The 1,054,737-nt window shown below is 41.3% G+C and overlaps 10 protein-coding genes, 5 long non-coding RNA genes, 2 other non-coding genes and 2 pseudogenes across 51 annotated transcripts; 12 read left to right on the top strand and 7 right to left on the bottom strand.

The window, feature by feature from the left end:
- Positions 1-9,437: 9,437 nt before the first annotated feature.
- On the top strand, positions 9,438-10,188 carry LOC129619995 (transcription factor BTF3-like; annotated as a pseudogene).
- A 96,064-nt stretch (positions 10,189-106,252) lies between these two features.
- On the bottom strand, positions 106,253-113,400 carry LOC129619999 (uncharacterized). Its single transcript, XR_008698337.1, has 3 exons — positions 113,171-113,400; positions 111,086-111,264; positions 106,253-106,956 (listed from the first exon to the last, which is right to left on the bottom strand). It is a non-coding gene; the product is annotated as an uncharacterized LOC129619999 (long non-coding RNA).
- PLA2G12B (phospholipase A2 group XIIB) lies at positions 111,097-130,127 on the top strand. Of its 3 annotated transcripts, none has more exons than XM_055535556.1 (4): positions 111,097-111,307; positions 120,968-121,056; positions 124,606-124,771; positions 129,589-130,127. In XM_055535556.1, exons 1-4 carry the CDS (start codon positions 111,097-111,099, stop codon positions 129,705-129,707), a joined length of 585 nt encoding a protein of 194 aa, XP_055391531.1. In that variant the 3' UTR covers positions 129,708-130,127. The 3 variants fall into 3 exon arrangements, with proteins under 3 accessions (XP_055391531.1, XP_055391521.1, XP_055391538.1); XM_055535546.1 differs by having other exon boundaries at positions 129,586-130,127; XM_055535563.1 differs by lacking the exons at positions 111,097-111,307; positions 120,968-121,056 and adding an exon at positions 122,819-123,090 and having other exon boundaries at positions 129,586-130,127.
- Positions 130,128-130,261: 134 nt separating this feature from the next.
- Positions 130,262-158,037, bottom strand: OIT3 (oncoprotein induced transcript 3). 3 transcript variants are annotated; one of them, XM_055535509.1, is made up of 9 exons: positions 157,883-158,037; positions 153,161-153,535; positions 152,294-152,401; positions 147,314-147,436; positions 143,308-143,430; positions 141,675-141,835; positions 139,653-140,068; positions 133,452-133,551; positions 130,262-132,007 (listed from the first exon to the last, which is right to left on the bottom strand). In XM_055535509.1, exons 1-9 carry the CDS (start codon positions 157,986-157,988, stop codon positions 131,837-131,839), a joined length of 1,683 nt encoding a protein of 560 aa, XP_055391484.1. In that variant the 5' UTR covers positions 157,989-158,037; the 3' UTR covers positions 130,262-131,836. The 3 variants fall into 3 exon arrangements, with proteins under 3 accessions (XP_055391484.1, XP_055391476.1, XP_055391466.1); XM_055535501.1 differs by lacking the exon at positions 157,883-158,037 and adding an exon at positions 156,002-156,487; XM_055535491.1 differs by lacking the exon at positions 157,883-158,037 and adding an exon at positions 154,630-154,964.
- Positions 158,038-170,289: 12,252 nt separating this feature from the next.
- On the bottom strand, positions 170,290-608,725 carry MCU (mitochondrial calcium uniporter). Of its 2 annotated transcripts, none has more exons than XM_055535454.1 (9): positions 608,716-608,725; positions 367,023-367,181; positions 218,035-218,104; positions 198,612-198,782; positions 197,412-197,516; positions 184,194-184,354; positions 182,358-182,561; positions 172,952-173,068; positions 170,290-171,604 (listed from the first exon to the last, which is right to left on the bottom strand). In XM_055535454.1, the coding sequence occupies exons 2-9, from the start codon at positions 367,170-367,172 to the stop codon at positions 171,527-171,529; spliced, it is 1,056 nt and encodes a 351-aa protein (XP_055391429.1). In that variant the 5' UTR covers positions 367,173-367,181; positions 608,716-608,725; the 3' UTR covers positions 170,290-171,526. The 2 variants fall into 2 exon arrangements, with proteins under 2 accessions (XP_055391429.1, XP_055391430.1); XM_055535455.1 differs by having other exon boundaries at positions 170,290-171,600.
- Positions 193,690-193,796, top strand: LOC129642474 (U6 spliceosomal RNA). The gene has a single exon (XR_008709744.1). It is a non-coding gene; the product is annotated as a U6 spliceosomal RNA (small nuclear RNA).
- On the top strand, positions 424,266-430,065 carry LOC129619955 (uncharacterized). The gene is made up of 3 exons (XR_008698321.1): positions 424,266-424,348; positions 427,022-427,097; positions 429,516-430,065. It is a non-coding gene; the product is annotated as an uncharacterized LOC129619955 (long non-coding RNA).
- On the top strand, positions 462,362-686,366 carry MICU1 (mitochondrial calcium uptake 1). Of its 3 annotated transcripts, none has more exons than XM_055535436.1 (13): positions 462,362-462,519; positions 499,525-499,686; positions 500,290-500,464; positions 509,034-509,196; positions 526,884-526,927; positions 538,955-538,966; positions 556,817-556,931; positions 589,479-589,561; positions 593,944-594,141; positions 642,819-642,956; positions 658,512-658,620; positions 684,323-684,412; positions 685,364-686,366. In XM_055535436.1, the coding sequence occupies exons 2-13, from the start codon at positions 499,526-499,528 to the stop codon at positions 685,522-685,524; spliced, it is 1,449 nt and encodes a 482-aa protein (XP_055391411.1). In that variant the 5' UTR covers positions 462,362-462,519; position 499,525; the 3' UTR covers positions 685,525-686,366. The 3 variants fall into 3 exon arrangements, with proteins under 3 accessions (XP_055391411.1, XP_055391428.1, XP_055391418.1); XM_055535453.1 differs by lacking the exon at positions 685,364-686,366 and adding an exon at positions 684,647-685,109; XM_055535443.1 differs by lacking the exon at positions 538,955-538,966.
- Positions 672,734-672,806, top strand: TRNAR-CCU (transfer RNA arginine (anticodon CCU)). The gene has a single exon. It is a non-coding gene; the product is annotated as a tRNA-Arg (tRNA).
- Positions 686,367-704,406: 18,040 nt separating the features above from the next.
- On the top strand, positions 704,407-721,624 carry DNAJB12 (DnaJ heat shock protein family (Hsp40) member B12). 4 transcript variants are annotated; one of them, XM_055535404.1, is made up of 9 exons: positions 704,407-704,635; positions 712,063-712,243; positions 713,626-713,771; positions 715,609-715,794; positions 715,916-715,995; positions 717,069-717,178; positions 718,865-719,037; positions 719,587-719,684; positions 721,158-721,624. In XM_055535404.1, the coding sequence occupies exons 1-9, from the start codon at positions 704,503-704,505 to the stop codon at positions 721,209-721,211; spliced, it is 1,161 nt and encodes a 386-aa protein (XP_055391379.1). In that variant the 5' UTR covers positions 704,407-704,502; the 3' UTR covers positions 721,212-721,624. The 4 variants fall into 4 exon arrangements, with proteins under 4 accessions (XP_055391379.1, XP_055391389.1, XP_055391404.1 ...); XM_055535414.1 differs by lacking the exon at positions 721,158-721,624 and adding an exon at positions 720,802-721,150 and having other exon boundaries at positions 704,408-704,635; XM_055535429.1 differs by lacking the exon at positions 721,158-721,624 and adding an exon at positions 720,802-721,150 and having other exon boundaries at positions 704,408-704,635; positions 719,587-719,732.
- Positions 721,625-763,400: 41,776 nt separating this feature from the next.
- DDIT4 (DNA damage inducible transcript 4) lies at positions 763,401-765,525 on the bottom strand. Its single transcript, XM_055535372.1, has 3 exons — positions 765,388-765,525; positions 765,012-765,265; positions 763,401-764,738 (listed from the first exon to the last, which is right to left on the bottom strand). Exons 2-3 carry the CDS (start codon positions 765,205-765,207, stop codon positions 764,245-764,247), a joined length of 690 nt encoding a protein of 229 aa, XP_055391347.1. The 5' UTR covers positions 765,208-765,265; positions 765,388-765,525; the 3' UTR covers positions 763,401-764,244.
- A 4,756-nt stretch (positions 765,526-770,281) lies between these two features.
- On the top strand, positions 770,282-798,566 carry LOC129619901 (uncharacterized). 4 transcript variants are annotated; one of them, XR_008698272.1, is made up of 3 exons: positions 770,282-770,415; positions 782,614-782,691; positions 798,182-798,566. It is a non-coding gene; the product is annotated as an uncharacterized LOC129619901 (long non-coding RNA). The 4 variants fall into 4 exon arrangements; XR_008698280.1 differs by lacking the exon at positions 770,282-770,415 and adding an exon at positions 773,477-773,585; XR_008698277.1 differs by lacking the exon at positions 770,282-770,415 and adding an exon at positions 779,912-780,765.
- ANAPC16 (anaphase promoting complex subunit 16) lies at positions 791,096-798,364 on the bottom strand. Its single transcript, XM_055535382.1, has 3 exons — positions 798,223-798,364; positions 792,836-792,910; positions 791,096-791,914 (listed from the first exon to the last, which is right to left on the bottom strand). Exons 1-3 carry the CDS (start codon positions 798,362-798,364, stop codon positions 791,799-791,801), a joined length of 333 nt encoding a protein of 110 aa, XP_055391357.1. The 3' UTR covers positions 791,096-791,798.
- A 2,422-nt stretch (positions 798,567-800,988) lies between the features above and the next one.
- ASCC1 (activating signal cointegrator 1 complex subunit 1) lies at positions 800,989-913,652 on the top strand. Of its 9 annotated transcripts, none has more exons than XM_055535336.1 (11): positions 800,989-801,119; positions 802,930-803,064; positions 803,960-804,059; positions 807,852-807,949; positions 813,016-813,194; positions 848,659-848,795; positions 860,586-860,705; positions 879,364-879,488; positions 883,968-884,053; positions 911,676-911,833; positions 913,253-913,652. In XM_055535336.1, the coding sequence occupies exons 2-10, from the start codon at positions 802,953-802,955 to the stop codon at positions 911,790-911,792; spliced, it is 1,074 nt and encodes a 357-aa protein (XP_055391311.1). In that variant the 5' UTR covers positions 800,989-801,119; positions 802,930-802,952; the 3' UTR covers positions 911,793-911,833; positions 913,253-913,652. The 9 variants fall into 9 exon arrangements, 8 of the variants coding, with proteins under 8 accessions (XP_055391311.1, XP_055391310.1, XP_055391304.1 ...); XM_055535335.1 differs by lacking the exon at positions 800,989-801,119 and adding an exon at positions 801,308-801,446; XM_055535329.1 differs by lacking the exon at positions 800,989-801,119 and adding an exon at positions 801,593-802,482.
- LOC129641231 (voltage-dependent anion-selective channel protein 3-like) lies at positions 814,328-815,183 on the bottom strand (annotated as a pseudogene).
- Positions 913,653-921,216: 7,564 nt separating the features above from the next.
- SPOCK2 (SPARC (osteonectin), cwcv and kazal like domains proteoglycan 2) lies at positions 921,217-946,375 on the top strand. The gene is made up of 10 exons (XM_055535319.1): positions 921,217-921,606; positions 934,952-934,997; positions 935,257-935,371; positions 936,266-936,380; positions 938,002-938,116; positions 938,537-938,656; positions 939,160-939,378; positions 940,802-940,864; positions 942,354-942,491; positions 942,587-946,375. The coding sequence occupies exons 1-10, from the start codon at positions 921,418-921,420 to the stop codon at positions 942,730-942,732; spliced, it is 1,266 nt and encodes a 421-aa protein (XP_055391294.1). The 5' UTR covers positions 921,217-921,417; the 3' UTR covers positions 942,733-946,375.
- Positions 946,376-987,785: 41,410 nt separating this feature from the next.
- On the bottom strand, positions 987,786-1,026,286 carry CHST3 (carbohydrate sulfotransferase 3). 14 transcript variants are annotated; one of them, XM_055535217.1, is made up of 7 exons: positions 1,025,700-1,026,286; positions 1,007,508-1,007,661; positions 1,006,398-1,006,652; positions 1,006,039-1,006,110; positions 1,005,746-1,005,912; positions 995,432-995,653; positions 987,786-993,950 (listed from the first exon to the last, which is right to left on the bottom strand). In XM_055535217.1, exons 6-7 carry the CDS (start codon positions 995,569-995,571, stop codon positions 992,651-992,653), a joined length of 1,440 nt encoding a protein of 479 aa, XP_055391192.1. In that variant the 5' UTR covers positions 995,572-995,653; positions 1,005,746-1,005,912; positions 1,006,039-1,006,110; positions 1,006,398-1,006,652; positions 1,007,508-1,007,661; positions 1,025,700-1,026,286; the 3' UTR covers positions 987,786-992,650. The 14 variants fall into 14 exon arrangements, with proteins under 14 accessions (XP_055391192.1, XP_055391182.1, XP_055391168.1 ...); XM_055535207.1 differs by having other exon boundaries at positions 1,006,440-1,006,652; XM_055535193.1 differs by having other exon boundaries at positions 1,006,461-1,006,652.
- Positions 993,931-1,034,486, top strand: LOC129619861 (uncharacterized). The gene is made up of 4 exons (XR_008698190.1): positions 993,931-994,067; positions 998,643-998,717; positions 1,000,025-1,000,131; positions 1,033,954-1,034,486. It is a non-coding gene; the product is annotated as an uncharacterized LOC129619861 (long non-coding RNA).
- A 147-nt stretch (positions 1,034,487-1,034,633) lies between these two features.
- LOC129619867 (uncharacterized) lies at positions 1,034,634-1,040,404 on the top strand. Its single transcript, XR_008698193.1, has 2 exons — positions 1,034,634-1,034,700; positions 1,040,080-1,040,404. It is a non-coding gene; the product is annotated as an uncharacterized LOC129619867 (long non-coding RNA).
- The last annotated feature ends 14,333 nt before the right edge of the window (positions 1,040,405-1,054,737 follow it).

Genomic DNA, 1,054,737 nt, shown 5'->3' with positions numbered 1-1,054,737 from the left:
AACCCCCAAACCCCACACAGGAATTGGTAAACTCTTTTCAGTGTTAGTTAGGTCTTACAGAAACCTCCCAAGTTTTATAATTACCAACTATTTTTCTTTATAAATGCAAAGAAGAAAAAAAAAATTCCAGTGTAAAACTTTGCAGTTTTTTTAATGGTGAACTTTAAAATAAATGAGAGCTAGAGCTATGATGGAAAATGTAGTTTCCTCACCAACCCTAAGTGTCCATCCTTTAAGATTGGAAGTTTCATCGTTCATTAACTTTAACCATAGAATTATCACCAGTATCATCAAGTTGACAGGAGTGAACGGGAGAGTTCACCAGAACACTCAATCGGGGTAAGTCATAACTAGTAGGATTGTTTTAAAAGACAATGAAGTGACTTTAGGATTCCTCAGAAAGCTAGATGGTAAATGCAGTAGTGAAAGAAGCAACCAACCATGTACTTTGGTGAATTTATAATAAAATGGTTACTACAGCATAAAAAGGGTTCCATTGTAAGCAGTAAACACACACATATATAAAAATAATACCTTATATGTGTATGTGTGTTTACGTCATTGTAGCTGAGGAGAATCTGAATATCCTTATGTAGTCATAGGATTGGTTATATGTAAATTCTATGCCAGGTAAAAAATGAACAAATGTGTAGGGCCCCATGAGCTAAACAACTGAATGACTAAGTGCTTGCCATTAAGAATCTTAGTTTAATACCAAAATAGCACAACCACCACCACAGTCATTAAATACCTAAGTCACTTGAAAAGGAATGAACAGAATTATGAAATGGAGATTTACAGAGAAAACGGAGAAAAATAGTATCTTAGTCTGGATGGCCAGCAACACAAGAACCAGTCCCTTCTCTTGGTGCACTTATTTCACTCTGGTTCAGTTCAGCTCAGTCATGTCTGACTCTCTGCAACCCCATGAATTGCAGCACTCCAGGCTTCCCTGTCCATCACCAACTCCCGGAGTTTACTCAAACTCCTGTGCATTGAGTCGGTGATGCCATCCAACCATCTCATCCTCTGTCATCCCCTTCTCCTCCCGCCTTCAATCCTTCCCAGCATCAGGGTCTTTTCTCACAAGTCAGTTCTTCACATCAGGTGGCCAAAGTATTGGAGTTTCAGCTTCAGCATCAGTCCTTCCAAAGAACACTCAGGACTGATCTCCTTTAGGATGGACTAGTTGGATCTCCTTGTGGTCCAAGGGCCTCTCAAGAGTCTGCTCCAACACCGCAGTTCAAAAGCATCAATTCTTTGGCACTCAGCTTTCTTTATAGTCCAGCTCTCACATCCATACATGACTACTGGAAAAACCATAGCCTGGACTAGATGGACCTTTGTTGGCAAAGTAATGTCTTTGCTTTTTAATATGCTGTCTAGGTTGGTCATAAATTTTCTTCCAAGGAGCAAGTGTCTTTTAATTTCATGGCTGCAGTCATCATCTGCAGTGATTTTGGAGCCCAAAAAAATAAAGTCTGACACTGTTTCCCCATCTATTTCCCATCAAGTGATGGGACCAGATGTCATGATCTTCGTTTTCTGAATGTTGAGCTTTAAGCCAACTTTTTCACTGTCCTCTTTCACTTTCATCAAGAGGCTTTTGAGTTCCTCTTCACTTTCTTCCATAAGGGTGGTGTCATCTGCATATCTGAGGTTATTGATATTTCTCCCAGCAATCTTGATTCCAGCTTGTCCTTCCTCCAGCCCAGCGTTTCTCATGATGTACTCTGCATATAAGTTAAGTAAGCAGGGTGATAATATACAGCCTTGACGGTACTCCTTTTCCTGTTTGGAACCAGTCTGTTGTTCATGTCCAGTCCTGACTGTTGTTTCCTGACCTGCATACAGGTTTCTCAAGAGGCAGGTCAGGTGGTCTCTTTCAGAATTTTCCACAGTTTATTGTGATCCACACAGTCAAAGGCTTTGCCATAGTCAATAAAGCAGAAATGGATGTTTTTCTGGAGCTCTCTTGCTTTTTCCATGATCCAGCAGATGTTGGCAATTGATCTCTGGTTCCTCTGCCTTTTCTAAAACCAGCTTGAACATCTGGAAGTTCACGGTTCTCATATTGCTGAAGCCCAGCTTAGAGAATTTTGTCATCCCCATTAGCATTACTTTACTAGTGTGTGAGATGAGTGCAATTGTGCTGTAGTTTGAGCATTCTTTGGCATTGCCTTTCTGTGGGATTGGAATGAAAACTGACCTTTTTCCAGTCCTGTGGCCACTGCTGAGTTTTCCAAATTTGCTGGCCTATTGAGGGCAGCACTTTCACAGAATCATCTCTCAGGATTTGAAATAGCTCTACTGGAATTCCATAACCACTACTGGCTTTGTTCGTAGTGATGCTTCCTTGACTTCGCATTCCAGGATGTGTGGCTCTAGGTGAGTGATCACACCGTTGTGATCATCTGGGTCATGAAGATCTTTTTTGTACAGTTGTTTTTATTCTTGGCACCTCTTGTTAATATCTTCTGCTTCTGTTAGGTCCATACCATTTTTGTCCTTTATTGAGCCCATCTTTGCATGAAATGTTCCCTTGGTATCGCTGATTTTCTTGAAGAGATCTCTAGTCTTTCCCATTCTATTGTTTTCCTCTATTTCTTTGCACTGATCATTGAGGAAGGCTTTCTTATCTCTCCTTGCAATTTTTTGGAACTCTGCATTCAAATGGGTATATCTTTCCTTTTCTCCTTTGCTTTTCACTTCTCCTCTTTTACAGCTATTTGTAAGGCCTCCTCAGACAGCCATTTTGCTTTTTTGCATTTCTTTTTCTTGGTGATGGTCTTGATCCCCATCTCCTGTACAATGTCACAAACCTCCATCCATCATTCATTAGGCACTCTATCAGATCTAGTCCCTTAAATCTGTTTCCCACTTCCACTGTATAATTGTAAGGGATTTAAGTTATACCTGAATGGTCTAGTGGTTTTCCCTACTTTATTCAATTTCAGTCTGAATTTGGCAATAAGGAGTTCATGATCTGAGCCACAGTCAGCTCCTGGTGTTGTTTTTGCTGACTGTATAGAGCTGCTCCATCTTTAGCTGCAAAGAATATAATCAATCTGATTTTGGTGTTGGCCATCTCGTGATGTCCATGTGTAGAGTCTTCTCTTGTGTTGTTCTCTTGTGTTTGCTATGACCAGTGTGTTCTCTTGGCAAAATTCTATTAGCCTTTGCCCTGCTTCATTCCATACTCCAAGGCCAAATTTGCCTGTTACTCCAGGTGTTTCTTGACTTCCTACTTTTGCATTCCAGTCCCCTATAATGAAAAGGACATCTTTTGGGGGTGTTAGTTCTAAAAGGACTTGTAGGTCTTCATCAGTTCAGTCACTCAGTCGTGTCCGATTCTTTGCGACCCCATGAATCGCAGCACACCAGGCCTCCCTGTCCATCACCAGTTCCTGGAGTTCACTCAGACTCACATCATTCGAGTCAGTGATGCCATCAAGCCATCTCATCCTCTGTCGTCCCCTTCTGCCCCCAATCCCTCCCAGCATCAGAGTCTTTTCCAGTGAGTCAATTCTTCACATGAGGTGGCCAAAGTACTGGAGTTTCAGCTTGAGCATCATTCCTTCCAAAGAAATCCCAGGGCTGATCTCCTTCAGAATGGACTGGTTGGATCTCCTTGCAGTCCAAGGGACTCTCAAGAGTCTTCTCCAACACCACAGTTCAAAAGCATCAATTCCTTGGTGCTCAGCCTTCTTCACAGTCCAACTCTCACAACCATACGTGACCACAGGAAAAACCATAGCCTTGACTAGACGGACCTTTGTTGGCAAAGTGATGTCTCTGCTTTTGAATATGCTGTCTAGGTTGGTCATAACGTTCCTTCCAAGGAGTAAGCATCTTTTAATTTCATGGCTGCAGTCACCATCTGCACTGATTTTGGAGCCCAGAAAAATAAAGTCTGACACTGTTTCCCCATCTATTTCCCATGAAGTGATGGGACCAGATGCCATGATCTTCGTTTTCTGAATGTTGAGCTTTAAGCCAACTTTTTCACTCTCCTCTTTCACTTTCATCAAGAGGCTTTTGAGTTCCTCTTCACTTTCTTCCATAAGGGTGGTGTCATCTGCATACCTGAGGTTATTGATATTTCTCCCGGCAATCTTGATTCCAGCTTGTGTTTCTTCCAGTCCAGCGTTTCTCATGATGTACTCTGCATATAGAACCATTCAATTTCAGCTTCTTCAGCATTACTGGTCAGGATATAGACTTGAATTACCGTGATATTGAATGACTTGCCTTGGAAATGAAGAGAGATCCTTCTATTGTTTTTGAGATTGTATCCAAGTACTGCATTTTGGACTCTCTTGTTGACTATGATGGCTACTCCATTTCTTCTAAGGGATTTTTGCCCACAGTAGTCAATATGATGGTCATCTGAGTCAAATGCACCCATTCCAGTCCATTTTAGTTCTCTGATTCATTAAATGTCAACGTTCACTCTTGCCATCTCCTGTTTGACCACTTCCAATTTGCCTTGATTCGTGGACCTAACATTCCAGGTTCCTATTCAGTATTGCTCTTTACAGCATCAGACCTTGCTTCTGTCACCAGTCACATCCACAACTGGGTGGTGTTTTTGCTTTGGCTCCATCCCTTCATTCTTTCTTGAGTTTTTTCTCCACTGAGCTCCAGTAGCATATTGGGCACCTACCAACCTGGGGAGTTCATCTTTCAGTGTCCTATCTTTTTGCCTTTTCATACTGTTTTTGGGGTTCTCAAGGCAAGAATACTGAAGTGGTTTGCCATTCCTTTCTCCAGTGGACCACATTTCACTCTGGTAGAAGTGTATTATTTAGCAGGAACGGTACTGGATAACTTAGAGAAATAAGAATGAATTATCAGTACTAGAGAGTACCATTTGTTTAGTTACAAGATTTATCAGAATGAAATAGATTTCATAGTCCAATTTTCTGATGTCCTTGGATATTATTCTACCACACTCATGAGTTTTGCAAAAGTAACTGTAGTGGAACAGTAAAGTTCTTGGGTGCCTGTTTTATTAACTTGTTTTTGAGGACTTCGAAGTTTCCTTTGTGTGTGAATGTAGCCTTCAGTTAAATATATATTTTGATGCAGGAAGACTAAGTTATAAAAAATTAATAGTCTTATCAAATGTAAAAGTTTATATTCTGCTTTTTGAAGCCTTGTTGAGTTCCTATTGCAGCACTATTCACCTGAGATTAGTTGTACAAAAAAAGATAATCACAGGTAAAATGAGCTCTAAAATCTGAAAAGAAAACCCTTAGATTTTTGTCATTTGGTTGTTCCAATTCCTACCGGATTTATTTGTAATACAGATCTGTTTTAGTCTAAGCACTTTAAAAGATTCAGAACAGACCATCTTAAAGAGAATATGTAGAGTGATGTGCACATTTCATGACTTTTTAGAGAGATGAATTTTATCTGTAGTCACTTGTAGAAAAGGCATTCACTTAAGTCTACAAAGAGCCAAAATTATTATTTTAATATCTTCCTTAAAACCATAAATGCAATTAAGCTCCATAGCAATTTAGGTTTTATATGAGTTTGGATATATCAGGGGTTAAATCATACTATGTATAATAACTCTGTAGTTGGTAACTCATAGATGAAGAAATACTTAAATTTACCTATGTATTCTATTTTTTACTTTACATTTAAAAGGCAGAAAAGTTTAAGGCTCTGTAACATGAAACACTTTCAGTCCTTATTAAAAATAATGTGTTATCTTTCCCACATTCCCTTGCAACTACGTGAATCAGCCATAAGTATACATATATCTCTTCCCTTTCAAGCCTCCCTCCTGCCCAAAAACACCTGTTCCCGATATGCTCAAGGAGCTGAAGGAGAGCATGGATAAAGAACTAAGTCAGCAGGTGATTACACATGATTACACACAGCAGGTGAACAACATGAAAATCAGTTTAAAAGAACCAATTCTGGAACTGAAAAATACACTAGAGGGATTCAACAGCAGGTTCAAGTAGGCAGAGGAATAAATCAGGCAACTTGGGGACAAGTCATTACAAATTATCAAGTCCGAGGAGCAGAAAGAGTATAGAAAAGTGAACAGAGCCAAAGGGACTTTACATGACACCATCAAACAGCCTAGTGCATAAAAGTATATGAATTCTTGAGGAAGAAGATTTCTGGGAGGTAATTTGAAAAAATAATGGTCAGTAACTTTGCAAATTTGTAGTCATGTCAGTCAATAGTCTGACAAATTCCAGAAGCTTAAAGAATCCCAAGTAGGATAAACTCAAGAGAATGACCCTGAGATATACTATAATCAAACTCTTGAAAGACGAGCAGCAAGAGAGGACTGAATTACTGTCCAAGGAATCCTGAATAAGATTATCAGTGGGTTTATTGGCAGAAACCTAGGACGTCAGAAGGCAGTGCTTTACATTTAAAGCACTGACAGTCAAGAACTTTATACACAGAAAATCTGTTCTACAAAAATAAGGGAGAAATTAAGACATTTGCAGATAGACAAAAGCTGAAGGAGTTCATTACCACTAGACCTGCCCTATAAGAAATGCTTCTAGTTGAAAGGGCTCTAGACATTGACTTGAAGCCATAAGAAGACATAGAAATCTATAATAAAGGTAAATGTATGGACAATAGAAAAATCAACATGGTGATGTTGGTTTATAGCTCTTTTCCTAGAGAATTTAGAAGACAAATGGATAAAAATAAATCTGTTAATGGGTACAATATATAAAGTTATAATTTGTGACTTCACTAACAAATGGGAGTGGATCTATACAGGGGTAGAGTTTTCATTTGTGGTTACAGAAACTTATTAATTCATATTATAACTTTAGGATGTTATATGTAGTCCACATGGTAACCACCAAGAAAATATCTAAACATATGCAAATAGAAATGAAAAGTAATCAAAATGTGTCATTACAAAGAAAAGGCAGTAATAGAGGAAAGGAGAGGGGAAAGCTCTTAAGATACAAAGAAAAGAATAGCAAAAGTAGTTTTGCCATCCCTAGCAAAGAATGTTCACACATTGCTGGTGGGAATGTAAAATCATTCAATCACTATACATTCCTCTTTTGAGTATGTTTCCAAAAGTAATGAAAGTAGATGCTCAGAGATATTTATTTGTGCAGTCACTTTAATAGCAGCTATATTTACAATAGCCAAAATAGAACCAATCCAAGGGTCCATCAATAGACAGATGGATAAGTAAAAGATAAAGAGGACAGTTTTTAAAATAAAAATAAGTAAAAAGAAAATGACACTGAAATAAGCAAAGAAAATCTAACAGAGATAATGAGAATCCCTAAATAACAAAACCAAGAGAATCATGCTTAAAAATATTTCAAGAAAACTTTCTGTAGTGTAAAGCTGTTAATTGCTGACACATCCATTTCAAAGGCATCATCGTAAACATACTGCCAGCTGTATGACACAGCTACAAGCAAAACAAACAGACAAGCAATCAGGCTGTCTCACCCCTGGAATTCCCCTTTTATTAATAGAAAAGTCCCATGTCCTAGATCAGCTGTCCCCAACCTTTTTGGCATCATAGACTGGTTTTGTAGTAGATTATTTTCCCATAGACCCGGGGGTGGTTTGGGGAGCATTTCATTTCAGCTTTCAAGAGCATTACATTTATTGTGTACTTTATTATTATTACACTGTGATGTATAATGAAATAATTCTACAACTCACCATAATGCAGAATCAGTGGGAACCCTGAGCTTGTTTTCCTGCAACTAGATGACCCTATCTAAGGGTCCCATGCATGATGGGAGTGGCAGATGAAGCTTCACTCTCATTCACCTCTCACCTCCTATAGTGCAGCCTAGGTCCTAACAGGTGGCTGGGGACCTCTTTCCTAGATAAATGACAGTTCTACCATATCTGTTTTCCCTTCCCATGCTCTGGTCCCACTTATACTTGAAATTTGCCAATACTGAGGCAGGCACAAAATCTCAGGCACCCTATCCTGGGAACTTAATAAAGGCAGAATCCTCCAGATTTGTGCTCCCCCTACTCTACCCATGACCAACTCTGTGGCCCTGGATAGTGCTGTACCCTGTAGGATCTTTGAGTACTCTTGTTCTTTAAAGTTCCCTGATGGTTTTTGCTGATGTGCTCCCTGCAGTCATAGTTAAGAACCACAGGGCTGTTCCAGCCACAACATTGGCTCTGGTCCAGGAAATGTCTGTGGGGGCTCTCCACAAGTAACAGGGACCCAGGCAAGTGTCTCAGGCATTCCTATCCAACATTATCACTATGAGTAGGCTGAGATGGACACAACACTTTCCTAAAAATGTTTAAAACTATATATTGAAAGAGCAGGGACTTGTGCGCCAGAGGATAACAACTCAGAATAACCAACATCAATACCTACTTGTAAAATTACCAGATTTTAAAGAGGGAAAAAATTCCTTTGAGCATTTTGGCAAAAAGACCATATTACTTATAAAGGAAAGATAATTATATCATTATTAGATGCTGACAGCAACACCTTATCCTAGAAGAAAAGAGCGGATATAAAATATATTTAAGATAGTCAAGGAAAGAAAATGTGAACAAAAGGTTTTATATATAGCATAATGAACCTTTAAGAATAAAGGCACAGACAAATCTATCAACATGCAGGAACTCAGAAAATATTGTTCCTATGACACCTTCCCAAGAAATCTAGAGAATGAACTTCTGATACCAGAATGGAAAGTATGAAATAGATATGAAAGATGATGAAAATACTAATTATCAAATCCATAGGATAGAGCAGCAGCTACAGAAAAAGTTAACTTTTATAGTATAAAATAAAGATTTAAAATTAGTGTACTTATGGTGTAGCTACTCTGGAAAACAGTGTAAAGTTTCTTCAAAATGTTAAAAACAGAACTATGATCCAGCAGTTCCACTTCTGGCTTTTTATCAGCAGAAGTGAAAGCACTAACTTGGAAATATACATGCACCCCCATGTTCTTTGCAGCACTGGACATGGAAGCAACCTAAGTGTCCATCAATGGATGAATGGATAAAGAAAATGTGATATATACACACAATAGAATATTAATCATCCATAAAAAAGTTTTGTCATTTGTGACACCATGAATGGACCTTGAAGATTATCATGCCAAGTGAAATAAGTTGGACAGAGAAAGATAACTATTGAGTACGATATGATCTTACTTGTAAGTGGACTCTAAAAAGACAAAATGGTAATAAAAACCTAAACATATAGATACAGAGAAAAGATTTAGTGGTTTCCACAGGTAAAGGGTTAGGGTAAAAAGGGTGAAGGTGATCAAGAAGCACAAACTTCCAGTTATAAAATACATAAGTCACATCTAGCTGCCATCTTGCATCCCTACATGCATGTGCCTAATCTCAGCTGGTATGCCCAAGACCACCTGAGCACCAAACCTAGTCCCCAGCGCAGCCCCATTTCCGCTCCAGCAAGATGAAAAGAAACCATCATGAACCAGGAGAAAGTTGCCCATACAAGTGTGCACTGGTGGGAAAGGAACTGCTTGCAGAAAGAAGAAGGTGGTTCATAGAACCACCATGGCAGATGACAAAAAACTTCAGTTCTCTTTAAAGAAGTTAGGGTTAGACAATATCCCTGGTATTGAAGAGGCGAGTAGGTTCACAAATCAAGAACGTTGATCCACTTTAACAACGCTAAAGTTCAGGCATCTCTGGCAGCAAACACTTCCACCATTACAGGCAATGCTGAGACATAGCAGCTGACAGAAATGTTACCCAGCATCTTAAACCAACTTGGTGCAGATAGTATGACTGGTTTGAGGAGACTCGTCAAGCTCTGCCCAAACAATCTGTGTACGGAGGAGCACCACTTGCCAGAGAAGAAAATGATGAAGGTACAGATCTAGTGGATAATTTTGATGAGGCTTCCAAGAATGCAGCAAACTGAATTGTCAACTTCTGAAGAAGATAAAGAAGTTACTGGGAGCTGCTATTTCATATTATGACTGCTTTTAAAATGTTGTTTATGGATCTGATAACATCTAGATCTCTAGTGTCTTTAAGCCAGCCACTGGACACTGCAGCTCTTTTCAGTTTTTGCTTATATACAGTTCATTCTTTGCAGCTAATTAAGATGAAAAGCCTAAGAATAAAGTTTGAAATAAAGATTAATAAAGTTCTTTGCTTAATAAAAAAAAATCACAAGGAAAAAATGTAGCTGTGTGTGGTGATGGATGTTAATGATTATTGTGATGATCATTCTGTAATATAAATACTGAAGCATTCTGATATACACCTGAAACTAACACAATGTTATGTGAAGTATAACTCAAAAAAAACTGAACATTCCCAAATGTCAGTGGTGCAAAGGTTGAGAAACCCTGATTTCAGTCATTTGATTAAAAATAGCTGAAAGAAATAAACTAATTGTGGTGAAGTGCTTGTTTGAAGAAGCACTGCCTTTAAAGTTTTCAGCTTGTACTATAGTTGAGCCTGATAGATATATTGATCAGATATGTTCTTCATCTTATTCATTTTTTCTTGGAACAATAAAGGGCATTATAAAAACCATAATAATCTGGTTTCCACCTTAAGAAGCTGGAAAACTATACAATAGAGAATATTAGCAATAAAAATAAATGAAGTAGTAATACAGGCTACAAGGTAGATGAACCTTAAAATATACTAAGCAAAAGAAATTAATCACCAGGGGCTGTATATTGGTAATACAATGCCATGTATTTGAAATGCCTAGAATCAGTCAGTCAGTTCAGTCACTCAGTTCAGCTCAGTTCAGTTGCTCAGTCATGTCTGACTCTTCAAGACCCCATGAATCGCAGCACGCCAGGCGTCCCCATCCATCACCAACTCCCGGAGTTCACTCAGACTCACGTCCATCGAGTCAGTGATGCCATCCAGCCATCTCATCCTCTGTTGTCCCCTTCTCCTCCTGCCCCCAATCCCTCCCAGCATCAGAGTCTTTTCCAATGAGTCAACTCTTCACATGAGGTGGCCAAAGTACTGGAGTTTCAGCTTGAGCATCATTCCTTCCAAAGAAATCCCAGGGCTGATCTCCTTCAGAATGGACTGGTTGGATCTCCTTGCAGTCCAAGGGACTCTCAAGAGTCTTCTCCAACACCACAGTTCAAAAGCATCAATTCTTCGGCGCTCAGCCTTCTTCACAGTCCAACTCTCACATCCATACATGACCACTGGAAAAACCATAGCCTTGACTAGACAGACCTTTGTTGGCAAAGTAATGTCTCTGCTTTTGAATATACTCTCTAAGTTGGTCATAACTTTCCTTCCAAGGAGTAAGGGTCTTATAATTTCATGGCTGCAGTCACCATCTGCAGTGATTTTGGAGCCCCCAAAAATAAAGTCTGACACTGTTTCCACTGTTTCCCCATTTATTTCCCATGAAGTGATGGGACTGGATGCCATGATCTTTGTTTTCTGAATGTTGAGCTTTAAGCCAACTTTTTCACTCTCCTCTTTCACCTTCATCAAGAGGCTTTTCAGTCCCTCAGTTGCGTCCAACTCTTTGCAACCCCATGGACTGCAGCACTCCAAGCTTCCCTGTCCATCACCAACTCCTGGAGTTTACTCAAACTCATCTTCATCGAGTTGGTGATGCCATCCAACCATCTCATCCTCTGTCATCCCCTTCACCTCCCGCCTTCAATTGTTCCCAGCATCAGGGTCTTTTCCAATGAGTCAGTTCTTTGCATCAGGTGGCCAAAGTATTGGAGTTTCAGCTTCAGCATCAGTCCTTCCAATTAATATTCAGGACTGATTTTGTTTAGGATTTGACTGGTTGGATCTCCTTGCAGTTCAAGGGACTCTCAAGAGTTTTCTCTACCACCACAGTTCAAAAGCATCAGAATAGACAAATCGAAACAGAAAGAGGATTAATGGTTTCCTGGGGATGGGGGTATTAGAGAGTGATGGTATTAGATTTCTTTTTGGATTAATGAAAGTATTCCCAAGTTGATTGTGATGATGAATACACAATTCTTTGAATATATTAAGTCATCATGTAGTACATTTTAAGCTATTGAATTGTATGATATGTGAATTTTGTTTTAGTAGAAGTGGTGTGTTTTTTTTTTTTTTCCTTCTGTTTAAGGCAAGAAAGGAAGAACAAACCAAAAGGAAGCAGAAGAAAACTAAGAGCAGAAATAAATGATATAAAAACAGGCAAATCATAGAGAAATTCAGTAAAGCCAAAAAATATTTTCTTGAATTGATAAATCCTTAGCTAGACTGATAGAGTCAAGAGAAAAGAAACAAATTACCGATATCAAGCATCAAAAAAGGGATATTACAACAGTTTTTACAAGTATGATAAGGATAATGGAATATTATGAACATTTTTATGTCAATAAATTAGACAATTCATGTGAAATTGACAAATTTCTTAGAGACAAATTATCAAAATTTCCTCAAGAAGAAATATCCTGGACAACCCCATATCAAGTTAAGAAACTGAATTAATAATTAAAACCATTACCACACTATCCCAAGAAATAAAAATGGTTCAATATTTTAAAAATCTGATGGCCAAAAAGCAGATGGAAAGATGTTCAACATCACTAATTATCAGAGAAATGCAAATCAAAACTACAATGAGGTATCACCTCACACTGGTCAGAATGGCCATCATCAAAAGATCTACAAACAATAAATGCTGGCGAGGACATGGAGGAAAGAGAACTCTCCTACACTGTAGAGGGAATGTAAATTGGTATAAGCATTACAGAGAACAGTATGGGTGTTCCTTAAAAAGTTAAAAACATAACTACCATATGATCCAGCTATCCCACTCTAGGACATAGATCCAGAGAAACCATAGCTAAAAGATACACACACCCCGATAATCGCTGTAGCACTGTTTACAGTAGTCAAGACAAGGAAGCAACCTAAATGTCCACTGACAGAGGAATGAATGAAGAAGATGCGGAACATATATACAACGGAATATTACCAACCTATTAAAAAGAATGAAGTAAGGCCATTTGCAAAAATATGGATAAACAGAGATTATCATATTAAGTCAAGTCAGGCAGATAAAGATGATTTCACTCAAATGTGGCATCTAGTTCTTTAAAAATGGTATAAATGAACTTATTTATAAAATAAAAGCAGGCTCACAGATTAAAAAAAACTTAGGAACTCCTTATTGCAAAATTCAGACTTAAATTGAAGAAAGTAGGAAAACCACTTGGCCATTCAGGTATGACCTAAATCAAATCCCTTATGATTATACAGTGTAATGGATGAATAGATGCAAGGGATTAGATCTAATAGAATCCCTGAAGAACAATGGATAGAGTTTCATAACATTGTACAGGAGGCAGTGACCAAAACCATACCCAAGAAAAAGAAATGCAAGAAGACAAAATGGTTGTCTGAGAAGGCCTTACAAATAGCTGAGAAAAGAAGGGAAGTGAAAGGCAAAGAAGGAAAGGAAAGGTATACCCATCTGAATGCAGAGTTCCAAAGAACAGCAAGGAGAGATAAGAAAGCCTTCTTAAGTGAACAATGAAAAGAAATAGAGGAAAACAACAGAATGGGAAAGACTAGACATCTCTTCAAAAAAATTAGATATACCAAGGGAACATTTATGCAAAGATGGGCACAATAAAGGACAGAAATGGTATGGACCTCACAGAAGCATATGAGATTAAGAAGATACAGATGAACAGTACAAAAAAAGGTCTTAATAACCCAAATAACCATGATGGTGTGGTCACTATAGATATCCTGGGGTGCAAAGTCAAGTCGGCCTGAGGAAGCATCACTACAAACAAAGCTAGTGGAGGTGATGGAATTCCAGCTGAGCTATTTCAAATCCTAAAAGATGATGCTGTGAAAGTGCTGCACTCAGTATGCCAGCAAATTTGGAAAGCTCAGCAGTGGCCACGGGACTGGAAAAGGTCAGTTTTCATTCCAATCCCAAAGAAAGGCAATGCCAAAGAACATTCAAACTATAGCACAATTGCGCTCATTTCACATGCTAGCAAGGTAATACTCAAAATCCTTCAAGCTAGGCCTCAACAGTACATGAACCAAGAACTTCCAGATGTACAAGCTGAATTTAGAAAAGGCAGAGGCACCAGAGATCAAATTGCCAACATCCACTGAATCATAGAAAAAGCAAGAGATTCCAGAAAAACATCTGCTTCATTGACTATGTTAAAGTCTTTGACTGTGTGGATCACAACAAACTGTGGGAACATTTTCAAGAGATGGGAATACCAGACCACCTTACCTGCCTCCTAAGAAACCTGTATGCAGGTCAAGAAGCAACAGTTAAGTGGACATAGAACAACAGAATGGTTCATAATTGGGACAGGAGTACCTCAAGGCTGTATATAGTCACCCTGCTTATTTAACTTATATGCAGAGTACATCATACAAAATGCTGGGCTGGATGAATCCCAAGTTGGAATCAAGATTGCAGGGAGAAATATCAACAACTTCAGATATGCAGATGATACCACTTTAATGGCAGAAAGCGAAGAGGAACTGAAGAACATCTTGATGAAGGTGAAAGAGGACAGTGAAAAAGTTGGCTTAAAACTCAACATTCAAAAAACTAAGATCACGGCATCCACTCCCATCACTTCATGGCAAATAGATGGGGGGAAAATGGAAACAGTGACAGACTTTTATTTTCTTGGGCTCCAAAGTCACTGCAGATAGTGACTGCAGCCATGAAATTAAAAACTTTCCTTCCAAGGAGCAAGCATCTGTGACAAACCTAGACAGTGTATCAAAAAGCAGAAACACCACTTTCCCAACAAAGGTCCATATAGTCAAAGCTATGGTTTTTACAGTAGTCATGTATGGATGTGAGAGTTGGACCACAGAGAAGGCTGAGCGCCAGAGAATTGATGCCTTCCAATGGTAGTGCTGGAGAACTCTTGTGAGTCCCTTGGACAGCAAGGAGATCAAGCCAGTCAATCCTAAAGGAAATCAACCCTGAATCTTCACTGGAAGGACTGATGCTGAAGCTGAAGCTCCAGTAATTCTGCCACCTGGTGCGAAGAGCCAACTCATTGGAAAAGACCATGATGCTGGAGAAGGTTGAGGGCAGGAGGAGAAGGGGATGACAGAGGATGAGATGGTTGGATGGCATCACCAACTCGATGGACATGAGTTAGAGCAAAATTGGGGAGATAGTGAAGGGCAGGGAAGCCTGGCATGCTGCAGTCCAGGGGATCATAAAGAGTTGGATATGACTTAGCAACTGAACAACAACAACAAAAAATTTAACAAAGGGCAAATGGGGTGGGGGAGGATAAATTAGGAGCTTGGGATATATACACACTGCTGCTAAGTCGCTTCAGTCGTGTCCGACCCTGTGCAACCCCATAGATGGCACACTACTATACGTAAAACAGATAACCTACCAGGACTTGCTATACAGCACAGGGAACTCTACTGAATATTCCTTTCCTTGTATGGAAAAAGAATCTAAAAAAGTGTGAATATATGTATATGCATAACTCAGTCACTTTGCTGTACATCTGAAACTAACATAAATCAACTATACTCGAGTAAAATTTAAAAATACAGAATAAAATCGACTAATCAAATCCACAGCTTTAATAAATATAATATTAATTGCTTGAGAAGGTGTTTGACATCCACACGATTAAAAACAAATTGGAAACTTAAAGTAGTAGGGAACCTCCTTAATCTGTAACAGGTAGCTACTATAAACTTCTAGTAAATATCACACTTGATTGTGAAATTTGTTTTTAAGAATTTCAGTTAACACCAGAAGAAAGGTCAAATGCTTGCTAGTACTTCTTCCATTCAAAACAGTGTCAAGCATAAATCACAGCAAGATCTTTTTTTTATCCACCTCCTTCAGTAATGAAAATAAAAACAAATGAGACCTAAGGAAACTTAAAAACATTTGCACAACGAAGGAAACCACAATGAAAAGGCAACACTCACAATGGGAGAAAATGTTTGAAGCAAAGTAACTGACAAAGGATTCATCTCAAAACTCTCTAAGCAGCTAATGCAGCTCAACATCAAACAAATAATTCCATCAGATAATGGACAGAATTCCTAGACAGAAATTTCTCCAAAGACGACCTGCAGATGGGCAACAAGCAATGAAAAGATGCTCAATGTCTTAATTATCAGAGAAATGCAAATCAAAACTACAATGAAGTGTCACCTCACACCCGTCAGAATGAATGACCATCAAAAAGTGTACAAACAGCCTGTGTGCCACAACTATCGAGCCTGTGCCCTAGAGCCCAGGAACCACAGCTGAGCCCTCCTGTTGCAGCTACTGAAGCCGCACGCCCTGGAGCCTGTGCTTAGCAACAAGAGAAGCCACAGCAATGAGAAGCCTGCACACCATAGTAGACAGTGGCCCCTGCTTGCCACAACTAGAGAAAAGTCCACTCAGAAAGGAAGATTCAGCACAGTCAAAAATAAATGAATAATGTTTAAAACTGTGCAAAAAATAAACGCTAGGGAGGGCATGGAGAAAAGGGAACCCTCCTACACTGTTGATGGGAATGTGAATTGGTACAGCCACTATGGAGTTTTTGTAAAAAACTAAAAACAGAACCATCTGACCCAGCAATCCCACTCCTGGGCATATACCTAGAGAAAACCATAATTCAAAAAGGTATATGCAGCCCAAATGTTCATTGCAGCACTATTTACAATAGTCAAGACATAAAAACAACCTAAATGTCAATCAACAGAGGAATGAATAAAGAAGATGTACATATATACAATAGAATATTACTCACCCATAAAAGGAACAAAATTGTGCCATTTGTAAAGACATGGATGAACTGTCATACAGAGTGAATAAGTCAGAAAGAGACAAATACCATATATTAATGTACATATGTGGAATCTAAGAAAATGGTATTGATGAACTTATCTGCAAGGCAGAAATAGACACATAGAGAATAAATGTATGGATACCAAGTGGGGGAGAGGGCAGAATGGGTTGGAAGATTGGGATTGGCATATATACACTGTTCTGTATAAAATACATAACTAATGAGAACAGACTATATAGCACAGGAGACTCTACTCAATGTTCTGTGGTGACCTAAATGGGAAGGAAATCCAAGGAAGAGGGGATACGTGTATACGTGTGGCTGATTCACTTTGCTGTACAACAGAAACTAACACAACATGGTAAAGCAACTATACGACACTTTTGAGAAAATGGTATCAAGGTCCTGGTAAACATAACAGGAAAAATAAGAGGTGCATGGCAGACAGTTTAGAAAGACTCACTCTACCCATTCCAATTCTTATTTTGCTACACCAAGTAGACTGAAAGCTACAATTTTAAGATTTCCTGTCTGTAGGAATCCACTTAGGTTTTACCACACAAACACACTTGAGAGCAATGTGTGGCATCATTTGTACGTTTGAAGACTGGATCTTTCTGCAAGCCTCATTATGGTGGCAACCAGATTTTCTGGGCCCTCTATGGCAGAGTTTCTGGCATCTATTCACATATATTGAGTGGCAGCATTTTTCCTTGCTTTGTTACATCCAAGCTCAGCATCTCCTACCCCTGTAGTTTTAGTAATCTAATTCACATAATTTAAAACCATCTACTTTTGCTTAAATTAGACACATTGCTATGTTATAAGCAGCTACAAGTCTTGGCCAAGGAAAGAAATTATGATTAAATACAGAGGAAGATCTGAGAAACATGCTATATACAAATAACTATAATACCAGGTTAAAATGATATTATGAAAGTAGAGATAAAGTGCTACTTAGGTTCAAAAGGGAAGTTGAAGTTCTAGCTTTGAGAGCCCAGTGGTGGTGGAATGATGCTAGGAGGAGGCCTGCGCATGGTTATGGTGTATCATTCCTTAAAATGCTGATCAATGCAGTTGGCCACTATTTTGATGGAAACATTTACATCGATATTCATAAGGGATATTTGCCTGTAGTTTTCTGTTCTGGTAGTATCACCATCTTGCACTGGTATCAGTGTGGATACCATCGCGTTGCTATACTGGACTTCTGAAATGAGTTAAAAATGTCCTTTCCTCTCCAGTCTTTTGGGAAGGATTTGAGAAGCACTGGCGCTGGTTCTTTGTGCATGATTTGTAGAATCAACAGGAAAACACCTGGTCCAGGGCTCTCCTTGGTTGAGAGGTCTTTGATTATAGATTCAATCCCACACTAGTTGTAGGTTTATTCAGATTTTCCACTCTTTATTATCCAGTCTTCTTGACTGTGTATTTTTAGGAATTTGTCCATTTCATCTAGGTCATCCAATTATTGGTGTACAATTGTTCCTAGTGCTCTTACAACGCTTTTCATTTCTATAAAATTGGTAGTGATGTCCCCACTTTCATTTCTGATTCAGTAGTTGAATCCTGTCTTTTTTCTTAGTCACTGACGAAAGATTTATCCATTTTATTGTTCTTTTCAAGTGGGGTTTGTTCTTGAAATGCAAGGATGGTACAATGTATGAAATATAATACACCACGTTAATAATAGAATGGAAGAAAAGCCCACGTGATAATTTCAGTTGCCACAGAAAATCCATTTGACAAATTTTAACACTCTTTAATGGTAAAACCTCTTAACAAACTAGGAATAAAAGGGGATTTTCTCACCATGATTTTTAAAAATCCCATCGTTAACATATTCAAAGGTGAAAGGCTTTTCCTAAGACCAAGACAATTTTATCACTTCTATTTGCCATGGTATTGGAAGTTCTGGCCAGAACAATTGAGCAAGAGCAAGCAAAAAGGCATCCAAATTGAAAGAGAAGTTAAATGATCTCTATTCACATGCTATGACTTTATATGTAGAAAAGCCTAAGAATTACAAGCAAAACCCCCACTAAACCCAGTATGGAGTAAGAAAAGTTGCATAATATAAAATCAATTTTTTAAAATAATTGCAATTATATACAATAATAACTGACAATTGAGAAAGGAAAGTAAGAAAAAAAGTCTATTTCCAAAACTGAGACAGGCTGGGACCTGGGACCCTTTCCTGCCGTGCCACACTGCTCACACCTGAATACACCTCTTCTCCAGCAACAAAATACAAACAGACTATATGGGACGGAAAATAACTGCATGCATGCACACTTGGGGCAAATTCTGGACCCCAAAATAGAGACCAAAACCCCACTTGCCACTTGATAGGAGCCTAGAGCAAAAACAGGGTACTGCGCATGCCCCCTGCACATGTAAGAGACATGCCCTACCCTCTGAGGGTAGAGACACCTCTACCCTCACCCCATTAAGGAACAAGCTTAGCCCCTTGCTTTCGGAGTTGATTGTTCTCATTTTCCCATGCTACAGCAGAGGCCCCAATAAAGCCTTGTCTGGATTTTTTTTTCCAGGCTCTGATTAATTTCTGTTGACTGGGAAAGGATAAGAACTGTGGTCAGTAACAAACTTTGTGGTGCCCAACACAGGGCAGTTGTCTCTATCGGGGGAGAGGATATGGGTGCCTCCACGATCACCATGCACACCTTCCCAGTGGGTGACAAATGTCCACCTCAACCTCTTGATACTTCAGCATCACCATGTTTGCTAAGTCTGCCTTCCAGCCCCCGGGGGCCTCCGTCCCCTCACTACGGCAATGGTTTCCCTCTCTCCCCTTGTCTTTTTTCCTTCATCATTTTCCCTCTGTCCTTTTGGGGCTTCCCTGGTGGCTCAGATGGTAAAGAATCAGCCTGAAATCACCCTGAAATCAAATCAGGGTTTGATCCCTGGGGGGGGAAGATCCCCTGGAGAAGGAAATGGCAAGCCACTGCAGTGTTCTTGCCTGGAGAATGCCATGGACAGAGGAGCCTGGTGGGCTACAATCCCTGAGGTCACAAAGAGTCAAACACAACTGAGCGACTAACATTCTAACTTTGTCCTTTTTCACTCATCACTTTTCCCTTTGTCCCTTTCCCTCTCCTGAAATCTCCTTCTCTCTCTGTCCTTTCCATCTGAGTGTGGACGTTGGTTAGCTACAGCATCACTCCTCTCAGCTTGCGGGACCTGCTCCCTCTGGCTGGCAATGGCTCACCTTGATGGGTGACAAGCAGAGGGGAGAGATATTCACCTCATACCTGGCAGACCTTCATCCAAGGGGCTCCCCACTGACCAGAGATTTAGGAGACAGATTGAGGTGAAACCTCATATCATGTAGTGGCTAGAAGTCTGATCATCACAACGTTCTCACCTTTATTTTCTTGCCTCCAGGAGAAGTCCCATGGGGGTAGGCTGAAGTGACAGATTTCTAAATACTGGTGTACATGTGGGTGCGAGTTCCACCTGTGGGTTGCAGTCCCACACATGATGTACAACAAACTGTTTCCCAGGCTTGATCACCCTGGTGGACAGTGGGCAGGGTGCTCTCTCCTTAACGGGCCCTTTCTGGAAGCGTACAGGTTGGGATCTGAATAGACACCCACAGTGGTGGGTGGAAATGGCAATCTCTCTGTCTCATTTTCGGTCCTTTCTGTCCCTCCTCCTTTTACCTCTCCCTTGGTCCTTGTCTCTATATTCCAGTCCTCTTTATCCTGAAAACTCTTGTTCGTGTCTTTAGGTTTTGTAATTGGTATCTTTGTATGTGATGTAGTTTTGGTGTCCTACTGCTCCTGCGAGTCTCTACAGATATTGTGGACACAGTGGAGCACTGAAGCCTTGAACAACAAACAAGTCCCCATTGCCCGAGATTCCAGCTTTGGGTTACTAAGTGGGATTTTAAGAGCAGAAAGAAAAAACAAGAGCTTGCATTTCCCCCTCTGTTCTTGCAATGTAACTAGCCTGCGGGGCTCTTAGGAACTACTTGATTCATCTGTAGTCTACCAGACTGTGGGGGAAAAGGGCCCTTTTTAATACAAGTGGGCAAAATATGAGATTTCTGGTTCTATCTTTGTGTAAAAATTAACTTCTAAATTTCTGGTTCTGCCTTTGTGTAAAAATTAATTTTTTCAGTAGTCATGTATGGACGTAAGAGGTGAACCATAAGAAAGGTTGAGCACTGAATAATTGATGCTTTTGAACTGTGGTATTAAAGAAGATTCTTGAGAGTCCTTTGGACTGCAAAGAGATCAAATGAGTCAATCCTAAAGGAAATAAGTCCTGAATATTCATTGGAAGGACTGATCCTGAAGCTGAAGCTCCAATACTTTGGCTACTTGACACAAAGAGCTGACTCATTAGAAAAGACTCTGATGCTGGGAAAGACTGAAGGCAGGAGGAGAAGGGAATGAGAGAGCATGAGATGGTTGGATGGCATCACCGACTCAATGGACATGAGTTTGAGCAAGCTCTGGGAGATGGTGAAGCCTGGAGTGCTGCAGTCCATGGGGTCACAAAGAGTTGGACACAACTGAGCAACTGAATAACCACAACAAACTTGTAAATGAGCTGCATTTAATTGGCTTAAAGGAAATCGAGTGCTTATACACATTCTCAGAAATTTAGAAGAGGTTCACCAAACCTGAGAAAAGAAGTGAAGTGAAGTTAAAGTCGCTTTGTGACTATATAGTCCATGGAATTCTCCAGGTCACAACACCGGAGTGGGTAGCCTTTCCCTTCTCCAGGGGATAGTCCCAATCCAGGGATCAAACCCAGGTCCTCCTGCAAGTGAAAGGCAAAGGAGACAGGGAAAGATATACCCAACTAAATTCAGAGCTCCAGAGAACAGCAAGGAGAGATAAGACCTTCTTAAATAAACAGTGCAAAGAAGTAGAGGAAAAGAGTAGAATGGGAAACATGAGATCTTGTCAAGAAAATTGGAGATATCAAGGGAACATTTCATGCAAGGATGGGCGCAATAAAGGACAAAAAACGGTAAGGACTTAACAGAAACAGACAAGATTTAAAAGAGGTAGCAATAATACACAGAACTATACAAAAAAGGTTTTAATGACTGAGGTAGGCACAATGGTGTGATTGACATCACCTAGGGCCTGACATCCTGGAGTGTGAAGTCAAGTGGGCCTTAGGAAGCATTACTACCAACAAGGCTAGTAGAGGTGATGGAATTCCAGTTGAGCTATTTAAAATCATACAAGATGATGCTGTTAAAGTGCTGCATTCGATATGTCAGCAAATTTGGGAACTCAGCAAAACTCAGCAGTGGCTAAAGGACTGGAAGAGGCCAGTTTTCATTCCAATCTCAAAGAAGGGCAGAGCCAAAGAATGTAAAAACTACTTCATAGTTGTGCTCATTTCAAATGCTAGTAAGATTATGTTCAAAATCCTTCAAGCTAGGCTTCAGCAGAATGTGAACCGTGAACTTCCAGATGCACAAGCTGGGTTTAAAAAGGCAGAGGAACCAGAGATCACATTGCCAACATTCCCTGGATCATAGAGAAAGCAATGGAATTGCAGAAAACATCTACTTCTGCTTCACTGACTACACGAAATCCTTTGTGTGGATCCCAACAAAATGTGGAAAATTATTAAAGAGATGGGAATACCAGATCACCTTACCTATCTCTTGAGAAATCTGTATGTGGGTAAAGAAGCAACAGTTAGAACCTTACATGGAACAACTGACTGGTTCAAAATTGGGGAAAAGAGTCTGAACAGGCTGTATGTTATCACTGTTTACTTAATGGATATGCAGACTACAGCATGTGAGATGCCGGGCTGGATGAATCACAAGCTGGAATCAAGATTGCCAGGAGAAATATCAACAACCTCAGATATGCAGATGATACCACTCTAATGGCAGAAAGCTGAGAGGAACTAAAGGGCCTCTTAATGAGGGTGAAAGAGGAGAGTGGAAAAAGCTGGCTTAAAGCTCAACATTTCAAAAACTAAGATCACGGCATCCAACCCCATCACTTCATGGCAAATAGAAGGGGAAAAGTTGAAGCAGTGACAGATTTTATATTCTTGGGCTCCAAAATCACTGCAGACAGTGACTACAGCCTTGAAATTAACTTGCTCCTTGGAAGGAAAGCTATGACAAACCTAGACAGTGCATTATAAAGCAGATATCACTTTGCTGACAAAGGTCTATATAGTCAAAACTGTGGTTTTTCCAGTTGTTGTGTATGGATGTGAGAGTGAGACCATAAAGAAGGCTGAGTGCCAAAGAATTCATATTTTTGAACTGTGGTGCTGGAGAAGACTCTTGAGAGTCCCTTGGACTGCAAGGGGTTCAAACGAGTCAATCCCTAAAGGAAATCAACCCTGAATAATCACTGGAAGGACTGATGCTAAAATTCCAGTCCTTTGGCCACCTGATGTGAAGAGCCGACTAAATGGAAAAGACCCTGATGATGGGAAAGATCGAGGGCAAGAGAAGAAAGGGGTGGCACAGGATGAGATGGTCAGATGGCATCACCCATTCAGTGCACATGAATCTGAGCAAAGTCCAGGAGATGGTGAACGACAGGGAAGCCTGGTGTCTTACAGTCCCTGGGGTTGGTTGCAAAGAGTCAGACATGACTTGGTGACTGAACAACAATGGTTGCTTTACAGTGTGTTGCTGCTGCTGCTGCTGCTGCTGCGTCTCTTCAGTCGTGTCTGACTCTTAGCGACCCCATGGACGGCAGCCTACCAGGCTCCTCCGTCCATGGGATTTTCCAGGCAAGAGTACTGGAGTGGGGTGCCATTGCCTTCTCCGTTACAGTGTGTTAGGGAAGTTATATAAATAGCCTTGTTTAGGCTTCAGAGACAAAGCAGAGCAGGCCTCTGTCTTTGCCTGGACACCGGCCTGTCTCTGAGTGCCCCGACTGCCTGCTGTGAGGGCAAGACTTGCGGCACCATAGATAAGATAGGGGAATATCTTGAGATTGTTGAGCCCTTGGAGGGGCCCTGGCCAACCAAGCTCCAGGCTTAACAACAGTCCAAGTTTTATCAGACAAAACAAACAGCATTAACATGAAACCAGAGCTTCAGTTTGCTCAAAGATAGATGATGATATCAGTTTGCTTCCTGGGATTATAAGCAGGAACCCAAAGTGAAATTTTTGAAGTCTTGCCCACAGAGCAGATGCACTGCCTGGGACTTTTTCCCAATTGGGATTCCAGATGTGCTGTGACACAGGACTTCCCAGCACTGTTTGAGTTTGGATATTGGTCAAAAACCCAATTTTGTGATGTATCCTCGGCTGTTTCTATTTCTCTTTTCTTTCAATGTTAGTATACTGAAAGGAAGCTAGATAATTCTCTAATAAATATAGGTATTATTTATTTGTATATAACAAGTGGCTTATTTTGTTAACAAATCCTTTAAACCTGAGATGAAAGTGAAAACTTTCTGCAAAACACAGGTTGTGTTGGTTTCTGCTGTACAACAGTGTGAATCAGCCACGAGTATACATTCCCTGATGGTTTTTGCTGAGGTGCTCCCTGCAGTCGTATTAAGAACCACAGGACTGGGTCAGCCACAACACTGATTCTGGTCTGGAAATGTCTGTGGGGGCCTCTCCACAATAACAGGGATCCAGGTAACTGTCTCAGGCATTCCTATCCAACAGCATCACCATGAGTAGGCTGAGACGGACACCACACTTTCCTAAAAATGCTTAAAACTATATATTGAAAGAGCAGAGACTTGTGTGTCAGAGAATAACTCAGAATGACCAACATCAATACATACTTATAAAATTACTAGATTTGAAGGGAGAAAAGAATCCCTTTGAGCATTTTGGCAAAAAGACCACATTACTTATAAAGGAGAGAGAATTAGATCATTATTAGATGTTGACAGCAACACTTCCTCCTGAAAGAAGATGGATATAAAATCTATTTAAGATAGTCAAGGAAATTGTGTATCCTCTGGAAGGAAATTGTGAACCAAAGGTTTTATATCCAGCATAATTTAACTTTTAAGTACAAAGGGCACAGACAAATCTATCAATATGCAGGAACTCAGAAAATATTGTTCCTATGATACCTTCCCAAGATATCTAGAGAATGTACTTCTGATACCAGAATGGAAAGTACAAAATAGTTCGATATGAAAGATGATGAAAATACTGATTATCAAACCCATAGGACTGAGTAGCAGCTACAGAAAAAAAATTTAACTTTTAACATTTATAGTATAAAATCAAAAAAAGATTTAAAATTAGTGCATTTATGGTGTAGCTACTCTGGAAAACAGTATGAAGTTTCTTCAAAATGTTAAAAAGAGAACTACCATATGATCCAGCAGTTCCACCTCTGGCTTTTTATCTACAGAAATGAAAACACTAACTTGAAAATATACATGCACCCCCATGTTCTTTGCCACCCTGAACATGGAAGCAACCTAAGTGTCTATTGATGGATGAATGGATAAAGAAAATGTGATATATACACACAATAGAATATTAATCATCTGTAAAAAGAAGTAAGTCCTGCTATTTGTGACACCATGAGTGGATCTTGAGGATATCATGCCAAGTGAAATAAGTGGGACAGAGAGAGAGAGAACTATTGAATACTATATGATCTTACTTGTATGTGGAATCTAAAGAGACAAAACGACAAAAAAAACCTACTCATGGATACACAGAGAAGAGTTGGTGGTTTCCAAAGGTGAAGGGTGGCAAAATGGTGGGGCGGGGCAGGGGGCAAAATGGGTGAAGGTGGTCAAGATGTACAAACTTCCAGTTATAAATTAAGTCACTAGGAAAAAAATGTAACTATGTGTAGTGATGGATGTTAATGATTATTGTGATGATCATTTTATGTAAGTATTGAATCATTATGTTGTACACCTAAAACTAATATGTCACAAGAATTATAACTCAAGAAAAATGATCACTCCCAAATGTCAGTAGATCCAAGTTGAGAAACCCTGATCTCAGTCGGTTGATGGCATTGAAATATGTATAATATCATATATGAAACGAGTCGCCAGTCCAGGTTAGATGCATGATACTGGATGCTTGGGGCTGGTGCACTGGGATGACCCAGAGAGATGGTATGGAGAGGAAGGAGGGAGGAGGGTTCAGGATGGGGAACACATGTATACCTGTGGCAGATTCATTTTGATATTTGGCAAAACCAATACAATATTGTAAAGTTTAAAAATAAAATAAAATTAAAAAAAATTAAATTAAATTAAATTAAAAAATAATAATAAAAATAAATAAATAAACAAATAAAAGTTACTAAATGGTACTTGCAGAAAAGACGCTTTTATTAATCTGAAGTCAATGGTATGTGTTACCAGTCATGTTCTGCCAGCCATTTCTCACAAAAGTCAATAAGCTTCTGTATATGAAACTCCAACTTATTCAGTTATTCAGTACTCAAAGACTGTGATACCTTGTTCAATGGATTGCTCTTACCTTGTAACACAAAGTTCAGCTGCTGCACCCATTCTTCGGCATCTTTGGGAGAAGCTGCTGTGAACTAAGGAAAAACAAACAATAGCAATAAAAAAAATCACCACCGTAATGAAAAAAAAAAAAGAACAGCTGAAAGAAATGTACTAATTGTGGTGAAGTGCTGTTTTGAAGAAGTTGCCTTTAAAATCTTCAGGTTATATTACAGATGAGCCTGAAAAATATGTTCATCAGATACTATGTTCTTCATCCTATTCATTTTTCTTGGCACATTAAAGGGCATTATAAAAACCAAATAATATAATAATAAAATAAATGTATTCAATTAGGAAAATAGAGAAAAACTTTAGTAAGTATAATGAAAACAATTAGTGCTTAGATGCAAGTTTACAGCACTAATGTCTACATTAGAAAGACGAAAGGTCCAGAATTAATCTGGTTTGCACCTTAAAAAGCTGGAAAAGCTATACAATGGGGAATATTACTCAGCAATAAAAAGAAATGAAGTAGTGATACATGCTACAAGATGGACGAACCCAAAATATATGCTAAGTGAAAGAAATTAATCACCAGGGGCTGTATATTGTAATATGATTCTATATGTATGAATGTCCAGAGTAGACAAACCTAGAAAATAAAGGTCAGTGGTGGCCTGGGGTGGGGGAGTTAGGGAGGGCTGGCATTAGGTTTCTTTTTGGGTTAGTGAATGTATTTCCAAGTTGGTTGTGATGATGAATACACAATTCGTTGGCTATACTAAAAGTCATCAAATAGCACATTTTATGTTGTTCAGTTGTATGGTATGTGAATTGTTTCAATAAAAGTATTGTCTTTTTTAAAGCTAGAAAGGAAGAATACATTAAACCAAAAGTAAGCAGGAGAAAACTAAGAGCAGAAATAAGTGAAAATAGATGTCATGGAGAAATTCAATGAAATAAAAAACTATTTTCTTGATTACATTGATAAAAATTGATAAATCTTTATCTATCATGCATCAAACCTGGACTGGTAATTCATTTCATATATGATATTTTACATGTTTCAATGCCATTCTCCCAAATCATCCCCCGCTCCCTCTCCCACAGAGTCCAAAAGACTGTTCTATACATCTGTGTCTCTTTTGCTGTCTCGCATACAGAGTTATCACTACCATCTTTCTAAATTCCATATATATGCGGTAGTATACTGTATTGGTGTTTTTCTTTCTGGCTTACTTCACTCTGTATAATAGGCTCCAGTTTCATCCACCTCATTAGAACTGGTTCAAATGTATTCTTTTTAATGGCTGAGTAATACGCTCTTGTGTATATGTACCACAGCTTTCTTATCCATTCATCTGCTGATGGACATCTAGGTTGCTTCCATGTCCTGGCTATTATAAAAACAGTGCTGCGATGAACACTGGGGTACACATGTCTCTTTCAATCCTGGTTTCCTCGGTGTGTATGCCCAGTAGTGGGATTGCTGGGTCGTATGGCAGTTTTATTTCCAGTTTTTTAAGGAATCTCCACACTGTTCTCCATAATGGCTGTACTAGTTTGCTTGGGGCTGGTGCACTGGGATGACCCAGAGGGATAGTATGGGGAGGGAGGTGGGAGCAGGGTTCAGGATGGGGAACACGTGTACACCCGTGGCAGATTCATACTGATGTATGGCAAAACCAATACAATATTGTAAAGTAATTAGCCTCCAATTAGAATAAATAAATTTATATTAAAAAAAAAAACTTTACCTAGACTGACAAAAAACCATGAAAAAAGAAACAAATTACCAATGTTAGGCATCAAAAAAGGGACATTACTACAGCTTTTACAGCCATTAAAAGGATAATGGGGACTTCCCTGGTGACTCAGTGGTAAAGAATCCGCCTGCCGATGCAGGAGACTGGGTTCCCTGATCCAGGGTCTCCCATGCTGCAGAGCAACTAAGCCCATGAGACCCAACTGTTGAGCTTCTGCTCTGAAGCCTGGGAGCCACAAATACTGAGCCCATGTGCTGCAACTGCTAAAGCCCCGCATCCTGAGCCTGTGCTCTGCAGCAAGAGGGGCCACTGCAGTGAGAAGTCAAGACACCGCAACGAAGAGAGCCCCCACTCACCGTGACCAAAGAAGAGCCCACACAGCAACAAATACCCGGCCAAAACTAAATTTTAAAAATGGATAATGGAATAATATACACATCTTTATATCAATAAAGTACACAATTTATACATAATTAACAAATTCCTTGAGAGAAACAAATTAACAAAATTTACTCAAGAAGAAAGAGTCTGGATAGCCCTGTATCAAGTAAAGAAATTGAATAATTAAAAACATCACCACTTTATCCCCAGAATGTAAAGATGGTTCAATATTTTTTAAATCTGATGGTCATATGAATAGATGCTCAACATCACTAATTATCAGAAAAATGTAAATCAAAACTACAATGAGGCATCATCTCACACTAGTCAGAATGGCCATCACCAGAAAACCTACAAGGCTTCCCTGTTGGCTCAGTGGTAAAGAATCCACCTGCTAACGCAGCAGCAGCATCTCACAGGCTACGGAATAACTAAGCCTGTGTACTCCAACAGTTGAGCCTCTGCTCCGAAGCCTGAGAGCCACAGCTATGAGCCCGTGTGTCGAAACTACTGAAGCCCCTGTGCCATAAAGCCCATGCTCCCCAACATGAGAAACCACCACAATGAGAAGCCTGAGCACCAAAACTGGAGAATAGCCCCCACTCACCACAACTAGAGAAAAGTCCGTGCTACCACAAAGATCCAACACAACCAGAAATTAAATAAATAAATGAAACCCCTACAAACAGGGGGACGTCCCTGGTGGTCCAGGGGTTAAGAATCTGCCTGTCAATGCAGGGGATACCGGTTTGATCCCTGGTTGCAGAACTAAGATCCCACATGTCAAGGGGCAACTAAGGTGGTGTGCTATAACTGCTGAGCCCACATACAGCCCATGAGCTGTGATTGCTGAAGCCTGCGCACTCTACAGCCTGTGCTCTGCAACAAAGAGAGGCCACCGTGATGAGAAGCCCACTCACTGCAACTAGAGAGTAGCCTCTGCTCACCACTAGAGAAAGCTAGCTCACAGCAACGAAGAGCCCATGAGCCCCAGTGAAGACCCGGTGCAACCAAAATAAATTAATTCTTTAAAAACCTACAAACAATAAAGAGAAGAAGAAAAGGGAACCCTCCTACACTGTTGGTGGGAATGTAAACTGGTACAGCCACTACGGAAAACAGTATGGGGAGGTTACTTAAAAAACTAAAAATTGAATTACCATATGATCCAGCATTCCCACTTCTGGACATACATCTAGAGAAAAGCATAATTCAAAAAGACACCTGTACCCCAATGTTCATTGCAACACTATGTACAACAGCCAAAACACAGGAGCAACCTGAATGCCCACTGACAAAGGAATGGATGAAGAAGTGGTGCCTATATACAATGGAATGTTAGTAGTTAGTTCAGTCGCTCAGTCGTGTCCGACTCTTTGCAACCCCATGAATCGCAGCACGCCAGGCCTCCCTGTCCATCACCAACTCCCGGAGTTCACTCAGACTCACGTCCATTTAATATGGAATATTACTCAACTATAAAAAGAGTGGAATAATGCCATTTGCAGCAAGATTGATAGATGTAGAGATTATCATACTAAGTGGAGTAAGCCAGACAGAGAAACAGAAGTATATGATATTGCTTGTATGTGGAATCTAAATAAATGATACAAATAAACTTATGTACAAAATAGAAATAGATTCACAGATTTTGAAAACAAACCTATGGTTACCAAAGGAAAAATGTGTGGGAGGGATAAATTAGGAACTTGAGACACACACTACTATATATGAAATAGATAACCAACAAGGACCTACCATAAACCACAGGGAACCCTACTTAATATTCTGTAGTAACCTATATGAGAAAAGAATCTGAAAAAGAATATTATGTATATGTATGGGCTTCCCTGGTGGCTCAGATGGCAAAGAGTCTGCATGCAGTATGAGAGACCCGGTTCCATTCCTGGGTCGGGAAAATCCCCCAGAGTAGGAAATGGCAGCCCACTCCAGTATTCTTGCCTGGAAAATTGCATGGACAGAGGAGCCTGGAGGGCTATAGTCATGGAGTTGCAAAGGGACAGACACGATTGAGCAGCTAACACACATGTATATGCATAACTAAATCAATTTGCTGTACAAACTAACAACACTGTAAAACAACTGTACTCCAATTAAAAGTAAAATAAAATCTGTTAATTGAATCCACAGCCTTAATAAATGTAATGTTAATTGTTGGGGAAGGTGTTTGACATCCATAAATGATTTTTAAAAAAACTTGGAAACTAGAAGTAGAAGGGAACATCCTTAATAAGATTGTGGGTATCTACTATAACTTCTAGTAGATACCACAGTTGATTGTGAAACTTGTTTTTGAGGATTCCAGCTCATGCTCATGCTCAGTTCATGTCTGACTCTTTGTGACCCCATCAACTGTAGCCCACCAGTAGCTCTTCTGTCCATGGAATTTTCCAGACAAGAATATTGGAGTGGGTTGCCATTTCCTACTGCAGGGGATCTTCCCATCTCAGGAATTGAACCCATGTCTCTTGCATTGGCAGGTGGATTCTTTACCACTGAGCCACCTGGGAAACCCTAGGAAGTAAGGTCAAATGCGTGCTAATACTTCTTCCATTCAAAATAATGTCAAGCATAAATCATGGAAAGATCTTTATTGACCTACTTCCTAGAGTAATGGGGGGAAAAAAAGGGCCCTAATGAATATTAAAAGCTTTTGTGCAGCAGAGGAAACTACAAAACAAGACAAAAAGACAATCCTCAGAACAGGAGAAAATATTTGCAAATGAAGCAACTGACAAGGGATTCATCTCTAAAATATAAATAGCTCATGCAGCTCAATACCAAAAAAAATAAACAACACAGTCAAAAAATAGGCAAAAAACCTAAATAAAATTTCCCCAAATAAGACATGCAAATGGCCAACAAACATGAAAAGATGCTCAACATCTCTAATTATTAGAGAAATTAATCAAAACTACAGAGGTATCACCTCACACCAGTCAGAATGGCCATCATAAAAAATCTACAAAAATAAATGCCAGAGAGGGTGTGGAGAAAAGGGAACCCTCCTACACTGTTGGTGGGAGTGTTAATTAGTAGAGTCACTATGGAAATTGCTTAGAGCGTCCTTGGGGGAAAAAAAAAAAAAACTGAAAGGAGAACTACCATATGATCCAGCAACCCCACTCCTGGGCATATACTTGGAGAAAACCTATAATTCAAAAAGACATATGCACTCCAGTGTTCACTGTAGCGTTATTTACAATAGCCAGGATATGGAAGCAACCTAAATGTCCATCAACAGAGGAATGGATAAAGAAGATGTGGTACCTATATAAAATGGAATACTATTCGGCCATAAAAAAGAATGAAACGGTGCCAGCTGTAGAGACGTGGATGGATCTCGAGACCATCATACACAGTAAAGTGAGTGAGAAAGAAAAACAAATACCGTATAATAATGCATATATGCAGAATCTAGAAAAATGAACTTATTTGCAAAGCAGAAATAGAGACACAGACATAGAGAATAAATGTATATATACTGAGGGGGTTGAGGAGGGGTGGGATGGAATGAGAGATTGGGATTGGCATGTATACGCTGCTGCTGCTAAGGCGCTTCAGTCGTGTCCGACTCTGTGCGACCCCATGGACTGCAGCCCACCAGGCTCCTCCATCCATGGGGTTTTCCAGGCAAGAGTACTGGAGTGGGGTGCCATTGCCTTCTCCATATACGCTACTATGTATAAAAAGACAACTAATGAGAACCGACTGTATAGCACAGAGTTCAATGCTCTGTAGTGAGCTGAATGAGAAGGAAATTCAAAGAGGAGATACGTGTATATGTGTGGCTGATTCATTTTGCTGTACAACAGAAAGCAATACAACATTGTAAAGCAACTATATGACAATTTTTAAAAAATGGTGTCAAGGTCCTGGTAAATATAACAAGAAAAAGAAAAGAGGTACATGGCAGACAGTTTAGAAAGACTCGATCTACCCATTCCAATTCTTATTTTGCTATACCAAGTAGATTGAAAGCTACAACAATTTTAAGACTTCCTGTCTGTAGGAATCCACTTAGGTTTTACCACACAAACACAGTTAAGAGCAATGTGTGGCATTATTTGCACATGGATCTTTCTGCAAACCTCACGATGGTGGCAACTAGCTTCTCTGGGCCCTCTATGGCGAGTTTCTGGCATCTATTCACAAATATTGAGTGGCAGCATTTTTCCTTGCTGTGTTACATCCAAGCTCAGCATCTCCTACCCCTGTAGTTTTAGCAATCTAATTCACATAATTTAAAACCATCTACTTTTTGCTTAGACACCTTGCTATGTTATAAGCAGCTACAAGTCTTGGCCAAGGAAAGAAATTATGATTACAAAGGAAAACATTTCTTGTTATTTATAGGTTACATGATTAAATACAGAGGAAAATCTGAGAAACATGCTATATACAATAACTGTAATACCAGGTTAAAATGATATTATGAAAGTAGAGATAAAGTGCTACTTAGGTTCAAAAGGAAAGTTGAAGTTCTAGCTTTGAGAGCCCAGTGGTGGTGGAATGATGCTAGGAGGAGGCCTGCGCATGGTTATGGTGTATCATTCCTTAAAATGCTGATCAATGCAGTTGGCCACTATTTTGATGGAAACATTTACATCGATATTCATAAGGGATATTTGCCTGTAGTTTTCTGTTCTGGTAGTATCACCATCTTGCACTGGTATCAGTGTGGATACCATCGCGTTGCTATACTGGACTTCTGAAATGAGTTAAAAATGTCCTTTCCTCTCCAGTCTTTTGGGAAGAATTTGAGAAGAACTGGTGCCAGTTCTTTGTACATGATTTATAGAATCAACAGGGAACACCTGGTCCAGGGCTCTCCTTGGTTGAGAGGGTTTTGATTATAGATTCAATTCCACACTAGTTGTACATTTATTCAGATTTTCCATTCTTTATTATCCAGCCTTCTTGATTGTGTATTTTTAGGAATTTGTCCATTTCATCTAGGTCATCCAATTATTGGTGTACAATTGTTCCTAGTGCTCTTACAATGCTTTTCATTTCTATAAAATTGGTAGTGATGTCCCCACTTTCATTTCTGATTCAGTAGTTGAATCCTGTCTTTTTTCTTAGTCACTGGCAAAAGATTTATCCATTTTATTGTTCTTTTCAAGTGGGGTTTGTTCTTGAAATGAAAGGATGGTACAGTGTATGAAACGCAATATACCACATTAATGGAATGGAAGAAAACCCCATGTGATATTTTCAATTGCTACAGAAAATCCATTTGACAAATTTTAATATCCTTTCATTGTGAAAAACTCTTTAACAAACTAGGAATAAAAGAGAAATGTCGCAACATGTTTTTTAAAAGCCCCACAGTTAATGTCATATTCAAAGGTGAAAGATAAAAGGTTTTTCCTAAGGCCAAGATATGTTTTACCACTTCTATTAACCATGGTATTGGAAGTCATGGCCAGAGTAATTCAGCAAGAACAAGCAAAAGGGCATCCAAATTGAAAGAGAAGTTAAATGATCTCTATTCACATGTGCTATGACTTTATATATAGAAAAGCCTAAGAATTACAAGCAAAACCCCCACTAAAGCCAGTATGCAGTAAAAAAAGTTGCAGAATATAAAATCAATTTTTAAAAACAGTTGCAATTATATACAATAATAACTGACAATTGAGAGAGGAAAGTACGAAAAAAAAGTCCATTTCCAAAACTGAGACAGGCTGGGACCTGGGACCCTTTCCTGCTGTGCCACACTGCTCGCACCTGAATACACCTCTTCTCCAGCAACAAAATGCAAACAGACTATATGGGGCAGAAGATAACAGCATGCATGCACACTTGGGGCAAATTCTGGACCCCAAAATACAGAGACCAAAACCCCACTTGCCACTTGATAGGAGCCTAGAGCGAAAACAGGGTGTTGAGAGCAAAAGCAGGGTACTGCGCATGCCCCCTGCACATGTAACCGCGACCCCTGGAGATACCCCTACCCTCATCCCATTAAGGAACAAGCTTGCCCCCCTCACTTGCAGAGTTGATCTCATTTTCCTATGCTACAGCAGAGGCCCCAGTAAAGCCTTGCCTGGATTCCTTGTCTGGCCTCTGATCAATTTCTCTTGACTGGGAAAGGACAAGAACCGTGGTCAGTAACAAACTGTGGTGCCCAACACAGGGCAGTTGTCCCTCTCTGGGGAGAGGATCTGAGTACCTCCGTGAACACCATATGCAGCTTCCCCATGCGTGACAAGTGTCCACCTCAGCCTCTTGTTTCAGCATCACCAAGGCTGTCCGCCTTTCAGCCCCCTCGGGCCTCAGTTTCCTCACTTGGGCAATGCTTTCCCCTCTCCCCTTGTCCTTTTTCCTTCATCGTTTTCCCTTTGTCCCTTTCCCTCTCCTGAAATCTCTCTGCTTCTTCACTCTGTCCTCTCCTTCTGAAAGAGCGGATGTGGGGCAGCTAGAGCATCGCTCTTCTCAGCTCGGCCCGCTCACCATGAAGGACGACAAGCCGAGGTGGGAAGGGCTCACCTCACACCGTGCAAATCTTGGGCCAGGGGCTCCACTGACCAGAGACTTGAGAGGGGGATGCAGGTTCAAACCTCATCTGTGTAGCGGCTCAAAGTCCGAGCATCCTAATAGTCTCACCTTTATTTCCTGGGCTGAAGCAGCAGATTTCTGTACACTGGTATACATGTGAGAGGCCCACTTGTGGGTGAGGGTCCCACATGTGATGGGCAATGGGCTGGTTTTCTGGACTTGTTCATCTGGGTGGGCAGTGGACAGTGCGCTCCCTCCTTCACTGGCCCTTTCTGGAAGCATGCAGTTGGTGCCTGAATAAACACCCCCAGGGGGTGGGTTGCGATGATAATCTCTCTTTCTTTCTCATTCTCATTTTCAGTCTTTTCTGTCCCTCCTCCGTTCACCTCTCCCTTGGTCCTCACCCCTATACACCACTCCTCTTTATCCTGAAAACTTCTCATTTGTGTCTTTAAGTTGTCATTGGTACCGTATATGATGTAGTTCTGTCTGTCCAGCTGCTCCTGCAAATCTCTGCAGTCATTGTGGGCATGGCAGAGCACTGAAACCTTGAAATACACTGAAACCTTGAAATACAAACAGCCCACATTGCCTTGGACTCAGCCTTGTTGGGTTACTCATGGGATTTTGAAGAACAAAAAGAAAAGACAAGAGGTTGCATTTTCCCCTCCTTTGCTCTTGCAATGTAACTATTCTGCCTGGGCTCTCAGGAACTATCTGAGTCATCTGTAGTCCCTCAGACTGAGGGGGAAGAGGGCCATTTAAATAGTGGGAAAACTATGAGATCTCTGATTCTGTAGAAATTAACTTGTCTAGCTTAAACCTGTGGCTTTAATGAATACAGATCTTTTAGAGTTATCAATATTAAGGATGATGTTTTCACTTTACATAGAGTTATAAGAAGTCATAAGTGCATTTTTTTCTGTTATAAAACTTGTCAACAGGGAAACATAACTTGATACAATTAAATTTTTAAGGAAATGTAACTTGGATAAGAAGTTTTTGGTGAACTATAGGAATAATTATGTTTAGGAAGCATCCATCTAAAACAGTATCTCCAAATTTTGAGAACTTTGAAACTGTGTGTGCTTAGTCTCTCAGTCGTGTCCAACCCAAGGACTATAGCCCTCCAGGGTCCTCTGTCCATGGTGATTCTCCAGACAAGAATCCTGGAGTGGGTTGCCATGCCCTTCTCCAGGGGATCTTCTCAATCCAGGGATCGAACCCAAGTCTCCCTCATTGTAGGTGGATTTTTTATCATCTAAGTTACCAGGGAAGCCAGATTTGAAACTAAATTAAGTTAAATGGGAGGAATTAATTGGATATTCAGGCCATTTCAAGTAAGATAAAATATTGGAACATTAATTGCTAAACAGGTCTTAGTTCACCTGCTTTGATCTTCTTGTGAGACAGAAACTAAAGATGTTTGGTGCCACCTGGACATGTTCTCTACCAACGAATGGAAATGGTTGCTTAAGTAGGATGTGTTTTCAGAGCAGAAGGTATGAGGAGTGGAAATATATTTTGTTGAAAGGAAAACGGGTGATTTTGTTCTGCGGCTGCTGCTGCGTCACTTCAGTCGTGTCTGACTCTGTGCGACCCCGTAGATGGCAGCCCATGGGGCTCCTCTGTCTCTGGGATTCTCCAGGCAAGAATACTGGAGTGGGTTGCCATTTCCTTCCCCATATTTTGTTCTAGAGCTGGTGATTTCTGAGTGGGGAAAGAACAAGGGAGAAAGTTTGGCTACAGAAAGTTATAGAAGGTTTGCAGAAGAGAAACATTGAGAAAAGAGTTTGTATATGGTCAGGATTTCTAAGTTTGGATTAAATTTAATGAGGCAAATGGATTTTATTAAAGAATGGGCTGATGCAGGACTGGATTTGGTTCCTGTCTCTGAGAGAACAATGTTGAGTCCTGGATGCTGCTTTTGAGAACAGATCATGTGAATTCCTGTGTCTTTAACTGATCTACATTTACTTTTGATTTTTTCCCCCAACTTAGAGCAAGGAATAAGTATTATTTCACAGAAACCCATGATCCTATCTGGCAGGAAGTTTTAAAACTTTTACAAATTTTTGACAGACTTTTCAAATATCAAATTCTAATTGAACTTCTCTTGACTTCCATTTAACTTTGTGGTGCTTCAAGGGCCTCCTGTGTGTGTGTGCGTGCGTGCGTGCTCAGTAGAGTCTGACTATTTGCAACCACACAGACTCTAGCCCGCTATAATTGTTGTTTTCTCACTAAGTTGTGTCCAACTCTGCGATACCATGGATTGCAGCATGCCAGGCTTCCTTGTCCTTCACTATCTCTTGGAGTTTGCTCAAATGCCTGGCACATCCCAAAGAGAGATTCTAAATTAATTGGGTTAATCTGCAAGGAGAAGTTAGGCAGGTTCTCAGAGAACCCTGACAAATTTAGGGATGAATTTGTCAGGCTGCAGTTGGCAGTCTCTTTCATGTGGCAGGATATCATGGTTATTCTGGCCCACCTAGGATGAAAAGGAGCATATACTGAGAAAGGCTGGGGGACATGCAGATGGCCTGCTGGCCACCAGTCCACATTAAATTTATCAGGTGGGTGGGGATTCAATCCCAGAACATGACCCACACAGGGACTATGAAGATCGTGTTGGCCAGGCTAGGATGAGACATTGTATTACTTGTCTAGCAGAAGGAATAAAAAGGTATATGGTGAAGCCTGTAAATTATAAGATCCAAGAGTTTACATTGGAAAAAGATAAAAACCAGGCAGTCTTCTTGAGCTGAGTGACAGAGGCTTTCAGGAAGGACACCAATACAGACCCAGAGTCCACAGAAGGGAGGACATACTGGCCATGCATTTTATCACTCAGGCTACTCCTGACATCCAGAGAAAATTACAAAAGCTTCAGGCTGGGCCCCAAACCCATTGTCCACCTTGATAGCAGAGGCCTTTAAGGTCTATAACAACCGAGACTTAACAGAGGAGGCCAATAAGGATGAGGCTAATAAAGAAAACGCAACTTTTGTCTGCTTTGGTTCCTCTACCACCTGAGGGGTGGTGAGGAGGAGTGAGAAGGTCCAAAAGACAGTCAAGAGGCCACCTGGGCTGAAAGAGATGTGCCTTCGTCTGAAAGAGGGGCCTTGGAAGGGGGAATGTCCTGAGCACCCTCTGGTGGGATGCCCAAGGGGTACCCCTGACCAGCCCCAGTTTCGTGATAATTTCTCAAATGAGATTCCTGTATGCTGTATGGTGGACCCAAGTGCCTGCCTGTCTCCAGATCCTACTTGATTATCCTCTTGACTCCAGCAGAGCCTCAGGTCACTCTAGACGTGGCAGGTAGGAAAACTGAATTTCTTCAGACACCTGAGCCACTTGCTCTGTTCAGACTTGACCAGCCGGCCCCCTCTCCAGCCTTGACTGTAATGTGATGGGAGATGATGGACAGCCAAAGGGAAGGTGGTTTATGTCTCTCCTTGCCTATGGACTTGGGTCCATTATCACTATTCACTCCTTTCTGTATATGCCAGAATGTCCTGTCCCTCTCCTCGGGAGAGATTTGCTAAATAAATTAGGAGCTATAGAGTCTTAAGTGAAATCCAAGGTGGTAAAGAATTTAAACAGAAAATGCTTCTGTTGGTAGCGGTAGCCCCAGTTGATCCACCTCATGGTCATCAAGATATAGCCTAGGACATCCTCTAAGAAATGAGAGAACAGGTGGATTGTGTAGTTTGGGATCACTTGGGGCCAGGAAGGACAAAATTCCTTCCCCTGATAAAAACAAGATTAAGGCCTGGGGCATGGCAATCACACTACAGGGCATATATCCTGAGAAGACCGTAATTCAAAAAGACACATAGACCCCAATATTCATTGCAGCACTATTTACAATAGCCAGGATAGGGAGGAAAACTAAATGCCCGTTGACAGATGAATGGGTAAAGAAGCTGTGGTACATCCGATGGAATATTACTCAGCCATTAAAAAACAAAATTGGGTCATTTGTAGTGATGTGGATGGACCTAGAGTCTGTGTGAAGTAGGTTGTACAGAGTGAAATAGGTCAGAGAGAGAGAAACAAATATCATGTTAACGCATATATATGGAATCTGGGAAATGGTACTGATGAGCTATTTGCAGGTCAGGAATAGAGATGCAATTGTAGAGAATGGACATACGGACAGCGTAGGGGTGGGGGAAGGACAAACTGGAACGTATTGGAGAGTAGCGCTGACATATACACTACCATGTGTAAGACAGCTAGCTAGCGGGAAGCCGCTAGCACAGGGAGCTCAACTAGTGCTCTGTGATGACGTAGATGGGTAGAATGGGGACCGGGGTGGAAGGAGTCTCAAGAGGGAGGGGATATATGTATGCTTGTGTGCTAAATCAAGTCAGTCATGTACAACTCTTTGCAACGCTATGGACTGTAGCCTGCCAGGCCCCTCGATCCACGGGATTCTCCAGGCCAGAATGCTGGAGTGGGTTACCATGCCCTCCTCCAGAGGATCTTCCCAACTGAGGGATTGAACCTGCATCTCTTACATCTCCTGCATTGACAGGCAGGTTGACAAGCACCACCTGGGAAGCTGGATTATTGTTATTGTTCAGTCACTAAGTTGAGATTCTTTGCAACCCCATGGACTGCAGCGTGCCAGGCTTCCCTGTCCTTCACTATCTCTCAGAGTCCGCTCAAACTCATGTCAAACTCATATCCATTGATGGTGATGCCATCCAATCACCTCATACTCTGTTGCCCCCTCTCCTCCTGCCCTCAATCTTTCCCAGCATCAGGGTCTTTTCAAATGAGTCAGCTCTTCACATCAGGTGGCCAAAGTATTGGAGCTTCAGCATCAGTCCTTCCAATGAATATTCAGGATTGATTTCCTTTAGGATTGATTGGTTTGAAAGCCCAGACATGTATACATTTAGCTGATTCATGTTGTTGTACAGCAGAAACAATAATATAAAGCAATTATATGCCAATAAATAAACTGCAAGGATATACTGTTAGTTCAGGGAATATAGCCAATAATTTATAATAACTTTAAATGGAGTATAATCTATAAAAATTTTGAATTACTATGGGATACACATGAAACTAATATTATAAATCACCTATGCTTCAATTTTTAAAAAGGAAAGAAATATTTTAGATGTATGAAAAGATATAAAGAAAAATGAGCGCCCACACACCAAGAATATTGCTGAACCCCTCCCTGTTTCATTCCATTCCTTCTGACTTCATTCCCTGCTGCTGCTGCTGCTGCTAAGTCACTTCAGTCATGTCCGACTCTGTGCGATGCCATAGACGGCAGCCCACCAGGCTCCCCCGTCCCTGGGATTCTCCAGGCAAGAACACTGGAGTGGGTTGCCATTTCCTTCTCCAATGCATGAAAGTGAAAAGTGAAAGTACAGTCACTCAGTCGTGTCCGACTCTGTGCGATCCCATAGACGGCAGCCCACCAGGCTCCCCCGTCCCTGGGATTCTCCAGGCAAGAGTACTGGAGTGGGGTGCCAGTGCCTTTTCCAGACTTCATTCCCTAGAGGTTCTATATTTGGTGTTTGTGCATACTATGTAATATATTAGTTAGAAGTTACATATTCAGGGGCCTTTCCTCACAGTCCAGCGGTTAGGACTCCACTCTGCCAATGCATGGGCTGCAAATTTGATCCCTGGTTGCAGAACTAAGATCTCACATGCCATGCAGCATGGCTAAAGGATAATTAAATTATTTTACAGAATAAAGATTAAGGCCTGGGGCATATACATGGACAAAATTATAATTCAAAAAGATACATGCAGACTTCCCTGATGGTCTAGTGGTTAAGAATCCACCTGCCAATGCAGGGGACATGGGATGGATCCCTGGTCCAGTAAGAGTCCACATGACCTGGGAAGCTAAGCCCGTGTGCCACAACGATTGAGCCTGCCCTCTAGCATGAGCTCTGCCACAAGGGAAGCCACTGCAGTGAGAAGCCTGAGCACCGCGATGAAGAGCAGCCCCCAGTAGCCAAAACTCGAGAAAGCATGTGTGCAGCAGGGAAGACCAAGCACAGCCAAAAATATAAAAATAAAAAAGGTACATGCACACCTATGTTCATAGTGGCACTATTCACAAGAGCCAAAACGTGGAAACAGCCTAAACGTCCATCCATAGATGAATGGATAAAGAAGGTGTGGTACATATATAAATGGCATTCTACTCAGCCATAAAAAAGAACAAAATAATGCCATTTGCAGAACATGGATGCAACTAGAGATTATTATACTAAGTGAAGTACAAAAAGAGAAAGAAATATCTCTTATATGTGGAATTTAAAATATGACACAAATGAACATGTCTACGAAACAGACTCACAGATGAGAAAACAAACTTGTGGTTCACAGGTGGAGCAGGGAGGAGAGGGATAGACTAGGCTTGGGGTGGGTAGATGCAAGCTATTGCATTTAGAATGCATAAACAATAAGGGTCTACTGTATACCACAAGGAACTATATCCAATCTCCTGAGATAAACTATAATGGAAAAGAATATTTTAAAAAAGGAAAATATGTATGTGTAAAACTGAGTCACTTTGCTGTACAGTAGACACTGACACACACTGTAAAAGAATATTGTAAGGTAAAAAAATAATAATAAAAAAATAAGAGAACTATAATTTTAAAAAGGAAATAAAAAGAATATCAATACATGAAACAAGAACAAAAACATTTAGGTCCTGCCAGTCCCTTTGCAACACCCCCATCCTCCCCATTCAGAAGTCTAGCAGGGAGTACCAGTTTGTGCAAGACTTAGGAGCAGTGAGTGAGGCAGTCATCCCTGTTCATCCACTGGTGTCAAACCCATTCACCCTCCTCACCCAGTGCCAGGAGCACCCAGTGTTTCTCTGTTTTGAACCTCAAAGATGCATTTTTTCCTGTAATCACCTCCATCCCGACTCTCAATGACATTTTGCCTTTGAGTGGAAGAGCCCTGACACCCTGAAGGATACCCAGTACACATGACAGTATTTCTGCAGGGTTTGGGGGGCAGCCCCCATCTGTTTGGAAATGCATTGGCAAGGGAATGGAGCCTTGAGAAGGGAACTTGCTACAATATGTTGATAATCTATTGATAAATAGTGAGGCCAAGCAAGATTGAGATCAAAATACTGTTAGGTCCTAAATTTTCCAGCAAAAAGGGGATATAAAGACTCTCTAACCAAGGCACAGATCTTATAGCAGTGGATTCAATATTTAGGATTTGTTTTGACTCCAGGGGCATGAGCCTTAGTCATAGATGGAAGAACAACAATTAGTGCATTATCATCTCCAACCAGAACGAGGCAACTCCTAGGATTTCCCAGAATGGCTGGGTTCTGGGTTCTGTCTTATCTGGATTCCAAATTATGGACTTATAGCAAAACCCCTACATGAGGCACTAAAGGAAGGAGAAAAGGAACTCCTTCCATGGCACAAGGACAGCCAGCAGGGCTTTGAGACTCTAAAGACTGAGTCGAGTAGAGCACCAGCACTGGGGCTTTCAAAGTTGTACAAGCCCTTTATTCTGTGTTCATGGGAGGTCAAGGATAGCACTAGGAGTCCTGACCCAAAAACTGGGAACAGATCAGAGACAAGTGCCTTACTTTTCAAAACAACTGGACTCAGTGGTCCTGAGACAGCCAAGCTGCCTGCAGGCAGTAGCAGCCACAGTCCTGTTATGAGGCTTCCAAGTTCAAGGCTGTATATTGTCACCCTGCTTATTTAACTTATATGCAGAGTACATCATGAGAAATGCTGGGCTGGATGAAGCACAAGCTGGAATAAAGATTGCTGGGAGAAATATCAATAACCTCAGATATGCAGATGACACCACCCTTATGGCAGAAAGTGAAGAGGAACTTAAGAGCCTCTTGATGAAAGTGAGAGAGGAGAGGGAAAAAGTTGGCTTAAAACTCAACATTCAGAAAATAAAGATCATGGCATCTGGTCCCATCACTTCATGGGAAATAGATGGGGAAACAGTGGAAACAGTGGCTGACTTTATTTTTTTGGGCTCCAAAATCACTGCAGATGGTGATTGCAGCCATGGAATTAAAAGACTCTTACTCCTTGGAAGGAAAGTTATGACCAACCTAGATAGCATATTCAAAAGCAGAGACATTACTTTGCCAACAAAGGTCCGTCTAGTCAAGGCTATGGTTTTTCCAGTGGTCATGTATGGACATGAGAGTTGGACTGTGAAGAAAGCTGAGCACTGAAGAATTGATGCTTTTGAACTGTGGTGTTGGAGAAGACTCTTGAGAGTCCCTTGGACTGCAAGGAGATCCAAACAGTCCATCCTAAAGGAGATCAGTCCTGAGTGTTCATTGGAAGGACTGATGTTAAAGCTGAAACTCCAATACTTTGGCCACCCATTGAGCTGAAGAGTGAAGAGTGAAAAGAGCTGACTCATTTGAAAAGACCCTGATGCTGGGAAAGATTGAAGGCAGGAGGAGAAGGGGACTACAGAGGATGAGATGATTGGATGGCATCACCTACCCAATGGAGATGAGTTTGGGTAAACTCCAGGAGTTGGTGATGGACAGAGGCCTGGCGTGCTGCAGTTCTTGGGGTCACAAAGAGTTGGACACGACTGAGTGACTGAACTGAGCTGAACTGAACTGAAGCTGGGTGAGCTAGCTTCTGTTAGCTGGGACATTACTTAGATGTCCTGACCCCTCATCAGGTACAATCTGTGCTGGAAGTCAAAGGACATCATTGGTGGACTGAAGGAAGTTTAACAAGATATTAAGCCCTTCTAATGGACACACTGGACATGACCTTGGAGGTGTGCCATTCCCTGACCCCAGCAACTCTGCCCAGTGTTTGAGAATGGAGACTTACTGCATCAGTGTATAGAGACCCTAGAACAAATTTAGTCCAGTAGGTCTGATCGTCTAGATGAGCTTGTTTACAGCCCTGAACTTGAATGATTCACTGATGGGACAAATTTTGTAGAAATAAGAACCTGACAGGCAAGTCACAGTCAGTCTAGATGAAGTTACAGAAACCAAAGCCGTGCCACACCCCAGACATTAGCCCAGAAGGCTGAACTAATTGCATTAATGTGAACTTTGCAATTCGGGAAGATAAAGAAATTTTTTTATTGACTCTTAATATGGGTTCCACATACTACACAATCATACTGCCATTTGGAAAGAAAGAGAAATATTAACTGCTAGAAATTCCCCCAGAAAACATAAAGATTTGGTTTTGGATCTTTCAGAAGCAGTGAAGGTCCCAAATGACCAGCAGTCACTGTAGGGGCCATCAGAGGAATGGAAATTGTGTGAGCCAAGAGAACAGCAAAACTAATCAAATTGCAAAACAGGCAACTAGAACCTGATAAGGTATGGCTGTAGTGAATGGCCCCCCTGAACTCCCTAGCCTTCCCCAGTATTCCCCACAGGAACAAGACAATGCTAAGAAATGGGGCTATTAGAAGTGAAGCACAGACCAACATGAAAAGGAGGTTACGGTTCTAATCCTTGAGTCCAACAGTGGAAACTGTAAGAACAGATGCCACACACTCTGGGAGGGATGCACTATGGAGGGGTTTAAGAGAAAAGTAAAATAAGTAACGCTTCCCTGTGATCGATATGCCCTTAATGACCCACAGTCCCATCCAACACCCTCTTCCTTAGTTAGACCAATCCAGCACTGAGGGACATCCAGGGAAAGACTGGAGGTTAGATTTCACCCCAATTCCGCCATGATCAGGATGTAAATATCTTCTGGTATTTGTTGATACATTCCCAGGATGGGTTGAGGCCTTCTCAGCAGATCTAAAAAGGCTATGGACGTCTGTAAGTCCCTTTTAAAAGAAATAATTCCTCGGTTTGAACTTCCAAAGTCCCTCAAGAGTGATTGATAACAGGCCCTCTCTTATAGCCAGAATCACATAGGACCTCACAATGGTCCTAGGACTAGACCACAAGCTACACACCCCCTGGCACTCCCAGCCTTCAGGGAAGGTAGAGAGAATGAACCATACTTTAAAAAAAACCTTAGCAAAGCTCTGCCAAGAAACTCATGAACCCTGGACCAACTTGCTTCCTAATGTAGTCCTCAGGGTCCATGTAGCACCCAGGAGTGGTCAGAGACTTAGCCCATTTGAAATGACTTAAAGGAGACCTTTTCTTACTACTGACATCAACTGATGAGAAAGTGAATCAGGCTCTGAGATATATTACTAATCTAGGACAAGTTCAGAAGGTGACTCAGGATTAGGCCCACAAGGCACTGCCAGCTCGCACTGAAAACTATAGTAACGGAGCAGTTCCTTCACAAAGAAACCAAATCTTTTTTAAAACCTGGAAAGAAAGGTCCCCCCTAGATCAACTATTGCCAAAATTGGAGGAGGATGCCTATGAATTAATTGTAACCACTCCCACTGCTGTCAAATGCGAGGGATATCTAGTTGGGTACATTTGTTAAGATTAAACATTTTACCCCACAGGTCATGAGAGGAACAGTACACTCATGAGCCATTGGAATATCTGAGATACCTATTCAAAAGACAGGCACCAGGCTTCCTTGATGGTCAAGTGGTTACGAATGTTCCATTCAATGCAGGGGACACTGGTTCAATCCCTGGTCTGGAAAGACCCCACATGCTGCAGAGCGACTAAGCCCATGTGCCGCAGCTACTGATCCCAAGAGCCTCGAGTCTGTGCTCCGCAACAGGACCAGCCACTGCAGCAAGAAGCTTGCACTCCGCAACCAACTAGAGAGCAGCTCCTGCTTGCCACAACTACAGAAAAGCCCAAGTACAGCAAAAAATAAAAATAAATAAATAATTTCTAAATGCTTTAAGAAAAAAAAGACTGGGACCATCAACAGATAAGTAAAATGTTGTAGTGGGTTGGCTCCTGCCTGAAGCCTTCATGGGACTTGGGACCTCTCATTTCCTTGGCTGATGTGGTTCTTGACAATCGTCTGGCTCCTCAGTAAACCTTCTGGCAGCACTAGATAGAGTTTGTGCAATAACTAATACTTAATGCTGCACTTGGATCAATGGGACAGGGCATGTAAAACTTAATATTAAGGAAATATAAGCCCAGGCAGAGTGGCTTCATAATTTTGGCAGGGGCAATATTGCCTCCCTTGTCTGGTCACCAGCTAAGCAAGCCCAGAGTTAACCTGGTTCTTTCTCTTTCTAGGCCCTAATTGCCCACTGATGCTTGTCTCCATTTTAGCCCTTGTTTGTTGAAACTTTTGGTTAAGTTTGTGTCTTTTATCCTCCAACAGTTTGAAGTAAGGCTCATGATGGCTCAAGGAATCCAGCCAATTCCAGTGGAGAGTGGCCCAGGTCCCTATAGGTCCTTGGAACAGTCACAAGAGAGTTCTACAGTACCTCTTGGGTGGGCTAGGGTCTGCAGCCCTGGTCCAGGAGGAAGAAGTTTCAGAGGAGAACTTCGGCTCCCTTATCCCTTTAGAAAAAGGGTGTAGACTCTTTTGGGGGGAATGACACAGGCTGGGGCCTGGGAGCCTTTGCTGCAGTGCACGATGCTTGCACCTGAACTCACTTTTCCTAGAGCAACCAAATACAAAGATACTGTATAGGACTAAAATTGCCTGCATGCACAGTTAGGGCAAATTATGGACAAAAGATACATACAGATGAAAAAACCCAAATGCCACTTTTGAAGAGCAAGGAGCAGAAGCAGAGTGCTGGGAGCAAAAGCAGGGTACTGCATTTGCCCCATGCACACACCACCACCTAAGGAACAGGCAAAACACCCAAGCCACCCTAGCCCTGACCACTGGACACTCCCTTACCTTCACACCATACGAGCAACAAGTTGGCCTCCCTTAGGGAGTAAGTTAGGGAGTTCTCATGACAAAGAAAATGAATTTTTTGCTTTTATTTTGTATCTTTATGAGATGCTAGATGTTTATTAAACTCACTGTGGTCATTTCATGACATATGTAAGTCAAATCATTGTCCTGTACAATTTAAATTTATATAGTGCTGTATGCCAGTCATGTTTCAGTAAAACTGGAAGAAAAAAGATCTCAAAAAAATCTTGCTAGATTTTGGCAACTAAGAGGCTAAAGGCAACATTCCTTTTTTTATTCACTTATTCATCAAGTGAAGCTACTATTAGAAGACTGCATTTTACCTGTCAATTCTGAGGAGTTATCTGAGGAAAACATTGAAATTTGACTATGAATTTTAGCATCTTTCAGATGGTATACACTATCTTTGGGGGGGAGAAAACTGGTTATTAAAGACAGGTCGCCAGTCCAGGTTCGATGCATGAGGCAGGGCGCTCAGGGCTGGTGCACCGGGATGACCCTGAGGGATGGGAGGGGGAGGGAGGTGGGAGGGAGGGTCAGGATGGGGGACACGTGAACACCCATGGCTGATTCATGTCAAGGTATGGCAAAAACCACCACAGTATTGTCAAGTAATTAGCCTCCAATTAAAATTTTTAAAAAAGTGAGAACACGCACACACAAATAAAGGCAGGTTTGTTTACACGCTATTCTCATCCTTTTGCTGTTATTCTCTGGGGCCTACACTGGGTGTAGACTTTTCTTCTCCCCTCACAGCTGCCTTGGGGAAAGTTGTTGCGGTTGTCTGCAGTTCAGTGGGGAGAAGGAAATGGCACGGGGGAGCCTGGTGGGCCGCCATCTCTGGGGTCGCACAGAGTCGGACAGGACTGAAGCGACTTGGCGGCGGCAGCAGTTCAGTGGCGTTCTCTGGGCTATCTTCATCTTGCTCATCTCTCTTCCTCACATCAGTCTGAGCCAGCGCTATTAGTTTCTCCCCAAATCACGTGCGAGGAAGGGCTGCAGAGATTTTGTCTTTTCCTTTTTCATTTTTGACTAGAAAATAGTTATATCCACATTTCAAATCTTACTTTTGCTTTGACAATTAAATTTCTTCTCCTTGTATTGGAGGTCAGCAAATTCTTTGTCAAGGCCCAGTGGTAAAAATTTTAGACTTTTAGGCCATGCAGTCTATTGCAGGTCTTCAATTCTGCTGTGAAAAACGATACATAAATGAAGGAATGTGGCTGTGTTACAACAAAAATTTACTTGTGACAGTAGGTGGCAGGCTGGATTTGGCCTGGGTACATGGTTTACCAACTCTTGCTTTTACTGGTTGACTTTTGGAATTCCTTTATACCTTATGTATAAAATGTATTCATAAAAACTAATGTTATTGAGCACTACTTAGTCTATTCCAGGTACTCTGCTAGGCACTTTATATGCATCATTTCATATAATTGTTTCAAATTTGGACATGGATCCTGACATCCTGTCTTTTACAGAATATGCATCTGAGGCTTAGAGAGCTTCAGTGACTTGCTCAAGGTCACACAAGTGGGACGTGACAGTTGAACCAAGGTCAATATGAATATATTTTTGCCGGGAGAAATATCAATAACCTCAGATATGCAGATGACACCACCCTTATGGCAGAAAGTGAAGAAGAACTATAGAGCCTCTTGATGAAAGTGAAGGAGGAGAGTGAAAAAGTTGGCTTAAAGCTCAACATTCAGAAAACGAAGATCATGGCATCTGGTCCCATCACTTCATGGCAAATAGATGGGGAAACAGTGGAAACAGTGTCAGACTTTATTTTTCTGGGCTCCAAAATCACTGCAGATGGTGATTGCAGCCATGAAATTAAAAGACACTTACTCCTTGAAAGGAAAGTTATGACCAACCTAGATAGCATATTAAAAAGTAGAGACATTGCTTTGTCAACAAAGGTCCATCTATTCAAGGTTATGGTTTTTCCAATGGTCATGTATGGATGTGAGAATTGGACTATAAAGAAAGCTGAGTGCTGAAGAATTGATGCTTTTGAACTGTGGTGTTGGAGAAGACTCTGGAGAGTCCCTTGAACTACAAGGAGATCCAACCAGTCCATCCTAAAGGAGATCAGTCCTGGGTGTTCATTGGAAGGATCGATGTTGAAGCTGAAACTCCAATACCTTGGCCACCTGATGCGAAGAGTTGACTCAATGGAAAAGACCCTGATGCTCGGAAAGATTGAGGGCAGGAGGAGAAGGGGACGACAGAGGATGAAATGGTTGGATGGCATCACCGACTCAATGGACATGGGTTTGGGTGGACTCTAGGAGTTGGTGATGGACAGGGAGGCCTGGTGTACTGCAGTTCATGGGGTCACAAAGAGTCGGACACGACTGAGCGACTGAAGTAAACTGAACTATGTGATCTATATTTGATTTTTTTCCCCACTTATCTCAAGGGAAGTATTGTTTCACAGAAATCTATGATTCCCATCTGACTGGGTGTTTAAAAACTTTAAAAATTTGATAGACTCACCAAATCCCAAATCACAATTGAAATTCTCTTGACTTTCAGTTAACTTTGGGCTGTCTCAAGGGGCCCCTGGAGCATCCCAAAGAGAGATTCTAAACTAACTGAGTTAACCTGTAAGGAGAGGTTTGGCAGACTCTCAGAGAACCCTGACAAGTTTAGGGATTAATTTGTCAGGCTGGGGTTGGCAGTCTCACCTGGCAAGACGTCATCTTTATTCTGGCCCCCTGTTGCACCTGGGATGAAAAAGGAGGGTATGCTGAGAAAGTTGGGGAATACACAGATGGCTTCCTGGCCACCCATCCACACCAAATGTATCAGGTAGGTGGGCATGCAGTCCCAGCACATGACCCACACAGGTACTATGAAAACTGTGTAGGCCAGGCTAGGATAAGACATTATATAACTTATCCATCAAAAGGAATGAAAACATGTATGGTGAAACTTATATATTATGATAAGTTCTAAGAGGTTACATAGGAAAAAGATGAAAACTCAGCAGTCTTCCTGAGCATGGGGACAGAGGCATTTAGTCCACAGAAAGGAGGTTGATATCGGCCATGAATTTTATCATCCAGGCTACGCCCGGTATCAAGAGAAAACTACCTTTTGAGCCTGGGTCCAAATCCTATCATCAGCCTTGATAGAGGAGGCCTTCAAGGTCTGTAACAACTAAGGCTTATCAAAGGAGGCCAATAAGGATAGGAGGCTAATAAAGAAAATGCACCTTTTGTCTGCTCTGATTCATCTGCTACATAGAGGAGACCCTGGAGGGGTGAGAAGATCCAACAAATAGCCAGGAAGCCACCTGGGTTGAAACCAGTGCCTTTTGCCTGAAGGAGGGACACTGGAAGGGGGATTGTCCTGAGCATACTACTGTGGGTGATACCCGAACAGCAACCCTGATCCGCCCCAGTTTCTGGATAATCTCTCCAATGAGATTCCTGCTCACTGGGTGATGGGGCCAAGTGCCTGCCTGGCTCCAGATCCCACTTGATCTATCCTCATAGCTCCAGCAGAGCCTCAGGTCACCCTGGACGTAGCAGGTAGGAAAAGTGAATTAACTTTCGACTCCTGAGCCACCTGCTCTGTTCTGACTTGACCAGCTGGGCCCCTCTCCATCCATGACTGCAGTGTGATAGGAGTTGATGGACAGCCAAAGGGAAGGTGGTTTATGTCTCCCTTTGCCTATGGACTCGGGACCATTATCACTACTCACTCCTTTCTGTATATTCCAGAATTCCCTGTCCCCCTTCTCTGAAGAGATTTGCTAAATAAATTAGGAGCTAAGTAATCTTAGGATAGGTGAAATCCAAAAGGTAAAGAATTCAAACAGAAAATGCATCTATTTTTATTTATCCTTTCAAAGAACCAGCTTTTGGTTTTGTTGATTTTTGCTACGGTCTCTTTTGTTTCTTTTGCATTTATTTCTGCTCTAATTTTTAAGATTTCTTTCCTTCTACTAACCCTGGGGTTCTTCATTTCTTCCTTTTCTAGTTGCTTTAGGTGTAGAGTTAGGTTATTTATTTGACTTTTTTCTTGTTTCTTGAGGTGTGCCTGTATTGCTATGAACTTTCCCCTTAGGACTGCTTTTACCGTGTCCCACGGGTTTTGGGTTGTTGTGTTTTCATTTTCATTCATTTCTATGCAAATTTTGATTTCTTTTTTGATTTTTTCTGTGATTTGTTGGTTATTCAGCAGCGTGTTGTTCAGCCTCTATATGTTGGAATTTTTAATAGTTTTTCTCCTGTAATTGAGATCTAATCTTACTGCATTGTGGTCAGAAAAGATGCTTGGAATGATTTCTATTTTTTTGAATTTACCAAGGCTAGCTTTATGGCCCAGGATGTGATCTATCCTGGAGAAGGTTCCATGTGCGCTTGAGAAAAAGGTGAAATTCATTGTTTTGGGATGAAATGTCCTATAGATATCAATTAGGTCTAACTGGTCTATTGTATCATTTAAAGTTTGTGTTTCCTTGTTAATTTTCTGTTTAGTTGATCTATCCATAGGTGTGAGTGGGGTATTAAAGTCTCCCACTATTATTGTGTTATTGTTAATTTCTCCTTTCATACTTGTTAGCATTTGTCTTACATACTGCGGTGCTCCCGTGTTGGGTGCATATATATTTATAATTGTTATATCTTCTTCTTGGATTGATCCTTTGATCATTATGTAGTGACCATCTTTGTCTCTTTTCACAGCCTTTGTTTTAAAGTCTATTTTATCTGATATGAGTATTGCTACTCCTGCTTTCTTTTGGTCCCTATTTGCATGGAAAATCTTTTTCCAGCCCTTCACTTTCAGTCTGTATGTGTCCCCTGTTTTGAGGTGAGTCTCTTGTAGACAACATATGTAGGGGTCTTGTTTTTGTATCCATTCAGCCAGTCTTTGTCTTTTGGTTGGGGCATTCAACCCATTTATGTTTAAGGTAATTACTGATAAGTATGATCCCGTTGCCATTTACTTTATTATTTTGGGTTCAAATTTATACACCATTTTTGTGTTTCCTGTCTAGAGAATATCCTTTAGTATTTGTTGGAGAGCTGGTTTGGTGGTGCAGAATTCTCTCAGCTTTTGCTTGTCTGAAAAGCTTTTGATTTCTCCTTCATACTTGAATGAGATCCTTGCTGGGTACAATAATCTGGGCTGTAGGTTATTTTCTCTCATCATAATAAAATTGACAAACCATTAGCCAGACTCATCAAGAAACAAAGGGAGAAAAATCAAATCAATAAAATTAGAAACAAAAATGGAGAGATCACAACAGACAACACAGAAATACAAAGGATCATAAGAGACTACTATCAACAATTATATGCCAATAAAATGGACAACGTGGAAGAAATGGACAAATTCTTAGAAAAGTACAACTTTCCAAAACTGGACCAGGAAGAAATAGAAAATCTTAACAGACCCATCACAAGCACGGAAATTGAAACTGTAATCAAAAATCTTCCAGCAAACAAAAGCCCAGGTCCAGACGGCTTCACAGCTGAATTCTACCAAAAATTTAGAGAAGAGCTAACACCTATCCTGCTCAAACTCTTCCAGAAAATTGCAGAGGAAGGTAAACTTCCAAACTCATTCTATGAGGCCACCATCACCAAAGCCTGACAAAGCCTTACCAAAACCTGACAAAGATCCCACAAAAAAAGAAAACTACAGGCCAATATCACTGATGAACATAGATGCAAAAATCCTTAACAAAATTCTAGCAATCAGAATCCAACAACACATTAAAAAGATCATACACCATGACCAAGTGGGCTTTATCCCAGGGATGCAAGGATTCTTCAATATCCGCAAATCAATCAATGTAATACACCACATTAACAAATTGAAAAATAAAAACCATATGATTATCTCAATAGATGCAGAGAAAGCCTTTGACAAAATTCAACATCCATTTATGATCAAAACTCTCCAGAAAGCAGGAATAGAAGGAACATACCTCAACATAATCAAAGCTATATATGACAAACCCACAGCAAACATTATCCTCAATGGTGAAAAATTGAAAGCATTTCCTCTAAAGTCAGGAACAAGACAAGGGTGCCCACTCTCACCATTACTATTCAACATAGTTTTGGAAGTTTTGGCCACAGCAATCAGAGCAGAAAAAGAAATAAAAGGAATCCAAATTGGAAAATAAGAAGTAAAACTCACTATTTGCAGATGACATGATCCTCTACATAGAAAACCCTAAAGACTCCACCAGAAAATTACTAGAACTAATCAATGACTATAGTCAAGTTGCAGGATATAAAATCAACACACAGAAATCCCTTGCATTCCTATACACTAATAATGAGAAAACAGAAAGAGAAATTAAGGAAACAATTCCATTCACCATTGCAACGGAAAGAATAAAATACTTAGGAATATATCTACCTAAAGAAACTAAAGACCTGTATATAGAAAACTATAAAACACTGGTGAAAGAAATCAAAGAGGACACTAATAGATGGAGAAATATACCATGTTCTTGGATTGGAAGAATCAATATAGTGAAAATGAGTATACTACCCAAAGCAATTTATAGATTCAATGCAATCCCTATCAAGCTACCAACGGTATTCTTCACAGAGCTAGAACAAATAATCTCACAATTTGTATGGAAATACAAAAAACCTCAAATAGCCAAAGCGTTCTTGAGAAAGAAGAATGGAACTGGAGGAATCAACCTTCCTGACTTCAGGCTCTACTACAAAGCCACAGTTATCAAGACAGTATGGTACTGGCACAAAGACAGAAATATAGATCAATGGAACAAAATAGAAAGCCTAGAGATAAATCCACGCACCTATGGACACCTTATCTTTGACAAAGGAGGCAAGAATATACAATGGATTAAAGACAATCTCTTTAACAAGTGGTGCTGGGAAATCTGGTCAACCACTTGTAAAAGAATGAAACTAGAACACTTTCTAACACCATACACAAAAATAAACTCAAAATGGATTAAAGATCTAAACGTAAGACCAGAAACTATAAAACTCCTAGAGGAGAACATAGGCAAAACACTCTCTGACATACATCACAGCAGGATCCTCTATGACCCACCTCCCAGAATATTGGAAATAAAAGCAAAAATAAACAAATGGGACCTAATTAACCTTAAAAGCTTCTGCACATCAAAGGAAACTATTAGCAAGGTGAAAATACAGCCTTCAGAATGGGAGAAAATAATAGCAAATGAAGCAACTGACAAACAACTAATCTCAAAAATATACAAGCAACTCCTACAGCTCAACTCCAGAAAAATAAATGACCCGATCAAAAAATGGGCCAAAGAACTAAAGAGACATTTCTCCAAAGAAGACATACAGATGGCTAACAAACACATGAAAAGATGCTCAACATCACTCATTATCAGAGAAATGCAAATCAAAACCACGATGAGGTACCATTTCACACCAGTCAGAATGGCTGCGATCCAAAAGTCTACAAGTAATAAATGCTGGAGAGGGTGTGGAGAAAAGGGAACCCTCTTACACTGTTGGTGGGAATGCAAACTAGTACAGCCACTATGGAGAACAGTGTGGAGATTCCTTAAAAAACTGGAAATAGAACCGCCTTATGATCCAGCAATCCCACTGCTGGGCATAAACACTGAGGAAACCAGAAGGGAAAGAGACACGTGTACCCCAGTGTTCATCGCAGCACTGTTTATAATAGCCAGGACATGGAAGCAACCTAGATGTCCATCAGCAGATGAATGGATAAGAAAGCCATGGTACATATACACAATGGAGTACTACTCAGCCATTAAAAAGAATACATTTGAATCAGTTCTAATGAGGTGGATGAAACTGGAGCCTATTATACAGAGTGAAGTAAGCCAGAAGGAAAAATACCAATACAGTATACTAACACATATATATGGAATTTAGAAAGACGGTAACAATAACCCTGTGTACGAGACAGCAAAAGAGACACTGATGTATAGAACAGTCTTATGGACTCTGTGGGAGAGGGAGAGGGTGGGAAGATTTGGGAGAATGGCATTGAAACATGTAAAATATCATGTATGAAACGAGTTGCCAGTCCAGGTTCGATGCACGATACTGGATGCTTGGGGCTAGTGCACTGGGATGACGCAGAGGGATGGTACGGGGAGGGAGGAGGGTTCAGGATGGGGAACACATGTATACCTGTGGCGGATTCATTTTGATATTTGGCAAAACTAATACAATTATGTAAAGTTTGAAAATAAAATAAAATAAAAAATAACATAAATAACATAAGAAAAAAAAAAAAGAAAATGCATCTATTGGTAGTAATGACCTTCCTGCTGGTCATCAAAATATATCCCAGGACATCCTCTAAAAAATTAGAGAGGTGGATCCTGTAGTTTGGGATAACTTGGTGCCAGGAAGAACAAAATTCCTTCTCCTGATAAAAATAAAGTTAAGCCCTGGGGCATAGTAACCCCACAACTGGGCATATACCCTGAGAAGACCATAATTCAAAAAGACACATGGACCCCAATGTTCATTGCAGCACTATTAACAATGGCCAGGACATGGAAAGAACCTAAATGTCCACTGACAGATGAATGGATAAAGAAGATTTGGTGCATTTATACAATGGAATAGTACTCAGGCATAAAAAATGGGTCACTTGTAGTGAAGTGGATGGACCTAGAGTCTGTCATACACAGTGAAGTGCCTCAGAGAAAGAGAAACAAATATTGTGTATTAACAAATATATAAAGAATAAAGGTGGCTTCCCTTGTGGCTCAGCTGGTAAAGAATCCACCAGCAATGCAGGAGACCTGGGTTCAATCCCTGGATTGGGAAGGTCCCCTGGAGAAGGAAAAGGCTACCCACTCCAGTATTCTGGCCTGGAGAATTCCATGGACTGTATAGTCCATGGGGTCTCAAAAGAGTCAGACACCCACATATGAACACCCACATACCAGAACACTGATTAACCCTTGTTTCATTTCCCTCCTTCCTACTTCATCCTGCAGAGGTCCTAAATTCAGTGTTTAATACTATATATTAGTTAGAAGTTACATATTCAGGGGACTTCCCTGGCAGTCCAGTGGTTAGGACTTTGCTCTACCAATGCATGGGCCGTGAATTTGATCCCTGGTTGGGAACTAAGATCTTACATGCCATTCAGCATGGCCAAAAGATAAACAAATTAAAGAATAAAACTAAGGCCTGGGGCATACACTGGGACAAAACTATAATTCAAAAAGATACATGCAGACTTCCTTGGTGGTCTAGTGGTTAAGAATCCACTTGCCAATGCAGGGGACACGGGTTCGATCCCTGGTCCAGGAAGATTCCACATGCTGTGAGAAACTAAATTCTAGCGCCACAACTATGGAGCTTCTACTCTAAAGCCCAAGCTCCACAACAGGAGAAGCCACTGCAATGAGAAGCCTGAGCACTGCAATGAAGAGCAGCCCCCAATAGCCAAAACTAGAGAAAGCACGCGTGCAACAAGGAAGACCAAGCACAGCCAAAAATAAAAGAATAAAAATAAAAAAGATACACGCACACCTATGTTCATAGCAAATTCACAAGAGCCAAAACATGGAAACAGCCTAAATGTTCACCAATAGATGAATAGATAAAGAAGATATAGTGCATATATAAATGGCATTCTACTCAGCCATAAAAAAGAGCAAAATAATGCCATTTGCAGAACATGGATGCAACTGGAGATGATCATACTAAGTGAAGTACAAAAAGAGAAAGAAGAATATCATGTGATATCCCTTATATGTGGAGTTTAAAATATGATACAAATGAATATGTCTACGAAATAGACTCACAGACTATAGAACAGACTTGTGGTTCACAAGGTTGGGGCGGACAGGAGAGGGATAGACTAGGAATTTAGAGGGGATAGATGCAAACTATTATGTTTAGAATGCATAAGCAACATTATTCTGCTATATGCCACAAGGAGCTATATCCAATCTCCTGGGATAAACTATAACGGAAAAGAATATTAAAAAATAAAGAATGTATGTATGTGTAAAACTGAGTTGCTTTGCTGTACAGCAGAGATCGACACACTGTAAAAGAGCTACATTTCAATTTAAAAAATCAATACATGAAACAAGAACAAAAATATCAAATACTGCCAAATTTTTTCTGATAGAGTTGAAAAAGATTAAGACCTGGGGAAAGATACCAATGAAAAGACAATATATTTTACAGCCTGAGGCCCTGAGAAGATCCAACCACTGGTCAGAAAACTCCTAAAACATGGATTATTTGGGCCCTGCTGATCCCCTTGTACCAGCCCTGTTCTCACAGTTCATAAGTCTGGGCTTCCCTGATAGCTCAGTAGGTAAAGAATCTGCGAGCAATGCAGGAGACCCTGGTTCGATTCCTGGGTCAGGACGATCCCCTGGAGAAGGGATAGGCTACCAACTCCAGACTTTTTGGGCTTTCCTTGTGGCTCAGCTGGTAAAGAAGCCATCCGCAATGTGGGAGACCTGGGTTCAATCCCTGGGTTGGCAAGATCCCCTGGAGAAGGGAAAGGCTACCCATTCCAGTATTCTGGCCTGGGGAATCCTGGGTTGCAAAGAGTTGGACAGACTGAGCCACTTTCACTTGCACTTTTTAGAAGTCTAGTGGGGAGTGGCGGTTTGTGCAGACTTAGGAGCAGTGAATGAGGTGGTCATCCCTTTTCACCCACTGGTGCCAAACCCATACACCCTCCTCAACCTAGTGCCAGGGAGCACCCAGTATTTCTCTGGTTTGGACCTGAAAGACACACTTTTCTGTATTCTCCTCTGTCCAGACTCTCAATACCATTTTGCCTTTGAATGGAGGAACCCTGACACCCTGAAGGATATCCAGTACACACAACAGTATTTCTGCAGGGTTTTTGGGACAGCCTCCATCTTTTTGGAAATGCATTAGCAAGGGAACTGAGCCTTGAGATGGGATCTCTGCCTCAATATTTTGAAGATCATTGATTAAGTAGTGAGACCAAACAAGATTCAGATCAAAATACTGTTAAGTCCTAAACTTTCTAACAAAAAGGGGATATAAAGCCTCTTTAAACAAGGCACATAGCAATGGATTCAATATTTAGGATTTGTTTTGACTCCAGGGACATAAGCCCCAACCATGGATCAAAAAACAATAATTAGTGCATTACCATCTCCAGCTAGAAAGAGGCAAGTCTGTGGCTTTCTCAGAATGGCTGGGTTCTGTATGATCTGGATCCAAATTATGCCCTTACAGCAAAACCCCTACATGTGGCACTAATGGGAGGGGAAATGGAACCCTTTCAATCCAATAAGAACCACCAGCAGGACTTTGAGACTCTAAGACTGAGTTGAGTACAGCCAGTACTGAGCTTCCAAAGTTGGACAAGCCTTTTACCTTAAACATTCATGGGAGGTCAGGGATAGCACTAGGAGTCCTGAGCCAAAAGCTGGGACTGGCTCAGACAGCAGTAGGTTACTTTTCAAAACAACTGGACCCAGTGGCTCTGGGGTGGCCAAGCTGCCTGTGGGCAGTAACAGCCACAGCCCTATTGGTCAATGAGGCTTCCAAGCTCACCCTGGGACACACTTAGTTGAATTGACCTCTTATCATGTATCATCTGTGCTTGAATTCAAGGACATGATTGGTTGGCTGAAGGAATGTTCACAAGATATCAGGCCCTCCTAGTGGACACCCTGGACATTACCTTAAAGGTGTGCCAGACCCTACACCCACTGACTCTGTTTCCAGTGGCCAAGAGTGGAGACTTATTGCATCAGTGTGAGATGCTGTGGAGGAGGAAATGGCAACCCACTCCAGTATTCTTGCCTGGAGAATCCCATGGCCAGAGGAGCCTGGTGGGCTACAGTCCATGGGGTTGCAGAGTCAGACACGACTGAGCACACAAACATAGAGACCGTAGAACAAATTTACTCCAGCAGGTCTGATCTTCTAGGTGAGCCTCTTGACAGCCCTGAGATGAATGATTTGCTGGGAAGAGCAATTTTGTAGAAATGAGAACTTGACAGGCAAAGTATGCTGTAGTTCGTCTAGACGGAGTCATAGAAGCCAAGGCTCTGCCACCCCGGATATCGGCCAAGAAGGCTGAACTAACTGCATTAATGAGTTTTGCAACTGCTTTGCAACTGGGGAAGAAAAGAAAATTAAATATTTTTATTGACTCAATACAGGTTCCACGTGCTACACTCTCATACTGCCATTTAGAAAGAGAAATACTAACTGCTAGAAATTCCCCCATGAAACATAAAGATTTGGTTCTGGCTCATTTACAAACAGTGCAGCTCCTGACCCGGTAACAGTAACCACTGTAGGGGCCAGCTGAGGGATGGACCTTCTGTGAGCCAAGGGAACAGCAAAGCTGATCCAGTTGCAAAACAGGAGCTCAACTGCAGGAACCTGAACAGGTTATGGCTTTAGTGATTGGCCACCTGAACTCCCTAGCCTTCCCCAGTATACCCCACAGGATCAAGAAAATACTGAGAAATGGGGCTATTAGAAGGGAAGCACAAACTTGTATGAAAAGGAGGCTAAAGATCTAATCCCTGAAGCCCAGCAGTGGAAACTCACTGATAGCTTGCTGGAGCTTACAGGATGCCTGTAAGCATGTGGGAGGGATGTAGTATGGGACTTGATGCCATAGGCCAGTTCAGGGAGGGATTAAAAGAACAGGAAAACAAGTCATGCTTGCCTGTGACTTTTGTGCCCATAATAAGCTGCAGTCCCATCCAACACCTTCTCCCTTAGTCAGACCAATCCAACATGGAGGAACATTCAGGGGAAGACTGGAAGTTAGTTTTCACCCACATGCTTCCAGGATCAGGAATAGAAATATTTTCTGGTGTTTGTTTTTCCTTTACAGGATGGGTTAAAACTTTCCACACCCAATCTAAAAAGGCTACGGACGTCTGTTAGGCCCTTTTAAAAGAAATAATCACTTACTTTGGACATCCTAAGTCCCTCGAAAATGTTAGCAAGCCCTCCCTTACAGCCAAAATCACATAGGGGCTCACAATGGCCCTTGGGATAGACTAGAAGCAACTATAAGATAGACTATAAGCACCTCCACATCTCTTAGCACCCAAAGTCTTCAAATAAGGTATAGAAAATGAACCATACTTTAAAGAAAACCTAAGCAAAGCACTGCCAAGAAACTCAGGAACCCCGGCCCAACTCACTTCCTACTGCAGTCCTGAGGGTCCGTGTAGACCCCAGGAGTGGTCTGAGACTTAGCCTATTGAAATGACATATAGGAGGCCTTTTCTTATTACTGATATTTTCCTGTTGAGAAGTAAAGCAGGCTCTGAGATGCACTAGTCATCTAGGACAAGTTCAGAAGGCGATCCAGGATTATGCCCGCAAGGCACTGCCAGCTCCCACTGGAAACCACAGGAATGGAGCAGCTCCTTCATAAAGAAACCAAATCCTTCTTAAAAACTAGAAAGAGGGGTCCCCCAAAGACCAACTATTACCAAAATGGGAGGGTACCTATACCACCTATAGGTATAGATATAGGGAGGATACCTATACCACCCAACTTCTGTCAAACTGCAAGGGATATCGAGTTGGGTACATCTGTCCAGATTAAAGCTTTTACCCTCCAGGAACCTGTCAGGCCACACAGGAGGGATAGTACACCTGTGAGCCAGTGGAAGATCTGAGATACCTATTCAAAAGACAGGCACCAGGCTTCCTTGGTGGTCAAGTGGTTAAGGATTCTCCTTTCAATGCAAGGGAACACTGGCTCCATCCCTGGTCTGGGAAGACCCCGCGTGCCGCAGAACCACTAAGCCCATGTGCCTCAACTACTGAGCCCGTGAGCCTAGAGCCTATGCTCTGCAACAAGAGAAGCCACAGCAACAAGAAGCTTGCACACTGCAACTAGAGACTTGCCGCAACTAGAGAAGAGCCCACATGCAGCAGAAAGACCCAGCACAGACAGTGCAGGCTATGTTTGGGGGAGAAAACTGGTTATTAAGGAAGGTTTGTTTACATGTTAGTCTCATCTTTGCTGTTATCCTTAGGGGCCAACACTGGGAGGAGAGACTTTTCTTCTCCCCTTAAAATTGCCTTGGGGGAAGTTCTTGCAGTTGCCTGTAGTTCAGTGGAGTTTTCTGGATTATCTACATCTTGCTCATCTCTGCTCTTCAAGTCAGTTTGAGTCAGTGCTCTTGGTTTCTCCCCAAATCATGTGAGAGGAAGGGCTTGATAGATCTTGTATTTTCTTTTTTTTTTTTTTTTTTGTCTCTGACTAGAAAATAGTCTGGAGAAGGAAATGGTAACCCACTCCAGTATTCTTGCCTGGAGAATCCCGGGGACAGAGGTGCCTAGTGGGCTGCCATCTATGGGGCCGCACAGAGTGGGACACAATTGAAGCGACTTAGCAGCAGCAGAAAATAGTCACATCCATATTTCAAATGCGGTTTGAAATTTTGTTTTGGCCAATTAAGTTTCTTTTCCTTGTATTTGGGGGTTGGCAAACTCTGTGTAAAAGGCCAGATGGTAAAAAATTTTAGACTTTTCAGGCTGTGCACTCTATTGCAGCTATTTCATTCTGCTGTGAAAAACAATACATAAAGGAAGGAACGTGGTTGTGTCACAATAAAAATTTATGTGTGACAATAGGAAGCACGCTGGATTTGGCCTGGTAGCATGGTTTACCAACTCTTGCTTTTCATATAATTTTCTCAAATAATACATATAAAGTGCTTAGCAGAGTACCTGGAATAGACTAGGTAGTGCTTAATAACATTAGCTTTTATAGGTATAGTTTATACATAAGGTATAAAGAAATTCCAAAAGTAAACCAGTAAAAGCAAGAGTTGGTAAACCCTAGTCTATTCCAGGTACTCTGCTAAGCACTTTATATGCATTATTTCATAAAATTGTCTCAAACTTTGACATGGATACTGTCATCCTCCTTTTACAGAATGTGCAACTGAGGTTTAGAGAGCTTCAGTGATGTGCTCAAGTTCACAGAGATAGGAAGTAGCAGACCTATTATTTGAACCAAGGTCAATATTTTACCAAGTTAACAAGCCACTAGTTCTATTAATTTTAGTTTAAATGGACTATATGAAGAGACAACCACCCACTGATGAATGGATAAAGAAGATGTGGTACATATATACACAAAACAATACTCCTCAGCCATAAGAAAAGGATGAAATCTTGGCACTTGCAACAACATGGATGGACCCAGAGGGTATTATGCTAAGTGAAGTAAGTCAGATAGAGGAAGACAATACACCATGATTTCACTAACATGGAATCTAAAAAATAAATGAACACAAACAAAAAAGAAACAGACTCAAGGTTACAGAGAACAAACTGGGGTTGGCAGATGAGAGGATGGGGTGAAACGCTGGACAAAATAGGTAAAGGAGACCAGGAGGTACAGACTTACTAAGTCACAGGGATATAATGTACAGAATAGTCAACAATGGATGTAATACATAGTCAATAATATTACTCATGGACTTAATATTACCATATAGTAAATTTGTATGTTGGCAGATGATTACTAGACTTATCAAGGCGATATTATATATAAATGTCAAATCATCTTGTACACTTGAAACTAATATTGTATATCAGCAATACATCAATTTAAAAAATGTTAAAGGGACAGTACAACTGAAATAAAATTGATGACAAGGCATTGAATCAAGCCAACATTATGATAAGGAAAATTAACCTAAAATCATATATTGTCCAAATTATAATTATAGCTATACCTACATATATATATGTATATATGGATAGATAGATAGATACAAGATGTAAAAATTATCCATTTTGTAGCTAAGTACTCTTGCAGTATCTAAACCACCCGTGTATGTAGATGCATTAAAAGGGGAGGTGTCAGGACATAGCTGGGACTTTTATCATTTTGTACTTCAGGAGATGTGATCTCTCAAGGGAAAAAAATGAGGGTCACAATATCCATTCAAATTGTTTTTATTATTTATCATTTGGGGTCTTTGAAAAAAACCTAAAATATGAAAAAAATTTCAGGAAAGCAAACAGGAACTTGTGACAAGGAGAAATCCCAGAGAAAGTAGAGCTCTCATAGAAAGTCTTACCCTACAACCCAATCAAACTCTTTAAGCCAGAAACTTCGAGGTGATCAAGTACTGATGGAGAGAAGTGGATAAATTTAGTATGTGCTTTGGAAGTAGAATCACAGGACATGCCAGAGAATTAGATGGAAGGCCTGAGGGGGAAATGAGTCAAGAACCATATTACATTGAATTGTGCAGAAGCACATTTCCATGAGTAAGACATGGGGTTAGAATGAAAACTTCTGCTTAGGTCATAGTGAGTCTAGGATATTAAGATGCTTGAGATGGAATGATTGCTAACAGCCTCCTCTAATCAGACTTTAAAGGAAAGTGAAGGAATCAAGAGGAGGCAAAGAGAGGAGAGAGGTTTACTGGGGATGTGAGATGGCTCTGTATCTCAGTTCCTCTCATTTCTTCAACCCTCTTGAGAACTGACTCTAGAACAAGTCCCCCCTGTTATAAGCCTTTCTTGATATGGCCAATTTGTTCTCCACCTTATTGAACCTCATAACTTCATTTTATAATCAGTCTTGTGTTTGCTTAACATATGCTTACTGAGCTCTTTCTGTGTGCTAGTCTCTGTGCTAAATTCTAGAACATGATCTGTAAGGCGCAGCCTCTTAAATTCTGATAGCTTTTCCTCCTCTCAACTGTGTTATTCATCTTGAGTTTAAAAGATACAATTCAAGTGTAACAGGCCCTGGTTTTAAAACCAGTCTTTATTCTCATAACTATCAACATACTTTGCTATTTACCATTTGGTATCTACAGTGACTTTTCATATTTCAAGACTTTGTCTTTGGTTATCGGCAGAAAATCTCACTGGCGGCTTGCTTCGTGGCCTGTGCTCTGTTCACAGAGTCTGTTCTACAAACTTTCCCCTGAGCACAGCTGTTCTCTGGGACTTTGGATTAGTAAAGTTCTCAAACTTCTTGGTCTCAAGGCCCCTTTGTACTGAAAATGGAGGATGCCAGAGAACTTTTGCTTTATGTAGGTATATCTTTCTATGTTTACCCTATTTGAAATTCAATTTTTGGAAACTTTAATAATTTAATGTTAATGAACCCATTGGAATTTTCTCCTGGCTGTACCTTGTGGCATAAGGATCTTAGTTCACTGACCACAGATTGAACCCACAACCTCTGCGGTGGAAGCACAGAGTCTTAATCACTGGACCACCAGGGAAGTCCTTGGATTAACAGACTGGTTCCAAATAGGAAAAGGAGTTCGTCAAGGCTGTATATTGTCACCCTGTTTATTTAACTTATATGCAGAGTACATCATGAGAAACGCTGGACTGGAAGAAACACAAGCTGGAATCAAGATTGCCGGGAGAAATATCAATAACCTCAGATATGCAGATGACACCACCCTTATGGCAGAAAGTGAAGAGGAACTCAAAAGCCTCTTGATGAAAGTGAAAGTGGAGAGTGAAAAAGTTGGCTTAAAGCTCAACATTCAGAAAATGAAGATCATGGCATCCGGTCCCACCACTTCATAGGAAATAGATGGGGAAACAGTGGAAACAGTGGCTGACTTTATTTTTCTGGGCTCCAAAATCACTGCAGATGGTGACTGCAGCCATAAAATTAAAAGACGCTTACTCCTTGGAAGGAAAGTTATGACCAACCTAGATAGCATATTCAAAAGCAGAGACATTACCTTGCCAACAAAGGTTCGTCTAGTCAAGGCTATGGCTTTTCCTGTGGTCATGTACGGATGTGAAAGTTGGACTGTGAAGAAGGCTGAGCGCCGAAGAATTGATGCTTTTGAACTGTGGTGTTGGAGAAGACTCTTGAGAGTCCCTTGGACTGCAAGGAGATCCACCCAGTGCACTCTGAAGGAGATCAGCCCTGGGATTTCTTTGGAAGGAATGATGCTAAAGCTGAAACTCCAGTACTTTGGCCACCTCATGCGAAGAGTTGACTCATTGGAAAAGACTCTGATGCTGGGAGGGACTGGGGGCAAGAGGAGAAGGGGACGACAGAGGATGAGATGGCTGGATGGCATCACTGACTCGATGGACGTGAGTCTCAGTGAACTCTGGGAGTTGGTGATGGACAGGGAGGCCTGGCGTGCTGCGATTCATGGGGTCGCAAAGAGTCAGACATGACTGAGCGACTGATCTGATCTGATCTGATGAAAAAGTTATCTTCCAGAAAAAGTGACATCCTTTACATTTTCGAAACATCTTTAATGTCTGATGTAAGAGGAAACAGGCTGAGTTTCGTAACTAGTGTGATGCAACATGTCATGCAGACTTTGAAAAACTCCACATTTGTGAGAGTGTTAGTGAACAAAGTAATGTCTTAGTATTATGAAAATAGTTCCCTGGACCCCACCTTAAGAACTTAATCTCCAAAATATACAAACAACTCATACAACTCAACACAACAAAAAACAACCCAATCAAAAAATGGGCAGAAGACCTAAAGACATTTCTCAAAGATGACATACAGTTGACCACAGGCACATGAAAAGATGCTTCAATGTCACTAATTATTAGAGAAATGCAAATCAAAACTACCATGATGTACAACCTCACACCAGTCAGAATGGTCATCACTGAAAAATCTACAATAACAAATGCTGAAGAGCTTATGGAGAAAAGGGAATCCTCCTACACTGTAGGTGGGAATAAATATAAGTTGTCACCCTGGGGAATAGGGGCTTCCCTGGTGGCTCAGATGGTAAAGCATCTGCCTGCAATGCGGGAGACCTGGGTTCAATCCATGGGTTGGGAAGATCCCCTGGAGAAGGAAATGGCAACCCACTCCAGTACTCTTGCCTGGAAAATTCCATGGACTGAGGATCCTGGTAGGCTACAGTCCATGGGGTTGCAGAGTCAGACACGACTGAGTGACTTCACTTTCACTATGGGGAATAGTAGGAAGGTACTCAGAAAACTAAAAATAGGATTGTCATACGATCCAACAATCCTACTCCTAAGCATGTATCTGTACGAACTATAATTCAAAAGATCCATGCACTGCTATGCTCATAGTAGCACTGTTCACAATAGCCAGAACATGGAAACAACCTAAATGTCCATCAGCAGAAGAGTGGACACAGAAGGTGTGGCACATACATACAATGGAATACTGCTGCTGCTGCTAAGTCACTTCAGTCGTGTCCGACTCTGTGTCAACCCATAGACGGCAGCCCACCAGGCTCCCCCGTCCCTGGGATTCTCCAGGCAAGAACACTGGAGTGGGTTGCCATTTCCTTCTCCAATGCATGAAAGTGAAAAGTGAAAGTGAAGTCACTCAGTCATGTCCGACTCTTTGGGACCCCATGGACTGCAGCCTACCAGGCTCCTCCGTCCATGGGATTTTCCAGGCAAGAGTCCTGGAGTGGGGTGCCATTGCCTTCTCCACAATGGAATACTATTCAGCCATAAAAAGGAATGAAACAATACCATTAGCAATACCATGGAAGCAACTAGATACGATCATATTAAGTGAAATAAGTCAGAAAAAAAAGACATACCAGATGATACCACTTATATGTAGAATTAAAACATGGCTCATGAACCTATTGATAAAATAGAAATAGACTCACAAGTAGAACAGACTTATGGTTGCCACTGTAGGAGAGGGAGGGAGGGACTGGGAGTTTGGGGTGAGTAGGTGCAAACTATTACATCGAGAATGAACAAACAACAAGGTCCAACTGTACAGCACAGGAAACTATGTCTAATCTCCTGGGATAAACCGTAATGGAAAAAATATGAAAAAGAATATATTTGTGTGTATAACGAAGTCACTTTTCAGTACAGCAGAAATTAACATAACATTGTAAATCAACAATATTCAATTAAAAAAGAACTGCTTCCCTAGCCTGCTCTGTGTTGGGCAAGGTACAGAGTGGTTTTTGAGACTTAGTTTAGGAAATTAATGTGGCTTCAGTGGCAGGTCTAATTCTCCCATGCAAAGAAAAAATAGTCTCTACTTTTATTCATTCCACATTGGTTTTGGCTGAGTGTAGAATCATGGCGATCTCATGTATTTTATTATTTTATCAAATGTATTGGGTGTCTTGACAGTGCTGGGTTCTTTCATGCTGTTTTATCTGCTTCAACTCTGTCAAAGCTATTCCATTGTTGTTTTCATCTCTATTATTGCAGAGTCCACTGAAGGTAAGTCCCCCTTACCTAGACATTTGGTTCATGGTTCTGTGATAGTTTTACCAAATCTTCCATAAAATAAATATCTGCCCAGAACCCTTAGATGTGTTGGCAGCATGATAGAATTTGGCCCAGAGCCAATGACCAATCAGAGCCATAGCATTACTTCAAATAGCCTTGTACTCTTTCCCTCACTCCTACAAGTTATGACTGGGGTAAAGACTATATACCAAGGTAATTAAAAGTGGGCTTTTTTCAGGGAGCAAGCAAGGGAAACTGTTGTTTGTCCTTGCTTCCCTCTGCTGCAGCAGGGGCCCCAATAAGGCCTTTCCTGAATTTCCAGTCAGGCCTCTGATCTATTTTTATTGATGGAGGAGGCCAGCAAGACTGGTTGGTAACATTTTGTGGTGCCCAACATGGGGCATGTCCCCTACTAAGGGAAAAGATCTGGGCACCTCTGGGACACCTAACATGGTTTCCTTGTGTGTGACAAGCGGCTGCCTCAACCTCTTGTTCAGAGTCACCCACGTCTGTTCGCTCTGCCTCCCTGGCCTCTGGGGGCCTCAGTTCCCTCATTCAGACAACGCTGTCCCCCTTACCATTTTCCCTTTCCCTCTCCTGAAATCTCTCTACTTCTCTGTCCTCTCTTATTTCTGTCCTGTCATTCTGAGGGTGTGGTCATCAGGGAGCTCACATCTGAGCTTGTGAGACCTGCTCCCTCTGGCCGGCAATGGCTCACCTTGACGGGTGACGAGAAAGGTGGGAGAGGCTCTCCTCATACCGTGCAGACCTTGGCCCAGTGGACTCCCAGCTGACCAGAGATTTATGAGAGTGATAGAGGTCAAAGCTCATTATGTGTGGTGGTTGGAAGTCTGATCCTCCCTATATTCTCACCTTCATTTCCTGCTGCCAAGAGGAGTCCTTGAGGTGATGGGCTGAAGCGGCAGATTTCTGTACACTGGTGTCCAAGTGGGTGAGAGGCCCACCTGTGGGTTTCAGTCCCACACAGGATGGACAACTGTCTGTTTTCCAGGCTTGATCACCCTGGTGGGCAGTGGACAGGGTGCTCTGTCCTTCACTTGTCCTTTCTGGAAGCCTGCAGGTTGGTGCCTGAATAGACACCTGCAGGTGGTGGGTTGAAATGCTAGTCTCTCTCTGTCTCTTTCTCATTTTCAGTCTTTTCTGTCTCTCCTCCCTTTATCTCTCCCTTGGTCCTCACCCCTATACTCTTGTCCTCTTTATCCTGAAAACCCTTGTTTATGTTTTCAAGTTTTGTCATTGGTATCTTTGTGATGCAGTTTTGTCTGGCCAACTGCTCCTGCAAGTCTCTGCCAATATTATGGACACAGTGGAGCACTTAAACCTTGAAATACAAACAAGCCCACATTGCCTGAGAGTTGAGCACTGGGTTACTTACTGGGATTTTCAAAAGCAAAAAGAGAAAACAAGAGCTTACGTCTCTCCTCTGCCTTTGCAATGTAACTAGCCTGCTGGGCTCTTGGGAACTACCTGATTCACCTGTAGTCTTGCAGACTGAGGCGGGGAAAGGCCATTTTAAGTTTAAGCAGGGAAACTATGAGATTTCTGGTTTTGTCTTTGTGTAAAAACTAACTTTTAAATGAGCTGTATTTCATTGACTTAAAGGAAATTGAGTGCTTATGCACATTCTCAGAAATATAAGAGGTTTACCATAGCTGAGAAAAGAGAAATGAAAGGCAAAGGAGACATGGAAAGACAACTCAACTGAATGCAGAGTTTCAGAGAATAGCAAAGAAAGATAAGAAAGCCTGAAGTGAGTATTGCAAAGAAATAGAGGAAAATAGAATGGAAAAGACTATTTTTTAAAAATCTCTTAAAAAAATTGGAGATACCAAGGGAATATTTCATGCAAAGATGGGCACAATAAAGGACAAAAAAGGCAAAGACCTAATGGAAGCAGAAGATATTAAGAAAAGGTGGCAAGATTATGCAAAAGAACAATACCTAAAAGTTCTTAATGAACTGGATAACGACGATGATGTGGTTACTCACCTAGAGACAGACATTCTGGAGTGTGAAGTCAAGTAGTCCTCAGGAAGCATTACTACGAACAAAGTTAGGGGGGGTAATGTAATTCCAGCTGAGCTACTTAAAATCCTAAAAGATGGTGCTGTGAAAGTGCTGTACTCAGTATGCTAGCAAATTCTGAAAACTCAGCAATGGCCACAGGACTGGAAAAGGTCAGTTTTCATTCCAATCCCAAAGAAGGGCAATGCCAAAGAATGTTCAAACTACAGCAAAATTGCGCTCATTTCACATGCTAGCAAGGTAATGCTCGAAGTCCTTCAAGCTAGGCTTCAACAGTATGTGAACCGAGAACTTCCATATGTACAAGTTGGATTTAGAAAAGGCAGAGGAACCAGAGATCAAATTGCCAACATCTGTTAGATTACAGAGAAAGCAAGAGAATTCTAGAAAAACATCTACATCTGCTTCATTGACTATGATAAAGCCTTTGACTGTGTGGATCACAATAAACTGTGAAAAATTCTTTTTTAAAAAATATTAATTTATTTATTTTAATTGGAGGCTAATTACTTTACAATATTGTATTGGTTTTGCCATGCATCAACATGAATCTGCCACGGGTGTACACGTGTTCCCCATCCTGAACCCCACTCCCACCTCCCTCCCCATACCATCCCTCTGGGTCATCCCAGTGAACCAGCCCTGAACATCCTGTATCATGCTTCAAACCTGGACTGGTGATTCATTTCACATATGCTATTATACATATTTCAATGCCATTCTCCCAAATCATCCCACCCTCACCCTCTCCCAGAGAGTCCAAAAGACTGTTCTATACATCTGTGTCTCTTTTTTTTTTTTTTTTAATTTTATTTTATTTTTAAACTTTACATAACTGTATTAGATTTGCCAAATATCAAAATGAATCCACCACAGGTATACATGTGTTCCCCATCCTGAACCCTCCTCCCTCCTCCCTCCCCATTCCATCCCTCTGGGTCGTCCCAGTGCACCAGCCCCAAGCATCCAGTATCGTGCATCGAACCTGGACTGGCATCTCATTTCATACATGATATTTTACATGTTTCAATGCCATTCTCCCAAATCTTCCCACCCTCTCCCTCTCCCACAGAGTCCATAAGACTGTTCTATACATCAGTGTCTCTTTTGCTGTCTCGTACACAGGGTTATTGTTACCATCTTTCTAAATTCCATATATATGCGTTAGTATACTGTATTGGTGTTTTTCTTTCTGGCTTACTTCACCCTGTATAATAGGCTCCAGTTTCATCCACCTCATTAGAACTGATTCAAATGTATTCTTTTTAATGGCTGAATAATACTCCATTGTGTATATGTACCACAGCTTTCTTATCCATTCATCTGCTGATGGACATCTAGGTTGCTTCCATGTCCTGGCTATTATAAACAGTGCTGCGATGAACATTGGGGTACTCGTGTCTCTTTCCCTTCTGGTTTTCTCAGTGTGTATGCCCAGCAGTGGGATTGCTGGATCATAAGGCATGTCTATTTCCAGTTTTTAAAGGAATCTCCACACTGTTCTCCATAGTGGCTGTACTAGTTTGCATTCCCACCAACAGTGTAAGAGGGTTCCCTTTTCTCCACACCCTCTCCAGCATTTATTACTTGTAGACTTTTGGATCGCAGCCATTCTGACTGGTGTGAAATGGTACCTCATAGTGGTTTTGATTTGCATTTCTCTGATAATGAGTGATGTTGAGCATCTTTTCATGTGTTTGTTAGCCATCTGTATGTCTTCTTTGGAGAAATGTCTATTTAGTTCTTTGGCCCATTTTTTGATTGGGTCATTTATTTTTCTGGAGTTGAGCTGTAGGAGTTGCTTGTATATTCTCGAGATTAGTTGTTCGTCAGTTGCTTCATTTGCTATTATCTTCTCCCATTCTGAAGGCTGTCTTTTCACCTTGCTAATAGTTTCCTTTGATGTGCAGAAGCTTTTAAGGTTAATTAGGTCCCATTTGTTTATTTTTGCTTTTATTTCCAATATTCTGGGAGGTGGGTCATAGAGGATCCTGCTGTGATGTATGTCAGAGAGTGTTTTGCCTATGTTCTCCTCTAGGAGTTTTATAGTTTCTGGTCTTACGTTTAGATCTTTAATCCATTTTGAGTTTATTTTTGTGTATGGTGTTAGAAAGTGTTCTAGTTTCATTCTTTTACAAGTGGTTGACCAGAGTTCCCAGCACCACTTGTTAAAGAGATTGTCTTTAATCCATTGTATATTCTTGCCTCCTTTGTCAAAGATAAGGTGTCCATATGTGCGTGGATTTATCTCTGGGCTTTCTATTTTGTTCCATTGATCTATATTTCTGTCTTTGTGCCAGTACCATACTGTCTTGATAACTGTGGCTTTGCAGTAGAGCCTGAAGTCAGGTAGGTTGATTCCTCCAGTTCCATTCTTCTTTCTCAAGATCGCTTTGGCTATTCGAGGTTTTTTGTTTTTCCATACAAATTGTGAAATTATTTGTTCTAGCTCTGTGAAGAATGCTGTTGGTAGCTTGATAGGGATTGCATTGAATCTATAAATTGCTTTGGGTAGTATACTCATTTTCACTACATTGATTCTTCCAATCCATGAACATGGTATATTTCTCCATCTGTTAGTGTCCTCTTTGATTTCTTTCACCAGTGTTTTATAGTTTTCTATATATAGGTCTTTAGATTCTTTAGGTAGATATATTCCTAAGTATTTTATTCTTTCCGTTGCAATGGTGAATGGAATTGTTTCCTTAATTTCTCTTTCTGTTTTCTCATTATTAGTGTATAGGAATGCAAGGGATTTCTGTGTGTTGATTTTATATCCTGCAACTTTACTATAGTCATTGATTAGTTCTAGTAATTTTCTGGTGGAGTCTTTAGGTTTTTCTATGTAGAGGATCATGTCATCTGAAAACAGTGAGAGCTTTACTTCTTCTTTTCCAATTTGGATTCCTTTTATTTCTTTTTCTGCTCTGATTGCTGTGGCCAAAACTTCCAAAACTATGTTGAATAGTAATGGTGAGAGTGGGCACCCTTGTCTTGTTCCTGACTTTAGAGGAAATGCTTTCAATTTTTCACCATTGAGGATAATGTTTGCTGTGGGTTTGTCATATATAGCTTTGATTATGTTGAGGTATGTTCCTTCTATTCCTGCTTTCTGGAGAGTTTTGATCAAAAATGGATGTTGAATTTTGTCAAAGGCTTTCTCTGCATCTATGGAGATAATCATATGGTTTTTATTTTTCAATTTGTTAATGTGGTGTATTACATTGATTGATTTGCGGATATTGAAGAATCCTTGCATCCCTGGGATAAAGCCCACTTGGTCATGGTGTATGATCTTTTTAATGTGTTGTTGGATTCTGATTGCTAGAATTTTGTTAAGGATTTTTGCATCTATGTTCATCAGTGATATTGGCCTGTAGTTTTCTTTTTTTGTGGGATCTTTGTCAGGTTTTGGTATTAGGGTGATGGTGGCCTCATAGAATGAGTTTGGAAGTTTACCATCCTCTGCAATTTTCTGGAAGAGTTTGAGCAGGATAGGTGTTAGCTCTTCTCTAAATTTTTGGTAGAATTCAGGTGTGAAGCCGTCTGGACTGGGCTTTTGTTTGCTGGAAGATTTTTGATTACAGTTTCAATTTCCGTGCTTGTGATGGGTCTGTTAAGATTTTCTATTTCTTCCTGATCGAGTTTTGGAAAGTTGTACTTTTCTAAGAATTTGTCCATTTCTTCCTCGTTGTCCATTTTATTGGCATATAATTGTTGATAGTAGTCTCTTATGATCCTTTGTATTTCTGTGTTGTCTGTTGTGATCTCTCCATTTTCATTTCTAATTTTATTGATTTGATTTTTCTCCCTTTGTTTCTTGATGAGTCTGGCTAATGGTTTGTCAATTTTATTTATCCTTTCAAAGAACCAGCTTTTGGTTTTGTTGATTTTTGCTATGGTCTCTTTTGTTTCTTTTGCATTTATTTCTGCTCTAATTTTTAAGATTTCTTTCCTTCTACTAACCCTGGGGTTCTTCATTTCTTCCTTTTCTAGTTGCTTTAGGTGTAGAGTTAGGTTATTTATTTGACTTTTTTCTTGTTTCTTGAGGTGTGCCTGTATTGCTATGAACTTTCCCCTTAGGACTGCTTTTACCGTGTCCCACAGGTTTTGGGTTGTTGTGTTTTCATTTTCATTCGTTTCTATGCAAATTTTGATTTCTTTTTTGATTTCTTCTGTGATTTGTTGGTTATTCAGCAGTGTGTTGTTCAGCCTCCATATGTTGGATTTTTTAATAGTTTTTCTCCTGTAATTGAGATCTAATCTTACTGCATTGTGGTCAGAAAAGATGCTTGGAATGATTTCTATTTTTTTGAATTTACCAAGGCTAGCTTTATGGCCCAGGATGTGATCTATCCTGGAGAAGGTTCCATGTGCACTTGAGAAGAAGGTGAAATTCATTGTTTTGGGATGAAATGTCCTATAGATATCAATTAGGTCTAACTGGTCTATTGTATCATTTAAAGTTTGTGTTTCCTTGTTAATTTTCTGTTTAGTTGATCTATCCATAGGTGTGAGTGGGGTATTAAAGTCTCCCACTATTATTGTGTTATTGTTAATTTCTTCTTTCATACTTGTTAGCATTTGTCTTACATACTGCAGTGCTCCCGTGTTGGGTGCATATATATTTATAATTGTTATATCTTCTTCTTGGATTGATCCTTTGATCATTATGTAGTGACCATCTTTGTCTCTTTTCACAGTCTTTGTTTTAAAGTCTATTTTATCTGATATGAGTATTGCTACTCCTGCTTTCTTTTGGTCCCTATTCGCATGGAAAATCTTTTTCCAGCCCTTCACTTTCAGTCTGTATGTGTCCCCTGTTTTGAGGTGGGTCTCTTGTAGACAACATATGCAGGGGTCTTGTTTTTGTATCCATTCAGCCAGTCTTTGTCTTTTGGTTGGGGCATTCAACCCATTTACGTTTAAGGTAATTACTGATAAGTATGACCCCGTTGCCATTTACTTTATTGTTTTGGGTTCGAATTTATACACAATTTTTGTGTTTCCTGTCTAGAGAATATCCTTTAGTATTTGTTGGAGAGCTGGTTTGGTGGTGCAGAATTCTCTCAGCTTTTGCTTGTCTGAAAAGCTTTTGATTTCTCCTTCATACTTGAATGAGATCCTTGCTGGGTACAATAATCTGGGCTGTAGGTTATTTTCTTTCATCATTTTAAGTATGTCTTGCCATTCCCTCCTGGCTTGAAGAGTTTCTATTGAAAGATCAGCTGTTATCCTTATGGGAATTCCCTTGTGTGTTATTTGTTGTTTTTCCCTTGCTGCTTTTAATATTTGTTCTTTATGTTTGATCTTTGTTAATTTGATTACTATGTGTCTTGGAGTGTTTCGCCTTGGGTTTATCCTGTTTGGGACTCTCTGGGTTTCTTGGACTTGGGTGATTATTTCCTTCCCCATTTTAGGGAAGTTTTCAACTATTATCTCCTCAAGTTTTTTCTCATGGTCTTTCTTTTTGTCTTCTTCTTCTGGGATCCCTATGATTCGAATGTTGTAGCGTTTAATATTGTCCTGGAGGTCTCTGAGATTGTCCTCATTTCTTTTAATTCGTTTTTCTTTTATCCTCTCTGATTCATTTATTTCTACCATTCTATCTTCTAATTCACTAATCCTATCTTCTGCCTCTGTTATTCTACTATTTGTTGCCTCCAGAGTGTTTTTAATTTCACTTATTGCATTATTCATTATATATTGACTCTTTTTTATTTCTTCTAAGTCCTTGTTAAACCTTTCTTGCATCTTCTCAATCCTTGCCTCCAGGCTATTTATCTGTGATTCCATTTTAATTTCAAGATTTTGGATCAATTTCACTATCATTATTCGGAATTCTTTATCAGGTAGATTCCCTATCTCTTCCTCTTTTGTTTGGTTTGGTGGGCATTTATCCTGTTCCTTTATCTGCTGGCTATTCCTCTGTCTCTTCATCTTGTTTAAATTGCTGAGTTTGGGGTGTCCTTTCTGTATTCTGGCAGTTTGTGGAGTTCTCTTTATTGTGGCGTTTCCTCGCTGTGTGTGGGTTTGTACAGGTGGCTTGTCAAGGTTTCCTGGTTAGGGAAGCTTGTGTCGATGTTCTGGTGGATGGAACTGTATTTCTTCTCTCTGGAGTGTAATGAAATGTCCAGTAATGAGTTATGAGATGTCTATGGTTTTGGGGTGACTTTGGGCAGCCTGTATCTTGAAGCTCAGGGCTGTGTTCCTTTGTTGCTGGAGAATTTGCTTGTTATGTCTTTCCCTGGAACTTGTTGGCCCTTGTGTGGTGCTTGGTTTCAGTGTCGGTATGGAGGCGTTTGATGAGCTCCTGTCAATTAATGTTCCTTGGAGTCAGGAGTTCCCTGGAGTCAGGGTTTGGACTTAAGCCTCCTACTTCCAGTTATCGGTCTTAATTTTACAGTAGTTTCAAAACTTCTCCTTCTATACAGCACCACTGATAAAACATCTACGTTAAAGATGAAAAGTTTCTCTACTGTGAGGGTCACTCAGAGAGGTTCACAGCGTTACATGGAGAAGAGAAGTGGGAGGAGGGAGTTAGAGGTGACCCAAATGAGATGAGGTGGAATCAATAGTGGAGAGAGTGGGCTATCCAGTAGTCACTTCCTTATGTGCACTCCACAACTGGACCACTCAGAACATCTGTGTCTCTTTTGCTGTCTCGCATACAGGGTTATCACTACCATTTTTCTAAATTCCATATATATGTGTTAGTATACTGTATTGCTGTTTTTCTTCCTGGCTTACTTCACTCTGTATAATAGGCTCCAGATTCATCCACCTCATTAGAACTGATTCAACTGTATTCTTTTTAATGGCTGTGTAATATTCCTCTGTGTGTATGTACTACAGCTTTCTTATCCATTTATCTGCTGATGGACATCTAGGTTGCTTCCATGTCCTGGCTATTGTAAATGGTGCTTTGATGAACACTGGGGTACACATGTCTCTTTCAATTCTGGTTTCCTCGGTGTGTATGCCCAGCAGTGGGATTGCTGGGTCGTATGGCAGTTCTATTTCCGGTTTTTTAAGGACTCTCCACACTGTTCTCCATTGACTGTACTAGTTTGCATTCCCACCAACAGTGTAAGAGGGTTCCCTTTTCTCTATATCCTCTCCAGCATTTATTGCTTGTAGACTTTTGGATAGCAGTCATTCTGAATGGCGTGAAATGGTACCTCATCGTGGTTTTGATTTGCATTTCTCTGATCATGAGTGATGTTGAGCATCTTTTCATGTGTTTGTTAGCCATCTGTATGTCTTCTTTGGAGAAATGTCTTTTTAATTCTTTGGCCCATTTTTTGATTGGGTCATTTATTTTTCTGGAATTGAGCTGCAGGAGTTGCTTGTATATTTTTGAGATTAATTTTTTGTCAGTTGCTTCATTTGCTATTATTTTCTCCCATTCTGAAGGCTGTCTTTTCACCTTGCTTATAGTTTCCTAGATCCATTCAGATATGATCTAAATCAAATTCCTTAGGATTATGCAGTGGAAGTGAGAAATAGATTTAAGGGCCTAGCTCTGATAGATAGAGTTCCTGATGAACTATGGATGGAAGTTCGTGACATTGTACAGGAGACAGGGATCAAGACCATCCCCGTGGAAAAGAAATGCAAAAAAGCAAAACGGCTGTCTGGGGAGGCCTTACAAATAGCTGTGAAAAGAAAAGAAGTGAAAAGCAAAGGAGAAAAGGAAAGATATAAGCACCTGAATACAGAGTTCCAAAGAATAGCAAGGAGAGATAAGAAAGCCTTCTTAAGTGAGCAATGCAAAGAAATAGAGGAAAACTACAGAATGGGAAAGACTAGAGATCTCTTCAAGAAAATCAGAGATACCAAGGGAACATTTCATGCAAAGATGGGCTTGATAAAGGACAGATGGTATGGACCTAACAGAAGCAGAAGATATTAAGAAGAGGTGGCAAGAATACACAGAAGAACTGTACAAAAAAGAGCTTCATGACCAAGATCATCACGATGGTGTGATTACTCAGCTAGAGCCAGACATCTTGGAATTTGAAGTCAAGTGGGCCTTAGAAAGCAACACTACCAACAAAGCTAGTGGAGGTGATGGAATTCCAGTTGAGCTATTTCAAATCCTGAAAGATGATGCTGTGAAAGTGCTGCCCTCAGTATGCCAGCAAATTTGGAAAACTCAGCAGTGGCCACAAGACTGGAAAAGGTCAGTTTTCATTCCAATCCCAAAGAAAGGTAATGCCAAAGACTGCTCAGACTACCGCACAATTGCACTCATCTCACATGCTAGTAAAGTAATGCTCAAAATTCTCCAAGCCAGGCTTCAGCTATACGTGAACCGTGAACTTCCAGATGTTCAAGCTGGTTTTAGAAAAGGCTGAGGAACCAGAGATCAAATTGCCAACATCTGCTGGATCATCGAAAAAGCAAGAGAGTTCCAGAAAAACATCTAGTTCTGCTTTATTGACTATGCCAAAGCCTTTGACTGTGTGGATCACAATAAACTGTGTAAAATTCTTCAAGAGATGGGAATACCAGACCACCTGACCTGCCTCTTGAGAAACCTATATGCAGGTCAGGAAGCAACAGTTAGAACTGGACATGGAACAACAGACTGATTCCAAATAGGAAAATGAGTACATCAAGGCTGTATATTGTCACCCTGCTTATTTAACTTGTATGCAGAGTACATCATGAGAAATGCTGGGCTGGAAGAAGCACAAGCTGGAATCAAGATTGCCGGGAGAAATATCAATAACCTCAAGATATGCAGATGATACCACCCGTATGGCAGAAAAGTGAAAAGGAACTAAAAAACCTCTTGATGAAAGTGAAAGTGGAGAGTGAAAAAGTTGGCTTAAAGCTCAACATTCAGAAAATGAAGATCATGGCATCTGGTCCCATCACTTCGTGGGAAATAGATGGGGAAACTGTGGAAAGAGTGTCAGACTTTATTTTTTTGGGCTCCAAAATCACTGCAGATGGTGACTGCAGCCATGAAATTAAAAGACTCTTACTCTTTGGAAGGAAAGTTATGACCAACCTAGATAGCATATTCAAAAGCAGAGACATTACATTGCCAGCAAAGGTCTGTCTAGTCAAGGCTATGGTTTTTCCAGTGGTCATGTATGGATGTGAGAGTTGGACTGTGAAGAAAGGTGAGCGCCGAAGAATTGATGCTTTTGAACTGTGGTATTGGAGAAGACTCTTGAGAGTCCCTTGGACTGCAAGGAGATCCAACCAGTCCATTCTAAAGGAGATCAGCCCTGGGATTTCTTTAGAAGGAATGATGCTAAAGCTGAAACTCCAATACTTTGGCCACCTCATGCAAAGAGTTGACTCATTGGAAAAGACTCTGATGCTGGGAGGGATTGGGGGCAGGAGGAGAAGGGGACGACAGAGGATGAGATGGCTGGATGGCATCATTGACTCGATGGATGTAAGTTTGAGTGAACTCTGAGAGCTGGTGATGGACAGGGAGGCCTGGCATGCTGTGATTCAGGGGGTCGCAAAGAGTCAGACACGACTGAGTGACTGAACTGAACTGATAGTTTCCTTTGTTGTGCAGAAGCTTTTAATTTTAATTAGGTCCCATTTGTTTATTTTTGCTTTTATTTCCAATATTATGGAAGGTGGGTCATAGAGGATCCTGCTGTGATTTATGTCAGAGAGTGTTTTGCCTATGTTCTCCTCTAGGAGTTTTATAGTTTCTGGTCTTACATTTAGATCTGTGATCCATTTTGAGTTTATTTTTGGGTATGGTGTTAGAAAGTGTCTAGTTTCATTCTTTTACAAGTGGTTGACCAGTTTTCCCAGCACCACTTGTTAAAGAGATTGTCTTTTCTCTGTTGTATATTCTTGCCTCCTTTGTCAAAGATAAGGTGTCCATAGGTGTGTGGATTTATCTCTGGGCTTTCTATTTTGTTCCATTGATCTATATTTCTGTCTTTGTGCCAGTACCATACTGTCTTGATGACTGTAGCTTTGTAGTAGAGCCTGAAGTCAGGAAGGTTGATTACTCCAGTTCCATTCTTCTTTCTCAAGGTTGCTTTGGCTATTCAAGGTTTTTTGTATTTCCATACAAATTGTAAAATTATTTGTTCTAGCTCTATGAAAAATACAGTTGGTAGCTTGATAGGGATTGCATTGAATCTACAGATTGCTTTGGGTAGTATACTCATTTTCACTATATTGATTATTCCGATCCACGAACACAGTATGTTTCTCCATCTATTAGTGTCCTCTTTGATTTCTTTCACCAGTTGGAAAAGACCCTGATGATGGGAAAGATTGAGGGCAGGAGAAGAAGAGGACGACAGAGGATGAGATGGTTGGATGGCATCACCAACTCAGTGGACATGGGTTTGAGCAAACTCCAGGAGACAGTGAAGGACAGGGCAGCTCCATGTGCTATAGTTCATGGGGTCAGAAGGAGTAAGACATGACTTACCGACTGAACAACACTATCAGATTACATTTAATGTTCATGTGATCTGGGAGATATTCAATATTTAATCAGTATCTGGTATTAGAGCTAGCTTAAGCTTGTGGGTTTAATTAATACAGATCTGTCTTTAAAGTTATCAATGTTAAGTACAGGATTCCCTAGTGGTCCAGTGGTTAAGAATCCCCTGGCCAATGCAGGGGACACTGGTTTCGACCCTGGTTCAGGAAGATCCCACATGCTGCTGGGCAATGAAGCCTGTGTGCCACAACCACTGAGCTGGCATGGTGCAGTTATGAAGCCTTCATGCCTAGAGCCTGTGCTCTGCAACAAAATAAGTCATTGCAACCAGAAGCCTACACACTGCAATGAAGAGTAGCCCCTGCTTGCCACAACTAAAGAATGCCCACATGCAGCAATGAAGACTCAGTGCAGCCAAGGAAAAAAAACCAAAACATTAAGTACAATACTTTCATTGTTCTTAGGGTTACTGAGAGTCAGTAAGTGCATATTGCTTTTGTTATGAAATCTGTCAACAGGGAAGACAACCTGATACAATTAAAATTTTAAGTAAATGTAACTGGGATAGGAACTTTTTGGTAAATTCAATAGGAATAATTCTCTTTTGGAAATGTCCATCTAATACAGTCTCTCCAAATTTTGGTAAACTGAAATTAAATTAAGTGATAGGAATTCACTGAATATACAGGCCATTTCAAATAAGATAAAGTATTGAAACATTGATTACAAAACAGATCTAAATTTACCTACTTTTGTCTTCTTATGAAAGTGAAAAAGAAAGAAGTGAGAATGTAGTCACTCGGTTGTGTCTAACTCTTTGCAACCCCTTGGACTGTAGCCTGCCAGGCTTCTCTGTCCATGGAATTCTCCCAGCAAGAATACTGGAGTGGATTGCCATTCCCTTCTCCAGGGGATCTTCCCAACTCAGGGATCGAACCTGGGTCTCTCACACTGCAGCCAGATTCTTTACTATCTGAGCCACAAGGGAATCCTTGTGTTTCATGAGAGAAAAACTAAAAGTGTTAGGTGCCAACTTGAGATGTTCTTTACCAATCTATAGAATGTTAATATAGAAGACAGTTCATGATCACTTAAGGAAAGTAGAATTTGTTTTCAGAAAATAAAGTATGAGGAATGGAAATACATTTTGTTGAAAGAAAAAAAAAAGGTGAGTCTGGCCTCAGTTCAGTTCAGTCGCTCAGTCGTGTCCGACTCTTTGCAACCCCCTGAATAGCAGCACGCCAGGCCTCCCTGTTCATCACCATCTCCCAGAGTTCACTCAAACTCACGTCCATTGAGTCGGTGATGCTATACAGCCATCTCATCCTCTGTCATCCCTGTCTCCTCCTGACCGCAATCCCTCCCAGCATCAGAGTCTTTTCCAATGAGTCAACTCTTTGCATGAGGTGGACAAAGTATTGGAGTTTCAGCTTTAGCATCATTCCTTCCAAAGAACACCCAGGACTGATCTTCAGAATGGACTGGTTGGATCTCCTTGCAGTCCAAGGGACTCTCAAGAGTCTTCTCCAACACCACAGTTCAAAAGCATCAATTCTTCGGCACTCAGCCTTCTTCGCAGTCCAACTCTCACATCCATACATGACCACAGGAAAAACCATAGCCTTGACTAGACGAACCTTTGTTGGCAAAGTAATGTCTCTGCTTTTGAATATGCTATCTAGGTTGGTCATAACTTTCCTTCCAAGGAGTAAGCGTCTTTTAATTTCATGGCTGCAGTCACCATCTGCAGTGATTTTGGAGCCCAAAAAAATAAAGCCTGACACTCTTTCCACAGTTTCCCCATCTATTTCCCATGAAGTGATGGGACCAGATGCCATGATCTTCATTTTCTGAATGTTGAGCTTTAAGCCAACTTTTTCACTCTCCACTTTCACTTTTATCAAGAGGCTTTTTAGTTCCTCTTTACTTTCTGCCATAAGGGTGGTGTCATCTGCATATCTGAGGTTATTGATATTTCTCCCGGAAATCTTGATTCCAGCTTGTGCTTCTTCCAACCCAGCGTTTCTCATGATGTACTCTACAGTTGGCTATTTTTGAATGAGGAAAGAAGGGGCAAGATATAACTACAGAAAGTTTTGTGGAAAAGGAACACTGAGAAAAGAATTTTGTATGTGATCCAAGTCTTCTAAAGTTGGATTAAATTTAATTAGGTAAATGGATTTTTAATAAGAGTAGGCTGATATATGCCTGGATTTGGTTTCTGTCTGTCACAAGATAACAAAGTTGTCCTGGAATGCTACTTTCGATGTTGGACTATGTGAGTTTCCATGCCTTTGAGTGATCTATATTTATTTTGGATTTTTTCCCCACCTTAGTTCAAGGAGTATTTTTTCACAGAAACCTATGATCCGATCTGATTGGGTATTTTAAAACTCAGTTTTTGACTAACTTCCCAAATATCAAATTCTAATTAAAATTCTCTTGACTTCCAGTTAACTTTGGGGGTGTTTCAAGGGGCCCCTGGAAGATCCCAAAGAGAGGTCCTAAACTAATTGGGTTAACCTGTGACAAGAGGTTTGGCAGGATCTCAGAGAACCCTGGCAAGTTTAGGGATTATTTGTCAGTCTGGGGTTGGCAGTCTCTCTCACCTGGCAGGACAGCATGGTTATTCTGGCCCACTGCTGCACCCAGGATGAAATGAAGCGTATACTGAGAAAGGCCAGGGAACATGTAGATGGCCTACTGGCCACCAATTCACACAACGAAATTTGCCAGGTGGATGGGGATGCAATCCCAGAAGATGACCCACAAGGGGACTATGAAGATCATGTAGGCCAAGCTAGGATAAGACAATATATTACTTGTCTATCAGAAGGAATGAAAAGGTGTATGGTGAAGCTCATAAATTCTGATAAAGTCTGAGGGGTTAAACAGGAAAAAGATGAAAACCAGTCTTCCTGGGCCAGGTGAGAGAAGCATTCAAGAAGGACACCAATACAGACCCAGAGTCCACAGACAGGAAGAACATACTGGCCATGAATTTTATCACCTAGGCTACTCCTGACATCCAGATACAATTACAAAAGCTTCAGCCTGGGCCCCAAATCCCACTGTCAGCCTTGGTAGAAGCAGTCTTCAAGGTCTGCAACAACAGAGGTATAACAAAGGAGGCCAGTAAGGATAAAAGGCTAATGAAGAAAATACAGCTTTTGGCTGCTCTGATTAACCCATCAGAGGGGACCCTAGAAGGCCAAGGAGGCTGAAGAGATGACCAAGAAATCAGCCTGAGCCCGAACCAATGCACCTTTTGTCAGAAAGAGGGGCACTGCAAGGGGGAATGTCCTGAGCAGTCTCCTGTAGACACCTGGGGACAACCCCAACTGGCCCCAGTACCTTGTGAATCTCTTGGATGAGAGATTCCCACACACCAACTGATGGGGCCTGAGTGCCTGCCTGACTCCAGGTCCTGCTTGATTCACCTTCATTACTTCAGTGGACACTTGGGCCACTCTTCATGTGGCAACCCAGTCATGACTGCATTGTGATGGAGGTTGATGGACAGCCAAAGGTAAGGTGGTTTATGTCTCCCCTGCCTGCAGAGTCGGGTCCTTTATTATTTAACTCACTCTTTTTGTACATGCTAGCATACTCTGTTCCCCTCCTTGGGAGAGATTTGCTAACTAAGCTAGGAGCTAGAGTATTCTCATGTGTGTGTTAGTTGCTCAGTCATGTCCTATGTGACCCCATGGATTGTAGCTCACCAGTCATCTATGTAGCCCCATCGACTGTAGCCCACCAGGCTTCTCTGTCCATGGGATTCTCCAGGCAAGAATACTGGAGTGGATTCCCACGCCCTTCTCCAGGGGATCTTCCTGACCCAGGGGTTGAACCCAGGTCTCCTGCATTGCAGGCGACTCTTTACCATGAGTCACAAGGGAAGCCTACCGTATATTCTTAGGACAGGGTGAAGTCCAAGCATGTAAAGAATCTGAACAGAGAATGTATCTATCAGTAGCCTCAGATGATCTCCCTGTTGGGTGTCAAAATATTCTCCAAGACCTCCCCCAAGAAATTTGAGAACAAGTGGATCTTGCAGTTTGGCTTCTCTCAATGCCAGGAAGTATAAAAACATGTTCCCCCAATAAAAACAAGGCTAAGGCCTGGGGAGAAATACCCATAGAAGAGACAATATCCTTTAAAGCCTGAGGCCCTGAGGGGAATCCAATCACTACTCAGCAAATTCCTAAAACACAGACTCATTAGGCTCTGCCGATCCCCTTGCAACACCCCCATTCTCCCCATTCAGAAGCCTAGTGGGGAGTATTCGTTTGTGCAAGACTTAGGAACACTGAATGAGGCCGTCATCCCTGTTTACCCACCGGTCCAAAAGCATACACGCTCCTCACCCAACTGCGAGGGTGTGCTTGTGCTTAGTCGCTTAGTTGTGTCCTGCTCTTTGCGACCCCAGGGACTGTCAACTGCCAGGGCATGCTCAGTATTTCTCTGTTTCGATCCAGAATAAAAGAGATGCACTTCTCTTTATTCCCCTCCATCCAGACTCTCAATACCTTTTTGCTTTTGAATAGAGAGGCCCTGACACCCTGGAGGCTACCCAATATACAAGGACAGTGCTTCTGCAGGTTTGGGGGGACAGCCCCCATCTTTTTGGAAATGCATTAGCAAGGGAAATGAGGGACCTGAGCCTTGAGAAGGGAGCTCTGCTTACAATATGTTGATAATCATTGATAAGTAGTGAGACAAGATTCAGATCAAAATACTGTTTAGGGCCCTAAATTTTCTAGCAAAAAGAGGATATAAAGCCTCTCCAACCAAGGTTCAGATCTCACAGCAACGGTTTTGATATTTGGGATTTTTTTTTTTTTTACCCTAGAGGCATGACCTCTGGCCATAGAAGCTTGAAGCTTTCTCAGGATAACTGGGTTTTGTTGTATCTGGATTCCAAATTATAGCAAAATCCTATATGAGGCTCTAAAGGGAGGAGAAAGGGAACCTCTTCAATGACACTATGACCACCAGTGGGCTTTTGAGACTCTGAAGACTGAGTTGAGTAGAGCACAAGCACTGGGGCTTCCAAAGTAAGACAAGCCCTTTATCCTATGTGTACACGGGAGGTCAGGGATAGCACTAGGAGTCCTGACCCCAAAGCTGGGACCAGATCAGAGGCCAGTGCCTTATCTTTCAAAGCAACTGGACTCAGCGGTCCTGGGACAGCCAAGCTGCCTGTGGGCAGTAGCAGCCACAGCCCTGTTGATAAATGAGGTTTCTAAGCTCACCCTGGACAACTTAGATGGTTAACCCCTCGTCAGGTACAATCTGTGCTGGAAATCAGAGGACATCATTCGTTGACTGGAGGAGGTTCACAAGATATTGGTTCCTTCTAGCGGACACCACAGACATCACTGTAAAGTGTGCAAAATCCTGAACCTGGCAACTGTTTTCAGTGGTTGAGGGTGGAGACTTATTGCATCAGTGTAAGATGCTGTGGAGGAGGAAATGGCAACCCACTCCAGTATTCCTGCTTGGAAAATTCCATAGACAGAGGAGCCTGGCAGGCTACAGTCCATGGGGTTGCAAAGAGTCAGACACGACTGAGACCACAGAACAAATTTGCTCCAGTGGGTCTGATCTTCTAGATGAGCCTTTTGACAACCCTGAGGTCAAAAGATTTACTGGTGGGAGCAGTTTTGTAGAAATGGGAACCTGAAAGGTGGGGTATGTCATAGTTAGGCAAGATGAAGTCACAGAAGCCAAGGCCATGCCACCCAAAAGGATGAACTAATTGTATCACTGAGAGCTTTGCAATTAGTGAAGGATAAGAAAGTGCACTCATTTCACATGTTAGCAAGATTAAGGTCAAAATCCTTGAAGCTGGGCTTCAGCAGTACATGAATTGAGAACTTCCAGATATACAAACTGGATTTAGAAAAGACAGAGGAACCAGAGATCAGATTGCTAATATCTGTTGGATCATAGAGAAAGCAAGGGAATTCCAAAACACATCTACGTCTGCTTCATTGACTATGATAAAGCCTTTGACTGTGTAGATCACAACAAACTGTGGAAAATTCTTAAAGAGATGGGACTACCAGACCACCTTACCTGTCTCCTGAGAAACCTGTATACAGGTCAAGAAGCAACAGTTAGTACTGGACATAGAACAGTGGACTAGTTCAAAATTGGGAAAGGAGTATGTCAAGGCTGTATATTATTAGCTCTGTTTATTTAACTTCTATGCAGAGTACATCATGAGAAATGCCAGGCTGGATGAATCTCAAGCTGGAATCAAGATTGCCAGGAGAAATATCAACAACTTCAGATATACAGATAATATTACTTTAATGGCAGAAAGTGAAGAGGAACTAAAGAACCTCTTGAGGAAGGTGAAAGAGGAGAGTGAAAAATCTTGCTTAAAATTCAACATTCAAAAAACTAAGATCATAGCATCTGGTTCCATCACTTCAGGGTAAATAGATGGGGAAAAAGTGGAAACTGACAGATTTTATTTTCTTGGGCTCCAAAATCACTGAGGACAGTGACTGCAGCCATGAAACTAAAAGACGCTTGCTTCTTGGAAGAACAGCTATGACAAACCTAGACAGTGTATTAAAAAGCAGACACATCACTTTACTGACACAGTTTCCTATAGTCAAAGCTATAGTTTTTCCAGTACTCATGTATGCATGTGAGAGCCGGACCATAAAAAAGGCTGAGTGCCGAAGAATTGATGTTTTTGAATTGTGGTGCTGGAGAAGACTCTTGAGAGTCCCTTGGACTGCAAGGAGATCAAACCAGTCAATCGTAAAGGAAATCAGTCCTGAATATTCATTGGAAGGACTGATGCTGAAGCTAAAGTTTCAATACTTTGGCCACATGATCCAAAGAGCTGGTTCACTGGAAAAGACCCTTATGCTGGAAAGATTGAGGGCAAGAGGAGAAGGGGCAAAGGAGAATGAGATGGTTAGATGGCATCACTGACTCAACGGACATGAGTTTGAGCAAACTGACAGGGAAGACTGGTGTGCTGCAGTTCATGGGGTCGTAGAGAGTCAGACACAACTTGGCGACTGAACAAGAAACTAAATATTTTACTGATTCTAAAAATGGGTTCCAGGTGCTACATGCTCCTGTTGCCATTTGGAAAGAAAGAGGACTGTTAACTGCTATTAATACCCCCATGAGACAAAAAGATTTGGTTCTGGCTCTTTTAGAAGCAGTGCAGCTCCCTACCCGGTGGCAGTAATCCACTGTAGGGACCACCAGAGGGATGCACCTTCTGTGAGCCAAGGAAACAGTAAAGCTGATCAAACTGCAAAACAGGCAACTGGAACCTGAACAAATTTGGCTCTAGTGACTGGCCTCCCTGAACTCCCTAGCCTCCCCCCAACCCCCACCCCAGTATTCCCCAGGGGAATAAATGCTGAGAAATTGGGATGTGAGAACTGAAGCACAGACTGATATAAGAAGGAGGCGAAGTTTCTAATCCCTGAAGCCCAACAGTGGAAACTCACTAAGAGCCTACATGATGCCACCCACTATGGGATGATGCACTATGGGACTTGATGCCACAGGCTTTTTCAGGGAGGTGGCAAAAAGAACAGTAAAACAAATAATGCTTGTCTGATTTATATGCCTGCAACAACCCACAGATCCATCCAATACCTACTTTATTCTTCAGGTCAATTCGTGCTGAGAGACATATCTAGGGGAAGACTGGCAGTTAGATCTCACCCAAATGTCTGCATGATCAGGACATAAATATCTTCCGGTGTTTTTTTAATACTTTCACAGGCTGGGGTGAAGACTTTCACAGGCTGGGGTGAAGTCTTTCCCACCTTATCTGAAAAGGCTATGGATGTCTGTAAGCCCCTTTTTAAAGAAATAATTCCTTGGTTTGGACTTCCAACGTCCCTCCAGGGTGATAAGGGGCCCTCTCCTATAGCCAGAATCACACAGGGGCTCACAATGGCCCTGGACTACAAGTTACATACTGCTTGACACCTCCAGTCTTCAGGGAAGGTAGAGAAAATGAACCATACTTTAAAGAAAACCTTAGCAAAGCTCTGCCAAGAAACTCAGGCAGTCTGGACCAACTTGCTTCCTATTGCAGTCTTCAGGGTCCTTGTAGCCCCTGGGAGTGACCTGAGACTTAGCACATTGAAACGACCTGTGGGAGGCCTTTTCTTACTGACATTCACTGATGAGAAAGTGAACCAGGCCCTAAGATATATATTAATCTAGGACAAATTCAGAAAGTAATTTAGGACATTTCCCACAAGCACTCCCTGCTTCCACTAAAACTACAGAGAAAGGAGCCTTGTTTTGCAAATAAACCCTGGAGGGACTTCTCTGGTGATCCAGTGGTTAAGAATCCACCTGCTAATACATGGGACACAGGTTCAATCCCTGGTCTGAAAGATTCCACGTGCCATGAGGCAACTAAGCCCATGTGCCACAACTGCTGAAGTCCACACTCCCCAGAGCCCATGCTCTGCAGTGAGAGAACACATTGCAATGAGAAGCCTGCACACTGCAACTAGAGAATAGCACCCACTCACCACAATCAGAGGAAGCCCATGCACAGTAATGAAGACCCAGCATAGCCAAAAAAAAATCTGCCTGCTAGTCCAGGGGACATGGGCTTGATCCCTGATCTGGGGAGGTCCCACATGCCACAGAGCAACTAAGCCTATGTGCCACAACTACTGAGCCCATGCTCTATAGCTCATAGCCTCAACTACCGAGGCCCTGCTGGCCACAAGTAGAGAAAGCCCTTGTGAAGCAACCAAGACTCAGCACAGCCAAAAAAGAAAGAAACAAAACAAAACAAATAAATAAACCCTGGGGACCAAGTTCTTCTTAAAACCTGGAAAGAGGGTTCCCCCGAAGACAATTATTGCTGAAATGAAAGAGTCACTATAAAGTCATTTTAGCCATCCCCTCTGCTGTCAAATTGCAAGGGATATCTAGTTGGGTACATTTGTCCAGACTAAAGCTTTACTACCAGAAACCCTGCAGGTCACAACAGAACAATGCACCTGTGAGCCAGTGGAAGATCTGAGATACCTAGTCAAAGACAGGTACCATCTAGGACTTCCCTGATGGCTCAGTGGTTAAGAATCAGCCTGCTAATGCAGGGGACGTAGGTTCGATCCCTGGTCTGGGAATTAAGATCTCACATTCCACATGCCACTGGGCAACTAGGCCCACCCACCATAACGAGTCCATGTCCTCGAGGACATGCTCCACAATTAAGAGAAGCCGCTGCAATGAGAAGCCCTTGCACCACAACTGAAGAAAGCCTACTTGCAGCAACAAAGAGCCCGTGTGTCTCAATGCGACCCAGCACAGTCAAAAAGTAATTCATTTAAAGAACAGACAGATACCAATAACAGATAAGTAAAATGATGGAGTGGGTGGGCTCCTATTTGAAGCCTTAACAGGATTTCGGATCTCTCTCAAAGATCCCCATTTCCTTGGCTGGTGTGGTTCTTGACAACTGTCTGGCCCTTCTGGGAGAACAGAGTTTGTGCAATAACTATTCTAATACTTCGTGCTGCACTTGGATCAATGCAACCGGATATGTAAAAGTTAACATTAAGGAAATATACGCCCCAGGCAAAGTGGCTTCATAATTTTGGTAGGGGCAATATCACCTCCCTTGTCTGGCTGACAGCTAAGAAACCCAAAGTTAACCTGATTCCTTCCCTTTCTAGGCCCTTTAATGGCTTTGTTGTTCTCCTTTTTAGCCCTTGTTTGTTTAAGTTTTTGGTTAAGTTTGTGTCTTTATAGGCTCCAGCAACTTGAAGTAAGACTCATGATGGCTCAAAGAATTCAGCCCCTTTCAGTAGAGAGTGGCCCAGGTCCTTACAGGTCCTTGGAACAGTCAGTGAGGGACTTGTACCCAGCTCTATAGTAGGCAAGGGTCTGTGGCCCCTGTCCAGCAGGAAGAGGTTTCAGAAGAAGAGACTTTCAGTCCCCACCCCTCATGAATAAGGGTGTAGAGTTTCTCAGCACCAGGGTCCCAGGGTCCCAAATTCTCAGACAGGCTGGAATCTGGGACCCTTTACTGAAATGCATAGGGCTTGCACCTGGACACTCCTTTACTCCAGGAACAAAATACAGACAGACTGTATGGGGATAAAAATAACTGCATGCACGTGTACTTGGGGCAAATTCTGGACCCAAAAATATACAAAGAGACCAAACAACCCAGTTGCCACTTTTGAGGAGCCTGGAGCAAAAACAGGGTGTTGGGAGCGAAAGCAGGGCACTGCACATGCCCCCTGCACACACCACCGCCTAAGGGGTGGGCAAAACACCCAAGCTGCCCCTCCAGCCGGACCCCCAGACACACCGCTACCCTCCCCGCAAGTAAAGAAGTTCGCCTTTGCTTGGGGAGCAAGCAAGCAAGGGAAAGTGTTGTTTGTTCTGGTTCTCCCTTCTGCTGCAGCAGGGGCCCTTGCCTGAATTTCCTGTCTGGTCTCTAGCCAATTCTATTGATTGGGGAATGCCAATAACCCTGTTATTGTTGTTTAGTTGCTAAGTTGTGTCCAACTCTTTTGTGACCCCATGGACTACAGAAGCCCTCCAGGCTCCTCTGTCCATGCAATTTCCCAGGCAAGAATACTGGAGTGGGTTGCCATTTCCTTCTCCAGGGGATCTTCCCGACACAGGGATCAAACCCTTGTCTCCTGCATTGGCAAGGGGATTCTTAATGTCTGAGTCACCAAGGAAGTTCACCAAGAACCCTAGTCAGTAACAAAAGCATCAAAGAGAATAAAATTCTTAGGAATAGATTTACCCAAGGAGGTAAAAGACTGTCAACTAAAAATTATAAAACATTGCTAAAATAAAGAAACACAACTAGAAAAGGCCGATGCACAGCAACGAAGACCCAGCACAGCCAAAAATAAGTAAATTAATAAAAAATCTTTTAAAAAATATATTATCACTAAAAAAAAAAATGCTAACCATCATCTGATGGTGCAAGATTGCCACAAACTTTCAATTTTTTAAAAAAAAATGCAGTATCTGCAAAACACAACACAATAAAGCACAATAAAGTGAGATGTGCCTGTATACAAAATGGGATTAACACTGCCTACTTCACATTTTTAAAGAAACAGAGATGATAATATTTTTATAGCATTTAGCACAGTGTTTGGCCCATAGTTAGAACTTAATAAATAGCATTGTGGTCATTATTTTCATCATTATTGATGTGAGGCTATCCTTGAGACAGAAATACAATGAAAAGGTAGGAAAAGAGTGTGATTATGATATAAGAGTTAGAGAGATGGGGCATATCTGAGAGAATCTGCGAAGCTAAAATCATCTGATAGAGGAAGGAAAGACCTGAGAAGCCGCCCCTGACCTTCCAGATCTCTTTCCATCCTTTGCCCAAACATTTGGCTTACAACTTGTAGCCATGGAATCATCTAGAAAATATCTCTGATTGGCATGAGTATTTTTGGAAAATAGTGTTTTGTATGTAAGCTGAAGGTGAGCCTTCTCAGTTCTGCTACCACCATCTCCAATTTCTCTCACTTTGTAGGTACCTCAATCAACAGTTATTGATTAAACTCCCCTCAATTACAAAAAAGATAGTAAAGACAAATGAATGGAAAGACATTCTTTAATCATGGCCTGAAAGACTTATTATTGTTGAGATGATAGTATTACATAAATTGATACATAGGTAATTTCCACTAAAACCCCAATGACATTTTTTGCAGAAATAAAAAACCCCTTCTAAAATTCATGTGGAATGTTAATGGGCCCCAAATAGCTTAAATAATTTTTAAAGGGCAAAGCTAAAGACTTATACTTCCTGATTTCAAAGTTTACTACAAAGCTGAAGCAATCAAAATATTGTGTCTTGGCTTATGGGAAGAAATATAAATAACAGTGACTAGAATAAAAAATCCACAATAAACCCCTTAATATATAGTTAAATGATTTTGACAAAGGTTCTGGAGCCATTGAGTGGTAGAAAGGACTCTTTTCAACAAATGGTCCTGGAAAAACTGGATGTCTACATGCAAAAGAATGAAATTGGTCCTTTATCATATACCACATTTAAAAAATTAATGCAAAATGGATCCAAAACCTAAATGTAAATTATAAAAGTACTGAGGGAAAGGATATGGCAATGCTTTCTTGTATATGAAACAAAAAGCATAGGCAACAAAAGAAACAAATATATCATTTGGACACTACCAAAATTTAAGCTTTTGTGTAAAATTCCAAACTAACAAGAGAGAGAAAAGGCAATCTACAGAGTGGGATAAAGTATTTGCAAATCCTATAAGAGATTAATATCCAGAATACACAAAGAACTCCTAAAACTCAGCAACCACCACTGCAATTAAAACCTGGGCAAAGTAGCTTCCCCAACTGTATCGGACACAGCCAATGAGACCCATTTACTTATCTTATCCAAAGTACTGAGTCATAAGCTACATCACTGTAGAGGCTGGGGGAGTGGCAGATAGAACTCCTGGATAGCATTAAAGAGACACAAATCCTAACCACATCAGAGACTGCATCAAGAAGCCCACCCATGAGTACTGGCGATACCTCACCCACTGATCCCAACTCCCAAGCACTCTGCTTGCTTTACTCATATACTACCACACCCTGTGTCTGGTTCCTGGTGCACATTCCTGATGGGACTAGAGTGAGCTCTGGCAGATGGCTAGTGGGGACTCACAGAAAACCAGACTGACTCTGCAGACCAGGGAGAGACCAGAAACTTTAAGTTTTAAGTCTGTCCTAGGTTAACCAAAGAGGTGGCTGTCAGCACCTGTGAGTATATTGCAGCACTGAGAGAAAGCCTATGAGCTTAAGAATTCAGCCAAAAGAGGGAGCAGGAAGCTTGGAGCAGATGTAGTCAAAGAATCTGATAAACCCTGAGAATTCCTAGCAGGATGATGGAAGGTATTTCTCTCCTAAAAGTGAAAGTGAAAGATGCTTAGTCGACTCGGACTTTTTGTGACCCCTGGACTATACAGTCCATGGACTTCAAGTCAGTTATAAAAGACAAGAGGAGGTAACTACTACTTTAAATGTAAAGACAACAATGCAAGACTTTAAGGGACATAAAAAAATCAAGGAAACATAACAACACTAAAGGATCACAATAATTTTCTAGTAGCTGAACTCAAGGAGAGGGAGATCCCCAGTTCATCAAATAAAAGAATTCAAAAGAATTGTCTTAAGGAAGCCCAATCACACACAAGAAAACAATTCAATGAAATCAGGAGACAGTACATGAAAAAAATGAGAAGCTTAACAAAGAGGTAGAAATCATAAAATAGAGCCAAACAGAAAATCTGGAGCTGAACAATTCAGTAAGTAAAAGAAAAATACAGTAGAGAGCACTAACAGCAGGATGAATCAAGCAGAAGAAAAGTATGTATGAATTAGAAGATAGGATCTTTGAAATTATACAATAAGAGAAGAGAAAAGAATAAAAAGAAAAGAAAAAGCTAACTTGTCTATAGGACAACATCAAAAGAAAGTTTGTTAATTATTGCAATCCTAGAAAAGACAAGAGAAGCAGGAAGAAAGCTTATTTAAAAAAATAATAGTTGAGAACTTCCCAAATCTAAAGAGAGATTTGGATATCCCAGTTAATGAAGCTCACAGATCACCAAACTATTTCATATGAACATATCTGTACCTTTAAATGATATATTAAAGGAACTCAAGGCTATGGTTTTTCCTGTGGTCATGTATGGTTGTGAGAGTTGGACTGTGAAGAAGGCTGAGCACCGAAGAATTGATGCTTTTGAACTGTGGTGTTGGAGAAGACTCTTGAGAGTCCCTTGGACTGCAAGGATATCCAACTAGCCCATTCTGAAGGAGACCAACCCTGGGATTTCTTTGGAAGGAAAGATACTAAAGCTGAAACTCCAGTACTTTGGCCACCTCATGTGAAGCGTTGACTCATTGGAAAAGACTCTGATGCTGGGAGGGATTGGGGGCAGGAGGAGAAGGGGACGCCAGAGGATGAGATGGCTGGATGGCATCACTGACTCGATGGACATGAGTCTGAGTGAACTCCGGGAGTTGGTGATGGACAGGGAAGCCTGGCATGCTGCGATTCATGGGGTTGCAAAGAGTCGGACACGACTGAGCGACTGAACTGAACTGAATAGATACATACAGAATATTCCATCCAAAAATAACAATGCATATTTTTCCTCAAAGTGCACATGGCCAAAATATATGTCTTAATAATTTTAACAATACTGAAATCGGATCAAGCATTTTTAAATTTATTTATTTATTTATTGGCTACGCCATGCAGCATGTGGGATCTTAGTTCTCTATCCAGGGATTGAATCTGTGGCCCCTTAATTGCAAGTGAGGAGTTTTAACCACTGGACCACCAGGGAAGTTACAGATTAAGCATCTTTGCTGACATGAATGGTATAACTAGAAATCAATTGTAAGAGCAAAACAGAAAAATTCATAAACATGTGAGGATTAAACATGCTACTGAATAACCAATGGGTCAAGGAATAAGTCAAAAGAGAAATAAAAAAATACATTGAGACAAATGAAAATATAACATACAAAAATTATGTAATGCAGTAAAAGTAGTTCTATTAATATGAGGGAAGTTCATAGTGGTAAATGATTACACTAAGAAATAAGAAAGATCTCAAATAAACAACCTAACTTTAGTTTCTTTTAAGAAACTAGAAAAAGAACAGTCGACAGTTAGTACACTAGAAGGAAGGAAATAAAGATCAAGATGAAAATGAATTAAATAAAGACTAGAAAGACTACAGAAAAGATCCCTAAAATTAAGGGCGTTTTTTAAGATTACAAAATTGGCAAATATTTTGCTGAATTCACCTAGGAAAAAAGAGAAAATTCAAATAAAATTAGAAATGAAAAGGGAGGGGTTTCCCTGGTGGCTCAGTGGTAAGGAATTCCCCTGCTAATGCAGGAGACACAAGTTCGATCCCTGGTCTGAGATGATCCCACATGCTTTGGAGCAACTAAGCCTATGAGTCACAACCATTGAGCCCATGCTCTAGAGCCCGGGAACCACAACTACTGAGCCCACATGCCCTACAGCCCCTGCTCTGCAATAAGAGAAACCACCACAATGAGGCACCCGAGCACCGCAACTAGAGGGTGGTCCCCGCTTGCTGCAACTAGAGGAAAGCCCGCACAGCAGTGAAGACCCAGCACAGCCAAAAGAAATCAATAAAAAATTAAATTATTTTTAAAATAAATTATTAAAAAACAGAAAGAAATGAAAGAGATGTTACAACTGATACTATAGAAATGTGAAGGGCCACAAGAGACGACTATGAACAATTAGTAACCAACAAATTGGACAACCTAGAAGAAACTGATACATTCTTAAACATACACTCTACCAAAACTGAGTCTGAAAGAAGTATAAAATATGAAGGGGGAGAAAAAGTTATGAGTTTGAAATTGAATAATTAATCGGAAGCCTCCCAACAACAAAGTCCAGGACTAGACAATTCATTGGTGGATTCTACCAAATCCTTCTCAAACTCTACCAAATCCTTCTCAAACTCTTCCAAAAAATCAAAGAGGAGGAAACACTTTCAAACTCATTTTATGAGGCCAGCATTACCATGATACCAAAACCAGACAAGGGCAGTACCAGAAAATAACAGTACTGGTCAATATCCCTGATGAATACAGAAGCAGAAATCCTCAACAAAATATCAACAAACAGAATTCAACATACATTTGGGCTTCCCCGCTGGCTCAGTGACAGAGAATCTGCCTGCCAGTGCAGGACACATGAGTTTGATTCCTGGTCCAGAAGGATCCCTCATGCCACAGGGTAGCTAAGGCTGGGTACCACAACTACAGAACCTGTGTAACTGCAACTGCTGAAGCCTGAACGCTCTCGAGCCTGTGCTCTGCAACAAAAGAGGCCACTGCCATGACAAGCCTGCATACTGCAGCTAGACAGTGGTCATCGCTCCCCGCAACTAGAGAGAAGTCCGCACAGCAACAGAGACTCAGTATAGCCAAATAAATAAAATTATATTTAAAAATCCCAATACATTAAAAAGATCATATACCAGGGAGATGTGGCCACGATGGCAGAGTAGGAAGACCCTGAGCACACCTCTTCCCACAGGCACAGAAAAAGCTCATCTACAGAGCAACTGTCTATAAGAACAACCTGAGGCCTAGCAGAAAAGATTTTCCATAACTAAAGATATAAAGAAGGAATTATGAGGTGATACAGTACAGTCAAGATACACATCACCTGAGTAGGTGACAAATGAGAAGAAAATCACAACTGCAGAAATTCTCGCCAGTGATCAAGGAGACTGAGCCTCATGTCACGCTCCCTATCCTGGGGTTCCTGCACCAAGACAAGCCCCAGGAACGTCTGGCTTTGAAGGCCAATGGGGCTTGTGTATGGGAAAGCCAGAAAGCTGTACAAAGCACAGACTGTTCTTAAAGGGCATGCGTAAAATCTCACACACTCTGAGTCGCAGTAGAAAGAAGCCTGAGTCAGACCCACTTGCCGATCTTAGCACCCTTGAAAAGCAGGAGAAAACTGGAACTCCCTTTGGGAACACAGATGCTGACAGCACTCTTCTGTGGGGAGCTCATTCTACTATGAGGATGTTTATGCTGGCAAGCACCATTCTGGAGTTCTCCCTCTAGCCTATTAGTGCCAGAGGTTTACACATCCACCAGTAAGCTGGCACCAGCACTGTGACTCCTTGGACTGCACAACTAGCCAAGTTGGGACATGGGCCTACCCGCCAAGAGGCTGAAACCAGCGCTATGACTATACATACTGCAAAGCCACTATGGTGGGACCTGCCCACCAGCAGGCCACGACAAACCCCAGGACCCTCCAAGCTACACAAGCAGCTGAACTAGGACTCACCCACCAGTGAGCCGGCAGTCACTGCATGAGCCAGGGCCTGGCCGTCAACTAAGCCTGGGGCCAGCATGCCTAACAGCCCTCCCATATTAGCTGGCCCCAATACAATAGAAGGACCCATGCAGCAGTCCATATAGGGGGCACCCTAGAGGGTATAGCTCTGGAAACAAGAGGGGAGTGTGCTGCTGGGCCCCACAGGACATCTCCTATATAAGGTCACTTCTCTAAGATCAGGAAAAGTTACTGACCTATATAATACATAGAAATAAACAGAGAATTAAGCAAAATGAGGAGACAGAGGAATATGAAGGAACAAGGCAAAACCCCAGAAGAACTAAGTAGAAATAAGGAATCTATCCAATAAAGAGTTCAAGATGATAATCATAAAGATATTCAATAAACCCAGGTGAAGCATGAACACAGTGAGAAGTTTAACAAAGAGCTTAAAAAACCTCCAATAGCCAAAGCAATCTTGAGAAAGAAGAATGGAACTAGAGGAATCAACCTGCCTGACTTCAGGCTCTACTACAAAGCCACAGTCATCAAGACAGTATGGTACTGGCACAAAGACAGACGTATAGATCAATGGAACAAAATAGAAAGCCCAGAGATAAATCCACGCACCTATGGACACCTTATCTTTGACAAAGGAGGCAAGAATACACAATGGAGAAAAGACAATCTCTTTAACAAGTGGTGCTGGGGAAACTGGTCAACCACTTGTAAAAGAATGAAACTAAAAAAAAAAAAAAAAAAAAGAATGAAACTAGAACACTTTCTAACACCATACACAAAAATAAACTCAAAATGGATTACAGATCTAAATGTAAGACCAGAAACTATAAAACTCCTAGAGGAGAACATAGGCAAAACACTCTCCGACATAAATCACAGCAGGATCCTCCCTGACCCACCTCCCAGAATATTGGAAATAAAAGCAAAAATAAACAAATGGGACCTAATTAAAATTAAAAGCTTCTGCACAACAAAGGAAACTATAAGCAAGGTGAAAAGACAGACTTCAGAATGGGAGAAAATAATAGCAAATGAAGCAACTGACAAAGAAGTAATCTCAAAAATATACAAGCAACTCCTGCAGCTCAATTCCAGTCAAAAAATGGGCCAAAGAACTAAACAGACATTTCTCCAAAGAAGACATACAGATGGCTAACAAACACATGAAAAGATGCTCAACATCACTCATGATCAGAGAAATGCAAATCAAAACCACAATGAGGTACCATTTCATGCCGGTCAGAATGACTGCTATCCAAAAGTCTACAAGCAATAAAAGCTGGCGAGGGTGTGGAGAAAAGGGAACCCTCTTACACTCTTGGTGGGAATGCAAACTAGTACAGCCACTATGGAGAACAGTGTGGAGATTCCTTAAAAAACTGGAAATAGAACTGCCATACGACCCAGCAATCCCACTGCTGGGCATACACACCGAGGACACCAGAATGAAAGAGACACGTGTACCCCAATGTTCATCGCAGCACTGTTTATAATAGCCAGGACATAGAAGCAACCTAGCTGTCCATCAGCAGACAAATGGATAAGAAAGCTGTGGTACATATACACAATGGAGTATTACTCAGCCATTAAAAAGAATACATTTGAATCAGTTCTAATGAGGTGGATGAACTGGAGCCGATTATACAGAGTGAAGTAAACCAGAAAGAAAAACACCAATACAGTATACTAATGCATATATATGGAATTTAGAAAGATGGTAATGATAACCCTGTATATGAGACAGCAAAAGAGACACAGATGTATAGAACAGTCTTTTGGACTCTGTGGTAGAGGGTGAGGGTGGGATGATTTGGGAGAATGGCATTGAAACATGTAAATTATCACATGTGAAACGAATCACCAGTCCAGGTTTGATGCATGATACAGGATGCTCAAGGCTGGTGCACTGGGATGACCCAGAGGGATGGTATGGGGAGGGAGGTGAGAGGTGGTTTCAGGATGGGGAACATATGTACACCCGTGGTGGATTCATGTCAATGTATGGCAAAACCAATACAATATTGTAAAGTAATTAGCCTCCAATTAAAATAAATAAATTTAAAAAATAGAAATATGAAGAATAAACAAACAGAACTGAAAGATACAATAACTGTCATAAAAAATACACTAGAAGACACCAACAATAGATTAGATGGAAGGAAGAGATCTGCAAATTACAAGACAGAATAAGAGAAATCATCCAACCTGAAGAGACCAAAAAAATTTCTTTCTAAATGAGGATAGTTTAAGAAACCTCTGAGACAACATCAGTCAAACTAACATTCACATTGTAGGGGGTCCCTATAATGAAGGAGAAGAGAGAAAAAAAGAGGCAGAGAACTTATCTGAAGATAAAAACTTTCCTAACCTGGGACAGGATCCAAACATCCCGGTCCAGGAAGCACAATGCCTCAAACAAGATGAACCCAAAGAGTTCCACACCGAGATACGTTGTAATTAAAATGACAGAAATTGAAGATAAACAGAGAAATCCTGGGACTTCCCTAGTGGTCCAGTTAAGAATCTGCCTGCCAATGCAGGGGACGCAGGTTTGATCCCTGGTCTTGGAAGATCCCACATGCAACAGAGCAACTAAGCCCATGTGCCACAACTACTGAGCCTGTGAGCCGCAACTGCTGAAGCCCATGTGCCTAGAGCCTGTGCTCTACAAGAGAAGCCAGTGCCATGAGAAGCCTGCGCACTGCAATGAAGAGTAGCCCCCACCCTCTACAACTACAGAAAGCCCACGTATAGCAATGAAGATCCAGTGCAGCCAAAAAAGATAAATAAATAAAATTTTTAAAAAGAGTGAATCTTAACAGAAGCAACATAAAAGCAACTAGGTATATATAAGGGAATCCCCACAAAAGTATGGGCTGATGTTTTAGCAGAAACTTTGCAGGCCAGAAGACAGTGGCATTATATATTTAAAGTGATAAAAGGGAAAAACGTACAACCTACAAGAATACTCTACTCAACACGGGTATCATTCAGATTTTTAGGAGAAATAGTTTTATAGAAAAGCTAAAGCTAAGAGTTCAGCACTATTAAGCCAGTGATTATAAAAGGAAAAATCTCATTCATAAACACAAACAGTAAAGTTAGTGGATCAACCAGTTATAAAGCCAAAGTAGTAAAATCTTCTATATCCACAAATTAGTAGTTAAGGGTTACACAAAACAACTAGATATTAAATACTATGCCAAAAACTTTGAATGCGTGTGTATGTTGGGGGAAGGAGTAAAAATGCAGGGTTATTAGAATGTGAATTTAAGATAACCATATATATATATATATAAATTTACATATATAGGTATACTTCTATATTTGAACCTCATGGTAACCACAAACCAAAAACTTGTAATAGATACAGAAAAGAAAAAAAAAAACAAACCAGGAAGGAATCTAAACATAACATAAAGATAGTCAAATTACAAAGAGCAACAAAAGAACAAAAGAGAAATACAAAAGATCCAGAAAATAATAACAAAATAGAAGTATACACCCAGAAATAATTATTTTAAATGTAAATGGACTAAACTCTTGATCAAAATCAGAGTGGCTTAATGGATGCAAAATAAGACCCATATATATGCTGCCTAGAGACTCACTTCAGAGTTGAAGGCACACACAGAAAGTGAGGGGATGGAAAAAGGTACTCCATATAAAAGGAAATAAAAAGAAGTATGGCGTGTCAGTGAGAAAAAATAGACTTTAAAACAAAGACTGTAACAGGAGACAGAGGATATTACATAATGATAAAGGGTAACTCCTATAAGAAAACATAATAAATGTAAATTTATATGTACTTAACATAAGAACATCTAAATACATAAAGCAAATATTAACAAAAGGGAGAAAATCAATAGTAATACAATAAATAAGACCCCACTCTAACACCCCACTTACATCAATGGAAAGATCATCCAGACAGAAAATCAGTAAGGAAACGCAGGCCTTAAACATCACCTTAGATCAGAGGAACTTAATAGATACATACAGAGAACATTCATTTAAGAAGCAGAAAACATATTCTTTTCAAATGGTCATGGAACATTCTCCAGGATAGTTCACATACTTGGCCCCAAAAAGGTCTCAGTGAATTAAAGAAAGTTGAAATCAAATCAAGCATCTTTTCCAAACACAACACTATGAGACTAGAAATAAACTACAAGAAAAAATTTGCAAACAAACAAACATGTGGAGGCTAAAAAAATATCCCACTAAACAACCAATGCGGAGAAGGCGATGGCATCCCACTCCAGCACTCTTGCCTGGAAAATCCCGTGGATGGAGGAGCCTGGTGGGCTGCAGTCCATGAGGTCGCCAAGAGTCGGACACGACTGAGTGACTTCACTTTCACTTTTCACTTAAATGCATTGGAGAAGGAAATGGCAACCCACTCCAGTGTTCTTGCCTGGAGAATCCCAGGGACGGGGGAGCCTGGTGGGCTGCCGTCTACGGGGTCGCACAGAGTCGGACACGACTGAAGCAACTTAGCAGCAGCAAACAACCAATGTGTCATTGAAGAAGTCAAAGAGAAAATTTTAAAAATACTTGGAAACAAGTGAAAATGTAAGCATTGATCCAAAAATCTATGAGAAACGGCAAAAACAGTTCTAAAAAGGCAGTTTATAGCAGTACAAGCCTACCGCAGGAAACAAGAAAAATTTCTAATAAACAATCTAACCTTGCACCTAGAACTAGGAAAAGAAAAAAAATAGAAAGTTAGTAGCCAGGGAAGACATAATAAAGAGCAGAGCAGAAACAAATGAAAGAGAGACTAAGAAATAATAATAATACAGATTAAGGAAATTAAGAACTGCTTATTTGAAAATATAAATGAAACTGGTAAACCTTTAGCTAAACTCAAGAAAAAAAAAAAGAGAGGCCTCAAATAAAATCAGAAATTAAGAGAAGTTATAACCAAACCATAGAAATACAGAGTGTCATAAAAGAGTACCACAATTACATGCCAACAAAATGGACAATCTAGGAGAAATAGATCAATTCCTAGGAACACACAATGTCCTAAGACTGAGTCAGGATGCAACAAAATATGAAGATACTGACTACCAGTAGTGAAAATGAGCCAGTAATAAAGTGTTAGTCACTCAGTCGTGTCCAACTCTTTGCAACCCTGTGGAGTGTAGCCCGCCAGGCTCCTCTGTCCATGGAATTTTCCAGACAAGAATCTTGCCATTTCCTTCTCCACCAGTAATAAAAACAAACAAGCAAACAAAAAAAAAAAAACCTCCTAACAAAAGTCCTAGACCAGACAGCTTCACAGGTAAATTCTGCCAAATATTTAAAGAAGAGTTAACATCCATCCTTCTCAAACTATTTCAAAAAAATGAAAGAGGAAGGAATACTTCCAAACTCATCCTATGCAGTCAGCAGCACCCTGATACCAAAACCAGAAAAAGACAACCCTCAAAGAGAAAATTACAGGCTAGTATCACTCCTGACACTCAAAGATGAACTCCCAAGGTCAGTAGGATGCTGGGAAAGATTGAAGGCAGGAGAAGGGAACGACAGGAACGAGATGGTTGGATGGCATCACTGACTCAATGGACATGAGTTTGAGCAAGCCCTAGGAGATGGTGAAGGATGAGAAGCCTGGCGTCCTGCCATCCATGGGGTCATAGAGAGCCAGACATGACTGAACAACAACAATCACTCCTGAACATAGATGTCAAAATCCTCAACAAAATATTAGAAAACCAAATTCAGCAACACACTAAAAGTATCATACACCATGATCAAGTAGCATTTATTCCAAAAATACAAGGATGGTCCCATGTCCACACACACAAATCAATCAGTGTGATAACACCATATTAACAAAATGAGTAATAGAAATCACATGATCATCTCAATAGATGTGACTAAAAGTTTCTGATAAAATTGAACATTCATTTATGATTTAAAAAAAGCTTACAGTGAATGTAGACGGAACATACTTCAACATAATAAAGGCTAGATGTGACAAACATATAACCAACCTAATACTCAAGGGTGGAAAGCTGAAAGCATTTCCTCTAAGATCTGGACCAAGACGACGATGCCCAGTATGACCATTTGATTCAACATGGTATTGGAAATTCTAGCCATAGCAATCAGAAAAAGAAATAAAATAAATCCTAACTGGAAAGGAAGAAGTAAAACTGTCACTCTTTGCAGATGACATGGTAAATATATATTTAAAACATCTTAAAGACACCACCAAAATATTAGAATAAATTAATTCAGTAATGTTGCAAAATATTAATATACAGAAATCTGTTGCATTTCTATACACTAACTAAAACTATCACGGGAGCTAAGAAACAATCCCATTTACAATTGTCTAGAAAACAATAAAATACCAAGGAATAAATCTAACCAAGAAAGTATAAGGCTTGTATTTAGAAAACTATTGTACGATGATGAAAGAAATTGAAAATGACACAAGCAAATGCACATGGAGTGGAAGAATTAATATTGTTAAATAACCATATTCCTCAAGGCAATCTCCAGGGTCAATGCAATTCCTGTCAAAATACCAATGGCATTTTTCATGGAACTAGAGCAAGTAATTCTAAAACTTTTATGAAAACAGAAAAGATCTTAAACAGGCAAAAGAATCTTAAGAACAAAGTTGGAAACATTTCAGTCCCTCATTTCAAACTATGCCACATTGCTACAGTAACCAAAAAAATGTGGTACAAAAAATAGACACATAGATCAGTGGAACAAAATTGAAAGCCTAGAAATAAACCCAGATTACATGGTCAGTTAATCCCAACAAAAGAGACAAGAATATACAAAGGGGAAAATACAACTTCTTTAATAAGCGGTGCTGGGAAAATTGGACAGCTACATGTGAAGAATCAAATTGGACTACTTTATCACACTGTATACAAAAATAAACTCAAAATGAGCTAGATTCAAATGTAAGACCTGAAACCATCCACTTCTTAGAAGAAACCATAGACTGTATGCTCTTTGACAATAGTCTTAGCAATTTTTTTTTTTTTGATATGTCTCCTCAGGCATGGGAAACAAAAGCAAAATAAACAAATGGGACTATATCAAACTCAAAAGTTTTGCATAGCGAAGGGAACTATCAGTGAAACCAAAGAGGTAGCCTACTAACTGGGAGAAGATATGTGCAAATGATTTATCTGATAAGCAGTTAATAACCAAAATACACAAAGATGTCATATAAATCAACAAAAAATAAACAACCTGATTCAAAAATGGGCAGAGAAAAAAGAAAAATGAGCAGAGAACCTGAATAGACACTTCTCCAAAGACGACATACAGATGGTCAACAGACACGGAAAAGATGCTCAGCATCACGACCCATCAGGAAATGCAAACCAAAACCATAGTGAGAGTAACATCTCCTACTTGTCAGAACGGCCATTACCAAAAAGACAACAAATAACAAGTGTTGGCAAGGATGTGAAGAAAAGAGAACTCTTGTGCACTGTTGGTGGGAATGTAAATTGGTACAATCACTATAGAAAAGAGTACAGTTCCTAAAAGTTGAAAGTAGAACTCCTGTATAATCCAGCAATTCTACTTTTGGGGATTTTTCTAAAGAGAAGAAAAATACTAATTTGAAAAGATATATGCACCCTCACATTCATCACAGCATTATTTGCATTAACTAAGATGTGGAAGCAACCTAAATATCAATCAATAGATGAACAGATAAAGAAGAGGTAGTATATGTGTATATATATGTACACACACACACAATGGCATATTAGTCATAAAAAAGAATGAGACTTTGCTATTTGGAACAAGATAGATAGACCTAAAGGGTACTTATGCAAAGTGAAATTTAAATCAGGCATAAAAAGACAAATATTATATGATTTCACTTAGAATCTTAAAAAACAAATGAGCAAACATAACAAAATGGGAACAGTCATGGATACAGAGAACAAACAGGTGGTTCGGGGGGAGCAGAAGGGGAGGTTGGGTGGGGATGAGTGAAAAAGGTAAGGGAGATTAAGAGACACAAATATCCAGTTACAAAAACAAATGAGTCACAGGGATGAAATGCACAGCATGGGAGTGGAGTCAATAATATTGTAATAACTTTGTATAGTGACAGATGATAACCAGAGTTATCACAGTGATCATTTTGTAATGTATAAAAATATCAAATCACTGTTTTGTACATCTGAAACTAATATTATAAATCAATTATATTTCAATTAAAAAAAACTACTCAGAAGCTATAATCAAATCTTTTTTTTTTTTTTTTTTAAACTTTACATAATTGTATTAGTTTTGCCAAATATCAAAATGAATCCACCACAGGTATACATGTGTTCCCCATCCTGAACCCTCCTCCCTCCTCCCTCCCCATACCATCCCTCTGGGTCCTCCCAGTGCACCAGCCCCAAGCATCCAGTATCGTGCTATAATCAAATCTTTAAATTGTTGACAAAAACTGATTCTCTGGTACCATTTAATGACAACAGTAGCCATGCCATTTAAAAATTTCATGTGTAGTATAGAAATGTTTTGTGTATGGTTCAGAAACCATCTAAGCAGAGGGTAGGGGCAGGAGCTGAGAGAGGCGGCCAGCAAGCCTTGGCCTGCAGCAGAAACGTAGGGTGGGTGCTGAAGCTCCCCATCCTCTGCTGGTCCCAGGGAGAGGCTGGGGCTGGCGGCCGTGAGGATACGCTAAGAAGGCGACTTTGACATAGCCGTGGAATTATATGCAACTGCCGCTCCCAAAGCAAGAGAAGGTGCCTGAGGCAGCGGACAAGACACCGCAGGTGCTGTCCTAGCCTCAGAGGCGGCAGTTTTCACAAGGCTGTGAGCAGGCACAGGTTACTGCTCATACCTTGCTGGAGGCTTAAACAGCGTGACCTCTCCTAGGCACCCACAAACTGGAGTCTTCTCCTCTAGGAGAAATGGCAAAATGTCTTTATTTCTCACACCTTCTCTCTTAAGTTCCTGAAATATCTCTTGGAAATACTGAGAAAGGATGATGTGGAGAAAAACGCCATCAAGGCCATTTTTAAGGACAGGGAACCCTGGAGTGCTCTAGCCCACACGGTCGTGGAGAGTCAGACATGACTTAGTGACTGAACAACAAAAACAAAACCTTTTAAAAGTGAATTAAAATAAAACAATGAAAAAATTTCATATGCAAGGAGAAATAGGTGGCTAATCAGGTGTAAATGAAGAATTGTAAAAAAAAAAAAAAAAAAAGCTTTGAATTTGCTGAGGTTTTTCTTTTTTTTTTTTTTTGGCTTATAAAAACTGAATTTTGATTAATCAGAAAAATGTTTCTTTTATCTGTTGATATATCTTACATCTGACATTGATTTGTAATGTGGTAATGCCGTCTCTTTCAGTAACTGAAATAATGAAGGAACTGCCTTCATATTTCTTTATTTCAGCAGAAATAAGTGTGGAATCTAGCTTCCTTCTAAACCTCAAAAAAAGGGGGGCTTACCCTAGTAGTCCAGTGGTTAAGAATCCACCTTCCAATGCAAGGGACGTTGGTTTGATCCCTGACCAGGAAACCAAGACCCCACATGTCATGGGGCAATTAAGCCCATGCACACCAACTAGAGAGCCTATACACCTCAATGACTGAGCCCCTGTGCTGCAACAAAGACCTGAGCACAGCCAAGAAAAGAAAAAGGATCATACACCATGATCAAGTGGGATTTATTTGGGAGATGCAAGGATGGTTTAGTATCTGCAAATCTAGCAATGTGATACACCACATTGACAAAATGAAGGATGAATATCATGTAATCATCTCAAGAGACACAGAAAAGTAGTTGACAAAATCCAACATCCATTTATGATTAACAACTCTCAAAAAAGTGGGTACAGAGGGAATGTACCTCAACATAATAAAGGCCACATATGACAAATCCACAGCCAACATCATACTCAATGGAGAAAATCTGAAACTTTCATCTAAGATTAAGAACAAGACAAAGATGCCCATGCATACCACTTTTATTAACATAGTATTGGAAGTCCTAGCAGAGCAATTAGGCAAGAAAATGAAATAAACAGCACCCAAATTGGAAAGGGGCAAGTAAAACTGTCACTATTTGCAGATGACATGTTATTATATATAGAAACTTCTAGAGACTCCACTCACACACAAAAATATTAGAATTAAAAAGCAATTCAGTACATTTGTAGGATACAAAAATGAATATATGAAAATGTTGCCTTTCTATACACTAAAAACTATCAGAGAAATTAACAAACTAATATACAATTGCATAAAAAGAATAAAATATCTAGGAATAAATTTAACCAAAGCAATGAAAGCAACTCTCAACATGGGAGAAAATAATAGCAAATGAAACAATTGACAAAGGATTAATCTCAAAAATACACAAGCAGCTCATGCAGCTCAATATCGGGAAAACAAACAACCCAATCAAAAAGTGGGTAGAAAACCCAAACACACATTTTTTTCACAGAAGACATATAGATGGCTAAAAAATACATGAAAAGATACTCAACATCACTCATTAGTGAGATGCAAATCAAAATTACAATGAGGTATCACCTCTCATCAATCAGAATGGCCATCAAAGTCAAAAATTCTACAAACAATAAATCCTGGAGAGGATGTGGAGAAAAAGAATCCTCTTGCACTGTTGGTGGGAAGATAAGTTGATGCAGCACTATGGAGAACAGAATGGAGATTCCTTAAGAAACTAGGAATAAAACTACTTTATGACCCAACAATCCCTGGGCATGCACCCTGAGAAAACCATAATTTGAAAAGACACATATACCCCAAGGTTCACTGCAGCTCTATTACAGTAGCCAGGACATGGAAGTAACTTAGACGTCCATCGACAAATGAATGGATAAAGTTGTGGTACATACAAACAATGGAATATTACTCAGCCATAAAAAGGAACAAAATTGGGTGATTTGTAGTGATGTGGATGGACCTAGGCACTGTCAGACAGAATGAAGTTAAGTCAGAAAAAGTATCATATAGTAACATATATATGGAATCTAGAAAAACAATACTGATGTAACTATTTGCAGGGCAGAAATAGAGACACAGATATAGAAAACAGACTTGTGGACCATGGAGGAAAGAGAAGGTGTGATGAATTGAGAGAACAGCGTTGACAGGTATACACTACCATGTGTAAAACAGATAGCTAGTGGGAAGCTCCTGGGTAACACAGGGAGCCCTCAGCTTGGTGCTCTGTGACGACCTAGAGGGGTAGGATGGGAGTGGGCTGGGAGGGAGGTTCAAAGGAGGGACTATATATATACTTATAGCTGATTCATGTTGTAATACAGCAAAAACTAATACAATATTGTAAAGCAATTATCCTCCAATTAAAAAAAATTTTTAACTATAATGAGGTATCACTTCATCAGCCAGAATGGCTATCATCAAAAAATCTACAAACAATAAATACTGGACAGGGTTTGGAGAAGAGAGAATCCTCTTACACTATTGGTGAGAATGTAAATTAGTACAACCATTATGGAGAATAGTATGAAGTTTCCTTAAAAAACTAAATATAGAACTGCCAAATGATCCAGCAATCCCATTCTTGGACCTATATCCTGAGAAAACCATAATTTGAAAAGATACACGCCCTCCAGTGTTCATTGCAGCACTATTTACAACAGCCAAGACATGGAAACAAACTAAATGTCCAATGACAAGAATAAAAATGTGGTACATATATACAATAGAACATTACCAAGCCATTAAAAAAAGACAAAATAATGCCATTTGCAGAGACATGGATGGATTTAGAGATTAACACACTAAGTGAAGTAAGTCAGAGAAAGACAAATATATGATATCACTTAAATGTGGAATCTAATAAAAAAAGTCTAACAAACTTATTTACAAAACAGACTCACAGATCTTGAAACTTACAGTTGCCAAATGGGAAACATTGGATGAAATGATAAATTAGGACCTTGCGGTTAACATACACACACTACTATACATAAAATAGATAACTACTAAGGACCTCCCACATAGCACAGGGAACTCTACTCAATATTCTGTAATTACCTATATGGGAAAAGAATCTGAAAAAGAATACATGTGTGTGAGTGTGTGTGTATATATACACACACATACACACACATACATATGTGTGTGTGCAAGATGATAGAGGTATTAACTAACCCCTCTATGGTAATCCTTGTACAATATAGATAGGTATCAAATCATCATGAAGTATACCTTAAATTTACATATGTTATACTCCAATTATATCTCAATGAAGCTGAGGGAAAAAAATTAGGTAAAGAAGGACTTGAATAGACACTTCTCCAAAGATGACATATAAATGACCAAAAAGCTCAAGAAAAGGTACTTAATACCACTAACCATTAGAGAATACAAGTCAAAACTGCCATGAGATACTCCTTCATATTCTTTAGGATGACTACTGCCAAAAAAACAAAATGGAAAATAACAAGCATTGGTTAGGATATGGAGAAATCGGAACCCTTCTGCATTGCTGGGGGCAATGTAACTGGTGCAGCCATGGTAGAAAACAGTACGATGATTTCTCAAAAAGTTAAATGGAGAATTACCATTTGATCTGGCAAAACCCATTTTAGCTATGTACTCAAAAGAAGTGAAAGCAGGCACTCGAACAGCGATTTGTATACTAATTTCACAGCAGCATCATATACACAACATAAGTACTGACACATGCTTCAACACGGATGAACCTTGAAAACATTATGCTCCACAAAACCAACCAGACACAAAAGGACAAATGTTGTATCAGTCCATTTCTATGAGGTACCTTCTGTAGACAGATTCATATGGACAGAAAGGATAATAGTGGTTGCCAGAAGTTGAAGGAAAAGAATAGTTAATTATTATTTAACATACACAGTTTCCATTGGGGATGATGAAAAAGTTCTGGAGATGGAGAGTGATGATAGCTGAACAACACTGTGAATGTCTTTAATGTACTTAAGGACACTGCATTATCCATTTAAAAATAGTTAAAATGGTAAATATGAATAAATAATATTTACCATAATAATAATAAATTTTAAGGTATCAAAAAATGGGGAAGAGATACTTTTAATAACTCCAGTAACAATTGGATCAGCAGAGCCTTCTCAAAATTAAAAATTATCAAAAAGTATCTGAGACCTTGCATTTGCCAAGAGCAACTGGCAATGCTTTCAACTGTATGAACTGAAAATGTAGTTACTAAAAGTATAAATTTTAATGACTTAATAAATGAATTTGCAGAAAAGTCAGAAAAATGATCAAGGTATCATACATTAATAAATTATTACATATTATATAAAACTATGACATCAAAAATATTTTTGCAATTTATACGTTTATATTGTTTCTCAGGTATCACTATTACCCGGTATTTATAACACAATAAAACTTTTTTTTAAAGGAAAAAGCTTTCTATTTTAGGTCCTTTAATGGCAATTTCCCCCTGCGTTTTGAAAAGGAGCTCCACTTTTCATTTTAACTGGTCATGTAGCTGGTTCTGTCTCTCAGCTTTTAGCCTGGATAGCCTGCTTATCTTTGACTGAGTCATTTGGATCTCAGTTTTCTCACCTCTTAAATGGGTATGGTATTTACCTTTCTTTGTAGAATTGATGTGAAATTAAAATACACACACATACATACAATGGCTTTAAAAAATTATGGGTACTTTAAAATATTGGTGATATTGCTGCTGTTCATACGAAATATTTTATAATGAGTACCATTACTGGAGTCTTTAGACAAATACATTTCTTATCTAAAATGAAGAAATTTAATTCACTATTTTCTGTGGAGATTTCCAGACTTTTGACAGAGAAGCAAAATGACTCATTTGATCCATAGTTATTATTTTTTAGCCTAGTGATTTCATGGATAAAATGTATTTCTTCACAGGACTAAAAGCAAAGTATAAACTGAAGACGACACCAAAACACTAGACTTTGGTCAACATTTTTAAAGCCTAAAATTTCAAATAGTGTTTCTGATAAACTCTCTTTTAAGCAACTCAATGGAAGAATAACACTAAGCGTGCTGAGTTCCCTAAGTTCCATCTCAATCTGTATACACCAGATGCAGCTGAGTGTAAATAAAAATACTGCTGTAAATAAAGAGGCAAAAATGCCCCAGCAGTAGGTTGGCTATGAGGAGGAGCTCTGTCAGATTAGAGCACAGAGTCTGAGAGCAAAGCAGGCACTGACACAGAAGGTGGGGTGCTGAATCTGAGCCCGCATTCACAGACAGAGCAAACTCTGACCGTACCCAGACCACCGGTACAGGTGACATTGTTGACTCAGCATCATTGGGGTTTCCTGAGTCTTTTATCCCTCGTCCCGTATCTCGCTAAACACCAACTGTAGGTGACTGGCTTAGGGGTGTGGCCAGGTCCTTTGTGTCAAGAGGCTGGTCCTGGGGGACCAAACTTGCAACTGATCTGTAGGTTAACCAGCCTGTTTGGGGTAGAATTCCAATTGCTCCACAACTTACGCCTCCAGAAGCCAGCTAACTTCCCTGCTCCAGGGCCGGGGAATCCGCTGTGAAGTGTTCGCTCTCTCACTAGCCGTCCCCCAGATAGGCCCTCCTACTGCCTAACCTTTACCCTTTCTAATTGCCCTGATCTCATCCTAACCTCCATAGCTGTGTTTAAAGTCCACCTCTGGGGAACACACAGATTGAGCGTTCCAGGTAATCCCTTTTCCAGTCCTGCCTGGCATCTGGCCGGTGGGCTGTGTACCTGGACTTCCTGGGACACTGGCTGGGGGAGTTTGAGGAGGGACCTCAGCACCCACCTGGCTACAGGATGATGCGGGCCATCAGCTTCTTGATTTTGTGGCTCAGCCTGGCTGGTGGCCTGGCTCAGAGTGACACCAGCCCTGACGCAGAGGAGTCCTATTCAGACTGGGGCCTTCGGCACATCCGGGGCAGCTTTGAATCTGTCAACAGCTACTTCGATTCCTTTCTGGAACTGCTGGGAGGGAAAAATGGAGTCTGTCAGTACAGGTGCCGATACGGTGAGTGCACGGTTTCTCTTCCTGTGAAACTGTCTCTGGTGGACCTGTGAACAGCCTGAGCAGGGCCACAATCTGTCATGCACTTTTTCTCTGTTACCCACTTCTTTTTTTTTTTTTTTTTGTTACCGACTTCTTAGAGGGTAGTTGCCAGATTCAGAAAATTAAAATGTAGAATGCCCAGTGAACTCTGAATTTCAAATAAACAACCAATATTTGTTAAAATATTTGGGATATTTGGAACATGCTTATAATGACAAATTACTGATTGTTTATTTGAAGTGTATATTTCACTGCATTTCCTGTGTTTTATCTGGCAAACCTACTCCAAGGAGTTTTGCAATACTTGTTCCCTGGGTCCATTTTAATGGGTTTGTTTTGAGGCAGATAGATACTTAGGAAAAGGTGGCAAGGGCAAGGAGGAAAATGAATAGGGGATGTCTTTGTGAGATGTTCCTAGGGCTGAAAAACTGAAGCTGATCATTCAGGGAAAATTCTGCCAGAAAATTCTGAGCTTCCTCAGTCACTCTGTGCCTAGCTTGGAAAGGGATTCTCCTCTCCCCCTAATCCAGTTCACACCTTCCTCCCAACTGTCTCAGTCTCTGATCACTTTGCCTAACCCATCCCGCTCCCCATCCCACCCCGCACCAAGAGAGCTGTCCCTGCCTCAGTCAGCAATGGCAGGCCTTCTGTGAGTAGGATGGGCATCTGCCAGCCACCTCTGCCCACCAGGGATCAGTCCCTGAGTGACCACACTGTCGCTCAGGCCTGGTCTTGGATGTGGAACTGAATGGGTAGGAGCACTACCTCATCTGAGTTGTAAAGAGGGTACATGGGAAGCTGGGTGCAGGCCTAGCTGCAAAACAGCAGACCCTGAGGCCCGTTCTTGCTTTCCCCTTACACTGGAATTCAGTGTAATGGGAACAGAAAGTGGGGCCCTGGACCTTACAGCTGGGAGGCAAGGGGTAACTTCCAAAGAATGTTTTTGAAACCACACACAGTCTCCTAACAGCATCCATTTCATTGTTTAGTTTATCAAATGTTTCAGCGTGGGATTAAGAGATGAAAATGGAGATTGACCCTAGCAGGAAAACACTTGAGAAATATTCTCTCTAGACACAACAGACAAAACTCAGCTTGGAGAGAGACTCAAAAAAGCCACACACTTGCTGGACTCAGCCAATGTCTCACACTCCTTTCTTAACCCTGAGCAGGGGCAATCTCTTCTTACAAACTGAAAGTGACTAAGAGACTGTGGTTAACACTCCAGAACCAAAATTTTTACAGAATAGAAGCTTTAACCTCAGAGGGAGACAGTGAAAAAAGGAAGCTGCAGCATCTCTGTGAAGATTCCATAGAGTAAACCTGTGCTAGCTAGGGCCCACCTGGACGGCTAGCCACGTCTTTATCCAAGGTGTGTTGGACAAATGCAGAGGTGCCTTGTCACAGGGACCATGCTCACAGAGTTTGCATGGATGGGGCAGGAAAGGGTTAACTCCAGGTATTTAATAAACATAAGTGCTCCTTTCCTTCCTAGAGGCAACACAAGACTTATTAAGTCTATGGTTTAGCAAATAGATAACAGCAGGATTTTTTTCTTCTTCTTTTCTCTTTCTTTAGGGAAACAAGACCCAAACCCTCTTGTCTAGTAAAATGGCATTAAAAGATTTCAGCAAAGTTTGGTTTCAAGTTTCCACCTGGGTCAGTCGATGCAGCAATCACTGGCGGGGGTGGGGTGGGGTGGGGTGGGAACAGACAACAGAGAGATTACAGGGTCGCAGGTAACTCCAGTTACTCTGCAAAACGGAACCTGTCCAAAGAGGGACCTGAAAACCACATAGGAAAGAGGGGGTTACGCCTTATTACCTTTGGAATGCAGAGAGCCAAGAACCTGAAGGCTGCACCCAAACAGTACAGTCCATCTTCTCAAGTTGACTGAGAACCAAGCAGGCCTTTGAACAGACAGCATCTAATAACTAACTGTTCTTCTACAGTTTGCTTTGTGACACATTTCTTGTGCAAAAACACTTTCGTCAAAGCACTGGCTCCCAAACTTGCCTGTGCTGCAAATCCCCTTAAGGGCTTGTTTAAAAAGACTGCTTCACCCCCACCCCTCATATACTGGTTGGGTAGGTCTGGGGCGGGGCCAGAAAATCTGCATTTCTAAGAGTTCCCAGGTGATCCTGCTGCTGCTAGGGTCCTGGGATCACACTTCGAGGGAGGAAAAAAAAAAAAAAAAACTGCTTTAAAAACTGCATTTTTTCCCTCTTTTTCCAGAAGGAACAATTTAGCAACAGTTAGTCTACAAGAAAAATTGCCGTTTCGTAGGTGCTTATCACTACTTAAAACAGTGGTTCCTACCTCACTCAGCACTTAGAATCACCTGGGTGGCTTTAAAAAACACTTGCTGCCCAAATCAATTAAAAGGGAACCTCCTTAGGTTGGACCCAGACATCATTATTTTTAATGTTTCCCAGGTGATTACAAATTGTGGCTACAGTAGACAACACTATTTAAGGGATCATTCTGGGAGGACTTCAGCTCATAGTTGTTCAGACAGGCGATTTGTGCTTGTATCCTGCTAGCTGTCAACACTATTTGCCACACTTCTTCCACCTACAGTTTGTTTTCATGTTAACACACAAAATCTGAATTGACCAAAGGATTGGGCTAAAATATAGAGATTCATCACGAATCAAGAGCATACATGGTACATACACCTGGTTTAAGGAGTCTGCACTAATGGGAACACCCTCTCCCACCTCAGGGATTCTGATTCAGTGGGGCTGTGCTAGGGACAGCACAAATGGTCCTTGAACCAGGCTTTGATGGAAAAATCAAAGGTTTGATCTGGGGGTGGGGGTGCAGGACATCTCATTGCTAGTGACCTTGGACAAGTTACCTAACTTTCTCAACCTTTGTTTCCTCATGTTTCTATCTAATGTTAATCATATCTATCTTGCAAGATGGTTATAAGAATTAAAGACACTGTATATAAAGAAGTAGTGCTGTTAGAAAGTGAAAGTCACTCAGTTGCATCCAACTCTTTGTGACCCCATGGACTGTAACAACCCACCGGGCTCCTCTATCCATGGGATTCTCCAGGCCAGAATACTGGAGTGGGTAGCCATTCCCTTCACCAGGGGATCTTCCTGACCCAGGGACTGTACCCCCGTCTCCTGCATTGCAGGCAGATTCTTTACATCTGAACCAAGCTACCAAATGGAGCATGGCAGGTACCAAACAAATTTTATAAATGTTTGAGAAAGATAGTCAACAAGTTAACTATGCAATCAGATTCTTCCGATTCTTTTTCAATACAAAATTGAAAAACACAGAAATCCCAGTGGCTGGAAAACACCCTCTCAGCTCCTGGAAGAAATCATCAAATGATGATTTAGATGTTCTGTGTCTTTATGAAGGTCTCTGGGGCAGAGTTTCTGTGTCTTGTATATCATGATTTAAGATATTTATGCACACTGTCAAACTTGGATAAAAGGATAATTTTCTTCTTGGGTTAAGTTCTAGGAAAGCATGTAGCCTTAAACATCAGCGTTCTTATTTTCTAGAGAACTTTTCACCTGTTTGAAATTTTAGAGCAGAATTTTATGAAGCTGTGAGTTTGTGTATTTTTCCAGGCAAAGAATTCACAGCCTTCATCAGATTCTTAGAAGATGTATAGCCCGAAAAAAGGAAAGAGCTACTGACTTAGAGGGCAAAGGTTGTTCTCAGGAAAGGTGATGAACTGTCGAGGTTTGCCAGGATGGGGGGCCGGCGGTTCCTGGGACAAAGGACTTTAAATACTGAAACAGGGATTGTCCCAGACAAATCTCTGGGACAAGTCGCTCACTTGACCTCATACAGTAACTGAATCTGTTTTAGTGACTGGAATAGAGTTTACTGCTAATAGAGTTTACTGCTTCAGTTAAATTGCCACAGTTCTGTTTTGCCCCCTTGCTGTGTTCCTCATGCTGTGTTTGAGGATTTCTGGTAGGAAGCAAAATGTGCACTTCAAATTCGGCACTCTGACCACTAGGTCGACCCCTAGTGGAGCACAGAGCTGCCTCCGCTGGAACCAGCTGCATGGGGAGAAAGTACATACCCTCCCGTGTGGCTTAACCCTTGACCTGGGTGATAAAACCCAGACATTTTTACTGTGACAGGGGGAAAAACTGGTTGGGCCCAGAAGATAGTGGACCTGTCTGCTGGTAGAACTCTCATTTCACGCCTAACTCCCTTGTTTGTCTTTTCAGTGTTCTGTGGTGTTTCACTTTAGTCAGATGTTTTAAATTTCCACAAGTCTATCGGTACTTCCTTTATATCTTCTGCATTTTTTGTCTTGCTTAAAGGACCATCCTCACATCAAGATCGAAACAGTTTTTGGCTCGTTTTTCTGTGAAAGCATCTGTGGCTAATATACATAATGAATGAGTGTTGCTGTGTTCTGAAAATAATTTTTATGAGCACTAAAATTTTAATTTCAAGTTTAATATGTCACAAAATATTATCCTTGTTTTGACTTTTCCCCCAACCATTTAAAAATATAAAAATTATTTTTATCTGGCAGGTTATACAAGAACAGGCTGGACTTGGACCAGTGTTTGCTAAGCTGACCCAGATCAGGTGGTCAGCCTCTCACTCCTATAAGTAGCCAAAACCCAAAAATAAAACTAGTTTGTGACATCGTGCATAACTGATGCCTAGACTCAAACCATCAAAGTGAAAAGACACAACACAACTCAAATCTGCTCCAACTGTAACATGAGGATCTGGTACATAATCTCTGTCTGGACTCAAACCATCACCTTTTTTCTTAGAATTTTTATTTCAAGCTTCATTCCTCAATAGACTTTCTGCAACTATCATGAAACATTAAATACAGTAAAAGTAACTGTCACCAATAGCAGGCCAGATAGGACGTGTCTATAATTGGTGACCCATTATCTTTCAAACTGGGAGTTTTATCTTCTGTGAGTTATTAAGTCCAAAAAAGGCAGAGGGTAACTCAGGAAACTGGACTGAGTCTACTGCAAAAACCCTTGATCAGAAAAAGAGTTAAGTTTCACCATCAAATTTAGACATTTGTTTGTTTACTGAAAATTTCCCCCTGATTTCTATAAACCTAGTATAAGTAGAACATTTGTAAAATAACAACCCAAAGAAGAAATAAAATCACCATAGTCTCACTTCCGAGAGATAATACACCTTTCATTGTGTGATTATTTCCATATGTATAATTTGATTACTAGTATTACTTAACACACTTTACCCATTCCCCTCCTCCCAGAACACACACACACAAGTTGTTAGAGTATCAATACTAAGTTATATTTCTCAAGGCCTTTGAAAAGTAATGGAGGAATCACTGGTGGGCTGGCAGACTCCATCAACGAGTACAGGACACTTCCATTACAAATAATAAGAAAGGCTGAGTGGAAATTAAATATTAAAACAAATACATATACACTCAAGCTAGAATGAAATAAAGGGAAACCTTCAAGTTCCTGAAATGAAGAGGAAACACAAAACCAAAGTGGTAGCAGAAGCTTATGCTGCTGTGGTCCTTGGAGGCGTCAGTCTGGAACATTATATACAGACTCCATGGGCTGAGGAATGTGCTTTAATGCTCATACAGAGAGAGGAGAAGAACTGTAAGATTGGGAAGTTGGAATTGAGCAGTTTGCAGAAAGTTTAGAGCCTGGGAAACTGTCTAGTTTGTTTAAAAGGGATTTGAAGTAGCAAGGAAGCTTTCTATCCACCTGGGAGTGGGGCCTGGAGGAGGAATAAATACCCACTAAAAAATCACTACCTGAAGCATATTCTATGTACAGTTGAGGAATCTGAATCTCTTCAGTTGGCCTGGTGCGAGTATCCCAAGCTGAGGCATTAACAAATACCTGTGTGTCTCAATTATCCTCAGTCTCCTGGAGCCACAGCAAAAGCAACTAGGGACTACTCTACCGTATGTGACTCAGGGCACAGGAATTCTTTTAGAAAAACAAACCCTTCTGAAAACAACTACATACCATTTGAAAAGATAATCCACCATGAGGGAGAGTCAGTAGACATTAAAAAATGAAAGGGCATCCCAAGGATTGGAGATAAAAAATCATAACATTTGAAATTATTAAAGATATAAAAGAAAGATAGAAAATGTAATTAGAAAATAAAACAATGAAAATGAATATGTAGATTTGAAAGATTTAAATAGAACTCACAGAAATAAAAATTATAGTCATTGGAAGAAAACTATTCAGTGGATGGGTTACATATCAGATAATCTAACAGCTAGTCAACCTACAGATAATTAGTAAAGTAGAAAGTAAATTTGATGAAGCTAATAAAAATTCAGTACAGAGAGAAAAATAGGGAAAATATAAAAGAGAGATTAAGATACAAGAAGGACAGGATCAAAAAGATTCACCATTCAGTAGAAAGAGTCCCAGAAGGAGAAATTATAGAGAATGAAGAAACTTAAAAATTCAGACAAGGGCTGTTAATTCTCCAGAGGTGAAAGACCCAAAGCCTTCAGATTGTTCCAGATACATAGACCACTTATAGCTACACTCTAGTAAATTGTGAGGATTGAAGAAATTGGAACTTTTGTATATTTCTGGCGGAAATACAAAACAGTACAGCTGCTGAAAAAAGCAGGCTGATTGTTCCTCAAAAAGTTAAACAGAATTACTATATGACCCAGAAATTCCACTCCTTAGGTATACATACACAAAAGAACTGAAAACAGATATTCAAACCAACACTTGCATACAGTTGATCATAGCAGCTCTATTCACAAATAGCCAAAAAAATGGAAACAAACACCATGTCTATTAATGGTGGATGAATAAACAAACTGTAGTAGATCCAGAGAATGGAATATTATTCATACATAGAAAGAAATAAGTACTGGTACATGCTACAACATGGATGAACATGAAAGATGGAGATTTTTCTAAAAATGGGTATTGGGTTTCTTTCTGGGATAATAAAAATGTTCTAAAATTAGATTATGGTAATGGTCTAACAGATAAAACCCACTGAATTACATTAAATGAGTGAATGTATAATATGTGAATTTTATTTCAATAAAGCTGTTGTAGAAAAAGATGTGATGAAAAGAGATTCAAATCATAATGGCAACTGCAATAGTTAAGTATTGCTGAGAAACAAGTGACCCCCAAACTTAGCAGCTAAAATTAACAAACATTTATTGTATCACACAGGGTGAGGGATCTAGACGCTCTTCTGGGTTCTGGCTCTGAGTTTCTAATAAGGGTTCTACTCACACTGCCTATTGATACTACAGTCTCTGAAGATATGACTGAAGCTGGAGATCTCCTTCCAAACTCATGTGGCTGTTAGCAGGAGGCTTTAGTTCTTTGCCACATGGACCTTTCCATGACAGAAGTTGTAGTCTTTTATAATGTAATTTTGGAAGCCACATACCTCCATTTCTGCCGTATTCTGTTGGTCACACAGACCAACCATAGGACAGTACACACGGGTATAAACACACCAGGACAGGGATCACTGAGGACTATCTTGAACCCTGTCTTATAAACATGTAGTACAGTAACAGATACCCAAACAGACTATGGCAGAAACTGCTTATTGTCCCCATTTTTTCTATATTTATAAGCCCTCCTTCCAACTTCAAGCTGGGCTCATGGCTGCCTCCACTGAAAAAAAAACTTCATTTCCTAGCCCACTTTTGCAAGTAGGTGTTGCCATATGATAACTCTTTGTGACCCCACAGACTGTAGCCTACCAGTCTTCTCAATCCATGGGATTTTCCAGGCAAGAGTACTGGATTGGGTTGCCATTTTCTTCTCCAGGGGATCTTCCCGACCCAGGGATCGAACCTGGGTCTCCCTCATTGTAGGCAGATGCTTTTACCATCTGAGCCAGGGAACTCCAAAGGGAAGTAAGAGGAAGTGATGTGTGTAACATTCTGGAATGGATTTATTAAAGAGAGGGGCTCTGACCTTTTTACCTCCTTTTTCCATTCTGCTATTTGTAATATGGATGTACTGGCTGAAGCACCATCTTGGATCATGAGACCCAGGGCTACATTCCAGGGCTGGTAGAGCAGAAGGTTAGAAGTAGCCTCGGTTCCAGAAAAGGGCAGACATCATTCCAGCCTTCTGAGGCTTAATTTTTACATCCTGATATTCTTAAAATATTCTATCTTGTTTAAGCATCTGAATAATATAGTTTGTAGGAGATATAATAAACATATGGAGTAAATTATAACACTCTATTGAAAGATATAAAGAAAGATCTAAGTAAATGGAAAGCTATATTAGGCTCATGTCTGGAAATTTAGACTATTCTAAGAAATTCAGTTGTCTCCAAATTAATCTGTAAGTTCAATGTATTTTCAATAAAAATCCGGATGATGTCTCTTGTAGAATGTAATAAGTGGACTCTCAAATTCGTATGCAAGAGTAAATGTCCAAGAGTAATCAGACAATTTTTAAGAATAAAAGGAGGGAGAGCTTTAAAGCATAGACTTAGCATCTAAAACTTAAAACAGAAAGGGTATAAAGAGACTTCAACTATAACATTTAATTAAGCATAAAAAATATTTATAGCAAGTTTGGCAACATTGACATGCATTTTCTCTGTGTAGTGGGTACATAGGTATTTGTTTCTCTGACTTTAGTTTTGAAATAGTTCATAATACAAAATAGTTAAGAATAAAATACCTGATAGGAGAAAGTTATAGAAGAGAAAGAAGAAATTCCCTGTGTCTCACTTGGAGGATTAATTCTTGGCTTATTTCCTCGGTCTTTTGCTATGTCTTGCATCTCCTATAGGATGCAGAGGAATGAGGGGAAAGAGCATGGGTTTTGGAGATAAACAGGAAAGCTGGATTTATATCCCAATTCCTCCCACTTTCTATATGACTCAGGCAAGTCACTAAATCTCTTAGTCCCATATTTCTTGTCTGGATAATGGCATAGAAATACTCACTGCAGAAGACTGTTCTGAGGTCATCTAAGGTCAAGGTTATCTTTATCTATAATGACTACTCTTGATACACTGACAAGGTTTCTCTGTATTTGCAAGACTGTAAAATAACCCAAAAGCCATGGAGGAGAAACCAAGAAATCCAAAGCTTTTCAGATAGTTTCGCCTTAGTTCTATGACACAAACAACTACCATATTGTATAGGCATGTTTTCTTTGTATTTTGGTAAATAATGCTTTGCCTACATTTATGAATCTTGCAAAATTTCCTTCAAGTTATTCTAAAAATGTTTGTGGTATTATTTTAATTCTGATCCCTTAAGTGTATGATCAGACGGTGGTCTTTGTGTATAGTATGTGGTCTTACAGTGGATAGAAGAATGAGAGGCCTCAAGTTTTAGTTTGGTTTTGCCATGGACCTTGTCTTCAAGAAATGTTAGAATTGTTAGTAAATAAATGCTCATAAAACTCTTCAAGATTGGGAGAAAAATGCCAGTCTAGTCTGGAGATGATTTTTTTTTTTTTATGATATCATCACTTTCATCATCACCACCAAATTTAAGTCAGTGATGAGCAGTGACTTTTAAAGGAAAAGTTGAATATACTTTTAGACAATTTTTATTTGATGAATGTTTCCAAATGCTTCATTTCTAAACACTTCTTCCTGCTTCTTTCCTCTTTCCCCTGCTAGGAAAGGCACCAATGCCCAGACCTGGCTACAAGCCTCAGGAGCCCAATGGCTGCAGCTCCTATTTCCTGGGTCTCAAGGTACCAGAAAGAGTATGTACACCACCATTGTTTTCTTAGTTGACTGATTTTGACTAAGACTAATCTAAGAGGTCCCTCTGATGGAATTCATCACTTATGGAATATGGTTGAGCAATATAATTAGTATTTTAAACTGGATACAGAGAAAAGGAGATAGTTTTCAAAGAAAGCATCTGATGTCCTTTTCTCAGATGCACCTGTCCCTCAGATTAGCCATTGGGTAGTGAACTTTGAAGTCACCAGTGCAAACATCAGCTGAGCCTTAGCGAACCAAGCATGACTTAATTTGAAATAGATCAAACAAGTGTGACTTCTTCAAATTGGTGAGACTTTCTAGAGATGTACTGGAGCAAGCTGGTACTGACCAGTGAGGGCTGACTGCTGTATCCTCAGGACTTTTGCAAGTGGCTGACTTCATGTCTGAACTGTTAAATCAATTATGTTTGGAGTATTAGCATCATAGAAATCTGTAGACACACACACATATCGTCCCCTGCCAACCAGCTGCTGGCTAAAACATTTTTCATTTTGCAACTGACTATTTCTCAAACTATCACACACACACACACACACACACACAGAAGTGGCTCAGTCGTGTCCGACTCTTTGCGACCCCATGGATTGTAGCCCACCAGGCTCCTCGGTCCATGGGATTTTCCAGGCATGAATACTGGAGTGGGTTGCCGTTTCCTTCTCCTCTCAAACTATCAGCTTCCTCTAAAATCAAGTAATAATTATTTAAAGACCTCTCAGAAACCCTTTTACATTTTTCACTTTAGAAAAGAAGTTTCATGTAAAAATTGGTAGAAGGATTTCATATCTTGTTTTGGATTCTAAGCTGGTCCTACTCTTGTGTGTTCTTGCCCCGAGTGTTCACAGTTATCAGAACTAGTGTGTTTTCTTTTGTGGAAGCTCTCAATGACCTTTTATATATTCCACAGACACAGAGTCTGCCTGGTTGATCGTGTGGATTTAATCTGCAGCTTGTACAGCTGGTGGGAAGGTTTTGGGTCTTCTTCCTTAGCCACACTGCCCCTGGATTTCAACTGTGGTTTGATTTCCACCTCTACATGTGGGTCATCCACTGGGGTTTGCTTCTGAGGCTGCCCTGGAGGACTTGGGTCTGCCCCTGTGAGGGCCAGGTGTGGAGGTGGTGCAGCTGCTTGGGTTGCAGAGGTTCTGGCAGCTCCAGGTCCTCAGGGGAGTTGGAGGCTAGGGCAGCAGGAAATATAGTGCTCCAGAAGGGTATGGCAACCAATATTCTTGGCTGGAGACCTCCCTCCTTGACAGAGAAGTCTGGCAGGCCACAGTCTACAGGGTCGCAAAGAGTCAGACACAACCAAAGTGACCCTGTGCGCACAGATGCAAGACTCTTTTGCCTGTGGCAGCTCCGCCCCACTGACAGTTGAGGGTGAAAGTGGCACAAATGCTTGGCTTGTGGGGACGCTGGCGGCGCCAAGTGTGCAGGGACACGGACTGCCTCTGCTGCAGGAGTTACGGCCCTATCAGAGTCTTTTCTCGAGCCTCTTGTAGCTGGCATCAGAAGGCCTCTTTGGCCAGTCTTTCTCTGTAGCACTGCCTGTTCAGGGACTTAGAGGGCTCCCTTGCCTGGGGTCTTTCTCTGTTGTTCGGTGCATCAGGCACATAGAGGGGCGTCCCTGGCTGGGGTCCTACTCTGTAGTTTCACGCATCAGTCACTTAAAGGAGCACCCTGGGTGGGGTCCTACTCTGTTGTTCAGTGCATCAAGCGTTTGATGGGCCAGCCTCTATTGTTCAGCTACCGATGCTGGTGTGTGGGGAGAAGCTATGGTGATGGCGCCACCCCCTCCGCATGACCCAGCAGTATCGCCTTGCTTCCATGGCTGCCTGGCTTTCCTCCACCGGCATTTCCCAGCACAGTCTCCTTCCTTACATCCGCCCCCCACCCGCTACCCTCATCTGTCTCTCCAAGGTCAACAGCGGCCTTCGCCCTGGTATTGCTCCACAATCTCTAAACTCCAGCTCCCAGCTGTTACGCCTTCCAGGGTACCAGCGTCCCTGTCTGTGGTATGTACGGCTGCCGCAAGGACTGTCTGATTCTCATCCCCTTTAGGCTGCCACAGATCAGCGGTTTCACTCTCAGCCTTAAATGTTTCTCCTATGACTCAGGCAATTGCCCTGATGTGGGGATCGGATACCTGCTTCAGTTCCCCCATTGGCCAAGGGCAGGTCCAGTGCTATTAACTTTTCCCCCTAGTTCCTTCGTCCTACGGAGTTTTGCGTGGTTCTATATATTCTTTTCCACTGGTCAAGTACTCCTGTCTGCTCTCAGCTGGTGTTCTGCATGCATCTCTGTGTCTGAAGGTGTATTCCTGATGTAATCGTGGAGAGAGATGTACTCCACGTCCACCTACTCCTTCACCATCTCGTTCTCCTCTGATTACTTCTCTTTAATCACTTACTGTACCATGTCCCTTCCCTCTTCAAGTGCATGCAAGCTAAGTTGCTTCCGTCATGTCTGATTCTTTGTGACACTATGGACTGTAGCCCACCAGGCTTCTCTGTTTATGGGATTCTCTAGGCAAGAATACACGAATGGGTTGCCATGACCTCTTCCAAGGGATCTTCCCAACCCAGGGATGGAACCTACATCTCTTATGTCTCTGGCATTGGCGGGCAGGTTCTTTACCATTATGCCATTTGGGAAGCCCAATCAAATCTAACTTGTTACTTTGGAAGTCAAGGCCAGCTATCAACTTGTCTTTCTCCCTAATTAAAAAGTACATATAATAAAAAATACGTATCACACTGATAAGACCCTTGAATGACTAAACTAACTGGTTGACTTGCTTATGTATGATTTGCTTATTACTTCCTTTCTTTACTTGTTATATCTTAAGTATACCATCATCTAATAATCCTCTACAAAAACTCCCATTTGATATCTCTGTGTGTGGAAGTCTATGAACTTAGTTTATGACAGATTTATAATTGCTTATAGGACACTTTATAAATGTGTATGTGTATATATATGTTAGATGTTGTTTGATCATAGTCCCCTTGTGGTCAGGAACTATGTTCTATACCCTACTCTGTCCCCAACACATTACAAACAGATACACACACTTAAAACAGCGCTGCATGGAATGGGTCCCCGCAAAATCCTGGTGACCTCTTTGTAAACTAAGGCTTAACTTTTCATACTTCTGAGCCTTGGAATCTTTGGTTAAAAAAAAAAAATCTCACAAAGTAAAGGTTTTAGTTGAATTTGAAAGTATTGACTGCTCTGCCCTCTTGCACTCACTTTCTGATTTTCTATTTTTAGCTCCCTAATGGCCTGTGAATTTGAAAACTACTAAAATCTAAAAGAAAAGGTAGAAAAAGGGGCCATTCAAAGTTATTAAACTAATGACTAGATCATGATCAAAACTTAGCATGCCGTGACTGTCCACTTGATGTATTCTTTCCAGGCATCTGGCGCTTGTGATCTGAATGTGTAACAGGAATTTGAGAATAAGGCAGGGAAGGTTGCCTGAGGTCCTTGGTCTAAACGTGGCGTTTCCTTCCTTCTCTTTTCTGCAGATGGACTTGGGCATCCCAGCAATGACCAAGTGCTGCAACCAGCTGGACGTCTGCTATGAGACTTGTGGCGCCAACAAGTATCGCTGTGACGCGAAGTTCCGGTGGTGCCTCCATTCGATCTGCTCCGACCTTAAACGGAGTCTGGGCTTTGTCTCCAATGTGGAAGGTAGGTATCTTAAGTGCATTGACCCGTGAGCGGAGAGTTTGGTGCCTATTTTCACACAGAAATGGAATCAGAGCCCCTTTACTCAAAGAGATCATCAGAGTTCACTGATCTTTCTTTATAGAACTCTGTGACCAATGAAGCAAGGGGGAAGGGAGACTCTGGGCAATCCTTCACTCGAGTTCTTGCTGTCCTGCCCAGGAGCTGCTGGCACCACTCCTGATGGACGGGGCCACACCAAAGCCTTCCCAGAGGATAAAAATCTATCCTCTAAGACCAGAGCAAGAGTAGCCCAACTGGCTTTCATTATCCATTCCACTGTTGAATAATTTTCCATATCAGGAATTATTCTGTATAGGTCTATGGGGTTGGGTTGAAGCTTTTTTGTTGTTGTTGTTCTCAGTAAGAGAAAGAATTTTTAAAAACCTATCTTCTTCTTGTGTAAAGTTCTCTATATCCTTGAGGATAATTATTTTAAAATGACTGCTTAGCTGCCTAACTTCTAGCAGTGATTCTATAATTTCTTTTTCCTAATTTATCTTAGGAAAATTGTAATTCTTTAGTTTCTGAAGCCCGAACAATATATCCAAGTTATTACTGTTACATACTTTTAGATGGTAAAGTTTGAAATTCAGGCTTATGAAGAGCTGGCTTTATGCTACTGGGAAAGTCAGCCACAGGAAGAAGCTTGGCTCCTGTTATAGACCAATGTCTAGAGTGTTGTTCTAATGTGCATAGACTTGAAAATATGAATAATTAATGAGGCTCTGTAAATGGGAGTATCCTTCTATCTGTATGTATAAAAGGTGAAAAATGCCTGCTGCTAATCTAGGGTCAGGTCAAGTTACTCCCCACAATAAATTTTAGAGCAATTTCCTCACTCCACAAAGAAATCCCAGAGCCATTAGCAGTCTCACCACAATGTTCCCCTGTCTAGTTCTAGGCAACCATTCGTCTTCTGTCTCTATAAATTTGCTATTCTAGACAATTCATATAAATGGAATTACAAATATGTGGTCTTCTGTGACTGGATTCTTTCATTCAGTAAGGTTTATCCATATTGTAGTGTGCATCAGTATTTCATTCCTTTTTAATTGCTGAATAATATTCCATCACATGCATAAAACAAGTTTTCTTTCATCAATTGATGGACATTTGGGTTGTCTCCACTTTGGACTATTATGAATAATTCTGGTATGAACATTTATTTACAAGTATTTGTGGCGACATGTTTTTAATTGTCTTGGATATATATCTAGGAGGGGAATTTCTAGGTTATTTGGTAAGTTTGTGACAAATTGATTTCCAAAATAGCTACCCCATTTCACATTCCCACCAGCAATGTATTAAGGCTCCAATTTCTCCACATCCTTGCCAACACCTGTTATTACCTATCTATTTTATTATAGACCCTATTGGGTGTGAAGTTATATCTCATTGTGGTTTTGATTTACATTTCCCTGTGGGCTAATGATATTGAACATCTTTTCATGTGCTTATTAGCCATTAAATAATTGCTTTGGAGAAATGTCTATTCATTTGCCCCCCCCTTAAAATTGGGCTCTCTTTTTATTATTGAGTCATAAGACTTTTTTATATATTCTGGATGTAAATCTTTTAACAGATGTATGACTTGCAAATGCTTTCTCTCATTTTATGGGTTGACTTTTAACTTCCCTGATGATATAATTTGTAGTGCAGAAGTTTTACATTTTGCTTAAGTCCATTTTTATCTTTTAAATTTCTTGATGTCTTTTGATGTCATATGTAAAAGGGCTTTGCTGAACTCAAAGTCACTATGTTTTCTTCTAAAAGTTTTGTTTTAGCTCATATATTTAGATCTATGATCCATTTTAGTTAATTTTTCTGTATGGTGTAAGACAGAGATCCAGCTTCCTTCTTTTGTATATAGATATACACCATTTGTTAAATAAAAGACTATTCTTTCCCACCACTTGTTCCTGCAGCATTTGTTGAAAGAGACTATTCTCTCCCACATGAAATTGTTTTGTATCCTTGTCAAAGACATCAGTTTGTCATAATTGCAGTGTTTATTTCGAGACTTCAATTCAATTCCATTCTATTGGTCTATGCCAGTACCACACTGTTTTTATTACTGTAATTTTGTAGTAAAATCTGAAATCAAGAAGTGTCCTTCAACCTTGTCTTTTTCAAGATTTTTTCAGATATTCTGTATCTCTTTCATTTCCACATGAATTTTAGGTTCAATTTGTCAGTTAGGTGAAATTTTGATAAGACTTTTCTTGGCTCTGTAGATCCATTTGAGGAATATTGCCATCTTAAAATTATGTTTTCTGACCACTGAACATGGATGTATTTCCACTTATTTGGGTCTATTTTAATTTTTTTAAAAACTTTTTATTTTATTTTGGAGTATTATTAACAATGTTGTGCTAGTTTCAAGTGTACAACAAAGTGATTCAGTTATACATATACATTTATCTTTCTTTTCAAATTATTTTCCCAATCAGGTTGTTACAAAATATTGAGCAGAGTTCCCTGTTGGTACCTGAGTAACAGGAGGTCCTTGTTGGTTATCCATTTTAAATATGGCAGAGTGTACATGTCAATCCCAAACTCCCTAACTATCCCTCCTAGCAGTTCTATTAATAAGAGGAAAGTTCATAGCAATAAACTTCAACATCAAGTAATAAGAAAGATCTCATATCAACAACCTAACTTTACACCACAAAGAACTCGTAAGAGAAAAGCAAATGAAGTCCAAAGATTGTAGAAGGAAGGAAGGAAGAAAGATCAGAGTGGAAATAAATGAAATGAAGACTAAAAGGACAATAGAAAAGATCAATTAAATTAGGAGGTTTTCTTTAAAAAGACAAAATAGACAAAACTTTAGCTACATTTGCCAAGAAAAAAAAGAGGATGAAAATAAAATCAGAAATAAAAGAGAAAACATTAAAACTAATATCACAGAAATATAAAGGTCCATGAGAATCTACTATGAAAAATTATACACCAACAAGTTAGACAACCTAGAATAAACAGATGAATTCCTCAAAACAAACAATCTATCAAGAATGAATCATGGGGAAATAGAAAAATTTGAACAGAACTGTTACTAGTAAGGAGAATGAATCAGTAATCAAAAATCTCCCAACAAACAAAAAATTTAGGATCAGATGGTTTCACTTTTTTTTAAAAGGTGGAAAATTTCTATACATGTTAATTTAATTAGAGATAAATTTTACATGAAGTTAACAAAAACATCAAATTTCAAAAAAATTAATAAGCATTATTTCTTGAGAAGTCATTGAAATTTATAAAAAATATTATTAAAAGACATGAAAAAACTTGCATAGTTATTTTGAAATTGATGCTTCAAATTTAGCCAAGAACATTATTCTCTACCATTTCCTTTCTCATCTCTGATTTCTGTTGTTGTATCTGTTCCATGTCATACAGAAAGTGTCTAACCCAAAAGATCTGGGTTTTTATAACTCTGCACATTCCCAAGAAATGGCTATTTTCTAGCCATGCGAGCTGATGACTAGCCCTTCATCAGCTCTGGGGAAGTGAACGCTTGGAAACTTCTGACTGATGAGCTGTTTTGGATGCCCAAGATCTGGAGCCACACTATACCAGTTGGTCTAGATGGCTTATACAATCGTGTATTTTATGGTGAATACCTGCCTTCCTTCTGGGGGTCTGGGAGTACCAGTGACTGAAATCAGTCACATAAGCACCATATGCCTATGTAATTGATGCCCAATAAAATCCCTGGACTCTAGATTCAGGTGAGGTTCCTGTTTGGTAACCAGATAGCTTCACTTTTAAAGTGGCTTCAACATTCAAAGAAAAATTAATCAGCTATTTAAGCGACTTCAACATTTACAGAAGAATTAATACCAATCCTTCTCTCCTCTGTCTATGGGATACTCCAGGCAAGAATACTAGAGTGGGTAGCCATTCACTTCTCCAGGGAATCTTTCCAACCCAACGATTGAACCTGGGTCTCTCTCATTGCAGGCAGATTCTTTACCATCTGAGCCATCAGGGAAGCCCCCTCAGTCTTTCCAAAAGTTGAAGACAGGACTTCCCTGGTGGTTCAGTGGTTAAGACTCTGTGCTCCCAATGCAGGGAGCCCAGGTTTGATCCCTGGTCAAGGGAACTAGACTCCACATGCTCCAACTAAGAGCCCATAAGCTCCAACTAAAGATCCTGGATGTGGCAGTGAAGACTCTGCAAGCTGCAACTAAGACTGGGCACAAACTGAAAAAAAAAAAAAAAAGGATTGAAGTGGAGGGAAAACTTCCAAACAAGTCTTATGAGACCAGCCTTACCTATGCCAAAACCAGATAAGAACACCATACACACACACACAGAAATTTACAGGCTGATATCCCTGATGAATACAGATGTACAGATCTTTCACAAAATATTAGTAACCTAGTTATTTATCCCACACTTGAATAGGGAAAGCTATAGGAAACATAGCAATGTTATTTGAGCCCTCTGGAAAAAAAAACTTAATTTTCCATGGAGTGAGCATAGTGATGTGGGAGATTCTGATTGCTACTCATGGTTTTGACCTGGAGGCCCCATAAAAGGAAAGCATCTCAAAGTGTGTTCTGCTTTATTAGATTGGATAGAAGCTTCTCTGAAAAACTTCTCATAAATCTTGTTTTTTCCCTTTTAATTCTGTATTTGGGTCACTGCTTCTAACTTTCCTCTGGGTATCATGTTATCCTTGGAAATACACTGCCTCTTCAAAATTACTCAAACTACTACTTGCAGTAGTCTGTATATTAACCCTTATATTTCTCTCAATCTTTTTCAAGTAGCCTGTGATTCCCTGGCTGATACTGTGTTCAACACTGTATGGACTCTGGGCTGCCGGCCCTTTATGAACAGTCAGCGGGCAGCCTGCGTCTGTGCAGAAGAGGAGAAAGAAGAGTTGTGAGGAAGAGGTGATTCCTTCCCCATTTTGAGTGACGCCACTCAAAGCTGTCAGTCTGGGAGATGGTAGTTTGGCGGATGTACCTCATCCTTTTTCCCAAAAGTTTGGATACCAAAAAGCACAGAAAGGAACACTATTTTACAGCTGAAAGTGAGTCTTGACCTTTGAAAAGGAGGATTGGAAAAAAGACACAGAGTGATTTGAAAACTACTCTTCACTTTAACACCAATCTCCCCAACCAGGATATATTTGCCTGGAAATTCAGTGCTTACTTTGAAGACTAAAATAAAGACTAAAATACTGGAATTCTTGGAATTGATAATTATATTAATAAGTGAAATTTTGGAGAGTCCAACCATTCGAGAGGCAATGACTTTCCTCTGGTCCATGTTTCAGTTGCTAATAAGCATCTCACATATTATATAGATTTTAGAAAATTTGAAAAGAGATGAATGAATTCCACTATCACCAACGTGCTTCCATTTCACTTAGAAGAGAACAGAACCCAACCTGGTAAGTTCCTCCAGCAACAACAATTATAATCACTGGTGCTGACGAGTTAAGAACAAGACAAGGTCAGAGACTTAACTTGATTAAAGCCTGTGGAGGTGCAGGTCAGACAGAGTGAGGTCTCTGGGGTTCCATTTTTTTCCTTCATTGAACTAGTCCTGTTGAAATTCCCAATTACTAAGCGATGTTAGTGTCATGTTAAGATCTGAGAAGCATTTGGTAAAAACCGCTACTGAAGACAGCTAGGAAAAGTCGGTGGAAACTGAAGGGAGCGAGAGACAGTCCTGATTGCAGATTAGAATCACTTGATGTGTATTAAAAACACTGGTTCTCAGCACTGATTGTAGATTAGAATCACCTGAGGAGTATTAAAACCTTAAAGAACGTCTGGGGGCTGGTGCCTACATATTGGTATTTTAGAAACACTCCCCAATGATTCTGATGCACTGTGAGGCCTGAGGACCACTGAAGTCAGGGACTGACAAAGGCCTGGGCCATATCAGGCTTAGCGCCTGTTTGGCTAAAGTTCCAGCTGTTCCTGTGCTAGGACAGCCGAGCTGAGTAGTTGTGGCAGGGCCTGTATGAGCCAGGAAGCCTAAACTAGTTACCTTCAGCCCTTTACAGAAAAAGTTTGCCAACCCCTGATTTAGATTGTTTTCTCCTTTTTCTTCCTTTTGTTAATGTTACTGGTTCCAATACAAATTGTTGGTTGCAGCCTTTTCTAAAAGGAAAAGTAGAAAAACTGCTTTCTGATCTTCTGTAAAGCCATAAAATGAATGGGCATATTTAGCAAGTGGATTTAACTGCAGATAACATTTATCTCTGTGGTTTAGGATATTTACTTCAATAAAACTTATTAAGTACCTACAAAATAGAGTATGGTGTAGCTTTATAGCTTTTTCTGTTGTCAGTCTGAGGGCACAGAATGCCAAATAACAGGGCATATGTTACCATATTTTAATTTTGTCTACTGTTCAGTCACTGAACCACTTAAATACATGTTAATGAATTTATTAACATTTATTAATTGAAAATAGTTTACTTAAGACAACATAAAAACCCCAGAGGAAAATATTATGCAGGAGAAAATCCAAATAGTTTATTTTTAGTACATACTTACAGTGATAGACTTCCAAATCCCCTATAACTATTCTGTATTTGAATGGAAATTTTAGGGTACAATTATTATTTACATATTTAAGGAGTCAGTGGGTATTTAAGCCATAATTTCAAGCCACTATTTCATTTTTTAAATTCCTAATTTGGAATAATATACCCAACTTCTGGTTTTAGTGGTGGTGCTACTGTGCCCTACTCTAGGTGTTTTATTGCAGGAAAGAAATGGGGGAGCATGGGGGTGAGCTGTTTTGGGGATGCATGGCACAGCTTTCCACTTTAGGAGGATGAAGCTCCATCTGGAACAGGCTGGTCAGCAGTGAGGTGACTTTTCCTGACCCAGTGGGCTGGAGTCAGAGTGAGTCGGTTCTGGGGGTTTGTCTAAACCCAAAGTGTAAGGTTTAAAGCAGCATGGTGTTCTAGAGTGTCAACTGATGTTCTCAGAAGACAAGGGGAGAATTCCAGAGAGACAGGCAGCTGCAGGAGGACGTGGGTGGTGGGCTGTCCTAGTCCTCCCAGTCGATGCTGATTGGCCCGCCTGTCAGCATCTGGCTCTGTGGACCACTGGCGTCCTCTTCTCCTGCCTCCCGACGCACACGCCGGTGGCAGCCCTGAGCGCAGCGAGAACGCTCCTCTAGCATCCCGCAGACCAGGACCCGGCAGTGCAGGAACACTTCCTGGAAAGATCACAATGATAAAGAACAAAAACAGTGAAGACAGCTGCCAGCTGGGGGGTGCCTACTAGAAGCCAGACAGTACCAAATACTTCATATGTTTTATCTCATTTCATCTAAACAACCGCCCTTTGAGACAGATGTCATCCCAATTTTACAGATAAGGAAATTAAGAAGGTTAAGGATCTTGTCCAGATTCACACATTTAGTAATGTGGCAAACATACTCAATCACATGGGTGATTTAAACCTGACATCCACAACTTCTGCCTCCGTGCCTGGACACAAGAGACCCTTGTGAGGACAACGTCTAATAACATTAACATCTTGATTCGTCACATCAAGGTCTGGGCATAACATGGGGTCCCACCCACTTCTGTGTAAAGTAACAAGTTCTTTCTCCAAGCTTCTTCCTATAAGTAACTTCCCAAATGCATGCTGCCGAGTTGAAGAGGAAGGTCAGGGTTAGCCATCATGGTTAGCAGTTATTTCCGAACAGTGATGAAGCTGGACAGCACATGAAACACTTAGATGTGATATGGAAAAAACTGTTGGCCTCAAACTTTCCTTTAAGTTGTTTCAACAATTCTACTAAAATAAAAAACCTTCCACCTTAACACAGTATATCAATATATGGCCTCTTATAACCTCTATTTACTTATATACATTAAAAAACTGTTTCATATTCAATTTGCATTTCAATTTTTTATGACAAGAGTTTTTTCATATCTCCTTTTTCTATATTTCATTGTACATTAACTGCTTAATATTGCATCAATTTATGCACTGGCTTAATGCCTCTCTCATAACAGTACTCTATAAGCACATTCAACAAACCATGTTTTTATTTTTGTTTCTGAGAAGCTGTCAGAATTGAAAATTTTAGACTGATAATTTTATGGTTATTACACATTGTCAGATTATTAATTAATTGTCAGGTTATTACACAACTTTCTAGAAGGTATATCAACTTATATTGCTACTATACACATCTCCCTATAGCCTTGAAAGTTAGGAGTTATAATTTTTTAAAATTTCATATGTATAAAATAGTCTTATAATTATTTGAATTGGCATGTAAAACAGTGAAATACTGTTTTCACTGAACATTTCACTATTTGTCTTTTTTGCAAATATTCTCTCCATATAGTTTGCCATGTGACCACTACACAGGCTTTTTCAATCACACCTGCTCACAAGGATTTTGTATTGTAATCACATCATATTTTCTTTGAACAAGCCTAGTTAATTTATTGGGAGGGGGCAGATGATTCTGACATTCACGGAGGTGTTAAGATTCTAGATGGCCAGTTTTATAGTACTTTTTATAAGGTCATGCAGATCCCAATGGTAGGCTTTAGAATGTGAACCAATTGGGACAGTAGGAAGGCTCGGGTTCATGGGGGGAGAGGGCAGGCAGCTCTGCAAGGTACAGGTGCTCGGCTCACCTTGTGGTCTTTGCCCACAAACTTGAAGACGGGGACCTGAAAGTGCTTTGCGAGATGATCCCGGGATGTGTACTGCTTCACTGAGTCATCTGAAACACAGCTGGAAGCAGGGCAGGACAGCACGTAAGACTTGATTTCTTTAACAGGGGTGGAAAAACAATCCAGTCCAACGGGTTTGGTCCAAGGAGAGGCAAACGGGGTGGAGGAGGTTGGGCTGCACTCAAGATTTTTGAGAATGAAGGAAAAATGAAATCCCTTCCCTGTGAAGGCATCTCAGACACAGCTCTGCTCATTAACGCTCTCTGTCCCATCTCTCATTCACTGTACCCACAAACTGTGCACCAGGACCTCCTGTTAAGTCAATATATATAAGTATTAGTAACAGCAACAACATTTATTATAAAGATATCTTTTGATATTGGGGTATCTTTTTAAGGCTTTAATGGCACCCCACTCCAGTAATTTTGCCTAGAAAATCCCATGGACGGAGGAGCCTGGTAGGCTGCAGTCCATGGGGTCCCTAAGAGTCGGACACAACTGAGTGACTTCACTTTCACTTTTCACTTTCATGCAATGGAGAAGGAAATGGCAACCCACTCCAGTGTTCTTGCCTGGAGAATCCCAGGGACGGGAAGCCTGGTGGGCTTCGGTCTATGGGGTCGCACAGAGTCGGACACGACTGAAGTGACGCAGCAGCAGGAATTCTGCATTCATGTACTTTATTACTGATTTGAGAAGGCTTTTGTTTAATGAAATTTCACTATATTTATCAGACACCTAACAGATACTCACCCCTGAAGGGGATCCAAAGGTGAGCAAACCCCAATTTGTACAACAAGGAGCTGCATAAAGATGTCAGTTTCTTAGATAATAACTAGACCTAATGGGGGAAAATAATTTACTTCCAACATGTTTTAATACCTCTTTTCACAGATTTAATGCCAAATTTTAATTTGATAGGCTTTGAGATTTTAATCTCAGGTCTACCACTTGAAGTGAAACTCCTAGGCTCACCTCAGGGTTAGCTGGGGGGAAAAGAGGGGTTCTTGATTCTCCACTTTGAGCCCAAGGATTAGAATAGATGAACCGTTTTTCCTAAAGGTTAGGGCTCATACATATATTGTGGAGGGAGGTGGGAGGGGGGTTCAGGATTGGGAACACGTGTACACCCATGGCGGATTCAGGTTGACGTATGGCAAATCCATTCTGAATTCAAAAGGAACTTTTACCTATTTTCCTTTTCGTGGATGTGGATGCTTCATAGTTTCTGTCTACCAGGCAGTAAAAAAGTGGGATCAGATATAAACACCTATAAAACTGGATACTTACTCCACATATTTACAGAACACTTTCTAGTTTATTGCTAATTGCTGTTTCAGGGCAGTCAAAAAATCCAATAAAATTATTTAAAAATAAGACACCTTGACTTGTATTACCACTGGTACCTTATTCCCCTAAACTGAAGAGGATCTAGAAATATAATGTGGTTTCTGTTATTTATTATATTTATGTACACATTGTCATTTTCCTGTGGTTAAATGAATCTATGCCATTTCTGATTATGTTCTCAAATACCTATTGCATATCTAATCTGTGTGACATACTCTGCTGGGTGCTGCAGAGGAGTTAGAGATGAACAGTATGGTCTGTGATGTCGGGGAACTTAAAAGTCCAGTAACTGCCTCAGCATTTTCAATTTATCTTTACCTAAAATACTATTTTAAAAAAATTGAAGTATAGGTGATTTACAATGTTAATTTCTGATGGACAGCAAAGTGATTTAGGTATACACATATATGTTTTTTTTCATATTCTTTTCCACTACAGGTTATTACAAGATATTTACTGTAATTCCCTGTGCTATAGTGTTTGTGTATGCTCAGTCGTGTCTGACTCTGCAACCCCATGGACTGTAGCCCACCAGGCTCCTCTGTCCCTGGAATTTTCCAGGCAAGAATACTAGGGTGGGTTGCCATTTCCTCCTCCAAGGGATCTTCCCAACCCAGGGATCAAACCCACATGTCCTGAGTCTGCTGCATTGGCAGGTGGATTCTTTACCACAAGTGCCCCCTGGGAGGCCCTATGCTATACAGTAGGCCCTTGTTGTTTGTTTTATATACAGTAGTGTGTATCTGTTCATCCCAAACTCCTGCTTTATCCCTTCCCCAAATCCCAACTTCCCCTTCAGTTTGTTTTCTATGTGAGTCTCTTTCTGTTTTGTAAATAAGTTCATTTGTGTCATATTTTAGATTCTACATATAAGTGATAGCATATGGTGTTTGTTTTTCTCTGTCTGACTTACTTCACTTAGTGTGATAATCTTTAGGTCCATCCATGTTGCTGCAAATGGCATTATTTCATTCTTTTCTGTGGCTGAATAGTAAAAAAAATACTATTTTTTAAAGAGGGAGAGTTGTTGTAGGGTAACACATTACAGAATAGAACCCAAGACAAACTCTGGCTCTTAATTTGGTGTTTGCTGGGATTAGACAATTCTAGTTCATCAACTCCAAGTTCATGTGCTAAAAGAAAGAAACAGCAAACAGTACGGGGAAGTTCAAATACCTGATTACCCAAAAGCTGTCCAATAGCAGGCTTTGGAATTCAATGTTTCTTTTTCTGGAGATAAACTTTCTAATTCTACTTTGCTTAGGCTTGCATTAAATTTTTTTGCATTCTCAGACCATATGCCAACTAAAACTAGAGGGAAGCAAATCAGATGTGTTAAATATCAGGGAAAACCAGCCTGATTTAAATTCAAGCTGAGGACAATGAATAATCAACCAATTTACAAATATAAGTAAACAGCATTATGTTTATTTTAGGACTCTGAACTAGCCCCAAATTAGTATTATGAAAACATTCATTCAATAATTCATTAGACAAATAGTTAATGAGCTTTACTGTATGTAGGCAAGGCATTGAGGACGATGAAGATTTCTAGTTCTGGTTAGAACAATCAGGGAAGGCTTCATGGAGGGAAAAAAAAAAATCCCAATGTGTCTCAAAGGACCAGTAAGAATCAGACAGGAAGAAAAAGGAAAGAAAATTTCAGGCAGTGGAAATGGCAGCTGCAGAATCAAGAGAGTGTAAGGAGCAACAGAAACTGTGAAATGCCCATAGTTCTCTTTGGCAGGAGCAGAAACCGGAGAAGGTAGAGGTCAGAGGGTGAGGCATAGCGAGCCAAACTGAGAGCTATGTTTTTTCTTGAGGGAGTATCTCAAATGCATCATTACTGCTCTTAGCTAATACTGTACTATCCAATATTGCACTAGAGATGAAACTATTTGCCCATGTATAGTGGAAACAAGTCCACATAGCTGTGTTTTCGAGTTCTGCTTATGCTCTTGAACAATTTTATTATCTTCCATAGCATTGTTTTTGTGTGTGCTAAAGGCTGGAAAATTAAATAGCACATCTTCTTAGAACTGTATAAAATATAAGCATAGAATCCTAACTGAGGGTCTGGGTTACATGTTTTCCCAGTAACTTTCCCAGTTAAGACTATATGTTTGCAAAAGTAAATGCAAGGGGCAGGAGAAAACTTGTGGTAAGAGAAATATTCACTGCCTTGATGTAGTGATAGCGTCACCAGTATGTAGACATCAGAACTTACCAAATCGTACACTTAATCTTTTGGCCACACTGGGTGGCTTAGTTCCCTGACCAGGAATCGAACCCAGCTCCCTGAAGTGGAAGCATAGAGTCCTAACTACTGGACCTTAAGGGAATTCCCCAAGCTGTATACTTTGAATAGCATATTTATTGTATACAAACAGCACTGCAATAAACCTGTAACAAATTTAAAAGTAATCACCCCCTACAAAGTAAATCCATCCCCAAATCTACTTAGCACTAATTATGTGACTGAAAAAGAAAAGAAATAAAAATTGATGCTTCTATGTTTCATTTTAAAACACTGTGGGGATCACTTTAAGACAGCAAGAAACCCAAAGGCCTGCCGTCTCCTATGAGACCTGCCTCTAGCCATCCAAAGCAGCTCAGATGCCTTTTCCAGATTGTGAAAACAAGCTAAGGAGGCTACAGGAATCCGAAGCTAGAGGTACTCCTGCTAGTAAACAGCTAAATTTACCAACCAAAGAAGTCAAGAGCCATCAGTATGTTTTCAACAGGAATCTGACTATATATATAATTTGTTTTTCTTTTGACTGGATACCCAGGGCTCTGTGGAGATGAGACTTGAGAGCTGGGATGTAGGAGGCTGTGTTTGGAAGCTTTCATCTGTCCAGGTGAAAGATAATGAGGGCTGGAAATAAGGCAGTGAGAGTGGAGAACTGGGTTGGGATATTGCTACTTTTAGAAAGGCTTTGCAGTTGATCCTAATGTGTATCAAAAGTTTAAAATCACTGTGCAGGAAATGGATAGCCGCAGGGAAAGGTCGCCTGTGGTGAGAGATCCAGGGGGTTAAAAGCAAAGGAGAAATTTCAGAGTCTATCAGGGTAATTAGCAAAGGGCATGAACCAGGGCACATCTGTGGTGCTCTGCACTAGGCCATTTCCCTTTTCTTAAGCGGCAGGTCCTGACCTGCTAGAGATATGTCCCATCTGACATTGAGGATGAGGAAGGAACTGATGAGATACAGCTATGAATTTGGGATGTGAGTGTAATTTTCCTGGGAATGTAAGCAGTAGATGTGGTAACTGTTTGGCTTTTAATGATACATGGACACATGCAAACTTCAACAAATACGGAACTCTCCTTTGTATAAAACAAGCAAACAGAAACAAAGTTCATTTGATCGCTCCTCTCCTAAAACCAACCAATTATTTCATCTCTCTCCTTCACGACCAAACTTCTTAAAAGAGGGGTCTGCATTTGCTGCTTCCACATCCTTATCCTCTTGCATTTCTCATTCCCCATCTGCCACCCTTATGCGAAGAGCCTGCTCATTGGAAAAGACCCTGATGCTGGGAAAGATTGAGGGCAAGAGAAGGGGGCGACAGAGGATGAGATGGTTGGATGGCATCATTGACTCAATGGACATGAGTTTGAGCAAACAGGGAAGCCTGGAGTGCTGCAGTTCATGGGGTCGCAAAGAATCAGACACAGCTTAAAGACTGAACAACAACCATGCCACCCATGCTCTACAATCTCTCTGACCAGGTTAATCAATCCTATGTACGTATATTAAGTTGCTTCAGTTGTGTCCAACTGTGTGACCCAATGGACTGTAGCCTGCCAGGTTCCATGGGATTCTCCAGGCAAGAATACTGGAGTGTGTTGCCATGCCCTTTTCTAGGGGATCTTCCTGACCCAGGAATTGAACCCGAGCCTCCTATGCTGCTGGAGAAGGAAATGGCAAGGGACCAGGGATCCAATCTATGTTCCCTGCATTGGCAGGCAGACTCTTTACCATTGAGCCACCAGGGAAGCCCAGGCGTTTACATTAGAATATTATTTGGAATTATCATATTCAGTATTTTTATAGCAAATCTGCTTTTCAACCTACATCCTTTCATCTTGGTTAAGGACATCTAGTCAGTCATAACAAGTTAGACCCCTTGGAGTCATTCTGGACTCTGCTCTTCCTCACCGGTTTTTACCACGAAAATGTGCACAAGTGGTTTCTGAACTAATTAAGAGCAGGCAAGAGTGCTGCTTGGTTTTATGAAATGATTGAAGTTGCTATTGTGTCCAGAGATCAAATGTGAAAGTGTTAGTCCCTCAGTCTGTCCAACTCTTTTCAATCCCATGGACTGTAGGCTACCAGATTCCTCTGTCCGTGGAATTCTCCAGGCAAGAACACTGGAGAGGGTTGCCATTTCCTTCTCCAGGGGATCTTCCTGACCCAGGAATTGAACCCGAGCCTCCTATGCTGCTGGAGAAGGAAATGGCAACCCACTGCAGTGTTCTTGCCTGGAGAATCCCAGGGACAGGGGAGCCTGGTGGGCTGCCGTCTATGGGGTCGCACAGAGTCAGACACGACTTCACTTTCACTTTTCACTTTCCTGCATTGGAGAAGGCAATGGCAACCCACTCCAGTGTTCTTGCCTGGAGAATCCCAGGGACGGGGGAGCCTGGTGGGCTGCCATCTATGGGGTTGCACAGAGTCGGACATGACTGAAGTGACTTAGCAGCTTAGCAGCTCCTATGCTGCAGGCAGATTCTTTACCATCTGAGCCACCAGGGAAGACCCGGATGAGAACTAAGGCTAATCCATCATTCAAGAAGCCTACTTACCCATCCTGGATGAGGTAGTACTTCATGATCTCGTCGATCTTGGATGTGGGGGTGGCAAAGCAGCTCTCCACCAGGCTTTCTAAGCCATTCACGTGCACCAAGGGCTCAATACCAAAGTAGAGGGAATCTCGCAGCTTGAGAGTAGGCAGGGCTTCCCGGTAAGGCTCTTCGAACTCATGGTCCTTGAAGATCTCCAGAGTGAATGGGAAGATTCCTTGACTGCGGCTCATGATTTCCAGCGGGGTGTTGCGAAGGTTGGGAACATAGCCTTCGGAAATGGTGTACAGGCGTGGAAACTCACAGGTCACAGGAATCAGCAGTTTGCTGGTTCGAATGATGATGTCGCCACTGCTCCCTGGGGTCTGCTTGGGTAGACCTGTCACCAGGTTGCTAGCCACGATCTTGTCGTTTACCACCTGAGCCAGGCCAGAGCCAGGAGATGAAAGAGTCTCTGTTTATTTCTACAGAGCACCCTACCTGCTGCCCACCATAACATTCTCCAAATTTCTCTTTATGTCAAAACACATGAGAGATTCAGTTGCTAAAACCTGAAATTAAAAAAAAAAATTGCTTCTCCTCTTTACTAACATGTTTTGACTGTTAAGAGTTTTATATACCACTTCATGGTCAACCCACACATTCCTTTGGAGTTATTAATCATAAAAACCTGAGCTATGCAGAATCAGCAAATTCAAAGCTCTGCTAGTTTAGAAAAGAACAGCCTCTGTATATTATATTTTTTCTGGAATCCTAGACTTGGTGATTGTGCAGCAGCATGACCTTGGGCTGAGCTCACCTGCATGTGGGCTTCAGCTGTCACATTTACTGAGATGATTTTCAGTTCTTCATCTCTAGCCTTGTCTGCTCTCCTGTGTTCCAAGAACCCCTGGCTCATTGCAGGGCATTTCTATTTGATTATCCACAGATATGACAAAACACAATTTGCCTAAAGTGGGTCCTTCTCAAATATCTCCCCAACATCTCATCCCAAGTCTAATTAGCTCTCTGATTTTTCTCTGTTTCCATAAATAAATACTTGTTTATTTGATTGCAAGGGCCTCTACACCAATCTCCTGGGTCTAGGTCCTCTTTTTTCTATTCATTTTGTCCACTTCTGATTTCATCATAACAGTGCCCGATTCATCCCATTCCTATGGGGAAAAGCCAAACATCTCACCCCAGCACACAAAGCAGATCTTTGAAAGCACAGTCTCCCTCCACCCAGTTTTCCAGTTTCCTTTCCATTATTCATTCCTTGCCAGTCAGGTTATGTAGCCCATTCGCTCAGCATAAGCCTCAAGAATTCGCATCGCTGAGACTTGATCACTTGTTTCTCATCTGAAATGCCCTTTCTCCACCTCTCTGCCTGTATAAACCAGGCATATGCTTCCACCCCAAATCAAGTCTCACTTGTCCTGACTACTCCAGGGTTTGTCCCTTTCTGGCCTCCTATACCACCGTCAACTGTATCCCTGACTCATATTTTATGTGTGTTGTCTTTTAGGAACCATGTATGTTCCTAAGTCAGGAATCTTATTTTGCATATATTTCACATATCCCTCAGCCTCCCCAGCACAGGGCTGTGCACAGATTCTTGGAAGGAAGAACAAATCTTTTACCTCTACCTGGTTCAATCCTTGGATTCACTTGTTATCTCATGAATTAATCATTTTTTCTTCAAGTAAAATAATTGGTCAGAGGAGACACAGTAGGCTCCCCGTACTGGGGCTGACGCACTCAGGAAAGTGTCTGTGCATGTTGGAGAGATGGTATTCAATAGTATTTGAGAACTGAAAGAGCAGAATTCTTTTTAACTTGCTGTCTTCCCAGTGTCAGGACCACAGCACAGCACAGATGCTCAATAACACGTTTGTTAAATGAACAGCATATGAATTTTTGAGCGCCAGTCTTTTATGCGGAAATATGTCATCTATGACACAAGCCACAACGCACACCTTCATCAACCAATTCCCAAATAACTAGATTTGGTCATTCCCCAAGAGTTCTCCAGGAAGAACCTACATCAACCACTGTGCCACACGTCTTGAGGGAGAAGAGGATGTTCACATGGGTGCCATTGGACACGCCTCGGCAGGAGGTGTTGGTCAGGAAGAGCTCCAGACCGCCAACCAGGTCCCTGGGGATGCTCACTTCAATGGTGTTCGACTTGCAGAATACAGGAACTGTGGGGACAGGGGATGCTGTTAGAACCAGGAAAGCGGAACTGGGAGAAGGGGACGGAGACTACTAGGAGAAACAACTTCTCCCTCTTGCACTTTGAGCTTTTTTGTGGTCAAATAATGCTCATCAAATACTGTATTATTTCCCAAATGAAGAAATAGTGTTCTGAAGTTTCCATTTAACAAACATTTGAAAGAGTGTCTAGCATAACTCCATGTATCAAAACACTTAAAAATGAACTTTTAGCAGAAACACAATTTATTGGCAATACAGGAAAAATACTGCTTTGATATGGGCTTAAATTACATAATGTTACTGCTTTGACTTCACCATTAATTATTGCCCCATAAAACAGTGGTAATAAAAACAGCATTAGTGCACTTGGGGAAGAGCTCCAAATCATCCTTGCATGGCTCAGTAAACCATAAACTGTGACTATAAATCCCACTTTAATTTAATATAAAAAGATTGCTTTTCTTAAGCATTCTCGTCTCAAGACTGTACAAATGTCCTAAAATAAGTACTTCTGAGTACTGTCAGACAAAACACGAGGGCAATATCAGTGTATGAGGGCACATAATAGCAATGACTTAGTATTAAGAAATCACAGATAGGTGCTTATTAAATATTTGCTGGATGAATAAATTAATATTCTGGACATAAATAACTAGGTTTCCAGAAAAACAACGATCTGTTAGAAAAGAGGAACTCCATCTAAATTAAGTATTGAATATTAGTTATTCAACTAATAATAGAAATCAGGGTAAATGAAATCAAAAGTAAGAAGCAAAGGAAACCATATGTTCCAGCAATCCATTTCTGAGTATAGATCCCAAAGAACTGAAAACAGGATCTCAAGGAGATATTTGCATACACATATTCATAGCAGCATTATCAACAATAGCCAGGAGGAGGAAGCAATCCAAGTGTCCATCAATGGATGAATGGATAAATAAAATGTGGTGTACACACGCAGTGGAATAGCTTTACAAAGGAAAGAAATCCTGTCATACGCTACATGCGTGAAACTTGTGGACAATTTACTAAGTGAAATTAAGTCAATCACAAAATGACAACTTGTAGGAATCCATGTATATCACACACCTAAAATAGCTGGCTTCCTGGAAACTGAAAGTAGGATGGTGGTTGCCAGGGGCTGCAGGGAGGAAGGAGGGAGGGGTAGCTGTTTTTAACGGGTACAGAGTTTTAGATGTGCAAGATGAAAAAGTTCTGAAGATTTGCTGCACAAAAATGTGAATATACTTAACACTACTGAACTATGCACTTAACACTGGTTTAGATGGTAAATTTTATGTTACATTTTTTTAACTGCAATTTTTGAATGATTCCAGAGTGAACACACACTGCTGAAAGAGCTGGTATTGTAAAAGATGAGAATCTTGACACACTTGGGTGAGGAAGACAGGGAAATTTGGGGCAGAAGAAGTCAGAGCAGAGGCTAAGCATGTAGTACCTTGGCAAGTGTGGTTATCCTCAGACAGCACCAAGCCCCGGGGACATTCACACCGATAGCCTCTCTCAGATGTAACGCAAGAATGGCTGCAGCCACCATTGTTATTGTGGCATCCTTCAATGTCTGCAATAAAAACCGAAAGAAAAAGGAAGGATCTTGTAGCCCTCTTCCCCAAGAATTCTGGTTCTTGGACTCATGGTTTGCATCAGGCATTATACTTGACTTACCATAGTATCACTGGGGCCCAGCTCAGTCACTGAGACATGCCGGAATGTCCACAAAGAAGTTTTGATTAAATGTTAGAGCTACAAAGAGCCATCTTACAACACAAACACAGCTCTCACCATTTAAGCTGGTCATTTTGTAGAATGCCCTTCAACCCGGATTTGTCTGTTTTTCTCACGATTAAAGTATAATTTGGGGAGGAAGACGGAAAGTCATTTCTTAATTGCTGTAACATTTAGTCCACCCAATTTTGAAATGTTTATTACTGATATAAAAGGAACTGACAAAATATAAATTCAAGCAGAGCAGCTAAATGGATCAGAGTTACTCAGAGTTATTGCCAATGGTTGGATCACCAGCCCCTCTCCTCGAATCTCTAGGAATAACAGCACTGTAGATATTTTTCTTGGGTTGACAGCACATTATAAAAATGAGACCTGGACAGCACACAGAGATTCCACTCTACTGAGCTCTCTCATTCTTCTCTTATGAAGCAGCTTTTTAAAGTTTTCTTTTTAAAAGTTTTGCATTTTCAAAAAGCATACTCAATCAAATGGGCAAAAAAGGAAAAATATTCAGTTGAAAAATGAAGAAACTACCACATAATGTCATAGTTAGCAGAGGAAAAATAATGACCTTTGTGGGTTCTGGATGCTATCTTCTAGATCATGGATCATCAAACTCTGGCTGCTATATGCTGTTGTATATAAAGTTTTACTAGCACACTCAGTCATGCTCATTTATTTCCCTCTTATCTATGGGGTGCCTTCTCACTACGAGGGTAGACTTGAGTAGTTTCAACAAATTCCATATTAAATATCCACTGTTCAGTCTATGCAGAAAAAGTTTGCTGCTCCCTGTTTTAGGGGTAAGGTAATATTTAAAAGTCCCTGGTGGCTCAGACAGTAAAGCGTCTATCAATGCGAGAGACCTGGGTTCAATCCCTGGGTCGGGAAGATTCCCTGGAGAAGGAAATAGCAACCCACTCCAGTACTCTTGCCTAGAAAATCCCATGGACGGAGGAGCCTGGTGCAGGCAACTGCCCATGGGGTCGCAAAGAGTCGGACACGATTTCCAAGGGAAACCTATTTAAAAGGGAATGCCTTCAGGAATCCTCTGGTGGTCTAGTGGTTAGGACTCTGAGCTCTCAATCTCAACAGTCCAGGTTTGATCCCTGGTCAGAACTAAGATCCTTCATGGCATGGTCAAAAAAAAAAAAAGTGGGGGAGAATGCTTTCAGTTCATTTAAGATGTTCAGGGAAAGATATTAGCCAATTTCCAGTTATAGCTATAAGTCTCAGTTCAATAATGATAAAAATATTAGTTCTTTGGAACATCAGTTAATTAAGTTGGAATGAATCAATTTTTGTGAAATAGGGAGAGAGAATAAATTTGCAGTGAATTAATCTTCACAAAATTTAAGAGAAATTAGCTTATGACCTATTTATAAATCTGTAGTTAAAAAAGATAAAAGTATTCTTACAGGTTTTTTAAATAGCTGCAAATGATATATAATGATATAGAAGAAAGCATAAAATATGCTATAAAATGTTAAAATCAACATTAATAGGAAATTTTTTTCTTAAAAGTGATGTTCCTTAAGTCATTTAATTTTCCTGGGTGTCAGTTTCAATAAATGTAAAATGAAAGTGTTAGATTAAATGTTCATTAAGAATATTTCCAGATCTAAGACTGCAACGCACAAAATAAGCTGAAATTCTTACTTGGATTGAAGAATTTTAAGTCTCTTACAAGGATACACCAAAATGTTTAGACTGGATATATCTAGCAAATGGGATTCTGGGTCCATATCTTTCTTTTACTTCTCTGTATTTTCTTCTATGAACATAACTCTTTCATAATAAAACAAACAATAAAAATTACTTAAAAATTAAAAAGAGCCTTTTATTTTAAAAAAGAAAATATGCTAATCTAACAGACTAGCTAAAGAAACAAATATGTTTGGACTATCAATAAAATATAAGGATTTCCATAAAAACAAAAAACCCAAAAACTCCAAAAAGGGCTTCAAATATGAATCTTAATCCTAAAGTGTAATTCATAGTCAAACTTTATCTTCTGCTAAAATACTTTTCAGTTATGATTATTAGGTTTTAAAATTATATTAGGATTAACTGTAATATTTCCAATAAAATACTCATGGATAATTACAAATGTTCCTTATGGAACATTTCATTAATATACAAATATGCAAAGATGGCTGTATAACATAAGATTTAAGGAGGATTCAGGATATTACCCTTATCCAATAAAGCTTAAAGTACATTTAGCCTTTTTATAAGAGACAGCAGTTTGATATCCTGGTTAATGGACCCTGAGTTAATGCAAACTTTGTGACATGAAATAAATTGTGACCACTAGCCATAATTTTTCCTTTTCGGGTAGAAGTTTATTATTTTGAATATAGATAGAATAAAGTGAACTCACAAGCAGTGTTATAATGTATTATGCCACACATTCAGTTACCCTCTGGGACATATCATTTGTCCTCTGTAAATAATGATAAGCAGCAGCAGCATTTATCTCTTCCTATAATCTGCAGAGTTTTTTTTCTTTCTTTGGTCTCTCAATTCTCAATGTCATAAGATTCAGATTTATTAAAATAGAAATTATGAAATTTCAGCTCAGATAATTTGCAAGGGCAAATGTGCCTGAGAGAAAGGATACTGTCAAAGCTTCATGTCATAATAGTAGACAATTTCCATTTCAGTTATTCAACATACATTTCAAATTATTTTTTATTACTTAATTATACAAAATGTATACAGAATCTCTGGACTTCCCTGGTGACTCTGTTGGTAAAGAATCTGCCTGAAATGCAGCAAACCCCTGCAATGCAGGAGACCCAGGTTCCATCCCTGGGTTGGGAAAATCCCCTGGAGGAGGAAATAACAACCTGCTCCAGTGCTCCTGCCTGGGAAATCCCATGGACAGAGGAACCTGGTGGGCTACAGTCCATGTCCAACTCTACAGTCCAAGAGTCATACATGACTTAGTGACTAAAACTGCCACCATACAGCATTTCTACTATCAAATCAGGTAAGTTTACTTATCTCCAGACATGTGTTAATCTCTAATAAATGCAAAGCATATAAGTAAAATAAATGACTTCATAAAAACCAGTTTCCCAAACTTCCAAGATGGTAAGACTCAGGTAGGAAACTTGGTAAAAACACAAACTGTAAGGCCCCTCCCACCTCACTGAACCGGAGTCTCCAGGAGAGAGACCTGGGAAGGGCCGGCTTTAAAAGCAGGCAGGTGATTCTCAGCAAGGAAGTCTGAGAAACTGCTATAAACCATTTGTTCTGCCACCTGCCTCCATTATCTTGCTACTTCAGATGTGCTCCCTGGGTCTGCAGCATAGCCAGAACCTAAAAGTTATTTAAAAATGCAGGATCTTCACCTGACCCCAGACCTACTGAATCAGAACCTGCATTTTAACAAGATGTCAGGTGATTTGTGGGTGTATTAAAGTTTGAGAAACATGGAATACCCAGTTTTTATATCCCAAACTAAAAATGCAGCTCTCTGTCTCTTGCAACATGCAACAGCTCCCTTCTGCCAAAGCTTGGAGATAAAATCAGCACTGCATTCTGTCTGCAACAAGCATCCTGCAGTGATACTCAGTGCTGATGAGTGGTTTCTTTACACAGCCGAATTGTTACTCTCTTCTAACCCTGGACAGTTTCATAAATGTCCAAAAAATCAGCCAGTGGATTAGTGGGGGCTCTTGATGTGAATCCCTTCTTGCCCATCTCACCTTCACATGTCTTGCCATCACTTCTTAGCACACGGCCAACCCCACACTCACAGCGATAGGAATTTTTGAGGTTTACACATATCTCACTGCAGCCACCATTGTTTTGCTCACATTCATTTTCATCTGTAGAAGAGAAACCACACCATTTACACAGTGCTGAGCCATGCAGTCTTTTCCCAAGCCGCTTAGCAGAATCACTACATCTTTTCAGATCCTGTTCACAGACTTTCCACAAACCATCTCCAATATAATATTAACCTGGTCTCCTCAACCAAATTATTTGTCCCTCTGCCCTCTGCTGGAGTGAAAGGCAGCTGGTTGTTTGCCAGTTCCTTCCTCAGGGCAAAACTGTTGGGGAAATGAAATTCCCTTTGTTACCTGGTTTCACTTATTTGCTTGTATGGGCGAGTCCCATTTTCTCCAATTCCTGAAACTTACAAATCAAACTGTGTTTTAAATGCATTAAATAAATTTACATTGCGAAAGGATAGGTCTGATGAAATTTTTTGTGAAGCAGTCTTCCTTAATATATATATAGATATATTTTATTCAAGTATAGTTGACATACAACGTTTCAGGTGCACAACAAGGTGATTTAGTCATACATATACGCATATATTAGTTTTGAGATTATTTTCCATTAGGGGTTATTACAAGATATAGACTACAGTTCCCTGTGCTATACAGTAAAACTTTGTTGATTGTTGCATATCTATTTTTTTAAAAAATAAAAATCTAGCAGTCCATTCATACTAAATCAAACAAGTGGAATCAAAATGTTATGAACTGTTTAGCTATGCAAAATTCATGTTTTCTAAAATATATGTATTATGCATACTATTAGTGAGGCAGTCTTCTGTTGGGTTGGCCAAAAATTTTGTTCAGTTTTAAGTAAAAAAATCATTTTTCATTTTCATGAAGAACTCTATTGACTCTATTTACTAACCAAACTCTATTTACTAACTGAACTAACTTTTTGACCAACCCAACGTTATAAACAACTGCCTTTAAAATCTGTTTTAACTATTGGAAGGGCCTTCCCTGGTGGTCCAGTGGTTAAGACTTTGCAGGCAGTGAGGATTCAATCTCTGGTCGGGGAACTAAGATCTTATGTGCCTCGTGGCCATAAAAACAAAATATAAAACAGAAGCAATATTGTAACAGGGCTTCCCTGGTGACTTAGATGGTAAAGAATCTGCCTGCAATGCAGGAGACCTGGGGTCAATCCCTGGGTTGGGAAGAGCCCCTGGAGAAGGGAATGGCAACCCACTCCAATATTCTTCCCTGGAGAATTCCATGGACGGAGGAACCTGGCAAACTACAGTTGATGGGGTTGCAAAGAGTCAGACACGACTGGGCAACTAACACAATGTTGTAACAAATTCAGTAAAGACTTCAAAATACTAAAAACCACCTTTAAAAAAATAAACATTGGAATATTCCCATATTGTACTTAAGTAATGATTGTTATCCTTTTTAAGAATCTGATAAAGGATAATGATTCTTGTTATAAAAAATGTACAGTTGGCAACAAATGTCAATCCACTTCCTCCTACAAACAAAAAATGGGGAGCTTGAAGAGCTAAATTTGTCATGGGTTGGATATAAGCTATAAACTAGGGACTGGGATTTAAATACCCACTAAATGACAGAAGGCACGGCCGTGGGTCCCTGAAAGAAGATGAGCAGGAACTGAAACCTGCTCAAGCCCGGGACCTTGGAAAAGGCATCCCTGTAGTGAAAGGGGCAGAAGAAGGGCTCTGCTCTGAGGCTCGGGTAAGCAGTAAGGAGCTCTCTGCCTGAGGTTCTGAGAGAGAAAAAAGCCTTCATAAAAGCCAAGTCTGGCTCTGCCATGGTTGAAGTACGAAGTCACAATTCCCACATCTCGTGGGGATCTTGAAGCTGAGAAACTGATGTAAACTTTGACCTGGATTGGTGAAACTTCTGTGACAAAAGCATCTGAAACACTGCTGTGTAGTAAAAAAAAAAAACAAACACACACACACACACAAAAAACAACTTCTTCAAACCAGGTGATAAGAGTGGAGTGCCACAGAAAAAATTACAATAGAAGATGGTTTACCATAAAACACTACACAGGTGGAGATGATCTGCTATGAGAAACCTGATAAGGTAACAACTGGTAATCTCTGAACTATAGAGAACAGAATAACCCAAGAAAATACATAATACAAGGATTTAAAAAATTACTAAACAGATACGAGGCCAGTAACCAAATAAAAGAATGTGTAGGAAGACAAAGCAGAATTGAAACCAAACACACAGAACCTGTAGAAATGAAAAATACAGTTGAGAAGATTAGGCCCTACTGCCTGGACAGTGGATGAATAGGGGTGCTGGCAGCCTTCCTGGGTATGGCCACACTGGTGCTTGGGTCCAGTCTCTGTCCAAAGCCTGGACTGCTTACCTTGAGACTGATTCTTTTTATCAGAGAGAGAAATACACTTCTACTTATTTAAGCCATTGTTATTTGGGAGTTAATTGTCCGTTACAGCCTAACTCAGATACTCAAGGCCCCAGCAATTCCAATTTTATAGGTATAAAATGAAAAAAGTGTGGAGAAAATCTCACAGAAGAGTTAAGGTTCTTAAAACTATGTTAATTTTTAAGAACACACAAAACACTGCTATATAGTTACTTATATATGTTGTTGTTATTTATTACATAAATAATAAAAGCATAAAAACAGGGACCAGAAGGACATACCCTTACTTCAAAATACTAATTCCCCTGGAGGGTGAGGAGAAGTAAAAGAGATGACATGAGCTGGCTTTATCTGTGTCTGTAAAATTTTATTTAAAAAAAAAAGAAGAAAAATTTAGCTATAAATCTGGGTACATGAGGGTCTGTTATATTATTTTCTTTACTCTTCTCTCTGCCTCCCCCAAATACATAATTTATAATAAATAATTAAAATTGTTGTATATTTTTTTAAAAACTAAAGTAACATTGACACATACGCATAAACACAAAGCTTTGCCTCTAATTTCAGGGAATTCATGATCTCCCTGAAACCAGTAGACAGACCCCAGGTAGAAACTGGCAGCTTCTCCCTGTATCCTGATAGGCAGAAACATCCAAGGTAAGTTGCTAAGCAAGAGATATGTATGGTGTGAATAACAGGTGACCTTTGATTTAAACAACAGCAGTAATTAAATGTGTATATTTTTATTTTTATATCTGCCTGAATAAATCCTGGAAGCATACATAAGTAAATAATATAGTTTACTTGGGGTGGAGTTGGAGGAGGGGGAAATGGAACAAATGGAGGACAGAGAGCTAGACGTTTCACTGTATACCTGTCATGCTGTTTAATTTGGGAGCTATTTAAATACATTACCTATTCAAAATTTATATTAAAATAAAGGCAGAGAAATGAATGAAAAACCCCTGCCTTAAAAGGAAGCCAAATATTTTCCAACAGATGTGTGTGTGTGTGTGTGTGCCTGTGCAGTGTGAGAGGTTGGGGGGGATTGTAGGAACCATCATCTCCCACACCCCAAATCTGTTTGCAATAAATCACATAGTCAAAATCGACCATGCAAGAGCGGTAACAACTGTTATGGGAGGGCCTAACCATGCTCCATAGAACAGTCGGAGGGGGTGGGGGGAAGCTGAGAAACAAAAGCTTTTCTAAAATAAGAACCCTTTGATGGCCCTTTCATCCTGATCCCTATCCCACTCTGATCTTGTTACTGCTTTTCTGGAGGAGGCAGGTGTGGGGCAGTGCTTCCCTTTCTCTCTAGACTTGTTTTAAATCTCTTTTGAGTCTGAATACAAAAAGCTTCATAACATTAAACAGAAAAGAGATGACCTCAGTCCTGGGTTTTTCAACTCTATTTTCTCCCAACTGTGGACAACAAAACATATATACAATTAGAAACATGTAAAATATCATGTATGAAACGAGTTGCCAGTCCAGGTTCGATGCACGATACTGGATGCTTGGGGCTGGTGCACTGGGACGACCCAGAGGGATGGAATGGGGAGGGAGGAGGGAGGAGGGCTCAGGATGGGGAACACATGTATACCTGTGGCGGATTCATTTTGATATTTGGCAAATCTAATACAGTTATGTAAAGTTTAAAAATAAAATAAAATTTAAAAAAAAAATGTAAAATAAATAAATAAATAAATAAATAAATTAATTAATTAAAAAAAAAAAAACAAAAAACAAAAAACATATATACAATTAGACAACTCTGCATTTCCAACGAATAACCTGACTCCCCTTACTTGCCACTCAGACAAACCAAAATTATATCACTGAAGCTAGGAGTATACCTGTAGGTAATTCTAGACCAAAGCTATCCAATAGAAATACAAAGCAAGCCACACATATAAAATTTCCTATTAGCCACATTAAAAATTTTGTTAAAAGGCATTGGTAAAATTAATTTTAATAACATATTTCATTTACTCTAGCATTTCCAAAATGTTCCATTGTAATATATAATCAGTATTAAAATCCTTGAGATATGTTCTTTTAAGTAGTCTTCAAAATCCAGTGTATATTTCACACTTACAGCATGTCTCAATTTGGATGATAAATTTTCATCAGAAATATGTGATTTGTACTTCAGAGTCATGAAATTTACAGTTCACTCAAGTTGTTCCACATATTTTTAGTTTTCCAATGACAATGAAGTATTAGCTTTTAAATTAAAATTATGTAAAATTACAGTTCAGTTTTCCAGTCACAGAAGCCATATTTCAAGAGCTTCATAGTCACATATGGCTAGTGGCTACTAGATTGGACAGCATAATCCTAGGCTGTCCCAGTACATGATATAAATTTGACTTGAGGCTTTAGTTATGAACTAAAAAGGCAAACCCCATTCCGAGCGTTCAGAGACGCAAAGTGGAAAGATGGTGGTGCTGCGAGGCAAGAAGAGTTTTTGATTTGATTTGTCCTTTTGCCCCTAATAGCCTGTTTCTACTGCAAGATGAGTTTCTTACCAAAGCATGTCTGTCTGTCGGGGCCGAGCACAGTTCCTGGAGCACATGTGCACTCACTGGTACCCAGGCAGCTGCCATGGCAGTCGTCATCACAGATGTCATAAAAATCTATGGAAGGATAAAGATGACCTTTCATGAGGGGTGAGGGTCAGAGGACACTCTCATCCATGAGAAAGCCTCATGAGTTCAATCATGGGGTATGAATTCCTAATCAACATCAAGAGAATTCTCACTGTTCTGGGTTTATATAAGCCACTGGCAAGAGGTCCTGTCCAGGGGCATGGGCATGTTCTGTCATTGAGATCCGTGAGTCCTAACTTCAGATCCACAGACCCCTGGGTGACCCTGGTGTTTTCTGCAAAACCTCACCAGACATGAGCTATAGATTAAATAGTATTATGTTCTACTCTTCTATGCAGTCTATTTTTAAAATGTATACAGATTTTGATGGGATTAATAACATGAAAATTCATTTGAAAGTATTACTGATCTCAAGTAGCTTCTTCCCATTATACATCATTTCTAAAAAATATCAATGGATACTAAGCACAATGCTACCATATGGATGTCTGAAATATGTCTAAAGAAGGGGTCTTCCGTGCTCAGAAAGGTTGGAAATCCACACTAAATTACATAAAAGACAACACTGATCAAAGTCATAGCTCCCTTCCCTTTCTATTCTTAGGAATTTTTCAGAAATCTTAAGAGCAGACCCCAGAAATCATGAGCTAGAGATATCTGTGCTCCTAAATCAATGTTCTTCAGGTCTGAGATACTACCACCACAGAATTTCCTATGGCATGCTTCTCTTTGATGCCATTTCTGTGGCCTTTGAGGGGAGGGGAAAGAGCCCAGGGAAGTACTCACGACCACAGTAGACATGAAAGCAGACGCTGGGCTTGCTCAGACGATACACATAGTAGCCTCCAGGGCAGGACTTGACCTCCACAGTGGTGTTCCACAGGCAGCAGTTGCCGCTGAAGCTCGCGCAGGCCTGGCGTTGCACAATGCCATCACCTTCCAGAGGGTGGCTGCCATTGAGCCAGACAGGTGCATGGGTTCCGCAGTGGTTTTCCGGTATGCAGAAGGTGGGCATAGCATCCCCTGCCATGCCTGTGAAGCGGTACCACTCCCCGTCCACACTGTTGTCACATAGAGGGGAACCTCGAGACTCATCGAATTGGTGCTCAGTATTCCTCCATGGCTCGTTCAGACTGATGTAAGCAGAACAAGGGTCTAGGGCTGGGAATGAAAAGGACACCTCAGAGGCACCTTGATGATTTGGATCACAGTGGCAATAGCCTGCGGAGAAGGCAATGGCACCCCACTCCAGCACTTTGGCCTAGAAAATCCCATGGATGGGGGAGTCTGATAGGCTGCAGTCCATGGGGTCGCTAGAGTCGGACACGACTGAGCGACTTCACTTTCACTTTTCACTTTTCATGCATTGGAGGAGGAAATGGCAACCCACTCCAGTATTCTTGCCTGGAGAATCCCAGGGACGGGAAGCCTGGTGGGCTGCCGTCTATAGGTCGCACAGAGTCGGACACAACTGAAGCGACTTAGCAGCAGTAGCAGCAGCAGCAGCAATAGCTTGAGTTTACTTTCTTGATCTTAGATTTCAAGAAAGAAGTAATCTAAAGTCCCTAAAAGCAGTTGTTTAAGATTCTTCAAGTTGATGTAAACATATTTCATAAATGCCTTTTACATTTGAAAAGTTATTTCAAATCTACTTAAGGCTCTGTGTTTGCATTGGACTAAACCTTTTATCCACAGTATTCCTCTGATAGGATTGTTGTTCAGACCAAAGGAAGTTATAGTCTTACTGAACACTGCACTGGTCAGAGTGGATTTTGACTACTGTGTTCATACCTGGAGGCTATACTTTATGAAAGTAATGGACAAACCTGATGTTCAGAGGATGGTGACCAGATTTAGAAGGGAGCCTAACAATTATTTACTGGGGAAGAAGCTGAGAACTATCATTTGGAGAGAAAAAACAAAACAAAACCCTGCATATTATGTATTACTTTTCAAAAAATATGGAAAAGGCTTGTGAAAGAGGAATTAGGTATTCTGTTACAATGACAAAACAAATTGTTATGGGGAAGTGCATTTCAGTTCACCTATCCAGTAATGGTGGTTTGATTGCTAAGTCGTGTCCGACTCTTGTGACCCCGTGGACTGTAGACTGCAAGGCTCCTCTGTCCATGGGATTCTCCAGGCAAGAATACATGGAGTAGATTTCCATGCCCTTCTGCAGGGGATCTTCCCAACCCAGGGATTGAACAGGCGTTTCTCATTATGTTTTCTGCATTGGCAGGTGGGTTCTTTACCATGAGTGCCACCTGGGAAGCCCAGTATTGGAGAAGCTGTATCACAGTGTGGTAAGCTCTTCATCTTTGGATATTCTGAAAAAGACTGGATGGTCCAACTAGATGGTCGTTTATAAGCACGATTATGGGTGGAATTTTGTACTAGTAGGTAGTTTGGCTTGATAATAAATATGTAAACTTATTCCACTGAGAAGTAAAAGGCCTCTGGCACATGCTTTGAAATATACAGTATAGTGGCAAGGGCAGTCTCCATGTGAATGTGGGTACATGTTCCACCAGCTTATTGAAAATATCATGAACTTCGTGTCTTCACAATTAGCCATGGCATCACTGTCTAGAATACAGCAACATTTCAAGCATGCATTTTTAAGGCATAAATAACATAGACAAGTATCTTATCAAAACCATTTTAATGACTGAAGACAGCAATATCTCCAGTATTCTCACTGCTTCTCTCAATTTCAGGAAAATGCTGAATTAACATAGGCAAATTTTGCTTATAAAGAATCTTACAATAAAATCAAGATATTCTAGAAAGGAGACCTAGCCAGAGGATACTATCCTTCTTAATGCATGTGAAGCTGATTTAATTGACATTGTAGGCAGGGAATTCATATTAAGGCTAGTAAACTTTGTGGACAAGAAATTCAGCTTTAGTAAATACTGCACAATAATTAAATGTGATGGGCCTTGTTGATAAGTTGTCAAGAAAATATGTTGAATTTTCCCAGTCTACATTTCCAATTCAAGTTCACTCTCAAAACTTCAGTCACATGTAGAGGAGGGCGTAGCCTAGTGCCCCGCTGAGAATATAACAAGGACAAGAAATAAGTAGAACATTGCATATTCTAAAAAAAAACTTTTGCAGAGTTACACATGGGAGGCACAACCCTCCTTAAAATGTCCCTGAAGTACCCCAGCTGTAGACCATGGTTTGATGTCTCTCGAGGGGAAGAAATGTCCACATACGGACTCTCTACCCTCTGAAAAGGGAGACGTTCCCTCATCTGCTCTCCCAGCTGTGGTTTTCTCTTATGAAGAAAGGTTTCCAGGGCAATTTCACAGGTGATTATATATTCATAGAAATATTTGGTTCATCTCCTTGGCTCTAATTTTACAAGAAATGGTTAGGCACTCAACTTGTAATGGCTTTTACAGAAATTCCTAAACCTCCCTCAGTAACTATTTCATGATTTATAAAGTTTTTCCTTAAATATAACTATCATTTCTTGTGCTATTTGTTAAAAGTTTATTTCTTCTCTTGTAGGGATATATGGCACAAATAGAAATTTACTATCTTCTGTAAAATAAACATATATTAAAAGTTACTCATGCAATATTTTCTAACATTAAATAAACCCATTCCACTCACCCCCCTTTTAAGGGAGTACTTCAATCCTTTAATAATATGGCCACTGGTGTTAATTCCTGCTTTCAGACTCTCAGTGTGGAGGCCAGAATTCGGTATTGTACATGCTGCGTCCTGAACTGCTGATATATGTACACACACCCATATATACACTCCTCAAATGAAAACAGCCGGGTGGATTGCTCTCGAAGTTCAAGCCAGGGGGCCTGGCTGGCAGAGAGCCGGGCAGCCTTTGCCGGGATTCTCGCCCATCAGCCCCCTGGCCAGCTGCCCCTCCCGTATCCCCTGAGCCGGGAAGCGGCGCGGATGTCCGTGCGACCCGGGGCCATCACCTCTCAGCGGCCCAAAGCAGACAGCAAAGGTCAGCATCGCGCGCTGTTATCCCCGAGGACCAGGAGTCCTCGACGGTCCTGGTCCGCACCCCCGGCCCCGCCCCTCGGAGGGTCGCCCGATTCTTCGCCCTCTCTTAGGCCGGAAACCCACCTTCTCTTCTTTCCCTCTCCCCCTTCACTTCCTTCCCTCCCACCTCCCCCCTTCTCTGGCCCTTCTTTAACTTTTTTCTCACTTCTCTCCTCTCAGGCAACCTCACCCCCACCTCAAAAAGTCCCCAGCCTCTAAAGTTTTCCCATTTTATGGCTTGGAGTCAAACGTCCTAGAAGTGCTGGGGGCGGGGTAATTAAAATAAAAAAGATCTAAGAAGGGAGAACGGGTCTGATGGAAGGGTACAGGAGGTAATGGGCAGTTAAGCCAGGGAAGAGAGTGGGGAGAAAGCAGAGAGGAAGGTGAGGGAAGGACGACTTTGGCTCAAGCGACTCTTGGTTACTTACTGGCAGCAGATACTGGGTGATTAAACTTGGCTCAGACCTATCTTTAGGACTATTTTTTAGACTAGTTTTAGATGCAGAGAATAGTTGAGAAGCCTGTATAACGAGTTCACATCTTCTGGCACCCAGCATCCCCTCATGAGATAATCATACACTAGTATGGTTATCTTTGCCACAATTAATGAACCACTGTTGATACCTTAACTCAAGTCCACAATTTCGATTTCTTTAGTTTTTGCCTATACCCTTCTCGGTCCCAGGATCCCATCCTGGATACCACATGACATTTAATTTTCCATGTCTCCTTACTGTCTCAAGCCTAGTTTTAATGTTTATTCTTAAAACTACTAGAGCAAGGCCTTAGTTACCCCAAAGAAATAGGGGCAGTTAAACACTGAGCTTCCCCAAAATGCCAAGGAGTATGGTTCTCTTCATCTCAGCCTCTTCTCACTCTGTCTTCTAGTTAGAACTTACATTCTAATGGGAAAAGGAGAGAGAAAATTGTTACTAACTGTAATGAAAACTTTGCTTTGTTGGCCTGTTTTGTACCAAAGCTGAGTGGGGAGAGAGTTTAAGTTTCACTCAGTCAGTGCAAAAGTCATATTTTAAGATGTCAAACCTAAGAAGTCTGATTTATCCAGATCTGTGCCTTTATGGGCACAGTTAGTCCCCTGTATTTGTTAAAGGAAAAACTCTATCCTCCACTCTGAAAATCTTTTTTTTTTTTTTTTTTTTGCTCTTAAAGTTAGGACTATAAAAGTGCCTAGAAAATAAAGACGTTAAAATTCCTTTTACACATACTCCAAGAAATATTTAGCTCGTGGAAAGTTGTTTGGATTTGGCAGATCCATGGAAATTTTGGATGCCAGGTGAGAGGCTAAATGGAACATGAAATGAAATTCTCTGAAAACATATCTCCATAGGTTATCAATGACTTTTCTTATACTATTCTAGAACCAGTATTTAAGATACTGGAATCTTGCTCTTAACAACCTGTACATAACAGCAAATTCCTCCAACAAAAAACAATATTGTGCCAAGTACTTGACACAAGACTTACCCCTTGGTGCCACTGATGTTACTATGATGAAGAGACAAGCGAAGAGCAGGAACCGAGGCATCCTTCTGGACCAGCCACCAGAGACGGACTGGAAAATCCTCTTCATTTCAGTTTTCCTTTGTCTACTTCTTTCTCAAGCACTTAAAAAAAAGGCCTCTAGGCTCTTATGAAAAAGACTTTTTAGCACTGGTTGGGGCTTTATCAGAGGAAGAGGATGAGTGGGATAAGGTGTCCATTGCTCTGGCCTTGACCCCAGATAGAGGCACTGTTTTACATTGTCAAGAGTTATTTTATTGATATTTTTCTTTAGGGGGAAAAAAAAAAACCCTCACAATCCCTCATCCTCCTATTGTTTTGTTTTTTTTTCAAGACTTCCCCGCAATGAGGCCTCCAGTATCTTATCCAGAAGGGAACTCTAAAAGAGGGATACCCCCTCACGTCAAAATCTTGTTTTGTGACTTTAAGAAATTGATTTCACGATATTGAAGCCATAGCATAGCATACTAAATGAGAATGCGATAAAGTCTAATTCTGGAAAATGATCTTTAGAAAATGTCTTTGTCAGGTGGTCAAGGAGTTGATAATAGCACACAAAAAAGCAATAGGGATCAGTATGGAATGAGGACAATATTCTTTTAAAGCAGGCTTCCAAGTCTGGTTTATTATGGTCTTTGGTATCAAAACTCACTAAAGAAACAAAGTTTAAGCTGTGTTTGAGGAGCAGTATCTCATGTTTTCACAGAGCCTTTCCTCTCTGAATTTAAAATGGCTTAATGTTATTTATTTTACTAATTCTCCCTAAGATAGGGGTTGTTGTTGTTCAGTTGCTCAGTCCTGTCTGACTCTTTGTGACCCCATGGACTGCAGCATGCCAGGTTTCCTGTCCTTCACTAATTCCCGGAGCTTGCTCAAACTCATGTCCATTGAGTTGATGATGCCATCCAACCATCTCGTCCTCTGTCACCTCCTTCTCCTCCTACCCTCAGTCTTTCCCAGCATCAGGGTCTTTTCCAATGAGTCAGCTCTTCGCATCAGATGGCCAAAGTGTTGGAGCTTCAGCTTCAACATCAATCCTTCCAATCAATATTCAGAGTTGATTTCCTTTAGGATTGCTTGGTTTGATCTCCTTGCTATTCAAGGGGCTCGCAAGAGTCTTCTCCAGCACCACAGTTTGAAAGCATCATTTCTTTGGTGCTCAGCCTTCTTTATGATCCAACTCTCATATCCATACATGACTACTAGAAAAGCTATTGCTTTGATATATGGACCTTTATTGGCAAAGTGATATCTCTGCTTTTTATTACGCTGTCTAGGTTTGTCATAGCTTTTCTTCCAAGGAGCAAGCGTCTTTTAATTTCATGGTTGCAGTCACCGTCTGCAGTGATTTTGGAGCCCAAGAAAATAAAGTCTGTCCCAGCTTCCATCTTTTTCCCTATTTTCCATCAAGTGATGGGACTAGATGCCATGATCTTAGTTTTCTGAATGTTGAGTTTTAAGCCAACTTTTTCACTTTTCTCTTTCACTTTCATCAAGAGGCTCTTTAGTTCTTCTTTGCTTTCTGCCATTAGGGTGTTGTTATCTACATATCTGAAGTTATTGATATTTCTCCCACCAATCTTGATTCCAGTTTGTGCCTCTTCCAGCCCAGCGTTTCTCATGATGTACTCTGCATATAAGTTAAATAAGCAGGGTGACAAATACAGCCTTAACATACTCCTTTCCCAATTTGGAACTAGTCTGTTGTTCCACGTCCGATTCTAACTGTTGCTTCTTGATCTGCACACAGGTTTCTCAGGAGGCAGATAAGGTGGTCTGGTATTCCCAACTCTTGAAGAATTTTCCACAGTTTGTTGTGATCCACACAGTCAAAGGCTTTAGTGTAGTAAATGAAGCAGAAGTTTTTCTGGAATTCCCTTGCTTTTTCTATGATCCAGCAGATAATTGGCAGCTTAATCTCTGATTCCTCTCCCTTTTCTAAATCCAGCTTGTATATGTGGAAGCTCTCGGTTCACATACTGTTAAAGCCTAGCTTGAAGGATTTTGAGCATAATCATGCTAGCATGTAAAATTAGCATAATTGTGCAGTAGTTTGAACATTCTTTGGCATTTCCCTTCTTGGGATTGGAATGAAAACTGACCTTTTCCAGTCCTGTGGCCACTGCTGAGTTTTCCAAATTTCTGGCATATTGAGTGTAGCACTTTAACAGCATTCTTTTAGGATTTGAAATAGCTCAGTTGGAAATTTATCCCCTCCACTAGCTTTATCTGTAGTAATGCTTCCTAAGGCCCACTTCACTTCATACTCTAGGATGTCTGGCCTAGGTGAGTGACCACATCATCATTGTTACCCACATCATTAAGATCTTTTTGTGCAGTTCTTCTGTGTATTCTTGCTACCTCTTCTTAATATCTTCTGTTTCTGTTAGGTCCATACTGTTTCTGTCCTTTATTGAGCCCATCTTTGCATGAAATGTTCCCTTGGTATCTAATTCTCTTGAAGAGATCTCATCTTTCCCATTCTATTGTTTTCCTCTATTTCTTTGCACAGATCACTGAGGAAGGCTTTCTTATCTCTTCTTGCTTTTCTTTGCACCCTGCATTCAGATGGGTATATCTTTCCTATTCTCCTTTGCCTTTTGCTTTGCTTCTTTTCTCAGCTATCTGAAAGGCCTCCTCAGACAACCATTTTGCCTTTCTTTTTCTTGGGGATGGTTTTGGTCAGTGCCTCCTGTATGTTATGAACCTCCATCCATAGTTCTTCGGACTCTCTGTCTTGTCTACCAGATCTAATCCATTGAACCTATTTTTCACTTCCACTGTATAATCATAAGGGATTTGATTTAGGTCATACCTGAATGGCCTAGTGGTTTTCCCTACTTCCTTCTATTTAAGTCTGAATTTGGCAATACAGAGCTCATGATTTGAGCCACAGTCAGCTCTTATTTTTGCTGACTGTATAGAGCTTCTCTATCTTTGGCTGCAAAGAATATAATCAGTCTGATTTTTGTATTGACCATCTGGTCATGTCCATGTGTAGAGTTGTTTTTTGTGTTGTTGGCAGAGGGTGTTTGCTATAACCAGTGCATTCTCTTGGCAAAACTCTGTTAGCCTTGACCTGCTTCATTTTGTACTTCAAGGCCAAACTTGCCTGTTACTCCAGGTATTTCTTGACTTCCTACTTTTGCATTCCAGTCCCCTATGATGAAAAGGACATCTTTGTTGTTGTTGTTGTTAGTTCTACAATATCTTGTAGGTCTTCACAGAACCATTGAACTTCATCTTCTTCAGCATTAGTGGTTGAGGCATAGACTTGAATTACTGTGATGTTGAATGGTGCCTTGGAAACAGAGATCATTCTGTCGTTTTTGAGACAGCATCAAAGTACTGCATTTTGGACTCTGTTGACAATGAAGACTACTCCATCTCTTCCAAGGGATTTTTGTCCAGTAGTAGATATAATGGTCGGAGAAGGCAATGGCACCCCACTCCAGTGCTCTTGGCTGGAAAATCCCATGGACGGAGGAGCCTGGTGGGCTCCAGTCCATGGGGTCGCTAAGAGTCGGGCACGACTGAGCGACTTCACTTTCATGCATCGGAGAAGGAAATGGCAACCTACTCCAATATTCTTGCCTGGAGAATCCTGGGGATGGAGAAGCCTCGTGGGCTGCCGTCTATGGGGTCGCATAGAGTTGGACATGACTGAAGCAACTTAGCAGCAGCAGCAGCAGCAGATATAATGGTCATCTGAATAATTTTGCCCATTCCCGTCCATTTTAGTTCACTAGGAGAAGGCGATGGCACCCCACTCCAGTACTCTTGCCTGGAAAATCCCATGGATGGCGGAGCCTGGTGGGCTGCAGTCCATGGGGTTGCTAAGAGTCGGACACGACTGAGCGACTTCACTTTCACTTTTCACTTTTATGCATTGGAGAAGGAAATGGCAACCCACTCCAGTGTTCTTGCCTGGAGAATCCCAGGGACGGGGAAGCCTGGTGGGCTGCCATCTATGGGGTCGCACAGAGTCGGACCCGACTGAAGCGACTTAGCCGCAGGAGTTTCAAATTAGGAACTACTCTCCAATTGCTGACACTTAAAAGTAAGTGACAAAGTTTACTAGAGTTTCATTTTTAGACAAAAGAGGGAAAATGTAGGGTCCTGTATATTACATGTCACTAGAAATAACCTTAGTGATTACAGGTTTGGAGTTTGCCAGCCCCCTGACATCCTACAGTGTGTAGAATGAGAACTTGTAATCACTGAAGATAATGTGAAGGGGAAGGATACAAAGAAGCATAGAGAAAAGGCTTTTGTTTGTTGTTTGTTTTTTTAAATACTACATTAAACAAGAGGCCAAGTGAAACCAAATTTTCACTCTCCTAATCTTACCTTGACCTGATGCTTTGGGCTTCTAAAATTTTTATTTTTCCTCATCAATGTTCCTTTTCTAATACCTGAATTTCTAATGCCTGGCAAAGGAATATTATCTTTAGGTAGTAGTCCCTAAACTTATCTCCATAATCTTTCAGCACATTATCTTAGTAAGTAGCATTCAAATTACTGTGGTCTCTTTCCTCTGGGGTTTCAGTTCAATTAAACATTAGTGCTTAATAGGGGTCAGCTAACATGCTGGTCACAGGTATTTGACAGTCATTAAGGTAAAAGTGGTCCCCACAAGCAGAGTTTACAGTCTGGCAAGGGGTTTCTATTGATTTAACTTGTAGTTAGCTACTTCATCCCTAATGCTAGCAGGACACAGGCAATTTGATCATTAGCTTATTAACTTGCAATCTCATGGCAGCAATGGATGACTCTGAGACTGAGGAATTGTTTTATTGCGGAGTAGTGCTGCTAAGAGGCAATAGTCTTAACAGAAAAACAAAATCCAGCAATTTCCTGCCCCTGAGAACCCATCTGACTACTTCATATGGGGCTGCCCAGAAACAGAGGATGTGTGCATGAGATAAGCGCAGATTTGCTGCCAGGATTGATTGCCATAGTCAAGGACTTTTACCAGATATCCCTTTGGTTCTGTAAACAAGCCTTCCCTGGATGGTAGGATTTTTTTTTTTTTCCTTATTCCTATTTTTTCCTTTTTAGTTGACTTGCCCTATCAGTTTAATTTTTTATGATGAAAAATTTCAAATATATACAAAGTAGAAAAAAACAATGACTGCCCTGCTACAATAATAGTTAACATTTCATCAGTCTTATTGCACTTAGACAGCAATATGCATTTCTAACAAATGGTCTTTCTCTTTTACATAACCATAACCATATTATTATTACAACTATGGGAACTAGCAGTAATTCCTTAATATCATCTAATGCTCATTCCATAGTTAAATTTCCCCAGTTGTTTCAAAAACACAAATTTCTTTGTATTACTGATTTGAGTCAGGATTCAAACAAGAGCCATACTTTGCTTGTGGTTCAGTTCAGTTCAGTCACTCAGTTGTGTCCGACTCTTTGTGACCCCATGGACTGCAGCACTCCAGGCCTCCCTGTCCATCAGCAACTCCCAGAATTTATTCAAACTCATGTCCATCGAGTTGGTGACGCCATCCAACTATCTTATCTTATGTCATCTCCTTCTTCTCCCACCTTCAATCTTTCCCAGCATCAGGGTCTTTTCCAGTGAGTCAGTTCTTTGCATCAGGTGGCCAAAGTATTGGAGTTTCAGCTTCCATCTCTTTCAGAGTTTTCCACAGTTTATTGTGATCCACACAGTCAGAGGCTTTGGCATAGTCAATAAAGCAGAAATAGATATTTTTCTGGAACTCTCTTGCTTTTTCAATGATCTAGCAGATGTTGCCAATTTGGTCTCTGGTTCCTCTGCCTTTTCTAAAACCAGCTTGAACATCTGGAAGTTCATGTTCATGTATTGTTGAAGCCTGGCCTGGAGAATTTTGAGCAGTACTTTACTAGCGTGTGAGATGAGTGCAATTGTGCGGTAGTTTGAGCATTCTTTGGTATTGCCTTTCTTTGGGATTGGAATGAAAACTGACCTTTTCCAGCCTTGTGGCCACTGCTGAGTTTTCCAAATTTGCTGGCATATTGAGGGCAGCACTTTCACAGCATCATCTTTTAGGATTTGAATGGAATTCCATCACCTCCACTAGCTTTGTTCATAGTGATGCTTCCTAAGGCTCACTTGACTTCACATTCCAGGATGTCTGGCTCTAGGTCAGTGATGATTATCTGGGTTGTGAAGATCTTTTTTGTACAGTTCTGTGTATTCTTGCCACCTCTTCTTAATATCTTCTGTTTCTGTTAGGTCCATACTGTTTCTGTCTTTTATTGAGCCCATCTTTGCATGAAATGTTCCCTTGGTATCTTTAATTTTCTTGAAGAGATCTTTAGTCTTTCCCATTCTATTGTTTTCCTCTATTTCTTTGCACTGATCACTGAGGAAGGCTTTTTTCTCTCTCTTTGCTATTCTTTGGAACTCTGTATTCAAATGGGTATATCTTTCCTTTTCTCCTTTGCTTTTCGCTTCTCTTTTCACAGCTATTTGTAAGGCCTCCTCAGACAGCCATTTTGCTCTTTTGCATTTCTTTTTCTTAGGGATCATCTTGATCCCTGTCTCCTGTACAATGTCTAGAACCTCCGTCCATAATTCATTAGGCACTCTATCAGATCTAGCCCTTTAGATCTATTTCTCACTTCCACTGTATAATCATAAGGGAACTGATTTAGGTCATACCTGAATGGTCTAGTGGTTTTCCCTACTTTCTTCAATTTAAGTCTGAATTTGGCAATAAGGAGTTCATGATCTGAGCCACAGTCAGCTCCCGGTCTTGTTTTTGCTGACTGTATAGAGCTTCTCCATCTTTGGCTGCAAAGAATATAATCAATCTGATTTCGGTGTTGACCATCTGATGATGTCCATGTGTAGAGTCTTCTCTTGTGTTGCTTGTGGTTGGGACTCTTAAATTCTTTTAATTCATAAGGGTCCCTCCAACCCCCTATGTTATTTGTTGAAGAAACCCAGTCCTTTGTCCTATAGAATGTCTCACATCCTGGGTTTGGCTGACCACTTCGTGCGGTGTGTTTTAGCTTCCCTTCTCCCACATTTAATGTTAAGTCTTCGTATTTTCTTATTTTTCTGACAACGCATGTGCTGTTAGAAGTTAAAAATACTCTGGTGACACTGAACCAATTCAATGCTCAGGCAGGAGTGCTGAAAATAGGTCACTTAGGAGGTGGATTAACACATCTGCTCTTCAGGAGAAATCTGAACTAGAATAACAATTTGAGAGCTACCAGCCTATGAAGGTAACTGCAACTGGGCTTGGGGAGAATGGATGAGACCATCCATGGAAAATGGGGTCCAACATGGGGCCTTGGAGAAACCCAATATAAAAATGTGGGCAGAGAATATTGCAAAATGACTGAAAAGCAGTCAAGAGATGTGGGTTATAGTCCACGGGGTTGCAAACAATCAGATATGACTGAGTGACTGGGCATATAGTCGCTGTAGCCGCTGAAGGCGGCTTCAAGGTGGGTGGATTGTTCAGTGGATGATGCATTTATAAAACGTACATAAATGAAAATTTATAAAGTGGGTCATTTTATATTCAGTAGCACATGTTAAAGTTAACCTATGTATTTATCCTAAGGAAATGACCACATAGTGCATTTTGGAAAATAAGGAGTTTGGACTTATTTGGGAAAGCAATGAATTAAAGGTTATTGGTAGTGATAAAAATGAATTACAATCCTTAATAATTTTGGTGAACTTGATTTCTGAAGTCAAAGAAGTTTCACTTTTCTGTGAAATCCAGATAGATTTTAAATATTCAACTTATTTGTTTTTGTTTTTTTTATGTGCTTACCACTACGCCTTCCCAAGCAAGATACCATAGTAAGTACATGTGACACGATCGTTGCCCCTTCCACTTACCACTGTCACCGCGCTCACCAATCCTCACTTGTTCTGGTTGTCTGATCACAGGATTCACTGAAGAGTTGTGACACAGTTGCCCTCCTGACGTCTCAGTCTCCTTCCCTTTAGAGCAATGGTTTGATGAGGTCAACTGTTTGCATCAGAGTCACTATGAGCACTTTTTAAACACAGATTGCTGGTCTAACTCCTTGTCTGGTTCAGCAGGAAGCAGAGAACTTGCATTTCTGGAGAGGTAAGTTGCTGTTCCAGCCACCATATTCTGAGAATCATTTTATTACTTTTTTCAGCTCTAAGTTTATGATCCCTTTGCAAAACTGCATTACCTACACCCACGAATGAATTTAATATTCTCCGTTATTCTACAAAGCATAACAGGATATTGTGGAATATGTAGTTATTGTCTTTTAAAAATTTATTTTTATTGGAATATAGTTGACTTACAATGGTGCCAGTTTCAGGTGTACAGCAAAGTGAATTAGTCACACACATATATATTCTTTTCCAGATTCTCTCATGTAAGTTATTACAGAATATTGTGCTATACAGTTGCTGCTGCTAAGTCGATTCAGTCGTGTCTGACTCTGTGCGACCCCAGAGACAGCAGCCCACCAGGCTCCCCCAACCCTGGGATTCTCCAGGCAAGAACACAGGAGTGGGTTGCCATTTCTTTCTCCAATGCATGCAAGTGATAAGTGAAAGTGAAGTCGCTCAGTCGTGTCTGACTCTTAGCGACCCCATGGACTGCAGCCTACCAGGCTCCTCCATCCATGGGATTTTCCAGGCAAGAGTACTGGAGTGGGGTGCCATTGCCTTCTCCGGTGCTATACAGTAGGTCCTTACTATTAATAGTTACCTGTTTTATATATTATAGTGTATATATGTTAATCCGCTGGGCTGGAAGAAGCACAAGCTGGAATCAAGATTGCTGGGAGAAATATCAATAACCTCAGATATGCAGATGACACCACCCTTATGGCAGAAAGTGAAGAGGAACTAAAAAGCCTCTTGATGAAAGTGAATGAGGAGAGTGAAAAAGTTGGCTTAAAGCTCAACATTCAGAAAACTTAAGATCATGGCATCTGGTCCCATCACTTCATGGCAAATAGATGGGGAAACAGTGGAAATAGTGTCAGACTTTATTTTTTTGGGCTCCAAAATCACTGCAGATGGTGACTGCAGCCATGAAATTAAAAGACGCTTACTCCTTGGAGGGAAAGTTATGACCAACCTAGACAGCATATTGAAAAGCAGAGACATTACTTTTCCAACAAAGGTCGGTCTAGTCAACGCTATGGTTTTTCCAATGGTCATGTATGAATGTGAGAGTTGGACTGTGAAGAAAGCTGAGTGCTGAAGAGTTGATGCTTTTGAACTGTGGTGCTGGAGAAGACTCTTGAGAGTCCCTTGGACTGCAAAGAGATCCAACTAGTCCATTCTAAAGGAGATCAGCCCTGGGATTTCTTTGGAAGCAATGATGCTAAAGCTGAAACTCCAATACTTTGGCCACCTCATGCGAAGAGTTAACTCATTGGAAAAGACTCTGATGCTGGGAGGGATTGGGGGCAGGAGGAGAAGGGGACGACAGAGGATGAGATGGCTGGATGGCATCACCGACTCGATGGACGTGAGCTTGAGTGAACTCCGTGAGCTGGTGATGGACAGGGAGGCCTGGCGTGCTGCGATTTATGGGGTCGCAAAGAGTTGGACACGACTGAGCAACTGAACTGAACTGAACTGAATGTTAATCTTAAGTTCCGAATTTATCACCTCCCCCAACATATCCCCTTTGGCAACCATAAGTCTGATTTCAAGATCTGTGAGTCTATTTCTGTTTTATAAATAAGTTCATTTTTATCACTTTTTAAAAATCAGATCTGGCATATAAGTAATATCATACAATTTTTCTCTTACTTCATTTAATATGATAATCTCTAGGTCCATCCATATTGCTGCAAATAGCATTATTTCATTCTTTTTATGGCCGAGTAATAGTCCACTGTATATATGAACCATTATCTTCTTTATCTATTCCTCTACTGATGGACATTTACGTTGCTTCCGTGTCTTGGCTATTTTAAGCAGTGCTGCAATGAACACTGGGGTGCATGTATCTTTTCGAATTAGTTTTCTCCAGATACACGCCCAAGAATAGGTTGGCTTGATCATATGGTAGTTCATATTTAGCTTTTAAAGGAACCTCTATACTGTCCTCCATTATGGTTGTATCAATTTACATTTCTACCAACAGTGTACGAGGATTTCCTTTTTTTTTTTTTTTTTTTTTTTTTAATTTTATTTTATTTTTAAACTTTACATAACTGTATTAGATTTGCCAAATATCAAAATGAATCCGCCACAGGTATACATGTGTTCCCCATCCTGAACCCTCCTCCCTCCTCCCTCCCCATTCCATCCCTCTGGGTCGTCCCAGTGCACCAGCCCCAAGCATCCAGTATCGTGCATCGAACCTGGACTGGCAACTCATTTCATACATGATATTTACATGTTTCAATGCCATTCTCCCAAAGAGGATTTCCTTTTCTCCACACCCTCTCCAACACTTATTGTTTATAGGTTTTTTGATGGCCATTCTGACTGGTGGGAGGTGATTCCTCATTGTAGTTTTGATTTGCATTTCTCTAATAATTAGTGATGTTGAACATCTTTTAATCTTTTTGGTCATTGCCTATCTTCTTTGGAGAATGTGTATTTAAATCTTTTGCCTATTTTTTGATACGGTTGTTTGTTGTTTTGATATTGAGATATTGAGCTGCATGATCCATTTATATATTTTGGAGATTAATCCCTTGTCAATTGCTTAGTTTGCAAATGGCTTTTTGTTTTGTTAATGGTTTCCTTTGTTGTACAAAATTTAAGTTTAGTAAGATCCCATTTGTTTTTGTTTTTATTACTCTAGGAGGTGGATCAAAAGATACATTGCTGCAATTTATGTCAGAGAGTAGTCTGTTTTCCTCTAAGAGTTTTATGCTAGCTGTCCTTACATTTAGGTCTGTAATCCATTTCAAGTTTATTTTTGTGTGTGGTGTTAGCGAGTATTCTAATTTTATTCTTTTACTTGTAGCTGTCCAGTTTTTCCAGCACCACTTACTGAAGAGACTACATTTTCTCCATTGTATATTCTTGCCTACTTTGTCTTAGATTAGTTGACCATAGGGGCTTGAGTGTAGTTGTTATTTGTTGAATGCAAACAACAGCTTAACATTTTCAATCTTATCTTCTTAAGCCTTATGTATCTTAGGAATGTCTGTGTCAGTGGCTGTGAGCTGACTGGAGGCAGGACGGTGGCTGTGGAGGCTCTTAGTATATCTCACACTGCACTTAATGCAGAGATTTAACACATGCTTTTCGATAGGCCTTCAATGGACTAAGCAGCATGTGGTATCTTCCCATTGGGTAAACATTATAAACTTGATACAAACTCTTAAAATGATGAGAATTTGATCTTAGTTCTTTCTTGAACAAGTTTCTGGAGTCTAGGAGACCACACTGGTGTTCAGATACAATGGAGATAGCGCCTGTTAACCAGGAGATAAGGATATTAGTCTCAGGGTGCTCTCTGGGTTGTTGATAACTGAACTTCTGGTAGCTTTGAAAAACTAGGAAAATATCAACCATCTTAAGTTTAGGAAGACTTCGTGAAATACCTTTTAAAAATACAGGCTCTGGGTACAAAACAGTTTCCAAATTGTATTTTTATAAAGATTAATTTTAAAGGTAAAAACCTTCCCACTTTGAATCAGAAGAAAACAAGCTTGTTTTTACTTTTGATTTTGGTTGCTTTGCTTTAAAGAATGAGATGCTATAGTTCAAAAATTGAATAAGTATTTATTGTTCCAGAGGTACATTGCTTTTTATACATATTTCATAAATGATACAGGATTTTACACATGTTCAATATTTTGCTATTTGTTTAAAGGACTTTTCTTCACGTTCTCCCCTCCCTAGCCTCCCACACAACCTGAAAGGATTTGCTCATTGCACTGTGCTGTTTCTTCTTAAAAACCCTGCAGTACAAACAGGATAAATGGTTTAAAAATAATTCACAGAGCTTAACAGAAATAAATGAGGGAAGGGGGTTGAACAACTTGGGGGCGGATGAGGAAGGAAGTGGGAGGAGGGACGGGAAGTGGAGACATGCATCCTTTCATTCCGTCATGCCAGTGGAAGGGAGGGGTGGTGGCAGGAGCAGCAGCAGCAATCCTGGCTGGCCTTCAACCTCTGCAAGGCACCTGGAGTCTGGGTTTGTCACTTAAAGTGTTTCTCTTCATACACAATGATCCCAAAGAAGGAAGAAAAAGAGAAAGAAAACCCTTGCCACAAGGAGGAGGGATGGATCATGTGAAAGAACAAAGTGAATCAGCTAGCTGTGTGGCAAGCCCCATCATCCTTTCATCCTGCCCCCACAAGTCATTATTAATAAAAACAGATCAGACACAGATTCCTTTGACTCTCCAAGTGCAGATGTCATCTGGAAATACGATAGAAAATATTTTGATAGAGTATAAGATTATTTCCTCTTTCTCTCAATTTAAGATAAGAAAAAATAGGGTGAAGAGGGTAGGTTGAAAGAAACCATAGAAATGTATTCCTATATAAAGATAAATTGCACCCTTTGAGATCCACTCACTTGATTTACAACTGCTTAAGTGGTGGAGGTGGGAGGGTTCACAAGCAGCATGGAAGTGTGTATCCTTTGAGACTAACAAAGCCTCCAACAAGGCAAGGCCATCTGGGTGGCCTGGAATGCCGTCACACAAGCAGAGGAACAGCACTGAAACTACTCGGGTTCTGAAATGGCTACAGAGCCATGATTTTTAGCCAATTTGTAAACCTTACATCTTCCTGATTCAGTAATATAGTTAAACATTCCCCCTCTGGCTTGAGTTGTGGAGGGAGAGAGGAATATCAATGGGATAGTTAAATAAAGGAGGGAAATTTGTCTTCCTCTTAAAGATTAATTAGTAAAAAACAAAACAAAAGAAACCTCATGCAGTGTTGCCAATGATTTCTAGATAGTGATTCAGAGCACTGAAATATATAGACATTTAAGAAGGTATGAAGGGATAATCCAAAGAGTCAATTATCAAACAGTCATAAATTGGTTCCAATTATCATATGGATAAAACTAGCATACCAACAGGTGTGGGTGGTCAGAAATGTGCACAAATGGGAGAGATTCCTGGTAACTTTGCAGAGACTGGGTCCAGTCTAAAATAAAAGCTAATGACATGGGCTCAGACTCTGTTTGCCACCCACATATCTTGAGGTTTTCCTTTTCTGGTGGATTTATTTACTCCTATGTCAAAATTAAGAAAAGTTAAATTAAAAAAAGAAAATTAGAGCTGAGTGGGGTGCTGGTGTGTTACTGTTTTGCTGACCCTGCAAAGAAGATGCAAGAGACAAACACCCCCAGCATCAATTTTTCTTTGTGAATCTAATCTCCCAACTATATAGTGTATCCTTTTCATCCAGAAACTGAGATGCTTTGATTAAGACAGTATTTCACGAAGCCCTTTGAGCTTATATTCCACAAAGCGTGATCTTCAGATTTTAACACTCCTTTTTTCCCTAAGATCTTTTTGTTTTTGTTTTTTAATTAAAGGTAAAAACCCTCTACCCCAACATGGCTCCCAGCTTCCACCTGCAATGCTTTAATTAAAAAGGCCATAGTTATAAACAGGTGTTCTTTCTGCCGGGACTCAGAGGCTCCTTGCAGATCAATCTTTTTCACCAATTTGTCGGAGGGGCAGATGTACTTGTAATGGGTCTCTCAGTCTCTTAAGGTCCATTTCTGCCTAAAATAGAAACAAAAGGTGAGAAAAACTGGCTAGTCAAGCTTTCAATGATATTACTGCCTCCTGAGAAAAGGAACTTGTCTTTCCTCCATCATTATGAGTCAAAGAAACTATCTGAATCACTCTCAAAGTACGAGTGCCTCAGTGGCGAAGGGTGTTAAAGGCTCAGGACGGTAAAGGCGCATGGAAACAGAGGCTGGTCCCGGTAGCTTCAGCTGTCAGCAGAGCTTCCAGAAAGGCTGTGCAGTCAGCAGGGCAGGACTCGGGGCTCAAGAATGCGAGAGCATCGGAGGTACCTTGATGGCGTTGCTTCAGAGAAGCCCTTTGGAGCCAGAATTTAAATTATGCTGCTCAAGACTTTAGTTATTTGTCTAGTTGCTGTTTAAGCTTTTCATTTATCACTAATTTTAAAAATAGGGGTGTGAAGTCAACTGCAGCACTTTCAAAATTCACACATGCTTGGGCCTCACCCCCAGTGTGGGGATGGGGCTGAAGCACCTATTTTTTTAATAGCTCCAGAGACCACTCTGCTACATTCCCTCCAGTTGACAACTACCACACACAGCAACAGAAGGTAAGAATTCACTTAGGCCGAGGCAGGAAGACAAATTAAACCTATTCAGAGTGCAACCCCATCACCACAAAGGGACAGAGAAGGTGGAGAAGGTCCAGAGAAGATAATTAAACTTTGAAGAGAAGGGAATGGTTTCCTGAGGTTTTAAAAAACCTCTAAAGTAATGAAAGACTGCAAAGAAAAGGAATGAGTATTTCTTAACCAAAATCAAAGATATCAGAGTGAGGGGAAGGCATAATCAGAAATGTGCAAGAGGTAACTGTTATAAGAAATAAAATATCAATCTTTTAAAAAAGCGTCTAGTAGCTCAATAAACTCTGACTGGCACCTGGCAAAGATTTCTAGTAGTCTCTCTTTTACCTGGATTTTATTTTTGCCCCACTGCTACCACACATTTTAGGTGAGAGATCTTGGGGGTCAATTGTAGAAAGATTAAAAAAAGAGAGAAAGATAAAAGCAGACAGAAAGGTAAAGATACAAAAACTTTACTAAAAATAGGTCTAAAAATTTCAACATGCTCGTGTTAACAGGATAGATGGGACACATGATCTTTTCTTGTGTTACATAACACCTGCTTGTGTTATATAAAACTTCCTGGAGAGCTGTGTATGTTAAAACAGTCATTTCTACTGGTTGAGGAATCATTTGCATAGGAAGAAGAGGACTGGATCATTCTTTCAGAGTTTACCCATTTAAGTAGTGTGATTACAGATGATGACGCCGCCACTGCACAAGATGGGGCTGGGGTTTACTTTCATTTTTGGAAAACTTACCTGAGCAATTGCATCCTTGAGTTGATTGTATTTCTCTAGGTCAAAACGTGACTTTTTGGCTCCTTTATGGAAAAATAATAAGTACTGTCTGTCTCTGGCTTCTGGATAAACATATTCCTACAAAAATAAAAGAAAAATTAAATTATTAGTCCTTAGTACACTATCGTCACAAAATAAGCCCTTACTATTGATTAGATTCAGTACACATGATTGCATATAAAGATATACTACTGACATGTGCTATGTTAAATATTTCTTAAAATTTTTTTATTGTGAAAACACAGAAGAGAACACAAAACAAAAATGTACTTCCTAAAGAATCATCATCACATAATAAATGTTAATCATCACCAGGTAAAGAAAATAGAATACTGCCAATCACTCAGAAGCCTCCTTCGTGCCCCTGTCCAATTACTCACCCTTTCTTCCCCTACAAAATAATCACTATCAGGACTTTTATGGTATCTGTTTTCTTGCTCTCTTTGTAGCTTTCTTACTTAAAATGCATCTTCCTGAGCTCTACAGATCAGTTTCACCTGGTTTTTAAAATTTTGTATTAATAAAAATGAAGTCAGAGAGTACGCAATGTGTATGACTACTTTCACTCAGTATCATGTCTGTGATACTCATCTTTTGCGTGCACCAGTTCCAGGCGTATTGCACGGTGATTCAGATACAGGTAATTACAAAATACTGAGCATCATTCCATGTGCTATACAGTGGGTCCCTGTTGCTTATCTGTTTTATATATAGTAGTGTGTGTATGTTAATCAAACTCCTAAATTATATTATTTACATGACTACCTCATATTTTATTTTATAAAATTTTATTTATCTATTTATCTTTGGCTGTGCTGGGTCTTGTTGCTGCAAAGGCTTTTTTCTAACTGCAGAGAGCAGGGGCTACTCTCCAGTTGCCGTGTGCAGACTTCTCACTGCGGAGGCTTCTCCTGCTGTGAATCACGGACTCGAGGGCACTTGGGGGCTCAGTAGTTGTGGCTCGGGGGCTCTAGAGCACAGGCTCAATAGTTGTGGTGCACAGGCTTACTTGCTTCACAGCATGTGGGATCTTCCCGAACCAGGGATTGAAGTTATGTCTCCTGTACCGGCAGGCAGATTCATAAGTCACCAGGGAAGCCCTACCTAACATTTTAAAAACAACTTTACTTAAGATACCATACAATTTACCTATTTAAGGTATAACAGTGCTTTTTAGCACAGCCACAGAATTGTACAATCATTACTACAGTAAATTTTAGAATATTTTCATCATCCCCCAAAGAAACCCCATACCCTTTAATATCACTTCTGATCTCCCTCCATACTTCCAGTTCTAGGTTAACTACCTGTCTACTTTCTGTCTCCATAGATTTGCCTATTCTGGATATTTCATAAGTGGAATCATACAACATATAGCCTTTTGTGTCTGGCTTCTTTCAAGGCTCATCTGTTTGTTTCATGGATCAGTACATTATTTCTTTTTATTGCCAAATAAGATTCCATTGAATGGATATGCTACACTTTGTTTACCTATTTGTCAATTGATAGACATTCATGTTTTCCCACTTTTTGGCTATTATGAATAATCTTGCTATGAACATTTGTGTACAAATTTTTATGTAGACACATGTTTTTACTTCTCTTGATGATATACAGCATTTTCATGATGACTCGTGAGGCTGAGGCTTTTTCATATCCTCTTTTATGTTACTGACCGTTTACGCATCCTCTTAGAAGTGCCTGTGTGTATCTGCGTTGTCTGTCTTTTTCTTATTGGCTTGTAGGATTTGTTAATATATATGGATCCTTTGTTGGATATACATACTGCAAACATCTCCTCTCAGCTCATTCTCTCTCCTAATGGTGTTCTTCAGTAAAAAGATGTTCTTAATTGTTAATACAGCCTAATTTATTATTCCTATTTTTTATGGCTAGCACTTTTTATTGTGTAAACAGCTATTTTCTGTTCCACAGTAATGAAGATGTTCTTCTATATTATTATTTCCCAGGAGCTTCATTGTGCTACCTTTCACGTTTAGATCAACAATCCATCTGGAATTAATTTTGTTTATAGTATAAGGATGAGGTCATTTCTTTTTTTCATATGGACAGTCAATTGTCCTAGCACCATTTACCAAAAGACTTTTTCTCTGCAGCGCCATTTTTTAACATCATCAGTTCATTTACACTAGGGCTGTTCCTACTTTGCTCTTCTATTCCACTGGGGACTACTGTCCATGCCTGCATCACTGTCTCAGTCACTGTAGTTCCGCAGTGTCCTCTGTACTGGAGCGCTGTAGACTACTCAAGGTGCAGTCTTCATACCTGACCATGGTGTCCTCTGTACCTATCGCTGTAGACTACTCAAGGTGCAGTCTTCATACCTGACCGTGGTGTCCTCTGTACCTATCGCTGTAGACTACTCAAGGTGCAGTCTTCATATCTGACCGTAGTGTCCTCTGTACCTATCACTGTAGACTACTCAAGGTGCAGTCTTCATATCTGACACAGTCAATCCTTTTATGTAGTTTTTCTTCAAGAGTTTATTGACTTTTCTTAGTGTTTTTATTTCCATATAAATTTTAGAAGTAGCTTAATCAAATCTCTTCCCCCAATCCCAAATTTATTGGGATTCTAAATGGGGTTGCAATGAATCTAACAGATCAATGTGGATAGAACCAACATTTTTACAGCATTTACTTTTCTGGTCCATGAACATGTGGTATCATTACATTTATTAAATCTCCTTTAATTTTATGCTTTTCTACATAGACATCTTGTACATCTTTTGCATGATTTATTTTTAAAAGTCATTTTAAGTTGCATCTTTTAAAAAGTTTCATTTTCTAACCATTTGTGGTTGGCATATAGATATGTAACTCATTTATGTGCACTGACCTTGTATCCAGTAACCTTAATGAAACTCACTTATGAATTCTAACCAATTATCTATATATGTTTTTAAAAATTTTCTATGTGCAAAATCTATGTATCATGCTAGTTGTTTTTCTTTCCAATATTTTCATCCACTGTATCTTTTTCATGCCTTCTGCATTGGCTAGGACCAAAAATAAAAGTGGAATGGAAGTGGTACTCTTACCCTTTTTCTAGGCAACAAAGGGACATTACAACACTTCACGTTCACTTACCCCTCCAGATACATATGCTATTTTTGTATGTTTTCATTTTTTCTGTGTTTTACACATTTACTGTTCATTTGTCGTTATTTTTTGGCTGTGCTGTGTCTTTGTTGCAGCACGCAGGCTTTCTAGTTGTGGCGCGTGGACTTCTCATTGTGGTGGCTTCTCCTGCTGCACAGGCTCTGGGTGTGCGGGCTTCGGTAGTTGTGGCACAGGGGCTCAGTAGCTGTGGTGCATGGGCTTGGTTGCCTTGTGGCATGTGGAATCTTCCTGGACCAGAGATCAAACCTGTGTTCTCTGCATTGGCAGGTGGATTCTTAACCACTGGACCACCAGGGAAGTCCATTTAATATTCATTTAGATTCACTCACAAATTTACCATTTTCATTGCTCTTCATTCCTTCCTGCTCTTTTTGACTTTCCATCTGTGATAACCTTCCTCTGCCCAAAGAACAACCTCTAGTATTTCCTTTGTACAGATCTACAGGTGACAAGTTCTCTATTCCTTTTGTCTGGAAACATCTTTATTTAACCTTTATTTTGGAAGGATATTTTTGCTGAGTATAGCATCCTAAGTTGACAGTTATTTTCTTTCAACACATTGTAGCTACCATTCTATTACCTTCTGGTGGTTGAGATTACCTTCATTTCTGTGGTTGACATGCTATCTAACAGTGACTCCTCTGAAGGCAATCCTTTCTTTTTCTCCTTTTGCTTCTCTTAAGATTTCTTCTTTGTCTTTGTCTTTTGCAATTTTACTTCTGATGTGTCTAGATGTGGGCTTCTCTTCCTTTACATTGTTTGGTATTTGACAGAAGTTTTAAATCTATAAATTAATGTCTTACATTATTTTGGAAAACTCTCAGTCATCAGCTCTTTAAATATTGTTTGTTCCCATTCTTTTTCTCCTCTCCTTCTGAGACACTAAGAAAATTAAAAATGTATTAGGCCTTTTCACTTTATCCTCTATACCTCTTACCTTCTCCTGTATTTTACTTCTTTATGTCTTTCCATATTTATTTCTTCTGATTTATTTCCAGGTCACTATATCCTGCTTATGTCTACTCTGCAGTTAAATCAATCCATTAAATTTGTTCTCTAGAATTTTCTTTTTTTTTTTTTTTTAATCAAGTTATCTGTTAATATTCTCAACCTTACCTTTTATCTCCCCGAATATAGTAAGCATAATCATTTTAAAGGCTTTGTCTGATAAATCCAGTTACTAGATCTCCTATTTGTGTTTCAAACGTCTATTGTTTTTATAGGTATTTTCTTGTGTTATCTGTTTATTTTTTATTGTATGTTTAACTCTGTATTTAGGCTTAGGATAATGTTATCTCCTCCCAGGGAGATTAATATTTTCTTCCGCCTGGAACCTGTGAGATTAGCACTATGGGACTTCCAGTATTCTAGGACTACTTCAATCCAATTTACAACACTGGGATGATTGAAAGAACAGGTTCTTCTATTCTACAATAGTGGCCTTTAAAATTCCAAACCAAAGCAAACGTGTTTCAACCTATTTTAGCAATCCCTGGACATGAATGTCTATGGCTGTGGTCCTTCTGGGTTATCCAGTATGGCTTAGCTTCTTGGCCACTCGGCCTTTACTCAGTGTAAATCCCCAGAGGAAAAAGGACACCTAAACACCAGACTCACCTTACTCAGACTTCTCTTCTTCTGGTCCTTGCCCGGTAATTTTTGTTATCCTGTGTGTTCTCTAGAATCTACAGGCAGATGTGTTTTATGTTTTGTTTAACTATTTTAACATTTCCTAATGAGAGCATTGTTCTGATTACCTAGTATGCCACAAGTGGAAACAGAAGTAAATATTTAAATACTGAGGATGACAGATAACAACTGAACAGTAGTTGAGGGGTTTGTGGAAGCTTTTTAAAAAGATAGAATCATGATCTGGATCAAATAATATTGACCTAAGGGACAAATGCTGGTTTAAAAACTTGTGAGAAAGCCCTCTACTTTCATCTAAGTTGCTGTGACTAGGCTACTTACTTACCTTTGGTAAGGATATAAATGGATACACTAATTCAATTTATTCAGATCTAGTCTATGTATCCTCTCTTGGGCAACAAGCATTTACTAAGCAACTGCATGCTAGACTCTATTCTAGAAACTTGGTTATTTGATAATAACTGAGAAGAAAGACATGGAGAGCTTTATTATAAAGGAAAGAGAATCAGAGAGGGTTTGGTAACATAGAGAACATACAAAAAATACATACTGGGGTAAGATTCTGGAAGGAGGTAATAAGATTAAGAAGAGGAAGAAGAGCTAGCCCTGATTAGGAAAATGCCACCTCTTATTTGAATTTAAGGAAATAGTATGAAAGTCAGTAAGGATACTATTAAACTCACAGAGTTTAGGAATTAGAAAGCTTCTATCTGTTAAGCTCAATTTTCTAGGAGAAGTAGAAGGCAAAGTTAAAGGTGGGATGAGGAGCTTGATGTGAAGTCTTGAAATAACTTTATCGGGGAAGAAAATCTAATTAGAAATATAAGCAGTTGCCCATTCCATACTATTACATGATTTTTCTCTAGCAATGTTCAGTAGCCTGGATATAGGGTAAATGGCTAGAATTATCCAAGATTAGGAGTTTACAGAGTACATATAATGGAAAGACAATGGAGCAGTGACTGAACAGAATGGCAATATGGTCTAATTGGGACAGAAAAGGAAGCAACACATGAGGAAGGTGACAAAACACGTTAAGAGAGACGTCAGGAGCCTACAGGTTTAGGCATACTAGTTTTTATTATAAGTAGGTTCTGAATGGTCACTGAAGTAGTTTGCTGGAGTATAACAGAACATAAAGCATGAATGTTGGAACTGAGATGACAAAGGGTATTAAAGGCTAGGTCAGTGTTTCTTAGTCTTTTTTCATCATTACCTTAAGATGCCTTTTTAGATATTTTCCCCTTAGCTGCCTCTTCTCCCCAAAGAGGTTTTAATACCACAGATAGACTGTATATCCATTTATCTGTTGTAATTTCCAAGATGTTTTACTCCTCAAGAACCAATTTTTGCCTCCTTGAGGGTGACATCCTCTTTGTTGAAAATACTTGGGCTAGGGTATTGAATAGTGGTTCACATGCCTGCTGAAGTAACTTTTTCAACTGGCATTTTCTTATTGTCAGGCTCCTTTTTCATATGATAGAAAGTGGTACTCAGGTCTCACTGAAATATTAGTAAAATTCATTATGCTACTTGATTTTATGATCTCAAGGAACTTGTCATCTTATAAAAATTCTTTGGAACTTTATACACTTTGGAATCTATTTAGGTTGCTAATAAAAGCTTATTCAACAGTTTAAATGCTACTGAATAGGCTTTTGCTTCATGGGTGTTAATTATGGCTATTGATATGGGGAAGAATATTTTACATTCAATTTGGTCAATGTTTTCCTACTCACAAGACTAAATTGTTTACTACTGCTATTTTGCAACCAGTCACTTGGGGGCAGCAAAAATGTTGAGGAATCACAGCAGTTCAGCATTTAAACAGTAGGACAGATAGGCACTGTATTCAGTTCAGTTCAGTTCACTCGTGTCTGACTCTTTGCGACCCCATGAATCACAGCACGCCAGGCCTCCCTCAGTTCAGTTCAGTTCAGTCGCTCAGTCGTGTCCGACTCTTTGCAACCCCATGAATCGCAGCACGCCAGGCCTCCCTGTCCATCACCAACTCCCGGAGTTCACTAAAGACTCACGTCCATGGAGTCAGTGATGCATCCAGCCATCTCATCCTCTGTCGTCCCCTTCTGCTCCTGCCCCCAATCCTTCTCAGCATCAGAGTCTTTTCCAATGAGTCAACTCTTCGCATGAGGTGGCCAAAGTACTGGAGTTTCAGCTTTAGCATCATTCCTTCCAAAGAAATCCCAGGGCTGATCTCCTGCAGAATGGACTGGTTGGATCTCTTTGCAGTCCAAGGGACTCTCAAGAGTCTTCTCCAACGCCACAGTTCAAAAGCATCAATTCTTCGGCGCTCAGCTTTCTTCACAGTCCAACTCTCACATTCATACATGCCCACTGGAAAAACCATAGCCTTGACTAGACAGACCTTTGTAATGTCTCTGCTTTTCAATATGCTATCTAGGTTGGTCATAACTTTCCTTCCAAGGAGTAATCGTCTTTTAATTTCATGGCTGCAGTCACTATCTGTAGTGATTTTGGAGCCCCCAAAAATAAAGTCTGACACTGTTTCCACTGTTTCCCCATCTATTTCCCATGAAGTGATGGGACCGGATGCCATGATCTTAGTTTTCTGAATGTTGAGCTTTAAGCCAACTTTTTCACTCTCCTCTTTCACTTTCAACAAGAGGCTCTTTAGTGCTTCTTTGCTTTCTGCCATAAGGGTGGTGTCATCTGCACATCTGAGGTTATGGATATTTCTCCCAGCAATCTTGATAGTCTAGAGGGCCACAGTCCTTGGAGTGTCACAAAGAGTCCAACGTGACTGAGCGACTAACACATTCAAACACTATACAGTTAACCCTTGAACAACATGGGTTTGAACCAAACAGGTCCACTTATATGTGGATTTTTTTCAATGGTAAATACTACAGCACTACACGATCCACAGTCAGGTGAATCCCCAGATGGGGAACCTTGGATATGGAGAAACTGTGGATATGGAGGAACCATGGATTCGGAGGGATGACTGTAAATTATATGTGGATTTTTTTTTTCACTTCACAGAGGGTTGATGCCCCTAAACCCTGATGTCCAAGGGACAACTGTAATTTAATGTGTTTAAAATACCTAGTACATACACAGATGAGTTGAGAGACATTTGGAAAGGACACCAACCAGTTATGAACTTCGGCTAAGGAGTCTAGATTTCAACTGATAAAAAGAACCCATTAAAGAGGTGTCTCGGTGGTAAAAAATCCACCTGCCAATGCAGGAGACATGGGTTCAATCCCCGGGTTGGGAAGATCCTCTGGAGAAGGAAATGGCAACCCACTGCAGTTTTCTTGCCTGGGAAATCCCATGGACAGAGGAGCCTGGCGGGCTACGGTTCAGATCACAACAGACACGACTTGGAAACTAAACAACAACAAAGAGATATATGATGGAGAGGGACAGGACAGACAAAGAGGGAAAGACATGCAGACAGACATATAGACATATGCAAGCCATGCCCAGAGGTGTGATTAGATAAGACTGATCTGGTTTCCAGTTCTGTTCATATAGAGTGACGAATATGAGCTAGACATGGGATTAAGTGCTAGAGATGCTGGGCAAACAATAGCAGAACATGAGCAATGTACTTCCTCTCTTCTGCCCACTAGACAAATTTGGGAGGCCCAGAAAGGTTAAATAACACCCTTGAGCCTTCATTTTCCCTCACAAAAATAGGCCTATGACCACTGGTCTAATGACAACAGAAACAAAACATCTATGTTCATTCAACAGAGGCCATGTAAAAACATAAGAAGCAACTCTCAGAATTCTTTTGACACTTAAGAAAATAGAAAAAGTTCCTCATCTGTCTCAACTATTTCAAATGATTTTTATTCAAGGGAGCCTGGATCTGTGGTTGTATCACATAAAGCAATAACAAATCCCTCATACATCCCATGGATTTCCAAGCTACTAAAAAAATAGCACTAACAATAACAATTAGTTCTAGATACTGATATTTAATACATGAGCCTTAGTTGTTAAAGAACAGAATAGTGATTAGATATCTAACTTTCACTTCCCTTCCTTGATGTTAAAATAACAACAACAAATACCTATACTACTGATATATTTAGAAGTAACCCAGAGTTTTATTTGATTAGTTTTCACCAATTCTCCATTCCAAATATTTGATAAAAACAAAAAACTACCCCATCTGACTGCTACATTAATTACACAGTACATAAAAAGCCAAGCCAACTGAGCTGAACAAGTTATCCTACAGCTGACCTCTCTTCTCCTTTGCCTTCTTATTCTCTATCTTACCATAATATTGTTATGAATTTAGCAGTTTATATGGTTCTCTTAATAGTCTGTTTGCTCCATGGGGGCCAAAGCCACATCTTATATCTCTCTATCTCTAGCACCCAGGCTAGCCTGATACGTGATTGGCATGCATGAGCATGTGCACGTACGTGTGTATATGTGAGTGACTGTGTATAAAAGATAAGTGATTTACTTAAAGGGAACTGGTCTTATAAAGAATATGAGAGAAACGAGAACTACTTTGACAACCAAAATTTCACTATGTCACGAAAAGTTACTTGAAGAGGAATTCTTACCTGGCGTGTCATTACAAAATATGCATACATCGCCATGGCACTTCCATAAGTGATGAAGTAGGTGACTGGCTCCATTATGTCCCAAGAATATTCCCACCAGGTAAGCCGGGCCAAAATGCCAAACTGTGTGGCCATGTAGGCAAGTCCACCCCATAGCACCAAAGTGGTCCTCTTCTCAGCTTTTCTGCTGATTTCAATTCGTACCTATAGGTCACACATGATCAGTCAACTCTAAAGCATTTTGACATAGAACCAATTTTAAACTCCTATTTAAACTGTTCTATGTTCACTTAAGAATAGGGCTTGCAATCAAGATACAAGTTAGTCTCAATTCTAGAAAATATAGTTTGCCTTCCTAAATAGTATCTGCAGTTTTTACTGAATAATATTTTATAGGAATAACATTTTTAGTACACTAGTAGCTGAAAACATGGTGAAATAAGTTAGTTTCATAGGTCTTTATCCAACCACAAGATTATTTTCTTTGAAAGAGGGAAACAAAAACAGGCTAATGTTCTCTCACTGTAGCATTTAAGATTTAATCCATCATTAATTTTTTACTCAAGAGGTCTACTGGGGCAAAACAGCATAGTGAGTCAGAGCATGGACTCTGGATTCAGGTCCTGATCTGAGAATTACCGTAACTTCATTAATGAGTTGTTCTGTTAAATAAGAGAATACAGGTAAAATACGTAGGACAATTCCTAGCACAAAGTAAATATTCAGTAAAGGATGATAATTATTTTGTTATAGCTAATACATTAAAAAATGCTTTACATTTTGAAAGTACAAAGTTTAAATTTCATCTCCCTTTACAATAGTTCCTCAAACATTTCTAAAGGTCTTAAATTTAATGAGAACAACCTTGAGATATATGTTCATTACTTTTAAGGAAATAAGAAAAAAGTACAATATTAAGAGTATTTATTCTCCTCCTTAATCTCTAATATAGTCTAGTTTCTTAAAGTGGAAATACTTGTATTATTATTAAAAAATAAGGAGGACACATCTTCAGTGTAAAACATTCAGCAAAGCATAAAGAAGAAAAATTATCCATAATCCTATTATTCTATTAGCATTTGGGAATATGTCCCTTCTATTTTCTTCTTTGTGTGTGTGTGTCTGTGTGTGTCTGTGTATGTGTAACATATATTTCAATGAAAAATGGAATCATAGTATGCACTACCACGGGCTTCCCGGGTGCCTCAGTGGTAAAGAATCTATCTGCCAATACAGGAGATGCGGGGTTGATCCCAGGGTTGGAAAGATTCCCTGGAGAAGGAAATGGCAACCCACTCCAGCATTCTTGTCTGGGAAATCCCATGGACAGAGAGCCTGGTGGGCTATAGTCCTTGGGATCACAAAAGGGTTAGACGACTTAGTGACTAAACAATAACAAAATGCACTAAAGTGTACATTATCTTATAATTTACTTTTCATAAAATATGAACTTTCTATAGCATATTAGATTACAGAATTGTTTTTTAACAGTTGCATGATATTCCATATAATATTAATTCTTAAGTTGGCTAAAATGATTATCCACCTCACTTAGAACCCTTCTTGATCAGCAATTATTCCAATCTTTGCCATAAAGGTAGTATGTCTGGTTAATGAGAATATATTCAGGCCTCAAAGCTCTAGGTCCATTATTAAGGCCCAAACTATTTCTTTTAAAGTTCTTTCATAGTTTTAGTTGAAGATTTTTGATTCAGTTCCCCAACTCATCAGGTTAACATAATTCAATCACATACAACTTGGGGGCGGGGGGAAGCAAACATATATCCTCTGGAAAAAATACTAGTGAAGAGAAAAGTGTGAAATTTGAATTTTCACCTTTTCCAGGGGCGCCAGCTGTTCTTTGAGATCTTCTAATCTTTCAATAAGCTCCCTTTCCTTGTTTAACTGGTGCTGCTCAATGCACAGCGTTGTGTACAGCTGCTGGACCAGTGTCTTTACATCATTCAGTGTTGCTGCATTTTCATGGCTTAAGAGGTCTGAAAGAAAAAGATTGTTTTTAAAAATTTAAGCCTTAATTCAAGGGCCCCCAATCTCTGGGGCCATAGACCAGTACCTCCTGTCAGATCAGCGGCAGCATTAGAGTATAAATAAAGTGCACAATAAATTAAACGGGCTTGAATCATCCTGAACTGTCCCCTTCAACCTCCCACTGCCCTGGTTGTAGAAAAAATGTCTTCCACGAAATTGGTCCCTGGTTCCAAAAAGGTTGGGGACTGCCGCCTTAAATAAAGAGTTGCTATTCTGAGGGCTATTAGTGATAAGAACAAAGAAGATTCATTCACTATAGGGAATCTACCTGCAGTGCTAAACTGAAGGAAAGGGATAGTTTCTTTCTAAAAAGGAAGAATCTATAAATCCTAGAAAGTAAGTTCCAAATTTGGGCAACTTGAAAATTTTGAAGCCAACATCCACCATTATACTGTTGGAAGTGTAAATGCTACAAGTAATAATAATCTTCATTAGATAAAGACAAAAAATTTAAAATAATAAAAAACTGGGAATAGAACTGCTTTATGATCCAGCAATCCCACTGCTAGGCATACACACTGAGGAAACCAGAATTGAAAGAGACACGTGTACCCCAATGTTCATCTCAGCACTGTTTATAATAGCCAGGACATGGAAGCGATCTAGATGTCCATCAGCAGATGAATGGATAAGAAAGCTGGGGTACATATACACAATGGAGTATTACTCAGCCATTAAAAAGAATACATTTGAATCAGTTCTAATGAGGTGGATGAAACTGGAGCCTATTATACAGAGTGAAGTAAGCCAGAAAGAAAAACACCAATACAGTATACTAACGCATATATATGGAATTTAGAAAGATGGTAACAATAACCCTGTATACGAGACAGCAAAAGAGACACTGATGTATAGAACAGTCTTATGGACTCTGTGGGAGAGGGAGAGGGTGGGATGATTTGGGAGAATGGCATTGAAACATGTATAATATCATATATGAAACGAGTCGCCAGTCCAGGTTCTATGCACGATACTGGATGCTTGGGGCTGGTGCACTGGGACGACCCAGAGGGATGGTATGGGGAGGGAGGTGGGAGGAGGGTTCAGGATGGGGAACACATGTATACCTGTGGCGGATTTATTTTGATATATGGCAAAACCAATACAATATAGTAAAGTTAAAAAATAAAATAAAATTAAATATATAAAAAAAGAAATGTTAAAAACTAGTAGAGAAATTTAGAATTAATCTGATTATTATCATGCTTATTAAAATTTTGATCTGTAATTTATCCGTGGTCTTGCCATTTTAACTGGTCATTTTTTCCCTTTAGTAACTAACACTTGAGGGAAAAGCATACAGTATTTCAAATTTGCAAATACAAGGTATAAATAAAAATATCATCATCCTAATAATCTTAGCCTCTATATACCTTCCCCCTAACATATCAATTTTTATTTATTCCTGTTGGGCAAAGACATGGACTAGCTCTTTGGGTCTCAATATCAAGCTTGAAAGAGCATGAAGTCATGAGAATGACTGAAAAGGTAAATGATTAAATAATTCTTTGATTCAATATCCTCTTCTGTGAGTAGCATGTGTTTCCAGAACTCTAAAAATTATGTTTTGAAAATTTAATAAAAAGCCAGCTAATTTTAGCTGTCAAAGAATTTTTTTAAAAAGCACCCAAGTAAAGCTTTTGTTTTAGAATCTTATTAGCCTTGAATGTGACATTCTGTTAACTGGAGCAGGAGGTCAGCCTTCTTCTAAATCAAAATAAGCCATGGTCAGAATTAGTCATGCGTTATATATGGAATTAAGAAAGATGGTAACAATAACCCTATATGCAAGACAGCAAAAGAGACACAGATGTATAGAACAGTCTTTTGGACTCTGTGGGAGAAGGCGAGGGTGGGATGATCTGAGAGAATAGCACTGAAACATGTATATTATCATATGTGAAACAGATCGCCAGTCCAGGTTCGATGCATGAGACAGGGTGCTCAGGGCTGGTGCACTGGGATGACCCAGAGGGATGGGATGGGGAGGGAGGTGGGAGGGGGATTCAGGATGGGGAACATATGTAAACCCATGGCCTATTCATGTCAATGTATGGCAAAAACCACTACAATATTGTAAAGTAATTAGCCTCCAATTAAAATAAATTTTAAAAATTAATTAATTAATTAAAAAAAAAGAAAATTAGGTATAAATGGAGCTGTTTAGGTGAAACTCATTTTAGATTCCAGTATAATTTCTCTAAAAATTTGCTTCCATATCTTCAGAAAAATGTGTACATTTTAAGTACAATGCAGTGAAAAGAGCTCTGAACTAAAACCAGGAGTCCTATCTAATACGGTAGCCTCTAACTACACGTGGCCGTTGAACACTTAAAAGGTGACTATACTTTACTGAGATGTACTCTAAAGAAAATCTACACCACAAAAAGAGTCTTCATATAAGTTAAAGAATATAAAATATCTCATTAATAAAGTTTTATATTGATGATACATAAAATGAAATAATCATAGTTTGGATACATGAAACTAGTTTAAAAGTTATTAAAATTAATTTTACCATGTCATACCATGACATGGATGAAACTTAAAAAAATCATATGAAATGAAAGAAATCAGACACAAAAGGCTACATATTGTATGATTCCATGTTTATGAAATGCCCATAAGAATTGATGCTTTCAAACTGTGGTGCAGGTGAAGACTCCTGAAAGTCCCTTGGGCAGCAAGGAAATCAAACCAGTCAATCTTAAAGGAAATCAACCCTGAATATTTGCTGGAAGGACTGATGCTGAAGCTCCAAGACTTTGCCACCTGATTTGAAGAGCCAACTCAGATTTTGATGCTGGAAAAAATTGAGGGCAAGAGGAAAAGGGGGTGACAGAGGATAAGATAGTTGGATGGCATCACTGTCTCAATGGACATGAGTTTGAGCAAACTCAGGGAGATAGTGAAAGAGGGAGAGAAGCCTGGCGCTTCAGTTCATGGGGGTCACAAAGAGTCAGACACGACTGAGCGACTGAACAAGAGCAACAACAAGAAGCAGCTGTTGAGAGCTGACAATGGGAGTTGACTGCTATTGGGCACGCAGTTTCTTTTGTGATAATACAAACGGTCTAAAAGTAAAAAAAGGAATTAGTCATGCGTGTATTTCAAATGTTCTTCAAGGTGTCCTTCACTAGATTTATCACAGAATTCCAATCAATAAAAAATTCAAAAAAGAGTAGCAAATTGGATTAAAGAAGAGCTGATACAGTAATATGGGCTATAGCACCTAGCACAGTTATCTTCATACTTCAATGAATGTGTGCTGCATTAATGGGAAAACATTAAAGCAAGAACACCCTGAGCTCGAGAAGTCATCTGTGTCAACAGGGTCTGTTTTGCACTAAAGTTGCAACTCACATTCACAAATGATTCTACACTTTCCAAAGCTCCAAAAAGAGAAAACTGCACTCTGGAATGTCACAGTAAAGTGGTAAAGTCCACGCCTCCTGATCCCCAGGCCTGGAACTGAGTTATAAGGCTTTTACTATGCCTGGAAAATCCCGTGGACGGAGGAGCCTGGCAGGATGCAGTCCATGACGTCGCTAAGAGTCAGACACGACTGAGCAACTTCACTTTCACTTTTATGCATTGGAGAAGGAAATGGCAACCCACTCCAGTGTTCTTGCCTGGAGAATCCCAGGGATGGGGGAGCCTGGTCTATGGGGTGGCAGAGTCGGACATGACTGAAGTGACTTAGCAGCAGCATATCAATATTAATATTTTCCTGCAAGCTCAGTCCTCTTTCAAAAAGATAATTGTTTAGGTAGGTAAAATTATCTATGGTTAACAAAATCCTCTCACACATATTACTCCATATTTATTCTCATAAATATAATCCATAATTTACAAGTGAGGAATTTGAGTTCTTCAATGGGCTTCCCTGGTGGATCAGTGGTAAAGAACCCGTCTGCCAATGCAGGAGACGTGGGTTCAATCCCTGGCTCAGGAAGATCCCTGCAGAAGGAAATGGCAACCCATTCCAGTATTTCTCCCTGGGAAATCCCATGGAGAGAGGAACCTGGTGGGCTACAGTCTATGGGGTTGCACAAGAGTTGGATACAACTTAAGAGACTAAACAAAAACAGCAACAACAATTTGAGTTCTAGAGAGATAAGATTAACAAACATTTTTGTATTAGGTACCAATAACCTCAGATATGCAAATGACACCACCCTTATGGCAGAAAGTGAAGAAGAACTAAAGAGCCTCTTGATGAAGGTGAAAGAGGAGAGTGAAAATGTTGGCTCAAAGCTCAACATTCAGAAAACTAAGATCATGGCATCCGGTCCCATTACTTCATGGCAAATAGATGGGGAAACAGTGGAAACAGTGGCTGACTTTATTTTTCTGGGCTCCAAAATCACTGCAGATGGTGACTGCAGCCATGAAATTAAAAGATCCTTGCTCCCTGGAAGACAAGCTATGACCAACCTAGACAGCATATTAAAAAGCAGAGACATTATTTTGCAAACAAAGGTCCATCTAGTCAAGGCTATGGTTTTTCCAGTAGTCATGTATGGATGTGAGAGTTGGACTATAAAGAAAGCTGAGCGCCAAAGAACTGATGCTTTTGAACTGTGGTACTGAAGAGTCTCTTTGAGAGTCCCTTGCACTGCAAGGAGATCCAACCAGTCAATCCTAAAGGAAATCACTCCTGACTATTCATTGGAAGGACTGATGTTGAAACTCCAATACTTTACCCATCTGATATGAAGAACTGACTCTTTGGAAAAGATCCTGATGCTGGGAAAGATTGAAGGCAGGAGGAGAAGGAGATGACAGAGGATGAGATGGTTGGACAGCATCACTGACTTGATGGACATGAGTTTGAGCAAACTTCAGGAGTTGGTGATGGACAGGGAAGCCTGATGTGTTGCAGTCCATAGGGTCACAGAGAGTCGGACACAACTGTACGACTGAACCGAAATGAACTGAGCTATTCACTACAGAGGCACATGCTCAATCAGTTCAGTCATGTCCAATTCTTTGCAACCCCATGGACTGTAGATGGGCAAGCTCCTCTGTTCATGGGATTTCCCAGGCAAGAACACTGGAGTGGTTGCCATTTCCTTCTCCAGGGAATCTTCCCAAACAAGGGATCAAACCCACATCTTCTGCAGCTCCTTCACTGGCAAGTGGATTCTTTACCACTGAGCCACCTAGGAAGCCTCACTGTGGTGGGGAAAAATCAAATATAAGCTAGTTCCTTCCCTTAGTGAAACCTAATAATGATATTCACAAAATTGCAGAGCTAGCAGGGAGTGGCAAAAGATCTGACTGGTTGTCCAATGACTTTTATTTCATGCTCTTTCCTTTTCTATTTCCACTTTCAAATCATAATTACACTTAAAAGTGCTTAGGAATCCAGGGAGGGAGGAAGGGAGGAAAGAAGAAAGGAAGCAAACATGCAAACTAAATAGACCCTCCATCTTCCTTTTCCTAATGAAGCACAGACGTTAATGATCAAATATGTGTGGTCAATCATAACCTGAAAATCTATAAAATCCGAAATCAGGCTTGGTATTTGTTTTATAAAAAAGTCAGTGTCTATTAAAATATCCTTCACTGAAGACATATTTTAAAACTAATATTCATATTCTGAGTTCTGCTGTGTAGAAAATTTATTTTTTATTTCAATATTTTCTTACATGGCTTCTTCTGTATTTTATGGTATAGTCAGAAACATCTCTCAATCCAAGTTTGTTTCTCCATTGATTTTTTTTTGCTACAATAAATTATAAAATAAGTAGTTAAGTGAATGGGTACATACATTTATACATTCATACAGTAGGTAGCAGCTATGAAAAAGAATAAGGAATTCTTTATGCTCTGGTATTTTAAGATTTTCAGAATATACTGTTAGGTAAGAAAAGCAGTCTGGTCGTTTAATACCCTGACATTTAGTTTCACTGGAATGATGTTTCCCTAAATATCCCCAATTCCCCAAAATTCCCTGTATAGTTTTGAATTAGAGTTAGCCACAAGAGAGACTTAAGTGAGATTCTGGAAAGCAGAAGAGCAGCAGAAGCCCTGAAGAAGCTCTGAAGGTAGTAAGACAGATGCAGAGGTGCCTGGAGATGCCAGCGTGAGCCTGCTCTCCCTGGCTCTGCATCCAGCTCTTCATCCTCAGCGGCCACCTCTGAAGATTAACAGCAAAGTCACACCTTCAGTCAGGTGCACCTGCTAGAGCTGTGCTGTCCAAAACAGCAAGTGCTTGCCATGTGTGGCTACTTATATTAATTAAAGTGAAATAACATGTAAAATTCAGTTTCTTGGTCATACTAGCCACATTTCAAGTGCTCAGTAGGCACACAGGACTGATGGCTACCATACTAAACAGTGCAGAAATGTAACATTTTCATCATCACAGAAGTTCTATTTGATAACCCTGTCTCAGGGATTTCTCCATCAGCCCTTCTTTGCTAATTCTCCTTAACCTAAGAGTTAAGGAGAATTTCCAGGTTCCCTGGCAAGCTTTCATTTGTCCACATTTGCCACCACTTCAAAATCAGTACCTTTTCTCTGATCTTCCAAGCTCCCCTTTACAGACTTTTACTTCTTTACTTTCATCTACAACTGTACAAAGTCTCATGCCTATAATAAATCTTTTATTCCACATCATTCAGAGCTCTGCTTCCCCAATTGAATCCTGACTGACATATGCAATATGTATGCTATGCTATTATTTGCATAAAAAGGGGAAAATTATGCATTCACACCTGCTTATGAATGAACTATCTCTGACAGGAAACCTAAAAAACTAAGAACAATGCTTGCTGGTAAGAGGAGAAAAGGGTGGCTGGTAAAACAGGAATGAGAAATTTTTTCCTATATATTCTTAGAGTTTGGGATTTGAACATTGTGAATGTATTACCTATTCAAAACAAATAAGATTTTATGTGCTCCAACATACCTTCAAATGGCAATGAAAAGATTATAAAATGATAATTCATAGGAGATCAGTCTTAGAGATTTCCAGTTCTAGACCTGGCTGAACAAAGAGCTGTTATCTTTCTGACCAGGTATCAGAAAAGCCCTGGCAACTCAGGGGACTTAGCTTTATTTTGTTAAGATTTTCCTGACAGGCACAATATGTTTCCAGGGTACTGTCATGGTAGAGGAAAACAATAATCTCAAACCCCTCAACCCTGAAAAATCTGCTCATATATTTGGAGATGAAATTATAGGAAGAGAGAAGATAAGTCTGCTAATGGCTTAACAGAAACATTTCTGGATGATTTAAGTATGCTTCACTAAAAATTAATTAAGATGTTTATTAATGTTTCTGCACATGCTATCAATGCCAGGATAATTAAGGTACACAAAGATAGAGAGATGTACAAAAATAATAGGTTAAACACTCTTCAGCTAGTATAATGGTTTGGAAAAGACTCTGGCTATTTGAGTCACTGGTATTTGGTTTGCCTGTTCAACTGTCTCTCAATTATTCACATTATTAGGACAGAAGCAAGGTCTCCAGTATCCTCTGGATGGGTAAAAGGGACAAAGGGCTCAATGGTGCCAATCAAAATGATTCTTCTTATTACAAAAACTTTCAGACTCTTTGCAACCCCCATGGACTGTAGCCCACCAGGTTCCTAACTCCATGGAATTCTCCAGGCAAGAATACTAGAGTGGGTTGCGATTTCCTTTTCCAGGGGATCTTCTCAACCCAGGGATTGAACCCAGGTCTCCTGCATTGGAGGTGGATGCTTTATTGTCTGAGCTACTAGGGAAGCCCCAAGATCAGATATGAAACCATTTAATTGCTAAAGTAACTACTTCTCTCATCCTGCAGAGGTCAGAGGAGAATCCAGCCATACATAGCTATGGTAACCAAGAGAATGCAATGGAACTTGCAACTAGCCTTGCTACTATGACCTGCCCCTTTGTTCCATTTCAGCTTTTTCCTGGCTCTTCCCTCCAATTTTGGTGTTAGGTACAAGAGCTGTTAGTACTTAGGAATCTATGTACTATGTAGTACTTGTGATCTAATAACTATATTAGGATCTAATAACTATATTGGATCCTACGTGAATAAGTTCTCTATCCTCAGTACCTGGTGAAGTGTGTGAAGTTAAAGTTTACCCGTGTACAATGTTCATAGAGCATTTTTTAGTTCTAAAGTGCTACCCAAACACAGGGAAAAGAAAAACAGGAGAGAAAAGTGAAAATTAAAGGAGGGTAAGGAATGAGTTCTGAAAGAGATGGGAATACCAAAGCACCTGACCTGCCTCTTGAGAAACCTGTATGCAGATCAGGAAGCAACAGTTAGAACTGGACATGGAACAACAGACTGGTTCCAAATAGGAAAAGGAGTACGTCAAGGCTGTATATTGTCACCCTGCTTATTTAACTTCTATGCAGAGTACATCATGAGAAACGCTGGGCTGGAAGAAACACAAGCTGGAATCAAGATTGCTGGGAGAAATATCAATAACCTCAGATATGCAGATGACACCACCCTTATGGCAGAAAGTGAAGAGGAACTCAAAAGCCTCTTGATGGAACTGAAAGAGGAGAGTGAAAAAGTTGGCTTAAAGCTCAACATTCAGAAAACGAAGATCATGGCATCTGGTCCCACCCACTTCATGGGAAATAGATGGGGAAACAGTGGAAACAGTGTCAGACTTTATTTTTTTGGGCTCCAAAATCAGTGTAGATGGTGATTGCAGCCATGAAATTAAAAGACGCTTACTCCTTGTAAGAAAAGTTATGACCAACCTAGATAGCATATTCAAAAGCAGAGACATTACTTTGCCAACAGAGGTCCATCTAGTCAAAGCTATGGTTTTTCCAGTGGTCATGTATGGATGTGAGAGTTGGACTGTGAAGAAAGCTGAGCATCAGAGAATTAATGCTTTTGAACTGTGGTGTTGGAGAAGACTCTTGAGAGTCCCCTGGACTGCAAGGAGATCCAACAAGTCCATTCTAAAGGAGATCAGTCCTGGGTGTTCTTTGGAAGGAATGATGCTAAAGCTGAAACTCCAGTACTTTGGCCACCTCATGCGAAGAGTTGACTCATCGGAAAAGACTCTGATGCTGGGAGGGATTGGGGGCAGGAGCAGAAGGGGACGACAGAGGATGAGATGGCTGGATGGCATCACCGACTCAATGGACGTGAGTTTGAGTGAACTCCGGGAGTTGGTGATGGACAGGGAGGCCTGGCGTGCTGCAATTCAAGGGGTCGCAAAGAGTCGGACATGACTGAGCGACTGAACTGAACTGAAGGAATGAGTAGAAAAAACTGTGCGTCAAGACTTTAAAAATTATTCTGGTGCTCACTTTGGCAGCACATATAGTAAAACTGGAATGATACAGAGAAGATTAGCATGGCCCCTGTGCAAGGATGGCATGCCAATTCATGAAACGTTTCACATTTTTCTGTATCAACCTAGAGGGGTGGGATGGGGAGGGAGATGGGAGGGAGGTTCAAGAGGGAGGGGACACATGTACACCTATGGCTGATTCATGCTGATGTCTGACAGAAAACAACAAAATTCTGTAAAGCAATTATCCTTCAATTAAAAAATTAATTAATTGAAAAAAAGAAATCGGAAAAAAAAACTATTCTGGGAAAGTTTTCCTTCATTAACTATTTTAACTTTTATTAGATAAATTATATTTGTTCATCTGTGCGATGTATATACAAAACCCTAGTGTTCTTGTTATCTAACACCCAAACCTAGTGCTCTCAATTTATTTTCTCCATTTGTGAGTGAAAGTTGCTCAGTTGTGTCTGACTCTTTTCCACCCCATGGACTATTCAGTCCATGGAATTCTCCAGGCCAGAATACTGGAGTGGATAGCCTTTCCCTTCTCTAGGGGATCTTCCCAACCTAGGGATTGAACCCAGGTCTCCCACATTGCAGGCGGATTCTTTACCAGCTGAGCCACAAGGGAAGCCCGACAATACCAGAGCGGGTAGCCTATCTTCCTGACCTAGGAATTAAACTGGGGTCTCCTGCATTGCAGGTGGATTCTTTACCAACTGTGCTTTCACTAAAAACAGTTACAATGTTGAGACCAATAGGCTTACTCTTCTGGATGAGCAGCCTCCCTCTCAATACAGAAATTCAACTGTTTTCTTCCTGAATGCAACTGGAAAAGAATGGTAACTTGGATGCCCGCATTATCTTCCTCAGACAGGAAGAGGAAGATAATATGATGGAAACACTACCTGTGTGTGTGTGCCGAGTCACTGAGTCATGTCTGACTCTTCGCGACCCTATGGACTGTAAGTAACACACCAGGTTCCTCTGTCCATGGGATTCGCCAGGCACAAATACTGGAGTGGGTTGCCATGCCCTCCTCCAGGGTATCTTTCTGACCCAGGGATCAAACCTGCGTCTCCTGCATTGGCAGGCAGATTCTTTACCACTGAGCCACATGGGGAGCCCTAAAACTTACATTTTTTCAAAAGAAAAAAATACTTAGTTTTACTATGTTTTAAAAGTTAAGGGGAAAAGTGTTTATAAACTTAAAGGAGTATTATTTAAGCTTCTGTGAAAAATGGTATATTAATGACTGAATCTCGCATTGGCTAAGAAAGCAGAGCTGAAAGAGCTTTGATGTCTAGATTTAAATATTAAAATTATCTTTTTAAGTTCTATAATAATGCTGCTAATGAGCTTACCAAATTTCACATTTCAATTTACAATTATCCCATGAATTAGAGACTTCTGACCCTTGCAAACTTCATGTCTGTCTTCTAGCGAAGGTGGACAGATATTCTACAGCTCTGAGGTATAGATAAGTCAAAGAGTTATATATGGCTACCACGTTGATTACCAAAGAATCAAATATAATTTCTCCCCTTTTCGGTTTCTACCTTTATTTTCCTTATTCAACTTGAGAATAGTCTTATTAAAAAAACTAAAACATATTCATTTCTATTTAAAAAACAGTATTAGGACAAGATGGTTGGAAATATTCATTGATTAAAATACCTCTAGTTTTTGAAAACATAATAGATGGAAGCTTGTATCATTACTTTCCTGATTGTTATACCTTACATAAGACTACATTAGTCAACTTTTAATATTTTAGTGAGATTCTATTTCCTTTGGACATATACCCCAAAGTGGGATGCTGAATCATATGGCAGTTCCATGTTGGTAAAAGGGTATTAATTTTATTATTATAAGATGAATAAGTTCTGGGGATCTAATGTACAGCATAATGACTATGGTTAAAACTGCAACATATACTTGAAAGTGGCTAAGAAAGTAGACGTCAAGTATTCTCATCAAAAAGAAATGGTAACTGTGAAATAGCTCCTCTAAGGCCCTCGTGCGCCCGCACAGCCACGGCTCCTTGGACATGGGGTAGCTCCTCCCGGCTGCTGCCCCTGACCTCGTGAAATGATGGAGGTATTAACTAATCTTACTGTGATAATCATTTCTCAACACCTAAGTGAATCAAATTATCATACTGTATATCTTAAATGTACATAATATTATGTGTCAATTATATATCCATAAATCTATGGAAAAAAAACAAAAACTAAGTAAAATAAGGCCTGTACTTCTGCTATTTTAGAGAACTTTTCTAGTTCAAGAATCAGAGAATAAAGAAGAAAAACATATTAGCATAGCTAATATACATAGCTAACAATTCTTGGTTTACATGTTTAGTTATTCTAACTTAACTATTTAAAGGACACTTTAACTCACGTAATTCACTCAATATAGAATGATTACCTAAGTCAACAGGTATGTAAAAATCACAGGACCTTCCCTCTGAGTACTTGAAAAAGGATTACGAAGGATTCAGAGAAGACAGTGATCACTTCTGGTTGGCTGGGAGTCAGAGAAAGAATAGGATCATGAAAGGCTTCATGGAAGAGCTGACATTGATGATTTTGACATGAGGAAATGGTAAAAAAGGAAAAAGGCATCTCAGGAAAGGTGAGCAAACACTAACACGGCAAAGAATGAGGACACACATAGTTCAGGAAAGCAGAAAGGAGCACACAGTGGAGGGAACGTAGCATCATTTAAAAGGAAAAGAGAAAAAATTTAAAGGTAGAGGCAAACCAGATTTTGAGGAAGGCATTCAATACTTAGGCTTTTACCTTTTCTACATTAGGGACAATTCACAAAAGAAGAATGGAGGGGACTTCCCTAGCGGACCAGTGGTTAGGAATCTGTGATTCCACTGCAGGGGGCACAGGTTTGATTCCTTGTCAGGGAACTAGGATTCTGTGCAGCAAAAAAACAAAACAAAACAAAAAGCAGAATGGAAAAAAACAAATGTCTTAGGAAGCTGATGGATGCGGTGGTGGTAATAAGAGGGGAATTAACAACATCAGCAAGCGACTATCAAGGCAAAGAGAGAAAAATGACCAAAAAGACACACTTCAAAGTGCTATTTTCAGAGGGTTATTTAATACCACCAGTACTGTGCAGAGTCACATTGGAGAGCAGGGTGAAAAGAAATATCAGTAATACTGATTGTCTTTATTTAAATTTTTGATGTTTTATCAGGAATTTTTTGCATTAACTTTGGTTTTTAACAGTAATTCTTTAAAATATTTGATTACTGAGTTTCTTGGCGTGTTCTTAGAATCTGCACCTAAGACAAACATCCTAACTTTTTCACACAAAAGCGTATACATGTCAGAAATTCCCAAGAACAATTATTGTACAATAATTGACTTTCAGAATGCTAACCCCTAGCCATCAAAAAAAAGTGGGGTTAATTCCTGTTACATACATTTAAGAGGACAGGGAGTTCCATAATTTGTTTACAAAAGGTTCCTCAAATAACATTAAAATAATGTTACTTTTAGCTTGAATGGAGCGAAGGAGTTTAAGTTATGTAGAACACTTCTGGTTTCTATGTTTTAGTCAGTATACTAGCCAAGTGCTACCTATATGTAAAACTTAGGGTATTCTTTGAATACTGTCTGTTTCTCAAGTTTATCCAGGGAAAAACAAAGTTCTTTCCAAAAGCCCTTCTCATGTTTCTCTGACCTTATCAAGGTTACTTTTTTACCTCTCTTTGGTGGTCGTACATGATACGTTAAGTCATTAATGACCAGCTTAAAGTCGTCAAGGAGGAGGAGGTCTATTCCTGTTGAGGCAGCAACTCGAACGCCATCTGTGAAAAATTTAAATGTGAAAAATTTAATTTGTCATATGTCCATAATTATTCAAGAGTGGTCAGGAAAGAAAGCAATCCTCAAAATAGATTTTAAAATTATGTCTTTTAAATTTCAGTTAGCTTTTTGCCTTATCCCCAAACTCTATGCGAAATAAAGCTTATATTACCTGAGGCTTTTTGTTTTCGTGGTCTCAAGTCTGTGAAGATTTAACAATGTACTTTTCTGGCAGAACTTTATGAACAAATGAAATAATTACACAGATGCACAGGTGTCATCTGGAAACCTAGGGTCACTGGGAGAGCTGCATGGATGTCTATTTGTCTGTGATGGAAACTGGTTGTTAAAAAACCATCTTCTAGTGTATGGAACTTTGCAGTATAGTTACTGATTAGTTGCCAATAATTCAGTAGGGGCAGAGGCTAGGGTGAGCAAAGTACACCAAGTTCATCTATTAATTATGAGTTGAGAATTAAGCATATTTAAACTACAGGGACTTACTGTACTAGGCTTTTATGTTTTCTGTACATTTAAAATTTTTCAAAGTGAAAGTGGTAAAAATGTAAGGCACTTAAAAAATAAATAAATGAAATGGATGTCATGTCAAGTGGGAATTTTAGTGCCTTATTTTCTATTACTTTCAAATCCCATGTCTTTATTTTATAAACGTTTATGTGAAAGACATAAAAAGATCTAAAAAGAAGTCCTAATATTTCATATCTTCAGAGATGATGGCTCAACTACTGGATAAGTTTATTCTATGCCTAAGGTAATGACAGAAGGTCTCAAAAGTATAAAATGTGACTGATGGCTCATCTTTGCCCATGGCATTATATGTGAGGTGCTCTTGAATGAGATCCCTGTGTATTAATATATACCCTTACTAAAACTGAACAAACATATTCTAAAAACTGGGAGAGAAACCACTGTCTCTCCTGACATTTGCTAAGCAAAAAATTATGTCCCAAAGTTAAAAGCATGGGATTCATTTGCAGCACCTGTGTGTGTGTGTGTGTGTGTGTGTGTGTGTGTGTAGAATCAGTTTAGGGGGGGAACAAGGGGTGGTTGGAAATGAATAATGAAGGTGACTATACCTGGTGAATAGATTGCAACTCTGTCAATGCCCCGATCCTCTTCTTGTAGTTGTCGTAAAAACACACCAACAGAGTCTGAGATAGGTTTGAGTGTGAACTGACAGCGCTCACGCCGGGATGGTAGCCTCACAGATATCACAGGTAACCCATTTTGATACACCACTGTCACATCTGAATGAAAAAGACCCATAATCATATGATAATCAGATTTCATTATAAGTTAAAGTGATATTATTAATCTGCTTAAATGGGGGTTTACTACCATTAGTGTGGTTTAAAATGTTTCCAAAGGTTCAAGAATATGCCCTTTAGCTTTAATTGAAGATTATTCTGGGAATTGGCTTATGGAAGATTATATCTGTCACATAAATCACTTTTCAGGAAAAATAAAATATGCAGAGGATTATCTTTCAAGTGGGTTAAGAAGAGGCTTTCCCAGAAACTTGAGGTAAAGTTCTTGGTATTGGTGAATACAAACCCTGATTCCATTTACTAAAATTTTATTAAGTAGCCAGAGATTGCTGGGCCAAATTCTATATCCTGTAGGAGATGGCTCTTGGGAGCCAGAGCTTTCAAGGATTCATGGGGGAAAAACATGTGAAAGTACACCAATAAGTAAGACTTACTCAAGGACAGCAATTCATATTTATAGTACATATAATATTATATCCAAGGTGCTTGATAAGTAAGCATTCTCTTATACAATGTGGACATACTATGATACAATAAAAAATAATTTCTTTTAAGTTCTCTTGAACATTTTCCTGAGGTTAGCAAGAAGTCAAAGCTCAACATTTTGGGACTTACTAACAGAAAGTTATTAAGGGAAACATTAACATAAGCTACACAAATGACAGGATTTTCTACAACAGTTTGGCACAGAATTCCTTATTTTCTTGTTTTATTCCTTAATTCTTAATTTATAGAACCTTAGTCTCTAAAACAAGTGTCAGAATAACTCTTTCAGATCATTTTCAAATGAATTTTCAAATAAATTTTGAACAAGAATTTTTTACACAAGCAACCAAGCATTTAAAGGTGGTAGGTAATTTAGCATTAGCCTGTAAAAGGAAAACAGGGTATGGAGTCAAATCTGGCATGGAATCCTGACTTTAACTTTGGACATATTATATAACTTCTGTGAGCCTCACCTTTTCATATATCAAATGGATTTAATCCCTAACTGAGACAGTTGTTGTGAGGAATAAATAAAATTTATAACATACTGCTTTTAGATGAGTGGTTTATTTATTAGCTTTAAAAAAAAATAATTAAAAGATACATTCTATAAAGTTTGTAAGGATTCATACTCCTTAAAACTGAAGAGAAGAAATTACATAGAACAGTGTTCTGAATTTTCTAAACGCATTAAACTTTCATAATTGTAGTCATTTACATCTTTTTTCCTCGCCTGGTCTAGTAAATGACAACGCCTATAATGAACACAGAAGCCTCACACTAGTGTTCATGACTTAAATAACGCTTATTGAAACACAGTTTATCAATAACAAAATACATTCTTATTTGAAATGAGTATTTGATGAATTCTGATGTAACAGGATAAAGAACATTTCTATTAGCCCCTCAAATTCTCTTGACCTCATTCCAGTTAACCCCTGGGCAACTACTGATTGGATTTTTGTCACCATGGATTACGTTTAGTGTTTAGACTTCTATACTGCTGGAACAGCACAGCATGTGCTCTTTTGTACCTGGGTGACTTTGAGATTCATCCATGTTGTCACATGCATTGGTATTGATTTGTTTTTACTGCTGAGCAGCATCTAACTATACATGGACACACTGTAATTTTGTTCATCCAGTTACCATGACTGACATGTCAATTGTTTCCAGGTTTTAACTACTATGAATAAGCTCTTTAATCATTATTTACTTACAAGTCTCTGAGTAGACATTTGTTTTAGTGGTATACCTTTTCTCATCCTTTTACTTTTAACCTACCCATGTCTTTATATTTTAAGTGGGTTTCCTACAGTCTTGCTATTTTATCCAATCTGACAATCTCTGTCTTTTAAAGTATGTATATCTTTTGCATTTAATAAATTATAAATATGGTTATGTATAAGTCTGCCATCTTGCTACTTTTCTTGACTCAATTCTTTCTTCTACTTTCCATCTATTCTTGCCCTCTTTTAGATTAACTGAGTATTTTTATGATTACATTTAATCTCTACTATGGGCTTCCCTGGTACCTCAGCGGTAAATAATCTGCCTGCCAATGCAGGAGACCCAGGTTAGATCCCTGGGTCGGAAAATACCGTGGAAAAGGAAACGGCAACCTACTCCAGTATTCTTGCTTGGGAAATCCCTTGGACAGAGGAGCCTGGTGGGTTACAGTCCATGGGATTACAAAGGAGTTGGACATAACTTAGCAACTAAACAACAATACCAACAACAAACTGGCTTATTAACTGTACCTCTTCATGGTTTTCGGTTACTCTACAGCAAGTAATGGCAGTGTTTTTCTGTAAAGGGTAGATATTAAATACTTTAGGTTTTTGGCAGTCATAAAATCTCTGTTGCAACTTAAGACTCTGCATTGCAGTACAAAAGCAGTCCCAGGCACTATGTAAACAAATATGCATGGCCGTGTTTCAACAAACTTTATTTACAAAATTAAGGAGTGCACTGGACTTGGCCTATTGGGTTTGCAGAACCCACCTCAAGGGTTTGCAATATACATCTTTAATTTTCACAGTTAACCTTCAGGGCGTATTATACCACTTTAGATATAGTGTAAGAACCTTCTAACAATATGCTTCCATTTCCCCTGCACTGTGCTACTGTTCTGCATTTTATTTCTATATGTTATAAACCACAAACTATTTTTACTTTGACAATGAATTATATTTTAAAAATTTCAAAATGAGAAAAATGTCTTTTATATTTATGTACATATTTATCCTCTGGTGTTCATCTTTTTTTTTTTTTTTTTGGTATAATCCACATTTCCATTTGGTATCATTTTCCTTTTGTCTCATGAGATTCCTTACACATTTCTTGTTGGGCAGATATGTTGGCAATAAATTCTCTCAGTTTTGGTTAAGTCCAAAAAAGTCTTTATTTCATCTTCATTTTTGAAAGACAATTCTGCTGTCTAAAAATCTAGTTTTTTTTCCCTTCCAGTACCCTAAAGAACTTCTAGTTTGTACAGTATGTTATACATTTGTGTACATTCTTATCTTTGTTCCTTTGTATATAGTATGTCTTTTTCCCTCTGGCTGCTTTTAATATTTTATCTTTATCATTGGTTTTCAGCAATCTGATTACAATGTTCTTTTCTATGGTTTTCTTTATGATTGTGCTGTTTGGGAATTGTTAAATTTCTTAGGTCTGTGGGCTCATCATTTTCATCAAATTTATAAAAACTCTGGCCATTATTCAAATATTTTTCATGTCTTCCACACCTCTCCTTCTGGATTCCAATTACACTCATATTATACTATGTGGTACTGTCACACAGGGCACTGAAGCTCTTTTCATATATTTCAGTTTTCTCAGATTCATTTTGGATAGTTTTAATTGCTATGTACTTCAATGTCACTGATCTTTTCCTCTGTAGTATTTAATCTGCTATTAATTCCATCCATACTGGTTTTCATTTCATATATATTTTCATCTCTAGAAGTTCCATTTGTTTATTGTTCTATTTTCTATTGTATTATGCTTATGTTTTTTCTTTTCTTTCCATGAATATAAGTGAAAGTGAAGTCGCTCAGTCGTGTCCGACTCTTTGCGACCCCATGGACTGTAGCCTATCAGGCTCCTCCGTCCATGGGATTTTGCAGGCCAAGAGTGCTGGAGTGGATTGCCATTTCCTTCTCCAGGGGATCTTCCCAGCCCAGGAATCGAACCCGGGTCTCCGCATTGCGGGCAGACAGGCAGAAGCTTTACCGTCTGAGCCACCAGGGAAGCCTCCATGAATATAAGAATCATATTTATAATAACTATTTTAAAATCTTTGTCTGTTAATTCCATCATTCCTAGGTCTGGTTCTATTGACTAATTCCTGCCCCCACCCACAACCCTGCAGCTTCTTCATATGCCTAGTAGTTTTTGACTGGAGATTAGATATTGTGACTTTGACATTGCTGAATGCTGGATTTTGTTGTATAGTTACTGCATATTAGCTTGATCCTCTAGAGTCTTTTAAGACAAATCTAGAGAATCCTTGGCCCCCCTTCCAAGTTATGCTTCTTCTGGGAGTCTCTACTGAATGTTCATGTAGTCAGTGATGCCTCTCCTCTCTAGCTGGAGAGAAGTCAAATGATTTCTGGCCCTGAGTGAGCACTAAGAGTTATTCATTTCACAGCTGCTGCTGCTGCTGCTAAGTCGTTTCAGTCGTGTCCGATTCTGTGCAACCCCACAGACGGCAGCCCACCAGGCTCCCCTGTCCACAGGATTCTCTAGGCGAAAAACTGGAGTGGGTTGCCACTTTCTTCTGCTTTACAGCTTCTGGTAATTGCTATCTCCTGGGAAGTTGTTATAGCCTGGCTTTGTGGCTTAGAATTTAACCAAAGCCTCAGGCTGTGAGCTGAAGCAATGTAAGGTTAATTTCGTTTGCTTCTCTTTCCTCAGATCAAAGTCCTGTCTAGCCTATTGTCCAGTGTTAAAAACAGTATTTTCATGTGTTTTTATCTGGTGTTCTAGCTGTTGACAGCAGGATAGCAATTCCCACAGCAGTTAATGCTTTGTGGATACATGATTTGAATTTTTACATAAAAAATAAAAAGCAGAGTCATAAATCTCTATTTATTCTTTCCAAAAGGACAGTCTGAGTTTTCTAAGGAAAATGAGGCCAAAATAGTAATATAAAGTTAATACATAGTATGTACCATCTAAAGTTTTCAATATCTAAAACAACTTGGAATTTTTGTCATTTTCTCTCTCGTTTTTAAAAGAATTCTTAGCCATCCATTGCTTCTTTAAAGCCAGAGCCAGTAATGTTAGGGGAAGCACACTGACTGAAAACGCCCACCCTGGCCAGGCGCCACATCAACCATGTGCATGCGTGTTTTACGACAGGAGGTCCTGGTAAGGAACAGGGAACTAATAAGCCTCCACCAACCAGAAGAGTTCGGGAAAGGTCAAAAGGAGACGCCACACGTCCAACCACCTCCCAGAATCCTTCTCTCTGGCATCCATCTTGGCTGAACAAGGCGTGTACCACCAGGAAGGACTCTGAGTCAGAATGATTGGCTAAAGACAACCCGGAAACTAATCCCATCACCATAACCATGTGACAGAGCAGTTCTCCTGGGTTCCCTTACCCTACTGCTCTCCACCGGGTGCCCTTTCCCAATAAAATCTCTTGCTTTGTCAGCACATGTGTCTCCTCGGACAATTCATTTCCGAGTGTTAGACAAGAACCCAATTTTGGGCCCTGGAAGGGGTCCCCCTTCCTGCAACAGTAACATAAATATCCATATTTGTTCTATAAGCAGTAATGATGATGGGGGTCATAAAATTAGGTGATTAACTTGTCTACCTGGTGTTCCCTCTCACCATCATCCAGTCTTCTTTCTACATGTGAAAATATTCAACCACAGATTTCAAGAAGTAGTCAGAGTTGAATTAAAAGATAGGAATCTGTGAATCTTAAACATATAAACTATGGGAGATTTCACTAATATATCAGTTTCACAGGTAAGTGCTTAGGGATTACTGTTTCAAAATAACTGAGACAAAGTAAACAGGCAAAATTAAGGTTTTTATCACTCAGTTTAACTTTTTTAAGATTATGAAGTTGTTAAAAGGAGTTAAATATGAAAGCTTTGAAAAACTTGGCAAAGATAGCACATTTCAGAACTAACAAATCTTTAATATAACAGCTTTTGAAATAAATCCCCAGGTCTCATTCTTCCCCACACACTCAATTGTAATGCAAATATTAGATTTCTTGTTTTGCAACCAAAGAATAACAATTACCAAAGTTCCTCAAGTTTAATAATATACAAAATGGCTGTAGGTTGTAGTGAAGTCACAATGGGAATTTACAAGCTAATGACAGCTGTCAGCTACTATTCTCTAGAGTCAAATATTCTTTTCAAATGCAAATTACACTAAGTAGCTTTTTGGTTGGTTAAAAAAAAATCTTTTGCTCTGATTTCCATTGCAATAAATAAGAAATAATCTAAAGTATGTTCTGGAGCAGTGTACTTCAAAGAAACCTAGAAATTATGGGGCATCCAAAATAAATACTGAGAGACAGAATATGACAACTGAAGTAGGAATAAAAATTAAAAGGCAAGGAATTTTCCAGAGTAAAAAGAGAACTGCAAGGACAACAGACATCGGGTTAAAGAAGTAATATATTAAATAAATTTTTTAAAAATGCTTGGGAGAATTATAGAAAAAGTCCTATAGTAAAAATGCTTGTTATTTAACCAATTGTTAAAATTCATAGGAGGAAAATTAATTGGTGTTAAAAATAATTAGCAAAATCTCCTCTAAAATATATAATTTTATCAACACTGTGACTGAACACAAGTTTGTGTGCCTGATGCACAGAGAGGTCAAACAAACTGAAATGTCAAAGTCTGATACAGAGAAAGGTTTACTGCAGGGCCAATCAAGGAAAATGGGTGGCTAAAAAATCCCAAACTCCCCAACAGTTTAGGGGGAGAAGTTGTTTTTTTTTTTTAATACTATTAATTAATTTATTTTTTAATTGAAGGATAATTGCTTTATAGAATTTTGTTGTTTTCTGTCAAACCTCAATATGAATCAGCCATAGGTATATATATGTCCCCTCCCTCTTGAACCTCCCTCCATCTCCCTCCCATCCCACCCCTCTAGGTTGATACAGAGCCCCTGTTTGAGTTCCCTGAGATGTACAGCAAATTCTCACTGGCTATCTATTTTACATATGGTAATGTAAGTGTCCATGTTACTCTCTCCATACATCTCACCCTCTCCTCCCCTCCCCCCATGTCCATAAATCTGTTCTCTATGCTTGTTTCTCCACTGCTGCCCTGCAATTACATTCTTTGGTACCATCTTTCTAGATTCCATATATATGCGTTAGTATATCTTTCTCTTTCTGACTTAGCTTTACTCTGTATAATAGGTTCTAGGTTCATCCACCTCATCAGAATTGACTCAAATGCATTCCTTTTTATGGCTGAGTAATATTCCATTGTGTATATGTACCACAACTTCTTTATCCATTCATCTGTCAATGGACAGCTAGGTTGCTTCCATGTTGTAGCTATTATAAATAGTGCTGCAATGAACATTGGGGTATATGTGTCTTCAATTTTGACTTACTCAGGGTATATGCCTAGGAGTGGGATTACTGGGTCATATGGTGGTTTTATTCCTAGTTTTTTAAGGAATCTAGGGGAGAAGTTTTTATAGGCAAAGTCTGGGGTGAGGGCTGCAGGGTTTGTGACTTTTTTTTGATTAGTTGATGGTGAGGTAACTGGGTGCCCCAGGAATCATGTGCTCAGTCTGAAGTTATCATCTTTCACCTGGGTGAGGGCCTCAGTTCCTGCAGAAGAGCTCAAAAATATATGGATATACATTTAATTCATATTATATGTATATACTGCCCCAAGGCTGCCCTATTGTTTCTTGATTGCTCCTCCCTTGTTTCTGCATTCCCTCTGCTCCCTGATTAGCAATTGTTTGAATCAGCCCTTTGGAACCTAGAAGGCTGAATGAAGCCTATTTTCTATAAACAAGAAATGGGGACCCAGAAAGGATTTGTACACAGGAGACCCACAGGGTCTTGCTTGGTTTCAACAAAACTGTATACCTCTTAAAGATTTATTATAAAAAAGGAAAAGGTATAATAAGGAAGCACATTTAGGGTGTTCTCTGCAGAGATACTTAGAACTGAACTTTATATGATAGATGATTCCAGTGGCTTATGACTTTGCTATCATCTATTTCTTTTCTTTCTCTTTTTCTCTACTATTCTGCATTAAGAATATGAAATACAATATAATTTTAGTGTTGGAAGGGTTAAACAAAATCATACAGACAATAAGGGCTGTTCTTCTATGCTGCTGTTGCTTAGTCATGAAGTCGTGTCCAACTTTTTTGCAACCCCATTTCCTTTACCATGGAAAATGGTGCCATTTCCTTCACCAGGGGATCTTCCTGACCAGGGATCAAACCTGTGTCTCCTGCACTGGCAGGCAGATCCACCACTGAGCTAGCTGGAAAGCCTGCCCTTCTATAGCTAAGAACAATAAAGTGCAACAAGGTTAGATGATATTCCTAAGGTCCCAAATGGCAAGATGTCATTCTTTTTTATGGAATATGCTATTGTACATATACACCACTTCTTTATCCATTCATCTATCTGTGGACACGTAGGTTACTCTGGTATCTTGGTTATTGTAAATAATGCTACAGTTAACATAAGGGTGCATATATCTTCTCAAATTAGTGTTTTTATTTTCTTCAAAAAAAATTCCTGGAAGTAGGACTGCTTAATCATATTATAGTAGTTCTATTTTTTATTTTTTTGAGGAACCTCCATACTGGTTTCCATAGTTGCTATGCCAATTTACATTCCCACCTTTTCTTCACATTCTCCACAACACTGTTATTTCCTTTTTGGTAATAGCCATTCTGACAGGTATAAGTGATATCTCATTGTAGTGTGATTTGCATTTTCCTGATGATCAGTGATACTGAGCATCTTTTCATATGTCCGTTGGCTATCTATGTCTTCTTTGGGGAAACATCTATTCAGGTCTTTTGCCCAATTTTTAATCAGGTTGCTTGTTTCTTTGATGTTGAGTCGTATGAGTTCTTTATATAATTTGGATATTAACCTCTTATCAGATAAATCATTTGCAAATATCTTCTCCTACTCAATAGGGTGCCTTTTCATTTTGTTGATAGTTTCCTTTGTTGTGCAAAAGCTTTTTAGTTTGAAGCGGTCCCACCGTTTATTTTGCTTTTGTTTACCTTCTCTGAGGATATATATCCAAAAAACATTTGTAAGACCTATGTCAAAAGTGTACTGCCAATGTTTTCTTTTGGTTATTTGGGGTCTTTTATGTTTCCATAGGAAGTTTAGAATTACTTGTTCTAGTTCTGTAAAAAAAAAAAAAAAAAAAAGCCACTGGTATTTTGATAGGGATTGCACTGAATTTATAGATTACCTTGGGGGGTATGATCATTTTAACAAGATTAATTCTTCCAATCCATGAGCATGGTATATCATTCCATTTGTTCATGTCATCTTGAATTTATCAAAGTCTTATAGTTTTCTAAGTATTTACCTCCTTGGTTAGATTTATTTTTAGGTACTTTAATATTTTTGATGCAATTATAAATGAGATTATTTTTTTAATTTCTCTTCTTGATAGTTCATTGTTAGTTTATAGAGACACAATAGTGTTTGCTTTTTTTTTTTTGGCTGCACTATGTGACTCCTGGAATCTTAGTTCCCCACCAGGGATCAAACCCACCCCCACCCCCTCTACCCCCACTGCAGTGGAAGTGCAGGGTCCTGACCATTAGGCTGCTAAGGAATTTCTAGATATTAATTTAATACCCTGAAACTTTACTGAATTCATTTATTAGTTCTTTTTAAAAAGTTATTTATTTTTGGCTGTGCTGTATGCAGGTTTTCTCTAGTTGTGTCCAATGAGGGCTACTTCTCATTGTGGTGGCTTCTCTTGCTGTGGGGCACAGGCTCTAGAGTCTGAGGGCTTCAGAAGTTGTGCTTCCTGGGCTCTAGAGAGCTGGCAGCACAGGGGTTGCAGCACAGGGGCTTAGTTGCCCCATGGCATGTGGAGTCTTCCCAGACCAGAGATCGAAGCTGTGTCCCCTGCACTGGTAGGCAGACTCTCAACCACTGGAACACCTGGGAAGTCCAGAATCATAAATTTAGTAGTTTGATAAATCCAGCTGTTGGGTTCTTCCAAGTAGCAATATAAATTAACTTAGTGAAATCAACTATATATTTCACTGTGAACCTAAGGTGAATTAAGTGTTTGTACAACTGAACCTCTCTCTGTAGAAATATGTAAAAAACAGTTATGTGAAGTTACTATAAGGCTTAAATGATAAAATTTGTGAAAACAGTTAGAATTATAAACTTTTTAAAAAATATATAGTATTATTGGTTTTGGGCTTCCCTGGTGGCTCAGAAGGTAAAAAATCTGCCTGCAATGTGGGAGACCCAGATTTGAACCCTGGATCAGGAAAATCCCCTGGAGAAGGAAATGGCAACCCTCTCTAGTATTCTTGCTTGGAAAATATCATGGAGAGAGAAGCCTGATGGGCTACAGTTCATGGGCGTCACAAAGAGTCAGACATGGCTGAGCACCTGACACACATTATTGGTCTTATGTTAAATATGTCAACTACAAATTGGCACTCGCCAAGAGGCCTGGCATGCTGCAGTCCATGGGGCTGCAAAAGAGTCAGACATGACTTAGCCATGATTGAAGAACAATAACAAGACAACAAAGAGCATCGATAGTGACGAACAACAACAAGGGCTTCTGCCATAGTCTCTGCTGAGTTTGAAGCCTATGAGGCTGCAGCTGTTGACCTTCAACACCCGCTGAGGGAGTTCAGGGTGGAGTGAGGCTCTCTGTGCCAGAGAATATGGTGGAACAGGGCTTTAGATAGATATTTTCAGAACTGATTTCATCATTCCAATCCTTGCATCTCTTCATATCTAGAAAAGCACTAAATCATTAAAGGACGATATCTGCTCCTTGTGACTAGTAGAATCTTTTTTTTTTTTTTAATATTTATTTTTTTAATTTAAATTTATTTCTTTTAATTAGAGGCTAATTACTTTACAATATTGTATTGGTTTTGCCATACATCAACATGAATCCACCTCCCTCCCCATACCATCCCTCTGGGTCATCCCAGTACACCAGCCCCAAGCATCCTGTATCCTGCATCAAACCTGGACTGGTGATTCGTTTCTTATATGGTATCATTTTGACTCAAATAAAACTTAATTTGCAACTCTCAAGTTGTGCATCTTTTTTTGTCTACAAATAGTAGAACAACCTATATAACTTTTGTTGAATCTGGTTCTTTTAAAATCTGTTTATGAAGATAATTAAACTCTCATAAATGTTAAAAGCATTTGAGCTAAATAAAAGGTCATCCACATCCTTTATCTATTCATTCTGAGAATTAAATATTTTATATTGTTTTGTAAAAATAAAATCCTGTCCTAATGTAGTGCCCTAATATTTTTTTCTTTTTTAAGAATAATTCTTTTCATGATGCTGCTTTGAAAGGAACTTCATTAATCCTTGACTTTTGGGCCACTTTAATTTCTGGACGGTGTAAAGTGGAATACAATCCTAAAGTACAGAGAGTAATGTGCAGTAGAAGAATGATAGATGTTGGAATCTCAGACTTGAAAACAGTTCCTGAAAATCTCAAATTCTACCACAGGAGACACCTTGAATGTATGGGCACATTACTGAATACACCCTTACCTCTTTCACCTTTAATACAGAGATTCTAATAACTCACAAGGAGGCTGAGAAGATTCAGTGAGGATATAGAAAAATGCTTTCCTTGGTAGTTTTACTTGCTTTTTCTAAAATCTACAGTCTTGGTCTAAAGTCATACAAATTTCCATAAGAAAATTTCCAGTCAAGGCTTTAACCCCCAAGAGAACAAAAATTACTTGTTCCACCGAGGGCAACAAGGAGAAAAAGAGCATAAATTATATAAACCAATTCCTGTTTCTGGGTATTTCTGGATAACAGACCTCCTTGATAACCTGAAGAAGGTATGGATTCATTCCCCCCTTAGACCTATTTCCTGAAAAAATTCAAACAATTCATACATAAAAATTTTAGATACAATACATTTGTTGCATTGAAAAATTATTTCCTTCATATTAACTGTTATGGACTGAACTGTGATCTCCCAAAATTTGTATTTTTGAAACTCTAATTCCCCATGTGCCTATCTGGAGATAGGGTCACTCAAAGGTAATTAAGGTTAAAGGAAAAGATAAAAGTAATCTGATAATCTGTGGTGCTAATCTGATAGCACAACAGCTGTATATGAAGAGTAAGAGCTTTCCCCACACCGTCACTAGGTGGGAGCACAGTGAGAAGGTGCCAGCTAGGAACAGAGTTCCGATCAGATCTTAACCACGCTGACACCCTGACCTGGGAATTCTAGCCTCCAAAACTGTGAGAAAACAAATTTCTGTTGTTTAAGTTACTCAGTCTACAGTATTTTGTTATGGCAGACTACTAGAGAGCAGAATAGTACACTGCCATATTTTTAAAATAAATGTTAACAGAAATGGAAGCATTTTCCCTCATTTTAAACAAATAACAGTCGTTTTGTTTTTTTAAAGAAATAAAAATTTACAAATTAAAACAGAAAATAAACTTTAATTCTATATAAAAGGACATTTCAATTATAAGACTGGTATTGTTTGGCTTGAATAGAAAGTCACATAATGGCTTGGTTTTGGAACAGGCTAACTTGAAAATTACCTTTGATATCTAAAAAGGTTGTGTGCCTTTCTGTTTTGATGACAAGAAGCTGTAAAAACTCAGAGATTCTGGGAAAGGTATGTGGTAACACAGCTCTCATAGTTCACTTCGCCAGATGATGCTTGGCTAAGCATGTGTAAGGAACCTAAGGTTTCTTCTAAGACTCTTTCTGTTTTGATGCAGTATCAATAATGAAACGACTGGAAATCCAAGTTCCAATTTTAAGGTTTATGAGTGGAAGTAATCTTCAAGAGCTCTAAGTTTTTTCTAATTTTTACAGAGAAACTGACAAACCTTTCCATTCATGACTAGCCTAGAGAGAAACTTTCTCCAGCAGCTGAAAAATTCACAAGGTTGTCTACTTCTTTCTAGTTCAGAGCTACAGCTTAATTAAAAGGGTTCATGAGTTTTCTATCAAGTCCAAAATAATGACTGTAAGGTCTTGAACTGGAAGATTATGCTCATTCATAAAGGCCCAAATACCCCCCAAGTTAATCAAGACATAACTAAAAACACTCCCTTGTAATAAACTTTCTCTTCTCTTAAAAAGCAAAACTCCTATCCAAAGTTTAATCTAGCAAAGGAGAATTTATATTTTTATTCTTTTTCTCACAAATTCTCGTTCTCATAATACTAACTACTTCTGTGGTAGCAGGCAAGGCCTCTTTTAGGGATGGTGGAAGTCTTCAATGCCAATGAAAAAAACCAATGCATTATTGCAACGGATAGAGCTCCTTTCTTCTCTGAGGTCATAAAAGCATACATGTTGCTAAGTTTGGAAGATGTGCCATCTGTTCACAGAGTACCAAGATCTTTCTTAGAGAAAAAAAAAAAATCCTGGTAGTTATTTTGGAAAAGAAATTTAACACTATTTCAAAGATGGACATAGCCATTAACGTTAACTGCTTTTCTAATTTCCGTAAGAGATCACATATAAGGGACTTTTCTTTGTATCAACATGTATATTAACAGACAAAAATTGGAAAGTAACTCCTTAAAACAGTATCAGTAGTTTAACCAAGTCACACTCTGGAGTGAAATGGCATAGTCTCCAATTTCCTCAAAACTTACTTCAAAATATTGAAATAAATGATAGCAATCCTAGAATGGATGACATCATCTGAATTGTGATATAAATTTACTTCTGCTCCACATTAACACAGTTTAAATACTGTCAGCACAAAAAGTTTAAACATCTTTCCAAGTTCACATGGTTGTTTTTCTTAGCAATGTGCAAGTCAATTTTATAAAAGCCTTCAAAAAGACTTTTGTGATGCAACAAGTTCAACCATATTTTGGTACTTCAAACTGAAACTCCTACTTACCAAAAAAAAGTTCAAACTGTAGGATATATTTTTAAAATGGCAAAATAAGGTGTTTCAGCTTTCCCAACCTCACATCTAGGTTGGTGAGAAACATGCCCACATTAAAACACTGAGGTTTTCTGTTTCTATCATTTTTTGTGATTTTATTACTTGTGTTTCCTTTTTGTTGTTAGGTTTTTAAAAGCTAGAAGGAAAGACAGTGGTGGGGTATGTTTATGCCCTCAATATAAGTGATGACAATAAATACAGAATTTCCTTCCAACTGTATATGAATAGCCATTAATAATAAAACATGATTTTAAAAAATCCACCCTTTCCCACAAAATTATTTTAAAAGTAACGTGAAAATTTCTGGAATATACAAAGAATGCATACAAATCGATACTAAGACAGTCAATTTTTTTAAACAGGCAAGAAGTTTGGCACTTCACTGAAGAACATATTTGAATGGTTAATGAGTACATTAAAAGATGCCCAACATCTTGATCATCAGTGAAATGCAAATTAAAACCTCAATGAAATAATACTACAAATCCACTAGAATGTCTATTATCAAGAAGTGTGATGCAGGATACAGGATGCTTGGGGTTGGTGCACTGGGATGACCCAGAGGGATGGTACAGGGAGGGAGGTGGGAGGAGGGTTCAGGATGGGGAACACCTGTACACCCGTGGTGGACTCATGTTGATGTATGGCAAAACCAATACAATATTGTAAAGTAATTAGCCTCCAATTAAATAAATTTTTTTAAAAAGTGTGACTATACCAAGTGTTGGGGAGGATATAGGGAGACTGGAAAAGTTAAATACCGCTGGTAGGAATGCAAAGTGGGACAGCCACTTTGGAAAACAGTTTTGCAGTTTCTTAAAAAGTTCAGTACATGATGAAAGAAACTGAAGACCACACAAGCAGTTGTACTGATAAGCTGTGTTCTTAGACTGGAAGAATCAACATTGTTAAAATGACCATATTACCCAAAGCAATGTACAAATTCAATGCAATCCCTGTCAAATCACCAGTGACATTTTTCACGGAACTGGAAAAAAAAAGTCTTTAATTTGTAGGGAAATACAAAAGACTCTGAATAGCCAAAAACAATCTTGAGAAAGAAGAATGGAGCTAGAAGAATCATGCTCCCTGACTTCAGACTATACTACAAAGTCACAGTCATCAAAACAGTATGTACTGGCACAAAAAGAGACATATAGATCAATGGAACAGGACAGCAGGTACAGAAATAAACCCACACACTTACGGTCAATTTATCTATGACAAAGGAGGCAAGAATACGATGGAGAAAAGACAGTCTCTTCAATAAGTGGTGCTGGGAAAACTGAGCAAATATATGTAAAAGGGTAAAATTAGAACATTCTCTAACACGATATACAAAATTAAACTCAAAATGGATGAAAGACCCAAAGATCAGATACTATAAAACTCCTAGAGGAAAATTTAGGCAGAACACTCTTTGACATAAATCACAGCAATATTTTTTTGTATCCACCTCCTGGGGTACTAAAAACAAAAATAAACAAATGGGATCTAATTAAACTTAAAATTTTGCACAGCAAAGGAAATCATAAACAAAACAAAAAGGACAATGTACAAAATGGGAGAAAATATCTGCAAACAAATTGACCAAAATGGGTTCAATTTCCATAATATGCAAACAGCTTGTATACCTCAATACCAAAAAAACCCCAACCCAATAAAAAAAAATGGACAGAAGACCTAAATAGGCATTTCTCCAAAGAAGACATACAGATGGCCAAGAAGCACATGGAGAGATGCTCAACATCACTAATTATTAGAGAAATGCAAATGAAAACTACAACGAGGTACCACCTCACACTGGTGAGAATGGCCATCATCAAAAAATCTATAAATAATAAATGCTGGATCGGGTATAGCGAAAAGAGAACCTCCTATACTGTTAGTGCAAATGTAAATTGGTGCATCGGCTATGGAGAACATTAAGGTGGTTCCTTAAAAAAGTAAAATAGAGTTTCCATAAGTTCCAGCAACCCTACCACTGAGCATATATATGGAAACAATGAAAACTCTAATTTGAAAAGATACATGCACCCCAGTGTTCACTGCAGCACTGTTCACAATAGCCAAGACGTGGAACCAACCTAAATATTCACCAACAGATGAGTGGATAAAGAAGATGTGGTGTATATGTATATATGCACATACATAAATAATGGAGTATTACTCAGCCATAAAAAGTTTAAACAATGCCATTTGCAGTAACATGGATGGATCTAGAGATTATTGTACTAAGTGAAGTAAGTCAGACAAAGACAAATATTGTATGATATCATTTATATGTGGAGTCTAAAAAATGCAAATGAACTTATTTATGCAATAGAAATGAACTCAGACATAGAAAACACACTTGCATCCAAGGGGAAAGAGGGGGAAGGATAAATTGGGAATTTGCAATTAAGAGATACAAACTACCATATATAAAGTACATAAAAAAACCAAGGACCTATTGAACAGCACAGGGAGCTATATTCAATATCTATAATAACATATAATAGGAAAAATCTGAAAATAATATATATATGTATGCATAACTGAATCACTTTGCTGTACACATGGAACAGTGTAAATCAACGATACTTCAATAAAGAAATTATGGATATACTTACCATATGACCCAGACATCCCACTCCTAATATCTACTCAAGAGATATAAAAACATATATCCATATAAAGACTTATAAGCAAATGTTGATAACAGTATTACTCTTAATAGTCCAAAATGGAAAACAATCCAAACGTTTTTCATGTGGTGAATGAAAAAACAAAATGTGTATTTTGTTTATTTCCATATATTAGAATTCTACTCAGCAGTAAAAACAAAGAACTTCAAACCATGCTATAATATGCATGAACCGCAAAAGCATTAGGATATGTAAAAGAGGCTAGATGCAAAAGACTACATACAATGAGTCCATTTATATGACATTTAAAAAAAGGTTTAACTACAGAGAGAGAAAGCAGATTACTGTTTGCCTAAGGCTCAGGGTAGGAGCAGGGACTGGTTGCAAAACAGGAACAGGAGAACTTTTAGGGGTAAGGAAATAGTCTAAAGCTGGATTGTTATTATGCTTGCATGATGATAGGTGAATTTTATGGTACATAAAATATACGTAAATAAAGCTTTTTAAAAAGTAATGGGACAAAAAACAAAGAAAAAAAACTAGGGCATATATCTAGTTACTTAGGTTAAGAATTTATATATATTATCTATATTTGGGCTAAACAGATTAATGTTTATTATTAAACAGGAATTTTTATAACTGTTCATTGCTAAAATTAATTGTCCTCAAACAATTTTTTTAAGGAAATTTTATATTTTTTTTAACTACAAAATAACATTTCTTTTTATCACAGCTCTCAATACAAGGCTGATTAAGTAGCCTATTTCTGGATAGAGAAATGAAGGCAGCTAGGGAGACTATTGTTCTTGTTCTTACTCGACTTACCTACAGTGAAGACATGTCCTGGCTTACTGCATTTAAAACTGTCAGGACAACTCTGGTTGTCCTCGATGTATTCTAAAAAGTGTCCTGGGTTGGGTGATAAATTATATACACAACCTGTCTATAGCAGAATTATTCTCATCCTTAATCCTTAATTTTCATCATTACTATGAAGGGGAACCCCTGAAAGTTTTGAAAGCCTTTAAATAGGCTATAAACCATACAGTCATAAAAATTTCAGATAGTCATTTTACAAAGGAGGATCTGGGGCATAGAAAAATTAAAATGAGAAGCCTAAATCACATTGTTTTGATTAAGGTTTTTAACACTACCACACACACCACTCTTTATACAATAAGAGTTTTTGTTGGATAAGTACATTTTTCTCTTGGAGGTAGTCATTATTACTATCTCCATTTCACATATAAGGCAGGAGGTTTTAAGAAGGCAATTACTTTGTCTAAGATTAAACCATGGCTTAAAAGTGAAAACTGGGATGCAAATCTTGATTATAAAGCTAAACACAACCTCTAAGCATATTGCCTCTCATGAAAGGGACTGTGGGCCTGGGTACAGGGATGTGCGTGCACATGTGAGCACAATGTGGCCAAAGCAGTTCTTGAGTTGAGGTTCATGAGACCAGGGATTCCATGAGTTGGGCTGAGAGAGCCTGTATCACTAAGAAATTATATGTAACACTGCCTATGTGTATGTAAAATTTTCTTCTAGAGAGAGAATGTCAAGCTTTTACCAGATCCTCAAAAGTATTTATGACACAGGAAAATGGAGAACCTTTTAGATTGCTTTGGTAGGGAGGTTAAACATTTAAGGCAACTCTATATTTTACAACAGCTATCATAGTCATAACTAGAACATTTTGTCAAACAACAGAATTAATAGGCAATTACTGAGAGGCAGTATATATTTTATATATACATATAATATTGTTTGTGTGTGTGTGTGCTCAGTCTTGTCTGACTCTTTGCGACCCCCTGGACTATAGTCCACCAGGTCTATGATGTAGTATTTTGCATTTTGCACTTGTTTTTAAGAGAGAGGATCAAGCCCTCTTTTGGTATATTAATGGAGCATGACCCAGCAGTGCTCACACTAGTGAAGAACGAGTGATGGGAGAGATGTTTACTGTTGGTGGCTAAATTCTAATGAAGTAGCTATGTGTTAAGCAGAGTTTTCTTATATGCTATACCAGCCTAAAGTAAGATTAATTTAGAAGTACTAAATAAGAAAGGTACATAAATTGAAAGCAGAAAGGACAACAAATTTCATTAAATCAAATAATTTTCTGCTTCTGTTTCTTGATAAGTAATACAAGTTGATTTTCTTAAGAAGGACAATAGTATTCATAGGAATTTTGGGAGCAACTCTTTTTTTCAAAAGTATGTATCATTTTACCTTTGTAAAAATATTGTCTTCAACCCCTCATACAACATAGAGTCAACATACTAGCATTTATGTCCTGGGATAACATTCAGCCAGACACACCAGAACAACTTTACTATTGTTAAATTATTGAAAGACATGGAAACTGACCCCAGTATTCTTGCCTGGAGAATCTCCATGGATAGAGGAGCCTGGTGGGCTACAGTCCAGGGATTGCAGAGTCGGACATGACTGAGCGACTAAGCACAGCATGTAGCACATACAGATTGGTACATAGGATAATAGTAACTGTATTACATGATAGAATTAATAATAAAAATGTCAATATAAAATCACTAGTTCAAATTATTCGCCACTGAATACCATAATAAAACTGGTACAAGAGTCCTGTTGGAATGTGACTTAGTTATCACTGAATATATATAACTTAATGAATATATATTTATTGATACTGACACCAAATATTTAACAATTTTAGACAATATTATAAAAACAAGAAGTTTCTAAGTGAAACGCTTCAGCAAAAGCTGAGAGGATTCATCACTATGAACAATATGTTTATACTGGAGAAACTCTCTCTTTATTGAAACTCTCCAATTGTTTTGATTCTGGCCTATTTTTTAAGAAAAATAAATTTGTATGTCAATCTGAGAATGGGAAACAGTGAGAAAGGAAAAAAAAAAAGCACTGGACATTAAAACAATTTGCCATAACTCACCATCAGAGGGCACAACAGTACTGCAATAAACAACTCCCAAATTAGGCCAAGAAGAGAGCCTCTGGTGTACCTAGAAAATACAAAAAGACACATCCATCGTCAGGGCACACAAAAAATGTTATATGCATATGTGTATGAATATAATAAATAATAGCTTTTAAATCATTTACATAATATGTATTCTTTAGTGGAAAAGTTTAAAACTCCAGATAAAGGAAAAGTCTCTCAAACTCTTTTCATCCTAAGATGTTAGTGATGCATTTTGGTTTATTTCAAGATTTCATACAAACACATTTACACACACACACACCCCCATACAAACTGTTTTTTCATCTAGTTTTTTAAACACTTAATACTGGTTTTAAGCACTGTCAAGTCTAAACAAAACTTTGTTTCTTGTTCCTCTTACTAGTTTTTAGACCTGGATTTCCTTTATGTCTTTTACTAGGTATAAGACAGTTATTAAATAGCTATATCACTACTCTACTGTTATTGGGTAGACATCTAGTCTTCCTGTTTACTCTCCTTTTTTCGTTTTAATTTGGTCAGGCAACTTCACTCCTGGAGTCTTTAATTGTTACCATCTTCTGAATATTAGAAGGAACTCACACTAATATCCACCTTTACTACTTCCTCAAAGAGTAGTGTCATTGTGGATTTAGGTTTAGAATTTAGGCTCTCACAATTAAACTAAGTTTCAGAAAGATTACTGAATACATTTCTGACTTGCTAAATGCTTAATTTATTCCCTTGTACCTTTTAATTTCCTAGCTTCAAAAAGTATTAAAGGAGGAAGAAAAGAACACTTTAATGGACTAAAAACCAACATATTAGCCTCAGAGCCAGATATTATATTCCACTCTAAGAATCCAAACAAAAGTCATTTAGGACTCTAAGCCAATGGATACCTAACAAGACTATGATGTATAACAGACATCTTTCAAGTTAGTATCATAAATTCCTACTTTTTACCAGCTTAAGAAAACATGCTGAATGCAAGACTGTTTTCTAAAAATGAAAAAACCACTTAAATCACTTGAGACTTCACAGCTGATCATTACACATTCATGTTTTGATGCCATCATTGAGAATCTTTAAGTTAATATACGTAACAACTTTAGTGTAGACTGCCACTTTCAGATATTTTTTGTTTCAAAATATTCAGTTAAACTCAATTTTACTCAGAGATCCAAGAAGGCGCTGGTTAAATACAGGTGTGCTGGGAAATCCTACAATCCTAATCCTTTGCTTCAACATTTTTAATGGGGACCACAGAATCCTTAGCTCCATAAAGATGTTTTGAAAAAGATGAGTCCAAACTCATTCTACAAATGAGAAAACTGAGACTCAGAGAGGGAAAGTGACTTACAAAGAGCCATATATCAGAATCAGGATTAGAACCCAGGCCTCAATACTGCTAACCATCTTTTATACAAAATACACAGGGCCTGGATCTCCTCCTCTGTAGGTCTCAACTGGCTTAACTATAACTTTAGGATGCTTTGTTGCTGTGCAGTATCTAAGTTGTATCAAACTCTTTGTGACCCTGTGGACTGCAGCACACCAGGCTTCCCTGTCCTTCACTATCTCCTGGAGTTTGCTCAAGTTCATGTCCATTGAGTCGGTGATCCATTTCATCCTCTGCTGCAGCTCTTCTCTCCTCCTGCCCTCAATCTTTCCTAGCATCAGGGTCTTTTCCAATGAGTTAGGGGAGCTCTTTGCATCAGGTGGCCAAAGTATTGGAGCTTTGGCTTCAGCATCAGTCCTTCCAATGAATATTCAGGATTGATTTCCTTTAGGATTGACAGATTTGATCTCCTTGCTGTACAAGGGACTCAAGAGTCTTCTCCAGCACCACAATTCGGAAGTATCAATTCTTTTTTTTTTTTTTTAATAAATTTTATTTTATTTTTAAACTTTACAATATTGTATTAGTTTTGCCAAATATCGAAAGGAATCCGCCACAGGTATACATGTGTTCCCCATCCTGAACCCTTCTCCCTCCTCCCTCCCGTATCATACCATCCCTCTGGGTCGTCCCAGTGCACCAGCCCCAAGCATCCAGTATCATGCATTGAACCTGGACTGGCGACTCGTTTCATACATGATATTATACGTTTCAATGCCATTCTCCCAAATCTTCCCACCCTCTCCCTCTCCCACAGAGTCCATAAGACTGATCTATACATCAGTGTCTCTTTTGCTGTCTCGTACACAGGGTTATTGTTACCATCTTTCTAAATTCCATATATATGCCTTAGTATACTGTATTGGTGTTTTTCTTTCTGGCTTACTTCACTCTGTATAATAGGCTCCAGTTTCATCCACCTCATTAGAACTGATTCAAATGTATTCTTTTTAATGGCTGAGTAATACTCCATTGTGTATATGTACCAATTCTTACAATGTTTAGCTATGGTTTAACAAGATGCTTTTATTTAAAATGTTTAAGTTATCTTATTTAGTTAGACCAGAAAAAGCAAGTCTATGATATAAAATTCAAAAGAAGAAAAATAAGTAAAAAAATTAATTATTTTACATAAAATATTGGTCTTCCTCCCATCCTTGTGGCTCAGCTGCTCAGTTCTCCTCTCCAGAGGTAACTGGTTAAATCCAGATAGTCTATCAGACACTATTTATATATATATAAGTGTGTGCATATATGTCTAAGCATTTGTGGAGATTTTTAAAAATGCAAATGGTAGCATGCTACAGCCCCATTAGTCATTTGTCTCTTTAATACATTGTAATAATAAAAGCTTGTCTGTCAATAGACACATGATACTTGATTCTCCCTGATGACTGAGATGGGAAAGAACCTGACTGCAATGCAGGAGACCTGGGTTCAATCCCTGGGTCAGGAAGATCCCCTGGAGGAGGCATGGCAACCCACTCTAGTATTCTTGCCTGGAGAATCCCATGGAGTCAGACACAACTGAAGCAACTAAACATGAGCATGATACTTGAATGAATATCCTTACATGTGGGCACAGATATCCGAGAACAAAATACTTCAAGAGAAAGTGCTAGGTTAAAGATATGTGCTCTTCAACTTTTGAAAGCTATTACCAAATTGTTTTTCATGGAGGTTATATGAATTCACATACCTATCAAATATACTCTAATTCACTAAATGAGTATGTGGTCTCTATGCCCTCCTAAACAATGGGCTATTATTAAACTTTGTTATGTTGCCAATATTGCAGGTGAACAGTATTTCACCACAACTGTAATTTACGTTTTTTTTTGTATTGAGTGATAATTTATGCGTATTTTAATCTAAGAGTTAAGTTGTATTTGTTTTCCTATGCACAAAGTATTTACATATTTTGCCATTTTTTGAATCTCGATCTTGGTCTCAAATATTATTTTGTAGAAAGTCTTTAAATATTAAGAAAATTACCCCTTGGTTATAAAAATTTCCTTGTTTTTATTTTTACTTTGTTAATGGTGTTTTTGTAAGAATACAATTTTCATGTTTTAAGAGTCAAACTTTTCAATCTTTTCTGTGTGGTTTAAGGGGCCTGTGTCATGTATCTTAGTGGGTTTCCCTACTTTGAGAATATTATAAAATTCTTCCATGGCCTCTATTTTCTCAGGTTTAAATCTTTGATTCATTAGGAACTAATTTTAGTCAGTTAAGAAGTAGCAATCCAACTTACCTCTGATAACATAGCTATCCCTTATATTTAATAATTCATTTTCCCTCTTATTTTAAATGCTACCTTTATAATTCCCCAAATACGTACATCAATTTGGCTCTTCTGTCCAATGATCTGTATGTTCATGCTCTAGTGGCGGTTTAGTCACTAAGTCATGCCCGACTTCTGCAACCCCATGGACTACAGGCTCATCTGTCCACACAATTTTCCAGGCGAGAATACTGGAGTGGGTGGCCATTTCCTTCTCCAGGGGATCTGCCAGACCCAGGAATAGAATGCAGGTCTCCTGCACTGCAGGCAGATTCTTTACCGAGTGAGCTGCCGTTTTAACATTCTACCTTTATATTTTTACATCTAGCAGGGTGGGGTATTTTCCCTTATTACTTTCCTTTAAGAATTTTCCTTGCTATTTTTGCTTATTTGTATCTCCATATTTACTTCAGAGTCAGTATTTTTAGTTACACACATATGCACAAAGACACACACACACTCATGACACCAATCAGCTTCAAAAGTAACACTGCATTGGGATTAAGAGCATAGAATTTATAATTAGCCCTGAGTTAAGATTCTGTAATGTACTCTAACTGCAGCCTTTGCAAGTTCATTAGCTTCTTTGTGCTTCAGTTTTCACTGAAAAATGGACAAAGTGTAATACTAGTAGTTACCACATAAAGTTGCCATGAAGACAAAATGATAAATACACATAAAGCATTTAGAAAGAGGCTGGCATAGAGTAAGCGCTCAATAAAATGTTAGGGATTTTTGCTTGTTTGTTTCAAAGTTGAGATCTTATTAACTCCATGGATTAACAAAAGGAAACTGACATCTATTTTTGATTTTGACATCTATTTTGATTTTTGAGTCTTTTCACTCAAGAAACTTGTCTTTCTATTTTAGTCTGTTTTTCTCAGAATATCTTAAGGTTTTCTTCATTCAGATTTTTCCTGAGTTTCTTTGTTTTAGGAATGACTCTAGTTTTCTTTGTGATCTAATCTGGGATTTTTTTAATAAGAGAAGTTTAGCCTATGTATATTTATTAATATAACATATATTTAATCTTTCAGTCATCAAACTTTATGTCATAAAATTTTTGTTTCTTGTCTTTGTTGTTGGTCTTTCTTCTTAAAAAGTTTACTAAACAATTTGTGTTTGCTTTGTTTTAGTTACATGTGTACTTCTATTAGTAATATTAATATGGGAAGTTTTTTTGTACTAGTAGTTATTTTAGAGTAAGATCTAAGTTCTTTTAACTACCTTTAAGGCCCAATATTATCTAATACTCTGTTATCTCTCTGGGCTTCCCTGGTGGCTCAGAGGTAAAGAATCTACCTGCAGAGCAGGAGACTACCTGCACAGCAGGAGACTGCCTGCAATGTAGGAGACATGGATTCTATCTCTGGGTCGGGAAGACCCATGGAGATGGAAATGGCAACCTACACCAGTATTCTTGCCTAGGAAATCTCATGGACAGAGGAGCCTGGTGGGTTACAGTCTTGGGTGTTGCAAGAGCTGCACCCAAATTAGTGACTAAACCACCACCATTATTTCTGACTTCACTTCCTACCATTCTGCCTCTCAATCATTCTGCTTTAGCCCTTAGGCTCTTTTCTATGCACACTACCAATACTTTAACTGTCATTTTCCCTTTCATTTCTTGATTGGCTGAACTTCATCTTACAGAGGTAGGACTCATAAGAGCTAAATTCCCTAAATGTTGGCATGTTAAAAAGTTTGTCTTTGCCTTTATACTAAATGACTATTGTACCAGCTATACTTTGTATGTACCAGCTATACTTTTGTTCTAGGACCTTTGTAATAACTATTCCTCTACTTAGAATACTGTTTCTCCAGATAACTCCCCTCAACTCCACGTTTTTCTTTTATTGATTTTTTTTTATTGGAGTGCAACTGCTTTACAATGTTGTGTTAGTTTCTGTTGTACAATGAAGTGAATCAGCTGTACGTATTCTGTCTTGAACCTCCCTCCCACCCCACTATTTCACACCTCCAGGACATCACAAAGTACCAAGCTGAGTTCCCTGTGCTATACAGCAGGTTCCCAATAGCTATCTAATTTACACACGGTAGTGTATATATGTCAATCTTACTCTCTCAATTCTTCTTGGATTTGTTGATTTTAAATGACTTATTTTCACAGCTTGTTAAAAAACTGGAGTTTCACTACTTTACATCATTTCTGTCCTGCACCCTTCCAGCTTTTGTTAGTTATATCATTACTACATTGTCAAAGTTTCAAATATTCATACTCTGCTCTGCAAAATCTAATCTTCACATTTGTTTTAGTCTTAATTTTATAGATCAGTGGACTCTATGTATACTACCAATACTTTAAATGTTATTTTCCCTTTCATTTCTTGGTTGGCTGAACTTCATCTTATAGAGGCAGGACTCATGACAGCTAAACTCTCTAAATGTTGGCATGTTAAAAAATGTTTGTCTTTGCGTTTATACTGAATGATTATTTGGACTGGCATAAGATTCCTAAATTAATCTTTCTTTGAGGACTTCATTGGTAAAGTGTGAGTGTTCACTACTACTTTGGAGAAGTCTGAGGGCAGCCATTATTTTGAAGAATCAAGCTCTTTCAGCTTTGTGGGAGATCTGCAACCATGCCACAGGCATCCTCTCTTGAAGTCTTCTCACACATTTATTTGACCTTCACTAGATCTGCAGTCAGAGAAGGCAATGGTACCCCACTCCAGTACTCTTGCTTGAAAATCCCATGGACGGAGGAGCCTGGTAAGCTGCAGTCCATGGGGTCGCTAAGGGTCAGACATGACTGAGCGACTTCACTTTCACGCACTGGAGAAGGAAATGGCAACCCACTCTAGTGTTCTTGCCTGTAGAATCCCAGGGACGGGGGAGCCTGGTGGGCTGCCGTCTATGGGGTTGCAGAGTCGGACATGACTGAAGTGGCTTAGCAGCAGCAGCAGATCTGCAGTCATTCTTCATATATTGTGCTTTGGGATTGCAGAGATCTCTCTGTTTGTACTGAAGATGGAGCTTATATTTCTGTTTCTTATTCTCCTTCCCCCAAGAGAGGGAGAAACTGCTGCCCTTTATTGGGCCATCATTTATTCAAGTGGTAACTTTTTAATATGAACTTTTTCAAACTTACACAGAAGTAGAAAACATAGCATGGTGAATTTCTTCCATTCACCCATCACCTGCTTCTGTATTTACCAAAATTTTGTCAAACCTGGTTCATCTATACCACCCAGTTTTTTCAACAGAGTATCTTAAAGGAAATTCCAAACATCATACTGCTTTACCTGAAAATATTTCAGTATACATCTTCTAGGCCATTTTAAAACAGGAAGTCCTCTATTTTAAAGATTATCAACAATAATAAATGATGTGTTTGTGAGGCAGAGAACTAAATAAAAACATGGCTGTTTATCCACCTGCTTTTGTAAATGAAGTTTTACTAGAACACAACCAAACTCATTTATTTACTTACTATCTAGAGCTCATGCACCCACTTTGACACTACGACAGAAGAATTGAGTAGCCGTGCAGTTGCCGGAGAGTTGGGTAGTTGCAACAGAGACCATATGGCCCACAAAGCCCCAAATATTTATCATATGGCCCTTTAAGAAAATGTTTGCTGACCTTTGCTGTAGAAGCCTACCTGCACTGTTTTGAGAGAGTTCACTTTCCCAAAGTCCTTCCAAATCACTTCTATAATGACATTGACAATTACACAATATTACTTCTTAAGTGTTCACGCACACATATGGGCCCTTTTTTTTCTTTAAACCTTTTGATAGCCTATAGTCTAATAAGGACACTGGGAACAAAACAGATTTTGTTGTTGCCCTTTTTCTTTGAAATATGGCAACAATAACAACAACAAACAAAAGCAAAACAAAGACAAAAACAAAAACAAAAAGGATTCAAGACCAAAGAGGCATTGGTATTCTAAACTGTATTTCATGTCTCTCCTAGATTGAATATATGTTGCTGTTTAAACTGTATATTCTTAATAAATCACAAGAAAATAGGAAGAGTTTAATAAATACTTGATTTGTGCTGAATGTTTTAAAAATATGTCAAAAAGTTAAAAAAGAAAAACACTCAGGTAAATAGCATGCATTATTCACATATTTAAATTTCATAGGCAGAGAACAAGATTAAGGTTAAGAAAGTAAATATTCAGAATGAGCAGAAATCATTAGAGAAAAAGTAAACCTCTAGGCAATCGATGCCAGATAAACAGTGATGTGGTGCCAACACGGTCCCTTGAAAAGAAACACAAGTTTACATCTTTGGTATGAAACAGTCTGTACCTTTGATAAGTATTTGAGAACCTTTAGGAAAAACAGGGGCTTCTAGTGAAACTAAAGGAAGGTGTAACATCTGCCCTGGTATTATAACCATCACCCTTAAATCCTAACCCCAGGAAAAGAAAAATGCTAGCATTATTAAGTTAGAGTCTGACTACAAAATACTATCACTTTATTTTCCCAAGTCATAAGACTTAAGATAATTTTAAAAATGAAACTTTAGAATTATAAAAATATATTCCATGACCCTAGAGCAAATTACTAAATTCATGTCAAAACTAAGTTTCAGATCCTTTAGTTCTATCATGAGTTATGCGATTCTCCTACATGTACCATTCATTGTTCAGAAGAGCAAACTTAGCAACATATTCCTGCCAGCAACTTAGGAAGACTGTCAAGTCTAAATATCCTGTCAATAACCGATAAATATTCAGTCAGTTGGACATTAAAGCAGAAGCTGGGAAACAGAAGAATAAAGAGAGGAAAAAAGAAAGAGGAAAAAGGTACTTCCATATTAACACAGTTCCCTTTATTTATTAAAATCTTGGGACCTAATTTCATTAGGAAGCAAATATTTGTTACCTGTGTCAAACTATATAACAAATACTATATTAGTTATGTCAAAAAGCTTAAGATGGAATAACTATACACACACACACACACACACACACACACACACTTATCCATGGCTAAAACCAAGTTAGAAATAGCCTCACTATTATCATGAGTTTAGATATGTCAAATAAAGTCTCTTTTCTTTAAGATCAGAGTACCCAGGTTTCAACAACTTTTCCATACCTCTAAAATCCAGTGCCTACAAGTATACTAGGATTAACAGTGTAAAAGTATTTTAGTTGTTCTAAAGCAAGACACCCCTGGGTTGGGAAGATCCCCTGGAGAAGGAAATGGCAACCCACTCCAATATTCTTGCCTGGGAAATCCCATGGACAGAGGAGCCTGGTGGGCCATAGTCCAGGGGTCACAAAAAGTCAGACACGACTCAGGGACTAAACAACAACAAAGCAAGGCACACCTATAACAGTGTCTACAATTTGGCATCAGTTTTTATCCATATCCTTGATATAATAAAACCGTTGAAGCACTGCATCGCCAATAATTTCTCACTATTTTAGTATATATAGTAAAATGAGACTTCAAATCCTCAAGATCTGATACAGGAGGAAATGCTGCAGTTAAAAGAGTTGGGGCCAGCTGAAATCTTGATTTGACCCTCAAGTCTCAGTTTCCCCAGTTGTTAAATAAAAACAGCAATGACAACAAAACTATTTCACAAGGCTGATTTCACTTAAGGATAAATAAAAGTATAACTATGACAATGTTTGAATGACCAACATTCTACGAAAATTTTAAGACATTCAGAAATATAAATTCTGAACAGGGACCTCCTTGGAGGCCCAACAGTTAAGATTCTGTGCTTCTAGTGTGGGGGGTTGGGTTCGATCCCTTGTCTGGGAACTAAGATTCAACATGCCATGTGGTGTGGCCAAAAGAAACTCCTCAACCCCCCGCCCCCCTGCCCCCCACACAAAAAAATCTCAAATCAATCTCTTTAAATGCCTCTTATTTACAAAAATTTAATAAATTTAACACATTTCAAAAGTCACAACTATCTCTAAACAAAGAGATTGTTGTTATTCAACCGCTAAGTCATGTCTGACTCTTCTGCAACCCCACAGACTGTAGCCCACCAGGCTCCTCTGTCCATGGGATTTCCTAGGCAACAATACTGGAGTGGGCTGCCATTTCCTTTTCCAGGAGATCATACCATACAATATAACACCTTGTGATGTTAAAGCTAGAAATCTGAAGGTTTAAAGAAAACCTCTTCAGAAAGCACTATTAAAAACATTTAATGGGTTACAGGGCATATTTTATTCTTCTCTCAATAACTCACCAAGGAAGCAAAGTTTCTGATACAGTTTAAGTGAAAGTGGTAATTATATTCTGTAAGCTAAATTACAGAATACAGTTTAATATTAGAAAATTATTTGTCGTTGAATATGGTATTTTAAATGGTTCCTACATTTTATTATAACGTTGACAACATTTCCCCATTACAATATATTGTTCTTCATATTGAAAGTCATGATTCAATTTATATACCTTTGACCTTCAAGAGAATTTCACATCTACAAAACAAGGCAATATGAAAGGCTTTCATTGTATCTTTCAACATCAGTTTTCTAATTAGGAAATCAAATCTAGCTTCCAAATTATCAATAAGGTATTCAAAAAGTAATACTTGTTCAACAGTTCATAGTGCTTTGAGGATCAAATGTATATAAAGATACATTTAAAGAATAACGTGTGCATGTGTGCTAAGTTGCCTCAGCTGTGTCCAGCTCTTTGCGATCCTGTGGACTGTAGCCTGCCGGGGTCTTCAGTCCATGGGAGTATCCAGGCAAGAATATTGAAGTGGGTTGCCATGCCCTCCTCTAGGAGATCTTTCTGACCCAGGGATCGAACCTGTATCTCTTACATCTCCTGCACTGCAGGCGGGTTCTTTACACTAACGCCACCTTGGAAGCCCATATAATAGCATACATGTATATAAAGGCACTTAGTCACAAAATCTTCATTGCTGATCCAACAATAGACTAAAATAATCAGAGCATTCAAACCTTAAACATAACTAGTTGTATATCATATCATTCAACATAATATGAATTGACATAAAGGTCATTTTTAAATCCAAGTAAATACAAATATCAACCCACTCCAGTATTCTTGCCTGGAGAACTCCATGGACAGAGGAGCCGGGCAGGCTACAGTCCATGTGGTCACAAAGAGATGGAAATGACTGAGTGACTAACACACACCACATTTTTTAATGGTGTCAAAAAATGCTCAGTCTTCCCTGGTGGTCCAGTGGTTAAGACTCCACATTTCCAATGCAGGGGCCGTGGGTTTGATTCCTGGTTGGGGAACTAATATCCCACCTGCCTCACAGCACAAGCAAAAAAAAAAAAAAAAAAAAGTTTTAAAGAAATTCAATTAAAAAACGCTCATTGTATTATCTTAGGTTAGCTTTTGAAATATATATCTAGGTTCTAAACTTGAAAATATTACCAGAATTTCTAGTATATCACTACTTATTAAGTTAATTTAGTATGAATTAAATTAATTGATAAACAATGTTTCTATTTAAGATTTTGGTATCACCCCAAAATTACAACCTACAGTTTATACTGGTTAAGAACTAGACTCTAATATCTGCTAAAATTTCACTGTGTACTCAAAACCCCTAGTATCGGAGGCAATTCTACACCTACACTCAGAATGTGCTTACACCCTGATGGTTGCTACATTTTCCTTAATGGATGCAGTTTTACTCCCTTGGATCTCAAGACAGACACGTTAATAATATGAAGGCATTTCTGCTTTTCTTAAGTGACAATCTCCCTTCCCCACAGAGAACTGGGAAGTTCTTTTCTATTTTGTTCCTTTCCTTCTATTTATTAAGAACCTACACTCATAAGAAAAGTAAAAACTGTGGCTCCACTATATCATACTGTTTTTACAATTATTATTTTATCTAATATTTTATGATGAATCTTCAAAGAGCAAAGTTGAATTTTATAGTGAACACTTTTATACCTTTCACCTGGATTCTATATTATCATGTTATCTATCCATTTTCTTTTACAGAAATTCTGAATTGTTTCTTTAATCATTTAAAAAATATATTACATTCTCTAATTCTATTTCCTCTGCAACTTTCCTGCACTGCTCCTAGATTTTGTCCATATCTGTTTTCATTTGTCACATTGTATTCTAATTACCTGTTTAGCTGCCTGCCTCCCTTTCAGAGTAATGATCGCCCTGAAGACTGCCTTCCTTTCTTTATATGTTGGTACTCTACCCCTCTACATGAGGAGAAAGCAGAAGCTTAATAAATATTTATCTAACTGAGTTGTCTTCTTCCTTATATTTGAGTTTCCTTAACATTTTTTATGACTTTGCCTTGTTATATTACTGCTAAACTAATCCAAGTAATAAGTAATTATAAGTTCTATAAGAATTCGGGGAGATACTCAGAGTGCCCATTTCTTCATATATATGAAATGTCTATTTTATTTTTAGCTGCTGTGAGTACAAATGTATTCCACGTTGTATTGAGATGGCCACTAAGTATTTTTTAAACAACAACAAAAAATCCAAATGCAAAACCCTTAAAGAACTCACTGTCCCATAAAATCTAGCATTTGTACCTCTTGATAATCATTTAGATAATTCAAAGCAGCATACATTTAGATATAAAGGAATGAAATCAGCATGTAAACTACATGGGAGTGTGAACTCTCAATAAGTATTTGTTAAATGAATAAACATAGATGATTTAAAAGATCTTTGAATTGAGAGTAAAAATAGAACTTCACTGGTTGTGTTTTTTGATTCACAGTTCAATTTGGCTATGGTTCTTTTCATCCCCTGAATTAATATCTCCTTCTAAAATACCATTAAAGTCTGTAGAGTCTCAGTATAAACCAATGTTAGGGAAATAGGTAGATGCATCTATAAATTAATGTATTGGGATAAAACTCCCTTCTCTAATGTGGCATAGAAGTTAGGAAAACAGAAACTTTTTTTAATAAGTATTTTATTTTGGCTTGATGATAAGGAAAAAGGTGTTAGTTATATTATTCTTTATGCTTTATATAACAGAAGTATTTTTTAGTTTTTTGTACTTTGCTGATGCCCAGGGGCTATGATATTTCTGAGCTGGTTCTAGACAACTGCTACTCAACATGTAGTTCACGAATCTGCAGCATCAGCATCAGAGGAATATGTTAGAAACGTACATTCTCAAGCCCCATCTCAGACTTACTGAATCATAATTTGCATTATAACAAGATGCAAGAGAAGCACTGCTGGAATCATTCAGACGAGATTCAAGGGATACATTAGTTAGGACACTTTACCTTTCTTATTTATCAAAACCCCAGCATAAGCATCAAGGGAGGCAACATGACATAAAAGAAAGAATATTAAGAGTTTGAAAAGTCAGATTCTAATCTCTAGTATATGACCTTAAACTTTAGCTCTTCTTATCTATAAAATGAATGAGTTATACAACATATACTGCAGGGCTCTTTCAACTCTAAAATTCTATGAATATCTGAAAATAAATACTAATAGGTATTTGGGGAAATGACTCAACTGCATGTACTATCTTAAGAAATTTGGCTTACTTTAATGCTACAGGAGTCTTGTCCATCAATTACTTTGTTTAGGTTTGAAAATCAATCTCTATTTTTCATTTTGACACTTGGTTTCTGAAAGATGCACAGTGGTGAATAACTTGGGAAGTGGATGGCTACTATTAATAATTCCCCTTACTGCTTCCCTTGTTCTTAAATGCCGATAAAACACAGGTAATAGACAGGAGTCATGAAAAAGTAAAATCAGATTCTGTATTTTGAACCAGAGCAGGAGAATAATATCATTCTTAGGAAAAACATGGTTGAAACATTTAGAGGTGAAGGATTATGATGCCTGACACTGTCAAATAAATCAGAAAATAATAAATAATAGTGAGTGTGTGTACATATATCCACATGTGTGTGTAAAGAGAGAGAGATAAAGCAAAAGTGGCAAAATAATAATTGATGAATCTAGGTAAAGGATGTAAGATTGAATATTGTAATCTCTACAAGTTTTCTGTAGATTTGAAAATTTTCCAAATAAAAGTGGAAAAAGAAAAATAATTAACATAAATGTAATATGTACTGACCCCCAAATATCTTGTTGTTATCATCTCTCTTTTTTAAAGTAAAGTATAGCAGATTTATTTTTCTGAAACCTTTAAAATGCAAGAGAAAAGCTAGGATAGAAAGGGGATAAATATCATTATATACAAAATTTCAGCAACTTATACTCCTATATTGATTCTATACTTTGCCTTTTAGTTAACAGATTTGCTTTATTCTTTTCTTAGCTTAGGATAAAACAAATGGGAGAAAAGAAGTAGTAGTGAGAAGTTGTGTCATGTCTTTCTTGTATTAATGAAGTAAATGATTTCAAACCAGAAGTAAGCCTTCTGTGACTTTCATTTTCATTCTAGTTTCAGCTAATAATGAAAAAGAATGTAGCTACCACTCACAAATATAAATAACTACAGACCCTTTTTATTCCTCTGCAATGAGAGGGACATAACAGCTGCTATAAAAATCACTCTCTACCCTCCCATGTGTTATGTAAGTATAATACACTTAAGAAGACCAAAACATAAAATGAAAAAGTAAGAGGAAAACAGCTATTTTGTTTAAGAATTCCTTTTTCATTTATAATAAGTTATTGTACCAAATTAAAAACAAAATAAACATGCTGCCTGCATTCCCAATGTAGTTGTCCTGCTTAATAGTCAATCTCAATCTGGAATATGAGCAAAAGAATCATGTACTAGCTGACTAGTTTTTCCCTTCATTCCTTCCAGACTTTATCCAACAAGAGTATTACAAGAACAACAAATCCAGCTTCAACTAATTGGAAATTTTAAAACACTCATAAGTCTTATTTGTTCTTAGCACTCTGGCCTCATATAGATACACAGATTTGGATAAACTTTCCCCCTTTTATTATCTTTAGTGAAGGAGATTTATTTTAATTTTCTTGATTTTTAAAAATATTCTTACGAAACTGTCCCAGAGTATAGCTTCAAATAATAAATACATTTCTTAAAATTAATACAAAAGAATAGTAGTCATTAAAGGTATTCGGGCAGTACAAAGGGTAATAAGACCTAATATGAAAGTGAAGATGATTTTCATATATAATTCAAACTGAAAACACTCAACTCAGAATAGTCTTCAGCCCACTCTGACTCCAGCTGATCTCTCCATCTGTTTAGGGATCACATGGGGGCCAATCTCTTAGCTAACAATACTTTTAAAACATTTTTTTTTATTGAAGTATAGTTGATTTTTGGAGAAGGCAATGGCACCCCACTCCAGTACTCTTGCCTGGAAAATCCCATGGACGGAGGAGCCTGGTAGGCTGCAGTCCATGGGGTCACTGGGAGTCGGACACGACTGAGCAACTTCCCTTTCACTTTTCACTTTCATGCATTGGAGAAGGAAATGGCAACCCACTCCAGTGTTCTTGCCTGGAGAATCTCAGGGACAGGGGAGCCTGATGGGCTGCCATCTATGGGGTCACACCGAGTCGGACACGACTGAAGTGACTTAGCATAGCATAGCATAGTTGATTTACAATGTTCTGTTTAATTTCTGCTGTATAGCAAAGTGACTCAGTCATATATATATAATTTTTTTCATATTCATTTTCCATTATGGTTTATTACAGGATATTGAATACAGTTGCCTCTGCTATACAGTCGGACTTTGTTATTTACCCATCCTATGCATAATAGTTTGGATCTCCTAATCTCAAACTCCCAATCCTTCCCTCTCCCACACCCCTCCCGCTTGCAACCACAAGTCTGTTCTCTATGTCTGTGAATCTGTTTTGTTTCTCAGATGTTCCTATATGTCATATTTTAGATTCCATATATAAGTGATATCATCTGATATTTGTCTTTATCTTTCTCACTTATTTTGCTTAGTATGATAATCTCTAGGTCTATCCATGTTGCTGCAAATGGAATTTGCATTCCTTTTAATGCCTGTACACATGTTCTTTATCCATTCATCTGTTGATAGACATTTAAGTTGTTTTCATGTCTCGGCTATTGTAAACAGTGCTATCTTAATTAACAGTTCTGATCACAACTTTACACAGTTAAGACTGAGATTGAGAGACTGGCAGATCCTTACCTATATACAAGATAGGCCCTTACCACTGCCCACTAGCATCCTCTCCATCTTCTAAACATATACAAGGTCTAAGTTTTCAAAATACTTTATTTATTCTTCATCTGTTCTACAAAGAATATGAGGCAACAACAGCACAATCACTCCATAAAATGGTGGCAATTTTTTTTTTAATCTGAAGTTGAAATTAAAAAACCAAGACCAAAAAAAATAAAAATATCAGAAAACAAAAACTGAGATTAAAAGAAGTTTTTATGTGGTTCATCAAACAGATGCTAAATTAAGTTCCATATTTAGCTTTAAGTCTCTGTGGCAACCAGAATATCAACATCCTCATGCACAATGTCTATGTCCCAATCTCTGGATTTTGTGGGCATATTACTGGCAAAGGGAAATTACGGTTCCCGATGGAATTAAGGTTGCCAATAAACTGAGTTTAGAATAGGAGATTATCCTGGAGAGAACTAATGGTATCAAAGGGACTTTCAAATAGAAGATGTGGCTATAGAGAACCAGAGAGATGCCAGTTTGACAAAGACCAAGAAGGACTCTCCCCAGTGTCACTAGAGAAAAGAGAGTCATGGCAAGCAGGTAGCTTCTGAAGCTGGAAAAGGCAAGGAAACGGGTTCTCCCCTGGAGCCTCCATAAAGAAATGCAGACTTGCTGACGCCTTGGTTTTAGCCCATTGAGACTTATACTGGACTTCTAACCTACTTACCTATATAAGATAATAAATTTCTGTTGTTTTAAGCCACGAAGTTTGTTGTAACTTCTTGCTGCTGCTGCTAAGTCACATCAGTCGTATCTGACTCTGTATGACCCCACAGACAGCAGCCTACCAGGCTCCCCCGTCCCTGGGATTCTCCAGGCAAGAACACTGGAGTGGGTTGCCATTTCCTTCTCCAGTGCATGAAAGTGAAAAGTGAAAGTGAAGTCGCTCAGTCATGTTCGACTCTTCGCGACCCCATGGACTGCAGCCTACCAGGCTCCTCCGTCCATGGGATTTCCCAGGCAAGAGTATTGGAGTGGGGTGTCATTGGGCAACAATAAAAAACTATTATGGCTTCTTAGCCTCCAAGACAAAAAGACAGCACAATCAGTGATAATTCTCAATAATAGTAGAGAGAAATCATAACAACTTGTCAGGAAAGGCAAAATATTTTCTAGCACAAAGTTCTAAAAGAAATTTCCGATGCAACGATTTATGTAGGAGGCTCTGAGTAATAACAGTGGATACAGGATCCCCCCAAATTCTGGATATTAGATTAAATAAAACATTTCACAAGATTGTTTCTTACTTTTCTTATTGTTTTAAACAATGTTGAATCTTCCAAAACTTGTTTTATGGTCTAGTTTACAGTCAATTTTGGAAACTGTTCAATGTGCATTTGAAAATGGCCAAGTATCTACAGTTGTTGGATATGGTGTTGCCAGAGGCTTTTAATATCACTGAGTTAGAGCTGACAATTTTGGGTGACAATTAAAGGGCTTAACTTTGTTTCTTGTTTGACTGGAAAGAAGCAAAGAAAATGCATCTACTCCTCCAAAGAAATATGTTGATTCAAGAAACTGTTGTGAGGAACTTTCCAAACAGAATAAACTGCTTCCATAAACACTGTGGAGTTAAAGTCAAACAGAAAAGCGTGCTTGTTTCCTTTTGATAAAAAGACAGATTTCATGTTCAGAACCCAGACATGAAAGGAAACTATAAACAAGGTGAAAAAACAACCTTCAGAATTGTAGAAAATAATAGCAAATGAAACAACCTACAAACAATTAATTTCCAAAATATACAAGCAGCTCATACAACTCAATATTAGAAAAGCAAACAATCCAATGAAAAAGTGAGCAAAAGACCTAAACAGACATTTCTCCAAAGAAGACATACAGATGACTAATAAACACCTGAAATGATACTCAACACTGTTCATTATCAGAGAAATACAAATCAAAACTACTGTGAGATATCACCTTACACCAGTCAGAATGGCTATCATTTTAAAAAATCTACAAACAATAAATGCTGAAGAGGGTGTGGAGTAAAGGGAACCCTCCTTACACTATTGGTGGAAATGTAAATCAAGCCAAGCCTGGGGTGCTGCAGTCCATGGGGTCACAAAGAGTCAGACATGACTGAGCAACTGAACTGAATTGAACTGATAGCCACTTTGGAAGATAGTATGGAGATTCCTTAAAAAACTAGGAATAAAACTACCATATGATCCAGCAATCCCACTACTAGGCATACACCCTGAGGAAACCAAAATTGAAGACGACACATACCCTAATGTTTACTGCAGCACTATTTACAAATAGCTTGGACACGGAAGCAACCTAGATGATCATCAAGAGATGAATAGATAAAGAAGCTGTAATACACATATACAATGGAATATTTAGTTTAGTTTAGTTTAGTTCAGTTGCTCAGTCGTGTCCAACTCTTTGCGACCCCATGAACCGCAGCACACCAGGCCTCCCTGTACAACACCAACTCCTGGAGTTCACCCAGACTCACGTCCATCGAGTCAGTGATGCCATCCAGCCATCTCATCCTCCGCCGTCCCCTTCTCCTCCTGCCCCCAATCCCTCCCAGCATCAGAGTCTTTCCCAAGAGTCAACTCTTCGCATGAGGTGGCCAAAGTACTGGAGTTTCAGCTTTAGCATCATTCCTTCCAAAGAAATCCCAGGGCTGATCGCCTTCAGAATGGACTGGTTGGATCTCTTTGCAGTCCAAGGGACTCTCAAGAGTCTTCTCCAACACCACAGTTCAAAAGCATAATGGTCATCTGAGCTAAATTCACCCATTCCAGTCCATTTTAGTTCACTGATTCCTAGAATGTCAATGTTCACTCTTGCCATCTCCTGTTTGACCACTTCCAATTTGCCTTGATTCATGGACCTGACATTCCAGGTTCCTATGCAATATTGCTCTTTACAGCATTGGACCTTGCTTCTATCACCAATCACATCCACAGCTGAGTATTCTTTTTGCTTTGGCTCCATCCCTTCATTCTTTCTGGAGTTATTTCTCTTCTGATCTCCAGTAGCATATTGGGCACCTACTGACCTGGGGAGTTCCTCTTTCATAATGTTTGCCTTTTCATAATGTTCATGGAATATTACTCAGCCATAAAAAGGAACACATTTGAGTCAGTGCTAATGAGGTGGATGAACCTGGAGCCTATTACAGAGTGAAGTCAGTCAGAAAGAGAAAAACAAATATCATACAGTAACGCATACACATGGAATCTAGAAAGACGGTACTGATGAACCTACTTACAGAGTAGCAATGGAGATGCAGACATAGAGGACAGACTTAGGGACACGGGGGTGGGGGAGGAAGGACAGGGTGAGATAAATGGAGAGAATAACATGGAAACATATATACTCCCATATGTAAAGTAGACAGTCAATGAGATTTACCACAGGACTCAGGAAACTCAAACCAGAGCTCTGTAACAACCTAAAGGGGTGGGATGGGTGGGATGTGGGAGGGAGGCTCAAGAGGGAGGGGCATATGTATACCTATGGCTGATTCATGTTGATATATGCAGAAACCAACACAATATTGTAAAGCAATTATCCTTTAACTAAAAATAAACTAAAAAATAATTTTAATTAAAAAAAAAAAAAAGAACCCAGGCATGCATATTAATCTTATTAAGGCTGGACTCAAAGGCTGGACTGGGTTGTTTTACTCTCTGGAGCTACATGACTAATTGATAGTTAAACCAGTTTTCTAGAATGAATATACATTTTTCAAAAAGCTTATCATATACAACTGGTAACTCTTAGACATCAGATAAAGTTTAAAACTAGCTGATTAGTTCACTATATTTTCAACGAAAGGGACATTTTATTAGGAAATATCTATCTTGTATTTCACTGCACTGTAGGCTTTGAGGACCAAATGTTTTGATTTAAAAAATATTTTAAGCCCTTATAAACCTTCGTTCTTTGACTTGTATCACAGATCATTGTTCACTTTCTAGTCTGTTTCTTGCAATATAAAAACCTATCGCTTCTCCTAGACAGGAGCAATAGTCACAAGGGAATTAGAAAGTTAAAAATGGGACAACACTTTAAAGATAAAGCAAAAATCAATTTCAATTGGCAGAATGGGCACTGAATCAAGGAACAGAATTTGATGTACAAAGTTGAAGTCCTGGTCTCAATACTGAGTTGAAAGCAGATGACTGTGTGGAATCTAGCATCAGGGTCACGATTTGGGGAAGAAAAAAGAAAACAAAATAAAAAACAGAAGACAAACGGGATGAGGTAGGGAATAACTATTGACTGAAACACTGTGAAACTTCATATTATTATCCCATTTAAAAAACCCTAGCCAAATGGATGAATAAGAAGTCCAAAAAGAGATATCTACTGGACCACTTGCCAGTGAAATATCAAATAATCCCTTGTTATGCCTATCAAAGCAAAGCATGGGTAATTGTGAAAACCACCTAAATGTTTGCCCTCCAGCTAATATAAACATGAAGTCAAAAGTAACACTGAAATACCAAAAATATTTATTTCCTTCCAACAATGAAGCTGGGCAGTTTATGAGTATAGCTTGTCTAAGAGGAGGATGAGAAAAATTATTAAGAATCAAATCTAACAGTTCTTATGATACATGGCACACAACATCTTATTTCTTACTGATAAAATTCTCTACAAATGTTAGCAAGCATTAGAACAAAAACATGAGGTATATAAACACATATTACACACATGCACAGATGAAATATTCTTTGAAGCACCAATAAGGTAAACAGACCATGTCTTTCAACAGATTTTCATTGATGAAAGCTGCCCACCTCAAGCACATTATTACTTCCTGCACTGTAACATATATATACCACTCAACTGCATAGAATAAATGGCACACACTTTCCCTTCAAACTTATCTTCAAGAGGGAAAAATGTATTTATCTTTAAAGTGGGCAGAAAAATTTTTTCTTGAGTCAACAATCCCATCTAACTATGATATGTTTCAATGCACTGTGTATTCGTTATTAGCACTGGATCAATGTTAAACTTCTTGAGTAATAAACATATTATGGTTATACAGAAAAATGTTTTTATTCTTGGAAGACATATGCTGCACTTTTTATGGATAAAGTGTCAATGATATCTCAAAAGGTTCCGTGGGGGAAAAAAAGCATACTTTGGCAAAATGTTAATCAGTGAATCTATATAAAGGAAATTTCAATGTCCACTAGTACTATTCTTTCAACTTTTCTGTAAATCTGAAATTTTTCTACAAAAAAGGAAAGCATTTACTAAAGATCCAGAAGTGCTAAGGTTGATAGACTACTACAGACTAGGGAACTGCAAGTACTAAATATAATACTTAGAATATTCTAAGCTCCCTGAATGAAAAAGCTTTCCTTTCTGATTGCCTTTTATATTTATCTTGATATTTTACTTACTGTGCTGATATCTAAATCTCCTGATGAGTATTTAGCATGTTGGGGTGAAGCAAACAGTGGGCAACAGGAGTAGCAACAACTGATTAAAGGACTAACAACTTGTCTTAACACTGTGTTTGTGCACACATGTGCACGTGTCTTAGTTTTTCCCTAAAATCCTTGCCTAAAAAAGTATTCTTAATTTTAGGACACACTAAGATCTTCAATACCCCAAACCCAATCTAAGCAGAAGAGAGGGAAGGTAATAAATTCCCTTACTATAAAATTCAAATAGGAGCTGCCACAGTCGTGGTGGGCTCTTTTGTTCATCAGGAACAATATCCAAAGGCCTAACAGTGACAGACTGGCAGTGACTCAGGTTTACTCCTGTCCCCACTACACTCCAATGGGCGGGTCTCACTAATACCCCCTTTAGCGCTTCTATATGAAATGCAATGCCAATCCCCAAAGCCTATCTTTAGTTAAATAAATACGCAAACAGATATCAGAGGTTTCAAATATACAGAGACAGAAGTGTTTCTATGCCTCAAAGAAAAGCTTTTCTCCCCTCCTTTCTTTCCATTTCTTACCATTCTCCCTTCTCACCAAAATGTCAGACTTACACCGAAAACGATTTCCTCAAAGCAGCTTTTCAGTTGAACTATGCAAGTTACAAGGCCTATCTTGACTCACTCCAATTTGTCAAAATAATAAAAATTGACCTAAATCCCTCTCTGCTGTTGATTTTTAGAAATGCCGTTTAGGATCCAGATACCAATCTCCATAAGGTCCCCCCACCAAATTTTCAAATGTCATCCAAAGAAGTATCTCAAATCTTTTCCTATCCTGCCCAGCAGAAAAGTATTTGAGAGATATAACAGTCAAACTGGCAGCTGTTTATATACTGAATTAATGTTCTTATAAAAGAAGGAGAAAGAGCATTTAGAATTGAGTTACTTTTATTTCCAGTGTGTAAGAACACTCAATGCCAGTCAGGATGTTTAATGTCACTGAACAGCATCATTAAACACTGCTCTGAGTCAATGCTGTCTTTACATACTTTAACAACACACGCTCTTTGAGAATGGCCACAATACTACATTCTTCCTCTTCTGATTCAACACTACTAAATAATTCAATAATTGGTCTTCAGTAACAATTGAAATAAATAGAAGCTAGTCTATTCTATAATTAGGATGTGTTAAAGGAGTTCAGCAGGACAAGAAGAAGCAACAGTTAGAACTAGACATGGAACAAGAGACGGGTTCAAAATTGGGAAAGGGGTACTTCAAAGCTGTATATTGTCACCCTGCTTATTTAACTTCTATGCAAAGTACATCATGAGAAATGCCGGGCTGGATGAACACAGGCTGGAATCAAGATTGCTGGGAGAAATATCAATAGCCTCAGATATGCAGATGATACCACTCTAATGGCAGAAAGTGAAGAAGAATTAAGAGTCTCTTGATGAGTGTGAAAGAGGAGAGTGAAAAAGCTGGCTTAAAACTCAACATTCAAAACACTAAGATCATGGCATCCAGTCCCATCACATGGCAAATAGATGGGGAAACAATGGAAACAGTGACAGACTTTATTTTCTTGGGCTCCAAAATCACTGAAGATGGTGACTGAAGCCATGAAATTAAAAGACACTTGCTTCTTGGAAGAAAAGCTATGACCAACCTAGACAGCATATTAAAAAGCAGAGACATCACTCTGCTGGACAAAGGTCCGTCTGGTCAAAGTTATGGTTTTTCCAGTAGTCATGTACGGATGTTAGAGTTGGACCATAAAGAAGGGTGAGTGACAAAGAACTGATGATTTTGAACTGTGGTGTTGGAGAAGACTCTTCAGAGTCCCTTGGACTGCAAGGAGATCAAACCAGTCAATCCTGAATATTCACTGGAAGGACTGATGCTGAAGCTGAAGCTCCGATACTTTGACCACCTGATGCGAAGCGCTGACTCACTGGAAAAAACCCTAATGCTGGGAAAGACTGAAGGCAGGAGAAGAAGCGGGTGACAGAGGTTGAGATGGTTGGATGATTTCACTGACTCAATGGACATGAGTTTGAGCAAACTCTGGGAGATAATGAAGCACAGAGGAGCCTGGTGTACTACTGCAGGTTCATGGGGTTGCAGAGTCAAACACGACTTAGCAACTAAACAACAAAAAGGAGTTTAAGGTGCTAAAAGTAGAAATTATCGCAGAAGTCAAAAAGGCCAAAGGAAAACTTAAGTGGCTTCTCAGAACACTACTTCTGTTTTATTTTCACAGAGTAAGCAGTACGGAGTCCAACTCACAAAGAGTCAGACACAACTGAGTGACCAACACTTTCAACTTTGAAAAGTTAGCAAAACACTGTATTATTATTACCATAATAAGACAATCATGGTTTACTTAAACTTAGTCCACCTGTCCCATTAATCATTCTACATTTGAAAAAAAATCAAATTTTCAGAAAATCTGAAAAGTCACAGAAGAGGACAGTGACCTAGATTACTGAGTGGAATTTTATTTTCAAAATCACATTTTTTCAGTCTTGTAATATAGCCAGAACAGTTACTCAATTATAAGCTGTTTAAGTCTTTTATATTTTCTACTCTATTATTGTCCTATCATCTAATTCCTTTCCAAAAGGGAAGCTGAACACTCATGGTTTTGCTATTTTCACACAGCTATTTTCCATTTTACAAAATTCTAAAGGAGTAAGACAAGTCAAAATATTATCCACATTTTAGTGATTAGAGTTAGTACCTGATTGAATTTTTAAAGTACTTAGTACATCGGAGAAGGCAATGGCACCCCGCTCTAGTACTCTTGCCTGGAGAATCCCATGGATGGAGGAGCCTGGTAGGATGTAGCCCATGGGGTCGCTAAGAGTCGGACCCGGCTGAGCGACTTCACTTTCACTTTTCACTTTCATGCACTGGAGAAGGAAATGGCAACCCACTCCAGTGTTCTTGCCTGGAGACTCCCAGGGATGGGGGAGCCTGGTGGGCTGCCGTCTATGGGGTCGCACAGAGTCGGACACGACTGAAGTGACTTAGCAGCAGCAGTACATGCAGGCACTCAAGAAATGTTAATTTCCTTTGGGATAAAATTTCAGAGCCCTCTGGGTCACTCAAGTCCACTGAGGTCTCTACTACTCTCCTCTATCAATGACTAATACAAAGTAATATACTTATTGCTTTTACTGGCATTTATATTACTTTTCCCAAATAAACTGTAAGCCCTTTAAAAACAAAGTATCGTGTACTTCTCTTAACACTAATTTATAATAACCACTTAGTAACTTTTATGTTAAAGACAATAATAATTCTAATACTGAGGCCAGTAGCCACTGCAAACAATACCTAAAGAACAGATTCAAATGCTTACCCAAAATAATATTAGGTTTCCTTATAAAGTATTAGCAAGCCAGCATATCTCAGGCTACTTTTAAGAAGGTGGTATAGTCAATAACCAAATAATACTGGCACTCCACAGAGAAAGGATATGTGATGAGACAGAACTAGCCAGGATGAAAGGGTTCTATTACTGTATTATGCAAATAGTGCTAGGTAGAAGGATAAAAACAAACATATCTGAGGAGAGTCTACCCTCAAAAGTAAAAGCTTACTTACATAATTACTTTATTTGAAATCTGTATATACAAGGCAACAGATTTAACAGAAGTTGTAAGGCGAGAACTATCCACAAACTATATTCTGAATCCTTCTGAATTAAATTGATTTTAGAGTGTATGCCAGGGGAGCGGTATGATAAAAACCAACTCCAATAAGTAAATTATAAATTCACAGCAATGAAAAGAAGTAGGAAAAAAAGATTGGCAAAAAGATTGCTGTATAACACTTTTGTTAATCAAATTATTAAATTCAACTATTTAAATTATGACATTATGCCACCAACTCCTCATGGATTTGCTTATTTGCCTGGTTTCTCAGAAGACATTTTATAATGAAGCTCAATAACTTCACCAGGTCATGCCTTAGTTTAGGATATTACAGCCTGTATTAGCTACTTGGAACCACATACCAACTGGAATACTTTTTAGGTACTGAAGTGCAGGAAGTGACAGAAAATTCCCTTTTATTTAAATGACTACTAGAAACTATTATACAACCAAATAAATTCTTATTTTTTGTCCCTTCCAACACATTGTTATATATTATTCTTAGAATACTTGAAAGTTTTCATTGAATTATCTGAAGAAAAAGGATCTCATGTAAAGCTAAAGAATTGCTAATGAGTGCTACATCACATGACATTCCTAAAAGATTCCTCTAGAATTAAGAAAAAAATTACGAAAAACATTAAGAGCCCAGAGCAATTTTTAAGCTATGTTCAACTTTAAGGAGTATTTATTGATTCCATGCTATGAAAATCAGTCCTGAATATTCATTAGAAGGACTGATGCTGAAGCTGAAACTCCACATTTGGCCACCTGATGTGAAGAATTGACTCATCTGAAAAGACCCTGATGCTGGGAAAGATTGAAGGCGGAAGAAGGGGACAACAGAGGATGAGACGGTTGGATGGCATCACCAACTCAATGGACATGAGTTTGAATAAACTCTGAGAGCTGGTGATGGACAGGGAGGCCTGGCGTGCTGCAGTCCATGGGGTCGCAAAGAGTCAGACATGACTGAGTGACTGAACTGAACTGATGTTATGAAAGATGAAGAAAGGAGCACATTTATACTTCCTGTTATGCCCCTTGCCCACCTCATTGTTATTTTTATAATATTAAATTTTATAAATTTATAATCTATTCTAAAAGTGTAACTTGTACTGAGGTATATAAGTTCTTTAATGAAATTAATTTAATTTTTCATTACACTAATTTTTTCATGGTTTATTCCTGAATTCTTTATACTGATTCACCTTTTAATTAGGTATATTATGCTATAATTTGATTTAAAAAGCTCTCATGGGTATACGTTTGTTGAGCTTTTCCATGCTCAAGTACATTTATGTGTTGTACTCATGCTTAAAGTATTTGGCTGCTGCTGCTAAGTTGCTTCAGTCGTGTCCAACTCTGTGTGACCCCATAGACGGCAGCCCACCAGGCTCCCCCGTCCCTGGGATTCTCCAGGCAAGAACACTGGAGTGGGTTGCCATTTCCTTCTCCAATACATGAAAGTGGAAAGTGAAAGTGAAGTCGCTCAGCCGTGTCCGACTCTTGGAGACCCCATGGACTGCAGCCTACCAGGCTCCTCCTTCCATGGGATTTTCTAGGCAAGAGTACTGGAGTGGGGTGCCATCGCCTTCTCTGAAGTATTTGGCTGGTATGAGGTAAACCTCAGGACATGGTAGACATTCCCCTGTTGTTTTCTGACATTGCTTCTTATTGAGGAAAAAGCTAAAGCAAGCCCAAGTTCTGTCCCCCACCTCACTATCTAGATGTCTATAGAATTCTGTCTTTATTCTTCAAGTTCAGTAATTTGACCAAGACACGCCTTGATATCAGTTCATCTATATTATTTATTTCCAGGCCAAAGGGTAGTCATTTTCATTCAAGGTTTTAATTATTTCAGGAAGAGTTTTTTTTTTTTTCTATTATACCTCTAAATATTTTTTCAGTCATTTGTTGTTTTTATTTAGAGGCTGACAAACAGAACAGGCAAGATACAGCCCACCACTTGTTTTTGAATATAACTTTTTACTGGAACAAAGCCATAGGCAGCATATTCTTTTGCACCGAAGACACAGGGCTGAATGGCTGTAACAGAAACGGTACTGACCGACCACAAAGGACTAAAATATTTACTGTCTGTCCCTTTACAGAAAAAAATGTGTTGATCCCATATAGATATTAGATCTCCTTTATTTTCCTGTATCACCTATAATTTTTATATCTTATATTTTCTTATTTAATGTTATTAAATTTCTTCAAGCCTTTGAGCCACGTCTTTGATTACATTTACTGTCTCTTAAAATTTCTAATATGATTTTTGTAATTCTAATGCTTTTCTCTTAGACTTCTTTCCCAAAGTTCACCCATGGATAGTTCATCTCCTTTTATTGTCCTAGTATCTCTTAACACTTGTGTTGGTGAGGTTTTATAAAAATTGTTACTGTATTTTCCGTAACAAGTCATGTCAATAATTTCTTTGAGGCTATGAACAACAACATGTCACAACTCCAAAAAAGGGTCACTGGTTAGACCTTTAAAGTATTATAACACTTACTTTTGAGAGAAATCATATATTGGTTGGAATTCCCAGGAGGGGTTCAGCATCCTCCTGCATGTGGTCTAGATTTTACAGTATGTAGCAAATTGTTTCACTGTCTGTATTTTGGGGCTTAGCCTTATGCCTCATTTTTCTTCTTTTCTATTTTCCTGTCTTCTTATTTTTAGTGAGTTTCAAAGGAGAAGGGAAGGGTAAAACTTTCTTCACTCTACTACCTTTAACTGAAGTCTCCTCCTCACACATTATACTTTAAGATGAGCTAATCTTCTAAAGCAATACATTATGGGCTTGATAGGTTTTAATGCATAGGGGAATGGAAGATAAAAATCCAACATCAGCAGTGTGAAAGAACTGCTTAGAAGAAGACTGTGCCAGGAACAACATTTGTTTGGAGATCTGTTCAAGCAACTGTGCCAAATCAGTTGTATCACTTGGATTAAAAGTAGTTGCAGAATGCTGTCTGTACTATAAAAGACTTCCATAGGATGCTTACAACTAGGTTTAGGGTTAGTATCAGCAGTTTCACCTGACCACCACTGATCCCTTATTGTAGTCTTATTTGATTCAGCTCTCATTTGTTGACATATATGTATGTAAATGCTTTTACTTTTCAATCACCTGCCACTCTGGTTCAAATATCTCCTCCAATTTTCGGAGGTTAAAATGATTTTTAATGCTTGAAATTTGTTAGGATTAGGCATTAAAATATGCTGTTAGTTATAAAACACATTGTGCAGTATGAAACTGAGTTATGTTTTAAAAATATCTATGTATTGACTAGAAGGACATGTGCCAAACAGATGTTAGGTGATTATGTCTGTATAGTTTCCAAATTATTTACAGTAATCACATATTATTTTACAATCAGAAAAAAAAATCACAAAAATATGCTATCCATAGTGCAGATATCAAAAGATAAGGTATTTACATTAACAAAACCCTCTTATATTCTTTCCCAAATTTGCCTGATTTTTTATCACCTTCTATAATTAAAGGTTTTGGTTTCTGCAGTCTTCAGTGCGGCTTACAGCTCTGGGTCTTACAGCACATTGCTGGCTGATGCCATTGCTCATAAAAAGATCCTCTGTGTCTAAGTGTTAATTTCCAAATTGGCTGGTCAGTAGCTCTCAATAGAGGTCTATGGATAGCTATCTCATTTGAATTTGTGTTCCAATGGGTTCTATTCATCTTACTAAAAGCTTGTCTCATTTCAGTTTCCTTGCGGGAATCTGTTTGGATGACATGAGTCATCCTCAATATATGAAAATCCAGAACACTGGGCTGGGCTACTGGACTAACAGCTAGGCTGTGTTCCAAGTGCTGGCAGCACTATTTAATGTTTAGTACAGCTTAGAAATGACACTGATGAAAGTGATCCAGGAATAAGATGTGTTAAAACACATTTTTAATCTTCAAGCCACAGAGATGACTAAATTGTCAAGGTGTAGATCTTACGTTTATTCAAAGGCTGGATGTCCCGCTGCACCAATCTCCAACAGGACACTAATAAACAGACAACATAAAACCTAAGTATTTGATAAAACATTATTCAAGGCAGTATTGGGAAGAAAGGTTACTTCCTCTTTATATTGCTTTGCAAAAATTCCCTTCATATTGCAACAATATGTTTATGTTAGGTACTGTCAGAAAACAGTCCTTTACTTCAAATGCTATTTTAGAGCATATCCTCAATAATGAATGCTAACATCAAACTGCCAACATCTGCTGGATCACAGAAAAAGCAAGAGAGTTCCAGAAAAACATCTACTTCTGCTTCATTGACTATGCTAAAGCCTTTGACTGTGTGGATTACAACAAACCAGAAAATTCTTAAAGAGACGGGAATACCAGACCACCTGACTTGCCTCCTGAGAAACATGTATGTAGGTCAAGAAGCAATAATTAGAATCAGACATGGAATAACAGACTGGTTCAAAATTGGGACAAGAGTACATCAAGGGTATATACTGTCATCCTGCTTATTTAAATTATATGCAGAGTATATCATGAGAAATGCTGGGCTGGATGAAAGACAAGCTGGAATCAAGACTGCTGGGAGAAATATCAATAACCTCAGATATCCAGATGACACCAACTTTATGGAAGAAAGCGAAGAGAAACTACAGAGCCTCTTGATGAAGGTGAAAGAGGAGAGTGAAAAAGCTGGCATGAAATTCAACATTCAAAAAACAAAGATCATGGCATCTGGTCCCATCCCTTCATGGCAAATATATGGGGAAACAATGGAAACAGTGACAGACTTTATTTTCTTGGGCTCCAAAATCACTGCAGATGGTGACTGCAGGCATAAAATTAAAAGATGCTTGCTCCTTGGAAGAAAAACTATAACCAACCTAGACAAAGAGACATTACTTTGCCAACAAAGGTCCGTCTAATCAAAGCTATGGTTTTTCCAGTAGTCAAGTATGGATGTGAGAGTTGAGCAATAAAGAAGGCTGAGCACGAAAAATCGATTCTTTTGAACTGTGGTGTTGGAGAAGACTCTTGAGAGTCCCTTGGACTGCCAAGAGACCAAACCGGTCAATCCTAAAGGAAATCAATCTTGAATATTCATTGGAAGGACTGATGCTGAAGCGCCTACACTTTGGTCACCTGATGAGAAGAGCCAACTCATTGGAAAAGGCCCCGATGCTGGGAAAGATTGAAGGCGGGAGGAGAAGGGGACAACAGAGGACAATATGGTTGGATGGCATCATCAACTCAATGGACATGAGTTTGAGCAAGCTCTAGAAGATGGTGACGGACGGGGAAGCCTGGCATGCTGCACTCCATGGGGTTGCAAAGAGTCAGACACAACTGAGCAACTGACCAACAACAACAAAAAACTATTCACTAGAGTCTATCCCCGAAATTCCTTTCCCCCTTCACAACCTGTATTAACCTTTAAATCTCTTTATAGAATTCTGTTCTCTCTGGTCACTGGATCAGAGGTTCCTTTTCTTTCTTTTGTTTCTTGCTCTGCCCACTGTCCCCACCTCACATTGATAATGAAGTATAAGAAATCCTGAAATTACAAATTAAAAACATTATACTTTCCAGATTAAAAAAACACTATACATATCTAAAGTGAAGAGATAATATAATTTCCTGATATATATATATACACATTGCCTTCAAGTGTATCTAGAACATAAATGATAAGGAACACTGGCTTGGCGGAGTAAAATTTGTTTTTCTCCTGAAATGTAGGAAGACATAGAAGAATGTTTCAGGTTATATCTGTAATGAAGGCAAAGACATATTCCAGAATTCTATAGGTACCGAAACTAGACTGAAAAAGCAAGTAAGGTCTAGTGGTAACATTCTTTCTCCCAAAAAAATCATGCTATCTTGAGAAATTATCATTTGTCTTCCAAGACAAGTTGGTTAATGTGGAATTTATTTTTCAAATATTTAAACAGTCTCATTACTCAGTCTCTGAATACAGATAAAAGGAAATCATTAAACGATAAACTCAAAGACAACTTATGCATTTTTATTAACAGTATGCCTTTTCTATAGAACTAAACTGAATTTGAAAGATAACTTTCCTCCTGCTCTAAAATGCATTAGTTGAAAGAAAAGCAATCCAGAATTGGATGGCTGCCTAGTCAGGAAAAGAAAATCCAATTGTAAAAATAATCTGAGTAAGCTCCACTGATCTTTTGGTATAAATCTTATTTAATAGATTTTCAGAAGATCAAATCTATTGGTTATTACCCAAAGGGTTAATACAGGTTGTGAAGGGGAAAAGGAACTTCGGGGATGGACTCTAGTGAATAGTTTTTTGTTGTTGGTCAGTCGCTCAGTCGTGTCCAACTCTTTGCAACCCCATGGATTGCAGAACGCCAGGCTTCCCTGTCGTTCACCATCTCCTACATAACTACAAAGGCACAAGAAAATGCTTATCTCATAACAATGCCAATTTAGTTCAACAAAAATCATACATGAACACATCAACAAGATATTAACAAATGTTATTTTGGCTCATCGATGCTACAGTGGAAGCTTCCTTTAACATCAACAATCTTTTTCTAGAAACAACCAGCACCACCACAAAACTGAAAGGCAGCATTATAAATTACACATTTTCGTTTAAGTAAACTGGCAGTAAAAGATTTGAGTTTAAACTATCTTGGTTCATTCAAAGTGTGACTTCACAAAGGAGACCAATACAGTGTACATTAAATCCGTTACTAAAAGCATGTGCTGAACAGCTTTGAGATCTCTTAATGAGTGAGTGTAACCAAAAGAAGTTACAGTCTTTTTCAATATTCTCCCTTGGCATATTCAGGCCTATCCTCCTCGCTTTTTTCCCTTCTTAGGATAAGCCTTGTTTTAATTATGTTCTCTAGTGTCTCAGGTTCCTTGACCTCCTAGATCCACTTTGTGAACCCCTGCTACTGATAAATCCACTTCATCAACTTCTATCATAGGAGGAGGCGAGGACTATTTAAAAAGGTAATACAACTGTCTTAACTGACACTGATACAAATTCATATTATCCAACGTCAGATGGATGAAGTTTGCTCAGTAAATAAATATTTTCACATGTTTCTAGTAGATACTCAGACTTTTCCCCTACAGACCTTTTCAGGATTGCTTCCTATACCTCTCAGTGACTTAACCAAGGTCAAGATCTTATGAAATTCATTTCCATGATTTCTCTTGTTACCACAGAAAAGCTTCTCAATTTATTTTTCCTTCCTTTCTTTCTCCCTCCCTATCTCCTTCCCACCCCTCTTTCCTCCCCCTCTATCTATCTATCTATTGTATAGTTGAATTACAATGTTGTATTAGTTTTTTTTTTATTCTGTATCCAGAGAAGCATCTGTATTTCTTTTCGAGGTTAATCTCTTTACTGCTTCAGTTTTGGCTCCTTCCCCAAAACTGAAACATGTCTTCTTCTGAACTACATTCATTCACCCACCCCACAAACTCTTACCTTCACTGATTCTATTAATACTTTCTACCCAAACTAGTTTTATCACTGCCAAATTTTCCATTGCCTTTTTCTCAGTTCTCATATATTAATACCTTTTGGAAACATTTGACACTGCTGACTACCTCGTCCCTCTTGAAATTCTTTTCTTTGAATTTTAAGAATTCCTGAATTTACTTCTTGCCCTGCTGTGTCTTCGATTATTTCTATCTCCTTCATTGACTATTCGGAGAAGGCAATGACACCCCACTCCAGTACTCTTGCCAGGAAAATCCCATGGACGGAGGAGCCTGGTAGGCTGTAGTCCATAGGGTTGCGAAGAGTCTGACATGACTGAGCGACTTCACTTTCACTTTTCACTTAAATGCATTGGAGAAAGAAATGGCAACCCACTCCAGTGTTCTTGCCTGGAGAATCCCAGGGACGGGGGAGCCTGGTGGGCTACTGTCTGTGGGGTCACACAGAGTCGGACACGACTGAAGTGACTTAGCAGTAGCATTGACTATTGCTCTTTCAGCTGTTCCCCAAATACTCATTAAGGCCTGTTCTTTGCCTTTGTCTTGTCACACTTCACTACGCATGAGGAGCTCAACCTTTGTTTTTAGAACTTCCAAGTTATTATCACAGTGAACATAATAATTTGAGTCCTTTCTATATTGGTTTTCAGATCCAAATTTCCAACTGCTAGATATCTCTGTCAAATATACCTACAGTTTCTTAAACTATATGTTCCCAAACTTGTTCCACTCCAGTGTTTCCTATTTTGATTAATTAACTCCAATCTTCTGGTTATTCTCTCAGGCTTAAAACCTCACAGTCATCTTAGAATCTGCACTTCCTACTCCCAGTCAATTCCATGTATCGTCAAGACTACCACCACCCTTTTCACTCCTTTTTAGTTTTTTTTTTTTTTTTTAACCAACAGTGGTATATAATCCAGAGGTTAAGTACACAGGTCCTGAAGTCAGAAATGAATTTGAATCTCAGCTCCCCAATTTACTAGCTTTGTGATTTTGAAGTTTTGACTTTGTTTTTAACTACCTAAAACCTTAGTTTCTGCATCTATAAATCCAGATGTAAGTAGCAAAGGCCTAATGTATAAAAGCACTGACACTCAAAAAACACTAAAATTATTTTTTGCTATTGTTAACTACTCCTGCAATAGAACCTATCCTTCTAATATATTCATCAGAGTGTACTAGTCACTCCCCCCTAAATAAAGATTGGATGACATTAGTATCATCACTTCTTCAACACACTTTCATTCACTTCTCTTTGCTCAAAGGATAAAGCCAAAACTTTCTATAATTTTCAACGTTTTCCACAAAATAAATGGATCCCAACTCTTCCTCAAAGTACTAGAAGGATACTTCCTTCTAAAAAATTACCTTAAAAATGTGTGTTATTAGATTCTTATTATTTCCTTTATCTAACAGTTGTCTATCCCATGAACATGAAGAATATACCTGAAAATTTAACAAATTTGGGGGGAAACTTTCTTCTTGTGTAAAACTGTAAAATATTTTCTTGGTATTCTATAAGCCTTTTGAGGTTATTATTTCAGATGTCCATGACTTCCTATCTCACAAAAAATTTCTACAGTAGACTTATCTAATTTCAGGGCTAACATTACTTGAATCCTTTCTTACTTGGCTGGTAATGAGCTCTGCATAGGAATCAAAGAAGAGAATCTGGCTGAGTTTCAGAGATAACAGGAGGAAGAAAAGGTTGGCCAACTGCTAAATATAATGACAAAAGAAACCTAATATCCATTAGTGATAATAATATGTTGTTGTAAAATGTATCTATTCTTTAAATGTTATTCTCTTCCTAAGCATTTCTTACAGAAATCATTTATCATTAAGTAAAATAAAATAAGTGTCTAAAAAGGACTACAAAATTTCCTGTTTCATGTTGCTCATTGACTAGTTTGTATCTAAGTGACTGTTTCTATTTGGAAAAGTAATTAGATGTTTAAATAAGTAAACAGAATCTGGATAGAAGTCAATGATTGACTGCTTTTTAAGTTTTCTTCTATTTCATTAATTTATCTTACCAATAATGTATAAATACACATTAACAGAATAGTAATTTATATGTTCAGTTCAGTTCAGTCGCTCAGTCATATCCGACTCTTTGTGAGCCCGTGAATCGCAGTACGCCAGGCCTCCCTGTCCATCACCAACTCCCGGAGTTCACTCAAACTCACGTCCATTGAGTCCGTGATGCCATCCACCCATCTCATCCTCTGTTGTTCCCTTCTCCTCCTGCCTCCAATCCCTCCCAGCATCAGGGTCTTTTCCAATGAGTCAGCTCTTCGCGTGAGGTGGCCAAAGTACTGGAGTTTCAGCTTTGGCATCATTCCTTCCAAAGAACAATCAGGACTGATCTCCTTTAGAATGGACTGGTTGGATCTCCTTGTTATTTCATGACTAATACATGTTCCTGGGTGAGAAAAGGGAGAAGACTCCCCGTATCCTATCTTCTGTTGGCCATCCCTTAGGACAGCCAGTCAATACTTACATTAAAAATCCAGTACCAGGTCAATTCTCTAAGGAAAGTTTGTGTGTGGGATGGGGGTGGGTGGAGGGTAAAGATGGGGAGGAGAAAGATAGTATAAATATGGAGAAGGAAAAGGAAGCAGAAAAATCAAAGCATTAGATTCACTGTTCCAATAAACAATTTAGAATTTAGTTAAAATTTGGGCTTTGTTTCATGATGACTAGCCTCCCTTTCTAATAAAAAATAACCCCCCCCCCCCAAAAAATACTCATTTAATTTGACCAAATTTTATTAGTTTTCTTGACTTACGCTACATTAACAGTTATTGGCTCCAAGGACAAGCACCAAGAGTATATATAAAAATTTTTTTTCAGTAAAAGCACATTTGGCCTAAATGCACTGGTCATAACAAACACCCTCTTCCAACAACACAAGAGAAGACTCTATACATGGACATCACCAGATGGTCAACACCAAAATCAGATTGATTATATTCTTTGCAGCCAAAGATGGAGAAGCTCTATACAGTCAGCAAAAACAAGACCGGGAGCTGACTGTGGCTCAGACCATGAACTCCTTATTGCCAAATTCAGACTTAAGTTGAAGAAAGTAGGGAAAACCATTAGGCCATTCAGGTATGACCTAAATCAAATCCCTTATGATTATACAGTGGAAGTGAGAAATAGATTTAAGGGCCTAGATTTGATAGATAGAGTGCCTGATGAACTATGGAATGAGGTTCGTGACATTGTACAGGAGACAGGGATCAAGACCATTCCCATGGAAAAGAAATGCAAAAAAGCAAAATGGCGGTCTGGGGAGGCCTTACAAATAGCTGTGAAAAGAAGAGAAGCAAAAAGCAAAGGAGAAAAGGAAAGATATAAACATCTGAATGCAGAGTTCCAAAGAATAGCAAGAAGAGATAAGAAAGCCTTCCTCAGTGATCAATGCAAAGAAATAGAGGAAAACAACAGAATGGGAAAGACTAGGGATCTCTTCAAGAAAATCAGAGCTACCAAAGGAACATTTCATGCAAAGATGAGCTAGATAAAGGACAAAAATGGTATGGACCTAACAGAAGCAGAATATATTAAGAAGAGATGGTAAGAATACACAGAAGAACTATACAAAAAAGATCTTCACGACCCAGATAATCACGATGGTGTGATCACTGACCTACAGCCAGACATCCTGGAATGTGAAGTCAAGTGGGCCTTAGAAAGCATCACTATGAACAAAGCTAGTGGAGGTGATGGAATTCCAGTTGAGCTATTCCAAATCCTGAAAAGATGATGCTGTGAAAGTGCTGCACTCAAGATGCCAGCAAATTTGGAAAACTCAGCAGTGGCCACAGGACTGGAAAAGGTCAGTTTTCATTCCAATCCAAAAGAAAGGGAATGCCAAAAAATGCTCAAACTACCACACAATTGCACTCATCTCACACACTAGTAAAGTAATGCTCAAAATTCTCCAAGCCAGGCTTCAGCAATATGTGAACCGTGAACTTCCTGATGTTCAAGCTGGTTTTAGAAAAGGCAGAGGAACCAGAGATCAAATTGCCAACATCCGCTGGATCATGGAAAAAGAGAGTTCCAGAATAATATCTATTTCTGCTTTATTGACTATGCCAAAGCCTTTGACTGTGTGGATCACAATAAACTGTGGAAAATTCTGAAAGAGATGGGAATACCAGACCACCTGACCTGCCTCTTGAGAAACCTGTATGCAGGTCAGGAAGCAACAGTTAGAACTGGACATGGAACAACAGACTGGTTCCAAATAGGAAAAGGAGTACGTCAAGGCTGTATATTGTCGCCCTGTTTATTTAACTTATATGCAGAGTACATCATGAGAAACGCTGGACTGGAAGAAACACAAGCTGGAATCAAGCTTGCTGGGAGAAATCTCAATAACCTCAGATATGCAGATGACACCACCCTTATGGCAGAAAGTGAAGAGGAACTAAAAAGCCTCTTGATGAAAATGAAAGAGGAGAGTGAAAAAGTTGGCTTAAAGCTCAACATTCAGAAAACAAAGATCATGGCATCTGGTCCCACCACTTCATGGGAAATAGATGGGGAAACAGTGGAAACAGTGTCAGACTTTATTTTTTTTGGGCTCCAAAATCACTGCAGATGGTGACTGCAGCCATGAAATTAAAAGACGCTTACTCCTTGGAAGGAAAGTTATGACCAACCTAGATAGCATATTGAAAAGCAGAGACATTACTTTGCCAACAAAGGTCCGTCTAGTCAAGGCTATGGTTTTTCCTGTGGTCATGTATGGATGTGAGAGTTGGACTGTGAAGAAAGCTGAGCGCCGAAGAATTGATGCTTTTGAACTGTGGTGTTGGAGAAGACCCTTGAGAGTCCCTTGGACTGCAAGGAGATCCAACCAGTCCATTCTGAAGGAGATCAGTCCTGGGTGTTCTTTGGAAGGAATGATGCTAAAGCTGAAACTCCAGTACTTTGGCCACCTCATGCGAAGAGTTGACTCATTGGAAAAGACTCTGATGCTGGGAGGGATTGGGGGCAGGAGGAGAAGGGGACAACAGAGGATGAGATAGCTGGATGGCATCACTGACTCGATGGATGTGGGTCTGGGTGAACTCCGGGAGTTGGTGATGGACAGGAAGGCCTGGCGTGCTGCGATTCATGGGGTCGCAAAGAGTCGGACACGACTGAGCGACTGATCTGATCTGATCTAATACCTTCCTCAAGATTGTCTTTAAGGTTTTACTTCAGCTGACTGTGTTGTGAATGAGGAATTATTAAATTCTGTCAGAGTCTCCCCTCTACCCCATGCTGACTCCAAGATTAATCACCTTGTAATGATATTTATTTATGGCTAAAGTCAGGTTTTTAAACTTACCTAGGCATCCAAATAATGTATGAAAATGCTGCTTCTATGTGTGAAAAGCAGTACAATAACTATTGTCTCTCAAGGACTTAAGAAACCACATGAATTACTAAGGAAATGTCACTCGCTAGAGCTGTGCTATGCAGACTAGATAAACTAGAATGATGCTATGAAATTCACTTCTGCATTTGTGTTTTACACTGTGTTAGTGAAAAGTTCTATGCAGGTAAGTGAGACTATAATAGATTATACAAAGCTCCTGTAAAATTTCGAAAAGAAGGAAAAAACGGTAGGAGAATTGAGACATCACAGCACACATAGTAGTGTATGTATGACATACTCAGAAGAATCCAAGCAGTGAACATGAGTACCATAATCATCTTTTATGTTGGTCATTTAAATTTTTTTTTACTTTTTATTTTGCATTGGGACAAAGCCAATCAATAATGTTGTGATAGTTTCGGGTGAACAGCAAAGGGATTCAGCTCTACATATATAGATATCCATTCTCCCCAAAACTCCCCTCTCGCACAGGTTGTGTTGGCCATTTAATTTAATGTTAGCAAAACATTATCACATAAAACTAAGGCCACTTGAATTTTACTAGTTTGGTAATATGGCTTTACAGCTATATAGACTTCCCTGGTGGCTCAGAGGGTAAAACGTCTGCCTACAATGCAGGAGACTTGGGTTCAATCCCTGGGTCGGGAAGATTCCCTGGAGAAGGAAATGGCAACCCACTCCAATACTCTTGCCTGAAAAATCCCATGGACAGAGAAGCCTGGTAGGCTACAGTCCATGGGGTCGCAAAGAGTCGGACACGACTGAGCAACTTCACTTCACTTCAGGAGCTCTATGCCTCTTTGATCTTATTTTGTACCTCTGTCATCTTTATTCCATAGATCCCAGCCCAATGATTTCTTACAGTTCCCTGAACTCGCCAACCATGTTCTGCTCTTACGGCCTTACACAATTTCTTTTCTCTGCCTAGAATGTTCCTTCCACAGATTTCCATGGATTGGTTCCTTTTTGTCATTCAGGTTTCATTAAAATCCCCTACTCAGATGGGTCCTCTCTTTCTATTCAGTTTAAAGTAGCTCAATAGTTACCATGAACACAGAGTTGGATTTATTTTATTCTTGGTGCTTCTCACTATATGATCTTATTGATTTATTTTTGTCCCCTTCCCTTCTGCCTACACCACTACTGGAGCACAAGCTTCACGACTGGTTCAACTATATGTTCCTGGCAATAAGAGAAATGTACCTAATACATAACAGACATGCTCATTCAAATAATATCTGCAAATATGAATGAATTAAGGATCTCAAGACCTCCACACAGCTGTCTGCAAAGCCCTTCATGATGTATTGCCGACCTATATCTCTGGCTTGATTTCATACCAGACTTCTCCTCGTTTTCTATAAGTCAGTATACACTGCTTTTGCACTTACTTAAATTCTACATTCTCCTCTTTGGGCAAAGGGTCTTTCCTCATTCAGTCCATTTACAGAAAGACCCCAGTTTATTCTGTTTAAAGAAAGATCCCAATGTATTCCTTCAGCTGATCATTTCTGCAGATCTCCTTCAGTCACTACCTCCTTGAAAACCAGACTAGATCAAATCCCCTTAATAAATTCTCTTAGAGTTCTTCATATCTCTATTCTAAGCACTGAAAAATTATAATTTATATTTAATTGTGAAATTATTTGATTACTATCTGTTCCTTTATTACTCTGTAAACTCCATGGAATCAGGAACCATGCCACCTTTATAGTGCCTGGCACATTACAGGGTCTCGGTATTTATTATATATATAAATATATGTGGAATGAAGAAGCAAAACCAAACTTAAGAGAATTTTCATCTAATTAAGTAGCTTTTTTACCCTATAGTTCTCATTTAAGGAAGTCTATTCCAGGAATAAATTGAGCAGAATCCTTTTTCAAAAGAAAACATTACATATCTAAAATTACAAAAGAAAAACAATTTGTTTTGTGATGTTTAAAAGTTCCAAATTGATTTATTTAAAGCAAGGTTTCAACATCAAGCTTTTAGACTGCTTAAAAATACTGAACTGAAAACTGGGGGTTGTGGTACTATATCTGAACAAAAGGAAAGGTAAATAAATATTGTACCCTCTGATGTAATGCAACAGGAAGTATACAGAATCACTTGTAATGTATTCTTGCCAAAAAAACTGAACTAGAATCTGCTTAAACTTCTACACTTAATTAACAATATGCAGAAATACAGGAGAGAGTAAAATATGTTAAAAGACATTAAAATATGTCACAAGGATTAGTAAATTTTATAGGGAATTTCTATAGCACAAATGATCTGATTCATCTCAACAAATAATTGACAAGGGGAAAAATTTAAGTGAAAGATTCTAGTTCTCATTCACACCTAGCCAAAATGAAACTCTCATTTGTCAGAAATATATTTGATAACACATGCATACAATTATAATGCACCACACCTTTTTATCATTTTTGCTGAAAACAGCACAAAACAGAATTAACTGTACTCTTATTTGTAGTAGTACTACAAACAAGAGTGCATCTGTTTGTCAATTTGTTCTTTTTTGGCACCCAAACTTTCAACAATAAAAAACAAATTTTAATTAACCATACTAGAGAAAAGCCTGAGTTAACTATTGCCTTCTACAGAAAATTACCTTAAAAATCTTTTATTATATGAAGAAATGATCAAAGAGTATGAAGACAAAAAAATATAAGAATAAAGTACCACAGTGCCAAAAGTACCAAAGAAGTGTTTCAGGTAGTTAATAAAAATTTTTGTTACTATCCTGGAATATGTGTTTGTTGGCTTTTGAAATGTATAAGTAGTAAGAGCTTTTTTCACATTCTAAATAAATATTCATTTTCATTCCTTAAAAAAAAAAAAAGGTGAGAGAATAGGACCCTACAGATTAAAAGAGAATATAATGTATGGCCCTGGTTTGGATTCTGCTTTGAATGAACCAACTATAATAAAACATGTATGGGACAATTAGGAAAATTTGAATAATTACTAGTTACTTGATATTAAGGGCTTCCCTGGTGGCTCAGACAGTAAAGAATCTGCCTCCAATGCAGGAGACCTGGGTTTGATCCCTGGGTTAGGAAGATCCCCTGGAAAAAGAAATGGCAACCCACTCCAGTATTCTTGCCTGGAAAATCCCATGGACAGATGAGTCTGGCAGGCTACAGTCCATGGGGTCACAAAGAGTCAGACACAACTGAGTGACTAACACTTCCATTTTCACGCTGATGATATTAAGGAAATATGTTGATATTTTTAGATGTGATCATGGTATCGTGGCTATACTTACATCTCAGAGAACTATATTAAAGTATTTTTGAAAAAATGATATGGTAGATGATTTGCATAAAACAATCCAATATTCATGTGTGTGTGCAAGGGAACAAAGTGACAGTAAAGATGAAATATTGGCCATATGGCTTATAACTGATGACGTTAGGTAATGCATACATGGGATTCATAAAGCTATTCTGCCAACTTTTGTAAAAGTTCAAAATTTTCATAATAAAATACTAAGTATACAAAATGGAGGTTTGAAGTTATTTATTATAAAAATTTAGGAGGATAGGAATTGAATATATATTAAGATTCTCCAAAAAAAAGTCTTCAAACACAAGCCCCCTTTACAGTTTCCAGTAAGCACAGATAAATGAATAGTAGAGGATGCTACTCAGGAACAAATTGAACAATTCTGATTCATGGGTTTGGATTTTTGTTTCTCTGAGGTAAGTACTTGCTCATATTTGCTCATTCTTTCCACTACTGCATTATTAAATGAAAGTTCTGCAGTTTCCTTAGGCTCACTGAGTATTACAATAGGCAAGCAGAAGGGGAAAATGAGAGCCAAATGGATGAAAAAAAAACACAGGAAAAACTAGAACTGCTGCTGATTCTGTGAAGAAATGGTTTCTAAAACAAACACACGAGGGGAAAAAAAATAACCAACCATCTACTTTATGAGCTATAGTCTCCTCCACAATAACACAAAACAGTTTATCCAGATGGAAAAACCCACCTAATTTTGCTTCTGAAAAGTATTCTATTTTGAGTCTATCTTCTCTGACAATAAAACTCACAAAGAAGAATGGGGGGAAGATATTATTATAAGAGAATACAGAAACAGTGAGTCATGAATAATACAAGTGAAATAAGACATATTTCTTTTGGTACATCAACTGAAGGGTGTACAGGGATTAAACCATGTTGATTAAGCTGTACTGAAAAGGTACTCAACGCAATTACACGAGAGGTATAAATACTGCAAAGTAAGTTTGAGTGGTGATGTTTCTACAAAGTACTGTACAGATTTACCAGCTCACTTCTAATAGGTATTTATAGAATTAGACGAAACATATAAACAAATACTATTTTAATGTTCAAATAAAGGCATAAAACACAAAACAGAAAGTAAAGCTTTAAAGATTATGCAAAGAAATCAATGTTCTGTTTGCTTTTAAAAACAAAGGCTGAATATTTTGAAGATATATACAGACTGAATACAGAGGAGGAGGGCAGACTCTGAGAGCACTGACTATCCAACAGCGTAGAGTAGTTATTAATAAGTATTTGCCTTTACCATAATTTTCCTTCTTCACTCAGTTTCTGATGAAACTACAAATTTGTAGGACTCATTTACACGTACCTGACAGTTTCACTAAAGGACTTTTAAAAACATCATTCGGAAGCCCTGACCAGCTTTGAGTCACTCATAAAACCTTTCTTTTTGAAGAAAACTCAAGCTTGATTTGTATTCCAATTACCACAAAAATATTTTTAAATGGAAATGGGGTTAACAAGATGCCTTTGTCTTGTTTATCCTGTATGTTTGCCAGACTCACTGAAAATGCTGAAGTTACTAACACAAGGATAGATGGTTGTCTCAAAGGAGGCAAAGAAAATCTTCAGGATACACTACGAGCCTGACTCTAGAACTATTTGTATCAGTAAATGCTTTATGGCCCTCAGGATAGAACGGGCTGACCTCTTCTCAAATGTGGAAGTTTCCATTTTTGAGCTGAACATTTCCTCAAAGGCCACATATGTATTCTTAAAGGAAACCTTTTATGAATGTGGAAAACATGCATAACCAAGGTTTTGAACTAACTACCTAGAGTGCTCACAAAACAAGGTATGTTTTCTATTTTCTTTTAGAGTAAAGTAGCCATTTTTAAGAAAACAAACTGGCAAAGAATTACCAAAGATAATCTTCTAAGAAATCGGTGGGTCAGAGTCAGTCCCAAGCCTCTCAAAAGGAAGTTGAGCCTGTGGGAAGAACAAGTCAGAAGGCCAGAGTTCTAACGTTAGCTCCAGTGCTAAGATTGTGACCTCTCTCAAGTCGCTCACCTCTCTGAACTTCAGTTTCTCCATCTGTGACATGAGGACTGGATGAGATGAGTTTTAAGGTCCTAACTATAAAATTCCATGAAATCGTTTTGATCCTACAGCTTCTATAACATAATCCTAGAAGATGAAAAATAAATGTACATCAAAGTGTCACTAAAGTTACCTGGCATTAAATCATTCAAGAAGAGTCATCTTAACACATTATTTACCTATAAAATCAACAACATAGATCTTTTGAAAACACTTTCAACAAAAACTAAAAGTACTGAGTTAATATTAACTATCTATAAAATTATTTAATTAATTTGAACCCCTCATCACCTATATTTTTAAAGCATTTTAAATTTCTATCACACATTAATAGTTATCTAGTTTAACAGATGATACTGTATTATAACACTAAAAGTACTATAAATTTTGTGAAGGATAGTTTTCAAAGTGAAAGTGAAAGGGTTAGTCAATCAGTTGTGTCTGACTCTTTGTGACCCCATGGACTGTAGCCTGCCAGGCTCCTCTGTTTACGGAATTCTCCAGGCAAGAATACTGGGAGTGGGTAGCCATTCCCTTCTCCAGGGGATCTGCACAACTCAGGTATGAAACCTGGGTCTCCTGCACTGCAGGTGAATTTTTCACCATCTGGCCACCAGGGAAGCCCTATAGATATGGTCCCTACCTACTCCTACCTCCCAGGTTAAGGATAACATGCTAAACTTTGGCTTCTCCCCTTACTGAAACAGTTTTAAATGTAATCCAACACCTAAAATTTGTATACAAAGATATGAGTGTTCTCTGGAGAACAGATTCCTGAAGGCTCCTAAGTTAGTTTTGTTTACCACAATGTTTTTAAAACCATTCATCAGAATCTGTGATCAGACTGAGGGGTGAATGAGTAACAGTGTGCCCAGGTATTACTTAGTATTAGAGGAAAATTTGGCACAACTACCTGGAGCTTATTTCTGTTGGAGTTATGATAGAAAACATTTTTATATTCCCCTACTTTTTGCAAGTTCACTTTATTCACTTCACTTTTATGAAAAACCTACATTAGTACCTGCTTTCACTAACTAAAAGAAACCTGGAAAAAAAAAAAAAGAAACCTGAAGATGATTTTTCTTTTTATGAAAAAAGGCAAAAAATGAAAATAGTGTTCACTGTTTGTTTTGCCATGTTAGGGGCAGTGCAGAACCTGAGCGATGAAAGTAGTACCATCAAACTCCTTCTGGGAACCACACTCAGCATCTCAGCATCAAGCCACCAGGGCTTTGAATTGTGTCTGTGAGCATCTGCACTTTATCTCATTTATTTTATGCATCCATTACCATGAGCTGTCCTAAGGTAATGCTTCTTCATTTTATGCCATTTCTGCTTACAAAGTTTCATAGGAATGCTCTACTTCTGGATACCAAAGAACCTTATATACAAAAAGATATACATACTTAGTACGTAAGTGCTAAGTGTGCTAAGTCGCTTCAGTCGTGTCCAACTCTGTGAGACCCTATGGACTGCAGCCTGCTAGTCTCCTCTCTTCATGGGATTCTTCAGGCAAGAATACTGGAGTAGGTTGCCATGCCCTCCTCCAGGGGATCTTCCTGACCCAGGGATCAAACCCGTGTTTGTTACGCCTGCATTGGCAGCGGATTCTTTACCACTAGCGCAAATGGGAAGCCCTATTTAGTACACAATAGAATAAAAAAATGTATGTAAGCTTCAAATGGGAATTTGGAAATGGGATTTCAAAGAAACTTTGTATTTGCCAAAGATACCCCTAGGATCCTGAGGGGGCGTATTTCTCTCTCTGTAGTGAGGGCTACTTTAGGAAAAAAGCTTGAAAATCACCTAGCATAGTAACTTTTTTGGTTATAAAGCCAGGCAAGATCCAGTTAGTAGATCATGAGGTAGCTTTTGTGGATAAACAATGCAATCATAAAATTTTTTTAAAAAGAAAAGAATTGAGAACAAAAATTTTAGCGCACAATTGTAGGTGACCAAAAGTATGAGATAATAATGTCTCATTTGCTTGGCACTATCAGAAAACTGAGTATTTCATACAAGTGAGTTTTCCATGAAACTACAACCTATCTTTTTAAGAATAAAATCTTCTTAAGTTTTAACTTACCTCTGAAGAACTCCCCAAATATTTTTATTTTAAGGTTTAATTATGGGAAATTTTAAATATATGCAACTATATTGTATAATGAATCCCCATGTATTTGCTATGCAGATTCAACAATTGCCAACTTATGGTTGATTTTATTTCATCTGCCCCACACCTCAATTCCCCTACTTATCATTTTCAATTTTTAAGCAGTTTTAGCGAAAATTTTTCCTAAATTTACTCATTTTACTAGGGATTATGAAACAACTTCTATTTGACAATCTAAAGTCAGTATTCCTGGAGGTGGGGTGCTATTACATCAAAAATCTAAAACAGGTGGCACTAACTCTGAAACAGGGTGGCAGATTGGGTTCAAGGAGACTGCTGATGAAAGCCTAAAGGAAAATGAAGAAAATTTTATCCGAAGCTAGAGGAAATACATGTAATAGTGGAAATTTTGACAGTATTGTTACCTGCAATAATGTAGAAAAAAGGCAATATACCTAATGAACTCAATGTTCTAGCTAAGGAGATTTTAGGGCAGAGTTCTAAAATCCTACCGACCTTCTTGCAGCTATCTATAGTAAAATACAAGTGGAAAAGAGAAACTATTTTTTAATTTATCTTTTTTCTCCCCCCAAAATTTAGCAGAAATACAAATAACCCAGGATTTGCTGGGTTTGAAAATAAAATTTTCTCTCATTTCAAAACTACAGAAGGCAAACTATTCTCAAATTAAAAAATAGATTCTAGTCAAACACAAAATTGAGAATGAACCTTTAAGATCCTTCATTAAGACACTGGTAAGACTCAAGGTGATGCAAAGGCAGGAGATAGATGGGCCCTAGGCTGAACAGTTTCTCCCCTATGGACAGAAACTCTAATAGCAGTGTTGTGCTGTGCTTAGTCACTCAGTTGTGTCCGACTCTCTGCGACCCCCATGGGCTGCAGCCCACCAGGCTCCTCTGTCCATGGGGATTCTTCAGGCAAGAATACTGGAGTGGGCTGCCATGCTCTCCTCCAGGGAATCTTCCCAACCCAGGGATTGAACCCAGGTCTCCCTGCATTGCAGGCAAATGGTAATAGTAGGAACTCCATTAAAGCAGGATGATGGAAGAGGCTGGGCCCTGCCTAGCTAAGAGATAAAAGACCACATGTTTCTCATTCTTGAAGGCAAAAAGACATCCCCAACTACACATGCACAGAAAGGCTCCCTGGAATCACAAAGGTAGGGGGTGCCACCTAATAATAAGTGATATCAACTACCCATAAGCCTCTTCACTAGAATCCATCTTGACTGAGATGAGCATGCACACATGGGAGAATACTGAGGTATACCAAATAGGGACTCCGAACAAGGCAAATAAAAATGATTGGCCAAAGGAAACCCAGAAAAAATGCCCCATAAAAGTGATTCAAATCACCCTGAGGGTGCGACTCTCTCTCTGAGTCTGCCCATGTGTCTATCCACATGTACTGTACTCTTTCTTTTCCCAATAAACACTTTACTTGATTACTTTCTATCTTTGTGGGAATTCTTCTCTGCTAAGCTGAAGAGCCTGGGCCTTGTCACTGACCACTGGTGTAGTGGTTAGGATTCGGTTCTCTCACCACCGAAACCCGACCTCAATTTCTGGTCCGGAACCAAAGTCCCACTTCAGTGCCTTAGAGATCCTTTGAAACAGAAACAAAAAGGCTATCAATAAGGGCATACCTCTTGGATACTATCCTTTAAACAACAAGGTTTCTAAGAATCTTAAGGGTCTTGTCTCACAGGGAGCTCAAGGTTGAAAAGGGTTTATCTTGAAGAAATTTTTGGTGAGAGTTTGAGGACTTCCCTGGTGGCTCAGGCGGTAAAGTGTCTGTCTACAATGCGGGAGACCCAGGTTCAATCCCTGGTTTGGGAAGATCCCCTGGAGAAGGAAATGGCAATCCACTCCAGTACTATTGCCTGGAAAATCCCATGGACAGAGGAGCCTGGTAGGCTACAGTCCATGGGGTCGCAAAGAGTCGGACACGACTGAGCGACTTCACTTTCACTGACTAATGAACTGAGTTTATAAACTGATTTAATGAGAAGCCCACAAACTGGCTTGGAGAAACTATCAACTTGGATAGAAAAGGTTACAAACTAAATGAAGGAAGGCTTTGGATCTCCCAAACTTCTATAAGGCAACTCAACAGCAAACAAAAAAGAAAGAGAGAGACTAATTTTTATGCAAAGGCAAGGATGACTCAGCAGAATCAAGAGCCCAGAGGGCAGAGCCAAGAATTTTAGCGAACAATCCCACAGACAGAAAAATTGAGCCTAATCAAGGAATTGGCAATACGTGTTTGGCCAGACTCCAGAACTGCTACAAATCAGTAACTGCGATGTATGGCTTGTTTTTCCCTCTTTTCCAATGGGAGGATCTATCATGGTTATCCTATACTTGTCCTGCCATTATATGTTGCAATGTATTGGGTGGGCCAGACAACCTATCTCTTTAGTCACAGGTCTTCAAATCAAGAAGGAATGGTTCTCAAGGAGATGAATATAGGGAATTGTACCTGAGGCACTTCATTCACACCTGGACTTGATAAGATCCCAGACTTGGAATTTCTGCTATAATAAAATCTGAATTGAGATCTTGATAGAGGAGTTGAATGTATTTTGCATGTGGGATATGAATTCTTACAGACAGAGGGCAGACCGGCAAATTGTGTTTATTAAAGATGACCACCACAATATACCCTATCCTGCAGGTTTTTCTCATAAAATGATGAAGCCATCATTCTTTTCACCAAGAGGAGGGTCTATGATTCTTCCAATCTGGGTGGACCAGTGAGTATGGGAGAAGTAATGATATATGACTTCTGAAACTAAGTCATAAAAGGCAACAGAGCTTCCACCTGGCCCTTTGAGATATTCACTCTCAGAAGCCAGCCACCATGTGCTGAGGAATTCTAGGCCATATAAAGAGAGAGCCCATATGTAAATATTCCATATCACAGCCCCAGTTGAGGTACAACCTAACAGCCAGCCTCAGCCAGACATGTGCGAAGAAGACCCCATCATCATTTGACTATAGCCACGGGACACCTCAAGCAAGTTATCATCTTGCTACATCCAATCAACTCACCAAACCATGAGCAATAATAATACAATAACTGTTGTTGTCTTAGGTCACTAAATTTTAAGTGACTTTTTACAAAGCAATAGATAACAGTATATCTCTCTTTGATAAATTAAACCCTCATGGCCACAAAAGGATGTAGGACTGTATACCTATATAACATGTGGCCTAAGACTACTGAGCTTCTATAAAAATTTTCTTATAGGTGTTCCTTTTGCTGGTTATTTTCTTTTTGAGTGGTTTCAAAATCTGTTGTTCCTAGCCATATAATTGCAGTAAGCCATAAAAGCAGCAGAATCATCATTGCCACCAGCGTCTGTTGGGCTCTAACCATGTTATACATTATATCTTACACGCATTGATGTCATTTAATCTTCAAAAGAAACTCCTGAGGTGGTACTATCATTATTTCCATATTTACATGGAAACACTGAATGACTTTATCCAAGGTCACACAGCTAGGAAGTGACAGAATCAGGATTCAAACTTGATTTCAAAGGCTTCATTCTTTACTACACAATATGGTTCCTTTTGATAAAAGGAACTGAGGTAGCAATCTCTTCTGGATAAAGTCATTTAAAAATGATTGTCGCTTTTCAGCATAGAAAAAAATTTCCCACATAGAAGAGAACATGTTCAGAAGGGGAAATTTTTAAATAAATTAATATAATCTCATATTCTTACATAAATGTGCAGAGATCATCTGCACTCAAACAGTAATTATTCAGATTAGTTGTACTTGGTGATTCATGGCACTTCAATAACTATAGGAAAGCAAATTGGCTGAAAGGCTTCCTGATGAAAACAAAAGTAATTTTCCCCCTATCTTAATAGGCAATATAGTTAGGCAGAAACTTCAAACAGAGAGAGAAAGAAAAGAAAAGGTATAGTTTTTAGCATTGTTTTAAATAGAAAGACATCCTCTAAAGAGAATCCATCTAAAGATTAGCATAAAAAACTTTTGATACCTTTTCTGCTAGACTAGGCATATAGATGATATGGTGAACAGAATAATAAAACAAAAGGGAGTGAAAATAATAAATACCAATGATTACAGTTTGCAGTCCATATATGACATTAAAGGGAAATTCTCTTTTTGCACCGCTTTCAAAAATAGCTAGCCAGCAGCTGAGCTGTACAGACTGAAATTTGACTTTAAAACATTATAGTCATTTAATAACATAAAGAAATTTAAGACCTAAGACCCATCACTAATTTTAAATTGTTGGGAATAACCAGGGTGACAGACAAAAAAGTGCCACCCCCATCACTCCTTACCCCTCAACAACGAAAAGATTATTTTTCTTAAAATATTATTTCAACCCCCTCCTCCAATTTACAAAGACTACCAGTAGTATATCATATGAACTCGATTCCTTCTGGAGAGAATCAATCATTCTGAAGAATATCTACTAAGTACATACCAATCAGGAAGGCTCTCATGATTTTGAAATGCTTCCAAAAATTCTGATGTATCTTTGTCAAACCACAATATATTTCTTTGTTTCTTATTTCTCTATAATCAAAATGAAAGCACTATTATGATTTAAATTATATACTGGATATGAGATCTCAAGAGATTACATTTCAATTGAAGTATCATTATTCACAAAAGTACTTCTGCAATCAAAGCTTTCTGAGCACAATAGCTTTTATTGTATAGCCACAGCCTTCCTTAGATACAAACTTATAAATAATAAGGACCAAGGAATTCCAGGAATAGCCAGGGTTATTATTTTATTAAGCAAAAAGAGATTCAATTTAACAGGAGATATTTCAACTCCACACTTCATCTCCATTCACTTATAAAATAACAGGATTCAAAAATAAAACATATCAGAATCATCTTGCAGAGCTTTCTTTTCAATATTACAATTTCTAAGAAGAGTACATACGAGTTACCTCAGATGTCATTCAGTTAACAATCTTTATATGTTTGTTTTGGGCTGCTGGGAAGTATATAACACATACAACTTCCTGTGTTTCTTACTCCCACTCTCACCCCAAATGAGGGTGAAGAAGGTGGATAGAAAGTAATGAAAACAGGAAAGTCTAAAATTAGCCTAAAAATTATTGCCCATCTCATTCTATTGATACAGATTCAGGGAACGTCTTTTCCTCTTTCTCCTTCGCTGAATTTTGCAACATGGAAGACGTACACCAGAACCAGACCAAAACGCTGAACTGCAATGCTATAAAGGGTAAGAAAGATCTACAGAACTCAGAATTCTGATGTACATGTCTACAGTTTAAGTGGTCTATGACAATGCATGGTACAGAACATGTTCCTAAAGTCTCCTGAATGGTGCTACTGTTCAAACCAGAACCAAAGACAGTAATTATATCAGAAGTAGCTGGTGGGTCATGTGGTGAGAAGAGGAACCAACATCCTTTTGAGGATCTCTGATCAGGAATGCTCACTGGTCTTCAAATTTCTTTTCAAGTACTCCATACTTGTGTGAGTTAGATGGCTTAATGAAGTCTGAAATGCTCTTAAAAGAGGGTAACTGCTTTAGTGCCATGATTTGAAATATGAATATAATTTCCAAAGTTCAGGAGGGTCATAAAGATTAATGTATTGATGGTCTATCTTTTTCTTAGATGCAAATTTGATGGAGAATTTTGAAAGAACAGGACTCAACAGGGGTTAAGGGGAAGAGACAGGGAAAGCTGGAAGCCCTGGAGATGAACTGTACCAATCTTATATCTGAATGAAGGGATGAGGGGAAGAGCTAATCTTGTGTGTCAAACATGGTTTAATCTCATTTTATCTGGATGTAGTATGGAAATGGAATTCCCCCATAAAACAAAATCAGAGAGAGATGCTCAATAAGATGATTAGACTATAATATAAAACTAGCACTATAAATTCTTATAGCTCCAACACTTACTTGACATCAAGCTAAAATTAATGCAGTTCAAACACCACAGAAGTTATAGACATTTGAGAAAGGTCATATTATAACAAACTGTACCAGCAATCACTCAAATTCCAGCCATCTGACTTTGCTACATATTAACTGGTATTCATACTACCAACAACAGAATGTGAATTACATAGTATCACTTAAATCTAAAACATCTTACTACCTATTGTGCTAAGATTATACTCTTAAGTACCCTGTTCCCAAAATTTCCAGCCATTCAATCTCATTTTTGGAAATGGTCAAGTTACTCTGTGTGTCAGTTCTGCTCACTCTACGGTGGTAGGTTTCAAGGTCCCTAAAGTGTATCTGACCATTAGTGAACACAGAGATAATCAGTGGGAGGACCCAAAGAAAGATGTGCGAAGTTACAAGCCTGACTTCTAATTTTTACTGATTTAATACCCCAAACTCACTCACTATATGCCTCAAGGAGTAGACACAGTCATCATTCTAGACAGGCACAAATGAATCAGTTACAACACTCAAGGACTCTAAGCACGGTCTTATTTTCCCACTTAAGAAGACAGATAGATAACAAGACAGAAAAGATTCAGGAAAACAGCAAACTGGCTTCAAGACATCAAACCCCATTCTAGACTGTAGTCAGAGGAAGAAATTCAGACATACCCAATGCTTACTCTCTTGAATCATCCTTACTTAATAAATGTGAGGTTCATTCCAACAAAGCACATGGTCCACTGTTGCAGCTTTTGAAACAGGGGATGTTATAGACTAGCAGGCAAACACTCTGCTGAGTCTATTACTCATGATGTACAACTAGGTGACAATGCAAAATTAAAAAAATGATTTTTTTAAACACACTTCTTTACCTATCCTTTAGCAATATGGTATGGTGTAACATTTCTAAATAGATTGGACAGGGGAGCCTGGTGGGCTGTCATCTATGGGGTCGTCAGAGTCAGACACGACTGAAGCGACTCAGCAGCAGCAGATGAAATTTACTCATCAGTAGTTTGTATGTGCAACTATTTATACAGCCTACTACCTTTGTGTTTTCACTATAATCCCATGATTTTGATACTACATTATCACTGAGCTGTTTAACCAGCTGGAGTCATATACTCAGAGTCAACAACTATTTGTTTAGGTAATGGCTTTGATATCTACTAAATGAACAGGCCAGAATTCCTTCCACAGACTAAAATACAGAAGAGACTATGTCCTTGTTTCCTGACAACTGTTATCATTTTCCTTCAGTAAAAGGTATCAGTTCAGTACCTATTACATAGACATACTGTGAAGAAAATAAACAATAAGAAGAGGTCTGTGATGTCTAAGAGGTAACAATCTAACTACCAAGGCTCGATACAATCATGAAACAGACTGGTTTATAACAATGCTTAGGTGCCAAATGAGAGGAAACTCAATGGAATTTAAATAACCGAGAGAAGTTGAATTTTCCATGCATCAAGATTATTGTAGGCAGTAATTATTTTATCAATTATTATTGATCAAAGAAGGCTTCTTGGAGGTGGGACTTCAGCTGGATCCAGCAAGATATATTATTTTACAAGGTGCCAGGGGCAGCAGGTTTGTCCTTCAAATAATGCTTTGTTTGGCTTAATATTAAAATCATTTTATATTACATTATTAAGCTGATAGAAAGATTATCCTTCTAAGTTTGAGGTTAAAATGTGGTCCTTGAAAAATCTTTTCCTCTCTCTATGTAAATTTCCTTAGTTATTTTGATATTTGAAGTTCAGAATGTACAGACGTAGAAGGTAGGAGATCACTGATTCGATGGTCTGGACAGGGACAAGTGCCTAAAACCTCAAACTCACATTTTCTGCCAATGTTCGCATGTTTCCAGGAGGACTGAATTTAGCGAGAAAACTGGAGAAACAATGTTAATGTGTTTCAAAATAATTTAATCCCAACAAATCTGTGAATCAGTAACCATTATCCTAATTCTTCGGATGAGAAAACGGAGGTGTACGTAAGTTATACAGCAAGCAGCACAGCTAGGATTTGAAATCAGGTGCATCTGATTCTAAAAACTCCTCTCTTTCTACTATATGTGACTTGTTTAAAGGTAGCAAAAAGAATGACTGCTCACTCAATGCTGGAATGTTCAAACACAACATAAAATGGATATATATATGTATGTGTGTAAACCTAGCCAGAATTCCACCAACAGCTATCCTGAACTATATTAACTACTAGGAAATGGCAACCGACTCCAGTGTTCTTGCCTGGAGAATCCCAGGGATGGGGAAGCCTGGTGGGCTGCCGTCTATGGGGTCACACACAGTCAGACACGACTAAAGTGACTTAGCAATAGCAATAGCAATATTAACTATTTAGGCACATCTCTGAACACTAATCTCATGTCTAATGAAAATATTTCTATGGCCAATCAGTTCATTATGTACCATTCTATTCTGAACTTCGACTGCATAGCTTAATATCTTATTTAAAAGAGTCTTGTTCACCTACTGTTCCATGGACAACTTTCATCGCCTCGAGTTGGTAAGAAACACCTTGCAGCCAAGGACATATTATTCTTCCTTAGAATCTATAAAGTGCTCAATATGTTCCCATAGTATATATTCAATAAACATCTATTAATTAAGAGTTGCTGAGCAACAACCCTTCGTGCTTTGTGTGTGATTATACGCTCAGTTGTGTCTGATTCTTTGCGACCCCATGGACTGCAGCCCACCAGGCTCTTCTATCCATGGGGATTCTCCAGGCAAGAAGACTGGAGTGGGTTGCCATTTCCTTCTCCAGGGGATCTTTCCAACTCAGGGACTGAACCCAGGTCTCCCACATTGCAGGTGGATTCTTTACTGTCTGAGTGACCGAGAAGCCCAACAATCCTTTAATTTCTATCCAAAAAGAAAAAAAAAATCTCCTTTCCAAAAAGATTCCTTCAATCACTTCTACTATTAGATAACTAACACTAAAATTAAAATAAGTGGCTAGGCAAATAATTTTTTTTTAAAAACAAATTAAACTAAGGTAAAAAGTGCTGCCTTTGTAGGAGCTTACTTGTAATCAGACAAGGGTCAGAGATAAAATGAGAACTTATTTCCATGAAACGAGCCAAAAGAATATCACATAAACATTAAAACATGAAAATCATTGCAATTCTGGAATATATGCCAATACACAGAGGAAGCTCATTTCGTCAGACAAATGCCTACTCAACAAGTGTAACTTCTTAGAATATAACCTATTTTATATTCTGTTTCCTTAACCTTCCACTAATTGTCACAATCAGAGAATGTTTTTGGACACTGGTATATATTTCTGTAATGCACTGTTTTAAAAACTCAAAAATGTATTTGTAAAATACATATCTGGTCCTTGCAAACCATGCAAATTTATGAACCTAAGCGGCAGGGGGTGGCAGGAGGTAGGGAGATGGGTGGAAGCAGAGAAAGAGAAAAAGAAAGCTGTCGCTTCAGTAAAGACACAGCCACTAACCTTGCTGCAGAGACACCAAGGTACAGGACAGCGCTGGCAGCAGCACTGCCGGGCTTGTGTGGAGCAGCCACCATCACCATTGGCTTCAGTGACTGAGTGTACACATGGAAACTGGGGAGACTCTCCTGCTGGATCAATAAACTACATCTGCGCGCTGAATATCCACAGGCAGGAGGAGCCCAGGGGAAAGGAAAGGAAGGGCAATCCCTGAACTGTGTGGAATCCCAACTCCCTTGACAATAGCAAGACTGTCAGCTTGAAGAGCTCTTTCAAGCAAGTGAAAGCCATACACCAGGAACTGGCTGATTCATGTTTTAAAATCAATTCCTACGTGCTTTTTGCTCCTCACTCTGGCAAGGCCATTATCACTTTAGAGCTGAAAATATATCAGAGTTTAGGAATTTCCCCAAATCCAGTGGGTAGCAGGAATTCCCCACACCAGTACTCGGGAAAGGCAAAGCCTCTCTGCAGTCTACTTCAGCCAGAGACAGACTGCCCAGCAGCCCTCTCATATACACCCACGCCTACTCAGACACAGGCTTCCCCAGCACTGGTTCCTTGCACAGCGCCACATTAACATTTATGGGAGCTGTTGGGTGTGCAGAGGCTTTTCCTGACAGCCAAAGACATCCAGAGATCTAACCCCCTCGATAATTGCTTTGTAGGACTTTCTGCCCTTCTCAGACCTGCCAACAGGCAGCCAGCTTATTTAAATCTATTCTTTAACCTCTCCTAAAATTATATGTAGCCAGTTAAAAAGTGCACTTACCTTCAATAAATTGCTCAGGAAAATTATGCTACAAGACAGCCTGATTTTAAGTAAATAAATTACACATTAGCTTTTAAAAACCACAATTATTATCTGCATAAGACACCTGCTTCTAAGAGATCGATTAAGAAAACAGAGCCACATTTTTTCAAATTTGACAGTATTAATTTGATAAGATCTGAAAAAATGAAAATGAACAAAAGCCTACGTATTTTCCTTTTAGTCATATTCAGAGCAAGCAATCCCCTTTCCTCCCCACCCTGCACCCCCACCCTACTCCTGAATTAGGCGTGCTCTTTTCATTTTCATTCTTAAGAGGGAGTAGAAAAAAATACCTTACAAAATGTAAACCCCCTCACAGATCCAACTAAACGGGTTCTTGAGTCCTGTAGCACAACATGAAGGGTTAAACACGGACCTAACATCATCCAGCAGTGCCTGGTCTTCCCCCGCTTCCCTTAGATCAAGCAGCAGAGTTAATTATGTGGAACAGCCAAAAATGTAGAGTAATTAGCTATTGACTCTTGGGGGCTGGTAAATTTCAACAATGCCTATGGTTCTAGACTTTATAATAAACTTCTATTTAACCTGCTTTTAAAACCAAAAAGGCAAAGTATTTTTTTTTTAAGAAAGAAGCAATATTACTTAAAAAAAAAAAATTTGCAGTTCTTCATGAAGAAGGTCCTTCCCATATGCATCTGATTTTAGGTACTTACATTGTGTTCTCCACCTCACTCCACTCTTGTGTTTTCTTGGTATGATCTCTGCTCTCTCCTTTACTTTGAGAAAGCAGAGTAACACTTTGGATACAATAGCTCCCCACAATGTCCTGCCCCTCAAAGCCTCCATTTATCCTGCAGTGTTTAACTTGACATATTTTTCCCTCAGCAGAAAATAAGCTAGAAATCCCAACACTGTTCCAACTGACCAAACTCTCCTAGGAAGAGAGTGTTCACACAGTATGTGGAAAAGCCTCTCAGATGCCAAAGACCGACCCAAACAAGTGGCATGTGGCAACTTCATATCTGAGTCCAAAGCACACTCCTTCAAGGAGCCACTAGGTTTTGGTTTTATTATTTGTGTCTCAAATAATATTCTAAAATAAATAGCAAATCACACTTGTCCTGGACATGAGGGTAGGAGTGAAGGAAGGGGAGGGAATTAAAGACCATAACTTGATCCTTCAAAATATCTGGAAGTTCCACAGAACATGCACCCAGATGGTGTACCTCTGTCAGGTAATAAAATCCAACTTGAAAACAACCTACACATTGACATCCTCTAGCCAAGGCGGAATACGTGCAATGCATTGGTTTCATTTAAACTATTCAATGAAGTACTTAGGGTGGATATTGATTATGCTTAAAGTGCATTCAGCAAAAAAACCAAACCAATTGAATTACTGTTTCTTTTTTTATGACTGGGAATTCCCTTCACACTTTTCTGTAGAACTATAGGCTACAAACTACTCAGGTTTGCCTTAGTGGAAGGAAGGTCCATGAGAGACACCCCCAGTCACAAACATTTCTAAGTTCACTGGATTTTTGATTATTTATCTTTTTCTCTTTAAAGTTCAAGGACTAGTCCCATATGTGCTACCAAAGGATGTTGGCTCATGGTTAGACAGCTACAATAGAATAATAATCTCTGGTGTTCCTGGTCTTGCTAACCACCAGTCAAGATACAAATAAAGCATGAGTCCTACATATAAGGGACTTAAAAACTAATAAGGGAAACTACACACACATCCTTGCAAAGTTAAATAAGAAAACAAAAGTAAAACTGGGTTCCTCAGAAGAGGTAGAAATTCAGTTAAGACTTTTACAAATAGGTAGAAGTTTTTTTTATAAAAAAAAGGAACATCTGGGAGTACACGAATAAAGGAACAAGTATGATATGACTGCTACTATTAATAGAATGGCATTTATTTGGCTTCCCAGGTGGCTCAGTGATAAAGAATCTGCCTGCCAATGCAGAAGACACAAGAGTGGTGGTTTGAATCCTGGGTCAGGAAGATCCCCTAGAGGGGGAAATGGCAATCCACTACAGTATTCTTGCCAGGATAACGCTATGGACAGAGGAGCCTGGTGGATTACAGTCCACGGCATTGCTAAGAGTCGGACACAACTGAGCACTACTATGTTATGGTATGAAGGTGACAATGTACCAGGCACTCTACAAATGGAAACTACTTCAAGTACTGCTACGCCTCTACAAGCACTTCACAGTGGACTTTTTTGGGGGAACTGAGAAGGGATATGGCATTCTTTCATATTGCCAATTTTTGAGTTTCTCCCAGTGAATGTGTGGTTACGGTATATTCTGTGGTGAAGAAGGGTTCCAGGACACAGTACAGAGAATCATGATCCAAGGACTACAGAAAGGAGTCTGCAGTCCTGGTAACATTCACCAGTTCCCCTCATGGAAGTGACTCCCAAAATCTGATGAGAGTTAAAAGGAGTTTTCCCTTTTTGCGGCCTATTTGCTATTCACTCGCTAAGTCGTGTCCAACCCTTTGCAACCCCATGGACTGTAGCATGCCAGGCTTCCATATCCTTTACTATCTCCCAGAGTTTGCTCAAACTCATGTCCATTGAGTTGATGATGCCATCCAACCATCTCATCCTCTGTCGCCCTCTTTTCCTCCCACCCTCAATCTTTCCCAGCATCAGGGTCTTTTCCAATGAGTTGGCTCTTTCCATCAGGTGCCAGTATTGGAGCTTCAGCTTCAGCATCAGTCCTTTCAATGAATATTCGGATTGATTTCCTTTAGAATTGACTGGTTTGATTTCCTTGCTGTCCGAGAGACTTCCAAGAGTCTTCTCCAACACCACAGTTCAAAAGCATCAATTCTTTGGCACTCAGCCTTCTGTATAGTCCAGCTCTCACATCTGGAAAAACCATAGCTTGATTATATGGACCTGTGTCAGCAAATGATGTCTCTGCTTTTTAACACGCTGTCTATGTTTGTCATAGCTTTTCTTCCAAGGAGCAAGCGTCTTTTAATTTCATGGCTGCAGTCACCTTCTGCAGTGATTTTGGAGCCCAAGACTTTCCAATAAGCAAACTGTCACTGTTTCCATTTTTTCCTCATCTATGATGGGTCTGGATGCCATGAACTTCATTTTTTGAATACTGAGTTTTAAGCCAGCTTTTTCACTCTCTTCTTTTACCCTCATCAAGAGGCTCTTTAGGTCCTCTTCACTTTTTGCCATAAGGGTGGCATCATCTGCATATCTAAGGTAACTGATATTTTTCCTGGCCATCTTGGTTCCACCTTGTTCTTCATCCACCCTGCATTTTGCATGATGTACTCTGTATATAAATTAAATAAGCAGGGTGACAATATACAGCCTTGACGTACTCCTTTCCCTATTTGGAACCAGTTTGTTGTTCCATGTCCAGTTCTAACTGTTGCTTCCTGACCTGCATACAGATTTCTCAGAAGGCAGGTAAGGTGGTCTGGTATTTCCATCTCTTTAAGAACTTTCCACAGTTTGTTGTGATACACACAGTTAAAGGTTTTTCTGGAATTCTCTTGCTTTTTCTATGATCCAACAGATGTTGGCAATTTGATCTCTGGTTCCTCTGCCTTTTCTAATAGCAGCTTGAACATCTAAAAGTTCTCAGTTCACGTACTATTAAAGCCTAGCTTGGAGAATTTTGAGCATTACTTTGCTGGCGTGTAAAATGACTGCAATTGTGCGGTAGGTTGGATATTCTTTGGTATTGTCTTTCTTTGGGACTGGACTGAAAACTGACCTTTTCCAGTCCTGTGGCCACTGCTTAGTTTTCCAAATTTGATGGCATACTGAGTACAGCATGTTCATAGCATCATCTTTTAGGATTTGAAGTAGCTCAGCTGGAATTCCATCACCTCTACTAGCTTTGTTCGTAGTGATGCTTCTAAGGCCCACTTGACTTCACACGCCAGGATGTCTGGCTCTAGGTGAGTGATCACACCATCATGGTTATCTGGGTCATGAAGATCTTTTTTATATAGTTCTTCTGTGTATTCTTTCCACCTCTTCTTAATATCTTCTGCTTCTGTTAGGTCCATACTGTTTCTGTCCTTTATTGTGCCCATCTTTGCCTGAAATGTTCCCTGGTATCTCTAATTTTCTTGAAGAGATCTCTAGTCTTTCCCATTATATTGTTTTCCTCATTTCTTTGCATTGACCACTTAGGAAGGCTATCTTTGCACTGATCACTTAAGAAAATTCTACAATGGAACAGTATTGTTTCTAAGAAAGTAAGCTTAGAGGTACATGGAACAAGGGTAATCTGGAGTCACTTTTCCTCAGGACTTGGGCTCTATCACCAAATTAAACCAAACATCTAGTGGCCTCTAAGTTATAACAGACCACAGTAAAGGATGAGTTGGGGGTTGAAGGACTCCCTTATATCTTGTGCTTTGATTGTTATTTCCCTTGTCTACCACGTCTGGTCTGTGACTGTCAGATAACAAATGCTGGTCTAGATAATGACTATACAAAACTTGTATATCATGAAGAAATGGGAGTACAAGCAGCCCAATGGATTTTCTTCTCATAAACTAGTTTAAAACTATGAATGAAATCACAGCACTGCTCAAGTAAAACATTTCTTGTTTCACTGGAACACCATACTGAGAGTCAAGAGAAGATTCTTCCCCCGCCCCACTCATCAAACTAGGAAATCACACAGAAGAATGTTTTCCCCATGAGTCTGCTCTCTCCCTGAGCTTCTCTCAGAAAATGGTACTATCATTAGCTGTTGAAATTAAAAACTTGGCCATCGTTTTTAACTCCTTCCTCCCACCTTCCTTCCTTCAATCACCAAAGACTGTGGGTTCCAGCTCTTAAATAGCTGTTAAATCCATCTGTCTCTTTATTTCCAAGGATGAAACGCACCAATCAAGTTCTCCCTGCCTCCTATCTACCCTCCACAACATAATCAAAATTATCTTTCGAAAGTGCTAATCTTTTCATGTTACTCTCTTGCTTAAAACACATTTCACTAGCTTTAAGAAATTTTAAAAGTCCAAATATTAAAGGGAGGAACAAAAGCAGTAACTGATTTCCAAGAGTTCAGTGTCATGAGTATATACTTAAGAAAGGGCCAAAAGAAAAGATATGGATTAGTAAAACACCAAGAGGAAAGAGAGGGGCAGCAATGGGAGCCAGGCTAAAGTTAAAAAGTGGCATAAAAACTATTTTAAAAGATGAGTAAATTGTCTTTGTGGCATGTTAAAATTACAATATTACTTCATATAACAATAGATTTTTCAATTCAACAAATATTTAATAGAGCTTCTACTATCTAGAAGGCTTTGGATTATCCACTTAATTGTAACAAGCCTCCATTTCAAAGACTTGCTATAATCCCACATCCCCCATGGCCTACCCACAAGATAATACCTTCTCTGACTTCATTTAAAAACAGAACTAACAAAGTATTTATAGGTGGAATAATATATAAATCAAGCTTGTGACTTGATTTAAAATAATTCTGAGAAAGGAGCGAGTAGAGGGAGGGAAAGATATAACAAGACTGGCAAGATGTTCATACGCTGAAGCTGAATAATGGGTACACTGAGGTTCATGGGTTAATTATATTGTTTTCCTCACCTTGTGTAGTTCTGTAATTTTTCTATGATAAGAAGTAAAACAAAACCCCGCCAAAAAATTATAAGAAAGAGTGACTCTAGTGCTAAAATACAACGCTTTTTTCATTCAACAAGCCTTCCTACAGAACAGGTAGATTTTCCTATTTCAGTCATCATGTTGATACAATTTTGAACCACAACTAGAAAGATTATTCTTTCAAATTCAACTATGTAACATAAAGATTGATACCAAAAGTTAAAGAGAAACAGCACGAGAAATCAAAGTTGATTTTCTTAGTTAATAGCTTCTGCAACTGAAATACAGAAACCACATTTGTTTTAAGAAAACCTGAGTAGAACCATATTTCCATTCTTTTGTTCCTAGATATATTACTGGAAAAAAAGTATATCTTAAAGTTAGAATCTATTTCACCAATACTTGATTTTAAGTAGTCCTGGTTGATACAGGATAGGCTACAGGGCATTTTGTACTTCCAAAAATGAAGTTTTTATGAATATGATCATGTTGTTCTCTTTCTCTCTAAAACTACCCTTGGTGTTGGTTATAACGCCCTACAGGAGGATTTCTTAACTTCAGCACTACTGACTTCTGGGCTAGATAACTCTCTGCTGTAGGGGCTGTTCTGTGCATTGTAGTATGTTTATTAAGAGAAGCGTCTTTGGCCTCCACTCACTGATGCTAGTATCACTGTTGCCCCCAACCAGTATCTGACAACTGAAAATAGCACCAAACGTTGCCAAGTATCTCCTGGGGTGGGAAAAGATGGGACAAAAGTACCTCCTATTGAGAACCACTGCCCTATAGCAATGAGACAATATGATTTCTTTTAGTTGCTTATTTTAAAAATATATTCTCTTCTTCATAAATACATGTTCCTAATCTAAGACTGTGAGACACCCAGGAATGTGTGTATATATTGCTATCGTTACTTACAGGAACAGCTTCCTAGTCACAAAATCACAGAAGCATCTTAATGATCTAGTTTGATGTTCTCATATGGACCACAGCCCAGATCTGTGGCTGTATATTCAAGAATTCAGGAGTTACCTATAAAAGGTTTTAAATCTTCCACCTTTACTACTGGTAATCTTTTTAAAAATATTTATTTGTTTGGCTGCACCAGGTCTTAGGTGCAGCACACAGGATCTTCATGGTGACGTGTAAGATCTTTAATACAGTGTGTGGGATCTAGTTCCCTGACCAGGGATTAAACCCTGGCCCCCTGCATTGGGAACACAGAGTTTTTGCCACTGGACCATCAGGGAAGTCTCTGCCACTGATAATCTTGGAAAATTTGGTTCATCAGAATGAATATTTCATAATTAAGTGTTGCCAGGTATACAATAACAATTGGTGCATGAGATGACCTATATTACAATGCTCTCTTTGCCAGTGGTTAGGTGTGTGATTTTTGGACAAGTTACTAACACCACTGAACTAGTTTCTTCTGAGTAAAATAAAGGCATTGGACTAGATTAGCAAATTTTCAAATTTGAGTTACGTACAAATTATGACTTATGCTCTAAACAGCTTAAAAATAAAAACCCTTCCTTTCCCTGTTTCTTATATTAGGTAGTCTCAGTGAGGATTTACCTATAAATAAGAAAAAAGCATAAGTCTTTTTATAATTTTTTTCTCATATCAATGTTGAATATCTTTCAATTTCTCAATGACATAATTTGAGAATTAAGCAGGAAATAAAAAAAACTGCATTAAACATTAATCAGTTTAAAAAATATTGTATTTGTGAAACTTACTAGCTAATCATTTAAAGGGAACATTCCTTTCATTGTGCTTTTAAAATCCATTTACTTCTGAAAGAAGCCTGTATTTGCTTAAAAATGGAAGAGCCTTAGATAAGCCTGTGATGGTAGAAATTATTAGCCTTTAACAGTTAATTTTAAGTCTTGTTTTTGAGGAGACAATGCAGGCAATCATATTCGTAACACAGAACAAAAGGAAAGCACTGATGTGGTAATGTATAATAATGAGCTATAGGATTATTTGTATGAATTTAAACTTTTCTGCTCTGATCTACTTCTCATTTCACTTTTAGAAAAGAAGAAAGGTGGCATTAGATAATCTCAGTGCAGTCTAACTGCTAGGATATAGTTCTATGAAGATGCCTAAAACTTAAAAAAAGTCAGTCAGCTTGTTCCTGAAACAAAAATCAAAGAACTCAGGGAATACAAAGATTTCCTTAGCATTAGACTACCTTCACCACACAGTCACGGTAAGTCGCTTCTTCCTTGTTTTATTAGTTTCCTATTGTCTCTGTAATAAATTACCATAAAATTAGTATTTTTAAACAACACATACTTATTCTCCTACAGTTCTGGAGGTCAGAAATTTAAAATGAGTCTCACTGGGCTAAATAAACTCAAGGTTTTGGTCTTCTAGAGGCTCTGAGACAAGAATCCTTCCTTACACTGTTCCGCTGCTAGACCCCTCCTCCATTCCTTGGCTCATGACCTCTTTCCCACATCACATTTGCCACTAACTTTCACTTCCTGCTCCCTTATTATAAAGACCCTTGTGGTTATAGCAAACCCATATATATAATCCAAAATAATCTTCCCCAAAGTTTAAGAGTAACAGGTTTAAGAGTAGCAAGGATTTGTGACTCAGCAGTGAGGTGTGCAACTATTATACACTGTAATCAAGTCTCTGGAACTAATGAAACTACATGTTTCACCTTCTGCTAGTTCATGCCTAAAGGCTTTTTCTACTTGATAACATGTAACAGCAATAAAAGGCAACCTTCTGGTTTAATGCTATTATGAACCAATCACAGACACTGGATTCAAAAAATACTTCACTGCATTCCACATCCAATAAGGCCCAAGGACAAATGGTTACATATTTTCAGTATTTTCAGCTGTATAGGCATAATGAAAAACAATGAACAATATATCTGCTCAATGTTTGCTGCATGTTCTATACTAGCCTATAACATATATAACCTATAAAAACCCTATTTTAAAAAATTATTGCAACTCTTGCCATTTTACAGTATCCTGATATTACTACAGTTTTGTATAAGTTTTAGTAATTAATAAGTATAAGTATTAGAAATTACTGGATTAACATTATACAGATTACGAATAGGTATTGTTTCCTCAATTTGTAAATAAGTTGTAAGAAGCTTTAGATACTATCAAGCCACAGTCGCAGTAGTGTTCAGCATGACAGAAAGTCTATTCCAGATGAGAGCAATCAAGAATGTAGGGCTTCCTCTATTCCCAAATCCCAACTGAGGATTATGCTAATAGGTGGGACAGTCCACCTGCATTTCTCCTACTTCCACTTCTGTGATGCAGAAGCTCTGTAAGAAGAAAGAGCAGCTGAGAGCTCTGGGCTTCACGTCTTCCAGCCAGCCCCAACTCCCACTCATAGGATGAAGTTCTACCACAGCAGGCAAGCCAAGAATGCTGGGATCCCAACTACCCTTGCTCCAGCTTGCTCACAGATTTAAAGTTTCCACAACAGAAGAAGCCCAGAAGACCAAGTAATAGTATCATTACAAGAAAAGGGACCGCTATCTTCACTCTCTGCTCCAGGGCAGTGACAGAGGTTTAGCCTGGGGTAAAGGCAGGACACAAGAAGACAGAAAGCTCCAAAGTGCTCCCCAAGGGAAGTGACTTTATTTGGAACACAGTGTGGGAAAGTTAATAGTGAGGGAACTACAGAGGTTAATAGAGATTTTGGTAGTAAGCAATTAAGGCACTGGTAAATCTTTGAGAGTAACAAGCTAACCCATAGAACAGCTAGAATTTTACAAGGGAGAACCAGGGGGAAAAGCAGCTAAGAAGAGTCCTGGGTTTAGAAACCAACCTCAAAGACTGCTGCAAAATTACCCCTGCAGTGAGACCCAAATTTAATCATATCGGCCTGTGGAAGAATTTATGCTACAGACATTACTGATAACAGAGCAAATAGCAGAAGCTAACACATGATATCTATAGAGGGAGACAGTTTGACAGAACAGAGAAAAAAAGAGCCAAAGAGAGCCTTGCTAAAACCACCATCATCCTAGGATGATTCTGTGCATGTCAAAGACTGACTTCTGAGGAACAGTATCAATAGCTATACACTACAGGGAAAATTGTTTTTGTTGTTGTTTAGTCTCCAAGTCATGTCCAACTCTTTTGTGACTCCATGGATTGTAGTCCACCAGGCTCCTCTTCCTGTCCATGGGATTTCCTAGGCAAGAATACTGGAGTAGGTTGCCATTTTCTTCTCCAGGGAATCCTCCGACCCAGGGACTGAACCTGGTCTCCTGCACTGCAGAAGGATTCTTTACTGCTGAGCCACCACAGAAGCCCACAGGGAAAAAAGACTTCACTACAATGGTCTAATCAAGCCACTAAACAAATAAACAAGCAAATAACAACAGCCAATTCAGTGAATGTGTCAAAATTAGGGGTGGACTTATATCCTCAGTTGCTACAATGTGTTATCTAAAATGTCCAATATTTACTACATATAAAATAGATAACTGACAAGGACTTGAGCACAGGGAACTCTATTCAGTACTCTGTAATGATCTATATGGGAAAATCTAAAAAAGAGTAAATATATGTATATGTAAAATTGATTCACTTTGCTATTCAGCAGAAACACAACACTGTAAATCAACTATACTCCAAAAAAATTAATTTCAAAAATGTGCAGTTTTTGGCAAAAAATTATATAAGACATGCAAAGAAACAGAAAAGTATGCTCCCTACACAGGAAAAAAGAGCAAGCAACAGAAACTGCCTTTGAATAATGTTCAGATGTTGGACTTAACAGGTAAAGACTTTGAAACAACTATTATAAATACGTCTACAGAGTTAAAGGAAAAAGTGCTTTAAAACGTAAAGGAAGCTGGGCTTCCCTGGTGGCTCAGTGGTAAAAATCCACCTGCCGGAGCAGGAGACATGGGTTTGATTCCTGATCTGGAAAGATCCCACACGGCACAGAGGAGCAACTGAGCCCATGCACTGTAATGACCGAGCCTATGCATGAGAGCTGGGAGGTAACTACTGAGCCCAAGCACCCCAGAGCCCGTGCTCCACAACACAGAGAAGCGCACTGCAGCAAAGAGGAGCTCCTGTGTGCCAAACCAGAGAAAAGCCCACGAAGCAACGCAGACCAGGCTCAGCCAAAAACAATTATTTTTTAAGTAAACAATGAGAATATCCTGTCAAATATACAATATCAATAAGATATAAAAATTATTTTAAATAGTGGAAATTTAGGAGTTGAGAAGTAAGATGACCAAGAAGAAAAATTCATCCCGGAGACTCACTAGTAAATATAATATAAATTAGAATAAATATCGGAAACTTGGATATAGATGGATAGAGACTGTACAACCTGAAGAACACAGAGAAAAAATAATGAATACATATCAACAGTCTCCGAGAAAATGGAAAAGCATAAAAAACAGCAACATGAGAAGAAAGAAGAAAACTTTTTTCACAGAAGTAGAGAAACGAAGAGAAAATATAATCAAAGAAATAATGGCTAAAAACTCCCCAAATTGGGCTACAACAATCTACATTTCCAAGAAGCTCAACATATTCCATGCAGGAAAGCACTAAGAGATATCATACATATACAAGACATATCAACAGTAAATAGCTTGAAAACAGCAAGAGAAAAACAACTTCTCACTCACAAGGAAATACCAAAAAGGTTAACAGCAGATTTTCCTCAGAAATAATGAAGGCTAAAAGAAAGTGGAATGACATATTCAAAGTGCTGAAACCAAAAATATATGTCAACCAAGAATCTGACAGTCTGAGGACTTCCCTGGTAGTTCAATGGTTGGGACACTGAGCTTTCACTCTGGGGGCACAGGTTAATTTCTTGGTCAGGGAACTAAGATTCCACATGCCATGCAGCACAGCCAAATAAAAAAGAATCTTATATTCAGTAAAATCATCTTTCAAAATGAAGACAAATAAATACATTCCCAGATAAACAAAAATTGAAAGAATTCACTGCTGGCAGACCTGCCTTACAAGAAATAAAAAAGGAAACTATTCAGGTTGAAAGTATATGACCCCAAAAGTAATTCAAATCCACATTGAAGAATCAAAGGACTTCAGCAAAGGTAATTATGTGGCTATAAAATATAGTATAAATGCATACGTCTTCACTTAACTATTTAAAAAGCAGTTATATAATATGTACATAGTTGTATTATTGAGCCTTTAACATTTAGGAAAGTAGTATATTCAACAATAACAGCATAAAATAAGTAAGTAGGAGCAAAGTTGCATTGGAGTAAGGAAATGATAACAAAAATTACTTGAATTTAAATAAAGGAAGACAGCAAGTGGTAAGAAAGAAGATTCAATATAAGAAATTCTATAAAAAATATACTTGCTTCCATTCTTCTCTTTGCATAAAATTACAGAAAATAATCATTACCACACTACTAGGTTTTTAACATATATAGCTATAATACAAATAACAATACCACAGAAGGGGAGGAGGAAATAAAGCTAAATTTGAGAATACTTTGATGTTTCACTGAAATTTAGTGTAAATCTTAACTACTTAACTACTTTTGGCAAGTTACCTATGGTAACCCCTAGAGCACCCAGTAAGAAAATAATTAAAAAAAAAAAAATAGTGAAAATAATCATCAGAGGAATTGAAAGGTTACACTAGAAAATATTCACATAATGCAAAAGGAAGCAGCAGAGAGTAAACAGAAGAAAAGAAACATAGGATATCACAAACTAGGCCATAAAACTAGTATCAATAAATGTAGAAGGATTGAAACCACAGAAAATATATTCTCTGGACTTGTGGACACAGCAGGGGAAGGACTGCTACTGCTAAATCACCTCAGTCGTGTCCGACTCTGTGCGACCCTATAGATGGCAGTCCACCAGGCTCCCCCGTCCCTGGGACTCTCAAGGCAAGAACACTGGAGTGGGTTGCCATTTCCTTCTCCAATGCATGAAAGTGAAAAGTGAAAGTGAAGTCACTCAGTCGTGTCTGATTCTTAGTGACCCCATGGACTACAGCCTACCAGGCCCCTCCATCCATGGGATTTTCCAGGCAAAAGTACTGGAGTGGGGTGCCACTGCCTTCTCCAGGGGAAGGACAGGGTGAGGCAAATTGAGAAAGTAGGATTGACATTATTCACTATCATGTGTAAAACAGAGAGCTAGTGGGAAGCTGCTATATAACACAGAGAGTTCAGCTTGGTGACGACCTAAAGGGGTGAGATTGGGGTGGGGGTGGGCATATATGTACATTTATAGCTGATTCATGTTGTTGTACAGCAGAAACTAACGTAACATTGTAAAGCAATTATCCTTCAATTAAAAAAAATAAAGTGTGTTTTCTGACCATAAAAAATAAAATATGGAATAAGAAACAGAAGGAAATCTGGGGATTCACAACTTTATGGAAATTAAATAAACTTCTAAATAATCAATGGAACAAAGAAGAAATCACAAGGGAAATGAGAAGATATTTTGAGATGAATGAAAATGAAGATGCAACATAACAAACTTATAGAATGTAGCTAAAGTGATGCTCTGATGGAAACTCTCAAATCAATAACCTAACCTTTCCCCTTAAGATTACACAGTATATGATTCTATTAGAGAAATGTCCAGAGTAGGTAAATCCATTCAGGAAGTATACTATTGGTTACCTAGAAGTGGAAAGATTGAGGGGGAAATGGTTATGGGGTGTGATGGTTGTGGTGATGACTAGGGTGACGGCTGTACAGCTCTCTGGGTAGACTAAAAATAACTATACACTCTAAGCGAGCGGACTGTATGTTTTTAATTATAATTCAATAAGCTGTTAGAAACACTCAAATAAATAAATACAGATAGTACATTTCATCAGTACTAAGGCTTTTCTCACACGCTAACAGCTGTGCAATGAAAACGGGCCGCCTTCAATGGGTCACACAGCAAGGCAACAACTGTGACACCGCTGGCATCGCCCAAGCAAGAGCCTGACTTGCTCCTCATGGGCTGTCTGCCGCTTCAACCTCTCTATTTCCCTAAACAAATCACTGAATGTTCACTGTAAGAAGAAATATGAGTACTTCTGTTGTATGGACATTCCACTGACACTAAACTCAAGAAAGCGCCAACCTAGAGAGTATCATACTGAGTGAAGTAAGTCAGAGAAAGACAAAATACTGTATGATATCATTTACATGCAGAATCTAAAAAAAGGTACAAATGAAATTGTTTACAAAACAGAAACAGACTCACAGACATAGAAAACAAACTTTACCAAAGCAGAATGGGGGAGGGATAAATTAGGAGTATGAGATTAACAGATATACACTACCATATGTCAAGAAGATAAACAACAAGGATTTATTCAACTGCAGTATAGAAATCTATATTTGGTATCCTGTAATAACCTATAATAGAAAAGAATAAAAAAAATTGCATGTATAACTGAATCAATTCGCTTTATACGTGAAACTAATACAGTACTGTAAATCAACAATATTTCAATAAAAAAAGAAAAGAAAGTGCCAGCATCAAAAGGTATAGAACATGTGTCAAGAACGTGAAAGAAAACTCCAGAGACAATAGTGGAAAATTTTCTAAAAACACAGGATGACACTGTATAGAAAAACATGGATTCCATAACTCTAGGTACAAAAAATGATTCACAGGAATTGGGCTCTGAATATTAAGAAGTTTAAGGTTACCTTAAGAAATTCATTTCACTTATGTATTCCTCTTTATGTATGAGATATAATTTTTAAACATCTAAAGAAAATTTTCAATGAGGATAAAATAAAATTTTGTTTGATAAAGCATTATATCATAGTTTAATCATTTTTTAAAATGCTATGTAAAATAATGGTGTATAACTAATGGCATCTTAGAGGTGATGAAATATGGCATATTAGTAACAACAATCAGTGTGAGTGGACTAAACTCATCACTTAAGAGGCTGAAATCATCATCTTGATAACTTAGTTCCTATAATGCATAGAGTTCAAGGTTAATTTGCCTAATTCTAAAATTAATATTAAATCCTAGATTTACTGAAAGGTTTTTAAATCAAGAAATGAATTACCAAAATCCTTAGTAGGGAAATTCTTCAGAACCTATTATTACTGACAATAAACCAAATTTTTTAAGAGGACACGTCTATCCTGAAACCTGAACAAGAGGGGCAAATTTTTATAATACCAAAATGACTTCATTTAAAAGGATTCTAGGATGGAGAGATTCTGTATGAAAGATTCTATGGTAGTTTTATTTTGTGCAGAAATAAATGCAATTTTAAAAAACAAATTATAAGTCATTTTTTCCTTTGTTTTCTTCTCAGGATCAAAGATTGATTACTCTTTATTTCAATCTTCTTTTACCCCTTTGAAAATTTTCACTCTAATAGATAGTACGTGTCATTTTAAGAGTCTTAACATTTTCTGCGTTCCCTTAAGAGGTTTATTTAAAAGTTGACCTGATCATCTAGCGTGTGCTTCAATTAAAACTTAAGAACCTAGCGAGATAAGACAAAACAACCAGTGCAATCGCTCCCCAAATTAGACAGATTTCTGTTCATTCATAAATTCTCTTAATTCCTATGACAACTCTCAATTTAAATTTTCATTTTTCAGATAAGAAAGCTGAACTTCAGAAACCTTGTGACTAAATTAGTCACTTAAAAAGTGTGTGTAGGGGGAGACTCAGCACTCAAACAAATCCTAAACCCTTATTTTCATTCTTCATAAATTCATCAACTTAATGTGCTAGAAAAGAACTGATTTGATACAAAAATGCACAGATACAGTCAAATCAAAGTAGATATTTTCATTCCCTTCATAAAATTTTCAACTGAGCTCCTTTTTCAATAAGCAGGAATCCATACTGTCCTATACTATCTCTGGGTCTCTGTATCTGTGTCTCAGTCTTCTTATCTGTAAATTTCTTAGGAAACCTCAGAGCTGACAGGACAAATATACATAGCAGAAGGAAAACTATTTTAATTTGGAAACCCCTGAAATCCTAGACCAAAGTAATCCACACAAATAGTTTTTAAAAACATAAAATAATCAGAATTTTTTTAAAAATACTTTTTAATACAGAATTTAAAACAAATCTGTAATGTCAGAAGCAGATTAATGACAGTCTGTGGCTAGAAGCAGAAAAGAGCGTAACTGCAAAGAAGCACAAGGGAACTTTTGGAGCAATGAAAATATTCTATGTGACTGTGATGGTGATTACAAAGATTTATATGCTTTTCAAAACTCAGTAATTGTACACTTAGGCTTAATTCATCACGTGGTAAATTTTATTTCAATAAAATTGATTTAAGAAGGAACGGAGAAGACAGAATCAAGGCCAGCTGCTTTAGAAGAGTTCTCCACAAAGGAACAATCTCTTGAGTACCACTCTAACATCTACTGGTTTTTGGAAGTGTTTGACAAGCATATTTAAATCATAAGAAATAAGGATTTATTAATTCATAGAAGTTCATTTGAAAAACCACAGAATGTTCGACAACTCTGTTTCAATCATAATTGATTAATAAGTATCAGAAATACAGGATGAGAAGGCCATGAAGTAGTGTCTTACCAATTTTACAGAGAGAATTGGAAGTACTTGGAGATGGACTATAATCCTGAACATTCAGTTTTAATACCCTAGCTATAAGACTCTGCAGTTTTCTAAAAGCACATTTGAAAAGAAAATTATTTTAAAAATTATTTAAGGGTAAGATTGAAAAGTACTCAAGGGTTTTAGACTTAAAATACCTAAACATAATGATTAATGCAGATCTTGTGCTTCTTGCATATTTTGGACCTAGCAATACAGAGAGGTCATCCAAAAAAAGAAAAAGCTCATATTTCAACTTCAGAGACTGTGGCAAGCCTTGATTTTGCCATTAATTAGTAATGTCCAAAATCACTGCAGATGGTGACCACGGCCATGAAATTAAAAGACGCTCCTTAGAAGAAAAGTTATGACCAACCTAGACAACATATTAAAAAGCAGAGACATTACTTTGCCAACAAAGGTCTGTCTAGTCAAAGCTATGATTTTCCAGTAGTCATGTATGGATGTGAGAATTGGACTATAAAGAAAGCTGAGTGCCAAAGAATTGATGCTTTTGAACTGTGGTACTGGAGAAGACTCTTGAGAGTCCCTTGGACAGCAAGGAGATCCAATCAGTCAATCCTATAGGAAATCAGTTCTGAACATTCATTTTTAAGGACTGATGCTAAAGCTGAAGCTCCAATAGGCTGGCCACTTGATGTGAAGAACTGACTCATTTGAAAAGACCCTGATGCTGGGAAAGATTGAAGGCAGGAGAAGGGGACGACAGAGGATGAGATGGTTGGATGGCATCACTGACTCAATGGACATGAGTTTGAGTAAACTCCGGGAGTTGGTGATGGACAGGGAGGCCTGGCATGCTGCAGTCCATGGGGTTGCAAAGAGTTGGGCATAACTGAGCGACTGAACTGAACTAACAGCTGAGACTATGTTTAATCTGGATGAAATGCAGAAAGTCTAGTCTTGTTGGACTTTTCCTATTAAATATCAGTGTTTTTTAAAGGGAAAAGAGCTACAAAAAAAAAAAAAAAAGGTACTTTTAATTTCAAACCCTCTCCTAATTTTATTCTAGTTGATATAAACTACAAGAAATGAAAGACATCAGTCTGGACTGTTTCTATGCTGGGAAGTTTTAGAGTTTCTAAATAACTCATTGGTAAGAAAAAAGATTACTTATTTTTGATGACGATATTTGCCTCTGATACCTGCAATAGGCTATTAAAATAATAATTTTTGAAACATAAGACATGTTCCAGGAAACAACTTTCCAGAAGGAGCAGGCATACAACAGAACAAAAAGCTAATAAATTTCTCCTTTCCTTTTCCTCTTACTCATTACACTGTTCCATTATCTCTCATCTTTCGTAAGTAGCTCTAATGAAACCATTTCTAGATTTTGCAACATTTTACAGACAAAACTTTTAACTAACACCTTTCTAAACTATGAGACAACTTAACTCATTAACTATAGTATGCTATCAACAACAGAAATTTTTATAGACCGATTTTATTTGGGCAAAGCACAGTATTTTCATTAACACCTTTGTTCTCTGTGCCCTAATATCTAATTGTTCCTAAAGACAAAAATCACATCTACATAACTCAATTTTAATGCCATCCTACAACTTTGTGGTCATCAATGAATCCATAGTGTGACTACTAGTCAAAGTAAGTATTTACAATGAACTTGTGCTATACAGAAACTCAGACTACCCTGATAAACACCATTCTCTCCATGTAGCCAAAAAGTAATACAAATCAACTTTGAACTTTATAGCAACTATGCTTCTTAGTTACTCTAGATAGACTATGCCCCATTTTTTCAATTACAAATATTAAAACTATAACTCAAAATCTATTTAAGGAAAGGCAAATTATTTAAATTCAGATTACAATGATTCCCTACTGCATACTTCCTTCATGAAAAGATATAATTTACTTCTTAAACAGTTTACAGCTTAAGCAGTGCATGTAAGAACTATTAGTCCAGTTGGTGAAGAGAAAATATTTGAATACATGTGCATGTTAGGCTACCTTTCAGCTACCAGACCAAGAATATACACAGCTTCCAAAATAACTAGAATTCCTAGCTATCTAAAACATCAAGTTGCTACATTATAACAAGGAAAAAAAAAAATACTACATCTACAAGTAATTCCACTCTTAATCAGCAACCATCTCCCCTGAAGTTTTTTGATATCTTGAAGTAACCAGCTCCTTCCGTGGTCACGATTATATACTATCCATTAAAGTGAATAATGGACTACCTGGCAAGGCAGAAACTGGCTCAATTATGACAACATAACAAAGAAAAGAGAAAGTAAACTGGAACAGATTTCTACAATGCCCTGACTCCTTAAATCATTCAATGGAAGAGAAAGCCACAGGGCAGGGAAAGGCAAAACATATGGGGAGTCAACATTATGCACCAAGGGGAAACAAGATTGCTCTTAAGAACAGAAAAATCTAACAATTCAACCTCAACTATTTTGCTTACTTACGGATGGTAAACGGCTAATTTCAGAGAAGGAAATTAAGAATTTAGGTTCTCTACAAGGTTTTTCTTTTACTTTGTTTATGAAGGGGTGCTTGTGTGCTTAGTTGCTCAGTCGTGTCTGACTCTTTGCAACCTCATGGTCTGTAGCCCACCAGGCTCCTCTGTCCATGGGATTTTCCAGGCAAGAATACTGTAGTGGGTGGCCATTTCCTTCTCCAGGGGATCTTCCCAGCCCAGGATTGAACCTGGCTCTCCTGCAATTATTATCTTAGATCTCTCAAGCCTTTCTTTCTGTTGTCTTCTCTCTCAGATGGTATTAAAGTGAAAATGAAGTCACTCAGTTGTGTCTAACTCTTTGCGACCCCATGGACTGTAGCCCACCAGGCTCCTCCATCCTTGGGATTCTCCAGGCAAGAATACTGGAGTGGGTTGCCACTTCCTTCTTCAGGGGTTCTTCCCGACCCAGGGATCGAACCCAGGTCTCCCACATTGCAGGTAGATGCTTTAACCTCTGAGCCACCAGGGAAGCCCAGATGGTATGACTCAGTCATAGAAGCCAAAAACTTAATTGAACTATATATGAAGATACCTGAACAAAAGTAATAGCCTTTTGACTGTCTCTTTACCTCCAGTCTTATTCTCTCTCAGGACAGCTGGGCTGGATGAAGCACAATCTGGAATCAAGATTGCTAGGAGAAATATCAATAACCTCAGATACGCAGATGACACCACCCTTATGGCAGAAAGCGAAGAAGAACTAAAGAGCCTCTTGATGAAAGTGACAGAGGAGAGTGAAAAAGTTGGCTTAAAGCTCAACATTCAGAAAACGAAGATCATGTCATCTGGTCCCATCACTTCATGGGATATAGATGGGAAATGGTGCCAGACTCTATTTTGAGGCGCTCCAAAATCATTGCAGATGGTGACTGCAGCCATGAAATTAAAAGACGCTTACTCCTTGGAAGAAAAGTTATGACCAACCTAGATAGCATATTCAAAAGCAGAGACATTACTTTGCCAACAAAGGTCCGTCTAGTCAAGGCTATGCTTTTTCCAGTGGTCATGTATGGATATGAGAGTTGGACTGTGAAGAAAGCTGAGTGCCAAAGAATTGATGCTTTTGAACTGTAGTGTTGGAGAAGAGTCTTGAGAGTCCCTTGGACTGCAAGGAGATCCAACCAGTTCATCCTAAAGGAGATCAGTCCTGAGTGTTCATTGGAAGGACTGATGCTGAAGCTGAAACTCCAATACTTGGGCCACCTCATGCGAAGAGTTGACTCATTGGAAAAGACCCTGATGCTGGGAGGGATTGGGGGCAAGAGGAGAAGGGGACGACAGAGGATGAGATGGCTGGATGGCATCACTGACTCAATGGACATGAGTTTGAGTGAACTCCGGGAGATGGTGATAAACAGGGAGGCCTGGCGTGCTGCGATTCATGGGGTCACAAAGAGTCCGACACGACTGAGCAACTGAACTGAACGGAGGACTTCTTAGATAAGGATTTAAAATAACCATCCAGGATTATTCAGGTGGGCCCAATCCAAACACATGAGTCCTTAAAATCAGAAAACTGTTTCCAGCTATGCAGCCTCAGAGATGTCGGTATGAAAAGAACTGGACCCCCATTGCTGCTGGCTTTGAAGATGGAGGAAAAGGATTATGAGCCAAGGAATGTGGATGGCTTGAAAGGAACACAGCATTATTGACACCTTGATTTTAACCCAGTAAGATCCATCAGATTTCTGACCTATAGAACTGAAGCTAATACATTTATGCACTTTTAAGCCACTAAATTTATGGAAATTTGTTAACTGCAGCAATAAAAAAAATAACACACATAGGGATTTTTTCTATTGTTGTCCGTGTCTGGTTGAGGGTAGGAACTCTATCTTACTTAAAATTGCATTCACAGTAACCTAGCACACTTCATGTCTACAGAGATGCTCAATAGTATTTTAGAACTGTACATGTTCATTATTTAATTCCAAAAATCCTACTACTATATTTAAAACTTTTTTTTTCAATTCAGAATCTTAATTGGGAACATGAACTGCTTTCATTCCTCATTAGTCATTTCAGGCACAGAGATCTATTAATACTTGTTTATTTCTTCTGACTTGTCTCCTTTTATTAATAGGATAAGTACTCACTATGACACAGTCTTCTCACGGAACTTCATGCATGCAGTCAGATACATCAATATTTTTAAAATCATATATACTGTCATTAGAAACATTTTTAGTTCTATCAATCCCAATAACTATTAAGAACTACAACTGATGCTTAATTTCAACAACATGAGTTTGAATTGCACTTACACATGGTTTTTTTAACAGTAAAGACTACAGTACAACACTATCCAAGGATTCAGAACTATAGATACAGAGGAACTACATACACGGAGGGCTGACTACTAGATAATAAGGGGATTTTTCACTGCATAGAGGATCAGTACCCCTAACCCCTGCATATTCAAGGGTCAACTGTATTTTATTTATCTGCAGGGTTTTAAATTTAGGTCTCCTGAGTATATGAAAAAATAAATTAGTACTAGAAGCTCATTTCTTGAATCAAGGTTTTAGAAATATTCAGAAAGTAAAAGTACCATTTTATAATCCTCTAAAATTGATGTTATTTTCCCCATATCAGAGGCATGGTCAATACCATAGTTCACAATGATATCAGCTAACATTTTTTAGGCCATTATATGTGCCTGTCTTTGTGATAATTAAGTGTTTCACAAGCATTCTTAATCTTTACAATGACTCTGAACGTAATTCTATTACTCCCAATGGGATGGAGTGGGAGCTCAGAAGGATTAAGTACCTTGCACAAGATTAGCTATACAGCTCAAAGGTAAGGAGCTGGGAATTCAATCCAAAGTCAATAAGAGAGAGAGGAAAAAAAAAAAGGCAAACTTTTTAGATTAACACCTATATATACAAGCTTATTCTACTAATCAAAAATGGAATTTGGGAAAAGTCAACCGTCACACCTGACAAAGAGTTTTCAAAGTGACAGGTACCCACAAAGGTATGGCAGTGGCTATCATAAAATACCAAAAAGTACCATCATTTGACAGTGAGAAAAAGTAACTGGCCATAAGATAACTTCATTTTCTTTGTACCTTAGAATTTGTTTTCTGGAATGGATAGGTCAGTAAATCATATGTCAGTACTGTTCATCTTTCTTATCAGCTGTTACTTCCATTCTGTGAGAGACAAAAAGAGAGATTCTAAATATCAGGCTCATTTTGTGGCTTAAGGTTGGTTCCATATGAAACTCATTTCGTTCAACACCTGATGTTTCTCATTACTAATGGTTAGTTGAAAAGGGAAAGTCACTCAGTCGTGTCAGACTCTTTGTGACCCCATAGACTGTAGCCTGCCAGGCTCCTCTGTTCATGGAATTCTCCAGGCAAGAATACTGGAGTGGATTGCCATGCCCTTCTCCAGGGGATCTTCCCAACCCAGGGATCAACCCAAGTCTCCCATATTGCAGGTGGATTCTTTACTGTCTAGGCTACCAGGGAAGCCAGTGGTTAACATTTACACAGGATTATAAATGGACTGCAAAATGTTAGCAATATTGATCTTCACTTCTCTAATTATTCAATAGTGCTACAATCTTAAGTCACTTCACTAACTTTCTGGTCTTTGCACTCTGCCTGGCATTCTACTGAGCTCAGTACAGTAGTAGAAACAAAGAAGGAATTAGAGCATGATTTAAAAGCTTTAGAAGGACTATGTTTGAATCTCATTCCCATCACTTAACTAATTATACAACCTTCTGTAAGTCTTAGTTGCCTTATCTGTAAAATAAGGATAAAAATAACTACCACCTACAGTTCTTGGGAGGATAAAATTATTAAATACATTTTTCAAAATGCACCCAAAACAATGCCTGGTCCTAAGTACTCCTTTCTTTTTTTTAAAATATATTTTATTGAACTATAGTTGATTTACAATGCTGCATTAATACCCTTCAAGTGTAACTCTTAAGTATTAAAACCAGGTTTTTTAAGGAGTCATTTCTTGAATTAAGATTTAAAAGTTTTGTAGGATTTAAAGATATCACAGTGTCAGGGGTATCTTAATTTATGTGGGCTGCCATACAAAAATACCACAGATGAAGTAACTTAAACAAAAGACTTATTTTTCAACAGTTCCAGAGGCTAAACATCCCAGATAAAGGTCTGATGGGGTTGGTTTCGGGTGGGAATATTCTCCCTGTAGACAGCCATCCTTGTGCTGTGCAGTGTTCTTCCCACTCCTTATAAGGGTGCCAACTCTGTTGGACTGAGGCCTGACTCTTACGACTTCATCTTAATCGCCTCCCCACAGACTCCAAACACAGCCACACTGAAGATTAGAGCTCAAATACACGAATTTTTGGAGGACACAAACATTCAGACCATAACAAAGAGTATTACTGCATTTTGGGGCTGAGAGGCTTTTATGTTAAAGCAAATTTTACAGAAATCATTCAAACCTCACGCCAAGTTTCTTCAACAAACAGAAATACTACAATCCTACATGGAGACTGGAGGAACAGACATGGAAAGGTTAAGGAATATATCCTTAATGATACACATGAATAGAGGCAGAATTACAAATAGAATTTTAGCCTTTTAAGTTTGAAGCTCATCCTATTAAATAATATTGCATTTTTCAAACTTCTATTTCTAAATGTTTTATCACTGTCCTCTTTGACATTACTTCTTAAATCTGCCTTTAAATTCTTTCAACCGAAATTTTAAGTGATATTAAAGAAAGGGAAGAGTTTTTAAAAATGACTGAAGTTCTCAAAGTCAAGGAAATAAACAGAGACTTGATAATCAGTTTAACCTTATGGTTTTGTGATTTCTTCTTTTAGAAAAATCCAAATACTGGTAAATTCAGCAAAGTCATTAGCTTGTTTCTTGACCAACACTCATCAATGAGGCTAATCCACCCACGGGCAAGTTGGAGTTAGATAATCATTTCCAGAAGCAGAAAGCTGCCTATTCATGCTTGCAGAAAAGAGGAATATTGCTTTAATAACTATATTTCACTTTCTCTGAGTGGCAGAGATTTTATACACCATCTCTTTGAGAATCAAATATTAGCCTATATCTTTGGGCAAGATATAGCATTAAAAAAATAAGTGAAAATTGCTCAGTCGTGTCCAACTCTTTGCAATCCCATAGACTGTAGCCTGCCAGGCTCCTCTTTGGACAGGATATAGCACAAAGGTTCCTTCAAAGAACATTCTCCTGGAGTGGGAGGTCAGAATTCTTCCGCAGGGAAAAACACTAGCATATATTTGATTGGTATTACTCCTTAGACCACTTTGGCTACACCTTAAGTTCTTCCCCTCTTTTTAAAGACTAAGAAAAATGTAAAACTAGGTGATGTTATTCCAATTTTTATGGCTTTTTAAAAATACTTTTATCCTTTAGCACTGACGTGCAGGCTGACACCTCCGAGAAAACGTGAGAAGCTTCCTTTCAAAAACAGCAATTTTTACAGGGCTTTCTGTGCTTTTAAGGGGGGGTGGGGGGGAGAAAAAAGAAGAAACAGAACTGAATCATATTGTACTTGTTTTTAACTAACCAAAAGAAACACTTTCCCCACCCTCCCCCCAACCCTGAAAACAATGTTTGTAACTCTGTGCAATAATGTTGCACCTCCCTGTTTCTTCAGCTGCAAGGGGTGGTAGTAATGACTTCCTGTTGCCAATCTTCCTATTATTTCACCATCTCTTATTTGGTTCTCTGCTCCTCCATTACCTGTGTTACAATTTTCCCATATAAAATTCCTTCTGTTGTAAACACCAGAGAATATGTGAGATGCTTTCTGTCTTCCTTGGGAGATTGTGACTGATAAAACCGCTTATTGGCAATTTTTATCATTCATTGCTTTTTGAAATGCTCATTAGCTTTTTCATATACTCTGTGCTTTAATATAGTTCAAGCACAAATCTTAAGCTTAAATTTATGGATCCTGAGATTAGAACTCTGATCAAAACTTCTCAGGACACATGCTGAAATAAGGACGGAGAGTAGAGAGAGGAGAAAAGGCAGACAGGGAAGGTCAGTGAACAAAACATATGGCAAAAGCTATGCAGGTAATATGCTAGATGTGCCAAAGTAATGTCAACAAGGGAGTCTCTATGATTGAGCTTTTCTTTGAATACAGAAAAAGTCCCATTAAAAACAAGTATACTGACAATGAATACAACAGGCAATGATAATGCTATTATAATCTCTAAGAACTTCCACTGAATTACAAAGTTTCTTTAGAGAGGCTCCCAAATTGTCTAATGATCCAAAAGAAATGTTTTACATATGACTAATTGTTGATGGTTATAACCTGCTGCTGCTGCTAAGTCGCTTCAGTCGTGTCCGACTCTATGCGACCCCATAGACGGCAGCCCACCAGGCTCCCCCGTCCCTGGGATTCATTTCCTTCTCCAATGCATGAAAGAGAAAAGTGAAAGTGAAGTCGCTCAGTCATGTCTGACCCTTAGCGACCCCATGGACTACAGCCCACCAGGCTCCTCCGTCCATGGGATTTTCCAGGCAAGAGTACTGGAGTGGGGTGCCACTGCCTTCTCCGGCTATAACCTAGAGCAATCTATTTAAAATGTAATTTTTAAACGGTAACAATCCAAACAGATTTCTACCACAGCAGTACAGGCATCATTTTTTCAGGAAAAAAAAAAGAAAAAATGGGAGTATGCTGTATGGCTGTGCAAGCTTCTTTTATGAATTGCAGTAGTAACCCTAAAGCAAGTACTTTGACACAATCTTTGAAAACCCCTGTCTGGCAGGAAAAAGTCCCATGACCATATTTATTTGAGGATATTTTCCTTCTTTTTTTTTGGCTTCACTGCACAGCATGTGGGAACTTAGTTCCCCGACCAGAGACTGAAACTGGGATCGACTCAGTGGAAGCACAGAGTCCTAACCACTGGACTGCCAGGGAATCTTCCCAAGAGATCATATTTAGATGATCACTGATGTTTCAGCAAATCAAACTGCTTTGACTTACAGGGACAAACTCATAATGATGGAATACTAATAACAACAACAAAAGATAAGCTAGCACTTAAATAATACTTATGTGCCGGACACTGTTCTAAGTACAGTTCAGCTCAGCTGGCTCAGTCGTGTCCAGCTCTTTGCGACCCCATGGAAGGCAGCACGCCAGGCCTCCCTGTCCATCACCAACTCCCAGACTTTACTCAAACTAACGTCCATTGAGTCGGTGATGCCATCCAACCATCTCATCCTCTGTCATCCCCTTCTTCTCCCACCTTCAATCTTTCCCAGCATCAGGGTCTTTTCAAATGAGTCAGTTCTTTGCATCAGGTGGCCAAAGTATTGGAGCTTCAGCTTCAGCATGAGTCCTTCCAATGAACACCCAGGACTGATCTCCTTTAGGATGGACTGGTTTGATCTTGCAGTCCAAGGGACTCTCAAGACTCTTCTCCAACACCACAGTTCAAAAGCATCAATTCTTTGGCGCTCACCTTTCTTTACAGTCCAACTCTCACATTCATACATGACTACTGGAAAAACCACAACTTTGACTAGACAGACCTTTGTTGGCAAAGTAATGTCTCTGCTTTTGAATATGCTAGGTTGCTGTCTAAGTACTTTATATATTTAACTCATATAGTAATTCTCACAACTGAATGGGATAAGAACTACTGTTTCCCACTCTACCTCTAAAATTACAGGCATGGCCTAAAAACATAAACTAAATTTCCCAAGTTCACACAGTAAGTAACATCTAGAATCTGATCCCAGGGAGTCAGCCCAAAGTCTATGCTCTTACACATTATACTACATTCTTTCCCTAACATAATCAAAATCATACAGCTAACTAGGTGATGAGGTCAGGAATTTAACACAAGTCTTGAGCTACATTTAACCAAAAACATTTATGAGACATGTGAGTTACAACTCTTTAGCTCTTCCCTGCTAAACCCTCCCAAGTCTTTCCCATCACCAACAAACAATGCCAGTGAAACTGGGCAATGGGCATAACATAGCATGGAAACTCCAGTGTCATCTGTACGTCAGCCAACCTGCATGGTACACAACAGAAAAAGTAAAGTGTTTGTGGTCAGAAAAAAAATGGGCTGAAAGTAACTTTGCAATTAATTGGCAGTGGGCTTCCCTGGTGGCTCCACCTGTGAGGTAGGAGACACCAAGTTTGATCCCTGGGCTGGGAAGATTCCCCTGGAGCAGGAAATGGCAACCCACTCCAGTATTCTTGCCTGGGGAATCCAATGGACAGAGAAGCCTGGTGGTCTACAGTCCAGGGGGTTACAGAGTCAGACATGAGTTAGCAACTAAAACAACAAAAAATGCTACTAAGTAGACTACAGGTTCTGAAGTCAGACAGAAATAGACTGTACCTGGCTTAGAGACTATTGTGTAAGGTGATAAAGTTTATGCATATAATAAAGGCACCTTTTTCTCTTTGTCAAAAAAGCAAAATGGGAATGAACTTTTGCCCATGTTCAGCTCACCAAGCCATCCACCCAGGGGCTCCATTTTCTCTAAGAAGTGGCACCTAACCCAGCCCCAAGCTACTGATTAGAGTGATGTGGCCACCAGGAAGAAGTTTCAGTAACCTAATTTTCACCACAAGGGGGTGCCTTGTTATATCTCAAAGGCGTCTATACACTAGTGGAGACTTCCTACTCTAGCACTTATCACTGCTGCTGCTGCTAAGTCGCTTCAGCCATGTCCGACTCTGTGCGACCCCGCAGACGGCAGCCCACCAGACTCCTCCGTCCATGGGATTCTCCAGGCAGGAGTACTGGAGAGGGGTGCCATTGCCTTCTCCGGTACTTACTACTACTAGTCATGTAATCTTAGGGCAAGTTACTCAAACACTCTAAACCTCAATTTCCTTGTACGGAAAAAGGGTTTGAAATAGTACTTCCCTCACAGTGTGGTTTCGAGGATTACACAAAATGATGCAAGTAAAGTGTTTAATACAGGGCCAGGCACTGAGTAAGTACTCAATAAACTGCAACCAATAAATAAAAACAACCATGTGCAGTATCACATTTCTCCGAGCCTCAGATTCTACCCCTGTTAAAATGAATATCATATAGTTCATAAGCCATTTCCAAGAATGTTGAATTTTGACAATACGAAAGCATTTCCATATTCATATTTGAAATATGAAAAGTTATTTCATATTTATTTAATAACTTTCATCTAAAGAATTAGGAACTACAAAAAGTTCTTGGTACTTAGCACTTAATAAATACACAATGAGTATTAAACAGTATTGTTGCAAGAATTAACAATTTATTTAACATTTTTATACCAAACATTCATGTTCTGGGTATTACTTATTTTAGGGAGGATATTTATGCTCATGGATCATTTTAAATTTTGAGAGGAAAATTATCTCATTAGAGATATCTCTAATTAGATATCTATATCTATTAATTAGATAAATATCTCTGATTAGAGATATCTTTCTCTAAATATCTCTAATTAGAGATATTTGTTATCTCTAAACAAAACAAATTTAAGGAGTCTAAGACTGAGTTATACAGTCTCTAAAAAAAAAAAAAAAATCTTACAATCCATCAGGTTTGAACTAACTTTAAAAAAAAAACAAGGAAAATTCATCTCAGAGAACACTAAATTTTCTTGCTTAAGATTTGTTGTTGTTTAGTCGTCCAACTCTTTTGTGAACCCAGGGACTGTAGCCCACAACGTTTCTCTGTCCAGAGAATTCTCCAGGCAGGAATATGGAAGTGAGTTGCCATTTCCTTCTCCAGGGGATCTTCCTAACACAGGGATCAAACTCACATCTCCTACACTGGCAGCAGACTTCTTACCACTGAGCCACCAGGGCAGCCCTGCTTAAGATTAGAGCCTCTCTATAGAAAAGACTGTGTTTTATATCCATGTGACACACATAAATCACCAGATTTTCACATAGTGGCAAAGCTGCCTGTTGATTCATTTCAACTTCAAAATAGATACTTGATCCTGCTCCCTTAAGAAAAGAGCTCCTTCCACGCATATTGCAATGTTTGAGATATTTAAAGCTTCACTTCCCATAAATTCCAAGCGTATAGTCTCACAGCAGCCATAATTGAGCTACAAGGAAAATACACCAGAGGTCTACAGACTAGAGGATTTAACAGGACTTCAAATCTGCAATGGATGATGTTTACTGTGATCCATACAGTTGGAAAAAACAACATAAAACAAAGACCTAAGGCTGCCATCAGATCTTACCCTTCTTCCATGTCTCTCTATCTTCCAAATGTGCTTACAAGTTTTGCTGTCATTTTGTTGCTATTCAAGGTTGATAATACCACCAGAATGCTAGCTACACATTTGCTGGTATAGTACTAAAGGAAGAAAAGAATGTTTTCTCATCTTTATGCTTGTATCTTCTTGACACTCTAACAAAAAACACATCCAATATTTACTGTGGATTATTTTCTCCATCAAGACACATTTTGATAGGATAGACACCAAAAAGCTCTGTATTCAAATCTGAATCTGTCACTGAATAGTGTTATGTCCTCAGTTTATCATTTAACCTCTGTGAGTTTCCTCCAAGATAATCTATGAAAAAGATTTTTTCTTTCATAAAGTGATATACATATGGAAATAATTATTTCTGCCACCACTATGTCATGCAAATAGATATAAAAATCCATTTTAGTTATTTCAATGTACAATAAAGGAAAAGTTGTGAAAGTGCTTTTCAAGAATAGAAGCATTCTATAAATGCAAGCCTTATAAATTACATCATCTTTCAATTCTTTGGAATTTTATTGTAGTGCTTGCTAAAGTACTACACACAAACAGCTCTATCAAAAGGTAATCATAATGGGAACTTCTGGAAGCGTTAAGTTTTGACAGTTGGGACAATCGGTTTCATCAGCAATACAATCTGTTTGCCAATACTTGCTATATTCTTTTGGCTTGTTTAGTAGCATTTCACATAGCCCATGCTATCCCACAAGGGCAGTAAAAGTAGAGCTTCAAGTCTGCCTGTCCTCACATCTCTCAGGGTTACTCAGAGCATGTGATATTGCCTCTATTTAAAAAATGTCCCATAAGACATTTTTGGGCAATCACCTAAACACATGAAATAAAAGATAAAGCCAGAAGTGGAGCAATAAATAGGCTAGATTCACTGTTAGATTCACTGTTATTTTTCCTAGATATACTGCATTCCTTGGGGCAGGACAAACCTCCACACTGAAAACAACAAAAAATCTCCCTGTTCTTTCTCCCAGGCTTCTTTACTACCTGAGAATTATGAACAACAGAGCAGAAGAAACAAAAAAGTTTGTCCCATAAGACATTTCAAGGAATTAACTTCATGAAATCTTTGTTTGCTACTTGGCAGCTCTACAAACTATGGATACATACAAACTGATCTCCATTAAGATCAAGGCCAGACTCATGTGACTCAAGATTCTCTATCTGGGAAGGAAACACTGGGCATCTGGCAAAATAATCTGTCAAAGGACAAGTCTCCTTGTATCATGAGCAGGCAGATGAACATGGCTATCAAACATCAAGTATAATACTAAACTGCTATTGCTAATGTACTTTACCACATTTAAAAAGGAATTATCTTTTTTAATGTGCATTAATTATTATTAAAGCACAACATCTCTAACCTCAACATAAAACATGCCACTAAGAAATAAAACAGGGAGATTCAAGAGGGAGGGGACATATGCACACCTCTGGTAATTCATGCTGATGTATGACAGAAACCAAACCAATATTGTACAGCAATCATCAAGCAATCAAAAATAAATATAATATTTTAAAAAAGAAACGCAACTACTTCAAATGGCTTTAAAAGACAGCTTAGAAGCCAGACACATAAGAGTTCAAAAATTATATTCCAAAATTAAATACTCGTTTGGTAATTAGTGTACAAACACGCTGTCAGTTCAGTTCAGTTGCTCAGTCGTGTCCAACTCTTTGCGATCCCATGGACTGCAGCACGCCAGGCCTTCCTGTCCATCACCAACTCCCAGAGTTTACTCAAACTCATGTCCATTGAGTCAGTGATACCATCCAACCATCTCATCCTCTGTCGTCCCCTTCTCCTCCTGCCCTCAATCTTTCCCAACATCAGAGTTGTTTCAAATGAGTCAGCTCTTCGCATCAGGTGCCCAAAATATTGGAGCTTCAGCTTCAGCATCAGTCCTTCCAATGAACACCCAGGACTGATTTCCTTTAGGATGGACTGGTTGGATCTCCTTGCAGTCCAAGGGACTCTCAAGAGTCTTCTCCAACACCACAGTTCAAAAGCATCAATTCTCTGGCATTCAGCTTTCTTTATAGTCCAACTCTCACATTCATAAAAGCATCAATTCTTCGGCATTCAGCTTTCTTTATAGTCCAACTCTCACATTCGTACATGACTCCTGGGAAAACCCTTGACTAGATGGACCTCTGCTGGCAAAGTGATGTCTCTGCTTTTTAATATGTTATCTGCTACTGCTGCTAAGTCGATTCAGTCATGTCTGACTCTGTGCGACCCCATAGATGACAGCCCACCAGGCTTCCCCATCCCTGGGATTCTCCAGGCAAGAGCACTGGAGTGGGTTGCCATTTCCTTCTCCAATGCATGAAAGTGAAAAGTGAAAGTGAAGTCCCTCAGTCCTGTCTGACTCTTAGCGACCCCATGGACTGCAGCCTACCAGGCTCCTCCGTCCATGGGATTTTCCAGGCAAGACTACTGGAGTGGGGTGCCATTGCCTTCTCCAAATATGTTGTCTAGGTTGGTCATAATTTCTCTTCCAAGGAGTAAGTGTCTTTTAATTTCATGGCTGCAGTCACCATCTGCCGTGATTTTGGAGCCCCAAAAAATAAAGTCTAACACTGTTTCCACTGTTTCCCCATCTATTTCCCATGAAGTGATGGGACCAGATGCCATGATCTTCGTTTTCTGAATGTTGAGCTTTAAGCCAACTTTTTCACTCTCCTCTTTCACTTTCATCAAGAGGCTCTTCAGTTCTTCTTTGCTTTCTGCCTTAAGGGTGGTGTCATCTGCATATCTGAGTTTATTGATATTTCTCCCGGCAATCTTGATCCCAGCTTGTGCTTCATCCAGCTCAGCATTTCTCATGATGTACTCTGCATATAAGTTAAATAAGCAGGGTGACAATATACAGCCTTGATGTACTCCTTTTTCTATTTGGAACCAGTCTGTCACTGGTACAATATTTTGCTAACAATGTAGGGCAATATTGATTAGGTATACCACAAGTTTAAAACAGCTGCTCATCTAGACTTGAGGTCTACAGATGAAGTTAATGCTGATTTGGTTTTAATACACTAAATACGTTTCAGCTGCTGAAATATATTACCTATTTGAATTTATACAGAGAACACAGTCCATAAAATATAACAAAGCAGTATGCAAATTTTCAGAAGGCAGAAAATGAGCAATAATTTTTTTCTTTAGCTGTGTTTCAAGTTGATACACAGTGGTTTCTTTTTAATAATTTATTTTTATTATTTATTTTAGGTTGCAATGGGTTTTCGTTGCTGAACATGGGTTTTCTCTAGTCGTGGCAAGCAGGGGCTACTCTAGCTGCAGCGTGCGGGCTTCTCACTGTGACGGCTCCTCTTGATGCAGAGCACAGGCCTTATACACACGGGCTTCAACAGCTGCAGCGTGCAGGCGTCAGTAGTCGTGGCTCTCGGGCTCTAGAGTGTGGGCTCAGTAGTTGTGGTACACAGGTTTAGGTGTTCCACAGAATGTGGAATCTTCCTGGCCCAGGGATAGAACCCATGTACCCTGCACTGAAAGGCAGATTCTTATCCACCGTATCACCAGGGAAGTCCAAGATACAGTAGTTTTGACACAGAGGTTGTTATTGAAGATTTGCATCTGACAGAAGATCTGTGCTTCTGTGGCCATAATTTATATAAAATGTATCTAAAAGCAATTTAAAGTCAAATTTAAATTTTTAACTTTTCGAGGTGTAGTCTATTCACTTGAATTTTTCTCTTTCATGAAAACTGTGCTTGGGTTTCTGAGGTGCTGGCCGGCTGACACGGATGGTCCACAGATAATCACTGCTCCAAATCCTATCTGGGATTGGTCTCCTGTGCCATCTGCCCTTTCCTACCACGTAACAATTTGGGTTCCTGTACTCAATTCGAACATGGAGAGTTTTCCAACACCATCAATAAGCTATTCTTGAACACCAGCAGGGTGTCCAAGAAGTCAACTTAATTCTGATCTGACACCATCCACCTGGAGAGAGAGTGAGAAATTCAGGAACAATTAGATGGAAGAGAAGTATAGGGCAAGGCATATGAGAAGGAGGGCTTCTCCAGGTAGACCATTTTCCCTGCATCTCCACATGTTCCAACCTGAAGCTTCAAGCAATGATTTCTGAAGCAGAAGATCTGAAAAGACCAACTAAGGACCACTGATTTCCTACTGGAGGCCATTAAAAAAGGGGTTTTCTGATGTAATGGCATTTAAAACAGTGCAATTACATAGAAAACATTTAAAATTTATCCTGAGAGCTGGTTTTAAATAGAAAATGGATTATAGGTATAAATGAGCAATTCACAGTAGGAGAACCATGAATAGTTAACAAATACTTTAAAGTACTCAACTTCACCCATAATCAGGAAGATGATTTAAAAGACTTTGAGATTCCATTTCATATCCATCATATAGGTTAAAAATATAATAAAAAAAACTGTCAACAACAAGTGTTGAAAAGGATATGAAACAATCTAAACTCATATACACTACTGGCAGAAAAATAAATTGGTGTGACCACTTTGGGGAGCATCTGTAAAGGAAAACATGTAAACCCTATATCCCAATAATCCTAATCATAGGCAAACCACAGAGAAAGCCTGGCACATGTACCCAAGGAGACTTGCACAACAATGTTTGTTCACAGCTATATTCTTATTAGGGAAAAAAATGGAATAGCTGCATGACTATCAATAGGAGAATAGATAACAATGTTCAAAAACTTCTTGCTGAATGAATGACACTGAGGGATGAATAACAATTTTCTCAAAGGAGGTCAGAGCCTCAGGAATATGTGGGACAATACCAAAAAGTATAAAGAAAAAAAGTATGGTACACAAAAACGGAAGACAAACTGTGGTACATTAAACAATGGAATACTATTCAGCAGTAAAAAAAAGGAACAAACCATTGAACAACATGGAACATATCATTGGAGCCACTGGAACAATATGGATGAATCTCAAAGGCATTATGCTGAGTAAAAGAAGCCACTTCCAAACATTACACACTATTTGATTCCATTTATATGAAAATCTGCAAAAGGCAAAAGTATAGGAACAGAAAACAGATCAAAGGCTGCCAGGGGTTAGGGGTGAGAGGAGGGTTTGAGTACAACAGAAAGCACAAGAGAATTTTAGAGGTGATGAAACTGGTATTCTGATTACTGAGGTGGTTACACAAATCTACATGTGTGTAAAATTCAAATAAATATACACTTCAAAAACCCAATTTTATTATACATAATCTTTAAACTTCTGATAAAAAAATCAAGATCTCCTCCAGAGAGATATATATCTGAGATTTATGACATCATTTACCATGTATCTTTTATACATAAAAGGCCACCAGATCATGCAGTTAGATGGCCATCCACATAAATACTATGACGTCTTCCTCAAAATTCGTTAACAAGAGCCTAAATAAGAGCACTGAAGAATAAAAATCAAATATATAATCAATGTCTTATAACGAAATTTGCTTAGAAAGTACCCATTTTTTGTACTTGCTTTATGAAGTTAATTTATAGAATTTAAAGGCAATAACTTGCACAATTAAAAGAAATTTTTTCTGTCACAACGGTTTCATGCTTGCAAAACTTTCTTGCAGGGATAGGAGATATTGCCAGAATTAAAGAATTAAATTAAAATTCTTTATCTTTTTCTTCTCATTCATCTTCTCAATTTCAGTGTTCTCTGAATAAAAAATTATCTAAATCCTGGGATGGAGACTCTACCAACAGATGAGGACATTAACAGTAAAAACTGCCATGAATTCACTTTCCACAGCCTACTAGGGTTGCCTAAAGAGCAGGTGGCAAAGCTATAACACTGCCCTTTAACTCCGGTGACTGTGTGTCCCAATCTGCCTGGGACAGCCCTGGTTTAATACCTGCTGTCCTGAGATAAGTATTAACACCACCTACTTTCAGGCTAAAGGTGCTGAGTTTAGACAATGAATTATATGGCCATTCTACCCTTAACCCATTTTCCTTTAGGAATCTAATTCACAATTCCTACCTATTACCAAGAAACAGAAAGGAGACCTACAAAGAGAAGCCCTTATACCAGGTTGGGTTTTTTTTTTAAAGATAGGAAAAATGAATTTAATTAATCTAATGTGTTGTAGTTACTTATTTGGTCAATTATAGCTAATAAAATCCTCTTCTTAGGATTCTATAAATACCCTAAAATTCTAGTGAATCCATACCCTCAGATTTAATATCACAGGAAAAACTTCTAGTTATGCTTAAAAAAACTAAATTACCTATTTAAAATCTCTATCCATGTCTCTATTCTCATTTTAAAGGTATTTAATAGTGTAGAGAGGCCAGTTGGTTTTTTTTTAAAAAATTGAAGTATAGTTGACTCACACTTTTATGCTAGTTTCATGTGTACAATATAGTAATTTGATATTTTTATAGATAATATTCCCCAAAGTTATTATAAAATATTGGCCATATTCCTTGTTCTGTACATTACATCCTTGTAATTTACTCATTTTATTCTTAGTAGTTTTCAACCTCTTATTCCCCTTCACCTATTTTGAAAGTGAAAATCACTCAGTCATGTCCGACTCTTCACAACCCCATGGAATACACAGTCCATGGAATTCTCCAGGCCAGAATACTGGAGTGGGTAGCCTATCCCTTCTCTAGGGGATCTTCCTGACCCAGGAATTGAACTGGGGTCTCCTGCATTGCTTCCCTGGTGGCTCAGAGGGTAAAACATCTTCCTGCAATGCAGGAGACCCAGGTTCAATCCCTGGGTTGGAAAGATCCCCTGGAGAAAGAAATGGCAATCCACTCCAGCACTCTTGCCTGGAAAATCCATGGATGGAGGAGCCTGGTAGACTACAGTCCATGTGGTCACAAAGAGTCGGACATCGACTGAGCGACTTCACTTTCCCTTTTCTCCTGCATTGCAGGCAGATTCTTCACCAATTGAGCTATGAGGGAAACACCTATTTCACCCCTGCCCCATCCCTCTTTCCTCTGGTAACCACTAGTTTGGTCTTTGTATCTATGAGTCTGTTTTGTTTTGCTTAGTTTTTAGATACCACATGTATGTAAAAACATACAGTATTTGTTTTTCTCTTATTTTTCTAAACATAATATCCCCCAGGTCCATCCATGAGGTTCCAAATGGCAAAATTTCATTTTTTTGTATGGTTGAGTAACATTCCATTGCATACATATGTAGTATGCATCCATACTACAAATTCTTTATTAAAGGCCAGTTCTTTTTATTACAGTTGAGGATACTATTTGCCAAACTCTAAGGAAGCTAAATGGCTCCAATATGTTGTATCTCCAGATGGTAGTTTACCTCTGTTTCTTTGACATGATATCATTCATTATCAAAGAAAAACCAGGTTTCAAATTACAATTATTTCTTGAGACTATAACAAACATGGACTAGTAAGTGTATCTTTCTTTTAAAATCTTCCTAAAGCAATGAACCTACTTCCTCAGGGAATGAACTATCCAGACTCCTTATATCTCCTTGTCATCCGCCCTTTGGACAGGTCACTGGATAGGAAAAGGTTAATATTTGCTATCATTCCTTGGTAACAAATCCTATGGGATAAAGAGAATAAGATAACAGACCTACACTGTGTTACAACCGCTATTAGTCACATGATTATTGAGCTGTGTGGTAAGATTTTGAGGACTGAGTACCCCCAATAACTCAATTTTTTCACCTGCTTCTTTTTACCTTTTCTAATGTGGCTACTAAAAAGTTTTAAATTACATACATGCTGCATCATATTTCTATTGAACAGACCTATAATAGACTGTTTTGATGTGTTTCCATAATAGTTTTCATAATAACAATAGCAGGTATATTACCGAGATAGTTTTAAAGTCTTTGCAATGGCACAAAAAGTTCCTAAGCAACAAAATTATCTGTAACAAGAACAGTCCTTGTTACTCTACATTAACAAGCAGTACACTCTTCTTAAAAGATTTCTAAAAGAGAAGAAAATGAAAACCAAAGCAAAACCTGTAATATTTCTTAATGTAATAGTCCTCACTTTTTTCTTTTGGTTTTTCTTTCCCTCTTTTTAAAAACTGCCGGTTCAAGGAATATTCTTAACTATTTGTCAAGGCACTGTGCAATCTCTGAAATATATCAAAGCAATCAACCATAGATTTAAGTCCACAATAACAGCTTGGGAAATCTACCTCCATAGCAGAGTGCAATGCCAGATGAGGAAGCAAAACCTGGGCCAGGTACATAGACTAAATACAGCATATAGGAGGCAACCTGAGTTCAAACAAAAATAAGCTCAAACTATTACCCCGTAACACTTTGCCATATCTGCTCCCCAACTTTTCTTTTTTTTTTAGTTTATGCTGCTGCTGCTGCTGCTAAGTCACTTCAGTCGTGTCCGACTCTGTGCGACTCCATGGACTGCACCCCACCAGGCTCCTCTGTCTCTGGGATTCTCCAGGCAAGAACACTGGAGTGGACTGCCATTTCCTTCCCTGATGCAGGAAAGTGAAAAGTGAAAGTGAAGTCGCTCAGTCGTGTCTGACTCTTAGTGACCCCGTGGACTGCAGCCCACCAGGCTCCTCCATCCATGGGATTTTCCAGGCAAGAGTACTGGAGTGGGGTGCCATTGCCTTCTTCTTTTAGTTTATAGTGAAGTTGCTCAGTCGTGTCCGACTCTTTGCGACCCCATGGACTGTAGCCTACCAGGCTTCTCCGTCCATGGGATTTTTCAGGCAAGAATACTGGAGTGGGTTGCCTTTTCCTTCTCCAGGGGATCTTCCCAACCCAGGGATCAAACCCAGGTCTCCTGCATTGCAGGCAGATGCTTTACCCTCTGAGCCACCAGGGAAGCTAATTTTGGTCACAGATGTAGGCTGAAAAGCCCTAAACAGTTTCATTGTTGGGTTCAGAATTCCCTTTAGAGTTCCAAATTTCAAATAGAGTAATTTCATGCTTCATAACCTACCATGAGGTGTTTACCAAACTTCGAAATAAATGATAAAAAAAAATCAGGCCCCGCCCAATCCCCTATACACTGACAAGTCTTGATATCTCAGAGTTGGTATTAGAAGAACAAAATAAATTCCTTCTCCTCTATCCTGGCTTACCTTACATGGTAGCAATGATAACAAACTGGCATTAATTTCAGATGGCTCCTGAAATTACAATTACAAATATAGCATAAAAATCTCCAAAGTTACCAGTATAATCTCTGTTTGGAAGCAATTTCAGATACTTCAAACACTGAATCTTATTCCAATCCTAGAATAAATAGGAGACCTAAAAATAATGGACTTTAGACTTATAGGACAGAGCTTCAATAAATATAATTTAAAATGATACATCTCTCTAGAGGAAGATTTATCCAATTTAAAAGGGAAGTAATATTTATACAGATAACAGGACATTTATGCCTCTGACACTTAAATTTAACTAAAAATCTACTGTACAAAAGTTTTGTTTTTTTTAAACAACCACATAAAATTGGATTCTCCAGATATGTGATGTAACTTGGAGCTTCTGCTCAAGTGTTTTTTCCTTTAAAGTCTGGCCATATTCAAGCATTTTATGGAGGCTTCTGATTTTTGGAAAACTATAGCTATGCCAGTGTGTAGTTGGTATCAGTCCTGTATTTGACTATTATAGCCAACGGTTACACCACTAGGTTCCATGCCCTACTAGCACACAGAAGGTGCTCGATAAATATTTGCTGAGAAAATAACTGAGAAGATGGAAATACAACTGCACACTAGTATCAGATGCAAAGAAAAACCGGATGCAAGGAAACAAAATACAGGCAGAACTAGGTGGGATGCCCTTCCACTAAAAACATTAAAAATAGCCATCAGCACGGGATGATCAAAGAATTTTGTAGATAGACAGTGGTGATAGTTCACGACAATGTCAATGTATTTAATGTCACCGAATTGTACACTTAAATATTATTTAAATGGTAAATTTTATATGTATATTGTGCATGTGTACGTGCTTAGTCATGTTCAACTCTTTGCAACCCCCAAGGACTGCAGCCTGCCAGGCTCTTCTGTCCATGGAATTTTCCAGGCAAAAATACTAGAGAGGGTTGCCATTTCTTCCTCCAGGGGATCTTCTCTACAAGGAACGAGGGACAGAACCCGAGTCATGCAGCTCCTGCATTGGAAGACAGATTCTTTACCACTGGGTCACCTGGGAATTATGTACATTGTACCACAGCTTAAAAAAAAATTTAATAGCTACTCAGCCAAGGATGACTACAGACTTTCACAGGAAAATACTGAGACTATGGTGAGAAATTCTGGGCATGTAAAACATTATGGTATATGGTACAGTTTAAAAAAAAAAAAAAAAAACCCTTTAAAATAAGAAAAAAGACTCTCACTGTGAGGATACTATTTTACAAAATATCTGTGTTTGCTAAATTCTTGTGACAAAAAGTAACATACTATGGTAACTGTTTATGTATAAAATACTAAATAACATTTGTTCTATGGGAAGAAAAACTTAAGTATACCTCTGCTGCTGCTGCTAAGTCACTTTAGTCATGTCCGACTCTGTTGACCCCATAGACGGCAGCCCACCAGGCTCCCCCGTCCCTGGAATTATCCAGGCAAGAACACTGGAGTAGGTTGCCATTTCCTTCTCCAGTGCATGAAAGTGAAAAGTGAAAGTGAACTCGCTCAGTCGTGTCCAACTCTTAGCAACCCCATGGACTGCAGCCTACCAGGCTCCTCCGTTAATGGGATTTTCCAGGCAAGAGTACTGGAGTGGGGTGCCATTGCCTTCTCCGAAGTATACCTCTAGGTAAATGGAATTTGAGTCTTTAGATATAAACCCGCTTGCTTAAAAAACTGAATTAAACTGTTTTAAGTTGTCCATAAGCTCTTCAATTTTATATATTTTTAACTCATGTAGACTAACCACATAAATGATTTTATAATATTAATATGAAATACTTATTTGCAGATCTTACTGTTTAGTCACTATGTGGTATCCAACTCTTTTGAGACCCCATAGACTACAGCCCACCAGGCTCCTCTGTCCATGGGATTACCTAGACAAGAGTACTGGAGTGGGTTCCCATTTCCTTCTCCAGGGAATGATCTTCCCCACCCAGGAAATGAGCCTGTATCTCCTGCTTGGCAGGTGGATTCTTTTCCGTTGAGCCACCAGGGAAGCATGCAGATCTTATTACGCAAATCCAAAAGAGGGGCAAGTCACTTTAAGGAAAGAAAACTGATAAACCAAATGCCCAGTGGCTAAAAAATAGCGTGAAATCTCAACTAGTGACCTGGGGACTATCTGTTGACCCAGAGGTCTATCTGAACATTCTTCCAACACTTTCCAATAAAACTCAGGAACAGGCCTTGCAGAAAGAAATCTGCCCTGTAGCTCAAAGAAATCTGATATGAATGAGATGTTTTTAAGAAAAAGAGGGGGCCTGTGATTTTTGAACAACCACCAGCCTTGCAGTTTCATTTCACTTTCTGTCTCAAAGTTGTGACCAGTCAGCCAAAAATTCTAGTATCTTCTCCTCCTCACCAACCCTTCTGGATTTAAGTTGGCAAAATGAAATCAGTTCACTGATCAAGTCTGCACTTGGTCTGTCACTAAGTAGGAACATCATGTTAATGCTAACGTTAACCATACAAAAATAAAGACAGACAAAACAACAACAGCAAAAAAACGCTTCTTTAGATCTAGAATGGGAGGAATAAAGTCATAAGATAGTCATTATATAATACAAAGAAAATTTATATAGAAATACTTTCTATATTAAGGATGGGTTTATTAATAAAAGAAATTGGGCTAAAACAAATTTTGAATGGGCTTCCCTGGTGGCTCAGTGGTAAAGAATCCTCCTGCCAATGCAGGAGATACAGGTTCGATTCCTGGATCAGTAAGATCCCCTGGAGAAGAAATGGAAACTCACTCCAGTTATTCTTGCCTGGAATATCCAATGGACATAGAAGCCTTGGCTACAAGCCATGGGGTCACAAAAAGTCAAACATGACTTAGTGGCTAAACAACAACAATTTTCAAATGACAAAACAACAAAAACAAAGAAACAAAAAATACATATATAAGACTGTCAAAGGAAAGATGAGAAAAAGGTGAGTTACAGCATTACCAACAAAAAACAAATGACTGGAGAGAGCCACCGAGTTTAGTTATACTACAGAACAGCACGTTGGCTTAGCTTCTCAGATTCAGCTTCCATCACGCAACAAGAGAACGTCAAGTATAGGTAAAGCTACTATATAGAATAAGGGTTATTTTCAGTATAATCAGTTGTCTCAAGTTCTGTCATGGATATTCCAAATCTTTCATGGTTTCTTCACAGCTACTCTTCCAATAAGAGCATCCTCCTTTCTAGGTGATAATGCAAAATCAATCTTTTTTGTTTTAAGTTTCTTTCATTTGCTTCTAAATTCATAAACCAATATACAACTTATACTGCAAGCTTCTAGAAGCAGAATTATGACTTATATAGCACCTTAAAGGAACAAGTGAACCAAGAACTTCCAGACGTTCAAGCTGGATTTAGAAAAGGCAGAGGAACCATAGATCAAATTGCCAACATCCGTTGGATCATCAAAAAAGCCAGAGAACTCCAGAAAAACATCTACTTCCGTTTCACTGACTATGCTAAAGCCTTTGACTGGGCGGATCACAACAAACTGTGGGAAATTCTTCAAGAGATGGGAATACCAGACCACCTGACCTGCCTCCTGAGATAACTTTATGCAGGTCAAAAAGCAACAATTAGAACCAGATATGGAACAACAGACTGGTTCCAAATTGGGAAAGGAGTACATCAAGCCTGTATATTGTCACCCGGCTTATTTAACTTATATGGGGAGTACATCATGCAAAATGCTGGACTGGATGAAGCACAAACTAGAATCAAGATTGCTGGAAGAAATACCAATAACCTCAGATATGCAGATGACACCACCTTAAGGGAGAAAGCAAAGAAGAACTAAAGAGCCTCTTTTTTTTTTTTTTTTTTAATTTTATTTTATTTTTAAACTTTACATAACTGTATTAGTTTTGCCAAATATCCAAATGAATCCGCCACAGGTATACATGTGTTCCCCATCCTGAACCCTCCTCCCTCCTCCCTCCCCATTCCATCCCTCTGGGTCGTCCCAGTGCACCAGCCCCAAGCATCCAGTATCGTGCATCAAACCTGGACTGGCAACTCGTTTCATACATGATATTTTACATGTTTCAATGCCATTCTCCCAAATCTTCCCACCCTCTCCCTCTCTCTCAGAGTCCATAAGACTGTTCTATACATCAGTGTCTCTTTTGCTGTCTCATACACAGGGTTATTGCTACCATCTTTCTAAATTCCATATATATGCGTTAGTATACTAAAGAGCCTCTTGATGAAAGTGAAAGAGGAGACTGAAAAAGCTGGCTTAAACTCAACATTCAAAAAATGAAGCTCATGGCATCCGGTTCCATCACTTCATGGCAAATAGATGGGGAAACAACAGAAACAGTGGCAGACTTTACTTTCCCTTGGGCTCCAAAATCACTGCAGATAGTGACTGCAGCCATGAAATTAAAAGACGCTTGCTCCTTGGAAGAAAAGCTAGGACAAACCTAGACAGAGTATTAAAAAGCAGAGGCATTACTTTGCTGACAAAGGTCCATATAGTCAGAGCTTTGGTTTTTCCAGTAGTTATGTATGAATGTGAGAGTTGGACCATAAATAAGGCTGAGCACTGAAGAACTGATGCTTTTGAACTGTGGTGTAGGAGAAGACTCTTGAGGGCCCCTGGGACAGCAAGGAGATCAATCAATCCTAAAAGAAATCAACCCTGAATATTCAATGGAAGGACTGATGCTGAAGCTGAAACTCCAATACTCTGACCACCTGATGCCAAGAGCTAACTCATTAGAAAAGACCCTGATGCTGGGAAAGATTGAAGACAAGAGGAGAAGGGGACGACACAGGATGAGATGGTTGGATGGCATCACTGACTCAATGGACATGAGTTTGAGCAAGCTCTGGGAGATGGTGGAGGACAGCGAAGCCTGGGGTGCTGCAGTCCATGGGGTCACAAAGAGTCGGAGACAACTGAACAACAGCATCAAAGGAACAAGTACAGAAAAAGAAAAGCTTCCAATGATGAAACAGTGCCTGATATACAGAAGGTACCAAGTATAAATATTTTTGAGTGAATAAAGGAATGCACTGTAGCAAAGTTTACCATCTTCCCCTCATAAAGATGTTTATATTAAAGGGGATTAAGAAATGTTTCTCCAGACAGCTAATCTCCAGGCAAGACAATGAAACATAATGTGGTGACCAAGTGGCTCATTCTCACACTCACACTCTTTCCTACCACCAGGATTCCCCACCCTCAACACACTCCAGCCACTCAAACACACTCATACATACATATACATCTAATACCAAAGCCAAATATAAAGAATTTGTTTCTTCCCTTTCTCTGATTTCCTGCCTTGAATAAAATCTCCAGTAATATTTACAGTTTTGTATCCCTTAAAAATCAGCTCAGGAATTGTCCAAATGAGCAAGCAGCCATTCTAACCCTGTCTTCAAGAGAACGACCTTTCCTAACCCAGGTTCTCTGGTGCTTTCTATCTGCTCCAATAAGTAAAGTCACTCCCTAAAACTTATTCACAGTCATGGCATGGCCAACAGATTCTTTATAATTAATGGCTCTTTGTTATTAGGCATACCCATATATGTGGAAGTTGTTGGGCAAGACATTTGTATGTCCAATATGAACCCTGTGTCCATATGAACCACTGTGTCCTATATGAACCCTACTAGCTAGAGTTTTCACTCAGTGACTTCAGTCAATGAATAGGCAAGCACTCAATGTACACATGAAAATTATAGCTATTAATTTATAAATAAAACAGTGACCAGTGGTGACCAGTAGGTTGTGACTGTAAGAGTTTCATTTCTTATAAAAGTTTTCATTTCTGAGCATTATTTACTTATTAAAAGGCCTAGAAGTCTAAAAGGTGGCTGAAATGTATAAAAAACATGCTGAAAACAACCTCTAAGGAAAAATGGTAAAGCAACAGAGTATAAATTAAATTGCCAGTCTGAAGAAACCCCTATGACAACAAAGATGGACAGAGTACACAGAAAAAAACAGAAACAAGTAGAAACAAGAAGATTAATCAAACAGAAGTCTTAGATACAAATAATCTACAAACCACAGTCAATTTGGAAGCATGACACAGGAAATGTCAACAGTGGTGACCACTGACCACAGGGAACATGGACAATCTTCTCGCAGTACAGATGCCTTTCATTCCATCTGGTGCAAAAATACCCTCCACTTTCAAAAGACTATTTCTAGATGTTTATCTTTTGCAGTGAACGGCTATAAATTACAGGGACATTTTTTATGTAATTTGCTTATGCCTACTGAAACTATAGGGCTTCCCCAGTGGCTCAGCAGTAAATAATCTGCCGGCAATGCAGGAGACACAAGTTCAATCCCTGGGTCGAGAAGATCACCTAGAGGAGGAAATGGCAACCAGTTTTATTGCCTGGGAAATCCCATGGACAGAGTCTGGAGTTGCAAAAGAGTCAGACAAAACTTAGCAGTTAATCAACAACACAACACTGAAACCTATATTCAGTTACGACCAGTTACATGCTTGATTATTAAACTCATTAACTGTTGTATTTGAGGTGGGGGGAAAGGTAGTTAATTGTGTATATAATTAAACACATGAATACTTGCATTAATATTTTATTAACAACTACTGAAATATGCTGGAACAGTCCACATTATGCCAAACATAACCAGAAACTATTTTACACATCTCCTAAGTCTTTGCCTGATTTAAAAACTCTTCCCTCTCAGAACCATGCTCTCATCTCCCCACTGCCACAACCAGATTAAAGTATCTGTCCTGACAGATAGTTCATGAAGAGAGATGACCTCACCTAAGAGCAACACACTGGCTGTCCAGGCAAAGGAGCAAATGACTCACAGGACCTGCTGGCTTGGACTCACTCTTGTACTACATCAGCTTTTATGACCTCCCTGCAATCAAAGTCAGAAATCAAGAAAACAAATAACATACAGGATATGCATACAGAAAGGAGTCAGGGGTCAGAAAAAAATGCAGAACTAAAAAATCATAATTCTGAAGCTTGGTAGTTTCAGAAATTCTAAGACAACCAATGAATAAGAAGCTTTATTTGGGGAAAATCATTCCTAAAAGTTATTTCAATACATTTCACTGTTATGATTAGCCATGAACTATGGAATTTGCTATTTTGAGGTAACAGAAGAAAAAGCTTCACACCAGAAGGGAAGAAATCATGAGAGAGAGCACACTTTTCCAACTGGCTATAGAATAGTAAGCAAGAGAGCTATTATTAATTAAAATACAACAAGGAGAAAAAAACACTGACAGATTCAAAGCAAAATAACAATAAAAAAATCTTTTTCCACTTGGTTAACTTCGTATACTAAGCCTAGCCTACTAAGAAGAAAGAGGCTAAATAAACAACCACACACTGCTGCCTCCCCCACCCCACCCCCCACCAAGCTCTACATTGCAAAACATCAGACTACAGGAGCATAAGAAGTCAGCTTTCTTTAAAATGGAAAATTTTCCTCTATTTCATAAACAGAGCAGCCTGAAGGAACTGCTGCAAGGAAGGCTATTAAGATGCTAAATTTGCCTACAACTGAAATTAACACTTTTTAGCTAGAATTCAAAGAAAACAGGCATATATATAGTCTGACTTTATCACCTTTCCAATTCCCAACACTACAGATTTTTTTAAAACCCTACTTGGAAAAAAAAAAAAAAAAAACCCTACTTGACACAATAAATTTAACAAGATTCAAATTATGCTAAGTATAATTTCAAGTGTTATTTTTAAAGTATATAAAATGGAACAGTCTATCTCAAATCTGAGTATGGACTTCAATGTATACTCATTCCAGCCTTTTCTTTTACAGCAACAAGTCACTAGTAGTCAAAAAAATTTTAAGGAAAGTTACTCCTAGACACTCCAATTTACAGTTCCAACTTCAGTAACTAAAAAAATTTCCTGTGCCTCAACTATGAGCAGCGTATCACTGTGGCATGACATTCAAGCCTAAGTATTTACACTAAGAGTATAAGTATTTACACTAAGTATTTACATATTACCTGTCTTCCAATACATATCCAAAAATACTTTCGGCTCCAGCTGAACATAATAATGAGGGGGTATTCTATCTAACAACAGTATAAATTACTGGGGCCTTGAATAAAGAGCTGGAGCCTTGAAGAACGAACATTTTGACAGGTAGAAACATTCAGGTAGAAACCTTCAGAAGGACAATCAACATAAAAAGAGGCCATGAACAAAGACAGAACCATGAGGCATGTCTCAGGAATCTAGCACAGCAAAAGTCTAGGTTCCTAAAGGGAGAGAAGACAAAAGATGAACCTGGAAGATCAGACTTGGTTCAAACCATGAAAAGACTTTTAATACCAACATTCACAAATTTTAAGCTTTATTCTCCAGGAAACAGGCAAAAGAGTTTAAGCAGAAGGGTGACTATTAAAAACTGTGTACCAAATACAGAACTTCCACAGATAAGAAATTACAAGTTTCATATAACATTTCCTTATGTTCTGTTATTTATAACCCTGAACTACTGAAATATGAAGCTAGGATGTCCACACTCTGGCTATCAGTACTCAACGTTTCCTTTTTCAACACAAATTAAAAATCCACATTTCCTTGCTTAGGATAAACTTTCTAGAAAGGCTTTGTCTTTTTGTCCCATTTCACCTAAAACAAACAGCACAAACCAGAGGAAAAAGTAGAGTCTTTTCTAAAGTCTGCTCAGTCTGAAAGCTAAATCTGGCACATAGGGTACACACTACTTTGTTACTATATATGACTGGTGCTATTCCCTACTCCATGAGGCTATTTTTGATTCGTTGTATATACAACTAAAGGAGGGATGAATGAGAAGAATTTCTCAGTGCCCCAGGGTACTTACTCATAAAACTTTACTCCTTTCCTTCCCTCTATCTTCCTCAGAAAAACTTTTTGATTACTATAATTATAAGCTTTATTCCATTAACAGAGCCGGAAAGCTTTCCAGTGGTTTTACTTATAACAGACTATAACTCTGTACCCAGTTCTAGCCTAAAGCTTTCTCATTCTTTTAAATTATTATAGGATTTCTCCAGCTGCACTAACTCCCAGAAGGCTGCAAATCCTCACAATTACTAAAGCAGGAAGCAGTAGATTATAGGTACTACTGTACTTACAGATAACCCCCATCTATACCACTGCTTTGGAGAAGGCAATGGCACCCCACTCCAGTACTCTCGCCTGGAAAATCCCATGGATGGAGGAGCCTGGTAGGCTTCAGTCCACGGGGTCACGAAGAGTCTGACACGACTGAGTGACTTCACTTTCACTTTTCTCTTTCATGCATTGGAGAAGGAAATGGCAACCCACTCCAGTGTTCTTGCCTGGAGAATCCCAGGGACGGGGGAGCCTGGTGGGCTGCCGTATATGGGGTCACACAGAGTCGGACACGACTGAAGCGACTTAGCAGCAGCAGCAGCAGCAGCAGCATATCACTGCTTATCCCTACTCCCATGCCAACTTACAAGTAGGAGAACGGTAAGGAATTGTTAGGGATATAATCAACAGCTTGCTGTACCTGAAGCTTATGTCCAGGGACTGCCCACTTTTAAAATTCAGGTAAAGAGACAAGAACCAGAAAAGAGGAAAACACCGACAACTTTCCTCCATGGAATTCACAAAGGGCTGCTTCCCTTATCCTCTCAAGTTTTAAATTATAAAATCTTTTACAACTAGATTATGTGCTGTATGAGGTCTGGGGCCAAGGCTTAGCAATGTGGGTCTTTTACATGGAAGGTAGAGAATAAGTTGGTTTTTTCTTAAATAAGTATTTTTCTTGAATAAGTATTTCTCGCATTGAGGTTTCTACTCACCCATTTTACCACTTTTGTTTCTATCCTGCTCTAACAGAAAGTTCCTACTGTTTCATTAGTGATCAGCCTTCTTTGTTTTCTTACTTCTAAGACAGTTACTCTTTAACATCTCTGAGAATCAAATCATGACTGGAAAGTTGGACTTTTCACTACCGTGGGTAATAATGGAAGAATTCCTGAAGTTTGGAAAAAGCAAGTTATTTTCAAGAAAAATGTTTGTGGCCATTTAGAGTTTAAGCCACAAATCAAACATCCTGTATGCTTCAATAACAAGACTAAGAAGCTTTACATAACACCACAGTGAATAATAAGCAAATTCTTATAGAAACTTTTCATAAACATTGAAAGCATAAACCCAGTCTGTGAAAGCACTATGATCAAACGCTAACAGAACCATTTCTTTGATACTATGGTTTCTAACACCAAACAACATGTTGACATCATTCAACAATGTCCAAGATAATCTACCACTTAATTGCTAAATTCTTGGCCTAAAAATCATCAAAAAGGTACTGTTAAGCTAAGGCAAAGGAAGTATGATAATAAATCTCTTTCCTGACAAATGTTACAGACTTTTTAAAGTACTTGAGAGAACAGCAGCATTTAAAACATTAAAATCCAAAGCTAAAATTTATTAAGATAATAATGGGGGGGGGGGTGCAGCTCAGAGTTTTTGTTTACAACTTATTTATTAAGGCAGCTTAGCAACATTTCTCCCAAACATCTCCAGGAGGCAAATATTGGTCATAATCCCTCTCTCCCAACAAGCAAAAAGGGTTGGTTGGTCCTTGGTCTCCAGGGGATTAAAACAGAACCATCTGAGGGAAAACAAAACACGTCTGGATTACAAGGAAATATTTTCCTAAGAGAATGCAACAATTTTTTCCTCTCGCGCTTCCTTTTAGAACTAACATTCTTTACAAGTACAGGGGTACTAGGCAGCAGAGTCAATGGGGGAGAAAATGAATCACAGAAATTAGTCCGAATCTTATTATTTAGTTATCTAATAATCCAGACCTGAGGCTGGAGGTAAATCTGAGCATGCAGAATGATCTGCCAAAGCCCAACCAACTTCCACTGTCACCATAGAGAACCGCTGAAAGGAACAAAGGCAAGCATTAAGCAAAGCGCCCTCCCAAAGGTATAAAAAACCATGTACCTAACCTCCATGAGTACACACACCTCTCAATACAAGCAAAGAATTTTAAACACTAAAAATGCTTATATTAATTTACTATATTTTTTATTTCAAAAATTAAAGCATTAAGTTGTGCTGATTTGCAAAACAAGAACATTTATGACTTTTCCTGCTTTTTAAAAAATGGAGTAATACATACTACTTGTAAAAACTAAAATTAAATACAGAAATACATAACATGGAAAGTGACAGTCCCCTGCAACTCATCCCCCACAGACAACAATTATTAAAAGTTTAAACTACAGGATCTTACAATGTTCTATAATTACGAAATCTCAAGGTTGAGGATCCACAAAGGTAGTATGTACGATGGAGCACCTTCTTCACTCCTAACTAGAGATACTGAAATATTTTACAATGTCCCTGGCCAGTATTCAGTCAGCCTCTGCTTGAACAAATCTTTTGACAAGGACCTGACTACCTCCCAAAGCATTTCATACTGGCTTTCATTCTAATACTGAGTGACTACTACCTTTCTGTCAGATCATTCTGGCTTCTCCCTTGAATACATTCTCTGTTGTTAAAAACTCATCCATAAAATAAGGTACCCAGAAATGAACACAATACTCTGGAACAATCATATTCCTTATTCTGGACTTTGCTTCTATTCACTTCAGTTCAGTTGCTCAGTTGTGTCCGACTCTTTGAGACCCCATGAATTACAGCACACCAGGCCTCCCTGTCCATCACCAACTCCCGGAGTTCACTCAGATTCACGTCCATCGAGTCAGTGATGCCATCCCGCCATCTCATCCTCTGTTGCCCCTTTCTCCTCCTATCCCCAATCCCTCCCAGCATCAGAGTCTTTTCCAATGAGTCAACTCTTCGCATGAGGTGGCCAAAGTACTGGAGTTTCAGCTTTAGCATCATTCCTTCCAAAGAAATCCCAGGGCTGATCTCCTTCAGAATGGACTGGTTGGATCTCCTTGCAGTCCAAGGGGCTCTCAAGAGTCTTCTCCAACACCATAGTTCAAAAGCATCAATTCTTCAGCGCTCAGCTTTCTTCACAGTCCAACTCTCACATCCATACATGACCACTGGAAAAACCATAGCCTTGACTAGACGGACCTTTGCTGGCAAAGTAATGTCTCTGCTTTTCAATATGCTATCTATTAACAGAGCTCAAATCACACTATGGACTCACACTGAACATTCTGTCAAATGAAACCCCCTCGGGTATTTTTCATGTTATCTGCTGTTAAACCACATCACATCTAGCTAAAATAACACTTATTTTTAGAATCATATGTGAATTTTACACTTCAGTTCAGTTGCTCAGTCGTGTCTGACTCTTTGCAAACCCATGAATCGCAGCACGCCAGGCCTCCCTTTTACACTTACTGATGTTTAATGCATCTTGATCATTTAGTCTATCCTTTCAGTCTAATTATTTTCAATCTCTGTTTTGAAAAACAACACATTTTCTATACAACTTATTGCCAGCTATATGGATTTGCAAAGCAAGTCATCAACAGTTTATCCATGTTATTAATAAAAATGCTGAAGACTAAAATACTATTCAGCTGTAAAAAAGGACCAAAATCCTGATACATGCTACAACATGGATGGACCCTGAGAACATTATGCTTAATGAAATAAGCCAGAAACAGAAAAACATTTTATGTTACCTTTATATGAGGTACCTAGAATGGGCAAATTCATATAGACAGAAAGAAAAGTAGAGATTACTAGGGACCTAGGGGAAGGGAACAGAGAAGGCAATGGCAACCCACTCCAGTACTGTTGCCTGGAAAATTCCATGGACAGAGGAGCCTAGTAGGCTGCAGTCCATGGGGTCACTAGAGTCGGACATGACTGAGCAACTTCACTTTCACCTTTCACTTTCATGCACTGGAGAAGGAAATGGCAACCCACTCCACTGTTCTTGCCTGGAGAATCCCAGGGACGGGGGAGCCTGGTGGGCTGCCGTCTCCGGGGTCGCACAGAGTCGGATGCGACTGAAGTGACTTAGCAGCAGCAGCAGCAGCAGGGGAAGGGAAAATTATCATTTCATTGATAGAGTATTTGGAGGGATGATGAAAAAGTTTTACGTATAGTGATAAATGTATTTAATGTTTCTGAATTGTACACTTAGTGATTAAAATAGATACTATGTTACATATATTTTACCAGATAAAGAAAAAAGGAATGAACTATTGATAAGTGCTGAGTGGGGAAAAAAAAAACCATTTCAAAAGGTTACATACTGCATGAGTCCACTTATATAATATTCCTGAAATGACCAAATTAGAGAAAAGGATTACAGAATATTTGTTGCCAGGTGTTAGGGAATGGGGAGAGACAGATGGGTAGGATTTTAAAAGGAGAGAAAGGATCCTTATGGTGATGGAATTGTTTTGTATCTTGACTGTAATGGTGGATACAGAAGTCTACACATGTAATAAAATTCCATAGAACTAATGCACACACACACACACACACACACAGATGAGTAAACCTAAAACAGAAAATCTAATAAAATCTTAGGACTGTATTGATGTTACCATCCTGGTTGGGACACAGTACTACATTTTTTGCAAAATGTTATCACTGGGGGGAACTGGCTAAACAGCAAGCTGGCTCTCACTGCAATATTTTTTACAATTGCATGTGAACCTATAATTACCTCAAAATTAAAAGTTTAATTTGAAAAAATAAGTAAAGTTTAAAATGCTGAACAGAAGATGACAAGGTATAGTGTCTGCCTCTACAACCATGTTCCTGCTGTCTGCTGTTATCCTGGTCAGACCATCCCACCATTAGAGATAAGCATTTATAATTTTTAAAATTCATTTTTTAATCATCTATTCTAGAATCCTGCCTGTGTCACTAATTTCTCTTTGGTCTGCAAATCTACTTCCTTCTCTTTTTCAGAAGACCCATCTTCAATTTTCCAGTATATCTCTCGTTTTCTAAGATTTCTGGAAGACCACAGATAATTTCATGCATAAGTTCTGACTACCATGAGCTCTTCCCCCCACCCCGCCCCGGCCCTGGGATAACTCTATGCTCTCCTTTTACGATCTTCACTATTCCCAGACTTGGGCTCTCCTTTATTAGTTTCATTTTCATCCTTCAAGTCAAAAGAGGTTCTTTATCTGAAATGTAAATAAGGATAAGAAATTGTGCTTTCACTGTCATTTGTTTAACATTATTAAATATAAACAGTGATTCTATTCTTACTTTTTCCTATTATTCCACAGTTTAAAAAATGTTTTTGTTGTTTTCATTTCTTTAGAAGTATCATGTTATTTGAGCTCATTCTGTAATACTCTCAAGTCACTCTTGACTGTATATCCTCCCAACTGGTCTTTTGTAAAGGTCTGTTTTAATCTGAGTTAAGCAAGAAATTTTTCTCTTGTAGTATGCATGAATCTTTAAAGAAGCCTCTTCTAGTTCTACTTATCATTTCCAATTAGCATTGCTACTACTTACTTTTTCAAGATTTTTCTTTCCTTCTACCATATTCCCATTTTTAAGCCTCTGTCCAGATTCCTATTTTTGAGTTTTGTAAATGTAACTTTCAAAATAATTTTCCAAGTTTTCTTCAACAAGCATATTTTACCATTAAAAAGTTAATTTTTAAAATTAATTAACTTTAATTGGAGGTTAATTACTTTATAATATTGTGGTCGTTTTTGCCATAAACTGACATGAATCAGCCACAGGTCTACATGTGTCCCCCATTCCGAACCCCCTCCCACATCCCTCCCAATCCCATCCCTCCAGATTGTCCCAGTGCACCAGCTCTGAGTGCCCTGTTTGATGCATCGAACTTGGACTGGTCATCTATTTCACATATGGTAATAATATACATGTTTCAATACTATTCTCTCAAATCCCACCCTTGCCTTCTCCCACAGAGTCCAAAAGTCTGTTCTTTATATCTGTGTCTCTTTTGCTGTCTCGCATATAGGGTCGTCATTACCATCTTTCTAAATTCCATATATATGCGTCAATATACTGTATTGGTGTTTTTCTTTCTGGCTTACTTCACCCTGTATAATAGGCTCCAGTTTCATCCACTTCATTAGAATTGATTCCATTGTATTCTTTTTAATGGCTGAGTAATACTCCGTTGTGTATATGTACCACAGCTTTCTTCTCCATTCATCTGCTGATGGACATCTAGGTTGCTTCCATGTCCTGGCTATTGTAAACAGTGCTGTGATGAACATTGGGGTACACGTGTCTCTTTCAATTCTGGTTTCCTCGGTGTATACGCCCAGCAGTGGGATTGCTGGGTCATATGGCAGTTCTATTCCCAGTTTTTTAAGTAATCTGCGCACTGTTCTCCATAGTGGCTGTACTAGTTTGCATCCCCACCAACAGTGTAAGAGGGTTCCCTTTTCTCCATACCCTCTCCAGCATTTATTGTTTGTAGACTTTTTGATAGCAGCCATTCTGACCAGCATGAAATGGTACCTCATTGTGGTTTTTATTTGCATTTCTCTGATAATGAGTGATGGTGAACATCTAAAAAGTTAATTTTTAAAAAATAAAAGTACATCCAGATTTGCTTTGTCTACCTTCTGTGAAATTAAATCATCAGAAAGTCTTGTCAAGATTGAGCTAAATAAGACTAAGACTATCTAAATAGAAACATAAAATATAGCAGGTACCATCAATTGAGCACTAGCTTATACACTTGTATATTTGTTGCCTCACTTTATCTTACAACAATCTTACCAGATAGACTTTATCCATCACATTTAATAGATGAGAAGACCAGCGTTTAGAGAGATTACTGTGGCTTGTCCAAAGTCAACCAAGGAGAAAATGGTAGATTTTTGAAACCTAGTCTGGCACCAAAGCCTGTGTGAGCTCTCTCCACCTTTCTCTCAGCAGTCCTTACAAATATTCTATTTGTTTATTTTTTCTCTTTTAATATTAATCAGGCATAAGAGCTCTTACTCAAAGATTACACTCATTAAACCCACTAAATGCAGAGGGAAAAAAAAATTACAAGGGCCGTTTTGTTCTCATGTTCTCATTACAGGAGATGCTCTCTCCTATAATTTAATCAAGCTAAGAATGTACTTAATAAGCCTCCATTTGCCACTACAAAAGATGACACATATGATAGCTATGTAAATCATTCTCATGGTCCAGTTAAACCAGTTATGAATTTTTTAATACCCAAATTCTTTTTGGGGGCGAGTTAAAAAAACTAAATATAAAATCTAAATTTTACATACAAAACCGTGCAATACCAGGTACAAGTGTTTTTTATATGCTTGATGAGTGAATGTGCTGGAGGAGTATGCCAAAAACCCAACAGCATTTGTTTGACACATGTAGCAGTCATGACTTCCTTGCTCAAGGAGATTCCCAAAGGAATTAATTGGATTTAATTCAGTTCACCAGATCCTATCACATTTGATCAAAATTAATAGTGCTTTTATAAATTCTTCCATTCTCTTCCATTCATCTATCTGTACATCAACAATCTCCATTTCACTTTTTTAAAAACATGACTTGCTCTCTTTATGACCAACTCTTTAAAGAACTGAAAGACACTGAAAAGGACACATGACTGTCTTCTTTGAAAAAAGATCCTCTGAGTTGTCAGTTTGAAAAATGAATGGATGATGGATTCATAATGAAGTAAAGTTTTAAAAATGCATCCCTACTCTTAAAACTCAACAAAAGAAAGACAACCCAAAGCTGTCAGTTTGAAAAATGAATGGATGATAGATTCATAATGAAGTAAAGTTTTAAAAATGCATCCCTACTCTTAAAACTCAACAAAAGAAAGACAATCCAATGTAAAACTGTGCTAAGGACTGAATAGGCATTTCTCCAAAGAAGATATACAAATGGTTAAGCACCCGAACGTATATTGATCATTAGTTATTAGGGAAATGCAGATCAAAACCACAAAGAGATACCACTTCACACCCACTAACACGGTTAAAATAAAAAAGACAATAACGAGTGTCAGTAAAGATGCAGAGAAACTGGAGCATTCATAAACTGCTGATGGGTGTGTATAATGGTGCAGCCTCTTTAAAAACAGTTTGGCAGTTCCTCAAGAAGTTAAACATAAAATTATCCTATGACCCTGCAATTTTACCACTAGATATATACTGAAGGGAAATGAAAACATACATCCACAAAAAACCTGTATGAGAATGGTCATAGCAGCATTATTCATACTAGTAAAAAATGGAAAACCCAAATATCATTCAACTGATGAATGGATAAATAAAATATGTATTTATGTATAAATATACCCACACTATGAAACATTATGAATTATAATATGCAATAAAAAGTATTGAAGTATGCTTTAACAGGGATGAATTTTAAAAACATTGTGTTGGGGCTCCCTTGATAATTCAGTGGCAAGGGATTCGCGTGCCAACGCAGGAGACATGGGTTTGATCCCTAGCCTGGGGAGATCCCATATTCCCTGGAGCAAGTAAGCCCATGAGTCACTACTGAGCCTGTGCTCCACAGCCCGGAGCTGCAACTGCTGAGCCCATGTGCCACAACTACTGAAGCTGGAGTGCCCTAGAGCCCAGGCCCAACAGGAGAAGCCACCACAAATAGAAGCCCTTGAACTGCAACTAGAGTAGACCCTGCTTGCTGTAACTAGAGAAAAGCCTGCAGCGCAACGAAGACTCAGCATGAAAGTGAATGTGAAGTCTCTCAGTCATGTCTGACTCCTAGCGACCCCATGGACTGCAAGCCCACCAGGCTCCTCCCTCCATGGGATTCTCCAGGCAAGAGTACTGGAGTGGGGTGACATTTCCTTCTCCAATGCATGAAAGTGAAAAGTGAAAGTGAAGTCACTCAGTCGTATCTGACTCTTAGTGACCCCATGGACTGCAGCCCACCAGGCTCCTCCCTCCATGGGATTCTCCAGGCAAGAGTACTGGAGTGGGTTGCCATTTCCTTCTCCAGGGGATCTTCCCGACCCAGGGATCAAACCCAGGTCTCCTGCATTCCAGGCAGACGCTCTAACCTCTGAGCCACCAGGGAAGCCTACCACAATGAAGACTCAGCATAGCCAACAATTAATTAATTTTTTAAAAAACAGTGTTAAGTGAAAGAAATCAGTTACAAAAGCCCATGCATTGTATGACTTCATTTAAGGGAAATGTTCAAGTTAGGAAAATCCATAGAAATAATAAAGTAAATTAGTGATTACCAGGGATGGATATAGAAGGGAATGGTGAGTGACTGCAAATGAGTACAGGGTTTCTTTCCGTGGTGATGAGCATGTTCTGGATTGGATAGTGCAGAACTCTGAATATCCTTAAAACCATGGAGCTGTATACTTTAAAAGGGTGAATGCTATGGTATGGAAGTTATATCTCAATAAAGCTGTTTTTTTAAAAACAGAAAGCTTTCTATCATTTGACACTGAAGTTGAAGACAGCCATGGCCTTCCATCATCCATTCCATTGGTGCTCACTGACAAGACTACCTAGAATAAAAGACTCGAAGTCTGAATGAGGTAGTAATTTTTATTTTCTCACAGGTTTTTTCTCTGCAAATCTTTAATTATTAACATTTTGGGCCATTTAAAAATGATTTTTCTTTCCCTTTGAAAAATTCTGAGGAAAAATAAGTATAACCAAACATACCAGTAAGAGAAAATCAGAGCTGTTTTTTGAGCTCAGAAAAAAACGTCTTTAGACATTGCCAAATATCACTCCTGGTTAAAAACCACTGTTCTAACTATACCTTTTTCACCTTTTTAAAAAAAATGCATTCTTCTAATGGCCATTTCTAAAAATATCTGCTGGTCATATCCTGTAGGTGCTTTCCAGAGAACGCATATGTTTCTGAATACGACCTCCTCATCTTAAACATGCAGAAGATTTTAACACAGTTTCAATATGAGATGACAGACTCTCTTTTCCTTGTATGTATATCCCTTGGATTTTTCCAATACTATAATAATAATGCCTGTGAAAGAGCACTGTGGGCAATGATAACTGATGTAAAGGCTGATGCCTCAATTGGGGGCTTCCTAGGTGGCTCACCGGAGAAGGCAATGGCACCCCACTCCAGTACTCTTGCCTGGAGAGTCCCATGGACGGAGGAGCCTGGTAGGCTGCAGTCCATGGGGTCGCTAGAGTCGGACACGACTGAGCGACTTCACTTTCACTTTCCACTTGCATGCATTGGAGAAGGAAATGGCAACCCACTCCAGTGTTCTTGCCTGGAGAATCCCAGGGACGGGGGAGCCTGGTGGGCTGCCGTCTATGGGGTCGCACAGAGTTGGACATGACTGAAGCGACTTAGCTTAGCAGTAGGTGGCTCACTGGTAAAGAATCCACCTGCCGATGCAGGAGATGTGGGTTCCATCCCCGGGTTGGGAAGATGCCCTGGAGAAGGAAATGGCAACCCACTGCAGTATTCTTGCCTGGGAAATCCCATGGACATAAGAGTCTGGCAGACTACAGTCCATGGAGTCACAAAGAGTCAAACACAACTGAGCTACTGAGCATGCACACATGCTAAATACTAAATATTTCACCTTTTCCCCATTGTACAGTAGCAGAACAGTTTCTGAATTTGATCCTTGTCTCACTTGTGAGCTTTGATTAGCCTAAGCTAGTAGTTTCGAAACTTCCAGACATGACCTATCAAACTGTCATAAAGTCAGTCTAGTAGAGGGACAACAAACTTACATAAGTGTAATACAAAAAGGAACAGTGCATGGTGTGTAGTAAGGATAAATATTATTTCACAGAATGATTGTTAACTTTGTGTATATGTGCATGAACTGAATCTTGATATAAAGTATACTTCTTATTGGGGCTTGTAGTTGATTTCTCTTTAAAAAGGAGTCTAAAAAGCAATTTTCTCTCACTTCATTATATAATGCAATTCTTTAACAGGAAAGACCCATCAGTGTTATCTGGGGCTGGGGACTTCTGCTATTCTGAAGCAGTTACTAGAGCTAGAGCATTATCAGGGTAACTGTAACCACAAGCACCATTCCCATGCATCAAGGTTAGAGGGATAGAGAAGCAATTTCTTTCAAGGCCCACTAGGCTGTGGCACTGAAAAGAAAACAGGTTTAATCCCAATACTCACTGGCACATAGTCTTACTAGTATTTATCTTTGCTAGAAACATCATGCTGTTCTCCTCCTAAACAGTATATAAATAACTGTGGTCACTCTATGACATCCAACAGCTCATGGGGTTTAATAACACAGAAATATCTTTCTTTTCTCCACATCTATAATTACATCCCTACTCTCAACAGGACATCTCAGGGGAAGAAAAGGGAAGTAAGATGAGCATCTTCAAACTTCCATTAAAACAAAACCAAACAAGACCATCTTTTGTAATTTCACACTATACTCCCTCTCACTCAACACACTCCAGCAATATCTTTGTTCCTCTGGTTGGCTAAGCTCACCCACCATCTTGTGACCCAACCCCTCATCCTGATCCCAAACCACTGCCTTTTCACTGTTCCCTCTACTTAAATATTCTTCACCTTATCATTACATGGATTTCTTCTTGTCATTAGGTCTCAGCTTAAGTACCTTGACCCTAGAAAGGCCTTCACTTTCAAATCTAAATTAACCCTGCAACCACTCTCCACCATGTCAGAGTTTCCATGGTTTTAACTACCACACCTTTAAACAGCCTTCAATGTTTAGAGAATTCCTCGTTAAGTCCTGCCTATCCAAGTCAGAAGTCAGAAATTCACTTTCTCAGCCTTTCCTGCAAATATGAAGCAGGTTTGTGACCTATCTAGTATTTAGAATAGTGCTGCAGATACAAGAGGTATTCAATTAAAAAAAAAAAAAAAAAAAAACCTCTTTGCTGCTACATAAATGCATACATAGTACTTGGGAACCAGTATGAAGAAATTCAAAGTATCACTGCTGTAGAAGTTAAGAGCTAAAAAGGATCAATGTAGATTGCATAGGTCAGAGGCTTCATAAAGGAGATGGCACTTGAGTACTGAAAAGATGGACTGTAATCCATCTTTCTATAGGATACAGAAGAGGAGATACATGACTTCTAAAGGATGCAAACTAATGAATAGCACTGGGAATGTGTGGCAAACACAAAATACAGAATTAAGGAGACGTGTGTTGAGCTGGGTGGAAAATATCTTAGATATGCAAGACATGCAATATTATGAATGGCTCTGAATGCCAGGCTTGGGGAATGGTGTATTTGATGTTTCAAGAACACTAATCCTCAATGAGCATTTTCATCTATTCTTTATTCTAGATGTTATCTGCTATGTAAACCTACAACAGCTACCCACACATTTTCTACAGCACTCCCTCTCTGAACACTGATGCTCTATATTTATCTGTTCAAGCTGAGAGACTACCAAAGAAAAAGATTCTTTAATTAATCCTCCTGTTACCAAGTGAATACCCAATTTAAAGATAAAAAATCTATTACCAAAATGACCTTTATTTCCCAAACTCATCCCCAAAGTCAGATTCTAAAATTTGTCACAATTCCCTTTATTCTCTGATGTATTAGATTACGTTGGTACTAGGCACATGAACTGAAGGTTTTTTTGGTTGCTCTTCATTTGGCTGCACCACGTAGCATGCGGGATCTTTGCTCCTAGACTGGGATCAAACCTACACCCTATGTAATGGAAGGAGGGAGTCTTAACCACTCGACTGCCAGGAAGTCCCTGAACTAGGGCTTCAAGGAGAGAATTTTGTTTTATTTTGTATTAAGGTAACACAGTCACCCAGAACACAGAAAGAAAAGCCATTTTATAAAGATAACTCTTCAAATAAAGTCTTATTAAGAATCCAGCAAATCCTGTAACTAACAACTATTAAAAAGTTACATAATTATATTTTATGGTCTTCCATGAATCAGAGGGACCTTAGAAGACTCTCTTATGTTGTTGGTTTTGGAAAACAATCTGAGAGTAATCATCAAATATTACTAAATATAGGGCTTCCCTAGTGGTTCAGTGGTTAAGAATCTGCCTTGCAATGCAGGGGACACCAGTTTGATCCCTGGTCCAGGAAGATCCCACATGCCTCGAGGCGACTAAGTCCATGTAGCACAAAAATCGAAGCCCACATGTGTCTAGAGCCTATGCTCCACAACAAAAGAAGTCACTGCAACAAGAAGTTCACATGTTGCAAGTAGAGTAGCCCCTGCTTGCCACAACTAGAGAAATGCCCATGCACAGCAATGAAGATCCAAAGTAGACAAAATAAAAAATTTAAATATTACTAAATATACATGTATATGTACACATCATGTGATTCACTCCTGATTCTTTATCTCATAGAATAAATGTGCTTCAACAGATTACTATCAATACAATGTTCACATAAACAAAAAATGGGGATCAAAGTAAATGCTCATCAACAAGGAATTATCTAAATAAACAATGGTTCCAGCTGCACCAGGGAATAATCTCATATATAATGCCATATTTTACATAACCATTAAATGAATGACTTAGAGCTATACTAGTTGACTTAAAAGAAGTTTTATTAATTATTATTGAGTGAGAAAAACAAGATACAGAAAAGAAAGTATAATATGATCTAATTTTATAAAACAAAGTAAAATAAAAAACACTGCATATATGCGCATAGGAGTGTGGGTTATATTGATACCTAGGAAGACATAAGATGATGATTCAAGTATGGAGACAAATAAGGAAGGATAAATACTAAAGGTTACCTTGGAGCACAATGAGACAAAAGAAAGAAAAGAAATTAGGCAAGAAAGGAGGAAAGAAGTAAACTCACAATTATATAAAAACACACACAGACAGTTGTTTAGTTGCTAAGTTGTGGTCGACTCTTTGTGACTCCATGCGCTGCAATACGCCAGACGTCCCTGACCTTCACTGTCTCTCAGAATTTGCTGAAACTCGTGTTCATCGAGTCGGTGATGCCCTCCAACCATCTCCTCCTCTGTGCGCCCTTCTCCCACCCTCAATCCTTCCCAGCATTAGGGTCTTTTCCAATGAGTCCAGTCTTCGCATCAGGTGGCCAAAGTATTGGAGAGTCATCATCAGTTCTTCTAATGAATATTCAGGGTTGATTTCCTTTAGGATTGACTGGTTTTATCTCCTTGCAGTTCAATGGGCTTTCAAGAGTCTTCTCCAGCACCACAATTCAAAAGCATCAAGTCTTTGGTGCTCAGCCATCTTTATGGTCCAACTCTCACACCCATACACGACTACTGATAAAACCATAGCTTTGTCTATAAGGAGGTCCAAAAAGTGATGTCTCTGCTTTTTAATATGCAATCTAGGTTTGAAACAGCTTTCCTTCCAAGGAGCAAGTATCTTTCAATTTCACGGCTGCAGTCACTGTCCACAGTGATTTTGGAGCCCACAAAAATAAACTCCATCACTCCTTCCATTTCTTCCCCATCTATTTGCCATGAAGTGATGGGACTGGATGCTATGATCTTAGTTTTTTGAATGTTGAGTGTTAAGCCAGCTTTTCCACTTTCATCTTTCACCTTCATCAAGAGGCTCTTTAGTTTCTCTTCACTTTCTGCCATTAGAGTGGTATCATCTGCATATCTAAGGTTATTGATATGTCTCCCAGCAATCCTGATTCCAGCTGATGATTCATCCAGCCTGGCATTTCATACACATACTCTGCATATAAGTTAAATAAGCAGGATGATACTATGCAGCCCTGATGTACTTTTCCATTTGGAACCAGTCAGTTGTTCCATGTCCAGTTCTAACTGTTGCTTCTTGACCTGCATACACGTTTCTCACAAGACAGGTAAGGTGGTCTGGTATGCCCATCTCTGCTTGGGGCTGGTGCACTGGGACGACCTAGAGGGATGGAATGGGGAGGGAGGAGGGAGGAGGGTTCAGGATGGGGAACACATGTACACCTGTGGCGGATTCATTTTGATATTTGGCAAAACTAATACAATTATGTAAAGTTTAAAAATAAAATAAAATTAAAATTAAAAAAAAAAAAAGAATTTTCCACAGTTTGTTGTGATATGGAAATTTAAAAGAAGGGTTTTTAGAAACCAACTAATATAACCTTTCTAATCATCCAAAGATTCATTTATTCAATAACAATTGCCTACTTTGTACATTCAACAGGGACAAGGATTGGTGTCTCCTTTCTAATAATAGATCTAGTAACAAAGAATTCATCTAGTCCCAAAGATGCCCAGTGCATATTAAAGCTGATATCATCAAAGAAAATGTCTTCCATGTGTTTAGCTGAAATTTGCTTCTCCATAAGGAGAAGGAATTAATCTATTATAACTTCCATGCACATAACTGCCTTCACATATTTTCAGAACTGATATTTTATTCACTCAGCAACTACAGATAGCTCTCTACCTTCATATATAATACAGCCCTTAAAATTTGCCTAAAAGTTGAATGTATAGACTCAGACCTAAGGGATTTAAATATTAACAAAATAACAACTGGGGGGAAAAATGCAACTCAGATTGCAAAGAGTTAAGTTTCCTAATATATAAAGAGCTCCTATTAAATCACAGAGAAAAAGACCAATATCTTTATAAGAGTTAAGAAAAGGAGATCTGGTGCACAGAAAAAAAAAAAAGGATAAAAACAATTCTTTAAAAAGATGTTCAACTTCACTCACTGAATACAAATTAAATATGCATTGAGTACCATTTATTCACCACAATTTGGTGTTACTACTGAAAGTTGGTAACACCTTTTGATAGCAAAGATGTAAGCAGACAGTAATTCTCATACCTTCTGCTTTTAGGAATGCTTTTATAAACTCATACAGGAGCAATGATGAATGCACAAAGTTATTTACTATAGCAATACAATTATTTTGAATGTGGTAGGGGAGAAGACTTTTGAGAGTCCCTTGGACAGCAAGAAGACCAAACCAGTCAATCCTAAAGGAAATCAACCCTGAATATTCATTGGAAGAACTGATGCTGAAGCTCCAATGCTTTGGCCACCTGATTCAAAGAGCCAACTTATTGAAAAAGACCCTGATGCTGGAAAAGATTGAGGACAGGAGGAGAAGGGGGCAACAGAAGATGAGATGGCTGGATGGCATCAGCGACTCAATGAACATGAGTTTGAGTAAACTCCAGGAGATAGTGAAGGACTGGGAAGCCTGGCATGCTCCTGTCCATGGGGTTACAAGAAGTCAGACACAACTTAGCAAATAAACAACAACAATGCAAATAATAGCAAAAAAAAAAAAAAAAAAACCCAAAAAAACTCTAAACAAACATGTAACAGAGGGAATTAACATTTTTCAGTAAAAGTACACACCTATATGAAAGGGTTTCATGATATAAAAATGTCAGATAGCAATTCTTTTTTATTTTTTTAAACTTTTTCTTTTGTATTGGGGCACAGCTGATTAACAATGTTGTGACAGTTTCAGGTGAACAGTGAAGTGATTCAGCCACACATATACACGTATCCATTCTCCCCCAAACTCCCCTCCCATAAAGGCTGCCACATAATACTGAGCAGAGTTCCATGTGCTCCAGACAGCAATTCCAAAAGAAGAGTTTACAGGACAATCACCTCTTAATATTCTTTTTTTTAAAATATAGTTGATTTACAACATTGTGTCACTTTTAAATGTACAGGAGAGTGACTTTTTGTAGTTTTTATTCCATTATAGGTTATTACAAGATATTGAGTATAATTCCCTGTGCAATACAGTAAATCCTCATTGCTTATCTGTTTTATTATAGTAGTTAATATCTGTGAATCTCATACTCCTAACTTGTCCCTTCCTGCCCCTTCCATTTGGTAACCATAAATTTGTTTTCTGTCTGTGGGTCTATTTTTGTTTTGTAAATAAGTTCCTTTGTATCATATTTTTAGATTTCTCATCTAAATGGTATCATATGACATTTGTCTTTCTGTCTGACTTACTTCCTCAGTATGATAATCTCTAGGTCCATCTATGTTGCTGCAAATGGCATTATTTCATTCTTTTTATGGTAGAGTAATACTCCATCCTGTGTGTGTATCATATCTTAAACATTCGCGTGTCAATGGACACTTAGGTTGTTTCTGTGTCTTGGCTATTGTAAACAGTGGTCTTGCCTGGAGAATCCCAGGGACAGGGGAGCCTGGTGAGCTGCCTTCTATGGGGTCGCACAGAGTCGGACACGACTGAAGCGACTTAGCAGCAGCAGCAGCAGCTATGAACACTGGGATACATATACCTCTTCAAGGGTTTTCATTTCTTCCGGATATATACCGAAATGTGGAATTACTGGATCATATGGTAGTCCTAGTTTCAGTTTAAGGTGCCTCCCTACTGTTTTTCATAGTGGCCACACCAGTTTACATTCCTACCAACAGTGTTATGAGGGTTCCCCTTTCTCCACATCTTCTCCAACATTTATTATCTGTAGCCTTTTTGATAACAGCCATCCTGACCAGTGTGAGGTGATACCTCATTGTAGTTTTGGTTCACATTTTTCTAATGTTGCATTTCTTGAATTAGCACCGTTGAGCATCTTTTCCTACTGGCCATCCGTATGTCTTCTTTGGAAAATGTCTATTCTGGGCTTCTCTTTCCATTTGCCTCCTGATATTGAGTTGTTTAAGTTGTCTGTATATTTTGGATATTAATCTCTTGCTGGTTGCATCATTTGCAAACATTTTCTTCCATCCCATAGGTCGTCTTTCCCTTTTGTCAATGGTCTCCTTTGCTGTGCAAAAGCTTTTAAATTTAATTCGGTTCCATTTGTTTATTTTTGCTTTTATTTCTTTTACCTTGGAGCCTGATCTAAAAAAAAACTGCTATGATTTATGTTAAAGACTGTTTTGCCTAAGCTCTCTTCCAAGAGTTTTATGATGAAATGTCTTACATTTAGGTCTTTAAACAACTTTCAGTTTATTTTTATATATGGTGTGAGGGAATGCTATTTCATTGTTTTACATGTAACTGTCCAGCTTTCCCAACATCACTTGTTGAAGACACTGTCTTTTCTCCATTGTATACTCTTACCTCCTTTGTGTCATGGATTAACTGACCATAGGTGTGTGCGTTTATTTCTGGAATGTCTATTCTATCCCATTGATCAACATGCCTACCTTTGTGCCTGCTTTTGCATCGATATCAATTGTTTTGATTATTGTAGCTTTGTAGTATAGTCTGAAGTCTGCAAGGGTATTTAGGTTTTTCAAGTTTGGCAGTTCTGGGTCTTTTGTAGTTCCAGATAAATTTCAGGATTATTTCTTTTAGTTCTGTGAAAAATGCTATGGGAAATTTGATAGCGACTGCATTAAAACTGTAGATTGCTTTGGATAGTAAGGCCATTTTAACAGTATTAATTATTCTAATCCAAGAGCACTGGATACCTTTCCATTTCTTTGAATCATCTTCAATTTCCTTTATCAGTGTTTTATAGTTTTCAGTATATAGGTCTTTCACCTTCTTGGTTAAGTTTATTCCTAAGTTTTTTGTTTTGTTTTTTGGCTGTGCTGGGTCTTCATTGTTATCTGTGGGCTTTCTTTCTCTAGTTGTGAGTTGCATGTGGAATCTTCCTGGACCAGGGATTGAACCCATGTCCCCTACACTGGACCACCAGGGAAACCCCTGTGTTTTTTTTTTTAATGCAATTTTAAATGGGATTGTTTTTTTACATTCTCTTTCTGATATTTCATTATTAGTATATAGAAATGCAGATGATTTCTTTATATTAATCTTGTATCCTGCTACCATGCTGAAATCATTTATTAATTCTAATAGTTTTTGTGTAGAGACTTTAAGGTTCTCTATATTGAGTGTCATGTCATCTGCAAATAGTGACAGCTTTACCTCTTCTCCCTTAATTTGGATACATTTTCTCTCTTCTTCTGGTCTAACTACTGAGGCTAGGAGTTCCAATACCATGTTAAATAGAAGCAGTGAGAGTGGGCATCCTTGTTTTGCTTCTGAATTTAGTTGGAAGGCTTTCAGCTTTCTACCACTGAGCATGATAAACTGCTTGTGGGTTTTTCAAAAATGGCCTTTATTATGTTGAGATATATTCTCTCTATACCCACTTTGAGTTTACTTCTTAATATTCTTCATTACCAAATCTACAGACAGAAGAATGAGCTTTCCAACAGCCACAGAAAAACCTAACAGTCTTCACTAAAATAGTAAAACGTTTTTAGAAGACAGCATCTCAAACAGATGGACTTTTAAAGATGCTTTAAATAACTTTATTGTAATTTGTGCCTGTTACTTTTGAGTGTATAAGAATGTGATCAGGGCAGTAACTGATTCTGTTTACACAGTAACATACAACAGAAGGATCCTCTCAGAGGGGTTTTGTTGTTATTTTCAATTTTCCCTTAAAACTTGTTTCAAGGGGAAAGAATGTTTATGCTTTAAAATTCTCAAATATGCCACCAACAGAATCTATTTTGAAAATTATATCATAAACACAAGCAATAATACGGCCACTCTTTGGAGTATTATGCTGTCATTAAATGTTCATGACACAGTTGTTAAATATTTGGCAAAATGCCAAGCAAAAGAAGCAAAATATAGTTATATACTTTTATGTTGTACATAAAGATCAATGATTCTTTCATCAGAGGAAAGATGAACTCCATAAAAAATGTCTGGAAGGGAGTGGTTATCTGTCAGTAGTCTTTTCTTCTTCCTTTCATTTTTCTGTGTATCTCAGTTTTTCAATGATAATATTTATTACCTTTATAATAGAAGCTTTTTAAAAGAATAATAATTCTGACTGTGTTAGAAAAAATAAGAATCACAGCATCAGACATGTGAACAGAAAACTAAGGTTATCTCTGTTCTCTGAAAAATTTAGTAATCATAAAAATGTTGTTATAAAAAATCTGTACCTTCATTGCAATTTTGCTCTGAATCTTAAACTGTTCTAAAAAGTCTTAATTAAAAAAAAAAAAAAACTCCAGAGGATAAACATTTTCTGAAACCAAAAGTGACACAAGAAAGGAAGCTTCTATAAAAGAAAGAGGGCTTTCCCTTCAATGTTTAAGTCTGTAGGAGAAAAATATTGTAAATTTTAGTTAGTGTCACTCAATAAAATACCATATACACTCATAAAGAAAATCAGACTTTTTCTCCATTTCTTAATTATCTGCCAAGAAGAAGTGACAGCTTTTAGTTCAAATTATCTCTGACCTCTGTGAATCAAACCCCCCCAAAAAATGTGTTAATATGGTTATACCCGAAAGATTAATTTGAAAAAAAGTAACTCTGGCTATCATGTTTACAATTCTTATTGTGCTATAATTTTACTTGTAAAAATACTTAAGTGTAGAAGAAAGAAAACCCTGGTTAGTAAGTACAGCTCAATCTTGCCACCTCAGTGTAATATTTGTCTATGCACAAACTTAACTTTCAAGGAACAAAGATCATGGTGTTTGGTCCCATCACTCCACGGCAAACAGATGCGGAAACAACGGAAACAGTGACAGACTTTATTTTCTTGGGCTCCAAAATCACTGCAGCCATGAAATTAAATTAAAAGACACTTGTTCTTGCAAGAAAAGCTATGACAAACCTAGACAGCATATTAAAAAACAGAGACATTACTTTGCTGACAAAGGTCCATTTAGTCAAAACTACAGTTTTTCCAGTTGTCATATATGGATGTGAGAGCAGGAAAATACAAAAGGCTTGAGTGCCAAAGAATTGATGCCTTCAAACTGTGGTGCTGGAGAAGACTCTTCAGAGTCCCTTGGATTGCAAGGAGATCAAACAGTCAATCCGAAAAGAAATCAACCCTGAATAATCATTGGAAAGACTGATGCTGAAGCTCCAATACTTTGACCACCTGATGTAAAGAGCTGACCTATTGGAAAAGACACTGATGTTGGGAAAGATTGAAGGCAGGAGGAGAAGGGGACAATAAGAGTATGAGATGGCTGGATGACATCACCAACTCAATGGACCTAAGTTTGAGCCAGGGAAGCCTGGCATGCTGCAGTTCATGGGGTCACAAAAAGTTGGACATGACTGAACAACTGAACAACAGCAAGACTAAGTGAAGCAGAGGAGTGAATTCCACCTCAAGGGGAAAAAAGGCAGCAATTGAGATCAAGAGGAAAAGGTAGCATCATAAAGGAGAAGGCAATGGCATCCCACTCCAGTACTCTTGCCTGGAAAATCCCATGGACAGAGGAGCCTGGTAGGCTGCAGTCCATGGGGTCCCTAAGAGTCGGACACAACTGAGCGACTTCACTTTCACTTTTCTCTTTCATGCATTGGAGAAGGAAATGGCAACCCACTCCAGTGTTCTTGCCTGGAGAATCCCAGGGACAGGGGAGCCTGGTGGGCTGCTGTCTATGGGTTTGCACAGAGTCGGACACGACTGAAGCGACGCAGCAGCAGCAGCAGCAGCAGTTTATAAAAAGTCATACACCTTTTAAATTCTAATAAACTAGTGTGCTAAACTCGTCTATAAATTTTAATATTTATACATAAAAAAGTCCCTATAAACCTATTTGAATCTTCAAAGTATACAAATTACATTTTCTCATTAATTATCACAGATATTCAAACTCACAATGATGTTTTTATGGGATTAACACACTACCAAACATATACTTTACCATAAATACTGTTGAATTCCTCATAAAAAACTGAAGTAAACAATAATATCAAGTTTCAAGTACCAGTGACAGGCCCAAACTGATTTGTTTATATGTATTTCAGATAGTTTCCTTTCAACCAAGTGAAATGCTACTTTTTCAGTCTCAACAGCAAATATAACCATTATCCCCACCTACAGAAAACACTGCCTAGAAACAGCAGTAATATATCACTACAGTTTGGCATCAGACAGGTATAGAAACACTGCAGTATATTTTGGAAATCATCTCAGGACAACTAAAAAAATAAAAATTAAAAATTCCTTCCATACAAAGGATGTTCCCAGATGGGAAATACACACACTCAATTTATATATTTAGAAGAAGTACATATAAGTGCATTCAACAACTTTTGAGTGCTTATGTGTTAGGCTTTGGGTGCTAAGGATTCTGTCATGAAGAAATTACTTCTGTTATAGATAGGAAAGGAAGGCAAGTAATATTGATATATAAACATGTTATATGTTGGAAGTACTAGGAAAAAATAAAGCAGAGAAATGAAGAAAGAGTGTGATGAGAAAATGCTGAGGAAAGACTACAAATTTATATAGTGAAATCACAGAAAATATTTGAGCAGTCTTGAGAGAAGAAAGAAATAAGCAAACCCGCATGTAATTCAGAAGAGCATTCTAACTATGCCTGCAAGCTCAGTCATGTCCAACTCTCTGTGACCCCAGTGATCAAACCCACATCTCCTGTGTCTTCTGCACTGCAGGCAGATTCCTTACCTCTGAGCTACCAGAGAAGCCCAACTCTAACTATACAAAGCTACGAATGCAAAGATCCTGTGAGGTGAGTGCATGTCACCCATCATGGAACAGTAAGGACAGTATCATAAGAATAGAGCGGGCAAGGGGGAAAGTAGCAATAATTTTGGGTGTGAGTCAAAGAGCTAAATGTTCAGCAGTGGTAAGACAGAACTGGTTAGAACCATCTTAAGAGCAGACTATTATACTTTCTAGAACTTTGAATCCCACAGCAGGAATAATAATAGCACAAAAATAGGCATATGCTATAAATCAGAAGCTTTTCCTTTTCCAGAGATCATTTTATCAGCACATTGCTGCTTGGAGGCCACTTAACATACTTTGTCTTTTACTCTAAGTGAGATCTGAAGCTGTCAGAATGCTTGTCTTCTTGCCTGACATCATCACTTCCATTGCCTGAGTTCTCATCATAAAAAAAAAGCAAAAGCAAGGAGGCTACTTTGGAGGCTGTTGTTATATTCTAGGCGAGATACTTTGGTGGTCTAAAACAAAGTGCCAGTGGTGAGACAATGAGAAAAAGTTAAGTGTCTATCAACAAATGAATGGATAAAGAAAATATGGCATATACATACAATGGAATATTGGTGGTGTTTCTGACTCTAATGTGACCCCATGGACTGTAGCCCACCAGGCCCCTCTGTCCATGCAATTTCCCAGGCAAGAATACTGCAATGGGTTGCCATTTTCTTCTCCAAGAGATCTTCCCAACCCAGGGATCAAACCCACATCTCCTGCATTGCAGGCAGATTTTTTAAAGATGAGCCACAAGGGAAGCCCACAATGGAGTACTATTCAGTCACAAAGATTTTAACAAATCAAACGTTCCCATTTTTAACAACATGAATAGACCTAGAGGCTATTATTGCAGAAGGCAATGGCACCCCACTCTAGTACTCTTGCCTGGAAAATCCCATGGACAGAGAAGCCTGGTACTGCAGTCCATGGGGTCGCTCAGAGTCAGAAACGACTGAGTGACTTCATTTTCACTTTTCACTTTCATGCATTGGAGAAGGAAATGGCAACCCATTCCAGTGTTCTTGCCTGGAGAATCCCAGGGACAGGGGAGCCTGGTGGGCTGCCATCTATGAGGTCTTGCATAGAGTTGGACACGACTGAAGTGACTTAGCAGCAGCAGAGGCTATTATGCTTAGTGAAATGAGTCAGTCCAGTTCAGTCACTCATTTATGTCTGACTCTTTGCCACCCCAAGGACTGCAGCATGCCAGACTTCCTTGTTCATCACCAACTCCCGGAGCTTGCTCGAACTCATGTCCATCGAGTTGGCAATGCCATCCAACCATCTCATCCTCTATTGTCCCCTTCTCCTCCTGCCTTCAATCTTTCCCAGCATCAGGGTCTTTTCAAATGAGTCAGTTCTTTGCATCAGGTGGCCAAAGTATTGGAGTTTCAGTTCAGCATCAGTCCTTCTAATGAATATTCAGGACCAGTTTTCTGAAGGATTGACTGGTTGGATCTCCCTGCAGTCCAAGGGACTCTCAAGAGTCTTCCCCAACACCATAGTTCAAAAGCAGAAATGAGTCAGATAAAAAAAAGTGAAATGAGTCAGATATAAACAAATACTGTCAGTTTTCACTTTTATATGGAATCCAAAAAATAAAACAAATGAACAAGTATAGCAAAACAGAAATGAACTAACAAATACAGAGAACAAACTTGTGATTACCCATGAAGAGTGCCTTGGGGGGAGGGGCAGAAAAGGGGAAGGGATTAAGATGTACAAATTACTAAGAATAAAATAAAAAAGATATAAGGATATATAATTTACAGGACAGGGAACATAGTCCATATTTTAAAATAACTTGAAATGGACTTTAATATATAAAAATACTGAATCACTATGTTGTATACCTGAAAGTAATATCATAAGTCAACCATACTTCAATTAAAAACTGAGAAGTCAAACTCTTGATATAAAGAGCTATTCTGATGTGAATCAGTACATGATAACAGTTATTAAGCTTCCTGCTTACAAATCCATGATATGTAGTTCTAAGCTAAATATATCATTCCTGGTTCTGAATTAAGAAGCACAAAGAATTAAGAGTCTTATATGCACATTATGTATCCTCAGCTAGTAACAGTTCTATTATCATTTCAAATGATCAACACATATATTTATTGTTATATACATATAAGGCACTGCAGGGGATATAAAAAATCCTATAATCTAAGCCCTCAACCTCAAGGAGGTTAAAATTCTAAAAACTAAACTAAATCATCCATATACTAAAACTACAGACTCAAGGCAATAAAAGTATAAAATATATGGTCAGGCAAGTAAGTCATCTATAAACTGCCAGGAGGAAGGGAGAGGAAAAAAAAAATATCACTGAACAGATAGAACTTGAGCTAGGCCTTAAAGGATAAATACAATGAGACTGTGAGAGAGGGATGAAAGGAACAAGCAAGGGCCTTCCAGGCTGTGGATCTGCAAAGTGAAAGAGCTAGGATAAAGGTGAGCGTGTGCCTGGTGGTTAGGGATGGGTCTATTCAAGGCATGCAGGAGACAGAAAGTTACAACTATAACTTGTACTAGCTTGGGCACATTATTTAGAACCCTCCAGCCTCTATTTCCTCAACAGTGGTAATAACAGTATGTACTTTACAGGAATAAATTACATAAAACCATGCATGTACGGTGCTTCACACAACCTGAAAGTTAATAAGCAATCAGTTCAGTTCAGTCGCTCAGTCATGTCCAACTCTTTGCGACCCATGAATCGCAGCACACCAGGCCTCCCTGTCCATCACCAACTCCCGGAGTTCACTCAGATTCACGTCCATCGAGTCGGTGATGCCATCCAGCCATCTCATCCTCTGTTGTCCCCTTCTCCTCCTGCCCCCAATCCCTCCCAGCATCAGAGTCTTTTCCAATAAGTCAACTCTTCCTATGAGGTGGCCAAAGTATTGGAGTTTCAGCTTTAGCATCATTGCTTCCAAAGAAATCCCAGGGCTGATCTCCTTCAGAATGGACTGGTTGGATCTCTTTGCAGTCCAAGGGACTCTCAAGAGTCTTCTCCAACACCACAATTCAAAAGCATTAATTCTTCGGCGCTCAGCTTTCTTCCCAGTCCAACTCTCTATCAAAACATTATCATTAACAGTGGAAAGATAGACTGGAATTCAATTTTAGAAGGTCCTGAATATCAGACAGTGGCCAAAGGACTGGAAAAGGTCAGTTTTCATGCCAATCTCAAAGAAAGGCAATGCTAAAGAATGCTCAAACTACTGCACAATTGCACTCATCTCACATGCTAGTAAAGTAATGCTCAAAAATTCTCCCAAGCCAGGCTTCAATAGTACGCAAACCATGACCTTCCAGATGTCCAAGCTGCTTTTAGAAAAGCCAGAGAAACCAGAGATCAAATTGCCAACATCCTTTGGATTATTGAAAAAGCAAGAGAGTTCCAGAAAAACATCTACTTCTGCTTTATTGACTATGCCAAAGCCTTTGACTATGTGGATCACAACAAACTGTGGAAAATTCTGAGAAATGGGAATACCAGACCACCTGACCTGCCTCCTGAGAAATCTGTATGCAGGTCAGGAAGCAACAGTTAGAACTGGACATGGAACAACAGTCTAGTTCCAAATAAGGAAAGGAGTACGTCAAGGCTGTATATTGTCACCCTGCTTATTTAACTTACATGCAGAGTACATCATGCGAAATGCTGGGCTGGATGAAGAACAAGCTGGAATCAAGACTGCTGGGAGAAACATCAATAACATCAGATATGCAGATGACACCACCCTTATGGCAGAAAGTGAAGAACTAAAGAACCTCTTGATGAAAGTGAAAGAAGAGAGTGAAAGTTGGCTTAAAGTTCAACATTCAGAAAACTAAGATCATGGCATCTGGCCCCTTCACTTCATGGCAAATAGATGGGGAAACAGTGAAAACAGTGACAGACTTTATTTTGGGGGGCTCCAAAATCACTGCAGATGGTGACTGCACCCATGAAATTAAAACTGCACCCATGAAATTAAAAGATGCTTACTCCTTGGAAGAAAAGTTATGACCAACCTAGATGGCATATTAAAAAGCAGAGACATTACTTTGCCAACAAAGGTCCGTTTAGTCAAAGCTATGGTTTTTCCAGGAGTCATGCATGGATGTGAGAATTGGACTATAAACAAAGCTGAGTGCCAAAGAATTGATGCTTTTGAACTGTGGTGTTGAGAGAAGACTCTTGAGAGTCCCTTGGACTGCAAGGAAATCCAACCAGTCAATCCTAAAAGAAATCAGTCCCAAATATTCATTGGAAGGACTAATGTTGAAGCTGAAACTCCAACATTTCGGCCACTTGATGAGAAGAGCTGACTCATTAGAAAAGACCGTGATGCTGGGAAAGATTGAAGGTGGGAGGAGAAGGGGACGACAGAGGATGAGATGGTTGGATGGCATCACCAACTCAATGGACGTGAATTTGAGTAAACTCTGGGAGCTGGTGATGGACAGGAGGCCTGGCGTGCTGCAGTCCATGGGGTCACAAAGAGTCAGACATGACTGAGCCGAACTGAACTGAATATCAGACTAAGGTATTTATATTAAATCCTAAAGGTAGAGGCATGTAAAAGTTTTTTGAGAGGACATGCTTTGGTGAGATTTTTAAAAGATAAATTTGGCAAGAAGATAAAGAATGGACTGATTGCAGAGGAAACACTGAAAAGTTGAGATGCTATTTAGACAAATGTCCAGACACATGGTAAGAGTTCTACTATAAGTAAGGATGGTGATAAAGGGAACATAAAGTATAAGATAAGTGAGATGAGAAAGTGAGATGAGAAAGATAGGCTCCAACTAGGATTTAGTTACGAGATAAAAGGATGGGATATAGGTATACCTCATAGATTATTACGGGTTTGGTTCTAGACCACCACAATAAAGCAAATACTGCAATAAAGTGAGTCACATGAATTTCCTGGTTCTCTAGTGCATCTGAAAGTTCTGCCTGTTTATTGTAGTGTTAAGTGTGCAATAGCATTGTGTCTGAAAAAAAAGTACACACCTGTGGAAATGCTTTATTGCTAAAAACGCTAACCATCTTCTTAGCCTTCAGCCAGTCACAGTAGTAACATCAAAGACCACTGATCGCACATCACCATAACAAATAATGAAAAAGTTTGAAATATCGCAAGAACTGCCAAAATGTGACACAGAGACCTGAAGCGAGCAAATGCTGTCAGAAAAACAGTGCTGATACACTTGCTCAACACAGGGTTGTCAGGAACCTTCAATTTGTAAAAAATTCAATGCCTGTGAAACACAATAGAGAATCAAAGGTATCAATAAAAAAAAAGTGAAGTCACAAAAAGGGGTGCCATTTGGGAAAAAAACTCTACATTCTGGTTACATTTGAAAGCTCACTCACTGATTTAACGACAATCAGAGGGAAGGAGAAAATCCAGCATATATAAATACACCAGCATATCCAAGTGGCAACTACTTCGCTTGTAAGTCTTTTCCATAGTAAAGAATGGATGAAGTATTTTCTGAGGCATTCCCCAAACCCGGTTACAATAAAGAGCAGTCATTAACACCTACTTTAGTCATCTCACTCAGCTCCAGTAACACAACGGCACTTTGATAATTCTATAATTCAGACACCACATATTCTAAGATATGAGGTTAATTTGTTCAGTTTTCTCCACATAACCTTCAAATGTTGACAATGAATTTTCTGTGTTTTTCAGAGCTGCTAATACTTTTGTACACTTTTTTCTTTGAAGAATAACATAAATAGAGAGAAATATATGTTTGGTGAATTTTCACAAAATGAACACATCCATGTAACCAGTACTCAAAAGAAGAAACAGAACATCACTGGCACCTCAGGAAACTCCTTCATGCCCCAATCCCAACACTTTCCCCACCCCCAACAAGGATAATCAGTCTCCTGGCACACAGACAGTTCTATCTGTTTTTGAGATATATGTAAGTGAATACTGTTCAGTGCCTGGCTTCTTTTGCCAGACACTATTATATTTGTAAAATTCACATATTATTATAAATAGCTATTCTCTGTTCACCGTGATCAATGTTTAACATTCACTGTGTGATCATGCCAGAAAACTATCTGCCCATTTTATTGTTGATAGGCATTAGGAAAATTCCAGCTTGAACTATTACAAGTAGTCCTGCTATGAACGTTTTTGCTCATGTCTTCTGGTGACTACATGCACACAATTCTGTTGTATATAAATCTAGGAGTGGAACTGATGAGTCACAGAGCATACATGTGTTTAACTTTAGTAAATAACCTACACTTTTAAGGAAGAAATAGTTTAAGGTCTTTTTGAAGAAATTTGAATGATTAATGATTCATCAGAAGGTGCTGACTTAAAAAAATACTTTTAGGAGGGTAAACATATTGAAGTAGGATGGCTGATCTGCACTGCTTCCAAAGAAAGCAATTTATTTTAGAGTATTTTCACCAGAAATTTTGCATATGACAATAACAGAAGTAACCAAGTCTGTCTTGTCCTTTCTGGAATTGATGATACTAAAAATTTAGGAACAAACTGAAGAGCCATTGCTATTAAAAGTAAGTACTTTCTTGACAAGTTACAGAATATAAATGTTACAAGTCAGAAGTCTGCAATAGTTAAGCCTGTACTCATTTAATCATACTCCTGGAAACTGAAAGATTTCAAAACTAGTTTAATATTCAGGTGGTCATATAAATGCCTTCTACATCAGTGAACATGCTAATAAAATTCATTTAATCCTAGAACAGGAAAAGAATATTATGCAAAGACTATGGGAATCTGAATAAAGCACAGATTAGTTAATAATAATGTATCAATATTGGTTCATTACTATATATTTATATATATATATATATTCATTGATTATAACAAATGTACCATACTAATGTAAGATGTTAATAATAGGGAAAATGGGGAAGGGGTATCTATGAGAATTCTATATACAATCTTAGTCATTTTCCTGTAAATCCAAAACTGTTTTAAAATAAAATTTATCTTTAAAACTTCATTTAAAACTCGTAACATAATCTGCAGATTGTAATACACCTTCTAAACTCTTCTTAGGACACAATCCAAATGCACTTTGAGCTGTTAGATACTCATACACACATACATACACATACAATCCTGCTATCTGTGAGCTTAGACACACAAATACATGAAGGAAGCTTTCTATCTGTGCCAGTTTTGGTTTTGCTCCTAGCTATAAATTATCCAGGCTTAGACTTCTTTTCATTCCAACTAACCTAACCTTTTTTGAGTATACACTATAAGCACTTAGTGATTCATTAAGAAGCAATTCCCCAGTTACCTTCAAATGATAAAAGCATCCAAACTCCAAGTAAGGTCAATTCTCCAATAAATCATATCTTTGTGGTTTAAATCATTGAATTTTTGCTTTTACTTCACAGAAAACAAAGGACAAAAGATTGTGCCTTACAGCTAGTAGGGAAAACAAGTAGCTCTAATGTGGTTTAAGACCTAGCAGAAGGAACCCTGAGCAAGGAGGCAGGAGACCTAGCTTCTAGCTTCAATTTTATCACTTTTCAGCTAACCTAATGAATTCAACTGTGGTCACACCATGTCTATCTCTAAGTATAACTTGAAGTTTGGTTCTTTTGTAGGAGAAATCAGCAAACTTTTTCTTAAAAGAGTCAATCATTTTAGGCTTTGTGGGTCATGTGGGTTCTGTCACAACTCAACTGTTATTAATACAAAAGCAGTCATAGACAACATGTAAATGACAAATGTGCCTGTGTTCCAATAAAACTTTATTTATAAAAAACAAGCAATGGTCTTGGTTATAGTTTGCCAGTTCCTATTCTATATATCAGGGGCAAGAAAATCAACTGACAAGTTCAATTTTGTAAAACTACTCCACTGAAATAAACTGTGTTTTGTTTGCAGGGAGAAAATGCTTATGAATCAGGATCTTCACATACCTGAGAATGTTCAAGTTTCCCCTGCGTGAACAGGTCACATCACCAATACCTAAGACAGAGCAGGAAAACACTCTCCCTTACATGGTTGTTATGACATAACAGGGGGTGTGTTAATTTATATAGGCAAAATTTACAAGGTGACCTGCAAAAGTAAAATACCAAATTTTAGCAACTTTAGCAATAAATACAGAAACCCAAATCTCATTAACACCAATAATCACTTCTTCCTTATAGTAAGCTAAATTAATTCAGAAAACTGCCAAGGTTACTGGCTTTGCTGGGAGAGCTCTTTTGTTTCCATGTAACTCAGCTGGTTTAGAACAACAGACCCTTAGTCATCCATAACCTATTAAATTTCCAGGAGGCCAGAGTAACAAACTGTTTGAACTAATTTAGAAGTTTGATTCATTCTGGGATGGGACAGGGGTTTTTCATCAGTATAAATGGTCTAATCAAGCCAAGATCGTATCTATCATCCTTATAGGGTATATCCTAGTAAAAATGTTCCTTTCTGTGTTAGTCACCTTGCTAAATTCAGCTTCATGTTAGCTACCAGATATTCAACAGCAGGCTGGAGCAAAGAGCCGGCCCACAAGGATCAAGCAAGTGCCTTTTTAAAAACTAATCTTAAGGAGTTCCTCTCCATGGCTTTGCAAAGTAAGCAAAAACCATGCCAAATAGTAAAAAAGGCACTTACTTGACTCCCACAGACCAGCTCCACACTCTAGCAGCTGTCACTGGCATGGTACATGGAGACTGAGGTGGAAACGATTATCTTGCCAACCACTGTAGGAATGGTAGCGAAAGACCTAAAAGAATAGAAAAATGTAAAGTCAATGTCAAAGGCAGAGGCCCTCCTGAGCCTGCTGACATGGGTACCTCAGCTTTTAATGCCGAAAAAGTAAAGGAAGTCTGAAAAGTTCAAGTCATTCTTAGCTGCTGGTTATTACAAGCAACCCTTTAGGACAAGAGAGCACTTTTAAAAGAAAATGAGTTATAACCTAGAATAAATTCGGACTGGTTATGAGAAACTCTGAAATACACTTTTTTTCCCAGAGAAAGTATTGAATCATACAGAAATAAAATTGAATCATAGAGAAATAATAATAAAATAAAAACAGAATCATAAGAGAAATAAAAATAGCGAGAATCTGAAGCAACAACTCTTAAATTAATACTTTTAGAAATAGTATTAAGGGGAAATTTTTTTCACATACCCCTACCATTCTAGCATTTGAAAAACAGAGAACCCTGATAAACTATACAGAAATAAGAAATATTTGTAAAAACTTAGGAGTTTCCCAGAAATAGAGGTGTCAGCCTATCGAAGTTCACTCAGGAACTTTCGCCAGTTTCAGAAACAAGTTTATAAAACTTAAGAAATTTTGGCAGTTAAAAAAAAAAATTCAACTCATCTGCATATCCATACAACTCTCTGGTTTAGAAAGTATGTTTTAAAATGCTTTACTCTTGGCCATTTAATTAGAGATCATCGAAAAACAAGAAGAGTAATTTTTATTTTTATTTATTTTTAATATAACCTTATCTTATTTTTTGGCCGTGCTGTGTGGCATCCTAGTTCCCTGATCAGGGGTCGAACCCATGCCCCCTGCGATGGAAATGCATAGTCTTAACCACTGGGCCACCAGGTAAGTTCCAAGAACAATTTTTAAAAGCCTGTTTACATACCTATCTCCTCTCTCCATCCTACACTATTTATGGGTGAAATAATTTGTGGGGAAAAAAAAGTGTGATGTGCAAGAAAAACAGCAACAGTGAAAAAACAACAATCATTCTGAATTCGCAATCCCCTCTTCTCCTCCCATCTAATCATTCCTACCAAAACAAAACTAGCAAAAAATAAAAAAACCTCTTTTACTTGCAGGTCCATTCAGCACGCTTTTCCTCAGAACCACAATCCAAAGAAACAGGCAGTTGAGTTTACTCATTCTTGAGGCATCAGAATCCACCCAATAAAAACAAGCAAATAATTTAAGCTTTCAATCTAAATAAAGTATAGCCAAAAAAGTATTCTTGCACTAGCCCTTAATTCTAATATGTTTAAATTTGGGTCACTTTTTTAATGGACAGTCTGGTGATTCAAACTACCCAGGCCTCAATTAATTTAATTAGAATGGAATATTCACTGTTAATAGCAACTCTGGCCAGACTACATCTTGGGTGCTTAACTAATGTTTTCTTCTTAATTTTGGCTTGTGTTTGCTTTGCCTTAGCTACAGGCCCTGGAAAGCATCCCGTTTATTGGTGTTTCCCTCACTGCATCAGCATTTCTGGTTAATGCACTACAGCAAATCATCTGGAGGGACAGCCTGAATGGAGTTCTGTACTATGTATTCTGCAAAACTGTTCAGCCCGCCATATGAAAGATACTGCAAATGACAGACTACAGGAGACTGGGAAGAAAACATATTGCTCAGAGATTGGTTTTTTAAATTAATGACTACAAAGAAAGAATACACACTGACATACATACATAACACGTATATATGTAAACACATATATTATTAATACAAATATTTATTTCACACCACCTGCCTGCCTCAGAAAGAAGTACCTCCCCTCAGTTTCACACTTTGTTTTTCCTTTACTGCATCAAAACCATGACACAATCCAAGAATCGTTTTTTGGTTTATTTTTTACCACATAACGGACATATCTTTTTACAAAACAAAGCAGATAGCTTTAAAATACAAATTACTCCAAACACACAGAAAAGAAGTAATGACTAAATACCAACAAGTTTCTATCCACAGCTTGCCTGCACTTGAAAAATCTGAGAATTTTAATAGAATTAACCAAGCTTTTGCTGCATCTCAGTCCCTTATGAGTTCACTATAATACAGCAGATGCTGTTCTGCATTTTGTATAAGACACGCTCATCTGTGTAATGAAACATTACTCGTCTCTGCCTTCTCTTGGAAAGTATAAAGGGCTTTCCCAGAAAAATGATAAATGAGGACATTCCACACCAAAAAAGGAATTGGCCTTTTTGAAAGTCAAAACAACATTCCTAATCTAACTTTTAAAATGAAAAAATAAAATAAAATGACATATTTCTCTTTCCTATCCCCCTAAAATGTTCAGCTAAAAAGGTTTTCAGTCAACAGGAAAATGGATAAATATGTGCAACAGAGAATGAAACACCACCCAGCTAAAAATGAATGAGTCAGAACCAAAGGTATCAGCTACATAATTTAAGTATTAAGCAAAAAAGAACAAATTACATAAGGATATATACAGTGTAATATCTTCTAAATAAGACTTAAAACATGTTTACAATATTGTATGAGCTATATGGCATAAACATATACAAGGGAAACATCAAATTGGAGAGTGTTTGGCAAAGAGGAGAGGAAATAGGCCTGAGGAAAGCAACCTGGGGTAGCAATTATAATTGTATTATTTCTTAAGCTAAAAGAAATACATTATTCTACTTGTTTTTATAGACATTACATACTTCATAATTAAAAAAAAGACTTTTCCCTTTATATGTTTGACGAACAACAAAATTCCTTATGAAGGACATCCACCTCCCCACCCCCAGCACCAGAAAACCACCACCCTCAGCTGTCGGTATGGCCTTTCCAAGCGGGCTTCTTTGAGAGCCTGATCCTCAGTAGTTATCTTTTTTCTTCTACTAGCGCTGCTCCTTTCTGATGCTGGCTGTGATGTAACCTTCCAGATCCATATCTCAGAGCCTCAGCCTGTCTCTACTTTTAATCTTACCAAGAGTATTCGTTTTAGGCAAGAAATCTATTACACATAGTTTCCTTTCATTTCCCCCCTTTAACTGCTGAAAGCTCTAGTAATCAAGAGAGCCATTATGTATCTAAAGCTCACCCGACTTTGTAGCAGTTGGCCAAGCTATGAACTCTATTTCCTTCTGAATCAACTACTAACACAGGATGAGATATTAAAATTAAAGAAAGTACTGACTGGAGTTCAAGTCTCCATTTAATAAATGAACATTCCAAAATTTTGTAACATGGTATATACCACAATTCTGTTCTACTATCTCAATTGTGCTTGGATAACATTTTGTTTTGATGCTTAAGTCAGAGCTAGAAATGGAAAAAATAAATTGCATATTTTGGGGGGTTAACGAGAACAAAATAAGAAAACAAACCCAATTACTAACATGCATATAGATGAGACATTCAGACAGAGTATACCCTTAGGAATCCCCTCAAACACAAAAACAACAACAAAATCACTACTACCTCTTTGTGATCAGAAAACTCATTTTTTCCTGTCTACTCAGCAGCTTCTATCTTTAGCATTCAAAGATCACGGAAAGAGAGGTAGTAAGAAAAGAGACAGAGACAAACATTAGCTGGTATTCTTCTGTTTATGAAAGAAATGTAATTCCATCAAAACCAAACCAAAAACTTTACATTTTCTCACTTGCTTTTTACTACTTCTTCCACTTCATTCCATCTTTAAACACTTCTTTAAAGTATTCTGACAGCTATAATCTGTTTTAAAGTGAAAAATAGGTTTTTATCACACTTGGCCACTTGCCACAGCCCTGCTTCATGGCAGCTAGCAGAATCCTGGCAGTACAAGATACAGGATACAGTGGGGGTAGATGGAAATACAGAAGATTTGTTCCAAAATAAACACTTCCAAAAACCTGTCATCTTTGGAAATATGTATCAGTAGGGAATCTAGAGTTGGCAGCACCTCGTTCAAACAGTTCCTTTCTCTTTTCAGCAGTGCCCAGCCCTTCACTCTTCTCTATTCTCCTTCACTTGCTCCAAATACCCCAGGTAGATGTCACTGTGTCAATTTCTTAAATTAACTATAGCGTAACAACTCTACATGCTTTTCCCATTACTGTTTTTACTTAACATTGTACATAGCCATGCTTGTTTCAGCACAACCTGTGAAGTCTTTTAAGATTATCAGCTGCTGTCTGAAGCAAAGTCATTCCTTCTTGATAGCTCTATGATTTCCATCTGTAGAATCAAGGCACAGGGAACAAGATGATATACCAGGTTGAAGGAGTCGGACAATGGTCCCTAGGACTTTTTAACTCACTGACTCATTTGTCCAACACTAACTGAATGTCTACATTCACGACACTGTAGTAGAACCAGTTCACAGGGTTTGGAAGACCAGACTACTATGAACAACTAACCACTTGTTAAGATTTTCACACTGGGGATTCCTGTAGTATAAAATCAAAGAAACATTTTCTGTTCCAGGCTGGCAGGTCACAACTCAGAATTAATGAATGATTAGCACAGTCCTGTCTCACAACACACCATCATTAACTGCTTTTTTCCTCCTCCCTTCTCTCCAACTCTGAATTTCCCACCATATCTTTACCTCTTTTCCAACTCCCTCAGCAGTTTGAATTAGAAGAAGAAGAAAAAAGAAAGATGGAAATAAAGGCTTAATGAATTAAGAGGAACGTAGGGTAAATTGTTCATCAAGATGTCAGAAGTAATTATGCAAACTGTCCTGAAAAGGAATTGGAAGGCTCTTTTTTGTCACTTCAAGCCCTTTGCTCTTGTGAAAATAAGTAAACATATAACCATCAGTTAATGATTTTATACAAGCTACCCAATGAAATAACATAAAAATTACTTGTCGTGTTACATAAAAATGATAAATTAGAATTAAAGAACTTTTTAGGTTCACCTGACCAAGCATCCTTATTGAACTGACAAAAATAATAGGATCAAAGAGGTTATGCCACTCACTCAAAGTCAAACAGCAAGTTATGGAAGAGAAAGCAGCAGAGCCCAGACCCCTAACTCCATTATACCACATGGCACATAATTCTCTTCAATTACTTCTTATTTTGGTGACTGGGAAACACACACACACAAATACATACACACTCTTAGCACTTCCATCTTTTCATTTGTTTAACCATCTGAGAGAACTATCAATAATAAATTCTGTGATGGTACAACTATTATTTGCTCCCATAAGATTTCAAAAGGTTCATCAACTACACCGCAAATACAATCTTTTCTGGTAGAGCAGATACACTAATGCCTCTAAAAAATTGTCATAATTGTAAAGTAAATACTTACCTTTGTATTATAATAAAACCTAGAAGACCAAAGAATATGTGCTCTCCAGTAAGAAAGCCAGTAAGGTCCTAGTCAATTAAAATGTTAGAGAAATCATTTCAAATAACTTGTTCTCAACCCTATATAAAGGCTCAGCGCCAAAGAATTGATGCTTTTGAACTGTGGAAAGCATCTTTGGAGAAGAATCTGCAAAGTCCCTTGGACAGCAAGAAGATCAAACGAATCAATCTTAAAGGAAATCAACTCTGAATATTCATTGGAAGGACTGATGTTGAAGCTCCAATATTTTGGCCATCTAATGTGAAGAGCTGACTCATTTGAAAAGACCCTGATGCTGGGAAAGATAGAAGGCAAAAGGAGAAGGGCCAACAGAGGATGAGATGGCTGGATGGCATCACTGACTCAGTGGACATGGGTTTGAGTAAACTCCGGGAGATGGTGAAGGACACGGAAGTCTGGCGTGCTGCAATCCATGGGGTCGCAAAGAGTCGGACACGACTTAGCAACTGAACAACAACAACATATATGTGTGTGTGTGTGAGTGTGTGTGTGTATATATCACTACACTTGCAACACTGAGGGATAATACATATATATTCCTACTGCTTCTGCCACTCCAATTTCTCTGCCACTCCAATTTCTCATATTATGAAATTCATAATATGAGAAAGAAGACTACATTCATAATATGAGAAAGAAGACTGCTAAAATTTCACTAAGAAAAGATTTCATGCTTAGGAATAGCTAGTTTTGTTTGCTTATTTGTTTTTTAAAAGATAAGATCCTCATACTTAAAATTTGTACTTAATGCTTAATCATACTTAATGCTTAATATTTCCTAAAGGAAATCAAATATTACAGAAATGGAAAGTTAAAGGGAACAAAGCCCATTAAAATTACTCAAAAGTATTCATCTAGTTAATGAACATGTTAAGCGTTTCTGCTTTGGCAGAGTATAATACACAGAACATATTCTTTCAACAAGATTTGCTGAATGCTTATCATGCTGTGTGAACTTTTTCATACTGCTATGCAAATCTTCCAGATTCTGATATTATGTGGTACAGGTGGGGAGGCAGGAATAGGGATAGCGTGGATATCTGATTTTATATATAAATTTTTTATCATTTAAAAATAATTAAACCAGTTTTTTTAATACAAAAGCAGAGGTGTAGAAAAAACAACAAAGAAACATACTCAACATGACAATAAAAAGAAACTCACAGAAAAGGTCAAAAAATAAAATTTCTGTACCTGAGTAATACAGTCAGAAAGGCCTTGAACTGAACTGCCTTTCTACCTAGTACTTACTAGCTGAGTAACAGGCCACAGCCAAGTCCTATCAGCAGTCCACAGCCAGTCAAGTCTTATCAACTCTACTTCCTAAATCTCCCTTCTCTCTGTTCTCTTGTTCTCTATCCTCAACGCTACTGTCCTAGTTCAGACACCTTTCGCCTGGTCAATTAAGATGTTCTACTGGTGTCTGTCTTTCCAGCCCCAGCCTCTCCAACGAAGTCCTCACACTGATGCCGGTGCGACCTACCTAAAAGCAGAACCTAACCATGATTCAACTGCTTGAAATTCTTCCCTTGCTCACCTATTCGACAAGTAGCATTTTTGCAAACTGTAGCTTAAACTGCACAATCAGTTTAAATGGGTCCCCAACCAGAATTTCCTTAAGAAAACAGAATAGAAACTGTACATGCCTCATACATAGTAAAAATATTGTTGCATGAGACCTTTCCCAGTTTTATGCACACATGCACATACTCAATCAAAATACAAAATGTATTTCTACTGTGGGTTGAGTTTTTAAAAAAAACGCTGACTTAATAAAATTTCAGCTCCTTCGCAGGTTCTTTCACAATCTGATCCTTTATCATAGCAAGCGGTTAAGAGACAGGCTCTGGAGCCAGACTACGTGGGTTTACACACTAGGTATGCCACTCACTAGCTGTGTTATCCTGGGCAAGTCATTTACTAGCTGTGTGTCACTGACTGACTGTGATTCTGGGCAAATCACTCAATCAGCCTGATGGAACTCAGTTTCACTATCAGTAAAACAAGGATAATAGCAGTACCTACTCATAGGGTGTCACAAGAATTAAGTGAGACTGTATAGTGCTTGGGACATGGTGCACTTGATAAATTTTATTATTGGTATCACTACTACTGTCCAACTTAATCTCCAGCTATTCTTACCCAAACTCCAATTATAACAAATTACTGGCTGTTTCTCAAGTACATTGTACCCCCTCATACTGTCATGTTAGATACTACTGCTGCCTTAAATATGAATCAACCTTTTCAGTCCCCCACACATTATATTTCCTCATATTTCAGCTCAAGCAAGGTTTCCCCACTTAAAGGCTTTCCCAACATCCTTTGGTAGTTCTCAGTGTTCCCACTGAGTCTCTACAGGAGAAAAAAGAAAGAGCACAGCCAGTTGCAGTCTTGTTTATGAAGGTCTCCTGGCCAGCCTGTGAACCCTTAGAACCACAGTAGAAACATGTCTCTTTACCAGCAGTGTCTCACAGAGAGTAGGTGTTCCAAAGATATTCTCTGAATGACTCTAGGTTATTAACCTTTCTAGGTCTTTATTTTCTCATTTGTACAATGGGGATAGTATTTTGCCTGAAGGGTTGTTATGGAGTACACTACAAAATGTTGTAAAAGTGTTTGATAAGGAAGCAATGCTCAGCTATTACCAGGTTTACTGGGTGGCACTGTTTAGAATCTCAAACTAAATTTCAAAGATCTCGGGCAGGGGGCATGGGGGTGGGGGGGGGCGCGAGGAGCAAAACCTTAGACCCTTATCAGCTAACATCTGGTGGCGAGAGTAAAAAAAAAAAAGATTTAAGAAATGTAGCCAATGGGAGGGATAAGATCTCTTGGAAGAAACTGCAGCAGATGCTTGAGAAACAAAACTGAAGGAGCAGACCCTGAAAAGGAAGGAAGACCCACACTGACAACCAGCATGCTACAGCTTTAATTTTAGCCAGACTCAGGCTTACATCTCAGCTCCAAAACATTTGTTCATCTTTGCATCCCTATCATTAAAACAGTTTATGAAACGAAAAGAAGAAATGAATCTATTTCATCCTCAATTTCCTTATCTATAAAACTAGCACAATAATACCTTTCATAGGGTTATGGTAAGAATTAAACATGGAAACACAATGCCTTTAACTCTGAAATGCTTTCTTCTATACCTACCCCTCTATCTTTAAAGGCCAGGTAGTTCAGCTAACCTATTTGCTCTCCTGTTATTTTATAAACTATCAGTTGCATTAATACTCTTAAACATCCTGTAACATCATTTACTATAGGTAAGAAGTACAAAGTGGGCCAGTCTTAGAAGGCAAAAAAAGACATTTTAAACATCTTGCAACCTGTAAGATAGTAAACTCAGGACTGAACATTTGAGACTACCCTCTGGATAGCATCATACACCCAACGGGTTCTGCTCAGCAGTTTTCTGGTGATTATTACAAGTGCTCTCACCAAAATAAAGTGGACAATAATAAGAAAAAATATGTAAAAACTGAAAACTTTAGTAACAAAGCATAAAAGGTAAACATTTCACCCTTTTGGATTAATAAGTATTATTAACATCATTAAAGGACTTGTAGAAAGACTCTTATTTTTAACAGATGTCAAAATGCAATGTCATATTAACCAATTATTCCAGAACTGAATTAGAAAAAGTTCAGTTTTACTATGCTAGTAGAGCCAGTTAGTGATGTAATTTACCAAGTTATGCTTTTACCAATAAAAAAATTCGAGCCTGTACATGGTTTATGGGTCAAGAATTCACTAAGCTTATTAAAACTACTTTGCTTAAAGTCAACTTTGATTTTTACACAGGCTGTCTCACTGCAAGCATTTAACAAAGTGCAGTGAAATAAATGGATTATTTTCCATTTGTGTTCAGCTGCAGAGGACAGGTTTTTTTAACCAGATGTCATCAAGCTTAATCTAAATCAGGGAGTAACCAAGATTCAGTTTGACTTTAGGGTCCTGCTGGAAGAATTTGACCCCAATTCACTTTTAAAAACCAGTCTCAGCTTAATCATTTTTAGAATGAAACAGAATTATATAATTTCAAAGGGAAAAAAACTGAATGGGAAAATTAGCAGATGTGTGAGCCATTATCAGCTCTGTAGTACCTTGTTAGGTACCAAGGAAATAAAAGTTCCTTTCCTTTACCTACAGTCTTGTCAAGCTCTAAATTCTAGGACTCTTTTAAGTACATGTCCTCCACAGTAACATCTTCCTGTAACACGTTGTTCCTGTACTGTATCAATCAGTCAAATAAAGATTAGAAGTTTCCTCTATACTGAGTGGGCTTCCCTGGTGGCTCAGAGGTTAAAGCGTCTGCCTCCAATGCGGAAGACCCGGGTTTGATACCTGGGTCGGGAAGATCCCCTGGAGAAGGAAATGGTAACCCACTCCAGTATCCTTGCCTGGAGAATCCCATGGACGGAGAAGCCCGGTAGGCTATAGTCCATGGGATCGCAAAGAGTCGGACACGACTGAGCGACTTCTCTTCACTTCTATACTGAGTGGTTATCTTGAGATCTTAAAAGGTAATCATCTCCTTACTTACAGGAAAACAAACAGTAATTATTTAAGAAAACCCACAAAGCACAAGGCCAGAATATAAAAAGAAATAAAAACCTACATCTCAGTAGTTATTGAGAAAATGGTATCAGCAAAGTGCTACTATGGAAGACCATAACCACTCCTTGATTGCACTTTCAAACAGGAGGAAGCCCCAAAACCAAACGAAGTCACATTCAAGTTGTTGTCTTTGTCATACGCCATTCTTGATGCTGCATTTCTCTTTAGATTCCCTCTTGGAGCAGAATTCCATAAAGCATAAAATAGAACCCCTTGAGACTTAGAAAAGTTCAATTAATCAGAGTTTGTTGACTAAATCCAAATTTACTCATCCAACTATCTTTGGGGCTCAAAATAAACAAGATTTTAAAATAAAGTTTCCTTAATAAGTCTGCTCTAAGCATATTTATCCAGAACCCTCAAAATCTTAATATCTTAGTCATCTAAAACAACAATAAATCTAGACTCTGATTCAAACATATATTTCTAATAATCTGGGTATTTCTTTTACTTCGGATAGAAAGTTTGTACCCCCACCACCACCCCCCAGTAGACCTAATACAATGTTACCAACTCTCCTTTACTAGTCCACCATCAGTGCAGTTCAGTTCAGTTGCTCAGTCCTTTCCTACTCTTTGCGACCCCATGAATCGCAGCACGCCAGGCCTCCCTGTCCATCACCAACTCCCGGAGTTCACTCAGACTCACGTCCATCGCGTCAGTGATGCCATCCAGCCATCTCATCCTCTGTCGTCCCCTTCTCCTCCTGCCCCCAATCCATCCCAGCATCAGAGTCCTTTCCAATGAGTCAACTCTTCGCATAAGGTGGCCAAAGTACTGGAGTTTCAGCTTTAGCATCATTCCTTCCAAAGAAATCCCAGGGCTGATCTCCTTCAGAATGGACTGGTTGGATCTTCTTGCAGTCCAAGGGACTCTCAAGAGTCTTCTCCAACACCACAGTTCAAAAGCATCAATTCTTCGGCGCTCAGCCTTCTTTACAGTCCAACTCTCCATAAACAAGTGTAATATACAACCAAGGACAGCATTGGCAATAACAAACTTAAAGCAATTACCCAAATTAACCAAATATGGTTACCTAAGCAATAAGTCATTAAACAAGTCAAGGTTGGGGGAGGCGTGGCATAGCACACCTTTTCATTGGCAAGCAGACAAAAGGGTGTGCATTCAATGAACGCTTGCTGAGTGTTATCTATGTATCTAGCACTGCTCTGGAGTCCATGAGGGACTAAAAGGTAACAAGGAGGGACTAAAAGGTAACAAGATACACAATCTTTGCCCAGAAAGATAAGACATCCACAAATGAAACATTTAGAGAACAAGCCAGAGTCAATCTGTATCCTGAAAATAATAAATCCTATCAGCATTCAGAGAAGACAGAACAGAACAATGGGAAGGGGTTAAAAGCTAGGAAACACACAAGATTCAGACTAGGATTGCTCCTTGAATCCACCTCTATTTAAAAGCATTTTTATCCCATGGACATGTATGCTGCTGCTGCTGCTAAATCGCTTCAGTTGTGTCCGACTCTGTGCGACCCCATAGACGGCAGCCCACCAGGCTCCCCTGTCCCTGGGATTCTCCAGGCAAGAACACTGGAGTGGGTTGCCGTTTCATGAAAGTGAAAAGTCAAAGTGAAGTCGCTCGGTCGTGTCTGACTCTTAGCTACCCCATGGACTACAGCCCACCAGGCTCCTGTGTCCATGGGATTTTCCAGGCAAGAGTACTGGAGTGGGGTGCCATTGGCTTCTGCATGGACATGTATACACTCCTACATTTAAAACAGGTAACCAACAGGGACCTACTATATAGCACATGGAACTCTGCTCAACGTTATGTGACAGGTTGGATAGGAGGGGAGTTTGGGGGAGAAGGGATGCATGTACATGTATGGCTGAGTCTCTTCACTATTCACCTGAAACTATCACAACATTGTTTGTTAATCGACTATACCCCAATACAAAATAAAAACTTCAAAAAAAAAATGTTTTTAAAGAATTTTTATCCCAGATGTCATTAACCACAAACGGAACAAGTCACTTCCCTTGGTTCCCATTAGGTCTGTTTTCTCATCTGTAAAGTGAGGAAGTTAGGTTCAAAGAGGAGTCACAGGTCCCAGTCTCTCACCTAAAATGGACCTTAGAAGATAGAGGAGTGATTAAGACTAAAATTCCACTACAAAAACTGCATAAACATTTAGTATGGATATATGAGACGCTGGTTTAAGTACAGTGGAGTCTTTGTGCTGAGTGGATCTGGCAAGGTAAGACTCAGCCAGTTCATGAGGATCCCAATTAAAGAACTGGGACTTGTCTCCGTGTCAGGCAATGTAACCTCTCTTAAGGTTACATTACTCTCTTAAAACTTCTAGGTTAAAAGAAAACAAAATAAAAAGCTTTCTCAGGTTAAACTGAAATGATATCACTGCCAAAGAACTACAATGTGTAAAGCAGAAAGGGACAGCCATGATCCGTAACAGAATAACGACAGACTTAAGAGATTTAGTAATTCAGCATAGCTGTTGACCACTAGGAAATGCCAGCATTCAGGTTATCATAATCAGAGATGAGACATATTGAGCAAAGAAATTACACAACCCACAGTGAAAGGCAGTTCCCTTCAAAGAATCATCCTTGAAAAACAGCCACCTTCACTAACTGCACAGAAAGACGTGCAACAAATATTTAAGATCAGTCTTCATTACAGCCACAGTCTGGAAAGCAATAACAGGCTCTTCACACAGAAAAGGAAAAAATTACACTAGATGGTGCTACAGCTACTGACTAAGCCCCTGCAGCTTTTCTCCCATTTACTCAGTTGAACAATGTTTTAATGGGGCGGGGATTTCGGGGGAGGAGGCCAAGTTCGGTTTCATAACTTCACAACCACTTTTACCTATATTAGCTGAACTGCATTGCTCTGGGCTTGTTCTTCAAATCTGGAAAAGATTCAAAAACATGCCTCTCAAGCAAAAACTTAACCAGTACTATAACTGGTTATTTATACTGATTAATTAAATTGACTCTAATTTATCAGACTTACTACAGCAGAACAAAAGTGGCACAAGCAGGACTTGTGATCTGTCCAATGCAGAGTGCCATCTGCTGTACACGCACAGGGTGTCACCCACACAAGATTCAACCTCAGCTGCTTCTCAGGGACCTTTATAAGAGCAAGTTGTTTGTTCTATATTGCCTAACACACGTGCCTCAAACCAACAGAGGAGAATTCTCATTCATGGGGTTTTAAATACCAGTACTTTCATAACAAGCAGTAGTAAGTTTTAAAAGGAAGGAGAAAGATGTGAAGGAGCAACTGCACTTTATAACCAAAAGAGTACAATAAGAGGGACAGAAATATCTGGAGTGGATCAGAGTCCTAAAACTGTTGTATATTCCCCATATAATCTTGGCCACGTCTCTCCCCTTTCTGGATCTCAATTTCAGGCATAAAATGTCAAGAATTAAATAGGTCTCTAAGAGATATCTTTCAAATTTTGAGCCTTGTGAGGAATCAAAAAATAACAGATGGAGACAGCGGTACACATGATAGCTTTGGAGTAATCATAGAAAAAGAAAAAAAATAAATTTACATATTTTAAATAATCAGGCACAACTTTTTTCAAAATCTTACAATGCTAAGTTCATTTTCAAGTCACCATTCTTACAACACTTCTGCCCTTCAGAAATAACACTTCATTTAGTTGTGCTTTCAGCTCAAATTTGGCACATCACTTTTACCCACCCCAGAAGAGCACAGAAAAACACTTTCATGAAGTACCTGCACAAGGAAGGCACCCACAGCCTGACAGACTCGCATAGTGGAAAATACACAAGGCACAAATTTCAAAACGCTAAATGAACACCACACCCAAATAGTCTTCAAAACAACTGCAAAGTCGAATATATTACCAAAATACAGAGACAAAGACAACTTGGTAAGTCTTTAAATAGTTTGAGGGGGAGGGGAATGCAATCAGATTTTTGGGTGGCCTTATGTTTTTAAACGAACAAAACATATAACTGGAGGCTATGAAACATGCAAATCTAAATTGAACTGTGGAAAGCTCGGCTCTCACCCAAAAGCTTCAGCAAAGCAATATGTCAGTATGCCAAAATGAAGTACAATTTTCTCACAAGGAGGAGGATAGGGTCCATATCTGTGACTAATAATAACAATACCATCTTGCATTTAAAGAGCATTAGTTCTTTTCACTACTCTTTCAGACACCTAATTTTATGCTGTCAACAGTCTTAGGGTATCCTCTAAAAAGCGCCAGTTCAGTTTCCTCTCAAGAGCCATGTGATCAGAACAAGAAGACAGGTGGGTGTATTTGTTGAGGGCTGAAGGTACTAGTTTCTGCTATCAGGCAGTCTGCAGTGATTTCTTATTACCACACTATACAACTTAGCCCTAGGAAATAAAACCTACACTCTTTCTTTTGGAGTTGGCCAGAGATCAAAAGTATGGATCTAGAAAGTCCAAAGAAAGATAATCTGCTGACTTGTTAGATCAAGAATTCCAAGTCAACTTGATCTCTTGCAACTTAAAAAGAAATATACACACACCCCAAAGCTGTTCTAACAGAAACTCCCGTGCGTTGCCAGCCAATGAAAGCCAGCAATAACGGGTTAATACAACCACCAAAACCCTGCCTCTGGGAACAACTTGTCATATTCGCTTCCCCTCTGCCTGCTGCCCACCCTTCCTTCTTCAGGCAAGCACAAGCTTATAAACCAGCCCTCCAAAAGGGCCACCGAGGACCTTTAAGGACCTGAGAGGATGGAGCTTGCCTCCTGAAGCAATGCAGCATCCATCGCAAGGGTGCTGTGCCCCATGCCCACAAGCAGGAAGTCACAGAAAGGGATAAAGTTTGATTTTCCGCCTTGCCGGTTCACACAGGGCCGAGAAGAGAACGAGGGAGCAGCCCCGCTGGGGTTCAGGGTTGCCCTCCGGGGGACAGTTCCCGGCAGCATGGCACTGCCACTCCTGACACAGACACAAGGCAGCCGCGGCAACTCAGGACACCCCAACCCGCCCGGAGGAGGAGGGAAAGGGGACAACTTGAACAGTGCTCAGTTAGGGAGCAATGGAGCAGAGCTGTTAAGGAAAAAGGAGGGAGGGACCGAGATTGGGGCGGGTCGGGGAGAGGTTCAAGTCCCTTCCCTTCCCCGCCCTGGTGTCCCCGGTCCTGCGGGGACATCCCAGCCGTCGCCCCTCCTCCTCCTCCTCCCGGCTTCCTCCGCCCTTCCTTTATTCCTGGTTGCCGCCGCAGGCGCCTGAAGGGCACGGCGGCTCCTCGGTGCCCGGCAACCTCGGGAGCGGCCGCGAGTTGAGGTAACTCGCCCGCTGCCCCGGCGGCCTGCCTGCCGGCGGCTCCCACACGCCAGCACCGCCCCGCCCTCCCCGGAGCCGCCGGGCGCGCTCGCTCACCGTCCGGTGGTGCTGCTGCTGCCGGTGGCGGCTGACGCCCAGAGCAGGGAAGCAGCCCGCAGTCAGCGCTCCGCAGCCGCCGGCGCCCCCGCCGCCGCCACCCCGGGAGGAGAGGAGCAGCAGGAGCGATCTACCTGCGGCGGCCGCCATCTCTCAACTGGAAACGGCGCCGACCCAGGCAGCGCAGCGGACGGCCGGGGCGGAGCTAAGGCCGCCACTCACCGGCGCCGGCCCAACTGCCGCCCTGGACTGAGTTGATGAGGCGGGGCTTCGTGCAAGGTCCAATCGACAGGCGGCAGAACCAAACTAGAGACTGCCTGTCACTTCCAGAGTTACCTATTGTGGGGCATAGTCAATCACGGGCAAATTCTAGGGAACGGGTAATTGGCATCCGAACCCCACAGGATAGCAGCAGTAGAGATAGAGTATTCGATTCGGCTAATCTTCATCAAGGATACAGCTATATAATAAGTGTAACTGGGGAAATGGATATTTGTGCAAAGCTCTGTAGTTCGTGAGTGTTTTAAGTTGGCAAAATAGACTCCAAATTAGTAATCATTAGCTAGGTACGCTGGAACTCCCAACGACACGCCCAGAGTTATCATTCATAACTGATGGTCTTTGGATATGCTGAAATTATCCCCACATCCTGAGGTTATCTAACAACTATAATATGCAGCATAGTACAGGAGGGGTAGGATGGTTATGATACCAAAGTCCCAGAATGAGTACATGTTATCAGTGAATTAACAGACCTGTATACACTTCAAATACTCAGTTCACTTTTACAGCACCTTTATACTGATATTCTTACACTCTCCATAAGCAGCACTCTTATTTTCATAGCACTTTTGACCTTATGTGTGCTTATTAAACTATAGAAACAGAACATGCCCATAAGTAATAAAAAATCACTTGAAGTTTACCTTAATGAATTTTCATAATTTAGCTAAGTTAGCCACTAGAATACACTTTGGAATAACTCTTTCTCTTGAAAATACTTCTTTCCACAGAAACAAGCTCATAATAGTTCATTTAAGACTATGAAAGATTTGAGGTTTCTTAATCTTCTCAGAAGACAATTTCCTTGCTGTCTGTTTATTATTAGCTAGTTAATTCTAACTCCTTTTACAATCTGGAGCAGGAAAACAGTTTGGTAAGCAAATAAAAGTATTATCCTAAGTTTTAGGGTGATAAAGTTAAAGCTAAATGACACAATACACACACATAATTTTATTCTATCACTTATTCTAATAATATTTTTTAAAGCTTGACTGAAATGGTACTTTTTTGATCAAGAATAGCTGAATAATAAAGGGAGATTTTGGTTTGTTTAATCCTTCCACCCCACCCCATGACTGTAAGATGATTGGCTTTTCCAGATGAGACACTCATACCACTCACCCAAAAGACATTTGTTGCTCAACAGTGGAACATGAGAGCTCAGGAATGAGACAAGCCCCCCATTCAACAGCTGCATACACTAATCCCCCTAGCTGGAAATCTGTGACATTCCTGGGGCAACTTCACTTACAATCATTTTCCACTCATCTATATTTATCCCATCTGCACTTTATGTATTTCCCCATGCTTTCTTTATGTATTTCCCCTTGTCACTTCACAACTTCTTACTAGGATTACCATGGATTTTAGTTTTGTTTTTATTTTCTGTGTATTTGCAAATCTGGCTACTAATCAGTATTATGCCTTCCACTCCATGTTATACTTTGAAAAGTTCTACTGGAATTGCCTTTCCTCTGTTTCTCAAACTATGAAAATAAAACATGGATCCTGCATTACTGAGATTTAGTCCTATGGACTTGCAAAAGAACAATAAATAGTTTTTCAACTGCATAAACCTGAAACTGAAGGGATTATCAAAAGCTTTCTCTTTATCTATTAATATTTACCAATCTGTGTCATCTTTCATCTACCAAGATGATACCATTGATGAACTACATGTAGCTTGCGTATTTTGAGGATCCACCGACTAAACTGAATTTTAATAATCCCCGGCTAAAAATTAATCTAAACAAATCTCAATTATCTCTTCACAGAGAAAACCTTTCCACAGCCGCAAAGGACATATCTCACACAAGCTGATTGGCAAGGCCAAATAAGAAGAAAGTGTAGACAGCTCAATAGAAAGTTGTTCTCTAAACAAATAGTAATTTCTGGAAGAATAAACAAAAACACATGTTACTTCTGGGAAATTTTAAGGGGTAGTTATCTATTTGAATGGTTTAACTTTTTCCCATCTGCATGTTATTTTTATAGTTACAAAAATATGGTCACTGAAACCTACATGGCTGCAGAATTGTTTTCTGTGCCAATCCTTAAAACAGGTTGATCTTTTCTTTTAGCTAAAACTAATCAGAACAGATTTCCTGGAGCATGAAACCCTAACTAGGTTCTCTACTAAAATGTACACTAAAGTCAGCTCCAAAGTATGACTCAACTCAGTGGAGTATTTGCCTAAGCATTCCAGAATAGCCAGGGTAGGTGATGCACACAGTTTGTTGACGTGAGCCAGGAAACATGAAAGAGATCTGCTTAGAGATCTGGGAACTATGTTTCATGGTTTGCTAATATGAGTTATTATTAGCAATCAGCAATTCCTAAAGATCAAAAAAAAGTATAAAAAGGAGAGAGAGAGGAAAGTGTGTTTAGCTTTTTAAATATGTATCATAAATCACAACTTAGATCTGTTTTCTGGTGATTTGGCTCCATTATTTTTCCAGATGTCATTATTCCTATTTTTTAAAACTACCCATCTGCAGAAGGGCTCAAATATTCAAACCCTACCACACAGCTTTTCCTGTCTATACATCTGATCTGACTTCATCAAACACACACACATTTTTTTTTCCTTCCTTTTGTTTTTCTCCTTTTCTTCCCCCTTACTTTAATGGAGACTGCAATTTCATATTGGATCATTTACATGCTTTATATACATAATTTACATAAGTATAGTTACATATCTCCTCTTAAAATTTTTGTTTGACAAGAGTTTCATGCCCTGGCCTCCAAAGGATGACTGACTCTATATTCATTTTATAACTTAGTGACATTAATCTAACATTTTTTTAGGTCAGAAACATCCAGTTTGCAAGCTGGGGTGGGGGGGGGGGGTTTGTTGTTCTTTTTTGTTTTTCTGTCAAGTACCTAACAGGGAAACACTGAGTTCAGAAGGCAGGGCTTGTTCAACTAGGACTGTCTTCGTTCATGTTTCTCAGGATCTGAGAGGTTGGCAGCTAACTTGCACGCCATCTTTATCATATTGGATTGGCTTGTGGCCACCTACAGCCTTTGCTCTTTAGTAGACCTTTGGAATCAGGAAGTCTTTTGTCTAATCTGAAGTGATTCAAAGAGGCAAGACACTAATTCTGCACTCAAACCACTTATTCCTTAGACAGTGCACAGGAATTCAGCACACATTTTAGTGGGACGCAACAATATCCACTCCAAAGTATTCACAAGTGCCCCCTCACCCAATCCTAAAAACATTTTCCGACAAGGCTGAATTATAACAAAATTCCAAATCGGTAAAGGGCTCTCCTCTCTCAGCATTCTCCAGGTATTTACTACCCATACCCTGAACATGCCCTGACATTCCAACCTCCAACTCTTTGCTCCTGCTGTACCTATACGTCACCTGTTCTACTCTGTTAAGACCAGCTTGGCTTCCTCTGAGAGGAAATGCCCAGGTAAAATTAAACTCTCAGATTTGTTCTTTGACTTTCTATCATGCTGCTGCTGCTGCTAAGTCGCTTCAGTCGTGTCCGACTCTGTGCGACCCCGTAAACGGGAGCCCACCAGGCTCCCCCGTCCCTGGGATTCTCCAGGCAAGAACACTGGAGTGGGTTGCCATTGCCTTCTCCAATGCAGGAAAGTGAAAAGTGAAAGTGAAGTTGCACAGTCGTGTCCGACTCTTAGCGACCCCATGGACTGCAGCCTACCAGGCTCCTCCGTCCATGGGATTCTCCGGGCAAGAGTACTGGAGTGGGTTGCCATTGCCTTCTTCATTCTATCATAGTACTATGGTACTTGATATGAGCTGGTCTCATATCAAGTATGACAGTGAGGTCTGCCACACCCTTGAGTATCTGACCTATTTGGTTAGACTAATTTGCCTGGCTAGGCCACAGTACCCTTCTCCCCTCACTTTTGTATGTATTTTATATCAGAATGATTTGTTACTATCTTTCTCCTACACAGCTCTTCCATTTTAGAGTTGCCAAGCTGGTAAATTAATTTAAGCTGACTTTAGATGATAACAAGTTCTTCCTGGATTGCCTCTTTTGTACGACATTTACACTTAGAGGACTCAAATGCTAATAGGCAAAATAATTTCACAGAGTATGGCAGGTCTAAGAAATTTTTTTTCAGGTGAGATCGTCCATTAATAGTCTTCAAATTTTCATCAAATACCTAGTCACTTCCCTCTGCCTATTTCAAGGTCAAATACATCTTTATATTATGCTGGTTGTTGCCCAAATTTCAGCTTCTCTGAAACTGAGCTAATTTAGTGTCGAATGCTGTATTCATTCCCTACTTCAATGTGATATATATAATCTTCACCAGTACTTTTAAACATGAACACAAAGTCTGGACTGTGGGATGCACTTGGGAGGCAAAGGGTGGAGGAAACTGTGGGTATGAGACTGGTCATTGCCAGTTAACAACAGGTGCGAATACTGCTCTTTAAATTTAGCCACTGTACTTGGCATCTTGTCTCTCGGCCGTCACTTATAGCAACCACTGATGATTTGGAAAGGATCAAGGAAATGATGACAGAAAGGGTCACGTTTATTAAAAGGCAGAGAGAAACGGTTTTGTTCTTTTTTAATAAAAACTAGCCTAAGGAATAAAAAGCAGCATAAGACTTGCAAAGTGCAAAGACAGCTTAGAGTGAAACGCGAGAGATAATAATCATTAGCAAATTGTTCTTAATTAGGCAATTTAAAAGTCACTGCAGCACCAAAAACTTTGGAGACAGAGTATCTAAAATTTGGATGGAGACTCAGAAGATTGTTACTATTAATTGAGGGTAGGCCCTCACCAAACCCCCAGGACCAGGGGCCAAACAAGGGAATCACCCTCAAACCTCTTCTTTCCTTTAACCCCAGTTCATCATTCACATATTTAATTTGTCTCCCTCTCCTTCTCCATTGTTGCTTCCCTGGTCGAGTTTTTTCTTCTTTTTCTTTTTTAATAGACTCTATTTTTTAGAGTAATTTTAGGTTCACAGCAAAACTGAGACACCCAGGCAGGGGTATCCAACATGCATTTAAGTTTGTAGCTCTGAATACAACAAGGTCCTACTGTATAGCAAAGAGAACTATATTCAGTATCCTATGATAAACCATAATGGAAAAGAATATTTTTTAGAAAAAATGATATATATATATGAAACTGAATCACTTTGCTGTATAGCAGAAATTAACATCACTTTGCTGTATAGCAGAAATTAACACATTGTAAATAAACTTTAATTAAAAAAAATTTTTTTAAAAAGAAGACATTGCATTCCTATCTTCATGCCTTGCTTTGCTAATATGTATATATTAGGTTGAAATAGGGCCCTCTGGCTTATCCACCATCAGAGAGAATAACTCATTTAATAGACTTGTTAAGTTTTAAGAAAGGTTTATAGCATCTATAGATGCTACAACTTTAAAGCCCTGAAGCAATTGGACCTATTACCTATTAAATCAAAATCATGATTACTATAAAGAAGAGGAAAATTTCACAGATACCTCTAGATTATAAACCCAGCAGAACATGTGAAAGAATCCTAACTCAGAATCCCAAGTTAATTGGGAAATGCCATTTTTATTAATTCCCATGATGTAGAACTCACTTATGAGGATTTGGGAAAGACTGTACGTATTTGATGATTCTTTTAAAATGGACATTGCTGCTTTCTTATCAGTTTTGTATTTTGGAAAGTAAAAAAATACATAGACAAATAACTTCCTGTTTACCAATATAGGTGCTTCTCCCAAAAATAATCCTGAGAAATGAATGGACTTTATTGAATTAAATTTTACATATAGGCCAGTTTTGAAAAGTACAACCCTAACTAGTCATTTCTGGAATGCGTCTTTTAGGATGGTAATTCTCAATCTTTGTTCCATTTTGGAAAGTAAGTTTTTCACACATTCTCATCAAAAATAATTGCTCACTAACAGCATCTAAACAAATAAAACAAACTTTGGCTTATACAGATTCCAAGTATGTTAGTTATAACTATACAGTGCCCAGATGTCTCCTTGTATTGAAGGATCTGAAATATTTCTTAAATATAATGAAATGGGCAGACACTGGGTCAGCCGGGCCAGGAGTGATTCCGCTCAGAGCCACCTTCAGGCCTGATGGTTCTAGGCCCTGGGAAGGAGGCCAGGCACCCCTTATACCTCCAACCAAGAGGCACCTCTCACTGCCCAGTAGAAAGAAGAAAACTTCTCTGCACCAGGACAGCCCAGCTAGTGAGAAGCCTCCATATTTTGGATGTCCAGATCCTCCAATGGACTCCCCAGTTATTATAGCCCCTCCAGACTACTATTCCCTATAAAAGACTTCATGGTCCTTAAGGATATGGCACGGACCTCATCCCAGCAGAGTGGGCTTTACTCAATCCTATTCAAAGGAACTTTACAGAGATACAATGCTTCTAACCTTTTGGAACTTGGCCTCAGCAGAAAACTGAGAATTTCATAGAATAAGGTAGGTACAAAAATCTGGAGATGTTTTTGAGCACAAAGGAGGTGGGAGCAAAGCTGTCTGTGGTCGAGGAAAGAAAACGACTAGAGATAGAGACACTTTGCTTGCACCTGCCCTGAGCCCCAGGACCAACTAGATGGAGTTGTGCTTGCAACTGACGTCAGGGAATGGGGAACGGGAACCACGACAACCACCACCTACAGTGCCAGCAGGAAATGCAACATGTGACCATACTGTATCCGTATCAGCTGGAGCAACCAGCATCAGACAGGGGACAGGGGCTTGACAGCAGGTCATCAGCCCATCTCCCTGTGACAACCCTCTCTGCCAGTGCTGAAACTTGCTACCAACGATGGAAATGAACAACCGGCTGTCAAAACTTAGTCTCTCAGCTCATGACATGAAAGCCACCATCCTGCATATTATAGAGATGATGGTGGTGGTGGTGGTGGTTTAGTCGCTAAGTCACATCCGATTCTTGCAACCCCATTGACTGTAGCCTTGCAGATTCCTCTGTCCATGGGATTCTCCAGGCAAGAATACTGGAGTGGGTTTCCATTTCCTTCTCCAGGGGATCTTCCTGACACAGGGATTGAACCTGGATCTCCTGCATTGCAGGCAGATTCTTTACCAACTGAGCTTCAGGGGAAGCCCCTAAAGGTGGATTCTTACCATCTGAGCCACAAGGGAAGCTCAAGAATATTGGATTGGGTAGCCTATCCCTTCTCTAGGAGATCTACCCAACCCAGGAATCAAACCGGAGTCTCCTGCATTGCAGATTCTTTACCAGCTAAGCTACCAGGGAAGGCCACCTAGAAATGATACTGACATCTAAAAGGCTCAAGGTCCCTACTTTGCTGTCCAATATCTGGCCAACATCTTTTACTTGATCCCAATAATTGAAGACTCACAACTTCAACTTGCTTCCACTTTTTTTTAAAATTAGTTTTGTTGAAGTGTGGTTGCTTTGCAATCTTGTGTTGGTTTCTGCTGGGCAACAAAGTGAATTGGCTATATGTATACATATATCCGCTCTTTTAGATTTCCTTCCCATTTAGGGAAGAGCAGAGTGGGGTTCCCTGTGCTGTGCAGTAGGTTCTCATTAGTTGTCTGTTTTGTATACGATAGTGTGTGTATGCCAGTCTCTAATCTTTCAGTTCATCCCACACACACACACCTTCCCTGCTTGGTAACTGTAAGTGATTCCACTTTCAAGGGCACCTAATATGGCTTTCCGGAGAAGGCAATGGCACCCCACTCCAGTACTCTTGCCTGGAAAATCCCATGGATGGAGGAGCCTGGCAGGCTGCAGTCCATGGGGTCGCTAGGAGTCGGACACGACTGAACGACTTCACTTTCACTTTTCACTTTCATGCATTGGAGAAGGAAATGGCAACCCACTCCAGTGTTCTTGCCTGGAGAATCCCAGGGGCGGGGGAGCCTGGTGGGCTGCCGTCTATGGGGTCGCACAGAGTCGGACACGACTGAAGCGACTTAGCAGCAGCAGCAGCAGCAATATGGCTTTCCTCGGCTGCCCACAATTGTCTAACAAGCCCGCCATTGCACATAACCTACACTGACAAGATACAAATTCACTCAACTAGCCCACTGCTGCATCATACAGATGATACTCTGTTTATGGGGACCGTCTGAGAATGCCATTGGGAAGGCACACGTTGCCAGTACAGTCAGCGGGCCAGTACCCTGCATGACATCCCAACTGGCCACTTCCACCAAGTCTCTGGGCACAGCATGGCCAGTTGAGGACTGTGAACTTCCTTTCACTGTGAACATCCACTCCACACAATCTGGCCTGTATTAGGTCTCTTCATCTTTGGGAGAGAACATGTTCCACACATAGCTATCCTACTCAGGCCTCTTTATGCCATTTCGTGCAAATAGGCTTCTTTCAATGGGGAAGAACCTCCACAAATTGCCCTCAAGCTCCTGGCCCAGCAAGCCACACAGTGACCTACCCTTCATCTCTCCAGACTCAGACTTCTGAGTTGACTGGCTGGTGATGTGTGATAATGCCCCATGGAGTCTCTAGGCCAAGTGTACTCTACCTGGCTACCCATGGAGTTCTGGACCAAATGTCTGCCCCAGCAGCAGCCTGACTGATCCTTACCACTATAGTTCCAAATCTTGGAAGCCTACTGGCCCTTTCAGAGTCAAGGCATTAACAAGCTCAAAGCCAGTACTGCTTCACAAACAGGTCCCCATCTTGCCTTGGGTCATCAGGGATTCAAACCAGCAGAGGCTTGACATGGCCACTGAAACCTGAAGAGGAAAATGGTAAATATTCTATGGCATGACAATCAAGTTAAGACAAAAAGAAAACAAATGGCATGCCCCCTTTGTGGCAAGCTTTCCCGGGGTGCAGTGTGCATCTACATGATACATTAACAGACCACCACAAAGCAGAAGGAAAAAATCAACCTTTGAGAAAAAGTTGACCCTTTTTTCCAACATAATCATTGTGTCATTGTAATTCTATGATTAATATATTTCTAATTCTATGATTAATATATTTTTTTCATCTCGTACAAGGGATTGCATTGACCAAAGGCTTGTCTGTACATGCATAATCGAGGAAAAAAAAACAGCTTTGTTGATTGAACTATGTACACAATGCTAACTCATCAATGATACATAATTTCTTTGTCTCAAAAATGTGTAAAACTGCACCTCGGACTCCTGATCAGTGGAGCAGTTCTCAGAGCTTCTGAGAATCTGTTTCCCAGATTATAATCCTGTTTCATTAGAATAAAATTCTATTTTCTTTCTTCTTAAAAAAAATATGTATAATATAAGATAAATGGGCTTTGCCCATGGCTCAGCAGTAAAGAATCTGCCTGTGCTGCAGGAAATGTGGGTTCGATCCCTGGGTCGAGAAGATCCCATGGAGGAGTCATGGCAACCTACTCCAGTGCTACAGCCCATAGTGTCACAAAGAGCTGGACACGACTGAAGTGACTTAGCACATAGCACAGCACATAAGATAGATATAATAAAACAGTTTCTACTGTAATTTCAGTAGCACCTTTCCTGAGTTTCAAAAAATTCATTGTTTTTATTTTTTTTATTTTTTTTTTGATTTAATAATCTATTTATTAAATACATTAAAAAAATTGGTAAATTGAACACTTGCCTCAGAGCAAGCAATTAGGGCTATTTTCATTCCATATTTATTTTCCTGATTTTTTTTTTAATTTTATTTTATTTTTAAACTTTACATAACTGTATTAGTTTTGCCAAATATCAAAAATGTCTATTTATTTGGCTGCACCAGATCTTAGCTACAGCTCTCAGGATCTTCAATCTCCATTGCAGCTTATGGGATCTTTAGTTGTGGCATGGGAACTCCTAGTTGTGGCATGTGGGATCTATTAATAGTTCCCTGACCAGGGATGGAACCTGGGCTCCTGGCATTGGGAGTTGGAGTCTTAGTCACTGAAACACCAGGTAAGTCCCTCAAGAAATTTATTTCAATAAATAATATGATTTGTTGATTGAGTTGCCACCACTAACAAAATAAAGGCTCTGGTCTCACAGAACTTACTGTTTAATGATAAGAAATAAAAGAATCAGCAGAGTGTTGTAGAAGGGAATTGAACCTATTTTTTAGGATCTGGGAAGACATCTCAGGGGAAGTAATGTTTGGTGAGACCTGAAAGCTTAGGAGGAGTAAATGCCAGAGAGTTTTGAGCTGGAATACCAGAGAGAAAGCAGGAGCAGTTTACATAGGATTTTATAAATTCTATTAAGGAGTTTTGATTTTACCCAAAGAGCACAGAGAAGTCTTGAGGGATTATAGAAATGGGAGACATTAGAAAATAGACTGGAGACTAGAAAAACTAAAGGCAGGGAAAGAAATTAGGAGATCTGGGCAAGAAATGCCAGTAGCATGGTTTATAGTATTGGCCATAGAGGAAAAGAGATTAATTTTGAGAGAGATTCTATGTAAGAAGTTGAATCAAGAGGTATTGGTAATTAGTAGGATGTTAGTGGGTAGAAAGGAAGAGGACTCAGGTGTCAAGGGAGACTTCTAGGTGTCTCACTTGGGCAACTGGGTAAATGCCAATGCCATACACTGAACGAGGGAACACAGAAAGAAAAGATTTGTTGGTGGAAGATGATAAGTTCAGTTTTGAAAATGTTGTATGTCAGGTGCCTTGAGCCATCCCAGCAATAATATTCATCAGAATTTCGTTTTCTGAGCCTAAGACTCATGAAGCACATCTATATGAAAATAGATGTAGGGGCCTTCAGCATATAGATAGTTGGTAGGAGTGGATAACACTACTCAGGATAAGTATGCAGGAGAAAAGAAGATCTAAGAAATTAGTTTCAATGTAATATGTTTCCATAATATGTACTTAACAAGTACTTGATTTCAGTAAATGAATAAATGAGTAAAATCATATATCTAGAAGGCATTTTTAATATTTGCACAGGACTTTTTCAGGTAATTGACACTCACTGGCCTCAGTAGTTATGAGTTGTTTGGTTTCTAAAAATGTTCTGGGCCCCTGAAGAATTTTTAAAATCTAATGTAAGATTCTTATTTTATTACAATGACAATATGTATAAAGTTCCCAAGTTGAATTCTAGTACTTCAGAAAGGAGCAAATTTACATACTTGGCATAGTTCCTTGCACCCAATTCATGCTTAATAAACATGTATTCAAAGAGATTTGTGGGATGAATGAATAAATGCATGAATAATTTCTAGATCTCACGATAGAGAAAGTTATAGTATTTCCACTATACTGCTCTTATGTTTGTTGAGGTACTACAATAAAACAATGTAGTAATTCGGGGCCCAGGGGTATTAAATGCCATGAGGGCATTTAATCAAAACAAGCACATCTGAACTAGTAAGACTACTTAGGCATATTGAGAGAGACCTGGGGTGATATATCCAATAAAGAATCCATGTGCAAAACATATAAAAAGCTTTCACAAATCAATAAGAAAAGGCAGCAACTCACAAATAAAAATGGGCAAAAGATGTGAACAGATAATTCACAAAAGAGGAGATCAAAATAATCAGTAAACAAATGAAAATGTGCCTGACTTCAATCCCCATGAAGGAAATGCAAATTAAAAACCACAATGCAACCACCAATGTGATAGTACTTCAACCTCACCAGAATAGTTAAAATGAAAAAGATGGAAAATATCAAGTTCTGGTAAGACTATGACACAATCTCAACTTCCATATGTTGCTGCTGCTGCTGCTAAGTCACTTCAGTCGTGTCCGACTCTGTGCGACCCCATAGACGGCAGCCCACTAGGCTCCCCATCCCTGGGATTCTCCCGGCAAGAACACTGGAGTGGGTTGCCATTCCCTTCTCCAATGCATGAAAGTGAAAAGTGAAAATGAAGTCTCTCAGTCGTCCCCGACTCTTAGCAACACCAAGGACTGCAGCCCACCAGGCTCCTCCGTCCCTGGGATCCTCCAGGCAAGGGTACTGGAGTGGGGGCCGTATGTTGCTGCAGAGAGCTGCAAATTAGTATAACCACTGTAGTAGTCATAGTGCAATGTATGGCACATAAAATGTATTCGGGAGACAGTTAGTTCAGTTCAGTCACTCAGTCATGTCCGACTCTTTGCAACCCCATGAATCACAGCACGGCAGGCCTCCCTGTCCATCACCAATTCCCAGAGTCCACCAAAACTCAAGTCCATCGAGTCAGTGATGCCATCCAGCCATCTCATCCTCTGTCGTCCCCTTCTCCTCCTGCCCCCAATTCCTCCCAGTGTCAGGGTCTTTTCCAAGAGTCAACTCTTTGCATGAGGTGGCCAAAGTATTGGCAAAGTTTCAGCCTCAGCATCAGTCCTTCCAATGAACACCCTGGACTAATCTCCTTTAGGATGGACTGTTTGGATCTCCTTGCAGTCCAAGGACCTCTCAAGAGTCTTCTCCAACACCACAGCTCAAAAGCATCAATTCTTCGGCACTCAGCTTTCTTCACAATCCAACTCTCATATCCATACATGACCACTGGAAAAACCATACCCTTGACTAGACAGACCTTTGTTGGCAAAGTAAGGTCTCTGCTTTTGAATATGCTGTCTAGGTTGGTCATAACTTTCCTTCCAAGGAGTAAGCGTCTTTTAATTTCATGGCTGCAATCACCATCTGCAGTGATTTTGGAGCCCCCAAAAATAAAGTCTGACACTGTTTCCACTGTTTCCCCATCTATTTCCCATGAAGTGATGGGACCAGATGCCATGATCTTCATTTTCTGAATGTTGAGCTTTAAGCCAACTTTTTCACTCTCCACTTTCACTTTCATCAATAGGTTTTTGAGTTCTTCACTTTCTGCCATAAGGGTGGTGTCATCTGCATATCTGAGGTTATTGATATTTCTCCCAGCAATCTTGATTCCAGCTTGTGCTTCTTCCAGCCCAGCATTTCTCATGATGTACTCTGCATAGAAGTTAAATAAGCAGGGTGACAATATACAGCCTTGACGAACTCCTTTTCCTATTTGGAACCAGTCTGTTGTTCCATGTCCAGTTCTAACTGTTGCTTCCTGACCTGCATACAGGTTTCTCAAGAGGCAGGTCAGGTTGTCTGGTATTCCCACCTCTTTCAGAATTTTCCACAGTTTATTGTGATCCACACAGTCAAAGAGACAGAAACCACACCAATTACTTGAAAAGAGACAAGTAATAAAAGCCTCTTCTCTAAGTTTTAATAATTCTATTTTCCTTCATGACTCAGCCCTAGAGATTGCAGCTACTTCTTGCAGTTGTTACCTAATGATTTATTCAAGTTTTCTTATTTTTATTGTCAACATCATTTTATCTGTTGTTTGTTGTTCTGTTGCTAAGTTATGTCTGACTATTTACAACCCCATGAACAGACAGCAGGCTCCTTTGACCTCCACTATTTCCTGAGTTTGCTCAAATTCATGTCAGTGATGCTACCTAACTATTTCATCCTCTGCTGCCCACCCCCCATTTCCTTTTGCCTTCAATCTTTCCCAGCATCAGGGTCTTTTCCAATGAATCAGCTCTTTACGTTAGATGGCAAATGTATTGGAGCTTCAGCTTCAACATCAGTCCTTCCGATGAATATTCATGGTTGGTTTCCTTTAGGATTGACTGGTTTGACTTGCAGTTCAAGGGCTTCTGAAGAGTCTTCTCCAGCATCAAAGTTCAAAAGTGTCAGTTCTTTGGCACTCAACCTTCTTTATGGTCCAACTTTCACATCTGTTCATGACTACTAGAAAAACCATAGCTTTGACTATACAAACCTATGTTGGCAAGGTGATGTCTCTGCTTTTTAATATGCTGTCTAGTTTTGTCATAGCTTCCCTTCCAAGGAGCAAGCATCTTTTAACTTCATGGCTGCAGCCACCATCCACAGAGATTTTGGAGCCCAAGAAAATAAATTCCGTCACTGATTCCAATTTTTACCCTTCATTTAGCCATGACGTGATGGGACTGGATGCCATGATCTTAGCTTTTTGAATGTTGAGTTTTAAGCCAACTTTTTCACTCTCTTCTTTCACCCTCATCAAGAGGCTCTTTAGTTTCTCTTCCCTTTCTGCCATTAGAGTGGTATATCATCTGCATATCTGAGGTTGTTGTTATTTCTCCCAGCAATCTTGATTCCAGCTTGTGCTTCATCCAGCCCAACATTTTGCATGATGTACTCTGCATTTAAGTTAAATAAGCAGGATGATAATACAGTCTTGTCATACTCCTTTCCCAATTTTGAAACAGTTCGTTGTTCCATGTAAGGTACTAACAGTTGCTTCTTGACCTACATACACATTTCTTGGAAGAAAGCTAAGGTGGTCTGATATTCCCATCTCTTTAAGAATTTTCCAGTTTGTTGTGATCTACACAGTCAAAGGCTTTAGCATAGTAGATGAAGCAGAAGTACATGTTTTTCTGGAACTCCCTTGCTTTCCCATGATCCAACAAATGTTGGCAATTTGATCTCTAGTTCCTCTTGCCTTTTCTAAACCCAGCATGTACATCTGGAAGTTCTTGGTTCATGTACTGATAAAGCCTAGCTTGATGGAGTTTGAGCATAACCTTGCATGTGAAATAAGAGCAATAGTAATGTAGTTTGAACATTCTTTGGCATTGCCCTTCTTTGGGATTGAAATGAAAACTGACCTTTTCCAGTCCTGTGGCCACTGCTGAGTTTTCCAAGTTTGCTGACATATTGAGTGCCGCACTTTAACAGCATCATCTTTTATGAATTAAAGTAGCTCAGCTGGAATTCCGTCATCTCTGCTAGCTTTGTTTGTAGTAATGCTTCCTAAGGCCTACTTGACTTCACATTCCAGGATGTCTGGCTCTAGGTGAGTGACCACATCATCATGGTTATCCGCATCATTAAGACTTTTTTGTATAGTTCTTCTGTGTATTCTTGCTACCTGTTCTTAATCTCTTCTGCTTCTGTTAAGTCCTTACCATTACTGTACTTTATTGTGCCCATCCTTGCACATCCTTGGAAGAAAAGTTATGACCAACCTAGACAGCATATTAAAAAGCAGAGACATTACTTTGTCAACAAAGGTCTGTCTAGTCAAAGCTATGGTTTTTCCAGTAGTCATGTATGGATGTGAGAGTTGGACTATAAAGAAAGCTGTGCCAAAGAATTGATGCTTTTGAACTGTGGTGTTGGAGAAGACTCTTTAAGAATCCCCTGGACTGCAAGGAGATCCAACCAGTCCATCCTAAAGGAAATCAGTCCTGAATATTTATTGGAATGATTGATGCTGAGGCTGAAACTCCAATAATTGGGCCACCTGATGCGAAGAGCTGCCTCATTTGAAAAGACCCTGATGCTGGGAAAGATTGAGGGCAGGAGGAGAAGGGGATGACAGAGGATGAGATGGTTGGATGGCATCACTGACTCAATGGACATGAATTTGAGTAAACTCCGGGAAGTGGTGATGGACAGGGAGGCCTAGCATGCTGCAGTCCATGGGGTCACAAGGAGTTGGACATGACTGAGTGACTGAACTGAACTTGCATGAAATGTTCCTTTGATATCTCCAATTTTCTTGAAGAGGTCGCTAGTCTTTCCAACTCTACAATTTTCCTCTATTTCTATATACCCTGTCAAAAGAAATGCATACAGCCTCGTTTGTCGATCAGCTGTCCAAAAATGTCTCCGTAGCTCTTACTACACAGGAAATTATAGATAAGAAAATAGAAAATAAAGTCAATGCTTTAGAAGAAGCAGTTCTGCTTACGGAGCAAGAAATTACAAATTTAAAAATTAAATTGTCTTTAAGGTGCCATGCTGAATTTAAATGGATGTATGTTACCCCTCTACAAGTGAATGAGTCCATGCACTCTTGGGAAAGCATTAGGAATCATATTTTAGGAGTCTGGAATCATTCAGATTTTAGTATGGTTATCTGCTTTAATGGTTATCTGAATTAAATTTGCCCATTCCAGTTCATTTTAGTTCACTGATTCCTAGGATGTCAATGGTTACTCTCGTCATCTCCTGTTTGAGCACTTCCAATTTACCTTGATTCATGGACCTAAAATTCCAGGTTCCTATGTAATATTGTTTTTCACAGCATCAGACTTTATTTTCACCATTAGACACATCTACAACTGAGCATTGTTTCCACATTGGCTTGGCCACTTCATTCTTTCTGGAACTATTAGTAATTGACCTCCATTCTTCCCCAGTAGCATATTTGGCACCTTCTGACCTGGGGGACTCATATTCTGGTGTCATATCTTTGTACTTTTTCATACTTTTCATGGGGTTCTTGCAGCAAGAATACTGAAATGAGTTGCCATTTCCTCCTCCTGTGGACCACAATTTGTCAGAACTCTTCGCTATGACCTGTCTGTCTTGGGGTAGCCCTGCATAGCATGGCTCACAGCTTCATTGAGTTATGCATCTTTATATCTAGTTAGCAATTATTTATACTAAATTATCTCTGTTCGGGTAACTGGTATTTTTTTTCTCTTGACTTGTGCAGAATTGGTACCAGGAGAAATCCAGGAAACAGACCCTTAAATATGGGATTTAGGATTGTTGTGATCAAGTCATTGGGCTTGATTGCAGTGCTGAGCTCCCTCCCAAAAAGAAACATCATGTTAGTAATCAGTGGCATGGGTATATTCAAGCAATCAAATTATCACCTGTGAGTGAAAATGATTATTTGCCTACTGAGACAAATGTCTTGGATGTTCCAAGTGGCTGCTGCACTTTTGCAATGTGGCAATAATAATGACCCCAAGGACTGTGCTATGGCCTGTGACCCTGACATCTAAAGATGTAGGTTCTCGTGTTACTAGGAGTGGAGGTGCAGCAGCAATGGTTTTAGCATTAAAACTACACAACTCATATCCTGGTAGCCAGCAGTGATCCACCTGCACACAATGGGAGTAGTTCAGACTCAGTGATTTTTCTGGGAAACTGTTCTGTGAACATGGGAGGGATAATTGAGCTGCTGCTGCTGCTACTAAGTTGCTTCAGTCGTGTCCGACTCTGTGTGACCCCCTAGACGGCAGCCCACCAGGCTCCTCTGTCCCTGGGATTCTCCAGGCAAGAACACTGGAGTGGGTTGCCATTTCCTTCTCCAATGCATTAAAGTGAAAAGTGAAAGTGAAGTCTCTCAGTCGTGCCCGACTTTTAGCTACCCCATGGACTGCAGCCTACCAGGCTCCTCCATCCATGGGATTTTCCAGGCAAGAGTACTGGAGTGGCAAGATTACCATTGCCTTCTCTGATAACTGAGCTACTAAATTCAAAACTGGTCAAATTTCTAAAACAAAATTTTCTATTACAAATATAAAAGAAATAAAGATGGAAATAGAAAACATCTTAGAAATAATATACTCTGATTGGACCAAAAAAAAAAAAAACTTTAAGGCGACTCAGAGAAGTGAATGACTTAGCCAAGCAAGAATTAATTTACGGACTTCTCTCATGGTCAAGAATCCGGCTGCCAATGCAGGGGACACGGGTTCAATCCCTGGTCCACACGACACAAAGCAGCTAAGCCTGTGCACTGTGAATACTGAGCCCACGCTCTAGAGCCCACATGCTGCAACTAGTGAAGCCTAGCTGCCGTCTATGGGGTCGCACAGAGTTGGACACGACTGAAACGACTGAAACGACTTAGCAGCAGCAGCATGCAATTAGAGCTCGTGCTCTGCAGCAAGAGAAGCCACTGCAACAAGAAGCCTAAGCACTACAACAAAGAGTAGACCCTGCTCACCGCAACTAGAGAAAGCCTGCAGAAAGCAACGAAGACCCAGTGCAGCCAAAAATAAAAAATAAGTAAGATTTTTTAAAAAAGAATTAATTTAGTAGCAAAGTTAGGATGAAACATGCCATTGTGTACTGGGGATTTACCAGATATCAGGCACTGTGCTGAGTGCTTTTATATGCTCTAGCTTATTTAGTCTTCTCACTCACATTATGACATAGGTATTAGCATTCTTCTTTTAGAGATAAAGAAGTTGAGATTAAATGATTTGTTCAAATTCGGTACTAAAACCCAGAAATGAAGGATTCCAGCCCCTACACTCTTAACCATCAATGTAATCTGCCCCTCCGGAATCCAGTACTCTTTATTGGAAGTTCAGTATGATATTCTTTGCACGTGTGCTATCACTTTGGTTGTGTCCGACTCTTTGAGACCCTATGGACCATAGCTCACCAGGCTCTGTCCACGGAATTCTCCAGGCAAGAACACTGGAGTGGGTTGCCATTCCCTTCTCCAGGGGATCTTCCCAACCCAGGGCTTGAACCTGCCCTTCCTACCTCTCCTGCATTGACAGGCAGGTTCTCTACCACTCCCTGGTGGCTCAGATGGCACAGCATCTGCTCACAGTGCGGAAGACCTGGGTTCAGTTCCTGGGTTGGGAAGATCTCCTGGAGAAGGGAATAGCAACCTACTTCAGTATTCTTGCCTGGAGAATTCCATGGACGGAGGAGCCTACCGAGCTACAGTCCATGGGGTCTCAAAGAGTCAGACACAACTGATTACACACACACACACATACATAATGTTCTTTAAGCTACAATTCAGCATTGCTTCCCCAACTCACATACCACCAGGCTAATCAGTTTGCTATGAGGAAAAAAACCAACATAGAAGGTTAGGCCTAAAAAAGGGTTCCCTGATTCAGTCTGTTAGTCCACAGTGAAGTCATTGAAGTCTAAGGACAAAACTGACTTTCTCAAGGCCAAAAGCTGTTTAGTGGTGAAGGCAGAATTATGATCTAAGTTTCCCAACTCCCAAGGCAGTTCTCTTCCCCTCCCACATTCTCTTGTTGCAGAAGTTGGTATTAGTATAGGGTCCAAAGTTCTTGTTGACTCTTTAAACGGACTGGCTGATGTGGAACAGGCAGAGCTGTTCATTAAATACATTCAGTTTCTACTTCCTGGGTCATATTCAATGCCTTCTCCAGATGGACAGCTACTCTGTGCTGTGCTGAAAAGTCCCCTTCATTTTTAAACTGCTTCTCTACATTCACTTTACCTTGATATCTCAAACCCTCACATTGTTTGCTCCCTTGGCTTTAAACACTGGAAAAATACTTTATTAAAATAATACACCAATGGATAGTATAAGTAAAGAAAGGCCTTTCTCAGCTGGAATTCATTTGTGCAATTAGTACTCCTCTCTTAGAAGAGTACTGGAGGAGTGGGGTTCTGGAAGGAATAGAATTTTCACGGTAGGATCCAGTTATTTAGGACCCGAGAGACGTGAGGCAGGTTATAATGGGAATGGCAGTGATAGGTCGTGGCTCTCTGAGGCCACTGAGCACCTGGAGAAGGTGGAAAGGAACTGAAGGTCAGGAAGTGGCTTAGAAAACAGGTGGAGAACAGACAAATATACAAATATATAAAGAGGCCCCTGGCACATCTTGGAGAATAGAGCCCTACTTGATTTCTACCCACACTGGCCTCCTTGTACACTGGCTGACCATTTATGACAGACTTGTATAAATCACATCCATCATAATGTTGCTGAGCAACTGCCCTGCCTGCCACCTCTGCTGTTGCTTCTCTTTCCTCCAAGACAGCTCCACAAAAAGGGAAGAGAATTAATGTTCACAGTGCTGGCCACAGCTCTGTCCGTTTACTGGGACCCTACTCTCACTACCTGCACAAAAAGCTCAGTGAATTAAATATTATTTTCCCAACTTTAGAGATGAGAAGAATAATAGCCCAAAGAGTTTAAGTAATTTTCCAAAGGCACAAAACTAAGAAACCATTCAAAGAAGCTAAGTACTGTGTGCAGAGTTGAATTAAACTGAGGTCTGACTCATGCTGATCTTTGTCTCACTCTCACTATACCACACACCGACACAGAAAACTGCTTTCCTAGAGTTTGTGTAGTTGTACACAACTTGTACAACTTTGTAGTTTTCAGTTATGCTAACCCTATTATCTACTATGAAGAACTGAGCTTTGATGGTCTAATTTACCACAGGTAAGCACATAGGCTTCTCATTTGTGAGTAGACCATCTGGCAGGCAACAAATGGAAGCAGACCTTTGGCAAGGTCATAAGGTCAGTTAAGTCTAGATTTTTTTAAATATTTTTTAATCTGAAAGAAAATAATATTATTAGTGATAATTTGAATACCAGCTATTAGCAAGGTATTGGGCTGTGTTCTCCATAAATATTATAACTTCTTGTTTTATCCTCACAATATCCCCATGAGAAAAATACTATACTAGCCCTTGTTTTTCAGATGAGAAAATTGTGACATTGAGGAAACTTGCTCAAGATTTCCTGGCTGGTAAGTACTGGGGCCAAGATATGAATCAAGGTATCTGACACTAGAGTCCACACACTTAACTTATTCCTCTGTACTTTCCTGGTATGGAATAGTTCAGGACATAGTCTCAGAGTAAATCCTATAGAAGCTTAGACAATTAGCTCAAAAGTAATCCCTGTGAGCCTACAAAGAGTAGCATCATGATAAAAATACAAATGAAAGAGAAATTAGGTGTTCTTAAAATAACTTCTTTGCCACATTAATTTCTTTGATATATCAAAGAGATGGGAATACCAGACTACCTTACCTGCCTCCTGAGAAACCTGTATGCAGGTCAAGAAGCAACAGTTAGAACCAGACATGGAACAACAGACTGGTTCCAAATTGGAAAAGGAGTATGACAAGGCTGTATACTGTCACCCTGCTTATTTAACTCATATGCAGAGTACATCAAGTGAAATGCCAGGCTGGATGAAGCACAAGCTGGAATCAAGATTGCTGGGAAAATATCAATAACCTCAGATTTGCACATGACACGATCTTTATGGCAGAAAGTGAAGAGGAACTAAAGAGTCTCTTGATGAAAGTGAGAGAGAAGAGTGAAAAAGTTGGCTTAAAACTCAGCGTTTAAAAACTAAGATCGTGGCATCAGGTCCCATCACTTTCATGGCAAATAGATGGGGGAACAATGGAAACAGTGACAGATTTTATTTTAGGGGGCTCCAAAATCACTGCAGATGGTGACTATAGCATGGAATTAAGACGCTTGTTCCTTAGAAGTAAAGCTATGACAAACCTAGACAGCATATTAAAAAGTAGAGACATTACTTTGCCAACAAAGGTCCATCTAGTCAAAGCTATGGTTTTCCCAGTAGTCATGTATGGATGTGAAAGGAAAGGAAAGTTAAGTCGCTCAGTCGTGTCCAACTCTTTGCGACCCCATGGACGGTGTAGCCTACCAGGCTCCTCTGTCCATGGGATTTTCCAGGCAATAATACTGGAGTGGATTGCCATTTCCTTCTCCAGCGGATCTTCCCGACCCAGGGATGGAACCCAGGTCTCCCGCATTGTAGACAGACACTTTACCATCTGAGGCACCAGGGAAGTCCATATGATGTGAGAGTTGGATCATAAAGAAACCTGAGCGCTGAAGAATTGATGTTTTTGAACTGTGGTATTGGAGAAGACTCTTGAGAGTCCCTTGGACTGCAAGGAGATCCAACCAGTCCATCCTAAAGGAAATCAGTCCTGAATATTCATTAGAAGGACTGATGCTGAAGCTGAAGCTCCAATATGTTGGCCACCTGACATGAAGAACTGACTCATTTGAAAAGACCCTGATGCTGGGAAAGATTGAAGGTGGGAGGAGAAGGGGACGACAGAGGATGAGATGGTTGGATGACAACACAGACTCGATGAACATGAGTTTGAGCAAGCTCAGGGAGTTGGTGATGGACAGTGAAGCCTGGCATGCTGTAGTCCATAGGGTTGAAAAGAGTTGGACACGACTGAGCGACTGAACTGATATTTCAGTCATATCGTCACCTTTGTAGCAAATGTCATGTCTTTGATTATTTCTGTTTCCTTCACTCACTTAATCACTACTGAAAGATATTAAGCTTTTATTATAGAGTAGGCACTACAATGCCTAACACTGAGTTTAGTGTGTAATGGAGAATATTCAAATATTTATTTGGTTTAATGATTGGCTAGAGAAGGCAGAAGCTTTAACCTCATGTTTTCTAGATGCAGCCCCAAAGGAATGAATAATTAATGATTTTGTTAATTTTATCAACAAATCACTGAGACAATATTTCACTGGGTAGGGGTTGAGTTAGAATCTATGATTAGTGAAACAACTTGTGAATTGATGGCAGTCAGCAAATGCTCAATAAAATTTATAACCTTTCTCCTGAGTAAGTAAGTTGAAAATAATACTTGCTTGTCTTTTCCTCTAAAATTTAAAAGCTCTCTAATGTCTCATGTTAGGCTGCAGTAGTATCAAGTTTGTAGCTCAGTTTATCCACTAAGGTCCTCTAATTTGTTTTAGAAAGTATAGAAAATCGTTTACTTATAGCAAACCAACTCATGGTTCTTAGTTCAGGACTCTGCCTGCAACCATCAAGTTTGATTTACAGTACCCTTGGTGAACCCAAAACAAACAGGCTTTCAGTGCCCAGTCCTTTTAAGGAAATGCATTTCTACCTTATTGCAACAAAAAGACCCACAATCTGATATGTAATGTCTATACTTTCCTGAAGAAATTTACAACAAGAAAAATGGGGATGCAAAACAAACATTCCTGAATCTATTTCTCAAAAAGCTATCGAGTAGTCTAAAGTTTATTTAGAAACTGTTTTAAAGGTAAAAATTAAAGTATTGCCATAACCTTCTGTGACATAGTAGAAAGGGTATTAGAAGTTATTTTGGAGACTAGACTCTAAACACAGGTCTAACTACTAAGCAATCTGTGTGACCTTGGGCAAAATACTTAATATCTGCTTCCTCATCTGTAAAACAATATTCTCTTCTCAGGGCTGTAAAGGTTAAAAATAATAATAATGTACATAAAGCTATGTGGCACCTTAAAAAAGTCAGTTTAATAAAAATCAGAAATATTATGTTAAAGATATTTCTTTTTTTTTTTAACAGTAGAAAAACCAATGCAAATTTAATAACATGTACATACTGAATATATGAGAGATATCCAGGACAATTATTAATAAGTAACCCCAAAGATGTTTCTTCATCTACTAATTTGTTGTAAAAACTAGGAACAGAGTTGTGAAGATGATAAAATCTTCATTCATTTGGCCACTACCTTTCTGGAGTTCTGATTTATATGAGGAGTTTCACCACTGAGGAAGCCTATCTGAGCTTTATATCTCCTCATGCAGGGCAAAATGCCCATGCCCTTGAAAATATATGGGAAGAGTACCATGTATCAGCTTATATAATGAAACTCATCACACTATTGTGCATCTCTTAGAACCTTTTTCATGCGTTTTGTTTTTGTATTGTAGTTGATTTACAATATTAGTTTCAAGTATGTAACATTCTACTTCATTAAAGTTATTATAAGCTATTGGCTATAGTCCCTGTTCTATACAATGTATTCTTGTAGCTTGTTTCTTTTATCCATAAAAGTTTGTGCATTATACCCCATCTAGCTCCTTCCCCTTCCCTCTCCCCACTGGCAACCACTAGTGTGTTCTCTGTATCTGTGAGTCTGGTTCTGTTTTGTTATATTCACTTGTTTCATTTTTTAGATTACACACATAAGTAATGACATACAATATTTATCTTTCTCTGACTTATTTCACTTAATATATTACCCTCTAGGTCCATCCATGTTGCTGCAAATGGCAAAATTTCATTGTTTTTGTGGCTGAGTAGTATTCCGTTGTATGTATTGAATTGACCAAAAAGTTCATTTGAGTTTTTCCATACAATATGTCAAACCTTCTTTATTGATTCTTCTGTTGATGGGCACTTAGGTCACCACCACATCTTTTTTAAAATTTCTGTTTGCTTATTTACTTTTGGCTGTGCTGGGTCTTTGTTGCTTCACACGAGCTTTCTCTAGGTGCAGCAAGCGGGAGCTACCGTCCAGTTGCAGGGCCTGGGTTTCTCATTGAAGTAATTTCTCTTGTTGTGGAGTATGGGTTCTAGAGCATGTGGGCTTCAATAATTGTGGCACTTGGGTTCAGGTGGCACAGGGGCTTAGTTGCCCTGTAGCACATGGAATCTTCCAGGACCAAGAATCAAACCTGTGTTCCCTAGACAGGCAGGCAGATTTCTAACCACTGGACCACCAGGAAGTCTGGCCATTTCTTGACTGTTGTTAATAAATAATGTTGCCATGAACATTAGGGTGCATGTATCTTTTTGAATGAGTGTTTTTCTTTTCTTTGGATATATACCCAGGAATGGAATTGCTGGATCATGTGGTAGTTCTATTTTAGATTTTTGAGGAAACTCCATACTATTTTCTACCAATTTATATTCCCACCAACAGTATACAGGTATTCTCTTTTCTCTACATCCTCACATTTGTTACTTACAACATTTGTGGCCTTTTTGATAAGAGCCATTCTGACAGGTATGAGGTGATACCTCATTTTGTTTTAATTTGTATTTCTCTAATAATTAGCAATGTTGAGCATTTTTTCATGTGCCTGTTGGTCATCTGTATGTATTCTTTGGAAAAATGTCTGTTTGGGTCTTCTCATTTTCTAAATAGTTTTTCTTTATAGAGAGTTATATAAGTTGTTTACATATTTTGGATATTAACTCCTTTTCACTTGAAAATATATTCACACATTCTGTAGTTTTTGTCAATGCTTTCCTTTGCTGTGCAAAAGCTTTTAAGTTTAATTAGGTCCCATTTATTTATTTTTGCCTCTGCCTTAGGAGACAGATACAAAAAATGTTGCTATGATTTATGTCAAAGAGTATTCTGCCTATGTTTTCTTGTAGGAGTTTTATGGTTTCCAGTTTTACATTTAGATCTTTAATTAATTTTGAGTTTATTTTTACATATGGTATAAGAAAATATTATAAATTCATTCTTTCATGTAGCTGTTCAGCTTTCCCACCACCGCTTATTGAAGAGCCTGTTTTTTCTCCATTGTATATTCTTGCCTTCTTTGTCACAGATTAGTTGACCTTAAGTGCCTGGGTTTATTTCTGGGCTGTCTATTCTGTTCCTTTCATTTATGTGTCTGTTTTTATGCCAGTACCATACTGTTTTGATTACTGTAGCTTTGTAATATAGTCTGAAATCAGAGGATGTGATACCTCCAGCTCTGTACTTTCTCAAGATTGCTTTTGTTAGTCAGAGTCTAGTGAAAAGTTTCTTGATTTCTGAATTATGACTTGTCTCATTCATCTGAATCTACCAAATTAAGCAATATATTTCTTAAATGTAGGACAAAAGATGCCCCCCTCCCTCCTATTCTTCTATATTTTCTTCTCCTTTGGCCTATTCTCAGAGGTTGGAGTGGACCACATTACCCCTCAGACTAACACAATTGACTAGTCAACCCATTGAAAACCTGAATTCTCTAGCTTGCTGATTCATACCTTCTTTAAGCAAAGAGATAATTATTTTTAACTTTCAATATCTTTTTTTTTTCTGGTTCCTTTATGAGCTTCATTCATCCAAGATCCTTTTCACATCACACAAGTAAACACTTAAGTAATAGAATAAAAATGACATGTCCCAAAAGAATTTCTATTTGAGACTGTTTTCCTTTAGAAATTGTCAAAATATAAATTATTCTGTCCGCTTACAATGAAAAGTTAACTGAACTGACACTGGTTAATCTCTACTAGCATCAGGCTGCCTCTTTTTGATGAAGTCCAGTAATTAAGTCCTGCAGCTTAATGGCAAGATCAGTAGGCAGGAAGTTAGAAGACTTAGACTCTATTTTTATTTCTAGCTCTGGCTCATTACCATTACTTTGCCCTGACCAACTTCTGTTATTACTCAGAATCTCAATCATAATAGCAGTGCAGAGTGATCTGGAAAAACCACCCTGTAAACTGTAAACTAAGAGGATGCAGCAGTCCTATTCCTGCAAATTGATGTACCATTGTGGTCTCAGGCAAGAAATTGTCTAATTCGTTGCCTCAGCTTCATTATCTGTAAAAACATGATAAATTATTTGCTCCTCTTTCCCCCAAGATTCCTCACAGAAATACAGTGATAGAAATGGTATCAATGCTGTAAAAGACTTTTGATCACTCCAATCTGTTGCTACATAAAGAGAAATCCTTTTTATTATTTCTACTGGTATTTCTAGGTTCTTAGTGCTCCTTGAATTATAGTGCTCTATGAATCATAGAATCATAATAATTCTACTTAGGAAAGGTTACTATTTATACTGCCATTCTTTGCAGAAATAAAATAATCTATGGAGAATATGCTTTAAAGAAAACAAAATTATTCCAAAATATTTGTAATTGTTGGTAGTTAAAAATTCTGACTCACATTATCATCCCTCATCATCTTGACTTGAGGGGGACTGCTTATTAATTCAGAGCTGTCTATAGCCATGTTGTCTAGCTAACAAATGAGGATATTACTCAGTTGATCCCAGTTATTCCAGGATTTTCGTAAAGTGCCTGAAAAGAGTGTGGAGGTAGTGAGGGATCTTAAAATCTAACTATTGTTGACAGCTTCTACTCTACTTAGTTCTGTGTATGTCAAACCTAAGAATTTTGTAGGGATATTCACCTATCATGTGTAGATAATAGGAGGGTTGATAGATAACAATTATATCTTACCTAATTGCTAAAAGAAGTATTATCCTTACAATGCTCATTTTAATTTTTAAAGATTGTGATGATCATGTACTTTGTTACACCATCTCTTTGTCAGCTTAGAGTACTATCAGATCTAAAACTCAGACAGTGAAGGAAAAAATTCTCAGACTGAGTCAGAAAATCATATTAATTAAAAAACAAGTCTGAAGCGGAAAGATAAATTTATAGGTTAGAGGAACATACGTACAAACAACAACAACAAAAATCAGCCAAGGAAAAACCAAGATGTAGAGCTGGCCTAGTAACTGACAGAGATCCTTTCATGCAGGTCAGAACTGTAGATGCCTGGTAACAAGTCCTGAGGGTTAATCGCTAGGAAATTGGAGCACAAAGGCAGGAAATCCAGTTACTTTGGTTACAAAAAATACACATAGAAAACCTATAAACCTCCTTGAGGAAGATCTTCATTTAATAAATATATATTAAGTGCCAGTATATGCCAGACACTATTATAGACACTGAGGGATCAGCAGTGAATAGAACAAAGTTCACTGACCTTGTGCAGCTTATATTTTAGTTAATTGGGGAGAACAGAAAATAAACAATTAAGTAAAATATATTGTATGTCAATAGAAATGAGTCTATGGAGAAAATTTAAGTGGTAAGTTCTGGAAGCAGGAAGTGGGGTTGCAATTTTAAATAGGGTTGGTACAAAAGGTCTCACTGAGAAGATGGCATATAAGCAAAGACTTGGATAAGACAGAAGGAGAGATTCATGAAGCCAAGAAAGAGTGTACGAGGCAGTGTATACAGCAAATGCAAATACCTTAGGTAGGATCCTGCCCAGCACATCTAAGGAAAAGTAAGAAGGCCATCATAGTTGGGGAAGAGCAAGGAAGGGGGAAGAATAGGAAGTGATGTCAGAGAAGTAGAGACAGACACACTGATTATGTTGGGTCCTGAAGATCATCGTGAGGATTCTGGCTTTTACTTTGAGTGACATGGATTACTGAGCAGAGGAAAGGCACAATATGACTGACCAGTTTAAAAGGATCAGGCTGGGGCTTCCCAGTCCAGTGGCTAAGACTCTGCGCTCCCAATGCAGGGGGCCCAGGTTTGATCCCTGGTCAGAGATCTAGATCCCACATGCCACAACAAAGATCAAAGATTCTGCATGCCACAGGGAAGACCCGGCACAGCCAAATGAACAAATAAATATTAAAAATAAATGAATAAGAGGATGAGGCTGACCATTGTTTTGAGACTAGATCACAAGGGAGCAAGATGGAAGCAAGACCATTTAGGATACTATTCTAATAATCCAGGTAAGAAAGAATGGTAGCTCAGAGAGGCTGTGGTAGAGGGGTGAGAAGTGATTGGAATGTCATTATAGTCTGAAAGTAAAGCCATTAGGATGTGCTAAGGGACTTGAAATAAGATGGAAGAGAAAGAAAGGAATCAAAGATGACGCTAAGACTTATAGTCTGAAAAACTTGAAAATGGAGTGGCTCTCTATTGATGCAGGGAAGATTGTAGGAGGGGTCTGTTTCTAAAATTAATTTTTATTGGAGTATAGTTGCTTTACAACATTGTGCTAGTTTCTGCTTTACAGCAAAGTGAATCAGCCACACATACATATATGTCCCCTCTTTTACAAATTTCCTTCCTATTTAGGTTACCACAGAGCCTTGAGTTCCCTATGCTATACAGTAGGTTCTTATTAGTTATCTATTTTACACAAAGTAATGTATATATGTCAGTGCCATTCTCCCAATTCACCCCACCCCCCTTTCCTTCTTGGCATCCATACATTTATTCTCTACCTCTGTATCTCTGTTTCAACTTTGCAAATAAGTTCATTTGTATCATTTTTCTAGATTCCACATATAAGCAGTATTATACAAGATTTGTTTTTTCTCTTTCTGATTTACTCTGCTCTGTATGATAGTCTCTAGGTCCATCCACAGCTCTGCAAATGGCACAATTTTGCTCCTTATTATGGCTAAGTAATATTCCATCGCATATATGTATCACATCTTCTTTATTCATTCTTCTGTCAGAGGACATCTAGGTTGCTTCCCTGTACCGGCTATTGTAAATAGTGCTGTGATGAACACTGGGGTGCACGTATCTTTTGCAACTATGATTTTCTCCAGGTATATGCCCAGGAGTGGGAGCGCTGGATCACATGGAAGTTTTGGTTTTTTAAGGAAGCTCCATACTGTTCTTCACAGTGGCTCTATCAATTTATATTCCCACCAACAGTGTAAGAGTGTTCCCTTTTCTCCACACCCTCTCCAGCATTTATTGCTTGTGGATTTTTTGATGACAGTCATTCTGACCAGTGTGAGGTGATCCCTCATTGTAGTTTTGACTTGCATTTCTCTGATAATTAATGATGTTGAGCATATGTTCATGTGCTTTTTGGCCAACCGTATGTCTTCTTTGACATCGTTTTGGTCTTTGGCCCATTTCTTAATTAGGTTGTTGTTTGTTTTGTGTTGTTTTTAATATTGAGCTACTTGAGCTGTTAGTATATTTTGGAGATCAATCCCTTGTCTGTTGCTTCATTTGCAAATATATTCTCCCATTCTGAGAGTTGTCTTTTTGTCTTGTTTATGGTTTCCTTTGCTGTGCAAAAGCTTTTAAGTTTAATTAGGTTCCATTTGTTTATTTTTGCTTTTATTTTCATTACTCTAGGAGGTGGGTCAAAAAAGATCTTGCTGGGGATTTATGTCAAAGCATATTCTGCCTATGGTTTCCTCTAGGAGTTTTATAGCATCTGGTCTTAAATTTAGGTTTTTAATCCATTTTGAATTTATTTTTGTGCATGGTGTTAGAGAGTATTCTACCTTCATTCTTTTACATGCAGCTGTCTGGGTTTCCCAGCATGTGGGAGGGGTTTTAACCTTCTTTGTGTCCTCACAGTCTAGCACAATGGGAGACTCGTGGGAATATTCAGTCCTTTTGTTGTTGCTTAGTCACTAAGTTGTGTCTGACTCTTTTGAGACCCCATGGACTGTAGCCTGCCAGGCTCCTCCGTTCATGGGATTTTCCAGGCAAGAATACTGGAGGGGGTTGCCATTTCCTTCTCCAGGGGATCTTCCTGATCCAGGGATTGAACCCTTGTTTCCTGCATTGGCAGGCAGATTCTTTACCACTGAGCCACCAGGAAAGCCCAATACATACCAGCGATCCAATCTGAATCTAGTTTCTGTATATTTAAGATGAGTTGTTCTAGATAGAAGACTGATTCATTTGAGTTGCTAAACTAGGTCTTGGTTCTAGAAACTGGGGCAAGGTTAAAACCATTGCTATGTTAAAGCTAGCGAGCAAGAGCCAATATTTTCAGGATATTATTGCAAGCCAGGAGTTAAACACAGCAATATTTTAAACTTAAGGTATTTACACTTACAGGTAGAAGGCTGTATTAAAAACAGAGGTAAAAATACTGAGACTCATTACTTCCTAATTATTTTACTACATTTTACTATTATCTAATCTCTTGAGGTTATGTATGTTTGTTGTGTCTGTATGATAGAAATACTGTATAATGGTGTGTTACTGTACGTCGGTTCCCAGTTCTGTTTTCAGTGATATCATGTCAGTAGCTTCAAATTGTCCATGACATGAGTATTTACAATACAGAAATTGGCAAATGCTACAAATCAGGGATCCCTGCTCCTTCCCTGTCCCCAGAGCTGGTTAAATCTATAAATGAGTAGTGGGATCAGCTTTGAAAGCAATGATAGGGAATGAAAAAAACTCATATATTTTGTGAATATACACATGTTTAGGCTCTGCCCATGGAGTATTATAGTATGGTTTTACAGGGAGTCTTCCCTTTGGGGGTGAGGGATGGTTGAGGACTGAGGAAATTGTCGTAGAAGACAAATATACAAATAATTCCACATGGTGAAAGAAAGGCATTAATTACTGACCAAACTAGGAGTTGCTACAAGAGATTAGCTTCTATATTCAATCAATGCCTTAATAGAATTAAACCTAGATACAAATTACAAACTGTTAACAGGGGAGTTTAACAACTTTGGACTCTTTGTATATCTGATATTGTGAGGAGAAAATGAGATGAGCCAATGCCATGTGTAGTGAGTACATATTTGTGAGACTTTCCCATATCTTAAGTTGTTAGACCTTATAAAACAGAATCATCAAGGACACTAAAGACACTATCTAATTATTCCTATGAGACATGTAGAAAAACAATGCAGTTTAGTTTTACTGTATGTATGTATACATGTGTATGTGTATGTATACATACTGTGTGCATGTATACATACATACACACATACAAAGGAAGCCTGGAGTCCTAACCACTGGATCACCAGGAAATTCCCAAGTAAAGCCTTGACAATCTCATTAGCCATCAGAATGTTACTATCCTTTGACTCAGTAATTCCACATTCCCATATCCATAAATATGTCTGGATGTTCAGACCAGGTGATTCTGCTAAAGATGAAGTTTTGCCGAGCTATGGCAAACAATTTATTAAAACATTTTAAATTTAAAAAAAGATTAAAGCTTTGAACCAAAAGCCAGTAGGGGAGAATGGGAAATGGAGAATGAATATATTTAAGGAGAAAGAAAAAAATAACATTTGGAAACACTTAAAATCAGTGAAGTGAAAAGATACGGGGAAAATGGGGATCAAACATGTATTTTTTTCATAGTATCTTTTGTCATTTTTAAGTTTTTATTTTTATAATTTCCATATTTGTAATTAATATTGATACTTTTATTCCTGCTTCTCTTGAAAAATGAATCACTTAAATACTGTGCTTTTTCATTATTGTCCAGCTTAACATTTTATATATACTCTTTAATTTATATGGAATTTATTTGAATGTATAGTATGAGAGGACAACCTAATTTTTTTTCTAAATTGATAACCATTCCAAAATGGTCCTTCCGTACTCTACTGATTTATGAAATCTCCTGTATCAAACAGTAAGTTCCTATACGTAATGGGACTGTTTCTGCACTAGGCTATTTTTTTTTTACTTGTACTTCCCTGTTTTAGTATACTGAAAAAGTGAATGTGAAAGTGTTAGTCTTTCAGTCATTTCTGACTCTTTGCAACCCCATGGACTGTAGCCTGCTAGGCTCCTCTGTCCATGGAATTCTCCAGGCAAGAATACTGGAGTGGGTTGCCATTTCCTTCTCTAGGAGATCTTCCCAACCCAGGGATCAAACACAGGTCTCCTGCATTGGGGGCTTCTGAGCCACCAGAGAAGCCTGTTTTAGTATAGTAGTTTGGGTGTATTATTATATTCAATTGGTTTAGTTCTTTTCATAGTTAAAATGAAAACACATGTTACCCCTGGTGATTCATGTTGATGTATGGCAAAACCAATACAATACTGTAAAGTAATTAGCCTCCAATTAAAATAAATAAATTTAAAAAATAAATAAAATGTTTTTATCTTCTATTATTTGCATTCTTATTCTCCCATATAAAGTTTTAGAATCATTGTACCTATTACAAAAATTTTGATAGTTACAACAGTCTTTTTTCTTAATAGAGCAATGTTATTTCCTCAATATTACTAATTATACTAACAATGACTAATTAGGTTAACCACAAGGAAAGAAGGATGCAAAGTTAACTCAAGCTATTGAATTCTACAATATTGTCTGAAAAAGACTTTTTAGGACTCAGTTCAGTTCAGTTCAGTTCAGTCGCTCAGTCCTGTCTGACTCTTTGCGACCCCATGAACCACAGCACGCCAGGCCTCCTGCCCATCACCAACTCCCGGAGTTCACTCAGACTCATGTCCATCGAGTCAGTGATGCCATCCAGCCATCTCATCCTCTGTCGTCCCCTTCTCCTCCTGCCCCCAATCCCTCCCAGCATCAGAGTCTTTTCCAATGAGTCAACTCTTCACATGAGGTGGCCAAAGTGGCAAAAAAGTGACAAAAACATCTATGCAAATTTTTCCCTGGAAAGCTGTTTTATGATTTGGAAGTAGTATTTCTCTTTGAAGCAAATAAAGAAAATATGAAACTCAGTGATTGAAGTATAAATTTACATGCCTTAGAGAATGTTATATATCTTTCAATAAACTTTTCAAATGTTCCTGAAACATAAGCCTAAGCATAGAGACCAAACTGAACAGTAGAGCTACTTGCACTAATTGTCCTAATTCGAGTTATTTTCCACGTATGTTAAATTTGCCTAAGACTCACTTAGAGCCTTCTAGAAGTTAACAAAAGAAGGCTTTTCTTTCTCAATTTTATTTTCTTCAAAAATAATAAAATTATGTGATACCATATAGAAATTGAGAGATATTGAGAATCTCTAATTATGGCACATATTTCTTGGTACTTAAAATAAGATGAAACTTGCACTCCCATATTCATTTCAATATTATTCACAATAGCCAAAGAAACAACCTAAATATACATTGATGATGAATAGATAAAGAAAATGTGATATATAAACATATATATATATCAGTTCAGTTCAGTTCAGTTCAGTCGCTCAGTCGTGTCCGACTCTTTATGTGATATATAAACATATATATATACACACATAATGAAATATTTTCAGCCTTTAAAAGAGGGAAATCTCGTCGTTTATAACAATGTAGATCAATCTCAAGGACATCATCCTCTGTAAAATAAGCAAGATGCAGAAAGACAAAAACTGCATGATCTCACTTCAATATGAAATCTAAAATAGTCAAATTCAAAGAAATAGAAAGTAGAGCAGTGGTTGCTGGGGGTTGAGAGTAGCAAGAAGAAATGGGAAATGTTGGTCAAGGGATACAAAATTCCGGTGATGCAAGATATAAATATAACTGTAATTAAAATACTATGTTGTATATTTTAAATTTGCTGAGTGTAGGTCTTAAGTGTTGTCAACATACACACAAAGTAATTAGGTAAGGTGATGGATATGTTAGTTGTAATTAGGATGATTATTTCACAATATGTATGTATATCAAAACATGAGGTCGTAAATTTAAATATATGGAATTTTTAAATTGTCAATTATATGTCTGTAAAGCTGGGGGTGGGAAGCGAAAATTAAATTCCATTGTTCTAACATGAACTATTAATACTTACTAAGCTTTCATGATTTTAGATGGGTCTCTACAGAGCTCCACTATGTCATCTTTTCTTTAATATATCACTCAGGTGAAAGGTAATAGAAACAGTTTGAAGTATTTTCCTGGGAGTTGATGGTAATGCTTTAGAGTCTTTATCCACAGTTCTTAACAATGTTGAAGTTTCTTAATTATGTGACAAAGGCATTAGTTCTCCAAAAATAACCAGGAAAATGGACTTGCCCAATAGCAACAGAACTCTTCCTTGTAAAAGGAACGCATAAGGTATGAGTGGGCATTCACATAAAGCAGCTTCATGTGCCCTGCATCTCTTTTTCAAAATGATACTGTCAAAGATATTTCACTATATTATGGTTTCTGTTATAATTGGCTCCCATTTAAAAAGAAGTTGGCCACACTGGAAAAGAGTGTCTAAGACTTATTAACTTATGTGATCCCTTTGGTCATGTTAAAAGTCTTTGAGATGTGATTTCCTTTTCTCATCTTGATTTCATAAGCTCCTGCTTATGAAACATATATATTCTGCTTTTGATTTATCAAGTTTCTTTACACTGAATACTTAAACATTTTTCTCAGTTCAGTTCAGTTCAATCACTCAGGCAGGTCTGACTCTTTGCGACCCCATGGACTGCAGCATGCCAGGCTTCCCTGTCCATCACCAACTCCCGGAGCTTACTCAAATTTGTGTCCATCGAGCTGGTAATGCCATCCAAACATCTCATTCTCTGTTGTCCCCTTCTTCTCCTACTTTCAATCTTTCCCAACAACAGGATCTTTTCTAGCGAGTCAGTTCTTCACATCAGGTGACCAAAGTATTGGAGTTTCAGCTTCAGCATCAGTTCTTCCAATGAATATTCAGGACTGATTTCCTTTAGGGTATACTAGTTGGATCTCCTTGAAGTCCAAGGGACTCTTAAGAGTCTTCTCCAACACCACAGTTCAAAGCATCAATTCTTTGGTGCTAGCTTCCTTATACTCCAACTCTCACATCCATACATGACTACTGGAAAAACCATAGCTTTGACAAGATGGACCTTTGTTGGCAAAGTAATGTCTGCTTTTTAATATGCTGTCTAGGTTGATCATACTTTCCTTCCAAGGAGCAAGTGTCTTTTAATTTCATGGCTGCAGTCACCATCTGCAATGATGTTGGAACCCCCAAAAATAAAGTATTTCACTGTTTCCATTGTTTCCCCATCTATTTCCCATGAAATGATGGGACCGGATGCCATGATCTTAGTTTTCTGAATGTTGAGTTTTAAGCCAACTTTTTCACTCTCCTCTTTCACTTTCATCAAGAGGCTCTTTAGTTCTTCTTCACTTTCTGCCATAAGGTTGGTGTCATCAGCGTATCTGAGGTTATTGATATTTCTCCCAGCAATTTTGATTCCAGCTTGTGCTTCTTCCAGCCCAGCATTTTGCATGATATACTCTGCATGTAAGTAAATAAGCAGGGTGACAATATACAGCCTTGATGTACTCCTTTCCCGATTTGGAACCGGTCTGTTGTTCCATGTCCAGTTCTAACTGTTGCTTCTTGACCTCCATACAGATTTCTCAGGAGGCAGGTAAGGTGGTCTGGTATCCCCATCTTAAAGAATTTTCCACTGTTTGTTGTGATCCACATAGTCAAAGACTTTGGCGTAGTCAATAAAGCAGAAATAGATGTTTTGCTGGAACTCTTGCCTTTTTGATGAGCCAGCAGATGCTGGCAATTTGATCTCTGGTTCCTCTGCTTTTTCTAAATCCAGCTTGAACATCTGAAAGTTCACAGTTCATGTGCTGTTGAAGCCTGGCTTGGAGAATTTTGAACATTACCTTGCTAGCGTGTGAGATGAGTGCAATTGTACAATAGTTTGAACATTCTTTGGTATTGCCTTGCTTTGGGATTGGAATGAAACCTGTCCTTTTCCAGTCCTGTGGCCACTGCTGAGGTTTCCAGATTTGCTGGCATATTGAGTGCAGCACTTTCACAGCATCATCTTTTAGGCTTTGAAATAGCTCAACTGGAATTCCATCACATCCACTAGCTTTGTTTGTAGTGATGTTTCCTAAGGACTACTTCACTTTGCATTCCAGGCTGTCTGGCTCTAGGGGAGTGATCACATCATTGTGATTATCTGGGTCATTAAGATCTTTTTTGTATAGTTTTTCTGTGTATTCTCGCCACCTCGTCTTAATATCTTTCTCTTCTGTTAGGTGTATACCATTTCTGTCCTTTATTGTGCCCATCTTTGCATGAAATATTCCCTTGGTATCTCTAATTTTCTTGAAGAGATCGCTAGTCTTTCCCATTCTATAGTTTTCCTCTATTTCTTTGCACTGATCACTGAGGAAGGCTTTCTTATTTCTCCTTGCTGCCGGGGTCCAGCCCCGGCTGATCCAGGGTATTCGAAGGAGAGACGGCTTCGGCGACCTATTTATATGTTAATTAGAGATATAAACAGTAATAGAATGAGGATAGCTCAGTAGGAAAATTCAGTGGAGAAAAGAAGCTGAGTAGCTTGGTTTACGTGGAAAATCAATATAACCTGTGACACCAGGTTAGCTTTGACCACGGAGGCCGCAGGCGCCCTCTCGAATAGCGGAAGGTGCCCCACCTTAGACACCTTCTCGAGTGGGTCTTAGAAGCCCAGGCAAATAAATGGTCGCAGAGGATTTCCGCGCTCCAGATGGAGACTCAGCTGGAAGTTAAGGAGAAAAATGACATGGGGAGACCAAGCTTTGGTGAGCAAGGCCCGTAGCTTTATTTTCAACAGGGGCTTATATACCCTAAGTTACACATAGAGGATAATAGGGGATGCAAAGTCAGCAGTCTTTGATCCTTATCAAAAACCAGGGTTTCTTTCCTGCAAATTTATCATATACAAATGGTTTAGGTGATTTACATCATCTTCTGGCCAGAATGCCTATTACCATTTTATGACTCTTGACAAAGACTTATCAACAAAGACTTATTTTCTCTAAGAGTAATTATTTTAAGGTTTGGCGCCATCTTTCCAAGGTGTTAGATAAAATTGCATTCCTATAGGGCGGATGTGTAATGGGTTTACAACAAAGGAAAGAATTTATTACCTTAAGGGTCTAAAGTTACTAACACCAAGGCCACTACTTATTTTTTCTACATACCAACTATATTAATTAATACATATTCAAGGATACAATACAGGAGATGTGGAAACTTGGCAACAAGCATTGGCTCATCAATGAAATCTTTTACTAGTTTTATTCTGACAGTTTCTAACTCTCTGAGAGGCTCTAAGCTATTTGAATAGCTTAAGCTTTCCGTACTGTAAACAATCGTATGCATAGCTGTAGGAGTCCGGGTAAACTTGTCAGGCGAGTTAGAGAGCTATCTGAGGGGTTTGGATTTAAACACTCCTAATTGCCCAGGAACTTTATTAATTGGAGCTGTAAGTTAACTCTTTGACAGAGAGAGCGAGATGGTGGTGGGGGACAGCCTCCAGTAAAGTCAGAGGTGAGAGCACAAAGCAATAAAGTAGGCAGACTCTGGTTTTTTAGGGGTAGATGCTCGAGAATATCCAGGGGGACTCCTGAGGCTCGATCCCGCCTTTGCGTATGCCGAGCCTCCTTCCTCATGACCTTTGTCACGAGTGGAATGTCTCTCGCCAGCTCCCGGCACCTTGCTATACTTTGGAACTCTGTATTCAAATGGGTATATCTTTCCTTTTCTCCTTTGCCTTTAGCTTCTCTTCTTCTCTCAGCTATTTGTAAGGCCTCCTCAGACAACCATTTTGCCTTTTTGCATTTCTTTTTCTTGGGGATGGTCTTGATCTCTGCCTTCCGTACAATGTCATGAATCTCCATCCATAGTTCTTCAGGCACTCTATCAGATCTAATCTCTTGAATCTATTTGTCACTTCCACTGTATAATCGTAAGGGATTTGATTTAGGTCATACCTGAATGGTCTGGTGGTTTTCCCTACTTTCTTCTAAATTTAAGCCTGAATTTGGCAATAAGGAGCCACAGTGATCTAAGCCACAGTAGCTCCTGTTCTTGTTTTTGCTGACAGTATAGAGCTTCTGCAAAAAATATACTCAATCTGATTTTGCTATTGATCATCTGGTAATGACCATGTGTGGAGTCCTGTCTTATGTTTTCGGAAGAGGGTGTTTGCTGTGACCAGTCTGTTCTCTTGGCAAAACTCTGTTAGCCTTTGCCCTGCTTTTTTTTACACTCCAAGGCGAAATTTCCCTGGAGTCCAGGTATCTCTTGACTTCCCACTTCTGCATTAAAGTCCCCTGTAATGAAAATCTTTTTTGTTGTTAGTTCTAGAAGGTCTTATAGGTCTTCATAGAACCATTCAACTTCAGCTTCTTCAGCATTACTGGTCAGGGCATAGATTTGGATTACTGTGATATTGAATGGCTTGCCTTGGAAATGAACAGAGATCTTTCTGTTGTTTTTGAGATTGCATCCAAGTACTGCATTTCAGACTCTTTTGTTGACTATGATGGCTACTCCATTTCTTCTAAGGGATTCTTGCCCACAGTAGTAGATATAATGGTCATCTGAGTTAAATTCACCCCTTCCAGTCCATCTTAGTTCGCTGTTTCCTAGAATGTCAATGTTTACTCTTGCCACCTCCTGTTTGACCACTTCCAATTTACCTTGATTCATGGGCCTAACATCCAGGTTCTTATGCAATATTGCTCTTTACAGCATCGGACCTTGCTTCTATCACCAATCCCATCCACAACTGGATGTTGTTTTTGCTTTGGCTCCGTCTCTTCATTCATCCTGGAGTTATTTCTCCACTCTTCTCCAGTAGTATATTGGGCACCTACCAACCTGGGAGTTCATCTTTCAGTGTCCTATTTTTTTGCCTTTTCATACTGTTCATGTGGTTCTCAAGGCAGGAATACTGAAGTGGTTTGCCATTCCCTTTCCCAGGGCATCACATTTTGTCAGAACTCTCCACCATGACCCATTCTTCTTTGGTGGCCCTACACAGCATGGCTCATAGTTTCATTGAGTTAGACAAGGCTGTGGTCCATGTGATTAGTTTGGTTAGTTTTCTGTGACTGTAGTTTTCATTCTGTCTGCCCTCTGATGGATAAAGATAAGAGGCTTAAGGAAGCTTCCTGGTGACTAAGGGGGAAACTGCTCTTGTTCTGATGGGCAGGGCCATGCTCAGTATCTTTAACCCAGTTTTCTGTTAATGGGTGGGACTGTGTTCCCTCCCTGTTGTTTGATCTGAGGCCAAACTATTGTGGAAGTAATGAAGATAATGGCGACCTCCTTCAAAAGGTTCCATGCACACACTGCCACACACAGTGCCTCCAACCCTGCAGTAGGCCACTGCCAACCCACGCCTCCACTGGAGACTCCTAGACACTCACGGGCAAGTCTGGGTCAGTCTCTTCTGGGGTCACTGCTCCCTCTCCTGGGTCCTGGTGTGCCCAAGGTTTTGTTTATGCCCTCCAAGAGTCTGTTTCCCCAATCCTGTGCAAGTTCTGGCAGCTCTATGGTGGGGTTAATGGTGACTTCTTCCAAGAGGTCTTATGCCATAGCCAGGTCTGCTGCACCCAGAGCCCCTGCCCCTGCGGCAGGCCACTGCTGACCCATACCTCCGCAGGAGACACTCAAACACAGTTCTGGCTCAGTCTCTGCGGGGTGTCTGGGTCCTGATGTGCACAAGGTTTGTTTGGGCCCTCCAAGTGTCTCTGGCCCATATGGGGTTTGATTCTAAATGCAATATTGCCCCTTCTAACATCTTGCTGGGGCTTCTCCTTTCCCCTGGATGTAGGATATCTTTTTTTTGGTGGGATCCAACAGTCTCCTGTCAATGGTTGTTCAGCAGCGAGTTGTAATTTTGGAGTTCTTGCAGGAGAAGATGAGTGCATGTCCTTCTTCTCTGCCATCTTAATTCCATTTTATTTTATTTTTATTGATTGCCCTAAGTGAAGTGAAGTGAAAGTTGCTCAGTCGTGTCTGACTCTGCGACCCTGTGGAATTCTCCAGGCCCAAATATGGGAGTGGGTAGCCTTTCCCTTCTCCAGGGGATCTTCCCAACCCAGGGTTGAACCCAGGTCTCGTGCGTTGCAGGCTGATTCTTTACCAGCTGAGCTACAAGGGAAGCCCAAACATTTTTTCTACATCTCTGTAATTACTTAATTTCTGATTGCTTAGCCTTGCTTTGTTATCTTAATAAAGCATAAATGGTATCTGCTGTGGAATTGGGTTTACTCATGCTATTAAATAACCACACCCTTATAATTAGAGATGTGGTAGTCATCTGAGTGGCACAGTCAGTACCAAAATATTACACAACGGGCATTATGTAAACTTTTTTGCATAAATCTGGAAACGAGCCAAGAGATGCACTAAACACTAGGGACATAATGGTTATGTTACCGACCCAAACTTGGGTCCTTTTGCTGGAATGCAGGAAAGCCAATCTACTGACACTAGGCTGTGGTGAAGGAAATTGCAATGTAAGGCACTAAGAAAGGAGACCAGGTAGCTAGTACTCAAAGCACCCCAACTCCCAGGTGGGTTTAAGGAAAGCCTTTTTAAAGGAAAGGTGAGGGAGGGGTGTCCCAGGGTATGTGATCAGCTTGTGCACAATTCTCTGGTTGATGGTGAGGTAACACAGCAGTGTCACTGGGTTAATATTATCAGCCTATAACATTATTCCTATCATTATCATCCCAGTGAGACAGACTGCCATGCACACAGTAGATATCTGATTAATATTCTGTGTTGAATGAATAAGTATTGCACTTTAGGTGCTGAATGGTGATTTCCAATTCCCAAACACTGAAAACTCTGGGAACTCGGGCTCATCAAGTAGTTGATTTCTTCCATTTAGAAGAAATGGGGGCTTAGTATCTGTAAAACAACTCAGGAAATGTGCATCAACTACTTCAGAGAGGAGCTAAGGCAGAGAGGAGCCACTTCAGAGTGATGCTAAAGCAGAGAAACTAAAGCTGAAGGTGTCCTTGGGGAGGGGGTGGTCTTGGGAAGACCCCATAGGCTTCTGCTCAGTTTAGCTTACTCTTCATTTTTATGAAATTAGTAAGCTTAAAATTTGGTAAGAAAGATCGCATGGTTACAAAAGTACTACTTACTGTGTTTTCTATAGCTCAAAAAATCTGTTTCCACCTCACCTACCCCAACCAATACCTGCAACAGTTTGAATTACGCTACAAAAATTTAGAATAAGGGGCAAGTGATGAGGAATCAATCAGTGTAAGATTTAGTGCTTTTTCAGAAAATAACCAAAAGGTTTTAAGAGTTATCTGCAACAACAGAGGTGGCTAAATAAATTATAATTAATTTACACAATGGAATATTATATGAATGTGAACGTGAAGTTGCTCAGTCATGTCCGGCTCTTTGCGACCCCATGGACTGTAGCCTACCAGGCTCCTCTGTCCATGGGATTTTCCAGGCAATAGTACTGGAGTGGATTGCCATTTCCTTCTCCAAGGGATCTTCCCAACCCAGGGATCAAACCCGGGTCTCCCACATTGTAGACAGATGCTTTACCGTCTGAGCCACCAGGAATATTATATAGTCTTTAAAAATAATGGTATAAATATGTCTATTGACATGAAGAGATATTTATGCTACATAAGTTGATGAAATGAGCTTATAAAAAACAGGATCTCACTTTTGTTTAAAATAAGAAAAAATAATATTTGTATATATGCATGGAGAGAATATAAAAAAGATAGTTTGTGGATGTTGAACTCAATGTAACTTTACTTTTGTTCACATTTTCTGACTTTTTTGCAATAAGCATTTATTACTTTCATGATCAGAAAAAACAAAGATATTTCTACTTAAAAATAGTATGTATGAGTTTTTGGTGATGAGAACACAAGTTCTCTCACTCCATCTTTCAATTCTGCTTGCTTCTAATTGGCTTACTACTATACTCAGGTATACTATTACATACAGGTTCTAGTACCAAAGTGGGAAAAATGACGGTCCCTGGCTCCAGACTCAAAAACTGTAGCTACAATCAACTCCAGCAGACAGAAACAATATTCATGATTAGTGCCAGCAGCAAGTCAGGGTAGGCTGAGTGTCTTGACTTGAATTAGGAACCAAAATGTGGAAGGAAGTGAGTGGAAATGAATAAGGGATGTGATCATTTTCTGATGGGACAGGTCTTGGTCATAGTACACCCCTATGACCAGTGAGGAGAAGGAGCCTACAATGTTTTGGTCCCCAAAGGGAAACAGGAGTTATAACATCTCAAGAAGGGAGGAGGAAGTGATGCTAAAAGGACTAAAATAACACAATACCCATTATAACATTTATTCTAGACTCCCATAGTAATAGTGACGATAATGAAGTTCTTAAAGGAGTTTCCAGAGTTTTTCAGTGTTTGGGAATTGGAAACCATCATTCAATACCCAAACTATAATACTTATTCATTCAACAAAATATTCATCAACTATGTACCATATGCATAGTAATCTATCTCATTGGGATGAGCAGTAAACAAAAAGTAAAATATTTCTGCCTTCATGAATCTTATATTTTAAGACATAATTAACAACTCTAAAACATGAGTCTGAAACTGGCCTCTGACTGGACATGTTATTGCAGTAGTTGGGATAAAAGAAAATGCAATTTGACTTTCATATTATTGATTTCTTTTGCTTGTCTGTGAACACCATGGTAAGATCCTATTCTTAAAAGAAATCAAGTTGAGACGAGTCATGAGATGTATAAGCAAGTAGGAAGAGTACACAAAGGCTTTTGTGCCTTGGTGTTAATAGAATATTGCATTGTCTAGACACACCCCAAGGTGTTCTATAGCACCCTTGGGCTTTAACTTTTATCTTACTTAACCTGCCCTTATAGTGACTCTGAGTAAACCAATCTTGCAGTGCATATTTAATTTCAAGCAAAAAATCTTTACAGTTGACTACAGTTGCTGCTGCTGCTGCTGCTGCTAAGTCGCTTCAGTCGTGTCCGACTCTGTGTGACCCCATAGACGGGCAGCCCAGCAGGCTCCCCCGTCCCTGGGATTCTCCAGGCAAGAATACTGGAGTGGGTTGCCATTTCCTTCTCCAATGCATGAAAGTGAAAAGTGAAAGTGAAGTCTAAACAAACTTCCCTTTGCAGGTCAATAGGTTAAGGTACATGGTCAGAACAAGAATATCTTGTTCTGTTTTGTGTCTTGTTAGTGTCTGTCTGCTATGAACTGAATGTTTCTGTCCCCCGACCCCCAACTCATATGTTGAACCCTAATCCCCAATATGATGGTATTTCAAGGTGAGAGGCCTTTGGGAAGTGATTAGGTCATGAGGGTGGAATCCTCATGAACTGGATTCGTTTCTATATAAACGAAACCCCAGAGAGCTCCCTTGCCCCTTCTGCCATGTAAGGACACAGCAAAAAGATAGCCACTGATAAACCAGGAAGTGGCTCTTACCAGATACCTAATGTGCTGATACCTTGATCTTGGTCTCCAAAACTGTGAAAAATAAAGTTTTGATGTTTAAGCCACCCAGTCTGTGGTATTCTGTTACAGGAGACCAAACAGACTAAGACTTTATTTTTGGTAGCACAAACACACCTAACAGTGATTTTTAAAAGCTTTGGAAGGAAAATGAAAACAAGTTTTGGCAAATGTATCTTTTCACTTCTTTTTTTAAAAGCTTGAAGAACATAACAATTATAGTTTCCTAACACAGTGATTCTCAGCTTTAACTACACATTAGAATCACCTTTTAAAAATACTGGGATGGGGTGGAGGGTGGGGACTGGGTATTGATGTCTTTTTAAAAGACATAACGAGAGAGGGGAAGAAGGTGAATATTTTTAGTCTGTAACTCTTTGATATATTTATTTTATTGCCAATCTGACTTTCATCAGTGAATTACTTTAACTCATCATTTATCTACCTTCAAAAGAGGGATAAATAATCCTACATCCATTCATTCATCCATCTTCCTTTCTTTCTTCCTTTTTCTCCTCTTCAATTTCTCTTTCTCATTCACTCAACAATTCATCAAACCAGCATTAACAGTGTAAGTATGTGCTAGGTGCTAAGGATACAGAAATCAAATTCATACTTTCATTCGATTTGTACTTTCATTAATAAGGCTAATATAACTTAGTCATCCTGAGATTCTCAACTAAAGTTCAATTTTTAAAAACAGTTGCAAAAAAATACATACTAATGTTGATTTACTTTGCAAAAGCTCATGTTGAAACTTGAGTTGTTGTATTAGACAAATGTAAACATTTCTGACCTATTGTGCTTCAGTGAGTCATAGTAAGCTCTCCATCTGTGACTGTGTAATTTTCAATCTTTCATACATTGAATGAAAGGAGGTAAATGCTTATAATTCATTAGATTCTAAATAAGACATCATTTATTTTATTCTATTTAGCTGTTCTCTGTGGACTGTGGGAATCTTAGTTCCCTGATCAGGAACTAAACACTGGTGCCTGCAGTGAAGGCACAGAGACATAACCCCTGGACCACCAGGGAATTCCCATAAGAAAAGGTTTAGAGATGCTATCAACTTTAATTAGGAATTATTCTAATTTAAGAGTCTGAAGATGTTTTGGGCATATTTGGTGAAGTCCCGTTACTGCTGATATACCAAATCACACCTGAAATCCAGCCATGTATCTTGATCTTCAGCTCCTAACCAATTCCAAAGTCAGGCTACTTTGTAGATGAAGGTGGATCCATGAATACTTAAAAGGTAAGCAGGCACTTTTCTCTGGACTTTTCCTGCTACTTTCTTCATTTTAAAGCTCCGAGTTGCAGCATAGTAGCAGGTCAAAAACCCACTTCCGTGGTCAACTCTGAGACTAGGACTGCAGATCCCTCCTAAGAAGCTGGACACTATCATAATATTGAAGTAGTTGCTGATACATATTTAAAACGAAGAACACATGCAGACTCACCTCTCCAACAGACGCACCACAACCATATCTGTTGCGATAGTGCATCCACTCAACATCAAAAGATAAAAGGTAAATATTTTGAATTAACCAACATCAGTAAGAAAACAGCACAGGCTGTAGAGAGAGAACATTCTTCTTGCCAAGAACAGGTTCAAAGCCAATGGGTTCCAAGAGAGCAAGCCTTATTCATAGCATGAGTTTCCCTGTAACCTGATACTTGATTTAGGTACTACCATATAATATATAATTATATTATATTAGGACTTCCCTGGTGGCTCAGATGGTAAAGCATCTGCCTACAATGTGGGATACCTGGGTTTGATCCCTGGGTCAGGAAGATCCTCTGGAGAAGGAAATGGTACTTTCCATTCCAGTACTCTTGCCTGGAAAATCCCATGGACAGAGGAGCCTGGTAGGCTATAGTCTATGGGGCGGCAAAGAGTTAGACATGACTGAGCAACTAAACTATATACTTATATAGCCATTATGAAGTTTGCTCACAAGAATAAAAATACAATCAAAAGAGAAAAAGGGAAATCAACCTGAAGAGAATAAAGTAATTCTATAACTAGGGGAAGATGGATTTACATTTTTGAGGTATATAACCATTTGCTACTCATCATGAATAAATAATTGTGGCCTAAGAAATAATAACAGTTACTAATAATAGTAATTGTTGTTGTTACTCGCTAAGCCCTGTCTGACTATTTTGTGACCCCCATGGACTGTAGCCTGCCAAACTCCTCTGTCTATGGGATTTCCCAGGCAAAAAATACTGGAGTGGTTTGCCATTTCCTCCTCCAGGGTATCTTCCCCACTCAGTGATCGAACATGCATCTCCTGCTTGGCAGGTGATTCTTTACCACTGAGCTACCTGGGAGGCCAATAATAGTGATAACTAACAATTACTGAGCACTTATTTTATGCCAGGCATTGTTAGTGCTTGACATGCATTATCTTGTTTAATCCTCACAACAATACTATTATTCCTATTTTCCAGATAAGAACAATGAAGCTTGGAGAATTTATCTAACTTACTTAAGGTAACACAGCTTGTAAATACTCAAGCTTTGGTTTGAAACCTAGACCTGTCTGACTCCAAAACCCATGCTCTTAACTATTATATAGCTCATTGTACTAATTTACAACTAGAGATTAGATACCTAAGCCTTCTGGCTCAGAGGGACTTATAGGACTTTAAAGACTTCTGTACTTTTTGTAATGACTCCGGGCCTTTTGTATCTGTCATCAACAGTAGACAAATTTCTAATGGTGATATAGTACCTTGGTAGGTAGTTGCAAATTGAAGCAATTTGCAGCTGCTGAGTACACAGTGTACAAAGTTAGGGGCTGCAACAAATCAGGTACAAATGTGAAGCAGAAAGCAAAACTCATCAATATATATTTTGGTAACTAATTACTAAAAAAAATATTGCTGAGACTAATTGCTCCTCTTTAAAATAAAAAAAGGAATGTAAGGTTATAGGTTTAAAAAAAATTTGTTCTCATTTTGTATTAAAATTATCAATAGTAAATATAGCACACACACCATCTCCAGATTATCTTGGACATTAACTTAATGGGGATAATAGGTATGTTGTGCTGAAGTAACAACTTCAGCCTCTATTTGGGGAAATTATACTAGCAATGTGATAAGGAAGTAATTAATTTTCAAGGAATTTTTAAAAAATGAAGATCCTCTGACAATGCCAACTCTATTATATTGCGTAAAATGAAATGAACTGACTTCATTAGGAATTGATCATGAGTTGCTAAGGATAGGTTTTGGCCCACAATTTATATTTCCATATGCTTGAATAGCTTACATACATACAATGTAGGTTTTTATTCAACCTCTGAATTTTAAAGCTTTTCTTCTATTTTAAAATCCACCACCCATAACCTTTAGTTCAACATAATTCCGTGATACTTAAGAACTTCCCTGGTGGCTCAGTGGTAAAGAATCTACCTGCTAATGCAGGAGATGCAGATTCGATCCCTGGGTGGGGAAGATCCCCTGGAGGAGGAAATGGCAACCCACTCCAGTATTCTTACCTGAAAAATCCCATGGACAAAGGAGCCTGGCAGGCGACAGTCCATGGGGTTTCAGAGTCAGACATGACTGAGCACACACGCGTGAAGGTTAGTGCCAAAATAACAGCAACACGATGCTTAACTTCCATGTACATAGTGGGAAGGTTAAGAAAAATCACTGTATCAGGAAAGGAGGAAAAGAATTTCTGATAATAAACTTCAGGAGACATAAACGTGTAACTTACTTTGGTAACCTCTTGAAGTATATACACATGAACATTTCCAGTAAATATAGGAAACTTTTAATTAATAGTTATAAGCTGTATACCCTGTGTTGGCTGTGGTCAGAGAATTCAAAGTCATATCCTCAAAGTTTATATTGCTTCTGGGTACCCCAGTAACGTAGTTGAATCTAAATATGGTGATACAGAGATATTACAGTTTAAGAGGAGCCTCTAGCAACTGTAAGAGACCTAACACAGTGCTTCTCCCACTTTATGGGGCATAAGGACAGCCTGCAAAACTTGTCAAAGCAAATTATTAGTCCCCACCCCAGAGATTCAGACTCAGGAGGTCTAGGGCTGCATGGAAAAATTTACATTTCTGATGTGCATTTAGGTGAGAGGAGAGCTGCCTATCCAAGGACCATGCATTGAGTAGTACTGATATAAAGGAATCTGTGAATTAAAAAGTTCACAAATTCTTTACATTAATCACATTCCTGTCTGAGTGCCAATCTGATGACTGTAGAAGGTACATTCCAGATAAAGGAGAAACTGGCAAAAGGTATGAATTTCTTAGATAGAACCAAGATTCTTAGAATAGTAAAAAACTGTAAATATTCAATAGAGATCCTTCTTGAAACAATAAAGTAAAGGTCTTTTGCTATATGGTGATACTAGGGTGATGTATAAAGAAATTAATGGGAGGGTTTAGCCACCTATTAGAGAAATAACTCAGCTTAAAGCAAATATCCTGATTCTAAGCCCTTCACAGTTGTATTTCGATGTTTCTGGACCTGTGTCTAGACCACCACTAGCAGCAGCTTCACCTGGAAATTTGTTAGAATAGAAATCTTTGGGCCACGCTCCAGATTTACTCAATTAGAAAGTCTGGAGGTAAGGCCCAGAAACTTGTGTTTTACAGTGCCAGACTAGTGGTTTTCAAATTTATTGTGCATCACAATCAGATAGCCTGGAATATTTATTTAAAATACAAATTCCTATTCCTTCTTCAGTAGGGGCCTAAAACTTTACAATAGGGAATTCCCATGTAGACAATACTTTGAGAAACAGTGCCCTAAACCAGAGGCTTTTAAACTTTTTTGACCAGGACCCACACATTACATCAGAACCCAGTTAATATAAAAATTCTATAAGTAAAACAAAAGTTTCTCAAAATAGACTAGCACAACATTGTATATCAACTCTATTTCAATAAATTTTTAAAAACTGAAAAAAAGTCACTCATAAATGCAATGCACTCTAATATTTTTCATTTCATTTAAAAAATGCTGGTGACAGAACCATTAAATTGATTTCTCGGCCTGCTAATGAGCTATAACTGCAGTTTGAAAAACATATCCTTCTCAAACTTTACAGTACATTTGAATCACCTAGAGATCTTGTTATAATGCAATTTCTAACTCAGTAAGACTGGGATGGATCTTTAGAGTCTGCATTTCTAACAAGTTTCCAAGTTCTGCTAATGCTGCTGGTTCATGTATTACCTTTCATAGGGCAAACCCTGACCTATAATGAGTACAAGAAGGTAACAGCAAACTTGATGCCTCTTCCTGTCACAAACCTATCTATCTTTATGATAGTGAGCTTTAGAAAGAAAATGTAACGAGACTAGGGGTATTATCTCACACTCAGATGTAGTGGACAGTGAGATGTCCTTAATATCATTGCCAGTAGCAATGAGGTTCAAACTCTCAGTTTGTGTGGGTGTATGTAGGCACTGATTCTCAAAAGATGTCAAACTGGTGCATTCATGAGAACCTAACAGGAGATTTTTGTCTTTCATCATCTATCTGGCTTAATACCAGAACTGGAAGTGTTCTAGAATGATCATTATTCTAGAACAATGCTATGTGCATCTTGTGTCACTTTATTAAATACCCTTTGATACATAAGTGAGGATGTGCAGAGGAGATGGTTGTACATAGAGAAGTCAGGGTATTGCCAAAGCAAGGCTGGCTGACTGATCCCTACGGGGGGGGGGTGGGGAGGTGGGGGGAGGCGGTCCACCTGAGTGAATTCACAGGCTAAGGTATAGCCTTCAGTTTTGAAGGCTCAGAAGCCTCGTATGTCAGCTACCAAAAGGTGTCAAGACGCTCAGAGGGAAGTCTGATATTAACCTAGCTCATTGAAAATAACATATAAAATAAGAACATTGGATTATTTCACAATGAAAAGTATAGTTGTCAAGAGAACTAACCCTTGTAATCCTTTCTCTTCCTTTAGAGAAGTTTATATGGGAAGGCAAATTATAATTACAAAGTTGCTGGGTGAGCATGGAGTCAGAGAAGAAGTTTGTTAAATGTTCCAATATTTATGCATCATCTCCAGAATACAATACTTGCTACAGGGTACTTTTTCGCTTGATCAGGCTTTAGACAGGCCATTGTCTGTCTCTGTATTTTCTAGATTCCTGTGGCTGGCTGATCCACATTTTAATTGAATCTTTCTTTAACTACATTAGTACATTTAGTCAGTACATCAAGTGTTCTGTGATATGTATCTATCTACATTTTATTTCTCTAGTCTCTCAGAAGGCATTTTAATATCCATTTTTTTGAAGGACATCTCATCTGCTTCCTTTTATTGGCTACAATAGGCTTAATGATTAGACTATTAGCATTAAGGAAATCTCACTCTCTCCCCATTTTAGTCTAAACAATTAAAAAAAATTTTATTTTTATCAAATTATTATAAAATGTAACATAGATTTAAAGATCAGTAATGCTAGAATGATGGAGAAGGAAATGGCAACTCAATCCAGTACTCTTGCCTGGAAAATCCCATGGATGGAGGAGCCTGGTAGGCTGTAGTCCATGGGGTCGCTGAGGGTTGGACACAACTGAGCGACTTCCCTTTCACTTTTCACTTTCATACATTGGAGAAGGAAATGGCAACCCACTCCAGTGTTCTTGCCTGGAGAATCCCAGGGGCAGGAGAGCCTGGTGGGTTGATGTCTACGGGGTCACACAGAGTCGGACACAACTGAACTGACTTAGCAGCAGCAATGCTAGAATGATTATAGCAAAAAATGGTAGAACACTACCCTTCTTCTCCCAACACTTTCCCTGTAACTAGCTACCCAGAGACAGCCATTTTCAACCTTTAAAAACTATTTCTACTGGCACTTACTTCCATCCATGTTTCTAAATAATATATTTTTCCTTATATTTCTTGAGTTTTCTAACTTAGACATTATTTACTAATTTCCCTCTATGGAAGATGAGAATTTGGCAATCTTATACCTACACTCATACACTTTCTTCTCCTCTTTCTAAACTCAGTTTAATTATGTTTCATGAAGTCAAAAATTAGTGTTTACTTTATTAGTATTATATAAATACCATCAACTGCTAAGCCATCAGATATACTATGAGAGCAGTTCCTCATATAATTTCTTGACTTTCTGAATGTAATGATGTCTCTCACTTCTCCAAATTAGTTCTTCAGAAAACAAACTTAGAACAATTATAGATCTACAGAAAAGTTCTAAAATTAGTACAAGGGGTCTCCTAAGTTGTATCTCATTTCTCTTATAAAATCTTACTTTAGTATGATACACTATTATTACAATTGTTGCCATAATATATGAACCAATATTGATGGGTTAACTAAAGTTAATAATTTATTCAGATTTCCCTAGTTTTTCCCTACTCTTCTTTTTCTGTTCCAGGGTACCATTTTTCTTTGCAATTATGTTTCCTTAGGTTCCTCTTGGACCTATATCTGACAGTTTTTCAGACTTCCCTGTTTTTGATGACCCTGATAGTTTGTTTTTTTTTTTTTAATTATTTTAATTGGAGGTTAATTACTTTAGGATATTGTAGTGGCTTTTGCCATACATTGACATGAATCAGTCATGGGTGTACATGTGTCCCCCATCCTGAACTCCCCCTCCACCTCCCTCCCCACCCCCTACCTCAGGGTTGTCCCAGAGCACCAGCTTTGAGTGCCCTGTTTCATGCTAAGGAGTACTGCTCAAATATTTTGTAGAATGTCTCTGAATTGGGATTTGCTTGATATTCTTCTCATGGTTAGATCAGGGTGATATGTTTTCTGGGAGAAAGATCAAAATTGTAAACTGACATTTTCATCTTTTGAATATGCTTGCTGTATCTGGTTGTTGTATTATTGTTTTCCCCTGTTGGCACCCTAACACTAGTACTTACTATGTACCAGGCACTGAAGATACAACAGTAAACAAAATGATTAAAATTCCCATTTTCTGGAAATTACATTCTAACCAGTTTCAAAATGCCCTATAGTTAGGGCTACATAAATTACAGCCTTGCCTGTCTGAAATTTATATGCTTGTCTTGTCATTAGTCACAATTAAGGAAGTGCACACATGTGCCCGCGAGTATATTTTTGTGTAAACCCTTATAATTAGGACCTCGGGAAACCCTAAGGGTAGGAACTGTCAGACTTCTTCAAATCTCAAATGCATTGCTGTTGTTTATTAAAAAAAATTTTTTATTGAGAGCCCAAATGCTCAATACATGTAAGTTGTCTGTTACTGTGTTCTAGGCATGCTCCAAGTTGATAAGTGGATGATGGGTAGGGAAAAGGAGGGTACAAAGGTGAGAAATAAACTCATAAACAATCATTACACAGTGTAAAAAGGCTATAATAGAGGTTTGTGAGAAGTGCTATGAGAGTAAGAGGAGAGAATGACTTAATTGATTTGGGAAATTGGGAAAGTCTTCTTGGAGGTAATGTTTGATCTGAGATTAGATGGATGGGTAATACTCTGCCAGAAAGAGGAAAAGGGAAGAATGTATAGGAAGAGGACAGGAGTTGAAAGGTATTGAAAGTTTGTTAGAAAATGTGAAATAGTTTGCTTTGCAGTGTAGACTACCACATTGGGGATGGTGGTAAGTAATGAGAATGGAAAAGGAATGCAGGGTCCAGATTTTGAAGGAAAATTGCATATAAAGAATTTGGAATTTATTCTACTAAGTAATGGGAAAGTTTTTTTTAAAAAGGAGTAAATTAGATTTATATTTTAGAAAGAAAATTTGGGGAATAGGGAATATGGAAAACACATTAGACATAGATTTTTGTTGCAACAATGTAAGAGAGAAAAAGAGTCGGACACGACTGAATGACTGAACGACAACAACAAAGACAGTAATAATGAAGGCCTAAACGAAAACGATGGCAATGGGATGGAGCCATGAGGGGTAGTGAATTTCACTGATATCTAGAACATAGAATCAAAAAGCTCCAATGTGAGAGAACAAAATGGTGGAGTAGGTGGCTGTGGAGTACATTTCTCTCCACGGATACATCAGGAATACACCTTCAGACACAAAAGTGCATGCAGAACACCAGCTGAGTGGACAGGAGTACCTGACCAGAGGAAAAGAATATATACAACCACCCATCCGCAGCTTAACAGTAGAGAGGCTGGGCCATCAAACACCTGACGCACTGAGCTACAGAGTAGGACCCCACTCAGGGTGCCCCTTTAAGTGCCTGATGCGCTGATCTATAGTTAGGACCCCAGCCAGGGCGGCCCCTCTATGTGTCTGATGCGCTGAACAACAGAGAAGGACCCCAACAAGGAAGCCCTCTAAGTGCCTGAACGGAACTTAGAGAAACTACAGAGAAACACTGGCCAAAGAGGCCTTCTGATCGCCAGCTACAAGAGGCTCGAAAAAAGACTCTGATAGGGCCGTAACTTCTGCAGCAGGTCTGTGCCCCTGCACATTTGGCGCCACCAGGGTCCCCACAAGTCAAGCAGCTGCACCACCTTCATGCTCAACTCTCACTGGGGCAGAGCTGCCACAGGCAAAAAAAAAGTCTTGTGTCTATGCACACAGGGTCTCTTCAGGCAGGTCCAACTCTTTGCAACCCTGTAGACTGTGTCCTGCCAGGCTTCTCTGTCAGGGAGGGGGGTTCTCCAGACAGGAATACTGGAGCATATTGGCCAATACTGATAGCCATACCCTTCTCAGTTCAGTTCAATTGCTCAGTCGTGTCCGACTCTTTGTGACCCCATGAACCACAGCACGCCAGGCCTCCCTGTCCATCACCAACTCCCGGAGTCCACCCAAACCCATGTCCATTGAGTTGGTGATGCCATCCAACCATCTCATCCTCTGTCATCCCCTCTAGAGCACTATATTTCCTGCTGCCCTATACGCCAACCCCCCTGAGTACCTGGTGCTGCCAGAACCCCTGAGACCCATGCAACTGCACCACCTCCACATCTGGCCCTCACAGGGGCAAAGCCAAATCCTCCGGGGCAGCCTCAGGAGCAAACCCCAGTGGACGACCCACATGCAGAGGTGAAAATAAAACCACAATTGAAATGCAGGGGCAGTGTGGCTAAGGAAGAAGACCCCAAAGCTTCCTACCAACTGTATAAGCTGCAGATTAAATCCACACAATCAACTAGGCAGACTCTGTGTCTATGGAATATATAAAAGGCCACCGAGAGCTCCCACAAGAGAAAACACACTCGTTCTGATAGCTGTGGACATTATAGGCAAGAACACAGAGGCGCAGGACCAGATTAGAATCTGAGCTGCCCCACAGCAGGTCCAGAGATCAGCACAGTGTTGGAGGGCATCCTAGGGAGTTGAGGTGGACTGTGACTCCCAGTGAGGGAAAGGACTCTGACAGCAGTGACTCAAGAAAAACATTTAATATTCTTTTTTTTTTTTACTTTTTCTGTATATTCTTTTGGATTTTTTTCCCTCCCCCCCCCCCCCGTTGTAGTTGTCGATTTTATTGGCACTGCTGCTGCTGCTGCTGCTAAGTTACTTCAGTCATGTCCAACTCTGTGTGACCCCATAGACGGCAGCCCACAGGCTCCCCCATCCCTGGGATTCTCCAGGCAAGAACACTGGAGTGGGTTGCCATTTCCTTCTCCAATGCATGAAAGTGAAAAGTGAAAGTGAAGTCGCTCAGTTGTGTCCGACTCTTTGTGACCCCATGGACTGTAGCCCACCAGGCTCCCCCATCCATGGGATTCTCCAGGCAAGAGTACTGGAGTGGGTTGCCATTTCCTTCTCTAGGGGATCTTCCTGACCCAGGGATCAAACCCGTGTCTCCCACATTGTAGGCAGACGCTTTACTGTCTGAGCCACCAGGGAAGTCCGGGAATGTAAATTTATACAGCCACTATGAAAGAAAGACGGTATGGAGATTCCTTAAAAAAAAAAAAACTAGGAATAAAGCCACCATATGACTCAGCAATCCCCCTCCTAGGCATATACCCTGAGGAAACCAAAATTGAAAAAGACACGTGTATCCCATTATTCATTGCAGCACTGTTTACAATAGCTAAAACATGGAAGCAACCTAGATGTCCATCAACAGATAAATGGATAAAGAAGTTGTGGTACATATACACAGTGGAATGTTACTCAGCAATAGAAAGGAATGCATTTGAGTCAGTTTTGATGAGGTGGCTGAACCTAGAAGCTATTATACAGTGTGAAGTGAGTCAGAAAGAGAAAGATAAATGTCGTAGTCTAATGCATATATATGGAATCTAGAAAAATGGTACTGAAGAATTTATAGGGCAGCAATGGAGAAACAGACTTAGAGAATAGACTTATGGACATGGGGAGAGGGCGGAGAGGGTGAGATGTATTGAAAGAGTAACATGGAAACTTACATTGCCATATGTAAAATAGATGGCCATGGGAATTTGCTGTATGGCTCAGGAAACTCAAACAGGGTCTCTGAATCAAACTAGAGGGGTGAGATGGGCCGGGAGATGGGAAGGAGGTTCAAAAGGAAGGGGTTATATGTATACCTATGGCTGATTCATGTTGAGGTTTGACAGAAAACAGCAAAATTCTGTAAAGCAATTATCCTTCAATAAAAAATAAATACAATTAAAAATTGTATTTCCAATGCAAAGTTCCAATGTGGATGTGGATGAAGATAGAAATAGAGGAGTCCACCATGATGCTAAATAGATGGAAGACCAGTTACTAATTTGGTAGAACAGAGAAAGAGAAAGTGAAATCTATCTTGCCGAAAGAGAAGCCAACAAGAAGCAAACTGAAAAAGTTTAGGGATTGGAGATATCACGTATATCAGAAGCTGAGAGGTGAGCTGAAAACAGGTGAATAGGCAGATAGTTCTAATGTACAATGTTAGACCCACAGATCCTCTTTGTCCTCCTGGGTTAGTCAACAAATATCCCTTCTCCACTCTAGCAATATTCTCTTAAACTGACCTGGAAAGACTGTGAGGTCAGGGATAATGAGGTCAGGTAGAGGGCCTGGATGAAGCACAGAAAGGATTAAGTGAGTCTCTCAAATCCTGAGACCACCCCCTTCCCACTCAGCTTCTGGGATGTTGGTACCCAGTCAGAGACCCCAAGCAGAAGCCTCTGACCAACATTTCCTGTTATGGGAATGTCCAGTGGGCACAAGCCTTGCTCATTCTAAGTAAACTTACAATCAAGTCTTTCAGTCCCTCATTCTTAAATATGAGTGGACACTCAAGAATCACCAGAAAAGTGAAGAAACACTGTTAACAAGAAAGCCAGAGATAGATGCAGACAAAAGTATCTTGCAGTAAACAGAGAGAGAGTTTAGGGAGCTGAAGAAAATATTTTTAAAACTCTGTTCTCTTGGATAAAAGAAGACATTTTTTTCATGAAAACATGCAAAGAACAATAAATAACTCTGGTAAGTTTGACATATGATGTAATCAAAGATTTAAAGGAATTTCCTAGAAGGTAACACAAGAAGTCAGAGATGAAGAATAGGAGAGAAGAGAAACAGGCTAGCCAGTGTGTGTCACCACTGACCTTTCCCTTCTGTGGTCTCCAACCTGGCCCCCAGGGCAGACTTTCTTTGTCAGTTACAGTTCTTTTTCCTACCAGAGAGAGCCCTCTACTACTCTACACAGTACTCCGGGTAGTGATTACCAGGAAATTGTCATGACCTGGTATGGAACCTATTTGCTAAACTGTATGTGGTGTGTGTGTGCTCATTCGCTTCAGTTGTGTCCGACTCTTTGCAACCACGTAGAATGTAGCTTCGGAGAAGGCAATGGCACCCCACTCCAGTACTCTTGCCTGGAAAATCCCATGGACGGAGGAGCCTGGTAGGCTGCAGTCCATGGGGTCGCTAAGAGTCAGATAGGACTGAGTGACTTCACTTTCACTTTTCACTTTCATGCATTGGAGAAGGAAATGGCAACCCACTCCAGTGTTCTTGCCTGGAGAATCCCAGGGACAAGGGAGCCTAGTGGGCTGCCGTCTATGGGGTCACACAGAGTCGGATATGACTGAAGTGACTTAGCAGTAGCAGAATGTAGCTTGCCAGGCTTCTCTGTCCATAGGATTCTCCCGGCAAGACTACTGGAGTGGGTTGCCATGCCCTCCTCCAGAGGATCTTTCCAACTCAGGAATCAAACCCACGTCTCTGGCATTTCCTGCATTGCAGGTGGATTCTCTACCACTGAGCTACCGGGTAAGGCGTTTGCCAAACTGGCTCTGGTCAAATAAAGATACAAGTAGAGTTAATAGATACTTTCTAATTTGAAGAAGGTCCCTAACCATCAGCTAGGGATACAGAAGTTGGGTGAGCTCCAGGGAGAAGTGATTGCCAAACACTAGACTAAGCAGATTTTTTTCCTGAGCCCCAGACAGCTAGGTCAGGGTTCAAGTTAGGATACTGATCCTAAGGGAGGAAATAATGCAAATCAGCAATCAAAATAAAAATTCTACAGACTGTCAAAACAATGAGATTTGAGGAAAAGACATAGTAGGTATATATGGTATGTTTTCAAAGCAAGATTGGTTTCAGGCTCATCTGCTGGTAGAAATGGTATTTTCCATATACTGTTAGGCATGATATGGATTGACTGAAATTTGGTGTGGCTAAACTCACAAAGTTAGAAGACCTTAAGTACCTGCAGCTAAGTAGGGAAAGATAGGGAAAGGAGTAACAAACTGCTTCCTTTTTCTTCTCCCATCATTTAAAATTTTTTTTCTAAATTAAGCCAAAAGCTTTTGCCGTGAACAATTAAAACAAGTATATCAGTTTATGAGAACTACCATTTTACTGTGTATCAACTACATTTTATGCTTTAGATAAGCTCTCATTAATCTGCATAACAACTCTATAAGGTAGATATATGTATATTTAATTTACAATGAGGAAATGGGAGTTTAGAGTAATAAAACAAATAGCAGCTTTAGGAGTTTGATCCAAACTTATTTGGTTTTAAAGCCTGTACTATTTTTGATATTTCAGCTGCCTATGCTACCTTGTCAGGACTGTGATTTCAATAAACCTCAAGTCTTGGATTCCTCAAGGTCATCATAAATGGTGAGAACAAGCAAGCTTAATGTGATAAGGCCATAAGAGAATGGATATTAGTAGATTACCAAATATTAGCATGGTTAAGAATAACCAGAATATTTTATTTATCCTTAATTTTTTCCATGTCAGTCATTATACTTTCCATACTCAAAGTACTTCCTAAGAGTGAGAAATCATCTCACTTATGGTTTCTGATGACAGAGCAGTCTGTACTTTGATATTTTTTTCTTTCCTATTTTTCCCTCCCCAGGTGTGTAGCCCAAGGATGAGCATCTGTCGCCAGCCCTCACACTAGCCTGTGTCCTCCCACACAGCCTGGCATGAAAAGAAAAAACAAATTGAGTGAATTGCCTCAGATTTTTTCACTCAAATTTTGGAATTGGCAAGATTTAGAAATGCCAGAGATCAAATTGCCAACATCTGTTGAATCATAGAAAAAGCGAGAGAATTCCAGAAAAACATCTACTTCTGCTTCACTGACTACGCTAAAGCCTTTGTTTTCAGTTCAGTTCAGTCACCCAGTCGTGTCCGACTCTTTGCGACCCCATGAACCGCAGCACGCCAGGCCTCCCTGTCCATCACCAACTCCTGGAGTCCACCCAAACCCATGTCCATTGAGTCAGTGATGCCATCCAACCATCTCATCCTCTCTCGTCCCCTTCTCCTCCTGCCCTCAATCTTTCCCAGCATCAGGGTCTTTTCCAGTGAGTCAGCTCTTCGCATCAGGTGGCCAAAGTATTGGAGTTTGACTGTGTGGATCACAACAAACTGAGGAAAATTCTTCAAGAGATGGGAATATCAGACCACCTTACCTGCCTCCTGAGAAATCTGTATGCAGGTCAAAAAGCAACAATTAGAACCAGATATGGAAAAACAGACCGGTTCCAAATTGGGAAAGGAGTACATCAAGGCTGTATATTGTCCCCCTGCTTATTTAATTTATATGCAGAGTACATCATGAGAAATGCTGGACTGGATGAAGCGCAAGCTGGAATCAAGATTGCCGGGAGATGTATCAATAACTTCAGATATGCAGATGACACCACCCTATGGCAGAAAGCAAAGAGGAACTAAAGAGCCTCTTGAGTGAAAGAGGAGAGTGAAAAAGTTGGCTTACAACTCAACGTTCAAAAAACTAAGATCATGACATCTGGTCCCATCACTTCATGGCAAATAGATGGGGAAACAATGGAAACAGTGTTAGACTTTATTTTTTTGGGCTCCAAAATCACTGCAGATGGTGACTATAGCCATGAAATTGAAAGATGCTTTCTCCTTGGGAGAAAAGCTATGACAAATCTAGATAGCATATTAAAAAGCAAAGACAACACTTTGCCAACAAAGGTCCATATAGTCAAAGCTATGGCTTTTCCAGTAGTCATGTATGGATGTGAGAGTTGGACCATAAAGGAAGTCAAGCACTGAAGAATTAATACTTCTGAACTCTGGTGTTGGAGAAGACTCTTGAGAGTCCCTTGGACTGCAAGGAAATCAAACTAGTCAATCCTAAAGGAAATCAGTCCAGAATATTCACTGGAAGGACTGATGCTGAAGCTCCAATGCTTTGGCCACCTGATGGGAAGAACTGACTCATTTGAAAAGACCCTGATGCTGGAAAAGATTGAAGCCTAGAGGAGAAGGGGACAACAGAGGATGAGATGGTTAGATGGTATCACTGACTTGATGGACATGAGTTTGAGCAAGCTCCAGGAGATGGTGATGGACAGGGAAGCTTGGTGTGCTGCAGTCCAAGAGGTCGCAAAGAGTTGGACACGACTGAACGACTGAACTGAACTGAACTGATAGAGAATGTGGGCTTTCCAGGTGGTGCTAGTGGTAAAGAACCTGCCTACCAAAACAAGAGACAAAGGAGACGTGGGTTCAATCCCTGGATTGGGAAGATCCCCTGGAGTAGGAAATGGCAACCACTCCAGTATTCCTGCCTGGAGAATCCCATGGACAGAGGAGTCTGGCAGGCTGTAGTCCATATGGTTGCTGAGTCGGACACGACTGATACAACTTTGCACTCAGAGAATGTCAAGTAACAGGTGGTTCAGATGGTAAAGAATCTGCTCACAATGCAGGAGACTCGGGTTCAGTCCTTGAGTAGGGAACATCTTCTGGAGAAGGGAATGGCAACGCACTCCAGTATTCTTGCCTGGAGAAATCCATGGGCAGAAGAGCCTGGTGAGCTATAGTCCATGGAATCACAAAGAGTCAGACATGACTGAACAACCAGAAAAAAATGAAAATGTCATTAGAAGTAGAGCCATGGTAGAACATGGTGAAATGAAGCAGAAGCTGTGAGATAAAAAAGAAAATAACAGAGAAACATGTAACTCAGGCTCCTAATTAAAAAAACAGATAACATGTGTGGATAAGGATAAGTTGAGGAGAGTTTATCTACCAAGGAACCAATAACAAATGTGTGGGCAGTGAGTGGGGAAGCCACAATGATAGCAGAGGAACCCAATCTTAGTAGCAAGGGAGCTGTTACCACCCCTAGACCTGAAGAGGCAAAGGAAAGAAGCAGGTGGAAAGGGAGAGTTGTTTAGAGTGAGTCATCTTCAGAGGAGCAGTGATTTGCAATTGAGAGATACAGTCTGCCTAAAGTGACCTTGCAGAGGGAGCCGGGAGAATAAATACACTGACCTCATTCTGTTGGTATAATCTGTACAGGCCAGATTTACTGGAAAAGAGAACACTGGAGAAGGTGAAGAGTGGATCCAGAGGAGGCAAACAGAAGATATTTTAGGTACGGAAGGATAAAAAGCGAATAAAGAAATGAGTAGAAGGAAGAAAATAGAGTAGATATGTAGAGAGAAAAAAGTGCTATAAAAGAGAAAGAAGAAGAGAAAGAGAGAGAGCAGACTGCCCACAAGAAAGACTGAAAGGACATCTAATTCCTAGAGTTGCTTCACTTCCTGATGACTTTCCAGTTTTGAAGTCCAGTTCCAATTTTAGTCTAAGTGTAGCTTTACAATAGCCTTTCTTTCTTTAGAAGTCTATGAGTAATTCCCCATTTCTTGCAACTCCAAAGCTTAATACTGAATACAAGGAGACAAGTTTATTCACCTTAGAAATTCTACAGACAAAGATATTGGAGACAGGCAGGCCACCTGCTAAGAAAGAATTCTAACACTCTCCTTAGCTTTCTGTAAAGTGTCCAGATTTTAAAATAAAGGTGTCAGTGTTGTAAAAACCACTTATCAAAACAGTCAAATTATTAAACCTACCTAATTAAATGAACTCTCTTGAATTATGGAAAATATAGACTGCTCTTTGAAAGAATCACAGGTCATTCTACAGAAAATTAAAACAATAAATGTTTCTTTAATAGCCTCCTCTATCTTTATTGATTTATTGATATATTAATATTAACTTGCTCACATTTAAAGTGTACAGTTTAACCAGTTTTGATACATGTATTCATCAGAAATGTTAAAATAACATTTCCATCTACTCTCAGAATTTCTTTGTACCTCCTTGTAATCCTGCCCTCCCTCTACTCATATCCCCAAGCAACCACAAATCTACTTTCTGTTACTAAAGATTAGTTTGCATTTTCTACAATTAATACATAAATGGATCAAACCATATATATTCTTTTTTCCTGCTTGTTTTTCACGCTGCATAATTATTCTGAGATTCAATAATGTTGTGCAAATCAATGAGTTTTTCTTTTTCAGAAAAGCTTTTTTCAGAAAGCTAAATAGTTTTCCTTGTATGGCTATATGTCAATTTGCCTGTTCATGTATTTTTTTTTAATTGAGATATACTTGACATACAATATTATATTAGTTTCAGGTGTACAACATAATGATTTGATATTTGTACATATTGTGAAATTGTTACCACAGTAAGTTTAGTTAACATCTATTACCATACACAGTTACAGAATTTTTTTCTTGTAATGAGGTCTTTAAGATTTACTCTGTTAGCAACTTTCAACTATATAATATAGTATTATTAACTATAGTCATAGTGCTGTCTGTATATTACATCCCCATGACTTACTTTATAACTGGAAATTTGTAACTTTTGACTTCTTTCACCCATTTCTTCCCCATACCCACTACTCCTGGCATCCTCCAATTATTCTCTGTATGGATGAAATTATATGGTATTTGTCTTTCTCTGCCTGACTTCTGCTTCCCTCAAGGCCCAAGTTGTCTGACTTTTAAATCTCAAGCCCCATGTTGTTGAAAATGGCAAGATTTCACTTTTCTATGACTGAATAATATATATGCTGTATTTTCTTTACCCATCCATCCACTGATAAACATTTAGGTTGTTTCCATATCTTAGGTATCGTAAATAATGTTGCAATGAACATGGGGTTGCAAACATCTTTTCAAATTAATGCTTTTACTTTCTTAATATACAGAACTGGAATTGCTGGACTGTATTTAACTGTTTGGGGAGACTCCACACTGTTTTCCATAGTGGTTTCACCAATTTATATTACTATAAATGCACAAGCTTTCTTCTTTCTCCATATCCTGGCCAACACTTGTTATTCTTTTTAATAAGTCATTCTAACAAGTATGAGATGATACTTCACTGTGGTTTTAATTTGAATTCTCATAATGATTAGTGATGGGCATCTTTTAATGTGTCTGTTGACCATTTATATGTCTTCTTTGGAAAAAAGTCTGTTCAGATCTTCTACTGTTTTTTTAATTAGTTTTTTTTTTTTTTTTTTTACTACTGAGCTGTATGAGTTATTTATGTATTTTGGATATTAACCCCTTAGATAAATGATTTGCAAATATTTTCTCCCATTCAATAGATTGCCTTTGCATTTTGTTGATAGCTTCCTTCGCTGTGTAGTTTTTTAGTTTGATAGTCAGCTTTTATTTTTACTTTTGTTACCTTTGCTTTTCATGTCAAATCTATAAAAACCATCATCTAGACTAATGTCAAGGGGCCTATCTCTTGTTTTCTTCTAGTATTTTTATGGTTTTGGATCTTATATTCAAGCCTCTAATCCATTTTGAATTAATTTTTGTGGTATAAGCTAGTGGTCTAGTTTTATTCTTTGTGTGTGACTGTCCAGTTTTCCCAGCACCATTTATTGAATAGACAATCCTATAAATTAATATATGTGCTTATTTCTGGGCTCTCTATTCTTTGTTTTAATGCTAATACCATACTGTTTTGATTACTACAGCTTTGTGAGATAGTTTAAACTATCAGTCTATCTGAAAGGAACTCAACCCTGAATATTCATTAAAAGGACTGATGCTGAAGCTGAAGCTCCAATACTTTGGCCACCTGATGGGAAGAGCTGACTCACTGGACATGAAAAGAGCATGTTAGACATGATTGAGTGACTGAAGAACAATAACAATATAGTTTGAAATCAGGAAGCATGATGCCTCCAGCTTTGTTTTTCTTTCTCAAGATAGTTTTGGCTATTCAGGGTGTTTCATCCTTGTCCATTCATGCAGAGGTGAACAACTGACTTGTTTTCAGTTCTGACTATTACACGACTGTCAATGTTCAGGCAGGATTAGAAATAATATTTTTCTGGAAGACCCAGGGATGAAGAAATTAGAAGAAATTGCTTCAGTAAACAGAAACCCAAAGCACTGGACCTGAAGTCAGAAGATCTGGGACAGTTATTTACTGGATGTGGGTCTTCAAACCAATAACTTTAAACTTTTTGAGCTTTGATTTCCTCATTTGTAAAAGATGAATAATATCTGCCTTGTAGTGTTTTGTGAAGATTAAATAAAATCATTCATATATTTAACCTTTCTTTAAAATAATAATTTTGGTCACTATGAAAGTAGAGGGAAGAACATTGAGAAGTTAGAGCATACCTTCTTTACTTTTCCATGACCCCTGTACTGAAGACCAAAAGACACTATCAAATATGACCGAGCAAAACAATAAAATATGTTAGCCAATGTCTCTTTCTCTTTGTCCTTCCCCCTCCCCCCCTTTCCTCTTCCCTTCTTCCTCCTCTTAGCTGTTTGTTATTGTTGAAGGAATCTCTTTCTTTTTGAGGATAAGATTAATTTCTTTTCCTCGGCTTTCATATTACTTAATACATTATTCTTACATTAGACTGTCCATGAATATCTATTGAGGTAATAATAAGTACTTACATAGTGTTTTATAGATGATAATGCATTTTCAGATATAGTATCTCATTCCGATCCTCAAAATTCATCAGGGAAATAGGATGGCAGATAATATTATATCCTCACTATCAGAGGAGGAAACAAAAGCTCAGAGAGGTTAACTAAAGTAAGAATCTAGCTCTACTTCAAATGCCAATTCAGAGTGTCTTTCCCCATGGCACACTGCCGACCAACATTCTTGACAGAATTCAGGTGGATACTTTAGTCTTTAGTTAATACTAATATATAAAATCCTTGCAGGATAAAAGACAACTTTATTTTTAGAAAGCTAACGGTGGCATTTTGATGCTTGCACTGCAAAATATGCTTTTACAGGAACCGAAATTTTCAGGATATAGTATTAGGGCTGTATCTGTTTACAGAATTTGAGATAGATATAACTGTTATTCTCCTTCATCCTAAATACAATTCTGAGCAAAATAAGAATTTATACTATAAAGTACTCGGTGACAGTTAAAAGTAATTTATTTCTAGAGTATTGTTTCTGACTTAACCAGTATATAAACATTGCCTAAGGATCACTTCCCACTTTTTCTTCTCTCTTTTTTCTAATCTTACTTGGAATAGTTTTTTTAAACTTTTTGCAAAGATATAATCATTGATAACACATAGTACATCTATTTTGCATCTTTGTGTAGAAATTTCAGGGTTTTCATTTTCTTTGGGGCTAGTCTTCCCCTAACTTTCTCTCATCCCGTTTTTTTTGTTTTTTTGTTTTTTTTTCCTGTAGATAGAAGAAGTGGTTGGGGAACCTTCTTAGATAACCACTTGTATTTCTGTTGCTTCATCTTAAATTAGATGTTATCTCAGAGTCTAAATCGGTACTTTTTATGGTTATCACATGACAAAGAGCTTAGCAAATGCACCCTGATATGGGATAAACTGGACTGTGTACTATTCATAATTAAAGCTGTTGATGTTCTTATTTTGAAAATTTAATTAGAACTATTTATTTATTAAGAGGGATTTGTGTGTGTGTGCTTAGTCCCTCAGTCATGTCCGGCTAGCTGAATTACAATGATTCTAACTCCTTCTCTAAGAAAAGTGAATTGTTGAGGAGATATAAAAATCATGATAAATTTTTAAAATTCATTTTCATATAAATAAGATTTCATATTTCATAAAGTCTGAGTTTTTTTAGAAATTCTATAACCCTATTGTTTTTTTATTAGTTTTATACTGAATGCTCCATTACTTAAAGGATGATAATAGTTTTCAACTCCATGGAATTATTGGCTACATTTTAAATGCACTAGATAAAGCATCTGTCTTGTTCTAGACATTGATAACAATCCCACAATACATTAGTCTGGTGAAATTAGAAAGTTTTCAAACTAAAATTGAGAGATTAAGACCTAATTTAGAGTTATGAAGTCAACCACTAGAAAAAAAAAAAACAACAAAAAGTAAAAAATAAAGAATAAAGAAAAGTGAGAAGTAAAAATAAAGGAAAGAAGAAATTTAAGAGTGTTAAATTTTTTATTTTTCATAAATCAGCAATTAATATATACTATTGAAAGTTGATAAATCAAGAAATAGAAATACCTTTATTTTAAAATATTTTGTACCTTAGAGTACTGGTTAAAAAATTTAAGTCACGTGCATACATCACTTTTATAATTAAAACACACCAAAGTACTATTTTTTAAATCTGACTTAACTAGAGCAAGTATTTTGTGTTCCAATTTCCCACTCCTAAATTAATTCAGGAAGGCAGCTTCCTAAGGGATGTGGCTGTACTTTAATTGCTACTCAGAATAAAGCCTTATCTAGGCTATGGAGTTGTGTTCATTACACCTCATTGAAAGACTAAACCAGACTCTACCTACCTAGGGCATAATGATGGTAAGCCAGAGGGGAAAAAGAGGTGATTTGCTAGACAACAGTCAAGAAGTAGTCCCTTGGAAGAGAAATAATTAATGTGCTTGTGGAGAAATAGGACAAGCAAGGGTTGGATTCACAATCTGTATATAGTTAGTGTTACTAACTAAATGCTTTAGCTTAGAAAGTAAGTTTTGAAGAGGCTGGAACACTAGCAAATTAGTTTGTGCATAGTAAGCATTAGTAATTTTCTACTAGATTGAGAGAGAAATGTATAATGAAATATAATATACTAATACTGGGCCCATCCCCATGAATTCAAAGATTGAGAAGCCAACCTAGGGGAAAAAAAAACATTGGAAGAGAGCCACACCATTCATTGGATTGGGAGGAGAACCCTCTATTATGTAAGGTGTGCAGAGTTCCTAATGTGTGTTATTTCTTTTATTTTTATGAAATTCTCTTCTGATATGTTCTGACTGGTATCCTGGCTGTCCAGTAAATAGATTTCCTGAGCATTTAGATGGAAGCTCAAGCCTAGTGAAGTATGATACACCCATAAGATGTATCATAATTCCATGACTACCTGTGACCCATGAATCAGTACTGGAACATCTTGTTGGTGTATGTTATGACATGCATTTATACAATGTGCATTCTTGAAAACATGTCATTAAAATGTCAGTACAATTAATTGCCGGTAAAGGAAGCTTACTATGCTGAAAAATAGGTTAGTTGAGTTCGTCGTTATTAAATAACTCTTACATTTATGAACAAAGAGGTTGAGGTGAGGTAGGGATGCCCTAATGCTTAATTGCCTCTGTTTGGGTTCCTCCAAACATACCAAAGAAGATTCAAATGTAATGAGTTTATTTAGGAGAGTAAGGCAATGGGGAAGTAAGATAGGAGAATGAAGACAGTAAATAAGAAGTGAATTATCAAGGTGGTTATTGAGATAATATTAGGTTGGTGCAAACGTAATTACGGTTTTAGATAATGAATTTTTAAATCATAACTAGGCTCAAACACATCTTTAATAATCATAATAGGAACCATTATAAGCAACACATTTTTGCCAATGAGAAATAAGTTTGTTTATTCTTGTACTTCGGGACTCGCCAACTCTAGGAAAGCGTTTGCAGCATCCTGCTGGTTGTGGAAGCATCTTCCCTGCAAAAAGTTGTCAAGATGCTTGAAGAAGTGGTAATCAGTTGGTGAGAGGTCAAGTGAATATGGTGGATAACACAAAACTTCGTAGCCCAATTCATTCAACTTTTGAAGCACTGGTTGTGAGATGTACAGTTGGGCATTATCATGGAGAAGAATTGGGCCCTTTCTGTTGACCAATGTCAGCTACAGGCACTGCAGTTTTCCATGCTTCTCATAGATTTGCTGAACATCCTTCTCAGATGAAATGGTTTCACTGGGATTCAGAAAGCTGTAGTGGATCAAATGGGCAGCAGACCACCAAACAGTGACCCTGACCTTCTTTTGGGTGCAAGTTTGGCTTTGGAGAGTGCTTTGGGGCTTCTTCAAGGTCTAACCATTGAACTGGTCATTGCTAGTTGTTGTCTAAAATCCACTTTTCATTGCACATCACAATCTGATTGAAAAATGGCTTGTTGTGTAGAATAAGAGAAGATGACACTTCAAAACGACATTTCTTTTGATTTGTGGTCATCTCACAAGGCATCCCCTTATTGAGCTTTTTTCACCTTTTCAATCTGCTTCAAATGCCTAACAACCATAGAATGGTCAATGTCGAGTTCTTCCGCGACTTCTTGTGTAGTTGTAAGAGGATCAGCTTTGATGATGGCTCTCAATTGGTCATTGTCAACTTCCAAAGGCCAGCCACTGTGCTCCTCCCCTTCAAGGCTCCCATCTCCTTTGCAAAACTTCTTGAACCATCACTGCACTGTACATGCGTTAGCAGTCGCTGGGCCAAATGCATTGTTGATGTTGCAAATTGTCTCCACTGCTTTACCACTCATTTTGAACTCAAATTTAAAAATTACTCAAATTTCCTTTGTGTCTAACATCATTTCTCTAGTCTAAAATAAATATAAAATTAACAGCAAGAAATGTCATTAGAAAAAACATAAAGCAAAAAATGAGCATTAAAATGCTATATAACATAACCACGTTTAATTAGAAAGTATTTTAATATCAAAGAGCAAATTTCAACAATGCAAAAACCGCAATTACATTTGCACCAACCTAGTATAACCAGGGCACCAAAAGAAAATAAGACTAAATTTCCTATCAGCTTTCACATGGGGCTATATATTTAATTTTTAAAAACTAATGTTTTATATCTTGTGCATCCAAGTTTGTAGAGTAAGATTCACACCCATTTAGTTCACCATCTAGAGTCAATACTGGTTGCTATCATTTAGCTTGGAAAGAAATTAGGTTTTGAAGAGGCTGGAAGCTTAGTATAGTATTTCGGACCAAGTGAGCATTTAGTAATATTGAATTGAGAAAGGAATGCATAATAACACATCATGATTCTAATACTAGGCCCATCCCCATGAATCCAAAGTCATTTGACTTGAGAAGCCATCCTGGAAAAAAAAGATAGGTGGGGAACTCCATTCCATAAGAATTATTCTAGACACTTTATGATTCTGGATCATATTTCAGAGTCACCTGGTTAAGGATGTCAATCAAGTTTATGGCAAAATATTTGACTATGTGTCCTTTCATTTTTACTTCAGCCATTTCTCCCAACTTTCTCCATTACGAAATATGGCAAACATACACAAAATAGTGTAACTAACACCTGTATGTGCACCAGGCAGATTTCACTTTATTTGCTTCTGTTTTTCTCTTAAATCATCAAAAAGCTCAAGATAAGTTAAAACCCAGCCTTTTCATCTCTTTCTCTTTTTTCTCATGATAATGATCATCTTTGAGGTGGTATGTATTCTTTCCATGTTTGTTTTTATACTTCTGCCTTATGTGTGTCCATTAATAACATAGTGTTATGTGTTTTTAAACTTTAAACAATACTGGCATAATATTTCATCTTACCTTTTGAAATTTAATCTTTTTACACATCATATTTTAGAGATTTATCTATGTTGTTATATTTATGTGGCATAGATTTCTATCAGTTCAGTTCAGTCGCTCAGTCGTGTCCGACTCTTTGCGACCCCATGAATCACAGCACGCCAGGCCTCCCTGTCCATCACCAACTCCCGGAGTTCACCCAGACTCACGTCCATCGAGTCAGTGATGCCATCCAGCCATCTCATCCTCTGCCGTCCCCTTCTCCTCCTGCCCCCAATCCCTCCCAGCATCAGAGTCTTTTCCAATGAGTCAACGCTTCTCATGAGGTGGCCAAAGTACTGGAGTTTCAGCTTTAGCATCATTCCTTCCAAAGAAATCCCAGGGCTGATCTCCTTCAGAATGGACTGGTTGGATCTCCTTGCAGTCCAAGGGACTCTCAAGAGTCTTCTCCAACACCACAGTTCAAAAGCATCAATTCTTCAGCGCTCAGCCTTCTTCACAGTCCAACTCTCACATCCATACATAACCACAGGAAAAACCATAGCCTTGACTAGACGAACTATAGAATGAATAAATCATACTGATTGTATTCTTCTATTAGTAGATATTAGATTTTTTCAAATCTTGCTATTATAAAAAATGCTGCAATACTCATGCTCAGTTTTTTATAGGGTATCTGCACAGAAATGGCTTGTCTTTTCATGTGGTTTATAATAACTTTTGCAATATGCAAGTTTTAACTTAAAAGTTAATCTAATTGGGTCTTTAATTAGGGTTTATTTTTGTATATACTGTAAAGTAGGGATCTAATTTTATACTTTTCCGTTTTGGAAAACATGAAAAATTTCCACTTTTTCATATTAAATTGAAATATTTCAGCTGTTTATCTCTCAGATAAAAACTTCAAAAAACCCACAATGTCATTATCACACCTAACAAATCAAAAGTAATTTCTCGATATTATTTAATCCCTCATCCATGTCCAAATTTCACCAAATAACTTTTCACAGTTGATTTCATCAAAACAGGATTCAAAACCAACACATTGCATTTGGTTGACACATCTCTTAAAGTCTATAGTGTATTACAGTTTCTTCTCTTCCATTTTTTTATACCACTTATTTATTTATGAAACAATGTCTCTTGTAAAAATCCCACATTTTGGATTTGGTTTATTGCATCCTTGTGGTACTATTGCGATTCATGGGGTCGCAAAGTGTCAGACACGACTGAACTGAACTGAACTGTGGTACTATTTAATATAGTCATCTATCCATCACATTTCCAATAAACTAGTAATCTGATCTAGATGCTTGATTAGATTCTAGATCCAATCCTTTTGTCAGAAATACTTTGTAGGTGGTTCTTTGTACTTCCTATTTCCTTACAACAGGAGGAACATAATATCTGCTTGTCTAATTGTTTATATTACTTTATTTTTAGAAAAATTTTAGATTTACTGAAAAACTGAGCAAATAGTAGAGTTCCTGTATTTATCTTATCTCCATTCCCACAGCTTTCCCATTACTAACATCTTGTGCTAGTATGGTACATTTGTTACAATTAATAAACTAATATTGATACCTTATTTTAACTAAAGTTCATAGTATCTCCCAGGTACTGAAGCCCCTCCATGTCCCTGTTTCTTGTTTGTCAACAAAGGTTTTAGTCTCCTAGGCCTTCCCTGAGTTTCAAAGACTCAAACAGTTACTAGGGAAAGGATGAAGGAAAAGCGGTTAAGAAAGATGGCTTCAGCAATAAAACAGAGTCCTAGCTCTTCCTCAAGAGATACACATAACAATCTATGCATATCTTTGAGTTGTTCTGCAGGAACTAAGACTTCCATGCAGGTGGAGGGTGATGACTGCATGCTGACCACAAGCACATAGACCCCACACTGGCTGGAAACAGAAGGATGATGATTAAGATTCCCAGAACATCACCCTGTTACGTCACACCAACCAATCAGAAGAAAGTCCACCAACTGCAACCTTCGCCTCAAATGTTGCTTTTAAAAACTCTTCTCTGAAAGCCATTTGGGAATTTAGGTCTACTGCACATTAGCAGCTCCTTCTCCTTGCTTGGCACCCTGCAAATAACCCTGTATTTTCCTTCACCACAACCTGATGTCAGTAAGTTGACTTTGCTGCATGGTAGGCCAGCAGATCCAAGTTTGTTCAGTAACTGAAATTTCATAGTTTTCACCAAATGCCCTTTTTCTGTTCTAGGATCCCAACCTGATACCAAGGCTGTCTTAATTTATTTTTTCAAGAACTTTTAAAACATTCTATTTATTTGGCTGTGCTGGGTCTCAACTGCAGCATGTGTGATCCAGCTTCTTGACCAAGGATTGAACCCATGCTTCCTGCACTGGGAACACAGACTCATAGCCACTATACCTCCAGGGCAGTTTCTGTCTTACTTTTAATGGTGTTTAGTTTTGACTAGTAGACAAGTGTTTTCAGGTAGATGGATCCATCATAAAGTTCTCCACTCAACCTTCCTTTTAGTGGTTTTAGCATCTATTGGTTATCATTGCCTAGGTCCATTATTTCATTAGGAGTTGCATACTTTTTTTGCATACTAATACTTTTTTCTGTAAGTATTAGTTAGAATTTAGTAGTTATTAGTTAGTATTTATTAGTTAGAATCTAGTAGTTAGTTAGAATTCTCCTATAACGAAGAAGTTCCCCTTCTCAGGTATTTGGTTACTTCTGAAATACTGAACAATTTATCTTGCATCGTCTATAATGGTTCTAAATGTTAATGATTCTAATATACCCATGTGATATGTGGGAGAAATTCCAATTACTTTTAACTTTTAAATTGTTTGCACAAAAGTCCAAAGAAAATGTTTTATACTGCTAGTCAAAATCTGTGGCTTTCATCTTCCTCTAATTTCTGCCATTTATGAAGACTGCCCAAAAACATGCTGAAAGGATAATAGTTGTATTGCATAAAATGAAAATGATTATGTTTGTTTTGAGCCAAAAAATTCCTGGAACTTAATAGGTATTAACAATTAGTCCTCATAGATATTTTAAAACTTAGTTATAATAAATGCTGCTGCTGCTACTGCTGCTAAGTCACTTCAGTCGTGTCCGACTCTGTGCGACCCCATGGACGGCAGCCCACCAGGCTGCCCTGTCCCTGGGATCCTCCAAGCAAGAACACTGGAGTGGGTTGCCATTTCCTTCTCCAATGCATGAAAGTGAAAAGTGAAAGTGAAGTCTCTCAGTCGTGTCGGACTCTTAGCGACCCCATGGACTGCAGCCTACCAGGCTCCCCCACCCATGGGATTTTCCAGGCAAGAGTACTGGAGTGGGGTGCCATTGCCTTCTCTGAGTTATAATAAATACTATTCCTAATTAATTTTCATGACGTAGTGACAAATTCCATAATAGATTATAGCTGAGGAACTGAAACCCAGAGAATTAAAGAAAGCGGGCTAAGGGAATTCAGTAATTTAAATATACAGGCTTATAAAAGAGAATCAATAATAAAAATATAAAAGAATATAACCCCTCTAAATACAAAGGTATGGCATGTCATCTGTTTCACTTCTATCAAATATAATCTATCTGTGTAGAGAAATTTTCTAATAGTAAAATATGTTACATAATATTAGAGCCATTGAAAAAAATACCTAATAATGAGCCAAAAAGTATTTCCAATAAAACAATGGCCTCTTCACATGCTCCATGATTCACTATCTACTTTATTTTGTTCACAAATATCAGTACCACAATTGTTTAGAAATTAAGAGGACATGATTCAAATTTTTAAAGTCATGTAAGACAGGGTCCTTGGCTAGTTAATTAAAGGAACTTTTCACATTTTCCACCTCATGAACATATTACTAGAAAATATGTTCCTAAAACTAAGACAGATACTCAGTTGAATACAATACACTCACACGATTAATGATAATGACCTGAGGAGGTAGTAGTTGAGGGCACAAGAAACTTAGAATGGATAGTTAAGGAGCGAAATGACAGCCTGAGACTAATTGCAGTTTTGGGAGACTGTAGCTTAGTCCTACTAATATTCCATTTCTATGTTTCCCCATAGGAAAAGAAGCCCATAGGAACCATGGCAAATCTATTTCCCAAACATACACAAAGAAATGGGTTTGTGCAGAATAAGAGGTAGACTGTAGTAGTCATGGAAGTGCCCACTCAGATTTCCTTTAAGAGATACTGCTGCAGGGAGCATAGCTGATTGACCATTGATACATTTTTTACTCTGATGCTTTTGGGTCAGGCCATGCTTCCCCACTTAGGCTGTGCTGTGTGTGCTTAGTCGCTCAGTCGTGTCCAACCATTTGCAACCCCATGGACTGTAGCCCACCAGGCTTCTCTATCCATGGGGATTCTCCAGGCAAGAATACTGGAGTGGATTGGCATTTCCTTCTCCAGGGGATCTTCCCAACCCAGGGATCAAACCCAGGTCTCCCACATTGCAGGCAGATTCTTTACCATCTGAGCCACCAGGGAAACCCTTAGGCTATTCCCAGTCAATGGCAGCAAGATGTAAGAACATTCCATTCCATTCCTCCACAAAGCAGGATTCCTTTAACTGGCAACTTCAGCTCAGGGATTCCCCATTGGCCTGGGTGAGATTTTCTCAAAATTGCTCTATGGTCTGAGGTTCTTTCCATACAATCCTTCCTTCTCTCTCTCCTGTCACAGGTGTTAGACCTCCCTCATTCTCCCTGTATGCCCCTTCTCCTTTCCTCTTTGTCTTTCATAAGCATTCCCTCCAATAAATCCCTTACACATCAGATCTCATCTTGGTGTCCGCTTCTTCAAGGATTCAAATTGATACACTTTACCCAAGAATTTAGCCTCCTGGGTTAACCTTACAACTGTTTATAGCAAGTACAAACAATTTCTTGGAAAACTATGTAGATCAATAGATGACTTAAGATTAGAATACATACTTTAACTTAATGTTAATAATTTACATGTAAAACCATTGAATGTTTTTTAAGGTCTTAATTAGCAATCTCCTGGATTTGACCTCAAAAGGTCTATCCACTATTTAAGAGCTAGTCTCTAGTTTTGGGATGGTGTGATTATGTACAACAGAATTCTTCTCAATTCTGAATTCAAATTCTGCTCTTTCACTTCTTCTTAGCTCTTATGGGTGGGTATGAGATATTAAGGACCTGTGTTTCTACATGCTGTTGAGTAAGGCATATCAGCAGAAGGAAAAATAAAAGGTAAACAAGGAAAAGATCAACCATACTTCCTGGTTTATTCATGTTTTTTCCACCTACCACCAGTAATACTATATAGCTTTGGTGTGCTTTTTTCATAGTGCAAAGCAAACAAAACTGTAAACAGCAAATGCTGAGCATCCTCAAAGCCAACTGATACTGGACCGAATTCACCTACCTAGTGTCTCAAATACCATTCTATGCCATGCTGGGCAAGAAGTAGAGTCATTGAGTGTATTTGTCTCGATTTCCTAAAAGAATAAATAAAGTCAAAGTCACTTGGCCTGGGAAAAAAATCATATGATATTCATTAAGAAAAATGAAAGGAAGTTTGATTTGGGAAAAAAGAAACTATCATATTTTGTTGGCTTTCTTTTAAGCCCCTCACCTTGGAATATATCCAGCACTTAATAAAAAAACTTTAAATTGTTGACAGTCAATGTCAAACATCAAAATGATAATAAAATTTTGAAATGTCAAAATTGATACTTATTATAGCAAAATAGCTCCCTTTACTCCAGAGTGAATATGAATCGTGACTCCAGGTTGATAGAGAAGTAGATGTGACAAAAAATATAAATACCAGATCATCATTATTTTAAATGTTTTAAGAGATAAAAATTAGGAACTCCCCAGAATATGCTGCTTGAGGTGTGTGTGCAAGTGTTTATTTTCTATTATCTAATGAATGTGCTACTGCTAAGTCACTTCAGTCGTGTCCCACTCTGTGCAACCCCATAGACAGCAGCCCACCAGGCTCCGCCGTCCCTGGGATTCTCCAGGCAAGAACACAAGGGTTGCCATTTCCTTCTCCAATGCATGAAAGTGAAAAGTGAAAGTGAAGTCACTCAGTTGTGCCCAACCCTCAGCGACCCCATGGACTGCAGCCTTCCGGGCTCCTCCATCCATGGGATTTTCCAGGCAAGAGTACTGGAGTGGGGTGCCATTGCCTTCTCCGTCTAATGAATGTACTTAAGTGCAAATACTTGTGAAGGACATCTATTCATTCAGTAAATATTCACCAATTTCCCACAATGTGCTAGGTACTGTTGGAGGTTTCAGGATATCTGGAGAGCCTTAAAAGTGGTGATCACTCCCTGTTTGATACAAGAGACAACCTTAGCTCAGCTATCTTTAGAAAGTGATAACCCACTGATTTTGTCTCTTGATGAGGATTTCGTGTATTATTAAACCTTGGATTCTGTTGTGTCTTTCATTTCCCTTTCTGTACTATCATGCAAATTATGTCTAGTAAATAGCAATCTAGACACCACCTACTGAGTGTTTTTTGAAAAGAGATACCACCTCTGAAGAAATTCTAGAGAGAACAGGGAAGCCAGACAGGAGGAAATTATCAAAGAAGCAAATCAAGGTCCTAAAACTAAAGGACACAAGTCCCCTGATATAGGACCTACTGAGTGGCAAGCAGATTAAATATGAAAAATACCCACAACATGATACATCATGCCCTGGGGAAAAAAGAGAAGACCTAAGAACTTTCAGAGAGAAAACATGTATAAAAGATCAAGAATTAAAATTTCACTACACTTCTTGAGACCAACACTGGAAGCTGGAAGAGAGTGGTGAAATGTCTCAAAACTTCTCAAGAAAAATTGTTCCTAATCTAGAGTTCTATACCTGGTCATACTATCAGTTAAGCCTACAGCCAGATGAAAGACAATTTCTGACCTATTTCTCAGAAACTTTGCATTTTTTCTTAGAAAGCTATCATCAAAAAGAAAGAATAAACTAAGCAAGAGGAAATGCTCATGAAAAAGAGGGAGAAAAACAAGAAAGACAACAAGGATAGTGGTACAAGGAGATTTACCATAGGAGAGAGGTGAAGGGGATTCTCTAATTGATAATGAAGGGAAGTTCATGAATGACAGATATACAGGTGGCAAACAAAACAAAAGGTTGAGAGGGGGATCCACGATGCACAAAAATAGCTTTTCTGATGAGTTGAAACATACAAAGGAAAAAGATACTAATTTACAATAAATATTTATTGAATGTTCACTTTGAGCCACAAACACTATTCTCATGGTGCTTTAATTCTAGCACAGACAGTAAGATAATAAACATAATATTCTTCTATATTAAAAGGTGGTGCTGTGCTTAGTCGCTCAGTCGTGTCTGACTCTTTGCGACCCCATGGACTGTAGCCCGCCAGGCTCCTCTGTCCATGGGGATCCTCCAGGAAAGAATATTGGAGTGGGTTGTCATGCCCTCCTCCAGCAAATCTTCCCAACCCAGGGATTGAACCCAGGTCTCCCGCATTGCAGGCAGATTCTTTACCATCTGAGCCCACCAGGAAGCCCAATTAGAAGGCAGTAAATGTTATTTTAAAAAGAAAATGTAAAGCAGGGTAAGGAAGATTAAAATTATTCTAGTTGGGGAGGGGTGTAGGGTGTGTATAACAATTTAAAATAGGATTATGAGGATAAACATCACTTTGAAGTGATACTTCAGGTAAGACCCAAGAATTTAATCCTGAAAAGAATTGGAATCAGGGAATTCGTCATGTAGCTTTCTCGTAGAAGAACTTTGTAGGCAGAGAGAACTTCTAGTGAGGGTTGAGAAAGTTGAGAGGGAGAGATGCTGGAGCAGCAGTAGGAAATGAAGTCAGAGAGGTACAAGAAGGGAGATGTGTCTTGCACAGCCCTGCTGATCACTGTAATAACTGTTTTCTCTCTGAGGTGTTAGGTAGGTAGAATAGGGAAAAGGAGTCCAAAATGGCAGTGGCTAAAAGACAAGGAAGGTCCGAGGACCAGAGTGAAGACTTCAGGCAGAACAAACAGAACGAACAGCACTCCTGGCTAAGCCCAATTTGCATAGGGCAGGCCCAGGTGGAGGAAAAAACATATAAAAGGAGGAGCCAAAGCGCTTTCTCTGGGACTCTCTCTCCCACGTGCATGCACGCTCTCTCTCTCTCTCTCTCTCTGCCCCCCACCCCCACCCCTAGCAACTCCTCCACTCTCTTCTCTTTGAGTCTTGGATTCTCCTGCTATCTTTTAAATAAAATGAAGCCGTAACACTGATTTGCCTAAGAGCTGTAGCACTGTTTGTCCAAGACCCAAGAGCTGTGACGCGCCGAGGGCTTTAATGTCCATCGCTCCAAATCTTTGTTGTGACGAGACAAAGAACCGAGAAACATACACTTGCGTGACATCTATGGTGCTGTGACTCGGATATAACCTGGCTGAAACAACCTCTGCGTGGAAGAGGCCAAGCACAGCAGGAGCCCAACTCAGCGAAGCTCCTGCGCTAGAAGCGGAAGGCGAAGAAACCCAGCTCAGGGGAAGGCCCATCTTGTTGGAAACCGGGACAGCGAAAAATGAACTCAGCAGAAAGCTCACGCGGCTCAGTCTCAGATTCCGGAAGACCTCCGGTTAAAGTAAGAGGTCCTCGCTCCTATGGCTGGAGGGACCTTTACAATCTCTCGTTTCTTGTTTCCTCGAACCTCCCGTGAACAGGCAGGCAGCAGGGGCACAATTGAGGGACTCTGGAGAGGCTACTCCTCAGTATGTCCCAAAGGCGCTATCTGCTGAGCCCCAGTAGCTGTTACACAAGTCGGTGGGGGTTCTTCTGTCCTTTCTCTTCTCTGTGCCAAGGATCAGACCAATGAAACTGTGAGCACCGGTCAGATATTTAGCAAATTTTCCAGTGGGCTATGAAGGGGATTCCTTGGCACGTTTTTCCCACTGCTTTTTCCTCCTGTCCTTCAGCTCTCTCCCAAGACTCAAGCCCGGCCAAAACTAATGAAGCTCAGGCTCTGATGCCTCATTGCAAAAATTCATTGAGAGACAAAGCGATAAGAGGTAGATTTGTTAGGATCCAGAGAGAAGCCACCCTTCAGGGTGTAAGGGCAAGGGCTGCAGCCATGGATTTAGGCCTGGCTAGGTTTTGTGAGGGGATGGAATTCATATGCTAATGAATGAGAGGATCATCCCAGCCATTGGGGAACAATCCACTCCTCCCTCTTTTGACCTTGTGCCTTGGAGCTGTCTTGCCACTTCTGGGTGTGTCTGTTGGCTTATAGATTGGGGATTAAGGTTTACTTGAATTTGACTTGTCATCTTGGACCCAATTGATTTTAATTGGTTTACATTATACCCTTTTGCTATGTCATTCTTTCAAAGGTTGAGCTCTGCCCCCTTCCCTCCTGTTTCATGCTCTTTTCCTGAGCCCCATCCAGACCCACAAGGTTGCCTCTACAATCTTCTGGAGAGACAACCAGAAAATAGCTGGCCTTGGGAGGGAAATACTCTATAATATCCAACTCCCTAATCCTAGCCAATACTGGTCACACTGGAGATCTTGGGGATGCCCAAACTCCAGTCCGGGGGTCCCAGGAGGTCATCACGCCTTGACCTGCCTATGGATCGGTCTTCGAAAGGTTGTCACGCCTCAACCTGTTCGGGGATCCTCTAGTCCCAGGGGTCCCAGGAGGTCGTCATGCCTCGACCTGCCCAGGGACCCAATCCTTGGGAGGCCGTCATGCCTCGACCTGCCCGGGGATTCGATCTCTAGGAGGCTGTCACGCCTCAGCCTGCTTGGGGATCTGCACCCTGACCCGGGGACGCCTGGCTCTCAGGTTGCAACAGTTCTGGGTAGGATGAACTTACATCATATCTATTCCTGTCCACGGTGGGCAAACTAGCAATGAGTTACGAACATCTTAATTCTACCCAGCACTGGTCACACTGGAGATCTTGGGGACGCCCAAACACCAGTCCGGGGGGGTCCCAGGAGGTCATCATGCCTTGACCTGCCTAGGGATCAGTCTTCAAAAGGTTGTCACGCCTCAACCTGTTCAGGGATCCTTAGTCCCAGGGGTCCCAGGAGGTCGTCACGCCTCGACCTGCCCGGGGATTCGATCTCTAGGAGGCTGTCACGCCTCAGTCTGCCTGGGGATCTGCACCCTGACCCAGGGACGCCTGGATCTCAGGTTGCAACAGTTCTGGGTAAGATGAACTATTCCCGTCCACGGTGGGCAAACTAGCAATGAGTTACAAATCTCTTAATTCTACCCAGCACTGGTCACACTGGAGATCTTGGGGATGCCCAAACTCCAGTCCGGGGGTCCCAGGAGGTCATCACGCCTTGACCTGCCTATGGATCGGTCTTCGAAAGGTTGTCACGCCTCAACCTGTTCGGGGATCCTCTAGTCCCAGGGGTCCCAGGAGGTCGTCATGCCTCGACCTGCCCAGGGACCCAATCCTCAGGAGGCCGTCACGCCTCGACCTTCCTGAGGATTTGATCTCTAGGAGGCTGTCACGCCTCAGCCTGCCTGGGGATCTGCACCCTGACCCGGGGACGCCTGGCTCTCAGGTTGCAACAGTTCTGGGTAGGATAAGCTTCAGAAAGACTCACCCCTAAGGAAGTCCACCTATGGAAACATAAAGAAACCTATTACTTGTGGGACTGTGCCCAGTCTCAGCAATAACTCAGGAGCCCAATGAGAACCCCATTGCCTTTCTGGAGAGGCTAAAAGAGGCACTCCAAAAGTTTACCAACCTGGACTTAGACTCTTACGAGGGACGGGTGATTTTAAAGGACAAATTCCTGTCCCAATGTACATCAGATATCAGAATTAAGTTACAGCAGCTACAACAGCAGGACCCTGCTGCTCTTTAGATGAAATGGTCCAGACAGCCACCAATACCTTTTATAACAGAGAACAGGAGAAGGAGGCCAAGGCCCAGGAGAAGGAGAGAAAGAAAGAGACAAGGCATGCCCAGATTCTGGCCGCCCTCCAGAGAAGCCCTATGGCAAACCCCGAGTCCTTGAGGGACAAGGCACGAGACAGATGCCTGATCTGTAGACAGGCGGGGCATTGGGCCAAAGAGTGTCCAAACCATGACAAGTCTCCCAGAACGGCTTGCCACAAATGCCATCAACTGGGACATTGGGCGACACTCTGCCCTTGGGACCCAAGAGCCTCAAGGTCAAATGCCAAGCCTACCCTCACGATGGTTCAAGAGGACTGAAGCAGCCCGCTCCAGCCAGCCTACCTGTCACAGATAACCATCACGGGGCTGGAGCCAAGGGTGCAACTGGATGTGGCAGGTAGGTCCGAGAATTTCTTTGTTGACACAGGGGCTACCTACTCTGTCTTGATCTCCTACTCCGGAGCCTTCTCCTCCCAAACCTGTACCATTTTGGGTGCTACAGGAAAAGCAACTACTAAAAGATTCACCCAAGCACTTCTTTGTTGCTGGGATGGACAAATATTTTACCACCAGTTTCTGGTGGTCCCTGAGTGCCCTACCCCCTTATTGGGAAGATATATACTCACTAAACTGGGGACCACCCTTGTAATGGGAAGTTTTTCAGCCCCTAGAGCTCTACAGCTCCTGGTTACTACTGACGAACCCATTACACCTTCAATAGAGAGGGACCAAAAACTGTGGGAAGACAAAATTAACCCCCAGGTGTGGGACCAGGGGATTCCTGGACGAGCCCACCAAGCTGAACCAGTCATCATTGGCCTCCGAGATCCTACTCGGTTTCCTAACCGGAAACAATATCCTCTCAAAAGAGAGGCTCGGGAGGGACTACAGCCTTTAATAAATAAATTCCTTGCTTGTGGGCTATTGGTCCCTACCAGTTCGCCATGTAACACCCCAATCCTCTCAGTAAAGAAAAAAGATGGAAGCTGGTGAATGGTTCAAGATCTCTGGATCATAAATGAAGCTGTAGTCCCCCTCCATCCCATAGTACCCAATCCCTATGTAATCTTGGGAGAAATCCCACACAGTGCCAAATGGTTTAGTCTTGGATCTCAAAGATGCATTTGTTTTGCATACCACTAGCTAAAGAATCCCAATACCTTTTTGCCTTTGAGTGGGAGGCCCCAGGAGAAAAACACCAGCAGATGACTTGGACAGTATTACCTCAGGGGTTCAGAGATAGCCCCCACCTGTTTGGACAGGCCCTTAGCCAGGATATCCTAGATCAGGACCTGGGACCTAATGGGAAAATATTACAATATGTAGATGACCTACTAATCTGCTCTCCAGATGAGAAAAGTGCCCAACAACATGCAATTCAGGTTCTAAACTTCTTGGCAGAAAGGGGATATAAAGTCTCCAGTGCTAAGGCACAGATGGTCGAGACAAAGGTCACTTACCTGGGAGTTCAGATTACACACAGGTCCAGAAGGCTGTCCTCTGATCAGGTACAAGGAATCCTCCAGTTGCCCTCCCCCATGACTCAAAAACAATTGTGAGCTTTCCTGGGGCTAACTGGTTATTGTAGAATCTGGATACCCAACTATGGTCTAATTGCCCAGCCCTTATATGAAAGCTTAAAGGGACGAGATGATTCAATCCCACTGATATGGGGAACTCCTCAAAAGGAGGCAGAGGCTACACTAAAACAGGCCTTAACTCAGGCACCTGCTTTGAGGTTGCCAGACCCAGAAAAAGCATTCCAAATTTATGTCCATGAAAGAGAGGGAATAGCCTTGGGAGTGTTAACTCAAAGGTTGGGATCTGAGCCCCAGCCTGTAGCTTACTTATCCAAGAGGCTCGATCCAACTTCCCGAGGTTGGCCCCCTGCCTTCGAAATCTTGCAGCTATTGCAATCATGATAGAAGATGCTTTAAAACTCTCCTTTGGGGGCAAACTAACTATTTTTACCAGCCACCAAGTAAAACAACTCCTAAATGGGAGAGGCCATTTAGGGATGTCTGATCAAAGAATCTTCAGATATCAAGTAATGCTGATGGAAAATCCAGGCCTCACTGTATCCCCTTGTGAGGTTCTTAACCCAGCCACCCTCCTACCTACCCCCGAGGGCTCTCTCCCGTTTCACTCTTGTCTAGAAACCTTGGACCACTGGACAAAACCCCGAGAGGGATTGTCAGAAGATCCTCTGACCAATCCTGAGGAAATCTGGTACACTGATAGAAGCAGCTTTGTCTTGGATGGAAAAAGAAGAGCCGGATATGCAGTAGTGTCCAATTTTGAGACCATAGAGGCTAAGCCTCTGCCACCAGGTACTTCAGCCCAATTAGCTGAGCTCATAGCCCTGACTCGAGCTTTAGAGCTGGGAAAAGGAAAAAGAATAGCCATTTACACTGACTCCAAGTATGCCTTTCTGGTGCTACATGCACATGCGGCTGTTTGGAAAGAAAAGGGCCACTTGACCACCCGAGGGTCCCCAATCAAATATGGTGATCAGATTCTTCGACTCTTGGAGGCGGTCCATCTGCCTACTGAGGTTTCAGTCTCCCACTGTAAAGGACACCAAAAAGGGAACACGGAAGTGGCACAAGGGAACCAAGCAGCTGATCAGGCAGCTAGGAGAGCAGCATTACAGAACCATGACCTAATAGGGATTGCCACCTTAGTTCCACAGACTAATTTGCCAGAAACTCCTTCATATACTGAAGGTGAGACTCTTAAAGCTAAGAGCGAGGGCTTTCAAGAAGATCATATGAGGTGGTTCCAAAAGGAGGGACTCCTTTTTCTGCCTGAAAACCTCCGGAAGTTGGTTAACTCCTTACATGCCACTACTCATTTAGGAGAAAAGGCCCTCCAAAGATTACTAGAAAGGTCCTTCAGAGGAACAGGCCTCCAAACAATTATAAGACAGGTGGTCTCCTCTTGTCCCATTTGCCAATTAAACAACCCTCAAGGAGCTCGAAGACCCCAGCTGGCCCAGCCCAGCCAACGACGTGGGGCCTACCCAGGAGAGGACTGGCAGATGGACTTCACCCAGATGCCAGTTTCTCAAGGGTATAAATACCTATTAGTCATGATAGATACATTCACAGGATGGATTGAAGGCTTTCTCACCCGGACTGAGAAAGCTGAGGAGGTGGTAAAAAAAACTGCTCTATGAAATCATTCCAAGATTTGGTCTGCCCAGGTCATTACAAAGTGACAATGGGACATCATTTACTTCTAAGGTCACCCAAGGAGTCTCGAAAGCATTGGGCATTACTTATTATCTCCATTGTGCCTAGAGGCCTCAATCTTCAGGAAAAGTAGAAAGAGCCAATCAATTCTTAAAATCAGTGATAAAAAAGATAACCCAGGAGACCTCCCTGGGATGGAAGGAGGCTTTACCAATAGCTCTCCTCTGCACCCACATTGCCCCTAAGGAACAGGTTTGTCTTAGTCCTTATGAGATGCTATATGGGAGACCTTTTGTTTATGTCAGTAACCTCTTCCTAGATCCAGAGGTTCAGACCCTCCAGTCTTATACCATAGCCATTGGGCAATTCCAACAGGATATACGCTTGTGGGGTATGAACCAGGACCCAAAAGATTCTAAAGAGTCACCACTGTATGCTCCAGGAACTCAAGTCCTAATTAAAGTCTGGAAAGATGGGTCCCCAAAGGCTCAACTCCAGCCCCCATGGAAGGGCCCCTACCCTGTAATACTTTCTACCCCCACAGCAGTCAAGGTACCAGGACATGACTCCTGGATTCGCTACTCACGAGTCAAGCCATGGAAGAAAACAGAAGAGGACATTCAATACACCTGTGAGCCCCTGGGAGATCTCAGATACCTATTCAGAACTACCAATGAGTGCCATTCTAATGAACACCCCCAAAATCAGGTTTCTGGGGGTAAGATTTCTCAGGATAACTCTAAGTAGCCAACACAGCTTGACAGAGGCTGTACTCCAAAACAGACAGGAGATAGATCTTCTGATCCCTGAACAAGGAGGGACTTGAGCCACCCTGGCCATGTGAATTTAAAATTGACCAATGTCCCTACTAGTCTTTGTTATGCTATATTGATGATGCTTATGATTATTCTATGTACTGTCAATTGTCTAACCTGTTTTGTCTCTGCCCAGGTCAACCAGCTACAACATGTAGTGCCAGTTCAACAAAGATATAAAACTACAGCTGACCATGGAAAATATCACACACCCTTGGACAGTGCTATAAGGACTCTGAGGATTGAGACTAGCAAGAGGGGGAGGCCCAATACCCCTCGCCGCCCCAGTTCAGCAGGAAGTAGCCAGAAAGACCTCGATGCCCCTATTCCCAAAGAATTGGGCCTCCCATCTCTTGAGGGGGGAATGTTAGGTAGGTAGAATAGGGAAAAGGAGTCCAAAATTGCAGTGGCTAAAAGACAAGGAAGGTCCGAGGACCAGAGTGAAGACTTCAGGCAGAACAAACAGAATAAACAGCACTCCTGGCTAAGCCCAATTTGCATAGGGCAGGCCCAGGTGGAGGAAAAAACATATAAAAGGAGGAGCCAAAGCGCTTTCTCTGGGACTCTCTCTCCCACGTGCGTGCACGCTCTCTCTCTCTCTCTCTCTCTGCCCCCCACCCCCACCCCTAGCAACTCCTCCACTCTCTTCTCTTTGAGTCTTGGATTCTCCTGCTATCTTCTAAATAAAATGGAGCTGTAACACTGATTTGCCTAAGAGCTGTAGCACTGTTTGTCCAAGACCCAAGAGCTGTGACGCGCCGAGGGCTTTAATGTCCATCGCTCCAAATCTTTGTTGTGACGAGACAAAGAACCGAGAAACATACACTTGCTTGACAGAGGGAAATGGAGATACATTGAGGAAGTGAAATGACTGGCTTACATTTTAAAAGGATCAAGTCTGCTTCCATGGTGACTCAGACAGTAAAGAATCCGCCTGCAATGTCAAATGTTAATCTTTAACATTAAGAGTTCCTACAAATTACTTTAAAAAAATTAGCCCAGTAGGAAAAGTGCAAAGGATAGAAATAGACACTTCAAAGAAAAAAAAAAAGGACAAAAAGAAGTTTGACTTCCTTCAAAAAAAAAAGATAGGAAAATTAAAACTATACCAGGACATCACTGGGCTCCCCAAGTGGCGCTAATGGTAAAGAACTCGCCTGCCAAGGAGGAGACATAATGAGACATGTGTTCAATCTCTGGGTCAGGAAGATCCCTGGAGAAGGGCAACCCACTCCAGCGTTCTTGCCTGGAGAATCCCATGGACAGAGGAGCCTGGTGGGCTAGATTTCATGGGATTACAAAGAGCTGGACATGATTGAAGTGATTTAGCAAGCAGGCAAGCAAGACATCACATTTCACCTAATCGGACTGGCAAAGATTCAGAAGCTTGATAAAATTCTGAGTTGGGGAGGATATGAGTAAACAGACATTCTCATACGTTGTGAGGTGGGAGTATAAATTGGTATGGCAATTTGGCAAAATCCACCAAAGTCACATACCCTTTGGGGTTGAACATGGAGATGGGACACCTAGATACGCTCTTTCAAGGAAGGTTTTATTGCTCCAGCTTCTGGAAGATCTGTCTGTAGACAATCTTCAACTGTGAGCCCCTGAAAGTTTTGCCTTGCTGCAAAGAATTGCCCCACCAAAAGTCGATGCCTTCCTGGGACAGCCCACAACCAATGACTAACGGAGAAGGCGGTATAAAGGCCTTTTTCACTTATTGTGTAAGGGCTTCCCAGGTGCCCAGTGGTGAAGAATCTGCCTGCCATATGCTGGAGACGTGGGTTAGAGCCCTGGGTCAGGAAGATCCCCTGTACGAGGAAATGGCAACCCACTACAAAATTCCCGCCTGGAAAATCCCATGGGGTCGCAAAGAGTTAGACACGATTGAGCAACTAAAACAACAGGCACCCAGTGCGGGCCAATTCTGATGGGTCATCTCAGGTCCATGGCTTCCCTATGGAGTTGGCTGAGGCTTCACGCGGCATCTTCAAAATTTAGCTTCTTTTGCTCAATCCCGCTTCCTCCTTCTCCCTTGCACAGCTGTTAAACCCAAGGGCACTCCCTAAAAACACCCTGAACTCTAAATTTCTGTCCCAGAATCTGCTTCTTAGAAGCCCTAATCTGTGAAAAATTTGACTCACAGCTCCACTTTTAGGAATCTATCTATACCATACATTACCCACATATTGGCAAAATGATGTATATTCAAGGTTATTCATAGTAGATTATTTTTAAGAGCAAGAATTAGAAACAGTCTGACTAAACAACCAGGTGACTAATGAAATAAAGCCATGTCTATACAATGTAATATGACAGTTATATACAATTGAGGAACCCCTTTATGTAATGATATAAAAAGATCTTCTGTGTGTGGGTGTGTATGTGTGTGGGTGTGTGTGTGTGTGTGTGTGTGTGTGCATGTATCTGTATATGAATGAAGGATGTATAAAAACCAACGTCATTTGTTGCCCATGAGTAGATTTGGGTATCTCAGGGACAGGTAGAAGGGAGATTATTCATGTTGTATACCATTGTACTTTCTGAATTTTAAGCCATGTGAATGTGTTACATAATGATTAGAAGCAATTTTTGCTAGTTGAATTATTTGACTGTTATACTACTTGTAAAAAAAAAACTATACATGCATAGCTTTGATAAAATAACAATTAAATTAAAAAAAACTTTTGTAGCCCTGATGTTTGGCATGTGGAATCCTAATACCCTGACTAGGGTTGAACCTGCACCCTCTGAAGAGGAAGGGTGGAGACTTAACCACCAGACTGCCAGGGAAGTCCCTAAAAATTAAGGTTAAAAAAGATTTATGTGTTAAATAAGAAATAAAAGAACTGTGCAAAATGATTACCATTTCTTAAAACATTGTATACACATACAGATAGATACAGTGACAGAAGCAAAGAAAAAAGTCTAGAAGGATATAAAATCATAAGAGTCGTTATCTTTGTGGGTAACATTAGAGAGAATCCACTGTGTATTGAGAACCCACTTCTCAATTCAAACAATTGAATTGAGAACACTTTCAAACTGAGAACAATTCAAACAATTGAGAAGTGTATGGCATGCATTTTATCTCATACACTGTTCAACTGTTTGAATTTAAAGGCATGCATACATTTGTAATTAGAAAGTAATGTTTAAGAATTATGAGACAAATTAAAATTAGAAAAAAAGGAAAAAACCCTCCGACTTGACAATTATTTACGGGAAACTTGATGAATGCTTATAGGAAGTAGAAAAATTAATTTTCTAAAATAATTTTAGGAAGACTGGAATGTGTGCTAATTTCCCTGCCTTGTTTAACCTTAATTCATCTAAACAGTTGTCTCAGTTAATTTCTTAAAATATCTAGAATCAAATTTTAGTTGCAAATATAAAAAGTTCCTGCAACTGGGATTAGGAATTGTTTGAGAGGGGCTGGGATGTGGCCATGCCAGAAGATGTATCTAGATCTGAACTTCCAGGGACCCCCTGACTTGCTCTTAACATTAGAGATTGTTGAGTTGTTTAGTTGCTAAACCAGGGGTCGAAAAGAGTTGGACACGACTGAGCAACTGAACTGAACTAAACTTGGTCGCTAAGATGTGTCCAGTTCTGTGACCCCATAGACTGCAGCCCGCCAGGCCCCTCCTATTCATGGGATTTCTCAGGCAAGAATACTGGAGTGGGTTCTCACTGCCTTCTCCAGGGGATCTTGCTGACCCTGGGACTGAACCCACATTTCCTGTACTGCCAGGTGAATTCTTTACCACTAAGCCACCAGGGAAGCCCAGCATTAGAAATTATTTGGTCCTTAAAGGTACTCGTTGAGAAATCATATTGTCTTGAGCTTAGGGAAAGCAAAGGTCATGCCGTTCAGTCTATTTTTCTGTATTCCCTGTCTTAAAATGGAATGATACAGAGATTACCATGGCTCTCCAAAAAGATGCCATGAAATTCATGAAGAGGTTCATATATTTAAGGAAATTTTTCTCTTTTTGGCTTTTTACTCATCTGTATCAACCATTATGCTGTACACCTTAAACTTATACAATGAGGTATGTCAATTATATCTCAATAAAATTGGGAGGGGAATTCTTATAGTAACTCCTGTGAGAGATAAAAGTGGCCTGAACAAGCTCAGTCAGTTGGGGTGGAGAAGAAGGTGCATTTTTTGATAAGCATTTAGATTTTAAATTATCTTCTAGATAAGTGCTCATTTGCCCAAAGAGATAATGAAGATGACTTGAGAGAGCAGGAGAAGGTATTTGAAATAAGAGGATGAACTTTGTTTTGGATATATTGAGTTTGGTTGGCTGAGGCCAGCCATGGGGCCATTGTTTGAAGTGGACAAAGTCTCTCATGTGTGAACAGGTCTGGGGTTGGAAGGTTGCTGGAGGCTCAAGTATAAACTTTGGTGGTTGAGTGATCCTGAACATAATCTCGGTCACTGCATTTACTATGGCATTTTGAAAGTCCCCTTGATTACATTTGTCTTTTTCCCTAGCATTGTGCTGTCAAATACTGTCATTTAACCACATGTGGCTATTTAACTCCTGAAATGCGGCCAATCCAAATTGAGATGTGTGGGGAATGGGGGAGGGATAAATTAGGGGTTTGGGATTAACATACACACACTACTATATACAAAATAGATAAACAAGAAGAACCAACTATATAGCATGGGAAGCTATACTCAATATTTTTTAATAACCTATAATGGATAAAAATCTGAAAAAAGAATATATATATGTATGTATATGCATAACTGGAGAAGGCAATGGCACACCACTCCAGTACTCTTGCCTGGAAAATCCCATGGACAGAGGAGCCTGGTGGGCTGCAGTCCATGGGGTCGCTAAGAGTCAGATATGACTGAGCAACTTTACTTACACTTTTCACTTTCATGCATTGGAGAAGGAAATGGCAACCCACTCCAGTGTTCTTGTCTGGAGAATCCCAGGGACGGCGGAGCCTGGTGGGCTGCCATCCATGGGGTCACACAGAGTCGGACACGACTGAAGTGACTTAGCAGTAGCAGTAGCAGCAGTATATGCATAACTGAATCATTTTGCTGTACACCTGAAACTAAAACAACATTGTAAACCAACTATACTTCAACTTTTTAAAAAATCCATGGGGAATTCCCTAGCAGTCTATTGGTTAGAACTTGGCACTTTTAGTGCTGTGGCCTGGGGTTCAGTCTTTGGTCAGGGAACTAAGATTCCCACAAGCCAAGCAGTGAGGCAAAAAATTGAGATATGCTGTAAATATAAAATACACATTGATTTTGAAGATATGTTATCAACATAAAAACCTAAGATATCTCATTAATAATATTTTATGTCGGTTAATTGAAGTGATATTTTGGATTTGTTGGGCTCAATAAAAATATATCATTCAAAAAAAAATTTTAAAGGGTATTGCTTTTTGCCTTTCATAAAGTCAGTTGCTTTCCTTCTTTTGATAGTATATAATTAACTAAAATGATAAAAGATAATTACCATCTGACTAGTAATAATAGTAGAAATAAAATAACTAAACAAAGGTTCATGATGAATGAACCCATTCTAGCCCATTTTGGGATGAAGCCTAAGAGAGACAAAGTGGAGAACCCTTAAAGTTTTTTTTTTTTTAACGTATAGAAAAATTGCAAGAATAGGACAGAGAATTTCTGAATATTATTTATTCCAGTTCAACAACTTTTTTTTGCCACATTTGCATTCTCTGTCTCTATTCTGATTTATTTTTTGAACCATTTGAGAATAGATTGCATGCATTATGCCTCCTTATCTCTTCATACCTCAGTGTGTTTTTACTATGAAAAATAACTTACTTTATATAATCACCACACAATTATCAAATGTGGGAGCTACTTTTTTCTAACCTGTGGTCCATATTCCAACTTTGTCAACTGTTTCAATTAATCTTTAATATATTTCCCCTGCTCTGGTACAAGTTCCGGTTTAGATCATGCGTCGACTTTAGTTATTAAGTCTCCTTGTGTTTGCATGCTAAGTCACTTCAACTGTGTCTGACTCTTCTCAACACTAAGGACTGTAGCCCACCAGGCACTTCTGTCCAAGGGATTCTCTAGGCAAGAATATTGGAGTTGGTTGCCATGCCCTCCTCCAGAAGATCTTCCTGACCCAGAGATTGAACCCACATCTCTTTACATCTCCTGCATTCGCAGGGGAGTTCTTAACCAGGGAAGTCCCATCAAGTCTCTTTAGTCCCTTTCACTAAATAGTTCCTCGACATTTTTTTCTGGGACAGGGTTCTTTCATGACAGTTATTTAAGAGAATGTTCTTTAATATGGGTTTGGTTGACATTTCCTCACAATTAGATTCAAGTGACATTATGTGCTTCTCAGAGTATCTCATCTGGAGGCGTGTGGTCACTGATCAAAGTGTTGCCTAGTTTTTCCACTGTATAGTTACTTTCCCCTCTTCTGTTACCTAAACACAAGTCAATATGCCTGGTGCACAGTGAGGCCACACAATACCAAAATGTCAGCGTTTGGAACACAGAAAGGTTTATTGAAGGCCATGCAAGGAGATGAGTGGCTCATACCTTAAAAACCGCAAACTCCCCCAAAACTCTCAGCAAAGCCCTTTTCTAGGAAAGATGGGGAAAGGGCATGGTTAGCTGTTGCAAACTTCTTGGTGTCAGATCCCTCGGTTGTTGGTGTCCAGTCATGGTCAGGTACTGATGCTTCTGTAAACCTGCACCAAACAGGTGGCGCTAGTGGTAAAGAACCTGCCTGCCAATGCAGGAGACATAAGAGATACAGGCTTGATCTCTGGGTTGGGAAGATCCCCTGGAGGAAGGCATAGGAACCCACTCCAGTATTCTTGCCCGGGAAATCCTATGGAAAGAGGAGCCTGGCGGGCTACAGTTCATGGGGTCGCAAAGAGCTGGACACAACTGAAGCGACTTAGCATGCATCACCCAACAAATGTTATTCTCTGTTCTGACAAGAAAGGGCCAGATTCCAAGGCACAAACTGTCATCCTCTGAGGTCAGGTCCCAGCTAAGAAGGGGCAGCTCAAAGTTGATGGCTGTTATCACTGGGGGAGCCAGGCATCTAGGACTCAGCTGGCCCTCAGCCTCCTCAGGCTGCCCACATGGCAGAGGCAGAACCCACAGACTACCCCCCAGGCAGACAGATGATGCTGTTACTTCACAGAGGCAGGACTGGGGAGAGGGTCACTGCTGCCCCAAGGCCTGGGCCCAGCCCAGTGGGCAGCCTTGGCAAGGGCTGTGGAGCTCTGCAGGACACATCCCCTTAGCCTGTTCCCTGGGCCCTGCAGCTTACCCACTGGCCCGAGGCCAGGTGAGCCTGAGAGTCCCATTGAGAAGGCCAGGGTCCACTCTTACCTCATTCTTTGCCTGATGACCACCATTCCACCGACCATTAGCTGAATGGACCACTAACGGTCACTTACTGACAGTTGGTCCTTGGGGGAGGGACTCTCTTTAGTGGCAACCAATGGCTGAGCAGACTACTAACAGTTGCTCATTGACAGTTGCTCGCTTGAGGGAGCGGTCCCCTGTGGTGCTGACCAATGATTGAATAGGACCTCTAACTACCACTCTAACCATCCTGTGTCAGCGGTTTTGGGGTAACCACTGCCTGGTAATGGGTTGTGTGGTAATGGTGCCCAGCAATGGCCATATGTTAAGGGTTGGGCCTGCCCCACTCTATTATACTTCTAAAAAAATAGAAAATCCATGAAGAGATACTTTGAAGATTTGAAAAATATACTGCTTCTCATCAAACTTTCCCCCTAGGTTTAGAATCCATTGATGATGTTTTCCAAACCAATCTTTTCTATGATAGTTGCAAAATGGTGATTTTCCAACTGCACCACTCTCTACATCTATCAGTGGGCAAGCTCTATAGAGAACAGCTTTTCCTTTTCCCCATCTCTCTCTCTTGTTAGAATACATGAATAAATTCTTATTTTATTCAATGGATCATAATTCATTACTGTTCTTATTTTGATACTCTAGTTATCCCACATTTGCCCGATGAGAGGCCCTTCAAGCAGGCTGCTATTGACATGCCCCCATTTTATTTTTTGAGCACTTATTTCTGACACAACAGGATGTTCCAGATCATCTTGTACCTTCCTGTGCTAGCCCTGAAATCAGCCATTTGTTCAAGAAGCTTTGATTCCTTTTCATGGGATAAAATATTTAGAAATCAAGATGTGTGCAGGGAGTCTTTAATTTTGAAGTTATTATCAATCATATGATTAAGAGAAATATATATATATATCAACTTTTATTAATCATATTTATGGCTGAGTTAGCTATTTCTTTTTTTCCCCTCTTTGTGGTAAGAGAGAAGGAAATATTAAGCTTGTTTTTTAAAATTTTGTCTTATTTACTCGAATATAATTCTGGCTACAATATTGGCAAAGAACACTGACAGCAACAGAAACTATGGATCATAAGTCTCTCAACAGCTCCTCAAACATAACATATCCTCAAAAGAAAACTATGAAGAAAAACTGTGTACGTTTTGATATACTATAATCTGTGGAATCCTAAAGATAAGCATAATGGAACATGGGGCATTTCATTGAATTCATTTTAAAAGAATTTAATCAAAGCTCTATAAAACAACACTTTGTCATCAGATTCTTGTTGCAAAAGATGTTTTGCTTCTTACAGTGGTGTCATGTGATGCAAACTGCTGTGGTAATATCTCACATTATTTTTATGTGATAAAGGCAGATGAACTATACAATGTTTGAAATAAGTATGTCAATTTCTATTTTAACTGAATGAAATTAAATATTTACTCTGTCTCTTGATAACAAGGTCTTCAAACAATAATACACTTTTGAAATACTGAAGATGAAATAAAGAGATATTTTATGTGTCACACTACTAGCGACAGGCTTTCCAGGTGGCCCAGTGGTAAAGAATCCACCTGCCAAGGCAGGAGACATAAGAGACACGGGTTCCATACTTGGATAGGGAAGATCCCCTGGAGGAGGGCCTGGCAACCCGCTCCAGTATTCTTGCCTGGAAAATCCTGTGGACAGAGGAGCCTGGCGGGCTACAGTCCAGAGGGTTGCAAAAGAGTCAAACACGACTGAGCACAGTACTAGGGATAAAGACCAAGTCCATTTTTTGTTGCATGTACTTCGTATTCATTTCCAGACCCATTATTATATGGAAACACTTGGGTCACTTAAAAAAAAATCCAAATTGTTAAGCACCATCCTGATTCACTTTAACATCATATCTCTTAAGCTAGGAATATGTATTTTTAAAATTTCCCCAGATAATTCTGAGACAGTTGATCATGAAACTCATTTGGGAGCCACTGAATGTGGCAAAAATACATTTATACCAGGGTTTAAGTCTTATTATATATACATAAGTTGCCCAAGGGCAGGAACTGTGCTTATAAAATTTTATAAGCCCAGCACCTATTTAGGAACCTTGCATGTTGTAGACATTCAATATATGTTTACGAAAAGAATTTTAACTTCAAACTTTGAGTCTTAATTTGTGCAGGGAATATAAACCTACTTTAGTGGTATTATATACATGTGACAGGAACCACCTTGGACAGCAGGCAGGTAGAAAGACAATATTGGATTGGTGTACCGGTTTCCAATGCAGAATACAGTTGTGTTCAGTTATGACCCTGAATTTCGATAACTTAATCTGTGCTCCTGAAAATGGAGAAAGAGTACTCATGTTTACCAGGTTGGTCTAGTTTGTAAATTGTTTGTATTGTCTCTTCTGCATTGTCCCTCTTTCCCCTAAATGTTCTGCTTGATGATAGCTTTTGTTTGTTTGTTTGTTTGTTTGTTTTTTAAAGTAGCTGACATTTGTATGGTTTAAAACAGACTTCTCAAAGTATGGTTCATGGACTCCTGGGGGTTTCTTGAATCCTTTCTGGTGATCTGTAAGGGCAAGAGTTTTTTCCTAATAATAATAAGCTGTAATTTGCCTTTATCACTTTCATTCTCTCAGTGTACAGTGGAGCTTTCCAGTGGCTATTTGATGACTGATACGGAAACAGATTAGGCTTTGCTGGTAGCTCAGCGGGTAAAAAATCCACCTGCAATGCAGGAGACCCGGGTTCAATTCCTGGGTTGGGAAGATCCCCTGGAAGAGGGCATGGCAACCCACTCCAGTATTCTTGTCTGGAGAATCCCCATGGACAGAGGAGTCTGGCAGGCTACAGCTCATGGGGTTGCAAAGAGTCAGACATGACTGATCAACTAAGTGTGCACAGACACACTCATGGAAACAGATTAAAGAAGAAGAGATATGAGAATCATCTTATTTCTACAAACCACACATTAAAAAAATAACAAAAATGTAAAACCATGATGCACTAAAAATATAGTTATTATTTTACAATATCTATTTATGTCAACATACAATGTGCTCTTTTCAATGACTAAAAAAATTAAAATTTTCAAGTTTTAATTTCTAAAACATGACAAGTATTGATAGTTATAACACATAAAAGTTGTTGGAGTTCTCAATAATTTTTAAGAGTGTAAAGGGGTCCTGAAACTAAAAAGTTTAAGATTAGTGACTTATGTTTTTACATGACATTTAATAATTAGCTGAATAGGTTATTTAGTTTTATATAGACAAATTTAGACTTTTTTTTTTTTCCTGGCTGGGCCACATGGCACGTGAAATCCTAGTTCCCCCACTAGGGATCAACCCCTGCTCCTGCAGGAAGACTGGAAGCTGTGAGTCTTAACCACTGGACAGCCAAGGAAGTCCCTAGACAAATTTTGACTAAAACCAGGATTGAATTTTACCAATTCTTAATAACTTATCTTTGTCCAAAATTTATGTATTGATAACTTTCTTTTTCTTATTCTGAGAAACACTCGACCGAGCTACCAGTTAAGATTCCATGAGCCCCAAAGTATTTTTTGATAGTAACCTATGACACAACTTGAAATGCCCATCATCAGCGTGAATGGATGGGCTGCCTGAGAAGGATACCATGCTAAGTGCCTTCTAGTAAACGGGGAAGGATGTCTTTATTAGATTTTTCATTTAACAGATAACAGGCTCTAAATAGAAATACAAAAAAGGCACATTTTGATAGCTAAGAAGCAAATCAGCCAAGATTCCTAACTCCTGAGGCAAGCGGATCCAGAGGACAGCAGATTGAAGAAAACTGCTTAAGACATCCTTGGTGATCTTTAGATTAGGTCTGTGCCAGCTCTAGCATTTGCTCATTACCTCGGGGTCTTAGCCTGCAACTGAATAAAAAGTTTTCATCAGCAGGATGGTTGTAAACAAACATTGGGTTGCTTGTAAAGTGCGAGCACAGTGCCCTGAACACAATAATGTGTCGTTCTTAGGGTAGCACGGAGGGACAGTCCTCTGAGAAGAAATGCAGAAAATAGCTGTTCTACTTACTTCACCGAATCCAATGATATTAATAGTTCTATTTGTTGTAGCTTTTTCTACAGCTTTAAGGAAATTTTTGAAGAAACTTTTCTTTAAAACTTCTCTCACATCATAATCAAAATACTGTCATTCTGTTTCCACAGCAGAAGAGGGGACCCCTCTCCATCCTCAGTTCTGATAGGAACATCAGAGAAAAACATGCTACTAGTAGGTTAGTGGCGAAACTCTTCAACAACATTAGTTTGCAAAGAGAACACTTAAAAAAAAAAAACAACTAAGAGTAAAAGAAACGGTGAGGAGGTTTTTTAAGTTGAAAAAAAACCTTCAAAATCAGGAAATAGGCAAATTTTATCAGATGCCTAAATCTAAATGCAGCTCGAAAATAATTTCCAACTCACTGTGGTCCAATTCTCTTTTCACTGACTCCTTTTTGCTTAGCCAGCACGAAAAAAGGTATCAACGAGGTGGCAACAGACACAATAAATCTCTTTTTTAACAGATTCCTATACTTGTGTGTCGGGGAGTGAGGGCGATAGAGGTAGAATGCGCAGAGAAAAAGCCAGAAAGCGTCTCGGGGACAGCCTGCCTCCGCTCCTAAATACTGCGGGGGGCGGAGCCGAGGCTAGGGCGGGGCCCGAGGCCGGGGCGGGGTCCGGGCGGGGCGGGCTGCTTCCGGGCCTCTGCCCACCCCTTTTCCTCCGTGCTCCTCCCACAAGTATTTCACCACGATCCCGAAAGGCCCAGCGACTAGGAGAGTCACGTGAGGGTGGGTGGTGGAAGTGGAGGCTTGTCTTGGCTGTTTCTTCGTCTCCATGGTGTTCAGAGGTGGGCGGCTTTGACGGAGAAGCAACTGCAGCTCAGGCGTGGACGGGTGAGTCCCGGGACTGTGAAGGTTTGAGGAGACAGTCTTTTAGGGAAGACGAAAGGAAGGCGGATGCGAAACAGCTTTAGAGACCAGACCTCTGGGGCCAGCCGTTTGTCTGCTCTGGGGTCAGGCGACTTCTCTGGTTGAGCGGGACAGCTGTCTCCCCCTGATGTGTCCAGACTGGGGCTTGAGACCAGTCCTTAGTCCTGCCTGCTTCGCTTCCTCAGCTTTCCTTCACTTCACCCAGTCCCTTCTGCCTGTCCCGGGAGAACTTGTACTTCCGAGTTCTCAGCGGCAGGGTTCAGTTGAGCGCCGACGTCCCTCTTCTCACAGACGACCACGGACCATCCGTGGCATCTGGGGATGTGGTTGGAAGTGGGTGGGGAGTTTATAGTTAGGTCTCTGATGAGGGGAAGTTTTAATCACTGAAATGAAAAAAGTGGAAAAATAAATGGGGACCTGAAGGGACAAAACAAAGTACAGGTTTCCTGGACCGTTCAGTTTTTAATCTTTCCCAGTGTCTTACCCATTGTCTCTCAAGTTTCCTTCTCACTATCCTATCCTGGTCCACAATACGATGTTTTGAGAATGAGCCAGGCGTTATTGACTCAGTGTAAAAATGTTGGAAGAAGAGTTTAAACCGAACTATTTTTTGAGTTCCTCCCTGTGTAGTATTATGGTTTCTTTATCTTCTCTTTCAGATGCCTAAAAAGTATTGTAGATACTTGCACGTATATGGAGAATAACCAGTTTATAGTTAGGACTAGAGTAAAATACTTTCTTCTCTTTGTGGTACTTGGAAAGACATATTTACTTGCTGTTTTATAAGTAGATGTGTCTGAATTTGGGGGCAGTTTCTCAGGTATACCTTTGTTTATGGTAAAATATTCCTTTGAGTCACAGGTGCACATGATATATCTAGCAGGAGAAAGGAATGAAACAGTTTGGGGTTGATAGCTGTTGGAGAGTTTAGGTTTCATTAAACGATATGACAAATTAATAAAATGTCAGCATCTTGAGACTTAGGTATTGGCCACGTTGACCGTCCCATTATCCTCTTGGCATTGCCTAAGGTGTTGAGCTTCTTAAATATTGTCTCATCCTAAAACCTTTTTAGAACTCACTCCCTTGTTTGTGAAAACGTGGCTCTGGCTTCCAGTTGCTCTCAGTGTCCTTTTAGTAGCTCAGATGTGTGGGACTCTTTGAGACCCCATGGACTGTAGCTCACCAGGCTCTTATGTCCATAGGATTTTCCAGGCGAGATTACTGGAGGGAGTTGCCATTTCCTTCTCCAGGGGATCTTACAGACCCAGGTATCTAACCTGTGTCTCCCGCATTGCTGGCGGATTCTTTACCACTGAACCATATAGGAAGCCCTCAGTGACCTTACTGAAGGTTATAAGACACAAAGTAATGCTAACAAAAAGTAAAGATTCAGGGGTTGGTTGTGTACCTGGGGAGAAAAGGAAAATGACAGAAACTAATATGAGCAAGAGAACAAAAGAGTGTATTGCTATGTTCGTTTATAATCTAGAGAACATTTACTCTAGTAGCATAGACTTTGCATTCCCAAGAGGTGACTCTTGAGACTGACTTTCCTGTGTTTAACAATGGTATGTAATTTATCCTATAAGGCGGTATTATGTAAAATAATAACTGAAAGACTTAATTGACCCTTCAGATTTTATATTATTGAGAAATATACGACTGAGTAATTGACAAAGTTATCACACCTAATTTGGCCACTTTTTCCATCTTGACCAATTTTTACAATGACTGCAACACTTGCTAAATGTTTACCAATTTTTTTCCACATGGAGTAGAGTTTTATGTTTGGCCACGTCGTGTGGCATGTGGGATCTTAGGTCCCCAGCCAGGGATGGAACCTGCACCCTTTACGTTGGAAGCATGGAGTCTTAACCACTGGACTGCCCTTGAGTATAATTTTTTTTTAAATATTTCCTTTAAAAGAGAACTAACTTTTTAAAAAGTTTACTCACAACTTTTTTTCCCCCACCAGAAAGGAAAATGGCTTGATTTTATGCTAAGGGAAAAAGTCTATTCTTTTTAAGTAGATTTTTACTCACTTAAGTAAATTCTGAGAAAATTACTAATGCTTTTTAAGACATTAAATATTGCTATCTCAGAATAGTTGAGAAGAAAATACAGGGGTAGTATTTTTAAATATTTTATATTTCCTATTACAAAAGTAATATGTGTTTATTTTTTAAAAACAGAAACATTATAAGAAATACAACACTGAAACTTGAAATCCTAATTTATCTTTTCCCATGCCAACAGGTAACCACTACTTCCTCTTGCTTTGGGTTGGGCATCAGTGTGGAGAAGTTGAGTTTGGGGTCAGACTCCCTGGGAAAGATGGCATTGATAGCACTGGGCTTACATCCTACAACCTCAGAAACTCCAGAATGGAGAAAACTTCCCTTTTTCTGATTCTATTATAATAGAATTCTGTTACAATAGCAAACTACTCTGTGGCCTTACTTGGGTCATCGCCCATCCTAGAGACAATCTCTGTGACCAGACAGATGGAATGCCGTGGGTGGTCAGAATTGGATCTTCTTCCCACTGTGGAGTAGGATGGAGGGAGATACAGTTTAAAAGCGCATGAATTAAGGGTAGGTGACATATAGTTCCCAAAGGAAAACTGAAGTGTCATTTCCTGGAGAAGGGAGAAAGATTGCTGGGCAGGTAGTAATAGCAGATGTTCACTAAAATAATTTTACATGTATTTAAAAAAATTAACTGCTTTCCTTTCCCAATATAAATTATTTTTTACAGTTTGCATGTTGATTTTTCCTTTTTAAAATGTCTACTATTAATTTATAGAACTTGAAATTTGAACTCTTTGAGTGCACCTATTTGTATTGTTATTACATGTATAAGTACCCATGCTCTGGAGTACTCAGATTTTCCAACTTTAAATATATTGTATATTTGGCCAGTTTGTTAAAATTGATTATTGGTAAGCATTTTTTGTTGTGTGTGAACTTGATTATATAAACTGCAGTTTATAAATAGTAAATAAATGTTTTAAGTATTTAAGTATATGTAGTAAATATGACTACATACTTGATTCTTTAATTATTTCATATTCAAAAATCTGTATAGAAACTACTTAATTTTGAGCATTGTTTAAGAAATAAATAATTGTCACTAATTGCTGTTATTGAGTGTTAACTTTAAAACTAGAGTTAACATTAGTATCTTGTTTTGTATCTTCATGGATTATTCTGATGATTCATTATATTTTAAGAGCACATATAATTGATGCAACGTATTGTTTACTCCGCTTTCTTGTTTTCATTTAGAAGATGTTAGTAGCTCAATTCAGTGGTCGTTTGAACTTTACTTGCTAACACTGGTGGCACAGGCTTTAGTTTAGGCAGACAGGTCTCTATTCTAAAACTCAACTCCATCACTTCTTGATGTTGAGCAAGTTACTTAATCTCTCAGAATTTGAGTTTATTTGCAATGAAAATAGTAATATCTCATAGGGATTTTTTAAGGATTAATTAATATATGCCAAGTGCCTGGAATTTAGCAGATTCTCATAAATGTGATTGTTGTGTTTTAAATTATTTATGTATTTATTTGGCCACGCCAGGTCTCAGCTGTGGCACACGGGACCTTTTTTAGTTGTGGCACATGGAATTTTAGTTGCACCATGTGGGAACCAGTTCCCTGATCAGGGACCAAACCCAGGCCCCCTGCATCGGGATCACAGAGTCTAGGCTGCTGAACCACCAGGGAAGGCCCTAAATGTGATTGTTAACAGTGACAATAACAAAACATAATGTCTAAAAAGAATTTATTTTCCCAACTTGAGAATGTTTAGCCCAGAGAGTTTAAAATATATAGATGTTGGGGGAATTAAGTTCTTTATTCAGTTTGTCTAGATTTTAGCGGGTTTTAAATTCCATGTTGCATATATAGCAATAAACTAGAAAACTTTGTTTAAGCTACACAATTATTAGCAGACTGCCCAGTTTGTAAAGATTGCTTAGGCTTATACAGCTTCATATAAAAAAAAACCCCAAAAACAACCCAGTTGAAAAATGAGCATACTTAAATAGACATTTCTCTGAAGAATACGCACAGATGACCAACAGGCACATGAAAAAATGCTCAATATCACAAAGTATTAGAGAAATGCAGATCAAAACTACAGTGAGGTATCACCTCACACCAGTCAGAATGGCCATCGTTAAAAAGTTTAGGGAATTCCCTGGTGGTCCAGTGATTAGGACTCAGCTCTTTTACTGTTATGGGCCCAAGTTCAATCCCTGGTCGGGGAACTAAGATCCTGCACACTGTAGGGCATGGCCAAAAAAGTAAAAATCTACAAATAATAGATGCTGGAGAGGGTGTGGAGAAAGGGGAGCCCTCCTACACTATCGTTGGGGATGTAAATTGATACAGCCACTGAAGAGAACAACATGGAGTTTCCTTAAATAACAAAGTAGAACTACCATATGATTCAGCAGTCCCACTCCTGAATGCACGTCCGGAGAACACTCTTAATTCAAAAAGATGCATGCACCCCAGTGTTCGTAGCAGCACTGTTGATAATAGCCAAGACATGGAAGCAACCTAAATGTTCACTGATGGATGACGATAGATGAATGGATAGGAAGATGTGGGGTGTGTGTGTATTGTGGAATATTTCTCAGCCATAAGAAAGAATGAAATAATGCCATTGCAGCAACATGGATGGGCCTAGAGTTTATTGTATTAAGTGAAGTAGGACAGGGAAAGACAAGTATCATATGATACCATTTGTATGTGGAATCTAAAAAAAATGATACAGATGAACTTATTTAGAAAACAGAAATAGACTCACAGACATAAATAACAAACTTAGGGTTACCAAAGGGGATAGTGAGGTGGTGGGGGGAGATAAATTAGGAGTTTGGGATTAACAGATACATCAGATCAGATCAGATCAATCGCTCAGTCGTGTCCGACTCTTTGCGACCCCATGAATCGCAGCACGCCAGGCCTCCCTGTCCATCACCAACTCCCGGAGTTCACCCAGACTCACGTCCATCGAGTCAGTGATGCCAGCCAGCCATCTCATCCTCTGTCGTCCCCTTCTCCTCTTGCCCCCAATCCCTCCCAGCATCAGCGTCTTTTCCAATGAGTCAACTCTTCGCATGAGGTGGCCAAAGTACTGGAGTTTCAGCTTTAGCATCATTCCTTCCAAAGAAATCCCAGGGCTGATCTCCTTCAGAATGGACTGGTTGGATCTCCGTGCAGTCCAAGGGACTCTCAGGAGTCTTCTCCAACACCACAGTTCAAAAGCATCAATTCTTCGGCGCTCAGCCTTCTTCACAGTCCAACTCTCACATCCATACATGACCACAGGAAAAACAGATACATACTAATATATAAAATAGATAAATATCAAGGACCTATATTCAGTATCTTGTAATAACCTATAGTGGGAAAGAATCTTAAAAAAATATATCTATGTATAGCTGAATCACTTTGCTGTACACTTGAAACTAACCCAACATTGTAAATCAACTATACTTAAATAAAAAAACACACAAAAATAAAAATTGCTTAATTCAAGTATAAATGTCAGGATGGGGGAATGTATTGAGTAAATTTTACACAAACTCTGAGCTCAGTAAAGGTCAGTAAGAGGAAGATAGCTTGTTCCTTCACTATAGAAGGGGAGCTAGGCGTTGAGCACCTTTGGAAGTTCAGAGCAGAATTTATGGTTACTTTAAATAATAGGTACAAATGATAAAAATGGATTTGTTTTTATTTTAAAGGATAAGTTTGGGATAATACTCCTGCAAAAAAGTAATACTTTGTGAACGTGATATACTGGACACCTGCAGGTGGAAGAGATAGCAGTTTAGAATGTTACTTGAAAAACCAGAAGAGGCAACTGTGGAACTGAACAACTGTGAGAAGTGATTGACATCAAATATCATTAATGATCTGGGGTTGGGAGTTTAAATACTGCTACATTGGGCGGAGAGGGGTTGGCCCTATTAATGAGAAAATAATCAGCTAGCGCCGGATGAATTTTTTCCCCCTAAACTAACAGAGTAATCAGTTTTGTTTTTTGCAAATTGTAAGGATTCCTCGCCAACAATAATAAATTTAAGATAGGGTTACTGAATATGAGAAAAAGGAAACTTCATGGAAATCTTTAAGAGATAAATCCTTATCATTCATGTGAGGCATACAAGTAAGGTTTGCATTTTCCTTCAAAATGATTTTGTTTTAAATTGGTCGTTTAAAACTTAAAATGCCTATCTTAATAATCTTGCTTGTTCGGAGTCAGACAGTTATTGATGTCTATTTATAAGCTCTACTTACAGTTCAGATTTTTCATTTTAAAGTTTGTTCATTGGAGTTATTGGACTTAAACCAGCAAGCTAAAGTTTACCTTTTTAAAAACTAAACATGTGAAATTTGTCCACTATCCTAGTAGGATTAAATGAGCATCCTGTAACATGGCACATGAAGGGCATTAGAATCTAGCTGTAATATAACTTCATCTCTCTACCTTCTCTTCCTGTTCCTTCTCCCATGTTCTAGTCATAGTGAACTACTTTTTGTTCCCCATACGATCTGTGCCTTTTTGTATCATTCTGCCTTTACTTGGGCTGTTTGTTGTACTTAGAACGCCTCTTCACCATCCTACCATCTTCCAACTGGTGAGTTATTATTCATCTTCAGATTAGATTAATGAGTTGTTCTTCAATTTGTGTATTTCCCTCCACTCTCAGGTGGTTATTTGCCTTGGTGGTTCCCATAATATTTATTTTTTAAAAATACTCTTCTTATTTTGTGGAGCAGTTGTATGTATTTTCCTAGAGAATGAGTGATTCTTGATGCCATAAACAAGGCTTATTCGCCATCATCTCCTGAACACTCAACAGAGTACCTGTCTTATATATAAGCTCAGAACATGTTTGGTGAATAAATGAGTAATTACGATATTTTATCTGCCTTAAAAATCAGAGTAGAAATAAGATATAATTTAATAGATTAAGTCTGCACTCTGTAACCTTTATCAGACTGATGCATTTAGAGAATTTACTTGGACATTCCTAGAAAATTCTATCCACACGTTCTGCCACACATCAATTATTTTTTCTTCCTAATATGTGCCTAAGCACTAGAAAGAGAGAAATAAAACATATTCCACTCATTAAGGAGCTCACAGTCTAGTGGTGGAGACAAACAGATGACTTATAATTAAATTTTATGATAATTAAAAATCAGTTTATTAGTTTTACTACAGATGCTTCAGATGCTCAGTAGCTACAGATAACTAGCGGCTACTGTATTGAACAGTGCAGATACGAAACCTTTCTTTCATCCTGACATATTCTATTTGACAGAACTGTTGTGAATACTATAAATACACTTAAATCTATATTTTCTAGTTTCAGGTGATAGTTCATTTTCATTTCAATCATGTTCTTTCCTTGTTCACATAAAACTTCCTTTAAGATTTGAAAATTGTGTTTTTAAAAATGATCAAGTAGATTCTATTGTAATGTATTTCAAATAAAGCAGCATTACTAATATTCTCAGGCCTGTGATCTGTGATAGCATTTGAATTAAGTAGTTTCATAATTTGATTTTCAACTTAAGGTTGATATCATTTGACTTTCTATCCTAATAATTCCTGAAATGGTAAGGAAGCATAATGGTTAAGAGCAATGGCTTTGGGATCAGAGAAACCTCAGAGTTATTGAGGATCAAATAAGGCAATCCAAAGGATGATTCACATGGGGAGCTGGCAGGACAGTGAATGGGGCATGGAACATGACAGTGATATTTTTAATCAGGCTGCTCAGAAGAGCACACAATTTAAAACTTTTGAATTGTTTATTTCTGGAATTTTGCATTTAATATTCTTGGATCAGTGTTGACCACGGGTAACGGAAACCACAAAGAGCCAAACTGCAAGTAAATGGGGACTTGTGTACTCCGAACAGTTTTGCCTCAGTAGTGAGGTAAATTAGCTTTAAACTAAATACTGCTCTGGCCTAGCCTAAAAAATTTAAAAGCAAGACTTGAAACAGTCAAACTCTTTCCAAGTAATTTATTCGTGTCCCAGAACCAAGCTCAAGAATAGGTTCAGGAATACAAAAATATCCAGCACCCAAAAATGTAAAATTCACAGTGTCTGGCATCCAATCAGAAATTACTAGGCATGCAAAGGAGCAGGAAAATATGACTCATAATGAAAAAGAAAAATAAAAACTGAAACAAGTGACATGGGTGATAGAATTAGTGGAGAGGGATGGTAAAACAGTTTTTTATAACTGTATTCCATATGCTTAAAAAACTAGAAGAAAGATTGAATGTGTTAATTAGAAACATGGAAGATACAGATAACATCACCAACTTAATGGATATGAATTTGAGCAAACTCCAAGAGATAAAGGAGGGTAGAGGAACCTGGCATGCTTCAGTCCATGGGGTCACAGTCAGACACGACTTAGCAACCGAACAACAACAGAAGCAAAGCTATAGGTGGAAACTACGATGGCCGAGATGAAAGGCAGACTTGATGTTATCAATGGCAGGTTAGACCTGGAAGAAGAAAACTTAAGCCAAGGCTTATGAAATATACAAAATTATCTATGAAGAGTTCTTGCTAAAAGTACTTAACTTTACTCTGATCAAACTTTTAGATGTAACTTCTAGTTTACAGGAAATAAAAGGACTAGAGAAATATTTAAACCATGCTACAAGGCAGCCATTAGATAAATCCAGAGTTTGAAAAATACAATTCAGGTGTCCTGTTAAAAAATTAGGATTGTGCTATGATTGCATAATGTGGTGTATATATTTAATATAACCTTAAAATGGTAAATTTTGTGTCTATTTTACCACTGTTTTTAAAAATTTATTGTTTAAAAAGACATTTAAAAGTATACAATTGAGAGGCATAAGGTGTATCTGCACTGTTGTGCAGTTAACACCACCATTCATTTCTGGAGTTTTTTTCTTCTTCTCAAGCAGAAAACTTTTATACTCATTAAAAAATAACTCTCTACTTCCTTCTCCCCACCGATCTCTGGCCTCAGCTTATTACTGTCTGTTTCTGCTATAGGTTCATCGTGTATGTGGAATCATATAGTATTTGCCTTTTTGTGATTGACGTGTTTCACTTAATGTAAGACTTAAAGGTTATGCAGGTCAGGAAGCAGCAGTTAGAACTGGACATGGAACAATAGACTGGTTCCAAATAGGAAAAGGAGTACATCAAGGCTGTATATTGTCACCCTGCATATTTAACTTATATGCAGAGTACATCATGAGAAACGCTGGGCTGGAAGAAGCACAAGCTGGAATCAACATTGCCAGGAGAAATATCAATAACCTAAGGTATGCAGATGACACCACCTTATGGCAGAAAATGAAGAGGAACTCAAAAGCCTCTTGATGAAAGTGAAAGAGGAGAGTGAAAAAGGTGGCTTAAAGCTCAAACATTCAGAAAACGAAGATCATGGCATCTGGTCCCATCACTTCATGGGAAATAGATGGGGAAACAGTGGAAAGAGTGTCAGACTTTATTTTGGGGGGGCTCCAAAATCATTGCAGATGGTGATTGCAGCCATGAAATTAAAAGACGCTACTCCTCGGAAGGAAAGTTATGACCAACCTAGATAGCATATTCAAAAGCAGAGACATTACTTTGCCAACAAAAGTCCATCTAGTCAAGGCTATGGTTTTTCTAGTAGTCATGTATGGATGTGAGAGTTGGACTGTGAAGAAAGCTGAGCGCCGAAGACTTGATGCTTTTGAACTGTGGTGTTGGAGAAGACTCTTGAGAGTCCCTTGGACTGCAAGGAGATCCAACCAGTCCATTCTAAAGGAGATCAGCCCTGGGTGTTGTTTGGAAGGAATGATGCTAAATCTGAAACTCCAGCACTTTGGCCACCTCGTGCGAAGAGTTGACTCACTGGAAAAGACTCTGATGCTGGGAGGGATTGGGGGCAGGAGGAAAAGGGGACGACAGAGGATGAGATGGCTGGATGGCATCACCGACTTGATGGACGTGAGTTTGAGTGAAGTCCGGGAGTTGGTGATGGACAGGGAGGCCTGGTGTGCTGCAATTCATGGGGTCACAAAGAGTCGGACATGACTGAGCGACTGAACTGAACTAAAGGTTCTTATGCCTGTTGTAGGCTGTATCAGAGTTTTTTTTCTTTTTCCAATTTTTAGAATTGTGGTGGAATACACACACACACAAATTACCATATTAACCAGTTTTAAGTGTACAGTTTGCGCTTCCCTTGTGGCTCGGCTGGTAGAGAATCCGCCTGCAATGCAGACCTGGGTTTGATCCCTGGGTTGGGAAGATCCCCTGGAGAAGGGAAAAGCTACCCACTCCAGTATTCTGGCCTGAAGAACTCCATGGACTGTATAGTCCATAGGGTCACAAAGAGTCAGACATGACTGAGCAACTTTCACTTTCACTTAGTGGTATTAAGTACATTCAGGTTATTGTGAAACTGTCATCCCTTTCAGGAACTATTTTCATCTTGCAGAAGTGAAATGCTGCATCCACTAAATAACAACTCCAGTGCCTCATCCATCTAACTCCTGGCAACCACAATTCTTTCAGTCCGTGAGTTTGACTACTCTGTGTGCCTTAGGTGGCCTCCCAGGTCGCTCACTGGTAAAGAATCCACTTGCCAATGCAGAAGAGGCAAGAGACACAAGTTTGATCCCTAGGTTGGGAAGATCCCCTGGAGTAGGAAATGGTAACCCACTTCTGTATTCTTGCCTGAAAAGTCCCATGGGAAGAGAAGCCTGGTGGGCTATGTAGTCCATAGGGTCGCAAAGTTGGACATGACTGAGCAACTGGGTGTGCTCGCACGCATGCACGCACACACACACACACACACACTCAGATCTTCTTCTGACTGATTTATTTCAGTTAGCATAATGTCGTCAAAATTCATACATGTTGTAGCATGTTTCAGGATTTCGTTCCTTTTAAGGCTGAGTAATATTCCATTGTACTTACACACCACATTTTGTTTACCTATTCATGTTCATGAACACTTGGGTTGCTTCTGCCTTTTGACTGTTGTGAAAAATGCTGTCACGAGCATGGATGTACAAAGACCTATTCAAGTCCCTGTTTTCAGTTATTTTGGATATATACACCAGAGTGGGATTGCTGAATCATATAGTAATTCTGTTTAATTTTTTGAAGAATTGCCATACTGTTTTTTGTAGTGGCTGCACCATCTTACATTCCCGTTAGTAGTGCACAAGGATAATAAATAAATGCCATTCTACTGGATGTGGATAAATTTTATTTTGTTGCTAAATCACTTCAGTAGTGTCCGACTCTGTGTGACCCCACAGACGGCAGGCCACCAGGCTCCCCCGTCCCTGGGATTCTCCAGGCAAGAACACTGGAGTGGGTTGCCATTTCCTTTTCCAATGCATGAAAGCAAAAAGTGAAAGTGAAGTCACTCAGTCGTGTCCGACTTAGCAACCCCATGGACTGTAGCCTACCAGGCTCCTCCATCCGTGGGATTTTCCAGGCAAGAGTACTGAAGTGGGGTGCCATTGCCTTCTCCAAATTTTGTTATGTATAGCTAATAAGGTTAGGGTTGTGAGGGGAGAAAAAGGTCATGTGTGAAGAAACCATTTTAGAGAGACTTCAGAAAAATACCAAAGATACATCATTTTTGTGTGGATCCTTGTTTGAAAAACCAGCTATATGTTTTATGGAAGTTTGAATATGTACTATTAATAGTATTGGAAGATATTAGGAAATTGCTATTAAGTATGACAATGGTATTGTAGCTATATAGGAAAATATTATTGAAATATTTAGGGATAGAGTTTTAATGTCTGTAACTTTGAAGTGGTGAGTTTAAAAATTAACTTGTTAGACATAGATAGATAGATGAAGAAAATAGATGAAATGTTAATTGTTCAGTTTAGGTATGATGTTCATAATAGTATTCTTTGAAATTTTCCGAGTGAAAGTTTTTAAATGAACTGCAAAGGTTTGATGTTATATTTTATTTTCTGGAAAAGAAGCCATTTTAAATTTGCTTTTACTTTTATAAGTAATTTACTTTAATCCTCAATACTTTTATTTTCTCTCTCCTTTTTTTAAATTAGTTTCTCTTTATAATTGATTTTATGGGCTTTGTCTTCCAGATACTGCATTCTTATTTTGTTAGTTTCCTAAGTATGCAATTAGTGTGCATCTTAAGAAGTGATTTTTGTGTTCATCCTGATCAATGGAATATGCATTCTTCCTGTATACCCCAGATTTTGAAGGAGCAATTCAACTGTCAAAGCATTGGATGACTCCTATTACACATTTAACCCGGAGGTTTTAAATTCATGCTTTATAGGAAAATGACTGTTAATTCACTGATAATTTCTTTCCTAACTGTATATTTTCTTTAAGCTCAGATTAAGGTCTCTGTTCAGCTTCTAGGTTCTGTATGTACTATATGTATTAGGATTCATGAAGTGTAATTTTTTGGTTAAGAGGATAGAGGGCAGAATATTGTTATTGTGGGAAACCTAGGGTTCTACTGTAAAAAACATTCTAACCTATGAGTCTGGGTGGTGATTATTTAATTTGTTTACTAGTCAGTTTGCTGAATATGAAGCATTTCCAGCTTTATTTCTATAGTGTATGGTGGGAAGAGAATGAGACAGAGAGTTACAGGATCTGGTTTGTTTCCAACTTTGCTGCTAAGTATCTTTGTCATCTTGATGAAGTTGCTTGAAGTATCATCCTCTCTGGCTTGTTTCCTCTCATACTGAAAATTTGAAAATTTCTGAGGTCTCTTTTAGCACTTAATATTCTGTTATATTGATCTTTTTTTCTTTCTTCATATTTTATCTCAGTGTTTGCAAGAGTATTGTGGCAGACTGTATACTGAATGCTCTTGATTGTGGCAGCCTGTGTACTGAATCTTTTTGTCAAAATGTGTGAGTTTCCTTTTGTTTTTAAATAACAACAAAAGCCTTTGTCTTTTTAACCCATCAATTGCCCTACTTTTTATGGCAACAGGAACTTCTTATTTATACTGAAAAATACATTTACTTGAATTCTTCCTTTTGTATAGTAAAATAGACATGTGAAGTAAAGTAGAAGGTTATGTTGTACAAGATAGTCTTTATTTGCCCCCACAATTACTTTACCCTTCTCCATCCTACTTTGTGCTCCAGGAAGCTGACCTTTATGGACTACACACTATGCTCCATTCGCTCTGGTATCCAGTAGGGTTTGGCTAATGACAGAGGGTGGAGAATGAGTCTGGGTATGTACGTTTTTTGGTGCCCTCTTTGTAGGTTGGTAATTATGATTGGCCCCTGAACAATGTGAGGTTAGGGACACCAATACCCACCCAACCCTAAACAGTTGAAAATCCACGTATAACTATTGAATCCCCCAAAACTTAATTACTAGAAGCCTACTGTTGACCCATGTTAGAAGGCAGAGATACTGAATAGTATCTTCTGGACTAAGAAGAAACTTTGAGACCAAAAACAAAACAGGCAGCTCCATAAAGTACATTGATGAAGTTTCTTTATAGCTGCCTGACATACTGCCATAAGGGGTACAGGGGAATTCAAAGGACCCAAAGCTAAAAATAGAATCTGACTACTATGTTGTAATATGTATCAGACTTTCATTTCTGTTTAAGGCCAGATAATCCATTATATGTACACAACATACTTTGGTTTTCTGTTGATGGACATTTGGGCTCTTGCCACCTTTTGGCTCTTGTGAATAGTGCTGCTATATATTCTTTTAGAGATAAGCTTACGGTTGCAGCTGTTAGATTACATGGTAATTCTACATTTGACTTTTCCATAGTGGCTACACTATTTTACATTCGTACCAAATGTGTACAAGCATCCAATTTCTTCATATTTTCTCCAACACTTGTCAATTTTTGCTTTTTGTTTGTTTGCTTTTGATTTTTTGGTAATACCCATTTCCCTAATGACTAATAATGTTGAGCATCTTTTCATGTGCTTATTGACCATTTGTATATCTTCCTTGGAAACATATCTGTTGAAATCCTTTGTCTGTTTTTGAATTTAGTTGTTCATTTTTTTCTTGTTGTAATAGATAGTTTCGAGTCAAAATACAAGGTTTCTTAGAAATGGTGAAGTGATTCCATGGATTTGAAATGGTTTTTAGACTAGAAAAAAAACAAGTGTCCATTTCCTTGATTAGATAGCAAGGATAGATAATAGATAAATTTATGATTAGAGTCTTACTTTGCATAAATGTTTGCTTTAAAAGGAATATATTTAGGTGTTATGTGTTTATGTAACATTTTAGTGAAATTTATGTTGCAAAATGTAGTTTTTATTTGAATTATCATTGTCAGCAGCATTCTGTTACCTTCCAAACAAACATTTTTTCATCACTCACTGCATGTTAGGTATTGTGCTCAGAATTTTATAAGCATTTTCTCATGTAATTCTCCTTAAAGTTCTTTGCAGTAAGTGTTACTATCCCTGTTTTATGGAAGCACAAAGTTGCCAAAGTCAGAAACACAGGTCTTACTGACTTCAAAATTAATGGCCAGTAAGAGGTTGAGTTAGTAAGGTCTGGTATCTAAAATTAATTAATTAACTAGATAACCCTGAGTTAGACACAGCTGTCTAGGCCTCAGTTTACTAAAACAAAGCAGAACAAAACAAAATATATAATGCAGATTTATATACATGTTTAGTAGAACTTTGTGATGTTCTAATTTTGCTTTAATTAAATTCTTAATTTTAAACAACATTTTCAAGTAAATAAGTGAAAGTCCAAAATCACTGCAGATGGTGACTGCAGCCAAGAAATTAAAAGATGCTTGCTCCTTGGAAAAAAAGCTATGACAAACCTAGACAGCAGGATATTAAAAAGCAGGATCATCACTTTGCTGACAAAGGTATAGTCAAGGCTGTGGTTTTTCCAGTAGTTATGTACAGATGTGAGAGTTGGACCACAAAGAAAGCTGAGTACCATAGAATTGAGGCTTTCGAACTGTAATGCTGGAGAAGACTCCTGAGAATCCCTTGAACAGCAAGGAGATCAAACCAGTCCGTCCTAAAGGTAATCAACCCTGAATTTTCATTGGAGGGACTGATGCTGAAGCTGAAGCTGAAGCTCCAATACTTTGGCCATATAATTCAAAGAACCAACTCATTGGTTAAGACTCATCATGCTGGGAAAGATTGAGGACAGGAGGAGAAGAGGCTGAGAAAGGATGAGATGGTTGGATAGTATCACTGACTCAATGGGCATGAGTTTGAGCAAACTCAAGGAGATAGTAAAGGACAGGGAAGCCTGGTATGCTGCAGTCCATAGGGTCGCAAAGAGTGGGACCTGACTGAACAACAGCAATAGTTTTATTTTAATGAAATCCCAAAGTTTAAAACAACATCTTCAAGTAAATAAGTGAAAGTCTTAAAAAAACAGTGTACCTGGGTAAATAGAAATTGAAGTAAAGGTTAAAAAAAAGAAAAGCAGGCTGTGAAATATCTAATATTACTGTCAGCCTAGCAGGTTTGTTTCTAGAGAGAACATAAATATAGACAGATTGTTATAAAAGAGTATCAATAAAGATGTCTGTTGCTGTGAATGCTGAAAAATTCCACTGAAATTGTTATTTATGTAGAAAGAGACTTCCTTTGGCAGAAATATATCTTATTCTTACAGATTGGCCTGTACTGCTGACCAATCCTTTGCTGTTCTGTTGAATGAGACTCTGAGAAACATGTCATGGACTCACAGTTGAGTTCTGACATGGAATTATTATGACATTTTAATCATGTACCCCATTTTCCATTTCTGGAAATTGAGTATAATGCAAATGGGAGAGTATTCATTGGAACATTTTAAAATATAAAGTTCTCTGAAAATGCAAGGTGATATTCTTTTAAAATATTGATTCCTTCATTCTGTCTTCACATATCATTTCTATATCACAGTAGGATTTTTTTTCTTTTTTTTTTAATTAGATTTTTAAAAATTTTATTATTATTATTTTTTACTTTACAATATTGTATTGGTTTTGCCATACATCAACATGCATCTGCCACGGGTGTACACGTGTTCCCCATCCTGAACCCCCCTCCCACCTCCCTCCCCATACCATCCCTCTGGGTCATCCCAGTGCACTAGCCCCAAGCTTCCTGTATCCTGCATCGAACCTGGACCGGTGATTCGTTCTTATATGATATTATACATGTTTTAATGCTGTTCTCCCAAATTATCCCTCCTCTCCCTCTCCCACAGAGTCCAAAAGACTGTTCTATACATCTGTGTCTCTTTTGCTGTCTCGCATACAGGGTTGTTGTTACCACCTTTCTAAATTCCAGAGCTTTTAATTTAATAGTGGAAGTGAAAGTGTTAGTTGCTCAGCCCTGTCCGACTCTACAGTTTACAGCAACCCTGTGAACTATAGCCCATCAGGCTCCTCTGTTCATGGAATTCTCCAGGCAAGAATGCTGGAATGGGTTTCCATTCCCTTCTCCAGAGGATCTTCCCAATCCAGCCTGGATTATGGGCTCTTATACTGTTTGAGCCACTGAGAAGCCCATAAAATATTCTTTTTTCTATGGTATATATTGTTGTTGATTGAAAATTTGTTTTCCTTATTTTAAAAAAAATGTACTCTTTGTGGAATCAATCTCAGCTTTTTGTAAAGTTAGATTTAATCAACTACTATTTTTGCTATACATTCCCATGTTACACTTTATGGGCAAAGCAAACAGACTTAACAATGAATGAATTCAATGATTAGCAAATTGTGAATGAGGTTATGGTTGTAGGTTTATATAGGCCATTTAGGTTTGTTCTGTTGTATGAGTAGATTAACTCAATCTAATATTAGCTTTTGAATAGTTGAGTATCATTAACAAAGAAATTTATATTGTATACTTCACATATAGCTATGGCATATAGCATATATAAAGAAAAGTACATGAAACAGATATGTACACTTTAAATAATAATTTTAGAAAGTGAATCATGTAGGTAGCATCACTCAGGCCAAAAGAATATTTCCATCACCCCAGGAGTCCCCGATATGCCCTTCCTTGATCACACAGCCTGTGTGTGTTGGCTTGTTATGATTTCATATACTTGTTTATGGCTTAACTGAAGTTGTTTTGATCTAAGGGTGTATTTGTTTACATCGGGGAGGCTGTGTCAAGATGATAGCATAAAAATTTTTGTGCTGCTGAGTGCTTGTTGATGTGAACATATGGAGGAGTGACTATGTCGTAATGAACATTTAAACTTTAAATACCAAGAACTTGAGAGGACTTACTGAGAATGTTCAATCTGGGCAAGGCTACTCTTTTCTGATCTAAAATAGCTCTCCAAAGACGTGCTGTAGCGAGGCTGCTCTTTGCCAGCAGTGATGAAAACTGTGCAGTCATCCTGTGAAGGAGATCGTCCTGTCCGCCAACACTGGTGCCTTCCGTCCACTAACATCCAGCTCTAGCAACAAGGGATTTCACTTTGCACTGGCAGCTCTTGGTTGGCTAAGCTGACTCTTCTGAAAACCAACGCATAAAAAGGTTCCCCTTGGCTAAATTTGGACTTATTTCTTCATCTCCTCTTTGTCTGGAAAAATAGTGTATTCATTTGAATCAACAATCCAAAGCAGTCTACCATTGATTTGGAGTATGTTATTTCTTTATTTACTTATAAAGAGACTATCCTGTATGGTGTTGGCTTGTGACATATTATCATGTAATTCCTGCAGTGAACCTGGGTTAAATAAGTTATTGGCAAAGACAGTCTCAGTCTCTGAACATAATTTGCTAAAACAATTTTATCTCTCCAGGAGATAAATTATCCTCCAGAATTTTGATGATAATCATGATTATGTGTATCCTTAAACACTTAGTTTTGTCTGGTTTTGAACTTTATATAGATGAAGTCTAACCATTTATATTCTTTTATGGTATGCTTCTCCAATGAACATTATGAGGCTTATCCTGTGTTACTTGTAAAGCATTTTGAGGGGGATGTAAATTTTCCAAAGTTAATTTAGTAATTCCTTTTAAAAAATGTTTTATTTTGAAGTAAAAGTGTGTAAAAAATTAAGGTACACATAAGTGACTATGACATGAATCCCTGTTTATTCTTTTATCTGCATTAGGAATTAGGACATGTTTATTATCCCTTTAACTGTTGATGAATATTTGAGTTGTTGCTAGTTTTGATTATTATAAACACCATTGCTGTGAACATTTTGTTCATATCTCAGAATATGTTTGAACTTTTCTACAGTACAATTTCAGGGTTAGGAACTTCCCCGGTGGTCCAGTGATTAAGAATCTGCCTTCCAGTGCAGGGGACATGGGTTCAAGTGCTGGTCAGGGAACTAAAAACCCACATGCCGCAGGGCGACTATACCTGTGTGCCGCAACTAGAGAAGCTCAAAGTGCTACAACTAAAGAAAACCCACAGACCGCAACGAAGACTCAGCAGAGCGAAAAAAAAAATTTGCAGGGTTAAAGGTGTTCGTATTTTCTGTTTATCAAGATAATGTCAAAATTTTCTAAAGTGATTAAGCCAATGTACAGTTCCAACATCAAGTGTGAAAGTTCCTATTGCTCCACATCTTCCCAGGTGACGCTAGTGGTAAAGAACCTGCCTGCCAATGCAGGAGATGGAGGAGACACAGGTTCAGTCCCTGGGCCAGGAAGATCCCCTGGAGAAGGGCGTGTCAACCCACTCCAGTATTCTTGCCTGGAGAATCCCATGGATAAAGGAACCTGGCAGGCTACAGTCCCTGGGGTCGCACAGAGTTGGACACTACTGAAGCGATTTAGCATGCAAAGCTTCATGTTGTTGGACTTATTTTATATCTCACCTCAGAACATAGTTACTATCCATTAAGTCTAGAGGAGAGGAAAAGAAAAAAATCTCACCCCCTGGGAGAGGGGCCGGAAACTGTCAGAAGCTGAGATCTTGATAAGTCTCCATCTGAGGAAGAAGAGACAGAGTCACTGAGAAAGCCCTATGCACAAGATCCAGAGGCACAAGGTAACTGCTGAAAATTGTAGTTATCCTGGGACAACGGGAAACCCGTTGCTACCAGGCTAACATGCACCAAGTAACAAGAACTCAGAGGGAAAATGACATATTACATACAAAGGAACAAAGGTAAAAGTTACAGCACACTTCTCAGAAACGATGAAAGACAATTTCTGTTTTTTTTTCTTCACTCCTGAATTTTCAGGTTTCTCTCCAATATTATATAGTTTTTCTATTTAAAGAACTTTTTGTAGTTTTTTAGAGCAGGTCTATGGGCAAAGAATTCTCCTAGAATATCATATTTTGACTCTACAGATCTTATTTAAATCCTGTAAAGAATGTTGGATTTTTTCCTTTAGTGAGCAGTTGGCCTAGTTAGGTTCAGGCTGCAAATTCCACCCCACCTTTTACGGGTTGTAGCTGCAATGTCAGATCAGCTTTCCTCGCCTTTGCAGTGCTATCCGTCCCTTGTGTGCCCTACACAGTGGCCAATCTTGAACCTTAGTGTGATCTACCTTGCACCTTAGTTCATAGATCCTTTGCTGTGCTTCTTAAGATAAAATCAACGTGTACCTTGGAGGTGAGCTCAGGAGATCATACGGAACCTATGGTTTTACTTTATTGAGCGCCCCCTTTCTGTGATATCCTCAACACTCACTTGCTCCCAAGGACTGCTTTTCTTTTAATTCAAGCCTAGAATTTTCCTTTCCCTACCCTGTTACATAATTCAACTATATCAGCCTCCTAGGTCTAGTGACCAGAGGACAGAAAAGTAGAAGAGATGCCCCAGAGCTCCTGGGACACAGTTCCTTTGGTTAGAAATTTTTTTTCCTTTTTTCTGATTTTAGATGACTTACCAACTGCTGGTTCCTCGGCACTACTGTAGGAATGGTTTGTTGCTTGAGTGGGAGAAAACAAACAAAGGCAAACACACACACACACACACACACACACACGCAAACCCAGGGGATTTCTCCCACTCTTTCTTACTCATAGAAGTTCCTTTTCCTGCTCATCAAACCAGAAATAAATGGCTCTTGGAGACCTCTCTGTCTGCATCCAGTGCACATGCTTGGTGTCAGGCTAAGTTGGAATTCTTGCATGGAGAGACCAGAGGGAAGAATTGGGAAACTCATTGCAATTTCAGCATTACCTTAGAATCTATTTCCTTTTCCATTCTGCCTGCTGGCGTTTACTGTTCAGAGTCCTCAGGTAGATACTCCTTCAGGGCTTTTAGCTGCGTTCAGTGAGACAGACAGGAAGGAGTGAGTGTGCCCACTTCATGTTAACTGGAGCCAGAACTTCTATAATCAAGTTTTAAACACTTTTTGTTATGAAAATTTTGAAATCTATACAGTATTTTGAAAAACATCTTAATATACAGAACCCCTATGCATCCATTACCCAGCTTTGTTATTTATCAACATTTGGTCAACCTTCATCTGTAACTTTCCACTTCCACTGTCACTTGACTTTTAAATGTAAAACTCAGATGTTACTTCATGTGGTTCATTTCTATAATATTTGTTTGTATTTGAAATTAATGTGTAATATGCAACTGTTCAGTATTCTGTGTTCGTTACATTAAGTTGTTGATCGTGTTGATAAAAATATTTTATATCCATACTGGTTTTTAAAATATTCCTTCTGATGTGTTTTTTCTTATCCTGCACAATCCTTTTTGTAAGGTAATAATGTGTAGTTGTGTTATTCGAGTCTAATATATTGTGTTGCAGGACATTGAACGTAGCTTTTTTTTTCAGCTTTAAATTTTTGGTTCAAAGTAATATTTTAAGCTGTTTTAGAAATTAACAGTTAGAAGCGTTAAGACTATATATGATAAAGATATTATTCCTGTGATGTATTGTTATCATGCTAGTACATTACATATTTCAGTTCTAGCTTAAAAATCTTAAAGGTCTGAGAAATACATTTTTAAATTTGACAATAGCCATCCTAATAGGTGTGAAATAGTATATCATTGTGGTGTTGATTTACATTTTCCTAATGACTAGTGATGTTGAGCATTTTTTCATGTACTTATTGGCCATCTGTGTGTCTTCTTTGGAAAAATGTCTGTTCAAGTTCTTTGCCCATTTTTGAGTTGGATTACTCTTATTTTTTTTAATTTCATGGCTGCAGTCACCATCTGCAGTGATTTTGGAGCCCCCAAAAATAAAGTCTGACACTGTTTCCCCATCTATTTCCCATGAAGTGATGGGACCAGATGCCATGATCTTCGTTTTCTGAATGTTGAGCTTTAAGCCAACTTTTTCACTCTCCTCTTTCACTTTCATCAAGAGGCTTTTTAGTTCATCTTCACTTTCTGCCATAAGGGTAGTGTCATCTGCATATCTGAGGTTATTGATATTTCTCCTGGCAGTCTTGATTCCAGCTTGTGCTTCTTCCAGCCCTGCGTTTCTCATGATGTACTCTGCATATAAGTTAAATAAGCAGGGTGACAATATACAGCCTTGACGTACTCCTTTTTCTATTTGGAACCAGTCTGTTGTTCCATGTTCAGTTCTAACTGTTGCCTCCTGACATGCGTATAGGTTTCTCAAGAGGCAGGTCAGGTGGTCTGGTATTCCCATCTCTTTCAGAATTTTCCACAGTTTATTGTGATCCACACAGTCAAAGGCTTTGGCATAGTCAATAAAGCAGAAATCCATGTTTTTCAGGAACTCTCTTGCTTTTTCAGTAATCCAGTGGATGCTGGCAATTTGATCTCTGGTTCCTCTGCCTTTTCTAAAACCAGCTTGAACATTTGGAAGTTCACGGTTCACCAGTTGTTGAAGCCTGGCTTGGAGAATTTTGAGCATTCCGGATGTGAGAGTTGGACTGTGAAGAAAGCTGAGTGCTGAAGAATTGATGCTTTTGAACTGTGGTGTTGGGGAAGACTCTTGAGAGTCCCTTGGACTGCAAGGAGATCCAACCAGTCCATTCTGAAGGAGATCAGCCCTGGATGTTCTTTGGAAGGAATGATGATAAAGCTGAAACTCCAATACTTTGGTCATCTCATGTGAAGAGTTGACTCATTGGAAAAGATTCTGAGGCTGGGAGGGATTGAGGGCAGGAGGAAAAGGGGACGACAGAGGATGAGATGGCTGGATGGCATCACCGACTCGATGGATGTTGAGTTTGAATGAACTCCGTGAGTTGGTGATGGACAGGGAGGCCTGGTGTGCTGCAGTTCATGGGGTCGCAAAGAGTTGGACACGATTGAGCGACTGAACTGAACTGAACTCTTAATTTGTTGTTCAGATGTAGGAGTTCTTTATATATTCTGGATATTAATCCTTATTTGAAAATATTTTTTCTCTCTGTGTGGGTTGTGTTTTCATTCTCTTGGTATTCTAATTTCATGCACAAAAGTTTTTATTTTGATGAAATCAATATATTTTTTCTTTTGTTACCTGTGTTTTTGATGTTCAATCCAAGAAGCCATTGCCAAACTCAGTATTATAAAGATGTTTTCCCTGTGTTTTCTTCTAAGGGTTTTACAGCTTTAGCTCTTATGCTTAAATGTATGGTGAATTTTAATTTCTGCATGTGGTGTAAGCTAAGAGTTCATCTTCATTCTTTGGCATGTGGACATGTAGTTTTTCCACACTGTTTGTTGAAAAGAGGTCCTCTCTTTGTTGAATGGTCTTGGCACCCTTGCTGAAAATCAGTTGACCATATATATGAAGGTTTATTTTTGGGCTATTTTATGCCATTTATGTCTGTCTTTATGCCATATCATACTGTTTTGATAGCTATAGCTTTGTAGTAGGTTTTGAAATCAGGAAGTAAGGGTTCACCAACTTTGTTCATCTTGTTTTCCAAGATTGTTTAGGCTATTTGGGGTCCCTTGAGATTCCATATGAATTTTTTAAAAAGAGTTTACTTTTTTTTTTTTTTAAGAGCTCTTTTATGTTTAAAGCAAAATCCAGAAGAAGGTACAGAGATTTCCCATATGCCCTCTGCCCTTATGCATATTTTTCATGGTTTTCATGTGACTGTTTTCCCCTTTTTGTTGTTCTGCATTGCTTTTGGGGAAAATATTGGGAGATAGAAATGTAAGCATTCTCTTATGACTTCAGCAACTCCTCTGTTTGTTATCTTAAAATCGTATATATGCAAACCTTAACCTAACACTTTATACTTTGGTTTGTTGATAAAGATTACATTTTATATTCTGAGAGTTGACAGAAAATTCCAAGTGAATAATCAAATATTGGTTAACAGCACATTATTGGATTATCCTATAATAAGAATTGTTTAAACAGAAATATTTTAAGTGAAATTTTTTGTTATATAGGAGGATTTTGTGACTGCTGGTGTTGCCAAAAATATAGCTAAGTCACCATAAAAATTTTGAGGCTTAGGGCTTGAAATTGAAATGTATCTTAATTTTTGATAAACCAAAGGTGTTTAGAGGAGGTGGAGAGTTAAAAATGGTTCTCCACAGTGTATCTTCTAGACTACTTCTGTTCCTCTTCACTTCTACAGACTCTGGCCTTTGCTTGTACAAGTCAGTACTTTCTTGACACTAATTTCTTTAGAGCAGTGCTTAGCTTTCCTTACTGATAAGTGATTTTTTTTTCATTCAATAGTTTTTTGTAATGGTTCTTCAGTTCATTAAAACTATTTGTTTACCATTATAACTCTATAGGTACCTAATTTCCAAGACTTGAATCAAAAGTTGGAGACATTCTTTTATGGAAATTCTAAGTATTGGAAGAAGCTTATTCACCTCAATACATTAGCACATACTAGTGGTTTTAGAAAATTTATATTGATTACCATTATTTGTGTGGTTTCCTGGATGGTGTTTTTTTGTTTTAAATAGACTTCCTTTGTTCTTTTGTGCAGTTGTTCGAGGAAGGGAAATTGCTATTCATTTCTTCTTCCCTCCCTCACCAGATGTGAGTTTCAGATTTTATAATTGCAGTAATAAAAACTATGTGTGTGTGTGTGTGTGTGTGTGCAGTGCAGGTGTGTGTGTATGTGTAGGGCAGATATGTGTGTGTGTTTTGACAAAGTGAACTTTGGAGGTTCTTAGATGATTGAAGGAATGTTTCAGAGAGTTGCATACTATGAGATATTGACTTGTTTTTCTGTAGCAGGCATATAACAAAAGTTCTGTGTAAAACCTAACATTTCTGTAACATGATTCTTGTGCATAGTTTTTTTTTTTTTTTTTTACTATTAGTGACTTCTATGACTTAAATTAACTTTACATTACCAACATCATTAAAATAGTTCTCTCTCTGCTATTGAAAAATACTCACTTCTCAGAACAGAATGAGCTGAAGTGTGAGGTTTCCTTATTTATACTGTCAGTAATGTCACTTTGAGGTATGAAAATGCATCTTTTCTAGACATGAATGTTAATCTCTGCTGTGTTTTGGCAGTCATCCTGGTGTCTTCATTGCAGAACTTTCAATCTGATTCATTTCATCTAAAGGAAATGTATGCAGATGTTTTAAAAAATTATTTGGCATAATTAAAATCTGACATTTTACTGCATTTTTAGAAGTGTCATAGTTGTACAGCAAAGATTATATTTCTGGTAGCTTATCCCATTCCTCAGATAAAATGACAAAGGCTTCTAAGACAGTGTATTCAGCCAAGATCTTTTGTAAAGAATGCTTAGCTTTTTCCCACTCTCAGTAAGTCTTCCTTGAATTTTTTCTTGAGCCCTTTCGGCTTTTCCACCTAGTGTAAGTTTTTCTTTCTTTGAATCTGTTTCTGTGTTGTAGTAACACCTTTTTCCCTGTTTTGCATTATGGTTATTTGAATAGTTGTTTTAGGTTCACTACCAAGTTAGAAGTTGTTTGTGGGCACACTATGTCTCGCTCATCTTTGTGTCTCCTGCAGTGCCTTCACAGTACCTTGTTCAATAAATAACTAAAGACTTAAATGAAATAATGGCAATTGGACATTTTAGATTATATGAAATTTTCTTAAGCCAATGAGGCTAATGTAGTTTGTTATGTCATTAATAGCCAATCAGGATGACTTTCTTCTTCCAAACAGTACAAAATACCTTTACATTTTGTTTTTCTGAAAAAACTCTTAAAGCCAGAAAGGGCTTAGAAATAACCACCTGTGTGCTGTGCATCTCCCTGCATTATTAGACAGGATAAGACTTTTACTGGTCACATAGCAGGGTAGTAGTAGAGGTAGAAAGAGACCCTAAGTTTTCTGTATGTACTCAAGTGTAATTGAACATTAACACTTGTTATTACTGTTAGTAATAACTTCAGATTCATTAACTGGCACTTGGGATACTTAGAAGCTAAAATATGCTTCATATCTTTAGATTTGTAGTCTCTGGCAAGTTTGCAGGCATACATTAAGATGATTTAATAAACAAAGTACTATAATAGTGGTACAAACTGTTAATTATATAGGAATTCAGAGGAAGGAATTGAGAGTAGCAATGATTATTTTACACAACTTTTGTAAGTTATGTAAATAAATCCCACTTGGATGAGGTGGGATTTCATTCGGGTCTAAAGAAATGCTGGTCAGAGAGGTAGTACAGAAATAGTTTGTCATGTGAAGGCATTTAGAAACAACCAAGCTAGAAACTTGATTCTTCTCACTGCAGTCCAGTAGCCTATTAAGTCAGTATTTTTATAAGTGTTTGGCATTATCCAAAATACTGTATTTCTGTTTAAATCAACAAACATTTGAATGTGTCTAAGCCCAAAGTATTATATTAGGCTTTATATATTGTATTAGTTGCAGTCCTTTGTTTCTGCTTTCATGAAGACACATAAGCCCAGGTTAGTGAACTCTCAGTTCAGTTCAGTTCAGTCCAGTCGCTCAGTCATGTCTGACTCTTTGCGACCCCATGAACTGCAGCACTCCAGGCCTCCCTGTCCATCACCAACTCCTGGAGTCCACCCAGACCCATGTCCATTGAGTCGGTGATGCCATCCAGCCATCTCATCCTCTGTCTTCCCCTTCTCCTGCCCTCAGTCTTTCCCAGCATCAGGGTCTTTTCCAATGAGTCAGCTCTTCGCATCAGGGGGCCAAAGTATTGGAGTTGCAGCTTCAACATCAGTCCTTCCAATGAATACCCAGGACTGATCTCCTTTAGGGTGGACTGGTTGGATCTCCTTGCAGTCCAAGGGACTTCAAGAGTCTTCTCCAACACCACAGTTCAAAAGCATCAATTCTTCAGCGCTCAGCTTTCTTTATAGTTCAAATCTTACATCCATACATGACCACTGAAAAAGCCATAGCCTTGACTAGACGGACCTTTGTTGGCAAAGTAATGTCTCTGTTTTTTAATATGCTGTCTAGGTTGGTCATAACTTTCCTTCCAAGGAGTAAGCATCTTTTAATTTCATGGCTGCAGCCACCATCTGCAGTGATTTTGGAGCCCCCAAAAATAAAGTCAGCCACTGTTTCCACTGTTTCCCCATCTATTTGCCATGCTATGGATATGAAATCAATTATGAAAATATTAATTACAGTAATTCTTAAAGTTTGCCCAAGGAATATTTTCACCGGCAACCTGAAATCTGCTTAAATCTGCTCTCAGAAGTCAGTGAATCTTAAATATAGCAATAGCAATGCTCATTTTTTCCCTATTGTTTATTCTCCTGTGTTCATGGCAACTGTTGCTTTCATAGATTGCATGTACTTTGGGGATAACACACACCCTAGGCAAAGAATAAGTGTTGCAAATATCAGTGAAATCAATATACTTGTTGATGTTTGCTCTACTGCCTAGTGTGTATTTAATGAGTGTTCTAGGTTGTAGCTTTAGTAAAATAAATTTTAAAAATTGTATCCATCTGTGTTGTGAAACACTGAAGTAGCTGTGTCCCTGTACTGCAGTTGAATTGAGTACACTGTAATTTTCGTATATGTGAAGTGTAAATTTTAGCTAGTGTGAAGATGAAACACTTGAGGGGTATTTTTGAGAACTTCATTGCTGTTTAGATTAAATCATCTTTTCTTTTCAGTAATGTGATGAATGACTAATCACTTCAAGTGTTTTGAAAGTGTAACCAGTCATTAGAAAGCATAACATTAGGTAGAACAAATCTTCCCAGGCAGCTCTGGTGGAGCTCAGTTGGATTGAATTTAAAAAGTATTGAAATGGTTCAGATTAAGGAAGTTATAACCTTTTGTTGTTGTTTAATAAAAATAACATTCTACTTTAAAGTAACATTGAATGAAAGGATTAATATTACATCTAACCTAAATATATTATTTTATACCTAAAAAAAAAATCTAGATGAAACAAATGCCCCTTTTTGCAAGTAAGGAAAGGTAAAGCACGTAGATTGGGAATATGGAACAAAAGAAAATAAATGCAGCTTAATATTCTAATGGTCCTCAGAAGACCAACAATGAACTCTTGAAAAATAAACAAATACTGTCAAACTCATTAACTGTAGGGTATCAGTTCAGTTCAGTCACTTGGGACATGTCCGACTCTTTGTGACCCCATGGACTACAGCACACCAGGCCTCCCTGTCCATCACCAACTCCTGGAGCTTACTCAGACTCATGTCCATTGAGTCAGTGATGCCATCCAACCATCTCATCCTCTGTCGTCCACGTCTCCTCCCGCCTTCAACCTTTCCCAATATTAGGGTCTTTTCCAGTGAGTCAGTTCTTCGCATCAGGTGGCCAAAGTATTGGCGCTTCAGCTTTAGCATCAGTCCTTCCAATGAATATTCAGGACTAATTTCCTTTAGGATTGACTGGTTTGATCTCCTTGCAGTCCAAGGGACTCTCAAGAGTCTTCTCCAAAACCACAGTTCAAAAGCATCAATTCTTCGGCACTCAGCTTACTTTATCGTCCTATTTACCTATAGTCCTATATACCTATAGGGTATATATGAATTAAATTAGATTTTTTACCTATCATATTAATATAAATGGAAAAGATTGAGACTAGAAAATATAGGAGAAGGAATACCCTCATACACTGCTGGTGGGTATGTAAATTGAAGTGTCAGTGTTGAAGGATAATTTGTCAGTATCAAAGTTAAAAATGGGGTTAGAGAAGGGGAGGATGGGAGTTTAAGGTTAACAGAGGCAAATTATTATATATAGGATGGATAAACAGCAAGGCCCTACTATATAGCACAGGGAACTATATTCAATATCCTGTGACAAGCCATAGTGGAAAGATGTGAAGAATATATATATGTGCATGTATGCATAGTTTTTTTATATATTTCTCTACAACAACATTTTCAACACAAATGTATTCCTATATTACTATTGTAGAAAAAGTACAAGTAGTCTTGCTTACTTCATACAACAATCTGTATCATGTCCAGCAAAATAATATTCCCATCATTTCCCTTTCTTTAGACTCTTCATTTATTGCCTTCCACTTATTCAGTTACATCCTGGGCAGAAGGAAAAGTAAATGTGGTTCCCTAGGTTCAGTGACTCTGGCCATGCAAAACTTCTGGGAAATTCTCTCTGGGGTATAAGTTTGAATGAAATGGCAAGTCAGAGGGGCAAGATGTCACCATGGACCAAGGCCTCAAACTGAATCTTATTATTGCCATGTAATTTATCTGCTTCGGTGAAGCTTCATTAGACTGACTAATATGGAAGATTAAAATTATAAACCAGTTTGCAGATTGCCAGTTTAATTTACCATGAGAACTAGAAACACCCATCTTCAGATCAACATGCTCTCTCTTTGAAGGCAGTCTAAACAGGAAGCAGAATTATGATCACAATTACTAAGTGAACTTTGGTTCGGTTCAGTTCAGTTGCTCAGTCGTGTCTGCCTCTCTGCGACCCCATGGACCGCAGCATGCCAGGCCTCCCTGTCTATCACCAGATCCAGGAGTTTACTCAAACTCATATCCATTGAGTCGGTGATGCCATCCAACCGTCTCATCCTCTGTCATCCCCTTCACTTTCATCAAGAGGTTCTTTAATTCTTCTTCATTTTCTGCCAGAAGGGTGATGTATCTGCATATCTGAAGTTATTGATATTTCTCTCGGCAATCTTGGTTCCAGCTTGTGCTTCATCCAGTCCAGCATTTCTCATGATGTGCTCTGCATATAAGATAAATAAGCAGGATTACAATATACAGCTTTGAGTACTCCTTTCCTAATTTGGAACCAGTCTAATGTCCAATTCTAGCTGTTGCTTCTTACCTGCGTACAGATTTCTCAGGAGGCAGGTCAAGTTGTCTGGTACTCCCATCTCTTGAATAATTTTCCTCAGTTTGTTGTGATCCACGTAGTCAAAGGCTTTAGCATATTCATTGAAGGAGAAATAGATGTTTTTCTAGAACTCTCGTGCTTTTTCAATGATCCAGTGGATGTTGGTAATTTGATCTCCAGTTCCTCTGCCTTTTCTAAATCCAGCTTGAACATCTGGAAGTTCACAGTTCACGTACTGCTGAAGCCTGGCTTGGAGAATTTTGAGCATTACTTTGCTAGCATGTGAGATGAGTGCAATTGTGTAGTAGTTTGAGCATTCTTTGGCATTGCCTTTCTTTGGGATTATAATGAAAACTGACCTTTTCCCGTCCTGTGGCCACTGCTGAGTTTTCCACATTTGCTGGCATATTGAGTGTAGCACTTTCACAACATTATCTTTTAGGATTTGAAATAGCCAACTGGAATTCCATCACCTCCACTAGCTTTGTTTGTAGTGATGCTTCCTAAGACCCACTTGACTTCTCATTGCAGGATGTTTGGCTCTAGGTGGTTAACCATCGTGGTTATCTGGGTCTTGAAGATCTTTTTTGTATAGTTCTGTGTATTGTTTCCACCTCTTCTTAATGTCTTTTGCTTCTGTTAGGTTCATACCATTTCTGTCCTTTTTTGTGCCCATCCTTGCATGAAATGTTCCCTTGGTGTATCTAATTTTCTTGAAGAGGTCTCTAGTCTTTTTCATTCTGTTGTTTTCCTCTATTTCTTTGCATTGATCACTGAGAAAGGCTTTCTTATCTCTCCTTGCTGTTCTTTGGAACTCTGCATTCTTTTCTTTTCTCTGGTTTTCAGTTCTGTTCTTTTCATAGTTATTTATAAGGCCTCCTCAAAGAACCATTTTGCCTTTTTGCATTTCTTTTTCTTGGAGATGGTTTGATCACTGCCTCCTGTACAATGTCACGAACCTCCATCCATAGTTCTTCAGGCACTGTCTTGTCAAATCTAATCCCTTGAATCTATTTGTCACTTCCACTGTATAATTGTAAGGGATTTGATTTAGGTTGTACCTGAATGGTCTAGTGGTTTTCCTGACTTTCTTCAATTTAAGTGAGCATAGAAATAGAATAAAGGAGAGTTAAGTGTATAATTAAGATACTTAATGATTAAGGCTCTGATGGCCTACTGAATCCAATTCAGTGGTTAGTATACAGCTGCCATTCAGATGACTATAAAGTTGTGAGTACTCGAGATATTACTGATTTTACAATGTAGTTCTCAGAGAGCAGCTGTATTTCCAGGTTCATGGAGTTCGCTGGACCATCACCTGTATAAACTAGTCGTGACAGATACTGTATTAAAGTCTAGAAATACAGATATAAAGAACACTTAGTCCTTGTTTTCTCAGAATCTTAGTTCATGTAAACTAAACACTTTGAAAGCTGAGGTTTTAGTTGAGGTCTGAGTTTTATTGATTGCCAAATATAGATAGATCTTATTTTTTTAATATAAATTTATTTATTTTAATTGGAGGTTAATTACTTTGCAATATTGTATTTGTTTTGCCATACATCAACATGAATCCGCCACAGGTATAGATAAATCTTAGAAATACATCTTGGCCTTAGTATTATCAGATATTGCTTTTAACAGTAGTGCTGAGTAACAAACAGAAATAGTACAAAAGAGGTGTAGGCCAGTGTCTGGAGTGCAAGAGCCAAGCAGTTGTTCTTTAAATGTGCAGTTGTCAGAGGTCATAAATACCAGGGGTATAACATAGAGTGTAAGCAGATATTTTAAGTCAGGCTCAGGATAAAGTCTGGAGCATAGTTTTAAAAATGAAATGCTATGTCATAAAAATCTCCATCTGATATCTTACCCATTTCCCAACCCTGACAGCACTGTTGGTATTACTTGCTTTTATTCATATTGGTATAGGACACACACTATTGGTGTGTCCTTCCAGAGTTACTTAATAAGAATATACAAATATGCATTCTTATTTCCCCTCTTTTTACATGAAGGGTAGTGTACTACATATGCTGTCCCACACCTTGCTTTAGTAAGATAACAGTATGTTTTGAAAATCTTTACAAATATATACCTAGTTTTTTCTTTTTCTTTTAATCTCTATGTGTTATTGCCTTGTGTGTATTATCATAGTTTCAGCAGTTCTCTCTTGATTCTCTTTGGGGTGATTTTTAGTCTTTTGCTGTTTGTTTCATGGTGAAAGGTTGTTGTTGAATCACGCGAATACACCGGGATTCTTGGCCCCCGGAGGAGAAGAATTCAATCCGGGGCCAGAGACGAGGCTTGATAGCTCAGAGCTTTTGTGTAATAAAGTTTTATTAAAGCATAAAGGAGATAGAGAAAGCTTCTGACATAGGCATCAGAAGGGGGCAGAAAGAGCACCCCCTTGCTAGTCTTTAGCTGGATGTTATATAGTCACTAGCAGTCTGTTAATGAAAGAAAGGAATGTCTTGTAATTCAGAATAGCACCAGGCCCCTGGCCCATAAGATGCATTTTGGGATAATCTTGGCACCAAATGGTTTATCTTGGGCCATAAAATAATTAACTTGAATCTTAAAGAAGGGCAGACCATCATACAAATAGTTTCATTTACATAGATTAGGGGAACAGTATCTGAGTATAACATACTGGTTTGTCAAGTAGGTTTTGGGCCAAGAGGCGGAACCGACTTGGAGACAGAGTTTGGGGTAAAGGCGTAGTACATTAGCATAGCTTAAGACAAACATTTCCATAAGAAAAAGGCATTGGTTATCTCTAGGCTCAAGAATAGCTAACTTCTGGTGAAACCAGGTGTCATTATGGCAACACAGTATTTTAAGAGAAACCTCTCTTTAAATTTGTATAGAGAAGGAAAAAAATATTGCTAGTTTGTTTCCTCCTGCCGCTTAAGAGAGAGAAAAATGTCTGACACTTGCAGGCTATTTCCTCCATTTGGAGACCCCTGGCCTTCCTGCCTGTTACCCTCTCAATGGGCTTCTCTGGTGGCTCAGATGGTAAGGAATCTGCCTTCAATGTAGGAGACACAGGTTCAATTCCTGGGTTGGAAAGATCCCCTGGAGAAGGAAGTGGTTCCCCACTCCAGTATTCTTGCCTGGGGAGTTACATGGACAGAGGAGCCTGGCAGGCTATAGTCCATGAGGTCGCAAAGAGGCGGGTTTGTTACAGTTATGATGCAATGAATAACTGTCTATATGTGTAATTTCAGAGGTGTTCAAGTGTATCAGTAGTGTATTAAATCAGAAGTGTAATTGCTGCGTCTTTGTATGCAACTTATTTGGGTGATTTTGATGGATATTACCAAATTGCCCTCCATAGATTGTACCAATTTACACATTCCTCAGCAGTGCCATTTCTACAGCACTGCTAACAAGTATGTTTTCAAACTTCTGGGTTTTGCCAGCATAATGAGTGAATGTCAGTATAGTTTTTTTTTTGGACTTACTTATTTTATTTTTGGCTGTGCTGGTTCGTCGTTGCTGCATGCAGGCTTTCTCTAGTTGCAAATGAGGGTCACTCTCTGTTGTGATGCATGGGCTTCTTATTGAGGGCAAAGCACAGGCCCTATCACCCAGGCTCCAGTAGTTGCAGTGCATGGGCTTAGTTGTTGTGATACACTGGCTTAATTGCTCCGTGGCATGTGGGATCTTCCTGGACTAGGGATCGAACCCATGTCCCCTGCATGGCAGATGGATTCTAAACCACTAGACCACCAGGGAAGCCCCTCAATATATTTTTAATTTGCATTCTTTTATTATGCGTGATATTAAGTATCTTTTCATAGCTTACAGAGCCACGTTTATTTCTTTTTCCATCTGTCTTTTTATATCTTTAGCACAGCTTTCTGTTGGCTTGTGAAATAATATTTAATACTTTCTAATAATTATAATTTTAATGTTTATATTACATTGTAGTCTATTATTATAAAATTGTTTATCTTTCTATGGTTGGACACTTGATCCCCTTTTGAAGTGTGGCTGTTATATTTATTTTGCTGCAAACAGTTAATTAAGGAGAAGGCAATGGCACCCCACTCCAGTACTCTTGGCTGGAAAATCCCATGGACGGAGGAGCCTGGTGGGCTGCAGTCCATGGGGTCGCGAAGAGTCAAACACGACTGAGCGACTTCACTTTCACTTTTCACTTTCATGCATTGGAGAAGGAAATGGCAACCCACTCCAGTGTTCTTGCCTGGAGAATCCCAGGGATGGGGAGCCTGGTGGGCTGCTGTCTATGGGGTTGCACAGAGTCAGACGCGACTGAAGCAACTTAGCAGCAGCAGCAGCAGCATGGGTTATAATGTTAATATTTGTATTACGTTGTAGTCTGTTAAAAAATTGTTTATCTTTCTGTGGTTGGACCCTTGATCTCCTTTTGAAGTGTGGCTGTTATATTTATTTTGCTGCAAACAGTTAATTAAAGTGATTCCCCTTCCTTGGGTTGCTTTTTTGGAGTCAAGAATTTTAGGATCTACTGTAGGTTTTTTTACTAATTAGCTATGAGTAAACTGCATTACTTATCTGGATCTTTGTTCCTTCACCTGTAAAATAGGGATGTTTAATTAAGTGATTTTCTGGTTCTGTGCCCCTTTGAAATTTACCAAAAGCGATACCTTAAGCATAATAGATTAATAATAATAGGTATGGAAACACAGTAATGTTATACTGTTACAAGTTTTTATTTGTTTGTTTTTAACTAACTTGTTCTGTTTCTTGTTGCAAGGATAATGCTTTTCTTCCTAACAGAATTGTCTTTTACTTGCTTCCCTTGGCATTTCTTGATTAGAAATACCTCTTCATCTTTTTTCAGTTAACATAAAAGCAATTTTTTAGAGGCATGCTTTTTTTAGGAGAAGGATGGGGACTCTTAGGGAAGAGAAAAATGCACTGGTTTTGATTTTATTTAATCCATGTCATAAATGTACATGTTAATTTTCTTTTTCTTTTTTTAATTTTTTAAATTTATTTTTTTTCTCTTTTATTTATTTATTTTTAATTTTATTTTTTTAAACTTTACATAATTGTATTAGTTTTGCCAAACATCAAAATGAATCCACCACAGGTATACTACATAACTGCTGCCAATTGGCCTATTCAGTTTTCCAGACTCAGTTGGAAAGTGGAGCTCCTTAAATCTGTTTAAATGGTCTCTCATCAAAAATTAGCACATTCAACTAGTTACACCATTTCTTCAGTACAAAGCTGGGAATTAAATTGTAATAGTCTGTGCTCAGTGAGATAGTTTTTTCCCTCAGTTTACTTGGCATCTTTGGAAATTACACTAGAGACGATGAATAGATATATATTTTGATGTGTACTTTGGGGAATGAGATTAAAATCAGTGGTGAAATGAGAGGTAGACAGTAACAACTGAATTACAATGCCAAATGTAAGTGGAATGTTCCTATAACTCAGGACCTCCAAAGTTTAAAATCCTCCGAAGCCATACCATACAGAAATGGGTTCTCAAGGCTAGTAAGTTTTGTTTTTTTTTTTTCGTTTTCTTTTTTTTTTTTTTTTTTTATTTTTAAACTTTACAAAATTGTATTAATTTTGCCAAATATCAAAATGAATCCACCACAGGTATACATGTGTTCCCCATCCTGAACCCTCCTCCCTCCTCCCTCCCCATACCATCCCTTTGGGTCGTCCCAGTGCACTAGCCCCAAGCATCCAGTATCGTGCATCGAACCTGGACTGGCAACTCATTTCGTACATAATATTATACATGTTTCAATGCCATTCTCCCAAATCTTCCCACCCTCTCCCTCTCCAACAGAGTCCATAAGACTGTTCTATACATCAGTGTCTCTTTGGCTGTCTCGTACACAGGGTTATTGTTACCATCTTTCTAAATTCCATATATATGCGTTAGTATACTGTATTGGTGTTTTTCTTTCTGGCTTACTTCACTCTGTTTTAGTCTCTCCTCCTAACTGAAATAGATTAAATTTTGCTTTATCTTTTTTCACCAGTGGTATGAGAATATGAAAGAGAGAAAACAAACCCTAAAACTCCTGGAGGCAGTTGTCTCATCAGTAGATAAACTCTTCTCTGGGGAGGAGAGATGAGCTTACTTTGTGCACAGCTGTTTAGTAGTAGAGTTGAGACTAGATCTTGAGTCATTGGATTCCTATCCCATTTTACCTTCTATATTACTTAATGTTGTTATTATTTTAGTTTTTTTCCTGTTTGTCTTCCACATCTCCTATGCAGTTAGATTTTTTTTCAGCCATGCTACCCAGCTTGCATGACCTTAGTTCCCCAATCAGAGATTGAACCCAGGCCTTCAGAAGTGAGAGCACAGAATCTTAACCACCGGACTGCCAGGGAAATCCCTGGTCCAGCTTTTGAATTGGTTGTTATTTGTCTTTCACATTGAAAACTTTCAAGTGCCCTTTTCTTTCTGTTGTCAGTGAGGAATAATGTTTTCACCAGATACGAGTATTTTAGTTATGCTTGTTTTCGTTATAGACCAAAGCAATGCTGTGTGTGAATGCACTTGTGGGTTTGGAAAATGTTAATTTAAAAATGAATTGGAAGTTGACTGACAGGAAGAAAACAAAAGGACAATTTTCTTGGTGCTGGAATTTGCTAGATTATGTGCAATAAAATGAGGTGACTTCTAGGATAGGAAGGGATGTAAGAATTGTGTTGCTGAAGCTTAGGTTATATGACATAGAAAAAACTAATTATTCCCCACTTTATCTGTAAGGGCAAGATTTAGCTCCAACTTTGATGTTGGAGCTAGGTTGAATGAAGGAAGCTAGGAGAAAGATACACTTGAGATTATAAGTATTGATCTCAGAGAAGAGTCAGTAAGCAGCTCAGGGAGACAGCGAAAGAGTCTAACTTGACTTGGACCCAAACAACAAAAGACATAGTATATTGGGGCCGAGAAACACACTTAAATGCACAGGGCCAGTACCTGTGTAATTTGTAACTTGACAGTTTTCATATTAAAGTAAAATTGTTAAATATTTTAAGCAGTTATAATGTAACAACCACTGTTTTAGACTGTTTTCAGAAAGGTAAAGAATAATTTTGACCTTAAAGGAAACTCAGAACCACGTGTGTATGTTGAAGGTGGGGCAAACTTATGTATGTTACAAATATGTGAATATGTGAGTATATGTACAAAGTACAAGATAATTTAAATCAGGAAGAAGTAAACTGTGCTTTGAGAAAATAAAAAAGGAGAAGCATGGTTACTTTTTGTGATTTAAATGAATTGCCACTACAAAAAGTCATGTAATCTAGAAGAAATGCCCGTTTCTCCTTCAGTCACTTGTGGATGGCTTTACGGTGAGTTCTTTTGGTATAGCACTTTAGCAAATTTCTCAGACATCCATAGCTGCATCCTCACCACAGTGTCTGATCTCAGCCCAGTTGGGAGTGGCCCCTTTACAGATACATTCCTTTTTCGTTGCTCTGAAATAGCCCTGTAAGTAGTGACTGCTCCCTATATCTTAAGTCTCTACCCCTTAGTACTTCTTTGCTTATTGTAATTAATAATGCTTTATATTAAACTTTCCCTGTTCAAATTACCATGTGGTTTCTTCTGATTGTACCTTGACTGATATATCAGGTTTATGGGTCGTAGTACTTGTCTCATTTGATTGTTCTGAGGATTTAATGGGATAATACATGGTATTGTCAAGTGTTTAGAATATTGTCTGCCATTAAATATCTAGTGTTTATTGGCTTTAATACTGTTGTCATCATCATCATCACTGTCACTGCCATTTGCTAGGAATAACATTTCTACTTTTTGTCCATAGGATGTTTCGTCTTAACTCACTTTCTGCGTTGGCAGAGCTGGCAGTGGGCTCTCGATGGTACCATGGAGGATCACAGCCCACCCAGATCAGGCGACGGCTAATGATGGTGGCTTTTCTTGGAGCATCTGCAGTAACTGCAAGTACTGGTCTGTTGTGGAAAAGGTGAGTGTTAACTGACCATCCTATTCCTGCGTGTACTTTTATTCTTCCAGTTGTCTCTTTTATGGAAAAGGAGTTGATTTCTGGCTTAATATTATTCTATGAGTATACCATATTTCTTTTATCAGTTTTATCTATCAGTATATATTTGGTTGTTGCCACATTTTAGCTATTATGAGTAATGCTGCTATTAACATGAGTGCAAAAATCTCCTCATGACCCCGCTTTCAGTTCTTTTGGATATATAACCATAAGTGGAATTGCTGGATTTTATGTTAGTTCTATTTTTAATTTTTTTTTTTTTAACTTTTATTTTTTTTTATTTTTTTTAATATTCAAAGTATTTATTAATAATTATCAGTATAGTAATATTAATCAAAACATGTGTCAATATACAAATAAAAGGGGTTCAGGATGGGGAACACGTGTACATCTGTGGCAGATTCATGTTATTTTTAATTTTTTGAGCAATCTTTTCTTGTAGAACTTTTAATGAATTTCATTGCTGTTACTCCTGCTAAGCTCCAGCTGAGATCTTTGTTTGTTTAATGTGATGGACTTTAATTGATTGATAGATTTTTTAATTTTTATTTTTTGCATATCCAGGGCCCTTGCAGAATCTCCACCATCTGCAAACAACATCAAGAGTGAACTTGGTGATAAAGGGAAGAGTAAAGAGGAAGGGGAAGATTGTAATGCTGAAAAAAAGGCTGCAGGTGTTTGTCTTGAGCCTTATCCAGAAGAGAAAAAGAAGAAACGTTCTGGATTCAGAGATAGAAAAGTATGGAACACAATCTTATAAATTAATTAGAACTATAGTTAATTATATTTTATAATAATGCTGTTGAGTCTTTTATCAGATATTTCAAATGATTTATATTCTCTTTGAAGTGATTCACTTCTTTGCAATTTTCCATCATGTTCTAAGGCAAATGTATTCTTTGAATGTGAAGTTAATTGGGGTAGTGAGAAGAATATAGGATTTGTAATCAAGATTAATATATCTTTTCTTTGTTCTTCAGTTCAACTACGTAAGGTGATCATTGCTTTTTGGATCTTTCTCATGCTGAATGTTCTCATATATGTGAAGTTGAGTCTGTGATATACTGATCTATGATGCCAAATTATAAAGGCAGAAGAAGATCTCTTTGGAAGTCTACAAATCAACTACTTTTTGAGGACAGCATAAACTTTACATAACTCTAGCATTTAAAATCTTTAACAAAGTATGTTGTTGTATATAGCTTTACCTGTGAAAAGTTTTAGCTTTAGTTTTAGTAATCCCTGTGATGGTGGGCATTTGAATTCAGCAGACATATGATGAAAAGTCAAAAGGCTGAATTTCTTAGACATTTTGCATGTTGACATTGAAATTCAGAAAATTACCTTTACTTGCTAAAAAATATAACTAATCAATACAAGATAATTTGAGTTACTTTATGTGTGCTGGGGAGCATGTATAATTGCAAGCAAGAATAGTTCCTTTGAGAATTTGGATCTTCTGTTTACTTGGAGGAAGCTCTTAAATATGTCATTCCCCTAATCCACTTCTGATTAAAGTGAATTTGAACAGAATTTATGCATTACAAGTTAATTATCCATCATGCCATTGTTTCCAAAATGATACATCTATTTAATCTTTTGCCCTGAGTGAACTTAAGGGAAGTTCAAATTTATCTTGCCATCAGCAGTTTCATTTATAGTCAAATGTTACATTTTATAATATAGGGCCACTGCTGCTGCTGCTAAGTCACTTCAGTCGTGTCCGACTCTGTGCGACCCCATAGACGGCAGCCCACCAGGCTCCCCCGTCCCTGGGATTCTCTAGGCAAGAACACTGGAGTGGGTTGCCATTTCCTTCTCCAATGCAGGAAAGTGAAACGTGAAAGTGAAGTAGCTCAGTCATGTCCAACTGCTAGCGACCCCATGGACTGCAGCCCACCAGGCTCCTCTGTCCATGGGATTTTCCAGGCAAGAGTACTGGAGTGGGGTGCCATTGCCTTCTCTGTATAAAATGACCCAAGTAAACATTTGTTTTTGAATCTTCCGTTTTCTGCTTCTACTTTCTACCTAGCAATTGAGTTGACTATATCCTATGCTTCACAGAAAAAATAAAAGCTATCAGTGTAGTTTACTTAACTGGTAACTCCCAAAGCTATAAACTCTTTTTAATATAAATCTGAAACATAGTTTTTCTTTCACTAAAGTCTCAGTGAGTAGGCAGTCATCCCATTTGTCATTTTGTCCCCCCAAACCTATTTAAACACTTATTCTTTCTCTATCCTTTTATTTAGTTACTCTTTTTTATTCATTCTTTTACATAGTTTATATATAAACATGTTGAAGATTCTTCTTTCATTAATTAAATTATAAGCTTCATTTTTAGCTGTAGTACATATATACAATGGAATATTACTCAGCCATTAAAAGGAATGCATTTGAGTCAGTTCTAATAAGCTCGGTGAACCTAAAACCTATTATACAGAATGAAATAAGTCAGAAAAAAAACAGATATCATATATTAATGCATATATTTGGAATCTAGAACAGTGGTATTGATTAACATATTTGCAGGGCAGCAATGAAGACTTCTGTTGGTGGCTTCCCTCATGGCTCAGATGGTAAAGAATCTGCCCACATTGTGGGAAACCTGGGTTCGATCCCTGGGTAGGGAAGATCCCCTGGAGAAGGGAATGGCAACCCACTCCAGTATTCTCGCCTGAAAAATTCCATGGACAGAGGAGCCCGGAGGGCTACAGTCCATGGGGTTGCAAAGAATTGGACATGACGGAGTGACTAACACTTTCAGTTTCAATCGAGGCATAGACATAGAGAACAGACTGTGGATATAGGGAGAGGGAAAGTAGAGAGTGGGACGAATGGAGAGAGTAGCATGGAAACATATACATTGTAAAATAGGTAGCCAGTGGGAATTTGCTGTATTTCTCAGGAAACTCAGACTGGGACTCTGTGACAACCTTTCATCAAGGTGTGATGGGGTGGGAGGTGGGATGGAGGCTCAAGAGGAAGAGGACATAGGTATACCTGTGGCTGATTCATGTTGATATATGGCAGAAACCAACATAATATTGTTAAGCAATTATCTTTCAATTAAAAAATAATAAGCTTCATTTTTGATCTTGCACTTTTTTCTAGATACTATCCTATTCAGGTTTTTACCCTGTAATACCAAACTGCTACCATCTTTACATGCTGCCTTTGATATCATCATGCCTGCATGCTTAGTAGCTCAGTCATGTCCATGGCTCAGTCTTTGTGACCCCGTGGCCTGTAGCCCACCAAGCTCCTCTGTCCATGGGATTTTCCAGGCAGGAATACTGGAGTGGGTTGCATTTCCACTTCTGGGGATCTTCCCACCTCTCGCGTCTCCTACATTGCAGGCCAGTTCTTTACCTCTGAGCCATCATTTTCATGTAAACCTTTTGCTTTTGTTCTTTTATGTTCTCTTGATTTTTCTGTAATATTTTAAATATCCAATGAGAAAAATAGAGACTACTATAATAAATATACATGTGCCCACACTCATTTTTATCAGGTTTTAACATTTGGCTACATTTGCTTCATTTTTTGGTGTTTTCCTCTTTTTGTAAGAAGAAGCAGTGAATATAAAAAATACATTGTTGTATACTCTCCTGACCTCATTTTTCTCTCCTCCTCTTCAGATGTAAACAAGTGTCCTGAGTTTGTTTTTATTCCTGTGCATGGCCTGGTTGTCTTGTGTGTTTTATGTTAATTTAAACAGATTCTCAAGTACAAAGATCTAGGACTGTCCTATCACTTAGTTCATGGCACACTATTGTTGTTAGTTTGTGCATGCTTCTCTCTTTTATTTTATTTAGCTTTGTTTTATTTTTTTGGTTTTAATTTTACTGTCCGTTTTGAAACCTCAAGTTCTGAAGTCTGAAAAATTCTTACACATTGCTTCAGTACTGATTCACTGTCATTTCTTTTCTTTTGGAATTCTTTTTAAATGTCCTTTCTTTTCTCTTGAATCCTTACAATGTATCCTGTATATCTGTTAAATATTTTTCATATTTTTTTCTCGTTAGTTCTTCCAGTACTCCCCCAAGGTCTCTTTTCTTTTTCTTCCAATATTTTTTGTGCTAAACACATATACTGTAACATTTACCATCTTAACCAGTTTTGAGTGTACAGTTTAGTGGTAATAAAAACATTCATAATATTATGCAACCATCACCATCATCCATCTTCATAACTGTTTCATCTTATAACACTGAAAATCTATACCCATTAAACATAACTCCCTACTATCCCCTCCCCCTGATCCCCCTAGCAACCACCATTCCACTTTCTATGGTTTTTGAATATCTAAGAAAGAAAAACCTCATGCAAGTGGGTTTGTATAGTATTTGTATTTTTGTAATTGGCTTATTGCACCTGGTTCTCAAGGCTTATCACGGTGTAGCATGTGTCAGAATTTCTTAGGGCTGAGTAGTATTCCACTGTATGTATATACCATGTTTTGCTTATCCATTCATCTGTTTATGGATATTTAGGTTGCTTCCACATTTTAGCTATCATAAATAATGATGCTCTGAACATGGGTATACACATATCTCTTTGAGACCTTGCTTTTCATTCTTTGGGGTATATACCCAGAAGTGAAATTGCTTTCAGTTCAGTTCAGTCGCTCAGTCGTGTTTGACTCTTTGTGACCCCATGAATCGCAGCACGCCAGGCCACCCTGTCCATCACCATCTCCCGGAGTTCATTCAGACTCACGTCCATAGAGTCGGTGATGCCATCCAGCCATCTCATCCTCTGTTGTCCCCTTCTCCTCCTGCCCCCAATCCCTCCCAGCATCAGAGTCTTTTCCAATGAGTCAACTCTTCGCATGAGGTGGCCAAAGTACTATCATATGGTAATTCTATTTTCAGTTGTTTTTTTTTTTAAATGGAAGTGCTTGTTTTTATGGAAGCACTGTTTTAGGCAGTGCTGCACCATTTGACGTTCCCACCTGCAAGGGTTCCTCTTTTACCACATCTTTGCTAACACTTGTTATTTTTTTGTTTTTTTGATATTAGCCATCCTAATGGATCTGAGGTAGTATCTTGGTGTAGTTTTCATTTGCATTGCCCTGATGATCAATGATGTTGAGCATTTTTTCAAGTGCTTTTTGGCCATTTGTATATCTTCTTTGGAGAAATGTCTGTCCACATCCTTTGCCCATTTTAAAATTTTCTTTAATGGAATTTTAGTAGTTTTCTATATGATCTGGTTGCTAATTCCTGCAGATTACCTTTTTACTCTATTGATATTATTGTTTGATGTACAGCAGGTTTTTTTTTAACTCATATATGGTACCTTTTTTTTTTTGGCCACTTTATTTTTTTAATTGAAGGATAATTGCTTTACAGAATTTTGTGGTTTTCTGCCAAACATCAACAATAATCAGCCATAGGTACACCCATGAAGTTTTTCTTTTTTTTCTATTGTTGCATATGCTTTTGGCATCACATCCAGGAAAGTGCTGCTAAATCTAGTATCTTGAAGCTTTGTTCTGCGTTTTCTTCGAAGAGTTTTCTAGTTTTAGATCTTTCATTTTGGTCTTTGACTCACTGTGTGTTAATTTTTGATTATGGAGTTAGATAAGGGTGCAACTTCATCTTTTTAAAAAGTTTTCTTGTTTTTTTCTTTTTTGGCTGCATCTCACAGCATACAGAACTTCCCTGACTAGGGATCAAACCTGTGCCCACTGCAGTGGAATTGGAAGTCTTAACCGTTGGACCACCAGGGACGCCCCCAACTTCATTTTTTTGTATGTTTTTTGTTTTGTATGTAGATATCTTGTTTTCCCAACACTATTTGTCAAAAAGACTGTCCTTTCTCCACTGAATGATTTTGGCACCCTTGTCAAAAATCATTTGATGATATATATGAGGGTTTATTTCTGGGCTTTCTTTTCTGTTTGTTTGGTGTATATGCCTATCTTTATGCCAATACCACATTCTTCTTATGAGTGTAGTAAGTTTTGAAATCAGAAAGTTAAGAGTCCTCCAACTTTTTTTTTCTTTCAAAATTATGTTGGTTCTTTGGAGTCCCTTGAGAGTCCATGATGAACACGTAGATTTTTTCTATACCTTGGCTATTGTGAACAAAGCTGCAATGAACATGGAATACAGATACCACTTTGAAATGCTGATTTCATTTCCTTTGGCTGTATACCCAAAAGCTGGATTATTGGGTCATATGGTAGTTCTATTTTTAATTTCTTGAGAAACCTCCATACTGTTTTCCATAATGATTGAATAAATTTAACATTTCCACCAGCAGTGCAGAAGTGTCCGCTTTTCTCGATACCCTCACCAATACTTGTTATCTATCTTCTTTAAAAAAACAAACTTTTTATTTTACATTGGAGTATAGTTGATTAGCAATATTATGTTAATTTCAGGTGTACAGCACTGTGATTCAGTTTACACATGCCAAGTATCTATTTCAAAATCTTTTTTCATTTAGGTTATTATAGGATATTGAGCAGAATTCCCTGTGCTATACAGTATTCCTTGTTCATTATCTGTTTTAAATATAGCAGTGTATACATGTCAGTCCCAAACTCTGAGTCTGTCCCTCCCCTCACCATGAGTTTGTTCTCTTAAGTCTATGAGTCTTTTTCTATTTTGCAAATAAATTCATTTATATCATTTACATAGATTCATACATAAGCCAATATCATATGATATTTGTTCTTCTGACTTACTTCATATGATAAACTCCAGGTCTATCTGTGTTGCTATAAATGGCATTATTTCATTCTTTTTAATGGCTGAGTAATATTCCCTTGAGTATATGTACCTCATCTTCTTTATCCATTCATCTGTCAATAGATGTTTAGTTTGCTTCTACCTCTTGGCTGTTGTAAATAGTACTGCATTGAACACTGGGATACATGGATTTTTTTTTCAAACAATGCTTTTCTCCAGATATATGCTCAGGACTGGGATTGCTGGATCTTGTGGCAGCTCTATTTTTAGTTTTTTAAGGGACCTTCATAGTGTTCTCCGTAGTAGCTGTACCAATTTACATTCCCATCAACAGTGTGGGAGGATTCCCTTTTTACCACACCCTCTCCAGCATTTATTGTTTGTGGACTTTTTGATGATGACCATTCTGACCGGTGTCAGGCCCTCATTATAGTTTTAGTTTGCATTTCTCTGATACTTAGTGGTGTTGAGCATCTTTTCACATGCCTTTTGGAGAAGAAACTATATTGTAACAAATTCAATAAAGACTTAAAAAAAAGCTAGATTGCTAAGTGAAAACAAAAATATACAGTAGATCTATATTGAACTCTAAAAATGTGGAAATGCAGGAAGTCTGTTACTTTACCTATTATTTCAAACTAAAACTAATTAATAATATTCAGCAGTGTATTTTTTGGGTAACAATGAAGGATCTGATTTTCAGTCTGTAAATCATTGACTTTTAAGTTGTTCTTTTTCTACCTTTATCTTACATATGATTGACTTAACATTTTAGTTGACAAAGACATCTTTGGAAGTAGCTGTAGCTTATACCCTAAATATTGCAAACTGATTATTTTTGTTTTCTAGCTGGTATGACGCAGCAGATGTAGTAAAATATAAAATGCCTTTGGTTTAAGACTTGTAGCTAAGTTTCAGGGCTGCTAAGGGGTTGAAAGGCTGCTAAGGGAATGCTTAGTGTGTCTGCCATGTACCAAATCTATTGAAAAATTTTCTGAAATCAGTATTCAGACTTTAATGCAAATTAGCTTTAGAAAGATCCCTGTCACGTATAGTTACAAATTAGCATTCCTTTCTTGGTGACTGAAAGCACATCTGGTAATGGAATGGAGCCCATTGTTAACCAGCTGCTCTTGGTGACCTCAAAGCGACCATCTAGCCAGAAATGACAGTTACAGTAATAGCTGTGTTAATAAAGCAAATTAAAACATTAATAACTTTTTTAAAAAATAGAGACATTGAATAATGTTTTTTACAGACATTGAATTCACTGATAGATTTTTTTAAATTTTTATTTGAAGGATAATTGCCTTACAATATGGATTTTTAGATCATATTTTCTTGACATATTTTCTAGCCAGTTATTTATAAGATACTATTTAGCATTGGTTATCTCAACATATAAAATTCAGGTATGAGAGAAATCTTTTCACCAAAGTACGATATAGGTTGTACAAGAATATTATGCAAAATATGACAGTATTTTTGTATGTTTCATGTACAGATGGGGTCTTGGGTGCTAGGTAAGGAAATGGAATTTAATATTAACATTATATTAACTTTTATATTAGCTTTTATGTTAATGTTATACTCTTTAGTTAAATGTATGCCAGATATAATTTTGTTCCTATTCGAATATTTTCTTGTGTTCTTCCCACATCTACTCTTTTCTAAATATGCTATATTTAAATGTTCTCTGGAAGTCTAATGTTTCAGTCCAAAATAAAAGTCTTTGCTTCAGATGTGTTAATAATTGAGTTTCCGTGATATGTAATTTTATTTTGTATGCTGTTGTTTAATGTACTTTGTATTTGAGAAAGTTGTTCAGATCTGTGAAAGTCCCGTGTCTGTTTTGTTTTAGAATTCAGGAAATTGCATGAAAGTAAAACTGTGAAACCAATCCCTTCCAGAAAACTTGGTATTTGAAAAATGATAGGCTCTCATGTGTATGGAGCTTTTGACTGAGACTTTTTGAATTCTTGTACGGCATTTTTCTTATGCTTGCTTTCAATTATTTAGGAAATTAGGAAACTATTCAAAAACTTCTAAGGCTTCCCTGGTGGCCCATTGGTTAAGAATCCACCTTGGACTGCAGGGGATGCCGGTCAATCCCTGGTCCAGGAATATTCCACATACCTTAGGGCAACTAAGCCTGTGGGCTTACAGCTGCTGAGCCTGCACACCTTAGAGCTGAGATTACCTTCACTGGCAGCAACTAGAGAAAGCTCTCATGCAGTAGTGAAGACCCAATACAGCCAAAATTTAAATAAAATAAAATTGTTTAAAAAGGGAGGGGACTTACTATATATATGGAGAGAGTTATGACTGATTTGTGATGCTGTACAGCAGAAACCAACCAACATTGTAAAGCAATCATCTTCCAACTAAAAAAAACACCTTAAAAAACATTCTAAACAAAACTTATACAATCATTGCTTCAACTGAAGTATGAGTAGTATGTCATAGGTTTTTGAGACACAAGTAATTTCTAATATTAAAAAAAAAGTTATAGGAAAAATGGTATAAAATTTCTCCCAATAAGAGAAAATACATGAAAATGAGAATTGCTTAATACAGTAACACTTTCTGATTTTCTAATTTTAGGTGATGGAATATGAGAATAGGATTCGTGCATATTCCACACCAGATAAAATCTTCCGCTATTTTGCCACCTTGAAAGTAATCAGTGAGCATGGTGAATCTGAAGTGTTTATGACACCACAGGATTTTGTGCGATCCATAACACCCAATGAAAAACAACCAGAACGTAAGTTGCTACAGTGAAAAATAAGAGTGTGGTATTTATTTCATTATATGCTACCTTGTTTCTCTGTATCGCCTAAACTATGTAAGTCCATGCAATAATTATATTCACTGTGTAGCTGCTGGATGTTAGGCTTTATGCTAGGCTTTAGGAGTAGAAAAGAGGAGCCTGTAATCTAAAATGTTGAGGCGATTGTACCTCTGGTTGAGATTCATTGCTTGTTATAAAACTATTCCTGAAGGCACGGCATTACAGACGTGACTGCTGTCAAGTTGCTCTTTGGTGGGATAGACAGAGACAGTAACAGGTAATTTCAGGAATGTGATGATTTGTTAAAGAGCAGGTGCTATAGCAGTGTAAGTAAGGGGCACTTAGCCTGGAAGTTTAGAGAATGGTTTCTAGAGAATACGCTTAAGTTCGAATAAAAGTTTTAAAGAACAGAGGAAAGGATGTCTCATCTAGATGAACCAGCCTGAAGAAATGAGATGTGAGGAAAGAAAATAAAGGGCTTAATATTATAAGTTAAAGGTAATAATTTGCAAATGCTTTTGGGAGACATGGTGGAAAAAATGACTCTTGTCATTTTCTTCAGTAAAAAAAATCAGTTCTTTGACTGAAGCAAATCATTATGCTGCCCAAAATGGACAGAATCAACTTTTTGGATCACTGAAATCTAATAAAAAACAGCAGGGTAATATTTAATGAAGAAAGAAGCCAATAAATTTTGGAAAGAAAGTGTTGTGACCTTCTGCTTACCTGCCTACCATGCCCTATTTCCCAGCTTAGCAGCAGTCATGGGGATGGCAGCCTACATTCCTATTGTGGCTTACCTAGTGATGGGGAATTCAGTGAGGGGCAACATATAGAGTTTTGTTTTTTAAAAAGTGGGTGTGCCTTTTAATTCATCTGATAGTTTACTGAGCTACCAGCACAAAGATTTGCCTTTTGTTTCACCCACCTCAAGATGTCATCTATTTTAAAAATTTAAAGACATGTATACCACCTATAACCCATCAGGCCAAGAGACGGCAGATAGGACCAGTGGTAGACAGACTAAAAAGCTTAGGAAGGAGGAGGATGAAAATAAAGACATTTCAGGGAATAAGAGCTTTGAAAGGCTACTGCCTAATGAATCCAAAGTGATGCTCAGGGCCTGATGCATACTTGGAAAAGACTTGAGTGGCCTTGTATTTCTTGTTGATAGTTGTACTCCGTGGAAGTGGAGGTAAGTTAAGACGGAGTTAGAGGAGAGTCTAGCTAAATATCAAAAGAGCACCCTAGCTCAGAGCCAGTCTACAAACACTAAAATAGCTGGGATGTGTTTTGTTTGTTGGTTTGTTATTTTTTGCATCTAACATTTAAGGAAATTTCTGTGAGAGCACTTGATGACTGCTTAAGTAATAGAGCAGAAACTTCACTGATGACACATGAGGAAGAATACATACAGTCTTTGCAAGAATAGTTTGGAAAAATCACTAAACAAAGTGATGACTATAGTCCTCAGCAAGTTACAATGTCAAACTCTGTGAAAAAGAGAGAATCTGATTTCCAGAATTACCACATTGCAATATTAAAAATGTCTAATTTTCAGTTTGAAGAATTGCATGGCTTATCAACAATTATCAGAATAGGAGGGGGGAAAAAAAGAAATAGAAGCCATCCCCAAGGAAATCCAGGCATTGCGCTTACTAGACAAAGACTTTAAATCAGCTATCCTAAATATGCTCAAAGAGCTAAAGGAAACCATAGGCAAGGGGCTGTAGGAAATAGGAAGTATTATGTATTAATAAATAGAGAATATTCATAAAGAATTAAAATTATAAAAAGGAATTGAGTAGGAATTATTGCGCTGAGGGCTTCTCTGATGGTGAAGTGGTTAAGAATCCACCTGCCAGTTCAGGAGCCACAAGTTCAGTCCTGATCTGGGAAGATCCCACATACCATGGGGCAGCTAAGCCCATGCGTCACAGCTACTGAGCCTGCACACCTAGAGCCTGTGCTCCACAACAGAAGCCACTGCCGTGGAGAGGCCTGTGCACTATAACTAAGAGTAGCCCTTGCTTGCTGCAGCTAGAGAAAGCCTGTGCTCAGCAGCAAAGACCCAGTGCAGCCAAATAAATTACAAAACTTTAAAAAGTATTGCACTGAAAAGTAGATAAAAAACTTACTGAAAGAGTTCAATATAGATTTGAGCAGCTACATTGAATAATCAGAATCTTGGTGATAAGTCAGTTGATGTCCAGTCTGAGGAGCAGAGCAAGAAGAATGAATACAAATGAATAGAGCCTAAGGTACTTGTGGGACAATAGCAAGTATACCAACATATGCATAATAGGAGTCCCAGAAGGAGAAATTAAGACAATTTCTAGATAGTAAAAGCAGAGGAAGTTTGTTGCTAGTAGACATTCCCTATGAGAAATGCTAACTGGAATCCTTTAGGCTGAAATCAAAGTATATTGACTAGTAACCAAAATCATACAAAGAAAATTTTTTAATGATAAAGACCTGTAAAGGTATATAGGAAAATAGAAAAGTCAGTATTGTTTTTGGGGTTTTAACTCCTATTTTGTTTTCTATATGATTTAAAGGAAATTTGTAAAATAACAATTATAGATATGTTAATATTGATTCAAAGTAGATTATTAATTTAAGATGTTAATTGTAATCCTCAGGTTAACCACTAAGAAAATCACTAAAAAATATACAGAAAAGGCAGTGAGGAGTGAATTGAAATAGTACACTAGGAAAAAAAAAATCAAACACAAAAGAAGGAAAGATCAGAGAAATGAAGGGATAAAAAAGACATGACATATAGCATACAAATAACAAGATGGAAGAAGCAAGTCCTTCCATATTAATAATCAATTTAAATCTAAAACAAACTCACCAGTTAAAAGACAGAGATTGACAGGAGATAAAAAAATATGATCTACCTATATAATGTCCACAGGAAACTCACTTTAGAAGAATGTTGCATGCCTGCTCAGTCCCTCAGTTGTGTCTGACTCTTTGCAACCCATCGACTGTAGCCCACCAGGCTCCTCTGTCCTTGGAATTTTCCAGGCAAGAATCCTGGAGTGGGTTGCCATTTCATACTTCAGGGCAGCTTCCCAACCCAGGTATCAAACACGTGTGTCTTGCATCTCCTGCATTGGCAGGCAGATTCTTTACCAAAGGACATTATATAAAAAAGCATTTTTATATATAAAAGGGTTAGTTCATCAATCAGGTATAACAGTGATAAATATATATGTATACACCCACCAAATAACAGACTCCAAAATATGTGAGAGAAAGATTGACAGAACTGAAGGGAGAAATCGTTGTACAATAATGGTTAGAGACTTCATAACCCTGTTTCAGTGGTGAAAAGAACATCTAGACAGAAGGTCATTAAAGAAACAGAGGACTTAACTCTATGAACCGACTAAACCTAATAGACGTATGTAGAACACTTCACTCAAGAGTATCAGGATACATTTCTTCTCAAGCATACATCAGACATTCTCCAGAACAGACCAGATAGACCATATGTTAGGATACAAAACAAATCTTAATAAATTAAAAAAAAAAAATCGTCAACAAACCAGACACAAAAGGCCACTTATCATATCATTGCTTTTTTTAATTTTTATTTTATATTGGCATATTATTTCATTTGTATAAAATATCTAGGTAAATCTAGAGATAGAAAGCAGGTTGTCAATTGCCAGCAGCTGGGTTGGGGGAATGAGCCCTGACTGCTTAATGGGCACAAGGTGTTTTTTGTTTATTTTTGTTTTGGAGTGATGAAAGTATTTGGAATTAGATAGATGTACTAAATGCCACTAAACCAGACAGTTTCTATTGATTGCACTGACTTTTAGATTTTTAATCTTTCGAATTAGTTTTAACACCTTATTTTGTGACATGTGGAAGGAGAGATTAAAGATGATGTGTGTAAGACAGAGAAAAAGGATTGCGAGATATATTCCTGGGTTTTATGATGGCAAAATATTTTGTACTGTCAAATTACTTCTAATACCCCGATGAAACCTAATATGTAGCAGTAACTTTAAATAAAACTGTACTTTGCTTCCAGTGTGACAGGGAAAATGAAGCAACACTTTAGGTAAGTTAGTAAAAATTATCTGGTCATTTAAGGAATTTTTCCCCCTTTGGAAATCATTATATATTCTAATTGCTTACCTACATTTTGGCATTTAACTATGTAATTTTGTTTTTTAATTATTGAAAGACCTGTTATATGGCAAGAATAGTTACTAAATGTCTCGTATGCCAAGCATATTTCTGATTTTGATAAAAAGTCAGAATAATCAATAATTGCTTTTCTTTTAAAACAATAATCATGAGGGAAAATTTTAATATATTAAAATGAGATTCAGGAGAAAATTTGGCTTCATTTTTGTTTGCTCATGAACACAAATTTCCACAAATGTTGATGTAGCAGAAGTAAAATATATATTATTCCAGTGTGGGTTGAAACAAAGAAAAGAATGAGGCTGTTTTTTTGTAGTTTGAATTTCTGTCATCAGATGGTTGGACTGTAGCCAGTAGCTTATATTTCAAGTTTGTTTTGTCATGGCTTTCACACATACTGTATCCCAGGATACCTAACAGATTTAAACTTGTAAGTTTTAGTTTTAGAATAGTTCAAAAATAATCACAAAGCATACACAGCCCTAAAATTAAACAGTTTTTAAGTGAGTAGAGTGCTAATGAATTTCAGTAGCAAGCTGATTAAGAATATTTTTGTACTGAATACCAAGAAAGTTTAGAGTAGCCATAGGTAAGCAGGAAGGACATTAAAAGGACTAAAAATATGTAGTGTATGACTTGAATATGTCTCATCTCCTTTCTGTGCAGCCTTAATATCATCAGCATCTCTGTGTACAATGGATAAGACAGTTGCTTGCTGCTTGTAGTAACCAATTTTGCATAGCTAGCCAATGACTTGGAGAAGCAGCAGCATGGATAGAGTTTTTAAAGTACTTTATAGAAAAACTTGAGCTTTGATCAGAGCAAAAAGGATCTCTGTTTCCTTTCCACTGTGTCCCACTGACTGATCTATTCATCTTTATGTGATTTTATCTACATGGAAGACAAAAGGGATGTGAAAACAGAAAAGAGAGATCATGCTATGAATTACTTGTTCAGGACTCCATATTCTCCTTAGAATAAGAGTCATGCCCTTAGTGATACTCTTACTAAGAGCGCTTTTTGATCTTACATAGAGCACTTTTAGTCTGAGACACATAATTTTACCCTCGATTATATTCAGTGATTTTGGGTCAAGTTGGTTATGTAGGAGGATCCTGACCTCACCTCCTCCCATGGACACTCCAAATCTACAACTGTATAAGGAAGAATAAGAAACTCGAGAACTAGATGAACCACTCCTATACTCCTACACATCAGGCAAATGAGAAAAAACCCACACCGAAATGGGTAGAAAAGGCTGAGACACAGTCTCACCCTAAACTCCACTCCTGGCACAGTAACCACTGGTTGGGAGGGAACTCGCAGATCTGAGCTTCTAACTGAGGAGTGGGAGGTTTAAATCTCACACCTGGCACCCCAGCTTTTGAGACCTACACCTGCGAGGTAAGCCCCAGAATATCCAGATTTGAAAGCCAACGGGACTTGCATCTGAAAGACCCACAAGGCTATAGTGAACTAAAGAGCAGCTCTTTAAGTGCTCATGCCTGGCTACCCTGAAGGGTCCAGTGCAAAGGTAGTTGAGTGAAAAGTGTCCAGTCTTTCTGTGAAAGAGGCCTATTTGCTTATCTTACAGCACTGCCTCAGAGATAGACATCTAATTTAACACATATCTAGGAGCCTACTGAAATATTCTCCAAAGACAGAGGCTTGCACTCTCCCTCTGCCTTGTTCCAGGTCTCCAGTATCTCCTTGAGAAGAGCTTGTGCACATCCAGTGCCCTGTTCTTTGCAGCAGCTGCCCAAGAGACACCCCTTGATCACCTGCCTGTGGTGGGCAGCAGGGTTTATGTTCACAGGTTCCATAGGACTGTAACAAATAAAGAAACCATTCTTAACTGGCTACCACCCTCAGGGCACAGCACGGATGTAGCAGACTGAAACACCGCCAGTATTTCTGTGAAACAGGTACCTTTGCTTATCTTGGAACTTTGGCTTGGGGAGAAGGCTTCTGGTTTAATACACATCCAGAGACATGCTGAAATACTTTCTAAAGATTGTAGAGGCCAGTGGGAGCCATCTTTGCCTACCTTTCTGCCTTGCTCTAGGTCACTGGTATCTCCCAGAGGGGGATTTGTGTGCATGTCTAGCATCCTGGTTTTACAACTGGCACCCAGGACACATCCTTTGATCACCTGCCTCTAGTGGCCACTGGGGCTTACATTCTCAGGTCCCATAGGACTGTAACAAATGGAGAAACAGTTGTTAACTGGTTAGCCCATTCCAGAGCATAGCACAGATCAGTTCAGTTCATTTCAGTCGCTCAGTCGTGTCCGACTCTTTGCGACCTGATGAATCGCAGCATGCCAGGCCTCCCTGTCCATTACCAACTCCCGGAGTTCACTCAGACTCACGTCCATCGAGTCAGTGATGCCATCCAGCCATCTCGTCCCCTTCTCCTCCTGCCCCCAATCCCTCCCAGCATCAGAGTCTTTTCCAATGAGTCAACTCTTCGCATGAGGTGGCCAAAGTACTGGAGTTTCAGCTTTAGCATCATTCCTTCCAAAGAAATCCCAGGGTTGATCTCCTTTAGAATGGACTGGTTGGATCTCCTTGCAGTCCAAGGGACTCTCAAGAGTCTTCTCCAACACTACAGTTCAAAAGCATCAATTCTTCGGCGCTCAGCCTTCTTCACCGTCCAACTCTCACATCCATACATGACCACAGGAAAAACCATAGCCTTGACTAGACGAACCTTTGTTGGCAAAGTAATGTCTCTGCTTTTTAATATGCTGTCTAGGTTGGTCATAACCTTCCTTCCAAGGAGTAAGCGTCTTTTAATTTCATGGCTGCAGTCACCATCTGCAGTGATTTTGGAGCCCCAAAAAATAAAGTCTGACACTGTTTCCACTGTTTCCCCATCTATTTGCCATGACGTGATGGGGCCAGATGCCATGATCTTCGTTTTCTGAATGTTGAGCTTTAAGCCAACTTTTTCACTCTCCTCTTTCACTTTCATCAAGAGGCTTTTTAGTTCCTTTCACTTTCTGCCATAAGGGTAGTGTCATCTGCATATCTGAGGTTATTGATATTTCTCCCGGCAATCTTGATTCCAGCTTGTGTTTCTTCCAGTCCAGCGTTTCTCATGATGTACTCTGCATATAAGTTAAATAAGCAGGGTGACAATATACAGCCTTGATGTACTCCTTTTCCTATTTGGAACCAGTCTGTTGTTCCATGTTCAGTTCTAACTGTTGCTTCCTGACCTGCATACAGATTTCTCAAGAGGCAGATCAGGTGGTCTGGTATTCCCATCTCTTTCAGAATGTTCCACAGTTTATTGTGATCCACACAGTCAAAGGCTTTGGCATAGTCAATAAAGCAGAAATAGATGTTTTTCTGGAACTCTCTTGCTTTTTTGATGATCCAGCGGATGTTGGCAATTTGATCTCTGGTTCCTCTACCTTTTCTAAAACCAGCTTGAACATCAGGAAGTTCATGGTTCACATACTGCTGAAGCCTGGCTTGGAGAATTTTGAGCATTACTTTACTAGTGTGTGAGATGAGTGCAATTCTGTGGTAGTTTGAGCATTCTTTGGCATTGTCTTTCTTTGGGATTGGAATGAAAACTGACCTTTTCCAGTCCTGTGGCCACTGCTGAGTTTTCCAAATTTGCTGGCATATTGAGTGCAGCACTTTCACAGCATCATCTTTTAGGATTTGAATTAGCTCAACTGGAATTCCATCACCTCCACTAGCTTTGTTTGTAGTGATGCTTTCTAAGGCCCACTTGACTTCACATTCCAGGATGTCTGGCTCTAGGTCAGTGATCACACCATCGTGATTATCTGGGTCGTGAAGATCTTTTTTGTACAGTTCTTCTGTGTATTCGTGCCACCTCTTCTTAATATCTTCTGCTTCTGTTAGGTCCATACCATTTCTGTCCTTTATTGAGCCCATCTTTGCATGCATGTTCCCTTGGTATCTCTGATTTTCTTGAAGAGATCCCTAGTCTTTCCCATTCTGTTGTTTTCCTCTATTTCTTTGCATTGATTGCTGAGGAAGGCTTTCTTATCTCTTCTTGCTATTCTTTGGAACTCTGCATTCAGATGCTTATATCTTTTCTTTTCTCCTTTGCTTTTTGCTTCTCTTCTTTTCACAGCTATTTGTAAGGCCTCCCCAGACAGCCATTTTGCTTTCTTGTATTTCTTTTCCATGGGGGATGGTCTTGATCCCTGTCTCCTGTACAGTGTCACGAACCTCATTCCATAGTTCATCAGGCACTCTATCTATCAGATCTAGGCCCTTAAATCTATTTCTCACCTCCACTGTATAATCATAAGGGATTTGATTTAGGTCATACCTGAATGGTTTAGTTGTTTTCCCTACTTTCTTCAATTTAAGTCTGAATTTGGCAATAAGGAGTTCATGATCTGAGCCACAGTCAGCTCCTGGTCTTGTTTTTGTTGACTGTATAGGGCTTCTCCATCTTTGGCTGCAAAGAATATAATCAATCTGATTTCGGTGTTGACCATCTGTTGATGTCTAAGTGTAGAGTCTTCTCTTGTGTTGTTGGAAGAGGGTGTTTGTTATGACCAGTGCATTTTCTTGGCAAAACTCTATTAGTCTTTGCCCTGCTTCATTCCATATTCCAAGGCCAAATTTGCCTGTTACTCCAGGTGTTTCTTGACTTCCTACTTTTGCATTCCAGTCCCCTGTAATGAAAAGGACATCTTTTTTGGGTGTTAGTTCTAGAAGGTCTTGTAAGTTTTCATAAAACTGTTCAGCTTCAGCTTCTTCAGCGTTACTGGTTGGGGCATAGACCTGTATTACTGTGATATTGAATGGTTTGCCTTGGAAATGAACAGAGATCATTCTGTCGTTTTTGAGATTGCATCCAAGTACTGCATTTTGGACTCTTTTGTTGACCATAAATGCTACTCCATTTCTTCTGAGGGATTCCTGCCCGCAGTAGTAGATATAATGGTCATCTGAGTTAAATTCACCCATTCCAGTCCATTTTAGTTCACTGATTCCTGGAATGTCAACATTCACTCTTGCCATTTCTTGTTTGACCACTTCCAATTTGCCTTGATTAATGGACCTGACATTCCAGGTTCCTATGCAATATTGCTCTTTACAGCATCGGACCTTGCTTCTATCACCAGTCACATCCACAGCTGGGTATTGTTTTTGCTTTGGCTCCATCCCTTCATTCTTTCTGGAGTTATTTCTCCACGGATCTCCAGTAGCATATTGGGCACCTACTGACTTGGGGAGTTCCTCTTTCAGTATCCTATCATTTTGCCTTTTCATACTGTTCATGGGGTTCTCAAGGCAAGAATACTGAAGTGGTTTGCCATTCCCTTAGATCTCTTCACCATGACCCGCCCGTCTTGGGTTGTCCCACGGGCATGGCTTAGTTTCATTGAGTTAGACAAGGCTGTGGTCCTAGTGTGATTAGATTGACTAGTTTTCTGTGAGTATGGTTTCAGTGTGTCTGCCCTCTGATGCCCTCTTGAAACTCTTACCGTCTTACTTGGGTTTCTCTTACCTTGGGCGTGGGGTATCTCTTCACGGCTGCTCCAGCAAAGCGCAGCCGCTGCTCCTTACCTTGGACGAGGGGTATCTCCTCACCGCCGCCCTTCCTGACCTTCAACATGGGATAGCTCCTCTAGGCCCTCCTGCGCCTGCGCAGCCATGGCTCCTTGGACATGGGGTTGGTCCTCCCGGCCACTGCCCCTGGCCTCGGGCGTGGGGTAGCTCCTCCCGGCCGCTGCCCCTGGCCTCCAGGCTTGGGGGCCTGGGGTAACTCTTCTCGTCGCCGCCCTTGACCTCGGACGCGGGGTAGCTCCTCTCGGCCGTTCCTGCGCCGTCGCAGTCTGGCACTCTCGGCCATTGCCCCTGACCACGGACATGGGTTGACTCCTCTTGGCCGCCGCTCTTCGGGCATGGGGTCCTCCCGGCTTCTGCCCCTGACCTCAGACCTGGGGTAGCTCCTCTCGGCCGCGCTTAGTGCCCCAGTTGCAGCCGCCTGCGCTTAGTGCGCCGGTCGCATAGCACAGATAACCAGCATGAAATACACCCCAATCTTTGTGTAAAGAGGCTTACTAACTTATCTTCATGGCTGTTGCCTGAGGGGAGGCTTCTAATTAAACTTTACACATCTATGGTCTGACTATAAACTTCTTCAGAGACTGGGCAGGCCAGTGGGCATCATTTTTGTGCTCTCCCTGTACCCTGTCCCAGATTGCTGGTATCTCTAAACAGTGTATATGTCTGACTTTCCAGCTTTTGTGACTGCCACCGGGAGGACACATCCTTAATAGCTTGACTCTGGTGACCAGTGGGGCTTGTGGTAGCAAACGAAGTAGCAATTCTTAATTGTCTATCAAGTCTAGGCTTAGTGTCCAGTTGAGCAACTGAACAACAAACAAAAACAAAAGAAGCAGCACATATTTAAATGTTTGATGAGGTTTTGGTATACTAATTGGATGTATACAGTGGTGAAACCATCAGCATAATCAAAATAATGAATATATTCATCACCCCCTAGGATGTCTTTGTGCCCATTTGTAATCCTGCCTTCCCACTTTTTCCCTGGCAAGTCCCAGGCAACCACTGATCTTTCCATCTTCCATATCCTTACTGGTTATCTATTCCTGTCTCTGTCAATTATTGAGAGAAGGGAGTTGATCTCTGACTTTATTTGTGAATTTGTCTGTTTGTATCTCTTCAGTTCTATCAGTTTTGCTTTAGATGTTTTGAAACTCTCTTACTAGGTACATGCACGCTTAGGATTATTCTGTCTTCCTGGTGAATTGACCCTCTTTCATTATATAATTGACCGTCTTTATCCTTGCTAATATTTCTTTTGCTCTAAAGTCCACATAGTCTGATATTTATGTAGCTACTCTGTCTTTATTTTAATTCTTCATGATACCTCTTTTTCCATCATGTTACTTTTAACCTACCTATATGATTATATTTAAAATAGGTTTTTTATGGACCACATGTAGTTGGATTGTGTTTTTTATCCAATATGACAGTTTCTACCTCTTAATTAATGTATTTAGATGATTTATATTTAATGCAATTTTTGATATGTTTAGATTAAGGTCTACCATTTTATTGTTTGTTTTCCCCTTTTATGTTACTCTTACCTCTTTCCTGCATTCTTTTCAGATTATTTGGAGATTTTTTAAAAAATTTAGTTTACTTATTTGTTTTTGGCTGTGCTGAGTCCTCCTTGCTGCACAGGCATTTCTCTAGTTGCAGCGAGCAGGGGCTGCTCGCCAGTTGAGATGCATGGACTTCTTATTGCAGTGGCCTCCCCCACTGAGGAGCACAGGCTCTAGGGTGCACAGGCTTCAGTAACTGTGGCACGTGGGCTCCACAATTGCAGTTCCCAGGCTCTAGAGCACAGGCTCAGTAGTTGTGGCATGTGGACTCAGTTGCTCAGCATATGGGAGATCCTCCTGGACCACAGATCGAACCTGTGTCTCCTGCATTTAGGTCGATTCTTCATCACTGAGCCACCAGGGAATCCCTGAAGGTTTTTTCATATTTTGTTTTAATTGATTTTGGCAGAGGAATTGAAGTATATTTTGTTGTGTATCTTTAATGGTTGCTACTGGGATTATAATATATCAATACATAGTTAATTTTTCACAGTTTACTAAGAATTTATAGTTTACTGCTTCAAGTGGAGTATTCTCCCCATTTTATGGTATAGTATCATATGTATTTGGCTTCCCTGGTAGCTCAGCTGGTAAAAGAATTTGCCTGTAATGCAGGAGACCCCAGTTTGATTCCTGGGTTGGGACTCCCTTCCTGGAGAAGGGATAGGCTACCCACACCAATATTCTTGGGCTTCCCTGCTGGTTCAGACGATAAAGAATCCACCTACAATGCGGGAGATCTGGCTTCGATCCCTGGGTTGGGAAGAGCCCCTGGAGGAGGGCATGGCAACCCACTCCAGTATTCTTTCTTGGAGAATCCCCACGGACAGAGGAGCCTGGCAGGCTATAGTCCATGCAGGAGTTGGACACAACTGAGCAACTAAGCACACATCATATGTATTACGTCTACATAAGCTGAAAACTCTTCCAGATACTGTTTTAAGGTTTTATTTCGACTGCCAAAATAGTCTGTTAAATTTATCTGTAATAGGTATTAGGTATTTCTGTTGTTCTTTATTCCTTAAGTTCCATATTTTCTTCTGGTATCACTTTCTTCACACTTGAAGGATAACATTTTTAAACAGTTCTGCTGGTGATGAATTCTCTTGGTTTTCCTTCATTTGAGAACATTTTTATTTTGTCTTCATTCTTTTTTTTTTAAGGTCGTTTTTTTTTTTTCCCCCAAATATTTATTTATTTATTTATGACTGGGTCTTTGTTGCTGCCCACAATCTTTCTCTAGTTGTGGGCAAGCAGGTTCAGGAATTGTTATGCATGGGCTCAGTTGCCCCCAGGCATGTAAGATCTTCCTGGACCAGGGATTGAACCTATGTCCTTTGCATTATTGCAAGGCAGATTTTTAATCACTGGATCACCAGGGAAGCCCTGTCTTCATTCTTGAAAAATATTTTCACTAAATAAAAAAATCTGGGTTGAAACTCTTTTCTTTCAGCACTTTTAGAATTTAAGCAAAAGTTTATCTCTTGTATCTGATGAACTTGAACTATGTTTTGTTGACTTACATAAGCTGAAAATACAATCATTTATATAAAAATTTAGGATAATTTTCTGCATTCATTTTTTTAGGATAAATTCTAGTATTAAACTGAAAAATGAGTCTCTAAATATTAAAGGATAGCTGGGACTTCTTATGTAAAATTATATCGTTTCCATTTACTTAAGCTCTAAAATTTAGATTTTATATATGTGATTATATCAAAATTATATATATGATTCAGTTTCATTTATGTCTTTTGACAGAATGAGTAGCTATCATCTTTAAAACAAACCAGTTAAATGTTCACTCAAGAGCTTCAACTGAGACTATTCTTATATGCACATTTACATTATTTTTAGTGTGTATTCAAGATGGGCAACTGCCATTATTTAAAAAGATTGTTACACTTAAAATCAAAAACAGTCATTTAATCCTTTTGAGGGTCATCTTTCTCATGAATGAAAAGGAGGAGATAGTGTTTAGGTCACTCTGTTAACATTAAATGACTGTGGGAGTTATTTGAAGGGAAGTTTGAGATCCATAGAAAACACCCTAGGCATAGCAGCGTAACATCCAATGTTTCTAAGTTAAGACCCAAAGAATGAGGGTGGAGAAATGGAAGAGGAGTCATCTGATTACATTTTCAAATTATACATGCTGTGTTTTCACTTTTCAGCATACTCTCCCTTCCCCACTGTAATTGAGGCTATTAGAATTTTAAGAGAAGTAGGGAGTAAGGACAGAATGAAGTAGTCCATCCACATTTCCCATACTTCACCCCGCAACCATGTTAAGAACTGATCTAATCCAACCATCTCCTTCATTTGACAGGTAAAGAAATCTAAATATAACAGGATGAACCAATCATGTATTTCAACTAAGTACTTTGTCTTTATTTGCTTTTAAATGACAGGAATTCTCAGTACATGCCAGGCTGTCCACACATGCCCCATTCTTTTTTTGGATAGATGCCCATGGTAAAATATGTTCCCAACTATAGTAAAGAGCATTCAATGAAAAACATAAATCCGTTCAAGTTAACTTTTGAATTCTTTTGGATATTATGGTAATAACTTGAAATGTAGCTAGTCTAAATTGAGATGTGCTATAATTGTAAAATACATACTAGATTTTAAAAACTCAGTATAAATGTAATGCAAAATATCTCAATAAGTTTTGTATTGATTATATGTTGAAATCATGCTATTTTGGATATATTCAGTTAAGTTAAATATATTATTAAAATTAATTTTACCTGTTTCTATTTACTTTCTTAAAGGCAGTTGTTAGGAAATATTATATTATGCATGTGGCTCACATGTATTTGTGTTGAACAGTGATGCTCTAATTAGTAAGCATATATTTCCCTTACTTATGAGATATCTGATCCTAGACTGATTCTCATTCCTTTGTAAAGGACTAGGAAGGGCTTTTTTTTCCTGGGAACTCGGAGGATTTTCCTGTTCTTGGTTTTCTGAGATTTCATAAGCATACACTGAATTACAAGTAAGTTTTGTTCATTTTACTTAAATGAGAAATTTTCTGCTAATATTTTCTGAATTATTTTGTCCGTATTTCTGAATGAGAAAAGATCTTGCATGACAGAAGACCTTGTATTGAGTCTCTGTTTTTCTGTAATTCACTCTTCTATTTTCTCTTTTCCATTCTGTTGTCTTTTTGGCAGCAGTCCAGGGAGATAACTTTTCGTAATTTCTTGACAGTGTATTAAGAAATATGAGGAAACGGGCAATCACAGTTTTGTTGTGGGTCAGTCGCCAAGTTGTGTCGACTCTTGCAACCCCATAGAATGCAGCATCACAGTCTTCCCTGTTCTTCACCATCACCCAGAGTTTGCTCATATTCATGTCCATTGAGCCAGTGCTGCCCTCCAACCATATCGTCCTCTGTACTCCCCTGTTCTCCTCCTGCCTTCAGTCTCTCCCAGCATCAGGGTCTTTTCCAATGAGTCAGCTCTTTGCATCAGGTGGACAAAGTATTGGAGCTTTAGCTTCAGTATGAGTCCTTCCAATGAATATTCAGGACTGATTTCCTTTAGGATTGACTGACTTGATCTCCTTGCAGTCCCAAGGGACTCTCAAGAGACTTCTCTAACACCACAGTTCGAAAGCATCAATTCTTTGGCGCTCAGCCTTCTTTATGGTCCAACTCTCATATCCATACATGACTATTGGAAAAACCATAGCTTTGACTAGACAGACCTTTGATGGCCAAGTAATGTCTCTTCTTTTTAATACACTGTCTAGGTTTGTCATAGCTTTTCTTCCAAGGAGCAAGCGTCTTTTAATTTCATGGCTACAGTCATCATTCTCAGTGATTTTGGAGCCCAAGAAAATAAAGTCTGTCACTGTTTCCATTGTTTCCTCATCTATTTGCCATGAAGTGATGGGACTGGATGCCATGATCTTAGATTTTTGAATGTTGAATTTTAAGCCAGCTTTTTAGCTTTCCTCTTTCACCTACATCAAGAGACTCCAGTTCCTCTTTGCTTTCTGCCACAAGAGTGGTGTCATCTGCATATCTGAGGTTATTGATATTTCTCCCAGCAATCTTGATTCCAGCTTGTGCTTCATTCCCCCAACCATTTCACATGATGTTCTGTTCTCTGCATATAAGTTAAATACTCAGGGTGACAATATACAGCCTTGATGTACTCCTTTCCCAGTTTTGAATCAGTCTGTTGTTCCATGTCCTGTTCTAACTGTTGCTTCTTCTTCTTTTTTTTTTTTTTACTTTTTACTTTTTTTTTTTAATTTTATTTTATTTTTAAACTTTACAAAATTGTATTAGTTTTGCCAAATATCTTGAACTGCATACAGGTTTCTCAGGAGGCAGGTAAGGTGTTGTGGTATTCCCATTTCTTGAAGAATTTTCTTCAGGTTTTTGTGATCCACACAGTCAAAGCCTTTAGCATAGTTGACTAAGCGGAAGTAGATGTTTTCTGAATTCTCTTGCTTTTTTGATGACCCAGTGGATGTTGGCAATTTGATCTCTGGTTCCTCTGCATTTTCTAAATCCAGCTTGTACATCTAGAAGTGCTCAGTTCACATACTGTTAAAGCCTAGCTTGAAGGATTTTGAGCATGACCTTGCTAACATGTGAAATGAATGCAGCTGTGTGGTAGTTTGAATATATTCTTTGGCATTGCCTTTTTATGGAATTAGAATGAAAACTGATCTTTTCCAGTCCTGTGGTCACTGCTGAGTTTCCAAATTTGCTGGAATACTGAGTGCAGCACTTTAACAGCATCATCTTCTAGGCTTTGAAATAGTTCAGCTGGAATTCCGTTATCTCCACTAGCTTTGTCCGTAATGATGCTATTAAGGCCCACTTGACTTCGCACTCCAAGATATCTGGCTCTAGATCAGTGATCACACCATTGTGGTTATCTGAGTCATTAAGATCTTTTTTGTATGATTCTTCTGTGTATTCTTGCCACCTCTTCTTAATTTTTTTGGCTTCTGTTAGGTTCATACTGTTTCTGTCCTTTATTGTGCCCATCTTTCTTCATGAAATGTTCCCTTGGTATCTCTAATTTTCTTGATGAGTTCTCTGTTCTTTCCCATTCTATTGTTTCCCTCTATTTCTTTGCACTGTTCACTTAGGAATGCTTTCTTATCTCTCCTCCTAGTTTTAATTGTCTACAACTCTTTCTTGTTCTCTATTTTTTTTTTTATCATAGAGGCATGTTCTGCCTTTATAACTGATATTTTCTTGAGTACATGTGAAGTTTCAAATTAGATTTGTTTTTAAATTTTCTTTTTTTCTGACTTATCTTCTTCTTTTGCAGTCAGTGGTTCATTTTATTCTGGATAGACTTCTAGAAGGTGAAGCACATTTTAGATGAGCATGTGTAACCAAATGTGTAGAAGCAGAAATGCAAAAAGCTTCCTTTGGGACAGTGATATTCTGATCATTGTATTACTGTAAGCATAATGAAATAAGGGCCTGAACTGGCATGAAGAAAGTGAGAACTGAAAGAAAACAGCTGAGTAATTATGCAAGAAAAATAAGTATAATTGGGAACTGATTTCTCCACTCTAAAAATTCCCACAGCATCCTCTTACTGAACTCATTGTATCTCCCCTTGCAACATTATTGCATATGTCTTTCTTACAAAACTGTAACTCTTCAAGGCAAGGGCTGTATCTTACTCATTCAGTTTTGTGTTTTTTTTAAGTCTTTAGTGATCAAGCACTACTCCAAATACTGGGATAAAGCAATCATCAAAAACAGAAAATCCCAGCCCTCAAGAACACTTAATATATTTCCTTTTATCTTTCATGGTGCTTAGTATTTCACAATGCTAGGAATTCCCAAGGCTAAATTTATTATTTAGCCCACCTTTAAAAGGTCATATTAAGATGGCCGATTTGAATTTGTTAGGTGTGTTGCAAAATGTCTCCTGGTATTAAACTCATATCTCTTTATACATTTTTATACAAAAAATGATTATGCTTTCAGATAAAACTAATATCCCCTCACCTTATTTAGAGGTAATATATCATTTTGATGTAATGAAAAAGTATCATCCTGGGAAGAGTCCAGGGTTCTAGTTTGGCTTTACCGTTGAATAGGTTTGCACATGACTAGGTCTGTAAATGGACCCTTTTTATCTCTTAAGAGTTTCATATTCTCATATATAAAATAAAGGATTGGTATTTTTTAGTACCAACACTTTAAGTCTGAAAGTGGGACAGAATTTTCATTTCTGTTCAAATAATGTTGTAGCTAAACCATCTCAATGGGATTGGAAACAAAACTGAGAGCTAGCATTTCATGTATTTCACCGGAGTTATAATCAGTGACTAAGCATTATTTTTTTCTGTTTTACAGATTTGGGTCTAGATCAATATACAATAAAACGCTTTGATGGAAAGGTGAGTGAAATACGACACAACATGTATATCCTGTTGTTTATTAAAGTTCCTCTAAAGTTATTTGTGAGAAATTTCTGAATACCTGTTTATCTTATTGAAAAAGCTTGGTGCTTACATTGGGAGGCCTTGTAAGTGCCTTCAAATGGTTCTACAGAAAAAAATCAAGCAGAAGGTTCTTCTGTGTTTTTGCATATAAAGTAATACTGTTGGGTTGTCTGCTGTGTTTAATGAGGGCTAATTGAGTGTGTTTTGACATTTGAATTTTAATTTAGAAACCATTATAAAGGTTAACAACTCCCCAATATTATATTTATATTTCTTATAAAAACACCTATCTGATTTGACTTTCCTTAGACATTGATAGTATATAGTCATAACCCTAACAAGAAAATTGCAGAAGTCCTTACTAGTAGTTTTAAAACAGTTATGAAGGGACTTCCCTGCTGGTCCAGTGGTTAACTCTCTCAGCTCCCAAAGCAGGGGGCCCAGGTTCGATCCCTGGTCAGGGAACTAGATCCCACATGCTGCAACTAAGACCTGGTGCAACCAAATAAATGAATAAATATTTAAAAAAATAAAAATAAAACAGTTATGAAGAGCACCCCAATATGCATATAAATTTTGCATTATACTTACTTTCAATTTATTTTATGCCTGAATAAATCATATAATAAATCATTAAGTATAGAAAATGAAACTTTCAATTTTATTATCTCAAAACAGTCAGTTAAACATGTTTTTCCCTTTCAGGCTGAATTCTCCAAAAAGAAAAAGAAAATATTACACAGAGTCAGAGAGAAAAGTAAAAGTTCTATTTTCAAGAGGAGGAAGAAAGCAGAGCAGGAAAAAGATCAAGCCAGGGATGGCTTTACAAAGCTTAACAAGAAGGAAGTCAGAAGGAAAATCATGAAGTGGCTGAAAAAGGCAGGATTACAAACTAGGCTCTAGACAGGTAGAAGTCAGGGTTAATAGAAGCTGATGTTGCATAAATGTGTCAATCCTGCATCCTTATATAAAATACATGTATTGGTAAGGTGAAGATATAAGTGCTCAGATTCTTGCACAAGTGGAAAGAATGAGTGGCTGTTTTAAAAGTTGAGAGATCTGAGAGATCTTGGAAGCCAAGGCTTCCAGCCTAAAATTTACTTTTTCTATTCAGGTGGCACAATGCCTCCATCTGTGGTTATCCTCTTTTTAAAATTACATGTTCTAAAAGAAAGAATGATAAAAAAAGAAAGGGCATTTAGATGCTAGGAGACCCAGATTCAGAGTTCTAGCTTTGCTTTGGGACAACCCCATCTTCTCTCTGATCCTTGGTGTCTCTACTATCCATATAAAGGGTTACTGCAGACACTGGTTCCAGGGTCTGATTTCAAGTCTCTGGCAGGTTAGGCCCCTATCTTATTTATCTTTATGTCACTCAGAGTCCAGAGTATGCTTGGCACATAGGAAGGAGGTAACCAATAAAATGTTTGACTGACCTGAGAAAAAAATCAACTAGTCAGTTGCATATTCCTTGGAGGTATGACTCATGATGTCACTAATATCTTACAACAAAATCAGTTTTGTAGATCACTTGTTTTTTTTTTTTTTTGCTACTGAAGGAATCCAGAGTAACATGAGAATTCAGTCCTTTTTTGTAAACCCAAAAATATGTAAAGTTGGATATATGTGCAAGTCAAACAGCAGCTTTACATGTTAAAAGGGGAATTTCATTCCTAGAGAACTCCCAAATATAGAAGCCCTAATAGTAACTCATGTTTTATATGTGCTCTTTACTTTTTCCTGTTTTGGCCAGTACTTGTCAACTTGATGCTAGAAATTTGCAACTTTTGGGTTGACTGATGAGCTCCACTTTTGTTTCAATTGATTTAAATCTTTGACCTCTACATTTCTTTTCATTTGTGTTGTTTGCATTTTTTTTCAATTTCCACTCATCTTTATAAAATAGCAAGAGTAAAATGCAATAAAAATATAAGTATTTGAGTTTCCTGAGCCATACAGCAGATTCATGTTGAGGTTTGACAGAAAACAGCAAAATTCTATAAAGCAATTATCCTTCAATAAAAGGCAAATAAATTTAAAAAATAATTTAAAGTATTTGTGTACTCCTCTTGCTACAGAGACAAAAATGGCAGTGCTTCTATGTTTGGAAGGCACTCTTAACAGATTATAGTTGCAAATGTTTATGCACTGAAGTGCAAAATCTGAAATCAGAGTAGGAAAGGCAAGATTTAAGGATATCAATGTTCTAATGTTTGAAAGTATGATTTATATGAAAGTCAGGCATATAAAAGTTGACTTCATCCAGGGGAACAGATTCTGAAAGAAAATAAAAGAATGGGACGCTTACATAAGGAGATATAAAATTGAGCCAGTGACCCTGAGCCAGCTAGCCTGTCCCCAGAAAGAGTGCACAAATTCCCCTTTCATCCGCATAATGATACGCATGTTTAATTCCTTTGCTAATTTCTTCATTTAAGTCCTATATTCTATCAAATATATTATTAAGGTTTTATTTTAAGGAGTAAAGGTTATGCTTTCTAAATGGGATACTTAAACTTAGTTCACGTCTAGTTTATGTCTTTATGAATTGTCTTTGTTTCATATGAAGTCTAAGAAAGTAGTTTCTATACTGTTTTTAAATCTTAAATAATGAAGAGTGCAAGTTTCATTCAGTGCTTAATTAACTTAGTAGTTTTTTCAGGGATTTTTGCAGTGTATCAAGTTTTTTTCTCAATAATTTTAAGAATCAATGCTTATTCTGTTGTAGCCACGCGTTCCGGGAAACAAACTCACTCAGTTTATTCCACTGGCGGGCCCAAGGCAGAGTCTCCTCTTAGCCAAGGACCCTGACCAGTTTTTCTGAAGTATACGTGCCCAAACCCACCTCCCCAAATCCCCTGAAACTAGTCTGAACAAAGGAAAAGAAAGATACAATCAAAGTTAATCCCTGATTCATATGCCTTAAGCCTAGGTAGTTAACAGTGGACAATTATCAATAGGCCTGTGGTCATACCCCAATAAGCATAATAGAATTTATGATTCTATTCGGTTACACAGATAATTAGGGTATTCTTTTAGGCAACAGAGAGTCTAGGTATGAGCACTGGGGCCCTTCCATCCAGGGGACCTGGTTTTCCAGTTGGTATGTCGTTTCCATAGATACTGGGCATATAGCTTAAAGTCCACAGTCTGGCCCAAGATGGAGTCCAACTTTTAAGATGGAACCTGTTCTGTCTATTTCCTCCTTCAATTCAAGTGTTGATCTTAATTCTTTTCCTTTGGATCTTCATGACTCTTGTTCTCCCAATCAGAAAATCTCAGTTGTTGAGTAGCAGTTTCCAGAGTACATAACTCCTAAAATAATTTCCTGTTGAAAAAACAGATGTATGTGGTAATTATAGTAAATTTCATGCATGATGGTTAGAAACTTAGTAGTCATTACTACTAAGAAAACACTTGCGTTTCCTTTCAAATTTATTTTGATTTTTAAACAGATAATTTTCTTTCTCCCTCTCTCCATTTTTTAACTTGAAAGATGAACTAGTTATAAATTACTTAGAGAAATATTTGTTCTCATCCTCTTTATTTCTCCATTGTTTTAACATTCAGCACACCATTTAATGAAGTCTATCATTTGACCACTAAGAAATTGTCTTATTTTATTGCCTTCATGTTGAATTGTAGTTTAGTGTTTTTGGTCATTAAAAGCAAGAAGAAATGTAGAAGTAGTATCATTTTCCTGGAGTGTTTTCTCATTTGTACTTGAATTTCATACAAACTCCAGCAAAGTAGAAAAGAATGGCCCAATGATATGGACAAATAATTGCAGTTATTCCTTACTTATCTTTTCTTCTTTTTGACTAGAGAGTTTTCAAGAAGTAAATGAAACTGCTGTTTCAACTGATAGTTCGTGAAATTGAATTTGATTAAGCAGCTTTTGAATTTGGGGGGGAAGATCTTTTTTCCAGAGCTCATCGCTACTTTATGTTAATGTATGCTAAGGATGCTTAGCATACCCTTACTCTAAGGATGCTTAGCAATTTCCTTTGTAGAAAAGTCATGCAATACATTATTATTGAAACTTGCAGCGTTTATGCATTTCAAAACTATCTGCTAACACAGGCCTTGTATAAAGAAACTACAGCCAGTGGCCTTTTGTTTTAAGAATATATTTTGTAGGGACTTCCCTGGTGGCGCAGTGGATAAGAATCCACCTGCCAGTTCAGGTTCAATCCCTGATCGGGGAGGATCCCATATGCCTTGGAGCACCTAGGAGGGTGCTCCACAATAAGACAAACCACCACAACAAGAGGCAGGCACACCACAACCAGAGAGCAGCCCCTGTTCACTGCAGCTAGGGAAAGCCTGCACAAAGCGACAAACACCCAGCACAGCAAAAAAAATAATTAATTTTTAAAAAATATAAATTGTAGGTAAATGATATTTTAAAAAATATTCAGACTAGTTTAAAAACCTCAACACTTAAAGAGTTCAGATTTTCTATTTGAGGATATTTGAAAATCATTATAATTAGAGTGTTGGCACTAGTATACAGATGGTAACACAGAGTATGGTCTGGCTTTTCTTTTAGTGTAATATATCATAGATTTTTTTAAAAAATGCATTCTTTCCCCACAGTGTCTGTACATTCTCGTTATGATTTGTTAATACCATTATTTCATGAATTATTTCTTTAATGAAAGCTGTACTTTTTCCTGAGTTTAACTTTTTATCATCCAATAATTGGTCTGTAAGACAAAGCACCCTTCTAAATAGAGCCTTTATTTTACATAGTTGTCAAATATTTGTTCATGTAATTGCTGTCCTGAAACCCTTCATTTTCCTGTTTCTCTTACTTCTCCTTTTTTCCTTAACATACCACCAGTTAGAAATTATGTTTTATATTTTCTGTTATTATTGTCTGTAATAGACAATTTTCTCTATCTCAAACCCTACCATGAGTTTTTCTTTTTTTCAAGTTACAGTAGAAAACTGCATCATCTAGGTAAAATTGTTTCTTCAAAGAATACCAGTATTCCAGAGCCTTGAAGTAGTCAAAGTTCATGCTGTCTTTGAAGTAGTTAATACTCTATTTTTAAGTAATGATGAATTGCCCATTGAAACTAGTTGTCCATTATTATCATTCCAAAATATATTTCTTTTTTTGAAAATAGATTAAAAAAAAAAGAAAATAGATTTTTTATTCTTTCCTTTCTATCAAGTTCCCTTTTCCCCTAACCTCTCCCTGAACTTTTCAAAAATCATGCCTCTGGAATGAGTCTTTTCATTATTTGTAATTTCAGTCCCCTTAGAATCTCTCCTAATTTGGAAAAAGAATTAACATGTGTTTTATTTCCATCTCCTTTATGATGCTGACAAGAATATTTGTTTACATGGAAAAGGAAAACATTTTAAATCAAATTGAAACATTGTCCACATTGAGGTGAAAGAGAGGAAAGTACAGTCAAAGTCTAGAAAAGAAAATACCAATTATAGTGTTTATAATAAAAAGATGATATGCAAGAATAAAAAAGATAGAGCTGTAGTTAGAAGTCAAAGCTTTAATATAACCAAATGCTTTTAATTACTCACTTAGGTAAAAGTTCTTTTTAAAAGTATTGGTGAAGTTTAAAATTCCGTTCCTTTTAGGGAAAAGTCTTGTTTCCCCAAGTGGAGTATGGGCACATTTTTTTCCTGTACTGTAATGGTCTGAATGCTTTGAGTTGTGATTATTCATATCACAGGTAAAATAGGAGTCTGCCAATAAGGTCAAGTATAGTATTACTCCTTGATGCATATAGTAAGTTATGTAAGATATTTCCTGTCTTTTAAGAGTAAATTGTATTGCAGATCAAAGATGTTAGTTAGCAGGGGGACTGAAATTCTTATGGTGTAGAATTTGGTGGTCCCCTGGAAAAGGAAGTGGCAAACAACTTCAATATTGTCTTGAGAACCCCATGAACAGTATGAAAAGGTCAAAAGATAGGACATAAAGATGAACTCCCCAGGTCGGTAGGTGCCCAATATGCTACTGAAGATTGGTGGAGACATAACTCCCAAAAGAATGAAGAGATGGAGACAAAGCAAAAACAACACCCACTTGTGGATGGGACTGGTGATGGAGGTAAACTCCAATGCTGTAAAGATCAATGTTGCATAGGAACCTGGAGTGTTAGGTCCATGAATCAAGGCAAATTGGAAGTGGTCAAACAGGAGATGGCAAGAGTAAACATCGATATTTTAGGAATCAGTGAAGTATAATGGACTGGAATGGGTGAATTTAATTCAGATGACCATTATATCTACTACTGTGGGCAAGAATCCTTTAGAAGAAATGGAGTAGCCATCATGATCAATAAAAGAGTCTGAAATGCAGTTCTTGGATGCAATCTCAAAAGCGACAGAATGATCTCTGTTTGTTTCCAAGGCAAACCATTCATTGTCACAGTAATCCAAGTCTACGCCTTAGCCAGTAATGCTGAAAAAGTTGAAGTTGAAGTTGAATGGTTCTATGAAGACCTACAAGACCTTCTAGAACTAAACCCAAAAAAGATGTCCTTTTCATTATAGGGAATTGGAATGCAAAAGTAGGAAGTCAAAAGATACCTGGAGTATCAGGCAAATTTGGCCTTGAAGTACAAAACGAAACAGGGCAAAGGCTAACAAGAGTTTTGCCAAGAGAATGCACTGGTCATAGGAAACACCCTCTTCCAGCAACACAAGGGAAGACTCTATGGTCAATACTGAAATCAGATTGATTATATTCTTTGCAGCCAAAGATGGAGAAGCTCTCTAGAGTCAGCAAAAACAAGACCGGGAGCTGACTGTGGCTCAGATCATGACCTCCTTATTGCCAAATTCAGGCTTAAATTGAAGAAAGTAGGGAAAACCACCAGACCATTCATGTATGCCCTAAATCAAATCCCTTATGATTGTACAGTGGAAGTGAGAAACAGATTCAAGGGATTAGATCTGATAGAGTGCCTGAAGAACTGTGGAAAGTAGTTCATGACATTGTATGGGGGGCAGTGATCAAGACCATCGCCAAGAAAAAGAAATCCAAAAAGGCAAAATGGTTGTCTGAGTAGGCCTTACAAATAGCTATGAAAAGAAGAGAAGCGAAAGGCAAAGGAGAAAAGGAAAGATCTACTCATTTGAATGCAGAGTTCCAAAGAACAGCAAGGAGAGATAAGAAAGCCTTCCTTAGTGATCAATGTGAAGAAATAGAGGAAAACAATAGAATGGGAAAGACTAGAGATCTCTTCAAGAAAATTAGAGATACCAACGGAACATTTCATGAAAAAGATGGGCACAATAAAGGACGGAAATGGTATGGACCTAACAGAAGCTGAAGATATTATGAAGAGATGGCAGGAATACACAGAAGAACTATACAGAAAAGATCTTCATGACCCTGATAACCACGATGGTGTGATCACTCACCTAGAGCCAGACATCCTGGAAGGCAAAGTCAAGTGGGCCTTAGGAAGCATCACTACGAACAAAGCTAGTGGAAGTGATGGAATTCCAGTTGAGCTATTTCAAATCCTAAAAGATGATGCTGTGAAAGTGCTGCACTCAATATGCCAGCAATTTTGGAAAACTCAGCAGTGGCCACAGGACTGAAAGAGGTCAGTTTTCATTCCAGTCCCAAAGAAGGGCAATGCCAAAGAATGTTCCAACTACCACACAATTGCATCATCTCGCACACTAGCAAAGTAATGCTCAAAGTTCTCCAAGCCAGGTTTCAATAGTATGTGAACTGTGACTTCCAGGTGTTCAAGCTGGATTTAGAAAAGGCAGAGGAACCAGAGATCAAATTGCCAACATCCGTTGGATCATCAAAAAAGCAAGAGAGTTCCAGAAAAACATCTTACTTCAGCATATTAAAAAGCAGAGACATTACTTTGCCAACAAAGGTACCTCTAGTCAAAGCTATAGTTTTTCCAGTAGTCGTGTATGGATGTGAGAGTTGGACTATAAAGAAAGCTGAGTGCTGAATAATTGATGCTTTTGAAATATGGTGTTGGAGAACACTTATTGAAAGTCCCTTTGACTGCAAGGAGATCCAGTCCATCCTAAAGGAAACCAGTCCATCCTAAAGGAAATCAGTCCTGAATATTCATTGGAAAGACTGATGCTGAAGCTGAAACTCCAATACTTTGTCCACCTGATGCAAAGAACTGACTCATTTGAAAATTTGACTCATTTGAAAATTCTGAAAGAAGTGGGAATACCATACCACCTGACCAGCCTCCTGAGAAATCTTTATGCAGGTCAAGAAGCAACAGTTAAAACTGGATATGGAACAACAGAATGGTTTCAAATCGGGAAAGGAGTACGTCAAGGCTGCATATTGTCACCCTACTTTAACTTATATGCAGAGTATATCATACAAAACGGTGGAGTGGATGAAAAACAAGGTGGAATCAAGATTGCTGGGAGAAATATCAATAATCTCAGACATGCAGATGACACCACCTTTATGGCAGAAAGCAAAGAAGAACTAAAGAACCTCTTGATGAAAGTGAAAGAGGAGAGTGAAAAAGTTGGCTTAAAGCTCAACATTCAGAAAACTAGGATCATGGCATCCAGTCCTATCACTTCATGGCAAATAGATGGGGAAACAATGGAAACAGTGAGAGACTATTTTTTGGGCTCCCCAGTCACTTCAGATGGTGACTGCAGCCATGTGGTGTTGGAGAAGACTCTTGAGAGTCCCTTGGACTGCAAGGAGATCAACCAGTCCATTCTAAGGAGATCAGTCCTGGGTGTTCGTTGGAAGGACTGATGCTGAAGCTTAAACTCCAATACTTTGGCCACCTCATGTGAAGAGTTGACTCATTGGAAAAGCCCCGGATGCTGGGAGGGATTGGGGGCAGGAGGAGAAGGGGACGACAGAGGATAAGATGGCTGGATGGCATCACTGACTCAATGGACATGAGTTTGAGTGAACTCTGGGAATTGGTGATGGGCAGGGATGCCTGGCATGCTGTGATTCATGGGGTCGCAAAGAGTCACACACAACTGAGCAACTGAACTGAACTGAAGAATTTGATGACTCTTCATATTTATTTGAATTACTTTAATTTTGCTCAAGTTTTAATAGCAGGATTGATTTTCTTATGATTTCTACAATTAGATACTTCCTCCTCTCCTTTCTTTTGCTTTTCACAGACTCAAAACCAGTCAGTTGTAAATTCCTGGTGAATTGGTATATTTATTCAGGTCTTTCTATAGATAAATAGGGCTTCCCAGTTCGTGTCAATGCAGGAGACATAATGAGACAGCGGTTCAGTCCCTGGGTTGCAAAGATTCCCTGGAGAAGGCCGTGGCAACCCACTCCAGTATTCTTGCCTGGAGAATCTCATGGACAGAGAAGCCTGGCAGGGTATAGTCCATCGGGTCACAAAGAGTTGGACACAGTTGAAGTAACTTAGCACACGTGCATTGATGAATAAGAATATATAGACAGAATTTTTTTGATCCATGTTTGTATTTGTCCTAAAAATTGTAAGACATTCGAAGAGGATACATAAAGTATTTCAATTATTTGAAGCCTGAAGTTCTCCACAAATATTTCATAATTACATATTATTTTAGGGATGATAATTTAGCCCTTTAAAAAAAAACTCCATTGACACATTCATTCATTGGTTGTCAGTGGTTTTAGTTGAAAGTAAAATTTCTTTTTTTTTTTTTTTTTTTTTTTTTTCTCTTCTCTATCAAAAGTAAAATTTCTAAATGAAAAATGCTTGACTCTATTTGTCTCTTGAGGGAGCTATTACTGTCAGTACTACTAATAATATGAAAAAGAACAATAGTTGAAGTTTTTGAGTATTTATTATCCACCAAGCACTGTTGCAAGTGTTTATACATAATAATTCTAATGCACACAAACACTCTTTCAGATAGCTTGCTGTTTTTATCATTTTACAAATAAGATATTAAAATACATATAAGTTAAGTAGCTTAGCCTTTTTTTTTTAACCTGAGATCATACAGTTGGTAATTGGTGGAGCCAAGAGTCCAAATTGGAACTCTGGCTCCTGCATCCACTGTCTTAAGCACTATGCTATTATCTATCTCCTTTCATGTATCTAAGCTGTTTGTCGATATGATCTAGTTGTAAATAGAAACTTCTCTTGTCAAATATTTCTTATATTTTATTAACAATGTTATTTGTGCAAAAAAGAACTTGGTGTTTTCACTTTGTTAAAGAGTGTTAATTTTTTCTTCTTGGATTAAAAGCCTATGTTAACCTGAAAAACCACAGTGTTTAATTTTAAAGAAAGAAAACAAGAGATACACAAATTTCAATACCTGAATTTAGAAGAATTTCAACTTCACTGTCATTTCCTCCATTGTTTTCTCAAATGCCATGAATATCAATTGGCATTTTGAAAAATCCTGTGTCTTTTTTTTCCTTTTTCTTTTTTAATCGAAACCATCACTCTTAAAGTGAAGACTGTTATCTATATTTGAAAATTGGATCTTGGCTCATTAAAATGAAGATTACTTTCTATTGAGAAAATAATATTCCTGTTAGAAACTGAACTATTTAGTCTTTCAAATGTTGATTGGTTTTGTGTTAAATGTTGCATCATTTGATTCAAGCTACTCTATAGCCTTTAGATAAGCAAAAGTTTACAGTGTAATACATTACCAAAATGAAATCAAGTACTGGTTCAGCATTTCAGAAAATCCTTTTACACCTGTTGTACTTTTCTGTTTTATTTTTAGTCTCAGATTTTTTCATCTTTCTTTCTCATCTGAAGTTCTTTAAATAATTTTAAAAACTATTTTCTCACTTTTCTCTCTTCTTACCAATTAGCAATTTTAGTTCTTTGTAGACACTACAGCCCTCAGAAAATCTGGTTTTGGTGTTTAAAATATTTTACAAGGGATGTACAATTTGAGCATCTCATAGCTACATATAAATGATTGGTAGATATTGTAGGTATGCTGAACTGAATTTGAAAAATACAGAATTATGGATTATTATATTTATTAGTGTGTAAAAGCATAGGATGAGATTAATGTGGTTTTGGGTATAGACAATCTTGTATTCATATATGAATTCTGCCACATACAACTTTGGGCAAGAGACTACTTAACCTCTGAGTATCAATTATCTTCTGTAACTATAAAAACAAGACAAAAGGCAAAGTATCTGACTCTACAGATTATAGCTATTTTGCATTACTTGGAGCCCTTTACTCAGTTTATGAAAGGAGTTAGCTGCTATTGTGTGTGTTATCTTCTTCATCTGTATGAAATGCTAGAGAAAAGCATGCTGCTGCTGCTAAGTCACTTCAGTCGTGTCCGACTCTGTGTGACCCCATAAACGGCAGCCCACCAGGCTCCCCCGTCCCTGGGATTCTCCAGGCAAGAACACTGGAGTGGGTTGCCATTGCCTTCTCCAATGCATGAAAGTGAAAAATGAAAGTGAAGTCGCTCAGTCGTATCCGACTCTTAGCGACCCCATAGATGGCAACCTACCAGGCTCCTCTGCCCGTGGGATTTTCCAGGCTGAGTTGGTTGTCTATATCGTAAATATGGTTAGTAAACCAACAAATTTGCTGTGAAGTTAAAAAATATGTCATGAAATGACAATAAGATACCCTTAAAGGAAACCTTAATTAAAGAAATGGCTTGACTACCTATGAAAAAAAGTTAAATATTTGCTTTCCCTTTTCTTTAATAAATTAATTATTCATGTATTCTCTTTTTATAGTGTTGTCAAGTTTTTCTGAAATTGTGTGTTTTTTAGGGGAAGGTTAAGAATTGAATTACTTGGGTTTTTGTTTTGTTTTGTCCTACTGTACCTACTAGATAATATATAAAATATTTCTATGTATTTCTCATTTCCTGTTTACAGATTTTCAGTCCTTTTATTACAAATCTCATTTGGTCCTTATATGTTATAATTGTTTGTGATACATGTATGTTTAATTTAGGAGTTTTTGTTCATATAATCAAACAATGTCAATTTTTTTCTTTTTCTCATCTTCTGATCAGGATTTCTGGCAGGTACCGACTCAGCAGCATGTGCTTTAAATTAATTAATGTTTCAAAACCCATAGTAATGGTGCAGGGATAAAGGTTCAGTGCATGCTTATGTCCTTTCCCTGCTCCCTTCAGAATGATTCAGTTCCTGTCACTTTAAATTAACGTACTTTATCTCTAATATGACAGGTCAAATACTTCACAAGTCCTTGAGAATATAGAACCTAGCATAATTTAAAAGGAAGTTTTAACATTATGTGTCACACAAAAGTTAAAGAAACTATTTTAAACATTGTATAGTAGATACTCAGTTGGGCCATTTAAATTGTCTTAGTAGGGAAGCCATGTTCCTGGCTGAACTGTAACAGGGATGGTGAGACAACTCCAAGTGAAAAATTAGTCCTTTTTTTTTCTTTTGAAATTTCTTAAGTAATAAATACAGATAAGCAGTTACTTAGTTGTACTTAAGTCAGTAAAATGACTTGAGTAAACAGATGAAGCATTTAGAAACACTTCATTATTTTGCTTTTTTGAGCTAAACAACAGCTTTAACTTGGAAAAGCAACAAATACATAGAGAAAATGATGAAAAAGAATATATAGATTTGTAGGCTGACAAAGGAGAATTTCAAGGACACACGTAAGAAGTACTTTTCAAATTGATCTTTGAAGGTTTAGACTTCTTATAGTTTATAAACTACTAAAATGTATTCAAAAATATTCACTAAAAACATTATTCTTGCATTTCTTAATAAAAATATAAAACTTAATTAGAACATCTTTTGGCTTAAAATAATCAATTAGTGAATATTACAGGGTGTTCTTTATTTTTATACAACATTTTCCCTGTGCTTCCTTGTTCTTAAAATGGTATATATATTTGTAGTAGTTTCCTTACCAACCCCCCAAACCATTCATCCGGTTAGTGGTTCTGTAGATTATCTTAATTTTCCTTTAACTACATTCTGAAACAAATCAACAAATACTTAAATTATTATATCCAAATAATTGATTGATAACCTCATTATCAATGTTCCTTAAGTCCAGAGATTTTGTTTTAGAATAGCTATGGCTCAACCATCATGCAAAGTGCTAAGCAGCATAAATCAAATGAGATGTTAACACCTGCGATTGAGGAAAGCCACTTCCAGTTCTCTTATTTATGGCAGGACAGTTTGTAGGAAGCAGCTAAAAATTCTTATTAATAAGCTTTTTGTATTAAAAATAATAAGCTCTTTTTCTTAGAATAGATAGTGGGGAATTGTTGACTTACGTTGGGTTCTATAAATATTGCTCATTTTGGTGACACTAGTAAAAATTGTTTAAGCTTCCAAAGGTCAATGAGCAGTTACTTTATAGGAGAGGGCTTTCTTGCTTGCTTCCTTACAGGGATTTGTCCTTTGCATGCTAAGTTCCTGTTGCCTGTGGAAAGGCTGGAATCATTTTGTTGTTTTTTTTCCTGGTAGTACAGTATGAGTGCTATTCTTTAGATGCAGCTAATGAATGGTGTCAGTACTTATTATATTTCTGTAGGGAGTGACTGTAATGTCTCTTTCCAGTCCCTGAGTTCCACCACTGCTAAAGTCTGTTGATTTAACCCATGTCCTTGATTATTCATCTTGAACGAAGAAACAATAATATAATCATTAAGTGCTCCCAAGGAGGGTATAGTTTACATGGTTACCCCAAATATTAAGACTTATATTAAGATGTCTTTAAATACATTTTTATTTTAGATTTTGTTGTGTTTGAATTTGGGATCAACTGTGAACCCATTTGATTTATCATTGTTGATTTGAAAGCATGAACATGACTAACCATTACATTTCCAGTGCCTTTTTGTTTAGCATTTCCATCATGAAACAAAATTTGAAATTCACTTCAATCTGAAAGGACTTTGTTCCAAACTAACTTAATTTTAAAAATCATTTTAGCACAAACATGCTAGCATCTTTGAAAGTTACACAAATAGATTTCTATGAAAGTCACTCAAAACATTTTTTTTCTTCTAATGATGGCTAAAAATGATTTCTCAACTCATATGTGTTGACGACCTTTGACTGCAGAGGATAGTTCTTGGTTTGCATATTTATCTTTGCCATGGTGCATTTTTTTTAAAAATTTCTAAACTTAAAAATCTTCTCCAATTATAAATCAACCTAATATCTGCTAGTTAAGAAGATTATAGAGAATCATTACATTCTTTTAGTGAGACTTATTTTGCAAATTATTAAAATACATGTTTGAACAAATCAAGGCATAAAAATATCATGTGCACCTACATCATATACTAGATTTTCATCTTCAAGATAAATAAGCTAATACAAGCTAAACCTCAAGATTAGTATTTTACAATAACTAACTGTTTTGTTCCAACAGTATTTGATCTGCATTATCAGTTTTAGAAATTGCAAATAGTTGGGCTTCCCTCATAGCTCAGTTGATAAAGAATCTGCATGCAATGCAGGAAACCCAGGTTCAATCCTTGAGTCGGTAGATCCCCCTAGAGAAGGAAATGGCAACCCACTGCAGTATTCTTGCCTGGAGAATCCCATGGACAGAGGAGCCTAGCAGCCTACAGTCCATGGGGTTGCAAGAGTTGGACACGACTTAACAACTAAACCACCATATAGACACCTGATGTATTTTTGTGCATTTGATATAATACAACATACTATAGTTTGTGCATGGGTTCTGGAGTCAGATCATGACCTGTCCTGCCACTTTATAGCATTGTCACCTTGGGCTTCTTCTCTAACCCTCAGTTTTATATCTGTTAAGTGTAGGTAATAGTATCACCTATCTCATAGAATTGCAGTAAGAACTTAAAAGAGATAATAGAAGTGTTTAACAGAATACCTAGCATAGAATGGACTTCCCCAATGGCTCAGAGGGTAAAGAATCTGCCTGCTATGCAGGAGACACAGGTTCGATCCCTGTGTTCGATAGATTCCCTGGAGAAGAGAATGGCAACCTACTCCATTATTGTTGTCTGGAGAATTCCATGGACAGAGGAGCCTGGTGGGCTACAGTCCATAACATGCAAAGAGTCAGATACGACTGAGTGACTAAGCATGCACACAGAGAACATGCAAACTATAATTCTTAATATGTCTTTAATCATTGGTGGTGTTCAAGGAATACCTAAAACTGTTTGACTTTGAAATGATTTAAAAGTTCTTCATCCAAAGGATTTCCTGGGAAATGGTAGTTTCTAGAACAGTGTAAATCAAGGGTATGAACGGTGATCCTCAGAGTGAAGCTCTTTTTCTTTTTTCCTATGGTGTATTTTTTCTTGAAAGTGATTTTCCAAATAGAAGAAGGCACAACAGTATTAACTTATTTTTCAAAATTTGTATGTGAGGTTTTTTTCCCACGAAGTGATAGGGAAGCCTTTTCTAACCCATGGGACTGAAACCAGTATTGCTGCTGAGCTCAGGACAGTTCTTTTCAGCATTGATTGATTTGAGTGGCCAACATTCAAAATTAAATTCTTAGATTTGGATAGCAGATAATCAATAATGACAAAATATAGATTCTCCCACCCAGAGCTGCCTTGGAGCAAGTTTGCAGGCATAATGTGGTAGAAACTAACACGGTTGATGATTTTCCACATCTAGGGTTTTGATAACACCTCATCAAATACTAAGAACTGAAATAGATCATTTCAATAAAGTTATATCATTTCTTTGAAATGAATTCTATTGCATTACACTTTTGAATTTTTATCATTGCTTTAATCAAATCTTCTGCCACTGTTTTATTTTTTTTAAAGCATCCTCATTTATTATCCTTATTCTCTCTAGCCATCTAGTTAATGAAGTAGGAAAGCATTTGTATTCTAGGAGTTTGGAGTTGTTCTTAGAGCTAAAGTGGCTAGAATTGGGACTGAAAAGAGAACGGCTTTCTGCAAGAGTGAAGTTTCCAGGATCTTAAGCATTCACGTTCTGTAGTTTGTTGCACAGAAATTTTTGTTTGTTGCCTCAAATTCAATAATACTTTTAAAAAGTTTGAAACTGAGTTAGGAATAGAAGAAACCATGAACTATAAATTAGAAACATCTCAATTTAATTTTCATCTGACATATCCCCAAATTCTTTCTTTCTGCAAGTTCAGGTATGGGATAAAAGAAGAATAACAAGTATTTTAACTGTGCAACATTTTCTGTTTGATTGAGAATAGTGTGATTGTTTAAGATTGATATCTTACAAGGCTTTGGCACCTATCTATGCACCAACTAAACAATGAAGAGTAAGCATTAATTGCATGAGGAAATTGCTGACTTTTCTCTTTCTTTCTAACATCCTTCTTTCCTGGCCTTAACCCAGCCTTAGGTAGGAATACTATTATCATTTGGAAATGATATGCCAACATCGCATCTTTTGGAAGAAGCATATTATTATCATTGTTTCTGAAATACAACCTCAAGTACTTTTTGAGGGATTTGGGCAGGCTTTGAAATGTATTTCAGCAACATAGAGAAATGTTAGTATTAAAACAATCCAGTTATTTCCATCTCATAAAAGATGACATCTTAATGTAAATAGTAAAGCTGTGTTTTTTTATCAGATTTTCTATATACCAGAGATGTTTTGAAGTTTTAGATGATGTGTTAGCATCTATTTTGCTGGCACAGTCTATCAACTTTTATTCAACAGAAAAAAGTTTACCTTAAACTATAGAACTTGAAAAGTAGATCTTAACTAGAATAAATAATTGAGGTTAAGCTCCTAGATACGATTTTTTTTCTTTGGCTTTATCTAGTTGAGTCCTAGAAGGCAAAATTGTTGGCCTTATTTTGTTCAAACCTATTATAATACTCACTGTGTTTGAGCACAGTGAGTATTAACAAGTTTGTTTGAATCATGTCTGGAAATCCCAGTCCCAGGTCTCCTGATGGTTTCCTGCAATTTTAACCAGATATTTTATAAGTTTTTGTGATGGGTAAGAAACCAGAGTGTGAATCTTTCAGCATAAAGCCATCCTGGTGAAACAATTTGAGGTTTTAGACTAACTGAGAAGTATATTACACATGTAATTGCTGATTTGTTCTAAGTTTACTCAAGTCTTTCAGCTTATCTGAAAAATTAAAAGATTTAGATATGGTGCAGTTGAGATCAATACCAGGACTCCTATGAGGTTATTAATTTCTTTGTACTTGAGGTCAGTAATTTGAATGTCCTAGTGATATTGAGTCTATTGCTATGTTTTAAAATTTAAAACATAGAAGATCTAAGACTAGGTCATGTAAATGAATGGTAAAACAGTGAAATTTCATTTTAAGTCAGTGAGCTCACTGCTTTGAAATATTGTGCATAGTTTTGTTCTCCAAAAGGGGAATAACATTTGTCAGTAACTTGAATAGAAATTCTGTTGTGATCAGTTTATCTGCATTCTTTCAGAGAGTCAGGTGATTGGAGTAGTGTTTGATATGCAGCTTCTAAGGTACATAAAATAGTATAGTGATCTGTAAGGTATCTGCAAGTACTGCTTCTTTTTAAAATACCCAATTCTGTTTAATTGTCAGCATATATACTGAAGTAGTTGCTAGAATCTTAACCTCAGGAACTTTAATATGAAATAAGTTTCTATAAATTTTTTTACTGAATAATATGTTAATATGTTGCTTAATCTTATATTGTATGGTCTTACAATAGAATTAGAATATATTCTATTTCTTTTAACTTTTATATAGATATCTTCCTTTTAGTTTGTCTTGTTATGTTCATTATGTATATTGAATTTATAACATATTGAATTAAGTATAAATCATTATGATAGGTTTTCCTAGTAAAAATGCATATTAATACTAAATGTTCATTAGTAACAAAAAATATAAATAACCATCTCTGAAACAGTGAGAGTAAATGAGCATTACCATCAGTCTGCTAAGGAAGACTATGTTTTACTTGCTCTATGCCTCCTGAAGCGTATAAATGGTATTTGCTTAGAACAAAAGTGAGTTAAAATTTAGTCAAAGATAAAGCTTTATCCAAAAGATTAAGTGAAGAAACAGTTTACTTGACATTCTCAATTTGCAAAATGAAACATTGAGAAGACTTTAGAAATAAGAAAAAATAGCCAAAAACCTTCCTTCCACTGTCCTTTAAATCTTGATTTTCCATTTTCATCATACTTTGGTACTTTTAAAGATTCATTCATTGTTAAACTCAAATATATCTATTTTCACAGATTCTCCTCTGGCTTTGTTGTTTGACTTGAGGATATCATTTTATGGTAGAATCAGGCATTTGACTTGAAAAGATCAGCTAAGAAACATTCATGCAACACAAAATAGTCTAAAAATTTATTTTCTTCTTTCCAAATCTTGACATATTTATTTGATTCTCCTCCTAACTAATTTGATGGATCAGTTATGATGGTGTTATGATAGTTTTGGTGTTTGTGATTAATATATATTATGAATTTTATAAGAATTGTCTGAGTCTTTGAAACTTGAAAACCCACTTGTAAGTTCTTAAGAGTTAATAGATAGTTGTATATTCATAAATGTACCTGAACTACTCTTTGGTATGTGGATGCCTCAGAAAACATAATGTAACTTCTCTCCCTCTCTCCTTCTGCCCCCACCCCAACTCCAGAAGTATGGAAAAACAGTGCAGACCTTTACTAAAGAGACAGAAGACTGTTGCACAGGGCACATCACAAAGCATGACTAATTTAAAAGTCCTCTTTAAACATCTTTGTTTCTTGTTTTTAAAGAGCTACTGCAAAATACGTGTTCTCTGTCCATCCTCACACACATGTGTGCCCATATGTGCTCACCTGCCTTCTTTTCTCCGTTTTCCCAGCTTTGATGCTTTCTATTCCTCTCTGGTCACGTCTCCTTATCCTTTTTGGCTCACTTTTCAAGAGTCCATTTTCCTTTTATATTTATTCTCCCAGATGTCTTCTTCAACTTTTTCTTATGTAGAGCAGTTTGACCTTCTTTTGGCCTCTCCTGGTCCATATAGCTGTACTCAGTACAGCAGAGGTCTTGTATGTAGCCCTGCAAACAGAAATATTGTCTCATTTAGAGGGGTTTTCTCTAGGAGAAAAATCACACTAACTAAACTAGCACTGTGAAGTGTCAATGTAAAATAGCCCCTATGGTCTGATAGTAATTCTCAATCAGTATACAATTTAAGGTCTGTTCAGTGACATCTTTATTATCTCTGCAAATGTTATAATTGCCCCAATGGTGGGGGTGATTAGACCTAAACTATAACCCTAAATGCATCTCATGCAGGGTCTCTCAATCTACATTATTTATATTTTGGAAAACAATCATATGCTTTGCTAGTAATCAAAAGACCTTCAAAAGAAAATAGGCTGCTCAAGTCAGAAGCTATTAAAGAAGAGTGGATGCACACTTATATGTAAATTGATTTTTAACAAAGGTACCAAAATAATTAAATGGAGAAAGGAAGATGTTTTCAGCAAATGGCTTAGAAACAACTATGTATCTGTGGCGGATTCATTTTGATATTTGGCAAAACTAATACAATTTTGTAAAGTTTAAAAATAAAATTAAAAAAAAAGATAAACATTACTAAATTTCAAAAAAAAAAAATAATAAAATAAACCTTACACCCTTACTTCACTATACACAAAATTCTTTTGAAACGGATCATAGACCTAAGAATAAAATCTAAAACTATAAGGCTTCTAAAAAAAACCAGAGAATATTTTTATGGACCGGAGATAGGCAGAAATTTATTAGATAGAATACAGAAAGCAATAACCATAAGGGGAAAATTGAGAAATTAGATTCCATGAAGGTTTAAAACTTCTGATTATTGATACACAATAGAAATTATAAGCCACAGACTAATAGAATGTACTTTTAGTACATATTTGATTGTATTTGTTATCTGTTACCCAGTAACAAATCCAAACCTTAGTGGCTTAAGACAATTATTATTTCTTGTCTCATGCTTTCTGTGAATAAGAAATTGGGGACCAGTTTGCCTACATGATTTTGGCTCAGTCTTTTCCATTAAGTTGCAGTAAGGTGTTGGCTAGGACCTTAGTCATCTAGCTTGACCAGGGGTATAAGATTCATTTCTAATGTAGCTCACTCAGATGATTGATAAGATAGTACTGTTACTGAGAGGCCTCAGATCCTCTCTCTCTAGGCTCTCCATAAGCCTGCTTCTTAACTGTTCTGTTCTGATGACAGCTGGCTTCCCTCCAGCAGAGCAAGGTGCCTTTTATGCATTAGCATCAGAAGTCATACATTATCACTTGAACTGTATCCTATTAGTTACACCGACCAGCCCTGATTCAATGTGGGAAGAGACTAGATCTACATAAGGACATGGATACCAGAAGGCAAAAAACACTGGGGTCATTTTGGAGACACTGAAAAGAGTCTCACGTCTAGAACATACCATGATCAGTAATAAAAAGACAAACAACCCAATTAAAAATGGGCAGAAGACTTGAACAGATACTTCCTAAAGAAAGATATATTAATTGCCAATAAACTGAGTGCATAAAGTGCATAAAACATTAGTCATCAGAGAAATGCTCAATAAAACCATGATGAGAGAACCACTAAAATGGCTAAATTAAAGAAAGTGGCAACATAAATTTTGACAAAGATGTGTTGCAACTAGAACTTATACTCAACTTTCAGTTCAGTTCAGTTCAGTTGCTCAGTTGTGTCCGACTCTTTTCGACCCCATGAATCGCAGTACACCAGGCCTCCCTGTCCATCACCATCTCCCGGAGTTCACTCAGACTCATGTCCATCGAATCAGTGATGCCATCCAGCCATCTCATCCTCTGTCGTCCTCTTCTCCTCCTGCCCCCAATCCCTCCCAGCATCAGAGTCTTTTCCAATGAGTCAACTCTTTGCATGGAGTTTCAACATTAGTATCATTCCTTCCAAAGAAATCCCAGGGCTGATCTCCTTCAGAATGGACTGGTTGGATCTCCTTGCAGTCCAAGGGACTCTCAAGAGTCTTCTCCAACACCACAGTTCAAAAGCATCAATTCTTTGGCGCTCAGCTTTCTTCACAGTCCAACCCTCACATCCATACATGACCACAGGACAAACCATAGCCTTGGCTAGACGGACCTTTGTTGGCAAAGTAATGTCTCTGCTTTTCAATATGCTATCTAGGTTGGTCATAACTTTTCTTCCAAGGAGTAAGCGTCTTTTAATTTCATGGCTGCAGTCACCATCTGCAGTGATTTTGGAGCCCCAAAAAATAAAGTCTGACACTGTTTCCACTGTTGCCCCATCTATTTCCCATGAAGTGATGAGACCAGATGCCATGATCTTAGTTTTCTGAATGTTGAGCTTTAAGCCAACTTTTTCACTCTCAACTTTACTTGCAAGTAAAATAGCAAGTAAAAAAGTTACAACTTGGAGGAAAGTCAAAATAGCCAAAATCTGAAACATGCCTGTGTTTAATCAATAAAGGAATGAATAAGTTTTGATATTACTGTGTGTATTAGTATTGGATGCACAATATAATTAATGCACAAAATAAACTGCATAAATTACTTATTTTTATTTTGTCGAGTTATCATACTACTCTGCAATCAAAATTAATGAGTTGCTAGTTAATAGAGTGTGGATGAATCTCCCCAGCACTATGCTAAGCCATAGAAGCTGCACACTGAAGCATATATGTTGATGATACCATTTGTAGGCAGTTCTAGAATAGGCAAAACTAATCCATGGTGCAATAATATGGTGGGAATTAACTGTGAAGGGGCATAAAAGAACATCAGGGGTGGTTGAAATGTCCTGCAACCCAAATATAGTATGTACCTGGGTTAGTCAGATATGTGTTTATAGAACTCATTGAATTGTATATTGGATTTGTGCATTTCACCATAAGTGGACTTTACTTAAAACTGCAACAAATATTGAACTCTACATTTGTTTTTTGCAGAGATAATTAACAACTGTGAAACTATCTTTCTTGTATTCTAAGCCTGAGCAAATGAGTAAATGTATTGCAGATAATGGGAATCAGTTTTCTCCTCTTTGGAGAAGGGAGTAACATGTATAAAGGGCAAGACTAAATTGTACTCTGTGATATTAAAATGGAATTAGAGATATTATGAATTCATAGTTTATAATAGACAGATATGATTGTAATCATGAGGAAATACCAGTCTAATTCAAATTGAGGAATATTTTGCAATATAATTCACCTGTACTTTTCAAATTGTTCAAGGTCAAAAACTGTAAAGAAACCAAATATAGTCATGAATCTGGTAGGGGATGTACATGCTAGGGCTGAATGACTACTAAGAGGAAAACCTCAACAGACCCTAAACTTTCATCTCTGGCTGATGTGTAGCTTCCATGAAAACAAGAAGTCAAAGGTAGAATGGTAAACAATGGCTAAGCATTGAAAGAATACCCACCACAGAGCCAATCTGCAAGCATCTAGAGAGTTTGTCTTTCCCACCCTTTGGATCCAGGAACTTAAGGAAATCTCTGTCAGATCATCAGCTGGTAATGAAACAGAGATTTGAGTGACTATGCTTGACAAAGTGTTTACAGAAGAATTTAGAAAAATTATTAGAGAAATGACTACACCCCACACAAGCACCAACAACAAACCCTGAGCAGGTGGGAGAACCCTATTTCCAGAATTACCACATTATAATATAGAAAATGTTCAATTTTCAGTAAGAAATTATGCTTGAAAAGAAAGTATGACTCAGGAAAAGAAAGGAATAGGAACTATCCTTGAGAAAGCTCAGATATTGATCCTACTATAAACAGACTTTAAATCAACTGTCCTAAGTATCCTCACAGAGCTAAAGGAAAGTACACTAATGAAGCTAAGGGAATCAAGGAGAATGAGTTTTGCTGCTGCTGCTGCTGCTGCTGCTGCTGAGTCGCTGCAGTCGTGTCTGACTCTGTGAGACCCCATAGACAGCAGCCCACCAGGCTCCCCTGTACCTGGGATTCTCCAGGCAAGAACACTGGAGTGGGTTGGCATTTCCTTCTCCAATGCATGAAAGTGAAAAAAGAAAGTGAAGTCACTCAGTCATGTCCGACTCTTAGTGACCCCATGGACCGCAGCCTACCAGGCTTCTCTGTCCATGGGATTTTCCATGCAAGAGTACTGGAGTGGGGTGCCATTTCCTTCTCCAGTGCATGAAAGTGAAAAGTGAAAGTGAAGTTGCTCAGTCATGTCTGACTCTGAAGTAATAGCAATAAAGAGATACAAATTGTAAAAAAAAAAAAAAAAAAAAGTATCAAATAGAAATTCTGGAACTAAACATTTCCTATAGCTGAAAGGAAAATTTTAGTGACAGGGTTCAACAGCAGATTTGAATACACAGGAAAAATCTTCAGTGAACGTGAAGGTAGGTCAATTAATACTATCCAGTCTGAAAAAACAGAAGAAAAAAAAATGAAGAGAAATGAACACAGCTTAAGAGACTATGTGACACTACCAAGTATACCAACATATGTATAATAGGAATTTCAAAGGGCAAGGAGAGAAGAAAAGGGGCAGAAAGAATATTTGAAGATATAATGGCTGAAAACATTCCAAATTCAATGAAATATATGAATCTACACATCCAAGAAGCTGAATAACTCCCAACAGGAAAAAATCCCAGACCCACACTGAGACACATAATTACTGTCAAAAGCTGAAGTTGCTGAATCTTGAAAACAGCAAGAAAGAAGCAACTTACAACATACAACCTATACACAATAAGATTAACAACCGGTTTCTCTTCAGATACTATGAAGGACAGAGGGCTGACATATTTAGAGTACTGAAAGAAAAAATTGTCAACCAAGAATTCTATACCTACAAAATTATTCTTCAAAAATGAAGGAGATAGATATTAAACCATTCACAGATTAAGAAAAACTGAGGGAGTTTGTTGGTAGTAGCTCTACTCTACCCCAAATACTAAAATGAGTACTTTAAGGCTGAAATGAAAGGACACTAGATAATAACTTGAAGCTATATTAAGAAATAACACTAGCAAAGATAACATAGGTAAATTAAAAAGGCAATATTTTATTTGTAGTGTATAACTCCTGTTCATCCCTCTGTGATTTAAAAGACAAATGTGTAAGACAGTAATTAAAAAATCTATGTTAATGGTCACACTGTATAAAAATGTAATTTGTGAAAATACTATAAAGGAAAATGGAACTCTACAAGAGTAGAATTTTTCAAAATACTGTTCAAGTTGGTATTTATTCAAACTAGATTGCTGTAAATTTAAGATGTTAATTGTAATCCACAGAGTGGCCACTAAGAAAATAACTAGGTATGGTTCCATTTACATGAAATATCCAGAAAAAGTAAAGACAGAAAGTACATTAGTGGTTTCCAGGGGCTAGAGGGAGGAGCAGTGGAATGTGACTAAATGGATAAGGGGTTTCCAAATGGGGTGATGAGAACATTCCGGAACCAGGTAGTGGTGGTGGTTATATAATGTTTTTATTGTACTTAATACCACCAAATTGTACATTTTAAAATGGTTAACATGGTAAATTTTATGGTAAGTACATTTTACCACAGGTTTAAAAAATTATGAAAAAAAAAAAAAGAGCATGGTACTGGCATAAAAATAGACACATAAATCAGTGGAGTGAAATGAGGAATCCAGAAATAAATGCACATATATATGGTCAATTTGTTTTCAACAAGAGTACCAGATGGTAAAAGAATAATCATTTCAATAAATGGTATGGGCTCAACTGGATATCACATGCAAAAGAATAAATTTAGTCCCTACCTCTCATTAATACAAAGTTAACTCAAAATAGATCAGTGACCTAAATATAAAAGCTAAAACTGCAGAACTGTTAGAGAAACAGGTAAATCTTCATGATCCTGGATTTTGTGATGAAGTCTTTGATATGACATTAAAAGCACAAGCAATAAGAAAAAAATAGACAAGTTGAGCTTCATCAATATTTAAAATTTCTATGCACCAAAGAACATAATCAGGAGAGTGAAAGGCAATGAGCAGAATGAAAGAATTTATTTGCAAACCTTGTATCAGATACATGTTTAGTATATAGAATATATAGAGAAACTTACAACTCAACAACAGAAAACAAATAACCCAATTCAAAAAAATGGGCAAAGGATTTGAATAGATATTTCTCCAAAGAAATACAAATCGCCAACAGACACATGAAAAGATGCTCAACATCATTAGACACTAGGGAAATGTAAATCAAACCACAATAAAATACAAGTTGGCACTCACTAAGATGGATATAATTTAAAAAATGAAAAAAAAACTCAGGATGTGGAGAAATTGGAACCATTTTACATTGCTGGTAGTAATGCAAAATGGTATAGCTGCTGTGGAAAACAGTTTGGCCACTCTGCAAAAATGTGAACATAGATGTGTGATATGACTCAGCAGTTCCATTCCCAGATATATACCCAAAAGAATTGAAAGCAGATACTCAAACAAATACTTGTACGTGAATGTACATAGTAGCATTATTCACAACAGCCGAAAGGTGGAAACAACTCAAATACCCTTTAATGGATGAATGGATAAACAATTTATGGTATATATACAATGGAATATTATTTGGCAATAAAAAGGAATGAAATACTGATTGCTGCTACAACACAGATGGACCAACAAAAACCATGATCTGCAAAAGAAACCAAATTTTAAAAGCCCACACATTTTATGGTTAAATGGTTAGAATGCTGAATTGTATGTAATGTGAATTTTACCACAATGGAAAATAATAATAAACCTCCAAAGGAAAAAACAAAGATGGACAAAGAAAGCTATTTTGGATTAGTGGAGATTAAAATGACATGACAACTAAAGGCCATTTATGTTTGTGGACTACACCCTGGACTAGAAGGAAAGTTCAGTTAGTTCAGTCGTGTCCTACTCTTTGCAACCCCATGGACTGCAGCATGCCAGGCCTCCCTGTCCATCACCAACTCCTGGAGTCTACTCAAACTCAAGTCCATTGAGTTGGTGATGCCATCCAACCATCTCATCCTCTGTCATCCCCTTCTCCTGCCTTCAATCTTTCCCAGCATCAGGGTCTTTTCAAATGAGTCTGTTCTTTGCATCAGGTGGCCAAAGTATTGGAGTTTCAACTTCAATATCAGTCCTTCCAGTGAATATTCAGGACTGATTCCCTTTAGGATGGACTGGTTGGATCTCCTTGCAGTCCAAGGGACTCTTCAAGTGTCTTCTCCAACATCACAGTTCAAAGGCATCAATTTTTTGGCACCCAGCTTTCTTTATAGTCCAACTCTCACATCCTTACATGATTACTGGAAAAACCGCAGCTTTGACTAGACAGACCTTTGTTGGCAAAGTAATGTCTCTGCTTTTTAACATGCTGTCTAGGTTGGTCACAACTTTTCTTCCAAGGAGTAAACATCTTTTAATTTCATGGCTGCAGCCACCATCTGCAGTGATTTTGGAGCCCCAAAAAATAAAGTCAGCCACTGTTTCCACTGTTTCCCCATCTATTTGCCATGAAGTGATGGGACCAGATGCCATGATCTTCGTTTTCTGAATGTTGAGCTTTAAGCCAACTTTTTTACTCTGCTCTTTGACTTTCGTCAAGAGGCTCTTTAGCTGTTCTTCGCTTTCTGCCATAAGGGTTGTGTCATCGGCATATTTGAGGTTATTGATATTTCTCCCAGCAATCTTGATTCCAGCTTGTGCTTCATCCAGCTCAGAATTTCTCATGATGTACTCTGCATATAAGTTAAATAAGCAGGGGACAATATGCAGCCTTGACGTACTCCTTTTCCTATTTGGAACCAGTCTGTTGTTCCATGTCCACTTCTAACTTACTTCCTGACCTGCATACAGATTTCTCAGAACGCAGGTCAGGTGGTCTGGTATTCCCATCTCTTGAAGAATTTTCCGCAGTTTGTGGTGATCCACACAGTCAAAGGCTTTGGCATAGTCAATAAGGCAGAAATAGGTGTTTTTCTGAAACTCTCTTGCTTTTTCAGTGATCCAGCAGATGTTGGCAATTTGATCTATTTTCAATTTGATCTCTTATTCCTCTACCTTTTCTAAAACCAGCTTGAACATCTGGAAGTTCACGGTTTACGTATTGCTGAGGCCTGGCTTGAAGAATTTTGAGCATTACTTTACTAGCGTGTGAGATGAGTGCAATTGTGTGGTAGTTTGAGCATTCTTTGACATTGTCTTTCTTTGGGATTGGAATGAGGAATGACCTTATCCAGTCCTGTGGCCACTGCTGAGTTTTCCAAATTTGCTGGCATTTTGAGGGCAGCACTTTAGCTCAACTGGAATTCCATCACCTCCACTAACTTTGTTCGTAGTGATGCTTCCTAAGGTCCAGTTGACTTCACATTCCAGGATGTCTGGCTCTAGGTGAGTGATCACACCATTGTGATTATCTGGATCGTGAAGATCTTTTTTGTATAGTTCTGTGTATTCTTGCCACCTCTTCTTAATATGTTCTGCTTCTGTTAGGTCCATAGAAGGAAAGTATTAATAGCTAAAAAGTAAATTACTGAGATAGTTTGCTAAATTTGATAATAGGCTGTGGATTACAAGTAATAATATGTATCAGTGTTAAATATCCTGATTTTATCAAATTTTTACTGTAGTATATGAGAGAATGTCTTTGTTCATAGGAGGTATTTATTGAAGTCTAAAGGGTCATGGCTCCAAGTTTTGATACAATGTAAAAGAAGATATGTAAAATGATAAAGCAAATAAGGAGATATGTAAACTGTTGGTGAATGTGAGTAAAAAGCATATGGGAGTTCCTTATACAGTTCTCTCCACTTTTCTGAGTTTGAAATTACCTCAAAATTAAAAGTTATAAACTTAAGATTTGTCTTTTTATTTTCTGAGCAGCAGCATGGTCCAGATGATTCTTAGAAAAATAATATTGGATATGTTTTTTTGGCCTGGTTTCCTCCTTTCAGTTTGTCCTTAGATTTTTGTCTAAGATTTTGTCTAAGATTTTTGTTTCTCAACTTCTGGATCCCAATGTACTATTTATTTTCTTTTATTATAGCAGTCTCTCTATAAGATTATTACATAATTAATATGGGTTACTCAGCTTCTATTCATATTTATTCTCATAAGTAAGATTGTATGCCATTGACAGCCTATTCTCATTTTGTGTATTTTTTTCTAGTTCACATGCTTTTCCTTTGCAGTATCTTGGATAATGTTAAAAAATGTACAATTTTCTTTTGAGAAATTAAAATATTAACTTCCCAGTGAACAACTTTGCTTCTCTTTTCATCCAGTAGCCTTTTTTTGTCTGAAATTTGTGTTTAATCTGTTGGTAGAAGATCAAGTGTGATATGAGGTCTAACCTTAATTGGACTGTGGGCTCATTTTTGGTTTTGGCTCAAGCAAGTAATCTCTAAATGCTGTTAGGCCAGACCAGGCTTTCTGCCCATCACAAATGAGTCAGAGAAGCCCTTTCCTTAGTAGAAACTGCCATCAAAACCTCTTACTGCTTTATTGGCATTCAACTTTGGATTTTTGCCTTTTCCACCGTTGCTGTTTCATATTATAAGCAAATATCCAGGAGAGGCTATTTTGAGGGGGTTTACTAAGAAGATCATGATGATTCATTTGGTCCTCATGTCTTCCATTGGTTAACCACTTTTCTTTCCTTTGTGTGTATGATGGGATCTTCACTAGACAGAGGTAACCTATTGGGTGGCTGTGTACCTGGATGGTGGTGTGGTGGTGCTTGTTGGTTTAGTTTCCATGACGCTCCTCCCAAGGTTATGCTTGCAGTGCTGCTGCTTACTTTGTGCTTGCATGATATTACTTTGACTGCGCTTTGTTGGTTTGGATTTTTAAAACCTCCTCTCTCTTTTTTTGGTACCTAGAATAATTCCTGAAATTTCTTTGGTTGGTCCAAAGTGAGTCAAACTTATAAAAATGAGTTTCAAGTCTAACTCTTTGATGGATCCTTTTCAGTTTTTGAAAGTATCATCAATGTCACCTCTTAAGTTTCTGGTCTGGTAGGGAATCAGAAAAAAAAAGGGGGGAGGGGTAGGTTTCCCTTAAACACCCAGGAATAGACTGCTTCCCGGATAGACCATTTCTGAACCTGAGAATGGTTCTCAGAGAGAGCTGACAGAGCTCTCTCTCAGAGAGGGACCTGAGAGAGCTAACAAACTCTCTTTGTTAGCATATAGATTAAAGAAAATAAATACATACACAGAGTTAAAACTAAGTTATAGGAGAGTTTCTTCAAATAGCTAAAATTTAGGAGCCTCCACCAAAGTAACAGTAAATATGACTAAATTATATCATGCCTAAAGCTTGATGTGTATGTCTGATTTGACATATTTCAGAGGTGCTATTTACTCTGTAAACTGTTCTACATTTCAAAAACTAAGATTCTTGGGGTTCATAAGATATAAGTTAAAATTAATATTTCAGAAATTAATTTTCTGAGCATTTGGGTGGGTGTTGACAATAGTTGCTAACTTCTTCATTTCTGATCACTAGTTCTAATCATTAGTTGTTTTTCTTGGGTATTTAGAACTGATTTTTTTCCCCTACCTTATATACCTCTATAGAAAAAGGTGGATTGTTTTTCAAACTCAGAAACAAATTCAGACCTGAAGCGGGCCTGTTATATATTAAATGGCAGGAGTTCATAAAACTGAAAACTTTGCATTGCTCACATTAAGCCAGTGTTGGAGCAAATAAACAAAATCATCTTTTGCTTATAATTTTAATCATCTTAAAAACTGTAAAGGATTCATTAATTTGGAATGGCCATCAGAGAAATGCTTACAATAAATAGCATAAAACTGTCAGATAAATGGTCATTCATCTCTAACTATTTATATTCTTATTCTGTTATATCTTCTTTTTATCTTTTGGTTGGACCCATACTCAATAGAAAATTGCCCAGGAACGAGAAAAATTTGCTGATGAAGGCAGTATATTTTACACCCTTGGAGAATGTGGACTCATATCCTTTTCAGACTACATTTTCCTTACAACTGTTCTTTCGAGTAAGTATGAACTTTTTATTCACTTACAGGTAGCATACAGGATTATAAAAAGAGTTAAGTTGATTGGAAGAGGAAACAAAACATGTTTGCAAAGTTAATGAATGATAAGTTACATCAAATTTCATTTGTTTTGGAGTCTCTATAACTTGTATATAGAACCACCTGAAAAACAGGGAGGAAAATAAAGTATCCAGGTAAAGTTAGAAGAAAACAAAAAAGCAACTGTGAAGTTACCTTTTAACTGTTTGAAGCTCAAGATAATTTATACATTGCCTGCTCCTTTAGCCCTCATTAATGTTTATACTTCCTCAGTAAAACACATATTAATCTAGTATTTCCTTTACTAAAGATGATTGGCTCGGTTGTTCTAATTGTGTTGAACATTCATTTTTGAACCTTGGAAGATTACTTCTTAAAACACAAAACTCAGCTTTTACTCCTTTAGAGCACTGATGAATTTCTGATTATTCTAGGCTAAACAGTTTTGTTGATTAGTATGCTACTGTAAGTGTTCTTAGCATTATTTCCCTTTAGTATGACTTTGTTTTAACCATTCAGAAAAAAAAGTGTATGTCTCTAGCTCTCTGTGTGCATTCCATTGAAATCTACCTAACTTGATCCAAAGAGATCTGATACTTGAAAGAAGTGATTCTCAATTTTTTTCCCATGGAGGATAGAACCAAATAAAAATAAGCACCTCTTCCTACCCTTCTCCAGAGTAGGCATCTATAAAGATAAAACTGTAAACAGTTTTCCAAACTTATGGTTTCCAGTGGGGAAGGGATGAGGAGGGATAAATTGGGAGATTGGGATTGACATATGTACTACTGTATATAAGTGTGTTAGTCGCTCAATCGTGTCCAACTCTTTGCGACCTTATGGACTATAGCCCACCAGGCTCCTCTGTCCATGAAATTCTCCAGGCAAGGATACTGGGGTGGTTTGCCATTTCCTCCTCCAACTGTATATAAAATAGATAATTAATAAGGACCTACTGTATAGCACAGGGAACTCTTCTCAATACTCCATAATGACCTATATGGGAAAAATATCTAGAAAAGAGTGAACATATGTGTAATTGATTTACTTTGCTGTGTAGCAGAAACCAACACAACATTGTATATCAACTGTATTCCATAAAAAAGATTAAAAAAAAATTTTTTTAAACTATAAACAATTTTCAGTAAATGATATACACAGTTCCTGCCATAGCTGTGACCACTGTTACTCTTCTTTCCTCCAATTGACAGAAAAAATGAACAAACATAGACTGATATGCTTTACCACAGCTGTCCCTGAGTACCAAAGTAATTGAATAAATTTGTAGTGGACCAGTGCTCTAGCAGCATAGATATATATTAACTTGTTATGAAGACCCAAAATAGTAAACTCAAAGCACATTTGTGATCTTATATTTTGTATTATTAATATTATTTTGATGCATTTTCAAAACAGACTTCAGTTCAAATCCTGGCCCCACCACTTCTTACCTATGATTAAGTGTCAGGAAGACCACAGAGCAGAATCTTCAGTTTCTGTTGAAGATAGAAACTGTACATTGTGTAGCTCCCTAAATTCAGATTTTTTTTTAAAAGTCACATTGACTTGTGAGTACTGGGAACCCCTCCAAGTAGCTCTACAGGTCTGGGCACCTTTACTTCTTCGTACTCAGCTCCTGGCTTAACCTTGGTGTGTGGTTTACAAAAAATGCTTAAAATTACAATCGCATATACTTTCTGTATTTGTCAGGATGAGAAAATATGATAAGGATATGATTTTTAAGATTTTCTCTTTTCACTAGTTTTAAGCATTTTGATTATTATATGCTTTTAGTATTTCTCTTCCCTCATTGCAGGCAGACTCTCTACCAGCTGAGCCATCAGGGAAGCCCTGTATTTCTCAGCCTTAGCACTGTTGATGTTGTAGGCAGGGTAACTGATTTTTGTGAGGGCTGTCCTTTCCATTATAGGCTGTTTAGCAGCGTTCCTGGCCTCTGCACATTAGATGCCAGGCATGCACACTTTCCCCCACCCTGTTGTTACAAACAAAAATGTCATTGTCAAATGTCCCCAGAGGAGTAGGAATGGGGAGGAATAATCCCTGGTTGAGAACCACTGACGTAGTTTTTAGCAGGGCTGTTTGGTTTTCGTTTCATATGTACCTCTCTAGTGTTCTTGTGTTTCTTGTCTTGGGATTCTTTGAGTTTTGGGGTCTGTGGGTTTATAGTTTTCATCAAATTTGGAAAAATTTCAGCTCTTATTTCACCAAATACTTTTCTTTGAGGACTTCAATTGCACCTACATTTTCCTTATATCAACTGTGTAATGTTTGTAGTTTACTATCTTCATTTTACAGATGAGGAAATTGAGGCATACAAAACAATTAAAAACTTGCAATAAATGTTGGAGAGGGTGTGGAGAAAAGGGAACTCTCTTACACTGTTGGTGGGAATCCAAACTAGTACAGCCACTATGGAGAACAGTGTGGAGATTTCTTAAAAACTGGAAACAACTGCCGTACAACCCAGCAATCCCACTGCTGGGCATACACACCGAGGAAACCAGAATTGAAAGAGACACGTGTACCCCAGTGTTCATCACAGCACTGTTTATAATAGCCAGGACACGGAAGCAACCTAGATGTCCATCAGCAGATGAATGGATAAGAAAGCTGTGGTACATATATACAATGGAGTATTACTCAGCCATTAAAAAGAATACATTTGAATCATTTCTAATGAGGTGGATGAATCTGGAGCCTATTATACAGAGTGAAGTAAGCCAGAAAGAAAAACACCAATACAGTATACTAACATATATATATGGAATTTAGAAAGATGGTAACGATAACCCTGTATGCGAGACAGGATAAGAGACACAGATGTATATAACAGTCTTTTAGACTCTGTTGGAGAGGGTAAGGGTGGGATGATTTGGGAGAATGGCATTGAAACATGTATATTATCATATGTGAAACGAATCACCAGTTCAGATTCGATTCATGACCCAGGGTGCTCGGGGCTGGTACACTGGGATGACCCAGAGGGATGGTACGGGGAGGGAGGTGGGAGGGGGGTTCAGGATGGGGAACACGTGTACACCCGTGGCGGATTCATGTCAATGTATGGCAAAACCAATACAATATTGTAAAGTAATTAGCCTCCAATTAAATACATTTATATTAAAAAAAAAAACAAACTTGCCTCAAGTCCCACAGTAAGTAGATGATTTAGGGCTTGAACCCAGGCCACTCCAGCACATGGGCTTCTGTCACTTGGCTTTACTGCAGTGGTCACGTTTTCAGCAGTGATAAGCCATAGCTTACCATAGTGCCTCTTCTTTCTCTAAAATGGAACTGTGGAAAGGCTGGTCATAAACTCTCCTGTAGATAATGGGCAGTTCAGGCATTCTTAAAATCCGTATGTTGTGCACTGCATTGTTTACTTTATTTAACACATCATGGAGGGAAATATGCCACAGAAATGACATTGAGATCAGTTATTTCCCACATCCTAATTGCTGCTAGAACGATAAGTGAGGCATTCAGTGAATCCACCTTTTTGTGAATAACAAGGAATCATTACATCTAAATAACACTTCTTGCCAGGTCGTCAGGCAAGAAGAAATGCAATCCTTTAAACACCAAAAGCTTTGCTAGGGAGTGGCTTGGGCCTTGGAGAATACATTAGCATATTTATTCATGTGTTACTCTAATGAACAACATGGACCATTCTTCAGATTTCTAATGGAAAACCAGCTAGAGCAATGTGAACAGCATAACCCATATGATACAAGACTGTTGTATTTCTAATTATCTCGGGTTTTTTTTTTTTTTTTGCAAATTAATAGAATCAGTGGTGTTCAAGAATTTGCTATCAATTTTATAAGTTTCATTTTTTAGCTAAACAAGAATTTTTTTGACTCACACCCAGAATAACAACCAATTTGGCAGCAATATCTTGTGCTTATAATAAGCAGTGACATAAATTTCTCGCTCTTCTCTGTATGTACTTTGGATAATGGGTGCCTTCTCTGGCCAGCCTGAAATTTTAAATACCTTTTATCCTGTCACACACACACTTACACATACACATCTCCTAAATCCCTCTTTTGCTCTCTTTTTTCTCCTTGGCATTTGTCATGATTTCACATTCTATATCAGTTCAGTTTTTTTCAGTCACTCAGTCGTGTCCAACTCTTTGTGACCCCATGGACTGCAGCACGCCAGGCTTCTCTGTCCATCACCAACTCCCAGAGCTTACTCAAACTCATGTCCATTGAGTCAGTGATGCCATCCAACCATCTTGTCTTCTGTTGTCCCCTTCTCGTGCCTTCAGTCTTTCCCAGCATCAAGGTCTTTTCCAGTGAGTCAGTTCTTCTCATCAGGTGCCAGAATATTGGAGTTTCAGCTTCAGCATCAGTCCTTCCAATGAATATTCAGGACAGATTTCCTTTAGGACTGACTGGTTGGATCTCCTTGCAGTCCAAGGGAGTCTCTTTGCAGTCCAAGGCACTCTCAAGAGTCTTCTCCAACAACACAGTTCAAAAGCATCAGTTCTTGGATGCTCAGCTTTCTTTATAGTCCAACTTTCACATCCATACATGACTACTGGAAAAACCGTAGCTTTGACTAGACAGACCTTTGTTGGCAAAGTAACATCTCTGCTTTTTAATATGCTGTTTAGTTTGGTCATAGTTTTTCTTCTAAGGAGCAAGTGTCTTTTAATTTCACATTCTATATAATTGATTTATTTTCTTTCCTAAAAAATTATATGAGTTTCAGGTGTTCAGCATTATAATTCAATATCTTATATACGCTATAAAGTGATCACTATTACAAGTCTAGTTACCATCCGTCACCATATATAATTAACCCCCTTTACCTATTTCACCTACCCTTCAACCCCTTTCCCCTCTGGTAACCTCTAGTATGTTCTCTCTGAGTTTCGTTTTGCTTTATGTTGTTTATTTGTTTTTTTTTAGATTCCACATGTGAATGAAATCATTTGGTATTTGTCTTACTCCATCTGAATTACTTCACTTAGCATAATATCCTCAAGGTCCAAGGTTGTCACAAGTGGCAAGATTTTACCTTCCTTTATGACTGAGTTATGTTCCATTTTATACGTGTCTGTGTGTGTGTGTGTGTGCGCGCGCACGCGCGCATGTATGTGTGTATATCACATCTTCTTTATCCATTCATCCATCAGTGAACACATAGGTTGTTTCTGTGGCATGGCCATTGTAAATAATGCTGCATTGAACATAGGGATACCCTTATCTTTTAAAATTGGTATTTTTGTGTTCTCCAGATAAATACCCAGAAGTGGATAATTGATATATCTTCTTTATTGTCCATCCTCCTACCTAGAATGTAACTGCTTGACAGTGAGCATAGGTTTGTAATGATTATTTGTTACAGTTTGTAGTGGTATTAATTACAAACTTATCTACTATATATAAAGCATTGTGGCAAAGTAACAAAGCAAGGATTGTGTTTTTTTCAGTCTTCTCTGAAATGAAGTTTGTAAAACAGAAGACTCTACTGTTTATATCCTGAGTTGAGAACAGTTCTTTTAGCTGTTGATGTCCTCAGTTCACATCCAGTACCAGTGGAGTGAGGAAAATATGTTTTTAAGCTAACCTACTTCTAAATGAAGAAATATAATTATATGAGAAATATAATTATAAGCTTTCTTATAATTCGGAATTAAATTATTTGTATCCCCCTCTTACCCTAATTCATAGATTTTATTGTTTATTACTTTATCTGTCTGATGAGGTTTGATGGATTAACTTGAACAATTGTCAAACATGAGCCATAACATCTGTATTAAGTGGAATACTAAGTATTTACTAAATAACTGCTCACTGATAAAATAAATTTAGATTCATTCCAGGCACAATAAAGGCTTAATAATTATTATTATTAAATAATTTCCAAAGAGGCTTTGATCCTTAAACTAGGTTAATTGAAATTGAATGAGAATGCCAAAGCATGGTTTATTAATGGCTTAGTACTCTGGACTCACCACCTACATTAGCTGGTGGTCTTAAACCTTGTAATTGAAGTCAGAGACTTATAACTTGATACTTGATATAAAGAAAAGTCATCTAGATTTATCTAGAATGCTATATATTATTTATTGATTTGGATCATTCATAGCTAATACTAAGATTCACTACATTATCATAACATAACTTAGAATCTGGATCTTGGCCATTGACAGGTTGAAATATTTATATATGTTCTTTGTGTTCATATATTTTCTAAATAAAGTTATTGACCCTGTGGGCTATCTAGACCCAAGTTTTAGGTAGCTTGTGGAGGCAATAATAAAATGATCAAAAGTGGATTATTTGTAAGCAATCTTACTATGCACTATTAATCTTTGAAAAGCCACCAGAAAAATCAAAAGCAAGAACTGGTACAATGTGTTCAGTACCTAAGAGGAGACATAATGAAAATCAGGCATAAGTCAATATGTTCTGCTTTTGATTCCTTCTTTAGATTTGGAGGAATTAGTGGAGAAATTTAATTAAGTGGGGTTTCACTATAGGAGAATTTGACTTACTGACAGTTATCCCCATTGTGATGCATCTTTCTCACAAATATGTAAACCTTTTGGGAAATTACAGCATCATTCAAGTGAAAGCTTATAATATTTTATTTCTCTTGCCATATTGAAGTCAAGAACTGATCACAAAGTGTATGTGACTTGGAGGTAGTAGTATTGATCAGTGCCATTCTGGCTAATGAAAATGTTATAGAAGTTATATCTCAAAATAAGTTTTTCAAGTTGAGTGATCTGTTGGAAAATATGGGCACAGCAACATACTGAAATCTATTAAATCGTTTTTATTGCCATATTATAGTTAGAGAAGTTATAGAGAAAATTTGGTTTAACTATTTTCTGTGCTTCTCAATCAGCAAAAACAAAATGGGGAGCTGACTGTGGCTCAGATCATGAACTCCTTATTGCCAAATTCAGATGTAAATTGAAGAAAATAGGGAAAACCACTAGACCATTCAGGTATGACCTAAATCAAATCCCTTACAATTGATTATACAGTGGAAGTGACAAACAGATTCAAGGGATTAGATCTGAAAGACAGAGTGCCTGAAGAACTATGGGCAGAGGCTTGTGACATATACAGGAGGCAGTGATCGAGACCATCCCCAAGAAAAAGAAATGGAAAAAGGCAAAATGGTTGTCTGAGGAGGCCTTACAAATAGCTATGAAAAGAAGAGAAGCTAAAGGCAAAGGAGAAAAGGAAAGATATACTCATTTGAATGCAGAGTTCCAAAGAATAGCAAGGAAAGATAAAGAAAGCCTTCCAAAGTGATCAGTGCAAAGAAATAGAGGAAAACAGTAGAATGGGAAAGACTAGAGATCTCTTCAAGAAAATTCAAGATACCAGGGAACATTTCATGCAAAGATGGGCACAATAAAGGACAGAAATGGTATGGACTTAACAGAAGCTAAAGATATTAAGAAGAGGTGGCAAGAATACATGGAAGACCTATACAAAAAAGATCTTCATGACCCAGATAACCACGATGGTGTGATCACTCACCTACAGCCAGACATCCTGGAATCCAAAGTCAAGTGGGCCTTAGGAAGCATCACTGTGAACAAAGCTAATGGAGGTGATGGAATTCCAGTTGAGCTATTTCAAATCCTAAAAGATGATGCTGTGAAAGTGCTGCCCTCAGTATGTCAGCAATTTTGGAAAACTCAGCAGTGGCCACAGGACTGGGAAAGGTGTTTTCATTCCAGTCCCAAAGAAGGGCAATGCCAAAGAATGTTCAAACTACCGAACGACTACACTTATCTCACATGCCAGCAAAGTAATGCTCAAAGTTCTTCAAGCCAGGCTTCAACAGTACATGAACCGTGAACTTCCAGATGTTCAACCTGGGTTTAGAAAAGGCAGAGGAACCAGAGATCAAATTGCCAACATCTGTTGGATCATAGAAAAAGCAAGAGAGTTCCATAAAAATATCTACTTCTACTTTATTGATTATGCCAAAGCCTTTGTGTAGATCACAACAAACTGTGGAAAATTCTTCAAGAGATGGGAATACCAGACCACCTGACTTGCCTTCTGAGAAATCTGTATACAGGTCAAGAAGTAACAGTTAGAACTGGACATGGAACAACAGACTGGTTCCACATTGGGAAAGGCTGTATATTGTCACCCTGCTTATTTTAACTTAATAGAAGAGTACATCATGCGAAATGCCAGGCTGGATGAAGTGCAAGCTGGAATCAAGATTGCTGGGAGAAATATCAATAACCTCAAATATGCAGATGACACCACCCTTATGGCAGAAAGTGAAAAGGAACTAAAAAGCCTCTTGATGAAAGTGAAAGAGGAGAGTGAAAAAGTTGGCTTAAAACTCAACGTTCAAAAAATTAAGTTCATGGCATCTGATCCCATCACTTCATGGCAAATAGATGGTAAAACAATGGAAATACTGACAGACTTTATTTTCTTGAGCTCCAAAATCACAGCAAATGGTGACTGTAGCCATGAAATTAAAAGACGCTTGTTCCTTGGAAGAAAAGCTATGATCAACCTAGACAGCATATTAAAGAGCAGAGATATTACTTTGCCAACAAAGGTCTGTCTAGTCAAAGCTATGGTTTTTCCAGTGGTCATGTATGGATGTGAGAGTTGAACTATAAAGAAAGCTGAGCCCCAAATAATTGATGCTTTAGAACTGTGGTGTTGGAGAAGACTTTTGAGAGTCCCTTGGACTGCAGAGGAGATCCAACCAGTCAAATCCTAAAGGAACTCAGTCCTGAATATTCATTGGAAGGACTGATGCTGAAACTGAAACTCCAATACTTTGGCCACCTAATGTGAAGAACTGACTCATTGGGAATGACCCTGATGCTGGGAGAGATTGAAGGTGGGAAGAAAAGGGGACGACAGAGGATGAGATGGTTGGATGGCATCACTGACTTGATGGACATGAGTTTGAGCAAGCTCCAGGGGTTGGTGATGAACAGACAAGCCTGGCGTGATGTAGGGTCACAAAGAGTCACACACGACTGCCGACTGAACTGAACTGACTGATGCTTCTCAGGTGGCTCAGTGGTAAAGAATCTGCCTGCCAGTGCAGGTGACATGGGTTCAATCCCTGGATCAGGAAGATCCCCTGGAGAAGGAAATGGTAACCCATTCCAGTATTCTTGCCTGGAAAATCCGATGTACCTGGTGAGCAAAAGAGTCGTACATGACTTAGCAACTGGGTATGAGCACATGTAATTTTTATGTCTCAAGATTTTCTGCTGTTGCCTAATTGTCCTTATGAAGGGTAAAACAAAGAAGAAAATGGTTGATCTTATTCAGTGTTGTTTTACCCTATAAAAAGTGCTTAGAACTTCAGAAATATTCATTAGCATGCTGTTAAGGCCAAAGTGTCTCACTGTGTTGTTTACCAGTAACTTCTTTCTCTAGCATAGCCCTTCTTATGGTTAATTCATTGATTTTATAATAATACAGCTTCTGTCAAAACAATAAAATAATGCATTTAAGTATATCAAATATTTATGATGTTAAGTTCATTTTGAGCCAGATATACTTGAAAATATTATGTCATTTCAGTAGGCCCTGTTGTTACAGAAAGTTGAAGCATTTACATCTTTGTATCAACAACCACAAAACAATTTTAATTCACATTAGCAAAAAATAAGTGGTGTTTGTATTTAGCTCTCTCAAGTCTCCTTGTGACTTTACTAGATTAAATTTTTTCATTTGCAAAAGCAAAGTTTATCCCTTGAGAACAATGCTTGAGATTTGTTCTGAGGGTTCATAAAGCCAAGGGGAGAACAGAGACTAAAGTAGTAAATTGTGACTTACAATAAAGATAAGATCTACATGTGTTTTGACTGTGTCTTGAGAAAGATTTTATAATTTTATACCCATGAGGAAATCGGTTATTAGCCTTTTCATATTTGTGTTTTATTTAAATTGATCCATTTTCATGTTTTGAAAATTCTATTCTAAAAATTCTAATATTAACTGGAAATCTGATGGAGATCGCAGGATTCCTAGAGCTCTACCCTTTCAGTACAGATAGTCAAATGGGCCTGTTTTCTAAAAAGAATATTGAGTCAGGTAATCAGGAGTATTTTCTGTATGCTCTATGAGCTGGTGCTGTCACTAAAATTATTATATTCGCATATACTTTGTTCTGTCTTGAATGGCTTATGTTGGCCTGTAAAGCTTTCTGCCACTTTTCCGTGGAGCCGCTTCTTATGATATATGAGATTCATATAAAGGAGCTCTGAAAGAGAGAAAAGAAAGAGGTCTGCCCTTATTTTTCCATTTCTGCTCCTTAGGGCCTTGGAAGCAAGGCCTAACAAGGGAAGGCTTCCTTCTGTTTTAGATCTCATTTATCAATGGGAGAAAATTCCTGGAGCAAGAAAAATAAAACTCCAGTATAGCTAAATTCTCTGCCTTCTAGAAAGTACCCTAACCTGTCACATTATTTCTTCTTCTCCCTTCACTCTTCAAATCAGAACTTTCTCCTATATCTCAGCTAAGATTCTACTTGTTTTAAAAATCAGAATTAAAAAAAAATTTTTACATTGAATTGTGAATGAATTATGATACCTTGTAACAGCTCCAGAGGCATTTGTTAATTTGAAAAACTCTCTAATTAATGAAAGTTTAGACAGTGGTTATGGTTATCACTGAATAATATCTTGAAATTAGGAACTCTGCTATGTGGCTTTGTATCCCCAAAGTACCTAACACAGCATCCTACTAATAGTAATCATTCCAAAAATATTTCAATGAAAGAATAGTTGGGATGTGACTTCTCTGGGTCTCTTCTAGGAAGAAAGGAGACAAAACCACCTATCCATCTCTATACCTTTGATTACAGTGTCAAATAGACCTCAATTAACCCTCCTGCCAGAGTCTTTCCTTCATTTCCCAAGAACAGATTATAGAAACTTCCCCTCTTGTACTTCACCTACCTTCTGTTCTGTCTTCCTCCACCTCTGCTGTGTCTTGTTTTTGTTCTGTTGATGATTGAGGTGGTGCTATAAAATTCAACCCTCAGCAGTTTATGTTGTGTAAAATATTTACTGTGGCCTGTGAGCCCCACTTTTTCATATTTTTGCGTCTTAGAAGCTGGACTGGAATCAAGTGTATCTGTCCTTTCTGTATATCTGACTTTTCCCTAAAACCCACAACTTAATAGTGTTTGGTTATGGTTAGGCTTCATGATGTGTTGCTTACCTATTTCTGGAACAGCTTTGGAAAATGCTCATTTGTTTTGCTGAAGAATTTGAGGGTGCAAAAATGAAATCAGGGCAAGAAATAGTGGTTGTCATGGACTGATTTGCCTAATCACTATCCCTTTTGGAGAAGGTATCCAGCCCAGTATCTGGCTCATAACAAGTACTCCATGTGTATTTGTTGGCTAAGTATCTAAGAATTTTTCTGAGTAGTTACTTTAGTATACATACTAAAATTTTATATTGCTCCAAGTACCCTTAGCCTCCTGCCTAGTATTTAAAACTAGTTTAAAATAATAGTTAATCTCTATACACAGTGAAAGCTGGAAAATTAATTAGAATAGCAAATTTTTTTCTATTTGGACACTAAACCAAAAAAATAGCTTTTTATGTGACACCAAACTAAGTCACATGTACAGAGGATCCTTCAGAATGAGCATAGATTAAGTATTAAATATCTAATCTCTTTATTAAAGCAGCTAATTATAAGCACATATGCATTAAGTTGTATCTTGGCATAAATTGTCACTTTGGCTATTGAGCACAAGGAATGGAATGAAACCACATAGAATGAAATAAATGTCAAGCAGATGATTATATTTTTTAGATCTAAGAAGGTGGGGTGGGGAATCTATCACCCAGGTGTATATAATTTGGCCATAAAAATAGCAACATGCATTTGAAGAAAATATATTTCTGAAGAAGGATGTGACCTTAATAAAAAGGTAAAGCACTGGCATGCCTTAGAATCTACTTCCCAGAAACTCTTGGGGAATCAAAGATTTTTGACATCTCTGGCATTTAATACTCTTCCTGTAGCACAACTGTCAAATAACAGTGTTAAGGAAGATCTATTTAAATGCAAGACTGTTTCTGGCAGCCCTCTGAAGGTCATCTAGCAACTGAGGCAGAGATATAGTATAAAAACGGGTTATATACCTTGAAGTAGGAACATTTGCTATTTCTTTTCTTCAGGTGTGAAATTTTATTTAAAGAGTTATGTAGATAGATAATCTAGATAGATAGATATATAGAATCAGGGCTGAAATGTGTTTTCAAGAAAAGATGTAAATGGAAGAAGAGCAATAGTTAGACGGAAGAAGTGTCTGCACAGCTAAAGCCTTGCTGAACAAATTCAGAAACATTTCACAGTCTTATGAAGTTTTTAATCTCAGGTTTTTGACAGGTAGGGCTTCATATTATTTAGAAAACCTTGCCATTTGATATAAAATAAATCACACCGAGACACAATAAAGAATAAAGAACTCTGTTTGTAGCCATTGCAGAGTCTATGTGTAAGGGTGGTAAGCTCATAGTAACATCTCTTGTAGTTTCTTTCATTATTTTAGGATTTTCACATAAAAGCAATATAAATTTTAAGTTTTAAGAATATACATTAAATTTCTAAGTGTTTTTTTTCCTTGTCAGAATCTGTTAAAGTAGAAGCCAGGGTTTTCCAATTAGTACTGCTAAAAAGAGCGTCGTAACTCCCTTCCTCCTACCCCATGTTCTTGGGGTCCTGTGGCCGATTATAGACTTGTAAATGAAGGGTTATGGGTTTGTCTAGGAGATGTACAAACTGTAGGCATCGAAGCTGTACCTTGCATACCGGGCAGCTTTACCACCCAATCTATGCTACAGTTAAACTAGCTTAGACTTGGGCTTAGTCCTCCAAACTACATGAGGTGAATGAAATCTTTCCTAAACTAAGATCACTCTCAAAAGTCTAAAGAAATCCAAGAAACTGGGATAAAGATTAATGTTGATTACCTCTTATGAAGGGGCAATTAGTTGTTCTTCCTCTCATTGACAAACAAATCCATAGTGTACCCAAAGCTATCTGTGCGTCAGAGTTAACTATTGGAATAACACTTAGATTTAATTGACTAGATAGTGTTAGTGAAAATATAAAATATTAACATGCCTTTTTAGAATCTTGGCAGTGTTTCTCAGACATTTTCATAAGTGCTTACCCTCTGGCCCTGCAGTTACATTTCTGCAAGTTTAGGTTAATAGAATGACACATGTGTAATGATACTGATAGTCAGAAAATAAATTGGGAAGAATTCAAATATCAAACAGATGGCTGAACAAATTATAATAAATCTATGCAATAAAATTCAATACAGCACTTTGTATATGTAACACAGAGATTTATTAGCATAGAAAACTGTTCACAATATACTGATGAGTCAGAACATACATACTTCATGATTCCATTTTGGGAAAAGAAAGAGTGTGTGTGTCTGTGTTTTGAGTTCTGTGTGTATTTTTAAAAATAGTCTGAATATTTACATTTCTGATGTCAGCAAATCCTGTCATACCTACTTTGAAATAATCCAGAATCCCACCATAAAATCACATCATTCCTGTGCTTTAAATTCCCCAGAGGTTTCCAGTCTCTCTCAGATTTTAATCTCAAAGTAAAAGCCAAAGTCTTTACAGTGGCCTACAAGGTCCTATGTGCCCTTGCCACCACCATCCCTTTCAAGGAAAACACAGATATTAGTGGGCACTAGAATTCAACCCACTCCAGTGTTCTTGCCTGGAGAATCCCAGAGATGGGGGAGCCTGGTGGGCTGCTGTCTATGGGGTCGCACAGAGTCAGTCACGACTGAAGCAACTTAGTAGCAGCAGCAGAATTCTCTATACTTTTTTTCCCTTTTCCCTTTTTCTTCTTCTTTTAGCCGTTTTACTTTTTCTTTTAGAGTGGAAAAAAGGATAGCTATTAGGGCCACCTGGGAATCCCTGGAAAAAAGTATAGCTACTCTAATTATTACTAATAAATAACAAGTAAGGATGTTTGGGATGATAGGCATAGTTTATTAATCTTCTCTAATGATTCTAAAATTTTTCCTTTTTTAAAACATCTCTTAAAATTAAGTTTTGTATTGAAAGCTTGTCTTTCACATGTCTAGGTTGACTGGTACTATAGAATTCCAAAGTTTATTTTACTGGTACCTTAGTGTACAGAAATGAAAAAAGAAAAGATGTTAGATTCTTTTAGTGAAAAAACGTAGAGTACAGTTAAATGTATTTATGTACCTGGAATTCCTCCATGGGTCAAATAAGTTGGATATCTAATCTGTTATTTAGGGCCAAATTAGATACATTAACTCCGTGAAGCTCCTAGACAATTATATAATTAGCTACAGTCTTTCTGTGTCATTTGTCTGTCACAGAGTTGCTGGTAAGCTAAGGGAATATGAATCTTTGAGATAAAGAGAGTATTAAATGCCTCACATTAAGAAAAACAATGATGCAAAGTCTCGCCTGATAAAGCAGTTAAGTTAAACCATAATTATTTTCTCCAGAGAAGTCACTGTTAATATTTCCTTCAATAGTTTCTTTTCAACTATAGTCTTAATGTAAAGTAATATATAACTGTTTGATGGTAATGAGAAGAAATTGTTTCATAGACTTTGAATAACAATAATAAATCATATGTTGGGACTTGTTGCAAAATAGTGCATAATTCAACTTGTTTCACCAACCAGAGGTAAAAATATTCAAAGCAGTTTTATCCTAACACCATTATTCTCACAGATGGAGTCACCTGTCTTCTTTTTTTTTCTATTTAAAATATTAAATTATTTCCATTCAAACTACAATACAACTTGAAGAAAACAGAGTTTTGAATGTTTAATAAGCATTAATAAATGACCCTTGATATGCAGTTAGTAGTTAGCGCTTTTTAATACAATTTTTAAAAACTAACATCAGTGATAACTGCATATTGAACCTTTTGGCTAGAGTGTATTACTTTTTTTTTGGCTATGTGATGCAGCTTGTGGAGTGTTAGTTTCCCAACCGAGGATAGAACCTAAATCCTTGGCAGTGGGAGCACAAAGTCCTAATTAATCACTGGACTGCCGGGGAATTCCCTAAAGCCTAATTCTTTCTTAGAATAACTGCAGTGAGGTAGTTAGGGCCTTAATTATTATACTCATTGTGTTAGTTGGAGAACTGAAATTAGGGAAGTTGTCATGTGTTCAACGTATTTACAAATACTGCTTGGGAAAATCCTCTCTATTATGGAACTGAGAGCTCTTTTCACTAAGATAATAGTTTGTAAGAGGGTTGCCAAATTTAGCAAGTAAATATACAGAACACAAATTGAATTTTAATTTCAAATAAATAACAGATAATTTTAAAGTTTAAATATATACTACTCTCTACTTACAAATCACAGTCCACAAAACATTAGGAGGTCTGCAGAGTCCATTTATGGATTTCTTGGTGAGGAGGGAAGGTATGCAAGGTTCAGAGTTTCCTCATCCCTTTCCCTATCCAATCAGAAAGGCTATATGCTTTTAAATAAGATTTTTTTTTTGATGAAAATTCTAAGTCATAAAAAAGGAGTTGAATAAAACAAATCTTAATGCTAGAAGACTTCTTGACTTCACTGTGTGACAAGAAGTTGGATATGCAAAAATGAGAGTTTTAACAGAAGTGGATGTATAAATTTGCTAAGAATCAAATGAAACCTACAATTTACAATTTTAAAGCAATTATCTCTGCTAATTTGAAAAGAAAATGAATTGTAACCAGAAGGTGTATCTTTTATATGAATACATTTAATTGTAACCAGGGAGAAACATATTTTATAAAGCATCTATATTGGAATTGATCAGGAAATATGTATATATACAGATACACATATGTGATATTGTATGTCACATTAATTTTAGGGTATATATCTATAGATATTTATATACATCCTTTGTATGTATGATATAGGATGTACCTAAATAAGAGTAAAAATTATAAGATATCATACTCTGTATATAGAAGTATGGCTGTTTGAATAAAGGAAAATCTATTTTCCAAAATAGAGGGTTCTATCACAACCTTCAGAACAAAACTTAAGTTGCATAAATTTTAAAAAGAAATCTGTTTGGGTTCACCTACTGCATATTAGCAGCATAAACCATATATTGTCTTCTACTTATTCCTAAAACTTCAAGAAATTTATTTTTAATTCCTATAAAAACAGCAGAAGTAGTAAAGATTTTTATCTGAAATCAGTAAATTATATCTTGGTAGTTTAGGCAGACTATAAATAGTGCTTTCCTTTGGGCTAATCTGATTGGCCTCTCCACTTTCACTTTCATCAAGAGGCTTTTTAGTTCCTCTTCACTTTCTGCCATAAGGGTGTTGTCATCTGCATATCTGAGGTTATTGATATTTCTCCCAGCAATCTTGATTCCAGCTTGTGCTTCTTCCAGCCCAGCGTTTCTCATGATGTACTCTGCATATAAGTTAAATAAGCAGGGTGACGATAGACAGCCTTGACGTACTCCTTTGCCTTTTTGGAACCAGTCTGTTGTTCCATGTCCAGTTCTAACTGTTGCTTCCTGACCTGCATATAGGTTTCTCAAGAGGCAGGTCAGGTGGTCTGGTATTCCCATCTCTTTCAGAATTTTCCACAGTTTATTGTGATCCACACAGTCAAAGGCTTTGGCATAGTCAATAAAGCAGAAATCGATGTTTTTCTGGAACTCTCTTGCTTTTTCGATGATCCATCAGATGTTGGCAATTTGATCTCTGGTTCCTCTGCCTTTTCTAAAACCAGCTGAACATCTGGAAGTTCACGTTTCATGTATTGCTGAAGCCTGAAAGTGAAGAGGAACTAAAAAAAAAGCCTCTTGATGAAAGTGAAAGTGGAGAGTGAAAAAGTTGGCTTAAAGCTCAACATTCAGAAAAGGAAGATCATGGCATCCGGTCCCATCACTTCATGGGAAATAGATGGGGAAACAGTGGAAACAGTGTCAGACTTTATTTTTGGGGGGCTCCAAAATCACTGCAGATGGTGACTGCAGCCATGAAATTAAAAGACACTTACTCCTTTGAAGGAAAGTTCTGACCAACCTAGATAGCATATTGAAAAGAAAAGACATTACTTTGCCAACAAAGGTCTGTCTAGTCAAGGCTATGGTTTTTCCAGTGGTCACGTATGGATGTGAGAGTTGGACTGTGAAGAAGGCTGAGCGGCGAAGAATTGATGCTTTTGAACTGTGGTGTTGGAAAAGACTCCTGAGAGTCCCTTGGACTGCAAGGAGATCCAACCAGTCCATTCTGAAGGAGATCAGCCCTGGGATTTCTTTGGAAGGAATAATGCTAAAGCTGAAATTCCAGTACTTTGGCCACCTCATGCGAAGAGTTGACTCATTGGAAAAGACTCTGATGCTGGGAGGGATTGGGGGCAGGAGAAGAAGGGGACAACAGAGGATGAGATGGCTGGATCACATCACTGACTTGATGGACATGAGTCTGAGTGAACTCTGGGAGTTGGTGATGGACAGGGAGGCCTGGCGTGCTGCAATTCATGGGGTCGCAAAGAGTCAGACACGACTGAGCGACTGAACTGAACTGATTGGCCTATGCACCATCAGTAACGCTGTTTAAAAATGGATTCATTTCAGTATATGAAATAATACAGTGATTCTTGTTTATATTACCAAAACTGAAAGTGTTAGGCATTCAGTCGTATCAGATTCTTTGCAACCCCATGAACTGTAGCCCTCCAGGCTCCTCTATCCATGGAATTCTCCACGCAAGAATAGTGGAATGGGTACCCATTGCCTTCTCCAGGGTATCTTCCCAACCCAGGGACCAAACCTGGGTCTCCTGCATTGCAGGCAGATTCTTTACCTTCTGAGCTACCAGAAAAGCCCCTTTTATGTTATAATGGCAGCACTATCTATTCATTTTCATAAAACTATTTCATGTTGGATAGAAAGAGATAAAAAGGCAACCATGAATGCAGGGGCAAAAATGGGGCACTTTTACTCTAATACTTATAGGTGTTTATGAGGAGGAGAGATTCAAAAAGAAAGAGAGGGTCAGACAGGAGGCTCGGAGTGGTACTATATATCATAAAGAAGCATCTGTCTCAGATGCGATGCAATATATGCAGTCTCTTTCCGGGACAGTTCCTGAGCAGTGCTTTCCTGAGGCTGAGAATCCAGGTCTCTGAAGTTCCCTTTCCAATTCTTGATCTCAAGAAAATAAGAGACCGAGAAAAAGAGAAAATGTAGAGAAAATTGCCACAGATGACAGTAATGACTGTCAGCTATTGAGCCCTTTGAGCTCACTGCCTCTGTAGATGGTGGGTGAGGCCCTCTTAGATCCTGGCTCTGCAGTTTTGCTTTATGAGCGTCTAGATTTTGCACATTTCTTTTTCTGAACTGGGTCTAGAAACCTGCCAGAGTTGGACTGGGTCTGATTTAAAAACCCCAATTAGGTCCATTGCCAGACTCACCTGTCTTAAAGTTTGTGCTGAATTTATCAGGAACTCTTCCCTGGTCATTTATAAACTGACCCAGCTCATCCTTCTGTTTTGTGCTTGGCTCCGTGGGCTTTCCAGCAGTGGAACATTAGTTGGTACATAGGGCTTCTTTCTTCCCTGGGTTCTTTCCACAGAGGGAAGCCCTTAGATCTGTACCAAGACGAATTGAGAGGAAAATATTGGTCTTTGGTGAAATGTCAAGGTAAAATGTATTTCTTCGTCCAAAAAAAATTACTTTTTCCCCTTGGTTGTGCAAAGGGAACACTAGCACACATATTGCTAGTGCTGTGTAGCTAAACGTAATCCAAGATTAGGTCTAGTGGGGAAACTTACAGCAGAAAAGCAGCAAAATTACCCAGTGCCCGTCCACATGCTGTTTAGCAGAAGAAAGTTCTTAGTTGGATCAGACAGCTGAAGCACATCAGGGAGAGGGCTCTAAGGAAAGATGGCTGCCTCCCTCCCTCCACCCCACTACCCCGACTCTCTCTATAATAATTGGGATGAGAGGCAGAGAACATCCAGGAGCTGTGTGATAACAGGAGCATCCTGGTTGACAAAGTGGTCTTGTTAGAAAGAGGGAGGTTCCGTTCCACAGGTAGCATTAGCCTTTCTTTCATTGAGCTAATTCAGATCTACGAAGCCAGCTTTTTGCTAAGCCACAAAAGGAATATCTCTGTCTCTTTTCACCCTTCCTTTAAAAAAACAAAGTTTCCTTTCTCAACAAATTTAAGGTCAAAAAAAATTTGAATCCTCAGATTCAATGAATTCACACTAATTATAAATGACCTATAAATTCCTATAATAGTTCTAGAAATATTTTCAAGAAGATGCTGACAAAACCATTATATTCCCTAAATGGTGAAGTCCATGCAGTGGACATGGTGGTAGTAATAAAATCTTTGAAAATAGGGATATAACCTGCTGTGAAATCTCAGAAATTTCTTTAAAGATAAATTGAGACCCAGAAGTGAATTCACTGGAATGAGGGTCCCACTTGATGATGTCACAAAGATGATGGAAAAGGAGACCCCAGCCTCCATCCTTCCACAAAGATCAACAGTCAACTATCTACAAACAAAAATAGATCTGGGAGAGCTCTGGAGTTAATGTAAGAAACTTCCTGAAGACAGTAGAACAAATAATTTGAGAATATCCGCATAAAAAGGAAGGAAAAACAGCTCCACTTAACTGCATCTTCCCAATCACACAAAGGACTTGCTTCAGTTTCATCCTTGCCAGAAACCAGCAAAACTGAAACATTGTAGAGATGGCTAGGAATAAGAAAGAATTGCAAGGATACAAATATAAGCCATGCAGTGGGAGTGACCAACTTGCCAGACACATGCTCTGTAGAAGACTCCAGCACGTTTCCCCACTAAACAAACCAATGGCCAACACCGCTGTCACAGACTTCTGCAGATTTCACAGGTTTTTATCCCAAAAGTATTTGCATATTTGCACTTACAGACATCAGCACCAACATCTCTCCCGAGCACCCTCTCCACTGGAACCTGGGACCCACACCAGCAGCAAGTTCAGGCTTCTGAATTACACAAATGCAATTCTCCAGTCTAGACTCTTACAGCTGACCCCCACCACTGTGTACATGCTTAGGGATAATCAGTCTGTGCCCTTGCATGCCATCAGCTCGCATTGCTAGGTATGCACCAATGCAAGAGCCTGAAGCCGCTGGAGTGCATGCTGACTGCCAGAGAGAAAGGTGTAAAAAGCTTATTTAAAGAAATAATGACTGGGACCTTTTTGAACCTTGGGAGAAAGTAGGACATCCAAATTCATGAAGCTAATCGGCAGGCCCCAAATTTCAGTCCGAAATGATCTTCTCAAAGAGACATTTTAATGAAACTGACCACAATCAAAGACAAAGACAGAATTTTTAAAGCAGCAGAAGAAAAAAATCTCATACAAGTGAACCCCAATAAAGCTATCAGCTGAATTCTCAACAGAAACCTTGCAGGTCAGGAGAGAACAGAATGATATATTCAAAGTGCTGAAAGAGGAAATCTGCCAAGCAAGAATACTTTACCTTAAAAATTTGTCCTTCAAAAATGAAGGCAAGATAAATACTTTCCCTAATAAAAGCTGAGGCACTTCATTACCACTAGATCTGCCTTACAAGAAATGCTGAAAGGAGTTTTTCAAGATAAAGGATATTAGTAACATAAAACATATGACAATATACAAAACACCAGTAAAGTTACATAGATAGTCAGATTCAGAATAATATTGCAATATGGTGACATGTTAACCACTTAAATCTAATATAGATGTTAAAGGACAAAGTGTTCAAATTAGCTATAGCTACAATAATTTGTTAATATACAGTGTACATGTATTGTGAAATCAACAAAATGTTGAGACAAGAGTAGAATTTTTGTGTGCAATCAAAATTATCAGCTTAAAATAGACTTTTATAGCTATGAGATATTTTGAATAAGCCTCATTGGTAACCACAAAATAAAAACCTCTAGTAGGTACACACAAGATAAAAAGAAGGAAACCAAAGTATTTCACTACAGAAAGTCATACATTCACAAAAGAATACGAGAGGGAGAGAAAATGAACCAAAAAGAAAAAAAATTAACAAGCTAGGAATAGTAAATCCTTACCAATAAATGGATTAAATTCTCTAATTGAAAGGTGCAGAGTTGCTGAATGGGTGGGGAAAAAAAAAAAAAAGGCATAAGACCCAATTCTATGCTTCCTGAAAAATACTTCAGCCTTACAAGAAATGCTGAATAGATGATATGTTAGGTCACAAAACAAGTGTCAGCAAATTTTAAAAGATTGAAATCATATCAAGTAACCTTTCTGGCCTCAATAGTAAGAAATCAGAAATCAGTAACAAGAAGAAAATTGAGGAATTCACAAATATAGAAATTAAACAGCACAATCATGAACCAACCAATGAGTAAAAAATGAAACCAAAAGTTCAGTTCAGTCAGTCAGTCAGTCACGTCCAACTCTTTGTGACCCGTGGAATGCAGCACGCCAGGCTTCCCTATCCATCACCAACTCCCTGAGCTTGCTCAAACTTAATATCCATCAAGTCGGTGATGCTATCCAACCATCTCATCCTCTGTCGTCCCCTTCTCCTCCTGCCTTCAATCTTTCCCAGCATCAGGGTTGTTTCCAATGAGTCAGTTCTGCACATCAGGTGTCCAAAATATTGGAGCTTCAATTTCAGCATCATTCCTTCCAACGAGTATTCAGGACTGATTTCATTAGGATTGACTGGTTGGATCTCCTTGCAGTCCAAGGGACTCTCAAGAGTCTTCTCCAACACCACAGTTCAAAAGCATCAATTCTTCGGCACTCAGCTTTATTAATGGTCCAACTTTCACATCCATACGTGACTACTGGAAAAACCATAGCTTTGACTAGACGGACCTTTGTTGCCAAAATGATGTCTCTGCTTTTTAATATGCTGTCTAGGTTGGTCATAGCTTTTCTTCCAAGAAGCAAGCATCTTTTAATTTCATGGCTGCAGTCACCATCTGCAGTGATTTTGGAGCCCCCCAAAATAAAGTCTGTCACTGTTTCCTTTCTTTCCCCATCTATTTGCCATGAAGTGATGGGACCAGATGCCATGATCTTCGTTTTTTGAATGATGAGTTTTAAGCCCACTTTTTCACTCTCCTCTTTCACTTTTATCAAGAGACTCTTTAGTTCCTCTTCACTTTCTGCCATAAGGGTGGTGTCATCTGCATATCTGAGGTTTTTGATATTTCTCCTGGCAGTCTTGATTCCACCTTGTGCTTCATCCAGCCCAGCATTTTGCATGATGTACTCTGCATATAAGTTAAATAAGCAGGGTGACAATATACAGCCTTGATGTACTCCTTTCCTAATTTGGAACCAGTCTGTTCCATGTCCTCTTCTGTCTGTTGCTTCTTGACCTACATACAGATTCCTCAGAAGGCAGATAAGGTGTTATGGTATTCCCATGTCATGAGCAATTTTCCACAATTTGTTGTCATCCACACAGTCAAAAGGCTTTGGCATAATCAATAAAGCAGAAGTAGATGTTTTCCTGGCATGCTCTTGCTTTTTTGATGATCAAGTGGATGTTGGCAATTTGATCTCTGGTTCCTCTGCCTTTTCTAAAACCAGCTTGAACATCTGGAAGTTCTTGGTTCATGTACTGTTGAAGCCTGAGTTAGGGAATTTTCAGCATTACGTTGCTAGCGTGTGAGATGAGTGCAATTGGGCAATAGTTTGAACATTTTTTGGCATCGCTCGTCTTTGGGATTAGAATGAAAACTGAACTTTTCCAGTCCTGTGGCCACTGCTGAGTTGTCCAAATTTGCTGCCATATTGAGTGCAGCACTTTCACAGCATCATCATTTAGGATTTGAAATAGCTCAACTGAAATTCCATCACCTCCACTAGCTTTATTCGTAGTGATGCTTCCTAAGGCCCAGTTGACTTCACACTCCAGGTTGTCTGGTTCTATGTGAGTGTTCACACCATCATGGTTATCTGGGTCATGAAGATCTTTTTTGTGTAGTTCTTCTGTTTTCTTGCCACCTTTTCCTTTCAAATAATGCTAATTGTTTTAGCATGTGTGCTTTATTTCATTGGCTATAACTTTCAAAATATTGTCACTAATAATGAGCATCCCCACTTTATTATATTAAAATAAATGTTTTTGGCATTTTTCAGTTACGTATATTGTGAATCTTCCTGTCAGATAAACTTTACCATATTGAATAAGTTCCTCCTATCTCTATTTCTCAGGTGAAAAAAGTTTATTAGGAAAGCTTAAAATTTTGTCAAGTGCTTTTTCAGCATCTTCACCTGGTGATCAGTGGTTTTATTCCTATGACATAGTTTAATTGTATTATAGTTGTAAAAATTCTGCATTTGCCATTTCTTATTTTACTTGTGTTTGTGTGTGTTGTGTTTGTATGTCTGTTTGTATGTCGACTAATATCTAATGTCTTTCTAAATTTCCTTTGAAGATTTAAAAAATGCATGCAGACTCTGTGGCTCAGATATTAAAGAATCCACCTGCAATGCAGGAGACCCAGGTTCAGTCCCTGGGTTGGAAAAGAAAAGAAAGTGAAGTCGCTCAGTCGTGTCCAACTCTTTGCGACTCCATGGACTATAGCCTACCACGCTCCTCTGTTCATGGGATTTTCCAGACAAGAGTTCTGGAGTGGGTTGCCATTTTGGAAAGATCCCCAGGAAAAAGAAATGGCAACCTACTCCAGTATTCTTGCCTAGAGAATTCCATGGACAGAGGAGCCTGGTGGGCTGCAGTCTATAGGGTTGCAAAGAGTTGAACATGACCAAGCAACTAACACACTAACATTGACAATATATATCTATCAAATTGAACTTGTTGTTTGTATTATATAAAGTCTCCATGACCTCATTAAGTTTTCTGTAAAATGTCAGAGATTTAGATATTACAGTAATTTTTGTAATTTCTTCTTTATACCTAATATTTTGTAATATATTTTTATGTGATATTATCCTGTACATAAAGATATATAATAGATATTCTTTATGGATGGTAGTTATGAGTAATATGGAAATGGTGTTTGTTCTTAATCCTTCTTCTGCTCTTGGTTCATTTCTGTCTCATATTAATAATACCACTTCTGCTTTCTTTCTGTTTTGTTTTCCTGTATTTCCTCTTACTCTTTACTTTTTGTGATGTTTTATTTTCAATATATTTCTTATAAATAACAAATGCAGTCTGACATGCTCTATGTCTTCTAATAGAGCAGTTTAGTTCATTTAACTTTGTTGTGATTTATTTGTTCTTCTGTCACCTTATATCTTGTTTTCTATGCTTTCTTCCATTTTTTTCTTTCAAGCTTTTGCTTTGTTCATTGAGTTTTTCTCCCAAATAATTTTAATGCTTTCCCATTTGTGGTAACCTTTGAATTAACTTAAATGTGTATGTGTATATGTATTTATGGGGGTTTGGAGAAGACATGATTTACCTGGGCTTCCCTGGTGGCTCAGACATTAAAGAATATGCCTGCAGTGCAGGAGACCCAGGTTTGATCCCTGGATCAGGATGTGTGTACGTATTTGTGGGAGTTCAAGGGTGACATGGCTTTTTGTATCTAGGACAGAATCATCTATTTCTTTTGATGTCTTCTATTGGAAATCAAGAAATTTAGCTTCCTTTCACTTTCTTCTCTACACAGTGTTTTTACAGTTTTAATCTGGTATTTTTTATTCCAAGTCATTTTTTTAAAATAATTTTACATTTATATATTTTCTCTTTCAAGGACTATCTTATATTTTATTATTTTTATAACCACTTTTGTATAATGACTAAGAGTGGTACATACTCTAGTAGAATGTCTAGATTTGAATCTCGGCTCTTTGATTCTGGACACCCAATACCTTAGTCCCCTCTTTTTTCACAGGGGATGGGTATATTAGTACAGTGTCACAGAACGATTGGGAGGATTAAATAATTTATATAAAGTGCCTGATACATTTAATAAATGCCGCATGCCATGATTGTTTTATTAATAACCATTATTTAAGCTTAACTCTGCTACTGATTTTATTGCTCACTTAACTTACTGCTCACTTCTTAATTGATCTCATCTTCCCAGTCTTTATTTTGATTGATTTTTTTTTTTTTTTTGTCATCGTTGGTGGAAGAATTTCCTCAACCAAAGGTTGGCAAACTTTTTCTTAAAGGGCAAGATAAATATTTTAAGCTTGCTGGTCATAAGTTCTGTGTCACAGCTACTCAGTTGTAAGCAGCCATGAACAATATACAAACAAATAGCCAGCACATCATAGTTTACCAATCCCTGCTTATGAATTTTGTTACTGTTTTTTGTGGAATATTGTTAGGAAAGTTTTGTGGATTATACAATTTCTAAGTCCTTGAATGTCTGAGACTATCTTCTGTTGCTAATGTAGATAAATGATGAGTTGACTTGTATGTAACCCTTAAAATTGCTTTCCCTCAAGATTCTATAGAACTTGCTCTGCAGTATTCAAGTGTTGTGGAAAATTATGATACAACTCAATACTTTTTTCTTTATAACTTTTTTTCCTCCTGGATAATTGGGGCCTCTTTTTCTTTATCTTTGGCATTTGTCATTTCAATCATGGAGGGTTCCCGCTCCACCATGTTAAAAGAGCAAACCTAAGAAGAAGAACTAGATTGATATATTTACATACCATTAACTTTGGCTATTTCAGATCACCTTACTGTCTTTTTTTCCTCCACTAAGGAAATTTTCTTGATATTGGATTCCAGAAGTTATCAATAAAAATGTTGTACCATTTTATCATTTCAAATTGCTCATCATGGGAGAAACTAGATATTTTAAGTGGTAAAGTGTTCATTGTTTTATATTATATAGTTTGATTCCCCTGTATGTCAACTTAATGGGAACATACAGCTGCACAACTACAGAAAACATATTCAGGAAACAGTCCAATTAACTTACCCTTGTTTGAGCATATTTGAGTCACTAAATGGTTATTAACTAAAATTTGTTAGTATAGTCTAAAAGTTATGACAGTGTTTTAAATTGTAATTCTAATACAACCAACAGAGAAAATCTTGATTTTAACTTTATTTCACAGTACAGTGTCTTCTGTAACCAATTATAGTAGATGTGGATTTTTTTATTTGCTGTTTCACATCTTGCATTTTAAGAATAATCATTTCTTGATTACAGAACAAAATATTATAGTTATTTTCATCATCTCCAGTGACTTCAGATGGATTGCACAATTAATAGTGGATATTTTAGTACATTATTCTACAAGACAAAGATGAGGGCAGGCCTGTCTATGGGACTTCGGAGTTGAAGCAGAAAGTGTGTAACTGTTAAGTTTTTGAGCCACTGATACTGTTCATGCTATGTCTTGCTTCCCAGGTAGAGCAGTGGTAAAGAATCCCCCTGCCAATGCAGGAGACACAAGAGACGTGGGTTCCATCTCTAGGTTGGGAAAATACCCTGGAGCAGGAAATGGCAACCCACTCCAGTAGAATGCCTAGAAAATTTTCTTGCCTGGAAAATTCCATGGACAGGGGAGCCTGGTGGGCTACAGTAAGTGGGGTTGCAGAGTGGGACAGGACTGAGCATGCCCACACACACATGCCTTGCTTCACATAAATATGGAGTGCTCAGTATCTTAGTCATGTCTGATTCTTTGCAGCCCCATGGACTGTAACCTGCCAGGTTTCTCTGTCCATGAAATTTTCAAGGCAAGAATACTGGAATGGGTTGCTATTTCCTACTCCAGAGGATCTTTTCAATCCAGGGATTGAACCTGCCTGTGTCTCTTGTGTCTCCTGCATTGGCAGGTGGATTCTTTACTACTAGCACCACCTGGGAAGCCCCTCACATAAATATGCCTCTATACAAAGTTAACTATATATAAAAATAAAATATAAAATGTATAGCTTTATAATAAATATTTCTTGACTTTGTCCTTAGATTTTATGATTCTTTAAGTCTTTTGTTTTTCAAATATTTGCAGTCCATTTGCTAGCTATCATGTTAGCCTGGCACGTAACATGAAACCTAATATTACAAAATGCTGAAAAGGCTAATAGATTATCAAAGAGTACCTGTAAAATAGTTACTAACAGAAATCAGATCAGACTTAGAAAGCAAGTATGTCATTGAAAAGAAAATTGATCTGCTCTTGCTTACGTATGTTTTTTAAAAATTCTTAGGATATTTTCACTTTATGCAGCGTCCTTTGGAAGCTAAATTATCCCAGGGAAATACTACAATACAACTACAGTGCTTCCAGTCTATGTTAAAAAAAAAAAAAAACAACAACGGCAGAAAGATTCTTCCAGACTGCACCTAGCCGTCATACCTTGAAGAATTCAGGAGAATTGAGAGAGGGCAACTTTTTTGAAATCTAATCTTGCAGGTTTTTCTACTCCTTTGCTCTAGCCTAATGTGGAAAAGCAAAACATTATGCCCTCATGTAAGAAAAATGTTATTAGTCTGCAGAGAAGTCCTACTGTTACTAGAAAGGATAAGTCATTCCAGAATTAACCATTTTAGAATATTGCATTTATGGGAGCCATTGGTCACCTAAAGTACCCCAGAGAAGGCTATTACAAAATAACCTTGACGTTCTGGAAAGAGGTTCTGAGAAATCTTTAGTAGAGACATGACGCTATGTTCTTACGTATTCAGAGGGACATCATAAAGGTGAGAAGCAGTTATATTTTGCATTTCTCTCAAAAATTAAATTAGGACAGTTTGTAAGAGCTACAAAGAATTAGATTTGAGCTCTACATGAGAAGGTGGTGGTGGGTGTGTGCTCAGTCATATCCACCTCTTAGCAACTCTGTGGACAGTAGCCCACCAAGCCCCTATATCCATTGCATTCTCCGGCAAGAATACTGGAGTGGGTTGCCATTTCCTCCTCCAGGGGATCTTCTTGACTCAGGGATCAAACCCATATCTCCTGTGTCTCCTTGCATTGACAAGGAAATTCTTTATCACTGAACGACCTGGGAAGCCCATTCTGCATGAGAAAAAAAGTTCAATTAATATGGCCATTGCTGGCCAGCATTGCAAGCGGTGACCTCCCTCAGAAATAATCAGAGGCTATATGATCATCCTTACAAATTCATTAGGCAGGTTCATCACTGAATGGAGGTTCATCATACTATATACAGTTTTTTCTCCTCACTCAGAGTTCTCTGATATTGCATATTAATTACCTCATTTGTCCTATGCATCATTTTATAACAGGAATAATAAGGTAGGAATTTTGTGGTAGGAGAACCAAGCTAACAGAAAATAAAAAACTTGTTTAGAATCTAACCTATTCAGGTTTTTTTGTTCATCCCGTCAGTGCTACCAAAAAAGAATTTAAGGCATAATAACTCATTAGATTGGAAAAATCAGAATTAGAGCCCAAGTCTTTTGCATTTTCTATTAAAAAAAAGTAAGTGAAACAGTCATGGAAATCTTGAGACACCTAATGTTGTTGCTATCTAATTATTTGACTTACATACATAGAAAAACATGGTTTTTTACTTATTACTAAAACAGTGTAGAAAAATCTACTGTGCTTTGAACAAATCTAGAGTTGTTGTTGCTATTGTCATTATTGTCAATAATAGAATAACATAAAAATGTTTTATTCTACACTAGAACAAGATCTAATGTATCTCCATTTACTTGTAGTAAAAACTATCATGGAATTATAGGTAAAAGATGTAGAGTGATGAACTTTGTATAGAATCTCATTGTTTTAATCAGTCCCAACATAGGATTGTTTTAGATATTGCTGTGTAGAAAATAGATTGAATCATTAACACAAGGACGGGTGGGGCGAAGCTTCACTGTTCACTGTACAAGTAGCCTGAAATTCAAAAGAATTCCCCTCTCTCTACCTTTCTATGGCAATAGGTTGTGAATTAATGTAAACTCAAGATACTTTTAGCTTTCCAGAGCATCTGGATTTAAAAGTTACTCTGAAGTCTACTTTCACGGGGAGACAAGAGAGTACAAGAAAATTGCCTAGCAGCTTATTCCTGTGTAGCATGTTTCACTTAAGGCAAGCTGGTTTTTTGCTTGTCTTGAGTGCTTTGATATGATCAGCAAATGAAGATTGAAGGAAGGACCTTGGGTGATAGACTGCTAAGGCCTAAATGAGATCAGAATGTGCACGGCTGCTGTCCTGACATGCTGTATCAGTGACCAGGGCACAAGAGCTCAGCCTGAGAGTGTCAACGCATATTCTTGAATAAACACTCTTAAAGTCATTCCACGTAAAGCAAATACTGTGTTTGAGAGTAAGCCAGGATTAAAAAGATAAAGAAACCTCAAGCAGTACAAGATGTTCTTTGTTTGGTAAAAGTGAATTTAACCTTAGTTGTAGGAGACCATATAAGTATGAGTTGCCAGAATAACTCATTCAGTCTTTTAAATGCTTGTGCGTATGCCATCACAGAACTTGTAAGATAGTAGGAATAGAAGATCATAATAAACCTAAAAATTTAAAAACTCTGCATTGTCTCTGTAATCAGTGAAGACAGGAAATGAGAATGCTGCTGTAATTCATGAATAGCAACCCTTTGAGTGCCTCTGGCCAGATCTTCCCCTATTTGTATTCATTTTGAACCACATTTCTCTTGGTGGTGTGATACCACTTTGTCACTGCTTCCTCTCTTTTTACTTTCACCTTAAATATTAGCTTCCAACTACTTTCTATCCTTTCTGTACACTTCTCCTCAATCTTCAGTTCTCCTTGGACATCTTCATTTCAGGTCTTTGAAGCTAACCGGGTGGCTCAGTGGTATAGAATCTGCCTGCAATGCAGGAGGTGTGTGTTTGATCCTTGGATTGCGAAGATCCCCTGGAGGAGGGCATGGCAACCCACTCCATTATTCTTGCCAGGATAATCCCATGGATGAAGGAGCCTGGTGGGCTACAGTCCATAGGATCACAAAGAGTCAGACACGACTGAGCATGCCTATGTAGGTGTGTATCTGTTTATGCTAATGTGACTACTAGCTTTAAGCTCTCTCTTCTAAGCTTTAGACCCATATTTCCAGCTATCTCCTGAACATTTTCATCAGAATATGCTGTGGACTCCTTGAATTCAGCAGATCTTGTCTGAAATAATTTTTCTCAAAACTTCTACATTGTCTTTTTCTCTTTAATGATATGTAAGCTACCGGGTAGCCTAAGCCAGTCATGCTGTCAGCCTTTTTTACTCTCAGTTCATCACAGCTAATTAATCATTAAGTAATATACTTTCTGCCTCATTTCAAATTTGTTTTCTTCTCTCCACGACCACTGCCATCACCTCAGTTCACATTTTCAAGTTTCAGGAGCTTTAATGATGTTCTCTGAGACTAAATTTTGTTTTCCAGTACATTCTTCATACTGTAGCCAGAGAAGTTCTTTTTAAATGCCTGTGTGATTGTGGCATTCCCCTGCTTAAAACTTTCAGTGGCCTCACATTGTCTGCAGTTGTTAAAATTTCAAGTATCTACAAGGATTAGGTAAATAATGTATGTGAGTGAAGTGAGCTAAGCTTGTGAGACAACAGGGAAGAACAATTTATATTCAGAATTTTTAAAAAACATGACAAACCCATTACAGAATCTGATGTTACCTATGCCTGTGATTGCAACTAAGCTTAAACTACTGAGCATTGCACATGCAATGTTTCGTTGATATTAGGAATGTCCTTTAGATGAAACTTGAAACTCTAAGCTATTTCAGAGACTGACATAACCAGTGAGTCATGTTGTGTTGTTTTATTTCTAAGTTAGAGCATACCAGAATGAAGAGTATGTGTTTATTATTATAAGAACCACAATTTTCATGTTGGAGGCTGTGGAACATAATGAATAGTTTATGGGTTTGAAGTCATTGTTGACCTTAGTCACTTATCAGTTCTGTTTGTTGCCTATTAGCTGTGTGATTTGAGCAAGTCCTTTAGTGGCTTGGAGCCCCAACATCCTACTCTGTTTAAAAAAAAAATTAAGAAAGAAATAATTTTAGGATTGAGAGTACAAAATTGGAAAACAGCTTAAAATTATCCAGTTCAGTGCTTGGCGCATAGTAACTCTTCAGTAAAAGATAGCATCCAGACAAATGGGAATAATTTAAGAAGTGACAATAAATATACAAAAATCTAATCCCCACCCCCCTGCCCTACATCCTTCTCAGCAATCATACTGGTGGCCTAAGAAAAGCAAACCTGTTGGAAGCCATTATCAAGTGAAACAGGCGGATGGAAACTGAGAAGCATACGATTCATCCAGGCAACTAAAAACCAGGAGCTTACCCACCTAGTAGGCTCGCTAGCTGAAAATGGAATTTAAGCTTAGAAAGTGTGGATACTAACAAATTAATGAGCAGGACAGGAATATGAACTGTGTACAGTAATGCATAATATACTAAGCCCTTGTTTACTTTTTTGTCTACGTATTGTCTTTAATTTTTTTAACTAAAAGTGATGTTAACTGAAAATTTATATATAGGAAATTTTACTTTTATTTTCTATAGCTATATAAATTTGAAGCACCGAAGGAAGTAAGTGACTTAGTTTTCTTTTTTTGGCCATGCCACACAGCTTGTGGGATCTTAGTTCCCCAACCAGGGATTGAGCCTGGGCGCCACCAAGTCCCTAGTTTTCTTTACTAGAATATTTAGCATGGTAAGGAAGGAGAGGAGGGCTGTTGAATTTATATTTTATCCTAATGTTCAAATATAATAATTGTATTTTGATTGATCTGGGACTTTAAAGAAGTCTTGAAACACTTTGACCATTCACTTAAGGGAAAAAAATATAATGTCTTCTGAAGTTTTGCATTTTTCATTTTGATTTTTAAACATTTAAGTATACTTTACTCAGTAATTTATGTATCAAGCTGATACAATTAAAATAGGGGGCTGGGTCGCTGACCGTGTGCTTTTCTGCCTTACCACAGAGCTGTAGTGACGCTGAGGAGAATGGTATCGATAAAGTGTCAATAATAACCTGTTGGCAGAGTGATATCCACCGAACTCCTGATTATACTTACAATGGAGAGACTAGAAAGAACAAGGTAGAAAGCTAGCTTGTTTTCAAAAGGCAAGACAAAGATAGTTTCAGCTTCTTACTTTGCAGCAGTATATCTCATCCCAAATAGACTTTCATGCCCAGATAAATAACACTGTATTTAAATAACAGAACAACATTAAAGTTATTCAATTAAAAGAAGATGGTTTCTAAGAAAGTAAAGTATTTAAGAGAGTGTTGAAACACGAAGATAGATAAGTACTATCTTTACTGGCCATGGTAAAATTCTCTTGGTTTTAAGAACTGTTGTAAAAGGTCAATCAAGATAAATGTGGTGGCATTCTTTGACTTGAAGTTACATTTTAATGTTTAACCATCCTTTTTTCTTAAAAAGCAGTGATTTTATTTTTGGTCAATACCTTCTAAATATTTTTCTCTTTCCTTTCTCCTTCCCTCCTGCTATTCCTTCCTTCCTAACTTACAGCTCCTCAGAGAAATTTTGAAATTGCGTTCAAGATGTTTGACTTGAATGGAGATGGAGAAGTAGACATGGAAGAGTTTGAACAGGCAAGTTTCCTGGAAATTTCCTTTAAATACATTAATGTTTAACACATTTTCATGTGCCTTGGAGTTACTTTGGCCTTGATAGTATATTCTGATGCTATCCAATTTTTGAAGTACCTAAAGTATCATTTTTCAGAATTATCTCCACTTATAATAGGTGAGGGGTTTTTGTTTGTTTTTACTCTAAATGTAAGGAATTATTTCAGCATATGATTCAGGTCAAGGTTGCTCTAATTCCCCAACATGAATTAGACTCTAATGTTGAGAGGCTAAGTTATGGCTGTTCAATCATATATTCAGTCAGTATTTATTAAATAGCTTCTTTGTGCCAGGAAATTCCAGAATACAAGGATGTACGACATATGTTCTGAAAGGATTTCTATGAGGGAAGGAAAAATGATACCATACCTTTTACTGTACCAGGTCCTAGCCATAAATGTACGTGCTGTGCTGTGCTTAGTCGTTCAGTTGTGTCCGATTCTTTGCAACACCATGGACTGTAGCCCACCAGGTTCTTCTTTTCATGGGATTCCCCAGGCAAGAATACTGGAGTGGGTAGCCATTCCCTTCTCTAGGCGATATCTTCCTGACCCAGAGGTTGAACTTGGGTCTCCTGCATTGCAGGCAGATTCTTTACCATCAGAGCCACCAGGGAAGGCCATAAATGTATATAGTTTCTTCTGAATTCTAGGAAGAGATTACATTTCCATCAAACTTCTGTCCTTGGAGGATCATGGTACCTCTTCAAGTATAATTATTATGATTAATAGAAGTGTTTTCAAAACAGGAAAAAATATATATGTGCAAGAAAGTACTTTTGTAGTCAAAATGAGTAAAGGGGCAAAAAGGAAGTAGGAAAAAGTATCAGGTATAGTGTATCTTTAAGTAAGAACTACACAGAGACAAATATTTCAAAATACCTATAGATATTTATTCAATTTGCAAGCTATGTCCATCCAATACCTTCAGTTTTCTGTATTTCTGCACTTTACTGATATTACTGGGTGGCATCAAATGATTTTAAATAGAACTTATTTTGGTATTTTAAATTTTATTTTATACAGAACTACTTTACTTTATACAGAACTATTTTATTTTTATTGAGATATAGTTAACTTATTGTATTAGTTTTAGGTGTGTGATGTAATGATTTGACCTATATATATTTTTTTTGCAATGTTACCACAATAAGTTTAGTTAATATTCATTGTCACACAGTTATAATTTTTTTCTTGTGATGAGAACTTTTAAGAGCTACTCTCTTAGCAACTTTCAAATATACAATTTTGTTTTGTTAACTATCATCTCCATGCTTACATCCCCAAGGCTTGTTTATCTTATAACTAGAAGTTTATACCATTAGACCACCTTCATTCCTTTTGCCCACCCTCAACCCCTCGCTTCTGGCAACCAGTGATCTGTTCTCGATGAGTTCAGCTATTTTTTGGATTCCACATATAAGTGATATCATATAGTATTAGCCTTTCTCTGTCTGACACTTTATTTAGCATAATGTCCTCAGTGTTTGTCCATGTTGTCACAAATGGCAAAATTTCCTTCTTTTATTATGTCTCAGTAACATTCCCTTGTGTGTGTGCGTGTGTGTATGTGTGTGATATTTTCTGTATCCTTCATCTGCCAGTGGGACACTTAGGTTTCCATGTCCTGGCTATTGTAAATAGTAATGCAGTGAATATGGTGGGGAGCTGAAGATATCTGTTGGACACAGTGATTTGATTTCCCTTGGATAAATACTCAGAAGTGGAGTTGCTGAATATGGCAGTTCCGGTCTTAATGTTTTGAGAAACTTTCATGCTGTTTTCCATAGTGGCTACACCAGTTTACATTCCCACCAGTAGTGCATGAGAGTTCCCTTTTCTCCACATCCTCACCAATATTTTTGCCATTGCTGTTGAGCTGAATGACTTGTAGCAATCACTTCACCATTGTGTTCACCTGACAGAGAAGAGAATATAAATTTCATCTAATATGATCCCCTGATAACTGGATGTGTTAAACTAATGCAACTTGTAATATTGATCACAAGAAATTTTGATGTAAAAACTCTTTAGAAAAAGAAAAGTAATTATAAGGTAACTCAGGGATGAATAGCTCTTATTAGAAGTTTCTCAGCTTCATCTTTCTGTGTTTTACATTTTTGGGCAATATAATAATTCATTAGGTCAAAAATGCACTGTTTTCAGTCATTCAAACTTCGCTTTAATTTCTAGCTAAATAGGTATTTTCTTGACAGAATGTTTGTCAAGCTTATTTTAAAAAGTTAAACAGACCAGTATGAAGACAAACACATTTCATCATTATGTGTCTTCCAAGTGAAGGTGACATGAGGCAGACTAATACCTGATGTGACTCTTTCATTCATCGTTTTTCAAAAATCACTTTCGTTACGCATAAACATAAATTACTAAAAAGCATTACTCAGACTTCCCTGGTGGTCCAGTGGTTAGAGCTCTGCACTCCCACCACAGGAGGAATGGGTTCAATCCCTGGTCCTAACGGGTCAGAGAAGATCCCACATGCTGTGTAGTGCAGCCAAAATAAATAAATAATAAAAAATAAAATAAAAAGCATTCCTCTGCTCTAAATAAAGTGTGAGCTTTCTCTGATCTTTCTTCCACATGGATCCTTTTCCTTAACCCATTTCATAGCAGATCATAAAATAGAACTAACCTAGCCCAAAGATTTTTTTTTAAAAACTCATATAACTTTCAGGGCTACATTCACCCAGGCCATGACAGAAATTTCTTTAGTATTGAAGTATGAGAAATAATACCTGTCAGCTATGAGACAGAGAAAGGGGATGAAATTTTCACACAGACTGTCAGCACCACATTTTTTAAGCTAACATACAGTTTCCACCATAGAAAGTGTATAAGCTACAATATTACAGCACAGGCAAAATTTAAATCATGACAGGTCCTGACAGGGGTACTCAGTGTTGATTCACTGCTACTAAAAAATTCTTCAGTTCTCACAGTTAGGCAGAGAAAATGAATTGTGTATTGCCTTCAAATATAAGCAGCACTGCACTGATTATCCTATATTTCAATTTGAAGTCTAAAAATCCTCAACGTAAATAATTTGAAAATCCATCTTTCAAATCTCCATGTGCATGAAAAACAAACATCAAACAGTCTTATTCACTTGATAAAACATGAACCCAGAAAAAAATCATAATCAGAAGCATTTATGATATTAACTTATAGTTATAAGGAAACTTAGAGACAGTGTACTCTAACCAGGAACTTTTCCAGTGAGAAAACTAAGGCCCAAAGAAGTTAAATGACCTATATAAATTGTGCTTGTACTGTAGAGCAACATAATTAGACCCCATGTTTCCTGATTCCTCATCTCATGTCTTTCCATTATACTACTGTTACCTTTTAGAGCCAGGGACTATTCAGTTGAGTTAAGTAAATCTTTTGTATGGTCATAGGTAATAAATAAAATAAAGACATTTAAATAAGTAAATCCATTGTTACACATCTTTAAGTTTTTAAATATTATACTTTTCTAATTTAGCAATTTAAAAATCATTCACAAGGCTATATATATTATTTATCTATTATAATATAACTTTATCTGTCTTTACATATCACAATTTTATTCTGAATAGTTGTTTTTATTAGCTTGTAAAGAGGTAGAAAAGACTGCAGGAACCAGTGGGGGAAAAATGCTTAGCAATCATAGACTTGCATCAAAAAGCTCATTTTGTATATCAATAGTTAGGCCATGGTTGCTAGCCCCCAAAATTATTCTTTCTCAAAATCTCATTTAAAATTTCTCAAAGATTAAACTAATTCCCTATCTTCTCTTGGAGAATTGCTCCGTACCAACTTTATATTTCGCATTCTCATTCTAGTTAATGTGTCACCTCTCTTAGATATCAAGTATTTGCCTATAGCTGTACTGCCTCTCATCCCAACTGGAGAGTCAATAGTAGAAGTGTGAAATTTTTAAAAGTCTCCTGAGATATGGAAGGTATTACTGTGAGTTTGATGATTATTTTAGTGTTGTGTGTGAGGTTTTGAGCCTAAAACAAATGCATACTTTTTTCTCAAGAGATATTTTTAAGAGCATCCCAATTATAAAGGTGTCAAGCATGTGTGTTACCAGTTCTATTACTTGCTGGCTACTTGACTCCAAGCAAGTTACTCAACAGCATACCTCAAATTCTTCATCTGTAAAATGAGGATAACATTGGACTTATCTCATAGGATTGTTGTGAGCATTAAAAGAGAGAATTGTAGCACAGTGTAGGCAGATAGTAACTAGTTGATTCTAGTTGATTCTTATTACTCTTTAGTCTTCTACATTTTCTACCTTGTAATATTTTTATGGACTGGGGTTTGCTTCTCCATTAGGTTCAGAGCATTATTCGCTCCCAAACCAGCATGGGAATGCGTCACAGAGATCGTCCTACAACTGGTAACACCCTCAAGTCCGGCTTGTGTTCAGCCCTCACAACCTACTTTTTTGGAGCTGATCTTAAGGGGAAGCTGACGATCAAAAACTTCCTTGAATTTCAGCGTAAACTGCAGCACGATGTTCTGAAGCTGGAGGTAGGTATTTCTTGGACTTCAGGACGCTGTCCATCATGTACCCACGAAGAGCCTCTGGGCTGGGAGGGGCCTGCACTATAGGTATTCTTTTTATCTACCTCTAACCATGAGAACTGATTGGTTTGAACCTTATCAGTGATCTGCAGCCTGACAGCAAGTAGGAAATAATATGATTCTAGGACTGAAAGCCCAAGAAGTCTAAATTGAAAATCTTAGTTGTCTCTGGATGCTCAGCTTGAGGAAACAGAAATTCAGGACTCACAGCAGTTCTCAACCTGAGCATGTATGCTTATTGTGTAAAAGGCACCAGGGGATGAAAGCAGGGAGGATAATAAGGAGCTCTTTCTATGAAAGTTTACGAAGGTAATAACAGCTGGAAACACAAAAGGTCAGAAAGATACATGTACTCAGAGTTACAAAGGTGTCATGCTGGGTTTGAGGATTTACTTTTCCACTTATAGTTTAGACCGTCATGGTATTCAATTCCTGGACACAACTCTCTAAGAGTATTATTACCTTTTTCTGTGCCTATATTTGTTGAATTAAGTACTTTTGGATTAGTTGGCTAATGAGTCTATTCGGTTCAAAACATGCATTAAATGCCTTTTGTATGCATTTTTGTTTGAGGACAAAAAAATGAAGTCTCTGATTTCCTCAGATTTGAAAAAATTCCCTTATGCTGGTGTTTCTCCACCCCCTTTTTTGGGTTAACATATGCCCTGCTTTTAATGTTATTTGAAATTTTGAAACATTAAATACTGTGACTAAAAACACAAAAAAGTATTGGAGAAAAGTGCTGCTTTGTTTTTAAACTCTGAATATTACTTCTCTATCTGCTCTCCCATCTTTCCCCCGAGATTCTAATATACTACTCCCACCTCTTCCACCCACTTACCTCAGTTGAAACAGTTTAAAAAATCCTAACTGAATTCCTATTATTGATCAGAACAGTATTTAATATTCATTCTCTAGAAGAGAAGCAGAAGAATAGATCATACTAAAAATCAGATCTAACTTTAGAATGTGCTTTCACACTGTTTTTTTGGAAATAGAATAATTAATATTTAAGGAATGTACCTTAAAATAACAAAGTAATGGTTCTCCGCGATTCAGCCTCCTTCAAGAGTCTCTTGTAGCCCCTGTAATACTTGGTAAGTATTTATTTATTTTATATATAGTGCAGGGGGCACAAAACTTTACCTCTATCCTCCTGGGGTCTCCATCTGGGCCTGAGTCTTAAATTAATGTAAGACAGATTAACAAGAGAAAAGTATACAGATTTTTACACATACATGGGAATCCCCGTAAAAAAAAATGAAGACCCAAAGAAGTGGCTCAGGCTAAATGTTTATATACTAAGTTGAGCAGAGAGAAGCAACTTAGCTTTATGAAGTTTGCATTCTTATCACCAGAAAAAGGGAGTCAAAGTCAAGAGATATCTGTCAAACAGATTTTGTTAAAATAATTCTTATCTTCCTTTAGTCCCCCATATGTTTTAGTTACTTGTCCACAGTTGCCTTTCTTTGTTTCCTGCTGGTGTAAGGAGGACATTTTTCACATGGGAGTTTTACATCCTGCTTTCAGGAACCCAACTGTTTTTGTGTAAGAGTTCCTATGTACTAGGATTCTAGACATATGCCTTGGCCCCTTGTATGCATACCTGAAATGGTCTTCTTTGAAAACATTATAACATAATTTGGGAATGCGAAATTATTTAACTTATTAATTATATAATTACAACTTAGCATAAAATAAAATATAGTTAGAAGATAAAGCACAAGTCAGAATGGCAGTTTTAACAAACTTTAAACAACAGTACAGGGTCATCAGAATATGGAGCAGATGCCGGCTTTACCACAGTCTAGCCTGACACTCATTCTTGGACACATGACAGAGTCTCAAGAGACATAACATGGACCTTTGTCTTTTATCCTGAGATGCTGGAGAGCTTAAAGCCCACTAACGTACCATGTAGATTGCCAATGAAATAGAATCTTATAAAGCATATTAGGGATTAGGGACTTCATACATGTGTACCCGCATGTAGACTACACCCAAATGCTGAAGAAAAGAGATCTAAAAGACAGTTATATCTAAGATATTTACTCCAGATAGCTGTCTTCTATTTGACACTGACTTGGATTATCTGTAGTCAAGGCCAAGACATACCAAAATTGTTTCTGTTTGACAATCCACAATCCCTCATGTAAGGGAACAAACAGACTTTTGTAAAAGAACCCAGCCTACCACATAATAAAAATCCTATTTATTACATAAAAATGTTTACTAATCTTAAGTCCATTCTTTCCATTTAATGGCACAAGATCAGTGAATGAATAACCCCCATATTTAAAACTTCATGGATCAGTACTGTGTCTTCCTAACTAGATGCATAATTCTTTGAGGAGGTATGAATAGCAGAAAGAGCAAAGGTTCTGGTATACTCATAATGAGACCTTGGTTAAAATTTTATTTCTACCACTTACTGGCTGTCTGTGATGAGTTATTTATTCTCTCAAAGCCTAGATTCTCCTTTGTACAACATAGTGGTGGTTAAGTGAGATGGTGTTTCTTATCAGCTGAATTGTGTCCGTCCCTCCCCACCCCTACACCAGAGTTTCTGTATTGAATCCCCAAACCCAATTTGGAGAGATCCAACCAGTCCATTCTGAAGGAGATCAGCCCTGGGATTTCTTTGGAAGGAATGATGCTAAAGCTGAAACTCCAGTACTTTGGCTACCTCATGCGAAGAGTTGACTCATTGGAAAAGACTCTGATGCTGGGAGGGATTGGGGGCAGGAGGAGAAGGGGATGACAGAGGATGAGATGGCTGGATGGCATCACTGACTCGATGGACGTGAATCTGAGTGAACTCCGGGAGTTTGTGATGGACAGGGAGGCCTGGTGTGCTGTGATTCATGGGGTCACAAAGAGTCGGACACGACTGAGCAACTGATCTGATCTGTTCTATCTGATGATTAAGTTAAAATGAGGCTATTAAGGTGAGCCTTAATCCTGTGTTACTGGTAACCTTATAAGGATGGAAATTTGGAAAGAGACACAGACACACCAGGGGTGAACTTACACAGAGGGACAACCATGTGAAAAGACAGCAAGAGGACAGTCAACTGCAAACCAAGGAGAGAGGCTTCGGAGGAAAGCAACTCGGCCTATACCTTGATCTTGGACTTCCAGCCTCCAGAACTGTGAAAAAATTAATTTCTGCTGTTTGTCATCCAGTTGGTAGTCTGTTATGGCAGCCCCACTGAACTAACACAGTGATGTGTGCCTGAAACAATTGGCATGTACCATGCCTTTAATAGTTATCCTTCCACCTTCTTTTATATACCCTCTACCCTTCAGTATATCAGTTGGCACATAGTAGACACGTAAACAGATCATCCCAGACGAATGACCGAAAATCCTTACTTTGATTTTGAAATAGTTTTCTGATAAAACATCTGGAAAATGGAAGCAAATTTTGTTTTTATGAAACACTTTTAATTTTAGTTTTTGAAGTTTAGATAATTTTTCCCCTCACTGAATATGAAATATAATATCATCACAGCCAAGAGGAAAATAGAAATGATTAACATTATCTTAACTTTCACATGGGTTTTATAAGTTCCATCATTTTATTTATCTCTTACCAGTTTTATTTCATTGCTTACTAAACTACTTTAAAATTTTAGATCAAGGAGATTTATACCTCCATTTAGTTACTTCTGTCTTTTTCTCACCACAGTAGCTTTGAGAGTGAAGAGAATACTATTTATCTGTCAAATTTAATTTCCACACGGGTCAGGGAAGGGAAAAAGTCCATGAACAAAATCTATCAAATGCCTACTATGAGCCAGACAATGTGTAGATATTACATGCCTTCTTTATTTTAATCATCACCAACCCTATTAGATTTGGTGGTATTATACCCGTGTTACAGCTATAGAAACTGAAACTCAAAAAGATAAAAGTTACAGAGGTAGTAAATGGTACAATCAGGATTCCAACTCAGCCTTTCAGACTAAGCTCTTTTCTGTTCATTATCTGATTGTTATTACTTTTAGTCTGAGATGAGGTTTCTGTACATGACTTATTTGGAGCTCTAAAGAAAAAATGTTCAGAAATTTAGGAAAAGAAAAAAAAAAATTTTCTGAATATTTATAGTTTCCCTTTTCAACACCATGTTTTTCTAGTTCCTTTGCCCCTCAAATTGAGTCTTATGACTGAAAAGAAATACACCATTCTTTGTGTTTATAAAATACTATGTAAACTACCTATTTAGTTTCTTTTCGTAACAGTCATTGACTTGTTAGATTTTTTGTGTTTTAATGCTCTTAACTCTGGTCATATTTGTTTTTTTATACCCTTTGTCTTTATTTGGGAACTCAGAAAACATGGATTTAAAAGAATGACTTTAGAATGCCCAGTTTTATAAGAAAAGATGAGTTAGTAATGGTGAAATGCCTTTGTGTTTAAGGCTATTGGGAAAAGCAGTTATAATGACTTGGGATAAAATTATGAACTATTTAATTAAATACTTAACTTTTCATATGCATATAAAAGCCACATATACATGCATTTTAATAAATCATAGTGGCTTAATATCAAAAATGCACAGTTTTTTAAAATAGCTCCTTTGAAGTTATTAAAAATTCCATCTAAGTCTACCAAGAACTATTGAGCTGAGTTCCTTGGAGACAGGTGCCAAGTCTAATTTCAGTTAATATATTCATTGATTTCTTGAGGACTGCAGCAAGTAGGATGTCAGTCAAAAATGAAAGGTAATAGAGAACTCTTTGAAAGATTATGATTAATTTTAATTTGGGGGGAGGAGAAAAAGGAGCTGTCATTATGTCAAAGAAAAGTAAAAACTAATTTATACAAGGAAGAAGGCAACTTCAGAATACACAAGAGGCAAACTGAAAGAGTATCATCTAACAGAATTCCAATTTGTAACATCTTTTTATAAGTTTTGGGGTTCACATGCTTATTGCATTACCAACCAGAGTATCACATTTTAAAATGGAATGAGTATCAGTTATCTGAAGGCAAATTATATATAATTCAGAGGGTAACAATGACTGTCTCATATTCCCAGTCTTCAAGAAAAAAAATATTGATGTTAACTAGATTTGTTCAATCAGAAAGAAAGATAACAAGGCAACATAAAAATCTATGCTAATTATTCTCATCTGCCATTAAGAGTAGAGCAAAAAAATGAGGGTTAATTTAATTTAAATTGTAAGGAACTTAATATTAAAGAATTCCAGAATCACCTACCCTTTACATCATCAAGCTGACATCCTTGTACTCATCTCTTTAAAGTACTAAAGTAGAATTAAATCTTTGTTGCCTCAGTGGAAGACCATATTAAAAGACAAACCTCAGCTCTTTTCTTGGCCAAAAGATTGTTGGAAAGGAGACCAGAAGGCAACCAAACATTTTCAGGAACTAGAACACTCTTGGCAAAGCAAATTTCTTTTTATCTTAATAGTCTGTTTTGGGCTTTTTTCCTCCTGGGAAACTGATTCTTATTATGTAAACTTAAAAATGAGAATTGACTTTGATTTAACTAAATCTAAGAAACAAAATGAGGTATGTTTGTTGGGTTTTTTCTTCTTTTTTTTTAGTTTTATCCTTCTATTTTTGCCTCTACAAAGCAGAATGTAGATGGTAATAAATCTACCATTTCTTATTTCATCCTTAGATGTTTTCAACTTGAATTTTCCAAAAATCATTAAAAGAGTTATTAGAGAGTACTTGATTCTTTTACAGATTTATAACTTTAGGGAACGAAGTATATGTTTAAAGGCTTAAAAAACAAATGAACAAAAAAACCCTTTAACCTTGTTATTAAGATAACAGTCCCCACTATAAAAAATCTAGTTATATTTGGTTATGATAATAAAATTTTTTACCAGTTTATCTTTTGTAAAAAATTTTAAGTTTATAGCCAGCATAAACTGCTTTATGCTTATAAAACTCTGTTGAGAAAAGGCCTTTAGCAAGCATTATTTTCCCAAGTGTTTAAAAAAAAAAAAGGAATCTATTCTTTCACCATATAAAATACTTTTATTTCTTGCTTTTTTGTTTATTTTTATGCTTTACTTTACTTATTTTTAATATCTAGATACCTACCAATCCTATAAGAATTAACAAATTGGGTAGGTAACATGAAATAATCATTACTTTAAAATATAGATCCAGGATAGATCACATCCTGGGCCATAAATCTAGCCTTGGTAAATTCAAAAAAATTGAAATCCTCTCAAGCATCTTTTCTGATCACAATGTGGTAAGATTATATGTCAACTACAGGGAAAAAACTATTAAAAATACAAATATATGAAGGCTAAACAACACACATCTGAATAACCAACAAGTCACAGAAGAAATCAAAATATGCATAGAAATGAATGAAAACACAACAACCAAAAACCTATGGGATTCAGTAAAAGCAGTGCTAAGGGGAAGGTTCATAGCAATACAAGCCTACCTCAAGAAACAGGAGAGAAATCACATAAATAACCTAACTCTACACCTAAAGCAATTAGAAAAGGAAGAAATGAAGAACCCCAGGGTTAGTAGAAGGAAAGAAATCACAAAAATTAGGGCAGAAATAAATGCAAAAGAAACAAAAGAGACCATAGCAAAAATCAACAAAGCTAACAGCTGGTTCTTTGAGAAAATAAATAAAATAGACACACCATTAGCCAGACTCACCAAGAAACAAAGGGAGAAGAATCAAATCAACAAAATTAGAAATGAAAATGGGGAAATCATAACAGACAACACAGAAATACAAAGGATCATAAGAGACTACTATCAGCAACTATATGCCAATAAAGTGGACAACTTGGAAGAAATGGACAAATTCTTAGAAAAGTATAACTTTCCAAAACTGAACCAAGAAGAAAGAAAATCTTAACAGACCCATCACAAACACAGAAATCAAAACCGTAATCAGAAATCTTCCAACAAACAAAAGCCCAGGACCAGACAGCTTCACAGCTGAATTCTACCAAAAATTTACAGAAGAGCTAACACCTATCCTACTCAAACTCTTCCAGAAAATTGCAGAGGAAGGTAAACTTCCAAACTCATTCTGAGGCCACCATCACCCTAATACCAAAACCGGACAAAGATGGCACAAAAAGAGAAAACTACAGGCCAATATCACTGATGAACATAGATGCAAAAATCCTTAACAAAATTCTTGCAAACAGAATCCAACAACATATTAAAAAGATTATACATCATGACGAAGTGGACTTTATCCCAGGGATGCAAGGATTCTTCAATATTCGCAAATCAATCAATGTAATACACCACATTAACAAATTAAAAGATAAAAACCATATGATTATCTCAATAGATGCTGAGAAAGCCTTTGACAAAATTCAACATCCATTTATGATAAAAACCCTCCAGAAAGCAGGTATAGGAGGAACATACCTCAACATAATAAAAGCCATATATGATAAACCCACAAAAAACATTATCCTCAGTGGTGAAAAATTGAAAGCATTTCCCCTAAAGTCAGGAATAAGACAAGGATGCCCACTCTCACCACTACTATTCAACATAGTTTTGAAAGTTTTGGCCACAGCAATCATAGCAGGAAAATAAAAGGAATCCAAATTGGAAAAGAAGAAGTAAAACTCTCACTGTTTGCAGATGACATGATCCTCTACATAGAAAACCTAAAGACTCCACCAGAAAATTACTGGAGCTAATCAATGAATACAGTAAAGTTGCAGGATATAAAATTAACATGCAGAAATCCCTTGCATTCCTATGAGAAAACAGAGAAATTAAGGAAACAATTCCATTCACCATTGCAACAAAAAGAATAAAATACTTAGGAATAAATCTACCTAAAGAAACAAAAGACCTATATATAGAAAACTATAAAACACTGATGAAAGAAATCAGAGATGACACAAATAGATGAAGAAATGTACCATGGTCATGGATCAGAAGAATCAATATAGTGAAAATGAGTATACTACCCAAAGCAATCTATAGATTCAATGCAATCCCTATCAAGCTACCAATGGTATTTTTCAGAGAATTAGAACAAATAATTTCACAATTTGTATGGAATTACAAAAAACCTTGAATAGCCAAAGCAATCTTGAGAAAGAAGAATGGAACTGGAGGAATCAACCTGCCTGACTTCAGGCTCTACTACAAAGCCACAGTCATCAAGACAGTACGGTACTGGCACAAAGACAGAAATAGATCAATGGAACAAAATAGAAAGCCCAGAGATAAATCCACGCACATCCAGGACATGGAAGCAACCTAGATGTTCATCGGCAGACAAATGGATAAGAAAGCTGTGGTACATATACATAATTGAATATTACTCAGCTATTAAAAAGAATACATTTGAATCAGTTCTGATGAGGTGAGTGAAACTGAAGCCTATTATACAGAGCGAAGTAAGTCAGAAAGAAAAACACCAATATAGTATATTAACACATGTATATGGAATTTAGAAAGATGGTAATGATGACTCTAAATGCGAGACAGCAAAAGAGACACAGATGTAAAGAACAGACTGTTGAACTCTGTGGGAGAAGGTGAGGGTGGGATGATTTGAGAGAATAGCATTGAAACATGTATATTATCATGTGAACTAGATCACCAGTCCAGGTTCGATGGGATGGGGAGGGAGGTGGGAGGAAGGATTAGGATGGGGAACACATCCTGAATGTATGGCAAAAACCACCACACTATTGTAAAGTAATTAGCCTCCAATTAAAATTTTTAAAATAGAAATGTATAAAAATGATAGAATAAAAATTTAAGGGCCCACAATAATTCTTTATAAGTCAGTCACTCATGACTTGATGTCAACACTTTTTAAAGCTCATTCTGTCTTCTCTCTGTAGCATATTGTCAGGTAGGTCCAAAGTTTTGCCCTGATGAAACCAAGTTAACTCGCAGGGTAAGTTAGTTTAATAAGAAAACACGTAAAACCTAAAGCCAAACTCTGATTTAGTTTCTTGCAATTCCCTTTACACCCTATAGCTCAAGTTTGCTGTCATTTGCTGCTTGTAGGTAGAATCAGATGGAAAGTCTATCCATGGTAGAATGTCTATGGTGATACAAAGCTCCTTTGATGTAAATGTAACCTTAATTAATTATTCTATAAAAATTGCATAAAACAGTGCTTATTGTTTCATATCTTTTGGAGAATGAAAGGAAAGTTTGAGTGAAACTTTGGTGCTTAAACATATATGATCTAGGCATTATTTTTTTTTTTTTTTTTTTTTAGGCATTATTTTTTTAAAGATATTAATTAGTACTTCTGAATCTGACATTTCAGATTGATCATTAAAGTGCAGAAAACTTAGAGAATAATACTTTTTTTTTATTTGCAGATAGCATTGTAATTCCAAAGTCGATATGTTAGTGATACCTCTTATCATACTTGGCAATCACCAGTATTTTCTTGTCATCACATATCTTTAATTCACATTCTAAGTTAACTAAACTGGCCACAAGAAAAAAAGGGCCTCATAAATCATGAAAATTTGATTTTTCTCTGGTGGAAATTTTTCCTCACTCTTATCATTCAAATAGTCTTATTAACCATTTTTTTTAGTGGAACACAGACACTTCTCAATTTATGAATGAGCTGTGTACCAGTGTGTTAAAAGTTCATAGGTCAACTCTTTGGAAATCAGAATGCAGTGATAATTTCTTTAGTCTTACACACAGATCAGATCAGATCAGATCAGTCGCTCAGTAGTGTCCGACTCTTTGCGACCCCATGAATCGCAGCACGCCAGTCCTCCCTGTCCATCACCAACTCCCGGAGTTCACTGAGACTCACGTCCATCAAGTCAGTGATGCCATCCAGCCATCTCATCCTCTGTCGTCCCCTTCTCCTCCTGCCCCCAATCCCTCCCAGCATCAGAGTCTTTTCCAATGAGTCAACTCTTCGCATGAGGTGGCCAAAGTACTGGAGTCTCAGCTTTAGCATCATTCCTTCCAAAGAAATCCCAGGGCTGATCTCCTTCACAATGGACTGGTTGGATCTTCTTGCAGGCCAAGGGACTCTCAAGAGTCTTCTCCAACACCACAGTTCAAAAGCATCAATTCTTTGGTGCTCAGCCTTCTTCACAGTCCAACTCTCACATCCATACATGACCACAGGAAAAACCATAGCCTTGACTAGACGAACCTTTGTTGGCAAAGTAATGTCTCTGCTTTTGAGTATGCTATCTAGATTGGTCATAACTTTCCTTCCATGGAGTAAGCATCTTTTAATTTCATGGCTGCAGTGATCATCTGTAGTGATTTTGGAGCCCCCAAAAATAAAGTCTGACACTGTTTCCACTGTTTCCCCATCTATTTCCCATGAAGTGATGGGACTGGATGCCATGATCTTCATTTTCTGAATGTTGAGCTTTAAGCCAACTTTTTCACTCTCCACTTTCACTTTCATCAAGAGGCTTTTGAGTTCCTCTTCACTTTCTGCCATAAGGGTGGTGTCATCTGCATATATGAGGTTATTGATATTTCTCCCAGCAAGCTTGATTCCAGCTTGTGCTTCTTCCAGTCCAGCGTTTCTCATGATGTACTCTGCATAGAAGTTAAATAAACAGGGTGATAATATACAGCCTTGACGTACTCCTTTTCCTATTTGGAACCAGTCTGTTGTCCCATGTCCAGTTCTAACTGTTGCTTCCTGACCTGCATACAGATTTCTCAAGAGGCAGATCAGGTGGTCTGGTATTCCTATCTCTTTCAGAATTTTCCACAGTTTATTGTGATCCACACAGTCAAAGGCTTTGGCATAGTCAGTAAAGCAGAAAAAGATGCTTTTCTGGAACTCTCTTGCTTTTTCCATGATCCAGCAGATGTTGGCAATTTGATCTCTGGTTCCTCTGCCTTTTCTAAAACCAGCTTGAACATCAGGAAGTTCACAGTTCAAATATTGCTGAAGCCTGGCTTGGAGAATTTTGAGCATTACTTTACTAGCATGTGAGATGAGTGCAACTGTGCGGTAGTTTGAGCATTCTTTGGCATTGCCTTTCTTTGGGATTGGAATGAATTGACCTTTTCCAGTCCTGTGGCCACTGCTGAGTTTTGCAAATTTGCTGGCATATTGAGTGGCTGGCATATTGCTGGCATATTGAGCACTTTCACAGCATCATCTTTCAGGATTTGGAATAGCTCAACTGGAATTCTGTCACCTCTACTAGCTTTGTTTGTAGTGATGCTTTCTAAGGCCCACTTGACTTCACATTCTAAGATGTCTGGCTCTAGGTCACTGATCACACCATCATGATTATCTGGGTCGTGAAGATCTTTTTTGTACAGTTCTTCTGTGTATTCTTGCCACCTCTTCTTAATATCTTCTGCACACAGCAGAATGCTTAATATGCAGTATAGTTGAATGTGATACAGTAAAATGGAAAGTAATATAAAAGATCATTGTGAATGTTTTATCAGTAGCTACTCTCCTAGCTACAACAGTCTGTTGTAGAAGTATCAAATGTTTTAACAAAAAATTGAGTATATATTACATAACAAAAATACTAGCCAACATATCTCTTGAGTTCACTGGAAGTCAAGCACTATTGTGGATGCCTTATTACATTATTTTCATTTAATCTTCACAACACTGTTTGATTGGCATTATAATTATCCATATTTAACAAATGAGAAAGCGAAGAACCAAAGAAGTTAAGTAATTACACAAGGTCCCTAACATGATAAAGGAGGAGCTGATATTTGATTCTAGGCAGTCTACCTCTACAGTCTGCTCTTTTTTTAAATTGAAGTATATGTAATTTACAATGTTCTATTAGTTTCACGTGTACAGAAGTGATTAAATTATACATACATATCTTTCTCAGATTTTCCATTATATCTTATTGTAAGATATGGAGTATAGTTCCCAGTGCTGTACACTAGCTCCTTGCTGTTTACCTATTTTATATATACTAGTGTATATATGTTAATCCCACACTCCTAATTTATCTTCCCTCCTCTGCCTCTAGCTATCCCCTTTGGTAACCATAAGTTTGTGTTCTATATCTGAGTCTGTTCCTGTCTTAGAAATAAGCGCATTTGTATCATTTTCTTAGATTTACATATAAGTGATAAGACCGGGAGCTGACTGTGGCTCAGAAAATGAATTCCTTATTGCCAAACTCAAACTTAAATTGAAGAAAGTAGGGAAAACCACTAGACCATTCAGGTATGACCTAAATCAAATCCCTTATGACTATAGAGTGGAAGTGAGAAATAGACTTAAGGGCCTAGATCTAATAGAGTGCCTGATGAACTATGGATGGAGGTTCGTGACGTTGTACAGGAGACAGGGATCAAAACCATCCCCATGGAAAACATGCAAAAAAGCAAAATGGCTGTCTGGGGAGGCCTTACACATAGCTGTGAAAAGAAGAGAAGTGAAAAGCAAAGGAGAAAAGGAAAGCTATAAACATCTGAATGCAGAGTTCCAAAGAATAGCAAGGAGAGATAAGAAAGCCTTCCTCAGCAATCAGTGCAAAGAAATAGAGGAAAACAACAGAATGGGAAACACTAACGATGTCTTCAAGAAAATTAGAAATACCAAGGGAACATTTCATGCAAAGATAGGCTCAATAAAGGACAGAAATGGTATGGACCTAACAGAAGCAGAAGATATTAAGAAGAAGTGGCAAGAATACACAGAAGAACTGTACAAAAAAGATATTGAAGACCCAGATAATCACGATGATGTGATCACTCACCTAGAGCAAGACATCCCGGAATGTGAAGTCAAGTGGACCTTAGGAAGCATGACTATGAACAAAGCTAGTGGAGGTGATGGAATTCCAGTTGAGGTATTTCAAATCCTAAAAGATGATGCTGTGAAAGTGCTGCACTCAATATGCCAGCAAATTTGGAAAACTCAGCAGTGGGCACAGGACTGGAAAAGGTCAGTTTTCATTCCAATCCCAAAGAAAGGCAATGCCAAAGAATGCTCAAACGACCGCACAATTGCACTCATCTCACATGCTAGTAAGGTAATGCTCAAAATTCTCCAAGCCAGGCTTCAGCAATACATGAACCGTGAACTTCCAGATGTTCAAGCTGGTTTTAGAAAAGGCAGAGGAACCAGAGATCAAATTGCCAACATCCGCTGGATCATGGAAAAAGCAAGAGAGTTCCAGAAAAACACCTATTTCTGCTTTACTGACTATGCCAAAGTCTGTGACTGTGTGGATCACAATAAACTGTGGAAAATTCTTCAAGAGATGGGAATACCAGACCACCTGATCTGCCTCTTAAGAAACCTATATGCAGGTCAGGAAGCAGTAGTTAGAACTGGACATGGAACGACAGACTGGTTCCAAATAGGAAAAGGAGTACATCAAGGTTGTATATTGTCACCCTGCTTATTTAACTCATATGCAGAGTACATCATGAGAAACGCTGGGCTAGAAGAAGCACAAGATGGAATCAAGATCGCCGGGAGAAATATCAATAACCTCAGATATGCAGATGACACCACCCTTATGGCAGAAAGTGAGGAGGAACTAAAAAGCCTCATGATGAAAGTGAAAGAGGAGAGTGAAAAGGTTGGCTTAAAGCTCAACACTCAGAAAACGAAGATCATGGCATCCGGTCCCATCACTTCATGGGAAATAGATGGGGAAACAGTGGAAACAGTGTCAGACTTTATTTTTTTGGGCTCCAAAATCACTGCAGATGGTGATTGCAGCCATGAAATTAAAAGACACTTACTCCTTGGTAGGAAAGTTATGACCAACCTAGAGAGCATATTAAACATCAGAGACATTACTTTGTCAACAAAGGTCCGTCTAGTCAAAGCTATGGTTTCTCCAGTAGTCATGTATGGAGGTGAGATTTGGACTATAAAGAAAGCTGAGCACCAAAGAATTGATACTTTTGAACTGTGGTGTTGGAGAAGACTCTTGAGAGTCCCTTGGACTGCAAGGCGATCCAACCAGTCCATCCTAAAGGAGATCAGTCCTGGGTGTTCATTGGAAGGACTGATACTGAAGCTGAAACTCCAATACTCTGGCCACCTCATGCGAAAAGTTGACTCATTGAAAAAGACCCTGATGCTGAGAAAGATTGAGGGCAGGAGGAGAAGGGGACGACAGAGGATGAGATGGCTGTATAGCATCACTGACTCAATGGACATGAGTTTGGGTAAACTCCAGGAGTTGGTGATGGACAGAGAAACCTGGCGTGCTGCAGTCCATGGGGTCGCAGAGTCAGACATGACTGAGCGACTAAACTGAACTGATATCATATGGTACTTCTTTGTCTAACTGACTTCACTTAATATGATAATCGCTTGGTCCATCTAGGTTGCTGCAGATGTCATTATTTTAGTCTTTTTATGGCTGAGTAATAGTACATTGTATATATACACCACATCTTCTTTATCCATTCCTCTTTCACTGGACATTTAGGTTGCTCCATGTCCTGGCTTTTCTTCCAAGGAGCAAGCGTCTTTTAATTTCATGGCTGCAGTCACCATTTGCAGTGATTTTTGGAGCCGAAAAAAATAGTCTCTCTCTGTTTCCATTGTTTCCCCATGTACTTGGCATGAAGTGATGGGACCGGATGCCATGATCTTAGTTTTCTGAATGTTGAATTTTAAGCCAACTTTTTCACTCTCCTCTTTCACTTTCATCAAGAGGCTCTTTAGTTCTTCTTCACTTTCTGCCATAAGGGTGGTGTCATCTGCATGTCCGAGGTGATTGATATTTCTCCTGGCAATCTTGATTCCACCTTGTGCTTCATCCAGCCCAGCATTTCTCATGATGTACTCTGCATATAAGTTAAATAAGCAGGATGACAATATACAGCCTGACGTACTTTGCCGGGAGCCATCTCCCGGCATATTGCATATTGAGTGCAGCATTTTCACAGCATAGTCTTTCAGGATCTGGAATAGCTCAACTGGAAGTCTATCACTGCCAGGAGCCAGCGTGAGGAACTCCGCCCATGGCAAAGGTCATGAGGAAGGAGGCTCGGCATACGCAAAGGCGGGATCGAACCTCAGGAGTCCCCCTGGAAATTCTCGAGCATCTACCCCCAAAACCAGAGTCTGCCTACTTTCTGCTTTGTGCTCTCACCTACACCTCTGACTTTACAGGGGGCTGTCCCCTACTACCTCTCTCTGAAAAAAAGAGTTAACTTACAGCTCCAGTTAATAAAGTTCCTGGGTGTGATAGTGTTTCAACCTACAAACTCCTTTGGAAGTCCTCTAGCCTGCCTGAATAGGTTTTTCCGGCCACAAGTGATTGCTCAGAGCCTCCCAACTGTGCGAGGCGTGAGATGTTCTAAACTGTCTAAATACAGATTCCTTAGAGCAGTTAAAAGATTGATTAGAAATTTTATTGGTGAAGGGTTTTTCACTTATTGGGCCAATGTTTGCTGCTAAGTCTCCATATCCCTTACCTGCTGTGTCCCTGGCAGTGTATTGATTAATATAATTGGTGTAAGTAGTCGCTTTAATGTTTGTAATCTTGGACCCTTGAGTTAATTCTTTTTCTTGTTATAGCCCACCACACCTTTGCCCTATAGGAATGCAACTTTAATGCTTTTGGAGGGTGGCGCCTGACTAATCACCTTTAGAGAAAAATAAGTTTTCTGAAGAAAGGGTCTTAAAATGTTAACAGGCCTCTGGGCCAGAAGATGATGCAAATCACCTAAACTTTTGCATATGACAAGTTTGCAGGAAGAAAGCCTGGCTTACTGCATGACTCTACCCCTTCCCCCATTATCCTCTATGTATAACTTAAGGTATAAAAACTACTTTGGAAAATAAAGTGTGGGCCTTGTTCACCGAAACTTGGTCTCCCGATGTCGTTCTTTCTCTCACCTTCTGGCTGAATTATTCAGCCTCTTTTCTCCACTGAATTTCCTCACTGAGCTATCCTCATTCTATTACTCTTTATATCTCTGATGAATATTTAAGTAAATAGGTCGCCGATGCCGTCTCTCCTTCGAATACCCTGGATCAGCTGGGGCTGGACCCTGGCAGTACTCGTTGCCCAGTTTGGAACCAGCCTGTTTTTCCGTGTCCAGTTCTAACTGTTGCTTCTTGGCTGCATACAGATTTCTCAGGAGGCAGATCAGGTGGTCTGGTATTCCCATCTCTTGAAGAATTTTCCACAGTTTGTTATACACGCAGTCAAAGGTTTTGGCATAGTCAATAAAGCAGAAGTAGATGTTCTTCTGGAACTCTCTTGCTTTTTCAATGATCCAGAGGATGTTGGCAATTTTATATTTGGTTCCTCTGCCTTTTCTAAAACCAGCTTGAACATCTGGAAGTTCACAGTTCATGTACTATTGAAGCCTGGCTTGGAGAATTTTGAGCATTACTTTACTAGCATGTGAGATGAGTGCAATTGTGCGGTCGTTTGAGCATTCTTTGGCATTGCCTTTCTTTGGGATTGGAATGAAAACTGACCTTTTCCAGTCCTGTGCCCACTGCTGAGTTTTCCAAATTTGCTGGCATATTGAGTGCAGCACTTTCACAGCATCATCTTTTAGGATTTGAAATACCTCAACTGGAATTCCATCACCTCCACTAGCTTTGTTCACAGTGATGCTTCCTAAGGCCCACTTGACTTCACATTCTAAGATGTCTTGCTCTAGGTGAGTGATCACAACATCATTGTTATCTGGGTCATGAAGATCTTTTTTGTATAGTTCTTCCGTGTATTGTTGCCACCTCGTCTTAATGTCTTCTGCTTCTGTTAGGTCCGTGCCATTTCTGTCTTTTATTGTGCCCATCTTTGCATGAGATGTTCCCCCTTGGTATCTTTAATTTTCTTGAAGAGATCACTGGTCTTTCCCATTCTAGTGTTTTCCTCTATTTCTTTGCATCGATCACTGACAAAGGCTTTCTTATCTCTCCTTGCTATTCTTTGGAACTCTGCATGCAAATGGGTATATCTTTCCTTTTCTCCTTTGCCTTTAGCCTTTCTTCTTTTCTCAGCTATTTGTAAGGCCTCCTCAGACAACCGTTTTGCTTTTTTGCATTTCTCTTTCTTGAGGCTGATCTTGATCACTTCCTCCTGTACAGTGTCACGAACCTCCATCCATAGTTCTTCGGGCACTCTGTCTATCAGGTCTAATCCCTTGAATCTGTTTGTCACTGCCACTGTATAATCTTATGCCATGAAATTAAAAGATTCTTGCTCCTTAGAAGAAAAGCTATGACCAACCAAGACAGCATATTAAAAAGCTGAGACATTACTTTGCCAACAGTGGTCCATGTAGTCAAACCACAGTCAGACTACTGTGGTTTTTCCAAACTGTATAGATGTGAGAGTTGGACTGTAAAGAAAGCTGAGCACTGAAGAATTGATGCTTTTGAACTGCAATGTTGGAAAAGACTCTTCAGAGTCCCTTGGACTGCGAGGAGCTCCAACCAGTCAACCCTCAAGTAAATCAGTCCTGAATATTCATTGGAAGGACTGATGTTGAAGCTGAAACCCCAATACTTTGGACACCTGATGGGAAGAACTGACTTATTTGAAAAGACCCTAATCCTGGGAAAGATTGAAGGCAGGAGGAGAAGGGTCTGACAGAGGATGCGATGGTTGGATGGCTTCACTGACTCAGTGGACATGTTTGAGTAAGCTCTGGGAGTTGGTGATGGACAGGGAAGCTCAGGGTCAGACACGACAGAGCGACTGAACTGAACTGAACTTAACTGATGTTCTGGCTTTTGTAGACAATGCTGCTATGAACGTAGGGATGCATGTATCTTCTTGAGTTAGAGTTTTCTCCAGATATATATCCAGGAGTAGGATTACAGGGTCATAAGGTAATTTTCTTTTTAATTTTTAAGGATTCTCCATACTAATTTCCATAGTTCCATTCAGTTCAGTCACTCAGTCATGTTCAACTCTTTGCAACACCATGAACTACAACACGCCAGGCCTCCCTGTCCATCACCAACTCCCAGAGTCTACACAAACCAATGTCCTTTGAGTCATTGATGCCATCCAAACATCTCATCCTCTGTCATCCCCTTGCCCTACTGCCCTCAATCTTTGCCAGCATCAGGGTCTTTTTACATAAGTCAGCTCTTCGCATCAGATGGCCATAGTATTGGAGTTTCAGCTTCAGTATCAGTCCTTCCAATGAACACCCAGGACTGATCTCCTTTAGGATGGACTGGTTGGATCTCCTTGCAGTCCAACGGACTCTCAAGAGTCTTCTCCAACACCATAGTTCAAAAGCATCAATTCTTCTGTGCTCAGCTTTCTTTATAGTCCAACTCTCACATCCATACATGACTACTGGAAAAAAAATAGCTTTGACTAGATGGACCTTTGTTGACAAAGTAGTGGCTCTGCTTTTTAATATGCTCTCTAGGTTGGTCATAACTTTCCTTCCAAGGAGTAAGTGTCTTTTAATTTCATGGCTGCAATCACCGTCTACAGTGATTTTGGAGCCCAAAAAAATAAAGTCTGACACTGTTTCCACTGTTTCCCCAACTGTTTGCCGTGAAGTGATGGGACCGGATGCCATGATCTTCGTTTTCTGAATGTTGAGCTTTAAGCCAACTTTTTCACTCTCCTCTTTCACTTTCATCAAGAGGCTCTTCAGTTCTTCACTTTCTGCCATAAGGGTGGTGTCATCTGCATATCTGAGGTTATTGATATTTCTCCCGGCAATCTTGATTCCAGCTTGTGTTTCTTCCAGTCCAGCGTTTCTCATGATGTACTCTGCATATAAGTTAAATAAGCAGGGTGACAGTATACAGCCTTGACATACTCCTTTTCCTATTTGGAACCAGTCTGATGTTCCATGTCCAGTTCCATGACTGTTGCTTCCTAACCTGCATATAGGTTTCTCAAGAGGCAGGTCAGGTGGTCTGGCATTCCCATCTCTTTCAGAATTTTCCAGTTTATTGTGATCCACACAGTCAAAGGCTTTGGCATAGTCAATAAAGCAGAAAAAGATGTTTTTCTGGAACTCTCTTGCTTTTTCCATGATCTAGCAGATGTTGGCACTTTGATCTTTGGTTCCTCTGCCTTTTCTAAAACCAGCTTGAATATCTGGAAGTTCATGGTTGAAGTATTGCTGAAGCCTGGCTTGGAGAATTTTGAGCATTACTTTACTAGCGTGCGAGATGAGTACAATTGTGTGGTAGTTTGAGCATTCTTTGGTGTTGCCTTTCTTTGGGACTGAAATGAAAACTGACCTTTTCCAGTCCTGTGGCCACTGCTGAGTTTTGCAAATTTGATGGCATATTGAGTGCAGCACTTTCACAGCATCATCTTTCAGGATTTGAAATAGCTCAACTGGAATTCCATCACCTCCACTAGCTTTGTTCGTAGTGATGCTTCCTAAGGCCAACTTGACTTCACATTCCAGGATATGTGGGTCTAGGTGAGTGATCACACCATCGTGATTATCTTGGTCGTGAAGATCTTTTTTGTACAGTTCTTCTGTGTATTGTTGCCACCTCTTCTTAATATCTTCTGCTTCTGTTAGGTCCCTACCATTTCTGTCCTTTATTGAGCCCATCTTTGCATGAAATGTTCCCTTGGTGTCTCTAATTTTCTTGAAGAGATCGCTAGTCTTTCCCATTCTATTATTTTCCTCTATTTCTTCGCACTGATCACTGAGGAAGGCTTTCTTATCTCTCCTTGTTATTCTTTGAAACTCTGCATTCAGATGTTTATAGCTTTCCTTTTCTCCTTTGCTTTTCGCTTCTCTTCTTTTCACAGCTATTTGTAAGGCCTCCTCAGACAGCCATTTTGCTTCTTTGCATTTCTTTTTCTTGGGAATCGTCTTGATCCCTGTCTCCTGTAGAATGTCACGAACCTCATTCCATAGTTCATCAGGCACTGTCTATCAAATCGAGTCCCTTCAGTCTATTTCTCACTTCTACTGTATAATCATAAGTGATTTTATTTAGGTCATACCTGAATGGTCTAGTGGTTTTCCCCACTTTCTTCAATTTAATTCTGAATTTAGCAATAAGGAGTTCATGATCTGAGCCGCAGTCAGCTCCTGTTCTTGTTTTTGCTGACTGTACAGAGCTTCTTCATCTTTGGCTGCAGAGAATATAATCAGTCTGATTTTGGTATTGGCCATCTGTTTATGTCCATGTGTAGAGTCTTCTCTTGTGTTGTTGGAAGAGGGTGTTTGCTCTGACTGGTGCATTCTCTTGGCAAAACTCTATTAGCCTTTGCCCTGCTTCATAGACTGTAACAATTTACATTCCCACCAACACTGTAGGAGCATACCTTTTTCTCCCTACCCACTCCAACATTTTGGCCGTTTTGGCTGGTGTGAGATGATACCTCATTGTGGTATTGATTTGTGTTTCTCTTAATAATTAGTGATATTAAGTGTCTTTCATGTACCTGTTGACCATCTGTATGTCTTCTTTAGAAAAATATCTCTAGGCCTTCTATCCAATTTTAGAGTCTGCACTTAACTACTGATTTACACTAGCTTTCCAGGAGCTGTGCTGAATGCTCAGGATTCAGGGATGAACAAAATACTGTCCCTACTCCCAAGAAACTTATAAAAGTGAGCTGAATAAACCAGATATTCTTGCACAGTGTTGCAAGTACAATATTGGAGAGATTTATGTGGTGCAATTAGAGTATAATAGGCGACATGTAAATCAGTCTGTGAAGTAAAAGAGCAAGGGACCACTCAGTAAGTTTTCCCAGAGATGGCAATATTTGAGTCAGCTTTAACTCTGCAGTTTATTATATCTAAAGAAAGAATTTTTGTCAGCTGTTTGTCCTGGTCGTAGGATAGATGAGAAGAGGCAAGGAAGCGCTGAGTACACTGGGACTGGGGCCAACAGAGGGGTGACAGAGAAAATGACCTTTCTTACCCAGTTTGTCCCAAACAAGATTTAATGTGTCTCTTAGGTGTTCTCAGGTTGGTAGAGTCTCTGTGCCTTCGAGTCTGGGTCTGTAGAGATTGTTGAGAAGCATATGAAAAGCAGGGGACTGGATAAGAGAAGGGAAGCTTTCTCATGATTTCTGGAGCTAGCTGGATCGTAGAAAGATCAAATTTGGCCTCTAAATCAGACCTTGAATGAAGAACTTGGAACTCAGTGTTGCCTAAGAGATCTGATTAGGTATTTTCATTTTTATCCCTCAGGAGAAGGAAATGGCAACCCACTTCAGTGTTCTTGCCTGGAGAATCCCAGGGATGGGGAAGCCTGGTGGGCTGCCATCTCTGGGGTCGCACGGAGTCGGACATGACTGAAGTAACTTAGGAGGAGGAGCCATCTTTCGCCATATTTCAGAATTATGGTTCTCAGAATTTATGGACATTTTAAAAGGAAGAATATGAGCTTTAAAGAATGATAACTGTACCAAGGAGTGGAAAGAAGCTTTTTGTCCTTTAATTTTTTTCCCTTCTTCTAAATAATTTGGCCTTAAATAACTCTTGTAAGTCTATTTTTTTCTTTCTTAGAGGGAAAGGAGATTTTTTTAAAAATAGCTTTATCCTCTAGCCTGCCATATAAGCTTAGAGGAGACTGAGAAGTCTAGACAGTATCTTAGGAATCAGAGCCAGCTTTGCAGTAATTTGTGAATAAGTAATGCATTGCAGCCTGTTGAATTCAGACTCTGAGCAAATGCCACTTTGAAGTGAAGTCGCTCAGTCGTATCCGACTCTTTGTGACCCCGTGGACTATAGTCCACCAGGCTCCTCCATCCATGGGATACTCCAGGCAAGAACACTGGAGTGGGTTGCCATTTCCTTCTCCAGGGGATCTTCCTGACCCAGGGATCGAACCTGGGTGTCCCGCGTTGTAGGCAGACACTTTACTGTCTGAGCCACCAGGGAAGTCCACTTTAGAGGATCATATAAATTACATCGGGTTATTACCCTCTGAATTCAGTTAACAGCACAAAAACAGCTTTTGTCAAGTCTCTTTCATTTCTGATTTTAATACAATGCCTTTTCTCCCTCTCTGCCCACATTCTCCTTGTGCAATATTAGCATGAATGTTTTTTCATATTAAAGCTCCTTGGCCTAATAAAATATAAACTACTTCAATCATTTTTAACATAAAAAGCCTCAAATAAAGTGAAAGTTGCTCAGTTGTGTCCGACTCTTTGCAATCTCATGAACTATACAGTCCTTGGAATTCTCTAGGCCAGAATACTGGAGTGGGTAGCCTTTCCCTCCTCCAGGGGATCTTCCCAACCCAGGGATCATTCCTAGGTCTCCCGCGTTGCAGGCGGATTCTTTACCAGCTGAGCTATCAGGAAAGCCTCAAATAAAGCAATGCCAAAAAAGCTTTATGGGAGATGCCCCTTTTCTTTACCAGTCTTTCCTTGAGATGTGGTAGCGCATCTACCTAGCAGAAGAAATAAAAAATAAAAATGTAAAACTTAGTCATTTTTTTACTAATAACAAATTGAAATTATTTAGTGTTTAGGTATGTGCCAGGCATTGTGTTAGATACTGGATATATGAAACCAAGTAGACCCTGATTCCTAAATTTAAGGAACTATAATCACTCTTGGGGAATTAGTTACTACAGTATAGGAAGAAAAGTACAATGATGGAGGTATGCACAGAAGAGGTGAACAATAAATATTTGTGAAAAGAATAATCAGTATACAGTTATGCCATTTGGATTTTTTGAAAGTTGGTCTAAATGTGAGTTTTGCCTCTATGGCCTTGGAAGCCTGTGTTTCATCATTTGTACAGTTAGGGTAATAGCCACCTCATAGACTTGTAAAGAAGATTGCCTGAGATAAGAAAGAGCCCAGTGGCATGCCTAGCATCCACCAATCACTCTAGGAAGATTTTTTTCATTTATTCATTCATCCGTGGCTGCCTGTGTGAAATTTTAGTGCCAAATGTTGGACAGCTCCACAGAGCCCTTTCCCAGAAACTGCTGTTTTCTCCTGCACTTCTTGCTTTATCAGAAAAGGAAGTGAGGGAAGAGTCAGTAACTTCTTGACATCTCTGTCCAGTGGCCCATCTTGATATTCTTTGCAGTTTTGTCTCCTTTAATGTTTGAAAAGATTCCAGAAAATTTCCAATTTCACAGTCATTATGTTGATTCAATTTTTCATCTCAAATCAGTGATTTCCAGAATATCATTGAAGATATCACTCAGTGAGATGTGTGATAATATTTTTCAGATTTCCAGATGGATACATTATGGAGCATGATGCCAGAAATTAAGGAACTGAAGTAGTTTTTCCTTGAATATAGTATTGATTCACTTTCTCTTTAATGGACATCATATACAGAACCATTAATACAAAGTTATTGCTGTCATCATTGCTAAAGATATTAATATACTATTATTCACCTTCCTATTTAGAAGTAGTTTCCATGGATTTTCTGTGCTGTTAAGACTGGCAGAGTACAAACCCAGAAACTCTAAAAGCATCTCATTTGCTGTAGTAAAAGTACCTTTCTTATCTGGTGGGTCATTTTTTTTTTTTTAACTATTTTTTTTTTTTTTGGTGGGTCATTTTTGTTGTGGTAGTAATTGTTCCTCTGTTTCTCTTTAACATGCTGCTGCTAAGTCGCTTCAGTTGTGTCCGACTCTGTGTGACCCCATAGACAGCAGCCCACCAGGCTCCCCCGTTCCTGGGATTCTCCAGGCAAGAACACTGGAGTGGGTTGCCATTTCCTTCTCCAATGCATGAAAGTGAAAGTGAAACCGCTCAGTCGTGTCCGACTCTTAGCAACCCCATGGACTGCAGCCCACCAGGCTCATCTGTCCATGGGATTTTCCAGGCAAGAGTGCTAGAGTGGGGTGCCATTGCCTTCTCCGCTCTCTAACATAGAGGATGAATTAATGTTAATAGGGTTGATTTCACAGTTGCTCTTGTTCAAGGTAATGTGTGTGATGCTGCAACTCCAGCTCTGATGTTGGTGTTACTACCACTGCTGGTATAGATTTCTGCTCAAGCTCTAGTATTTCTTCAAAGTAGGAAGATTTCTAAAAATTTCTAAAAATTGAAGTATTACAACTCTGCATTAGTTAGCTATTATTGCATAAGCAATTATCCCCAAACTTAGCCATTTAAAGAATTTATTATATCACACAGTTTCTAAGGGATAGGAATCCAGGAGCAGCTCAACTGGGTGGTTCTGGCTATCTCTCATTTGGTGGTGGTCACAGTGTCAGCCAGAACTGCAATCTTCTAAAAGCCTGACTAGTCTGGAGGGTCCTCTTTCAAGCTCACTCACATGGCCACAGGCAGGAGGCTTTCAGTTCCTCCTTCTCTGGACCTCTTCACAAGTCTCTCTTGACATGGTCCATTGTGGGAGGAGACTGCCCGTGAGTGAATATTAGAAGATGGGGAACACTGGGGACCATTTCTATATAGGGTACCACCTGTGTACACTTACCACCTTCCTCAGGGTATAAGAGTAGCCTTCGGCGGGCTGTGTCAAGGATAGTTCCAGTGACATGCTATCTCCAGTAGTGCTGTCTCATGGCCCTACCATCATGTCTGCCTTTCCCAGCACTCGTCATGGAGGCCATCCCACCAGTTTGTCTTTCTGCCCTGGCTTGATTTGTCGCAGATGCCTCATTGCCTTTCTGAACCACTGGCACTGCTTGGGGTCACCGCAGCTCTCCCTCACATGTTCCATTAGCTGTGAATCTAGTGAACAGAGGATTGCAGCCTTATGTTCTTCCTTCCCAGAAAGCTTGCTTCCTTGTAGTCTTCAGGCAGTGTATATCCATAGTTTCTCTCTGCTTCACCAGACACCCAGCTGCATGTTCATGTAATCCAGACTCAGCAAATGCTTGCCATATTCCTGTCCCAGTCCCTTCTGTTTCCAAAGAAATGTGTCCTGCTATGTAGCTTCTGAATGAACAAGGAAAGCTCCTCTCATCTCCAGGATTCAAGTTTACCCCCCAAGGGATGAAGCTTAATCTCTGTTTTGTTATGCATCATGGTATATTGCTCCCCTTAGTGGCAAAAGTATTGGACATTTTGAAGAAATAAATGTACAGCTAAAATGATGTGATATGTTTTAGTTTGCATGCTTGTAATTTAAGGAGTATATCTGTTAAGATCTCTTTTAAATCACTATCTATAATGAAAATACTTCATAGATTTTTTTCTGAAATATTTTGTAATCAACTTGGAAAATTCCCACTGTAAAACCAAATGAGAGACTGTGTTAAAAACTAACAGGTTGCTTTTTTTTACTCAGGATTTAAGGAATTTTGTTCTCATGATTCACAGAAGATGGTATGTATTAAAACACGTGGATAATACATCACTTAGTGATAGCCTTCTGTATGTCTGAGAATGTTGATTTCTTTGGTCTAACGGACTTGGAACTTTTAGGCAAAAAGTAGCTACTGTTTGGTTATCCCTTTACACAATTTACAATTATTCACTTAGGTATAAGCTCATCTTACTCTGTGATGTTAACTAAAGAAATGGGATCAAACTCTGCTTTCTGTCAGGAATTCTCTCTATAGGCTCAGTTCAGTTCAGTTCAGTTGCTCAGTCATGTCTGACTTTTTGTGACCCCATGAACCGCAGCACACCAGGCCTCCCTGTCCATCACCAACTCCCGGAGTCCACCCAAACCTATGTCCGTTGAGTCGGTGATGCCATCCAACCATCTCATCCTCTGTCGTCCCCTTCTCCTCCTGCCCTCGATCTTTCCCAGCATCAAGGTCTTTTTAAGTGAGTCAGCTCTTTGCATCAGGTGGCCAGAGTTTCAGCTTCAATGTCAGTCCTTCCAATGCTAAACTGAACTAAATTTTTAAGTAAATGAGTATCAGGTTAAATTTGATTGAGACTAGTTTTTAAATTTGGATCTAAAGTAATGTTGGGATTTTTCTAATGCTTGGGAAATGGTGCTGGTTGGTTTGTTGATTGGCTTATTTTGATTTTAAAGAGCCTATAAAGGCATTTTCTTTTTCTCCATCAGGAAAGGTTAATTAAAGTTCTCTTAGTACAATATCTCCAAAACTGGTCTTAAAGAATATTGTGGTGTATTCATTTCCTAACTGTGGATTTGAAATAAGTTTTTTAGTTCACTGTATCTTTATGCTCTGACAGGGTTATGATAGCTAGGGGAACAATCTCTTTGATTTTCCTCACTTGTGAGTATGTATAACCTCAAATGTGATGTTAATGTGGCTTTGCATTCAATTTCTGCCAAGGAAAAATAATAAATTGTGGAGCTGGTTAATCCGGTGAGTCTAGTAAGAAGTCATTTATTTGAACATGTAGTCATTAACTCACCAAAGCTAATCAGATTTTATACATACTTTGTCAACAGGCGCCTGCTCTGCCTAGTGAAACATAATTTATTTTAAACTGGCATAATGGAGCATAACCTTAGCTGCCCTTCTCAACTAGCTTTGCAGAAGTCATCCAGAAAGATTCACCTTCCCTCTATGACTTTTTAGTGATCATCATGTCCATGTGCCAGAGGGCTCCATGGGGCAAATTTTACTCTCCGAGCAGAGTAAAAGTTAACACAGTTTTAGTAAATGAATACTGCTAAGCTATAATTAGTATATCTCAAACCGTAGTTTCTAGATAGCTTCAAAAATTTGAAATACCTGCCTCTCTGCCAATATGTGCTGATAAATATATGACAGAAAAATGTGCAGTTTTCCTTTTTATGTTATCATGGTGGTATAATTTTAGTGTATTCAATTGGTTGGTTCTGGTCTGAAATACTAATTAACTTCCTTTCTGCCTCTGTACTGAAAACGGTGCAATAATTTTGACCTTGTGTTTATGTGGCAGTCTCCTCTGTATTAAAAAAGCCATGGACAGCTTGTTCCTCCCTAAATAATTTGAGGCTTATTTTTGCCTCCCAGCTCCATGACAGCCAGAAGCGAAGAAGCCAGTATTTGAATTGTAGTAAAGGGATAGAACTGAGAATGACCAACCAATACTAATATCTTTGTCTTCAATGTTGCAACTCGCTCTTAAGATCAAATACATTTGAAGGTAGGAGATCTCTGCTACTTTGGAGAGTGACGAGATGAAAAGAGTAGCTTCCTTTATAGTTGTCACGGCCCCTATTACCTTGTATTGGCCATTCACACGAGTGTATCAGAGGTTGCAAGTTTTATAGGATCCTAAGAAGGAAAGGTGTTAAAAGCAATTTAAAGATTTAAGGAGGTATAATTTCACACATGAAAACATTCTCTTAGGACCAGCAAAGAAAGACCTGCCAGGCAGAAATGAGAATTTATCTGACTTTCTTTTAGTAAAAACTTCAAGTTAGTAGTGAGAAAGTCAAGCAACCATCAGCTTTCCAAGTAGCTAAAGTCACATTCAAAGAACTAGAGAAGAAGCAGAAAAGAATCTATTAGGCATAGATATCTTCATCACACCCATTCCCACAATCCCTGTTAGTAACATCATCTCATCTTGCCACTTCTGTTCATATCCAGCACCATTCTAGTCTACACTACAGGTTATCTTTTGGCTGAATTACTTTAGTCACTTCCCAACTAGTCTTACTATAGCTACTCTTTTTGTTTGTTTGTTTCATCAGGTCTTACTTGTTTCTCACGAGATCTTCATTGCATTGTTCAGGATCTTTTGTTGTGGCTCACGGGCTCCAGAGCACTTGGGCTTCAGTAATTGTAGTACATGGCCTCTCTAGTTGGGGTGCATGGGCTTAGTTGCTCTATGGCAAGTGGAATCTTGGTTCCCCGATCAGGGATCAAACGGGTGTCCCCTGCATTGCAAGGCCGATTCTTAACCACTGGACCACCAGAGAAGTCCCACTATAGCCACTCTTGCCTTCCTCATTCTTCTTAAACTAAAGACTTAAACCCTTACCCCTGGACTCTGTATAATTGGACCTCTGTCACCTCCTCTTCCAAGTTCATCTCGTACCAATCATTCTTCCACCTAAGGGCCTTTGCACTATTGTTGATTTGCTTAAAATACTCTCTTCCTCATTTCCCTTACCCCAGTTACCTCCTTATCTCTCACAGCCCAGTTAGACCTCATTTTAGGTTACATATTTCCAAAGCACTCTGTACTTTTTCTTCAGGTGACTTGATTATATAGTCTCCTGATTAATTCTTAAATACCTGTCTACAAACACTTCTTGAGAACTTTTGATAGAGTTTTGGACTCATTATTACTTCCTTAGTGACTGGTACAGTGTCTGACACAAATCAGATGCTCAGGAAATAGTCAAAAGCTTGATAAAGGCACACACACATGCACTCACCCTCTCAATCTCTCTCAATGGCATCATTATGTGTTAATTAATTAGGCATCTTTTGGGATAACTAGTCAACTTTCAGCACTTCCCTTTTCTCCAGGATTTGTCCCATTCTACCTACCAAACACAGCTGTGGGCTCCTGGAAGCAGTATTTATACCTTGCACCTCCCACTTCTTGTCCTCCCATCACCCTCCCCTTCCCCTATCTCAGCTAATTGGACTGGCAGTGGATGCCCAACCCAAGTCGGGCCATTCAGTTTCTCCATAGGGAATTTGAAGCTGGAAGTGGACATAGTTGGTGTTTTAACGTATGAACTCCAGGGTAACCATCTGCTGCCTACCGTGTAAACTCATGAAGTGCAGAGGAAGAAAGGATAACAGAAAATGAGGAGTGAAGCAACTGCACAGAGACGAGACCTGCCAATATTACAGTCCTGGCTTTCAGTCTTTTTTCTTCCGTGAGCTTGCCCTTGTCTCTTGAGGCTCCTAAATTTCTTTTTTGCTGAACTTATCTTGAGTTCGTTTCTATTATGTGCAACCAAAAAGAAGCGTTAATACAACTAGAAAAACTAAAACGTGCCCAGAATAAGAATCAGTAGTGTCTTAACCCATAAGAAAATGAACAAACTTCACATAATTTAGAGGTACCTTATAGGGTATGATAGTTTAGATAATTTTAACTAACTGCTATCTTGAAGACCTGCATGATTAAGCATGAAAAATTCCTAATTATCTCTTTTTAAAAACTGAAATGCTACCACATATTTGAAAAGTATCTTCTTTGTCTCTTAATTTGGTTTTTTAAAAAATGAAAAACTAACATTTAAGAAAAACCTTCTTAATTACCTTGATGACTTAAAAAAAAACAGAAATCTTTTACTGCTGAGGGATTTAATACATAACCTCACTCGGTGGTTACTCTTTGGCCTCTAAAACACATAACTGACCAGCCAGGGGGAGCTAAACTTACTGTTAACCTGAAATACAATTCAAATAGAAAGCAAATTCTCTTTCTATTTTTACCATTGTCATCATAAAAGGATTTGATGACTTTCCTCCATTTTCCTATGTCAGGGAAAAACATGTAATATCTTTTTTTCTTTTTTTTAATGAAAGACCATGACCACAAAAGTGATCTTGCCCATTAGATACTTTGCCTTTCACCTGCCTGCATTTCTTCCCACCTTCTACATTAAAGCTTCAGTGAGCTGCATATTTCTAAGCTTTAGTCTTTCAGTCTTTCTTACATTTGTCTTTATGCTTGTCAGTCAACCTGAATTCTAATTTCTGTATATTGTTTCACTCTCTAGCTCTCTATTTTATGTTCTAAGAAAATTGGCAGTTTCCAGCATAATTTTTAGTATATTAAAAATTAGTAACCAGTTCCATAGCACCTAATAGGCATGAGCTTATTGCCTATGCAGTGGCTTTCTGAATGGGCAAATTTAAAATGGGTGATAAGATTAAGCCAATCAAAAAGGGATCATCATTTCAAAAAGGGAGAAAAATTGAAATTTGAGCTCCAGAAACCACAGAATGGAATGTATTGCTAATTTTACAGATAGTGTACTCAAACTATAGTATTTTAGTGATTTCCAAGAAGGTAGAAATTTGAGAATATACAACTTAATACTCAACTTAGTTCATCATGTAAAAACAGGTACAGCCATAACTGTTCCATTGTTTTAGTGTAATGAACCTGTATTTCTTTCAGTTAAACTGTCTAGCTTTTGTGAAGCATAGAGAGAGTTGTCATGATGGATTCCTTGAACACAGCTCTTTTTCAAATTGAGCCACAATTGATTTTTTCATATCTTGTATCTGTGACATTGTTCGTATAGAAAACATCAAGTAATAACTATTTTTAATGATGCTGTCTCCTCCTGGGTATAAGCTAGCAGTTTAATTTATAATTGCCTAGCTAGGTTTTTTTTTTTTTTAATTTGTTAGGCAAATGTGTAATTACATGATCTTAAATCAGCCTTTAGGGATGGACTTTTAAAATCATTCACTCATAAAAAGTAGTTACATAATTTTATCATGCCGGTAATGCACATTCGTTTTAAAACCCACTAGACTATTGTCGTTTTGGCTTTGTCCCATTTACTCTTCTGATCTCACATTCCTCTTATGTAAATAGAGATGGTCACTATTACACCTATTTCAAAGGTGATTATGAGACTCAAAAGAATAGGAAGCATTTTGTACATTATTATTCTCAGCCCACTTGTTTATTTGTGTCCCACAGGTAGTAACTGCAGAGCTTATAGTCTATTCTTATACCTCCTATTTCCAGAAATTTTTGCAGAAGTACAGTTTTTATAAGGAAAGACAGTTTAGAATTAAACTTTCTATGCCCTGAGCACAGTTCCACTCTTGCCCACCTCTTTTCCTTTTCTTCTCATAAACAAGAAAAATGCTCATGTGAAGAGTAATAAGGAGAGAGTTAAGAGAATTACTTAGTTGTAGTTTTTCTCTCCTTTCTCAATTTTTTTCTGTATTGTCTTTGTAGGGAAAGAAAGTTTGTTTCTCTTTAAACAGAACTGAAGTTAACAGAAGCAAAATTGTTGTTATTATTATTGTTTGCAGCTAACTTAACATGTATTAATAGCAGCTAACATTTACTGAGCTCTTAATATGTGCTAGACAATGTATTACCATATTTCATTGAATCTAAAACACAGGGAAGCCCGGGTATTCATCTGTTGATGCTGAGTGAAGTATCCTGGGCCGTCTGTGAGTGTGCAGCAGACTGTCCCTGGAGCACCAGGGCTGAGTAGTGTGTCCCTACAGACAGCAGGATGCGCTCTTCTCTGCAGACTACAGTCTTGGTCCTGGTCTGTGCTGGACTCTGTCGGGTACTGGAGACACGCGGGTGTTCCCGTCCCTCCCTGTGAGGAGGCGATGGGCTCCGCTGAGTCCTCCAGGCTTGTTTTCTTGCCTACAAGAGGCTGGTAACAATGGGGTTCCATGTTAACTTGTTTTGCTTTGCTCTAATGTGTAAAACTTCTTCCTCAATAAGTGATAGAATAAGTAATACTTGGTTATCTGGCATTTTTCACTAAGAAAAAAGCTTTAATAAACACTGCTTTTATGGAAAAATAAATAAATAAATAAAACACAAACATTGATGAGATGTACCTTTATGTACCACTAAAAAAGAAAAAATTGTCAAGTAAATCACAACAAAAATGCTTTCCTTGAACTAAATATATTTAGTTAATGCCTATTGAAATACTCCTTTAGGCTTAGATTTTTATTATGTCATCCTGTGTATTCATAAAAGGAATTATAAATAAGATAAATTGGTATAAAATGTCCTCACGTTCAGGGCCCAAATCTTCTGAATTTCTCTTTTGACTCAGAATTATGAATTTCTTTTATTAGACATCAAATTGTCCTTTGAGCCATCAGGAGCATTGGTAATACAGCATTTCTTAAAGAAATACTCCACTGTTACCTAGGATTTTCTTCCGCGCCACTGACATTCATTTTGTAAGCTTCCGACATCTTGTATAGGCAATGACAACAGTATTGCAACTGCTGCCTAGCCAATAGCAATTATCAGAAGCATATTGATTTCAGAGATATTAAAATATAGAAAATATAAGTAAATGCATTTTGTAAAATATTAAATGGGGTGATTGTTTCACATGTATTATCTAACTTAACCCTCAGAATAATCTCACAAGGGAAGTACTGTTATTATACCCATTTTACAAATGAGGGAAACAAGGGTTAGAAAGGATAAATAGATTGCTCAGGGGTTTACAGTTGGTAAGAGACCAAAACAAAAAAAAAACCAACAAAAAACAACAAACTCAAGTCAGCCTGACCGCAAAACCTTTATCCTTGCCGCTGTAATACATTGGATTCATTTACATACCCCAGATAATAAGATCTCTGATGTGGGCACAGGAAGCATATCCTAATTCTTCAAGAGAACCGCAACAGAGACTATATAGAGCTGCATAAAGTATTTCCCAGAAGCTACCAAACTAGAGTTTCAGTGAGTAAAGACTAAATGAGGGCCTTCCCTGGTGGTCTAGTGGCTAAGACTCTGTCCTTCCTATTACAGGGGCCAGAGTCAGTCCCTGGTCAGGCAATTAGATCCCACATGCCGCACCTAAGAGTTTGCATGCTGCATCTAAAGATCCCTGCGTGTTACAACAAAGATCAAAGAACACGCATGCTGAAACTAAGCCCTGGTGCGGCCAAATAAATAAACATATATATTTTTAAAGACTAAATGAAAAGACTCCTGCACATGTCTTCAGCTCCGTAGAGATGCTGCAATTCAGACTTTTAATTTAGATGAGTGGGTCTCTGTGTTTTGATCAAAATATTCCCATTTTCCTAATGGATGACAGTGTGACTATAATGATTTTATGGCATCTACCCTGGCTTGAATTTTATGAAAATTGATGATATGGTGGTTTTCTAATACCAAGTGACAGAAGAAGGGAAACTTGACTGATAGGTTTTTGTGGTTTTCACTTGAATGAATTAATGAACCTGCCATTCTCACCTAATTTATCATTCCAGCATAGTTTCAGACTCAGAGTACAAATTATTTTGGCCTACAGAGTCTGGCATTGCCTATCCTGTCTGTATCCTCCAGTATGCTTATTTATTTACCTATTTTTTTAATTGTTTCTTTCAGTTTTTTAAATGCAAACTGAATATTATTGAGAAATTTTATATATAACTGGACTTAGGTAAAGCAGCAAAAGGAGATTCATAGTGGAGCCCACAACTAATCATATCCTTGAAATTCTAGTGGCGGTGTTAAGATTTTCCACCCCCGGGAATAATTATCAATTCTAGTGAAGTGGCATAATCTCACCTTCAGTATTCAAGAGTATAGGCTGAAAAGTGTAGTAGATGATAAGTAAAGAATTGATAGGGGAGTCTTATATGAGGCAGAAATTTAATCAGTCAACAAAAATTATTTATTGAGGACATGCTGTGTGGCCCAGCTCTGGGTTTGACAGAGTAAAAAATATAAGACATGGACTTTTCCTTCAAGAAGTACATAATGTTATAAAAGCAATATGTGCACTTTCAAAAAGAAAAGAAAATATAATGCAAAGCGTAATTTTCTATCATGCCTCAGTTCAGTTCAGTTCAGTTCAGTCGCTCAGTCATGTCCGACTCTTTGTGACCCCTTGAATCACAGCACGCCAGGCCTCCCTGTCCATCACCATCTCCCAGAGTTCACTGAGACTCACGTCCATCCAGTCAGTGATGCCATCCAGCCATCTCATCCTCTGCCGTCCCCTTCTCCTGCCCCCAATCCCTCCCAGCATCAGAGTCTTTTCCAATGAGTCAACTCTTAGCATGAGGTGGCCAAAGTACTGGAGTTTCAGCTTTAGCATCATTCCTTCCAAAGAAATCCCAGGGCTGATCTCCTTCAGAATGGACTGGTTGGATCTCCTTGCAGGCCAAGGGACTCTCAGGAATCTTCTCCAACACCACAGTTCAAAAGCATCAATTCTTTGCCACTCAGGCTTCTTCACAGTCCAACTCTCACATCCATACGTGACCACAGGAAAAACCATAGCCTTGACTAGACAGACCTTTGTTGGCAAAGTAATGTCTCTGCTTTTGAATATGCTATCTAGGTTGGTCATAACTTTCCTTCCAAGGAGTAAGCGTCTTTTAATTTCATGGCTGCAATCACCATCTACAGTGATTTTGGAGCCCAAAAAAATAAAGTCTGACACTGTTTCCACTGTTTCCCCATCTATTTCCCATGAAGTGATGGGACTGGATGCCATGATCGTTTTCTGAATGTTGAGCTTTAAGCCAACTTTTTCACTCTCCACTTTCACTTTCATCAAGAGGCTTTTGAATTCCTCTTCACTTTCTGCCATAAGGGTGGCGTCATCTGCATATCTGAGGTTATTGATATTTCTCCCGGCAATCTTGATTCCAGCTTGTGCTTCTTCCAGTCCAGCGTTTCTCATGATGTACTCTGCATATAAGTTAAATAAGCAGGGTGACAATATACAGCCTTGACATACTCCTTTCCTATTTGGAACCAGTCTGTTGTTCCATGTCCAGTTCTAACTGTTGCTTCCTGACCTGCATAGACCTAACCTATTGTAAGATCTCAGAAAACTCAGAGAAATCAAGTGTTTTGGAATAACCAGTAGGGCCATGAAGAGAGGTTAAGTTCAAGAAAAGACAGGGTTGTACAGATAGATAAAAAGTGGGGACAATATCCCAGAGAGGGAAAATAAAGAAAAATCTGAATGCTTAGCATAAAGCAATTTACTTTCCCTAGATCCATGAGGTGTTCCAAGTCCTTTCACAGCTGATACAAGTCTCCTTTAGAATACAGACTGTTTTAACACTGCTATATTTAGACTGGGTAATCAACAAGGACCTACTATATAGCACATTGAATTCTGCCCAATGTTATGTGGCAGCCTAGATGGGAGGGGAATAAAAAAAAGAATACAGAATGTCTAAAATTGATTGAATTATTCTTGCTGTAGAAAGGCTTTATGTTTAAATGTATTGTTATAAATTAGGTACAAATCAATACAGCTTGGGAGAGCTCATATTACATATTTTAGTGAATTGATGGCTAATTTACATCATGCTGGTGAAGATACACAAGACTGGGACTTGAACCCGTGGGCCTGGAATTCAGCCCAACCAAAACTCAGATTGAGACCTGACCCCACTGTCTTTCAATTGAGATCACACGCCTGGTCTCAAGACTTAATGAAACTCAGGTTCTTTTTGTCTCATCACAAAAGAATTCAGTGAGAGACAAAGTGATAGGTAAGAAGTAGATTATTTAGAGAGAGACTCATTTCATAGACAGAATGTTTAGGTTTTTTAAAAATATCACTCAGTCATGTCCAACTCTTTGTGACCCCATGGACTGTGGCCCACCAAGCTCCTCTGTCCATGGAATTGTCCAGGCAGGAATACTGGAGTGAGTTGCCATGCCTTCCTCCAAGGGATCTTCCCAACCCAGGGATTAAACCTGAGTCTCCTGCATTGCAGACAGATTCCTTACCATCTGAGCCAGTGTTCAGTTCAGTTCAGTTCAGTCGCTCACTCCTGTCCGACTCTGCGACCCCATGAATTGCAGCACACCAGGCCTCCCTGTCCATCACCATCTCCCGGAGTTCACTCAGACTCACATCCATCGAGTCGGTGATGCCATCTAGCCATCTCATCCTCTGCCGTCCCCTTCTCCTCCTGCCCCCAATCCCTCCCAGCATCAGAGTCTTTCCCAATGAGTCAACTTTTCGCATGAGGTAGCCAAAGTACTGGAGTTTCAGCTTTAGCATTATTCCTTCCAAAGAACACCCAAGGCTGATCTCCTTCAGAATGGACTGGTTAGATCTCCTTGAAGTCCAAAGGACTCTCAAGAGTTTTCTCCAACAGCACAGTTCAAAATCTTCAATTCTTCAGCACTCAGCTTTCTTCATAGTCCAACTCTTGCATCCATACATGACCGCTGGAAAAACCATAGCCTTGACTAGATGGACCTTTGTTGGCAAAGTAATGTCTCTACTTTTGAATATGCTATCTAGGTTGGTCATAACTTTTCTTACAAGGGGTAAGCATCTTTTAATTTCATGGCTGCAATCAGCATCTGCAGTGATTGTGGTACATCTCAAAAAGAAAGAACACATTCCATGGGAGAAACACATTCCACAGAGTGTGGGCCATCTCAGAAGGCAAGAGACCCCAAATATGCGGTGGTTAGTTTTTATGGGCTGGGTAATTTCATAGGCTAACAAGGGGGAGGATTATTCCAACTGTTTGGGAAAAGGGGCAGAGATTTCCAGGAATTGGACCACTACCCACTTTTTGTCCTATTATGGTTGGCCTCAAAACTGTCATGGCGCTGGTGGCTGTGTCATTTAGCATGCTAACGTATTACAATGAACGTATATTGAGGCTTAAGGTCCATTGGAAGTCAAATCTTCTGCCATCTTGGACCTAACTGATTCTAACCAGTCTTTGTCATATCCTCAACAGTATGTCATTCTTTTAAAGGTTTTACCTTGTCCCTTCCCTGCTCTTTCACTGGGATCCACTAAAAATGTATATCCTTCTTGTCTCTATTAGGCAAATTTTGATATTTTTATCATTTGCCAGTAATTGCTGTCTACTGATTTAGAGAGTTTTCTCTTTAATGGAAGTAAGAGAAATTACCCATATTCTCATATGAAAATGGTAACAAGAAGAAATGTCTGCCTCTCTCCCCATTTTTTTTTTTTGATCATTTAGTTTTTGACCTTTATTCTCTTGATATGTCTTACCTTAACTGACTTTCAGTTGTTAAACTATCCTCTCATTTGTGGGATATATCCCACTTGGTTATGGTATTTAATCCCTTCTATATGTTGCTAGATTGGCTTTGCTAATTTGTTGAGGCTTTTATTTTTCTTTATTTAATAATTCACTGTGGTGAGGAACTGATCAATTATGAATACACCAAGCCCAAAGTAAATTGTATGTCTTAATTTTCATCATTACTTTTTAACAGCTTCTCACACTGGTTGCTGCCTTCCACAGTTTGCCTCACCTTTAGGTAAAACCAGCACATCAAGTCTTTTATAATGACATTAGGTGTCAAGTAATGAACAAGCTAAATCTCCAACTCATAAAAGAGTGCTGACATGCTGTCAGCAATGCTCGGACTAAAGCAGCATGGAAATGTATGTTGTATTCTCACCTAGACAATAGGTCTCAGAGAGCCATCTACAGAAATAATGAAGTCAGAGGAAAACAAATGGACACTCATGAGAAAAAGGCAGTGCTTTGCTTTCCTACCACGATTAGTCCTTGGTTCTTATCTCCTAAAATTGGAGCTTTTATATTTTTTTCCAATACATGGACTTTCTGTTTCCAAAATTCTTGTGATCTCATGAAAAGAAGAATGTCCTTGAACTCTGAATAATGTTGGGCCTCAAATCTCAAAGGAATATATAGTGCCAAGACTAAGGTATTTTTCATGTTGCTGTGATTTAGAATAAAATGGTGTTGAAAGCAGAAATGGGATATGGTAAGATCTACTGCTTTCTGAAAGAGTTATCGTAGAGGAAAAAATAGCTTGAGACTAACATGATATAGGGATTCCATATGGAAACACTAACTTCATAGATTGATTAGAATATTAAATAGCTGTTAATTTTGCCAGAATTTGAGTCTTTTTCATATTGATCAAGGTCATATCTTAGGAAAAAAACAACCACACAGATTTTGTATAATTCAAAATGTTATGAGAATTAATATATGGGAAGCACTTAGAACAGGATCTGGCACATAGTAAATGCTGTAACAGTAATATTTGCTATAATGAATGATAGAGAATGGATTATTCTTTAACAACCTGAGGAATTTTTCTAAGAAAGTATAATAGTCCTTTTAGGCCTTCTTTTCTTTAGAACTGAACTTTTTTTTTTTTTTTTGCGCGTTCTCCATCACTCCATGAAAGTGAAAGTCGCTCAGTCGTGTCTGACTCTTTGCAACCCCATGGACTATAGTCCATGGAATTCTCCGGGCCAGAATACTGGAGTGGGTAGCCTATCCCTTCTCCAGTGGATCTTCCCAACCCATAGATTGAACTGGGGTCTCCTGCGTTGCAGGCGGATTCTTTACCAACTGAGCTATCATCACTCCAGAGCTGATTATATTCCTTTAAACAAAAAAAGATAGTTAAATGGACTGAATTTCCATGAGTTTATTCCCTCAATTAAAGGGAACCTGGTTAAGTTAGGTTTAAATAACCCCATTTTAGTCTAAAGTCCCAAACATTAAGACTGGTGTAAAGGGACTTCCCTAGCAGTCCAGTGGTTAGGACCCCACACTTCCAGAGGCATGGGTTCAGTCCGTGATTGGGGAACTAAGATCCTGCATGCTCTGTGGCATGGCAAAAGAAAAAAAAAACTAGTTTAAAAAAAGTCAGCAAGTTGGAGGATTTATTTATTTATTTATTTTAATATTCTCAGTGGATTTTATTTTGTTGAAATTAATTTTTATTGGTGTATAGTTGTTAATTTACAGTGTTGTCCTAGTTTCTGCTAATCAGCAAAGTGACTCAGTTATATATAACATATATCCACTCTTTTTAAAATTCTTTTCCCATATAGATCATTACAGAATATTGAGTAGAGTACCCTGTGCTATACAGTAGGTTCTTATTAGTTATCTATCCCCAGTGGCTCAGCAAGTAAAGAACCTGCTGGCAGTGCAGGAGACGTGGGTTTGATCCCTGGGTTAGGCAGATCCTCTAAAGAAGGGCATGGCAACACACTCCAGTATTCTTGCCAGGAAAATACCATGGACAGCGGAGCCTGGCAGGCTATGATCCATGGGGTTGCAAAGAGTCAGACATTACTGAAGTGACTGAGCATGCACGTGTGCATGCACGCGCGCGCGCGCACACACACACACACACACACATTTTATAAATAGTAGTGTGTATATGTCAGTCCCAACCTCCCAATTTATCCGTCCCCCTTTTCCCCCTGTTGGTAGCCATTAGTTTGTTTTCTTCATCTGTAACTCTGTGTTTTGTAAATAAGTTAATTTATACCTTTTCTTTAGATTCCACATATAAGCAGTATCATATGATATTTGTATTTCTCTGCCTGACTTACTTCACCTAGTATCTGGAGGACTTTTTAAAGCAAAGCTTACCTTTGTTCTGAGGATTTAATCACTTTCATTGATTGACACTGAAAAATATGTTTTAATTTTTAGGTTATGTTTCCTTTTTTTTTAATCAAGAAATGATAAATCAATACTTAGCCTCTTATCTAACAGGAAAAGAGTTACTAGCTATAAGCCAGTGAAACAAGTTGCAAATAGATCCATGTGTTTCACAACAATAAAGATTTAAAACAGACTTAAGCAAAATTGAAAGATGGGCAAACTGGGTAAAAAAAACTTATACTATATTAATACAGGGCAAATATTTTTAATCTTATAAATTAATGAGACATATATCAGCACTTCTGTAAATAAATAGGCAAAGAAGGTAGAAAATTCAGAGGAAGAAATAGAAATGACCAGTACACATATATGAAAAATGGTCAGCCTCACTAGTAATCAAAGAAATGCTAATTAAAATGGGTTACCATTTTTACTCTAGCAGAGATTTTTAAAAATTATACTTGATGTTATCAAGGGTGTTCTCATATACTGTTAGGATTGTAAAGCAATACATCTTTCTAGAAATTAAGCAATATATATCAAAAGCATTAAAGAATTTATACCTACTATTTTTACACACACTAGATTGGCAAAAAATAAAAAGTCTGACGACACCAAGTACTGGTGAAAGTATGCAACAAAGGGAGCTCTTGTACATAGCTGATGAAAAGTATTGGTGTGATTCTTTTGGCAAGTAATTAGATATTATCTTGATAAGACAGGAGTTCCACTTCTACATACATGCTCTAGACTTGGAACCCTTGTTGCTGTTTCATCAGGACGCTGGTATAAGAATATTCATAATAGCCTTATAAAAAAGGCTGACAATAACTCAGATGTCCATTTATAAGAAAACTGATAGTGATATTTTCAAATAATAGAAATCTACAATAGAGTAAGAATGAAAGAAGCATGCTTAAATGTACACCAATGGCGGATTCATATTGATGTATGGAAAACCAATACAATATTGTAAAGTAATTAGCCTCCAATTAAATAAATTTAAATTTAAAAAAATGTATCAACATGAATGAATTCTAAAAGTATAACGGTTAATTGAAAAAAGAAAATCACAAAAGAATACATCCCTATGATACCATTTTATAAAGTTCAGAAGAAAGAAGAAATAAACAATATTGTTAATGAGTTTTAAACTAAACAAAGATTGCAAGGCAGTAAAAAATGAAGTCCAGTGATGTTACCTCTTAGGGGAGGCAGAGGGATGAACCTCAACTGTTTGTGCTAATGCTTCCTCTCAGATACTAGTGGTATATTCATGGAAGTTTTTTAATTATTATGCTTCATGACTTGTCTATCATGGGTATTATTTGTATATATCGAATATTTCTCTTTTTTTAATTTTTTTTTATTTTTAAACTTTACATAATTGTATTAGTTTTGCCAAACATCAAAATGAATCCGCCACAGATTTTTATTTCATAATTCATTTCTAGAGATCAACCCAAAAATAATGATGAAAAATACAGAAAAACTTTATCCCAGTGGTGATATTTATCATAACCAAAAATTGAAACAGCAAAGATGTCCAACACCACTTTTTTATACCCTGCTTTGTTCAAAAAAGGGTTTAATAAAGCCCTAAAGAATATATTCAGTGAAACGAAAATAAAATAAAACTTGCTGAGAAATAAACGTTAAAAAATGGAAGAAGGTTAAGAGAAAGCCAGAAGTAAAATTATTATGAAAAATATAAGTTGTAAGCTCCTGTTCTTGCTAGAGGTAGGTCACAAACTTGACTAAGCTTTCCATAACCAGGGTAAGAAAGGAAATATGATTGTTGATGCCTTTAAGATAACTCTGTATGCAAGACAGCAAAAGAGACAGATATATAGAACAGTCTTTTGGACTCTGTGGGAGAGGGCTAGGGTGGGATGATTTGGGAAAATGGCATTGAAACATGTATAATATCATATATGAAACGAATCACCAGTCCAGGTTTGATGCAGGATACAGGATGCTTGGGGCTGGTGCACTGGGATGACCCAGAGGGATGGTACAGGGAAGGAGGTGGGAGGGGTTTCAGGATGGGGAACCCGTGTATACCCATGGCAGATTCATGTTGATGTCTGGCAAAACCAATACAATATTGTAAAGTAATTAGCCTCCAATTAAAATAAATAAATTTATTTTTAAAAAAAGCACATCAACTGTTTTGATTGGCCAAAAGAGAAATTTCTCACCAGATTAACTGTATGAGCAAGTTATTTAATTTCTCTCTGCTTGTGTGCCCATGTCTATAAAATAAAATAATAATAATAATACCTATTATATAACATTTTGAGGATTACATAAGGTAAGTTCTTAGGACTGTTGCTGCTGCTGCTGCTAAGTCGCTTCAGTCGTGTCCGACTCTGTGTGACTGCACCTGGCATATTAATAAGCACTCAAATACATTACTGACTAGTCATATTTAATAATGTTCTCAAACATATTCTTATAAAAATCAATATTGTGGAAGCAGGTGTTAAGGGAGAAATGGAGAGGTAATCCTTGCCTCAGATAGGAAATATTCTCAACATTAGGACACTGTGATGTGAATTAAGTTTCTAGTGTTCTACCTCTGTTCACTTACTACATATTTATTGTGTACCTCCTTTATGCAAGTTTTCTGTCTAGTAATATATGGCCAGGATACAGGTCTTATTAAGTTGTTCTGCTTCAGCCTCTAGGTAGTTTAATCTAGGAATTATTCTATTATATTGTATAACAAATGATATTTGTTGCATTCACTTTTTCTGCTCTTCAAATATGAAAGTAGTAGTCTGTAAACAGAGACGGAGCGAAAGCAATTATGAAAAGAGAAGGGAGACCTAGTAAGTTGAACTTAGTTAACACTTATTAAGAAGAGAATAATCCCATGGTGGATTCATGTTGATGTATGGCAAAACCAATACAATATTGTAAAGTAGTTAACCTCCAATTAAAATAAATAGATTTATATTAAAAAAAAAGAATAATCAATTGAGGCACTTTCCTGAGAAGTGATATGGTGATAAGACTATTAATTGCTACATTTATTGGAATTCAAACTATGCACCAAACTCTGTACTAATTTCTCTGCATACATTATCCCAAGTAATCCTTATAACACTTTGAGGTTGTGAATATTATCTCCCTTTTATTTTTTTGATGAGAAGAAGTTAAATTTTTAGAGAAAGTAAGTCACAGCAGCAAGTATGGGTTCAAGCTGAAATTCAGACCCAGGCAGCTGATTCTAAAATCTATATTCCTAGTCATTTAAATATATTACTTGGCATGGAATGAAACCAAAACGTATCAAACCTTGAATCCCTTTGTTCCAGATCTAAAATATTTTTCTCCAACACCTTTAGTCAAATACATCCTGATTTTTATCATCCTATATTAAGTTCATGCATTAGTCTTATTATTTTCCTAACTTTGACTATCAGACTATAAAGTTAATCTTTTTCCGATCTAACTGTGTGATTGGTACTCATGTCTTTTAGTCACTTGATTTACTCACCAACATGAATTTTCTTTAAAACCATTTTTAAATAGAATCCTTGGATTTGGAGTAGAAGAGTCTAGCAAGTTAAAAATTTGGTAATCTATAATCTCATGGCCCTAGATGCCAATGGATTGTTTTGGCCCTTGCTCAGGGCACTGAATTATGTTGCCTTCAATCCAAATTGTAGGCCTTCCTCCTTAGCCAAAAGACAGTCATATTAATTATTGACAATGAAGATGCATCTTGTATTTAAAGATTAAGAAAATTCATACTTTTAAGATTAAGGTAATTTGACCTGGAGCTCTCTAATGTCCCTTACCAATTGTAGAAACATAGATTTCATATTTAAGCTATGGAATATACATGTCATGTTTGCTGGGTGGTTTGCAGTAGAGAACTGGGCCTGAAATCATTTTTCCAAAACAGTTTTTCTGAGACTCCTAGTGGTAGCAGCAGTGACATGATTCACATCTCAAAATCCAAATACTGTCAGATGGAAAAAGATGTATTCAGCTCAGTGGCTTGAGATTACTCTGCATTACTTGAATTGTACAGTTCAGAAGCTAGGAAAAGCCTATACTTGTAAAAGGGCAGGATTTACTCTGAGGGGTAGACAGAGTCTCCTGAAATGTAATTTTGTGATAGAGAAGAATTTTACATTTGTTGAAATATATTAACCTCAAAAGGCTTTAATAAATCAAGACCCACTTGCAGATACTGATTTCTTTTTTCTTTTACGATTTTCTAATCTTATTTTGGCCTTTGTTCATAGTACATGTTTTCTTCCTAGCTTCCTTTCTTCCTTAAATCATTTCCTCTCTCTCTATATATATATGTGTGTGTGTGTGTGTGTGTGTGTGTGTGTGTGTGCATATGCACACAAATACCATCTGTTCTTCCAAAGAACAACAAGGGGCAAGGATGGGAGGAGAGGCACAGTGTGGTCAGAAACCGATGGAAAATCTTGCAGACAGTTTTTTGGCTCCTCTTCTCTGTCCTCTGTTTCTCTGCCCTGCAGCCCCCTGGGAAACAACAGGAAGCCAACAGCTTGTATCCATTTGAGAAAGTGGCAGTGGCACAGAAGAGAAATGCTAAGCTGTTCAGCTCTATTCCTAGACTCAGGGAAGCCATGCAAATGGTGGGTAGTGTGCTTGAACATACATATTCTGTGCCACAGGATTCAACAGATTAGAATTTCTTTTTTGTTTGTTGTATTGAAGTATAGTCAGTTTACAATATTGTGTTCATTACAGGTGTACAGCATAGTGAATCTCCATTATAGATTACTACAAGATAATGGATATAATTTCCTATGCTCTACAATATATCCTTATTGCTTACCATTTTGTATATAGTAGTTTATATCTATTAGGCCCATACCCCTAATTTGTCTGTCCCTCCTTTCATCTCCCCTTTGATAATCATAAGTTTATTTTCTGTATCTTTGAGTCTGTGTCTGTTTTATATATACATTCATTTGTACTATTTTTAGATTCCACATGTAAGTGATAATATTATTTGTCTTTCTCTGACTTATTTCACTAAACATAATGTTCTCTAGATTCACCCATATTACTGTAAATGACTGTATTTCATTCTTTTTATGGCTGAGTAGTATTCCATTGCATATATGTTTATATATATACTGCATCTTCTTAATTCAGTCATCTGTTGATGGCACTTGAGTTCCTTCCATGTCTTGGTTATTGTAAATAGTGCTGGTATGAACATCGGGGTGCATGTGTCTTTTGAATTAGTGTTTTCATTTTTTTCAGATAGATATACCTAGGAGTTGAATTGATGGGTCATATAGTGGTTCTATTTTTAGTTTTTTAATGAACTTCCTTACTGTTTTCTGTAGTGACCTGCTGTCAGGAAGCATTTAACAGGAGGCTTCCTGTGTGCTGTTTTGTATCTGTCATGAATCGTTTGTCCCTTAGTAATTCCTGAATATTCAGGAATTAAGTGGAGTAGCAAACTACTCCCTGGGGCTTAGAAATGCATGCATTTCCTTCGTTAGTTTTTCCATACAGTGATAAGTAACTATTTATGACCCTCTTCCTTTTTATGACCCATACTGTAAAAGTGATTATTTACAACCCTCTCTCTTTCATATGGATGACCTCATGTTTCCTTGATAACTTGTAAGTTTTGATTTTATCTCTGCTGAAAATAGCTACCTTGTAAGACAGTATAAATACTCACACAATGTTGAATAAAACACCTTTGCTCCATCAGAGCTTGGGTCCCCGTGTCCTCTCTCTCTCTCTCTCTCTCTCCCTCCCTCCCTCCCTCTCTCTCTCCCTCTCTCAGGCTATTTCTCTGGAGCGCAGAAGCCCACTGGGCTCACTTTCTTGCCCAGGCTAATGAGACCATCTCAAGAAGGTACTCTGTGCCTTCACCCCATCGAGAGGGTGCCAGGTGCCTTCATGAATAGCACAAGCCCCGTGTCAGGAGCTTTATTGGTTTTCTGCGTAAACCAAGGAATATCAGCCTCTTTCTCTCTCTTTTACTTTCCTATCGTCGACTCTGGACCACCAGGTTCCGGTCTATTAAAGGACCTCAACAGCCTGCCCCAATTTACATTTGCACCAGCAGTATAGGAAGAGAGTTCCCTTTTCTCCATATCTTCGCCACCATTTATTTGTAAACTTTTTGATGATAGACAATCTGACAGGTGTGACGTGATACCTCATTGTGGTTTTGATTTACACATTTCTTTAATAATTAATGATATAGAGTATCTTTTCTTGTGCCTGTTAGCCATCTGTATTTCTTCTTTGGAAAAATGGCTATTCAGGTCTTCTGCCCATTTTCTGATGGGGTTTTTTTGATACTGACTTGTATAGGCTCTTGTATGTTTTGGATATGAACCCCTTCTCATTATTTACAAATATTTTCTTCCATCCCATAGGTTGTCTTTTTGTTTTGTCGATGGTTCCTTTGCTGAGCAAAAACTTGTAAGTTTAATTAGGTCCCATTTGTTTATTTTTTTATGTTATTTCTTTTTAATTTCATTTTTAATGTTATTTCTTTTTATGTTATTTTTTGTCTTAGAAGACTGATGCAAGGAAATACTGCTACAATTTATGTCAAACTTTTTTTCTGGGAGTTTTATGGTTTCAGGTTTTATGTTTAGATCTTTAAACCATCTTGAATTTGTTTTTATATGTGGAATGTTTTATATATGATAGGAGGGAATTTTCTAATCTCATTGTTTTCTATGTTTTTCCAGTTTTCCCAGCACCACTTATTGAAGGAATAGTCTTTTCTCCATTGTGTTTTCTTATCCCTGTGTCATATTAGTTAACCCCAGGGTGTGTGGGTTTATTTCTGGGCTCTTTTGTTCCACTCATCTTTATATCTGGTTTCATGCCAGTACCATGCTGTTTCTATTACTGTAGCTTTGTTAATACAGTCTGAAGGAGCAGAGAAAATTGTGGGTGGTACCCTGGAACACACATATTCTGTGCCACAGGATCAAATAGAATGGAATTTCTTAATTGTCCTACTGAAGTGGAACTTAAGAGGCTTTATCAATATCTGATAAATAAAATACAAGCCAATCATTTGAATTGCTTCCAGATGTATAATTAGAAGCTTTCTACACTGTGATAATTTTGTAATAATCTATCTTTCCCCAAAGACCCTCTCATGACCTTGAGGATTATATTCATGTGGTGCCACATGATGTCAAGCTATTGCCCTTGAAAATGTAGCCCTAATTCAGGTCCTTGAGAAACTACACTTGAAGCTCCCTGGCCTAGTAGGTCTTTAGTGCTGCTCCAAATCTAACTATAGAGAAGGTAGTGAACTCTGAAGTGGGCTATACTGCTTGGAGCTGAGTTTTACAGTTTTTAGGCTTCCCTGGTGGCTCAGACAGTACAGAATCTGCCTGCAGTGTGGGACACCTGGGTTCGATCCCTGGGTTGGGAAGATCCACTGGAGAAGGGAACAGCTACCCACTCCAGTTTTCTGGCCTGTAGAATTCCATGGATAGAGGAGCCTGGCAGGCAACAGTCCATGCAAAGAGTCGGACACTTTCACTTTCACTCCCTTTCACGTTCCAACCACATCAAAATATCAACAATAATAATAATGATAGAAAAAGACAAGTCTCTGTTTTCAAAGAACATTAATAAAAATGCTAATTTGAGCACTGGAATTGTTACTTGGGGATCTCCACTGGAAATTTTCTTTACTGCTTTGAGACGTGGCAGAGGTGAGGTTTATGCCCCTGTGGAGAGCAGATGAATGCAGGCTTTCATAAGCCTGAGCACACTGCTGCTGCTGCCAACACTGTAAAAAGAGACATTGCAACCTTGAATCTATCTTGTGGGATAAAACTTAACTCATCTAATTAAAATTTATGGGATTTCTCTACAACTGTGAAATCTCCCAGATAAAGGTAAAATGAACACCCTAAATAGTGGAAGCCTAGGAGAGCAGGGATGGCAGCTTTGTTTCACTTGCCTTAAAGAACCCCAACTTTGGCGCGGGTATCACATGTCATTGAAAATCTGATTTAAACATTGCAGAAAGTATGTTCATTTGCAAAAAAATTTTATCAGTCCTCCATTTTTGTTTCAGGGTAGTTAATTGAATCATAAGTCAAACTTAAATCCTGAAAACTTTGGGTATTGTCAAAAATTAATCAGCTCTGTAGAAGTGATGGTGTGGCAAACATGAAATACTGAGTGGTTGAGTTAAAAACGAGGCTTTTGCTTAGTATTGCTGATGCTGATTTCTATGGAACGAGTTTTGCTTCTCACTCAAATATGACTAAGCACTCTTGCTTTATAAGTTTATCCAAAACAACATATTGCTATCCTATAGGATGAATATGTACTAGTGTTTAGAAGGAGGAAATAGTATGTTGTTGAGATAACAGTCTGTGGGTCCAGACAGAGCCACATATGACTCCCAGCTCTAACTTCATCTACCTCAGTTTTCTCAACTGTAAAATGGAGCTGATAATATCTACTCCATAGGATTGTTATAGCAATTAAATGAAAGATTGTATGAGTGAAGTACCTGGTTCATAGTACACTACCAGCAAATGATTGCTGTTGTTAAAAAGTAATTCTTGTGTCTTGCTCACTGACATAGTCTGACCAATGAGGAGACAAAGTGTATATTGATTTACCAAACTAAGCAAGGAAATAAAAACTGAGAGAGACTTTCACCCTTAACTATATACTTCCTTATTTTATGTCTTACATGTAAACCTTATCTTGTTACTAGATGGTAAAGTTCCTAAGGACAGAAACTGAATCTTCTTCTTTACTGTACCCTACAGTGACTAACAGTGCTAGATAACTAGTAGACATTCAGGAAATGTTTGTTGACTTGATCTTACTTAGCAATGTCCTATGTCTATATATAACCCTCTTAGGAGAATAAGATTTTGCCCTACCATGTAGGAATCTGAAAGTTTCTTTGTAACTGTTATTTTCCATAAAACCATGGGGAAATTTTACCATGTTAAAATCATTTTGCATTCTAATTGGTTTCTAGGCCCATGTTTGCCATTTTATTAATAGGCATTTACATATTATTAACACTGCAGCTGGTATTGAGATCACTTCTCTCTGTTTTTAAATGACAATCTTAGTTTTCTGATATTACTTAGATTAGCTCGAAGTTTTTTGTGCTTAGCCTTTCTGTCTGCATATTTAAATATGCGTAATGATTTTTTGTAGTTTTGTGGTAAGTATGCATGTCTAATTGAGGCATCGTACGCCCTATACATTTTTTTTTCAAGTTCTGTTGATGTTCTAACATTTGATTACCATTTGGGGGGAAACTGGAAAACACATTGCTCTTCTTTGAAATTTTTAAAGGTCTGTATAACAACATTAAGTACAGATCAAGGAACTGGTATGTACAATTGATCAAATTTATAATAATTAACTTTTAAGAAGTTTTCTCTGAGTAAAAGAGATGTGGATGATCCAGAGAGCACTTATTACTAATAATATTACTGATGAGTTTGAATGGAGATTTAACATGGTTTTTATTCTCACAAGGAAGTTCCTGATCTAGAAGATAAAGGAAATGTTATAGCAGCTGTTTTATTGGTGAGAAAATTGACTCCTAGAGTAGTTGGGTAACTTAGTGGCAGATCTGGAATACCCAAATATTCTGTTCCTAATTTTTTAAAATCTTGGTGAGAATTATAGTTCAAAATATGATCCCAGCCATTAGTTGTTCTCAGAATCCAACAGTTGATCATTCCACATCCCATGTCAAAATACTTTCCATTTGACCTCATGAACACTCTTTCTGTTCACTTTTCAGTTTGAACGCCATGACCCTGTGGATGGGAGAATCACCGAGAGGCAGTTTGGTGGCATGCTGCTGGCTTACAGTGGAGTGCAGTCCAAGAAGCTGACTGCCATGCAGAAGCAGCTCAAGAAGCACTTCAAAGAGGGAAAGGTAGGTATCTTTGCCTAGAGGAACCCATGAGAGCATATTGTTACTGCAAAGGTACTAACATAATGAGAGTGTACTAGTAACTAATTATGACTAATTTATTTCTGGTACTTTAAAAAAAAAAAAAAGCAGTTTGTGAAGGAGAAGGGATAGCCTCGAATGACCCTAGGTTTTTTTGTTCAGATCACAATGTGACCATGAACTGAAATAGTGAATTGAAAGAGAGAGACTGGTTCACCAGGGGAGATATAGAGTTCACTTGTAGATATCTTCAGTTTAAGGTGCCTGGGGACACCCAAGTAGAGATGGTTAGCCAGCAGTTGAATATTCAAATCTATTTTAGAGGACTGAGCTGGGTTTGGGAATCATCAACACACTATTAGAATTAAAATCATGAAGATTGATGAAGTTATCCAAAGAGAATATTATATAGAAAAGAACCATGAGCCAAGGGCAAGATCAAGTGGAACACTAACATTTAAGCAGTTCCAGAATGAAATCTTGAGGAAATGGTTAGAGGAGTACCTAGAGAAAGTATTGAAATCAAAGCCTATTGAAATCAAAGCCAGGGAAGAAGAGGGTTCAAAAACTAAGGGATCTACGGTGTCCCATGGGAAAGAGAGGGTCCAGTAAAATAAAATGATAAATACCTGTTGGTTTTGGTGAAATGGTGACGTTTGGGAGAGTTGTTTTATTACAGTGGTCCAATTGGAAGGCATATTAAACAGAAAGTGAGGAAGTTGAAAAAAGGAAGGAAGAAGAAAGAGGGAGCGTCCAGAAAGAAGGAAATAGCATATGTTTAAAACTCTGAGGCAGTAGTATATTAACTCTGCTTGGGTTTCTATAGCAAAATACTATAGACGGGATGGCTTAAAAAACAGAAATTTGTTTTCTCACTGTTCTGGAGGTTAGAAGTCTGTTATCAATGTGTCAGCAAATTGGGTTTCTAATGAAAGCTTTCTTCCTGTCCTTTAGACAGCCACTTTCTTGCTCTGTCTTCACATTAGCTTTCCTTAGTGTTTATACAGAGAGAGAACGTGCTCTCTAATGTGTCTTCTTATAAGGACACTAATCCTATCTGATTGGGGCCCCAGCATTGTGACCTCATTTAACCTTAATTATTTTTTTAGAGGCCTGATCTCCTAATACAGCCACAGTGGGGGTTAAGGCTTCAGTGTATTAAGTTTCAGGGGTGAGATGACACAAACATTCACTCCATAACAAGCAGGAAAGACGAATCTGGCATGTGTAAGGAGCTAAACCGGGATTATTGTGGTTGTCAAATACTAACAAAGAGGAGAATGGCCTGAGATGAGGTCTGAGAGGAAGATGGGGGCAAGAACCTGCAAGACCTTGTAGGCATGGAATGAGTTGGGGTTTTACTCACAGTGCAATGAGAAACTATTAAAGAGTTGTGAGCAGAGAAATAGTGTGGTTGTGTGTATGTTTAAAGAGACAACTCTGGATGCTTTATGAAGAATAGTTTGGAAAGGAGCAAGCATAGAAGCAAAAGACTGAGACTAAGATTATTAGAGATTGCAGGAGGAGATGAATGGGGCTTTTTCGAGCAGCATGAGATTGGAGACCATGGGTTTGTGGTGACGCTAGTCAGCACTGCTCTGTGAGAGCCTTCAGAGCTGTGCCTGGTACAGGAAGAAGCAGATGGTAGAACTGAGTCAGTGTCTGGGGTTTTCTAGGCAGTGGATGAACAAATTGAACCAAAAACTAGTAAAGAGGCCAGATCTTTTAAAGATCATGTACACACTCACAGAGACACAAATACACAAACACACACAGCAATGCAAGGGCTAGACCCCAGATCTCATTCTCAACCCAATACCCTTCCCACATGACAACAATTACCACTTAGCCATGCCTGAAAAATTGACCTAACATTAAACATGTTCCATGAGGGATTGCTAAGGTAGTGTGATATAGTAGACATGGAGCTAGAAGACTTGAGTTCAAGTCCTGCCTGAGAAGTTTCTGTGGACATTGGATAGATCACTTAACTGGCCTCGTAAACTAAGACCCTTGTCCTCTATGCCGGCTCTAAACTTTAAAGACTCAGTAAGAAATAGAATTGCCTGGGCTTATTTCCATTTTCTTAATCTTTGTGCAGGAAATCTTGCTTGAATAGCATCACTCCCAAGTTGGTGGAAAGCAATTCTTATCAGCTAGAGTTTTTCCGCCATACCTTGGGTGTTGAAAAGCTGCAAGGACCTCTGAACAGGCTGTGGACTGCAACTGAGAGCAGGCTGGATTCTGAGAGAGAGTGTCAGCTTCTCTGAGCAGTCCAGCCAGTCTGAAGGTGTTCTCTTGGCTATGAAGGAAGACTCCTTAACAGAAAGTGACAGAGGACAATGCTTCTCTCCTAAAGAGAACTCCTATATTACCTAGTACACAGCTCATATCTATTGGAAGTTATAATTTCAGAAAGTTGATCACAAATATCTAGGTGAATTTTGTAGGGAACGCACCTTTCTGTTGACCAGACCCTTTTTTAATGTTTTGGCTGCACCACACAGCATACACTCCCACCAGGGATCGAACCTGCAATGCCCCACCCCTATCCCTGCATTGGAAGCATGGAGTCCTAACCACTGAACCACCAGAGAGATCCCTGACCAAACTGATTTTTAAAGTTTTGGTCCTGGCATTGATTTGACTTTAAAATAATTTTCTATCACTCCCCAAGTCTCTCAGTGGTAAAGAATCAGCCTGCCAGTGCAGGAGACACAGGTTTTGTCCTTGGGTCAGAAAGATCCCCTGAAGAAGGAAATGGCAACCCACTTTAGTATTCTTGCCTGAAAAATCCCATGGACCAGAGGATCCGTGTGGGCTACAGTCCATGGGGTTGCAAATGAGTCGGACACCACTTGGCAACTAAACAACATTATCTATCATTATAGGTCAATTCATGTTTTGATATGAATTTATATTTAAAAGCAATAAATTGGGTGTTGGAGACATCTCCCTTGAAGAAATAAAGTATTCTAGCTTTGGCAGGAGTTAATTTAGGACCCAAAGACCTTGCAAAAAAGCCCTGAAGTGAAAAGACAAATTTTGTCAGGTGATAAAAATCTGGGGTGCTAAATTATTTCTGGCCCAGAATTTCTAGCCTGCTTTAGAAAGGAGATGGAGATTGATTGTACTCTCATGTTGGTTAAATAATTTGTGAACATAGCAATTAACTAAAATGAGAGTTAATGAAGGGCCTTTCCTCCTAAGGTTACCAGTCCATCTCTCTGGGACCATTTCCCATTATAGAGGAATGACTATCTGATTTCTAATTGCTTCCTTTGTTCCACTCTGGATTTGTTAACATGAAAATGTAAGTTTTCATTTGGCACATGTTAATCACTTTCTGTGTGGGGTTCTGTACAAAATTTCAAACCAGAACTAAAAGACTGAAGGTCCTAGTGGTGATATTAAATAAATATTTGCATATTAGTGACCATGCAGTGCTTCACAGCCATTTTTATTTTTTGTGTTTCTAACAGCTTTGCTAGATCTCATTTTGCCTTTGAGAATATAGAGACACAGAAGAAGAGAAATTAATGATCTGCCCACAATCTGGACTAAAATCTGAGGTTTCCTATTACAGATCTTGTCCCTTCTCTAACAAAATTCTGTTTTTCCTGACCATACTCTTCCTCTAACGCAGTTCTCTGGACCTGGTTTTCCAGTAGGCTCACTTGGGGAACTTTTCAGAAATGTGGTTGTTGAGACCCTCTTCAAATCAACTAAATCAGAAGCTCAGTGGGTGGGTCCAGGCATCAGCAGTGCTTAAAAGTCTCCCCAGGTGATTCTAATGTACAGTGAAGCTTGCCACAACCACTGGGCTGGAAAAGTCTGCTTCATCAGTGTCTCTAGTTCTGTCCCTGGGTAATAGCTGGAGGAACTGGGGAGCCTACCATGCCCGGAAAAATGACTCTGTTCATGCTGAATAACCACCATGTTTCTTATTTAACAAAGGCAGATTTTTCTTTTCTTTCTTTTTTTGTTTTGTGGAAAACATGTTTTGTTTCAGCTTTGTTTTCAAGATTAGTCTCTAACCTCTATCAGATTTTCCCCATTCCCCTCACTGTCTTTTTTTTCTGTGAATTTTTCTTCTAGGTCAAATGTGACTCAAAATGTTTTAAAACTTTCCATCCTTCAAATTACCTTCTTCTCCTCATTAAAGGAAAGAGTTTCCTGAGACTTCATAGGTGTAATTCACAGTGTTGGTTCTCTATGGTTAAGAGTGCAGACACCACAAGCTTTAATAATTTAGTAAATCCACTCAAGAATGAATTGAAAGTTACAGTTCAGTGGCAGACATTGCTACATTCAAAACCAGGTACTGTAGGATAAAAGATAAAGCCATCACCTATCCTCAAGAAATATGTAGTCTGTAATAGTCTAATAAAACATATATCTATGCGAAGAATGATCTAATTTCATATCAATATTTATTGAGCACCCATGTGCCAGGCACCTTCTAAATATTGGGAATACAAGAATGAGCAAAACCAGCTGTCTGTTCTCATAGTGGAGGAAGACATAATAAATAATTATAATACAACCCACTCAACTTTGAGCCTCTTAAAAGCACCGTCTTACTCATCTTTGCCATCCTCTGTATGATGTCTCACAGGCAGTTGTTTATCAGATGCATTGATGAATGTATAGTATGTACCCTCATAAAGATATAATAAAACTATTAGGTTATTTACTTTTCTTGTTTTCTGTGGATAATATTCATGTGATCTCTTCTGTTCACATATTCTCTCAGATGCTTGACAGTTGAGCCCACATTGTGGTCTTCATAAGATGTCAGATTCTAGAAACATTGATCCCAGAACCTTTGAGAAACTCTAACCCCAATTATTGGGTGTCCACCAAAACCACTATGTAGTATAGCACCCAAGTGTGGCCATTAAACTTAAAAGGTTAGAATTCTACTTCCTTGATTTGCTTTGTGTTACTGATTACCTTTGAAACCTGTACCTCCCTCAAAAGAGTACTAAGCTGTGAGTTACTATTCAGAGATTTAATTTTATTTTTCCACCTATTTTATTTTCAGTTCTCCCCACCCCCAATACAATTAGGTCATATACCTCAGCCTTTTCCTTATTTCCTATCCCTCAAGACCCTATACAAACCAGAGAAGAGAATATATCTCAGAGCATAACTGAGTAAATTCATTACTACTAGTTTTGCAGTAATGAGCCTGACAGCTTATTCGGGACTTTGACCTATCGTTTCAGTTCAGTTTAGTCACTCAGTCGTGTCCAGCTCTTTGCGACCCCATGGACTGCAGCACGGCAGACCTCCCTGTCCATCACCAACTCCTGGAGTCCACCCAAACTCAAGTCTATTGAGTCGGTGATGCATCATCCAACCATCTCATTCTCTGTCGTCCTGTTCTCCGCCTGCCCTCAGTCTTTCCTAGCATCAGGGTCTCTTCAAATAAGTCAGCTCTTGGCATCAGGTGGCCAAAGTATTGGAGTTTCAGCTTCAACATCAGTCCTTCCAATGAACACTCAGGACTGATCTCCTTTAGAATGGACTGGTTGGATCTCCTTGCAGTCCAAGGGACTCTCAAGAGTCTCTCTAACACCATAGTTCAAAAGCAATTCTTCAGTGCTCAACTTCCTTTATGGTCCAACTCTCACATCCATACATGGCTACTGGAAAAACCATAGCCTTGACTAGACGGACCTTTGTTGACAAAGTAATGTCTCTGCTTTTTAATATGCTGTCTAGGTTGGCCATAACTTTCCTTCCAAAAAGTAAGCGTCTTTTAATTTCATGGCTGCAGTCACCATCTGTAGTGATTTTGGAGCCCCAAAAAATAAAGTCTGACACTGTTTCCACTGTTTCCCCATCTGTTTGCCATGAAGTGATGGTACAAGATGCCATGATCTTAGTTTTCTGAATGTTGAGCTTTAAGCCAACTCTTTCACTCTCCTCTTTTGCTTTCATCAAGAGGCTTTTTAGTTCTTCTTCACTTTCTGCCATAAGGGTGGTGTCATCTGCATATGTGAAGTTATTGATATTTCTCCCAGCAACTTCGATTCCAGCTTGTGCTTCATCCAGCCCAGCATTTCTCATGATGTACTCTGCATATAAGTTAAATAAGCAGGGTGACAATATACAGCCTTGATGTACTCCTTTTCTTATTTGGAACCAGTCTGTTGTTCCATGTCCAGTTCTAACTGTTGCTTCCTGACCTGCATACAGGTTTCTCAAGAGGCAGGTCAGGTGGTCTGGTATTCCCATCTCTTTCAGAATTTTCCACAGTTTATTGTGATCATCACAGTCAAAGGCTTTGCCATAGTCAATAAAGCAGAAATAGATGTTTTTCTGAAACTCTCTTGCTTTTTCAGTGATCCAGCAGATGTTGGCAATTTGATCTCTGGTTCCTCTGCCTTTTCTAAAACCAGCTTGAACATCTGGAAGTTCATGGTTCATGTATTGCTGAAGCCTGGCTTGGAGAATTTTGAGCATTACTTTACTAGAGTGTGAGATGAGTACAATTGTGTGGTAGTTTGAGCATTCTTTGGCATTGCCTTTCTTTAGGATTGGAATGAAAACGGACCTTTTCCAGTCCTGTGGCCACTGCTGAGTTTTCCAAATTTGCTGGCATATTGAGTGCAGCACTTTAACAGCATCATCTTTCAGGATTTGAAATAGCTCATCTGGAATTCCATCACCTCCACTAGCTTTGTTTGTAGTGATGCTTCCTAAGGCCCACTTGACTTCACATCCCAGGATGTCTGGCTCTAGGTGAGTGATCACACCATTGTGACTCTCTGGGTCATGAAGATCTTTTTTGTACAGTTCTGTGTATTCTTGCCACCTCTTTTTAATGTCTTCTGCTTCTATTAGGTCCATACCATTTCTGTCCTTTATCGAGCCCATCTTTGCATGAAATGTTCCTTGGTATCTCTGATTTTCTTGAAGAGATCTCTAGTCTTTCCCATTCTATTATTTTCCTCTATTTCTTTGCACTGATCACTGAGGAAGGCTTTCTTGTCTCTCCTTGCTATTCTTTGGAACTCTGCATTCAAATGGGTATATCTTTGCTTTTCTCCTTTGCTTTTCACTTCTCTTCTTTTCACAGCTATTTGTAAGGCCTCCTTACTTTTCCGCGGGGATGGTCTTGGTCCTTGTCGCCTATACAATGTCATGAACCTCCGTCCGTAGTTCATCAGGCACTCTGTCTATCAGATCTAATTCCTTAATCTATTTCTCACTTCCACTGTATAATCGTAAAGGATTTGATTTAGGTCATACCTGAATGGTCTAGTGGTTTACTGAGTACTTTCTATGTACAAGACATTTATTTGTCTTCTCCCTAATTATCACGTCCTGCTCTGTGGGTAGGATCCCCATTTTTGAGATGAAAAATGCTTTTTCTGAACCTTTGTTATTTGTCTGAGAACACACAGTGTCTTACGAGGTGGCACTAGGATTCAAAGCCAGGCTATCTCATTCCAGGGTCCATAATCATCCTACTGATGAATCTGTTTATTGTCACTGTTCTCTATGATTTGAATAAGCAGACGAGTTTGGAGTAAACAAGAAAAACAATGTTACTAGACCATAGTGTATCTCTTAGTGAGATAGCTAAAAAGGTAAATTACAGGACCAGATTATAGAAGACCTTGTATACTACACTAAGAAGTTTGGGGGTTTCCAGTTGACACTGGGTATCACTGATATTTTGTCAACAGTAGGAATGAACATATAAAGAAAAGTGATGTTTCAGGACATTTAGATTCTTAAAGAAATGTAACTAATAGAAATGGTGTAACTTCCCCCTACTGCCAGGCACCAACCAGTTGAAGAAACCTCTGGGCTTCACAATGGGGCGATGCTTTGTTGGAGCAAGACAAGCATAGTAACACCTCTGAAAGGGTACCCACTTGTTGGCAGTGACCACGTGGAGGGTGGGAGACTAGATGACAAGGGTAGAGGAAGAATTACTTTGTACTGTACAAAATATATTACCTAGTATAAAAATAATGTAAATGTTTTTTAAAACTAACCAGAAAAATTGAGCAGATAATAGATTGGTAAGAAGCATAGCATATAAGAAAGAAGGAAGGAGACTGTTCCTTTTTTTTAATGGGCCATAGAGGGAACTCAGGCAGTTGGGTTGATTATTGGCAGATGGATTTACTATGACCAGTTAAAAGAGAACACAAGAGAATCAGCATTACAGTGTGTCTATTACCACCCATGGCCTCTCAATATGAGATACTGAATTTACAGCTGACTCCAGAGGAAGCCAAATTTTCCTTCCTTCTCTTCTCATTCTACTATAACTGCCTTTTATTTTTTAACAGTTTTATTGAGGTGTAATTTATATATCATAAATTATATATAAATTAAGTGAACAATTCAACCATGAATGATTTTTTGTAAAGAGACACCCATCAATGATTTTTAGCAAATTTAGTAAATTTGCAGTCATACTGTAATATCTAATTTTAGAAGATTTCCATCACCCCAAAAAAGAGCCCTCATGCTAGTTTATAGTCAATACCCATTTCCGCCCAAGTCCCACACAACCATAAATCTTCCTTTTGTCTCTATAGACTTGCCTTTTATGGAAATTTCATATAAATGCATTCATATAATAATGTAGTCTTGTGTCTGGCTTCTTTTACTTATATTTTTAGATTTATCCATGCATACACTAGAATACTATTTACTATCCATACAGTGGAATTATTGTTCAGTCACTCAGTCATGTCCAACTCTTTGCAACCCTATGAGCTGCAGCATGCCAGGCTTCCCTGTCCTTCACCATCTCCCCAAACTCATCTTCATTGAGTTGGTGATGCCATCCAACCATATCTTCCTCCATCATCCCCTTCTCCTGCTTTCAGTCTTCCCCAGCATCAGGGTCTTTTCCATTGAGTCAGCTCTTTGCATCAGTTGGCCAAAGTATTGAAGCTTCAGCTTCAGTGTCAGTCCGTCCAGTAAATTTTCAGGATTTAGGATTGACTGGTTTGATCTCCTTGCAATCCAGGGGACTGGATTGGAGTCTTCTCCAACATCATATAGTTCAAAAGCATCAATTCTTTGGCATTCAGCCTTCTTTATGGTCCGACTCTCACATCTGTACATGACTACTGGAAATGCCACAGCTTTGACTAGACAGACATTTGTTGGCAAAGTAATGTCTCTGCTTTACTATACAATGGAAGACTATTTACTATCCATGCAATGGAATACTATTTACTCTTCAGAAGTACTGTTTACTATTCAGTATAAACTACATACTAATGCTTTATAACTTTTTATTACTGAATAGTAAATAATATTCCACTGTATAGATATTTATATCTTGTTTCTGCCATCACCAGGGCTTCCCTGGTGGCTCAGAGGATAAAGCGTCTGCTTGCAATGCAGGAGACCCGGGTTCGATCCTTGGGTTGGGAAGATCCCCTGGAGAAGGAAGTGGCAATCCAGTCCAGTATTCTTCCCTGGAGAATCCCATGGACAGAGGAGCCTGGTGGGCTACAGTCCACAGGGTCACAAAGAGTCGAACATGACTGAGCGACTTCACTCACTCACTCTGCCATCACCAGTTGATGAACATTTGAATTGTTTCCAAATTGAGGCTGGTATAAACATTTACATACAAATCTCGGATGTGCATCTATGTCTTTACGTCTCTTAAGGAGATTCCTAGGAGTGGCTAGCTGGGTCATATAGTAAAATTTTGTGAAACGTCCTTTTTAAGAAATTTGCCATACTGTTTTCCAAAGTGGGCGTACCACGTTGCATTCCACAGCAATGCATGAATTCATTTTCTCCATATCCTCACTAAAAGTTGTTATTATCTGTCTTTTTGATTAGTCATCCTAATAGATATATAGTGATATCTCATTGTGATTTTAGTTTGTATTTCTCTAATGAATGATGATCTGAAGCATTGTTTCATGTACTCTTTAGCCATTCATATATCTTATTTGGAAGATGTCTGTTCAAGTCTTTCTTTAATTGGGTTATTATTATCTCATTGAGTTGTAAGAGTTCTTTATATAATTCTGGGTACAAATTCTTTATCAGATATATGATTTTTAAATATTTTCCCCAGTCTGTGATTTGTCTGTTTTCTCAGTATTTTGAAGCACAAAATTTTTAACCTTGATAAAATCTATCAAATTTTTTTCTGTTGATGGATTGTGTTTTTGGTGTCATATCTTAAGAACTCTGCCTTACCCAAGGTCATAAAGATTTTCTGTTTTTTTCCTGAACATTTTATCAGTTGCTTTTAATTTTGAAAGACAATTCTGTCTGCTTGTTTAACAACTTCTCTAATGTTAAATTCACTTTAAAACAACATAAAGAAATACTTCTATTTAGAGTCAAAGTACTATTAATTTTATTTATATTTTTAGTCCAGTCATACAAGTTCTTTCAGTTGGTTTGTTGAAAATCTGGTCACAGAATAAAATAACTCCTGCTTCTTCTACTTCCCCATAGTATATTTTTTTAAAATCCATTTGATGCCAAGCCTAAGAGAAGGGTATTTCCTTTTGACTACTATGTCTGCAGTTCAAGTCACCCAACAAAAGATTGTGCTTAAGCTATAGCCTTCTAAGTCCAGCAACTCAACTTTCAAAAAGCCTGTCTTTGCATTTTCTATCCACAAACCATGTTGCACTCTTATTCTAGCTTTATGCTAATAAATCTCTGGACTTTTTACTGAGGTAGTTACCAAGAAATAATAATTTTGTGAATAGCATCACCTTTTCTTTAAGGAGGCCTATGAAAATTTTAAGCCCTATAAGACCCAAGACTCATGTCCAAAGCAATTTTATTTTCCTCACTGTTCCTAGTAGAGTGCTAAGTGGTTAGTAAGTGCTCAATAAAAATTTTTATTATATTTATGTAGTAAAAGGCAAAATGTTGCATATTTTTATTTAATAATGGCTTAATATGATTTATATTCCACTGTTTTTCTGTCATCAAATGAATAATCACTCAATTTAGATTTTTCTGTTCTCTAATAATTCTCAATGTAAGCACTGTCGTCTTTAATGTTTCACAGTAAATTAACTAACACACATTAGAGGTTGCCCTTTCAGTTTTAGGAATTTATGTTAACCTTTTAGCCTTAAAAATCCTTTCATAAACTCAGACACCAGTGCTCCCCTACCCTGTGGAAATCCATATGTAAAATTTAAAAAGGAGAAAAGCTTTAGCATGTCTTTTTTTAAATTTACCATTAAAAATAAAGAACAAAATTTACCATTTTAACCATTTTTAAATGGTTTAATAGTACTAAATACATTCATACTGCTGTGCAACCAGAACCATCATTCATCTCCAGAACTTTTTCATCTTCCCAAACTGAAACTCCATACCATTAAACAATAATTCCTCATTATCCCCCTCCCCATTCCTGGAAACCACCATTCTATATCCTGTCTCTAGTAATTTAACTACTCTAGGTAATTCATATAAGTGGAATCATACAGTATTTGTCCTTTGTATTTTTTGTAATTTGTATTATTTCCCTTGACATAGTGTGTTCAGAGTTGTCCTTGTAGCATGTATCAGAACTTCTTTCCTTTTAAAGGCTGAATACTCTTCCATTAATGTCTTTTGATGGAAAGAGAAGATGATATTAGTGTATCCATTCGTAAGCAGATGATATAAAACCTGTGCTTCTGATCCAGTGGAATTCTCCTCATACTAAGCTATAGCCTAGTGCTTACATTAGTTAGCATATTGTAGCCTTTTTACAAGGAATGAATTCTGGGTGCTCTAAGTCAAGACCATGAGAATGACTTCAAGTTGAGAGGAAATTATTTAATATAGGCCTTCCAGTTCACCACCAAAGTTATAGAACTTGGTACATACTAGGTGCTCCGTAAATGTTTGAATGAATTTTTAAATATAGATGGACCACTGTTCATAATTTCCAAAAACTAGAAATAGCCCAAATAGAATAGTCACACAATGGAATAGTTACAGCAATAAAAGTGAATGAACTACAGACATACACTAAAGCATTAAAAAACATTAAAGACAGAAGCCGGAGACTTCCCTGGCAGTCCATTGCTTTCCTCCATGCTTCTAGTGCAGGGGATGCGGGTTCAATCCCTGCTCAGGGAACTAGGATCCTACATGCCATGTGGTGTGGCCAAATATATATGTGTGTGTGTATATATATATATATATATTTTTTTTTAAACAGAAACCATATAAAATAGAATACATACTGCATGGTTCCATTTATAAAATTCAAAAGTAGATATACTTAAACTCCTTAAACATATGTTAAAGGATGCATAAATAGATAGAAAAGCTGTTTTTTATGAAAGGCAAGGAAATGAATTTCCTAAAATTCAGAATGGTTTTTATCACGGAGAAGAGGCTCATGACTGTAAAGGGCCATTGTTGGGGAGGGGAGGGAGGCTCCTGGGATGCTGACAGTAATCTGCTTCTTGACCTGAATTGAGTTTTTATGGGTGTAAAACTTCATTTTACAGAATTTGCTCATTTGTACATTTATGTTTTACATACCTTTCTATTTGATCCTCATATTCCACAATTTTAAAATATTTAAAATCTGTGATTCTAAGGGGAAAAGCCAAGGGAATATATCTTGCAAAGATGGGCACAATAAAGGACAGAAACGGTATGGACCTAACAGAAGCTAAAGATATTAAGAAGAGATGGCAAGAATACACAGAAGAACTATACAAAAAGATCTTCATGACCCAGATAACCATGATGGTGTGATCACTCACATAGAACCAGACATCCTGGAGTGCAAAGTCAAGTGGGCCTTAGAAGCATCACTATGAACAAAGTTAGTGGAGGTGATGGAATCCCAGCTAAGCTATTTCATATCCTAAAAGATGATGCTTTAAAGTGCTGCACTCAGCATGCCAGCAAATTTGGAAAACTCAGCAGTGGCCACAGGACTGGAAAAGGTCAGTTTTCATTCCAATCCCAAAGAAAGGCAGTGCCAAAGAATGCTCAAACTACTGCACAATTACACTCATCTCACAAGCTAGCAAAATAATGCTCAAAATTCTCCATGCTAGGCTTCAACAATATATGAACCAAGAACTTAAGATGTTCAAGCTGGTTTTAGAAAAGGCAGAGGAACCAGAGATCAAATTGCCAACATTTATTGGATCATAGAAAAAGCAAGAGAGTTCCAGAAAAACATTTACTTCTGCTTCATTGACTACATTGACTACACTGAAGCCTTTGACTGAGTGGATCACAACAAACTGGAAAATTCTTAAAAAAAAAAAAAGAAAGAAATACCAGACCACCTTACCTGCCTCCTGAGAAATCTGTATGCAGGTCAAGAAGCAACAGTTAGAACCAGACATGGAACAATGGACTCATTCCATATTGGGAAAGGAGTACATCAAAGCTGTATATTGTCACCTTGTGGCATCATGCAAAATGCCAGGCTGGATGAAGCACAAACTGGAATCAAGATTGCCAGCAGAAATATCAATAACCTCAGGTATGCAGATGACACCACTCTAATGGCAGAAAGGGAAAAGGAACTAAAGAGCCTCTTGATGAAAGTGAAGAGAGTGAAAAAACTGGCTTAAAACTTAGCATTCAAAAAACTAAGATCATGGCATCTGGCCCCATCACTTCATGACAAATAGATGAGGAAGCAATGGAAACAGTGAGACTTTATTTTCTTGGGCCCCAAAAGAGGTGACTGCAGCCATGAAATAAAAGACTTGCTCCTTGGAAGAAAAGCTATGACCTAGACAGCAGAGATATTACTTTGCCAACAAACGTCCGTCTAGTCAAAGCTGTGGTTTTTCTAGTAGTCGTGTATGGATGTGAGAGTTGGACCATAAAAGAAAGCCGAGTGCCAAAGAATTGATGCTTTTGAACTGTGGTGTTGGAGAAGACTCTTGAAAGTCTCTTGGACTGCAAGGAGATCCAACCAGTCGATCCTAAAGGAAACCAGTCCTGAATATTCATTGGAGTGACTGATGCTGAAGCTGAAGCTCCAATACTTTGGGCACCTGATGTGAAAAACTAACTTCTTAGAAAAGACCCTGATGCTGGGAGATATTGAAGGCAAGAGGAGAAGGGGATGACAGATGATGAGATTGTTGGATGGCATCACCAGCTCGTTGGACTCGAGTTTGAGCAAGCTCTGGGAGTTGGTGATGGACAGGAAAGCCTGGCGTGCTGTTGTCCATGTTGTCACAAGGAGTTGGACATGACTGAGCAACTGAACTGAACTGAACTGAGGGGGAAAAACTAAGATTATATGACATAATCATACAGTATTTTAGCTCTTAGTTAGATTGATAAAGATATCATTGGCCAGTTTCCTGGTCCTACAGTGCCAGGAAAGTACTGTAGTCTATATTGTTTTCCTTTTTACTGAGTTACAGATATAAATTCCTAGGCTCTGTAGTTTGCATGCATGCTTAGTCATGTCCAACTCTGTGCAACTCCATGGACTGTACCCCACCTGGCTCCTCTGCCCAAGGTATTTTCCAGGCAAGAATACTAGGGCGGGTTGCCTTTTCCTACCCCAGGAGATCTTCCCAACCCAGGGATAGAACCCATGTCGCCTACGTCTTCTGACAACTGGATTCTTTACCATTGTGCCACCTGGAAAGCCCAGGCTCTGTAGTTTGGGGAAATGGAAATCGGAAGAGGAGCAGTACTGGGTAGAAACCTGTCAACATGTGCAGTCCATTAAGGACCTTATGCTTCATTAAAATGCATTAACCTCAGTGTCTTCCCAGTGTTACTTCTTTGAAATTGTATTCATTTCCGTCCCAGCATGATGTGTGAGAAATGGGAGGCAGGCAGATAGGACAGATCTTCCTCCCTCTAATCTCTCATTATCCAACTACTCTCTTGAGCCATCATAAAAGGTAGAATTAAAGATCAGCAAATCTTTGACTAGCTTTTGAAAAGAATTTCCTCATTCACAGAAATTTCATCAAATAAAATTTACATGGCCAATTGCTTTGTTGCTTCGTTAGTAGCTTTTAAATTGGTATAATGAACAACTTTCCCAGTTGCTTGGGTTCTGCTAAATTCTGAAACTATTCCCATGTATATCACTTACTTTGGTGATTCTTTAATTATCTTAAGCCTCAAAAAAGCTTGACTGGCCTATTGAGTAGGTTATTAAAATGAAAGTCCTAATGGGTCTTACTCGTTAAGATGTATAACAAACCAAGTGGCTACAGCTCATTTAGGGAGTGTCACAACAGATACTGTGGCTAATTGGAGGATATAGTTAGAAATATTTTGATTAAAGATATCCAGCCATCACTGTAAACAGCTTCATGTCACATTTTACATGTAAGGGGAAAGCAATTAGCTAGCATGCCTTTCTTAGAGTAAAATTCCAAAGTTTTGTTCCCCTGTTGTTTGTAAATTTGACATTCCTTGAGTAATTTGTTGAGTCTCTGCTCCAGACATAGCATAAATTTCTGATTTATAGGCATGAGTAACTGCCTAGTCTTCTGCATTTTATGCTGCTTTTTGCACAGGCTTTTGCCTTACTTATTGTTTTTCTTCTTTCAGGGGCTGACATTTCAGGAAGTGGAGAACTTCTTTACCTTCCTAAAGAATATTAATGATGTAGACACTGCATTGAGCTTTTACCATATGGCTGGGGCGTCTCTTGATAAAGGTAATGAAACCCAAAAGTGTTTTTCTGAAGCTATAAACAGTGAATCTGTAATCCATTAGGTGACTGCTGCTGCTAAGGCGCTTCAGTTGTGTCCGACTCTGTGCGACCCCATAGACGGCATAGACCCCATAGAGAAACCAAACTACTCCTTCCCAATAAAGAATGAATTAAAATGAACAGCAACTTTAGCTTCACATTATATATGTCATGACTCTGGCTCTGATAAGAGAACTTCCAAATTCCATGCATTGGTCCTCAGCTTAGATGTGTTTCTAAGACTAATCATTTAAAGATGGGCATCTGCCTTGACTATAACCCTTCCTTAACAGAAATGTGTGAATTTTTCTTGACATTGTTTTGATTTGCTTTGTTTTGGTGGCATTGCATGGGCCTCGCATTTCACCCTGAGAGGCCAAGTTCAGCAAATACATTTTCTTGAGCTAAACACTATAGTCAAGGCAGATGCCCGTCTTTAAATGATTAGTCTTAGAAACACATCTAAGCTGAGGACCAATGCATGGAATTTGGAAGTTCTCTTACCAGACAGAGCCAGAGTCATGACATATATAATGTGAAGCTAAAGTTGCTGTTCATTTTAATTCATTCTTTGTTGGGAAGGAATAGTTTGGTTTCTTTTTCGTGTTAGTTTTTGTGTTTTTCTTTAAAGATAAAATCATGAGTCTGAGAATGGCACCTCCACTTGCTTACTTCATACAAATTCAGTTCCAGTTTGTACAGGCAATGGGAGAGAGCCGAGCAATTGCAAGCAGTTTTTCCCAATATATGAAAAACTTCAAACATACACAACAGTTTAATTATTGAGAGAACATCCATATGTCCAGCTCAATTACCATTTTGCTATATTTCTCTGATAACTGTGCATATATTCATGCTTCTGTTTATCAGTCCCTCATTTTTTTTTGATGCAGAGTATGTTAGAGACATAAGTGTACGTCACTCCTAAGTACTTCAGCATGAATGTTAACTGAAGTTCAATAGTTGTTTACAGTTCCCTTGTGCCCTTTTGCAGTTAATTTCTGCCCCTAGTTATCAAGAGGCAACCTTAATTCTGCATATTTTTCCACCGTAGATTAATTTTGTTTGTTCTAGAACTTCATACAAATGGAATTATACCATGAACACTCAGTTTCCCTCAGCCTGTTTTTGAGATCCACCCATGTGGTTGCGCACACAGTAGTTTGTTTTGTTCCTTTTTTATGAATAGTAATCTATTGTATGACTATTCCAAAATTTGTTTATCCTTTCTTCTGTTGGGCACCTTAGCTGTTACCAGTTATTGGCTATCTTGAATTAAGCCACTATGAACATTCTTGTATTAATCTTTCTGAGGATACATATTTTCATTTTTCTTGGATAAATACCTAGGAGTATATTGCTGAGTTCAGAGAATGGTGAGTATTTCTTTTATTAAAAAAAAAAAAAAACCTTTCAGACACTTTTTCACAATGTATCTTTTATTTTTGTGATTCTGGAATGTGCATTAAAGTGTCTCATTGTATTTTTAATTTGTACTTCCCTGATGACTTCTGCTATTGAGCAGCTTTTTGTGTTCTCATCATTCAGATACCTTCTTTGGTGAAGTGTCTGTTCAGATCTTTTGCCCATTTTTATAAGTTGCTTGTCTTATTGAATTGGGGAAGTCCTTATTATGTTCTAATACAAATCCTATATCAGATATATATATTTTGTGAATAGTTTCCTAGTCTTGGCTTGCCTGTTCACTTTTCCATGAGGTCTTCTGAGTAGTGGAAATTCTTCTTTTTAATAAAGTTTAATTTATCAAATTTTTTGGTTATTACTTTCTCATCCTAATAAACCTTTGTGCTCGATTGTTCATTTGTGTCCAACTCTTTGCGGCCCCATAGCCCTCCAGACTCCTCTGCCCATGAAATTTTCCAGGCAAGAATGCTGGAGTAGGGTGCCATTTCCTAGTCCAGGGGATCTTCCCAACCCAGGGATCAGACCTGTGTCCCTGATGTCTCCTGCATAGGCAGGCATTCTTTACCACTAGCGCCACCTGGCAAGTCCACCAAACTGATAAGATATTCTCCTATATTTAATTTCTAAATATGGTGTGAAATAAAAGTCAGGATTTCTTTTTTCCACATGGATATTCAGTTGTACCAGCACTATTTGTTGAAAAAACCCTCCATTAGTTTGTTTTGGCACCTTTATCAAAAATCAGATGACCTTTTAAGTAGAGATCTATACATCTATATACCAATGGACTTCCCTGATAACTCAGTTGGTAAAGAATCCGCCTGCAATGCAGAAGACCCTGGTTCGATTCCTGGGTTGGGAAGATCTGCTGGAACAGGGATAGGCTACCCACTCCAGTATTCTTGAACTTCCCTTGTGGCTTAGCTGCTAAAGAATCCACTTGCAATGCAAGAGACCTGGGTTTGATCCCTGGGTTGGGAAGATACCCTGGAGAAGGGAAAGGCTATTCACTGCAGTATTCTGGCCTGGAGAATTCCATGGGCTGTGTAGAGCATGGGGTCGCAAAGAGTTGGACACAAGTAAGCAACTTTCACTTTCACTTTATACCCATATTCACTGTCTTGGTTACCTTATAGCAGCCTTATAGAAATTCTTGAAGTGTCATGTATTATAAATTCTTCCAACTGGATTCTTCTTTTTCAAAATTCCTTTAGCTGTTTTAGGTCCTTTTTTTCCATATAAGTTTTAACATCAGTTTGTCGCTTTCTCCATAAAAAAGAGGTAGGACTGTGATTAAAATAACATCGAATATATACATTAATTTGGGGCGAATTGACATCCTAGTGAAATATGAGTCTTCTAGTTCCTGAGCATGTTATAACTCTCCATCTTTATAGGTCTTATTTTATTTCTGTCATCAGTGGTTTGTGGTTTTAAATATACAGGTCTTACACATAATTTTTAAAAATTTATGCATATTTTATTGTCTTAATGCTATTAAAATTGAATTTTTATTTCATTTCCAGTTATTTGCTATTATAAAATATAATTGATTTTTGTTTATTAATATTGTATTCTGTAGTCTTGCTAAATTTGCTCATTCTTCTAGGTAATCTGTGAATTCCTTAGGTTTTTCTGTGTAAGTAGTAATGTCATCTGCAAACAGAGATAGTTTCACTTCTTTTTTATATTTATTCCTTTATTTTCCTTGCCTTACTGCACTTGCTTTAACCACCAGCACAGCGTTGAATGCAGGTGATGAGTGTGGGTATTGTCGACTTCTTCCTAATTTTAGAGGGGAAAAATTCAATATTTTACAATTAAGATGGATATTAGATTAGACTGTTAATAGGTGCCCATTACCAGATTAAGGAAATTCCTTTTTCTTCCTAATTTAAAAAAAAGATTTTGTCATCAGTGACTGTTGAATTTTGTCAAAAACTTTCTGTATATAGAGAGAGGAATGATTATATGGCTTCTCTCCTTTATTTTCTTAATATGGTAGTTACATTGATTATCCCTTATTGTCCTGAGATAAACCCAACTTGATGATTATGTATTAGACTTTTTATATATTCCTAAGTTTATTTCTAACATTTTGTTAAATATTGAGGAATGTTGATCTGCAATTTTCTTTTTTGTAGTATCTTTTCAGATTTTGTAATAGACTAAACTGTCCTCATAAAATAAGTCGGGGAGTTTTTTCTTCTTTATTTTCAGTAAGAATTTGTAAAGATATACACACACACACACACACACACATACACACATATATATACTGTTCTTTCATTTTGAATTTTTTAATAAGATTCACCAACGAAACTATCTGGGCCTGCAGTTTTCTTTGTGAGGAAGTTTTGCTAATTTTTTAAATAAATACATAGGCATGCAGAGTTTGTTTTATCTTGTGTGATAAAAAAGTTGTCTTTTTTTTAGAAATTTGCCCATTTTGTATGTTATTTATTTACCTAAAGCTGTTCATAATATTTTATCATTATCCTTTTGATATCTATAAAATCTGTAAAATCTGAAATTTAGCCTTTATTCCTAACATTGGTGAATTATATCTTCTCTTTCTCCTTTTTGTTTTTTTATTTAATCTACCTAGAGGGTTAGCAATTTTAATTTTTTCAAAGGATCAATTTTGTTTTTTCTTTTGCATTATTTCTTCTCATATCTTTATTATTTCCTTCCTTCTATTTATTTTTCAGTATGCATCCTCTGCTTTTCTTTTTTTAGTTTCTTAGCATGGAACTTTACCTATCTTTTCTAAGATAATCTTTGGAGGCTATAAATTTCAGTCTAAACATTGCTTTATATCCTATAAATTTTGATATGTTGTATTTTCATCATCATTCTGTTTGAAATATTTTATGATTTTCTGCATGATTTCTGTGGTGGATTACATATTATTTAAAGATAGGTTGTTTTTCATTTCCAAATATTTTATTTTTCTAGATATACTCTTGTTTTTTATTTCTAATTTAATTCTTTTGTGGTCAGAATACACACTGTATAAAATTTCAGTTCATTAAAATGGACTGAGAATTTGTTTTATGACCCAGAATTTGGTCAGGTTTTTTTTGATGAATGTTTCATATACATTGGGAAAATGTGCATTCTTTTGAATGTAATGTTACAAAAATGTCAGGTCAAAGTGGGTTGATAGTGTTCAGATCTTATATGTCCTAACTGATTTTTTTGTCTAGTTGCTTTTAGTGAGACTGAAATGTTAAAATCTCCAAATATGACGTGTGAATTTTTCTGTTTTTCCCTTTAAATGGTGTCAGTCTTTACTTCATGAATTTTGAGCTCTGGTATTAAGTACGTAAATATTTAATGATTACGATTATTGTGTTTTCCTGATGAATTAGCCATTTTATAATTATGAAATATTCCCCCTTTATGTTTAGTAATATACCTTTTCTTGAAGTCTGTTTTGTCTGGTATTAATTTAATTACTCTAGCTCTTTGGGTGGGCTTCCCTGGTAGCTCAGCTGGTAAAGAATCTGCCTGCAATGCTGGCAGATTCAATTTCTGGGACCCCAGTTCAATTTCTGGGTCGGGAAGATCCCCTGGAGAAGGGGTAGGCTACCCACTGCAGTATTCTTGGGCTTCCTGGTAGCTCAGATGATAAAGAATCTGCCTGCAATGCAGGAGACCTGGGTTTGATCCCTGGGTTGAGAAAATTTCCTGGAGGAGGGCATGGCAACCCTCTCTAGTATTCTTGCCTGGAGAATCCCCATGGACAGAGGAGCCTGGTAGGCTCCAGTCCATGGGGTCGCAAAGAGTCGGACACGACTGAGGGACTAAGCACAGCACAGCACAGCACAGATCTTTGGGTAGTTATTCTTTGCATGGTTTGTCCTCCTCTATTCTTTTTGTGTTAAACCTGTCTATGTATTTAAGGTTCATCTCTTCTAGACATAGAGTTGGGTCTAGTGGCCTTTTCAGTTCAGTTCAGTTCAGTTGTTCAGTCGTGTCCGACTCTTTGCGACCCCATGAATCGCAGCACGCCAGGCCTCCCTCTCCATCACCAACTCCCGGAGTTCACTCAGACTCATGTCCATCGAGTCAGTGATGCCATCCAGCCATCTCATCCTCTGTCGTCCCCTTCTCCTCCTGCCCCCAATCCCTCCCAGCATCAGAGTCCTTTCCAATGAGTCAACTCTTCTCATGAAGTGGCCAAAGTACTGGAGTTTCAGCTTCAGCATCATTCCCTCCAAAGAAATCCCAGGGCTGATCTCCTTCAGAATGGACTGGTTAGATCTCCTTGCAGGCCAAGGGACTCTCAAGAGTCTTCTCCAACACCACAGTTCAAAAGCATCAATTCTTCGGTGCTCAGCTTCCTTCACAGTCCAGCTCTCACATCCATACATGACCACTGGAAAAACTATAGCCCTGACTAGACGGACCTTTGTTGGCAAAGTAATGTCTCTGCTTTTCAATATGCTATCTAGGTTGGTCATAACTTTTCTTCCAAGGAGTAACGTCTTTTAATTTCATGGCTGCAGTCACCATCTGCAGTGATTTTGGAGCCCAAAAAAATAAAGTCTGACACTGTTTCCACTGTTTCCCCATCTATTTTCCATGAAGTGATGGGACCAGATGCCATGATCTTCGTTTTCTGAATGTTGAGCTTTAAGCCAACTTTTTCACTCTCCACTTTGACTTTCATCAAGAGGCTTTTTAGTTCCTCTTCACTTTCTGCCATAAGGGTGGTGTCATCTGCATATCTGAGGTGATTGATATTTCTCCCAGAAATCTTGATTCCAGCTTATGCTTCTTCCAGCCCAGCGTTTCTCGCTCTACCTTTTTGCAGTTTATATTTTAGTGATTTCTCTAGAAATTGTAATTTTTCATGGTTTACTTAAAGTTAATATTGAACCACTTCAAGTTAATTGTAAGGACCTTGCTTTCATACAGTTCCATTTACTGTCACCCCATCTTTTATGCTATTGTTTCCATATTATATTTCCTCCATATATGTTATAATCACTGTCATATAATGTTAGGATTTTTGTTTTCAACAATTATACTTTTAGTAAATTAACAAAAATTTTTTGTACTTAGCCACATTTACTCATGCTTACCAATTTGAGTGTTTTTCATTTGTTCCTGAATATCTAACTAAATATTTATCTGTTATCACTATCAGTTTGAAAAACTTCCTTTATCATTCTTTATGGAACATATCTGCTGGCAGTGATTCTCTTAGTTTTTGGTTTATCGGACAATGTTTTTATTCCACCATTGAGTACTGCAATTTGTGATTTTTAAATTTCTCCAAAGCATTGACTCAGGTTTTAATAACACAGTATTGCTTATTCAACACTTTTTGGTGGGTTTCTTAAGATTTTCTAATATAAGATCATGCAACCTGCAAATAGAAATCATTTTACTTCTTCCTTTCCAACAGGGATGCCTTTTATTTCATTTTCTTGATCCACATAACTTTTTAAGAGAACATTCGTCTCCTTGCTTGTTTACTTATATAATTGTATTTGTTTAAAATAATCCCTCTTCTGACCTTTGTGAAAACCTTTGGAAAAAATTAATGAAATCATGGAGGTTATGCATGTATTTGTATAATACCACGGGGTCATTTCTATAGAATAGCTTTGGTTATATTGCTTTGTTTCACAGAACAGATCTGACAGCATCTATAAGTCCAACATAAAAGATTTGAAGTCATCACTTATTATTAAATAAAATAAATAAGCTCATCTTTATATTTGCATACCTTTTTTTGAAAAGTCTAACTAAAGATCATAGATTTGCTCTCAGGAACAATTATATAGGATGAATCACTATCTGTGTTAAAATTATAGGATGCACAAAATAGAATGATTCAGGATAATGATAGCAAACAAAACTGTAACCTAGTGGTTAAAAAAAAAAGGATAGTATTTCTTTCAAATAACTGCAAACCATTTCCTGAAATGTTTAGTCTCTCCGTAGAGTTCACGCCTCATTATCCTTGCTAATAGAGGCAGCAGTACAAATTATATAGTCATATCTGATATCCAAAAATATGTTTGGCTTTGAGATAGATGATGTTTGGCATTTATTTTGACTTCTTAGTTTGTTTCATCTGTATAACTTTGGATTCCCTGAGTGTAAAAGATAGATATTTAGGGGAAACTGGCCTAGATTCATGCTAAGTAAGAGGGAGAAGCCAAGTATATTCATTTCCTAGGGCTGCCATAACAGATTACCACACACACAGTGATCTGAAACAACAGAAATCTATTTCACAGCTCTGAAGGCCATAAATTTGAAATTAAGGTGTTGACAGGGCCATAGTCCCTCTGAAGGCTCTAGGGAATAGCCCTCCCTTGCCTCTTCCAGCCTCTGGTGGCTTAGTCACACCTTGGCTTGTGGCTCCATAACTCCAGTCATGCTTCTCTCTTCACATGGCCTCCCTGTCCCCTTCTCCCTGTGTGTCTGTCTTCTATTTATCTCTTCTAAGAACACTTGTCATTGGACTTAGGACCCACCTGGATCATCTCAGGATGCTTAATTACATCTGCAAAGACCCTTCTTCCAAATAGTCACATTCATAAGTTCCAGGGCATAAGATGTAGACATATCTCTTGGGCCAACATTCAACTCACTATAGCAACCAAGAACTAAATATCACTCATATGTAGTCCACAAAGTAAAGCAAAACTAGAAACAAAAAATGAATTTAATTTACTATGAGAATATTTGTATCATCTATTTAAAACTGAATTTTTTAAAATTTATTTGGCTGTGCAGGGTCTTAGTTGTGGCATGTAGAATCTAGTTCCCCAACCAGGGATCAAACCCAGGGTCTCAGCATTGAGAGCTCAGTGTCTTAGCATTGAGAGCTCAGTGTCTTAGCCACTGGACCACCAGGCGAGTCCCTAAAACTGAACTTTTTAAAGAAACCTAATTATGGTCTTTCTTTCCCTGGCTAACTTCTGTTTCTTCCAAGAGCCCTTCCCTGACTACTCAGTATAAATTATATAAAACTAACTACATTATCTATAGCTTTTGTAATTTTTAACCTAGAATCTTCTGACTTCACTCTTGTCATCAATTCCTGTCCGTAAATTATAGACACGGGCTTGAATTTTCACAAATACAGGTGATCAGTAGAGTAGAGATTACTATCTGTGATGTTTTGTACATCGATAGTAGGCTTTCAATAAACACTTAACTGAAGTAAACAAACAAAAGTAAGCATTATCCTTGATTCCATACTCATTCATCTGCATATTTATTTTTTCAATGAATCTATATCTCTACTTCCAGAAATCCCAAATCTGACTTTGTTTCTCCATCTAGCCCACTCTACTTCTGGTCTCTCTACCTGGGCTTACAGGGCTCCATGTGGCATGGCTCTTGTATACTCTTTGAGTATAACAAATATCACTTTCTAACCAGTTCACTCCACTCTGCATGCTGTTCTTTTATTTTCTAGATATATGAAGTTCATTCCACCTGAAACCCCTTGTTCTGGCTGTTCCTTCACCTCAAGTGCTCTTTCCCGGGACCTCAGTGTGTTGGGCTCCTTGTAACTAAGGTGTCATAAATCACTTCCTAGGTAGCTCCATCAGCCTGTATCATAGCATTTATCACTACCTGGTATTTTCTTGTTTATTTATGTGTGTGTTTATTATCTGTCCCTATTTACTAGAATGCTTATCTGTCTTGTTCCTGGATATATTTCCTGTGCCTAAAACAATAGCTAAGATACAGTAGACATTCTGTAAATAGTTGATCAATTAATAGGTGAATGAGTGAATATCTTGATAGATGTGAACAAGACATAGGATCTCAAGCCAGTAACCCCTCACCTTTGACAGTAGACCCAGAGAACAAACTCATGTCATGAATTCACTGTCTTCTGTAAGCCCTGTGTTTTAGACTTGACACAGATTGCACAAGAAAAGGCTAGCATGTGCTTGGCAACCATTCCAAGTTCCTTCCCTCTGCCAGATGTGCCTGTCTTCTACAGGCTCTCCTTGCACTCTCCCCTTTTAAACCTTCCTTAGCCTGATAGTCAGACTGGTGATTTTTCCATGGATTTGAGTTCTGTACCAATTCTGCTTCCACAGAATCATGATATTTCACTGCTGAGATAAATCTTAGAAGAGAGGAGGAAAAATACAGTGGTTAACCACACAAGCCTGGATTTGAATCTTGAATACACTAGTTTAGTGTATGTGTATGTGCATGCTTAGTCACTTACAACTTTTTGTGACCCCGTGGACTGTAGCCCTCCAGGCTCCTCTGTCCATGAGATTTTCCAGGCAAGAATACTGGAGTGGGTTGCCATTTCCTCCTCCAGGGGATCTTCCCAAACAGGGATCAAACCCACATTTCCTGCATCGCCTGCATTGGCAAGTGGATTCTTGACCACTGAGCCACCTGGGAAGCCTGACTAGCCGAGTAGCTTTGGGCAATTTCTGAATTTAGTTTCTGTGTTTTTAAGATCAGGATAACTATATCCACCTCACAGGATTGTTCTGAGGATAAATCTACATATAACACTTAACCTTGTGCCTGTCATGCACTGAATGTTGAGTAAATTCCTGCTGCTTGCATTATGAGGTTGATGATATAAGTGGATTTAGCATGGCTCATGCATTCATTCAGCTGGCAGCATAGGCACTGTGCTGGGCACAGGCTTCTGCTCTCAAGAAGCTCACAATCCATCAGGGGAGAAAGAGGATACAAGTTGTTCAAGTTGTGATAGGTGCTAATTAGAGCCTCTGACCTCTATGGGAGGTGGGGGAAGAGTACCTTTGAGTGGACATATGAGTACCTTTGTCTGCCTGCTAGTCTCAGTCTCAGCTGTCTTCATTTTTTCCTAAAAGGTTAGGACCTTCAGAAATTGGCAGCTTTTAGAGGCCCTGGCACTATCTCTTCCTTGGCTATTTTAGAGCTTGCAAACCTGTCTTTAGACATAATTTAGCACAGAATTTCCCAAACAGCATTGTGAAGAACATTATATACTGCAATATGTTAATGGTTCTGTGGGTTTAAAACAAAACCCCAAAAAGTGTTCCATGGTTCAAATAAGTTTGGAAAATGCCAAGTTATACAGAAATTCTTCCTGTAGCACTACTCCTGCCAACTTTTTAATATGCTAATGTGCATTATTAATCTCCAAGAGAGTGATAAAATTCCCAAACTTGACTTGCCCTAAAATGTCTTTTAACAACTTACAGAGCTAATGTTCCTCAGAACAGTTGGAGAACTGAGGCAGGTGGCAATTGCAGATTTACATTCCAGTGTGATCTAATCCCTCTAGAGTGAAAACGGCAAATTTTGTTGAAGCTATTTCTTTAGTTCCTCATGGCCCATGTGAAAAAGACAACTGTCAGGCAAGAATGAGATGTCTTTGGTGAATTTGACCATCTGGAGAAACAACCTTTCTACATGAACTAACAGTATGTTTCTACTATGGGTCATCTCTTGTTTCGCACTTAAGAGGATTTGGTTCTGTTGCTTATTCATATACATATTGGGCATAAAATTAGATATATAACCTCTCAAGGGCTGTCTGAATGATTTACCTAGTCTGCTGAAGAAGGTAATGGAAAATTGAACATGACTCCTTCCCCATGGCATCCTGTGATGGAACAGTTAGAAATTATTTGAATTGGAGCTCTAGAATGAACTATGGCCTGTATGACTTAGAGTGTTCTTATTTCTGCCAAGAGCATAAAAGGTTTCCAGGTGGTGAAAAGCCCCATTATAAAACACCTTAGAATATTAGAGATTTGGGAAACTTGTAGGTCCAATTGTGCCTCCTGTGTACTTTGAACTATAATACAGGAAACAGTGGCACAAATATAATCCGTGACCTTTAGTAGTCATGCTCCAGCACCGGCCCACTTAAATTGAAAATCATAATTTATGACACAGTTGCCCTCAATTCTGTATAGTCATTCTATAAGTACACTTTACCTAATTACCTGACAAGTCAGGAAAATAAATAGTAAAACCTGTGGCATAACTCCTACAAGGTGCCCTCTGCAACCCCAAGTATTTTTACTGAAAGGTATTTTTATGGAAAAGGAAATACAAAATGAGGCACCTTACCCTTGGTTACTCAGCTAATAAGTAGAGCCAGAATTCAACCTCAGGGCTCTCTGATCCCAAAGCCTGTATTCTTTCCATACCATCATGTTGTCTCTCTATACCCCAAAACGCTTCTGGGATTTGAAAATCTTTGCTGAATGTAATCTAGGAGGAGACAAGGCAGGTTCACCATTCTGAACTCTGGTTCTCAGTAGCGTAGGGAGGACAGGCACTAGCTTGTTTCCTCCCAGTTCCCTTTAGTTAAGAATTGACCATTCTTGGCTGGGAATAGAGTCCTTTTGATAAACTCTGATGTTTTGGAGTCAGTGCCCTTCTGTTAAATATGGAATAGGACATTTTTCCCCCTACAGTTGTCTCTTCTGTTCAGAACCATGTTTTCCAGCTCAGACACACTCTGACATCTGTAGTGCATACTCTACAGTGACACAGATTCTTGGAATTGTCTATCTAGCTTCTTATGCCCACAAAGGAACGTCTTAGTAGACACATCTATGTTGTTCAGTTTTCTGACCATATTACTCTTCGGTGAAAAAATCAATACACAAAAGCCTGCAATTACTTAAATATGGTCATCTAGCAAGGAAAGTTGGTACCCCTTTGAAGGATCCCACAGAACAGAAAATATATATGTCTATACTAAGCTGTCATTTCTGAACATCAAATTATAGGATATACAGATGTGGACTTCTGAACTTCTAACGATCCAGGTGTTCCTTATCACCTCTACGTGTAGGTGTAGCAGTATTTTATTATACTTTCAGAGACAATTCCAACATCTAGCATTTATTGAAAGTTAAATATACTGAAGAAGTTTGTAAGCATAAATTCTGGTTTTAAACTCAAACCTGATTTTGAGTCACTGTAACTCACTAGCTTTGTGTCTCTGAACGAATCACTGAAGCTTTCAAACTTCAGTTTCCTGATCTGTAGAGTGGTGATATAGACTCCTTGCCTCAAGCCACTGAGAGAATCAAATGAGATAATCCTATATTGAAGAAAGTAAGGAAAACCACTAGACCATTCAGGTATGACCTAAATCAAATGCCTTACAATTATACAGTGGAAGTGAGAAATAAATTCAAGGGATTAGATCTTATAGACAGAGTGTCTGAAGAACTATGGACGGAGGTTCGTGACATTGTACAGGAGGCAGTGAAGAAGACCATCCCCAAGAAAAAGAAATGCAAAAAGGCAAAATGGTTGTCTGAGGAGGCCTTACAAATAGATGAGAAAAGAAAAGAAGCGAAAGGCAAAGGAGAAAAGGAAAGATAAACCATTTGAATGCAGAGTTCCAAAGAATAGCACAGAGAGATAAGAAAGCCTTCCTCAGTGATCAATGCAAAGAAGTAGAGGAAAACAATATTATGGGAAAGACTGAAGATCTCTTCAAGAAAATTAGAGATACCAAGGGAACATTTCATGCAAAGATGAGCACAATAAAGGACAGAAACGGTATGGACCTAACAGAAGCTGAAAATATTAAGAGGTGGCAAGGATACACAGAAGAACTATACAAAAAAGATCTTCGTGACCCAGATAATCATGATGGTGTGATCACTCGCCTAGAGCCAGACATCTTGGAATGCAAAGTCAAGTGGGCCTTAGGAAGGAAGCATCACTATAAACAAAGCTAGTGGAGGTGATGGAATTCCAGCTGAGCTATTTCAAATTCTAAAAGACGATGCTGTTGAAGTGCTGCCCTCAATAGGCCAGCAAATTTGGAAAACTCAGCAGTGGCCACAGGACTGGAAAAGGTCAGTTTTCATTACAATCCCAAAGAAAGGCAATGCCGGAGAATGTTCAAATTACTGCACAATTGCTCTCATCTATAAAGAAAGCTGAGTGACAAAGAATTGATGCTTTTGAACTGTGGTGTTGGTGAAGACTCTTGAGAGTCCGTTGGACTGCAAGGAGATCCAACCAGTCTATCCTAAAGGAAATCAGTCCTGAATATTCATTGGAAGGACGGATGCTGAAGCTGAAGCCCCGATACTTTGGCTACCTGATGTGGAGAACTGACTCATTGGAAAAGACCCTGATGCTGGGAAAGATTGAAGGCAGGAGGAGAAGGGGACAACAGATGATGAGATGATTGGATAGTATCACCGACTTGATGGACGAGAGTTTGAGCAAGCTCCAGGAGTTGGTGATGGATGGGAAAGCCTGCATGCTGCAGTCCATGGGGTCGCCAAGAGTTGGACACTACTGAGCAACTGAACTGAACTGAACTTAATCCTTTATTATTATACTAGATTGAAATTATGACTATAGACAGCCACCTGTTCTGTTTTCAACCCCAAAGTACTGACTTTCCTCTATTTATCTTCAGTTCAGTAAGGTGCTAATAGATTAGAAACATCCTCTCCGGATATGGCAATTTGGCAAAAAGTATCACCCTAGACCGTGATATGGCTTACTGTTTGTTCTCTTAGAAATATTTGGCAAAACTAATACAATTATGTAAAGTTTAAAAACAAAACAAAATAAAATAAAATAAAATAAAAAAGAAAGTAGTATCTACTGCTTTTTTCAGCCACTTTTTGAGATTTGTATTAATTTAGAAGTTGTGATTTCTCTGGTGGTTCAGTGGCTAAGACTCTGCACTCCTTATGCAGGGGGCCCAGGTTCAATCCCTGGTCAGGGAATTAGATCCCACATACTGCAACTAAGACCCAGTGCAGCCAAATAAAAATCAGAAAAAAGGAAAAAAGAAGTTGTAAGTTGCTTTGTTTTTAATGAGGAAAATTGGAGCTTTTAGTTTCTCCGAAAATTCATCATTCATCTAAAATATCCTGGGATTATTGCTTTCAGAAGGCATTGTTTTTCATTGTTTATTCACTGTCGTGTGCAGCTCTTTGCAACCCCATTGACTTCAGCACGCCAGTTTTCCCTGTCCTTCACTATCTCCCAGTTTGCTCAAACTTAAGTCCATTGAGGCAGTGATGCCATCCAATCATCTTATCCTCTGTTGTCCCCTTCTTCTCCTGCCTTCAATCTTTCCCAGCATTGAAGTTTTTTCCAGGGAGTCAGCTCTTCACATCAGGTGGCCAAAGTATTAGAGCTTCAGCTTCAGCATCCGTCCTTCCAATGAATATTCAGGACTGATTTCCTTCAGGATTGAATGGTTTGATCTCCTTGCTGTCCAAGGGACTTTCAAGAGTCTTCTCCAGCAGTAATTCTTCAGCACTCAGCCTTCTTTATGGTCCAGCTCACATCCATGCATGACTACTGGAAAAACCATAGCTTTGACTATACACACCTTTGTCGGCAAAGTGATGTCTTTACTTTTTAATCCAATGTCTAGTTTTGTCACAGCTTTTCTTCCAAAGAGCAAGCGTCTTTTAATTTCATGGCTGTGGTCACCATTCTCAGTAACTTTGGAGCCCAAGAAAATAAAATCTGTCATTGTTTTCACTTTTTCCCCATCTCTTTGCCATGAACTGATGGGACCAGATGCCATGATCTTAGTTTTTTGAATGTTGAGTTTTAAGCTAGCTTTTTCACTGTTCTCTTTCACCCTCATCAAGAGGCTCTTTGTTCCTCTTCACTCTCTGCCATTAGGATAGTATCATCTGCCTATCTGAGATTGTTGATATTTCTCCTGGCATTCTTGATTCATGCTTGTGATTCATCCAGCCTGGCATTTTGCATGATGTACTCTGCGAACTTAAATAAGCAGGGTGAAGTATACAGCCTTGACATACTGCTTTCCCAGTTTGGAACCAGTCTGCTGTTTCATGTCCGGTTCTACCTGTTGCTTCTTGACCTGCATACAGGTTTCTCAGGAGACAGGTAAGATGGTTTAGTATTCCCATCTTTTTAAGAATTTTCCACAGTTTGTTGTAATCCACACAGTCAAAGGCTTTAGCGTAGTCAATGAAGCAGAAGTAGATGTTTTTCTGAAATTCCTTTGCTTTTTCTATGATTCAACGGATGTTGGCAATTTGATCTCTGGTTCCTCTGCCTTTTCTAAATCCAGCTTGTACATCTGGAAGTTCTTGGTTAACGTACTGCTAAAACCTAACTTGTAGGATTTTGAACATTACCTTGCTAACGTGTGAAATGAGCATAATTGTATGACAGTTTAAACATTCTTTGGCATTGCCTTTCTTTGGGATTGGAATGAAAACTGACATTTCCAGTCCTGGGTCCACTGCTGAGTTTTGCAAATTTGCAGGCATATAGAGTATAGCACTTTAACAGCATCCTCTTTTAGGACTTTAAATAGCTCAGCTAGAATTCTATCACCTCCACTAGGTCTGTTCATAGTAATGCTTCCTCAGGCCCACTTAACGTCACACTCCAGGATTTCTATCTCTAGGTGAGTGACTATATCATGGTTATCTGGGTCATTAAGACCTTTTTTGTATAGTCAAGAATACACAGAATATACCTTTTCTATATTCTTGCCACCTTTTTTTAATCTCTTCTGCTTCTCTTAGGTCCTTGCTGTTTCTGTCCTTTATTGTGCCCATCTTTGCATGAAATGTTCCCTTAGTATCTCCAATTTTCATTATTTAACTTCTCTATTCCTAGGACTGTGTGTGTGTGTGTGTGTGTGTGAGAGAGAGAGAGAGAGAGAGAGAGTCGCTCAGTCATGTCTCTTTGTGACCCCCATGGACTGTAACCCACCAGGCTTGTCTGTCCATGGAATTCTCCAGGCAACAATACTAGAGTGAGTAAGCCATTCCCTTCTCCAGGGGATCTTCAGGACCCAGGGATCAAACCCAGGTCTCCTGCATTACAGGCAGATTCTTTACCATCTGAGCCACCAGGGAAGCCCTGTTCCTAGGACTATCTCTGCCCTATCAATATCTCTAGTATCTGTAGCAATCAAAGGGCAGATGCTTTAACCTCTGAGCCACCAGGGAAGCCCAGAATTGTCTACTAGACTGTAAATTCTTGAGGACAAGAACCATGTTTTCCACATCTTTGTGTCCTGCTCTGAGCCTAGAATAATTATTTATATATAGTAGATATTTAATTAATGTTTAATAAATGAGTGAATTAATTCTTAACCTGATCAGATCCTGAAAAGGATGGTATAATTCTCTAATAAAAGCCTAGGGTAAGGGGGAAGACAAGAGGAGTATGACACCTTCCCTTGTCATTAATTCCCATGACACATGGGCAAGTCACAATTTTTCTGACCTCAAGTTAGATGTTATACTAAATATCGCCAAGCATTCTTCCAGATTTGAAATTCTGTAACTAAATCAGCTTTTTACCGTATGTAGTAATGTTTTAAGGAACATGTTGTAGCCTAAAGCTGTATCCAAATCTGTGAAAATGAACTGACTTATAATTATCAAATACATTTGAAATCAGAGCAAGGCTGTTGAATTCCCAGAAGAATGGTGGCAGTTTTAATTTATTTTCTTGTTAGGAAATCTAAAACTTAATTAGATCTTGGCTAGTGCCTTGATAAGAGCTAATTTATGAAGCTTGGTGTAGTACTTGCAGAAAAGCGACAGCTCCATAAAGTGTACCTAGAATGAGCATAGCTGTATATAAAGTATGATTTGAGGAATCTCCCAAGGACATTCCCAACCATAAATACCTTGCCTACTTTCTTGCTTACAACAAATTACAACAGATTTGCAGCTTAAAATACCACCTGTTTATCATACTAGTTTTCATAAGTCAGAGAGTCAGGCACAATGTAACTGGGTTCTCTGCTCAAAGTCTTTAACAAGACAGAAATCAAGGCATCAGTAGGACTGCTTTCTCATCTGGAGTTCACAGACGGTCCTCTTCCAAGCTTATTTGGGTTCTTAGTAGAATTCAGCTCCTTTTGGTTGTAGGACTGAGGTTCCTTTTTCATACTGGCTGTCGCTCTCAGCAGGCCACTGCAGTTCTTGCCATGTGGCCCTCTTACAGTATGGCAGCTCACTTCTTCAAAGCCAGCAGGAGAATCTCTTTCCTCAGTGTGCGAGATGGGTTCTTACATAATTGTAATCATGAGAATGACTATCCCATTACCTTATCCATATAAAGTAACCTAATTACAAGAGTGGTATCACGTCCTATTCACAGGTCTTGCCCACTTTCAAGGAGAGGAGATTTTACAGGGTGTGGGGATCTTGAGGACCATCTCAAAATTCTACCCATCATACCAGCTGTAATTCCAGAAATTACCAGTTAAATTCTTTGAGGACTTCTGAAGATATGCACATTTTAATTCATCTAAGCCATGTTATCTAAAAGGATGTTAACATGTCAGTCATAAAATTTTAGGGCTTAAAGGGAGCTTAGAAATCATTTTACTTAAGCAATAAATGCTGGAGAGGGTGTGGAGAAAAGGGAACCCTCTTACACTGTTGGTGGGAATGCAAACTAGTACAGCCACTCTGGAGAACAGTGTGGAGATTCCTTAAAAAACTGGAAATAGAACTGCCTTATGATCCAGCAATCCCACTGCTAGGCATACATACTGAGGAAACCAGAATTGAAAGAGACACATGTACCCCAGTGTTCATCGCAGCACTGTTTATAATAGCCAGGACATGGAAGCAACTTAGATGTCCATCAACAGATGAATGGATAAGAAAAGCTGTGGTACATATACACAATGGAGTATTACTCAACCATTAAAAAGAATACATTTGAATCAGTTCTAATGAGGTGGATGAAACTGGAGCCTATTATACAGAGTGAAGTAAGCCAGAAAGAAAAACACCAATACAGTATACTAATGCATATATATGGAATTTAGAAAGATGGTAACAATAACCATATATACGAGACAGCAAGAGAGACACTGATGTATAGAACAGTCTTTTGGACTCTCTGGGAGAGGGAGAGGGTGGGATGATTTGGGAGGATGGCATTGAAATACGGATAATATCATAGGGAACTAGTCGCCAGTCCAGGTTCGATGCACGATACTGGATGCTTGGGGTTGGTGCACTGGGACGACCCAGAGGGATTACCAGGTATGGGGAGGGAGGAGGGAGGAGGGTTCAGGATGGGGAACACATGTATACCTGTGGCGGATTCATTTCGATATTTGGCAAAACCAATACAATATTGTAAAGTTTAAAATAAAATTAAAAAAAAAAGAAATAATTTTACTTAAACCCTCACTTCCTTGTTTTTAACTTCTTCAATTACACTTGAAGGAAAATGGCTTGCTCAAATCATAGCTAGTGTGATACAAAACTGAGACCAGAGATTCCAGTTCATTCACTTCCATACCACTGTTCTGTCAAGTGCGCAGCACTCACTGCCACTAGAAGGGTCTAGAGAATTCTATAGGTGACTCAGTGCTTTTATGAGAAGACAAAAATGGGGGAAAGTTTACAGCAAGAATGTACAGGAGAGCATCCCCAGACAGCCGTAGCATGAAGACAGGAAATGGGAATATCATAAAGATGTGTGGAGAAGAGGTTATGGGAAAAAGCTCCTATTTTGTAAATTCTTGTATTTTTATTATTTATTTATTTATTGGCCATGCTGCCAAGCATGCAGGATCTTAGTTCCCTGACCAAGGATTGAACCTGTACCCCCTGCAGTGGACACACAGCTTAACCACTGGACCTCTAGGCAAGTCCTTATAAATTCTTTTAAAGTTTGTGGGAGGCAGGCTCCTGTGCTTCAGTTCATTATTTCATTTTGTAAGAACATTTATGTGTGAAGGAGAGTGCTTGCCAGGATTCCATTCATTTAAGACAAAGCCATCCATTTTTAAAACAAAAGTATTCATACTGTAGGCACAGAAGCTCAAATTCTGAAAGAAATGTTTGCTTTATGAGGCACTTTCTCTCTCTGCAGAGAACTAATTTATTTTCCCCAAAATTTAAAGTCACTTAGCAGTTCTAAAGATTGATTCTGGCTTACCTCTGTTGCTTTGAATACGTTGTGATTTAGTGAAATTATTTATAAGTGCCCCAAGGAGAAGGAGAGCTGCTTTAGGGACTCATGATTACCATTGAAGGAGAGAGGAAAGAGGGTAAGATAAACCACCAAAACACCCACTTAAAGAGACAAGACCATCAGCCAGCTTTATATCCTGCTATGAAAAGGATCAGAAAGAAATTACACCAACTGGGCAAGTATAGAGGTTCGTATTTAATGCAAGCGCTGCTTTGCAGGGGTTTCAGGGGCTACTGCCCTTAGAGACCTCTGCAGTTTTGATAAGACACTTGTTAAGATGAAGAGTATTTAGCCTTTTGTATCATTTCAGCAAGCTGAACTTAAATATGTCAGTTGCTTTCAACTTTAGTTATCAGAGATTCAGACTCTCTTGAGGCTGACAACTGTAGCCCACCAAGGAAGTAATTTTGCAAAGCAAGCATCAAAGCCACTTCCAAGATTGAGGTTAGAATAATGTAAAGAAGCGGTTATCTAAATAATGACACATGCTCTTGGTGGAATGCTGTGCAGCTGTCAAAAAGGAATTGTTTATGTATTGGAATGGAATTATTTCTTAGATATGTTGTTAAATGAGTCAAGGAAAACCATATATTTAAATCATTTTGTGGGAAGAAGTGAAGAATAAATATTTGATTTTATATCTATGAAATATTTCTAGGGAAACTAGAGATGTTCATTGCTTCTGGACAACATCTGGAGGGGGATGGGACATAACTTTGAGAAGGAGACTTCAACCCTTTTGTACCATTTGAATTTCAAACAGCTAAATGTATTATATAATGAAAAATACCTTTTTAAAATAAAAAATAATGAAAATTTAAAAGAGTCAAAGAAGGAGAAGCAAATATGGTAAATTTTGGTAAAATGGTAAATTGGTCTCGAGGTAAGACCTGGCTGTGTTATAAAGGTTTCCCTGCAAGGAGACTTGCCTGGCCCCTTGCCAGTCTGTCCTGATGGCAAATCTATCCTAATGCTCTCATCCCCACCTGCACCTCTGTTCAAGCTGTCTAGTTGGGCATTAGCCTCCTTTCCTGCTTCCAGTACTTACTCAAACTGATTCCTCCACCACCTACTACTTACTACTTTACATGCCATATCTGGAGCGGTCTGTCTCTTTAATCCTTTAGAATGAGGATCCAAAATGTACCTCTAACCAAATACAAACTATTCCACTGTAACCCATGTGTGTCTGTTAATATGTCTGATAATTCTCCTATATGTTTCACAATCTTAATGATATGTATGGTTTCCCCCACTGAACTGTGATTGCCTTCTGAATGTGGTGCCTGAAATCACTGCCTAATGGAGCTGGTAGAAATGCTTGCCTTTTGTGGACAAATGTGATGAGCATTTTTAATGACACCAGATACAGTACTGGACAATGGCAATAAACCTTACTGTCAGCCAGTTTTACTAGGTTAAGCATGTAAGCCTATTGAAACAGTCATCTGGAATGATGCTCTGAGGTTTGGAAAACCTGGCCACAGTTTTTTTTCTGGCATATACCAGTATTTAAGAGCCAGGATCACCAGCATCACCTTTGACAGGTGGACAGCCTGAGCACACAGAGCTGGTCAGCCTGCCTGTGGCTCAGAAGCACTGTGCATAACACAGAGTGTTATAGTTTTCATTATTAGTGTACTGCATTACTCTTGGCTCCTGAAATTGCTTGTTATCCTAAATGTTGTCCTTTCCTTCCCACCCCCACCCCCTTCAGTCAGGTTGAAATGTGTGTGTTGTATTAGCCAAAGTATCCTGGAAGAAGATGCAAAAGAAAGGACAAGTGCTCTTTAAAGGAAAATCCTTCCCCCTGTCCCCACCTTCCCCGAAGCCATCTAGGGATAGACTTAAGAAACTAAGACCTCTACATCATAAGCCTTTTCAGAGCTGAAGCGGAAATGTCTCCCTCACTTAACCTTGGCTGTCACAAGCCAGCTTTTGATTTTCTCCACTACGGTCCAGGAAGACAGGAATCATCACATGGCCACACAGCTAGAGACTGTCAACTCAACTTGGCGTATCACCTTTCCAAACACCTTTGCATTAGGAAGAGACAGGCAGCTCCTAATTGGGTCACACTGTGCATAGCTCAATTTATGCATCACAGGCAGAACTCCCAGGGCCACCTTTATTTCATATGCTCTTCATTGGGTTGCATTTTAGTAAACCTTTCAAGTTGTCCCTAAAATCATCAGTATACGTTCCAAGGGAATGCTGATGTCCTCCATCATACAGGACGTCAGATCCGTGGTCAGACCACAGTGCTGGCTCCTCACAACCCCCAGTTGTTATTCAGTTATTCATCCCTGCCAACTAGCGAGGAGTAATTCATATTTTGGCTTTTCTTCCACCTGAGTTCTTTCTGTTAACTTATGCGAGATTCCTGAGAATTTCCTGGTGGTCCCGTGGTTAAGACTCCACAGTTTCACTGCCAAGGACACAGATTCAGTTGCTAGTCAGGGAACTAAGATCCCACAAGTTGCATGGCATGCCCTCCCCCCCAAAAAAAATAGAGTGACAGATTCATGGGGGGATCCACTGTCCATATAAGGGATGGAGTGAGCCCAGTGTGTATAGGAAAAAGCATGGGCTGAAAGTCAGGAGACCTAGATTCTAGACACAGCCCTGCTACCAGCTAGCTTTGTGGCCCTGAGCAAGTCATTCAAATCCTTTGCATTTTGTGTTTCCTCTGAGGTCTCTTCTAGTTCTAAGATTCTCTGATTCCAAATGGATATTTGGGCTCTTATCCCTCCAGAACTCTCCTTTCCTCTGTTCGAGTACTGTTGTGAATAGATAGTTTTGTGTAATATAGCTTCTGACATTATAGTCACACAAACTCCGTATGTATTTCTTTGTGCTGCTGAATTGTCCAGTCACGGACTATGCCAGAGAGTAAACTGGGGACCTGGCTCATCTCAGATTCTGCTTGGACTTTTCAAAGAGCCAGATGGTTAACACATTTTTGAGTGCCAGTGAGCCTGCTTCTGCAAATTCCTCCCCATCCCAATCTAGTAGAAATCACCCAGTCTCATGCCCATCTATTGTTCAGGCAACTGGAGCAGATTTGTACCAAAGGAATGGATAGGCCTTGGAAACCTAGGCCTTCTCCAGGGGGATTTCATGCTCCATAGGGACATCTTTCAGATTAGAATCCCAACCATCCATCAGTTAGCATCATTAAATAGGCGAGGCCCGCATTCCAGTACCAACAACTGGTCTGCATGGAGAAGCTGAGATCTGGGGCAGAAGTGGTGGGGGATTGTTGTTGCTGTGATTTAGTTATGATTTTGTGGTTCAGAGATGTGGAAACAAATCGGAATGAGCCAGCTCTTGGGACCAGCTGTCAAGCACTTGGCTTGTAATCTGTCACCCTACTTGTCCCCAGTACTCTTGGCTGGAGCGCACCAGCTAGTTTAATGTTCCACTGCTCTGATTCACACCCTGGGGCCCTGTCTGAGGATCTCAGACAGTGAAAGGGCGCCCCAGCCAGGCCCTTTGCTGGCTGGTAACATCCCAGTGGTTTGAATACCACACAGCCCTGGTTTTCGTCTTGTAGTACAGAGGGCATCAGAGCCCTCTCCATGTGAGATGAAACATATTCTGTAACTGTTCTGTTAAGAGATGGCCTTTGTAATGAGGCATTCTCACCTGTGGAATTGAGAAGTCCCTGTTCTGCAACCACTTAATACCACTTCAGTGAGCTTTTCACCTGAAAAAGCCAAGAGCTCTCACTGACAATGAATATTATTTATTTAATGGTTTATTTAGAGGAGAAGGTCCATCTTCATAGGGAATAGGATGGGCACTGGGAGCATCAAGAAGAATTGATGATGGGCACTCTGCCCTGAGAGAACTGAGAGAAAAAGAGGTGTAGTTATCTGTTAAAACAGGTGTGGTATTGATGTGAAAAGGGCATGGTTAACAAACATTGGCAGAGAAAGGAATGGTTAACATAAAGTGTCCATATTTATCTAATATAGAACAGGTTTTGAACCGCTTCTCAGTACACATTTCTGTGGCTGCATAGGGTAGTCTGGTAAATGACCACAATTTGAGAGCACCCAGGGTCTTCTGATCTTATTCTCTTTTCACTGAGCAATCTTCTGAGGTGAATTGTTTCCTTAGTAGATTTTCCTACTGAGAAGTATAATGACCAGCTGTTATCCCTTTAGTTCTCTTAACAGTTACTGTTTTCCTTGCAAATTGGCCTTCTGCTTTCTCTTCCTTCCCCAGGCCATTTAGCTAGCAGGAATTGGTTCTGCCTGAGCCAGCTGAGAGAATAAAGTGTCCAAACCTACCAGGAGAAGTTTCTAAACCCTAAAACTTCCACAGTCTGGTAGAGGCCCCATCTCCCCTGGCAGCACTTGACTACATCTCATGAACATCCACACAGTAGGTAGTCTGCTTAAGTCTTGTAGTTCCGAGGGACGGGGATTCCTCTTTCATGCTAACTCATGTCCTGGGAGGAAGTGCAGTGTGAGCGGTAACCTAAAGCCGCAAGAGGAGGATTCTGGCCCTTCACGCCCTGTGAGCAGCCTAGTCCCCTCCAGCCAGAGACTGTGGACACTGAGGCACAGCCCAGCTTGTGGCCTTTATACCTTCCTTCTGTCCTTCACCACACAAGATCCTCAGCTATTTCTGTGTACCTCCACTCCTGTCTCTTGCCCTCAGATTCTGGAAAACGCCAGTGAACCACTCTTTGCACTACTAAGCCACCTTAGCAGTTATCTTGTGGCATCTCCTCTTTTGGATATGAGAAATTGTATCCAAAGAGATCACATAACTCCAGCAGGGTCACACGAGCAAGTTGGTGGAGCCAAGACTAGAGCTCAGGTCTTATGACTGCAAGCAGTTTTCCTCCTGCGTCACCTTGCTCCTCTGCCTTGTTCTGGCATTTGTATCAGCTGACCTTGAGAGCACGGTGGAGAATGTATGGAGGCACAGAGGTGAAATGAGAGATCAAATGCAGAAAAAAAATGACAAGAACTGAAATTATAGGAATGAAATAAGCAGAGAAAACACGCTGACTTTAAAAAGTTTACATTGCTTCTGGAAGCAGCAGTGGACAGAGGAGTCTGGCAGGCTGCAATCCCTGGGGTCACAAAGAATCAGACAGGACTTAGCGACTGAGCACACACAAATCTGAGGTTTATAGATACAAACACTTCGTTGCTAGTTGATTCATGAATAGAAATTCATCTTTTTCTCTCCTCTGAGTTTTACCTCACTTAAGAGTGTGTCTATAAGCAATAACATAATTTCTAGATGTAGCTAGATCAAGCTTGAGGATAAATGGCAGAGAAGGCAGGGGAAATCGCCTAATTTCCTTCCTGGCTTGTTTTTCATGAGAACCAATTTTCACATGATTGCTAGTGTTTAACAGTAAATGTCAGAGAAAGAGAAAATGGCAGGAGAGAAGAGATTTTCTGATGAAGTCTGGAAAAAGGAAAAAAAAAAAGACTGTATTCTGATCTAGTGAGGTGGGGGCCACTGCTTCTCTCAAGGGGCACAGTTGGGAAAACAAAGTGGGTGATGGAAAACCTGTCAGGAGGAGGGGCAGGAGCTCAGCTGTGCATTTCCGCTGTTCATCAGAGCTGGTGGTGAAGCCTCAGTGCAGTCAGACTAGCCTCCTTGTTTCTCACCTCCCCGTCCTTTGGCTGCCTCATTATTTCCTTTTTTGTTACTGTGTTCTTTCCAGTGAGAGGGAAATGCCAAGATGGAGACTGTAATAACATCAGATATTCTTTACTTTTTGGCAAGGCACTCGTCTGGTAATAAGTTATTAGAACAGCCACTGCTATATGCTTGAGACTTAGAATTCCATCCTTAAATACTATGTGGATTGTAACTTTTAAAAATTTTATTATGGTAAAATATATATAACAAAAGCTGCCATTTAAGTCATTTTAAAGTATGTCAGTGGCATTCATTACATTCACAATGTTGTACAACCATCAATACTATTCCAAAAATTCTCCATCACCCCAAATGGTCAATCTATACCCATTAACCACTAACTTCCCAGCTGTTGGTAACCTCTTATCTACTTTCCCTATGAATTATTATCAGGCATTCTTGCTTAATTATATATACTTCCTAAAGTGTGGCAGCAATAGAAAAAAATGGAACCTGAAGTGAAAAGGAAGGGTGGTTGTGGATTAAAAACTGAATTATCACAAATACATCTGAAAATTTTTTACTATGATGGAATATTTTTATCCTTCCATTCAGAGAAAGCAAAACCAAAGGCCCTCTGCTGGGCTAACTCATGTCTTTCCTCTTTCAGCGACCATGCAGCAGGTAGCCAGAACAGTAGCTAAAGTGGAACTCTCAGATCACGTGTGCGATGTGGTGTTTGCGCTCTTTGACTGTGATGGTAAGTGGGGCCCCCTGGAGTCCGGCAGGAAAACCGAGCTCCACTGGCCTTGGTGTAGACACGGTTTCTGATGGAGCCGTGCAGACAGCTCTAGTACCAGCCGAGACTGTGACAGCAGCTTCTGGACTGGCTCCCGTACTCCCGCTGTACCACTCTCCAGGCCAGCACCATCATCAGCCAGCCAGAAATCCATCCAGAATGAAAATCTAACTGCATCTTCCTCCCTTCTTGCAGTCCTCCTTTCCTGCCCTGAAGATCAAGTACAAACCCTTTAAGGAGGATACAGGCTCCTTAGGGACCTGTCTCCCTGCCTGCCTCGTTGGTTTCCTGGCCCTGCCTGCACCTGTGTGTCCAGCAACACCTCACTCAGTGTGGTTCTCCAGCAGCTGGACTGCTTCCTGCCCGGGCCTTTGCTTGTGCTATAACCACCGCTGAAATGCCTCCCCCGTCTCACTCCCCTGTGTGTGGCCAGTTCCTGCTCATCTTTTGGGAGTCAACTTTAGAGTCACCTCCAGGAAGTCTTGACTGATCTGTAATTGCACCCTCCCCATCCTGAGTTAGACATTCCTCCTCTGTGCCCCGTAGCATCCTTTCTTTACCCCATTATGACGTCTACCATAATACTTAAATAATTTACTTGTCTCTCCCACAATCTGATGGTATTTCAAGGGACAAAGTCATTTTTATCTCTTTATTCTCAACATCTAGCACAGCACAGGACCTGACTATAATATAGTCTCATTCAACTTCTGTCACACTACACTGAATTGTCACTGAGTTGCAGTTGAAAACGTCAGGGAAGGCACAAATCAGTTCACTTTTAGCCAAGAGAATTGAATTTGGCCATGAGAGAGTGCTAGGCTTTGGAACCGACACGATGTGACAGTGGAATTTTCTCATCTTTGTTCCAAGGCCTTCACTTATCCCTGTTGTGTTTGCCTCTTCTTCTAGGCAATGGAGAGCTGAGCAATAAGGAATTTGTTTCTATCATGAAGCAACGGCTGATGAGAGGCTTGGAGAAGCCCAAAGACATGGGCTTCACCCGCCTCATGCAGGCCATGTGGAAATGTGCACAGGAGACTGCCTGGGACTTCGCTTTGCCCAAACAGTAACCCGAAGCTGCACAAGGAGCCCCTCTCCACACCAGGCTCTTTGGGCAGAGCCTTGGCACAGCCTCCCTGCTGCTACTTCTGGAAATAGTGCTCCCTTTCTCCTGGGAATGATCTTAGGATTCAAGTCTCCCCTGTCCCCACATTCTGCTAGGCTGATTCTGATCCAGTGAGTCTCTCTAGAGGTTCTCAAAAACATGAGCAAGTCCTAAAAGTGCAGACCCTTTGCATGTTCAACACTACTGTGCATTCAAGCACCTATGGATAAAGAATGCAGGCAACTGTCCACATACCTGCCAACCCTGGGAAACACCCAGTTCTCAAGCCGTCTTGCTCTGGATTTATATTAACAAGAACATTCCTTGCTTCTCCTCCTGCGGGTGTTTTTAAGCTACAAATTTGGGAAACCTCTGACAGAAAAAGGAAATCAGTGATGACTGATAACAAGGATGACCAAGACCCCCCGAGTTGGCAGGAAGCCTGGGCCCAAGGATGGATTTGTGTCAGTCCCCAGGGTGAGACTGGGGCCTGCTCCGAAAGGCCATGTGCACAGTGGGGATGGAGCGAGATTAGGAATTTAAAGCAGCTGCTTCATGGCTGTCCCCACTCCCTTCTTTTCCTCTCAGGCTCCCTAAGAAGACTCCAGCACGACTGTGCTTACGAAGTGAACAGCAATTGAGCTCATGTTCCCTGCACGTGCCATTTCCCCTCCAGGTGTGTGCCTCTGGAGCTGAGGCCCAACTCAGAGCCTGTCTGTCCTCTGTCTTAAAAACACTTGTAAAATACCACTTTAATTATAACAGTTTGCAATAAACAACTCCCACACACAAAGGCTCCTGTGTCCTTTATTTTAGGATCCTCCAGGGCCCTTTCCATTTCACTTCTCCACTGGCTTTGAGATCCTGCTAGCAAGAGACCTATTTTCTTTCTACCAGAATCTGGTTCTTCCTGTTGAGAGGACACTTCAGGCATAAACAAAAAGTGAGGGTATCTGAAGGTTAGTGGTGGCGTTTTTCAACATGGTTTGGATAGCATTTCATCCTGGACCATGTTAGGTGGTCCATAATCACTCATGCCCCACGACAAGGAACTAAGATAGGGGTGGTGGGGGGTGTGGGGGGATATGAGACATCATCTGGTATGGCAGATGTCAGTGTTAAGCACTATAGCAACTGGGAATTCCCTGGTGGTCCAAGGGTTAGGACTCCACATTCCCATGCTGAGGGCCCCAGTTCAGTCCATGGTCAGGGAACTATTAATAAAATCACACAAGCCTTGCAGCATGGCCAAAAAAAAAGAAAAAATCCATAGCAACCAGTGTTTTCTATGGATTTAGCTCTGCCACTGACTCAGTGTGACCTTAAGCAAGCAAGCAATTTCCCATCTGTTTTCTCAACTATAAAATGACAGATAGGGTTGAGCTTAATGGGCTTAGAGGTTTCCTCCATGTCCAGAAACCTCTCCCTCAGCTCTTCTCCAGAGTACCTCCAACCTCCAAAACCTCCAAGTAATGCTCCCTGGCAAATAGGGTCTCGCTGCCAATGTAATAGAACCCCAATACCAAAAGCCCAGTGCTTCCTTTGAATCCTAAAAGTTGGTAGGGAGTGTTTATCGGCAAGAGAAGAGCAGAGATGTGGGTCTGCACCTGTGGACAGTGCCAACCCCAGCATTTTCTCCAGAGCAGTTTAATAAGTCTAGTCCTAAGATCTTTTCTGGGAGCAGATTAGATTATCTCTCAAAGGAGTTTGCCAGTATCTTCCAGTCTGTGCTTTCTTGGGGTACGTATTCTTGGTACCCAAGTGTAGCCTTTGTCTTGCTTATTGTCTCAGGGCTGAGGATCAGCAAAATATGAGCTTTTTCTTAAATTTGTCCCATGGTCCCCAAATCACTGTCTTCCCCAGTCCTTGTCTCTCCAGCCTGAAAGAAGAGTCCCACTCACAGCCTATGTGGGGCATTCATTCCCTCACAAGGAGAGACCTGCCAACTGGCCTGCGTTCACCGAAGCTGAAAACCAGAGCACAGAAGGACAGGGTAAGGATCCCACCCACAACATCTTAGACCTGGCATCAAGAGCACAGGTATGTGGAATTCCAGCTGAACTCCCGTTAGCTCCTAGGAGAGCCTGAGGAAGCAGAGGAGGTATGGGTGCTCAAGAAGACGGGAGAGCCACACCTCGGCACAGCAGGGCAAATGTGCAGATGAGAAGCACAAGCTAAGGCACCCGGAAGAGACCAGATGCCCCAAGGGAGGCTCTGACCAAGGACGCCTGTGAGTAGGGTGAGAGGATTCTAACAGGCAGAGTTTGGGAACACAGAAGGCTGATTTGTGTTCTCCTTTCATTCCCATTGTTTTTCTACCTAGATAGGATAACCTTTCCCTCTGCCATCAAGAGTCGCATCAAACTGTCCCTTTGTTGACCCCCTTCCAGACAAGATTAGTAGCCCCTCCGTTACCTCCCAAGGATCACTTGCCCACCTATAAAAAGCACTGCTGTAATTTGATGTAATCTTTGTGAGATTGTCACCCACCAAGTTCAGACCCGAAGCAGTGACGTGATCAAAGGAACTGTCCACCACCAAAGGCTAATTTTAAAATATGTCTCGGACAACGTAGAGGCGATACTAGCAGCGCCTCAGGAGATTCCTCCTGAGAGAGACTGGAGCCTGGGACCCTCTCCCAGAGCGCTTGCCCTTGCAGCTGGACAAACATCTCCTTGAGCAACAGAATGCAGAGAAACTACACGGAATTAAAAACAGCATGCCTGCCTCAATCAGTGCAGTTATGAACAATAAGATAAAAAGCTACAGACCAACTGCCACTTAGGTGCCAGGAGCAAAAGCAGGGTACTGCGCATGATCCCTGCACACAGCGCCTTCAAGGGAATGGGCAGAACACTGAACCCACCCTCCAGCCCCAGCTGTGAATCCGCTCCTATTCTCACCCCATTGAAGCAACCAGCCTGCCCTCCGCGGGAGAGCAAGCAGGGCACTTGTTACCTGTTCTTGCCCTTTTGTGCTAGTCTAAGTCCCAATAAAGCTTCACCCGAATTCCTTATCTGGCCTCTTATCAATTTCTGTTAAAGAGTCTAGGGACCCAGGTCAGCTGCTGCTACTGCTAAGTCACTTCAGTCTTGTCTGACTCCATGTGACCCCATAGATGGCAGCTCACCAGGCTCCTCTGTCCCTGGGATTCTCCAGGCAGGAATACTGGAATGGGTTGCCATTTCCTTCTCCAGGTCAGTGACACTCCTAAACACACATACACACAAAAGTTGTCTACTTCTTGTTCTCTACTTCTTAAAAAAAAAAAAAAATAGGACTTCCCTGGTGGTATAGTGGGTAAGAATCCACCTGCCAGTGCAGGAGACAGGTTCGATCCCTGGTCCAGGAAGATTCAATCCTGGTACAGGAAGAGTAGCTAAGCTGCTCTTAGCTGAAGAGCAGCTAAGCCTGAGCACCACAATTACTGAGCCGGTGCTCTAGGGCCCACGAGCCGCAACTATTGAGACTGTGAGCTTCAACTGCTGAAGCCCGTGCCCCTAGAGCCTGCGCTCTGCAACAAGAGAAGCTGCTGCAGTGAGAAGCCTGAGCACCACAGCGAAGAGTAGCCCCCACTTGCAGCTAGAGGTAATCCTTCACACAGCAACAAAGACCCATCACAGCCCAAAAAAAAAAGAAAAAATTATTTTAATATTTAAAAGTAAAAAGAAAAAAATAATAATTGCAGTTCTAGCCCTTAGGCTTTGGACAGGAAAAGAAACTAAGAGGGGAGCCAAGCTGCTGGGCTTCTTTGATGGGCTCAGATGGGTTTCCTAGATGATCTAAGAGGAAGCAAGGAGAATGTGGAGAGAGGGTTAGTAAGGAAAGAGCATAAGAACATACATGATATTCAAAAATCATCATTTTATTAGCATTTCATGCCTATGCAGTTCAGGAAGCAACAGTTAGAACTGGACATGGAACAACAGACTGGTTCCAAATAGGAAAAGGAGTATGTCAAGGCTGTATATTGTCACCCTGCTTATTTAACTTATATGCAGAGTACATCATGAGAAATGCTGGGCTGGAAAAACACAAGCTGGAATCAAGATTGCTGGCAGAAATATCAGTAACCTCAGATATGCAGATGACACCACCCTTATGGCATAAAGTGAAGAGGAACTAAAAAGCCTCTTGATGAAAGTGAAAGAGGAGAGTGAAAAAGTTGGCTTAAATCTCAACATTTAGAAAACTAAGATCATGGCATCTGGTCCCATCACTTCATGGGAAATAGATGGGGAAACAGTGTCAGACTTTATTTTTCTGGGCTCCAAAATCACTGCAGATGGTGACTGCAGCCATGAAATTGAAAGATGCTTACTCCTTGGAAGGAAAGTTATGACCAACCTAGATAGCATATTCAAAAGCAGAGACGTTACTTTGCCAACAAAGGTTCGTCTAGTCAAGGCTATGGTTTTTCCAGTGGTCATGTATGGATGTGAGAGTTGGACTGTGAAGAAAGCTGAGTGCTGAAGAATTGATGCTTTTGAACTGTGGTGTTGGAGAAAACTCTTGAGAGTCCCTTGGACTGCAAGGAGATCCAACAAGTCCATTCTAAAGGAGATCAGTCCTGGGTGTTCATTGGAAGGACTGATGCTAAAGTTGAAACTCCAGTATTTTGGCCACCTCATGCGAAGAGTGGACTCATTGAAAAAGACCCTGACTCCGGGAGGGATTGGGGGCAGGAGGAGAAGGGGAAGACAGAGGATGAGATGGCTAGATGGCATCACCAACTCGATGAACATGAGTTTGGGTAAACTCTGGGAGTTAGTGATGGAGAGGGAGGCCTGGCGTGCTGGGATTCATGGGGTCGCAAAGAGTCGGACACGACTGAGCGACTGAACTGAACTGAACTACCTAGTTTTACGTCTGATTGGAATGTACACACTGAATCAGACTATGAAGCAAAGGGGAAGTCCAAGCAATGACTGCTACTAGATCAGGAGGAAAGGACAGCAGCATGGGAGCCAGGAGCCAGGTCCACAGGCCAGAGCATCCTCTCCAAGCCCAAGCACAGCCCAAGCCAGGTAATGTGTCCCAATAAGCAGCTCAGAAAAACAATGTGGAACAGAGTAGTTCAGCTTTCAGGCTTTGGGTGCCACCTTCTGGCAAGAAGGCTCAGCGCAAGGGAGTCGCTGAGCTGGAGCAGGGTAGGGGAATTGGCAGGAGTCCAGCCTGGCCCCAGTCCTGCTCTGGAGAATAGGCCTCCCAGGGACCTGGGTGGCGGGGGCTGGAGCTGGATGAACAGCCAGTGATGGACCATAACCATAAAAAAAAAGATGAGGTGGATATGATGATATTCCTGAGGGAAGGGAAGCAGCCATGTATCATTCTCTGTGGCTCCAGAACAGGAATTTTTACCAGCAAGTGAGGGTAAGAGCCATGTGGCCGGGCATTGAGCAGTCTTCAAGGAGTTTGCAGAAGGAAATTCAAAGTGAGGGGGGAAAAAAATAGCAGTAAGGTTAAGTGTAAGCTGTGTGATAGCACTTAGAAAAGCAGAAGGCTGTCTAATCCAGAAAATTCTGAAAGAGATGGGAATACCAGACCACCTGATCTGCCTCTTGAGAAATTTGTATGCAGGTCAGGAAGTAACAGTTAGAACTGGACATGGAACAATAGACTGGTTCCAAATAGGAAAAGGAGTTCGTCAAGGCTGTATATTGTCACCCTGTTTATTTAACTTCTATGCAGAGTACATCATGAGAAACGCTGGAAGAAACACAAGCTGGAATCAAGATTGCCGGGAGAAATATCAATAACCTCAGATATGCAGATGACACCACCCTTATGGCAGAAAGCGAAGAGGAACTCAAAAGCCTCTTGATGAAAGTGAAAGTGGAGAGTGAAAAAGTTGGCTTAAAACTCAACATTCAGAAAACGAAGATCATGGCATCCGGTCCCACCACTTCATGGGAAATAGATGGGGAAACAGTGTCAGACTTTATTTTTCTGGGCTCCAAAATTACTACAGATGGTGACTGCAGCCATGAAATTAAAAGGCACTTACTCCTTGGAAGGAAAGTTATGACCAACCTAGATAGCATATTCAAAAGCAGAGACGTTACTTTGCCAACAAAGGTTCGTCTAGTCAAGGCTATGGTTTTTCCTGTGGTCATGTATGGATGTGAGAGTTGGACTGTGAAGAAGGCTGAGCGCCGAAGAATTGATGCCTTTGAACTGTGGTGTTGGAGAAGACTCCTGAGAGTCCCTTGGACTGCAAGGAGATCCAACAAGTCCATTCTGAAGGCGATCAGCCCTGGGATTTCTTTGGAAGGAATGATGCTAAAGCTGAAACTCCAGTACTTTGGCCACCTCATGCGAAGAGTTGACTCATTGGAAAAAACTCTGATGCTGGGAGGGATTTGGGGCAAGAGGAGAAGGGGACGACAGAGGATGAGATGGCTGGATGGCATCACTGACTCGATGGACATGAGTCTGAGTGAACTCCGGGAGTTGGTGATGGACAGGGAGGCCTGGCATGCTGTAATTCATGGGGTCGCAAAGAGTCGGACACGACTGAGCGACTGATCTGATCTGATCTGATCTAATCCAGATTGGAATTTCAAGACAGATTTGCAGAAAATTTTTTTTATTAAGAAAATATGAGACCTGATGGTTGAGTTGTTGTTATTATTCAGTCGCTCAGTCCTGTCTGACTCTTCAGACCAATGGACTGCAGCACGCCAGGCTTCTCTGTCCTCTATCTCCCAGAGCTTGCTCAAATTCATGCCCATCAAGTCGGTGATGCCATCCAACCATCTTGTCCTCTGCTGTCCTCTTCTCCTCCTGCCTTCAATATTTTCTAGCATCAGGGTCTTTTCCAATGAATTGACTCTTCACATCAGGTGGCCAGAGTATTGGAGCTTCAGCTTCAGTCCTTCCAGTGAATACTCAGGGTTGATTTCCCTTAGGATTGACTGGTTTTATCTCCTTGCAGTCCAAGGGACTCTCAAGAGCCTTCAACACCACAGTCCAAAAGCATCAATTATTTGGCACTCAGCCTTCTTTATGATCTGACACTCACATACATACATGACTACTGGAAAAACCATAGCTTTGACTATACAGACCTTTGTCAGCAAAATGATGTGTCTCCTTTTTAATATGCTGTCTAGGTTTGTCATAGCTTCTCTTCCAAGGAGCAAGCATCTTTTAATTTCATGGCTGCAGTCACCATCCACAGTGATTTTGGAGTCCAAGAAAATAAAGTCCATCACTGTTTCCATTGTTTCCCCATCTGTTTGCCATGAAGTGATGGGACCAGATGCCATGATCTTAGTTTTTTGAATGTTGAGTCTTAAGCCAGCTTTTTCACTCTCCTTTTTCACCTTGATCAAGAGGCTCTTTAGTTATTCTTCACTTTCTGCCATAAGGGTAGTGTCATCTGTATATCTGAGGTTATTGGTATTTCTCCCGGCAATCTTGATTCCAGGTTGTGCTTCATCTGGTCCAGCATTTCACATGATGTATTGTGCATAGAAGTTAAATAAGCAGGGTGACAATATATAGGTTAGACATACTCCTTTTCCAGTTTTGAACCAGTCTGTTGTTCCATGTCTGGTTCTAACTATTGCTTCATGACCTGCATACAGGTTTCTCAGGAGGCAGGTAGTGATGTGGTATTCCATGTCTTTAAGAATTTTCCAAAGTTTGTTGTGATCCACGCAGTCAAAGGCTTTAGCATAGTCAATGAAGCAGAAATAGGTATTTTTCTGGAATTCTCTTGCTTTTTATGTGATCCAACAGATGTTGGCAATTTGATCTCTGGTTCCTCTGCCTTTCTAAATCCAGTTTGTACATCTGGAAGTTCTTAGTTCACGTTCTTTTGAAGCCTAGCTTGGAGGATGTTGAGCATCATCTTACCAGCATGTGAAATGAGTGCAATTGTGTGGTGATTTGAATATTCTTTGGCATTGCCCTTCTTTGGGACCACTGAGTAGGAGTTAATAAAACGGGGAGGAGGAGTGTCTGGGCAGAGGGAACAAAGTACGCAAGAGTCCAAAGGCCAAAAAGCATGTCTCTGGGGATGGAAGTTCTAGGATGTATCCAGGAAGTACAGACTGGGAGTGATTTTGTGACCCAAGGATTAATTAAGATTGGTGGTCATTCACAAAAAAGATAAGAAATACAGTTGGGCATTTTGAAACACACTTATAGATAGCTAATAGGCTATAGAAAACATCATGATGGAAATTTTTAAAAAGTTAGAATTGAATATGATAATGAAAATACTAGATGTGAAAACTTGTCAGACACAGTTAAAAGGAAAGTTAGAAACATCTTAACAACTTCCATACTTATTTACAGAAGATGGGCTGACAATTAATAAGCTAGGCATCTACCTCAAAAAGCTGGGAGAAGAACAACAGATTAAAACCCAGACAAAAAAATAACAAGAGAAAAAATAAATTTTAAGAATTTTCAAAAGTATATAACTAGATACTATCACAGTTTAAAAAATAATACTATGGACAACTTATGCGAATAAATCTGAAATGAACAGTTGCCTATGAAATATAACTTACTAGACACAATAAAAAAATAAAAATCTGAATAGACTATGAAAGTGAAAGTGTTAGTCAGTCAGTCATGTCTGACTCTTTGCGACCCCATGGACTATAGCTCTCCAGGCTCCTCTGTCCATGGAATTCTCCAGGCAAAAATACTGGAGCGGGTAGCCATTTCCTTCTCCAGGGGATCTTCCCAACCCAGGGATCAAACTTGGAATAGACTAAGCTATAGTAAATTGATAGTATCACCAACTCAATGGACATGAATTTGAGCAAACTCCAAGAGATAGTGAAGGACAAGGAAGCCTGGAGTGCTGCAGTCCATGGGATCACAAAGAGTTGAACACGACTTAGCGACTGAACAATAGTAAATTGAATCAGTAGTTAAAAATCTTCTTAGAACAAAAAATATCAAGCCCAGATGGCTTTATATAAGGATGAAAAGAAAAATAGAACCAAGTTCTATAGGACCCCAATAGGAGTTTGGACTTCTGTCTTAATGCCACATAGGAGCCACTGAAGGGTTTTAAGCAGGAAGATGACATAATGAGCTTTGCATTTTGGAATGATGACTTTGCCTACAAGGCTACAGATGGATTGGAGCAGGATCCAGGTTGGAGACTGCTATAATAATCCAGTTAACAGATGCTGGAAGCCTGGATTAGGGAAATGGCTGCAGAGTTGGAGAGTTGCTAACAGATTTGGAGATTTGAAAGATGTTTCAATCACGCCTGAGGTGAGGCGTGAGGATGAGGTGTTCAAATCAGAGGATGGTGAGGGAGAGGAAATAACTCAGCCTGAAACCCAGATTTGCTTGGGTAACTGCATATGTGATAGTGCTCTTCAGGAGGGTTGGGAGGCTGAGAGAGCCAGGTTTGGGTGGAGAAGGATGAGGCAATTTTTTGATATGATGAGATGCCTGAGAGAGATCCCGGTAGAAATATCTAGTAGGTAGATAGATATGTGTGGACCCAGGAAGGGAGTCTCCGAACCACCTGGGTTCTCCCAATTTCAAGACCAACTAACCACAAACACATGAAGTCTGAATCAGTGTCTTAACCAGCTCCATCTCTTGCCCAATAGAAGCTGGGAATAGAGGCCATCGAAAGGAGTTTGAATCAAAAGAACCCATGCTTGGTGGGATGTCCTTGAAGCAGACATGTTTGGTAGAAAGGGCTTCAAGTGCCCTTATCCTCCAGCCTCTGGCTTTCCATAGTTGTGAGATCTCCTCCTTCTCTAGGGAGAAAGAGCAAATGACTGAAGTGGAGATCCAAAGATGCTATAGGGAAATCTTGTGTTCACCCAACAAATAGTTTGTTAAAGCTCAGATTGAAAATTCATCAGTCATTCACACTCAGGTGAATTTTACATCATCTTCAATGCAAGGTTTAGGTTTCCCTCTCTATTTTTTTAAAAGGTGAACATTCACATGTTTCCAAAATCAAACTCATATTTTAAAAGCATACATTGGAAAGCCTTATGCTCAACCATTCACACAGCTGCATTTCATCATTTATCAATAAAGGGTAGATTCTTCAGAGACATTTTGGAGCCTAGAACTCTGAAAGGGAGGCCTTGGTGGGTCACATTTGGAGGCAGCAGGGGACACTGGGGAGTCAGAGAGCAAAAGAGCAAAGGACGGGAAACAGGACATTCCACTGACTTGGCACTTCTTCCTGAAGCCTTAGGAAGGAATTTACCCTGGCTAGCTCAGGGAAACTCTGGATCAAGTGTTTGGGAACAGAAAAACCTGTCATTCTATTCACTTAACAAATATGTATTGAGCCCCTATTCGGTATCAGGCTAGTGATCTGACCATGGAGAGTATGAGGGCAAGATCTCCATCCTGGTTTAGTATGAGATAGAATGTAATCAGACTTACAAGTGAAGAGCAACAAATGTGCAAGGCAGTCAAGCCAGATTTCCATGGAGGGGTCAGGTTTAAGTGCTATGGGAATTCAAAGCAAGGAGAGCTCTTGGAGAGTCAGCCCTTTCTCAGCCTCGGCCTCCGACGTCATCTCCCCGAGGAAGGCTTTCCCCTTGTACACACACAAGTAACAACTCCGTCTTCTGTGCTTCTTCAAGTTTACACCCAACCCCACTGTCGTACTTACCACACTGTCCTCTAATTCTTTTAACAGCTCCCTTGCATATGTGCATGATCAGTCATTCAGCCATGTCTGACTCTTTGCAACTCCATGGACTGTAGCCCTCCAGGCTTCTCTGTCCATGGAATTTTCCAGGCAAGAATACTGGAGTGGGTTGCCATTTCCTACTCCAGGCGATCTTTCCAATCCAGGATCAAACCCACGTCTCTTGCATTGGCAGGCAGATTCTTTACTACTGTGCCACCTGGGAAATCAATACCTCCCTTACTAGACTGCAGACTCCCTGATGCCAGGTTCTGTCCTTTATTCACAGTGCATCTCTGAATCCCGGAAACTCTAGAGTGCCTGCCTTTCAGAATAAACATCTGACTTTCTGTTTGTTGATGTTGTTTTGGGAACTGCCTCGGGTCTTAGTTGCAGCCTGTGAACTCTCAGCTGTGGGATGTGGGATCTAGTTCCCCAACCAGGGATCCAACCTGGGTCCCCTACACTGGGGTCTCGGAGTCGTAGACACTGGACCACCAGGGAAGTCCCAAGCATCTGACTTAAATTAATTCCATCTCTCCACAGAGGAGATAGAGTTTAAGCTTAGTCCTGAAGAACTAGTTAGATTCGGACAGGTGGCGTTAGTTGTAAAGAACTCTCCTGCCAGTGCAGGAGACATAAGAGATGTGGGTTAGACCCCTGGGTCGGGAAGATCTACTGGAGAAGGAAATGGCAGCCCACTCCAGTATTCATGCCTGGGAAATCCCATGGACAGAGGAGCCTGGCAGGCTTCATCCATAGAGTCACAGAGAGACACGATTGAAGCAACTTAGCACGCACACACAAGAGATATTTAAGGAGGACCGCCAGATGGATAGGGTGGGGTGGAATGTATCTGAAGAGAGATGAGGAGGGAACTGTGGGAGATCAAAGCATGTTAAGGTCAGACTGAATTCTTGGTATCCTCCAAGAAATCTGGAGGCTGGTGGTCACCTAACACAAGGGCTGTTTCAGATCTGGGAGCAAAATGAGAAGCTGAGATTCAATGGGAGATTCATTTCCCCAGTGACTTCACCTGGATATCTGTGGCGGCAATTAAGGATATTATGTCTCTTTTCAGACCTCATCCTCCCATCCATACCATGATTCAGCTAATCAGGATAAAATTTCTAATTTTTTCCTTAGATCAACATCATGACATCTTGATTTCAAGAACTATCAAGGAGAAACTAATTTCAAGTCACCCTGCATATCAGTTCCATTTTTAAAAAACATCTATAGGCCAAGGGCCATAATATTTAACATAAACTGAGCAAAAATGTGGCTCTCTTCCTGGCCTTTGAACTGGGAAAGGACCGTAGAAAGTCAAATTGCTTCTGCACAAAAATCATGACACCTGGTTTGGGATTTTTAGGAAACGGAGAGAGTGATTACATAGAGGTTGGGTAGACCAGCATTCAGGCTCAATTTATAATCCCTTCTGAAACAAGCCTTTCTGAATTGAAACAGTTCTGTGAAATAAGGCAGGAAAATGTCCTACCATGCACAGACTCCCACCCAGCCTACCTCTCCAGATCCATACTACTCCAGACCCTGCCAACCAAGCCAAATTATTGACTATGAACTCAAAAATGATTTGCCTTGGAAAGAAGAGGCGGGTTTACCAGCCAATAGCTGAGCAATCTGGAGAAGGCAATGGCAATCCACTCCAGTACTCTTGCCTGGAAAACCCCATGGACGGAGGAGCCTGGTAGGCTGCTCTTAGAGACCCCTTAGTGCCTGGCTAAGAGTCAGGCACGACTGAGTGACTTCACTTTCACTTTTCACTTTCATACATTTGAGAAGGAAATGGCAACCCACTCCAGTGTTCTCGCCTGGAGAATCCCAGGGACAGCGGAGCCTGGTGGGCTGCCATCCATGGGGTCGCACAGAGACAGGACTGAAGCGACTTAGCAGCAGCTGAGCAATCAAAGTCCAGTTCCTTAACACAATAAATTACAGGCCGCCTTTTACACATAAGCACCCTCTTCACAAAATGAAGTGCCTGTTGTCAGCCCAAGGAGGGGGGACCTCATGATATTCAGGAGATAGAAGACATACTTAGCAGGAGAGGGGACTACCTAGCAGTCCTGGGTCAACAAACCTCAGAGAGGCTATTTGATAGGTGTCCTAGTGTTTATCCTTTAACACATATGAAGGACCTAACAATTTGTGGAGACCTTCACTTTCTCTACATGTCCATGTGTGCATGCTAAGTCATTTAAGTTGTATCTGACTCTTTTCAACCCTGTGAACTGTAGCCTGCCAGGCTCCTCTGTCCATGGGATTCTCCAGGCAAGAATACTGGAGTGGGTTGCCATGCCCTCCTCCAGGAGATCTTCCTTGACCCAGGGATTGAATCTGCTCTCTTGTGTGGTGGTGGTGTTCAGTTGTTGTTCAGTGTGGTGGTATTGTTCAGTTGCTCAGTCGTGTTTGACTTTTTGTGACCCCATGAACTCAGTACGCCCGGCTTCCCTGTCCTTCACGATCCCCCTGAGTTTGCTCAAACTCATGTCCATTGAATCCGTGATACCATCCAATCATCTCATCCTCTGTCGTCTCCTTCTCCTCCTGCTCTCAATCTTTCCTAGCATCAGGATCTTTTCCAATGAGTCAGCTCTTCACATCAGGTGGCCAAAGTATTGGAGCTTAAGCTTCAGAATCAATCCTTCCAAAAAAAAAAAAAAATCCTTCCAATGAATATTCAGGGTTGATTTCCCTTAGGATTGACTGGTTTGATCTCTCTGCTGTCCAAGGGGACTCTAAGTGTAGGGCTGTCTTATTGAAACCCTTCACCTCAGACTGGGACTTGAACCCATGTGCCAGGATTTGAACCTAGCCAAAACCCAGCTTGGGACTAACCCACGTGGCCAGGCCAAAACCCACAGTGTTGCAACTGAGATCACACATCTGGTTTCTGGACCTAATGAAGCTCAGGTTCTCAATGTCTCATCACAGAAAGAATTCAGTGAGAGACAAAGTGATAGGTAATAAGTGGATTTACTTAGAAACACCTCTGTTTTTAGAGTGTGGGCCATCTCAGAAGGCAAGAGCAGCCTTCAAATGTGGTGTGGTTAGCTTTATGGGCTGGGTAATTTCATAGGCTAATGAGTGGGAGGATTATTCCAACTATTATGGGGAAGGGGCGGAGATTTCCAGGAATTGGGCCACCACCCACTTTTTGGTCTTGGAACCAGCAGGGCACCTGTAGGTGTGTCATTTATCTTGCTGGTGAGCTACAGTGAGCATATACTGAGGCTCAAGGTCTAATGGAAGTCCATTTGTCCATCATGGGCCTATCTGGTTCTAATCAGTTTATGTCACATATTCGAACTATGGTATTCTTTTAAATTTTGTGCCCTGCCCCCTTCCCTCCTGTTTCATTATTAAGGAGAGGCTGATTTCTTCACTACCAGGATACTCCCTGTTGGCCAGCTTAGAGTCTTCATGGGGAAGTAAACAATGTGAATGGAAAGGAAGCTTGGATGTGAAGAAATTTCCAAGGGTGAACATGTAGCCAAGGAGGCCACAACCTTGCTTCTTATTACATGGAGAAAATAAAAGCTATCTGAAAAGAACTTCCTTGTGTTCCCACTTCCAGATCTGCCAGCTGGCCTGCAGTGTACCTAACCATACTGCCTCCCTCCTGAAAATCAATGTCATCCATGTCACTGTCTAAAGCCATACAGTCGCCATGCCCCATAGTCCACTGCCTCTGTCTATTCTTGTCATCTCCTCTCTCTCTTTTTACCAAAATTTCTTGACAGTTAAATAATTCCTATCACAAAATGCTATAATATATCCCATCTTAAAAACCAAAACCAGGATTTCCCTAGTGGTCCAACGGTTAAGACTGATGGGGGCCTGGGCTCAATCACTGCTCAGGGAACTGAGATCCTTCGTGCCAAAGGTGTGGCCAAAACTTCTCCTCACATTCCCACTCTCCATCCATTTCTTCCTCATGCTCACTCCCTAAATTCATTCCCGTTGGACTTTTACCACTACCACCCACTGACAGCAAGCTGGTCAAGGTCACCCTCAACCCCCACCTTGTAAAATCCACTGCTCATCTCACAGTGCTTGGTCTCCCACATGGTTTGCTGAAATTTGGCCCCTCCCTCCCTCTTGAAACTTTTGTTAAAGTAATTTTACCTTATGAGTTACTTTTCTTCTCTTCCAGACGTCTAAATATGGGCATGGTAAAGGGCTCTACCCTATCTACAGTCACTTTCTAGGTGCATTTAGTTCCAGGCTTTAAATACTATTTATATGTCTTTGTCTACCTAGTCTTGAAACTTTAAATGTCATTTTGAAACCATTTACCTCAGATTGGGACTCAAACCCATATGAGTGGGACCCAAACCCAGCCAAAACTCACAGTACCTGGTTTCAGGTCCTAACGAAGCTCAGGTTCTTATGTCTCATTGCAGAAAGAATTCAGTGAGAGACAAAGTGATAGGTAAGAAGTGGATTTATTCAGACACAGAGAGAAGCACACTCCACAGACAGAGTGTGAGCCATCACAGAGGGTGAATCCAGTGGCTGTGAAATGTGGCATAGTCAGTTTTTATAGGCTGGGGAATTTCATATGCCAATGAGTGGGAGGACTACTCCTCTATTTTGGGGATGAGGCAGAGATTTCCTGGATTTGGGCCACCGCCCACTCCTTGGTCTTAGTGACTTGGAACTGTCATGGCACCTCTGGGAGTGTCATTTCACTTGCTGATTCAGGATCAAGGTCTAGTCTTGTCTACCATCTTTGGTCCCATTTGATTCTAATCAGTTTATTTTGTGTCCTTGGGCTATGTCATTCTTTCAAAAGTTGTATCCTGCTGCTTTCCCCCGTTAGAATTTATGTATACTGATAATTTCCAAAATTAATTTCCAGTCCCATCTTCATCCCTAAACCCTACATATATACAAATTTCTACTCCACTTGACTCCAAAAGACATCACGAACTTAAACCACCTTAAATCAGACATCTAATATTCCTCCTACCAAACTGCTCCTCTCATGAACTTCTCCCAGTTTCAGTAAACGGAAACAGTTCTTCCACATACTCAGGGCAAAATCTTGGAATCATCCTTGACTTTTTTCTTTCTCTCACATTCTACATCCAGTCCACTAGAAAAATAATTTTGATTACCTTCAAAATATATCCAGAATTTGACTACTTTTCACCACCTCCACCATCGCCTTTATCCCAAGTTACTATTAATTCTCACCTGGATGATAGTTCAGTCACTCAGCTGTGTCCGACTCTTTGCCACCCCATGGACTGCAGCACACCAGGCCTCCCTGTCCATCACCAACTCCCAGAGCTTACTCAAACTCATGTCCATCGAGTCAGTGATGCCATCCAACCATCTCATCCTCTGTCATCCCCTTCTCCTCTCACCTTCAGTCTTTCCCAGCATCAGGGTCTTTTCAAATGAGTCAGCTCTTCGCATCAGGTGGCCAAAGTACTGGAGTTGCAGCTTCAACATCAGTCCTTCCAATGAACATTCAGGACTAATTTCCTTTAGGATGGACTGGTTGGATCTCCTTGCAGTCCAAGGGACTCTCAAGAGTCTTCTCCAACACTGCAGTTCAAAAGCATCAATTCTTCAGTGCTCAGCTTTCTTTATAGTCCAACTCTCACATCTATACATGACTACTGGAAAAACCATAACCTTGACTAGACAGACCTTTGTTGCCAAAGTAGTGTCTCTGCTTTTTAATATGCTGTCTAGATTGGTCATAACTTTTCTTCCAAGGAGTAAGTGTCTTTTTATTTCATGGCTGCAGTCACCATCTGCAGTGATTTTGGAGCCCCAAAAAATAAAGTCAGCCACTGTTTCTACTGTTTCTCCACCTATTTGCCATGAAGTGATGGGACCGGATGCCATGATCTTCGTTTTCTGAATGTTGAGCTTTAGGCCAACTTTTTCACTCTCCTCTTTCACTTTCATAAAGAAGCTCTTTAGTTCTTCTTCACTTTCTGCCACAAGGGTGGTGTCATCTGCATATCTGAGGTTATTGATATTTCTCCCAGCAACTCGATTCCAGCTTGTGCTTCATCCAGCCCAGCATTTATGGATTATAGTTCAGTTCAGTTCAGTCGCTCAGTCATGTCTGACTCTCTGCGACCCCATGAATTGCAGCACGCCAGGCCTCCCTGTCCATCACCAACTCCCGGAGTTCACTCAGACTCACGTCCATCGAGTCAGTGATGCCATCCAGCCATTTCATCCTCTGTTGTCCCCTTCTCCTCCTGTCCCCAATCCCTCCCAGCATCAGAGTCTTTTCCAATGAGTCAACTCTTCGCATGAGGTGGCCAAAGTACTGGAGTTTCAGCTTTAGCATCATTTCTTCCAAAGAACACCCAAGGCTGATCTCCTTCAGAATGGACTGGTTGGATCTCCTTGCAGTCCAAGGGACTCTCAAGAGTCTTCTCCAACACCACAGTTCAAAAGCATCAGTTCTTCGGTGCTCAGCTTTCTTCACAGTCCAACTCTCACATCCATACATGACCACTGGAAAAACCATAGCCTTGACTAGATGGACCTTTGTTGGCAAAGTAATGTCTCTGCTTTTCAATATGCTATCTAGGTTGGACATAACTTTCCTTCCAAGGAGTAACATCTTTTAATTTCATGGCTGCAATCACCATCTGCAGTGATTTTGGAGCCCAAAAATGTAAAATCTGACACTGTTTCCACTATTTCCCCATCTATTTCCCATGAAGTGATGGGACCAGATGCCATGATCCTCGTTTTCTGAATGTTGAGCTTTAAACCAACTTTTTCACTCTCCTCTTTCACTTTCATCAAGAGGCTTTTTAGTTCCTCTTCACTTTCTGCCATAAGGGTGGTGTCATCTGCATATCTGAGGTTTTTGATATTTCTCCCGGCAATCTTGATTCTCCCAGACCAGCGTTTCTCATGATGTACTCTGCATATAAGTTAAATAAGCAAGGTGACAATATATAGCCTTGACGTACTCCTTTTCCTGTTTGGAACCAGTCTGTTGTTCCATGTCCAGTTCTAACTGTTGCTTCCTGACCTGCATATAGGTTTCTCAAGAGGCAGGTCAGGTGGTCTGGTATTCCCATCTCTTTCAGAATTTTCCACAGTTTATTGTGATCCACACAGTCAAAGGCTTTGGCAGAGTCAATAAAGCAGAAATCGATGTTTTTCTGGAACTCTCTTGCTTTTTCGATGATCCATCGGATGTTGGCAATTTGATCTCTGGTTCCTCTGCCTTTTCTAAAATCAGCTTGAACATCTGGAAGTTCATGGTGGACGTATTGCTGAAGCCTGGCTTGGAGAATTTTGAGCATTACTTTACTAGTGTGTGAGATGAGTGCAATAGTGCAGTAGTTTGAGATTATAGTAGTAGCCTCCTAACCCTTATCCATGGTAAGACTCTTACCAAATCTCGCTGGGGAGGCCACATAATATAAGGACTGAGAAATGACTGATGGATTTGCCAATGCAGGTCATTAGTAACTTCAGGAAGACTGCTTTCACTGGATTGATCGGTAATGTGAAAATCTGACAGAACTGGATTCCACAGTACAGTGGGATTCTATATGCTCCTTGTTGATCTGTAATAACTCATCAAGAAAATTCTCCTTTCAAAGTCTTTGTATTTGCTCTTCCTTCTGCCTGGACCACCTTTCTTTCTTTCTGGACCAGGTAGTCACATCTGGATTATCTGCGCGCTCTCTCTCTCCTGAATTCAGATTTCTATTAAAATTACAGCTTCTGAGAGCTTTCTCCTATCAGGTTATTTAAAATAGCACCATCCACTCTCAATCCCTTTACTTCTTTATCTTTTTTTTTTTTTTTCCTTCTTAGCATTTATCACTATTTGAATATCTCTCTTCATCCGACATCTCCCCACCCCCACTACACACACTAGAATATAGGCTCCATGAGGGCAGGGACTTTTTTGTTTTCTATTACATATCTAACCTGGCAAATAGCGGGTACCCAAATATCTGTCGAATGACTAAATAAGAAACCTTCGTCTCAAATGCATAGAGTTACTACTAAGAACTTGCGAACATACAAGACTTTAAGATCTCGGCATATAACCGCTTGGAATGTGGGCTTGCACCATTAGGGCCTCTCTTAGACGTCCCCCTCTTAGAAAACATACGGTAGCGCTTCCGCCCTCGCTCAAACCTCAGGGAAGGAGGGGCGGAGGGTTTATGTCATCACCCTGCGACCGCCTGCCCCTAGACGCGCCGGCTGCTGGCGCAGCCCTTCGCTCCCCCGGCCTCCCCCTCCCTGGTTCCGCGCTCTGGTTCCGCCATGGAATCCAACAAGGATGAAGCCGAGCGCTGTATTAGCATCGCCCTTAAGGCCATCCAGAGCAACCAGCCGGACCGAGCGCTCCGCTTCCTGGAGAAGGCGCAGCGGCTGTACCCGACGCCGCGAGTTCTCGGTGAGTGTAAGATGCCGGAGACACTGAGGGGACATTAGAACTGATGGGGGGAATACGGGAACGGACCGACGGGAGCAGTTGGAGGAGGGGGAGGGGTGGCGAGGCGCGGCTACGCCTGCGTACTGAGACGCGCGGTGGCCTTCGGGAGGTGTAGTCTTTGGCGCCCACCCCTCTCCGGGATACTGGATACTTGGTAACAGGGGCAACGGTGACTTTAGCTTTCCAGGTGCTTGCTGAACCCTCTGAGATTTGGAGTTCCCAAGAATGAGAGCCTCTGACAGATGGGGCGAAAGGAACTTATATGGAAGCGAAATCGAACTACTTTTCCCAAGGGGCCATTCGGTGGCCCAGGGCCAGTTGCCGGCCTGGGAAATATTACAGTTTAGGAAAATAAAATAACTCCTCTGAAGGAAGAAATAAGTTCCAGAGAAAGAAAAAGGATTTATGACCTTCGGACGGCCTGAAAAGTCATCTCCGTATGTTCACTCCCTGGCGTGTCTCCGGGCTAGGGTCAAGGACCACCTCACCAAACTAGAGCCTGCCTTTTTCCCTTTCCACACACCCCCTCACTGCCTCCTGGAGCCTCTTCTCCCGCCTGCGAGATTCAGAGCGATGGCCTCAACCACTCCCACCTACCCTCGCCCCCAAGAGTCCGTCAGTGGCCGGCCATATGAGCGGCTGGACAGCACCAGGCTGCTAAGCAGCCCTGGACTGTTTCCAAACCAGAGAGGGAACAGTGAGGTTGTCTGTACTACTCACTCTATCCAGGAAGCCTTTTTTTTTTTTTCTTTAACCTAAGTCTTTGGAGTTTTTCTTCACACACGCTGGAGGAGAGAAAGAGGTAGTTCATTAAAAATACCGAGTTTGTACCTGCAATTACCACTAAGTAAACTGGCCAATAGCAGGTACTTAGAAGACGGGGGTTTTCATCCTAACTGCTACGCTGTGATCTTTCTGAGCTTGGGTTTCCTCAACTGGAAAATTGGAGGGCTGGCACAGATAATGTGACAAACAACCATACCCAAAAGGGCTTTTCAGTTCAGACAGCTCTTTCAGTGCATTTTTTCTCTTGAGCCTGCCCTATCAGGGAGGCGGAGCAGATCATTATCTTTGTTCTGTAGATAAGGAAATACCTCAGAGGCTAGGGACTTATCCAAGATTACACAGCTAGAAATTAGAAAGTTCTGTGACTCTTGACATGTTTGCTAAAGGAATAAAATGAAACTGAACAGCAGCAGTTAGCTTTCTAACCCTTCATGCCCACATTATGAAATTGAGAAAGGGGAGTAGTGGTGGAAGAGGCAGTCTAGAATGCCTGAGTTTTTCTCCCTCCTGACTCTGCAGGTTAGGCCTGTTTGCTTTAGAGAGAGTTTCAGTCTCTATTTTCCACAGCTCCTGAGGTAACCTACTCAAGGAACTTTTCTACGAAATCACAGTCTGTAAGAGGGCCCTCTATACGGGGGCGCAAGGGCAGCTCCCAGACTGACTCTGGTACTTCTGGAGGGTCAGAAACAGGCAGCCAAGAATGGATGGTAACAGCATGGCCTGTGGAACTCTTCTGTTACCAGGCCCCCCGGGTACACGTCAAGTGCCTGGATGGTGTCCTTCCTGGGGCACAAGTACTGGAATTTGCTCAGGCAGAGGCGTGACCTGCTGCATATTTGTCATATTCATATTATTCTGGAAAGGGTATATGCCTCTCAGCTCTCTATAAACTTTACCTTGTGCCATTTGCAGCCCTGCACTGAGCTGATGAGGAAGTAGGGGTGATTTAGGCTTGAGATAGGGAAACCTTGGTTAAAAAATACTAGGTAGTTGTCTACACTTGATGTTTAAAGTTTGAACTCATTCCACATACTCATTTAATGCAAAGACTTCTTTGTTTTTGTTTGCCAAGTCTCTGCTTGGTGCTAAGTGGTTGTAGAATTGGTAAGATATGATCATTCACCTTAAGGAGCTTACATCTAGTGAAGGAGACAGTTACAGAAAAGATGATATTGCAAACTGTAAAACAAGAGCTGTGATTAAACAGAAATGAAGCCCAGTGTTAGATACTGAGAACCTCTGGGTGGATGTGAAAAATGCAGTCCCTGCCCTTCACGAGGTGGAGGGGAGTCTTGGGGGTAGGAAGCATGGAGAGTAAATGATAAGTAGTCTCATGACAGGGATATGAAAATAATGGTAGATCATAGTGAGAGAAGGCTTCAGGGAGTAGGATAAGAGGGCGCGTTTTAACTGCACTTCAGAGGAGAGTAGGGGGCTTGAGAAGGGCATGTGGGGGGAAAGATATGGAGGCTGGAAGTTGTAAGAGATGTGGGGGAAGAGACTGAGAGTAACAAGATGTGGAGGCCGTGGCAGTGGTAATTGAGTATGGAGGGGCCTATGGTTGAAAACAGGATGGGACCAGACTGGGGGAATCCTTTCCTGCCATACTGGGATATTTTCACTTTATTCTGTAGTTAGTGGAAAAATGACTAAAGTTTTTGATAGCAGGTGGAAGATAGGCTACTGATCTTAAAACAACATATAGGAAAAAAAAAAACAAACATATAGGGCTGTTGAGTGGGAAGAGAGACTCAAGGCAGAAATCAGTTGGGAGGCAATTGTGTGGCATGGGTTAGGAGTTACGAGGGCCTAAGGTCAGGCAGCATGGATCAGAATAAATTCACTGGAGGAGAGGTGCTGAGGCCTCTGAAAGAAGGATGCTGAGGAGAAATGGGGACTCAAATCCAACCCTATGTGATCAGGAAGAAACCAAGCTAAAAAACATGGGTGAGCAGAGATGGGCAGAGTGCAAGGTGCTGGTGGGATGTTCCAAATAAGCTGTCAGGTTGGAGCTCAGGAGAGAGCTCCCAGTTCCGGCCGAGAGTGCCGTCATCAGTTGGATGGCGCTCGCTGGCTGAGGTCACCGTGGGAAGGTGTGAACGTGTAGCAGAGGTTACTGCAGGCACAGTCATTGCCACATCTGCCCGTAGCCAAAGGGCAGAGACAGGAAGCAAGAGGTGAGATGGAGCAACAGCAGAAGAGGCAGTCCCAGGAGGGCGCAGCGGCCAGGTAGCCATGGAGCCCTGCGTCGAGGACGTGGGGAGCAGCACTGCCAGCTGCTGCAGAGGCCGCGTGGGAAAAGGGCAAGTCAAGAAGTGAAAGGCGGAGAATCAAGAGCATCAGAGGAGGACTGGTCTTGGAGACATGGAAGGACAGACAGGGAAAGGTTAGGAGTGAGAGGAGGCTCAGAGAAATCTTGAAGGCTCCAAGGACCTCACAGTGAAAGGGTCTAAGAAGACTTGGAACTCTGCTGCAGGAGGTGGGATGGGGAGGCACCAGGGGCTGCACTGATGTGCTCTGGAGCAGGGGTGGGGCCCTGAGGTGAGAGTCACAGGGCAGGGGGAATGGAGCCAGTCGGTCCCTTTCTGAGAGTTTATATCCAGTCCTGCAGCCTGGTAAGCAGTGGCTTCGCCTCGGGCTTAGCAACAGTGGTGGAAGGCACTGCGCTTTCCTGGGAGCTGTTAAGAACATCTGCAGGCCTGTGTGTTTCCAGCATCCGGTGTGAAGGTTAGCCATGGAGGACAGCTCGGCTGCCTCAGGTTCTGTGAAGCACCTGCCACAGAGACTGACGAGGTTCAAGATGAATAGCTGGTAATGTCATGATCTGGGCTCATGAACCGGCCAGCCCCGGGAACAGGCCAGCCAGGGAGGTGAGGGGCTGGGAGGCTCCAGGGCTTCAGAAGGTAAAGTCTCAACACTCAGCAGGCTGTGGACTGAGTTGTAACCAAGAGATGTCAGGAAGTCCCAGACTCCAGGTCCATGCAGACGCTACCCAAGGTTCTGGGTGGTGCCGGCTCTGGGGTTCAGGCTCAGTCAGGGAGGGAGGCCAGCACACGGGAGAAGAGAGGATGGGCCACTGAGAGGGTTTGGCATTCAGGGTCTAGGAGTGGGGGATGTTTTAGGACTGGCAAGGTCCAGAGTGTGGAGCTGTCTGTTCAAGTTGGTCAGCCTTTATGTGTGACCCGATCAGTACCCCATCGTGCACTCAGTCCTCCATTTATCTTGTTTTATTGAATCTTCTTTACCCCCCTGAACAACCCTGTGAGGGCAGGGACTGTGTCTTCACTGAGGAATTAGGTAACTTGACAAGGCCACGTGGCTAATTAGCAAAGGATCCAGACTGTGCAGCCCCACTCCCAGGCTCTTGCTCTAATCTGGCCTCCATCTCCCGACTACTTTGAGCACTGTAGGTACCTAGAGAGCCTGGAGAGGAAGTGTTCCCGGTGACACAGTGTTTGCTGGAGGTGGTGCTTGGTGCTTTGGAGGCATTCACTCATTTACTGTTTGAGCTGTCTTGAGGGAGACCCAAGTTTACATGGAGAAGCTAAGTTGACTTGTCCAAGGAAACACCGCTGTTGAGTGGCAGAGCCAGGTTTGAAGCGGGCAGTCTGACTCCAGTCTGGGTTTGAGGAGGGGGTCTCCTCTAGTAGCTTTGTCTGTACAGATGGTCTCACCTCTACCTCAGTGGTTCCTGCTCCCACCCCAGCTTTGGTCTCTTCCTCCAGTTTCCCTTCTTTCTAACCGTCTGCCAGCTTTTCTGAGAAGGGGCAGCGTTGGGATTTGAATCCATCCCTGTCTAACTCCATTGCCACATTAAGCTATTCTGTTGCCTACTCTTCTGTGACTTTGCTTCCCAGGCACTGTGCTGTGAGGCGTGTAACAGTGAGACAGCATGAGGCAGTCATATCCACGGGCTGGCAGAGGGGTTGTCCTGGCCACAAGAGAGTCTTAATTGTTAGCACCCAGAAATCTTGAATTGCCACCTCAAACAGCAGTCTTCTGTGTGACCCAGAGCACATTCGTTCCCCTTTGCATTGTCTTTGTGCAGTGTAGGGAAACTAGAAGGGCTGATTCCACATAACTGCCTAAAAAATCTTCCAGAATCTTCCCTGAAAGGTACCGGAGAGAGTCCATCCCACTTCCTGGCTGATGCTCCTGTGTATCTACAGTAACTGAATGGCCAGTCATATTTTCCTGAGGGCATCAGCCTGGACCCCTGGGGCTTCCAGAGAAACCAAAATAAACAACCTCTTTAAAAGCCTTAGGAAACCAGCAGACCAGCTCCTCACTCAGTCCTGTCTTGATCAGCATCACTTTGTTGGTTTCTACTTTTGCCGTTTCCTTGGTACCCGCGTAAAACTGGAGCCTGGGATGGCTTGATATCTCATGCTTACAGCTGAGTCCAGAGCCTACTGGGTGCTGAGATTTTGCCTCCCCAAGATGTGGCGTGCCCTGCCCACCCCGCACCTTGGGCACCTCACCTCCCTGGCCAGCCAGCTCATCAGCCCAGGTTGCAGTATTAGCAGCTCCTCGTTTTGAACTTTTACTGTATGTCAGTATCTGTGCTAGGTAGGTCCACCTCTCATTTTATCCTCATCTACTGTTTGGGGAGATCCCCTGCAGGAGGACATGCCAACCCACTCCACTCTTCTTGCCTGGAAAATTCCACGGGCAGAGGAGCCAGAGGAGCCTGGTGGTGGGGTCATGTGGTCAAAAGAGTTGGACGCAGCTGAGCACGCACACGCGCACACACGCACACACGCGCACACACACACACACACACACACACACTGTGAGGAAACCGAAATTCAGAGAAATTTCACCAATCCGCCAGAGGTCAGAGTGTTAGGCTGAACAGCTATTCGAAGCCTGGGTCTTTGGGAATGAACTTCTTTCTCAGAACAACATGGCTGGAAGGGGCTTCTCCTGCCAGGCTCATGTGGTCTGGGATGGCAGAGTAATCAAGAGCATGGTTTCCGGAGCTGGACATCCTGGAACTCAAGTGCTGCCGCTCACCTTGTGTAGCCATGGGCAAGATGATCAAACACAGCTCCTCCCTTGTAACAGGGATGACAGTGATGAGACCCAGCTCTGAGGCCACTGTCAAGATTAAATGGGCAAGGACTTCCCTGGTGGCACAGTAGATAGGAATCTGCCTGCCAGTGCAGGGGACAGAGGTTCCATCCCTGGTTGAGGCAGATTCCACATGCTGCAGAGCAGCTAAGCCCATGCACCACGACTGCTGAGCCCACGCTCTAGAGCCGGCGCACCACAGCTAATGAGCCCCTGTGCAGCAACTACTGAAGCCTGCGTGTCTAGAGCCTGTGCTCCGCAACAAGAGAAGCCACCGCGATGAGAAGCCCACGCACTGCAACTAGAGAGTAGCCCCCGCTCTCTGCAGCTGGAGAAAGCCTGAGTGCAGCAGTGAAGACCCAGCACAGCCAGAAAATAAGTAATTTTTTTAAAAAGATTAAATGAGCAAAAACATGCAGAGCACCGTGTCCAGGCCTGCTGACTCACCGTGAGCGCTCACCACTGTGGCTTCTCTCTGAGCACCCTCTTGGGCTTTGCTGCAGGAGCCCCTCCACCCCCTCGTGCAGGGCCAGCTTACCTGTCAGCCTCTGTGTATCTCCCAGCTGCTGACTCGGTGAGAACATGCAAGCGTTCTGCAAGTGGCACGGCAGCGGCTGTGGCTCAGGATGCAGTGGTCCACTCGCGCCCGAGCGCTCTGCTCCCTGGAGCCTGGCTCTGGGTCTCCTCCAGGCCCACATGCATCGTAGTGCCTAGAGCCAGCCAACACCTGGCATATTTGAAGGAAGTTGGGGGCCAGCCAGGCTGCACCGCTGCCCCTCCTCTGCACGGAGGGGTCCCAGGTCCCTGCAGTGGCCCAGACGCCTGGATTCCCAGGGTGCTGTACCCCAGGCATACTCAGGGGCTCAGAGCTGGCTTTGGGCCTGTAATGAGTGGGCACAGGGGACTCCTTCCAGAGATATGGGCCTTTCCTCATTGAATCAAAAGGCACCAAGGACTTGGGTTTGGATATCTGTGAGCCTCTCTGAGCATGACCGCTAATGCCCTGTAGAGACTGTGAATGCTGAAGCAGGACATTGGGCGTGGCCAGCCATTTGAAGAAGGTAAACGGTAGCAAGCCATGAGCACAGCAGTTGTGTGTCCTGAGCCCCACACACCCCTGCCCCATGGAGCAGAATCACTGCTCCCTGTCCTTTCCTCCTGAGCGGGAGGAGGCCTTCCTCCCAGTCCCTGCTGACTCTGATGGTCCTGCCAAGTGGAGCCCCCTTACAGAGCACTTTGCCCATCTTGGCACTCAACAGAGGGTGGCTATTACACAGATTACTTTGAGATTTTAAAAACCTAAAAGATTAATAGTTTATTTTTGTGCTGGGTTTACCCTCAGAGCTGTGGCTCCTCAGAGAGCAAGCGATTATCCCCCTTAGGCCCTCAGGCCCAAGTCAGGAAAGAAACAAGCTATGTTGGGAAGAAGAGTAGGTGGGGTGCAGGGGCCCTGGGATCTCCCAGGGCCAGGCAGGCCCTCAGCCGTTGCTGGAACAGGAGCCCTGAACAGTTGTCTTGCTTTTGCACAGCCCTGATCGAGTCCCTCAACCAGAAACCACAGCCTGCCGGCGACCAACCCCAACCCACAGAGGCAACTCACACGACCCATAGGAAAGCATCTGGGGCCAACACGCCCTCGGCCAATGGTGAGGCGGGAGGAGGAGAGAGCACCAAAGGCTACACCGCCGAGCAAGTAGCAGCCGTGAAAAGGTAGAGGACTGGGCGGGGGAGGGTCAGAGCCCGGGGCTTTGGACGTTTTCACATCTAGAGAAGGCTTCCTGCTGCCCGGCATCCACCTCGCCTGGGAGGACCTTGAGGCTGGAGGATGCTCAGAAGTCGAGCTCGCGAGGCCCTCTCCTATTTCCCATGAGGCCCTGGAGTCTAGTGCGGGCCTTGGGGCCCCACTGTCCCCTGCTGCCCCGGCAGCCCACAGCAAAGGCTGGAAACCGCTGATGCTCCCGGCCTCCTCAGCCACAGGCCAGCAGATCCTGGGCCTCTTTACACAGCCCTGTTTGTCAGAGATGAGGCCTGGTCTCCCCTCCAGATACTCCCCCAACCCACACTCCTGCCCCCAACAAAGACCCTTTCAGATCAGAGCCTGTGTGGGGTAGGGTGGAGACAGGAGGAGTTATCCCTCCAAGGCTTAGGCAGGCCCAGCGCAGAGCAGCTCACATCAGGCCGAGACAACTCAGCCATGGCTGCTCAGGATTAGATACTCCTGCTCTCATTTCACCAGAGGCCTCCTCACCAGCTAGCCTTGAGAGTCCCTCTGCGGTCACTCCCCCATGGTCCTGGCTGCTAGTGAAGATGTTGTCAAGCTTCAGGCCTGTGTGTGACCCAGTGTGATGATAGTTTCCCATAGAAGTATTTGCTGAATTTACATCTTTCTGACCAGACAGGACTTCGACCAGACAAGTCCATGGGTTGTAGGCAATAGGAACGAGTGATGGGAATTTTCCTGGTGGTCCTGTGGCTAAGACTCCACGCTGCCAATACTGGGGCCCAGGTTCGACCCCTGATCAGAGAACTAGATCTGACATACTGCAACTAAGAGTTCAAATGCTGCAACTAAGACCCAGCATAGCCGAATAAAAATAAGTATTAGAAAGAAAGAAAAAGAAGAAGAAAGAAAGAAACCAACTGTGGGCCAAGAGTCAGGGAGTCTCCAGGAACCCCAGGAGTAAAAATTAGAGGGAGAGAAACAGCGTCTCTTCAGGGCCCTCTGATGGGTGGACAGACACCTTCCACATCTGGCCTGTATGCCCCCTCAGCCTCTGATTGCCAGGAGGGCAGAGCTGCCCAACACGGGGCGCGCCTGCCCTTGGGCCGAGGCCCCTGGCCGACCGTCCTTCTGGGTGCCTGCAGCGAGGGTGCTGTTGTTAGCTCAGGGAAATGGTTCCTGGCCCGGCAGAAACAGCAGCTGCCCCCTCTTAAATCCTAAATATATTTTTGCTGTCTCCGCTGGGCCTGTCCTGCTGGTCCCCCAGCCTGCTCAGAGCTGGGCACCCACACTGCTCTTTGATCAGCCACCTCCCTTCCCAGCCTGGGCCCACGAGAGCTCCCTCGCCAGGTTCTACTCCCTCCTCCTCCAGGGTCAAGCAGTGTAAAGATTACTACGAGATCCTGGGGGTGAGCAGAGGGGCCTCAGATGAGGACCTGAAGAAGGCCTACCGCAAACTAGCCCTCAAATTCCACCCCGACAAGAACCATGCGCCTGGCGCCACGGAAGCTTTCAAAGGTAAGCTGACCCAGGTTTCCTGTGTTTGGGTGTTCTGATCTCCTATCCTTGGGAGGGAAGGAGGGGCTTTTCCTGGAAGCTGCCTTGGACCCAAGTCCTCCCAGCTCAGGAGCTGCTTTTGGGAAGAAGGCCCTGCAGTCGCCTCCACCCCGCAGTCGCAGAATGCAGATGGCACCGCTCCCCTCTCTCCTTCCCTCTCCCTCCCTGGAGTTACAGCGTGGGAGCTGAGAACCAGTGCCTCTGCCACGGTCACATGCTGATTGAGGGGCTGAAGGAGGCCTCCTGACCCACCCGTGTCACTTCCACATCCTGGGAGCTTGAAAATAGTTTCCCTGTTCTGAGAAGCTGGGTGGCCTGGATTAGAGCTTGCTGGCCGCCTCAGACCAGCAGCCACAGCCAACCCACCCGTCTCTACACACACACACCCCACACACACACATCACGCACAAGCACTCATCTCCAGTAGGGGACATGGCAGTCTCTCTGGACTCAGGGCCTGTTATTTCTGGGGAGGGGGCTTCAGTTCTGGCTGAAAACATAAGCTGCCCTTTAATCATTTATATTTTCATTGAACACATCAGGCACACGTGCCGGCTCTGTGCCAGTGCTGAGTTGCTAGGCCTGAAGTTCCACAGACATCCCTTCTCTTCTCTCACACATGTCTGTCCTCCACGGGACCTTCATGATCTTAGGCTCACCTCCTTCTGGGGTGTGGTGACTGGCCCCCTTCCCCGGCCCAGGCAGGGTGCTGTGCTGTACTGGGGCTATGACCATCGCCAGGTGGGGAGCCTGCACAGAACAGACCCCCAAGATCCCATGTGCCTCTCTCGGGGCCACCCCAGGTGCTCAGGGCGCAGTCTACAAGCATCTTCCCCCACTGCCTGTCCACCAACCCCGGGGCAGAAGGACAAAGGAATGAGGAGGCAAGGCAGTTGGGGTTAACGTTTCTGCAGCCCTGGCCTCCGGGCTCCGTCAGAGTGGGAGGAGGAGAGGCATTCTCATTCTCAGGGCCTTGCTCGCTCTGAAGCAGATGGAGCTTTGACCTGCTGCCTTGAGGGTGTGGGCCGCAGGAGGAGGAGGAGAGACTAAGGAGGGCTCAGAGCTGGGGCCTTCCAGGCACAGGCTTCCCCACCCCCGGGAGCTCTAATGGGGGCCGGGCTGAGGAACCGTAGCTGGGACCTGGGCCCCAGGGAAGAGAGGGCTTGCCCAGGCCACACCACCAGAGGGGAGTCCCGACTAGAGCCGGGGACCTGGCCCCTCCTGGCAGTTCCTGCTGCTCTCCAGTTTGCAATAGCACATCACGTGTTTGTTTAGCCCTTGTGTTATGTTGTGGTGACTTGAAGATTACATACCCTCCAGAAAGGATGGCCCATCCCACCAGACACCTCAGGAGAAAGGAATGAGGAGGAGGTATTTTGGTGGTTTTCATAAAGTCAGAGAGCAGACCTGAAGCAAGACTCACCTGGGTTTGATTCCTGGCTCTGCAGCATCAGACCTGTGTGAGCTTGCACTTAACCTCCCTGAGCCTCAGTTTTCTCATTGGTAAAATGGAGATGAGTTCTTAGGAGTAAGTAGGGTAATGCCCATAAAGGACCTAATCGATAGAAAAAATTGGACCATCATCAGGTGGTGGAGAGTGAGGACTGAGTGTTAATCCTCCACCCAGTCCAGGCTGCCCCGATTCATTCAGAGGTGTTCCAGCATCCATCCTCCCGCCCCACCCTCCGCACCTTAGAGCACCACTTGAACACCTGAAGGAAGTGAGCACTTGGCCACCATGGGCCTACACCCCCAGCATCCTCGGGCCTCACCTTTCTGCCTCCTTTCTTGCTTCTAGCCATCGGCACAGCATATGCGGTACTTAGCAACCCAGAGAAAAGGAAGCAGTATGACCAGTTCGGTGATGACAAGGGCCAGGCAGCCCGGCACGGCCATGGGCATGGGGACTTCCACCGCGGCTTTGAGGCCGACATCTCCCCTGAAGACCTCTTCAACATGTTTTTTGGTGGTGGCTTCCCATCTAGTAAGTTTCCCTGCTCTCCCCCACGTCCAGGCCTCCCTGGTGGTGATGGTGGGAGATGGGATGCCAGCCTGTCTCCCATTCCCAGCAGCCCCACTCCTGACTCAGTCCCTCTGACCCCCAGGTAACGTCCACGTCTACAGCAATGGCCGCATGCGCTACACGTACCATCAAAGGCAGGACCGCAGGGAGAACCAGGGTGATGTGAGTGAGGAAGGGGTGGGTACGGGGAGAGTGCCTAGTCCCACCCAAGGCGGTGAGGCCTGGAGCGGGGAGTACCTTGCTATCCTGCGACAGCAGTACCCCCACAACTCAGCCAGGGAGCTAACTCGGTCCCCCATTGCCATTCCACTAAAGGACACCAGAGGGAGCCACACTCCACAGCACCCACAGCGGGAGTTGGGTGTGCTGGCCTCTGCTGGGAATGCAGAAACCTCCATACTTCCAGGCAGGTTCCAATGTTAATGGCCTTCGTGAGGTCTATATGTTCTTAAGGTCAGAAGATGTTTTCCAAGCAATGGAAGGTTAAACTTCACAAGAGAATTGTGAAGGATGACAACATAGGGTTGGGTCTTCTTGCTTCTCTTCAGTATTCTTTAAAAATGCGTACAAGAGCTGTAACAAGACAATGCATCAAACATCCTTTGAGTGCCACAAATTATAAGAACAGGTGGCTGACTGAAATTAAAGCAGTTAGCTAAGATTAAAATACTGTGGACAGTTGCAGAATATTTAAAATTATACCAGGCAGAGGGTTCTCTTTTGCTCTGATAATGTGGCCTTCTGTTTTTGTTTATTCATTTTTTAAACTTTTATTTTGTGTGTATTTAACATACAGAAGTTTTTTAAAATCACAAATTATCACACACTGGACAAATTTATTTTATAATTTCTCAACTGGCAACTTTTAAATCGGTAATACAGTGATAGGGTTCAGAATTCAGAAAGGTAGATATAGTGAAAGCCTCCTTCAAGCCCTGCCTCCCATTCTTCTGAAGGCAGACACTTTTGCTCATCTTTTTTTTTTGTATTCTCTCATAAATATGTATACCCACCTCCCACCCCAGTATTTAACCCCAGTTGCTGCTTTGTTTTTATTTGGGGAAACTGGCAGGTAGAGGGGTTTCTGTGTTTGGGGGCCCATGGGAGGGCATGGGAGAGAGAGGCATCATGGCCTGTCTGCACAGGCTCCCACCACCTGGGCTCCATTGTGGCGTTTGCTGCCAGCGTTTCCCTCACCAGGCTCAGCCTGGGTGACCATTGGCTCTTCCCTCCAGGGTGGGCTGGGGGTGTTTGTCCAGCTGATGCCCATCCTCATCCTGATCCTCGTGTCAGCTCTAAGCCAGCTCATGGTGTCCAGTCCACCCTACAGTCTGAGCCTAAGACCGTGAGTACCTGCCGCTGGGGTGAGTCCAGGTTCATGGGTACACGGGGGGTGGGGCGGGAGCTTTGGGGTCTCAGCCCCCACCAGGGGCCTTCCTTCCCATCCTCTTCAGCAGGTTCCTGATCAAATTGCAGAAGCTGCTTAGAATCAAGAAAATAGACCTTGTTAAGCTGAGGTTCTTGATCTTTTTATGGTCATAGTCCCCTAAGAAAACGCAGTGAACCCTGCAGCTCGTTCCCCTAGAACACTGTGCATGCACACTGTTCTGCATATGGTTTCACAGGCTTCATGACACTCTCCCCATCTTATCTGCTGGCCTTGAAATAGGAACCTCCGTTCTTCCATTCCTCTTGAGGGCCCTGAGACCATGAGAAGAGCAGAGGCTCTAGAGTCAGGGCAAGGGTCTCTTTGAATCCCAGCTCCTCTATTAACTAAGCAGCTCTGTGACCCTGGACTAGTTATGTAACTTCTCTGACCCTTTGTTTCCTCACCTACAAAATGGGAATATCTGCTTGTGATAATTAAATGAATAATACACATAAAATGCCAGGCTCATTAGAAATGCTTGCTAACATTTGTCAAATGAATATACGGTCTCAACCACTGATGGTGAACTTGGGCAAGTTATTTGCCCTTTTAAGGCATCAGCCTCCCTCATTTATTTCCAGCACCTGACCAAGTATCTGATATAGAGCGACTGCTTGGCTTCTATGGCTGGAAGCCCAGTGCTCCCACCTAGCGGCCAGGCTCAGCCTGGGAGCCTGGCAGGATCCCTCTGAGCCAGCAGGGGGCAGAGTCGGTCCGCTGGACCCACACCAGCCAGCACAGGCACTCTGTGGCCTGATGCCAGCCTTTTTCTCTGTAGCTAGAGAGCTGAGAGGCAGGAATGGGCAGACAGAAGCTGTCCTCACCAAAGCACTAACTTCTATCAGCATGTAGAGGCTCTTCCCTGAGCCTGCATGCATGTATGCTAAGTCACTTCAGTCATGTCTGACTCTTTGCAACCCCATGGACTATAGCCTGCCAGGCCCCTCTCTCCATGGGATTCTCCAAGCAAGAATACTGGAGTGGGTTGCCATTTCCTCCTCCAGGGGATCTTTCCGACCGAAGGATTGAACTTGCCTCTCTTATGTCTCCTGCGTTGGCAGACAGATTCTTTACCACTAGGGCCGCCTGGGAAGCCCTGAGCCTGCAGTTGGAGCTAGAAGATTCCAAGAGGTGGAAGGATACAGCGCCTTAGAATCCTTCCTGTCATTTTGTTCCTAAGGCTCTTCACTCTGGACTGGGAGCCCCTGGATAGGAGGGCAGGCCTTCAGCAAGGATTGGCTTAGGGGATAAACAAGGGAATGGAAGCACGGGGAGCTCAGGTCACACAACTCATCACAGAGGGAGCCTGCGCTCACCCTGGGTTCCCTGCTCCCCTGACCAGGCCCTCCCAGAGAGGGCTGCTCCCCAGAGGCCCCAGGCAGCAGTGTGGTAAGCAGAGCGCCGGAGGCACAGCTTGCCGTGGTCCGGGCCACTCTACAGGAGGGAGCCTCATTCTTTTCTCCAGAGCAGCAGGGAGTTCCTGCTCCAGCCCCTACTCCTGTGACCTGTGTGGCACCTTATGTTGGGGGCCCCAGTCATCCCTAGCACTACCTTGGGCCTGTGGACCCACGCCCACTTTGCGCTTGGTCTGTTTCTGGCCAGGTCGGTGGGCCACGTCCACAAGCGAGTCACTGACCACCTGAACGTCGTCTACTATGTGGCAGACACGTTCTCCCAGGAGTACACAGGCTCCAGCCTCAAAATGGTTGAACGGAATGTGGAAGATGATTATATTGCCAATCTTCGAAACAACTGTTGGAAGGAGAAGCAGCAAAGTAAGTTTGTGTGTGTTTGTGTGTAGGGGTGGGGGGGGTGTGTGTGTGCACAAAGCCTGAGAGCTTGGAAGAAGAAGGCGCTGCTCCCCCTGTGATCTGTGGGCTGAGCACCTGGCCCTGCCCTGCGCCAGCCTTGGCCCAGCCAAAAGCCACCTACCACCCCTGTGTTTCCTGGGGCTAGGAGCCAGGGGCCACCTGGAGATTTCTTCCAGCTTCCCATAAATCACTGCAATCAGCCTGTTGTTTGGCTGCCATAGGTAACTATGTAGAGAGAAATTGGGGCAAATCTCTTGGCCACTCGCTGATTGGATATCTGGATCTATCTTGGGGCCCTGGGGCAGTCTGACCAGGATGACAGGTTCTCACCTTGGCTGGCCTCACCTGTGTTCTATCAAAAGGGGCCTCTATCCTGTTCCCCAGCGGGGGTCTACCCTAAAGGGATTCTGCCCCTGTCCCTGGGCCCGAAATTGCCCTTCCCCTCCTGCACAGACCATGCTGACATCATAGCAGCCTTAGAAGCACGCCCTAACTTGCCCCATTGCTTTGCAGAGGAAGGCTTGCTGTACCGGGCCCGCTACTTTGGTGACACAGACATGTACAACAAAGCACAGAAGATGGGAACCCCAAGCTGTAACCGACTGTCAGAGGTGCAGGCCTCCCTGCATGGATAGTCCTGGGCCAGCCATGCCACCAAGGTCCAAGTATGAGCCAGGGCCTCCTCTGCCTGGCAACTCCTGGCAGCTCTGGTCTTGGTCATGAGGCAGAGGAGGGTATGAGGAGGGAGGGAGGGAGCCCAGTGATCGCGCAGCACAGTTTCCCTGTCCTCAGCCTGACCCCAGCCTGCAGAGTTGGGAGTGCTCTGGGGTGAGTGGGGAAACTGAAGTCTGTATCAGCCCTCCAGGGTGCCTCCATGCCACCCTACCCTGCCCCCTGGCTCCAGAACTGAGGGGTGCCCAGGGCTGCTACTCATGCTCGCTTGGTCTACTCCAGCCGTATGGCCCCCCAGGGCCCTTTCCCAAGTGTTACAGACTGTTATCTGTGCCCTGGGATCTAGGCCGCCGGTATTACTGGGCAGTCAGTAGCCCCCCCACATTCCCCAGCAGACACTAGGATAAACCATGTGGGGATGGGTGAGCGGACAGCCCTTCCTCTTCCCCTGTCCTTCCAGGCAGGAAGAAATGTGGTGCGCGTGGGAGGGAACCCATGTGCAGGGCAGGGAGCCGACAGGCTGGGAGCAGGAGAGCCCTGCCCCCAGACTGGTCCTAGTCTGGGTGGACCGGAAGCACTCTGAGCAGCTCTACACCTGGCAGCCACAGGCATCTGACTGCCCATGCATCTCACCTGTGGTCTGAGGAAGGGAACAAAAGGTCACAAGTTCAGGGTCCAGTGAACAGAGAGCCCTCAGCACAGAGAAATGGGAGGAAAAATTAAAGGTGGTGGTAGCAGGCTCTACCACCCCACCCTCCCACCTTTACCCCCTTTACAGCAGGCTCTCCCCAGCATTTGCCAGAGGGGACAGCTTGGACCAGGCCCAGAGGAGTGTGGGCAGAGCTGGTCAAGGTTCCTTTTTAGTTGGTGCTCTGCCCACCACCTCTTCTGCCTGTGTCCCCTCAGCTGCAGGCTCTGCTCTGAGGCCATTTGCTGGTGCCTCTGGGAGAGAGGAACAGACTGCAGGGCCCAGGACTTGGCTTGTCGGTGGGGGCTAAGCTCCAGGCTGTGGGACACGTAACTGCCAGGCTAACTGTTAACCACTCTCCTCCCCAGACTATGAAATCCCTGGAGAATTTTTGGTGACATGCACTGAGCCAAGGTGATGGACTATACACTTAAGGAAAGACAAAAAAAGAAAAAAAAAATTAAAATGGAATTGGAGGCCGAACGCTGCACAACTGCCCTCTCTCTCACCCAGTAAATGCAGAAAGCTCTTAGGACAGACAGGAAAACCTGCCACGGGGCTGCTTCCCTTCCTCCCAGGGCTGGCAAACGCTCGGGCTCCACATCAGCTCTCTCCTAGGATACAGAAACCATGGCAACGAAAGTAGAATGTAAAACTTGCAGCAAATGTCTGTGGGAAGGGCTGGGGGAGGGGGCACCCAACTGCCTTTCTTCCCCCCTCCCAGGAGCCACCACCGGTCACCTCAGTGGAAGCAATCAGAGGTGTTGGCCAAGGATAAAGAGGAAGAGGAAAGAGAACTCTCCATAGAATGTAATTTATAGATGCGTGTATATGTATATATCTATTTATATGTAAATAGCACATATAAAGATATATATAGAGAGAGTCTACTTTTTGAAACTATGCAGGGATTTGGTTAGGTTGTTGAGTTGATTTCTTCCCTGATTTAGAAAATGAGGCCTGTTTGGGGAAGGGAGCCTGGTCCTTCAAAGGCTAGACATTAGCCATAGCTGACAGCAGAAGGAAAGTTGGGTCACAGCTTCTAATGTTGCCCTCAAGCCCAGCCTGTCTTTGATGGCAGCAGTAATCATGATAGCATAAATCTGTAGAGAACTTGGAAGGCTGCCAACTTTATGATTAAACTGGAGGGGAACAGGCCATGGGGAAAAGAAGGTGCCCCTAGGGCCAGGTGCCAGGTCAGTATTGTGTCATGGTAGAGGCCCCAGATGACCTAGGGGGATGAGCCCACCCACCGTAAGTTTGGTCAGCTCAGGTGGGCACTTAGTCCTGGCGTCCAGGAGCCCCTTGACCCCCCACCACCGAGAACAGCAGGATTGGAGAGGGGAATCAGGTTCTGCCCGACCACCTCCCCGTTTAGTCCCTACGTGAGTTTTGCCTTATAGGTGCCTCCAGGCATAGCCCCGTTGTTGCTACTGGTTTTTCCTAAGTCACGGACCAAGGCTCCAGAAGGCTTTTCTTCCAAGAGTCAACCAGGTGGCACCCAGGACCCTGGGGCAGCAGCCAAATCCTGAAGAAAGTCCATGACCGTGGGCACCTCTGTCTCTACCCTCCAAGGACGTGATGCCACCCGGCCTTCTCTTGCACTTTGGACAAAGGATTGAACCAGAAGGTTTTCTTATCGTCACCTTCAAATAAGGATTTTTCTCAAAACAGCAGTTGCTGCCAGGGGAAGGGAGGGAGGTTTTATCTATTCCCACAGTTTATACTGGGCCTTTTGGAATTACCGTTTTCCCCAAATTTTCCTCTTGTGGTGGGTGTGTCAGTTGAGCCTGCCATCCTCCGAAGCCTTACTACCCCAAACCAAGCTGCCAGCCAGGAGGGGGTCACCACCCTCCCAGAGCTTCTCTTGGCTCTTTTTTTAAAAGTCTCCCAACAAGTAGGATTCTTGCTGGGAAAGGAAGCTTGGTTAAGAAATGTCAAATATGGTTTTTAAACAAGGTCCTGCCCTGTGATGAAGTGGCCGCCCCAGCCGAGAGAGATGCTCAGAACCGGATGCGGATGAGAGCGCCCTGCCCGCGGTGGCCCCGGTGCTCTGCCCCCACCACCCCAACCCTCTGGTCTCTGTAGATGTCCCTAGACGGGCTGAGCCATGTGCAATAAGAACATAGATCCTGACGGATCCCCTGAGAAGCTGTATTTCTTGAATTAGAATTCTGAAATTGTATATCTATAAATATATGTTTATTACGTGATTGGTGGGTCTGTGTTGAGCAAGGGGGCCAAGTTTGGAGGGTAGAAGGGGGTACAAACACCTGTTGCTGCTGACACTGTCCTGCCAAGACCACGAGGGGTTTGGTGGCTAGTCGGCACTCCCCTCGCCCCAGCTGACAGCCACTTCAGTCACAAGTGGTGTTCCAGGGCTGACTCCCATCGCAATGAAGGGTAAGCAGCTCAATTAGGCCAGGACCCAGGGGAATCCCTGGCACTCATCCAAGGTGGGCAACCTGGGCCTCCCCTAGGTCCTACCCCTCTGACTCCATCAGGCCTGTGGTGAACACAGCAGATTTAGAACCTCCCTTCTCCCCAGCCTGGAGCTCCAGCCCACCCTGGATCCAGAACAAGGGAAAAGTTTTCCGAGTTTCTTTCCATCTCTGGCTGCACAGTCTTCCCAGCCATCCCTGCCACACCGCCCCCACAGCCTACCCTCCTCCCCCATGGAAAAGTTAAAAATGTGGCAGCCTCCGTGAATGGAGCGGCAGATCTGCCCGGGCCTCCCAGAGACAGGGCCCGGCAGCCCTGACTGGTGGCCTGAGGCCCCTCCTGCCGCAGCTTCAGCCAAAGACAGGCCGGCTGCCCAGTGGTGCCACGGCAGCCTGGGAGCTCATTGGCTGCCCCCACCCGGGTCACTGCGGCCCGCGCCCCGTCTGCGAGCCACCACTTGTTGGCTGCGGTTGGCAGGGGCGGTGCCAGCCGCCCCCATTCAACCCCCCTGAAGTCCCCCTGCCCTCAGCGTGCAGTTCTATGAGCCAAAAGGAGCGGACAGACTCCGTCTTGACTGTTTGCTACAAAAAGAGCCTTTGACAAGTGTCCCACCCACTGTCGGCACAACAGGGCCCGAGTCCGTGCAAGCTCCCGGGATCAGCCGGCTTATCTCCTCGTTCTAGACTTGCCCCAAGGGGCAAGAAGCACACACCCCAGCCTGACTGTAGCCTCATCCCCACCTAGAGTTCCTGGGCAGAGTCGCCTGGCTGTTGAGAGGTGCACAGACTTGGATGAATAGACTGTTGACACAGTGTGGGCTCAGAATCTACCAAATGTCACACCATGTGGTCTGAGCCAGTCAGCCCATTTCCCAGAGCAGGAAACTCAGACCCTGAGGCAGGGAAGTTCATGCCCCAAGAGTCTCTATGAAGCCGTGCATGTATTTGGGGTTTATGTAGCAGAACAATCTGCTACATAAAGGGTCAGACCCACTCACACCAAGTAGAGTGGCAGGAGCCCTGAGTCAGAAGGGTGGGAATGGGGAAAGGCCACGCTAAGGGAAATAAGACTTAATCTGGGGGGCTGGGGCTGGGGGCAGGCTGCCCTCAGGAGCTGTGCACACTTACTGTCTCCCGGCGATGACAGAGGTGTCCACCTGCTGTGCAGGCAGCTTCCCTGAGCTGGCCACACACTCCAGAGGCAGGACAGCAGATCCGTCAGGTGTCGGCATGGACCCCACAGCCCAGCTGCATGGACTGATCCCTGTACTGGTTGGGTGGCCTTGGGCATGTCACTTAACCTCCCTCTGTCTCAGTGGCCTCATCTTCAAAATGCAGATAATAAAACCACCTACCTCAGTGGGTTACTGCGAGGAGTAAAAGTTTTCCCATACATATTAAACAAAACAAAACAGGTACACAGGAAGGTCTATGTGTTATCTGTTCTCAGTCAGGGAAGATTCACCAAGCACCAACTGGAGTCAAATCCCACTCCAGACACGAAACCACAAAGGTGACTGAGACTTGGGCTGCCCTGGAGGCACTTGCGGCCGGGTGGGTGAGCCCGGTGTTCAGCAGACCCCAGTGAGCAGAGGACTGTGACCACAAAGCTGGGAGCGTGGCGGTGAGAGCAGCTCGCAGTAGAGAGCCGCATCTGTGAAGGAGTGAGAGTGGGCAGGGCTTCAGGTGGGCAGGCACTCTGGCTGGAGGGGACGGTGCGGGCACCCCGGGAAGGCACAGGAGGGAGCAATGCGTGCACCAGGTCCCCGGTCTATAGTTGTCAGCTCACCCAGTCACACCCAGGGGCCTTGGGCAGAGAAAGAGACCTTCACCGGGAATGAATGAACAAGAGCCCCTGCGCCTCCAGAATCCTGGCTGTCCCGTTCACTCTGTTAGGGATTCACCAAGCGTGTCTGAGCCTTTGTCAGTGCTGGGCCCTACCCTCAGGGAGGCAGCCTTGTGAGGCCAGTCGTACAGGACGGGGGACAGGGGAGTTGGGGGAGAGGTTGGCAAACTTGGAAGCCTATGCTGTGGTATTCACACCATCACCCTGTCCCCGCCCCCTACCCCCCACCCCACTCCTGACCCTCACGGAGGGATGTTTCACTGGGCACAGAGCCCAGGCTTCCTGTTCCTTTCAACAACCCCACAGCTGTTTGGGCAGGAAATAAAGTCCCAGGGCCCAGACAGGACCAGGGGTGTGACGGGCATCTTCAAGACACCCACGTCCAGGTAGCCCTCCGAGAGTCCAGGAGTCCGGACTTTGGAGGAGAGCGGGCAGTCTGACCTTGTTTATTGTGTCCCCCCTTCCCCTTCATTAGTCTAAATAAAGCCCCAGGGGGGACCTGGCTGCCTTTCTTAGCTCTGACTTTGGCTGGGCTTTTCCCTGGGGATGATGGGGTGCAGTTCCACAGTGGAGCTGGTACTGGTGAGGCCGAGAGGTCAGCTTAGGGCATTCAGGATTCTGGTCAGCAGCCCCACTACCTGACCACATGGGTGGTTGCCGTTTTTCTGATGGACACCGTGAAGGGGTCCGAGAGACAGGCACCCGAACAGCACAGGACGATACTGACGGACTCGATACAGAGGAGAAGTGGAGGCCGGAAAAGTGGAGTGAGGTCCTCCTCCTGTCTCCACTTGACCTTTTCTCTGACCTTGCTGCCTGGTGCAGCCCCTTCCACCCACCCTTCCCCGACCCACCACCCAGCTCCTTCTGCCTGCAGCCTCCCTGAGCCTCCGCCATCCTCCTCCCCCAGGAGGCCTGCCTGTGTTCGCACAGCCTGGGCCTGCCCTGCCGTCTCACTGGAGGAGCTCATGTAGTTCTTGGAAGGAGGTTTCACAGCCTGGAGAGGCGCGGGCCTGTATGGGGCCTGTCCACTTGTTCAGTGCTGCGGCCCCAGGGCCTGGGCACAGTGGGGTGTCCGTGAACACTGCCGAGGCACAAAGGGGCACCCCGGCACCTCTCTGATGGCCACTCATAGCTGTCCCTCTGTGATTTTCCTCCCAGCCCTGCCCAGGATCACCCTCCAAGTAGCTTTGCAGCCATAATCCCTCTTGCAGGACCAGGGACACTTCTGCCAGACCTGACAGGGCTCCAGGGAGGGCCAACATCCAGCTGGACAGATAAGATGTGTGAACCAGTCTGTTGTGAGATAAGCACTGAGTGAGGCCTTTCCCTTTTCCCCACCTCCTGAGGGAAGCAGAGTCCTGCTCAGATGCCCACCACGTCTCCTCTCCTTGTGGGAGGGTGGCTGGACCAGGGGCTAGAGTGAGAATCATAAGCAGGGCTCTTGCTCAAGGACACCTCTGACGGCTGTCCGAAGCGTCCCTACCCCAATGGGTGGAAGAGGACATGTTCTCTGGCTCTCAGGCCTCTGCCACGTGGCGCTACCCACTCCTGGACTCAGACCCAGTTCTGTCCCTTGCTGCCTCAACATGGCCCTGGCCACAGGCCTCAGGGTCACCACTCACAGGCTTTGCTACCTGCTGGCCACCAGCCCAGGGCCCCAGGTGCTGAGGACGGCACCCTAGACCCCGTGCGTCAGACCACCTCCCACGGTGCCACATGGGCAGCAACTGTTTCCAAGGTATTCCGGGGAAGGGGCTTGGGGCCACTCCTCTTGGGACTGTGTGGGCCTCAGTCTCCCCCTGGTCCCTCCTCAGCACTGAACCACTGTGCACAAAGTCCAGAGATCAGGTTTCATGCCTCAGCTGTGAAGGAAATTTGTATCATATTTCATTTGTATCATTTAAAATTTTTTTGTTATAATTGTAAAATTATACATAAAGAAGCACTTTTCATTTGTATCATTTAAACATTTTTGTGACAGTTATCATCATTCCACAGACCACACCAACTAAGTCCTTGATGTCGACCTCTGTCAACCATGGAGCCTATCAGCTGCTAGCCTGACTGGGGTGGGCTTGTACAAACAGGCCAACCCAGGGGTTCGGGTCCCTCCCAGACGCAGCCTCACCCCAGGACCTGAGCCTGGGGTTCACGCAGCGGCGCGGGATCCAGGCCACGGGACGGAGTTGTATGACCTACATGTGTTTGTGTTATTAGCTCCAGAGCTGGCAGGCGGAGGCAGTGACACAATCCGAGGAACTGTTGACTCCGCTCAGGGCCCTCCCCACGCCTGCTGCCAGAGGAGCCGGCGTGAGGACTGCATGTCCCCGCAGGGCACTGCTGATGTCAATGCCGGCGGGGGCCTCCCATGGGCCCTTGGGTGACCCTGGTCAGCTGCCTGGTCTCTGGCATCCTCCGTACCCATTTGTGCAGTCCCAGCTTCTGAGGTCCTGGCCTCCCCCCTCCTCCCATGCTCCCTCGCCCTCCCCACCCCTCACTGGGGAAGGTGATGGGTGGGGCAGGAGTATCCCTGCCTGTTGGTAAGCTGGGAACAATGACCCCCAAGATGAGGAAGCAAGTTCCCCCTCTTTCCAGCCTTCCTCATAGATTCCTACCTCCTCTCTCTGTTGTTGGTCCCTGCAGGTGCCAGCATCCCGGGATAAGCTAGGGAGACCTGGGGCTTTGGCCAGGTGCCCCAGACTGTGGCTCCAGGGAAGGACCAGGGCTCCAGGCGAGGTGCCCAGTTCTGACCCACAGGTGGGGGGATCTTGAAGCCAGATCCCTGTCACACGGGAATCTCAGGCCTGTCCTGAGGACTGGGCACATGAGATGAGGTACGTGGAAGTTCTCTACAAGCCTGGAAGTGCCCCACAAGGTTAGCTGTGGTGTTGGTTTTGGTCCTGTAACTTTCCTGAGACAGGACAAGGGGCCTGTGGCCACACAGAACTCTGCAACAAGGGCTGAGACTGACATCAGTGTCAACAGGAACCGGGACTTAGAGAATTTAGTAGAAGGTGCCAGGTGCTGGGCTTGGGGTCTAACTCCAGGCTGCTTGGGAAGGGCAGCAAGGACACCCTTGCCCTCAAGGCACAAATAATAGTGTTGGAGAGGGCAGGCACGCCGAAGAAGGGCTTCATACTGTGTCTGCCTGAGCCCTCGGGCCCCTGTGGGGGCAGGGGATGGGGTGGAGGGGGCCACCGGGCATTTCAATTGCCCACTAAACAAAACAGGTCCCTTTTGTTCAGTGAGTGCAGTTGGAACTTTGGAAAAGAGATTCCACTACAAAAATGAATACTGAAAAACCAGAGACCTCATCTAACCCCACAGTTTCACCAGTGAGGAAACTGAGGCCCAGAAAAGAGAAGTAGTTTGTCTAAGGCTGCCCAGCTCAGTTGCGTCAGAGCTGCTGCCTAGGCTACTCACCGCTGGTCTGCGAAAAAAGAGCCAACACCCCGAGGACGAGGAGGACAAAGGCAAAGCGGGGTACTGCCATGAAGGTCTGAGCCTTGGGCACAGCAACTTTGACGTGACCCCCGAGGTGAGGCCTCAGGACCAGGAGCCTTGTTGAGCAGATGCTGATCTGGGATGGAGAGGAGGGCAACGCCTCCTCTGCCCACTTCTCTGACCAGCTGAGAGCTCTGTGGGTGGTCAGCCCCCTGCAAGCCCTTTCCAACTAATCAACCACCTCACCCCTTGCTTTCCAGCCTGCCACCGGCTTCTCCAGGCACTGTCTCACAGAACTCACTGCAAGTAACTGCGGCAGGCATACAGGCGCCCCTCTGCCCATTTTATAGTTAAGCGCACTAAGGCACCGGCAGTAAGTGGACCTGGAACTGAGCCTCCCTGATGTCAGAGCTGTCCTCTCGACACTATTTCCTGATCTTTTCAATGTCTTTCCTCTGCTCTTCCTCCTCCCCACAACACGGGCTCTGCTCTCCGTGCTCCCAACCCTGTGCTGACTGGCCCAACTTTGCCCTCACTGGCTTTAGCAAGGAGTTGCCCCAACCAGGGGCTTCCCAGGTCTCTCAGTCCACAGAGAGCTACCCGCTTTTCGCACAGCCTGGACCCAGTCCCTCCCCAGAAGGTGAACTTCTGTTTATGGACGCTTGACTACAGAGCAGGCTCGGGCCAAGAACTTGGTCCTTCAGCCATGACTGGGTGGGACTAGGCCAGGACATCCAAACAAGCTCCTGACACCTGCCCTTTCCCTAAGATACAGCCCACATTTCAGTGCCAGGGCAACCAACCATCTCAGCTTATCCAGAACTCTCCTGGTTGGCATTTAAAAGTCCCCAGGAAGTTCCTCATACCTGGGCAAGCTGGGACAACTGGTCACCCTACTCAGCATACACATACCTAGGGTCTTCATGCCTTCCCCACCCTCCACTGAACAGGGTCTTTCTTCTTTCTATTCCCCTGATCCCCACTGAGGTCAGTGAGTCCACTCAATCTGTCTGGCCCCCTCAGACTCAGCTGGGGCCTAGCCCAGGCCCAGAGTAGAGTTAAAGGCCCAGAGTCTGCTAAGGTGAGCAGAGGGTCTACAACCTATTGGGGGAAGCCTACTCTAGACCCTGTGAGAGAAATAGCAGAGGGAGCCCACAAAAAGCCTAGTGGGATCCTGGGCCTTGATCTCAACCCAGCTTTATCTTCAGGCTGGGAGGTAGGTCACTCTGGGTGACCCCAGGTGGGGGAGCCCTAGAGCTGGAGTCAGGCAGGGCTGCCTGGGCTCACTGAGACAGCTTCTACCTGTCTGGGCTTGAGGTGAGTCATTTCCTCCCCCAGCTGGTATGAGGCTGGGAGGGGAAAGGAGGGGATAGTATCTAAAAATAGTAGGGCCCAGCCTTGGAGATACCCAAAGAGCTTCTCCTTGGGCAAGGGAGGAGCCAGCTTCTCACCAGAGCTGACACCAGCCGTGACCTCAGCCAGCTGCCTGCATCCGGCCGAGGAGAAGGGCGCCGCCTACCCCTTCCCAGGCTCAGTGTAGGGTGCTGAGGTGTGGCGGAGGCATCTGGAGGGCTGAGGCACAAGTAGCGTTGGGGTGGAGTGGGAGCTTGTACCGAGGCCTCAAACAGACAGGGCCGGGAAAGAGGAGGGTGAGTCTGTGATTCGGAAGGCTCAGCCCTGGCAGGAACGGCAGGGACTGGATCACCAGCCTGGATTTCCCTCCACATCATCTCCGCAGAACCCGGTTCACTCCCCACCCCTACCCACACACAGAGACACACACGCAGACGCACAGACACAGCCGCACACTCAGCTGGCCTGTGAGTCACTTCCCTCTAAGAGGACTCATCCCCCTGCTAAGTGGGACTCAATTTCCCTGGTCAGCAGCACAGACTGAGGACCCACTGTGTGCTTGACCCACACCCTGGGAAACAAGGAAGCGAACCGTAATCATGACTGTCCTTGGCCTTGGGGCCACTTTAAGAGGCCCCCTCAGGAAAGGGCAGCAGAACAGCCAGAGCAGAAACACAAGAGGCAGGGAGGGCCCTGAGCGGTGGGACAATCGGGAGGCCTCGGCTCAAAGCCTGGCCAGCCATCTTCTACCCACAGGACCTGACACAAGTTACTTGACCTCTCCCTGTCTCAATTTTCTCATCTGTATAATGGATGATATATAAGGTCTTCCTCACATGTCAAATGCAATATTGCCTATAGAGTCTCCAAGCAAACAGACCTGTTTCCATTAAAGCTCATGGTGTGAGGCTATCAACTTAAAATAACAAAAAGGCACCACAGGCTTCAGAACACATTTGTAACTTAAAGACCCAAGATGATAATATTCTGCCTGGCCCCACTGGTGACAGGTTAAGATGAGCAGTGGTGTAAAACTGCATTTTACAACAACAATGGCCACTAGTATGAACACGTCATAGTTACCTCATTTTCTTTTAAAAAAAAAAATGTATTTGTTTGGCTGTGCCGGGTCTTAGTTGCAGTGTATGGGCTCTTCGTTGCAGGCGCTCGGGCTTCTCTGTGTCTCCAGGCCTCCAGAGCGCGCAGGCTCAGTGGTTGTGGACGGGGGTGCTTAGTTGCCCTGCAGCATGTGGGATCTTAGTTCCCCAACCAGAGATGCAACCCATGTCCCCTGCATTGGAAGACAGATTCTTAACCACTGGACCATGAGGGAAGTCCCCCTCATTTTCTCCTGTCCTCAAAACAGCCTCATACAGCAGGCATTATTATCCCCATGTTACATGTGGAAAAATGGAGGCCCAAGGACAGTAAGTAACTTGCATCACATCATACAAGTAGTATGTGGCAGAGACCATGTTTGGACCCACTCTTGATTCCAAACTTCTTGTACTTCGTGGGGTGTAAGTGGAGGTCTGTTATGTCTGGAGTTGGGTCTGTGACTCTCTGACTTTTGGAGGAAGGGGCCCTTGGAGACTAGCCTGGGGTGACTAGACTATGCCAAGCCTTTAGGGGCTGCCTTCTATCTCAACTCCCTCACCCTGAGCCCCCACCTAGAAACACAGAATGTACTCTGCCCTTTCTTGGGGTTACCTCTTGAGGGAAATACCACAACTCCCACTTGACAGAAAAGGCAGACAGATCAAAGGGATCATGAGCCTTTGGTGGCCACAGACCTGGGGGAGGAAGAGTCTGAGCCCAGTGCTGGCCCCTCAGACTCCTAACTGAGGCTCTGTCCCCGCACCCCGGCTGTCCGATTTCAAAGGGGAAGGGGCAGGAACGCCTCTGCTCTCTCAGGCTCTTCACACTTTCCCAGAACCATCCCTGTTCCCTCCTGCTAGATTGCACGTAAAGCCCAAAGCTTGCATCACTCAGTGGGCCCCGGGCTCCAGTAAGAGCCTCTTTTCTGTTTCTGTGGGCTTTCCCCACCGTTATCTGAGTCATCCTCTGCCGGTCCCAGGAGAAGGGAGAGAGGAGGCCTCTTATCCCTACAGTACAGATGGAGAGACTGAGGCAGGAAGTGACTTAACTCCAGTGCGTCAGGGGCCGGGGCTGGCAGCAGTCCAGGCCAGGAGGCCCCTGGTGGAGCTGGCAGCACCCGGGGTGCCACGCCTTCAGTGTTTAATGCTGTCGAGTAGGCACAAATATCAAGAAATGTGTGTTGTGTTGCAGGCCCTGGGTGAAGAGCCAAGTGATACTGCAGAAAAGATGAATCTGATAAAGGAAATAAAACAGACAAAACCCAGACACCCAGTCTTGCTCCTGTTACAGACTCCCTGAGCCCAGCCAGGTAGGGCTTGTAGCTCAGTTTTCTCCTCTATAAAAATCATCAGGGTTATCCTTTATTGGGTGACTTCTAATGACCAGTGGGTCTTAACACTTTATAGGCACTGTCTTATTTAATTCTTACTACAAGCCAGTGAGGTTGGTATGTATTAATATTATCATCTCCATTGGACAGATGGCTTACCTGAGGCTCAGAGAGGTTAAGTAACTTCCCCAAAGACACAGCGCTTGTTCCAGCAAGTACAGGACAACAAATCTAGGGGCTGACTTAGAACAGCTCTCCAAATACAGAGGCAGAGGGGCCTCCGCGCGTGTGACGCCCACGTGGAGCTGCCCAGGTGTGTCTGCGGGTTGGTAACAGGAACTCATGTGTCTGTCAGCACTGTACGCGGGGCGTGGAAGGACCAGCGAAGAACAGAACGCCAACGCCCGGGGTATAAAGAGCCAGGGCACCCTGGAGGCAAGGGGGATCGGGACAAGCCTTTCCGCACCGCCCACCCGTGCTGGGCCGAGCCAGAAGCCGACGGCGCCCGCCCCGGAGCCCAGCACAGGTGGCTGGGAGAGCAGGGCGCGGGGAGAGGGCGTAGCTGCTGCGGGCGGGTCCCGCCGGCACCGTCCCCTCCCCCTTCCCAGCCGCAGCCCCTGACGGGCCCTGCCGCACGTTCCCCGCGATTGCCTCATCCGACCGCGGCGGCTCGCGCCCTCCCGCACGTGTAGCACACAGCACACCCCTGGCACCGGGAGGGCGGGGCCGCCGGGGCTGCCCCCGGCCTTGTCCCTCCCCCTCCCCGGCCCAGACCACGGCCAGACTGAGTCCCCAGCAGCCCATTCACCCGGCTGCCTGCCGGAGCCTCGACCCAGACACCTTTGATGGCTGCCCTTTGCTCCGTCTGGTCTGGGTGGACAAATGAGGGAAATTGAGTAAGCCAGCTTACCAAAGCAGGAAACTCCTGGCCACTTTGTTACGCATGATTTTTCAGCAACTTTTCGGGGGGAGGCGGGGCAGGGAGGATTTCTGGAGTGAGGATGACTGGGGACTCATGCCGTCTTCCAGGGCTGTGAGCACCCTCCAGGCTGGCCTCACAGGCCTGTACCTCCCAGGCCTGGCACAGTGCTTGACACTCGTGGGTGTTCCACAAATTCTGAAAATGCATTTCCTCACCCTGTTCCTGTTTTGAGTGGCTGTCAGAAAGAATGCCCAGGTGAAAGAGGGCAGGCTTTAGTGCAGGAGCTGAAAGCTGGCTGTTGGAGCTTTAGGTTTTGCCTTTGGCAGTGAGTTTGCTGTTTCTCTTGGGCAAATCCTTGATCTCTCTGGGTCACATTTCTGGGGAACTCAGTAATAGGGTAACGTGCTTGGCCCTAAAGCTCAGGACAGACTTTGAACTTCTAGCAGGAAAACGAACCTTCCATTTAAAGCAGAGATTTCCTGTCGATCATTAATATTCTCCTGGGTCTTTTAGGCAGGAGCCCACAGTATTCTGTCTAGACTCAGTGACATGTTGAGAGGCTCTGTTGAGAGAATTAAGTCCAAGTTCCTTGGCTTGGTATCAAGGCTTTCTCATGTGAGTTCCACCCAGCCTATCTAGCCTCACCCCCAACCTCACCCCTACACTGTAGCCTTAGGGGGAATCTCAGACTTCCCCAAATATACCACACACACGGTGTTCATACGATTCTGTCCGTGTTCATACGATTCTGTCCTTGTTCATTCTGTTCCTTCTACCCAGAATGCTCTTCCCTACACTCCTCAAATGATTGGCTCCTGACATAGATCTCCACTGAAATGTCACCACCCCAGAGAGGTCTTTCCCCAGTGTCCAGGAATGCAGGGGCTCTGGCTCTGATATTCCCTTTAGCGCTTCCTTCCCTCCTCGGCTCTTATTGCACCTTGGGATTAGAAGTTTGTCTCTCCACTGGACTGAAAGGTCTATGATTGAGAGACCATGTTCATTTTCTTCATCTCTATATATCCAGCATTTACCAAGATGCCTGGCACATAGTTAAGAGGTTAATAAATATTTGTGTGAAGGAAGAAAGGGTGGATGATTGATTAGCAAAAACATTGAGAACAACCTACATGTCCATCAGTAGGGGATTGCTGTTGTAAATGATGGCATGGTGGGATACTAGATGGATATAAACCCACATGGAAAAATGTTCCTGGTGTCTCAAGAAGTAAAGAAAGGAAGTTGGTTCCTTTCTAATTAAAAATGTCAGAGCGTGACATTTTTTAAATGTCAGGAGCATGTATATAGATAAAGACACGGATATGTCTGTAAACATAAGAAAAAGTTGGCAGCGTACGTCAACTGAAATACCCCTGAGGATCAGGATACAGACATTGTCACGGCTTATTTTCTATCTAGTACCTTGCTTAGACATCACCTCCTCTGAGAACCCTTCTGATGCTGCCTTTATGTTGGAGGAGCTGCCTTGGAGCGTGCAGGCAGGTGCTCCAAAGCAAGGCCTTGGTGTTCCTTCCTCAGAGCCCATCCAGAGGCCATTGAGCGCGTGCAGGCAGCTGGGACGGGGGATAGCAGCTCCCCTGGGTGCGTGAGTTTGTCCACGTGCAGGTGAAAGCAGAGCTGCTGAGGACGAAGAGCAGACCATCTCTACCCGCCCGGTGACATTGCTGCAGGTGGTCTTGGGCTATCAGAAGAGCTCCAAAATGCGACAGGAAGCCTGGCCTCCATGCGGGTCTGCACCCAGCTGGCTCAACTGCAGATTTGAGACAGTCAGCTTCAGCTGTGGGAGGGACACAGGGCAGCTCCTCACTGTCCACTGGGCGCCTCAGAGTTGAGAGGGGTGACATGCAGCTCGGTGAAAACAGGCCTCCTGCAGCCTGCTGGCTTGGCTCTGTCCCACGGTGTCTGTCCCATGAGGCCTTGGACCACACAGTTCAGACCAGCGGGGCCAGGGGAGAGGAAGGAAGAGCGGCCAAGGGCTCAGGGTCAGATGTCTGCGTTTCTATTCCCACGGGTGCCTCTCATTATGCTTGTCAGGAAACGGAAAAGAGCGCAGACCTTCGCCTTCACTTTGTTTCAGATCTCAACCCAGTCTCTCTTCCCCTTGCCTGTCTCAGAAAAGGTTTCCCATCTGGACAGTCACGGGGTGGTGCAGGCGTGGGCCCTCCATCTGGACTCACCTAGTGTCCAGTGGTTTCCTGTTCACACCTACCAACCCTGTGACCCTAGACAAATGGCTTTGCCCCCTGTGCCTTGGTTTCCCCACTAAATTAGGTAACTCCTGGGAAGTGTTTACAAACGGGCCTCATACCTGCAGGTGTATCTGTTACTATTTGTGTAAGCTGTCTTACACAAAAACAAATTGTCTATCTGTCTGTCTGGGGTAATAACCATGCCTATTTCACTGAGCTGTTGTTAGGATTAAGTTAGATAATGCGTGTCAGGTGCTTGGTGTGTTCAGCGTTTACTTGTTTTACTAAAGATAATAAGATGGAAATACAGATCCCTGTCCCGGGGATGTCGGGACTGGGGTGGGGGGATTAGCATGGTGGCTGCTAGTGACATCCTGGGAATGGCGTGCAGGGCCTCTGGTGGCCCAGGCAGTCAAGTTGGTTCAATGGTGTTGTTACTGTGCTGGGTGTTGCTGAGTTGTCTGGTTAGTCAACTGCCTGTTCCCTCAGACCCATTTAAACCAGCTCCATCTGGCCTGACTTTCCCAACGCACCATCCTGGCAGCTGTCACAGGCCCAGAGCACTGGGCAAAGTGTCAGGCCTGCTGCAAAATATGTTGGAACTTTATCTGACCCCTGGCTCCTGTCCCATCCAGAAATACATTGGCTGAAACTTGCAGCCAAGCTCAAACAAGCCTGGGGGTTGGAGGGGGAAGGCGGTTCTGAATCACAAACCAGCCATTCCCCACACCCTGCATCTTTGTTGGCCCCCTTTTTATTTGCACAGTTCTACCGATTAATGCTGTTCCTAGTTATGAAACAGTTTTTAAAACCAAAGGTTTAATCCTGAGCCCTGGATTTGCAGATAAGGGGAAGAGGACTGTGTCCCCAAACTCAGAGAAGTTCATTGCAGAATTTTCCTCTTTTTCTTCTTTCGCTGTTGATTTGCGGTCACCTTTCTGGAGGCCAGGATGATCCTCTAGGCCGCTGTCTGGAAATCCCCAGAAAGAGGCCCTGACAGTGGCAGCGCTGGCAACCACGCTGGACTGGCACCTGCCAGCTGTGGAGAGGGTGGTGCTGTCTGGGAGTCTCCACCCCAGTCAAGGGCTGGTGGAGCCTGCATCCCTGCACCCCCAGCCCAGTCTCTGTGACTCCCCGCAGGGGGCTCCCAGGCAAGTGTAGCAGGCCCCCAGGCCAGCGGGTCTTCCTTCAGATGCTCCTAAGGCTAAATCTTAGAATTAGTCTTAGTCTTAGAATTCTAAGTCTTAGTCTTAGAATAAAAGGAATTCCAGGAGCACCCCACCCCAAGCATGCATCTGGGCTTTCAGAGAGCTGGCTCACTAGAGAAAGGAAATGAGGAAAGGGAACGTCAGTGTGGTGTGGGTCAAAAAGTTCTAGATACTAGGTTAATTTTTAAGAGCTCCCAAATTTCCCATTACACGGGTCATACTGTCAAGACCCAAAACTTCACAGATTTGAAATTCATCAGATTGAGAATTTTTGAAAAATCAGCCTTGTCAAATTTGAGTATGGACTGGATATGAGATGATATTCTGGAACAATTGGTTTTCTCCATGTGCTTATATAGGAAAACAGCCTGTTCCTAGGAAAAGTTAAAATCGCTCAGTCATGTCCTGCTTGCGACCCCATGACTATAGCCCGCCAGGCTCCTCTGTCCATGGAATCCTCCAGGCAAGAATACTAGAGCGGGTAGCTGTTCCCTTCTCCAGGGGATCCTCCCAACCCAGGGACTGAACCCAGGTCTACCCACATTGCAGGTGGATTCTTTACCCTCTGAGCCACCAGGGAAGCCCAGGAATACTTAAGTGGGTAGCCTATCCCTTCTCCCCCAGATCTTCCCGACCCAGGATTCGAACTGGTGTCTCCTGCATTGCAGGTGGATTCTTTACCAGCTGAGCTACCAGGGAAACCCTCATTCCTAGGAAATTCATGCTTAAATATTTGGGGCTAAAATATCATGATGCCAGGAACTTCTTTTCAAGTGGTTCATCAAAAAAACTTGCTACAGATAAAGCAAATCCTGCCAAAGGTTAATAATCGTTGCATTTAAGTGGAAGGTACGTAGGTGTCTATTGTGCCATTCTTGCAGGATTTCTATTTGTGTGAAGACTTTCTCCCTAAAATCTTAAAGGGAAAAAATGTAAATAAAATAAGCTATCCATGTGCAAAACAAGACAATGTGTAATTCAGCCTGCTCCAGCTGAATTTTACCTCTTTTCTGAGGACAGAAATAGTAGAAACAAGATGGCGTCCAGGATTGCAGAGTTGAGCCAACCAAAGAGAACCAATTATTTTTAAAGAGTTTATTAAGTACTTGTCTGGAAACAGTACTGGTCGTTAAAAATCCTTTTATTTATTTATTTTATTTATTTATTTATTTATTTTTGAAGCAATCCAAAATCTGTTTTTATTTAATAAAAATCCTTTTAGTTCATGGCCAGTGAAGGACTCATTGTGGAAAATGGGAGATTTCAGCCCTTTTAGCTTATTGGCACCAGATTTAACACAAATCAGGAAACACATTTTGAAGACTTGCTATGAGCATGGCCCTGAAACATCACCAGAGGTGTTTTTCCCCTGCCTACAGTCTGATACTGCGTGCAGGGTAGCCATAATTTTCCCTGTGGTTTTTATGGGCTGAATTGTGTCCCCCACAAAACTCCTATGTTGAAGTTTTCATCCTCAGTGCTTCAGAATGTGAACTTATTCAAGAATAGGATCATTGCAGATGTCTTTAGTTAAGATGAGGTCAACATGGTGGACTCTATCCAGTTTGACTGGTGTCCTTATAAAAAGGGGAAATCTGGGCACACGGAGAGAGCCACATATACACAGAGAGAACAACTTGTGAAGATAAAGGCAGAGACAGGAGTGCTGCTTCTACAAGCCAAGGAACGCCAGAGCTTGCCCGCAAACCATCAGAAGTTAGGAGTGAAGCATGGACTAGATTGTTCTTTGGAGCCTTCGGGTGTCAGCGTCACTGAGACCTTTATTTCAGATTTCTAGCCTCCAAAACTGTGAGACAGTACACCTCTGTTGTTTAGGCTGTCTAGTTTGCGATTATTTGTTGTGGCAGCCCTAATCAACTAACACAGTAGTAAAATGAATTTGCTATACTAACCATTTTTAAAGTATCCAGTGAATTAAAGACATTCACATTATTGGGCCACCATTTTTTTTATTTTTAGCTAGGGAAAAACCCAAGACTGTGGGAAAGTTGGAAACCCTAGTTCCATATCTGCTTCTGCTTAGCTGAGTGACCTATTTCATCATGTGCACAATAAAGAGACAGGCAGATGACTTCCTGCTCTGATACTATCATTGCACGTATGTGGAGAAATTATAATAGCAATAATAGCTCACAGCTTAGTGAGCAATTATTATGTTCCAGGACCATGCTAAGGGCTTTAAAAGGATTATCTTCTTTTAGTAATTACAATAACTTTATCAGGAAGGTATCATTAGTCCCATTTTACAAATGGGGAAATTGAGCCTCAAAAAGATTAAAGAAATTAATTGAGCCTCGATTTTGGCAGCCCTGGGATTTCAATGAAGGTAATAACCACCACTGTGCCTACTGCCTTCTAACTCTTTTGGCCACAGTGGCCTGGGAGGAAGTTAAAAACAGAAGGTACTGATTGGATTGTGTTTTTGCCAAATCAGCCAACTGCTCTAGAGCCCCACTTGCACAGTGGTTACCAACCCACCCAGCTCGCTCGTGTCCCTCCTTGTGTTCTGGAGGGACTCTGAAGAATCCAAGAATTCTAAATTCAAACTTGACTTTCCAGGTCATTCTGAAGTTATATTTTAACAGCTTCTTAGGTTGACTTACACATTTTGGATATCGATACATGTGGTATATGGGTTTCCATTTGTGTTCTTTCCAGTGCCCCAAATGACAGAGGCAGCCTGGTTACTATGGTTCCCCTGAGCCAATGGATCTCCAGTGGCCTCCCAGTGGTGGCCAGAGCTTGAGAGTCTCTCACAGTCAAATGGAGAAGCCACAACCTTTGAGCAGGGACCAGGCCAAGATCTGCCCTCCAGCAAGTTCACCTGTTTGCATCAGGAGACAGGAAGGTACGTTGCTGAAGCGTGAGGAGAAGCCCAGCTCACCCACCTGGCCTGAATTGCCACTCCACCCACTGCAGAGCCTCCTTCTCCATAATGCACACCCTCCTGCTCAGCCCAGATTTATCTCAGTTCTTAAATCACATTTGTTTTCTATCCCTCTGCATACCCCTGTTCCCCAGAATAGAAAAATCTAGAGCAGGTTCTCTGGCCAAGGAGAAGGAAAGACGGAGTCCTGGAGAAGATGACAGGGTGGAGGGGAACTCGGGGAGAAGACCGGGGACCCTTAGCCTTAAGACCGGGGACCCTTAGCCTTAGGGTGAGTGAGAGAGCAGGAGGAGATGGGTAAGCTGGACGGCTCAGCGCTGCAGAGTGATCCTGCTGGGAAGAGCCACTGTGCCTTATGGAAGGAGTGGGAGGGGAAGGGGGTAGCTGGGCAACTCAGCAAGGCCCGGGTGCTGCAGAGATGGGCTACCGTGGCCTCTTTGGGTGGACTGCAGCCCCACGGCAGAGCCAAAATAGAAACACTGCCTCAGCTTGAGGGTTGATGAGGAGATGAGGGGGAGATGGCAGGAGGCTGAAAATGCCCATGTGTGGCTGTTGCCCCATTCCAATCCCATTCTCCCAAACACCCTGCAACTGTGGCCAGACTGATGGGCTTCTGAAGCCCAACGGTGACCAGTTCCCTGTGCCCCTCACAGCATGTCTCTGGGCCCAGCCAGGCAGTTGTTAAACCCATTTCACCAGCGAGGGACATGAGAAGCGGAGAGGTGATGTGCCTCACTTGAGGTCACACAGCCAGGAAGGTGTGACCACGAGGTGAGGCCAGCAGTCAGGCGTGGGAAAGGAAAACCAGTGACCAGATTCCAAAGAGGACACACGATGCTCCAGCGTTAGAGCTCCCGCTGATGGAGCACTTCCCGGATGCCTGCTCTCTCTCCCAGCCCCCCTGAGCCTTGGGAAAACACCTAGAAGGTGCTTATTATCCCCATTCTGCAGATGAGGCGTCAGATGCCCAGAGATGTTAAGTCCATTGCCCAAGGTCACACAGTTGCAAGTGATAAGACGGACACCCCAGGTCAGGGGGCAGAGTGTATGCTGGCCTTGTTTACAAGTGTGAGCCTTGAGTACACAGGAGAAAAACCCACAGCGAATGCGTGTGTGAGACAGAGGGCCCGATTCCAAGCAGCGGGCCACAGCTGTGCTGGCGGGAGGGGTGGGAATGCGTGTGAGAGCGCCGCTTTGACGGTGGCCAGCAGCGCGTGGGAGTGTGTTGACGGCAGGGTGTGGGGTGGCAGTGCCATTGCCATGTGCGTTTCTGCTGGCAGCGGAATGTTCTGGTCTGTGTTGATAAACAACAGTTTGGGCAGGCGCAAGGCTGGAGCAGGACAGAGGAGAAGCACCAGGGGCGGGCGAAGGCAGGAGGAGGGGGTGTGTGCCCAGGGGTGACGGTGGCCCAAGCCTGCAGCTCCTAGAATGAGGGGCAGCAGGATGGCGACTCTTGTTTTCTCAGCTGACCTCCCTGGGTGCGGGTCCCTTTACAAACCATCTGCCCATAAACATGAAAAACAGGAGCGGGGAACATGCTGTGAGGAAGAGAGGGTTCTTCCTGGGTTGGTAGTTACACGGATGGAGGTTTAATCAACAGCTGAGGCCAGTGGAGACACGTCATGATTTCCATGGCCAAGCAAATTCCTCAAAAGTCAGCTTCTTGGAAAAGGGGTCACCCCTAAGACCAACCCGGGTCATGACTGTAATTGGAGCACCTGAATCTCACCCTCACCTCCTGGCAGATGCTGGTGTAAGCCTGCCAGCATCATCCTGGGAGTCACCACATGCAAGACTTCCCGGGGCTTAGCCCACACCCCATCACTCCCTGGGCAGGTCCTCCCATCAGAATGCCCTGTTCACCTGCTCCCTCTCCATTAGCTGAACTATATGCTATCTCCGCAACCCTAGGTATTCCTCACCTCCTCCTGGATGCCTTCCAAACTTCCTAGACGGCCTTAGAACTGCTTCCTTCAGAACTCCGACCTCTCCTGTTGTCAGGGCCTCACACAAAGGCCTCGCCATGTGGATGGACCCTAACCATCTGCTCTGTGTGGGGCACTGAACTGGGCAAAACCCAGGGGCTTTGAAGACCCCTGAAGCTCCAATAGCTGCCCTCAGGGATCTTATGGCTGGCTACAGTTGGGGTGCCTGCTGGTTCATAAAGGGACTGAAGTACCCAACTGCAGGGCATGAAGTCTTGTCCAGGGCATTCATGCCACAGCCTGGGTCCTGCCGCAGTCTCCCTCCTGACTTGTAGTTTCCTGATGTGCCAGGCTCGCCCAGACCTCTTAGTCTATACAGATCCTGTTCCCTCTGCCTGGGACTCCCTTCCCTTTCTCTTCTGCCTGGCAAAGGCCACTGTCTTCTAGATGATAGAAATGTGAGTAATTTTTACATTCATTTTTATATTGTTTTCAAATCACTGGGCATATATTATTTGTCTAATTAGAGAGGAAGATAATACCCATTTTGTTTTGAGAAATAAATACTTTGACTTAAAAAAAATGACAATTCATTACTTGGAGAGGCAACACCTTAAGTCATTATGTGTCTAATTTTTCAGATCAGGGAGTTTTGAAAAGGATCCCCTGGAGAGGATGGAAGAAATGCAGGTTCCCTGGCTCAGGTGGCCCAAGGGTGGCCCAGCAGCCCCAGTGGTTCCGAGGGCAGCCAGGCCTTCGACTCCAGACCTCGGAGATGAGCTCCAGGAGCTGCCAGAGTGGTGGGAAGGGAAGAGGGCAAGCTAATAATGCTTTGCCACCCTGGCCTGCTGTTCCTGACACTCCCTCATGGGGCAGGGCCAAGATGAGAGGTTCCCAGTTCCTTTAAGTGGGAGCCGCCACATGCCTAGCCGTGTCTAATAGACACTGGGGAAACGGCAAGGAAGGCTGCCTTGATGGCAGGGTGCGCCCAATCTTTGGGCTTGGATGAGGCTTGGAGAGGTCATTCAGTCCATTCTTCTGCCTCTAGGCAGCCCTGGCATGATCCCAGTTGGGCCTTTATCTTGTTCTGAGGACTCCCAGTTTCCCTCCTCGGCCAATCATTCTCATGCCTAAACATTTCTAGCCAGGAAGTACTTCCTCATGTCTAATCCAAACTCTCTCCGCCATGGGATGCCATCCTATGGCTCTTGTGAGTCTGGCTAGAGACAGGAAAATGCCTCTTGCTTCCCTGCCTCCTCCTAGGTCGGGAGCCCTAGAGCCTTGAATCAGGACCAAAGTCCTGTCTGTGTGACCCTAAGCAAATCACTACTACTCTTTGGGCTTTGGTTTCCTCACCTGTAAAATGGGGCCAATGATATCCATAGTGTAGGAACCAAGAGGACTGAATGAGACTGAATGCAAATGTGTGGAAGAGGCATACAGCTTGCTGCTAACGTGAGGCTATAATTATTATTATTAATAATAATAACCACCATCCTGGCTGAACCATTGTACAAAATCGTTTCCATTGTGAAGGTACACAGGGTAGTTTTAGGTGATACAAGAACAGGTATTTTAAATGAAAATTTAATGTGTGTTAGAAAAAACCCCGGCACATCAAATCCAGGATTTCACAAATATTTAACAAGGGCAAGTTAAGACAAAAACTGAACATGGTTTTAAAGAAAACTATTAAGTAAACGATGCTCCGGGTAGCACAGGGTTAGGGCAGAAATTGTAAAGGTGGTTTGGAAAATGCCGGCTGAGTGGAGACAGACGGGATGTGGGAGGAGGAGGTTGGTTCTTCAGAGTGGGCAAGAGAGGCTGAGCTGGGGAGGGAAGTCCCCAGGGACGGGAGGAGACACCTGTTGAGCGGCTGTTGAGCATCCTGCCCACAGATGCAGCCCTCTCTGGTTCTGGAACAGTTTGTCTTCCCCAGAGCTGGGTTGTTACAAATTCCAGCAAGGCTGGTGGGCAGGCAGGGTTGGGATTTCCTGCCCACAATTATGGTCCCCAAGAGCTCAGAGCCCTCTCTGCATGCAGCTTTCCCCTCTGGGGAGAACTGAACAATACCAACCCCACCCTGGAATCCCTGCTGCAGCATCGCCCACCCATGGTTGCGAGCCTGTGGTGTGGAACTCAGCCAGTGACTGGGAAACCACAGCTTCCCAAACAGATCCCCTCTTCCACGCTTAACGTGGGGCTGGCCAAAGAGGCCCTGGCAGAGAAGGTCCTCTGAGACCCACTGTGTGCCGGGTCCCTCTCTGAGCACCAGGGACACAGAGTGAGCAAAAGAGGCCCCTGCCTTTCAGGAGCTCACAGCCAAGCCAGGGAGACCCACCTCTCCAGAAGTTTTGGGAGAAGCTCCAGGCCCCTCGTTTATCTTCCATCCCCCAAACCTAGAACTGAGCATTATTATGCTTCCTCTTGAGCTGGGGTTCCTCAAAGCCTGGGATCTGTAGACAAGTTCTCTGGAGTTTGAGAGCTCTCTGTGAGACTATACAATGTTTGTGTTTTCATTTGGAAATAATATAAAAAATGAATATAAACATATTCTATATCATCTGGATGCCTGGCTCACAGCCGATTATGGAATCACAAAGTTTTAATGTCTACATTTGCACTGACGTTTATAGAAAGCAGTTAACTTTTTTTTTTTTTTTAAGCGGAAGCTACATACAGTAGAATATACAAAGCTTAAGTATAGAGCTGGATGAATTTTCACAAAGAACACATCTGTGAAATCAACACTCAGATCAAGAAACACAATATTATTACTGCCCTCTGGACACCCTCCTTAAAATCTTCCACATCCCCCCAGAGGTAACCACTATCCTGACTTCTCCGAACTTGATATAAGTGGGTCATATAGGATGACTCTTTCTTGACCCTGACCTCTTTCTCTCACCCTGTGAATTTCATCCCTGTTGTTGGCCTGTAGCCATAGTTGACAATGGTTTTAGCTTCTAATCCAACATTTCTCAAAGAGCGATTTTCAGCAGTGGTTCTAAGGGGTCTATGAATCCACCATTTGGAACAAAGCAAATGTGGGTGGCTGCTGACTCATAAAGAGATTAAAACACCCAACTGCAGGGCATGCAGCCTTGTCCTGTGCGTTCACTCCACAGCCTAGGTCCTGCTGCAGTCTCCCTCTTGACCTGTAGCTTCCCTGATGTGCCAGGCTCGCCAGGCCTCTTGGTCTTTGCAGATGCTCTTCCCTCTGCCTGGCACTCCCTTCCTTTGCTCGTCTGCCTGGCAAAGACCAGGCATGTCTTGTGGCCTCTGAAAGGCTACTTCCTCTGGGAGGTCACCCCTGGCTTTGCTGGGCAGGTTCAGGCACCCCTTCTCTTGTGAGCCCTCTGTGTTCTGCCCATGTTCTCCCTGCAGCATTTACCACGCTGTGCGGTCGTTGCAGGTCTGTTTCCTAGTTAGGCTGTGGATTCTTCTTTTTTATTGAAGTATAATTGATTTACAACATTGTCTTAGTTTCTGACGTACAGCAAAGTGACTCAGTTACACATACCTACATGCATATACTTATTCTTTTTCATTTTCTTTCCCATTGTGGTTTATTACAGGATTTTGAACACATTCCCGGTGCTGTACAGTAGGACCTTGTTGTTTATGTATTTTAAATATAGTAGTTTTTATCTGCTCGTCCTGAATTCCTAATTTATCCCTCCCCACCCTTTCCCCTTTGGTAACCATAAATTTGTTTTCTATTTGTTTGTGCGTGCATGTTAAGTCACTTCAGTCATGTCTGACTCTCTGTGACCCCATGGACTGTAGCCCACCAGGCTGCTCTGTCCTTGGATTCTCTAGGCAAGAATATTGGAGTGGGTTATCATGCCCTCCTTCAGGGGATCTTCCCAGCTCAGGGACTGAACCAGTGTCTCTTACATCTCCTGCATTGGCAGGTAGGTTCTTTACCACTAGGCACCACCTGTGAGTCTATTTCTATTTTGTAGATAAGTTCATTTGTATCATTCTACCTGTAAGTGATATCATATGATATCTGTCTTTCTCCTTCTGATTTACCTCACTTAGTATGATCGTCTCTAGGTCCGTCTATGTTGCTGCAAGTGGCATTATTTCATTCTTTTTAATGGTTGAGCAGTATTCCATTGTGTTGACATAACATGTCTTCTTTAACCTTTCTTCTGTTGGTGGACATTGAGTTGCTTCTTTGTCTTGGCTATTGTAAATAGTGCTGCTAGGAACACTGGGGTGCATGCATCTTTTCAAATTAGCGTTTCCTGCAGATATATGCCCAGGAGCAGAACTGCTGGATCATATGGAACTCTATTTTTAGGACTCTCCATACTATTTTCCATAGCGGCTACACCAATTTACATTCTAGATTGTGGGCTTCTTGAGATGGGGAGTATGGAGTGATCTACTGGACTCTTAGAAGGACTAACGAGGCTGTCTTGCTGCACCCCCACCCAGAGCCATCAGAGGCAGGGGCAGGGCTTTCTGTCCTGGTTCACCTCTCTCGTTAAATATGGGTTCAGGTGGCCCCAGCATCCCTGTATCATCAGCAAGGGTGGACAGTGTCAACCCTGTGGCATGGGGCTTCCTTAGACAAGCCACCACGCCAGGGAATTAAAGGCCTAGAGAGCCCTGCTTGGGCCCAGTGCCAGGTCCCAGGGCCCAAGGGTGAGATACTTTACCAGGTAGGCATCGGTTTTCTCATCTGTAAAATGGGGACGATGAACCTGGTCACCTTCCTCTTTCCTGGGGAGAGTTCAAGGTTAATGAATGCCCAAGACCGGACATGACTATACTGAAAATGGAGTACAAGCTGCCTGGAGGGAAGGGAATGGCCTTGGTGACCTTGGTTCTCTCTTCCTGCCTAGAACTGAGGGACTGTGAGACCCATAGTTTAGCTGTGGCTGCTAATCTTGGTCCCCCACCCTGCCCTGGGTGAGCCTTGGCTCAGAGGCCCTAACTGCTTGCTAGGCACCTACTACACTTATTTCTACCTAAACTGCCCAGCCTCATGCCCTGCCCCTCCAGTGCTATGGCCACTTCCAATTCAGTAAATTGGATTTCCTTGTCCCTTCTAACAGAAACCTACTCATAGTGTTCTGCCTCCAGCCAGCCTTCTTTTTCATCTACATTAGTAGCATTTAAGAAGGGCTTGGGCCCTACCTGCACCTCAACTTTGACCCCATCCTTATCCTAAGGTAGAAGTGGGGCCCCCCGAGTGTGACCTGGCTGCTCCTGGGAAGAGTAGTCTCCGCGGAATGGGGGTAGTAAGATGTAGCTCCTTGTTGCCGTGACAACTAGAAGCACTGCTGTAAGCCTCTTCATTGGCTACTGAGGTTGAGATCCCGCCTCTGCCATCAGAAAGCACCAACCAGAAGCAAGCAGAGTGAGTGGGGGCGATTAGAACTGGTGAGCGTCTAGCTTCCTAGCAGGCAGGGGACTCAGGGACACCTGATCGCACTTATCCTGGCTACAGTGGAGGTGTGTCCAAGAGTCTGTCGTGGGTGAGGGTGGGGGTAGGGGAGCATCTCTCTGGACGTTTCTCAGGCCGAGCTGGGTGAATGGACAGGGGAGGAAACAGTTTTTCTTTTCAGCAGTTCAGGCCGGGGAGGTCTGGCTCCGTGAGGCTGAGGCTGAGAGGTCCCCGAGGGCTGCCAGGCGGAGGCGGGGCGGGGGAGGAGGCTGAGGAGGAAAAGTATTAGGGAAGGGGGTGGGGAGGATCTCACTAGTAAAAGAGGTAAACGTTCCTGGAGGTAAGGGTCTGGGCTTGGAGTCACCAAAGAACCGGGTTTGAATCCTCTCTCTGTCCTTGCCAGCACACACGTGTGCCTTCCTCTCTCCGTTTGGGGGAAGGATTCCAACACTCAGGACTTTGTGCAGATCCTTGTGCTGAACATTACAGGACTTTTCCCTCCGTGATGCCCTCAAAACGACCCTGAAATAGGTGGGTGCCATTTACAGGTGAAACTGAGGCTCAACGAGGCTACGTGGGAAAAGCCGAAGGTGAGCTCAGTGCCCAGACTTGAGAATGATCTGGCAGTTATCTGGAGGGAAGTGGGAGGTGCCGTTCCCACCCCCACCCCCAGGCATCCTGGCCTGTCCGGAAGGAAGGGTCATGCCAAGCCTTGAGGCTTGCGTGGTTTCCTTTAGCAAAACTGCGTCAGGCTCTCTCTGGAGGGTAAACCACCTCTGACTGGTGACAGCGTCTCTACTACTTAAGATCAGAAAGGGGAAACCAGTAGATTTCATTGAAGTTCCCTGCGCAGGAGACCAGGAGACGTGGGTTAAAGATAAAGCCGCCCTTGGGGAAGGAGGGAGAGAGTGCTTATAACTTTTTGCCCTTTTCAAAACCGCCTAGAATTACTAATGGAAGCCTTCATTTAACAATAACAGAGCCATTTATTAATTTAGCCTAGTTGGGATTGAGATTTGGCAAGAGGTGGCCCCACTATGGGACCGCACTGATATGCTCCAAGGGAGGGGCTGAGCCAGCAGAGTGGGTGGTGGAGTTAATCTTAGATTGGACCTAATCTCTGAGCCTCACATTCTTCATCTGTAAAATGGGCTTCATTGTGAGGAGTAGGAAAAATAATCATGACACCCACTAGAGCTTTTCTTGGTGCCACCTGTGATCCAGATGGAAAAGCAGTCCTCCCTGAAAAGTGTCCTCCACTCCACCCCCACTCCCCAGAATTTCCTGGGACCCCCTCAGTTACAGGAAGAGGTTTTTTCCCAGATGCCCTTGCAGTTCACGTCCCAGGGCCAGATTTGTTAACACTTATGCTTATTCCTTGGAAGGAAAGTTATGACCAACCTAGATAGCATATTAAAAAGCAGAGACATTACTTTGCCAACAAAGGTCCGTCTAGTCAAGGCTATGGTTTTTCCTGTGGTCATGTATGGATGTGAGAGTTGGACTGTGAAGAAAGCTGAGCGCCGAAGAATTGATGCTTTTGAACTGTGGTGTTGGAGAAGACTCTTGAGAGTCCCTTGGATCACAAGGAGATCCAACCAGTCCATCCTAAAGGAGATCAGTCCTGGGTGTTCATTGGAAGGACTGATGCTGAAGCTGAAAACTCCAATAGTTTGGCCACCTCATGCGAAGAGTTGACTCATTGAAAAAGACCCTGATGCTGGGAGGGATTGAGGGCAGGAGGAGATGGGGACAACAGAGGATGAGATGGCTGGATGGCATCACCGACTCGATGGACATGAGTCTGGGTGAACTCCGGGAGTTGATGATGGACAGGGAGGCCTGGCGTGCTGCGATTCATGGGGTTGCAAAGAATCGGACACGACTGAGCGACTGAACTGAACTGAACACCTAGGACTTCCCAGGTGGCGCTGTTGGTAAAGAACCTCCCCCCCTCCCCTGCCAGTGCAGGAGATGTAAGAGACATGGGTTTGATCCCTTGGTTGGGAAGATACCCTGGAAGCATGGCAACCCACTCCAGTATTCTTGCCTGAAGAATTTTATGGTCAGAGAATTCTGGCAGGCTATAGTCCATGGGGTCGCCAAGAGCTGAACACAACTAAAGTGGCTTAGTACAGCACACATGCAACACTAAAGAGTTGCTGCTGCTGCTAAGTCACTTCAGTCATGTCCAACTCTGTGCAACCCCATAGACAGCAGCCCACTAGGCATTAGGTGGCTAACACTTAACAGTCTGTGTTAAGTGTTGGACTCTGATCAACCCTTTGAATCACCCTGGAACAACCCTTCCTTTCTTCTGAAAAATGCTTTTATCATCATCCCCTTTTTGTAGATGAGGAAACTGAAATTTACAGAGAGGTTAAAAAAGTTCACCATGTAAATTTCAGACTCTTTCTGATGCAAGTGACAGAAAAACCTGACTCAAACTGGTTTATACCACGAAGAGAATTTACTGACTTGGGAAACAAAGTTGAGGTATGGTTTGATCTGGAAGCTCGAACACATCATAAAGGCTGAATCTTTCCACTCTGCTATCAGTGGTCTTCTACAGCTCCAGGTTCATATCACCCCAAATTCTAGGTCGGTAGAAAAGCATCTCTTCTTAGTAATCGTGACACAGGTCCCAGGATTTACTTTAATTAGACTACTGGTGGTCATATAACCACACAAATAAAAACCCTTCCCAGGAAGGTTCAGTGCTGTCTGATGGGTCTGGCCGCAGGTCCCATGCCAGCAGCCTTACCTGTTCCAATGAGCTGAAGCACTGGAAGAGATGAGGGATGGATGCCCGCAGCTAATCTACCTCTGTCCCCCATGCTGATGTCACAAGGTCACACAGTTGATAAGAGGTAGACCCTGGCAGTCTGGCTCCAGAAACCATGGCCCTTCTACTACAGGTGCTAGCCTGGTACTAAGGTTCTAGTAGAGATAACTTAGATGTGGGAGATGAGGCTCCCCCTCACCCTGGGAGGGAGCCCACCACTTCCTCACTGGTCCCAGGTCAGTCCTCATCACACCTGGTGCGCATGCCCACTTCCAGCCCCGGCTCTGTTGCCCCCTTGCAGGTTCCGGAGCCCTTCTTATAGCTGGGCCTGGGCTGTTGCCAGCCACGCTGCCAGAGGCACTCCATGTGTTGGAGTTATGCACTGTCCTGGGGGCAAGTTGCTTTCTGTTCCTACAAGCAGAGAGGAGGTTCCTCAGGGGCTGAGACTGTTCTCCCTTGCCCCCTGTGTGGTCCTCCTCTGGGACCCGGCAGAATTTGTGCAACAGGCAGCAACTATGATTTTGAGGGACCCTAGGAAGGTCCTTCTCTAACCCCTATATTCCTCCTTTACTTTTGAAAATTCCACCACTAAATAGGATTTCACTCCTTTGATTCCTGTGAAGATTCAAATTCCTCTGAGAGGGGGGCATAGTAGGTCTTATTACTCTTTCACACTTCAGTGAGATGTAGTTCACAGAATCTTTCCTGAGAGCAGGTTTTGTTATCATGGCCACCATTTATTGAGTGCCTGCCATGCATTCTCTCCTGATTCAAGATTTCTTGTACATTATCTCATTTAAATCTCACAACTCTGTGACGTGAGTGCTGAAGTCTTCCTTGTTTTACAGATAAGAAAACTAAGGCCCACAAAGGTTAAGGATCCTGCCCAAGGTTTGCAGGCAGTGGAGCAAGAATTTGAGTGTAGAAAGTCTTGGTTCCAGAGCCTTCCCTGCCTACCACGGCACGAAGACAGTCCCTAACACTCTTCAGTTTACAAATGGGTTCAGTGTATTCACAGACATCTTTTGGACCTCCCTACAATTCAATGAGTTAGTTGGTAGGATCATCCGCATTTGTCAGAGGAGAATGTTGAGGAGGCTAAGTTCAGTCAACTGGCGAGAGGCAGATGCAGAATTCAGACCCAGCACACTCCCATCTCTGCTCAGCTCTCCTCCCTGACCACATGTACCAACACTCAATGAGAGGAGCTTTGAGGCAGCTCCCAGATGGGAGAAGGAAGATGCAGTGGGCACGAAAGCAGCTCCTTCCTCTCTTCTCCCCCTCCTCCGTCCATCTCTTCCTTCTTTTCTTCCTTCCACTCATTGATTCATCCACCTGAGCACCAAGAATGGTCAAAACAAATGGCCCTCATGCCCTCATAGGACTGACAGTCAAACAAACAGAAACACTTGCCATTTCTTAAGTGTTAAGGATGAGCTGGGCCCTGTGCTGAGAGCTGAGCATGCATCATGTTTCAGAGCCCTCTTTATCAGGCAGGAGACTGGGACTTAGGAAGGGAAAAGTGCATTATGTCACTCATATTTTAAGTCCATTCAGACTTCAGGGTTCCAGCATCTCACCATTGGGCTGAACTGCCTCCCTCTTGGGGTACAGTGAGGAGCCAGTGAATATTTTCGAAGTGATAGACACACACACAGAGCCCTGGTTCTGTGACCCTAGCACCAGAGTCAGCCATCTCTGCTGTCTCCAGCACCAGGAGCCAGGCCCCATCCCATACAGAAAGGTGACGGGAGAAGCTGGTACACTTCAAAACCTCTGGGTTGAAACTCCCAGGGACGTTGAATGAGAGTGATCTAACCAGAGGTGCTGGAAGGAGAAACCAGGGCCTGGGGGAGGGGGCAGCGGGGTGGGGGGGGGGGGTGCGGTGGGACAGGGAGGCCCTCCCTGGGCAGCCTTTCAGCATGTCTTCCTCGTGCCTCAGATCCCCCTTCTGTAGGTTGCTCTGCTCACAGCTGTGTTTGAAGTAAGAGCCATCAGACACTTCCTAGAGCTGGCAGGATGCTCCATCCTCCCCACTTTCTGACCTGGGTTTTCTAAGCTCTTCACAGGGATTTAGTTTACTACTTTACAGATAAGGAAACAAGGCTGAGAGAGGCTGACCCATAGCCACATAACGAGTGTTAGAAATGTGATGAGAACCCACCAAGGGGAACCACCCACTGCCCTAGCAAGAATATATTAAGCAGTCAGTGGGGCGTCAGAGTCTGAGCTGTGCCTAGGACACACAGCAGTGAGCAGGACGGGCTTGTCGTTCCTCCAGGAGCACCAGTTCCAGTGGAGGGTGACAGACAAGGGAGGAAATGTTGAGAACCTTGACAGGACAAAATGGCAAGAGCCAGGAGACCTTTGGCGGGCAGAGGTCGACTCAGGGTTGTCTCAGCTCCCGCACTTGGGCGGACCCAGGCAGAGCAAAGGTTCAGTGACTGGGGAGTTGAACTGGGGAAAGCTGGGATCTGGGACTGATATTCCCGGCTCAAGTGGGGTGCTGACTGGGAGAGAGAGTTGAAGCTTCCCCACCCTCAAAAATACCCAACCAAGGCCACTTTCAGCCTCTGTCAGCTTCTTCTCAAGTGTGCTCTGCCTGCAGGGAGTTTCCACCTGTTGATTTCCTTGACTTGGGTGATTTCCAGTCCCACCTGCTCTCCTGGAACCCAGTCCACTCATCGTTCTTGCCCGGCATATACCAGGGTCACTCTGAGTAACTCTAGGGACCCAGGGTGACCTTAACTGCTTCTGATTCAGTTTGACTCATCCTCCCCATTTCTGGAAGGCGGCTCTTGGCCATTCTTATGTCATGCTTGGGCACCCAGGGCCTGTTGGAGTGGCATATCTCCCTCCCCACTCTCAACGGGTTAACCAAGTGGTTAACCAAGTCTGTGTCACACAGGGGAGGTGCGGGAGCCCTGAGGAGGGAACCCTCATCTGTCCAGATTAATTCACTCCCTCTCCAGCTCACTTTGGACATCTCCTTTCCAGTGATCATGGACATTGTCCAGTCTACTTTCTGTTTTTAACCGGAAAAGGACAATGTCTAGGAAGACTGTTGTTAATTGACCACTTACTATGAGCTGGGCACACTGTGCTGCTAAGTTGCTTCAGTCGTGTCTGACTCTGTGCGACCCCATAGACGGCAGCCCACCAGGCTCCCCCACCCCTGGGATTCTCCAGGCAAGAACACTGGAGTGGGTTGTCATTTCCTTCTCCAATGCATGAAAGTGAAAAGTGAAAGTGAAGATACTCAGTCTTGTCCTACTCTTAGCGACCCCATGGGATTTTCCAGGCAAGAGTACTGGAGTGGGGTGCCATTGCCTTCCATCATTAAATTCTCAAGCACTTCATTATTGGTCTTCATTTTCTAAATGTGGAAGGCAAAGTTCAGAGAGGGAACTTGACTTGTCTGAGGGCACACTGCATGGGATTGGCTGAGCTGGAATTGGAACCCAGGTATTCTTGACTCCAGAGTTGTTTAGCCAGGGCCCCTCACCTGACCATGCCTTCTGCTGCCCACAGGAGGAGGAGGTCAGAGGGAGATCACCCAACCCCCAGCCTGAGCCGGTGCAGATCCAGCCTCACACATCCTCAGAATCCCTTCATTGTGGTATTGGAGGGGATAGAAGCCCCATGAAAAGCCACCATTTGCTTAACCCAGGGGTCTGAGGGCCATCACTGTCTTGGTGGGCAGAAACCCAGACTACAGACCCATAGGAGGTGATCGCCTCGTGAGTGGGCCAGATCTATGCTGCTTGGTAGGAGTCGTGGCTGGTCAAACCACCTCATTTTTATGACCCACCTAGATAGCATATTCAAAAGCAGAGACATTGCCAACAAAGGTTCGTCTAGTCAAGGCTATGGTTTTTCCTGTGGTCATGTATGGACTGTGAAGAAGGCTGAGCACTGAAAAATTGATGCTTTTGAACTGTGGTGTTGGAGAAGACTTTTGAGAGTCCCTTGGACTGCAAGGAGATCCAACCAGTCCATTCTGAAGGACATCAACCCTGGGATTTCTTTGGAAGGAATGATGCTAAAGCTGAAACTCCAGTACTTTGGCCACCTCATGCGAAGAGTTGACTCATTGGAAAAGACTCAGATGCTGGGAGGGATTGGGGGCAGGAGGAGAAGGGGACAACAGAGGATGAGATGGCTGGATGGCATCGCTGACTCGATGGACATGAGTCTGGGTGAACTCCGGGAGTTGGTGATGGACAGGGAGGCCTGGCATGCTGCGATTCATGGGGTTGCAAAGAGTCGGACACGACTGAGCGACTGAACTGAACTGAACTGAGGCCTGCCACCTCAGCTCCCCTGCCCTTTTCTCTCCTGTCTGCTCCGAATCCCTCCCACAGGTCCCTCCCACCCAACCTGCCTTCTCATCAGATGAGGCTGCGTACCCCACAGTGGACGCTAGTCACGGGTGGCTTTTGAGCACTTCAAATGTGCCTAGTGCAGCCAAGGAACTGAGTTATCATGTTCTTTAATCAATTTACATGTAAGCTTAAAAACTGATACTCGATACGGTGGTTAGAAAACATTACAGTACGTTTGAAACAACTTGAATATGTGGGTCTACTTTTTCAACTGCAAATTTCCTGAAATCTAAATACAGATTATTTTCTGACAAAAATTTAACAAGTGTTTTGTATGTAAATGAGGTACCACATCTTGAAGACAGAAGCAACAGTTAGAACTGGACATGGAACAACAGACTGGTTCCAAATAGGAAAAGGAGTTTGTCAAGGCTGTATATTGTCACCCTGTTTATTTAACTTATACGCAGAGTACATCATGAGAAACGCTGGGCTGGAAGAAGCACAAGCTGGAATCAAGATTGCCGGGAGAAATATCAATAATCTCAGATATGCAGATGACACCACCCTTATGGCAGAAAGTGAAGAGGACTAAAAAGCCTCTTGATGAAGGTGAAAGTGGACAGTGAAAAAGTTGGCTTAAAGCTCAACATTCAGAAAACGAAGATCATGGCATCCGGTCCCATCACTTCATGGGAAATAGATGGGGAAACAGTAGAAAGAGTATCAGACTTTATTTTTGGGGGCTCCAAAATCACTGCAGATGGTGACTGCAGCCATGAAATTAAAAGACGCTTACTCCTTGGAAGGAAAGTTATGACCAACCTAGATAGCATATTCAAAAGCAGAGACATTACTTTGCCAACAAAGGTTCGTCTAGTCAAGGCTATGGTTTTTCCTGTGGTCATGTATGGATGTGAGAGTTGGACTGTGAAGAAGGCTGAGCAGCGAAGAATTGATGCTTTTGAACTGTGGTGTTGGAAAAGACTCCTGAGAGTCCCTTGGACTGCAAGGAGATCCAACCAGTCCATTCTAAAGATCAGCCCTGGGATTTCTTTGGAAGGAATGATGCTAAAGCTGAAACTCCAGTACTTTGGCCACCTCATGCGAAGAGTTGACTCATTGGAAAAAAACTCTGATGCTGGGAGGGATTGGGGGCAGGAGGAGAAGGAGACGACAGAGGATGAGATGGCTGGATGGCATCACTGACTCGGACATGAGTCTGAGTGAACTCCGGGAGTTGGTGATGGACAGGGAGGCCTGGTGTGCTGCAATTCATGGGGTCGCAAAGAGTCGGACACGACTGAGCGACTGATCTGATCTGAAAAAGAACTCAATATTTTATGTTGATTGCGTTGAAATGATAATATTTTTTAATATATCAAATTAAAATGTTAAATATTATTGAACATTTAAGTATTTAAACTATTATTAAGATTACTTTCACCTGATTCTATTTTTAGTGTAGCTATTAGAAAAATTTTCAATTACTTATGTGGCTCATGTTATATTTCTATCAAACAGTGCTAATCTAGAGGATAAATGTGTGGGTTCAACTTCTGGCTCAATGTGTCCTTGAGCAACTTACCCAACCTCTCTGGCCCTCAGTTTCCTTACCATTAAGATAAAGATAATAGCAGCACCTCCCTCATAGAGTTGTTCAGAGTAAGTGAGATAATGTTTGTAAAGCATTTAGCACACTGCCTGGCATACAGTAGTCCTCAGGAAAAACAACAACAACATTATTATAGGCTTCCTTTTATCATCAGACCCAATTGCAGTTCAATTAAACTCAACAATATATATGGAGGGACAGCTATGTGCCTGACTCTGAGGAGTCAATGAGGAACAAGCTGGCCTCTGTTCTCATGCAACGTGCATCCTCCAGGAGGGAGGTGGCCACTGAAGGAAACAAAGTACAGGTAGTGATGAGTGCTGGGGAGAAAATGAAGCAGGGAGGTGTTGCTAGAGACTGCTACAGCAGGAGTGGCCAGGGAAGGTTTCCCTGTTTAGCATGGCCAACTTGGAACCTACCAGGTGATGCTGTGAGGGAAAGGTGTTTCCAGCAGAGGGAACAGCCAGTACAAAGGCCACAGTCAATCCCCTGTGACAGCTGTCTGTCTCCTGGATTGCACCATCTGCTTCATCAAACTTTCCACTTCTTTCATCTACCTCTCTCCTGGCTACTGCCCAGCTCCTGTGTTCATGGCAACCTTTGTAAAGCTAGTCCACATTATTCCTCATCTGTTCTGCTGTCTCCTGTCTGCCCCGGAAAACCTCCTCCCTCGGCTGGCCCTCCAGCTCAGGTCCCCTCTTGCAGGAAGTTTCCTCTGATGGTATCTGTCCCTGCTGGTCTCTCTCTGGGATTCTTCTAGACCGAACACTTTGTTCTACATCATCCCCATTCTCAGTCGGCCTATTCTTCTTTCTGTGGCAGTCGTGCCCTTTTTCCCAGGGCAGGAACCAGAATCAGGTCTTCCATTCTTCCTAGCACTCAGACGAGCTGTCCATTAACACCTATGGATTGCCAGATCCCCCGGGGAGGCATGTCTGCCCAGGCAGAGTGGAAAATCCCTGGCTGCGGGGAAAGGCCGTGGAAATTTCTTCTTAACATTCTCCTTACAGACTTGGACTTGTCCCAGGAACCAGTGAAGCCTTTGCCCAGTGACCTGCAAGGCGGCTCTGTTCTTCCTCCCGCCCCCGCTCCCGCCCCCTCCCCCACCCCACCCTAGGCTTGAACCCAGGGAGCAGCGATAGGGCGGGGCTCGGGGAAAGCAGCAGAGCAGCAGCTGGCCGCTGAGCTCTGCCGCAAAGATCCCTTGGTGTCATCCAGTCCAACCCCCTCAGTTCAAAGATAAAGAGACAAGGTCAGGGGCAAAAGCATGCTAGACTGCAGATTTCCTCTCTCCAGTTTAAGCTCCTTCCATTGGCCCACGTTCCTGGGTTTCCTCATCTGTAAAATGGGAATAATAATAACAGGACCTACTTCACAGGACTGGTGGTATGTTAAGTGAGCTAAAGATGTAAGGATGAAGTGAAGTGAAGTGTAGTGGCTCAATCGTGTAAGACCCTTTGCGACCCCATGGACTGTAGCCTACCAGGCTTCTCCGTCTACGGGATTTTCCAAGCAAGAGTACTGGAGTGGGTTGCCATTTCCTTCTCCAGGAGATCTTCCCAACCCAGGGATTGAACCCTGGTCTCCCGTATAGGCAGATGCTTTACTGTCTGAGCCACCAGGGAAGTGAGCTAAAGATGTAAGGATAAACGTAACCCTAACTCCGCCCTTTCTCTAGCCCTGTGGAGGAGTGTGCAGTTCCCATTCTGCCCGCTTCCGACTTCTGGGGGTGGGATGGGGAGAGCGGGAGGGCCTCGAAAGGGTTTGACGTTTTCACCAGGGGCTGGCAGATTCCAGCAAGGCTTGCCCAGTGTTGTCTGTAGGTCTACAGCACGTCTGGCCCATGCTCGTCCTGCTGCTTTTTTAAATGTCAGTAGATGCAAATTTGGTGAGTAAAGTACATATTCCCTTAACATTGTTACTGAAGTCACAGGCTTGTTAGGTATTCACCCAATGAATGATGCTGCTGCTGCTGCTGCTAAGTCGCTTCAGTCGTGTCTGACTCTGTGACCAGGCTCCTCCGTCCATGGGATTTTCCAGGCAATAGTACTGGAGTGGGGTGCCATCGCCTTCTCCGAATGAATGATGGTAAAAGTCACAATTTTTGGAGGCTGAGAATTGGTTGGGGGCAGGTTCTCCAGGCCTCAAGCCTTTCTCTCCTGGGGCCCAGGTCCCTCTCCTGTCCTCCGAGATGTGCCAGCCTGAATCAACTCTACTACTCTGTCCTCATGCCTAGATTACCCTCTCCCCTCTGAGGGAATGGGAATGTGGTGATAGGAGGCCCAGGAGAGAGAATGAGAAAAGCTGCCTTCACATTTTCAGGGCTGAAATCGTGTCCTTCCTACTCTGGGACCCTGTTCTCACTCTGTCTCCAAATTCCTGCAGATTCATCACCCTCATTCAGCCCTTTACCACTTACCACCTATGGGCATGGGTGCAGTGGGCTTGACTGTGGGGACAGTTGGACCTGAATGAAGATGTGGAGAGGCATAAAAGTGCTTGGAAGTGTTGTGCACTGTTGGTAGGAATTTAAAATGGGGAAAATGATATAGAAAACAGTATTGTGATTCCTCAAAAAATGAGAACTAGAATTATCATATGCTCCAGCAGTTCCACTTGTGAGTATATATCCCCCCCAAAATCAAAGCAGAGTCTCATAGAGATACTTGTATACCAATGCTCATAGCAGCATCATTCACAAAAGCCAATGGAAGCAACACAAATGTCCTTTGCCAGATGAAAGGATAAGAAAAATGTGGTATATCAATATAGTGCAATATTATTCAGCCTTAAAAAGGAAGGAAATTATGACATTTGCTATAATATAATTGAACCTTGTAGCTTTGTGCTGAGTGAAGCAAGCCAGGCAGAGTAAGACAAATAGTGTATGATTCCACTTACGTATCTAGAGACATTAAAGTCATAGAGACACAGAGTAGAATGGGGTGGGAGATGAGGCATTGTTATTTAATGGGTGTAAAGTGTCTGTTCTGCAAGATGAAAAAGTTCTGGAGATGGGTCGCACAACACTGTGAATGTATTGAACACGACTGAACTGGACACTTAACAATGGTTAACATGGTAAATGTTATGTTATGTGTATTTTACCGTAATAAAAAAGAAAGTATTTGAAAGTGGTTCCAATGGGCCTCTCGAGGAGCTGGTGGGTTTGTCTTTTCTTCAACATATATGCATTGAACATTTTCTAGAAGCCAGGCACTTTTTTAGGGCTGACATTCTGTTGGCAGAGACAGACACTAAATACAATTTGCTCATGGCTTCTCTTTACCTTCCTTAGTGAAAAATTTACTGTACTTACACTGCTACTTCTAAGTCGCTTCAGTCGTGTCCAACTCTGTGCGACCCCATAGACGGCAGCCCACCAGGCTCCCCCGTCCCTGGGATTCTCTAGGCAAGAACACTGGAGTGGGTTGCCATTTCTTTGTCCAATGCATGAAAGTGAAAAGTCAAAGTGAAGTCGCTCAGTCATGTCCAACTCTTAGCAACCCCATGGACTGCAGCCTACCAGGCTCCTCCTCCGTCCATGGGATTTTCCAGGCAAGAGTACTGGAGTGGGGTGCCATTGCCTTCTAAATGGAACCCTAATTATAGCACTATAATAATTTATGCTTTAAAACTTCTAGGGCTCATTTTATGTACTTTTTCATGTGTGTTAAAATTTTTTAATTGATGTATAATTTACATACAGAAAAATGCACCCTTTTATTAGGTGTTCAATTCTATGGAGGTGTGCTGCCGTCCATGGGGTCGCAGTCAGACACAACTTAGCAACTGAATTGCAGATTTCTCCTGTTAAAAGTGTACAGTTAAATGGGTTTTAGTATATTCACTGAGTTGCAGAATTTAGAATGTTATCATCACCCCCAAAAGAAACTCTGTCCACTAGCATTCACCCTCATCTTCCCCTGTTGCCCAGGCCTAAGCAACTCATCTACTTTTTATTTCTATGATTAGTTTTTTCTGGACATTTCATATAAATGTACTCATACAATATGTGATCATGACTTGCTTCTTTCACTTACCATGACATTTTTGAGAACCATCAAATGTGGTAGCATGGATTAATACTTCATTTTTTTAATTGACAAATAATATTTCCACTGTATGAATATACCATGTTTTATTTATCCATTCATGTGGATGGACATTTGGTTTGTTTCTACTTTGATATTGTGAATAATGCTGCTATGAAGATTCATACATACACTTTTGTGTGGACATACATTTCATTTCTTGGGTGTATCTTAGAAGTGGAATTGCTGCGTCATATGGTAACTATATGTTTAACATTATGAGGCACTACCAAACTCTTTTCCAAAATGACTGTACCGTTTTACAAACCATCCAGCAATGTATGAGGGTTCCAGTTTTCCCATATCCTTGCCAATATTTGGTATTGCCTGCATCTTTGATTATAGCCATTCTGGTGGTATGAAACAGTATCCTATTGAAGTGCTAATTTACACTTCCCTAATGACCAATAGTTAAAACAATTTTTTTTCATAAATGCTTATAGGGCATTCATATATCTTCTTCAAAGAAAGCTCTATTCAGATCTTATGTTCATTTTTTAATTAGGTTGCATGAGTTCTTTATATATTCTAGATGAAAATTGCTTATCATGTATAGGATTTGCAAAATATTTTCTCCCAGTTTGTGGGTTGACTTTCTTCTTTCTTGATAGTGTCCTTTGAAGCACAAATATTTAAAAATTTTATAAAGCCTAACTTGTTGATCCTCTCTTTTGAAACTTGTGTTTTTGGTGTCATATCTAAGAAGTCATTGCCTAATCCAAGATCATGTAGATTTACTTCTATATTTTCTTCTAAGAATTTTATAGTTTAGTTCTTCCATTTAGGTCTGTGATCTACTTTGAGTTAATTTTTGTGTATACATAATTCTTTAAAAAAATTCAGATATTATGGTATAATTTACGTTCAATAAAATTCACCATTTTAAGCATACAATTGAATTAGTTTTATATAGGTATACTTTTAATCTTTCTTGATTGTTAGATTTTTTTTCCTGGGAAGTTAGGGATAGGGAAAATTGAATATATAGCCATTTTCTCTCTCTCATTTTTCTATGCCCCACAGTTTTGCTTGTAAACGTATGTGTGTGATTATGTGGGAGTCTGTGTGTGAGAGAGAGAGAAAACTTTGACTTTACCATCAGCTTTTTAAGGGTTCCCACTTACTTTGGCTTCGTCTTGCAGGTCCATGGCCCCATTTCACTGTATGTAGGTTGAATAAATGAATGCAGTAATCAAGTGACCATCTATCTGCCAGTGTCTGCCCTCTGCAGCCATCAGCACTGCCTGGCCACAGATATTTTCATGCAGCTGCCCATTGTTGGGACTCCCTAGCTGGGACCCTGCATGGATGTGTCTGGGTTTAATGGACTGTTTTCTAATTTGTGATTCCTTCATAAAGAGCCCCCTTGCAGGAGAATTATAGAGTCCTGTATTAATCTATTAATTGGGCCTGATTTCTATGCCTCATGTTTCCTCAGCTTGCTGCCCCAGCAGCAAAAGCAGGATGAGGCTGACTGGGACACCTGAGCTGGGGAAGCAGCAGGGTTCCGTGAATTGAGCCAAAGGCCCAGGAGGTAGGAGACACTTTTCCCTTCTTACCCCTGCTCACTGAGCCGCTCTGAGCCTTCGAATTCCTTCTGGAACATGAGGCAGAGTTAAAGGAACCTTATATAGGGTGCTTAATATGCACTGGGTTTAGAAAACTACAGCTTAGAAGTGATGCTATCTGAGCACAGTAGCCCAATATGATGTTTTTTACAAGAACTTATTAAGATTATATATTGACATGACTGTTGTTAAGGTGATGACTTTAGAGCATTAGAGGAAAGTCAGATCAGAAGGGAAGGCAGTCAAAGGTGGTTTCTATCACAGGGTGTCTGCTCTGCCACAGCTCAGGCCTCCCATCTCTTGCCCAGCCACTGACTTCCTCTGCCAGTGGTGTACTCCAGTTATACCTTTTTCCAGATGGAAACTGCAGTCTTTCATTAATTCAGAAAGGTCTGAGTGTCAGGCTAACTACTGAAAATTTATAAACCCTGAAAATTGAGGTCCAGAGGGAAGTGGGACCTTAGGGTCCCTCCCACTCAGGGTCCCCATGCCTAGACTAGTACCTGCCCTTTCAGGCCACACTCATGGCCTTCCTGCCTCAAGATCAAGGAAATCAATACAAATTTTATAGGCCAAACAGAATGATTTCAGAAAGCATTTTTCAAAGTTGGATTTTATACGGAAGTCTCATAAGCTTTATTAGCTTTCAGTCTTGGCAACAAAGAAACCTGCTTCATCTTCTCTTCAACAGCCCAATACCTAGGACTAAGCTCCCTTAGGCCTCTTAGGAGGTCTAAGAGCCCCAGCCTGGGGGGCTCTTTCTATCTTATTTGGGGGGATTTTCAAGCACCATGAGGATGAGGAAAGGGAGTCTGGCCACAGGAAAGAGCATCTTAGCTGAGCCTTCTTGGGAACGCAAGTTTTCCTCTGGTCTTCCTGCTAAGAGAAGGAATGACCTGAGGGTGCTTGCTGCTTCCTGGTCTAGGAGAGGGTTAATGCTTACCACCCTATCCCTCTCTTGCCTCCAAATACCAGTAAGACTCTCTAGACATGATTGTTTTCCTCTTTGGGGGCCAGGGAAGCACAGCCATGAGAATTGCCCCTGATCTCAGTTCCTGGAAGAGTGCCCCCAGACACCACCGAAGTGCTAAGTCTGCCTTACTTTCAGCTCCACCCTGAGGGGCTAAGAGTGGGCAAGGACAGCCAAGGTCAGAAGAAGATATGGTCATTTAGGGGTTAGGCCTCTGTTAGTAAACGTTTCTGCTCCAGCCTGTACCTCCCCCCAGCTCCAGATGCACATATCCAATCACCTACTCCACTTGGATGTCAAATAGACATCTATAAAACTGTTTACTAATCTGTAAAACTTTACTAACCCTCACCCCACCCACCCCTCCCAGGGTGGCTATCAGGAAGATGTGCCAAGAAGTAAGGGCTCTCTTAAAACTGCTCTGGGCACCTTCTTACTTTTTACCACCATTTTCAAATCTAGTTCTAACCACTTCATTCATCTTGGGGAACAAGTCATTTCATTCCACTAGAGACGTGAGTCTTCTAGACCATCCCGAAGCTCAAGACCGTGTCAGGATCCTGAATGACAATGCAGATTCCTGCGGCCCTGCCCCAGACACATGCAATCAGAATCTCCACCAGGGCAGGGGGCTCTGTGTTTAATTCAGGCCCCGACAGATTTGACTCTACAATCCAGTGGAAGAACTACTGTTTCACAGTTGGGCAAACAAGGCCTGTCTCAGACAAGGAAGAGAAACAAAGGAGATAACAACCCTCCAGAGGCTGGTGTGGGAGGACTGGCTGAGTCGCTGGGAGGGAGGAGTGGGAAGGGCCCTGGCCTTCATCTGGCCCAACCCCAACTTCACTGATAAGGAAATTGGGGCCCAAAGAGTGTAATGAGTCCAGGTCACCAAGAACATTCACGAAATGTTCTGCAGTCCCCTGGCTCCCGAAGCCCTCGCCACGCCTCCTGTGTGTGTTGTGTGTTTTGTTCCTGCCTGGCAGGTCTTGCCCCTCTCTAAGCCCTAAGTTCCTTGTCTAGTCAGAGGCTTGAACAAAGTAAGTCTTTTTCAAACTCCATGCCTTTTGCTCCTGCTCCCTAGCCTTTTCTTGTCCGGAGATAAAATGTGTGTAATTTTCATGACTGTAGAACAAATAGAACTGTGCCTTTTTTCACACACCCAAAATGTCTTTTGCAGTCCTTTAAGTGCCTGTAAGAACGGTGGGCTCAGCAGTCCTTTGTGCCAGGCCCTTCTAACCCCAGGCAGTCAGGTGAGACTCTGACTCTGTGAGGTCTGACTCCCTCCTCAGCTTCCAGGGCTTTTCCTTGGTAGCTCAACCAGCAGAGCAAAGGGAGCCAGGGTTCTTGACACAGAGGGCGCTCAGCCTGCATACCTCCAATACCGTGCTGGCAGGGGGCATCAGACCTTCCTGAGGAACCGAGAAACACAGAGCTGCACCCGAGTCTGATGAAACCCACCTTCTACAGCACCCATCTCCCTCCCTTTTATTTCGTGGCACTAATGAGAGACATGTGTTTTAACAAACTTTTTTTTATTAGAAAAGTAAAAAACATTGCATAGGTCTTAATACTTGAACATCAAGTGTATTCATGAACAGCGAGTATCTTCATGTAAACAGTTCTAGATGGAAGATCCAGATGGTACTCCTCTGGGGGAGGGGTGCCAGCCCCCACCCCAATCAGCCCCATCCCCTCACAGCTCAACCCTTTAGTACACATCCAGGGATGGGCCACACACAGCTCCCAGGTGTATTTATTCTTCAAGTGTCAAAGATCCCCAAGTGATCCTAACACCCACCCCTTTCTACTCTTACATTCATGCGTCTGTAAGATAGCTGCCTCGAACAGGTCAGTAGTGAAGCTATGATCAAAAAACAAAAACAAAGAACCAAACATTTGGGCCCTTCAGACCATGAGATACACGAATCACCTCGATGACCTCCCCCCTCCCACCAGGGCCAGCTATGGTGAAACACACATCCCTCGCAGAGGCCAGAGCAGCCCAGCTGCTCTCCCGGTTCTGTCACGCCACTGTTGCCTTAACTGTCAGTAACAGTAAAAATAACTGGGTACATGCTACATACACATCCAGTCAGAAGCCTGGTTGGCCCCTAAGCCTTTGTTCATGCTACAGTACTGAGGGGCAGCATGTGCCTTCAACTGGGAGCCACCAGCTCACACCTCAGTGAGCTTCCTAGGGAAACCCTGTGTTCCCCCCACCTTGACTTTTCCACCCTCAGGTGGCTGTTGTCAGTTTTCTAAGGGCAGGCACCAGTCCCTCAGCCTCTGCTTGCCCCCCAACCCCAAAAGTTCAAAACTGTCTCTGACATGGGGGCGTTACGGCCCCCCAGGCCCAAGTTCAACACTCCTCGATGAGAAGTTGCTCCGAGCTGTACAGTTTCTTCTTGATTACTCTGAAGCCAGTGCTCAGCGTCAGGGACTGGCTGAAGCCAGGGACGAAAGGAGAGTTGGCAGAGCTAAACAACCCCTGGATCTTGGGCCAGAGGCGTGAGTCCAGGCGCAGCACGAGGGTCAGCTGGAAGGTGGGCACCAGGCTGGGGTCGAGGGCCAGTTGCCCCACGCTGTGGCAGCTCTTGCCCTGCTCTACGCAGACGTCCAGCAGCGCCCCTCGCAGGCCGCACGGCTCGCTGTAGGCCAGGCGCAGTAGTTCTTTGCCCACCTGGCTCACCAGCTGACCCGGCATCAGCAGGCGCGCGGGGCGCCGCGAGCCCAGTCGGGCCTGGGCCAGGCTCTCTTGCAGCAGCTGCATCAGGCTGGCACACAGGTGCTCATCCTCGGGATCGCTGAGCAGCTCGAAGTCGGGCAGGGACACCCCATCCAGGTATGCAGAGTCTGCAAGGGAAAGCAATAGGGGAGGATTAGGTAAGAGAAGCTCCAAACGGGGGAAGTGCTGTTTCGCTAAGAAACCAGCACTTCTTCCCACTCCGTGCCTCAGTTTATGCCCCATGATAGAACCCTATACCTCAATTCCTCTCCTCTGCTTGTCCCCTTCCGCAATCCGTATTCTGATGGGATAGGAAGTCTAGGTGGGCTTTGACTCCTAGCGCGGTGTTTCCTCACCTCCCCGGCCCTTCTACTCGTGTCCGGCTCCTGCCTACCGCTTACCTTCCTCTGGCCCAAAGCCACTGTTGCTGCTGTCCAGGGACTCGCAGTCCGAGCTCTCCAGGCTCCCGCAGCGGCCGAGTCCTTCTTCTCGGGCCGCCGACCCCCACGCTGAGCGCGGCGGCTGATTTGGGGTGGGAGTTCGGGACAAGGACGAGGACGAAGAGGACGACGAGAAGCGATCCCAAAGGCTAGGCATGGTGAGGATGGACGCCAGGGCGTCTGCCGATGAGCTCGGTACTGGAGCTCAGAAGACGCTGTAAGAGAAAAGCGGTTCAGATGGGGCGTCAGTCTGGGGGCTGGATCAGACAGAGCGCTAAGACCCCCACGGCCGAGGCCTCTCGGCTCAGTGATCAGCGTACACAGAAGGGACACTCACCAGTTACTGCAGTCAGCGAGAACTGCTGGGACAAGTGCGTACTGCCGCTTGAATGAGTGCGCGAACTGGTGCCAAGCCCCGAGCTCTGCCCAGACCTGTCCCTTCTCCCCACCCGCACCTCCCCCTAGGCCTGCCGCGGTCCCTAGCACCAGCGCCGAGAGACCTATAAGGGCTAGTGCAGAGAGGCCACACCCCTTCCGCGAGGCGGCCCAATCCAGACCCGGGAGTGTGGCCCACGTCGACCAATGGGCTTCAGGCGCACGTTCGCAACGTTCTCTCCTGCCCAGTGACAGCCGCCTGGCCCCGCCCCCGTTGAGCCCCAGAACGCTCGGGGACGAACCCCCGAGCCGCGGCCACGCCCCCTTTCTGGAAGGGATCTGTGGCGGCTGCAGCTGCCAAGGTCCCCGAGGGCGCTCGCGGCAGGGGAGGATCAAGGAAAGACTTGTTTATTATACGGTCGTATTTCTGATGGAGGGGGTAGGCCGCAGCCGCGGGGGGAAGAGGCAGGGGAACTTGAGGGGGCAACAGGCAGGGAAAACGGTTGCACCCAGCGTCTGAAAGCCTGCGAGCTACAGGCACAATTGGGTGCCCGGCTGGATACTCGTGGGACGGCGGCGCGGGAGGAGACGTTAATCCAGCCGGCTCTCGCACACGTATCCCACGCTAACCTTGCCTTACGAAAGGACTGGGGGTGGGGTGCAAAGACTGGGCTGCTCCGGGCACCGTTCTCCCTCTTCCCGGCCGCCCCACCTGCCCGCCCGCCTGTTACTCTCCAGCCCCAGGGGATGGATTAATGCGGGGGCCAGGGTCCGTGCCCGGAATGTGAGCCTGGTCCCCAAACAGTGTCCGCTCCTTCCAGCTGCCTACAAGAAGAGGGTTTGGGAAATGTGGTTAAAGCAGTATTGATGGGCCCGGGTTCCTAGCGTTTGGTTCTCAGCTGGGAACTGACTCTCATTATCATGCCCGATGGACCGACTGCGGTGCGGCTGTCTCTCCAGTCCGCTGCGGCGAGAGAACCCAAGGCGTCTGCTGGGTCCTAGCGCCCCTCTCCACCAAACGCTTTGTGTAAAAGACCCGGAGAGTTGCATCAGGATCGAGGACCTAGATCTCCAGAAAAAGCCCCGGAGAGCAATCGCCATCCCCTGTTTCGTCATTCAGGCGGTGCCACAGAAAATGTGACCCGACGGCGGTAATATAGAAAACTAACAGAGATTGCTGACGGTGAGAAGAGGTTCGGACAGATTCGACCTTTATTTACTTAGGAGATTTATCAATCTGGGACACAGAATCCTGATGGAAGAGAAAACCAAACTTACATCAGACGCTCCCGTGCCGGGGCGGGCCAGAGCCTAACCAGATCAGGCTGGCGGGCCTCGCTTCCGGGCAGACTTGTGGGACCAAAGACACTTGCCACTGGAGTAATCAGGCCGCTGTCATCCACACACTCCGCTCCCATTTAAAAAAAAAAGACTGACCCGTGGGTCTTCTGGGTAAACCAAGACTTAAAACTGTAAACGATCAGAATTCAAACCCTGCACCCCATCCGCTTCCAGCAGATGAGAGAACCATCTCTGGAGACAAATTCATGGATAAAAAATAAATCAGTTGACTCAGATTAGGAGACACCTTAAAGACTGCTGCAAAATAGAATAGTCTTTTGGCTGCCAGGGCTTTCGAGGCCTCCACACTGGCCCTTTCTTCCTGTTCTCCAAGCTCCAGTAGCTTGCTGGGAGCCTTAAAGACACCAGGTCGTGACAGTTGGGTGAAGTGCTTGGGGGACTGAGGGGAGATGACATCCTCTCGAAATTACCCTTTACTGAGGTGAGAAGAAAAGAGTTGGGGTGACCTGTATGGGTGTGTCTCTCTGTCACTCAGAGTAAAGATCAGGGAATTAGTCTATCAAGACCGTTCTCTCCTCCCAGGCTGACTGGACTGGGGAGACAGCAAGAGACAGAGTGGTTTTCTTCTCTCTCCCCAATTCCCTGCATGAAAAAACATTCTGAAAAATGTGGAACACTAATCTACGAAAAATAGAGGTTTTGTAAGCAAAAGAATCCAGAGTTATTCTAGAAAGGTCAGTTTACTAGGAATCATTCATTCATTCAATAAATGGCCATCATGGAAGTAGTGTGTTGTGGAGCCATATCCTGTGTGCCAAACACCTTTTTTCATTCACTGTCTCATTCTGTTAATAAAACAGCTTAAAAAAAACCACACACACATACACACAGCTTTTTATAATTGGAAAGGGTTATGTTAAATGAGCACTGGATAATTTTGTTTCTTTAAAAAAAAAAACTCCATTAATGTTGTCTCATTGTTTTCAAAAAGTGATGAGAAAAGGACAGGCAGTCTTAACCTTGAAGGTTTTTCCCGTAGTAGGAGACAGTAGGCTATAGGGTAAAAGACCACCCAGGAGGAGGCCTAGCTGCAGGGGGGATGAGGGTGGAGGGCAAAATGGCTTCTCCACTGACATTCTTCGCCCATACTGTTGTCTGTTAGCAGAACCTTTGGATCTAAAGGGGAGTTTCTTAACAACCCCTCAGAGGGGCCTGGTTGAAGGGTCTTGGTTTATCCTGTGAGGTGAAGGGTCCTGTGAGGTGAAGGGCAGGATCCCTTCCCCAAGGCAGTGGCTGGAAAGACATTGTTACCATCTCACATACTGAAACAGATGGGATGAAGGGGGACCCCAAAAGGTGGTACTTGAAGGAAGGAGACAGCTACATTACATCTCCTAGTCTCTGAGCCAGGCCTCTTCAGAGCCTTTAAAGATTCTATGAACCCCGCATTTGGTGTGCTTCTCTCCGTCTCAGGCCTAGGCTGGCTGCTGGTCAGGCTTGCCTGGACATGTTTCCACCAGCAGATTTTGAGACCAGCTCTGGCATCCCGTCCTCCAGGAAGACCTCCCCAGCTGGTGAATCCAATTCACCATCCCTTAGGTGCCCCTCCTCAGGTCATCCTTGCACCTCATGCACATCTCTGTTAATAACTGTTTCCACTTTAGTTTTCTCACTGGACTATGAGCTTCTTAAAGGTGGTGTTCTTCCCTCTCTCTCTTTTTCTTTTTTTTTGCCACACAAAATCTTAGTTTCCTGAACAGGGATCTAACCTGTACCCCCCTGTATGGGAGAGCAGAGCCTTAGCCACTTGGACCACCAGGGAAATCCCTGTTCTACTCAACTTTCAGTGTAAAGCACATAGTAGAGGCTCAGTGAATACTCCTTGGATGAACAAATGAATTAATGGATAAAGCAAGAACGTGGATTCTCTGAGAACCGCAGGCCTACATCTGGGTTTTCATGATCTGGTGGACTTTGGGGTAGGCCTTCAGAAGAACTGCTTGCTACCTTTCTATCCCATTTCTGACAAGTGCTGCCAAAAGTGTTGGATGTATCTGAATATTTCCCTTCTTCCTTTGCTCAGGTCTAGCAGCGGGGCTTCCAAGGTAACCTAATTCTTTCAGTTGGAGTACAGTCGGCAACCCCAGGAAGCTGGGGAGAGAGGTGCATTGTGGGAAATGCACACATTGTCAGAGAGGGCTGACTTGTAGGAAATCTTTTAAAGCAATTTGTACTTTCCTTTCGAGTACCTTAAAAAAACTTAAAAAAAATTTTTTTTTATTGAGATGAAATTCACATATAAAATGAAACTTTTTAAAGTGCACAAGTCACTGGCATTTAATGTGTCCACATGCTGTGCCCTCACCACCTCCGTCCATTCTACAATATCTTGATCATCCCAAAGGAGACCCTGAGCTCACCAAGCAGTCACTCTCTTCTACTTTTGAAGTTTATATTCCTGTGTTGGTGGGAGTACGGATGTCCCTTTGCACAACTCCAGAGGGCATTGTTAACCATTCAAGTCTGTGCATTTACATGTGTCTTCTGGGGAAAGCATGCCTAACATAGGCACAGTGTGCAACATGGAATCTGTGCCAAGCGACCCTGAAAGGGAGATGGCTGAACTCCCAGCAGCAGTGGGCTAAGTGTCACGTCCCCTGTGACTCAGGCCTCTGGAGTTGGTAACCAGGTCCCAAGTCCCAGTCTCTGTGGCCAGGGCCCTGCCCATGCAGACACTCACTCCGCATCTTCCCAGGCTCTGCTGTCTTCCTGTAGGGCCCACAGCAGCCTGCAATTTAAAGTCAATGAGCACTCACTCCTTGGCCACCTGCCCCTCCCTGTTCTGGTGGTTTCTGTCCTGCGCACAGGTTCCCAGGGCCTCAGTCTGGCAAGTTGCTCCAGTCGGGTTTGGGGAGTTTAACCAGATCTTGGGGTGGGAGTGTGGTTCTTGGAACCCCAGAATTCAGGATGAGAACCCCTGAAGGCCAGCTGGCATGCCTGTGTGGCTCTGCTTGGGGCGCCTCCAGAGCCTTTTGGAAGCATGTCATTGAGGGGAGTGGAGGAGGCTGGAGGAGCGTGGGTGGTAGGGAGAGGGTAGAGCGGTGGTGGGAGGTGGGGACAATGAAGCCAGCAGAAGTGTTCCCAGGACTTCTGTGGCTTTTTTACTTGAAAAACAAACAACTTGGTCAAAATAGCAAGATTATAAGTGCACCTGGTTTACCAGGAGGGCTGTGAAAAGCTGTTGACAGCTGAGGACTACGTAGGATTTTAACTGTGCTGTTGGAGGGGTAATTAAAAATTCAGTGAGGAATCTTTTTGCAAATAAAGCTACTTTTTGAAATGGAAATACTGACAATACATTGTATTATGCAGCCTTTCAAAGAAGCTTTTGAATTGTATTATCTACTTACACCCAGAGGAATGAACATAATACCATTCTACAGAGGAGCAAATTGAGGCCAAGAGTGAGTGTCCTGTAATCTTTCCATCAACTTGTGGCTTTCAAGCCTGATTGATAATTAGAATCTTCTGTGGAGCTTGTAAATCATAGATTCCCACCTCCCCAGCCCCCATTCTGATTTGGTAGGTCTGAATGGGACCCTTTTGTACAAAAGCTCCTCGGGAGGTCGTGATGCTTTTGTTTAGTTGGGATGTCTGCGAACTGAGGACTGACTTCTCAGGAAGAAGGGTAGGCCCTGGAAGGAACACTGGGTTGGCTCCCCAGCCTCTCTGTGGGTGGGGGGTGGGTTCGGGGTTGGTGAAATGGCACAGCTATGGAGAGTAGGCCTACTTGTGGCAATGGTGAGCTCACAGCCAGCCAGTTCTGCTGGGCTCCCAGGTTTCACAAGAAGCCATTTCCTCTGGGGACAGGACAAAGGGCAGAGGGAACCCCACAAAAGGCTGGCTTGTTAAACCACCATGACAAAGGCGGAGGATAGCCTGAGGCTCCTGCAAGAATCCAGGTTACCCCTTGCACTGATGAAAGTCCTGACGGCCTACCAGACCTCACTGCTCCCCTCCTCGTCTCCCATGCAGCCAGAATTGCCCATGGGACCCAGACTCCAGGCACTGTCTCTTTTCTCACTGACACACTGCACTGCTTCTCAGGAAGGAATCCCATCTGCGGGGTCAGCTTTTGGCCAGCTTCCCAGAATCCCTCTCCCATCCTAGCATCTGAACTCTTATGAGAAAAGAAAATAGTGAAGTGGAGGGAGGGTGAGGCAACACCCCTCTCCAGTTAGTACCCCAAACTGCTTTCTGAGGCAAGCCCAGGTCCTATGAGGGGATAAGAGTCAGCTGACCCCAGTTCAGGCCATTTGGCTGCTAAGGATGAATAGGGTACTGGGCTGTGGCCTGAAGCAGCCCCTAGGAAGCATAATGTCTTTGAAACTCAGTATTTTCATTACAAAGTATCATTTTATTTTATTACTTTTATTACAAATAATATAATCTTGCATTCTATTTTATATTTTATCTGTGTGGGGGAATTTGTGTTAATTTTAGTAGCAAACTTTAAAATGACTTAATAGTTAAATTTCTTAATCTTCCCTGCCCCCACAAAAACCCTTTTTAACAAAAGATTCACTGCGTTTATCCTGTGGCTTCATATACTGCTGGGGATTTTCATACCCCAGTTTTGAAAACCCAGAACTAGAGAGTCTCAAAGGCCTATTCAAGCACCACAAAGATCATAACAAAGAAAAAAAAAGATTTAAATTCTATGGAGCTCCTTTTCTAAAACTCCCAGGCCTGACCTGTAGGGTGGTGGACCATCTGGAGGAGGCCTGCCAGAGAAGGTAGAAACAGACGTCCCAGTTCAGCCCTTTCAGTGTGCTTGCTTTTTGAGGGTTTCCAATTGCCATATATCAAAGGGGGGAGGCGGGGTCAGGTTGGGCTTTGTTCCCTCAAGCTGGGGGGTGGAGTGGGGGTGGGGGATGACAAGGGTGATCAGAAGCTGCTACCCTGGGGACAGCCTGAATCTGGGCTTGCTGCCTGCCTGGGAAGTAAAATGAGCTCACCCCCTCTACCCCCGCTGCTACACACACACACACACACACACACACACACACACACAAGAAAAGAGGGACCAGGAGGGCTGGCCACCTTCTGGGTACCCTAAGGGGCTGAGGTGAGGTGAGCACTGCTGGATTAATACTCAGCAGAGAGAGAAGAGAAGTCAGTCCTCCACTCTCAGGATTCTTCTGTCAGTGGAGTGAGTGAATCTTAAAATCTTTGAATGTTAGGGCCTGCAGCCCCTGGGAAAGTGCCTCTTTTAGGAACCCCCTCCCCACTTTATGGATAAGGAACCAAGCTGGAGAGCAGGGAGCCTCATGAGTTCTCCTAGCAATTAGGCCTTATTCAGTCTTCAAGAACTTTCTTTTCGCAGGCTTGTAACCCCTTCCTGGCTCCTGTCAAGTTTCTTAACTTCACTCAGAATTGCGGCTTTTCTCTCTAGTGGCCTTAGTAGCCAAAGGCTTGAAAAACTCAGGTCTGTGCAAAAAGGCAACCACCCAGGGTCTGCATCCTGGGTCTTTGTCTGGAACTCCTTGGCTTGCTGGTGATGGCAGCTGCCAGTTCCACCTGGCAGCTCTGCCACCTCCTCACAAAGATCTTTGACCTTTCTGGAACTCCTTATGGTTTTAAAAACACTCTTATATCTTGAGCATTTTTGTAACTCTGTCAATAAAAACAACTTTTATTTGCGTAGTGTAGACAGGACAGGCCTCATCAGTGTCATTTTACAGGTGAGAAAACAGGCTTGGATAGATGCAGGGACTTGCCTAAGGTCACATAGCCAGTCGGCAGGCTGGAGCCATGACTCTAGATCTAGGCTCATTTCCTTGATTCCAAGCCCCTGACTGATACTCTTAGTTATGAGCCAAAGGAGACTGCATCGCTGAGAAAGGGGGCAGTACCCGCTGGGGACACATGGTATAGAACAGGTGGAGTGAACACCTGGAGTCGACATGGTGTTGTTGACAAAAAACTTTCTCTGCTGGTTTGGCTCTTATTTTATCTGATGAGGCCCTTCCTCCCCTGCAGAATTCAGCAGGGCCCAGCAGTGCTGACTCAATGGCAAAACAGTGTCGCCCAAGGGATCACCTTCAGCTAAACAACCTCAAGCCCAGAAGTGACAGTGATTCTGTCATGTTCCCCCATCCCAGCATCCTTCCTGAGAGCTCTGGTCCCCTCTAGGAAGGCCCATCTGTGAAGTGGTGCGCCGAGGGGTCTCTCCCTGCCCCATCTGTTCCTCTTGTAACCCACAAAGGACAGACTTTGACAGAGGAAGCTAGAAGCCATGGCTCAATCTTTTTGTACTTAAAAATCAAAGGCAGAGAAACACACACACACAAATCTAGACCTCTAGATTCTGCTCTGGGAAGAGGTGAACTTAAGAGCTGAATTGACTTCCCTAGAGCTGAACTGACTTCCCTGCTGTGATTGGTCTGCAGTGGGGGCCAGCGGGATGGGGGAAGGGAAGACCCTTCCTCCCTCTCCTTTCCCCTCCCACCCCCTACCCTCAACCGAGGTGCGCCCTCTGGGGAGCCTGACAGTGGAGGTGACAGATGCTGAGCAGCTGACTGGCGAGGGGGTGCCCATCTCCACGGACCCCTTGGTGTGTGCTGGGGGGAACGGGGACGTGACTTGGAGAACGTGTGCGTGGGGGACGAGGATGGGGGAGGAGGGAAAGTGAGACAGGGGAGGAGAGCGGGGCCAGTGATAGCTCCGCCCACTAGGGGGAAAAGGAAGGGGACTCCTCCTACCGTCTTACAGGAAGGCGGCCGGGCTGCGGAGATGCTGAGCTCAGCGCTACGGCAGTTGGGCTGCTGGGTGGGGGCAGGGCCGGCCCCTCTCTCGGTGAGGGCAGAAGAGCGGGGAGAGAGGGAGGGCGGAGAGGCTGAGGAGGCCCTCACAACCCTGAGGCTGTAACTCTCCTCCGACCGGGTCTGCTAACAAAGCGGTCTCTGTTGGGGTAGGGGAGGCCTCCTGGGTTGCGCACAGAACCCTTATGAGGGTGGGCGGGGGAGTGTTTGTGAGTTACCACCCTACACCCCGACTTAGGTGCAAGAATTAATGGCAGAGGCCGAGCCCTTGTGCCCTCTGACCCCAGGATTTGTTCGGTGGAAGGGGCGCACGGAGAAGTGCCTGCTCCTGTAGGGCTGCAGGTCAGAACTGCCCGGGCCAACTCCAGCCCGTGCAGGAAAGGACTTTTATTTAAGGTAACCTTATAAAAAAGCAGGGAAGGTCAGCTTGGGAGAGGAGCGAAGAAAACTTTGGACCCACTTGGCACAAATGGTTACATGGGTCAAATGGGTGGGTGGCTATTTTTGAGCTGACCTACATACCTATTTGCCTTTTTATCTTTTTATTATCACACGTGGTTATTATGGGAGCTTTTCCTTAGTACTCGGTGCTGCATTTACTGAGGGCTGCACAAGGAGGCTTGTTTGTCATTCTCCCAGAAAGTTTTAAGAGTCTCTGGCCCCAGGAAAGGACATCAATAGGCCAGCAGAAGCTTCACTAAGTTGCTTCTCAAAGGAGCAGGATCTGAACCCAGATGCACCAGTCCAGAGACAATTAGCCTTGGAGGCCAGGAATAACATTCAGATTTGACAGCAATGTCCCAGAGTTTTGCCCAGGCTGGTTTAAAAGCTCCCTCAGCCTGGGCCTCATTGCTTGCCAAAGTTGACCTATGGTGCTACAGCCCCACACTGGCAGGTGAGGCTTGTTCCCTTTACAGGTGGAGAAAATGAGGCAGAGACGAGTTGTGGACAGAACTTGATTTGGGAATTCCTGCTTTGGTTTTGGAGGTAACTTTGTTGTCTTAAGGAGAAACAAGGAGAGCCTAGAACTATTTTACTATTGCTCTGCTTCCCACTACCTTTAGAGCAAGTCTGGCTCCATACCTTGGCCTCACAAACCTCCAGCTTGACTATCTCTAACTGTGTCTCCTTCCTGAAGCCAGGGGGGGAAAATCACAGATGGTTCTAATTACCTCTGAAATGCTCTTACATTTTCCATAAAGTACAGTATGCCTGGCTTTGTGTATACAACTTTGCACAGTAATATGTATGTAGATGTGCAAAATATATACAGCCACATACAGTGGCTCACAAAGAGAACATCAGCAAAGTATAAGCATATGATTTACAATATTTTTAATCACGCTAAAGAGAAACAGACATGTAGACTTGGAAGTGAGACTGGGAGAGGTAACATTTCTGTCTTCTCCCATCTGGTGCCCTCTCTGGGGCATGAAATCTTTGGCTCCCAGGAGGAGAATGTGGGATGCTTGCACTCTTTAAACTGCTCTTTTGTGCTTGGATTTTCTTCCAAGGCTGGTATAGTTGATTTTGCTCAGGTTCCCTGTGGGTTACTTTTCCTCTGTGAAGTCAAGTATCTTCCCTTGAGCTTGTTCCCATCTTCACACAGATTACCCTTCCCAGATCCCCTTCTAGCTCTTGTGACTCATACTCCAAGCTTGTCTCAGCTCCGAGCCCTCCAGGAGCCCTTTTTGAACACACTTGGAAAGTTCCACATTCCCTGGCTGGCGAGTGCAGGACAGCGAGTCCAGCCCAGAGCTGCTTGCCTGTGAAGCTAGTGCTCAGTTCTCAGAGCTGTGGATGAGCTGTGCTCTCTTCTCACCTGATGTATATTGAAATGATCCTCTCCTGGGCGTGATGCTCCATCAAGTTGTAAACTCCTTCAGAGGTCACCTATTTTAAATCTTTAAACACCTAACAACCACAACTTGCCCCAACACACACACACACACACACACACTGTACACATATGTCCCTACCTCTGTATGTTATCTACATATGGTATGTGCTCAATAAGTATTTGGCCTGGGGAACTCGGCTACCACTGAGCTCTGATAGCGTGTCTTACTGTCACAGAAAGTTAAAACTGAAAGGGGGATTTCCCTTCTCATCAGCTGAGAGGAGTAAAGGGGAAGTGGCCTAGAATGGAAACCAGATCCCACGGTCTGCCAGCTTCACAGGCCCTCGCTCCTGGTGGCCGCCTCCCATCTCCTTGGTTGTTTCCTTTCAAAGCCCTCATCCCATATGTAATTATCCATGTATTTATCTGTGTGGATGTATAATGCCTTTCTTTCCCACTGAACTGCAAGCTCTGAGAGGCCGAGGTCTGTATCTGTTTCATCTCAGAGCTCCAGTGCCCGGCACAAGCCAGGGCCCCAGAGTTCTCAGCATACAAATATGAAAAAAGAAAATGAATATCCACGTGGCCTGAGAACCTCCTTCCACTTTCCCAGGGCAGCACTGAGATTGGCTCAAAAACTGCACAGTTGATAGGCTGTCCTTGTCACGACCTCTAAGGCTAACACCCTGTCCTGAGCTTAAGACTAAGGAGGAAAGATAAGACACCTCGTGTATAACCCTAATGCAGGGAAGACAGCTGATTGAGGTATGATAGACTGGGTGTTGCAATCCAGCGGCGGTGTGGAAGGCAGATTGGAGGTTTGAGACCAGAGGCTGAGAGTCAGTCACATAGTGACAGAAAAAACTGAAAACCCCCTTGAGTGTCTGTGGCAAATAGTTAAATAAGCTCCAAATCATGGAGCATTATGTGGATGTTAAAAAGAGTGAGGTCAGTTTTGGAAAAATGCCCAAGATATGTCGTTAGGTAAAAAGGACAAGTTGCAGAACAGTTTGTATCCTCTCATCTCATTCTGAAAGTAAAACAGAGGACACTCCCCAGCAGACACACACTTAGATGTGCAGAGAAAACATTTAGAAGGATACTGTCCACAGAGGTTATCTCTGAGGGACGGAGGGGAGGGAGAGGCTTTTACTTTTTCACTTCATATCTTTTGTTTGTTTTTCAGGTTAAAAACTAAGGTTACCTTTATTTTGCTTTGTAGAGACACTGGAAATTGGATTTTTATCATGAGCTTGTATTACTCTCAAAGATTTTGGGTTTTGTTTTTTTTTTTTGCTATTGCAGGACTGCTGATGGGGTTTGGGGTTAGACAGAGGTGGGGCAGAGCTGCGGCAATGGAGACCCAGTGGGAAGGGGGTACTGACAAAATCTGGACAGAGGGAGGGAGGGTCTGGGACAGCTCTGTGGTTCCAGATGGGGAGAAGTGAGGATGGCCGTGGAGACGATTGTGGAAGCACGGGGCATTGTAGGAGAGGCTCATTCAAGGTGACTGACCTCCACAGTGCCTGTGACCCTGGGTAGGTGACAAGGAGCCCAAGGCCAGGAAACTAACATTTGGGAACAAGGGCAAGGAAAGGAAGAAGGTCGACCTTTAGGACCCTACGGATTCCTTGGCTGTTTCACCATCTTTGAGTACAGACCGTTCTTGCTGCAGCTTGGAAACAAACAGAGCAAGGAGGGGCCAAAGCCAAAGGCAGCAGGAGGAGTCGGCCTTCCACTGGCCGGTTGCGGGTGTGGCCTGGGTCTCTGCCCCACCCCCACCTCCACCCCCACCCCCGCCTGCTCTTGTGGGCACACGTCCAGGCTCTGGTGAAAGGTCAGGGCTTCTGGCCCCTTCTGGAGGCAAAGCAAAGGAAATCAGACTCAAATCAGGAGCAAAGGAAACCAGAACCCTGCTGTTCATGGAGAGATTGGGAAAGAGGGAGCTGAGTTGGGGCAGGAGAAGTTTCTTGGCTCAGATAAGCCCGTCAGAGCCTGGAGAAGGTCAAAGATGAGGAATGTTCTGTGATTTCTAAGACAGCAGCTCATTTATCCCGTGAACACTTGCTTGGAGCCTGAGTCCGGTGCTAGGGCTGCCACCGTGCACGCTGGGTACAGCCTCATCAGAGGGACTGTGTTTGGAGTCCTATCTCCACGTCTCCCTACAAGGGGCACTTTCACAGGGGCCTGTTCAGTCAGCACTCCAGCCCCTAAAGGAAGTGTTCTTTTACAAATCAAGAAACTGAGGCTGGGGAAGACAGTGCCTTGCCCCTGACCGCATGGTTAGGACGTGTTAAAACTGGGATTCGAACCTGGGTGTGCCTGTGTCCCACTTATAATTTGGTTGCTTGGAGCTCAGAACACATTTTCCCATCAAAATAATGCTGTAAGTGGTGGTTTGGTTGCCATAATGGCCTAGCTCACCCAGGGTATAGCTGGAATTAATTCTATGTTTCAGTGTGGTTGTGGATGAATCAGGCTTCTGTGGGCTAGCCTGGAAACCCACAGGAGAGGGAAAATGCATTTCAGGGTGTGCCCAGCTGGGAACTCTTGCCCTTACCATAGCGCCTGATTCAGGGCAGTCAGGGGATTGGTGGCTCAGGGAGCACTTGTTCATTTCCAGAGCTCTTCCAAGCCAGCCCTGGTGAGTTCCAGCTGTTCACTGGACGGGGCAGAGCACTGGGCAGGTTTGGGGTTTCTAAGACAGGGAGTGTTACGTGAGAATATGCACTGATTTTCAGACTCTGACCATCTGAGTCCTCTCCCTTCTTTCCTTACACTACCTCTCAGCTTCCTGCAGTCATCTTTTATCTTCTTCCTCTAGGATGGATCCTAAAGACAAGATCTAGGATTTACTTTCACCACTAAGTCTGATGTCTGTCTGTGAAGTATGTGGGCAATAATGACTGCACAGGGTTAGAAGTGATAGAGATCAGAGCAGTTGCTAGGAGAAGCAAGGATCCCTCAAAGCTTCTAGAGTGACTTCAGGGAGAGCAATCACATATTCATTCAACAAACATTGGCTGTAGGTTTGCTGGTCAGTGTACTCATTCCTTTCTTGGCACGTCTGTTGCCAAAAGAATCCTGGGAAGGACTGCACATGGGTCTCAAACCCAGAATCTTAGCATTGGAAGAAATCTTTTTCCAGATGGAAACTGCAGTCATTCATTCATTCAGGAAGGTCTGAGTGTCAGGCTAACTACTGAGAATACATAAATCCTGAAAATTGGGAAGTGACTTGCCCAGCATCTCAGCTCAGGGTCCCCATGCCTGGACTAATACCTGCCCTTTCAGGCCACTCTTATGGCCTTTCTGCCTCAAGATATGTCCGAGTCAGCTTTTAGGATTCCTCTGATTTGGAGCGTAGAGCCTAGGGGAAGGCCAAAGGCAAGTAGCAGGATTCCTTTCTCACGGACAGTAACAACGGCTGGACTCTACCCTGCAGTGAGAACTAGATTTCCCACTGGTGGGGTTCTGAAGACAGAAGACATTTCTCAGTTCTTTCAGTGAGTCACTTGCTGTCTAAATTCAGGACTTCACAAGTACTATTACCTCTGCTGGAAGCTCCCTTTCCCAGCCTCCTTCCTCGGGCTAATTCCTAACTCCCCTTTGGGTCTCCGTTGGAAGAGCTCTTCCTCAAGGACTTTTCTGGGCCCTCAGCGTCCTTAGGTCTCTGCATGCAGCCACAGCACTCTGGACTTGCTCTAGGATAACCCTGGACCCTTGGAATTGTTCTTGCTTATTGAATGCGTTTCTTTCCAGAAGACTCTGATCTCTAGGAGGGGCCAACACCATGGCTGCCTTCCCTTTGTTTGTATGTTTGTTTTTAGCAATTGTGTGCCTTTTATCAGTCAGTGCCTACTTAGTACACAGTAGGTGCTCAATGTGCAGTTGGGAATGACTTTGCTCCATAGCTACAGGCACGGCCTTCTTTCTGGTGAGAGATTTCCATTCAGGTCATGAAGGTCATTCAGCAACTGTTTACCAAGGACCGGCTTACCCACAGGATACAAGGATGATTTGGAAAAAGAGGCTCACCATCTGGAATTGAGAATCCAGAACTCACTTTGAAAACTGTAAAAATCTCTTCTAACCAGAGCACTTTCACCCCCTCCTAAGGCCCCTTTCCTGCTCTACTGGCCCATTGATTCTTGGCTCCTTGGGCTGGGGCCCAGCATATTCCTTTGAGTTTCAAGACCTACCCAGGCCCAGAATAAGCCAGGCCCGCTGTGGAGCTTCACACAGGCTCCTGTTGGCAGGTCCAGGGAGCTGAGGCACAGGGCAGACAGCATTGGGCTCTCCATGCTCCTCTGGACAGTTCTACACCACATGCCTAAGCCTTTAGTTGTTTTGGAGAATTTGTTAGGAAATCACCTTTTCATCAAATTCATCTGGAGAGAAACTTTGAGGGTAAAGGCTTACATTCATTTTAATGATTTGAAGTGCTGGTCTTAAAATAGTTATCCCTGAAGTGTCGGGTTTGCACAGCAAGTAAAAGACATTACTCTGCCAACAGAAGTCCATATAGTCAAGGCTATGGACTTCCCAGTGGTCACATATGTTTGTGAGATCTGGGCAGTAAAGAAGGCAGAGCATCAAAGAATTGATGCCTCTGAACTGTGGTGCTGGAGGAGACTCCTGAGAGTCCCTGGGACAGCAAGGGGATCAAACCTGTCAATCTTAAAGGAAATCAACCCTGCATACTCATTGGAAGGACTGATGCTGAAACTGAAGCTCCAGTCTTTTGGTCATCTCATTGGAAAACTCCCTGATGCTGGGAAAGATTGAGGACAGGAGAAGAGGGTGTCAGAGGATAAGACGGCTGGATGTCATCACTGATACAGTGGACATGCACTTGGGCAAACTTTGGGAGATGGTGAGGGACAGGGAGGCCTGGCAGGCTGCAGTCCATGTGGTCGCAAACAGTCTGACACGACTGGGCAACTGAAGAACAAAGTGTCAGAACATCTGGGTCCAAAAGCCTTGAATTTCTGATTTGGGTTGTTCCTCCCAGTTTCCCAGAGCCTCAGCTTTGTCATCTGAAGGATGTTTTGTCATGAGGAACATGAGATGTTATTACGTGGCAGTGCCAAGCAAGTTGAGGACGCTTCGTGATGATTGGGAACATCGGTGCCCACAGTCTGGTCGTGGGGCCTCACACAGTAGGGAGGGCACAATGGAAGTGGCCTCCTGGGGTCCCACAGTGGGCTTCGTGCGGTGAGGTGAGCGAAGGCAGAGGCTAGTGAGAGGCGGCACTAGGACCCAGGGGCCGAATCTGGAGGCTCCGCTGGGGAAGTTCACAGCCGGAGCACAGTGTTCTCAGTGTACCCGCAGGAAACCCTGAAGAGGAGAGCTGCACATGGCCTGCTGCTGGGTGTGTTCTGGTCCTAGCCTTTTATTCTTTTTCCTAACCTCAGTCCCCACTTTCACATCCTGTGACCTGCAGAGCTGCAGGGCCCCACCCTGCTGGGCTGGTCCCAGGCCCTGGGAGAGCAATCAATGCAGGAAGCCCAAAACCTGGCTGGCCTTCACCATTTTCAAATAAGACCGTTTGCTTCTAACCTTGGTTTCCTGAATCAGCCCTTTGTGATGGAAACTTTTCACGGTGCGGAAGGCAGACACAGGGGACAAAGTTGGGTTTCTAGCTGAGGCGGGGGTCTTGGCTCAGAAGCAAGGGAAACAGCTGATACCTCTGAACCACCTCCTCCCTTCCTCCCTGAAGGCCAGACTCCACCTGGGATGGGGCGAGGGCCTCCACGGCTGCTGCATAAATCAGGAGGAACTGGGAGCTGCCTGGGAAACCAGGGCCAGGTTTGGAGCAGAACGTTGTATGATGTGGTTCCTAGTTTTTATTTCCACGAATGCTATAATATGTTGTCCTACCGAGCTATTTTTATTGAATGAAAAGATTTTAAAAAAGCAAACCTCTACAAAACCAACAGCCCTCTGTTACAGGGAAGGACAAGGTGAACTTTTCACTTCCTTCCTCACAGCCTATCAGCTCATCTGCGGTTTGGTGTCACCCACACTTCCGTGCTATATTCAATCTCAATTTTTGCCTCCTTGTTTTTGAAACTGCAAGAGCAAGGCTTTTAAACTCATGTTGCTCCTGCATGTTGCATGAGACTTGCTAAAGAGTCTTTTTAGTGATTTGTCACAGCTGATTGCAGAGAGGCTAGATGCCAGCCTGGAGGCAGAGGTAAGCCCAGAGAGTAAACAGTAGGGGAGTCTGTGAGCAGCCAGCCCCACCCAGCTGTCCTCAGCAACCTGAGCTGTTGGGGGCAGCAAATAAGCAGCAAAGCTCTTCCTTTATGACACCACAGGTCTGCCTCCTTAATGAGGGGCCTGGTCATTGAAAATAAACTCTGGTGCTTATATTATGCTCCATTAATAAGGCTTTTTCCACTCTAGCATTTCCGAGTCTTTTCCCAAATCTTGTTTGTAAGAGAGTTTTAGTGTGTCCTCCCCAGAGGCTGATAGAGATTCGACTGGGTGCTTCCCAGACTTGTCCAAGCTCAGGGATTCCCTTCTTAGAGAAGGAACTTCCCAAAGCCAACACTACTGCTACTCTGGGGAAGTAAGCACAAAGCTTGCAGCTCCCAAAGACCTGGGGTCTAGTCTTAATTTTGCCAATTTGCTGTGCAACCCCGTGCAAGTCACTTTCTCACTTGAGACTTCAATATCCTCATTTATAGAAGGAGAGGGTTTGGTCAGACACCGTCGCTGTTACAGGTGTAATTGTGTCCCTCCTCAAAGTTTATATATTGAAGTCCTAACCCCAGTGACTTTAGCGTGTGACCTTATTTGGAGATATTGTTGTTTAGTCACTAAGTCATGTCCGACTCTTCGCATGCCCATGGACTGTAGCTTACCAGGCTCCTCTGTCCATGGGAATCTCCTGGCAAGAGTACTGGAGTGGGGTTGCCATTTCCTTCTCCAGAGGATCTTCCCGACCCAAGGATCGAACCCACATCTTCTGCCTTGGCAGAAGGGTTCTTTATCACTGAGCCACTTGGAGATAGAACCTTAAAAAAGGTAATCAAATTAAAATGAGGTCAGTAGGGTGAGCCCTAATCTAAGATGATGACTGGCATCCTTAAAGAAAAGGGAGATTTGGACACAGAGACGTGCATAGAGTGATGATGATGTAAAGAGACACTGAGAGGAGGTGATCATGTATAAGCCAAGGAGAGAGGCCTCAAATAGATCCTTTCCCTCACAGCCTCCAGCAGGAACCAACCACAGTGAACCAGCCATGGTGGCATCTTGATCTTGGGCTTCTGGACTTCAAAACTATGAGGTAATTAAGTTTCTGTTGTTTAAGCCACTCAGTCTGTGTACTTTGTTATGGCAGCCCTAGCCCAAAGGAATACAGTTGCCAAGGCCCTTCGGCTCTTAGACTATGGGATTCTTTCCTGCCATCCCTTGGTGGCTTCCTCTGCCCCACATAGCCTTTCTGCTACCCTCTCCCAGTAAGTAAATGGCATTATGTCTGAAGTGCTTAGCACAGTGCCCCACATATAGTAATTCCTCACTACATATTAACCATGATGAATGTTCTTCGAGTGCCTGGATATGACCTGTACCTACCCCGGGAGCCTATGTGCCAAATGAGAGGTGTGGGTGCTGAGCCTGGGCCCTCATGGTCACTCATGCCTTCATTCCCGAAGCCTTTCCTATCCCCCTTGGCAGCTTTTTTTCATTTTTGAAAACATTAATTTATTTATTTGGCTGCATTGGATCTTGTGACATGCAAGATCTTTCAGTTACAGCATGTGGAATCTCATTCTTTGACCAGAGATTGAACCAGGCCCCCTGCATTGGGAGCGCAGTCTTCGCCACTGGACCACCAGGGGAGTCCTCCTCCCCTCGGCAGCTTTTCAACTGAAGAGTATTAGAGTGACACCTTCTAGGAGCCGAACTCTTTTTCATGGAAAGTTCATTTTGGCCACAGAGCCAGTAGGACTCAAAAGAGACTGCAAAAGCTCAGGCTAGATGATGGTTCCTCTGTTCTTAGATTCAGTGATTCCCCAGGGTCATGAAGAGGTGTAGAACTCTGAGGTTGAGCCTCTGCTTTCATATTTGCCCAATGAGGATGCCTGCTGGTTGGCAGCAGAGTAAGGCTTAACTACAGGTGCAGCTGGGGCTCGCCATCCCAGACAGCGCAACGCTGCCTTCCTGCTTGGGCATCCCTCCCCGCTTCTGCTGCTTCTCTAGCCCTGCTCTCAGAATGAATTCTCCTCTGTACTGAGAGATGGCATGGGGATGAGGTCTTGCTTTCTTCCTGGCTCCTGAGTCTATAGGTCTCTGGAGACGATAGCACCTGGGGCCTCCAGCTGCCATCTCAGGCAGGCTGGGAGACTGTGATTTTCCTTTCCATGATCAGGAGTGCTTTCAAAAAGCACTCTAGCCTTGAGCATTGAAGCAGTATCACAGAATGAGCCTCGAGTCTTCTCTGGGCAATGACACTGGTCCAGGATAGAAGGTCCTGGGTTGTCCTCTAGACAGTATGTTGGAGAGCTAAGTTGCCCTGACTTCATAGAATATTCCAGACTTACTGTATTTTGGAGACTCTGCAGAAAGTTAAGTGGGTAGAATCTGACTTCAACAACCCCCAAGCATGAACTTTAGGTTTGCTAAACAGATGAAATGCCCGTGCTTGTGTGGTTTATATGCCTGGAGATTTCTGAGAATAAGGAGAGGGAGACAGGGTGTGGGAGTTTACTTCAGGCCTTCAGGGCCAGGCAAGGAAGGAGGAGAAACCAGTCCGGGGGAACAACATCTCTCCGCATTGTCCATATACTTTAAATTTGATCCCTTCAGACTGCCTCTTATCCTGGTTTGGCTCAGAGCCCAGAAGGGAGGTTCCTTCGGTAATTCTGAGCTTGGAACATCTGCCTTCCCCTAAAAGTAACTAAATAAGTTACAAATCTGTAAATGCTTCCTTTCTCAGCCAGAGCAACAGCACCGTGAACAGTACTGCCTAGTGGCCGGTAAAGATCACTCCGGTGCCTTATGCCAGGCTAAGGGGCTTGACCTTCCGGGCCCTGAGGAGCCTGCTTCCCGAGTTATTTATTGTGAAGGGCAGGATTCTTGGCCTCTTTCTTAGGTGTACCCTAGCCCTGTCAGAGAAATGCTGTCTTGATGGAAAGTAGAGCATGGCTCAAAACAGTCTGGTTCTTGCTTCCTTCTCCCGAGAGGGCACTCCCCTCCCCAGCTTACAGGCTCAGCTCCAGCCACACCAGATGACTTTCGGAGTTCCACGAATGCAGCCCTGCCTATGCGCGTGCTAGTCCCTGTACTTGGAATGCTTCTCTGGCATCTTCCCCTCTGACCCCGACTGACCAGTCCGCTCAGGCCCAGGCTCACCTTCCCTAGGAAAATTTCCTTGTCATCTCCCCTTCCTTCCCACCACCAAGCCCTCTTGGCTTTCATGGCACCCCGTATAGACCAGAGTCATGGAGTATGGTGCTGTATAGATTCCGTGTTTCTGTTTACTTGTCTGCTTTTTTCACTGGTCCAAGTGTTTTCTCAACTGGCAGCAGGAGAGTTACACGAGACCCCCAGTTATAGACCTGTTGGATCCCAGGAATCATGCTAGCGAGTCTGTATTTTCATTAAGCTTAATTCTGAGGCACAGCTAGGTTTGGGAACTATTGCTCCTTCTTTGTATTTCTGTTGCCTTACGTATTACCAGAGACGTAGTAGGCACTCAAGAAATGTCTGACCCTTCTAGTCTCTCTCTGGTAACCTCTTCTTGTTTTCACTTCCTTCCCTCGCTAGCCCCAGACCAACCATCTGCTTACCCTCTTGTGCTTACCATATAACCACCAACTATGCATTTTTTTTCTATTCCTACTGCCAGGCTGCTAGGAGCTCCTGGTATACTTCTCCAATGACTGGTGCCATGGCAAATTTAGGGACTTGAACTGCAAATGGCCCCTGAATGTGCTTGGCAGTCTGACCCTGGTCAGCTCCTTCCCATTCTTCACAGGGACCATTCCCAATCCCCGTTCCCGCCTCCTGCCACAGGCCACAGACCAACTTGCCTCCTGCATCACAGAGAAAAAAGAAGCCTTCTGATGGGAACTCCCTCAACTTCCTGCCACCTCACCTGCATTTATCCACATCAGCACTACCCTTTCGCCCTCCTTCCGCTCTAATAATCGCCCCACCTGGGCTCTGGGTCCCATCCCTCCCACTTGTCAGGGACCTCACACCTTCAATTATGCCCTCTTTCTGGCCTCTCCCAAAAACAAATGTCTTGACTGTGTTTCTTCCTTTAACTGTCACGCTCCCTGCCCCTCATTTTTGCTTCCCCTTACCACTGAACTTCTTAAAAGTGTTGCCTAGATTTGGCCCCACATTTTCACCTTCCACTCACTCTCCCAGCCACAGCAGACTGACTCCGCCTCCACTGTACCACTTAGGTGGCTGCTCTTGAGACAAGGTCACCAACAAGCTCCTTGGTAAAGTCCCAAGGCCTTCTCCACCCCTGTCACTTAACTGCTTGGCTACACCAGATACTGGTGTTTGCAGCAGCCCCCTTCTTAAAATGTCCTTTCTCCTGGTTTCCCTGATGCCATATTCCTCATTTTCCAGCCATTTCTGGTGACTTCCTGCCACTTGCTTTCCTGGGCTCCTCCTCCTCCTCTGAGAAGGTTCTAATTCTCTTCTCACTCTGGGTTCTCTCCCTGGGCAGTGCCATTCGTGCCTACCTTTGGCTGCATATCGCTAGTCTGGAGAGTCCCAAATCTAACTCTAGCCCAGATCACTCTCATGAGCTATAGACCAGAGAGTCAACTGCCAGATATCTCCTTGAATCCACATCTCTCCCTGTATCCCTGTTTCAGTGAATAGAATCCCGTCCATCAGCTATTTAGACACGAAACCCAGGTGTCCTACTTGAATTCTCCAAGTCTGACGAGTCACCAGGTCCCACATAGGTTATTCCTTGAGTAACTCTCAGTTAAAATCTATCCTCTTGTCTCCACATTTTTAAGGTTGCAGTTAGGTCTCCCCTGGATTTCCATGACAGCTTCCAAAAGGATCTGGGTCTTATCACCACTAATTTGCACTGTTCCTTGCAGCAGCTGCTGCTGCTGCTGCTAAGTTGCTTTAGTCCTGCCCAACTCTGTGCAACCCCATAGACAGCAGCCCACCAGGCTCCTCCGTCCCTGGGATTCTCCAGGCAAGAACCCTGGAGTGGGTTGCCATTTCCTTCTCCAATGCATGAAAGTGAAAAGTCAAAGTGAAGTTGCTCAGTTGTGTCCGACTCTTAGCGACCCCATGGACTGCAGCCTACCAGGCTCCTCCATCCATGGGAGTTTCCAGGCAAGAGTACTGGAGTGGGTTGCCATTGCCTTCTCCTTCCTGACAGCTAAGATTTCTAAAGTGAAACCAGATCTTGTCATTCCCCTACTTCAAACCCTTTAATGGTTCCCCACTGTCCTCTAGTTGAAGTTCAAATTCCTTAGCAAAACCCATCAGGTCCAGTTTTGTCTCATCTCTTGTCTTTATGAATCATCCATAACAAAGCAACCACAGCCCCATAGAAGCACGATGCCCTGCCTCACTCTTGGGCCTTTGCATATTTTGTACTATCTAGAGTCCTTCCTTCTCACCCCACCTACTTGTTCTCCAGGTCTTAGCTGGAGTGGGTTGCCATTTCCTTCTTCTTCTCTAACCCTTACTCAGCTGGGTTAGCTGTCTCTGATTTTACATGGTTTCTGTTATCATACAGTTTTTAGACTGAAAATTACTCTTTTATCTCTTTTAATATCTCTATATAAACTCAAAGCTGATGACTGTGTCTTGATTGACAGCATATCCTCAGCATCTAGCAGATGCTAGACACAGAGTAAGTGCTCAGTAAATGTCTGTAGAATGAATAAAAGACATTTGGAAATAAACATCCACTCTGTTGTTCCTTTGGAGTAGGAAATGGCAACCCACTCCAGCATTCTTGCCTGGAGAATCCCAGGGACAGAGAGGCCTGGTGGGCTGCCGTCTATGGGGTTGCAGAGAGTCGGACACGCCTGAAACGACTTAGCAGCAGCAGCAGCTATTGTTCCTGGTAATAAACTGTATGTTGTTTCATTACCTTCCTTAAAGAGCTTATATTATAAAAATGGTGTAAGTGGATTCTGGAGAAGCAGCTTCTCTACGGAGACTGGTGGAGAAGGAAATGGCAACCCACTCCAGTATTCTTGCCTGGAGAATCCCAGGGACAGGGGAGCCTGGTGGGCTGCCGTCTATGGGGTTGCAGAGAGTTGGACACAACTGAAGCGACTTAGCAGCAGCAGCAGCAGGAAGACTGGACAGGCTGGAGAAATCAGAGTATCTGGAGAGGTGGAGAGCAGCTTGTGGATGCTGACGTGTGGAACCACCATAGGGCCTGTGTGCCGGAGCCTATGAGGAGGGCAGGGAGCCACCAGCATCATTTTCCCAGGCTCCTCCCATGGCTGTTTTGGACACAGCTTCCACTTGTCAGTACAGCATTATAGAGAGCTCTAGGCTGGGCTCTGGCTTATTGTCTTGTCAATCAATTGCCTTAGGTGTTTCTCCAGTATGGATGCTGCACCATAGCTAGCCCAGCTTCCACATGAGGGTAAACATAAACATACAACAAATTCATACTTCCATTCACTCAGTAAATACCTGCAGCATACCTACCATGTGCCAGCTAGTGTCCTAGCTACTGAATATACATACAGCAATGAATGAGACAGGTAAGGGCCTGTTAACCAGGTGGATGAACTAGATGGTCTCTAAGATCTCTTCCATTCAGCTCTAAGTTCTGAGACTCCCTCTTTGACCAGATGCAAAGTAAGAAGGCAGGCTAGTAGCACAGGGTCCCGTTCCAGCCTCCTCCTCCCATTCTTCACTCTTGGTGCCATTTCCATCCCAACTCAGCTCTGGGAAACCAGAGATCCAGCATCATTTGCCTTCTGCCTGCAACCCCAAACTTCCCCAAGTATCTGTTAGTTAAACCTTGTACCTCTTTTGTGGAGAGGATTTGTCTTGCTTGGAACTTTGGGCAATTACAAGGAGGCCAGGCGAGATATTTTAGGCATGGTTAGGTGCTCTGACAAAATAAGAGGGAGAAGCATAACTGCCTTCTCCTCCAAGCGTATTATCTCTTGGGTTTGCCTGAAAGGGAACCATGTCCTTGGGCTGTTCCTCCTCTTCCTTGTGGACGATAGGCATCTCCTGGTCCTATCTCTTTTCTTCTACCTTTGGCTTGGCCTTAAGGTCCAAAGTTTCTACACTTCAGTATCTGGCGTTCTGATAGGGAACAAGGGATTCAAGGCCTCCCAACCATGTGGGGGAAGGGAACCTGAGGGCTTCAAGTAAGTGGACTGAGCAGAGAGATCGTAGTGTCAGGAACTTGATTTAGAGTTCCAGACCACTGTCATTCCAGGTGAGTATCAGGCATAGGATGGCACTAATAAATAAAGCACTTAAGCTTATCAGTGAACACTGAGAACTTCAATGCTGATCTTAGATAATTAAAGTAAAAAAGTAAGATTTTTAACTTCATAAAAGTAAAACCAGCTTTATGTAAGTTTACTATTTGTGTCTTATTACCATGAGACAAGGCACTTATATGGAGTTGTGTATCAAACTGACGTGAACAATTCTTTATTAGCAAATTCTGCCTTCACATTTTCTAGTGTATGACAAACTAGAAGGCATAAAGGTTTGAAAGGCCTATATTGTTAACTATACTTTGGTTAATAATCTTGGTACCTTACCTTCTCTGTACTGGTTTCCTCAACTGTCAACTACCTGCCTCATTTATCTCACAGGGTTGATGTGGGATTCAAGATGAGACATTTATGAAACTGCAAACTGTTTTATGCACTGAAACACTCGTTACCATCAGCTTTCTTAAGATGGAGGCTGTCTGTGAAATCCTGGCTGTTAGCTGCCATCTTCCCGGTCTTCCTCCTTGCACACACAGGGAGGAAGACAGGTATACACACACAGGGTATGTATCCCTTAAGCATCTAACTTCATCATGCCGAATCTTAAAAGGTTATGTAGATACTGACATAGCTACTTTCTATCAGTTCTTAAAGGAAGAGGAAGAGGCTGTTCCTTCATTGTACCTTATCCCCAAGCAGTGAGAGGAAGCAGGGAGGGTAGTATTAAGGTTTATTTCCTCCAGGTAGTTAATTCATTTTATCACTAGAAAAAAAAAAGGTTTTAGCGTTTTTCTTTGTATGAGGCACTGGGTTGGGGTCAGTGGGATGAAGCATGATACATATGTGTGTGTGTATGTATATATATATATAAACCTTTCAATTTTATATATATATGTATATAAAATAATCTCAGCTTTGGAGGCTGGCACACTCAGTTCAAATCCAGACTTGGCCACTTAACTTAGCTAGGCAGCCTGGGCATGTAGTAATGCCTTCTCTGAGCTTCAAGTTCATCTGTATTAGGGTTTTTTTTTACACATCTTGCAGTGTTACTGAAAGGACTATAATTAGTTCCTTTGATTGACTGGCACATAATGAGTGCAGAAGTGATGAAAGATGAACAACAGGTCCATCTTCAAGCCCAAAAGCATGGTAATCGGAGTTATAGATGAGACATAATGACCACCAGAAAGGTGCAGAGAGGGAGGGGCCATCTTCAAACAGCGAGGGTCTTGTTTCTGGCAGCACTCAAGGAGAAGCTGAACGGTCACTGGAAAAGGTGCTTCAGAAAGTATTTCCACTGAACTCTATAGATCTCTTCAATTTATAAGGCCATGAAAAGAAATGTACAACTTAAAGAGACAAAAATTCTTTAAGTTCAATACCAGAGGGTAAAGACGAGGTAATACAGTGGGTGGGTCCTATAGTTACATAAATCAAATGAAAGTTAGTGACTGTTTCTAAACTGTCACTGAAAATATGATTGAAAGGTTTATTGCAGACTAGGTATTTAAAATTTTTCCTTTGGTAATCATGAAGATGGTTGATACCCAAAAGGACAATGTTAGGAAGTTCAACAGCTTTCAATAATGGAACTGGTTTAGGTTAAGAAGTATTATATGGAAATTAGTGAGTTTGAGGGCTGGTAATTTTTGTGCTCTGATGTGCTTCAGAGACAAGGTTAGTGGGCTGAATTGTCAGTAAACTGCCATCTGTTTTAAGTTCCAAGATTTTCTTCGGAGTCTGGGCTACGTGGCCATGTGCGGGTCTTCATCTTCCCTGTGCTCAGACTCCGTATCAACTCAATGAGGCCACCACCTCCCTGTCACAGAGTATGTATTAAAACGTTCTGAACTCCTGAGATTAAGGCCAACTGCTACTGGGATTTTATTTATTCATAATTAACTGACTCTAAGCAGGTCAGGAACAAGTTATTAATGAGGAGAAAGGCAAATTCTGTCTGGGGCAAAATTTGCATACAATCTAAATGATTCTCCTAACTATGTAGTGTGGATGTGGGGGGTCCCATGAGGAAAAACAAAAGATTATCTCTTAGCTTATCAGGTTTTTCCTTATCATGGTTAAAAACCTACTTAGATATTGATGATAAATTCATATACTTCTAAAAAGACAAATATCCCTGAGATGAAGCAAATCTACCATTTGTTTAGGAGAAATGGTTTTTAGATTCCCTTCTTATAAAAAAGTAATTTGACCTCTTCCCCCTATCCCAAATCCCTGAGGCTTTGAAAGGATAAAGAAACCAATTTGGAGTTCTTTCAAAGGATTTATTTGCTACAGAATTGCCAGAGCCCACCAACAAGATGAACTCAGGATTTCTGTGTTTAAAAGGATTTTGCTCACTGCTTTATTTTTACAAGAACTTCAACATTCAAAAAGCAATTCTTTTTACCAGCATTTGGCATGCCTAGAAGAGGTTAGAAAAAGTTAGAATCTATAGAATTAGATGTCTAAAAATAGAAAAAATCCCAAACATTAAAAAATTCCTAATTTGGACAAGTCCTGAGTCAAAATCACATTCATCTGCAAAAAGAAGGGTTTTCGGTCAGAAATGTATTTTATAACTTCAGATCCTGACCTTGGACTTGACTGGTGAGGATTCTAGGAACTGCATGAATGACAGGAGGGATGTCTTTCGTCTGGCCAATTCTGCCATGTGTCCTGGATTGTGAAGTTTTATAAATCTTTTTTAAACCCAAACTTCCTGGTTCTCTGATGTCGATTGTCTAAATCTGATTCTCAATACTTTTTTAAACAAATAAGCAAAAAATTTCCCTGCAAGATCACACACTTAAGAATTTGTTGCTTGTGTATAGATACAGAGAAACCAAGTATGAATGTGAATTAACAATTCAGTGATGGAGCTGTGAATCTCTGGATGGCTATATACATTGTAAGAAAAGTTCCTTGCTAGACCTGCACTTGCTGTGCACCCGAGATGACCATCCAGGCCAGGTTAACCTGAAGAGGGTGTGAACCCCAGCAGCTGCTCGATGGGTTTAAATCGCCATTCATCTGCCTCCAGCTCTTCTACCAAACCAGCTAGTTTTTCCATCCGAGCAACCTGCTGATCTGTAAAGAATCAAGGAGATAGTATTTATTAATTATACACCAAGCAGCAAGATGATGACTGATTTAAAAATAATTTCTAGAAAGATTTTTTTCCCCCCTCAATATTCTAGTAATGGGGTCTTACCCTATGTTGTCAGAAGACTTAATCTTTTCTTTAATTTACATTTTATTTTTAATTGTAGGATAATTACTTAAGACAATCTTAAAAAAATCATCTTATTTTATCTTCCATGCCATTTGTGTATGAAATTTGTGACTGCTACACTAAGAATCTAGGGTTACAAGTAGTTAAGACTCGGTGCTTCCACTGCAGGGGGAACTGGTTCTATTCCTAGTTGGGGAACTAAGATCCTGTATGCTACAAAAAACAAACAAACCCCAAAAGCCAAAAACCTAGGGTTACAAGCAATTGCAGCTCCCCCTACCCCCACCCACCCCAACATTATGTTCTCAGGGGAGAAACAGTCTGGTTTGGTGGTGGAACAGAGTTCCCTGATGCATAAATGAAGACCTGGTGAGGCATGATAGAATAGAAAAGGTGCTACCAGGATCTTCGAATCCAGGTAGACCAAGAAGTATTACATACATACCCGAAGATGCAGACAGTGGTAACACTGGAGGACAACAGGAAAAGAAGGTTTCAGGAAGGAGTGGAAAAAGCAATACAAGAGGAGTAGGAAGCATTAGCTCCCCTAGGAAACTAACCCCTTTGACTTCCAATTTAAGCCTTAATGTAACATTATGCGTGGATTAAGAACTGTAGAATGTTCTTGTCTGCAGGCAATTTGGGAAGTCCACTTAAGTAGCCTTGCTGAGTTTTTGTTACAGAGCACTCTGACCTTTCTAAATCCCCCTCTCCCACCCTTCCACTCCCTAGTAAGTTCATTTGCACAGTTAAGTACACAGTACTCATGTGCTTACCATGTTTCACCTGTTTAAGCGTAGATGCCACTTGATAGCTGAAAACAGATTCACAGAGGAATCTCTCAGAGCCGTCTAGAAACAGAAGAGGACAAGTTTTAATCTGCTCCAGTCCATTTTAATCTAATGGCTTCTGATAAACGTAGTAAACACATCCATTCTCCCTGCTTTTACATTCGGGTCTAGTTTTCAGTGTTTACAAAGGGCTTCTGTTTCACTTAGAATTAACACTGCTGTGTTATAAAAGCTACTTCTTCTATACCTAGAATGTTAAAATAGTCCCTTTACTTGTTCAAGAGTTTAAAAATAGTGTTAAAATAACAAAAATAAGAAACCCCAGTCTGATGTCCTGGTCAACATTTCTCCCATCCTAACTTGACAATTTCTTAATGTTCTCCTATTTTGTATGTCAAGCAATCACTGACAACTAACACATTTGGCCATGTGGCCCTGAACTTTGAAAATACAAAGGTACACCAAAACTCTTAATCATTTTCATTCTACAAAGTAAAGTTGAAGAAAAACAGCTATTGTCAATATTTTGTATATCAAATTATATCACAATGACCATCACAAACACTGCTGGGAAATTTCATTCTGTAAACGCAAATTGTAACCTTGATTTTCCAACTAAACCAGAACACTGCAATTTGGATGGTGATAAAAGTATGGTGCAATTTCAGAACCTAGCATTGTACTGATGCCAAGAACTGGATACATGAAGGTAGCTAATTCAGTCACCCCAGTACTTGGAAGATGATTGTGAAACATAAGCTGGTTCATGTTATTCCTTATCAGGCAAGGGCTGATCCAACAAAACATACCCCTGAAGACGTAGAACTCATGTAGGAAAATGTGACTTCATGGGGTAGCAGAAACCATTCAGGGAAGGGATCTTATTGCAGAAATTCTAAAACAAATGAAGGGAGAGGACACGGCTGTCTTTTTTTAGGTGGCAGTTCATGCCAGCACTGCTGGGTGTCAAGCACTCACCCATCAATCACGGGCTGCTGCCGTCAACCAGCTATTAAGTGACAAGGAGACAGGACTAACATATTCTGGCTTCATGCTGAGTTTCACACAAGGAAGACCTTATTTCAGAAGCTCATGATAAATAAGAAAAACCATAGGTACTATATTCAAATAGCTTAAATATATGACCAAGAGGGCTTCTAATATTATCTTCAAAATTGGTGCAAAAATATAATTATTCCATACATAATATGTATGAAAATTATTATGTATTAACATATATGCATCGGAGAAGGCAATGGCACCCCACTCCAGTACTCTTGCCTGGAAAATCCCATGGATGGCGGAGCCTGGTGGGCTGCAGTCCATGGGGTCGCTAGGAGTCGGACATGACTGAGCAACTTCCCTTTCACTTTTCACTTTCATGCATTGGAGAAGGAAATGGCAACCCACTCCAGTGTTCTTGCCTGGAGAATCCCAGGGACGGGGGAGCCTGGTGGGCTGCTGTCTATGGGGTCGCACAGAGTCGGACACAACTGAAGCGACTTAGCAATATATATGCATATTATATATTATTTCAAAATATAATTTCATATGGTGATGTAGACTTTGAGGAGAGTGTTCTTTTTTTTTTTTTTGAGTGTTATTCTTTAAATTCAACTTCTTTTCTAAATATTGGAAGATGATTCTAAATATTGTGTCATATGGGGATATGATCCCATTCCCTCCTCCCACCCCTATTCCTCTGGCAGAATGTAACTCATTTATAAGTATATCATCTAAACTGAGCAAAAATTTAATTTTCAATTATTGAATATTATACTGGCTGTCCAGTTTAAAGATCTATGATATTAAGATGATATTACTGAGTTTTTCAAATAAGGGAAATGTAAGCCAATGATATTACTGAGTTTTTCAAATAAGGGAAATGGCCTGAAAATAACTATGAATCCCACAATGGGAAGAGGGACTGTGTGAACATTTGACACTAATGATGCAATTTATTATGCCTAATAAATTGTGTAAGTATGCCAGCATTCATACCCTTGCTTAAAGAATCAAATTATAACTTAAGTTTTATTTTAGGAAGAGCAAAGCATACGGAATTAGAGCTCTTCTCAGGTGGTTTGATTCTGAACTTGAGGATATCACACAAGGCAGTGGGGATTCTGGCTGTAAGGACCAGGCCAAGATTTGTTTGCAAGCTCTTTAAAGTGCTACCTCCCGCTTACATTTAATCACAGGTGTTATTAGGATAAATGCTTAAATTATAACATTTGCATATTTCCCTTGATAATGAACTTCAAAGCAAAAGGATGTAAGCTAATCTTTCAAAAAGGCACTTGCACATCACTTTGCTGCTTTGTATGTCTATGGAACACATTTTTGCTGATTTGCAGCTTTGTATTAACCACAAAGTCCACTGCTTCTTAGCTACATCCTATTAGACGTGATATCTGTAACAATCTAAAGTCTGGAATTTCTCCAGAGAGGAGTCAGCCTGGGGCAATCTGTCTTCCATTTAGAAATTGTAATCAAACTCTTTGTAACACACCAAGTAGCAATACATCAGCTTTCCTCTTAAGGGACAAGTAAAGGTTATAAATGGTGAAAATTTCAGTAAATTGTCCAAATCTAACACTACTGTTAACTCCAATAAATAGGATGCTAACAAATTCATTTAAAAGCCTATTATCCCACAGCGGGAAAACAGGCAATGGCAGATAATTTATGCTCCAGTGGCGTACGATGCCACCAAAATCCAGCCATTTCAGACTGGAAGGCCGTCTCTAATTTGCTTACTAATATCTGGGTGAGACAATCCTAGCCAAAGGCAGAGGAATGTTGAAAAGTCCTGTACAGTATACTGCTTATGTGAGGTGTCCGATATCAGACAGCAGATACACAAAAAAGTTAATACACAAGGTTAAGTACAGGTTATTTGGGTTTATTATCCTAGACTTAGGAGGATGCAAGACCAAGTTGAACCTGTTAAGATAATAAACAGCACCTAATTGCTTTTGTTCTTGCTCTGAAGAGGCAACCCTTCCTACTCTATTTTCATACAGGCATATCTCAGAGATGTCGTAGGCCTGGTTCCTGACCACTGCCATAAAGCAAATCACACTAATTTTTTAGTTTCCCATTGCATATAAAAGTTATGTTTATACCATGCTGTAGTCTGTTAAGTGTGCAATAGTGTTATGTCTAAAAAAAAAATGTACATACCTTAATTAAAAAATACTGCTAAAAAAATGCTAACCAACATCAAGCCTTCAGGGAAATGTAAACGTTTTGCTGGTGGAGGGTTTGAAATACTGTCAGCATTACCAAAATGTGACACAGAGATAGGCAATGAGTAAATGCTGTTGAAAAAATGGCGCCAACATACTTGTTCAAGGCAAGGTTGCCCAGACCTTCAATCTGTAAGATACATGGTATCAGCAAAGCCCAACCAAACAAGGTATGCCTGTACTCCATTAAACTACCGTAAGAAAAACCGTCAGGTACACGTGCATTAGATTACTCGCATAGTAGTATCACCCATAAATATAGCAGGATGAGGTATCCAAATCTACCATCCTTTTAATTCAAATTTAAGGGTAGCCTTTTCAATTTAACATTTTTCATTTGACTCAGGATAGTTCAAGGGCTGCCACCTCTAAGTTTTCATAGTTTGTCCTTAAATGTATAGGTGAAACTTTAAACCTAAGGAAGAAATCCCAAACTGGGCACTGCATATTTAAACTTAAATTCATTCTACAGTAGAAAGGCAACACAGTCCCCCATGAAGCATAGTGGGATGGAATAAAAGTGGACAGAACTATCACTTGTTAGAACATCAACATTTAGACTAATCTCAGAAGCCTTTCTTCTTTAATGTTTCCAAAAAGTCTGGTGTACACCGACCAAGAATGCTGACAGCTCTGAGACCACGAGGTGCCGCCCGTATTAAATTCCTCCTGTAGCTAGACTTCAAATGACTTTAATCTTAAGGGTTCGTTGTTAAATAAGGATTCCTTTTCTGCTGCCATAAAACTCATTAAGCAATTTAAGTACCTCCAACTTTTGATTTGTTTTGGGAGAAACTTCCTAATACCAGGTCTCTGCAGCATATAACTTAAGTCATAATTTATTTTTAGTGCCAAATATGGCAAACAAGGCCCTAGATGTTCACTACCTCCAGACTCCGTGATGTTAGCTTGAGTATTCAGCTAATTGAAGAAAACAAAAGGGCATAGACAGAAGTATCAGTACATACACCTCATATGTATCACTAACTACATACAATATCTGATTGTTTACGTCACCAGTCATGATTTGAACCAATTCTAAAAAGTCTTCCTATGTTTAGTCCCAGTCTTCCTATGTTTTCCTGTCACAAGTGATACTTCTGTCTGCGTTGGCTTAATCCAAACCTCTGCTTTTTATTATACCTGATATAAATGAAGACCACCCCCCAAAAACTGACTCTTAACTACAGTCTGTGCCTTTCTCAGGTATTTCCAGATTAATTTTTAAGTATATTTACTGAAATGTGCAATATTTAAAGCAAAAAGGATCAATATACAATTAAGCACAGATGTGCTAGAATCAAGTAGATTTTGAATCTTTAATAGGTTCTTGGCTGATTTTTTTTGAGGTAGGAAGAAGAATAGTTAAGGACCCCTTTCATGAGAATCCCCTGGATGTTAGTCAAAATGGAGATTCCTGTGCTATAGACTAATTTGGAATCTATAGGTGAGCCAGAAATGTGCATTTTAAATAAGCTCTTTAGGAGGTTTTAATGCTTTCTATTAAGAAGTGTACCTGATGAATTCTAGGTGCTAAAGTTGTTTCATGCTTATAGCCTGTGCCCTGATCTTGGCCAGCCAGTTTGCAAATGTGTGCTGAATAAGATGGGGGATGATTCGATGCAAATCCAGCTCCAGTGCTTGAGAAACCACACCGCATTGCCCTGCAGTGGGCCACGTAAGAACAGTAGATTGGTTTTTATTTTCTCTCAGAATCTCTTCATCTATCTATAGGTGAATTACATTAGAAAAAAAAAATATGAAACCTACTAACCATAGGGAAGCCGACTGGTGCCAGGATAAAGCAAACTGGAGCAGGAGTGTAATGGAATTCCTGGTTCAAGTGCTGACTGTCTTTTCACATGGTCAAATCACTTTATCTTTTCTGGATCTAAATAACTCTAAATGACCTCCATGATTTCCAAAGTCTTTTTCAGCTCCAAAATTCTAATTCTGGAGAAACATTTGTGTTTTAAAGATATTTTGAAATGAGGACAAGAGATGAAATGTGGAGCTGAAATCAGGACAAACTCGTAACTAATCCACTTAATAGCTTCTTTACAATTAATATTCATTGCAGGTCTGAATCCAATTATTCAGCAAAAAGCAGCATGAGATCACCTTCCAACATCTCTCCAGCTCCTTTGGGGTAGGTGAAAAGGGCTTTCCGTGGTGGGGCAAGGTCTGAGACACTGAAACCAGATCCAGCAACAGAACTTCCACTGACCCCACCAGCTGAGGAGGAGGATGAAGAGGCAGCCATTTCCTCTCCAGTAGAATTCTCACTTCACTACAGAGAAAGAAAAACAGCGATTGGCAAGTTTATGGAAGTGAGACTGACAACATTTCATTCCAGCTACCGTGAAAGCCAGCATACAGTTTAGTCAAGAATTAGTTCCAAATTTTTCTACCCTCTGTACTCCCACGATCTTTTATGGCTCCTTGGGCCAAAACGTCACTCAGGATTTTAAGTGAAAATATGTTTATTCTTAGTTTTTCTACATAAAACACTACTTCCTACCATTAGCAAACTGTTTATGTCATTTGGGATTGACTGTGGGTGATTTATGGGTTATGAAAGGGTGATATGGCAGTGCCAAGGTAGCAATTTGACTGAGGAAATAAATTATATGAGGATAAAACAACCATGCCTCATGGGACAGTTTGTCTTGGATACATCCTGACCAAGCCACACCAAGAAATTCACTTATAAAATTTTCCAAATAAAATTCCAGAATAACACTGTGTTCTGTTCCCAAGGAAGGGGAATGGTTAGGAAATACATATTGGCCCTTTCATTAAATTAAAAAAATGTTTTTCATCCAAATGTAATACCCAAATTGATCACTTGGTGGTGTCCCAAAACTGGAACAAAATAGTTTATGAATGATCTTAGAATCACGGCTTATTAGGAATTAGAGGGGCTGTGAGTGTTTAATACTATATCAAATTAAAAAATCAAAAGGTCCAAATGTAAATGAGAAAATCTGTATACCAAATACACGTCTCCCTTAAAAAGTTCAAAACAAAATAGAAGCTTACACTACACATTTACAGAAGATTCTAAAAGGTTTATGTTTTCCATATAAAAAGAACAGTCCTCTTTCAGACTCAGAACTATCATTCAAGACATAAAACAGCCAGGGTTGAAAAGTGGAGTGCAATGGAAAGATTACCTAAGTAATTTTTAGCTTTAAAGATTTAGGTTAAATTTTGAATGTTACCAGCAGGTGGTAACCGAAGTTAAAGTGAAACTCACAATAAACCCTAGTTTGGAACCGCTCTATAAAGGCAGGCATTCTGATCACCAAGACCAAACATTATGCTTGGCTGTTGATTTAAATAAACGTTTGCTAAATGAGTTAACATTTCACAGGAACCACAAGATTCCTTAAAGATCATCTAATCCAATCCCCCCATTTTGCACATAGGCATACAGACTTCAGCTTATTTGTTGTGCCATTTTTAAAGCAATGGCTTTATTGCATTGTCATGTGCTATATGGGATTCCCAGGTGGCTCAGTGGTAAAGAATCCACTTGTCAATGCAGGAGACATGGGCTCGATCCCTGGGTTGGGAAGATCCCCTGGAGAAGGAAATGGAAGCCCACTCCCGTATTCCTGCCTGGGATCCCATGGGGACACAGGACCCTAGTGGGCTATAGTCCTGGGGCTGCAAAGAGTCAGACATGACAGAGTGACTAAACAACATGTACCCTGTGAGAGGTGAAACAGCACAGTGATTAAGAGCTCACTCTGAAGCCTCTTGGCCCAGGTTCACGTCCTGGCTTTGTTACTTGCCGTCTGATTCTGGACAAATCACCCGACCTCTCTGCTCCTCAGCTGCCTCATCTATAGAATGCAGATAATGATAGTACCTACATCAGAGGTGTCAGGAAGGTTAATATAACTAAAGCATTTGGAACACTCAAAGGCACAGTAAACAACAGCTATCCAAAACTACCAATGAATATTTAGTCCTCAATCTTTTTTTTTTCCTCTGCAGATTCGTTTTTCATACTTACTATGTTTCAACACACTCATGGGAAAAGTCTTAATTCTCTGCATTTGACAGACAGTGTCAAGGTCACATGTCTCTTAGAATGGAAAGTCCATACTCAGGAAGAGGGAAAATGCACCCCATACTTTCATTTTAAGGTTAATGATCTTAGGAAGAACCCTTTTCTTAGGAAAAGGGGAAGGAGTTGTCTTTCTACTCTCAAGGCCTAGCATAGAACCTGGATTACAGTGTTTCCTGAATGAATAAGGAACAAATGACAGAACACAGGGCTAGCAGAGGATAGATAAGTTTGATGTCAGGAGGGTTGGTCCATTATTGGTTTTTCCCCCTCATTCTGTAGATCTATTTGGACAACTGTTTTTCCAGTTAGGCTGCCAGGCCCAAGGTAGGTGCTCAGTAACATTTGTTGAATATTTAAATACTAATGATGACATAAGCTGGGACTTGACTCAATAAGCGAGATTGGCAGTAGAGATTCTTACAGGAGAGCAGAGATATTGCATGGTTGTGTTCACAGTGACAGGATGATCAACACATTTACTTCATGCATGATAGGGATGACCTCGTATTCATAAACCACTTTCCTTCCTAGCAGATACATACTTATAGTCTTGAAAAATCCTTCTTAAAGAATCCTTAAAAGTCTCCTTATCAAAAAGACAAGCAATTATTAAACTCTATCATCAGAAATCATTCCAAATAGCTGGATTACCAATCAAAAAGGTGCCGTAGCTAAAAACAGCGTGGGTGGAAAGGGGATGAAGAGAAGATGGGTCAGAATGTCAGCTGTTCCCAAGCTAACTCCAAGCCATGACCCCACACCCACCCAGACCTCTCCAGGGGGGCGACACCACCGGCGCCATCCCACTGCGCAGGCGCCACCGCTTGGCCCGCATGCGCAATTGTCTCGTGCGGCCTGAGGAAATTTCCTCTTACACGCCCTCTGCGGCAGGCTCCAGTTCCTCCTCCTCCTTTCTCCACTTCACTAGTCCCTTCAGGTAGGATCTCAGGGATCAGCTCCCTTTCCAGCAAGCTCCTGAGGGTCCCTGAGCCCTCGACCACTTACCTCAGCTGCTTTGGCACTTTACAGCCCCGCCCCCAACTGAACCGGCTGCGTTTTCCACGACGAGGGCGGCGGCGTGCTCGCGCCCGTGCGGAGGGAGCCCGCGGCGGCCGCGGCGTGCGCGTGCCAGTGCAATGGTGGGCGTGGCCGGGGCGGAGAGCCGCGGAGACCCGGTTCTGGGAGAGGCCTTCTGGGTCCTTCGTCTGCTCTCACTACAGCGGTTTTCCTACCACCGCGGAGTCCTCTCTTCGCTTGCTTTGACGTACTGGGGTTGATTTTTGCTCGCTTTTATGATTCAGGGTTTCATCTTCCTTCCCGACTTTGTAGGCCTTCTGCTTTCCTTTCTGTCTCTCCAAACCACCACGGAGCAGGATTAAATTGGCTATTCCCCATCCTTCCTCCTGAGCAGTCTTGCAGTCCAGGGCCTTATGGGAAAGGCAGATGGAGGGTTTGCTATCTCTGAAACAACCCTCTCTTCCAGAGCTCAGTTTGAGGACCTACCTTGACATTGACTTCTACTTTTGTGGCGAGCCTTTTTTTTTTCTCTGAGAGGTCCTGGGAAATTGAGTATTAGGGTGTAATGTCATTAAAGTATTGCTAGTTATGCCTCCTCTTTCGATGTTCAAGTCTGTTTACCTTATATATTATTGTTTCTCACAACATGAAACTAACTCATTGATTCTGTAAGCAAATTACCAATGCAAGCGATTTACTTCCTGAGGTTGGATTGAGCATTAGTGTGTTTAGTAAGGATTGATCTTTTCGGAGGGGGACCGCTTAAGTTATTTTGGGTTTCAAGACCATGTACCATATGTGGTAGGAACCTTGGTTAAACATAACCAGAGCTAACCTAAGAAGCTTTTTTCCTAAATTGTTAATTCATTAAGTGGTGACTAGAAACTTGGTTTCTCTCTGAGTGATGTACAGTTTTTGGCAGTGACCTACAGAAATTGAATTCCTTCCCTCAGCAGTGTGTTAGTTGGCAGAACCATGTTGGTTAAGTTATATTTTAGCTTTGTTTTAATAGGCATCTGGATCTAATTGTTGAGTATGTATTTCTAGCACCTGTAAAGGTAGTTAAGGATTTTTTTGTTCTCCCCTTGAGGATAAATGTATTAAACATCCCTAATTCTCTTAACTGTCATACTGGGTAAGAGCGTGAGACGCTTCACGAATGTTCAGATAAGCACAGAGGTTGAATTTTACTCCTTTTGCTGCTGCTGCTGCTAAGTCGCTTCAGTCTGTGTGACCCCGTAGACGGCAGCCCACCAGGCGCCCCCGTCCCTGGGATTCTCCAGGCAAGAACACTGGAGTGGGTTGCCATTTCCTTCTCCAGTGCATGAAAGTGAAAAGTGAAAGGGAAGTCGCTCAGTCGTGTCAGACTCTTAGCGACCCCATGGACTGCAGCCTACCAGGCTCCTCCGCCCATGGGATTTTCCAGGCAAGAGTACTGGAGTGGGGTGCCATTGCCTTCTCCTTTACTCCCTTTAGGTTAAAGTAATGAAGAGACCTCTAGTCTCTCTTCCAAAGTCATGGACAGGCTCAGTATCTTGTAATCACTTTTTTTGAGGAATGCTGAATAGATGGCAAATTACTGTCTTGAGTGTGCCAGGAGTGGAATAGTGTAGTGGAAAAGGCAGCAATTGACTTAATAAAACAGCTTCTAGATAGGGGAAATCTAGTGGAAACAGTAATGCTTTTGCTTAGGATGTACTATGAACTGATGCCCAATTCTGTCCTTGTAGGCCTGTATAAAGATCCATTAATCATGGAAGTTCTGCGTCCACAGCTTATAAAAATTGGTGGACGGGTTTATAGGAAGAATCCCATCCAAGAACAGCCTTATCAACATGAAGAAGAAGATGATGACTATTACCAAGGTAATCTTAGTTGCTCTTTGGTCAGATTAGAAGTACAATGTTATCCGTATTGTAGAAGCAATTCTTTGTTTCAGTGTTTATGTGTGAGCACTGAAATTTGACTTGTTTGGCCTCTCATAGCTCCCTTGTTGATTCTGAGTGGGCTGGTTGAGTTAGTTTGATGAGGTGTTCTCAGTTCATAAGTTAAGTTGTGTCTCATCTTTGTGCAGAGGCTTAAATGTAATAAGGGGTAATTTTAGTTAGCTATTAATATTAACAATTATCTGTGGTAAAATTAAGTTCTTTTATCTATAAAACTATGAACTAGTTTTTATAAATTGTTGAAATAAATGAACATATGCCCAATATTAACTGTTATTGTTGTGTCATAATTTTTCTTTTCTTCTCTGCAGTCATATACAGGCAGTTTCAAATATACAACTGACGTGGCTGTTTCCCTTTAGCCCTGGGGCCTTGAGCTCTTTTATTTCAGCCTCCTGTTTTCTCTTTGTCTCACTCCTGCCTACCTCATTCACTGAGGTGATTTTGTGTCCTAATACTAAAAACCACTGAGCTGTACATTTTAAGAGGATGAATTTTATGTGACTTATGTCTCCGTAAAATAGTACAAAAGATTTATTTCTGGGAGAAAACAATTAAATAGTGGTATGTAGATACTCCTTTTCCAAGGTTCCAGGATTGGAAGATTTAAAATAGTCATGTGTTTTTATTCTTTGTTTGTCTAAGAGCAGGTGAGGAGGAATGTTGGAGCAGTGTTCTGCAGTGTAACATGTATGGCTGTTCTTTTTGTGTGTGTGTTGCTTTTCTTTAAACCTCAAGAATGGTTGGACAGCTGAGGAGAAGAAAGACTGTTGTCCACAGAGCAAGTGAGTGAGGTGTTATGGTTTCTGTGCAGGCCTCGTGGAGTGTGCCGAAGAGCCCTGTGAAACCTACGAGGTGGTGCAGACCCCACAAGGTTTCCGATGTACCGTGAAGGCCCCCAGCCTACTCTACAAGTGAGTGATGCCCCTTGGCAGCTTCATGGGGAGGCATTTCCAGGAAACTTAGAAGAAAGCTGCTTCTTCTTTTTTCCACACTTATTACAGTACTTACTAGTGACAAAATGGTTTAGTGTTTAACATCCTAGAATTTCTAAAGACTAATTGCAGATCAGTTTCATCATTCCATATACATCACCAAATCCTGTTGATTTTTGCCTCTTAAGTATCTTTTGAATCCACCACTTACTTTTTCTTTATAGCCATTCTGCTACCTCTTCTGTGGATTATTTCAAATAGTCTACTTACTGGTCTTTCCACATTGGTTGTTGCTCTCTTCCAATCAGTTCTTCACATTGAGGGTGGAATAATCTTTTTAAAAGGAAAACCTGATTATTTTATTACCTTTGCTTGAAATCCATTAACATTCTTCCATGGAAGATGGAATTTTATTCCATTAGAGCAGTGGCCAGAATCTTGAACGTGACTTAGCCAGCCCTGCATTTTTCAGTTTCAGCTCACACCACTCTTTCCCTGGCTTTGCACTTAAGTTTAACTGGTTTTCTTCAGTTCCTCAAATGTTCTGGGTTCCTTCCTATCTTCTAGCTTTGGCATATGCTGTTCCCTTTCCTTACATTACCTAGTTATTAATATATTTTCCTTCCTTAGGTTCCCAAGTTTTGACACCGGCATCCCCACCCGCCACATTGATTACCATAGTATATATTTTCATAACACCACTACTTTTCCTTTATAGCATTTCTCAAGCCTAATGTTTCTATTTATTTGTCAGCTAGTTGATGTTTCTTCTGCTAGACTGGAAACTACTTGAAGGCAGGAATGTGTCTGTTCTGTTGTCCTTCAGTTCTTGTGATCATTTCAGTCTGTGCCTGCTTGCCTTCGTGTTGATCATATTCTGTCTCTTATTAACTACTAATATCGTTAGCTCTTGTAGCTGGCTGGCTTCTTTTGGGCTTGCACCTCTGAAGATAGCATGGTCTAGGAAGTCATAGATTGTTTTTCTGTGTTGTACCAGATGAATAAAGTCTATCTATACTTCTCTATGAGAGGAGGTCTACAAATACAGAATCATACACCTTTAAGTTCCAAGAGGCAAATAGTTGCATGTTTTTCAACTTGAGAATTTTCTGAAACACCTAATGAGGATGAAATTTCTCTCCTGGAATGGGACCAAATGAGAAACCAAATGCTAATCCTGATGGCTCACTTTCCTCTCAGGTTTCAGGGACATTTTCTCCTAAGAAATGTGATTTTAGGAAGCTGTGACTCAGATTCCTTGTAAAAATCAATGCAACATGTCTTCCTTAATGTATATATTTGTTACTGCTAAGGTATGTAAAGATTCCTTAAATGTCTGATTCTAACCATATGACCTTTTGAATTTTATATATTCTAAATACTCATTTTGTGATGACTTGCATGTTACATTAAGTATTGGTTCTGCTAAATCCTAATTAATAGACAATATTTACTAGGAAGACTTCTTTCTTTTTTCCTGTCTTCTTCCTTCTCTTCCTCTCTTCCTTCCTCTCAGTCTTATTGACAAATGATTGACCTACATGGAAGATTTCTTTCTTAAGAATCATTTATGTAAGCTTATTTGGTCCAAGGAAGAAATTAGTTGACCAAACTAACTTATGATCAAAGTCTAATAGTGGTGCACGTGTCCACAGACGAGGTCTAATACTGTGGCTCTCAACTTCAGGTGCACATTAGAATCACCTGGGGAGTTTTAAAAACTCCCAATACCTAGGTGTGCCCCAGACCAGTTGAGTCTGAATCTCTGGGAGCTGAACCCAGGCATCATTAGTTTTTATAGCTACCCAGGAGAAGGCAATGGCAACCCACTCCAGTACTCTTGCCTGGAACATCCCGTGGGTGGAGGAGCCTGGTAGGCTACAGTCCATGGAGTCGTGAAGAGTTGGACACAACTGAGCGACTTCACTTTCACTTTTCACTTTGATGCGTTGGAGAAGGAAATGGCAACCCACTCCAGTGTTCTTGCCTGGAGAATCCCATGGAGAGGAGCCTGGTGGGCTGCCGTCTATGGGGTCGCACAGAGTCAGACACAACTGAAGCGACTTAACAGTAGCAGCCAGGTGATTCCAGTGTGTGCCAAGATTGAGAACCACTTGATCTGGCAAGAATTTCCACTTATACAATAAACGAGTCATCCTTTCACTGTTTATCTGTATTATTTTAGTGAATGCTTTAGACTTTCCGTGTAAACCTCTTTTGGATCTGTCTATACTCTTAACTGGAATGGTGCCATCATGGGTTTAATGAGGATGACATGGTCTATACTGAGCTATGTGCCAGTCACTGGGAAGTCCTTTTATATATGATCACATTTAATCCTTACGACCAACCTTATGATACTTAGGTATTATTCACTCCGTTTTTTTAAGTGAGGTAGTGGGGTACCATTGCCTTCTCCGAAGTAGTAGGCTAAGAGTGGTTAAATGACTTGGCCAAGGTTTGTTTGCTTCTAAAGCCTCTTTAACCACAACCACTTCCCTTTCTAAGGTGCCTAGACTATTAATAACACTTTGAGCCAACTACTTTATGAGAGGTTTGTCCACTAGCCATGTGCTAACAAACAGGAACCTGACTGAAAATAAAAGACAAAGGCTGAGGGAGTTGGTGCTACATAGTCCCTAGCCCAGCACAGAGAAAAACTACATGGAAACTGTGGAGTTCCAGTCCTCCTCTGAACATCTTGTTTTATAAAAAGCTGGCTTACTACAATAAATCTTAATGGAAATAATCAGACTTGGTTATCCCATGTAAAAACAAATACAGAATTTTAGGAATAGTCAGCAGTGCTGTAGTGTACTGTAATTGAAATCCTCGAAGTCAAAATACTGTTGATGAGGAAGTTTTTTCTCTTAAATTTATGGTCCTGTGATGGTCTCTTGGTGCTTTATTTAGACTCTGAAACTTTTCTCCTGGGATCCAGTAGTCTCATTTGCCTGATACATCTAATTACTATGGGTTCCAGAAGATAGCTTTGGAGGGTCAGAATTATTTATACTAGGAGGCCTAAGTAAGTAATGTGAGCCAATAGATGATTGGAGTCAATAAAAGACAGTAGGAAGTGGCAGGGATTGTGATGAATTCATATTCCATTTTCAGAAATGAGCTCATGTTCAAGCCTATTTTTGCCATTGAGTAGTCAGATCTCCCAATTTTTTGAAAGAACTTAGAAATCTATATTTTTTAGGTGAAATTTCCCAAGTTTTAGGTGAAATCTCCCAAACAAGACATGTCTGTGTGTTTGAATTCAGCCTGAGGGTTACCTCTTTCTGTGCTTGCGTCTCTCTTGGTTGGTGGACCCTGCTCTTTGCTAAGCTCTTTAGCATTATTTAATTAATTAAGGATAATTCGCTTAGGATGAACTCAAAATGTAGTTAATTTGCTCTCTAAGAGGGCAAGATTTTCCCCCTTCAAACTGTAGACCCATTCAAGCGTCCAATGAGACTATGTTAGCTTTTCTTTCACTTAACTGCAGACCCCGATTTTGAATCTAGTTTTGAGAAGCAAACAGGCATGGGGTATAATTACTCTTTCTATGCATTGAATTGGCTGTAGGACATCGTTTTGTCAGTGAATATAATGCAACATGTTCTATAAAGCTATATGACTTGTAATTTCCTCTACGAATACTGAGTTTTTACTGAAGCACTCTTCTATGAGGGAGTATCTCTGGCCACATATGATTTAAATATGATGGAGTTCTTTATTCGGGTATATTTTGACTTACATTAATTAACTTTCTCTATATTATAGGCATATTGTTGGAAAGAGAGGGGACACTAGAAAGAAGCTAGAAGTGGAGACCAAAACTTCTATTAGCATTCCTAAGCCTGGACAAGAAGGAGAAATTGGTGAGACTCTATATATGTTTGCAGTCACTTTTGTATGTGTATGGAATAATGTGACCCAACTGAGTTTGATGATTATATTTTTTATGTGGTTCTGTAGCTATTGCCCTTTTTTATATCAGTATCAGTCTCTCAGATGAGGAAAGATGTACTTACACAGCCTTATCTTGATATGAGTACCTGGGCCTTAATTTGATACTTTACTACACACTAATGGAATAAAGCTTCCAGATTTTGTTGTGGACTAGGAGATTTCTTGTATGCTTCAGTAGCTTGAAATGGAGTTTGTGAATTATTTCAAGTTAGAATTAGAGGGAAAAAGTGAGATCAGCAAATTTGAAATGAGGCTCAGCCCTTTCCCTATTAGTTATCTTGTTTTTATCTTGCTTTGTAGACTAGGAAGGAAATTGTAAGAGTAATAATTAAAACAGCAACCTGATTCAAGTAAGTGTTCAGGTGAGGAAAAGTAGTTTAGCAATAGAAACCATGTCAGAAAGTTCTGTACTAAAGCATCAATGTGAACCAAGTGCTCAGACTTGTGTTGTAAAGTGACTTTGAGTGAGGGGTACTGAAGGGACAGAATTTTTAAAACAGTAGGAATTTTTCAGCGTCAAGTAAGTGCAGCAGCCTCCAATAATCCATTTTCCATAAACATTCATGGATTGTATTAAGTCTTAGGAGAAAAGAATTATAAGTACTCTTCTTATTTTGTTCTATGTAAAAATAATCACTGTGGCAGATAAGTAGCAGTTGACTTTAGAGTGGTGCTGTCCAGAAGAACTTTCCATGATGGTGAGTATGTTGTATATTTGCAGTATCCATAGAGCCACTAGCCACTCATGAGTGAGTACTTGAAATGTGGCTAATGTGACTGAGGAACTGAATTTTAAATTCTATTTAATTTTAATTCTTTTAATTTAACTAGCTGCATGTGGGCTCCGATTTTGGACAGTGAAGTGCTGGAGTTTTCCCCAGCCCCTTGGTAACAAGTAAAACTCTAACTTTAGAACTTTAATGACATTTTTGAAGGACTCTAATTAATATAGATATTTAGTTCATTAGAATTACTGTTTAAAAAAAAACAAAACCTTGTGTCTTTCCTTAAGTGTTAAAGTTCAGGCTACAAATACTGAAGTAATTTTTTAAATTGCATTAAAGCTTATTTCTCTCTTTTTCTGATTTAAAAATTAATACATGCTTTCAAAAAGAAAAGCTTATAGAAATTATATGTAAAGTATAGAGGGAAGTCTTTTATGTTATGAACTTTAGCCATAATTGTTCTTAACAGTTGAATCTGTTCCCCATTTTTTTCTATGCGTATAGTAACAGATGGCTAATAATTTTTATTTTGGTAAAAATTATAACATGCAATAAATGTGAAGACCTTAGCCATTTTAAGATACTGGAGTCATTCCAAAACTTATCCAGAAAAGGTTAGACAGGTTATTGACTTGAAAGCCAAAATATTTCAGTGTAAATAATAAGGGTGTTTAATTGTTAAAAGTAAGAATATAGTGGAACTAATTTAATTGAAAAGCAAGAGGATAAACTGGCTTATTAGTCTTGTAGGGAAGTAAAGTATATAAAAAAATTGAATTTACTGGTTACAGTAAATTGGGTTCTGATGTGAAATCAAAACTGCAGTTGCATTGGTGTGGTATATGCTGTTAGTAGTTGTTTTGCCTCTCCTAAATTAGAGACACTAGAGAAGAAAATGATCTGGTAGGTTTCAATTTGCTTCCCTGGTGGCTCAGATGGTAAAGCGTCTGTCTGCAGTGCAGGAGACCCAGGTTCAATCCCTGGGTTGGGAAGATCCCCTGGAGAAGGAAATGGCAGCCCACTCCAGTATTCTTGCCTGGAAAATCCCATGGATGGCGGAGCCTGGTAGTCCATGGGCTTGCTAAGAGTCTGACACTGAACGACTTCACTAATTTGTCCTGTAGATAAGAATTTGGTCTAGTCTGTTTTGAAGCCTCAGGCAGTGGGATATAAGAATGATTTTTTTGTGCGTGTTTCAGCTGTATCCGATTCTTTGCGACCCCATGGACTGTATTTGGCCAGGCTCCTCTGTCCATGGGATTCTCCAGGCTTTTAATATTATTTTGTCATTTTAGTTATGCAGTTGGTTTTTATAAAGTTCCACATTAGTGCCTTTGTTTTCTTCCTCTGTATCTCTTGTTGTGGTCCTTAGACCCATGTCAAGTAAATTCTGATCCACTCAGATATTTGTAGTTTTAGAATATTTCTAACCTCATCATATTTGCTCTGTAGTCATTGTTTGCTCAACTTTGAATCTTTTTCTGGAAATAAGTCTGAGCGCCTTTGACATGCCCTTAGCAGTTTTCTGTGTTAAAAAAATGAAAACATCTTACTAGTCTTATTCTCTGCCAAACTACCTTAGTGCAAAAGGATAGATATAGTATTTTGTACTAAATTTTTATAGAACTAAACATAAACAGGAGTTTTAAGCTTCCCTCCCCTGCATACCTTTTTCTTTTAGTTTCTTACCATATTTTTTTCCTTGTACAGAGATAGTTATAATTTCTACTTTAACATTGTTCCAGTTTACCATTGAGTCCTCCTTTGTCAGTCTTTCTATGGCACATTATTTGAACGCCTGCTTGGACACTTCCCTTCACTGGGCATTTGAATCTTTTGGATTCTCAAAGTGTTCTATTGAAAATAAAATTATATCATCAAAAAAATACCGTGTCTCTACTTCTTAATTTTTTTGTGCGTGCTTGCCAAGTCGCTTCAGTTATGTCTGACTCCTTTCGACCCCATGGACTGTAGCCGGCTAGGCTCCTTTCCTTTGTCCATGGGATCCTTCAGGCAAAAATAACTGGAGTGAGTTGCCATGCCTTCCTCCAGGGGTCTTCCTGACCCAGGGATTGAACCTGAGTCTCTTACATCTCGTGCATTGACAGGTGGGTTCTTTAGCACTAGTGCCATTTGGGAAGCTCTCTTACATTTTTTGGTTATGACTTATGTCAATTTTCTATTTAGGCAAACAGTTTTTAGGCTTTCTGTTCATTCATTCATGTGCGCGTGCGTGAGTACTCAGTTGTTTAGTCGTGTTCAACTCTTTGTGACCCTATGGAATGTAGCCTGCCAGGCTCCTCTGTCCATGGGTTTCTCCGGGCAAGAATACTGGAGTGGGTAGCCATTTCCTCCTCCAGGGAATCTTCCCGACTCAGGGATGAAACCAGTGTCTCCTTAGTCTCCAGCTGTGGCAGGCAGATTCTTTTATCATTGGAATCCCAGTACATTCATAATTTACTTCTTTTCCCAGAAATTTCCATCTTGTTTCTTTACAACAAAATGGGTATGATAATTTCATTTTTATTTAAAAAAATAGGCTCTTCTTGTAGAAAATTTCAAATGCTTTAATGGGAAGTATTAGGACAAATAAATGGAATTATTTGTTCCATTCCAAGCAACCTCTGCAGTTGCTTGGAAGGAGCAAGCTTTGTGGTCTTGAAAGTACATAGCAGATTTTGCTACTATTTAAGTTAATACTTCAGTATTTTATATCATATTGAGAAATCTGTCCTTTCCTCTTTAATAAGTCCTCCATTGAGATGGCAGTTTTGTTCACTCTTCCTATCTTCTGCATCTTTCCTTAGCTTCTGTTTTGAACCAAGCACTGCCAGTTCTGGAACCTAGGTTATGTAATCCTTAAATGATTTTTTTTTCTTTACAGATTGTAGTGTAAGGTTTTGTGGTTTTTCCTCTTATTTTCATTTATATATAAAGACAGCCCAGATCAGAGAAGACGAAGTTACACTGAGGTGTGAAAATTTGATATCCATACATACAATGCAGATATAGATAAACATTTTTACTTAACCTTGTTTTTTTTATACAGTTAGGGTAGGATCGTATATATTGTAGTAGACTCTGTTTAGCTCTTTTACTATAGCAAATTGCTAAAAATTTTGCCACAATATTTTTTAAAATTGAGGTAAATTCACATAACAGAAAACTCCACTTTTTTTGTTCTTAATTTTTATTGTTTGAATTTCTGTGTAATATATTGTTCTTTTTTTTTAAATGGTAGAATATACACAACATAAATTTGCCATTTAGACCACCTTAAAGTGTTGAATCGAGTGGCATTATTAGTACATTTACAGGCTTCCCTGGTAGCTCAGACTGTAAAGAATCTGCCTGCAATGCAGGAGACTCAAGTTCGATTCTTGGGTGGGGAAGATCCCCTGGAGTAGGAAACATTTACAGTTGCTTGACAGCCACTGTCTAGTTCCAAAACATTTGTCACCCAAAAAGGAAACTTCATATCCATTAACCAGTCACTCGCCATTCCTCACTACTCCCCAGATCTTTGTTACCACTAATGTGCTTTCTGTCTCTCTGAATTGGCCTGTTTAGATAGTCCTATACATGGAAACATGGAATATGTGGTCTTTTGTGTCTGGCATCTTTAACTTAGCATAATGTTTTCAAGATTCATCCATGTTTTTACATGTATGATTACTTCACTCCTTTTTTTTTTTTTTTTTGCCAAATAGTATTTCAGTGTATGATAATACCTAATACCACGGTTTATTTGTTCATTTATTGGTTAAAGGACATTTGTGTTTTTCCACCTGTTGGCTGTTGTGAATAAAGCTGTTATGAACATTTGTACAAGTTTTTTTTTTTTTTTTTGAATACTTGCCTTTACTTCCTTTGAGTTTCTACCTAGGAGTGGAATTCCTGGGTCATGTGATATTTCTCTGTTTAATTTTTCATGGAACTGCCGAACTTCTACATATCAGCTGCACCATTTTACATTCATACTAGCAAGGTATGAGGGATTGCTTTGTAGCTTTTGAATTCATTTTCTTACTTCATCAGATGGTCTTAAGGTTACTCTGTTTAAACTTCATTCTGCTTAGACTGGATTCATTAACAGCTTTCTTACCCTTGGTACTGTCTGCTGTTCAGAATTATGTACACATTCATGACAGTTTTGTTCCCCAGAGATGACAGTTTTAAGAGGTCACCTATTTTACAACCAACTGCTGGTCCTTGAGCGTGTTAAATCTTTTTTTTTTTTTTGCTTACAGTAATCACTGGTCAGCATCGAAGTGGTGTAATTTCAGCCCGAACTCGGATTGATGTTCTTTTGCTCACTTTTAGAAGAAAGCAGCCCTTCACTCACTTCCTTGCCTTTTTCCTCAATGAAGCTGAAGTTCAGGAACGATTTCTGAAATTCCAGGAGGAAGTACTGGAGAAGTGCTCCATGGTAAGCAACAAATAGAACAAAATTAAAAGTTGAAAAAGTAAAAGGAAGAGTACAAAAATGGCTTATAATTCAAACAGTAGAAAGATACACATCTCTTCTCCCACTGAAAAAGGGAACCATTTCTGATGGTTTCTTTTAATTCTGAACTGAAAAAAGTATCTACCATTGTATCAGCACATAAGTTTCCATTTATTACAGAAATATCTTCTAAAGGATGACACAAAAGGATCATCCTAATGTACCTACCATTCTGCACCTTGTGGGTGTATTTTTATTCATTTTAGCACATATATAGATTCCTGTAGCCACTTAACCACAATCAGGATACAGAACAGCTGCACTCCCCCCAAAAACTCCCTCACGTTGTCTCTTGGAGTCACCTCTTTCTCACCCCAAACCTTGGGAATCACTGATCCCTTCTTGGTTACTATTAGCATTGTCTTTCCTGAATATATACTATATGTTTTCCTGAGAATGTACTATATGTGAGATTGTGGTTTTTTTTTTTTTTTTCCCACTCAGTATAATGGCTGAGTGGTCTGTTTCAGTAGTTTATCCTCTTTCATTAATTTGTTTCCAGTTTTTGGCAATTATAAGTAGAACTACTATAAACATTTGTGTACAGGTTTTTATGTGAACATAGTTTTCATTTCTTTAAGTACCCAGGAGTGGGATTGCTGGGATATATGGTAGGTGTATTTTTTTTTTTTTTATGTTCCAAATGTGATGGGTTTATTTTATTACTCTGATGCAAAATCAAAGATTCTACTACCATACAGAGACCAGTATATTACAAGGTCATGAAAAAGTGGTGTGGGACATGCAGGACGTGATGGACAACTGGAGGGTCAGGTCATCTCCTTTGAACATGACACTACACTGTCACTGAGGAACACTTTGAAAATAACACTGTAGAACTGAACTGAAATGGGGCACGAACGTGACAGCTTCCGGGCATGCCTTCAAGCACCTCCCTTAGGATGGACTCGGTACCTAAGCTTCAGTGTGGTGAGGAGTACAATTCTTTGGAAGAATAAAACGTTCACACTTTTGAAATTTCACAGAAGAATTTTAAGGCCAAAACATAGTGGGTTCATTTCTCTTCACCTCCAGGGATAAAGCTGATGCTTAATTCAAAACCACATTAAGCTTCCCAGACTGACCTTGTGCCCTCCTGCATTGAAGTTCTTTCCATCGATTAGAGCTGACAGAGTCAGTTTCACTCCTGGTCGAAGGGTCTGAGTGTAACCTAGTCCAGTCAGGCTGGCATTGTTTACTTTAGCAGAGAGACAAGTTCTGCAGTCCAGCTTGTACTTAGCAGCGATGCCTAGGTGGGTGTTGTTACTGCCGGCTGTCCACTCAAGGTTTATCGACATTTCAATCTTCTCATTCACTTTCTGGTAGATCGACCCTCCAAACTCAGTGCCATCATTCACCTGAGTGTGCAGCTGGAAGTCTGCGGCCTTGTAACCCAGGGCGAAATTATTCTGTGACAGTTTGGATTTGGCTGTGTCAAAACTCAAGCCAACCTTCAAAGGCCAAAACAGCCCAGCCATACACGGTTGGTCCTGAAAAATCTCTATCAATATTACTGCCAAGACTGAAACAATCCCGTTAATATGAGGCCTTCAATTCCCCATTCTTTTCCTGTGTTCAGTACAAATATGGTATTGAGTCAGTTTCAACCCTTCAGCCAGCTTATTCTCCCAAGAGATTTCTGTCCCAAGAGTATTGTCTGTGTTCCACTTCTGGGTGAAGGTCAGTCCATAGTTACAGATCTTGTATTTGGTCTCTAGGTTGCCTGATGCTTTCCCTGTATCAGTGTAAGCATGACCAGAAGTAGAAAATTCCATTCCACTACATGACTTGGTTCTCAGATCTATTTTGACCATGCCAAATCCATATCCTTTGTTGAAGACGTCTTTGGCAGCCTTTTTTAGGTCACAGTAAGTCGGCGTGTTACACATATTTCCAACCGGAGGGCCCGTCTGCTCCACCAGGAGGGGCCTGTCCACTCCACCAGGGCACCGCTGAAGGTCTTCTTCGGACCATGCTCACAGCACCTGCGCTAGGTGTATTTTTAACTTCATAAGAAACTACCAAACTGTTTCTCAGAGTGCCTTTATCACCTTACACTCCCATCAGCAGCATAAGAGAATTCCAGCTGTTCTGTATACTTACCAGTATTTGGTGGTGTTGGCAGTTTCATTTTAGCCATTCTAATGAGTGTGGTGTGTAGTGAGATGTTATGGTGGTTTTAATTTGCATTTCTTTAATGGCTAATGATGTTGAACATCTTTTTATTGTGTGTTTTTTAACCATTCTTATATCTGCTTTGGAGAGGTGTTGACTTTTTTTTTTTAAGATTTGTATTTTTATTTGTTTTTTGATTGTGGTGGGTCTTCGTTGCTCATGTAGGCTTCCTCTGGTTGTGGTGAGCAGGGGCCACCCTTCATTGCAGCGTGTGGGCTTCTCGTTGTCGTGGCTTCTCTTGTGGAGCACAAGCTCTAGGTGTGTGGGCTTCAGAAGTTGCAGCGCATGGACTCAGTAGCTGTGGGATCTTCCTGGACCAGGCACGGTGGGTTCTTAATCACAGGGGAAGCCCATGTTCAGTTCTTATGCACAACTTCAAACTGTTTTCTTACTGCTGAGTTTTGAGAGTTCTTTTGTAAATGTTACACATACAAGTCCTTTCAAAGATATGTGATTTCCAAATATTTTTTCCCAGGCTGTAGCTTATCTCTTCATTCTCTTATCAGTGACTTTTATAGAGCAAAAGTTTTAAATTTTGATGAAGTCCAATTTATTAATTTTTATTTTATGGATTGAACTTTTAATGTCATGTCTAAGAACTTTTTGCATAGCCCCAAGTCACAAAGGTTTTCTCTTAGAATTTTTATGGCTTTGCTTTTTTACACTTAGATCTGTGATCTAGTTAATTTTTGTGTTTGTTTAAGTTGTAAGGTTTAGGTCGAGGTTCATTTTTTTGCATATGGGTGTCCATACTGTGTTTTCTCAATCTTGTAGTAAAGAGAGGAATAAAAGCATGTGGATAAAATAGAATGGTGGTTAGGATTTTTTTTGATTCTTGAAACAGATGGACCTACATCTGATTCTGGGTTCTTCAGTCTGTATAGACTTGAACAAGTGAACACTCCAAATTTTTACAGCCTGCTTTGGAGAGTTGTAGGAAGGATTAAATGAGATAACATATAGTACTCAATATGGTGCTGGATACATAAGAAACATTTGATAAAAGGTAACTTCTATTCCTGATATTTTTATGACTGGTTAGGTTAAAAGTATTAGTATTACTTGGAGTATTTAGAGTAGATAAGCTGTCTATTTGATAGTTGTGGGCAAGGTCAGCGAAAATGATTTGGTGAGCATTTTTGTAAGATCCTTTCTTCTTTTTCCGTTCCTTTTTTCATCTTGTCCATATTGCTCAAGCTGGGTCTTAGGTATTAGGATAGAGTGAGATATAGGTATCCAGATACAGAAGTATTAGAATCCAAGTACTTTTGTGGGACGGGGGTGACAGTTGATCAACTTGATTATTTAAGATGATAAGAAGATAGAGACTGGGAAAATGTGAGTAGACAGTACAGAACTGTATAATCTCAAAGTTTCTTACTTGGCATTTGTGTGCTTGAACAAAGGTACATCTATAAGTTCGGTACTCAAATACTATACATGTGTGTGTATCCATGCATGCATATATATGATTAGAAAGCCATCAGAATAGTACTGATTGTCATTAGTCAACCACCAGAGTAGCTTTTTTCCCCTTAAAATTTCATAGCAAGAGGATTTCATTCTCAGTGGGAGTGGAGGCTAGGGAAGGAGAAGATCAGGAATACTGAAGTTTCAGTATGGTTTGGATACATTTTGTGGGGGTTGTGCTGGTAAGTTTTGGAATTGTTTTACCTTGTAAACACCACTTATTGAAGCTCAATGATTATTTATTTTTTGAAATATTACAAATACCTGGTATGTGACAAGCAGATTGTAATAAATTGGTCTTTTTCTTTCTCTCTCTCTCTATATATGTGTGAATGTTTTTCACTTTTCTTTTTCCTGGCATGGGCTGAAAAGGAATAAATATTGGAATGATTACTTTAACTCAGCTGGAATGAGATTGGCCACTATGTGTATCATGCTGGCCTTAATCAGTCCCAAGTACTTCCTTCCTGCTGTCAGGGAGACTCCATACTGACATGTTGTCTTCCTGCTTTTAAATCAGATCTTGATCACAGCAGGGAAGTAAGCACAGCATAAAACAGTAAATAAGGAACCATTATCTACCTATTACATGGAAGAAAGTTTTACTGAATTTAGACTGATAAGCAGATGACCATAAAACCATGCAGGCATTTTCCACTGGTACTCTGCTTTTATTTTTCCGACTGAGGAGAGTTCCTTTCTGGTAACTTTGAAGAATGTATACCTGTTCATTGAGATATCAGTTGTTTCCTGAAAGACCGTGTGGCTCTCAGTCTTATTTTGATTCCTCTGACACTTATCTGACATCTCTGATGAGAATTTCTTCATCTCTAAAATAGGAGTGGTCTTAGCATTTTCTTCCTTATAAGAAAGAGATGACCTCTCGTGGTATAAGGTTGTCTCATACATTTAAAAAATTTACATATGTATGTATTATATATATTTATTTAAATTGTTACACACACTTTTTTCTAATTACCTTTTTGGGTTTTTTGTTTTTTTTTTTTTTTGACTGTACATGGCTTTTAGTATCTCAGTTCCTTGACCAGGGATGGAACCAAGGCCATAGAAATGAGAGTCCAGAATTCTAGCCACTAGGCAATCATGGACCTCCTTGTCTTTTTGATTTAACAACATGTTTTGGGTCAATATATATAAATCTAATTGGTGCATTTAGATGCTTTAAAGATCCTAGTCTATGTATGTACCCTAACTTATTTCATCAATACCCTGCGATGGACCACTAAAGGAAATTATTTCTATTAAATAATGCTATAATGAACATTTTTGTAAATACATCTTTGTGTTTTTGGCTGACAGTTTCTTTGGGGTACATTTTGGGATAAATTCTTAGAATTGGAATACATGGGTTCAGTTCAGTTCAGTCGCTCAGTCATGACCGACTCTTTGCCACCCCATGAATTGCAGCACTCCAGGCCTCCCTGTCCATCACCAACTCCCAGAGTTCACTCAGACTCACGACCATTGAGTCGGTGATGCCATCCAGCCATCTCATCCTCTGTCGTCCCCTTCTCCTCCTGCCCCCATCCCTCCCAGCATCAGAGTCTTTTCCAATGAGTCAGCTCTTCACATGAGGTGGCCAAAGTATTGGAGTTTCAGCTTTAGCATCAGTCCTTCCAAAGAACACCCAGGACTGATCTCCTTTAGAATGGGCTGGCTGGATCTCCTTGCAGGCCAAGGGACTCTCAAGAGTCTTCTCCAACACCACAGTTCAAAAGCATCAATTCTTCGGCGCTCAGCCTTCTTCGCAGTCCAACTCTCACATCCATACATGACCACAGGAAAAACCATAGCTTTGACTAGACGAACCTTTGTTGGCAAAGTAATGTCTCTGCTTTTGAATATGCTATCTAGGTTGGTCATAACTTTCCTTCCAAGGAGTAAGTGTCTTTTAATTTCATGGCTGCAGTCACCATCTGCAGTGATTTTGGAGCCCCCCAAAATAAAGTCTGACACTGTTTCCACTGTTTACCCATCTATTTCCCATGAAGTGATGGGACCAGATGCCATGATCTTTGTTTTCTGAATGTTGAGCTTTAAGCCAACTTTTTCACTCTGATTTTTCACTTTCATCAAGAGGCTTTTTAGTTCCTCTTCACGCCATAAGGGTGGTGTCATCTGCGTATCTAAGGTTATTGATATTTCTCCTGGCAATCTTGATTCCAGCTTGTGCTTCTTCCAGCCCAGCGTTTCTCATGATGTACTCTGCATATAAGTTAAATAAGCAGGGTGACAATATACAGCCTTGACATACTCATTTTCCTATTTGGAACCAGTCTGTTGTTCCATGTCCAGTTCTGACTGTTGCTTCCTGACCTGCATATAGGTTTCTCAAGAGGCAGGTCAGGTGGTCTGGTACTCCCATCTCTTTCAGAATTTTCTGCAGTTTATTGTGATCCACACAGTCAAAGGCTTTGGCATAGTCAATAAAGCAGAAATAGATGTTTTTCTGGAACTCTCTTACTTTTTCCATGATCCAGCAGATGTTGGCAATTTGATCTCTGGTTCTTCTGCCTTTTCTAAAACCAGCTTGAACATCAGGAAGTTCACAGTTCACGTATTGCTGAAGCCTGGCTTGGAGAATTTTGAGCATTACTTTACTAGCATGTGAGATGAGTGCAATTGTGCGGTAGTTTGAGCAATCTTTGGCATTGCCTTTCTTTGGGATTGGCATGAAAACTGACCTTTTCCAGTCCTGTGGCCACTGCTGAGTTTTCCAAATTGGCTGGGATATTGAGTGCAGCACTTTCACAGCATCATCTTTCAGGATTTGAAATAGCTCAACTGGAATTCCATCACCTCCACTAGCTTTGTTCGTAGTGATGCTTCCTAAGGCCCACTTGACTTCACATTCCAGGATGTCTGGCTCTAGGTTAGTGATCACACCATCATGATTATCTGGGTCGTGAAGGTCTTTTTTGTATAGTTCTTCTGTGTATTCTTGCCACCTCTTCTTAATGTCTTCTGCTTCTGTTAGGTCCATCCATTTCTGTCCTTTATCGAGCCCATCTTTGCATGAAATGTTCCCTTGGTATCTCTAATTTTCTTGAAGAGATCTCTAGTCTTTCCCATTCTGTTGTTTTCCTCTATTTCTTTGCATTGATTGCTGAGGAAGGCGTTCTTATTTCTCCTTGCTATTCTTTGGAACTCTGCATTCAGATGCTTATATCTTTCCTTTTTTCCTTTGCTTTTCACTTCCCTTCTTTTCACAGCTATTTGTAAGGCTTCCTCAGACAGCCATTTTGTTCTTTCACATTTCTTTTCCATGGGGATGGTCTTGATCCCTGTCTCCTCCGTCCATAGTTCTTCAGGCACTCTATCAGATCTAGTCCCTTAAATCTATTTCTCACTTCCACTGTATAATCATAAGGGATTTGATTTAGGTCATACCTGAATGGTCTAGTGGTTTTCCCCACTTTCTTCAATTTATGTCTGAATTTGGCAATAAGGAGTTCATGATCTGAGCCACAGTCAACTCCTGGTCTTGCTTTTGCTGACTGTATAGAGCTTCTCCATCTTTGGCTGCAAAGAATATAATCAATCTGATTTTGGTGTTGACCATCTGGTGATGTCCATGTGTAGAGTCTTCTCTTGTGTTGTTGGAAGAGGGTGTTTGCTATGACCAATGCTTTCTCTTGGCAAAACTCTAGGTAGGTGTTGCAAGAGGGCATCAGAGGGCAGACACACTGAAACCATAATCACAGAAAACTAGCCAATCTGATCACACGGACCACAGCCTTGTCTAACTCAATGAAACTAAGCCATGCCTGTGGGGCCACCCAAGACGGGCGGGTCATGGTGGAGAGATCTGACAGAATGTGGTCCACTGGAGAAGGGAATGGCAAACCACTTCAGTATTCTTGCGTTGAGAACCCCGTGAACAGTATGATACATGGGTTAGGGGAATGTAAACTTAAAATTTTTTGATAGATTTTTTCCATTTTATTTTAAAATCAACTTTATTGAGTTACAACTTACAAAGAATATAATGCACATATAAAGCATAATGCTTAAAATATAAAGCATATTGTAAGAATATGCTTTGAATTTTGACAGACATAAGACATATACAGCTGTGCAACAACCATCAAAAATAAGATGTAGAACATTTCCATTAACCCAGAAAATTCCTTTGTACATCTTTGCAGCCACTTCCACTTCCTGCCATCTCATCTCCTACTGGTGATTCCAGCCAACCACTTATCTGCTGTTACTATTGGATTTCCCTTTGCTAGAGTTTCATATAAATGGAGTTATGCAGCATATAGTCTTTTTGTTGTTGTTGTTGTTTGGTTGTGCCATGCAGCATGTGCCATCTTAGTTCCCTGACCAGCGATTGAACCCATGCCCCCCTGCAGTGAAAGCATGGAATCTTTACCTCTGAGAAGACCCCAGGATATAGTCTTTGTGGCTTTTATTTTTTTTTGTTCAGTGGACCATTTCTGAGCTTCATTCATGTTGATGTGTGTTACGGTAGTTCATTTCTTTTTATTGTTAAGTATACTCCTTTGCATGACTGTACCAAACTGTGTTTAGTTCAACTCTTTAGGTGGTTTCTATTGTATTGTAAATGAACCTATTTTAATCATTTGTATAGAAATCTTTGGGTTAAGTATGTTTTTATTCCTCTTGAGCAGGTACTTAGGAGTATAATTGGTGAATCAAGTACAGATATATGTTTAATTTTATAGAAAACTGTTAAAACTATTTCGGGTGTGGTTGTGCCTCTTCCTACCACTAATGATGTATGAAGAGTTTAGGTTCAACATTTGGTGGTCTCTCATTTTTTAAATTGTTTATTGAAGTATAGTTGATTTACAATGTTTTGTTAGTTTCTGATATATAACAAAGTGATTCACTTACACGTACATCATACACATACTCTTTCATATTCTTTTCCCTTATGGTTTATTATAGGATATTGAATATAGTTCCCGGTGTGATATAGTAGGACCTTGTTGTTTATCTATTTTATATATAGTTTGTATCTGTTAATCCCAAGCTCCTCATTTCTCTCTCACTAATCCTTTTACCCTTCGGTAATCATAAGTTTGTGTTCTATGTCTGTGAGTTTCTTTGTTTTGTAAATAAATTGATTTGTATCATATGTTTCCACATGTAGGTGATGTCATACGATATTAGTCTTTCTATTGGACATATGGCTAGGACCTCGAATAGTGTTCTTGCCTGGAGAATCCCAGGGGCAGGAGAGCCTGGTGGGCTGACGTCTATGGGGTCACACAGAGTCGGACACGACTGAAGTGACTTAGCAGCAGAAGATGTGAAAGAGGACATTCTTTCTTTGTTCTCCATCATAGGGGAACAATATTCAGTCTTTTACTATTACTATTACTGTGTTTTTGACTATACCGCAGAGCATGTGGGATCTTAGTTCTGTTGCAGTGAAAGGGCTGAATCTTCACTGCTGGATTTCCAGGGACGTCCTCAGTCTTCTATTATTAAGTTTTACAGATGCTCTTTATCTGGTTAAGGAAATTCCATTTTCTTCCTAGTTTGCTGAGAGTTAAAAAAATCACAACTGAGTATTAAACTTTGTTAACCTTTTTTAATATGAGATTTATTTATTTTCCTTCATAGTATAAATATACTTGATTACATTTATTAATTTTTTTAATGTTAAGCCAGTCTGGCTCTTCAGATAACCTCACTTATTTTTTGATGTATTATAATTTTTATATTTTCCTGGATTTGTGCTCGCTTTAGCAACACTTATACTAAAACTTGATTTTGATGGATTTGATTTATTAGAGCCATGTTCTTTGGAAGGAATGATGCTAAAGCTGAAACTCCAGTACTTTGGCCACCTCATGCGAAGAGTTGACTCATTGGAAAAGACTCTGACGCTGGGAGGGATTGGGGGCAGGAGGAAAAGGGGATGACAGAGGATGAGATGGCTGGATGGCCTCACTGACTGGATGAATGTGAGTCTAAGTGAACTCCGGGAGTTGGTGATGGACAGGGAGGCTTGGTGTGCTGTGATTCATGGGGTCTCAAAGAATTGGACACGACTGAGCCACTGACTGAACTGAACTGAATTATTAAGGAGCTTTATATCTGTTCATAAGAGATACTTGTTTTAGTTTTTTTTGTGATGTCTTCACCTGTATGTGTTTGTATAACTAGCTTCAGGTGTGTAGCAAAGTGATTCAGTTATGTGTGTGTATATATGTGTATTCTTTTTCAGATTCTTTTCCATTATAGGTTGTTACAAGACATTGAATATAGTTAGTTCCCTATGCTATATAATAGGTCCTTGTGGTTTATTTATCTTATACATAGCAGTGTGTATATGTTAATCCCAAACTCCTAAATTATTCCTAACTCTTACCCCCCACCCCTGCTATACTTTCTGGTAAACAAATTTGTTTTCTGTGTCTGAGTCTATTTCTGTTTTGTAAATAAGTTCATTTGTATCACTTTTTTAGTCTTCATCTGGTTTTGGTATTAGGGGTAGTACTGACCATCTGATTAAAAACCAGATTAGTCAAGTGAGTTAAGAAGTGTTCTCTTCTAACTTTCTGAGTTCATGTAAGTTTGTATAGGTATTGTTTTTCCTTAAATGTTTAAGAAAATTCATCATTGAAGTCATCTAGATCTGTAGGTTTCTATTGTCGGACTCTGCGACCACAAGGACAGTAGCACACCAGGCTTCCCTGTCCTTCACCATCTGCTGGAGTTTGCTCAAACTCATGATCTTAGTTTTTTGAATGTTGCATTTTAAGCCAGCTTTTTCACTTTCCTCTTTCACCTTCATCAAGAGGTTCTTTAGTTCCTCTTTGCTTTCTGCCATTAGAATGGTGTCATCTGCTTATCTCAGCTTGTTGATCTTGATTCCAGCTTGTGATTCATCTAGCCCAGCATTTCACATGATGTACTCTGCGTATAAGTTAAGTAAGCAGGGTGACAGTATACAGCCCTGAAGTACTTCTTTCCCAATTTTGAAACAGTCCATTGTTCCTTGTCCAATTCTAACTCTTGCTTATTGACCGGCATACAGGTTTCTCAGGAAGCAAGTAAGGTGATTTGGTGTTCCCTTCTTTTTAAGAATTTCCCACAGTTTGTTGTGATCCACACTCAAAGGCTTTAATGTAGTCAATGAAGCAGAAGTAGATGTTTTTCTGGAATTCCCTTGATTTTCTTGCCATCCAATGGATGTTGGCAATTTGATCTCTGGTTCCTCTGCCTTTTCTAAATCCAGTTTGTATGTTTAGAGGTTCTTGGTTCACATACTGCTGAAGCTGAGCTTGAAGGATTTTGAGCATTACTTTGCTAGCATGTGAGATGAGTGCAATTGTGCGGTAGTTTGAACATTCTTTGACATTGCCTTTCTTTGGAATTTGAATGAAAACAGACCTTTTCCAGTCCCCACTGCTGAGTTTTCCAAATTTGATGACATATTGAGTGCATTGAGTACAAAAAAGATCTTCACTACCCAGATAATCACGATGGTGTGATCACTCACCTAGAGCCAGACATCCTGGAATGTGAAGTCAAGTGGGCCTTAGGAAGCATCACTACGAACAAAGCTAGTGGAAGTGATGGAATTCCAGTTGAGCTATTTCAAATCCTGAAAGATGATGCTGTGAAAGTGCTGCACTCAATATGCCAGCAAATTTGGAAAACTCAGCAGTGGCCACAGGACTGGAAAAGGTCAGTTTTCATGCCAATCCCAAAGAAAGGCAATGTCAAAGAATGCTCAAACTACCACACAGTTGCAGTCATCTCACACGCTAGTAAAGTAATGCTCAAAATTCTCCGAGCCAGGCTTCAGCAATACATGAACCGTGAACTTCCAGATGTTCAAGCTGGTTTTAGAAAAGGCAGAGGAACCAGAGTCAAATTGCCAACATCTGCTGGATCATGGAAAAAGTAAGAGAGTTCCAGAAAAACATCTATTTCTGCTTTATTGACTATGCCAAAGCCTTTGACTGTGTGAATCACAATAAACTGTGGAAAATTCTGAAGGAGATGGGAATACCGGACCACCTGACCTGCCTCTTGAGAAACCTATATGCAGGTCAGGAAGCAACAGTCAGAACTGGACATGGAACAACAGACTGGTTCCAAATAGGAAAAAGAGTACATCAAGGCTGTATATTGTCACCCTGCTTATTTAACTTATATGCAGAGTACATCATGAGAAACGCTGGGCTGGAAGAAGCACAAGCTGGAATCAAGATTGCCAGGAGAAATATCAATAACCTCAGATATGCAGATGACACCACCCTTATGGCAGAAAGTGAAGAGGAACTGAAGAGCTTCTTGATGAAAGTGAAAGAGGAGAGTGAAAATGTTGGCTTAAAGCTCAACGTTCAGAAAACTAAGATCATGGCATCTGGTCCCATCACTTCATGGGAAATAGGTGGGGAAACAGTGGAAACAGTGTCAGACTTTATTTTGGGGGGCTCCAAAATCACTGCAGATGGTGACTGCAGCCATGAAATTAAAAGACACTTACTCCTTGGAAGGAAAGTTATGACCAACCTAGATAGCATATTAAAAAGCAGAGACATTACTTTGTTCACAAAGGTCCATCTAGTCAAGGCTATGGTTTTTCCAGTGGTCATATATGGATGTGAGAGCTGGACAGTGAAGAAAGCTGAGCACTGAAGAATTGATGCTTTTGAACTGTGGTGTTGGAGAAGACTCTTGAGAGTCCCTTGGACTGCAAGGAGATCCACCCAGTCCATTCTAAAGGAGATCAGTCCTGGGTGTTCATTGGAAGGACTGATTTTGAAGCTGCAACTCCAAAATTTGGCCACCTGATGTGAAGAGCTGACTCATTTGAAAAGACGCGGATACTGGGAAAGATTGAGGGCAGGAGGAGAAGGGGACGACAGAGGATGAAATGATTGGATGGCATCACTGACTCAGTGGACATGGGTTTGGGTGGACTCTGGGAGTTGGTGATGGACAGGGAGGCCTGGCATGGTGCGGTTCATGGGGTTGCAAAGAATCAGACACGACTGAACTGAACTGAGTGCATTACTTTAACAGCATCAGCTTTTAGGATTTAAAATAACTTGGATGGAATTTCATCACCTCCACTAGCTTTGTTTATGACTGCGTATTCCAGGATGTCTGGCTCTAGGTGTGTGACCATACCATTGTGGTTATCTCAGTCATTAAGAACTTTTTGGTATCGTTCTTCTGTGTATTCTTGCCAACTCTTCTTAATCCCTTCTGCTCCTATTAGGTCCTTGCCATTTTTGTCCTTTATTGTGCCCATCGTTGCATGAAATGTTTGATTGTTATCTCTGATTTTCTTGAAGAGATCTCTAGTCTTTCCCATTCTATTGTTTTCCTCTATTTCTTTGCATTGTTCACTTAAGAAGACGTTGTTGTCTCTCCTGGCTGTTCATTGGAACTCTGTGTTCAGTTAGGTATATCTTTTGTTTCTCCTTTGCCTTTCACTTCTCTTCTTTTCTCAGCTGTGTCTGGTGCTGAAAGTCAAGTCTGATGCTGTAAAGAGCAATATTGGATAGGAACCTGGAATGTTAAGTCCATGAATCAAGGTAAATTGGAGGTGGTCAAGCAGTAGATAGCAAGAGTGAACATTGATATTTTAGGAATCATTGGACTAAAATGGACAGGAATGGGTGAATTTAATTCAGATAACCATTGTATCTACTACTGTGGGTAAGAAATCCCTTAGAAGAAATAGAGTAACCCTCATAGTCAGTGAAAGAGTATGAAATGCAGTACGTGACTTCAATCCCCGAAACAACAAAATGATCTTGGTTTGTTTCCAAGGCAAACTATTCAACATCACAGTAATCCAAGTCTGGGCCCCAGCCACTAATGCCGAAGAAGATGAAGTGGAACGGTTCTGTGAAAACCTACAAGACCTTGTGGGACTAACACCAAAAAGACATGTCCTTTTCACTGTAGGGTATTGGAATGCAAAAATTGGAAGTCAAGAGATAACTGGAATAACAGGCAAGTTTGGCCTTGGACTACAAAATGAAGCAGGGCAAAGGTTAAGAGTTTTGCCGAGAGAACATACTGCTACTGCTACTGCTAAGTCACTTCAGTCATGTCCGATTCTGTGCGACCCCATAGACGGAAGCCCACCAGGCTCTCCTGTCCCTGGGATTCTCCAGGCAAGAACACTGGAGTGGGTTTCCATTTCCTTCTCCAATGCATGAAAAGTGAAAAGTGAAAAGTGAAAGTGAAGTCGCTCAGTCATGTCTGACTCCCACCGGCCCCATGGACCGCAAGCCCACCAGGCTCCTCCGTCCATGGGATTTTCCAGGCAAGAGTACTGGAGTGGGGTGCCATCCACTGGTCATAGCAAATACCCTCTTCCAACAACACAAGAGATAACTCTGTACGTGGACATCACCAGGTTGATTATATTCTTTGCAGCCGAAGATGGAGAACCTCTATATACTCAGCAAAAACAAGACCTGGAGCTGACTGTGTCTCAGATTATCAGCTCCTTATTGCAAAATTCAGGCTTGAATTGAAGAAAGTAGGAAAAGCCACTAGGCCATTCAGGTATGACCTAAATCAAATCCCTTATGATTTTACAGTGGAGGTGATGAATAGATTCAAGGGATTAGATCTGGTAGACAGAGTGCCTGGAGAGCTATGAATGGAGATTCATAACATTGTAGGTTTCTGAAAAGGTTTTAAATTAGGAATTTATTTAGTCGAGTTAGAACTATTCAGATTATCTTCTTCTTGAGTATGTTTTTGTAATTTGTGTCTTGGAGAGAATTTGTTTCATCTAAAGTTTTTGAATTTCATTAGATGGAAGTGTTCATAATATTTTTTTATTCTTTCATGTCTGTCACCCTGAAGTGATGTTCCCTCTTTTCTTGCTGATATCCGTAATTTGTGTCTAGTCTTTTATTCCTGATCTCTCTGGCAAGAGGTTTATCAATTGTATTGGTCTTATAAGAAGAACAGCAAAAAGCTTTTGGTTCCACTGATTTTTCTCTATTGTTTCTTCATTTTCTGTTTCATTGACTTCTGCTTTTATCTGTATTATTACATTTCTTATGCCTAGCTTTGGGTTTAATTTGCTCTTTTTCTGGTTGCTTAATGTAGTAACTTAAATTACTGATTTGAGACTTTTCTTAGTATTTTAGTGTTTTAAAAGTATTTTAAGTAAACATTTTTGAGATAATTGTTAATTCATTTGCAATTATAAGACTTGTGATTTATTTCATCTATTTAGAAGTATGGTGTTTAGTTTTCTACATTTGGGTTTTTTTTTTGTTACTGTTACAGATATCTGTTACTGATTTACAGTTTGATTCTGTTTGTCAAATAACGTTCTGTACGATATCAGTTCTTTTAAATACATTTGTACCTGTTTTCTGTTACAGAATATTATCTATCTTGGTAAATGTTCTATGTACATTTAAAAGGATGTACATTCTGATGTTTTTTTGTTTTTTAATTGATCTATAAATCTGCAAATATAGCATCTAGTTTTTGGTGATCATTGTCTTGTATATCCATATTGATTTTCTGTCTACTTGTTCTGTTAATTACTGAGAGGACTGTTGAAATCTCCAACAGTACTTGGAGATTCGTCTATTCCTCGTTTCAGTTGTGTCAGTTTTTCCATATCTTCTTGGCAGGTAAGTTCCTTTATAATTATGAAGCATCCCTTTTTATCCCTGACAGTATTTCTTGTTCTGAGGTCTACTTTTTTAGATATTAATATAGCCATTCCAGCCTTCTTTGATTTGTATTTTTCATTGTATATATATTTTTATTCTTTTACTTTTATTATTTTTAAATTAATTATTTTTGACTGTGCTGGGTCCTCGTTGATGGTTTCAGACTTTCTCTAGTTGCAGCAAGCGGAGGCTAGTCTTTGTTGCCATGCTCAGGCTTCTCATTGTGGTAGACTATTTTCTTGCAGAGCATGGTCTCTGGAGTGCTTGGGCTTCAGTAGTTGTGTTATGTGGGCTCAGTAGTTGTGGTACATAGGCTTAGTTGCTCCATGGCATGTGGGATCTTAGTTCCTAGGCCAGGAATTGCACCCATGTCCCCTGCATTGGCAGGCAGATTTTTAACCACTGAACCATGAGAAAGTCCCTAAGTAGATTTCTTAAAGATAGCGTATAATTGATTTTTTAAAAATCTGGTCTGTCATCTCTTCCTTTTAAGTGGAATGACTAGATTGTTTACTTTTAATGTCGTTATAGACATAGGTGGGTTTAAGTCTACCATTTTGTGATTTTTTTTTTTTTGGTCTTATCTTTCCTTTGTTCATTTTTTCCTACCATTTTTTAGATTGAGGGTTTTTAAAACTTTCATTTTCTTGACACAGTTGGCTTATTAGCTACAACCGTTTTATTTTTCAGTAAATGTTCATAGGTTTACAATATGTATTTAATTAATCACCTTAAATAATATTACATAACGTAACATATAGTTTAAGAACCTCACAATATGTCATTTTTTTCCTTCCTTCTGTCCTTTGTCTAATTGTCATTAATCTTGCTTCTATTTATAAATGACTTTCTATAAGAGTTCTTATAGTTTGCTGGTACTGGATACACTTTCAGTTTTTTTTTGTATGAAATAAGTCTTTAATTCGTCTTCTTTTTTGAAAGATAATATTTACTGGTTATAGGATTTTTTTTCTTTTGGAATGTTTTTTAAAATTATTTGTTTATTTACTTTTGATTGGAATGGATCTTGGATGCTGTATCCTGCTTCTCATTAGCATTTTCCTCAGGCTTAGCATCCACTGGTGATTCTTACCTGATGATTCTAGCACTTGCTCTATATTTAGTATTCAATTTTCTACATTCATTTGTAAGTAGGGGACCTTCCTTCTCACCTTACTTTTAAATTTATTTGTTATGGGTGTGATTACATAAATTTTCTTTTCCAAGGGCTTATAATTTACTTTTGTGCTTAATTGTTTTGATACTTAAATTATCTCAGATTTATCTCGGGGTCCTCTGAAGCTTTTTCTGGGGATGCATTTTCTTTGGCCTGTATTTGTACTTTTGTTTCAGTTCTCCCATATATATGTATACATGGCTGCTTTAAAATGTCTTAATTTCTCTAAGGTCTCACCCGGTGCCTCCCCTTAGAGCTTTAGTTATTCCGTTGTATTCTTCTGCCAGTAATCTCTTGTCCCCAGTAAAAGATCTGTCGTCCCCTGTAGTTCCTTTTCTCCCTCTGCAGGCAGTTAACACTTCTTATAGTGGCCTCCAACCTGGTATCCAGACTGTGCTTCTGTCCCCAACAGCACTGCAAGTTAGGCAAGACAGAAACCAGTTCCTCAGGCAGCCTCTTAATGAGCCGGAACATTGCAAACCACTTTTACTCTTCCTTCTCCCCTGTTGGAGGAGTAGAAACTGGGTGGCTTCTTTCTGATCTGTTGTGATGTCCTAGGGCAGAGTGTAGGGCAAGGGATAGATAGAGAACATGAGGGTTCCTAGCATTTTGAGTAGTTTTCCTTTGGTTAGGCGTTTGTTTGGTTATTGCAGGTTCTTAACTCGTTTCTAGCATTCTCCCAAAGCTACTTTCGTCCATATGTTGTTTATTTAGTGTTTCTGTCTGGGAATGAGAGCTTGATTCTTCTTGTGTGGTTGCTCCCTCTTCCCAGTCCCTAACAATCACTAATCTACTTTCTGTCTTTATGAATTCGCCTGTTCTGAATATCTGATAGAAATGGACTCATACAGTATGTGGCCTTTGTCTCTGGGCATCTTTCATTTATAATGTATTTAAGATTTATCAATGTTTTATCATGTAGTGCTACTTCATTTCTTATAATGGCCAAGTAATATTCCATTGTATGGCTATACCACATTTTGTTTATGCCTTCATCACTTGGTGAATATTTTGAGTTGTTTCTGCTTTGGGCTTCTATAAATAACGCTGCTATTCATACATGTTTTCTTGTAATAATTTGTAATATTGTAAACAAGGCTGAGTTTACCGTTTTTATTCATTTAATTGACCTTGATCTGATAAAAGAAAATAACTCTTGCATTATGCTAGGCAGTGTTCTGAGTGCCTCCTTTGCTTATTTTGTGTCATCATCAGTGTATCCCTTTGAGTTAGATACTGCTTTTCCATTTTACTTATTAAGAAACTGAAGTTTAGAGATGATAATTTTCTCAAGGTACCACAGCTAGTAGGTCCATCACGCTAAGCAGGATAGATGATACAAAGTTGTGTAGGTCCTAATAATGGCTGCAGTTTATACAGTCCGATAGAACAGATAGATGAAATTGGTTCTTAGAGTCACTGTGGAAAATTATTTGAATGGAAAAAAAAAAAAAAACAAACTGTTTAGGTGCTTTCCTGGTGATGCAGTGGTTAAGACTATGCTCCCAGTGCAAGAGGCACAGGTTCAATCCCTGGCTGGGAAACTAGGATCTCACATGCTGCACGTCATGGCTAAAAACAAAACCGTAATACCAAAAAGCCTCCAAAAGCTGTTTAAATTGAAGATCTTTTGCTTATCTGTAACCACTTGCATCAGTCTTTCAGCAAGATTTTCTTGGGCCCAACCTTGACTAGAGTTAAGGTAGTAATTTGCACAGTATGGGCTTCCCTGGTGGCTCCTACGGTAAAGAATATGCCTACAATGCAGAAGAACTGGGTTTGATCCCTGGGTTGGGAAGATCCCCTGGAGAAGGGAATGGCTACTCACTCCAGTATTCTTGCCTGGTGGATTCATTCCATGGACAGAGGAGCTTGGTGGACTACAGTCCATGAATTCACAAAGTGTAGGACATGACTGAGCAACTGACACATTCACTGAGCATTCAGAAAAGCTCCCCAGGGTCTTCCCAGTTGTGCTTGGGTTTTTCAACTCCAAATCATATTCTGTTCCCTAATAGTTAAAAAAAGTTACCATGTGGATCAGATGTTAAAAAGAAGGACGTCTGTTCATTAGGGTTATCCATCTTCACTCCTGAATCAGGACTGAAGGAGGTGAGATTCTTTATCTTTTTAAAAATTCATTCATATTATTAATTTTTTTCTTTCTTTGAGAAGGCGAATTTATTCTTCTTTGTAGCTGTGCCAAGTATGTGAAGTTCTTTTGGGATCTCTGAGGTGCAATAGGAATATAGGTAATGTTGAAAAAGGAATTTATTAGTTTACATTTAAATCCTCCTCTACTATATTAGGCTTCTACTGCTATGTAATAAATTACCACAGTCTTAGCAGCTTAAAACCACACTCGTTTATCATTTCACAATATTGTAGTAGTTTTGTAGATCAGAAGACCTGGTGGACTCTATGGCATTCTCTGCATAGAGTCTCACAAGGCCAAAATCAAGGTATTGGCCAGACTGATCTCTTATCTGGAGGCCCTGGAGGAGAATCTACTTCCAAGTTCATTCACATTGTTGTCAGATTTCAGTTCCTTGTGGCTATAGGTCTGAAGTCCCTGTTTCCTTGACATGTGACTGTTCTTGTTTCTGTCATATCCTTTTTATGCTTCACATCTCTGCTTGTGCCACCAGCCAGAGAATACTCTGCTTTATAAAGAGCTCATGTGTATAGATAAGGCTTACTGGGATAATCTGCCTATATTAAGGTCAGCTGTGCCATATAATATAGTATAATCATAGCAGTGATATCACATTCACAGGTTCTATCCACAGTCAAAGGGGATTCTACGAGGTTAAGGGTCTCTGAGGGTCATTCTTAAAATTCTGCCTGTCATAGCTATTAATGTTCATTTTAAAACATTGTGGTGAAGGTCACATTTTTGATTCAGCAGATAACTTTTCTACTCCCGGGTTTCATCCTTCCCTTCCCTCACCCTTCCTAGAATTCTTTTCTTCCTTAAAATCGTGGGCCCCTTTTCTTTCTTTATTTGATAGTATGCTTGTCCTTGATCTCACCCTTGACTCTCTTAAGGAAACCCTGTATTTACCTTTTAGAATAACGTTTCCTGAAATCATTTTCTTTTCTGCTGGTCAATTATATAAGAAATGTTGTTTAACTACAGACGTTATCACCATCATCCTTGTGCTTCAGCTCCCTAAGCCTGAGTATTTAATGTAGGATTTAGCTACTCACAGACATTAGCAAGGTATTTTTCATCTATGTGATCTGCAGATGAACTGCACTTTTTCACTCTTTCCTATCTTGCATTAGGATTCAAAGATGTCTCGTTGTCTGCAAGTTCAAGAAGCATAATATATTAAAACCCTGTATATCTCTCAATCTATCTATAGCTAGTAATGCTGCTATAATTCCATTTTATCTCACAGCAGGGTCTAGTAGAAAGCACATCAGTAATGAAAAATAGTAATTCAAAACTGTGTTCAGTGGAGCATTCTGAAAGCTTATAGATGTGTCTGAAGCAACAGGGGACTTTTTTGGCTGCCTGGGAAACCTGAATAGGTTATAGACCAGAAACTACATTATTCTGCTCATATTGTAGTCTGAAGGCTGACACTAGGCAGAAATGGCTCTTGAATCTGGGGTTATATTCTCTCCCCAAGTTAGGATAATTTTTTTCCATTTAGTATTATTCACTGAAGAAGAAAATTTATATATAAAAGCTTTAGTGTATAATTTGGGATTTTTCATGTGTAAAGGGAGCTGCAGGATTTATAATTATCTTGTAAACTAATTTAGAATGAAGACAGATAACAGACATACCTTGGAGATATTGCAAGTTTGGTTCCAGACCACTGCAATAAAGTGAATATTATAATAAAGTGAGTTACATAAATTTTTTGGTTTCCCAGTTTGGTGTCTAAAAGCGTATATATCTTGATTAAAAATGTTGTTTGAAAAATGGTGCCAATAGTCTTGCTCCGCTCAGAGTTGCTACAAAACCTCAATTTGTAAAAAAACATATCTGTGAAGCACAGTAACGCGAAGCACAATTAAACAAGGTGTGTCTGTAGTTGTCTTTGATTGTAATAAAAGTTGTGAACGCCTGAGGTCTTTTGTTAGGTGGGAAAGTCAGAAAAGGAGATGTTATAATAACAAGATTCATATAGTGCACCATTTGGATGGAGATGGTGGTTGTGTTTATCTTTTATTCATTCGTTAACTATTTTTTAAACATCTATTATTGGCCAGACTATATATCTTATACTAACAATGGACTTCACCTTGGATCTTTACCTTTACTTCAATATGGACCCCATATTCTAGTGGGGGAAAAGAGTGTTCTTATAGAAGGAGTTACAGTACTGAGAGTTAAGTGTTATTAGAGGGAAGTACTCTGCAACCCACTCCAGTACTCTTGCCTGGAAAATCCCATGGACGGAGGAGCCTGGTAGGCTGCAGTCCATGGGGTCGCCAAGAGTCAGACACGACTGAGCGACTTCACTTTGACTTTTCACTTTCATGCATTGGAGAAGAAAATGGCAACCCACTGCAGTGTTCTTGCCTGGAGAATCCCAGGGACGGGGGAGCCTGGTGGGCTGCCATCTATGGGGTCGCACAGAGTCGGACACGACTGAAGTGACTTAGCAGCAGCAGCACAGTGGGTGCCCAGGGAAGAGATTCTCCAGTGTTTGGAAAAGGCTTAATAAGGGAGGTGACACTTGAACAGTCTTGAAGGAAGACTTTTGCTGTTGTAATAATAGTACAGGTTACCATGTAGGAGATGAGGGTCTAACCTGAATAGGAGGTTTACCATTAACTCACCACTACTGTTTAAGTGATAGTTGTCTTTGGGAATAAATGTAGGTTGGTAGGTGAATTGCCAGCTGGTACTTACAAGTAACTTATGGAGGAACTAGTTAAACTTTTAGAAAAGTAGGTTTGAGTACTCATTGTGCTTATCTACTTAAGAGAGATGTATCCTTTAATGAAGGGGAGATACCCTTTGCTCCTTTTTAATGGGTAAAGATATTTAAACAATAAGTGAGAACATTTGTGTTTTTTTCTGGTCACTGTAAAAGCTGATCCTTGAATATTTGCTCTTTGTTTTTAAGAGCCTCTCTTCTTTCCTGTAATTATGTCTGAATAGAATTTATAAAATAGAAGAGTCAAAACCCTGTTTTCTAAGCTCATTCAACATAACAGCATAACATATAGAGACTCTCAAAGTCCACTTTTGTGAACATTCTTAAAGAATAAGATATGACTCAGCAGAGCCTGATTAGCTCTTGGCTGTGCTTTAGAAGGAAGAGTAAAGATGGCATTTATTTAAAATGTTGCATAGTCACATAAAAAGCAAGAAGAGGTCAAACCTGTACTTAATACATACTACTGGGTTCCAGAGGCTTCAGCACAACCCTTGTTGTCCATTTTAGAGATGATGAAATTGAGTTTCAGAGCAGTGACTAACTCACCTCAGGTAATATTGATAAGTGACAGAAATAGAATTTGACCCTAGGCCTATCTGGTTGCAAAACCAAATGCTCTTTTTTGCCAGTCTGCCTATATGAATAACTTTCCTATGTGAATGAGGTTTATATCATTCACCCAGGAGTGATTTTCTGGGATTTGGCCATAAAGAAAATTTAATAAGCGTAGGAGGAGAAGGCTTCCATACTAATTCCCTCTTTTTCTTTGCATAGAATATCAGGAAGTGAATTGGTGGACACCTGACAAATAACCTGTTTTGTACTTATTTATAGGTTTTGTGAGAGCATGTAAAAAATCTATACAGGACCTTTGAGTTAGAAGTAAACTAGGCCATCTCCCTTATCTTACAGAGAAGGAGACCAAGGTCTAGAGAAGTGAGATAGTATGCCTGATCATAGCTGGTTTATGACTGCATTGAAATTAGAACCTGAGACCCTATATTCCAGGTTACAAGACTTGTAGCTAAATCCCAAGCCTCTGTTATACCTGGAGTTCCTGGAAGATGATACATATGTGAATATAATCGGAGGATTACTTTTTTGTCTGTGCCTCGCAGCATGTACTGTCAAGGCAGTGTGCTGTAAATTATGTTTTGTGTTACATGTTTGGATCATATTCATAGTCATTCTTAACTCATGTAATTGAGCATGACCTTTGGGATCTGAATCGGAGAGGCTTCCTTTCTGCTAGCTGAGAGCTCTGGCAGATATATCTTAAGTTATATCCCAACCTCAACAGATCAGTTTGAATTCTTATTGGGGCTTTTTGTTTTGTTTTTATTAATTTATTTTTAATTGGAGGATAATTGCTTTACAATGTTGTGTTGGTTTCTGCCTTACATCAACATAAATCAGACAAAGGTATATATATGTCCTCTCCCTCTTGAACCTCCTTCCCACCTGCCACCCCATCCCACCCCTCTAGGTTGTCACAGAGCATCATACAGCAAATTTCCTCTGGCTGTCTATTTTACATGTGATTAAGTAATGTATATATTTCAGTGCTACTCTCTCAAGTCATTCTACCCTCTCCATTCATCCCATCCCATCTCCATTTCTATCCTGCAGACTTATTAGGGCTTTAAGGGAAAAAAAAAACTGAGCTAATCCATACTTCTCTCTATTGGCCTTTTCCCCAAACGTGGCAATTGTTAGATTTCACTATGCCTCGTTAATTGTTCATTCTGATAGGACTGCCAGCAGTTCTGCCCCCGTGGAGCCTGAGGGCTGGATTAAAAGTGAGATCAGTGAAGAGCCTGTGACCGTGTGGTTGGTGATTGCTAGTAAATCATGGAGCTATGGGCTTCCCAGGTGGCACAGTTGGTAAAGAATCCATCTGCCAATGCAGGCGGCATAAGAGATGTGGGTTCAATACTTGGATTGGGAAGATTCCCCTGGAGGAGGGCATTGCAACCCACTCCAGTGTTCTTGCATGGAAAATGCCATGGACAGAGGAATTTGGTGGGCTACAGTCCATAGGGTTGCAAAGAGTCGGACATGACTGAAGCCACTTAGCACGCACGCACGCTGAGTTACAGCTTGACGTTGAACTCTTGAGCTTGGGCTTAGGCCTGCATACAAGCTTTCTGGGGAGGTAGCTTTTGCATGTATTTTTTCCTTTAGATGAGGTCTTATTTAACAAATAAAGAAACTGAGGCTCATAGATGTGGCTTAGCCGTAAAGAATACACCCCCCACCCCCAGTCGAGATAGAACTGCCCTAGGGAATTCCTGTTACCTCACCCTTTGCTTCTGCTTGCTGGGTGGAAGGTCACCACCATTAGAATTTGCAGGCGCCAGCCTGGGTGGCCAACCTAATGAAGTAAAATAGTTCCAGCTCCGAGTAATGGTGAACTTGGAGCAGGGCCCAGTGTAATTAAGCCCCTGGAGTAAAGAATTTGTTGTTGGCCTTTATTCATTTCAGTGAAGAGGGTTGCGGGTAGGAATATGATATATTCCAAGCAAAGAAAAACAGTGACTGTAGAGATTTATGCCATTGCCTTGAAGATTGTTTTGTTCTACATTAAATTTAGATAATTCAATAGGAGAAGAGCTTTTCTTGGTAGATGGCATTGCTAGGCAGGGTAAAATTTAGGGCGTTTCTTCATTTATTAAAAGATTGTACGGTAGGCTTGTATATGCATTATATAATCTCCAGTATAGTTGAAGACTGTTGGAACTCCTATGACTCAGAATTCCCCCAGACTTCAGATTATGTGGCCTTTAGGTATCCTATCTGCTCCTTTTCTTCCTCTTTTGCATTATCTATGTTTGGCTTCCCAGTATTCGGGATTTTTTGTGGCCAGTGAATTCAAATTGACTAGAGTGGTAGACTCCCAGAGAATAAGGTAAGGTAGTAACATAATACATTTGTATTGTTTGTAAACCTCTAAGTGGGCTTCCCTGATAGCTCAGTTGGTAAAGGATCCGCCTGTGATGCAGGAGACCCTGGTTCGATTCCTGGGTCGGGAAGGTCCACTGGAGAAGGGATAGGCTATCCACTCCAGTATTCTGGCCTGGAGAATTCCATGGACTGTATAGTCCATGGGGTCGAAAAGAGTTGGACACAACTGAGTGATTTTCACTTTCAAACCTCTGAGTTTGTGGTAATTTGTTACAGTAGCAATGGCATACCAGAGAAGGCAATGGCACCCCACTCCAGTACTCTTGCTGGAAAATCCCATGGGCAGAGGAGCCTGGTAGGCTGCCGTCTATGGGGTCACTAAGAGTCGGATACAACTGAGCGACTTCACTTTCACTTTTCACTTTCATGCATTGGAGAAGGCAATGGCACCACACTCCAGTGTTCTTGCCTGGAGAATCCCAGGGACGGGGGAGCCTGGTGGGCTGCCGTCTGTGGGGTCGCACAGAGTCAGACACGACTGAAGCGACTTAGCAGCAACAGCAGCATCAATGGGATACTGATAATTTTAAACTCACAGAAAAGTTGTAAGACTGAGAATAGTACCCTTTACTCAGATTTGCTGCTTGTTAATATTTTACTTTATCATTCTCTTTTTCATTCTTTCTGAACTTCTATAAAGTGCATTGCATATGTCATGGCCCTTTACACTAATACCTCAGTATATATTTCCTGAGAATTGGAATTTTTTTGAATAACCATGTACATCTTCCCATGTTTGAGTCATTTTTATTTTTGTGAAGTGTCTTGTTTATGTCTTTTTTCAATTGCTTAACAGCAATAGTATTTTAGTCATTTTCCTTTGGAAGTTCTTTATATATTAGAGATATTAACCCTTTATCTGTGACATATATTGTAAATATTTTCTTCTAGTGTATTGTTTGTCTTTTGACTTGCTTATATATTCTGCCATATAAAAGTTTTCTCTTTTTAAATAATCAAGTTTATTTGTCTTATCTCTTACTACATCTGGATTTCTAGTCTTAGTTTGAAAATCTTTTTCTGCATTCAGGTTAAAGAAGAATTTACCCTTTTTTTTTTTTTCTTGTATAGTTTGCTTATTTACATTTCAGTCTTTAATTTGAAGTTTATTCTTGTGTCTGGTGCAGTGAATACATATAATTTTATTCTTTTTCTAAGTGGCTATCCAGTTGTCCTAATATGATTTATTAACAGAAACGATATTTGCTTCAGTGATTTGAGGTAACACCTTACCTTCCACAAAGATTTTTGTATGTACACGATATTCTTAACATATGTTGAAAGACCTTTGGGAAGTCATCAAATCAAGAGGGTCAACTAAGAGTTGATCAGAGGGTCAAATAAAATATTCCATGATAATTGAGTTACAGGAGAAAACTTATTTCAGGATAGCTAAAATGCTCTTAAAAAGAAAAGACATATACATTTTTATATTTAACAGCTTTATTGAAGTACAGTTTACATAAAAAACCCCACCCCTTTCAAGTGTATGGTTCAGTCATTTTTAGTAAATTTACAGAGTTGTACAATCATTACCATAATCTAAATGTACTTTTAGAACATTTCTGTCACTCTAAAAAGATCCCTTATGCCTAATCCCAGACAACCATCTGTCTTTCAGTCTCTATAGATCTGCCTTTTCCGGATATTTCATATAAATGGAATCATATAATATGTAGTTTTTGCATCTGGCTTTTTTTACTTAGCTATTGTTTTTGTGGTTTATTCATATTATTACTGTTGCCCAATAGTATTTCATTGTATTTCTATACTAAATTTTGTTTATCCACTTGTCAGTTAATAAACATTTGGATTATTTCCATTTTTTGGCCTTTATAAATAATATTGCTGTGATGTTCACTTACAAGTCTGTATGTGGACTCAGGCTTTCGTTTCTCTCGAGTAAAGTCCTAGGAGTGAAATGACTGGGTTGTATTGAAATTTCATGTTTAACTTTTTGCTGCTGCTGCTGCTAAGTCACTTCAGTCGTGTCTGACTCTGTGTGACCCCATAGACGGCAGCCTACCAGGCTCCGCCGTCCCTAGGATTCTCCAGGCAAGAACACTGGAGTGGGTTGCCATTTCCTTCTCCAATGCATGAAAGTGAAAAGTGAAAGTGAAGTCACTCAGTTGTGTCCAACTCTTTGTGACCCCATGGACTGCATGCAGCCTACCAGGCTCCTCCGTCCGTGGGATTTTCCAGGCAAGAGTACTGGAGTGAGGAACTGCCAAACTTTTCCAAAATGGCTGCATCATTTTACACCCTCCCAGCAATGTGCAGTTTAGTTTCTCCACATCCTCACCAACACTTGTTATTGTCTGTCTTTTTGATTATAGTCATTCTAGTGAAAGTGACGGAGAAGGCAATGGCACCCCACTCCAGTACTCTTGCCTGGAGAGTCCCATGGACGGAGGAGCCTGGTAGGCTGCAGTCCATGGGGTCGCTAGGAGTCAGACATGACTGAGCGACTTCACTTTCACTTTTCACTTTCATGCATTGGAGAAGGCAATGGCAACCCCCTCCAGTACTCTTGCCTGGAGAAACCGAGGGACGGGGGAGCCTGGTGGGCTTCCGTCTATGGGGTCGCACAGAGTCGGACACGACTGAAGCGACTTAGCAGCAGCAGCAGCAGCAGTAAATGTGAAGTGGTATCTCATTTTGGTTTTGATAGACTAATGATGTTTACTAGCCATTAGTATATCTTCTTTGGTGAATTATATGGATACTTGGCTCATTTTTGAGTTGGATGGTGTATCCATTTTATTATTGAATTTTTAAAAACTTAAAAAAATTATATTTATCAGATATATGATTTGCAAATATTTTTCTCCCAAATAATTTTTTTTCTCTGTGGCTACTCTTCTTACTTTCCTAATGTGTCTTTTGAATCACAATTTTTAACTTTGATCAAGTTCAGTTAATCTTTTTTTTCCTTCTTTTATGAATCATGCTTTTGGTGCTCGTATCTCAGAAAAGGCAAGTATTAAAACTACCTTTCTTTTCATGGAATTATGAGATTTGCCTTATTTTCAGGACTAGTCTGGTGATCAGACCCATTTATTGGTTGAGTTTTATTGAAATGTGTAAGGCCTTGCCTCTGGGTGATAGCCATATTGTTCCAGCTTTTTTAGGGCAACTATTACTGGAGAGGCGGCGTAATACTGATCAAAAGTGTAGGCTTTCGGACCTGACTACCTGGGTTTGAATTTTAGCTTCATTGCTTCCTACCAGTGTTTCTTTGGGTTAGTGGCTTTATTTCTCTTTGCCTCAGTTTTCCTCATCTGTGAGCAGTGAATACTACTACTTTGCTCACAAGATATTTGTCTATATAAAGTTTGTAAGAAATGCTTAGGGCAGAGTAAAGGGCTTAGAAAATATTAGATCTTATTACTAGGGGATCAATTCTCAATTCTAGTTTGTGATAGGGCTGTGCATATTGGCATCATTTGGGGGACTTTGCTTGCCTTTCTAAAATGACAGCTTCTGCCATGAGTTACAGCAGCTAGGGTTTGATAAGCATTGCGCTTAGTCTTCCTCGACACTTTTAAAGTTGATTATTCCTTAAAATCACTTTCATTAAATGAGGCAATTTGAGTTGATGTGTAGAATCATAAAACTCTTCATCAGATGTAAAAATAGGTCAAGCTCTGTTAACACTTAGAAAATGAATACTCTATTAATTCCTCTTGCCAAGGCAAAATTAGTCTTATGCAAACCAAGAATTGGAATATAAGACTATCTGCATTTGATAAATACATTCTTCTGCCTTTAGGCTGACTTACTAGCACAGAGATCAGATTATGGGATAAGAACTTGAAATTCAGAGGTAGAATTCCTGTTTGTTCCTGTTAGAGGAGAAGATGCTCAACTTTTTTTTCTTGACTTCATTTGCAAAATGAGTTTAATGAAAGTTGACATCTAATTACCTTCAAAAGGGATTCATGATTTAATAGGGGACTAGTATCAGAATATATAAAGAATCCTTATATATAACTCAACAATAAAAAGACAGAAAATGGGCAAAGGAGATGTACAAATGTCCAACAGGGACATAAGAAGATGTTCAGCATCATTGGTCAATAGTGAAAAGCAGATCAAAACCACCTCATAGTAGATGCAATACCATTTTATACCTACTAGGATGGCTATAATTTAAATTATAAATTTAAAAAGGAAATTTAAAAAAGAAAATATTAAATATTGGTGAAGGTGTAGAGAAATAGGAACCCTCATACGTTGCTACTTGGAATGTAAAATTGTTCAGTTCCTGTGGTAAACAGTTTGGTAATTCCTCAATAAGTTAAACATAGAGTTACCATAGGACCCAGCAATTCCACTCCTTAGTGTATATCCCAAAGAATTAAAATGTATGTCAACATGAAACTTCTACACAAATGTTTTTTTTTAATATAAATTTATTTATTTTAATTGGAGGCTAATTACTTTACAATATTGTATTGGTTTTGCCATACATTGACATGAATCCACCACGGGTGTACATGTGTTCCCCATCCTGAACCCCCCCTCCCAGCTCCTTCCCCATCCCATCCCCCTGGGTCATCCCAGTGCACCAGCCCCGAGCATCCTGTATCATGCATCGAACCTGGATTGGCGATTCGTTTCACATATGATAATATACATGTTTCAATGCCATTCTCCCAAATCATCCCACCCTCGCCCTCTCCCACAGAGTCCAAAAGACTGTTCTATACATCTGTGTCTCTTTTGCTATCTCACATACAGGGTTATCGTTACCATCTTTCTAAATTCCATATATATGCGTTATTATACTGTATTGGTGTTTTTCTTTCTGGCTCACTTCACTCTGTATAACAGGCTCCAGTTTCATCCACCTCATTAGAACTGATTCAAATGTATTCTTTTTAATGGCTGAGTAATACTCCATTGTGTATATGTACCATAGCTTTCTTATCCATTCGTCTGCTGATGGACACCTAAGTTGCTTCCATGTCCTGGCTATTATAAACAGTGCTGTGATGAACATTGGGGTACACGTGTCTCTTTCATTCTGGTTTCCTTGGTGTTTATGCCCAGCAGTGGGATTGCTGGGTCATTTTGGTAGTTCTATTTCCAGTTTTTTAAGGAATCTCCACACTGTTCTCCAGAGTGACTGTACTAGTTTGCATTCCCACCAACAGTGTAAGAGAGTTCCCTTTTCTCCACACCCTCTCCAGCATTTATTGCTTATAGACTTTTGGATCGCAGCCATCCTGACTGGCGTGAAATGGTACCTCATTATGGTTTTGATTTGCATTTCTCTGATAATGAGTGATGTTGAACATCTTTTCATGTGTTTGTTAGCCATCTGTGTGTCTTCTTTGGAGAAATGTCTGTTTAGTTCTTTGGCCCATTTTTTTTTATTGGGTTTATTTTTCTGGAATTGAGCTGCAGGAGTTGCTTGTATATTTTTGAGATTTGTCAGTTGCTTCATTTGCTATTATTTTCTCCCATTCTGAAGACTGTCTTTTCACCTTGTTTATAGTTTCCTTTGTTGTGCAGAAGCTTTTAATTTTAATTATGTCCCATTTGTTTATTTTTGCTTTTATTTCCAATATTCTGGGAGGTGGGTCATAGAGGATCCTGCTGTGATTTATGTCAGAGAGTGTTTTGCCTATGTTCTCCTCTAGGAGTTTTATAGTTACTGGTCTTACGTTTAGATATGTAATCCATTTTGAGTTTATTTTTGTGTATGGAGTTAGAAAGTGTTCTAGTTTCATGCTTTTACAAGTGGTTGACCAGTTTCCCCAGCACCACTTGTTAAAGAGATTGTCTTTTCTCCATTATATATTCTTGCCTCCTTTGTCAAAGATAAGGTGTCCATAGGTGTGTGGATTTATCTCTGGGCTTTCTATTTTATTCCATTGATCTATATTTCTTTGTGCCGGTACCATACTGTCTTGATGACTATGGCTTTGTAGTAGAGCCTGAAGTCAGGTTGATTCCTCCAGTTCCATTCTTCTTTCTCAAGATTGCTTTGGCTATTTGAGGTTTTTTGTATTTCCATACAAATTGTGAAATTATTTGTTCTAGCTCTGTGAAAAATACCATTGGTAGCTTGATATAGGGATTCCATTGAATCTATAGATTTCTTTGGGTAGTATACTCATTTTCACTATATTGATTCTTCCGATCCATGACCATGGTATATTTCTCTTATCTATTAGTGTCCTCTTTGATTTCTTTCTCCAGTGTTTTATAGTTTTCTTTATATAGGTCTTTAGTTTCTTTAGGTAGATACATTCCTAAGTATTTTATTCTTTTCGTTGCAATGGTGAATGGAATTGTTTCCTTAATTTCTCTATTTTCTCATTATTAGTGTATAGGAATGCAAGGGATTTCTGTGTGTTGATTTTATATCCTGCAACTTTACTATATTCATTGATTAACTCTAGTAATTTTCTGGTGGGGTCTTTAGGGTTTTCTATGTAGAGGATAATGTCATCTGCAAACAGTGAGAGTTTTACTTCTTTTCCAATTTGGATTCCTTTTATTTCTTTTTCTGCTCTGATTGCTGTGGCCAAAACTTCCAAAACTATGTTGAATAGTAGTGGTGAGAGTGGGCACCCTTGTATTATTCCTGACTTTAGGGGAAATGCTTTCAATTTTTCACCATTGAGGATAATGTTTGCTGTGGGTTTGTCATATATAGCTTTTATTATGTTGAGGTATGTTCCTTCTATTCCTGCTTTCTGGAGGGTTTTTGTCATAAATGAATGTTGAATTTTGTCAAAGGCTTTCTCTGCATCTATTGAGATAATAATAGAGTTTTTATTTTTCAATTTGTTAATGTGATGTATTACATTGATTGATTTGAAGATATTGAAGAATCCTTGCATCCCTGTGATAAAGCCCACTGGGTCATGATGTATGATCTTTTTAATGTGTTGTTGGATTCTGTTTGCTAGAATTTTGTTAAGGACTTTTGCATCTATGTTCATCAGTGATCACAAATGTTTTTTAAAGCAGCATTATTCATGAAATTAAAAGACGTTTACTCCTTGGAAGAAAAGTTATGACCAACCTAGATAGCATATTCAAAAGCAGAGACATTACTTTGCCAACAAAGGTCCATCTAGTCAAGGCTATGGTTTTTCCACTGGTCATGTATGGATGTGAGAGTTGGACTGTGAAGAAAGCTGAGCGCCGAAGAATTGATGCTTCTGAACTGTGGTGTTGGAAAAGACTCCTGAGAGTCCCTTGGACTGCAAGGAGGTCCAACCAGTGCATTCTGAAGGAGATCAGCCCTGGGATTTCTTTGGAGGGAATGATGCTGAAGCTGAAACTCCAGTACTTTGGCCACCTCATGTGAAGAGTTGACTCATTGGAAAGGACTCTGATGCTGGGGGGCATTGGGGGCAGGAGGAGAAGGGGACAACAGAGGATGAGATGGCTGGACGGCATCACTGACTCGATGGACGTGAGTCTGAGTGAACTCTGGGAGTTGGTGATGGACAGGGAGGCCTGGCGTGCTGCGATTCATGGGGTCGCAAAGAGTTGGACACAACTGAGCAACTGAACTGAACTGAAAAGGCCACTAGACCCAACTCTGTGTCTAGAAGAGATGAACCTTAAATACGTGGACAGGTTTAACACAAAAAGAATAGAGGAGGACAAACCATGCAAAGAATAACGGCCCAAAGATCTGTGCTGTGCTGCGCTGTGCTTAGTCACTCAGTTGTGTCCTACTCTTTGCGACCCCATGGACTGGAGCCTACTAGGCTCCTCTGTCCATGGGGATTCTTCAGGCAAGAATACTAGAGAGGGTTGCCATACCCTCCTCCAGAAAATTTTCTCAACCCAGGGATTGAACCCAGGTCTCCCGCATTGGAGGCAGATTCTTTATCATCTGAGCTACCAGGGAAGCCCAAGAATACTGCAGTGGGTAGCCTACCCCTTCTCCAGGGGATCTTCCCGACCCAGAAATTGAACTGGGGTCCCCAGCATTGCAGGCAGATTCTTTACCAGCTGAGCTACCAGGGAAGCCCACCCAAAGAGCTAGAGTAATTAAAATCAATACCAGACAAAATAGACTTCAAGAAAAGATATATTACTAAACATAAAGGGGAAATATTTCATAATGATAAAATGGCTAATTCATCAGGAAAACACAATAATCATAATCATTAAATATTTACATACTTAATACCAGAGCTCAAAATTCATGAAGTAAAGACTGACACCATTTAAAGAGAAAAACAGAAAAATTCACATGTCGTATTTGGAGATTTTAACATTTTAGTCTTACTAAGAGCAACTAGACAAAAAAATCAGTTAGGACATACAAGATCTGAACACTATCAACCCACTTTGACCTGACATTTTTGTAACATTACATTCAAAAGAATGCACATTTTTCCAATGTATGTGAAACATGCATCAAAAAAAAAAAAAAAAAACTGACCAAATTCTGGATCATAAAACAAGTTCTCAGTCCATTTTAGTGAATTGAAATTTTATTCAGTGTGTATTCTGACCACAAAAGAATTAAATAAGAAATAAAAAACGAGTATATCTAGAAAAATAAAATATTTGGAAATGAAAAACAACCTATCTTTAAATAATATGTAATCCACCACAGAAATCATGCAGAAAATCATAAAATATTTCAAACAGAATGATGATGAAAATACAACATATCAAACTTTATGGGATATAGATAAAGCAGTGTTTAGAATGAAATTTATAGCCTCCAAAGATTATCTTAGAAAAGATAGGTAAAGTTCCATGCTAAGAAACTAATAAAAGAAAAGCAGAGTATGCATACTGAAAAATAAGTAGAAGGAAGGAAATAATAAAGATATGAGAAGAAATAATGCAAAAGAAAAAAACAAAATTAATAAAAATTGATCCTTTGAAAAAATTAAAATTTGTAACCCTCTAGGTAGATTAAATAAGAGTCACAAAGAGTCGGACACGACTGAGCCACTGAACTGACTGAATTGACTGACTGATTCATAATACTAGCCCAAAGATGGAATCAACCCTAATGGCCATCAAGAGTTAAATGGATAATCAAATTGTTTTCTATGCATACACTGGAATATTATTCAGCCATTAAAAGGAATGAAGTACTGATATGTGCTTCAGCTTAAATAAAGTTTGAAAGCATGCTAAGTGAAAGAAGCCAGACGCAAAGGTTGTATGTAGTATGATTTATTTTATTTCCCATGTCCAGAGTACCAAACTCCAAAGAGATAAAAAGCAAACTGGAGGTTACCAGAGGATAAGCAATGAGAAATAATAGAGTGATTATTTAATAAGTATGAAGTGTTTTTATGGGGTGCTGAAAAAGTTTTGAAACTAAAGAGAGCTGGCATGTACAACATTGTGAATACACGAAATACAACTCACTTGTCATCCTAAAATGGTTAGTTGTATGCTAAGTGAATTTTTCGTCTTTTCAAAAGTGGCAGTGGGGTTCATAAATATATTTACTTTTTCTGCTTTCAGAGACAAAAGTTTTAAGTGCAAGGAATGATGATGCCAGAAAAAGATGACCATATTTGATGTGGCAACTCCAGTGTGTAGATATTTCTCTGAATTCATTTTTCATCTGTCTTTGCTTGGGGACAGTTTGTTCTTAACACAATATTTTACCTATAAATACTGCAGTGTCTGCTAAGATAAAAACTGTCTTTTATAAAGAGTATATTATCTTTGGGTAAGGCCATAAGAGGCCCAGTTGCTCTGAACTAATTAAAAGCCGATGAGGAACAAAAGATTATTAGAATCTATAATTAGGTAGCATTCTGTTTTTCCTGGGCATACCATTTTGTCAGGCTACCAGTTCATTTTTTAAAAAATACTACTTTATTGAAGTGAAATTCATTTAACATAAAATTAACCATTTTAAAATGAATGATTCAGTGGCATTTTGTACATTAGCAGTATTGTACAACTACGAATTCTGTAATATTTCAAATGTTTTTATCACCCCTGAAGGGAATCCATACCCTTGAAACACATCCTTGCCAGCACTTGTTGTTTTCCACTCTTTCGATTATAACCAGCATGATGGGCGTGAAATGGCACCTCATTGTGGTTTTGACTTGCATTTCCCTTAATGGCTGAAGACACTGAACATCTTCATGTAGTCGTTAGCCATTTGTATTTCTTCTTTGGAGAAATGTCTACTCAAGTCCTTTTGTGTTTTTTAAATTGAGTTGTCTTTTAGTTGTTGAGCTATGTGAGTCTTCTTTATATATTATGCATACTGACTGTATGACCCTTATCAGGTATATAGTTTACAAATATTTCTCCCATTCTTTAGGTTGTCTTTTTTACTTTCTTGATAGTCCTTTGATACACAAAAGTTTTAAAGTGTGAAGTTTGATTTACCTAATTTTTCTTTTGTTGCCATACTTCTGGCGTCATATCTAAGAATCTGTTGCCAAATCCAAGGGGTCTTGAAGATTTTCCTGTCTTCTAGGAGTTGTGTGCGGAGAAGGCAATGGCACCCCACTCCAGTACTCTTGCCTGGAAAATTCCATGGACGGAGTAGCCTGGTAGGCTGCAGTCCATGGGGTCTCTAGGAGTTGGACACGACTGAGCGACTTCACTTCCACACATTGGGGAAGGAAATGGCAACCCACTCCAATGTTCTTGCCTGGAGAATCCCAGGGACGGGGGAGCCTGGTGGGCTGCCGTCTCTGGGGTCGCACAGAGTTGCGACTGAACACGACTGAAGCGACTTAGCAGCAGCAGCAGGAGTTTTGTGATTATATGGTTTTTGGCTCCTATATCATTGATCCATTTTGATATAGGTTTTATATATAGTATGAGGTATGGGTTCAACTTCATTCTTTTGCATGTAGGTATTCAGTTGTCCCAATATCATTTGTTGAAGAGACTCTTCTTTCCCCACTAAATTGTCCTGGCACCCTGGTTGAAAAGTCATTTGGTCTTGGGTGTGTGAGTTTATTTCTTTCTGCTCAGTTCTGTGCTGCCATTTAGTTTTGTATGGGCTGAGTTTCTTGTTTTTCTCCCTTTGATAACAGGATCATGGGGTTGATAGCAGCATTTTCCAGAATCCTAAAAAGCTTCACCTAACTATTGGGATGTTGGTGCTTTTGAGTGAGCAAGAGATCCAGCAGACATGTGAGATGCTACAGCAGTGTAAAGAGGAATTCATTGAGTGAGTAATCCAGAGGAGTGGGGAGGGTGGTTGCCCTGTACTGGCCTTTTTTTCTGGTATCACAGACTTGTTTTTGGCTTAGGGAGCTGGGTGACTTTGGAACAAGATTTGTTTACTGACCCATTTGTAACACTTAACATTGGGTTTCTTGTGTGAAAGGTTTAAAGTGGATTTAAAGCATATATTTACAAATTTGTATGGAAAGGCTCTACCTTAAATTTTGCTAATTCACTAAGTAGTTTTTATTCTTTAACAGGACATCCCATTCCTTTGTCAAAAAGGAAATTCTCTTCATTATCTGTATGAGTGTATTAGTTTTCTGTGCTGCTGTAATATATTACTGCAAGATTGGTATCTTAAAAAAACACAAATTTATAATCCTATAGTTCTGTGGGGCAGAAGTCTGATACAGTATTCACTGAGCTATTATCAAGTTACTGTCAGGGTTGTGTTCCTTTCTGGAGGCTCCAGGGGAGAATCTGCTTGCTTTTGAAGTCCTGTTTTTAGAGGCCCCCACATTCCTTGGCTAGTAGCCTTCTTCCTCCTTCTTCAACACTTAACAACATTGCATCTGTTTGACCCTCCATCTGTTGTCACATCTCTCTCTCTGGCCATAGCAGGGACAGGTTGTCTGCTTTTAAGGATGCGTGTGATTTAATTGAACCCTCGCAGGTAATGCAGAAAAATCTCCCCACCTCAAACTCCTTAGCCTTAATCACATCTGCAAAACCGTCTTTGCTGTCTTTGAACTAGTGTATTTATAAATCCAAAGAGTAGAACACGGGCATCTTTGGAGGGCTCTTACTGTGTTTACCACTGTTACTTAGACATTATAAGATGATTCCCTAGGAGAGTCTTCATTGTATGTCAGAAATGCAGCAGACTTTTTCTTTTTTTTTCAAATTCAGGTAATTTTGTTTGAGTCAATAAGGATACCAAAAACTATCCAAGCATTCTGGACAGGGAGAACATTGCTGAGCTGATGGCTGACTTCTTATTCTTTTTTACTGTAATATTTTAACTTGTATGTACATCTGACCTAACAGCTCTGTTTCAAAGGATCATCTCTCCCCACTGACCCCATCCTTTACTCTTTTCGCATAAGATTGATGCAGAACAAGAGCAATTTGAAAATTGACTCACTTGAATAATTTTATTTTTATGCAGTTATAATATACAGTTCAGTTCAGTTCAGTCGCTCAGTCGTGTCCGACTCTTTGTGACACCATGAATTGCAGCACGCCAGGCCTCCCTGTCCACTACCAACTCCCGGAGTCTACTCAAACTCATGTCCATCGAGTTGGTGATACCATCCAGCCATCTCATCCTCTGTCGTCCCCTTCTCCTCCTGCCCCCAATCCCTCCCAGCATCAGTCTTTTCCAATGAGTCAATTCTTCTCATGAGGTGGCCAAAGTACTGGAGTTTCAGCTTTAGCATCATTCCTTCCAAAGAAATCCCAGAGCTGATCTCCTTCAGAATGGACTGATTGGACCTCCTTGCAGTCCAAGGGACTCTCAAGAGTCTTCTCCAACACCACAGTTCAAAAGCATCAATTCTTCGGCACTCAGCTTTCTTCACTGTCCAACTCTCACATCCATACGTGACCAGTGGAAAAACCACAGCCTTGACTAGACGGACCTTTGTTGGCAAAGTAATGTCTCTGCTTTTGAATATGCTATCTAGGTTGGTCATAACTTTCCTTCCAAGGAGTAAGCGTCTTTTAATTTCATGGCTGCAGTCACCATCTGCAGGGATTCTGGAACCCCCAAAAATAAAGTCTGACACCGTTTCCACTGTTTCCCCATCTATTTCCCATGAAGTGATGGGACCAGATGCCATGATCTTAGTTTTCTGAACGTTGAGCTTTAAGCCAACATTTTCACTCTCCTCTTTAACTTTCATCAAGAAGCTCTTCAGTTCCTCTTTACTTTCTACCATAAGGGTGGTGTCATCTGCATATCTGAGGTGATTGATATTTCTCCCAGCAGTCTTGATTCCAGCTTGTGTTTCTTCCAGCCCAGCATTTCTCATGATGTACTCTGCATATAAGTTAAATAAGCAGGGTGACAATATTCAGCCTTGACGGACTCCTTTTCCTATTTGGAACCAGTCTATTGTTCCATGTCCAGTTCTAACTGTTGCTTCCTGACCTGCATATAGGTTTCTCAAGAGGCAGGTCAGGTGGTCTGGTACTCCCATCTCTTTCAGAATTTTCCACAGTTTATTGTGATCCACACAGTCAAAGGCTTTGGCAGAGTCAATAAAGCAGAAATAGATGTTTTTCTGGAACTCTCTTGCTTTTTCGATGATCCAGCGGATGTTGGCAGTTTGATCTCTGGTTCCTCTGCCTTTTCTAAAACCAGCTTGAACATCTGGAAGTTCACGGTTCACGTACTGTAGAAGCCTGGCTTGGAGAATTTTGAGCATTACTTTACTAGCGTGTGAGATGAGTGCAATTGTGCGGTAGTTTGAGCATTCTTTGGCATTGCCTTTCTTTGGGATTGGAATGAAAACTGACCTTTTCCAGTCCTGTGGCCACTGCTGAGTTTTCCAAATTGGCTGGCATATTGAGTGCGGCACTTTCACAGCATCATCTTTCAGAATTTGAAATAGCTCAACTGGAATTCCATCACCTCCACTAACTTTGTTCGTAGTGATGCTTTCTAAGGCCCACTTGACTTCACATTCCAGGATGTCTGGCTCTAGGTGAGTGATCACACCATCGTGCTTATCTGGGTCGTGAAGATCTTTTTTGTACAGTTCTTCTGTGTATTCTTGCCACCTCTTCTTAATGTCTTCTGCTTCTGTTAGGTCCATCCCATTTCTGTCCTTTATTGAGCCCATCTTTGCATGAAATGTTCCCTTGGTATCTCTAATTTTCTTGAAGAGATCACTAGTCTTTCCCATTCTGTTGTTTTCCTCTATTTCTTTGCATTGATCGCTGAGGAAGGCTTTCTTATCTCTCCTTGCTATTCTTTGGAACTCTGCATTCAAATGCTTATATCTTTCCTTTTTTCCTTTGCTTTTCACTTCCCTTCTTTTCACAGCTATTCGTAAGGCTTCCTCAGACAGCCATTTTGCTTTTTTGCATTTCTTTTCCATGGGGATGGTCTTGATCCCTGTCTCCTCCGTCCATAGTTCATCAGGCACTTTATCAGATCTAGTCCCTTAAATCTATTTCTCACTTCCTCTGTATAATCATAAGGGATTTGATTTAGGTCATACCTGAACGGTCTAGTGGTTTTCCCTACTTTCTTCAATTTATGTCTGAATTTGGCAGTAAGGAGTTCATGATCTGGGCCACAGTCAACTCCTGGTCTTGTTTTTGTTGACTGTATAGAGCTTCTCCATCTTTGGCTGCAAAGAATATAATCAGACTGATTTCCGTGTTGACCATCTTGTGATGTCCATGTGTAGAGTCTTCTCTTGTGTTGTTGGAAGAGGGTGTTTGCTATGAGAAGTGTGTTCTCTTGGCAAAACTCTATTAGCCTTTGCCCTGCTTCATTCCATACTCCAAGCCCAAATTTGCCTGTTACTCCAGGTGTTTCTTGACTTCCTACTTTTGCATTCCAGTCCCCTATAATGAAAAGGACATCTTTTTTGGATGTTAGTTCTAAAAGGTCTTGTAGGTCTTCATAGAACCGTTCAACTTCAGCTTCTTCAGCTTTACTGGTTGGAGCATAGGCTTGGATTACCATGAAATTGAATGGTTTGCCTTGGAAACGAACAGAAATCATAAAATACAGGTCCCATCCTATTCTGACATGATCTTGTAGAAATGGGCTACCTATTCATTGGGTAAAACAAGGTAAAATGTTTTAAGATTTTTCTATAGTTATGTTGTATATATAAGGAGATCCAACCAGTCCATCCTAAAGGAAATCAGTCCTGAATATTCGTTGGAAGGACTGATGCTGAAGCTGAAACTCCAGTACTTTGGCCACCTGATGCGAAGAACTGACTCATTTGAAAAGACCCTGATGCTGGGAAAGATTGAAGGCGGGAGGAGAAGGACATGACAGAGGATGAGATAGCTGGATGGCATCACTGACTCAATGGACATGAGTTTGAGTGAACTCAGGAAGTTGGCAATGGACAGGGACGTCTTGCGTGCTACAGTGTATGGGGTTGCAAAGATTCAGAAACGACTGAGCCACTGAACTGAACTGATGTTGTATATGAAACTGTAATAAAGAGACTTATCTGTCAGCCAGTTCTCATTTTTTCCATTAATTATTTTGAAGACAAAATATTTTTCTTGAACAAAATCATAAGCTGATCAGGTTTGCAGCTACCTGTTCTTTCTGAATATCAAACAGCAAGGAATACTTTGTCTTGTTGTTTGCTTAGTGATGGAAATAACTATTTTCTCTCTTATCTTACCTAAAATTCAAAATAACTTGATGTTTGTACTTAGATATTTATAGTTTTCCTTGCATAAAATAAAACTTTATGCTTTACTTTATGAAGCAGAGCCATTTTACCTTGTTTAAGATAAAATACTTCTGATACTTTAACTTCCCAGATTGCTTTTTGTTAAACAGAACTGGAAGCAGCTGCATTTTTTGGCTGCCATTAGGATAATCCTGTGAAGAAAAAAATTAAAGGCAGATAAAATATTTGTTTAAAGAAGTATTTGTTTTTTTACTTTATGAAAATCAGGTCACAGAATTTTAATCATGGAAGCTTTATCCTGAGCTATGTGAGGATTTAGCTGAGTTCTTCTCTTTTATGTCTGTTGGTGCCTTTTGTGACTAAATGCCAAATCTGAACCCTTTAAGCATGTCAGGGTTGGTGTGCATAGGGAATGAAGAGTGTCCTTAATAGTTACTAAGAATTTTTGACATGACAGGATGAAAACAGTAATTGTAGTTTTTCAAATTCAGCAAAGCTTTTGAAATAGGACACATTACCCTGCCAAAAATCTGCAGTGCAGGCAAAAATTTTTTGAAGATGCTCTTTTCAAAAAGCTGGAAAGATTTGAAACCAACAAGTAAAGCAAGCCTTTCCAGCTGCCTTCTCTCACCTTCTCTGTCACATACACTTGTTTAAAAAGTATATAGTGCAAAATTAATTTACCTGATCGGCTAGAGGGATGATAATCAGTATTGGTTGTTTGTCTCAATATGCCTGATTTTCCTAAAAGAAAGAAAAGTGAAAGTGAAGTCACTCAGTCATGTCCAACTCTTTGCAACCCCATGGACGACTGTAGCCTACCAGGCTTTTCCGTCCATGGGATTTTCCAGGCAAGAGTACTGAAGTGGGCTGCCATTTCCTTCTCCAGGGGATCTTCCTGACCGAGGGATGGAACCCTGGTCTCCTGCATTGCAGACAGATGCTTTACTGTCTGAGCCACCAGGGAAGCCCAAGTACTTCTAATAAAGCCCTGGTGGGAATTGCATCATCTGCCTTCTTTTTCTTCACTATTGTTGATCTTTGATCTCAATCTTTGTACTTGGTATGCTTTGAAAAAATGTCAGTAAATAATGGCATTTCTAACCCAAGCCTTTTATGATATAAAGATTTCAAATTAAAATATAAAAATGGAAAACATTGGGAATGAATTTGTGGTTGTTCAGTCACTCAGTCATGTCCTACTCTTTGTGACCCCATGGACCGAAGCACACCAGGCTTCCCTGTCCTTCACCATCTCCCGGAGCTTGCTCAAACTCATGTCCATTGAGTCAGTGATGCCATCTAACCATCTGGTCCTCTGTTGTCCCCTTCTGCCTTCAATTTTTCGTATAACATGCTGTAGCTTAATTTGATGGCTTTTTAAATTGAGATATTAAATAAATGTGGCTGTATTGGAATCTAATTAAAACTGTGGTGATATATAAATATTCTAAAGAAATGGGTGGTTGGTTGAACATTTGTTTCAAATTTGGTGGTGATTGAGTTTAAGGGATGTTACTTGACCAGAAATAGAATTTTGATTTCAGTTCTTAAGCTTAAGGCTCATGTAGCTGTGTAGATTTCAGATGAATTATTCACAGTGTTCAGTAAGTACTAATACTCAAATGTGTCCCTTGTGACTTTTCTTTGTGAGATATGAAACAAACAGTGCAGTGGTTCTGAGTATATAGTCTGACAAATATGCAGCTCTTCCTTAGCTCCCGTATCACTCAACTCATACCTGAGTGTTCCCAGTAGGCCTGAAGTAAAACCAAATAAGTTAAAAAGGGAGAAGAATGAGGAGAGAAGGGAAGGGAAAATACCCAAGGGCAAATGTTCCTAATTATTGCCTTGGATATGTTTCCGTTGTAAAGTGTGCTCACTGGTGTCCCAGCTGGAATAGTTTGGTCACCAGGACAAAGAGCATTTATCAGCGTTTTTCTTTACTGCTCTTTAATTCTATCTCTCGATAAATCCTAGAGATATGTTGAAAGAGTTTCTGTTTCCGCTGGTAAGGCAGACTTTGGATCCTGTTTCAGTGTTTTGTTTTTGGTGCCCCATCTAATTCCGAGAGCTTGAGGTCATTTAGAGTGAGGGCGTATATACAAAAGAAATGTTAAGACAGATTAGAAACCATAAAGATGGAATGGGAAGAAAATTCTATCTAGAAACTGAGGTTAGATAATAATTGTGCTAGAACATTAAAATTTAGTGCTGTTTTCAAGGGTCAGTGTACTTGAACTAAATTCTAAAAAGGAACACACCAGTTATTAAAGTTCTTGTCTGATAAAAAGAAGCATAATAATTTTAAGGGAGAGAATCCTTTTCTGCCTCTCAGTCCAAGAAAAATTTGTGTAAATCTTAGCATAAAGAACCCAAGAATGATGATGAGCAGTGTCTTTAACGGGAGTTTTGCAGAAGATAAAAAAAACATTGTTCACGTGGGTGTGACATGAAATTGAGTGTGTAACATTAAGTATAACCTGGTACAAGTTTTATAGTGGGAAACTAAACCAATGGTATGGTGCTTTCTGGTGGTATAACAATGCAGAGTTGGAGCTGAAAAAAATGTAGAGGAGTGTATACTTAGTATTAAACTTTTTTTTTTTTTCCTGAAAGCATTTTTGTTGACTGCACTAGAATGGATTGAATGGCAGTCTTTCATATTGAATTCTTTGGCTATTACTAGGACTGAAGATACCCTGTATTGCTGATTGAAGCTAAAGTCTTCAGTCAGGTGATATTTCGGAGTTCGGCTTGTGTTTTCGAATATCCCACTTACTGGAGGTGGTTATAGAGATGATTGAGGCTGTTATTTTTTCATTCAAGTGACTGCCTGAAATAGTTGGGTTATTTAGTTTCTTAGAAAAATTCTGGTCTTGTGAAATAATAATGGCCTTAATGTTTTAAGAGGAAAACAACAGAATGGGAAAGACTAGAGATCTCTTCAAGAAAATTAGAGATACCAAGGGAACATTTCATGCAAAGATGGGCTCGATAAAGGACAGAAATGATATGGACCTAACAGAAGCAGAAGATATCAAGAAGAGGTGGCAAGAATACACAGAAGAACTGTACAAAAAAGATCTTCATGACCCAGATAATCATGATGGTGTGATCACTGACCTAGAGCCAGTGACTTAAAGCTTAAAGCTTAGAGCCAGACATCCTGGAATGTGAAGTCAAGTGGGCCTTAGAAAGCATCACTATGAACAAACCTAGTGGAGGTGATGGAATTCCAGTTGAGCTATTTCAAACCCTGAAAGATGAGGCTGTGTAAGTGCTGCACTCAATGCACTCAATATGCCAGCCTCAGCAGTGGCCACAGGACTGGAAAAGGTCAGTTTTCATTCCAATCCCAAAGAAAGGCAATGCCAAAGAATGCTCAAACTACCGCACAATTGCACTCATCTCACGCGCTAGTAAAGTAATGCTCAAAATTCTCCAAGCCAGGCTTCAGCAATATGTGAACCTTGAACTTCCTGATGTTCAAGCTGGTTTTAGAAAAGGCAGAGGAACCAGAGATCAAATTGCCAACATCTGCTGGATCATCGAAAAAGCAAGAGAGTTCCAGAAAAACATCTATTTCTGCTTTATTGACTCTGCCAAAGCCTTTGACTGTGTGGATCACAATAAACTGTGGAAAATTCTGAAAGAGATGGGAGTACCAGACCACCTGACCTGCCTCTTGAGAAACCTATATGCAGGTCAGGAAGCAACAGTTAGAACTGGACATGGAACAACAGACTGGTTCCAAATAGGAAAAGGAGTATGTCAAGGCTGAATATTGTCACCCTGCTTATTTAACTTATATGCAGAGTACATCATGAGAAACGCTGGGCTGGAAGAAACACAAGCTGGAATCAAGATTGCCGGGAGAAATATCAATCACCTCAGATATGCAGATGACACCACCCTTATGGTAGAAAGTGAAGAGGAACTAAAAAGCCTCTTGATGAAAGTGAAAGTGGAGAGTGAAAAAGTTGGCTTAAAGCTCAACATTCAGAAAACGAAGATCATGGCATCCGGTCCCATAACTTCATGGGAAATAGATGGGGAAACAGTGGAAACGGTGTCAGACTTTATTTTTGGGGGCTCCAGAATCCCTGCAGATGGTGACTGCAGCCATGAAATTAAAAGACGCTTACTCCTTGGAAGGAAGGTTATGTCCAACCTAGACAGCATATTCAAAAGCAGAGACATCACTTTGCCAACAAAGGTCCGTCTAGTCAAGGCTGTGGTTTTTCCTGTGGTCATGTATGGATGTGAGAGTTGAACTGTGAAGAAGGCTGAGAGCCGAAGAATTGATGCTTTTGAACTGTGGTGTTGGAGAAGACTCTTGAGAGTCCCTTGGACTGCAAGGAGATCCAGTCAGTCCATTCTGAAGGAGATTAGCCCTGGGATTTCTTTGGAAGGAATGATGCTGAAGCTGAAACTCCAGTACTTTGGCCACCTCATGCAAAGAGTTGACTCATTGGAAAAGACTCTGATGCTGTGAGGGATTTGGGGCAGGAGGAGAAGGGGACAACAGAGGATGAGATGGCTGGACGGCATCACTGACTCTATGGACGTGAGTCTGGGTGGACTCTGGGAGTTGGTGATGGACAGGGAGGCCTGGCGTGCTGCGATTCATGGGGTCGCAAAGAGTCGGACACGACTGAGCGACTGAACTGAACTAAACTGAATGTTTTAAGGGAGTCTATCATCAGGATTCCTAAAGAATCTCCCTGAGCCTCAATTAAATATCAGTAAGACTTTTTCGTTTTTCTTTATTTGGAATTATCTTTTGATTAATCCTAACATCCTGTTGTCTCTGAGCCAGTACCACATTTTATTCAATGATAATATAGGCATATGTCCATAATCACAAAATTGTCCAGAACATCTTCTTCATTTATAGTGGAATATCATCAGAGATTTACTAAGTACTCACTTTATATAAGGCACTGTTCCAGGTGCTGGGGATATGGGAGTAGAAAATATGAATAGAGTCCTTGGCCTCATGGGACCTGGAGAAGGCTGTGTGGTGAGCTGAGTTTTAGCTGGGTTTTGGGTTGGCACAGCTATTTACTAGTTGAAGTATAAATCTGTTTAAGGGTTCTGTGAAGAAAGCAAGATGGTGGGTTTTATTTAACAGAAGAGCAATACATACTAGCTTTATAAAAGCCCAAAATTGTGGATAAAGAAGATGTCCCTTGTAGTATTTATTACCTAAAGATAATTGCCATCAGCACTTTGGAGCATATGTGCCCATACTTTTTTGTATTCATATATGTATTTTTGCTTTACGGTGTTTTACTTACAGTAAAATTTATGGATCTTAAGTGTAGTTGATAAATTTTAATAAATGTGTACATCCGTGTAACCTCACCCAAATCTCCTTGTAGAATATTGCCATCACCCTAGGATGTTCCTTCATGCTCTTTTCCAGTAAATGCACTTCTTCCAGAAGTAACTGCTGTTCTGATTTCTGTTATCATAGATTAAATGTGCTTGTTCTTTAATATCATATAAATAGGATCATTAAGCACATATACTTTTATGTTTTGCTTCTTTTTCATGTATGTGCAGTATATATACTTCTTGTATTTGACTTCTTTTGCATGTATTTTTATTTTAACTTTTTAATGAATAATACATTTGTATGGTTCAAAAAATTTTTAAGTACAAAGGATACGTGGTGAAGAGTTTCCTTCCCACTGCTATCCCACCAAGGACTCTGATCTCTAAAGGCAACAGATTTTAGCAGTTTCTTTGTATTGTATCAGTTCAGAGATTTTACATATGTACAAGCATATATATGTGTGTGTGTGTGTGTGTGTATATAATGTATATGTTTAATTTTTCTTATCTCCATCCTTGGTGGCTTCTCTGGTAGCTCAGATGATAAAGAATCTGCTTGCAATGCAGGAGATTTCAGTTCGATTCCTGACTTGGGAAGATACCCTGGAGAAGGAAATGGCAACCCATTCCAGTATTCCTGACTGGAAAATCCCCTGGACAGAGGAGTCTGGAGGGCTACAGTCCATGGGGTCGCAAAGAGTTGGACATGATTGAGTGACTAACACTTCCACTTTCCATCCTTTGTACAAATAATGAAACTGATTAAATATTTCATCAGGGGTTGCAGAATGGTGATATTCTGATTCTGTTTTTACTTCTGCATTTATCTGTTGGAATTCTTCTGAAAGAACTTTATTGGCTGTGGTTGGATATGTGCCTGAATTTATGATTATTTGGGCAAGGAATTGAATTGCTTGGGCAAAGGGTTTCTATTCTTGAAGACTTTTTACAAATATTGCCAACTTGCTCTTAAAGATGTGTTACCAATTTGCACCTTCAGTGTTGTTACATGAATAAAGTACTGTTTGCAATTTGTAGAAATAATGAGGTTAAAAACTGGTATTTTGCCGAATGTTTTGCCTTGTTTTAGGTTTGAAGGATTCATTAACAAACCACTCATTACACACAAACAATTTTAACTTCTAATAGAAGATTATTTAACTTAATTTCAATATACAGTCATTGGGGAAAAAAAGAAATAGAAACAATACAGAGAAGATGCAGAGTATACATCACCAAATTGAGCTGACACCTACACCCAGACTTGAACCCTTCTTGGAAATACCTCATTAACAGCAATCTGGAGTCTCAACTGGAAAAGGGCCCTGGGCCATTCATCTACTCCGTGGGCGAGATTTTGAATTGCAGTTTGGGGGGGCTCCCATTTATAATCCCAGGCCACAAACTGGTATCATCATCAGTTTGTGTGCAGAAATGCAGCTGTGGTTTTCTTTTACGATGCTGATTGTTTCATCTTGTGAGTCACCAAATTTTGTTAGACTCCAATGGGGTTAGCTAGGCCTCCAGGGGCTTGAAAAATTCCAAGATCCACTCCCTTTCTTATCTAAAGTGCCACTTGACTTACTGGTAACAATTGGTGTGTTCACAAGCAGGCACATAGTCCAGGCAGGGCCCAGACAAGGTCAGAAGTTGGTTGGAATCCTCTCCCCTACATCTGAAGCCTGAACAAGACCACCTCCATTTTAATTTCCCTAACAGCTGGAGAGGTGGGCAGTGTAGTAAATGTCTTTGTCAGTCAGAACTGTCATTACTTGGCCTTTGATTAGACATTTCTTAGATATGCTATTAATAATAAACTGGTGTTGGGATAGATATGGTGTGACTTTAGGAATACTTGTGGTTCTAGTTTGTGTTCATTAAACATGTATCAGTTTGAAATTAGAAGGACAGTTAAATCATGTTAGTTAAATAAAAAAACCCCAACGACTTCATTTTTGTAATATTTGACTCTCTATATTTATCATATTTCAAAATGTAATAGCCCTCTTAGCTTAAAAAATTTTGAAAATCTAATGTTTTTTCCTTTGCAGTGACATTTCAGGGGGCAAACCCCTGGAAGTAGAGATGTCAGGGATAGAATACATGAATGATGATCCTGGCATGGTGGATGTTCTTTATGCCAAAGTCCATATGAAAGATGGCTCCAACAGGTATGTTTCTGAAATATTCCTTTGTTTTAATCAAGAGGTGCCTCAAAGCATTCCTGGAAGTTCAGGTAGTTTTGATTCCTTTTCTTTGAGATCTTATTATTGTAAGGAGTGTATTGTATTTCTTATTCTGAAATAGTAAGTTAATATTTTGCAAGAGGAATTTGTTGGTGGAAGAAGTTATCAGACTTTTAGTTTGGTAATTATTAAATTACTTGGTTGGTGGATATTGATAGTAGCAATCTAGTTTTTATGGAACTCAGTGCTTCCTTGATGTTTTCTAGGATAATAGGAGGCAGAAGAATGGCATACTAGGATGGTAGTTTCAAAAGTGACATAATGCAGATCTAATGAATAAAAGGGCAAAACAGGACTGTAACACAAATTACATAGGAATATTAAGATGGAATTAATATAAAATTCCTAGATCAGTGCTTGGCACTTGCTAACATCATACATTAAAAATGGTTGCTGCTTTTAACTTTTGTTACTACCACACCTCAATCCCTGTTAGAGATTCTCCGTCTGCAACCCATGCTATTTCTGAGGCCGTTTTCAGTGTTAGCTATTTTTTAGCCTATGCAGGGCCTTTGGTGAGCAGAGGAGCCCATCTTGAATCGGAAGTTTGTTTTTGTGTGGCCTTTTCACTGGGACAGGATAAAACAGAGCTCACACAGAACAAACAATCCTCTAGAGAAAATCTGTGTCTCTAGGCAGGCCTCCAGATTGCTTTCCTGGAGGGTCTCTTGTAAAGTTTCGCTTATCTCAATTTGAATTAATAATCTCAGTTGTCTCCTCTTTCAGTTCCAATGAAAGTGAATTTTGAGTTAATGGAAGAAAAAAGGGTACAGAATCAGTTTTTTTTGTGTGGGATGAATGTCAATTATATCTCAGGAAAACTGGAGAAAAAAGTACATGAATATCACTACTAATTTCATCAAAATCTCTTAAGTATGGGAAGCTGTCAAGCTCATGGTAGCAGATACATGTTTTCCAAAATTCTTGTTTTCACTTGAAAGCTTGAATTTTGTTATTGGAAAAAAAAAATACTGGTAATTGTTTTCCATGAAGTTCTTTTTTGAGAAAATATCTGCCAAAAAGCCAAGTCTGAATAACCATAATTTGTCTGTCAGTTGTTCTTTGAAGCAAAAATGGTGTTCTATGGACAAAGAGGCTAGTTGAGCTATAAATCTAAGAAGCTTGCAAATGCCTTTCCTACAGACAGCCATATAGTCTCATATACAGTCCAAGTGATTTATACATCCTGCTAATTTCATCACACAGAATACTGAAGACACCTACTCAAGGGCTGAGATTCAATAAAATTGATCAATTTAATTTTAATGGGCCTGACTTTGTGCTTAGATTGTTTTATCTCTATTTTATCTTCATAACATTTATATAAAATAAATAATTTTATTATACACCCATTTTATAGATGAGGAAGGTTCAGAGGAGCTTAAATAACTTGGCTAAGGAACACATAGATAGCAAAACCTTGCTCTGAATTCCTGCGGTTTTTAGTGTATGTATGCTCGGCTGAGTAGAATAAACTGTGTTCCAATTCTTATTCCTAAAATAGAAAATTGTGACCTACGTTTCTTTGGAAAGTGGTAAAGTTCATATAATAAAATTCATCATTTTAACTGTTTTAAAGGCTATAATTGAGTGGCATCAAGTACATTAATAGCATTGTGCAACCATCACCACTGTCTAGTTCTATAACATTTTTATCACCCCAAAAGGAAATCCTAGACCCATTAAGCAGTCACTCTTGGTTTCTCCCTTCCTCATATTTCCCTCTTCCCAGGCCTAGGCTCTGGCAGGCACTAGTCTAGTGACTCTGTGGACTTGCCTATTCTGTTTATTTCCTATAAATGAACCATACCGTATGTGGCCTTTTGTGTCTGGCTTCTTTCAGTGTATGTTTTCAATATTCATCTGTATTATTGCCTGTATCAGTACTTATTCCTTTTTATGGCTAAATAATATTCCATTGTATGAAAGGATGCCACAATTTGTTTATTCATCCGTTGATGGCCATTTGGGTCTGTTTCCACCTTTTGGCTATTGTGAATAGAGCTATTTTCAGTTCTTTGGGGCTGACTCACTTTTAAAAATGTTTTAAAGTCATGTTTTTTATTTCCTTGATAAACCTTGTAATTTTATAGAACATCACAGTGACTCAGCCCAACCTCTGTCATTTCCTTATTCTCTGTTTCGAGTCTTAATTTTTGTCACTACCTTACTGTTGTGAGACTAAAATCTGCGATAGCATATAGTTAGGCAGTTAACATGAAGCTATATGGAAAATTTACATGGATTACAGTGTTTCATTAAATAAAAGAGTGAATTTTTCCTAATCTAGGGCTTCAAGTCTGTTTGGCCATACATATGTCATAGACTGCACAGTTTTGGTTTACCCTATTTTAGGTGGCTCCCAGGAAGAGAGGGTGGTCATTAAGTAAGGGTAATGAAATCATTACTTTGAGTGTTTCCGTTGAATATGTTTAATGGTTAGATCCTTAGTTCTATAGAAGGTCTTTCAAGCATTTTGTTGTTGTTCAGTCGCTAAGTCGTGTTTGACTGTTTGTGACCCCATGGACTGCAGCACGCCAGCTTCCCTGTCCTTCACTCTCTCCTGGAGTTTGCTCAAACTCATGTACACTGAGTCAGGGATGCCATCCAACCATCTCATTCTTTGTCATCCTCTTCTCTTCTTGTCCTCAATCTTTCCTAGGATCAGGGTCTTTTCCAGCGAGTCAGCTCTTGGCATCAAGTAGCCAAAGTATTGGAGCTTCAGCTTCAGCATCAGGCCTTCCAGTGAATATTCACAGTTGACTGCCGTGCTCTCCTTGCTGTCCATGGGACTCTCAAGAGTCTTCTCCAACACCACAGTTCAAAAGCATCAGTTCTTTGGCACTCAGCCTTCTTCATAGTCCAACTCTCACATCCGTTCATGACTACTGGAAAAACCATAGCTTTGACTATACGGACCTTTGTTGGCAAAATGATGTCGACTTTCAAGTATAGAAAAGAATTGCTTTTTGAAATGTGAAGGAAAATAAGAGCTATAGAAGCTAGATGTCTTTTGAAGACAGTGCTCAGACATAATTTGTCCTTAAATTAATGGAAAGGAAAGGTCTTAGGAGGTCAATGTACCCTTTATGTTCCCACAGATCCAACTGAAGTGAGAGGGAAGGGGGTAGGGCACAGCCTTTAAAAGAATGACATAGGCTTTGTTGCCCAGTCATGTCCAACTCTTTGTGACCCCATGGACTTCACCATGCCAGGCCCCTCGTCCCTCACCATCTCCCAAGGTTTGCCCAAGCTCATGTCCATTGCATCGGTGATGCCATTCAATCATCTCATCCTCTGATACCCTCTTCTCCTTCTGCCCTCAATCTTTTCCATCATCAGGGACTTTTCCAATGAGTCGGCTGTTTGCATCAGATGACCAAATACTGGAGTTTCAGCTTCAGCATCAGTCCTTCCAATGAGTATTCAGACTTGATTTCCCTTAAGATTGACTGGTTGATCTTTTTGCTGTCCAAGAGACTCTCAGGAGTCTTCTTGAGCACCATAGTTAGAAGGCATCAGTTCTTCTGTGTTCTGCCTTTTTTATGGTCCAACTCTCACAACTGTATGTGACCATTGGGAATACCACAGCCATGACTATGCAGATCTTTGCCTGCAGAATAATGTCTCTGCTTTTCAACACACTGTCTAGCTTTGTCATAACTTTCCTGCCAAGCCACAAACGTCTTCAGATTTCAAGGCTTCAGTCACCATCTGCAGTGATTTTAGAGCCCAAGAAGAGGAAATCTGTCACTACTTCCACCTTTTCCTCCTCTAATTGCCATGAAGTAATGGGGCTGGATGACATGATTTTAGTTTTTTTTTTTTTTTTTTTTTTTTTTTTAATATTTAGTTTAAGCCAGCTCTTTCACTCTCCTCCTTCACCCTCATCAAGAGTCTCTTTAGTTCCTCTTCACTCTGCCATTAGAGTGGTATCATCCACATATCTGAGGTTATTGATGTTTCTCCTGCCTATCTTGATTCCAGCTTGTAACTCATCCAGCTTGCATCACTGCCTTGTTGTAGTGAAGGGGCTGTGTAACTCGATGAAGCTATGAGCCATGTCGTGTAGGGCCACCCGAGATGGACGGATCATAGCAGAGAATTCTGACAAAATGTGATCCACTGGAGGAGGGAATGGCAAACCACCCCAGGATACTTGCCGTGAGAACCTCATGAACCCTATAAAAGGACGTGGCCATAGGGCATGACAAAAGCTGGTTATAACCAACTAGGTAGAAGATGGCAGAAGATTTGACTTCCGGTGGACCGTGAGCCTTACTGTAACCTCATTGTAATACATTAGCATTAGCTAAGTGACACACCCACCAGCTCCATGACAGTTCCAAAGTGTGTGTTGGTTGGTTCAGTTGTGTCTGACTCTTTGTGACCCCATGGACTATAGCCAGCCAGGCTCCTCTGTCCATGGAGTTCTCTAGGCAAGAATAGTGTAGTGGGTAGCCATTCCCTTCTTCGGGGATCTTCCCAATTCAGGGATCCAACCTGGGTCTCCTCTATTGCAGGCGGATTCTTTACCTTCTGAGCCACCAGTTTGAAGGCCAGCCATAAAAGGTCAACATGTGGATGGTGACCCAATTCCTGGAAATATCTGTGCCTTCCCAAAATAATTGGAATAATCCTACCACTCATTAGCTAATGAAATTACCCAGCCCTGTAAAAACTGACAGCCCCATACTCTTGGGCCCCTCTTGCTTTTTGAGATGGCCCATGGAAATGGCAACCCACTCCAGTGTTCTTGCCTGGAGAATCCCAGGGACGGGGAAGCATGGTGGGCTGCCATCTATGGTCAGACACGACTGAAGTGACTTACCAGTAGCAGTAGCAGCAATGCTCTGTTCAGTCTGTTTCTTTCTAAATGAATTCACTTCTTGCCTATCACTTTGTGTCTCACTGAATTCTTTCTGTGATGAGACATCAAGAAGGTGAACTGCATTAAAGTCCTGAGGCCATGTGTGTGATCTGTTTCAAAACCGTGGGTTCAAGTCCCCATCTGAGTTGCATTGTTTCACAACCCTTACAGATTTTGCACACTTGCTATTATGAGGGTTTGTAATTTGAAAAGTCATGTGAAATGTTGACTAAATCCACTAATAGGATCAACCAAGAACATTTTTTTAATAACTCTCATCTCTCTTGGAGAAGGCAATGGCAACCCACTCCAGTATTCTTGCTTGGAAAATCCTGTGGACGGAGGAGCCTGGTAGGCTACAGTCCATGGGGTCGCAGAGAGTCAGACACGACGAAGCGACTTCACTTTCATCTCTCTTACTGCTCTGTTTTCTCTTTTTCCTTGCCCATTCCACTTCATAAGAAGAGACACATTTGTGTTATTTCAAAAAGATTTGTAGATTTCCCCTCCCCAAATTGCAGTGTCTAAGGGACTTTATATACCTCTTATTTAACTCTTATTTAACATTAAAACTATTTGAAGGCCTCCTTTGTGCAAGGTATTTTGCAAGACTGTAAACTGATAGAGAAATGAGTAAGACATAGCTCTGTTTTTAAGGTACATCCAATCATTTGTGGTTTTTTTATGTGAAGAGACACTGTTCAATGCAGTCATGGAGGAGAGGCCTTGTTGTAATTAAAAAAAATACTCAGCTTTCTCTGTATGTTTCATATATTTTTAAATCAAAGATTCCCTTAAAATGCTTGACCGTGAAGTACCTGACCTTCAGAAGAATGGAACCACTTAGATCAGATTTTTCCTCTGAAAACAGAGCTGGGACAGTATCAGTTCAGTTCAGTTCAGTCACTCAGTCGTGTCCGACTCTTTGCGACCCCATGAATCGAAGCACGCCAGGCCTCCCTGTCCATCATCAACTCCCGGAGTCCACCCAAACCCATGTCTATCAAGTTGATGATGCCATCCAGCCATCTCATCCTCTGTCATCCCCTTCTCCTCCTGCCCCCAGTCCCTCCCAGCATCAGTCTTTTCCAATGAGTCAACTCTTCACATGAGGTGGCTAAAGTACTGGAGTTTCAGCTTTAGCATCATTCCTTCCAAAGAAATCCCAGGGCTGATCTCCTTCAGAATGGACTGGTTGGATCTCCTTGCAGTCCAAGGGACTCGAAAGGGTCTTCTCCAACACCACAGTTCAAAAGCATCAATTCTTCAACGCTCAGCTTTCTTCACAGTTCAACTCTCACATCCATACATGACCACTGGAAAAACCATAGCCTTGACTAGACGAACCTTTGTTGGCAAAGTAATGTCTCTGCTTTTGAATATGCTATCTAGGTTGGTCATACGCTTATTGTTAGATCCTTACATTTTGTAAAGCCTTGACTATGTAGGGCATTCAACCATTTTACTCATTGCTTAGTAGTCAAGTATTGCTAAGACTGAAGCATTGAACACAGTGGCTATTCTGTTCTGTCTCTTACTCTCACAGGCCTCCACCCTTGCCCCTCTAGAGGAATATCTTCCTCACATTAAACTGAGCATGTGAAGCCAAGTCAGCTTCCTTTTTCCCTCACAGTCTTCCTGTTTTCATCATACCCACCCCATTCAGTTTCACACTCATTCTGAAGAACGGCATGCATTCTCTCTCGTGAGGCTAACCCTTTATTTACTCTGGGACCCCATTCTTTCTTATCTCTGCAAAGACCTGACCCCATCAGTTATTCCATCTTGCAGGGCATTTCCAGTCCCCTTTTCCCTCAGGCATTTTTCAAGTGCCCAGAATGTGAGGTGCAGTAGACCCTAGGGATTCTTTCTTATGGATGAGGCAGATATCAGTAACTAGAATACGCTAGGGTGAAGACTGTTACTGAGATTCTGGAGGTGCATGGATTGAGGCAGTAGCAAAGATAAGAGAAAAAAAGAATAAATGTACACAATAAATAAAAAGAAATCCATATCAAGATAAATCACAATGGACGTGAAGAACACTGAAGACAAAAGAGTTTAAAAGATGCCACCTATAGAGGATTGACTATTATCAGGACTGAGGACTTCTCAGTATTAACAATGGAAGCCAGAAGACAGCGGGCTGTTTTCTAGAGAAAATGGCTGTCAACCTGGAATTATTTGCTCATTTAAAAAAAATCTTAAAAAACAAAAGTGAAATAAAAACTTCTTGGTCTAAGTGCTGTCTTTCCTTATTTCTATCCTTCTTTTTCCTCAAGTCGACTCTAAAATTCTTGGAGGGCAGAGGGTTTGTCGTACAATTTGTAAATATACGTTTACTTTTCCCCCCTCAAAAGTAGAAAGAGAGAGCGAGAGAGAAATAAACTAGTTAGTCTGAATATATAAACATCTTATCAGTGGCTATTTTTTTGATAGTAATTTTTTTTTCTTTTAGCTTATCAGTAAGTTGGTTTTTTTTTTTTTTTTTTAATAAAATGTTGGTAAAGCTGGCAAGTGTTACACTTGCTCAGATATACCTGGTACACTTCACCATACCGAGGTCAGTAGTAACTGGTATGTGGATGTAAGTGATAGAATTATGGTTTGACCCAAATGTGTTTGACTGTAAAGCCTGTGCTCATGGGGCAGAAAAGGGAGATTAAGAATAATTGGAGACAGACCACTCTTTTGAGAAGTTTGGTGAAAAGATGAGAAAAGTGTAGTTAAATTCTACAGCTGTGCAGCCCAGCATCACTGTACTGTCTTCCAGTTTGCCATCTTCCTTTCATATTATTTTCTCTCAAAAAACTAAAGCCTCCCAGATTGGTAAAATGAAAATTAAATGGCTCCCTTTCCCCCTGCCCTGACTTTCCCTGTATTCTTCTGCGATAGATTGTAAGCAGAGCAGATACTGCTGAGAGTCACTGTCTGTGCATATTGTTTTATACAAACTGGACCACATTATTCATTTTACTCTATACTTCTTTTCAAGAAACAGTACTTAAACATTACTTTTATGTCACTGTGTATAGGTCCTACTACTACATCAGCCTTTCCAAGCTTTAACCTATATACAGTAGGACTTACTATGACTTAAAAATCTCCCATCCTTTTACTCGTTCTTTGAATTAGTTCATATTTGTTAGTCTAGTAGTTAAGATCTTGCAGGATGAAACCAACTTAAAAGTTCCGCTTGATCTTCCACTATCTTGCACTTGCCCCAAGCCCTAGCCAGCTTCACTGCTTGTTGATGATCCTTTGTATCTTTCTTAATGTCGTTTCTTATGACTAAAATTTCTGTGTTGCTTCTCATCTCTTTCTGTCCTTCTTGGTATCCTTCCTTCTTTTTGCTCAAGTAGACTTTAAGATTCTTGGGGGCAGGAAGTGTCTTATTTCAGCAGTATATATCCACTGGCTTTTATAATTCATGGCTTATAGTGAACGTTCAGTGAATGTTTGTTTATTTAAGTGATTTACTTATTCAACTGATTTTTCAAAGGTGAAGTGAGTCTGGTTAACTTCTTCTCACCCCATCCTCCTGGTAGCCTTTACTGGTCTCAACCTAACAGTACTGTTTTCCACCTTTAAATTACCAAAGCACCTTGCATTGTTTGTGTCATTACCAACATCCTCTTTATAGTTATTTTAATAGATTGTAAGCTCCTTAATGACAAGAATTGTGTGTGCTTAGTTTTTAATTCTTTCAGTGACTGGCATAATGCCTGTATACAGTGAGCACTCAGGAACATAATCAACCAGGAAAGGATAGAACTGAATTAAATTGGGGGGGTGGTGGCAAACAAAAGTCTGGAATTTGTACTTTCTAGGGAGTCAGTGATCATTCTGCTGTACATCTCCAGGCCTCTGGAATGTTTGAGTGCTGATAAGCCTTTAAAGTAAGCTCAGATTCAAGACATTAATAACTGGCTTCTGATTTCAAACACAGAGTTCTGTCAAAATGATAAAGCTGCTTAGAAATAATTTGTTATTTTTCTCACAGCAACTCTATGTTATTTTTAATTCACTTATGAGGATGCAAAGGCATAGAGAAGCTTTGTGACTCTTTCATAATCAACCAGGAAAGGATCAATGAAGTAGGAATTGAAAGACTATATTACTGTTAGAAATATACGGACATACTGTCAAATGTAGTATCTGTGACAACAGCCTGAAATTTAGTGTGTGTTTCTAAGCACCCTCAAGTTCTTTTAATAGATCTCCAAAGATTTGTCATCTGTGACTTCATGCATACATACCTGCAACAGCTATTCATGGAGCACTGATGATTTGTCAGTTAGGCATTAACTTGGGTGCCAGTTAATCCTTGGGTGCCAGGATAAGGTAGTGAATAAGATAAAGAGCCGGCTTCATGGAGTGCACAGTTAATTGATAGCAGAGCAGCACTGGCTGCCAGGAGCCTTGGAGTCCCTTTCTCTCTGTCATGACTGAGCACCTCAACCTGTCTGCTTCATTTCCTCTTGTCTAAAATGAGCAAGTTACAGTAGAACATTTTAAAGGACTTTAGTCTCTTCAAAGTTCTGAGTGTGTAAGTTTGGCAGGAGTCTTAATTTTCCAGAAAGACAAAGCTGAAAATTGGACTCTTTCATTTGATCAATTTAATTTCCTTCCTCTAGTATTAACATGTTCACTGTTTCTCTCCATCTGAGCTCTGTATCCACTTCTTTAATAGACAAGAAGGAACAGGGAGGCATCATTCTGTTGTGATTTGAAATTGAGGGGAATTTTGCAGTGCTTGATTATGTTTAGACTTGTTGCAATATTTTAAAATATTTTAAAGTTTATGAGGTGTTGTTAGTTAATCAGAAACTTTAGACATGATAATGTAGGTCCTGGCTTGGAGAGCCACATACACAGTTAAGTAAATCAGTTAACTGCAAAATCAGATTATGTGCATTGTGAATATATTTTATTTTCCCTTTAGGAATGTAGGAACAAAGTCCTTTTCTTGAATCAGTCCTCTTTCTCCATCCTTATCAATGTATTTTTGGTTAACCCTTTTGGTTAAAATACTGGTTTAAATACTTGAGAAAAAATATTTTATGTCATGGGGAAATATTCAGGGTATATTAAATAAGCAGGTTACAGAAAACTGTTTTGTCTTTTTAAAATTGATGTATGTCTGTAGCAAAAGACTTAAAAATTATCTAACCCCCAAATAAGTGTTTTATCTGTGGATGGTAAGGTTTTTTTTCTTTTTCTCCTTTTTTGCACTTTCCACTTTTTATAACTGGCATATTATTTTTGTAATCAGAAAAAGATTAAGACAACTGTGCAAGGAAGCACAGCATCTGTTTTAACTGGCTTCCATGCCTTTAGTTTTCCCCTCATGTATCTTGCTTCTCACCTGGCTTTCTTAGGCCTGCCAAGACTGCAGCAGCCCTGCCTGACACACAGGAGCCTTCATAGCCTGCTTCTGCCTGTCTCTGTTTCATTACTGCCCTTCTCTCTCCACGGAATTTTTCATGATCTGGGAGTATGGTTTATTCTTTGATATACACTCTTTCAGTTGTTCAGGACAAAATTTCTTTTAGAATCATTATCTTCAACTCCTGACTGCAGTGTATTAGAAAAGCCACCATGCTCCTCACCACCTGCACTGGTGCCACGCCCGCCGCCTGGCTTGTGACAGCCTCTGGACTGCCTTCCTGCTTCCTTCCTTGCCCACCACTGTCTGTCCTCCATAGGGCCGTGAGAGGCTTCCTTTTAAATGTCAGTCAGATTATGTCCTTCTTTTGCTGGGAACTCTCCAAAAGCTCATTACCTCAGCTGGACTAAAAGACAAGTGCTTACAGAGGCCTAAGAGCCTTATGGAAGCCCCCATGACCTGGTCCTCCCACCTCATCACCTCTCCTCACAGCTTCATTCCACACACTGACTTCTTCCTGTTCCTCTGTCATGCCATGCTGCCTCAGATGACTGTGTCTGCTGTTCCCTTTCTCTGAAATGCTGTTCCCCTAGGTCTGTGCTCAAGTGTCACTTTATCAGGGAAGCCATCCCCGAGCACCGTGTCTAAAATAGTACACTCACCATCAGACCCTTTCTCCTCTCTCTCTTGCATTTTGTTTTCTTCACGGTGCTTAGCACCACCTGATGTCATGTACGTGTTTGTTTATTGTTTGTCTCCTTCCACCAGAATGTAAGCCACTCTAGGGCAGGGACTTGTTCGCTCATCTCTGTGTTCCTATCACCTGTGACACACCAGCCCTTCTTGTCTCATTTGAGATCTTGTTCTGTCAATCCCCTCTCTTGCTAAGGTTTCATCTTCCATCTCTGTTGGATAGTTTTCTTGTTGTCAGTGAGCATTTTCAACTCTTTCTCATTGAAAACAAATGCAAATAACCTGCCCTTGATTCTTTATCTAGTTACTAAGGCAATTAGTTTTTCCCCTTCCTTGTAAGTTTCTTAAATTTATGTGCCCGTATCCCTTCCCTGTCTCACTGGCCTCTCCCTTGGTCCTCTGCAGTAAGGCTTTTATTGCCAGTATGCCGGTGAAACTGCTCTAGCAAATAATGTTATGATTTTAAGAAATAAGTAGGCAGATGTGGAGAAAAGGGAACCCTCTTACACTGTTGGTGGGAATGCAAACTAGTACAGCCATTATGGAGAACAGTGTGGAGATTCCTTAAAAAACTGCAAATAGAACTGCCTTATGATCCAGCAATCCCACTGCTGGGCATACACACCGAGAAATAAGTAGGCATCTTTTGTTCCTTTTCCTATTTTACTTTTCTATAGCTTTGTACTATACTGAGTATTCCTCCCTCCCCGCCCCGACCTTTTGTAATTCTCCTTTCAGCCTTTCTGAAGTTTTCCTTTTCTTGTTCCTCATCCTTATTGTTTTAATTTAAATTTATATTTTTAGTTGAAGGATATTTGCTTTACAGAATTTTGTTGTTTGCTGTCAAACCTCAACATGAATCAGCCATAGGTATACATATATCCCCTCCCTTTTGAACCTCACTCCCATCTCCCACCCCATCTCACCCCTCTAGGGAGATACAGAGACCCTGTTTGAGTTTCCCGAGCCATACAACAAATTCCCGTTGGCTATCTGTTTTACATATGGTAATTTCAGTTTCTGTGTTACTCTCTCCATACATCTCACCCTCTCCTCCCCTCTCCCCATGTCCATCAGTCTGTTCTGCATATCTGTTTCTCCATTGCTGCCCTGCAAATAAATTCTTCAGTACCATTTTTCTAGATTTCGTATATATACATTAGAATACGATATTTATTGTTCTCTTTCTGACTCACTTCACTCTGTGTTATAGGCTCTAGGTTCATCTACCTCATTAGAACTGACTCAAAGTTTCCTTTTAGTGGCTGAGTAATATTCCATTACTTGAAAAAGTTGGCTTAAAGCTCAACATTCAGAAAACGAAGATCATAGTATCCGGTCCCATCACTTCATGGGAAATAGATGGGGAAACAGTGTCAAGACTTTATTTTTGGGGGCTCCAAAATCACTGCAGATGGTGACTGTAGTCGTGAAATTAAAAGACGCTTACTCCTTGGAAGAAAAGTTATGACCAACCTAGATAGCATATTCAAAAGCAGAGACATCACTTTGCCAACAAAGGTCCGTCTAGTCAAGGCTATGGTTTTTCCAGTGGTCATGTATGGATGTGAGAGTTGGACTGTGAAGAAAGCTGAGCGCCGAAGAATTGATGCTTCTGAACTGTGGTGTTGGAGAAGACTCTTGAGAGTCCCTTGGACTGCAAGGAGATCCAGCCAGTCCATTCTGAAGGAGATCAGCCCTGGGATTTCTTTGGAAGGACTGATGCTAAAGCTGAAACTCCAGTACTTTGGCCACCTCATGCGAAGAGTTGACTCATTGGAAAAAAACTCTGACGCTGGGAGGGATTGGGGGCAGGAGAAGAAGGGGACGACAGAGGATGAGATGGCTGGATGGCATCACTGACTCGATGGACGTGAGTCCGAGTGAACTCTGGGGAGTTGGTGATGGACAGGGAGGCCTGGCGTGCTGCGATTCATGGGGTCGCAAAGAGTCGGACACGACTGAGCGACTAAACTGAACTGAATATTCCATTGTGTATATGTACCACAACTTCTTTATCCATTCATCTGTCTATGGATATCTAGGTTGCTTCCATGCAATGAACAGTGGGATACATATGTCTTTTTCAGTTTTGGTTTCCTCAGGGTACATGATTAGGAGTGGGATTGCTGGGTCATGTGGTGGCTTTATTCCTAGTTTTTTAAGGAATCTCCATACTGTCTTCCATAGTGGCTCTATCAATTTATATTGCCACCAACAGTGCAAGAGTGTTCCCTTTTCTCCACATCCTCTCCAGCATTTATTGTTTGTAGACTTTTTGATGATGGCCATTCAAGACTGGTGTGAGGTGATATCTCATTGTAGTTTTGATTTGCCTTTCTCTAATAATGAGCGATGTTGAGCATCTTTTCATGTGGTTGTTAGCCATCTATATGTCTTCTTTGAAGAAATGTCTGTTTAGGTCTTTTTCCCACTTTTTGATCGGATTGTTTTTCTTTCATTGAGTTGTATGAGCTGCTTGTATATTTTGGAAGTTAATCCTTTGTAAGTTGTTTCATTTGCTGTTGTTTTCTCCTATTCTGAGGGTTGTCTTTTCACCTTGCTTATAGTTTCCTTTGCTGTGCAAAAGTTTTTAAGTTTAATCAGGTCCCACTTGTTTACTATTGTTTTTATTTCCATTACTCTAGGAGGTGGGTCATAGAGGATCTTGCTTTTTTATGTCATTGAGTGTTCTGCCTATGTTTTCCTCTAAGAGTTTCATAGTTTCTGGTCTTACATAAAGGTCTTTAATCCATTTTGAGTTTATATTTGTGTATGGTGTTAGGAAGTGTTCTAATTTCATTCTTTTACATGTAGCTGTCCCATTTTCCCAGCACCATTTATTAAAGAGGCTGTCTTTGCCCCATTGTATATTCTTGCCTCCTTGTCAAAAATAAGGTACCCATAGGTGCATGGGTTTATTTCTGGGCTTTCTATCTTGTTCCATTGGTCTATATTTCTGTTCTTGTGCCAGTACCATATTGTCTTGATGACTGTAGCTTTGTAGTATAATCTGAAGTCGGGAAGGTTGATTCCTCCAGGTCCATTCTTCTTTCTCAAGACCACTTTGGCTATTCGGGGTCTTTTGTGTTTCCATATGAATTTTGAAATTTTTTGTTCTATATCTGTGAAAAATGCCATTGGTAATTTGCTAGGGATCACATTGAATCTGTAGAATGCATTTGGTAGTATAGTCATTTTCACAGTATTGATTCTTCCTACCCAGGAACATGGACTATCTCTTTATCATTTATGTCATCTTTGATTTCTTTCATCAGTGTCTTATAATTTTCTGTGTACAGTTCTTTTTGTCTCCTTAGGTAAGTTTATTCCTAGATATTTAATTCTTTTTGTTGCAAAGGTGAATAGGATTGATTTCCTTAATTTCTCTTTCTGGTTTTTTAACTGTTAGTATATAGAAATGCAAGTGAGTTCTGTGTATTGGTTTTGTATCCTGCAACTTTGCTAAATTCACTGATTAGCTCTAGTAATTTTCTGATCATCCTTATTGATTGCCCTTGCAGGTTCCTTTCACCCTCTTACATAGGAGTGTCCCACAAGGTCTCTGTTCTTGGCTGTCTTCTTGCTCTGACTCCTCCTCACCCTGTGATTGCATCTTTCCCACACTTTTAACTACTGTTTTTGCACTGATGACTCCCAAGTCTGTCTTTGGCCCAGATTTTTCTCTTGAGCCTCAGGCTTGTTATTTCCATCTGTCTCCTGGACATGTCTCACGAGATACCCAGTGCCACACATGCAGAAGTATACACACTGTTAACCCTCTCTCCACCACTTCCCACCTTGGTCAGTGACGCACCTGGTCATTCAGTTAAGGTGTGCTCTTGGGAGCGGCTCTCGCTGCTTCTTCTCCTGTTGACACTGTCATACCTGCGGGTCCCAGCTTCTCTCTCACAAGCTCTTTTGAGTATTAATACATGACCTTGTCTCTGTTCTCCCTGTCCCTGCCATAGTTTAGATGTTCCTCCCTTTCTCCTTTATAGTGTGGTCCTCTGAAGCCAGACTGCATGGGCTCTCATTTTGGATATATCACTTATTAGTTACGTCCCTTTGGTCAAATTGTATAACTTCTCTGTGCCTCAGTTTCCTCACTGGTAAGATAGAGATAATTTATCATGAAGATTAAATGATTTAAGAGATACAGAGTGCTTAGAATAGTGCCTGACACATCATGTTTGTTATTATTTCTATTATTAATACCACCTAGCTGACCTCGGTACTGCTGGTCCCTTCCCTTCTGAAGCATTTTCCAGTCTTCCACAGTGTGAGATTAATGAGTGGACATCTGACAACATCATTCCCTTTTAAAAAATTTCCATGGCTTCCCATTCTCCGGCCACTTGCTTACATCCAGTTCATTTCCACTTTTTTCTCTCACTTGTTACAGTTATATTAAGTAATTGGTAGTTTTCAAGGTAAGCTGTGGTCTTGCATGCCGTGGCATCTTTGCACACTATTTCTCCTGCTTGATGTGTCCTTCCTTCCCTGGTTTCATCTGCAAATCTTTAGTGATCCTTCAAGACCATACTTATTTTATTTTTTAACATTCAGTTCTCAGTTTTTAATCAGTCAAATGCATGAGTTAACCAATCATAGCAAGTAGTTACAGAAAGTATAGTACAGTGGTGTTCTGGCAGATACAAGACAGATATGCTGTTGAGGAGCAGACAATCCAGTGGGGGAACAAGACAGACAAACGTGAAACATTAAGGGACTGTCCTTGGGAAGGTTAAGTAGACCCTACTTAGTGGGGTAGCATTTCAGAGAAGAGCAAACTTGTTGGTCATGGATACTGAGGGGTGGTTGTGTTAGGTACTTAGAAAGACTTCGTGGAAAGTGGGATTTTAATTTGGCTTGGAAGGGTAATAAAATCTGTGTAGATGGAGGGAAGGGGAAGTGGGCGTGTGGGGCCCAGGTAACAGAAGGCACAGAGGCGGCAGTTGGAAGCTGCTCAGTGGAGGAGGCCTGCTAGGAAAGTGTGCATGTTGAAGAGTTTGAGGATGTGAGGCCTCCCCAGCAAATGCTGTGGCAGGCAGCAGAGAGTCACGGGTCTGCAGAGCAGGAAGTACCCTTGGGTTCTGGTATGTCCTATGCCAAACTGTACTGAGGTAAAAGGAAAACTCAGTAATATTGATCCTGCCTTCATTCAGAAATGTGGTATTTTGTTCATCATGAGGTTTTTTTGCATTAAAAAATATGCATTAAAGCCTTATTTATCTCCTTTATTAAAAAAAAAAAATTAGTTCTTGTGATTACTGCATTTTTTGGCACATCCTTAAATTGTGTGCCTCAGGCAAGTGTCTCACTTACCTCACCCTCGTCCCAGCCCTGTGTTCTGTTTCTGGAGGTCAGTGGTGAGGGTATGGATATTTATTTTATTATTATTAATTATAGCTTCTTGTTGTTGTTCAATCGCTCAGTCATATCTGACTCTTTGCGACCCCGTGGACTACAGCACGCCAGGCTCCCCTGTCCTTCACCATCTCCCGGAGCTTGCTCAAACTCATGTCCATTGAGTCAGTAATGCCATTCAACCATCTCATCCTCTGTCATCCCCATCTCCTCCTGCCTTCAATCTTTCCCAGCATCAGGGTCTTTTCTAATGAGTTAGCTCTATGTATCAGGTGGCTTACTCATATTTAAATATTTTTGGTTAGTAGACAGCATTTAATAAAAGCAATTAAGATAATGAAGTTAGAATTATAAAAATATTAATTTGGAACTTTGGAGCCTGAAAAACATGAAAGGGAAAAGAATCCTTTGTGCTTCTGAGATAATCTCTACAGGAGGATAACCCCCTCTTGCTTCAGCATATGAGTGCAAGCAGAAAATGTTTGTTTTGCCCACGTTCTATAACTGAGAGATAGGGGTACCAGAGGCTGCTGAACTTGTGGATATAGGCATTGGGCAACTCAGCTGTTGCAACCAGAGATTCTGCCTCATGGCCTCAGGAAAACTCCCACAAATGGGCCATCCAAGGTGAGCTTGACCCACATCTCACATAAAACAGACCCATCCAGCCTGCTCAAAGAGAAGCCACTCACTGGGCCACAGTGTTTTACCACAGGCCACGGGCATCCCAAGTGGCACAGTGGTAAAGAATCCACCTGCCAATGTAGGAGACGCAAGAGACTCAGGTTCAATCCTTGGGTCTGGAAGATCCCCTAGAAGGAAATGGCAACCCACTCCAGTATTCTTGCCTGAGAAATCCCATGGACAGAGGAGCCTGGTGGCCTACAGTCCATGGGGTCACAAAGAACTGGACACGAGTGAACATACACACGTGGCCCAAGAAGCAGTGGAAGATTCACAAACCCTCCAAATGTCTCAGGGCCACTTGCATCTGGGAAAAGAGGTGGTGTGTGATACAAAGAGCATTCCTAGTATGTACACCTAACATGTAAAAGCTAAAAAAAGTGAAATCTGTTGTTCATTAGTATACTGGTGACGAATGAAAGATTTTGAGCCAGGAAAGTTAGAGTGCAGTACAAATCTCAAAAACAAACAAACAAGGGAAAAGTTAAAAGGAACACGCTGCTCTCTGTGCTCGTCACCAGGTGAGCTGTTCTGTCATTTGATGCAGACCTCCTCGTCAACACCTGTGTTCAGAGAGCACTTCACCAGGCCCAGGGTGGACGTTCGGGCACAATAGGTAAACCCCAGGCTGAACTTCACCGTCACATACATGGGTGGTCACATAAGATGGCTGTTTTCTGAATACTCCAACCAAGATCTGCTCCACCACACCCTTGCTGGAATAATGACCCCTTCTCAGTGGCACAACTGGCAAAATTCTTCAGAACTGAAGGGGAGATAAAGAGTTTTTCAGACGAACAAAAAATGAAGTTCATCACCCCTAGACCAGCCTTATAAGACGTGTTAAAGGGAGTCCTTTAGGCTGCTGATCAGAACCACCTGAACAAAGGGAAAAATTCTTGTGCTAGAATCGTTTCTGGTGGAGGTATTGGAATGAACAGCCATCATCAAGACAGAACTCATCCACTACAGAGCCCCAGTGCTTAGAGCCAGCTGGAGTCCCTTTGGAGCATCAGTCGTGGTGCCTGTGGTTTTTCCTGTAGTCGTCTTCACTGGTACCGCACTCCTGCCCCTTGGATGTAGTGGCCAGGGCTGCCAGGATCTTCACAGTGCACGCTCCTTCCCAGGGAGCAAACGTCTTGAATCGAGTTGTGGCAGACCTCATTTGATCCTGGCAGAAACACATCAGTTATGGTAGCTTTTGGTTCTGTGACTGGATTGACCACTAAAGCACTTTCTTTCAGGCAGCTCTCTGTTGAACCTGGCTGCTTGCACCAGATTTCCAAGATGATAAACTTCCATGTTCCTTCAAGACCATGCTTAAGCCTCCTGTGAAAACCTGGCCCCTCCAAATACAGTTGGTCACTTCCTTAACACTCACCGTGATGTTCTGCAGTTGTTTCCAGGTCTGTTATCCACACAGAGCTGTGTGTTTCATGATGGTGGGGACTGCAGCCTCTCTTCTGAGGGCCTTGTGCAGTAATCGGCTCAGAGCAGATGCTCTGTAAATGTTGAATTTGTAGTCGGGGTTCAGGAGTTTACTAAGGTTTCTGTGCTGCTTTCTTCAATTTCTGCAGGCTGCAGCAATTGGTTGATCGAGTGCTGGAACGTTTTCAGGCATCTGGACTAATAGTGAAAGAGTGGAATAGTGTGAAACTCCATGCTACAGTCATGAATACTCTGTTCAGGAAAGACCCCAATGGTAAGTGCTCCACAGAACCACAGTACAGTTTGTGACCAGCAAGGTCTAATGATATCCCTGGGGTTTGAAGAGAATGGGCTATCAAAGGATCTCTGACATATCTTTTTTATATCCATTATCTTGTTTTGATGAGTACAGTGGAAGAGGGCAGGGGCATATCATGCATGGGACTGTATAGCTTCTCAAATCTTACACTCTTCTTGCACATAAGGTTGCTAGATGTAGCAAATAAAAATGCAGGATTCCTAAGTAAATTTTAGGTGGACAGTGAATAATTGTTTTAGTGTAACTATGTCCTAAGGAATGCATGGCAGCTTTTTTTTTTTTTTTTTCAGAAACAAGAGAAGATTAACTAATAAAAGTAAATGTTAGAGCAGTGATTCTCAACTAGGGGCAGTTTTGTCCTCCCAGAGGACATTATCTGGAGACACTTGGGTTGTCACAGTTAGGGAAATGGGAGTGGGTTGCTATTGGCATCTAATGCATAGAGTTTAGGGGTGCTGCTTATCCCTCTCCAATGCACAGGACAAGCCCCTCATAATGAAGAATTTTTCAGCCCTGAATGTCAGTAGCACCAAAGTTGAGAAACTTTGTGTTAATGTTTTTTTCCCCTCCTGAATCTAAAAGCCTTCATATAAAAATGCCTTGTTTTAACCCTTTATTTGGGATAATAATCTGCATTTTAAAAAGGATTATTTTTCTTCCCATCCCCACCTGCCAAGTGAAAGCCGTCTGGCACATTCAGCATCTATTTGAACAGGAGCTACAAATTCAAGTTATGTGCAGCTTCTTCTTTAAAGCCTGTTGTTCAAAATATAACACCACCAAAACCCCATATTTAGGTTTTATTACCTTTGTTAGGACTGACCTTAGTTTTAGAAAGTCTTCATTGGAAGAGGACTTCATTAGGACTCCATTAGAACCCATGAACTATTTAAGATTTATAGTTTAGGACAGTTTTGTATCCCTTTTTGCCAAAGTACATCTTTTAATTTCTCTCAGATACATACCAGAGATCTCAACTGTAAGCTGATTTAGCCATTGTAGGACTGAGAGAGACGTAGCTATCCAATTCTTAGTTCTAGTGTTACGTTTTTTTGGTGCTAGATTGTATTTTAAGGGAACACATGTATACCTGTGGCGGATTCATTTTGATATTTGGCAAAACTAATACAGTTATGTAAAGTTTAAAAATAAAATAATATTAAAAAAAAAAAAAGACTTTTAAAAATAAATTGTTGTCTTTAAATCTTAGTTCAGAGCTCTTACAACTTATTTCATGCCCCATTATTACCTAACCTCTTAACGTAAAAGAGTTGACTTATATAGCAGTCTGTTTCTTTTAAATTGTGTGGATTCAGATGTATATTCAGTTGGCACCAGAGCATCATATAGGAAAATATTCTGTGTTGACAGTCTAGTTATCCTTTCCTATTGACAGATATTTTAAATGTAACAGCTTTATTGAGATATGATTCATATAGTATATAATTTATCCATTTAAAATATATAATTCAGTAATTTTTAGTATAGTGAGTTATGCAGCCTTTACCACAGTACATTTTGAAACATTTTCATCACCCCAGAAAGCAACTCTCTAGTTACTGGCAGTGACTCCCCGTTTCCCCCTTGCCGTTCAGTCCTCAGCACTACCAGTCTACTTTCTGTACAATGAATTTGCCTTTTCTGCATATTTCACATAAATACTGATAGAATCATGCAATATGGGATCTTCTGTGACTGGCTTCTTTCACTTAGCATAATGTTTATAAGGTTCAGCCACGATACAGTGTCATTCCTTTTTATTACCAAATAATAACCCATTGTATGGACATAGCACATTTTATTTATCCATTCAGCAGTTGATGGACATTTGTATTGTTTCCACTTTTGGGCTATTATGAAAAATGCTGCTGTAAACATTTATGTATGTATTTTTATGTTTTCATTTCTATTAAGTAAATACTGAAGAGTGAAATTGCAGAGTCATGATTAATGCAAAGTTGTAACTTTTTGCGTAACTGCCAGACTGTTTTCCACAGTGGCTGCGCCGTCTTACATTCCCGCAAGCCGTACAGTAGCCACCCTGCCTTATCTGCAGGAGGTACGTTCCAAGGTCCCCAGTGGATAGCTGAAACCATATACCAGACATCCTGTATTTTTCCTATGCATGAATACCTATGATAAAGTTTAATTCATAAATTAAGTACAGTAAGAGATTAACAACTAATAGTAAAATAGAAGAATTAAACAATATACTATAATAAAAATTATGTGACTGTTATCTATCTCTCTCAAAATTTCTTCTTGTACAAATTTAATGCCTTTTTCATTTTCACTAAGCACTACCATGCACCATGATCGTAACTTTTGCAGTTTGAGATATGACAGCAAAACTAGTTACGAATTTCTTTTTCCTTCATCCCAATTTCATTGATAGATTTGTTCTTACTGTAGATCTTAGCAAACTTTAGCTAAGATTTTTTTCTTTCCTTATTAAGTCACAAATGTTCGTTCACTTTTTCACTTAAAGAAAGCACTTTATGGCTTCTCTGGCATCTCCAAATTGCTAGCATCAGTATTCTTGCGTTTTGAGGCCATGATTAAATAAAATAAGGGTGACTTGAACACAAGCCATGCAACACCTTGGCAGTCATGATAACTGAGAGAAAGGGGTATGTTGGACAAAGTGGTGATACTTCCTGGATGGGATGGATCACACTGCTCAGAATGGTGCATGATTAAAACCTTAGAAATTGTTTATTTCTGGAATATTCCATTTAATGTTTTCTGACCTTAGTTGACCATGGGTAACTGAAAAGGTGGAAAGAAGAACCATGAACAAGGAGGGATGCAGTACATGAGGGCTTCAATTTCTCTACATCTTTACCTGCACTTATTATCTGTCTTTTTTGTTATTGCCATCATCTTGAGTGTGAAGTGGTATCTCGTTGTGGTTTTGATCTACATTCCCCTCATGGCTAATGCTATTTACTTATAGATTTTGAACCTGTTAGTAAACATTTCAATCTCCAGATTTCATTACTGCTTTTTTAAATTGACATTTACCTAGTATGAATTTTGCTTTATAAAGTTTCACGTTTTCTTTTAACAGGGGACCTATTTTTAAGTTGTGAAATATACATGGAATTGGGCTCTTTATAAGAGAATAGTTTTCATTAAAGAAGTAGTCCTATAGTTACCCAGGTGTAATTCTGATGGACTTTCTAAAGTATATTATCTTCCTGGGATTAGCTCTTTGAATATATTTTATCAGTTCTGATGTGGCAATCTTCATAGTTACATACAATAAAAGAGTATACTCAAAAGTAGAAATACAGATACTTTTAAGTGTCTGTTGGTGGGCAGGAAAAAGTGGGTATTTCAGAAAATATTCTGTGAGTTAAATAATTCTTGAAGATGTTTTGAATTTTATATACCTTGGATACTTCTCTATCTTGTATTTTCTTTTGAAAAGGCTGTTGAATACATTGTTTTGCTTTTTCATAATGGTTATCCTTTTCTTTGATATCCATTTTTCTCCTGCTGTATTTGAAGGACAGCTTTTGGGATAAGCAAGCTAAATTAATACAAGGAGTTAGAGCACAGCTTTGATGAGGCTAAGGTCGTAGATTTGCAGATTTCTGTGTAGAACGTAAGGATACCTTTGATTGGAACTGGAGAGGTTTTTCTCATTTCAGGGGAGTCCTTAAATCAACCCAAACCATGATTATCAGCATTTTTGACTAGTTAATGGGTGAACTTTTATGTATTTAAAAATGTGTACAGCTTATAAGGAATCTTGGGTTTTAGACTGCAGGGAATCTTTGGAAATCACCCACTCTTAACTTCTAACTTTGTAAATGAGGAACTGAAGAGATATAATTTGCCTAAGAATATGGTTTGTTATGTAGTTTATGTACAGTGAGTACTTGGACAATGTTGAATGAATAAATATATACCGAATGAGTTGATGACAGAGCTGAGACTAGTCTCTTGACTATAATAATATGATGTTTTCCCCTCCATGTTATGTTACTTTCCAGGCTTCCCTCATAGCTCAGTTGGTAAAGAATCCACCTGCAATGCAGGAGAACCCTGTTTGATGCCTGGGTTGGAAAGATCCCCTGGAGAAGGGGTAGGCTACCCACTCCAGTATTTCAGGGTTTCCCTTGTGGCTCAACTAATAAAGAATCCTCCTGCAATGCAGGAGACCGGGGTTCGGTCCCTGGGTTGGGAAGATCCCCTGGAGAAGGGAAAGGCTACCCACTCCATTATTTTGGCCTGGAGAATTCCATAGACTGTATAGACTATGGACTTGCAAAGAGTCGGACACTCAGAGACTTTCACTTTTTCGCTATGTTACTTTCTAGGTAGTACATGAAGATCTTGCTAGTTGTCCCTGTAGAAATCCAAGAGAAAACAGACAGCTCAATAACCCAAGCTTCTGTTCTAACATTGTCTTTGGAATATTTACAGCTGAAGGCAGGTACAATCTCTACACAGCGGATGGCAAATATATCTTCAAGGAAAGAGAATCATTTGATGGCCGAAACATTTTAAAGGTCAGTACAAATCTGAGTGAATTGGAAATCCTTTGGCATGTGTCCTAAAATAAGGGAGGACAATAAGTTTTCCTTTTAACAGTAAAGTATATTTTTCTTATACTTCCCATGAGGATTATTGACTGAAAGGATGGTTAAACTTCTTTTCATTGTCCTAAAAGAGAAATCTTTTTGACTTGTTAAGGCTGTTGGTGTCTCTTAGAGTACTTAAAGTTGATGATTTAAGAAACAACTATACTATTTGAATCCATAGGAATAAGTTGATTTTAACCTTGTGAATCTTACTCTGTATTTTACCCTTGAAGGACTGAGTGTGCATTTTTTAAGTGAAGAATTGTCTTGTTCTAGTAGATTTTTCTCTTCACCCACAGAGTCACTCTCCAAAGTTCCTGTGTAATCTATTTTTACTCAGGAACAGCCCATGTGCTAAAAAGTAGGTGGTCCATTTCTGACTGTTGAGGATTTGCTTCTGAGTGTTAAATTAACCTCTGAAATTTAAATGAAAAGGGTTCTTCAGGATTGCATTATCTTTCTCCCACAGACGACATTCTATAACATCCACAGTTTAGGCCCTCTCTGTCAGGTTAACATGCCATTGTGCCTCTAGGAAAAGGGAAACATAAGTTGATATCAAAGGAAAGGTTTTTGATTCTTCATTTTACTTGTTCTATAGTGGTTTGGGTCATGTATTTTCAAGGCCATGGGTGTTTTTTGGAGCTGGGAGGGAGAGGATGTAAATAATAAAACTTCAGAGCAAGCTCTAGCTTTAGAAATGTTTTTTTCTTTTTCCTCCATTCCTTTATCTTGTCACTTGACAGATTTCTTGCCAAATGCCTAATGTGACCCCATTGCCTCTAATTAATGACATCACTCTTCAGCAGCTGCAAGCTTCTCATTGCAGAGCCTAGCAGAGCAATGGCAGCATTCTCTTTAGGCAGGCATTCCAGCTCCCACATTACAGAGCTTTGTTGATTCCTTCTTTTCCTTGATACCTTTCCTCTCTTTGAATAGTTTTATTTTCAGAGTAGTTCTGGTAGCTTCAGTTTGAGTGGCAGGTTGCTAATGAATTCAGTTGCAGTTAACTTTTTTCCCAGGCCACAGCTTTATTGTGATATGAATCTCTTTCCTCCTCTAGCTCATTTCCTGAGGCTTTTAAAATAATAGCATTAATTATTTTGCTTTTTTTTGTTACTGTTAATTTGGTAAAGAAAGAAGCTAGATGAATGGGGAAAGAAATCTGTTGGAATGACTCAAGCCAACTTGGTTCCTTTGAAATTAGAATTAAGCCCAAAAGGTATATTGATGCAAGTTGCGGGTGAGGTGCTTTGACATCTGTAAGAAGGAGGTAACCACAGGTAGCCTGAGAAGTGGCTGTATGAACAGTATGGGTCTCTTGTTTGGTATTTAACTTCTCTCATTCTGGAAAGTCGGTTTTCCATTTAAAGATGCTTGACTTGGAAATCTTTCTAACCCACCCCAATGATAACATGGACATAGCTCCCTCTAGTGTTGACAAAGCTTGCTGTAATAGTTGTACCCTTACTGTTTAATGCCTAATTGGAGTTTTAGAACTGGGCCCAGCGAGGTTCTTGCCAACTATTTAGTCCAGTTCCACATTTTACTCTCTAAGGGTGCAAGATCCAATATGATTAAAGTGACTTGTCAAAGGTTACTGCTAGATAGTAGCAGAGTTTGAATCAGAAAAAAAGATTTAAAACTCACAAATTAGCTTTTCTACCTTCTTCATAAAGATGCTCAGTGTTTAGGCAGAGATCAGTAGATACTTGAAATTGGGCCTCTCTGTTTGAAATGTGATAATATCTGACTGACTGGACATAAATGTTGGGGCAGTGGATATGCCAGTTAGTCTAAAACTGGCTAATTAACAAATAGACTTTTGAGGTGAATGTAATACTAACACCAACAGATACTGACTGTGTGCTATCTGTCAGACCATGTGCATTGCAGATAAAACAGTCATTATGATACAGTCCCTACCTTCCAGGAGCTTCCTATCTCTGAGAGATACAGCAGATTAATAGGTAATTACAGTATAAAATGATGGGAGCAGATTATGAGATGGAGGAAGAGAAGTACCTTTGAACACAGTTCCTTTGAACACAGGTAGTTGTAACAAAATATCTTTTGATAGAATCTACAACGTATTATTTTTTAATCATTAGTTCCAGAAAATATAATCTTTCAGTTATATTTAATCAAAGGAATAAACTTTTCTTTGAGAATAAAGATAAAATGTAGCATCCAACACTGATTCCCCAGACATATAAGAGGTAATAGCTATATTTATAAAGTAGCTATAGGAGTGCACTTTTTTGGAATTACAAGTCTTTCTCAATTAGAATATGAAAACACATGGCCCCTGAATCCCTGGCAAAAAAAACAAGCAAGAGATTAAAAAAACCGATGGATTATATATGTAGTTTTTGTACCAGATATAATTATTAAGTTCAGAAAGGAAAAAAAATCACTTTCACTAACAACATAGGAACTGACTTGGAGTAAACAGAAAGGTTAACAGCATTGGTTGTTAAGGAGCCCAAGTATATGTGTGCAGCATATTAACAGCTACACAGGTCAAGGATCAGGAATGCTAGTGATGGGAAGCAGCCTTGGAAAAAAATCAACTTCATCTGCTATTCAAAGAGAAACAAAACGAGAATGCGAGTCATTGCTCATTGCTGTAAGAATTTAATGAGTAACAGCCAATTGCTATTCTACTCCATGAAGAGAATTGGTCCTTTTGATTCAGTGCAATATTATGTTTTCTGGATGCCTTAATAAGAAAAAAAAAGATCTCCAATGACTTTTGGAGGTAGAAGCTATGTTTTTGTTTTGTATAGCTCTTTTGAGAGTTCTTGCAGCTGTTATAGACTAATATCTGATTATTCCTTGTTAAAATAAGAATTTTATTATTCTAAGAAGGACTTTGAAAGAAGAACTGATAACTAGAGAATGATTCCCTTGTGTTTTTCAAACCAGAAAAGCAATGTATTTAGTAGTGGTAGTTTTTTATGAAAGACTGACAGATGGCTCTGAAAGGAAGATGTACATGCGAGTGAAGATGACCTTGGCCTCATTAATAGGATAGTGTGCTGTCAGAGTTTCCATTTCTCATCTAAGAGATAGGAGCAAAGATGTGGTTTGGTTATCTGTAACGCAGTGATAAGCTTGTAAATGGAGAAATCATGCTGACCTAAAAACATTCTGCCAGGAAATAACTGTTCCCTCACTAGCTAGAAGTAGGATAGTCATTGACTGCCAGCTTCTGGAGGGAGAAGTGGTCTTAGTGGCAGTCTTGTTTGGGGGACCTATGAAATGCCCTTATGCAGTTGAATCAGTATTCTAAGACTATGCTCTCAGCAGATTGAATAGGGGTGCAGTAGTAACTGTTTAAAAGCATAGCTTCTAAATGCAAGGTGAAGAGGAGACATTAGAGCCCTAGCTTGTACTCTCCACAGTACAAATAAAGACACAGTAATATATTTGGGAAGGAATAGAAAGTACTGGAGAAGGAAATGGCCACCCACTCCAGTATTCTTGCCTGGAGAGTCTTGTGGACAGAGGAGCCTGGTGGGCTGCTGTCCATGGGGTCGCACAGAGTCAGACACGACTGAAGCGACTTAGCATGCATGCATACATGCATTGGAGAAGGAAATGGCAACCCACTCCAGTGTTCTTGCCTGGAGAATCCCAGGGACAGAGGAGCCTGGTGGGCTGCCGTCTATGGGGTCACACAGAGTCAGACACGACTGAAGCAACTTAGCAGCAGCAACAGAATGTACTGTAGGTCCAAAAGCAAAGGACAAAAGTGCCATTTCTTTAGATACTTAAAAATCCTGGAGCATATAAACCAAGTAAAAAGCACATGTGTTTCCATTTTATATATAAGAATATTTAAATTTAGAGAAAGAGGGAATTGGCAGTATTTTACTATATTAATATTTAATAGTACTTTACCTGAGAATATGTTTTAAATCTAGCTAGCTACATTGAGATTTTTCTTGAAAGATGTAAATAAGAGTGACTCAAGTATTTCATTCAGTTTTGCTCTTTTTCCATCTCTGGCTCTTAAAGTATTTAAGAGGACAGTAGAATGAATACATTTAAGTGAGTGCTTTATTTAGTTTTTATTACTTAGGGAAGTTTCTATAAGGAAGATGTTTTAAAATGCATGCTGTTTATTCTCTTGGTAAAAGTGCACAAACATATATGTACTTTTAAACAAATAATCATAAAGTGAACAATGTAACTAACTACCAAGGTCAAAAAGCAGAAAGTGCCTCACATGCCCCTCCCTGGCCAACTCTGGTCTGTTTGTCTTAAGGTAACAAAGGCACAATTAAGTTCCCAAACACTGTTAGTGAAGAGGTTTGTTTTCAATGATTACTTTGTTTTGGAGTATTAGAAGAATATTGAAAAAAGGAATACATTTTTATTCTTTCAAGGGAAGAGAGATTAGACTGAGAACTCAGTCATGATTTTTTTTAAGAGTATATTAATGACTACAAAGGAAGACAAGCATTTAGAAAGTATATTATTTCTGAGGAAGAAAAGATTGTGTTTTTTTCTTATCCAATTCAGTACTAAGCTGTATTACATACTGTTCTTCAAAATTACTCCTTAGTCTTGTGGTTCATCTTTAGAACTTTTTCCTCAAACTTACCTTTTTCAGAAAGCCTGTCCTTGAAAATCTATCACTAAATGTTTCATTGCACTATTACATCAGTATTAATAACAGCAAATTGAATGTAGAAAGAAGTTGCTGTCTCTCATTACCACCACAGCTGTGGTGTCATTTTTGCCACCTGATATTTCTGTGACTTGAAATTTTAATTTTATTTAAGTAGAATCACTAAGCAGATGCCACTTTCTCTTTAAGCTGTTCATGCTTATACACCATGGACACTTACTAAATTCACCATGCTTGGACATACTAATATTTTGTAATAGCTTTTATCCATACATTGAAAGCAATCACATCATTCTTGACAATCATGTAAAATAGGCATCTTGTTAGAGGAACAAGTGTACAACTTTCTGAAGAATTTCACTTGGAAAATGAAAATGAGATGCTGTGGAAAAGGTTTCTGTCAGAAGAGAGTTCATAGAAATAACATATATACCCACATATGTACATATTCAATTAAGGTTTAGAAAATAATGTCAAGGAAATCTCTGACAGTGTGGAGAGAGACAGAAAATATGAGGGAAAAAATCTGACGAAGAGGATCCTCAAAGCAGTGCAAAAATTAACTGTTAGGATTCTTAAGGGGAGAACATAGACCTTGGAGTCTTGAAGTTGGATGAAAGAGCCCCAGGACTGGTAGTGTTTCCAGGGACTTGGCAATAGTAAAGGGAAAAAAAAAAAAAAAAAAACTCTGGAAGAAAGTCTCATCACTCTCTGCCTAAAAATATTTTTCCAAAGAATTTTTGCCCCCCAAATGGCCAACACACAAATAACTAGGCATATGAGGAAATTACCCACCGTGAGCAAACAGACATCCAGAACTATCATAGACATGAAATAACTAAAATTATCATCAGACTTTGGCTAAAAATAACTTTTTTCTAATCAGGTAATTGGAAACTATTGCAAAGAAAAAGTGATGTAGCAGTTTTGAAAAAGAACCAAGTAGAAATACTAGAACTGTGAAACTGTGTAAGTGAACGTAAGAGCTCAGTGGATGGATTTGGCAGCAAATTAGATATGGCTGCAGAGGGAAATAGTGACCTAGAAATTATATCAGAAAATATCCAGCATGTTACATTTGCAGAGAGGAAAAGTAAAAATTACAGATAAGAGAAAAAGAGGCATATAGGAGAGAATGAGACGTCCTAACACACATTTAATTTGAATCCCAGAAGGAGAGGAGAGAGAGAATGGGCCAAAGCTGATGAAAGACATCAACCTACAGATTAAAGAAGCCAAGTGAATTCCAGTTTTGTTGAGTGAGCTTATATTGCACTTTTCTTTCCTACAACTTGTGACTGAATCATGGACAGCATTAACTAAACTACTTAGACCCCAGCACTTTTTAAATTGAATGTCCAGAATTCGTTGGCAGTATCCACATTACAAAGGACAAAAACCAGGAAATCAACAGAAGAATGCTTTGATTAAAGTTGTTATTTTAATTTTTTTTAAAAGGATAAAAGGTATCCAGGAATTCTTTTTACAGTTTTTGTAACTTTCTGTAAGACTGAAACTTCATCGACATACAAAATTTTTAAACTAAAAAAAGGCAAGGAAAGAGAAGGGAAATAGGACACTACCATTTGTTATTGTTGTGTGTGTGTATGTGTGTGTGTGTTTATTTTTTTTTTAAGAAAATTTGCTGAAGTCTTACCTGTGTTTTGTTCAGCATTTAGGATAGATGCAACTTTTATTAATTCTTGATCTTACCACAAAATTTGGCCCATTTAATTTCAAAGGGTATTAGAATTTAATGTAAGAAACAACTTCCTGATTAGGATGTCTCATATTGAGCATGCTACTAATAAGATAGTGAAAGTGAAAGATGCGACTTTCACTAAAATTGAAAACTGTCTGAAGGCATTTTCTCGTTTGGTTTTGGTTTTCTCCTCACGTCCCCAGGTGAAGCACTGAGATTCTTCCATTTAAAAACCCAGAACCTGAAACCCTCACTGGTCAACTCCAGTGTGTGTAGGAGGCCCCAGACCTTCGCGGTGTCTTTGAAGCCCAGCCCCCTGGTTTCCGTTTGGGTTTCCTGCCTTGGTTGGGAGTTGAGTTTTGCGTTTCCGTGTTTCACGTGTATCTTGTTCACTGTCGTCGAGGTCGAGCTTCACTGCGGCAGCAGCAGAGCAGAGTGTACATTCTGATTTGCTACGTTTATATATATCTTGAAGCTAAATGTATATATGAGTAGTTTGCCATGAGATAACACAGTGTAAACAGTAGACACCCAGAAATTGTGACTTCTGTGTTCTCTCCATTTGAGTATTTTGTAATTTTTTTGAAATATTTGTGGACATAAATAAAAACAAGCTACACTACAAAAAAAAAAAAAAAAAAAATGTTTTTTGTTTTATTTAAGAAAATAGTGTATATCTCTATAAAGCCATTCTTCCCACCAGCATCCCTTTCAGGCTTTTCCCTACTTAATTCCATGAAACCTATCTGTCAGCTCTATTATTACACTGAAACAGCAGGATAAAAAAGTCAGCAACAGCCCCCATTTGTCCCATGCCTTGACCTACTTTTATTTTTTCCCAGTAACCACATTGAGAATTTTAAGCCCTTTTCTCTTTCAAATGTTCTCTTCTCTTGGCTTCACTGGCAATTGGTTCTGCTGGTTTTTTCCCTTTTTCTGGATATGCCTTTTTTTTTTTTAATTCATTGGCTTATATGGCTAGGTCCTGAAGTTTTGTCCTTATCTCTCACTTTTACTGCAGTCTTGTTCTATCCAAATCCCACTCATTCTTCAGAGTCCTATACAGATGTTATGTCCTCTATAATGGTGAGGGCCATCCCAGTCAGTGGCAAGCTTCTAGCTCTCAGTGCCTTGCCTCCACCCCTTACTTTGTGCAGAAACTGTCAGTGCTTAGCCATGTCTCTTGTGCTGGCAAGCATTTAGGGAGCTAAAACTGTTTTCTACAAAGATCAGAAACCTGTAAATTTCTGTTGATTTTTCTTTTCAAAAAAGAAAAGAAAAAGGTTTTGTTTGACGAAGGGGGTGTTTTTTTGCCCCATACTTGAAATTGTAAACTCTCAGGAGTCAGCAAGCTATGGTCTAAGGACCAAATTTGCCCTGTTACCTGTTTCGTTGTGTGGCCCTCAAACTATGAATAGTGTTTCTATTTTTTTAATGGTTGAAAAAAATTAAAAGAAGAATAATAGTTCATGACATGTAAAAATTATATGAAATTCTAATATCAGGGTCTCTAAGTAAAATTGTATTAGAGCACAGCAATCTTCCTTTATTTATCCACTGACTGCGTTTGTGCCACAGCGCCATAGTTAAGTAGTTGTGACGACAGAGTATGGCTATTTGATCCTTTGTATGTATGTTTATACATGTATGGGACTTCCCAGGCGGATGAGTGGTAAAGAATCTGCCTACAATGCAGAGACTCAGATTTGATCCCTGAATCTGGAAGATCCGCTGGAGAAGGAAGTAGCAACCCACTGTAGTATTCTCGTCTGGGAAATCCCATGGACAGAGGAGTCTAGGAGTGCTACATACAGTCCATGGGTTTGCAAAAGAGTCAGACATGACTTAGCAAGTAAACAACAGCAACTTGAACCTTTATGGAAAAAGTTTGCTGACCCCTGTCTTAAAGGTTAGTATTTAGTTTAAATTTTTTTTTTAATTTCACCCAATGTCCTTCCTGCTTTATGATTAGATATGTGCTCATATTTAATAGGCACTCAAGATATATTTTGGAGAAGGCAATGGCACCCCATTCCAGTACTCTTGCCTGGAAAATCCCATGGGCGGAGGAGCCTGGTAGGCTGCAGTCGATGGGGTCGCTAAGAGTCGGACATGACTGAGCAACTTCACTTTCACTTTTCACTTTCATGCATTGGAGAAGGAAATGGCAACCCACTCCAGTGTTCTTGCCTGGAGAATCCCAGGGACAGGGGAGCCTGATGGGCTGCCGCCTATGGGGTCGCACAGAGTCGTACACGACTAAAGTGATTTAGCAGCAGCAGGAAGATATATTGGTAGGCTGCAGTCCATGGGGTTGCTAAGGGTCGGACACGACTGAGCAACTTCACTTTCACTTTTCACTTTCATGCATTGGAGAAGGAAATGGCAACCCACTCCAGTGTTCTTGCCTGGAGAATCCCCGGGATGGGGGAACCTGGTGGGCTGCTATCTATGAGGTCGCACAAAGTCGGACATGACTGAAGTGACTTAGTGGCAGCAGCAGCAGCAGCAAGATATATTATTGCCAAATTCAAACTGAAATTGAAGAAAGTGGTGAAAACCACTAGACCATTCAGGTATGACCTACATCAAATCCCTTATGACTATACAGTGGAAGTGAGAAATAGATTTAAGGGACTAGATCTGATAGACTACCTGATGAACTATGGATGGAGGATCATGACATTGTACAGGAGACAAGAATCAAGACCATCCCCAAGAAAAAGAAATGCAAAAACGTAACATGGCTGTCTGAGGAGGCCTTACAAATACCTGTGAAAAGAAGGGAAGCGAAAAGCAAAGGAGAAAAGGAAAGATATAAGCATCTGAATGCAGAGTTCCAAAGAATAGCAAGGAGAGATAAGAAAGCCTTCCTCAGCAATCAATGCAAAGAAATAGAGGAAAACAACAGAATGGGAAAGACTAGAGATCTCTTCAAGAAAATTAGAGATACCAAGGGAACATTTCATGCAAAGATGGGCTCGATAAAGGACAGAAATGGTATGGACCTAACTGAAGCAGAAGACATTAAGAAGAAGGGCAAGAATACACAGAAGAACTGTACAAAAAGATCTTCATGACCCAGATAATCACGATGGTGTGATCACTCACCTAGAGCCAGACATCCTGGAATATGAAGTCAAGTGGCTAGTGGAGGTGACAGAATCACAGTTGAGCTATTTCAAATCCTGAAAGATGATGCTGTGAAAGTGCTGCACTCAATATGCCAGCAAATTTGGGAAACTCAGCAGTGGCCAGTCAGTTTTCATTCCAATCCCAAAGAAAGGCAATGCCAAAGAATGCTCAAACTACCGCACAATTGCAGTCATCTCACAACGCTAGTAAAGTAATGCTCAAAATTCTCCAAGCCAGGCTTCAGCAATACGTCCACCATGAACTTCCAGATGTTCAAGCTGGTTTTAGAAAAGGCATAGGAACAAGACATCAAACTGCCAACATCCACTGGATCATCGAAAAAGCAAGAAGAGTTCCAGAAAAACATCTATTTCTGCTTTATTGACTCTGCCAAAGCCTTTAATTGTGTGGATCACAATAAACTGTGGAAAATTCTGAAAGAGATGGGAATACCAGACCACCTGACCTGCCTCTTGAGAAACCTGTATGCAGGTCAGGAAGCAACAGTTAGAACTGGACATGGAACAACAGACTGGTTCCAAATAGGAAAAAGAGTACATCAAGGCTGTATATTGTCACCGTGCTTATTTAACTTCTATGCAGAGGACATCATGAGAAACGCTGGACTGGAAGAAACACAAGCTGGAATCAAGATTGCCGGGAGAAATATCAATAACCTCAGATATGCAGATGACACCACCCTTATGGAAGAACGTGAAGAGGAACTGAAGAGCCTCTTGATGAAAGTGAAAGAGGAGAGTGAAAAAGTTGGCTTAAAGCTCAACATTCAGAAAACGAAGATCATGGCATCCGGTCCCATCACTTCATGGGAAGTAGATGGGGAAACAGTGGAAACAGTGTCAGACTTTTTTTGGGGGGCTCCAAAATCCCTGCAGATGGTGACTTCAGCCATGAAATTAAAAGACGCTTACTCCTTGAAAGGAAAGTTATGACCACCTTAGACAGCATATTAAAAAGCAGAGACATTACTTTGCCAACAAAGGTCCGTCTAGTCAAGGCTTTGGTTTTTCCTGTGGTCATGTATGGATGTGAGAGTTGGACTATAAAGAAGGCTGAGCACCGAAGAATTGATGCTTTTGAACCGTGGTGTTGGAGAAGACTCTTGAGAGTCCCATGGACTGCAAGGAGATCCAACCAGTCCATCCTAAAGGAGATCAGTCTTGGGTGTTCATTGGGAGGACTGATGTTGAAGCTGAAATTCCAATACTTTGGCCACCTGATGCGAAGAGCTGACTCATTTGAAAAGACCCTGATGCTTGGAGGGATTGGGGGCAGGAGGAGAAGGGGATGACAGAGGATGAGATGGTTGGATGGCATCATTGACTTGATGGACATGGGTTTCAGTGGAATCCGGGAGTTGGTGATGGACAGGGAGGCCTGACCTGCTGTGGTTCGTGGGGTCACAAAGAGTCGGACACGACTGAGCGACTGAACTGACTGACAAGATATATTATTTATGTCATAAGTATTGAGTTAACAGCCGTCAATCCTATTGCATTTTTGTTAACTCTTTTCAAGCAAATATTTTTTAAAAATTAGTTTACTAAATTGCAGAAAAAAGAACCCAGAGTCACAATCCTCTGTTGATAAGTTTATTTTTTAGTTAAATTTGACTGTAACTTTATTACTTCACATCAGCAAACTTCAGCTGATAGGAATAATTTCGGCCTTGAATTTACACTTTAATTTCTTTTATTTCAAAATACATCCAAAATTAGTCTTGTGTTTCTCTGTGAAAGTGAAAAAGTGAACGTATTAGCCACTTTTCGTTTCCAACTCTTTGCAACCCCATGTACTGTAGTCTACCAGGCTCCTCTCTCCGTGGAATTTTCCAGGCAAGAATACTGGAGTGGGTAGCCATTCCCTTCTCCAGGGGATTTTTCTGACCCAGCGATTGAACCCAGGTCTCCTGCATTTCAGGCAGGTTGTTTAGTGTCTGAGCCACCAAGGAAGCCCATTGTGTACACTGATTAACTTGAAACATGAACAGTGATTCCTTTCACATTTTCATTTATGCCTTATTGCAGATGTATTAATAAAAAATATTGAATGAAGAGTAAATGCCAGTGAACTTTAAAGTAAATCAGTCCCAAATACATTACTAGCATGACTATCAGAAAAACGTGACATATAGGAAGGAACCTGTGATAAGACACCTTGCCAAAATATGGCCTCTCTTGCTTTGCTGTGTTAGTGATAAAGTGTGGCTCAGCCTTCATTCTTGATGATTACAGAATGAAACTTAAGCAAATGGGAGATGTAAGAAATCATTAGGGGCTTTTCATATTTTGCTAGTAATAGAAATAATGTGTTTTATGTTAAAAATCTGAAAGACTTCTGCCAAGTGATTGGAGCATCAGATATATAAGGAAAAGTACAGTTTGAGGTGCTTCAATTTGGTTTGGTACATTTCTTGTTTTAGATTACTGGGTTGGGGGCAGGGGGACAATTTAAATCCAAGTAGGATTTCACCAAAACTTATCCTCTGAATTTGCTTCATGTGTCACTTTGCCTGGAAAGTGAAGTCTTAAAACACTAATGAGGTCACCCAAAAATATGACTGTCAGTGAGGCAAAACCATTGTTAAAATGAAAGTGGAAAACAGGCTCTTAGCTGATTTTGACAGAGCCAGCATCCATTCTAGAAAGATGCACCCTCCCTGGTCTGTTGCTGTCTGTTTATACAAGATGTTTTTTCCTCCCTTCACTCTCTTGAATTTCTGTTTATTGGCTGTTCATCTTTGCCGTGGTTCTGGGATACTTCATGCCTTGTCTTGGCTCAGGCAGGGAATGACAGGTTTGGAAAGCCTAACCTATGTGATGACAAGAAATAGGAGAAGACATTGAGAGTAGAAAGTAATTATCTGGTTAAAATTACTTTGCTTAAAATCATTTCTGTTTTTTATCAGAATGAAAAATATTTTATTGAATCCCTCCTCAATGTAAAACACTAAGCTACTGTTTGCCGTATTTCTGGGAGATGGGGACAGATATTCAGTTGGTCTCTCTGATCCCATTGCTGTGAACTCTTTGAACAGTGTACTTATTATTGTGGGAAATATTCATCTCTTTTATATATTCATATCTAGGGGTCTAGTATATCATTTTGGGTGTACTTTACAAATGAAGGGAGTTGGGTTATGATTCACTTGGATCCATTGAGTTTTATGGGGTTTTTCAGTTGTGGTAAAATATACACAAGATTCACCATGTTAACCATTTTAAGTATATAATTCAGTGGCATTAATAACCCCATCACACTGTCCTATAACCATCACTACCATCCAGCTCCAGAACTGGATCATCCCAAATTGAAACTCTGTACCCATTAAACAGTAACTTTATTCTCCCCTTCCCTCCGCCCTTAGCACTCATTATTCTGCTTTCTGTCTGTGAATTTGGCTCCTATATGTACCGCATATGAGTGGAATTATACAATATTTTCCTTGTTTCTGGTTTATTTCAATCCTATAACATTTCTAAGTTTCATCCACATTGTAGCATGTATCAGGATCTAGTTTTTTTAAGACTGACTAATATTCCACTATATGTTTACATGCCCATATAATATTCCATTGTATGCGTTATATGGGCATGAATTATATATTCCATTGTGGTTTTTTAGCTACAGTGTAAACACACCGCAAAGAATCTGATGCTGGGAAAGATTGAAGGCAAAAGGAGAAGAGGGCAGCAGAGGATGAGATGGTTAGTTATTAATAGCATCACCAACTCAATGGATATAAATTTGAGTAAATTCTGGGAGATAGTGGAGGACAGAGGAGCCTGGTGTGCTACAGTTCATGGGGTCTTAAAGAGTCGGACACGACTTGGCAACTGACCAACCACAAGCCAGTATAAATCTGTACCTAGAGATGGTGGCAGGGCACTGTCTTTTTTGAGTCAGCCTATTGTTTAGAGACCAGGCCAAATGAAACCATGTTAGATTAGGTGGCTTGGTGCCAACAAATGTCTAAGTGTTATTCCAAATGTTGGAGGACATCATGGGAAGAGATAAAGAAATGAGAGTGAAGTTCATAATGCCATGAAACTGGGATGATTTCTTAAGAAATAATGTCCTCTTTCCTGTAACTCAGTGATGAAGCAATTTTAGAATTAATGCTCATAGGTGAACATTATTATTACAAAATAAAAGTAGAAAAACAAAATATAAATCATTCAGAACGCTAGTTCAAAGTTTGTTCTCTCAGTTGTAAGTTAAAACATTGATACCAGTTCCTTAAATTGTAGAGATCTTGCAACTCCTGAAGTGTGTTGGCGGGGTGGGAGAGATAACCCTATCCCTTTCCCAAGGCCTTTTGCTTATTTGGCATTTAGCCCACACCTTTGCAGAAGGGAAGGAGGCCATCTGGACTGGATTACAGATAAGAGTGTGTCATAATAGATAATGTTGCATTGGTGCTACTGAAAGCAGGTTTCCTATGGTCCTGACAGAGGACAGAATATTTCATGTTTTGTTGTCTAATGAGATAAGATGATTTAGTTGAAAATCTAAGATAACATGTGGCAACCTCTCTCCCATCTTCCAAGGAAGCATTTCAAACCCAGCTATTTTTTGGACAGCTCCTATTTATATGTATATATACTCTTGCCAGTGCCTGATGTTGCCAAGGGGCCTCTGATGTGCTCTTTCAACTTTTCTGATTGCTGTCCTCCCATTGGAAAAGTTGGAGAGGAAGTGGCTGCACCTGATGGCCTTTTCTCCCATCTCATTGTTCTTTTTCTGAATTTGTCACTTGACACAATAGTCAGCATCTTTGTGCCCTACCAGCCTAAAGCTGCTTGCCCAGAGAACCCCCAGGCTGAGCAGAAATCATCTCTGCCCCTTTCTGCTGACTCGCACTTCCTTTCTCCTGTATGATATGTATGATACAAAGATCAAACACTTACCTCCTGTTGCTATTGTTTGAGGGACAGTTATGAGTAATCCCTGAGGGAAGATGACCAAGCTGAAAGTAAGAGTGGGAACGCATTTGAATGAGCATTAGGTGGCCGCCTTCTGAGGGAAAGAATTTATCTGTGGAAACAACCTAGATTCTGAAAGGGCATCTGCCCTTAGGGTTGGTGGGCACAGGCTTAGGGCATTGAAGAGTTCCTGCTCGCCAGCAGCCACCTGGGGCAGTTTTGCCCTGAAGAAGCAATAATATCCATGCCTGAAGGCAAGGCTTTCTCCGAAAGTAATTTTGCAGCAAACTGAATCCCAGCGGCCTCTCTCTGATGCTAATTCTGCATGGTGCTGTGGAAACTGGCAGAGCGTGCTGGTGTGTGCTGAGATGAGGTCGGGTTCTTCAGCTGTGTCAGCACAGCCTCTTCTCTCTTCCTGCCTCCTACCTCCACCCCACTTTTTTTTTCTTGCTACTTTTAAAAACCGAAAAGGGAAGGGAGAGGAGGGGAAGTCCCTTGGCATTTTGAGTATTGAGATGCTCAGCAGAACTGCCTGGCATTCTGTTTGTATAGAACGGTTTTAATTCACTCTCTTAATAGGTCATTTGACCTTACCAGCTGAGTCTTAAACTTGATAATCCTCAAGTCAGCAGTGAGGCTCAGGCCACACATCCAGAAGTGCAACCCTGCGAAATTATTTGAAGGAGATTTTAAAGCCTTCATTCCTTGGCTGTTTTGTCTGGCTTCTGCCTGACGGCTCCTCAGGTCAGGCTCCTCATAACATTCCTCATGCTCTCTGCAGCCAAGACAGGCACATAGTTCGGGAGAGCAGAATCAATGAGGGAAGTTCACGTTCCTTTTCTGTGTGCGCAGCCTAATGACGTTCCCATGCCATTGAAGTCAGTGGAGATGAGACTTCGGCTCTGGTGACATGCAAGCTTTTTGGTACTGATGTAATGGAGGTGCCAAAGCAGGAGTGATGTGTTAAAAGGGTTGGAAAATTGCGGCTGAGTCCTCTGATTACAGAGGTAGTTGACGATAAGGATTACTTCTCACACAGACTGGCCTTGACTTGTTCCTTGGCTCTGAGGTGCCCCTGGCCTCCTGGATACACATTATGTCCCATTTTTATTGGCTATTATTAGCTGTTATTATTGGCTGTCTCACCACTGATTACTGTAGTCTCAGATTTCAGATTAGATGTGGTATCTGAGGTGGAGTTAGGGCTGTATTTGGAAAAGACTGGGAGAGTAACCACTTAACAGCCACATTGTCTTTTACTCTGAAGTAGATGTTTCTGCTCCATTCGTTAAAAATATTACAGCCCCATGAGACCAGTTGATGACTGCAGAGACTGTAAGCTATCAGAGTTCCTACTTGACTTTTCTTATTTTCTTTTAAGGAAGCTGCTTTTTGTCCTGTGATGATGCACTGGAGGTTTTAGTTGATGAGTGACAATAATAGAGCTCAAAATACGTTGATAATGTATCTTCCTGTAACTGCAGAATATCTTTGTAAGGTGTTGTCCATGTGTAAAGATGGAAAAATTGAGGGATAGAATAGCTGTGTGGTTATTGACAGGAAAGCACTGAAGTCTCGTTTGCCCTAAGAACTGTTTTGATTTCTGTCTTCAGTAAAAAAGAAGTTTCTATCTTTGGTTTCTAGGTGAAGTTGTATGTGTTTGTGTGTGTTTGGAGGGACATGGCTTACCTCAGTGTGAATAGACTCCATTGTATTCTTCCATGAAGATTTAGAAAGAATCCATGTGAGTGCAGCCTATGTGAATATTTTTTTCGTGGATGGAAGGTGTTTTGGACCTGAGGTGTCGGATCATCATTTTCCTTCTTGTCTCTTTGCATCTCTCATATTTGCTGTCTTCGAAGTAATGTCACACACAGCCAGAAGGAAAATACAAGGTCCAAGAAGGCCTGAAGGTTGGAATTGCTGGGTTCCTTGACAGAACTCAGAATCATTTTTTAAGGTTTGGGGGATTTTAACAAATAAGACTTTGAAACAAAACTTACTTGTGGAAAAAGAAACTTATTTGTGATCCTAACTCTTAAGTGAGATTAGTAATATAGCATATGAAAAGCTGTGTGGTATTTTTTAAATTTTTATCTTTTTAGTCTAATGTCCACATCTTTCTGTTTACTGTCTAAAGTCTTTTTATATTATACCTAGAGGCCAATTGGGTGAAGAATACTTCTGAAGTATACCATTATTTATTTTTGTTGTTTTCAATTAGGATCCTCTAAGGGCTATGATTAAAGTTTTTTCACGTTACTTATTTCTCTTTCATGGCCACAAATCCAAGTGACCACTTCCTTTGCTGCTCAGATTGCATACCCATAGCCCACAAATGGAACTTCTTCCCCGCTTATTGTTCTTTCGTACAGATTTGCTACTCAGATTGTGAGGCAAATGCACACTGCCATGTAGACACGGCCTGCTGCTGGCCTGTGTTCTAGGCCTGCTCCCAGAAACTGTTAAATGCATATCACAGTGTTAGTGGTCCTAGCCTGTCTCTGTCTCTTATCTTATTTAAATGAGGATAGTATTGCTGAGCTCTGGTTTATGTCACAGTGATTTTTGGAAGGGTTAATGATCTGGGCTTTGTGAGATTCTTATAGATCCTTAGATGAAAGGTGTTATTTAGCCTCAGCAAGGCTTCCTGCAGGAGTGCCTTCCAAAGAGCTCAAAGTGTTTGTCAGACTGTCTTCCATTCATCCTCATACAATCCCTGGTAAGGAGGGAAGTGGGTGAGCATTACTATTAAGTACAAAATGGTGTTATTACTGTTACTTTTATCTGTAAACAGGAGGTAATTGTGAGAAATAGAAGTTGGTAAAACAGATTATAGAAGAAAAACACTGGGAAAACTTCAAAGTAGTGTGCATTTGCTATCCCTCTGTACTTTAGGCTTCAAAAGTCTAATTGCCATACATGGGAACAATAAAGATCATCCTTTGTTGGGGGAGAAAGAGGACCCACTCTGTCCTTCTAAATACTTGCATTAATTGAATACTAGTATTATTTTCAGTTGCACCAGATTATGTTCTAAGAGTTAGTTTAACTCGCATATATCAAGAATGACTATAAATTTCATAGGACTTACATTTTAAAAATATATATATAGTTGATTTACAATATTATGTTAGTTTCAGGTGTACAGCAGAGTGATTCAGTATTTTTATAGATTATACTCCATTTAAAGTTATTTCAAAGTAATGACTATGATTCCCTATAGTATATGATATATCTTTGTTGTTTATCTATTTTATACATAGTATTTTGTGTCTTTTAATCTTATATCCCTAGCTTGCCCCTTCCCTCTTCCTCGCCACACTGGTATCCACTAATCTGTTTTCTATATCTGTGAGTCTGTTTCTATTTTGCTGTGTATATTTGTTTTCTTTATTAGATTTTATATATAAGTGATAGCATACAAATTTGTCTTTTTCTGCCTGACATATTTAAGCTAAGCATAGTACTCTCTAGGTTTATGCACGTTGTTGCAAATGACATAATTTCATTCTTTTTTATGGCAGAGTAATATTCCTGTATATACACACACACAAATATTTATGTGTATATGTATGATGTGTGTGTGTATATGTGTGTGTGTGTGTATATATATATATATATATATATATATATATATAAGATACACCACATCTTCTTTATTTATTCATCTACTGGTGGATACTTACTTTGCTTTCATTTCTTGGCTATTATGTAACAGTGCTGCTATGAATATTAATGTGCATGTATTTTTTTGAATTGGTGTTTAAAAAATTTTTTTTAAATATAAACCCGAAGTTGAATGCCTGGGTTGTATTCTGTTTTAGTTTTATAAGGAACCTCCATGCCTGATGTACCGGTTTACATACTGGCTGTACCAGTTTACATTTCCACCAGCAGTATAGGAGGATTCCCTTTTCTCCACATTCTCATCAGCATTTGTTACTGACTTTTTGATGGTAGCCATTCTAACAACTGTGAGGTGTTATCTTATTGTTGTTTCCATCTGCATTTCATTTGTCTAATAACGAATGATGTTGAACATCTTTTCATGTGCCTTTTAATCATCTGTATGTCTTTTTTGGGAAAATGTCTATTCAGGTCTTCTGCCCATTGTTTAATTTTTTTTTTTTTTGGTTGTTACTGAGTTGTATGAGCTGTTTATTTATTTTGGATATTAACCCCTTATCAGCCATATCATTTGCAAATACTTTGTCCCATTCATTAGGTTGTCTTTTCATTTTGTCATTGATTTCCTTTGTTACGCAAAGCTTTTACGTTTAATTAGATGTCATTTGTTTATTTTGGCTTTTATTTCTTTTGCCAGGAATTACGTATTTTGAATCTTCATTTTAGACTTCAAAACTGAATTTCCTCTTTTTGAAGTCATATTAGACAGCAGATAGCTTGCTGAGTCTACCTAGCACAAGAAATAGATTTTCTTAAAGGAGAAATCTTTGAAGAGAGTGGCCACTACTTTGTCTAAGATTGAAGAAAGAGAGTGGGCCTTATTTGGGAAGTCCAATAGACAGGGATTTCCAACATGTCTGTCATTATGCTGTTGAGGATTGGCCATTCATTCAGTTCTGTAGCTTGAGATTGTAGATATGAGAAGGTTCCTCTCCACTTTCACTGAGATTTTCAGACTCATCTTTTCAGCCTTGTCACATGTGGAATTATTTCTGATATTTTATGGTTGTGTCATGGAGCCTGAGAGGAAGGAGTAGAAGGTCTGAAATGAGAGCAAGGAAAAATGACCACAATTAGCCCTGAAGTCTCGCTCTTTGCTTTCTTTCAGTGTATACCACTATACTACCAGAAATAGTAATTCCTTCTGTGTTCTCCCTAGGAAACAACCATGTACAAACTAAAACATGGGAGGCTTCACAGATCATGTGAGCAGGGGACACCAAGATGATTAGATCTTGGTCTTGAGATTCTGTCAGGGAAGCTTTGGTTTTGACCAAAACCCTTTTCATCTTGGTGGTCCACATTTCTCTCTTTACTCCGTAATAGGAAAACTTTGTTTAATTTTCTGAAGATAACTGTGAGTAGTAGTGTTGTCAATAAAGAATAGCAACTGTGTGGTTGACATTTTTCAAATGTCATACTTAAGTTTTAAATTTTCTTCTTAAATTGTCCAAATTAGTACATATTACTTACAAGTGATTTTGCAAATATTGGCGGTCTTAAACTCTGTTTTTATTTTCTCATCAAATATTTATAGTTTTGTGCAGCTGTTCATTGTTTTATTTCTTTATGGCAGACTTCAAAAAATACTAGCTTCCAGCACAGCAGGGCTCTATGTGTGTGCGCATCAGAGAGAAATGTTTTCAGAAAGAAAAAGGTTTAGGTTTCAAAATCCCCAAGGAATTGTTATAAAACAACAGTGAGGAGGAAAAACTCAACATGATTTAAATACCTTGCTGTAATTCTTTTTGAATTTAAAATTTTCCTGTTCTGTCTTTTATTTTCTAAACAATAGACCACTTTGCTCTTCTTGGACTACGTTAGCCTAAAAGGAGCAACCAAGTTTCTCTTTTCTAAACTTGTACTTTAAGCTTTTTCTTTTTCTCCATTCAGGTACCTAATTAAATGGAGCCATTTAGTTGATTTGTGCTTATTTTCAACCAGAATTCAATTAAAATTCTTATAGCTGAACTAGAGCCACTGATTCTTAAACCAGGTCCAAGATAAGAGATTACAGTGAAAGTAGAAGTGACAAGGAGAGAATATATTCATCTCAGCCTTTGGGAGTTTTGTGAGTCAAGCTTCCTCTCTTGTTTAACAGGGCCAGGTTTTAAGGGATTTCATCTACTAGGAAAGAGTGCAGAGGTTAAAGAGCTTAGACTCTAGAGTTAGGCTGCCTGAGTTTGAGTCTTTTTTTTTTTTTTTTAATTTATTTATTTTGGTTGGAGGCTAATAATTATTTTACAGCATTGTAGTGGTTTTTGCCGTACATTGACATGGATCAGCCATGGGAGTTTATGTGTCCCCCATCCTGAACTCCCCTCCCACCTCCCTCCCCATCCCATCCCTCAGGGTTGTCTCAATGCACTGGCTTTGAGTGCTGTGTTTCATGCATCAAACTTGGACTGGTGATCTATTTCACATACGGTAATATGCATGTTTCAATGCTATTCTCTTAAATCATTCCACCCTCGCCTTCTCCCACAGAGTCCAAAAGTCTGTTCTTTATATCTGTGTCTCTTTTGCTGTCTCGCATATAGGGTCATTGTTAACCATCTTTCTAAATTCTATATATATGCATTAATATACTGTATTGGTGTTTTTCTTTCTGACTTACTTCACTCTGTATAACAGGCTCCAGTTTCATCCACCTCATTAGAACTGATTCAAATGCATTCTTTTTAATAGCTGAGTAATATTCCATTGTGTATATGTACCACAGCTTTCTTATCCATTCATCTGCTGATGGACATCTAGGTTGCTTCCATGTCCTGGCTATTATAAACAGTGCTGCGATGAACATTGGGGTATACGTGTCTCTTTCAATTCCGGTTTCTTGGGTGTGTATGCCCAGCAGTGGGATTGCTGGGTCATGGGTCGTATGGCAGTTCTATTTCCAGTTTTTTAAGGAATCTCCACACTGTTCTCCATAGTGACTATACTAGTTTGCATTCCCACCAACAGTGTAAGAGAGTTCCCTTTTCTCCACACCCTCTCCAGCATTTATTGTTTGTAGACTTTTTGGTAGCAGCCATTCTGACCATTGTGAGATGTTACCTCATTGTGGTTTTGATTTGCATTTCTCTGATGATGAGTGATATTGAGCATCTTTTCATGTGTTTGTTAATCATCTGTGTGTCTTCTTTGGAGAAATGTCTGTTTTGTTCTTTGGCCTGTATTTTGATTGGGTCATTTATTTTCTGGTATTAAGCTGCATGAGCTGCTTATATATTTTTGAGATTAATTCTTTGTCAGTTGCTTCATTTGCTATTATTTTCTCCCATTCTGAAGGCTGTCTTTTCACCTTGCTTATAGTTCCCTTCCCTGTGCAAAAGCTTTTAAGTTTAATTAGGTCCAATTTGTTTATTTTTGCTTTTATTTCTCTTACTTTGGGAGGTGGGTCATAGAGGATCCTGCTGTGATTTATGTCAGGGAGTGTTTTGCCTTTGTTTTTCTCTAGGAGTTTTATAGTTTCTGGTCTTACATTTAGATCTTTAATCCATTTTGAGTTTATTTTTGTGTATGGTGTTAGAAAGTGCTCTAGTTTCATTCTTTTACAGGTAGTTGACCAGTTTCCCCAGCACCACTTGTTAAAGAGATTGTTTTTTCTCCATTGTATATTCTTGCCTCCTTTGTCAAAGATAAGGTGTCCACAGGTGTGTGAATTTATCTCTGGGTTTTCTGTTTTGTTCCATTGGTCTATATTTCTGTCTTTGTGCCAGTACCATACTGTCTTGATGACTGTAGCTTTGTAGTATAGTCTGAAGTCAGGCACATTGATTCCTCTGGTTCCATTCTTCTTTCTCAAGATTGCTTTGGCTATTTGAGGTTTTTTGTATTTCCATACAAATTGTGAAATTATTTGTTCTAGTTCTGTGAAAAATACCATTGGTAGCTTGATAGGGATTGCATTGAATCTATAGATTGCTTTGGGTAATATACTCATTTTCACTATATTGATTCTTCCAATCCATGAACATTGATTCTTCCAATCCATGAACATGGAGTCTTTTTTTTTTTTTTTTTTTAATCGAAGTGTTGTTTAGTCACTCGGTCGTGCCCAACTCTTTGCACCCTGATGAATTGCAGCACTCTAGGCTTCCCTTTCTGTCACTCTCTCCTGGAGTTTGCTCAAACTCATGTCCATTGAATTGGTAATGCCATCCAACCACCTCCTCCTCTATCACCCCCTTCTCCTCCAGCCTTCAATCTTTCCCAGCATCAGGGTCTTTTCCAGTGAGTTGGTTCTTTGCATCAGGTGGCCAAAGTATTGGAGCTTCAACTTCAGCATCAGTCCTTCCAGTGAATATTCAGAGTTGATTTCCTTTAGGACTGATTGGTTTGATCTCCTTGCTGTCCAAGGGACTCTCAAGAGTCTTCAGCACCACAGTTTGAAAGCATCAATTCTTCTATGCTCAGCCTTCTGTATGGTCCAACTCTCACATTTGTACATGACTACTGGAATTGAAGTATAGTTGATTTACAATGTTGTGTTTGTTTCAGGTATACAGTAAAGTGATTCACTTGTGCATACATGTGTATCTTGTTTTTTTTCCAGATTATTTCCTCATGTAGATTGTCACCCAATATTGAGTATAGTTCCTGGTGTTATACAGTAGGTCCTTGTTGGTTATCTATTTTATATATAATAGTGTGTATAGGTTCGGAGAAGGCAATGGCAACCCACTCCAGTACTCTTGCCTGGAAAATCCCATGGACAGAGGAGCCTAGTAGGCTGCAGTCCATGGGGTTGCTAAGAGTAGGACATGACTGAGCGACTTCACTTTCATGCACTGGAGAAGGAAATGGCAACCCACTGCAGTGTTTTAGCCTGGAGAATCCTAGGGACGGGGGAGCCTGGTGGGCTGCTGTCTGTGGGGTTGCACAGAGTCAGACACGACTGAAGTGACTTAGCAGCACCAGCAGCAGCAGTGTGTATAGATTAATCCCAAATTCCTAACGTATCTCTCCCTCACTTTCCTCTTTGGTAACCAGACATTTGTTTTCTATGTCTATGGGTCTGTTTCTGGTTTGTATATAAGTTCTGAGTTTTAATCTTAGTTTCCTTTTTTTCCCCTTTTTCAAACTTGATGAATGTCAGTTTTCTACTGTTTATTTGCTGTGTATTCTTAGGCAAGTTACTTTAGCCTTTTAAACTTCACATTCAACTCCAAAATGAGGAGGCCATCAGATAATCACATACAGCCCAAAGTGTAATGCCTGACATGCATGGTTACTCAGTAAACTCTGGCTGTTATGATCTTCATTTCATTAGTGTTATTGTCAACACTTATATGTTTGTTGTTCACCTTGATCTTTTAATATATAACAGTATTTGCATTAGGTAACTTTGTTTTAAAAATCTCCTGTTATGATATATTTGAGTTTATAAAAGTTTAAATTGACATGGCAAAAATCACCATAAGTAAAGTCAAAAGACAAATGACAAACTGGGGGGAAAATATATTTGCGATTCATCACACAAGTAGTTCATTTCCCTAATATATAGAGAACTACTACTCAATTTTAAAAAATGGACAGTTGTAAAGTTTTTTATGGGATGTGCTTCCACTTAACTGTGCTATAGATTTCATGCCTTTCATTTATATTCTCAGAGGATATCAGGCAAACCCTTGGTTGGAGAAGGGCTTGAGATAAACAGCTAAAGATATGGACCTGAATTGTCTGTTTTTCCTATAAAATCGCTCCACTCAGAAATATTCTGCTACTATCTCTAATGCCCTCACATACCCTGTCATCCATGACTTTTCTCATCTCCTGTATCCTCCTTCATATCCAGAAAATCACAGAGTCTGTTCTGTGTTTCATTCATAGTATTTCACATCTGCTCCAGTCTTTCTAGGCCCACTACTAACTATTTTTAGTCAAGAGACACTCAGTATGTCACAACTTAACTACTACCCTGGTCTCCTTTTCTTTATTCGCTTGTTCCTTTCTCCAGTTAGCATGATCTATATCACACCCAGATTAAGTTCCTTTGGTTTTCATCTTGGGCCCCAAGCTTACTCAGAAGCTTCAGTGGTTCCCACCATCTAGAATGAAGTCTCACTTCTGAATCTCACCCTCAGGACCCCCTGCCCCCCTTAATCTGATTCACCTTCGTTATGTCTCTAGCCTTAGTGCTTCTCACTGCCTCTCTTTAGGAACCCTGCATACATCTAAACCGATCTCCTTAGCCCTCCAGACCCATTTCTGCCTTCACGCTGCCCTCCCTCCCCCTCTTCTCTAAGTCTTGGACTTGCTACAAGGCCCAACTCAGTGTCTGTCTCTTCTAAAGGGCTTGTCTAGAGAGCAAGCCCTCTCCATCATTTTCTTACCTCCCATTGCATTTACTGATTGTCTGTACCTCTCCTCCCACACTTAACCTTTACTGTCTATATTGTGTTAGGTAAACTTTTTAATTGAATGCATAACACAATAACTTGTCACAAGGTGAACACAGCCGTGTCATCAACATGCCTCTCTTCTGACACATACCCGGTCTCCCTAACCAGATGGCCTGGGATACAGCACCACGTTATATGCCTCTTTACAAGAAAATGCACATCATCAGGTGCCCAGTGACATTCCAGATCAAAAGTTTGAGTCAAGACTAGGCTTTGACAAATAAGAAACATAGAAATTTAAAGGAATATATGAAATTTCTGTTACTAATAAAATTTTTCTTCACTAATAAAAATTTTCTTCACATTCAACTGAAATATACCTTCAGTTGAGGTATAATTAGAAGTAATACCATTGAGTAAGTCCTCAAGGATTCCTAGGCAGTGATCTATAAATAAAATCTTTATGCCCATCTAAACAAGGCCATGTTTTCTCTTTTCCAACACAAAGTACACAGACATTTTCAACATTTGTTTTTGTTGTCATTTTATCCAACAAATATTTATTGATCATATACAGTCTCCTGGCTACAGTTACAGCATATAGTGAAATTCAGCTTTGAAGAACATAAAATACCCTTCTTCCAGAGTGGTTATATTTTAATGAATCACTAGAAATAATTGGTAACACTAAAACAAAAGCTTAAAACTGGAGATATAACAATGACTAAACATAAAATAACTATGAAAGATTGTTACTAAATCATCATAAATAACACAGAATAAGGACATGGGGACAGAAAAGGCCAAGATGAAGCTTGACACTGCAGTAGGGACTTTGGATAAGAAATTCATTTGATTATGATGTTACCACAGGTGTGGAAGAAGATGGCAACCTATGAAGGTAGAATAAGGACAGGTTAAAAAAAACACCTGCAATGAGGGACACCTGGGTTCAGTCCCTGGATTGGGAAGATCCCCGGGAGGAGGGAAAAGCTAGCCACTCCAGTATTCTGGCCTGGAGAATTACATGAACTGTACAGTCCATAGGGTCGCAGAGTTGGACATGACTGAGCGACTTTCACATCACTTCATCACTTCAGAAAGAGCAGAGAGATGTTGTAAACATCATAGGCAATATTTACTTTTCAGTAGTGCTTTGCAGTTTATAAGGAAGGTACTTTGACTTATTCATCTTTTTGAGTCCTTGCCCTTTATGGTCTTGTATTGTGGGTGGTGGTGTCTGTCCACAGCTCCCACATGGCCTGTTGAAAGTTTAGACTGACTTCACTCTTCCCACCCACTGCTCTTGCTTTAGAGAAGCAAGAGAATTTGTGTTCAGTCTGCTGTTTCAGTTTTGTAATTGCTGCATTGAAATCACCTCCCAGCTAATTTCATTATAGTTGTATGTACTCTTTGCTTCAAACCTAAAGCATGAGAAATCTCCCTGTCAAATCATGCCAAAGTGAAGTCAGAGATAAGTACCTCCTAGGTCCTAGCTGTGGTGTCTCCATCTCATGGAAACATAGGCACAAAGAGGAGAACCATGGGCTGCTAATCCCTAAAAAGTAACTTGTTAAAAGTATTGTGAGTTCCCTTTTAGTTTTGTTTTTGGCTTGTTTTTTATTGCCCATTTGGTTATGTCTTTTTTGTACCTAGAAGGCTTCAGTTTGTAAAGCTACAAATCTGTCGGTCTTGTTGACGTGGTTTTCACTTCAAATTAATGTTCAGCAAAGGGGATTAGCCAATAAACATTTCAGGCAGTATTTTCTTACACAAAAGGGTAGATATGGTTTGAACATGCTGCCAAAGGCAGGAAGAGAAGTTAATTGTGTAAACCAATGTAGGCAGGAGCTGATCACCTTTCTGAAAGACAAGACAATGCAGCACACAAGCTCTAAATAGATCTTTGGGGTCAAGTTGATGTCATGTTGAAGAATCAATATTTACTGGGCTTTATAAAGTTAGCCTTTAATGAACCTCAGGCACTTTGCTAGGCAATTAACTGCAGGAAGAGAAGAGGTGACAACGGCTAAAGTCCATGGCTGTAGAGAGAGTATAAAAATGAAGAGACAAGACAGTCACTTGCTAGTGTGCACAGGTCTCAGCCTTAGGTTCTACTCAAGCATTGTTGGTTCACGTACTGAAAGGCTTTCTTGGGATCATGCTGACATTTAAGAAGGAGCAACTCTTGCATCCTAAGAAAAGGGCAGCCCTTTGCTCTTTGACACTCCTTCCCTAAGCATTGTAGCTTAATTTTCTTGGGATGAATCCTGATGTCATTTTGCATTCTGCCTTGTAAATGTGCTCATCACGGGAGTAGGTCTTTCTCAGGACGTAGCTCATCCCTTCCTCTGACAAAGCTGAAAGCTTTTAAAATAAAGAATTGTAGTAAAGAGCATTTACTTTAAGATGCTGGCTTGAATCCAAAGTCTAATGAAAGGTTTTTGATAAACATTATCATTTGTACTTGTTATTATCATTTGTACTTGTTATTATCATTGAATAGAAGTGTTTCCCTGGCTGTTTTTTGTGTGAGAGTGTTCTGAACTCCTCGCTAGGTTATCAAAATCATTTGTAGGGCAGGAACCTTATCTTCTGTTTATTTTAGTCACTGTTTCTAATAAATGTTGTTGACGAGGTAGAGGAATGTATTATATCAAATATTATCCTGGCTGTAACAAAACTAACATTCCCCATGGTCAGTAACTGAAAGTCCATAGAAACAGCTTTGTTAGGCCGTGTGAATCAGGGTATGGCCCCAGGATGTTTGTTACAAGTTCTTGGTCATTTCTCCTCAATAGACACATTTTGGAGTTGATTTCTCAGACCTCTTTCTCTAGTGCATTTTGTCAGAGGAGTCTTTTCAATCAGTCGACGAAGAGTTGCTGTTTTTTCCTCACTCCCACTCCTGTCCCTGCTCTCTAGGATCATTTTTCAGATGAGAATACTGAGAAACAAAGCATAAGAGGTTTGTTAGGATTGTTGGGGACACACATAGCAAGAGATTTTTACAAGAGAATCTGATGCTTACTATTTTTGTCTGTGATATTCTTTGCATATTCATTCTGGGTTTTTTATTTTTCCTTTTCAGCTATTTGAGAACTTCTACTTTGGTACCCTAAAGCTCAATTCAATTCACATCTCTCAGAGGTTCACAGTGGACAGCTTTGGAAACTATGCCTCCTGTGGACAGATTGACTTCTCCTGAGGTGGATCTTGGGAAGCACTGAAGTTAAACATCCTCACAAGGTGCTGAGGGAGAAGTATCATCATTTTAAGCGCCAAGAAGGGATGTGGGAAACTGGGCGATAACTTCCCTGGGCGGCTCCCCGAGGATGCCACGGTGCCTAGTGGTTGTCCACAGTCACCGCAGTCAGCCAGGATGGTTTTGGGCATGGGGAGAACATACGCCTGTAACATATGCCTCTTCATCTTTCACAGAATCTACCTTTCTTTCCAAAGCTCTTCTCTGGAAGTGTACCTCTGAAGCCCATTGGAGCTCAGACTCATAGTATTTCTTACATACCTACTGATTTTGCTCTAGCCTTTAAACTTTTTTGTATTAATATTAATACTTTAAGAGAATTACAGATGTGTGATCTTATTAATCTCTCCACCTAGATCAAATATCAACAAATTCTAGAAGGTTTGTATTTTTCCCTTCCTCTTACACTCTAGTTTTTAATCAGTACCCAGAATTTCTTTTTCATTGTGGTAAAAAAACACAGAACATAAACTTTAGTCTTAAACCACTTAAAAGTGTACAGTTCAGTAATGTTAATTATATTCATCTTGTGAAATATCTCCAGAACCTTTTCGTCTTGCAAATCTGAAACTCTGTACTCATTAAAAAACTCTTCTTTTCCCCCTGCCCCCCAGCAACCACCATTTTACTTTCTATTCCTATGCATTTGACTACCTCGTATAAGTGGAATCATACACTATTCATCTTTTTGTGACTGGCTTATTCTCCTTAACATAATGCCCTCAAGGTTTATCTATGTGTAGTATGTGTCGGGACTTCCTTCCTTTGTAAGAATGAGTAATATTCCACTGGATGATACAGTCATCCCTCAGTTTCCTTGGTTCCAGGACCTCCCTCTGTATCTGTGGATTCTCAAGTCCCTTATATAAAATGGTATAGTATTTGCATATAACTTATACATACCATCCTGGATACTTTAAATCATTTCTAAATTACTTATAATGACCAAATACAATGCCATGTAAATAGTTGCCGGCACACAGTAAGTTCAAGTTTTCCTTTCTGTAACTATCTGAATATTTTTGGTCCACAGTTGACTGACTCCACAGATGTGGGATCCATGGATGTGTTGAGGGCCAATTGTACCGCATTTTGTTTATCCAGTCTTTCATCGATGGACACTTGGGTTCCTTCCACCTTTTGGCTGTTGTGAATAATGCCCTATGAACGTCGGTGTACCAATATCTGAGACCCTGCTTTCAGTTCCTTTACTACTTAGAACTTTAACTTAAGCAAAATAACTGGTAAAGGTTTCAACCTCTTACTTTGATCTGTCCTTTTTCTTCTGAAGTTGGTCCCTTTTGTGCTCTTTCAGTTCCTGTCTCTTCACCCTACCCCAGCCCTTGCCTTCCCATACCACTGACGGAGCTGCAGTATTTGGCTCTTTTCTGTTTACTTTCCAGGGCAGCAGCAATTGAAATGGTGATATCAGCAGGACTGTGCAGTTTCCCAGGAGAATGTCAGCCACAGAAGGCACTCCTTTGCTGCAGACCGGCAGAGGGTGGGGGCTCCTCTGCTCAGCCCCACCCGTCAGCCCTGCCACTTTCTCTGCTAGGGAGCCCCAGCCTCACTGTCACCTCTCATCCCTGCCGCCCCTCCCCCCACAGCTTTCCTCCCTCCGTGGCCTCTGTCTTTCCTTCACCACTTAGTCTCATCCTGATTATTATTTTCTGTTTGAGAAGTCTGATTCGGAACCCCATGTGTTAATAAGGCCACTAACTGGTCATGACTGTATGTAACACTCAGATTTGTTATCCTTGTGACAGCACAAATCATTTGTGAATAAATGGATTTCTAAAGTGACTGTGTTTTTCTTCTGGTATTCCTGTTTCGTTTTAGTTTGACCCCCTTGGTGTACATCGGGATACGATGCTGCCATCACTTATTCGCTGGCATAGCTATTTTATTCTTCCAGGACTTAATATTGGTGCCTGCCGGGTTGGTTGTTTTCCCAAAAAAGCTTTCTACAGGTAATATTCAGTTTTTATTTAAGTGGAGCTTTTACTTCGCTCACCTCTGATCGTTCACTGGCATATGGGAATAAGCGCTCCCAGGGGTAGTACTGAATAGCAGAATCGAGTGTGGAGTTGAGTGCCCTCGTGTCATCTTGGTACTGCTTCTAACTGGCTTCTTTCTGACAGCTACCATTGAGCGACCTTGGCCAGAAAATAAAGATGTCTTCTTTTGAGTATCAGAGGTATGATTTCAGTTTTTAGAAATAAAATTTTTGTCTTTGGAAAATGTAACTTTATATGTTCTTGTTGTTTAGTTGCTAAGTCATGTCTGACTCTTACAACCCCATGGACTGTAGCCTGCCAGGCTTCTCTGTCCATGGGATTTCCCAGGCAAGAATATTGGAGTGGGTTGCCAGTTCCTGCTCCAGGGGATCTTCCCAATCGAGGGATTGCACCCATGTCTCCTGCATTGGCAGGCAGATTCTTTACCCCAAGTCATAAATTCTTAACAGAAATTCTGTTATTTAGTGTTCAGAGGTAAACCGAGCATATAAGGACTTAGCATTACTGTTAAGTGGAGTTTTCCAGCAGCTACATGATAAGGTGGCATCATCACTCTGATGGTTAATAGTGTATGTACCTGTGTATTTTTGTGTTTTATAGAATTTTGTAGCTTAGTAGTTATCAATAGAACTGTGGGGGGGGGGGGGGATGGAAATGTGTTTATGTTTTAAGTTGGTTTTTTTTTTCCTGGATGCCAGTAGACAAATTTTTGAGACACCATAGCTCTAAAGAAAGTACTCTTTTAACTACTTATTATGGAGAGAGAGTAGCAGGTAGTTTTGATGTATGACAGAAATTTTATGAAGAGCAACAGTGTAAGCAAATAATTTTTGATGGCACTAACAGAATTGTTTAAGATTCCAGGTCCCCTTTCACCAAACTGAAATGAGGTCAGGGTTGGAGGATTTGATCTCTACTTATAATCCAGTCTCCCTTAGTGTTACCAATTTGCAGTTCATTCTGCACTGAAGTAGAGTTAAGTTGTAGCTAACATCGCTCCCCTTGACTTTTAAGGCACCACTAGCTTTACCCTTAACTCTTTAAAGAAGAGGAGGGGGGAAAAGAATCTCTCACCACGATTGTTACACGAGATCTGTGTTGTTATAAAAAGAACTTTGTTGTGAGAATAATTTTGTGGGGTTTTTTTGGATGGGGCATAAGAAGTTACCCCCAAATAAACTCCATATCCTTGGTAGAGACATGATAAATATTTCTTATAATGGTTATTTTTTAAGTGAACTTCAGAGTTTACTAAATTGGACACTGATGAGACTCCAGCTTCATAATGACGAAAAGCTTAGTTCAGGTTTGCTCTTGCACTCTGCCATTTTCCTGGCGCTAAAGGGAGCCAGAGGGATATGAGTTAAGGAACACCTCTCAGATTCTGTCTTTATGCCTGCAGGGAGATGGATAGCCAAGCCCAAGGATGTTATAGGTAAGAAAAGGGGCAGCTGTTGTGGTTGTTTATCAATAACTTTGTTGTTAATAAAATGATCTCTTAAAGGTAAAATAAGCTTACTGTGTGAAAAAACATCAAGCTATATATACTTTTATGTCTTAAACTTTTTCCAGTGTGTGTGTTATGCTTCAATTTAAATATTCGTTTAAAAAATAAATTTCCTCATCCACAAGCTACTTCTTCTTATGCATTTAAGCACATATATCATATTGCTAAGTAACTTTTCACAAATGATAACAGCTAATATTAACAGTATTCACATTTGTCATTTATTTGTAAATGTGTATTTATTCATTAAATCTTCACAAGCCCACTTAAGTTGGTGTTGAAGTGAAGTGAAAGTTGATCAGTCATGTCCAACTCTTTGCAACCCCATGGACTATACAGTTCATGGGATTCTCTAGGCCAGAATACTGGAGTGGGTCACCTTTCCCTTCTCCAGGGGATCTTCCCAACTCAGGGATCGAACCCAGGTCTCCCGCATTGCAGATGGATTCTTTACCAGCTGAGCTATCAGGGAAGCCTTGATAAGTTGATAAGTTGGTGTTATCGTACCTCATTTTAGAAAATGAGATTTAATAAGGTTAAGAAATTTGCCTGAGGTCATAAAGCTTGTATCTGTGGTTCTCAAAATGTAATTTTTGGACCCCTCAGAGTCCCTGATTCCTTTAGAGGGGCAAGAAGGTCCTACTGTTCTCATGAAAATACTAAGATATAATTGGCCTTTTCCACTCTAATTCTTTCCTGAGTGTACATTGGAGTCTCCAGAGGCTATGTGATATGGTAACATCACCACACTGATGGTTAATAGAATAGTATGTGTGTATATTCTTATGTTCTTTAGAATTTTATAAGGTGGTAGTTTTAGGTTTTAGATACGTGTTTTTTAGAGATAACTTAGTTTGTTCTCAGTACTTCTGCTGGGCTATTACTGGCTACTTCCCGTTATACGTGCTGTTAGGGGCTGAATTGTGTCCCCTGAGAATTCATATGTTAACGCTGTCACCCCCTAGCACCTCAGAATGTGACTATTTTGAGATAGGGCCTTTAAAGAGGTAGTTAAATTAAAATGAGGCTGAGGCTGTTACTGTGGGCCCGAAGCCAGTCTGACTGATGTCCTTATAAGGAGAGGAAATTTGGACACATGAAGAAACATTGGACCCCAGACTACCAAGATCATCAGTCCCTGGGTCTGTCTGCAAAAATGTTTGGTTGATGATATTGCCTAGTAACTGGTGATTAGAAGGGTCTGAGAATGACAGTGAAACTGACCAATACAGAACAGACAGGGCCAGACTGAGGAAGTTCCTTTTGCCTCTTCCCTGATCATCCAAACCCTCAAGGAATGGCCAAGAGACAGAAAGAGGCAGAACATTAAGCACAGTGGAAATACAATTTTTGATGAGATTGTCAGCATTGCCCAGCAGATGTGGCACTTATCCTTAGTTCAAGAACTGTCTGAAAAAAAAAAAAAAAAAGAACTGTCTGGAATCATTAAAGAGATCCCAGGGACTGCCCAGTCTGTGGATTGCAATGTTGATGGCTGCCACCCTCAGTGACATCATGGATGACATCAACAGTGGTCCAGTGGAATGCCCAGCTAGTTAAGGACAACAAAGGAAAATACCTCAAAGGATCGTTTGACAACCAAAAAAGAAAGAAGCATCAGCTATGTGCATGTACAGAGCAAAGACCATGTGTGACAATAAGAAGGCAGACATCTGCAAGCCAAGAGGAGACAAGAGAAGCCAAGTCTCCCAGCACCTTTTTCTTTTTTTTTTTGGCTGTGCCCAGGGATCAAACCCGGGCCCAGCAGTGAAAGCAGAGTCTTAACCACTGAAGTACCAGGGAATTCCCAAGTCTGCCAACACCTTAATTGTGAACTTCTAGCCTCCAGAATTTATTGAAAAAATAAATGCTGTTTAAGCCACCCAGTCTGTGGTATTTTGTTACGGCAGCCCTAACAAACTAACAACACTTGCTATAATACAGAAGCTAATCTACCTTTCTTCCTTTGGGCCAGACGTTAAAGAGATTTGCCAAAGTATAAAACAGTACTACATTTTGTGGGGAGTAGGGTGGGGAATATAATTTTTTTTCCATAAAATACATTATTTTGTTAATAGGAGTCAGTGTTGTTATTTTTTGTTTGTTTGTTTGTTTTTTAATTTTATTTTTAAACTTTACAAAATTGTATTAGTTATGCCAAATATCATAATGAATCCGCCACAGGTATACATGTGTTCCCCATCCTGAACCCTCCTCCCTCCTCCCTCCCTGTACCATCCCTCTGGGTCGTCCTTTGTGGATGTGAGAGTTGGACTATAAAGAAAGCTGAGCACCAAAGAATTGATGCTTTTGAACTGTGGTGTTGGAGAAGACTCTTGAGAGTCCCTTGGACTGCAAGGGGGTCCAACCAGTCCATCCTAAAGGAGATCAGTTCTGGGTGTTCATTGGAAGGACTGATTTTTAAGCTGCAACTCCAATACCTTTGGCCACCTCATGCAAAGAGCTGACTCATTGGAAAAGACCCTGATGCTGGGAGGGATTGGGGGCAGGAGGAGAAGGGGATGACAGAGGATTAGATGGCTGGATGGCATCACTGACTCAATGGACATGGGTTTGGGTAGACTCCAGGAGTTGGTGATGGACAGGGAGGCCTGGCGTGCTGCGGTTCATGGGGTCGCAAAGAGTTGGACATGACTGAGCAACTGAACTGAACTGAAAATTAATTTTTCCTTGAAAGATCTTTTAGAGCAGTTTTAGGTTCACAGAAAAATTGAGAGGCCAGGTTTTTTTTCAAGTACAGTATATCAGTGTCTATACTGTATATCTCGTTTAAACAAAAATAGAAGTTCTTTGGACTCCTCTATAATCTTTCAGTGTACAGGATTCCTGAGACCAGAAATCTGAGAACTGCTGCACTATACTCTGTGCGTGCATGCTCAATCATTCAGTGGTGTCCAACTCTGTGACCCTTTGGACTGTAGCCCACCAGGCTCCTCTGTCCATGGGATTTTTCAAACAAGAATACTGGAGTGGACTGCATTTCCTCCTTCAGGTGATTGTCCCAACCCAGGGATCAAACCTGCAGGCAGATTCTTAGTGCTGAGCCATCGGGGAAGCCCAACCTGTTATATATGGTCTTTTATAATGAGCTTTCGTTACCCAGTAATACACAGTGGATCCAAGTAATATGCAGTGGATCACATTAGTTGTCAATAGATAACAGAGTTACATTATGTCTGCAGAATAGCCTTTTGTATGTTATTATAATTTGACTCGTTGATCCCTAGCTAATGGACATTGATTGGGTTTCCAGGTTTGGCTATTTTAAATAATTCTGGATTGAACATCTTTGTTTGTATTTTTATGTCTGTGGGGTCCTCTAGAAATGAGGTTAAATGGTTTTAAAGATGTGGTTAAATTTAAGTTTCCTATTTGAAAACTAAGGCCTTCTTCCATTTTGTATTGCTAAATATTAAAAAAAAAATGTACCATTTAATCAAATATACCCAGCAACTTTGAGACCCCTTTGGTTTGAAAAGGCTGACCTGCCAGTAAGTCTCTCAAAATTTAGGAGAACCTTTTCTTCTTTATAGTTAATGTCCATTTTCTACAACTTTTTTCTTATCTGGAAATTTGAATTTTCTCTAAGTAGCTTTACAGTAGAATTAACAGTTCTGGATTGTTGTTGATTTGCCCATGGCTAATATTGACCCATCTTGAAGGTGCTACAGAAGGCAAGTCCTATTGAGGCATTACCCAGAAATATGGGAAACATTTTGACCTTCAAGGGTCTGGAAACAGCTATTGTCTTATTGATGGGCATCTTGTTAAAGCCTTTCCAAACTCTTTATTGGGCAACCGTAGTCATTCCTGAAGACCAGGGGCTTCATAAGATAGTATTGACATGGGAGGTGTATGGTATCTAGGTTCTGCCTCCTTAATGACTGGGAGGCACATAACTAGCTTTGCTAAAAGACTAGGATTGAAATGGAAAAAGATGGCAAATGTTAGTATGTATTCAGAACTATGGGACATCAAAGCTACCTCTTCCCAACCTGCTGCTATGTCACTTCAGTTGTGTCCGACTCTGTGCGACCCCATAGACGGCAGCCCACCAGGCTCCCCCGTCCCTGGGATTCTCCAGGCAAGAACATTGGAGTGGGTTGCCATTTCTTTCTCCAATGCATCAAAGTGAAAAGCGGAAGTGAAGTCGCTCAGTTGAGTCCGACCCTCAGCGACCCCATGGACTGCAGCCTTCCAGGCTTCTCCGTCCATGGGATTTTCCAGGCAAGAGTACTGGAGTGGGGTGCCATTGCCTTCTCCGTTCCCAACCTGAGGGAAGAAGAAATAGCATTTTAGAAATGTTCACTATGCCCAGGCACTTAGTATTTAATTTTGCATGGGTTCCACAGCAGTCTTCTGAGGTGAGTGGCATCATCATTAATTTATAGATAGAAAATAGATATTTTGCCCAAGAACCCAGCTAGTAAGAGGGGGTCTGCCCTCAGTCTATATGACAACAAATTGCTCTTCCATTATACATTGGGGCTGCGTACAACTGGGCAGGGCAAGGCTGCTTTATTTACTGTGAGATGAAAACATCAATGGCCAGGGCCTCATTGCAGCAGCACCTCTAAGTCCAGCTGCAAAGAATAAAAGAAAACACGGAATGGGAGCTATTGTTTTCTGTTTTCCCAAGGGACCCCAGCCCAAGCCATTGATGCATTCAGAATTCCCAGGCAAGCCAGACTCAGGCGACTATGAACCTTGTAACCTGTGTTTTTTCTACTTATCGATTAAGATCATGTTTTTCATTGCCTTTGATTTCTTTCTTTTTTTTAAAGTTTGTTTGTTTTTTCAATAAAAACAATCCAGGGCTTGGGTCCCAAAAGTTTAATATGTTTTGTCCTGTCAGATTATCTGTTTCCTCTTCAATTTATTTGTGATATAAACCTTGCCCCATTTCTGCTCCGATCCTGGGACTGTGCCCAGAAATGTTTTAAGTCAACACATTTCTAAAGGCAGTGATAAAGATCACAATTTTAACAAAAACACCTCAAAAAAACCAGCCTCCCCACACCCTCTTCCCCAGTGACTTACTAAAATCAACTTGAAGTCAGAACCGTAGCAAATGTGCCTATTTCAGATTTGAAGCCTCAAGGCAGATGAAATGGCCAGACATTTGCCTTTTAGGGTTGCCCTCAGAAGAGCTAACAAAAAGGGTGACAGCCTTTAAACAGCTGCCTGGGGAGGAGGACATCTGCCTCTGTTTTACCAGCTATTCAGTGCTCAGGCCTTGCCTTGAAAAGAGCATGTGGGGCTTGGCAGCAATAGTTCTGAGGCAGCCAGTTGTTATATGGCTTTTGTCTTAACGAAGCCACCCATTATTGTAGAGCCATAACTCGCAGGAAGCCAGCTGTCAGGGCTGTGGCGCAGGCCCATCTGGGTGGGAGGCAAGGGGAGAGAAGAGTGTCTGGCCAGATTCCCTTTTAGACACCTGAGCCTGGTTGGCTTTGTAACCGGAGAGTTTTGTCTTTTCCTCACTCCCATCTTCCCTGAGGAGGCCCAGCACCGATTTTGATCTCTACCCTTGGAGAGACAGCAGGGACATCTTGGGATTTGGATTCCTTGGTTTGCAACTCCCTAAGTGCTGGGCTGGGCTCTGCAGCGGCTGATTGGCATTTGGCGCTCCGATTAAGCGCTTCCCTTTGAAATCTACCCCCTCCTTTTTTTTTTTTTTTTTTTTAAAACCAGGTATGATGATGTCAAACGTGATGCTGATGCTACAGTTACAGACACGGCCCCTACTGGCGCAGCCTCTCTGATTCTCTCCTCCTCTCCACGTCCAGCGCTGGGTTGTTGTTGTTTTTTTTTTTTTTTTTTTTTTTCAGACAAGTGCATCTCCTAACCAGGTCACATTTCAGCAGCGACCCACTATCCGTCTGTCATCGGAGTCAGACCGCAGGAGGAAGGCTGAGGAAGACGAGGACGTTTGCCTCGCCAGCTGCGGGGTGGGAAGAAGGACATTAAAATACTGCAGAAGTCAAGACTCCCCCACCCTCCAGGTCGAATTCAGACCACGATGCGCGCTCGGGGCTGCGGGCGGCTGGCGCTGCCGCTGCTGCTGCTCTCGGCAGCTGCCCTGGCCGAAGGCGACGCCAAAGGGCTCAAGGAGGGCGAGACCCCCGGCAATTTCATGGAGGACGAGCAATGGCTGTCGTCCATCTCGCAGTACAGCGGCAAGATCAAGCACTGGAACCGCTTCCGAGATGTGAGTCTGCAGGGCCAAGGGTCCGCGCGGGGGTTAGGGAGGGAGCTTCGGAGCAGAGACCCTGGGGCCAGGAGTGGCGGCTGCCCATGGCAGCCACGGGCTCCCGCAGCCCAACCGGGTAATTGCACTGAGAGTAAACAGCGCGCACCCACTGGGCTCCTGAACCCCTTCCTCATATTTCCCTCAGCCCCGGAGCTGGCGACCCCCAGTCCCATACATACATGCCCCGAGCGAGGAGTTGCTCTGGGGGCGTGCGTTAGCGATCAGCTCTCCTCTGCAGGCTGGATGCGGAGAGGGGTGCGAGATGCGGAGGGCAGGGGGAGGAGGCAGGCAGGGAGGGACGGGAGCCCCGGCTTTGAATGGGTCCCTGACCTCTTTTTTTTCTGGCGAGCCACCCCCAGGTGTCCCCAAGGTGGGTGGATGCTGCAGGTTCCACATACGGGCCACTGCGGAAGGGGCAGGTCTGGGTGGGGCCGGCGGGGAAGGCAGCATCTTCCTGTGCTTGCCCTCTATTTCCATCTTGGGCTTTGGGCTGGGGGCGACAGAAAGGACCGGCCCACGGTTGGCGCTTTGAGTTGGGGTCAGGGGGGCGCTCTGAGCAATCCTCCTAAAGGCGAGATGGTGAAAGGCGTGTCCGTCCGTCCGTAATGGGGGGCGGGTGACGGCAGTGAAAATACCATAGGCCACCTCTGGGTGGCCGCCAGAGCCAGGTCTGGGGTTCCCATTGAGGGACGCGAGCACTAATGGAGGATAATTTTCCAGGACCAATCTTTCATGGGGTAGAACGACCCAGAAGTTGAACCTCCAACCTGGAGGGAAGACTCCCTAGCCCAGTAGACTTGAAAAGAGTAGAGAGCCCAGTAGCTGGGTCTGGGGACCCTTTGCATACGCCCGCTGGAACCCAGCTTAACCTTGTGCGGAACTTTGCCGTGTAGGGGGTGTGGAGGTGGCTGCGGAGGAGCAGGCAACGCTGCAGCACTTTGTTTACAGGCACCTGTAGATCAGAGGGGAAACTGAAGACTGCCTTGTTCCCAGAAGGGGAAGTAGGAGCGAGGACGGGCTCGCAGAGGGCGTGGCTGGGACCCAGAGCAGGGTGGGGGCGGGGTGTGAGGTGGAGGATGGGCCTGGATGCTCCAGAGAAGAGGAACGCTGGTGTCCACCACCCGGTGCTCTCCAGCGCCCTAACCCCAGGAAGCCTTTTCTACGGCCCCAGTTCTTGCTTCTCCAGTTCAGTTCCCTAGATTCCCACATCAGACCCACCTAGTATAATACCGTGACCTTTCTCATCTTATATTGTATGCATCCAAAAGTTCCTTAGCAATGCGTTTAGAACACACATGCTTCATGTGATAACCAGCCGAATGATGGGAGCAGGCAGATACGCATCTTTTTGTTACCCTGAAACAAACGACTGTTTATCTCCAAAGTCAAACTGGTGGGTTGTAATTCATCAGAAGGACTCGCCGGCTGCCTGGTCCTCAGGGCTGAGTGTCCTGGGCCCCAGCCTAAGGTTTGCCCCGCCCATGGCTGGTCCAGCGACAGGAGCCTGGCACTCCAGCAAGGCCTCTTCCGAGTCCCCTGCAGGCCCAGCTCAGATTAGCTGCAGTCTCCTGCCGCTGCCTGGGAAGCAGCCCGGCCACAGCAGTAAGAGGGTGGCAGCAGGCTGGCCCGTCCTGAATCCATGTGTCACTGGTCCAGGCCTCCCTCTGACTCTCTGGCAGTTTGCTTTTCTAAAATGGAACTGGTGAAGGTCAGAGAGAAAAGAAATGCTTACTCAGAGGCAGTACAAGTTTAAAAATAAAAGATTCCTCCCCACCTTCCTTCTTCCTCTGACTTCCAATAGCCAACTCTGTGGGTGAGGATAAATGACTGACTCCATGACCCCCTGGCACAGGGCTGCCCACCTGTCTCCCTGTACTGGTGCCAGTCACTTCCCACTTCCTCCCATGCTCATCAGAAGAAAGGCACCAGAATGAAATTCTGCAAGATCTGCCTCCATAGCATTCATGGAAAGCTTCAAGGCATGTAATGGTTTGGAGGGTCTCAGGCACTTTATAGGGTAGATTTCCTCTAAAACCCCATTTAAGGTAGCCCTGGCTATAGGAGAATGGGGTCAGGGAGAGAAGGAGGACAAGGAAGGCTTGGCAGGAGGGTCTGGCTGAAGGGATTCTTTGGCAGCCTCTGCAGAAATGCGGGAGGCTGCTAGCTCAGAGCCGCTGCACTGCATAACTCTAGGGGTGCCATCATGTGAATGATGCCCCTGGAGTGAGTTGTGCGGTGCGCAGACCATACACGGGCCATGCCAGGACTGCAGATCATTGTCATCCCTCCTCTGTTAGCAGAGGCCCCACTTCCCACCCTAAGGACTGAAGGCCTTCTAGTTGGGCACAGTAGCATTGGGCTTTATGTACCTTTCATCAGGCAGGCTTTCTTGAAGCTATGTTCCTTGGCTCCTCAAAAGAGAGGTAGGAGTTTCTCTTGAACCTCTAAGGCACTGCCAGGTTGAGCCAGAATCTTGTTGATTATCAGTCACAAAATGGTGCAGGGCCCCCACTCTGCCTTGGTGCAAGGGAAGCACACAAGCAGGGAGAGTGGAGTATTCTTGGGGAAGAGGATCAAGGAGTCGAGTGTGGGTGGGGGCAGTGTCTCATTAAATGGTTGGACCAAATTGAGGGCAGGAAGATTGAGGGAATCACGTCGAAGCAGTCAGGAAAACCAAGAAGAGAAGGAAAGCATGGCCATGGTTCCAGTGTGGAATTGGTCTGAGCTGGTCAGCCAGGAATTCAGCTTAGCATTCTTCCTCTGAGCAGTAGGATTATTGGGAGGGGTGGGGGGTGGTAGGGGGTGTTGTGAAGGGTTTACTGACAGAGTAATCCTCTTCTCCAGTGGGCCTGGGGCTCTCACATGTGTCTGGATAGATCGCTTTTAATGCCTTGTGTCCTGCTTCCAGGGAGGAGGGAATTTCAAGTCAGAGGAGCTGGGGTCTGGCTGCGCCCCAATCTGTGCAGGCCTGGACTTTTCGGAGCCCTGCTCCCCGGTGCTCCCCTCTCTCGATTTAACTCCCTGCAGAAGTGGGTGGATTTTACTGCAGTCTTTGGAACAAAGCATCCAGGGCCTCATAGATAGAGATGGACACTTGAGAGGAGACAGGCCATTACGCAGCATTCTTCCAGGCAGGCTCCAGGAGCTGGCTGGGCAGTGCTGACTCCTCTTTATCTTCTTGGCTCCTCTGCTTTGTACTCCACTTGGGTTACATTTTAATGATATTTATGAGTGTCCAGCACAGCGTTGGGCACCCGGGAGGCACACGTCACTGGCTGCAGGGGGTGTTTACCTCTGCCAGTCCCTGCAGTCAGCACTTTATCCCTGTTCTCTCTCGTGTCCCCCGCCAGCACCCTGTGAGATGGTTACCATTACTCTGTAGTCCACCCATTTTCCGGCTCAAGAAAAGGAGGCCCTGAGAAGCTGAGTAACGTATCCACTATCAAATCACTAGCAAGCGGCAGAGCTGGGGTTTGAACCCAGCTCCTCTAACTCAACTTTGCTTTTCAAGATCTTTCTGCCTAACACTTAGTGGAGATGGAAGAGAAGAGCCTACCCTGGCTCGTGTCCTATGGGCTCAAGGATGCCTTGCCAGGAGCACCGCCTCCTCGGAAGGAGGGCTAGGGCACTCAGTGTCTTCGGCAGCCTGCCACCAGCCTGGCCTAGCGACCCTCCAGAGGCAGCTCTCCACCTAGGAGAGGCGTGAGGCCTGGGGTCAGGTTCTGACTCTTCCGCTGCCTGGCCACACAATGCCAGGTACATCACATAACCTCTCTGAACTTCAGTTTCAGTCTGGGAGACTGAGCATGAAGACATCTTGTCTGAGGGCTGGAGGGCATCCATTTCAGGCAATAGAGAAAGAAACTTCAGCCCCATAGAAAAACCACCAGATGGATCAGTGTTTCTGGGGCTGGTTCACACCAACCTCCATCTCCATGAGAACAACACCGGTGTATATGCCCTAATTCACTCACTTACTGCAGATCTTAGCCCCTCCCTGGAGCCCAGGACTTCACCATGAACCTAGGGTCTGGCCCAGGTGGTAACCTGCTAGCTACTTAGTGATTCTCATATATGAGAATTCTTATATATTCTCATATGTTTATATGAGCACCAAGTAGGCCAGTAGCAAGTTTCAGCCACAAAGAGGCTCCCCTCTCTCCACCTCACACAGCTGAACCAGGGCAAGTGTGGGATTGAGCTGCACAGGTGTTTGTGGATAAGTGTGGGTGTGTGAGAAGAACCCCAAACTGGGTCAGAATGGATTCCATCATTGGGGTTTCAGAATAGGAGGCTGGGCCCCCTCTGGCCTCCACCTCCTCCAGCCTAGTTTCGAATCCTCTCCCACCCTGGAGGAGCTGGCATCACCCAGAGCAGTGTAGCACAATGAGGGGCTCTTGAACACCCAGCAGGGCTCCAGGCCCTGAGCAGAGAGGGACAGGAGAGGGCGAGAAGAGCACTCTGCCTGGAGAGGCTGTCTTAGTCTCCTCTTGACTTCCAGGCAGTCTGAAGAGGATGGCCAGCCCACACCACCCCTCCATTCTCCAGAAGGTCAGTGGGCTCTCTGGAGGAGTGGGAGAACTCTAGCCTACCCTGAGCCCCAGGGGCCCCGGGAGGGCTCTCGGCTTGTCTTCCTCCCTGGCAGAGCCACTCCCCTTTGCCAGCCCTTGATTTTCCTCTGGGTTTAATGGGCAGCCCTTGTCATCCTGTGACTCAGGAAGATGGCACTTCTTCCGGAGCCCACCTACAGCCCCTTCACCTGCATGAATCTGTCACCGCCCCCCACCCCCACCCTTGCTACAAGCTGAGCAGCAAGACTTTGGGTTTAGGGAAAGGATTTTCTTTTTTGCTCTTTAGGGTAGCATTTATGACCAGATCAGCACTGAGTGTGTACTAACCAGAGACAAAGGAACCTGAGAAATGAAGCCTAATGGCATCCCAGGGCAAACACCAGTCTGGGGATGGCCATGTTGCCACTGTGTAAGGTTCCCTTGCAGGTATCACGTGAGTCTTTTTAGTGCTGTAGACGGGGAAAATGTGTCTGTGCTTGGTGGGCAGACCCAGGCCCAGCTTCAAGCTAGGGTGATGTGATTCTTGAAATGTCCCAGCCTCTGATCCCCTGAGGGCTCAGCCAGTGTTCAGTTGTCAATATAGCCCCTTCCTCGGGATTCCTGCCACATTTATTGGCCATAAACTCACTTGGCACATGTTGGTACTGCCTCCCTGCATCCTTTACACTGTGGGCTTATAAAGAGTCCTCCTGCTGGTATGTATCACGTTCCTCCCAAGGCAAGTCCCTGAGGGCAGGGTTTAGAGATAGACTGCTTTGTGACCTTACACCCTATCCTCAGAGCATTGCATGTGGCTGTGCACATAGTGGGTGCTCCGTATAAATGTATGCACCATGGAATGTGAGAGCCAGGAAGGATCTCAACTAATGTGTCCTCTGAGCCCCTCCTTCTTCCCTCCCGGTAGCAGCGCCATGGGTTCAGGTGGGGCTTTGGGCTGAGCCATGCTGACTGTTTGGGGTGCTCTCTTCCCCTTTCTGGGCCCTGAATGGTTGGGATAGTCAAAGCTAGAACCCCAGCACTGACTCCAGTGATTCATTTGTACGATAAGGGAATGAAAGATGCCAGGAAGGAAGATTGCCCTCAGGCCTCCTTGTTTTCCCCATGTTTATCATCCTGGACCTGGGTGCAGCCAGCCTCCTTTCTCCTCGGTGAGCGGGTGCATAGGGGACTCAGAATTTCCCCCCACCTCAGTGGGCCCAGAGAGCAGGTCACCCTCCATCAGACCTGTGTGTGGGTGAGCACAGGGCTACCTCAGGTGGCAACCAGGTTCCCCGAGACAGGGCATCCTGCCCCTCCAAGTATCTTCCCCTACATCTGAGAACAGGTCAAAGCTGCACACAGCAGGAAGGACAAGCCAGGCCCAGCCAGTGTCTTACCCCTGCTTGGATGCAAGCTGCTGGCTCCTTCCCTGATCCCTGGCTCCTTTGCACAGGTTAGAGGACATGGAAGAGTCTAAACTTGTTCAGGCTCCTTTTCCGCTCTTCTCAAAGTTCTCAGTTTAGGAGATTTGGGCAGCAGAATCATGGAGCCTTGGCAGCATTAAGCGCTGGGCACTTGCAGGTAAAGAAAAGGACCAGACACAATGCCACGTGCTCTTTTACGACCCCATTCCTGTGCTTCCTCAGCTCCAGTGTCTGGGCCTCCTCAGAGAATCTTGGATTGCAATCCTGCCCCCCACTTATGTTCTAGAAAGGAAACAGAGGTCCTGAAAACAGAACTCCAGGCCTGCTCTCCCCTGTTTCTCTCTCCTGTTCTCTGTCTTCTGTGGACCCCTGGGACCACTGCATGAACCGGAAACCCAAGGACTGGGGTCTGAGATGCCCCTGGAGCAGTGGAGAGCTCAGGCCCTATGGAGTCTGGGGGTGGGGTTGGGGCTGGTGCAGGCATACCTGAGGCCAGGTAGAGATCCTGGCATGCAGGGAGCAATAAGCACATTTTTGTCCTCCAAGGAAATTCCTCCGAGGGGAGAGGTGGGAGGCAGGGAGTCTGCCAGATGCCTGTCTCCGTCTGTTTGTCCAGGCCTCACACAGCCTCCACCACTCCCTCTGAGAGAGGGGCAAATATTTAATGACTGCCCCCCTCCCTTCTCAGTCTCCTCCGTGCGGAGGGCGCTGCCTCCTCAAGATGCCTTCTGCCTGGGCATGCGATGGGGGTGTCAGCCTCAGCTGAGGAGGAGCCAGGCGGCCCCCACTTCACCCCTGCTCGTTCCTTTCTGGACCCCTCCCTCTGTGCTCCCTGCTGGTTTGCAGGGAGGCACAGCAGAAGCCCCCAGCCACAAGTTCCCCACTCCTGGGCCTTCTCAGGGTACTGGGTTCCATCAGAGGTTCCCTCACCTGAGGAATGAGGCAGAAATAATGCCAGCTACAAGGCTTTTCAAAGGTTGAGAGAGGCCTGGCCCACTTCCATTTTTAGAGGTTCTTGATCTATTAAAAAATTAAGAAATGCCATAATAGGGTTACAGGCGTTGTGGTTTCTTTAAAGTCTCACGATGCACCTCTTTCCGCCCTGTCAGCGCATCTTAGAGCCTCAGCTGGAGGCAACGTCAGAAGTCTGCATTTGAGGCTCCTTGTGACTATGAGACCGGGAAGTACCTCTCATCTACCTTGTCCCCCAGACTCCCCGTATGTGCCGAAGAACCCAGCTTAAGTGCTCCTGTTTTGTGGGTTTTGAAAGTGTATGGCTTTACAGTTTGCAAAGTGCTCTCACAGCCATACTGAGTCCCTCCACACCTCAGGGAGGAAGGCAAGAGGGTCATCCTCACTTTGTAGACCAAAGGCCCTCCAGCAAGGCTCTCCAGCCCACATCTTGTTGGCAGTCAGAGGCCAGGCCAAGTGGGTACCCAGATTCCATGCCAGGGCGGGGGTAGGCGGTGTCCGTCTCCCCATCACGCTGTGCTGCAGAGAGGCAGGTGGAGATTCGCCCAGGTGGTTTTCAGCCCTGGGGCGCTGCTCTTCTGCTTGATTCACTGCAGCATCTCGTTCTCCCCACCAGATGGGAGAGGTTGGGAGAGATTGGGTTAATTCAAGCTGTGAAGTGAGCGGGTGATTCGGGTGCTAATTAAAATGACAGGAAGTAAACAGCACTTGGAAACACCCAGCATGTGCCCCCCTAAGCCCAGCTAGGCCTGCGCACTCACCACTGTTTCTCCCCCAGCTTGGCACAGTGGGCCCCGTCTCCATGGCAACCGGGCTGAGCTGCCGAGATCAAAGCAGGAGATGGGTTAGCTCCAAACCAGCCCAACCAGGGGTGTGTGAAGGGATTCTGGAAAATGCCTGAAGAAGGGGGGCCCTTCTTCAGAGGTGTCTTCCTCCACCACTTTCAATCCCTCCATTCTGGTACAAGACTTCCAACCTAGGGGTTGGAACAGAGCTGGTGTGGAGGGAGAAGTCACTCATGGGCTGGGGTTAGTCCTCCTGGGTTCGGTTCTGAGACTTTTTTTTTTCTAACATTTAAGGAACAGTGAGAGTCCTGATTAGGGGCACAGAGTCTGGAATCCCAGTTCTTGGAGTTCTAATACTTTTCTGCTGTGCTATTTGACGTGTGATTCTGCATAAGTCACTTAACCTCTCCAAGCCTCAATTTTACCACCTGAGAAATAGGATAATAGTAGTAATTTTCCCTTAAGTGTTTATGAAGAGTAAAATGAGCCGATGAGTGTGAAATGTTTAGCACAATGCCTCCCACGTGGTAATTTGTGAGAAACTATTAGCTGTTCTTGGGTATTTTTATTATGTGTTAGGTGCTGGGCATAGAAAGGTGAACTTCATATGGTCTCTGCCCTCAAGAAACTGGCCATCTAAAGAGGTCAGAAGCTATGGCATTGCTTCATGTAGCCAGAGTAATAATAAACTTCTACTAGGTACAGTCGGCCTGAAGGAAAACTAGATATGGGGCAAGGTTTGGGAGGATAAAGTTTGAAAGCTGAGTTTTGAAATACGAATTGAAGTTCCGGGGGCTGGATGCAAACACATTCCAGAGCGGGAAGAAGGCTCTGCCGAGGCCTGGCCAGACTGAAACATCTGTTGGAAGGACCTGGGGACAGGAACAGACTGAGAGAAGGTGAACTTTCTTCTGTTGGTGACTGGGAACCTGTGAGGGTCTTTAAATATGATATTTATTGTTTTTTTTTTCACCTTCATTACAAAACTAATACATGTTCATTGTAGAAATTTTGGAAACTTATGAAAAGGCAGAAAGATACCGAAATTCTCTATTCCTCTCCCCAGAGGAAGTCACTGTTAATATTTTGATTTTAATCCTTTTTAACCTAATCATCTTTAAACATTTTTTTTTCAAAATGAGAGAAAGTTGCATATTCAGTGAAGGGTTTTAAGATAGGAGAAATATGATCAGAATTATGTTCTAGAAAGATCCCTGTGCCTGCAGGGGTTTGGGAGTTGGGTGGGGCCAAGGGAAGCCCAGAGGAGACCCTGAAGTAATTGAGGCCAGGGCTGCTAGGGTGGCACCAGTGGGTGTGGGGAGGGGAGGGCAGGCTGGAGAGAGAGCAGCGGGTGGAGTGGGCTTGGTGTCACGAGATTTGAGAGAATAAATTAATGTGCACTTCAGCCACAGCATCCCCTTTGGACTTCCCTGGTTGCTCAGACAGTAAAGAGTCTGCCTGCAATGCGGGAGACCCGGGTTCAATCCCCGGGTCAGGAAGGTCCCCTGGAGAAGGAAATGGCAACCCACTGCAGTATTCTTGCCTGGAAAATCCCATGGACAGAAGAGCCTGACTGGCTACAGTCCATGGGGTTGCAAAGAATCAGACAGGACTGAGAAACTAACACTTTCTTCACTTTCCAAAGGAAAAGGCTTCAAGCTGGAGGTCAGGAGACCTGGGGTTAGTGAGTTGGCCTGAGTATCTGCTTTGTGTGAGGTGTCCTCAGAAGGAAGTGAATGACTGCTCTTTTTCCTCCCTGAGGCCCACCTTGAGAGCAAATGAGAGCATTAGACACAAGAGTCAGAGCTGGAAGGACCTGACACCTGAGGGCTGTTGCCATGGGCTCACTCAGCTGCCTGCTGAGCGCCAGGGGAGCCCAGAGCTGCCTGCCCTGTGGGCTTGGGTGGTGCCAGCAATGGAGGGCTGAAAAAGTTCCTCAGGTGGTTCCGATGTTCAGCTGTTGCTGAGAGACACTCCAAGAGGACAAGTGACTTGCCGAGGACTCACAGTGAACCAAGTTTAGAGCAAACCGAGGGTCCAAAGTCCTTGCTACCCATTCCCCTTGTCCCCCTAAGAACAAAACTTTCCTGTATAGGGTTAGGGTCATAGGGTTGGGCCCAGATGGGAAGTCCTGGCCCAGCTCTTCATCTGTCTTGGGACCCTTGGCCTATTGCCCTGCCTCTCTGAGCCTCCATTTTTTTGTGGAGCTGATCCTATCAATTCTGCCCTATTCACATGAATCTGAGAATAAAAGGAAGACAGACATAAAAATACATGGAGAGGACTTAATTTAAAAACACCATGACTTATAAGCTGCTTATATATCCCAGCCTTTCCCCATGGGCCTCAGTGAGAGGGGCAATGAGGAAGTCCAGTGGGTGACATGGCAAAGTGCTGAGCATCACTGGGTGTGGTGGTGGTCATGGCTGGTTCTACTACCAGATGAAATAGATGGGCTTTCCCTTTGCCTAGAGCTTTGGGTCTCAGCCTATGACCTATCTGCCCTCCAGCCTGGCCCTGGCCCCAGAGTACTGGAGGTGGGCGCTTCCAAATCCCCATTTCTCAGGAGAGGACAGGGTTGATCAGCAGCAGAGCCGGGATGGAAACAGGCCTGTTTCCTGAGAAGTCTCCGGTGCCCTTATCAGACTGTTTTTCATAATTGCTAGTGAGCCCACTTGGGTACCATAAATAGACACCACTGCTTTGAAAGGCATTATTCACACTTGCCAACAGATGCCTCCTTTGTACCTTATAGATGGACCAGCCCACACCTGACCTTAGGAGCTCCTAAGTATGCCCCTGGTCTCTGCCTCCAGAGCAGCCATTCTCATGTCACCCACTGGACTTCCTCATCGCCCCTCTCACTGAGGCCCCTTGGGGGTGACCCTGCTCACACCCCTGTGTCTCTGGTCTCCCAGTGGTGGCCGCTCTCTTCTCCACTTTGCAGGGGCCCCTCGTGTAGCCTCTCCCTACTCATTTCCTGCCCCTGCACTATTTTTCCATCTGAATTCTCTGGTCTCTTCTGCTATAACAGCTTTTATTTGTTGAGTATTCTGTGAACACCAGGCACTTTTCAGACCCTATCTCCTTTCATCTCTGAGTGGTCCCAGGAGATAGATGCTAAGCTCCAACAGGCCAAGGTGCTTGCCCAGGGTGTGCTGGTGGGGAAACGTGGGCTTCTGTGTGACTCCAGGGCCCTCTCTTCATCACTCTTTTCTGACTAGCTGCTCCCATTTTCCTGGGAGTAAGGGCCCTGGGATCTAGAACCACTTAGGCCTCCCCCTACCTCATCCACAGCAGTGGAGACAAGGAGCTCAGCTAGAACCCAGGACAACACTTGTATACAAAAGGGGCTCAAACCTTGTATCCTGAATGAGAGGAAGGAGTCCTACCTTTGCTCAGGTTGGGGTGGGTGGGGATGGCTCCCCACCAGGGCTCTCACACAGCAACTGGACAGGGAAAGTCCCTTTCTTAGAACTCTGCCTTCCACCAGCCCACTTCCCCCTGGATTTCTAATCAGAAATTCTTGGTATTGACCTTTGAGAACCTACTCGGTTCTGAGTCCCAAAGGCTTCTGCTCACAGCCTGGTTAGAGGTTAAAGCAGCAGGGTAGGGCCAGAGTGAAGGAGGAGTGAGCGGTCATCGAGGCCCTCGGCTGACACCCCTCCTTGGTCCAGTTCAGGTGTGGGTGGGTTCTGTGGCACACACACCTCGTTGGTTGAGAGCGGGTGACTCACACCAGCTACTTCCCCTGTCCTTTTCAATAACTTCATGCCCACTCCCCTCCCAAAGAATACCGGGTCGGTGAGAAGACCCCAGTTCAGTGGAGACCAGCCTCTGCCTTTGCCCCGACTTATAACTGTAGCCTCAACCACTTGGCCACGCTCAGCCTCATTTCCCATCCATGGTTGAGTAGACACCGGGGGAGGGACCCCTCACCCTGATGAGTTCCTGGAGAAGAAGGGCTGGGTCTGGGCTGGCTTCCTTTGGTTCTGGCAAACAGGGAATTATGCTGTAGTTCCCTGAGGGCTGCCCTGCAGTCTCTGTAGAAGCTTGCCCAGGGCAGGACACAAGAGGACTCCAGCTGCCCTGTGGAATCAGTTGGCTGCCTGAGCCAGGAGCTTGGGCTGGCCTGTCCAGTGCCCAGGGGGCCGCCCAGGCCAGGTTCCCTGGAAGCCCCTCCTGTGGCCTTCCTCCTGCTGCTCCTGGATCCAAGGGCTGGGGACACTTGGCTGCTTGCACACATATGTGGGTTATTACTTCATTTTCAGATAAAAGATATCTAGCATTGGGTGAACTTTATTGAAGCATCCTTTTTACCTGTGAACACCCAGTACTCACTGTTGCCTTGGGTCCCTAATGGTGTGTTGTATCCAGCAGAGAGTTCTATGCTGGGCACCTGGAGACCTGGGCTTTGAGATGGTGGGACCTGGATCAGGTCCTCTCTTGTCTCTGGGCTTCCTGGCTTCTCCTGCACACAGCGGGGGCTGGGACAGATGACCTCAGAGGGGCTTTTCAGGATTTTCTGAGTCAGGATTTGCAGCTGGATGGTGGAACTGAGAAAGCCATCAGGAGGGGCCACGACCCCCCTTTCTCTCAGTGCACCATTTGAGTTTTGCAGGAAAGGTAGATGTTGACTGAAAAACAGTCCCCAGGCAGCCCAGAGGAGAGGCCCGTTCTGCCTCACTTGCATGGTGGGCAGGTGTCAGTTGAGGCGACTGCCCAGGAAAGGACCCTGGCAGAAGGAGAGAAGGCGTTTCTGAAACAGCCAGGGCAGAGGCATGAGAATCCCTTCCCAGGCAGTACGGGCCCCTCAGACATCCGTCCTGGTGGTGGGACCAGGGCTGGGCCTTTGGGACCATCTTCAGGGCCTGGAGTGGAAGGATGGGACCTCGTTCTCAAAGCCCTGATCCTCACCTCTACTGCTCCTAAGGCCAGCCCTGAGTGTGCCCAGGTCTTAAGCTTTCTATTGTAAAGACATAGGAATACCATCTTCCAATTGGAGGTCATAGAGATCAGAGGACCGTAGCAGTCAAAGATCGTTGCCCAGCACCCACAGTCACATGATGAAGGCCTGGGGAGCCCTGAGACCTTGTGGTCTGAGGATAGGCCGCACACTAAAATCACCGTCTGTCCCTCTCTCCTCCTGCTCCATTTCCCGTGGCCTGCTGCTGCTGCCCGATCCCTAGGAGGTAGAGGTGAGTTCTGCCTGGGGCCCCCTGCATATGTATCTGTAGCTCTACACCCCACTCTTCTCCCTTGCCCCCTCACCCCAATTTCTCCTTCCCTGCAGCATTCAGTGTGGGATTGGGGGGGGGGGGTCGGAAATAAGGAACTTAGGGATAAGGCCAGAAGGGATTCCGGACATGGGTTTAGGGGCTAAAGGTCTGGGGCAGGCAGCTGGCAGGGCCTGGGTAGACAGGGTCACCTGGGAAGCCACCAGAATAGTGGCAGTTGGCATGGGGAAGCAGTGGCCTGGGCCCTTGCTCTGTTGGCCTTGGAGTTGAACTTTGGCTCTAGGTTGTAAATCTTAGCCCTTTCCTTCCCCCTCACCCACTATGTCCTTCCCTAGGATGACTACATCAAGAGCTGGGAGGACAATCAGCAAGGAGATGAAGGTAACATGCCCCTCTTGCAGGGGAAGGTGACTGATATCCATGAGGACTTGTGACCAGAGGGCAAGTCCTGACTGTGGCCTTGGAGGCTCCTTGGGGAGCCAGGCCCAGATCGAGATGAGACTTCCAAGTTGAGGAGCTATGGTTATCAAGGGCTGCTAGTGAGGGGCGGCTTCCCAGCTCAGAAGTGGGGCTGTGTGCTCCTGGGCTCTCTGACACTGTATCCCAGATGGCCTGTGTCCTAACTCTATGTCCCCTGCAGCCCTGGATACCACCAAGGACCCCTGCCAGAAGGTGAAGTGCAGCCGTCATAAAGTGTGCATCACCCAGGGCTATCAGCGGGCCATGTGCATCAGCCGCAAGAAGCTGGAGCACAGGTGAGGGCCTTGGGGAGGTGGAAGGGCTGGAGGGGGTTTGCTTAAAGAGCAAGGGCGGAACTGATCCTCTCCTAGGTAACAATTATCTTTTGCTGCAGATCAAACTACCCCAAAGCTTAGTGGCTCGAAGGGATAAATGTGTGTTATCGTACAGTTTCTGAGGGTCAGTAGCGAGACATGGTTTTATTGGGTGGTTCTGGCTCAGGGACTGTCAGGAGGTTCCAGTCAAGAAGGTCTCATCTTCATCCCCTCTCTGCTTAATCATATAATCAGAGACCGGGGAGTTGGGATTGCAATCTTAGATGCCTTTAGGGGCCTGGCAGGTAATGTATATGCATGAAGAGAGAGCTTGCATTGGTGATGAACCAGTCTGGGAGGCCCAGGCCCTATGGAAATGCGGGCCCAGGACTCCCATATCTTTCATTTTACCTAGGCCAGAAATCAGGATTCTTTATGTGAACTCTTCCATTTTGTAAATGTTGGCAAATAACCCAATTGAAAACAAAAATCCTTGGTGGTGCAACAAAATTCGGGTCTACAGACCACAAGTGGCCCTTGGGCCATCAGTTTGCAACCTCTGATTTGACCTGACCCCTTATGCGAGTACAACTCCCATTTACATCTTACAGTTGAACCTGGAGTTGAACCTGAGGGCCCTGCTGGAAAGGGGAAGCAGGGAGTGTCTTTGCTCTGCCTGATTGGTTCCACTTTTGTGAGCGAGAGGAGGGTCTGACTGGGGGTGATGGGAGGGTAGGCGGGGGCAGGGAGGCAGCTGCAAATGCTGTAGATCACCAAGAGCAGCTTCTTGTTGGAAGCAGTCTCCTGAACCCTCCCTTCCCCTGTCTCTCATGTTTGCTTCCATTCCTGTACCCTCCTATCCCACTCCTCCTGTAGGATCAAGCAGCCTGCTGTGAAACTCCATGGAAACAAAGACACCGTTTGTAAGCCCTGTCACATGGCCCACCTTGCCTCTGTCTGCGGCTCTGATGGCCACACTTACAGCTCAGTGGTGAGGAGCCATGGTCCCAGGTGGGGTGGAGGGAGGGTGCACTTGGGGCCACAGGGAGCAGAGAGAACAACTCAGCCAGGCCTTCTGTGTGGCTCCCAGTAATGATGCGGGGCCAGGTGCGCTTGTCAGCACATCAGTGTGGCCAGCCACAGTGCCGGCACCAACCCAGGAGCCTGAGACCCTGCGCCTGACCTTGGGCAGGTGAGGGGTGGGGCCTGGAGGAGGCCGGTAACTACAAGTCAGAGCAGGTAAGGGAAGGGCTTCAGGAAAACATAGAGGGCAACGGAAGAAAGGAGTTCTGTCATCCAGGTGTTGGGGGTTGACATCTTTCCGTGGTTGGGTATCCATATGGACAGGATGGTTCACCAGCAAGCACCAGGCATTCTGGGACAAGAGGAAGTAATCCTTCGTGAGATGACAGTGTGGGAGGGAATGGTGGTCAGGGGAATGAAGACCAACATTGTAGGGTTTTTGTAAGGGTTAAATGAGACAATATTTGTGAAAGCATACACTTTAAGTACCATAGAAATGCAGGTGCTAATTGTGAATGCTCCTACTAGCAGTGAGGACTTGTTTGGTGTTTGGAGGGCATGCACTGTTAGCTGGAGTTGGGTTCTAGGCTTAGGAACCCATTTGGGGTATGAGGCACATTTAAGAGTCATCTGCTATGGGTGATGATTGAAGTTGGGGAGGGGATGAGGTCACCAGGGAGAAGAGGAAGGAAAGAAAGAATAAGCCAGAGGGCAGAAGCTGCCTGGAGGAGGCAGAGGGTTACAGAGGAAGCAGGCAGAGCCAGTGGGGGTGGGGAGGAAAACACCAAGTCACACCACCTGAGGGCAAAGCGAGGTGTGGGCAGGAGGCTGTGGTGTGAGGGTCCCTGCTCTGCCCAGGGCGGAGGTGGAGGTCATTAGAAGGTCTGGATTCCAGCTCAGCCCTGTGGCCTTAGCTGAGTCACTGGGCCTCTCTGAGTGTCCGTGTTCTCTGCTGAGCACAAGAAACACAATTTCTCCCTCATGGAGCTGAGGGGGACCAGGTGACATCATGTTATAAGATGCTACCAGGACCTGAGTTTCATAAGCGGTCATCCCATGGGGAGAAACCAGACACCACCAGAGAAAAATGCTTTAAAAGCAAGGAATAAATGAACCTCTCGGAAGCTCTAAAGACCAGGGAATTAGCAGCAGCAGCAGTAGGTAGTAGCTGTTTGTTATCAAGAGAGCCCATGGAAGTGACTGTGGGAAGGCCGTGAGGGAGAGGCCCATAGCTGGTTACCCAGGGGCCAAGGGACTGTGGGGAGGGGGAGGAGAGGCCAAGAGGGCAAGGAGGGGTGGGTGCATGAGAGTGAGGGCATGCAGGTACCCTGGGAAGGACAAATGTGCAGAGAGGGCAGGCTGGTGCAGAGTGGGGATCCCGGGAGCATTTCATTTCCCGCTTTCCTGGGCCTGCTTCCTCTGACCAGTGTGCACCCGTGGCCTGCAGAGGGAGTGGGAGGGCCTTTCTGCGCTATTTGCAGGTCTGGCCCTCCCATCTCCAAGGTGGAAGGCAAATGTGGCTGCCATGGTAGGCTGGAGGGTGCCCCCAGCAGTGCCCCCATCACCCAGCAGACTTTCTTGTCCTGCAGTGTAAGCTGGAGCAGCAGGCGTGCCTGAGCAGCAAGCAGCTGACAGTGAGATGCGAGGGCCCCTGCCCCTGCCCCACAGAGCAGGCCGCCACCTCTACCTCCGACAGCAAACCAGGTAACCAGTGCTGGGCCACGGCAGGTTTGGGGTGGGGGGTGGCTTACTGCCAGGGCTCCTGGGGTCCTCCTTCAGAGCTCTGAAAGGGCAAGGGAGGTTTGCAATGGGAAGGGAGAAGTGACCGAAACCAGGAACAGGCCTGAGGGACCTGTGGAGCTGGAGGGTCCGGTTTGCATGGAGCAGGAGGGCTTGGCCTCATCACAGGGAGCCATGTGCTTTTGGTCCTAGGGAGTGAGGGGGAGGGGAAGACAGGAGAGGAGGAGAGAGCGCCTCTGGTTTCTAGCTCCCTTTCCCCCTGGCACTCCTAACCACTGCCCGGCCTCCAGGCCTGTAGGGCACCACCCCCAGCCGAGAGACCATGCTTGCTGCTTCACCCCACCTTCACCCTCTACTCCTTTCTCCCTGTTCTGCCAACTACAGAGACATGCACCGGTCAGGACCTGGCCGACTTGGGGGATCGGCTGCGGGACTGGTTCCAGCTCCTCCATGAGAACTCCAAGCAGAACGGCTCAGCCAGCAGCGGAGCCAGCCCGGCCAGCGGTATGGGAGCTGCTTGCTGTGCCGGGGAGGAGGGCGGGAAAGTGGGGAGATGGGTGTGCACTGGGGCCAGTTGGCGGCACTGGGGAGCACCCACATTTCTCCCCCTCCTGCCAGACACTGAGTGCCGCAAAGAGCCTAAACTTAAGAACAAGGGGAGGTAGGCTTCACCTGGACTGGAGGGGTTTGAGTTAGCTAACAGGAAGAACTCCTTAAAATGGGTGGAAAGAAACTAAACCCTGAAATGAGCAGCCAAGGGAAGGTAAGGAATTACTTTCCCTGAAGGACTTTCTAAACAGGATTTTGACTGGTTTGGGTGGTCCTGTGAAGAGGCTGAGGGGTGGGCCTTCAGCTGTTCTTGAGTTTCTCACCCCAGTGGTCGGATTGATTCTGAGCTGTCCTGACCCTGAACAGAGAGCTGGGGCTGACAGAGAGTTGGAGGGATGGACAGACAGATGGATGGAGTGATTACCTCGAGCAGGTCTAAACTGTGGCTTTCTCCTCAGGGCTGGACAAGAGCCTGGGGGCCAGCTGCAAGGACTCCATCGGCTGGATGTTCTCCAAGCTGGACACCAGTGCCGACCTCTTCCTGGACCAGACAGAGCTGGCTGCCATCAACCTGGACAAGTACGAAGTCTGCATCCGCCCCTTCTTCAACTCCTGTGACACCTACAAGGACGGCCGGGTCTCCACCGCTGAGTGGTGCTTCTGCTTCTGGAGGGAGAGTGAGTGCGCCCCTCCCCAGGCCCCTGCCTGCTATGCGGGCTCTGCCCCCCACTCCAGGCTCCCTCTGGGAGTCAGGTGACTACCTCTTGGCCACCTCCCACCACCCAGAACCTTGCCAGCTCCCCAGCTTCCTGCACTCTTTAGCAGCTCATCTCTTGGAGCCCAGGGGAACCAGCACGTGGACCCCCTTCCTCAGCAGGCCCTGAGTGGATATTATGGGTCCTGAAGCTTGTGCACTTTTGGAGGCCTACTTTGAGGAAAACTACAAATGTAAAATTTCTAGGGCCCCTCAGAGGGCTTGGAAGAGACTAAGGGGTCCTGAAGCTGAAGTTTCATTGGCTTCTCAGTGATTCCACTTTTGAACCCATCTCATAGTATACGCCCCAAATATGGGTGTGCATGTGATCATTAGAGATGTGGTGTCATTTGCCAGCTTTTTATATCCTGAACCAAAGCGGGACACGCACCTAGAGACCACCTAGGTCAAGGGGTAACCATCATCGATGGGGAAATGGAGGTTCCAAGGGGTCAGCTGACCAGCCAGAGGTGGGGCAGCCCCTGCTCTGCCTCTGGTGTTTGGCCTGGTCCCCACTGTGGTCGTGTGGTGGGAGTGTTACAGCATCTGTGGCCCGAGGCTGAGGCTTCTGCTGGGGCTCCACCGTTAGCTGGTTTGGGACCCTGGGCGACTGAATGGGGAGATAACAATACCTCAGAGACTGTTGTGAAGATGCAGTGAGAAACATCTGGGTGCAGAGCACCATGTAAATCACAGCCCCCCCTGCCAGTGTCCCATGTTTTGATCAGGCTCATTGTCCCTAACTGTCCAGGCTCCACTCTCTCCGCATGGCTCCCGCAGCACTTATTACTCTCCAGGCCTTTGGAGCTCATGCTCTCTGTTCTGTACAGCAGCCGTCTAGCTGGGAGCTGATCTCATTTTACAGCCAGTCGGGCCTCATGCTGGGAAGGGCTAGGGGACTTCTCAAGGTCACAGACAAGTTAGATTTGGCTGCCAGTTATTTTCAGGCCTCCACTGAATGTTCCCTCCAGCCTTATGTTGCCCTGGAGGCCTCTCACCCTGGGGAATCTGTGCATTCACCCCCACCTCCTCTTCTGAATCCTGTTTATTTATCCCATGAGTCTCCAATACCCTCAGGGGGCCCTGGGGAGCCTCAACCCATCCCACAGCCTTGGAATAGCCTCTCTCAACTGGAACCTGGGTGTTCTCACCTGGCAGAGCCCCTCTGTCGTTTCAGGGCACCTTAGAGGGATCAGTGCATCCCGCAGTCTGCAGTGTGTCAGAGCCCGGGTATTTTAATTTTGCAGAGCCCCCTGCCTGGTTTCTAAGCCTTGGGTAGGGGGGCTCAATGAGTCCCGTCAGCACCACAGGCTGGCCCCCATCAGAGGCTGCTTCTCTCCCCACAGAGCCTCCCTGCCTGGCAGAGCTGGAGCGCATCCAGATCCAGGAGGCTGCCAAGAAGAAGCCAGGTGAGGAGGCAGGTACCCCAGGGTACCTCTGAGGCCCAGAGGCTCTAGCCTGTGGGTGTCATGGAAGATGCTGAGTTCAGAGGAGGCCCTGGCTTAGGAAGACAGGAGAGGGAAATTCCTCTCCTGTTTATCCTCGTGGTGAGGCAAGGTCTCCCAACCAGCCCCTCAGTGTGTTTTAAGCACTAATTTTGTGCCCATTCCTGCTGGGAGTGTAGGTAGAAATACGGAAAGTTCCTTGAACCCTCCTTTCAATTCAGTTCAGTCAGTCAGTTCAGTTCAGTCGCTCAGTCGTGTCCAACTCTTTGCAACCCCGTGGACTGCAGGGTGTGTGCAAAGCTGAAAGGAGGACCCCCCCGCCCTCCCACAGCAGATGCTCATGTTCTCAGCAAATACTTGAGTGCCAACTCTGGAGAGACAGCAGTGAACCCTTGCAGATCAGAACTGATGGGCAAGACAGACGCGGTCCCTGGACTCATAAAGCACACAGGCTACTTGGGGAAACACAAGCCACAAATTGACACACCAGAAAGAGCTCCTGTGCGTGTGGTGCCAAGGGAGAGCACAGTGGACAGAAGTCAGCCAGGGGTCAGCAAAGGCCTCCCTGGGGTGCTGCTGTCCAAGAGGAGAGCTGAGGGGATGAGAGTGAGCCAGCCAGGAGCAAAGCCGAGGGCAGGGAAACGTTCTTGGGAAACAGAAAGCTCATGCTCTTGGCTGAGCGTGGTGGGTGAGCGGACAGATGTCCACGAGGCAGGTCCCATGGGGCCTCCCAGTTCCTGAGCGCAGCTTGGCATTTAACTGAGCAGTGACACCAGCGTACATGGAGCCACACTAGAACTTCCCACAAAGCCGTACTGACTGAGAGCCCAGTGGCCCTTGGGCTGGGTGTAGCGCCACTTCTGTCAGGAAGTCAGTCTCTGCCTCCTGGGAGCAGTCCTTTCTGGTCTGTGCTCCTGGAACGTGTGCACTGAGCAGCTGTCCTTTTACGCAGGTCACCCCACAGAGTGGGCAGTCTTGTCTATCCCTGGGGCCCCGGGGTGGGGATCTCAGCAGTCCACTGAGTGAACTAAGGAGCAATCTGAAGGAAAGTGGGTGGCCCCGAGGGCAGGTCAGAATCAGAGGGCTGGGAGGAAAAAGCTGGGCATTAGCAGGCCTAGGTGCAGCCCAGGATCCAGGGCGTCCAGCACAATGAGGTCAGATTGGCCATCCTACAGGACTGGGGGGCCGTGGAGGCAGATGGGACCCATAGCAGGGGCTGAGCAGGTGGCTTAGAAAGGAAGGCTTTTTTGTTTGTTTGTTTCTGGTCAGTTGAACTGGAAGAAATGCTGACGTCCAGCCCTGGATGTCCGAGCTTGTTAAGTGGTTGGTAGCTGGTCTGGCTGGGCTCTGGTGGGGCCCACGTGCTTGTGAGTCCGAGGTTCTGAGAGCCACCTCTCAAAGGAGCCCACACCCTGAGGCCCCTGCTCTGACCCTACGGGGCCTGCCCCACCAGGGATCTTCATCCCGAGCTGTGATGAGGATGGTTACTACCGGAAGATGCAGTGTGACCAGAGCAGCGGAGACTGCTGGTGTGTGGACCAGCTGGGCCTGGAGCTGACCGGCACCCGCACACACGGGAGCCCAGACTGTGGTAAGCCGGGGGCCGGCAGCCGGGGCCCCGCTTGCTGGGCTGGGCTTCCCTGCCGGCAGGGTCCTAACCTGCCCCTTGGCTGGTTCCCCTCACAGACGACATCGTGGGCTTCTCAGGGGACTTCGGGAGCGGTGTCGGCTGGGAGGACGAGGAGGAGAAGGAGACGGAGGAGGCAGGCGAGGAGACAGAGGAGGAGGAGGGCGAGGCGGGCGAGGCGGACGATGGAGGCTACATCTGGTAGACGGCCCACGGGGAACCGGGGCAAGCCAGGGTGCTGATGGCCGGGGAGACACGGCAGCAGAGACCTGGACAGAAGCAAGCAGATTACAAATGGATCCAGAAAATACAGCCTAAAGGACCCTGGCTCCAATGGGGAGGACCAGACGTGTGAGTGCGCATGGCACGTGTGTGGATGCACGGCCAGGATGTATGACTGCGTATGCAAGAGTGTGTGTGTGTGTGTGTGTGTGTGTGTGTGTGTGTGGCATGCACTGACAAATGTGTCCTTGGTCCACACTGCTAGTGGCAGAGGGTCACCCAAAGGCCCCTAAGGCCTCCTGTAGTTGTTTTCTTCCATTTGTTACTTTTGAAATACGCACATTCACACATATGCACACCCTGCAAAGTGAAAATTGATTCAGAATGGCTTCTGTGCCCCCTTGCCAGCCCCCCAGCCCCATCCAAGCCGCCCTGTCACCCTGGGGTTCCTGGTCCTGGCTTTCTGTCCTTGCCTTAAGCAGACCCCTCCTCCTGCCCGTGCTGTTCCCCGCCCCCCCCACCCCACCTCCCCCCACCCCCAGCCCCATCCCTTCTGGAGTCAGGCCCTGGCCTGGTGGGATGGGTCCCAGAGGGGAGGGAGGGCAGCGAGCTGTCTGCTGGCCGGTTTGGCTCTGGTGAGTCAGGCACCCACCTTAGGGAGCCCTTTCCCTCTGTTGGACTCTCCTCCTAACCCAGGCCAGGGCGAGCAGTGGTGGCTGAGAAGCTGCAGGCAGAGGCTGAGAGGTGGGGGAGGAGAAGGACTCGCCAGGCTGCTGGGATGGTGAGGGGGGCCACGTGAGCGGGGGCCGGGGGGGTAAGGGGGGTGGGGAGGGCCAGCGGGAGCTGCTTTTGCAGATCTCTTAGAACTCTTAGGAGTAGAGGCGGGGTCACCCTGAATGTCAGAACAGCTCGGGTCCTTTCCTGCAGCTCTCGGTGGGGGCCTGGTCTGTGCTGCTCTGTGGAGGCAGTGGGTGGTAGTTGTGCAGCTGAGCTCCCTCTGTTCCTGTTGGGGTGGGGGGGTGCACACCTTCCCCATCTCCCTGGTTGGGGTCCCCACTCCAGGAACCTAAAGATCAGGCAGCAGATAAAGAGCCTGGGTCTTGCCAGTGTGTGTGCCACCTCCTCCCTGACCCCTTAATAAACGCTCCCCTCCCATCCAGACTGACAAAAGGCATTGTCCCTGAGATCCTGTGACGGAGGGGACAGCTGCAGCCTTCTGCTCTCAGAGACCATGACATTTCCCCGTCCCTCCTCCTCCGAGAGAGGCACCCCTGGGCCATTTCCAGCCCCAGTCCTCTCAGCTTCTGGGCTTTTCCCTCCTCCCCTATGAGGGATCCTAGGGCCGCTGTAGTGGAGGGCCTCTCAAGCGCTGGGGTGTTTAGGGCTGCGAAAAGTCAGAGGGGACGGGTCTGGGGTAGCCAGAATCTGAGGCCCTGTCTCAGTGCTTCCCCAAATCTGCTTACCAGGTGGGAGCTGGGGTGGATGAGCAGGTACCCCCTGGTTTGTTTTGTTTTTTTCCTACTCTGTCCAGTTCTCCCTGTTGAAGCAAATTTCCTAACACTTTGGTAAAGAATTTCTTTCCTGGGTTTGGGCCTCTGATGCCCTTTGGTGTATGGCAAGTGCTGTGTGTGTGTTTGAGTGTGTGTGTGTGTGTGTGTGTGTGTGTGTGTGAGCCAAGGGGGCCTGGCGTGTGAGGAGGAGCACCCTGTGTGCTGGGTGGTGGCAGGTGTGGGGTCCATGTGGTGAAGTTCCCTGGGCAAGCCTCCCAGCCTGGCTCCCTGGCTTCTTTACTTCCACCCTGGGATTCATATCTTCTAGGTCCTCCCTTGAGGGGAAATAACGAAACTCCAGTTAGCCCCATGAACCGCTTCTCATTCTCCAGCACAGTTCCGGCTGTTAAGGTGTCCCGCGCTGCCCCAGATCCCCCTTGCCCATCTCCCACCCCGCTTCCCAGCCTCCCAGCCCACCCTCTGCTCCCCTGCTCGGTTCAGGGAAACACCGGTCCAGTCAGCCCTCTGCTCTCTGAGCGCAGCCCCTCTCAGAGCTACTTGAAACTTTGTGCTCTCACAGGATTGGAGTCTGTCTGTTTCCTCCCTCTGCCCTGGCTCAGACTTCTGGAACCGTGTCCTGGGCACAGCTGTTGAGGATGTTGGGGCGTCCTGGGGTGGAGGAGGGGCGCCCCTCTCCTCTCACAGTGGCCCTCCCCTCCTGGGGACATGCATCCTCTCCGTGTCTCTGGGTCTTCCGGCTGTGCACGTTTTTATGACCTTGTAAATATGTTGTAGAAAGAAAGCAAAAGACACTGAACTAGACCCTGGTGGGACTCAGGGGTCCAGCCTTGCCCTGTCTGAAGCCCCTATGCTGCTTCACCCCACTTTCTGGGACCGAGGCCCCCCAAAGTTAGACCAAGCAGCTTGAGCCCAGTGGGCTGAAGGCCTTCAGGTTACTTCCTGTCAGACAAGGTGCAGGTTTCCTTGTGAGCAAGACTGCAGGGCTGTCCCTCCTCACTCCTTGGATGTGTGCCCTCGACCAAGCTGTCTGCCACCCGGCCTCTTCTGCACCCCTCTTCTCTGTGTCCTCTCTCTGTCCTGTCCCCACTCCCCTGGTTTAGGCAGGCAGTGGAATTTGAGTTGAGTTGAAAAGAGCGCAACCAGATTTTCAAAGAAATTTCTGGCCTGGCTCTAGAGCTGCCCTTGGCCACCCCAGTCTCCTTCCCCTGGGCACTGGGAGAGACAGTCACGTCTAAATGGGACAGGTTGGAGTCAGAACAAACAAATGTGCCTTGAGAGACCACTCAGAGAGGATTCAGGGCAATGGGGAAGGAGGTGTGGGAGCTCAGGAAGGAGGAGGAGGGAAGCACAGCCGATGAGAGCATGAGGGGGCGTGACTGCGCCCCAGTACCCCCTGGGGCTGTGACTACACGTGGCCATGGCCACACGTCTGTCCTCATGCCACCCCACCTGGGCAGGCCACCCACTCACCCCTCATGAGCTCCATGTGCTTTCAGCTTCACCAGAGTGGGTGGGGGGTCCATGGGCATCAACCTGGGGACCCTCCATTTCACCAAAGCCTCCCCCTCAGCCCTTGGGGAGAATGAATGGCTAATCCACTGACCCCTGGCATCATCATGAGGCTGTGGACTGGCAGGGGTCAAAGGGAAGAGACACTGGGGGTGCAAAAGGAGACTCGAGACATCCAAGGAAGTCCCAAGCAGAGCAAATTGCTTTATAGCCTGAAGCCTACTTAAACTGTGTTATGTGCAATAACTGAGCTTAGAGTTAAGAATTGTGTTCAAGTGCTTGGATTTCCGTCTGTATATTTAAGTGCTGAAACTGTATCTCTCAGTAATTTTAGATGTCTTTAAAAAAAATCGAAAAACAAAGTGTTAGACCGTGTCTGTGCATTGATGGGCACTCAAGCGTCCCGTGGGTCACCCACCCTCTCCCCTGTGCCCCGCCTCCCTTTCACATACCCCCTCCCCCCCACCTCTACTTGGGGACCCTGCCTCGTGTTGTCTTTATCTGCCTATTAACTCAGCCTAAGAAAGCAAGTACACTTCACACATGCATAAAGGAAATCAAATGTTATTTTTAAGAAAACTGAAAATAAAAACTTTATAAACACCACCTACTGGCACTACTCTGATTATTCTCTCCCTCGGTGTCATTTTTCACAAAACAAGTTCCCAGAGTTCAGGCTTCTGGTCGGCAGGCTTCTCTTATTCAGTTTCATATGTTAGACCTCCATGAGGGTGGGGCTGCGAGGAGGAGCCTGATTTACTGGGGGAGGACCAGAAGCAACTTAGAAACATTTTTGGTATTATTATAAATATACGCGCTATATATACTTGTAGCTGCTAAGCTGCTAAGTCACTTCAGTCGTGTCCGACTCTGTGCGACCCCATAGACGGAAGCCCACCAGGCTCCCCCGTCCTTGGGATTCTCCAGGCAAGAACACTGGAGTGGGTTGCCATTTCCTTCTCCAATGCATGAAAGTGAAAAGTGAAAGTGAAGCCGCTCAGTCGTGTCCGACTCTCAGCGACCCCATGGACTGCAGCCCACCAGGCTCCTCTGTCCATGGGATTTTCCAGGCAAGAGTACTGGAGGGGGGTGCCATTGCCTTCTCTGATATATATTTGTAGATAGGCCAATAAATATATCTATATCACAAAGCAGAGATCAAACTCTATATTCTGCTTTTTAAAATTCAGCCTATTATGAACCTTTTCCTATGTCATTAAAATCATTTGAAGACATGCCTTTAAAAAAATTTTTTTTTACTTTTATTGAAATATAGTTGATTTACAATGTCGGTTATTTTCAGATATACAGCAAAGTGATTCAGTAAAGAATATATATATTCTTTTTAGATTCTTTTCCATTTTAGGTTATTACAAGATATTGAGTGTAGTTCCCTGTGCTATACATAGGTCCTTGTTATCTATTTGATTTATAGTAGTATGTATATTTTAATCTGAAACTGCTAATTTATCCCTCTCCCCACCCCAGTATGACTGTAGTAGGTGATGTAGTATTCCACAATATGGATGTACTCTAATGAATTTAATCATTTCTCTGTTTTTTAATATTTCTATTGTTCCTAGTTTCTTGATACTCTCAGCTCTAGCCCTAGAACTTGATAACCATGACCTTGGTCAAGTCATCTGCAGAGGTGGAGAAGTCATCTCACAAGGATCACATAGAAGTGGTTTCTCAACAGTGAAGACCCTGCATAAATGTCTAGCTCTGCCCCTCGTGCCAGCCCATAGAGCAGACTTTGCTCGTCTGGCTGGAATAGATCCTAAGGAAAAGGAGCTACCTCCTGGGTGGGGGGAGTCTGTGTGCACTGGTTTTCTGCTCTCTCACACTTCTTACTGCCACCCGCAAGGTCAGAGGTCACCTGACCTTGTCACCTGGAGGCCCAGAAGTCTTCCTGGAAGGAAGTGTAAAGATGGATATGACTTGCCTAGAAGCTGCTCCCAGCATGCAGAATGCAGGAGAAAGTAGGTTGGAGATGGAGATGGAGATCCCTGGAAATTGGTTCATTCTCTGGGTTTGTGGGGACCTATAGTTTTGGAAGTAGGGGTGCCATGGGGAGGTGTGGGGTCCTTGAGGTTGGATTGGTCAGTGGAAGCATCTTATACCAGCTCGTGAAGTAGGTACTATTATTAATGCCCATTTTGCCAGTGAGGAAACAGTCTCAGAGAAGTTTGGTAACCTGACCAAGGATATGCAGCTAGTGTGAAGCCTTGATTCTGCTTCCTAATTACTACCTCACACAAAGCAGGCTGTCATCAGTGTCCAGTGACTGCTCCTTGTATGGCCCCCAGGCTCCCAGAGGAGGATGGTCACCTGCACAGGGGTAAGCCAGGAAAGCTTCCCGGAGGAATGGGACTTCAGCTAGGCCCCCTACATGGGGAGGAGCTACCTAGTGGCTCAACCCTGGTCGCATATCGGGATCACCTGAGGGAGTCCAGGCCCCAAGCCCCACCCACAGAGATTCTGATTTCATTGTTCTGCGTTGGAGCCATCTCTAGATAATGCTGATGTGCAGCCAGATGTGGCGTCCAGACTAAGCAGATGGGAGCAGGGCATGTCCCTTAGGTGAGGGCAGGATGTGCAAGAGGCCAGGGCAGGAAGAAGCCCTTGAGGAGCCAGGACTGGGCCCCTGTCTCTGGATGGGGGCAGTGTGAGGTCTGCAGGCCAGGTCACGGGCAGGAGCCAGGAGGTCCAGCGGTCCCCTGGCAGTAGGTCTTCCTTTTATTGTTTCATCTAATGTCAGTCACCAAGCCGGGCCTTGGTACTGGATCATCGAGGAGCCTGTAGTCTGCCGTATGTGCCTGTGTCCACCCCTTAGGAAGCGTGAGTATCTTCAGCCTGCAGGGAAATGTTGGTGTTTGCACTTCATGATCAGCATTTGTTCAGGCAATGGGGAGGCAGAGGCTAGGCAGGGCCCAGGCTTCTGGAAAAATTCATCCCTTGTCATCATAGCCCAGCGTCCTGGGTTCCCAGGGCAATGGACAGAGAGCATCTCCCAGGGCAGGCCCAAGAGCTGACGCAGAAAGCGAGTGACTGGGATGCCCGCTGCCACTGCTCCTCCTGGACATGGTCCCTCAGCCCTGGTCGTCCCACCCGCTCCCTGCACTGTGGGTGCCACCCTGGTCTGGTACCTTGCTTTTCCACAGGATTTAGCCTCCTGCAGACAAGGACTGTGTATTTACTGCTCTTAGGTGAGTAGCCAGGACCTGAGAACAAATCTAAAAGAAAAAAGAAAGTCACACATAAACCCATAGAGAACCAGCCTCCCCACCACCTACCCTGTGGGCCCCATGCCTTTGGCTGGTCTCATCCTCTTTGGGTAGAGTGAGCTTAAAGAGGGGGTAGTTTTGGCCAAGAACAAATAAGACACCAAACACAAAACAACAGCAACAAAACACCCCCTAACCTAAAAAATAATTTAAAAAATATTTATTTTTGAGCAACACAGGTGAGGGAAAGGAGGAAAACACAAATGTTTCTCTCTTTCCATCAGCATCCCACGTGCTTATTGCATTATGTTGCTTTATCTTCCCAACAACCCCAAGAGACAGGTATTATTACCCATCCACTCCTGTTCATGCAGGCAACAGCTTCACCTCCAGGGGGTGACCTTGGTTCACTTCTGTATCCATGACGTAAACCTGGCCTGGCCGACTCCAGGGTGAGCCTCCACGTTCTGCTGCCACTGCTGGGTGATCCCGCAGTGAGACGGTAAGTACCGCAGAAAACAAGCCATGGCAAACGCGGACAGGAGTGTGAGTGTCGGGGAAGAGCTCGGAAGCGAGGCCACCTGGGATTTGCCTGGTCTGGTCTCTGAACATGGGTCAGCACCTCCCCACGAGCCCCAGTTTCTCCAGCTGTGAGAGGACGGGGTGGGACTAGACTACCCGGTTTTGTGATTCTGTGCCAGAGTGCAAAGGCAGGAGTCCTGACAGGCTCAGAATTTTCTTGCTCTCCCTCTCACATTCCACATTTCCTCTAATTAACCCCAAGGGCTCACACATTTGCAGAGCAAAATTAACTGTGCTTTAAAAAGAATGCTGGAGAAGGGCTGTGAGCTGTGGGAGCCATCTTTTGGAAGGCTCAAAGGACCAAAGGATGGAGTGACGACGACTGGAGGTCGAGAGGCTGGGGCCAGACAGACCAGGTGCTTCCTACAGTTGAGGGAACAGGAGGAGAGAGCCATGCACTCTCCCTTCAGCCTGAGCACACTGCCACATGGCAGGGAGGGGGCCGAGGAGGCCACCTCGCTGACACAGTTCCCCAGCGGGCGGCTGGGACAGACAGTGACCTCAGGCCCAGCCAGGTCAGAGCCTTCACGTGCATGATTTCATCCAAGCATTACACGGACGAGGACACTGTTACATAACTGTCTGTGACAAGTCCTCTCACTAGTCCCGCTTGATAGAGGCGAGGCAGAGGCACAGGTGACCAAGCGCACGAGGCTGAGTGCGAGATGAAGAGGGCACGTAGATGGCTGGGTGCTGGACCCCTGGGGACTGTGACAGTCAGTCCAGCTAAGTGAGGAGAAGGGTGGGTGGAGGGCAACGCTTGCAGATGGCTTGGTTCCCAGAGACTTGCGCCACATCAGGCCCTGTGCTGTGGATGCGCTGACCCGGGCCATCTCCTTCACTCCTCGAGTCCAAAGAGCGTGGGGAGCTCTGAGGGCCATGGAGTCCTGAGAGGAGAGGTGTGGGTTGGGATGGGAGGAGGCCTCCCCTGCCCCCCAGGGGAGGAGGGCCTGTGCCCAGGCAACAACAGGTCCCAAAGCCCACGGGATCCCTAGCAGTTCGTCAAACACAGGCCAGGGCAGAGGCTGCAGGACGAGCCCACATCCATACTCCCCTCCTAGAGTTACAGAACCCCCCGTTTATGGCGGGGCCTCTGGCCACCCAGACACAGGCCACACCTCCCAGCCTGCCTTGCAGCTCCCCATGAGCAGAAGTGACAGGCACCGCTTCCTGGTGGTGGTCTTCAGGAGAAGCTGCCATACCCCTACCCCCAGCCCAACTCCTTCTGCCTCTTCCCACTGCTGGGAATACAGACACAGCTGCTCCAACTGAGGCGACCCAGCCGGAGAAGCAGCCTGGGCCCCGCTCACCCCAGAGTCACCATCCCAGCCAGTAGAGAAACGTAAGTGTTTATTTTGTTTAAATCATTATGTTTAGTCTCTGATACAAGGGCCAAGTTACTTCAGTCGTACCTGGCTCTTTGCAATCCCATGGACTGTAGCCAGCCAGGCTCTTCTGTCCATGGGATTCCCCAGGCAAGAATACTGGAATGGGTTGCTGTTTCCTCTTCCAGAGGATCTTCCTGACCCAGGGATTGAACCCGCGTCTTTTATGTCTCCTGCATTGGTAGGTGGGTTCTTCCCCACTAGTGCCACCTGGAAAGCCCTCTGATATAAGAGCCAAATCTGTATCTGAATTCCAAGGGTCTCGAACTCTTTCCCTGACCACAGGAAGAAGTAGATTTTACACTGGGCTGTGTGTGTGTAATCAGAATAGGCCTTCATGAAGCAATACCACCCCTTCCCACACTCTACATTCTAATATTTTAACTTTAGTTTTTTTAAAAAAATGCTTATCATGTGCTCACTAAATTTTGTCATGACCTGAAGTCTGCAAAACACTGTTGAGACTATTACCCAGGTTGACGTTGCTCCCCTCAGGCCATCAGCTTTCCCACTTTTCTGTGACCACCCACTGCCCTTCACTATCTCTCTCATACCACTCTTTTTTCCCCCTATTTCTAATAGTCATTTATTCAAAAGATGTTTATGAATTACTTACTCTGGGGCAGAAGCTGTTCCAGTGGTCATCCTGTTAACAGTAGCTGGGAGCTGAAAGAGAGAACTGAATCAGTGTTCAGGGGAGGCTTCCTGGTGGAGGTAGCATTTACATTGGTCCTTGAAGGGCAGAGATAAATGTGGATGAGCAACACATCGCAAGACTGGCCTCAGTATTAGCCTCTCCCAGCTTCCCAGTCTTGAGGCTCTAGCCACACGGTTCTTGCTTCCCTGCCTGAAAAGAACCCAAATCTTTCCCACCTTAGGGCCGCCACACTCTGGTCTCTGTGGCTGGAGTGCTTTCCTCCCCATTGATCACCCGGCTTCTACGCACTGCTGAATCCCTAGCACTGATCACCTGATCTGTGCCTGTCTCTAAGCAGGTGGTGGTCGATAAGTATATGTTGAATGAATAAATTCTAACTTAGCCTGATTCATCTGTGCTTGGACAACTACAGCAGCCTTCAAACTGGCCTTCTAGCCCCTTCCTTTGTGGGGCTCTTGGTCCATCTTGGTCACAGCTGCCGTGGAGGCAGGATTTGTTTCCTCTACATAATACCCTCAGTGACTCCCTATTACCCACAGAGTGAAAGTCAAATTCATTTTGACTAACCTCTTAGGGGCCTGATGATTTGACCCCCGCAGTCCTTTTGCTCCTCCTCTTCCTCTCCACTTCCTGTACCTCAGAGTCTTAGTTTAGTCTGTACTTCTGCCTGAAACACTTTCTCCATGCTCTTCCTTTCCATGGTAAACTCCTACACATTCTTCAAAACCCAGCTCAAACATCATGTCTCCTTCCCACCTCCACTCTGCTTCTGTCCCTCATTGGCCTATATTCTGTCCTAAGATCCCTGGGTTGCATTTTCTTGATTCCCTGGGTTTTCTCTGCTGGAGGTCCTTGAGGGTGTGGATCATGTCTTGTCACATGTGTTTCCTTGAGTCCTGGGCCTGGCACAGGGCAGATAACCAGGATGTATATGTTAAATAAATGAGTGGCTAGATGAATTCTCTTGTCTCAGTTCAGCCTGACATCTTCCTTTAAAAAATCATCACTCCTGGTGCAGTTGATCACCACTAACTTCTCTTCAGGTACGTGAACAATTTTACCCTTTCCTGTAGAAACTTTCTTCAAATTGCTGCCAAGCTAAAGTATCACAATCATTTCATGTTGAAAACCAAAGTGTCAATATTTTATAGAAAGTGCTGAAAATTTTATATTTAGTTAAAAGAAACAAGATTCTGTAATGTTTTTTAAATCTAGTGAATTTGGTGCATTCAGGTATCTGAAATTTTTGCCAAATTGGCTGCCTTACTGCCTCCTGAGCTACCCTCCCAGCTTATATTTCAAAAGAAACACTAGCCCAAAGGAATGACTCTCTAAGAATGGAAATGGGTGTCCTTTGGGGTAGAAAACAGAGAGGCTTTCATGCATTGTCTTATTTGCATTGTGCTTGGGTTTTTCTTGCAGTCATACTCCTGTGCTTTTTTAGCGTCACCCCAATAGCACCAAGTACTCACGTGCTCATCAGAAAGTGTTCGGGTGACCTCTCTCAACTGGAGGGAGGGCTGCCAGCCTGGATGGGAACCATGCTCCTTTCTCTCATTGGCTGCTTGGCCACTGGGGATGGGAGAGTGTGGAAACAGGACCATATCAGCCAGGACCCTTTGGTGCAAGCAACAGAAACTCAACTCAAGACTAGCCTACGCAGAGAAATAATTTCCTGGCCCTCATAAAATAGGAAGATATTGGGGCCGTTCTTGGAAGTGAAGGATAAAGTCTAGGAACCAGGGCCTCTGTGATGGCAACTGTGAGGTCAGTGCCCTGAAGGCTCTTCCCGGTGCTGCCCGATTCTCATCAACACTTTATTGTTTCTTTTCACCTGTTGGCTTCATTCACTCTGACTCCTTTTGAAGTGTTCTCCGTGTGGTAGAGAACTTGGCGGCTCAAGCAGAGAGAGAGCTGCTTGCTCCCAGAGTCCACACATCAGTCACAGGAAAGAACGACTAGACCCACCACTGCTGCCAGGTGGGTGGGGTGCTGTGAATGGCCAGCCTGGATCATATATCCACCCCTGTGGCCAGGACATGGGCTGTGACCAGGGGAAGGGACACAGGCAAGCATCTTGGAAAGATACAAACGAACAGTCCTCTATACAAATGGTGATTAGAGTAGTTTCAGATCAGATCAGATCAGTCACTCAGTCGTGTCCGACTCTTTGCAACCCCATGAATCGCAGCACGCCAGGCCTCCCTGTCCATCACCAACTCCTGGCGTTCACTGAGACTCATGTCCATCGAGTTGGTGATGCCATCCAGCCATCTCATGCTCTGTCATCCCCTTCTCCTCCTGCCCCCAATCCCTCCCAGCATCAGAGTCTTTTCCAATGAGTCAACTCTTCGCATGAGGTGGCCAAAGTACTGGAGTTTCAGCTTCAGCATCATTCCTTCCAAAGAAATCCCAGGGCTGATCTCCTTCAGAATGGACTGGTTGGATCTCCTTGCAGTCCAAGGGACTCTCAAGAGTCTTCTCCAACACCACAGTTCAAAAGCATCAATTCTTCGGCGCTCAGCCTTCTTCATAGTCCAACTCTCACATCCATACATGACCACAGGAAAAATCATAGCCTTGACTAGACGGACCTTTGTTGGCAAAGTAATGTCTCTGCTTTTGAATATGCTATCTAGGTTGGTCATAACTTTCCTTCCGAGGAGTAAGCGTCTTTTAATTTCATGGCTGCAGTCACCATCTGCAGTGATTTTGGAGCCCAGAAAAATAAAGTCTGACACTGTTTCCACTGTTTCCCCATCTACTTCCCATGAAGTGATGGGACCGGATGCCATGATCTTCGTTTTCTGAATGTTAAGCTTTAAGCCAACTTTTTCACTCTCCACTTTCACTTTCATCAAGAGGCTTTTGAGTTCCTCTTCATTTTCTGCCATAAGGGTGGTGTCATCTGCATATCTGAGGTTATTGATATTTCTCCCGGCAATCTTGATTCCAGCTTGTGTTTCTTCCAGTCCAGCGTTTCTCATGATGTACTCTGCATAGAAGTTAAATAAACAGGGTGACAATATACAGCCTTGACGAACTCCTTTTCCTATTTGGAACCAGTCTGTTGTTCCATGTCCAGTTCTAACTGTTGCTTCCTGACCTGCATACAAATTTCTCAAGAGGCAGATCAGGTGGTCTGGTATTCCCATCTCTTTCAGAATTTTCCACAGTTTATTGTGATCCACACAGTCAAAGGCTTTGGCATAGTCAATAAAGCAGAAATAGATGTTTTTCTGGAACTCTTGCTTTTTCCATGATCCAGCGGATGTTGGCAATTTGATCTCTGGTTCCTCTGCCTTTTTAGCCTGAAGAAAAACCCAGGGATGTGGGTAAATATCACATATTTTACTTAGCTTGCTCGGAAGACCAGGACTTTTAGAAATTTAGACACTTCACACTTAATTCCCACCGACTGACCCCACCCACCCCACACACTTCCCTTCCAACTAAGCTCACTGCCCGCTACTCAGAGAATAAGTATTCCTAGGATGAATAAATGAATGAATGAATCGGTCAATCAGTCTGTATATGCATAGCCCACACTTTCCTACTTCTGGGCCACCCACTGCTCAGTGTCATCTGGAGCACAGGTCACCACTCCTGTGTCCGCTTGTTTTGATCATGCCCATCATTTAAGACCCACTTCAAGCTGCCTCCTCCATGAAACCCCTGAGCCATAACCAGTAGGGATTTGTTTCTTTTTAAGAGTGGTTTCCCTCACTCTTTATAGACTCCATAAAGATTTTATGTTGTTTTATAGACTTTTATAGACTCTATATGATTTTATGTAGTTTGTATTATGTATTGGTTTAGCAGGAAGAGTTTCCAACAATTAGTCCATCGCAATCACTTCATCACCCAAGTGGAGGTAGTAAGTTCCTTGTCCCTGTAGGCTTTATTTATCGATCGATCGATCAATATGTGTTTATGTGGCTGCACCAGATCCTAGTTGCAGCATAAAGGTTCTTTTTTTTTTTTTAACCTGTGGCATGTGAACTCTTAGTTGCGGCATGTGAGATCTAGTTCCCCAACCAGGGATTGAACCTAGACCTCTTGCATTGGGAGTGCAGCATCTTAGCCACTGGGCCACCAGGGAAGTCCATCCTATAGACTTTAAAGCAGAGGCCTGTTTGGGGGTTGTTGTAAAAGGTGAGGACCTCTTGGGTACTGTAGATTAGTTTACTAGGACCACTGTAACAAATTATCACAAACTGGGTAGCTTTAAGCAATAGAGATTTATTCTCCCACAGTTCTGGAGGCCAAAACCCCGAAATTACATCAGTGGGGTTGTTGCTTCTGGAGCCCATGAGGGAGATGCATTTCCATGCCTCTCTCCTGGCTTCTGGTGGTTGCCAGCCATCCTTGCTGCTGCTGCTAAGTTGCTTTAGCCGTGTCCGACTCTGTGCAACCCCATAGACGGCAGCCCACCAGGCTCCCCCGTCCCTGGGATTCTCCAGGCAAGAACACTGGAGTGGGTTGCCATTTCCTTCTCCAATGCATGAAAGTGAAAAGTGAAAGTGAAGTCGCTCAGTTGTGTCCGACTCTTCGTGATCCCATGGACTGCAGCCTACCAGGCTCCTCTGTCCATGGGAGTTTCCAGGCAAGAGTATTGGAGTGGGCTGCCATTGCCTTCTCCGCCAGCCATCCTTGGCACTCCCCAACTTGTAGACACATCACTCCAGTATCTATTTCACATGAAAGATGTCTCTGTGTCCTCTCTACTTGTTATAAAGACACCAGTGGTTGGATTTAGAGTAATCTCAAGATTCTTAACTCATTCCATCCACAAAGACTCTGTTTTTCAAATAAGATCACATTCTGAAGTTCCTGGTGGACATGTATCTTTGGGAGACACTATTCAACACACTCTGGGGAATCCTGTGTAGGGCAAACTAACACAAATCATAGTGGCCACAGTAGAGGCCAGACAGGCATCTGGAAAGCACAGACCTCAGCCCCAGGCGTCCTCAGGTCTGGTTTTCAAAAGAAGCCAAGGTCAGACTTTGTAGGGAAAATATCTGGATTTTTAAATGTGGACAAAATATTCAAAACCTGAAAAAGTATTATGATCTATACATCTGTATATTTATAGACAGTACATCTGTATATCAGATTTGGCCTGCGGAGCATCAGTTTATGACCCACCAGTGGAAGCTGCTGCTGCTGCTGCTAAGTTGCTTCAGTCGTGCCCGACTCTGTTCGACCCCATAGACGGCAGCCCACCAGGCTCCCCCGTCCCTGGGATTCTCCAGGCAAGAACACTGGAGTGGATTGCCATTTCCTCCTCCACAGTGGAAGCTACAACTTGGCTTAAAGTGAGTTCAGAAAAAAACACGGCCCATGCACTTCTGCGAGAAGCCACCAGATGGCGCGCTGTCCATTGCATTAGCCAGGATTGGGAGACGTCCAGGGGCTGAAATCCAACAAGTGATTTTTTTTTTCAAGTCAGAGGTGGTGGGTGGAGGCGGGGTGGGGGTGGGGGCAAAGTAGAGAAGTGGGATTAAGTTGATGATCAGAGTTCACTCCGTTTAAAACTTTGCATCCTTTTCTCTTTATCTTTGATGCCTGCTGTTTCTTGTCTGCTAGTAATACCTACTCCCTTGGCAGACAACACAAGTTAAAAAAGTAGTAAAGATATTACTACAGGAAAAAGAAAGGAAGAGCCAAGTCAACAGCTTTTTCTTATTATAAATACATCAATTAAGTTTAAAAAAATTGACACATACACACAGCAAACCATACAGGATATTCCTGCCTCCCACTGCTAACACCAGCTATGTCTCCCTCGTTGCTTTGAGAGTTCTGAATTCAGGGACTGGGATTATTTTTGTTGTTATTGCACATATATAATATTCTTCTCTTGCAAGGAAAATTCTGCATTGTCTGTACAATTGAATTAAGTACATCAGAATAGATGATTCAGATCAGATCAGATCAGATCAGTCGCTCAGTCGTGTCCGACTCTTTGCGACCCCATGAATCGCAGCACGCCAGGCCTCCCTGTCCATCACCAACTCCCAGAGTTCACTCAGACTCACGTCTATCGAGTCAGTGATGCCATCCAGCCATGTCATCCTCTGTTGTCCCCTTCTCCTCCTGCCCCCAATCCCTCCCAGCATCAGAGTCTTTTCCAATGAGTCAACTCTTCGCATGAGGTGGCCAAAGTACTGGAGTTTCAGCTTTAGCATTGCTAACTTCTATATTTATGAAAGTGAAAGTGTTAGTCACTCAGTCGTCTCCTACTCTTTGCAACTCCATGGACTGTAGCCCGCCAGGCTCCTCTGTCTGTGGGGTTTTCCAGGCAAGAATACCTGAGTGGGTTGCCATTTCCTTCTTTCTGTATACATGACCCTGATAATCGTAAACTTGGAAAATTCCAAAGATGGGAATACCAGACCACCTGACCTACCTCCTGAGAAATCTGTATGCAGGTCAGGAAGCAACACTTAGAACTGGACATGGAACAACAGACTGGTTCCAAATAGGAAAAGGAGTACATCAAGGCTGTATATTGTCACCCTGCTTATTTAACTTATATGCAGAGTACATCATGAGAAATGCTGGGCTGGATGAAGCACAAGCTGGAATCAAGATTGCCAGGAGAAATATCAATAACCTCAGATATGCAGATGATACCACCCTTATGGCAGAAAGTGAAGAACTAAAGAGCCTCTTGATGAAAGTGAAAGAAGAGAATGAAAAAGTTGGCTTAAAGCTCAAAATTCAGAAAACGAAGATCATGGCATCCGGTCCCATCACTTCATGGCAAATAGATGGAGAACCAGTGGAAACAGTGGCAAACTTTATTTTTGGGGGGCTCCAAAATCACTGTAGATGGTGACTGCAGCCATGAAATTAAAAGACCCTTACTCCTTGGCAGGAAGGTTATGACCAACCTAGACAGCATATTAAAACGCAGAGACATTACTTTGCCAACAAAGGTCGGTCTAGTCAAGGCTATGGTTTTTCCAGTAGTCATGTATGGATGTGAGAGTTCGACTATAAAGAAAGCTGAGCACTGAAGAATTGATGGTTTTGAACTGTGGTGTTGGAGAAGACTCTTGAGAGTCCCTTGGACTGCAAGGAGATCCAACCAGTCCATCCTAAAGGAGATCAGTCCTGAATATTCATTGGAAGAACTGATGTTAAAGCTGAAACTCCAGTACTTTGGCCACCAGATGCGAAGAGCTGACTCATTTGAAAAGACCCTGATGCTGGGAAAGATTGAAGGCAGGAGGAGAAGGGGACGACAGATGATGAGATGGTTGGATGGCATCACTGACTCCATGGACATGCGTTTGAGTAAACTCTGGGAGTTGGTGACGGATAGGGAGGCCTGGCATGCTGCAGCCCATGGGGTCGCAAAGAGTCAAACTCTACTGAACGACTGAACTGAACTAAATTATGGGGAGGGGACATTTCCAGGAACTTAATTACACCTAATCACAGTTTCAATTTTAGATGCAATGCTTAATGATGTGTTCTTAATTTGTAATATAAATGTATATTTTTAATAATGAAAGTGTTAAACATTCACGAAAATGGAAGGCATTGTATAACAAACCTGTGATATTGGTGTTGGCTCTGTGTGATTCTCATCATGCTGTTAGGAAGCCCAAACTATCACACATGAAGCAATCACATGGAGAAGCCCTGAGACTACATGAAAAGAGAGAGAGATGCTTGGTCAGCTCCCCAGCCACCACAGTCCCATGCAGTTCCAATGCCAGCTTCCCACTGACTACAACCTCATGGGATCCTGAGCCAGAACCACTCAACTGAGCCCAGCCTTGACTTCCTGGCCCACAAATACCATGAGAGATAATAAGATGGTTGTTGTTGCTTCAGGCCACTAAGTTTTGGGGTGATATGTTAGTAGGTAAACAGAGTGTTCGGGAATTTCCCCCTGGGGATAGGTAGTGAGACCCTCCTAAGCCTTGGGTGGAGTGAATAACTTTCTGTGTGATCTGATTTCAGTCACCCCCAATTCTGTTGTTTGTGCCAGAAGGAACACCATTAGTGGCTGGCTCTTTGAGATGTGTCTTTGACTCTCCTGTGAGAAGTGAACAGAGAGTTTCAGACCCCATCTCACCCTATGCCTCTGTGATGGAACGAGTCAACTCTTTTCCTCAATGGGGTCAGCAGAGGGGGGCTGCAAGGCGTACCCCTGGACAGACTACCTGTATTAGCAGACCCCTCAGCCACACATCAGATTTGTCCTGCACCCTAAGGTTAGACAGCAGGAGGCTTTGTAACACATACATTTTATATACAACTTAAATATCTAGTCATGGCATTATATGACAGTGACTTCTACAAGGCAGTGACTCTTAATTTCTTGGGAGCTGCAGTCGTTTCAAGAAACTCATGAGACTTTTCATCTTTTTCCCATAAAAATACCCTTAGGCATATAGACATACAAATGTAGTTTTAGATTCTATAAATAAATACACTCTTTATAAATATAAATAAATTTTATTATCTAGCTATAATTTTAATTGTTATGACTGCATAACATTCAATTGTGTGGCGTTATTATAATTTATTTAACCAGTCTCCTATGGTTGGACCTTAGGCGGCTTCCAAGGTTTCTGTGTTTTCAACTGTACTAAAAATCTCTGCCCCAAGATTTTTATAAGCATCTTCTCCTGGTTCTTAGTTTATGCTGGTTGCATCTTATGTGTCCTTGTGGCAGTTTTGTATTTTTGGAACAAGACAGGGCATGTTTAATAAATGCATACAATGTTTTAGAAATGAGAAATACACGAGTTGGAGCCACCCCTTGCTGTAGCTTTGGGGTGCAGCCAGGGGCTCCTGGCTTGGCCTCACCCAGGCCTGGGAGAAGGAAGGGTACTGCGTGGAGGGGAGGCGCTGGGAATGTTTTCCAGCCAGCAGGGTGTCAAGGATGCCTGTGATGCCGGCTTGGGGGGAACCTGGTCTTGCTACCTAGCTGGAGGAGCAGTAATTTATGTCGTGGGATGAGGAAGAACAGGAGCTGTGTGTTCCGTCCTGGAGCCGGGGGTCCTGGGGAGTGGGGTGGGAATGCGGCAGGAAGGTGGAAACAGCTGCCTTCCAAGAGCCTGGGTGCACCAGCCGACAAATCTTTATGTCCATAAAGTGAGCCTTCAGCAGTGGGCAAGGGCTTTTCCTGGTGCCACCAGCAGCAGCCAGAGCCTGCCCTTGGAGGTGGGCAAGGCCCAACGAAAACAGGCAGCAGAGAAAGGGGCCTTTGTGGAGAGCGGAGGGTGGTCGGGGGGCTGGAGGGAGGTTGCCAGTGCTGTGTGGCCAGGGAGGAGGCCGGCAGGTGCTGCCACCGGGTCACCCCTGTTTACTGGAGGAAAAAGCCCAACCCAAACTGAAAGTTAAAAATTCAGTTTTATTTGGAGATCTTACTGAGGACTATAGCATACACAGACAGCCTCTCAGATGGCTCTGAGGAGCTGCTCTGAAGAGATAAGGGAGGAGTCAGGAAGAAACCACAACTGAACATCAAAAGATTACAGCTAATCACAAAAAAACTGTTATCTTCCGTTAATTATTGTGGGAAGATGCCAGAATCTGGGCTCATTGAAATTGTTCCCCAGACTATCCCCGAGATAGTCTTAACTATCTAGGGCCAGTATCCAAAGCACAGAATTTTTCCTGCTTTTCTCCATCCTGAACGCCCCTCAGGGTGCACCATCAGTGGGAAGCTGCCGTGGCTAATGGCTCGATCCTTGTAGAACTGGGGCAGTGGCAGCGGTCCCTGTCCACACTCCGATGCTGCTGCCCTGGTGGGGGTGAGGGTTGCTAACGGTGAAAGGGACCGTATGGAGTGTATATTGTGCTAGGGGGTGGGGACTTTGGTCTCCAAAGCAGCCTGCCTTCCTCCCTCCCTTTCTTCTTCCCTCCTTCCCTCCCTTCCTCCCTTCCTGCTTTCCTTCCATTTTATTTTTGTTCTTGTTATTCTTTCATTATTTTTCTTTTAAAAGGTCTTTCTTCTAGTTAATTTTGGTAATTTCAAGAGTGACATGGACTCATTTGCCTGGTGAATCCATACAAAGATGGAACCAGGCATAGAGATCCTCTCCCTCCCCATTCCCGTACCAGCCCTGGGGACCCTTTCACCCTCCACATGTCTGTACAAGCACGTGGAAAGTTCTGTACAACTAGGATCTTACTAATATTTGCTAAAAAAACAAAACAAACAAACAAACAAAAACCCAAAACCCACCTCCGGCCTCGCTGTCCCAGTGGTTTTTAGCATGGAATATTTAGAAACATGTTAAGGCTTTTTTTTGTTACTTTTTTTTTAATTTTTGACAATGAGGAGGCAGGGTTGGTGTGACGTGAAGGGAAAAGGGATGCTGAATGTCCTGTAACGCGTGGGGCGGTTTTGCACCTGCGGTTCCCGGAGTGGCCCAACTCAGCAATACGCTTTCTCAATTTCACAGGATGTGCACAGTCCTCCAGACAGTGGAGCTGTGTCTAATCTACCTAAAAAAAATGCAGACTATGCAACAGGAGGAATCTACCATGTCCATTCAATCATTTCTCTTATAGAGAAATGGCTCTTCAGATACTTACATTGTTTCGAGTTTTGGTTTTTTTTTTTTTCCCTATTTCAAATTGTATCACAAAACCACTTCTTTTTATATATCCTTTTGGTGGGTGCTTCTATTCCTCTAGGAAACCTGTCAGTGTTGGGCTGTGAGGCTATAATATGTGTCTTTTGTGTTTTAGAAGAAAGTGTCAGGTTATTTTCCCAAAGAGTGATGCAGAGTGCTCACAGCAGAGCACAGCTGGCTCCCCGGGCACCCTCTGTGCCCCTGGCTGTTGCTGTTTGATGTTTGAAATTCTTGCCTATTTGCACAATGAAAACCAGTATTTCATTGTGGCTTTCATTTATATTTTTCTGACCTCTGAACATCTTTTAACACTTTTTATGGCCACTGCTCCATAGATGCCTCTGGGGAGGCAGTCCCTCTGGGAGTCAGGGGATCCCTCGGCAGTAAAGTGCCTTTCTCATCACATCGTATCAAAGTGTATGGTCAACATGACTTACCACTGTTGATGATAACCTTGCTTAGTAATCTTTGCACAAGGACCCTGCATTTTCTTGTAGGACCAGGCCCTGACTCTAATATATATATCCTTCAGCACCCGCTGGGGCAGATGCCCAGGCTCCTGCCTTCCCAAACCTGCTTGTCTGCTCTCCAGGATCCCAAACTCTTGGAGACACAGGGCAAGCTCTCCTGAGAACTCTGCCTATGCTTCTGGGTCACTAGATGGCAGCCCCTCCTCCTTGCAGGAACCCCAAGTTTCCATGCAGAATTCTGAGGGTCCCCCCTACTGGCGACAGGGTGAGCCACCTTCCCACCATGGGGCCAGGTGAAGAGTTATTTGTCATCTGAATTTTTTCCCCTCAAGGAATATCATCCTCCACACTGACTGAGTGAGGGTGGAGGCTACTGCGGTGGGGTCGGTTTGGCTGGCATTGAAAGGGCTCTGGGGAAAGGGGTTAAGCCCCAGATGGGCGGCTCTCTAAAGCCTGGGCCCCATTCTGCCTTAGAGATCTGCTTTGCTTTTCTGCGACTTTTTGAAACTATGGGACAGGTCTCTCACCTCCTGTTATGCAACTGAATGAACAAGTGCATCCCGGTGCTGATTCTGGGCCCTCTTCATAGAGACCAAGCATCTGTGTACCTCAGCCCGAGTCGGGCACCGGGCCGCAGCGGTGAAACAGAACCAGGCGAGGCCTGGACTCGGAGGGGGCTCTCACGTGATAATGAATCTGAAATAAAGCGGATAACCAGCAGTCCTGGGCATGAACATGCAGCAAGCTGGAGAGGAGACTGCTCCTCTCAAGCAGATTTGCAGTGGGGGTGGGGAGCGGGCAGCGTTCCTAAGAAAGAGTTTAAACTGAGACCTGAAAGGTGAAGGGGCAGAAAGAGTTCCAGGCAGAGCTAAGTATGCACAATGTGAGAGCTGCGAGTTTCAGTTTTATTGGATACCTTACTGAGGACTACTCAGTAGGGGGAGGAACTGCTCCAAACAGGTAGGGGAGGTCAGCATATTTTGATTTTGATGATTTTGACGAAGGGGGTACATGCAACCAAGCACGTATCTCAGTAGAAGTTGCTGCTGGTCACGCGGAGCAGAGGTGTCAGTTAGGGCTTTTAGCGCTTTTCTAAGTGAGGGAAGATACAAGAATCCACATTTGAAAAAAAATTTCTCATGGAAATACTTACCTGTCCGAAGGCCTGTTTTGTCAGTTTTCCCAGAGCACAGAGTGCCTTGTTCTGATCTCTGTTCTGAACTCCTGGGCGTGTTGAAGGTCAGCAACTGCAGTGACTAATGACTTAATTCTTGTGGGACTGGGTGGCGAGCGACATTTTTTAGTTAGCAGGTCAGCAGGACAATAGATCTCACCCTGCCGTGAAGGGGGCAGTGGGGAGGGATAGCTCCTGGGTCATCCCCACTGCTTGCCTGCCAGCCTCAGTTCTGGTGGCATTTTCCTGGGGTGGGCGCCCCCAGACACAGCTGGTTGCAGGTGTCCGTCTCCACGGCTGCCAGCCACCTCTGGGCAGGAAAGTGTGGGCATCAGGCCTGCTCTTCCCTGTTCTTCTGTCCTTCAGCCCCAGCCTGGCCTTGCCACCACCACCTTACCCTGTAATTTCCCTGTCTGCCATGGGAGCTTCTTTAGGACTTAACTGGAACTGCTCCCTCAACCCCCTCCCTGAGACAGGCCTCGGCCCACCCCCCACCATCACCTCCCTGCAGAGGCCTAGGTCATGTGGTGTGGGTGACTGAGTGCTGCTGGAAGACAGGGGGCTCAGGCCTTGTCTGGCCCTACTGTGGCTCCCTTCTGGCGTGTCATGTATCTTTCTGCCTCATTCCAAACTCTTAGCACAGAGTTCATCTGCAGGGAATGTAGAAAACTCCTTAGGATCTCAGATGGCAAGGAACCAGAGGTAGAAACTGTCCCCATGCTGCGGAGGGAAAAACTGAGGCCGTACCATAACCTGCTGGTTCAGGGGCTTCACAGTGTGGGGACAACAAGTCAGGCCTACAGAGTGGGGCTCTGTCCTGGTGTCCACCAACCACGAGGTCTGGCCGTGGAAGACTCTCAGAACCTCGGTTTCCTTGCCTGCAAGTGGAGATAAAGCTCTTTCCGTCAGGGCTGCCATGAGGTGTAAACAAAGTTAAAAGGCTGTAAAGAGACTAGCTCCTGGGGAAAACTTGTTTGTAAGACAAGCCCCTCGCCTCAGCCCTGCCCAAGCCTCTGAGTACGTAAACCTTGAGCAACTTCAGACAGAGCTCAAAGGAACAGATGTTGGAGCTGCATCTTCCTGCCTAGCCAGGAGGAATCTGGGAGGGGCAAGGGGACAGGAGGCAGACATTCTTTAAGGGTGTCTATGTGACAGTAGCCAATTTTGCCCTGTCCCTGACCCCAGTTCCCTATCCGTAAAGAAGAATCCTAAAACCTCGCTGATGCATGTATTTATTAGCAACTCATCAAATTAGAAGCTGTTATTATGACTGTTACTATTACTACTAGTTGCTTTGCATTGATGAGGGAGATGTGGGGCAGATGTGCGTCCCTATTTTGCAGATGAGGACAGTAAGCAGTAGGAGAACCCCAATGACAGACTTGGCCCCTCTCTGTGCATCCTCGCAGAGAGAGAGGAGTGGCTCTGGAGATGAGGTGGGTCAGGGCGGGCCTGAGAAGCAGGGCTAGGATCCAGATTAGGTCACTGGGGGACAGGGTGCTGGAGGAGACGAAAACAAGCCCAGACCATTTCCTGGTTGGGCGCTGAAAGCCAACACCACCTCTTTCTGCTCCATAAATAAATTTCACATTTAAATAAATATGGAACGGCATGACATTATTTTCCTTCTGCAAAAGAAAAGAGCATTTATCCGGTCTCCAGAAGCTGGTTCCTTATTTCCAGCTCCTCTCTGACCTCACCCAGGGGCAGCCGGAGAGAAATTTTCTCATCCCCTGGGGGGAGTCAGGTCAGGAACAATGTGTGGGCAGCTCTTGGTCCCAAGCCGCAGACAGACTCTGTTCCTAAAATTCTTCTATAGGTAGTTGTTGGGAACTCGAAGTGGATTTTCCCTCTGAGTAATGTTGTCAAGGCTTCTTTCCTTCCCAGGCTGGCCCAGCAGCCTGTTTTGGAGAAAGGGAGGAAAAAGCAAGGGTGCAGGAATCAGATTACCTGGGGTAACCCCAGCTCTGCTGTGTGGCCCTGGGGAAGGGATTCAGCCTTTCGGGGCCTCATCTCAGGCTGTCAGTGTCAGAAGATAGTTCTCCAGAGGCCTCTGGAATTTCTGGAGTCTTGTGACGCCTTTTGTTCTGGACTATCTTTCCAAGGGTATTTGTTTAGCAAACAGCCTTGGCAGATAAAGACAGTGTCTCCCTTGGGCAGAGGGCAGATTTGTTTGCTTTCCAGGACAATGAAAACAATGTCTCCTCCAAGGCAAGGATCTGGCAGGTTTGCTAGAAGCCGCTTTTATAAGGCTAGGGGTTTTCTAATCTCAGGATTCCTTGGCTGTGACACCAGCCCTTTGTGGGCACAGAGTTCCCCTGGGCCTGCCTCCTACTTGGCCCATGAGACAAGGGGGCAAAGGGATCCAACATGAACATGGAGCTCGTGTCCCCTCTTCTACCTGCGGGTCTGTTGTCCCTGTCCCAGAAGTCTTCTACCTTTACTCATGGCACTGGCAGGCTGGCTGCTGGCTTACAAGCAAGAGGGAGAGCTCAAGCCTGCCGCCGTTCTTGGCAGTCCGTGCCTGACTCTAATACCCACCCTGCTGTGGGAGGGTAGGAGGCCTGGCCCTTGGTGGGGAGTTAATAAATGATGTTTGGAACAATTTTACTATCAGCGTATGGGAGGCCGGTTATTCACAAAGAGCCAGTGAGAATTCCCACCCAAGACGCCAGCGGTACAGCACGGCCTTGGCCCTGGGGTTAGGCATTCCATCCCAGCAGGATCTGACACAGGCTTTCTAGGGCAAGGGCTCCAGATGGGTAGACTTCAGGTCCCTTTTGACAACCGCCTCAGCACCCTCCCCTCTCAGAGGCAGCCTCTATGATCAACTTGAAATATGTCTTTCCAGGCCTTTCCCTGTGCGTAGATATGTTTAGAGAATGTATACTTGACTTTAACAGAAATTATTTATACTATATTATCTTGCACTTTTCATTTTTCTCTTAAAAATACATCCTAGACACCTTTCTGTGTCAGCCCACTTGGCTTTTAAGAACCACTGGACAGCGTTTCTAGAACGATAGTTTTGACTGATAACGAAATTCACAAGCTAGAAGTCAGGAGGTCTATTTTACTTGGCGGGCTTTCTGAAGACTTCAGGTCCAGGACACAGCATCTCAGATAACTCTGAGGAAGCTGTTCTGAATAGGCAAGTGGAGGGGGTGGTGGTGGGGGGCGGAGGGAGCCAGGATATTTAGGAGTTTTTACCAAAGAAGACCAGGTAGGTGGAATATCAAAAGATTACAGTTAATAAAGGAAAACCAGTCATCTCAAGGAATTTGGTGCTTTTCTATGTTTCTGTATATGGAAAGGTGCAAAAGTCTGGGCTCACTGAAGTCATTCCCTTGCTATGAACCTCAGCTCTCTGGGCCCAGTGTCCTGGGTTTTCTCATCCTGAGTTTCCTCAGGTGCACCCCTGGGGGTGACCGCTACACGGGCTTGGCGGTGGGCACCCCCTTTGTCTCCATCCTGAGTTCTCTCAGGGCTCCCCATCCAGGCAGCCATAATGTAATGGCTTGGTAGCTGCAATATCCATTGTTTACTGAGAGTTTACTGATAGTTTTAGTTCTCAACTGCCATTTATTTACCACTCCCTTCTGGATGGACATTTAGTTGCCTCCACTTTTCATCAGCACAAAGATGCACATTGTACATATTGAAACACCTCCTTTGGTATATGGGTGAGGGCTTCTCTAGGGCAGAAATGAGCGTGACACTGCCCGCCTCCGTGCCCCCCACCCACACCCGCAGATTAGAAATATGGCCGTGGGGACCCTGAGGGGCTGCAGACTTCCTCAGATCCCCCTGCTGGGTGGGAGGATGCAGTGATCTTAGCCCCGGGGCTCCTTCTTCCTTTCCACTAGGAGTCTCCACCCTGAAGTGGGTGAGAGGGCCTGTGCACCAGGCTGGGGGGGAAGGAGATAAGGGATGCTGGGCCGCAGCAGCTCTCCCCGAGATGCTGGCAGGCCCAGAGGAGACAATTGCTGAGGCACCACAGAGGCCCCTGAGGAGCCGTCACATGTGGATACCCAGAGGGGAAATACATGCTTGCCAAGTGCTACTGGGCCCCACGTTTCCTAAGAACCTTCTGGGTGCCCCAGTTTGGAGAGAGGCTCTGTCAAGGATGATACTGCACTTAAAAGCTAGGAGGTCCTCTTGAGGGGCCCAGTCCTCTTAAGCTCAACCCAGAGAACGTCCACCAGTCCTAAGTCCGCTAGGTTGTGGCTACCTGTCGCATATCCCTGTGGCCCAGGCACTCAGACCAAACCAGTCAGGCAGCCAACAGGGCAAGATCTGAGGGAGAGACCAGCAAAGACACCAAGCCAGGCCTCAGAAACGCCAGCTCGTGTCCACAAGAGCCCCTGCCAGGCGCTGTGCTGGGCCTGCCGAGGGCAGCTACGGAAGGCACTGCTTGCTGAGGGCAAGCTAGCACAAGAATACGACATCCAGCGTAACAAGTGAAAGAGAATGAGCTCACCGTTCAGTAACCAACAACTCTCAGTACTTCCTGGGAACTGACATGCCAGGCTCTGTGCTAAGTTCTTTATTCTATTTCCCCTCTCATCACATTAACCCTGTGCGGTGGGCTTTACTATAACCCTGTTTTGTTTTTTTCGCAGATGAGAAAATAGCTCAGAGAGGTTAAGGAGCTTGGTCCAGGTCCCGCAGCTAGTAAACCATATGCCTGGGACTCAGACCCATGCTTCTGACTCTGGCCTTCTGCTACCACAGGGTTCTTAACCTTGAGACTCATGGACCCCCTTGAGATTCTAATGACAGCTCTGAACCTTCTAATCAGAAAAGTGCCTGCAAGATAAACATCCAACCCACTCGCAGGCGTGAGACCCCCCACTCTCAGGCGTGAGGCCCCCTTCCTGAGCAGGCGGCTGTGCTCAGAAGGGCCCCAGGCCTGTTGTTGGCGTCATGAAATTTTTAATACTTTCTGAACAATGGGTTCCACATTTCGTTTTGCCCTGGGCCCTGCAGATTATGTCCTGCATAAGCCTGCACTTCTTATGCACAAGCCACACACACCACAATTTGCAAAGGACTTCAGAGGTGCAGGAATCCCATGAGACCATTCAGAGACGCAAGAAAGACACTTCTTGCTTTCCCCTGCTTCCCGGAAGGCCGTGTATGTGTACACACTGCGTGTGTGTGTTTGCAGGTGTGTGTGTGTGTGTGTGTGAGTGTGCCATGCGTGTGTGTGGCACACTGCCAGGTAGAACTGTGTCCCCGGGGAAGGGAGCAGAGGAAGAGGTGGTGGGCTTGGCATCGCCCTCCACACAGTTTGTGGAGCAACTTCTTCACCTCTGAGAGAGGAAACCCAGTCCTGATGATAAACAGCCCTGGTACTAAACCCATGTCCTTAAACACCTGCCACCTCCTGAGACAGGACAGGGGGCTTTGTCCAGATGGCGGCCTCAGGGTTAACACAGAAAGGTGGCCAGAGGCAGATGCTCAGGCCTAGGACTCTCTGTGCGCACCTCTGAGAGCAGAGACTCTGGTGAGGGTTGGGCACTGGGGTGGCACATGTGTCCCTGAGGACACAGAGGGCAGAGAGAGCCTTTACAGTCAGGAGCGGGCTGCAGGGGGCCTTTATGCAGTTTTCGCTCTGATCTGTGTCACCTTGGGCAAGTGGTTTAAGTCACCGTGACTCAGTTTTCCCACCTGTTTAATGGTTGTTGCTGTTGTTCAGTCGCTCAGTTGTATCTGACTTTTTGCAACCCCATGGTCTGCAGCATGCCAGGCTTCCCTGTCCTTCACTGTCTCCCGGAGTTTGCTCAAACTCATGTCCATTGAATCAGTAGTGCAATCCAAGCATCTCATCCTTTTTCGCCCTCTTCCCCTCCTGCCCTCAGTCTTTCCCAGCATCAGGGTCCTTGCCAATGAGTCGGTTCTTCACATCAGGTGGCTAAAGTATTGGCGCTTCAGCTTCAGCATTAGTCCTGCCAATGAATTTTCAGGGTTGATTTCCTTTAGGGTTGACTGGTTTGATCTTCTTGCTGTCCAAGGGACTCTCAAGAGTCTTCTCTAGCACCACAGTTCAAAAGGCATCAGTTCTTCAGCACTCAGCCTTCTTAATGTCCAGCTCTCACATCCTTACTGTTTAACAGGGATAACAGTAATAGCACCGTGAGGTTATCGTGAGCGTTGAATTTAGTCAAGTGTCCTTCCAACATAGCATAATAAATGAGAGCTATTGTTGCATTCCTGGAGAAGGAAATGGCAACCCACTCCAGTATTCTTGCCTGAAAAATTCCATGGACAGAGGAGCCTGGTGGGCTACAGTCCATGGGGTCGCAAAGAGTCAGGCACAACTGAGTAACTGAGCACATTGTTGTATTATTATTAAAAAACTGGATAGGAGGACAGGGCTTCAAGCATAACAGCTGTGCTTTTAGTTCGGGGCTTTATTCTTCTTGTTTTTAATCATCCCCATGTGAGATACCACTGTGGGGGCAGGATTCTGTGGCTAACAACTAGGGAACCAGTGCTGGGATGGGAAGTGCCCTGAGGGGAGGTAAGAATCTGGGGGGAGGCTCATCCCTCAGGACAGGGGTCCCAAGATCCCAGGAGGGACCTGGATTGGCCGAGTCTGAGCCTGGGGCTCTCTGCAGCAGTTGGGTTTGAACAGGAAAATTTCTTTTCAATAACAACAGCAAAGGGCTGTTTCTTTGTCTTCAAGGGTGACAGATTCCTGGCTTCCCATCCTTACTCCCCACCCCCGCCAGCCTTCCTATGAGCCAGGTCACAGGGAGGAGCTGTTCCTGGTGCACGTATGAACCACCTCCTGCCTCAGAGCAGAGCAGGGTGTCCAGGGGCTGAAGGAGGCTAGCAGCAGGGCTGGAATGATGTCCTACGCTGGGGCTCCCAGCAGGTCAGAGCTCCACCTGCGCTGGGGGTCTGCTCCGGGGCTCTACGGGACCGACTGAGGGGGTAGCCTTTAGTTACCACTGTCCACCCTCCACATCTCCCAGAGTAGATGTGATTTTGAAGTTCATCCCTGCCATGCATGTGTGCTAAGACATTTCGCTCGTGTACAACTCTTTACGACCCTATGGACTGTAGCCCGCCAGGCTCCTCTGTCCATGGGATTCTCCAGGCAGAATACTGGAGTGGGTTGCCATGCTCTCCTGCAAGGGATCTTCCCTACCCAGGGATCGACTCCATGTCTCTTATGTCTCCTGCATCGGCAGGTGGGTTCTTTAGCACTGGGGTCAGCTGGGAAGGCATAAGTGCAGTTAACATTTTTTTATTTAAGATTTTTTTTTTTTTTATTTGGCTGCACTGGGTCTTAGATCCCATGGCATGTGGGATCTTTGATCTTCATCATAACATGCAGGATCTGCAGTTGTGGCATGTGAATTCTTAGTTGCAGCATGTGGGATCTAGTTCCCTGATCACAAAGCAAACCCAGGCCCCCTACATTGGGAACACAGAGTCTCAGCTGCTAGACCACCAGGGAAGTCTCTAAGCTAACATTTTTGAGGCTTTCTACCTGCTGAGTTCTCTCCTAAGCTCTTTGTCTGCATTATCTCATTATACTTCACAGCATTCATGTAACTCCAAGAGTTATCACAGATGAGGAAGATGAGACTAGAAAGGGACAATAACCAGGTAACAGACTGCAGTTCCGTTCAGGGGATGTCAGAGCTACATCCTCAACCATGGGCCACTCAGACCCTGAGCCCCAAGCCCACAGCTTCACGCTGACTTCTCTGCACGGGACAGAGGCCCAAGGAGGCTGGCAGGGTCTGAAGGCTGAGAGGGAGCGGTCCTGTGTGCCCTCTTCCTCCTCTGGCCAAGATGACTGATGACTCACTCTAAATAACCCTCACACCTTGGTGGCAGAGGAAACTCTGAGCATTACTTTCAGGTAAAAAAAAAATCAGGTTGGGTAAAGTACTTGACCCATCATAAGTGTTACATAACCATCTGCTGTTATCATTAGCTTTTGAATGGAGTCACTGGCCTCCCCAACCTGCTTCGAGGATGTTCTATAATCCTCCACTGGAAGGGTGAGGACTCAGCCTGAGGGTGAGTAACTTGCTCGGGCCACTCACACGCCTCATTCCTGGTGCCTTGACCCTCATAGACACGTCATCCCCCTGCTGGAGCACTGAGTAATAGGGGCGGGGGGCAGGTTGTGAGTGGATGCACCCAGGGAGAGAGAGGTAAGCCAGAAACCAGAGAGACATAGCGAGGAACTCAGGAGGCCAAGTATGACTTGACCATTCCCCAGGTATGTGGCCTTGGGTGGGACGCTGACCCGCTTTCATGGGATTCATGGCAGAGAATGATTGACACCTTGACCACACCCCAGCCAGGCTACTTTGAGTCCTCTTGTGGAATAGGCCTTAACCTTGAACTAGAAAGAGCTGAACAGGACTTCCCTGGTGGCACAGTGAATAAGAACCTGCCAGTCAATGCAGAGGACACAGGCTCCATCCCTGGTCCAGGGAAGATGCCACATGCTGTGGGGCAGCTAAGGCCAAGTGCCTCAACTACTGAGCCCATGCTCTGCAACAAGAGAAGCCACCGCAGTGAGAAGCCCATGCATCACAGTGAACAGTAGCTCCTTCTCATGCAACTGGAGAAAGCCTGTGCAACGCAATGAAGACCCAGCATAGTCAGAAATAAATTAAAAAAAAAATTTTTTTTAAAGAGACCTGAACAGACACTAACAGTTTCTAACAGCTCAGGGCCATATTCCTAGGATGGATGCTGGTCCCTTTTAAAGTGCCCACTTGGGAGAACTCATGGCTGCCGATAGAACTGACTGTCCCAGCTGTTACCTGAAGAGATGGCCCACCTCCCAGCCTCCATGGGAGGGGAGGGGCACAACCTCTACAAGGCCAGTTAGCCAATACTCAGAGGTTTCATTTGGACCAACACCTTGGTCTTTACTACCCTGACTCTCCTGAGCCCCTGCTTACCCATCTCCCTCTTCGCTCATTCTCCCTTTAAAATGCCCAGGCACCTCTGCACAAGTCCAAGTTGAGTTTAGCTCACATCTGACTCTTCTCCCTACTACAGTGGTTATTACTGATTAAAATCTGTCCAGACCACTCTAACTAGTGCCAGGCTCTTTCGTCTTCCTCAGAGGCATCTCAGGCCCACTGTGAGAGTTTAGATGAGATGCTCAGCCCATTGCTGGGCATGGCCTTGCTCATCGGGCATCTCCACGGGTGTGTTATACTTCTGTGGGTGGAAGGTGTTAGAAAATGACATGCAAGAACATTGACACCAAGACTTTAAAACTTTTGGATTGTTTTCTTCCTCTCTGGGCTAAGCAGAGAGGAATCCTGCACCAATCCAACAGAGACTTACTGGGCGTGGTGTTGGGCAAAGATGAAAACTTAGGAAGATAAAGATGGGATCTGTATCCAGTGGGGCTGGGAGAAGTAAAGGGTAGGAACCTGGGGTAGAGGGCAAAAAGGTATGTGAATCAACACACAAACACATATACCCTTTCCCGTGTCCAGTTGGTTTACTGTCAGACCCTAGGAGGCGCAGTAGGTCAGGGGTCACACCTCCCAGATCTATGCTAGGGCCAGACCACCATCCCAGTTGGTAAAGACGGGAAAGACAGAGGCATCTTCCTTCTAGATCAGGCCTATGGGTGGGACCTGAGAGATGAGAGCCCCACAGCTGTCTGTTCTAAGGAGAACAGTGCATCCTATTTGGGTGGAGATGGTAGAGAGGTTTTAATTTACAGGAAGTTTTCAACATCCTAGATGAAGATTTTATTTATAAGAATCCTCGTTTAAATGGATATCATGTTTTTAACAACAAGTGTAAGAGTGGTTTTGTGAAGTATGATCCTTGCTTTTGGAGACTGACAAGAATAACATGATTAATTCTCATCATCAACATGGCTCCAAATGCTTTATAGACCTCCCATTTCAGAGGAAGTAATTATCACCTTGGATGGAGAGTTAGAATTAGACAGACTAAGGTACAAGTTATTCATCTTATTGGCTCTGTGTGACCTTGAACAAGAATTACAGGCTGAATTATGTCCTCCAAAATTCATATGTTGAACTCCTAACTCTCAGAACCTCAGAATGTGACCTTATTTAGAAATAGGATTGTTAAAGATGGAATGACTTAAAATGAGGTCATATTGGAGAAAGGAGGGCCCCTAATCCAATATGACTGATGTCCTTATAAAACAGGAGAACTTGGAGGCAGACACGCATAAGGAGAACACCATGTGGAGATAAAGGCAGAGACTGGGGTGAAGGTTCTACCAGCCAAGAACCACCAAGGATGCCAGCAGACTACCAGGAGCTAGGAGACGGGCCCAGGACAGATTCTCCTTCACTCCTCACGGAAGGGACCAACCCTGTTGACACCTGATCTCAGACTTCTAGCCTCCAGAGCTCTGAGACAATCAATTTCTGTTGTCTAAGCCACCCAGTTTGTGGTACCCTGCTATGGCAGCCCTAGCACGGCACCTCACCACTCAGTCTCAGTTTTTTTGTCTGTAAAATGGGGATAATAATAGTACCTACTGGGAGGGGCGGTATAGAGGTAGGGGGGAAATAAAAGTGTCATTACGGGATTATATGAAATCGTGTGCGTGAAATTTTGTAAAGCATTATGGGATTTTCCAGGCAGGAGTACTGGAGTGGGGTGCCATTGCCTTCTCCGTATAGAATTTAAAGAATCTTTTTATTTCATTCAATTTTTTAAAAATGGTAAAAAAAAAAAATACAGTACTTACTGTAGCAGAGATAGTGACAGTCAGCAAATGTTCTGTTTGTTCCCTCATATTTCCCACCTCCCTGAAATTGGGTAGGTGTCACGTGATTAGCACTGGCCAATGGCCTGTGGGCTGAATGACATGAGTCACTTCTGGGAGAAAGGGTAAAAGAGATGGTGTACAACCCTCCAGTTTTTTCCTCTGCCTCAGCACCAAGGCCTCCTGTTCAGCTGGTTGAACGATAAGATCAAAGCTACCCGGCTTGCTGAGTCACTGTATGAAGGAAAGATGCCCCAGAGAGGTTCATGGGCCCACAGCAGACTTCGTGTAGATAAGAAGTAAATCCTTGTTATGTTAGGCCCTGAGACTTTGGGAACTGTTTGTTACCACGGCACACTATCCTACGCAGACTAAAACACGACCTCTAGGACTGTTGTGAGGATTAGATGGGTCAATACATATAAAGCAAATGGCATATAGTAAGATGTTAGTTATAACCGTAAAGGTTAGCTACAGCTGTGTGACTGTAGGTAGGATATGTGACCTCTCTGAGCCTGTTTCCTTGAAAATATTAGAAGCAATGACACCATCTACTATGGAGTTGTTGTAGGGATTAAATAAGGTTCTACTTATAAGTGCCTGGCCTAGGGGTGGTAAAGTGTGTTCATTCTTCTCTCTCTGCTTCTCATTATGGTGGCCTGGTCAATGTGCTTCCCTGCCTGTCTCTCTGAGGCTCCTCTGAGCAGGACTTGGCCGGCAGCCACTGACCTTTCCCTCCCTGATGAAAATGCACTGGGCCCCATTCTGCGGTGAAGTCATTACCGAAGCATCTGCTCTTTGTTTTGTAAATCTTCCCACAGTGGGGCTGGAGGCCCACCCTGACACCGCTGCCAGGTCTTGGAGGAGGCTTTGTGCCCATGCAGACTGAGGATCAGCTGTGTGCTAGGCAGACTGCACTTCCCAGGGCTGGCCAAAGTCTTGTGCTCAGTGGGCCTCGGCTTTTCCATGGATCAATATGAGTCAGCTTTCCTTGGGCTGCGTCATAAGGAAGGCGTGCCATAGGGGCTTTCTGTGCCATGTGCAAGGAAAGGGAACGTTTCTCTTGAACAAAGGGAAGAGGGAGGACGTTAAGACACCAATGGACCTGCAAACTGAGAGCTGAGAGCTGTGACCAAGTGCTGAGGCCCCAAAGATCAGCCAGAACTAGGGACAGAGCAGGGATGTGCAGAAATGACCTCTGTGAAGTTACAGACCTGCTAAATCAGAGAGAGATGTCAAGATTTTCCTTTAATGTAAAAAAGGAATAGATATTAGGTAAGGCCATGGTTGAGAACAGCTGGATTCTAGTAAGTACTTCACTGTTAACAGCTGTTTGTGCTGAATGTGCTCTTGTAGTGGATCTCACTTCAATTGGCCCTTGCAGTGTTAGCAGTGGTTCTCCCAGGATCTCCTGGGGCCTGGTGCCGAATCCAGCCTCTGTACCTTGACAACAAATTAAATCTCAGAGACAGAGTTTTGGGTGAAGTAGAGAATAGCTTCGGAGAAAGCAATGGCACCCCACTCCAGTACTCTTGCCTGGAAAATACCATGGACGGAGGAGCCTGGTAGGCTGCAGTCCATGGGGTCGCCAGGAGTCAGACACGACTGAGCGACTTCACTTTATTTTTTCACTTTTATGCATTGGAGAAAGAAATGGCAACCCACTCCAGTGTTCTTGCCTGGAGAATCCCAGGGACGGGGGAGCCTGGTGGGCTGCCGTCTCTGGGGTCACACAGAGTCGGACACAACTGAAGTGACTTAGCAGCAGCAGCAGCAGCAGCAGTAGAGAATAGCATTATCGCTTTGCCAGGCAAAGGAGGCCACAGAGGTCTAATGTTCTCAGAACTGCGTGTCCCAACCTGGAGGTGGGTAATGAGGAGTTTTATAGTAATGGTTCAAGGAGGAGGGCGTGATCAGCTCATGGACATTCTTCTGACTGGTTGGTGGTGAGGTCAGCGGGCGTCAGCATCATCAGCTTTCTGGTTTCAGCGTTCTGGGGTCTCAGAGCTTGTGAGCAGTGTACAGTAAACTTTTCCCCCTGGTGGGGATTTCAGCATCTGCAATATGGCTCAGCAGTATTGTTATGTGTATTCCCTGAGGGGAACCAGGACCCTGCCCCATGCTGCCCTATTGTTTCTTGACTGTTCCACCCTGTCTCCAAATCCATTCCCTTCCCTAATTAGTGACTGATTGAATCTGTGGCTAGGAACTCAGGGAAGGTCATGGAGGCTGAATGAAGCCTATTTCCTGTAATCAAGAAATGGGGGACACAGAAAGGCTTTTGTGCCCAGTAGCCCCATGGGGTCCTGTTTGGCTTCAGCCCCTTTAGCAGTTGTCCAGATCCCACTCCAGATCACATGAGTCAGTCTCTGAGGCCAGCAGGAGGCAGTGGCTCTCAGTGTGGACCAGGGACCTGCAACACCAGGGCACTAACCTGGTTAAAATGCAAGTTCCCCAGCCCCATCCCAGACCAACTGAATCAGGAACTCTGGGGTGGGGTTCCCAAATCTGCAATTTAACAAGTCCTCCAGGAGAGTCCTACGCACAGGAAAAGTTTAAGAAACAGTAGATTTTTGTATATAATTGTATTTATTTTCTTGTCTCTTTTTGGCTGTATTGGGCCTCTGCTGCTGTGTGAGGGCTTTCTCTAGTTGCAGCGAGCAGGGGCTGCTCTCTAGCTGCGGTGCACGGGCCCCTCATTGCAGTGGCTTCTCTTATTGCAGAGCGCAGTCTCTAGAGCACAGGCTCAATCGTCATGGTACGCTGGCTCAGATGTTCCATGGCGTGTGGGATCTTCCCGGATCAGGGATCAAACCCATGTCTCCTGCATCTGCAGGTAGATTCTTTACCACTGAGCCATTAGCAAAGCCCAGTTGGTAGTTTTACTGTGTGTCCAGAGTTGAAAACACCTGGGTTAGTTTAGGACCTTTGTGTTTTTAAAATGAGTGAGTGGGTGAGGATTGAGCTTAGCGGCCTCTTCAGTGGTGGCTTATTTCCTTCCTGCTGAGGTTGAGAGTTGAGGATGAGAGGAGCTGGCCTCTACTCCCTGTAAGGTGAAAGGGGACAGTGACCTCCCCATTCTTTGAAAATCTTCTGCATACGTGAGTGAGAACGAGGCCGCACGGTGAGCATTGCTGCCCCTCTGCTCTCTCACCAGCACCCGTAACAGAGGGGGCTGGCAGGCTCAGGGCATCCTTGACGAACTGTATTTTGAGACAGTACTGAAAAATGCAAAGAGGTGGAGCCCAGGCTCCCTTAGCTGCAGCTTAGAGCGTCCCAGCTAAGCCAAGTTCACACCCTGAAAACATAAAGCCTTTTTCTTGGGTTTTGGCACATTCTTCACAATCCTAATCCTGGAGGAATTAATTTCTCATTTTGGAGTAATAGAATAGTTGTGGGAAGTGGGTGGAGTGGGAATTTCTAGGAATCACAGCTTTTTTTTTTTCATTCACTTCTTTATTTTCAATTTAATGTTCCTGATGCTCCACCCAGCAACAGTTACTCTGCTTTGTCTTGGGATCGTGTATTGGTATTTCCAAGCAGAAGGGACTAAAGTATGCGTCCGGGTTAAATCAACTGGAGGATGAGATCTGGCTAGAACTCCATACCCTCTGCTTTCCCAGCCTGGAAGGAGGTGTGTGTATGTGTGTGCACCTGGGTATGTCTATGTAGGGGATAGAATGTCCCCTGATCTGGTTCTTCCACACCTGGAGAAATCTGTGACTCATATGAGCCAGCTCTTGTCTAGTGAGGGGCTACAGGAGAGGAAAGAAATAGAGGGTGGGTGGACACCTGCTGGAGGCGTCTGTGGGTTCCAGGGGCATCTCTTTCTCTCCCTGGCTCATCCCTCTCGATTCTGAACACAGCAGCTTCCCGTACATGCCTTGCGCCCCAGGCACACCTTGGTCCTCACTTGGTTATTAACCACCCTCCTCTTTCCTGTCTGTCTCTGCCTTTCAGGGCTTCTGCTGGCAACACTGTGGGGTTTCTCCTTGGCTTCTTCCAAGTCTGCTGGGCTAAGGGAGATGTCTTGGATTCATGAAAATCAGCCCCATATTGGGGCCAGATGCTTCAGATAAAATGAGGTGGTCAGGACGAAGTCAAGAAACAAACAGGGGAAAGAAGGAGGCCCAGCAGTGAAGGGCAGTCTCCTCCAGGGGCTTCTGAAAAGTCTCCTTTCTCCGCGCAGCCTCTGCTCCTTCTCCTCCCAAACCAAACATTTGCTTATGGTTTTTGTAAACTTCCATGTCTCACTCTGGGGCCAGCACACCAGTGTTTGCTGGGCTGTTTCTTCCTCTCTGTGGATAGGGGCGAGGAGGACGGAACACGGGAGTCCTGGCGAGTGTGAATTGAATGCCTTGCAGGAAGTTGAGGGCAAACGCCAGCCCTGAGTGGGGACAGCTAGCAGACATGGCTTTCCGAGGTGGGTGAGGAAGCAGGCAAATGCTCAGGCTCTTCTCCTTCCTAATTGCATGACTTGTATTATCAGAAACATAGTTAGTCATCGAAATCATAGCAATGGTGATGCTAAATCACCCTGGGGCACTGTGCTGAGAATGTCACACATACCTTCTCATTTAGAGCCTCCAACACCCCCTGAGCAGGCGCTTTGGTGTTGTTATTACCTCCATTTGTACTTTGAAACTCAGAGAGGTTTCCATGAATCAGGGATAGAAGTGAGATTTGAACTCAGGCAGCCTGATTCCAAAGGCTACACTCATTTTTCTCTTTTTTTATAGAAATCATTTATTTGACCGGGCCCGGTCTTAGTTGCAGCCCACGTGCTCTTTGATCGTCATTGTGGCATGCAGGTTCTTATAGCTGCAGCATTCCATCTCTTAGTTGCAGCACGGGGAATCTAATTTCCTGACCAGGGATCGGACCCAGGTCACCTGCATTGGGAGCATGGAATCTTAGCTACTGGACCACCAGGGAAGTCCCCAGACTCTATGTTCTTAAACACTATGTGATGAATGTAAGGAATCCATGTTTGTTAAAGAAATTGTTTAAAATTCAGATAAGTAATTTACTGTCAACAGTTTGGTTTATGTCTTTCCAATCATTTCTCTGTGCAAAATATTTCACATTATAAAAAATATTTTATGTAAATGGAATTTTATAGACTACTTTTGTTTAATATATCCGAGATACCTTTAATGTCATTAAAGGCCTTCTGCATGATTATTTTAATAGTTGCAAAGTATTCCATCATATGTGTCACCATAATTTATTTGACCAATTCCTTATTATTCAATAGTTAAGAGGTTTTTTCTGTTTGTTTTTCACTGTTAGAAATGTTTAATGATTTAAACATTAAATCTTAGCATTCAGCCACAGTTATTTCCTTAGAATAAACTCCTGTACTGGATTTGCTGGATGAAAGGGTATGAAAAATGTTAAGGTATTTGATGCATATTACCAAACTTTCCTCCCAGCAGATGAATGGGTGTTTCTCTATGCCTTCACCAGCATTAGGTTTTAGTATTTTAAATGACTGTTGCCAACTTAAGAGGTCCTTGTTGTTTTAGTTTGCATTTCTTGGCTGTCTGCTGAGTTCGAGCTTTATGCCCATGTTTACTGTGGACCTGTATCTGGAGGGCAACAGGAGAATTTCCTCTAGCAGCTCTGCGTGGGATATTTCTGTCTCAGCTCCACTCTTCTGGCACTGAAAGCCAAGTCCTAAAGAGAATCTCTGGTCCCACTGCTTCTTTCTTGGCCAGGATCCTATGAGTGCTGTTCACAGAGGCAGATGACATCTGCAGGGATTGCCTAAGATCCCAGACAACTGGACTAACAAGTGCCTTTTATATACCCCTGTCACCAAGAACAGGATTGAGGGTGCCAAAGGCCTGAGCACGCACAGTTCCCCACGGCGATATGGCACAGCTGTCCTGAAGTCCAGTCCAGAGCAGAAAGACCTGGGTTTGCAACCTGGTCCACCCAGGGTCTGCCTCTCCAAGGCTTAGTTTCCTTACCAGTAAAATGGGGGGATAATGAGTAAAATGATCAAATCAAGGGCCAGTTTCACAGGGATGGAAGGATCATCCAAGGAGATAATGCTTGGAAGGTACTGGGCATGTGCCAAACTCAATAAATCCTCATCATTATGATTTTTTAAATTGTTCTTTGTGACCTTATATATGAGATTACTCATCTTTACCTTCCTCCCCCCCACCCCCCCAACTCCCCCACCCCCTCACACCCCCACACCCCCGCACACACAGCAATTGCAAACCAGTTTTATTCTCTTTTTTTGGCTACCGTGGATGGCATGAAATCTTAGTTCCCCAACCAGGGTTCAAACCCATGCCCCCTGCAGTGGACACATGGAGTTTTAACCACTGGACCACTGGGGAAGTTCCTCATTATGATTACTGATCAGTTGTGAGTATCTGGAGGGTTTTGAGAGAGGTATTTTGAGTGAATGGAGGTCTTAGGCCTCTGAGGAGACTGATAAAGCTCAGGGAGCTGTTGCTACGGGTAGAGACTGAGTGACGTTGCATTGCCAAGGTCAGAAAGGAGCTGGTGACCAGTGAGGTGAACCAGTGAGGTCCAAACCACTTGCAATTGGACAGTGCCAACTGTCATATGCAGGGAGGGACCGACACAATCATTGGGTCTGATGGTAGGTTTTATTTTTCCCTTATTGGGAATTTATTGGGACAGATGATTACAAATTAAGCCATATCAGAATTGTTGTTGAGTTTCCAATGAAATGGAAAGTATAGAAGTAAGTGATACTGAGTCTGCCTGGCAAGTCTGACACAGGCTGTCTGTTGTCACACAGACAGGGACGGTGCTCTTCGCTTCCATGCCCTGCAGCCCGGTGTGGGGGCTGCATGCTGTGAGCACAGAGCCAGTGTTTGTTGGGCTGAACTACTTCTCCTACTTTTCATTGCAGCAAATTCCTTAAATCTTGCAGACGTTCTGTTCCTTTATCTTTAAAATGGGGAAATCATTTCCACCTCAGTTGAGAGCGGTACTGAGGACTCAGTAATAGACAATGAGTGAGTCCCCAGGACAGTGCTAGGGTCATTGTAGGAGCTCAGGAAATGTTCATTAAATGAAAGTGGTGCCAAAAGACGGAAACAACCCAAGTACCCATCAGCTTACGGATTCATAAACAAAATGTGGTTTATCCCCACAATGGACTATTATTTAGCCTTAAAAAGGAATGAAGTTCTAATACATCCTACAACATGGATGAACTTTGAAAATATTATGCTAAGTGAAAGAAGCCAGAAACAGGAGGTCACGTGTCGTATGATTCCATTTAGAATTTGTCCAGAATAGACAAATCCATCGAGACAGAAAGCAGACTTGCAGTTGTAGGGCATATGGGGTTTCCTTTTAGGGTGATGGCTACATATTGCGTGCCTGTGTGCCTGCTCAGCCGCTTCAGTCATGCCTGACTCTTTGTGATCCTAGAGACTCTAGTCCACCAGGCTCCTCAGTCCATGGGATTCACCAGGCAAGAATACTGGAGTGGGGTGCCATTTCCCTCTGCAGGTTACACATTATGAATGTCCTAATTTCACTAACAGTAAATTTTAGGTCATGTGTGTATTACTACAATTGGAAAAAAATGTTTATTCCAACTGCCTCTTAAGCTTCCTCTCCATTCATTCATTCATCCACCCAGCATTTGTGCTGTGCCAGGAGACATGATGTGAAGGCTTTCACAGAGACTTAACCACCCGTGAAAGAGAATATGAAGGGCATGTATCAAGAAGTAAGTTGTCAGGAGCATTTCCCTGTTGTGAGCTCCTTGGATTTCTATTTCCAAGGGCAAGTCTCAACACATGTCTTCTCAGCTGTTCCTCTGCTCCCAGCCAAGCGAGACCTTCTTCGAAGTGGTAGGCTTCAGACCAAGTCTGAACACACTTCCATTCGGGCCAGCCAGACCCCTCAGGGGCCAGGTCATCAGGGAGAAGTGCTGCCCTATGGGCAATGTTTTGAATGAATTGACTTAAACCCAAATCTTCTTGGTTCTCAAGGGTCAGCCTTTCCACTCATACAGACAGAAGGTAGAGGGCAGTTTTTTCCTGGAAAGGGAACTGCTTAAAGAAATCAACATCAAGTCAGAGGAAAGAGACTGCTGAAGCACAGAAGTGGATTAATGAAAGCTTCCAAAAGGAAAGGGAAGACTAGCTCCTACTCACTCAACCAAACTCTGGAAGTTGCTCTGTGGGCCATCTGAGGGTCGTTCCTGGAAGCTCAGCACTGCTTTTTATGATTTGTCCTGCTGGGGCAGATACTGAGGGACCTATTCTATTTGGTCCCAGCTTCCACTGTGAGCTCTATTTAGGATTCCCTATAACCTTAAAAGGGCTTCCCTGATGACTCAGTGGTAAAGAATCCACCTGCCAATGCAGGAAATGTGGGTTCAACCCCTGGGTTGCAAAGATCCCCTGGAGAAGGAAACAGCAACCCATACCAGTATTCATACCATGGGGAATTCCATGGACAGAGGAGCCTGGAGGGTGATAGTCCATGGGGTCCCAAAAGACTTAGCAACTAAACAACACTAGCCTTCAAAATATTTGTTGATGCATTGATTAACTGAGGCATCCAAAAGAGTGTGAACATTGGATGAAGGGCCTCTGTTTTCAAGTAACAGCAGCCACTGTTTACTCAGGGCTTTCCATGAACCAGACATGCTACACTCACGCTTCACATCCTTCACAAATACTATCCCTATTTTAATACATGAGCAACCCAAGGCTCAGAGAGGGCAGTTTACTGTCCAAGGTCACACAGCTGGGACACCTTGCTGGAGAAGAGCAGACTCAGGATGACTTTGGAAAGCTGGCACATAGGGAAGAGGTTAGGCTTGTTCTGTATGATCCCAAAGGGACCCTTTGGTTCTGGATCTCCACAGCATTTTCGTGGCCTGTGGGGTCCTAACAGATGGAAGTGGGAGACTCGAGGCAAAAGATGGGACAGAAGGGTCTTCAAGGATTAGGGATGTAGATTCACGTGCTGACGCTGCTGGTCATGCCAGCTCTCTGTGCCTCTCTCTTCTTATCTGTAAAATGGGACGTAACTGGTCAGGCCAGCCCACGTTGCTTCATTCTATCTATCATTCAGCAGCTCCCTACAGTTCTTGGGATCAAGTCCAATCTCTTCTTAGTATGGCTTGGAGGCTCCTTCATACTCAGGTCCTAGCTTTCCTCTCCAGCCTCCTGCTTCGTCACCACCTCAACCAGAGCAAACTGTTTCTCGGTCCCCAAACCCTTCAAGTCCTCTTCATCCTGCAGGCCTTTTTACACGCTGTCTCCTTGGTCACCCTGTTGAACTTTCCTGGGTGGGCAAGAATGGGGTGGCATTTGAACCCAGGCACTGAGGATTGCCCTTGTGAGCATCACAAGAGCACACCCAGGGGCCTGTTAGGCCCTGCAAGTGAGCATCACCTACTATGTGCATCAGAGCAGAAAGACATGGAAGACTTTCCAGGGAGGGCAGCACTGGTATGGACCAGATGCTGCTTGGCCCGTTCACCCTCCGCGCAGGAAAAGCACCTGTGCTCCGCCTCACTGTATATTCTGGCCTCCTGCTCCGGTGGGCAGCAGCTGTTTTGGGGTAGGGGTGAGCAGGTGAAATTCAGGTGTGTGTGTGGAGAGATGGTGAAGGGAAGGGGGAAGGTTAAGTTCCACGGTGTTCTGACCAGACAGACCTAGGCAGAGTCCATGGTATCCAGAACTAACCACATTATGCCCAAGGTCTACGCATTAAGGGCCCCTCAGTGGGCCCTGTCGGGGAAAGCCAACACAGACCTCAGCATTCCACCAGGACTTCAAGCGGGGTTTGAAAACTCAAATGCTCCAGGGTCTGGGGTGCTGTCCTAATGAATGGGGTCGTACTGTGGCCTTCCTGGCCTGTTGCTTTCTCCCTTTGGATGGCCGTGGATTCACAGAGAGGAATCCATGTGGCCAATGTGTCCATTGGAAGTAAAGCGTCAATGCTGATGCCGTGATCAGTGCTGCCTTGTATTGGAGAGACCAGAGGGAGCCCGGGCCCCGCCCTTCTCCGCAGCTGCAGCCAGCTGTTCTGCCAGGGTGAGAGCCTTGGGTGACTTACCACCCCAGGGAGCAGCTGCTGTCGGGCCCCTCCCCTCTCACATACCTTACTTTGGAAACTTGCACGGTGCCCTGGAAACTTCCAACCACTTGTATCTTCCTTCCTTTCTGGGCCTGACAGCTTTTTTCAGAATTCCATAATGTTCTGCCAGCAGGGCAAGTGCTAAGGGAATTAATACATCCCAAGAATGGCCTTCAGCCCAGGACTGACGCGTCTTTGATGTAGACATGCTCTCAGTGTCTTTGCCTTGCCCCTCAGCTTGGGTCATCCCGAGGTTCAAGCTTTATGCACCCCCTGGACGCATTCAGCTCCAGCTGTCCACAGTGGCCGCTGGCTCAGCACTGCCCCCTTTGCTGCCTGTCTCCTCCCCTCTTCCCCTGCTGGGCCGTCTGCAGCTCCATCATAAACCATTTGCTCTCAAACCTTTGTCTCAGCACCAGCTTCTTGCGTGACTCAAAGCAAGAGGCCTGATTGTCAAGATGAAGCAGAAATCTGTTTTTTATATAAAATCTCTTAATTTTTAAGTGTTGGTCAGTTGTTATAAACAAAAGCAGTCCACGCATGGACCACGCATCCGCAGGGTAGATTTGGTCCATGGCCAGTGGTGTGTGGGGCTAGGTGTGCACTGGGCTTGGCCTGACCCTGGCATCCCTTAAATGCTTGGGCATCATGGCTGTGGCTGTGCTCATGGGTGTTCTTTCCAGCAACGTGGCTGTCTTCCTTCCCTGCATCTCTGAGAATCTCTTCCTTGTTGTCACTCTCCTTTCCCCCCTCCCTCCCTTCCTTCTCTCCCTCATTCTGATTTTCTTGGGCAAGCCTCTCCAGCTGAGTCTTTACTGCTTGCTTGCTCTTCTAATAAACTGCACAGCAGCATTTAGCAAGGGCTTTACTAGCTACTAAGGGGTTGCATCTCCAGGGAACCTGTTTACTGTTGGTAACCTTTGTCCAGATGTTTTAGAAATGGTTCCTTTAAGAACTACCCCAAGCTCGAGTTTCTCAAATCAGTAGTGTCCTGTGATGTTTATGCCTGGCCTGGCTCTCCAGGGTCCCCACTCTCCATAGGGGTCACTGCATCTTTTGGGTAATGCCACAGAGGCCCCGCAGGTGTGGGTCGATTTGAAGACGCCAAGGGTTTCAAGCCACCGGCAGGTTTTATGACAGCGGCATGGATGCCTTGGAGCTGTGAACTCTGACCCCCAGTGACCCCAAGGCCGACTCTTGCTCCTGGCCTGCAGCTCAGTTAAGGGGATGGGAAAGCGGGAAGGGGCCCTGAAACCCTGGGCTTTTTCTCCCTTGAAGTAGACAGCTACATCACCTACCCTCTTACTGTCTGCTTACCATGGCTTTTAGTCCTAAACACTTACCCTTGCAGGTTTCTGGTAAGTACAAATTGTTCTGTAGAATGCCAAAGTCTTGAAAATCTTATTCAGGAAAAAAAAAAAAAGTTTACGTGATAAAAATTCCACCCATAAAATTGGTTTTGAGGGAATCCTGGTAAACTGGGTCAGAGGAAAGCAGGGCTTCTCGGAGCCTTTGATACACTAATGTGAACTGTACCTCCTTACAAGAGGTTAGGTGACCACAGGTCCTCCAAAGAGATTTGGGGACGCTGCTGTGGACTCCAGGACCTGGCAGGGCTCTGTGCACAAGTGCACAGGCCCAAGGCCTCTCTCTGCGCGTGATCAAGCTGCCCGCTAGGATTGAGCCAGCTGACTGGCTGTCTCAGCGACCCCAGAGGGGTGTTCAGCTCCTTCTCAGGGTGGATAGCTTGCGGTGTAGTACAGGAACATACAGGAGCCCTCAGAGGTCTGGGAGTGGAAAGAGGCTTGGCCTAGGCTGATGGCTGAGAGTGGGAGGGTGGGGAGGTCTCCAGGCTTCTCGGCTCTATGATTAGGGCAATTTGTTTCTCCAGGGGGCCATTTGTGGTAGGAAACACAGCCTAGAAATTAAACTAAATATATCCAGTGCCCAGAAGATTGGAAACAGCAGTGGCACCTGGCTGGGGGCCGCAGGGCCAAGATTCCACCCAGGCCGGGGTGTCATTGTGCTGCCTCCTGTATTTTAAGTGTTGGGATTGGAATGGTCTGAGTTTCCAAGACTTGGCCTGGGTGAAATGACAGATACAGGTTTGAATTTGGGGGGAAGAGGCCTCCTGCCCTCATATCATGCTTTACTCTGTCACCCCGTTGCTCCAGGGACTACTGTCCCCGGTTTTCAGCTGTTCTCTGCCTCTTCATGGCTGCTGCTGTTCCCGCTTTTCCTGTGTCCCCAAACCCACAAAGTTCCACAGGCTCTGTCTTCTCCGGTTCTAAAATGAACCCTTCTTCCTGGGGGAGAAACCGTTCCCTCCAGGGGGCTGTTAGGAAACGAAAGTGTGGAAATTTAATTCGCGCTAAGTTGATATGACTGATACAGCATGTAACTGCACGCATTTCTTAGCTGCAAGGGTTCTTGGAAATCTCAGGTGATTCTTGAAATTTATTTGAAGGCCAAATGAATGCACAGTTGCTGAGTGGGAAAGCGTTGCCTGCCCTTACAGCTGACTTCAGTCCATCCCTAAAGGGGTATTTTTGGAACAATGGTTGTCAACTACTAATTACACCTTTCATTGTAAAGGCACCTGGGGTACAGATTAAGGGAACTGACTTACCCAAAATCACAGGACCAGAAAGTGGCCAAGCTGGGACTTGTCACCAGGTCCCCTGGCCTCTAACTAACGTCCCTGTCTGACAGTGCCTGGGTATTTCTCTCAGACGCTGTCCTTGCAGCCAACTCCAAACTGTTATTGCCAGCTCTGCCATTCTGGTAACATAAAGAACATCCACCTTCACACAGGCCCTGCACGTATCCCTACTTCCCGTGCCTCTCACCTCTCAGGAACAGGGAGCAGTTTCTGTGAGTTGCTTCATGCTGGAAGCTACCCCTTTCCTATGGCTACTAATTTTTTTTTGGTTAATTTTTATTTCCCCCAACACCACTTTATTGAGATATAATTGACGTATAAGTTTTCCTGTTAATTTTTACAACCTAATTGCTGCTGAGAATAAATACAGAGGACAGAGACACATTTCAGATTCTGCTTGTTGCGTGTTTTCATTTTTAATTAAATAATTCACATTCTGTTCTGCAAAGCAGATCCTGACTGGCAGTAGCCACCAGCTTTTTGAAGGCAACCCCTGTATTTTCAGGAGACTGTAGCCACGGCAAGAACATTGATGGCAAGGGGGCTGGGAGCAACAGGGCCAAGCAGGCTGAGCTACATGCTACACATACAGACGTGTGGACACATATGTACATACCAGGCCACCTATGGCCAGGAAGGGGGTATCCTGTACTACGTGGCCATGAAATATGACATAAGGCCAAGGTCTTGGCAAAAAGAGTTTGCAGGATCCAGGAGGGAGCAGGTGAATCAGGCAGATTTGGCCTAGAAAGTACAGATGAAATGGAGACTTTAGGGGGTGCCCCGTTCAAGCCCAACGTTAGAAGAAGCAAGAAACATAGGTCATTTTATTTGACAAATAAATACAAATAAAATACCTGGTCCACAATATGGGCTAGGCCCTGAAGACGGCACCACGTAATCTTGGAAACGCATAACTAATTAGTCCCCCATGCACAGTATGGAATGACAAAGGTCACAAGACCCTAGGATCTTGAAGTTCTTAAGACATCTGCAGTTGCTAATTCTGCTTCATCCTTTTGAGGTAAAGAGCAGCCTCCACTCTTCCTGAAACCATGGTAGTTGAAAGACCACGTGGCTGCATTCAGGAAACCTTGGGCCTCCTCCCTCCCTTTCTAACTGGACCATGTCCTAGGACTCTTTCAGGCAAACCCATCAACTTTGGATCTCAGAGGATGCCTCTTCTTTAAATGTGAGCAGACTGACAAGACCCGCTTTTTCTTGGATCTCATCAGTCTGCACAAATTTAAAGGCGTATCCTCTGCAGGCATCTGTTCCCCCCATCCCCTCCCTGCCTCAGGGACACAGCCATCCAGTCTTCTGCCCCCGTCCTTCATAATCCAGGGCCTCTTAAGGGACAGGCCCCACAGTCAGTTAACACAGGCCCAGGGCTGGAAGAGATCTTCAGGGTTAGGACCAGAGCATTGGATGCTTACACCTCCTGTCTGCTGATTGGCTAAGCATACATCTTCTGGGACACGGATTCCCTGGAGCTCATCTGGAGAGCAGAGGTGGAAAGATGTCATTGCAATGGGTTCGGTGGGACTTTTGCTCTTAAGGGTTTGGTCAGCAGCTGTCCCATCAGACCAGATTCTGGCACAGCTCCCGGGCTGAGGGTGCTGGCAGACAAACATTTTGTTTTTCTGTTTTTATTTTCAAGTGAGTGCATCACATAAACAGACAAAGGGCTAGAATTTGCTCGTGTCTCTCCACCTTAGTGATAACTTGGTGATAACCCATAGGAGCTGTGCTACAGAGCCCTGCACATCTGCACTTCTTCCCTCTCTATGGGACTCAGGAATCCTGCCCCCTCCCAAATCCTGCTCCCATAGCCCTTTCCCCATGTCCTCATCCACTCCAAGATTTATAAACAAGGTCCAGAGGAAAAGCCAGGAATGGGTAGCAGGGGTGACGCCCTGAGGGTGCTGGACACTGCCCTGTCTCACCAAGGCCTGGAATGTTCTGAGCTATTTTTATAGGCTGGGCTAAAGAGGTCTTCATGAAGAAGAAGAAAATGAGTAAACGCTCATTGCTGAATGAGCCTCTTGTTCTGGAGGAGCTGGTGGCTGGCAGAGGTGAGGCCTCAACACTCCCTGTCTCCAGGCAGGTGGGTGTTGCAGAGGGGAAGGCTCCAGTGTGAAGGGGGAGCACAGCGGGAACAGAAAAACAAACCAGGGCTGGCATTGCTGGAAAACGAGGCACTGCCTCTCAGCTGGACCACTCTCCCTAACCCAGCTCCCTGCTGATAACACCTCATGTGGGTCTCCAATCAGGTCCCAAGGAGTATAAAGTCAGTAATCACCCCACCCTGTCCTCCCTAAAACCCCAAGGGTTCCCAGAGCGTTGCTGAGCCCAAGGCAACACTCAGGTGAGTTGTGTCTTATTTCAGACACGTGGGCAAAGGTAGTAATGCAGAAAGGGTCTTACTGTCATATCTTCAAATCAACAAGAGGGAAAAGCCCAAGCTAAAAAAATACCCGGCAGCTGTCATGACTCCCATGCTCTCAGCTTTGTCCTCTGGTGTATTTTGAATTGTCTTGGAGTGTCCTTGTATACATGAAGTGAATGGCTTCTATTATTGTTGTCTTTCTTGATTTGGGTTCAGCTTTGAGTCCCTGCAAATAATAAAATATTTTTCCATCTCTTCTTTTTCACAAAATAAATAAATTAAGTCAACCTGCAGTGTACAAATTGTCAATGTCCTGAGAAGTCCCAAAGGTCCATTCTCCACACAGTCCTCAGGATTCAGGGGTAGAGGCCTTAGCCCCAAAGGCATAGGAAGGAAAGAAGTAAGGAAGGAAAGAAGTCTGCTATCCACACTAGGAGAGCCCCAGGACCCAGGAAGGGTGCTGGACAGAGGTGTCTGCCCCCCACCACCCCAAGTAAGGGATAGTGGAGGGAGCAGGGCAGGGGCCGGGGAAGAACGGCCAGCACTTCTGGGCCTGCCAGAACCATCCTGGCACCACTCTGCGCTAGGATCAAGTTTTCAGAGCTAGAGTACCTTTGGACCCCAAATTAGAGCCAGTTCCCTGCACAGTTTATGCTTGGACTATAAAACCTAGAGATTTCCTTGATCGGTTGAATCCACGGTGATGGAGACCCAGGGCACTGATTGTAATGGATCCCGCAAGATGGCCACTGTCCTCACCTTTTCAAAGGCTGGCTTTCCACCAGGATGCACCCCTCTCTTCCCTAGAGCAACCCCAGCTGGACTCAGATCTTGTATTTCCCTGCTGTCCATAATACTTGAAACAAAACTCAGCCCTCCAGGCTTGATAATGGGATAGATCTGATACAGAGGTTGTCCAGGAAATCAGAAACAGCCCTTAGTGAACTTCTGATTCTTCCTGCAAGTTCTCAGGGGGTACTGAGTTCTGCTCCCTGGTTTGGGGTGAGAGTGGGGAAAGGCTTCTGCTTTGGGGACATTTGGTGCTTGGTCATAGGCCCCTGATCCCCCAGGAAATGTTAGGGCTTGGGAGAGATTTTCAAATCTGGCCTCTTCTTGAGGAGGGGGTGAGGACTGCTAATTTATGCTGCCTTGGACACTCAGCAAAGAACACTGGTGATTTCTGAGATCTGTTCCACATGAGTTCAAACAGGAAAGCCCGTGGGGCACTGTGGGCTGCCATGTGGCCATCTAGGCTCTGATCCTTCTGGAGGAAGTTTCCTTCTCCTAATCCTCTGGCTCCAGCAGGATCTAAAATGCTCCCCACTGATCCTCCCAGCCCCGCTCAAGGCCACAATGCTTCCAAGCAGCACTCCTGCAGAAACAAACCTGAAAATATAGCCACAAGAGACCAAACCATAAATAACTTAAAACACTCAGATCATCCCATGTTGAGCAACACTCTTCCCAGAGCCCTAAAGGAGGAATTCCAGACACCAACCACACAACCATGACAACCAACCATGTGGCTGACCTCGGTCTACTGTCTTCTCAGGGGAGGGGCTATCCTGATGTGACTTTTCCCCCAAGAGCTCTCTATACTTCCATTTGGGCCCTGCCCCACAGAGGCCTGGCTGGAAATGACAGGACTCCTGAGCTGCCTTTTGTCTCCAGGGACCACAAATGCTCCTGCCACTCAGGCCTGAAGTAGCTTTCAAACACGGACATGCTCTTGGGGAGTCAACTCAGCTGGGACGGGGCCTTCAGGCTGCCATCACACGGGGGTCAGACAAGCCAGTTTAAAACATGCTGCCTACTAGCAGCAAGGACAGGAGGGAAGTAGCCATGAGAATCTAAGGCGGGCAGAGGCCATGCACTTGCAGTTCTGTACCCATCATCCAGCCTCAGACTTACATGGGGAATAGGGTCATGGTTCATGACCATATGCCACTCCCCCATCCTCCTGCATGCTGCAAGCTAATTCATTTGTCCTGTCCGACTCTTTGCAACCGGTGGACTTTGGCCTGCCAGGTCCCTTTGTCCATGGGATTTTCCAGGCAAGAACACTGGAGTGGGTTGTCATGCCCTCCTCCAGGGGATCTTCCAGACCCAGGGATCCAACCGAAATCTCTTATGTCTCTTGCATGGACAGGCGGGTTCTTTACCACTAGTGCCACGTGGGAAGTCCCTCCCTCGTGCTCTAATAACTCTGAAAAGCTTTTTTTCTGTATGTATGTGTGCATGTATTTCTGTTTTTCTGTGTGTGGGGTGTGAATGTAGGTATGTGTCTTTATATGTATATTTTGTCGCTCTATATAGAGCTGATTTCACCTCTCCCCAGTGACCCACTCAAATGCTACACTGGATTATGAAGAAATTCAGAAACTGAAAGGTTCACACTGAGTAAAGCAGGGGGTCTGACTGTGACTAGCTCGTGTCGGAACCCCTTCCGGTTGTAAATATTTGTAGACCCTTGCCCACTAGGTCTACAGGCCATCTATGTGTGTTTCATGTATGTTTCTGTGTGTGTGTGTGACAGAGAGAAAGAGGGAGAGACAGGGAGAGGAGAGAAAGAATTGTGAACAGGCCCGGGCCTGCCTGGGTCTGCTCAGGAGACGACAGTCCCTTAGGTCTGGGTTTGACAGCCCTCAAAAGGGCCGGCCACCGTCCTGTTCTCAGCGGAAGCCCCGGGCCCACAGCTGCAGGGGAAGCGAGCTGGCTGGGGGCCTACTTCTACAGCGCAGGCGCGGCTTACGCCCGATGCGTCTTCCAGCCCACGCCCTGCGGCGGCGCCGCAGACTCCCCGCGGGCCTGGGTGAGGCAGGCAGAGCGGGACTTTCAACAGCAGGGGTGCTGGCACCCCGGGCCCCCTACGTGACCCAGAAGGTGCCGCGCTCCTCCAGCAGGCTGACGGAGCGGTTGGAGAGCGAGGCGGCATCCTGCACCGGCTTGTAGCCGAAGAGGCGCATGGCCGGGCCGCAGGCGGCCTGCACCACCTGCGCCAGCTTGAAGGGCATGCTGAAGCGCCACTTCTCAAACTGTTCCGAGGAGTTCTTCTGCGTGGAGTAGATGCCATCGTGGGCCGCCTGGGTGTTCTTCTGGATCCAGTCCTCCACCTGCGGAGTTAGGGGGATGCCTGCAAAGCGATACATCTCCTGGGCCTTCTGCAGCGGCCGGAGGGCCACGTCCTCGTAGCGCACCAGCATGTAGCGGCCCCGCAGCCAAGCCGGCTGCCTCAGGCCCAACTCGGCGGATAGGCGGATGCTCTCACAGTTGCCCTTCAGCCGCAGCACCTCCTCCTCTCTCAGCTGGTCCTGTCCCTTGGCCAGCCACTTCTTCCAGGTCTCGTACTTGTCCGCGAAGGCCACCATGCGGGAGGCCAGCACAGCGCGGGGGTCGCGCACCAGCTGGATGACGCGCAGGTCGAGACGGGGGTCCTCGGCCAGCGGCTGGAGGAACTCCAGTTGCCTGATGCGGACGGCCTTGATGGCCATATGCTCCTTGCGGCGGCAGGCTTCAGCGGCCAGCGTCATGTTGAGAGGGCCACAGCGGCGGTTCTTGCAGGGATACTTCTCGAAGACCTTCTTGACGAGGGGTGTGCAGACGGGGTCCTCGCAGAGGGAGCGGCTGGAGCCCCGGCGGAACACGAACTGGGTCAGGTGGTCCTCGGGCGCCGGGATGATGAAGTGCTCCAGGATGTACAGGTCGCACAGGAAAAGCTGCTTGAGCACGTCGCGGTAGACCAGGGCCGAGCCCGCAGCGTTGGCGCCACCCTGCTCGAAGGACACCGTGCGCTCGATGTGCCACAGCGGCTCGAAGAGGTAGAAGATATTGCCCTGCTGATTGAAGAACTCACCCACAAACGAGGAACCGGTGCGAGTCGTGGCCATGAGGAGCACGTGGCGCCGGGGCGGGGCCTCGGCGGGTGGGCGGGGTTCCAGCTGCTCCCACTCCTCTTCCGCCTCCAGCATCTGCTCCTCCTCGGCCTCCTCTGCTGGCTCCATGCCCAGCTGCAGACTGAGGTTTCGCAGGCGGCTCTGCAGCTGCAGGAAGGCCGAATCCAGCTCACTCAGGGACAAGAGGGATGCGTTCTCGGCCAAGACCAGGGCTGGGTCGGTGCTATTGGCATCTACCAGGGATTGGGGGATCTGCTTCAGCTTGTCTGAGACCCTGTGAGAGCAAAGGGATACCGGGATCAGTGATTGACTGGGGACTCTATCCCCTGTGCCACCCTAAGGAGCGTCCCAGGATGACCACCCAGAAGCTGACTTTGAGGCAAGGATTTGAGTAAGTAGTTTATCTGGGACATGATCACAGGAGGAACGGGTAGTGACTTGAGACGAGGAGGAAAATAGCTGTGGCCAAATTGCTCTGCCAGGGGAACCCCAGGTGACATTTAGACAGAGCACACCTCAGGATTCCCTCACCCAGGGGGTGTGAAACTGCCAGGTGGCCTTGGCTGAGGGCTTCTCCCAGAGGTATTTACTCCCCAGGACTTCTGGCTTGCCAGTGTGCAGGTGGAGAGTTGCAGGAGCTTGCAGCAGGACCCAGTAGGCACTGACTGGAATAGTCCATGCTGAGGAACCCAGGTAGGGCACCAGCATAATGCCGACTACCCAGCTGAATTCCTAATCTGCCGATCTTGGTTGATGCTTTTGTGCAAGGGTTGTGCCTGAGAGAGAAGGTCTATAAATCTTTCTATGTATAGCAGGCTCACTAACAGGACCACTGCACACAGTGGTACACTCCCAACTCTGTGCATCCTCCATGTAGCCTATGAGAGTGCACACCCCTGGAGTTGAGCAGTACACAGCCTAGGCAGCTGAACATGGCAGCCCTGCTGACCAGAGTATCTGTACCAGAACCCTGCCTCATAGTCATCCATGACTTTATTTGGTTACGCCAGATCTTAGTTAAGGCATGTGGATCTTTAGTTGCAGCATGATGGATCTAGTTTCCTGACCAGGAGTAGAACCTCAGAGCCCCTGCACTGGGAGAAGAGAGTCTTAATCACTGGACCAGCAGGGAAATCCCTCATCCATGACTTTGGATTAGTATAGGAAATATGCTGTTAGTGTGAGGTATCATCCTAGGCCAGGAAGTTAACTAATAATAATAGCAACAGCCAGTAAGCACAGGATACCAAACTGTGTGTTAGACATTGGGCTAAATGCTTTTACATTTTATTTAATCTTTACAACAAAGCAGGCCCCATCGCTAGCCACATTTTAGAAGAGGAACTTAAGGCAGAAAAGTGAAATGATTTATCTAAGCTGTCACAGCTAGAAAGGGCCAGAATCATGGGAATTCCCTGGCAATCCAGCAGTTAGGACTCTGTGCTTCCACTGCAGGGGGCATGGGTTCCATCCCTGGTCAGGGAACTAAGATCCTGAAAGCTGCATGCTGTGGCCAAAAAAAAAAAAAGGGGGGTCAGAATCAGGATTCCAACTCAGGATGCCTGAGTCCAGAGTCCAAGTCTCACTGCTGTGCGGTAATGAGGACGTGGATATGACCTGCCTGGGCACAGGAGGGGCTTGGTGATGGCTGGCTGAAGGACTGCCTTTCTTGGTCCACAGAGAGTGCCCCGCAGCCACCTCTCTGCCCCCACCCATCCCACCTGGATAAGGAAGACTTGTGCTTGCATCCCTCACCTTGATATGATTTTATTTTCCTTTTCAATGAAGACAAAAACCACCACCACAAAAGCCAGGAAAAGGGCATATTTGCTCCTCATTCTCAGGCTGTGCAGAAAATGTCGGCAGTCCTGGGGCAAAGAGAGTCCTTTCTCCATGGGGCAGGGTGGGGCCGTGGGCACTCAGCTCAGGGGCACCACTCAGGACCTGGCTCGTCCTTCCCGTGGGGGACACCGGGTCCTGTGGAGAGATGGGCAGTCAGGACACCCTCGTCTATAGTTGAGAACAAACAGGAACTTTTCCACCAGATGTTTGGGGACCCCAGCCCTGTTTAGCAGCCAGAACTCCAGACCCACTCTCCCAATGGACTGTGCCCCAGAAACTTGAAATCAGGTCATTTAAAATGTTAACGAACCTGCTGATTCATCCATGTCACTTCCATCAATTTATGCTTTGACCTCACGAGTCAAAGGCAAAAGTACAAAAAGAACACTCCTTGCAGTATATGTGTTTGCAATAGCAAAAGAGTACAAACATCTAAATAAAAAAATGATGATGCAAACAATGGATTATTATGCAGCCACAAAGAATGAGATACTAATGCTGATATGAATAATCTACTATATATAGTTATATATAATGTAGATGTTATAATAGATAAGCAAGCTGCAGACATAGTCTGCATATAGGATAGGGTTTCTTAGCACTATTGACATTTTTCGAAATTAGCTTTTATTGGGGTACAGTTGACTTAGAATGTTAATTTCTGCTGTACAGCAAGGTGAATCAGTTATACATATATCCACTTTTTTTAAGATTCTTTTTCCATATAATCTCCTTATTAGTTATCTGTTTTATAGATAGTAGTGTGTATATTGGAGAAGGCAATGGCACCCCACTCCAGTACTCTTGCCTGGAAAATCCCATGGATGGAGGGGCCTGGTAGGCTGTAGTCCATGGAGTCGCTAAGAGTCGGACATGGCTGAGTGACTTCCCTTTCACTTTTCACTTTCATGCATTGGAGAAGGAAATGGCAACCCACTCCAGTGTTCTTGCCTGGAGAATCCCAGGGACGGGGGAGCCTGGTGAGATGCCGTCTATGGGGTCACACAGAGTCGGACACGACTGAAGCGACTTAGCAGCAGCAGCAGCAGCAGTGTGTATATGTCAATCCCAATCTCTGAATTTATCCCTCCCCCTCTTTCACCCTTGGTAACAATAAGTTTGTTTTCTACATCTGTGACTCTGTGCTTTGTAAGTAAGTTCATTTGTACTATTTTTTTAGATTGCACGTATAAGCTGTATTAGATGATATTTGTCATTCTCTGTCTGACTTCACTCAGTATGATAACCTCCAGGTCCATCTATGTTGCTGCAAATGGCATTATTTTGTTCTTTTCTATGTCAGCACTGTTGACATTTTGGATCAGATAATTCTTCGTTGTGGGGGCTGTCCTGTACATTGTAGGATGTTTAGTGGCATCCTTGGCCTCTACTCATTAGATACCAGTAGAGTGTCCTCTGCTCAGCTGTGACAATCAGAAATGTCTCCAGACACTGACAGATCGGTGAGGGGGAGTGGGTAGGGAGGGGTGGGGCGGTGCAAAATCATCCCAAGTTGAGAACCTCTGATGCAGTATGAAAAAAAATTAAGGGAGAGAAAAATATAAATGCTAGATACAAGTGGACTGTGGCGGCAGGGAGACACGAGGCCAGTAACAGGAGCGGGTAGGTCAGGAGAGAAGGGTGAGGTGAGTCTCAGCATTTACTGCGTAGCATTGTGCACCATTAGAAACTTTACCATGTGGATGCATAAATGTTTTAAAATTAACTAAAGGTTTTCCACCATACCATGTGAATTTTAGCAAAATCCTTCATACAGCCTAGGCCTTCAGGTCTCAGCTTCGTCGGGCAGCTTCCTCCTGGGTAGGTTAGGGCCCCCTTGGCCCCACTGCATTATGACCTGAGACTGGCGTAAAGCACACCCACTTGAAATGACTTGTTCAGTGCTGACCATCTCTTTGTGGAGGGCAGGCAGTTGTCTGGGCCCCTTATTATCCCTTAGTACTGGGCCAGGCACACAGGAGACACTCGTGCATGGCTGCTAAATGACAGAATGGTTAAAGGAATAAATGACTCCTAACTGAAACTGTATATATTTTTTAAAGCCAGAGCAAATACACCGTGGCCCAGTGCAGCCTGAATCACCATTGCTTTCATTTATCCTCACCATCAAACACATACCTGTACCCCAAGCCCCCAGATTCCAACACAACCCCCTCTTCCGAAAGTCTCTCCGTTTCTCCATAAGGACTCTCATCCATGGAAGACAGTCTGCTACAAGTTTAGAAAAGTGTTATTGTGACCTTGTGCATCCAGGAGCATCCTTCTTTCTGGGAAAGATGAATTTTTTTCCAAGCTGATATTGACGCTGAGGAGTGGGAGGGCTGAAAGGAGGGTCCCCAGGCTGCAGCTTCATCATACAATGGAAGTGGTTTTAGGGACAACCAGAAAATCTACCCTCTGGGGAAAGCAGTGAGACTGGGGTTCTGCTTATGAGAAGACAGATGTGTACCCTGGCAGCCAAAGTGGAGGGCCTCAGCTGTGCAGGGCAGAGCGGTGGGGGGGCGGGGGGGAGGGCGGCAGTAGGCAGCTCACCCTGGCCTTTGGCCAGGGTGCTTTGGGAGTATAGGTGGGTGGACATGAGCCAGAAGGGAAGAGGGCTGCAAGGCCAGTTCAAGAGTAACTGAATATCCCTGCCTCTTCCTAATTCTTCTGGGCCATTTCCCATGCACTTATTAAATATCTCCTGAGCACCTACTATGTGCCAGTCTAGGCACTGTATCCCACAGCAGGGAACAAGCAGACCCCACCCATGCCCTCATGGGACTTATACTCTGGTTGAAAGAGCCAACTAGAAGGATATGAGTTGATGAAATTTGTTGAAATTTATAAAGTTACTACTCTGTGCCTAGTAGCATGCCAAGGACTTGATTTGTATTTCCTCATCCCACAAAAGCCCTGTTAGATAGTGACCCATTTTACAGATGAGAAAACTGAGGTTGAGAGAGATTAAATAATTTGCCCAAGTTTCCTCTAGCAACAGCCTGATTGCCGCTCCCAAATCTAAGTCATTCCAGCCTCTCGATGTTCCACAGTGACACCCCCTGCCGCACAGCACGTATGATTGGACTTTGCAGTTGATGGCGTGTCTGTCTCTCATTCCTAGACTACAAGTTCTCTGAAGTCCAGACCAGCATCTAGAACAGCACCTGCCATGTACCCACTGCCCAGCAAGTTCCTGGTAAGTCAGCTCACTGAAGCTGCTGACCGGCAGGCAGTCAGCATGTGTTTGCAGAACTCTGGGCAGGGCTGTGTTCCTCACTCACCCAGTGTAGCCTGTGGTGTGTGAGGCCGCCTGTCCTGCTAGGAGGGTGAGACCCAGTACTGAGTGCAGAGCACAAAGGATTGAAATATTGGCTTTCTTCCCTCTAGGCTCTCAGCGGAAAGGGCCCGGATCTGATGATGTGAGGGAAGCAAAGGAGCTAGGACCAGAAGTCCTGGGTTTTTGTTCTTCCCGCTTGTCTAACATGCTGTGTGACATCGTATAAGAGACTTGACCTCTCTGGGCCTCAGTTTCTTTACTGGTAGCATGAAAAGGGTGGTTCCTGCTGAATAATGTTGCTCTGAGGAGCAGTATCTGGTACATGGAGAGGGAGAAAATGTAGGCATGGGGCACAGGGAGTTGTGTTGGCTGTCCTCTCTCTTCTGGGTCATACATCTTTGGTACAGTTTACAAAGTTGACTGTGTGGATGACAAAGATCCTGAACCGTCTCCTCTCTTCCCTTCCAGGAAGTGTTTCTATTTTTGACTTGCTGTCCCAGCCCCCTTAGCCCCTGAATAATAGAGTTCCTGAGAACCTTGCTGACATTGCCCTAAAAGGAAGACACGAGGGTGAAAACTCCCTCCAAATGAAATCCCAGGCAGGCTGTTGGCTCCTTGGCCCTGGTCCAGGCAGGCTGCCCCTAGGGTTAGCTTTGGAAGGCCAGCAGGCAAATGGGCAGTCAGGAGAGGGTGGTTTAGAGATCCCCAGACCCAGGAGGTAGCAGAGGGTCACAGATGCCAGGTCACAGGGTCATGGGGGATGGCCGAGATGGGCGTCATGCACGTGGCCTGCAGGAGGCCCTTTGCAAGAAGTGTGTCTGTGATATCTGCGACACTGGACAAACCCTCCCTAGAGCTGTGGTGCCCGCCTTGCTTAGCTCATGGGAAGAATGAAAAATCTCTTCCTTTTCTTGGCAGATGCCATCTCTGGGGGAGTACTCGATACCTTTCTTCCCCCCAAACCCAGCAGTAACGCAATAGCTAAAGGAAAAGGGGGTATCCCCCTGCTGGGATGCCAGCAGAGGTCACACTGCCAGGGCAGCAGGGCCAGTGGTGGAGAAGGCCAGGGGCACATGCCGGCTCAGCCTTGCCTGAATGCAGGGGAGCGGGGCGGCTGTCCTGGGCCCAGTTAAACTCAGGACTCAGCTCAGAGGTCCCCTCCCCTGGAGTCCCTCCCTGCCCGCTGACCTAATGTGGACTGTCTCCCTTCTCCCTATCCCTTTTAGCACCTTGCTTGCTCCCTTCTTGGATGGAAATGTGCTTGTTTACTGCCTGTTTCAGCCACTGGCGTGTGAGCTCCGTCTGTATCCCTGCTCCGTGTGCACCAGGCACAGTAAGTACCTCTGTAGAATGAATCGTTGAATGCTTTTTCCAAAGAATTTAGCCCACTGTGAGATGCTCAGTCATTCTAAGTTGATGGAAAATACAAAGAGAAAGAAGAAAAAGCCACTGTTCCCTATCTGAGCGAAGCAGGTCTATGCCATGGCCTGTGCTGCACGTGTGCACTGAGTATTGCTGATGTTGAGTCGCTCAGGCGCGTCCTACTCTTTGTAATGCTATGGACTGTAGACTGCCAGGCTCCACTGTCCATGGGGTTTCCCAGGCAAGGGTACTAGTGGGCTGTGCACTGAGTGCCCCCCAAACAGGGACTGAGTGGATACTACATGCGTATACTACCGGAGCGTGCTACAAGCGTGTACTGTGGGCCAGCCTTTGTGTTTGGGGCTTCACATATGTCAGTCTCGAATTGTCATGACAATCTGGGATACCCTTTTGAGGATAAAGAACCTCGGCCTGTGGCTTTCAGTTCCAAGTCTCCCCAGCTACGTGGTAGTAGCAGGGAGGGCAGAAAACAGCGGAGGCAGCCCAGGCAACCCCAGTGAGGGAGCCCTGGAAAGAAAGCAGGCGGTGATCTGAGGCCCTACACCCCAGGCACTGGCTTCCCTACCCTGCTCTCCCCTCGGGGCCCTTTCTGCTCAGGCCTCCCTCGTGACCTGGCAACGGGCCCTCGGCAGAGAACAGTTTTGTACTTGGATGGCTTCCTCCCGTGGAGGAGGTGGGATCCCAGACTCTGCTGTGAATGCTGCTCTGATAAGGGACGGGCCCTGCCAGACATTGCATCAGGCAGCAAAGCTCCACTCCCCTCGCTTGGCTCGCTCCAGGCCAAGAGCACAGTGGGGATCAGGGCCTCCGCTGTGGCAGGCGCCGCTTACAGCCTTTCCGCCGGCAGGAGGAGGAGCTGCCTGGGCCGAGGAAGGCCAGGGGCTGAGATGGAGGAGGGTCCTGGGCAGAGACGGGAGCAGTGAAGCCCATTGTGGGGAAACTCTGAACCTACTCATGAGCTGCAGCCCTGGGGGCCGGGAGGTGCCCCAACCATGCCAGGTGCCCAGACACCTAGGAGGGGAGACCTTGGGAGGGCTTCCATGAGTGGCTCTAGATCCCCTTGAGTGGAGGCAGGGGGCAGGGCCAGGAGAAGGAGCACACATGCTCAGAGGTGATCTCTGCTGGGAGGATGCAGGAGTCCATCCAGTGGCCTGTCCAGATGAGGTTCTGTTTCATGTAGGGATATCCAGAGATGGATATCCAACTTAGTGGGCTGTCCAACTTAGTGTCTGACAGGAGAGTAAATGCCCAAGTGCCATTACATGAACCAGGGATGGAAGGAAGAAGAGAAGGCATGAGAGAACGAGGAAGTAGATGGGGGCCTGGCTGAGGGATGCTCCCTCAGCCTGGGGGTGTCATTCCTCCCCAAACCCCTCCTGTTCCGGGACTCCAGCTTCCTCTCCTAAAAACAAACCATCTAAAACTTCCTTATGGGCACATGTCCAGCCTCAGCCAAGACAGAGCCAGAGTAGATGCTCCCAAGTTGGAGGTGTGTATCATCTGAGCAGCAGTGGACATCTAAGAGCTTATGAGAAGCCATGGGCCAGAGCCACGGGATGGACCAGAAGGCTGAGGGCTAGCCTGGTGCGGTGGTGGGCGTGGGGGTTGCTGCAGACTCTAAGGGAGCCATCTCTGGCAGGGACAGACCCCCGTGGCCCCTCAGCCCTGTTTTCCTGTGTGAGGATGTGGGGGAGAGTGCTCTCTACCCTCATTTGACACAGTCACTTCAACAGGGCCTGCTCAGCTGTGTGAGAAACACATTTTGTGCAAAACACTGACAGCTGCATGGATACAGGGCCCCAGAGAATAGTCCCCACCCCTCCTATCAGCAAAGGTATTTCCTACGTCTCTCACGCCAGCCCTGGGCCAGGTCAGGCCACTGCTCTAGGCTTTCTAGCCCTTGCCCAGTCAGGGGCTGCAGCAGAGGCTGGTGTCCAGGATGCCCACAGCTGTGCGGCCGGGCAGCCAGGTGAAGAGTCAGTTGGCTTGTTTGGAACCGACCTCAACGTGAGCCAAGACTCATGGCCCAGGATGTGCACCCAGCCTTGGGAGTCCAACGTGTGAGAAGCGCCTTGAGTGTCTCAACAGACGGGGCTGGCTGAGGCAGTGCACTGGCCCAGTGGAAGCAAGCCGTGCGGGGGTTAAAAACGCTGATGCACAGCTGCAAAGATGGAATATTGAGGGATGGTTCTTTTCATTTTCTACCTTTTTGTATTTGACTTTTTGACAACCATACATATACCAATTTAATTAAAAAATTTAAAAATCTAATCTGAAGCTTAAAAAGAGAAATGTAAAGTTACTTTGGAAATGGTGTGGGAAGTGCACTGGAGGAAGGAAGGACTGGAGGCTGGGAGACCAGGCTGTCCCTTTTGCGCCGGTCCAGGAGAGAGGAGGTGGTCTGAGCAAGTGGGGAGAGTGTGGAGGAGAAGAAGGAGGGACACATGGGACCTTAAGGAAGTCAGTGTGGGGCTGTGACGTGCACAGTGTACACGAGCCTGAAGGACGGTGTGCTTATGAGGAGAAATAAGCCAGCCATGACAGGACACATCCCATATGATTCTGGTGGTAAAGAACCCGCCTGCCAATGAAGGAGATGTAAGAGACGCAGGTTCAATCCCTGGGTAGGGAAGATCCCCTGGAGGAGAGCATGGCAACCCACTCCACCTAATCTCATGGACAGAGGGGCCTGGCAGGCAGGCTATGGTCCCAGGGTCACAAAGAGTCAGACACGACTGAAGCAACTTAGCCTGCACGCATGCACTTGAGGTGCCTAGAGGAGCCAAATCAGAGTGACAGAAAGGAGAAAAGTGGTTGCCTGACCCTGGGAGGTAGTGTTCAACGAGGACACAGTGTCAATATGGGAAAATGAAAAAGTTCTGGAGATAGACTGTGGTGAAGGCTGTACAACAACGTGAATGCACTTAATGCCTCGGAACTGTGCACTTAAAAACAGTTAAAATAATACATTTTATGGTATGTCTGTTTTCCATAGGGGAAAAAAAGTGAATTCATAAACAATAGGCAGGGGAAGGAGGGCAGCGGAGGACTCCGGGAGGGTCCGTTGTTCATTCCTTGGACAGCAGCCCCGTATTGTGCTGTGCCCACAGCACCTGGCATGAGGCAGGGCTCATAATGTTTGTGAGGCGAATGAATTGATTCATAACTGTCTCTAAGAGTTGGCTGTGGTTTCTCGTAGTTTTTCTTCCCCCATGCTACATGCCAATGCAGGAGACGTGAGACTCAGGTTCGATTGATGGGTTGGGAAGATCCCCTGGAGGAGGGCATGGCAACCCACTCCAATATTCATGCCTGGAGAATGCCATGGACAGAGTAGCCTGGTGGGCTACAGTCCATAGGGTCGTACAGAGTTGGACAGACTGAAGCAACTTAGTGTGTGCGTGCACACACACACACACACACATACATATAGAAAGGGAGAGAGAGAGACAGACAGACAAGACAGCCTGGAAAAGCCTGAACGAATCATACAGGGACTCTCTCCACAACTGTGGCTTCTCTTGACTTCTTTGCTTTTACATGTTGACCTTGATGCCCTGTGACCTTAGGAGAGGAACTTAAACTTGAGTGGTTTCACTATTTGTCAATGGGACACTTAGAGCATCTATTGTACACCCAGTGGTCATGAGGAACCCAGTGAGAAGATGCTAGTGCAGTGCCTAACCCAAGCCCGAGTCATGATAAATGGTCCTACTTAGGAACCGCGCACCCTGTCTTTACAGGTGCAGCAGATTCTGTGGCTTGTGATTGGTGGTGAGTACTGGATTGATTGCAGTGGAGTGGGGTCTCAGTCTCCTACAAATACCAGGCTGAAGGAAAGTGATGACCTGACCACAGCTAGAACTTGTCCCTCAGGCAGAGCCAATATCCTCTCATTTATGGACAGCATTTGGCCCTGGGCATCTTATCCTCACTGTCAGCCTCATCTGGGGATAAACGTGCTGACTTTCTCTGTCCCAGGTACTGTAGTCAGTCCCGAAGCAGCAGAGAAGCTGGAGAGAGACCCAGAAAGACAACAGGCAGAACCCTTAAGGACGCTCCCTCCCCAGCTTCCCTGTAGATCAGCGCTGCTCACAAATTCCACACGCCCCGCCTGGCCAGGAAGCTCTGAGTGTGCTGATGAGAGTGTGGCTGCAGAATGACAGGAGCCTGGGGTACAGGGGACCCCTGTGGAGGAGCCGGCTCCACTTTGGCTGCAGTGAACAGAGGCAGGAGGCCTCAGAGCTGTCAGGCTGGGGTCCAGTTGAATGCCAGTGGATTTTGCCCCCAGGACAAAAATCATGCTGTCGGCAGCAACTCAGGCCAGAGCCTTATACAAAGTAGCTTGACTTTCCAGCTCTCGTTGTACTTGCTTTCAGTGGTGCAAGTCTGAGAGGGTGTTTCTTTTGGAAAGGTCCAAGGGAAATCTGTCTTGTACCCTACCCCACCAATCAAGAAAAACATGGCTCTTGCCCTAGAAGTGCAGAATGTCAGAACTGGAAAGGGCTTGGAGATTTTCTTACCTACCCTTCCTCATTTTTCATCTGTAGCCATTCAGGCTCAGAGAGGGGAAGTGCTTCACGAAGGCATGACTGGATAGTGATTTGAACCACTATAAGGTCTCTGTCTCCCAGGTTAGTGATGGCCCTGCCCAACTTGATCACCCTGACTCTCATAGCTTCGCCCATCAAGAACCTTCAGCACAGGGTTGTCAGATAAACAGTACACATTCCACTCCGCAGTCCTATGCCTGGGGCAGACATCACTGATCAGTCATTGTCTTCTTTTCAGCTGAGACTAGATGTAGCCTCACACGCCTTCTCAGTGCAGTGCCAATCCATTAGAGCTGGCGTGTGAGATAAAATCAGCTTGCCTTACCAACTTTATGGGATCCTTCCTGGCTACCAAACACAGTTCCTTACCACCCTTTGGTTTGCCATTCTGCCATCTGACATCACCCCCCAGTGCCAGCCAAGTTGCAAGCCTCCTCTTACACAAACCCTCCATCTTAACATGCCTTGTAGATCTATCCTCCAAACCTTTGATTTAGCACATAAAACCCTTTCGGGTTTCCCTGGTGGCTCAGTGGTAAAGAATCCACCCACCAATGCAGGAGATGCAGGTTAGATCCCTGGGTTGAGAAGATCCGCTGGAGAAGGAATACTAACTCCAGTATTCTTGCCTGGGAAATCCAATGGACAGAGGAGCCTGGTGGGCAACAGTCAATGGGGTCGCAAAGAGTGAGACATGACACAGCAGCTAAACAACAGTAACAATAAAACCCTTTACTGAACAAAAGCACATATTATAATTAATGGTGAGGTCACTAAGAATAGTTAAAGCATCAAATGGGGGAGCAAAAAGTACTTTTGAAAAGAACTGCAATGGATACAAGGTTCTTATGATTCCACCTTCCTCCCTCGCTTGGCTTGTGCTTTCATGAACGAGAGTGGAGGCAGAGTTACAGAGAGCCTAGGACACTGCACAGAACTGCTGCCAATCCATCCCACACCACGGCTGGCAAAGCTCTTCACACGGCTAATTTTATATTCTTACTCACATACCTTTATATGTTTTCATGAATAAGAGCCAAAACTTTAACAGTCTTAGGGCTTTCCTACAAAATGTTTCTTGGGTTTTGGGAAAACTTGGGCAAGTCCATAGGAGTGTGCCTTGAGTGTGAACATAATCTGCCATGGGTATTACAGCAGGGAAGGTTGAAGTCAGTTGCCTAAAGAAAGCATACAAGGGCAAATCAAAATGGGGCGTGGTCCCTTAGATTGAAGAACAAAATGTTCTTTAATATTCTGTGTGGGTGAAATGCTGGGCAAACAACTGGCAGAGACTTGGTACTCACCAGGTACCCACATGCTCTTTGCCTTCCCCAGCCCCTCTTGCAATTAGGTTGGGCCAGTGACCAGGTTTTGACCTGTGGGGATGGAGATAGGTTAAAGTGATGTCAGTCACTTGACGTCCTGGTCCTTAAATTGATCTCAGACACCCCCCGGGTCCTGTCTTCTCTTGCTATGGCAAGACTGGAGGCACATGTTCCAATTGGCTTACTGCAAGGTGGAAGCAACCCAGATCCTGAGCTGCTGCTCAGGAGCCACCCTGCCTGCATCAGAGGGGATGCAAGTACAAAATGAGCCTTTTTGTACCGCTGAGCCACCATGACAGGATTTCTGAGATGACTGGAAGAGAAAAAACTCTCAGTACCTAGGCCCAGGATCCTCTTCCTGCTTTCTCCCACTGACTGACCTTCCTAAGGAGACTTCGAACCTTTCTGCACCTGGAGACTGTCCATGCAAGGGACAGATGGAGAGAGGGGAATTTCTTTTGCTGCCTGGTTTTTTCCCCCAGTCCTGCTGTCTTCAATGCAGGGGACACAGAATTTGGATCCTCCAGGGTAGTCCTCAGTCCCACAGTTTCCTCCAAGCTCCTTGCTGTTAACAGCAGGAAGGGACTTTATTCCTAGCAAAAACAACAACAGAAAAATCAGAAACCCAGCCTCTTCTCTTTTTCACCAGGGAGTTGTGCCTGCCCTCCCAGCACCAGCTCTGTGGGGGAGGAAGGGGCAGGAGAGAGGGCAGCCCCGGGGTCTTAGCCCACACTGACTACTGCTATTGTCTGGGCCGCTCCATGGCTGCCAAGGAGCCCATCTGTATCCAGCCTCTCCTGGAAAGGAGAGGCGGAGGCTGAGGGTGGGGAGAGAGGTCCAGGCTATCGATAGCTAACTGCTCCGAGGACTAAACACAGGCCCCATACTTGCAACCAGACTTGGCTTGAGTGCCAGCTCTCCCATTTGACGATGATTTAGTCACTAAGTCATATCCAAGTCTTGCAACCCCACGGACTGTAGCCTGCCAGGCTCCTCTGTCCATGGGATTCTCCAGGCAAGAATACTGGAGTGGGTTGCCATTTCCTTCTCCATTTATTTAAGCTCTCCCATTTATTCTCTGGTAATTTTAGGCAAGGTATTTAATCACTCTGAGCCTGGGTCATCCCCACAGGGTTGTCATGAGCATCAGCTAAGCTGGTGTGAGGCTCTGAAAATAGAGAGGACGGCACACAGGCTGGTTGTTATTACAGGCTTGCACCAGTGTGCGCCTGAGCCTGTCTGTGCTGACTGCACCCCGCTGGTCCACCCTCTGCGTGTACATCCCCCCCAGCTGGGCTGTAGGCTGCTGCAGGGGGTGGACACTGGCTGATTCCCTTCGCCTTTCCCTACAGAACCAGCCCAGAAAACCCTGGCCTGCTCTGGCTTTGCGGCTGCTGTTACTACTGGCCAAGCCTCTCCTTTGTAGCATGATTTGGAGGGATGCTTACCTAATGCATCAGGCCCCAGGCCTAGACACACCTGGACAGGACGGTTGCCAGTTTCAGGCTTCTCAGCTGGGAGGGCAAGTCAGTTGCAGTTCCTGGGCCAAGTCGATCAGTTGGAAGTGACTGCCTGGAGCGCCGCGTTTGAAAAGGTCGATCTCTGCAGGAAGAGAGTGTGGTGACTGCTTGGTGATATCTGCCGTGTCTAGAGGGGTAGCGTGCTGCTATGCATTTGCTGAATCTGCCTGAGCACTGCATTTCGGCCCTGACAGCATGTGAGAGTTATCTGGAGTTTCAGAAATTACTGAGGCCTGGGTCCCACCTCTAGAGATTACAATTGAGTTGGTCTGGGTATGGCTTGGGCATCAGTTGTTTAAAGCTCCCTAGGTGATGGAAGATTGAGAGCCACACCTTAGAGCACCCAGCTTCCTCTTAGGGAGCACCATCTCAGGGCATCTCAGCGGAGCCACTGCCCGGCGTGCACACTAGCTCAGCTGCAAGGCCAGACTGGCAGGGGAGTTGCTGACCGGGGCTCGATACCGGGTGAACATGCCAGTATTCTTGTTTTACTCAGGATACAGTGCTTGGGAAGCTTCTAGGTTAGTGTTTGAGTGTTCTGTTTAAAACCAGCTGCCCGATACCACGGCATCCTGCTCAGCTGTAAAATGGCACAACTTAAATGAATTTGGGGAGTATTGAGTGAACAAAGCCAGTTTTAAAAGGTGACATACGGCATGATTTCTTTTCTATAACATTCTTGAAATGACATTATAAGAGATAACAACAGATTGCTATTTTTAGGAGTTTAAGAAGGGGTGGGGGTGGAAAGGAAGTGGGCACAACTATAATACAGGAACATGAGGGGTCCTTGTGGTGATGGAAATGTTCTGAACTTTGGCTGTATCAGCTTCAGTATCCTGGTTGTGATATTGCAGGAGTTTTTCACCATTGGGGGAAACCAGGTAAAGGGTTCAAGGGATCTCTGTATTATTTCTTAAAACTGCATATGTGTCTGTAATTATCTCGAAACAAAAATGCAATTAAATAGAAAAAAAGAAAACTAGGTTTTGAGGAGATCTTTGTAAAATGCAGCGAGAGGTGAGAGCTAAGAATGAGCAGAAATGCATTTCCCGGGGCAGGAGCAGCATAGGAGTTGAGTCCGGTCGGGAACTCCAAGTTTGGCTTTTTGGAATAGCAGGAACTGGCTACTCTCCTGGGGTCTATTCATGTGCAGGGACAAGCTTGGGGGAGGAAGCCCATCCTCAAAATAGGGGAAAAAGAAAGAGGGGGACAGGTCTCTGGAGGGATGACAGGACATCTGAGCCCCCGTCAGGTGGAAGAGCTGGTGTGGATGAGGTGCTCAAACTGGGCTGCCGCATGGCTCAGGGGTCCCAGGGAGGCCTGAGTAGGAGCGTCAGGCCTGGTCCTGAGGCGAGGAGGTCTGGGCAGCATGTGAACTGCGCAGCACTCTCCTCTAGGGTTGGTGATACCTGGCGATCCTGGGTTATCTCTGAACCACTCATGGGCCTACCACGGGGCAGGGCAAGCGTCAGGATGTTTTCTGGCAATTCTGTAGCTCACAAGCAAGGAGGAGGAGGAGAAGGGTTTGAGTAACTAAGGTGGAGTGTTTGAAAACTGAATACATTTGGGAAAGTTCCTAGGGAGCCTCTGGCTGATAAATGCTGATAGTCAACCAGTAAATTCATTTCCTGAGTTCTTGCTTTGGGCCAAGCAAGGGAAGAGGCACTGGGAATAGAGGGGAGGAAGACAGTCTGTGCCCTAGGGGAGCTGAATCATAACAGAAGTTAATACTTCTAATGAAGCAGCTACTGTTCCAAGCACTTCACACACATGTATAAATTGAGTCTTCAGAACCATCCTGTGAAGAAGGTGCCCCAGTGCCTTCACAGGTAACAGTCACAACTGCCCCCCTTCCCCCATTAAAGCACTCAGCTTGCACTCAGTTGTAAGCTAAAGCTGGGATTTGAACCCAGGAAGTCTGTCTCCGTAGTCCATGGACTCATCCACTGTGCTTTAGCACTGAGCGGGCAGATTTGGCCAAAAGGCAGCAGCTGTATGGCAGGGGGCAGATCAGAGTCCTGGCCAGGAACCGGTCTTCCAAGACCAATTGGTCCAAGACCAATACCAACTTGTGCAACTCTGAACAACTCCGGGACCTCTTTATGTCTCACACTCCTTCTCTAAGACACGCATGGCCCTAAACACAAGGCTGCTGGAGGGCCTTCGAAGAAATGTGCTTTGGAGGCACTAAGCCATTGCTGGCCTCCCATGAAATGGGAGCTTAGCGGCCACCCCAGACTGGCTGCAGGTGACAATGAGTAGAATGCTGCTCCTGGCCCCAGCCCTGTAGTTCCGCACTGCAGCTGGGCTGCTACAGGAGGGCCAGCTTCCAGAGACTGAGTGGGCTTGAAAGTCTGAGGCAGCATCATGAAATGCCGAAGGAAGAAGAGGATGGCACCTTGTGGGCACCATTCCTTCAGAATCAAGTTCAAGCTCTTCCACGTGGTGTTCCACCTGGAGATAACCTGGCCCACACTAGCTTTCCAGTTGGTCTCCGCACCTACCTCGCTGCAGCATCCACCCTGGCCAAATGTACCCACGACCAGCAAAGGACACAAAGACAGAATGTGGCAGAACTGAGATTTGAATCCATGTCTGGTTGGCTGCAAAGTAGGGGCTGTGTGGTGAGGTGGAGGGAGCGTGGATTAAGGGGTCAGATGCACCTGAGTTCTTCCTATGCCAGCTCTGCCTTTGTGACTCCAAGTGAGTGCCTCACATTTCTGTGCCTTGTCTATAAAATACGGTTAGTAATATCCTTGTATTAACACCTTATCACAAACTTCGTAGCTTAAAACAGCACATATTTATTATCTTGCAGTTCTGAATGTCAAGTCTAAGATCAGTTTCACTGGCCTAAAATCAACAGGCCTGTGCTCCTTCTGGAGTCTTGGGGAGACCTTCTTCCTTGCCTTTTCCCGCTCTCGTGGCTGCCTGTTTTCCATGGCTTGTGGGCCCCTTCATCTGCCTTCAAAGCCAGCAGTGACTGGTTGAGCTTTTCTTAATGCATTACTCAGGCCTCTTCTATAGTTAAATCTCCCTCTTATAAAGACCCTGCTGATTTTACTGGGCTCACTTGGATAATCCAGGATAATCTTCTTATCTCAAAATCCTTAATCACACTGTAAAGTCCCTTTTACTATGTGGAATAACATGTCCGCAGATGTGGGGATTCATATGTGGAGCTCTTGGGTGGGAGGCACATTATTCAGCCTCCCACAAGCAGGTGCTACATGAAACGGGTCGCATCAAGTTAAATTCTCAGCGTGGTGTTTAACCGGTAGAAGACTGGTGATGTTTAATGTCAGCTGGGCACGAGAAGCACTTAGCTTTTACAAAATAGTGCCGGGGTTCACTCCTGAAAATTTGGGGTTGGGGAAAGTGTCTATACATTGGAATTTTTATAAGCTCCCTAGTGACTCTGTTGGGCAGCCAGGGTAGGGCTGATTATAGTAAGCGCTGAATTCATGTCAGCAGTTATTCTTATTCCCACAGCTACTTAGCTCCGAGCCTCAGTGCCCAGGAGCTGTTCAATAGACGTTTGTTGAATTAGACTGAAGTGAATCACTCCTGGGGCCCCAAGCTATCCCTGGGATAGCATGGGAGGGGTGAGAGGGCTTCTCACTGCTGCATCACAGGGCCTGAAGAATGAGGTTCTGTGGGCAGACAGAGGCCTCGGCCTCTGAATCAACCTCACACCCAGAAGTAGCTGCCTGGGGGGCTGGAGTCTCTCCTCCTCTCCGAAGTCCAGTCAAGGGGCCTAACCAGGCAGAATCCAGTCATCAACGGGCCATTGTTAATGGAACAGAGGGGGCTCTGTGCCCATTTAACACTTCTCTCCCTCACGAAGCTGCTCCCAGCTGAGGGCTGGCTTCTGGAGGACTGCGGGGCTGGGGAGGGGCCCCAAGGCTATGAAGAGAATGGGGGAGGATTCCAAGTGGGGGCTGAGCCCTCTGGTTGGAGAAGCAGAGGCAGCTTGGAACACAGGCCAGTCTCGTAAGTCAGCAGGGTGGAAAGTCTGGGCGCTGAAGCGGCCACTCAGGCCAGGAAGAGTTTCCCATTAAAGCTGGGGATCCAGGGACAATGAAACCCACCAGACCCCAATGGGAGCCAGGGGACAGCTTTCTCTGTGGGGTGGTCACACTTGACCTACCTCCTTCCCTTTCCAAAAACAGAAAAGTGAAATCCACACGGTAAATGGTGCCTTTCATTGCCTATAGAACAGTGTTTTCAAAAGGGCTGGGAGGGTTTTATGTTCTGTGGGCTTGGGATTAATAGGCAGGCAATTCAACCAGGGTTGGGTATAAGTGTCCTTTTGCTTAGCAGACCTTTTCTCTATTCAGGAGGGTGGATTTCAGGAGGATGGTGTTTAAGATCCCAAAGATAGTGCCTGATCAGTCTCCTCAAAAATGCCAGAGACCTACAGTTCTTGGGCTAGGCACCAGCAATTCTCATCTGCTGAATATAGCAAATTCTCTGATCGTTCCTGCCAAGAGAGTACATTGCTTTAAAACATATTCTAGGAGGGTGGGATCTCAAAGATGGGGACCTGGATCAGCAGAAGCACCTGGGAACTTGACAGAAATGCATATTCTTGCCGTGCCCAAACCATCTCAATCAGAATCTCTCAGGGGTGGGCAGAAGACTCTGTTTATCAAGCTCTGCAGGTGATTCTGATGCACGCTCAAATTTGAAAATCACAGTTATAGAGCCATACGAAACTTCAGGTTGTAGAGTCAGTTTGGTAGGTTGGACAAGCTTTTTTTTTTTTTTAAGAGCAGAACCATGGACGCAGAAAATACCAGAGTGTATTAAGGATCTGTAATAAGGATAAGCATGGGTCTCATAAGACTTTTGTTTCAGTGACATGTATGTGTCTCTGAGGTTTTGGTCCCAAAAGATCGAAAGCTATTGTTCTAGAGCCAGAATGTACTACAGATAGTCCCGGACTTAAGATGGTTGACTTTTAAGATGGTGTGAAAGTGATACACATTCGGTAGAAACCATAATTGAATTGGGGCTAGGCTGTACAATCAGCGGGGGCTTCCAGTCAGCCACATGGTCAGGAGGGTAAACAACCGATACTCTGAACAACCATTTACACCCACACAACCATTCTGTTTTAAACTTTCGGTAGAGCTCAATAAATTACAAGAGAGGTTCAACGCTTTATTATGAAATAGGCTTTGTGCTCGATGGCGCTGCCCAACTGTAGCACTAGAGCCACACTAATGTCAGCGTTCTGCACACGTTTACGGCAGGCTAAGGCAAGCTATGGTGCGTGGGAGATTAGGTGTATTAAATGCATTTTCAATTTATGATGGATTTATCGGGATGCAACCTCATCATAAATCAAGGAGGATCTGTAATTCAGCTGACTCCCTTTTTTGTCTAATTTGTCTGAACTGGGAGGTTTTAAAGATTTTGGCATGAGAGTTCCCTTGCCCCACACCAGACCCTCAAGTAGATTACTGAACAGATGAGAGGGCCTGCTTTGGGGGCAGACAGCCTCTTTACAACACTGGCCTAAAGCTGAGTTAAACTGTGTGTTTCCCCCATGTTTATAAAACCTTCTGTCCCTCCACTGCTCCCTTTTCTTTATATATATATATGCCTGGAGACATATGTGGACCATAGGTAGTCAGTTACATCTGGGTAGTAGATTGAGGGGTGATTTGTTGCTTTCTTCTCAGTGTTTGTCCATTTTACTTGAATTCTGCATGCTGAACATCTTTCATTATTACAAAAATAAAACATATAAAGCCGAGGGTCCATCTCTGTGTGGAAACACAGAAAAGGAAAGCCACTGCCCAAGGCAGAATAGTGCTGCCCAAAGGGCCACCTCTCCCCCATCCATGCTCTAGGGCTGAGCCCAGACTTCACAGGTGCCCAGAGCCCATTCCCTTAGAAGAAGAGCACTGCCCCCTCCCATGCTTCAAACCTGTCACCCTCTTAGAAAGCCCTTTGGCAGCTCCAGGTTCTCCCGGCAGCCCTTTGGACCCTTGTTGCTGCCATCTCTTTCCTTAATCAGCTGAGAAAGGGAGGTTCCAAGAAGCTAAAAGTGGTCACCCAGTTAGCTAAGCCCAAGGTCACCCAGCAGGAGGTACAAGGCTGTGAAGGGCAAGTCTGCTGAAGGCCATTCTCAGGGACTGGGCTCTCCTAGCGGCACTCATCTCTGCCTTGTGCCATTCTTGGCACTTTAAGATTCATTTTACTGTTTGCTGAACAGCATGGACTGAAGAAGAAAGGATGGGAGGAGCAGGGAGGAAGGGAACGGAGTAGAGGCGGGGAGAGGAAAGTGGGTGGGGAGAGGAGCACAGGGGTCTCTGGTCATACTCAGGATAGGAGTGAAGGATGCACCCTATCTGTGTGCCCCTAGGGGACTTGGAACACTCAGTCTGGCCAAGAGGCAGCCTGGTCTGGTCAGATCCCCATCGCCAGGCCCTGACCCCACAGGCCCCAGCTGCAGGCCCCCGCCCAGCCAGAGCAGAGGGGAGAATGGACAAGGGGCAGCCTGGAGCCTGGAGGAGCCACTCACTGTAGATGGGGACAACCTCGGGCTGGCTCCCTGGGGCTGCCGGGATGAGGGATGTGAGGGCCTCCGGCTATGCTGCGTGGGTGAATCCCAGGTGACCACTGAGGAGTGGGGGCTAGGACGTGGGCAGCCAGCGCAGCTCGTAAGGGACAGCTTATTTTACATTGTTGTGTAGCTGGTTAAGTGTTGTGATGGTTTCAGGTGGACAGCAAAGGGACTCAGCCATACATATACACACATGTATCCACTCTCTCCCAAACTCCTCTCCCATCCGGGTGGCCACATAACACTGAGCAGAGATCCCTGTGCCATACGGTAGCTCCTTGCTGGTTAGCCATCTTATTTGCTTTACAGTGTTGTGTTGGTTTCTGCCATACAACGACCTGAATCAGCCATAAATATACGTATATCCTCTCCCGCCCTGCCACCCCTATAGGTCATCGCAGAGCACCAGGCTGAGCTCCCTGTGGGTTGCCATTTTAAATATAGCAGTGTGTACATGTCGATCCCAAGCTCCCTAACTATCTCTTCCCCCCAAGGCAAACCATAAGTTCTAAAACTGGACAATTTAAAAGCAGCTTATACACAAGAAACTGATAATGCTGGTTGCTTTCGAGGAAAGACCTGGGTGTCTGAGTCAGTCCTGGGAAAGAGGTTTCACCACCATGCATCCCTTTGTACCTTTCCAATTTTATACCGTGGGCCTAGATTAGTTACTTTGATAAAATTTAATAAAACTAAAAATAAAATAACATCAGGTGCCAGTTTTCCACCTGTAGAAGGAGAGGCAAAGTTCCTTTGAGGTGAGACTCTCATTTTGGAAGAGTCATCTGAACAGGCTTTTGAATTTAAGCAGAGGCAAAGCCAGAATCCCATCCCAGAAGGAAAACTTGGGGGCGGTGAGAAGCTAAACTACCCCTACAGTCTGCTTTCTCTGTGAGAAAAGTGACAACTCTCCAGAAATTATTTCTTCAGTGACTGGGCCTGAGACTGACAAGATGGGAGGAGCTGGCTTGGGTCCCCTCCCTCCTGTGCGGAGAGGAAGTGCCAGGAGGAGCCGCCCTGCAGACAGTGGAGTCCTGGGGGATTCCCAGACATGCCTGGGGGACGGGGGGCAAGTGGACTTGTGCTCACCACGTGGGCCTCGGGCATTAAAGGGGACAAGGGACCCCTCAAGGCTGCAGACCCCATAGACCTCTGGGAATGTGGCACCTGTCTGCTGCGAGTAAGGCGGGGGTAACATGCTGGGTAATCACTGAGGCCGGGCCTCTGGTGGAGGCCTCTTGTTTCCTGGCCCTTCCCCAAGCAGGCAGTGTCAGGGCCAGGGTGGGGCTGGCACTCAAGCAGAGAAGGAACCTGCTCCCCTCCAAAGCCTGGGGAGAAGCTCTATGGCTTCAAAAGTGCTCCCAGAGAAATAGTGACTCATGGCCCAAGGGAATCAAAGCTTTTCTCACCCCAGAGGTTATTCGTCCTGCAACACAGGGATCTGGTGATGACAGATGAATCAGAAATACTAGTCTGAGAGCAGCCAGCCTGTGTGGCTCAGTGTCAGAGGGCAGGCTAACCCCTCCCTCTTCCCGTTGGTCTCTTAGCAAAAGGGAGACTTAGGAGTCTCAGTCCCTCCCTTTTCCGGCCAAAGGAGTTCCAGTGCACCAGAAAACTCTAAGCCTCAGCGTCCTAACCTGTGAATTGCGAAGAACTGTGCCCCCCTAGCTAGGTCGTGGTGTGGGTGAGAGGGTGCCACTCAGCACAGGGCCGGCCACCAGCCCCTCCTGCTGGCTGGGAGGGCGCGGGGAGTGGCAGCAGCAGCTGCGGCAGCCTGGCATCCTGTACCGTGGACTGGGTTGAGGAAGCTGGCACTCGCCCCTCGCTTGACTCATACTCCTTTTCCAGGTCAGGCCCACCAAAACCAGGACAGACACACACCCGCCACCCCGAGCCCCGGTGCTCCTTCCAGTGGGAAGAGTCTCACCCCAAATGGCCACGTCAGCAGGGTTTGCTCAGCCAAGGAACCTGGGAGCTCTCTGTTACGTCTTAAATATATCTACAACCTCCAGCAAGCTCTGGGGAGTGACCCACACTCTTGAGATGGAAATTCTCCTGGAATTTCCTGTCTGCACTGCATCATTCGGCAGACATAGGTTCGGTACACCCCACCTTCTGTGATTCTCCAGTGGCTTTACTTGAGCCTGGAGTGGCTAAGTACATCTGGAATAGGAGAGCCAAGGGTTTGAATTCTGGCTGTGTGACCTTAGACAAGTCACCTAGCCTTCTGGGCCTCAGGGATAGCATCTATAAAATGGGGCTACTTCATGCAATCAGATTGACACAAATAAATCACTTAACCTGAGGACGCCTAGTACATAAAGAGCTCGCAGATTCTCAGCTGTACCTTCCAAGAAGGCGGAGGCTGCTGGCACCTGGCATAGTGCTGGGCACACTTTTACTTTTAAAAAGTGATTCCAGTGGAATAGCAGCACCATTCTTAAGGGAAAAGCAGCTCTAAAACTTCAACCCAGCAGTCTCTTCTCACCCAAGATTCCAGTCGCAGGCTTGGCATGGAGGTCCTTTTGGAAGATCTTTATGCCCATCATCACTTCCAGAAGCTCCTGCCTCATCCAGGTTTATGAGTGGGGCTGGAGTGGGAGGGGTGCAGTGGGAAGATGGGAGACAGAGGTTGGGGAGAACTCAGGGCAGGAAGCTGGGGAGCTGACCTGGCCCTGCTACCTGGGTATGCGGGTCCCCTTGCAGGGCTCTGGGCACGAGAACTGGCAGGTGGGCAGCACACAGCAAAACTCAGTGATGCCAGGTTTTCCCAGAGTGACTCAACAGCTTGTCTCTGGGCTCTGAACGGTGAGCGGTGTGCTGTGGCCCCAGGGCATCATCATCTCCTTGCCTGAATCTTTCCTTCCCTGTTGCCACCCTCTCCCAGCCTAGGGACCCATGGCTCTTCCACCCATGCTCTGCTTCTGGCCATGAGCCCCCGGCCCAGGGGAGGTCCCCATGCTGCCTCTGTCATGTCTCTCTAATCTCTGTGTTGAAGAAAGACCTAAGCGCCAGACAGACCTGCGTTTCATTACTGCCTCTGCTTCTACCTGGCCGACTGACCTTGAACAGGTTACCCTACCTCTCTGAGCCTCAGGTGCCTCATCTATAAAATGGAGGCAGTGCTAATAATTTTGTTTTATTAGTTGTAGGTTGCTTAGTGAGAAGGTTTGTAAAGTGATTGGCATACAGCGGGTGTTTAGCAAACAGAAAGCTTGACATCCAAAGGCCTCTATGATCTGACCTCAATTTACTTTGCTAGTTGCCTTAAAAAAAAAAAAAAGGATAATAGGTCACTCTTCATTTTATTCTCCTATCACCGCCATGTTCAGTTCAGTTCAGTTGCTCAGTCGTGTCCGACTCTTTGTGACCCCATGAATCGCAGCACGCCAGATGGCATGGCCTGTCCACGCAGATGGCCTCCCTGTCCATCACCAACTCCTGGAGTTCACCGCCATGTAGTGGATACTATTAGTATCTCCATTTTACAGATGAGAAAAGTGAGGCACAGAGAGGCTAAGCAGCTTGGCCATGGGCACACAGCAGTGAGTGGGGACTGAGGTTCCTCATGCAGACAGCCTGGCTCCAGAGCTTGCACGTGTAACCACCTCCTCCCTGCCTCTTCTCTCTCTCTCTCTTCTTCGTCCATCCTACACATTGCAGTTCAGTCCAGCTAGACTCCTCACCCACCTCTGCACTCGATCTGAACCTGCCCATACCTGTGCTTTCTGCCCGGGCTCCCCTCTTTGCGCTGGAAGCCCACCTGCTCCGTGAAACCAACCCCAGGTCCTCCCTCATGTGCACCTTTGTGGGCTCATTACCGTTGGACTCCAAGGTGGTTATTCATGCCCAGGTGTCCTGCCCTCTTCTAGCCTGGAGGCACCTTCCGCCCGGCATGGTGTCAGGCATGAGCAGGCACCCAAGGCCAGAGCACCCTGGCCAGACCACCACACGTGTGCTCCCTGGGTGGCGTGGAGGGGAGCCCAGCACTAAGGGCCCTCCTACTTCTGTGAGGACAGCTCAGAGGCTGCAGCTGGAACCACCCCCAGGAGGCAGCCTGCCAGCTGGGTTTCTGTCACTCTGCTCGGGGAAAAGGGCTCACTCATGGGGGCTTCTGCAGCCGAGAGGGTTGGGTTTGAGACCCAGAAGAAGACGAATGGACGTCCGTCCAGTGAGGGCAAAGGACTGAGAACTGCGTGCTGTTAGGGCCCATACTGCACAGTCTGCCTAACTCAAAAGGGTCTCTTGGAGGGTTTCAGGCCCATCCTCGGGATCCCAGCCCAGAGCCCACAGGGTAGTGACCACAAGAAGCCATCTACCCAGGGTCCCACTCTCCCATTCCTTCCTGGTCCCATACAGGGCCTCTGGTCCACATCAGCTGCCCTCTCCCACTCACTATGACTCCCACCACCTCTGCCCAGACTCAGATCCCTCCCTAACAGCAGCATCCTCTCCTGGGAGACTGGGCACCGTCCCATGCCTCCTTCCTCCTGGGGCCCAGTGTCACACCCATCATTTGTGCTCCCCAGTCAGGCATGGGTGCTCAGCGCTTGCCGGGGGCTGCACGGGACACTGGAGACACGGGAGAACAAGGCAGACTCTGTCCTGCTCACAGAGCTCCCTGCCCGGTGGAGACCACAGAGCATGAAAGCAGCTGGCGCAACAGAGCAAGGCAGAGTGTGAGGATGGGGACGTGCAGGCAGCCACAGAGAGGGCCACTGACCAAGGCTTCTAGGAGACATCTAAGCTGAGGCCTGAGGGTGAAGGGAGCTGGCCATGAGAAAAGAAGGAAGGAGAGCATGTTGTGAGTAGGGTGTACCCTGGTCGCAGTAACGAGAGGACTGTCCTGCTGAGCCGCTCCGCCCCTCCAGTCGAGGCTCCAGCAGGACGGATGCACCCAGGGTCAGGAGCACTGACTCTGGAGTGAGGCAGCAGGGCTCAGACCCAGCTCTGTGCTCACCAGCAGTGGGGTCCCGGCAACTTCCCTGTCTGTCTGGTTCTGTCTGCCGGGCTGTACAACGGTGATCACATGGTACCTACTGCCAGAGCTTCCAGTGAGGACTCTGAGTGTGGGCCCAGACAGCACTAATTAAGCACAGGGTGTGCAGCCAACTGTTAGCACCAGTTATCTCCTGTGTCCCCAGCCCCAAGGCACCTGCGCCAGATGCAGAAGGAGGTGGAAAAGTGAAAGGGCAGTGGCATCTGTCAAAGGCAGAAGAGGACGGGTCCTGACCTCTGTGGTCACAGAGGCTTTTATTTCTTTATCCTGTGAGGATAACCTCCCCTTCCTGGTTCTAGGTTTGCAATAATCTTGGGCCTCTTCAGGCCTGTCTGTCCTAACCCTGCAGATTCAGGGCCCCAGCCTCTTTCAGACAGCCCCGCCCACGCACCTCAGAAGTTGTGAAATGCTTTGCTGAAAATTAGTGCAGTCTCAGCCAGGGGGGTGGCCCAGTGTGTTTTCAAAATATTTCCTCTGATAGCGCTATTTTGGCTCAGACATGTTAGCACTTTGCAGAATCCTGCAGATGGCGAGGCAGCTGGAGCGGAGAGGAGGAGGGAAGCACGGAAGGGAGTGGGAGAGGCCCCGGCCCAGTGCTCAGGTAGCTGTAGGGGCCCGCCTGGGCACGGGTGTCACGTGGCATGCTGGGACAGGCACACACAGGATGGGATCGGGCCAGCCTGTAGCGGGGAGCTTTCAACTGTCTAAGCTGTGGAGCCTTCTTATGAACCAGAACTTTCCTAGGAAACCCAATATGTAGAACAGATAAATGGGGGAGAGGCCTGGAACCCCCCTCCATCAGGCCTCTGAGGGGTCCTTGTTGAACTCCGGGGTGCCATGAAACCCAGTGTGAAAACTGATGCTGCTAAAGGAATCATAACCTTCTCTGGGGGAGTCAGTGCCCACATTGTTCTAAAATAAAGATCTTCCTAAGGGAAAGTGAAATGATCTTCCTAATAAGTTCTAATTCAAGCCTAGTACAGAGAATGCCATGCATCCTGAGAACCAGGACTCAGAAAGTGCAAAGTGACTGATCCCATTTGCTGACAAGTTTGTGAGCACCTCTCTGGGAAGTCTTGTGTACTTGGGCCTGAGTGTGTGGGGCAGAGAGTATGTGGTGAGCAATAGTTAGGGCACATTTCTAAACTCCTCACAAATACAAATTCATTTATAGCCTTATTACTTATAACCTATTACCATCCCCCCTTTTCTAGGAAACTAAGGTCCAGAGAGGTTAAGTAACTTGTCCAAGGTCACACAGCTACTAGGCCGTACAGAGGGCACTATCTCATAATTTGTCTTTTGGGATGAATGTATTGCTGTGCTTATCTTTCTCTCTCTCTGTGTATGTGTGAGTGTACTCTGGCCCATAGTGATTTGTGTTAATCTGTGAGTATGTGGGAGTGCAGTCTCTTTTCCAACAAGACTGCAAGCCACAGGGCTTACCCCTTAACTTCCCTCTCAGAAGCCTGGCAACCACAGGACAAAGGGCTACGGCGTGGGGGCAGGACCAGTCTAGGGGTGGTGCCCATTCCCCGGATCCCAGGGGGTTCAGTTTGCTGACCCGGTAGGCACAGCCACAACAGTGGGAAGCACCCCTCCCCCGGCCACTCCCTGTGACTGAAGCGGATCCCTGAACTGGCAGTCCCACCGGGGAGCTACCCCTATCCTAGCAGCCTGGTTCTTCCCTTCTTACCGGACGCTGGGTTTGGAGTGGGTCAGCTGAATCAAAGGAAGGTATTAACGTATCACGAGTTTACTTCCTAACCCCCCAGACAGAGAACTTACAAGAGTGCTTGAGCCTCTTGAAAACACTGTTGTGAACTCACACCACCAGCACCCTAAACAGGGCCTAAGCTGATAGAACTCTGCTCAAAAGCAAAGACCCCTGACCTGCTGGTTAGTCCAGGAAGCCCCACAATGTAAACGGGGTTTTGAGGGTTTCTTCACATGTGGGCCCACCTTGGAGAAAATCAGCTTTGCTCCATCCACTCTAAACTGATGATTAAGATGCAAAGCTTCCTTAGATGCCACAAAATTGGAAAAAGCCCCACCATTCTTCATCATCAAAGTCAAACTCACCACGAGAGACCACCCTGCCTTGCTGAGCAGGGCGGAAGCAGAGAGACTTGCTCAGATGGAGCAGGGCTGTGCCGGAGCCTCGGGCGGTCTCCTGTTCCACAAGCTCCTGTTGTCCCCAGCCACCAGCGTACCAGTGTCCCGCAGCACAAGGACAGGCCGGAGGTGGGGGTGTTCCCTGACTTTTGAGGCTCCCAAAGGCAAGGAGGAGGGGCTGGACAGGCCAGAGGCAGGAAGGAGGGGCCTGTGAGGCAGCCGGTGAGCCAGGTGTAAGCAGGGAGGCCAAGACAGAGCTTCCCAGGCCAGCTGTTTACTTGCGGCATTCAGGAGAGGCTGAGCTGGGGACTAACTGGCTTATTTATTTTCTACACTTTTCCCTTCAAGTCCTTTTCAGAGAGCCTTCTGGAATTCCACTGATAAATTTCCCAGAGCACGAACAACCACGGTCCCTCAGCACACCGCCATCTTTGTGGGGCAGGAGGATAAGGGGAGGCATGGAGGTGGGCAGAGGCATAGAGAAGGAGAGATGGGCTGTAGAGACCTGACGTTACTGGTACTCAGGGGCTCCCATGGCCTGCATGCCCCTCCTTCCAAGCTTGCAGAAGCAGGGATGTGCTGGGGTGTGCAGGAGCAACTGCCAGATTTAGGTCGATGAAGACGAAGGCGGAGACCTTCAAGCACAGAACAGACTGTCCAGCCTGCCAGGGGCACAAGCCGTGGAATCTGCAAGCTTGGAGCAGGACAGGCAGCGTAGCTACCGCCTGTTTAAGCATCAGACAAGAAAAGGGGACAAGTATTTCTGTTTAAAGAATGAAAAGGAGAGCTGTTTTCCTTTCCTCCTGCGTGACTTCGTGAAGGGCAGAGGCCCGTCTGAGCATTTCCACACGACTGATACTTGGCTCTCTGCTTTATCACTTTCCAACAGAGGCGCTCACCGCCGCTCCCTGGTCTTCACCCATCCTCTGAGAAAGTCCCTAAGTACCGCCGTGTGTCACACACTGGAACGGAGCCAGGGGACAAAGATGAATAACCCCACCCTTTGGATGGGGCAACTTCTCCCCATGCCCAGTCTCCCAGCTTCCATCCTGGACAGTGAGTCCACGCCACAGTGAAGCAGGGAGAGGGCTCCAGTATCTATGCAGCTCAGCACTGTAAAGGCTCTGGCACTCACCCAGGTGGGCTTACTGTGGAAGGTGGGCAAGGCCGGCTGGGCTGTGCTTATCCTCTGCCCCTTGTTTAAGGTTGCCAGCTTTCCCCATACCATGAACATCTGTGTCAGAGGCACTGGGGGTAGAGATGGGGGTGGGCAGAGCTGTGGCGACTCTGGTCCAGCAGGGGTGCCCCCCTCTCAGCCCTGGGGCTAGGCAGATAGAGTACCAACCAGGCAGAGAACACAGCTGTCGCTAAGCGCCTGGAAGGGAGTCCCGGAGGCAGCACAATTCACATTTGCTGTTGTTCAGTTGCTAAGTCATGTCCGACTCTTTGTGACCCCATGAACTGCAGCATGCCAGGCTTCCCTGTCCTTCAGTGTCTCCTGGAGTTTGTTCAGATTCATGTTCAATGAGTTAGTGATGCTATCTAACCACCTCATCCCCTGCAGCCCTCTTCTCCTTTTGCCTTCAATCTTTCCTAGCATTAGGGTCTTTTCAATGAGTTTTTTCTTCGCATCAGTTGGCCAAAGTATTGGAGCTTCAGCATCAGTCCTTCCAATGAATACTTAGGACCGATTTCCTTTAAGATGGATTGGTGTGATCTCCTTGCTGTCCAAGGGACTCTCCACTTGCACTTCCTTCTTAGCTTTGTGACCTTGGGCAGCCACTGCACCCCTCTGAGCCTCATTTCCTCATCTGCAAAGTGGAACGGTAACTGCTGTTCCTCTGTGGGGGTTGTGTGAGAAAGCATAAGCTGGGGACCAGACAGCCATGTGGTTATCACAGCCCTGGCTGTCTCAGCTCTGCCTGTCCATCTCTCCTGAGGACCAGACAGAGCTACACCAGAGTGTAGCTCTCATGGGGGTGTGTGCGGTGGGGGGGAAGGACCTGCCCCTGGATATTCAGGGAGGGCCGATTTTCCTGTGTAATAGGGAAAGACCAGAAGGGGAAAAGAACATAGTAATCCATTTGATGATGTTTACCTGGCAGTTTCTGCCAAACTTGTGACTTGTATGGTCACAGTGGTAGCTTTGTTCCCATTTCTCAGATAAGCAATGAATCATCTTTCACTGGAATTACCCTCATATCTGCCCCACAGTCACTCCCAGGCCCCCACTGTTTCCTGACTCCAGATACATATGGAAGGCTCTAGCAGCCTGATGCCACCTATCCTTTGATTTCCATGACCCATGGTATAAGCCAGGTTGGGCAGAGTGCGTATAAAAAGAGGACTGCAGTCAGGGGCCCCAGGACCCAGTAAGTGCTTCAGTGTTGCTTCCTTGTTGCTATGGAGAACCAGTTAGGGACCTTAGAGGCAGCTGGGCGTGGTGGAAGCAGCCTGGGTTCCTGAGTCAGACTGTCCAGTTTCAAATCCTGGCTTTGTTCCCTCACCAGCTGTGTGACCCCCAAAACATTACTTAACTTTTCTAAACCTCAGTTTCCTAATCTGTAAAATGGTGATAAAATGCTATTTATTGGGATGTAAAGTCTTACTGAGGTAATGTAGAGCTCGTGATTCACAGAAGACATAAATAAGGTGGAAAGGTGACACTGGGAAGGGACTGGCTGCAGCGTTCCACCTGAAATTGGGGGTGGCCAAGCCCAGATCACTCCCTCGTCTGGGACCACATTCCTGGGTGCTGCCTACAAACTCTGCTAATTTCAGCATTAAGACCATTTAGATACTTGAAATGCACACCAAACCTAGTGAAAAGGGTTGAGGGTGGGGGTGGGGAACGACACATTTCTTTCTGATTACACGGCCAAGTCGCCACCGCAGCCTTGCATGTTCCCAATTCCATGCCAGTAGGGAATCAGTCCCAAGATTGCTTGCAATCCCAGTTCCGGGAACATGAGATGTTTCCACTCCTCTGGGAAGCTCATGCCAGCTGGTGCAGGGGAACCCACCCAGTACTCGGTACAGGGACTGTGACCACTCCTCCACCTGCTGCCACCACAGAACCAGGCCACTGATGTAGGCACAGCTCCTGGATCCTTCATGAGAACTCGTCTCCTTCCAGGCCAGTAGGAGCCAGGAAGAAGATCCCACGACACTCCCAGCTTAGCCAGATGCAGACATGGAGCCTTTCTTACTGCCCCTCTTAGGGAAGCAGAGGCCAATGTTGAAACTCAGGTCCCCAAGTGGCAGCCCACAGGGCACAATGGAATGTGCTACTTGGGCTAAACAGATCAAGCAGGGCTCCCTGGAACCACTCAGGGCCCCGTCCTCTGCAGAAAAACCACTTCCAACCCAGTTGAGGCCACCTGGCTTGGCTCATAGAATGTCCCTAACACATATAAATTATGGGTGTCATTGTTCGACAACTATTTATTGAGTACCAGCGACGTGCTTGGTACTGTACTAGATCCAGGACAACCTTTGAAACATCCTGGAGTCCCAGGACACCAGGGTACCCAAAATCAGACACAACTTCGGTTGCAGTGAAAATAAGACTTCAAGACCGCCATGCTTTCTCCACGAACTCAGTCTTAAACATCCCCTACCACGTTTTACACACACACACACGGCTGGAATCTCCTCAGCCCATCCCCTGGAAGTCCCTGTGAGGAAGCACATCCGCTCGGGAGAAGGGTCTGTGCTTCCCTCTCAGGCCCTGTCACTGCCACCACCCAGCTGTCCAGGGCATCACTGCCTGCCAGTCTTCTCTGCTCACAGACCCTAACACTGGCGGGTCTGAGTTTATGAATCACTCCCTCCTTTCTCCCGGCCTCGCCTCCAGAAGGACGGCGCACACCCAGACACATCAACCAGACACTGAGTTTCCACACCAAACTCACTCCTGACGAACCCGGAGAGCCGACTGCAATGTCTGATTTCTCCTCCCCACTCCTCAGCCTCGAGGTGCTGGCAACGACTTTTCAAAGCCAAGGCAGCCCCTCTCCTGGCCAGTCTCGCTTTGGGGACGCCTCACTGTGGGGCAGCAGACAAAGACAGTGGATTTACTTGAGGGCTGGAGGACATGCTTGGTGTAAAAGATCCAAACACTCCCAGAATTGTACAGTCGGGCTGAAGCGGTCGGTGTGGCGTGCATGCGTTGCCTGTGGCTCGATGGGTGATGAGCTGTGCGTATCAGGCAGTTGTGAATCTGGCTGCAGTGGGTCTGGAGGTGTGGGTGCCTGCGTGGAACTTGCCCCGAGCCGAGAACTCCCTCTCCCACCTTCGGTTTCTTCCCCTCTTCTTCCAAAGTTTGGCGCGCGCGCGCCCGACCAGGGATGGTCGGGGTGTGCACCATTGGGCCACCTCCCCCTACCCCCGGCGGCAGCTCCGGGGATGCGGTCGCCCTACTTACCCCGCCACGGAGCCTCCTCCAGCGGGGGTGGATCCGACTCTCCGAGGCTAGGGTCCGGCGCCGGCAGCATCCGCCCGCAACTTTGCCCTCCTCCCGGCAGGACCAGGCAGAAGCAGCTCTGGGACTCCAGTGCCCTCGTGGCCCCGGCTCTGCGCGCCGCCCCCGGGGGGACAGCGGCGGGGCGGAAAGGAGGCGCGGCCCCTCCGGTTCGCACGCCGGGCGGAAAGCGGCGCCAGGCGGGCGCCGTCCTGCGCAGCGAGCAAGCGGTCCTGCCTGGCTCCCTCCCTGCTCGGCCGGAGTCCGCGAGCGGCCGGCAGCGGCGGCAGATTCCTGAACCGCGTCCAAGGCGCCCGGGGAGCCCTCCTCCTCCTCCTCTTCTTCTTCCTTACCCCACCCAGCTCCCACCCCTGCGCCCCAGCAACTTGGGAAACGTTGGCGAAGTTGGCGCAGCTCTGGCTGCGCGATGGGCCTCTGGGTGGAAGCAAGGGAGGAGAGGGAGGAGCCGAGGGGGTGTGGGCGGCCCTCGCCCCAGCCCCCGGGGAGCTGCGCTCGGCAGGACCCTTCCGTGGGTCTTTGTTCCCAGTGCTGCGCCTCAGCCCGCCTCTCCCCTGGGACTCTTAAAGACGCTGGGATCCCTACTCGCTCTCAGAGAGGCTGGGAAGAGCTCCCCTCCCGCGTTGGGAGGGGAGGGGGAGGGGGCCTGGAGTTCCTCGTGGCGTCACCCTGCCAGAGCCCCTCAAGCCCTTCCGGCCGCCCATCCTATTGAATCAGAGTCTTTCTAAACCCACGTTCCCTTTTGAATTTATGATTAAAGTGTCTATCCCAAACTTTATTCCCTTTCTTTTCCCCTCTGAATTCAGCCCTGTGCTAACCGAACACTCATCAACCAGGGTCAGATGACTAAAATTGCTTCTGTTGAGAACATTGTTAATGTACTGCCGTTGCTGTTGTGAATAACATTGTTAACGTACTGGAACTGCTGTTATTGATGTCGTTAATGTATAAACTTAGGTGGTTTCTCCAGGGCAAGATAAGTTAACAAACCCCTTGAGGCCTGGACCACCTGGCCAGAGGTGGTCGTGACTCTCAGAGACATCCTGACTCTCAGAACTTGAATGTCACAGAAAGTACAGGGAACTATATTCAATATCTTGTAATAACCTATAATGGAAAAGAATCTGAAAAAGAATATGTGTATATATATATATATACATACATACATACATATATATATATGTATAAACACACACATACATATACACATACATGTATAACTGAATCACCTTTATACGGAAACTGATACAACACTGTAAATTGACTACACTTCAACTTAAAGAAGGTATTGTGGCTCAGACGGTAAAGCGTCTACCCGCAACGCGGGAGACCTGGGTTCAATCCCTGGGTCAGGAAGATCCCCTGGAGACGGAAATGGCAACCCACTCCAGTCCTCTTGCCTGGAAAATCCCATGGACGGAGGAGCCTGGTAGGCTACAGTCCATGGGGTCGCAAAGAGTCGGACATGACTGAGCGACTTCACTTCTTCACTTCAACTGAAAGAAAGGTTAAAAAATGTCACAGAAAAGTCCCAAGATGATGATTAATCCCAGCCTCTTTGTTGTTCTGCTTTATAACCACCCCCGCCCCTGCCTCCGGGAAAGACCAAGTGGAATTGATCTGAGGCTTGTCCCCCACCCCCTTGCTGAGTGCCCTGCAGGTAAACCCTGTACTTTCTTTCTCCACAACCTGGCGTAGGTATATTGGTCTTGCTGCTTGTTGAGTGAACATACCTGAGTTTGATTCAGGAGCAGTTTTGACCACCAGGAAGGGACCACCAACTGGAACTGTTTTGTAAAAGGGAAGGAAAATGGCTTGAATTTCTTTGTGTATAGGCTTTTATGCTGTTGTATCAAAGTGAGCCTTTTGGAACTGATTGGGCTTTGAGCCTTTTGGAATTGGTTTGTTGTTTATCTTTGTGTGTGTGTGTGCGTGTTTGTGTTAGAGAAGGTGCACTATTTTAATTGGTGGACATAGCAAACACAATTTCAGTACCTAGAAACAGCCCTTTAGGATGCATCCTGCAAAACTGGACTGGCTTTTAGTTCTGATTCCATGACTAAAGCCAAAATTATTATTATTATTATTGGTAACAATGTGTGACCATGATATTCTTTAGACTCTAGAGAAAAATGCCTGAGGTTGGGCTCATTTGACAATACAAAACTAATTCTGCCAGCTTGATAAGACATCTTTTCAGAATTCTGACCCTAAGGGAACAAGTTCTAGGAGAAACTTGCTTTTCTCTCCCTGTGCCTTGAGATGTGAATATTCTACCAAGGCTCTCAGGAACTCCTGTCTTATCTAGACATCTCCAGTTCCTGAAACTGACAAGAAAAATGGGGGGTAGGGGGATACCTTTTTAAACTTAACTTACTCCAACTGTTAGTTATAAACTAAACTGTTAGTTATAAACTAGTGAGTTTTATATTGTAACCCCTGATTCACAACTAAGTTAAAATGAAGCTATGAGATCTCTAGTTGTGTCTGTCTATATGTCTGTGTGTACCTTATACATACGATGTATCTCTATTTACAGACCTTATTAACAAGATTAATGAGCTCTATTTAATTGGCTTAAAAGGAATTAAGCATTACATAAATTCTCAGAAATATAAAAGAAACCAAAGAAATTTCAGGTTTATGTGAGCTGGGAAATATTCAGTATTAACTTTGGCATTTAGGTCAATTTTTGCTGGTTTAATCAGACATGTCCTTGGAGCCATCGACATAAATTTTTTATAGTATCTAGGCTTACTGGAAGTCAAATAAGATCTGCTGCAAAATTTGTCAGCAAGAAAAATAACTTGGTATGATGAAACTTTTTAAAAGTAAATTAAATGTAAATGAGATGAGTTTTTTTAAGGAGAACTCTTTAGGAATAGTTATGTTTTATGGCTGTCTACTTAAAAACAGTTTCTTCAGATATTTGGTACCTTGAAACTTTAGAATTTCGTTAAGTTAAACAATATATTTATTGACTAATGTACAAGTTTGCCAGTCTACAGAGTCTTAATGTAAAAGACAATTCATAATTGCTTATTTCTTAGTTTTCACTAGAAATTAAGTTTTTTAAGAGTTGAGAATTCTAATATACGAAATAAAAACTAAAATTTAATAAGGAAAACATCTTTGTATGCAAGGAAAAGAAGGTATAAGAAATGAAAAGGCATTTTTTTAAGAGAAAGAAGGAAATTTAGTCCTAAAGCTGGTTATTTCTAAATGGGAAAGAAAATAAGGGACAGATTAATATGGATATAGAAAGTTGTGGAAGCTTTGCAAGAGGGAAAAGTTCTTAAGAAATTCTATGTGTAGTCAAGACTAAGATTAGAATTAATTTAATTGAGTCAATGAATTTTAATATTAAAGGTAGGATGGTGCAAAACCTCAGTTAGGTTTTTCTATTAAGAGAACACTTTTTTTTTTTTGACTGTTGAGCTGCTGTTGATAACAGATTGTAAGTTTCTTTCCAAGCTTTTAAGTTATTAATTTTTTTTATCTGCTTTTGAAATCTTTTATTGTCACTTTGGTTAAATGATTAAGTATTATTTCAGTGACCTGTAATCGTATTTAACCAAGGGTGGTACCTCCTGAGTGTGGGGCAGCGCCCCCTGGAGTCCAAGGCTAGCGTAGTAATGGGCTTGGAGTTGGAACACAAACAAAAAAGCAAAAACCTCAGTCTGCACTTGGCATCTGTCATTCTCAATATGTGTAGATGAGAAGCCCAAAGAGGACTGAGAATGACCCAGGCCTTCCCGGGAACAGGTCCTCACCGGTGCAAGAAGTCAGAGGTTCCTGTTCATTACCTGGGTCCAGACCATCCAAAGTCTCAACCAACTGGCAGCTGGAGGGGTCCTGGGCAGTGTTCCAGGCTATGAGATGAGACCTTGGTATCTCTTATAGCAGAAAAACCCAACTGGGTGCTTCCCTTATGTTATTAACCTGTGTGCGTGCTCAGTCGTATCTGACTCTTTGTGACTCTATGGACTGTAGGCTGCCAGGCTCCTCTGCTCTTTCCTCCTCCAGGGGCTCTTCCCCACCCAGGGATCGAAACTGCGTCTCCTGCATCGGCAGGTGGATTCTTTACCACTGAGTCACCTGGGAAGCCCTGTGTTACTAACAGTGACCTTCGAGAGGGGATCAGACCCCAGCTCACTTCCTGGTTTAGCTCCTGGAACCCCTCCCTCTGCAGCTCCCTCTATTGCTCTCACCTCACATCACAGAGGCTGGGCCTCTGCCCCTGAGTCAGTCTGCAGGCTCTCCAGCTTGTTTCAGAGTAGGTATCATGGCATATAGGTTTCTCCAGACCCTATCTCTTTTCTCAGAGGTGAGAGTCTCCATTTCAACCCCACAAATCTGTCAAAAAGCTATGTTTAACTGCATCTGCTGTTCTTATAAAGGGAGGCCTTCCTGTGGGACCTGCAGAGTCTGGAATTTTATTGCCAGAACTTTGTGATGCCCCCAGTGAATACAAAGGTGGAAAGGTAGACTGTGTTACTACCAGATTATAGATAATGAAATTCTTTGCTACTGATGTTGGTCAGGGGTGAAGAGGGTGCGCCCGAGTGGTCACTGAGCAATTGCTGTTGAGCACATACTGGATATGGGGCCCAGAGAGGTGAACAAGCCTAGGCTTGCTTTCTGATTAGAGGAGACAGACCTACATCTAAACAAGCACTAGTCAGTCCATGTGCTGTGTGAGGTGAGGCTGGGGGTGGGGACAGAGGTCTCCAGAACAAGAGCACAGGCTCGCACAGCTCCAGGGGGATCAGGCTCGACGTGGAACATGATGTGACTTGGCCCATGGGACTCTGCAGTGTGACGGCCTTATTCCTGGAGCTGAAGACTGCAGACCTGGGCTTAAGAGATAAGTTGAAGTTCTGCAGGTGGGAAAGAAGGTAGTGATGAGCTAGGGCTTCCTAGGTAAAGGGACCAGCAATTGAAAGAAACATAGGTGTGAACGAGTATTCACTCCTCAAGCGCGCCAGCCACCACTTGGGCCTTCAGTGAGGGTGTCTTGGGTGCAAAAGGCAGAGGTAAAGAATGAGGGTCTGATCCAGGACACTGAGAATTTTCATCCTAAAATAGTTTCCAGGCTTAATGTCTCCCCACAGTTGCTCTGCTAAGAGAGTTAGTCTCTCTCTCTCTTTTTAATGATGTTTGAAAAATTGAAAGAACTTTCCAGGCCAGAGGCAGAATTGCAGGGTAGTTAAGATTGTGGAAGCCTGAGCACCATTTTAACCAAGTAATCCGATGGATGAAATGAAAATTCACACTTAAAAAACAAGTGAAATAAAAAATTCTAAAAATTCACAATTTAAAAGACAAGAAAAATTTAAACACAGTTTTCTCTGCTCTTTCACTTCCTCTCTTCCCTCTAGCACACTTTGTACATCTGCATTGCATGTTAACTAGACCTTGACAGTGGCAGAAATACCTGCTTAACCAGAAAGATCCATTTTTCTCCTCGTGACACCAGTCACGTAACTCCTTAACAGGCATCTTTCTTTTCTCAATCCTGTAAAGGGTCACGGTGATCCACCACTCGCTTTGTATGTGCAGATATCTTTGGTGAACTTGTTATTAAAATGTCAATATATCATTTCCTTTAAAGATGTTGAGTGGTACAGAACAGACTGGTCAGATGACCTGGGGAGATACCAGCCACATCTAAGGGAAGTTCTTAGCTAAAATACTTATTTCTGACCTTATTAATATTACTAGCTGTATTACTTGTATTCTGCCTATTTTACAAGATTCTTTTACAAGATTATTGTTTCTTGCGTTTCCAAATGTGTGACTGAGCCTCTGATAAAGATAATGGTGACTAGGCAATTTGAAACAGTTGACCAAATATATAGGAGAAGGCAATGGCACCCCACTCCAGTACTCTTGCCTGGAAAATCCCATGGACAGAGGAGCCTGATGGGCTGCAGTCTGTGGGGTCACTGAGAGTCGGACACGACTGAGCGACTTCACTTTGACTTTTCACTGTCATGCATTGGAGAAGGAAATGGCAACCCACTCCAGTGTTCTTGCCTGGAGAATCCCAGGGATGGGGGAGCCTGGTGGGCTGCCATCTATGGGGTCGCACAGAGTCGGACATGACTAAAGCGACTTAGCAGCAGCAGCAGCAGCATAGTCCTGTAAGATCATGATGGTAATAGTGTTAACTCTAGATATGGGAGGAAGCAATAAAAGGGAACTGTTTCCTGAACCACAGCAGATTAGTAAGAAAGGCAGTCCAGAGGCTTTTGGTTGCTCTTAACAGGGTAATAGCACAGTGAGTGGCTTATCAATGAAATCTTCATCTGACTTGAGAATGAGCATCCCTAAGGCTATGGGACACATTGGTCATGAAATGCCTCCCAAACTTTGGTCAAAATTAATACTGAAAGAGAGGAGATTAAGAATGTTATAAAAAATGTTACCCACCACCCAGTTCTACAGGAATCAAGCTGTTATTGACTGCAGTTGCTGACCTACAGTACGTTTTGAAATGGGTTCAGGGATCCGGATGAGGCACTTTGTGCCTCTAGGGAAACTGATAGAACTGGTCCTCAGATAGCTGGATATGTTCAGGAAAAATTTTATAAACTCAGATTCTTGCATCTTCCCATACTTGGAAAAGCACTAAAGCCATGAACTAAGATCTCTGTTCCTCCGAATAATAGTAACCTTCTCCCACAAGGTGGGCTTGGTTGCTGTGTACCCCCTTGCCAAACTCACATATATACTGGCCTCCCCAGAGAGTCCCAAAGAGTTCCAAACAGTTCTCAGAGCTCTTAGAAAGACTGTCTCCCAGATTATAATTCTCAGGTTGGCTCACATAAAATGTTCCATTTCTTTCTTAGATTGACTGCTGATTAATTTTTTCATCAACATTGACACAAGCTGAGGTCACTAATAATGGGACCCACCGACATCATGTGTCTCCTGATATGATGGACGGGAGGGAAGAACACAGGTGTACAGTATTCCTGCCCCCAGAACCACACACATCACTCGAGTCTCATTGTGAGGAACCAGCAAACAGATCCAGACTGAGAGACATTTGCAAAAAACAATTAGCCTGCAATATTTAAAATGTCAGTGACATGAAAGATAAAGGAAAAGGCTGAGAAACCATTCCAGGTTGGCTTCTAAGCCAGCAGGCAGGCTTCTAAGGTGGTCTCCAATTATAACCCCCTCTTTTGTGTCTTATATATCATCACCTCGCCTTGAATGTGCCTGGGTCTGGTGACTTGCTTCTTTTTTTCTTGAAATATAGTTGACTTACAATATTGTGGTCGTTTCAGGTATACAGCAAAGTGATTCAGTTTTTTTTTTTTCCCCCAGATTCTTTTCCATTATAGGTTGTTATAAGACACTGAATATAGTTCCCTGAACTATACAGTAAATCCTTGCTGTTTATCTATTTTATGTATAGTGGGGTGAATCTGTTAATCCCTAAGTTATCCATCCCTGCCACCTCCCCATCTTTCCCCTTTGGTAACCATAAATTTGTTTTCTGTGCCTGTGAGTTTGTTTCTGCTTGTCAATAATTTCATTTTTTAGATATATTTTTTTTAGATTCCACTAATATTTGTCTTTCTGACTTCACTTAGTGTGGTGTTCTCTAGGTTCATCCATGTTACGGCAAATGGCAATATTTCATTCTTTTCATGGCTAATATTACATTGTATGAATACATCATGTCTTTTTATCCGTTCACCTGTTTTATTTTTTTAAATTTTATTTATTTATTTTTGGCTGTGCTGGGTCTTTGTTGCTGAATGCAGGCTTTCTGTAGTTGGCACAGGCTGGAGCTACCCTCGAGTATGCAGGCTTCTCATTGCAGTGGCTTTTCTTGTTGTAGAGCATGGGCTCTAGGGTGCACGGGTTTCAGTAGTTGGGGCTCAATAGTTGTGGCGCACAGGCTTAGTTGCCCCATGGCCTGGGGAATCTTCCCAGACCAGGGATGGAACCCATGCCCCCTGCATTGGCAGGTGGATTCTTAGCCACTGAACCACCTGGGAAGTCCTATCCATTCACCTGTTGATGGACACTTAGGTTGCTTACATGCTGATGACTTGCTTCTAATGAACAGAGTACAGCAAAGGTGATGGAATATCATGTCTGAGAATCCAGAAGAATGTGTTTAGATTACAAAAGACTGTAACTTCTGTCTTGCTAGCATTCTTTCTCTCGTTCTTCTCAGCTTCCTTGGTTTGATGAAGCAAATCGCCAAATTGTGAGATTGCCCAGTGGAGAGGCCAGTGTTTTAAGAAACTGAGGCCCTCAGGCCAGTAGACTGAATCCTGCCAGCAATCCCTGAGTGAGCCTGGAAGCAGATCCTGTCCCAGTTGTATCTTAGGATCACTGCAGCCTTGGATAACACCTCAGCTGAAGCCTTGAGCCAAATAGCCCAGTGAGGCCACATCCAGATTCTTGACCGACAGAAACGGTGAGATGTTAAGTTTTGGGGTGACTTGTTATGCACCTACTTACAGGTAATACAGCTACTAAATGTAATGTCTAATCTTGAACTGGATTCTGGAACTGAAAAAAAAATCAACATGAAAGACATTATTTTGATCATTGACCCAATATGAATAGGGACTGAATGAATAATAATATTGTGTCAATATTTGATAACTGTACTGTTTTGTAAAATGATATTTGATTCATTAGAGATACACACAGAAATATTCAAGGTCATTCTACCACTTCCTCTCAAAGGTTCAGGAATAATAATAAAAATGTGCATTATATGTAATGATATATAGCATATATATTATATAGAGAGAATTTCATTTATTTATTAATTTATCTGTTGTGTAACAAACCACCTCAAAACTTAATGACTTAAAACAACAGAAACATTCTCCCCATCTTGTAGGAAACCGGGCTTTCGCTCCACCTGGCATCGGCCGAGGCCGCTCACTCTGCTGTGTTCAGCTGACAGGTGAGCTGCGCTGGGCTGGAAAGTCCAAGAGGCTTCACTCCTACGTGTGGCGCTTTAGTGCTCCTCGGTGTGGCCTTTCTCTCCCCACGTGGCTGGCCTGGCTTCCTCCCAGCCTGGTGCTTTCAGAGTAGTCAGGCCTCTTACGTAGCAGCTGCCGTCCAAGACAGAGGAAGTGTAAGCTTCCCAGCCTCTTAAGGGAGCCCAGCCACATGCTGCCAAGGAATTGCCGAGCCACTCTTGGGATCTGAGACATCTCCTCTTCTCTGGGCCAGGAAGAGGTGATTGGCAGTGACTCAGGGGAGAACCCTGTGGGCAAAGGAAGAGAGGAAGGGGAAGGATAAGAAGAGGCTTCCCCCCACTGGAGTTAAAGGGCCCGAGGCCCATGCGCCTAGAGTAAGTTTTTCCCTCTCCCCGCTCAGCTCCCTGGGCCCCCATCATTTTATCTTAAGAGCTCATTTAAAGATGTCAAGGAGTGAAGAAGGAGGAAGAAAAATGGCACTTATTGGGCAAAAAGTGCCAGGAGCTGTACCTAGTTATTTTATTGAATCCTCACAGCAATCCTACAAAGAAACCATCATTATCCCCTTTGCAAAGAAGAGATACAAGAGGTCTCAGCAGGGGAGGTGACTAGAACCAACTCATACTGCAAAGGTATTCGATCAAAGGATGTATTTGCTTCTTTACTTAGCAAACGTCTTTTGGTCCAGGATTGTGCCGGGCTTGGAACACTAGGATGAATGTTGTTTTTGTCAGCTGTTGCTGCAGTAATGCTGCAAAACAAACATCCTCCAAATCCCAGCGAGAGGTATTTATCTTTCTCTTTCTTAGGTGCACTGGGGTAGGGGGAGTCAGCAGGGGTTTCTGTTTCAGACCACAGGTTGGCTGGGCTTGGTCTGCTCTTCATATCCCCATATTCCACATGGACCAGTGGCCAGCCTGGGGCATGTTTTTCTCAAGGGAGATCACAGGAACACAGGCGACAAAACAAACCGCCTGAGCACATTTAAAGCTTCTGCCAACATCACTAGCCAGAACAAATCCCATGCCCAACCCCAGAGTATAAAGGTAGAGAAGTCTGTTTATCCACCATGAAGCCATGGTGATGGCATAGAGAGTGAATTCTGTGATGAGGGGAATGCATTGAGAGCAGGGATCCAGTCTGCTGCAGGTGACAAGACACAGGCCTTGCCCTCAGGAGGCTTAACAGTCTAGTGGTGGAGGTGCTCATAAAAACACAATTACACTGCAGTGAGGGACGTGCAATGAGGAGCGGTGTGTGTGTGCACGTGTGTGTGTGCATGCAGGCGCAGTCTGGGACCATGGAGATGGTGGGTCCCTGCAGCCAGCTAGACATCTGGGAAGACTTTCTGGAGAAGGAGATGCTCAAGATAAATTCTAAAGGATAAGATAAAATAGGAGCTCTTGGTTGAACTGGAGAGAAGTGACAGGGAAGCAAGGAAAGGCATTGCAGGCAGTCATGACTGTGGGCACAAAGGCACAGAGACTCAGGAGCAGAACGGTGTGTGTAAGAATACCAAGGAGCTGCTCGATGGAGGCAGGAGCCCAGCCGTGGGGGGCCTTTGTCAAGTGCTTGATGGCATCTTCTCTTCACCCCAGAGCACTCCCCACCTTTCTCCGCTGCATTCCCTGCCCTGGGTCACTGGCCTGTACGGACTGCATCCAGAACCTCTCTCGTTCTGGGAAGACGGCAGAATGCGGTGCTAGCCTCTCCCCAAGTGCTCCCTGTTACCGACTGAACCCTGTCCCCCTGCAATCCACATGTTGAAGCTCTCACCCCCAAAGCGGCTGTACTTGGAGATAGGGCCTTAAAGTATATAATTAAGGTTCAATAAGTTCATAAGGGGCCTAATCCAGCAGGAGTGGTGTCTTTGGAAGAGGAGAAGACACGCGAGATCACTCTCCGTCTCTCCATGTGCTCACAGAGGAGAGACCATGTGAAGACAGAGAGAAGGTGGCTGTCTATAAGCCAGGAGAAAAGGTCTCACAGAAACCAACCCTGACAGCACCTGAATCTTGTACTTCTAGCCTCCAAAACTGTGGGAAATACATTTCTGTTGGTTGAACCACCCAGCCTGTGGTATTTTGTTATGACAGACCTAACAGACTCATATGCCACCCTTCCTGTCCCCCACCTGCAGAAAAGCAACTAGAATAAAGAAATCAGAAGAGTCACAGACAACTTCTACAGCAAAGCTAGGTGACATAACCCATAAGCTCAAAATACTGATTACTGTTACTAGACTCACGTGATACTGGTTTCTGTGAAGCCAAAAGCAGAAGGAAGACGCCTGGGCTTCTGATGGTCCTGAGAACAGTTGAATTCTCACATCACCAACTTGTACTCAATCGCAGGCCAATTCAAAAGCAGCTGAAACTAGAAAATGCTTCTCATATGCAATACTTCCAGTTTGCATATGAGTGCCAGGGGACTGCTGTGCAGTGATGTCTGATGATGCTGAGAACCATCTGGGTCCCATAAACTCATTTTTGCTTCCCCTATACACTCTTAAAACTAATAGGCTGAAGCCCTCTTTAATGACAAAGTCCCACACCGGGACTTGGAGAGTAGAATCCAAACTAATCAGGACAGGAATACTAGGGACAAAGAAAGGAAAACTCCAGACAAAAATGGGGTTGGAGGATGGAGGATCAGGGGACCTCAAGAAGTACAAACGTGTGTGTGTGTGTGTGTGTGCATGCATATGTGTTATATAATATACACACATTTATGTATGTAATTACTGAGGCAGATTTTATTTTCCAAAGATGACTGCGAAAATCATCTCATCCCACATGCCCTTCTTACAATGTGGCCTTGACTTTTGTCCCTTTAAATGGTGGGACCTGTGTACCTAACTGGAACTTTGTGACTGACTTGACCAATAGAGATAGAGGCCGTGCGGCTTCCAAGACTGCTCAAATGCCATGCATGTCCACTTCTTTCTTAAAATATTCACTCTTGGAAATCATCCACCATGTTGTGAGGAAGCCCAATGAGCCACATGAGGAGATCACAGGTAGGTATTCTAGCAGACAGCTGGCAGACAGCTGGCAGACAGCACCAGGTAGGTGAATGGAAGAGATATCTTCCAGCCGGGACCCCAGGCATCATGATGTCATACGTGCCTTCTTCACTGCTCTCTTTGTGAATGTCTGACCCACAGAATCCATGAACACAGGAAAGTGGTTGTTTTATACACTAAATTTGGGGCGATTTGTTTTGCAGTAGTAGTGAGAACAGTCACTTTGTAAACTCAACAGAATGAGGCGCTAAAGATCCATGAAGCTAGGAAAATAACCTTACTCACCTGATGTCTCCTAAAAGTACTGGAAAATTCCTTTTATTTTAAAAAGGAGCATCAGGAAGCCATTAAGGTTTGATCCTGAGTAAAATTATGAGAAAAAGAACAATGAATTGTAAAATAACATATTCTACAATTAGTAAAGGTACATGTCAGAAAAACATGTCCACAAAGGAGGGGAAAACTTCATATTTCCAAAAAATTAGAGAAAAAATTTAAATGATAGAAATTATGAAATTAAAACATAAAGTAACAATAGATGAGCTCAGAAGTCAGGTGATTAGGGAAAGATGTTTTGAAAAGGATGATGATAAAGTCAGAAAATAAATATAAAAGAACAAGAATCTGTTTCATAAATGAAGATGAAAAGAATAGGAATAGAAGAGAAAATAACCATAATAGAGAATATTTTTCAAAGAAAACTAAGATAGAAGGAGGGCGTTTCAAAAGAGAGATAAAGAGATAAAAAAAGATTTGAGAGTGATAGAGCAGAGAAAATACAGAAAAGGAAGAGTCAGCATTCATGCAATAGGAATTAATGAAGATCCCTGAAGGAAAGCAAAGCAATGGGACAGAACAAATACAGAAATCTATAACTCAAGGAAATGCTCCTTACAGAGAGCCTGGCCTGAAATTTCATACAGAAGAAGCATACCATCTGCCTGGGCAAATCAACCCTGAGACTTATATCTAGGGCTTTAAAGGGGAAAAAAAAAAAAAATTAGAATACAGGCAAAAAGACCAAATCACTTATAAAGGAAAGAAAAACAAATTGTCATCTGAATTTTCAACAGCAATACTTTATGTTACAGGACAATATAATGACATGTTTCAGGAAATATGAACAAAAGATTTTTATACCGAGTGAAATTGACCTTCAATATAAAAGCCGAACTGTTATGAACATGGAAGAACCCAAGAAATCTTGTTCCCTTGAGCTCTTTCTGGATAATCCAGGCTTCAAAAAACCAAAAACACTAGAGAATCATTGATATTGTCTTGCCAGTTAATAATCAAATAAGGAATCATGGAGTTAAATATCACCATTTTGCATCCCTAATGAGTTAATGGGCTTCCCTGGTAGCTCAGCTGGTAAAAAATGGTTGCTCATCTGGCTGCCTGCAATGCAGGAGGCCCCATTTTGATCCCTGGATTGGGAAGATCCCCTTGAGAAGGGATAGGCTACCCATTCCAGTATTCTTGGGCTTCCCTGGTGGCTCAGACAGAAAAGAATCTGCCTGCAATGCGGGAGACCTGGGTTCAGTCCCTGGGTTTGGAAGATCCCCTGTAGAATGGCAACCCACTCTAGTATTCTTGCCTGAAGAATCCCCATGGACAGAGGAGCCCGGCAGGTTATAGTCCATGGGATCGCAAAGAGTCAGATACGTCTGAGTGACTTTCATTTTCACTTTCAATGAGTTAATGGATCCAGGCATTGATCATCTGTGACTGGTAATAACGCAAAAAGAAATATCATCAGACATTGTACATGCCCTGATGGAAGAATGAAATATCAAATATTAAATAGAATTGTCCTGAAAAAGAAGCAGAAGAGGGAGCAAGAGGAGAGGGAGGGGAAGGAGAAATGAACGTGGATCTGATCAAGCCTATAACTACCAATTTAAGGAAATACAGTGACAAAGGAACAGGATTAGAATGATGCCCTCAAGACTGACACAATCCAGATTGTGGGAAATTCTGCAGATAAAAGACACAAGTTTTCCAACAACAACTAAGTGAAAATTGTAAAGAGAAAAATAAGAGATGGATAGGAAGCTTATAAATTAAAATAAATTGAAGGAAAAAAAGCAACCTAAATCCATATGAATCAAACACAGTGTATGGGATTCATTTGAATCTTGATTCAGTCTTCCTAAGAAATGTATAAAATAATTGATGAAATGTAAACTCTGACGGCATCTTTGGTGATTTAAGAAACTATTGTTAAATTGTGAAGATGGGATAGTAGTATTGTGGTACTATTTTTGTAAAAAAGAGTTCTTATAGAGTTACATAGTGAAATAGTAACGGATGAAATTTCCTCCCAAATATCTAGGGCTTCCCTGGTGGCTCAGAGGTTAAAGCATCTGCCTGCAATGCGGGAGACCTGGGTTTGATCCCTGGGTTGGGAAGATCCCCTGGAGAAGGAAATGGCAGCCCACTCCAGTATTCTTGGCTGGAGAATCCCATGGACGAAGGAGCTTGGTGGGCTACAGTCCATGGGTCGCAAAGAGTCGAATATCTGAAGAGGAGGAAGGAGTGGGTGGGAGCAGAGATGAAACATGATTGGCCATGTGTTGATAAGTGTTGAAGCTGCTTCCTTACAATAGTCGCTTTATTTTATATGTGTTTGAAAACTTCTTCAATAAAAAGTTCAACAGAAGTCTCCCTGTGTCTCCTGGTACTTGATATCAGGCAGATGAGGAGGGGAATGGGATACACAGTCTTCCAGGCAGAGACCAAGCGAGGGAAGAGCTGAGAGGGGAAGGGAAAGTGGCCAGGAGCCCAGATGGGGTGGGCATGGTCAGTGGGGAGAGTCTTGAGTCTCCCCACACAATGGAGTTTGCACCTTCTTTTTTTTTTAAATTGAAGTATAGTTGATTAACAATGTTGTGTTAGAGTCTGGTGTACAGCCAAGTGATTCAGTGATATATATATATATATATACACACACACACACACACATGTTCTTTTTCATATCCTTTTCCATTATAGTTCACTACAAGATATTGAATATAGTTCCCTCTGCCAGTAAATCCTTACAACTTATCTGTTTTATTTATGGTAGTATCTGTTAATTCCAGACTACTGCCTCATCCCTCCCGCCAACCCTTGCCCTTCCCCTTTGGAACCTGTACGTTTGTTTTGTAAGTCTGTGAGTCTGCTTCTGCTTTGTAAATAAGTTCGCTTGTATCATATTTTGGATTCTACAGAGAAGTGGTATATGGTATTTGTCTCTGTCTGATTTACTTCTTAGTATGATCATCTCTGGGTCCATCCCTGTTGCTGTGAATGGCATTATCTCATTGTTTTGTGTGGCCGAATAGTACCCTGTGTATATCTGCGCCGCGTCTTCCTTATCCGTTCCCCTGCTGATGGAGGTGGTTTCCACGTCTTGGCTATTGTGACTAGTGCTGCTGTGAGCGTAGGCGTGCATGTTCTCTTTTTGAATTAGAGTTTGGAGCTTGCATCTTCTTTAAGGAGTAATGGGGAGAAACGGCAAGCTCTCAAGTAGAACAGTGGCCGATTTGTCCCTTGGGAAGGTCACCATGGCTGCAGAGTTTGGCGGGGGAAAGCCGCTCGGCATCCAGGCAAGGAGCAGGCAGTGGCCTGGACAGCTAGTGGCAGTGGGATGGGGCTGGTGGACCTGGTCAGGATTTGATGAGCAGATGGAGTGAGAGGGCCTCCTGCCTGATTGGATGTGGAGGAAGAGGGAGAAGGAGGGTGGTGGTAAGACAGAAGCCCACTGGTGCCGGACCCTGGTCTAAGCACCTGGCTTAATGAGCTTATTTCACCTTCACACAGACTGTCTGTAAGGCTGTTAGCATAACTGATGCAGTCTTGGGCCTGTTGAGTTCCTCCTGTCCTTCCACTGACCCTACCCTAGCCTGTACTGCGCAGTAAATCACTTCTCTGTCCGCAAGGGCTTGGTAGTTAATAAATGCTGTTTAATAATCATTTGGACCAGGTGACCGCTATGCCCTGTTAGTCCCCAAACAATGATAAAGACCTGCCCCCACGAGACAAGTTACCCATTCCTGAATCTTGAGAGTAAGTTATCCTGTGAGAACAGATCCGTTGATGAGATGGAGCTGCCTGCCTCGTTTTTCTGTCTCAAGACGCCTTTCTTCTCAGTTCAGTGGCCATTTCTGTTCCCTCCATCCTCTAACACCCTTTGAAGAAGATGACTGTTGTCATGTCTGGGTTCCTAGAAAGCAAAGCCTGAGGCCAAGAACTGATGCCCATTGCTGTGTTAGGAAGAGTGACCCCAGGGAGCAGGAGGGAGGAAGGGATGGAAGTTAAGCAGGGAAGGAAGCAGAGTTGAAGCCAAGATGTGTGATCCACCTGGCTGCCTCTGGGTGCACTTGAACGATTGCCCTATCCCCAGGGGGTATCCTTTACGATGGCATATAAAATGCAACTCAGGACAGCTGGACCACGAGGCATAGGAGGGAGAATTTATCCACAAGCTCCTGTTTCTTACTGGCTAGTGTCCACCCCAAAGGGCTGTACACACACACACACACACACACACACACACACACACACACACACACAAACACACACAAAAGCAGAGCCATAGGCATCCCACACTTTGATGGCCTCAGAGAAGCCCCAGGACAAGAGGCCAGATGCGTGCAGCATGGTCATGAGGCCAGGCGCTGTCAGGCTCCACCCTGGCGAAGCTGATCACAGCGCATGCAGAGCTCATTGCCACTTCAGTGGTTAGAGTAGCAGTAGAGGCCAGGAGCTGCTCAGGTGTGGCTGAGAGCACACCCCATCATCGTTCACAGCACACACCATCATTATGCCCATTTTAAAGGTGAGAAAACTGATGCTCACCGAGGTCACCCAACTAGTCAGTAGCACAGCCAGGATTCAACCCCCCATGGTTCGGCTCTAAAGATTGCATGCCTTTTTTTTTAAGGGGGGTGGCTCTGTGTCAGGTCTCAGCTGTGGCACGAGGGAGCTTCCTAGCATTGTATAAGATCTCTTCTTTATGGCTCACAGACTCTCTAGTTGTGCTGTGTGCAAGCTCAGCGGTTGTGTCACACGGGCTCCGAGTGTGTGGGCTTCAGTAGTTGTGGCGTGGGGGCTTAGTTGCTCTGAGGCACGTGAGATATTAGTTCCCTGAGCAAGGATCCATCAAACCTGAGTCCTCTGCATTGCAAGGCGGATTCTTAACCATTGGACCACTGGGGAAGTCCCTGAAGATTGCATTCTTATCCATTATATTAAGCTGAATCTCAGAGGCAGTGGCCCCACACCTCCAGTTTTAGTGGGCCTATGGATTCCAAAGCCTTCTGGGGGTATGAAGGGAAATAGAGCCACCAAAATAGACTTAATTATTGGGGAAGAAGGGCTGTAATGTGATAAATATAATTAACACTGCTGGATATGATATATGAACGTTGTTAAAAGAGTAAATCCTGAGTTCCAGCTTAAGAAAACAATTTTTTTCTTTAATTTTGTATCTATATGAGACGATGGATGTTCACCAAACTTGTGGTAATCACTTCAGGATGCTGGTAAATCAAATCATTATGCTGTACACACTAAATTTATATAGTGCTGTGTGTCAACTACATCTCAATAAAACCAGAAGGAAAAAATTGTTAACATGATTGGGGGGAATTTTCTAGTGATCCAGTGGTTAGGACTCCATGCTCTTACTGCCGAGGGCCTGGGTTCAAACCCTGCTTGGGGAACGAAAATCCTACAAGCTGCACTGCATGGTCAAAAAAAAATGTTTTAATTAAAAAAAAAAAAAAAGAGAAGTCAAGAGTAAGGGGAAAAGGTGAGCAAAGAAATGTACATTGGAAAATAGCTTTGCAATTTATAATTAACCACTAGTTTATTTAACAAATATTTACCATCACATGTCCCGCCCTGTGCTCGATGCTGGTGAGGTGGAGGTAAAACCAATGCACTCTCTCTGCTGGGGAGCTTGCACACTGGTGATGAGACAGACATGCATTAAACATTCCACAGCAAGGAAATCAGTTCTGCTACCTGCTGGCCATGAGAGCTTTCTGAGCCTGTTTCCTCATCTTTAAAATGGGCCAGTAGCAAACTCTGCAGCATAGGTGCTCAGCATGGAGGCTGACACAGAGTGCGGTAGTGCTTGTTACTGCTGTCATTACGTGGGAGATACAGAGGGAACATCCCTTTATCATCAGGCCCCTTGTGTTCCAGATCAGCAGCTCCCGTGTCCTCTGTTTCCCAGCCTTGAGCACAGTGTTCCTTCCAGCTACCCCACCTCCCTGCCAAACAATCTGATGCCTGGCATTCTCTCTTTTTTGTGATCTTGATCAGAAACTAGGTCAGCAGATCAACCCTGAAGCCCTGGAGGCCTCATCCTACTTGGAGTCTTTCTCCAGGGCTGGCTTAGGCAGTGAGGGCTTGTGGGCCGGTGGGATGCCTGCAGAAGGGAAGGCAAGAGGCCAGTTTTCTGGGTGATGAGAATGCTCATGGGGGTGGGGAGTCAGTTGAAGAGCACAAAAGACTGTGTGACTCTTATTACAGGCCTGGCAATGGGATACCCACCTTGGGTCCAGGCTGGCCAAGTGTATGCCTCCTTAGCTGTGGTGGGAGGAGTGTTTTATGCAGGGATTGGCCAGCTTAGTAACTCCCACCCTGTGGGAGCACTTTGAATCGGCTCTGCTGCCAGACTCAGAAATACTGAAGTTTCCCGCCATCCACTCAGATCCCTTTGCTTGAAACCTCCCAAGTCAGAGGTGAGGGGGAGGAGCAGAGGTGGTTAGCAGACCCTTTTGTAGCCCCTCCTTCTAGGGCCTCTACCAGGAAAGCCTGGGACTGGATGCATGCTCAGTCTCTCAATCACATCTGACTCTGCAACCTCATTGTCTGTAGCCCACCAGTCTCCTCTGTCCATGGGGTTTTTCAGGCAAGAATACTGGAGCAGTTTGCCATTTCCTCCTCCAGGGGATATTCCTGATCCTGGAATCGAACTTGCGTCTTTGCCGTCCTGCATTGGCAGGCAGATTCTTTACCGCTGTGCCACCTGGGAATCCCGGAAGTGGAGGACCTGGCTTCAAATCCTGAGCTCAGCCTCTAGCTGGCTTCATCTGTCACATAACCTCTCTGAGCCTGTGTCTTTGGCAGGATAGCAGAATGGAAAAAGCACCTGTTTTGGAATCAGGCAGATCTGGGTCTGAATGTAGACTTCACCCAGGAATTTATTCAACAAAGCTTGCTGATTTTCCCGAGTGGGCCCTTCCTGTTCTAGGTTCAGGGATTCAGCTGTGATCAAAGCCACCCAGATCCCTGTTTTCAAGGGGCTTCCAGTATGCAGGCCACGGACAGTCAAACAGTGTGGTAGAACAAAGTGGAGTGTGGTGTGATGTACCATTTAGGGATAGCACGTAGAGGCGAGTGCTGTGAAGAGCTGTAACTCAGGGCAAGGGACAGAGAAGGACTCTCCCAGGGCAGGTTACTTTAGGTAACGTGCTCAGAGAAGGAGCTCTGGCCCTGGTAAAGCTCCTGGCCCAAATCTGAGCCTCAGTTTCCTCATCTGTGACCTGGAATGAAGCATGCCCACCTCCCGAGGGTCAGATATGATCACAAAAACCTTTGCCACCCAGAGTAAATGATGCCAGAAAAAAATGGCATGTTTTTAAGCCAAAGACTCACTACCAGTGACGTGTGTCAGGGAAAGACAGTGTAGCAAATGAACTCATCCATTTTCTGATTTTATTTCCTTTCTTTCTTTTTCATTAAGGTTTCTGTGTATGTTGATGTATTAATACTCATTAAATAAATGAAAATCTGCCCCTGAGAAACCCCAAATGAAACAACCTCAACCATATTGGGTTCTCTGTAAGTCCTCAGTAGCATCTGAGCTTCTTATGAGCAGTTAGAGGAGGCACACGGTGGAAGCTGCGTTGTAGTGAAATAACGTGACAAGCACACGAAAGGTTCCTGGAGTCATCTTTGAGGCAGAAGAGCAGCCACATCATGGCTGCCAGGCCAGGTCAGTGGGGAGCCAGAGGTTACTCTACGTCTGAGCTGGGTATGGGGCTGCTCCTGCCAGCCTCACACTCAGCACCAGTCCTTCCCCTGTGAGAAGAGATGTCACATTCAAGATGGCCAAGCCCAGTTGAAGGGTGGAGAAGAGGCGGATGCAGAAACTCCAGAGGCCCAACCTCCTCCCGCCCCAGTTTTGACACCACTGCACCGAGTCCCGACCCTCATTTGCAGAAGAGGCTGTGGCCACAGAGCATCACCAGAGTGTGCGTCGAGGGCCATTTTAGGGTCTAAGTTGTCTGCTGGGAAATTATAGTACAGAGGTGGCTAGGCTCCCAAATGACAGGGCTGCCAGGCTAACTGGTAATTGGGACGGATAAAAATAATCTATGGCCAAGGGCAGGAGGTGAGGAGTGGGATCTCCCCCTTGGAGAACTGGGGCAACAATAGACGTGGCCTCTCAGACACTGGTGGAAGGGCCACGGCCCCTTCTGCACGGAGCTTTGCTGCCACATTGGCTGCCAGGAAGCCACTCCTTTGCCCGAGTCTGTGCCAGAGGCCCTGCCCCCAGGGTAGCCTCTGTTACCCAGCCTTACAGCAGCTGATGGTTACCTCAGCGCCACCAGCTGACCGTCACTTACACATAATCTTGGTAAGAAACAGAATTGAAAATTATAATTCTGGGTTATTTTGCTTTTGTCCAATCTTAGGTGTCTGATACTAAAAAAAAAAAAAAAAAATACTTGAGTTATTTTAAGTCCAGTTTATACAACTTGTAGGGTCTTTTGTTTTATTTAGGAATGACTAGGAAGGAAAGGGGCCTCCCAGGTGGTGCTAGTGATAAATAACCCACCTGCCAATGCAGGAGACATGAGATGTGGGTTCGATCTCTGGGTTGGGAAGATCCCTTGGAGAAGGAAATGGCAGCCCACTCCAGTATTCTTGCCTAGAGAATCCCATGGACAGAGGAGCCTTCTGGAGTCGCAAAGAGTCGGACACGACTGAAGTGACTTAGCACGCACACAGGAAGGAAAAGTTTATATGCATTAAATTCTCTGGGAGTCAGGTGCGGTGGTGACCGGTAACTCGTGTTACTGGTGCCCAATTCTGCCTCCTCCTCAGCTGTATGTGAGTTTTGCGGCTCAGGGGTGCCCCTTCTTAGGGCTTCAATGGAAGCCGGAGGAGATGGTTAGGCTGTTCATGAAGGCAGTTTGGACATCATCACTGTGGACAGTTGTGTAAAGCTCTTCGTCATCACCTATTCCAGCCCCTTGTGCATCTGTCAGGGTGTGTGTGGGGCTTCAGAACGCTGGGGCCAGCTTCCCAGGCTTGATGCGGTAAATGTTGCCTGGTGCTGCCGCCTGGTGGCCGTTTCTAGGAGAGAATTTCCTTTCCTTGACTCTTGGGTGCTATGCTAGAATTGGCCACCAGAGGGCAGGATTCTCCACACTAGGCATCTGGCTGAGGTTCCCCTGTGGAATCCCAGCTTCATAAAAGTCGATTAAAAAAAAAAAAACACACATTGAACTGTAATTCTTTTAATTGAAGTACAATCTACTTTATGTGAGTTTTCAGGTGTATAATTCAGTGATTTCATACATTGCAATACAATCACCAGGATAAGACTATTTGCCCTCTGTCACCATTCAAAGTCATTACAATATTTTGAATGTATTTTCTGTGTTGTACATGATATTCTGTGACATAATTATAAGTGGAAGTTTATATTTTTAGTCCCACTTAAGGTATTCCCCTCATTGCCCCTGTCAGACCACCACCAGTTTTTCTCTGTATTTCTGACCCTTTTTCCATTTTGTTACATTCACTTTTTAAAAAAATTCCACATATGAGTAAAATCAGAGTGTTTTTATCTTTCTCTGTCAGGTTACTTCACAAAGCATAATACCTGCCTGGAAAATCCCATGGGCGGAGGAGCCTGATAGGCTGCAGTCCATGGGGTCGCGAAGAGTTGGATACGACTGAGCGACTTCACTTTAACTTGTCACTTTCATGCATTGGAGAAGGAAATGGCAACCCACTCCAGTGTTGTTGCCTGGAGAATCCCAGGGACGGGGAGCCTGATGGGCTGCCGTCTATGCGGTTGCACAGAGTCTGACACGACTGAAGCGACTTAGCAGCAGCAGCAGCAGTTGGAAATAACAAGATTTCTTGCTTTCTACATTAAGTAAGATTTGAATGTCTGTGTGTGTCTCTTTGGACTTCCCAGGTGGTACTTTAGTAAAGATCTGCCTGCCATTGTCAAGGATGCAGAAGACCGAAGAGAGGCATGTTCAATCCCTGGGTCAGAAAGATCCCCTGGAGGAGGAAATGGCAACGCACTCCAGTATTCTTGGCTGGAAAATTCCATAATCAGAGGAGCCAGGCTGGCTGCACTCATGGAGTCGAAAAGAATAGGACACGACTGGGCAACTGAGCACACACATGTGTGTAAGTGTGTTGCTGTGTTCAGTTGCTCAGTCGTGTCTGACTCTTTGAAACCCCATGGACTGCAGCACACCAGGCTTCCCTGTCCTTCACCATCTCCTGGCACTTGCTCAAACTCATGTCCACTGAGTTGATAATGCCATCCAACCACCCCATCCTCTGTCGTCCCCTTCTCCTCCTCCCCTCAGTCTTTCCCAGCATCAGGGTCTTTTCCAATGAGCCAGCTCTTTGCATCAGGTGGCCAAAGTATTGGAGCTTCAGCTTCAACATCAGTCCTTCCAATGAATATTCAAGATTGGTTTCCTTTAGGACTGACTACTTTGATTTCCTTACTGTCAAGGGACTCTCAAGAATCTTCCAACACCACAGTTCAAAAGCATCAGTTCTTTGGCACTCAGCTTTCTTTATGGTCCAACTCTCACATTCATACACGACTACTGGAAAAACCGTAGGTTTGACTGTACAGACTTTTGTTGGTAAAGTGATGTCTCTGCTTTTTAATACACTGTCTAGGTTTGTCATGGATTTTCTTCCAAGGAGCAAGTGTCTTTTAATTTCATGGCTGCAGTCACCGTCCTCAGTGATTTAGGAGCCCACATCTCCATTTTCTGTACCTGTATGGATGACACACAGGTGGCTTCCATATCTTGGCTGTTGTGAATAGCGCTGTCAAGAACACAGGAGTGCATTTATCTTTTCAAATTAGTGGGAGTGTGTGTGTGTGCGTGTGCGTGTGTGTGTGCGTGTGTGTGTGTATGTGCGTGTGTGTGTGTGTGTGTGGAGAAAGACACAGGATTGGGTCACATGGTAGTTCTACTTTTAATTTTTGTTGTAATTCCCACACTGTTCCCTCAGTGACTGCAGGAATTAGCATTCCTGTCAACAGTCCAGGACGGCTTCCTTTGCTCCATGTAATCACATGCTTGTTACTCCTCGTGTCTCCTAGTCTTTCCTGTCCTGCCGCGGCCCTGGGCCACCAACTCTACCTAGACTCTGCTTCCTCTTATTTCCTCTCGCCCAGTTGTCAGTGCGGCCACTGTGAGCATGTCCCAATTCAGTGTCCCGTGCTTCAGGATTCCTAAACACAAAGGCCAGCTCCTCCCTGGTTTCCCGGGCAGGTGAAGCCTGCCAGTGGCCCCCGAACCCTGCGCTTCCGTGCCTGCCTCCCCGTCCCTTAGTGAGCCACATACACTGGGCTCTGGCTCTTCTGGAGCTGACTTTCCAGGGAGAGCAGATCATTCTTGTTCAGAGCATTTGCTTCGTCAGCGTTTTGGGCCCTGTCACACTGTTCCAGAACGTTGTCATCACGCCGAAAGGGAAGCCTGCACCCTGCCGCAGCCACTCCCTGTCCCGCTCTCCCAGCCCCTGACAGGTCTCCTCCTTGTGGGTTTGCTATTCCTGGATGGTTCATAGAATCGGAAACGTGTCGGCGGTGACTCTGGGACCCAGCTTCCTTGCACTTCTCAGCGTTTTGGAGGTTCATCCACACTGGGGCCCATCTGAGAGCTTCGTTCTGCTCCGTGGCTGTTATCAGCTCAGCCTAACTGGCCTCCTTCCACTCCTGGAGGGCCCCGAGCCTTTCTTGCCTCCAGGACCCCCACTTCCGGCTCCTCCCTCAGCCTGAAACTCCCCTTCCCTGAGCAGCACCTGAGAAACTCCGATGCCTTCTCCAGTTTCTGTCTTGCCTTTGAGGATGAACAAGACCTTCCCTCAGGTGCACTTAGGGCACCTGTCCTTCAGAGCCTCTGAGTTTTTTCTTTTTTTTATTCTTTTGGCCACTCCATGGGCCAATGGAATCTTAATTCCCTGACCAGAAATCAAACCCCCGCCCCCGGCAGTGGAAGTGGAGATTCTGAACTGTTGGCCCGTTGGGAACTTGGCGTGAGTGAGCTTTGATTTGGGTGCCTGTGAAGTCTTTTTCAGGCCTGCCTCCTCCAGTAGATGCCGCGGCCCGTCTCAGCAGGCCCCGGGCCCCTCTTGCTCACCCCTGTGTCCTCAGGGGGCTGCTGGGCAGTCCCTGACTGGCACTCTGGAGGTGCTCCAGTGTCTTTTCTGGATGGAATGAACAGTGGATGGTGTTTTAAATCCCCTACAGGGATGAACTGTTTTATATGTGTCCAGTTCTTTGCACTTCAGATGCAGTGGTGATCAGAATTGGCATCCAAGAACTTGTGGGTCTCTGGTGCCCAGTTCTATATCCTCCTCAGCCCTGTGTGAGTTTTGGGGTCTGGGGTGCCTGCCCCTCACTAGGGCTGTAGTGGGAGCCAGAGGAGATAGGCTGCTAATGGGAGCACTTTTGGCATCATTACTGTGGACAGTTGTATCAGATCACTCCTGCCCTGGGTCTTTCTTGTCACCTGTTTCAATCTCTTGGGCATCTGGCTGGGTGTGAGGCTTCCAAAGACTGGGAACATTTTCCCAGGGGGTGAATGCAGCTAATGTTGCCTTTTGCTGCCCTCTTGTGGTCATTTCTAGGATAGCAAGTGCCAGTTTCTTTGTCTCTCGGATGCTATTCTAGAATTGGCCACAAGAGGGAAGGATTCCTCACATTGAGTTCAGTTCAGTTCAGTTCAGTCCGTATCCGACTCTTTGCGACCCCATGAAATCGCAGCACGCCAGGCCTCCCTGTCCATCACCAACTCCCGGAGTTCACTCAGACTCACGTCCATCGAGTCGGTGACGCCATCCAGCCATCTCATCCTCTGTCGTCCCCTTCTCCTGCCCCCAATCCCTCCCAGCATCAGTCTTTTCCAATGAGTCAACTCTTTGCATGAGGTGGCCGAAGTACTGGAGTTTCAGCTTTAGCATCATTCCTTCCAAAGAAATCCCAGGGCTGATCTCCTTCAGAATGGACTGGTTGGATCTCCTTGCAGTCCAAGGGACTCTCAAGAGTCTTCTCCAACACCACAGTTCAAAAGCATCAATTCTTTGGCGCTCAGCTTTCTTCACAGTCCAACTCTCACATCCATACATGACCACTGGAAAAACCATAGCCTTGACTAGACGGACATTAGTCCTTGGGCTAAGATTCTCAGTGGAACCCCAGCTTTGTGAAAGTTTTGAAAACAACAGCAACAACATTGAACTGTAATTATTTTTTTAACTGAAGTACAAGAGACTTGCTGTAAGAGTTTCAGGTGTATATTACAGTGATTTGATACACTGCATAATGATCACCAGGAGAAACCTTGTTGCTTTGTCTCACCATGCAAAGTTGTTGCAAGATTTTGAGTATGTTCCCTACTCTGTACATTATATCCCATGACATAATTGTTTTGTAATTGGAAACATATTTTTTAGTCTCCATCAGTAATTCTATGCATCTCCCCAGCCACTGCCCCTAAGGAAACCAAGTTTTTTCTCTGTATCTCTGAACCTGTTTCCATTTTCTTATGTTCATTTGTTTTTGTTTTTTTGATTCCACATATGAGAGAAATCAGAGGTTATTTTATCTTCTCTATCAAACTTAACTTCATTTAGCATAATACCTCCTAAGTGTATCCAGGTGGTTGCAAATGGCAAGATATCTTGCTTTTTACAGCTGAGTAATATTAAATATGTGGTAATAATACATGTGTATGTTTATTTATAAGTATGTATATACATTGGAGAAGGAAATGGCAACCCACTCCAGTATTCTTGCCTGGAGAATCCCATGGATGGAGGAGCCTGGGGGGCTACAGTCCACGGGGTCGCAAAGAGTTGGACACGACTGAGCGACTTCACTCACTCATGTATATACATACATTTATTAGTATGTGTATATATTTAGAAATATGTGCATCACATCTCCATTCTCTATACCTGTGTGGATGAACATATAGATGACTTCTGTGTTTTGGCTATTGTGAATAATGCTGAATTGAACATAGGAGTGCATTTATAGGCCTGCATTTAAATTACTGGCTTACTGGGTTTTTTTCTCCTGTGGATAAATACATAGGCTTGGAATTGTTGGGTCACATAGTAGCTCTAGTCCTAATTTTTTCATGACTCCGACACTGCTTCCCACAGTGGCTGCACTAATTTGCACTCCCACCAACAGTCCATGTCGGCTCTGCAACACTGGTTATTCCTTGTATTTCCTTGTCTTGCTTGTCCTGCCACAACCGTGGGTTATTAGCTCTGGCTTATCCTCTCTCTCTTGTCTGCTTTTGCCCACTGGTCAGCGTGGTCACTGGGAGCCTCTCCCCACTCAGTGCTCCATGCTTCAGGACCCCTAAACACGGAGGCCAGACCCCTCCCTGCCTTCCCGCCAGTGCCCCGCCCTGGGCTTCCCTGCCTGCCTCCTCCTCCGTCACTGAACTCCGCGCACTGGGCTGTGGCTTCTTTGGAGGTGAAGTCACAGAACATCAGCTCAGTCTTGTGCACAGCACTTAGTCCATTCAGCATGTTGCGCCCCCGTCACCTCTGCCTCATTCAAGAACGTCGTCGTCACCCCAAAAGGAAGCCTGCACCCCTGACGCACTCACTCCCCAGCCCCGGCAACCTCTCGATGCTTTCCCTCCCTGTGGATTTCTGGAATGTGAATCCTTCACAGGCACAGAGTCATGCGGGAGGTGACTCTGGGACCCGGGCTCCTTTCACTTCCGAGTGTTTTGGAGGTTCATGCACACCGTGCCCTGTCTGAGAGCTTCATTCTGCTCTGTGGTTGATACCATTGCAGCCTAACTGGCCTCCTTCTGCTCCTGGAGGGTTTTCTTGCCCCAGGCTTTTGCACTTCGGGCTCTTCCCTCAGCCTGAAACTCCCCTTCCCCAGCATCACCTCAGAAACTCCTACACCTTCTCCAGTATCTTTTTCTTGCCTTTAAGGATCAACAAGCCCCTCCCTCAGATGCCCGTAAAACACCTGACCCCCTCAGAGTCCCCGAGGGAGCTTATTTTTGTTTTTGCCACTCCAGAAGTCCTGTGGGATCTTAGTTCCCCACCTGGGATCAGACTCATGCCCCTGCAGTGGAAGCTTGAATTCTGAATCCCTGGACTGCTGGTAAAGTTCCCTTAAGTGAGCTTTTGTGTGCTGGTGAAGTTTATCTTCAAATCTGTCTCCTCCACTAGATGCTAAGACCCAGCTAGACAGGATCTAGGCTTTCTTGCTCATCCTGGGTTCTAGGTGACTTCTGTCCAGTCCCTGGCACTCTGGAGGTGCTCCAGCATCTTTTCTAGATGGAATGGACTAGTGAATAGTGTTTTACATCCCTTATAGGAAGGAGCTGTTTTATGTGTCAAGTTCTCTGCGAATCAGGTGCAGTGGTGTGAAGATGGGTCAGGCTGCTGTTGGGGGCAGCTGGGCATCGTTACTGTGGACAGTTGTATAAGGTCACTCCTGCCCTGGCCTGGCTCTTGCTCTTCACCTGTTTCAGTCCCTGAAACATCTGATTGGATGTGGGGCTTCCAAAGATTGGGAGCAGTTTCCCAGCGGTGAGGCAGCTACTGTTGCCTTGTGGCGCCCTCCTGTGGCCATTTCTAGGATAGCAGCTGCCGGTTTCCTTTCCTCTGGGAGGCTGTCCTAGGGTCGTCACCAGAGGGCAGGATTCTCCACGCTAGCCCTCTGGCTAAGGTTCCCGGATGCAATCCCGGTTCCAGAAAAGTCAATTTTGAAAAAGAAAAACAACATCATTGAACTGCAGTTTTCTTTCCTTTTCTTTTAATGTAAGTACAGTGGACATACTATAAGGGGGTGTAATTAACACTGAGGTTTCAATACATTGCAGATTGATCATCACTATAGGTTAGTTGCCTTATTGTTCTTCAGGCATTCAGTCGTGTCCGACTCTTTGTGACCCCATGGACTGCAGCACTCCAGGCTTCCCTGCCCTTCACCATCTCCCAGAGCTTGCTCAAACTCATGTCCATTGGGTCGGTGATGCCATGCAACCATCGCATCCTCTGTCATCCCCTTCTTCCGTTCTCAATCTTTCCCAGAATCAGGGTCTTTACTAATGAGTCAAATTTTTGCATCAGGTGGCCCAAGTATTGGAGCTTCAGCATCAGTCCTTCCAATGAATATTCAGGATTGATTTCCTTTCGAATTGACTGATGTGATTTCTTGCAGTCCAAGGGACTCTCAAGAGTCTTCTCCAACACTGCAGTTGAAAAGCATCAGTTCTTTGGTGCTCAGCCTTCTTTATGGTCCAACTCTCACATCCATACATGACTGCTGGAAAAACTATAGCTTTGACTCTTCGGGCCTTTGTTGGCAAAGTAATGTCTCTGCTTTTTAATACAGTGTCTAGGTATGTCATAGCTTTTCTTCCAAGGAGCAAGCTTCTTTTACTATTATGGCTCCAGTCACCATCTGCAGTGATTTTTGGAGCCCAAGAGAATAAAGTCTGTCACTGTTTCCATTGCTTCCCCATCTATTTTCCATGAAGTGATGGGACTGGATGCCATGTTCTTAGTTTTCTGAATGTTGAGCTTTAAGCCAACTTTTTCACTCTCCTCTTTCACTTTCATCAAGAGGCTTTTTAGTTCCTCTTTACTTTCTGTAATCAGGGTGGTACCATCTGCATATCTGAGATTGTTGATATTTCTCCCGGCAATCTTGATTCCAGCTTGTGCTTAA

Source organism: Bubalus kerabau, chromosome 1, assembly GCF_029407905.1.
Source record: "Bubalus kerabau isolate K-KA32 ecotype Philippines breed swamp buffalo chromosome 1, PCC_UOA_SB_1v2, whole genome shotgun sequence".
Lineage (NCBI taxonomy): Eukaryota > Metazoa > Chordata > Mammalia > Artiodactyla > Bovidae > Bubalus > Bubalus kerabau.
Note: the sequence above shows the minus strand (reverse complement) of the source record. Positions and strands in the feature narration are given on the sequence as shown.

Excerpts from the sequence above, each read along its gene's own strand:
- OIT3 (XM_055535509.1), bottom strand. The coding sequence starts at position 157,988 with ATGAAGAGGATTTTCCAGTCCGTCTCTGGTGGCTGGTCCAGAAGGATG. Across the intron at positions 153,536-157,882 it reads AACATCAGTGGCACCAAGGG|CCCTAGACCCTTGTTCTGCT; the intron begins GTAAGTCTTGTG and ends TTTCATTCCCAG. Across the intron at positions 147,437-152,293 it reads CGACAGACAGACATGCTTTG|ATGAAAATGAATGTGAGCAA; the intron begins GTAAGAAACTCA and ends TCTCTTCTACAG.
- PLA2G12B (XM_055535546.1), top strand. The coding sequence starts at position 111,097 with ATGATGCGGGCCATCAGCTTCTTGATTTTGTGGCTCAGCCTGGCTGGT. Across the intron at positions 121,057-124,605 it reads GTCTCAAGGTACCAGAAAGA|ATGGACTTGGGCATCCCAGC; the intron begins GTATGTACACCA and ends TCTTTTCTGCAG. Across the intron at positions 124,772-129,585 it reads CTTTGTCTCCAATGTGGAAG|TAGCCTGTGATTCCCTGGCT; the intron begins GTAGGTATCTTA and ends ATCTTTTTCAAG.
- SPOCK2 (XM_055535319.1), top strand. The coding sequence starts at position 921,418 with ATGCGCGCTCGGGGCTGCGGGCGGCTGGCGCTGCCGCTGCTGCTGCTC. Across the intron at positions 938,117-938,536 it reads TACCTCCGACAGCAAACCAG|AGACATGCACCGGTCAGGAC; the intron begins GTAACCAGTGCT and ends TGCCAACTACAG. Across the intron at positions 940,865-942,353 it reads GGCTGCCAAGAAGAAGCCAG|GGATCTTCATCCCGAGCTGT; the intron begins GTGAGGAGGCAG and ends CTGCCCCACCAG.
- MCU (XM_055535454.1), bottom strand. The coding sequence starts at position 367,172 with ATGGCGGCCGCCGCAGGTAGATCGCTCCTGCTGCTCCTCTCCTCCCGG. Across the intron at positions 197,517-198,611 it reads AGTTGCAATCTATTCACCAG|ATGGCGTTCGAGTTGCTGCC; the intron begins GTATAGTCACCT and ends AATTTTTCACAG. Across the intron at positions 182,562-184,193 it reads AGCTGGCGCCCCTGGAAAAG|GTACGAATTGAAATCAGCAG; the intron begins GTGAAAATTCAA and ends TGTGACCTATAG.
- ANAPC16 (XM_055535382.1), bottom strand. The coding sequence starts at position 798,364 with ATGGCTGCCTCTTCATCCTCCTCCTCAGCTGGTGGGGTCAGTGGAAGT. Across the intron at positions 792,911-798,222 it reads AGCTGGAGAGATGTTGGAAG|ACGGCTCTGAGAGATTCCTC; the intron begins GTGATCTCATGC and ends TTCTGTTTCTAG. Across the intron at positions 791,915-792,835 it reads GCTTAAACAGGTGAAACATG|ATCAGCAGGTTGCTCGGATG; the intron begins GTAAGCACATGA and ends GATTCTTTACAG.
- CHST3 (XM_055535217.1), bottom strand. The coding sequence starts at position 995,571 with ATGGAGAAAGGACTCTCTTTGCCCCAGGACTGCCGACATTTTCTGCAC. Across the intron at positions 993,951-995,431 it reads GAAAATAAAATCATATCAAG|GGTCTCAGACAAGCTGAAGC; the intron begins GTGAGGGATGCA and ends TTGCTCTCACAG.
- DDIT4 (XM_055535372.1), bottom strand. The coding sequence starts at position 765,207 with ATGCCTAGCCTTTGGGATCGCTTCTCGTCGTCCTCTTCGTCCTCGTCC. Across the intron at positions 764,739-765,011 it reads TGGCTTTGGGCCAGAGGAAG|ACTCTGCATACCTGGATGGG; the intron begins GTAAGCGGTAGG and ends TTTCCCTTGCAG.
- ASCC1 (XM_055535336.1), top strand. The coding sequence starts at position 802,953 with ATGGAAGTTCTGCGTCCACAGCTTATAAAAATTGGTGGACGGGTTTAT. Across the intron at positions 807,950-813,015 it reads TGGACAAGAAGGAGAAATTG|TAATCACTGGTCAGCATCGA; the intron begins GTGAGACTCTAT and ends TTTTGCTTACAG. Across the intron at positions 813,195-848,658 it reads TACTGGAGAAGTGCTCCATG|GATCATGGGGTTGATAGCAG; the intron begins GTAAGCAACAAA and ends CTTTGATAACAG.
- MICU1 (XM_055535436.1), top strand. The coding sequence starts at position 499,526 with ATGTTTCGTCTTAACTCACTTTCTGCGTTGGCAGAGCTGGCAGTGGGC. Across the intron at positions 556,932-589,478 it reads CCTTACAACTGTTCTTTCGA|CTCCTCAGAGAAATTTTGAA; the intron begins GTAAGTATGAAC and ends CCTAACTTACAG. Across the intron at positions 594,142-642,818 it reads ACGATGTTCTGAAGCTGGAG|TTTGAACGCCATGACCCTGT; the intron begins GTAGGTATTTCT and ends TTCACTTTTCAG.
- DNAJB12 (XM_055535404.1), top strand. The coding sequence starts at position 704,503 with ATGGAATCCAACAAGGATGAAGCCGAGCGCTGTATTAGCATCGCCCTT. Across the intron at positions 704,636-712,062 it reads CCCGACGCCGCGAGTTCTCG|CCCTGATCGAGTCCCTCAAC; the intron begins GTGAGTGTAAGA and ends GCTTTTGCACAG. Across the intron at positions 713,772-715,608 it reads CGCCACGGAAGCTTTCAAAG|CCATCGGCACAGCATATGCG; the intron begins GTAAGCTGACCC and ends TCTTGCTTCTAG.